The 1,153,433-nt window shown below is 39.9% G+C and overlaps 21 protein-coding genes and 5 long non-coding RNA genes across 55 annotated transcripts in view; 12 read left to right on the top strand and 14 right to left on the bottom strand.

The window, feature by feature from the left end:
- Positions 1 to 265,300, bottom strand: part of LOC105831026 (neurobeachin) — a 348,598-nt gene extending 83,298 nt beyond the window's left edge. For 2 of the 10 annotated variants that reach the window (XM_012670848.3, XM_028191283.2), the window contains exons 1-21: positions 123,465 to 126,861; positions 54,531 to 54,635; positions 13,164 to 13,290; positions 12,631 to 12,731; positions 12,401 to 12,496; positions 8,687 to 8,808; positions 7,543 to 7,669; positions 7,337 to 7,456; positions 7,103 to 7,249; positions 6,919 to 6,975; positions 6,052 to 6,192; positions 5,707 to 5,852; positions 5,409 to 5,622; positions 3,312 to 3,564; positions 3,067 to 3,209; positions 2,793 to 2,983; positions 2,558 to 2,666; positions 2,408 to 2,489; positions 2,017 to 2,333; positions 1,730 to 1,948; positions 1 to 1,556 (exon numbers count right to left, since the gene is read on the bottom strand). The exon at positions 1 to 1,556 is cut by the window's left edge and continues 110 nt beyond it. In XM_012670848.3, coding sequence (XP_012526302.2) covers positions 1 to 1,556; positions 1,730 to 1,948; positions 2,017 to 2,333; positions 2,408 to 2,489; positions 2,558 to 2,666; positions 2,793 to 2,983; positions 3,067 to 3,209; positions 3,312 to 3,564; positions 5,409 to 5,622; positions 5,707 to 5,852; positions 6,052 to 6,192; positions 6,919 to 6,975; positions 7,103 to 7,249; positions 7,337 to 7,456; positions 7,543 to 7,669; positions 8,687 to 8,808; positions 12,401 to 12,496; positions 12,631 to 12,731; positions 13,164 to 13,290; positions 54,531 to 54,635; positions 123,465 to 123,665 — 4,574 coding nt within the window. In that variant the 5' untranslated portion in view covers positions 123,666 to 126,861. Of the gene's footprint in view, positions 1,557 to 1,729; positions 1,949 to 2,016; positions 2,334 to 2,407; positions 2,490 to 2,557; positions 2,667 to 2,792; positions 2,984 to 3,066; positions 3,210 to 3,311; positions 3,565 to 5,408; positions 5,623 to 5,706; positions 5,853 to 6,051; positions 6,193 to 6,867; positions 6,976 to 7,102; positions 7,250 to 7,336; positions 7,457 to 7,542; positions 7,670 to 8,686; positions 8,809 to 12,400; positions 12,497 to 12,630; positions 12,732 to 13,163; positions 13,291 to 54,530; positions 54,636 to 123,464; positions 126,865 to 262,886 lie in introns of those variants that run through there. The other 8 variants (XM_012670849.3, XM_012670853.3, XM_036287669.1 and 5 more) reach the window with 7 other exon arrangements.
- Positions 77,092 to 96,691, top strand: LOC114254648. The gene is made up of 2 exons (XR_003625952.2): positions 77,092 to 78,237; positions 86,621 to 96,691. It is a non-coding gene; the product is annotated as an uncharacterized LOC114254648 (long non-coding RNA).
- Positions 174,756 to 180,130, top strand: LOC118646391. The gene is made up of 2 exons (XR_004963938.1): positions 174,756 to 175,734; positions 178,413 to 180,130. It is a non-coding gene; the product is annotated as an uncharacterized LOC118646391 (long non-coding RNA).
- A 1-nt stretch (position 265,301) lies between the features above and the next one.
- On the top strand, positions 265,302 to 268,383 carry LOC105828713 (septin-2). The gene is made up of 8 exons (XM_012667189.3): positions 265,302 to 265,334; positions 265,866 to 265,983; positions 266,092 to 266,428; positions 266,821 to 266,932; positions 267,027 to 267,219; positions 267,400 to 267,527; positions 267,602 to 267,775; positions 267,878 to 268,383. Exons 1-8 carry the CDS (start codon positions 265,302 to 265,304, stop codon positions 268,049 to 268,051), a joined length of 1,269 nt encoding a protein of 422 aa, XP_012522643.1. The 3' UTR covers positions 268,052 to 268,383.
- Positions 268,384 to 268,669: 286 nt separating this feature from the next.
- Positions 268,670 to 307,557, bottom strand: LOC105828712 (growth arrest-specific protein 2). Of its 5 annotated transcripts, none has more exons than XM_028191340.2 (9): positions 300,324 to 301,324; positions 284,655 to 285,056; positions 275,929 to 276,053; positions 275,166 to 275,307; positions 274,260 to 274,509; positions 273,341 to 273,602; positions 272,266 to 272,391; positions 271,609 to 271,695; positions 268,670 to 269,640 (listed from the first exon to the last, which is right to left on the bottom strand). In XM_028191340.2, the coding sequence occupies exons 2-9, from the start codon at positions 284,869 to 284,871 to the stop codon at positions 269,569 to 269,571; spliced, it is 1,281 nt and encodes a 426-aa protein (XP_028047141.1). In that variant the 5' UTR covers positions 284,872 to 285,056; positions 300,324 to 301,324; the 3' UTR covers positions 268,670 to 269,568. The 5 variants fall into 5 exon arrangements, with proteins under 5 accessions (XP_028047141.1, XP_036143142.1, XP_028047139.1 ...); XM_036287213.1 differs by lacking the exon at positions 300,324 to 301,324 and adding exons at positions 306,475 to 306,537; positions 307,464 to 307,557 and having other exon boundaries at positions 268,676 to 271,695; XM_036287249.1 differs by lacking the exon at positions 300,324 to 301,324 and adding an exon at positions 303,792 to 304,110 and having other exon boundaries at positions 268,670 to 271,695.
- On the bottom strand, positions 307,517 to 313,385 carry LOC118645745. The gene is made up of 3 exons (XM_036287468.1): positions 312,973 to 313,385; positions 311,530 to 312,602; positions 307,517 to 307,763 (listed from the first exon to the last, which is right to left on the bottom strand). The coding sequence occupies exons 2-3, from the start codon at positions 311,758 to 311,760 to the stop codon at positions 307,548 to 307,550; spliced, it is 447 nt and encodes a 148-aa protein (XP_036143361.1). The 5' UTR covers positions 311,761 to 312,602; positions 312,973 to 313,385; the 3' UTR covers positions 307,517 to 307,547.
- Positions 313,386 to 313,509: 124 nt separating this feature from the next.
- LOC105833711 (deoxycytidylate deaminase) lies at positions 313,510 to 318,004 on the top strand. 3 transcript variants are annotated; one of them, XM_036287338.1, is made up of 9 exons: positions 313,510 to 314,101; positions 314,178 to 314,272; positions 314,356 to 314,495; positions 314,634 to 314,839; positions 315,101 to 315,169; positions 315,368 to 316,410; positions 316,524 to 316,756; positions 317,521 to 317,734; positions 317,819 to 318,004. In XM_036287338.1, exons 6-9 carry the CDS (start codon positions 316,388 to 316,390, stop codon positions 317,919 to 317,921), a joined length of 573 nt encoding a protein of 190 aa, XP_036143231.1. In that variant the 5' UTR covers positions 313,510 to 314,101; positions 314,178 to 314,272; positions 314,356 to 314,495; positions 314,634 to 314,839; positions 315,101 to 315,169; positions 315,368 to 316,387; the 3' UTR covers positions 317,922 to 318,004. The 3 variants fall into 3 exon arrangements, with proteins under 3 accessions (XP_036143231.1, XP_036143284.1, XP_036143313.1); XM_036287391.1 differs by having other exon boundaries at positions 314,175 to 314,272; XM_036287420.1 differs by having other exon boundaries at positions 314,161 to 314,272.
- A 175-nt stretch (positions 318,005 to 318,179) lies between these two features.
- On the bottom strand, positions 318,180 to 358,014 carry LOC105833710 (N-alpha-acetyltransferase 15, NatA auxiliary subunit). Its single transcript, XM_012675651.3, has 11 exons — positions 357,504 to 358,014; positions 356,829 to 357,176; positions 356,598 to 356,732; positions 356,374 to 356,518; positions 356,009 to 356,266; positions 355,540 to 355,850; positions 354,659 to 354,940; positions 354,357 to 354,570; positions 322,537 to 322,730; positions 322,208 to 322,316; positions 318,180 to 322,092 (listed from the first exon to the last, which is right to left on the bottom strand). Exons 1-11 carry the CDS (start codon positions 357,558 to 357,560, stop codon positions 321,584 to 321,586), a joined length of 2,562 nt encoding a protein of 853 aa, XP_012531105.1. The 5' UTR covers positions 357,561 to 358,014; the 3' UTR covers positions 318,180 to 321,583.
- On the top strand, positions 339,191 to 354,153 carry LOC105833708. Of its 2 annotated transcripts, none has more exons than XM_012675648.3 (2): positions 339,191 to 340,014; positions 350,230 to 354,153. In XM_012675648.3, the coding sequence occupies exon 2, from the start codon at positions 350,230 to 350,232 to the stop codon at positions 353,410 to 353,412; it is 3,183 nt and encodes a 1,060-aa protein (XP_012531102.1). In that variant the 5' UTR covers positions 339,191 to 340,014; the 3' UTR covers positions 353,413 to 354,153. The 2 variants fall into 2 exon arrangements, with proteins under 2 accessions (XP_012531102.1, XP_012531104.1); XM_012675650.3 differs by lacking the exon at positions 339,191 to 340,014 and adding an exon at positions 347,016 to 348,696.
- Positions 358,015 to 358,160: 146 nt separating the features above from the next.
- On the bottom strand, positions 358,161 to 360,189 carry LOC118645792. Of its 2 annotated transcripts, none has more exons than XM_036287516.1 (6): positions 359,911 to 360,189; positions 359,624 to 359,837; positions 359,284 to 359,536; positions 358,951 to 359,184; positions 358,797 to 358,850; positions 358,161 to 358,528 (listed from the first exon to the last, which is right to left on the bottom strand). In XM_036287516.1, the coding sequence occupies exons 3-6, from the start codon at positions 359,314 to 359,316 to the stop codon at positions 358,466 to 358,468; spliced, it is 384 nt and encodes a 127-aa protein (XP_036143409.1). In that variant the 5' UTR covers positions 359,317 to 359,536; positions 359,624 to 359,837; positions 359,911 to 360,189; the 3' UTR covers positions 358,161 to 358,465. The 2 variants fall into 2 exon arrangements, with proteins under 2 accessions (XP_036143409.1, XP_036143436.1); XM_036287543.1 differs by having other exon boundaries at positions 359,624 to 359,804.
- Positions 360,190 to 360,254: 65 nt separating this feature from the next.
- Positions 360,255 to 363,114, top strand: LOC105833717 (DNA-directed RNA polymerase III subunit RPC3). The gene is made up of 7 exons (XM_012675660.3): positions 360,255 to 360,532; positions 361,269 to 361,387; positions 361,477 to 361,613; positions 361,740 to 361,983; positions 362,055 to 362,417; positions 362,515 to 362,875; positions 362,959 to 363,114. Exons 1-7 carry the CDS (start codon positions 360,389 to 360,391, stop codon positions 363,091 to 363,093), a joined length of 1,503 nt encoding a protein of 500 aa, XP_012531114.1. The 5' UTR covers positions 360,255 to 360,388; the 3' UTR covers positions 363,094 to 363,114.
- A 3,063-nt stretch (positions 363,115 to 366,177) lies between these two features.
- LOC105834809 (transcription factor SOX-13) lies at positions 366,178 to 473,211 on the bottom strand. Of its 4 annotated transcripts, XM_036286920.1 has the most exons (10): positions 473,114 to 473,211; positions 472,817 to 472,953; positions 405,290 to 406,015; positions 398,846 to 399,074; positions 374,600 to 374,896; positions 373,982 to 374,360; positions 372,471 to 372,692; positions 371,980 to 372,027; positions 371,665 to 371,817; positions 366,178 to 371,224 (listed from the first exon to the last, which is right to left on the bottom strand). In XM_036286920.1, exons 2-10 carry the CDS (start codon positions 472,828 to 472,830, stop codon positions 370,725 to 370,727), a joined length of 2,568 nt encoding a protein of 855 aa, XP_036142813.1. In that variant the 5' UTR covers positions 472,831 to 472,953; positions 473,114 to 473,211; the 3' UTR covers positions 366,178 to 370,724. The 4 variants fall into 4 exon arrangements, with proteins under 4 accessions (XP_036142813.1, XP_036142855.1, XP_036142779.1 ...); XM_036286962.1 differs by having other exon boundaries at positions 472,817 to 473,188; XM_036286886.1 differs by lacking the exons at positions 472,817 to 472,953; positions 473,114 to 473,211 and adding an exon at positions 421,800 to 426,014.
- LOC118645828 lies at positions 429,652 to 435,186 on the bottom strand. Its single transcript, XR_004963454.1, has 2 exons — positions 434,939 to 435,186; positions 429,652 to 434,868 (listed from the first exon to the last, which is right to left on the bottom strand). It is a non-coding gene; the product is annotated as an uncharacterized LOC118645828 (long non-coding RNA).
- Positions 473,212 to 599,711: 126,500 nt separating the features above from the next.
- Positions 599,712 to 600,187, bottom strand: LOC118647282 (the record flags this gene model as incomplete). The annotated part of the gene is made up of 1 exon (XM_036291868.1): positions 599,712 to 600,187. A coding segment is annotated over one exon (429 nt), but the record flags the coding sequence as incomplete, so codon positions are not given.
- A 39,022-nt stretch (positions 600,188 to 639,209) lies between these two features.
- LOC105830367 (potassium/sodium hyperpolarization-activated cyclic nucleotide-gated channel 1-like) lies at positions 639,210 to 641,862 on the bottom strand. Its single transcript, XM_012669645.3, has 3 exons — positions 641,044 to 641,862; positions 640,765 to 640,929; positions 639,210 to 640,571 (listed from the first exon to the last, which is right to left on the bottom strand). The coding sequence occupies exons 1-3, from the start codon at positions 641,274 to 641,276 to the stop codon at positions 639,380 to 639,382; spliced, it is 1,590 nt and encodes a 529-aa protein (XP_012525099.3). The 5' UTR covers positions 641,277 to 641,862; the 3' UTR covers positions 639,210 to 639,379.
- Positions 641,863 to 653,887: 12,025 nt separating this feature from the next.
- LOC105835246 (teneurin-a) lies at positions 653,888 to 1,114,913 on the top strand. Its single transcript, XM_028191729.2, is given in 28 exon segments — positions 653,888 to 655,456; positions 762,176 to 762,211; positions 790,343 to 790,401; positions 808,651 to 808,899; positions 826,305 to 826,508; positions 827,120 to 827,287; positions 837,740 to 837,766; positions 839,634 to 839,807; positions 965,786 to 965,861; positions 1,077,960 to 1,078,237; positions 1,084,695 to 1,084,814; positions 1,085,455 to 1,086,104; positions 1,086,207 to 1,086,420; positions 1,088,218 to 1,088,482; positions 1,089,721 to 1,089,851; positions 1,090,049 to 1,090,195; positions 1,091,638 to 1,091,845; positions 1,100,351 to 1,100,470; positions 1,102,780 to 1,102,964; positions 1,103,423 to 1,103,574; positions 1,103,889 to 1,104,547; positions 1,104,636 to 1,104,871; positions 1,105,056 to 1,106,161; positions 1,106,323 to 1,106,545; positions 1,106,697 to 1,107,988; positions 1,107,990 to 1,108,688; positions 1,110,081 to 1,110,264; positions 1,110,363 to 1,114,913. Coding segments are annotated over 25 exon segments (8,718 nt in total). The 5' UTR covers positions 653,888 to 655,456; positions 762,176 to 762,211; positions 790,343 to 790,401; positions 808,651 to 808,661; the 3' UTR covers positions 1,111,325 to 1,114,913.
- Positions 701,719 to 712,943, top strand: LOC105835102 (esterase FE4). The gene is made up of 9 exons (XM_012678081.3): positions 701,719 to 709,553; positions 709,828 to 710,116; positions 710,228 to 710,413; positions 710,515 to 710,717; positions 710,895 to 711,063; positions 711,142 to 711,308; positions 711,409 to 711,553; positions 711,696 to 711,828; positions 711,904 to 712,943. Exons 1-9 carry the CDS (start codon positions 709,362 to 709,364, stop codon positions 712,064 to 712,066), a joined length of 1,647 nt encoding a protein of 548 aa, XP_012533535.1. The 5' UTR covers positions 701,719 to 709,361; the 3' UTR covers positions 712,067 to 712,943.
- LOC118644281 lies at positions 827,316 to 935,233 on the bottom strand. Of its 3 annotated transcripts, XR_004962098.1 has the most exons (4): positions 910,234 to 935,233; positions 830,266 to 830,390; positions 830,079 to 830,188; positions 827,316 to 829,057 (listed from the first exon to the last, which is right to left on the bottom strand). It is a non-coding gene; the product is annotated as an uncharacterized LOC118644281 (long non-coding RNA). The 3 variants fall into 3 exon arrangements; XR_004962096.1 differs by having other exon boundaries at positions 830,079 to 830,390; XR_004962091.1 differs by lacking the exon at positions 827,316 to 829,057 and having other exon boundaries at positions 829,268 to 830,188.
- LOC118644287 lies at positions 1,001,555 to 1,003,190 on the top strand. Its single transcript, XR_004962100.1, has 2 exons — positions 1,001,555 to 1,002,258; positions 1,002,337 to 1,003,190. It is a non-coding gene; the product is annotated as an uncharacterized LOC118644287 (long non-coding RNA).
- Positions 1,114,481 to 1,121,698, bottom strand: LOC105835247 (leukocyte surface antigen CD53-like). 3 transcript variants are annotated; one of them, XM_036282453.1, is made up of 7 exons: positions 1,120,717 to 1,121,698; positions 1,117,937 to 1,120,566; positions 1,117,660 to 1,117,842; positions 1,117,370 to 1,117,540; positions 1,117,193 to 1,117,282; positions 1,116,352 to 1,116,471; positions 1,114,481 to 1,116,265 (listed from the first exon to the last, which is right to left on the bottom strand). In XM_036282453.1, exons 2-7 carry the CDS (start codon positions 1,118,159 to 1,118,161, stop codon positions 1,116,185 to 1,116,187), a joined length of 870 nt encoding a protein of 289 aa, XP_036138346.1. In that variant the 5' UTR covers positions 1,118,162 to 1,120,566; positions 1,120,717 to 1,121,698; the 3' UTR covers positions 1,114,481 to 1,116,184. The 3 variants fall into 3 exon arrangements, with proteins under 3 accessions (XP_036138346.1, XP_036138352.1, XP_036138339.1); XM_036282459.1 differs by lacking the exon at positions 1,120,717 to 1,121,698 and having other exon boundaries at positions 1,117,937 to 1,118,209; positions 1,118,381 to 1,118,394; XM_036282446.1 differs by lacking the exon at positions 1,120,717 to 1,121,698 and having other exon boundaries at positions 1,117,937 to 1,120,690.
- Positions 1,121,699 to 1,121,853: 155 nt separating this feature from the next.
- Positions 1,121,854 to 1,126,817, top strand: LOC105839563 (DNA polymerase delta catalytic subunit). The gene is made up of 13 exons (XM_012685971.3): positions 1,121,854 to 1,122,086; positions 1,122,511 to 1,122,610; positions 1,122,745 to 1,122,856; positions 1,122,965 to 1,123,137; positions 1,123,212 to 1,123,471; positions 1,123,563 to 1,123,789; positions 1,123,861 to 1,124,027; positions 1,124,109 to 1,124,354; positions 1,124,430 to 1,124,732; positions 1,124,806 to 1,125,276; positions 1,125,425 to 1,125,831; positions 1,125,933 to 1,126,586; positions 1,126,713 to 1,126,817. The coding sequence occupies exons 1-13, from the start codon at positions 1,122,022 to 1,122,024 to the stop codon at positions 1,126,807 to 1,126,809; spliced, it is 3,282 nt and encodes a 1,093-aa protein (XP_012541425.1). The 5' UTR covers positions 1,121,854 to 1,122,021; the 3' UTR covers positions 1,126,810 to 1,126,817.
- An 11-nt stretch (positions 1,126,818 to 1,126,828) lies between these two features.
- Positions 1,126,829 to 1,129,648, bottom strand: LOC105839567 (ADP-ribosylation factor-like protein 1). Its single transcript, XM_012685977.2, has 5 exons — positions 1,129,503 to 1,129,648; positions 1,129,225 to 1,129,324; positions 1,128,526 to 1,128,642; positions 1,128,169 to 1,128,280; positions 1,126,829 to 1,128,026 (listed from the first exon to the last, which is right to left on the bottom strand). Exons 1-5 carry the CDS (start codon positions 1,129,504 to 1,129,506, stop codon positions 1,127,817 to 1,127,819), a joined length of 543 nt encoding a protein of 180 aa, XP_012541431.1. The 5' UTR covers positions 1,129,507 to 1,129,648; the 3' UTR covers positions 1,126,829 to 1,127,816.
- A 138-nt stretch (positions 1,129,649 to 1,129,786) lies between these two features.
- Positions 1,129,787 to 1,131,739, top strand: LOC105839568 (signal peptidase complex subunit 3). Its single transcript, XM_012685978.3, has 5 exons — positions 1,129,787 to 1,130,249; positions 1,130,639 to 1,130,712; positions 1,130,922 to 1,131,010; positions 1,131,300 to 1,131,403; positions 1,131,500 to 1,131,739. Exons 1-5 carry the CDS (start codon positions 1,130,107 to 1,130,109, stop codon positions 1,131,627 to 1,131,629), a joined length of 540 nt encoding a protein of 179 aa, XP_012541432.1. The 5' UTR covers positions 1,129,787 to 1,130,106; the 3' UTR covers positions 1,131,630 to 1,131,739.
- Positions 1,131,726 to 1,133,432, bottom strand: LOC105839566 (zinc finger protein 330 homolog). The gene is made up of 6 exons (XM_012685976.3): positions 1,133,288 to 1,133,432; positions 1,133,037 to 1,133,207; positions 1,132,708 to 1,132,939; positions 1,132,461 to 1,132,625; positions 1,132,319 to 1,132,387; positions 1,131,726 to 1,132,215 (listed from the first exon to the last, which is right to left on the bottom strand). Exons 1-6 carry the CDS (start codon positions 1,133,405 to 1,133,407, stop codon positions 1,132,016 to 1,132,018), a joined length of 957 nt encoding a protein of 318 aa, XP_012541430.1. The 5' UTR covers positions 1,133,408 to 1,133,432; the 3' UTR covers positions 1,131,726 to 1,132,015.
- A 74-nt stretch (positions 1,133,433 to 1,133,506) lies between these two features.
- On the top strand, positions 1,133,507 to 1,138,267 carry LOC105839564 (helicase POLQ-like). Of its 5 annotated transcripts, XM_036282423.1 has the most exons (16): positions 1,133,507 to 1,133,638; positions 1,133,739 to 1,134,503; positions 1,134,574 to 1,134,749; positions 1,134,833 to 1,135,009; positions 1,135,068 to 1,135,167; positions 1,135,277 to 1,135,473; positions 1,135,570 to 1,135,715; positions 1,135,805 to 1,136,039; positions 1,136,114 to 1,136,254; positions 1,136,357 to 1,136,768; positions 1,136,835 to 1,136,992; positions 1,137,076 to 1,137,171; positions 1,137,250 to 1,137,423; positions 1,137,524 to 1,137,637; positions 1,137,726 to 1,137,860; positions 1,137,934 to 1,138,267. In XM_036282423.1, the coding sequence occupies exons 2-16, from the start codon at positions 1,133,753 to 1,133,755 to the stop codon at positions 1,138,024 to 1,138,026; spliced, it is 3,105 nt and encodes a 1,034-aa protein (XP_036138316.1). In that variant the 5' UTR covers positions 1,133,507 to 1,133,638; positions 1,133,739 to 1,133,752; the 3' UTR covers positions 1,138,027 to 1,138,267. The 5 variants fall into 5 exon arrangements, with proteins under 5 accessions (XP_036138316.1, XP_012541427.1, XP_036138320.1 ...); XM_012685973.2 differs by having other exon boundaries at positions 1,136,357 to 1,136,992; XM_012685974.2 differs by having other exon boundaries at positions 1,133,514 to 1,133,651; positions 1,133,725 to 1,134,503; positions 1,136,357 to 1,136,992.
- Positions 1,138,268 to 1,138,397: 130 nt separating this feature from the next.
- LOC105839560 (ribosomal RNA-processing protein 8) lies at positions 1,138,398 to 1,140,678 on the bottom strand. 2 transcript variants are annotated; one of them, XM_028191294.2, is made up of 5 exons: positions 1,140,274 to 1,140,678; positions 1,139,567 to 1,139,922; positions 1,139,153 to 1,139,494; positions 1,138,840 to 1,139,076; positions 1,138,398 to 1,138,766 (listed from the first exon to the last, which is right to left on the bottom strand). In XM_028191294.2, the coding sequence occupies exons 1-5, from the start codon at positions 1,140,349 to 1,140,351 to the stop codon at positions 1,138,553 to 1,138,555; spliced, it is 1,227 nt and encodes a 408-aa protein (XP_028047095.1). In that variant the 5' UTR covers positions 1,140,352 to 1,140,678; the 3' UTR covers positions 1,138,398 to 1,138,552. The 2 variants fall into 2 exon arrangements, with proteins under 2 accessions (XP_028047095.1, XP_036138325.1); XM_036282432.1 differs by having other exon boundaries at positions 1,139,153 to 1,139,805; positions 1,140,274 to 1,140,677.
- Between the last annotated feature and the right edge of the window lie 12,755 nt (positions 1,140,679 to 1,153,433).

Genomic DNA, 1,153,433 nt, shown 5'->3' with positions numbered 1-1,153,433 from the left:
TCGTCCGCGACCGTTTCCGTGGATACGATCGGCAGGCTGGATCTGCGATGGATATCTACGCGATCTGGAGTTAAGTCATTCAATAACGCATTGTCCCTGGCAACCACATTAGAACTAACGATTTGAGGCACACCGTCGGATAAACTTTTAGTTGCATCACAGACCGTAGATATTGTTGGGATTTGCTGTTTAGGATTTGGCACTTGCGTCACATTATCTACAGAACTTTGAACATCGCTATTACTACAAACATTATCTGTAACTTCTACCTCGCCAGTCGTCACCGGAACGTCTGACTTATTATCACTTACGCTAGTAGAAATAGTGGACGGCTCCCTTGAGTGTTTCTCGTTTACCTTTGCGTCTTCGTTATCATTAATAACAGCACTTTTGTCCTCCGTTAAAGAATCCACGGCGCGTTCGTCACTACTTAACTCACTATTCACTATTACGGGTTCCACCTTCTCGTTTTCTAGATCTACCGCTTTCTCCGCGCAAGCCTCACTGCTTTCTACTATGCTAGTTGAGCAATTAGGATTTTTTACAGTTTCCCCTGTGTCGTTCTCACCAGTCTCAGCGGTAGTGTCCCTGTCTTCGGAAGTGTCCTTCTTCACGACGATATCTTCGTCGATTTTCTCTCCTTCGGACGTTCTACTTTTTATCTCGCTCGAGATCTCTTGATTCTCCGTCGGCGTCAAGTACGCCTCTGACGTATCGCTATCAATTATCTCGCGGTCGTTCTCCAACTGGAGCTTCTCGATAACTTTAACCGTTAACGGCTCCCGCGTTTCGTCAGAAGGGACAATTGGCACGGTATCTTCAGTGTTGGCGTCGGTGTCGGTGTCAGCCTTTGAAGCAACAGAATCGGCCACGTTTTCAATTACTGTTGCAACTTTGTCGGAATCTTCAGCGTTGGTCGGTGTACTGTTATTGTCGTCGGTCGTAACATTATTTTCTTCGACAGACTTATCTTTTACTTCCTCGTCCGCAATTGGTGGATCTTCAACGTTGTCCACCGTTGTCGAAACTGTGTCGTCAGGTGTTGTATCTGTCACAGTTTCCTTCGGGTCTTTTGATTCGACAGCTGTCGCTTTCGTGCTTTCCTTGATCTGTTCGGTTGAAGAGCTTTCGGTATCAGCAACAGATTGTTTCTCAAGTACTGTGTCTTCTTCCTTTTTCGACGTCTCCTGAACTATCATCGAGTCGGGACTGGAACTTTCGATTTTGTGTACCTCGCAGTAAAAGTCGCTGGAGCTCTCAATCGATATCACTTCGCTGGTCTCTTGCGTGGTTGGCAATGAGACAGCTTCGCTGTTCGCTTCTTCGAGAATCGTCGGCGTCTCCGTGTGAGTTTCGCGCGCGGTAATTGGTGTTTCCGGCTTGTCACTCAATCTGGAGTCCAACGACACTACCTCGCACGATTGCAGTGTATCCAAGGTCTCACTGCGCGATTTCACGATAGCCGGACTACCGTCACTTTCGGTGTTGTCTATTGAATTGAGGTCGCAGCTACAGGATTCTTCCAATCGATCATTTGTCTCAGATGAATCAAACTCCTGTGTCATAGAACAAAATATTATTGAAAACAATAAATTTTTTGTTCTCATAAATAATTTTTAATTGACAAAAAGCATTGAGATAATGCATCCATTAATACAGAAACATTTTAAAAGGTACGCAGAGTAAAATAGCTTATTAAGAAAATAAAATGTTATTTTTTAAAAAATACCTTGTAATTTCTTTCCATATGCTGTATCTCGTGATTCTGTTGATTTCCCCACGCTGGTCTATTATATCCGTTGCTTCCGGAATGCTGTTGATCCCATCCGGAAATCGTACTGATCGGCCTCTGTTGTCTTAGCTCGGGATCCGTAATGTTGTCGGATCTTTGTCGCTCGTAATGTTCGTACATTTGGGCAAATTGAAGTTTGAATTCCTCATAGGATACCTGCGTATATTAAGAGCATTAGAATTGTTTCGAGAGATGACTATATATATTCAAACTCGCAAATTTACCTTAGAATGTACAATAGCCAGCGTGTCAACCCACACACGCCAGCCACCGTATTCGTGCTTGATAGCGTGATGAAGAAGCATGCGAAATAAGGAATACACCATATCGGATATCTTTTGTTCTTCGGTGTTCTTCGGATGGATGTAAGCCATGGCGATAAGCCACTCCTGCCACACAGACATTTGCAAAACTGTTCGCCGATTCTCTCGATTGTTGTTGCAGAGCAGCGTCATGTCTGACAGGAATAGTTTCTTCACTTCCAGTAGTTGTTCCGTTTGCTTTGATTGTCGAATTAATGTCGCGACTACCTTCAAGATCACTGAAAGAGATATTGAGAGATTAAAAATATTGTATAAAAAATGTTCGGTTTATTTATACAAGTTTTCAACTTACTCGGATTTTCCAGACGATAGTGAGATTCAGGTTCGGGGTGTCTGGCATACAATATTTGTTGACTGATATGTTCAGTCATAATCTAAAATTAAAAATTTTAAGTAAGAAATTATACGAACAAATATTATTTTATACGTAAAGAATGTTTACCTCGTATAAAACATTGTATGTCGGTAATGAGAGTGTTTCTTCGTTCAGTAAAAGCCTTTCAGCCAATAACGTATACAGATTATGCGGGCTCATGACGTCGTATTTTCGTCTGTGTGAATTAAATAATATTAATTTCTTTTTTTAATATTTAAAACATTTAAAATATTGAAAGTATTTTAAAAAATATTTTTAAAAATATCTTAATTGCATAAATTATGAGAGAAAAATTTTTTACTTATGTGTACTGCGACTGAGGAAGAATCCTAGCAATTTTAAAGCTTGTAAACGTATCAGTTGGCTCTCGGCTGCCAAAAGCTTGAAAATTGTTCGTACTCCTTGTTTTGCATCAAATGCGGGTACCATCGATGACGGATGTTCCGACATCAAAGATATCAGCATTTGTAAAACGTCATGTAAATTTTCATCCTAAAAGTCGTCAAAGATTTTAAAAAATGTTTTTCGTATATTTTTATTTTGCATAATTTGCTTTGTTATTTAAAATAAATTACCTCGTGCATCGTCGTTAGATAGTTAAGTATGCTCTGTAGTTCATCATCTTTTACACCGTTACCAATCATTATTAATTGCTTTAAAAATAATAAAATGTAAGAACGAATTGTAAGAATGTCTTTCTGTTGCGGTCGTGGTCCATCTATAAAAAATTTAATTATATAATTTATAAAACATTACATTTTACGCGTTCGGGATAAATTTGCATTGCCAATATTAATTAATTGAACATGATAACACATACCAAGTCCTTTCGGCGTTATTCCGCTTTTGCCGCGAGGATTAGCTACCCAATAATAGTATTTGAGCGTATGCACAGTTTGCAGAACCGTCGATACACGTCTCACGTTGGAATAAATTTGCGTGTCGCTAAGAAATTCAGTGGCCAGGTACGAGTAAAGCCGTGTTTGTACTGGCGCTGGCGTATATATCCATAGAGCGGGATTAAAAAGAACGTGATCCAGTAGCTGCCATGTTAGGAATGAAAAATAAAACAACTACATCACCATGGATCTGCCTGTTCTTCGGACACACCAATCTAGCCGACTTTTATATTTTTCTGAGCTGTACTATTGTCTTGATTTATATTAATGTATGCATTTGAAATGGTTTAATTATCTAGAGTTTATTAATATAAATTTATAAAGATACGTTAATTTTTTTAGTTTATTCCGATTTACTTAATTTGTTTTTGCGTAATATTTGGGTAGTAATTGAAATATATAAATACAAATATGAATGTTTAAAAAATATATAAAATAGTTAAAAAATTATTGGACACATTTTTAAAATAAATATCATAAAAAATAATATTTGTAAGGAAACAAATAATAAACAAATATCAAATACGAATTGTTAAACTTATAAAAACAGTTGAAAGCCATGATAGATAAAGTGCAGATAGTATTGCTGTTACAAACAACAATAATTGTATAGTAGTTAGATGAAAAACAAATCCAAATAAATATTCGTGCATTTACATCGATTGGAAAAAATCTGAGAAATAACAGAAATACAAATTTAGAATGTGTACAATTCATCGATTGGAAAAAATCTGAGAAATAACAGAAATACAAATTTAGAATGTGTATAATTCATATCTATTCTGAAAATGACGGGAAATGCCATTGATTTGGCGCAGTTAATAATATAATTATTTTATATTAATATCACATTTGTATTATTCATATTAAATTGCAAACAAATCAAACATATATTAAATGCATGATCAGTATTTAATAGAGTTAATTATTCCGTTGGAAACCTGTGATAATTGAAAACAATGTGATGTGTAACGAGATTTTAATGATAGTGCATATTTAGAGACAAAAAACAAAATTTGTTATGAGATGTAGCAGAGACAGACGAAAATTCCCAACGTCGCAAAATAAGAATTATGAATTTTGATGTAAAAGCGACATTACAAACAAAATATTTTGCGTAGCCACTTCTTTTAAATCAGGAAGCTCAAAAGTCGGTAGATTGCATGCGATCCAAAGTTTGAATAACACAATAATCGAAGAAGAAATAGGCATGCTTATAATTTATTGTAAAAGGCTTTTAACAAAATCTCAGTGAAACGGAAATGAATATTAAACACATACATTGATACATGAGTATAGGATGTTTGCGAATATTTTGACAGGAGCAATTACAATGAAAGCGTGGAAGCTATTACATTACATAGCAGAGATGATAACGCAAATTGAAGAAACGAGATGTATTGATATTGACATTTTAACAAAATTAAACCAAATTGGACATAATCCATGCACATGCGGGTAAACGATATCATCTGAAAATGAGGAGATATAGCTAGATGTGCATGGATAAAGAGTTTTTGATTCTCCAGAAACTAAATTAACTAAAAAGGTATAATCCTTTTTTTCTTTACTATTCAAATAAAATTAATGTTGCGATATGATTATGCTTTCTCTAAAATAATTAATATTTTTATTTTTTATGAGTGATTTTCTATCTTATTTTCAAATCTTTTATGGAAATAGTTTTTACCTAAATTTTCATACTGCAGGGATTATTATATTGTACTCTAATTTTTCTAAATCTAATATGTAGGCGTCTTACAATATTGTCAGCTAAGATAATTGCAAATTGCACATAAAATAAAATATATAAAAACTATAATTTAAAATATTTTATCTATCCTTTTAGTCTTTTATTCTAATCAAATTAATATAAACCAATTCAAACAATTATCTTAGCTGCATATTACATCAATATAAAACATTTATTAATATATTTATCATATTAATACATCCAACAGTATTAATAATTCACTAATAGAATATTAGCATATAATAATTTGTTGATAAATCAGTACCTGTTTCAATAATAAATCGCTGTTTGCACTAAGACAGGTCACTAAATGCTTCGTCAACTCCAAGAAAGATGCAAGAACTTCCGTCGTGAGATGATCTCGACTTGATTTTTGTAGCATAAAACTTATTACCAGAAATCCTCTGTTTTGTACCATATGCTGTTGAACGGTTTGAGAGCTTTCTACCAAGTCGCAAATAAATCCGAGCAGTTTCGAACTGAAAAATGACGTCAATATTCTCATTAATGCCGTCTATTTAAACGCATAAGTTTGAAGAGCTGTAACTATTAATAAATTTTACCATAATGTCGGATCGCGCTTAATGTCGTTCGGCGCTATGCAGTCGTAAGGCATATCTAGCTGGGAGAATAACGGGAACAGTACTTGAATACCACCTATCGAGTTTAACGTGCTGTGAATTGAGTGCGTTATAACGGCCTTGACATCCTGAAAGCCAAAATAAACATTTTTTCCTATTACATTTTTAATTATATATCTAGAATTTTATATCTTTGAAACTTATTCTACATGTGCTATTTGTGTGTTTACTATTGTGTATGCTATTTGTGTGTTTAATAAATGAAAAACTCATATAACTCTATATATCTAATGCTAAATATCTATTTCTGTTGAATAGCAACTATACCTGTAACATGAGGGCGTGCGGAGTATGTACAAAATAAGAGATGTTGCCTTTCGGTGCACTTTGTAGACAAAGCTGCGAGTCTGTTGCTACTGGATTGTACATGAACACAATTGCATTCGATAATTTTCCATCATAAAGTACCTGGAATATTACACATAAAATAATAAATTAATAAAATTATAAATCTATTGCACGGAAAACTTCTAATATTATGGTGAGTAATTCATAATACATTACTACGACATCAATATGCACTACATTATTCATTCTTACCAGAATATAAACATATTGGATACTAACTACATAATGTAACTAAATACAGAAACACATATTTAAAAATAATAATAATTCAGTGCTACTCCATAATTATACTGCTACTTACTACCAATTGGAATACTTATTAGCATCATATTAAATCGTATAAAAAGAATTATACGATATATATGTAAAACGATGCTTATAACAAAAGTACTTTGCACATTACTAAGTTTATTCTGCGACATTCATTAATTAAGAAATATAAGCATTCAATAAATAAGCATTCAGTAAAGAAAAAAGAAAATGAAAAAATAAAATGCACAAAAATACATACATTATTAACATAACAAATATAATGCAAGATTCATAGTCATAATAACCCGACTTTCCCAAAATGATTAAATAAATCGAATCGGTAACCTTATTAGCCGCAGTGGCCGTCAAGAAAACCATTGATTATAATTGGGTAATTACCTCAGATGAACTCGAACGCAGTAACAGAATAATTAACAAAGTACAAATCATAAGTTAACGGGAAAATAAAATCAAAATGCTTACAATTTGCATACTTTGGTCCACCATGCTCGTAGAGAGATCCTGCTCACTCACCCTTTTATGATTGTCGGGCAGATTCAGGTAGCACTCGTTGTCGAAACGAAACTGGCTCTGCGCACGAATTGGAAAACAAAAAAATGAATATTCGTTTATGAATATAAAATCGAAAAATACTGTCACTTGATTAAATATTTGTTTACTTGAACATACAGCATATATTACAGTACATATAGTATACCTTATATCCCGGCCCCAGTCTATGCATCGCGCATATTTGATGCGTTGTCAGCGCTTCACTGAATAAATATATTGCACTCATTTGTCCACAAAACACGCGCTCTTCGTCCAATTCGGGGGTTGCTCCAATGTAACATTTGTCAAAAGGCTGTATAAAATGACGTTATTATTTCTTCTCAAATTGTCATTGTAGAGACAAGATTATTAGGCATAAATAATAATTGCGGACACTCACATCATTCGTCGAAACGTGCCATGTCATTTCTGTACTCGACGCTAACTGTCCATTGACCAGACATTTAATTTCACTTTTTGTCCACCTATTATATATATACACTACCGCGATCATATACCACTGTAAAATAAATATTCATACAGCTTATAAAACATTTTCCATTTTTGTAGATACACATTAATTTAAGAAATATTTTAATAGTGTACCTTTCGTGGTTGAAATTCATATTTGACACAATGTTGGAAGCCCTTGCCCTTTATTTTCATAGAAGTCAGGACTAAGCAGTTGCCTACGAAATGCGCAGAGTATCCTACTCCTTTGCTTGTTTTAAAGCTAAAATAATGAAACAGCAGTGTTATGTTCTATCTTTGATAAAACTGTTTTATTCGTATCTCTTCTTTTGTAATGTCCTATATTTTATTATTAGTATTAAGATACGATATGTATGAAAAGATATAACAGAGATTATGTATATAAAATCACAACAAAATTACCTTTTTTAAAAAAAAGGTATAAGAAAGCACCAAGTATACACGTGCAAAAAAAAAACGCTCTCAAGAATCTATTCTTGTACAAAATAATTTTAATTTGGCACTACAAATGAAATTTTAATCAAATTATCTTTTCCCCAAAAAAGAACAAAAAATAGTGTTATATTAAACTCTTCATATTAGGCACAGCCGTATTTCCCTCCACGATGTAAACCAAAATGTAATATGCAAATTATGCTTAAAACTAAAAACTAATTTGCCACTAACTTCGCGCACGTCAACACGTCACTAATCTCGAACTGTCACATCATAAACGTCAAACTCGCCGCAGATTAACCATTACCTCGACACGCGACGGCACGGGCGCGACCGCCAATCATGACACGTAATTTCTCGTTCTGTTCCTCCACGAACACGGACACGAATTTTAAATCGCGATATCTTCGCTCGTAAGTCATGTAGCGGAAAAATAAAAACACTTTTGTTATAATCGGATCCAAGCTATCTATTTAAAAATCAATCGATTCAGCCGTTATTGAGATCCGATAATCTATGGAATTCGCAAACGATGTCTTGCGTAAATAGAGGCACGACAGTGTCGCACGTGTACACTTGGCGCTAGGCAACCCTGCTGCTTGATAATTAAAATTATTTTTGTGTAAAAAAAATTTTACTAAAATGTGACTAAAAAATTTCAATATTATTTTCTCGTTGAAAAAATATGCCAATAGAATCACGGTTAATGAGTTCAATTGGAATGTATAAGTGGTTTCTCCGAAGTTGAGAAACATAGGTGATTCTTTAAGTCCTCCGTTCCACCTGAAGAGAACATAAGGGTACTTGATGTGAGAGTACTTACCAGTAGAGGTACGGTTTTTCTCGTTCGATATTAACAGAGTTGATGGGATCTAGGCGGAACCATGTGGTAAAGGTAAATCCATTTTCGTGCGGCCACTTTGCAAGAGGTGGCAAAACAATTGCCTGTATCAGATAAAACAAGGTGAAAAAATTGTCATTAAGTTATACCATATCATTTAAAACAGAACGTTGCAATATTAAATATAACATCGATGATTCAATAAGATTTTATTTCTTAAGATATTTTGTTATGTTACTCTAACTTCCTCCCCTCCTATAAAATTAACCCCTCCTCCAGCGCCAAACAAATCCGCAGGATATATAATCTATATAAAAATTTAATGCTGTTTTGTTGTTAATTTGTTGTCTTATTCCAAATTTTGTTGCTCAAAACGTTTGACAGAAAACGCCATTTGAAAGAGGTGAGGCCAGCTTGCCATCAAGCTAGCTCCTCCATAATAAAAAAATATATTTAGAGTGCTCAAATCGAAAAAAAAAATGAATACACCAGAATTTGTTTCTATTTTACTCTAAGATAGCGCAAAAACATTTTTTAAGATATATCCATATTTACTTTAGTGTTGATATACAGTGTCTCTTAAAAAATGTTACATTTCCAAAATTTCGCGCTATCGTCGAGCATCAAAATAGCAACAAATTCTGATGAATTTCTTTGATTTGAACACTTTAAATATATTTTTTTAAGTACTGGGGATGGGGGGGGGGGTAGCTTGACAAAGGTTCTGGCCCTACTATACAAGAGAAAACCAAAATAGAGTGTCACAATTAAAAAATCGTTTACGTTAGAATTTATTGCTCTTTTATTATTGCAAAATAGTGTTATCAAATTTCGGAAAAACAAAACTGTTTACTGATTAAAGAATACCGCTTTGACGAACATTAGGTATGTGACATGAATAGCTACGGTACGATAAAAAAGATTTCGTTACTCGAATGATCGCGAAAATATTCTCTGAATCTTCTTAAAATTTTCTCTGAACAATGCCCTTTCAATATTTCCAATGCTCGATTTTTTTGCTCGACTATAAGTAGATAGTAAATAAACAATTTGTCTACGCGAGCGGTCGCCGCGCGTCGTTATCTAGCAAATTATATATCACGATAGATAGTTAAAAGATTTTGTTGCTCGCATAATCGCGGTCTTAATTAAATTACGTAATTAAATCACATCGTACATTATCGACGATAATAATTAACGCGTTTTTCTGTACTTTTGTGAAATGCATATGTTTCATTAATTTTGAAAAATCGTGACATCACTTTATCAATTTCAGGTTCTTCAGTCAGCGACGATCGCGCGTAAGGGACGCACTTCACGCGAGTCAGTGATCGGCCGCGCTCGGGTCGAGTCGTGTGATCCGTTTCCGTCTCTGTTCGATACTTACGCAGTTATCCTTCCGCATCGCGTGTGTATTGGCGTTGGCCGAGTCCGCGATCGACGTGTATCACCGCCAACGCCATCGGGACGTATAAATATCGCGATTCGTTCTCCGTCGGGCTGCTCTTAACGATACGCGAGTTCGGAATCGACGCGAGTGTCGTCGCGGGACGCCCGGTGTTCGGGGTACGAGCGAAGAGTGTCGCGTCGCGTCGCCCGCCATTCGTCTCGTCTTTTTAGTGCGTTGTGTCGCGATCCGTCCTCGTCTCCGCTCGATTTCGCCACAGTTCTCTCATCGGTCGACGACGAATTTCCCCGCGGAAGCCATCGAATCGAGTGTCGACGACATTAATTATCGTGCAAAAGTGGTCGCGTCCCTCGTGCCCCTCGCCCCTCTACCCTCTCGCCTGTGAAATTTGCGCCAAAATCGCGAGTTTTTCGTGTCGTGTGCAGAGTGATGGCTTCTGTAAACCTGCGCGATATCCAATGAGCGTACAGAGATGAGCGGAAAGGCGGTCGCTCATTGGACATCGAGCTGGTCCTGCCGGAGTGATAACGCAATTCATGTACAACGGTCGTACTTTAGGTTGTAGTTGACGATCGCGTTCGCGTCGTGCCATGTTGTGTCGTAGTTCGTTTCCGTCTTCGCTCGATCTCGTCGCATCCCCGCAACCCCTCGTCAGTCGTGAGCGAATTTCCCCGCGAAAGACATCGGGAATGTCGAGTCGACGATATTAGTATACAAAGTGGTCGCGCCCCTCTCCCCTCTGCGGGAAATTTACGTCGAAGTCGCGAGTTTTTCGTGTGTACGTACGTGTGACGCAGTTCATACATGAGGGTCGTGCTTCAGGCTCTACGTTCTGTTTCACGCATAACACGCGTGAAACATTGTTTATCTTCGTTTGTCTGTTAAACGAGGATGAATAACATCACGCACATCATGCGTGAAACGGAACGCAGCTTAGTCTGTACTTGACGCCCTTGACGGTCGCCCGCGTTCGTGTCGCGGTCCTTGTCGCCGCTCGATCTCGTCGTGTTCCGCGTCCTCTCGTCAATCGAGACCGAATTTCCCCGCGGAAGGCATCGCCGGGGATGCCGAACCGGGCCATTAATCGGCGTTCAAAGTGGTCTCTCGCGTCGTTAACATTTCTGATCGCGTCGAGTGCGTATGTGTGAAATGACCGCGGCAGTAAGGAACGAGGACATCGTTGATTCATCGACTGGTGAGTAAATGTATTTATCATTTCTTAAATATTTTTGATATTTCAAGGGGATATACTGGAATGATGATTAAAATCTAATCTGTAAGTTAAATATTTCTTTTATAAAAAATTGTATAATATATATTTTTATTAACAGCACTAAGGATTTACCACTTTCGTTGACAAATTATGAAAAATTGGCTTCATTGGAAGTTTGATGGTATGACAATTTGTGAAGGTCAAAACATGGGACACATATATTCCAGAGGTGATGTTGCTACCTTTTAAAATATTTCTTGATACGTGAGTTTTACACAATTCTTTAATATATATACTAAAAATGATAGACTCTCAAAATAACAATATGTTAAGTCTCGTAGAAGAAAACTACGTAACAATTCTTAACTTAAAGTTTAAAGAAATAAAAATTTTTACTTTTCATTCTTTTAATTAAGAAAATTTTTGTTTTCTAAATATTCATTTACAATATATTTACGATATATACGATATATTACGATATTGTTTAGTTCATAGAGTTCCATATTTAAAAAAAAGCTCATTTTGCTATAGATTGAGTTGCTATCAGACTCTATGGATTTTAAAATATAATTAGTTCAAATAAATGGTATAACTATTGTTATCATTTACTCGAAACAATTTTTCTAAATTATATTACACAATAAAAGTCCTATAAATTAGTCTAAAAATAATCTATGTGTAAATTACAAATAAGTACAGCTAAAAAGTTTTTCAAGATATTAACATGTTTTATTTTGTGAGTGTATTAAATATATATACAATAAAAGACATGTTTTATTTTGTGAATGTATTAAATATATATACTATAAAAGATTTGCAATGCTTTAATTTAAAACAATATGTTTGGACATTCTACAAAGAATACATATTCATCGAATGTATACACGATAATGATGTTTAAGAAAGTTTCGTGATTGATTTCGAAAATGTAAGCGGGGGCAGCGGAATCTGGTGACGCAGGGTAAATTCTTTTATCGGAACTTTGATCGAGTTTAGAATCGAACAATGTCCTCTGGGACGTCGTAAAGTAAGAAGTATCTGTTCTAAGATAAAGATGAACAAGAAAAGAACTTACCGATCCCTTCCTGCCAGGAAAACTGAAAAACACGTCGGGTCCATTTCGCTGCGGCATTTGGCGAAGAACGTTTAATAGTTTCGCCGAATGCCGTGGCTATAAAATGTAAATGTTACTTTAGTTTTTCAGTGCGACTAATTTATTTGTTTGTACTTATTGAATGTATTCTTTCAAAAATATTTAACAAAATTTTTATTACACAATTTGAAAATAGATTTTAAAGATCTTACCCATTTTCCTTTAACGGATTTCATAGCGCCGAACAAAAGTTTTAATTCTTTCACCGTTATACTGTAGCTTGCCAACACTCCCAGCATATCGATTAACAAATCTGTCGCAATGTACAATAGTATGTAAGATATTATTAAATATTATATATACACAGAGAAAAAAATGGATTTAACAAAACTTTAGTTGCGGGCTGCCACGAAAAGATATACTTAATATAACAATATTTGTTGTCAATGCAAGTGCAATGTTGTCGATTAAACTATGTATTTATATTGCAATACCATGCATTGTTGTATCGAATGTCTTTTGTTGGCAGCCTGCAATAAAAAAATTTTGTTGAATCAATTTCTTTTTTTTTCTCAGTGTATCATTACTTAAAAGAGAAATAGTTGCAAGTTTTTGTGCATCATGATACGTAATTAATATCATCTATATAACTCGAACTCTGTTATAAATTTTTTATACTAAAAAAATTAATTACTTCTACAATTTATCAGTGATAGTATGACGCTAATTTGAAATGTTTACTTACCGGCAACAACAGTTTCCGCACGAGATAATCGATGTAGAACATGTTCTATGAGACTCACATCCGTACATGCTTGTAAATTTCTGACGCTTTTTCTCAGGATTGCAATAAAAACGCTCCATATTTCAGCCTGAAACAAAAATATCATACGTATATTAATTATATTATCTAACGATTACGTTTTGTCTTGATACGCCGCTGAAAGCGCGAAGTATAACACTGACTGGATGCGATATGCCTAGTCTACAGTGAGTCGTTGGTCGTAAGAGATCTAGACAATCACAGTTGATCCTGAGAAGGATAAGCGAACATGGTTGGTTAAATTTCTTACGACCAACGATTAACGACTCATTGTAGACGAGGCTTTTTATCCGAAATGCAAAGTGTTCATTGCGAGAATCGAGTGGAGAGAACAAGATACGCGTACGTGTGCATCGAGACAACCGAAAATATTATTTTATCAGCGCTTGCACAATAGCGCCCGAGTTAATTGTGGATTATCTTCGATCGTAACATCTTATAAAAATACACGTAGGAGTATTGATTTATAATATCTATGATTTATAATATCGAATAACCTATGATATTATGATTAATAATACCATAACATGAGTAATATAATTTTCTACTCAAAACAATATAAAACTGTTATGTACAACACATGTATGTGTTGAATTACTTTTACATTATTGAGCTATTATACAGGGTGTTCAGCGGTTATCGAAATCTGAAAAATCATCAAGGAAATCTGAAAATATTAGTGAAAAGTCAAGGATTTTTAGAATTTTTTTGGATTTTTTCAGCATTGTTTTACATAAATTTTGTCTATGTAATATTTTATTTTATTGTTAATTACGTTAAAAATATATTTTAACGGATATCCGGTGTCTGGTAAGGTTTCGACTAAATTTTTTTATATTTTTTTGTAGAATTATGGATGATAATTGTAATATGTTGTTGATCAATTTTATTATTATTCCTTTTTTATGAACCATTGGGTGGTATGAATAAAAGGCTGAGATATCTGCCTGAATGAGTTGGCTTTTTAAATAAATTAAATAAAATTACATTGTCTTCTACTATTAAAGTTACGTTTAGAAAATTTGTATTGTTGCCTCCAACTTCGAGTGAATTTTAGTCTATCATTTCTTGTGTTAAAAGTATTTAAAAGTTTATTAAGTTTATTTTTTTTACACTTCTATCTACACTTTTTTGAGAATCACAAAATTCTTAAGAATTAAGATAATCAAGACAAGATTTCAAAGAACAAGCTCATCCACCTTTCCCAGGGACTAGAGTCTTGAACCCAGTTAAATTGTGGTATTGTGGCCCTTAACTTGGGCCGGATATCCATTTGGGGAACCAGAAGAAGAAGATTTCAGTTTCTTTTCCAATTCTTGATTTTTTAGTACCATAGTCTTTGTTGTGTGACTCCTGTTCACGAAAAAACCTATAATCATACTATTTGGTAATATTCTTGATAGAGAGTTGCTAATATTATACATATAATATGTGTTTAAGATTTATTTAAGATTTTATTACGATAACTTGATGATTTAACCGGGTAGTAAACTATGTAATCAATAATCCAGCTCTAATGAAATTTCATTGTGCGTAATTGTTTTACAATCGTAAATTGTCTGTTAAAATCACAATAGTTAGATGATTGAAGAATATTAATTAAAGCATACCATGCGTTTAATATTTGCTTGTTTGAAAATGTTTTTATTAAAAACATCAATATTACCAGAAAGGGAAATTTTATCGGCCTTAATTTTTAATTTTCTCGTTTTGTTAGAAATTATATATGTAAGAAAATTACATGTATGTATTTAATTATATTTATATAGTTAAAAAAAATTAAAAATTAAAAAAAATTTTTAAATGTATTTTCTATATATTTAATTTTAACTTATGTTTAATAAATTAAATATTAAATGTTTGAAAAATATTTTGCATGCTAAAGAGAAAAGTAGGAATTTAATATTTTTAAAATATTTTTATATCAAAATTTAATATGGATAAATAATACATAATTTGTATATGTGTATATATATATATATATATACACATATACATACAACGGGATGTATTTTTCTATTGAATGGATGGTCATTTCATGGTTAAAAAAAAACATCAAGAAGTTGAATAGCTTAAATATCTCGTAAGAGACACCACGCACGAACGTATGTTTCTCATACGCCTCATAGTGTATATTTAGTTGTACTGCATGCACGGGACTATTTTGCGGAAGCGTAAATCATACTCGGGAGGGAGAAAGGGGGAAGAAAGCGGAGGCGTCGAGCTGTAAATTCACGATAATATACATAGGACGCTAGGCACCCTGTTGTAATATTGACGTTACGTTACTGTGTTAATTGATATATTTACTGCAAACATCCATTAGTCGTAAAAAAATACCTGCGCTACTGTCTCCAGGTGCCAAGATCTAAGGGGATAGATAAGCAGCATCCTTTAGCGCGAAAACGAGATACGTAACTTGAAGATCAACTTAACTAACCACTGCTCTCACGATTCAGAGTAATTTATCACGGTCGAGTGACAGTTGAAAGCTTCTACGACATTACTCAGGACTTTCTGTCTTCTCTCATTCTCTCTGTCTCTCTCTTCGTCACTTTTTTGTCCGTGTTGGGCGAATTCATCCACAACTCCAATGTAGTAAGCCGACAAGGTGTATAGCCGCGAGATCATTACTCCAGAATTATCCGAATGCCCATAACTTCTCCTCGCTAAAACTCCAGCTCGCGGGTCCGAAATTCCGACTGGGGGAATTCCGACGGCATTTTCGGGATTTCTCCGCTATTCGGCGGTTACCCTGTGCCCGTAGTTATCTCGCTTCGTGGCCTACCTAGCATATCAGTAGGGGATTACGCGAGTACACGGGATCTGCGTTCGCGTCGCGTCGGCTCTGCTATTCGGGAGTGTAATAATTTTAGAACGAACTGTTGCAAAGCCATCGGAAGTTGATCCGTCGTACATAAACACATCCGCAACACTGCCACAGTATAGTTTACTAGAAAGTTTGTTAATATCTGTGACTTGAACTTATGTTATTCTCAATTTTCTGTTAGAGCCGAGAATAATTATTTAACTTTATTAAATGGCATTTCTCATGGATGAAAATTTCCATACCGTTTCGTTTTTGGAATGTCCAAGTGAATTATAAGAGATGGCTTACAAAAAACCTCTTTAGAGCATTAACTTTTTCTTTGCAGGGTGAGCGTGTGGTTTTATTAAGCTATCCTTTATTCGCTACGAGTAAAACCGCTACCACTCCACTTGCAGAATCTCTCCAAGTAGTTTTTGCCTAGACGTAATTGGCAAGCCATTATCTATAACAAAGACATTACTGGATTTTCCAGTAATGTCTATCTAAATAATTCGATTAATCGAATCAAATCGAATTGAATGAATTGTTAGTGCTCTCAATCGAGAACCGGTGTTATGCACGTATTTCCTTTTCAATATTCGATTTACTTGTGAATAAATGAAAGTGAACTGTATAATATTATCTTCATCATATATACAGGAGATAATATATTATCTCCTGTATCCATTTTAAAAAATTGAAGGGTTTTGTACAAGAATCAAAAAGTTGAATTTTCAAAAAACTAAATTTCTTATTTTTAAATTGTTTGTCGTCAAAATGTAACAATCGTCATTTTTCTCTGGATATATTGCGAGTAATAAAAACAAGATTGTAAGTTTTGATTAAAAATTTTAACATTTATCCGAGAGTAACGAGTAAAAAAAACTGTTGCTTCTCAAGTTGTTGCAAAAATTTTATATTTATTACTTGAATATATTTATTGTATTCCATCTTTTGCTGGAACAAAATTGTTTACCATGTAACTGATAAAAATGATTTGCATGATTCAGATTTTTTTACAAGAAACTTGTTTGTACGAAATCTCTCATTTTTACACACACACACACGAATGAATCAATGAGGCTATTGTTAGGTTCCCTTTGCAAATTATTTTTGTATTATTATAAGTTATCGCGTTATTGTTATGTTTTCATTTGTTCAGATTTTCTTTTATTAAAAATTCTTATTTGCATTGTGTAGTAAGACTTAAGGAAAATACAAGAATAACGCTTTATTTTCTATTTCAATATTTCTATTTCAATTTTCATTAAATTTTGGTTGTCTTTTGATATGACGTAGTCATATTTTCAATGTCGGTAATTCTATTTCTGCCTGTTGAAACAATTTTTGCATCTGCTCATCTTCTTAGCGTCGCCAGTATATTCTGCGCTTTCTAGCATACATCCTCATAAACTTTCATCTTCCAAACATGCAAATTTCTATCAACTGCAATTCTTTTAATTTATTAATTTATTAATTTTTTGATTTGTGAGATTTTGATTTGTATGTTTTTTTATAACGTGAAGCATCGTAAATAATTACATTGTTTTATACGGTTTTACATTATGTTATATATTTATTAAAAGTAATATTTATGAATTTAAAGATTGTATAATGTAATGTATTCAATATTGTTATATTATATATTTTATTTGATGAGTATCTCGGGTATACTTTCTGTACCCACAGTCGCATGGTTTGCATTCTTTAACTTCTTGCAAATGGATTGTCGTCTGGGGTCCACAAGAGCTTCCGGTGGTTCTTCAATGGAGATAAAGTTCCAAAGATATTAGTTTTTTTTTTTAAATTTCATTATAATAACATTGGGTTAGTTCAAGCTGGCAAAATGGCTAGACCTGCTCACCAAGTGATTGAACATAATTGATTCTTACTTGTGGATTTAACTAATTGAAATCAAGAAAGAGGCATGAAAGTATTTACAATGGACTTGCAGAATAACATAGTCGAAGCTGATTGGTACATTTAAAGGGCACGACGAGCTTGAAGCATTTGTGCCACTAATTAATTCGTTATAGAATCAATAGAGCTTTTTCGTCCAAGATTTGTTCCATTTGCACGGCATTTGGTGCCATTCCGAGTCTTAATCTGTTTTCTTTCTTCTTCGTTTCATTCTTTTTCAGTCTCTCGGGCGTCGTGTCGTTAAAATGCAGATTATTCAATGGTAAACTATGACGAATAAATCAATGATTGCATCATTGTGCCTTTGATTTTCCAGACGTTCCTTAAATTATCACGGACTATCGCACTGTTATTATTTAGCTTTTATTTGGTCAGATTTTATCTCGTTAAATTTCTCAAGTGCATATAGGTTCTGGCCCCATCACACAAGAGAAAACCAATGTAGTGTCACAATTAAAAAATCAATTACGTTAGAATTTGTTGCTTTTTCGTTGCTCCAAGATAGTCTTAAGAAATTTCGGCAAAACAAAATTGTTTAAATAATACCATTTTGATATTGAACATTAGATATGTGACTTTTTATCTACGATAAAGAAGATTTCATTAAATCATTCGAATAATTATTGCTATTAAACAATTTAACATAAATACCCCAATAAATAAACAATTTGCCCGTCCGCCGCGCGTTGTTATCTTACACATTATATCATGATAGATGTTTAAAAGAAATTTTGTTACTGGAATGATCGTGGTCTTAAAATTTTCTATGGACAATGTCTCCTTTTAATATTTGCAAAGCTCAATTCTGTTGTTTGACTATAAGTCGGCGTAAATAAACAATTTGTCCATGCCCGTGGCGCCCGGGTACACAAATTGTTTAGTTACCCCTACTTAGAGTCGAGCAACAAAATTGATTGCAAATCTTAAAAGGGCTTTGTCTACAGAAAATTTTAAGACCGCGATCATTCAAGCAACAAAATCTTTTAAATATCTATCGTGATATAATGTGTAAGATAACGGCGCGCGGTAGATGCGCAGACAAATTGTTTATTTATTGGGTATTTACGTTAAATTGTTCAATAGCGATACGCGCAGTGTCAGAGAAATAAGAGTCTTTTATCTATGAGATTTTTTAATAGTGAAAAAAATTTTGTCAGTATACACGAATCAATTGCTATGAGAAACCAGGAATAGATTTATTTATTTTTTTTTGTTTCTAGTAATTTATTCTATTGTTTTTTGTTTATAGTCATTATGTTTTTCCCTGATGTAAAGAATCCTATTTTTACAATTCAATAGTGTGTTTGTGTATTTTCTCGAAAAAGCACCAATCTGAATAAATCGTGTACGCATGCTTGTGTGTGTATACATACACACAAAATTTTATTTCTCTTTTATATATATAACTTTAATTAGAAAAATGTGTTATCTCTCTCTCTCTCTCTCTCTCTCTCTCTCTCTCTCTCTCTCTCTCTCCTCGGCGGTAAATACCATATATAATAAATTTAACAATAAAATTGTTTTTGTGTATTCACTACATAGAATACACGTATATATCAATATGGAGAATGAACGGAATGCCAAAAATTTAATAATTTAACTCGAACGTTTTGTTTTTATTTTTGCGGTAATAAAAACAGAAAGGCAGCTCACAATGTTGGTTATTTAACAGTAATTCGTGATTGCAATATATTTTTTGTAATCTTCGGAGTTACATACCAACGTTGCGTTTTGAAATATTTTGGAGGCAAAAAAATAAAATATCAAATATCAAAGATAAAATATCATCAAAGATAAAATAAAATATCAAAGATATTGCAACGTTTTTGTTTTTTTAAATTTTTGTTTACTAAAAAATCGTCAAAATTATATTATAATCTTTTAAAATATAATTTATCTTTAGAAAAAATATATAAACAGTATCCAACGGTCATGGAAATTTAGAAAATCCGGAATTGTCAGGGGATTTGATAAATCGGGAAATATCGGGGAAAAGAGTTACTGATTTTTACAATTTTTCTACTTAGTACCCCGAACATCGGGCGTCCCGCGACGGCACTCACGTCGATCCCGAACTCGTGTATTGTCAAGAAATACGAACAGCCCGACAGGGGACGAATCACGACGCTTATATGTCTCGATGGCGTTTGCGAGTGATCCACGTCGATCGCGAACTCTCTTAACGCCAAAGCGCGCGCGTGGTGTATTATTCATCCTTGTTTAACGTTAGACAAACGAATATGAACAATGTTTCATGCGTATCATGTGTGCAACGGAACGTAGTTTCCTCGGCAATGTTAGGAGTTTCTTCACACATTTTTTTGAGAGTCGAGATTTTGTCTCAAATTTGGTTGCTATTCTTATCAGTGTTTTTTACAACAGCTGACTCCTTAGAAGAGACAAATAATTTCAATTCTTTGTTTGAACTATGATATTTAAATGTTCGTAAATCAAAATTTTCTTTATTCTTCTCACGTTCAACATGTAAAAGATTATGTTTTTGTAAAGTCTGTTTAGTTGAATATAGCTTGGGCTAAATTCTGCGCGACTTCCTTCGCCGCGGACTTTCCATTTTCGTCCTGAGTGGTCTCCAGCAACAACGGAGCCCCGGCTGTGAGGGCGCCTGGCAAGTTGACTGTTTGGCGCCCTATGTTTGCACGGGGCTCCCAACAATGATAATGATAAGTAGGATTAATAAATAGTGTTCCCTTTTCGTTCATATAACCTTGCTCGTATTCGTACTATCTAGACTTCCGACCTGACTGTACGCAGTCTGAAACCCATCTGACTGACCTGCCAGGGATTCAGCCAGAGTGTTCAGCAGTCATGGAAATCTGGAAAACCGAGAATTGTCAGGGGATTTTATAAATCTGGAAATATCAGGGAAAAGTCATCGATTTTTACAATTTTTTCTGGAATTTTTACAATCTTTCTGAAATTTTTTATTATTGTTTTAAATAAATTTTCTTCTTTTAGGGATAACACACAGCGTAATATTTTTGGAGAGTTCATATTGATAAAAATGATTGCGACCTCGATATTGAATTAAGATAAAAATTAAATGGAGGGATTTAATATTTAAGTGATATCTATTCTTTTAGTCTGCTTATTAATTTTGTCCTACGTAGGTTGCATTACAATCTTGACATGAAATCTTATATACTACGTCATACACAATGTTCTGTTGTATCTAATGCATCTTTGCCTACTTTTATGTATCTATTTAGTTTATTATTTAGGGGGTAAGATAATTTGCATTCTTTTATATATTTTAATCTTCTAAATTTTTCGGACACGTTTCTTACGTAAGAAATTTTGAAGAAATTATTTTTTCCGTGTTATCAATGCATTCAACTGAGTTGTTATTGTTTTTCTATGTATGTAATATTTTATTCTATTATTAATTATGTTAAAGATTTGTTTTAACGAATGTATTATATAAAATCGCAGATATTTGATACAAAGAGGTAATCAAAGATCTGTTGACATATATAATCACTCGAACATAATTCGCGAGGTTCTATCACTGGTATTCGCAGATAGCACTTAAGAGCATAAAGGCGGCTCTATGCGCGGTTTTCCCATGAGTCCCTGCTTCCGCGAATGTTTTAGGCGTGATCCTCGTGGGTACTCCGAGGTAGGATAATCCTGCATAATATGGGGGACTTGCAAACCTGTAAAATCCAAGTACCTGGCGCGCTTGTGAATAATTCGCTGCACGCGAGCGTCGTTAAGTTGCAACACCGGGAATTTAATGACCTCTGTATACAAGAAAAGTTGTTGCCGATGTCGGTGAAGATTATGTAAAAACTCGAGAAAGAAAACACGTTTGACAGATTTTCTTTCGGAACATGTACTCGTGTTTTATCGGTGTATACATTTATAACAGATTTATATAAAAATATTTATACAATTGTAGAAATTAAGACGCACGCTCTCACAAGGATATGACTCGCACGGCTCAAAAATACTGACTTTCGATGCCACCCACGGTAGAGTTGTCATTCGTTCTCTTTTTCCCGGACATTGTCCTCTTTTAGGGCACTTCGACACGTCCGGGGGAATTTTTGAAACCGTTAAAAATTTGTCCGGAAGAATTATGTGCGTCCGGGGTTTTAAATAATTATTTATTTTCTTTACCGTGCTTTTTCCATGGCATCACTTATTGAACGGCTGAGTAACAATTAAATATAATAAAATTAAAATACTTAATAGACTTACAAGAGTATACCCTTGAGGCGAAGACAAAAGTTTTTATTGGAAAAAATAATCCGTTAGTGAAAGTGGTTTGTTTCTTCCATCTTTCGGATCTAGTAGTGCTTTTTGTCGAAAATTATGTTATATCCCAATTTCTGAATACGCCAGTCCATGGTTCCCGACTTATTTTCAGCCATCGAATGGCTGTTTACACTTTGTCTTCCTTTACTAAATATAATTTGGCAAATTAGTTTACCAATATTCTATTAAAAATGTCTCAATAATTAATAATTATCTAAATCAGTAAATTTAAATACTTTTAGATGTACTCGTATTAGACACATTTTTATTTTTGTCCGTAGAATCTAAATGTCTGTTATAGTTGCACCGAACTTCTTCAACATAAACTTCAGGTTTTTCACTTTATCAGTTAATTTTACTCTTATATTTTTTTATTTGGATCATTTACAAATGGCTCGTACGCATATGTAGTCTATAATATATTTTTCAAAATAAACATTCTATTACTCGTATTAATTTTAATTATTAAATTTTAAAACTAAAGAAATTTTATCTCAATCAGTTGAAAATAATTCGTAATAATTTATATTTTCTTAGATACGATGTGAAACTCTTTAAAAGCAAGGCTACAAAAATGTTATAAAAATAAAGATAAGATTGTCTATCTGATCTGCAACAAATGTTACTGTTGCATAATATTTTTTTAGCGAATTTAATATTTCCAGCTCATTATCAAATACGCGCCACTTTTTTCAGTTTTGAAATACAGTTACTAGCTAGATATTGGTACTTAGAAGCATCTATAAGATTTCTTCTTTTTCCTAAATTATTGGAAATAATTATTGTGAAAACTAATATCTGAATCATGATTGGGCCATCCTAATTGAGATTTATTTTTCGCAAAACCTATATATAAATTATTGCGAAAATAATACATACCTTAGCCAGGACTGACCACCCTGGCTGAGATATTATTTTTCGCAAAAGCTATGTATAAGTTATTGGGAAAATAATACATATCTTAGCCAGGAGTGACCACCCTGGCTGAGATATTATTTTTGCAAAGTTATGTATAAGTTTTTGGGAAAATAATACATATCTTAGCCAGGACTGACCACCCTGGCTGAGATTTTATTTTTCGCAAAAGCTGTATATAAATTATTGGAAAAATAATACATATCTTAGCCAGGACTGACCACCCTGGCTGAGATTTTATTTTTCGCAAAAGCTATGTATAAGTTATTGGAAAAATAATACATATCTTAACCAGGACTGACCACCCTGGCTGAGATATTATTTTTCGCAAAAGCTTTGTATAAATTATTGGGAAAATAATACATATCTTAGCCAAGACTGACCACTCTGGCTGAGGAATTATTTCTCGCAATAAATTATTTGCAGTAATTTGGGAAGGGGAAGGGAGAGACCTTACAGATGCGTTACAGCATCGAGTTAGTTAAGCGCATCATAGTATCTAGCTAGTAACTGTTTCAAAACTGATAAATGTGTCGGCGCGATTTATATGCTACAAATATTAAATTTACAAAAAAATTATTATTTACTATCAAGTTTCTCTTGCTGTAGACCAAATAATGTAATGATGTAATTTGAAAAAATGCCGCTATTATATATAAGGTTGTGTTGTTCACGGTGTTTAGTTTAACGATTGTGTTTTTCCAAGGAGGCTATTGCGTTTATTTTCGTTGCATTATTTTCAACTTTTTCTTCTAATTTCTTTATATTATTTTTAATTTTAGTCATTACATTGTTTATCGCATTATTGGTACATGTATTATTTGTCACTTTGCTTACTTGGGTGTTTTTATTTTTGGTTATGTCCATTATATGTGGTTTGCTTATGTGAGTTATGCATTTCATTGGCATCTTATTATTTCTTCTTTGTTATCGATCAACTAATCTCTCAAATTACACTGTTAATTTTTATTGAGTCTCCATTGCTCCTACCCAATATTTGATTAATTTTACTAAATAAAGTTAATTTGACTAATATTGAGTAAGTACTTACGTTGATTTGTTAAATTTGACCTTCTTTGATAGGAGTAGTGACGACTTATGAAATCGTTAAAAATGATTCAATTAAGTAAAATTTGACATTATGAGTTTAACGGTGTATCTCGGAAAAATCTTATGAGACTGTTAAAATTAGATCCCCCGGCATTTCGCAGAATCGCATTTCCTGTGAGATTGTTCAATTTTATCACGGCCATCCATTACGCTACATTAAAACGTACTCGTCGGTTTGGTGCGTATCGTTCAACGATTGTGCTGCACTAAAAGCCACTAGTGTACAGCGTGGCTTTGAAAGGTGACTACAGCATCGAAAAGATAGGAAGAAAGAAGCGAGAGCATTGCGATTTTTTACTTTGAATGTGAAAAACAATATCTGCATTTTTTTATAAATACGTTATCCAGATTTCACATTAAAATCACATTGGGCAATTCTATTTCTATTCTATTATTACTCCTCTTTTATGAACCATTGGCTGGTGTGAGTAGAAGCTGAGATATTTGCCTGAATAAGTTGACTTTTTTAAATAAATCAATTAAAATTAGATTGTTTTCTACTATTAAAGTTACGTTTAGAAAATTTATACTGTTGCCTTCAACTTCAAGTGTGAATTTTAGTGTATCATCTCTTGTGTTAAAAGTATTCAAAAGTTTATTAAGTTCATTCTTGGGAACTGCCAGTAAAATATCATCAACAAATCTGAAGTAAATTGGTAGTCGGTATGATAATGAATTTAGGATTTTTCTTAGATCTTCGTGATTGCAATATAATTATCATTAAATTAAAATGATTATAAGAGTTAAACGTTGCTTTAAGTTTCAAACTTGATAACATTTTCATTTGAACTTTAATTTAGTAAGAATAAGTGACAGTAACAGATATAATCTTGACTGTGAGGTCGAGAGTATGGCAAAAACAATTGTGCGAGAGCGAACTGCTTAAGTGCAGAACGGAAGTTTCATTTGACGAGAACACGTAAAGTGTTTATGCCGCAAAAACTTGTATTCGATTGCTTCTTTGAATTTCAATTCCTTCGAAGGGTCAACTTTCGGTTAGCGTTCAATCCAATTGACTTTGAAACCCGTTGAGATTTCTGATATTACATTAACCATGCACCTGTTTGAGTTTATCATATCAAATGATCGAAGGTTACAGTTTCATGAGAAGTGGAACGACCGAAAGTATTATATTATCAATTATCATCAAACAATGTTTAAAATTTGTCGAAAATTGATACTGATAAATAGGTAGATGTCAGTTGATATCAATAATTTTTTATACGTTATTTTATTTTATATTTTACATAAAAATAATTAAATAACTAAGATTAATTTGTACTTTATCAATTTGTTTTTCTGAATTTCATGTTTTAAAAATTGATGTAATTATTATCGCTCATGACTCGTGTTGTTTTACATCTTTGTCTTAAAATACGTACGTCGTATCAACTTCGCGTAAACGTATGAGTTTTCTGCGGTTGGTAAAGTAAAAAACACTAAATCAACGGATCTGTGAGGAAGAGCAGCGGCTGAAAGAAAAAGAGTAAAGTCAGTTCATTTGCAGAAACGGACAAACCATCTCCGATGTTATCTCCGTATTCGTTCCACAGAATACACTGTCACGGCACGCTTTAACCAACTTTCTGACTTTAATCGACTTCACCGAGACTCCGCGCTTTCTATTTATCACCGCTCCTTTCTGATGTGCTGAGGGGTTTAAACAAGTACAAAACATACGTTTTCATTGATGTACGGTAATAGTCTCATCATTACGACTTAACGCTCGTTATCTCGAATTTTATGATTAGTTAAGAGATACTTCAAATAAATTGTCCCACCTCGCTCTCTTTGTTGATTTCCATGAGGATAAAGCTTCGGGACATTGATATTCCGCTCGCATTGTTACATGTTTCTCGACAATGGTGCAGCTGTAGCTTGCATTGACCGAGCAATGCTCCTTAACACATAGCGTTAGTATTGCATTGAGATCCATGAAGCGTTAAACGTACAGATTTACGAGTAAAGGCGAAGCGTTTACGAAGTACAGTTAAATCCCTAACCACAGTTTCCCCGCTGTTGACAACTATTGTATAGATTAACTCCAATGAAAAGATTTCTCTCAGTTCCCGAGATTGTAAAACTTAAAAATCTCCCTGCTTTACAAAACAAACCTTTCCAATATTGTCACATTGCTCATATTTTTTTATTTATAAATACAACTTTAATTAAAAAGACGTTAAATATTTTTTACACTTACAGAATAGTCATAAATAAATATTGTAAGAATATCTATTTTTGTAGAAATTATTTAATAATTATATTCTGTAGACTAAAGGATTTATTATTGTTATATTACGGATTTTATTCGCAAATATAACAAATAAGTTATTATATATTAACATTATGTATAAAACATGTCGCGTTATTACATGTGATTGTTGCTCTGCAACAAGTTTATGTGCCACGAAAGCGAATATTAGCAGCAAGTTGAAACGATATTTTCTCGAAGGCCGATAAAGTATCCAGAAGCTTTGGAAAAAATATTGTGTTGTGGTAAAAACTATGGCTGTGAAAAGAAAAATGCGCGCAGTTAATACCGTATCAAAATATGGGAGAAAGTCTGACATCAACGAAAATGGATTGCTAATATTATTCTTTGCGTAACGGATTGCTATTGTATTTGGAAGTGCCAGATTCTCAAGTACATCGTCAATAAATTTTCAAAATTATATTAATGTTTAATAAATTCCAAGATTATATTTCGCATACATGATATTAATTTTTTCTTAACTAATCTTTTTTTAAAAAGTGCGATGTGAACTTGGCGATTTAAAAATAAATAATACAGATTGTTTGTATTTCATTTGAATCTCAAAGAATAAAAACATTAAATATAAACAATTATTTTAAAATAACAGTTTTAAGATATTTTAATTTTATTAACGTTATTCATAGACAATCGTTTGTATCACTTTTTATTTCGTTTATACCTTGACCGGTTTGAAAGTACGACATTTTCAGTTTCTTAAAAAAACAAAGACATGACGATAGCATTGAGAATAAAAACAGATAATAGACAGGAGAAGTGGAAGTTTTTGGCTGAAGAAACACGGTGTTTCGTAAACATATGCAAATGACGGAGCGAAACCAGAGAGAAATGTCGTGAGGTATTCGTAACCGAAAGTCGGTGGCTGCTTAGTGGCGGCTTCTACTACTTGCAAACGTTGACATAGCATTCCAAAGATGTGCCGCGTCTCGCTCCACATCGTCTTTCACTTTGACGATTATTACATTTGTCTTTTCCTGTTTATTTGATATCTGAATTATTTTATGATTCATTAATTATTATTATTACTCATTTGCACAATTTTTTAAATAAATACTAAAGTGACATGATTGAATGATTAGCGATGTTAATGTTTCCTAAGAGCGTTTACTAATTCCAAAGCTGTTATACCAAATTAAATAAATATTTTTTAGTAATTTGATTTATTTCTAAGAAAGTTATGTTCTTTTTCAACTAATCTATCATACGTCTTGTTTCTTCGTTACTCTTTCTATCACAAACGTAATAATTGCGAGTCAATTAAGCGCCGTGAGTGGGAAAGACATCTTTCGCGTGATTTCCTGCCGAAAAGAGAAATTCTTTTCGCTCACGTGGTTTCAAGAAAATCACCTCTCTTTCTCTTTCTCTTTTTTTTTTTTAATAAATGATTTCCGACGAAAGCCGAATGACTCGGGGATTATTGTCGGGCGAGGGGAGGTTCGCCCGAGATGATATTTGCGACGTGGACTCACGATTTCCGGCTCCGTACGCGCTACCTAGCAACGGAACGGTCGTTTTGTAGATGGCAACAATGAAATACCAGTCGTATTACAGGTATCATAACTTAGGAATGACGTAGGGAATTGCGGTATTCCTCGGAACAACCGAGAATTGGTTTGAACATACCGCGCATTCCTTCGTTCGTCTCTCCAGGCGATTGTCATGCGAATATGTGTACACTTTGACCTCGTTTCTTTTTCCCCGGTATTGTTTATCTCAACTTCAGAGTATAACATGCAGTAATCTTTATTATTGCATAACGTCAAAGGCGGTCAAGCGAATAACTAAGCGGGACATGTGAGGGTATGGGAAATTTGAAAGAAACGGAATGGTTTTTCTGGGCTGTTAAAGGACCGAAATTGTCTAGCTTTACGGTCGCTTTCACAACGTAAGTCTTTGTGGAGACATCTCTTGTCGACCGCGACGTTTCTTTGAAGCTGCTAATGTGATCTGCATTTTCATTTAATCGTCTGCGTTTCACCTTACGAAGACTAGTCTCGTAAATTCACTATGCTCTCTTACGCGACGCATCGCGTCTCCAATTTCATTACACAGAAAGGGACATGGTTATACGATCTTTAGTGTTTCTCAGATACATATTGCAAAATTAAAGAAATTAATGAGGTACACATTATAAATTAAATTTATTAATGAATCTTTAAATGGTCGTCTTTTTGAAGATATAATTTCTCATCGATATCATTCAATAGCGTTTACGAATCCTTGCTACACAGGGAATTCAGCAGGGCATATCGGAGAAAACGTTTTTATAGTTATTAAAGAGGTCATTCTAATTATGTCAGCTTTATGATACGTTCATTACGGCAATATCCGCTTTCTCAATATACAGCAATGCGTAATGCTATTACGTAACCGACGCTCCTTACGGCGCTCGCATTATCGTTTTTCATTTTCCGCCCTCCGCGCAATTGTCGTGCCATCCGTCCTGTCCCGTCGCTTCCGTCAGGAGACAGCGGCGAGAATGAATAACATCACGGAGACGTCGTGACGTCTATTCGGCGCGCGTTGATCCGCCTTCGAACTTGGAAACCGTCGTCGTTTCCGCAAAGACGAAGGAGAGCGATGTCGCTCGCGCGCGCCTCCACATACCACCACATTTCAATTATCAATCTACTACCTCCGGTTTCCCGCGCGCGTTTCATCGGGCCTGTGGATTCGCGATACACGGAATTTGCCTAAGTCCCCCGGTCTGGCAGATACGTCGTCGTCGTCGTCGCCGTCGCCGTCGCCGTCGCCGTCGCCGAGCTAGATAAATATGATGTGCGACCCGGGCCCATCGTGGCGACGTCAGCGAAATGCAATTTAAATCCCGAGCTGCTTTTCGTTTGGACGTCTCTCTCGCGTCCCGTCCTCCCGCGTTTTCCGCGACTTTCTTCCTCTGCCAGCTTTCCAATCTCCGTAAATTGAGATCTCGCGTTACCACCGACGAGCGCGCATTACGTTACCGCGCGGATGAAACGCTCAGACATCGTGCGACGTGCGAATTTGCAAATATCTCGAACGTTGCCTGATCGTCTGTTCGCTCTGTGCAAGTCGATTGGATTATTATTGCGAGACCACTTCGCTTATGTATTTACCGAATTCGCTATCGCGTTTCGTAATACTCGTGGGCAAATGAAGACTGCGCGAGAATAAGGAAATCACGTAGATTAATTGTAAAATTTGTATTTTTTTTATTCTGTAAAAAATTTTTAACTGCATTGAGATTTGCTTCGCACACATCGTTGCAAAAATTCATTTAAAAAATTGATCTAAAACGTCCCGTTGTAATTTCGTAAAAGCATTACGTAATAATTGTATAAATATTACGTAATAATATTTAGCACGAATAAACATTTCAAACATGCTGTGCATTTAAATAGAATTAAATAATATTAAAAATTCTCTTTACATGATAAAATATAACAAATTATTATAAATACAATTTGATGGTACTTCATATGATTTAATAATTATATAAAGTCATAATGTTTTCATATAAATTTAATAAAAGGGAATACATCGCTATTTTCTAATTTGGAATATTTGTATTCTTTTTACTTTTAAAAATAATAAAATAAAAATTTATGTTGTTATTTTCTCTAAAATAAAAAAATTAAGAGAATAGTTCAATGTATTTGATATATTTTTCTGAATTTTCAAACTTTGTTATACAATCACCGCTTTGTACTTTAATGTAATAAATTAATATAATAAAAATATTTATCGGTATTACATATAAATTTGCAATCCAGTAAAATCACGAATGTTAATAACTTTATATAAAATCAGAATGGATTTCTGTAGTAAGATTTACGAGCTTCTGAAATTGAAAACAAGAACGATGGACGCAATCTGGTCGCAGTTCGATTAGGACCCCTTATATTTATGATCGACTTATTGAATAGTAGAGCTTTAGTTTTCAAGACTGACTACAGTTCTTCATTTACTTCACTTTCGCTGACAAACGTCTTGACGCGCGCTTCGATCATGCTCGTGCTTTATTGCCAATCAGAGACTAGGGAGAGAAATGGTGCTCGTCAACTCGGGGACGAAAGGAACTAGAAATTCCGGCGCGGAAGTGATCTCTCGTTTTTTTTTTCCCCCTTCTCTTTCTTGCGGTACATTGGGTGGACCGATAAACAGTATGAAATATCTGTTCGCGTTTAATTAAAATCTGACGTAATAAATATTCAACGATGGAATTTATTAAATATATTAAATATTTATATATTAATTTTAACATCCTTCAAATATCGATGGATAATCAAAATAATCTTTCAACCAATGAATGCGTGCGCATGACATATAACACATACGTGTCGCAAAAGATTGTCGGAAATATAAAAGTATTTCTCTCGGGAAAACTCGATTTCGAAAAGATACAATCACACGTACATTTCCTTTTACACACAGTTGTTTTCCTTTTCCCTGTCTCCAATAGTATCGCGAGTATAGGAGTGCATTACTTTGCGCGAAACGCCCCATCTTGCGCGATTTCAATTTTCCGCTCGACCCCCAGTACGCTTTTGCGATTTTCCTCGCAACAACGCTCCGCCGATCGTTACGCGCCGCTACACAAAGAGATCCACGCCGTCATTTCACTCGCCTTTATTTCCCTTTTTAGTTCCTCGCGAGAGAGCGTATCTGCATGTTCGATTGAGCCGCGACAACGGCGATGACTCATCCCGCCGACAGCCTCCTCCCGGTACAGTCGCAATACATGGACCAAGTCGCATACTTTATCGGTCCGTTGTCAACGGACTTAATTAATGTCTAATTTTATCGCGTCATCTCGATAACCGCGAACTTTATGTTCTCGAATAACGCCTGTCGCAATCGCATTGACGTATGTCTTCGAGAACAATAATTTATTCCTCTTTTTTCTCTTTGTTGATGGATTTCCGTCCCAATTGGGACACAGTACCACGATTTATTAATTTCGAAGGACAACAATCATGGGGGTAAGATTGTGCCTTTATTTCCACAATTTATTACTTCGAATAAACTGGCGAATCGTTTGGTACGTCGGATATGATCGGAGAATTAAGATCAGAAGACTTTGTTTGTTGGAAAAAAATATATTACTTCCTTCGGACGTGAACGCTTTCGTCGGCAAAGCTCGCTCAATTTTCCCGGATTCTCGCTGCGGCGAGAGTGGAAACAACGTGAAAAAAGAAAGGTTGCAATTACAAACATCCGAGAGAACGGCAGTTATACTTGCCGTTGCTGCAATCGACGAGCCGTTTAACGATTACGGGGAAAATGGGAAAAATGGTATTTGCAGCGTACCGATTTTACCACATTCTACACATTCCGCAGGGCATTCGCAGTATACGAGTTTTATCGAACGATGCGCTATTTTCAGAGAGAAGCAGCGAAAAATTACGGAAACTATTCGTATAGTGAAAAGAATGTATGGCAGAATTTTGCTTATGAAGTTTCAAATGTCCAAAAAAGAACGTGCATTTGCAAGGTTCAAGCATCCTTTCTCTTCTTGTCACAGATTCAAAGTAATATAAATCATTTGTATGATGACACACGTCCATTTTGGTGAAATAATTCGGGCAACCTACTGGAGTCCCGTACAACCGTAATTTTATAAAACTGCAGTATGTCAAATTACTGTCCCAGTAACTCGCTGTCGACGGAAAAGAATTTTCGCGTAACAACGTTACTCAACTTCGCGGTCAAAATTTCGTTGTCATTTCACGAACGTAACGACATGTTATGCAATCATTTAATAACGAGATCACACACGGCAAAAAATTTAATTCATTTCATTTATGTATAATTTATGTTGCAATATTAAGTTATTTGTCACTGAGTCGATCAATGTCGGATATACACTGATTTACTTCGCATCATCACATCTGCTTAAAGTGGCGAATCGATCGCGATCGGCTTTGGGCTTACGTCGATGTCTCCATCGAGAGCTTCTCAGAATAAACTCACTTTTTCCCATAATCCGAGAGATACGGTTGATATACACGAAGGGCGAAACCATAAGCCTTATTCGGTTTCTCATCCCGTAACAGAAAATTTCTTTGCGGTTTCCCATCCTTTTGCTCAGCGTCTTCTCGTCTCTCACAGGTCTCACCGTTTTCTCCCCAGTCAATCTCGGAATACGGATGGAAATTTCTTAAGAAATCTCTCGCTGCCTAGCAACGTGTACAATCTTTCTATCTACGCACGCGTCGATATCTCGCACGTTCGAATTTAACGGGGATTTATAGACCTAAAATAAGATTGAAACACTGTTCACGATTCCAGGCACGTTGACGAATGCTTTGTGCGCGATGGAGCGTCTCTAGGTTCTCACCTGACGCCACCCTTACGTTTTTAGATTGAAATGTATCTTCGCCAACGGGCGAGTACCGAATAAAGAACGATCCCTTGGGGACATCCCTGAAGGTGTCCGCCGACATCTTCATGATGCATTTTAAACTTCTTGTGCGACAAGTTTTGGTCCCAAATGGTTTGACGAGCAAAGTCGTCCTTCCTGAATGAGAGAACTACCTAAGTTCTAACAGGTCAAGCTTGATATATCGGTCCGATGATAGAGTAGCTTGTACTAAACCAGTGCCACCAAAGTTTCCTTCAATAGGTATTATCTACTATGTCTTATAGTTTGCTATCGTAATTGTCAATAATTTTACTCATATAACATATATATACTTTCTGTGTTGCACTACATATATAACTTCTATTTTCTGTACATATTTATGATATTAAAGTACTAAGCGTATAATACAATTCTTAATACGTGAATCCATAATGCGTCCTATTTTTATAATGCGCATAATATGCTTTTTGTATAAACATCTATATATTATAAACTTATGGTACATAATTTAATTTAAAAGTACGTAAACGGTAGATATGTTATGTACTTACAACATTATATAATAATGTTTTATTTCATAAAACAGGTTTTTTATTACTTATATTTAAATTTCTCTTAATTTTTAATTTTCCATCTTTTAGGGTTTTTTTTCCCCCCAAGGAAAAAATTTATAAAAATTGAAAATTTTGAAGATTGAAACGTTAAGTTTCGAAACTTATAAAATCTTTTTGTAACTTTAAGGAAGTTTGAAAAAATCTTGTAAAGATTTTAAATGTCGTTTATTGGCTTATTTTTAAAAGCGCCTAAAATTTTTAGTTGTGTTGTGCAGTAATTATTGATCATATATTTCACAGAGTTATTTTCTTTACTGATTTCCTTAAGGATTTATTATTATTAAATAAAGAATAGAGAAAACGTTTTTTAGTAATATAGCTAGAAGATATTATATCTTGTAAGTATGATACAAAATTGATTATAAATTTTTAAAAATAAATCGTAGATGTGATTGGAAATTTAAAAATATACAAAGTGCAATTACAATTTATAACTAAAAATAAAGTTTAAAAATAATAAATGTAATAAAATGAATGCAATCATTTGGTTGTTAACTTTCTAAACCATTAGTTTCGCGTGCAATATATAAAAACCAATCATATATAAAAAATTTTTATCAAGGCACAATTATTAGGCTCGTAAATTGCATATCTTAAATTTGTACTCGCTTTTGCAAATTCAAATTTAATGACTAAACGAAAATAATTATAAAAATATTTTACAATGCAGAAAGTACGAATATAGAGACATTGACTTTACACATATACATATATATAGAATGAAATTCAGCACAAACTATATAGATATATATGTGACAAGCTGTCCATTACCTTAGTTTAGAATATATCACGTGGCCAAGTTTCCGAAGAACTCAATCAATTCATGTCTCCTCTCAAGATACTCCATATATATTACGTTAGTTTGTAAACTTCCTAGCTATCGTTCGATAGGAAATCGCCTGCAATTCGGTTACCGAATCGTGCTTCTAATTAACTATGGCTCTCGAACATAGATCGATATAACGTTCGCGTCATCAACTAACTCTAATCAAATAACCAAAATATGTAGATATAAATAACGTTAACACTTGATATTAATATTAAAGTGAGTAGCGATATTACTTCGTGCTCGTTTCTAAAACTGATTTTACATGTTAAACAGAATTTTGCATGTAACATTTACTCAGTCGTACACCGTCGTCTCGATTTCTCTTTGACACACTAGCGACATAACAAAATTACATTTCTAGCATTTGCCACTGTCGTGTTTCCTTCGGGCAAAAGCGACACTAAGCGAAGCTTTTACTTATGTAAATTAAAGTATTCTTAACCGACTGAGTGCTATTTCCGAGAAGCTCTTTGAATAAGTGCTCTACGAGGAGATGTTTCGTTTATTTAATGATAACGTTTCTCATCAAAAACAATTGTGTGGAACGGAACTTAATTCGTACTCGCCAAGTTTTTCATGTGTCGGCCGGAAAAAATGTATTGCGAAAACTTTAAACGCGACATAATTATGAAAATTTACTACATTTTCAAGATTTATTAAAGTTGTCGACATTAAAAAATATAAGCGTTGGTGTATTTTTGTTACAGGTGTCAATTAGTTTTTTTTTTCCCCAAAAAAATAACTTTTCCAACTTTGTGTGATATAAATTGATGTAATTATATTTGCAAAAAAGCGTAGTGTGTGTGTTTAAGAGATCAGTCATCATATTACAAGACACATTGAAAAAATGACTTTAATTAATTGAAATTGGAGATGGAAAGAAAGAGGAATAAAAAGATTTTGATTGATGCATTCATCTTAATTTGTATAAAGATATTAACATCTTTCTCTTGAATATTTTCTTCTCAGCCTAGCCATTTCATTTTTAATATTACTTGCAAAATTGTCAGATTAAAGTGAATATCTTTTTTCTCTTCTCTTCCTTAATACGTTGCAGTGCGCTTCAAACTGCATGCGAATGCAAAGCAGCATCGAGCGACATCGTTTTTAGTATTCCGCGATTGCACCTTACTGTATCTCGCCGTTTTGCAAACCCGAATGCGAATACATTCCTAGATAAGAGGCGAAGTTGCCGCAGTGAGTAGCAACAAGATTGGTACGAAGTCTCGCTCTCGCGGTATTAACCTTGTATTAAAATTGTATACAATGCATCACGCGAAAAAGTTTTTAATGTATCTCCACACTTCGGAGAATTTTACGCTTTCTCCTCGTGCAGGCTACGGAAATCCCGTACGGGTTTTTACGGCTCTGCTCCTCGCGCTTTTCTCGAGTACGCTCCGCGCGAGCTTTCTCATCGAAATAACTCTCGGCCTCTCCTCTCTCATCTTTCACGCCCCCATTCCAGCTCCGTTTCTAGCGTGAAAAATCGTGGCTTTCGAGTGATGGAGCTTTTTTGGTAAGTGGTAAAGAGGCAACTATTTGAACTGACCGTAAATTCTCATACATCTCTCCGCGAGAAAGCAATCAAGCAACCAGCTAAACGATATTATGTACGCTTTAAAGTTTGATAAATATTCTTTAAAAATTAGTCAGTATTTTTGAACGAATTTCTTTTCTAAGAAATAAAATATCTTAACATTATAATTAATCTTGAACTTATTTACAATATATATTACATATTAAAACAATATAAAAAACATTGTTAGAAACTATCTTGGTCCAAGTTATATGTTAACTTTTCACTGTTTAACAAATTAATTACTGTAATTTTACGCTTGAGTATAAAACTTATTTGATAACCAGATTGTCTCTTTAGCCTTTCTCAATCTTAATTTAGCCACCTTAATCCTAATTCAGCATGGAAGAGACCCATAAAATCATAATATTACTTACGGGATTCAGACATTGACGACATAGTTTAATGTCCATTTCGGTTCACATTTTAATGACATAGAAATGCTCAAAATTAAAATCACTGCCAAATCAAGATTGTAATTTTTCTCTGATTATATTAAATTTTTTTTACACATTATTAAAGGACATTATAAGACAAAAAGATTAATATAAAATATTTATTTTATGTAAAAAATATAAATATAAAAAAATTCGAAAGATTCAATCTCGGAGAAAGAGCCAAACACTTTGTACAATAAAAAATTTTTTTGCTTTTTTATTTCTCTCATTTATCTAAATTGGTACAAAAAAATAACTCACTGTTTAACAAATTAATTACTGTAATTTTTATACTCAAGTATTTTTAATCACGCATGATGAAAGAGTTTACATATTTACATAGTACGTGCGTCACGAAATTTGTTTTCTAACATATGTGTTATACGGCAAGCCATACATATGTGATCTACTAAAATATGTATACCACGAAGCACCTCACTACATATTATTTTGCGTAGAAATACATCGTGGTTTCCGCATTTCAAAATACCTTAGGATTCTGTTTAATTAGCGACAGTTTCACGTAAACGTCGTAACGACATCGTCTTCTTGTCGTGACGCGAATTTCACGACTTGGTTCGATGAAGAATAATCATCACGAGCCCATAAAATCACCAAAATTTCTACTTTGCCCTCATGAAATATCCGTTATGCGAAAATAGAATAAATATCTACGTTCTGGATTTCGTCAAATTTATCATTGACTCTCATTATTATTTATTGCACAAGTTTCGATAATGTCGAACAGATCGTTATTATCGTAGTGATATTCTATTGTACGCATCACGATTTTCTTTTAACGTGTACGAAAACACTAATTTGAGGTACAATAAAATTTGAACAATCTTACAATTAAAGTTTTCATCAAGAAAAAAAAAATACAAACAGTCGTATATTTGCGTTCCATTTCGAAACCAATAAGACGGGGAGGGTAACGAGATGATGAGATCGGGATACCGGAACTGGGCAGTCCTGCGTGTGATAGCTTCTCACTCGATTGCATTCTAATCGAAGCGGTTCGCCAACTGCAAGATGCATTGAATCGCAGCATAACGAGATCTTTCCTAATTCGATGTTGTTCAAAATGATCGCGAAGCATTAGCACATATATATTTCTTTCTCTTTAACGCGTTATATATTGCTTTCAATAGAAAGGGCTTCCGGATACATGCGTTATATATTATTCAACGCGTGCTATAGCCTTGAGATAAATTTCGAAATAATTAGATCAAATTTCTCCGCTGCTTTACGTTACGCCCTGCTTAACAGCAAAAAGGTTGACAAGGACAATCCTTATAAATCTAAGGGTAGGATAAACTCTGCTCTCGATCGATGCAGCGCCGCTCCATTTATGAAATAACGTGAACGAATGCTTTCCAATATGGACCGATAGCTTTTAGGTCGTTTTAACACTTTCATGCTCTCCCTTTCATCTTCAAACATATTCGACCATGACTCTTTTCTTCATCGCACGCTTTGTCGCCAAATCTAGCACTTCCTCTCGAGTACTTTTACGATCGTCAAGACCACAAAAGATTTCTTCTTACTCACCGAGAAAAACGCAACGGTCAGCACTTCGATCCGTTGTTATCGTTGCTCTTTTGATGAATACGTACCGCATTTGTATCGTATAGTCCACGGTCGCCTTCCCACAATGCGCAAGTAAGCGAAAAGCGATTACTTGCGACTCTTTCTTTTCGCGGAGTTTTTAAAGGTCTTTGAAGAAAGTTATATACATGACTTGCCCAATATTATTTACGCTATGATGATTTAAGAGTCGGCAAAATTTTGCACTATACAAATGCAACAATAATTGTCAAAATCTATTTTTGATTTATGAAAAAAATATACATAATAATGTCAAAGGAACATTTATGCGAATAGAAATTTAGTTATTCTTCAGCAGAATTCTATTTCTTAAATAAATGACTAATTTCCTCACTATGACCACCTTTTTCTCACAGTTTGGGTAAGACGGCCTTTGACTTTTTCGGGATAAGTGTTTATTTTAGAAAATGTATATTTAAATTGGCAAATAATAGCGTTATTTTCTTGTTGCTTAAATAATTTTAGAAAATGTGATTTATTTGTAGTTTAAGTTGCACGTAAAAACTATGAATCAGATTGACGCAGTCAATAATAATAAGAATAATTAATTGTCTTATCGTATAAAACACCGTTCGTAGAATGTTATTTCGCAACGATGGTTGTGATATTTACCAATATTTATTTTTATCTCTGATCTGTCTCTCCGTAATCGCGTGAAAAACATCAATTTTCACAGGAAAAACCGTAAAAAATTACTCGTATTGGCGTTGATGCAACCGCCAACGTCGTCGTCATTGCGTCTCAACTACAACCTAGCATTATCGCGAGAATTCTATTCAAACGGCAGAAGCTCTCGACAGCCTTGAGCGTCTAAACATTCCGCGGATGTAATCGAGTTGGTGCAATTGCGCTCCGACGTGAAGGGGTCGGTGCGGTGGAAAATCGGAAATTCGAGAGACACCGCCAACGAGGGTGGGCCACGCATTTCTATCTTTAGCGCACGTGTTCCCACGCAATATGGACAGAAAGATCAGTCAGCATTTAGTAATGAAAAAAAGACCCCGTTTTATTTTGCACCAAGATTTATCTTCTCGCCGTCTCACAAATCTTCGACGATTAATCATTTACCGCGGGCGCATGGTAAATTTTATTTTCATTAGAAAACAAACATCGGAATCACCGTTGCATTGTGCCTACACGTAGTAAAAGAGAGCAATTAAAAAGAACAGTCTTGAAACATAATCTAATCTTTCGTAAAGAAAACAAAAAATATTAAAACAAATAGTAAGTTTTAATGTTTTATATTTTAATAACAATTGAGAGAGTGAGAGAGAGAGAGAGAGAGTAGATGACGTCAACTGAAAATAATGCTAGAAACCAGAGTTGTGCCGTTTTGCATGAGATAATGGAATTACTATCCGATTTTTACACGACTGCTTTCTATATATTATATAATACTCCATTATTATGCACACAACATTTATTTTATAGATTATAAATATTATTATGTATAATATTCGAAACAAAAGAAGTAAATTTTCCAAAGGGTTATTTTCTGATTAAAACTGCGGCACTTGAGCGATATACATGGACTGTCTCTCTGATAGTCTTGGAACTTGACTTTCCTCAAACATTTTGCCTTAATTTTTAAAGTTCAGTTTAATTCAAAGAGTTCTATCTAAAGGAGAGTTGTGGGACATGACCAGAACACAAAGAAAGATATTTTCACTAGACGAAAAAAATAGATATGGAATACTAAGGCGTTCCAAAAGGAGTAAATTAAAAGATATGTTTATAAATACTCGTACTTATAAGCACGAATATTTATTCCATTCCTAGAAAAGGTATGAAATCGATATTGAATCTATCGAAATATTGTCATCGATTTATTGCGAACACTGATTAGTTCTCTTGCTGAGTTAATATTGTGAGAGGCTGTCATCGTCAAATTACCAAATTGTATAAATGGAACGTTACAATTATCATTGCTATTTATTTTTAAAATAAAAAATAGAAAAACTAAATAGCGCCTATAAAGTGCGAGTCTATGATGTCTAATATTAAAAAACGCGATTAAAGTTAACGGACCGTTTTCGCGCCTAGATTGTTAATAAATATCTTTTCTAACATTATTGTATTTCGAGATTGTCTTCGTATTTGCACATTTTGGCACAAATTGGAGAAGCACTTGCTAAAAAAATTATTAATTTTGTTTTTTCTAATAAGTCTCAGTCAATCACCACTAACTGACAACCATTAACCAATCGCTATTAATCAATAGTCAGTAAACAATGACCTCCAAACGAAGTTTGTTAACAATTATTATAATTAAATGTTTATATATATTATTTTTTTGCGGGTGCAAATAAAACTTGCATAAAAATTTGCGGTATAAAAAGATAAAGTGCCAACTTTACATGTACACTTCTCTTCGCAGAAGCGAGGGATTTTAATATGGAACTAGTATCAATCTTTTTCATAAACGTTAATAGACGATCCTGGTATTTCACTAGTCTCACAAAAGCATTATATAAATGACAGTTTCGATTAATGACATGATATTATATAACTTGACAAACGAATTTCTCGTTTTTTGTTATCGTATGAGAATACCCACGTACGTTCGCAACCCCACTAATAAGAATTTAGGTCATTCTGCTATGATGAATTTTTTCCCTGACTTGGCAAAAGAGTTCCGGCGACGACGACGAAGGAAGTATGGAAGCGGGTGAAAAGAGCTCCGATAAAGGGGAGAATCGAGTTTTGCGAAAAATCGACAATTCGACTTGCAAAAACGCGGCGTGTAATCTCGTTGCATGTGTCAACTAGGATCATCTGTGATTGACGGATTTGAATTACTGTCGAAAGTAGCGCCATTATTCTGCGGCACGTATCTCTTCTCATTTTTGTTGCCTCTCGCCCTTTGTGCCACCGCGCTTTTACTTTCTCAATACATTTGCTCTTTGCACAAATGTATCTGTCCTATTCACAAAATGCTCTATTCTCTTTCGAGTTATCTCGTTATCGTTTGACGTGACAGTGATCGGGCGTTTCTTTTCTGGCTTTTGCTTGTGTATGTGCTGAGTATACATATTTGTTGAAGTTTTGTACATAGTCTTTTTTTAAACGTGCGTAATATAAGATTGTGAAGTAGTCAGAGTCACAAAGAAAACATAAGTGAAAAGAGGAAACATTTCTAGTTTTTTCCCAGCTTATAAAAGATTTAAATTAATGATTATGTAAGTGTTACTCTTTACACGTTTTGAAACAAGAAACTCAAACATCTTGCGTTTAATTAAATTAAAATTATTTTTCTCTTCTCACGTTGCGTGTTTGTGATATTAATTTCTTCAGTCATAAGAAAGTACAATGACTGGATTTAAAAATCGGTTTGTAATACTTCTCTATAACATGAACATTTCAATAAATATTTATTGTAGCATAGTCAGAAATGGAACGTCGAAAATTGTAAGCATCAAAAGCCAATATAAGCGTAGGCAAATGTAAGCATGTCTTCTTTGCGTAAGTTTCAAGATAGAAGATATTGATTTTCATATCGTCGCAAGTCAGAGACGTTGTTTCATCGCAAGCGCATCTAATTTGAAAAATATTTTACTTAACTTTAGACGAGGTTTAACAAAATCTATAAGAAATATTGTTATTGAAAGAGGATTGTTTTTAGATTTGTCAGAAAATATGAAGAAACTTTTAGAGAGATGATTCTAAGATAACTTATATAGCTAGATGGATTTCTGTCAAATTGTAGTTTATGTACTATTTTTCAAAATTAACGTTTGGCATTTCGCGTGTAAGCGCTTTGTAAGATATTTTTTTTACATTTTATATATTTTTCAATATAAAACACAGTTTTGGCTTCTTGTTTGCAGATGAGATCGATGTCATGATCGAAACAGACTGTTTGATAATTTTAACTCTTTTTAAATACTGTAAAGCTCTGTCTTGCACTTTTCCGGGCCAATGCGTGGTCTATGCAACTCGAACGGAAATTTCTAAGTTATCCACAGTGACGTCAGCGTAGATCGCGTTTATCGTTCATCCGATTCACCGGGATCGTGCAATCGGTGTCACGAGACCCGATGGCAAAGTCCTGGGTACCCCCTCTGTAGAATAATTTTCCAGTGCGATGGATCGACGCAAGTCGCGAAGTGTTGTTGAAGGGAAAGGCAAGTAGATCGGAGTGTAGGCGAAGAAGAGGGCGAGGATACGAGAGACCCGTGGCATCAGAATGCATCTCGGTCACGTATTGAAGCAAGGGAGCCTCCTTTCTGGATGGATCGTTTCTCCCTTTACATCGTTGGGTATAACGTCATGGAAGCGTGACGTGGAACTAAATCCTCATCAGCATATCGACATGGCTTAGCCTTTGGCTATGTACGTATATGATCGATACGTTCGATCGTTCGTTATGGCAGATCAAGATATACTAGATTTTTTAGTCGACGTATTTGCAGTGCAAATAATCTCCTCACTCGTTGAACAGAGGAATTATTTTTTCAGAGTATCTTTATTTTCTCTGTTTCTCTTTCCCCTCTCTCTCTCTCTCTCTCTCTCTCTCTCTCTCTCTCTCTCTTTCTCTCTCTCTCTCTCTCTCTCTTTCTCTCTCTCTCTCTCTTTCTATCTTCGTTTAATATCATTTTTACAATTGCCAATTATATTAAATATTTGCACAATGTGTACGAAATCAGGGATTATTAGATGTTATAGCAGAAAATAATGTTAGAAATTATGCGAACAATATTTAAAAAGTTCATCCTCGTGTTCTTTAGCGAGATACCAACTTTTCGAAATGCCAACGCATTCTTTCCGGCGCATTTTTCTTCTCTGTTTACCCAACTTGAATTGACGCTCAGTTCATAAAAATGGGACGCATTGTCCGTGAATAATTTACGAGCTATGTTATTGTTTGCGCGTTGGCTTAACGTTCGAATTTACTGTCTCTGCCTTCTTTTCGAGATTAATGCTGCACACGATATTCAGCCGAACTAGTTTTAAAGGAGAGCAACGCTGATGTCATGTCGTATACTGACATCTCGCTACCTCCCACCTCTGTGCTTTGAAACGATATGCAAATCACGACGAATTGTTCCTCATTAATACTCGTTCGTCTTACTTACGTGAAATGGGCTTTGAGCGCGTAATAAAGAGCCAAGGAGCCATTACGCACCCTTTGATGCAAATGATATTAGACTACCTTTCCTTATTCATACCTTTCCTACTAAACATTAAGAATGTTCTTGCGCGCTCTCTCTCTCGCTCTCGCTCTCGCTCTCACTCTCTCGGTAGATACGTGTATATGACCATCGAATCACGAACTCGCTCGCGGATATAAATGGCATTATAACCGCCGCTATAATTAAAGCCGTCACAAAAGTGTCGTTGGTCACGCGATGTTGGAATGCGTTAGATGAAATTATATGCGGGGTTAATTATCGGACAAACAGTAATTGGCAACAATCGCACATTTCCATTGAAACATTATCGATCAGAATTGCATGCGTCATTACATAATTTGCAATCATGTATATTTCAAGCAGAGTGAAAATAGGAATAGGTACAAATTGAAAGGAAATAATTTTATGGAATAATAATGTTAGTCTAAAAAAATTACTTCGTAAATCAATCGTAATGCATATTTACAATAATTGTAAAATATCAATTTTCTAGACAAATCTTCTCAAATTGTCAATTTGTTTTCAACGATTCATCATTCGAGATATTTCTGTTAACTTTTCTTATTATACGAAAGTCTCTTTATTTCCATGGATCAGGGAAATAATAAAAGTTCAAGAATTATCGGTTTAGTTCCTTTAGTTTGTATTCGTAAATAAAATTAATCACCATCTTACGCTTTTCCAACCAAAGTTGAAGAATTCTATTTTTGCTATCGGAAATTTGAGGCACATCGCCAACGAGGGTGGGCTACGCATTTCTATCTTTGGCGCACGTATTCCCACGCAATATGGACAGAAAGATCAGCATTTAGTAATGAAGAAAAAGCACGAATAGAAAAGGAAGTAAAAGATATAATCATAAAATGTTAAATTATCTGATAGAAAATGCATATTTCCTAATTTATATTTCTTAAGTTTTATTTTAAATTTTTGTTTAAGAAATATATCGGTGACTTTCCTCTACTGATATAGAAGTTTTTCGCATATATCTAACTGCACATATCGAGGTGTAAGGACGTTAGAAGAAGAAGTATGGAAGACGCGATATGAGTTAGCAATTTCACATATCATCGCGCTTGCCATTACATGTAATAGGAGCGTGAGCATAGCAGCAGTCTCCGATATCTTTCGACAAGTCGGAGAGAAGAAATTCCGGCGGTGCGAAAGGCTCGTCACGCGGCATAATATATCGTCGACAGGCCACACAGATATGGATATATCCCGCGTGGATCAATGCGCGAAGTCCGGGCATAACAAGGGCGACATCGTCAATACCAGGGACAATAATGCTCCGCACGGATGTCGCGCGAACGGGCGATGCGAGGTGAACCGTAGTTTGAAGTACGGTTTCCGCGCGGGGGGCGATTTTCCACAATCGAAGACGAAGTTAGGTGCGCGTCGTTCAAAGTGACGAGAAATTCAAAGAGCGAGTGAGAGAGAGAGAGAAAGAGAGAGACGACGGCATGGCGGCGGCGGCAACGGTGGTGACGACGATGTGATCGGGGTGGACGGTGCCGTGATAAATCAATATATTCTACTCACGCAGTGGCGTAACGACGTCGAATCTCCGCCCAAGCGTGTCCACTCGATCCGAGCTTGAGCGCCTTCATTTTTGCCGTTCTCTCGTCCCGCGGATATATTTTGAATTCCAATCATTCGTACGTATCTCGTACGTGCATCTGTATACCGATTGATGAACGCTCGACATGGTGTCTCGCTGCGAGAGAGAGAGCCAGCTCCAAAACCGATGCGATTCAGCGTGCAGTTATGAAAAGTCGATGGATGTAAATCGAGTAGAGCGTATCCTTGTTACGTAGAGTGCTCATTCGAAAAACTTGTTGACTGTCTGCTAAATTGGTCCGAACGGATCTCCATGATTTAAAGTGCGAACGTTCATCAAACGATGGCGCGGAGATTTTTTCTGAATGACGTTGAGAGCAAGCGATATTGAGTGTAAATTAAAATTTACGCTACAGTTTAATGTTTGATTCGACAAGAATATATTTTTCTGCGAATATATACGCGCATACTTTACTTTTCAAAAAATATTTTTGTCACATCATAGATATATTGTTTTATAACCTACTATAAATATTTTCTGTAGCGTGTTATGTGGTCCATGGAATTGTTGTAACAGGAATTCATTTTCTTGCGGCTGCCGCAGCACGGGAAAATATAGGCGCACGTGCTGTGTGATGTAGAGCTTCCAATGAAATTTTTATAGAAATATGGCCGACTAGCGAATATCAGCAGGTATAACTTCTTGAAAATGTTAGAACTTTCTTCCGGTCTTAGACACGCCTACGTCCCTTTTGTCTTTCTCTTTCCCTCTCTTCTGTTGTTACTAATATATTTCAGAAGCGAGAAATAAGTTTCTTATGAAATTTTTTAGTTTAGACTGTATAAATATCTTAGACCAATACAAAGTTAATTTGCAAATACGAATTTAATATAATCAAAAAAGTTTTTATGATTTCTGTAAACAACAAACTCGTGGGGTATTTTCCAATCATCGTACTCGTAGCTACTTCAAACATTCGCGTATAACATATTGATTTATATCAATAGAGAAAACAATTCACCGTTTGTAAAATTTGTCGTGATTGTGATGCGAGTATCACTATTGTATAAAAATGTGAATTGGCACACATGACCGTTATATATTTACAGTTGCATCTATTCGTAAATTCTGTTACAATAATACTGATTTATAAGCCTAGTTGCTATTGAAACGGTAATAAACAGTTGCGAGATAAATCGGTTACAGATGGCACGAAGCTGGCTGTCGATTCATCGGCATCGATTCACCGGAATAAGCCGCGCGCTGCGAGAGATTCGTCGGCATAAATTCTCCATGACCGCGGCACAAGTGTCACCATTATCACGGCACTTGCTGTTAACCAGGATTAATATTCCGGCCGGGTTAATAACCCAATATTTCTGGTGCACGTGGGCGTAAATGCGAACACGTGTAAGCGAGATGCATGTAATCGTATCGGTGTGTAACACGAGCGAGTAACATAATTGGTGATGCAGGGGTGAAAATTACAACCACGTGTCACCCGATCACCGACGGTCTTCCGCAACTTCCGGCGTTGGCGATGCACGTCGTATAATAAACCCTTGCGCGCAACCGTGCAAAGTCCGCCGTAAAATCGCCAATATTTTTGCCCGACTTGATGTACAGTAATTGGGTGACGCACGTGCGATGCGTCGAGCAGCATAGCGGAGTTTCGACCCGACCGTAGTATAACATCTATAATCCACATTCTCGTCCGGGTAGCTAATTTACTTGAGTTTGCTACACGCATATAAAGGCGCAAGACTTGTTTGCCTGTCGAGACTTCTTCTCTCATCAACTATGAGCATAGATGCCTATCTTTAGAAAGACGAAAGCTTTCCTTTAACCCTCGCGTAAGTTTACCTCGCCATCTATAGATAATCGAAATACTTTGGAACTTAAAGCGTACTCCAGATATGCGAAAATCTTGTAAAGAGGATAACGTTAGGGATCTCTTTTGATAGTATCCTTGAATGATATATTCTCTTACATGTGAGACTTAAACATAAATTGATTTAAAAGGACTGATTTTTATTTTAAAATATTTATTTTAAACGTTTTTTTTTTTTTATTGTGTATTGTTTGATTTCTTTTAATATTTCCAAATTTTAATTTGATATCCAAAAATTTTCAATTTTCGTAAAAACAAAAGAGATCATATAAATGTTGGATATTGGACATATTTTGAATCGAATGGAAGATGATATTAAAATATTATAGAATATGCATATTAGCACACCGATATAATTCATCATGGTAATAATTAGTAATACGTTAATGACGGTCTAGTGTAAAATTACCATATAACAATTCGAGAATTATGCAGAGCATTAATCGTAATACTGGATAAAATCACAAATTGAATAATTTTATAAAAGCCGGAAAATCTACATTGTAGATATACATTAGAGATATTACAGATACGCGTAGTGATTTCCTTTGAACTAAAATATTCCGCGCAACGTTGCGATTAAAACTGAATTTATTACGAGCAGTTAACCTCACAGTAATTTCACTATAAATCTAAATAAAATTCATAATGCATTGGACCAAATTTATATATAGTAAAAATTTGACAAGATCAGACAGCGCAGCCGTTGCTATATAATTGTGTATGATTCAATATTGTTCACATTTGATATTTAATTTCTCTATTGATTTCTAGCCCCTCAGGTACAGGAGGTCACTGTATTACTGTGTAAATTGTTGGATCCCTTCCGCCCACCAATAACGTAAATTATACAGTAGGTAATTATGTACAATTCTCTGTGGTAATGATATGCGATTAACTGATATCACCATCATTATAGGAACTTGTAAATAAATTAAACATAATTAATCACGAATTTAGAGAGAGAGAGAGAGAGAGAGAGAGAGAGAGAGAGAGAGAGAGAGAGAGAGAGAGAAGAGGAATTGGAGGAAAGAGAATCTAAAGTTATTTTCTAGTGACTGATGAATCAGTAAACTACTGATTTTATAACTGATGCCGTAATTGATATTTATCTTGCAATCATTAATCTGAATTATTTCTGCAAGCTAAAAAGAGATAGAGACATTATCACAGTGGTATGACGCTAAGTATTGATTTTAGCATTATTTTATTTGTTTATTCAAATTTTACATATCTAATTTTATCTATCCATTAATACAGAGTATTATTAGTTTATCAACTCTATTTTTATTGACTTGCAATACTGTTGAGGTAAATTTTTATTCACATATCAACGTACAGTTGATCAAATTTTATCCTCTTCTTCGTATATGATAGAAACCGTTATTTTTATGTTATATTTTTGACAAGTAGCGACGAAAATGGTTTATTTCTTTATGAACGTGTGTGAGCATCGGATTTCTTTTTCGGAAAATATTGATGGATGGTACTTCGTTGTCTGATCGTTTTTTTTTTCTAGTGACAAAAAATGACATATTCGCAAGAATTACAATTTATATCCTGCATCTGTTGCAGGAATATCGTCTATAAAGCGTCTCAAAATTTATGAAGGCTGCAAACGTTTCTGCAATATCCAAGTTATTACGAGTAAATGTTGTTAATAGTCAGTAAACTGAATGGAACGCAATATATAAGGGGGAAGGGGTAATGAAATCTAATGAAAGTTCAGAGTTTGTCAATTGGAAGTAATAAGGCCGAAATTCTAAAGGCTATATATGTTACACTTTAATAATCCGCTAATATTTAGGAGCTAAACACTACATTATTGTCAACATTTTTCACAGATGTAATTTATTCCATGAGAATATAATTAGTACATAAATGTTTATTAAGAAATTAATTTTTTTTATAATTTTATATAATTTTAAAATAAGTTTACTTATCATTTTTACATCATTTTTGACTGATTCGTAGGCGAAAACAATTTTAACTTTATTTCTCTATCACATTAATGTGCAATATATCAGTTATCTTTTTGTTGAAACCGATTTGGTTTTATATGCTGCTATAGAAATACATCATAGATTTTTATGATGCACGCAAAATATCGCATGTGGAGTACAGTGTTCGCCAACGGTAATCCGGCTTTACATCTCATCAAAATAACAATGCGACATAATACCCGGATAAAATCGAGTTCACGAACGTTTGTGACTCTCGTTGCAAATCGCTGCTACATTTCATACAGTGAAAAACTGATATTCTCGTTTACGCTTGTTGTAAATTTATCATGCGAATCGTTAGATCGTATTTATTTGCATTATCTTTTCTATAAAAATAAAAATAATCTTTTCAATATTATATTTTCCATATAGCGCTATACATATTTGATAATATTTTAAATCAGAGCTAAAGTTCTTTCGTGTTAACGCATGGAAATTTAAAAAGTTACAGTTGCACCGTACAATCGCGTAAAAATGTTTAATATATGTTTCGAAGTAAAGAAATAAATACACAAAAATAGTTTGTCAAAAAAATAGAGAATATTTATATTCTCATGTGTATAATAGAGATACTATAATAAGTTTTACTGCAAGGGATATTGTGCTCTGTTGAGTTAGCGAGCGATAACAGATAACGCGAAATTTGATTTGACGTAACTTGTTCAACCACAAACAACAGTACGTCAAAAAGAGTATCTTAGCCTCTTTATTCTTGCCATTTCCTGAAATAGCACTCGACTGAAGGCGTTCACATTATCCGACCTTCCCTTCGAGACGGGTGTCTCATCCATTTTAATTTCCCTCTTCGAAAACGCACCACGTGCCCGTATCTTGATTCACGAATGGCAAAATTGCTTTACTATGCTGAAAATTTAATTTAATCCCCCGATCTTTATTATTGATCGCGTAACACTCACACTTTTCTTCCCTTATTTTCTTCGAAAAACGATATCTTATTACGTTGTGATAACGAATCGAGTAAACCACTTCCATATTAATTATATATAAGATTAGAAACACTTTTTATAATCTTGTTACGCTTGCTTTTGTATTGTCGAACATCTGTTACCAGTTACTGTTGCATTAATTTTTTCTTTAAATTATGGTTCTTCAATAAAATGGAAATTTTCTTTCGGGATTCATTCAGACTCATTCAGAAACTCGGAAGGATGAAGACAGGATTGTAACGCAAGATAGGTGAGCTGTTCATTTAAAAAGCTTTTCCTCGATTTCTCAAAGTGACATAAATACGAATGCGTTGCAAATGGCACTTTCAAACTGCATTGTGTCTCTTTAACGCGGTCGTCGCTAGGTTCGCGATTCCCACAAAGATGTTCGCCTACTCAAAGATTCTAACAGAAAAGTACTAGAGATTTAGGTAGAATACGCTTCCGCGAGCATTACGCTGGTCTATTATGCTTGGCTTAGATTTCAAGGAGATGGATGGCTCCACGCGAACATACAGTGAAATATGCAATGCATCTCAAAATCAACGACGTATATTTTAATGGCAGATATTAGAGCTAATAAACGATGCGCAAAATGTTTTGTAAACGTTAGTTTATCAATTTTTGAGTTATAACAACGTAGGAAATTTTTAAAATAGAGCTTCAAAAAAAATATGCTTCTGTTTTTTGATTTATTATAACCAATTTTTATAAAATTTTAATACATAATTTAAAGAGAAGTCTTCATTGACTTCTAATTAAGTAATTCAAAAAAATTCCAAATATACGCTTATACATGTATTTTGATAGTTATTATTTACTGCGAGTAAGAGAAGATAGATGCGGAGATTAGCGTTTAGAGAGAGGAAAGCTGCGTAGAAACTACCTTAATAGCATTAACATTTTAGGATGTTGTTCGAGGTGGGCTATAGTAGAAACCAATTGCTATTCAATTACACTAACACTGGTGCATAATTACTACAATAGGGAGTATACACAATCGTCAAGTATATCTTGTATTGAAAATATAATTAGAGTTGGAATGTGAAAATAATGTCACGAAAATATCAGTTATATTTTTTAAATGCATATTAAATATGTAACATCAACAGCACGGTTAACAGTTAATTATTTAATAACACATTCATCAAAACTAATTTCAAACTGAGCAAAACTACAAGAAACAAAATATATCTCCTCGTGTATTTGCTTTTCAAAGTTTATTTTAGATTTATATATAATTCAGATCAGATTTCAAAATAGAACATATCAGTGGATATGGTTTTTTTTTTGTTTTATTAGATACACTTTGAAGTCATTTGCGCAATATTATTTCTCAGTGCGCGATTGTGACGGATACTAGAGAATGAGCGATTATCTTCTATGAACAGTACAAGTATAACCCTAATTAGCTTCGTACGTGCAATACAACTTTGGCATTATATCAACCGACCATTCGAGATTCGTCTATTATGCTAATTTACGAGATGTCGCGGTTAACAACGAGAATGCCGTGCCAAGTGTCGCGCGATCCTTGTATTCTACACAGCAAACAGCGTGCGCGATCGTAATTAACTGCGTTTTCGAAAGTGTTATGTCATTTGAGCGCAAGAAACCTGAAGTTTAAAAGACAGCGGAGCAAACATAGAATATTTATCTATTTTATTTGTTATTCGTAAAATTTACAATTACTTGAAAACTATTTCATACAAGCAATAAGTGTTTATCTGAAGTATTGATTAATTTGGTAAGAATATTCTGTTAAATTGTATACTTGTGATAAGAGACTCTTATATATAAAATTATGGGCAAAAGATGTTTCCTCAATTATAATAATTTTAATCGACCTGTTATTTAATTAAGATTAATCAGTTAAAGTTTAATTACAAAAACATCTATTATTTAAAACTATAAATTTTTAAAAGGCAATTTTTTTTTTTTAATTATTGTAAGGAAACATGTGTAAAAGAAAACGTAGAGGGAGAGAGAGAGAGAGAGAGAGAGCGAGGAAACATCTTGTATGTAATAAGTGAACTCGGTTCTTACCCTTATGCCATGAACTGCATCTTAACGTTTATACGCGGTGATCTTACCGCAGTGGAATGAGCGTTTCTAGCCGCGTACATGGCACAAATTAATTCTCATATCAGCCACAGCTGCCGGTGGCTTTTCAGTTTTCGCGTAAAACGCAATACCGCTAGGAATTTAGGAATTTAATAATTTAATTGGGCAAGAATTTTTAAATAACGAATTTACGTAAATCTGGACTTGAGCGCTGTCTTCACAGTAGGAATTCGTGATATTCGTTGCTGAGAGGGAGGGACAAGCGACCGCAGATGATTAGCGAGGGAACAGAAGGTTCATAACTTTGTCTATTTCATCCATCTAGTTTAAATTTCTATTTACTTTCACGCCAAAAGTTTGCTGCGAAGGCTCAAGTGTCGTGTATGAGTTTGCGAAGAGCGACGAAAGCGTAAACGGATTTTCCTCCACCCGACATGGCGGCTAAGGACCCGCTATTATTTACAAAAGTTCACCGTCCTTACTTTCCTTTCTCGCCAAGTCGTACGCCACTTTTAACGAAGCAGGCGTACACGAACTTCAAAGATACACAGCAGATGGTGCTTTTTGTGGAAAGTCTTTCTCTTAATCTTTACCTTACACCTAAGCTTCGCAGAGAATACGTCATTTATTTCCAAATAAAATGACTCGAATCATACCCAAATACGTGTGTACTGAATTAACACGAAATATACTCAAATTATAAAAACAAAATTGGCTACAAGTATATTTTTAAAGTTACAGTTGCGTATTTGTTTTTAATTAAATGGAATTAATAAAATGGATCGTCCAGAATATTTATTTTCTGTTAAAATTTGAATTAAATGAAACAGGTTGAAATTATACTTAAATAATTAAAACATTTATTTTTTATCAATTAACAGAAGTAAGTAAATTGTACTTTATTGGATTTATGTTGAAATTGTTGAAATGGATTGAATTTAATTATTTAATGTTTTACACGAGCAAAATGATTCACGAATCATACAAATGTACTTATATACTCACATTATAAAGATGAAAATTGGCAAACATTTTTAAAACTATTTGTTACATATTTATTAATCTTGCTGCTTGGATCTATTTAATCTAAACTGTATTTTATTTTTTTACTACTGTCTTATTTGAAATTTCTTCCTGGCATATTCAGTATGTGATTTCATCTATTAATACGAGATTTCTTCTCTGTAAAATTTTTTTGTTTATTTTTTAGAGTTTCTTGATCACATTGAATGATATGACATTATATTACATTCAGACAAACCAGCAAGATTAAATGCAGATATACAGGACATTATTTTTAGCGAAAAGTTAAATTAAACAAAACAGGACTAATTAAATTACCGTTTAAAACAAAACAATTAAAATATATTTTTTATTAATTAATAAGTGCACAGATTATATACTATAGAGTTGGATTTGTTGAAATACACAATCTATTTCTACCAGTAATATTTTGATGAATAACTACTCTCTTGGTTAGATATTATACCAATACTCAATATATGTCTGCATCGATCAGTATCGATCAGATTACTTCAGACTATTTTTCTATTGATAGTATGATATCGCGAGATCATATTTTTTCCTCCACTATGAATTGATGTGCCTCTGGATACTTCACAAGCACGAAAAAGCAGAGTATGTGGACGATGCTTCAAAGCGGTGATAAATCTCATGCTACGTGATAAAAAAAAAAATTCGTTTCCATCCGAGAAAAATTTGCCGCGTAATGGATTCCGATCCTTTTGTACGCTGAGATTGTGCGTATCCTGTGCACGCCGCGCTTTTTTGTATGTTTCAAACAGAGGTAGCGATGGAGAGAAAGCCAGAAATAAAGAGAGAACTAGAAATTCGTACATGTGCCCTTACATTCGACAGTTTTCCTTTCCAATGCGTCATCGTATCGGTGTTTCGCTGTTGCGATTTTATATGCGTTTTTTCAGCTGCGTTTTTTCGTATAACTTCAATTATCGCGATTTTATTTGACGCGTTTGCAACGTACATGCGATGCTCGGTATTGATCGCTTTGTTTTTCATTCGAGATAATTCATATTCAGTAGTACAGCAGAATTATTCTATTGCGACAAAAGTGATAGATGATAATAAACGTTTTGCAGTAGTATCAATAAACTGATATCTAATATAATATTTAAATTATTTAAAATAGTTATTGTTTACTTACGCAAGATCAAGAATTTTAATAATTTGGATAATCTGGATTAACATTTGAAGAATATACAATAAAAAATTTGTATTAATTATCTATTGCAAGAAATAAAGAACAGTAAAGCTTGATATAATAAAATTACACAAAAGAAAATAAATTAGGATAAGCTATTAAATTAATAAGAAATATTAATATATTTGAATCGTTAAATATTTGTCTTATATTTTTATACTTGTGAAATGAGCAGTGCTTGTTAGAGACTTTTTATCTTTATTAATGAATAACTTACAAAATAACATTTACGTGAATAGAAAACTTTATTCAATTATTTCTAGAAAACATTGACAGATGACTGAAGGAACAGATAAAGGAATCAGATAAATCAAGTAGTGAGAAATAAGAAATCTCATAAAGAGATATAAATTGCTATCTATTGCAAGAACTGTCGAGACAAGGGGAAGATTGAGTAGTTTGAGACTCCTCGATCAGCTCTAACGCAATAGTGTAACTCGACTCTACGCGATGATATCCGAGAAGGATCTTAGAAATCACTTTTCTATCTTCATGTTCTTCACATTCTCAAGAACACTGCGCTGTAAGTAGCGCGTATGTACACATACATATCATATGTATGCTTCTATACACATACACACACGCACGCACACAATAGATTTTCAATTTCAATTATCGATATTGCGATATCGATGGGCGCTCGCTTACTCGTACTCTCCACCGCATTCTCCCTGGATTTACGTTGGATATTTTCCGCGCGTAATTAATTCGACCTAGTTTAACGTCACGTAGCTCGCTTACCTGGAGATTGGGTGGGCAATGGTCGAGGAGCTCCAGCATGTGCCTGATGTTCTGCGCGTCCTGTATCACGAAATTCAGCTCCATGTCGAATTCGCCGCCCACGAGCTGCACATAAAAAGAAAAGAAAATACGTTGAAAATGCCGTTTGTTTGTACAACCATACTATATAATCTGCAGTGTTTTACGCGTAACTCCTAACAATGTTGACAAGCGAAGTTCATTCCAACAACATCTACATTATTGGCTTTTCAGTGTCCAAATATATGAGATAGTAGTCATAAATAGTAACTCTGGACGTGCAAGCGGAAGTTTCCGAGTGAAATGTATATAGGTACCGTCGGTATTTAATCGCGGAAATGTTGCTAACTGAAAGCCTCATCGTCCGATACCCGGACGTACGTCAAACGAAACGGTTTATGTAACGCTATTCTGTTGTAATACCAAAATCCGGAAAGTCACGCGCAGATTGAAACGAATAATACCGTTTTGACAACCAATCGCTGATTACCTTATATCGTTGTTATTAATATTAATTAGTAGTTGCTATACTCTTTCCCAAATCCGAGTGCGATATTTCGCTTTTGTGTACCTATAGAATTTCTTGTGTACCTATAGAATTTCTTGGCTCGTTAAATATATTTCATGTCCAACGAAAAACAATATCCGATTTACGCGTTACGCATAAAATGAATAAATAATAGAATTTTATAATGTATGTACGAACGAGCGAAAATTTGCATTGGATTATACATCCATATTGCATCCTTTTAAGAGCATTACAGTATTGTTCGTTATTGCGCATAAAAGAACAATGAATAAAAGCCACTCCCATTTCACGTTTTCACTCGCCCAAAAAAAATCTATGTAATGTATATGCATGATCCGCATTGGACAACGATTCGGGACGGTGATCATTTAGCGGAAACTGTGTACGTGCAGTTGGACCAGCTGCGTAATAACGATGTATTTTTGGGGATACCTATGCTACAGACAAAACATTTTGGAAAGTTCACAGGCTATGTCCGTTTGCGGTACTTCTTCTTACAGGGACGACTTATATATAGCCGGACCGGAAGTGCTGCCTCTGCGGAGAGAGCGTAATTTCCGGAGAAGTATCTCGCGCTCATCCTCCACATTTCTCCTCTCTCTCTCTCTCTCTCTCTCCCTTTTTCTCTGCTTCTTTCAAACGTACCGTTATATCGATCATGAATTTCTTACAGTCATATCTGTCTACGACAAAGTCGTGACCAATTTTTACGAGAGTCTATCCGATCATAAAAATTCATTGCATACGCAGGACCGTTTATTAAACTTAGTGTGCAATTGAAGGTGGCGCTTACCTCAATTCAACAATTTCGCTCAAATGGCACATCTGATTTTAACTTTATTCTTTGTTTCCGTATTGTAAACTGGGAGATTAGTCAGAATCACGAGTACTGGTTTCGTTCTACATTTCGAAAGAATGTTGCTGAAACTATTTCTTACGCAAAACACGTGAGAGCGAAGGCGAACTTCCCGCGAGAAGGAATGTTACTCTTTTACACCAAACTCGTAAACTAATACCGCATTTGGTGCTAGTAAAACGTAAACCAATGTTGGGAAAATAGAATTGTTACTGAAGCGCCGTATTCGATAATGGCATGCTCGGACTTTCCTGTTTTTGCCGAGTGCTTTTACCATCGTTTACCGTAACGTTAGCGGTCGGAAAGCTCATATTACAAGTACTTAATAAAATGACAAAGTTTGTCACTCTGACTGTTTCTCAAAACAAAAGGCAACATTAATTTTAACAAACACTGGGTGGGTTTTAATTCAATTCTATGAATAATTTTTGTAATTTTGGTAATTGACGACTGCTATGATGACAATTTAACATAATACTTGTAATTGATAAAATGTGATGATTATTAATCAACACAACTTTTATATAAGAAAAGTTGTATTGAAATATTTTTTATATCAAACTATTTTTAATATTCGTTAATAAGAGAATCAATTACTTTCCGGCACAATGTCGTTTTGTAATGATAAAATATTAATATAATTTTGTTACGGTTCTTTATTTTACGGATATTTATACGAATAATTACATGAGATCAGAATGTCATAAAGGAGAAACCGAATTTTCAAAATATAGCCGCTTGGCGTACTTCCAACTATTTAGAACGTAATTACATTCTTGCATATGCGATGCAAGGAATGAGAATGTTTGTCCGGAATTCAATTTAACTCATTTTTTATTTGTTCTTCTAGTTATATCTCATCAGCAAAATGTAAAACTCTTTAAAATAAAGTATTATTTAATCATGTTTTTTTGTTAGTGGAAATATCTCGCGATTATCTGACTAGTTTATGCACAGGGTTGGCTGGTGAAAAAGTCCAGTGGGTTGAAAAAACTACGGTAAATTCCAGTTTTTACATCCCGGATTTTATTTAATTGAGTGAACTGGCAAAAACTGTAAAAATAACTAATATGTAACTTTATGTACATAACTTTATATTTAGAAAGATATATTTACTTACTAAATTGTACTAGTTAGTTTGTTTATATCAATCTCCCCTTGGGGTTGCCGGGGTGTTTTCAGGGGAGCACCAAACCTCTTACAACAGATCTCTTTTTTATACATACATGTCAATTTACAATAAAAATTACAACAAATCATATTCCTTTTAAGCCATATGATCACGGTTTTACTATAGACTCAATATTTAATTGGTTATATTTAAAATGCAAATTACTAAATAAATTAATATGTTGATATAACGAATAAGAATCATAAAGAGTGGTGAAATAGTTATTCTAGAATAATATCACGGATAATCTCTGATCTTATACGGGCACAGTTAATATTCATGCGCATGCTCGACTTTCTAAGATATCAACATCCCTTGTATATTATTCCAAAGGATTATTGTTAGAATTCGGCCTTGAATCCGTGTTTATTGACACTTACTACAATTTGATAGAGGTTTTGGGTATTGAAATTTCTTGTTCTGGCAATTGGCTTTATACAGACTACAAGATTGTTAACAGATGATTCTTGTGTTCAAATATTTATCAATGAAGAGAGAGTATGATCTTAAAGGAACTTATAGTTAGTCAATTATTTTACGTTATCTCGCCTGACACAAAAGAAAAAAAAAAGATCTAGACTTTAATATATTAAATTTCCATTTTGGGAGTACTATATATTTAGATTTTCTACAATAAGCTTAATTGTGCTTTCATATGAGATTATAAATAATTGGGGCCAGACCATCATCACAAATAATTCAACATCAAAGGTAGCTTTGTGTGTATACGAATTAATGTTAATGAAGTAAATTGTATACATAACTTGTTGAGTAACATTACTGTGGAAATTTACTTTTTTGGTTGAACAAGCAACTCAGTTGAGATTTTTTTTGTATAGATTTCCAAATAATGCCTTTTCGTAAGCCAGGATAAGTTGTTGGTTAAAAGAATGGCGGTAATAGATTGGTTCTGTGATTTTTCTTTGTCTCTCTCCGTGTGAGGACGAATCCAGCAAAACGCTTGTATATAAATAATTTTTGCAAGTAATTCTTTTGTACCTTTTTTATTTTGAACTAATTTTTTGTCACTTTTTTAAATTTGTTCTTTTAAATTAAAAAAATTTTTCATCTTTGGTTTTTTTTTCCAGTGCAAACAGTAATTTTTTGTTTTTTTTACAAGAGATTGCATTTGGAAAAAATTAGTTGACTTGTTATTTTTAACTTTTTAGTCTCTATTTCTTAAAATATATCCGGTACATGTAGGATAAACACCTTATCAAATAAAAGTTGATGCTTTGTTTCTTAATCCATTTCTTTAGTAGTTTTGTTGCTTTCTTGATCCATTTTTTATCAGTTCTGCAGGAACATTGCCGGCACCTGGTGCTTTTTCGTTTTTTAACGATTTGCAAATTTTTGACTTTGTTTATAGTTATTTTAATTGAGGATGCTATTATTTAGACATTCTGTTGTTGCTGCTTCTGAAATTTTCTTTTAGTAATTTTAAAAAGTAATTGTCTCATTATTGAAGCAATATTGGCGCGATTATATTTCTTTTCTTATCTTGACGTAAGGATTTTATAACTTTAATTTTTTGTACTTTTTGGTTCTCCCAAAAAGGAATTAATCCTGTTATATCTTGTTTCTCATGTTTCGTTTTTCTTCTTGGTAATTTTTCCTCTAACTCTTGCTTGGGCTCTTTTGTATTCTGTTTTATCTTTATTGGTTTTTGAGTTTAAACAAGCTCTGTACTTATTTCTTTTTTCTGTAATATCCTTTTCAATTTCTTCATTCCACCTAGAGGTTAATAGTGTAAGAGTTAAATGGAGATTTAGATATTAATGATTTGGAAAAACCGCACGCAATGTTGGAGATGTTAATAACTTGAAAAAATCGCATGCAGTAAACGGACTATTGCTGTCGCTTTCTCTGTGAACGGACGGCGAGTTCGTAAGGTTTGTTGCAATGTCCCACACTTTTTTTGCTGTTCAGTATTTGTTATAATGACTTTTAAAATGTTATTTTTGTTTATTTTCTTAAATCCTACATTTTTAACGTTTGCCGGCATTATAGCAGAAATAGAAAACGGAGACTCTGTGGTATTACTATTTACATTTTTTCCTTTAATAATTGTAGAATGAGCAACAGGATTGGGCCTAATGAAATTGTTGAAGGGCAATTTTATCTCTTTAATCTCCGTAATAAGACGGTCGGAGGATAATTCTGGAGGACTTAAAGGTGGAGTTTGTTTAGACAAGTTAATAGGAGACATAATTTTCATTATTTTGTATAAGGAAGACGAAAACTTTTCTTTGATCTCCTTAGAATTTAATACCATTGGCACGACTATTTCCTGTTTTGTTATTTCCTTGTCTTTCGTTGTTTTTGGAATTTGCAGTTCTACATACATTTTTGTCAATATTTTTTCCACATTTTGATAATCTGTCCTTGTGGTTTCGAATACTACAATATAACTTTATTGTGGCTATATCAAATCGTTTATTATAAATTTTTTTAAATATATGTTAAATGTTATTGTTCTTTTTATTGGGGTTTTGGCTTTTACTTGTAATTTTATGGACTTCATATTGGATTTTTTACAATTTTTAATTTTCATACACACTTCGTTCATTTTAAACTACACGTATTATTATCAAATATATTGAGTGATTTAATATCAAACGTGTGGAATATGTTTGACAATATTGTTTCAGTAATCATAAAAGTATCTTTATTATAATATACATAAATATTCGAAATTGTGTCAAGCCGTTTTATTATATTATTTATGCGGCTGCTTACATCGCGAGTTGAAAATATAGTTGTATAGCATTTTGTGACGTCGGAGGCACATAAATTCAGCACAGGATAATAATAATAATTTCCTGGACATAAGTTTAACGCTGCCTCTTTTATATTAACGTGAATTATTCATTGACAGCTTTCTGAAAAATCTCTGAAATCTTTTGATGTTGTGTGGGTTGTTTAGTGTAAATCAGATTGTATTTGGAGAGGCTTCAGGAAATGTAAAAAAAATATCAATGCTGGATTCCCAAAATATAATTGAGACTCTTTATTTTCTTAGTTCAGTTGTATAATATTTGTTTTAAGAGAGTCGACAAGATGGTGGCCCGCACAAAATGGCGGTATTGTTAGGCATTTCTCTGTTGCACAGTGTGCAGACAATCTTACTCTTGGTAATTATTTCGCCATTTGCATCTGTTTGATAGGCGAAATATGTCCAATACATAATTATATCAATGTAAAGATCGAAACTGAGATTGAATTAACAAAACAAAGAATTGACAATGAACGACAATTGAATTGACAAAACAAAGTTATATTGGTTTTATTTTCTTTTCTAATTAGATTTTAATTTATTTTAAAAATATGCCTATTATATTGTGGATTACATCGTTACGTGGATTACATGCTTATTACATCGTGAAGGAAAATACAGCTGTAGCTAATTTGAAGATTAGTTTGATGACATTTGATTATCAGAATAACTTTATTATTTATAATTATTGGATAGTATAATATAAAATATAATTATAAAAAGTAATTACTTTAAGTAATTACTTTAATATTCTTCTTTCTATATAATTGCGGACAAAAAAAATACAAAGAAAATATTGCGCCTGTGTTAGGCGTTCTATTAGTACTACTTTTTTCCCACTGAAGGGAAGGCCACGGCGTCTAATATCAAATCAATTACAAGTGCATTCTGTAATTTTATTTATACGCTTAGTCTCTTACGAGCTCCTTATGTAAACCAGGTGTTGTGAATTTACTTCCGAGTTGAGGCGCCGCGCTTTCGCCTAGTGGCGACCGCACGCACTACTCGCGGTCGCCGGGGCCGCTGATCCGGCCGCGGACGCTGCGTGCGCGCGCGCGTCGCGCTGTGGCGCGCCGCCACAAATAAAAAAAAAATCATTAAATAACATAAACAAGTTTTATATGTCGCAAAATAAAATAAAATCTTTTAATTGGTTTTGTGCTGCCCCGCAATGTGTCTTTTGAGACTATCTGACCTAGAAAATTCTTTGTCGCACACGGGACAAGTATATTTGATTTGCCGATGTTCGTTCATATGTCTAATCAAATTAGACTTGTGCTTAAATGTTTTTTTACAATCGGCATGATTGCACTGAAACTTTTAAACAAATTTGTAGGATATGTCCGAACAATAACAGCGTTCTAGAAAAATCGTCTTTATTCCACGTGTTTTGGTTACAGTCTGACGCCTCTGCGTCTTCTCACGCTGCCGGTAGCGCTCGCGATCTGTTTTCCGCGCCATCTCTCGGTAGTCGCGTATGCTAATAAAGGGACCACTAAGCTGCGCGCTACATTTTGGCCATTTTGATAAGGGTTTGTACTTCCACTGTACTTGCTCCGCTTCCATGTTGATTTTAGTAGGTTTTTATGTATCTTATAATAATTGCTATAGTTTAAAGAAATCAATAGTGTGTGTAACAAAATTTTATATAATCTTTTTTTTTATTTAAATAATATGTGAAATATATGTTTAAAACAAAATCTTAGCACATGTATATGTTACTAAATTTTATTAATTTGTAGTTTAAGAAGAAAACAATTGTTAATCTGGTTAACTATAAGAGTTAATGATATGGTATTTGTTTATCTTTTTTTCATGTTTGTAAATTATTTAAATATGTAACTTTCGATTACGAATTGAAATGTTCAAAGTTTTCAATTGACTATTTCAGCTTGTTTGTTTCATCATTGTGGTTGAGATTTATGATCTCATGATGTTTCAACAATTTTTTAGTGTGGGTCTACATAATAATGATTCTGAAATACTTCTGAGTTTCTAAAATATTTGTTGTTAAATCTAACATAATAGAAAAAGTTTTTCTATATTATCTATATATTTTATCGTTTTCATAAAAACAAGCTTCTGTACGTTTTTACGGGATACTAGTAAAAACCGGTTTTTGCCATACATTTTATCAGAAACTGTAGAATTTTGCCAACCCTGATGCAACAAAAACATTTTTCTATGAAATATAAAATATTTGTTATTAGAACAAGTTAGATGTATATGCAAGCAATTCGTAGATTGCCGTATGAAAAAGCTGAAATAGGAACATGATGTGTAGATTAAAGTTTATATTCTCACGTATCGGCCATTTCCGGCAATCGTTGATCTCCTGAGGAAAATAAATCTTTGCGTAATAGAGAAGGGAGGGAGAAAAAGCATTATTACCGATAGAGAAGGCTCAATACCGCCAAAGCAATTTTTTTGAATGACCCATATCACTTGCACGAATCTTAACAACCAACGCCGTGCCGAGAATCGAAAAGATAATCGAACGAATTTAAAAAATATTTTAATTCTCATCGTCATATTGTCGCATTGAATGACTTGTTGGGAAAAAAATAAATTTTGTGTAAAAAATAGTTTTACTCGCATCTTTTTGTGCATCTTTTTAATTTAAAAATTTACTGATTAAACAATACAATTTTTATTCTGACATCAAATAGTTTGACATCACTATTTAGTTTTTTATTATTTTAAAGCTTTGCGTGTAAATCGTTCATATTCTTCTTCGAGTTCAATAATTCTTTTTTAGATCCTATTTTGCAATGCATATACGGCTATGCGAAACACGTAATACAGTCGTGTACTAAACCCAAATGACGCTATAGATACGTGTAACGAAGAGAACCGGGCGGACAAACGAAAAGTAAGTCTCAACCGGTGAATTAAGGTCGACTGGCAGAGCTGACCACTAATTAGATACTACTCGCTTTTACACCTGCATATCCCTTTGACAAAAACGGTTACGCAAAGCACAGCGTATGTCTAACTTGCATATTCGACACTGGAATCCATTAAAGAGTTGCGAACTTACAAAGTTAGATGTGTAAAATCGTGTGAAATTGGTAATAACGTTATTTAATAAGTTTTTTGCAGTAAATATTCTTTTTTGCAATGATTTCAAAACCTTTCTACAAGCAAATTAAGAATTATACATATTATTCAATTTAACTATTTCATTAATTGAAATACATGGTAACAGTATTTATATTTCAGTGACATACTACGTACAGTTATTTCCAATCATTTTAGTATCTTATTATTGAACTGAATTATTCACTTTACAGTTCTTTTTATCGATCGTTAAAACGAAATTTATTATCGTACGTTTTGCTTTATGCCGTAGTAATCATCAATGCAAAGTGAGCGCAAATAAATTTTATTGGAAAATCGATTTGTAAGCCCGCCCTCTTATTTGCGATGTACAAAGCGTACGGTGCGAACGCGTTCGTGCTGTTTGTGTGAAAAGTCTTTATCAAGTTACTGTAGAGACAATTCTGTTTGTGAAATTTTAGATGCTCTCCATTTTCTCTGAAAATGCATTTTCCTTGATTCTATATATTGTACGTTTTTAACCTTAATTTATTTCAAGGGAATTTAAGACAAGAAAACGGATCTAGATGCGAAGCGTCAAGAAATATTATGTTTGTTTTAAAATAAGAAATATGTGATTAAGAGTATATAAACGTATGAACATACATGTTACAAATTATACGTAAATGTTGTACACGATTTGCACGAATTTAATAACTAATGTACCGAACGTTTGCAAAAGAAATTTATGCTTTTGCGGGAATATGCATCGCGTTCGTGAGACGTGAGGTTCACGTATATCATCTTTCGGAAGAGCCGAGAATTACGAGCGTTATATCATTTCTGTCAGAGTAGAGCACGCGTCTAGCGGATCGACGAGCACGCATCTACTTTGGGATGTCATTAATCTGCATCGAGATCTGCATTTCAATCGTCAGATGATACGGTCCACTGTTCTGTGTACTCCGGTGAGACTTCCGCGAGATCTCCATCGGCTGTATTTACATATCGGTACAAGGGGTTATAGTTACGCGTTCTGAAATGTCGACTCTGTGACAAGTCACCTCTGGGGAACATAACTCTGACAATATGAGTGCTGCATTTGAATTTGTAATACAGTCACTCGACGACGCGCGTGTGAGTCACATCTCGCGCATGGATGTCGAAGCAATCTCAGTCGCACGTTAACTGCAAACGCAACTGCGCGTAAAACACTGCGTTTTATCTTTTTACTTAATCTCACGGAATGCAAAGTGCACGAGAAGATGTTTCTGAAGTATTTCCTTCCGATTTTCTTTTTTATTTGGACCGTTATTAAGATGACGATAATATTGCATATAATTTCTCTCATTTTTGCTAACTTTAATACTTGATATATAATTTGCTCTATGCTTTATTCAATATTGTTGCAAAACAATATCTTTGTAAAAGTGAGCTTCATTGGTAATTGCATTAAAATACGCCTTATATTCGCCTCGTATATTCGAGCTGTTAATATATTCGTGTCGTCCGCGTGGATGTTGTTTTCTTCGGTTCACGGGTACTCGATCCAATATGGGGAATTCTCTTGCTAAATCCCTCTGGCCTATGGCGCCAGGAGTTATTTCGGTAGGGCGTTTACAAACTGTGTGCCGGGAAATTTCAAGCCACGTGCCTATCGCCGCTCACCCTATCTTGCTACTTTACGACTTTTGGCGACATTTGTTTGTAGGGGAACACGAGTTTGAATAATTCTCTCCCTCTGTTGTGAAATCGGAGACTTCGTTGCTCCTTTATAAACGTTCCGCCGCGTTGTAATGACGTTATTACGTTTCTTTTATCTCGGAAAATAAGAACCGAGGAACACATTTAATTTGGACAGAAATCAAGAATTATAATCGCTGATGCAATGAAATGTGTCAGCAGCTTTTCGGGAAATTTGTTAAATAATTAGGCGGTAAGCTTTTATATAAACTTAAAAATACATTTTCGGCAATATTTTTGCAGTTCTTGTTTCGTGCTGTTTTAAAGTTGCAGCGTCAGCACTCGTAATGAATAAAATACGACTTCAAAATGCTGCAGATTTGCATGCTTTCATGTACGCTTATCTATAATGCACAACAGCAGTCTTATCTCTCCATTTAGAAATAAGAGAAAATGCATGGATAGGAAGTCTGACATTCCAAATATACATTTCGTAATTTGCTCGTTCATCTTTGCTCGTTCTTTTTTTTTCTTACGTCCGCTTCCGTTTAACATTTATATTTACCTTGCGTTGCTTCTTAATTAGAGACCGCCATTTTGGATGACTTTAAATTTGCGGGAGCATTGTTCTTTTTTTCGCGATTTATATTTTCTGGTCGCTGAGTCACCGAAGAATTTTCGTCAGGTCTTGCGGTAAATTCTCAGGCTCGCGCGACCTTTACACATCAATATGTGAAAGAGAATAAAACAATGTCTGTTCCTTTGTGCAACAGCTGTTCAAATAGTAAAAACAATTGATGAATTTTTAATTACCAACTACCTTAAAAACCTGGAAAAATATTCTTATTTAATCACGTGTTCTTTACACACGTTAATGGGTTTTTTTTTTGTTTGCAACAATAAAAGTTTTACATTAAAGCGTAAGAAACGCAAAGTTTTCGTCGACTCTCTATTGTAAAATGCAATGCTCAGTAAAAATGCCGTACAGTTGTTAAGTTACGTACTTCTCCTCAAAGCGGACAAGTATGCTACATGCGGCGTTTGTTACACGTCGGTGCCTTTGTGAAAACGGAGTTTCCAACGTAGTTCTAGATCCGGTAACAGCGCATATCACGTTTCAACTATGTCGGTGACAGTACATTGACTCCGATGAGGGGAACGTGATGTCATTTTGAGGAGACCAAAATCACAAGCTCCTGAAACTATCCGGAACAATCTGATAAGTAACATACATCGCGTCAATTACAAATCCCTGTAACTCGCGGAGGTCAGCTATTAACGTATAAATTGTACAGAGGAATTCCGCTGCGCTGGCCACGCCTGTTAATAGATCGCGTCGGCAAGGGTTATTAGCGAATACTCCAAGCGAATTAATGGATATATCATTCTATTGTCAGCGCTGTTTCCCGTGTGTATGCAGATCAACGCAAAACAAGGATTTTATCGTACAGATCCGCGATTTAAAACCCCACGTTATAATCAGGCGTAAACGCAACCAATTTCGAAATGTCAGAATGCATTTGAATGTAAAATATTCTCGTATGCATAATGGGCTGGACGAAAACACGATAAACAGTAATGACAATACGTACGCTTCATTACATGCGTTCGATTGAATTGTATCTATCGAATCATTGTTTATTCAAGTATGCTGGAAACCACGGTAACGATAGTTACTATAATAATAATTTCAATAGCTCCCTAAAATTTTGCATAATTTACTGCTGTACATGTCGAAGATTTAGCGAGGCGTACGTTCGACAGTATTCCGTTCGTTTTCTCTGTTTATTCAATGCGAAAGGACGTAATAGAATAAATTTCCGTTGTAATTGGACCACGAGGGATTACCACGTAAGCACCCTGTCACTTTCCATATTGGTCTAAATACGCACACGCACGCACACACACGCATACGCTTACACTGGACGTTGATATGCGCATTGCCGTCAGGCGTCCTCGAGGACGTAATCTGAAAGCGTCTCGAGCCATTGCGTTGGTGTAAACTATTTGATTTGCATTTCAGAGCAATGTTGAAGTCGGGGGGTCAATCTCACTGTTATCGAGACACACTTCTCGGCAGAGGGAGAGTCTCGAAGACCCAAAGACAGTATCTCTAATTTGGTTCGGACACACTTTATTTGCACGTGCCGGTAGACACAGCCTCTCACTATCGTATATTAGCTGCTGCCATATTGCTACAGCCTAAAACTAAAATTAAAAATTAGATCCGGCCTTAGTAATTCCTCCGGAACAATATGCGTTTTCAATATCTATAGCTATTTCTTGTGCAGCAAATTTCGTCTCGAGTTAATCAGCCATTCACTTTATTTTCTCGATCTATATACACAGTATCAATTTATTGCACGAAAGAAATGCACTAATATCACTCTTGTTAGGAAGCAACGCCGATAGAACAAGCAGCAAATGCTGTTATCTTTTGAATCTAAATGATTCGTATCGTATATGCGTATTTGTTCGGTATTGATGTGTGCCACTCTATTTTTTGCGCTCACAATTCCTTGAGTATTTTGAGTAGCAAAGACGCACACGTAAAACCGATAGGATCAAAAACTTTATGCGGCGCAGATAAAATTTCTCGTTTGTTTACGATCTCAGGGTTGCTTTGCTTTAACACCGTCGGATTTATGGACATTGTATTATTTCTTTTATTCTACAGAATCTCTAAGACTAAGGTTGTTTCCCCTTCCGTTAAGTTCTCTGAGGTTTCCCGTTTAAATTATTAATGTCTATTTTTAGTTTTTCATTTTCAAATTTTAAATCCGTAATTTCTTGTTGGTCTTTATCGATTTTTATTTTTAAAACGTTTATTAGTTCTTGCACCTTTTTATACATTGTATAATTTGGATGACATTTTTATTTGAATGCATCTTTGGAATTTTTCCATTTGCTGAAAGCATTTCTACATTTTATTTCTATGGTAGTTCTGTTGATTGATACTAAAAAAATTTGATTTTTTGCTGCAGTAGCTATTACAGACATTTACCATTTTCTAAAATAAATTTTCCTAAGAGTAAAATTTCAATACTTACGGTTTGTTTTTGTCGGCTGCTGTATTTGGTCGAATTCGACAAAAAACTTGTAAATGGTGCGTTTTCTCAATTAATTTTTTTTTATAACTTTTTTCTATATTTAAACTATTAATATTATTTTTTAATTCCTTATTTTCTAATTCCAAATTTTTTATCTTTTTTTGGTTATTGTCCATTTCTTTTTTTAAGATGCTTATTAGTTCTTTGCATCTTCTTATCCAATTGATAATTTGATTAATATTTTTATAAGTAAATTATTTCATATATCTTTGATTTTGTTCCTCTAAGTAATGATTTAGTGACATCAATAGTATCATTATTAAACTGAAATAAATCATTTCTTTGTAATAAGAAAACCGAGTTTCTTAAGTGGATAAAATTACGTGAAATAAATATTTTATTGGACAAAGAAAATTATTTATTTGTAATAAGAAGCTTAATGAATTAAAAAATTTTCAAAGAAATATTTTGTTGAATATTAGAAACAATTTATTTGCAATAGGAAACTTGAATGCATAAAAACGTGCAATTAAATATTTTGTTGAATGAAAAACATCAATTAATTGTAATAAGAAACTCAATGTTCTTAATAAATAAAAATATTTTTAAAGAAATATTGTATTGAACGAAAGAAATACTACATTTGCAATAAGAAATCTAATATTCTTAAATTAACAAAAATGCTTGCAAAGAAATATTTTGTTAAGTGTCGGAAACAATTTACTTGCAATAAGAACAATTTGATAAATGCAACTCGAGAATAGCAGCTAGTAGAAAGCTACACGTTAGACCAAATACTACTCGACGATTACAACTTTGTTATTAATAATCCGGAAGATCCGGTCCTAGTAATTTCTTCGGAACATTTACGATTCCTGACTCAATGTCCGCGTGCCAACGAATTCCGAGTTGAGATCATGTTTGGTAAATGCTGGGTGATGTCTCTCCACGTCGTGGAGAGTGTCACGAAAGTGATATCACGAATCGGGTTTCCACATGTCTGACATTACAATTATTAAAGCAATTATTGTCGGCTGTCACTGCATTGAATATTTCAGCCATAAATAGGTCGACAATAAAACACTGAAAAATTGTATTCCCGAAATAAAAGGACTAAATACAATTTGCAAATTTTCTTAATACATTTTAATGGCTGAAAATATCTTTATTTTTAGAATATCCTTTAAAACTAAGAATATATTTCTATTAATGAACTTCTGGACTATGATATTCTATACATATTTTAATATGTTATTTAATTTAGCCAGTGTAGTGTGATTTGATGCTTAAAATCTTAAGTAATATTTTTGTCGTTGAAATACGTAACTGCACAAATGAATTACTATAATGAAGTACGCAATACAGATTTTATCTGCTTAAAAGCCTCCGCACAAGAACATCCGTAATGCATTACGTTAAGTACTCACCATAAATCTAGGCTCGTATTTAAAAATGCACTCGACGCACAAGAAAATTCTTAATAGAGAAAGTTTTTTAGTAAGGAAAGTTTTTTAGTTAAAATAATGTTTTTCTTTTTTATAAATTTGAAAACCATGTAGATAATTTGAAATAAAGTAAAGTAAAAAAATAATTATTAGATAAATTCACTATTAGTTCTTTGAGATTTAATCTTCGGCACAAATTACGCCAGTTTGTGTTAAAGAGTGTAAATATATTTGTGAAGTTTAGTTATTGTGATAATCATTAACAATCAAGCATTAGTTTGATTGCCAACGCCATTTCTAGAACATATTAGTTCTCACATTCTATATTCTACTTAATACTATCAGGCACTGGACTGTCATTCTCGTTCACGTACGGCAAACCGACGACGGTAGCACTCACTCGGAGACACTTCTCCTTAATTAATGAAACTTGTGACATTCTGCCGTGGATTGCGTGCGGTGTATTTCCCTCGGCTTTAACAAGAATTCTACGCGGAAGTGATGAAGGAGTCGTAAACAAGTCAAATAATGACAGCGTTGTACCCTCTATTGGAGTTATATCATTCTTTCTCATATTACTGTTATTGTGATATTTGTTAGGGGAAATAGAAAAGAAACTGCTGAAATTAATCAGACGAGAGTTAGATTATTCAAGAGTGGAAATGAGCACAAAAAGAGAAATCGGACGTATCCCATGTTGATGCCTCGTTCATGCGAGATCCTATTCATCGGTAATGATCTCTTTTGTACCTGATAAAAGCTCTAATTCTGCGATATTAGTGAATATTTGGTAAAGCAATGGCTCAATGCACAGATAATGACGCAAAGTATCGTGGAAAAAGATAAAATAACGTGCTTATATTAAATTGTAACTTTGTCACAGTTTTACGATATATATAAACTATAATTTTCTTATATACTAAAATCTAAAATATTAACTTGCACGTGATGATTCATTGATGAGGCGATAGAAAGATAGAAGAGTTCTTCTCGCAAGTGCAAACTTGGATAAACTCGATAGAGAAAGAAAGAAATCTAAAATAGACAAAAAAATATCACTCTGTCCTACAGTGAAGTTTGAAGTTTCTCGACACACTATATATCCTGTCCAGTTACGAATAGTTGCATTCTAGGACGAGAGGAGTTTTCAAATATGTTGAGTTCGAACGCGAGGTATTGCTCTTTCGGTGTCGGTAAAAGTAAAAAAGTTTCGGGATGCTGAGGAATGTTAGTAACACATAGAGATTATTCAACACAGAGCAAAAATGGATAAAAAAGAAATCGCTGAAAACAGTAATATTTCTCTTTCGCGAGTTTTTTTTTTTTTTTTTATTCTACGATATGCGCACGTTTTACATAATTCTATAAACGAATTAATTAATAGGAGATAACGCGTTTAAACTATATGCGATGTTGCATTCAATATCGTTTAATTCTGCGAAGCTCATCGTTTTAAACAAACTGTTAATTATGTACTAATGAGTTTGTGCCGTAATGAGAGAAACGAGAATTAGTTTTAGGTGAAACAAACTGACCAATACTTAAATTATTTTGAAGTTAGATGTATGTGTGTTTGTGAAATATAATCACATTTAACTCATTTAGTTCTCTCTTTTATGTTATAATTAGTAATTATAATGAGTGATAGAGCAAACAAAATGCTAGAAAATATCTCATTTTTGTGACTATTTAAAATTACGAGAATGTATATAATACATCTCTGAAATATTAAGAAGTTGGTTATTGTATTTTTTTTTTTTTTTTTTTTTTGTTATTTGTAATATCTTGTTATTAATAAAATTGTCAAAAATATAAATGAGGGCTGTAACATTCCAGGTTTGTAATACGAAATTATGAGTTATTTGTATTATTGTTAAAGCTTATATTTCGCATATCATCTTACACTATACATTTTATATTTTTAGTATTTAATTCCATTCATTTTATACTTTTATACTAAATGATGTTACTTTCCGTAAGACTGAGCGTCATCCAACCGCGATAGCATGACCTGTAATCTCTTTCAACGTCCTTACCAATAAAAATGACCGATAATACGACACTGCACCCGCGTAAAATAACGTATGGATTTCTATTTTCAACATCAAAGTAATACGCATACTTTGTGTGGTGTAGTTCGTTGATTGCGAGCGACAAATCTTGATTCACGTAATTTTGACAATGCTTTAAATCAGTTAATAGATTAATTAAAATAAACGCGAGGATGCCGGTTACAGGTCTGTCAGATTGATGCATGTCTGTCGCAAAACCGTGTACGTCGTTATTTACAGTGAGTTGACATGCTTCGTATCGAGAACCGAGTTTCGTGTTAAAATCGATCGGGCCCGTCCTGTTTTCGCGTATTGTCCGTTCCCACGTTAACAATCTGTCCCCCTCTCATTCTCTCTCGTTAAGCTTATTAATTTTGAGATTAAAAAAGTAATCTAACTAAATGCCGATTTTGAACGATATATTTATTATTATAGACGTATAAAATGAATTAATTTGTTGTTAAAGCTGGTAACTATATATTATTAAACATTTAACTGTTTAAATATTAATTTAATGTTCTATGAAATTTTTAATCAATAAGTAACTATAAATTTGCACATACTATTCATGCAATATTATAAATGCTTGAATATGTTTGTGTAGTTTATTTGATTTTATAAACACACACACACACACACACACACACACACACACACACACACACACACACACACACACAAAATCGATATTGATAGGACACCAGTAGAAGGAGATAGGATGCGCAAATATGTACGAAACTCAAATTTGAACTGACAATATCATGATAACAAGTTCATCCTTTTCACATCAAGGGTTTCGTGCTCATCAAGGGATAATGACGATGTCGATCGATCTAATCCGTTCGAGTACTTCGCCCATAATTGAACGTGATTGGAGTGACTCATCTCGACGCAATGAAATCTAGTGATCCAACCCGTAGGCAGCCTGAGGTCTGTTTGTGTTTCTCGCTGTTGGCACTGTCGGCTACACATGGATCATTCATTCTGAAGTACAGAACTCGCAGCATGGAGCAATTTCCAATCGATAGGAACCACTTTGATAGATACGCATTATCGATCCGTTCTCTTCCTTTGTTTTGAAACTTGTAGTAGTTTCTCTACTTGGCTCATTTTCTGGAATATTGGAGATGTATTACCTTTTTCTCCTCCGAAAATATTACACGCAGAAAAATATTTTCTATGATGCATCACTCAATTTTAATTTTTTTCTTTTAAGTAACTGTTATATTTATAACGAATATTGTTTTGATAATAGTAATCATAAAATTCACTTATTTACTTGAAATTTATGATATTTATTTAAAATTTTTTTGCAGCGTGCATCCACACACATAAAAAATAAATGATAAATTATTTAAATTAGATAAATATTATTTATTTCAAATATTTCATAAATTACACATATTCGTAAACTTACTATAAGTTTGCCATAAGCATCAAATTTATTCAAAACACATTTTAAATTTATACTAGTAATTTAATACTTCAATCACGAACAAGTTAAAACAAAAATTTGATTTACTTACTCTTTTAATTTTTCGTCGATTAAATTTATAACTTAATAATTTAATTTTTTCTGTGTGTATATTATGAAATGATCTAAAGGGAAAATTTGAAGTTGGTATTCTAATTATTTTTCACAAAGAATTTGATTAATCGTTTTTTATTGAATCAATGAGGCAGTAAAAGCTTTCGGAATCACGAATCTTAATAATCACATCAGAAAATATATACAATGCCCGACGTCGAAGTACATTCGTTTTTCACGCGGTAAAATATGCGTAGGGGAAATCTCGGGACAAACAAAACTGAGAGCCGCGGCATGTTGACGTCACGAGAGCGCTCACTGAGCTTTTCAGAAGATCGAGTGCCGACAGGGAAGCGAGCGTGGGCGGTCGGCTTAATTGGAGGTGAGAGGGAGATCATAATTTTACGTCGCGACATGAGGGCACCGGCGGCGTCGGGGTGCCTGTAATTTGTAACCTGCGTGCTTTGAGAGGGCTACGCCGCACCGACGGACTGCAAGCAGCATTAGCAGGAGGCAGCCGTGCGTGGCATCGCATAATCGATCTCGACGAGCCATGATACGGCGGGTAATCGACGGGTTTCAATTCAGAATGCGAAATATTTGCGCATGAATATCTAACCCCGACGTTTAACTCCTACATGCTGGTGGTACTTTACATCGGACCCGTAGCTGGTACGCTCCCACACGAGAGCGTTGAGAATTACTCTTTTACACATTTTTGCGCAACAATATATCGCCCTTTTTATATTTTTTTACTTTTACACAGCTGAAAGCTTCGAGACACTAATAACTACCTTACTAATACAACGAGCTAACAAATAATGATCATCCGTCACTATTATAACTACGATCAATAGACAAAGTTGCTCATATCTATGCATGAAATGGGATGTCCCTGATATCATTAGAATTCTAAAGCAATTGATCTCGCGTTATATCATTGATGGTATAAATTATTTTATCTACATAAAAATTATATTTATTCTCTTATTTATCATTTTATAAACAATATCAAATATCTATATTTATTATCTATCAATCTTCATAACCCGAACGATCAAATAATCAATCAATGTCTACCGTCACATATACGTAGATAATTGATTAAGATGTATCGATGTAGATGACACAGTAACTCTGAAAGTATTTGCGTAAAGACTCAACGAAGATCGATTCGGCAAGCGGAGAACCAAGTTCTTATCGGGATGTACATCCAATGCCAGTTTATACTGAGTATTGGTGTTGACACTTTGCTTTCGAATTCAGGACGCAACGGTTGTATTTACTGGGACGTCAAACGCGAAAGTATAGAATGCACTCCGTTCGACTTTGCATTTAACGCATCTAGTTCGTAGCGCGCGCGCGCGCTTAGGATTTTATCGACTATCGCTGTGCAAATAATCGCATATGCATGATTTCAGTAGTCACAAATACGTTATTTAATTTAACGGTTCAAATATATATACATGTTTTATCAATGAAAATATAGCATTGTATAATACGCGTAATTTTAAATATTATACAATATAACATTTAGATAATGAAGATAAACTTCTCGAAAGCGAAAATATATTAAATCGAATTAAACATTAAAATTAAAATCAAGTTGAATTTAAATTAATTTGAATTAAATGTTTTACTATTAGAGAAAGATAACGATAAACATTATAACGAACATTAAAAATAATGTTTCAATGTTACAAATTAAAACTGCGTGCAAAATATGCAATTCATTGTTAAACCATGAAAAAGTTTCGGGTATACACAAATTTGAGCTTAACGAAATCCCACGTGCGCGTTAATTACTCGAATTTCCGGCGATTCTGACAGTACCGTATTTCTATAATAGTGGAAACTTTGTTAATGCGTGGATTTAATCAAAATGCACGAATAATAGTTTATCACGCCTCAAAAATTACAAGCGTCATACAACGCTGAAACAAGTCATATTCATCGTACTAACCATTATCCTGTACTTTTTTTCTCTCTCTCTCTCTCTTCACTTGCACGCTTCGCCAATGGCATTTTCATTTTCCGCGCAGTGGGAAATTCCGCAGTGCTAACGGATGATAACGAGCAAATGTGAGTAAAGCAAACCGCAGATTTAATGATGAGAGTGCTGGTGTCGACGCGCAGTTGCGCGATTCATTTAGCAATAAATATTCGCGGTGGTAGCGATACAAAGCTAGGTGCTCGTAGTTCCGTGAGATATTTTCATGTGCGCCAATTCTTCGCCGTGCGTTTTGTTTTGGATGAAAGATAACGCACTCATCCATACTCATCCATACTTACAACATATTCCACACGCGATTTTGAAATTCTTATAGAATTCCAAAATCACATTACTTCGTCGTGTAAAGGGCGCACACTAGATTACATATGTCGAAATGCATTTCCGACGAAAATTGCATATATATATTTAACGATTTTATTCACGCGAACGTGGCGCACAACATTATATTCTTATCGCGTCACAAGGTACAGCCGGGCTTGTTGTGTCCACCATGAAGTATGCGAACGATAAAAGCGACGAAAGGGAAAAGCCGACGAAAACGCGCGAGAGCAGTAGGCGAGAATTGTGCAAACGGAAAAATGAGAAAAAGAAAAAGGGTTCGTGGCTGCAGGCAGCTAGGTTACAATGCAAGCGCAGATGCCGCACTGGGAAGTCGGTGAGACGAAGGAAGACGACAGTTTGTCTCCGAGTGAAGATCAAACGGAGCGCGAGGTCGAAAGGCTACGTCTACCATCCAATAGTCTTCTATATCTCTCTCTCTCTCTTTTTTTTTTTTAGAGTCCGCTTTCTCCGTATTTCCTGTCGCTTCTATCACTAACGCATTCTATGTACGAGTCCGTTCTTTCGGATGACCGTTTCACATTGGACGAGCACAAAATCTGATTCTCAAAGTTTCATTACGCACGACATTTAATTTTCTCTGCCGGTGGTACGTCAAACAGGCCATTCTACTCAACCTGTTATTATTTTAGCGCTGGCCTTCCCTCTGTATAAAATAAAGGTACTCCGTAATTAATTTTGAAATGAATCAACAAACGAGTGAAATAATTGACGATATATTTTTATTTTAATTTAAAATTTCGTTAACGAGGGTGATATATTTATTGTCGAAAATTGAAAAAAAAAATCGGCTAAAAGATGTGACGTCATACGCGGTGCCTCTTTGCTACCTTTCGCGTAGCACAGAGTGGTACAATAGGTCGTTATCGTCACCCTTCGCAATCATACGGCAGGATAACGAGAAAAAGTCCGAGTGAAAGCCCGAGGGAAGTTGAGCGGCGGGAATAAAAATCAACCATCCAAATTTGAGCGTTATAACTTTCATCGTTCGTTCGCTATTTGCGTAGGTTCACCTAGGGTCAACGGCGATTGTCGGTGAGATGGAAGGAACAAAAAAAGAGAAAGTCCTGAGCGTTTTCACATGTATCGAACACTTCTTTTCAAATAGATTGCTGCACGCGTATGCATGCGTGTTTGTGCGTTGCACTTTGCCCTCTCTTTTGTTGCCTCCGTCGCTCTCGACGAAACCTCGACAATGTGAAGCGAGAAAATCACGATAGAAATCTTTTTCCCGACGCTCCAACAAACGGAATAACGTCCCCGATCGTCGTGCGGGGAAAATCAATCGGCCGTCTGCCATCACCGATCTTTGCCCTATCATTATCGCAAGCGCGTCGTATAAATTATGCGCGTAACGCACGCATAACACAATAGAATTATTCAGCGATGTGAAATTTCCGTTCGATGCCGACGGTTTATATCCCTCATCGTGTATGCCGTTGCATGATAAACTTTTCATCAGGGTCTTCCATAATTCCGCGGCGCAATCGCTGATATCCAAGGATGTCGGGTGCGGGTATGTGCTACCGGGGGCTGAGAAACGCCGAAATGCAGTCGATGTATAATTCGGGGCGTTGCAGAACCGCCTCGGGTGAAATAGGTCAATACGTCGGCAAATGCACGGGGAGGTTCGGAACATGTACAAAATTCCGCTGCTCAATGTATCCGTTATAGCAATTAGGTTGATGAAAAGGTAGTTTGGATGATAATTGCCTTATGTCTGATTAATGATGCCACGTGCGTGATATTGCTACTTACAAATAACTAATTAATGAATCATTTATCTTATCGTAACCTGCGTTTTCCGTATTAGCACTTTTTGAGTGGTAATGAAGTAAATATATATCTTTAATGTAAGTGCTCGCATAGAGCTCAAACTTATTCAGCAGATGCAAGCTTTAAATTTACAAATTATAATATATTACGTTAAAAAAGTATGATTAAAATATGGATTTTTTTTTAATTTCTAATGCCTGAATTGTTTTTGTAAAATTTGATTTCTTATTTTTATTTAATTATAAAAAAGAATTCTTGATTGAAAAATTTTTTTCAGTATTTGGGGAGAGAAAAATTTTATTTACATCATTGTCATAATAGAAATTTTGTAATATTATTAAATTGATGAAATTCTAAACAGAATGTATATTTTCTAAATATTCATACGCGGAACGGATACTGTCGGGTCTTTTTCCAAGTAATATCGGACATTTTCGCAGCATATTTTGGATTCAGGGTAATACCGTCTCGCAGTCATGCATATAAATTACGCGATAGCGCGCGGGGTCTTACTATCGCGTTTTATTTCCACCGAGTATTCTCAGCTGAGATCAATCTTAAAATAACGAGTATTATCTGGCATATCCGGAGAGCGAACGGTATCGTCGAACGAACAGTTTTTTTTCTACTTCCACGTCTCGTTTCGTGTACACCGTGTAATCAGATTCAACGCGACTTCGAGAGCAAGGAAAACGTCCGGGCTGCCGCTCGAGTGGGAAAACGTCGGAAGTATCGTGTGGACGTCTTCTCCCGTCGGGGGAGGGCGAATAAACAAAGAAATATTGCGATGGCAAACGAGATACCACCCGAGGAGTCTCTCCACCGTGCAGATCCTGTCCCCTGCAGTTCGGTCGTTCGCCTTTCCAGCATTCCAGGTCGGGTGTCCATTTCGTTTGTTGATTCAGATATGGCATTAAGGGCGCGCAGCACTTTAGGTCTCCCGTCTTCGCTCTCTCGAGCGGCGCCGTCGATACGTTTGCACCGCGTCGCCATTCAATTTACATAACCGTTGCGCACGGCGCGTTATCGTGTACGTCGGCTTGAATACGCGTCATACGTGTACGCGACACACGTCGCCGTCGGTCGTCGTTGTGACACAACGTTCAAGCTCACGCGCACAATCGAGCACGCAGTCGCTGGCTGATACTCGTTTGGTTCGCGGTTTCGTGAGTTTGCGGCTCAATTCGGACGTGCCGCGCCATAGGCTGAACAACCGGATTCTAATCAATGAGAGCAGTGGCATCGTTTCATCGATTTAACTGTCGGCTGCGAGCGATCGCCTTTGTCCGTTTCCGAATCCGCCGCTGCAACCGTGCATCCCAATTTAAATCGCGCTCCGCCGTTGTACGTCGCGCCGATCCGTTTAATTCCGCGCGCTCGCACAAATCATTTTTAACTCATTCGTACTCTCTCGGATCTGGAATTGTCACGTGTAAGTAGGCAGAAGCAAGTGAACGTAGAACATGAATCCATACGTAATTTTAATTACGCTCCAATTTTCGAGCCTTTGTTATTTGCGTCTATACTTTCGCAATTGATGATAATTGATGAATGAAATGTACAGGAGCTTTTTGAGCGAGAACTTTCGTTACAACTTTCGTTATAACCATTAAGCGGAAACCGCGCGAGTTATTTATTATAACAATTTTACATTTGCTTTTACTGAATAGAAATATAAATCGTATAACTTCTTCCCATTTGAGGCCCGTATGTAATTTACATACACGAGAACGTGTACATAGGGGGTTATCTTCTTTTTTGTTTTTATTTTTAACGAAGCTATTGCGTCAGAGAAGTCTGACATCCTTTTACCGTTTCATAGAAAACATCACGCGGTACGTAGTAACGAATCATTCAGGCTGCGCCGCGCGCTAGTTAGCGTGAAGTATCGCGTGAAGTATGAAATAAACATCGCGTCGCGGTTGCAAACATCATAAAACTTTGGTTTTTTTATAGATTCTATTTTTATGCTGTACGACTATGGAGAGGAGCCGCGTGTATCGCGCCGCGTAGGTCTGCACGGTTCCGCGCGCAGCACGTGGAAAGCGTGGAAGCGTGTTTCTCGCGTCTATCTCTCCTTCGTTATCTCGCCGACAAAGTTCGTAATAAAGCTCGTCTGTGAAAGCGTCTGTGTATCGTAAGTGAATGGATATGGGAGGCGGCATCGCATCGCTAATGAAATGGCGTTCCTCTCCGTCGCGAGCGCGCGCATCCACCCGCGCAGAAAACTTCAAGTCGCAAAGTTGCGCAAAAAAAAAAATCGTTACTATATAGTCCCGACAGTTTGCGGCTACAATGTTACTTGCACGAAAATTTTTCTTTCTTTTACCTACGCTTTTCATATCGCCGTAAATATTACCGTGTGGCTCGTACGTGTGCAAGCGTGACGTCAAAAGCGCGAGGTTGGGTTGTTCGTCATGTTATACAAATATAAAACCATATACATGTGAACGACTAGCCACGTTACATGGATGTACATGAACGTTTTTCGGGATTTTTAATTCTTTTTTTTTATTTGAGGAAAAGGGGGAATTATGTATATATCGAGACGTGAAATGAAACGACTCGTCAAAGCAAATTGCAGCTCGAAAATTAAAAATCTTTTCGTATCGCGTTTCGTACCCAAGTTTGCATTCTGTCACTTTCAGATCTTAATAACATGTAAATTTACTGGTTTATTTATCTTGCTTTTAATCGAAAGCTGCCGCCTACTTTCGTGACTAGAAATTTAAAATAAAGCCAGTCGCAGAAGCATCGCTATTTTTGTTACGGAAGAGTTCTTTGATACATCTAAAATTTATTTTCATTGAAACTTCCACTTTCTAAGTTGCTTTATATATATTTTTATATAAATAACCTTCGAATTTAATTTATGTTCAAACAAAAAGTTGGCTTAAAATTTATTTAATTACGAGTTTTTTGTCCACGATTTAAAATCTTAAAACTAAACTGGTTTGAAGCTTTTTATTTCCGATGTTAACTAATTCCATAATTGCTTCTTCCGTTCAATTTCGGCAAGAAAATGTCAAAGAATATGTCATTAGTAAAAAATGTTGATGCTGAACACAAAATTAAGTAGCATTTCACAATTGAACAATTTTTTCTTTTTCTTTCTCTCATTGCAAAACCAAGTGTAGTTTTTACATACTTAGGTATGTAAACTCATGTCATTTTTTACGCGTTGTATATTCGTCTGTATCTGTGTAATTGTACACACTCTTCTGCGTACTTTTACACGTTTATACATTAAATTATATATTTAAAATGTTTTAAATTTATATTATCTCACTACACTACGGAAAAATTTTTTGTGCTTCCACTATATAAAAAAAAAATTTCCAATTTAATACAGGTGATAGTCACGTTTAGCATTGCTTAATACTTCTGCGATACGTATGAATACGTACAGATTAAATTTTATACTTAATTATGCGCCATTAATTTTTCGCCACAAGTAAAACATTCCTTTTTGTAAATATTTGACTGTACTAAATTAGATATTTTATTCAGTTTTTTTTTAAATTAATCGATTTATTTGAAATTGTGCATAACAAATAGTAATTTTTCTTTTATTCTCTTATAAATTTACACTTGAAAAGTTTGCACACGGTTTATAACGTCACGGTAACTTTTTTATAATTTTTTTTCTATGTTCTTATGGTTAATTATGTTTACTGTGTTTATTAATACCGTTTATTGATCATGTTGAATTTTATGGATAAAATATATCTTTTCCAAATGTAACATGCGCGCGCGCGTGTGTGTGTGAATCGGTTATTTTGATAATATCAAGAAACTATCACATTTTATTGCATACATTAGGATGCATTAACATTCTGATGTATGCATTATCAATATTTTTAATATTTTATACACTAGTAAGTATGTGCTACTTCAACGACAGTACAAAATTATATACAATAATATATATTATTGTTAATAAGACGACATTTTTATTTTATATGAAATGAATATTATAACAACACAGAAGTGTCGTTATAATATTCGACACATATACATTTACGATTGACAAATAGCGTCCAATGATGTCATAACATGTGTATAATAGGAAATATAAAAAGAAAGGCAATGAAAAATATGTACACGGAAAAAAAATTTAATTCACATAACCAGAAATATTTCGTTGTAAGCAGTATGGCTGCATCATCTAGTTATCTTTAAACGATAATTATGCTTATGGTCATTGTTTAAAGATAACTAAATTAATATAACTTTTGACTGTAGTATGTCAACTATATCAATATAGTTGTCGCGAAATCTGGTTATAGTAACTAGTACATAGTTGAGACTTCTTTTCCACGGATAAACTAATTATCTGTATAGTTGTATTAATCAGGATACTATACTATAAAGCAACAATGCCGAAAAACAAAAGCGATTCGCTACGCACACAACTATAGAGATGTGTACATGTGAAACGCTTGGTTCGCGAACGTTGCGTGCACAGTAATGGTGCTCATCGGCGTTGAAGTGACTCGGTGTTTCGGTTACAGGATATACAAACGTGTCTAATTCTAATGCGAGTGAAGTCATCTGGTTTGTTCGCGTCGCTATGCCCCGACATGCTTCTACTCACTCTAACGCACTCTAATAGGTTGGCGTCATCGGAATCAATATATTGGAGTGCGTTGAGGTGAATAGGAGCACGTCGGGGCATGTGACGCGAACAGACCCATCGTGTCGTGTTGCTCGCGTGCACAGTAATAGTGCGCATGAACGTTGGCTAATGATAAAAATGATTACTAACAATCATTCAAAATGTGAATAATTAATTTTTATTAGTAGTTGTAGCATCAAGAAATAGTCTGGTTCGAACAATCAAGTGTAGTTACTGCTGCATCACAAGTTATTCAACAATAGCTACGGTTGCAGCAAACACATATTTAGTTGCTTTATATTTTACTATAAAATCTGGTATAACCAGATTTATGTGTCGACCAACCAGACTGTTTTTTCCGAGTATCTATGTATATTTTTGCGAGAAGAAAGAGAGACGGGAGAAAGAATGAATAAGATGTAAGATTTTGAAAAAATATTTTTAATTACGTTTTTTAAATGCACAAATGTCGTAGACTTATGTTTTAAATTTTATTTTCTTCTCTTTCTCTTTTGCAAGTAAAAGAATAAAAGAAAAAAAATTAAAGATAAAAAAGAAAAGAACAAAAAAGAATGAAAGAATATTTTAAAAAAGAAAAAAGAATGAAAGAAAAAAGAATGAAAGAAAAAAGAATGAAAGAAAAAAGAATACAAGAAAAAAAAAAGAATACAAGAAAAAAAGAATAAAAGAAAAAAAAGAATAAAAGAAAAAAGAATTTAAAAAAATTTTTTAACGGAATAAAAGAATATTTAATTTTATGCAAATTGAGTGCTTTCATTATGCGACAATATTTTTTATTGGTTTTGTAGTTATATGCTGTCTGCGTTTACATTGTAATGTGTACGTGTTGTTACATCTTTTTAATTGAGAATTATTATCTTGAAATATTTAATGCGTTTATCTCTTTGTAACCGATTAGAAGAAACAAAATAGTTATTACTAAGCGTCAATATTTTTCATTGACTGTCGAGATATAAGCGGTTAAAGTTTTGGCGCAAAAAATTTTGGCGTTGCAATATGTATGCGGGTTCATAGCGGCATCAACATAGTCGTGTCGACGCTCGTCTCAATTTCAAGAGTGACGAGTAGTATTGCAGAATCGTATCGGCATCAATATACATAGCCATGTCGACGCTTGCTCAGTTCTGACAGTAAGCAGTGTTGCGGAATTGTATCGGCATCAACATAGCCATGTCGACGCTCGCCTCAGTTTCAAGAGTGAGCAGTGCTGAGGAATCGTAATCGGCATCAACATAGCCGTGTCAACGCTCATTTTAGTTTCAAGAGTGAGCAGTGTTGCAGAGGAATCGTATCGGGATCAAGATAGCCATATCGATGCTCGCCTCAATTCCGACAGTAAGCAGTGTTGCGGAATCGTATCGGTATCAACATAGCCGTGTCGATGATTGTCTCAGTTTCAAGAATGAGCAGTGTTGCAGAGGAATCGTATCGGCATCAACATAGCCGTGTCGATGATTGTCTCAGTTTCAAGAATGAGCAGTGTTGCAGAGGAATCGTATCGGCATCAACATAGCCGTGTCAACGCTCATTTCAGTTTCAAGAGTGAGCAGTGTTGCAGAGGAATCGTATCGGGATCAACATAGCCATATCGATGCTCGTCTCAGTTTCAAGAGTAAACAGTGTTATGGAATCGTATCGGCATCCTCATAACCGTGTCGACGATCGTCTCATTATCGGCGGTCACCGCTACAGGATCTTAACGACATACGCGGAGACGTGTCGTCGCTATATCACACAATATCATTGGTATTTGCGAGCTCATCATCAGCCATACAATTACAACGTGGCTTTATGAGTTAGAGCTCAACTAAAATTTGCTCCGTCGAAATCGTGACCATGATTTTCAAACTCGAGCTTCAACGCATCATTCTCGACAAGTGAGGAACATGTGCTCAAGATAACCATTTTTGCAATAACCGGTAGAACGGCGGCCATTTTTGTCACAGGATCACGTCACAAGGCTCAACGGTCCTTACTCTTCCGCTTTTTCTCACGGAAACTTAATAGCCGTATTACGCGCCTGCGCCAAGATCCGTTTAACTGCTGTTTTCTATATCTCCATAACACCGATTGGTACGAATAGAATAGTTTTTATTAAGCGTCAATATTTTTTATTGGTTGTCGAGGTACAAGCGAATAAAGTTTTAGCGGGTAAAATTTTGATGTTTACGTTGCAATGTCTACGCGTCGTCACTCTTTTCTAATGGGAAATTTATTATCTTCAACATTTTTGTATATTAATTTCTAACCACCGATTTCTAAACACCGATAGCAATGAATAGAATAGTTTTTGTTGGACGTCAATATTTTCTACTGGCTGTCGGGATATAAGGGACAAAATTTTTGCAGGAAAAATTTTGTCGTTTACATTGCAATGTGATCAGACGTTAAAATTTTACGTTTTCTAACAGTAGTGTCTAATTATGGGATATTTATTAATACTCTTATACATAACAATATTATTAAAATAAAAAATAATGTTATTTGATTTTGTTTTCGAAATCGTTGTACGTTTATGTATATATATAATTTTATATGTAATGCTTTTCTTTTTAATCATTGTTGACTTTTTAAAATTTTTTGTTGCTGTCGTCAAAATCGCCAATATATTGTCGTCAAAATTTACAACAAATCGTGTAATATTTTGACGAATGTCTTAAAATAGCCAGAAGTCGTCAAAGTAGCCAATGCTTCCGTAAAATCGAAGTATCAGATTTACACACACACACACACACACACATAACAATAAGTTATATTATATACTTATATTATGCCCTTAGTTTTGTTAATTATATGTGAAACTCATGTATAACAAGATTTAAATGTGTTAAGTTATATTGTGCCTGTACTTTTACACATTTGAATTATTTGGAGATACATGTTTTCACATTTAAATGTGGAAACGGTCAAACGGTACTTCTAAACGGTCAAATGTGTAAATTTATTATTTTTACGCAGTATAGTGTGTTATTTTTACACAGAAAACTGAATTACACATAAAATTACACTATATGTAATTTTACATATATAAATGTGTAATTGTGCACAGTTACACACTTATATTACACACTTGGTTTTGCAGTGCTCTCTCTTCTCTGTTTATTTGCGTGCGATAGAGTTGAAATTCATCAAATCAACGATATATGTGTTACACGCGGTTACCCCATTCAGTCTCTTGTTCATTCCCCGTTTGCCATCATCGGGCTGTACTTGTTCTCGCCCATCTCATTCAACTTCGTTCGTATTTCTCGAATCGGGTTTGCGTCACGACCACGGTCGAAGCGGTATCAGGGATTTATCGACATTTTCAAGTGCGCTTTGGTATTTTCAATTATACCGTGAACGTTCCCCTTCTCCTCAATTTTTTCATATATTAAGGATAATAACATGAAATCATCGTGATAGCACCGCTAAGATTTTCAGGAACTTCCATATATAGTGAGTGTAGACGATGTAGTTTTATTAATAATTAAGAAATTCTATTGAAAATACTGTATGTGTATTGCTGCAGATTTTTACGATAACATTTCTCAACTCAATTTTAAATCGTGGACTTGAAAATTGCTATTAAAAAGTGCTGTATTAGGCGTTGTTTATTGATTTATTAATTTATCCGACAACCTGTCGATTTGCATGTAAATCATGCATGATTTTGCAACGGAACCTCACAAAATTCAAGGCATCTTGATGAAAAGTCACGCGACTACTTCTTTGAATCAGCTTTATTGTAAAATTCATTTCTTTGTTTTACAACGATACAATATATGTTACATGAACATTTTTCAAATACGCACTTTACCGCTTATAGGACTAAAGTCGGCTAAATGTAAATCCAAAGAAACGACGGATTTATTGATCAATTGACGCTACTGTTCGTTTGGAAGTGAGACCAGGGATTGCCTATTCCAGGCAAATCCCTCGTTTCTAAGGTACACCATAAGAAAGCTCGACCGGCGATCCTGCGACTGGCATGAGATACGGGTCGCGCTAATGGCCGGGCTTAGCGTCTCCGTGGCGCACAAAAGTCCGTTGCCAAGCAAAAATTCATTTTCGCAGCTCGGTGTCGCCTCGACTGACGCGGAATGATACGAAGATGGGCGGGAGGGCGGAAGGAGGAAATGGGGGGTGGGAGAAAGAGAGAGGTGGTTGGAAAGCGTAGCGGATGGAAAGAAAAAGTCAACGTCATAGCGCAGTATTTGTCATGGGTAATGGCCTGCGTCGTGTCGACGAGAGCCGGCCTTCGTCGTTAACTCGTTACCGTCCCGGTAATCCGATGGCGCTATGCGTGGAGGCGCCATGGCGAAGTCGACCTTTGTCACGGCGCCCTCTTTCGCTACGTCTAGCTCGGTAACATCGATTAATCACGTTCCGCGCGTCCCGGTTCCCTCCCGGAACACCCCGGATTCTGGCCTACACACGCGACCCGTCCTATCGCAGCCCACCCTATTTTCCGCCACCGCCCTGTCCCATTTCCCTTCTATCAATTTCTCCTTTTTTTTTTTTGGCCGCTCTTACACACGCTACCCGCTCACGCGCGCACGCACATTATCCCGGAAGTGCATTCATCGGATAAAAATGAGATTTCGTCGCGAACCCATCTTATCGGACTTATGCTACCTACGCAGCGTTTCGAGTGCAGTGCTTCGATTACTTTTCGAAAGGGTACGGTGGTATTTCAAGAACGTGCGCTGTGTGTAAAACATTGATTTTGTATCGCGATTACGGTGCAATCGCAGTCGGTCATCAAATTGTATTTTTGCATCGGGCGATATAAATTTTTCAACTTTTTTTTCTAAATATCAAATAAAATGTTTAAAAAAACTTCTAGTGGAATTTGTAGAGTTGCTAGCAGTAAAGAAATAATAATAGAATTCTTGATAATGATTAATCTGGCAATAATTTATTAATAAGACGAAAACAATGTTTTGGCTAGACGCTTTCTGGCCCTATATTGAAATTGCTAATTGCATGTTTCGCTGTAATTTTAGATTTACTTAAAAAGGACCAGAAAGGCCGTCTGGCTGAAACGTTGTGAGTTTTTTAAATAAATTATTGCCAGCTTAAAAAAATATCACGACGTAAATCAACATCACAATGTTATCTATGTAGCAAATATATCCTACGAAATCTCTAGCGTTAAATTTTCTAAAATTTCTAGAGCAGTTTTTTTTTTTAGAAACAACGGGAGATTCTGGTGATTGAGATAGTCAGGCAGACTAACGATTCTAACAGCTTTATCCGGCCATTGAGATGTACCTGAACGCAATTTATTCAGCGGCGAGCAAAAAATGCTGCCACGTAAAACGATTTACAAATCCGGAATTACTACCGGAGTATCCGTGCTATCGAGGTGGGGATTTAGATTTCTGTCGTGGGCGGCAGAGTGTACTAGATAACAAAAGAAAGGACGGAAATGCGGAGAAAAAAGACACGGTGGATTCTAGAATAACGAATATCATAGAGGGGATGGAGTTTGCGTGAAGTCGTAAGCAAAGAGAGAGAAAAAAAGTGATAGAGAAGGTTGAAGGAAATTGATAAGTGTGTGTGAAGTTGGCATATCATATTGTGGAAACTCATTAATTATTGAGAGTTCTGGGTTCCTTTTCAATAGTTCTACAGTTCCTGATAGGTTAAACTCATAGTTCTGGTCGAATTAAAGCAAAAAAATCACTTAGTGCAAAGTGACGTTAACTTCACGCAGCGTTTCACTTTGTCCTACGAAAGTTTCCGCCCTAATTCTTGTTGGATTTTTAAAGATCTATAGTTCTATAATAGTTCTAGAAAGAGTTCCGCAGATAAACAATATATTTTCTGAATTTAGTATAAAAACAGAGGGATCTAACTCTTCTATTTTTTTTTTGTAACTTTGGCGAAATTTTTATCTCGACAAAAGAAAATATAATTGCCATAAATGTCGGTACGGAAATAATCGATCATCACGCTTCATAGAAGCGCTAAAGCCTTCACGGACACCTATGCCAGAAATTTCAATTAAATTTTTGAGTCATTTCTTTTATCATATCTATTTTTTCCTTTTATTTTAATTGCCACATTATCAATTTATGATGCAATAACAGAGATTACATACTTGTTCCACAAATATCCATCTCATGGCAGCTTTAATACACACAAGATACAATTCTTTTAACTGCCTAAATTTCAAATTGAATAACAGTTCTAACATCAAAGCGCTGTATTCCACGTTCTCTTCTAAAGTGGCCTATACATTTGTTAGATTTTGTATACCTTCCATTTTTTCTCTGGTAGATAAAATTATGTAATAATAAGTATATACTAAATAAAAAATATTTTTTAAATATAATATGTATACTATGTAACTGTATTATATACAATTTTATTATATATAATATAGTTATAATTTATTGTATATGACTGACACACACACACACACACACACACACACACACACACACACACACACACACGCACGCACGCACGCACGCACACACACAAAATTGGTAGGGCATCGGGTTTAATTGGAGAATTCTCAACGTTCTCTCCCTTTCGGCTTTCCCCTTTCCCGCTCGTATCTTTATTACCCATCACGCTTAGTTGTACTGCGAAGATCGACATCGATTTTCTCTCTCGCTCGCAAGTGGAATTGCCGAATATTTCGGCAGTATCTCAAGATATCTGTGGCCCCCGGGGCGAGACGCGGCGAGCCGTGATTTCGGCCAGGCTTAACTCGATAAGCCTTCGCTCGCGGTTTTGCGGTTGCCTGGAGCCGAAGCGTCCTCTGGGCGTGTTCATCGTAGGGCCGCTCTAGGTAGTTCAGGAAAATGATGAGAGAGCGGATGCGCTGCACTGCACCGATTAACGACCGTAAAAGTTCAAAGGCTTTGGACAGTTTAGCTTCTGCGCGTTTCAAACTCATGCCGTTTCACGTGAATGATTTTGCCAGGGAGAAAAATATTTAAATCGAGTTTACGCTGCCTGACGGAGGAAAGTAACCGTCGTGATAAACTACATCTGGGAAAATGGCTCGTCGCGGGGAATATTTTACTGCCTGAAATTCTCTTCTTTTGATGCAACGGCGCGAAGGTAATGTTCCTCCTTGTAAAGCGATTTAGTTTCGTCGTGAATGCGAATAATTCCGAAATCTCGGCTTTGCGAATCGGTATTAAAGATTCTGCATTCTCCTGTTCTCGTTTACGCCCCATCTGCATTTTCTTCCCTGTACCTTTGCGCGAAGAAATTCCTTCTCCGAGAGTTTCTGAAACGTAATGTCTTCATGTAATCTCACGATACGCACTGTGCTTTGTTTTAATTGACAAGAGCGAGTCTCGGTGGATTTCATCTAGTTTCCGTTATTATCATGGTTTCGCTCTTATCACTTCTTACGCGAAATGAGCTCACGGTGCGCTCTAATATAAATTCGTGCGTTAAAATTTGATTCGAGGAAATATCACAAACACCATTTTGACGCAATCTACAATTTTCCATGAATTTTCTAAAGCGCTCGATGACAATCTTTTTTCGATGCAACGAGGAGGAAAGTCTGTCCATTGTAAGCAAATTGACGTTTATCATCACTGGATTTTCAACATTTTCCAGGACGTTAATTCTGGCTTCAATTGCTTCAATGCACGCTTCGTCGCGCTCGTCAGGCGTTACCGTATATTCCGCAGCTTTGTAAATACACAGGCGCTTCGTACGGTAATAGTTTTAAATTATATAGATATTTTATATGTACAATTATCTGCAAATGCTGCTGTACCTACGATTAAAATTTCTACTGCAGTATGTGTTTAAATGGAATTTTCATTTTTGCACTCGAATTTGTCGGATATTTTCATCATATCATATTTAAAATGTTTAACTTCAACGTACTTGATTCACGTGCACATTGATTTTATTGCAAATAATGCTTTGCTGTTACGTCTCCTCATCATAGGAAAGTTAAATCGCATCGTGCAGCTTCATCTCGTTAACAAATCACGTAGCAAAGTTTTCGGCTGCAGACGCTGGCACTGCATTCTCTATTATGTTATAATGTGGACATATCGTGAGGGTACGTTGTGCGAACGCGATACAAACTTATATTAATTTCTGTTATCATCATGCCACAACTGTTACGATTATTGACTACGCCTCTATGACGTAAGAATTGAAGAGACGCGTTTAAATGTTTGTATAGTAAATTAATATATTGCTTTGCAACGTTGATATGCAAACGACGTTTACACGCGTATATTGATAGAGATTTCATTATTAAAATGTAAGGTTAAAAAAATATTTAATACTATCTGTTTAATCTCTTTGTCAGCATGGAGAATTTAGGGAGAATAAGAGGTTTTTTGGATCGCTAAATCCAAATCTGAAGTCAAAATTTCAAAATTCAAAATTGTTGGCTTGAAACGTTATTGTAAATTTTAATATTTTAATTACGAAAGAAATGAGATTATTTTATATTAACATTTTGTATGCGATTTGAATAAATATAAGTCACTAAAAAACGTTACATTTCTGTTTATGAAGAAATAATATTAATATTAATACAGAATATTAATATCATACATGGATTCATAAGATCTCAAAATGGATAGGAAAATTCTTATTAATATAAATCATTGAGAGTTTATCGCTGATAACGCTTATTAACATGTATGATGTATGGAATACCTTTGCATTTCTCGTTTTTGCGAGAGAGATAGAGTGAGAGAGGAGGGGAGGGGGGAGAGAAACGCGAAACGAAAATGCCGAATTTTCAACGCGTAATCCCTTGTCGCGAACAAAACTCAGGGACTGTTACCGGGGATATAGAGGTATTCGGAACGAAATATATTTAGCTACGGCAACCAGCGGGAATTTATTTGCGTTTTATTGACAGTTGAAAATAAATGGGGACCACGCGGCACCGCGAAGCTAGGACTGGTCTGCCTGTCTTGCGCAAGATTTTAGCGTACCATGTGTCTGCTTCGCGTCTCTCGCCGAATCCGCGTGGCGCAATCATTTAATTACAAGTGTTTTCGAGGCGGCACAAGGGACGTGATGTTTATCGAAAGCCACGATTAAGGGGTAATAATATTTTCCGCGAGAAGCTCAATATTCCTGACGAAACTTTGCTACATAGGAAGGTAATTAGCATCTTGCTACTATTCCCTTTTATGCAAAGTATCGAGGACGCACCACGCTTGAGTATATAAAATGAACCTCTCAAGCGAGCAGACCGATAAGTTCTATTCAGTTTGATACAACTGAGTTAATTAATTGTTCGAAGTAATTAGCATCGTAAATGAGTTTTGCCACTTCCCTTCCCGGGGGCAATCGTCACTTTTATTCCGTGATACAGGGTAAGAATTTATGAGCTATTTTTATCATCATCTGCGTGGTGATGCCTCGTAGCTTAACTTTTTCTGGCTTTACATATTAATTTTAGTACCTAACAAAATTAATCTGACGATCGTTCTGTTTTATGTATCGTTCGCTAAAATTAGTGTTCCGTGATCCCGCATGACAACATTATATATGGCTAATATAAAAATTATATTGTCATTTTCTGTCGCATTGAATGAGCGTCCATTGAGGCGAAATCAGAGGCATCGGAAATACATTATAGATACATACATATTAAAAGCATCGTCGCACTTTCGATCTGCATTCAACTATTCTATTTTCCTTCGTTGCATGAGTATGTATTAATGTATTCTGCGTAGCTCGAGTGCATTGGGCAGCTATTGTTAATTCACAGAGGATGAAACAGTCGCTTCGCGATACATCCAGTGTATACAGTGCTTACCGTCGCTATCACCACAATGGCGTGCACATTGAATTTTTAACGCGACACGCGAGTGTATAGATATCACGTGCGCTGTGCACCGCCCGCATTTAATATCGCCTTTCCCCTTTGCCAAGTATTTCGATCGTTCGATCTTCTTCTTACCGTGACGTATCGACCGCAACGCCGAAAAGGAGCACATTTGCGTGTGTGCAACACGGAGAGACTCGACAGACTTACAACCCGCAACCCTGTGGAGGCGGTAAATTCTTCATTCATTCTTAAAAATATCGGATTATTGTATCTGGTGAAATAGAATTTTCACTTACAGACAGATTTAGCTACGCTTCGTTGTACATTGTAATAATTTCTGTGCAAAATTTTAGTAGAATTGCTATTTTTAGTGCTCTTTTTACGTAAATCTAAAAACTATAATTATAAACGAGAATTTTTATAAAAATATTTCTTTGAAATCACCAGCGACGAAGTATAAAGGGCGGTTGTTATTACAGATTATTTTTTAGATACTGTACATTCTTTCAATGTTTTTTTATATTCAAGCTCGTTTATTGTACATCGTTAGGCGGCTGCAAGATACAAAATACGTGCGAAGTATTGGAGTTCTTGGCGATTAAAATTTAATGATTCATAGTATCGAGCTTTTCTTTTTGTACTCATTAAATGCTCGAGTTACCTCTTTGGAAAATATTTTATTATATCTACAAGTTTAATCTCGTTTCTGCTTAAATTATATCACGATATTTAGGCCGGCAATTAATCGGCGGAAAATCAAGCGACCTATTTTTGTTTATGTATTAAAACTTATATTACAATTGTTGTACAATTCCGTGAGCAATTATGTTATTTCATCCAAATCAAGCAATTTTCGTTTTTCGCGTACAAAAACTCGTCGAACGTATCGCTTTTTTGCAGTCGGCTGGAAATTGATGTGAATATATTGAAAATTACACTGCGGCGTCGAACAATGGATTTTAACGCGCTATTCGCAATTTCGTCAACAATGCTATAATGCGACGATAGACGATGCGACCGGCGTGTCGGTTCGCGCAAATTGAAATGGGGTATTTCACTTTGCGGAAAACCCACGAAATAAATCACGCAGCCGAATTTCCCCGCAAAGTGGATATTTCTGATCGGAATTTATATCGGACTCCTGTAGGACGCCTGTGTATTCCTTCTCGCGCATCTATCTGCGTAACGTACGCGTTCCGGGAACATTTCCAGTATAAATGGATCGTGCCGCACGACAAGCATTGCGATACACTTGCAGTCGTAAATTGAACCGTAAGAGGATTCGCGCGTAGTCTTCAGTTGCACGGAAGATTGAAGCTATTTATACTGCTATTTCCAATATACTTTCAGCAGATCACATTAACCTTTCGCACCTTTGACACTGCACAGGATAACGTCCTAAACGCGTACACACAGCCAGTGCACACAGTAGTACACAGAGCTTATATAAAACTCCTTTTTTTTTTGAATTATGAGAATGTAAACACCAGTGCACGCCAGTGCTACAGAGATAATTAAACTGAAGAAAGGTAAAAAAGAAACGGTTTAAAGAAATAAACAGTTTAATATCAATTACTGTAATAACGCGTTTTTTTCAAGAGGATTATTGCAGAGATGTTCATTAAATCTTTATAGCAGGGCTCTTTATGATCGCTCGTGAGTTACGTTTGGAATTACAGAAACTTTTTCGTAGAAACAGTGACGCAAAATATGTCGCATATGACGGTTCCAGACGAGAGAAATAATTCGCGTCTACTTGCTAAAGAAGGATCAAAAATATCAAACGTAGATGCGATACTCTTTTCCGTGAAACAAACGAAGGGCGGGAAGAAAGAGCGCCGCGTGCATATCTCGCGGTTATATCTCGGAAAGGGGGTGTCTTCTACTATCGGTTGCGTCGGCTGTGAAGAAACAGCCAGCCATCCGTGTCGTATTATAAATCTCCTGCCGACGTGAGCGTCATTTAAATTGTCGACCGTACGGCGCAATGACCGTGCCTCGGAGATGCTAGCGTTGCATAGAGCGCCGCTCGCTGCAGTTGCAGTTTCGCATGAGGTGGAAGGAGAGAGGGGAAAAAAAGGAAAGAGAACGCGATTCGCTAGCCCGTTCATCGGCTCGACCCTTTTTTATCCCTTCTCAACCGTGGGAACGTGCGCGGAATGATACAAGTGCCACGTTTATCTCATTTGTGTGCCCGCGAGACGAGAGGCGCTAGCCGCGCCGCGTTAAGCAACACAGTGTTTTATAAACGAGCTCTCCCGCACTCGCAATACAGTTTTGCGCTTTCGTTTCTGCGATGCAATGCATTTCGCGACACGGCCGTTTTTCCCACTGGCCGGAACGTTGGACGTATACGGAAAAATATATTTTTATTTTTACGCGATAATTTTTCTGCTCTGCCATTGGAAGTCATTTCGACGAAAAAAAATTCAGAAAACAAAGAGTATCTTCAATATTTCTGTAAGATTTAAAACATAAATGTGCGATCTCTCTGTATTTTTAACGTTTAATTTGTAAAAACATTCGCATTGGTTTACTTCACGGTTGACTTTACGGCGATATTGACTACTGCGCGCGACTGACTATATTTCATTACTTACTACTGGCTGCGTTGTGTTAGCGATGTCTGACTTAACGCTACTACGACTACTAGCGATCTTGCATCGAGTTGCATTTATCAACATAAATTTAGCCTTTCGGAAATAATTAATCTGTCTAACTTTATACTAAAACTAGTGGCTTATTTTAAACATAAAAATATTAATATGCATGTAAAAATATTTTAATTCAAACATTGCTATTACTGTACTTCTATTTTATTTGTTTTGGTATACGTAATTCCGCCAAAGTTGGATTATAAGCACATTGCAGTAGCGGTTAAATTTGATTTACGCTAAATCCTGTTGTACGAAGTTTAATATCAAAAAAGAACTTTGAAGAGAAGGAAATACAAGCTCGCTCTAGAGTACAGTTATTAAGTCCCTAAACTAAATTACAATCTCTAAAGGACTTAAAAGTTATCTCGGTACTAATGCCGGTCCAATGAGATATCAGAAATCAAGCTTGACTTTTTTCTCGTTTCATTATTCCACTCTTATACAATATTCCACAGTCGAAATGTCGAACCAGAGAAAGATTGCGAAACCGACATTAAGTGTTCTTATTAATCCAGCCGCGACCGTATTTCCATCAGATGCACTCGTGAAACTTGGAACGAATTCATTCAAGATCTTTACGATTACTGCGGCTTCAATTTCCGGTCGACCCTATCGTAAAAATCGTCATTCTAGTTATGCCCGTCTCTCAAGCACTTTGAGCTATTGAAAGAATTTACTACAACTGTTTCTGGTAAATACGTTTAAGGAACAGTAACGGAAAGCGCAACACACTGTCGTTACCCGATCTCTCAATGTCTGATCGTTAAGTCGTATGTTCATCTATTATTCATGACCAATCGTGAGAATGTCGTTTAAGATTTTCGCCATTGTCTGAGGAAATATAGTGGATAGAGTTCAAAAATCGAGCTCAATGGAAAATGAAAAACAAATCTAGCCGCGACCGATGGGCGTTGCTTTTTTTTTTTCCTTTGAGTTATAAAGTGGAAAGGTGCAAAACAATACGCGCGTATTCTACTTAAAAGAGCTCGGCCCGTTCCATTGACGAGTATCAATGGCGAGTATTTTGCGTATCGAACATATCGATTGCGCTTGACGGTGATATCGAAAGCTTCCAGAGGATTTCACAATTTCCCGACAGCGACAACGAAAGTCACGAGCGAAATACCTCGGCGCGCAACTTTATTTATTGCAACGGGCCACCTTTGAAATTCAATAGAACGTATATGCACAACTCCTGGACAAATTCCTCATGCTGTAACTCGTCGGTGACGTTCCGTATCCGGTATAGACTGCAAGCTTAAACACGAGGGTGTGACATGCATTCAGGAGATCGCGCGGTTTCTATCAAATATGCAATTTCCATTAAATTGTTGTACGTGAACCACTTGAGGAGGCTTTTCAGAATATATGCTTCATAAATACAGATTGTACGCGGTTAATGTAATCGTTTTGAATATGCATAGCAGATCTTCATCTCGAAACTTGCGGTTCGTTATTTATACAATCTACGAGGCAGCTATAATTGTCTGAGAAAACTGAAAACGTCCATTATAATAACGTAATACTTATAATAAATATTTTACATATTTCAATATGGTTTATTCTAGTTTAGATCATATTTTCAGAATAAGCTCCCATGTGAATTTCATTATAACAATCTAGTCAAGTGATAACGTTTAGTTTCAATCAAAATTGAATCCTACAATCCACTGTAAACACGCCTTTATCTATTTTCGTTCTCGTCGCGCAGCTAAAACAAATCGTCACATAAACGCAAAAAATTATTAGCCGTTATGTGTGCCGACTATGTACATATCTCTTCGACCATATATTGGCAACAGCTTGCAGCCGTCGAAAGTTCTGGGAAAGAGAAGTCGTCGGGATAAAAAGCCGGCCGTGTGTATCGCTACGTACATATATTTCCTTGGGAGTGTTTTGCACGGGAAGCGCAGCTGGTGGCGTTCGCCGAATGTCAAGCCAAGACGAATTGCTCAGACACACCAGTCTTTCTATTGGCAACCGGCGGATGGTTAACTTATTTTCTCGCGTTGCGTAATGGAGTTCGTCTCCTCTGTATCGCATCTTCTTCCCTCCTCTCCGCGTTTCTCTTCCGTGTCTCGCGTCGAAACCGTAGACCTTTTCCTCCCTACGTCCATTTCGTGACTCGGGATTACGAGCTGCCGCTGCAGCTGCGTCCTATTCTCGCGGCAACTCTCCCTCTTCTCGCCTAGTGTGTCGCCTGTTTACGAGAAATCGAGACTACTCCGGGAAACTCACAAAGTCACGACTCTGGTTGAAGAGGATATTACATCTGAGTTCAGCAAATTCGCTGGAGAGAAAGAGAGAGAGAGAGAGAGAGAGGAGAGAAAGAGAATATGTCGCGTCTCAGCCGTGGTAATCTGCTTTGCAACCGTTCGCGGGTTGATGTATAAAATGGCCCGGAAAAGTAATGAACGTAAGGCGGTAAGTTCCAACGAACCCCGCGGGAGCAGTTTGCCGCGGGCCGTGATTTATGGCTGTTGAACTGCACACGAAGAAGGAGCACTCGTGAGAACCGCGGTAGCTATTTATACGGATCTTGCCGCTGACCCCTGCGAAAGAACTCGATCGTGATGGATTCAACCTTATCGTCGCATCATTCGACCGTAAAGATACCAGAAATACGTTATTATGTCCAATAATTCAGCGTTCAAGCAAGAAGCAGCGAGGAAAAATTAAAGTGCTAACAGCTTGAGTAAGCAGGTCACTGTTAGACGAATCTCTCTCTCTCTCTCTCTCTCTCTCTCTCTATACGTTAAAACGCTGTAAACACGTTTTGATCGATTGATCAATTTCCTGGCTTGCAAAAAAAAAACAAGTGCAACAAGGCTATGTGGTTTTGTCAGCCAACTGTTATCTCGTAATTAATTATGTTGCCTGTATCATTAAAATTGAAAATCTGTAGAGATAAAATTATTCGTGCACGTATACCATGAAAAAATAGTATATATAAATACTATTTAATATAAAATGTAATTAATGTAATAAAATTAATGTTATAACAATAATAATAATTCATAATAAAAACAATTATCATTTTTAATTAAGGTCGCGCAAATTTCATAAATATTAAAAATTTGCCATAATTGGCTATAAAGTTACATCTACTTGGTAATATCGTACTTCATGGTGCAAATGTATATAATTTAGAGTACTTACTATGTACCTACTCGCGCTGGGTGTAAACGTTAATTACGAAATATTGTGTCAGCGATAGATTCCCTTCATCACCGACACCAAAATCTCGGCTGTAATGTTCAAGGAAGTTGTATCTGGTTATGCATCGCGCGTTTCCATTAAAATGGAGGGAGGGGGGGGGTAAACCAACGCGGCAAGCGTATTAAGCTGCGCTATGTGAGGAAATGGATATGCTTAATGAAACGCGCTTTTGACGCACACGGTGCCTAACTCGATTTCTACCACCGACCGCGGTAATCGGGCCTCACGCAGCATATGCTACTGTGCAATGAACTTATCATCGTATTTCTCACTTGATCAACGAAAACTCGATGCTTTGTCGACGGGGACGTACATACAACGGATTCGAATATCAATCTCCAATGCGCAATTCTTGACATGCGCAATGCATCCCTCAGTATTATTGAAGTTGCAACAGTTGCGGCAAACGAACGTTAAGAGAGAAAGAGAGTGAGTGTGTGTGTGTGTATGTGTGTTTTCGATATGAAGAATAATATTTTTTCGCGGTATTTCTTTTCAAATGCCACATTTGTGGCAAATATTATATTGAATTGCAGAAAACTTTCAAATATTGGAAACCGCACAAAATATTATTTCATGATATGATTTTTATGCATAAGAAAGAGCTGAAACAGTAACAATTACTACGTGATTTTCCTGAGCATTGTGTTATACCGGTGAATAACGCAATTTCCAAACGCATTGCATTTTAAAATAAAATAATTGTTGTTGGATCCGGAAAATAATTGCCCGCGAGTGATGAGAAATTTCACTAGGTTTTTATTCTGTCATAAACAAATACAACAGGAATTAATTTCGTGGTGGTGAGTACCATTTGGAAAATGCTGTGAATCAACCGCCGTCGCCTGCTTAATTAATTTTTTTTCTGCTGTTTTAATAAAATAGGTGGGACTTGAGTTTGTCAGTTGCACATAGTTAGACAAGAAGTTTGATCATCTTAAGCGAAAATCAGCTTAAGGAAAACTGACTCCGAAACTGACAGTTTATCTTTTCTACTTTGGAGTTCTTGGCGGTTGGGAATAGAGTCAGCTGCCGCTTAACGATGTCTTAACCACATTTAATTATGAAACTTGTCGATATATTTTCTTTGACGTTATAAAATACATTTATTAATTCGCGCGCCCGCGCGCGCACCGAGGAAAAATGGATATAGCAGAAATATTTAACGGAATCACTTTTCTAAGTTGAAAGCCGATCGTTACGGGCTATGCAAATTACGAGAAAGAGTAAAGACGTATTTTTCGGTTCGTTGTTAAATCCGCGAAACAATTTCACAAATTGCAAGTGAGCCAAAGTGGAAATCAACCGTAGAAGACGAAATTGCCGAGTGCAAACTGATATTCTCCTTCTGCCCCTTCGGCGGATAATTAATCCCTTACATTATTCTAATGAAATACGTGAACGTGGGAGACTGAGAACCCCCGGAAGGGACCGGAAACTTAGTTAGGAGAAGTGAAAATAAGCGGATAATGATAATAGTTCTTGGACCATAGATTTTCCTCGGGCAAGATTAGGGGGCGTAACTTCCGGCAACTTTGGGGGAATGCAATGACAACGACGACGACGACGACGACGAAGACAAGGAGGATACCGGTGGGAACCAACGATGTTCGATAGAATTTTACGTAGTAATTACTGGCAAATGCAATTTCAATGTTTACTTGAAGTTCTATTATAACGGTAGATAGCACGTTGCGTAAACATCTCGTTGCGAAAGCCTGTCTTTTCTTACGATATGTAATAACAATAATGGCGAGCGCAAAAATAAACCAAGTTGGCTAGTAGTATATTTTTCGTATTTGCGAACCAATCGGACGACGAGTCGCGATATAGGATATGATGGAACATAATCGCGTGATGTTTATAGTTTTGTTTTTCTCACGTTTTTATCATTAAGTCTATTCAAACTTAATTTTTTATAAGAACTTGGTACTAATATATTCTTATTTCATTACGTCCTATTTGATCATTCTATTATTTTGGATTAATTTTGCCACATTATGCCTTAAAAAGATGATTTGTTATAATATTAATATAATTTTGTAATTTATTTTAAAAATAAAAGTGAGATTACATATCTGGCATTCTTTTGAGAAATTAATCACTAATTGTGATTAATAAAAATTGAATTTGCTGGAAATCTTTTGTGAGTTTCACGCACATAAAAAAACGTTTCATTCATCGTTTGAGATAAAGGTCCAAGCAATAATAATACAATCAATAATAATACTTTTGTATGACTTTGTTTAAAGCACATAAGCAACGAGTAGCACTTCGTAGCGCAATACTAGTGTAATAGGATCCCTTAAATCCACCGCGCCGATTCAACGTATTACCACGGCTTGAGACAAGTTAAACCGAAGGAGAATAAAAGAGAAAACAAAGAAGAAAGAGAAAGAGAGAAAAAGAGAGAAATTATTGGTAAACCATCTCAAAAGGAATGAACGAGAAGCAGAAGGTGTAGTCGAGGAAAACGGCGGATGGACGAGAGAAGAAGACGGAGGGCGGGTACGCCAATCCTTGATTTACTCGGGGTTCTTATTGAGTGGGGGGGAAAAAAGGCGGGCAAACAGGTTATCCGAAGCACAGGATTGTCCATAGAAATAGGAGTAGGTGGCACGTGACGTGAATGCACAACGCCATACCAATACCTTTCGCTCTCATCCTCTCGTCCTCGTATCTCGACTTTGCTCTCGTGTGTGTTCTCTAGAAGAATGCGGCTGCTACCGAACGTTTACTGCCGGTACTACTACTATCGATGCCGTTACTATCGTCGTTCGTGCTACTGCCGGCGCTACCAACACCACGATAGCAATTCGTGGCTGGCAAGCTCAAACATCGACCGATATTTCCAGCTTCTTCTATGTCCTTTCAGTCGACTCTTGCTGCGCACTTGTTCCCGTGTCCACGAGACCATTTGTACGATATTTAACGTGATTTTTCAATCTCGTCTTTTATTGTTATCTCGTTTTCCTTTCCGTCTGTTCATTTCTCCCCGTGGGACTTCTGGGACCGCGCGAGAGGAAAAACAAAATTCGAAGTGCGAGCGAATCGAATTCTTACACGATCGAACTGTCGTCCTTTCGTTCTTTTTTTCGTGCAAGGGACAAAATACGTCATCCGTATATTCGTTTATTCTATTATAATTGTTCATCGTAGGTAAAATCAATACACTAAAATAACGAACCATCAAGATTGAATACACATAGAAGTTTGGATAAGAGCCAGTTTTGCTTGCAAGGATAATTGACGAAGCATTCGATTTATTTATTCACGTCAGATGCAAAAACACGTAATGCATCCTCCGTTTAAATGGAATTACTTTTACGGAATTTATTTTATGAAATATCGGAAGGGCAATTTTTGTATTGATTCTACAGTTATGTAAAACTATATTCAATACAGGAAAATACAATTTGTACCGGGAACTATCCTATAAATACAATATTTTCCATATGACATACAGACATGTTTTACATGCGTAACATTGTGCACGTGTAACAGTAATAGCATTAAGAGAAACAAAAGGAATATATTGCTTTCATTAACTTTAGGCGACTGGTTGGTTATACTCCCTGATTTGCATACCGCATGCTGCATCCCTGCGAATCCGGTGAAATTCAAATACGGTTTCGCACTTACCGTTTATTGATCTACGTCCGTCGGCAGGAAAATATCGCTCGCGAGTTCGCGCGAAATGAAGAGATATGGGAAATCTAACTAAGTCTAGGTATATAGCCCTTTTTGGCGTAAAATTGGGCGAGCACATTTACATTCTTCTCGATTTCGAAAATCCCCGCAGAGGTATTAAGCTCGACCCCACGAAGTTTTTATTAGTCCCAGAAAGTTTCGCAACCTCAAAGGAAGGAAGATCTGTCGGCCGCAGACCGCAGTAATTTATAATTCCGCGGGTAAAGTTCAACGTAAGCCGCGGAATGAAACGAACCGAAATTACGTAGTCCCCTGCGAATACCCTACGATAGCTTATTATTGAAAATTGCTTCTTAAACTAGTCCGCAAGTAGTTCATGTGAAAGTAAGCATCTGCTATTTCCTCGGAGAACAGACGGTTTTCTGTTCTCGCGAAATATAAATTTGTCATTAAAATACCGCGATCGAATGTGTTGCATACTCACGATGGTGAGAAAAATTCCTACGTCGAGACGCACAGCCCACGGCAAAGTACAAGTGACACGATTTCCGTCCAGCGACATCAAATTCCTTGAATCGTACAAAATTTACACCCACGTGGCCTCGGAATTTCGACTCGATCGATCCCATAAATACTCGCCCCCGTCGAGGATACGTGAGACACGCGGAGCGCGAGGTTTCCAAGGAAGAAAATTTAATAAAAGATATCTCGTTACGGCACGTGGCGTGTATGACAGAGGTGGCTCGATACGGTGTCGAGATACTTGGCACCTCCTCGACAAGAATATAAGCCATCGTCATCTAGGGTCGAGTTCCCGTTCTCTCCCTCCGAGCCACGAATCCAGCCACACACGTGCACACACGCACGGCATGCAGCGGGCGCATTCACAGATACGCGTTTCCCGCGGCACACGCGATCTGCCTTGACTCCGTTTCTCTTCCTTCATCGAACGAGTCACTCCGCCATTCCCATGTAAGCTATAGTAGTGCGAAACTAATTACTATTCATGTCACGAGCAGCTCCCAGCCACGCCCGCGCGGGGCGCGGAGCAATGTAAATAAATTATTATGGTACACGAAAAGCCATAATTTTGTATCCGCGTCCTCGTTCCTTCGCCTATCGTGAATTAAAGGCGCGGTCTTTTGCTTTTTTTTGACGAAATTATCGGCAATACGATTAAAGAGTTGAAGAAGTTCGAGGGGGGAGAAGGCGCCGCCGCGGTGCGCCTCTGGCACATCGCCAGGTTCGCGTGTAGTTTAAAAATAAGAAATTCTTTATCACAAAAGATGGGATTTTGAGAATGCGTAGAGGTACTTGTGAGACACGGGGTACTTTACCGATATTATTGAAGTTTTGTTTTCACAGTAAACGACCTGAAATTAAGCAGGGAGAGATAATAACGAAAGCTGGTGGCGTAGACCGTAATTAAGGTATACGCTACCGATATCTTTTCAGATAATCTCTCTTCGTGAAAAGATAACGAGCGTGGCTTTCCCTGGGGTTAATGAAGATAGCCGTCGTCCCGAACTAATGTTCATTCCTATTTCTCCGTAAAAGAATGGCTTCTGCGCTAAATAAACACGCGTAGCTAAAATTACTCGGAAGTATTCGCGCAAAAACGAGTTCCTTCGTAAATAACACTTTCAAGTTTTTTTGCCGCCGTGTGTATTTTTACATTCTCGATTTTTTTTAGAAAATGTTAATTTTTATCCCGTAGTAAACGAATAAATTCTTCATAAAAAAAAACAAAGGATAATGTCGAAGTAGTACACGAAGTAGTGAAATCGCAATTATACGCAAATCTGTTCTAAATCCGGCATCTGCCGTGCTTGATCACCTCAATTTCCAATTATTTTTTCACGGAATGAAAGAACCTGTCATGTGAGTGACCGTTCCCAAAATAGCCAATTTAAATACCACAGCTTATTTTAAATTCTACATCTGTACGTGTATAAATATAATTCAATACCGGCTTCTTAAACGGAATTAAAGTGACGATTGTGACGCGCCGTAAATTTTTGATTCAACATTCCACCGTGGATGAATTATACATACAAATGCGGATTCGTACAGAATGCAATAGACGCTGTTTTTGGCCAAGATAAAATATCTGACACGCTCTTCTCGTGTATTAGACAACGTGTACCGTGTAATCCGTGATAGCTGGACACAATGCGGTTGATCCGATCTAAAACAATGGATAATACCCGAATTACAATCCGGCCGCGGGATGCAAATAACCACGTAAGCTCAGCTTTAGTTCCGGCGTCTATACTTGTCTCACTGGAAGCCATCAGAGCGCCCGTGTTTAGAGAGTCCATGATTTTTGAAACGTGCGAAAGACCCGGAAAATCCGCAAAGTGCTGCCGGTCTTTATAAAACAACCAGCGATCCGAAAAGCGCAGCGCGGGATGTGCGGGATGTAATCGTGAGTCGCAGCTGTGAGTCGCGGCTGATGGCGATTATTTCGAAAACGGCGTTTGGATCGCGGAGGTGCCGAGCGACGGCGTTTGCCTTGTCGGGCAAGGAGATCACTGGACCGAGCAGTTCCGAGGGAGCCGCCTTCACGGACCGTGGGGATCGATAGTAGGCGCGCTACTGGATTTTCGTGAGCGACAGAATATCTCCTACTCGATCGAGGCTGGGAAGTAATGGTCTATTCCGGTCCATCAAATCTGGCGACCTTCTGCCGCCGCTTGCTTTCATACTCTCGTTGCCTTTCTCTCTCTCTCTCTCTTTTCCCTTTTCGCTATCTCTATCTTTGCGCGACGATCTTGATCGTCGTTTAACTCCGGTAACCGTCACTTCCCACTCGTTCTCTCACATTGAGCGCACGTCCGCTCTATTTATCCAAGTAGTCTGCACAGGGGGCGGGAGAGTTCGCTATAAGATCCAGCCGCTCCCCATGGCCCATGAGAAGAGCTTGAAAGTCGATCCGGCCGGAACGCACGACTTCAGGCGAGGAGAACGACCATCGGATCGGATAAAGTCACTTAAGGGGCGCCGTATCGCCTTTCCCTGCGAAAATACGGGAAACCCTCGTCGTACCGTTGCTGGCTCGCGTCCTAATTCCCCCGCGACTTTGCTTATTAAGGGACAATGCAGTTGAATACACTGACACGAAGTTGCAAGTGTGTATGCGTATGTGTATGTGTGTTTGCACGCGCATGTGAAAGATGGTCCATGCAAATGACGCTGGAATGGATGAGCTCAAGAGGTGAAAATTGGACGTTTGTCATCACCTACGGAAGATGAGCGTCCAATAGATTGACTGTCAATTCGACAACGACGGGCCCGTCTTTAGCGATTTGAAATATTTTTTGAAATGTTACTTTAAGCGTAGATACTCAAATAAAGATTTAAGACATTGTGATTAAATATTATTCAGGCTTTTAAAGAAAAACCCAAGTCTTACAAGACTTGTAGAAATTACTTTTCGGTTCATTGTTTGTATAATAAAAGCATAATGAGAGCTTAATGAAAGCTGCTAAAAATCAAACGAAAAGCTTTCGGGATTCTATCCCCTTTGTTAACATTCGAATAAGCAAGAAGTAAGCCAATTCTCTTGAAAGCGGCAGTCGAGCGAAGCGGCAAAATTTCTATCGAACGCAATTGTTGGCTCAACGACACAAGTATTACACGTTTACGGCGCACTAGACCGAAGCAGTGAGATGCAAAGCGTCAGTTCAAGATTAACTTAATTACTTATATCGATTTTCTCGCAATATGATATCGATAAAATTAATGTAACTCGACGATCGCTATTACGATCGAAGCGCGCGGCCACCACGGCGTGGCGAGCATTGCGATTTGGGTATTAATTAGGCAAATAACATTGCAAGCTTCGGTATGCGCAAGTAATCCGAATAATCCCCGATTACCGTGCGCGGAAATCCAATGTGCGTGTAGTGACGTAGCGGCTTGGAGAAAAGCGCACAGTAAAAATACAGAAAAGAAATAGACAGAAAGAGAAAGAAAGAAACAGAGAAAGAGAGACATAGAGCAAGAGAGTAGTGTGATAAACGATTTATTTGCATTCTACTTTTGTTTACATAGTATTAACTGAGAGCTTTCGTTATATGCTCCGGTACCGTCTGACCACACTGACCACACTCACGTTTCGCGGCACGTACGTCATATCCGAAGGGCGACATTCCATTGTGACTCAATTATACGTACCTGAAACATAGAAATCACAAAATTAGAATATCACAGCAGTGAGTGGCAATGCCGCGGGAGGGTTACATGTATGTTTCGATATTGCAAAATTATTACTCATCGCTCGGAAATCACCATACAAAGGCTAAAATTTGCATGGATCGTTCGTCCGATGAAACTGCACGTGTAAATTTTACACGTGATACTAATATTCAAGTAATTTTTCATCCTGCGCCAAACAAACGTGACAAACAAACGCGAGCGCTTGATATCGCGAGTAATTACAATTCGTTTGTGCGTGTTGCGCTGGCGTGAACTGAAATTTTTATGGAATTTTTTATGGCTAACGTCAACAACAATACGTTGCTTATATTTTACGAGAGAGTCATTTAAAATTCGTTTTTAACGTGTCAAATGGCATATCTTTTTCTCTCTTCGAATTAGATCTCTGACATCACGAATGAGCCTTTCAGAAGTATGAAGCATAACGAAAAGCGAATATTGTATTGTGAACTCTTGAATCTCAGCTCCTCCCTCCCTCTCTTTTTTTTATTGTTCTGAGAAGTTTAATTGAGATTACAAGCAGTTTTATGATATACACGAAACGTGTTGGCTGAACGAAATTCCTATATCCTTATTACAAGGGAGAAGAGGAGAAGCGGAAGTGATTTCCGCCGCGAGTTGATCCCTCGTCCCGGACAGGCTAATTATTTAGGTGGAAATATTCAACGACGCGTAAGGAACTCCTTTCCAATAATTATTTATTTAATTATAATGAGTTCAATATTAAACCGATATTACACAGAGAAAAAGATTTCTTTTAATTTAATAAACAGCTTTGTTCGATTATTTCAAAGCATATATTTCTTTGTTTCTAATAAATTTTATTAAATCTAAAGAAATGTGTATAAAATTTATTAAAAGAAATATGTGCTTTAGAATAGTCGAACAAAACTGTTTATTAAATCTAAAGAAACCTTTCTGTGTAGATATGTAAGTTAATATGGGAAATGCATTTCTCGATCGAGGCAATTCTTAGTGTCTAATAATAATTTTTGTGCGAATTGATACAAACTTTTGCTCGTGCAAACTGTCGTACATTCGTCGGTCTTGAAACACAATCTTTACACAAAGCCAGAATAATTATTTTATAAATTAAATTAAGAAACAATTTAATAGTTACTTACAAATATCTTCCTTTCCGAAAAATAAATTATTACGAAAAAAAATGAGTCTCAGCGAGGATTCGAATTTGATATCTCTCTACATTCTGGGCGAACGTCCAATTCGATTATCGAAGTACGTGGTGATATTTATTTGTTTTACATGACATAGCCACTGGGAGAACAAACCAGAAAGTTCTCCCCGAAACATCTGCACAGGTCACACGCCAACTCCGCTATGCGCAAAATTTACTATTTGTGTAATAAGATTTTGCATGAAAAACAGACGTTATTTCCACGAAAAATTGTAGAGGCGGAATTATTCACGAATTCTAATTATTTATAAGAGTAAATAGTAGATATTTTTAATGAAATATTACTGCAATTAATGATTTACGTAAAAGGCTGTATTGTGTATTATTATAAAGTCTTTTAATTTAATTCCATTGCGCTGCACAATAGAAAAGAACGGAGGAATTCAAGGAGAATGAGATACTTTATGGGAAATGTATGTAGAACGCGTAAAAGTGTCGCAATTTGATGAATACACAACGGTGGTGCGAGCACCACTTCGGAACTGCCATTATGAAGCATTCGAAAGCACCATTTCCTTCCTATCTTTACGAGCGAATTATGCGGCACGGTGGAACCCGACTTTTATTCCTTTGAACGGCGGTGTGAAACAATGTCCCTCGTCGCATAATCTGAAGAAATAAGCTATGCAAATTGGTCCATCTTAGATTTTTACGACAATGCCAAGCAAAATGATAAAAATAGGGGTCAACTGTCGTTGTTACAAAGCTCACCGGTGTGACGTAGAAATGGTATCGTCGCGTTCTTTGAAGGTCTCTATATCGCTGTAACGAATTAAAGCTAGATAATCTTTTCAATTTTAATGTTTTATACTACTACGTATAATGTCTTTCACTTCAAGTTCGGCACAACGACAGAAGTAAATTGGGTTTTAGTATGCAAGACGAAATTACAGACGCAAAGTAGAATGCCAATTGCAAATGCTAAGCTCAATTTTGTTCTTGTTGCGCTTAAGTTAAATCGATATGGTAAATCCGAAATGGTGGCAGGACTAAGAAACGGGCTTGCAATTGCTATTCATACCAGATTGAAGATTTTAAAATAAGCGGATCGGGAAAAAATTTGAAATGATGTGGCAAAGATTAGTTCGTACAAACTCATTAAAGTTAAATTTGCAAAACAGATACGCACATAAGACGAGAAAATTACTATCCTGCTATAATCAGATTATGTACTCAAAGTATGTATTAAATTTCAATTTAAAAATTCATTTTCCGAGAAAGTTCGTTTTCTCTCACAGTTTCTGAAAAATATAGGTATCATACTTTGTTTTCCATTTCTGTATGTAAATTGACTACGGTCCTGGTCTGAGAGGTATCAACTAAATTTGTCCGCGATTACCCCATCTAGTAACGAACACCATCTGTTCCTTGCGATTGGTGAAAGGCGATTAAGCGACAAGAGAATTCATTAGTCACGGATTATCTTGAGGCACGCGCGGTGTCCCACAAAATCGGTTTGGTCGCTTCCGGAAGATTTTAGGTCTCGTATGGACCGCCAATGACAGATTGCTACTTGCTACGCGGTAGAGCCGCCATTACACTATAATGCCGTCGTCGCGCCGTCGGCGGAACAAGATTCCTAATTAATCGATCGCTTATCGCAGAAAGCGAATCGGTCGTTCTGTGACGAGGGTATGACGAGGGAATGTTTAACCTTTAACTACCCGAGTTGAAATTTAAATTCTTCAGAAACTCGATCTCAGCTCGATTTGATTACAATGAAAATTTATAATTTTAAAATTTATGGAAATTAAGATAATATAAAGCATATATTTTTTAAATTAAATAAAGTATAAGAGGATTACCAAATGCATATCACTTGAGCTTTTTTATATTTGCAACTGACTTTTTAAATAATAATTGCAAATATGTACATACAATAAATGTAAAATATACGACAAATCTTTTATAAAAATATAAAAATTTAATATAAAACTGCATGATTACATTCTATTATCAGTACAATTCAGATTTACAATTAATACAATGAGAGCGATCCCGACATTCCACGTATCTGTACGCCGTACAGTTCGGTGTAATGGATGAAAGACATTAACGTCGGTAAAATGTTTTCGAAAAGAATCCAGATCTCCCATAGAACGGAGGCGTTCGAGAAGAACTTATCGCGGGAGACGATTTATGGTGCAGCCAATGCGCGAATCGACTTTCGGGATGAGTCGAAGGAGCGGCGAGTCGTCTGAAGCGAATCTTCGCATTGTGCTCGAGACATACCAACGCTTACGATGAACGATCAAATCGACGGCTGCGGCGAAATGCACCGTGGGGGTTTACCGCAAAGACACCATGCTAGATTTATATGCAACGAAGAATCCATTGCGGTACGGTATCTTCGACGTTAAAGCCCACGATTTATTGCCACATCGTCTGGCGCCTGGTTTCAATTTTTAACGATTTCCGATGTCACGACTTACGATCATAACGTTAATATGTCTTTTCTTCGCGACAGTTCTCGGCTTGATTGATATTTATTAAACAGAGTTACAGTAGTGATGTTGACAAATTAATTATTATTATTCAGTATTAAACACATTCTTTATTTGTATTTTCTGGGAAATGGACGGTAAGATTTATTTTAATACGTTCATATTTCTGACGGCAATGAAATTGGTTTTGTGATATACAATTTTTAAAATCTTAATTAACATTACTTCTCGTTGTGTACGAAGCGTAAGTTGCGTACAATTATCGCGAAATCGAGTAATTAAAGAGGCCTTGTAAGTCTCAATCGGATGTGACTGAGATTCTGATGCGCCAAAATCATTTGGATCTTAATCTAGCAACGCTTTTAGCAGGAAATTGCGGCTGACAATTGATTCCGTAGTCCGAGCATCTCCGCAATTTGTCGTCGATCGATCCTAAAGGGTTAAGTCACGCTAATAGTAAATACGTCAGTATACACGTGTCGCATTTATTTCTTCGTAAAGGCATTTGATGAACATTTTCTTCGTGTTATATTAAACGTAATTTTCGTCTAGTCGTATGTGTACAAGTATAATGAAGCTGCCGATAATGTTGCCGTTGTGTCGTACAACTCTATTCGTTCGATTATTGAACAAGTCTAGTTATCCCCGATAAAGCGATGGCTGAACGGCGAGATTGGAATTCAAATTGTAACGCTGTATCATGGGTTGGCTCACTGAAAATTACAATTTACCATTATTTCCGTCGCGCGCAATACAGCTACCACGGAAATCCACACATACAATATTCGAGCGGGATGCACTTTCGTGAAATACGAATGAGCCTCGTTGGCGCGTACAAAGCTGGATACCGGTAATAAGATTCCATAGCGCGTCACACGCCGGAGATACATTTCGATCTCTCTTTATGCATCTGATATCTCCAAACAAAAAAAAGTATTCTGTGTTTTTATACCTCTAAGCGCACGCTTTCACGGATAGTAGCTTAAAGTGACCGACGTAACGTCAAACGTGTCTGCGTAGCCAGAGTTTAATTGCGCTCGCGTTGTACACGATGGTCGAGCAATTAGACACCCCTTACTACGAGCGCGGTCCAAGAGGTTCGATCCAGCCGGATGTGCCCGGGGATCGTTCGGCCATTATACCGAACGGAGTTGCACGCTAGCAGACTCGCCATCGGGAATTGAGGTTGACAATTGATTTCGTGGTACATGCGCGCTTCTAATCTGACCCAACGCCGCAAATGTGACGAGTAAAAGCACGGGGGGTTCGTCTTTATTTATAAGTGTGATTATCGTACAAATCAATTTTTCAAACCTGTAGCAACCTCGCTAATCAGTGACTGGTTGATTTGACAACGGCAGAGAGGATTTTCCTTTATTAACTCACGTGTGCGCTAATGGAAAAGCCATGGGTAATCGCAATCGCTGAAATGGTCAAAAAGACGAGGCGTAATTCAATCTGATCCCTTTGTTAAACCGCTGATCCATTTTTACGTATATAACCCGATAGAAGGATGATCCCCATTCCAGTGGCAACGGCGCTCTGTCGAAATTATTTTAGCGCGATGAAAACGATATCTTCAATTAACGAGCTCTGTTGTACGATGCTATTGTGAATTTTTATGCAGCAACGGTAGCTTCAAACATGTGCATGTCAATAATTTTAAAAAGTACGAATTGCTATATGTATATACCGTGTTGCGATATATATATATATATATATGGATGAGTACTCAACATTTCAAAAACTACTTGACTAAATCAAAGGTTATCGTCTTTCCATATTCCGGGTCCGAGTGCTCTCGTGCAAATTCTCAGTCCGCGATCGATCATCTCCGGTTCGCACGAGTGTTTTGCTCGTAAGCAAATGATGTTTATCGAAGTTTTCTGCGCATCATCAAAGAAGAACGAGAATATTTGCAAAACTTTAAATTTACAAAAAAATTATGTGTTTGTGAGTTTATTATAGCTATCATGTTTGAGAGATGCATTTTGCATAGTAGATTCGATAAAATAGTCCTTAATTGGCTCGATTCAGTGTCTTGGCTACAAGAGCCGTGACTCGAAATGTTCAGTGTCTCGATTGTACACACCAATCATACTCACTAAGGTAATTATTTATCTCTTTTTCGGATGTAGGAGGTGTTCTTGGCATAAAGCCATGTCTGAATGCGGCATGAAACCACTTAATATCTTAGCGTATAATATAGAGATATAATTGATATTGTAATATGGAACTGGCGCAAGTACATAAATGTTAATAAAGAAAACTTGCCAACCATAGGTCGTCCAAACGACAATGTCCCTTATTTTAAATAACACATTAAAAGTATTTAACTAAGGATATGTTATATAAATATTTTAGAACATTTTTTTTAGAAAATTATACAATATATTATACATTCCTATCGAGAATGCAATTTTTATCAAATTATGCACTCACTAAAAATAACTTGGTTAGTATGGATACGACAATTGCTTTTATTTTTGTGCAGTGAGATGTGTTAAAAATTTAATTTAAATTCACATTTCTATGGGAAATGTATATCGAGATTTTTACTGAAATTTAAAAGAACGTAGTTGCGAAGAATTTAATATACGGCACGTTGAATATATGTTTAATATACATAGATTCTCAAATATAAAACAATAGGAAGAGTTTATATAGCTGGTATTATATCTTATTTTCGGATTATGGAGTTATACAGTTAGTTATCATTTTTCATTATACATTCATTAAAAGTACCGAAAAGATATTATATATACCGGGGACACATCATATTTATTCCATAAATATATTCCTATTTACATATTATGAATTTTCTCATATATGATTATTATTAATACATTAGACTTTAAAATTATTTTCAACTATGTGTCATTAATGCGATCGCGTGTATTGATATGATGTAAATTTTACATCGATCAAGATAAGAATTACCTTTAACATTTATCTCACGCTCGAAACATCAGTCTGTCAAACAGGAAGTATGACATGTATTATCAACGATATCTATGTAGGAAAACTCATTATAAGCCTTTGCAATTAATGGACGTATTTATAATTCATGCATGATTCTTGGATTGAATTAAAAACTTGTTAAACAAAACTTAGTAAAATTGAAAATTAAAAAATAATAAATGTGGTAGTGAAAAATATAACATGATAGATATAACAGGATATGTTTTCATCAGAAAATACTAAAAACAAACATTTTTATATCAAAAACATTTTATATAAAAAATAAACATTTATAAATAAACGCCGCGTATTTTTTCCAAGTATCTTTTAATCTTCTTTTTGTGACAGTACATAATGAGCATGTTTCTTTTATTTTTAAGCTTTAACAAGTATTAAATAGATGCTTTCACATACTATATGTTACGAAGAGGATCATAACTTTGTCAGATTTTTTAGGTTTTTTGTAAGTGTATATTTTCGATATTTTCGTTCTTTAGTAAGTCGACATTACACATAATTATTATGTATACCATACCATTTTAAATATAAGTAGGTACATTCGATATGGTAGATACATTCACTAACTGGAGTGTCAGATCGAGTATATCAGTTATGAACCATTTAGTAACCGATAGATATTTTTTTCATCACAAATTAGTATACACAATATGTTTCACTTGTTGTTAGAGTCGGTTGTTCTAACGTTGGTAAACTTATCAGATAAGCATGTGTTTATGTTTATTTTTTATCTTAAATAAATAAGATACATATTTATCTGATAGTTAATCAAGAAGGTGGAACCGGCCCTAACTAATTTAATCTACAGTGACAGCATTGTAATTACAGTTTTCTCTCGAATATTGAATATTTTTCCGTTTACTTGTACAAATGCAATTCACACGCCTAGAAGTGTATAAAATCTAATTTTAAGAGCATTATTCATATTAAATTAGAATGTTGTAAATTAAATAAATACTGATATAATATGATTTATTTAATATTTTGCAACGGCGAAAAGAGTATCAAATTTGTAGAAAACTGCTCTTTTTTTTCCGAGCGGAGAAAAGGGTGGGTTCGACGATTCCCTGACGAATGCGTAATCCGATGAACCGAGATCGATGGCTTAACCAAAGCGGCTGCTCCGATTTTGAAGATTCGATGGAAACGTAATCGCGTCGAATCGACGGAGTGGAACGTCGGTGATTAAGCCGGGCGGGCGAGTTGCCAGCGAGAACGATATTTTATATGATTCATATCTACAGCCATATTGAACGTTTTGATGCGAATGTGGATATTAGGGGAACGTGCGGAGAGATTTTCGCGCTTGATTCGAGACTCGAGGGGATGTACGTCGTTACCGTCGTGTAGATTCGTTTTCCGCCTTCGCTTGCAGATGCGACATACATAAAGTACAAGAGGATGATACCTAGCACGGCGCGAAGGTACACGTGTTGTTTATAACGACAGAGGAATATAAGCGTTGTTTTTTTTTATACATATATACGAAGCTGTAAATTGCATGAATAAAATTTCTTAGAGTTTTGCGTTCTGCATACGACTGGAGGTATAAACCACGCTGCTGTTATATTAGCCGACACGTTGTTTACGGAATATTATTGTCGGAAATAAATCAGCGTGACTAAAACGTGTGGTGAATTATGAGATTTTTGTCTTAATCTGTTTATTGCAAAATGTGCTCTGATCTTAAATTATTGTAATTGATAGTGCAATCAACTCTTTGATTAACTCCTAAAAGAATTCTTGTTTAAATAATATGTTGCTTGTTTTTTTTTCACGCGTTTTTTATTTTTAAAATTAAGTTATGAATTAAAATAAAAATTGATTTACAAATTAATTATTAATTAAATATTATTAATTATCGAAACTTAAAAAAATTAATTATTACCTATTATTCAAAAAATTACACAAATGTGAAGTAATTTTAAATTATTTAATTAACTACAAACTTACAACAACAAGCAAGTTTTATTCTCGGACATGAAACTACCCCCCACTTAAAAGATCTGATAGAATTAAATGAGAAAAAGGCTACATAATCTTTTTGATTTATAGGTATCAGATTTGTTATTTGGTAATTATCTTTAATTAATATTATGCCATCAAAGCAGATCATAATTTTATCAAATTGGATTGGATAACTCGACATGTTGTGTGACAGAAATAGATAACTTTTGTAGCAGTTCAAACGTGAATTTGATTAAAACTTTACCATAACATTAAATTCAATTTCATAGAGTTTAAATCTGTTGCAATCACTTTCTATCGGTTTTTCAAACAGGATATTTATTTTTCCATTTATAATCAATATCAGACAAGACGTCTCCGCATTAAATATGCAGCCACAGCGAGAAAAGGGACATTAGACATGCTCCATTAGTAGTAACCAGCATTGCTATTCATATTGCCACTCCTGATAGCATTCCTCGCTAAAACGTTGATGCATCTTGTCAACCTCCCACGTCTTGCTGAGACCGATCGCCCTTTCTATTGATTCCGATTCAGGCCAACATCGCCAGGTCGCCACGCGCGCAGTCCGTGGTATCTCAAGACTACGAGTGCTATGTAAGCTCTATCAATGTCGTGCGCCTGAGATTGCTTAATCTTCCCCATCAGCGTCTCTATTGGTGCGATCGAGGTCGCATTGTTCTATCTCGATTAGGTAACCGGAGGATGAATTTCTGAATAGCGTAGTGATTCAATTATGATAAATATATACACGAGTAGGGCAGAAGTTTGATAAAGGATAATAGATAAAATGGAGTCTGTAGAGTAGCAAATTGAAGCATATAATTTATTTGTTTTTATACTTTTGATTCAGATGTTCAAAAATTTCAATTTGTCGGGAAAGTATTAAAATTAACATGTAAAGCTATTAAAAATCTTACGTCTATTAAATTTTTGAGTTTTTACAAATATGTCAATTTATATTTTTCTACTAATAAATAATTCTCTCATTTCTAATAATTCATGTTTTGCTTGGATGGAAAAAGTAAAAAATTAATATTTAAAAACAATATTGGTCCATTTTACCTATTATTCTTTCCATATGAATTTGGTGTTAATGTTTTACTCTGATACGCGTACTGTTTTAATTTAACGCAAATTTGTCGAATAATTTTCGGTGTCTACCAAGATAGGTGAAAATGAGTATGTGTCACACTCGGCGCAAACGATATTGCCGAAAATTGATGGCGGGCAACACTGGGGATAAGCGTGAACGTGTGTACAGTGATATCAGGCTTTGGCGTCACGCACACACTCACCGCCGCGTATATTTTACAAATAATAACAGCCTGCGGTTATCACCCACTTGCATGTGTTGTAATATAGATAAAGTGCGATTAAACATTGATTATTGGTAATATTACTAAAATCTAAATGCTTTCACGCCGCGATAATGCGAAATACCGCGCATGCCGCGGTATATGATGGCGCGCATCCCGCACAAAAGCGCTGTCAGTTTTCTAACAATTGCAAGATGTAATACATTATAAAGTGCACGGCGTACGTGGCGTATAACGATCATAAGGTTTCGCACAAAGTCACGGGCAGTCGCGGTGATCTCATTATAAAGTGTTTATTTCCTGCAATAACTTGCAAAGTAAACGTCAAGCGTAAATACCTGCGACAATACTTCCGTACGACGTCAAAGGTATGTAGATATTTAGCGATGATATTGCGAGTTAAATCTAGCGTTTTCGGTCGGTGGTGGCCAAACAATTACGGATTTGAAACAACGGATTCGCGGTCCCGTTAATGCGTCGCAAATATTAGCGTTGCTCCGAGTGCGCTATGCTGACGTCGGTACACCGCTGACTATATCAATAAACAATTTTTTTATCATGTGTAGATAGGAAGGGATGATTAATTCTCCTCTAATATTAATAACCTAGGGCAATGGCGAATATTTATGCTCTCGTACCGCATGGTGGCGAGTAATTCGCGCATATCTCGTAATTAAGTTCGATCATGTATACAAATCCCTGTAGGCGGCACGATATAACGATGCAGTCACACACACATCGCAATGCTGAATATAACGCGCCAATAGCGACCATGCATTGATAAAAAAAGATTTTGTACCTTTCCGCAACATTCTGATCTCCTCTCTTTATCGATAATTGAACACCGCTCTCGCAATAATTGGAGCTGCGATGCGCACGACGCGCGATGCGGCGCCAGAATATATAATACGATGAAAGATAATGGCGCATAATTTCGCTCCGGCGCGTAACGCCGACAAGCTATTCTCACTAAAGTGTCAAATCCCCATGTCATTTGTGAAACACAACGTGACGCAAGCGCCAGCCTTTCCATTCGATATAATTGAAACTGGCGCGGCTCGATATTCCTTCCTACGCGTATGAAAGCCGGCTCAATTGAAAAATTGCCATTGGTTATTTCGCCGTCATGCGAGACTGCATTATGAAATTCCGTAGCACGGAATACGCTTCTTCTGGCGACTGACGGTAAAAATTCTCCCTGTTTAATACGGCGGTATTCCAGTTGATAATCCGAAGGTTAATAACGTGGCGGTTTTCGCGGTTTGTTTGGCTCCGTATTTCGTGCACGGTGGATAGAACGGAAAATCTAGCTCCGAACAGATGGTGCGTGTATGTAAAATACCGGGTCAGAGGCATGTACGTATATAACGGAATATTTCGACGGGAGAGAAGCGGATGGTCGTCTACTGTTTGGAGAAAAGAATCCAATTATTTTTTGCTAATGTGCACGATAAATGGAAATAACGTTAGAAAATTCACGAATAATTTTCAACATCAATTTCAGACGCGCAGAAATGAAAAGAAATATTGGTCGCTTCTTTTGATTTGCCGACGTTTGCAGATATAATTGGATGAATACGTTTTGTTGCGAAAATGTTTTCATCGCATAAACTTCCCGAGAATTAATTACAGGGCTTAAATAAAATTAAATTTATATTTATATTTGCATATTTTATGTGATACATGTGGAATTTTAATTAATGAAGGAAATTCTGTACTGAAAATTAATCAGTTAGTTTTTTTTTATCTTAACAATATCCGACCTGGTACAGACTTCAATAAAAAAATTTATTTAAATTGTTATTACTTGAATACGAAAAATATATATCATTGAACAATTTAATCGTATTAAAATGACATTACGTACGGACGAATATTAATTTAGATTTTAGTCGGATCTTAAAGGCGATGATCCATTGCCAAGATGACAAGGGAGCATTGTGCGGTAACAGATGGCGGACATTGATGACACGTTGTAGAATTCGAAATGACTTTGAATACTTAAGTACACTCGTGTTGGAAGGACTCTATTTATTGGCAGCGAATCGATGTTTGCACAACCGCCAAATGAAACCTCGGCCACGAACGTCCGGCAAAAACAACAGCACGGTCCACTACAGAATGTCGACGATGTGTCACGTTCTATGATACGCGGCTTCCGCCGCTTCCCCAAATTCCGACATTTCACAAATTTCACAAATACGGTTCGAGCAAAAAAAACACGAAGATATTGACTGACGTGTATACGAACAGAGATATGATTATTAATCGTTCGATTCGAAAGAAAAATATAATGGCATCCGCGACGATATTTCTACGCTATTAATTCCCTTCCTGAGATAAAATCCATCTTACTGAGCTCATATTAAGACAAGAACGAGATGAAATATGAACGGATATGATGCTATTGTACTGCAACTTCGGGATCTCGAAAAATGATGGAGAAGTCTTGACGTTGTAATCCGCCCGTAGGTATTCTCTCTGAGTTTTGAGAAATATCGTTGGAAACTTGCGACTGTGTGTCTTATACTATGAAGTGAACTCATCCATTTTACCCTGATTATTTTATTAAAGTAAGAGTTGTGAAACAAAAATCAAATATGAGCATTTTCGAGAAAGAGAGAGAGAAGTACGGGACTTTACTGCCCTACATTTTTCCCTCTGGAAATACGCGGAATATAGTCGTGAGAGCCGTCTTTCGAGAACAGCTATAAATTCCGAGTCTATGTCTGCTTGAAAGTTGGCGTAAAGTGCGACGCCCGACATCGGGGCGACGATAAAACTTACCCTCGTGTCCGGTGTGTTCGTCGACGAAAATGCGGATTGCGTGTACCTTGCGTAAAAATTACAACTATTACGCCTAGTAAATAAAATAAAATTTTTGTCGTGGGACTATTTACTACCGTGAAAATAATACGCTTTTCTCTGCATTTACAAAGGACGCCATTAAATTATAATTTTTTCATTTCTCTAAAAGAGCTAAGGTACTTTTTTACGATTTTTTATATTTGAAATGTCGAAAGATTTTTTTTTCTAACTGTAAATTTATATTCTAGAAAAGAATATTATAAAAATAAACATTTTTAATTAAGTAACCGTCTCTATCTCACAATTAAGCATAAAAATATTATTGCTTGTGGTACGAGCGATATACTATACTAATAATACTATTATATCACCGAAAATCGCGCAATTAATAATCCATGTTCCTGTTAGCGTGTACGTGTTGATATCAATCAATATTTTCGCGTTTTTGCTAGATTAGTAGATTCGTGAAATACCGGAATTTACAGAGATATTATAGATCTATTATATAGCCCGATAACTCTTTTTTAACGTAAGCATTATTTCTCCAACTCGCTAAATATTTTTTGCTCTAGATTACATATCGCATCGATTTCTCCACATAGATATGTCTCTGTATCGCAATAAAGCAATATATTCCTCGCTGCGCTCCATTCGATATTCTTCGCGCAATCAGTCTCGCTATTGTTACACGTTATTAAATTTTTGTTATATAAACAAACACATGGTTACCGGGTGATACATGAATTTTTCTCATTCGGTTATATCAGAATAACGTTTTATATATACACACATATAGGCGCGGATTGTTTGAATTCCTAAATAAACGCCAAACAGCGCGTGATATATCCATCGAACATCCGGAATGGGTAGAATGAGAGTTTTCGAAGTGTTATTCGATTTCCTGGAAAAGCGAGGTTCCACGTCGACGAGGATATCATTCACGCTCGGTAATAGACCAATGGATTATTTCGTGAGCAAACACAGGCATCGGATTTAAGTTTCAATGCTTCGCCGCCCTTTGACGATTTTCCAATGGATTTTTATCACGAAAGGTATTTTCGGTAATTAGACAGAATGGCCATATAAATTTACACTGCGATTATTATATATTGTAGGAATTTCTTAATTAACACAAATAGAGCAATTATTTATTTATTTCCGAGCATGCATAGTACATGACAAAACAAATCTTTCATTTTAGTATATCGTCAAAGTCGTGCGCTTTCTCTAAAGGTATAACAATTATTTAATATTTATGTAACGTTACAATTTACATTTTTAACTATTCTATGGAAAGTGAAATATCCTGATGATATCAGTTATTATATGACGATTATTCTCAGTAATCTTAAAAATTTGATAAATTTTGAGCACATAATGTGAATAATATCACTGTGACTTCATAGAAACAACTTGCGGGGAAAGTGAAATCTCATAACTCAAGGGAAGGTCGAAAAATCTAGAACCCATATTTGACCCTCGGATATTCTATAACTGCTACACCGATATATATTCCTCCCGAAGGGCGAGAACTTATGTTGCGTAAACTTCTCCCCAAGACTTATCGTCACATAATATGTCGCTATGTGGAAAGGATTCGGAATTATACTACAAACAGCGATTTTGCATATGTGAAAATCTTTGCAATAAACTTCGAAATGTTCAATTAAATTTATGGAATATATTCCAAATATAAATATACAAATACAAATCCTAAGTGCTTTCATGTTGTAATGCTTTAATCTTATGAAAAATATAAATGATAACGTAGTTATAACCGTGTTAAAAAAAATTAAATGTCTATTACTTGTATCTTAATTGTATGAAATAGATTAGTAATTATTGTGTTCATTATAAATAATAAATAATACAAATATGTGATTTATTCAGTTTATATCAAAATTAAATGTAAACTAAATGTAAATTAAGTTAATATTTATACAACAAAATATTGATTATAGTATACATATGTAACGCGTGTAAAGTAAAATATGCCAATGATTAAATTTGTTTTGCGTTATTGATCTTTTGGTAAAATCATCAAAGAATTGATGTAATCAAACATGAATTAAATTTACAATGCAAAAAGCACAAAATAAAATGAATAATCGTACTTCCACCCTTTAATCTTGATTATGTAATTTGCGTTCAGAAGTAACGCCATTTCACTAGATCTGAAGACAATTTTATAACGGAATTCTTCGAGAAGATCTCTTGCGAGATCATAGATAGAGGATACCCCCTTCCCCTTGGTAACGCAGCGTACCCTTTTGATCGAGCTCTTCTCGTTGGTCGGGTGGAATCGCGACGTCCTCGTTACGGTGCAATGCCTCCGATAACTTATCATTGCGGCCGGGTAAGTTTGTTTTTTTTTTTTTTTTTTTTTTTTTCCTTTAGAGATCACCGCAATTCTCCGTTCTCTCGTGGGCCCTTAGCCGCGGGCGGGTTGAATAAAAATTCATAGACACCCTCATAGAGATGTTATCACCACCCTCGTCGCGCCCTTCATCTCGGACGTGCGACGGAAACGAAGAATGTCATCCACTTGGCTGCTACGTCGGCCGCGTCATCGACAATGTCGATAACAACGACACAACGGCGTTGACGGGGATTATATAAGACGCGTACCAAAAGACACCCCTGACGGGCGACAAGACTCGAGCAAAAAAAGAAGCTATCGCCACGCTGCCGTAAGCCATGGCGAACGCGATGGCACACGGGCGAGAAAGGGGATGCCCATTCCCGGCGCGTTGTAAATTTTTACGCCATCCGCGCGCACCCACCGGCAGTCGCGTATAACAGTCGGATAGCCTCGCAAAAAGCGTTTGATTAATGATCCGTACGGCTTAAAAGGATTCAAGGCTTTAATCTGCCGCAGCTACGCTACAAAATCATCGGTTCATTTTCGGTGCGCGGGAAGAAATCTGACCTTCCGTTGCGAGGCAGATACTCGTAAATCATAAAATAAAAAGAATAACATTTAAAAAAAATCAAATTATTTATATGAATATGTGTGTGAAAATTTGATGTATGGCAATCACTCGTATAATAGTTCATAGTTGAATGTTATTTTCGTAATTTAATTTCGGCGATCGCTCAAAGACTGTAGGCGCGCACACTTTAACGAGGACGGACGCACACGCAAATTAAATTACGCCGAGATTGATGAGACGATACCTAAGCAGGACGTTCTGTACACTCGGCCATGCGCCAATTCAACGAAGAGTTTTGGTCAAAGGGAAAGCTCAATTCCTTTCGCAATTCCGAGTTTAAATTTCTCTTGAGACGCTACTCTCAAGCTTTTTGCCCCGGGTATCGATGCACAATTTGAAAACAACATCGAGGCTTTATTGCTTCAAGAAAGTGCATGCTCGTCTTTCAATGCTATCGAGGCTTGCTTTTGAGGTGAAAATCTTACGTAGCAGAAAGACGATATCGAAATCGCTTTGGTGGCGAAACCACTTCATCCCAAGGTTGACTTGTAACATTCGTTGAAAAATTTACAATGTTAACGATCAGCAACGCAGAGCAGAGCATAAATAATCTGATCGAAGCTTTTTATAAAGCATCTATCAACGATTTGATTATTAAAAAAAAAAAAGAGTAACTTTCCATGAGCAGCGGAAAATGAAATTCGTCAATCTTTTTAAAGAGCAAATTAAGTTTATTTTCAATATGATAAATTCAAACATTTTAACGAATGTCGAATGATTTATTTATTTCTCTCCAATTTATTAAGTTTAAATTAATGAATGGTTCTATTTATTTGCTAATTACATTCCTAAGAATAAATGTTTGCAGTTTGCAATATAAGAGTTTTTAATACTTGCGTAATATTTCTGTTTGTTTATTATTTCTCTCTTTCTACGTTTCTTCTCGTTAAAGCAACAGCATGTTCTTTCAGACATGCTTTGCAAAGAAAATAAAAACACAAGTCTTGTTAACTAAAGGAATAACGACTTACATATACATTTACTTCAGATTGAAAAAAATATGTATTTGTCAATATACATCTCTTTTGGTTATTAAAATAATTTTCTGTTTGACAAATAGTTACTGCTTGATAATAGTCGACGATAGCCAAAAAATTTTTCTAACATTTTCTTATTGCAAATGGAGCTAATATAATTAGAACTGTTTTCAGTTTACGAAAATAATGATATACTTTAATTATTTAGGTACCAATTTCTCATTACTGATAATTTAGTTTCAGTATATTCTGTAGCTTTCTTTTTTTTTTTTAGAAAAAACTTATATGATGCATCTCATTATTTTAAAACGTTTCAACTAAGTGAAAGTTTTTGCATAATCTTTTTTGCGTGGTGAATATTTTATACGTATATGTAGCGTATTGCTACATAATATATACATAATAAAAACTTTAAATAAATAGGTATTATTTTTCGCAATAAATTAATTTACAGTTTTTGGGGGAAGATAGGAAGGGGGGATTTTAAGATGCTCTCGAGCATCGAAATTTAGCTTATTAACTGTCTTAAGTCTGACGAATCCTGTCGGCGCGCAGTTTGAAATGAAGCTAAGAAAATTAAATTTAATAAAAGAATTATATCCATCACTAAGATCCGATGTTTGACCGTTAGGCGATTTACAACTTATTGATATGTTTAACATATTACGGTAGGTTAGAAGTAAAGTATTAGTATTTAAATAAATAGTAGTTCTCTAACAATCACTGTCCTGAGTTTCGAAGTACATATGCATTTATAACATTAAACGTGGAAATTTCTGAAATGCAATTAAGTTAATCTGGAATCGTACGTCGCGCGGATAAAATATGATAATAGCCTGGTCGATGTATCTTTAATGAATCGCGGTAATGTACATATTAGACACTTAAATTATGGAAATCTATTGAATTACTTCAGTACTTTATTATATTAATTACAGTAATTTATTAGTGAAATAATTTGCATTATTAATGAAATTGGCTACTCATTGTCCTCTAGTTTTACCGATAAAAAGTAAATTATATCGTAAGGACTTCCAAATATCCTTGCGCTTTCACGTACTATGCGGACATACTTGCATAAACGCGCAATGCGTATGCGTATCACGTTGCTGCACGTCGCACATGGAAAATGAAATGGACTACAAAGTGCACGTGAATTTACTATATAAAAAAGAAAGTAATCTTCTAAACGCAGCGCGGATGCGAAAAACAATGGAATATCTAAAGCAAAAAGATCACGAGCAAAAAAAGTCTTAATTGCCAGTTAACAGTGGCGACATGTGATAAAGATATCTAAATCTCTCTCGGTGCGCGACAAATGGTATGTAATCAGGCGTTCTTTAAACGCGTCTAACGAGATAACATACGGGAATTAACTGCCGGAATAACTCATTGTCGTAGTATCAGCGTAAGAAGCGTCGTTTTTACACCGGCGATTTTAAGTGGACAGTCATTTATTCTTACTTAACCCCGTGCTCGTTAAAATATAATCAGCATATCGCACGTAATTTTTTAATAATACATTTTCTAAATTTCATCTCCGTTAAATCCTTTTTTTTCCTGACTTAAAAGCACGTGTTTTACATCGGGTGATTGTCACGTATTTTATTTTAAAATCCTAATGCATAAATTATGAAAGTCGTAAATTGTAAATTAAAATTGGTTAAAGTCTAAATTTGTTGCGAAGAATGGCAACGTATCGAAAAGAAGGGAATATTCTAGGGTATCTTGTAACACAAAAGTAAAATCAAAGATTCACTAAACGAGCTACATGAGCGAATACGCGAACGTAGGAGAGGCAGATGTGAATGCCTTACCGAAAAAGCTTTGAGGAAGACCAGGCACTGTATGATGCCTTCCATCGTGTCTCCGGTTAAACAAAAGGTTCCATTGAGGTGTCGTCCTTTACGGCCTATCACGGAGCAGAGGTTAGCCCGTACAAAGGCATTCTGCGATCGCGTGGCTGCCGTGAGAGCCGGGTGAGAACGGGAACTCATTAGACGCTCCAGCGAGTCCATGTCTTCTAGTTTTCGATGATCTCTCGTTTCGATCTCTCTCGGGTTATCGGCCAAAAAGGGGTCACGAGAGCATTGTGGCGTCGGAACGCCGAACTTTGGTGCTGGTAGTAGTATCGAACATTACTCATGGTCCTCCCCTTCTTTGTCGCATTGATGACCGACTCTCGTTTCGTGTCCTCGCGCTAAATCTTCCGGCACGAGAAATTCCACTTTGGTTGATCAGAAACACTCACGATCGGTCGGAAAGCGTTTTGACGCATGCATCATGAATCATGTTGTACGGTATCAGAAAACACATCGTAGTTTAATTTACGACGTCCTCGCTTGATGTTGTTGAATCTTTTGTGCTAAACGTGTAGTTAAAAAAACAGTGCAGATGCCGTTTCCGTTTCCAGAAAAAAATTTCGCTAATGGCAACGCGCTGTGTGAGCATATTCAATTTAATTTATTTATTTAACACGCTTTTGTTAAAAGAGTAAATTGGACCTTTGCACCTTGCAGGTAACTGCAAAATATAAATAATAACGCTGCAGTCTAATTTCATTTGTTAACACTTCTGAAATTATCAGTCTATCCCTCTTAATTTTTGATTTCGACAAATCTTTTTTGCGCCATGACGTAGCCCCTCTGCGCCAACCGCGAGGGAGGCTGGTTACTTTCTACAGAAACTTTTTGATACTACCGTGGACGTAAAGATTGAGTTACGGGCAGTGAACGTAGTCAATCACGACGTATAAATCGGGCGCGTGCTTTTTCACCCCTTTTCCTTCGAATGTGTTATACTTCGAGGAATAAAGCACCACTATTCACGACTGTGGTTTAACTGGGGTACATAAAAGAAACTTCACTTCTTGTTTATGCAACGCGGCTTGGTGCGGTCGCATCGACGACGTTCGGTGTCCAACGCTAAAGTTTGCATTCACAGGCACGTACTGAAGAGTTCGTCAAGCGAGTTTGCTTTTCCCTCACTCTTGTGGCGAGCTATCGGCCGCGACGTTCCTAATCGATATCACTTACACCAGCTCTCGCGAAAGCCTAACGACGATCTACTACCTCTTGTTTCCCATGTTGACACGACGACAGCACACCGTACGCGCTGTAGCTTCAGAAAACTACTGGTATTCGCTCGAGCGAATTTTTGCCACCGCTGGTTTTACGTACCCGCGAATCAATCGAGCGATCACAGCGTCGTCGATATTCGCGCACATCCGCGAATATATCAAATAATATCGGTAACTACTCCAACAAGTCGCGCCAGCAAACCGTTTGGTTGCTTGCGTGTAATAAAACAGCCCGACGGATCCTATCCATCGTGTCTTCTGTCGATTTGCGAGCACTCGTTGCGCGCCTTATCTCGTTCGGAACATTTGTGAATGAAGCGACACGTTTGCCGACACGATTCGCGAATTGCTGTCGACTTTGGTCGTACCACCTCTACGAACTTGTCACCTAAGAACTGATCGATTCGCTGGCCTACGTTCCAGGTGGCGTAACAGCTGACAAATCATTATCGATCGCGCCGCTACCTCCAACCTCCGTAAACATCATGAATCTCCGGGACAGGCGTCTGTTATCACTGCGCGGAACTGTAAATCCATCTCTCACGGCTATCCATTCGCCCCGGCTCGGCCCGACGGAATTCCACGTCCGTTTGAGGTCCAACGAAGAGATCCCACGTTCACACAGATCGGTGCGTTTCCCACACTAACGGCTGTTATACGGCTCGGTAGATAAAAATTATATCCGTATTGGAATCGGACGCGCGACGATCTATTTCGGGCAACAGGCGCGGGGTCCTTGAATCTTGCGAGATATCGAATATATCTTTTGCGAGGGCAGCGCCTTGGCGGTCGTTTCCGCTGGGCAATGCGTTTCTATCGCTTGCGGGGTGGTATACCGTCTGATTAAATCGCACATCTCGTAGCAGAAGAAGCAGATACCGATAATCAGGAACGTATCCATTTCTCCGCTCGATTGCCGCTGGTTTTTTCGAGCGTCTCGAACAGTCTCGTAAAAAACGTAACACTGATCTTCCGAGGTGATCTCAAGCGACGACGAGATCTCAAGCTCTTGTCTAGAACAGTAAATTCACTCTCTCTCTCTCTCTCTCCCCTTCTTCTCAATAATACCGTTTCTATCCTATTACTTCGCCTTACGTAAGACGCTTCACGACGTAAGTGATCACGAAGTCGTTCAATGCACTTTACGCGCCTGACGTCGCAAACGTCGGTCGTGCCGTCGATTTAATGCCGTCAATGACGTCGCATTTCCGCGGATATTCCGCTCCGCGAGAGGCAGAGACGGGGAAAATGATGGAAAATGCAATACGAGGCGCGAATCCTCGATATTACAACGGTTTGACCGGCCCGGGATAACGTCAATCACACGATTTCACCCGGACGAGGGGGGGACGCTCGAGACGCTGGACGTTAACGCGTCCCCGCTGCCGATGACAGCCAGGTCGTTGATCAGGGGTTCGGAGACCGTGTCAATGATCCTACAGCTACTACGTCTATCGGCGAGCATCTCACTGGAAGCGCCACCGTTGCCCGAGCATTCCGAGCGTCAGCGAGATATGCCACGAGCTTATTCGCGCCGTACTGCACGCTGGACCTCGCACACGAGGTCGGGAAGCGCGCGCTTTAGACACGATGGTAGCTCGTCGCCGCGAGCGGAAGCGGTCGAGAGGGAGCCACGGCGAGGTAATCACAGAAGCAAAACACGGACCATGTGAGCCGGATAGTCAGCTTTGAAGTACACTGATATATCAAACGCTCCGGTTTTGAGCTAACCGCAATCGCGGCCACCTCAACTCTACCGTAATTCTGCCGAATATCAAAGACGATGTACTCGTTGTCTTCGAAGAAAACAATCGCAATGAATTGCACGACGAAGCTTTCCGCACCTTTCGCGTACGTTTTTACGACGTGAATGAATGACGTTGAGCGACGACGGAGAACTAACCGACGAGATCTACTGTCACAGCTCTTCGCGGATGCACCTGGATCAGATCGTAACGCGCGTAACGCATATAAACCTCGACGTAACTCACTGGGAAGCGAGAACAGCGCAGCTACGTCAGCGGGCTCGCAACGGGCCAGCGTATGACTACCAGATACTCTCGGCGTGAGGGTGCGCCTTTACAAGAGTGGGCGGGTGGAAACGAGGGATGCTGGGCGACGGCGCGGCCCGCGGCGCCACCCCCGGCCCCTTCGCGCGACGCTCTCGCAAAATCCACCATCTCTCTCTCTCTCTCTTTCCCCCCCTCCCCCTTCGTCTCCCCCTCGTGCGAACTCTCTCACCTCCCTTCGTCCCCTCTAACCATCCTCTCGCTCACGAGGCTCTATTCGCCGTTTCACCCCGGCCATATCTACCGACCAACGCGCTGTACTTCGGTCTTATTCTTCGTCATCCCGCTTCTTACGCTTCTTTCGTTCCTTTCGCCGTTCTCTTCTCAAACTCTTCCCCGTTCTATCCTCTATCGCATTCTTTTATCGCATTCTTTATTTCTCATGTCGTCCGTGTGCTCGCTACGCGTCTCACGCTTCTTCATCGCGTATCTGTCGCCTCGCGCCGTTGACCCGGCATAACGCCAGCGGCGATTTTTACGCCAGGCATGGTTAGGTTGGATATTCAAGCGGATGAATGCGTTGATCCAACCAGCAATCGCTTGCGATGTTCTTAATGCAAACGTTTTCTGAAGTTTCTTATGAAATGCTTAGAAAAGAAAGCTTTATTCTAGGTTGGCAGATGTTGGCAATAATAATTAGCGAGCTTACAGAGATGAAGATAAAAATGTTATGGAGATTATAATTATTAACATAAGAAATTAACATAAGATGAAAATGGGCTGGATACATCCAGTGTTAAATTCATAATTAAAATACGGACCATTCTTTCATACGTCTCTTGTCTGGATTTGATAGCCAAGGGGATTGAAATTGTAATGCGAGTGAAATCTTATACATGTCTGGTTTGCGAATTGCGCTCCTATTACGAACGGGGTTTCGAGTTTTCGACGATCGTCTATGATTTGCGCTACTGCATCTGTAGTACAATGGTTTGCTTTTATCCCGAAATCTCCATTTTGTAGCTCGCTTATTCTCTTTTTGTTCTATTGTCCCATTTTCCCTTATATTCTTTATTGATTTCTCTATCGCAATTCCCATAGAATTTTTTTTTTAAACTGACGTACTTTCCTTCTTATAGAATTTTTCTATCTCCTCTTTCTTTCGCGTCTTTATTACATACAATCGTCTGACCTATTTTGACTTTTTCTACTGCTATGCGATTCAGAGAGTTATTTGACGAATGAATTAACTTTTAATTTAATTTCATTCTTTAAATTAATTATTCGTAACATTAATTTGCATAGTTGATCATCTATTTCTTTTCGTAATTTTTTATCTCGAAAATCATTAGTGAAACAAAATTATATTATTAGTAATTATCGTAGTTTCTCTTAAATAATTTATGTACCGTTTAAATTTATTACTAAGGAATGCAAGTTACTAATGCTTAAATTGCATATTACATATAGATCTCATGAAAATGTATTCCATTACTCTTTCCGATCAACTGGAAACAGTTAGAACGTTCATTCCTCAAGCTTTTGTCATGCCGGCGTAGCAGTGATACAAATAAATGGTCCGTATATCCTCCAACGAACTTTCGCGAGATGCCGACTGACTTCGTGCATCACGAAGGGGGAACTTACGACGGATATCCCGAGAGATTAGGTATGCCAGGTCGACAAATTGTGAGTTTGCATTTACGGTACATTCCATCGGCGCAACTGTTCGTCCCAAGTTCGTGTCGTCGGTTTAATTGGCTTTAATAAAGTTCGGAGAGTCGCGCCAGAGAAGTCGTGGAATTAATGGTCGCGGTCTATCGCGCGAGGTGGTAAGTGGTTAAAGAACCTTCTTCCGGGAGACACGCCCGGGAACCCGTCTCACGGCCCACGTTCCCTTATTCACATAGAAGAGTAATTTTGAGAGTAACCCGTTAGCGAGCATAACGGGGGAGAGAGAAGAAGGAGAGTACATAATTGAGAAACAATTATTTTACCACAACCATTTAGTCATTTAGTTTGCCAACTTTTCCCTCGTAATGTCTTAATCACCAAAAGATTTCTCTACATTTGAACACGAGAAGGAACAATAAGCACGCTCACTTGAATTAAAAACGGTTCAACTTTAGCCTACAAATGGATTGGTTCGTGACTTGTATTATTTAGATTGTTTTCTCTCGCCTTACATGAGGAAAACAGTAAAAAATTTATACAACACTTAAATAATACGGTGATTGGTGTCGTTTATATCCAATAAAGCAATTTAAAATAAATTTTCAGATATGGTTTATCTAAAACATGCTTATGATAGTTATTTTATTTGAAATACAATTTGAATACTTATTTGGCAGTAGATTTATTTTACATTTTTGTTTTTTTTATTATATGTAAATAATTAATTAGCTTTCGAGCTTGTTACTTTTATTGTGTATATTACTACTTAGTGATGAAAGAAAAATCTAAATCAACCAGCACTATGTAAAGTGCGACTCTAATTCGGACAGTTGCCCTATTTCAAATTGTAAGACTTCTTTCAAAATAGAGATGAAGATAGTTGCGATGTCATATTTGTCGCGCACGACGTCTTCACAAGTCTGGTAATTATGCTATAAACTGTTGTAATCACAGGTAAGCTGTTGGTCAGTGCTCTTTTCGCTAAGTCGATAATTGGTGCCTGTTACGAGCAGATAAGGTCACCGTCGCCACGCTTAGCGAAACATTTTCCACTAATTACTCCGTATTTCTATCCCGACACACCGTTATTTTCATCCACGATATGAAATTCATATGGGCGAGTGTTTAGCCGATCTTCTATCGCCTGATTACTCAAGGCACTAACTAAACCTTATGTAGTTATGAACTTTATCGCATCGTGCACGGACATTTTGCAATAATGGAAAATCGATTTTACGTAGGCGAACTATTACGGTGTACGGAACAACTTTGTATTAAAAGTGTTAACTTGTTCAATCATACTACATAACCGTTTAATATCTTCCATAAATTATACACATACATCCACGCTCACACAATTCATGTTTGATTTTAATGTAAGCTAGTCTCATAGGAACGTTCATATCTAGTAGACAGTCTTTTCCGTCTTATCTCATTTTTTCCTATCAAACGCTGTTTGAGGCAGGCATGTAAAACTCGTCGCAAAATTCTTTTCTCGGGATAGAGGCGGGCCCATCTTTACGAATAGCATATTGTATCCCGCGGCATGAATTCGAATTCAATTCCTCTTTCATTCAACACTGCTTCCTCCAAACCAATACGATGAAAGTTTCTTCCTCGTGTCGGACATGGAGATTTGTTGAAGCTCGCAGCATGTCGCTGAAATGTATGTAGCTCGCACTTGAAATGGTTTTTTAGGATCACGCATACATCACGGCTATGCCGATCGATAGCGAAATACGGGCGCGCGTGATATAAGTTTCAGTATCATTGTGACAAATGTTACTGGTTTGTCGGTTGAAACGGTGCACCAAATGAAAGGGTAGTTAATTACGAGAACAAAAGCTTACGCGAGGCGGATCGATAGAAAATAGTACATATAAATGTACGACACGCTATACCATTTTACGTAATATATACCTCTACACTTTATGGCCTCCTGCCACTGTATTATCGTTGAATTTGCGAAAATAATTCATTACCACGAATAATAATGTCACAAATACCGTGAAAATCACTGTACGTTTGTTCTCTTGAAATATCTTTGGCTATAAATTTTTTTTTCTACTTTAAGATAAAAATGTAATTTTAACATACAAAGAATAATCAGATGCCTTATATATAATTCGTATTTGATTAAATCAATCGCAATATTTTCTAATTAGTAATTTTATATGTTATTTTGTTGATTAACAAAAGTCGTAAAGTAACAAAATATCGTATATTTGTGGCGTTAAGGATTTTTGTGTGATGAAAAAAAAATGTTGGCAAATGAAAACGCAATTAATTTTTATCTGTCATGTACGCATCAGGGCTAATTAATCCGCTGAAAGGCAAAACGGAGTTGGAGCAGCTAAAATTATTTCACCGATAACTGCGGCGGAGGTTGCTACTACTATGGGAAGGTTTGATCTACATGTATATATGCATGCAAAATGCATCTTTACGTGCGCGTGCGCGACCACACGCACACGGATCGCTCGACTATTGATATATTCCGACGTTTACGACTTGAAGTAACTTTGCCTAATATATGGCGGGACTTAGATTATAAATTTCCCCACTTCCGAAAGTGTGCGCCGCTTTACCTAACCGTTACTTTATGCAATTGCCACGCCCCACATTGTAAATTTGTCTGTCGCACTAACATGTTGAAAGAACTTAAAAATGTCTAATAATAACAGTTCAAACGTGACTCTATTGCACAAAGAAAGGATATAAAATTTCGTATTATAGCAAATTGAGGAATGATTAAGAGTTGAATGCAACAAGTTGATCAAAAGTTCGAAAATTTATTCGTTACTGAAATTGCTTCGTCATGCAAAAAGCGCTTTATTATGTTTAAACTATTATGTTTGACACATGAAACAATATGAATTAATATCCAACACACATGAATGTAAACTTCATTAAACAGTTTACATTATTGTGCGTTAATCCTAAGTATATGAATAAATTGCATAGAGTGACATCAAATATATATAAATACTTTATTAAGAGAAGTTGTTACAGCATATGTCAGTGAAATATAGATATATCAAACAATTGTACGTGAACTAAACACAAATGTATAAATATTAAGTTATACGAAAATAACATTTTACAAAAGAATAAAAAAGATATTGATTTTTCATATTATAAAAATAAACCACAAGTTTTATGCATCAAGTTTGTATACGCCATGAGAAATGCATTTATATTGTCATCGATATACAAATCGCTATTGCGGTTTGCCGCAATCGAATGAATATATGGACATATAAATAAATATGCAAATATGATCAAAGCGAAATTGAACTATAAGACAGATAGGGATGAGATCTTGGCAAGCACACACACACACACACACACAAACACACAGAGCAGAAATCCGCATTACGTTCGTTAGACAAAACCAGTATAATCCGCATTACGTTTATTAAACAAAAGCAAGCAACCGCACAGATTGTTCATAGAAAGACGATTAGACGCAATACTACATGGAAATACACCCAAGAGAACCATGTCAATTCTAATAGTAAATCAAGCAAAGTAATATTCTTATTAAAATAACAATATTATAATGTGAAAAATTAGAGAATCATATTCTTATAAAGTAAGACATTTATATTTCTTTTGGAAGAACTGTTAATATATATAATCAGATATATCGCTGCTATAAATATTTTGTCTATTAAAAAAAAAACAGATCAATCGCCAATGATAAAAAGAACTAATATAATGCGGAAATCTGTACATTTTACATTTTGCATATTAAACATTTTCGTAATCAAATTTATCCATACATTGTGAGAAGCCTTTTTTCAAGTCTTTTTTTTATTACGTATATCTCTTAACAATCACAACTAGAAAATACACAAAAATGATAAAAAAATGTGCATCTTAAAAAATTAGAAACCAACATTGACATACTTTGAAATAGAAACGATACACTTTTCTTTCTGTTTGCACTTTTGTTCTTTTCGAGACAGATATCAAGACAAATTGCACGACATTCTGTTACTAATGTGTAGACTCCTTTCTGCTAAGAGGAAGAAATCGACAGCCACTCTCCCTCTTTCCTATCGTCACGAGCTAATAAAGATATTTGTTTTCATTGGAGGAATATAGTATCAGTTTCGAATATGTATACTTCTTATCCTTTTTTCATCCGTTATTATTTTATGCATTACGGATTGTAGAGCTTGATAAAAACCGCGACTAGATTTTTCAATCAAAATGATAAAATGTACATAAATTTAGACCAGACATTCTATGAAAATGTATTTTTCACGCAGATTTAGTTTATATCACATTATTCCATTTCCATACAAATGGCAAGTATTTTATTGAAACGTCAATCAATGAAAATGATAGCAGTGCCATAAAGCTTTTTTCATAGCAAAACAAGAACTTTAAAAATTAATTCATTGGAAATATATTTCTATCTTGTTTGTCTCGGAGCAAAAATAATAACATTAATATTAATATTGTTAATTGAAAACATTAGAGTATACTTTTTTATATTCAATTAAATAAAGTATAGACTAATGTCTGAGAGAATTGAAATAACTTCAAAGTTCTCGACTATAGGGAATGTACAATGTGCCTGGTGCTGTTAAGATAAGCACAAGGAAATAACGGGGGCAACGCATAAGAAAGAGCATAGGTATATTTGCGGAGGACACGAGAAAGCGAGCGTCTTTCTTTGCGTACGACAATAGCGAAGCCAGCCATAGAGCCAACAAGTTTCGCCTCGAAGGTGCCACGGGTTGCCGTCGGGAGCTCTCTCTCTCTCTCTCTCTCTCTCTCTCTCCGCTAAGCACGAACTGATTTTCCTCGTCCGACTTTTCGCCTCGGTCTCTTCATGCTCGCCATCCAGCCACCGTTCTCCCAAAGTGAAGTGTCGCGGGGAGGGCACCTTTTGAATTTTGAAAGCGCGGGGGGAGGCGCCCCGCGCCACGGGGAAATCTCATTTTCCGCGGGCTCTCACACTCGAGGAGAGCCGGCAGTGCGAACCGGATGGTTGGCGGAAAGCTCGGGAGATTTATTATGCGCTTTCTTCTTCTGCAGGTGGAACGTGCGTCCGTTCGTTATACAATGCACGTCGGTCACACCGGCGAGACCTGACCGGTGCAGCGGGGACTCGAGAACTCGATTGCGAGAATGGAACCGATGGCGGTGGACTTAGTCCGTAGTTCTCCTTTGAGAACGCCCACGAATGCAATATTCGATGATAACGAACGATTTCTCTGGTCGGTCATTTCTGGCCGCAGTGCGATAAAATAGTTATCGGAGTTTCCACATACGTTTCCAGGGCGCGTAGACGAACACACACAATTGTGTATTGCGGTGTATAATGGGTGCGGTTGTTTATTTGGAAAGAACCAAACACGAGACCGTGCTTGCACGCGGGACATTCATCTATTTTGCAACTTGTCGTCAATGATTTTTGGTTAGTTAGGTTGATGCAGGTATCGATTAAGCAAACCGCACGTACAGGAAACCGTTGTCGTATTAAGCATCCAACGATTCTCGAGTTTTCATTTGTCACACATTTCCGACATGTTGCAATAGAAGTTCGTATCATTGACAAAGCTTGGGGAAAGCTGTCGCTCCCCTAATATTAACACATCATCATAAAGTATCTATATTCTCGTTAGAGCAGTTATATTAGGAGAACAAGAAAAGGGAGTTACACCACACAGAATAGGATCGTTAACTGACAATTCAAAAACTCGCGAAATGCAATCAATCTGTTTTACTGCTAACAAAGAAATGATAGCTCAACCAATAAACGCAATAAAATTGGGATATCCATTACAGTCAGGTGTGATCATCGATTTTCATCCAACATTTCGCGGACGAAGATGTATGTAGTCTATCGAATACTATGAAATGGTAGGACAATGCAATTGTATTAACGGACATTCAGACTTTTAATTGACAACTTTAATTGAATGTAGTCTTTAGGTAATGTAGATCATAAAGTTAATAATTACAATATTCTTTTTTTTGCGCACATCCGCGCGCGCACGCGCGTGTGTGTATGTGTGTGAAGAAAGGATAGAAAGAAATGAGTATGATTGGAATAAAAAGTTACGAGAGTAGCTTGAACAACGCAAACTGCAATAGCGCAAACAAAAAACGAGATGAAAATCGTGCGACAAGTTAAGTTTCGTCGATAAAAAGACCGGACTCCGTACAACGCGTACTTCCCAACTCGTGATGTATATATATATAACGACAAATATAACGAAAGAACTACTTGTGAGTATTTTTCCCTGTTCTTGGGAAGTAATCGCGCCGAGGTAACTTCAGTCCCGCTGGTAGTTTGATATGGAATTAGCGCGAAGTACGACGGGAATAGTCTCAGCGAAACGTTATTAAGGCACTTGACGTAATAGCGCCGTCATTAAACTTCCTCATTCGTTACGGCAGAACTACCTCGGCGATGGTAGCACGATTGATTGTTGCGGGCGTGATACATCTTAATGGAAACAAGCCGCATTGTAAAGCGTTGTATGAGAAAAGTCATTGCTTAAAGCGGCTTGGTAGCCTCGCAGCGAAGATTATGTTCCGTTCGGCTTTTACCGAGATAGAAACGTACACAAATCAATGGAGATGCGATCCCCCTTTTATCATTACGGTGGATACTGACGGCGCAGCTTTTTCCTCCAGACATCACGGCGACTGAGCTTGTATATATTCTTTCATTATATTCCACTCGCTCTGGCTTGTTATCGAACCGAACGTCTCGAATGGAAGGCGAAGTATGTAGGTAGTGCAAGACAATAGGAACATAACAAAAGTGCGGATAAAATGAGAAAGGACACGGACAATAGAAATCTCCGTGTAGATTATCTCGGGGGAGATAAAATGACAGAATGACGTTCCTCGTAAGATGTCGAGTTTACGATTTACTCACGTACAAATTGAACAATAACCGGCTAACAGCGTTCGCATTTTCCTCAATACGTACCTGAAACAGAAATAATATTGTGAGTGTTAGCAAGCAATCACATTAATCTTAAGTAACTTACAATAAAAATAATATTCCGGTGCAGGTATTTTGTTCATAGAAATAATTATATTTACACTTATTAAGTGTGCGTATCATTTAAATAAAGTTCTAAACATGATGAATTTAGTTTAAAATCACACGACAAGTTCGAAGTGCTGCGCGAACGATAAAATCTAAGATGAGAACTCTATCACAGGGTCTTCGTGTCACTAGGGGAAATTCTTTGGCACGTGAAACGCATAAAAGAAACGTTAAGGTGAGCGGACATGCCCACCTGTTATGTGAGATACTCACGCGATTTAACGACTTATCGCATCACTGAATTCTATAGAGGCTTGACATCGCGTGTTGCTTCCCAAACACTCTTTTATAAAATTCACTGACGTCTGTGCAATTTCATGAGAGAAGTGGAGATTGAATAATCGAGTTTACATGGAAAACAAAACACTTAACGCGTAAACCGATTGTGAATTAATTATCATAATTATAATTCGCAAATCTCGAAAAGTGGAAAATGATAAAATCTATGAGAAACAAACACATACTTTCTCTTTCTCTATCTCTCTCTCCCTCTCAAAAATTAATAACGTGCTTTAATCATTTGTAACAATCAATGCAATAATCAGAAGTACATAATTAATATTTTTTTATTATTTACGAATTAAATTGCACATTGTTCGACAATTAGATAATTGCTGCAGTGTAGACGTGTATGTCCACAAAATTCTGTAATTTGTTGGACATTATTAAATTTAACCAGTTTTATCTTTATGGACGTATACAGTAATAAATAAATAAATAAATATGTTATATGTTTTTCCATTCGGCAAGAGTCGCTTTTTAGTGCCGCGAGATTTCGTCGGTCGAGAGCGAGTTTCCCCGCGGAAGGCATCGCCGGGGATGCCGGTGTCCGGCGTAGGCAACGAGGAGTGTCTCGTCTTTTTAGTGTCGCGAGGTAGTGAGATCTCGTCACGTTCCTCGCGTCCTCTCGTCGGTCGAGAGCGAGTTTCCCCGCGGAAGGCATCGTCGGGGATGTCGAACCGAACCGATGTCGTTAATCGGAGTGTAAAGTGATCGCGTCTCTTGCATCGTTAGCATTTCCGATCGTGTCGAGCGCGTGTGTCGAGTGTGTGCAAACGCAACGGGGAAAACATCACCGATTCATGGGTTGGTGAGTAATTTTATTTATTATATTCGCGGAATTTTCAAATATTTTCATATTTTGTATTTTTGACATTTTGATATTTTGACAACAAATATAAGTAACATTGATGATAAAGAGTTTTGAAGATATAGATATACTTCTTGATGATTTGCTTTCACAATGCACATAATTATTTATTTTCTTTACCGTGCTTTTTCTTATGGCACGACCACTTATTGAGCGGCTTTGATAATATTTATTATGTGTAGTTAACGTATTCTTGTATATGTCCGGGGTTACAACAGAAATTTCGGGGTTTTTGACTCGTAAGTTCTAGTTTAAAAAATGTTAATTTGGCAACCCTAAGCTTGAATAATATAAATTTATTATTATCTTCTAAATTGTTTTCCAAGCTGTACGAATAAATTACGTAGCGAATTTTACAATATATTATTTTATTTTTTATGCAACATATATTATTTTGTTATTTCATATATGAAGGACACTATTCATATTTCTTTTTGTGATTTTTATTGATATCATTTGCAAAATTTTGTGCTAATTTGTTATAACACACATAATGAAGCTGAAAAAGGAGTTTTTGACTCGCAAATAATTTATTTTCCTGCCTTGTGCTTTTAATATAAAAACATCAATAAAAAGTACGCCTTTCATTAAATTCATCACGTAATAATAAATCACGGTGATGTACACAAAAAGTGTATTGAAAGATAAAAAACCTCCCCCAAACAAAGGCACAGAGACAGACTACATCCCCCGTTCTGCATCAAAAACTTTGTTGAGAAAAAAATACGTTGGACAATGAAAACCTTGTGGCGATTCAGCCTATTGTTTACACTTTTCCGCGTTGGCGTTTTACATCTTTCAACACCGGCTGGGTTTTACTTTTGCCTCTCTCGTCTACCTTCGTCTCCCTTTCTCGGTCAGATGACAATGAGGTCCAGCGAGATGCGATTCGCGACGGCGATACGAACGCGTCCCTCGAGAGATTGCTTTTTTTTTTCTTCCATTATTTCAGGCTGCGCATTCAATGCAAATCACACTTTGCAATTTCGCGGATAAAATGTATTAATACTCTGAAGCATTTAAGAATTGCAGATCAATTTTGGCGTACGGGAAACAGATTACGTCTGAAATTCTATCGAATAAGGCAAACGTCACTGTCTCGTCTATTTGCGAATATCTAAAAATTTATAAATCTCCCTTCCAAATGCTTTTTTATTTTAACATTAAAATTTAATATATTGTAATAGTAAAATATTTAAGGTTATAATTCAATTTTAACATTATAACAAAAACATTTATGAGCTAATAGTAATAATAAATGTAGCCGTTTGTCATTGTTTGCGAGAGCAAGATATCTCGATAGCCGTCTTTTAGGTAGTAGTATTTGCAGAAACGAGTGATTCGCGAGATGAGCGAGCCGTCGAAACGGCGCATGTATCCATTTATCGAGGCGTGACAATGAGCATTGTCGTCACAATGTCCAGCCCCATCGTCGCCACTGACCATCGGCGATGTAGCGGCCAACGTTTTTATCCGCGGACGCGGGCCTCAATTAATTTCTATTCATATTGGCCGACGAGCCGATGGACGTGTTTACAACGTTCAGTAATTGCGCGATTGTGTATTGCCCAATTGCATGAATGAGAGTCGATGGAATACTCTATATTCGCATTTATTACTGAAAATTAGATTGAAAATCACTATACCTAATGTAATTAATTAGTATATTAATACATATCAATATATTAATATATTATTACAACAGAGAAAATTTTCAAAAAAAAGTGATGCATTTTTAATCAAAATGGGATAAAAATTCTCTTGGATAAAACTGAAATGTGTTAAGTCGGATTAGATATACATGTAAATTCTTTAATAAAATATTAATTATACAATGTATTCTGTGGATATCATAAGAAATTAGTTTTACATTAATCAGAACGATGAGAGAAAAAAAAAACGATCGTAACGACAGACTTTTTATGCTAAAATCCTAGCGCGTCGGTCTCATCATTTATCAAGTCGCTTGCGCGAGCTGGTCTAATACAGATTTTTTTTGTCCCGATATTACATTACATCAAGTGAATGCTATCTCCCATTTCTCTCTTGTCTTTTTATCGATCCTCGTCATGGCTACCGTATATCTGACTTGCCGGGCGTATGACTTTGATTCCGCCGGCCGCGGTTCCATAGAACGGAGCCGGAAATTGGCGACGGTGAAATACAGCGTGCACCTTCTCGGTGCACTTGGCAAACTCGGTGCTGCTGCTATTGAAAGAGCTATTAAGTCAAGGGTGCGTAACGGCAGTAGTGTCGCCCTTCTGTGGACGATCATCGATGGCTCCTGATAGGGAACCCGTGTCGACCACAACTTACACAATAGCTAAGACTTCTGATTGCTATAATCTCTTAATTAAAGTTTCGGCACATTGTGTGCCACTTGTGATTTACACTTATCTCTCGTAAATCTTGACTCTATTATGCAGTAGCTGTTTTATTACATTTATAGATAACATTTACATATATACGTATTTCTTTATCGTCATATGTTAAATTCATCGTCGCAATAGTGAAGAAGAAAATAGGGAATAGAAAAGGCAAAGAAAAAATAAGTGGACTTTTTGTAAAAGTTTTTTAATATTCTCTGCAAATGTGCGGATGTTATTTCACCACGGAGGAAGGACACGTATTACATTTCGATTGCGTTAGCGCGACGCACATTTATTATTCACGTCTTCGCTTCTGTGTCAATCACCGTAGGGAGAAGCGTTTTGCGCGTCTGTTCATCTTAAGTGTACGCACAATTCGATAAGCTCGAGTGCTCAAAATTCGTCGACTCGCATACACTTGACACCTGTCACTGTTGTGTGTCCCTTAATAATATTAAATATTAAGAGAGTACTTTACCGTGGAGAAATTTTGCCGGAGAAAAGATTAATATTACGTAATAGGGAAAAAGCGCCCGACACTTGCCAGTTTCTTTCGTACATATATAAATTTATACAAGATGCAGCCATTTCGTCCCAAGTATATAAACGGACATAAAATTCTATACGCCCGTTTCGTTTTAGCAGTATTTCCCCTCGGAACCCCAAGAATCCCACCAGTGTTATAATGCAACCGCTAGGCAGCCGGATGTGAACATTAAATCAGTGAATTCAACGGGGCAGTGGTTCTTTTCTATGCTCGCATCCCCGGTTTACGTAAATATTTGTATCCTGCCACTATTGTAAAGCGAAAAAGTTATATTTCTGAACAGAGGATGGATTGCATAAATATGGAATTTATCGCACAAGATTTTATGCCACGGAAACTGGCATTGATATATAGAATAACGGCGGTGAGAAAAATTGCTTAGGGAAAAACTTGAAAGTACGTTTCAGCGTCGCTGACAGCGAGCCACTACGGGAAGTGGATCGCGAGGAAGAAATGCCGTATAGTATACGGCATATTGTTCAATCGAATCTGTAAAAGTGGCGTAATGTGCTGAACTAAAGGAGGCCAATCTCTTCTGGCTGAAGTAATATTTTTCGCGACAAGTTCTTTACAGTTTTTTTTTTAAAGCTGCTTGTAGCATCGTAATCAAATTGGTGCTCAATTTAATTTGAGATATTAATTCTATCTTCAGTCTATGATTGCGTTTCAAGTCCGACAAACCATATCGGCACGCAATCTGTATAGAACTGAAAAATACATTTAATAGTTAATATAAAATTATTATTAGCACAAAGATACGTTTCGAAATTGGGTAGCATTTTCTCTTAATTTTGTATTAAATTGTATTCTTGTATTTCTTGTATTAAAAAAGAACCAATTTGAATTCTCACGTTTTATTAAATTTTAAATATAAAATTTACAAATGTCGCAACAAATAATTTGCAATTTTTGCAAATCTGCTTGTAAAAGACATTTTTCTACCGATACCGGCAGATGTCTTGGGGACGATATTACATTCCGAAAATTTGTAGAGGGTCATTCGTGGAATAGTTGGCATACTTATACTGCGTTTAGCACCGACAAACCGATTAAGCGGTGCTCGGCTTATCCAAGCAAAGTCGCAGTGGCGTTTTCCCGTTCTCGAAACTTAAGACTTTTTAAGAAATTTTGAACCTCGGCCTGATTCTCGATTTTCTCAATTTCCATTTACTCTCTTTTTCTTCTTTTTCTTTTTCTTTGCTCGGCCCTCTTGAGCACGTGACGCGCTCGTCCACAAAATTCAAGCGCAAATCGCTCGTCCTCAACGCGCGGTTGAAGATGTCGTAAAGGAAGTGCTGCATATTTATCGTGCCTCGCCAGCCTCTCTTGTCGATTCTTAAACTTTAAAGTCGCGATAGTTCGAAAATGAATTATACAAAGTGCAAGAACAAACGCATTTCTTTTTAGTCGCAAACTTTCTAAACAATTTTAAATTGACTTTGTCTCAGCAAAAATTTTACAGCTTTTTTCGCATAATTTAGCTCGCAAAGATGTAAAAAAAAAAAGATACTTTTGAACGTTCCCTAATGTTAAAAAGCGTTTTGAGGAATCGTTTTATGTTTTACTTTATTTGGTCAACTCAAATAGGATCAAGATGCTCTTCAAGAACTATCATTGTGCTTTCGTGATATGGGCATCGCGCCAGTGCAAACGTCGTGTAAAAAGGAAGCGTAAAGATAAAAGTATAAGGTTGAAAAAGAGATTGCAAATCCTTTGATCTAACCACATGCATTCGTTCTACAGCAACGTTGCAGTGGCAGGATCGACTTACCATTTTTCTCTTGACCTCGATAATTTTCATCGCTTCTCGCATCATCAAAGAGTAAAAAAAAACGAGCTAGAATGCCAGCATATAATCAAAATGCACAATGAAAGCAAGAACAGTGCGGTGTAAATTCTTTAACGTAAAATTGTTTGAAAAAATTACGTACTAATAATCCCGGGGAAACAATTAGAATTTGTTGTCGGTAATAAATCATTAATCTCGGACGAGAAATGCAGGAGCAGACACTTCTGACGCCTCTCGAAACAAGTATTTTTTAAAGATTTATTTTAATCGGAGCAATCTCCAGTCAGGAAAACTTTACGAAGTTAATGAGTTTAAGTATTAATTTGCATAACACAATTGTATAACACATGTAAATCTATTTTTAGAATGTAATTTTTTGACATGCATGCATTTTTATATCATAATGGTATAAATTGTAAGAGATCAAGTAGAAACGAATGTTATATGAATTTCTTTACACAAGATTCTTGTATGAATCAGATAATAATAGAGAATGTGATTCTCCGTTTCGGAATTCTCCGGTTATCATATTACACGCGAAATACTTGACCTTATTTTCAAAGGCACAGCATACTCCATGGCTCTTTCTTGATATGCAAATAGAAGATAGTGTTATATAACTTCACGTATTTTCCTGTATAAGAAATGCTTTTGTGAAACATGAAACACGCGAAACGTGTCATGATAATTAATTATAAATTCTAACGCATCTGTATGCAAGATAACAAAGTGCTTTGCAAAAGCGTAAAAAAGCAATTTTGCTATGACGTTATTAAAACGGGTGATAAATTTTAGCGTACGAAATGCAAGCGAAATATCGCTTTTCGGTGTGAGATTAAACGTGACGAAAGGTTACGAACGAGCCTAGAAAGGCTTATTAAAAAATTAAACGAGATAGATTTAATTCGGGTTTCACATTGAAAACAAAAATTAGTTCCATTAAAAATCGCCACCTCGTACAGCGCGTTTGTATTAAATTCCGTTCATTCCCACGCTCGCGTAATGGCTTTTCTGCGCAGAATTATAAGTTCGCGTTGAAATTTTCTCACCCCGTTATTCATATTTCATTACGAAAGGCTGTAAGGCACGCACAGCGGGAGGAACATTTGGGTCGATTAACATCGTGATCTACATCTGTGGAATAATTAGGGGTTCTCGGACAAGGGTGAACAATCCAGTTAATTAAAGTCAGTCTCTCGTACCAGAGAATTGCCTCCCGATCGTGTCAATATGAATTACAATAAAAGCAATAAAATGTACCTTCAAGTTGATTATTAATTGCCATTAACTAATTTTCTTTTGTCTGATATCTTTCCGTAATATTTTAATATGAATTTAAAATATTCCGAATAAAGATACAAATATTCATGATCTTACAAAAGGTACTAATAAAATAATTAATAAACATGTAGATGTGTATATGTACACGTTTGTAAAGGATATTTGATATTTTCAATTTCTGTTAGCGACAAATATATTATATTTATCAGCATTATATTACGGGCATGCTTTTCATGTCATTTATATTTATTCAAATAGGAAACGGTGTTTGACAAAATTTATGTGTGATAAACATGTTAACAACGTCAGTTTTCATCGGTCAAATATTTTAAATGCCCTGTTTTCCATTATCGATCTCTCCCCGACGTACGATTCACATGCATGTTGTAGGTAACCGACTCCGCGAATATGTGTACGTATGTAATTTCGTCGAAATATTTTTAACCAAATACGGCACAACGTGTGCAAAAGCAGGATATGAAGCTATTCATCTATTTTCAATAAAATCACTGCAATATCCTTTTTTGCTGGTATTAACAATATTAACTCTGTATTTATTCAATCTTTCTATTCCATGCAATATAAATGTATTCTGCCGTATTTAATCACAATTTGCACGGAGAACTGAATGTGTATGGCAGGAAAACTCCATTTATTAATTCGCTATTTCACGTTTAATTTTACTTGATAAAATAAAAGGTGGAAGAATCTTTGCGCGATTATCGATATAACCGATCGATAGTAAAATTTAATGAAATATACGTACTTAACATAAAATGTTGTTGGAGGTACACACGTATCAGCGTAATATTATTTTTGTGAAATCTTTTTCTCTCGGAGATTTTCATAAAGTTTATTTTTCTATCATAATTTCACGAGCGTTGCTAGCCTGCGTTCCGTCTGAAACATTCGTCGCTGTATTCCATGAAATATTTCTTCATGTAATTCTTTGAAAATAGTATTACGACATTTCATGCATGTTAGTAAAAATATAGGTAGATTAAATTTTTCTACAAACGCGCGTATTAAAAATCGCGTATAAGTTTAACGAACTTTTTATGCTAGTCGGTGCGCGAATATAATTACGTATTCATGAAAAGACCATCGCGTCTTCATCGTTTTATTCATGATATTTTATTACTTTTTTGCGAATTATATCATATATTAAACGGCTAGATTTTTAGCTACATTTGCTACTAGTTTACTATATTTAATCAATTATTATAATAAAAAAAAATGAAACATTACTTTTAATTAATATCACTATTGATTAATTAAACAAGAGAAGCAACAAAAGATATTGTTAATAATTAAGATATAATTTTGTAAATATACATTGTTGGAATATGAAGAAAATGACAAAAGAGGAAAGATGTGTTTTTGCACATTGATATCTCATTTTACCTTGTTAAAATACTTGTACACGTGTCTAAGGATAGCACCTTAGCAGCGCGTTATGAATATTCATTCACGTTCATTTTGTTTAGATTTAATTTCCACTTGTATTTTTCTTGGAATGAATAAACATAGAGCATAGTGTATAAGTAACAAAATGATATCCAAATTTATGTATCGTTAACTTTCCTATAAAGCTAATATGAAGAATTTAAGATTAATTAATAGGACTTTTCATTATAATTTGTTTCATGTTTATCAACTGCTTTTGAACTCGTATATTTTTACTTGAAATTAAAAGATATTCGCACGGTAAATAAATTTTTGTTTCTCAATTTTTGACATGTGTTCTTTATATTGTGTTTTCCGCGACAGCTATGAATACTTTTTTTTTCCTTGTTTTATAAAAAAAATCTCGTAACGAGTTTGCTAATATCAAGTTGTTGCTGTAACCATTAATTTCCTTTATAGACACTGTATCGCCTCATATACGGCCATAACGCTGGTAGACACTTACTTTTTAATGAGATCAGTAATATCCCAACAGCTTTGTTCCGGAGTTTCGCATATACCAGCGAAATAACCCACTCCATCTATTCGCGTCTTTGCTTTATAGTCGAGAGAAAAGTAAATATAATAACTTACAAGAAATAAGTCTAAAGTAAAATCCACATAGAATATAATTTGCATCAGAATACATAAATATTTCCGTCTTGTAAATCTCATTTATTACTTTCTTCAAAATTTATATAACTCGATAAATTAATGGTAAATAAAACGATTAAATATTGATGTAATTGATTTCGGAATTATAAAAGAGAATGTCTTATAAATTAAAAATTGTTTTAACAACAGAAAAAAATGATTTTGTTAAAGTACTTAGAAGTTTTGCTACATACAAATCTGAAAATAATTTTTTGAGATATTCAAGTTAATTACTAGAATGTCAAAACTTTTTACAGCATTGTTTATCATGCTTGATCGTCCTACATAATTATTTTGATAATCTAGCAAAATTTGTATCTCTCTCTCTCTCTCTCTCTCTCTCTCTCTCTCTCTCTCTCTCTCTCTCTCTCTCTCTCTCTCTCACTCACTAAATTTTTAGATAAATTAGCAAACCATTCCTCCCACGTATTTATATTCAAATTTTATATTTTTGAAATCATATCATTATATATCCTTCATATCAATATGTATCGATTTACATGTGCCATCACAAAGGCTGCCTGCAGTGAAGCTTGTTAATTGATCGCGGTTGACTCGAATGATTCAATGATAACCGTGGTTTTTTTCCCCGATGTAGAATAGAACTTTCATGTTGTTACGAGAAACTTCTTTTTATCGTGGTCTATCACAGTACTACCATTATTATCACAGTACTATCCCGCTTCTTCTTGCATACGCTTCATTCAATTCCCTTCTACTACTACCCGTCAGCGTCACTAACTCATTTAAAACTCTGGGGACAGCCCTTTAATTAAAAAAGTTTACGCTTCTTATTGGCTGGCCGCCGCGTCACATCGAGGTCTAATTGAAAATTACTTAGCGAATAGGTATTTCCATGAATAATTTTACATCGTTATGTGCAAGAGCGAATAATCACATTTGATCTCTGCGGTAATTTAATATGTTCAAAAGCAACTTGATATTTATTCAGTTACTCACATCCATTCATTTAAAATAGCATATAGCCATATACTGTACTGCTAAATTCTAACTGTTTTCTAAATAATTTTTGGCGATTTCGATGGTATACGCATGAGAAAATGCAATATTATCATCTGATATAATTCTGCGTAACATCTTTACCCCGAGGAAATATGCTACTCATAAGTAGAAAAGCAAAAACATAAAACGTAGATGCTTCTGTGTTGTGTTGCTGAAATAGATTGCACATTGACCCTTTCTTTAGAGCCTTAAGAGGGAAGTATATCACACATATATGGCAGAGAAAAATAGAATTACGTTGTTCCTTTTCTCGATGAAATTAAATTACTACTCTGGCCATTAACGCCAGTAGAATTTCATTACGTCTTGCTTTTTAAAAAGACGAGAAAGTTACGACGGCAACGGCTATGTTCTGTTTGCAGGATTTCTTTTTTCACGTGATTGCAGTCAGCATATGACAATCGTGCACGTCTACGATTGGAACAAAATATAAACGAAATCTTTAACGAGAGTGATGCACCTCGTTTTCAGCTTTTAGTCTGACCAACGCAATCAATACGGTGCATGCCACGCTAAAAGAATGAACACTTAATATCCGCTCGTTTAATGTGATAAAGCCGCTTCTAACAAATACGAGTTTCTTGCCCGTCGGCGTCAGGTTGAAACTTTAAACGGTGCATTCGCCATCGGAATGAATTGCGTAGCATCAAGAATGATTGTTCTCGCTTTGTTCGCGTGTTACTCGTCGAATAAAAATGGCACGAGAACGATACCGGACAACCAGTGACCGCGTATTTCTCGGAAAGCTCGAATTTAATTCATTCCTTAGAAACGCGCTTTCAAATCCCCGTCCATTTTCGTACCCTCCCTTTCCCTCTTCTCCATCCATGAATACCTCGATTAATCGCGCGGAATTAAAAGCGTACAAAGAAGAGAGGAATGTAGGAAAAATGTAATTCTATTAATCGTACTGCACTGGCTTTCGACAATGATAATTGCTCGAAAAATGTGGGCGAGTCTTTGAGGCCTGATAAAGTTTCTGGAATACCATATATCATTTCGAGATATTTTATTCACGGAATTATAATTGTTCCCTTGAAACTAATGAATTTCTACACAGAAATATTTTATTCATTAATTTATGTGAAAATGCGGATAATATTGAAATATGAAAAATATTAAGCATTATTGATACATATTTTAATATTGGTGATAATATCAGATTATTAAATAATTTATTTTTACTGAAAATTTTTAAAAATTAAATATTAACATTTTATTAGTCAAGATAAAATATTCATTAAATTTCTGACGCATTTATTCTAAAATAAAATGTATTAATTTCTGTATGTAATGGAATGCATCTCTGAGTATTGCGGACCGACACAATTAAGCTGAGAAAGGATATGCTTTTATCTGAAAATTCATCTGGAATCTGGAAATTCTCTCTATGATGAAAATGGCAATCTTAAGCGTACCATACTTAAATGTTGTCAATTTAGCGACTATAATGTAAGCTATACATAGGTAAATTGCACCGGTTTCGACGCAGCTACGGGATCGTTATCTCAAAGTGCTCAAAGTGTGGCAAATTGAGTTTGGGTGCCTGATAATTAATGCCAAATGCGCGCGAGATTTAACGGTTGTAATATCGGTTTATTAAAGTTATTGCCATAAATTTACATTTAGCCGCGAATTAATTCGTACTACCTCGAAACTGCACTTAAAATTCTGGCAACATGGTCTAATACCAGCAAGCGTAATTCAAATTCGACGTATTCATTGATATACTGGGATATCCTTAAATCGCATTTGGCTAATACGTCAAAAAGGATTTATAGTACTTTAGGTTAAACGAACATTACGAACTCTCTCCATTTAGCTTTAACTTAAATTTTGTTTTTACTTATTCTCAAATAAACTACGAATCTTAATAACTTTCTTTATTTTTATAATTCACATAATTTTGTGCACATACAAAAATAATTTTAATCAAGCATGTGTTGCATCAACCGATAAATGCATTTTTTTTTTATTATATATAATGAATATTTTGCATGGTGAAAATTTTCTGCGCTAGTCGCAATTTACGGTGCAATGAATTGGGAATGCGAAAGATATATGATTGTAGGTTTTAAACGAGACCCTGTTGGAGCTTGAAAACTCAGAAATCCCTCGGAGCGAGATTCGAGATTTCTGCGAGATTAAACAGGTGGTTTCACGGGTTGTTCTGATATGCTGAATACCTCCACGCAGAATAATCAACCAGAGTTTAAATTGTAATTTAAAAATTTCGCCCACGCACATCTTTGTACGCAGGATCTGCACGTTAATTTCACCCATCTATTTTGAGACTTTGGTCAATAGATCTATGCGACAGATGTTATAATATCTATTTATAAAATTCATAAAGAAATCCAATACTACGTATTGAAATAAAAAAGTAATTCGAAACTCACTGTTGTATAATGCGCAACCGTGATATTATGATTACATTGCTCTAATAAATGTAAATAACGTTCAAATTACAGCAACGCTTTTACAAAATATTTAAAATTTTAAGGAATAACTTACGTTTATGCACATTAACTTTTTTATTTGTTTTGAATCTCTGATAAAATAAATATATCCCATTAAAATATATACATATATTTTTAGCTTATTGATTTATTTTTTTATATGAAAATTTAATTCTCTGCGGTTAATATTTTCTAGAGTTTTATAATGATTTATTTAAGTTTTTATTATACTTTTAAATTAATGATTAATATATAAACGACCGTTCAATCTATCAATGATAAATTTAACGTATTGCTTTCCTTTACTAAGATTATTAAATATAATACTTTCCTATATTTTTTATATTTAATATATTTCTTTATGACTAATTACTATGATTATTATGATAATATAATATATTTCAACGCGACGCTTTATTTGAGGATACAACGGGAAATTCTGTGCTTCCACTTGTATCTGTTTTACATTCGAAATAGCTTCTGTTATCTCTCGATCACGCGTAATATCTTCACTTAATGCTTCGTTTGTTCCCCGAGTTGTTCCATTCCCGTTTCGGTTTTGTTGCTCTCTTTCACGCTTCTCTTCCGCTTCCCCTATTTTGCATATCGAGCGAGCTGCATCTTTAATTCGCCACGTTGTCGCACATCCCGCGAAAAATACGAATCTCTCATCAGAGGAAGAGAGAGAGAGAGGAGGAGGAGGGAGAATAAAAAAAAATGTTAAAAATCGAAAGCAAAAATCAGCGACTTCTCGCGTAGTGGCAAAGCGAGACGTTACTATTCATGGAAAAAGTTTTAATTTGCGTGCTTCGCGTACGTTCGGCTTTGCATCCGGGATTGCCGTTGCATCTATGTGATGGATCGTACCTCTAAACTTCAGTAACGACGCAGAGAGTTACATGACAAAATTAGTATGCCGCGACATGTGCGTAGCATATATTTCCATAAAGATTGGTATTTGTATTGCGGCGATATTATCACCTAATTTTTCATTAAAGCTGATTAATTAGGATTCATTTATTTATATTTCGGATTATTAATTTGGACGCCAGATAATTATAAATGTCTTTTATTAGAAATAACTGTTACTTTTAAGAAAAAGATTTCTTGAACATGCTTGATTTTCGTGTTCTTAAAAATATCGAATACAATAAGTTAGAAAATACAATTAGGATTTTGCCGGACGTTGTTTCACTTTCATGACGCTTGATCGGATATCGATAATGCTCCTTAAGCTTTATTCGACTAAACCAGATACAAGTTTTACAAAGCAGTAGCTAGAACGTAGATAAAACGATATTACTATTCATGAGAAAAGTTTTAATTTTCGATCCAAGTCCGGGTACGTCCCCGCTCAACGGCATTCGAAATCGGTTTACGATCTTCGTAACAGATCCGCGTCCGTCGAACTTTGATGACAGCAGGTAGAGTTTTCCGTATCAAATCGAAGAACTCCATATTCGAAACTTTTTGATGCTGCAAGAACATTGAAGTTCGCAAAGTAATCTGTTTGTTACATGTACGCGTAGAAGCGTAAGCCTTTTCACGCGTATTTTTGTATTTCGATGTAGCATCCCTCGTATAAAATATGGGAGATGTAATAAAGCTCAGTAATGCGTCCCTGTTGCATCGTTGCACGGAGTTTTCCAATTAGTACGAATTGAACGAATAATTGCTGAGCAAACGAGAATTCGAATTACCCTCGAAGAAAACCGCGTATTTGCGAACGAAGTTTTTATTACGATGTAAAGCTCTTTTTAATTAAGAGATGTAAACAAACGTATCAATTTTAGTTTTCACTATTTCTTTTTATTTTTATTTTCATTATTTTTAAATTAGATATTGCTTTGACTTTTCCTTGAATGTTTATTGCATTCACAAAAATGTATGTATGTATATAGTCTTGCGATAAATTCTATTTTTGAGAAAAATTGAGGTATTCCATAATTAAAATAGAAAGCACCATGAAACATATACATATATATTATATACTTGAGAGAATTTTTTAATTAATTACAACTATATTAATTACGTATTGCTTTACCGTGATTTTCGAAAGATTGAAGCATGCTCGCGTAAAGAAATTTGTAAATTATTTTTAATTTGTTAATTCAGAATAATAAATATTTGCAATATTTATTACTTTTATTTATTACATTTATTTTATTAACATTTGTTACTATTTTTTATTTTAGTTATGAAAGTCTCTGAGACAGAATTTATGACACGGCTATATGTATAGATATATACGTGTAGTAAATGTATGTGAGTGTCCGCAACGTATCGAACTTTCGGGTTTGCTAAGTCCAAATGACTGCGCGGATCATCCCCGCGGGAATTCAACCGGAAGTTCGTACGTGCGAGATCACGATTTATGCGGTCCCGTTCGGAATAGTCGCGACTTATTTTTCGAGAATCGATGATCGCGCGGAAAGTTTTCCTCGTATCGCGTTCGCGTTCAAAACAAGTCGACTATATCCGACAATATTCCACTCGAACGTGGAAAAATGCATCTTTTGATTGCGCGCGCGGCTGAGTGCAGTCAGCCTCAAATTTTTGAGTTCTCTCGATATCGATGCACTTCCCGAATACATATCTCTGGAAACGCAATAGCTTTAAATTACTTATTGATTTATTGACACACTCGAAAGATCGGAATAAAAAGTCATCCGGAACGAAATTTCCGCGGCTGTGTAAAATGTTCTTCTAAATGCAAATCCAATAATATCGGGTCGGCTATGTAATTCCGTTTTGTATTTGACCGTTCTACATTCTCGCGACGCGACTTTTGGGTTCGTGTAATCCGTGAAATTCTCTACTCCGTCGCGTAACTCTTTCTGAAAATTATGTTTCATTGTGTTGTCCGCAACATTGTGCAAAGAATTTAATATTGTCTGTAATTCGCTTTTGCCATGACTGCACCGGCCGGACTTTTAGCTTTCGCGTAAAAGCACCGCTCGAGGACATTGGCGCTTTGATGCGGTATGGAAGATATCGATGGCCCCATGGTACGGGTATAATGCGATGTTAACGGCACTCTGTCTTTTTGCTTGCCGGCTTGTGGAATATGCTACTTCTCATCTGTAGCTTATTAACCTGATATTGGAAATTCATTACACTCGAACGCGATAAATTAGCAATTCGACCGACCTTTTACCTTTGGATGTCTTTGCCGTTCACGTATTTTGCATTCTCCACCTCGCGAAGCCCCCTCCCCCTCCCCCACTAAAGTTTAATTAGTTTATTTTCTAGCGCACAGCTTCGCGCACTCTCGTGCTCAGTTTCTGTTTTCAATCCGTAATTGGTACACAGAGAGCTGCCGGGAAGAAGGAGAGGATCGTTAACTTGCGGCTTTTAAGAATCTTTCGCTTTCATCATTACAAAGGGACTAACTCAGAAGTAGGACATACTTTAATTATTATACGCAACGACGGAGTTATTTAATCAAGATTCTTCTAATTTTACTCGACATAATTTTTGAATTAACGGAGAATATCTCGATTTTTTTTCCCTAGATTAAAAAAAAGGGAGGCTTTTTATTCTTTCTGCTTACTTCGTTTATTACTTATAAACGCGCTTATTATTATGCAACGTTAATTTATGAGACTCTTTGCAAAAAGTAATATATAATCATGTATTCGAAACACCACGCGAAATATTTAGCGTCAAACGATGTACAACCGGTCCCGTCTGAAGTTCAATTTATTAACGACAAGCATTTCGCGTGGCGCGAGATATTACGAAAATGATTAACTCTTATTAGGTTTCTGTGACGAGACTCCAAAGACGACTCTCGACGGCTCTCATTCTTCCGTACCCGGAGGGACCCGTAGAGTCAGCCGTGGAGTCTCGAAAGTAGCAAGTTAAACGATAAATAACTTTCCGCATCACGCATTTCCAAGTAGACGATAGATCCTACGGGGACGCAGCCGAGCGAAGGAAAATATGCTTTGTTTCGGGTCCGAGTTGCCTCCTCTGTCGCATCGCCTCGGCATTCTACGGGGACCACTTTGCTGAAGTACGAATTAATGAAGCTTCAATTAACTTCGCTCTTCCTGCGCCAGTAAAACTTGCCCGTACCGGGCTATCAGCTCAATTGCAGTTCCGTCTTGCATGGGCGCCGACTTGAAGCCTTCCTCTCCGGTAAAATGGCAATGGTGGCGAAAGACGAGCGCGTCGTTTTTCGTCGAAAAAAAGAAAAGGAGGAAGAAAGGTGAAAGGAGGCAAAAGGAAGAAAGGAACGTGCACATATGTACCGAGATGCATGTAAGTCGCACGAGCAACGCGGTACCAAAAGCATATTGACGAAGAGTCAAAGCCACTGCCGGTCGACAGACGAGTCTCAAAGCGTCGACCCTCCAATAAGGGTAATACGGCACTAAAAGTGTTGTGCATTGCATCGGCTTCCCGGCGCAAAATTTATGGGCGATATCACCGGGAACGGAAAACTCGCGTAGACCGCTGCGGGCTACACGGGGCGAGTTTAAAGCGGCATTTCTCACGCATGTCAATGAAGATTGAACGAACAGGAGCGGCGCGCGTGATACTACATAAATGCGGCTTGTTTCGGCAACGACACGGCTTCACTTTTTTTTTTTAAGTTCTCTTTCAGTTCATGTTTCTTATTTCTCGCGGAATTTCCATGCTCGATTTTCGTCGTATCACATATCGTTGTTACGTATCGTAATTTATGGCATGTCATTATCTGCTCTCTTCATGTGTAGTTCGCTTCGTTGACGTGCATGCTACTTTCGTCGCCTCGAAGAGGCCCCAGATTGCATCGACGTTTCCGGGCACGTCGAGAATGCACGCCGAGGAGTCATTCGAAGCATATGCTCCTGCTCCCGGCAATTACTATTCGATCCGTGGTTTAGCCGCGTATCCTTGATGCCCTTCCCTTTCCTCGGAAACCTAAGAATGCTAATTATGCTAGCTGAAGCGAATGCTTAACAGGAGGACCTGATGTCTAACTTAACAGAAAACTAGTGCCTTAACTTTCGGAATAAGTAAGCGCGACCGGGGAAAAAGCTCGGCTTCGTGGCGAGTTACCTTGCTCGTTGCAAATTCGATACGCATGCCGAATATTATTACGGAACAAGCTACGTGTTTGCCGTCCGAGAATACATTACCGAAGCAAATGCAAATACGGGTTTTCGCGCGGCGGTTCGTGTCGTCAAATTACGATTATGCTACATTAAACACGGAGAACACGATACATAAATTTCTAATCTCAAAATATAAATCATCTTTATCGTCACCAGTGATAATTAACAAAGATAAAGCTTCTCTTTTAGTCGACCGAACTAGTAAATTTATTATTAATTTGAATAATTACGGCGTTTCGGTCTCAACTTTAAGTCCTTTTCCTTGGTTTATTCTTACTTGAAAAGAACCAGATTGAAAATTGAGGTCGTTGTAATTATTTAAATTAATGATGAGTTTGCCAATTTGCTCGATTAAAAAAGGGAGCCTTCAACTTTACATAATCTCAGATAGAGGGACATTCTCATCTTCGTGACATTCTCATTTGCGACGATCGAACAAATTGCGAATTGGAAAGCTTGAGTTTGTCCGTTTGATATGTCGCGTATTCCTCTGACCAGTCAAATCATTTGGAAGAACAAGAGAGTGTGTGTGTGTGTGTGTGTGGGTATATGTGTGTATATGTGTTCGCAATTCTCCAATATGCACATACTTAGGAAGCACTTCGCGTTCTCGAAATGGGAAGCCTATTTACATTACAAACTTCAGCCCAGCGAATTATTGCCGACGAATACGAGCCGAGTAAATATTGAGCTACAGTATTACGTCATTCGGTGAACGATCCCCGTTTAACGCTGCTCCGTCCAAATGAAGTCGATTATTCTCGCAGAGATTTCCGATATCTTCTCCCCGCGTGGGCAGGCCCTCGATCTTCTCGATCGCTTTTTCACGAGCACTCCTCGCACGAATATCTGGGATTGACATAATCTATTGTAAGTCACTTGACACACTTGTTCGCCTGGTATAATGAGAGTTCCTTTCAGTAATTGATTCGTTGAATCAATATCAACGATTCATCGCTGAATATCAGTCAAGGGTCAGATGGTGACAGTCGCGAGGGCTCGTGAAATATCTTTGCTCGAGCATCGAAAATTTTCGCGTTCCGCGCACAAGTGCGGATTTAATATTCCACTCTGCGATTTTTCAACGTTACATTTATAAATTGAAACAGCGGTTTCATCTGGCGATTTCGTTTATCGATTCGTTCGTGATACATCGACGATCTTTGAATTTCTGATAAATATTTCGCAATTAACGGACCGAAACCATGCTCGTTTATTGCTGTTGTTTCAAAGCGAAGAGCCATTCGACCGGATTGTATGGAGACGTTTGATCCGGTATAAACTAACATCACGTTTGCGGCCGCGTAGCCGTGTTTGCAGCAAATCCCACTTGCATCGACGGCCGCGTCTCTGTCGGCGTGTGCGTAACCGATAGGTGTGTTACGTCAGTGCGCATATCGTATCTTCATTAGCGAATGATTGATTACCTACAACGTATTGGATATGTCTGCGTGTTTGCAGGTGTGTGCTATTATCGTGCGTTATAGAAGGCGGATTGACACGAATGTCATTGCGCGGCATGCGGTTGTGAATCGATATAAATTATCTTCAAACGACATTACGAAGTATTACTGCGGTGCTTTCGCTAATCGTTCGTGAGGCTCGATTGTTCCCACAATTCTATCGCGGCTTGATCTATTATATTTTTGGACCAGATACGTGCGTCAGATATATGCATGTACATTCGCGCGCATCTGACACATTGACATTACTGGATATGTTTTTTTTTTTTTTAATTATTATTGCAGGATCTAATTACGTAGAAAATGGAAATACTATTTTTATTTAGCAAATTATTATTACAAACTGTGTATTAAAAGTGTATGTCGCCTTATTATTCCAACAAACAATCGTACGAATTTTTATCTTTACAACAGCAAACTATTATTCCTAATTACCTCGTACTGTCAATAATAGTAACCAAATGCAACAGTATCAGTAGTAATATAGCCGTCTGTTCATCCGTTTACTCAAACTTCATATTAGGTCATTTAATATTGTTACTGAATGTACACTATAATTGGTGTATTTAAGCATATGTTTAAACAGAATGCAGTTTTTAAGACATAATCCAAATTTTAACGTTGTTAGTACTCAAATGTTTTATTAGAAGATATAACAAATTTCATACATTTTATAATATGTAAAATATTTATAAAGATACTAGAAATGCATAGAAAAAGTTCTTGATATTATTTCATGTATTATCAACTATTTTTTGAAATATTTTAAAACCAATTTTAGTTTTTTTATTTTATTTTATATGATTTCATCTATTGTTGGTATTTTCATTTTTCTTCAAACGATCATAAAAGCAATCGTAGGGAAGCCACACGAAAGTGAATTGGATGCCCGAAAGAGGATTGCGAGGGTCTCAGCAAAATCTATGTGTCAAAGAAAAGGAAGGATATTATTGTATATTGAGGATAAGACATGAATAAGCGTATAGACAATTGTGTTTTATCTGGGTTTTTCGGCTCACGTTGCTTTCTTCTACCGAAGCTATTCAGTACGTATTAACAAACATGATCACGAGATATCACGCTCATCTTAATTATTACAATAATATCAAGTCAATGCAACGTTTAGCTTTTACGTCTACATTTTTTTAAGAGAGAGAAGAAAAACGCGTTGTGAATTCGACATCTAGCTATGCTGTAAGCCTACATTATCTATTCAAACAATATTTTTATACTCATTATTAATTGGTTAAAATATTGTTATGGTTGAAAAAAATTCGATTTTATTAGTCTTTTGTTTCATATATACATTATAATATACTAGAACATTACAAGCGCGCGCTGCGCGCGCGCTATTTGACTTTTCACTTTAAAAATAATAATAAATGCAATTTGATTTTCTCTATCTTTCGTTTACATTAATTAAACGTCTTCTGCAATTTTGAATAAAAAAATGTAAAGTTTAATTATACATACATACATACATACATACATACATACATACATACATACATACATACATGCAGACAGACATACATACATACATACATACATACCTACATATCTACCTACATACATACAGACCAACATACATATCTACTTGCATACTTACTGCTACCTAGCTACCAAGCTACATATTTATCTAGTTACGCTCGCTCGTTTGCTCCCTCCCTCCCACCCTTTTTCACTCACTCACTCGCTCACTCCTCGCTCAATCATTCGCTCCCTCCTTGCTCCCTCCTCGCTCCCTTCTCGCTTCGCGCGCGCTACTTAACTTTTTATTTTTTACTTTTTAAAAATAAATTACAACAATAAATGTATAGATAATATTAATATAAATTTGACAGCTGTCAAAATTGCAATGACAACTACTCTTGCAACACGAAATATGCGCAGCGAGAGAACCAATCGGCATCGCGGAAAAGCGACAACAATAAACTTCGAGAAATGCGAGCAATCGACTTTACATGCCTTTTTTTAGATAGGATATATGTACATTATCATAACTTTTGTACACAGTTTTAAGAAGAAAAATAATTAAATTCAAATCTATTACTTTAAATTTTTTGTCGATTAAAATGTCGTTTGTCTATTATCATTTTTGAATTGAGAACGCTCGATAAAAAATGAGTAGTTGGATTGAAAAGTTCGATTAACAAAAAACCATATGATATACTAACTGCTTATTAATGATATTTTATTAAGAAGTAAAAAATTATTTTAAAAAACGATAGATTTGTAAATATTAAAGATTTATAAGTACTTTAAATACCTTATAAATGAACCACTAATGATGCAGGTAATGCAAGATAATATTACAAAATATTTGCACCAATTTGATTGGTGAAAACCAATCGAAAAGCGATTAAACTGATTAAATTAGTTACGAGTATATGCCTTGCATATTGCGATTATCCCCTATAGATCATATTCATTGATTATGACATATTCAACCGTTGGTATATCTTGCTACAAAAATCAGCGTTTATCTCGATAAATGAATATTAAAAATTTCATAGCCAATTTAAGACATTAACTCCGTGCGCAGGGGGACTCGTGCCGACCTAAATAAATTTTCGATAAATTTTCTCTTCAATACATTGCCGCCCGCTATTTCCTCCCGTCTCTCGTTACCACGCTGTCAAGCCCACCAGGCAGTAATAAATTGCGCCCGATGCGAAATGAGTTTAATACGTATTGACTGGTTATCTTCCCTCAAACGAAACTCGTTTTATTCGTTTCCGCTTTCATCGCCGCGCTTGTCGTGTCATCGCAGCCGGTGCGCTTTCCTGTCTTCGCGATCGTTCGGGCGGGCATCACACTGAAGGGAGTAAACGTTTCAGGAAGTATCGTTAAATGGTTTGACCCAATGCAATTGCGCAGGTTGGCAAGTTAACCGGCTCTACTAAACTTACTTGTCCACGCTCTCGGTGCCTATCGCCTTAGGGGACATACGCTCTCGACAAACTTATCGGGATTGGAAGTTAAGGATGGTTACGACAAAGTATAGCCGTTACCCTCATCTTACACGGTGGTCGCACAGTAAGTGAAGAGACCATCCCGGTGATCACTCGATAGTTTTATACGGACTATGAGGATCTATTACAACTTTCCGAAGATTACACCGTGAAACCTCAATAAATGATTTTATCAACTTCTTCAAATGTGAATTAAAAGATCTAACGTCTGCTTTCTTTAATATATAAATTTATAAAATTTCGCAATTTATAAAAAAAACTTTTCAATAGTTATATATAAATTGAAACTTCTCAGAACGCATTTTTTTGAGAATAATTGTACTAGTTTCGAGTTATTTAGCAATCAAGTGCTTAATTTACATCTGTGAATAGTATAAATATGTCAGAATGACAGCCATTTCATTTCGCGAATCGAATAATTCCAATAACGGAAAGCCGTGATATATAAGCCATTTTATTAATATTAATATTTCGTGTCTTTCATATAGCATACGTTTGATGCCAGGAATGGCGTATAAAGTGTCATACGCAATTATCGTATTTGGTAATTAGTGCGCGTGCAATCGCGATTAATCACGTTTCCGCGAATATTGCGCAAAACATGCGAACATCAAAAAGCTTAATTTAAAAGGAGAAGTAGTTTGGAGAATACGGCAAAGCAACCAAAAAAGAAATTTCTTCTTTATATAAAATATTTACATAAATTTCGTCAACAAAATTTCAGATTTTCCAGAATTTTATTCAAAATTCCAGATGAAATTAGAAAATTTTTTAATGCAGTTTTGTCATCAAAAAGAAAGTTATTTTTAAATTTTGAAGCTTTTTAGTACTTTTTAAATATTTATATTAAAAGTATGAATATTAAAAATGTACTGAAAAGAAATAATATAAACTATAAATATAGCATATAACAATTAATCGACGATACACAAATTCAATTCAATAAAAGTACGGAATTCGATAGGTGATTAAATACACAACATCAATTTAGAGTGATGTATTGTCTTCTATTGTTATTAATTTTTTTTTTTTTTAATAAAAACTCAGAAGAATGTGGACATATATTTCACATTTACTGATATCTGATTGCTTTTTTATTATTAAAAAAAATGATCAAAGAAACAATTTTGTCAGAAAAAAGATTAAATTTAAATTTAAAACCGAAATTTCAAAAATTTTCTCGAGTATTAATAAAATTTTATAAAAATTCATAATTTTTAAAACTAAAACGCAACGACTGATAATGTATCATTATCGTTTTTATGTGTACATGAATAAATTTCATTGATTTTATCTTAATAAACTTGACTGCTCTTTTTTCATGGCCAATTTATATTATTTATTGCTTTGTATACAACGAGCTTGAATTCTATAGATTTGAACGATCGTTTATACAGGACTTTCGCAGGATCTATGGAACCGTAGTTCGTGTAGCAATAACGTATCTCAAGATTTAACGACCGGGATACATACCTGTCGGAACCGAGTATAGGAGACATTAAATTTAATAAATTCTACATAGCACCCCTTAATTTATCTATAACCTTCGCGATTGGATAGTTCTCGCCGTAATGGACTCTAAAATTTTATTATGTAGGATATTAATAACTCTGACGCTATTGCCCGCAGATTGGATCTAGGCACAAAGAATTATTGCGACATCTATCTCCCAACTATTCCCCCCTCCTCTCGGAGCTAAGTATATTGCAATTAATCACGTTGATATGAGAGGTTGATCGAGGCACACAACCAGGTAATCTTGTTTAATTTTTCATTATTGCCTTAGTTTACGTTGTATCGCGACGTCACGTCGTAACATTGTCATCCTGTAAGCGATGTAATGCCGAAACTTTCCATTAAAATTTATAATAGCTATACCTTTGCTACAGAATCGGAAACTAGGGTATGGTAAACGAGGCACTTACCTCATGTGAAAAATTTGAAAGAGCGAAAAAATGGCAATATAAATTTGAAGCATCTAGATATTATTGAAATTTATTCTGAAATGGAGTTTTAAACAGTAATATCAATGTGATATCAAAAATATTATTTCGGTAGTTGTTTTCATGTAAAAGAAATTTTAGTAAATTAAAGTTAAAGAAAATTTATGATTATTACCAAGACAAAGAGATTATCAAATATAGAAATTTTTTTAATTGAAAATAATGGACAATTGTGCGACTATCAGCATAAACAAAATTACATTTTTTAATATAAAAATCTTTTATGGATTTTTACAAAAATTAATATTATCTATGTAAATGTCATTTATACCTGTATCTATCCGTATTATATCTGTATAGATATCAGTGCATTAATACATTAATATCACTGTTAATATTATACATTTTATTATATTTTATACGTCGTAAAAGAAATTTTTTCTGACTAAAGCCATTTTTTTCTTTTGCCTCGGGCAAAAGAAATATCTAGTCTCGGCTCTGCTCTGTGATACATCTTTTTATTACATTTTTGCTCTAAACTGACAATTTTTCCCCTATGCGACATGTCGCCATGCCCATCATTCCTTTAATAAACATTTTACGGTACTCGCATAATTAATAAATAAAAGCAGAATTGCTATGTTCTCGTGGTGGAACTTTTGAACAAGAATTCAACTAATTTTCACAAAGCACTGCGTCCCCGCGAACTTTTAAATTGCATGATTCCGAATGTTGAATATTAACGCAGGAAGCACAACCCGAAAGCAGTTTTAACTTTTGCGAGAGCGCCGAGTGATTTCCGCGTCGGGCGCCGATTTTATATTTTAATGCAAACAGTTTGTTCGCTCTTAATGCGAAAATTTCGCGAATTAGATTTTCGTTATTTACGCAGTCCAAATTGCCTTTCGCTAAGCTAACCGCAAAATTTTGCATAAGAATTGAAAAGTAATTAGCGGTAGAAGGCGCAAATCCGCTTAATGAGCGACTTAGTCACGGGTTATGTCCCGATGTTACCTGTCCGCATATAAGTGCTGGCTCGCCATACTTTTATAACAAACAAATGACCACGTATGGCACACTGGCTTAATGTCGCTTTAAAATTAGATTTACCTTTAGAGAATTACGTTGTAATTGAAAATTATGAGTTACCGATGACTATATTATATTTTCCGATCGTTAAAACAGTTTAAATAGTAATAAACTTTTTCTAACTGCCTTTTCTGTAATATTTTAATTTTTACATGTTAAACATGTCCTGAAATCTGTATGAACAAAATCTTAAATTTAATTAAAAAATAAGAGAAAAGTAATTAGTATCTATTATTTTTAATTTCTATCTACAATTTTTTATAATTCTCATTTGATATAAAAATATCGGTATTGATAAAAGTATTGTTCTTTTCCGTCGCTAATATCTGTGTACCATACATATGTAAAGCTACATGAATACATATGTGAAAGAGTATTGTTCAGGATTACTTTATCATTCTATCGCGGTACAATTTTATATCACGCTCGACGTCGATCCAGAGGTACCAAGTGAATTTCAACATTTCGCTTCGATGGAGGCATGGTTACACGTCTATCGATCGAAGCCGACCCATCGTAATGCAGCCTGACGCGTACTGGCTGAAATTGAATTCGTGCTTGTACACCGGGACAAAGGCTGGCCGATCCCAATCGTATCAAGCCTGGTTCCTACGAAACAATAGTCGCGATTATCTGTCACAAATCTTCGTTTCGGCCCTTGTTAGATGCTCGGCGTTTCCCGTGGATATTTACGCCCGGCCGCGATGACAAGCGCCATAATTCGCAATCACCGTACATCCCCGGGAGATGATCCCACGATGGCGCAAAACGCGTTATCGAAACGAAGCATTCGTCCGCATAGTGGAATCATGCCGATTGCATCGTTGCAGTATAAATTAACCGCCGGAATCGCGAATCGCGCTCCGCGCGCGCGAACAGGAGGGAGAGAAAGATAACATTCCCAAAATTCTCTTCTCTTCTCCGACCTAAAATATCGATGCGTGCACGCCAGACCGATGAATGATGAAAAAAGTTCTAATCTCTCGCGTAATTGGTTCCCATGATGCATGCGGGCGAATTAATTTTCCCCGGTAGTTTCTCCGGTAATTTTCTGTGAACTGCATTTTGAAGTTAACCGAGAAGAGCACGTATCACTGCGCCCTGTGATGAAAAATAGCATATAAAATTACATATATAATGTGTATAAAGATCATGTAATTTATAGTAGAAATATATAAAATTTTTTAATATTTTTATCTTTAAAATAATTTTTAAATGTAATTTTTCCGCCTACTACAAAGATGTATTTGCACAATTAAGAGATAAAAATAATAACAATTAGAGATAAAAATAATAAAAAATTTATATACTCCACTATAAATTGTATAATTTTATAAATATTATTTATGTAATTTTACATGATTTTTTAGTGTTTAAAATTCTCCCTCTTTCTCTCTTTTTTACTCTGCAAAAGTTTGCGTAATTGCAATTAGAATAGATAATTAGGATCATTAATAGTGCGCTCATTAGCGCATATTATGAACATTTGATTTGCTCGGGAACAAGGAAAGAGCCGAAAAGAATATTCGTTATCGTCCCTCACGAAAAGTAAAAATGGAAATGGCAAGTCTGAAGGGCAATAATCGAGCGGCAAAGATTTTGGTCACTAGGGAATAACCGACCATAATCTTCCTTTGATGAACACCGTCGTCCTTCATTCAGCCCTGTCGAAATTGACAGAGAAAAGACGCTTTCCAGGGGGAAGAATAATACGGGTTGTCATTGAATGATGGCCACCGTGCTCTTCGGTGCATAAACACGGCATTGGCAGTATAATATCCCCATCCATGACTTGTAAATACGGAAAATCCGAAATTGCTTTATATTTTCCTGAATTTAAAAAAAAGATCAAGTAATATTAAACATAGCCATTACGCAAATATGGCAGTTCACAGATATTTTACGGAGGTACGGAATGTTTCCTTCATTTGGCAAACATCCGTTACATCTCGTATCGCATTCCCAATTATTTTAAATGGCATTCTGTGAACGCAAAGAGTCTCATATTATACCGAGTCTCCTTTCTCCTGCGAATATACGCGCTGAAATTCTATCACGGATACTATTCGCACACTGACAACTGACTCCGCAAACTAATATCTACCAGAGGGAAAGTTCGTGATCCGTGGAGCACGTGCAAGAAAATGCGACTTCTCTAGTTTTGCCCTCCATATCTCTTCTTTTTTCTCGAGCATTATTACCGATGTAAAGTTTGAACTTATCTTCGCGAGACTGGCGAATAGTCACGCCGGAGTAGAGGAAAAAGAAGGGGCAAGAATCTCTCTTAGAAGTCGTCGACAGTATCTATCGAAGTCGTATCACACAAGCTTGATAACGACGAGATTAGCACGTGGCACTGAGCAGGCCAATTAACGCCGCCAACTCCTAATCCGTACGTCACTCGGTTGAAGGAATCGCTTCTTCGCGGCTTCGCAGACGGAATTAATTAAGACGATCTCGGGGTCCTGGGGTCGTGCTCCAAGCTTCTCAGCTCAGCCAGGGACGGACTAGCGTGTGTATAGGCGTTGTGTGCAGGCGCGTGCGCGTGCACGTAATGCAAATCAGCCGGAGGCAACCGGTGGAAATAGTGATTGGATTTGTTCGCTTAGGTAGAAACGGTAAGCCCTCACCCCGACGGGAAAATCCGTGGATGGGAGCGTCGATGCGGAGGGGGGCGGGATGGGGGATGGAGCTTTCTCAAATTGAGAAGAGCTCAAGCATATCACCAGTGATAATTATCCTGTCGGCGGTACGCGAGTAGAAACTGCAACCATGTCTCGAGGGTGTAGACAACGTCTTATGTTGCCGCGCGTACATTAAGGGTGTCCAAGAACTATGTAGATGCAAAGCGTTCTGAGCGATAACCGCGAAAGGCAGCACTCAGTATCAAGAGTCAGGATTGTCTCAAGCTGATTTGCGTGTGCCTTGAAATACCGTCGCTATAATTAGCGAAGTTATGCCAGGATAAGTAATAGATACACGTATATTGTACTCTACATATATAGTAGAGTACGCAGAGTTTGGAGCACCCGGCAGCTCGTCGAGGTACACCGACGAATCAAGCGAGAACGAATAGAAATTCGAACAGATAGAAATTCATATTATATTGTGTGTTTGTTATTTTGAAATTTTATCGACAAACGTTAATTGTTTAGCAGTTGTTCGGATTTCATCGTGGTGTATTTATTCGCTTTGTTTAATCAGAGACGACTAAAAATAACGAATGGAACGAATAGAGAAATCAGTTCAATTTGTGATCATTAATCTTTAATGCTGAATGAAAAATGTAGTATGTGTTGGCGAGCACAAACGTGTTAATGTACAAACACACATTATTTATAACGACTCAATCGTATAGATGTATATATGTAATTAGTAAACTTTGTATATCTATGTATGCACTTTTACATATGTATATTGACGTCCTCGGAGTTGCTGGTCCTTTGTTCTGGTGGACTGATTTAAGCTTCTTGGCTATATATTCCGCCTAATTACAGAAGTTTGTTTAGCAGACTTGGCACGATAGCAGTCATAATCCAAGCGGAACAGGATGCGCACAGTTGGCGGTGCTCTTTATGCGCTCAGATTTTATGAGAGTCAAACTATTAGAGCGAGATACGTCGCGAATTCTCCCTCCCTTTGCCAAAATTATTTCTATGTACACAACACAGAAGCATTTTATTGTATTAATCAAAAGCTTATTAAGCTGGAAATCTAACGCCTCGAAGTTTCTATTATCAACAATAGAAACTTGAAGAAAGAGTAACGAAATTCTAATGTAGACAGTTGATTAATAGTATTCGGCTATTTTTGATTCTGAATACATTTAAATAAAAATAAGTTTTTTTTATTTTTACATGAAGATTCCAAGAAATAATGTCATAAATAATTTGGTTCTTATTTCGTTAACATACGGTTTCGTCACGTTTCGGTTTAAAGTTTAATTTCTAAAAAAAGCTATAGAGACAATACTCGGAATTATTCCACACATATGATCTTTATGTAACATACGTACATTCATTGAAACATTACCGAGATAACGAAGATAATATTGCGTATGTAACCATATCCGGTGATATTAGTGGCGCGGATCTGTAAAGTGATTAGAACATAATACCAATCCTGTTCCGTCCTCATAACTGTTCAACAATTCCTGCATTCCCAGAGATGCAGAGTTAATATAAAATTCACGTTAAATTGGAACTACCACGCATGTCCACTCGCGTTTTATTATTTATGATTCCTAGTCGTTTGTTATTCCATCACGTTACCTCAAATCTTGACGTTCTTGATTACTTGTGGGAGGCAGGGACAAAGACTAAAAAATGAAATAGATGATAACGACAATATGACAAAAATTAATGAAGTGTTAATTATACACATCGTTGTGTACATGAAAAAAATTATTGAGCAATATAAAAACGATTATTTTATTGTGCAAGCTTTTTTAATAATTTTTTAAAATGTTATTTTTCAAGCTAAGAATACAAATCATAATTATTTCAGTTGATTGATTTACATTACTATTCGAACATTTGTGAGCTTCAAGCTATTGAAATGTATCTGAAAAATTCTACTTTGTATGCTTTTCACCTACGTATTTCCTGAGGAAGTATGTACCAGGTAGAAGAGGAGTAAATCTACGAATAAAATGGCAACATTCTGTATTCCGCAGTATTGTGAATAACCTTTTGCCATCTCCTACGTAATCTAAGTCAGCGTTTATTTCCCTTCGTCCGCACACAATTTGCCTTCTCTCGAAGACTTTCGTCATCCTTAAGGTATGCAATCGGTCGTTTAAATTCAATTGTTCGGGTTCAAAGACTGCACCGGAATGTCTTTTTATGTCGATAAAGACCGCGGCAGTCTCAAAACGCTCGAGGTGATATTTACGTATCATTGCGAGACGCTCCATCGAGAATTGGCCGTACGACACGTTCCTTGGGGACATTAATAATCGCGAGCTTTTTCGCGGAGTCTGTTGTCCCAAGAGTTTCGTCAGACATCTTCTGTGGACACAACAAGCTTTCGTAGGGAACTCAATTATCGGGAGGAACTTCTAAATCCGGAGCACTAATGCTTTCAGGTCCGCGTTCCCATCTTTCTTTAGTTCCTCTGCCAGTTGTATTCTCTCAGCCAATACGAAAAGAGCTCAGACGCGGAAAGTCGAACAAGAAAAAAGGGATTATCCGTTATCTCCCCTACGTGCTGTTATTAACTAAAAGTTTAATTGCCTCGGCCGTTAAGGTTTTCTACGTGATAGTGGGACATTTATTTCTGAAATAACACGAAAGCGATCGATATAATTTTATTGACATAAAATATTCGTCAATTCTGTAATCTTAAACTCGAGTTTATCGAACAGTATAGAAGAGACAGACATAAAAAAGAGTAAAGGAAACAGTATAACTTTATTAAAGAAATTGTGAATAAAACGATAAAGTTTTTAAAAATATAATTAGAATAAATTAAGAAAGATTTTTATATATTTTAGATATTTTAGGTTCAAGAGTTTTAACGTTTTATTACGTTTATTGACAGTCAGTCTTGTTTAAACTATTTATGTAAGTGCCTAAAGTGCCTAGAGAAATATATCGAATGACAAACTTCGACAAATCGCTCACCAAACATTTGCGATAAGTTTACTTGTGATCACAGTCGATATTTGTATAACGCTTAAGGTGAAGATTATTAAAGCTCGGCTGAAGTCTCATAATGAGACTTCAAATGATTGACAGTTTAATAAAATGAAAAATTTGTATTTAAGACTATGATTTGTATATTTACAAAATTTGCAAATTTTGTAGATATAAAAGAAAATGGGGTGGAATCAAATATTATACTATGAATAAGCATTTTTGCAAGACATGTTGTTTTCTTGTATCAACCTATATCGAAAAATTTTAATATCGTAAGCTTATTCGTTTTTTATCGAACTATATTTGTTTCAAATATAATTTTCTATAGTTGTTTACAACATCCATTATTAAAACAAAGTATAATAGATGAATACATGGTATATGTATTTCCCAAATGAATGTCAATTTTCTCAGTATATATAACCAGGCTCTTTGCATACGAAAGCGCTGAATATGATCACCGAATTCAATGGTAATGCCAGGAGCTAACGTGTAGATTCAGTCTTCATTCAGGTATTTGAGGAAAGTCGAATGAACAACGAGCCAGGAAATCCGAACGGACTTGCTCTTCCTTCGCGCAAACGATTTGCAATTCGAAACGGTCTTTATCTTTACGTATTCTTTGTTCTCAGAAATGTAATGTCTAACGTCATTTATATCTCTACTTACAATCACTCATGTGATGAAACGCACAACTTCCAATTGTATGCCATACATTTGTTTATAAAGTTTCTTCATAAGAATATATAAAATAAAATACTAATTATTAGATATTATTTCAAGTTTAGATGCACTCGGAAAATCATTGCTTTTCTTAGTTCCTATATTTATAATTAGCGTAACTAATTCCGAAGTTTTTAATCGTCGTAATTCTATCATAATATAGCAAAGTGAAAAGTCAATTCTCGACCCTTCAAAGTTTTGTTGGTGTTGTGTAATGACGTAATGAACGGCCAACATCATATTTTCCCTTGTATATACGAGACTTCGATTAATTTACGGTCCCCGCACAACGAAGAAAAATATAAAATCGCGGTTATTTATATCGCGCTTGACCCCACGGATTTATTCTCTGCTTGCAGCAGTGCTTCTGAATGCAGATGTGATAACTAACGAGTGGTACACCGTGCTTTTCATCCACATTACTTGGTACCGCGGTTACTCGGCGCCATGCAGCTCGTTCTTTCTGGCTGACAGCAATGCTAATTTCCACTGACACAACAAACGTTTTAACAAGAATTACCATAACTCTTTGGTTACAATATATAATAATTACATGCAAATATAAACAATTACTTGGTCAGTAGCATCGCCGCTGTTAATGCCGCTACATTTACGAGTTTTTATGAGGCATAAACAAGATGCTTACTGCATTGTTTTAATAAAATAGATGTAATACTTATACACGTATCATATATTCTACACATTTTTCATTAATTATTACACAATAAAGCTAAATAATGTGCAATTTGTTAATTCACTTTCAAAATATAACAACAAAGAATTCTTATGTAGAATGAATAAAGATCATGGAGAATAATTAATGCAATACTTTCTCAAGATATTCAGATCACAAAGCGACATTGCTGTCAGTGCATTTGCATTTTTAATAAACTCATCGAAGCGATAATAAATTCCCGGAAAGTGCGATAAGATATAATATAGATTATTATAAAGAAAAAAGTGAAATTTAATTGTGCCGTCGTATTTGAATAGCATTAAATTTACATCTTTTTTTTTAAACGGAGTAATTATATACTGTATATAATGATGCGATCGTTAAAAGAAAACGAGCTTCGTTAGAGATACCTTTTATACATCTTTTGTAATATTTTCCGAGCATCATTTGTAAAGTAATAAAATATTAAAATATCTATAATATCACTTTTATCTTTTATAATAATGAAATGTAATCTGAAAGATATATATAGGTTGAAACGATACTGCAGAAACTCTCGGGAAATATTCACGCTCTTCGTGAATACACAACGAAAGACGTGGGCTGATATGGCTCTTTCGTCTTCGGCAATATTAGAACGATATTTTTCGCGTCGCGTACTTAGAGTTGCGCATACATTTTGGAAATGCATGGCATTTTGGTTTGGTTAAAATGAAGGTAGCTTACAGCACTACTGGGAGGTTCTGGCGTAGACAGGATTACAGAATATCCGTATTGAAACCGGTTCAATATCCAATGCGCAATTACATAACTTGGGAATGAGCCCTAGCGGACTGTCGCATTCGAATTTGCAGCGATGAACATGAAACACTATAATATCGCTACGAGCAAAGTAGACGTTGTAATCCACTGTTTCTCGTTTCGCATTCTGTTTATTGATATTATCTTCAGCACGAAACAAGGTTTGCGCAGTATGAGCATACAGATAGTACATACACTGAAAAAAAAGCAATATATCCAATAAGATATGTAATTGCGGGCTGCCAACTACAGATATACTCAATACAATAATATATGCTATTGCAGTATCAACATTGTACTTGCATTAACAGTAAATATTATTGCATTGAGTATTTTATGTAGTTGGCAGCCCGCAATTACATTTTATTGGTTATATCACCTTTTCTGTGTACAGATCTTTTCTTTCCTCGACAATGAGTCAATTGTCAAAAGTTGGGAAAAAGCTTTATTATTTATCAAAGCTTATTTGAGCTTTTAACGATGGCATTTCTGAAACTACCGGAAATAAACCTGAATCAAGTCTGAAATTTTAAATAGATATAGTTGGATAGGTTTATTAAAAACAAACAGCTTTTGTTTGAACTGTTTTCTATCATTTACGAATTTCGAGAAAAAATAAGGAAACTGTGAATAAAGTATCGAGTAGACAAAAATATTTGTAAATAAAATTTTCAATATTTACAAGCACATGCTTGTGTATAAGCTTGCATTTTTCTTTAACGTGCTTGTTGTGTATCATACGAGTAGTAGTAGTTTGATACATCCCGTAATTTAAAGTGAGTTGGTTTAGGATACATAATAATTAAATCACGAAACTGGAATAACCGACGAGTTTTCGTATCTGCGCATATCTGTTTTAATTTCACGAAACTTTCGGTAATGGAGCCCGACATTTTTCATTTTTTGAAGGACACCCCCCCAAATGGATGGACGGGTAAACGGACGGGTGCATCTCGATTATTGCCGCAGCCGCGAGTGGAAAAATATCAGAGTTTCAAACCCGACGCGTAAACTGCTGGGAAAAAAATGTTTCCATCTGCAAACGAAATGAAGGGGCAATCTTTTCGCTGATACAACCCCCGGTCTATCGATCATCGAGCTTCTGTCACTCGCAACGTGCAGCGTACGTGACACCCGGCTGCAACAATAGGGCAACCACCTGCGTCAAATCGGCGTGACATTTTCGAATGCACGTTGGAAACCTAAAGGCAGATTAGCGAAAGCGCGATGGAAATAGGGGGAGGGAAAGGGAGAAGAGGGGAGGTGATGTCGGGGGTGGACGGCGGGACATATTGTTCCGCTGTAATCTATTGTTTAATACATCAACCGTGATACTCCGGTCTTTTTGGTCTGCTTCGTTTCTGATCGGTAGTCGTGTTGACACAGAATATTGTCGCCGGGAAAATGATTGTCAGCAAGCAAAATCAACTTCATAAAATATTTGCCTCTAAATTTTACAATTATTTGCAGCTAGTCAGCAAGCAAACAGGTCAGCACGTTCTGTCAGCTTCATCCAGTGTTTCCTATTTTTTTTAAACACTCTATCTCTAACGCGTAACAAGTTTCCACAGTCTATCTTGTTGATTCTATGTTGACTATGTCGAATCTGAATTAAACGGAACGGGGAAAATTTCATTCGTTTGCACAAAGACGAAAATTTTCTGTTAGTTATCGGGAGTAGAAAAAGAGAGAAAAAATAAATTTGCTGTTTTTTTTGTGTGTGTTACCAGAAACAACCTCGAAAGTTACTTTGCGAGATCATTTCAATCTGTAGCGGCTAAACTTTGGAATTGTTATAACTTTTGGATTTGCTGGATATTAAAATTGTTAGGATAAGAAATTGTGTTATATCGTTGTTACGTGACCCAGAGCGTTCGGTTGTGACGACCCGAATAATGTACTCGCACGGGTAAATAAAATTTGTTGACGTCACCGTGACGTACTCTCTCTTCCACAGCGCGAGAGCTAGCAACCGGAGTGCAATCGGAGGAAGGAAGATCTGGATATAGCTGGGAAAACGGGGGGGGGGGGAAGGAAAGGAAAAAGCAAATGGCGGAAGAGCGATGAGAGAGTGTAGTGTGTGGGAAAGGCGAGGAGGGAAACGAGATGAGGGTTTCTGAGGAAGGAACGTTGGAGTACGAGTCTCGGGCTTGTCGATACCAGATGCACGTTAACTGAAGGTATCGACCTGGTTTAAATATTCCCATCAACCGCCACAAGTCCCTCTTCAATAATTCATTTGGAAAACGTCATCGTATACGCCCGGTTATAATAATGAGGGCGGCACTGGTGGACGAGAGAGTGTCGCTATCATTTACCTCGACACTATGTCTGTCAATTTAATCACGCGCGAGTACGACGTCGACAGAGTCATTATTTCCTTCATCTGAGATTGCACTTTCGGAAAGGACTCGTCAAACTCGTTGTACGTCTCAAGGTTCTTGCTCCTCAGTTAAGATATAAAATTTAATTTAAAGAGTTCGCCTTTATTGGCGTACTCGGGACGTGCGCGATATCCGACAGTTTCTATGTTCTTTACGGAATTCCTTTCAGGCTCCTGCATCTATGGCGTTTGCAGTAGAGTTACCCTACGTTCTCACGTAGCCATCCTTCTCTCCCGGCTCCTTTGTCGTCCGCTCCGCGATCTTTAATTACGACATGCCATCGCGTTTGCTCCTCTTACATTTTCATTTTTCACGTCCGTACTCGAACGCGTCGTAAGTTTTAACGACGAAAGTTAAACCGCCACTGTAACCGGCATCGGAATTCACCGCTCGTGAATATTCCGAACGTTTATTGGTCTTCTTCAACTTTTCCGAGCATCTACTTTTCGGAACATCTTGTGTAATTAATTGAGTAACTCATCATTAAGCGGAATATGATTAACAGTCCTAATTTTCGCTTTTCTATGAGATAAATCTCTGTCGTATGTACAGGGGAAAAGTAGTCATTATCTCGCTTTTGTCACGTTCCCCGCCGTGTCGGTTTTTGCGAAAATTTATTGCCAACGATCGGTTGTTGTTTGTTACCGATTTCGAACGGGTGCGCTCCTCATATCTCTCCCCGCGGATACTTCTTTTCCCATTGATACTGTTTTATTGCCCGTGAACACGAAGCTTTCAAACATTTTCTCCACCCCCTATCTTGACCAGTCCTCTTCCGCTATATTTCTCGATTGGGGCAGAGAGCTTGAAAATATATCGATTATATCTTTAAGTTTGCCTCACGGCGCCACGCGGGGAGGACCTTCCCTCTTATTTTCCGCGAACCGCTCGACCGTGAATAAAACCGTTCGTCTGGGTCTAGCCGTCCTTCGATCCGGGTGAGTAGAGTTCGTCGCCAAGTAGGTGAAAACAATGGTCCGCCCGACGAGCTTTCTTATAGAGAAATCGCGGGGAGAGCAAGACTTCCGTAGGACAGACGGGCGAGAAAAAGATAAGACGCCGGCCTAACCCGAGCTACGCTTAGGGAAGTCCGAAGACTCGCGTTACTTACTTTTAATTCTGTTTCTCTCCCCGAGAGTTTGGGAAAGTTTCTCCCGATCTCGTCCAAGTTTTAAGCCCGACGCGATTACGCTCCGAAACGAACTCATTCGATATGTATAGGACGGCACGCGCAACATGATCGATGCGCTTAATGAGTCAATCCGTTGAAAAATTATCAGGCCCAATTTTCCCTTCCTTGACAAGCTCGAGAAATATAGATGTAAAATTTATTACTTGTCATATAAGATATACATATATACTTTCCATTAGAATGATTGATACAATAATTGTGTTGAAACAACTCTCAATTTTTTTTTTAACGATTTTTTTCTTCTAGAAATTTGAATATTTGGAAATATATTGTGAATGCACGATAGCAGGGACGCTATTAATCACTGCCCACCGAAATTTCCCCGAGTATTGTCCGGCATACCGTTCCTCGTTGGCTCTCTTCCAGATATTTCAATATCCACGGTCTTTCGAAAGGGGAAGGTCTCTTCGACGGACTCGACGAGTCTTTTCAGGACACGCCGATTGTAGCGCGGAAATGCGAATCACAACATAGACGAAAGGGGAAAAAAAAATCAAACGCATTGTTCGAACCGCGCAACATCGCCAGGAGCAGAAAGCGAACGGGACGACGGAGTATTCGCACAATCGTTCTCTCATTCCTTTTGACTTTTATTATCGCAACTCTCCATTCCCCGTGGAAATCATGCGCCTCCTTCCGCAGGCTCTCGTTCCGCATCTTTCTCTCTTCTGTTTTTCGCCCCGATGATTAGAATATATCAACGCTTACCCTGGAAAGTAGCTTCTATTTGCATTTGCCGCTAGCGCAATTTCATGTTTTCACCGTTGTTCCCCTGCATATATACGTATACGTTCTTTCACGACCGTTCTCGCGTAAATTGGCCGTATTTTGTCAGCCGAGGCATTAGCGGAATGCGTTCTTGCATGCGAAAATCAATATAAAAGACATCGTTGCCACTCATAAATCCGCTAATGAGTATTATACATGTCGGAATTCTGTTATTTCACTTTGTTCGCTCGACTACAACGCGCGTTTTCTCTTTCACGTCGCTCGACGAGGCTTGCCGTTGCCGCTGTTGACTCCCCGTTCGTATGTGAAAGTCGTAAAAATTCGAAAATGCCGTTTGTAACTTGCGGAATGGACGGCTACCAACGAGAGCTGTACGTGGCCACGTCGTTCGTAAATCGTGTGTCCGCGTTTCCACGAAAATTCTCGTGCGCTTGCGAATACGTACGAAAATCGTAAAATGTTCTTGAAATTTCGCACATACTGATAAACCGATGATTACATTTTTTCTTTCGTAATTTTTATCAACATTTATCTTTCTTTTATCACCGATTACGAATCTAAAGTCAAATTTTAAGAAATTTAAAAAAACCAATCCAGAGATAAATCTTTTATAGCAGTAATCATTTTTGCTAAATTTATATTTTTGAAGCTTTTCAAGCTTGACAAATTTTTGGTGCTAGATCTAAAAAAAAATTACAGCCTCTTTAATTTTATTAATTTACATACCATCTACTTAATTCGAAAAAAATCTATTTTAATTTATTTATAACTAAAAGCATTTTTTTTTGCTTTATTGATTAGAATTACTATGAAAATAAGAGTTTGGGTTTTCATAAATATAAATTATATCAATATGTATATATTAGTAATTAAATGTTAAAGAAATATTAAAAAGATTGAAAAAAGTAGAGTGTATGTATTCGATTGCCTCTGTAAGGATTGACGTCATAGTTGGGAAAAGGATCACAATTAGGCGTACTAATTCTAAGCTCTAAACGCTCTAATAAGTATCATTGAAGTCCGTCCCACAAACCACAGTTCTTCTGTACGATTGAACATACACATCCCATTGCCGATCGCCAAACATTGAGAATGCTGAATATTTAGATAATGAAACACCGAGAGAGCTTTGTATTATCGACTGCAATGAAACTCCTTTGAAAACCTTTGTGATCATAATTACAAATTTTCGATACAAGCACCGTGCTCGTTTTGCCTCAGAGCACAGCGTCCGATTGTGCTTGGATTTTAATGAATTCAATGCAATACGCATATTGGATTTAGCGTTTATATTTTCTCTTTGAAGACATTATAATCCTTTGATTAATTCACGTTTGCAGATTAGTTTATGTGTACTAGATTAAGAATGTAAAAAACAAATAAATATAAATATTTATATGAACATTTATATAAAGTTTTAGAGATACTATATATATTTAAAGTGCAACTTTTTATTTATTAATTAATAATATCTATAAGAGAAAAAAATGATGGATATGATGGATGATATAAATATAAAGAACAAAAGATTGATATATATATATATATATATATATATATATATATATATATATATACACGCAGAATATACATTTTGTTGCGTAAAATCATGTTTATAATTGGATGAGATTTACTGTTAGTTTGATTTCTCTCGCTTTGAAGAATTTAAAATATATGATAGCGAAAAGCTTTTCAAAAAATTATTCGATTAACTTTATATCGGTAATTGTAGGTGAATTTTGATTGAAATGTAATTATAAATTAATTGTATATATATATATATATATATATATATATATATATATATATACAAGTTTTTCAACTATCTAAGAAATCTTTTTTTACTGTTTTTCAAAAATCGAAATTTAGGAATTCTATTACCTTCCAATGTTAAGGATTCACAAATTGATCAAGCATTCTTACCTTCACAAGGACTTTGTACAACTCTGCTAATGTTAAAAGCACGGTTGTAGGTACCTACCGTATCGCCGAAGCAAACTTACCTTTTGTGCTGAAGATGTAGGATACGATCCCCCTATTGCCATTGCCAAGATATCTTGTTTATAAAAATAAAATTATATTTATATAATATGATTAAAAGAGGAATGATTAGAGCGTGTAAGAAAGCAATTGTTTATTAAACTTAATAGAAAATAATAGGAAATTGGTAGGAAGTTGGCAGGAACCATCCTGTTTTACCAACATGAATCTGGTAATAGTTGTGAATAAAACCAAGAGCGTGCAACAGAGGGTGCGAGTTGCAGCTTCACGGGAGCTGCATTCGAGAATTCCCCAGGACGGGAGCGTAACACGTGCACTTGGTGGTCGAAGCAGCGTGGTTGACGTTGTATCGACGTGTATATACAGATAGCTTTCTGGATGCTAATGGATATACATACCGGATTATACCATTGCCTAAACTAAATTTGCACTTGCCTGATGATGCTTCCAAGTACGTACTCGGCATAAATTTTAACCTCTAATGATACTGTGTATATAATTGATACTATGACGAATTATAATTCTCTAAATACTAATTCTTTAGAAATTATTTATAAGTTTAAAAGATTTTAAAGGCAATCACACATATAGATTCTTGTGAATAAGAAAATAAGATATGAATCTCTCTAACAAAAAATTAAAAAATATGTTTTATATTCACGCATTTTTTTAATTCTGAATGGGTTTCAGATCTCACAGTAATCAATTTTCGTATCCCTCGTGTCCGACTGGTTCTTTCAAACTTATGCGGCTTACAACAGCTAATCGAAAAAAAACCCTCGAGGATAAGTGACCGTAAGCACGTGAGTACTTTCTACTTGTCCTCTATATCCGATAATCCTGATTGTATCCTGATTCAACACGAATGATGTGAGTACCTAATGTCGAGTAGCGTCACGAAGTCGTTACGTCAAGTGCAAGGATCTCGACAGCCTCGGAAATTATTGTCCCCGCTATAACGTCGGATCTACTGCGCTACTTCTTTAACCGGCAATAGCTGTCTCGAGCAAAGGAGAGTGAGAAACCGCGAGCAATGACTTTGGTAATAATGTCGGGACGCATTATACTGGAAAGATAAACTGGGGGAGGAGGAGAAGGCAGCAATGATCTCCTCGTTTCTTTCGCGTATATCTCATTACCATAGGGATCTAGGCATAAAAGCATGTATATATATATATATATATATATATATATATATATATATATATATATATATACGCTTATCGCGCATCAAGCGAAGCAATACTTTCGCTGCGGTACTTTTGTACCGCCCCTGTCATCCGGATTTAGAGAACGGTAGGCGACGAAACAGAAGTAGGTCTCGATAAGCGCTTCGCCATTCAAATTCATTGTTGCAAAGTGAGTAATTGTTTTAATAAATAACGAAAACGAAAAAACGTTACAAAAAGTTAGAAATTACTTTGGAAATTTATATTACTGCTCTCTGAGCTCGGATTTCGTAATGAGTTACCGAGAATTATTAAATTATATATTAAAGTTACAGTGAGTTATTATAGAACTTTACGTTTTACCGTTCCCTCCGCAAAGGATTGCTTTATGTACTTGAAGGATATAATTTTTTAGATAGTATAAGACTTATCTGCGGATCGAAAGTATTTCATGAGCAATATCCTCGACATGTAATTGGCAATGACGGACGACATGCTCGACGAACAAATCAATTTTATGCACGACTGTTCGCGAAGCGTAATGCGAGGAGTTATGACTTTTTCGTGAGATGATCGTTACAACTTCAAGGTCCGCGGTTCGATGAAAAAGTTATAAATCATGCATGAAGCTAAAAATCAAAAACATAAATTTGAGAAACAGTAATGCATATTAAGTACGTTTACGTTAATTCGTCTATCTACAATTAAGTTAAATTTTTTAAAATATCTCTCTTGAATTAACAGCAATTTTTAGTTTAATTTTACTCAAAATAGAATCATTGGTGCACGAAAGAGATGCATTCTACTTTCCAATTCACGTAAAGAAAGTTTAATAACATTTCTTCTTAAACAGATGTAGCAAAAATGAGGATAGGAAAATGAAGGGGTTTAATCAAACAGAAAAATAAATACCCAAATAAAAAGTAAACTTTCAGATCGTTAGAATACACCACCACCGTTAATCCCTACGGGGAAAGATAAAAAGCGTACTTTGTCTGCGTCCAAGTGCAGTCACCCTGAGAAAAACGTAATTTATGTCTGACAGGATTTAATACTACAACGCTGTAAAACGAAATATTTCGAGGTTCACGTTACAGAAATCTACGGTGAAGCGTCGGCATTATTTTTATGCACATTGTCCCGTATTAATTTACAAGCATATAGGAAATGTAATCATGGGAATGTGCATATGTAGTATATCTTAGGTACATCGTGGAAATAATATCGCAACGGCACGATAATCCAGTAAATACCTGCTATTATCAAAATAACCAAATATAAAATGAATGTTTTAGATCAGCAAATAATATTCGGCCGTATTGCGACGCAATTTAAACGGAATAAATGAAAATGAAATTATCTGACAGCCAAACGATAGAAATATCAAATTACGGTAAATGGGCCATTTATGAGTATCGGATATTAATAAGTTAGCAGTAAATCGGAAGGAATAAAAATGTCGCATATTCAAATCGCGGACCGCAATTCGAAACTAATAAATTAAATCCTCATGATCAATATCTTATTATAATTAGCGTATAAAATATTATAAAGTGTGACATATATCTCGCAGTATATTAGGAAGGTACGAAAATAATTACCTTGTATGAAACAATATACCATGTTTATAATTTATTTTAAATCCGTTAGCTTTGGTAATTAGGTACATTTTCATTATATAAAAGTAGGTAAACGTAGAATCGATTACCGCGTAGTGTTATAATAATGAAAAATCTCTCCCGCTGCCGTAACAAATGGCTCGTTAGTGCCGAGTAATCTCGGCGATTCGATTGTTTCAGGTGGAATTTATTCGGGTTACTCGAGGAAGCCGACCACCCGCGATAAATTCCCGTTGTACGATACATGCCTCCGTGCTCTATAGATTTACCCGTGGCATAAATCTGCCGGAAGATCAAGTAAACGGGGCGAGGCTGGTTCCGCGTGTCTCAATTATCCGCCGAAAAACTATTGTTAGGATTATGCGGCTCGGCTCTCTCGCGTCGGGCTCCGCGCGAATTTTAATACACGAAAAACACGAATTTTTGTTTTCCGCGCGACGACAACTGTAATAAATTAACCCGAGAAGTACACATAATTCCCTCTTTTGTTTTTTATCCACGTGGCCGCGCGGTCGATAGACCCCACCTACTCGAGTAATTAAATGTCATTAAGCGCGTGTGTTGGGAATAAATATCGATTTTACGCTGGAGTCTGGCCCGTTGATATATACTCGAACATACACACGAGCACACACCCACACACTCTTTTTCTCTCTTTCTCTCTCATTCACTCTGACTACTGGTCATATGCAGGACCTTGGACGTTTTCTACAGTGGCAATCAATACGAGCACGACGCGATAGCGGAACGGAAGATTGCAGTTTCAACATTTCGTTTGAAGAAAAAATCGCAAACGTGGCGAAAAAATGATACGCGAAATATAAAGAGCGCGCTTTTTCAGCAAATTGCGAAATCTGTTGATATACAATATACATTTGCAATAAAGATGAGGTACCCTGAGTGTAATGCAAATAAATGATTCATTTTGCAGTCAAGTGAAACAGACACAACGTCGCAATAAAAGCGAAGGTATTGTTTCAGGAAACTATTCACGTAATTGTAACGCTTTGCACATGATTTATTTGGTTAATAGAATAGGATAACAGCAACACAACGAGAAAATATCTTAGGTTTAATTTTTAAGAAAATTGTTATTCACGAATCTATGAGAATTATAAATAGTAACATAAATAAAAAGAATAAATTTAAAAAATATATAACACGCTAGGAGAATTTAATGGAAACTGTCTATGATTACAAATATTAATTATCTGTGGGAGACTAATTTCTTGCACAGCAGGTTCGATGCTACCGGTATAGCGATAACGTTAAAGCGATAACGTGATAAAAGGAAAACAAGCTGTATTTGCTACGCTATTACTCCCATGTAGATTAATCCACGTATCAGCCGACGCGCTTAAGGGCTAACGACAAACCAATCTAAAAACCAAACAAAGTAGATTTGGAGACCGCGCGATCTTGTAAGCCGCTTAAAGCGGCGAATGTTTCTCTGTTGATAGCTAGGGTTGACTGGCATGCGTAGGTGGTACGGGCGGTGCTCGGCAAGGATGAAAAAAGTACGTGCACGGAAAGCGGAGTGAAGAAAGGACTAGAGCAGGCCACTGGGTTCTATCGACTTTTAATTACTTCGCATCGTCTCTCACAAAGAGCCGTACGGCGCATAGGGTGTACAGAGCGACAGCCACGGTCTCGTGTGTTTACCCCTGCTTCGATCGCTACTTTAAACTTTAAGCCAATATCGTCCACTTCGCGCGCGATCCACTTGTGCCCGACGAGCGAAACAAGGGCAATTTTCACTCGGACATTATGCAGGTCAACGTGACAAAAACTATCTACAATAGGGAAAATAGACGAAAGATTGTGCGAGAAATATCCGCCGGGAATTCAACCCAAGTTGGTTACGAAATACTATACTCAAATGTTATGTTGATAAAATATCGCGTTGTGTAATTAAATGGGTCCTATGGGCGATCGACAGTGCTAGGAAAATGATTGAAATAAGAAATAGCGATAGAAATATTTATTTAAATTATGTACAAAGATACTATTTATTTAAAGGATTTATAAAAAATATTTAATACATTAAAAATAAATATTTTATACAATAAATATAAAACAAGGTATTTAATATTTATATGCATTTATATAGATTTACTTTAAATAAGATATTTATAGCAAGACTAAAATATAAGAAACAGCATACATTTTATGGATACAGAATTAACTCGTTTTTATTAACTAAGTAATCACGTATTTAAATTAATACAATTAATAACAAATGAATTTATTTTAAAACATGTTTTTATAAACATTGAGTTACATCTATATATCCATAACACATGTGCTGTTTTTATTGTAGTGTTTTTTTATGCTGTACTTTCTGTCTTTCATTCTTCTCTTAAAAAAATAAAAAAATAAAGCAAAATAAAGGAAACGGTTATAGCAAAAAATAAAAAAAAATATTTGAAATGTCTATTTTTTAATATATTTCATTGGTGCATAACCTTTAAATAAATATATTTTTATTGAATCTCTATTTCCGCTTTTTCCCAACACTGATCGGTAATAACGATTTTTTTTTTGCACGCAATCACGTTATGGTGCCAGCAAAAGCGTTTGAAGAAAATTAGAAAATAGACTCGGACATATACAGGCGCGCACATTTTATTGATTGATGCATTTTTCTCCTAGACATATAAAATCGCGCAAGGATGCGCATCTTTTATTAAAATTGACGTCAAACGATAATGCTATAATAAAGTTGAAAGCTTGCACAAAAGCGTTCATTAAATTTTTGTTTCAAAGTCTATTACGGTTAAATATATTCACAGGTATATCACGAGCATATTAAGTATCCACTAATTACGAGCCTGGAGGCTAGCAATAATAACACTCTGATAAATATATATATATATATATATATATATATATATATCGCGATAAAAATACAAATTTAAATATTCATTAAACGTAAAATTTTTTAATACCGCGCCGGTAAGCGTCAATAGTTGTGGGTTATATCCAATTCTCTCGTTGGCACAGCGGCGCAAACAAATATTACTAAATATCGATCGCACGGCTCAATGAGAGTACCAAAATGAAAGCATCTGCGTCTCTGTACGTGCGGCACAACTCGCATTCGCGTGGGCGCAATTCACCGCGAATGTCCGACTACGGCTTCATTTGGCTGCTGCGGAATACTAACCAACGAATTTTTTCGAGTGCATAAACACGAAACGAAAACACGTTTGTGTAATTTGTATGCATACGGTACATCTCGTAGAGATCGTAAACGGCAAAATACATTTGTAACGGGGAGGTTGAAGATGTAATTACGATTTTAATTCACTTGCGCACAAAGAAATACGTTTGGGAACGCGAGCAAATTATTAATATCGATATATTCAGCTGACCCGTGCAAATATTAATGAAATTGAATATATTAATGAAACTGTTTGCGTTGATTGTCGTATAACATGGATGTGACGTGAATTCTCTGACGGATACCTATAGTGCATTAACTCGTTAAGTCTTACTTTATGTGACTGGCGATGCTTTTAAACGCAAAATTCGTAGAATTCACCCGTGTTCGTATTCCGTGCAGGAGATTTACTGTTGTCATTAGGAAGCTTCGACGGCGTTAGGATGTGGAACATTTGGCAAACGTCGAATTTCGCGCTACCTATTAAAATGTCCTCGACATCGGTAGCTACGTCGAATACTCACCGTGCAAGCGAAGCGGTCCCGTGGAAATTGAGTTAGCGCGCAAACCATACCGGCATACGGACTTACCTGAAACAAATCGAAAAGAGAAACTGCGTTATACGACGTGTATATATTATATTGGTTGACGGTAACAGTCATCGAATATTGCTACTTAGGTAAGGGATTCGTATCGCTTACCACCCTTCGGGAATTACGCCCCGGGGGAGACTTTTAACGTTCGCCGAGATGATAGGAATAGAAAAACTTGCCGGTGCGGAAAGGGAATGCGTTATCCATTTTTTCCCCTTCGCCGTTAGCCACGTCAGATAAAATTGAGGAACATTTTACCCGAAACGGTCACGCAGTATAACAAGGAACACACGGAGGGCAGGATACGCGGGAAATGGATAGATATATGGAACATAGAGAGGGCGGTCCTCCTGTCTCCGCGTTGAAAGAGCACTTGCGCGTAACGACTCACGATCTCACAACTTGAGAGTGAGAAATCCTTCACGGATCAAATGAAGATACGACACGATTATGCCGGCCCGTTCTCTCGCGCGGAGACGACGTAGCCCTTAAGATTAATATAGGTACGTGTACGCTGCTCGGTTTACAATTTGCATGCGCGAGGGTGACAATGAAAGCGGCGGGCACGCAAGTGGGTAAGTCCGCGACCTCGTTTGCTCCATAAGTCACGCTCGTGGCTGACTTTAGGTCCTCCGTCACGGCTGAACTACGTTGTGACCTCTCGGTTTTTCGTTTTTCCGACGCTCGCGTGTGCTCGTGCTTATTTGCTTTACCCTTTCCTCAGTCGTTTAAGATTAAAATACGAGATAGGAAGTTTGGTCGTTGCGAGAGAAATATAAATTTTCGCAATGTTCTTCTTTATCTAGATTTTTTCAACAGAAGTAAATTCAGATTTAATTAGAACAACTGCAATGTAAAACATTTTGCAGAGGCACGTAGCCCCGCGGGGTGTATCTCTTAGAAATATGTCTCAAGTACGTTGCCTGTTTTTGCCCAAAACCGCCCGATCGCGTTCCTTAATCTCGGCCACGTGCAAAATATAATTACACTCCGTGCAAAATTTTATTATTTCGTCACATGTATAGAAAGTACCGCGTCTAATAATTTATAATTACCGGCGCATAAAATAGCCACCGCATGACAGCAACAAGTTGCTCAAGAACTTGTTGATCGAAAACTTGATTAATGCATAAACGTTGGTTATCATGACGTGGCGAACGATAGCTCGGTGCAAGATGTTGTCTGGCATAGTTCAGCAACGCGATTTGTCGCCGAGGTTAAATTCTTGTGAAAGGAATTCGCATCTCACGCGGCATCAGCGTTAATTAAGATACTGCTACTATAACGTTTTGTAGGGCAACGAAAATGTACTACTATGCGTTTTCACAACGAGGTCTTTAACCCGAGGTATCGATGATAATATTCATAATTATTTCATTGGTTAATAAATGCGTTGAAAACCTTCCATTTTAATCATGATAAAAGCGGCGAAAGAATGAGGTTTCTCGTCAAAATTTTATTAATAAATGCGTAATATTGTCGTTTTTATCTATAAAAATTTAATCATGGACTATAATAAGCAGGATTTAAAAATACGGGAAATTTAGAGGAAGGCAAAGGTCATTTTTTATTATCCTGTGCGCTCTTTCACGTACATAAAACGCTCACACATGAAAACTTATTAAGGCATATTTAAAAGAAAATATGTGTGACATCGCTTGACTGCCCTGTTTTTCATCAAATTTAATCAATTTACAATATTTTGTAAAGGTAGAGCACGACATTTTTTACATATATTAATATATTTAATATTAAAAATTAATATAAAAAATCCAATTGATGTGGAAAATTTATTTAAAAACTCAAAAGAATTTATAATTATTGCTATTTTTATTGCTTAAATTTTGTACGTTTATTTATTTAGTATCTATATTTATCTTGAAGATGGCAATGTCAAAAGCTCCTTTGTTAAAAGATACATATGAAAGAAAGGTTACATTACCCTTCTCTACTTTTACAAGCTCGAGAACTTAATAACTATCGCAACTAAGTACTTATAACTTGCTAACTATATTCAGCATGTTAACTTTTCTTCCGGGATAAATCCTATCTCTTTAGATACTGATCCTTCCTATCAACAAGATGTACGTATAAAAAGGAATCATCAGAGTATAAAAGAAGATGTAATATGAATATATCAGAAAAATTGGAAACATATCTTGCAGTCTTGCACTAATCATTAGTAACTATATAATACATTGTGAAATAAATGTAATACTGTTAATATATTTTGTTCAATGCCTTTTAAATTGATTATTAAGAAACAATTATTCATTGAATTATTCGATTCAATAATTAATGTCACTTTATACTGTAAATTAAAAATAATAGGCAATTAATAATTTTCGTGCCCTCGCTTCGACCCTTTCAGATGAATAAATCGCTCAAAATATCATAAAAAACTCGATTGGTTTGATACGATTTTTGTACAAAAAACATTAATTAAGATACTAATCAATTACTACGGACAGACTCTGAAGATAAAAAAAAATTTAATAACGAAGTATGAGCACGAGAAGCGCGACTGGTTTGAATTAAATTAGAAAACGTTTGGAGAATCCAGTTTCCACTGATCGGATACAATCCGATTGAATCTGGTGTATCGAATAATAGGAAACGAACAATGGATTCCACGATTTGTCTCTTCCTTCTTCGACAAATGTCGCTAGAATTCAGGTCTTCCTGTCGCTTTGTAAACCAATGTAAACGACGATGTTCGATGATAATACAATATCACTAGCGGAATAAGTCTTGATGAAAGCAACAGCTACGTCTGAGGAATTGAAAATTAGATGAATCAATAACCTGAAATTTTTGTATTACTTACATTTCATTGAATAAAACAAAGGCGATTGGTTCTCAAGAATTATTCAAGAATTCTAAAGCCTTCTATTGGTTTTATTCTTTCGAGCTATGTATTATAAGACATTTATTTATATAATTTTAGATTAATATTACAGTAAATATTTTATAAATATTATTTAACAATACTGATATTTATAAAATATTTTATAAATTCAAAATTAATAATTAAAGTTAATAAAATTTAACAAAAAATGGTTAAAACGAAAAAAACCAATATATTTATATGATTTTACAATTCTTCACGTATACAAACGTGATTTATTAAAAAAAAAAGAGTACTTAAAATTTATTATTTTATTAAAAACGCGAGATATTGTATGTAGCTCACAAAAATGTTTAAATGCTTTTTTTCAGAATTGTTATCATTGATCAAATATTTCCGTAATCGTTTCGCGTGCAACACTTTTATATTGCGCAAAAAAGTGATCTACGGATTAAATATTGGAAAACAAAAGAATATTGTGTATATATTAATGTATATAATTTTTGAATTTTTTGAAGCCATATTTTAAATGTGCTTTGAAAGAATTATGTAAAGCCTTCAAAAGAACCTATATCTAATAATCTGAATATATAAATAGTCTGATGAAAACAACAAAAAACGTAATCTAATGAGTTTTCAGTAACATTCAGACACGAGAGAATACAAGTTACATTTGATTTTCTCTTAATACGCGTTTATTTTATGATCATCACAATGATTGACATGATGTCAGTCGAGATGATAGGAACAAGAATAAATGTACGTAAATGATATTATTTTCTATTCTGCATAATAAAATAAAAGTTGTATAATTACCATTATCTACGATAATCTTGTTACTCCAAAAACAAATTAAAGTGAACAGCGCATTTTATTTCACAAGTCATACAGATTGTGATCCCATTCGTAAATATATTAGATATGAAATTTATTAGATATAAAATTCTAGAAATCCTCAACTTAGATTCTGAAATGAACTTTGAACTGAACCGAATTTTGCCTAAAGGCTTTGGCATATTAGTTGCAACGAGATAAGTTATGGCTTAAGTATACGCTTAAGAAATAGCGATAATAACAAGTTCAGAAGTTATTGCTTTAATATTTATCGCGCAAAATAAATGCAGCGAAAAATAAAAGCGCTCGGCGATCGATCTAAATCTAAATCGTGCGATAAATCAGCGCGCGTTTAATTTCTGGCTTTGACGTATTTTCTCTCAAGAGTTTTCTCAATAAACTGCATTTTAGTTTTCTCCGCAGCCTGCTGCTGTTTTGTTCCGCTTGTGTTTCGCTCATGCTTACAACTACAATTACTGGCTAATGACTGGAATACGTGGAATCGATACGGGAAATATACGAACCGTGCAGCGTGCGAGCCGAATTGCAATGCGGCACACTTCTATGTTATCTCACCTCTAATTTCGACTGCATCTGTTCATACAATTAACGGACTAATACACAAAATAAGCAATCGTTTACGAAATTTCCAGCGCTCAGTTTTCCATTTACACGTTAACAATGTCTTTTGATATATTTAAATATTGGAAATATCGTTGCAGGAAACATTTTTACAAATAATGTGTAAACACATGATTACATTTCTAATTATATTTAAATATAAAATACTAAAATTAATAAAAAATAACTTACAAATTTTTTTAATTTATGAACATAGTCTGTAATTACATATAATTTAGCATAAGCATATAGATATTTATTGTATATAGTCTCAGATGCGTTTAAATTGATGTAATAAGCTCATTGTGCAGTGGAATAGTAGTCGAGAGTGTTATCGGCGTACAAATGTAGATACGATACCGTCAATTTCAGATACTATTTACTGTATTACTCTGCTTCCAGTTCGTACCTGAAAATACCGAGACGCCGTATAGTGCACAATATATACCATCGAAGCACTAGAGGTAACAGGCTATAGGCTTCATAATAGCTTTGAGATTGTTGCATCTACGAAATTTCTCGGGGTTGAACATGCACTAAGCAGCGTGCAAGTATGCGGGTTACGTGAGGCGATAGATTTTCAAAATCATTTTGTTAACATTACCTGCTTTCTAAATAAATTACGTGTGAGATGCAAGAATAACGGGACTAATTGTACGTTAAAAAGTTACTTCTTTTTTTAATTTCTTGTGTAATTCACAATCGCTTTTAAAAATTTAACACGATCTCGGAAATGGTGACTTTTGATATTCAGTTTTAATTTCGGGAATAAAGAGAAATATTCACGTAGGAAATAAGAGGAAAATAAATTTGAAGAGCAGGAGAATTGCGGACGAACTAAAATGCCTTTTTAATAAAAAATTTACTAAAAATCTCAAATGGAGCAAACACCAAATTTAATTAATTTTATTAATTTTTAGCTTGTTGTGGCTTTTGGCCGTTTCGGGCTTGTGCCCCACACACTGAATTTCCCGGCGTGATTTCTCGGGAAGGTGTGTTCGAAGAAATTTAGAGTCTTCTTATTTTGTACTTTATTGAGGAGGTAGAAATACACAAAAGAAAAATGATTCCGACTGATCGACGCGTTTTTGTGGTTATGTAAAGCGAGCATGGCGAGGGCCGCTCACGATCTGCTGCAAAGGAAGCGCGAGACGCCGAGCGGAAACGAAGACCGCCGAAAACGAACGACCGGTAGCGAAGTCGCATGGTAACACGAGCGTGAACGACCGGTCGCGGACGCAAACGAGCTCCCGATGGAATGATTTCGAGAGAAAAGGCGCAGGCGGAAATATCCTACAATGCCGCCCCCGTTGAAAGGATTCACTTTCAAAACGCATGAACGTAGCTGTTTATGTAGCATCTAAAACAAACGAATTCAATTACGAAGGTAAAAACTTAAAGCACAGAATGCGGAAATACAATAAAATCTGCTTAAAAGGGGTAACAAATGAAAAAATCTTTTGAATGTCGAGGTTACAAGACGGATAACTGACTCAATATAAAAATATACAGTCGACGCTTAAGTAGGCTAAAATACAGTTGGATATAAAATAACATGTCATGAATCTAGTGGCAAAATAGCAATTTTTGACAGGGGTCTAGTATATAAACCCCTTGCTGTACGGATAGTAGCAGTACGGACAACATTGTCGGCGCCCGGATGAATTTCTTCAACTCGGCCTAGTAGCCACTGGAGTGGTGCGAGGCCCTGTACTTGCAATAGTACCATTTGATTGAGCTTTAACTGCTTGCCCTTATTAATTTTCCATTTTGAACGTTCTTGGAGAGTATGTAGGTACTCTCGGCTCCATCTGTGCCAAAAATGTTGCCGCATTTGCTCGATTTGCTGCCAACGCACTAATCTGTTTTCATTAATATCGATCAGATTTTCGTAAGGAAAACTGTTCAGGGCGGTGCCAACCAAGAAATGACCCGGAGTTAAATAGGCTAAGTCGTTAGGATCAGCGCTTAGTGGCGTAATCGGACGCGAATTCAGAATCGCCTCTATTTCACAAAATATTGTCTGTAACTCTTCGAAGGTCAAAGGCGTTTTTCCGACTATTCGATGTAAATGTAATTTTGCAGATTTTACTGCTGCCTCCCACAAACCGCCGAAGTGCGGAGAGTTGGGAGGTATAAATTTCCAGGAAGTTCCCTGGTCGCGTAAAAAGAATTGAACACTAGTTTGAGTTTGTTCATTGCTTAGAAAATCAAAAAATTCCTTTAATTGCCTTTGAGCTCCGACGAAGGTGGTTCCGTTGTCGGAATACATACAACTCGGTTTTCCTTTGCGCGACACAAATCGTTTGAGTGCGCCAATAAAGGTATCGCTGGTAAGGTCGCTAACGAGTTCTAAGTGCACTCCCTTTGTCGCGAAGCACACGAAAATGGCCAGATAGGCCTTATGACTACGGGCATTGCGTCGTTTCGATTCGCGTAGCAGAAAGGGACCGGCATAGTCCACCCCACAGTGGGAGAACGGTTTTGAAACGGTCACGCGACCTGCGGGTAGTGAACCCATTATGGCCTCCGAATAAATAGGATTTGTTTTGAAACAAGTTACACAATTTTTGATAATTTTTCGCGTAATTGATCGCATCGAGATTGGCCAGAACCGTTGTCTCACTGCCGCCATGGTGGCTTGTGTGCCAGCATGTGCATTGCGCAGATGCTCCTGCTCTATTATACGTTTGGTTAATATGTGATTGCGCGGTAGTAAAATCGGATGGCGGATGTCAAAATTTAAATCTGAATTGTCTAGCCTTCCGCCCACTCGAATTAATCCATCTTTACCTATGAATGGAGAGAGGGACAAAATGCTGCTTGAAGAATTAATAACGTTGCCCTTGCATAGCGCCCTATGTTCCTCTGCGAACGCCTGAGCTTGTACTACCTTGCACATGATGCACAGAGCTGATTGAGTTTCTTGGTGAGATATGAAATTGGTCGATGCAAATTTGCGATAAGGCTTAGAGAACCTTAAGCAATATGATAGAATGCGACATGCTTTGTTGAGAGTTGAGTGTCTATTAAGCAACTCATTTACGATGTTATTTTCGAAAACGGCGATGGCCGCATGGCATTGCCTTTGTTCCGGGTGGTTTTTTGTTGTGCGAACGAATTCACTGTTAGGCCAGAGCTCGTCGCTTTGTTGTAAAAAGGTGGGACCGTGCCACCATATTGATGAACTTGCTAGTTCACGCGGATTGAGTCCACGAGATAAAATGTCGGCAGGATTGTCCGAAGATTTGACGTGACGCCAACGTTCTGGATCCGTAATGCCTTGGATTTCGCCCACTCGATTAGCTACGAAAACGGACCATTGTCGCGACGGTGAGGATATCCAGTTCAGGACGATTGTAGAGTCTGACCATAAAAATGTTTGCAAGTTGGTCAGGTCAAATGACGCGCCAATTTTCTTGATTAGTCGCGCTAGCAACAATGCTGCCGAGAGTTCAAGGCGCGGCAGAGATACAGCCTTGAGCGGTGCAACGCGAGACTTAGAAGTCAACAATTCGGTACGATATTCATTTTTTTTGAATTGCGTACGCACATAGACGCACGCTCCATACGCCCGCTGGCTTGCATCACAAAAGCCATGAAGCTGTATGGATAGCGGATCAGTACTGAATTTAACGCAGCGCGGAATGGAGAGCTGATTGATAGTAGCCAATTGTGATTTGAGTTCCGACCAGCGCGAATGAAGGTGTTGCGGAACCGACTCATCCCAGTGAGAGCCCAATTGCCAGAGTTCTTGTAAGATTAGTTTGGTCAAAACAATTACCGGGCCTAATAGGCCTAGCGGGTCGAACAATCGAGCCACCTCAGATAGTATTGTTCGTTTGGAAACTGTATCATGAGTGTCGCTATTTTTGTAAGAAAAAAGGAGTGTGTCTTTAGTCTGATTCCAATGAACCCCCAAAAGAGATGATTCTGAGTCCTTGTCGATTATAATAACATTGTTATTTTGATTGCTAAGGTCCGTCAACAAGTCAGGGCAATTGGATGCCCATTTGCTGAGCTCGAACCCTCCCAAGCGCAATAAATTAATGACCTCATCGCGAATTATTTTGGCTTGATCAACTGTATCGGCTCCCGTGAGCAGATCATCTACATAAAAATCGCGTCCCACGGATGTAGAGCCACTCGGATATTTGCTTGAGTATCGTTCGGCTAGCCATTTGAGACACCGAGTGGCCAAATAAGAAGCGGAAGACGTGCCGTATGTAACCGTAACGAGTTCGTAAACCTTGACGTCGGAATTCGGATCGTCCCGCCAAAGAATGCGTTGGTAGCGCGTTTGCGAGGGGTGCACCTTTATCTGCCGATACATTTTAATGATATCCGCCGCGAGAACATAACGAAAAATGCGGAATCGGAGTAATATAGATACTAGATCCTGTTGAACGGTTGGACCCACCATTAATACTTCATTCAGAGAGGTGCCAGTAGAGCTTTTGCTCGAAGCGTCGAAGACCACTCTAATTTTGTTGGAACCCAGAGTAGGCTTGAAGACGCAATGATGAGGTAAGTAGAAGGATTTCGAATTATCATCGGATTGTTCGTCAATTTGTATCATGTGGCCTAATGCCAAATATTCATTTAAGAATTGAGAGTATTGAATTTTTAATTCGGGATCGCGTTTAAAACGCCTTTCTAAACTATACAGCCTTTTCAGGGCAACGTCCCTTGACTCTCCGAGTTTGTCAAATCCTGGTTCCTTACACGGAAGCTTAACGACAAATCTACCCTGCGGGGTTCGAGATAAGTTTTGCAAAAAGTGTTGTTCACACTGAGCCTCCTCAATCGTGTGATTATTTGGATTTTCAGCAACGTCCTCGATTTGCCAGAAAAGCGATAATTGATCGCGTAATTGCGTGTTGGTCACGGTCGCGTGAAATGATTGTATGCGTTGTCCGGAAGTCGGTGAGCCGCTCAGTCGTCCGGCTAAGATCCACCCGAATCGCGTTTTTTGTAACGTCGGATGTGTTGGGGAGGCCCTAATTTGACCGACACAGAGCAAGTTCCAGAAGTGTTCCGCGCCTATTAATATGTCGATTTCTGATGAGATGTGGAACTGCGGATCAGCCAATCTCAAATTTTGCGGTATCTCAAATGTACTTCTTTTCATGGTAAAGGCGGGAAGTTTATTCGTTACTTGATCTGTGATTATACAATCGCTCGAAATGCTGAAGGCATTGGTACGTGACTGTAAACATACTGTTGTAGATTTAGACGATCTCGTGACTGTTTTGTTTACACCCGAGATCGAGATGTCGATTGAATTTGTTGGAAGTCCGAGTGCATCTGAGAACCTTTTTGATATGAAATTGGCTTGAGAACCGCTGTCCAGTAAGACGCGACAAGATTTGCGAGAGCCCTTGCTATCATATGCATAAACGACGGCAGTAGAGAGCATAACGCATTTGCCATCAAGAGAATGTGTGGAGTGCGTGACTACGGCAGCCGAAGAGCTGGTCGGGCTCGTTTCGGCGCCGCTCTCGGTAGCGCGATCGCGTTTTTCCTTTTCCTTTGTTTCGGCAGTTGCAAGATGAAGCAATGTATTGTGTTTCGCCTTGCAAATTCTGCAATTGCTTGATGGGCATTTATTTGAAGAATGATCAATGGATCTTAGACAATTGGTGCACAGTTTGCGCTTACGAATTTCTAAAACTCTTTGGGAGACGGGCAATGCTAAAAAATTTTGACAATAATATATAAGATGCTCTCCATTACAAAAACCGCATTTAGATTTAATCGTCGCAGTACACGAAGACTGACGTTTCGTGTTGGACTGTGACTGCGTATTTTCATTTTTGGGAGAATTGACATCCGGTCTGCTAGCCGTCTCGAGAGTTTGACATCGATGTGTTATAAAGCCGAGAAACTGTTTTAAGGTAGGCAGTTCAGAACCCTTTAGCGACAATCGCCAATCGCGGAGAGTGCGCGCGTCAAGTTTGCGACTTAAAATTATAATTAATATATCATCCCATTCAGATGTAGGACGCTTTAGAGCCTGAAGGGCCTGAATGTGTGTCGTTGCGCCATCTGCGATTTGTCGCAGTTCGATAACATTTTCTCTTTTCATAGTTGCTAAATCTAAGATCGCGCTTATGTGATCCTGAACGATCACGCGTTGGTTACAATAACGCTCTTGTAATAAGTTCCACGCCACCTCGTAATTTATGTCGGAAATTTCTAAGGAATTTATTAGCTTGAGCGCGCTGTCAAGAAGAGCGCTCTTTAGATAACGCAATTTTTGAACGTTACTGAGAGATTTGTTCTCATGCACCGTTGATTTGAAGGTATCGTAGAACGAAAACCATTCGTCATATTTTCCGGTAAATTTAGGAATGTCTAACTTCGGCAATTTTATTCTATCGGATTCCTGCGCTTGGTTCGCATCTAACGATGCCGGCGCGACCATGGCCGTACCGCGTGTCGAAATATTGAGCATTTCGCGAATTTTGGCCGACAAGGAATAGAACGCGTCTTCAAAGGTGACGCGGTGATTTGCTTCGGATTCGTCATGCATCTCTAATTTAGTTTGTACGATGTCGTATTCGGTCCAATGATTCTCCAATTTAATCTTACGTTCCTCTAATTGAGCCGCTACGGACGGTGTAACGGATTCGGCCGCTTCTACAAAATTGCGTATCCTCGTACATGATCCTAATATTGTTGCGCGACGCCTTTTGAGTGTGTTTACATCGTCGTTAGCCATGGCGAATAAATAGAGGCGAATTCACGCGATAAACAAAGATGGTTGGCAACGACCGTTGAAGAGTTAACCTTACCTCGCTCTCGATTCTACGCTCGCAAGCCCGAAGGCGGAAGCGTCGCAGGAATCGCCTGATGCCTTCGAAGAAGGAGGGGGTGGGGGAGTTCGTAAGAATCACTCGATGCTGCCGAAGACGAAGAGCGTCGCCGAAGTCGATTGATGTCCTCGTAGATGAGGAAGGTCGATCTGGAACTGCTGAAGCGCTCGATGACGGGCACGTTGTCGTGGATCGGCTCGTGCGCTTGACGACAGGAATATTGCAGGGAATCACCTGCCGTCCTTGTATGTTAGACGCGTCGCCGCAGTCTATCGATGCCCTTGTAGTAGTTGAGGAATGTCGCCGTGGCAATGCTGAAGCGCTCGACGATGGGCACGTTGCCGAGTATCGGCTCGTTCGTTCGGACAAGGGAAAGCGTCGTGGGAAGTCGTATGTCTTTGTAAAATCCCGACCGCACGCCTCCTTGCCGCGCAGATATTATTGTAATGCTTGTCTCTCGATCCTCCTCTATGGCGTCGATCGATCGTCACGGCGTGCCGTGATGAAAAAGGCGCATCCGGCTCGAAGGACCATATGTTGTGGCTTTTGGCCGTTTCGGGCTTGTGCCCCACACACTGAATTTCCCGGCGTGATTTCTCGGGAAGGTGTGTTCGAAGAAATTTAGAGTCTTCTTATTTTGTACTTTATTGAGGAGGTAGAAATACACAAAAGAAAAATGATTCCGACTGATCGACGCGTTTTTGTGGTTATGTAAAGCGAGCATGGCGAGGGCCGCTCACGATCTGCTGCAAAGGAAGCGCGAGACGCCGAGCGGAAACGAAGACCGCCGAAAACGAACGACCGGTAGCGAAGTCGCATGGTAACACGAGCGTGAACGACCGGTCGCGGACGCAAACGAGCTCCCGATGGAATGATTTCGAGAGAAAAGGCGCAGGCGGAAATATCCTACATAGCTAAAGAAAATTGTGTCTTTATTATGCAAATTTTGTTCAAGAATACCTCGGCATTATATATTGTATGTTATTTTGCTTCTATTTGTCTACACTCTACATGATACAAATTTCTAAACGTCCTAATGAGAATCGATGTTTTTCTCTTCTATTTTCAGAGACAATAACAGATAATTACAGAAATAACAATAAAACCGTACATGTTTAGCTAATTGAAATTGCTCTACTAAAGATGAAAAAACCTTCTGCAATGTTATCTTTTTTCAGTATTATAATACACAATATTTCATCAGAAAATTTCATTATCTATTTTTCTCACAATTTGCATATTATATAATATTGTATAATTAATAATACACAAATACTATTTTTTTCTATAAAACAATTATTTCGTTACATTGTGAAAAATGAAAATGTAGTTATAATTTAAGTTATTATTTAAAATACATTCTTTATAATGTTGACAAATATTGACGTAAAAAAAATTTAAGAGAATTATATAAGTCATGAACATTTTATACATATACATAAAAATAATACACGCGATATAAATTCCATCTTTTTTTTATATAGTTTTTCAAATTTCTTATTTTTCTTTAGGATTAAATTACTTAAAATTCTCCTAAAACTCTCTTTTTTTTAAATGCTATTTTAGAAAATTATTTAAAGAAAATTACAAAGTCAAAATTTTGAAAAAATTTAATGATGCCTACGTATTAATTATAAATTTATTTTCAAAATCTTATATGTTCTTATATTATGTAAAATGGAGAACCTTAATACGACGTTTATCATAGGGGTTTCAGTATCAAGCGCTGAATCGTATTGGGGAATTCATACGAACGAGATTAAAGCCTCTGTAGAGCGCCATTTGATGATTAGGAAACTAATCAATAGAAATGTATTAACACGTACAGAAGATGCATATTAACAGGCTTTATCGAGGGTAATTACGAGTCCAAGTGATTGGAACGTTATAACTTTATTATTACATTTAATATCTCTCAAAGAAGTTCTGAAATTAATATTTTTATTTCAATATAATATAATCTCTATAAAATACACTCGTTACTTTATTGCAGCAAATTTTTCAATTACGTGAAAATAATTGAAAAATCAGCTCAGTTTGGAACCATTTCTGTTCGCGGCACAAGTAAAAGAACAATGGTATTTATTTCATGCTTTGTGTCATGAAACAGTTACGTTATTTTGTTTGTTAATGCTTAAGAAAAGTACAATTTCCTCTTGCGTCGCGGCACTCGACTACGATATCAATAAGCGAGAATCCGTTATCGGTTTTCTTTTAAGAACAGAAAAGCATTTTCTTCCATACTTCAACCTTGATGGAACGTAATGCCCTTTATAGAATTTTATCGTAACTCCTACGCTTTCCAAAGTACTCTCTATGTATTCGGGAAGATATGTAAAATATAATATATCGCTAAAAATTATAATCGTTTACAATATGTCGGGATAGACGATAAGAAGATTTCAAATATTTAAAAATTCGTTTAATAAAACGATTTAGGACTGTACAATATATGCTTAACGACAACTTAAATGCCGTCACTCATTTGAAAAAGAACGAAAAAAAATTATCGAGGATAATTGCGTCGCTTAATATTTTTCTCTCTTTATAGTGAATGATATATACAATAATCTTTTAACATAACTAAATGCAAAAAAATGTACACAAAAATAAAAATCAAAGTTTTATTGGATCTGTCGCGTCGCGCGTCGCCGTTATTCCTCATTTCTGGAGTTCGTGTTTCTCACGTTGCTTTCTATCGTAATCGAAGAAGCTTCTCTTGCGTTCATGGAAACTTATGCGTGGTTTCAGATATTCCACTTCGTCGTTGGTGCATAAGGACAAGTGGTAACGCACGGTTCGAGTTACTTTGAGCGCATTTTCTCGCATCCACCTTGACGGCTTTATGTATCGGCGATAGCGTTGCGTAATCGGAATCACGTGTCGGGCAAATCGAATCCCGCGCTGTCACAAAGGATTGCTTATACTTATAGCAACTGGTACCAGCTACTCGCGATGCATTCGTATCCGTACGAGTAATATTTTCCCGATCCTCGTAAATATTATTCGTGTTGAACGTCGTTACGATGCACACGACTCTTTCAAGTTTCAAGTTGCAACTCTTAATCGTAAGTGTCGTGTCACAATTACTGAAGCGTTGCAAACATTTCATTTCTTTTCTCAAGTAAGTTAATTCTTACTTTTGCTCTTTCTCAGAAACTTACTGAAGTTTCGAAAACTTGTGAATTCGACTTTGTCGAATACTTCGCAAAGTCAATCAAATATCTTGAAACGTAGGATCGATTGACGTTGCGTCATACAGCCGTGTGTAACGTTATGCCATTTTGCAGTAACGAGGTCACGAGCCGTGAGCGCAGTTATGGTTGTTTGATGTTCATGCATATACGAGCTTGCGACCAAAAGAAGCGTATATCAAACTTCCGGATGTATTTGCGTTTCCACACGCAACATTTAAATGGAGGCATAAATCCCGCGTACAACGTTCTAGGCATGCACTCAGGATTTTTTTGTTTCTCGTCGACGTCGCAGTACGAAAATATATGCGATGTCAAACGATCAAACACACATTCAGAAAAAAAGGCAAATAACCGCACGGAAAAAAAACGGTTTTAATCAAGTATCTAAAAATACAGCTAGATGCAGCAGATCTAAAAATACTTTTGTCAGACCATTGCAATAATTGTGGAGGACATTCATGCAACGATACTGCGAAAGTTTTGATTTCTAACAATCGGTTTGAGCATCCTACATAATTATCTTCATGGTCTAACCAAAATTATTTTTGGCTCTGTGTCCAGCTAAAGGAGAATAATTATTAAAGGAGAGTAACCAAATTATACGGAAACGTGGCTCCCCGTGGACGCGATCAAACAATAGCGTCAAATCATAGTTCTCAACTTGTAGTTTAGTTTTAATAGATACTTTCTTCTATCTCGGTTTGAAATAACCGAAAGAATGTGTATAAGACAAATCCGTTTAGCAAAACCGTTATGTGTATTTTCATCAAGAAAATAAAATTGTTGTTTCTGCAATTCGTGCACTTGGTTTCAACGTTTCGCATTCCAGAAGCGGAACTGCGTCTCAGAACTGAGGAGTTTAGAGAATTCGTGGTACAATACTAGATTCTGAGTACGATTTTGAATTTCGCCAACATCCCAGCGTACTGCAACGAACTGCTGCCATTGTGCTGGCAACAATTATGACAAAATAAACCGCACTTAACGGCGAGCGCGATGAATGGAATGCCGAAATGTAACGACGAGCAGCGCCTAGCGCACGCTCGGCCAAGTTTTCGTCTCTTGCGATGCGACTTACGCGACGGAGGTTAGCCTAATGCGAGTTGAAATTGTTGAGTATATTCGAGACCCGTTTCACGTACATAATCCAGAAGTTTCTAGAACTACCGTCACTCTTGCAGCAACTGTCAGTTATAATTTATTCCGAGCGGTCTGGCGAGATTCCGCCCGCGCCAAGACGAGAGCGCTCGGGGAGTCCCCCGACGATGACGGGATAAACGAGCGTCCCGTAATTCGCCGACGGCCGCATCGAGTGCTCTCCTCGGGGCCACTCGTTTCCCCTCTCACATTGAATCTCAGCCCGCGAATCGGCCGGATCAAAAGCGCACCTAAGGGGCGACTCGAGAGCGACTTCTCCTCGAGTTCGTGCCGTTCGCACTTACACGACCCGGACGCGATGCCTGTGCGCGGTATGTACACCCGGAGTCTCGTCCTGGGTTGGACCCCAGGGCGAACGGGAAGCGGGATCAAGTCACCGCGGTCGGAACGTAAGGCGCGACGCGACGTTGGGCGGACGGTTGAGAGAGAGAGAGAGAGAGAGAGAGAGAGAGAGAGAGAGAGAGAGAGAGAGAGAGAGAGAGAGAGAGCGAGAAAGACAGGGGAGGCTGGCCAGCATCGTTGTAATACCATCCACTACTGGTGTGTCCGTCACTGTTGGTACGTACGAACGTTGGGACGTCGAGCTGGGACGAGGGGTAGAACAGTACGCGAGTCGGTCGATACGCGCCCCTTCGACGCGACGGCGGTGTCCTATCCTCCCAACCCTGAATATCCTACCCTGGTCGCCTCTCTCTCTCTGTTTCTATCTCTCTCTTTCCCTCCCTTTCCGTTTCTCTCTTCATAACCCGTTCGAGACCATCCTTCCGCCTCGTTCTCATCCTCGGGGTCTTCGCGGTGCATACGGCGCCCCGTAATCTTCGTCGGCGCCGATTGCCACGCAGCCAATCTGCCCTACGCTTTATCGATCAAAAACGTACGTGCGATTAGTCGGTCTCAACGCGCGCTGTCTAACCCCGGGCTCTAATTTAGATAATTGACACGCCGAGAACCGGGAACGCACTACCTGCGATCGCGTGATCCCGATGGAACTTTACAGTACACACGACCCGGGACGGAAATACATATTTATGACATTCGATATTATCAACATTGTCACTACGCTGTCAGCCTACACTCCGTCTTCGCGTTCGCGTACACCCGCAAATGCGCTTTGCCTTCGTCGGTGACGTAATTCCAACACGTACATCCTCATTTGCATTAGAATATATTTAGTCGTACCGGCGTGTCTGGCATTGGCAAAATCGTTCATGTGCTTCATTACATAATTTTCAAGCGCACGCAACTTCTGATCAATTTTTGTCCTTCTCGCCGACTGGTCTCCTTTATCGATGATTACGTCGGGCAACTTTATCGATATAGATTACATTCACAAAAAAAGATAATTAAGAATTCAACTGTGAAATCTAATTTATTTCACTGAAATAAATTTTTATATAAATATAGCGAAATAAAATATTACTTCTGGCAAACATACCAATTAAAAATAAAAAAGAGTTATATATTTCACAAAGTTTAAAGTCTTTGCGCTCTATAATGTTTTTGAAATTCTGATACACCTTACAAGTGCTATATACTCGCTCCCGAGTATCCTATCCACTCAGTGCCGATCATGTGCATTGTATGCTAAACACCCCGGATGCCCTCCATATCACCACCACCCCCCGCCGCACACGCGGCACATATAAAGTTTTACAATACTCCATACGTACGCTCGACATATCGATCCGTACTGGCGAGCTTTCGCATAAAGCAACCAATGTATATACACTAATAATTACATAAGAACAAAAAACTGTAGAGTTGTCGCCGCTACCGTTACTAATTTTTCACACTTTAATGTAATTCCTCGTAACCGCGAGTCTTTGTAACTATGCATCGCGTCTCACTTTTCATTCGTCTGCTTTTTATATTAAAAACGCAGAGTATCTCGGTGTTCTTTATTTATGTTGGTCTTTTTTATGAACATTGTCCAACTTAATATACTGTCAGAGTTGGGAAATATACAGCAAGCTCCTTTTTATATTAAATTTATCTAATAATTCTTTTAATTTTTTTTTTATATTGACATATTTAGTTTTAATGTATTTATCTTTATAGAAATTTTATTGAACAACTATTGATGCACCGTAAAAAATGTAACAATGTTGCCGTTACAGATAGAAAAAAATAAGAATAGTTATTGAAAAAATTACGTAACAGCATTATTTCCACCGTACTGTATTTAAACAATATATAGAAAATTGTATAATCCGTGATTTCTTTCGTTTACGTTAACGCTTCCCCCTCCATCATCAACCCTTTCAAGAGTTTTCCTCTAAAGTCTGATGGGGATGTTGCAGTACAATCTACTCCTATTATCGATCCATCTTAATTAGCAACTTTACGTTCCTCAAAGTCTCATTTGTAATTTTACGACCATTTAACACTTCGAGAGGAGTTGTCGCGATACTTCGTTTGCCAGGCGCACTCTCCTTTCGTAGTCGCAATCAAGCGATATATACCGGTTGTGTACCGCGTGTCACATACAAAGTTTCGTTTGCGAACTTTTTAATATGACTTCGTGCGGGTCTGTTTGTATGCAGCTCGAGTGTAATTGAACATCGAAACTCGTTCATACACACTTTTGCATTCGACTGCGATAATAGCGCGGGAAATTAGACCCCGTGCAAAACGGGACAACAAAAAATATTACGTTTCGGCAATTTGCATTACGCTCGCTCGCGAAATTTGTATCCGAAGGACAACGGACGAAAAGCGACGACGTAGCAAAAATGGCGAAGTAATTTTGCTGGCAATGCTGGCTGAGTCGCCGCATTCGCCGGAGAGAGCGACGAATATCCTTCAATCACGGACGAACTTTATTAACGTCCCTCCGCGAGCAGAAATCCTTCGCGAGAGTAGACCATTAAGTTCGCGCAGAAATTTTCTCTTCGGCCTTTTATGACTTCTGATCGTAATCTGCGGATTCGAGAAAAGAGGGACGAAGACAGAGGGGTAAGGCGCGACGGACGCGCGCGACGGGAAAGATTCGAGTAATGCCGACCCCGCTGAAAATTCTATCTTACAGTTAGATTGGTTGTTTGCCTGCTTTTCCCACGGTCGACTTTTAAACAGATTCCGGGTGACCGTAACTTCGTATCGATTCCTGCTCCACGTTGCCTCTCTTTTATTTCACCGATCTTTTCTTCGTCTCCTGTTCATTCTCACCGCCGGCTATCTTTTTAGTCGGTTCCCGTCTGTCACGGCTATCGCTCTCCTTTCTCTTTCTCTCTTTCCGCAATGTCAATACGGCTTACGACGGATTAGTGTTTTATCCGAGAGTTACGATTGCCGCGGACTAGCGAACCGCAAAACGCGGAACGAGCTGAAAGAAGAGAAAATTGCGTCAAAGAACGGAAGTTCCCGGGCAAGGGAGACTCTGTTTTCGTGCCGCGCTGTACTCGGCTATGATCTCACTTCATCCACTTCGGCGGAAAAACGGGAGTATAAGCTTCCCGCGTGGCAGTTATTACTTCAAGGGAAAATGTGCCGCCGCGACGCGACGAAAAACGAGGAGATAATACATTTTTTTGACACTTTACGAGATTTTGAGAAATAAGCGAATGCGATACACAATGTCCGTCCCAAATGTGCTCACATATGGATAAAAAACGCGATGCGACGCCTTTTTAATCAATAGTTTTTAATTTATTCCCTTTTCTCTTGTAGGTAGGTATTTTATGAATATTTTCCACAATAAGAAAATATGAGACGAGATATTATCTTCGCCATAATTTACTTATACTAACGTGCTGCGCAAACATTTTTAATATCTTCCTTTCCTATGCGAGGTAATTTTTCGCTGAGTAATTGCAAATTTTTTTTTTCTTTATGCACCACGCACGCATTTACCTTGATACATGCGAGAAAGAAAACGAGCTTTGAGTATGTTGGAACTGTATCTAAACAGTCGCTTTACATATTATTCAAATGTAAATGGTTTTCCTTGTTACGACGTTAGGCGATTAACATTCTTGATGATGCGGCGGATTTGTTTCGCATAGCGAAACTGCGGACTCGTGTGCCTGTGCGAAATCAATTATGCGTGTGGTTTATTGTCTTGACTTGATCCGCCTTATTAAACTCGTCCTATCAAACGGAAGTTTTGACGCACGCATTGTCTTAACTTTATGTCGCTTCTATTGCGGCGTTAAGCCGATTGGGAACTCCCGCCGTAATGCAAGAGAGTTGCTCGTTTGCAGTACCATTACAATAATTGTGCGCTACCTAAGCCATTAAGCCACTTGCACCAAAATCAGGCGAGTTTGCACCAATTAGCGGAAAATATACGTCGAATATGGAGATTACGAACTCATTAAATTGTCATTATCTTAAGCTGCTTCTGATACTAAATAAATGCGGTCCAATATTCAACTTCATCTGAGACTATATTTAAATTGGATTTGTTATCGGCTGATAGATATAGATATACCCAGAAAGAACCATTTTGTTGAAATGTCTGATTTATTTACTCAGAGTCAGATGTAAAAATTAATTTTGTCCGATCATCAAAATTATTTTGATGAACGTTTCAAATAAAAATATTTTGTTAGATTATCTGTATCTACAGCTTACAAGTAATGCATTGCATTTTGGGAGGGAGAGGATGCTGAATACAATTTTCATCCATCTAAATCGTGAGAAAGCGGCCAAAATTTGTTCTTAAAAGAATTGAAATAAGCTACTTTTAATAGTAATTGGAACGATTTTATTTTAGTTATTTAATTATTACTTGCATTGTACTCACACATCGTCTTTCTTAGCGATCTTTTAACAAAACCATTCTTCCTGTGTAACGTATATGTATTCCTTCTAATTATATTGTTGGTATAATGTGTGGCATTAGCGCGACTCTAAAAAGATTAACGATGCGCAGGGTCTTTCTTTATCACCTTGAAAAGCGAAACGGCTGAAAGCCTCCAAGGTGCTTTACAACGGAAGTCAGTGCAAGCCATTAATTCGCGACGATTCTCGGTCTTAACATGCATTTCCAAGAATTTCCCTTTATTGCTGAAGGATAAAAGCATGATAACTTGAGATACCATTGTGGCGCGCAAGGCAAGATGCACGTATGCCACCGAACAATTACGTATATCACGAGAGAATCTCTCTTTTTTTTTTTTCCACATCGCTACTGTCGTCAGATTAGATTTCTTGTTTGTCTTGCTCCTCCGATTTTCCTTCACGCGGACATGTCCCACGTAACGGGAAACGCTCTTACTCATCTGTTGATTTATTAGCGGTCGCCGAACACGTTCTCCGCCGCGATTACACGAACGCGCGCGCGCGGCTTGTTTCTCGTGCCGTAACCGACCAGCGCGAAAACACGGCTGCTCTCCTCTCCTCTCCTCTCGTTAGAGACCGGGTGCGACCGCAGCCGGATTTAAACTGGGTTCACGAAAGATTTTAAATAACGTTTGAGAAGATAACGAGGAGGATAATCGTCCGCTGCGATACTGAAGCATCGGAGATCACGACGATTTTCCGTCGAGTGCTCTTGTATCGACCGCGCGCCCTTAGCCCGGGCAAGGAAAATTAATTAGGCGAAACTCGCCGGATCGTTACAGGTCCAGACGGATAGAGTGGATGTTAGTGCTCGCCGGTTATCCTTTAATCACTTTTCTTTCCCTTCAGTGCCAGATGACATCTTCATCCGCGCACAAGCTTCGTACTTTTTATCTCAGTTTCTTGGTCTTTGTCGTCCGCTCCGCTACCTGTCGCCACCTCTGTTACCGTTGAACCCTCCTCCTCCTCCCCCTCTTCTCCCTCCGCCCCGCCTCATCCCTCTGGCATCGCGACATAGAGAATATTAACTCGCGATTGAAATTTTTCCGCGGCGAAAACAAGCGGCGCTCGTCAAGTATTCGCCTTCCAACGAGAATGTCTTCCAATGAGATGGAAATGAAGACTGGCTCGCGGACGAGGGACGACTTGAAATTAATCTACCGTGCTTCGCAGTCGCGAAATGACGGGAAAGCATTAAATAACGAAGAGACGTCGAAAGATTTAATTTAATTCGCGGCTTTTCGCGAATTATCGAAACTAAAAGGGGAAAAAAGAAATCGGATATACGAAAGCGCCGACCTAGCTGTCGATTGTTTCGCAAACTGTTTTGTATTCCTTAACTAAACGCCAATTTGACCGGTTTCACCGGAATTTACGTGATCGCGAGTCACCCCGTCGGAATCGTCCGAAATGTTCCGTCGATTGGAGAGCGAAACTACCCCCTTTCGCGTATTTCGCGAGGAGAAGCGAGCGCAAGAAGAGAACACGAGCGAAAGAAAATTGGGGCGATCGGAATGCACAATGGCGGTGAAATAAATTGTGCCCAGCGGTCTCGCTTGCCTTTCCCCTTCCATTCCCTTCAATTTCGCGAGAGGGAGAGAGATTCGAGGCGCCGCGCCGCGCCGGTCCTCTTATCAATTCAATCGCACGGATATTACGATCGTATCGCGTCTCGCGCTCTCGCGAGAAGACTGCATTCGAGAATTTTTCGGGATTCGATAAAAAAAAGAAACGTTTTACCATTTTAACATAGAGTTTCCTCGCGATGCAGTTTTCAAAGATACCAGAAGTGGATCGCGCTCAAGCCGGAGGGGCGGAGGGGGGAGGGAATTGTCGTCGCGCATAGGAAGATGTTTCCCCGCGAGCGAAATATTTGCAGTTTCAATGCGCGATATCGCTGTGGATTTGTCAACGTCGGAATCTCATGTATTCTCCATCAATCCCGCGATGCTGGGACTTTTGTGAGATTCAGACGCGGCGGCAGTTCCGGGGGGGGGTAGTAGTTATATTCCCCTTAGCGGATCTCCCGGCATTGTATGCTTCGTCGATGGGCTTGCAGAACGCCGCCCCGAGACCTGCTCCAGACGTTCGCGGGAGGAGGCGGGGGAATACGAAGCGGGGAATATCACAGATGTTGCATCAAGACAAATGGCTTTCTTCCTCTCCACGCACCGCCACCCGCGCTACGCTGTCGTTGCGACGCCCGAGCGGCGGGTGAGGGGACAGGAGGAAATGCATTTCCCGCGTATCCTTTCGCTTGCGATCGGCGAGTCTCGCTTACGATACAACGGGATAAGTCCACCTTCACCGAGGATATAACGTCGACGAGGACCGAAGGCGCATAACAACGAAGAAGTTACGTCGATATACCGACAGGCGTTAAGAATATTCGGATCGCCGTCGAAACGGTTTACCTTGTAGAGAGCTACGTCGGTGTTGCGTTTGAAACACGTCCGTTCCTTTCGCTACAAGTTTTCTCACCTCGCTTGCTGCTCGCCCGTGAAGCCGGAAACTCCTCACTTCACGAGCTTGTTCTACTCCGCAGACACTCGTCTATCAGCCATTACCGCCCCGTTCGTCTTATTTATTTTTCCCCGCTCTCAATTTTCTTACCGCCACGCTACCCATCCTCCCTTCTCGATCTACCTCGATGAACGGCGACGGCTCGAGTTTTCTCATTAAAATTGAACGTCTTCCGGACGACAGTGCGGCGTCGTGCGATTGCGGTGATGGTATTTTCATCGCGGTGGCGCGAGGTAATCTCTCTTGCTATCGGATGCTGCATTGTTATGATGTACCTCAACGGAGGACCAGGGGGAGGGAGGGGAGACGAGAAAAATGCCGTTCCGTATCGAGGAAATGATTCACTTTATCGGTGCACTTTCCCGTATGACACTAGTGGAAGTTTAAACATTTTGCTATCTCTATACTACAGCTGCAGCTCTCCTAGTCTGTTTGTTTCCCTAATATTTGCGATTCTCATTCTAGTTCCCTTTTGAAAATAATTGTTAGTTTGAGTGTAACGCGTAGGAGATTCGTTGAATGTGACTGGCTGGAGAACTTGAAACATAAATCAAGAAAATCACACGACATTTAAGTTTACTGACACGCGAAACATGACGTTTTGACATTTCCATTAATGTCAATTGACCGACTGTGTCGGTTGAATGTGAGAGAGCTCCACTTCGTAATGTTAAAACACGTTGAATCGCTCATTCATTCAGTTAATTGAAATAGAATAAAACAAAGCTTTGCAAATGCGAATTATTACCGTAATAGGATTGTACACGCAATTATTATATTTGTCGCATTATATTATTAATTAAATTATTTATCATAAATTTATTCTTTAATTTCTCTAATTCGCGATATAAACATACAAACCATTTGAACCATTTACGTAATAATTTTCACTCAAACATTATATTGTAATACATAATTAATTTTAAAATACAATAATTTTTTCTAATATTTTTTATTATAATTAATAATTAATTTTTTATTATAATTAATTTTTTAAATTACTAGAACAACACAGGCGCGCGCTACGCGCGCGCTATTTAGTTTTTTACTTTTTAAAAATAACAATTGCAATAATAATTGTATAAATAAATAATTATATACAAAAAGAAAGGAAAAAAAAATAAATAGGAGATAGAGAGAGAGAGAGAGAGAGAGAAAGCATACTTACATACATTAATTTATTATCTAATTTTCTTTCTTCTTTAAAAATATTATACACATAAAAAAAGGAAAAAAGAAATACAATATACACAACATACATAAATCTTCTTTAAAGTAATATGATATTGACACTGAAATGTAACGAAATATTGTCAGCTCTTCTTCTTCTTCTTCTTCTTGTTTTTTTTTCTTTAATTAGCTCTCTCTCTCTCCGTCTCTCCCCGTCTCTCCCGGTCTCTCTCCGTCTCTCCCCGTCTCTCCCGGTCTCTCCCCGTCTCTCCCTGTCTCTCCCCGTCTCTCCCGGTCTCTCCCCGTCTCTCCCGGTCTCTTTCAGTCTCTCCCGGTCTCTCTCCGTCTCTCTCGGTCTCTCCCCGTCTCTCCCTGTCTCTCCCCGTCTCTCCCGGTCTCTTTCAGTCTTTCCCTGTCTCTCCCCGTCTCTCCCGGTCTCTTTCAGTCTCTCCCGGTCTCTCCCCGTCTCTCCCTGTCTCTCCCCGTCTCTCCCTGTCTCTCCCCGTCTCTCCCGGTCTCTCCCCGTCTCTCCCGGTCTCTCCCCGTCTCTTCTTTATTTTTTATAGTTTTTTTTTTTCAATTAAAGATTTCCACCTTATAGCAGCGAGCACCAATCCAAACATTCGACTTAAAAAACGTTTTTCCATGCGTATCTCGCGCGCTCGACGTTCGACAACTTTTCTCGTATTAAATTTTGGAGTTCGCAAAGTTTTATCTTTTCGCGGGAGTGGGAAACGAAGCTCGGTCTCCACCATCGTCTCTCGCGAGAGGCACGTCTTAGGGGAAGGAGTTAAAGCGCGTAATTTCACTATTCTTCGTAAGGGGACCAACTTCGGGGAGATCGTTAAGATCCCCTGTAACTTTACGCGTGCGTAATCCCGCAAAATGAAACGCGAAAGATTTAAGCCATCGCCTCGCTTGTATCGGACGGCGTCCGGATGTATGTGTGGTATATCCGGCGTGGCGTTTCGCAACCGCATGTACATATTCGTAAAGTATAATCCGTCCTGGCATCTGTATGCATCGCGCAATGTAATCTGTGATGAATTGTATTCATGGGAACAATATAGCTCGCGCGGGCACGAAGTTGCGATATGAGCTGACGTCGGCCGCCGCGCGCCGCCGCGCTTGCAAAAACATTAGCGCACGATACACGATATTTCGGCCCTTGCAGTATTTTCAGTGCGCGCTCCTCCCCCGCGTCCGCTATCTGACTTTTATTACGGAAAATGGATTGCCCCTATTCTTCACGTTCTTTATTTCGTTCTGATTTAATTAAAACAGAAATCTCACGCCGCACATGCGCGCCGGTATTAAAAGATAGATGATAAAAACAGTACCGGCGTACAGCTGGTATGAGCATTGTTACAATTGTTTTTATCATACACCTTCGAGAAGGGAAAAATTCGCGAGATGGATAATCGATTTTTGAAATATGTATAATTTTCTGACGCGTTACGACAGACCGACGAATGAAATGCTCGCAAACATAATATTTCGCTGATACTCGTGCTTAAGTATCTGACGTTATCTCGTCAATAAACTGCTTTTGTTGCGCGACAGAATAACAGAAAGGACAGTTACGGACGTTAGCGTTGTGATTTATATTATCGCAGTTTACCGCCTCGCGTGGAAGCACGAAAGTGGTAGGATACGTTTGCGTGTATGCATCGGCGTGTGTATGTGTCTGGCTCGGTAAACGAAATCCGGAGGACGATGTAAGTGAAACAGCCGCGTGGAACGGTCCGTATGACAATGGGTTCTGCCTCTATTCGTACGTAGAAACCGCGTCAAAAGCGCGACGTGACCATGCGCCGCCGTCATCCCTGGGCGTCATTGTTCGCGGATCCCTCGCTCTGCTCGACAACGACACTTTTTGTCCAAACAGAGCTCACGAATTGCGAAGAATTTCCCGGTTCTGGGAAATCGCACGATTACATTCAGAAAAATCGTACTACCACGACTACGGTACAGGTATTATACGAGAACGATGAAAGTTTTTTCAAGATACTGTTTGTAAAGGTTTCGCGTATTTTCTGTCTCTCTTTTTTCTTATTATATGTAGATAATTCAAGTTTTTTTATAAACGACATATTTGAATGTAGCTGCATCAGGTGATAAAACGAATTTTTCACTCTCCGCGAGTAACAAAATTAGCGAAAAATATTAATTAAATGATTAATTGACTCGAGGGAATTCTAAATAAAAATAAAATAAAAAAACGATAAACGCGTCGCCACACACATCTCTGGTGAAGCGTATTTTTTTTAATAATATGAAAGTTTAATAGTAGTCGAAACGCTAATCGTCAATGCACTCGCATTAAACTTTACAAGTTTTTTTTCCCCTATGGAGTATTTTCAATTTTACCTCTAGAGAAAGCAAATTATTGAAACTTGTTCGTTCGAAGCGAGAATTTCGTTTGCGTAATAAGCTCTTCTCGGTGTTCAAACGCGTGCTCGCATTAACAGTGGAAACGTAATGCCTTAATTTTGAAAAGATTACGAGTATCCATTGAACAGCTAGACGGCTCGTGCAAGAGCTCTTAAATTCTATTCATCCGTCTCGCTCTTTTCATACTCATCCTTTGTACTTCGTTCTTCCTTCCGTCCTTTACCCGATTTCTTTTTCTTCCTTTTTCGTAGCCCGTATATCTTTCGTTATCATGGGCCGTTATAAGGTACGAACAACGATATATCGACGATAATAAAAATTATTCGTGCTCATACCAGTGAAAATAACTTCTTTTATTTTTTTTATTCATACGCAGCCTGTGTAAATTTATTATTTACTAACTGATTTTTATTACAACAACAGAAATACCAATGTTTCAATATTTGTAACTCGCACGACAAGAGAATATTTCAAATAATATTCAAATATTTATATACGATTTTATTTCTATTTTATTGCCATGATTTTAGGAACCAGTCAGAATGATGTTTAAAAAATTTGTTAGGTAAAATAAATTATTCTATCGTCAAAATTTTTGTAATTGTCACGTATAAAATGAAAGAGATGTATGACGGATGTGTTTCACAAATTCTCTACTAAAACCCTTGGTGCAGTTAATACTGGTTATACGAGAGCTGTGTGCAACATTGCGGTCACTTTAGACCGCATTGCATCTCAGTGTAACAGATATTTTCGCTTTAACATTGAATAACTAGCACTTTTGGCCACTCGTTTGTATCGCGGATTATTACATAATATGTTAAAAGTAAATGGTCGCACGAATTAGTCCACTCCTTAATTACGATCACGTGTGAGACCTCAGTTGTATTAAAAATTAATCTTCGCGGCCCAATTAGAGTCAAAGTATAGACATTAACGAGCGAGTTAATCCCCAAGAGCACTTTGCGCCTTCTCATACCTTCTCCTTTCCGTCTCGTAACAACGATCGTGGGCCAGGTAGACCTTGCGCTCCGAATGCACCGCGCCGTTCTACTATCCCCTTTTCTTCTCGTGCGCTTTCGCTCTTTTGGCGGACAACACCCCGGCGTTACTTCATTCTCTTTTTCGTTCCTGGGCAACGGCCAGAAACGATCCTTGTTGCATTCCTCGCAGAATCCCATTGATTTTTAGCGGTAGCTGAGTTTTCACAAGAACCTGACGGTTCCTTTCTTCTCTCACTTTATCTTAGTCACCGCGACTCTCTCTCTTCCTTTCTCCCATCGAGTTCTCCGGTCATTTCTCTCATCTTCGGGGAATTATTGTTGTCTCTCTTACACAACAGAACTTCTTGTTCTGTTACCATCGCTCTCACGCGACGCCAAATTATCCCGACGTAACGGATGCAGCTCGACGCCTGTTATAGGCTAATAGCCGGGATTTTCCGAAAATTTATTGGTCTACGTTCGTGAAACTTGCAGCCAAATGGCGGGGACGTACGCGAAATTCAGCTTACGAATTACCAATACCAGCTGTGAGACTCGTCCAACTTTGTCCGGCGATACGTCCTTCTCGACCGCGCGCTGGTTTACGGGTAGCTTATCGCGTCTCCAATAGAGAAGCGTGATGTAACGCGCTCACGCTCGAAGAGCCACATCGGACTTGTTAGCAAGTTCTGCGGCTTTCCTCGGTAATACTGGCTAACTCAAACTCTGCAATAAGAATTCGACAGTTTCAGCTTCGAGAGATCAATTTTTATTAAAAAGAAAAAAAAAACATTTGTCCGTATTTTCTCGGCAATATTAAAATCCTCTAAATTCTTGTCCAAGATTCGAAAAAATTCCTGGCACAGAATAGGAAAATAAAAAGACTTGGAAATATTAAATAACGACATAATCAAAAGTGCTTTATAAACTCCGACAGTACTTCACATTTCATTGTGCGGACAGTTAGGTTTCATCAATATTAAAAATTCACTTTGTAGCAAAGCAGCACGCGGTAATGGTTTGCTGAATTGCCATGAAATAGACCATTCATCACCGACCACACAGCTGTGGAAAATGTTCAAATTTCTACACGCTCTTACATCTCCGATAATTACATTTCGGTTTATATTCCGAGGTAATATCGATTGAAGTGGATGAATCTATTATATCGTTGGACAGCTCGAATGGCCGCTGCTATTAAATCGTCCGATCAAGAGTGATCCCGCGTTATCATTGTTGACCTATCATAAAACTCGTTTATTTATTTTTCAACCACGATGTATTTCTTCTAAGAAAAATGTTTCATATTTGCAAAACAAAACACACATCGCCGTCGATACCGGGAACAAATTCACGATCCACTAATTGCATGTTGAAAGACACTAATTGATAAAAATAGGTAACTGCTCTATCGAGAGACAAAAAGAAAATGGAATAAAATGTTTAATGTACAATATATTACAGTGTGATTATAGTGTTTAAGAATAAAAATTAGAATAAAAAGTAATACAAATCTTAAAATGCAAAAAATTAAAGAATAATAAAAAATAAAGTAAGAAATAGATAATAAAGAAATCAAAAATCTTGAGAACTACTGAAACTCTAAAGAATTAAAAGTACAATGCAATACTACATACACAAGCAATTAAGGAATAGAATAAAGTGAAAAGAGAAAGAGAGGATGAGAGTGCTATATTGCCATACTTCAAGCACAAAACGCGTTTCTGCGCGTTCGCACGGAATTCCGTTCGGTAACGTGGGTATGTTCAAAACTCCTTCGTGCACTCCGTGATGCACTTCGTCTATTTGAGCACGCTTTAGTTCATTCGCAGCCGATGCTGCTGTTATTGCGGAATAACTGCACACGCGACGCGAGCCGCAAGATCGATTACGTCGAGAAAGATGAGATTTCGGCTTTTGTACTTTATTTCGTTGTGCAAGCCAGAATTTTATATTATCTCGTTATACTTCAGAATATGATTTATTAGAGATCGAAACGCATTCAGAAAAGATAATTTTAACGAAAAAAAATTCAACCTTATTAAAATCTGCTAAATTTTCTAAAATAGATGCTTTACAGCAGAATACTTTACAATCCTTAATTATGTTGTTGCTAATGTATATTATAAATCTATCTTCTCTTTTTCTCCACTTATCTATTTATCTAATGATTCTTTTTCATTCTTCTATTCAAAATAGGATTTAAAAACGCATTTTTATATTTTTGTTTGATTTTTAACATTCTTTTCCAGGGAAATTTATTAAATTCTGCTGCATTACATAAATTTTAGTTAGTTTTCGATATCATTAGACATTTAAATTGCATTACTATTGTATCGAACTAAACCATCGATAAAAATAATTTGTCATACTCGCACGTATAATTCTCGCGTCCGCAGTGTATTTATTTATTGTATTTATTAATTTCGATTCCGTCATCGATGACGGAAACCGATGCATTTTGCGGAAGGTCGACATTCATTCGCAAAAGAATAGCATTGATTTTATGACTGGTCTCCGTTCGCGCCGCAAGCACGTCATATCGTTATTCTTTCGTATCGACGTATCGCGTTGATGGACACTGATTTAATCCCCAAAGCCGTTGCGATAGAATTGTCTTGCACGCGAATACTACATATATTCCCGCAGATTTTTTTTCTAACTCTTCATCCTCTTGTATACATTGGGGTGATTATCAAATGTCTGAATCTTTTCTCTTTTACATTTGAAACGAGAAATGGTGTTTATTCCCGTTCCTAAGCTCGTTGCAGAACATTAGCAAGAGCGTTATTAATACGTGGCCTATAGAGTAGTACTTTATACCGGAAGCCTTGCGTTTTATATTTAACCTGAAGCACCATTGGTGAAGAGATTTCGTATGTAAATCCGTCCATTTTCCGTTTGGATGTTTGAATTCTTGCTTGGAAAGATAACTCTTCCGACATACACATACATGCCTCATCAGACATTTATGCATCATAGTAAAATCCTCACGTTTTATTCTTTCATCCTTTAGCCATTTTGAAAATCGTAAAGTATTCAACGGTTTTTCTTTAACGTCGAAATAAAAGCGAATCTTCGTTAGTTGAAATTGTTCCATTTTTGCGGCAATCTCTTTCTCGTCATCCGTGCCGTAAGTCTTCCTGAGAGGTGTGGATACACCGATAAGACGTATCTTTTCTTTATCCGGTAATCGATTGACCTTAAATCTCTCGCTAAACTTGTCTTTTATGTCACAGAATCGATTCCAAACGAAAGAAATAGATTTTCGTCGTTGTCTCACAAATGGCATTGCAATAAATTATATCGGTAATCGAATTCTCGTATTTATTTCTTTACTGTACTCTTGCGTTTCTTTTAGTTATGCTAACACGAGACGTAATACTCGAAAGTGCAGTGTCGCGTTTCAAAGGTTTCATACCGAGAGCGTTCTTAAAGCAGATTGCATAATTAGCTTGTCAACTTTATTTCGAAAACGTGTATCAAGTTACGTTTTTTTATAAGTCTAACAAGTCGAATTGCATGCCATCAGAGAGTCTTTTGAGCCGGTGGCTGCTCTAGGTTGCAGTATATCTCCATGTAGACGCAAAGTAAAGAGGGCGAGACGCGCGAGTAACGTAGTTCGCTGAGAATACGGAAATGACGTCTCGATGGAATTGTATTCTCCCGTCTCAGAGATACGCGCTCATATATTTGTTAAATCCGTGGAAAAACTGAGCCTTGTGCTCCCTATCGCAGAAAAGTAGTCAGCAACAAGTAGGATAGACTTCTCGTCTTCGAGTGTTTTATCGCAATTATAATTATACTGAAAAACGCGAACATTGTTGTGAAAAAAATCACAATAAAAGTAATGCCAATTACTATTGTAACCATTGAGGAGAAGTCAAAGTGGACCAAAACGTGACTTTATGTAAGAGCTTCTGTTCGCTTCTATTCAAAGAAAAACGTCTTTCTGCTTAATTTCACAAGATATCGCTCGTTATGTAAAGGATAATGGAATTCTGTATTTTATAAAGTTTTATATATATATATATATATAAAGTAAAATTAATATTTCAAGAAATGTTGATTGTATTGTTCAAAATAATTTGACAATTAGTGAATGATTTACTAAGAAAATTATTTATTCTTTAACTAAATAAATATGACACATGACTTATCAAAATTAACTAAAAATGAGGAAATTGTTTTTCAGTATATATTTTTCAGTGTATAATATATATTTATATATAATATATACACATAATAAGTAAATAACTAATGAAACCATTAATACTTTAAAATGGGAAACCGAATTCCGATAGTTAGATCACTTTTACGGTAAGCACCTCATGTCATATTAGTTCTACAATTTCACGTACGAAGACTCAAAGTAACTGACTGTAACATTTCCCAATTGCGAGGGGCGGTGTCCAAATCATACTCCGAAACCTCGCTTCAAGGATATTTCAGGCGAAATTCCCGAGCAAACTGCAGTTGGCGGTGGCACTTCGTGGTTAGTCCATTCTTTTTTTTTCCGTAATAGTTACTGTTCGGCGGGCATTTAGGCTAATTGCTGCACCGCCGCCACGGTCGGAATGTATTGTAACTGTATGGGCCAGCTCGATCGTGCGGATAGATACGCGGAGGTTCAATAATACAAGCGTATGCACTTGCAACGTGTATGCTTCCCGCAGAGCGACCGATACTGTCGGCGGAGCGTAATAGGGTGTCAACCCCTCCCCGTCGTGGAGTTACTATGCTTGTTCGAGCACCACTCCCGTACGTCTCTCGCTGAAATTATTTTCTTGCGTCCCAAAGTCGTCTTTTGATAGGACGAACTTTCTGGCGGCGGCAACCTAACTAAGGGGGCGAACTTTCGCGGAGACAAGGCTTCCAAAGCACGACATGCGCTTGAATCACACGACGCCGCGTTTCAGGGGCGATGTCATTTTTTTTTCCTCCAGTGATAGAACCTCTCGTCTCGCTAGACTTTCGTATGAAATACCATACCCATGGGTATCCGAAATTCACGCGGATGCGGTGCCTCGATATTCGAAATTTTACTGATTTTGTCCAACTCATCAAACTTGAGTCCATTGTAATGTCATCAAAAAATTATTTTGGTCGGCTCTCTCGATTCCAGGGATCATACCGGACGAGCTCGCATTGCACGGCCATTTCATGTCAAATTAGTGTTGCCCAGTATATTTATTTTTATGAAAAACTCGCGTCACCCGTTTATCGAGTTGCGATTAAAATTGCAAAGCCGTAACCATTTTTCACGGCATGACATGTAAAGCGTTTTCGTAATGGTTTGATACGTTGGTAACGTTCACGTACACACTCGGGGAGATGGGGGAGAGGATTGAGGGGGGGGAGGGGGGGGACCGATCGAGGAATGTAACGAATTGCCATTTGGCATTCAGGTATATCGCGATACGGTTAGCATGAACGAATTTTCCTTTTAATGGGAGAGCGCCGGCGGACCGGAGCGGCTGAAATGTTTGTGGATTTTTCGCTTTAGTATACAGGTCGCTTTATGGAGTGGGATTCCGCGGTATTGTCGACAAATGCTAGAAGTATGAAAATTCCAAACGTATCGGCGGCCGACGCATGCAGGCTCTCGCATCGATTCGCACACGCGGATCTTTTCTATGGCGATGCCGCGGCTAAATACCGTAATGCATGTATATCGTGCTCGCGAGGTCTCTATACGCTATCCATAGCTATCGATATACGAGCACGCAATTCATATCGCCCTTTTCCTATCACGTTGAGCGTCTTGTTTATGAGCACTTTGCCCGCTCTTGAATCTCGTTAACTTTGATATTACCGCGGCGCTAATGTATATAGCGCGTCTTGCAGCAAAGTTATGCCGGTATCTCGAATGGCTGCCCCGTAAGCGCTTCCGATCACTAACTTATGATACATATACGTGTCTTACTGGCTAATGGATTCCGCTTGCATCGCTTCAGATCGATACAACTGTTGGGCAGACGTGTACCGCTTATAAACTAGTAATCCGCGACGAGAGGCGTCACGATGTGCTCTATTCTGCAGTCAATGAAAAATCGCTTAACGTATCTCATTATCTTAAATGCTTATGTAAATGCAAATGGCATGAGCTCGAGTTTTCTCCCCGTTACATTAATTATAATAAACGATAGGAAGGCTCGGGCGTTAATGGACTGCATAAGAACATAATCTTATTACGATTATCTTATTATGATATCAAGACAATTTTTAACTTTTCCAACTGGCTAAACGAGCTTGCGTAATTTTGCGATGCATTTGCCGCATACGGTCAGCAAACAAACCGTACAAATAAACTTTATCTGCGACATTGTCCACAGAATACGACATTAAGTTTAGTTTTTATTTCCGAGATAAAGCCGCAGGTAAAACCGAAAGCTCCTTGGGCGACTCATTCTCGTTCCGCGCTGTTCCGTCAAGAGGTACGAAGATGTAATTAGATTCATTAAAACTAACTCCACGGGGCTGCTCATAGCCGTAATATTTCGAAGAATGACGGTTCATTCTTCAGTGAAATTGAATTACATCGACAAAAATAATTGAAAAGACGCCGGCATTCGCAATTTTCTTTACTATTTATGATGCTACTTGTATCACAATTGTTATTTAATTCGTATCTCAAAAGCATATTAAGTGAGATATTACATGGAGAGAATTTTTCGTTATATTTTATCTTAAATTTTGCTACAAATTTTTTTGTTAATAAGCTTGATGGACTAACTCTCTTGACAACTTATTATGAATAACGAATTTTTTAATTACAAAAGACATTTTATAAATTGCTTAATAAACATTACTATGCGACATTGTAAAATAAACTTCTAAAGCAAAATTGTTAAAATCTGATACAAAATTTTCTTTTGTGATGATATATGAATGTATGTCACTATATATCATGTTTTGAAAAATCATATTTACCTTAGTAGGATTCAAAACCTTTAGGATCATGAGCCTCTGACTTGCTCCACTTCTATTAATAAATGTTACCTATATATTGTCTATTTATGGTTATAGACAGCTCATCGATTAATTACCGTGCTGGATATTAAAATTATCGTTAACGACTAATGTTTATTTTCACCAATATAGATTAACTTTGAGAATTTTCTAAGAATTGTGAAAAAGAATAAAGACAAAATTAAACTGAGATTAAAATGAATCTACATCTATTCGTGAAAATAACTATAAATTAGGTTGAAATTATTGTTGCGAAATTTATATGAGATACATGTTTATCTCCTTTCACTTGACAGCTATTTAAAATAAAGAATCATAAACTACTAATAAACTACTAACATTTTGAGATCAGTAAAATTTTACTATATTTTTTAGTAAAAAAATACTCAAACTGTATTAAAATATAAAATATGTGTAGTATGGATATTAATGAATTAAAGAAAAACACATAAAATTCTTTAAAATACAACATTGCCTCACGATTTTTAAGATAAATTTTATGAAAAAAAATTCTCTCCGTGTAAAAAGTGAAGTGTCGTATATCTTGGGATATGTGGAAACTTCGATTAGAGATATAAATCTATAAATAAGTAATCCACTTTAGAAAAAGGGGGAGAGACAGTTTCCAAAACCTGAGATCAAGAGTCTAGATCAGGCAGAATATATCCGCCCCATCCATATGGGCTTCCTCGGAAGTTGTACGAATTCAGGTCTCGTGCATGAAACGTGCACGATCGCCGGCGTTGTACGTTTGCCAGGTCTCATTCATGAAGAACGCGAGGTGCACACGCGGCACGGCACAGCACAGCGCGGCGCGGCGCGGCGCAGCGGTACTGTAAATTTGTAACTTTATACGTAGCGAGTTGTGCGGCGACGGGAACGTCGTGAATTTGGTACGCGGAGGATTCCCTCGCGGGGACTCCCGGCCTTGGGGATGTGCGTCGTAAATATTCATTTCCCAGCGCACGTTGTCGTACAACGCGAAAATAAAGAGAGAGAGAGAGAGAGAGAAGAGGAGAAAGAGGGTGAGCGAGGATAGAGAGTAGCACAATAAAAAGGATTGTAAAATTGCGCAACCGCGGTCGAACATTCGCTTGTACCGCGTCAAGTCGGACGGGGAAATATTCCCGAATGTTCAATTACTATTCGAGACATTCGCTCTCAAGGAAAATCCTAGGTGTATTAGATTAGAACGTTTCTGTGAGAGAGATGAAAGTGGTACGGAAATCCTGCTTTATCCGATATATGTATACGAAATTAGCTTTCGCACAGTCCGATCTCAAATTACTGTAAATTGACTGATTAAATATCGAGTGAACTATCTTCGTTTAAAATATTTTTATATTTAGCTGCTAATTTTAGCACATGCATATATAATATTACGAAATTAAAACAAGTGCAGCCAACATACATATCTTGCGTTTTTAATTTTCACGTAACTATTTTCATTAGAAAGACTTTAATTAACAGAAAAATAATGTTTGATATAATCAGAGCAACAACATTTTTAATACTTTAATGGCGTGCTTTATGTAGATGCGCGCGAAAAAATGCATATTGAAGTTGTATTCTCGACTTGAGAATTTTCCTCTTATTTTTATACTACTCTCTTCTAAAATATGTACCAAAAGAATTTTCTTAACTTCAGAAAAAACTCTTAAAAAGATAGATTAGTAGCAGATATTCTTATAAGGATATAAGATGAGATTTTATAAGATTTTTAAGTTTAAGGTTTATTATAGGACTAATTTTCTATAAGAATTTTAAAATATTGAACCTTGTTAGAATACAAATCTTTCTACGCTGATTATCAAAGTTCAAAATTAATAAAGATTATGAATAGCAATATTTAAACCATGTATGTTTTCTGAAATTAAATTGGCCACTTTTCAAATTACTTTTTACTATACATTATTTAAATATCATTATGTTTAAGGTTTTGAGCACCAAATACTACACTGCATTAACTATGTTTAATTGATCGATGTTATCATAATGATATGTTGCAAACAACACATAAATAAAATAGTAGCATAGAATTTCAACGTTCAAAAGTTTGTTACAAAGAATGTATTTTTAATTTTAAAGGATATTTCAGAAAAGAATAATAAATTCTTATTGATTAAGAACATAAGTTTTTCGGTATAGAGATTCATGTATATTATTTATGCAGTGATATAAAATTATTATGTACCAGAGATGCGCGAGATGTAAAATATCACAGAAACCATGGCATTTGATTATAACCGTTATTTGGCCATGGAAATTTTCGGGTGTAAGAATAGATTGTAATAAGTGAAAGATCTCAACACTTGTCTTCTGCTGGCAACGTAATCGCAGCGGATTTACTGATAAAATGCTAAATTTCTCGGTCCTTAATCCCGTTTTCAACGGAAAATGAGAAAACTGGATCTTACGCCCAGCATCATTACGCCGAGATTGCATTGCGTGAAGCTGCAACTTCTCCGTCCGCTGGTTCATTGACTCTCTTCCTCTTTTGCTTCTCTCTCTCCTCTCTCTCTCTCTCTCTCTCTCTCTCTTTATCCATCGTCTTTCTCGTGGTACTACGAAACTTTGTACTTTTGGTAACGAATGAAAGAGCAACATCATGGCTATATACTTCGCGATTCACCGAGAGTCTCTGAAAGCTTCTCCGGCGAACATGGCATAAAATATCGGACCCGTAAAATGCCGCGCGGGAAATAACGAGGAAAATCTTTACCTTCAAGAAGTACTTTAGCTACCTGGAATTTCTTGTCATTCTCTCTGTTTTCTATTTACATCCGGACGTGGTGAAAAGTATATCGATCTTTGAATGTTCATAAAAACATGTAAATTTGGTTTGAAACTGAAAGATTGAAATGTCGCTCGAACGGAGCTGCAACGATCTTTGGGTTAACTTTTCGGGGATGAAAATAAATAATTTTGAGAAATGGCACTTTTATCTCGGCTTCAATAAGAGATATGTAGGTGCGCGCGAGGGGAATAAAATCCACCGGTATAAAAATGGAAGGTCCGTCACACACGGCCGGCCACACGGAACGTCGTTGTAAGTTTTTAACGAAAAATTCTGAAATTTTCACGTTCCGGGAGACGTTGATTCTTTCTGGAAAAGGAATGAGGTGGAAGTTCAAGTGGTATTTCAAACGTCGCGCGGTAGGAAACGATGGAGGAAATATTCTTGCACGTTGAAATTAACCTTCATCATAAATTCTGTGAATTTTCAAGGTAAAATATTCGAAATAGCATGAACGTTTCGCTGGATATTGCGCGACGTGAACTTTTGGTCACTTCGTAAAATAAAACAGAGTATCCTTTACTCTTGCTGAAGTATTGTTCTCGGATCTTGATGAAAGTCTTACTTCTCGTAAATTCACTCGAGACAAATTGGAAAATACTATACAAAGTGCTGCAGAGTTCGCTGCGAGTTCTCTAAAGTAAGACAAAGTTAGATTTGCGATTAGGACAAGATTGTACGAGAGATAGGACAAAATCATGTGATTCGTGGAGATTCGATTGTTGTCGCGAATATACACCTCATAAATTAGAAACTATATATCAGATTTCCATGGAAATCGAGTATTCGCGTCAAAGTGACTGCCGTGGGAAAGCCGGCAGTACGTTTCCCGCGAGCCCGAAATCGCGAAGTGAATCTAAACTTTTGTTCCGGCGGAAGTTACATCTCGGCAGCCCTCGCTTCAACGTTAACGTTGGCGTGGCGTAACGGCGGGACATTAATTCCGATGTTTCGAGCTGCGCTTCGACTCGGATCCCCGGGGACGGACGCCCAGTTCCCAGGTGAACCCTCGTAATAGCGCGAGCCTTTCCGACGAGAGTGGCGCGAGTTCGTTTCGATTTCCGCCCGGTGCATTAAAATCCTCTATCGGCCGTCGCGCGCCGTCGGCTTGTTTATTCATACGGCGAGCACGGTGATGTCCGCTTTTGTGAGTACACGCTATCTCACCGGATATCGGGCTTATCCTTCAATGAACGCGATGGGAGGGATCACGATTTCTCGTGCGGAGGAAACACACGTGATATAGCGCCCGGTCATTCGGCTCATTTGTCACTTAAAGCCGATGTAACTCGGGTGAGATTGCTTCGATTTTTACCCCGAGACGCGTCGACGGCAGTCCGATAAAATTCCTGGCTACTCTCCCCCCGGCGAACATGGAATCGATCGTACGGGCGAATTGGCTTCGTTACATTTCTGAGTTTCACGATGCCCAAGGAAAGTAGTGGGACAGACTTATCGCGTTGTTATAGCCGACCTTCTTTATTAACACTAAAAAGGCGCCTCTCTTCTGCACTTGTTTCGCAGCGCTTCATACAGAGGATTGTATTGTTAAAATTGGAAGACGTAAAAGTATGTCAAAGTAAGGTGACAAAAGAATTTATTTCAGGGAGACTCATCTTTCGACCCATAGAGATTTTACTACAGCGAAGATTTTTTTTATAGTTTTTAACATCGGAAATATTGAAGATGTGTGCGTTAAGAAGTAGACAATTTCCTCTTTCACTTATTTTTTATTACATCTTTACAAACGTAGATATTTCATATTTGATCAAATATCTGAGTTTTTTTTTAATTTTAAAGATATTTAAATTATCCAAAATTTTTTTCAGAATGAAGTATAGATATTTGTTCTGGAAACTTGAGAATATGTTCGTGAATTTTTAGAGATTTTTTAACTACTTCAAATAGGTGAAAAAAATCGACATATCCATGTTTATAAAGATAAGATGTAAAAATAAATAGTAATTAATATTACTGAAGTGAAATATTGCATAATTAATGTAGTAATATAGATTTGAATGATTAAAACGCTCGCTTATATGCCAATTTGTAAATGTCTTCGTTAAATTGCAATTTTGATATTTGACTTTGATATTTGACGCGACTCGTGTTAACTTTGTAAAGTTTGTATGCAAGATCGCGAAATGGTGGAACCTTCGTCATAGCGGATTATTCAACGTGAAAATTGGACGAGTCGTCATTTTCTTAAGATGAAAGACGGCCGTGGTTTACTCGCAAAAGAGTGTTAGATAATTGTACGTGAATGCGACCACACTGTCTGAGTTCCAGAGAACTCGGCGAAGATTACAAATACGGAGCGGCTAATTGGAGTGACTCCGCCTATCTTTATTCTCGCCGAGCTGAGCGTTGAGTCAAAACCTCGTGGTCTCTCAACGAGATATTTAAAGGGGAACGCACGCATTCTCTTTTAACTGCTTTTTTTTCATTCCTAACTACATGTAGCCAACTAGCCAGTTCAAGCAATCAATGTTATAATTAACCCTTAATTAAGGCAAAGGATAAAACAGGCGGCAAGCTGCATTTTGAATTGTCTGCAATCTCCGGGTTTTTTATTCAATGCTAATTTGTTGTTACTTTTGAATGAATAATTAAACGTAACGAAATACGTCTATTAGGAGAAAATTGCACGAAATTGTACTATTTTTCACATGAAATTGATAATTTAAAAATTATGAAGAATATGTTTAAGTTTCTTTTGCTCATAATAAAGCACAATATTTTCCCTAATGGAAATTTTTAATATATTTTTGTATCATTAAAAATTTTTTAAATTTTTTATTTGTTTTTTTTTCTACAATTTAATTACAGCATGTGCTGAAAAATAGCTACAACATCACAATTTTTCTACGAACGTAAATAACAAAATTTCTACTATCTAACGTCACGAGTATAATGTGTAGCAGTACAACATATAACATATAATTCTTAAATTATCCCAAAGAAACTACAAGTATAGCGGTTGAACTTTTAGAGGTAATGCGATTTAAAAATCAATGATTTTGACATGTTCCTCTATATTAAGTTCATATATGATTGACGTAATTAGACCAATTCGAATTTCTCTTAAGCTTCGCTAAATGTTGCTTTTCATCAAAGATCACCGTGCGGACTTTATCAGCCGTGTACCTCGGAAAGGAAACTGCTGGTGAAAGGGGTTACAGCGACGTGGTCGTGACAAGAGTTATGCGAAAGATGGAAGTCGGCGGTAATTGAGTTAGAGCACGGATAGGGCGTTCTATAATTTAAAGATTAAGGCCAAACCCCAAGTATAGCGCCTGCGTTCAACGATATTCACACCAACCGACACGCGCGGGGCCTTCGGGCGCGTAGTATGCACGAGCGAACTGTCCCTCGAACCCAGGTGTATTAGCACGATGTTAATTAAACCCATGCATCCGAGATTATCCAAATCGATCCGGCCGGCGCTTCCCCGTGCATTATCTTATTCCATATATACTCTCGCTATGCTCACAATAATGCACTATACGGAGCGCACAACTGCAATCCACGTCTCTCTGCTTATCATAGTAGTGGCGGAGTGGCATCCGAGGAGAAGCGAATCCACGTCACGTCACGCAAAAAGAACATCGGTTCAACAAGTGTGGGATCAAGTAGGAGCCATTCAGACCTCTCAAGCTAAATGAGACAGCGCGATGATAAATGAATTCATTTAATAACCGTCGAGAGGCGTGTCCATACACGTAATGACTGTTAATTGTATTACAAAGTATTTTTCAGCGGTGTACAAGAGAACAGGTTCGCTGTTAGAGTGCTGCATCGTGAAAACCATACGAACGGACATGACGATGACGTGTAACATGCTCGGTGGAAAATATCGGGAAAACATCGAGAATCACGGCGCACTCTCCCTTTCTTGGATGAGCCTTCTTTCTCTTTTCCAACGGTTGTTCGCGAACGCACCAATGTAAGATTAGTGTTTGCCGATCCTCGAAGTCCCCGGCGGAAGTCGCGAAAGGGACTTATCAAAGTCCTTCCGTTCGCGGCCGTGGAAGAAAGGGTGAAGGAGAGCGAACGGGGGGCCGAAGGGGGGAGAGACTTTCATCGGATAAAGTTCTTTGCGGCTTCGGAATCGGAGACGAGAGACGGCGGTCGCTGTGGTCTCTTGCCCGCCAGCTCGCCAAGACGACGCTGGATATTTCGACGGGCCGTAGATCAATATTATTTCGCGAAGGAGAAGCTCTCCCGGAAATCTGAGAAAACGTCGCCTGCCCGCGCGCGCGGAACCTCCTCCCCATGAAAGATACATGCGTCGGGATCGGGGCGAGCGCCAGCGCGGGGGCACATACGTCTTCCGTATAAATGATTCCGGGCGCGGCGGTAAACCGACGGCGGGCCCGGGTCGCGATCTGGCAAACAGAGGTGAAAAAGAATCGCTCTCTTTCTCGCCGAGAAACGTCGCCCGCGACCGCCCGCTTATCTGTCACCCCAATACGACATTCGTCCCGCGAAATTGGCGACTTCCGCTGTGACTGCAAGTCGCGCTGAAACATCGACAGAATAGACGAAACAACATGACTGGGTAAAATTTCTCGGTATATATAATTTGCAGATAGTTAAGCGAAATATTTCCGTAATAAAAGTAACTGTACAGGTAAGGTTCAAATATATCACAATCTTCTTGACAACTGAGCGACAGTTTCCGCTTAATAATTCAATGAAATGTTTGTTGCATTAGACGGGAGAAGATTTTATTAGAGTATTAAAAAATTTTGCTGGACGTGAAAATAATTTTGTTAGAACAAAGTAACTGTGAAGGGCATTCAAATATGATGACATCAATGTTATGTAAAAAGTTTCAACAATCTAGCGAGCAACTTGACCGTTTTGTATAATTATTGTGATGACTCAACAAAGTTATTTTCATATCTGTATCCAGCTAAATTTTTTTAGACACTCAGTAAAACTGTTCTTTCTGTATAAAAGTTATTTTAATCATATTTGCGCGCGGCCTAATTCTGTATTACACGTACGCTGGTACATTATTTATATTCAGCATTTATGAACGTTAAATCGCTATTGCCAATTTATCTCGTTTTGACAAACAGCTTACTTATAATTAACACGTACATAAATATTCATCAGTTACCGGATAAAGTAACAAAGGACTTTGTGACCATATAAATTAACGATAAATTTGTTAGAAATAAATTTTGACTAACACGGTTTAGTTAAAGGATCCTAACAATTTACTAAAAATTACGCAACCGCATAAATAGCGCCACGAGTAGTTCGTCCGCGTATTCGGAGAGTAAGCGATAAAACTCACAGATCCACTGAAGTTATAGGAACGTCTGGTGCTCCATGCACATATCATAAAATCCAAGTTTTGGCAGTGAAGCTTACGAATCCTTCATACTTCGAGTTTCTGCTTCCATCTGATGTAACCGAAATGGAAAAGAAGACCCATGAAGGAGAAACTCGTGTTCGTATATCCGTCTCTTGAAAACGTATTTTTCTCTTTAAAAAAAAAAAAACTAAACCTTATCGCGTTTTTCGATAACGAAAATACTCCAAATAATACGGTGAAGTTACGCAATATTGTTTTTTCAAAGAGGCGTAGAATTACCACGAGTAATTCATTGTAGACCATCGAAAGCCATACAAAAAAGTGTATGCTCGAATTTTCGGCCATTATCAGAAGACATTTTATCCAGAATAAAGAACTTTCTTATCATACCCGATGCTCAAATTGCGCTTCTCCAACTTGCTCTATAAATTAACTTCAAATGATAAAACCGATAGTAATTCCGTGTATTTATCACGTTAAAAAGCGTGGAGAGTTTTGGGACATCGCGTTTATTTTTGGATTCCACAAGCCCGCAAAGCCTCGTAATTACGGTATATCTCGTTACGTTAATTACGAATGTCTCGTGGGATGTGGGCACTGCACTGCAATACGCATAATTCATTTTAATGTTACATTACTCCACACCGTGTTATTTCAAATAGACATGATTATTATTTCATTAATTTATTAAAAAGTCAATTTCAAGCGGTCACACAATAAATCTTTATCTCTTGCATGAACTGTTCCTTTTCCCTTCTTTCGCAACGAGGAATTAAAACTTTCACGGGATTACTGTTACCATAGCTTCAGACATAAGCGCAGTACGCAGTAATTTTGCGCCGTTAATTTCCAGAGCACGTTACACTACTGTCTTTCTGTCAACTTGTTATCATGCGATTATCGTGCCATGCAAGACAAATCCAGGCGTCTGACTTCGGTCCGACGGCGTCTGACTCAGCCACGCTCCCTGCTGTGTCCGGGTGCTTGCACACAAGGAACACCATGCACCAGTGGCAAGAAAGGAGGGATTACTCTGTAATCATGAAGGATGGTGCAGAATCTTGCAGAGTCTTGGTTATACACCTCTCTAATGACCTTTAAACAGACACCCTCGTTGCGCATTACTCTGCAACAACGTATTTGTTTAGAGCGCAGGTTTTCGCGTTTCCTTTTTTTTTTCTAGCTTTCTCTCACGCATAGCTTTAACTAACGCCTACCCTTTGAACTCTGGCGATTAGTTTTGCTACGATATATAACGAACGAATCTGCGTCAGAGCTTTTTTCTAGTCTTCTTTTTATCTCCTTTTTTTTCTCTTTTTAATCCTTTGTACTCAGCCTTAGTCGGTTCCTGGATACCCGAAGCTTCACTTTCGCTCCTCCTTTGCGTAGTCCTGAGAAAACGCTGGTGTTATCGGTGCACGTTAATCAAATTGTATCGGGAAGAAAAGGTGAACGTATTCCGTATTCCGAATTGGTTGTTAGTAGCTTACCTCCCGGGCAGCGAGAGGAGCGAATGAGACGTGCATTGAATCGCGTGGAGTATAAATACGGAGGGAAAGTTCCTCGGGCGTATCTCTCCGAGATGCGAGATACGTAACTGCTAATTACCGAAGCATCATATCTAACTCCCGGGCGAAACTTCGAATGCGTTTCGAACGAGATTCTGGTGGTTGGTTATTAATATCATATGCGAGATTCGCATTTGGCGGCCGTGTCGGCGAAAGTCCGGGGATTAAGAGTGCTCCGAGATGAACCGGGATGATGAAATGGGATTCTCCTACGGCGAAGTCGCTCGAGCGCAAACAGATTTTCTTGAGCGGCGAGAAGTGAATCGGCGCCGCGCGCGGATTTTCCCCCGGTCCGGATACGGGACGTCGAAGTAATTGCGTTGCGCGCGCGATGGTGGACGACGACGTTTGCGTTGGCGTTTAGCCGGAAATACAGGATCATTCTACACACAGAGCTATTAGGTGTGTACCTTCGTGACGGCCGAGGTGAAAAGGAGCGTACAATCGGGATCGCTCCGGCTCTTGCATTATCCGTCATCGCGTACCCGACGGCTTTCAACCCAGCTGCTCATCCTTTCATGTAGTGCAGGAAAGACGAGCGCCCTTTCATTTCCGAGATGAAATTTCTATTGACGATCGCCGGTAACGTAAGAGCTCGAATGAAATTAGTAGCTTCGCCCGCGCGCGTTCGCGTGAGAAGAATCAATAGCTTCGAAACGGGGAATGACAAGGAAAACGATGAATCCCAGTTTACGATAAAATTTAGTTTACTATAGGATCCTGTTGAGAGAAATATCCTAAAATTGACGAGAAATTATTATAAATTGTAATTCCAACTGTTTAGAGCTCGAAACACCGTGCGACAGCGAGAGAGAGAGAGAGAGAGAGAGAGAGAGAGATACGAAATTAGCATAAACTTCCTCGATAAAATTCCTCTCTTTGGAGTCTCTCCGCTTTAAAATAATCTCATTATCGCGCGAGATGCGTGTCACTGCTTTTCCGCGGGCGCTTGAATAATTTTACGACAAGACAGCTTCGCCATCTATCTCTCTCTCTCTCTCGGTCGAGCGCGAATATTAAACCTTTTCTCTTCGAAAAACACGCTGGTTCGCGTTCTATAACATTTCGCGCAGCGCGATGTCGTACATTTTATACGAAGTGGTAGGCGAAACAGAAACAGCGAGGCGGGATAAAACGAAGAAAGACGCCAGCGCGAAACGAAAAAGGGGTTGCGCGTATCAACGTCGATCCGCTGCGAGAGAGAGAGAGAGACCTCTGAATGAGCCCTAGCTCGCGCATAGTTGGCGAGCACCCCCGGGAGGGTGCTTTTTCTGTGCACGCTCGTGACACATTCCGCGTAGGGGAGCGTAGGTGCGGCGGCGGTGGCAGCCGGTTTAGCGACGGCACAGTCGATTACACGGCCGCCATTAAAGGCTCTCAAAGGCCGTCAATAAGCTCTGCTTATCGCTTTTCATTCGCTCTAATTGCGTATTATGATTCAATTGCGGCCCGCGCGGCGGACGACATATTCGCTCAAAGCGGCAAACGTAATAATGAGCACTCGTCGTCGAGTCGGATTGGAACTCGCGCTAATTGACGCCCGCGCCCGCTGTTCGCAGCTGATTGTTCGCGCGAATGAGAAGAGAGTAGTGAATGTCGAGCGAGGCTCACGCAATTCGATCGTACCGCCCGAGGACCGAGGGAATTCTGCGACTTGATTAAGCACATTCGATCTCGCGCCCTTACCCTTAGAACGGCGTCGCGACTCGCGCCTCACCAGCCACTCGTCCCCAATTATACGAAACGTGCCTCGGGTCCCTGGGTCGTGTCGAGCGACGCGAGTGGAATTCCCTCTTAAGAAGGAAGCAGCCTCTAACTGTAGGCAAATATCGAAGAACAGATCGCTTCCTCGTTTCATTTCCCTCGCGCGACCTCGGGAAACGTAAGCGCGAGGCCGCCGCGCCGGCACCGTCAGACCTTAGGCTGCTACTTTACAGTCCTGAGGGCGCATCCATGAATTTATTGGACTCTCGGGTGAAGAACACGCGCCGTAAAACGAACGACATTTTAATAAGGGACAAGCGGCCGTGTCAGCGCGCGCCGCCGACAGCCAGGGGAAATAGGGGGGGGGGAGGGGGGCGGGGAAGGAGAAGACGCCCCGAGATTTTATGAGCGAGAACGAGAGAAGATGGGAATTGATAATCTCGAGGAAACGCATGGGGAAAAGCGATCCGTCATACCGGCATCTGGCATCTCTCGTTGTCGCTCTCGTCCTGCAGCGACGTTGATATCTCCCATTGTACACGACACATCTCGCCGAACAGAACAATCCTATGTAAAATTGTATTAACACCGACGTCGTTTGTTCCGTTCGACAGCTCGTCGCGGGATTGGAAATTTTCATGTAAATTGCACGCGTCTTGACGGTAGCGATAACAATGGGGGCCGGACGAATTTCGGAGTGAAATCCGCGGCGCAGCGCGGTCACGGGAGAGTTAACTCAAAGGAAGATAGATCGTCGGGCGGTTTCAAAGGGCACATCGATGAAAGATATTTTCCTGGGAGACCGGCGAAGCGCGGAGCGCCGTTAAACATTTCAATACGGGGTCGTATAGATCGATAGTTCGATCGGCCTTTATCGAGAGCCGGGGGTGGCGCGCCGGCAAAGCTAAACCGATAAGGCGCGAGGGAAAGTCGGCTACGGCCGACTTTTTATGGCCACGGCATGGTCGGGTTTTATTCCGTTCCGGTACTCGCCGCGCCGTTCTACGTAAACATTGAATGCGATTACCGGGGAGGGCGTGATCGGGGAGCCTCGGTCGCTCAGGAAGAAGAAGGGTGTCCCTCGCGGTCAAGAGAGGAATCGGCCGTTGACTCGCGTGCCGGTCAGTATACGGCGGACCGCCACCGTCAGGCGACCACCTTCCAGCTCTCCAGCCGGGAATATGCAAATGCGACCTGCACACTCCCGGCGGGAATATCGAGCAGGTATAATGTCGCGGCGAGAAGCCGAGAGGCTCTCCTGTACACCGTACACCTGCGCGTTCGATATATCGACAGTTATCTCATCGGGATCGGTCGGGTATTCCGGCGCTGGTGGAAGCTGGCTACTGCTCCCCCGTTCGTTCGTAACGAGGGTATCCACAACGACAGCGTAAAATGAGAAAGGAAATTCAATATAACGACAATAGATCTCGATGGCACAAAGCGTCGCGGTGTGTACACGCACCGCTCTATCCTTCGCTTCTCTCTCCCTCTCTCTATCGTTTCTCTCTTTGAATACTCTTCGCGAAGAATTTCGTAGAGAAGAGGGACTATATTTTTACATTCGAGAGAGGTCGTGCGAAGTCTCCCAGACGCTTACTTTATTCCTTTGAGTGTGTGGCGAGCGAAATTTCCATAGTCAAGTGATCCCCGAGCCGTATCGCGAAGATACGTCATTCGGTAAACAGATATAGCATGGCACGGCTTTACCGAGTAGATAAGCGAATGGATAGGAACAACTTCATATAACGATTAGCTCTAGTATCTAGTGATTAAATAGCTCTTCCTTTGTTCACATTCTAGCTTTGTTCATATACGCAGTAGAATTATGCTCCAATATACGGGATGTAGGGTATAATAAAATATAGTTATAATAAATATATATACATATAAATATGAAAGTGACGGATGCGAAAGTGGATATTACCGAAGTAATATATGGCGCGGAGCCTCGCGTTCTCCTTCTTGAAAAATTTCTTGAAAAATTTCTTGAAAACCCCCCGACACGCGTCACGAGTGCATCGCTGGAAATTTCTCACGCAAACTTTTATCGACGTTACATCAAGCTTCTTAAAATATTACCCCGCGCTAGCCTCGTTCAATCCACCATTGCGTCTTTAAAGAAAACTCCGGGACCGGCCGCTAAATATTTAGCATCGAAGGGCGGGATCCGGGGGAAAAAAAGAGTGGGGTTCGTTAAAAAGTCTCTCCGAGGGCTTCGGCCGTCATGAATGCCCCTCGTGGGACTCCTTACATTAACAAATCCTTTCTACACGCAGCGCGGAAAACGTTAGGATTATACGTCGAATACGTGGAGGTTGTTACAATCGCAAATAGTAAAATGCAGTCGGGAATTCTCCCGGGTACGTCGGGGCCTCCTCCGGAATTCATACTCTTTCGCAGACAAGTAAGAAATCACGAGATATCCAGAACAAATTCACCAGCGAGTATTGTTTCGCCTGCGGCGTGTCGCGCAAATTTCTACGCTTTACGGAAGCTTAAAACTACTTTTTTAAGGCCGTCTTGAGCTCTCGAGGCTAGCTTTCGCGAGAAGTGCGATATAAGTGCACTCGAACAAGCGCCTTTCCACGAGTACATCGTCAAAAGGAAATATTTCTAATATTTAGTAACAGAGATGTTCTACTTTGTGCTTTTGAGAATGTAACAGCCGCGATGCGGGATAACATCGTTAAGTCAAAGCAGAGTCATAAAACATTACAACTTTCGCAAAGCGAAGTAATCTATAGGATCAGACTTAATGTTTCCAAAGCCGAAACTCGATAAATCTCGTTTTAAATATATTTATATAATTTTCACTATATATATATTTTTTTTTATACAAGAGTTCACATATTTTATATAAAGTTAATACATGATAAATTATATAATATACATTAACTTTGAACTGTTAGAAAGGAAAGTCGACAAAGGATTATCTGGTGATCGTGTATATGTCTTTACCGTGGGAGAGTGCAGTCTTCCTAACTCGTAACACCGTACCACTGTACTTAACTTTTAATCAGATTAGGGAGCCTCCATCGATAACTTACTCTCACGCGAATTGCAAGAAACATGAGCGGCAAGACAGAGCGGAGGAAAAGAAGCTTTATTATTACATGTCCGGACCGATATCGTGATTTGAACGTAACGCAAAATATCAGGAGTGTCAGGAAAATGAATGTAGATATAGCGAAAAATAATACTCAATTATTAAGAGTGCTAAAAAGGCAAGGAGCTGTACGAGATCCGAAGTATAACGATTTATAAAATTGGACTTGCGCCACTTTCAAAGTTCATATATCGATCTACCGCGGAATTATCCGGCTATTTGTCCCGGATTTATTCACAAGTACGAACGCCACGATTTTTTATTGGCGATAACAACATTGTGGAGAATCGAAGGCATGGCGCGAAGGGCCCTACAGCCGGATGGATTTTATAACGGCTTTCCGCATTGGCGGTCGAAATAACGTTGTACAGATCGTGACATGCACAGGCCTTCTTTCCTTTCTTTTTCTATCCTCTCCTATCTTCCGTCCCTATTTTTCCCACTTCATCGAATTTATACCGGTAACGCATTTTCCACCGCCCCACTTCGTTCCGCTTCCGGAAAACGAAGAAATGAAGTTGAATCCGAGAGAAAATAGTGAAAAGGGTGCGGTTTGCATCGTGGAGCTACAAGAGCCGAGAGTGCGCTCGCGCACATGCCACATTGAATTTTCAAATGAAATAAAATTGAAATTGCTAAATGCAGTCTAAAATGCTGAAACCTAACAGTTGGATTCGCATAGCGTTTAAGGACGTTGGCGGATAAAAGGAAAAGTAAATAAAACCTGTAAAAAAGGTAGAGGTAAAATATAGTCTAATATATTTATAGAAAGTTTTTAGAGTGGCAATTAATAACATGCCGTAAATATATTACAATTTTTTATCGTATAAACGACAGAAACTGCTACGCTCTAACAATTTTTATAAAGTAAAAAAGGGTTGCTTTACGCCAAAGAAATGTCCCCTCTGATTGACCGGTTTCACTCGAAATCAATAGGGCTCGGGCGCTCCCTGGTATGCTTTATATTGAACCGCTTAGTATATAGAGCACGTAACCAATACACGTACATAAATAATCATAGAGGGACGAAAATCTGCATATCGAACTCTTCGCAATCAAACCTTTTCGTAGCGTGTCATTTCTAACAAATGTTGTGTAAATTTCATTTATCAGCAAAAAACGTTTGCACGGAATTTCCATATAAAAATATATATGAGCCAAAATTAATAATAATATCAAGAGCGCATGTCAGTGATACAAATCGTTAAAGCGCTTGTGTTTCAGCAATCTATAGTCATAACGATCTTTTTTAACGGTTTTATTCGAAGCTCCATGGAACAATTGACCGCGACGGCCATGATCGTCTCTGCCTCTAAAATATAAAACATGATTCACTTTTTGATTCTTTTTTTTCTTACACGGTCATCAATTCTCCATTATTTGTGCGAACAACTCTCCACCACGCCCTTCGTTGCGTTACCACTATTACGATATCGTTAGAAATCAACGGGGTTTATCTCTCGATCCTCTGCGCATTCATGTTCGTCAGACATTCATTTGTAAAGGCAGATTTATGACCTCGATTATGAGACTGATAAAAAAAGGGGAGAATCAATTTTTACATCTACAAAACTTGATCTCTGTATGCAGAGCTGTAGAAAAATTTAATAATCGCTTATTTAGACCAGTGGCCATTTTGAGCAACCTACATTCATTTTCCCACAGCTATTTCGTAATTAGGTTTCTCCACGATCCTATTTTGGAACAGACTGAAATAGGGAATTCGATTCCTGATAAATACGATTTAAACTTCGTTTTTTTTTTCTCTCCTCTGGAAGATGTGGAAAGTTTTGTTTCAGAATAAATTATGCAACTTTTTGTTGGCGAATCGATAATTTTTTATAAAGCATTTCGTCTCGTTAATCGCGAAATATCAATATTAATTGAGAATGGTTTAACAATGAAATATATTGTACAATATAAAGAATTTATACTTATCTACATATATATTTTAAGCTTTTTGATAACATAATCATTTTTTCACTTTAAAATAATTACTTTCTCTCTCTCTCTCTCTCTCTCGCTCTTGCTCTCTTCACGCGTTTTACATTAATTCTACTGAATTTTCACCTAAATGCTAATTCAAGTTTAATAGAATTTTTATTATTAAAATTTTGATAAAGTTTGAAATAATATTACAACATTTAATAAGTTTTTATATTAAAATAGAATTACTTTAATACTTTGCAATAAAGTAGAAAAAAGTGTAAAAATAGTTCTTAATTATGTGAATAAATTCAAAGACAGTTAAGAAAAATATGAATTGCAGAAGAGTAATCTTTATTTAAGAGTATTCTTATTTGTCGAATCTTTCTTGTAACATATTAATTGTTATTCCACAAATGTCTTATATAAAAAATAGCAATAATTGGTACGTTTAAGTGCGACTGTATTTACATAAAACGCAAAAGATAAAAATGCGCACACATGCGCATAGAACAAATAAAATTCTCGGCACAGTCAAAGTTTGCATTATGCACGGAGCACTTTTTGCCGGAGGCTGCACCTGGTGCTTGCAAGAACGTCGCACGCGTATGGCCTCCTCCATTAAGCGGCGCGAAAAAGCAAAACGCGTCAGTCACAATGACGATCTCCATCGCCATTGCAATTATAATATCCTTGCGCGCACGAAAAATTGCAGCTGTATACACTGACGATCGCGCTTTTTTTTAAGATCCCCGAGGCAGTCGAAAATCAAATGCAAATATATAGTTATACAATACTATTAATATAATAAAATCACGTTACTCTGAATCAGATATCGATTCTGACTGAAACTGAATTTTTTAACGCGCTTTAAATTTTAACATTATACGACCTATTGAAAATCTCCGGAAATAAAATTACCCCTGACGAGAATCGAATGCAAATAAAGAATAACATTTTCGTTAGGTAATGAGGAGAATCGATTTCAATTGCTTTCTCGTTTACCTTTCGTCGTGTTTCATAATGGCTTTTACATTACATTTAGATCGACTCCGAACTTTTGTCCAGCGATACACGGTAGATACACGGCCGCGCGATGGACAATTTGCGGTTCCACGTGTGTGTCCTAAATTCCGGCCGAGTTGAGCCGCCCGAATCGATTTCGATAAAATTTCGAAATGAAGTCGTGCACTTCGTAAAATTTTCAGCCGCCCTGCGCGGGAAAACGGCTTATTTATTTAGAGGATGTGAGCCCCGCTTTCAGAGGAAACTGCATCTGCCGCGTTACCCGGCCGAGTCAACGACCGCAACCACGTAGGAGAAATGTGGTGACGATCGCGCATGATTTTTCGTCTCGTTCGCTAATGGTCACGTCTGAAGGAAGGACATATACATATGTATAATATATATATATATACCGCGCGTAGCGTGAAACACTGGAAGCCACGTTCCTGTCCCGTACGTTTGTCTGCAGTTATCGCACGACTCTATACAGGGAGTGTCGAACTTTTTCCACGTTGCGGTGCAACTTTGCCTCGCGCCGATAGACAACTGTACGGCACGTCGCGCGCTTCGACATCGCTTGAAAGCTTATGCGCTATGTATTCTCGAAACGAAACGGAACGCCCGCGCGATCGTGTCGTCGCGCGACGAGATTTTCTCCGTCGACGAATGCATCTTCTGCTGGAAATGACGTCTCGCGCGCGCGCGCACACCACATACACACACAGTCAGAGAACGAAATGCCGCGGACGTCGTTCCTGTTTTTCGACACCGTCGCGAGTTCTCGATGTCGCGAGTTGGCGAGTTACGACAGCGAGCGTGAAATTGGAAATTTCCATGCCTCAAAGGACCGCCCATGGTCCCCTTTACAATGGGCACGAGCCGAAACGCGCGTCTTGTCATTCGGCTGACATCGACAGTTCGGGTTCCGTTCCGTATGTACCTTCACGATCGATCGGGCCGCTAGGGTTTAATGTGTACACACGGAGCATGTATGTTTCCTCCGCTATTCGTGTCTGACTAGACCCCGTATCCGCAGCCGCATTCCGCATGCAAGATTCGCTTTTCAGTCATATCACATCGTTCCTATAAGCGCGTTCCGGTTAATGCCCGATTATTCGTGCACGGGATATTTAATTAGCGTGCGCCATTAGCTGGTCAAATTTCGAGGAAGCATTGCAGAATGTTTAATTAAGCATAAATCTTATCATGTGCGGACGAGCGCCGAATTAAATACAAAAGACCGTGTAAACCAGGTATATTAATTATAAAGAGCAGCATTGAAAATCTGTTATGAAATAATTATATATTTTTCACGTTTCCAATTTCCTTCCTTGTGAGAAAGATTTTTTTTAATAGTTTTGTTTAAAGAAACAATGTCTAATTGTTTCATTGAAAAATTTCTTCGAAAAAGTAGAACCGCATGAGATTCATTAAACACAGAATATCTAATCTCTCTCTCGGGTACACAACTAAACCTGATACCTGGTTAAAGCGTCTAGGAAGCGTCTGTAAATGTGGCAAAGAGAGCGAACAGGGCGCATCTGGGATAAGCAATAATTACTTGGAGAACAAGGCACGCTTACTCACGCTCACTCGCGTGCTCGCGACTCCCGCGCCGAGTTCGTGCGGATGCAAAAGGCTTATTTAGGAGGGATGCTGGGACTTGAAAGGCTCCGTCTTCGTTCACCGGAATTTGAAACCGGGAGAGAGAGAGAGAGCACTTTACCTTCCACCGCGGGTGGCGGCAACGCGCCATTCCTCATCGGCCTTTGGAATTAAATCCCGGCCACATCCGGCCTCTCTCACACCCTTCGGGCCTTCAGCGCCCACGAAATCACGCGCGCGGGAGAAACGTATTTTCTCGACGGAAGGGGAGACACGTCTCTCTGACGTGTGGCTGATCGCTTTTTCGGCGAGCGTAACCTTGCACCTCGTCTATGTACGCAGCGATCGACAGCAATGCCAATAATCTCGCGTGTGTCTGGCCACTCTCTACGTGCACGTGCCGCGCGAACCAGAATATTTGCCCGCGCTGCCTTTCCTCCCGTGTGTCCTCATATTATTCGGACGACACAGCCGGTGCACCGCATACATACGTCAAGCCTGACGCTGTGCGCGCGACATCGAAATCTCCTTACATTGTAAATTCGAGCGCGGTGTACGTACCATATACCCCACCGCGGCGGAAGTGCCTCACGTATCGTCAAACCGTTTCCGCGCGACGTCGAGCTTCCGCACTCGGAAAGCGATTACAGTCCCTCAATGGCCGTACGTCGAGACGCCCGTATCTGATCGAGCGAGACACATTTATCTAATATTTTTCCTCGATGAAAAAGGATGATTTAAAACGTCCGGCTATACTTTATTGCGCGTTGTTGTAATATCGACATCTTGAAACTAGGGCGAACGATAGTACCCCTGTGATTCATAGGTGGGAGAGCGGAACATCCTACGTCTGACTATATATACCGCTTCTTCTACTCTCTTTCGAGTTATGGGACGCTATTAGCTATGTTATTTCATTTCATGCTCACTGACGTATTACCGTTCTAAAATTTCGACGATCTCTCGTCGGGATGGAATGCATCGCATTCGTCGCTTCGTAACGCGCGCCGTTTCATCATTGGACAGCAATTTTGCACCTGGTACGCGGGATACGCGGGAAAGTTACGATCTGCCGGCCCGGAAATTGGAAAGGCGTAAAAATGGAACGCGCGACGCTTGGGGGGAGACGTGGACACGTCCGGCAACTCCTTCCACCCGGTAATCAAAACCACGAAAGAAGTAAATTATCTGTCGTTTAAAGTATTGACGTACGGTGTCCGCCATAATTCACGGGGACGCTATTTCCGAACAGTTCCTGGATAACTTGCACAAAGGGCTATAAATTATCGAAGGCCAGGAATCTTCGCTACTCCGCGGGGGTTTTAACGCCGTTCCTGTGTAATTCATCAGAGCAGCAGCATAGCGGCGCGAATACGCCAAATAAATATTTTCGCATCGATGTCATTTTACATAAATTCCATAAAATGATTAATTGAATACGGCCGGATATGTCGAATTCTCATGGAAGGTCGGTGCATGTGATCTGAATAAATTATTGTCCACGCGTACAACATAGTTTAATATTCGAGATATGATATGTCAGCGATATCGATGCGCGAAGCGCTCGTTTTATCAATTATTATTTTATGCAAATGTTAACACGTTAATTAATCTTTCATAACACGACGCGCGCGCGCGAGCACAAGCTCGGATGTTTCTAGGACAAACGGACAGAGATTCTACGAGAAGTTCGCACCCAGCAACGGATACTGGATACCAGATTTTCAGAAAAATGTCCGCTACCTGTCCGCAATTATTATCCATAATCCAGCAATAGCTTGTAACGTGTACCGCCAGCAATAAATAGCGCGCAAGAGAACTAAATGGTTTCCACCATTTGCAGCGATGCTCGCAATTCACTTCTATGACGCCCCTTCTTCCCACAACTTCCGCGTCTTTCATACCACGTCGTATTATTAATGCCCTCGATTTAACCAGACAAGAAATTACTCGATGAAGGGAGAGAAAAGGGAGAGGGAAACGTAGATGTCTATATCGCGGATTCTATCGACATTCTTGTATAGATCCTTTTACTTTGCGTAAATCGCGCGGAATGCAATGAATTTTTATTTCATCACTTTACTCGTAATTGAATTTAAGTGTAACGCATACATGAAAAAGGACACGTCGCGGTGTCAGAAATTTCCACAAAGATTTCAATAATATTATCGGAATATTATACGTGATTTTTACACGGAATTTAACGGAAGAAACTTCACGATGAAAGAAAATTACGTTACACGATTAAAGGAATGAATTATCTAATTAATTAAACCGGCAAGTATCGCAAGTTGATGATAATTTTTTTCTTATTCTTTGCAACTTACAAACATTTTTATATTATAATCGTTGTCGTAAATAGGAGAATTGCGGTTTAATTAAACGTGAAGTATGTATGATCTCTCGGATTGCTGTGTTTAATCTTACGGTCGTTAAAAGCGCTCGCAGCAAGTCAGCGTGCTCTATTTTATGCTCGGACACACGCATCTTTTCACGGCGTCTCCTCGGGTACAGACAATGACTACTCGAGGCTTCGCGCCATCGACTTTCATCCCCATTTCTGCGCCATGTGAGCCCTACACGAAAGCCCGGCAGAATCGCCGGAAGAACGCCTTGCAAAAAAACCCTCGCGACGGTCCGTCCTGACGAGAGTCAGAAAACGTGACGGCGGAAAGATGAATTTCTTGTCTCTTCCTGTATCGGTTTCGCGATGGGACGTGATTTTTCTGGTTATTAGTCAATCCTCCTAGTGACTAATCCTATTAGCACCTCTTTTTAAAAGTAACAAGGTAAAACGTAACAACGGGTGATCAAGATTAATCGAATGATATAAAAAGGGGCAATTTTTCAAAGGCCGTGACACTCGGCAACAGACCCTTGAAATTTTCATGCAGGCGCACGAGCGAGGGAAAGTTCTCCCGGCGAGAAGAATCTGGAAGCGTGCCAACAGCTTCTCCGCCATTGCAACGACATTGAACGTAACTTTTCTAATAAGCATCGGCCGCGCGATATCCAGTTATGTATACAGCGTATACGGCGGCACAACAGATACCGGCTATCTTCGTTCCGCGAAATATACCGTTATCCGCAATAAACGATAATACGAAATTCCGGAAGGGGTCGATAATCTCAAAGTTTCACGGGCGGCCGTTCCGTTGGCCACCCGCTCGAAAACGTCTATTAAGCTCGAACCTGGAGTGCTTCGAAAAATTACTTCCCATCGAGTTTTTTTGCGACTAAACCGCAATGTACGACCCGATGCACCGTTTGCGGATATACTACCTGCATGCGAACCCTCCAGTCGTTGGCCTTAAACGGTAGAGAGTGCACGATAAATGCAGATGGACCCGCGCCAGAAGCTTTTGCACCAGCATTGCTCGCAATTCTTCTGCCAAATCCCCTTAAACTTCGATACACATATTTTTGGGGACAAGCCACGTTGGGCGAAAAGATTTACACACAATCGTGAAGTATAAAAGTAGCTGTGTTCCTTCGAATATTGCGAACAAGTCTTCCGTGAGAAAACATACATATTAACTGGTATTTCCTTCTCCCGTCCCATAATTTTTCCGGAGATTCAAGCCGTTGACACCAAATGCAAGCAACTATATCTTGGAATAAATTTTATTTAAATTATTATATCGATTTGCATAAACGGAAAACATATGGCATATGTTAATGTTAATGTTTATTTGTTTTTCAAATAATTAATTAGATAAAATACAAGCTGCATTTCATAGTGCGACACACAACAAACACATGGATCATGAAAAGTTCGAACCCCTATTAAGTTGGACCCCCCACCATCGCAAATCAAGTTCGCACTAAGTCAAAAATTTAGTGCTATTTAGGTGCTAATTTAGTACCCTAGTCCGAATTTTGGTGCTCAAATTGTTTAGCAGGAATTTTTTTTAAAAAAGGGGGGGTGTAACTTAATGGCAAGCTGGACCCCCCCATATCAAAAAATAAATATAGCGTGGTCGTATAAAAAAAACAACTACACAGAAAATTTAGTGCTAATTTGGTGCTCCAAAATAGCGCATAATTTTTCGCTAGAATGTCATTATTAAAAAATACTAATAAATAATTTATCCGGCAAACGCGCGCGCCGCGCTCTAAAGTCCGTTTTCCCATCAAAAAATTTGGTGCTCGCAAGATTATTATACTAAAACATTCCTCAGACATCATACTATTAAAAAACACAAAGATCCGATTTTAGTGCTAACTGCATAATGCCGAAATTAATTTGTTTATCCCGCAAGCGCGCTCGGCGCGCTATAAAGTCCGTTTCCCCATCGTCAAAAAATTTGGTGCTCGCCAGATTATTATACTAAAACATTCCTCAGACATCGTACTATCAAAAAACACAAAGATCCGATTTTGGTGCTAACTGCATAATGTCAAAATTAATTTGTTTATCCCGCGAGCGCGCTCGACGCGCTCTAAAGTTCGTTCCCCCATCGTCAAAAAATTTGGTGCTCGCAAGATTATTAGACTAAAACATTCCTCAGACATCGTACTATTAAAAAACACAAAGATCCGATTTTAGTGCTAACTGCATAATGCCGAAATTAATTTGTTTATCCCGCAAGCGCGCTCGGCGCGCTATAAAGTCCGTTTCCCCATCGTCAAAAAATTTGGTGCTCGCAAGATTATTAGACTAAAACATTCCTCAGACATCGTACTATTAAAAAACACAAAGATCCGATTTTAGTGCTAACTGCATAATGCCGAAATTAATTTGTTTATCCCGCAAGCGCGCTCGGCGCGCTATAAAGTCCGTTTCCCCATCGTCAAAAAATTTGGTGCTCGCCAGATTATTAGACTAAAATATTCCTCAGACATCGTACTATCAAAAAACACAAAGATCCGATTTTAGTGCTAACTGCATAATGCCGAAATTAATTTGTTTATCCCGCGAGCGCGCTCGACGCGCTCTAAAGTTCGTTCCCCCATCGTCAAAAAATTTGGTGCTCGCAAGATTATTAGACTAAAACATTCCTCAGACATCGTACTATCAAAAAACACAAAGATCCGATTTTGGTGCTAACTGCATAATGTCAAAATTAATTTGTTTATCCCGCGAGCGCGCTCGACGCGCTCTAAAGTTCGTTCCCCCATCGTCAAAAAATTTGGTGCTCGCAAGATTATTATACTAAAACATTCCTCAGACATCGTACTATCAAAAAACACAAAGATCCGATTTTGGTGCTAACTGCATAATGTCAAAATTAATTTGTTTATCCCGCGAGCGCGCTCGGCGCGCTATAAAGTCCGTTTCCTCACCGTCAAAAAATTTGGTGCTCGCAAGATTATTAAACTAAAATATTCCTGAGACATCGTACTATCAAAAAACACAAAGATCCGATTTTAGTGCTAACTGCATAATGCCGAAATTAATTTGTTTATCCCGCGAGCGCGCTCGACGCGCTCTAAAGTTCGTTCCCCCATCGTCAAAAAATTTGGTGCTCGCAAGATTATTAGACTAAAACATTCCTCAGACATCGTACTATCAAAAAACACAAAGATCCGATTTTGGTGCTAACTGCATAATGTCAAAATTAATTTGTTTATCCCGCGAGCGCGCTCGACGCGCTCTAAAGTTCGTTCCCCCATCGTCAAAAAATTTGGTGCTCGCAAGATTATTATACTAAAACATTCCTCAGACATCGTACTATCAAAAAACACAAAGATCCGATTTTGGTGCTAACTGCATAATGTCAAAATTAATTTGTTTATCCCGCGAGCGCGCTCGGCGCGCTATAAAGTCCGTTTCCTCACCGTCAAAAAATTTGGTGCTCGCAAGATTATTAAACTAAAATATTCCTGAGACATCGTACTATCAAAAAACACAAAGATCCGATTTTAGTGCTAACTGCATAATGCCGAAATTAATTTGTTTATCCCGCGAGCGCGCTCGACGCGCTCTAAAGTTCGTTCCCCCATCGTCAAAAAATTTGGTGCTCGCAAGATTATTAGACTAAAACATTCCTCAGACATCGTACTATCAAAAAACACAAAGATCCGATTTTGGTGCTAACTGCATAATGTCAAAATTAATTTGTTTATCCCGCGAGCGCGCTCGACGCGCTCTAAAGTTCGTTCCCCCACCGTCAAAAAATTTGGTGCTCGCAAGATTATTATACTAAAACATTCCTCAGACATCGTACTATCAAAAAACACAAAGATCCGATTTTGGTGCTAACTGCATAATGTCAAAATTAATTTGTTTATCCCGCGAGCGCGCTCGGCGCGCTATAAAGTCCGTTTCCCCACCGTCAAAAAATTTGGTGCTCGCAAGATTATTAAACTAAAATATTCCTGAGACATCGTACTATCAAAAAACACAAAGATCCGATTTTGGTGCTAACTGCATAATGTCAAAATTAATTTGTTTATCCCGCGAGCGCGCTCGGCGCGCTATAAAGTCCGTTTCCCCACCGTCAAAAAATTTGGTGCTCGCAAGATTATTAAACTAAAATATTCCTGAGACATCGTACTATCAAAAAACACAAAGATCCGATTTTAGTGCTAACTGCATAATGCCGAAATTAATTTGTTTATCCCGCAAGCGCGCTCGGCGCGCTATAAAGTCCGTTTCCCCATCGTCAAAAAATTTGGTGCTCGCCAGATTATTAGACTAAAACATTCCTCAGACATCGTACTATCAAAAAACACAAAGATCCGATTTTGGTGCTAACTGCATAATGTCAAAATTAATTTGTTTATCCCGCGAGCGCGCTCGACGCGCTCTAAAGTTCGTTCCCCCATCGTCAAAAAATTTGGTGCTCGCAAGATTATTAAACTAAAATATTCCTGAGACATCGTACTATCAAAAAACACAAAGATCCGATTTTGGTGCTAACTGCATAATACCAAAATTAATTTGTTTATCCCCCGAATACGCGCACCAATTATAATTTGTTCACTAATCGTTATCGATCCAGCAAATCGGTCGTTAACTTTGCGATCGATGCCGCCATAGTGGCGGCATTCGCAAGGCATCGAGCGGCAGTACTCAAAACACGAGGAAGTAAGGTAGTGTGCGTGGCGGTGCACTTTGTTTTTGCTTGCTTTTCACTCTCGCAATTTCTTTAAACATTCTTTTGTTTTTCCGGTGTTTTCGTCGATGCGACGTTTAGTGGCTTAGTTACTGCGCGACCACGGTAGAAGTAACACGTTCTTCGCGTTTGCTTTCTAGTTTCGTACGGTTTTAGTGTCAGTCGCTATTTTTTTTAGTTTTTTAGTTTTATATTTTTTTCGTTTTTCGTACGTGATATGTTATTTAATTTTATTGTTATAACATCTTGTACGTGAGTGTGAAATATTTTATAAATTGTGGCAAAGGATTAACTTTGAATTATCACCATGCCTGCACGTGGAAGACCAGCAAATATAGATAAGCATACTGTAATCGATATTTTAATGAAATATAAAGACCTCTTGATAGTGGACGGTCAAAAAATTATTTCGAAACATGATGCTATTTGGGTAACAATTGCAAAAGAATTAGAAAATCAGTTAACCCCAATTTCTTTGTATACATTTCTTACTTGCAATAAACATCACGTAAGAGATATATTAACTGACCGTCCTTCTGTGTCTCATCAGCCAAGGGAAGTTGAACATGATATTCCAGATGTTTCGAGCATTGTTAGTATTTCTAGAGATGAATCGACAGTAAATGATTTGACGATAAATAATTCTGACACGCTCGTAAATAATGCCGATAGTGTGTTAACGTTTACTATAACTATGGCAAAGGCTGATTTTAATGCTATGATAATTTATAGAACATACAGACGAAAAGAAAAGGGTCGTCCTCCTGGAACGCGACAATATACAGTATTGCAACCCGGTACGTGGCAGCAAGTATTTACAGAAAAAATTTGGGAAAGTGCAAAACTGTCATGTGGATTTAATTTTAAAAGACATAAATTAATTAGCAATGGAGAATCAGGATACGCATACGGTTCATGCAAATGTGGCTCATTAATAAAATGTAATATTGATAATACGAATGAGCTAATTACGAAAATAAAATGTAAGTTTATTGAAGGAGAAAAAGAAGGACGTTGTGGAAAGCGATTTTTAAGAAATCCTGTTAGACAAGCTGTTGTGAATGAATTAAAAGGGAAAAGTGTAATGAAATATAGAGTAGAAATGGCAGAAAAGTTAATGCAAAATAATGATAATGTTGAACCTCCGCATTTATTTAATGCAAATGTTTTAAGAGTTGCCAAACATGACGTAAAAGAAAAAAGCTACTTTGATAAGGATCCAATAAAAGCTTTGGAAATTATGCAGTTAGGTCCATTGAAAAATATTATTCATAATATCGGCTTAAATCCATTCTTTGTTCATTATTGGTCTAACTACCAATTAGATGTATATAGAACATACACGTTAGATGAGACAGCTTGTGTTTACATAGATGCAACCGGAAGTATTATTAAAAAAATTAAAAGATCTGACAAATCAAAGACAGGACATATATTCTTATATAACTGTGTAGTCAATTCCGAAAAAAGTGGACTATTTCCGGTAACACAAATGTTGTCTGAAAGACACCATACAAATGCCATTCATTATTGGCTGATGGAATGGATACGATCCGGCGCATCACGGCCACGTGAAGTTGTATGCGATTTTTCACGTGCTTTATTAACAGCTGCTGTGCGAAGTTTTACTAACTATTCTACATTGGACGAATACGCAGACGCCTGTAAAGAAGATAATTTACCTGCTTGCTACATACGTATCGATGTAGCACATTTTATAAAAAAATATGCAAACTTTTTAAAGGATTTACATCCACGTATAAAACAATTTTATCTACATATATTAGGACAATTAATTCTGTGTCGAGATATTGAGAGTGCAGCTGAGATATTGAAAGGAATTTTAATTATTAGTCAAAGTGAAACAGAAGGTAACACAAGAGAAAATGAAAGAACAGTATGTGAAGAGTACAAAATAAAAATGAAAAATCTTTTTACACAAGATTCAGAAGATGTTATCACTGATAATATAAAAAAATATAATGATATAGAAGATGAAGAAAACAATTTTAATAAGTGGAGTTATTGGGCACAAAATATAAATGATAGAGTCAAAATGTTACTGACTGATAATGAAGGAGACAGGGAAAATGCTCATTACCTACCCAAATTAGCAAATTATATTATGAAAGATGCTAAATTGCTACCTTTATGGTCTTGCGTATATCGAGATAAATTTGGATATGGTAGAATACCTGCTAGCAGTGCTTCCGTAGAAAGCGACTTTAATATAATAAAAAATATTATGTTAAATGCAGAAAAAAGTCGTATGCGTGCAGATGAATTTGTAATAGAGCACGTGAATTATATGAGCGGTCGCTTAAAAATAGCACACGCAAATACTGAAGACTCTGATAGGCAGGAAAGAATAGTAGAAATTTGTTCAACTCAAGATGATAATGACAATACCAAAAAAATTAATTTAAGAAACGAGAAAAAATGTCCAGCTTGTGAAAACGGGCACGAACCAACTGGTGGACATACATGTTATGTGTGCCAAAAATTTGTCCACGCACTGGAAGGATGTTCCATTCCAGTTGGAGAGGAAGGATATGGACAGGAACGATTATGCATGGACTGCCATAATTTAAATAATCTTCAAGATATAATTGCAACAAAAGAAGTTGAAGATTGGAGGGGTTTGGCTGCAGCGGACTCCCAATCTAAAGGAAGATATTTACAAAAGGGTAGTATACAGAATGAATTTTTATTAGATACTAATATACATAAGATACCAATAATAAGAAATGGAAATAATGTATCCTTAAAACCTGTTAAAATTGAAAAGAATAGTTATTCATTAACAAACACTTGTGCATTTGACAGTGTTTTACAATTATTTATTGCTGCCTATTTTGATACAGAGGCTATTAAACTTCTTATACGTAGTAAAACAGATTTTAATTTTTTTGAATTAATTAATGAAGTGGTATCTTGTGGTATAAAAAAATCATCGTATAAACTTCGTGCGAAAATTTTAAAACATATATTTCCAAGCAAAGTATTGCCAAACAATTGTATCCTTATTAATTGTGAAGTATCAATTGGCTTTTTGTGTAGAAATTTGTTTCAGAAATATCCATCATTCAAGGAAATATCCAAATGTGAAAAAGGTTGTCCAGAGAGATTAAAAACATTGCCATTAGTGCAAGTTTCACTGGAAGCATTATTAGGAAATAATATTAATAAAATCGAAAAGGACATTACAATTCAAGGATTTCGTTCTTGTATTCAACCAAATTGTAATGGATTAGAGAGTACGACAATTTCTGACATAGGTATGTAGTATATTTATTATTACGCATTTTAGAATAATGTATAATATATATTATAAATTTTCAAGTCATTTAATTTTGAAGACATTTCATTATATTTGAAATTTATTATTGCTTATTGAGAATGTTTTAAAAATAAATATATATATATGTGCATGATGCAAAAATTCAATTTGCAATATAATTTTCTGTTAAAAACTAGATTTAAATTAAGTGATTTTAAAAGTAATACAATTTAATAAACAACAATTTTATTTATTAATTATAAATTTAAGATTGTATAACTCAATAACTATTACTTAAAAAAAAAGTTTTACAAAGAATAGTCTCAAGTTTTGACAGAATCTTTATTAATGTATTTAACATATGTACTGGTTTTTTAAATAATAATTAGATATATTGTATTTTTTATTATATTTTATATTGCTATTTTCACATTATATAAAAAATTATAATAATCAAAATGTTTTTTTTACTTTCAGGACGATTTATCTTAATGGAAATATATTCCACTTCTGGTGATGGAGAACAATATGCTGTCCAATTAAAACATATACCAAAGAAAATCAAATTTTCTTTCATGACGGATGAATATAATCTCGCTGGAATAATTAATTTTAAATCACCTGCAAAGCAAACTAGGCATTCAACGAATCAAGATATTGGTCACTACACTGCCATTAGTTATCGACGTAAGAAATGGATAAAATATGATGATTGCAAAGATGCAGAACAAATTTTAAATGATAATTATTTGTCTAGTCCACATATTATTTTATATATTGCACAGTAATTTTAGAAAAAGTTAATATTAAATAATTCTTTACAATTTTTTACATAAATCTCTCTCGTTATAAGCGATATATAAAATAATAACATAAAATAATAATTTTTAAAAATTATGTACATTACCAATGTATATGTTAGAATATAAATGCGTTCACGCAATGATCGTATGAGAGCGTGAACGATTGATCACATACAGCAAGTAATAAATATAATGCATATTTAAAATGCAACAAAAAGATAATGCGTTCGCAGAATAATCTTGTGAAATCGTGAACTGCCATTATTATCAATTTTTTTCTGTTTATTTATTATTGAGAAATTACTTTTACAGCATGGCAGTATTAAATTTACCAGTATTTATTACTTATTTTGAGTATTAAAAATACTAATGTAGGCCTGAGTAAGAGAAACGAAAGGAGTAAATATGTCTGTAGGCAATGTCAAAGTCAAACGTATCAGTCTTGCAGTCTCTTTATTATGGTCCCCGTGTCTAATACTTACAATCAAGAGAGAATCTATCTATCGACCCGCGCTCTCCTTAATATAGGCCCGCCGAAAAGCCTCGCTAGCAGGAGAAAAGCTCCGTTAAGTTTTTCTTCTCGGGAAGATAATATTTGTCCCAAGGAAAGAGAGCAAGCTTCAAATCACAAAGTTAAGTCAGATTCTGAAAATGTTTTTTGGATCGTTGCTAACACTAAAAACAGTTTCTTTAATACTCAAAATAATTACTGGCAAATTTAATACTGCCAGTATTACGTTTCTGTAAGGCTATTTGTTGAATTAGCATTCGCGTAATATTTACAAGTGAAATTCATATTGTGAACTGCAATAGTTACTATGCAATCATAATTATCTGGACAAGATAAGAAAACCTATAGTAACATTTATAATTGAAAATATTCTCAATGAAAAGGGCTAAATCATTGTGTTTTATAAATTCATTTATATTGTTTTCAAATAATATATTTATTAAATTATATATTTCACGTTTATATTTCATGTTTTTATTGATATAAAATTATTTATATAAATAAGTGTAGTATGTAATATAATTTTTACGAGTGTAAATATTTTTATACATATATTTTAATATTTTATAATAAACAATCTTTTTATATTAAAAAATTAATTTCAATTTATAACAATATTTATAATTTATATAATGAGCATATAATTATTTGCATATTATGTCATATTTGATATTATTTGATATATCATTTCTCTATTAAATATATAAATAACGTGTCTATATTATTTATATAATTTGCACAGTGATCAGCAATTTTCAAGAGATATTTTTATATATAACTGAGCGTTCACGCATAACTGTGTAGGAGCGTGGAACTGCCATATTAATTTACTTGCTTACTCTGTATGTAATATAATTACTCTGTATGTAATGTATAAAAGGAAAATAAAGTATACAAATAAATAAAATAAATGTGTATATTTATACCTTTTTATTATCTTTCCTATTAATTAATATCATAATACTATGAATTTCCACAAATGATAAACCGTCTAACATAAGCTCAAATTATTAAGTCATATTATCAAGAATAAATTAGCAAAGTATAAAAAAAAAATTAAAAAACTAAAAAATTTTACAAGTATATATAACGGGAATAAAAATATATGGCTATCTCTTGCTCTAAAAAATATTAGTTTGTATCTTTTGTAAAAAGTTTCATATATATTTTTTTTTTACAAAACAGCTTTTACAATTCTACTCTAAATTTTAAAATGTTTATAAAAAACATACAATTACATTTTAATAATTTTATTTTTATAAATTGTTACATTTTAATAATTTTAATTTTATAAACATGTGTTGTTACATAAAAATAAGTGTTCAAAAATAAAAACTAGCCTCCTTTTGATAAATGATAATTGTGTCGCCACGACCACGACCACGACCGCGACCACGACCACGACCACGACCACGACCACGACCACGACCACGACCACGACCACGACCACGACCACGAATATAAATATGACCACCACCGCGTCCACGATAATAATTAGGACCTCCTGCATTTTGCTGCTCCTGCTGAAGTTCCCGTCTTAATGCCATTATTTGATTTTGTATTTCCATAATGCGCTGCTGTGACTGTTGTGAAGACTGCTGCTGTTGTTGCATACAATAGTTATTCAAATTAGAAAAAAAAGAATCAAAAATTAAAAAATTTTTTAACTACCTTTGAATTACCTATTAATATTAAAAAGAATATATATATATATAATATTATTACATTTTGTAATTGTTGCTGCTGTTGTGCTTGCTCTGACTCCTGTCCTAATTCTTGCTGTTGCCCTGCCTCTTGCTGCTGCTCTGACTCTTGCTGCTGCCCTGGCTCTTGCTGCTGCCCTGACTCCTGTTGCCCTGACGTTTGTGACTGCTGCACACCACGTCGACATAGTTTTCTTTGACCTAAAAGTTGTCTCTCTTTACGCCTATCTCTACACTTCTGTCGAGAGCGCTTTAATGCGGCTCTACCAGGATGTCTTTTTAGAACGCCTACAATATAAGCAATTCAAATAAAATGTAGAAAAGCAAAGAAATTATTAAACAATTTTTTAAATGAATTTTTTATTCATGTAAAATCTATTAAGTAAAATCCAATATTTTGTATAATAATTACATTAACTAATATTAACTAATATTTTTATTAATGTCTTTGACCAAATTAAAATTATAATTTAATAATTAGCTAATTTGTTTATTTAGGGTTCCGTTTGCCCACATTATATTTAATATATCATATAAATGCACACACACGCGCGCTTGTGATATGATGCGCATAATGTTACGTACACATTTACGCGCATATGACACATGTCCACAAATTATATAATATATAATATAATGTACGCTATCAAAATATGTGTTAACAATCTTCTCTACGGTGATGCTGTCATTTTTACATTCATTGTGTGGTAGTAGAACCAACTTATAATTTAATCTAGTCAAAAGTAAAAAATATTCAATATAAAAAGAAATGTGCAAAAATCGAACAGAATGCTAATTTCTTTATTCATTGGCTCTATAAGTCGAATTTTAATATCATGCATTTTAATTAACTTACTCCTTATAGACATAATAAGGCAAAAACAATAGAAAACAAAAATTAAATTGCTGTCTAATTGTACACGTTAATTTAATATTAAAATTCTAATAATAATAATAAGATAATAAAACTCAAATTATATCAAAATTTAAATGTAATTGTAGACTACGAGCCAAACCGGATTTTTAATGTTGAAATTAATGTAACTAAATATTGACATCAATCAGAATAGAAAAATGATTTTCTTATGAAAAATTATTTTCTTATTCACAAAAAAAAACTTTCCAAGAAATTTAAATATACATCCTTAATCATATTAACATTTACTTTTAACTATTTTGTACACATAGCATTGAGAATGGTCTGAAGTAGATCGAAACGTTTCTTATAATATTAAAATCTGAATAAACGGTTATATTAATTTCAAAATACAAAATCCGATTTGGCTCATTGCTCAAAATAACATTCAAATTTTTATTAATATTTTTATGCACGGTATTTACGTATTCAATAATTAATTAAATCAACAGTGAGAAAGAGAGGGAAGAGAGAGAAACACACACACACACACACACGCACGCACGCACGCACGCGCGCAGAGAGAGAGAGAGAGAGAGAGAGAGAGAGAGAGAGAGAGAGAGAGAGAGAAATACCATTATTAATACATGATATATATTACCTGTCGTATTACTTGTTGATGGGTTCATCATTTTTGAACTGGAAGAACGAAGTACACGCTACAGAGTCCAACACCAAACTGAGAAAGAAGGACTATCGCAAATGGTCCTTATGTCCTTATAACTCCGCCTACTTACAGATTTTACAAAAGAGGAGCTAACGAAAAAATTAGCTATTCTTTCGTTTTCACCGCCGTAATTCCGTTGCATCTAGCCGACGCGTCGCGACGTCGCGCCAGAAAGGGGCAGCGGCATCACAAAGAAATCGGTAGCCTTACACGTTTATCAACTGTTCAACCTTAATGTTTCGCCGCAGCAGCGAAACAGAGAAATATCCCAAGCAAAAATCTTTAACATATTGTTAAGTGCGAATGCGAGCTCGCATGTGTGAACGCGAGCTTTATTCAGAAAAATCAATATATCGATTTCCCTCGTCAGCTGACGGACTTTAGAGCGCGCCGAGCGCGCTCGCGGGATAAACAAATTAATTTCGGCATTATGCAGTTAGCACCAAAATCGGATCTTTGTGTTTTTTGATAGTACGATGTCTGAGGAATATTTTAGTCTAATAATCTGGCGAGCACCAAATTTTTTGACGATGGGGAAACGGACTTTATAGCGCGCCGAGCGCGCTTGCGGGATAAACAAATTAATTTCGGCATTATGCAGTTAGCACTAAAATCGGATCTTTGTGTTTTTTAATAGTACGATGTCTGAGGAATGTTTTAGTATAATAATCTTGCGAGCACCAAATTTTTTGACGATGGGGAAACGGACTTTATAGCGCGCCGAGCGCGCTCGCGGGATAAACAAATTAATTTTGACATTATGCAGTTAGCACCAAAATCGGATCTTTGTGTTTTTTGATAGTACGATGTCTGAGGAATGTTTTAGTATAATAATCTTGCGAGCACCAAATTTTTTGACGATGGGGGAACGAACTTTAGAGCGCGTCGAGCGCGCTCGCGGGATAAACAAATTAATTTTGACATTATGCAGTTAGCACCAAAATCGGATCTTTGTGTTTTTTGATAGTACGATGTCTGAGGAATGTTTTAGTATAATAATCTTGCGAGCACCAAATTTTTTGACGATGGGGGAACGAACTTTAGAGCGCGTCGAGCGCGCTCGCGGGATAAACAAATTAATTTTGACATTATGCAGTTAGCACCAAAATCGGATCTTTGTGTTTTTTGATAGTACGATGTCTGAGGAATGTTTTAGTCTAATAATCTTGCGAGCACCAAATTTTTTGACGATGGGGGAACGAACTTTAGAGCGCGTCGAGCGCGCTCGCGGGATAAACAAATTAATTTCGGCATTATGCAGTTAGCACTAAAATCGGATCTTTGTGTTTTTTGATAGTACGATGTCTGAGGAATATTTTAGTCTAATAATCTGGCGAGCACCAAATTTTTTGACGATGGGGAAACGGACTTTATAGCGCGCCGAGCGCGCTTGCGGGATAAACAAATTAATTTCGGCATTATGCAGTTAGCACTAAAATCGGATCTTTGTGTTTTTTAATAGTACGATGTCTGAGGAATGTTTTAGTCTAATAATCTTGCGAGCACCAAATTTTTTGACGATGGGGGAACGAACTTTAGAGCGCGTCGAGCGCGCTCGCGGGATAAACAAATTAATTTTGACATTATGCAGTTAGCACCAAAATCGGATCTTTGTGTTTTTTGATAGTACGATGTCTGAGGAATGTTTTAGTATAATAATCTGGCGAGCACCAAATTTTTTGACGATGGGGAAACGGACTTTATAGCGCGCCGAGCGCGCTTGCGGGATAAACAAATTAATTTCGGCATTATGCAGTTAGCACTAAAATCGGATCTTTGTGTTTTTTAATAGTATGATGTCTGAGGAATGTTTTAGTATAATAATCTTGCGAGCACCAAATTTTTTGATGGGAAAACGGACTTTAGAGCGCGGCGCGCGCGTTTGCCGGATAAATTATTTATTAGTATTTTTTAATAATGACATTCTAGCGAAAAATTATGCGCTATTTTGGAGCACCAAATTAGCACTAAATTTTCTGTGTAGTTGTTTTTTTTATACGACCACGCTATATTTATTTTTTGATATGGGGGGGTCCAGCTTGCCATTAAGTTACACCCCCCCTTTTTTAAAAAAAATTCCTGCTAAACAATTTGAGCACCAAAATTCGGACTAGGGTACTAAATTAGCACCTAAATAGCACTAAATTTTTGACTTAGTGCGAACTTGATTTGCGATGGTGGGAGGTCCAACTTAATAGGGGTAAAGTTCGAAGAGAGAATACACGTATCGTGCGCTGTGTGTCGTATGTGCCAAAAGTGTCGATAAAACGTTATCGCCAATTTTAATTCCGTTATGAAACAATGGCGCGTTGACGCGCACGTTTTGCGGCGTACGATACGTACGTACGTGATTCTGAGACCCTTCCCCCCCCCCCCACAAATATATACGTGGCGACCGGCGCCGCGGCGCGGGTTTCGAGCATTGAAACAACGGGATCGAGTTCTCGAGTAATGGCACGTTATTGAACGTTGGCGCGCGGGTATCGTCATCAGTGAAGCTTACGCATCACCGGCTATCCTTTGATACGCGCGGTTCGTTAATTGTGAAAAACGAAGTTATTGGATATCTCGTTTCGCGTAATGCCAATAGCCCCCCCTTCCCCTTCCTCTTTGGCTTTGAAAAGCAAAGGCTGAACGTTCAATAGCCCCTTCATCTCTCCTCGCTACTAACTACCACCGTCCTTTTCGGTCTCGACAATGAGAGGCGGAGGCGTTTACGTCCTGCGCGCTCGCTATCTCCCGGGAGTTTTCCTGTCTCCTTGGAGCAGGCAACTCCGATATTAGGAATATACAGAGATAATCGGGCGAATGTTGCCGGAAATTATAGGACGGGAAGCTTCTATCTCTCTCTCTCTCTCCCCTTTCTATCCTCAGGGTAGTCCTATCTGCGGTTGGCTGTTCTCCCGTTTGTGTTTCTTCAAAATACAAATCAGTAATGTAACATTAACATCTTTTTTTACAAATAAAACAGAAACAACGAGATTTAATCAATCGCCGTCATACAACTTCGGCCATTAATCGTACAAAGACTAATACAACCGGAATCGGTATCGTGTAATTCTTATATGATTAATAGTGGAGAAAAGAGCGGCGTCTAATTGGCTACGTGGTAGTTCGCTAAGAATGCTTCCGTATGATACTCTCCGTAAGAACCGCCAATTAATGGAAAAGCGATTATTTCCTTTTTAACAGGATTACTTTTCAACTAATTGATTATTGGTTTTCACAAAAACATCAGGCATTATTCACACAATGTAACACAATAACTCGCTTACTCGGTGTAGACCGCCAGAGAGAGAGGCTTCTCCTTCTCCTCCCCCTTCACGCAATTTGCATTAAACTGTCATTTCATCGCAAATTAATGCAACATGTTTCATTAGCTGTAAATAAGTACATGCATGAACACGTACAGCCATCAACAACACAACAAGGTGATGCGTTCAGGCGAGTCGTGGATTGCCGATTGCGACAGTCGTATGAAATTCAAGAGTATCGAGAAATATGTTTACTCGCCGATTCCACAAGATTATCGCGATTGAATTCGTCGTGATAACAATTTTGCTTATCGCTCGTCGCGACCGCCTTCCTCCAGGGAGATATACGCTGATATAAGAGCGGCCGGTTATCGATACTTCATCACGTGTATGAAATACGGCCGGTTATCGTTAAATCGTAATTAATGATACGCGTTACGACGCGAACGCAACCGTTGAACCGGCGGCGTCCTGCAAATACACGTGCGGGATGAAAATTAATGGACGAACTAATCCCTTTCATTAATCACATTGTGTGTTGCAGTCCCTTCGCGAAACGGGCTCCTCTTCCCAGCGAAAAACACGTTCAATAATTCTTTATCACTTCTCATCCAGGATTGGTGGATCCGTCTCGTCCGCGGAATTAAATTTTTAGCCGTGCACGGCAGTGGTGGTGCGCAAAAAAAAAAATACTGTACGCTCGTATAACGGTATCTTTCCCGGGGAGAAAACGGCGGCGGAGGAACAATAATTTTTGTAACTTTGCATCATTATTCATAGGCGCGGCTCATCCCACTAACTTTTGTGCTGTTTTACCGCGCCCTGCATCGCATTGTCCGCCGCCATTATGCGGGAAAACCGTTGCGGCGGTGCAGCGTTAGCGTTAACTTTACATGCGGGGCCGCGCGTGGCGGAGCAGCGGGCTGACATCTCCGCTGCAGTATTGTTGTCTCGGCAAACAAGGCTATTGCCCAAACTATGCTTACGACGCGACGCTTATGATTTGATAATGGCTTAATGCCTGTATAGACATGTGCGCGCGTGTGAGTAGTGCAGCCACGGCGCGCGTCCGCCATGCAACCTGTTACCGCAACCGCAATTAATTTATCAAGTTAAGACGCAGTTATGTCATCGTCGTTGCTCCCCCAACACCAGTCATGCCACTTCATGCACGCTGTGCACGCGCGCATTTCGCTTTTCTAAGGCTCTATCTAATTAGCCGCCGCACTATAAACTCTCGTTTAGTTTAAACGCTCTAATTTGTATGTTAGAGCCGCGCTCATCGGTTGCCCGCACGAATGACGGGCTAGAAATCGGCGGGCGACGACATTAAACGAGAGTCATTTTCTTTCTCCTCTGGCGCTAATAATTTAATTAATAACGCACGCGAGAGAGTGTTACGGCTTTCACGGCTAGACTGTTGTGGCGATACTCCGTGCGTTAGATGAATTTTCTGCACTTTTGTGTCAACGAACGTATGCGCTCCTCGCAAAAACGAGAGAACGGGAAGGGAAATTGAATTTACGGACTCGTTAGGCGCCTCGCTCTTCATTGTTTGCTCGTATGCTGATACCGCGATAGCACGTAGCAAGTTCTCCAAACATTTCCGAAGAGCACTGGGCGTGCGTTTTTAATATTTCGATAAAGCTATCGCGAGAACGGATTCCAAACGGAGATACAATCAACGGCCGCGCGACACGCAAGGTTACGCCTACTCTTATAAAAAAGAAGCAAACCGTGTATCCTGCCTTCAAATATGAAAGTAAATGCATTACTTCACACGTAGTATCTGTTCGAATTCTTCATTCGACTGTAAAGCGCCGAGAAAGTGAAAACTGGGACAGCAGTCCCAGCAGTTTTTTTTTAGCTCTGCACATTTTTAAAGCAGCTGTGCAACCGAACATACATGGAGAAAACAATTTTGATAAAATGTCGACATTTTGCAGCATATAGTTATTATGTTTAAAACATTATTTTGATGGTTCAACAAAATTATTTTTAGATATGTATCTATATAGTCAAATTTTCAGTCGTTATTTCTGAGTATGTTATGACAAGTATGGATCAGCACGCGTCACCACCTTATCTCTCCGATTAAATGTTTTCTTTTTTCCGATATTTTTTAGCTGAACACGTAGATCTGTCACGTTTAACGTTATTTTCGGTATCTAAAATATTCAAAAAATTTTGAAAAAATTTATAAAGCATTGTAGCAGATTGAAAAATTTTACAAACATTGTTTATTGAATATTTTACTGTTAATGAACATTGAAGCAAAATAATAAACTTTGTCCATTGTTTTATATTTCATTTTTTGCAGTAAAATTGAGCAGGAAAGCACAATGAATTGTCAAAACTTTTTAGGGAGACGTTTTAATTAAAATTTTTTATAAATAATTAGTAAAATTGTTACAGAAGAAAATTACATGTAAATTTGACACGCGTTTATACGAGACTTTATATTCAATATTTAATGTTATCTTGGCTTTTTCGTAATAGCTTTGTTGGAGCCTCTCTCAAGTCTTTTCTATCTAATTTTTATTAGACGGTGGTCAGATAAATAAGTTTGCTGGTTTGTTTTTACAATTACGAGCGTTACTTTGTTTCGGATGCTGTAGACCTACGTGTTCGGAAGGTTAAATGCTAAAAACATGTTTTACCAAAGAAAGGAATTATTCTGTGACATGTAATCGATGACTACGACCTTTAGAAACGATATTTCTCTCCTCGAGATTTCAGCCCGTGGATACCAACGTCTGTCGATTGCGCTTGTTGATTGGCCCGCGCCACGGGAGATAAATAATGCGATGCGGCCCGTCATCGAAATCGATTAATAATCATTCTGCCAATTTAACTAAAGACTCATTCCGTTAATGTTCCCTGTGTAAAGTATTTCGTACTGCCACAAAATCTCGATTAACGTGAGTGGCGGTCAAATTGTCCGAATCGAATCGGTGTATACAGAGCTTAATGATACAGTGGTCAGACAGCCATTACAAAACGATATTATGCGCGGCGTGCATTTGACGATTGTATATGGATTGACGTTATTTGCTGTCGTCGGTGCGTCAATACTTTTCTATTGCATTTGTTGCAAGCGGGGAAATACCAAGTTAACGGTATCGCGCACATTCGCCTAATATTCACGATTAAAGCTGCGATAAAATCGTCACTGTTAATAAAGTTTTCAATGTGTGTGTGTATATATATATGTGCGTGTGTACATACATACACTAATAACCAATTGTGCAATCGTAAATTTTAACATTTTAAATATTTTGTTGAAAATTAATATATTGATATTTGCGAATTCATCATCATTATTATTATTATTATTATTATTATTATTATTCTCATATGGCGTTGTTATTTATTAAACATGATATATTCACCTGTAATCTATTAAAATATGTATACGTGTATATTAAATATGTATATGTATTCACATTATTTTTTAAAATGAAATCCTACAAGCAAATGCAATTACACGGTGCGCATAAAGTAAATGGATGTCAAAATAGATGTGAAAATTACGTTATCAAAGCACCTTTTTATGTTGTATCGTCACATAAAAGATAAGATTATATCACAGCCTAAGTACTAATTTTATCGTTAAATTTTAACATTGCAACAATCCGTTACATTTCGTCAACTGTTTGTGAAGTAAAGTATCGCGGTTTTTGTATCTGTCTACCCGGCAACGTTTGCTCGCTTTTCCATTTCCGTGAGAGGTGAGATTTTGAAAATTTAGCGCTATTTACATTTCGATCATTTACGCCCATTGGACGATTCGCCGTCAGCCAATGCGCGCGAACGTAAATGCGTACACGTCGCACGCATGAACGGAATCGGTGATCGATAAACATATAGCCCACGTTCACCAGTCCACACGGATAGAAACTGGCGATAGGCGCATGACGATAGTGAATCTTCGTTTGCAATATGTCGGAATCTACATTTCCATTTATATGGAAATTGCAAAATCACGCTTTTGTCCGATCAATTAGCGACGGACTATCGGCGGTACGTGAAATCGCGGATATCGCTTATTCGGCCGAGGGTAGTTCTGCTCCGCCATGACAACCTCTGCACAATTCATTATCGCGGAAGATTACAGCAGGGAACGCGAATGTAAAACGATTAATATCGGCGCCGGTCGCGGATATGATACATCGCTTCGAATCGCTTAAGTGATTCAAAAGAAACGGGCGATGAACAAGTACAAGCCGACCCACGCGTTTTGTTCGTCGTCGTCGCAGCACGCTCATACAATTAGCTAGAAAAGAATCGACAGAGGAGGCGAATATAATCATGACGTAAAAATTGTGTCAAGAGTGCACAGCTACGGTAAAAATATCAAACGAGAATAACTGTTCGCCACGAAACTCTCTCTCCCTCCCCCCTCTCTCCCTCCCCCCTCTCTCCCTATTTCTTTTGTCCTCTCTTTTTTTCTCTGTTTAACAACGAATATTAAAATAGCGATAAAAGTTAAGAAATATAATTAAACACGTATAATAATTTATGAGAAATTATATTTTTACCTCTTGTTCCATTTAACACCGAAAAGTAAGGAAAATATTTTACAATTGATTACAATTGGTTTTAAAGTATCACAGTTGATTGAAATATCACGGAAAGCTTTATCCTGTTTTTATATTATCTTTCTAGCTTAATGAGCTTATAAAATAATGAGCGAATAAAAAAATACTGCTAATTAACCCCTAAAGTGCTTTTATACTAATTTTATTTTATAATGTAAAATTAAAAGATAATTGTATGAAATAAAATCTTCATTCGTTTGCAGTTATAAAAGGATTTAGCATGCGTGCACGATATTTTATAATCTGAGAACAAATATCACTGAGTATGTATAACGTTTTTTTTTTTTAAACTAAACCGCGAGAAATAGACCTTGCTGAGACAAATCCCATCGAGGTTGTGAAAGCAAGATTGCATGTAGGCGATATGCACCAGCCAAATCGATTAACACCGACCGTGCAATAGTCAAGCAGCGCGCACGCGGCAAAACTATGTCATAAGCATAAATAAAATATTTCGTAGAAAGTGACTGGCGAGGATTCATAGACGAATGCGAATAACAATGACACGGAACATGGCTGGACCGATACGATAATAATGTCGTATATGATGAATTGCAGAATTGTCTCGTGAATTTCCATCTAATTACTCGCTGACATCCATCATATCGATCAAACCAAATATGTGCCTACGTAAGCGAATGCATCGCATCGATTTCCGTTGTTGTGGAAACTACCGTCAATCAATTGACAAAGCGACGCATTAAGAATTCCTTGCTAACTTTTCTCGGAAAAGATAAAGCGTGTAGACACACATTCGAAGGTAGAGATCTTCTTCGGAAGGTACACAATCCTTGTTATAAATTTTGACGCGACCTCCCTATCGCGCTGATACACAATGTAATTATCGTTGTCTTAATCATCTTTCCCATTTCACATGTAAATTGAACGCGTATACATGTATCCCACACAGGTACAACAGAAAATAGTTAAATATTACCAGTTTCAAAGACAAAATATTTATCTAAAATACACGTCAGTCTGAATACTATCCGTCTAATCTCGCGATAACGCACATAACATGTTCCGCGAAGGACATTGATACGTTTCTTGCATATTATTACCTTGCATATACTTACCATATTATTACGTATTAACCATGAGTTACTATAAAAGCAGTAAAAAAATGGAAACATGATATTACTCGAGTTTCAATTCGTTAAAAGCTTTTTTAAAAACTGAATCTAATTCCGGAAGCACATTAAATAATTTAATATAGTTGAAACATTGAACTTTGGATATTGATATTTAATCTTCACCATATTAATATAACTCGGTCTAGATATAAATATCGAATTCGTATAATGTAACGAATTGTTTCTATAATAATACACGCACGAACATTATTCGAATGCTTCAATTGTTAAAATTACCGTAACGCGAAACTCTCGCTCAACCGATGTGGAATTTTGTGAAACAATTATGCTGCGTTAACGGAAAAGAGCAATTGTAAAGGAGTTACGTTTCACTTTTATACAAAATCATAATAATCATTTACCAAGGGAATATCTCACGGTTTTTTTTTTTCAATCATATGTTTCGCGTGAAATAATCTAATATGTTCGCAAACTACATTTTGCACTCGACCGTACGAATAGCTCGGGGCCATAGGATTAAATGCCACAGCTTATGCAACAACAGCACATCGTACGATTGCGGACGGTGCTAACTAATTCAGGGTCGGATGAATTCGAAACTTCGTGTTCGATATTAGCCTTCACGGTCTTTACGCTGGCCGTTGATAACCGGAATGATAATGTGATTGTCATTAACTGATAACGAATGTGTTATTGCGGGAAATCACCCCCTCAAAAAGAATTTCTAGTATATAACAAGACAAAAAATATTCTTGATATACTTAATCTTATTGCAAACTTATGCAATATAAACCAATGTTAAGGTGAGATCGATAGTTTCTATTTTTCCTCCGTCAAAATAAGACATCTGAAGACAAGAATAATGCATAAAAATTTCAGCTTAGGTATTCTTTAAGTTAACTCTGATATACCTAACAAAAATTTAATTTATCAAGTACTATTTATTGTACTACTTATGAAAAAAAGTTATACCAATAAAAACTTTATACTATCTGCTACTATAAAATAAGAAATATAAAATATGCTTATATTTCAAAGAAAAATCTTCAAGAAACTTTTGCATTTTTTCCGTCCTATAGTATAAGTGAGATATATGGGGTATATGTAACTTAGAAATAATGCTTATAAATTAGATGTAAAATAACGTTGTAACTTTTAAAATTTAAATTTTAAAGAATAAAAATAAAGTAATAAAACTGAAGAGATTAATATGTGCAAATAACCGTTCTCTTTCTCTTTCGTAAGAAAGATTCGACGCGATGCATTATAATTAATGCATCCGCGGAAACTCAGCGGTGAGGTGATATATTAGCGAATATTTTTGGTTGTAATAAAGTTCCCTTGTGAATCTTCGTGAATATTTCATCAAAATAAAAAAAGTTTCTTCAATTTTTTTCTCAGATCAGTCTATTGTCAAGAATGTCATGAGATTATATCACAAAATTTATTTGTGATATAATCTGATTTAAATCTAAATTTGAGAAAATTAAAGGGACAATATCAAGATTATTTTATTCTACATTTAAGAATTTTTCTACTAAAAAAAAATATTTCTTTCTAAACAATAATTATGATTGTCCTATATCAATGTTATTTTATGATACGTAGAAAAATAATACTGTTGAATCCAGAAATCATTCCTGTGAGTGCAACTTTCGCTTTATGCGCAAAAATATCAAAAGGAGCGACAGAGAGAGAGAGAGAGAGAGAGAGAGAGAGAGAGAGAGAGAGAGAGAAGAGAGAGGAAACTGCTGAATATACTCGGAAAATCGATAATACGGAATATTCAACCGATATTGCAAATACGAATGTTTTGCGAGAATACAAACCGGGAACGCTGTATGTACGTTTGAGGTGCGCATAATTCAGAAATATTGGCGGCTGGCGTAATATAGTAAATTTACCATCCCATATTCCGAGTTCGCGTATGTTATTATCTCCTAGTACGTGTTCTGCTGGTATTTGCAACTGCGACATTTGAACGCTTACAAAATGAATACTCACTTCGACCGGCATCATGACGGTAACAATAATATTTATGCGGAGCAGGCAAATAGCGCAAATAGCGTGACAAACACGTTTTCCAATATAATCCAGTACGTAAAAAAAGAATATTTCTTAATATTCAATGCACACCTTGAGACATTTGTGTCCGGCGCACTTTTCTTTTCTTCGAAACATCTCGTTGGTTATAATTAGTTATATAACATTCATATCCAATTTCTTTAATACACTATCATACAAGTACTTTCTAAGGATGTTAAAGAATATGTTAAAAATCACTTGAATTTCTATATATTTCTAAAAATGGTAAAAATTAACGATGGACACATAATGTGCACACACACTGAGAAAAACATATTTGAAAGTTTACTTGTGAAATTTATTATTTCACTGAAATATTTAATTATTTAAATACGGCAGAATAAATTTTTTTTACCAAATAAATCAACTGATAAAAAATGAGGTACATTTTACAGAAATATTTCTTTCGTCATCACAATGAATTTCTTACAACTAATAAATATCCAAAGAGAATGTCAGAAGTAACAGTTTGCTCGCTAATATTTCAACTTTTTTTTCAGTAAAAATCCAGAAAATAAAGGTGTGCGCATCAAGTGTTAAAGGTGCAATTAAAAATAAAGCTACTCCGCGATGTTCTAAGATTAAAAGGCTCCAGGCGCAAACTTTTTCGAAGCTCCCGTAAAAACCGCGCAGATTTTTTTTTTTTTTGTGTTCGCCTTTGTACGCGGGAGGTGCTCCTTCAAAGAGGTAGGGTGTTCCACTTGACGCGAACGTCCTTCCACGCGCTCAAGTTGCTATATCGAACCGAGTTAAATATAAGTAGAAAAGTTATACACGAGAGAAAGAGAGAGCCTATAAGTTCGAAGAAACGTGTGCTCGAGCGGGTGGGTGCATCGACGATGGAAAGGCGAGGCAGCGACTCGAAGCGTCGCCGGGACGGCGACGGTCAATCGGTTAATCGGCGCCACGTGTGAGAGATATTTGCGGACGAGTGTTCCGTGTAACGTGCTCGCGTTCGTGCGTGCTCCGATCTATCCACGCCAGAAGCCCGTCGTCGGCTCGATAAACCCTCTCCGCATCGTCGCGACGAGAGGGTGAAATTCGGGTGGAGAGTCGCGCGCGTGTGAGCTTTGACGTGACGGCGACGGGGCTCCACTGTAAAGTTCACGATCGCGATAAAAATCGGCGTTTCTCCCAGGGGAGAGGGGGGGGATCCCAGCCATTCTCCTCCTTCCATATTATGAAAAGACAAGACAGTCGTAGGCGACACAGCGTGTCACCGCGAATCCGCGAGTCATTCGCTCATTTGCAAGCGAAACGATCGTCGTGCTTGCGTAACGACGGGCATGCCGTCGCGCGCACGCATGCACCATCGGACGTTTGTCGCACGTACGTACGTACGTAGTCAGCGAGGATTTCCCGACGTCTGTTTGTCCATTACGGCGATCGATGTTATCGCGCGGTGATTATCGTACGGCACATTTCACGGCTAAATGCGCCGCGACGTGATCCGCGAGGTATGGCGGTCCGCCGAGGCGGAATATAATGCTCTCAGTTTAATTTGAGCTACCGCTTCATCATTCATTCTGTTAATGAAAAGTCCTCAGTTTAATTAGGAAAAAGAAAGATACACTTGTGCAATGTATTATTTAAAAGAAGAGATTCGCAGAGCTGATAATATTTCGCGCGGACCCAAACTCGGAGCAGAACGAAATTTCATTCCAATGTTCTGCTCCGAGCTCTCGAAATCGGCTATTTAGCGTAAAGGTGAAGTTATGTTAACGAGTCGCTCCGAGGCTCGTTTGTCGCTAATGAGTCGGACGACGTATCAAGTGAATTAGGAAAATCACCGAGCGGGGAAGGTCGTATATCTGTTACTCCAGCGGGGAAAAGAGAGAACCTGTCAACGGGTGATTCTCATTGAAAAAGACTCGGACAACCGCGCGCAGACAGGTCGGAAAGTTTGACAGTTGACGGCTGTCACACGTCGGAGCAGCGAAAGAGAGGGAATCGCGCGCGACCCGGAGCGAAGCCACGGCGAGGAGGCGCCGACGGCGACGGCGCCGGAGAGCGCGCGCCAGAGCAGCAGCAGCAGCAGCTCCAGCACCGTTCCTCTCGGGAGCGCGTGCGGTCACGGCGACGGCACTCACCAGGTGTAGCACGGTGTTGACGACCTCCCGATTGGACACCTGTCCCACCTCGATCAGGCCGATCAGCACGGCGAACTTGAGGCTGTCGTTCATCGCCATCGCCACCACCTCCTCGGGCCGCTTGATGTCACTGAACGGCGGGCTCTTGAGGTCCGCCATCGCGACGGACATTTAAGCGCGACCGCGAGCCGCGTCGCGCGTCCACACTCGCGAGGTTACCGGGGAACTACGTTCGCTTCGCACGAGGTTACGGGTCCTATCAGCGGGAGCGTTTCGCCGTCACATGATAATACAACACAAATTGATCTGCCATGTTAGAAAGTGGGCACTGTTGTGAGCACTACCAGCCGCGCCGGCCCGAATGTTCCTAGGCGGACACCGACGCGCGCCTCCTCGCACCGAGAGAGCCACGCCGACGCTGCGCTTCCGTCGACGCGGCGGCGTCGCGACGGCGGCGCCTCAGCCAGCGTGAAACCGCCGCGGCGCATGTGTCGGCTCGCCGCGGAATTTACGAGCGCCCGTCAATGCCCCGACGCTCGTTTTCCCCGTTTAATGATCCCTCATTAACGTTAATTAACCTTCTTCGAGGCTACTGGCTATTCTCGTGTTCGTTTAGGTTTTTAATTCCAGAAAACAAAAATTTAATCTATAATAAATTGAAGAGATTAATATGATAACCTTTTCTTAAATCTTTTCTTTAATTAATTATCAAAGAACATTAATATTATTTTCCAAGCGTGTAAAATATTTTTATGTCTGTTAATGTAGAAGAATCTTTATTCACTTGAGTATTACAATGCCAAAAAGAGGATTTGGTTTACAATTTTACCTATTACACTCATTCTTCCATCCATCTATTTAACTGTCCTTCTACCTTACTGATACATCACATGGCTTTATTAATATCATACAACATAACATATCTTATTGCTCCGCTATAATCCTATATTATCGCAAGAATCCTACGTATAATAATCTTTATTCTCTTCAGCATTCATGGCCAAGAAGAGAATCCTGCATAAAATACAATATAATCATCTAAACATTTTTCTCACCACTATCTTTCAATCTTCACTTTATTCACAGTCTTCTTTCTTTCAACCTATAACTATATACACTCTTAGGCTAATATTTCATGTGTCGTATGACAAGTTAATTAGACTTTTTGATTAGCAATAAGATAAAGCATTTCTAGAGACTCGAAAATCTCTCTAGTCTATGACCAATCGAGAACGTTCAAACAGCTTGTCGTACGACACATGAAATATTAGCCTTATGCAAGGTCTACAATATTAGCAGGAATAATGGAGTAGAAGAAGTAAGAAATATGAAATTAGATTTGCCTATTTCGTTTACTCCCGGTTTTTAATTGGTCAATTATTACTCTTACTCCTTATTCCATTACTCCTGCTGACATTGTAGATCTTGCATTATAATTATTCTTTCTTATTTTACTTGCTAATCTTTCTACAAAAACCTTTCCCTCTTTTCCTTTCTCCTCTCTTTCCCTAAACATTCCATTTGCCATCCTCTATTCAAATTTATTTCTACAAATCCATACATCTAGATTCCGTACCTTATTAGTTGCCCCTTTTTCTTTTCTTTTCCTAGCATCTTTAACATAACATATCTTATTGTACTGTTCTAATCGTAAAAGCCTATATTACAATCTAGTCATATCTCACCATTTGTCTTTCACCTATCATTCCATCTTTTCTCTGTTTATAATCTTCTTACAACTTATAACTATATTCATCTAATCTTTCTATTTAACCCTTTCCCTCTACTTTCTATTACCTATACGCCTACTCTAGTGAATATATCCATCCTACCATATCCACTCCTAACCTAATTTCTCCTGTACTTCTATTCCATGTGTGCCTATCTCATTTCGCTATATACAAGCTGAAAATCAAAGGACCCTTCTCACAGCTTCCGTCTTGCTCCCTTCATCGTGCTGCAAACGTTTGCCAATCCTTCTGTCACCTTATGTCCTTGTACCTTGTTTCAATCTTCCATTCGTTTGGCTTCACATGCTTCACACTTCCTAATTCCTCTAGTGTACATCTTAAAGTTTTCTCTCTTCTTACGTTATCATGAGCTGCTTTCAAATCCAATCCATAAAGAGTGAAAACCTTTTACTTCTCTCTCCCTCTCTGCACAGTATGGACCAAAATAAATAATGTCCATTGCTCCTTTATCTCGATATTTCCTCTTATCTCTTCTCCTAATCCTAACCGCCTATCCGGTGCTGCGATCTAGTGGCAGCGTTTCTCGTCGCCGTCGCAGCCAGTCAGCTAGTGGGCCCCAGTGGCGCATGTAACACTTCGATTTGAGGGCCGCCGGTTGTGGTTACAGCTTCCGTCGAGAGTGCTCGCTCCCGTGACGTTCGCAGCCAGCAGAATCGCAGGAAAAATGGCGGCGACGGAGGATATTGACCGTGCTAAGGTACTACGACGGATTCCTTGTTCGCAATTCCTTCGTTTCATCGCGACGCGACAAGTATCATCTTGGAATTTCGTATCGCCCGACCGAGCAACCCGCATGTATTTCCCCTTATCCCGCAATTTCACGTATCGGTCTGTTGAAATGCATCAGCGGAGTTTGACAAATCTCCGCTTGGAGGACGTTTAAAAGCCTCCCTGTCTCGCGAAATTAATATATCTCTACTTTTTCTTCTCTTTCGCCGTCCTTTTGTTGCGAATAAAAAAAAACTCCCTGTCACTGCTTGTATACGTACGAATACAATTGGACATTCAAATGTATGAGACTGTGTATCTGTGTGTGTGTGTGTGTGTGTGTGTGTGTGTGTACGCATGCGAGGGTGTTGGCTTTCAGACATGATGATAACTGTACATCGAATTGAGCATTCCTTCATGCATCTATTTCATCTATTTATGGATGTAGCCACCACTCCTCTCTTTACTTCTCTTTCTCTCTTTCTTATTGAGAGAATTAGAATGTTATTTCTGTTACTAGATCGAGTCTATGATACGTAACTTGAAATTGTCTGGCCACATTGGATTTGACAGTCTGCCTAGTCAGTTAGTGAACAAGTCAGTGCAAAATGGATTTATATTCAACATTCTCTGCATTGGTACGAAGTATTGACTTTATTTTAATGAATTCTACTATATGTCTGTATTAAGTGTTGAATGAAATAATTTGTAGCAAATACTTAGTCTTTATTTATTTGGTTTTACAGGTGAAACTGGACTTGGAAAATCTACACTTATGGATTCACTTTTTAACACAAGCTTTGAATCTAGTCCCAGTCCCCATAATTTACCATCTGTAAAGCTTAAGGCACATACTTATGAACTACAAGAAAGCAATGTCAGATTGAAGCTGACTATTGTTGATACTGTTGGTTATGGTGATCAAATCAATAAAGAAGACAGCTTCAAGGCGGTTGTCGATTACATAGATGCACAATTTGAGGCTTATTTGCAAGAGGAGTTGAAAATCAAACGCAATCTAGCGACCTATCATGACACTCGCATTCATATATGTCTTTATTTTATATGTCCTACTGGCCATGGGTAAGCACACATTGTAAATTGATTAATAATTGTTTTTATAGACAAAGAACACCAATATTGGCATATCACTTTGTTTTTGGATAATGTTTTTGAAACAAAAAATATAAAACTTTGAAAACATAAATGTAAAATAGAAAGTATCTTCTCTTAAATGATATAGCAATGTTTATAATACTGTTTTACATTTTGTAATAATTAATGTTTTTACATACTTAAAAATGAACATCTCAGTTTATAAGGAGAGATCCTATTTTCCAAAAAATAAATGGCTGTTATGCCATTATTTGCAACCTTTCTCTAATAATTTCACAATAAATTTTACAATATATTTTGTAATAAATTACTGAATTACAATAGTTGCTCTAATTTTACATGCATTCTTATGCTTTCAGTTTAAAATCCATTGATCTAGTATGTATGAAAAAACTGGATACCAAAGTTAATATCATTCCAATTATTGCTAAGGCAGATACAATATCAAAGACTGAATTACAGAAATTTAAGGTATATCTCACTTCCATTGAAATTATTCTGATTTGCTTCAGATCTTTGTCATTTACACCACAATCTTATTTGTTTATTATGTTTTTTATTTCAGAGCAAAATAATATCTGAATTGCAAAACAATGGGATACATATTTATCAGTTTCCAACTGATGATGAAAGCGTAGCAGATATAAACGTCACCATGAACACTCACGTACCTTTTGCTGTCGTTGGCAGTACCGATTTCGTTCGCGTGGGTAACAAAATGATGCGTTCTCGTCAATATCCGTGGGGCACAGTTCAAGGTTAAAAATTTTATTTGTTTTACAAACTTAAAGCTTCTTATAATGCAATAGAAAGGAATATAAGCGTCGAATAACGAGCTTGTTATATTTCTTATGTTCATCATATTCCTTTCCATTTCAATCATTATATTCGTACTTGAAAAAGAAAAGCAAATTGAAAACATATCTTTCGTATTACAGTCGAAAATGAATCTCATTGTGACTTCGTAAAACTACGCGAGATGCTGATAAGTACTAACATGGAAGACATGCGCGAGAAAACACACTGCCGCCACTATGAATTGTATCGGAAGAAAAGATTGGAGCAGGTACGTTTTGTTACTTATCAGAAATTTCATAAAAGTTAAGGTTTTCTCTCTTAAAATTTTTTATGATCTTTCAGATGGGTTTTACTGATGTTGACAGTGACAACAAACCCGTAAGTTTTCAACAGACATGCGAAGCAAAGAGATCCATTCACTTGCAAGAATTGCAACAAAAAGAGGACGAGATGCGACAGATGTTTGTCGCACGAGTGAAAGAGAAAGAAACTGAATTAAAAGAAGCAGAGAAAGAGGTAATTATGTTTTCAATATATCTGTATAGCATCAAATTTTTATTTCTATTAATTTATTAGAGCTATTGTTATCAATATTTACTGATGTTTTTATTTACATAGCTCCATAGTAAATTCGATAAGCTGAAGAAAGATCATACTGAAGAGAAGAAGAAATTAGAGGATAGTCGTAAAAAACTTGAGGACGATATAATGGAATTTAATAGACGAAAAGCGCAGTTTGCACAGCAACCTCAACATCACACGCTGACGTTAGGCAAAAGCAAAAAGAAGTAAAATGCACTTTATTATGACGATATCTTTTTATACCATTTGAATATGACTGCATTTTAATTGCATTAGCCAATAATAGTATTATTATTTTATTAATATACCTGTATACTTGATATTATATTATATTATTTTATAGTACATTTTTTTATAAGTATATTCCGTATATATTAAATATATACCAAAAATTTTTTTCTAGAAATACGCTCCAAATCGCATATGTTTCGTATTATATAGATATAACTCTAATGAAAGATAATGATTAACCAAACATTTTAAAATTAATTTGTAATGAATTTGATTTTATACGAAATATATGTTTAATATACAAATAAAAATACCTTCTCCCTTTTTCTTAATTATTAATTAAAAATAACTACAATAATAATACAATAGTAATACATGATAACAGCTTATAAAAATTAAGGTAATAACAATAAATTATGGATAACAAGTAAAGTATAAAAGTTTTTATAATTTTTGATTTAACAAATATTTTTACATTGCATATAATATCAATCAAAACTTAATTTTTAGAATCGAAGGATTATTCAGGGAAAGGTAATATTATTTTTTATGATATCGGAATCTAAAAAATATGTGATCTATTAGTCACAAAACTTTCGGGAACATCTTACTCTGTCAGATATTTTATTGTTCAACAAAATATAACAATCGACATAATAATTCTGAACTTAGTTGAATTGATTAAGAAAATGTAGTAATACGATATATTCTGTAAAATTAGACAAAATCTTAAAATTTGCAAAAGCTTAGTGCAGTTATAAACAAAGACTAAACGTACATATATATATGCGATATGATGTTATTATAATACTTTATTAATAGCCGAATGATTACGATGAAGCAGTATTGAAGTAGGCAATAATCCGTTTTAAAATACATGTTTATCAATTATACTGCTTCAATACTATAAATAATAACTTAAATTTATAACAGTTTAATATCATCAAAATGCAGTTTCTTCTATGTTACGCGTCTCAATAGCGTAATATCAAGAAATTCGAACTAACGATAACGTAATCTGTAATAAAAAGACGCTTGACGAGTTATATATATAAATAACTTATTAGAGTAATATACATGGAGTTTATACGCAAAATATCCGCAATTAATATACATTAACGCGATATAAAGCAGGTACGATTAACTTAAATCAATTATCTATCGATATGTCAAAGCGACGTATTATTTACAGTTACATAATATGGCGAAAATTAGTTCAATTAGGCAAGGCGGTTTTAAACTAAGAAGTAACTTTCTTCGCAAGTAATCGTATCTGTAACGTCCTGTATCAAATATGATAGTTCATAAATTTAAGCTTATTGCGTCACAGTGCAAATCGCAATTTAACACTGGTTCTATTTCGCAAAGGATGATGGAGCGCCGTGAACGTGGATTATTTCATAAAAGATTATTTGTAAAAGACATCGGATTTGGGAATCACAACCACACTTCCGACATGAATGATAAATAAATCACGGATGACGATTTAATTGGCTTCAACGAGCCGACATTACTCGTCGCGTGTTTCTTTGCTTTGGTATTCCCTTGCACACTGTGCTCTTGCACTTCTGTAAGCGGAATAATTATACGGTTTAATTATCTTGGCAATACGCCGATTATATATCCTTTAACTTACCATATAGATATTTATATAAAAGTACAAAACATATGTGATGTGTGTGTGCATATATATCGTGGCAACTACCATAAAGCACTTTACATGTTAGGCGATACAAAGTTGTATTAGATATTAATTGAATGCTAAATGTGTATCTATAAATTTTGGGGCCGGCTGAAATGAGAATCACAAGAGAGATTACAACTCAAATGAAAGTGCGAAAAATTGATAACGTATACTTTTAAAAAACGCTCTTAAATATTGACATACCATTCTTTGACGATATATGATTACGTAAGTATCCGTGATTCAACTTATACGCAAAGAAAGATTCATTTATATCTTGCAAAGTGATTCCTAATTCAAATGTGTAGAAAATAATACACAGAAGCAATTAAGCCGACCCTTTCGATTATTATGATATAAGTGCCTAATCGCGTGCTTGCCGCAAAAATATGGCAGTGCACCGTAAGAATATATTGATTCATAGGATATATAGCAATGACCAAAACACGCAGTTGAAATTCGAATAGAGTTGAGTATTAAAAGCTACGTTATACAATATCGATAATAAAATCATAACAATATTATTCAGTTCGACTACGAAATTTTTATCAAGCCGCTTATAATTGTTACTTTAAAAAAAAAACATTTATTTGCATCGCAAAGAAATTTCCTTAAAAGAGAAAAAAGATTAGTCGATCTTTTTTTAAGGCATGACACGGACGATTTTCTACCTGAGATTTTAATTGCACTTTTACTTCTTTTATTGCATGTACAAGCGCTGGCGCGCTTGAGCTTAAGTGGATATTTATTCAGAAGTTTCTATTATTACTTGTATCATTAGTATATTATTACCGTGATGACACGGTTTCGAAAATAAAGTTTGGTCATTGCGATCTTAACGCTACCATTACCGGGTGCAACGCGCTTTCCGGCCGAAGAACTTCCTGGTTCAGACGCTGCAAACGTTAGTGCCCGAAGAGGTGGTTCGAGATGAAAGCACCCATGGTTGATTCGTTAACGAGATAATAACATAAGAGCCCGAATAGTCAAAGTCTGAATCGCAGACGCGGATCTTAGATACAGAATTCTGATTATTCGCTGTGGCTCCCCTAAAAAATCGCGGCGTGTTGCGCGTCTACGAGGATGTTCTTCGATACCTTGCGTGCTCTTCAACCACCTGACGTGGACGTAGTAAAAAATAACCGATCCCTGGTACTCTTCTCTAATACCGACATGTTACGTGATTACACGTAACAAATTGTACGCGCAATTCGGGGTGTGAGCAGGCGTATCGTTACGAATCAGCGGTACAGGCGGTGCGTGTATGCCGAGGATTTCTCTGCCACGTGGAGAGAACTCGCAAATAGCGTATAATATATGAGTATTGGAATGTGCATAAGTGACCGCAAGCGCTTAGCTTCCGCGGCGCCGCCTTTCTTCCCTCAAAATCGCCAACTCATCGAACGTAGTTGGAAAGGAGGAATGTATCGTGCGTGAAAAATCGTGCGATGATGCCTATTGCCGTTCTTACGGTAACCCGAGCCGCCACGCGTCGTTTCACCGCGTCGCTTGACGCCGACACAACAGCGGACCGTCGAACCCACGTGGTGCCCAGGGGATGCGATAACGGTACCGCATCCAGTGTATCGGAATTATCGTGTTATATCAATTTCGCACGTGCACCAAGCGTGCTGCGAGCAGCTTTGCGTCACGCAGGATTGCCCGAAGGGGTGGCCCGCGCTTCGCGTGTGCGATCGTGGGCGCGTGATTAGGCACGTGCTCTCCTCTAGGCTAGCGATCGACGTGAGAGGCTCGGCTCCGACGGCGAACTGCGATACTTGGCGCGAATGTGCAAAAAGCTGTCGTGTTTGGTGCCAGGAGGCGGCGTGCCCTCGCGGTTGAGGACCCTCACCTGACAGGGGTCGTGCCTCGCCAGAAAATGCTCCAGAGTGTCCCATCCGCCGCCCACTCTCACCATCATGTGCCGTCCCTTGAGAAGCTGTGAACACGTCAGCGGCGCGGTTGTTAGCGATTGGCACGCTCGCCGGGCGAATTTATGTGACACGATGGGAATAAAGAAAAAGGGAAAGAGATTCTCTCTAAATTCAGAGAAAGGCCTTCTGCGGAAGCTTTTAAATGACGTGAGGTAGGACTTCGAAGAACAAATAATGTTTAACTTCATGAAAAGAAAATACCACTTTTCAACTGTCGGATTTGAAACGCAATCATAAACTAAAACTTATTGTAGAATTAATTATCTTAAGTTAAATTGCGTCAATTTGATTCCGATGCTACAGGCATCTTAAGAAACCATGAAGAACTTAGAGAAACGGCATTTTCTTCTCATGATTGTATTAATTATACACCTGATGCTTAATTTATTATAAAATATCTAACATATTGTCTATAAAATTTGAGATTGTTAACAAGTGTTAACATTTACTTCTATAAGAGTTTTATTCAGTTTATCGCAAAAGCTCAATTTTTACTCTAAGAGATATCAATTTTGATAATTAAATTTTTAAAAAGAGATACGATGATCATATGTAACGAAGCTGAATATACTTACTCTGATAAAGACATTCCGTCCCGCGATGTGGTAGCGGCCTTCGCCGACTTTGCGCACCTTCAGCTTGGAGCACTTATTGGACGGGCACTGGCAGAGTCTCTGGACGGCCTCGGTGGCTCTTCGCACCTGCAGACGGAGAGATGCACGCGATGCTGGGAGATACTTAAGAGAGGTGCGCTCAAAAATGCAAGGATATATTGTGGGTATATTTAGACGAGCGTTTTTTGTGTACCGGACCGCCCGCCTCCGTTATTGTCGGACGGACGAAGAACGATCGGCTGTCACGCGAGATAAATCGCTTCGACGTGTCGTCGCAGCGTGGAGTAAAGGGCCGAAGAGATAGGCCACTCCGGTGCGTAACTTCCGCCGCTGCGGCAGGCGGGAATCCGACACGCGCGCGCACGCTCGCACAGATGCGTGCGTGGAAAACATATGCGAGAGAAAACGCCGATTCCCATCGTCCCTTTCCGTATACCTTTTCCCTCTCGCACGATAATGATTATAATGCACAAACGCGACGTCTGTAATAACACGTAGGACCAAGGTTTTCTCGACGACATGCGAAGGTACGACGAAAAACAACGTGCGTGGAATACATCGGCGAAGCTACGTTGACATTAATAGGAATAGATATAAATTATTCTTCCGCATACGCGTTTCTCGTGTGACACGCGGAAGAAGGCAGCGTTTCTGCACCGCACAATATTATTCTAATTCTCGAAAGTCGGAGGAATGAAAATACTTCTTCAAATCTTGTTAAATATTTCAGCATAAAAGAGTAAAGATTTCAGAAAGTTATATTTTAAGTTCAAAGAAAACTGTACGGTCGAAAAATTTAAAAAGTCAGGAACACATAACTAATCGTTAACTTACCTTCAAAATTTGATCAAAAGTTCTACTATATAGGACATTATATAGAAAGATTGGAAAACCTTTGAAATGGAATTTAACGAAATACTCCTCGGTGCTCTTCATCGAATGTAGAAGGGACTTTTGAAGTAATGAAATGCAAAATGCATTTCAAAGAATCTATTCCTGGTATTGCATTGTATGGAAAAGTAGGACAATCAGATACCTTGCGATCGAGTTCTGTTATCGGTCCGGTGTGCTCCGGTGGTTCGGCCGGCGATGGTGACGGCGAGCTCGACGGTGACGGCACTTCGTCGGGATCCTCGACGCTACCGCGGGACCAGTCGTCCTCTGTAGTGTCGCTGGGCACTCCGTCACTTCCAGTCGGCCCGTTGTCGCTGACGGACCTTCGCATTTCGGTTTCATGCGCAGCACCAGTTACCGGGTCCAGCCATCGTGTGCCCGTCGTCGCGACCTCGGACGCCGAGCTAGAACCACGTTACGTGTCTATGTTCGAGCTCTCGAACGATTTTTTGGAAAAAAAAAATCTACTGCTATTGTGCGTCGGGAAGAAAATAAGAATTCTCTGATGTATCTCTTGATTAATTTATCGAGCTGCCCGCGAACAAAAACGATTATCTAAATTCAATAGAACGAACTACACATCCGCCTGTCTGTAGAATAATACAATGTAGTGATCTCAGCACACACGGACGTACACAGACACACCGGAAACTTTGCATATGCTATAAAATTCTGCCACTCCTATAGAGTTGCGCGACTCGAGATCTCCTTCTCGGTAACACCACGCAGAATTGCCCATTCAGTCGGCGGCTGTTAACCCAATGGGGAAATCTGCCGTCGTAAACGAGCCGGAATACGGCAGAGTATTCTGGCCGCTGTTTCGAAGGCGATGCGCGTAAACGAAACAGAAATTATGCGAGCGACTAACTTATGCATTCCGTAACGGTTAAGCCTCTTAAGGTTTCTTCTCGCAATACCATCGGCGTTTGCCGACCATTGTAGGCAACGCGTTAAGAATTGTATGCAAGAGCGATAGATTAGGCGCTTAGAGTAACTCAGTGGTTCATAAGTATACACCAGGTATTCGTTCTTTAAAGACATGGAAATTACGGCTCGTTTACCTGCTGTGTTTGATCTTCTCCTGCGGCGGCCTGGGTGTCGCGGTCGGCGACGGCGACTGGAACTGCCAAGAGACGAGACTGCTGTGGGATATACCGCTGTCGGACAAACAATGAAGGTCCCTCTCCTGTTCGGCCGCGATTTCTCTCTCGAGTTGCACGAGCCCGGGCGGCTCCAGAGAGTAGTATCTAGCCGCCAGTCTCGCGACTTCCAGCAGGCACAACACGACATTCCGTGGCTGATTGTGCAAAACTGTAAAGAGGTGGCCACCATGTAGTACGCGCACTGTATGTGCAAAATTACAAAATATTCATTTTAATGAATATTAATAGTCAATAGTCATTTTACGCGTATTGCGTTAGGATTCATTAATTGTTATCGTGCCTGGCGGTTCTCGATTCTATTTAAATCAATTGCCATTTCCTGGTAACAATAAGACCTGCTTTTTTTCAAGGCAAACTCCGTCACGCATTTTACGTCATTACGTCGTTACGTCGTTTACGTAATCGCATTGTTTGTTTTCGACGATTAAACTCGAAACGGGAAAGTTTCCGCTGATCTCCGAGGAGCTGCAAATTCGTTCCACTTTCCACGAGGGAGTCGCGCGCGATCCGCGATGCAATCACTCTCGCTTCCATCTCCGACCGCTCCGGATTTGCGTATTACCTCGTTTTAACGCCGGAGCCGTAATTTATGCGATACACGCTTCTGCACGCGTGTCCGTCGCGAGATTGCGCGAGTCAATTACCGTGTTTCCGCTAATCGCCGCTCGTCAACTTAATCGGGTGCGCTTGAATCTGATCTCTCGTTTATCAAGTCGTCTCCGATCAAGCGGACGCGGCTGCTGCGCGAGCGGCTCGCCCCTGCTTAATTCGCATACATTAAAATTAATTGCGCCGGGACCTTACCGAGATCGTCACTTTCAAAGAGAAGATTTTCGTGGACACCCAGTCGCCGGCAGAATTGTATGAAGTTCTCCATGTTGTCGCGGGAAAAAAAGCTGCGTCGGGCCGCATTCTCCCAGCAACGTCCACGTATCACTGGTACCGGCTGCAACAACATCTTTCTGTTTCTTTGCGAGCAAACTTTCCGAACTTTCATTGTTGCGTTAGGACAAAATTTCTAATTGCGAAACTCGCTTGGTGATATATTTTGTAATATTTTAATTATTAAACGTTGTAAACTGAGAGAGCAAAGTATTTGGTAAAAAAAGTATTTGTAATTATAATTAAATGTTGAAACAGTTATGGTTAAGTGTTCCACTATTATAATTATTACTGCTATAATGCTAGTAATAACAACACACAATGTACAGGTACACTAATTAAAAAATATAGTAGCCATCACCATAATTTAAGTATTATACAGTTGGCTATAATGTATAATCATTTTCAATACCAACTTTAATGTAAGACTTACCTTATTATATATTTAAATTGTGGTATTATAACTATTTTTTGGCAATGTAATATATATGTTATTGCTAAGATTAACAGTAATAATAACTATAATCTCATCATAAATATTTTATATTGAATTATAATATTACAAAGATACTTTTCTCTCGTAATAAAATAATTTTAAGATCGAAATTGTTCGCGAGAAAGTGTGTTAATACACAAAAAATAAAGTGTAAGCTCTTTAAAAAAGATACAAGATTATTATACTAACTCCTTTTGCTCGTCCAGCCTCTGTTGCGGATCTCGCCTTTTCTTGTATGACTCTGGCCAATCGACAGACAATCACCCCATTGTCAAGCACGTCGAAGAAATTGTCACCCGTTATGTAATCCACATCTGAAATTCAAAGATTGCGAAATTAGCTCGCTCGTCGCGTCAGCAATAATCCGCACGCACGCACGCACGCACGAGTATCCCTCGGCATAAGCTGCAAGTATCTCTCAATAACATTCAAGTGGCTCGATGAGGTAGTACGTAGTAACGAAAAGAGTAGCCATTCACTTTTATTTAACATTCATCACAAGCGAAACAAAATTATTACACCTTATCTATTTTCTTCATCGCTGTAATTACAATACGTTGATTTCTCTCAAGGTTTCGCGCAGAATAATTTATCATAACGTTTATTTGTTATACAATTAACGAAAGTAACGAGAGTAAAATAATTTGCAGCGAAGCTTATGAAGCTCTCGGATTCTACGTCGGTAGTTCTGAAAATTTGTATGCACCTTACTTCGCGAAAGCAGCTACTCGACACGATCGATACGACAACGTGATCATAATAATTGCCCATAAGTGTTCCAGACGCAACGGTGATTCGTCCATGTACCGAATGTCGATGGGCGAGCCGGTTTGATCGGTCGAGGAGATCTGTTTTGAAGAAACAAATTCACTCCGGCAGCGATCGTGCGGCAAGTCATTTATCAGTAGCGCGCGACGCTCAAGGACGGCCCGTTTTAACAGCGATCGCAAGATTGGCAACTGGAAAGACAATGAGATCCGAACGTTTAGGTCGAGCGGCTGATTCATCGTTCCGCGAGATCCCGATCTCGAAACGTCTCGTCGCGTCTCCCTCGTGATTTTCAGAAGGAAAAAAAGGCGGTACTTTGAAGCGAGCCGCAACGTCATGGAATCGTCGATCTGTACGATCTTGCGGCGGGTCAAGCGAGAGACAGTCGGGTCGCAATACTCTCACGGATGGCTCACGATAGGTCGACTCATGCGTGACTATAAAATTGCTTTAGTTTTGTTCGCTGCCGGTCGGATACTAAGCGCAACTGCACAGAGATCAAGGACGCACGTTCCACTTTTCCGGGTAATAAAACTTTCCAATATCGAATCCAACGCGGCGAGAGGAGAACCAACGCGAGATTTCCTGATAAATATTTGATGATTCCGGCTTTCTCTGAAAACGAACCGACCCGTCCTTTTGGTCTCTTGTTTGTCCTCCAATTAGGTAAACCGTCTAAAATTTCTCCGCGAGGAGGAAGAGATTCCATTTCCATTCCCTTTGATCAACTTCAAACGTGTTGATCGCGCGCGTTAATCCGAGTCCTCCTCGCCTTATTAGCTACCATTAATTAACCGTCTCTATCACTTATATCTCTTACACTCGTGATTTTACGCCTGTGATCCTAACGAGAACCTTTATTTGCTCTAACAAATTACGTAATCCTCCCCGCAAAAAGGCGCCTCCATTTCTATTCTCTTCAGCTTAACACGTATATGTTAATTGTACACGTTAGTCCGAGTCTACGCTCGCCATTAGCTACAATCTATTACCGGCCGCGAGTTATTTATTGCCGTCTCTTTTCCGTATTCATTCGTTCGTGCACGCGCGAATCCCGACATACGGTAGATGATAGAGTGAGCGCATCTGCGCTCGCCATCGGCCGTTATCTATTACCGCCTCCCGTTTTGATCCGTTAGATCTCCCGTTTTAGGATACCGAACGCACGGAGGCGGCGCATTACGATCGCCATCCGATTATATTTATCTTATACTGATAGATATGAGAGCAATTGAATTTCACCGGATACGCAGGAGTAGGCAGGTCCTTTTTTTCCCCTCTCGGAAAACTCCGCGCTATTTTCACTTCTTCGCTCCGTGCGTTACGTGATTTATTTTATTTATCCATCGAAGTTACCGAAGTGGAGCGTGTCGACTGTATCTAAATCGGAGAAACGCACAAATTTTACGGCTAAAGAAGGAGGATTAAAAACGTGATACTAAGAACGCGATATAGATTAACAGTAACATCTTTAACATCGGGGAAATTGCAATATTTCAATATTAAAAAGGTACAAAGTATAAAGCGCGAGGTGTTAGAAGATGCTCCACTTAAAGACACTTGAATTAAATCGAGTGTCAATCGCGTATCTCCTGTACGCATCTTCGAGGGATCGCGGGGCGGCCGATCGATGAGCTGATCTAAAAGTAAGGATCGCGACACACGATCACGTAGACGTCTCTATATAGATATAGAGCGGACACGATGGGAAATAGGAACTAGGTTGGGTCCTGGCGCAGCGCGATAGTGCCACGTAGATACGGATGGTAATGAGAATCCGCGAGCGCGCGGGCTCGTGACTCGACCCGGTAACAACAATGGGGTTGGCACCGGGGGCACGACGAAAAAAAAATAGGGGGGGAGGGGGGAAGGTTTAAACGTGGCCGATATCCACGTGTGCGGCGCGGAATCTATCACGTGACACATCGCGGCCGGCGTTACCAGTTACGTGTGGAACGGAGCTGTAAACGCATTAGAGAAACAAAATCGATTCTATAGCCGGTATTCATAGATCTTACATTCAAGATCGCCTTAAGTCTAGGTCATCCTGAGATTCTATTCAACCGTACGACGTCTGCTGATCATACTTAAGATCTTGAATATAAAGAAATCAGCCAGTGAATGTCAGCCTATGATCTTTAAAAATAAACGGATTAAAAAGGGTAGCTCTACAAGTTTCTAAGGCTCGAAATCTCAAAAATTACCTCTATAAGCAATTGAATTCTGCCATACAATTATGTATACATCACAAAAGTAATCGAAATACGCAAAGCATTGGAAAACTATAGTCTTTTTTTATTCAGTTGTATATACAACCTGGATATTTTTTTAAAGGCAAATATTCTTGAACGGCTGAATTAATGGGATGGCTGGACAGAAAATGTCTTTTATTAGCTGAGAATAGCGGGTTGAGAGACCATGGTCTCGGACTTGAGCACGTGCACAAACGCGCGAGGAGTTCCCGTCGTACGGGAAACTCGGTCACCCGGAACTACATAAAGCGATCGTGTTCCCCGTCACCGAGCCAGATACATGTCCATGGCATTATGTTTCTCTATGACTTTAGAGCACCATCGTTCAAGGCATCGCCCGGACGAATCCGCTATCGATCGAGGCATCTGTGAGAATCTATGGAAATTAAGGAAACGCGTCGGACCGCTGACAATATACAGAGAGTAAAGTATATGTTGTGATTATAATATAAATAAATTAAATCATGTTAAATTGGATTAATGTTGAATTAAAATAATTATTTGGTTAAGAGCTCTATTTTTAGTCATTACTGCTATAATATAAGGAATAATAACACACGATGTGTTACACTGACAAAAAAGTTACAAAATTATCATAAATTAAATGTATGATTATAAATTTCATCGTTTTTCGATACCAACTTTTTAAATGAATAGCAATCGCAGCTAACGAAAGTTCTCTGTGTGAGATAAGGAAAGAGGGAGACAACCTCTCTTTCACATTATGTCATTCACTATTCACGTTTTCCGTCGTGTTGCTCATGCCACTCACGTGCGGAGCAATGACGATATCGAGCGTGAGTCGCGAGGGCTGAAGATTCGAGACCGCAAGTCGAGCGTTCACAATGTTCAAGAATTCAAAGTCGGAAGTCGACACGTGAGAATCGAAAGTTAAAGGAGCGAGCGGAAAGCGTCTACAAACGTACAATCCATTCGCAGGCGTGAAGTAATGGTTTAACCGTCAATCATCTCCCGAGTACACGTGGCATACGACGCTCGCGTTTTCCTCGCGACCTTAATCCTCGCGAGTATCGGCCGCGCTGACCGCGATTTTCTGGCGCGGCGATACTCGTTTCGCGATGAAAAGGGTACGTGGCACCGATCGGCGCGGTTATCGATTATCGGGTGTCGAGTGTGAGCAAGATATAACATCGTCGTATCCCCCCGGCTCGAGAGAGATCGGTGTGTACAGTCCTTCGGTCGAGTCGCGCATAAATTTCACAACGGGTTTACTGCCGACGACGACGACGACGACGACGACGACGTGTCGCAGCGAAAGGAAGGACTTCCTCCGGCTCTTATTGGTACTGACATCCGCCCTTCATTCTCTCGCGGTTGCCTAACCCGTGACTCGTCTCGCGCGACTGCTATACACCGTGACCCGTATTTTCGTGAAAAATCCTTGATGACTCGGTTCCACTCGAATGTCCCGTGAAAACTGGCCTCGTAAGGGCGATATCGAGACTCTTTTCGGGCTGTCTCGATTATCGCCTCGCTATGCGCCGAACGTATGTACCTCTCATCGTGTCGTAGAACCGGCGCATTAAAAAAAAATTTTTTTTTTAGCTATTTGCCACGCAACACGCCGGCGGCGTGGCAAAAGCGGCACGATCGCGATCATTTGCTGGAAAGCGCGCCTCTATAAACACGGCCGCGTATCGTAGACCGGGATTATCCCACGATAAATCCGCGCTCGAGTTTTGCGAGCCCGTGCGATCGCCTCTGCGGCGCCTATATCGGCAGAATAATCGGCGGCGATAAATTAGCGCGGCGATCCGAAAGGTTTCGCTTTCTGATTTACGGGCCGGTCGAGCCGTCCGCGGCGCGTGTCAAGGCGATATCTCCTTCGCCGTATCGTCTCTCACGGTGAGTCGATGGTGTGTCCCGCGGATGCGCAAGCGTATTAGGAAGGCGTACGCCTATTATGCGTAATGCGGCTTTGGTGGATGCCCCGCGTTGAAGGGGGGGGAAAAAAGAGAAGAAGTCGCGCGCGAAGGAAGAGGGGTGCCCCGGCCGACTTCCGGTTGAGTCACAAGTGAGGCTTTGCAACTGCACGAGAGGCGCGCAGGGCGCGCGCGTGGGTAACGAAATACCGCGACGTGTTATTTTTTTCACGTCGCCAATGACGCTTTGGCAACCGCTGAATATCAATGAGAGAAGCTCTCCTCTCTGTATCTTCATTTTGTGTAAGCCTCTTAGGAGAAACTCGCGCGGCCGCCTAAGTAAGTTGTACAAGACAGCGCCGAGCCACTATTTTCTTCTTGATTGCAATTCCACGTGAAATCTTTATGAGAATCTAAAATAGGGGCACGTAAAAGCAAAATTGATATATTTAAACATTTATTTCTAATTTTGTCTCATAAATATTTGTTAGCATCAATATTAAATTGCATCGGTGCAATATATTACGGACTTTTGCCCGAATTATTCTTTCTAATTCTAATTGATTAGAGCTTAACGAATTTTCTCAGAAAGGTTCCCATTTCAGAATCCTGATCTTCGTTAGACAGTATTTTCCGATAAAATTGTACAAGCAAATCGGTTCCTCGAACAAACTCGGATGAACAAACACATTTATGACCGAGTGAATTTCTATCTTTCTCGCTGTCTTTGAAAACTCATTAAAGTTCTCTTTATCTACTCGCGCGTCGTTGAAAGTGTCTCTTTCAACATCACGCTTGGAAGATTTAATATACGATACGTCATATAAATTAAAAGCCAAAGCTAATTAAATTTTTGCCAACCTTAGAAAAGTAAGAAATCTTTTTGCTAATTTTCAGCTGTTTAGTTCGCAAGTCTAAACGCAAATAATCGATAGTGATTTAATTGTCTGTATAAACGTCATACGTTTATGCTTTAGTAAAGAGAAAGTCCTGGTTAGCTTCAAAATTACACACCAAAGAAAAGGAAAGCAATTTGCAAAATTATAGCGCGTACATTACGTGCATACAATATGTGCGAAGGAGCGGCTGCCCCTTCGGGAATAAAACATGTGCGCTTTAAGTACCACTAACATTAACGTTTGAGAGCACAAGTAAAAAAAAAAGTTTTGTTATCATCCGTTTAATAATCCCGGTCATTTTGAAAACCGCGAGTTTTACGGACGCTTTCAATTCTACATTGCTCTTATTCGGAAAATTAAGAAAGCAACCTGCATACAAATATAATTTAGAAGGTTGCAAACAAAAAATCAGAAAGCTTCAAAGTCAGCATTAATTACTGCCAATGAATACCTCTCTGACGACCCATCAAAAATAAATCAATATATTTCAACATGATTTTTAAGCGAAGTCACGTAAATCATATATATCTTGCGTTAGCCTTTCGCGACTAAATATATATGTACGAGCTCGATGTTCGTTTACGTATCGCTCGTTTTTCTCGGCGTACGGCGTACGTGTCGCAATCTCTCAGGGTGGTCCACATCGCGGAGGCTGGACTCTTCGAGGTCGCGCGAGACCACACTCGTTTTCGCACATTTCGCTCGCCAAACTGCGAATCCGAGTATGTACTTTACGAGCGCGCTTTCCTTGCTCGTCGATACGTGTGCGTTTAATCGCGTCCACATTGCAGTCGGAGGTGAAAGTACGGCAAAGCGACAATCGCAAGTGAATCGAATTATGTGGGAAGAAAATGCCTGGCGATGTTTCCGTCATTAATCTCGCATTTCTCGGTGCGCGATCCGATTACGATCTAACGGGAACTAATGAATTATCTTTAGAGTGATAATCTCGGGAACAATCTTGACAGGGAATTGTACGGTGATTCTCGAGATCAATCGCTAAAAAGTGCAAGGTCAGGATAGAGATGGGTAACGCGGCGAAAATCGTCCGCGTCGCGAACGCTTGTTACGTGAAATGCTGTGTAACGTCGGAATTGCAACTTTCTGCGACGCTCGGTACACCGTGGCAGTTCTATTTTACGCATCAACTCGTATTCGTACCGTATTAGGAAACCAGCAGTTCAGAAAGGCGGTCACACACGCTTACTTAGTAAATCAGATAGCCATCGGTCGATTTCCAGTTCCCTATAGGAAAAAAAAATCACGGACTACTGCTCTTTTCGTCATTTCATCTTTCTTTCCTTTTTTCTTTCTCTAAAGGCTAAACAGAAATTTCTAAAACACTCTCTGGCAATTTTAAATGATCAATTTTTTAGAAAACACGATATGTACAGACTGAAAAAAGAATTTGACGATAGCTACTGAAATTTGTAATAACAAAGTATATATATATTTCTAGCAAAATATACCTCATTTCTTATTAATTGGTTTATTTATAAAAATAAAATTTTTTATATTATAAAATAATTAATGTGATGTATTGCATGTGTTATAATCAATAGAAATAATTAATTTCAGCCGCACAATCGATAAAATCAGGCCAATAATAAATATAATATATTCCAATCTTATCATAAATAGTACAAATCAATAAAATTGAAAGGCTTACTCGATTGATAGTCCGTTGATTAGATAGGTTTCGGAAGAAAAGTTTTATGGCATTAACCTCGTGCACTTGTTTCAGGAATGCAGTCTTCACGTGTAATCTAATAAGTTCCAGAAACTTTCACCTACTTCGAACTTCCCGAAATTAGTACCGATGCGATAACGATCTTTATGCAGTATATTTCGTTTCCATATTCCGCGCACAGCAAAGAGAACGAACTAATAATTGCACTCTTATTGATCTTTTTACAGTTTTATTTTTGAGGCCGTCCTAATCATCTCTTCATGTTCTCGTGACGCGCAGTTCGTTTTACAGTCACTCCTCTCGTACGTCTTGCCGAATGGTCTTGTAAAAAAAAGAAGTAGCAAAATTTCTTCATCAAATACAGATATATCGCGGCGTTATCCTTGAAAGTTTTTTGCGGCGTTATTCGAACGAGCTTCGCAAAACTTTGCGCACATGGCGCGCACATTTTTGCACAGCAGTGGCAGCCCGACCGAAAACGCGACGAAGTGCAAAGGCGAAATATTATGAATATCCTTTCCCACGCAGCGCCAGATGCCAGAACTTTTGTGTCGGCTCTTACGCGCCAAAGCTGCGTAAGGCTTGCACGCGCACGCCACATCCCGTGGCACGACAGGCTCTTTTTAAGGTGACTTCACATCGGGGCGAAACCCGATGGAACGTGAAAGAAAAAAAAAATGTGGTCGGGCATGGCGTGAATGTCGACTCGTTACACGGTGTTACGCCACGCCGATTTCTTTCTGCGCCTTACACGGCATCCGCGAATGAGTCTCCGAATGGAAGAGCCAGAAGAAACTCCGACGTTTTTTTTTTATACACAATTGCACATCACGCTTAACTTAATATTTGTGAAATACTTTGAGAAATTAAATTAATTAATAATAAATGAATTCCTGTAGTTGTTTACTTTCCTTCTGTCGGAACGATGCGGTGTCTGGAACTCTCGATATTAATAAATACCTAGAGTCGTGCTTATCATTCAGTGAGCTCTTGACAAACTTTGTATGAGAACGATATTTCGATGATAACACGCGATGTCGCGGCGACGGCGGTGCTCGCGTGATGTGGCATCGAGACGACAAAATTACGAGCACGAAACCACTAATTCAGTGGAAGCGTATTCGGGAATATCTGAGGAACGCAATTTCATGTTTTATCGGGAAGCTCGAATACGCGGGAACACGCTCTGAGTCATTTCGAGCTTCGGATCGCGAATTTGGCCACGGACTATGGATCCGCACGAACAATCGATTTTCCCCATAAATTAGCGTAGAGTAATATCTAACGTTTATCGAAATTTCTCACGAAACGGCATTCGCCGCCGGCCTTGGCTCGTCCGACGCGGAGTTTTTCGCCCCGATCGATACTCCCGAATCGCAAGAAATACGCCCCGATATTTAATTGGGTACGATGTAATACTCACTTATCGTCTTGTTGATCCAATCGGCCAAGTCCTCCTGGAGCGGTATCAGCTGACGGCTCTGCGCCGAGTGCAGCCGCTCGTGATAGAACTCGAACTCTTCCTCTTCCGGCGAGGGCCGCGGCACGTCGGCGCGATTGAAGACGGAGACCGAGGACGGGCCCCAGCTACTGCGATACCGGGTGTGCTGGGAGGACGGGAATCGGCTGGTGTACGACATCCTGAGGATGCTGCTCCTAATGCCGGGGTTTCCGGCGCCGCGCGGTGCCGGATCCTGTCTCGACGCTTCTCCCCTCGCTCTCCCTGGGTCCTCCTCCAGGACCCACTTCACCTTCTTCGACAGTTCCCAGGCTATTCGAAGGCGATGTCGTGCAGAGATGTACGCCGCGCGCGATCAAGTGCCGCCTGCGAAGCAGAAGGGAAAGACCGCCGTTATCGCAGGGAACGGTGTGTCGCTTTCGAAAACTGGATACGCCACCACGAGAAAGCTAATCGAGAGCGAGAGCACGATGATAAGACTCAGCATAGGGATCTCTCTTCTTAGAAAATAGAGGAAAAATAAGACACTCAAAAGAGAGAGGGAGAGAGATATGGATAAACATGAGTGCGCACTTATGCGCGAGAAGAATCCTTTGCGATTTCTCTGAAAGCCACAGCGAAACGACGGAGTTTCTTTCTCGTTTGAATAAGGGCTCTCTTTTAAGTGTCTTGTCCGCTGTTATCTCTAAAGCTATAAATTCAAGCCCCGAGATGATAGTGGAAAAAATATCTCTTTATGCGCAACCAAAGGTCAAAAGCGGAATTAAAATATGAAAGACAAGAACACATTTAGATTGGGATTGAGGTAGAAAATTCTCACAGTTGAAAATTATATTTTTCATAAAGATAAAAAACGAACATTGCTATTGGTAACTCTCTCTTCGACAAACTCACTTATTGGTAATTCTCCCTACGCTGTTATATTATCGCCGCGTTTCGATCCTACGAGAGAATATAATATATACACTGGTATTCATAATGGAATACAAGAGGTTAAGTGAATAAGGAACAAAGAAATCTGAAGAGCGAGTATCGAGCACGAACCGTCTACCGACTTATCGAAGTATCGGTAGGTAGCGTCTTCTAAAATGGGGTTAGCGTTGCTTCTCCGAGGAAACATATCACCTCGGGACAAGAATCAACACTCACGCACCAATAATTAATTAGGTGCCTCTATATCTTCTCGCAGCAAAAAGAAACACGGTAATGTCTTTAATTACGAGTTCGCGTGTACTTCACAATTAAGAAAATTAATATTATAACCATATGAATACATACGAATGTATTCGAAGAGGGACGGTTCAAACCGAGCACCGAATAATTTTATTTTTTATTCTTAACGATAAAAAATAAAACCTAACTTTTGATTCTGAGAAAGTTTTTTATTTATTGTCATAAATCGCTTTGACAAAAAATGTTTTCATATTTAATTTCCATATTCTCTTCAAGAACCATATTCTCTTCAAGAAAAAAATAAAAATTATATAATATACCAAACCCAATATATTATATTTTTCCCATTCAAAATAAAAAATGAGGAGACATTCTAAATTCTAAAATACAGAAAGGGAAACAAATTCATTAACATAAAAAAATAATACTATTTATGTAATAGCAGGATCGACAAAATTGACAAAACCTTCCCTGAAAACATTGTAGACATACATTTATTTATAACTATACACATATGTTAAACTGTAATAATATCCTATCCTCCTATCTAAAAAAAGGCATGTAAAGTCAATTGCTCGCATTTCTCGAAGTTCATTGTTGTCGCTTTTCCGCGATGCCAATTGGTTCTCTCGCTGCGCTTACTTCGTGTTGCAAGAGTAGCTGTCATTGCAATTGAATTTTGACAGCTATAAAATTTGTATAAATATTATTTATACATTTATTGTTGTAATTTATTTTTAAAAGGTGAAAAATAAAAAGTTAAGTAGCGCGCGCGAAGCACGCGTCTGTGGTATCTAGTGGTATATAAACTTGAAATATTTTTTATATTCTTTGATAATAATGGTATAAATATTTATTTTAAATATTTTTATAAATGTTTATCATAATTTTTTTAATACCTGACAAACTCAGACATAAAAATATGTGAGCCAGGAGTAAGCCAGGAGTGAGCCGGGAGTGAGCCGGGAGTGAGCCGGGAGTAAGCTAGGAGTGAGCCGGGAGTGAGCCGGGAGTGAGCCGGGAGTGAGCCGGGAGTGAGCAAGGAGTGAGCCGGGAGTGAGCCGGGAGTGAGCCGGGAGTGAGCCGGGAGTGAGCCGGGAGTGAGCGAGTGAGTGAGCGAGGAGTGAGCGAGCGAAGAGTGAGCGAAGAGTGAGCGAGGAGTGAGCGAGGAGTGAGCCAGGAGTGAGCCAGAAATAAGCAAGTGAGCGACTGGCTGCCTGGCTGGCTGGCTGGTTGGCAGTAAGTGAGTGAGTGAGTGAGTAAAGACTGAGTAAAGAGTGAGTGAGTGAGTGAAGAGTGGACCAGGAGTGAGCCAGGAGTTAGCCAGAAGTGAGCCAGGAGTAAGCCAGGAGTGAGCCGGGAGTGAGCCGGGAGTGAGCCGGGAGTGAGCCGGGAGTGAGCCGGGAGTTAGCCGGGAGTGAACCGGGAGTGAGCCGGGAGTGAGCCGGGAGTGAGCCGGGAGTGAGCCGGGAGTGAGCCGGGAGTGAGCCGGGAGTGAGCCGGGAGTGAGCCGGGAGTGAGCCGGGAGTGAGCAAGTGAGTGAGCGAGGAGTGAGCGAGCGAAGAGTGAGCGAAGAGTGAGCGAGGAGTGAGCGAGGAGTGAGCCAGGAGTGAGCCAGAAATAAGCAAGTGAGCGACTGGCTGCCTGGCTGGCTGACTGGTTGGCAGTAAGTGAGTGAATGAGTGAGTAAAGACTGAGTAAAGAGTGAGTGAGTGAGTGAAGAGTGGACCAGGAGTGAGCCAGGAGTAAGCCAGGAGTGAGCCAGGAGTAAGCCAGGAGTAAGCCAGGAGTAAGCTAGGAGTGAGCCGGGAGTGAGCCGGGAGTGAGCCGGGAGTGAGCAAGGAGTGAGCCGGGAGTGAGCCGAGAGTGAGCCGGGAGTGAGCCGGGAGTGAGCCGGGAGTGAGCCGGGAGTGAGCCGGGAGTGAGCCGGGAGTGAGCGAGTGAGTGAGCGAGGAGTGAGCGAGCGAAGAGTGAGCGAAGAGTGAGCGAGGAGTGAGCGAGGAGTGAGCCAGGAGTGAGCCAGAAATAAGCAAGTGAGCGACTGGCTGCCTGGCTGGCTGGCTGGTTGGCAGTAAGTGAGTGAGTGAGTGAGTAAAGACTGAGTAAAGAGTGAGTGAGTGAGTGAAAAGTGGACCAGGAGTGAGCCAGGAGTAAGCCAGGAGTAAGCTAGGAGTGAGCCGGGAGTGAGCCGGGAGTGAGCCGGGAGTGAGCCGGGAGTGAGCCGGGAGTTAGCCGGGAGTGAGCCGGAAGTGAGCCGGGAGTGAGCCGGGAGTGAGCCGGGAGTGAGCCGGGAGTGAGCCGGGAGTGAGCCGGGAGTGAGCGAGTGAGTGAGCGAGGAGTAAGCGAGCGAAGAGTGAGCGAAGAGTGAGCGAGGAGTGAGCGAGGAGTGAGCCAGAAATAAGCAAGTGAGCGACTGGCTGCCTGGCTGGCTGGCTGGTTGGCAGTAAGTGAGTGAGTGAGTGAGTAAAGACTGAGTAAAGAGTGAGTGAGTGAGTGTAGAGTGGACCAGGAGTGAGCCAGGAGTTAGCCAGGAGTGAGCCAGGAGTAAGCCAGGAGTGAGCCGGGAGTGAGCCGGGAGTGAGCCGGGAGTTAGCCGGGAGTGAGCCGGGAGTGAGCCGGGAGTTAGCCGGGAGTGAGCCGGGAGTGAGCCGGGAGTGAGCCGGGAGTGAGCCGGGAGTGAGCCGGGAGTGAGCCGGGAGTGAGCCGGGAGTGAGCCGGGAATGAGCCGGGAGTGAGCCGGGAGTAAGCCAGGAGTGAGCAGGGAGTGAGCAAGGAGTGAGCCAGAAATGAGCAAGTGAGCGACTGGCTGCCTGGCTGGCTGGCTGGTTGGCAGTAAGTGAGTGAGTGAGTGAGTAAAGACTGAGTAAAGAGTGAGTGAGTGAGTGAGTGAGTGAAGAGTGAACCAGGAGTGAGCCAGGAGTTAGCCAGGAGTGAGCCAGGAGTAAGCCAGGAGTAAGCCGGGAGTGAGCCGGGAGTGAGCCGGGAGTGAGCCGGGAGTGAGCCGGGAGTGAGCCGGGAGTGAGCCGGGAGTGAGCCGGGAGTGAGCCGGGAATGAGCCGGGAGTGAGCCAGGAGTGAGCAAGGAGTGAGCCAGAAATGAGCAAGTGAGCGACTGGCTGCCTGGCTGGCTGGCTGGTTGGCAGTAAGTGAGTGAGTGAGTGAGTAAAGACTGAGTAAAGAGTGAGTGAGTGAGTGAGTGAGTGAAGAGTGAACCAGGAGTGAGCCAGGAGTTAGCCAGGAGTGAGCCAGGAGTAAGCCAGGAGTAAGCCAGGAGTGAGCCGGGAGTGAGCGAGTGAGTGAGCGAGGAGTGAGCGAGTGAAGAGTGAGCGAAGAGTGAGCGAAGAGTGAGCGAGGAGTGAGCCAGGAGTGAGCCAGTGAGTGAGTGAGTGTGTGAGTGAGTGATTGAAAAAGGGAGGAAGGGAGGGAGCAAACGAGCGAGCGTAACTAGATAAATATGTAGCTAGGTAGCTAGGTAGCTAGATAGTAGTAAGTATGCAAGTAGGTATGTATGTCGGTATGTATGTATGTAGGTAGGTATGTAGGTATGTATGTATGTATAATTAAACTTTACATTTTTTTATTCAAAATTGCAGAAGACGTTTGATTAATGTAAACGAAAGATAAAGAAAATCAAATTGTAATTATTATTATTTTTAAAGTAAAAAGTCAAATAGCGCGCGCGCAGCGCGCGCTTGTAATGTTCTAGTAATTATAAATTCTATTAAAATTCTATTAAAATAAAAATCTTTAATTTCTCGAAGGAAAGAAACGAGAAAGGCCGGAGATTATAATTATAATAATCCCACCACCAATGCCAAAATGCTGATGCAAGAATTATGCGTTTCTGCAGACCGAGAAAACAAATCACCGCCCAACGTAATGTTCACGGACAAATCTACGAGCGTCCTTCGACGCCGATACATCGATAACTTCGCGCGGCTGACTCTATTACCGCAACGTAACATATTACCGCGTCAACACGTACGTATAAACGCGCGTTTCTTAGATTCGTGGGATATTAAGAACTCACTCGCGAGGTGAGACAACTTTCTTATCGAAACTCCTAGCGAGACGAATGACGGCGAGCGACAAGTTTGCGAAACCTTGCGGTGAAACTCCGCGTGTTCAATCGGCAGATGAAATTGTCGCTCTCGATGCTCGCGCGCACGTGGGCGCAAGATATCCTCTCATACATACGTCACGGTAAACGTTTCTATAAATCGCGATGAATCAATCCTTCGTTTTCCGCGATTAATAGCGTTTTCATTACGATCGCGTTTGATGGAGCGATGGTTGATCTCAAGATCGCTTTAATTAATGTCCGACCTAGACATCTATCCGCACGAGAGACGAGGAAAAGTTATGATGCGCCGAGATCGCCATAACAGTTATATATCATATACCTATACGCACGCAGAAAAAATGAGTATCAAATCAATCATTGTCTCATACATAAACAAGAGGATATAAAATCTTTAAAGAATTTGAATTCTTAAACAGACATAATTTGCTCATTTTGTATAATTTTGTATAATTTTATTAAGACAAATTATATTCATCTTTATTCAATAATAATTTTCCTCGAGTTGAGAAGAAAAAATATCGAATAAACAGTATGTCTTTGAAACAAGACTTTTTAAATAATAATATTGAAATAATATTGAAATAAAAATGTATTTTGCCGTGAGGCAATAATCGTCGATTTAATACTAATTTTTTCTCTTTGTACGTTTATTACATGCTTCGACTTTTGTTTTCGGAGTTGTTTTTAACCGTCGAAGTAATTAAATTTATCCCCGCGTTTTAAGTCACAGCGAAAGTGTATTGATACACCGAGGAGAAAAGCAATACTTTCGATGGACACCATCGACGTCCGTGAATGAAGATGTTGTAAATCACGCAGAAAGCGCACGTGATATTTCTCAAGGAGCTGCCGAGTAGTAATCTCATGCAATTACGTCCGCTTTCGAAAGGAGAATTCGAAGATCTATATGAATCCATTTAGAGCGTAATCTCGGCCTAAAGTCTTCATTAACGCCTCTCGAACGCCTCGATTCCATTGTAACAATCGGATTTACGTAATCGCGTGAAAATAAACGAGCACGAGAAGAGAGAGAAAGAGAGAGAGACTACGTATAGCGGTATACATTACAAGATGCTGAGCATCTCGAGTTCCTTAACGTTGTTTATAAGTGCGAACTAGCAAGGAAACGCAACATACACACGGTTATCCTTGACTGAAGATTCGTGTGTCCATACAGGGAACAGGCCCGCTGCCAAATTCGGACGAGTTTGTCTTCCTGGACCGTGCCTTCGTACACCCTAATTTCAAGTTGCTAAACTTATCGAGTGAATGTAGACTTATAAACGTCCGCACGTCGCGTCGGCTTGCTGGGACCCTCTCAAAGACGTTATTCATGAAGATGGTATTGTGCAACTGCCGACTAAACGGCTGCGTGAGTGACTTATGAATCGAGATTCCCACACAGAGAAAAAGATTTCTTTAAATTTAATAAACCGTTTTGTTCAACCATTCCAAAGCACATATTTCTTTGCTTCTAATAAATCTAAAGAAATCTATAAAATTTATTAAAACCAAAGAAATATATCCTTTGGAATAGTCGAACAAAATTGTTTATTAAATCTAAAGAAATCTTTCTCTCTGTGCAGAGATCGTGAGACGATGTGTTAACACACGATCACCAAAATCAAATTCAAATGTATCCTATTCTATGTTATTTCTTGTAATGAATGTAACAGATTGACAGATTTTATGATAAATAGTGGTTGCATTCAGCAGAAAATGCAGCTTTGCAGCTGTTGCAAGATTCTTTAATACATAATTGATTTATACATTAATTTAAATATTTAGATCCGGCAGAAATCTAATTTTAAAATATTAAAATGTTTATTTATTTTAATTTTTTTAATATTTAAAATTTTTTAACAATATTTAAATCTAACATGAAAACATTTAAAGCACTTTTGTTTAAGTATTGAACAAACACATACAAGACATAAACGTTTTAATATCTTAATTAAATACTTCTTTTATGAGTGCAATAATATTAAAACAATTTACAATTGCAAAGCTAATTTTCTTGCAGAACGCAACCAATCTAGTTGTGTGCTAAGAATATCGGTTGAGTTGCAAGGTTCTCTTCTCGCCGCTTAGAAAAAACAGCGACAAAAACACCGATGCGAGCATCATTAGTCAAGCTCTTATTTTTCGCCGGATAACGTAACTACCGCCCACGGGATGACATAACTCCATCGCTTTGTATATTTTCGATCTCCGTATTAATTTGTAGACACGGTTGTGCCGCTCTATCGGTATCCAGCAGCTGGACGTAATTACATAGTTATTAGCGGCATATAGCGTTACTTCACGCCTACGTTTAAAAATCGCGATGCCAATCTCCGTGAACAGCCGTTTGCTGCTTCTCGTTTAAATGAAATTAAGTGCGCGATACGAATAATAACTCTTTGTAGAGTTTATTTCGATAAGAAGCGTATCGTTCGTTTTAGACAGCACGAGTGCGATCAAGATTACTTTAATTGACGTATATTACGTTAATCTACGAGAGGCGCGAGAAATATTTACTAACATATTCTCAGTTAGCGTTAAAAAATTTAATTTCAGTTATACGTGTGTCAGACATGCCTTTTCCATGCAGCGATACGATAAACGTATAATGTTCCCGCTGACACGAAAATAGTATTCAGTCAATCAACATGTCATTCAGTCAATCAAGATAAATCATGAAAAGGAAACATTTTTTTAATGTATTCCGAGTTCGAATCTGTTGCCAGAAAAATTCCATCAAGTCGAATGATTAAATTATAGCACGTTGTTCGATTAACAGTGTAATTTTTTAAGTTTTGAAAAAGTTGTTAGAGGCTAGTGTTTTAACCGAAGTACAAACAACGGCAACCAATTTGAAGATTAAATCGCAAGGAAAGGAAGTCGATCGAACAATAAACACAGCACGGTCCATTAAAACCGATTGGGGGGGAAAAATCGAGGCGCATTATGCGCCAAAGTCCGTGTCCGAAGTCAACGACCGAGCAACAATCGAGCCTAATCTAAGGACGAGCGGCGAATTGGATCGCCATTAGAGATCTCGTACGTACGCGCGTACGTCTACATAACCGCACGGCGGATTAACCGTGTGGCGAAAGCCGGGCGTTCATCATCGCACGTCCGTCCGGCTCGTAACGCGAGCGCGTAGGCGTTCTGCTCATTACAGAGGAGACACGTGTAACACACGGACTTCGCGCGACAATCGCCCGACGCGCGACGATCCTCGAGATCTCGCGGACCAACCGTCTCTCTGGACCGCACACACGGCGATCCTAACGTACGGTCCGTTATCCGCCGCGGCTAATCGTACATCTGTTCGCATTCAAAATGACAAAATGGGATGGCGGAGGAGCCGGAGAAAATTAAAATATGTGCCTCCCAACGCTTCGAAAATTCATCGAAGATCATTAAGAAGGTGTAATATAACAGGAGGAAGAAGGCGGCTCCTCTGCTATCCCATTGTGCCATTTTAAAATTACTTCCGGCGAACCGCGAAATTTACACAGAAAGAGAAAGATTTGCTGGGTCAGGCGCATTTCTCTAGTCGTTTTACTTTTTATACGTGGCTCAACGTTGCGTGTAGGTGGTCGTTCCGCGAGAACGTGCCGCCATAAAATGTTCCTTAAAAGGAGCCGATAAAGTCGCGGTCACCCGCGCATCACAAAGAGAAAAAGCGGTATCATCGTGTCCGTCAGGATGCAAAAATTCAGTACGGCTACACAGCGTTATGTGCGTTTTATGCAAAAATTCTTTCGCGTCACATGCATTTCCATGCATTTCTCTTTCTGATTAATGAAATTGAACGTTTTTGACACACTTGTATAGAATACAATTTCTGTTGAAATATAAAATAAGTAAGTAACTACATATTATATTACCGCGTCATTCGGTTTTCATATAATTATTAAATTGATGCAAAAAACTCGTCTTGTATTTATCACTAGTAAAGTTGAAAACGAAATTTCGTCAAAATCGAAACACAATTTGTAAATTCATGGACCTGAGTATACGTTTTTTTTACGTTTAGAAAGAAATTGTTTAATTTCATTTTCAAAAAACTTCGCTTTTCTAACTTTATTTAAAGCTTACATTAATTTATTTTTTTAATTTACTTGCCTTATTAATAATTTTTTTATTTATAATTTGCTACTACTACATTTAATAAAATATATTTAATATCTATTCTATTAGGCTAATACAAAAGATTTGTCTTCTTTTCTCGCCGAATGCTTGGTATACGTGCTCGTGCAGCGTTAACAAGAATGCTCATTGATTTCTCGCATTGATTTCTGATTTGCTACTTTTCCTGCTCGAATAGAAAGTATCGCTTTATGCGGAATTGCTTGTGTCGGCTCTAATTAAGGATTCTTCGTCCGTTGCGAGGTAGGTATTCTGAAATTAGTGTAGCGAGCGTCGAATGCATTAGTCGTACCGGACTGCGCCGACATTTTTTCCTTTTGTACTTTCAAATATCGATAATCAACTATCAGTTTCAAGAATTTTTGTATCTGTAATTTTTTACTCAAACTTTTAAAATAAGACAACGGTCTCGGCAATTATGGCACATTTGTCATCAACTCGTATCTTATCGTACAAACTTTCACAGAAATTCCAGCACAAATAGTGGAGGAAAAAAAGAAGATTTTTAACCGATAATTCTATCGCGTTCAAAATATATATCTGCATCCGTTAGGAAACGAGATAATGACGGGCGTCTTATCCGATAAGACGGCCACTCAAAAATTATTATCGCGCATGGAGGAACTTTTCATTTCGACAGTGATCGGGGGAAAAAGAGAGATGAAAAGAATGTGCAAAAATACAGTCGGCAGTGTAGCCGCGGGGCTAATTAAAGCCCACACAAACAGAGCGTGCCCGTCCAATTACCGTTCTCGAGGAGCACGCGTCCATACGGCCGGTTTGTCTGTCCAGCCCACTGAAAATACTGTCGCGAGTTGCGTGGAGTTTCATTCCGTCTGTCCTACAAAGTCAATTAGAGAAATACCTGGGAGCAGAGATTTCCCCGTGCGGGGGGTCGACGCGGGAAAGTTTTAAGATGGGGAGGGGCCTTGCAGCCCGGCACGCTTGAGATGCGTGCTCGAGACGAGGGAAAAAGAGACAAGGGGAGGACTCTCTCGATCGATAAGGCAAGGTAGAATTCGCATGCATACAACCGTAACGCTAACTTTCACGGCCTTTAATCACAATTGCGTCCGTATACATCCGCACGCACGTGGCACTTAACAGATGATGAAGGTGTCGTCGCGCGGGGAGCGAATCTGACGTTCGCGAGGCAAGATTAATGAGGTGTTTCTATTTCTCCTTTTGTCCACGTCTCAGCTAACATCTCCTGATACGTGACATGGATATACTCGGTATGAAATGGACTCGTCGATTTTTATTAAACACGCGCGTCCGATCAGCAGGTAATGTGATTATTTTCAACGGCGAATGGCGAATATGCCGCCGCGCGCGTTCGCGAAACTTTGTCGGACGCGCGGAAGAATCGTTCAGCCTGCAATTTGACTTATTTATGAAACGCGCGCACGGGCGGGGAAAATTAAATGTCATCGGGCGAGGCGAGCGGGCGACGAGCGACAGGGTATTTTACGCTCCGATTGTTGCACTAACAAAGCGGCCGGCTGTTCGTTGCGGCTCTCGCGAGTCACGATCGCCGCGAGTGCGAACGGGAAGTTGGCTCTCGGAAGGAGCCGGGTGTACTTTCAGAGGCGGTGGAAACCTGCCCGGTGATCCCTCTCGGCGCGCGGCGCGTTCAGCAGGCAGCAAGATTAAAAGAAACGATTCTCGAGGCGCGGTAATGCGCCGTTAGCGGTAATAAGATTGAGGTAATAAGCGGTCGTTTTGGAGCGTGACCATCGCGCGTAGGAGTGTTTGTACATACGTACGTCGCAATGCATGACGTTCCAGGGAACGAAACCACGGAGAAGGCAGGCAGGTAGGCAGGCAGGCGCGACCGGTGCACCGGGCATTCCTCGCACCGCCGCGCCGCGCCGCGCGATCCGCGCGGAAAACGCAAATCGACACGTGTGTTGCGCCGTCGGCGTCGAAAGTCCACCGGATTAGCATAAATCGTCGCGATAGCGGACGGGGAAGTCATTGACGTCGTTTCGCGGGAGAAAGCACGAAGAGGAACGCTCTTGTTTTCGCGCGTCGTCGTCCAGCTCGCGGCCGAGAACTCCTACCGATTTATTGCCACGCTTGTCTACCATCAGGGGGTCGATCACGTACAACGAAAGAAAGTGGCTGCTGATTTGACTACATCTTTCAACTTGATTAAATTTCTTCACTTCAGATATCTACGTATTTCCATTAATTATGTAAATATTTCAAGTTCAAGGATTTTATGTATCTAACAAGGGAATCTCGCAAACTCGAAAATTCAGATTTTAATGAAACTTGACATAAATGTAAAGGGGGTGAAAACATGAATTTAGAAATTTTTAGTTGGTGCCGAAAAACGGTTTAAAGGGGTGAAACCACCCTTCAAAGTTGAGATGATTTTTGCAGTTTTTCGATATATGTCGTAAATTAAATAAAATATAAAAAAATGTTTCCTACGAAAGTTTTACAGTATTAATATCTTTATTTAACTAATTTTATTTAAAAATTCGATATTTTCTGCAATTGTCAGCCTATTGCAGAAATTAATTTTTACAACACTCTGTGTATTTTAAAAATTCATCACGATTGCGGAAAACGATGAATTTTTACAATACACAGAGTGTTGTAAAAAATAATTTCTGCAATTGGCTGACGATTGCGGAAAATAATGAATTTTTACAATACTCTAACAAGGGAAGGGTGGTTTTACCCCTTCAAACCGTTTTTGGGCATCAACTAAAAATTTCTAAATTCATGTATTCACCCCCCCCTCTACATTTATGCCAAGTTTCATTAAAATCTGAATTTTCAAATTCGCGAGGTTCCCTTGTAAGTGAAATGTATAAATGCTTGAACTAGAGAAATTTAAGCAAGTTGGAAAATTTAGAACTAACTGAAATTAACTTTCTTCTAGCTTAGGTGAAAATGTGACAAAAGTGAACAAATTCACCAGATGTTGACCAAATAAAATGATAGTCGACCCCCAGGTGGACAACGCGGTTTGGCGATAGTGCGTTGCATTCATTAATCTCGCCGCAAATCGCCCGATGACTGACAGCTCTATAAATTCGCGCCCTCGCGCTCGTCGAATGAAGAGTTCTACATTCAGTGACGAGGAAAAAATATCGACGCGCTATTGAGGTATCGTAAGCGTTTCTAATGCCGAAGCCGTAAAGACTAATCTGAAGCACCATGAAGTTTATAGAGTAGTTTGTTCCGCGAGCTTTCTAATACATGTGCGCACAGCAAAAAAAAAGCATATTGTATTTGAGCAGGTATTACTTGTTTCAAGTATTTTAACTTTATATAACTGCAAATTACAAGTTCGTCATGAGCATCAAATTTATTCGAAATATATTCTTAATCTTACTAAGTTAATGCTTCAGTCGAGAATATTTTGAGTTAAAACGAAAATTTGATTTGCTTATTATTCTGACTTTTCTTCAATAATTTTATAACATAATTATACAATAATTATATTCTATTTTATTACAAATACTTTTACTTAATAATGAGTTCTCTTCAAATTCGTGAAGAATGTATTTTAAAGCTTTTATCAAGAAAATATAATCAAATCTTTAGTTAAACATTACCGTTACTTAAGAAAAGGAATATGACTAATTGCTTTCCTTAGCACAGAAATGATATTTTTCTTTGTGTATATTGTGGGAAAAAATAGATCGACTTCACATTTTGTGAACAAGAGCGAAGAAGAATGTTTGTTTTAAAATAGGTCACGAGAATCCGTAGCGCTGCAATGTGCAAAGTTAATAAAACTGCTGATGCGCGTCGTGTCCACATTGCACATATGCACACGCATACATATCTTCCGGGAAACGGATTTAAAATTGTACACGCGAACGAACGCGTCTGGCACGATTCGCGCGTTCGGTACTATCGCCATTACGTCGATATCATCGGTCTTCGCACGTTGTAATATTATTACCAGCTGTTACGAGAGATAATGAGCGCGCGTAATGTATTTTAACGGATTCGACGGCAACGAGCGTCTCGCAAGAGGAAAACGCCGGCAGTCTTTTTCGCTCGTAAGGATTTTCCACGTGCTGAACTTTCAGAACCGCGAGTATCAATGCTTCATACGGTAAAATGCAATTCACCGCTCTGTTTTAATCCTAAAAGTTTACATCAACTTAGATTTTCAATGAATTTTTCAATTTATCTTCAAGTTTATTATATAATTTAACGACGGCGTTAATTACCAAGTGTTTGTTATTAGCCGAGCGTTGATCGTCGTTGTAGTTAAATATCTAATTTCGCAGAAACGAGCGTCGCACGTTTTAAGGGCACGCTTAATTGCAACGGAGACGAGTCGCACTGCGCGTACACATGAGGTACAATAGTAGATATACTCTTGGTTGTAATGTTCGGATAATGAGCTTCGTAGAGGCAGGCCGTTGCCCGACGCCTTAGAAATTCTTTAATGACTTCATGTCGCAGTGCGCACACACTGTGATATGTCATTTGAGCTTCGTTCTGCGAGAGAGCCCGCCAGTCATTCGTCAAAGTGTCGTGAGAAAAAGAGAGAGAACCGTATGGAAGACGCGATCGGGTAGAAGAAGACTACTCCTCGTGAAACTTCCATCGCAATCGCGAGGACTAATTAACGAAGATTTTAGAAGTGTGAAATATCCAAATCGCGACCTTCTTCTGATTTATGATGATTACTTTTTGGAAAAAAAAATGAGAGTTTTAATATCAAAGCAACGATAATTATGGACAATTATTTACCTTTCCGTAAAGATTTAATAAATTAATTTTCAAGCTTTACACTAGTAAAAATTCACCCCAGCGAAAGTTTCTTTTGTCTCTTACTTTTGAAAATTTCTATTTGTATATAAAATATTTTTGGCATATTAAAAAAAATTATTGCTATAATTATATTTAAAAATTTATGATAATCTTTTATTTTTGACACTGGAAACCAGGCAATTTTCTTTTACTTCAGATTTAGATTTAATTTAATTTAAATTTAATTGCCAAAGTGTATTTAGTGTTGAAGATTAAAAAATTGAAATAAATACTCTTTTAATTTTGAAAAAAAATTTTATGCTTTGTAATTAATTGAGAGGAGTGTCAATGATATTCGATTCTTTTTCAGCTACGCGTTTCAAATAGCGTTAATGCACATGTCACAGAATATTATTTCCATTTCTATTCCTGGACTGATAAACTAACTGCAGTGAATAATGAACGTCATATTCGAAGTAATTAGCTCTCGAAAGGAGGATATGTAAGCGCAGATAGCAATACACACACTCGTTAAAAGTTAATGAAACACATCGACCCTCGCTTTCTTAAACAATTGATAAGGTAAGCAAATAGTTGGCAGCTTTTGTTTTCAAAATAAGTAACACATGATAAAAGATATTGTTTAAAAAATATATGTATAAATGTCGCACACCTCTGTCTTTGTACATCGAAGTATACCATAAGTTTTTGACACAAATTATGTCGTAATCTGTATTCTGCCATGCTTATAGACAATGTAATTAAAATATACATTACCAATAGGATCAACTTCCAACATTTATCAATCATTTTCATAATGGAGAAATGCTCCATTTTCCCGCAATGTAGAGACAAATATATATTCGATTGCGAAACTAATGTAGGTCTCGTAAGTAGAACATGCAGATGAGACAATTCATTAAATATATGTTAAATATATATTAATTAAATAGATATTTATTAAATTTATATTCAATTTGCATGTTAAATTAATAAAAAGTATAGCATTCTATTTAGATAGCAACAGAAACGTCGCGTCATCAATAATCGTGTCAGAATACAAAATCATAATGACATACAAAATATACAAAAAGATTAACTAACGGCACCTAAAGTTTTAGATCTTTTCTGATATGTATATTCGTCGAAGTTCCTCTAATAATTTATGTCAAGCTTACAACAGCGAAACATTTGATGAATTCGTGAATCATCGAACGTTTTCCAAACTTAACTCTCGTAATTTTAAAGTCAGACCTACATTTCACGAATAGCAATGTCATCGAAAGTTATTCAAAATCCTCTTGTTTCCTCCGTTTCTTTACACGAGGAGTCGCTTCTTTAAGCTAAAAGCATCCATTAAAGACTACTATCATCCTGACGACACGCGCTTATCACGAGCACAAATACTGCGCGTATTATCCAATATCAATAAATAAGTTTCCCCTCAAGAGTCGCAAATAACGTTATCAAAATTTCGCGCGATCGCAAGATTAGCCGGCAGCTTACCTGAGGAATGCTCGCGAGGGACATCGCTCATCGTGGTCGCTTGTATAACGGACAAAATTTCTCGGTTTCTGCGAGTTCTCTCTCTCTCTTTTCACTCAATTAATAATCGAGCACTTTGTGCTCCGACCGGCAACGATCCGTACACGCCGATCATTCGATCACGACTGCAGCCCTTCGATGCCGGCGCTTCAGGAGAGCGAGCCCGCGAAGGAAAGGGGGAGATATCGTCGACAGATCTGTGCCCCTACCACGTCGCGCTCGCAAACCGACTCCGACAGACCGCTATTGTGAGCGCGACGCTCGCACGGAAACGCACGGGATAGCAACGAGCCAGGACGTGGCACGGGATAACCGTCTAAGCCCTTACTAAAAGTTTTAAGGTCCCTCGAGCCTGCGTCTGTTACATTAGCCGCATATATCGCGGAAATTGTCGAGCGTTCCTACCGAGAATTTCATCCCTTTCGTACACTGTTATTTCAAATGTGTAAAAAATGTCTCATTCGTATGTGTGCAATTTCCACATAAAAGTAACAGCAAAATGTGCACAGTTAAACCACACATTTAAATATATCTTTTTATGCAGTATAATGTATTTTTACACGGGAAATTAAATCACATATGCAAATGGGGTATTTTTACACATCCAAATTTTAGTGTACAGTTACTGGAGATTGATTACAGGCAAAAGTTCCTAGCGAATTCTATCGTTATGCGTAGAATAAATGAATTATGCAGCTTTTAGAAAATGCCAAGTAAATAACATAGGTTTTACATCGCATTTGTATTTAACAAGATTTCAATTATTTTCGTATTTTAAAAATTAACATTTTTATATAATAAATCAGTTATAGTAAATATAACTACTATTTAAACATTTACTTGCTATTCTCTTAAGGTAGGTTGTTTCAACTTCTTGATAAACTTATCTATTAGGTAAATATGTGTCTGTCTTTATTTATTTAGAAAAAAAAGTGAAGATAGACACAGCTTATCTGATAAGTAAATTTACCAAGAAGTTGGAACAACCGGCCCTTAATAATGTTAATTAATAGCTGACAATTTGCATAACAAAAATAACTATAAATATATAAACATATAATTAGCACCGAAAATAAATTATAGTTAAGTTATAGTAATTGCAATCATTTTTTTTCTTTCGATGGTCCAAGCTTCTCCACATTATGAATAAGAATAATTGTTATAACGCTTATAACACATAGTTACAAGATAAAAAGTAAAAGAATAGCGCAAAGACAAATTTATATAGTATGAAATCAATTTTCGGGTTGCCAGAGTCGTATCCCAAAGATCGAGCCCCACCGGGGAGAACGTAAAAGGTGTGCGATTACTTACGCTACAGCGAGTTCCTCTCAAAGGGCGAAATACCCGTGGCCCGTGAATAACGACGCGTCGAGCGTGTCAATCGTCATCGCGAGTCCTCCGGAGAGATCGTCCGGTACCCTCGTCGAGCACAGGACAACCACGTGCTTGCGTGCCGGCACCGTCCCGGCGAACGCGGTGACGACGTGGATACGTGGATGCCCGGTTCGGACGAAGCGCATCGGGGCACTGCGTGCCGGCGCGCAGAGCGCAGACGCACCCGGTGCGTGCGCTCCCCACCGTCCGCGCCATTCATCCCCGTGCATTCACGGCGAGGAAGGACGCCCGACGAGCCGCGTGTGAGGGGATGAGAGAGAGATTCCTCCCGGCGAAACCCCCCCTTAATCAATACTCGGCGTCCTCCGCGCCGACCGCGAATACCCTCGCGAAGTCCTCTCTGGACCGCGCGCGCGAGGGTTGAGGGTTTCGGCGTATCAAATAAAATGGGGATACACATTCGCGCCGGGACACGCAAAAAAAAGAAAGAAGGGACGACTGGCGCGCCGGTGCGAAGGACGCCGTTTGTATGCGCCGCGTCAAGAGAGAGGAGCAAATAAATGGTCTCTCGTCGAGACTGCGGTCCTTTATGTAACGATCAGCCCGTTGTGTGCGCGAGAAAGCGCCGACGGCTCTATTTTTGAAATGGGTCGATTCAATGAGATATTCTGCAGGAGGAACCAACCGCGTTTAAAACGTCGCCTCTCCCGTTCGAAAATATGAACCGCGTGAAAGGTATAGGGCAGGAAATCAACGTGTGCCGTTTTACGAAAGAGAAATCTGTCTAGAATATTATAAAACGAATGCACTCCATCTCATTTCGCATCTCGACAAGCGATTCCCAATTAGAGGGAAATCACTTGGAGAAGACTGCGCCCTCCGTCTCCGAATCGGACCCTTTTCTATTTACGAGGGGAGGGGAGACCACAGGAAGAAAAATGTTCGCGCGGAAAGCGTCGATTTCCCCGAGCGGCGGCTAACGACGGCCTCAATTAAATGCCGTTGCATTACGTATCAAACAAAATCAACGGCTGTATCGATTCCCCGAGGAGCACGACTGACCGCGTTATGTCGTCAGGAACGTTAATTAGTGAAACGAGTTTTACACTGCGTGTTGTGGAACAATGAGATAAAATGCAACTACTTAATTGCGAGATTGTATCTCTCTTTTTCTTTAAGGAAAAAAATAAACGTTCTCGTTAAAAGAAGCTGTGCCAGTGAGCGGAAAAAAACTGCTGATGCATTCGCGGATTGATGGGGAACTGGAGACTGAACTTCGTATGCAAATGGGACGATTCGATTCGCGAAAATTTTTCTCACGATCGATCGATGCCGTAATCTTAAATCGACAGTCATCGGTCATCGATTGCACGCCAGCTCTATTACTAACGATCCGTTTATTGGTTCCTTTTCCTGCCAATATCAAACGCGGCTATAAAACGTGCCTCACAATGCCGCGCCCACACGTGTTCATTTATGAGCTACATAGGGACGTCAGGATCTAAAATGTCATGCGAGTGAAAGATCAGATATTAAGTATCCTTAATATATGTGCCAATAGCAATAAATTCCTAATATGCTACATGATTTCGTGACTATACGGAGAGAATTTTCTCTTAGAAATTATCCTGAAAATTATAGTAATCATGGAACAGCACGGATTTCGAAGAATTTTAATATTATTTTATTAGAGCTTAGTAAAATTTTTTTTAATCAAACTATTTTATAATGTAAATAGCTTATATGTTATAAAATAGTTTATTACACATAATTTTGAGATTAAGTTCTAAAAACAATGCTCTCTGTGTATTGTAGAATATCGAAATAGTGATTACAAATGAGATCAAATCTTTTTACTATGTCTCTCTTTCTCTTTCTCTTTCTCTCGATCTCAATCAAAACATTCCATTATTAATCAAAGACTGCTAATCATGAGATTCAAGATAAAAATAATCTCAAAATAGATACTCTCAAATTTTGCAGATTACTACTAACAATTGAATATTAATTGAAGTTAAATATTTATAACTTTGATGAAAAATCAACATATATGCGTAATATTAACATTTATACTTTTCTAACGTAAGGTACCTCAAGGATAGGTTAGACGAGAAGCTTGGCGTGTGGGACTTCCTTCTTTGTAAATGTAGCTTATCCGTTGAACATCGTGTAACATTGAAATTCTATGCAATCACACGATAGCATCTTTTCCCTTGGCAAACACAACATAACTACTCGAAAAAGGCGATAGATATTCCAGGCATCCCTCTCTCATCCGTACGCGAAAGGCGAAAGACGAGTTTCCAGTTTTCAATTGTCTCCTGAGCGGTTGCCACGTTCGTGAAACCGGAAGCAGATCTGTTAGTCACAATGCCTATGCGTATTTTTGCTATCGTAAATATATGTCTCTATATAGATACTTAACAGGATTATGTGTCTAGGTGAGTTAATATATTTTTTAATTAAATAAAATGAAAGTAAATAACTTATAAAATTTAGTTATATTGAAAGTTACATAAGAAAAAATTAAAAATTGTGTTTAAATTAAGTTAACTTATGTAAAAAATTAATTTTGAAAAGCATTATTTATATTAAATTGAAACGTAATTTTTGAAATATTAACTTGCTCTAAACAATGAAACAATTACAATATAAATTATTATATAAAATTTCTAAATTTAACATTTTATTTAGGAATTAAGTGTATATAAAGTAACAAAGAATTGTAGTTTTTTTATATACAATTATTTCTTAATACAAATACATTTTTAATTAAATAAAAATTTAATAAAGCAGACTTATGTGTTTTTTATGCATGCACTACGTCGGACTAAGAAAGAAACGACGAAGGTGCACTTGTGGTAGCAATCAAAATGGGATTAAAATATCAAAAATGTAACCTTCTCGACGAGTAGGCTGCACAGTAAAAAAAAAAACCTATCACAAAGCAAATGTGAGATACGCTTGGTACGGAATTACCGCATTATACAGCAAGACGCGCCTTCTTCCGCTAACGAAACGTTTTCTCTGTAATCATAAATAATAACACGCATAGATATATCCTGAAACTGCACGGACTCTGGATTTGAAGTAGCGGTATAATAAAATGCGTGCATACGGAAATAATGTCGATATGTGGTAACAATCAAACAACGGTATAATTGGAACATAATCCAAAAAGAAATAACTGTCGATCAAAATATCTTTCAATATTTAATACGGTGAATTTTTCGATTTAATTAATTTTTACTTCGCGTATTTCGGCAGTATTACACGCGTTATTTAATTTGAAGTATAAAGATATCCTGAACATGCCGTCGTCCTTTAGTATATCTGAAATTCGTAGAAGAGAAGTAAAATTCAAGTCGAAAAATTTAGCGAAGATGAAATGGTGCCAGGAACTGCCGGTTGGCGTGTCTGAAGACTCGGTCCTAAGCTCTGCCATGCACAGATTATTACAGCTTTTATCGATTGTACCATGCTCCTATTGTTGATATCTTGTCGCCAAACATTCAATAAGCTAACGAATTATTTTCAAATGTCTCCACTCTTGCACAAATATCAAAGCATTCCTACGACGACAAACATTATGAGTTCGCATGACGTTTAAATTTGCCAACAGTGTATAATAGCACTGAAGCTATTATTCAAGAAGTTATTTCTAATACAATGTTTTAATAAAGAAGTAAAAAGTTAAAGAAATTATTTTGGAATATCAAAGCTTTTATACTTTCTACGATTTATAATTATTTTATGAATTTTTATTTAAAACAATTAATTGTAAGACTAGTTACCTAAGAAGCAGAATCACGAAATATTGTCGTGTCTCGCGCCAAGTCACGCACAGCAAATAATAATGTGGACCGTGTATCAACGCGGCTCTAAATGAGAGTTTCTTAGAATTTTGGGATCGCAGTAATTCTAACGACTGGACCAACAAATTTCGAAATAAATATTTATAAATAGATTAATCTGCAGCAGACATTTGAATTATTCGGAATGATTCTGATAATAGTAGCTAATTGGAAATTACAGCTATATTTCTGTACAAAGATATACTGTATCTTCTAATGTAATGAAAAATATGTAAAAATACTGATCAAAAAAATAATGTCTATTGCCAAAATTTACATAGCTCTCGACGTAGTCGGGAAAATAATTGTAGTTTAAATTATTTCAAAATAATTCATTTGAATTTTTATATGTTAATAAATTTATAATTAAAAGAAAAGAAATAAATAAATATTGCATAAAAATATTTTTTGTACATTTTTTTCTAAGAAAATATGTAATTAGAAAATATTTAATTTTATATAAAAGGAAAATGCAAGAATTAATTTTGATGCTCCTGTGCAGCACGGACACACACCAAAAAGAATTTATTTATTGATAGTGTTGACAAGTGGATAAGGTCATGTAGTTTTACATCCACCTTTGGCGCAGATGCTAGCTAGTCAAATATTAATCGCACAATAAAGAGATGCAATACGAGAACTATCGAGATTTGTCGCCAGAATTGTCATAACTATCCAGCACGACACGTTTTTTCGAGTGTCGTGCTGATTTCGCGCATTTAAAATTATGTGCACAATTTTAAACAGTAGAACTTAAAAAAAAATGCAATTAAGAATGACGATAGAAATTTATTTACTGCCCAGAGTCAATTTCGTAGGCCACGATTAACGTATCGCGATTTGCGTTCGAACGAGTATGGATGTTTAGATACGCGTTCGAGCGAATTGCAACGCAAATTTAATGTAAATAAGACACTTACCGATTAAATACTTTGTGATATCACTTGTTCTAGCGGTGGCGGTCGTTCCACATTCGTTGCATTCTGAAAATAATGAGTAAATGTGAATTAAAATGAGGCGGTTTCATTTATCGTGCGGATTAACTTCGCGCGGTGATTCCTTGGCTCTCTTCGCGGAGTAAGAAAGACATAAAAAATAGCCATGGCGCCATCACCCGGCAGCGACAGATTACACACATTTATCAACCCAATTATCAATCGCTACGCAACAGTGGCTAAATCGATAAGGTCTACGACCTCCTTACCCTGCGTAAGATGCCTAGGAATGAATTATCAGACGAGACAATTCTATGCATGCACGTAACCCGCACACCAGAAATACGTTGGCGCTGCAAGTCCATATTTAAGAAAAAAAAAAAAAAAACTTAAACGATTGCTCCTTCATTGCTCCATCAGAATCCACAATTGCTCCCTTTTTAAAATTAATAATTCCTTTTTTCCATACAGCTATTATAAATAGTTTTATTAAAAATAAAAAATTTTACGTTTTTTGTTAATATTTCAAAAAGTATTAATTTTAAAAGGGGAGCAATTGTAGATTAGGATGGAGCAATGAAGGAGCAATCGTTTAAGTTTTTTTTTTTTTCTTAAATATGGACTTGCAGCGCCAACGTATTTCTGGTGTCATTTTAGATGTTTTCATCCACCAGCGCCTCTATGTGCACAATATGTGCACATTGAACTATGTAGTCAAATATCTATGAATCCCGTAGGTAATGTGTATGACTTTTTGGGTCTCTTCTATGCTATGTCCACGTTTATTTGGTTCTGTTTCATGCTATACCCGTAAATTTTACAATTATATGCATTCATATTTTAAATCTGTTTTATGCAAATGTGCAATACTGACACTGTACAGATATAGCAAGGAACAGAACCAATATTTTATCTCGCATCACGTTTATCACATATCATTTTATTCCACATATACATGATAAAAATTCACTCACTGATTGCTGTCGCTGCTCCTGCTGCTGTTGCTACTGCTACATTCCTTTTCCGGAATATCGAGTCATTTAAATCCATGTGCGAATTCATCCAGCGAGAAATCGCTGGCGACATTCCCTTTCTACGTAAATATTGTGTAGTAGTGACAAATCGTCGGAAGTTCGTCCTGTCTGAACAGCATCGACAAAAGTCGCCACATCATGCCTTTCAACTGACAGCAGTAAGCGACCTAAATGATTATGGACCGTCCAGCTTACGTCACGTCGCAGTCCGAACTTTGCCTGTGTACGAATGCAGAGTAACTATCGTGAACAAAAAATTTATTTTATTGATCATTTTTTGAGACAACTAATATCTGTCTTAAAAAAAATTTCATAAATCGCAGATTATCTGATTTGTTAACATGATATGTTAACATTATACACATAGTAAAAGTTAATATACAAAATTTAAAAAAAAAATACAAACTTCATGCAAAATTTATGCAGAATTTATACAAAATTTATTCAAGATTTATAGAAAATTCGTAGTTTATTCGTAAAAAATTTTTAATTCTTTTAAATTTTTTATAAAATTATTATTCATTTCACATTCATGAAGCAATGGAAAAAGCACTGGGACACCAAGAGAAAAAACAATAAGTGAAACCCTATTAATTGGATGAAAAAATCGAGAACATTACAGAAAAAAGAAATAAGTACAGAGTATTTTTTAACTCAAAAATCAATAAAGATAAAACAAAATACAAAGCCCAAGCAAGAGTTAGAAGAAAGATTGCCAAGAAAAAAAAACGAAGCATAGGAAACAAAATGTAACAGGATTAATTCCTTCCTGGGAGGAAGGTAAAGTACGAAAGAAAGTAAAGTACAGAAAAGTAAAAAAAACTGGATAATTATAAAATCACTACGACTGGATAAGAAAAGGATATAATGCGCCAATTTCGCTTCAGCGGTGAGTGACTTTTCAAAACTACTAAAAGAAAATAGACCAGAATTTCAGAAGTAGCAACAGCAACAGAATGTCCAAGTAATAGCATCCTCAACCAAAATAACTAAATATAAACAAAGTCATAAAAATCTGCAAATGATTAAAAAGCGGAAAAACATCAAGTCCCGGCAATATCCCTGCAGAAATAATAAAACATGAAACAAGAGAGCTTTAGCAACACCTGACAAGTTTATTTCAGAAATGCATAAATGGAATAGCGATGCCGCAGAAGTGGAAAATGTCATTAATATCAACCATCCAGAAGAAGGACAGAGTTTTGTTTAATCAATTCTAGACACAAAATTATAAAATCTAATACTTAAGATATTATTTATAAAATATGACGATAATGCGTAATCGGATCGAAAAAAAACAGGAGTGATAATGTGGTCCCTCCATTAAAATAGCTTGCAATTATTATGTTAAATTTTTTAACACAAAAAGTAACAATATCTACGTATTTATAAATAAAAGATTAAACTTTTCATTTGCATCTTGAACATTTTTTAATTTTTTCATCTCCTCTATTTTTTTGGACCAAATTTGAAATCCACAATAATATAGATTGTTTTTAATAATATTAAAGTACATTAAAAAATAAATTAGCGCGCACAAGTGATCGAAACTGTTTGCATTTTGCGCGTCTCGCAAATACTGTGCCGACAAAAAAAGAAAAAAATTTTTTTAAATAATTAATTAATAAAATTATTTATTAGAACGCATGGAAATGGTCAGGGCTGTGTGAGAACTAGCGAAAATTATTGTAGAAATAACAATTGACTCTGTTTGCATCTCATACCTCTGCTGAATGCAGTGACAGGAGTCGGAATAAGAAATTGTTAAAAAATTATTAGTTAACGGAATTGTTATTGAAACGCATGAAATAAGTCAAAACTGTGCGAGAACTATTGAAAATTGTTAAAAAAGTGATCGAAACAGCACTTTGCGTCTCGCGAATACTGTGCCGACGGCAAGAGAAAGAAATTTTTTTAAATAATTAATTAATAAAATTATTTATTAGAACGCATGGAAATGGTCAGGGCTGTGTGAGAACTAGCGAAAATTATTGTAGAAATAACAATTGACTCTGTTTGCATCTCATGCACCTCTGCTGAATGCAGTGACAGGAGTCTGAATGAGAAATTGTTAAAAAATTATTAGTTAACGGAATTGTTATTGAAACGCATAAAATAAGTCAAAACTGTGCGAGAACTACTGAGAACTGTAAAAAAAGTGATCGAAACAGCACTTTGCGTCTCGCGAATACTGTGCCGACGGCAGGAGAAAAAAGTTTAGAAAAATAATTAATTAATAAAATTATTTATCAATACGCATGGAAATGGTCGAGGCTATGTGAAAACTAGTGAAAACTATTGTAGAAATGATGATCGACTCTGTTTGCATCTCATACCTCTGCTGAATGCAGTGACAGGAGTCGGAATGAGAAATTGTTAAAAAATTATTAGTTAACGGAATTGTTATTGAAACGCATGAAATAAGTCAAAACTGTGCGAGAACTATTGAAAATTGTTAAAAATGTGATCGAAACAGCACTTTGCGTCTCGCGAATACTGGGCCGACGGCAGGAGAAAAAAGTTTAGAAAAATAATTAATTAATGAAATTATTTATCAATACGCATGGAAATGGTCGAGGCTATGTGAAAACTAGTAAAAACTATTGTAGAAATAACAATTGACTCTGTTTGCATCTCATACCTCTGCTGAATGCAGTGACAGGAGTCGGAATGAGAAATTGTTAAAAAATTATTAGTTAACGGAATTGTTATTGAAACGCATGAAATAAGTCAAAACTGTGCGAGAACTATTGAAAATTGTTAAAAAAGTGATCGAAACAGCACTTTGCGTCTCGCGAATACTGTGCCGACGGCAAGAGAAAAAAATTTTTTTAAATAATTAATTAATAAAATTATTTATTAGAACGCATGGAAATGGTCAGGGCTGTGTGAGAACTAGCGAAAATTATTGTAGAAATAACAATTGACTCTGTTTGCATCTCATACCTCTGCTGAATGCAGTGACAGGAGTCGGAATAAGAAATTGTTAAAAAATTATTAGTTAACGGAATTGTTATTGAAACGCATGAAATAAGTCAAAACTGTGCGAGAACTATTGAAAATTGTTAAAAAAGTGATCGAAACAGCACTTTGCGTCTCGCGAATACTGTGCCGACGGCAAGAGAAAGAAATTTTTTTAAATAATTAATTAATAAAATTATTTATTAGAACGCATGGAAATGGTCAGGGCTGTGTGAGAACTAGCGAAAATTATTGTAGAAATAACAATTGACTCTGTTTGCATCTCATGCACCTCTGCTGAATGCAGTGACAGGAGTCTGAATGAGAAATTGTTAAAAAATTATTAGTTAACGGAATTGTTATTGAAACGCATAAAATAAGTCAAAACTGTGCGAGAACTACTGAGAACTGTAAAAAAAGTGATCGAAACAGCACTTTGCGTCTCGCGAATACTGTGCCGACGGCAGGAGAAAAAAGTTTAGAAAAATAATTAATTAATAAAATTATTTATCAATACGCATGGAAATGGTCGAGGCTATGTGAAAACTAGTGAAAACTATTGTAGAAATGATGATCGACTCTGTTTGCATCTCATACCTCTGCTGAATGCAGTGACAGGAGTCGAAATAGAAAATTGTAAAAAATTATTAATTGACGGAATTGTTAGTGAAACCTACGAAATAGGTCGAAACTGTGCGAGAACTGTTGAGAACTATCAAAAGAATAACCGAAACTGTTTGGATTTCACGCCTCTCGCGAATGCGGTGCCGACGGTCGGAATAAAAAGATGTTAAAAAAAAATTAATTAATGAAACTATTAGTAAAACGTGTACCGGGGCCATGCGCCATTATCTGGAACATTATATCCCAACAAATAGTCGAAAGATTTTGTTACTCGCATGAATGTGATTGTAAAATTTTAAGATCGCGAGTATGCGTGTAAAAAAATTTTTCAACTATCTGTTGGAGTATAATGTACTAGATAACTAAATAATAGCGCGCTGTGGACGAGCAGACAAAAGTATTACTAAAATAATGTACTTACTGCTCTCGTTCGCAGCGGTCCACAGCGATCGTCCTGAAGCAGAGACGGAGGCAACGGCGAAAGTGGTCCTGAAGCAGCGAGGAAGGCAACGACGATGCACTTCACACACAACACACCACACCACGCCACACCACACCACACCATACCACACCACACCACACCACACCACACCACACCACACACACACGAGGCGATCGCGATATTCTTTTCCGATAGACGAGCAGCGTACATGTTTACTACCGAAGCTTCGCGACACAACTGACCTACCGACCCCCCCTCGTCAGGCAACTGAGCTCAGTCCGCGCGGACTGCCCGGAACCGTCGAAGCGTTTGAAAGAGGGAAGGAGAGAATAGTAGGCGGAGCTAGTAGCTGATTGGCTACCGTGAGTCGCCTGACTCGGGATCTCGCGGAGAAGGGGAGATAATCGCTTCTTGGAAATCGTCGATTTCCGAGAAGTTTCCGCTTCGATGCTTCTAGTAACCGTTTCTCAGAATTCGTCGAGGGGACTGGCGTCTGAGTGGCGCCTCGCTTTTTTTTGACGACGAAAAAAACTTCGGACAAGCATCCCGGAGCCTCGACGATTTCCGAGAAGCGATTATCCGAAGCATCGAAGCGGAAGCCTCGCTTTTTTTCGATGACAGAAAAAACTTTGGACAAGCGTTTGCACTTAAAATCAAATAGGCCGAACGCGATTTCGCGGAAAAGGGAAGAGTCTCCTCGACAATTTCCGAGACTTGCAGCGCCAATGTATTTCTGGTAACCCGCACCCGAATTTTTCGTACATTGACCGACGTAAATTTTTTGAATGACACTTTTTTATAACAAGTAATTGTCGTATTATCGCGAAAATGCGATTATCACGTCAATCGCTCCGATCGCTCGCGAGAATAATTACCCGAGAAATACCAAAATGTGAAATAAAATGTGTCGAGACGTGGAGCGCGATGAGACTCTTATTCGACCGTTCAATGACTTATTACAATGTCGTATTAAATGTAAATTTCACTTACCAATCGGACGTCGCAACGATATCCTCTCCCAGGGCCAATGCATCTCAGGATTGTTACGGATTCTGCAAGTGAAAAAGGAACGCTGTTAATTAACATGGCGAAAGGACGAGATGCATTTCCCGCGTAATCGACTTTCGCACCGATATACATACGAATGTCGGAGGTTACGGTTGCATGCGACCGCTCCACGCATCGCAATCTACGTTTAAATGAGTAATACACTTCGGACAATGCAAGATTAATTACCGATGAAGCGATTATTAACGATACGATATCACTCGCGGCCTTTCCCGCGCGATCGACTTTTGCATGGAATTGTTGTCGCATATATGTTACAATCGCGCGGCCGCTCCACACGTCGCGATTTACGCTACGAACGAGGAATACACGTTCGAACGGTACACAGTACAAGATAAAGTACGTTATAATTACCAATTAGACAAATTGCGATGCCACTCGATCGGGAGCTCATCTGTCCCGTGCTCCGGTCCGTTCTGGAAGGCATGTGAACCCCTATAACAGAGAATTGTATTAAGTTGGCTCGAGGCTCGAGCCAGAGATGATCATTTCTGGCGCGATTAACGCTAACTTTACGCGTCAAGTCGAGTGCCTCTGCGATATATATCATTTTGAACTTTGCGTTTTTGCACTAATAAGACTAATTATTATTAATTTATGTTTAAATTGTTTCATAAATTATAATTACTTTTCCATAAAAATAGCAAGTATGTGTAAATTAAAATATAAGTCAAATCGATATCCCACATTGATCGATAATTATCGAATACATTATCGAAACAATAAATCATTTAACAATATATCATTTAATATTATATTATTAAATGAATTATTTTATCTATGCATAAATTTATATTAAATAACAGAAAAATATTGTTTTTGTATGAAAATGTATTTTTTTTTATTTACAATATTTTTTTGCAGTTGTTTTTAAGGACATTGAATAGTGCAAGTGCTGCCAGACCCCCCGCCATGGGTCAAGCCGCGCATGTGTAATGGATGGCAAATACAGTTATGTGTATTATGGGCGCTTAATTTTGGCGGGCCCAGTACTCTCAGTACAGAGGATATCTCAGTAGTATTTTTGCCAAATAAAATATTTTTCTTAATTACAGAAAAATGTGTATTTTTTATCATTATGTGAACATTCTACTCTCTACTTATCCACGCACACCTGAGTGTGTAGTCACAAGAGTCTACAGATTTGTGATACGTTACTGTATTTCAACTCGTAAGCGCATGCGTCGGCCTACCGTGCCGGGCAACCCGGCAAAATCTGGCAGCTCTGTTAAGTGCATCCGTCGCGACGCCATCTAGAGCCTCGAGAGTTCAGTGATTAAACGTTAACCTATATGTCGAGGTTTGTGTTGATTTAAAAAAAATAAAAAAAAATTTGTGTTGATTTTATTTGTGAGGAGATAGTAGGTTTTATTAATTTAGAAAGAATGGGGCGCAGCGATAACAAAGCGCCTAATATTCAGTTTAAAAAGAAGAAGACGAAACCTTTGAGGAAACGCGAGACTCTCTCGGATGACAATGTCAGGTTCGCATTGCACATTAATTTGTTTTTAATTAAATGTGTAACGTACAACTTAGATTAAGAAATTTATTTCAAGGAGAAAGGAGAGATGAAGATTCAGAAACTCCACGAGCGACCAACTGGCGTCGATATTGTTTGGCGTTCTGAGAAAACGTCTCGTCCGATATGTTGACGGTAAGACAATTTTATATGTATATGTAATAAAAGTAAAATACACGATAGATGGGAAAGGTAACGCGAGATCTATGTTAATTTAGTCGGATCCCTTTAATGAAAACCGGAAGAATGATGAATATGGCTGCGCTGAAGAATATAAAACAAGCTCAATGATGCATGACACTGACATTGGAAAGCAATTTAACACAGAGATCTATAAACGCAACGAGGACGAAGAAATGTACGTACGGCGACGTTTGGTTCTTTCTCTCTCACGTTTATTATCGATATTTAATTAATATAAGAGAATGTATGTGGCTCGAATTATTAATCGTTGCATTTGTATATCTTGTATCCTTATATAATTATTTCTGTACAGGGTCAAGTATATAGAAGAATTGTCCAAAGCGCAAAATAATAACGTGCAGCGAATAGTATGAATAATGATAAGGGATCACATTGTTCACCAGAGAAAACAGCGTTGTGTGTGGTACTGCAATATTTGAGGCAAAGCTCAACCAATTGTAGCGAGGAAATGCTTTTGAATCAAATGTTATCTGGTCCAGAAGTCGATCTTGGCATAGAGTGAGTACATTTATATTACAATTATACAATAAATATTTTTTAAATGTTAAATGTATATTGCATGCAACTGTGTAAAATTAATTTGTCAAAATATGAAATATACATGATACATATAGTATTCTTAAGTTATCAAATATTTATTAATTACATTGACATTTACTAACTACGCATTTTTTGTTTTTATACATATAACTTCTTCATGTTAGATATAATTTTGTTCTGTCGATTAATTATTTCATTTTTTTATTAACTTTTTTTTAGGTGGCTAGGAGGAAAGCCAGCATAGCCACGATATCTCGGCCAATGGGTAGCACACAGGATATGACAAAGGTAAATTACCTTGTTTTTAGCTTTGAATTTTCACGTTTATAGAGCTTGTATTTATATGGGATTTTTCAATGTGATTGTTCCTTTACATTCCACACTACCAACACAATGACGCACATAAAGATTATCTGTATTTATTTTTTATTTTTGTTCTTTTAATGTTGTCTACATTTTTCTACATTCGTCTTGTGCTTTATACAGAACACCGTGAGGCAGTGAAATTCTGTTTCTGGACGTAGGATTCGCAGGAGGCCATCTTTCAGCTCCGAATCTCCGAAATGGGAGATTGAAAAACTAGATCGTACTGAGTTAGTAATATTATTGTGGACTTAGATCTCTTTTTATAAATATCTTGCATTAGTATTTAAAATATCTATTGATCCTTATGATACAATCATTATATGTTTTCATTAAAAAAATAAAAATTGGAAGAGATATTTTTTTATACTTAATTGAGGAGAACATTGTAATTTGTGATTATTTTTTGAAAATTTTTACAAAAAATTAATATTTATATAAAACATTAGAAACTCCTACAAATTTTTTCTTTCAGTAAATATTTTTATATATTTTATATATTTATAGAATTTTTCTGTCATGATTGCTGAGTAATCATAGAAATTAACCAATAGATTATGAATATAGATAACTGTTTGGTAAAATTGTTTTATAGTATATATAATTACACATGATTATGCATAATCATAAAAACATATTTGATGTATAATTATAATGTACACTTTATATAGATGTAAAAATCAATAGTTTATATGAAGAATTTCAGAAAAGATGCGATTTCCTTAACATGTATGAAAAATATTTCAATTCGTATAAATAAATATGAGAAATTTATTTTTAATTGTAAAATTATACAAAAAATCTATAAATTCTAAAAAATTCTAAAATTTCTAAACTTTTTACTAAGAAAAATTATAGTTTATAATTCAAAATATATACATGTTCAATGATGCTGCTGATTGTTAGCCACGCAACGTTCACTCGATAAACTAGCTAGCTGCTTCGAGTCTGTTAAAACTCCTCTCTTTTAGCTCTTGCGATAAACGATTCTCAGTTTTGGACAAGAATTGGCGGGAATTCTACCTTTCTGTTCTGCATATAGGTTAAGATTTCGTTATCATAGCGCTATTTATTAAAATACATAAATATTTAAATATTAGATCTGTGTTTTTGTGAGAAATTCAAGTAAAGACTTAATTACCCATGGCGAAAACAATGTGCGAACGGTATGTTTTTATTTCAATCTGAAAAATATTTATTCCTGTAGTAAATGTACAGTAATACATGTATTTTAGATGCTGATTTATTATTGATACCTATCTCTGTTTTGTAAATATAGAAATAATTCTAAGAGAACGTCGTACATTGATTGGGATGAATATTTCATGGCTATTGCATTCCTTTCTGCAAAACGGAGTAAAGATCCTTGCACCCAGGTCGGCGCGTGTATCGTTAATAGTGACAAAAAAATTGTTGGAATTGGATACAATGGAATGCCCACGGGATGCAGTGATGATGAGTTTCCTTGGAATAAGGGTCCCCACACTAGTTTAGATGCAAAATATCTTTATGGTACACCCAGAAATTTGATATTGACAGTATTAAATATTGACCAGTGATTTATTTTAAATATTAAAATTACAACTATTTTAATACTGTTTTAATACTCAAATAATAAGTAATTATTATAATCATTGGCTAATTTAATACTGTCAGTATTAAATTTCTGTAAGAACAATATATAATAAACAATTTTTTAAATAAATTATAAAATAGTTTAAGGATGTATTACACATACTGTTCCTGCAAAGTAAATTAAGATAAAATTATATTATTATCTATACTTTTTTAAACTACATACATATGTAAGTTATCTGAATAATATATTTAGCAACATATTTTTACAGATGGTTTATATTATTAAAAATTACATTATTTATAAAAATAACAAAAGAAATTTTAGCTTGTATATAAGTACTTTAAGTATTAAAGATAACATTTATTGTGATTCTGAACTTATTTTTAAATATTTGTTTATTTCCAAAATCTCTATCACAATGAAACTTTACATGTTATCTTTAAATACTTACATAAAAAATTCAGATTTTATCATTATTTTTTAATTATATTTTGTTGAGCATTTTTATACTTTTTTGAAATAATTTTTGATCCAAGTAGAAAATTGCGCTATATTATGTGTATTACTCTCAATTAAAATATAGAATCATTTGAAATTTCTTTATAAATTTTATTATTTTGAAAATGTGTAATGCATCCTCAATAACAAATTATTTCCTTATTTAAAAAAGCGATAATCCGTTAACGTTACGTTGCAGTGTGTCATGCGGAAGTTAATGCAGTTCTCAATAAAAATTCCAGCGATGTTAAAGACTGCATGATATACGTTGCTTTATTCCCGTGCAACCAGTGCGCGAAAGTAATAATACAGTCTGGTATAAAAACTGTAATATACATGTCCGATAAATATGCTCATAAAGTTGAAACGATAGCTGCAAAAAGAATGTTTGATGCTGCAGGTGTAAAATATAGGTACTTACTTTTTGGAATTGGTGCATCTTAACTTATTTCTGCAAGAGATCTTACTGGCATATTTTTTGTTTTATTCCATTTTAGGCAATACATCCCAAAGAATCAAAAAATAGAAATTAATTTCAGCGATATTAACTGGACTGAGATGAACCAATTACCACAAACTCCAACAAAATCAGAAGATTAAAAAAATGAGAATTACATGAGAATAAAATCATTATACTTATTTATATATTTGTATCTTGCATGAATAAATCTAATTGAATAATAGGTATGTATCTTAATCATTTTTTACAGTTACATACACACACACACACACGCATGCACAAAGTAAATGTAAAACCATCAATGTACCTGCAAATAAGTTAATAAAAATTAGAAAAGGTATTTTTTTACTATTTTTGTGGTAGCATGTATAATAATGAAAAATAGTTATTTCTTTCCATGTGTTTCTATTCATTTATTTATTTTTTCACTTGACATTTCATAGAATGAATCCTTTTCAAATAATTGTTAACCACCAGATAGCACGTGAAAATACAACTTATGATTGTATTGCTGGATATTGATTTTGTTTTCTTTTGTGTGTTTTGGAAGTTCAGAGACACTAATATTTACATATAAAAGTATTAATTAAGAATAGGTACAAATGCAGGCAAAGCAAAGCCTGCCGCTTTCCCTCAATCTTCACAGATCTGTTAATCCCGTTTTCTAATATTAATTAACCAGATGATGTGGAGAAAAAATAAATAAAACAATGTACAGAAAGCAAAACAATTGCAGTAAAACTAAGATTTAAGTATATGACACAACTCTCTTTCTCTCTCTCTTTCTCTCTCTGTTTATGCATTTTATCAGCTGTACAAATGTAAACAGTGATACAATGTACTTATGGCGTAATAGAAATATGTAACAATGTTTATTTTCTTTTCGAATTAAGCGAAGCAAAGGTAGACCAGTTTTACATGCTAAATGTTTCCATAGTGATGTAATATAATAAAAAGAAACGATTAAACAATAAAGACGTTTGATACATATATATATATACATATATATATAGTTAGTGATATAGTTATATATATATGTATATATATATATGCACGTGTGTTAATACGTGTTTTATGTACATACTATACATATTCGAATTCGTTCAATTAAAACGCTATTTCAGTTGTTTCCTCAGTCGTGAGTATAATGCGAGGAAAAGTTAGAGACAATAAACGTGATTACATTACGGAATTTGAATTCATCACATAGAAATCTTTTACATTACATTGTAGAAAATTAAGATTATGGTACATATTATGCATCGCATATATCGATGTAATCGAATCAATAAGTAAATATTTAGAATATCGTTTATCGAAATGGAATATTGGCATTTACAATTCATGCCAATATTTCGATTTCTTTCATTTGAAACTTATTTGATATACATCAGAATAAACAAGTAAATATACTATTTATTAATACAATTACATCCTTTATACACCTTTATGAAACAAAATGTTGCTGGACTCTGAAGTACTATTATTTGTGACATTATGAAATAATTTAAATTGCCAAAAATATTTTATTTGACTATGTATCCTATCAATGTCCAGATATTCATATGCGCAAAATCATCCGTTTAATTAGCATTACCATAAAATTAAAAAAAATATTACTATAATTATTCTAATTCTTTGTGATGAATTCTAATCGTATTCAGAAATGGAAGAAGATATAGTTTAATAACCCAAGCTAGTTTCTCGTGCAATATTATGTTGGGGATTGAAAAGCGAATCTAAATTCAGCTCTTGACAAATGTGAATGCAATTCGCAATTAGCAATATTTATTTTAAATTGTTTTTATGTCTGTCTATATGCGCGTGATAAAAGTTTTTATATAGAGATAATAACCTCTGATAAAGATTGGAGCAATCAATGTGTGAACTTCTTCACGAACACATGAAAATTACAGTACAAAATTCATTCATACTTTTGTAGAAAATTCACTCAAATGAAAAGTAAAAAATTCAAAGAGACTAAAATCTTCAATAGATGCACGGCCATAAAGTCCAATTGTTTTTAATAAATTAATAGAAATATACACAATAACGTAGTAATTTATAATAGTTTTTAAGAGTCGGCCTAAATATTTACCGGTTTCCATTCTAGAGTAATTTCACCACAATCAACAAAAACGATTGCATTAATTTTTTTTTATTAAAGTTCTATAATTTCATTATAGCATCTTCATGCATTTACGGAAGGAATAATTAAAAAATTATTTCAGAGGACAACCAATCTCGTTAAATTAATTCATCGACTTATTACTCATCATTTTAATATAACAACCGGTATTAGATATTTTACGGTTTGATTAAAGAGGTAAATATATATTATAACTAATATACAATCAAAACGTAGATATCTACTATATGTTTTTATGATTACTGTTGTGATGACGTGTTGAGTAGGTGATAAACATTCAGACAATATTGATTGGCGGCAAACTTCATTTGTCGCTTATTTGAAAGAAAGTCGTAAGACATACACTTATTGATATAGTACCTGAAATGTATGTACAAACATTATTTAATAGTTCGGTAGTATATATCTATGTTATCTCGTATCGAAAATGTGTTTTTTATGGAAAAACTGAAAACTTATAATATAAATATGTAGCGTTATTTTCGGCAATCAAACGAGGTAATCATAATCTTTTAACTTGTACCGGTAGGCTTTTCAATCCTTGTATTTATTAAAATTTCCGCAATCCGTCGATGTACACATGTACGATGATATTTGCTATTAACACACTAACGGCTTTTCGATTTATGATATACTTTGGTAGTTTGCGTATACAAAACGCAGAGAGTTTATCGTTCCTATAGTAACTTTCACAGAGACTTTCGCAAACGGACACTACTTCCTTATTGACTTGATGGAATAGCAGGGCTCCAATCCAAACGCAGATCATTACCCTGGGTAAAAAAAAACGCAGGAATAAAATGTGTCTAGGAGGAAAAGCGTTAGATCATTTTTTGTTGATTGAAATCAACGGTTCACGGGTAAGGCGAACCAGAAGTTAGTTACACGATGTGGGAACGGAGTCCATCCAAATGCGACGACGGACATGCACGACGGTACAGTATTCGGTGCTTCGATGATCATCTAGCGGCCTCTACATAGTAGAGTATATTATGTAGGCATCGCTGGAAATTATACACCTTAAGTCGAGTAGAAATATTCGCATTTATGAGCGCGCGTATGTATGTATACAAGTCTTGTCTTTTTGTACCAATAGTCTCGCACGTGTTATTTTACACACTGCACGTCCCGTACTACAAAACAGTCCGCACTTTTGTCGATTATTCCTCTTTCCATTTCTCGATTTCTATCCCACTCCTCGTGTTTAGCGTCGCCGCCCACGATAAGCAGAACGTGTCAAATTAATCCGTCTCGATTGTTAACTAATATTTAGCTAAGTTGTCCTCTCTCTTTTTTCTCATTATTTTTCTTCCTTCTTGTAAAATTCCGGACCATGTCCTAGAAGCTGCAGGCGGTCCGCGCCTTGTCATTATTATTACAATTTATTAGGATTGTTTATCCAGCACTGTCCCAGCACTGCGTTCGCACTACGTGAAATACTCCCGAAGAACACGTTCATATGTAACACATGCTTTACTCTCGATTAGTTATTTCGCCAATTTTATTTTGTTTTTTTTCACCACGGCACCTAAAACGTGATTTTTAAATCCTCTTTAATGCAGATTAGAAGAACTCCTTCATACCCCGGGGCTCTCCATTAACTTGTCTAATTAGGATAGTGATTCAGTGACGCTGCAATAGCGCGTACCTGGATCAGTTTTTGATCGAATTCTCTTTCTCTTGATGATTGTTGGCTTTCGGCTCGGGCGGCCGAAACGCAGTGGCAAATGGGAACCGCGCGTGGCATTTCGTCATGTAATCGGCTATCGTGTCGTCACAGTGTCCGAAGTCGCCGTTGCGCAATGCATCGAGCACCTTCGTACAGTTCTGCAACGTCACGCCTTCGAAATCCTCGATGTTCGTCACAAGGGATAGCGCCTTTATCTGTACAGACGGGTCCAGGACGTACAGCATTCTCGCACCTTGCAGCAGATGCGGTAACGAATTCCTGTTCTTCTTCAAGTATTCGGCGTTTAGTTGGGCCGCCTTTGTACTGGAGAAGATCCCAGCTGTCTGACGCTTCACTACCTCGCCAACTGCTCCTTCCAATGGCGATTTGTTGATGTGTAACAGAAAACGCACCAAACACGTATGCAGATCTGGATTGTTCATGTCCAATCTATGTGCGCGTTTTATCGAGCGTAGCATGAGAAGAGTGCGGCCTGTAAAAGAAACAGTTATTTATCGTCTCGTGCCAACTGATTGCCAGTCAGTTCCGCAAAATGATTTTCTTCCATCGCAATTTGGTATGTGCTGTTAAATGTACTTTCAAAGTACCTTTTCGAATATATATCTCGAAAGCCATAAGGTGCGTTTCTATTCGATTCGACGCCAGTTCTTGCAAGGGCTGCAGAAATTTTATCGCTTGCTCCAATGGATCTTCAACCTGAAAATATACATGTATTTTATGTATATTTGACATATAAGAGATATTTCAACGCTAACACTTAAACGATATAATCAGTCGTATTTCTTCAAAAATAATTTAAATAGCGACGCCATTTTGTATTAATTTTTAATAAAATTTAAATATTAGATAAAAAAATTATGATCTTTATAATAGAATAAACACAACTTATCTACCATTCTCATATATTTATACTAACCCTTTCCAACTTTTCCGGAATTAATTCGTCTAGCGTGGGCTGTTCGAGATCAGGGTCGTTCTGTTGCCGAGATTTGTTATGTTGTTCTCTTTTCTCTTGGGCTTGGGCAGCTTGCTGTCGTTCGAGTTCGGCCTTTCTGCGTTGTTTCCTCTGTTTGTTTCTTAACTTTTTCAATTCGGATGGCGCCAAATTTTCTACAGTAAAAAAAAAAAGAATATCATATGTATATATTATCTGTAGCGCATATAAAAAGTAAAAATAACCGATGTGCAGACACACGCAAGTAGTAACCTTGCAAGCGAAGAAAGTGTACAAAAGCTAATTCGCTCGTTCAGCAAGTATTAATGTAAATCCAATCTTGCTTATAGTTACATTCGTTACAATTTTAATTTGCGACTTAAACAAAAATGGCTTACTGGATGTAATGACTTCCTCTTTGTGATTCAACAAGCGATTACTCAATAGTACCGTAATACGAGTACGGGGATTTGTAACCTTTGAATTTTTTCATTGTTACACAAGTTTTTTTCCTCCCCTCCGTTTTCGTAAAGCGAGTGAGACCAGTGTCGACATAATTTCCGCCGCGGCTTCTACAAATATCATCATAATCTCTTAACGGCGAGGCCCCTGCTGACGTACTTGCCAAGGTTGCGCGGTACTCCGCGACCACCATGGATAAAACACACGGTCCGGCCAGTTTCGCAGTATTTTTCCCACTTTTCCTCGCCTCCGCTCGTGGCCAGACCTACTAACAGTTGTTTAGTAAGTCTGGCATGCGTGCACGTGCCTCGCGTGCCCGTTAGTCACGTGCACGCTCGACAAATACCGTGGGACGGCAGAAGTAGAAAGGCGCCCTGCACCCCGAGCCGCGTGATCACTCGCCTAAATATCTAGAGCGTTCCGCGAAAACGAACCGTGGAAATAATCACGAGGGATCATACACCGTATACTTATTACGTTTCGCCAATAATCAAGTTAGATAGCAATAGCACAATGTAATGACATGATACATCGAGAAGTCCGGGATATGGCGCAACATCCATCCTGAATTTTTATTAATAAATCTCAAAAAGCTACCACTCCTATACTTGTATTTTTCAGAGAATTACCTTAATTAAATCTTTTTCCGCGCAATAAGTATATTAAAAAAAAATAGATCTCTGAAAATTATCGATCTTACATTTCTCAGAGGACTTCAATCAAATCTTTTAGCAATAAGTACAATAAGAATAATAAGGTTAGTAGTCTGTAAAATAGAAAAAATGCAAGTGAGTAAAAAATGTATTTTTCAATATTTACTATAATTTTTTTATATCGATCACATAACTGCCCCGAGAGATCAGCTGATTAATGATCGCTACGTGAAAAAGTGGGACATGAAGTTTCGTTTGTTGCGCTAATCCTTGGGCGTTTAGCTTGCTCAGTGGGCATCAACTCCTTAATTACCGCCGTATTAATTCGGCATTATAGTGCGAAAATCACGAGCGCTTTCCAATTATGTAAGGACCAGTCGATGCGTTATTAGAACGCGGTAGAGACTGCTGCCATGCTCTGTAAGTTCACGAGTGGTGTAGGCGTTACCTCAGAGAGGATTCCTTGAAAGGCGCGATTCCACCTTATTTCTTACATAAGAGCTACTCCACGTGTTATTTCGGCGTCGGATGCACGAGTGGCAATCTACGATTTCGAATTATCAATGCATGTCTGTGATATCATTTGCATAAACACGATACATTGTCACGAAACTAATTGTCCGAATGAAAATTTATGAAAGTTTATTTTATGCTACAATTTCACCAAAAAATACAATTTTTTACAAAAAAACTTTTGCCCCAGTGCATTATCATCAAAAAGTGTTTTTGATTTGTAGCATAAAATAATTTGTCAATATCTTGTTTATTTGGACAGTTAGTTCCATGACTGTAAGCAAGAATTTTCTACTCTTTTTTTACGATATCACTTTATTACCGTATCTCATTTCAATTTACAGAGTAAATTTTCATAGAACTGGTAAACTTATTAAAGTATACCATTTAAACGTAATTCACTGTAATTGACGTCTATCCAAGAAGACTCTGGTTAACGCTGGGACCGCAGAAACTTTCACTATTAATTGAGTATATATAGATTTTTCATCCTTGATAAAGTAAAAGAGAACCTTGAGCACTCTTGGGAATGTAGAGCAGCAGGCGGCAACGAGGTGCGAGTACCATTTATGCAAATTGCACCCCCTTACGAATACACACAAGCGCGTTGGTTCCCTCGAATTTGCAACATTAAGAATTTAGAAGTCATTTTCAGCAGCTACAAAAACCCGATCGTTCTCGTCGATCGATCGAGTCGCCGCGATCATCGTTATTTCCATTCGATCCCGCGCTCTAGAAGGAGATCACTGCATTCTTATGCAAATCACTCGATCGTTTCCCCGCAATGTTATCCATGCGGTAACTTACGCACGGTGAATTTCGCGGCAATTCCGCGTTAGAAAGCGCAATGCAGGGCGATGCACTCAAAATCGACGGCCGAACTTTTGCCTCTGATTTATGTGCGACTAATGTGCCTTCGTACAGACGTTCCGCGAAATTAAATCGTTTCCTTGGTCGCCTTTGAATAACGCGCGATTGCGCCTTAACGCAATTGTTATGTCCCACGAGTGATTTGTGTTCTCACGCGATCATTGGGACAATCCACGTAGACAATGTGTATTTCGCGCCGCCTTAACCGATAATTGCCAGCTTGGCTCGCGAGCGGGAGGAATGGTCGAAATATCGCATGCTTTCTCGCGCTCTCCTTCTTTCTTTCTTCGCAAAATCTGTCACGCATTTCTCTAATCCGTAATGCGTAATCTATGAATTCACGAAGCATAATAACATCTGAAATAATGGCTTCCAAAAATAATGAAACGCCTCACAATAAATTTTTTTGAGAAAAGAATATATTTACATTTAAAAAACCTAAAGAATAATGAATAAATTTGTCACATATAATATATGACACAAGTAACATTAATACTCATAAATTTACGGAATAATACCAAATATTTGCATACAACAAAAGTAAAAATATTTTTGTTCAATAAAATTAGGCAAATGGTACACTGTGCGCCGCCCTAGTTTTTTTATCGAACGGAAATGATCATACGGATCTTGAGAAGAATCTCACGGGAGACATTTAACGTACTCATATGTAATAACGCGTTGCAGGCATCGACGAGTTCCTTATGACACCCACAGGGCGATTTACGTAATACGTTGCAAGCCTATATCCTTAGCCCATGTTCCGTAATGCCATGGATGGTACGACGAATGGATCATTGAATTCATTTTTATCCGGGATACTCGCGCGATCTGCAAATTATACATTTTTCATCGTCATACTTGGAATAGCTGATCCGACAGTGGAAGCTGCGTGCAGATATATATCATTTGTTTTTTTTTTCTCATCCGATTATGGCGATCCGCGTAGCTACCATCATCTAGCGTGTGGGTGAGATGAGCCGTTGGCGTGTCCTAACAGAAGCACGATTTCCGAGGTCGACACAAGAGATGCACCGACTTCGTGTGCAACGAATTCAGTTGGATTCACCGCGTAAAATAATCGCGATTACGTAAGGGTTGCAGAAATTACGGGGGCGGCGAGGACGGGGAAAGGATGCCACGCTTCAAGCTCTGTCATTAAGACGCAAAGCAAAAGAAAGACTCGTGAATGACTGTTTGTAGCTACCACCTTTGATTGAGCACGCAAGAAACTTGGAGATTTTAATGTCGATTTTAATTTCGCAAAATAAAGACCTTCTCGCGACGTGTCTCTGACGTCATTGAATTAGAATGATTCATTTAAGACGCAGCAATGATTCTGCGACAAATGCAGAGAGAAAAAAACTCAACGAAAAAATTACATTAACATTAATTGCTAGTCTTATAAATTCTATCTTCTTAAGTATTATACAAAAAAAAAAAAATTAATGCAGGATGCAAGTACACAATTTATACGATAAACGAACGATAAAAGACAATTCTAAGAAAAATTCTCTATGTATATTAATTCCCGATATATCTGTAGATTAATTGTATACATTCGTTGCAAGAAGTTCAAAAACATTTCACGTTACACAATCTTGATTGATAGAATCTTTTTGAAGTCAATGCGATTAGAAATTCAAGAGCTCCATCAACAAAAGAAAGACGTTGCGATACAATTCGTGCATTTATTATCGCTGCAACGATATAGAATTTAGTTCCGCGTTTAGTTCCTGCAATACGTTGCGACACAAATCGCTCGCAAAAATTCAATTTAATAACGGATTACATTCTTCCGATACCGATATAATGGACGCGCGTAACGGGGAGAATAATCAATGGACGATTAATTACACCGGCTACCGCAAATGTTACGCAGCTGTTACCATGCCGAGCGCAATCAGTTCCGTTAAATGAGCAAAATGCGATGATAATTGGTAAAGTACGTGTTCCTTTACACCGTATGACACGGATAGAGCATAATCAACCTACTTACCGGACATACAAATGTTTCATACCGGATGATATGTCAGAATAGCCGACGATGATGCCAGCAACGGTCGTATATAATCGCAAGAAAAGGAGTCATTAGTGTAATCGCCGTTTCAGCTCCGTATCGTGCCCCGACAAATGGTCGACCTCCGTAAACACAAATGCAAACGCTCTCCGTTACAACGCTGCTTTTACAACAGCACAGTGGAGTGTTTATATTAGATCGGTAGAAAAACAGTGCCCGCTCTCGATGAGACGCTTTGATTCTCCTGATAATCGCCGGTCGCGAACTTGTTAACGTTCCTTACGTCATCCTAATGAGCGGGCAAGGATGATACGCCACGTACGCCAATGCCGTTACGATTCGATCAGAGTTTATTATGAATACGAGAACACGTCGCTCTTTTACATCAAAGAGTCCGATTGCCAGCCATTATTACCGAAAGACACGTTTATAATACCAATTATATAATAACGAACGAATGCTATTTTGCATTTCAAAAGTTAAATTTGCTTGTTTCCTGCTAAATTCTTGAGAAGTTAGATCTGCATGTTTTTTTTGAAAGTCATAAATAGAATTACGAAACTTTAAAAAATCTTTATCTTTTTACCTTGAGTTTAATCAATAATTTTTTAAAAATATTTTAAAAAATGTTTAACATTCACTGTAAAAAGATATAAAATAAACTTATAATTAAATAAAACGTTAAATCTTGGTATGCTCGATCGTTCCCTTCTATCATTTCTAAAATTTTATTTGTTTTTCTCATGTAACAATGTATATATCGTAAGAACCGTGACTGTTCAATGCAATTGACTGTTCAATGCAAATAATTAGAAAATCATTCAATCAATGTCAAATAATATTCAAAAGTCTATTAGTTCTTGTCCTCGATTACTGAAGTCAAGTAACATTGGGCACGGTTAACCTCTGAATGGATGACCGCTCATATGTGCATTGATCAATCAACAATTCTTACATTCATTTCTACATAAAAAAATTTTTGAAGTAATAGAAGAGAATGATTAGGCAAGTCAAATTTTTATGTTTTAATTTGATTTTAAATTTGTTTTATATCATACATAAAAAGAAAGGCTCTTAATTAGTTTCTCTCTCTCTTTCTGATTTTAATAAAACTTCATGACTTTTGTAAATATACAAAATGTATACAATTGCGAAAGGTTCATTAGTATAAAAATTAATTATAGTAAATTATAATAACCAAGTTTCACTAAAATCAAAGATATATATATATATATATATATATATATATATATATGTCTGGGAGCTTTCTCTTGTCAGTACGTACAGATTCTTATTATACATGAATACGAACAATGGGTCTAACAAAATAGTATATAAATGTTATAATTATATAGCTAACAAGATATTTCAAAGCAATGAAATGTGCAGGATATCCCATCGTGTGTATTATTATCGTAAAGTTCTTTACAAACCTCTTTTTGTTGACATTTTTGCTTTGTGGAATAGAAGGATAAAGTGTGAAAGTAATTTCACTTTATCCCACTATTCTGTAAATTCTGTACACATAAAATGACTATTAATATTTCAGATAGTTGAGATATCTTAATCTGCTCATTCCGTTTCTCTCGACGCGTTCAGAGATTCTTTGCGAAACACGTTTTACACTAACGATTTGCGCGAGAACGAAGTGGAAAGTAATAGCGATATCTCTGATTTGTAATAAAAGAAACTCGCGCGGGAGAAATTGCACCATAAATTCTAACTGCTGCGAAGTATCGCGTTGGCCCGTTATATTCAAGGGTGCCGCAATTAAATTATTCTCAAGACGGATGTAGCGTTAATTGACAGAGGCGCGGTGCGCTGGGAACAATTTCTTTAATCACGCCTACACAACGCGCGCAGGAAGCACCGGGAGTGCACCTACGGATCTATGCCGACCGTCCATTCGCCGTGGTGCATCCGATTATATTTTCAGGCCTCTCTTTCACTCTGAAAACGTGACTCATTAGCCCGCGATTGTTTTTCATTCTGGCTCTATTTCCGCGCGCGCTTACCTTACGAATTTGTCATGGCGGCCAAGCAATCGAAAATAGATTTCGGAAGAAGTCACTTAACTCCTTTGGAAATCGGCGTGACGGAGTGATATATGGTGTTTATATATATAAACACGTCATATTTCCTGTGCGTAATAAACGGAGATCATTGTCGCAATATCCTGTGCCGAGATCAGTGGTTCGTGGAATAGATCTGGATTACGGCCGGTTACTGGTACATAAAAAATAGTCGATCGACAAATATCTCGACTTCCAAATATAAACAAGAGAAAATCCTTCCTCATTTGAAGCGCTGCTTCGCCAATTAAAAAAAAAGGCATATAAAACCGTCAACTCTACGATAAAACGAGAGTGATCGATGATTGATAAAGTATATGCAAATTTATTTATAACACTGTCGCAAGTCTGTTTCCACGAAGGCGCTCTGTTTAAATAAGAGCCAGTGATTCATCCTCGGTTGCGTTTTCTCTCTAGACGCCCTTACTTCGTATATGCAAATTCTCCGCAAACACATAACTTTTACCTCCAAAATATTTCAAGTGTTGTTTAAGATACTTCATACTTAGCTAAAAATACAAAAAAAATGCGTGGGACATTCAATATGAGGATTGCTTTCAGTCAGAAGAATCGCGTTCTGCGAAAAATACGCATGTTAATGATACAAATAAGAGAGCAATACACAAGACAACATTCTAAAGTGTATTTATATATGCTCGCATTAACATTCACATTCGTTTACGTACGTGCAACTTTTAAAACAAAGTCAAATGATAATTAGACTCGTTTTTTTATGTAACATTAAGTAAGATATTTCTCTCTATCGAAACATTTTTTAAGTTGTCAGAATATACGTCAAAAGACTACTCGATTGGTCTGGTGAACCGGGTGCGAAGGTGGGAACGAGGGAAATCAAGCAAAAAATCAATAGTAGAGCAAGAAACGACTTGGAAAAACGCGTTAGTTTATTCATTTGGAAAACTGTGCCGTGTGCCGCACAGCGGGCACTGGTATCGCACGAATTATAAGTCGCGCGCGTTTCGTACCGCTGCACGAAAAAGTGTTTAACTCTCCTGAACACAAGCGGAACATCATTAGGCATCGCGCGTTATATAAAAAAACGAAATCGCCTAATTACCATTCGTACACGGTGGTCGAACGCGAACGGGCGTGTTAACGATAACGTTCCGCCCGTGCGAGAAGTATGGCCCTCCCGTTTGCGCATTTTCCGCGCGCCTACGTATTGTAGCGAACGCTGAGCGGGCGAAGCTAAAATTGTTTTTCCTTTCGCGCCGATATACGCCCGGGCCGAGAGCCCGGGTGAAACGAGAGCGGTTCAAATCGCTTGTCTTGCGGCCGATTCGGGCGATACCATCGAGGTATATCGGTCGAGGTATATCGACGCCCGAAGCTCTCTCTCTCTTTCTCTCGCCCACGTTTCCTGCCGGAGCGTGTGTGCGCGCTGGGCGGTTGCACCAGCGGTCTGGTCTGTCTGTCCATGGCGTGCGGTGAAGGGTGCACGCGCGAATGTTCCACGGGGCAAGTGGGCTAGGCGTGGCTCGCGGGAGAAATAAGAAAGGGACCGGCGTTGCCCTCGCCGCACTTCTCCTCGGCGTGCGCTCGTTACACTCGCCCGTGTCTATCGACGTCTGGCATGGAAAGGCCCCTCGGCGCACGGCCGGGCCGACGTGCTGCCCGAACGCCGGAATGCTGACTTCCCATGGCGAGGAGTTCGCGAGCCGAAACGCAAAGTATTCTTATGTTTTCTCTCTTTTCCTTCTTTTCCTCCCCCTCGCCTCGCCAACTGCAGGGAATCAAAGGCGCCGCGGACAAGGCAGGATTTGCTTTCCGCAAAGTGGCGACATAGGATCCGTCTGACGGAATGGGCCTCTTTAAAATTCAGACGCCGCCGAATTTCAGTCGTTTCGGAGCGATGTTCTGCGTATTCATCTCACGTTGCTCCATCCTAGAACTGTCTTCCGTCATCATGGATCCGGGAATAATCGAAATCTCGTTTCGCGGGCACGTGCAATCGTGTCCAAAATCTTTATTTCGTGCGGAAATATCGCGCAGTTAACGCGAGAGAACTACGATACAAAAACATTTCACGATACTTGAATTAAATTAGATTATCTCGAAGTATATGTATGTATGTTATTATACGTAGAAAAATATAATCTTTGCTCCAGATCACGTAACGATCCTATATATTCTACTAGAGAGCTCGAGAAAGATGAAAAAGAACGGCGTGCAAAGTCTAAGAATATCAATCTCCATCTCGATATGAATACTAACATAAGTTCTAAATACGAACACGGTATACAAAGTGTTACCTCGGCATTGCACGCGCGCTGCTTCCTGTTTGTCGGCAACAAAAATGCCGACCGTGTATTACGAAACAACACAAGATAACCATTGACGCGACGAATCATCCTTTTAATGGTACAGAGAAAAAGAGATTCACAATTTCGCTTCGGAAATTCCAGAGAAGTAGCTATTGTGTTGAAAATCAAGAACATAATGGTTTTCAAATAGTTTCAAACTTTACAAATTCCAAAGTGTTTTTCTAATTTTAAATAGTACTTTACAATAATCATCAAAGAATTAGAAAGTAAATAAGATATAAACTTTTTATTATGAAAGACAACACACTATAAAAAAATGTTAAATATCAATGTTCACAAACTGAGCCCAGTCTTGATATAATCTGTGCACTACTATTAACATAAAATTGTTATGAATATATTTTCGTAAAAAAATTTAGCGAAGAAATATTTTTTAAAAATTAGACTTATCCAAATTTATAAAAGGATGCGCCTGTTTAGTCTATGACATATTTAAAATTCAGCAAACTCGAGGAAACATAAACGAGTTTCTCTCTCTCTCTCTCTCTTTCTCTCTCTAGTTTATTTGTTGCTTTACGAGGGCAGCTCTCGGCATGCAATTACATTATTATGATGATTAGCACGTCGAAATAAAGTCAGGAGTGATGTTCGCTCGAAAATAAGGCGATCTAATGAAAATTTATGAGACATCCTGACGACCCACCAGCGAATGTCCGCATATAATAACGCTTCTTGTATAGTGAGCGCAATATTTAGCGCCTCCGCAGATAACAATAACTCGTTTAACTTGTTACTCTGTCGAGTATGCAACGACGGAATGTCGACGATGAATCAAGTCTTCCCAATTTTTTGCGATTAACGCGACGATTTTTTTTTCTAGATTCTAGATTTCTTCGAGATAACGTAAAAAATATGAATTCTTCTATAAAAAATATGAAAATCCCGCAAATGATAAATGTCCCAATCTATTAATCTATTAATTTCTAACTTTTTTAAAAGAAAGCCTTCAAAGAGGTATAATAAATATTACACAAATATTGAAAATATTATATGGAGAAAAAAACTGAAAAGATACTCTGCAAACAAGATAGCCTACAAAAGAAAGGCTTAATATGAATTGATAACCATATTGCACCAACGTATATTTATTAATTTAAGAGTTCTGTTGCTCAACTCTGTCAGAAATGTGTCATTGATTTGTAGAACAAAGCCGACTATTTCTGCAATTCGTTATCCTCCGTTATCTCATTCGCGACACTATTCATGCTGCAGAGTAAAGTACCATGAAAAATGGTGATTTCCCCGGGACGTCAAGTAAAAAGGCGACTCCTCCTACGTACGTACATCAACGTACGTAAATGCGCGATTTTAATATGAGAAAAATATGAGAGGTAAATAGAATAGGGCCGATTCCGCAGGAAATCACGGGGAAAGCGGACGGACGTGCCAGCGACGCGTGGCGTGTCAACGGCAATGACACTTTCGCTGAAGGCTCCTCTCCCTAAAGGTCGTTGCACGTGTAAAAATACTGGCAACGCGCCGCTGGAATTCATAACTAACTGCAGAACTGCGAAACGGGTCAGTTTTAACTCGAATTTCTAATTTCACGCGCGAAAGGGAAAATCGACATGTAGGAAAGTTACGATGCTAGCGGCGATGAAACGCATGCGACTTCAGAATTTCTGCGCGAGATGCGTAATCTCGAAATTTTTGCATGAACCTCCGCTTCTCCTTGCAGGAAACGTAAGAAGGTTGGCCTTCGCATCGTAACGATCTTTTTAACATTTAGAGTAAAAATAATACACGACCAATACCTTTGGTTAATTCAAAATATCAGAATGTATTTTTTTTAATCCGAAGAAATATATTTGTGTTTTAAGAATACCTGTTTGTTTTCTTATTGGAAAAATTATTTTTAATTTTACATCTCGTAATCTATTTTCGAAATGTCAATTGTCACGCTATACATAGAAGTATCCGACGAATTGATTGGGTTTATAAAAGTTAATAAAGGAAATAATGGGATGACCTACATGCAGGTACGATCAACAAAGAGCGTCGCTATTTTCGAAACAAGAAATGGCACGCATAACAAATTTCGAAACCGCCTGATAATCGGAGCGCTTCTATTTCCACTCGGAAACGCGATGCCCGATAATAAGCGCCGACTTTACTATCATCCGAGTCGGCGACGGATGCACGTGTCGCGTAGCATGTGCAACGTTTCGCTTGCGATTACAGCTTACGCGTAATACGCAAAGCAGACGTATGTCAGCATAGTTGGCGAGTACAAAAACACGCCATGGTAAGTTGTGCCAACGGTGAATTAACTGCCGTTGTGTCATCTTTCGGTTTTCACTATATAGAGATACCGGGAATTTCTTCAAACGCACGCTGACCGTCCGGGAGATGCGTGAGCGACTCGTGCAGCCTCACCGCAAATATAATGTGTATGCACAGAATGTCGTATTCCTACAACCGCAATAGGCGGCTGCCGTTACAATGACAAAACGATAGTCAAACGCTTGCGAAGGAAATCAATGAATCAATTTTAATTGTTAGCTAACCGTAAACTCATTATAGAAAACGATCATCGGTTTAATTGCTCGTCGTTGTTGTAATAACTCGAGGCGTATTAGAAGCCAGTCATTTGTTAAGAGACAAACATTTCGACACGCCCTCGACTATCTTCATAATTCTCTTTAAAGAATCAATAGACCCTAGGAAAATTAATTAAAGAGTAATTTAATTTTTAAAAATTCAAGTGGATCTTCATGAATAATTATCGGAAACTGAATGAATAATACTGACAGTTTAAATTATTCTTTAATAATAAATTTAATACTATATTTTTATTTATAAAGAATAAAATTTTCATAACATACTTAACATTGAATGTGAATATCGTGAAAGTGTTTCAATATTTAATATAATTTTTATATGAGATAGATAATTCAGATTTCGCGTTTGGCGGTTAAACAAATAAAGGTGAAAATATGGGCCTCACTGCATAAAATCTTTATAGACAAAAGCTAGTGCAAAGTGCATGTTCATTTCACAGTTTCTACGTTCCAGATAAACATAACAAAGCAGCATAAAGCCTCGGTTAAAGGCCGTAACACGGCGCACGGTCACAGGGAGCAACCTTTTCGCCGTGATCTTGAAATTAACCAATTCAACCCACTTCCCAGCCGCGCTCGTTAAGATGCACGAGAAATTGTCTTCTCACTTTCGTGTAAAATCGCGAGAAAATGAAGGCGCGCATGACGACGAACAATGGATCGCACACCTCCGGCGAGAAACGCAGGTTGTTTGAACTTGTGCGGCGTACAACGAATAATGCCCCCTTTCCCCGAAAGAAAAGAATAATAAATGATAAACATCTTTCTCCGAATATGAAATAGAAAGTTTCATTTGGCGTATCGAGACCATGCAAATAATTTGTAGAAGTTTTGGGATTATAGTTATTTTATTGATGAGAAATAAACGCGCCTTTTTCAATAGCTCGATCATTCATGTTTCATTAATTTCATGATTGTAAACATCAGAAAATAAAACAGGAAATAGAAAAATCGTCAAAAATTGTCCCATTATGGTATATAATTTCAGTTGCATAATGTTTAGTTGTATAATGATTACGTATTCGCTATTTATGCGCCACTGTATTCCATATAATCAGGCTGAAATTAAAATCGAATATATATGACGTATTGGCTCGCGTTTTGACTTGTTTATTTCGTCGACAAATTTCAAACTGAATGCTAAAATTACACATACTAACACGTTGGGACTTTTACGATGACCGCACCAATGTAGAGACACGACGATGTGGAAAATGAAGGCATCAAAAGTTACGATTTCACTATGAGATCTTCAGATGTCATATACCAGACTGATTCTCAGGAAGTACTTCTCGAAGAAAAATCTTTCGAGAGTGATCTTCTCTCGCGATTTCCACTTGCAACTTTCCAACTCATTCACGCCCTGGTCTAAAATTCGTGATCGCAAAGGACGATAAACATAATAAATACAATAGCGCGTTAGAGAGAAGGTAAAGTTAATTCAACGAGATTGTGAATCTAGCGAAACTGTTCCCGTCAATCTCGTGCGTTAATAAGCATGAACGAAGGTTGACTGAACAATGGGAAGATTATATCTATGCCACTCCAAAGCTCGTACACGTGTCTCTCGCACGTTTTCGATAAAGGCTAATAACACCATTAATAAAGCTATTCACTTTATTCGCTACTTTATTCATATGCGCATAGTTTTAATATAGAGCGATGCAACCGCGAAATGTCACGAACCGCGATCGATTATGCTTAGCGAACCGTATTGACCAAATAACTGGATAACATCTCTTTGATCTCACGATTGACTTGTAAAAGACTACTCTTTCTATTCACTGCCCCAATTAAAATGTCCTCGTTGAATATCGACGTAATTCATTTTTTTGAAAGCTCTACTGTAAGTTTCAAAACAATTTCACTAAATCAAGATTGCGCGTCACTGCAAATAATATTTAATACAGGAAACTTCGAGCTTGTAAAATAATTATTGTTACAAATAAAATTACATATACTTAAATGAAAATTAATAATTAAATATTTGTGTGCGTGTTAATCAATACATTAATTTATTTAAAATTAATATATAATTAATAAATTACTAAAGTATATCAATATATTTATTTATCAATAAACTGACGTGCGATAAACAGTTAAAATATATATTTGTCTTGCAAATAAATATAAAATATTAACGAAACGTGACGAGATAATTCTTTTTGATTCGATACGCCAGGGTCATCTTTTCTTTTCGGATATGACATTTGCGATCAATCTCCCTGACCAACATACTATCTTCGAATCCTAGAAGCCCACAAAGAGACTGCAACGTTTTACAATACGACGACGACGGCACTTAAAAAATTGGTAACGTGAAGGACGACGTATGCTGATAATGACCTTGATAATGTCGGATTTCTTCCGATGAGTCATTGCGTGGTCAGACAGTCCGAAATAAGCGCACCCGCCCGTTTGTTGGCGAGGATTTCGACCGGACGCGCTGGCGAAGCACGCGAATGAACTCTTTTTCGTGGAATCTTCACACAAATTTTATAAAAAAATTCCCTGAAAATTCCCGAATTTTTCAGAAGTTTGTACTCAAAATTCCAGATAAGATTAAGAAATATTTTAATACAGCTTTAAAATAAATTTATTTTATTATTACCTTTTAATATTTTTTAATTATCCAATTATTAAAAAACACTTGAGTTTTAGATATAAAATTAAAAAAAAACTTTAAAAAATATAAACTGTAATATAAAAATATAAATGGGATATAACGATCTCTCTGCAATACACGAATGTAATTCATCGAAAGTACAAAATTTAAAAGGTGATTAAACACACGATACTAATTTAAAACAACATATTGTCTTCCATTGTCACTATTTTTTTAAATAAAAAATTACACGAGTTTTACACGAAAATATATATTGCTAATCAATTGTCGACATTTTGCATTATCAAGAAAAAATCAAAGAAACAATATTTTATCGAAACAAAAGTAAATTTAATAATATAAAATTTTTCTAAATATTAATAAAATTGTTTTTGAGAATAACAGATAAATTTCCTAAAAATTTCAGGTTTTTTTCCGGTTTTGTCCGGTAGTACCGTTTCAAGAGTACCGTTTTCAAGAAAAATCTTAATTGCTGACTCAAAGCATTCGGAAAAACACACGTATGTGAATGAACAGCACTTTAAAAATATCTTATCATCATAGACTTCACCGGATGCGACCGATACATGCGTCACACGGAACGTCATATTACGCATTTGAATAATATCGTCACAGTCATAGAGAATATAATGACGACATTGCGGTTTAACGTAATTGATTGTGAAGAGAATTATAACGACAACGCAGTCTTGCGGTGCACTCTCCAAATTTGGTCGTGCGAAAGGATTAATCGTATTTGCAACATCGACAGTAATCAAATTATCGACGGTCGTGCAAAGTGAATCAATTCGATTCGGTTTGCTGAATATGGAAAATACATGGCATTATCTCAAGAAACATACTAGATGATAGACAATCTCTTTTCTCCTTCATTACATCCATATAAATTAATTATTATATGTATAGTAATGCATATCGAAAGTATGCGATACTTCAGTCATGAAACTTTTATGGTAATAAAGTCAGTCTTGCCGATCGATCCGAAACTTTCGCGATAGACAAGCGACTTGAACTTTCATGCGCATTCGTATCTTGCACGCGTGACTAACATAATGTAAGTCTTTTGATTCTTTATATGCAAATAGACACGTATCTTCAACATCCTGACTCGCATTATTAAATAATCTAGTAGAATTCTTCTCTTTTTGCAACAATTGCGAAAAGCAACCGTACATTTATGCGACAAGCAATTCTTTCATCGTCGTGAGAAATTGACTTCGAAATAAACGCGGGATCAATAAAAACAGAACTAAAATCGTTCGTTTAAAAGTAGAGAAATTTTTATCGAATCGCTAAAATATTCAAATGTGTTCCGATAAAAATTTTATTTGCCACGTTCTGCCACATTTTTATTGCCGGTCAAGTGCTTATTATTCATAATAGTGCGAGCCAGTCTAAAATGTTAGGTGTAACCAAGTTGATATCGACGTTATTGAACCATTTTCATGACAACTGATATGCGATCGGTGTAACTCACATTTACGCGAGGCGATTACTTATAAGCGACACCATTACTCACGTATTCGTCCTGTTTCTACGCTCATTAATAGCTTCGGGACAAGATGTAGACACGGTGGTCGCATTGGATATTAAAGCACGAATTAGATACGAATAAGATAATATGCAGCTATGTGAACTCGTTTTATACTTATATTCAAAGCGGCACTGATATGACTGCGAATTACTTTCTATGGACCGTGACTTCTCGGTGAAAGCCGAGAAAGTTCTTATTTGCCCTTATCACACACAATCGTCTATCAGATAATCATTACGTAGTATAGATAACATAAAATATGGAATGTGCGGTGTTAAAGGATGACGCAATACGACTGATATTTTGTTTACTGTCCCATAGAAGCAATATTTCTCGCTTATCTCACAAATGGCACTTCGGGTTTATTGTTCGAGATTAAAGAATTTATCGCGAACGAAGATCCAAAAAGAGATCAAAATGAAATTCTTGGCGCCTCGAAGCCCGGCGACTCGAGTTTTTTTTCCTGGCGTGGGACAGTGTCGTCCGGTAAGAAAGAAGTAGGTTTTCCCGTTTCCATTTCCGTCTCGGGCAGACGTATCGCTCGCATATAGACAAATGAAGATCGTTATATCCGTCTGGGCCAATCGTCAAAAATAACACATAAAGCTGTTAAAAAATGGGAACCTTGATTTTTATAAGCGCAGTGCGCGCGCAAGCAATAAACGGCGTTGCATGTTTATAGCTCGCTCAAAAATAAATATTCAGATCTCGGAAAGATCCTTTCCCAATAGCGAGTAATGCTTACAAGTTTATTGTTTAACTTTATTTTTACGTTTCTTAATTCTTTCCCATTTTAATGCTGTATCTGTATAATTATGTTCGGGGAGGGAAAAAAAAACACCTAAACGTACAAATGCTAGAGGAGGCAAGAGGATCTGCAAATGCTTGACGCCAATATGATGATGTCAAGTTTTATTGGTAATAATGTACGGGGCAACGATGTACACTGTCCAATTAACGCGTGATCTCGGGTCATTGGAATGCGATGCATCATGTCGCAATGAATTTAACCAGTTGTAATTGTCTGCTTCGCAGCATCGAACGCAATTCGGAAGACCTCCGGAGGTGCGTAGGCGACGGAAAGTACTCTTCCCGTGGTCATGCCCGTTGATTGCGGGCAGGTGAGACTTTAAGAGAAAGAAAGAAAGAGAGAGAGAGAGGGGGGGGGAGAGGAGAACAGGGGGAATCGCAAATTTGCTGCGAAAAAGAAGGGCGTGCGAACGGGACAGGACGATGCCTTTGGCCCGACAGTCGTAGGAGCGGCCGGCGACATTGCACACGCGGCATTAGCTCCCTTCCTCCGGCCTGGCACAACGTGGTGGTAACACACCGTTGCGGCGAGGTGCATGAGGCGAGGTGCCCCGAATGCGCGGAATATCGCACGCGGTGGTCGGGTCGTCGAGTCGCGCACCGTCGCAAAAGTTGCGTCGCGTCACGTCGCGTCGCATCGCATCGCATCGCGGGGCCACAGAGTGGGATGGGACACTGGCGCAGGGCCAGTAGAGGATACACCGATATAAAGATCACCGGTCACGCGGCACAGGAGGCTACTCGCTCGTGCATAGCCGTCCAAGTGCAGTGGTTGCATCTCGCGCGACACGTACGGTGTGTTATGGGAGGAGGGGCCATCGCTGAGGCCAGGAGTCCCCCTCGTCCGAGACGTTGAGATCTCTTCTTTGCGTCCGCGGATGAACTTGTCGGAGTGCGATACATGCGCCTGGAGCAGCCGTCTGCCTGTTTTCGAGCGCATCGAGGGAGATCGGTATCGCTGAGGATACGCCGATACACGAGATTATAAACGATCGTGAGTGCATTTGCATAATTTATCACGAGGAAGGAGGCCTCTGTCGTTGCGCGACAGGAAGATATTTAATTTAAAACACTTGGTGCACTATGTGCTGTAGAAATCTGTCATCGCGGTAATTACCTGGTCTCTTATGTAGCTACAAGTGATAAATGAAAAAGTATCGCGCTCAGTGATCTCGGATTCACTTCCTCAAGTGAAATAATTCTACTTCAAAATGCGCACATTCACTAAGAAAATAATATATAATTTTTATGACTATAATTGCTTGGTGAAATAAGTATGGTTAAAAATTTAAATTTTTATCATTATTACTGCTATATTATTAACGATGATAATCTTGTGTTCTACCAATTATAACTAAATTTTATTATAAATTATGATAATATAGTAAAATATCAAAAGAAATTTGAATGCCAAAAATATAATAAACATTTCTATGTAGTAAGTGTAATCATAATTATAATTAATATAGTTGGCACCAAAAATGACTATAAATCATAATTAAATTATGACAATCCCCTCCAATCACGTTTTTTCTCTCAGTGTTCTTTTGACTTTTTTGTATTTAAAAGATGTAATTTTTCGGTATATATGAGGGAAGAAAAAATACGTTATTAAATTTTAAGAAAGATACGTAGAAACCCATTTTACTGTAAAAATTCAAATAAAAAAAAAACCAGAAATTGTTTACAATTGCAAGATGTGCAGTTATATTATAGCTTAACGACAATCTAGTTGATGGAAACCTCGCAGATGGAAGTTTCCTAGATTACGGACTTTTACTCCGATTATATGAGGTCCTCAATCATTCATAGTTGACCCGTGCATCAACATCTATTCGTCTTGATACGTGTATCCGTGCAATTCATTTGACCGACGTAAAGGTTTAAGAGGTCTTCTGAGAAACATTAATTATAACGCGTACGTGATCATCATGCGCCAGGATGTCGCTCATTATTGCATATCCATCACTACCCGGAGAGGACGGTCAGTTCCTCTAAAGCTCGTGTGTTGGAAGTATCACTTGGAAAAAAAATTAAGTGCAATTAAAAATATGAGGAGCATATATAATTAATATGCAAGGAAAATGTAAACGAAACCAAAGAAACGTAAACATCTAAACATTTCTCCAAATTTACGTTATGCAGAATTCAGAAGACGTGAAATTTCCTTCAGCGAGAGCGACTTTCGAAAATTTTGTTTCCCTGTGAAGAATCATCGGCAGTCTCACTTTCTGTACTCGTCAAGTAGGAATTACAATGTTAAATGAGCCAGAAATGAAGGCATGAAGTAGAAGGTGCAGTTAATAGTTCCCGCGGTATTCGCGCATTTCGCTCGCGGCTCTCGGAATATCCGGTCAATCGCGCGTTTGCGAAAGTTAGAACTTCCGGCGATACGTCCGTCGTCGCGGTGACGACTTGATGCGTTTATAACGCGCTTAATTAAACTTCGTCTCGTTTCGTCAATTATAACCTGCACGATCATGCGACTTGTCGGCCGATTGGCGGTCGATCACTTTCACTTTGATATAATTCTGTCCTCGAAAAACTCAGAAGGCAAAGCGAACTAAATTAAATGTAGAGCACGTAGGGAATTAATTTTTTTCTTTTCTTCGGCAAAAAATGCACAAAACAAAATCATTAGTAAATCCAACGATCAAAGTTCAAATGCTAATCTACATTATCAAAGTTCCGATGTCATCTGGTGCACAGACCTCCCTCGAGATAGGAAAAGGGAAAGAGACAGTAAATCAATATAAATCGCAATTAACTATCGTGACGCGATCGTTTTATGGTTCACTTTAAATAGCGGTCATTGTAAGGGACGTTATGTGATTTCGTTTCATAGCGGAGCACAATCACGAAAATAGTCGCGCGTGATGCGGAGAACGAAATTTAAAAAACATTTTTTATTTTATTCAGGCAAATATTAGTTGGAGATTGATTGTGCGCCGTGTTGTACAGCGGCTGAACGGTATTTCTAACGTCACTAAACCGCGACCGCTTATCAAGTTATGCAAGTCGTGCATGAAGTCGCCCGCGCGGGTAAAATAAAATAGCGGCCGTGTACAGAGAAAGTTGTGCGCGTCGTGTATTTAGTAGAGATCAGTAATGGTATCTTTCCGATTCTTCGCTGAAAATACGATATTGAGGCATAGCACGGTGGTGTGCGTAAGTGTACCGGTATTACGTGCGCGGTAAAGTAAAACCCGGCATTTGTTATGGAATAATATGGAAAGCCGTCGATTAAGAGAACTGATTCTGCCGGAGAAAAGAGAGGGTTTTATCAATATTCGCGTTGCACTTTTTTTTTACGAGATATGTATACAAGCAACATCGCAATCTCGGTAATCATGTTAATGCTGCGCATGAAATAACGACGCGCCAGCTCTAAAGATGCGAGAAAATCATGAGAGGAGCGCATTCGAATAAAAAGCATTTCGCGCAGATGCATCTCTCTCTCTCTCTCTCTCTCTCCGGCGCGAATGCGTTTTGATCGCGGACCTCTGCGACGAACGGACGGCAACACGATGGCGAGAGAGCAGGGTCATCAGTGGAACCTTGGGCACGACCTTGCGCCGGCCAGCTTCCCCTCACGATCGAGACTGATCGTCCTTAATTGTAGGTGCAACGGCGGCGTCTAACGAGGGGCTGACGTAAGCGTGGGAATGCGCACGTACGGCAAACGGCGACGGTGCAGCGACGACGGAATGCGGATAAAAATGAAGAACCGCCCCGGGCGATTTGCGGGACAAGATCGTGCCCCGGTCTCGGGATGTCCCGACCGTGATTCACCGCGCGCCTCAGATAGGATAAACCTGTTCGATTTGAAATCTGGCGCGTACGCGCGCGCGATTAGAGCCGGGAGCAAGTTCATTAGTATGAGAGGAACAATCGGCGCGAATTCCGACGGCTGTGTCTCATCGTGTCTGTCTGTCTGTCTGTTTTGCAAATACACGCGATCGCGCGTGTCCTTCGCGCGTTAATCAAACGGCAGCTCGTTAAAACTTGCACAATCGCAAGTATGCGGTTAAGAGAACGATCGGCTGAATGTCGAACTTTTATTACGGGAGAAAGACACGCCCGGATTATAATTCCAAGTAAAATGAAACGGGAGTCTTACGACAGAGCATGAATTTTTTGTAAAGGTAAAACTCACTTGAGAATATTTAAAAATATTTCGATATTTGTAATTTTCCTAATTTACATCGCCACGAAATTCTGATATTTTATTCACATGTAAAAGCCACGGGAATTTCTCAAGGCGCCTACTTTCAAAAGAGTGCGGTTAGTAACTTCGCATTTCAAAGTACACTACAAGATTTACGGTTCTTATCTATCGTGAAGGTGAACGGTCGAACGAGTGCGAGCTGAAAACGCGCGGCTAACCCGCTGATGAGATTAGCGGAGATGTATTTATTGTACAAATTATTACGCCACACGAAGGTTCGCGGCCGTTCTCCGAGCTTAACCACGTGGTCCGACCTGTTTCTTCGGATTTTTCGCTGATCGAGTTCGGTCTCCTGTTGCCGCGAGGCGCGAAGGCCGTCGCGACTACGCGAAAGAGCTCCTCGAAGAAAATTATGAAAAATAGGGAACACACAGCAAATTCCCCTGTAACCTAAAGAATCGCGTTTAATAATCTAAAGAATTTTTTTATGTTTTTTAAATAAAAAGAGTAAATTAAATCAAATGGAAATAGATATTAGAAGTGCAAAGACGGAAAATACGAATTTATTCAAGTTATGGCTATGGAATTTGTTGTAATATGAGACGACAAAATTTATTTAAAAGATTTATATAATTTATAAAGCTTAATAATATGTAAATTTAAGAAAAATTGATTAGATTTTATTAAAATTTTTCTATAATTTAAACACATGCCTCGAAGAATTTTAATAAATTTTAATAAATGTCACACATCACTCTCTCTATAATTTTAAAGCTAAATTCCAAGAGAAAATTATTTCCATGTATCGTGAGATTGCAGAAATGAAATCAGTCCATTACTAAGATCTACAATTACAGCTTATGTAATGTTCCACAATTGAAATCTTCGGAATTTCTAATGACAAAGCAAGACACACAATATTCCGTTTGCACTTTCTGTCGATAAACGGAAACGATTTATTTGCGTCGGGAGATATACCCAGGAAAAGTACCGTACGTTCTTTTCTTTTTTCGTATCAAAAAAAAATTTCACTCGCGTGCACGCGCCGTTACAAGGAGGAATTATATCGGTTACGCGAATTTCGCGAGAGCAACCTCGAGAACGGGTCTATCACGAGATGCGATTGATGCCGTAACTCGCCGCGAGAGAGGTGCCCCGGGATGAACGAGACGAGCTGATTATGCAAGCGCGCGGGGCCGCCTCGCCGGAGCAAGCCGGTCAATGCCAAGGTGTTCCACTTCGAGTGCTACTCTTCCCTGTCGTTCCGACGGCGCCGATCTCGTCGCCGCCGACTTCTTCTGACAGGCCGAGCCACTCCGGGCTCGGGGGGATTCACCTCGGATGTGCGCGATGAACTGTACGACGAGCGCTACGTGACATAGCGAATTCATAGATCGGACGTGTTTCGCGGCGGCGACGACGGGTTAACTCCCGCATGCGAACAGCCGGAAGATTAAGTTAGCGATGCGGGGACGGCATACGAATTTTACGCGGAAGAATATTAGACGTGAAATCCACTTTGCTAAAGGAGAATTTCATACTTTCTCTTATTATTGTTTAATAATTTATGTCGGAAATATCGAGTAACACGCTGGTCGTTTATATTGCGAGAGGCAATTAATTTCATCTTTCACACATTCGTGCCACGCCTGCGTCCAATAAGAGAAAAACAACAATGGAGACGTCGAATTCATGTACATCTGAAATTGCCCTAGAGATACAAGAAAGCGTACGTGTACAATAATCCGTACACAGCAGCGATGTTTCCAGCGTGCTAATTTAATTCACGAGTACGCGTAGCCCAGGGCGATGCATTTAATACTGCACGGCATCAAGTGCAGCCCATCGAGTGTCTAGGTAACGGTGGATATCCCGGCTTATCTTTGCATCTGAAAGCGATAGAGATAATTCTCTCTGTACCCCGGGACACCATCGCGCATTCGTGTTTTAGCTTTCTCCTGTTTTATCGCTCTTACGCAAACATGGAGATCCGTAAGAAATGTAACAAATTGCACGTTTGAAAATAATGTGCCGCGGCGGCGAGAGCTCCGGGGGCCTCCTAACGCCGAAAACAGAGCGGTTACCGCAGAACCGTTAATTAGGGATTACTAAATAAAGAAGCGCTCGAGCAAAAGGCGCGTCGCGCAGTGGATGCCATTTAAAAACCGATTATCGATTTCCTGTGAGCGCGAAGGTGTGCCCGGGCCGCTTTCGAGAGTACGTACACCCCCCAAAGTTTCTACGCGCGACTGTAAAATTGTTACGACGCGCCGAAAGTCAAGCACGCGGCAGCGACGTCGAGGAATTAATGCTGCTCAGCGAGCACAACGCGAAACAAAAAGGAAAGTAGTTGAAAGCGTAAATTCAATTGGATAACGGTAGATCCGACGCGCGCTTACGTGGTGCCCGCGCGCATACAAAAAAAGTGGATTTACTGTATCCGGTAGGGCGAGATGAGGCACCTGCAAGTGACAAAAATCGATAGGCTTTCCGGTCAATTAAACTCTCAAAATATAGAAGCAGCACGATCTGTACACTCTCGATATAACGAGACACACGAATAGATACTCCCCGAGCTAAAACGGTACCGTAGCTGCTAATCACGGTACGATCGCGGCACACGATCGATCTGACAAAACGAATGATATCGATCTGATGAATCAACGGGAGGTTGTTTTGCAAAGAGCTCTCGTTCCGCCAGGCCGGCCTTTCACTCTCGCGGAACTAGTGCGATGGCTCAATGCCGTTTTATCTTAGCCGTGGGATGCCTTCGATGGCCCAGATCCAAGGTCAACTTCCGTTATATTCCGGGATATCGATGCGACCGAGAAATTGCATTCAAACTGATTCGACTTGCATATGTCGACGCTGTGCGGCTAAAGGCAAAACTTTTTAAAGAACAATCAATAATTCTTTGCTATAAAGGCAGAATACAAAAAAAAATTTTACTTTGAGAATAGCTTAATTTTTTAAATGTTAAGTATTAAAATAAATTATATAATGTTAAACAGACACGATATACTTGCATAAAGAACTTGTGTGTATAATTTCATGAAAGAAAATATATTTCCGTTATTCAATAATAATTTTCACGAGTTAGGAAAAAAATTAGATAGAAAATAATATCTTCTATTATCAAGTAATATTGTGCTCTTTAGATAACTATTGTAATATTAAAATAAAAATATATTTTCTTGAAATCTAAGATTATCAAATTCTTAAAAACAATAAAACTATATATATCGCGCATAACTTCCTGTTTCTTATATATAATACAATAATTGTTAAATAGAATGATCAGTTGTAATGCTAACTTTGTTGATGCTGTTTTTTCCGTATCTACGAAACAATAATAACATAGTGAATGTACTAATTATCAAATATAAAGATAAAGTAAATTTCATAGATATTAAAGAAAGATATGTCTAATAATCCGGAAGAAAATAACTCTTTCCTTCGAGTTTCCAAGGAAAGCTCTCATGCGAGAGCCATAATTATTACGTCACACGTCTATCTCGAAACTAGTTTCTGACTTTTTCTAATTTGGTGAGTGAGATCGAAGCGATCCGCTATAACGGCAAAGTCTGGTCCCGAATGTTCACTAGAGCAGGCCACGAGGTAACGTAACGGCATCTGCCAGCGGGGGTTAGCGGGGGTTGTCTTACATCACGCTTCAAAAAAATTCTTCGACTTTCGTCTTGCAGAATAGACTGCCCTCATTTTGGCGACGCGCGACCAATCTATATTTTGCAATATATATCTCGGCCATTACGGCTTTATGTTGGAATTGTGCAAAACGCGCGGGGGGACGCGACGGACGGGAGCGATTATTCGACTTCTTTGACAGGACTCGACAAAGCTTGAACTTAATAGCCGTCGGATCTAGAGCCGCCAAAAGCCGACGGACCGATTCAAGAGCAACAATTTCGGCGAATGACCCGCGAAGTGCCTATTCAAGGAACTTTGTTAGGCGTGACTCTGCGCGGACAGCAAAAGTGGACGGCGGGGCGGAATTGTACTATCGCCGTGATTTATGAGTATCGCGCGCGGTTATTGCCGTGCGCAAAAAGTGTTTTGTTAAACCGGACGGTTGTGCAATCGTGCGGATAATCCGAGCAAATGCGCGCGGCGACTCTTTCACGTATAAATATTATCGTCCTGAAAAGTAAGCAAAATCGAAAAGTAAGCTGCTGCTGCTGCTGCACCGATTGCCGACAGAAGTGAAAGGAGTTCGCGACACATCACGCGCCTGTATTATTGTAGCACGTCTCTCCGAGGTTACGTGTCCTCGCGCGAGGACAGTCGCGCATAAAACAATACCCCTCCGAGTAATCAGCGACGTTGAAATAATGCCAGACGCGGAGCGCGCGGTGATCTAATTACGTTCGTTAATCGTACGAACCGAAGCCGCGACTTCCTCCTTTCCACGAGCGGAGGAGAGCCGCGTTACCGCTTGGAAACGGCTCCACCTTCCCCGTCCTTGGGGGGGGCCTCCGGTACACCGGGAGAGGGTGATGAAAATCCGCCAGTCACGTGTATCATGCCGGTACGAGCGGTTGTACCGCGGTTGTTCCGTCGAGATCTGACGCGTTTCTGCAACAGCGATCTCCACCATCGGTCGAAATATCGAAACGCAACGTGAACCCGACGTTAATTCGAGGATACGCACTTGAACGTGGGAAAATCACCGTACGTGATGCAACGTCGTCGTCGGGCGACCGCGCGTAGCTCGAGTACCAGCGTGAACCGGTCCCGTTACTAAAACGCGCTTTTCTCCCTAGAGCGGAACATCAATCGTCCGTGGTGTCTTGCGGGCTGGTGTCGGTTAAATGTCGGGAAACGAGTATGCTAAATTGTAGAGCGAGTCCGTCGGTGTGCGCACAATGGAGGTATCCGCGACCAATCTGACTTAGCGAGGCGCATTGGAGAACGCAAAGATGACTTCACGAGGAAAACTCGTGTCGCAACTAACGCGCGTGCAATTATATGGCATCTCCCGCTGTTTGATCCTCCGATCAATTGATTTTATGTTTGAGGGCCTCGAGTGACTCAAAGTGTTTTCATTGAAAATTAACGATGATTCTCGCGGGATAGCTGGCGATTGTAAGACTTGACGGTTTTGGAAAGTCTCCGGAGATGTTTTACAACATCCAGTGTGTGCAATACCCCCGCGATGAATCACACGGCGTACAAGTGTTAAGGACATGCTGATGACTCTGACCACGTGCATCGGCGATCGAGAGTGTTATGCGTTTCATTGATTCTTCTCGCGCGAGGATAAACGTCGTCGCTCCGTCACGTATATAGCACGCGTAGATTAAGTGGTTACTTGTGCGGAGAAATCGAGTGCACTCACGTAAGGCAAGGTTTTACGTCTCTATCGTCGAACTGCGGGCTCTCCGAGGAAGCGCATTTATCGCATGTGGCGGCTCAATTACAGCAATTCAGCGACATATCAGAAATTCCAGTAAACGTTCGTCGTATACCGTTCCGGATGTACGGAGAAAGGTACACCGCAAATATACCACGGTCATTAAACGTAATTTAGAAATTCGCGGGGGAAATTCGAAATCGCGGGAATGTATTTTAAAAAGCTAGGGCAACGACTAAAAAAGGGGTTTATTAACGAAAGATTGATAATTAAGGTATCGGTACAATTATGCAACTTATGATTTCATTATGAGTTTACTTCAATCTGAATCACATACCGCTTGCATAATATATGTTACATAATGACTTTCTATTTATAGCGACTGCGAAGTGAGCAATTAATGTATCGAAATAAGTGTAGGACGCATCCTTGGATGGGTAAATGAGTCGAAGGAAGCCAGGCGTTTTTCGGAGAAAAAGTATACGAGGAGATAGGCGAAGTGCGATGTCCGCGGAGCCTGTCGGAAGTGCATTATCGTGTTGCTCGCGCTGGCGTTACTTCCGCAAACTTACAACGAGCCGCGCGCGTTGCGGCAACGCGCTCGTGTTCGAACGGTTAAAATGCATGTCGGCGTATACCTACAGGAAACCTACGCTGCCTCGCACCGGTTCGTTACTCAGTCGCGAGTCATTACAAGTCGGCTGGTACTCCAGTGACCCGTGAATGTTTGTCGAACGTTCACCGGTCTGCTCGCCGGGGAAAGGCGTGGCAGCTCCCTCAATATCGCATTCTCGTATCACCGCAATCCCGCAACGTGGTGAAATTAACGAATTCTCCGAATGTACGAGCAGCATAGGTCTCGGGGAAAGAGAGAAAGAGATCGACCGCCGGATACGTACAAGATCGGGCACGACTCGCGAAAATTGTTCTCGTCCCACGGTACTCGCGAAATCTGAAATCTTAAAGTCGTCCCCGGAGATTGAGTTATTTGATATATTTTCATATTTACGTTTCTCCTTCTTTTTTTTTCTCCACATTCGTCTGGAGCTCTCTTAAACTGCGACCGTTCGTAAAACGTTAAAAATATTTCAGAGCTTTAGTCAGCAGCACGGTTTATAAAATGGTAATAGGGGCAAGAACCATTAGTAGAGTAGATCTCTGTTACCGCAAGAGTAAATTGCAGGGCAGCAGTGGTCTATGGGCTAGGATGCAAATAAACATACGCTTTGTTCGTGACTTAGTACTTAATTGGCATCGGTTGCGCAATTAAATCCTTGACATACGTTGTATAAACCGCATGGCTACGTCTATCGACATCTATGAATGTAATTCCGGTCATTGTGAATAATAAACTGTTTTATATGCCGCGCGCAATGTCTTTTACTGACCTATTAAACGCAGAAAGCATTCCACGCAGCGCGAAGGATAAGACGTATGATTATAACTTATATCTTGTCCCCTTTTCTCGCGGTAGAAAAGTGCATACCAAGGTACGCGCAAGTTTACACTTTCCCGTTAACATTGTCTCTCATACGCGCGCGAAGAACGGGATGAAAATAACTATTTTCTAACCGCGGGATAAAAATACCAGTCTCTGATTGTGTTACGAGAATACATACACGAGTTAAGGAAAAGTGATGAGAATAACAGGAACATCTTTTATTTTTCAGATGACGCATCCTGCTTTATTTCTACGAAAGCTGTCACTAGCTCTAATACTACTGATAACGATATGCGCGACTGTAACGGAATCAACTGTCCGAGAAAGAAGGCACATCGGCATCGAGGAATCTAGTCATCGATCGGGCAAGGAACACGCGTCTAACAATAGGGGCACGAGATTGCCGAGCAGCACGGCGACCAATAGGATCACCGCGGAACCCGGAAGAAAAGTGTCCCACCATTTGATCGGAGGTCACCTGAGAGTCGATACGATACGCCATGACAACGGCGAGTCTCTATGGGACGATGGAATTCTCATGTCGGCAGCTGGCAACGGTAAAGAGGGGAAAGGTAATCGTGGCGGCGGCAGCGACGGTGGTGGCAGTGACGACGAGGACGGGAAAAAAACGCTCTCCCAGCAGGTCAAGGAGGGCAAGTACGGGCTCATACAGAACGAGATTTACGGTGAACGCCCGAAACGGCCCGGCATCATCAGCTATCTCGGCAATCCCGAAGTGCCCAAGGACACAATCGACAATCTAGGCGGTCTCGACGAGGACGAGATCTGGTTAGCCGAGAATCACGTGCTTGTGCTGAGAGGTGGGAAATTTCCTGAACATGAACAGGACAGCCAGCAACAGAATGGCAACAACAACCCGCCGAATTGGCCGCCCATTGACGATTACAAGGCGCCCAAACGGCAGGTCAAGATACCGGCGCGGCCGAAGGTACCGCCGCCCTTTCCGGTACAACTTACGGAGGGAGGGCCGGTACAAATCATTGGTCCGAACGGTACCGCGGAGGAGATCGGCAATGGCACTCTCGACGTAAATTCCATCTACACGAAGGGGTTATTACCGGGGGAAGATCCGTTCTTCGCAATTTCTCCAAACGGCACGGCATTTATCCCAGATCTTGGTCCCCCAGGAAATTTCTCCGTCGAAGAAAAATCATCCAGAGGTAACAACGATCGAAAAGGAATAAAACCGGAACTTCCACCCCCGCATGGTACTCTTCCACCTTTCTATCATGCCATACCGCCCGGTGCGATCTTTGTGCCACCGCCGAGTAATCAGTCGGATTACGATGACGAAGATCAATCCATCTACTATCCGCCGCCGTACAGCTTCTATTATCCGCAAGATAATACGACCGCGGTGCCACCAGGTCCTCTGGTGCCCGGCATCATACTGCCCCCGCCGCCAGATTTCTTCTCTGCTCTAGATGACAAGAAAACTACCACGAAGAAGTATACGAAACGACCGACAACTACATCCTCGCCGAGAACAGGACCGACATATTTGCCACCGAGAAAACTCACGATTAAACAAAACAAGGCCTCGTCCGTTCCGCCTTTAGTAACCAAGACAAGTACCACTTCGTCGACCTCCACGAAAATATCCTTCGGTCGTACGACAGTGAAGAACGCAACGGATGCATTTAAATCTAAGCAAAAGACGCCTAGCGTGCAAGTCACAACGTTGACATCATCTGGGAAACCGAATACTCTCGAAAATACCGAGATATACACCATCAGCCCTGTAATCGGAAATCAGGTGTCCGAGGCGACGACCCAGCACAAGGACTGGTCTACTCTGGTGACGAGCAAAACAACTCCGGTTCTCGCGTATTACCCGTCGACCACGCAATCGTCGCTGGAACGACCGGTGGAGGTCACGCCAGCCTCCATTAAAAGCATCATCACCAGTAGTCAGTCCGGTCAATCTCCTAACCATGCGTCCTACTACTTCTACGAGGAGTCAACCGACGAGAATTCAGATGTCACGGCAAAACAGTCGCCCATTTATTACGAATCCACCACGAAGTCGCCGTACTACAACGGCGTCGAGACTTCGAAGGATTACAAGGTGAAGCTTATCGACAGCATCGTGAAGAATTCGCAGACATTCCAGTACACTGACGACTCGGAACCTACGTCCGCGAAATTCGATGCCAGCTCGTCTCGGGATCAAAGCCAACGCATGTTGGGCGATGCGCCCGTTTACTACCAGCCTGTTCCTGCGCGCCCGCTGCAGCCGTACTATACGACCCCGAAGCCTCAAACGTATTATCGACAGACTACGAAGCCTAAACCGGTTTATCAGTATAGCTTCCAGGTAGCGGATTACTCGAAACAGAGACCATATCACGGGGAGCAACAGCAACAGCAACAGCAGCAGCAGCAGCAGCAGCAGCAGGACACGTCGATATATAGCGAGTATCAGGACGTCAAGTCCGGTAACCGGCAATACGACTACGAAGACATCGATTTCCCGTCGCGACATCAATCGCCGCGGAAACAAGTATCGTATAAGACGCAACATCCGGTTTATTCCACGAGCACCGCCTATCCGATCATAGATACGACACCTAATCCGCAATATGCATATTTCACGCAGCAGGACGAGAAGTTGTTGGATGACGTTACGAAAGAGTACTTCACGATCTTCGGCAAGAAACTACCGGACGCGCGGATAACGAGCACGACTCCGATCTACGGGAAATCGAGCAGTGTCACGGAGAAACCTGATCACAGCGTGAATGGCGGCTACGCGTCGAATGTTTACAAGACCGGTCGGCCGTCTTACAAAACGCCGAACGTTAGAGTACGCTACGGGGATCAGTCGCAGCGACCCTATTCCCTCAAGGACGACACTCTCGTCAACTACCGGAGACCCTTGCCGCCAATCAATCCGGACAGCGAGTTCATCGAGATAATTGACCCACCTCGATTAAAGCAGCCGTCGCCGTTACCGAACTATGGACTGCAAACGGAAAACTATCGATTGCAAAATCAGGGAGTTGAACAGCATCGACCGACTCCTCGTTACAGGTTGCGAGGCACGATACACCCAACGGCCAACGAACACACCAGCAATTTCGTGCCTTTCTCCGAGTCCCGCGAGGAGTTAGAGAACGTTCAGGAACCCGTGTCACTGTTGGACGACATAGAGGTCAACTACAGGAATCCACGTCCCCCCATAAATCCCGACGCCGAATTTATCGATCCCGTCACGGTGCATGATAGTCACTCGGACAATCCGAACGCGTACTTCGCGTACCGATTGCCCGGCGACGTCGGCCACTTTTACTTCCTGACGCCGCAGGCGATCACGCAACGGCAGGATCAGAACGGTGGATACGTCTATCCAAAGCCTAGGGGGCCGAGATTACGGAGACGGCCAGGGTAACGTCTGAATGCGCGTATCCAACGGCAGTCGCGCGCAATGCCATAATCTCGCAGATGTCCAAAGTGATCGCCTGCGTGCGTGTCGGCCGCGCATACACGTACATACGTGTATTATGAATATATTTATTATTCTTGTAAATATTGACTTAACTAAGTTAGATAATTATAGCAATGTTGTTTTACGATTAAACGTTTAATTTATTACGCAACCTGACTCCCCTGTCTTAGAATAATACATACGCGATTGTATTCGCGTATGCGATTTATAGTATGCGCCTCGTCATCGCATATTTGCGTATTTTATCTGTGATGGAATTACGTGTACATATATACGTAGTTACTATTGACTATTTGAAGTATGCTCTTTGGTAAATTGCGGCGTTATTTTGCGAATCTTTCTCTAAGTTTTTCTCTATGTGCGAAATGTGAAATTAATTTTACACGGAAAATATATATGAGTGATTATTATTGATGCAAATCTCTATCTACTACCAATTAAATTTTAGAGTATCTTTTATATATTAATACAATCTTTCATAAAAATGTGCTAACTATTTATATCCTTCCCATAAATGTTACATTAATTGTAGTGCATATTACTTGTTAATTTGTCACGAGATATTTTTCAATCAATATTGTATAAATATACCAACAAAGATCACATTATGCTTTATATCATTCTAACTGCAAGAATTTTATATATGTACACATTTCTATAAATAAATCTTAAAATTTGAACAGCCAACAATTTATAATATATAGTTATTACATATGTATATATATATATATATATACACATACACACACATACTCCATATTTTCTGTCAAAGTTTTTTTTATGTAGTTTATATGACATTTAATTCAAATTAAAAATTTATAAAAAATGTACTACGTACTATGTATGGCTGTTCAAAAAAGACCGTTCTAATGAGTAATCGTACTCACCAGTATCGATTTCTTGTGTTTGTGCTGGATCTGGCAAAGGATAATCATGTAGCCGCAAATAGACCTCCATTGCACATTTCGCTGCTTTGAAGTAGAACGGATGAGCTCGAAGAACGTCTTCTAGCCTTAGGAGACCCACGTAAGAGCGTAACGTCATTTTTCGCATACAATACGTATGAAAATCGAATTGGTCCTCTATGATTTCCGAAAAATGCTGCAAATAATTATATGTTACACACAATAAGAGATAAGATAATATATCTTGTGTAATATATTACAGTAGTACACAATATACTACCTACCCTATCAACTTCGTGACATTTTTTTAATGCCTCTCCATATTTTCCAAGACGTTTGTATGCGTTGGCCGCTTCCGTTTGAATCCACATGCACTGCATCTCGTTCAAGTTTTCCATAGCTAAGACTCCTTCTCTCGTAAATTTCCCGCATGTCTCCTCCGCTTCTTTAATAAGATTTGCGCGGAGCATGTACTTGGCACATTTAGAATTAATATATCGGTCAGCTGTGTCTAACCCCTGTGCTTCATCCAACCATTTATAAGCTTCTTGAACATTTCCAGCGTGCTGTTAATATACAGATATCTTTTTAGGCCACATATCTGCCACACGTTATTCCTTATAAATATTCGATTATGTGGGATGGCAAAATAGCTCGGTGCTAAAATAGTTGTCAATCAAGCAAAAAATCTAGGTTCGATTCTCACTGTGATTTTTCCATCCCACATATATGAGAAAAAGGGCAAATTTGATAGTAAAAAAGAAATATTTGGTTATAATAAAAACAACATATTTGAAATATGAATTTAACTGAAGTTTACTATGGATAAACAAGTTACACACAGTAGTGTGTGGTTTTTTAAAGAACTTCCAAACAGCAATAAATAACTTTTAAAAATAAAATCTTCCAAATAAAAATTAAACAATAAACTTCCACACAATCCCTTCTCACAAAAATTACAATTACAATAAAACCAATGTTATGATTTTAGATTTAAAACGTTCGCGGGCATTGACGTTGCTTCCAATAGAAAGAACGTCCATCCAGACATGCCGTATCCTGGTAAAGCGTTGCACCGTATAAAAAGCTCTTTCTATTGGAAGCAGTAATTTTTCAGAATTTGTAATGTCAGTGTAGTACTAATTATAATTATATAAAATCCTACCTTGTAAATGCGTCCTTTGGTAACAAAAAGTTCTATAAGTGTAGGAGTATGATCTATGGCAGCGTCAATTTCAATCAATGCCTTCTCTGTTTGACCAAGGTAATCATAATGTTGCGCTAAGTAGTAGTAGGTCCACAATAAAGCGGACGCCGGCTCTCGCGGATTATCTTTTTCTTGATCGCTAAAATGGCCGTGAAGTTTTAATGCCTCCTTGTATTGCACAAGTAGAGATGATATGATTTCGACCTTTTCTTTATCAGTGTACAGTGAACGAAGATTCACGAATAACGGCGGTACACCTTTGTGAAGTCCTAAAATAAAAATAAAGCAGCAAATATATGATTATTATATATTAAATATTTTTGAAAAAAATTCATCCATATACACACACAATATATGAAATTATAAAAATTTCATTTAAATAAACTGCATGTAAAAAAGAAATTTTCTTTGTAGAAAGAAACATTACCTTTCCGCAAATATCGATCAACCAAAATTTTAAATTCATCGCCTATCGCGTAATTGAGTTGCAAACGGCGTGGTGCTAACGCTCGAGGAAAGAGTTCTTCATATCTTTGGAGCATGTGCAACGTTTCACTTGGTGAAGTATGTCTCTCAGCCTCTGCTAACCTAGTATAATACGTCGTGTTTTCAGGATTAATATCTAGTAGTTCCTTGTAAACTTGTTCTGCTTCTGCATACTGTTTCAATTGAAGTCTTAGTTTACCTATAAGTAGTTCATAAAAAAAACATTTAAGTATATCCAAAAATATTAAAGAGATATTCAAATATATATTAGAAATATTACTTGCATAATCACATTATGACACTTACCATAAGTCTCTTTGACAGTCACCTTGTCACAAATTTGATCATTATACTTGTCTAAATGTTTTAACGCCTGTTCACACTCTCCCGATTCTTGAATAACCATATTTTGATACAGCAACAACTCACTATGTTCATAATCATAACAAATCTGTGGATGTCAAATAAATTTTGATTATATAATATCTCTTTTGTCTCTATATAAAGAATTTTGTATATGTGTGACATACCATTGGAGAATTTCGAAAAGTATCTAAAATTTTCAGTGCCATCTCATAGTCTCTCAACAAATGATATGAAATAGCAAATCCAATCCAAGACGCTCGTTGAGTGGGACGTAACATAAACAATTGATATCTGGTATCCTGTAAGGAAGCAATTTGCATAAATATATATAATGTAAAATATAACATGTAAAACAAAATAAGGGCTTGTGATGGGATGACTTGTTGAATAATCACCTTGTAACCTTCCAGATCCCGCATCTGAATTTGTAGCAACGACAGATCCCTAAGAATTTGAATGTTGTCCTTGTCCCACTTGAGCGCATTTCTGTAACACTTGATAGCCTCATCATACTTCTTGTCAGAGCGCTGCAGAAGACCATAGACATGCCAGCAAACGTGGGATTGTAGGTCATTTCTGAGGCCACGACGCACATGATCGTAGGCTTCTTCCTTGCGGCCCAGGCAGTTCAGCGTGAGACCCTTCATCGCCAAGGTCTCCCCGTGCTCGCTGAACTTGGGATTTGACAGGATCTGTTTCGCGAACTTCAGCCCATTTTTGTATTGTTTGTGTTCATAGCATCTCTGCAAAAGAGGAGCATACACGGGACATACCATGAGTATGCATTGTAGGGGTTAGGTACAAGGGGGGGAGCCTTGGTGGAAGTTCTATCCTCGTATTCGTGCGGGATCGACGATGCTGATCGTCACGGAGTGTCGCCGGGTGAGACGGCTCCTCGCCCGTGACGCCCAGCGGACAAACGCGCCTCGCGGTCGCCAGTGACCATTTCCCGGTTTTTTCCCTCCTTGGAGGAATGCTTTATCATTAGAGCACGGCGAGGAGCGAGTGCACCCTGGCTCGCCGGAGAGAGTGGGGTCCAAAACAAGTAATTTTGATCGGCCGTTACTCACCAAGATCCGCTTGAACAGGGCATTTTCTTTGGGTGGCAACGGGTTGCTGGAGGGCATTTTTGTATAACTACAAAAATAGGGGGCCTTTTCCACCCGGTAAACTTAATTTTCACTACAAAACCTCGTGGCCACAAACGAAGAAGTCGACCTACGATCACGTGATCATCCGCGACAATGCTGTTCCGCCGGAAGTGTTGCTGCCACGGTGCCGCACGGTTCAAGTGGCGGTTATGTACCAATCGATCTCCCAATCGAGTTCGAGAAGATCTCGTTTAATTGCGTTAAGGCGCGTACTGACCGCGTCTCGACAAATACGTATAAAAAAATTATTTTCTCAAGATTTAATTATTTCGCTGAAATTTAACGTTATAACAAAATAGTTCTGCGAATACAATGAACACTGTTGCCATAAAAAACAATTTAAAAAATGTAAAAAAAATGTAATGTTTCAAGTCACAAAGTCATAAAGTGATATAACAATTACGCAATATCGAAAAATTTTCTTCCTTATTTATTTTTTGGATGTTTTAAGCCCGTTTCTATAATATAAGAATTAACTTAAATTTTGATTTATTTTTAATAATTGGAAAGTTAAAAAGTACATAAATACATAATACATTGTATAGAGATGCATGCAGGTGAAAGACATAAAAGATGTAATTTCATAATTTTTATTAAAAAATGTATGTGTATATACGTGTATATATGATATAAATAAACAGAAATTACATTAGAACTGTTGCAAGACCTTACTGTATATTTCTTAACTGTCGGCTCAAACAACTGAGATTATTAATAGTCACTAATTTGAATTTATGTCGTCTTTGTTTTTAGTAGTAAGCTTAAATCATATCCCGCATGCAACTCAACTCTGACAATTCTCCTTTTATTCTTTGAATACTCTTATCTTTCTTCGATATGGTTTAGTCATATGTCTGTAGCATATGTCAATTGTGATTTTTTTACTTAAGTGCAGATATATCACTTTGACTAGTTCCCAGCTCTGCATTATTTTTCTCTAACATCTACAACATATAAAATATAATAAAATTTGTTTAAAACACTTTTTAGGTCCAATGTGTGAAGAATTACTGTATCTGTTCTTTTTTGCTAACAGAATCTTGCGCTTTTTGCAAAAGTTTACTTGATTCATAATTTTTATCAGCCATTTCTGTAGCTTTGGCTTTGAAAAATTAAACATTTATTATCTAATTCTTGAACTTTTTTGCTTAACACATCATTTTTATTATTACTATTTTCTGATTCTTTCATACATTGTTAGACTTTATTTACATTTTCCAAATTTGTTGACTTCTCTATTACAATTTTTTTCAAAGATTCGATTTCCTAGAAACAAAACAAAAAATGCAATAGTTACTCTAAGCTTGTAAAAACATTTATTAAATATATATATCTAAAAAATTTATAATAAATACTAAATACTAACTTGTTTCTCTATAAGCGCTTTTCTAGTTTGATCTGTCTCACTAAGCTTTTCTGTTAATATAGTTATTTCAGATTTTATCCCTTTCGAACACTGTTGAATATCAAATGATAATTGGTGTAATCTACAAGACTTAGCTATTACTTGCGCAAATCTATGTTGCAAATTATTAGTATTATTATCTGCTGGTTTTAAACTTGCTTGCGTCGTCCTTTCAGAACATCTCATTGCTGCTAACTTTAAAGAAATTAAAATTACAAAATATAAATAGATATAATAGCTGTATAATATCAATCCACGCTATAAATGTAAAAAATATATGTATAAATTTTGCACCTTATATTCATTTAATTTCATCAATGCAGACATTGGAGCATCACTAATCTGTTGCAATTCAAAAGTTGACTTCAATTTGGCCAAGGACGCATCCAGGCGTTCTTCTTACGCAATAAAAAATAAGGGCGCTAATTCTTTCCTGGTATAATTCTAGGAGGCTTTATTCGAGATTCACAACAGAATATTGTTGTTCATACTCTGAACTAGTATTAATCGCTCTAGTTCTTTCATGCAAAGTTCCACTCCAGAAACACTAATTAAAACAGAAATTCTATATAATTTTGTACAAGTGTTACATATTAAATTTGGATAAATGTTTCATCACATGTGAATCGCTTACCATTCTTGTGGAAATCCAATCAAGCTGCAAAACACTAGCTGCAAGATTTTCTGCTGAACTTTCCCATCACCGGTGAACAATGCTAGTGCTATTATCATTTGTACTTGTTTTCTACTTAACAATTCAAAGTACAGTGTTAACCAGTTGGCATGATTCGCTGCCAAGTCTGCTGCTGTCAAGACTAAGGCATGAACGTAAAGATGAGTAGAAATATCTTGTAAAGAATAGGAATATGTATTTAGTGTTACATATTTTATATTAAATTCTGTATTAAATTCTATATTAACCTGGATAAAATTCCTGATCCAATCTCCAGTGGTAGAAAATTCATTGTCCAACACGTGACTTGACAGTCTGCGCATTGCATGCATTGCATGTTCACTGAACGACTGCATTTTTTGTCAGCTCAGGAATTTTTATCATTTTATGAAACAACTGCATTAATTCGGCTTGCTTTATTTCCGTTTCTACGTTTTGAGTTCTTTTCAGCCCATTACCTTCATCCTCTGTCGTTTGGCTGTTTGGCATAAACAAAACAGAGAGATCCATTTTACTTTGCAAGTGCACTGACGTAGGAAGCCAGTGAAAGTGCAGAACCTGGGCTGTAGCTAAAAGTTTCTAGGTCCCTATCTAGTAATACTCCAGTCATTCGAGAGCATCCAGTTATTCGAGGTTACCTCAATCGATTTTTGGTCGACAAAGTTGAATGAAAGTTGTAAATAGCACGTGGTGTGATGTTGCACGAAGGGATTGATTCTTAAAAATATGAAGGATTCTCGTAACAAACTGTGCTCATTGCTGTTGGAAGAATTCTTTGGCTCTATCGTACAAACCATTGGCAATAGTTTATTATATGGAACGAAAACATTTGGCTCAATATGTTTTGGAACGCGTTTACAGGGGTCAAAGGTAAACAATGATACAACTGCATATATCATTTATTAATAATAAAAATAGAGAGTGGATATATTCATAAAAATCTATTCTTATTTAAAATTCTTTTAACTAATGTCATATTAAAATGTTGATATGATTCTATGACTTCATAATATTTTAAGACTGTCTTACAACCTCTCTGAGCTGATAATGCATCTACTTGATTATAAATCTTCAGTTATTATAGTTAAAATATTAAAATGAACTTAGGATTTATTTTTATATAAGTTTTATAGTTTTGATTTTTTTAAAATTAATTAATGATTTTGATCAACATAAATAGATCTTGGAGTCAGCATCAGTAACTGTTATATTGATTTTGATATTTGATAGCTTTACAGAGTTAAATATAAGAATAGATTTAAGAATTCATAATAAAAAATTATGCAGTCAATAATACTATCAGACTAATAAATATTGAAAATGCCGTGTGTTCATATATAGTTAATATGGTTTGATATAAGATATTGATCTGAACCTTTTGATTTAAGTACAAGTATCCTTACCACACAATAATATTGATGCTTGAGAAATTTGATATTCCTATAAAATTCTTATAAAATTCCATTTATGTAAGGTTGTTGTAAATTTCATTTTACATTTAAGATCTTGAATATATAATTAGATTATAAATTCTACCTTATGTTATAGTATGAAGTATATGTTTACTTATTTTTCTTTTGCAAACATTATTTATTTTTCTATTTAGATAAAAGAAGGGCTATCTGTCCTTATAAAATATGGTTTTGTCACTTATCAACAAAATGAGGGTGAAACTGAGTATACCATTGACCAAAACCAAATTATTATGATTCTTCGTTATCCAAGGTACTGTTAAACAGTGGAATAAGAATTTTAATTATGTCATGGTATATAATATCTTATATCACTTATATCATAAAAATTATTTATTACAGATATATACTTTTTGCAAAAACTCACTGTGGAGATGAAGGTGAAATCATGATGGAAGAAGTGTTAAAGCATGGATACATCACAGCATCTGAAGTAATAATAAAAACATACAAACGAATCGAACAGACCCCTTCTAGGTGTACGACACAAAATTATAAATTTTTACTCAGCTTCTATTTTCTTTAAAAATTATTTTCTAATATTCCATTCTCACATGTAATGAACTGTAGGATTTGTTGTATTAATTATCTAAATGTTTTTTCAGCTGCTGAATCACCTTCTATCCCAAATCTAAAAGATGTATTTGAGTTATTGGTGAAAAATCAATTTTTAATGCGCTGTTTATCTTTCGATACGACAGCAACAGGAAATATAGCAAAGCCCGATTATACCTTACCAGATCTTGATTTGATAGCCATTTCCAATAAACTGCAAGGACAAAAGACTGAACTTTCGGATAATACAATACATTGGAAAGTCAATTTTGACAGGTTTACTCAAGATCTTAGGTAATAAATTTAATCTAACAATTTTTGAGTATATATTTATTAATATTTTAAAATATTAACGTGTGATTCAGGGATCAAATTGTTATATCAGCTATAACTCAAAGATTTGACAAAAATGCTGGAGAATTAATGAAACACATGATCAATTTGATGTACTTGCGGACTGCATCTTGGGCAACTACATCAAATCCAATTCCATACACGGAAATAAAAGAACAAGTGAAAAAGTTGGATTATGAAGAGCTCGAGCATTATCTTGATCAATACTTACGGCTTCTAGAAGAAGATAGTACACAATTCATTAAACGCGTTGGAGATTCTGGTGGAGGGCAGTATATTGTTAATATGAAGAACGCATTTAAACAGTTAACATGGACAACTTTGGAGCATATTGTGACAGAAAGATTTGATTCCAAAGCTGCAAGAATTTTTAGGTAAAGTTACAGATTCCTTTCTCAATATTTCACTTTATTGTAAACAGTTTAATTATTTGCTTTATCTTGGCAACCATTGACTTTTCTATGATTTTAGATTAGTTCACAATGAAATTGATGTTAACCTGGAACAAATCCAGAGTTTAGCGTTGATTCCAGCAAAAGACGCCAATTTCTTAACACATATCTTGTCACAAGAGAATTACTTACAGATACAAGAGATGAAGAGAAGTGGAACTTCATCAGTACAGACGAAAACACCTTGTCGATTTTGCATAGATTTAAATAAAATTGTCGAAATGGAAACAGAGCATTGTTATCAAGCATTGTATAATATTATAACAAGACGAGAGTATGAATCCAATAATAATAAACGCTTGATAGAAAAGCAACTGAGAGTACAGATACTTTCCACTAATCTGAGGGAACATGGCGCAACGGAACAGCAACTAGCTGATGTAATATTAATATATATACATATTTGTATTATTGAGATAAAAGAATTGCAAAAACAGCATTGATAAAAAATTCTTTTTTATAGATTGCAGAAATGATGACGCCATCTGAGACTGAACAGCTTGAAAGAGCGCAAAATGCGATTAAAAAACTGACAGCCGCAGAGTTACAAATAGATGAAACCTTATTTATATTTAGCATGTACTTCCGTTATCATTAAATTGTCTTTTTTTTTTTCAAATTCCTCCAAAGTTTTTCTGTATGACATCAGACAGGAACCTGAGAGCGGTCATCGCGTCATTTTAGGTGTTTTCATCCACCTTTATGTGCACAAAATGTGCATATTGAACTATGTAGTCAAATATCTATGAATCCCGTAGTTAATGTGCATAACTTTTTAATCTCTTCTATGCTATGTCCACGTTTATTTGGTTCTGTTTCATGCTATACCCGTAAATTTTACAATTATATGCATTTATATTTTAAATCTGTTTTATGCAAATGTGCATAATCGTGTTCTATAAATGTGCAATGCTGACACTGTACAGATATAGCATGGAATAGAACCAATATTTTATCTCGCATCACGTTTATCACATATCACTTTGTTCCATATATACGTGATATCAATTCAAATAATTGATTTGATAAAAAATCGCTCACCGATTGCTGTCGCTGCTCCTGCTGCTACTGCTACATTCCTTTTCCAGTTTTGCTGACATTCCTTTGCCGCTTTCTGCTGACATCATCCTGCTATTCTCGAACCGCACATTAATAACAATCGCCCGATACTTTATTCGGCACTCCCGATATTACGGATAATATATCATACACGAGTAAAACGTAAACTACGCGCGAGAATTTCACTTGGCGCGACCGTTACATTTGAAAAAGTGAAAAGGACGGCTCGTCTGATTGGCGGCGAAAACCAACCTGGCACGAAAGTGGCGTGACGTCACGTAACTTCATGGAAACGCAGGCCGAGGAAAACCGTTTGAATGAAAATTACGCGCCGAGATACAACAGATCGTTTCGAGAATTTCGTATGCTCGCACGACGACTAGTAGCACTTTAATTGACACTGGCGATATTCTACCGAACGTATCCTTTTCACACTTTAGGCCGAAGGCAGAGAACGAGACGTAGGTGTCGCAGTCATAGTCGTAGGAAAAACGTAAGTCGTACATGTCGTATATACTATTCTAGACAGTGGCTGCGGTCCACTTGACGCTACAAATGCTTCGAAGTGTTTGATTGACCAATCGAAACAAAGATTTTTACGAATTGACCAGTCAAAGAATGCTTCGAAACGTTTGTAGCGTCAAGTCGACCGTAGCCTCTAGAATAGTAGTATATTACGACTTACGTTTTTCTCTGCCTTATCCTACGACTACGACTACGAGACACGCACGGAGTCGACGGAGCGTTTGACCGGCGCTGGAGTGGCGTACGTGACGACTGGAGCGCGGAGCAACGAAGCAACATGGCGGCAGCGGCGCAGGCGCGGCGAGTCAACAAGTCGGTCGCCTAGCAACGCCGAGTGGCGCCGACTAGCGCCGAGTACCGCCGAGTGTACCTACCAACGGTCACGTCCGCAACTGCCGACGCTGCCGTCATGTTTCCTCACGCTCCAGCGCCGGTCGGACGCACCGTTGACTCCGTGCGTGTCTCGCGTGTTTCAGAATTCGTATTGTGCGCTGGTACGGCGTTGAGAGTGCCGTCGCGGTGGCTGACGATACGCGAGCCATGTGAGATCGTTCAGTAGAATATCGCGAGTGCCAATTAAGTGAAGTGCTACCAGTCGTCGTGCGATCATACGAAATTATCTCCGTTCGTTGTATCTCGGCGCGTAGTTTTCACTCAAACGGTTTTCTCGTCGCTTTCCTTGGCCTGCGTTTCCACGAAGTTACGTGACGTCACGCCACTTTCGTGCCGTGTTGATTTTCGTTCCGAGCAAAGTTTTCGTGTGCGCGTATTCGCTCGAGGAAGATATCCGTTCGGTAGAATGTCGGTCGTGCCAATAAGTCGTCGCGCAATCAAACTCTGGGAGCGAATTGATTTACTTTCTGTTCAGTGTGTCTTAACGTACGCAAACCGGAAAAGGAATGTAGCAGTAGCAGCAGCAGCAGCAGCATCAACAGCAGGAGCAGGAGCAGCGACAGCAATCGGTGAGTGAATTTTTATCAAATCAATTATTTGAATATATATCATGTATATGTGATATTGCACATTTATAGAACACGGTTATGCACATTTGCATAAAAGATTTAAAATATGAATGCATATAATTGTAAAATTTATGGGCATAGCTTGAAACAGAACCAAATAAACGTGGACATAGCATAGTAGAAACCTAAACAGTCATGCACATTACCTACGGGATTCATATAGATATATTTGACTACACAGTTCAATGTGCACATTTTGTGCACATAGAGGCTGATGGATGAAAACACCTAAAACGGCGCGATGATCGCTCTCAGGTTTCAGGTCCCTCTCTGATAACATCTGCACATGTAAAAAAAATGAAAGTCTCATATTCGTTCATTTATATAGTTCATATTTATTTATGTATAATAATGATTACGCTTGTAAAATACAAACAACAAAGAGTACCTAGCTTTCAAATTATAATAAATATAATCATATTTTTTTATGTTTATAATAGTGCTGTTCTCTATTGTGATATACAGTGCATTTGTCTCTATCTATGAGGAAAAGTCATCTTAGGTTGTGTTAACATAAATAAATAAATAATTTGCCAATTTATTTATTCGTATATTTTAATCAATGATGATGAAACATATGCATACCCCTTTTATCAAAAAATGAAACGTGAAAGAGAATTAGTCACGTGACTCACAGCCAACTTGTGGTGCGTTCTTGATGAGACTATTTTAAATTCAATTATACTCGACAAAAACAGTATGGGATGCGATGTTTAGTCCAAGATAATAATAAGTGCGAAGACGTATCCTCAATTTTATATGTGTTCTGAAGTATGACTTTTCCTTTTGTTCTACCATATGCTTTGTACGCTCATCTTAACACTGTCGCGATGAAAACTATTCTGTTGTGAATATGTATCGATAAATAAAATTTACAGTAGTGTTATCAGTAGCAATTTACCCATGATCCTAAATATATATTTTGATTTTATGCTATTGATATCGATAATGTACTACGATCACGACACGAGTAGTGTTAAGATGATCGTGAGAATTTTATTTCACTCACACATCGTCTGACTTATAATCGCTATCATTCACTCTATCTCTTTTGTTCTTTCTTTCATTCTCTTTCCCGTTCATTCTGTCTCTCCCCATTTGCACTGCATAACTATATACATCCTTCATACATACAAGTTTTTTCATCTAGAAATAGTGTCATATATACCTAAAACTAAGATTGAATTTCGGTAAAGCGTTATTTTATTATATTTTTTATACCATTAACAACAACGTACATGTAAATGAAGTGAATGCTTGGAATATTGAGAGCGGATGTTAGTGTTCTTTTTTTCTTTACGTTAAATATACTATAATATTAGTAGTGTAATTCGATTTACAATTTACTATTCTTACAGTTTGCATTCGCATTGGTTGCATGTAAAGGCCAGTAAATATAATAATCGTGTGTGTTGATATATTATCGCGTTAACATTCGTGATACCTGAAAGTAAGGAGATCGCCACGGAGACTAAATATCATTACTAATTTCAACGATCATCGTAGATAGAAATCTCGCAATCGATGGAATGCAGAACCGATTTTTATCAAAAAAAGCAAACACTGCGGACAACAATAAGAATCGGTAAGGCTTTTAAAAAGAGAAACGCGGACCAAACTCCATTGCACGCGCGAGTTACATCTCGTCAGGTGGTTTGATTTCATAAAATTTTGCAAATGTGAAAACAATTAAAATTTCCAATATTTGTAACAAAGATATGGCACAATCGGAAAAAATGCAATATAGGCAAATGATTCACTCGAAATGTTTTTTTGCTAAGTGAAAAATTGCCATTGTCTAGAAGTAAAACGATTAAAAAATTTCTTTCAAAATTTATCTTTGAAAAAAACTGGCGATGAAAAATTAAACTAGACAGAGAGACGTATTTAAAAACGCAAAACTTTGAAATGAATGAATGTGATTATAAAATTGAAATTCCTAAATGTATTCCGAAATCATCACAGACTAAGAAAACGGCTTGAACGAGGGAAAACATGTATATAGAGATATTACGTTAAAAATGTATGTTGTATAGAAATATTTCATTAAAATTTGATTGAGTATTCGAGCATAAAACGACCAACTTTCACTTGCCGTTCTTGTCTAAAACTGGCACGTACAACCTTTTTCCTTTTGCTACTAAAAATAATAAGGCTCGTCACTTAAATAATAGTTTACTAAGTAAGCAACGATATTAATAACTATAATATTTATAATAATGATAATAATAATTGTGCCATCTCTATATAATAATAATAATAATAATAAAGATAATAATAAAGATAATAATGACATTGAAAATAAGAATACATCGCGTTTAACATTGTTAATCTACATACTTCGAATAATTACATATATAATGTAGCTACGTAGATACATCACAATATAGTTACACTGTACATTAATAATATTGACGCTCGTGTCGGGCTGCGTATCGATCATTATTTCCCGACACAATGTACAAATCCATTATATACATAAAATAAATTATTATCAACATTAAGCTACCCTAAATCTGATGCCGGTCGAGCCCCAATAAAACGGGTGCAGATATATATCGAGGATACTGGCTCTTTTTATAAAATTATATTAGGTACCGTGTGTGTGTATGTAAATTGCACTGATTATAAATAACAAAAGAAGAAAACATGAAAAAAGGAGGAGACACAACAAAATTCGTTTCACGTCGAGCCAACGAGGCGACTCGGAACTAGTAGTTTCTTCTCTCTCTTTTCCTTTTTTTTGATTAACCCCCCGCCCGCGAAAACGCTATTTGGCACATAAGTATTATATCACATCAAGCTCCAAATCATTATATCGCTCTGTGTTCGATCGTCCCACAGATCAACTCTGCCTAGCTACGTTACAACTGTGTTCGCCTTTTCGCATCGATTTACGTGAGGCCGTAATTGTCTCCATCGATCTCTCACCCCATCCCCCTTCTATACCACAATCTCCCCCACATTCGTAAATGTGATTCGAAGATGGAGAAACGCGTAAACGCGCGCCCCTACGAGAATAAAGGCGACGTGTCTAGCATGACAATCGGGATCGCAGATGCGCACTGATCTTTCGATAAATAACGCTATAATCCCTTCCGTTTTATCGTAACTAATATATCGACAATCCGCTAATTTCCAATGTCCGTTTCATTTCAACCCTCCTTTACACCCTCTCGTCCCTTTTTGCCCCTTGTCATTCAATCGACTATTAAATCGCCGTCGGCTCATTGCCATTTTTACATTAGGGTCAATAAATTAACGATGAAAATACTATAAGTACTAGGCATTTATATTAAACGAGAAGTCCCGTTACGCGTCTAACGCATCGGGATTTAATCGCGCAAGCGATTATCTTCTAGCTTTGTCTCACTCTGTTCCGACCTTTCGTTCGTCGGCGCGTCGAACGCAATATTGTTTTACATACGATGGAACATTTTAAACAACTGACTCTGGCGGTCGCAAGATAAGATATTGCCACGTGCGACGTCTACTCGGTCCATGGACGCGCGCGGATCCGTTGCGGGAGATGCTCTGTGCGATAGACCATTTCTATTTATCGTTTACTTTTTTCCTTCCATTCTTTCTTTTTGCTTCGTTTTTTTTTCGCTCAATACGGCCGTCCGGAATCGCGGCGTATCGTTATGCACACACACACATACACACTAGGAGAAATAGGAACAAGACTTTTTGGCCATGCATCGTGTCGCAACGTGTGCGTGATTATCGGCTACGTATCCAAGAGTCCGATAAGAGAAGACCGGCACGAGCTGCGCATCCGAACGATCGGCGCGCGATTGTCTTATAAAAATTATGCGTATATATGCGCGTGCCTTCGTGCCTCGCGTGCACGCACATCGCATGCAAAGAGATTGAACTGCAACGAGTATCGGATTTTTTGGTCGCTAGTTCAACGCCAGTTTAATCATTATCTCTACACGTTAGCTACCGGCGTCTACCGTGTTTCGTGTAACTGCAGTTTTGGTTAACGATACAGAATATACAGGAAATTTTGCGACGTGCGTAAGAGACGCCGTCCTCCGTCATTGCCCGTGTAATTGCAGAAGCAATTTTTTACATAACAAAAAACGTTCGACGTCCGGAGAACGTGTGAGAGATTAGGATAGTAGACGTCTTTCAAAATCTTACGATTTTGTTCCTATTGTTTCAGCTTAGTTTTCTTTTCTAAATGTGTATTTAGAATTCACCTGAAAATGCCTGAACATAAACGAGCGACAGAAGCATCTTCACACAAAAAATGATTCATGGACCATCGATTGTTGCATGTAGAAACGAATAAATACACTCGGGCCTCAATACAGATTGTTTCGAAATTGCGTATTATAAGAGCATTGCGCAGTCCTAGGAAAATTGAAAATTGAAATGCGAAACGATGCGCACTTAGATCATTAAATTTTTGTTAAAAATAAAGACCTTGCAAAGAAAGCCAATTGTTCCTCTGTCCGATTAATGAGCTTTAGAAATGAGCCTAAAGGTTAAAATATAAAAGATATTTTTTCCTAAATATATTCAACTTCATTTTAAGGCTTCGCTTTTATTATAACCGTGAAGAAAACTGTTTTGTAAATTAATACTGTCAATAATTTTCTGACTCTTTTTCAATCTTAAAAAAATTGTCTAATAGCAAAAATTAAAGAATACATCTGAGAAAAATGATTCATATATTAAATGTCCCATTTTTATGGAAACAATAAAATATCTTGAAAAGAAAGTCTGTTAGGAAAAGTGATCCAGAATAAAGTTGTACCAATTAACAATTGCTTTTCTTATTTTGCAATTCTTAATATTTTTTTATATGCAAAATTTATATAAGAAAAAAAAACACAATTGTATAATTATAATACTTATAAGCCATTTTTCCCAGATAACTAAATTATTACATCTAAAACTCATCAAAGTTACAAGAAAGACCATTGGGTACATTTTCTTATTAATTAAATACTACGATTCGGACATCAGACATTGTCAAAATACTCTACAAGCTAAATGCATTGCTTTGTCAATACGACAGTATTGTATATGTTTGTGGACAGTACTGTATCGAGATCCGCGTACACATATTCGATACAAATCAAATAGACTAACTGATGTAAAGATTACGCACTGCGAAAACACCGGCATTTTTCCGATAACTTGTACCGAAAAGCAAGAAAGATCAACGATGGAGCGACGTCGTGACGGAGATGATCTCGCCTCTGCTTCGCGGATAGGTTCTTCGCGTTTCATGTACGATGGCACAGAGATAGAACATTATATCACAACCTCCGGCGACAGGTTTCGAAACACCCGACTCTTCTTTCCCCGAGAAGTAGTGTCCTCTTCCAATTCGCGCTTCGTCGTGCGAAGAAGCGTGAGCTCGCGAACATGTTCTTGCGATCGAGCGTTCGCGGCTAATGACGCCGCACGTGTGACTCGAGATACGTCGTCGTCGTCGTCGTCGTCATGTTAAGACGGACGATTTCGATTACCAGAAGAGTTCATAAGCGAGCCTCGACGTGGACGCGGCCGCTGCAGTCGCCGCGGCCGCCGCTGCCGCCGCCACTGCCGACGATGATGACGATGATGCTCCGGGCGGCCAAAGTGGCTGACCCGGAGCCGCGGTTCAATCCTCGTCGTGGTGCCGCGGACTCGCATCGTAGCCGCCGATCGAGCCGGAATTCTCGGGCGAGAAGTTCATCATGTCCGTCGGCGAGAGGCTGTCCTGCGGGTAATAGAATGAGGGATGGTCCGAGCTCGGCCCGGCAGTGCCGCTGCCACCGTTTAACATCGTCGCCGGCGGTGACACCGATGGTCGCGCCGATGGACCGGCGCCCGTGCCCGGGTGATGCTGCGTGCCGGTCATATCGGCGCTCACCGGCGACAGGAAGTTCATCTCGCTGCCGCCGTCGCGGCACCACAGCTGCCGCATCTCCTGCCGCCGCTGCCGCATCAGCGACTTGTACTCGGAGATGCGCATTTTTTTACCGTCCACAATGCACGTGCGCTTCGGCCGTGGCCGATACCTGTAGTCCGGATGCTTCTCCATATGCAGCTTCGAGAGCCGCGACTGTTCCTCGTAATACGGCTGCTTCTCCGAATTCGACATTGCCTTCCACCGAGCGCCTGTAAAAGATATAAAGAATACGTATGATAAACGTTTCGCGTTTTGCAATCATTTTTCATTGATACACAAATAAAATTAACTTTCCGGAATTGACAGTAGGTCTATTGGACTTATCAATTATAAATCTTGAATTGTTATTAAAATGAACTTAACATTCATTTCGTTTATATGAGTTATATTATTGATTTCTTGAAATTAATTAGTACTCTTTAGTCAATATAAAGATAATAAATCTCACAGCCTGTGTTAAATAATCTCTCATTGTATTTTTCTTGCCAGATCATCCTTTATCTTGTTTTCGAGTTTTGGGACATATTTGCGAAATTTTACATTATGTTAATTGATAATGCAATATATTTCTGATAAAAATAAATGGTAGCTATAATTATGGGTTTACCAATATAATCACGAATATGCGATATAAATCGGGTATGCTTACCGAGAATTTTCGATATGTTCGAGTTGTGCATGTCTGGGCAGGCTTTCAAGATCTTTCTACGTTCGTCCTTGGCCCACACCATGAATGCGTTCATAGGTCGCTTGATATGTGGCTTGTTCTCACTCTCCCTTTTCTGCTGCCTCACCATTTTCGCTGAGGAGAAAGAGAAAGAGAGACGGGGCGTTAGATGTCACGTCGTCGTCGGGATTCACGATACTCTCGTGAGAAACGAATCTGATTTCGCGAGGGCGTCACTTGGCGCTCTCAAAACAAGAGCGTAATATCAGCCTAATCGTTACTCATAGAAGTGCTTACCTTTTTCCGTTATGTCTTCCGCTACTTTATATCCTGGATCTCGCCACACTGCAATTTCAAAGCCGAATCATATATACACAAGATACACGACATTAAGCGGAAGATTATATTAATAATAGTTCGTAGAATCATTCTAATAAACGCTACATGTGCATCTCACAATACTACGCTACTCATACTTTTCTAAAAACAAAAACATTTATACAATAGATATTAAATTACTATTACAATTTTTGTATACGTATAATACGTGTGTTTAATCTCATATCTTTTGTTTCGATTTTAATCCTGAAAAGCTCTATTGTGAGTGAATTTTCTATGAAGTTTACATTTACTTTGAACATACTCTATCACGATCGTTGATAAAAAAAATTGGCTCTACATTTGTTAAAGATTTTACAACACGTTCGAAACTATATTAATTATTCGTCATATATTTAACCAGCCGCGCAATCCGTCTCGATTAACACGACGTTCTTTTGTCCACTTACTATGAGGCGTCGAGAGAAAATCCTGCTCCTCCTGCGGCGGCTCTTCCCGAGAGCTAGAATGCTTGATCGGTCTTTGAGTCTGGGCCGACGGCATCCCACCTGTGTTCGACGGCAATCCGTATAGCCCGTGCATCGCGAAGTGCTTTTCCACGGCCGCGACCGCAGCGGCCGCCACGGATCCTCCTGGTCCGCCGGCCTCGTCTTTGGCCATTACCTTGCCCACTGTAACGGGTTACCGGAGAAACGGAGTGAGAGACATGTAATGGAGACACGGTCGAAAGAGTTTACGTTTTTAAGATATACAGAGTACTGAAAAACTCAAATGCACGGAGGATACGACACTTCTGACTCTTTGCCCGACCTGAAGTCGGCTTTGCCTTTAGCGAAAATTTTATTTAACGCTTTAAACCTTTTCGCTAGTTTCTTTAAGCTCTCTTCAGCGTTAACGTTAAGCATCATGATAGTTAAGGGTTAAATTCTCTCGAGTGGAAAAGAAATACTTTTTAAAAAGAAATGGCAAAGGGTTCGCTATCGCTTATCGCTTATGGAATTATAAATATTATTTCTTAAATATGAGAGATGAGACAGCCAATATCTGCCATGCTAATATAACGATTAAGACATTTTCATCGATCCGAACTTCAGATGTTGAAAATTAACTAATTTTACATACTTAATATATATACCGCATTTCGTATTATTTATTCGGAACATTGTAATATTCGCGAAACTCCAATCAAAAAACCACATTTGCAGGAATCCTTTCCCTTATTACTTTTAACATAATCCCCGAAATTTAGTGTTTTTCCATACTCCGTATACGTCGCGAAGAGATTCGCTCTCGACGTCAGAATGACGGACCGCGGATTTTTCTTCCCTTCCACGCCTGTGCGCGTCGCGCGGCCCTTATCGGGCGGAATCGCGTTACGCATCGTTGATTATGAGCACGCCGTCGTCGGTGTACCCGCATGGCAAAAACCAGATGGCAAGTGAAACAGGTTCTCCGGGGCGAGCGGCAGCGTGCCGGGAGAAAAAAAAATCGGCCGCGGACAATCGGGAAAACTAGCCTGCTCGAAGATGATTAAGTGTTCACCGCCGGCATGAAATCGCATACTCCGCCGAGGGTACCGACCGCCGCCGTGCGCCTTTCTCCCTCGGAATCCATTTGTGGCAATCGCCAATTTGCAATTGTTCCGCGGGACAAACGGGGATCGCGCAATTGGCACAATCGCGATTTCTGAAGTAACGTTTCGGATCACGATAACGAGCGTTACTTTAATCGCGGCAATTCGGACGGAATACCTCACGAACGGTAATACACATGCACAATTCACGGCGTATTTCGCACTAGAGATAATTAACCGTTGTGAATAGCAACAATTTCTTTCGCGCGAAATGTCGCTTCGACGGGATCTTCTACTTCTCCACTGTGCTCGGCAGCCGAGAACGTAATCGCCGGGCTTTATTCCGCTCTCACGAGCGCCGGCGATTAAAGCAAATGTTTCACTCACTCGGCGAAGACAGGCTACTGAGATGCGGCGGTAGGCCGGCGTAGGGAAGCGTCGGCAGGTAATTCCGCGGTATCGGCAGCCCGGGGGGGAAGAGCTTGGGCGCGGTCGCCGCCAACGGCTGCTCCTGCTGGCCGCTACTTCCGGCGCCGGTCGAGTGCGAGTCGCTGCCGGGCGACGACGAGGACGCCGTGGCGCCCGAGGACGTCGATTTCGGCTTGGTAAGGTTCAACGGGGCGTCGAGATCCTGAAGAGGCGGGGCCGTCGGCGCTACCGCGGATGAGATCGGCGCCGGCGACGACGATTCCTTCTCCATCTGCGTGGTCATCTGCGCGAGATGCGTCATCGCCCAGCTTGGACCTTCCCGATGGCTGCTGATCATCTGCGAACGAAAGGAAAATCGTCAGGCTAACGTATCGAAATTTCTCCATCGAAATAACAGAATCTTGTTAAAGCTGTTTTTACATATATTTATTTAACGGAAGAAACAGAATAAATCAATTGTTTTTCTTAGAAGAGTAGAATCAATATTTATCCGTAAGACGAAAATAAAATGTGGGATTGCAATATTGCAAAACAGCGAGCGGTATACGCGGAGTTACAGCCAATATCGATAATCACCGGGCTATGTACATTGGCAATGGAGTTGATGTGTTTGTTGCCGGTGGTGGCGGTTGACGTGGCCGGCGGCGGTGGCATGGGCGACTGCACGGGCAGCCCTCTGAGCTGCTCGAGAAACGGCAGGAACATCAACGACTGTGGCCCCGACATGCTCAGCTGGCTCTTTGTCATCTGAGCCTGCAACTCCTGGATGTTGTGCTGCATGATGTGCTCTTGCTGCCGCTTCAAGTGCTCCGTTTGCAGCCGCTGCATCTCGATTTGCTTCTGCGAGTCGACCGTCATGTGAGCGGGATACGACTGTAAAGGCACACGGACCACTAATTAAAGGGACGCTATGCACGCCGGCTCTCATGCAAAGAGAGAAAGAGAGAGAAAGATATAGTCGCGCGAGGGTGGACCATTCTACCTTGACAGCGATTTATCCGCATACCCGTGGATGAAATATGTCGGATGTATTGTCGAATGCAGAGCAAATTGCGCGACGCGATTACGACTTTATGCCATCAACGATTCAATGCATCCTAAATGTTGTTTCGGATCTCCCTCGTTATGTGTTTCGCTTATACACATATATTTGTATATATATATATATATATATATATATATATATATATATATATATATTTAGACTTCGAGCAAACGACCGCAAGATGTTATTATACGCGCAATTGACTGAACGAGTTCTTTCTCGAGTAATTTATGTTATCATAAAACGTTACAATGAAGCAGATTATGCGGCGCAAAAATCATTTAGACTAGTTGTTAATAACTTGATGCCATCCGAAAACATTCTAGGCGAATTTTTTTGTTTGGATAGAACAACTAAATTGCACAGTTTACACCGTTTATACACTAATATCGTATTTATATATAAGATTGATGCAAAAATAATGTCGGCTTGATGTGTGCGTTTTAAGCTTTAATGCTTTATTCTACAATAAAGTTAATTAATTAAAAATGTGTTTATATTAATATCATTTTCAATCGCAGATTTCGCTCTGCTTACTTGCGATAGTAATAGCTTTTTTCATTTCGATTAATAAAGCTTGAGCTTGAAATATGTGCTTTTAAAGTTGAAGACTAAATTGACATCATTTTTGCATCAACCTAATAAAACATATTTTTATCTCCTAATAACATTATATAATTTGCTCGACGAAACATCATGTTACATTATTTGCTATGCTTTTGTAAACGCTACGTGATTTCTGTTATTTTAAGCAAATGGAAAAAAACCTTTCTGTAAATTTTCATTGAAAAATTGCAATTTGTATAAGGAATCAATAATTCGAATGCCTATCTCAAACAACCAGTCGAAAAGTTGTTACTTTATAAAAAATCTTTTTTAAAATATGCCAATTATAAATATTTGTTCAAAATATAATTTTTCTCAATTTTTTATCGCGAGATACTTTTATGCTCGCATAACCCGAATATAAAGTGACGGATTTATTAAAACTTCCGCATTTCAAGTTATCAAAAGTGTTTTGATACGAAATATATATTACGATGTCAGGTTCATAAATGTGTACTGATATGTGTAGTAATATGTACTATCACGTAAAAAAGAAGATTACTTTCATAACCGAGTAGTTAAAGACCTAATTGCGTGTCTGACTAGTAACAAGCGCGAATAAGCAGATCGCACAGCAATGCGCATCGCCAGCGAATTTTTGCGATTAACGTTGTATTAATAGCATCGAAGGCACTCCGCGCCGGCAACGCGCTTAAACGGGTGAGTATTCGCGATTCACCCTCCATAGAAACGCAACAATTTACACGACGAATATCATTGTACTTTTCTACGTCCTGGCCACGATCCAGATATACATGGAGTTTATTTTAGACGATAAGGAAGACGTTTATTCATCCAGCCTGTGCACCAGCTGAGATGTCACGCGCGGGCGCGCGACGCTGGATGCACCCGCGTCGCCCTTCTCCAATTCCAAGCCACGATTATTAATTTCACGATGGCGGTTCTCTCGAGGGACTTTATCGCCGAGACGTAGAATCGACGTAGGAAAACGTTGGCTTATATTATAAGTAGTCGCAGCGGAAAAGGAAAAAGAGGTAAAAAGGAAAAACTGCAGGGTGACAGAAAAATGTGCGCAAAAACATGCAGCGTTGCACAAGCGATGATAAGCGGTGACCTTCCGTGTCGATTGGACATTGCCGGATACTTATTATTGGTTTATACGGATTATTAAAAACGATAGAGAGCTTAAAAAGCGTAGATGTATAAACGACATATTCTAACATATTAATGCGTGAAATGATTATAATGCGAAACCCAAGAACGCCTTTGTATATATGTACACACAAATATACAATAAATTATATTGAAGGTGTGCGAATTAAGTAAAGATTGAATGGAATCTCTCTCTCGCATCTATTTGATTCGAATACAAATCGAATTCGAATTAAATTTTCCCAGAAAAATTTCCCATTTACATGCTAACCATTTAAACGCAATCCATTACATGCTAAATTAAACGCAATAAATATTTTCATTTGCATATCTTTTTTTTAATACACAAAAAACTAATCGCAAGAACTTTAGAAAATAATTACAAAAAATTATATGCTGAGTAAAAATTTATAACAGATACTTAACGTTAAATATGTAATAGTTTATTAAATTAATAAATGAGTAATATATATATAAATTAAAATGATAGCACTATCATATTTCAAATTTTTCATATCAGTATTTGAAATTTTATTAAGAAAATGGAACAATTTAAAATTTTATTTTATAAATTCTATAAAATTACGGTATAAACTTATGATATGTTCAAAGAAATGTATAAAAATAATTAGCTATCGTGTGCACAAATTTTTAAATAGTTTATAAGATTTAGAAATGATAGAGGGAAAATTGACAAACTAACATAAAAATTGATAGACGAGAAATGATATAAAATTGGTCGTACAGGAGATGGGTATAAATGAAGCAATTAAAACAGATCAATTTGAAATCGAAATATCAAATACAATCTGATTCGAAATTCTTGATCTAAGCGCATATCTCTAATATATCTATATGGATAGAAATACCTTTCATATTAGATAATGCATAGAGATTAAGTTTTATATACAGTCTTAGCCGCATAAAATTAACAAGATCATTAGGAGATTAAGAGTATCGTATAACTGTATGCTTCAGTCCCCGTATTCGCTGACATTACGATCTTTTACGATACGTTGTTGGTACGCGACGAGCCGCTCAAAGGCTGCCGAACTGTGCGTTTATGTCCTCGCGAGCGTCCCAATAAGCGCATGTGCGCTCATTGAGACCACATGTGTCGCGTTCGCTTCGCTGGTGCGAGGAATCGGCCACCGCGAGACAATGAGTCGCGACTGTGAGTAACGCCAATTCGGGTAACGTGTTCAGTTCGCGGCACCTATAATAGGCGACAAACACATACACAGAGAGAGAGAGGGGGGAGGGGGAGGGAGAGAAAGGGACGACTGGAACTTCATTATTCATTTGCACAGTTCAGTTATGCCGATGATACGTATCCGTGACAGCTATACCGCCCACAGTGGCTAAATATAAACAGGCGGGGTGCCAGCAAGTTCCATTCACATTCACATCCACAAGCGACGCAGCGGTTTAGTAAGTGAGCATAAGAATATGAGGAGCCCCGTTCTGAATATGCATCCGCGCATTGACGCCAACTGCACCGCCTAAACTTAGCCACGCAATTACCGAAACATATTTACCCCCGTAATCGCTCTTCGGCCGATTATCTATCGGGGATCGCGCGATATAGAATTCTGATGCACTGAAAAAGATGTCGTATCTGGATCAGTCGTATGTAAAATGACAAATAAATAATTTTTAACGTTAAGCTATCTATTAAATAATTTTAATAGATAGCTATTTTTAAATCCGCGTAAAAATAATTTCAAAATCTGTCAAACTTTTCGATTTTTCTATACCGACAATGTTGTTAACTAGTTTGCGACGATTGTTTAATGGTGAATATTTTTGCAACAAACAATGCCCATTTTGCGAGAGTCGACGAGCGACTTTCGTCGACGCAACATGCGAGGCTAAAGGCCACGGAAATTTTGCTTGTCCAGATTTAGAATCGGAGCCACTGGAGAGCACGAGCGCAAGGGGACATGCCGGTTGACGCGGATCCACCGGAAGTGGTTCATACTTCACGTGCGTTATAAAGACTGTCACTGCGGGTACTGTCTAAAATTACGTCGCGCGCTGCCGAGGAGCAGCGACTCCAACATGAACTGCCCGCGTAGATCGAATTAAGGTCCTCGCTTCCATCCTCCTTAAATATCGGCAACCCGCGATCTTATCGCGATCGTTTTCGTCCAAAGTATATACAAGGGTTATGAATAATCGATCATCGAACGGGAAGAGGCCCGGTCCTGCCTGCCCTTCTCGAGTGGCCAAGCGTTGAACGGGACGAGGGACCTGACAAACAAAAAAAATTGCACCGCTGCGCGCTGCACTCCTTAATGGAATTTTAAAAGAGAGACACGCGGAATCTTCGGTGACAAACAGAGAGGCGGATGGTGGATACATAAATTATGGAGTGCTTTGAACGGGATTTGCGCTCGCCCTGTGTACGAGACCACTGTTGCAATGACACGAGAAAAAGAGGCACAGAGAGAGAGAGAGAGAGAGAGAGAGAGAGAGAGAAGGGGGAGGGGAGTGAATTGCGGGAATCTAGGGCAACCGGAAGCAGTATTTTCGTGGCGCCGCTTTTCGAGTGTAGCGGACGAGAACATCATGGGTACATCGTTCCGAAACGGTCGCCTCTTCGAGAATTGTCCGTCCTCTCTTTCATTACGAACCGTACCGCGATAGCAACCATGATGACACATAATACGGAGATCGATAGGATTGATGGTGTAAATTAAAAAGAAGAATTGTTGTGGGGTGTCTCCCGTAAGTTTGCGGATTAATTCTAATGATAGATTCTCGGTTAATTTAAAATGAGCTACGTCTCTTTCCCGCGACTAAAAATGTTCCACAACCGTCCGCCTGTCAATAGTATTGCGAGTTATTCTTAAATAATACATTGTTAAATTATACATCATAACGGAAGAATCGTTACCATCATTTGTGAAAATAAAATACTTCCTCGTGGAATATTCTGTACGATAATTTATCGCCTTTTCTATCGTATACACTAAAGCTTGTCGGTGTTATTTCTTTCCTTGCAATTGTATCTCATTACGCCAAGAGATCTTTTCTTTTTATAGGTATTTGTAATGTAAATAAACAAGGACAATCTGTACATAAACTATCATTACACGTAATCTAAGGTAGACGAGATTAAAAAGAAGCCACTGCTTTTCATCAACCGACCATAATAACTAGACTTTGCATCAAATGATAAAATTACGTGTATTCTCTTCTTAATAAATATATTAAATATTCGAAACATGGGATATACAAATCTGTCGCGTAATTTTTAGACTCAAGGTAACTTTATTTTCGATTACTGCTATTGATTTTTTTTTTCCAAAAGCAACCTATTACGAATCAAATAAAATTATTCATTCATAATCGGGGGAAAAATACGTAACTCTTATTTCTACGCGATATGTTTTTCTACCGGTTTTTTTTCCTCTAGTCACACCTACTGGCAGCTGAAAGGGTTACAATGAGGAAAACCAATAATATATGTGTGTCGCAGCGACGCGCAATTACACGATTTATGCGATTCTCCTACTCCTGGCTAGAGAAGGCGGAGGCAAACGTGTCGCGCGCGTCGATCGTCAGAAGGCACAAGTTTGCCATCGACCTCGCGGAATCCATAATCATAGATCAGGCCAGGCCCCCCCGGTGTACAGACGCATGTACAGACATCCATTGGTGTGGCACGGTATTTTCGGATATCTTTATTGGCCGATGTTTATTATCTATTGCCGCCTCTAATCCTTTTGATATTCCACGTCGGCGGATAAACAAATCGGCCGATCGGGGCCCGGTTTCTCGCGAAGACGCTAATATTAATAATTCCCTTTTGCCGCGTGCGCGCCGGCCGATATCGTTCGCCGATATTATCCCGAATGAACGGGCCGCGCTTATCCGGCGGCGTTTATGCGCGCGTCTGAATCACGGTCCTACATTACAAAGACGACTTTGTTCTCTTTTCAACTCGCGTCATTGGTTCCGCGAGCAATTGTGATAATGCCCGGCAGAGCCAACTATGTAAGACTTCTGCTGGTCGCGGATCCCGTAAAGACACCCGGCCATTGATTTCTGATCAATGGAGTTAGATCATTCGCTCATTTGCTCAATAATTCTCCTTCCGAGAAAGGAGAGATTAAGATAGTTGCACAAGCGAACGATCAATTAGGAAATATTGTCAGTTTACAGTCTTCTTGATAGATGATAATAATATCGTCGTCATACACACGCATCACCTAACACGCACACAGCGTACATAGTTGTCTTCTCTTATAGTGACCAGTGTGAGTGTAAAAATTATTAAGATCTTTTCACAAGATATAAGATGATCCAAAATTATATTATCTTCGTAATATTTTATACGTTAATAACAAATTATCCTTTTTCCTCGTCATTTGTTATATCGTAAATAAATGTTCCGAAAGTTTCCCGTTAAAAGATATATGAATGTGAAATCATGCGACTCTCTCCTCTCCACTTTTTTAAGTTGGAAAATCTTAATTGCACGCGATCGCCGAACGGACAAAATGCATTAGAGCGCTCATGCGTTTTGACAAGTTCATAAGCGAGTGGCCGAGTGCGAGCGAAATCGTTAGGAGCGAGTGTGATACATTAGCGCGATGCGAGATACATTAACGGTGTCCGAAGTACTTTATAAGCGTGCGCGTTTCATCGTCCTAAACTGCATCTCGCGTCTCCTCGTTCGGTGTTCAACGGCACGTTCTCGCCGTCTTTCACGATTTGCCTTCGCCCGCGTTCTACATCTACGCCAACTGACACGAATACCGAATATGCGACAGCAATACCGAAAAGCGAGCGTCTGAAAGCCCAGGAGTCGCCGACTCCGTCGAAAATGCTACGCGTACGATGTGCTCGTCCGCACACGTTCGTTGTTGCACGCGACCGTAAACGGGGCGAGTTCCTCTCGCACGTTAACACTTGGCGCCCGGAGCCATTTGAATATCCCGTTACCGGGACGCCGGGTGGCCCCGGCAAGAAAAAAGGATTAAAGTTTGTTAGCTCTTTAAACGTAAACACGCGATTTTCGCAGCCCGCCGCGTAAACGACGTATCCTGGCCGCCGCCGCCGCCGTCGCCGCCCCGTAAGCGTAAGTATTAAATATTGAGTTGTTTCCGCATTTACAGAGTCCGAAACGTCTTAGACTTTTCGTTGCGTAAGCGCTTTATTTGAGTATATCTTCACTTCTTTTAGCTTAAGGAGATATCTCTATCTCTGCGCTCGGCGATAAATATCTCGACCTTTCCGCTTCAATTCGTTACTAATTATCGCATCGTTAAGATATTCTCCGACTGCCATCAAAATGAGATGCTTTTACTGCAAATTTATTTTGCATCGAGCGCGAATAATCTTTTCGTACTTAAGAGGATAAGAAGGACAATTCGGCGTGCGTGACTTTTTAACGTTTCAGTATACGCGCGTATGTACGTGCGAGTATCGTCCCTCCTCCATCCTCCGTCTTACATAACGTTGATACGCGTATGTGAGAATTAACGGTATTAAACCCCGATATTACGACGTGTATGACACTAACGTGGCGCAGACAGCGTTCCTCTTAGCGGCTCAGGACCCATCGCGGATCGAAATAAGCTACGACGATGAGCCGGCTGTCAGTAGGATTATTGTCCTTGGCTTCTTACGCCCGCCGGGGAGTTCTCTCTCTCTCTCTTTCTTTCTTTCCGTGAAGATCGTATGTGGTAAGGCGAGGCGGTGTGCGACTGTCCCTGGAGACCAGGGGAACGTCGGGACGCGTCCGAAGCAACCCCCGTCAACTTCGAGGCGAGCGGGAGGGCAATCGCGTCGCTGTCTCCCTTGGTTTTCTCCTGGCTTTCCTGCCGACGTATCTTCTTTTCTCGCGTCGCTTCCTTCGGCACGATTCGTCATCTCTTTCAACGATGAAGGAGGAAGAGGAAGAGAGGACACGTCGGTCTTATGTTCTTCCCCTTTCGTTCCGCGGGAACTGTACCGCCCGTCGTCCGACGCTCTTCCCTTTGTCTCTATCGTCGGCTTTCCCATCAACGGTCACCCCTCTCGAGAGGAGATCCCTCAGCGGCCTCTCGGAGGTCTGTAGTGCGTGGCATCCGACGACCGCGATACACTGTCACCGTAGCACACTTCGACACCTCGATCGGTTTACACTGCAACGGTAGTGTCAACGAACGCGCCGCCTCCGAGAGATGAGGGAGTATTGTATTCGACAAGTTAAGCACAGCGCATTATTTTCCTCGCGCGTCTTTAATACCGCGCAGTCGAGCGAATCGGTCGCCGCGGTACAGCTAAAATACCACATGCCTGTGGTAACGCGAAAAAAAGCGGAAGCATCAAGTTACAATACAATTTTCATTATGATGTCGCCGTTTTTTTTTTTCGTAGAGTAAATAACAATCATTTCATTTTATATAAAAGATTAGCTTGCATATACAAGTCCCAGACTTACCGTGATACTTTTTAAAATATATAATTATATTTATATTTATATACATGTATATAATTTATATTTTTTATCAATGTTCTATAAAATACTTTTTTATAAGCAATTACTTTACGTATTAAAAAAAAAATTTCTTTAATTATGTCAACGTTTCCTAAAATCCGACAAATATTCCTTTTACTTAAGAGATATAGGAAATGTTAAAAAATGTTTTCTCAGTGTACATATCAGTTAAAGAGTTATTAATTCCTAACAAGATAAATCTTATTCGATGACTTGACACTTCCGCTTGATGATCTCGGTGAGAGGTATCGAAATAATATGAAGAAACGTGTATACGATGAGAAGAAAGAGATAAAAAAAACAGATGATAGAAGAAAGACAATAATTATAACAATATACGAATGCGTACCTCTCTATACACTTTATTCCACAGTCTGCTTGTTGCTCGTCGAGATAAATACAATAAGTATTTGTCGACTTTAATTAATTATATATTATATATATATATATATACGTTGTGCGGCGCGCGCTCTGAAGGATTTTGTTTCTTTCTTTCGTTTCTCGCACGCACTCGTCGCGTATCTTTCCGCTCGCTTCGCTTTCTTCTTTCGCGCTCGATACTCACTTTGCGGGGAGACCCGACCACTCGAGAAACGAGAATAATATGCGCGATGCACGTGCCATGGTGCACCCCGTCGTTGCTCCTCTCCCGACCCGAGCAGCGCAACCGCGATTCTAATTCATCGTGTCGCCGACGCGCATTGTGCGCGTGCAAGTGGGTTGTGCAAGATTTCCGCTGTTAAAGAGAAGACCATTCGACAAAGCGCACAAAGAAAAAGAATAGAAAAGTTTATTCGTAATACTTGATCGATGGATTCGCAATTTTTAGTTTTACGATAGAATCAATACGAAATTTACGCGAGTCATCTTTGAAATATCATGGAATACTGAAAAATGCAGATTGCATATGAAACAGTTTGTCAATCAATATCTCTTCCTGGAAATAGATCTTTTGTATAAGATGTCCCATTTTAATTGATCTTTTTATTTTTGTAGAGCAAGAACAAACAAAAATTTATATTTATATTTATACTACTTTTTACTAACAATATATTTTTGCTGTCTGTTAATAAATCCTATATTTATGTGATATTTCTTTTTGTTTTAATTCATAGAAAATACTATTTAGTAAAGTTTGTACGGAAAATCCTGGTATACTCTGTATACAGCTTTCGTGCAAATTATTTTCGAAAGCTAAGATAACGTAGAATGTGCTATTTATATATCGTTTTAGTTCTATTCACTATGTTGGAATATGCAATTCAAAAGAATTCTTGGATTCCAAGAAGATGACATGCGCATGAAATTATAAACGCACATTAGAAGTTATCTATTCAATAGCGACCATTAAAATTGTGGGAACGTCTTCGGCTTGGTCTACTCTCCGAGCTAAGTGGAAGTTCTTCGTAACTTCTTTATAAAAAATAAATTACATGTAACATTGCTGAATATTTTAAAATGCAATTTCAGTGGAATAATTTTATGCAGCGCACGAGTATCGATGCACAATACGATTAATTATGCCTAACCGCAGAGAGATTACCATGTTGAGCAACATAGATGTAATTATTGCATGATAATCTGATAAGTTTGTAACAAATAAGTAATGCGGTGATAAATTTAAAAATCATTACAACAAAAAATCTAAAATTTTTTAATAAAAATATTTTAAGTATTTAAATTAAAATAGAATGTTATTCATAATACAACTTTCATATCAATGAAGTTTATCTAAAGTATAAATATTAATACAATTTCCCATTTCAATTTACTCTAGAAGGTACCTATAATACATCCTTGAGTTTTAATTGAAACGAAAATGACTTTTTCGCCGCTTTAGCTACGCGTATTTTTAGCGCAGCGTAATGTGACGCAAAACTTATGTTTTAAAATGTTTACTATCTGTAATGAAGCGGTATGTGAGATAACCCAAATTTATATCGGCGCGAGTAGGTTGCAGACTCGCGTGCTCCGAAAAGACCCGTTCACGCATCGCGCAACCGTATGTACCGTAAGCTGATATCGGCATCTTCGCGCCGCGATGCGCATTCCGCAGAAGTATGCGATATTTATCCCGACACGGACGCTCTCCTGTACGTGAACGCACCGCCGAAACGTGAGAACCGAAATAAAGATTCGCACGACACGCGCGCGACGCACCAGAAATACGCATGGATCGAAATCTACCACCGACCCTATTTCACAGAAGTACAGATTGTTTTACGGGTTAATCCATGACAGCAAGTTACAATAATAAACACCCTATCGCAGAGCGTAAAATCACACAAACGCACTGTTGACTCGGTTAATCCTTTCTTTTTTTAATAATCCGTTTTGCTTGTACTGTTTTACATTACCAGTTATGTTACCAGTGACTTTAATTTAAGTTTAATTAATACTTAATCATCATTAAGAACGTCATGTCCATTTCTACGTCAATATATGTAGATTACTTTTACTTTTAATTTTGGTTAATTGACGTACACACTCTTTATCTTTTTTTAATTTGTGTGCAAAACTAGAAGAAGAAAAAATAAATTAAATCAAAATTAAGTAGAGCATGAATTAATCTGCAAGACTAAATATATTCATTAATCATCTTGAGAGATGAAAAATAAATAAACCGCAGTTAAAGTTAAATGGCATTTGTAAAATCGATTATAATTCTAACTAAAATAACTATTCGACATACGTCGCTTAATATATTTTCTGCATGGAGCATTTAATTCACATATATAGTCAATAATTTTCTCATGCATTTGCTTAAGCTATTGGGAAATAATCAATAGAAAGATTCTATAATTTATTAAAATTACAAGCAGTGAATTAAATTTCAGAGATATCGTTGATCAATACAATATAAACTGTGCGTTTAATACAAAATTAAATTTATACTATGTATAAATTATATTATCGCGCATTAGTTTCAACCGTGAGCGCATCACCGGCACCATCAGCTGGAGCATCGGATGTTCCAGAATTCGCTCTTGCGGCAGTTACGTTGCATACTTACGCAATCTCGACCGCCTGAGAGATACTCTTTGCTCAAGATCGCGACGACACAATGAAATTGTGCCGTGGAGCCGGCGCCGGCCGAGTGCCGCTGATTCGAGCGGATTTGCGAACCGACGCGAGCGCAATTCAACGTGGGTCCCTTCTCGCGAGTCTAACTCAGAATATTCGGGAGGAGAGGGGGAGGGAGGGTAAAGAAAATGGAAGGAAATCTTGCAGTGATGGCACACAGGAATGTAGCAGCTGCGGGGCTCATTCACATCCGTGCGCGCGGCAGAGTTCTTACTACTGCAGCGCCCGCGGTTGCCCTCCTCTCCCTACCTCTTTCTTCCTCTCTCTCTCACGGGGTCGCCGTCCAAGTTACAAGTATAACTGCACTCAATGCCCGCCGGGTACCTACTTCCACTTCATTCTGTAGTCCTCACGATCGCTGCGAGATATATCTAGATTCAAATATCGCGGCCGAAATGTCTACCCATTGTCGCGCTCAATTACTCCGTTTCCGAAGTATCTCGGCAGAAGAGCTTGTACATTCAGTCTGCAGTTGTTACTTGTTTCCGAGAGATCTACGACTACTATGGGTTCTAAATAGATATTCGGGCTATTTAATGCCCGCGTTAATAACGAATAATCAGGTGATCTCCCCTACGAGCTTATTATGTTTAAAGCCCTTTTAAAGAAGATAAATTTATTTGCCTGGAGTTACGTTGCAAAAGACTAACTTTAATTTTTTTTAAAACTAGCTTTCAATTTAAAATCAAAACAGAGATGGAGAAATTGCAAACGGAAATTAAAAGCGTAGAGAAAGGTCACCAATACTGGCATACCACTTTAATTTTTAATAGTGTTTCTTAAACAAAAGTTAAAAATAAACTTTTTTAAACATGAATGTAAAAAAGTCTTCTATCAGACGGTGTAGTTTCTATAATACCGTTTTATATTCTATAATAATTAAAGGCTACATTCCTCCCCCCCCCCTTTTTTGTCCTATAACAGATTTGATTCTGTAATAAATCCGTGCAACTATACTCCTTAAGGCCACCTGTGTCGTACAAAAAACATTTTTACTAAAGAGCTTCGTGACGCTGCATTGCCAAAAGCTCGCAGACATTTCGCTCAGGCGCCATCAACAACCGTTCGCGAGTCAAACTGGTTAACCAGACACTGCCACTTACCACCGGCGACAATCCCCGCGCGTTACATCAGCATCGTCGGTGGAATAACCCTCTCGAGAAGCCGCGTCTGTTCGAGGCCGGGTCATAATGCAATCAGAATATCGTCCGTGGAAGAAGGAGAAGAAGATTAGAAGGCACCACTCACAGCACGGTATTTACTTTGAACTATTCTCGGCTCCGTGGCCGAAACGCGCATTATATCCGCCGCCGCCGCCGCAGCCGCAGCCGCGACCGCGGCCTCGCGGGAGCTTGGACTTTAAAAACGCGTCTGCTCGCTCCGATATACCCGATAAGCGGACGGCGATGTCGAAGGCAAGCGAGCCGAAATACGAGAGGACGAACGAGACTCTCGAGAAGCTCGCGTCGCTCGACAATCACAGGCGCGACAACAATAAGCGCGAGTTATGAAGAGTCGGGAGACGATCAGCCGCGACGGTGACGCGGATCGTGAAACGAGAGAAAAAACTATCGAAGGCAGAGGAAGAGGAGCCGACGGACGTGCCAGAGAGAATACAATGGGCCACTGTTGCGCGCTCGGTACCCTCGAACAATGCCGACTCCCGGATTCAGTTAACAATCCGTGTCGCTAACGTGGGGGCCGCCGCTAGATAAGAATGACGAAGGCTGCGGAGGCGCGCGACGATTCGCTCGAGCATCATCCGCGAATATTCGCGGTGCCGCATCTTTTTAGGACAAAGGCTTCTCCCGGCTCTCGAGGAGAATCAGCGGTAGATAATTATCTCGTATTTCGCGCTCTTTCAACAATACCCTGTTGTCACGTGAGGGAAGGACTTTTGTGCTAAAAATTTTTTTTCTAGTTTCACTACGGAATCATGCGACGCGTGGATAATAATACAATTACTATTCTGGATACTTTTCTTACTCTCGAAATACTTGACGGTGCATTATACGACAATTCCCCTCTGGAATAATCCTACGGATATTATTACGTAGTGATTAAGTTGATCTCATACCGCGCTCATTAACCACGAAGCGTCCGCGAAATCTCGCCTTTGGATTGACGCTTCGTTTCACGCGTGGATTTAATGAAGACGCGGTGGGGTGGTTACCGATACCGTTGTCACGCGCGCGGACAATGGGGCGCATTAATGAGAAAAATAATTACGAGAGATTTTGCTCTCGCCGCGGAAAATCAGGAGGTTGAGGAGCTGGCGCAACAGCGACTAAGGAGACGCGCGTTAAGAGGGTTCGCGTAATGTGGTATAGTCGAGTGGTCCACACAACGTCGTGGATGTGGTTAACGCCCGCTGTTTCTTTTCGTAGAATAAGACGTAGAATCTATTTGACGACATAATTACTTCGTAATTAATATAATAGCCGTCAGTGATCCCGATTAGAGGTACTCGGCTGGATATCAAGAGAATATAAACAATTACCATGGGATGTAACATGCAAAAGAGAAGAAGGATGACTTTTAATATTTAATAATAAACTTGCAATTTAAATGACTGCCTTTACGTTTAACTATAGCATTAAAAACACTTTTTACGAAAGACTAAAAGTAAAGAGCTAAGCGCAATGCACACTGGAATCAATAAAGATTATAGAATATATAATTATATATATATTATATCTTTTAAAGGAGTCCTAAGAGTAAATCTTCTACTTTTCAAATATAGAAATATAATTGTACTTATATATAATATTATATTTACCATATCGACAATATTAAATGATGATTCGAAGAAAGAGATATTTAGTATTCAAGATAGCATCTTTTGTTTTGCCTTCTAGTTTCCTTCGACTTGGAATAATTATCTGCATACACATAATTATATTCAACGGCGTATATTATATAAACATTTTATATTAATTAGAACCTTATTTAATGCACGACCATAGTCGTTGCGTTAACGAGAGTATAAAATTGCAAGTACGTGGCTACTGACCATGACGATGATAGATATTAAAAGGTGTTCTACGTGCGTTAATATATTCATATTAACAAGATACTGACATGTCTGACATTTATATTGATAATATCGATCACGGTAAACTATATATATTATATATTACATATTATATAAATATATATATATATATATATATATGAGAGAAGGGGAGGGGGGGGGGAGGAAAAGAGAAAACGCGAGAGAGGGAAACGATACGCAGCAATGCATGTGTATTGGAAAATAAAACGAATTATGTCTTGTTACAGTCATTCAATCGGACGCTGAATAACAGGTTGGATCTCACTGCAGTTACGGTTAAAAAATACGAAAACAGATAGGTACGCGCGTAATCGTATCGTCGATTTTTGGAGTGCAGTATTACTTCCGATATGCCGGGTGTTCGGATGCACATATACGGAGCTGATTGAACGCGTTTTACACCGATGATCCCCGATCAGCTTTCGATACCTAGAATACAGCGGCGACCGGGTTACAAGTACCGTCCTTTTTTTTCAAGCTGTAATTCAATTTCACTGGATGCCGAACGCCCGCGTTTTTGGGGCCAATAAACTCGATTTAATTTAAACCTTCAATTATTGCAGCACTGACATTTTCAATTTTTACGGCAGCTGCATACTTCTGGACTCAACGTGGACGTCGTGCCATTTACCCCGTATCTTTCCGATTACATATAAATCCTTTAGCACAATATTTTTTTTTTGAGATCGAGAAATATACACTGTCTATCATTATAACATGAGTGAGCATTTTAATATTTAAAATAATCCAAATTTTGTGGAACATTGTAATTGTCATCTAAATGTTCTTAAAATGCAACGTAAAATCAATAACAATAATCAAATTACAAGAAAGCAAAAAAAAACAAAACAAAAAAGTAAAACAAGTTATTACAATTACAAAAAATAAATCAAATAAAAGGGAACTAATTGAAAGAAAGAGACATTATTTGAACGAGTAACGATGAATTAAATTGAATTAATTGCAATTACTTGTATTGATACAACGTGACGAGAAACCGGTCCTTGAAAGGATTATTGGATGTACAAATCCAAGAGAACGAGTGGACAAGATAAGATTAAGCGAGTAGAAAGTAAGGGAAACAAAAAAAAAGAAAAAAAAGATTCGGCAAAGTAGTTATAAGCATGGAAAAATGAGAACAGAGAAAAGAAGAAAAGAAAGTGGATTAAAGAGAATCATTAATATGTTAATGGCCAACATGGCGCCGTAGTATTTAACAGCGATTTGTACCTCTACAAGTAAGGTTGATTTTAAAATGGTTTTATTACAGTGCAGGGACTTTTAGTCTAAATTTAAAAGTGCTTTTACGATTAATAAGAAAAACGTTAATATCTTAAAAAGACATGTACAATTATATTGCTAAATTGTAACATGTATCACACATTAATTTACAATGTATATTAATTTTATAATTATTCAATATTTCATTAAGATAGCAACATAGTTTTGTTTTTTTTTTTGTTTTTTTTCGATATACATTTCTGTCTTCAAACCAAGTACCCTTCTTGGCAAATTGTAATGCTGAAGAGAATAAAGTATTATTACATTTCTGTCTTCATCACATCTAAAGTATTTCGTTAAATTAATTTTAATTACTAATTTAATCTACTTTTCTGTCTGTTTAACGGAAAAGAGCGGGTGAAGAGGTATTTTTGTCGTAACGCAAATTACAAGTAGAAATGTCCAAAAAATCTCCGGCTTGGCATCAGGTGACGCGGACGCGCAAAGTCACGCGTCGTTGCTCCACGATCAAACGGCAAACGTTGTCGGCCTACCACTCGAATACGGTAATTTTTTGATCGCTCGAAAGGATACATCGACCAGGCCTCCGCGGTAGCACGACCTCCCGCCTAGCCGCCCGATGACGACAAGTTCGACGGAGAATGAACTGAACGGAAGAAGGATAGACGTTCACACGCGGATGCGCGCGTAAGTCGACGTCTCTCGAAAAGCGGATGGAGAGGCTAGGGCGAAAACCGAGCGCGACCGCGCTCGTTTAGCTTGTTTAACGGCAGACCGATTCGCACTCTAAAAATCACTGCGACGACACGACGTGGTGATAATGCGCACTTTGCGGAAGCTTCGTTAGCGAAGACAGGGTACAAACTGCGAAGAGAGGCTGTGATGTAAGCGAGGTGTAAGCGTCGCAATGAGGATGATGATGGATGGCTAAACATGTAACGCAAATAACAAGATGAAAGACAAAGATTGTAAACCTTATTATGTGAAAATAGAATGTGTATGTGTGTGTGTGTGCATATATATGTAAAAAAATTAGAAAATAAAAATAAATTTCTCTTTGAAAACTTTTTATAATAATTACATTATAGTTAGAGTTCAGGCAAAAAATCGAACATATTATACGTTCAATCTGTTCGAACTATTCACCTTAACATTGCAATTTATAATATTCTGAGTATGTCATACTATTTTGCATGTATAATGTACTTAACGTCTTACATCGTCAACACAATCATTAATCAACTTCTACAAACCGAATCAGTCGTACGTACTGTGACACTTTTGATGTGATAATTAATAACTTTTTTGTAATAATTTCTTCGGAGTAATTACTTTTGAATGCCGTGACATTAAAGTCGTAGCGCACGATTCGAACGAATCTTATTTCATTTTATTATCATATGTAAGAAAAAGTATATGTCTAAGAAAATGTGAGCTAACCAATTTCTTAAATATCTCGTTATCGGCAGCAACCGCTAATTATGCATTGCGAGATGCTTGCACGCTGCAGTTATAAGAGCGGCAAATAATAAGTTCCAGTCGCAAAATTTCTCATGTTTTTTACACGCACATACGCGCGATTCCCGATCGCAATGGCCGCGATATCCGCTGTGCGATTCCCTTTGTAGCCGCTCGCGCGCAAAAAAACAGACGGAGTCGGGGGAGGAGAGGGTTGTACGCGCGTAACGCGGCAACGGAAACACACGTTACGCAAATATGCAGAACGGAGGGCACACTTTTGTTCGCCAGCACGGAACGCCCGATACGGCCACGGGCTTTCGTGTGCACGTTTCTATGAATCCCTCTCTCCTTCGCTTTCTCCCCTCCCCCTCCCTCCCCCCCTTCGCTGTGTATGCGTGTGTTAAATACATGCACACATTACCGGCTTCATGGTCGATACGGATTTTACGAGCGGCGATGTGTTTCAGAGGGCGGACGCTCGGATGCATTTGATACAATATATAAGCGGCGAGATGCAGGGTGGTCGACGGGGGATGGAAAAGGGAGGAAGAGCGGTAACACGGGGATCGATGGGCGGGAGGTCACAAAGTAGTATTCTATTGACAGAAAGCCCAGCGCTCTCTCGGGTACGCCGGTGATTATACTTGGTGATCATATCGCTCGCGTATTGACAAACAGTAGTAACGCAGAGAGACCGAGAGAAAGAAAGAGAGAGAGAGAGAGAAAGAGAATCATCCCCGTTCCATTTCCCCAGCCGCAGGGAGCAATTCCCTCTTATTTCCTCTGTCCATAACCGTTGTGTCTCTCCTCGCTCGCCTCTCTTTATCTCTCGCCATCCCCTTCGGTTATCCCGCCGCAAACCCTGCCGCCATCGGATCGCGGGGGTGACTGTGTGCCTGCGGTCGCGTCTCGTGCACCGGTGCACACACAGCCCGCCCACCGGCGGTCCACAATGCACTGCTAATTCCCATAAAGCACCGGCCGATACGCAAATGGACAAACGGATATGGACGTACACATGCAAGCGTGGAATACGGCAGCGCGCGTCCGCCCCGTGCCGAACACCGCACGCCCCCTTGTCGCTCCTGATGCGCGAAACGCGATGCCCTCGTGCAGTTTTGCCCCGCCTTTGTGGACCATGTTGTCGCACGTAATAACGATATTGTCGTACAACAGATACGTCTGATAGATATAAATATGTGGAATCATAATAATGACAACCTGTACAAATACCTGTACGATTTTTTGCTGGGCGCACTGCACCGTAATATATTAAGGGAATATTTTAAAACGCGAGAAAGAATGCCCGCCTATATTTTGGGAAATTTTATTAAAGGAAACCGCTGCACATATTCTTCCATGAGCTTTTATTACATTTACTTTTATGCATATAAATCTCTATAAATTTTTCTACTTAAACATTCATTAGTTTTTGTCTAAATTTAAAAACAAAAATATCTTTTAAGTCGGCTAAAGTAATTTTTCAATATACAAACCAAATTCAATCAAGTTTGTTAAAAATATTTTTTGTAATTGCATTATTTTAATAATTTGTAACGTTGTTTCATTTTAGTTTCATTTATCATGCGATAAACATACATGTGTTTTACACATGCAAAAATTGAAGTCGACAGCTTTAGTAGTTTCTCAAAAATCATATCAATCATATCAATCAACTTGAAAAATGTATTTATTTTTAAATTTACGTAAACATAATTTACATAAACACTAATAAACATTTAGTCATACCAAATTTATAAATATTTACTAAATATGTAAATATACAAGTAGAAGTGTAAAAGCGTAGAAAAATATGTGCAACAGTTTTAATTTTAAAAAATTCCTCAAAATAGGCAAACTTTTTCGTCCTTTAGACCAAAATACCTCCATAATGTTTTATCCTCCATACCTCCATAATTATTTATTGTTGCATATGTGGATTTATCGTACAATTTATCGTAATTATAATGCGCGTCCATATTGCATTTATATAATATTTAATATATAATTATATAATATTTTTATCATCATTTTATAAATTATAATAAACTGATTAATAAACTTAAAAGGATTTAATATATAAGCTTTTAATGTCTTGAAGTCATTGGTAAATTAAATTAAGAGTTAATTATTATTTACATAATTATATATTCCTTTGTATATTCTAATAATTAATGAGATACTTAACTAACGTCCAAATGTAATTGTATCGTTAATCATTTTATGCAGATTTATAACGTTTTTCTTTTTATAGAAACACACACAGACATATCACCGTTGTTTAATTCCCTCCTTAAATTGTTTTAAAGCATATTTTGTTATCAAGCAGGAGCGTGGCGAAGCCAACTTGTTACATACGTTTTTATTCCCGTATAATAATATTCAAACTGGCAGGAGAGAGATGAAATTAAAGTAATCAAATAAAATTCTACAAAACGCTTTATCAAGTATTACAAGTCTGTTTAGATGAGCAAGGGCCGTTTAGATTTCAAAAAGTGGAATTTCCAACCGCGGCTTTTTTTTTCCGAATCGTGCATGATGAAGATTTTCGCACGTGGTTAATATACGTATTTTATTGGTAATGCGCGCTAACCATAATTCTTATTAAAATATGTAAAAGTAGTACAGCGAAACGTGTTAATGTACTAATTTCACGCGCAGCTGCGTCGCGTGTTTGGCAAGTTGGTAATTTATGAGAAACGAAAATTTATTTCAGAGAAATATACGCGTCCGCCGCATACACAGAGGAGATAATTTGCTTTTTGCGTACGCCTGCGGGGGAAGGTGAAGGGAGGAAGGGGGTTAAATTTCGTTCGCAAAGAGAACCGTGCTGCCTGAGTGTACTCAAACATCTTTGACCAAGCGAAATGAGAAGCTTTTGGACCGCTAGATGTTTGTTCGCGGCTGGATTTTGTGTCTGATGGTACGTCATATTGTAATCTCCATTGCGAAAAAAATCCCTCGCTCGACAGTAAGCGAAGCGCCGATACGCGCGACATGCGAAAATGCAACTTTTTCAGCCGGCGAAACCGCGCCTTCGGCGTAGAGAAGAATGTGTCCTGAGGGGAAAGTCTACGTTGCAGCAGGTCGGCTGCGAACGAGCTACTGGGCGTGACGGTGTATCCCTGCTGCAGGTGCAGCCGTACGTATAGGTAGGATCATGAAAGCGCCTCGGGATAGAGGGGAACGCGATCCTCGCCGCCCACGCGCGATCGGCCTGCTCGTTCGCCGGGAAAGACAGGAGTCGAGCCTGGTGGTGCATGGAATAAAGAGAAAGAAAGGGAGAGAAAGGGAGAAACGGAGAGACGAGATACGGAAAGGTGGAAGAGAAAGGTCGGAGAGGTGGGAGACTAGAGACCGAGGAGACCGAGGAGACCGAGGAGAGCGTGCGGGCCCTGTCGCTGGCTACGCGGTCGCGCACACCTGTGCCAACGGCAGCATGGCACGGCGTCGCATAACAGGTGGAAAGGTAACGGAGGAGAGAGACACACCGGGAGGAGAGGACGGCAAGAGGGAATGCGACGGCGGGGGGGGAAGGGGAGGAGGGGGAGAAAGAAAGAGAGAGATAGACAGATAGACGGAGGGAGAGACCCCCACTCGACCCCCGAGTCTACCAACTCGAACATTACTATACGCCCTCCGCGATCCAAGAGGAGGAGAACATCGAGACTACCGCCTTCCTCCTACGTTTTCTCGTCTCTCGCTCTATCACTCTCGTCGCCTTTTTACTCCACCTACCTCTTTCTCGCGCACTCTCGCTCCTATCTATCTCGCACGCCCGCTCCTAATCTCACCTTCCTCTCCCTGCCGTCCGGCTTTCTCTGTGCCGCTTCTCTTCTTCCCCTATCTCCTCAACCCCCCCTCAACCCCTCCGCCCCGACGGCGGTGCCGCCGCCGTCGTTGCATTTCCGCTTTAACGTCGGCTAACTCGAGGCGCTCGGCGCGCAAACGCCGCCGACAAACGCGTTTTCACTCCGCGCCGATGAAATGGCGGACGACAGAACGTTCTTCACCCTGTGGAGGACCTCGGCCGAGACGTCCTCGCGAAGTCACGAAGCCCGATCTCTCGCCCGTTGGAGAGATTTCCCAGCGAACCCCTTACCAGGGTAATTGACATTCACTTATCGTACAACCGGTTTGTCGGACACGCCAATTATTAATCACTGAATAGAAATCTTGCAGATTGAAACATTAAAATAGGTTTTTTTTTCTATTATTTTTATGTTCTTTAATTCAAACCAAGCAGGTTGGACAACTCGTAATGCGATGACTGAAATACGCCTCTAACATAACAGGAAATACCGAGACACGGAAAATTCGCACAGATGGGCACTTCCCTTATCTTTCCTCTCTCGCGTCGTTAAAACGTTATTGCCGCTCTCGCCGACTGCGGATTTCAATTATTGGTGCAATTGCGGACGATCATAACGACTTCTGATTCCTGTCTCTCTCTCTCTCTCTCTCTCTCTCTCTCTCTCTCTCTCTCTCTCTCTCGCTCTCCTTCTATCCCGAGTTTAATTATCTAATGACTTTAGAGCCCGCGTTCTTGCACGTGAGCCGCTCGCAAACGTTGTGTGGAATTAATCTCGCGTTATTAGGTATAAATTTCTCAAGTGCGAAAGCGGGATGTCAATAGACTCTAGGTTCTCGTAAAAAAAAAATATTTTCCTCTTTTAAACAAATAAGATATACTAATAAATGTACCATTTCGCGGCAATTTTTATAAATACAAAAAAAGCAAAATTATACTTTCAAATTTAATTATTACGCTTCATTTACAGAGTAATTGTTGATATAAAAAGCAATGTTCGCCTATATATATTATTATTAACTTTTTCATTTTAAATAAACTCAATTTCGTATAAAGAATTGTTGACATTCGTACGTGCGTCATGTGCAATTGCAAATTTGTAGTTTGAAAATGCAGGTGCCTTTCAAAAATCAAATGTCCCCGCGAGGCACATTTATTATTCGAATTTTACGTGCGCATTTCTCCCTTCCCGTGCACGGACATAAATTAAATATAAATTGATATAATTGAAAAATGTGTCAGCGACTCGTCCGTCGTGTGTTTGCGGATCATGGCCGATCGTTCGTCCGCGCGCGATCTCCACATTCGGGATACACCTCGAGATGTCTGTGTTTACGCCGCCGCCGCCGCCGCCGCGGATGCTGTTACCGCCCCTCCCTCCCTCCCTCCCTCCCCCGAATTCCAAATATTAATGCTCCGGAGGCCTCTCGTCGGAGGCCTCTTACCTGCCGCGCGCATATGACGGATATTTGCGCGAATGCATTCGTAGAATTTCGCCGGCGGGCGAATTTAGCGGGACATCGGGGGAAGAAACATCGTTTCCACAGCACGTAAATGACTGGCATAATAACGGTAATACACGTCGGGCATTATCTGCACGCGCTCGCATTTTTGCGGGCAGACAGGTTCCTCCGGTGTCTCCCCCTCGCGCGCGCGCGATTCGACTTCGTGCGGCAGTGGTTGCATTTCGCCGCACAGCCACGCGATGACCCGCGGTTTTTGAGGCCGCGCAAAAAGTATCGAGTCATCGCCGCGAGACGGAAGGCGATACTAATCTCGACGCGGTTATCGAATCCGATACGCAGGCCGGGGCGATTTCAATGAGATCTCATTGTGCGCCCGGAGCCGGCGTTCGCGCCCGCGCGATGCGCCGCGATCGCGGATTGCAGTCTGGCGTGATGCAGGCGCATCAAAGGTGGTACTGTTATATACTCTCGCGGAGGTGCAACGGACTCGCCGCTATTAGTACGGTAATATCACAGAGAGAGGTCTCGACGTTATTGTCAGGAACATCGCGCGAGAGATGCTTTTAAGCGGAAGAATACCGCTCGGACATTCCGATGGCGCGGGAAGGTACGCGCGCGCAGAATTTTTATGCCGTTTGGAGAGAGGCGCGTGAATTATTCTCTGCGAATCTCTCGCACGAGAGTCGCCGCGGATCATTGCGAATGCTTTATCGCCACGGTGTCTTTTTAAAACGGAAACGCATTAAACAGGCGCCCGGCCGTATACACGACATACCAGTCATCGCGCGTCGAGGAAACACTCGAGTTTCTCATTTTTTTTTCCATCTATCTCGTTGCCCGCGATATCCGCACGGCCGCGATTCAACCGCGTAATTATGATTCCGCGGTAATCGATGCACTTTCCCTCGTCAATCAACATGCGTCGGCTGACGATTTATATATTGAGACACAGCTTGATCCGTCGTTCCCTATTTCGTCATGGCAGCACGCATTCTATTTTTCCCTTCTCTGCCCCCCCCCCCTCCCTCCCTCTCCTGTTAATCGTAAACGATATCCCGCATGATGTGATGTAATTGAACAGGTCGCTCGAATAATTGTGTAACTGTTACAATACTCTATAGTTCCATTATCCGCCGTTATTATCTATAATGTATATTGCGACAACGAATTCTATTCGAGTCTCCTGTTTTCTACTTCGAACGCATTCCAATGCACTCGATGTATTCGATGTCTCGGGTTTCGAAACGAGAACTTTCATATATTAATATTCCGTTATCTACGTGCGTGCCTCCGCACCTTAATTCATGATTAATTCGCAAACTTCGGACTTTGAATTATTCAAATCCGAGATACTCGGCTTGTGCCTCTTATAGTAACGCAATATTTATAAATATAATTCAGCTACTTTCCTTTACGTCGATGCATTTGTTACAAAAGACTGCTTACCTTCGACTGATCCTGCTGTTGTACCAAACGCTCCCTGAGCAGCTGCAGCTGCAGGATCATCTCCGACAGTCGGCGCTCCTTCTCAACGAAACTCTCGGCGCAGAGGATCCTATGAAGGGCCGCCACGCCGTCCTGCTCTACTTGCGCCTCCGTGTTTGATATCTTTCCAGCATCCGGAGGTGAAAGTGCCACGTTATTTGCCACGGTGGTGGTTGTGTTTCCACTGCAACTGCAACACACGTTGATACAATCCCGATCAATTTCGTCCAGTAAGGAGAATGAAATGAGCGCGGGGAAACATTTATATTTTAAAGAGAAGAAATATTTATTAGAGATCCCAAGTTGTTAAATTTTTTTTTAAATTAAAAAACTAGGTCATAGTAAAGAAATACTTGGTATTTATATTAAAACCAATCCTTATTAAATTCTTATATTAAATTTTTAATGTAATTGAATGTTAAAATTTAACACAATTTGAATATTTAAATAGTTTACTTTAAATTAATATTCAATATTCAACATTATTAATATTTAACATTTTTTAGGTTAGAATAACACTATTTATGAATAAATGAAATGAAAAATAATATAATTTTGAAATGTAAATTTAAAACGAATAAAATGTATGTGTGTTAATATATCATAAATGTTAATTTTACTAAAAAAATATGCTTTTACAAATTGTGTCAAAGTGTCACATTTTGTTTTTATATATATGTAATACTTTTAACATATTTATCTTACATATTCATCTTGTATTAAATTTAAAAAATTTTGAGTGGATCGTTTGGGACATGCAATATATAATAAACTTTCCCATCTTTATTTCGAGATATAAGAATTTAAAGCTAGCCAAGTACAAACTACATTTAAACAGTTACATGTCCATAAATCGCACGTGTGGTAATATTAATGACCATTAAAATGTCTAACATAATCTCTGATTGACTAACTTTAGCACCTCTAAATTTTTAGAAATTTTTAAAGTTATTACGTGATATGATTATTAAGAGTGTACATATTTATCTATAAATTAATTAAGCACTTAATAATTAGCATCAAGAAAGAAATTCTACTTAAAACTACGAAATGTATAACAAATAAAAATAGAAACAAAAAACAAAGGCCAAAAGCTTCTTGGTCGCAAAAAATTAATTCTTAATATACAATAAAAATGGATTCTTTTCTCTATGTCAATCATCAATAATAATGAATTATTCGTTACTCTTTCCTAACATTTTTCTAACTAATTATAAATAATAAATTCTTCATAATTGTTTATCATTAATAATCGCGGCAACTTTTTCAATGTCACAGAGAGAAAAGAATAGATCGGTCACACGCAGAAATATCCGTCGATGTAAAGATGCTCTTGGATCCGCCGAGTGAGAAAGAGAGCGAGATATGTAGCCTCCAGCGCATTAGGTTAGAACCAGATGGTAGGTGGTCGCGTACGCGATGCTGGAAGCCAGGTGAATAATAAATGAGTCGCGGCCGCGCAATCACGACAGGGCGAGTGTTTGCGTCCGTGATGGGGTGCCATCAGTTCTCCCCCGTTCCTCTGCCCGGATCTCCGGCCCTCGAGCACCCGCCCAGAACCGACCTCGAGAGGAGAGATTCTGTCCCCCTTTATGTTGAAGAAAATGGTCCGCGAATAAGTGATACAGGTCGCATTGTGCGGCGCTTAGGAGACCACCGGTCGGACAAAGCCTACGCGAAGTGAAAAGGACCGAGGGTGACGACGAGGCTGACAACGAGGAAGCCCGCGCTGCGAAAAATATAGGCCAGCGTCGTCCGCCGCGTTTCTTCTGACATTACAGGGTCAACGATTAAAGTTACATTACGATGTACGCAAATGACATGCCGCACCGACGTTTAAGCCGTCCCGAATACGCCAAGTCACGGACGTGGATACTTTTTCCGCGTTTATACAAAATGCAGCCCCAGCATTTACATGATATTTTCAAATTTCAGAATATATGATATTTTTAGATTTTCAATGTTACCTTGATTAGCTTAATTATGCCGAATTAGTACTTATGCTCTGACTAATAGCTGGAACAGCTACGAATAAGTCCCAACATCACGTCAATTTATACCTATAACTTCCTCGTTAAGATATTTTACTAGTAAACCTTCGATAAAAGATTAGTTTTCGTGCATTAAAAAAAAATGTAAAAGTTGTAAAATTTTTTTTATTCAGCTTTTGATTCGCCGACAATCACCCGTTTAACACTTCACCGTTGAAATTAAACAGACTGCGATATTTGAATATTTTCCGAGTGTTTAAATGTACCTTGTTCGGTCAACAGCCAGCGAAAGTGCACATCCGGTTTCGCGAAAGGCCTTTTAATTGCACGTAAACTTTCTTTAACACGACAATGATGGCGCGAGCTCGACGACAGATTTCGTTCGTGCTTGACGGTTTTAAAAATAAAAACTGCCTTCTGTTATTATTATCGCACGCTAAGATATTCAAAGGGCTCAAATTCACGCGCGAGCCAAGATAAATGGTTGCCTCGTCTCTTTTGTGTTACTCTCTGCATGGCACAACTCACTCTTGTCTACGTAGGCTAACGGACGTAAGAATATATGATAAATCGATGGCACATGGATCATAGATAAAATCAATAAGAATAAAGAGATCCTTTGCATTTCGTTTTTGCCGCCGAAGCTCACACGCGAGATCCTCGTGGCGAATCCTTAATTCCTTCGATTTATAGCAGCGCTTTATCAAAATTACAGCTAAGGTTAAACTGCACCTAACGTTAAGCTATAGCTATCAATAATTAGATGTCTAAGTTATTAAGCGTTACGATTGATATCATCAATTTGTTACCGAGCCATTATCTTGTAATATATATAAACCGCCAAGCTATATATATGTATCTATCAATCTTTTATCTCTGCTTCTGCCATTAAATCAAAGCTTTTGGACTCCGCGATTTATATCGGAATCAAATCAGTAAATTTATAATAACTTATAATATCTGCTTAAATACCGCGGTATCTCTAAATTGTTATTTGTTAAATAGATGATATATGTCAATTATTTTAAGAGCGTTACACTATTTAGCTGACTGTCGACAACAATTTTTGCCGACGTCGTTAATTTCTCCGGTATCAGAAATATCAGGAGTTTTTATGTATCGAAGTTATCGCCGCTCCATAATGCGACTCTCTTCGCGAGTTTTTATCCAATATCCACTATATTTAGACTAGCCGAGAGCTAATGTATATGCCCGATATTTTCGTCCATCCTATAACTCTACTCGCTAGTCACTCGCATCTCCAAATGCTTGTGCGCGCTCATAATACGATTCGCGCGCGATTATACGTCAGTGGTGCATATATATGATGCACGTATCCGAGACGCTTTATGTAACAATGTTGTTACAGTTGTTTGTACGTCTTGCCGAATGGCTACGTGCGAACGTAACACAAATTCAAAGTATTTCCGAGCCGTGCCGATTTTTTCATCCTCGCGACGCATTGAAAATTATCTTCGCGACAAATAAACGGCGAATTAAATTTTTACGATTTATATTTAGCTTGCCGATAAGAATAAATTGATAGAACTGTTCTGAAAATAAATTGAGTACTCTCGGTATTTTTAATGTTACGTAGATGTGTGTGTGTGTGTACTGTCATAGCGTGTGATAACAACTTCGTGAGTAGTGGCTGTATATTTTTAAATCGAATCCATGCTATTTCGACGTACGCGAAGTCAAATTGAACGTGCTCCAAAAAGAAGGTAAACGTCAACGTAAGTGCACGTTGTACTGTTGGCTGAATTTTTGAAGAATCTTGGCGAGCCGTCTGCTCGATGTGGGCAGTAGACTGGCACAGTTCTGTGCTGCCGCTTCTCCACGCTGCCAAGTTCACTCATTTTCTTTCAATGACTTCACGTCAACGTAAGACATTGCGTTACATATCTAGCTCGAAGGAAAACACTTTTTGCAACGATTTCTGTTATTCTATTGTTGCCCGTTCTCCGTATAATTTTGCCAGGTGTTACCTCGCGCGGATCTGCTGCCGTAACGATATATTTTTTGTGTCAATAATAACAAGTCCTATGATTGCAGAAAGATAATACAGAAACTAGGAAGTTCGTAACAATTTGATCACGCCTATAAACGTTTTATTAAGTCAGTCATTTTTCAATATTCACTCAATCAACATGATACGCATCACAATAATGTAATACGGACTAATATAGAAACGCAAAAGTATAATTTTATGGTAGCATCATTGTGGCGCTATCGTACCATCTCGAATGACGCAAGTCATAATTATTCACATGTAGATTATATTTTATATTCACGACTTTGTATGAGCAATTTATACGGAATAATAGAGAAAATTATGCAAACAAATTATTGTATGTATAAAGTTTATCGCTAGACGTGATTATTCGGAAACAATTATTATCGGCATAATTATTTGAAAAGCATAACGTCAATCTATACTAATATTCTATAAATTTAAATCCGTAAATTTACTTTGTTTTGATCAAAATACAAGATCGGCCTGTTGACTATAAACGATTTACAAAAGCAGTACATACAATAATTTTCGTTAAATTAAAAGTATTTCAAAGTATATTAAATCAAAACCGAAAAATTGTTTTCTTTTTCAATTTTTCTTTTGATAATAATTATTTTAAACTATAGTTTACTGTGGTGTGTGTGTTACATCATCTTGCTTTTAGTTCTTGAATTACTGGTCATTGTCAACTGACTGTATGGCAATAGATATTCGTTTCATGAGAGGTTGGTCGGTTGGCCTTATGGTTTCGGGACAATAGTCTCTTTTAAGCTCCGCCCGATCGTTAGTTGCATGTTACTATATCCGAGATACCAGACCTTGAGAGTGTTGAGGCAAGAAACGACACAGTGCTCTTTTCTTTCAGAAAACAAAATTATAGCTGACGCCTTAATTTCCGGCGATAACATCGGATGATGAAGAATGTGAAATATCACATTGTAAGTTGTGTTTGAAGGATACCGATAATATTACGATAGCTAAATTTCCAAGTTTTCCTTTTCAAGAATTCTACTTGAGTGGCTAGCTTCCATGAAGAGAATTTACTTAAAGTTCTCTCAAATATGAAAATATACATATTTCAGCTAAATTTATATGATTAAAAATATATTAAAGTTTAAAGTTAAAACTTGCTATATTCTAAAATGTTTGCCATTAAATCGATGTAAACTATACCAGGAGAAAATTTTATTTTCACTTTGTGAAATAACTATAGCATATTAACTTGTCTGGCTAATAAACAACAATTTGTAACTGTGTCCATGATTAATATCTCATTAAAATTAAGATTAAATTCAAACAAGTTGTATTTGTATAGGCTTTTGATTACATAGTCGGCAGTTAAGTTGCGAAAGAAAAAATTATAGACACTTATAACAAAGTTGCAAAAAGCTATATCCGCCTCCGATTTGCCATTATATTATATTAATCAGTTATGTAAAGTGGGAGAGATACGATAACCTCGGCGACACGGTGGCGCATTATGAGGCAGATATTGCAACAGAGTAGTGCACTGTTACAATGTCGCTCGAACACGGTATCGAATAATTAATACACAAGTTGCGTAAGAGCCGTTTTATCGAGCTTTATATATTGCATGAATTACACGAATCATAATGGATTCTAAACGATCAGGAAAATTGGAGGAGGTTTTCAAATAGCACTCTAATCTCATTTCTTGTTATTTAAAAGATACTTCCTGACCGTGTTAATGACAATCAGATATAAGACTGATATAAAATGGAAGATAAAAATGACAATTGACAAATCTAGCACATGTAAAAAATACCGACAAATTTAAAAATAAAAGTGGTCTTTTTTAATCTTTATTGTGTTTCATATATACTTTAATTTTAAATAATAAATATATCTTTTTTGATAAGCATATACAGCAGATTTGCTAGACACTTCACTCTCTAAATATGCATTAGTGAAATCTTATTGATTTGCACTATACTTATAAGTGTGATCATCAGTGACTATTCACTGTCAGTCCGAATTCCAATTAAGAGGGGGATATTCACACTAATATGATTAGACAATGTATACGTGTATGACTAATTGGCATATAATTATATCATTGAAATCTGTGGACTACTCACTATCTTTCAGTGAATAATACAGATTTCAACTTAGAAAGCATAGAATAGAAAAGCATTAACGAACGAATTGACTAATATTCGAACGAGCTCGAATTTATTTTTACAAATACTATATGACATGGGAAATGCTATGTATACTATATCGAATCTATTTTCTTCCTCTGTTTATTATTTGATAGTCAAACGTTAATCGAAAATATTTTTACAGACTGTCTCAAAAAATTAAAATAAAAAGAAACAAATCTTATTTCGCTCGCCCTAGTCCTCTATTTCGATATTTGATATCACCTGGACTAACCTATGTGCATTGTGACCGGTTGGCGTGGAAGAGAGCGGCGGTGATGTCCGCCTGGTATTGGTAGTATCGTCCTGGATGGACAGGGATTCGCTGTTCATCTTGCACGTTAGTCTTTTGAGAACGTCGTCCATGGACCTTTTACTGCCAGCAGCGGTGGTACCACTGCCGTTATTGTTGTTATTCTGCGTGACGGTGTTGTTGTTGTTATTGTGATGGGGATGATGGGGGTAATAGGGGTCGACGGAGAGGAGGGTGGGTGGCGAGCCGCACTCCGAGGAGCTCGCCGGTTCCAGGGCACCCGACGACGACGACGTGTTCGTATGATGATGATGATGGTGGTGGTGGTGATGGTGGTGATGGGGATGGTGGTACGGTGCGAGGGTCTCCTGGCTCGACAGGAACAGCAACCTCTGTCGCTTGGCCGTCCGCAAGGAATTCAACGAGGGCGACGGCGAGTCCCGTAGATCCGGCTCGCTGGTAGTCGCCGGCGACGAACAGCCGGACGACTCACACTCGCCGCCTCTCTGATGGGAGTAGCACTCCTCGATGTCGACGGGGGTGGTGGCACCCTCCTCACCGACAACGACGGCCGCCTCGCCACCGGAACCGGCCACCGGCGAGGTAGTGTCCTCCTCTTCCTCGTTGGCGCCTGCCACTGTACCCGCACCGCCCCCGCCCTCCGATAGCTTCGTTGGTGGCGACTTCCTCTTTGAGGACATCCTCAGTCTGCAACACAAGCGTAACGGAAGACTGCTGAGTGTTTTTTTGTCTTTTTGCTTTCTCTTTTTTTTTTCTTGCGTCGACGTACTCGATTGGGATGTATATATATATATATATCGTGGAGGGAGGGCGGGGGAGGATTGTCAGCGTTGGAAATCTTCATATGCATACATTCTCTATGTGCTTGATGATACGGCTCGCGTTTTCTTACGCGCCGTGAAAAGATCATCTAAAATGTCGCAGAACTCATTTACGCTGCGTTGATTACTGCGATTTATCCAGTTTGTTGGCAGTACGAAAGAGAGTGGTAGAGAGTTCAATTTCAGCATCCTCAGGTGGAGGACCGCATGAGCGAGCGACGAAACGACGTCGCTCCTTACGTCACCCGGTCGCCCCCGGCAGGCGCGACGTCTAAACTATCTGCCATCTGGCGCGGAGTTAATTTAGACACGGACTAGCCCAAGTTCGTCCATTCATTTCCGTCTACAAATTACCAAATCTAAATCCAAATCGCGCGATCGACCGGCCGTCTGCTGGCTCGGCCGCGGCGGCGCGTCGCGGCGGCGTCGTTGCCGATATCGGCGCGCGGACAAGTGGAGGAACCTAAGTTACGTAACTGGACGCGAGGCGCAATTATCGAGCGGGAATTATTGTTGCGTGTCACAATGTGATCTCTTCATTAATCGAACGAGATTCCAATTAATCGACCGATCGACAGAACGCGCAGCGAAGACGAGAGAGAGAGAGAGAGAGAGAGAGAGAACGTAGAAAGTGAGAGAGAAAAAGAAGAAGAGGAAACTAAACATTGGCCACCGATTATCTTCTGTTGGCGAATGTGAGCGAGGTTGCGAGGTCAGGTACAAGCGCGGCTCGCGGTTCCATTGATCGGCATACGATGAAAAGCGGGACGAAGCCTTAACCGTATTTCCGGCTTCGACACGCAGGCTTCGACGTTTCTCGTTTCCGAAAGTAATCCGCTTGATGGAACAAATTAACAGGCTTTAAATCCATTCAAAGTTTTTGAAACAATTGTTTTCTTCGCCTTTCAAATCGCGTTTTAATTTTCGAATCAATACGATGCACGTTGCGCCGAGCAAGTAAAAGAATGTGCGTTAATTTATTTAAAAAAATCGATTTAGCCATTAGTATGTCAATGATTTCTCTCATTAACGCGTCTGACCTACATTTTTGAGCTGCACGATTGATGTATAGAGGTGAGACTCATTACACATATACGTGTCAGAGATAATGACTTTTAGACGTAAACGACTTTTCAACTGGAGGATGCACCTTTTACTGTGTCGCTTTGCGTACAAAATCGTCCTCTATAATGTGTATAATTACAAGGGGAGATTTATTACTGCGCGTTACGCGGACATTTGTTAGTCACATAATGGAGAACGATTTACGGTGCTGAGAGAATGCCGGGGCGCATCTTCTTGGAACATAAGAGCGATGTATCATAAAGTTATGAAATATATAATGACATCGGCTGTCATCAGCCATTTCGCTTTAGACATCGCTGACTGTATCGCGGAGATAAAGATAATATTTGTATAATGCATCACTCGAGATGTATGCAATCCTCCCTCAAGATATACTCATCATTTAATTCTTCTCGAGGCAGGTTTGGTTAAATATAAATTGCGTATCTGCAATTACGTTAAATTTACTGATTGATTTACTGTTAGAAAGTTTGATATTTTGGAAAAAAAAAGTTTAACTAATGTATATTAAGAAAGAATCATGGAAAAATTTTTAATAGAATTGTTTCGAGCAGCTGGTACACAAGACAAATTGGTTTTCATTTCCGCGAAACAATTTACGATAAAGATAATATTTGTGAAGATAAGGATAATGTTTGTATGCAAAATGCGTTGCGTAAGGGCATCTGCGTGATCGATCAATCGAATCTTTGCGAAGGAGCAAATGTAACATCGGTATTACAATATTTCATGAACACTAATTCTTAATTTGCAACGCGGTCTTTGTAATTATAACTGCTTCAAAATAGGCATTCTTTATTCTAATAATTCACAAACGTAATTCAACAATACGTGTTCTACTTATCCTTTATCTGTGCGTTTCCTGAGAAGAAACAAAAAACGAATTCCTCGTAAAACACTGCAGAAAAGATATTCAGCCTTTCCCGGTTTTATCGCATCACCACTTCGTTATAATATATCGTCATTCGTATCAATCGAGAAGAAACATATGTAAAAATAATTTCAATAATATAACAATAAAAAGGTGTATGTATAAATATAAATCTTTATCATTATCGTAAACCAACAAAAATACAAAATTTAAAAAAAAAACACTTTTACAATTAAAAAAAAAGAAAAACATGAATTGTCACGCCCTTAATTGTCACGCACCGAAACATCGTGGCAAGAAGCGCGTTATCGAGAAGGTCAGGATTATAACTTCGCTCGCGCTCGATACGCATTATAATCGCAGCCTATTATGCGAATTGCACGCAAAAGGAAAAAGCCTCGAGCGGACAGTAGGAGGGGAAACGCCGACAATGTGGGGATGGACGGGACACTGCGTGCCGCGTAAGCGTATTACAATTTGTTACAATGATGAACATTGTACGCGCGCGTTCGCCTCCAGCGCGCATTTTTCGCGGGCGAGGGCCTGCGAGGGCTCGGTCGGTCGCGCGCGCGATACGCTCCGCGCGGGAGCTATGCATGCGCTCGATGCGCGTGCACACGTGCACTCGTGCGAATCGCGAGTCGCGCCGGACTACCACGTGCTCCGTTTACTACGAGCGCATGTGTCGTGAACGTGACGCTTCGAACGACACGCCGGCCGCGCTACGAGCGCATACGTATGCTGCGAGAGAGAGAGAGAGAGAGAGAGAGAGAGAGAGAGAGAGAGAGAGAGAGAGAGAGAGAGAGAGAGAGAGAGAGAGAGAGATTACGACGAGCGTAAGATCGGAGCGCATGTTGATGAATCGACGATAAATGCGCGGTTCATCAGATTCTTGGTACACGCGCCCTACAATAGTCGGGGGAAGCTCCGGTCATTTTACGATTATTCGGAAACTGTGCTCGTTGTATGACTCCGCGTCATGCGATAAAGCAGGGGAAAGCCAAATATCTTTTCTACAGCCGAATTTTACGAAGAATTGAATATTTTTATTCTTTCTTAGAAATGCGCAAATAAAGGACGAGTAGAACACGTATTAAGTTGCATTTGTGAGTCATGAGAATAAAATGTGCTTAAAGTCGAGTCTTTAAACTCCTGACTTTCCTTATTCAATATTCCTTCTTTATCCAAATGTAGAGAAAAAAGGGTAAAAAAAAAGCATCTTTAATTATGTCTTCTGTGATAAGAACTTCAATAGAAACAGGAGAAAAACGGACTGTTCGAATTATATCACCAAGCAATTTTCACGAAATTAAGCTTAAATTTAGCGCTAAGAGTAAGCAGTCAGACGTGTATATTTAGCGAGGATATGTTGACGGCATAACTACGTACGCTAGATAATAATCTCGTAAGTCACGATCGTCAGTCGTGGCAGCAATCAGTCAGTGTGCAAAACGTCCAGCGATCGGACGCGAGGAAATCTCCGCCGAGAGACCGTTGCTCCATCCCCCCGGCGTCTCGCGCTCCCTTGGACGTACACGCCGAGCTTGTCCCGCGTCGCTTTTCTATTTCTATTGTCTACGTGTCTCCGGCATTGTACGCGTATATACGTGTAACTACGTGCACGCGCGCGACTATCCGGCGTGCCTGTCCCGCGGCTCTTCGTTGTTACGCCGCTCCTCTCGGTACGCGAAGTATTTCTGTCCCTAGACTTCCCGACCGGCATAATTACTTCACGAAGACGCACAGATTCGCAACTATAGCCCCGACTACAGCCGGGGGAGACCGAACAAAAAGCGCGCGCGCCTGCGGCACGTCCGCGGAAGAAATATTTTTAACCGCCAGATGCCATCGTGTCCGGCCGACTGAAATCACAGACGAGGATAGCGAGAGATCATCAACGTCGGTGACAGTGCAGGAATGCGCGCGGGTGGTAGGTCCCTCCCCTCCCCCGCGCGTACTATCGTGTCGGATTGAATAAGCAAAAAGGAGGGGAAAAATGATTTCGCACTTTCGCAAAATACAGTCGAAGAGAAAGGTAGTACACATTCGAATTCGGAGCGAGATCGCACCTCGAGATTTGTAAAATAAATGACTAAAAAACAAATTTGAATGTAGCACGGTGTTTGCACTTGCATATACACGCAATTGCATTTCAAGATCTTCCGTATTGTGCTCGATGATAAGAGGTCGACAATCTCGGCTGTCGACATCGATAGAACAAGTTAGCTTGCGTGATTGCGGATAATGAGATAAATCTTTCCCTTGCCGAACGTTCTAAGTACTCTCTCTCTCTCTCTCTCTCGCGCGCGCACCCACGCAATATCCATTCATTCATTTACCGATTCATTAAGTTCGTAAGATGAGTAATTACGCAAGCGCATTTCTCGTTTCTTTCTCCTGTCTGTGCGCGCGCGCGCTGCGATTTCGGGCCGCGCGTGTCACGATTACTAGTAATTAATGATAATTTTGTCAACGAGTTTTTTTAATTCAAGCTCACACACACACACACACACACACACAAAATTTTAATATACGCGCGTTACATTATCGTAAAAAATTACTGATTGCAGTAATGAATCAAAAATTTCACAAATTATTCAATATATATATATACATATGTGTGTATGTGTGTGCGTGCGCGTGTATGTGTGTGTGTGTGTGTGTAAATATATTTATTCATTTATTACTTTTGTAAATCACATGATTATTTCATAATTTTAAAACGGCATTCAAAATTCTCGTGAGGCCAGCTACATTATGACTTAATGGCATTGGGGTCAATTTATTGTGACTGTCATTGTGGAAGTCGTAAAATTAGTTTTTTTTAAATTATATTAGGACTAACCAAGGAGCGATATAATTATTTGTGCCTGTACGTTTCGATTGCCATGCTTCGCTTATCGAAAAAGGTCGAACATCTCTCACAGTTATTACATTTACTTACGTCTCAGATAAAATATCATTAAAACCAATGTTATGGCTGTATTTAAAATTATGTCTTCGTATCTCGTATAAAATTTCGCACAAGGAAAGAGAGAATTAATTTTGTAATATATATCATTACTTTATACACATTCTTTCCTTTAAAAATCATGGTCGATATAAAATAAATACTATATTGATAAACATAGATAATTCTATTTCCAAAAGACAAATCAAATTTTAAGATATCTTATGTGCAAAAAGTGAAAGATTGTTAAAAGATAGATTGAAGAAGACAGTGTTGTCTATGAGAGTAAAACAATACGCTGATAATAATAGTACATTTGCTCTAAATTATTACATTATTATTATTATCAAATCTTGGATAGTAAAGATTTCGATGTATAATGTACAATGTACAATTGTATTGGACGTTCTATTAGAATATATGAAATGCCGTTTCCGGAATTTGTTGTTTTTCTTTTACATTTTAATAGAAACTTATTTTTAATAGTACGCGTATATGTAGATATTTTTATATTAGTTCGCGGTGTGTATGCAGAATTTAATTAATTTAATTTATAGCGCATGCGTGTCTTAAACGAGATAAAAATGTTTTACGACCATTTTGTGGCTTTTTCTCCGCCGGTCGTGATCGATTGAAATGTATCCACGAACAACGATCAAAGACGCACGCATATTCATGCATAGCGACACGTGTCCGTGGGTGCGAGCGTGTGAGCCGACGCTTGACTTTCTATTAGTGGCACAATAGGAACCTAGTTTTTTTTAGGGGATGCGGCATCTGTTCGGGCTCAAGTAGCAAAGTTAGGGTGGCGTTCCAGTGTTGGGGTGGGAAAGTTAGTCCGATACCGCGAGCTACAACTTCCGTCAGCACGCACGCAAATAGGACGGACGAGGAATCCGTTTCGAGTGGTCCAGTGTGGGAAACAGTCGGCGAGATTACTAGAGAATAGACCATCAGATGTACCAGATTTGATTAAAGACAATTTAATTAAGAGTTATACAATCGCGTGGTAATACAGGATTCAACCAAATATGTTTGTGTTTTTTATATTAAAATCTAAATAAAAAATGGCATAAAAGTTAAATCAGATTTTAATTTGAAAGATTTAAAACAAAAAGATTTGAGATATCCAAAGAGATAATAAAGCATTTATTAATATTCCATATAAAAAATGTTAATCGATAATAAGTAAGCAAAGTATTAATCAAATATCATGTTACTTAACGTATTTACTTTTTATTAAACAGAGACGAAAAAGAGCAGGCCGTAATTATACTACTACGTAGTATATAAAAATTCATTATATCTTTGTGGAGAGGCGACCAGCATTGGCAGCATTATAATTAAGTCGCCCAGGGCTGATTATACGATACGACGAAGAAAGGAGATACGCGCCTGTTATTGACTAATTTTATACCACTACTCTACGAGTCTTGAAACATATAATAGCGATAAGGAACCATTAATATATAGTCTTCTTTTTCTCTTTATCTGTTCCTCATACATTTTCGGAAGCTATCGTAAGTGAGATACGAAGGAGAATACAATCCCGCGGCATGCACACTTTCGTCATAAGAAATGGATTACTACGTAATTCATGCCACAAGCACACGGACATAGCAACACTATAATGTTCCACCGATTTAAGCACCGGTGTTATGATTTTTGTAATAATACATGGTAATGTGGTCATTGAAAAGAGAAATAAAAAGATAATGAAAAATTAAATAAGAATAATATAAAATAGAAAAGATAAAAGACAGGAAGACAAATTTGCCGATCGATTTCTCATATCAATACCGATATATCTCTTAAGATATTGGTATTCCTAACATCATTATGATTAATATCCATGTCAAAAGAGAGAAGTGGCGGCAGTTTTTAGTACACAGATATCGATAGCTATCCTTATCTCCAATGTGAGATTGGCCCGGAAAAGTCGCGCATGAGAAGATCCCTGGACCCCGCGGTGAGAGAAAGCGCCCCGTCGTTAGTATTCTTTATAGGACCACCGTGGGATACGCTCTACATAATGGAGATCCCAGCATCGTCTCTTCTTTTGATGCTACCTCTTGGCCGATCTCTTGTTTATGTATGAGCGGGCGCGGTCCGCACCCACCCGCGCGCGACGTAACGCGCGGATACTGTACAAGCCCACCATCACCCGGGGGTTGGTGGTTGTCCCAGGGGCAACCGGCTGTTTCTCGTGTGCGCAATCCTCTCGTTCTTTGCGTCGCAAAGCGACGCAAGACAGAGCGCGAACCGCGACTAGGCCGGAACACATTCACAGGAGCCGACAACGTGACGCCCGCCCCGCCCCGCCTCGTCTCTCGTCTCGTCACGCCTCGCGTCGTGGCGACCGCGTTGTAAAAGCAATCTTCCGTCAGTCTCTTCTTCTCCTTCTTCTTCTTCTTCTTCTTTCTACCTAGAATACGTTATCAACGGAAACCGGTGGGGGTCGAAGAGGGTTGCCGTCCCTCGACCCCGCGGTTGCTCTAGCCCTTCTTACTATTTCCGGAGCCTCTCTTTTCCGCCGTCTCTCAGAACCGTCTCTCGCCGCGAAATTTCTTTTTTTTTTTCTTCCTTTTTTTTGCGCCACTCGTCTCACGCGATGCGCGCTTTTATCTACGAGACTCGCGGCTTCCGCTCTAAAGTATGGTAATATAAAACTTTACACCTGGTAAAGCTAAGAAAGTACGACTCTTTGAGAGAAAATATTATAATAAAATGTATCAAGAATGCATGTGTATCTGTGTACATGACAAAGTTCAAGATTCTTATTTTTTTTAAGATAATTTTATAATGATAAATTGGAAGAGCAAAATATAACTTTTTCTTTATTTTTAATAGTATGATTTCAGATTTGAAAACACATTCGGAAGAATAATACTAAAAAAACTCATTATTTTAAAGAATTTTTCTTAAAAATAATTTTTAAATTTATTTCATTCAGAAATTCACAAAGCAGTTTTGCATATTAAAGGTTACAAATTAATTCGAGGAAGCCGAGGAAGATACTCAAATGAATCAATAACGTCAAACTGTTAAATCATTACGCACATATATAATTTAATACGTCAAAACAACAGACTTAAATCTCTTATCGTATAATGATTTAATTAACATGAATATTAAGAAAACAGCAAGCGTGTGTAACACTTGAACCGTTATTCTTTTAAATCTTTCTTATTTTACTTATCACATTCTGCAAAGTGCAACATTTTTTTAAAGAAACAATTTAAATTGCTTCTTTCTAAAAATTAAAGATGGAAATGTACTGTAATATATACAGACAATAAAGTTGAACTTTCAACAATCAGCAATTTATCCTTTCTACTTTTCTCGAATCCTACAGCAGCGCGTCAAAATGCCGGCCCGTATCGCGCCAAAGCAAATCAATGAACGAAAGCGAAGTCGGATTATTAATTCGCGGGCGCGCCGCATCGAGCCGTCGTAATTAATATCGTCGTAACTTGATTACGAGAGTGGCGGTGGCGTACCACTGAACTTGGTCCCGGAGAGAAGCAAGATCAAAAGAAACGGAACATTTAATTCGCGAGATTCCCCGCCGTACGATCGAATCTCACACATCAGGGAGGCCGTGAACACCAGAGTGATCAGCTGCTCTTTGCGGAGGTGCCGATGAAAAAATACTCGGCGCCTGATGATAAAAGTGGCGTGAAATCCTAGACAGAGCAGATACTCGCAAATAAGTCCGACCTTTCACCAATGTGACAGTCACTTTTCCCTCATTTCCGCGGGCAATATCTTCTCACTATCTCCTCATTATGTATATCGTACGGTTAACTACTGCGCAAACAAATGACTCTCACACTTGCGCAATAACGAGATAAGAAGATTTCCGGAGCATCGCTTTCGGCACAAATCCATGTTCTCGGTACATATATCGGTGATATTCAGAGTAATTCTAAGTATGAAAAATGATACAGTTACGTCATTCAATCTTATGATAACAGATATTGAACGCATAATTTTGATTTACGACTAAAATAATGTTGATGTCCATCTCGTGTCTGATATTAAAAAAAAAGAAATTATTTATGACCGGCAATGTGTGTTACAATCGGCACGACTAACTTTGTCTCGTCAAAGACAAAATCCATATGGAATCACGAGTGTGTCGATCAAGAAAAAACTTCGAGAAGAGAAGGATAAAGGAAAGAGGGAGAAGGAGGAAGAATAGAAGAGGAAAGAGAGAATAGAAACGCGTTGGTTAGGGGACGAGGGAGGCAGCCGGTTAGAAATGGGGGAGGATCTTCTGACCGAGTGTAGGTTTAAGAAGAAGTGGAGCCATGTGTTCAGCGTCAAGTTGCTCGGACCTTAGATCGCTTCCTCGATCCTCCTCCTTCGCGTTATACCGGAGTTCGTTAGAGAGAGGAAAGGGAGCGTGTTACACGCGATGCACGTGCACACGCCGCGCGTATGCACGTATCGTCCCGAGAGAGGAACCAGAAGGGAGGAGACAGATAAACGAGATCGAAGAAGAAAGGCTCGGCCGAAAGAGAGAGGGAGAGGGGAAAAGGGATTTATTTGACTCTCTGGGACTGAACGTACTAAAGTAGACAAAAGACAAATAGTCTGGAATTAAATGGAGAGCGTCGGAGTCTGCGTGTTTACGAAACTGGCGACATTTGGGGAATTTATGCATCTTAGCTGCACATCTCTCTGTTTGTCAGACAGACTAGAAGAATAGATAGTAAGAAACAATCTTGTTTCTCTTCTTAATAAAATATTTCCGAAAGTCAGTTGGCCCGTCCTATCACTTAAAGACGCTCGCTTGGATCCTTATCTCTAAGTGCATTCATTTAAAGATTTAGGGTTAAAGGTGAAGCTTTACGGTTACTCGATGTGAAGGAACGTGCGCCTATCAGAATTTTGTTCCAAAAAAAAAAAGAGGAAGACAGATAGAGGTAGAGAGAAAGAGAGAAACGAAGAAAGGCGGTTTCAAGCATCGCGCGTCGATGGGAACAAAGCGCGCAGCATCTGGAACGCGTTAGAGTCCTCCGCGACCGCCTCCACACACCGATCATCGTGCACACACGCATGCACCCTGGCATATGCATGAAGGAAAAGCACGCTCTTTCGTGAGAGGAACGTAGAGACACGCCGGGAAAAGGAGGAATGGGAAGGGGAGTGCAAGGGAGTTGGAGGGAAGGAAATCCCGGACGTAGAGGAAACAAGAGAATTCGTGGGATACGCGCGCCAAAGCTGAAAACAACGTGAAAGAAAAGGAAAGAGAGCGAGAGGGAGGGGGGGGGAGAGGGGGAATGTTCACGTGTGCGTTACGCGCTCGTACATCTCACTCTTGCCCTTCCCTCGCCTCGCCTCATCCCCTCGTTCCGCCTGACTCAACGAACGTGTAACTGGGCTCCATACATCGCGAACAAAGCGCACACGGGCCTGTGCACGAGAGGCTGCACGCGCGATAGCGCGGTGGTGGCCGGAGCACCTCGGCTATCTGACGCTATTCATCCGTCCTGATGAATCCCGGCCGCACCGCGAACCCTCGCGCTGTTGTCCGCGACAGGGGTACAGGTATTGTGCGCTGTGCGAATAACGAGATGGATCCCCGCGTCGCGCGCGTCGTCTCCACAAACCGGCTTCCCTTTGGGATCAGTGCGGCGGCGACGACATCTTACTTTTCTTACTCAATTGTACTTTTTTCGAAAGTTCCGCGGCGAACAGGTGCATCGAGAGATTATAATTACAAAAGATTATAATTTTGTACGACAGAGGCTAGTTTTTACTTTGGAGAAGTTTTTCTAGACGTTCTCAAACATTGCATTTATATTCATAAAAACTTGAAAATAATTTAAAGTTATGATAGACGACAGAGTCTTTCAGCGGATTTCTAATTTCCTACTGCTTTAAATTAATTTAATAGCTCGAGTATTTTATAATATTTGATTTGTTTAAAGCAAGTGCAGTAAAGAGAAAATTACACAGAAGGTCTGGAATGAGAGAAACAATCTTGATATCCATGATCAATCACTTCCGCGCGTAACGCGCGTCTCTTGCCCGGCTTAGCGGTATAATATCACGCGGAATGTAACGTGTTATGCATTATTATATGTTATCGTCTGGCTGCTACCGGTTGTTACCGTAATTTTCTATTACAACAAGTTATCGCAAGTTAGCAGGTAGAATCGCGACGCGCCAGTGCAAAAGTGGTTCTAACATGTACTTTCCTACTTCCCCGTAGGCTTCTTGCTGTCGCGGAATAATTTAACTCTCTTAAAACCAGACGACGAAAAATACAGTTATTTGACGTCCATCTCGATTAATTGAAGCAAACGGTGCGCATGGTGCAAATCCTTTCAGCTCACAAGACATTTCCCCCGAGGAAGATATGCGATATCGTAATAACCGCAGGTATGTATCTTTATCTGCTTGATGCTTACTCAAAAGAGTTTATCCTCGCGCACTCTCAGACTCGTAAAGAGGATCTTATCAAGAAGTATCATATAGTTAGTACATGTATATCATTATGGCGAAACGAGATAATTTATTGTAGTCTATTCTCGATTTGCGGTCTCTTGAGGTAGTTCTTGCAAAATAATTCTGTAGAAATAAAGTATACGAAATGTCGAAATAAATGTAACGAGATATCGATGTTTATAAAAACATTCTAAGATATTAAACATTAAAAACAATGGTGCTATCTGTAAATTTGTGCCGTAAAAAAAATTGGGAATTATTAATGGAAAAGAATCATGCGACAATAATTATACTTTTGCAATTAAACATGACGATATCGTAATTGCCATTAATTAAACTGCTGAACATATACTCCAAACACAATATTGTGAGATCACATCTCATTTAAGAATTCCGACAGAGTTGATAGGGTCAAGTATATCGACGCTTATCGCCTACTGTTATTCGTTAAATTTTGTAGCGAATTTATTGGGAAGAAATAGAGCTTTGTGATACTTCTATAAACGTTTGTGCGCAATTATACACATAATCACTGAGTAATCCGATTCGTTGCGTCTTGTTACACGTGTCGTTGCTTATCGCTGATTAACAGTGCACAGTTCGGGATTAGATAATGCGAAAGTTTTTGAGGTCTTTCTTTTCACCTCGAATCCTAACACTTTTTCCCGGTGAGGGTTACACAAAAACAAGATGCAGAAACTCGGTTACGTACGCGATAATTCCAAAGGGAAATGTTAACACATATTTATTCCAGATTATCGTTCTATAATGACTTGTCAATGCCGACCTTGACCTTCTAGCGGATGCGATCATGCTGATGAGTAAGATTTTTTCTTTCAACAAACGCATTTCACATTCTAGCGTTTGTCGGTCAAAGTCAACGATATCGTTTTGCGATTGCAGACACGAACTATTAAAGCAACGTAATTCATACGCGTAATTTCATTGAGATAAGTTCGAAATCAGGGCAAGGAGCCGTTGACAAATCGACACCGCAAATATCTCATAGAATTTTATAATGGATATAATTTTTCATAGCTGCAAAATGTGATTGTGCGATTCGGTAGTGTCCAACGGACAGTCAAGCGTACATTTTGCGAAAATTGCAATTACATGCTACGTATATATAGCTATAGTAGATTCATGAATTAATTATACGAATAAACAATTAATCCGTTTGCATTTAAAAAAGCAATTCAAAGCCAGGCCCGTCGTGGCTAACGAGCCTCTATCGACGTCGCTTACGTTGTTAGAGATTATATGCTGAACCACACGCTGACCACTCACGCTTTTATTTGATACAACGCTAACGCGCGAACCAGCTTAGGCTATCACTCGTTTTCGCAAGTGAGCCGGAATGTCGAAACTCGACCGTCTCGTGTTTTGACACTTTAGAATCGTGCTTTGTCTCGTACGCTAATGCGCTAAGGCGCAGTTTTAGTGACGCAATCAAAGCACGCAGTACGTCTCCATTGTCGAGCTTTATGCTGGCACACGGTGCCCTCCCCTCGCCTCCCCGAATTCACTTGCAAGTGTGAGCGGTGTCACGCGCAATTGTAGGGTTGTCTACATATATCAGCCGCGCGGAGGTCGTGCCGGTATTTCGAGTCGCAGCGCGCCAACACGTCAAGCAACTAGATTTACACTTAAGAGAGCAATTGGCTTTAATAAAATACCGTGATAGATACCGCACGAATTATCCCGCGGACAATATCGTTGAGCGCGGTGCGATATAATGCATGCCGTATATACATAGTTTTATAGGGGAGGGATGTGGCTTCGGAGCTCGTGTGCGGCTGAAGTAATTTATTATAGCCGGAACACCACATAATGTAGCCTCGCGCTGCACCTTTACTCGCATAAAGGGCTTTTGTGCGTATGCATTGTACCCCGGTTTTAATTATCTCCTCAAAGATGCGCGGATTTCTATGGAGGCTGCCGAGGTGAATAGACTTTAGCAAGTTTAACAACTACGCAGCGTTTTTTAATGCTCCATCTATTTGAGATGAGGTACACAATTAACGAATTCTTTAGCAGAAATGTAGATGATAAGCAGCAATAGCTTTGGCAACTCGTTAGCAAAACGTCTTGAAAGATATGATTTTTTTTTAAATACTAAAGAAGACAACCATGACGTTAAATGGCTCACGCGTAATATCAGTTATACACTAACTTGTTTCTGCACTTAGTCGAAAATTTTAACGAGAGTTGCCGGTTATATAATTTGAATAGCTCGGCGATTAAAACGTTAAAAGATCGATGATCGTATCCAGCGAATACGGTGAAATCGCTCGCAAAATTAAAGCGTGAGTACGATTGTCGTTCTCCAGGGGAATCAGTAAAAAATAAAGCAAACAACCCCGTAATGGCGGACATTCGCGCCGTTAATTCGATATCGCCGTCTCTCGATTCGTCCGGCGACTCGCGCGAATGCGCTCTTGTTACGCAAATGCACGCACGTATGTCCGCGCGACAATCACACATCTCCGCGTCGAGCATATCCTTCGGGAATGCCGTACGTCCGCGCTTATTATCACGACTTTCGAGATAATTTGATATTGCGTACTCAGCAATCTCTGGCACTCGAATCCCGGCCGCTCGAAAGGGTCGTTTTTTTTTTTCTGAGCGTCGATTAACGAGACATTGTACCCGGAAATACCGCGCGCATCTGCAGACAAAATCCCCAATTACACTCGCCCAAATGATTCACGAGGCCTTTCGATATTGGGATAAAAAACTGCAGAATCACGTTTCGCTTTAAGTGCCTAGGTGAGCAAGCAATTTTTCCGGTGATGCGGTAATAAGCGATCGACCAATTATACAGTTCACTTGTTGTGTCTCGTTATATCGCCCGTTAGGATTGCCCATTAGTAAAAACAATCTTTGTAAAACATTAATGCAGATTAAGGCAACCTCCTTATTTTTAGAGAGCGCGTGTTATGTAAAGTACGAGAAAAACTCTTTAATCGTTCCAAGGTCGAAAGGATTTGCACCGGTATGCGTAATCCGCTCGGATTAATCGAGTTAGACGTCGAGTGTCCTTCTTCGCGCGAAGGAAAGAGGAGGCACAGAGCGTCGGATCGTTGCGTGGGATCGCGCGAGCTATTCCACGATAGCGGGAAGCCTGCCGGAGTAGACGGAACCCCATAGAGAGAAGCACGAAGCTCGAGGGGGGACAACGGGGAGGGTCACTGGGTCAGATGCGTAGAGAGCACGCTCCCTCCTCTCTCACAACCCTCGTTCGTTCGTTCGTTCGTTCGTTCGTTCGTTACTCGTCTCTCCTCTCCTCTCCTCGTCTCTCCCGTCGACCTTCCGCTCCGAGCCGGTTCTCTTTCTCCTTCGCCGTATAAACCGAACACATGGCCCCATGTGTACACGCCAGTACGGCTCACGCACGATGCACGCATTCACACAAGCTCGAGACACGCACACGCTCCGGTCGCCCTCGCGCTATCGCGCCGGCGGTCGCGTATATCGCGAGATACAATGTCATGACGTGACTCCGATTACGCGCCGGCGAGGACTATCGCATTTTAAGCGTGATCTCGCCGCGGCTCGTGTAAGCGTAATTCCGCGTTTCGAGTCGCGTTAGGTGCAAGTTAGCGTCGTCAAGCCCGGACGGATCCGATCCTGACGCGTTTCGACGAAACCTACCGATCGGTCGAACGAATTCGCCAGACGTGCGTGTCGTACAACAGATCGTAATTCACGTTTCACGAGCATGCGAGCGCGTGCCGTTCCGCTCGTTGTACGCGCGTCATCGAAATCGTCTCGAGTTAACTTACACGATGCTCCGTATAAACAGATACAGAATTAACGGAAAATTTTAATAATATTGTATATCGGACGGCTCGACTAAACGGTTGCCAATTTATCGCAACGTGTCACAAAGTGTTTGTTTTGAATTTACATTAAGAGATTGAATTAATTACAGTTGCTTGGCGATTTCATCGTTACCTTTTACCGATTACGATTAAAATTGAGAAAAAAAATCTGTTGAAACTTTATCCTAATATCATTGCGATAGAAAATAACTTGTATGATTATAAACTCGAAGTTTTTCTAAAACGCATGTAAATCCCGACCGTCAATAGAAGAAGTTGGACGAGTGTGAGATTAATCAGGATTATCTCTAATCTAACGACCTACAGGTACATTTACAGGTAATTTGCGTGTAATAGGACATTGCAAGTGCAATCTCGTCGTCGCTTTTAAATCCCCGGTGTCGCGCATCGAAAACCACGTGCTTCGATATCTACAAGCACGCGAGGTCAGTTCACTCACCTGCCAAGCGTGCTCATATCATCCTGGCTGCGCGCTGGTAGCCTGGACTACCCCGTTGCCATTGACCCGACACTTGTCACGTATCAAAGAAAGAAAGCACCTCCGCACAATGAATAAGACGTCACTGACAAACCAGAGAGGGAGAGAAGGAGAGAAAGAGAGATAAGGGGTGAGATCGATTCGCTGTGGGTGCTAGAGCGACGGATCCGCTCTCTCGGAATTGACCGGGTTTTTCTCGGCACTCGATAGCTCACATCCAATAGCTCGGCGGTTGAAAGATCGGCGGAGGAGAAGATACCTCCGGGCGGCTGGACGACCGGTGCAGCGTTCACCAGAGGCAGAGGTTATAGCACCGATTTCTTCCACACGCTACCTCATGACCCGCGGTCTGATCGTCGCCGTTCAGTACCGATCGCGGTACATCACTTGAAATCACCAAATCGCGAGACGGTACACGCAAATCGCGGGCGGAGGCCGATTTGCGCGCCACGCGAAGAACAGCGGTAACGCGATATCCTCGATAACGCGATAACGACACAACGGCGCGGCGCGACGCTCCGTTTCGCGTACCACTGTCGCGAGCTGCGAGGCGCTCTGCAGCACGGCGGAGAGGCTTCAGCGGTCCTCGCGGCGGCACGTCAGTAGGTCCACGTCAGTGGGGGGGGCGAGAAGGAGGCGCGCGCGGAGGCTGTGCACGGGCATAGAAGCCGCGCGCGAGGCATACAAGAGAGCGGGAGCGGAGTGGAGCACGGAAGAAACGCTAGAAGGAGTGATACGGAGGATGGACGAGAGGGAGAGAGAGAGAGAGAGAGAGGGAGAGAAACGCGCGAGTGTATGTGTACGTGTGTATGCGTGTGTGTGCGGTGGGAAGGCTCCCTTCTCCTCCTCCCCCCTCGGCGGAGAACGGCGAGCATACAATGGAAATAATCACCGCGTTTCTCGGAGCGTCGGCTGACTGACTGAAGCCCCCCGAGGACCGACCGACCGGGATGAGATTCGGAAGGCGCTGCCTGGCGGCGGCGGCGGCGGCGGCGGCCGGCGCTTCGGCGCTTCGGCGCCCGCGCGTCGCACCACTTTCGCGCCCCGCTACTACTACTCCGTATGTCTCCCGCACCCTTTCTCGCCCCTCTCGGCGCACTGCTCCCTCTCTCCTCTGCTTTTGTTACCGGTGCGCCGCGCCGCGCGCGCTCCGTCTCCCTCTGTCTCCCACCGCGGTCTGGCCTCTCGCTCCCACCTCTTGTTTCCTATTGCTCTTGTTCCTGTTTCCCCCTCGATCCTCTGTCACTGCGTCTTTCTCTCGTCGCCGCTGTAGAAGCGCCTCGCCGTGTTGTACGTGGCGGCAAGCTCTGCCACGCACGCCACGCCTCTTTTGGGGCCTAGTCGCCGCCTCCTTTCTCCGACACCCACGCCGAGAGGGACTTTGCCCGCCGCTACCACCACCATCCGTCGTTTGGTACCTCCACCACAACCACCGCCGCCACCGCCACCGACTCCCGACGTTGTCCTCGCCGACGTCCTCGTCCACGTCCTCGTCGCCTTTGTCGCCCCGCCGCCGCCGCCGCCGCCACCGCCGCCGACGACGACGACTACGACAACTACGACGACTACGACGGATCGGCATTCGTTCACCTATGTGTTGGTTCGCGGTTGTTAGATTCTATACCTGCGCCCCGCTCCTTTCCCCCAGACATCCTGAGCCGCTACCAGCTCGTATAGCTGGGCGTAGTAGTAGCAACGCGGATGGACACAGTTACGCGCGCTTGTCCCTCTTCCCCTTCCCTCTACGAACTGCCACCGATCTCGTTGCTCAATGGGAGCGAACGGATGGAGAAGGCGATTAACGCGCGGCATGTCACGTGGCGTGGAAGAACGCGGTGCATCAACGGCGATGCCGCGGTGCGCAATGCCCAGCAACGAAGCGCAGCGTATAGACGTATACTCGGGCGGCGCCGCGAAACGTTCGCCAAATTGCAGGTCTGCCGGTATCGCGGGGTGTAACGACATTCATCTCGAATCGATATCTTCGTTTAGAGGCAAATGGCGTCTGTCATCGCGATGTGCACGTCGTGCTTTGATTATACCTTTTAAGGCTATTTGCCCATCTCTCGTTCGCGTCATATTTTCCTTCACTCTCTATCAATTTGTCGGTTAATGAGAGTGAAAAAAGGAACGCAAATAATATGTTAAATCAACGTCAGCTGCGCGGAAATCAGATATGGAAAGTGCTCTGTTAAAATAAATGCGTGATAAATTTTTTTTAATTATAAAAAAATGCTCTTTTTTTCTTCGATTCAACTACGTGATAAAATAAAGGACTGAATAATGTAATATTAAAATATTTAAAAAATTAACGATGTCTGGGTTAAAATGTTATCAAATTTTAATTTTTTTATTTTATGAAGCTAACCAATTACTTAACACCTCGCTATTCGTTATCATCTAGAAGAAAAAAATTGTTGAAATACAAGTAAATAAAAATAATTACCTATACTAACTGAATAGTGCCAACAAAACATTTTTTCTAATGATGCTCTTAAGTTCCTTCTTTGGTCGAGTTATAGCAACTTTGTGTTCAATATTATTATACGTCATCAGATTAATATAGATAATTAAACATTTACCCCCGAAAAGTGTAACACTCGGATAAAAAGCGATTCACAGCGTAACGCGAAAATATATCAAAGACACGAGGTCGGGCGACGAGCGGCGATCCCGGGCCTCCAGGTGATTCGCCGCGCGCATTGTGCATTGTTCGGCTTGGAGGTGGTAGCACAACCCTCTTGCCGGCGAGCTCGCTTTCGCCTCGGGAAACGGGACCGTGGAGGTGGTGAGAATCGACCAATGGGGCGCGAGGCACACCCGCGCAAATCACAATGCTCATTGTTGTCGCCGGGCTGTCCGCCCACATCCCCGTGCTGCGTCTTCCACCACTCGTTGTAGCTCCTGTGGCGCTCGCCCAGGTAGGAATCCCCGAATCGACCCCAAATTGGGACGAGCCGAGCGCACTTTACCGCCATTACGTTTCGGTAGTGCGTAACGCACCGAACGGACATGCCGGCGCACTAGTTCTATGAATTTCTACTGATAAGTGGTGACGAAAACTCTTTTTAAAAATACAGCGATATGTATTGTGCTTTATTTTGTCTATGCAAGCTATATTATCTATATTCTGTTAAGTGATTGTATTGCAGAATAACATCTTTGTCAATTTACTTTTAAACGTTGATCACTGATTTATATGATATGTTTCGAAGAAGCCGCAATTAAACCAGCATAAAAATGATGTATATCGTTTAGCTACGCTGACTAATCACAAAAATATATTAAGTTTCTATTAAATATTCATTAAATATTATATATTTAATTCATACCTTCAGTATGACTAAAGTTCAATGCTCTTGCAATTAAATCGGTAGATATATTTCTATCGTATTACAAACTAAAGGATAAACTAACAAATAGACGAGTTGCAATAACTGTGATTGAAATTTCATTTGCGATTTGCGTTTTCATTTTTCATCATTTTTTATGTTCGATGCAACGGTGCTACATATGTCAATATTATATATGCGTCGCCTCATGAAATTTCTCGCAACCCCCGACTGCTCTCAGCAGAGAGAAACGTATATGAGAATGACGTTGGATCGTATCTCTTTCATGCTTTCTCGCTCGTTCCACCCTCCTTTTTCCTATTCTCCGTACGCCAGCGCACCCTTAACTAGAGCCTCTTACCATCCCCCGTACACACTTCGCCGCGGCCACCACGTAATTCGTCCGTCCACTATTCCCCATCTGACCCTTTCCGCGTTAGACCGCAAATCGATGTTCTTTTCCTCTCGATTAAGATCGATTGCGGTTCAAGCGTCAATTTGTGTCGTCCTCGCAATTACGTCGCATGATAGTTTCCTCTCTGCGACAGGGCAGACGTAAACGGATAGGACCTCTCAAAGATGGATTACTAGAAGACAATATCTATTTTAGGTATAATCGAAACTAATTGTAATTGTCAATCAATTAGTTTTTTTTTCGTTAGATGATTTTACTGATAAAAAATAAAGCCGCACAGAGTTGCAAATGCCTTTGTATTATTATATGAATGCAATTATATAGTTTTTACAAGTTGGAAACTTGAAACTTTAAAAATTGAATTAAATAAATGTTAAAAGATTTTATTAGTGCAAAATGAAAAATGCGTGTTCGCAATCTTGGACAATTAAAAAAATGAAACATTATAAAAAAAAATTATCGCCAGATATACACATTGACACGTAGGTAGATTGGCAAAAACTCAAATTAAACAGGGGTAATATAAAAAAACATTTTTGCATATATCTAAATTCATCTATAAATAACAATTATCGCACGACAATGCTATTCTTGCCTAATTAATTGTAAATTGTGCAACGTGTTCTGATGTTATTTTGATAAAGTGCCGCGAATATAATAAAATATCGCACATTGTTGGATTGGTTTAAACTCGGTGCTTAGGTCGAGACCAGAAGCCGTACATTTTCCGCAGCGGGCGGGCGCGATTTAGAGAGTTAGACGTAGAAACGCGAGATGGGCCATCGTTATGTGTTGCACGGGTGCAGTATTAACGCGGTGGCACGCGGGATACCGTGCTATTCCGGTACCGGTCGCGGGTGCGGGAACCGACAAGAACAATGAGTGTTGTATGCGTTCCGCGTATTGCTCGTGCATCCTCTCGCAGGGTATGTCGGGCTCTATAGTGGGTGTAGAAGAGAGCGAAAGAGAGGGGCGGGAAGAGAAAGAGAGAATGGCGATCGAGGGACGCAAGAGAGAGAGAGAGAGAGAGAGAGAAAGGGAGAAAGAAGGAGAGAAACGAGATTTATGCGAGGCGGCGGCGTCGGTGGCGTCGGAACGTTTTGCTCACGCTGCTGGACGTCGCCATCGTCGTCGTAATCGTCGTCGTGGTCGTCGACAACTAGAAGACGACAACGACGACGATGGCAACGACGAAGAGGCGCAGATGAGAGAATCTTCGTGTAGGAGGAAGAGGACAGGAACGGACGCAGTGTCGAGATGGAGGAAAAGGAGAAAGAGACGAGAAGGATGACAACGCAGCCGTAGCCGCTTGTGAATGAACATTGGCTTCTGAGCATTTCCGGCCGGTCTATCTCTCTCTTTCGCGCTATTTCTTCACCCTTCTCTCATTTGTCTCGTTCTTTCTCCTTCTCTCTCTGTCTTTCTGTCCGTCTCTCTCCGCACCGTAGCTTCACCCCGATCGCTCCTCTATCTCTACTCGCGTCCTCTCATGAATGAGAGTCGCGACTCGCGACAGAGAGATAGAGAAAGAGAGACGAAGGCAGAGCGTGCCGAGCGAAGTGGACGAGGAAGGACGAAAGAATGACAGGGGGGTGAGTGAGAGAGGAGGAAGAGAGAGGCCGCCGGACGGACCGTTAGCCTTAAGCCAAACGGTTGCAACGGGGCCTGAGACGAATTTAGATCAGGAACCGAGAGAACGAAGGGAAAGAAAGAGGATAGAGCTACTATACTCCCAGCCCCTTCCTCTTCCCGCGCGAGTGTCCTTTTTTTACTCCTTCGTGCTTTTATTCCTCTCTTCCTCCCCGCTTTGTTGCTCCCATTATTAATATATCGCCGTCTCCGTGCCTGACCGCCCGTTCCTCCGCGCTACGTTGCTGTCGCTGTTTCTTCTTGGTCCTCCTCTTCTTTTTCTTCTTTCTCGCGCATCACCCCCGCCCGGCTCATCCGGTAACGTGCACCGTGCCGATTATAAATAGTAACCTTTGTCGGACGCTTTTCTTTATACTTCTATCTCCTCATCGTCCCCTGCGCAATCCCATGTAGTCATATTCTTCGGGCTTTATGTGCGAATAATTCATGAACGAGATTTTTTTCCATGTTGCAATTGATTTTTAATTTACGTTGTATATAAGAGAGTTGTATATTAATAAAAAATAATAATAGAACGATACTGGTCTATTTAATATTCTCTTTTAATAACTGAAGGCATATATAAAAAAAAACCATTTATAATTTTTTTTTGCTCGCTCATCAGAGCAACTCTTGCTATGTCAGCATTTTATCGTAAGCACTTCGAGTATTAAGTCGTCTGATAATTTTCTAAACTCATAACTTAAACTGTTTGCATTTACATCGCCGCGGGACAAAGTAACAATTGTTGCGTGGGACGATTCTGAATATAATGAGTCAGGAAATTCAGAAAAAGGATGACGTTGATGGCTGCCCGCAGCTACTTCGAGGCACGATATTATTCCTCTGCATAAACATGCTCTTGTCGTTCCTATCGCAACAAATTACTCCTTTCATAATTTCCAATAATAATTTTTTATAGATACCCTTTTCAGTTGTTCTTGTTAAATTTATCAACTGCGACATTTGATTATCTAAATGATTATTTGAAATCGTTAGATTGTCAGATCAGGGATTTTAATCTTTAGATGTGAATTGAACAGACGTGTTTGTATGTCCGATGAGCGTATCGCGCCGCACCACGCCAATGCATCATGTTGCATTGGCGAGGCCTGGCGTGGGAAGAAAAGTTGCAAAGCACGAGAGAGAGAGAGAGAGAGAGAGAGAGAGACGCGGAGGGGGAGGGCAGGCAGAAAATGATTACGATGGAGAGATGCGGGCGCGTGCCCGCGCACGAGTGACCGCGTGCGTACACACGCGCCGACACTCGAGCCGCGCCGGCGCAAGGCAGAGCGAAGCATCCGTCGCAAGCTCTGCGGTTCCTCGCGCGACGAACGCGAGAGAGGCGAGAAGACGACGAAGATTTCGCCTCTCGCGTAGCAGCGTGGCGAAATACTGTTGACCGTTTAAACGGTATAAATAGAGCGCGCACGCGTGCGCGCCCGTGACGTGACAGGTGTCCGGTTGGAGAATAATTAAAATCCGCGTACATATGCGGTCGCGCCCGTAATAGGCGACCGTTCTGGTTCTTATGCGCGGACGACGCGACGCGACGAGTTCACGCGAGCAAATGCGTGCATGCGTGCGTGCGTGCGTAGGCGTGAATTACGGAGCGGCGACTAACGAACAACGGTAAGCGCGCTGGCCGGCATTGTCGCTGTACCTGACGATAGAGAAGGGGGAAGGGAGATACAATGATCGATCGGTGATTCGTGTGGTTGTCGATTATAGAACGGATTTTATATCTCATAAAGTGAGAACGACCTACGTCACACAAGCGATTTAGCACTAGATTTTATATGAGAGCTATGTTAGCTGTGAGAAAATTCAGAGTAACCTAGCAGATATAGACGCAAGATTTATATTTATAAGTCAAATATATGACTGATCGATATATAAATAACACAAGAAGTAAAAATGCTACTATTTTTCTTATTATTACGATTAACAAATCGTTTAATGGTTTAATTTAAATGATAATATACTATTTCACTCGTAAATCTTATTGAATTGATTGATCTTGGTTACTGCTATTATTTATTGTGACGTCAAAATATAAAATTAGCACATTATAATACAATAATATGCAGCAACATAACAATAATTATACATTTATAGTAGCAGTTGTAATCTCTGGATCTAAGATCAGAACAATTATAACATTCAAGGATTCAGATAATTGTCACGATAATATTCTGAAAGCCAGCGCATGTTAAACAATATAATTTAAATCATTTTAAATACTATAACGCCGCAACAGAGAAAACGCTCGTTTAATCGAAAAATACGATGATAATAATGCAGCTCAAACAACTCTCGTAGAACTGTATCATTAAATTTTATAATGAAATAACGACCACAAACAAAGATCGCTAATAACGACCTTCACATCATCCACTTAATAGAAGATTAGCATTAAAAATTTTTGTTTTTTCTCTTTTTTTTTGTTATTATATTCATTCCTATCGCATCTCGAAATCTTAATTAGCTACGAAACGACGATTTCTTACCGCACGCAACCGGCTGCGGAAACACGTGTCGTTCGTAACGATACCCAGCAGGGACAATGCGATTCTCATTCGAGATCGATTATATACTATACATGTTTGCATATTTGTATCAGATATCTAGAATTATTAAAAATACGACGCACATATACCGTGCGAATTTGCGCTTCGCGGAATTCAAGTTGTCGATCTGAATCGATCGTGATGAGATATCACGATTTCCCGCCTTCAAAGCAACCTAGCACAATTCCCGATAGATAATAACGTCGATGTCGTCAAAAAGCGTTAGATCGCGATTCTCATTTCTTCCTGAGGAGGAGAAAGGGTCCGACGACCACGTATAGAAGATAAACGCGGAAAGTAAATAATAATTTTAATAAAAGTAAGTAATAATCACACGGGGTTGTACAACCTATATGAAGAACTGAAGAATCTCGAGCGTTTTCCCGGACAGAAAAAGGAGCGCGGCGTTGTATCTGTCGTCGTGGCGGCACGTGTACATACGTGCAATTAAAGCGGCGTGGCCGCACAGTGCGGATCACTGTTCCGCGCGCACGGCCGCCCTCATGAATGAAGCACGGCACGGACGGAGGAGTGAGTCAGGCGCGAAAGAATGGCGAGGATATTTCATAAAGCCGGAGCGAGAAAACGGCCGGCTCGTGAGTGGCGGCTGCGAGGAGGCCGCGCACACAGCTATTATTATCGTTTCTCGACTCCTTCTCGACCCTCTCGCAGCAGCGAGCGAGCGAGCGAGCGAGCGCGCGCCGCTCGAGAAACAATAAGCAGTTTGTACTTGGGAAAGCACATTGTCTGCACTCACGGTGCATGATGTATCGCGCATCCCCGAGGTCAGCGCGTAAGAACGATATGACCCATACGGCCCCGCGCGTTCCCACAAGCGATTAGCTTAAGTTAACTGATGTTTAACTGATCCCCCGTCAGAGTCAATCCTTTCGGAGGCATAATTCCAAAGAGGCGAAGGATTGAATAAACCCGTAGTTAATTTCAAGCAACGTTTTACGGGAAGTCGTCTCTCGGAACTTGATGTAACGTTAGGAGATGAAGGCAAACTCGCCCCGATGTGCGCCTCTCATTTCGGTCGGAATAATGAGCGAGCTCGAATGAACGTCGAGGAACAGAGCGAGGAACACAGAAGCGCGCGTCTGCGGAACGCGATCACTTCCACGCGATTTTCTCGCGAAACATCTGGTTTTTACGAGCGAATTCGCTTTCGGACACGCGCATCCTCGGCCTTTTGGAACTCTTTTAATCGACGAGTTTTACGACGTCGAGTCGCCGCTAATTCGTAGACTCCACCCGACCGGCTATATAGTTGTGCGTCTATTAACGTACAGGCCGCGTCTTGTTAACGTTAATTTATGTTCCGCGCGCCGGTTCGCGGATTTCTCGTTACATCCGTGAATCTTATACAAGTTTCACGAGGGGAATTATAGTGCCTGTACTCGTTAAACGCTAAACGTTTATTATCCGCGGTTCGTTATCGCGGGCATATAATCCGCGACGCCGGAACTCGGATTACGATTATGCAAAAGGCGCCATGCGCCTACATCTGCGAGCGACAACGAAATAAGAGTTATGAACGTTATCATTATGTTATATATATTCAATGTGCATTATTATTATAAAGTCAAACACGAGTAGCTTTGCAGATTGCAGACCACAGACTACGGATTAGCGATTAATTCCTGAATGAGCGAGACGTTTAAGGAGAAGCGAATCGTGCGTGCGCGACTCTCTACTCGCGAGCGGTTCCGATCTCGAGACTAGACAAGTTAATCGGCCGCGAAAGCACAATAAACTTCGAGATAATAAACGGAGCGTCGTACGTTCGTTTACCATAATAATGCCTTCCGCCATGGCAGATCCATGCAGCATCCGAAGTTACCCGAAACGAATAGAACGCTATAAATAGAAATGCTCTATCTCCTTCCTCTTTCATTTACCCTCTCTCTCTCATATCTCTCTTTCTTCCTCGCTCGTTCGAATTTGTTCGCTTTCTCTCACGCACTCTTCCTCTTCGTCTTCCTCTTCCCTGCTGCATTCTACAGAAGCGTCCCGATCACCATCTCCACAAACTCTACGCCCGCGCGTGCACGCCGCGCGCGGTGGCCGCAAACGCGCGGTTATTTCAGAGAGCGAATCTTCGCTCTCTCGCACGCCGCTAGCGAGATATTATTACGTGGCCGTGCATCAACGCGCGCGAAGATCTTGCCGATATGATAGACGAGCATGTATCGCGTTGCACGAAGGCGGCCACCGCTTTACGTCGCCGACGCAACCGTTTCACCTGACGAAAACGTGCGGGAATTAAGAGCGGTTCGAATCCGTGATGAAAAGATCAGTTGCGTTTCGTCAATCCCGCTTATTTGCTTCATAAAACCCGGACATCGTAGAGAATATTTGTAATGAATATGTATCTTTCAAATACAATAAATAAAAAGTCCACGAATTTTTAATTTATTTACCCTTATTCATAATTTTTGCCAGCATTCTATAAGAAAAGACTTAAATTAAAGAAATAGAGCAATATCAAAATAATTATTTTTATTTAAATTTATATATAACATCTGGCAAATTAAACACTTTAAGTAGTTTGAACTACAGATTAAGTAAACAGCACGAAGAAAACGGATATCCTTTAGTGATACTATTAGAATGCATTTAATGAGACTTTGTCTCATTACGAATCGGTAAATGGTTTTTTGGTAAAATTTCACTTCAATTTGATAAAAAAATGCTTTGGGAACTAAATTCTGTTTACCAGAGCAGACGTAACGCAGAGATAAACGAATGAGGAAAGAGCGAGTGGCGGAAACGAGGTCTCGGGATCAGGAAAGAACCGCACAAGTCGGTTCTTGCTGTTTTGCACAGCCACCCCCGTGCTCTCACCCCCACTCTCTTTCCTACCAGCTTCGAAGCTTGGGGGATGGTTTAAGTTCGCGGTGACAGGAGCGAGCGCTCGCAATGATTAATGGCTTAGCGCATTAACAGGCTATTGACAAACACGTTTCTCATCCGTGGAACCTCCATCTCGCCCTTGCGCGCACGGCTCTTCGGGGTGAGCAACGAGAACCGGCGACCACGGCGGAGTGATAAAAGAGAAGAAAGGGAAAGAAAGATCGGAAGGAGGGACGACGGGGGTGGGCTTTCTTAAACGCGCCGCCTTGTGAAGAGAAAGAAATGCGAAGAAAAAGACCACGTCAGAGCGAGAAGGAGAAAGGCTAGGCGAAGAAGAAGCGATCTTCCCACCCTCTCGTGACTACGCCGACAAAAACGCTTCTTCGTCATCCCCTAAAGATCGTACCTGTCTTCTCTTTTCCCTCTCTGCCTCTTCTTTCTTTACCCGTTTTCTTACTCGCTCGTCTACTATCGCTACCTATCTACGTATTTCTCTAAACGCCGCTTCGTCTTTTTCCTACCAGATAAATGACGCCACCTTAGGGCTTTCGAGCCGTCAGTTTCTAAATAGGCAATCTCCTTTTTTCATTCGACAAAGCTATCGCTCTCTCGACGTTCTTTTTGCCGTTGCGGCAAAAGTCAGTTTAGAGACAGATATTGCGAATGAGATTGAGATTTTAATGAAGCAAAATATTGAGAATACGCGCGACGAGTGATCATTCGAAGCAGTAGCGGCTGTTCTCGATAAACCTTGTCCGAATATCAATTACGTCAACTGCTCACATATTTGGAAAAAAAAAACAATACTTTGTTACTTCGAAATGTATAATATGACGATTACCGAGATTTAATCCTTGTCAAAGCGAGGGATTAATGGCGTTATAAATGATACCGATACGTTACAAATGATTCTAATCAACGAGATCTCTCGCAGGAAAAAAATGGATGCAGTATAATGGAGTGCGTCGCGAGAATGCGATGTGAGAATATCTATAGCCTATAACCATGCAAATTACTTTCGTGCGCGTTGACATATGAGCAAAAACGAGCGATTAGCATACGTAAATTGTTATAAACATCACCAGTTATACAGAATGACATTTAGTCACGTTCATAGACTTCAATTTTTTATCAACAAATCTAATAAGGAGTTTTTAAGAAAACACATATAAAAACTAAATGTAATAGCTTCAAAGTCTAGTTCAAAAATAAATAAATTAAATTCAACCGATTTTTTTTGACATCGAACAAGTGACAGCGATGTAAGTCTTCATTTCTCAAAATATATTTTAAGTTGAAATTTTTCTCTCCCCGAAGAACGATATTCGGACTCGTCTAAAGTGTCGATTTTTTTACGCGATCGAACGCGATATTAATCACGATGTCGACGTGGCTTCGTTGTCGGTGCATATAGCGTGTACAGATAAAACAGATTATTTTAAAGGGAACACGAAATGTGAACTTGTTCGAAAAGGCGACTGCATATAGCCGCGGCATTCAATGTCGTCTCGCGCGATGCACCGGCCGCGCCTTTCATATCGCGCGTACGAATATCTGCCGGCAAGGGATAAGTGGTTGTTCGGATCATATTGAAATTCGTTGGGCCAACGATAGAGATCACGGTACAGCGTTTTGTTGCGATCCACTTTGGCGTTTGATTGGATCATGCCGCGGGAGTCCCGCGGAGTCCTCGCCTCTATCTATGTATAATGCGCTACGTGGAATGCCGCTCGCGCAACCATATACCTGTATGTACACGCGGCTAATTTGTATAGGCATACGTCGACAAGAGTGTATCGAGTAAACCGGCATGAAAGAGAAACGCCGGCGTATGGCGGATTCGAAGCGAGAAGCGAATCTTTTTACGCGAGTCTCCATTTTCCCTTTTCTTTTTGTATCCATTTCATGTCTCTGCGTCGATCGCGGATTGCCGGCAATCGCAGGTGTTATCATTTGATTAAATAAGATTGTACATTTTATTACATGAAATTAATTAAATTTATGATACAAAGTAAAATGTCAAATATGTGTATAATATTAATTAATAAATTCAATTATCAAGAAAATACAGAAAATTTACAACGTAACGCAATAAATAACATCTGTTCGTAGATGTTTTTCTCTTTCGAGAAAATAAGAGTTTATTGTATGCAACTGACGTTTGGCGTGATTAAATGCATCTTTCCGGGTGGAAAACCGGCACTCTTTTTCTAGACGTAATTATACTCCTGTCGGCAAAGCAAAAACATTGTAAGTTACGATGATAGAGATGTAAGACTACATGTAGAAATTTCATACCCGTATTAATTAACAGCATCTTGAAACTTCATTTCTCCTCCTCTCTAATGTCCACACTCATTACAACGTCGATTTTAATTGTAACTTAATGAGACCTTAGCCACTGATTCAGATTTTAGAAAGCGGTGTAATGTTAATCGTGCTAAAAATGAAAATTGATTACACTGATCCAAAAAAAAAAAGAAATTCTTTACATGTTACAATAATACAGCCATGTATCGAATCGGTTATGCAATCGACTGGCGCATATATTCGCGTCATTCGCATTTTTCCCGATGCATCCCGATGTTCCGAGGGAAAAAGCGCTCGAAGAACGTCGCGGAAACTGGCTCTATTCATACGTGACTTCCTAGATCAGCGAAGAGCGCACAATCGGTACCGCGGTCTCCAATGGATGCTCCTTGCGAGAAGATGAGGAAGAGGCTTATGGAAGGGAGGGAGGGGAGGCATGAGGGTGGAGATGGCAATGACGGTGGAACTGGAGGAGGTAGGAAAAAGGGAGCTCGAAGAGGATGTGGCTCAACTCGTTCGACCCATTCACGTTCCGATGAAAAGGCTGCGTCGAACAGACGTCGTGAAAAGAGAAGAGAATTATTATGATTATTATTATTAACGTTTCTATAGGAATGATTTCCCCTTTTCCTATCTGTCTTCGACTTTAGGTAGATAAAGGTCGTGCCTCTCTCTTTTCTCTTGGACCGGGTGGAGGGGGAGGGACGTCTCTTTTAGCAAATCGCGAGAAAGGCTCGGCGTTACAATGCCTGCCTAATTATCGGAAGTTAGATACAACAATTAGCGCTAATTCTGGGTTACCATTTGTACAACTCGCGCATCGCTCCAACATAATTTGCGAAAGCGAACAAGAACGCAATCCGCATGATAATTATTTTAATCGTGTTTAAATAAGTTAGTTATCGAACAAGAGGCGATATCAATAAACATTAAATCTATTTAACTTCAATCTGCTTTAAAACGTGAGTCAGACCTTCGACTACTTTGTATCCCAATATTGAGCTTACGGGCACGCTCGAACACTGATAGACGGAGCGTTCTTCTCGCCCGGCATAAGTGAACGACAATCACACGTCCACCACGATTAATACGGCGCGTAATACAGTCAAGTCCAGTATACACACATATACACTCGACGTAAACGTGCGGGTATGTAAATCGCGGCCCGGCCACAATGGGACTGTTGTCTGACGTAGAAAGGCTGATGGCCGCCAGGATGGCGGTTCGCAGCGAAGCGCGAGGAAGTGGAGGAGCCACGGCGAAGGTCAGAGAAGGTTTGCACGTGCTGGCTGGTCCAGGCCCGCTGGAGCGCGGCGACACTCGACGGTCCCTTTCGGTGAAGAGACCATCGGCCGTCTTTCGTAGCTGTCGCCATTCAAAACACGTGGTCCATATTAGCGGGAGCGACGAATAATGGGCGACTGAAATGGGTGTGCTTGACGGAAGAGGCCCCCGGAAACGAGACGGCTGACTCGAGTGACCAAGCTCAATTACGTCAGACGCGCTTTTCGATCCTTTCTCTTTTTTTTCTTTTTTTTTTCACGTCGGTTGTAATGACCGACGCGACTTCTCCGTATATTAAAGTTTATATAGATGAGCGATAGTGGCAAGGGATGGAAATGATCATGATACATGGGAATAATCTCCGCGTTGTTCGCTCTGTACCTCCCTACGTCTATGCGTCGGTAATGTTATTTATACAGAAATGGAAATGTGCGTTTACGAAAACAAATTAGTGTAGGTTCCGGTCGGGCCGACAGGAAGAGTTAATTGGATTCATCTCGTCCACTTGTCGATTTGCAGGACATAAATTGCAAGGCGCATAAATTACGGTGTATCGTTAAACTTTTGCACGGTCGACCGAAGCTTTTCGCGTCAGCACATCATCGGCACAGGAATACGTTTGTGGGAATTGCCAAGGCGTACACAGGCGCACGGTAGGTGGGCGGGCGTGCGGAAAGGCAGCGGAAGAGGGCACCGGAGGGCGCGAACGCGCCTTTTCTTTTGTCGTTAGGAAATGAGGGAGGGGAAACGCGTACAAAGCGCGTCTTGTGCTGAGGGGGATCCAAAGAAAACGAAACTGCGCGTGGGTGTGGGTGCGGGCGATATGTTTTGTAATTATATTGCGCGCGCGTGTGTGCGAGCGGCGCTACGACGCGTATCGAATCTCTGTGATCTTTTTCCGCGTCCACGCGCGGTTAGAATCGGGCATTGAAACCGCTACAATTTCGACCAGTGTAGCGAGATTCGACGTTCTCCCGCAAAAACGAGAATGTGTCGACGCACAACATAAGAAATAAATAAAGCTTACAAAAATCGCTTATTGAGCTTTTCATGCGAACGAGCGATAAAATATGGGATATTTTTATCAAGTCAATTGTGCCTCGGATAAATTTATAATCTTTTTCCCGTTTTAACAGAATTAACTGCAGTCAGACACAGAAAACGGTAATATGATATAAATATAATTATTTCATGGACATTTAAGAAACTAGCTCATTAATTAACAACAGTTTGATATTCAGTAACTATTTCAGAATCAAAAATTAAATTAACTGAAATTATAGCAGTTTCAATCATTGGTTGAAGGATCTCGGCTTCCGGGCTTTGCTCCCTACATAGTATATGCAACGTAGTAATTTTGTGAAATGTTGTAAATTTGTATGAGCGCTGCTTGAATAGTAGCTTATTACGGACTTTACATAATCCGAGTTGCCTATGGCGATAATTAGTGGTGCTGTTGTTCTTATGCGTAACGCATTAGAAAAAAAAATCAATGATAATTACCTTTTAATAGTTATTATACAAAGCAGCAAAGAATAATACATAAATTGGTATTATTCATATCGTAAGATTGTTGGATGATCGAAAAAACTACACACGCCGCGTAATTATACACTATGTTATAAATTAATACGAGTGTTGTTTAATGTGTATGTTATGTTAATTGGAGTAACGAGATTTCAAGCGTACTTTATGCATATTTATGCATAAAAATTTTCCAACTTCGCAATTTTTTCATTACATAATGCGACTGACAAAACAAGTTTTTGTAATGCGCGTAAATGTGAGACAAGGTGTAAACAGAAATCTTTGTTTCCATTGAAAGAAATTCAATGATTTTTTTTTAAACCAGTCTTCGATCTCAAATATTAGACGTTCAATTTCACGGAGAAATACGATTTCTTCGCGGTTCATTTTAGTTTCGATATATATTTTTTTACGAGCAGCAGATAGTTTGGCGTGTCCTGATGTAATCTTACGACAAGCACTTAAGTTTTCACATAAAAACCGACTATAAATACCGTGCGTTATTTTCGTTCGAGAAATGACACAGGGCATCCGCGAGTGAATGTACGGGGTATACAGTACCTACACCCGAGATATTCAGCTTCTCAGACGCGGCGTTGAGAGGCATAACTCATTTCTCTCTCGCTCATCCGGATGTTGATGACGCTGTTAATTTATTCGCCTCCCTTATATCCTCCCTCTCCCCTGAGACCGTCCGTCTATCACTCGAGACATTTTCGTCAGTCGCGCCCCTCTGAAAATCTTCCCAGTTTCTCGAAAAACCGACACGATTCCCAGATTACGACAGATACGATCAGCTAACACTTGAATAAACTGTACGACTTCCAGAAATGCTTTATGGAGTTAGTAGAAGAAAGAAATACATCAATCAAAATGTTTTTATTTTTCAAACTAAATTGTTATAAGAAATACTATTTAATTTAAAAACGTAAAAGAGTATCAAAGTCTTTTTGATATGTTAATTACCGTGTGTATCAATATTTTATCCTTTATTGATAACAAAAAGAAATCTGGCTCGACTTTCTCGAATAAAGTCACAAGCGAGCAAACGTCTCTCTACGAGTCGACATTAGAAGGTATTAAAAGCGGCCTCTGTCCCGATTACATAATTCAATCTTGCCGTTAATAATGCCTCGTATCTGTCTGTTCTTTTGTCTCTCACATTGCACCTACGTTCACACGTGATAGATTGATAGATGCTTCTTACAAGTCTGGCAAGCGGCCTTTAAGCTTATACAGATTTACAATAGTAGACAATTAGCGAACATTAAGCGTTAAGGCGAAGGAGAAGAAGGAGAAGAGAGAGAGAGAGAAATTACGGAGGAGTAATTATTACTTTTTAATAGAACTTCATAATGTCATGTTATAAAATTATTTATGTTTTATTCTGTTAAAAATCCAACAAAAAATTTTAACAACATTTTGAAGACCATTTTTAAAATAAATACAAAGTATTTTCTACTGTGTACTTCTCAAATTACTGCCATAATTAGCACTATTGAGATTAGACTTCGTTGTATTACGTCATGTAAATTGAACGCGGTAATTACTCATTTAGTCATTGTCGACCCAAATAATAGAGCATTTTTCCCTCACGCGTGGAGTGTTTTGTACGCGGTCAAATGCGCAGGTGTATATTTTATCTCGAACTGTTGCCACATCTCTCGATGTCGGAGCGGCTTTGTAGCAAAGAAAACTGACTGCCATACGAGAGAAAGAGAGAGAGAGAAAGAGAGAGATCTCCCGCCTGCGTAACACACGCACGCTTCGATGACGTTTCTCATTTGGTTAAGAATAACACCGTCAATCTGTCGCACGGTGCATTGCGGGATAATACCCGGCTTCTTAATTCCCGTCGCCGTCGGCGCCCTTTGTCATACCGAATTCGTTCTATTATTATGAAACGAGGAGAAGAAGCACGCACATATCGACGCGAAAAGTCGCCAGACTCAAACTGACAGTTTGAAGAATACAATACGTAGATATATACGTGGCCTACTTCATAAAAATTGTAGCACCGTTGCGCGGATACTTTTTCTGCTTCAATTGAATAGTTAGAATGCGCTCGTCAAAGTTTACGACTGAGCGTTCCAGTACCGCTTTGTAATCGCTAATCATGACTAGCGATTTATCCAAGAATGAATATGAAATAAACGCACAAGAAGTGATTTACTCGAATTACCTTTCGCCGTATAATACATCCCGTGAATTCCGTTTCATCTCTCTACTGTCTGTCATCTCTCTTTCCGCGCTCTCTTTCGTTCGCGATGTGTCCACATCCATTAATTCGCCGAGTCGTCTCAGTAAGTAATAAGGTAAGAACGACGAACGAAAAATAAAAGGCAGCAAGATGTATTCCGGTCACGAGGCGGCAGGTCGTTGTCAGTAGCACGAGGAGGGTTGGGATCGCTCTCTTTTCTCACTGAAGATTCGTTACACGGACGACGGGAAGGAGGTATCTCATCTCGCGGACAGCCTCGCAGCGCCCGTGACGTAACGTCATAAAAATAATCAGTCTCGTCCGATGAGCCCGGGGCGCACTTTGATCTTCGCGCATTTGTTTCTCCGACGTCGTCGTCGTCCCCGGAATCTCCCCCATCCGGGAGAGACTGTTCCGCGCATTTTTTTTCCACGACGGCGCACGACGCGACGTTCGCCGAGGGGGGGAGGGGGAGGGGGAGGGGAGAGGAAAACCCGGGACGGGAAGTAGACGGCGGAACGCCGGATGAACTTTCCCAAGCGGCGAGTTTTCGTGCTTGCGAAATAAAAAATTAATGAGAAACGCTACCGCGCGGGTGTATTTGGTTTCGGCTGCACTGGCAAACCGAAGAAATGACGGCTGGAGCTCCTATTGGCCATTTTGAAATTGAGTACGCCGCAAGTTTAAGGCTCCCTGCCTGATCGCGTCCTTTTTCCTTCCGCCGGCCGGCGTTCCGGAACTCTTGTAATTTGCCATCGAGAAGCGACGGCAATTTCCTCGCGCGCGATTGGAAAGCCATTTACGGTAGAATATATATATCGGGGCTACGCTAGAGAAATTATGGCGTTGCGATAAAAGGAGAGACTCGCGCATGTTCGTCAGTCGTCGGTGATCGAAAAACTTGCTCTCAACAGATTAAATAGGGGCTATTCGACGCTTTATAAACACGGCAAATAAACGTACATTTTCCTTTTTCTCTTTCAAATACATATTTGCGACTACTGAGAGGAAAAAAGAGTGGAGGGAAAAAACGAAATAATTCTGTAATAGTTTTTATAAAATAAAGTTACTATTTCCGTTACTGGTTTTTTAATGATCGTAGGGTACCGTACGCGCGGGCTCTGATTGTCGTATACACACTATATGTCCGTCGACATAGCTATCCTGACATTTCCAGCATCCGCGAAGCGAATATTTTCGCTTAATCGATCGCAACAAACGCAGTGGTATCGGGCGAGGTTTGAGCCTATAGACATCCATTGAATGCAGAGTATCGACTGCACGCTACGAGCCAATGAGAGGATTCCGTGCATAATGCATAGCTGGGATATATTGCAGTCACACGGTACACCAAAGCTACGCTTGGCGCACAGAGAGAGAAAGGGAGACAGAGAGGGAGAGAGAGAGAGACATGCGTACCGATATGTCTATGTAACACAGCGTGCAAGCTGCGTCGCTCTGTGTGTTTACCTAATAATTATAATTACGACATCGCAGAGCTGTTCGTCCCATCCCCTGGCAACCGTCTACTCTATTGATTAGAACAGCGAGTTGCGGCTCGATCGACATGGCAACGAAATAATCGACGTCTTCCGTTATGTAGTGACACGATATATCTAAGTCCTGTAATTATGATCGTTAATAACTATCGCAATCGCACGCGGAAGAACGTATAGGAGACAACGCGTTTTCATCACGACGCGATTATCTGTCAATCGCGATCTACGCACGGATATTACTTTGTATCGCTCCTTCTTTTCCTCGTTTTTGCACCGCCCCGTATCGACCGGACGGAGTCGCGACATTTCATTTGGGTCTGTATAACGTCGCGCGGTTATGAATATAGTGTCCAATGGTAAACGACGACGAGATAATGTAGTTAAAGGTCGCTATTTGGCATGGTATCCCGAATTGTACCGTCGCTGTGATTAATTAATCTAACTAAGATAACCATAGACGCCGCGCTAGTGTCGTTAATATGACGCGAGACATTCAAATAAATACGCAATAATCTGGCAGCTTCGTTGGTTCCTTGTAAATTTGCCTCATCTATCACATTAACTTGCTGCTGCACCGGCGAACAGAAATAGATGCGCAAATAACGACGATATTAGTCTAGAGAGCTAACTATTATTATATATTTTCCGGTTGATCAAGGGAAACTTGCAACTACCGAGCAATATGCTTACGACATAGAGAGCATTAACATCTCTCTCGCGATTTCTCAAGACCCTAGAGAAAGGGAGTTCATAATACAAGTAGAATAAGAAAAACGAAGGAAGTGTGTATCTAATGAAAATCGATGTCGAAACCGTGGCTGTATGCGCCCGAACAAGTCGTTAGCGATCGCCGAGCAATCGTTCATTAAGTTTGGCAAGCCCATACGGCAGGCATCAGCAGGAGCAACGATGGACGATAAATTCATCATAGAATAATGACGTTAATGAACTGCGCGGGGGAGGGAGGCTTTTGGGGCAACAAGTTCGGGCCTGGATGGCTATGAAATATTCAGGCGAAATCAATCCTGACTACGCGATCCGGGATGGACTTGGGGTGGCTCGCAGAGTCGATGGGGTAAGGTGTAGGAGGAAGGGGGAGGGGGGAGTTAGGGATATCGGGAGGCAAGGTTCGAGGATTTCGTGTTCTGAGAGGGGTGCGCGTGGAGGGCTCGCGTAAAGCGTAACGGAGGCTCGCTTAACCCTTGAGTTTGCGGCCGGGACTAAAGTAGTTATGTTTGTCCTTTGAGCTGATGGGGCAGGTGCCGCGGGGCAACCCGACTAATCCTACGGGACTCGATATATCCTGCTAATGGGTCCGGTCCCTGTATACCGGGAAGGAACTTCGACGCCAAGAGAAGCGGCTTTGACACGCGTTATACGCGATGTATTATGCAACGCTGCATATTGGTAGTTATTGTCGAGTCTATGCGGACGTATATACTCTCTCTCTCTCTCTCTCTCTCTCTCTCTCTCTCTCTCTCTCTCTCTCCCTCTCGAGTTTAAGTGATTTAACCTTAGAAAGGCACGCTGAAATTCAACGAGTTTATTTTATTGACTTTGTGCAATTTTGATTTGAGCAACTGTCGAGCAAATTACATACATGCACTCGTTCGTCGATGCAATTATATGCTCGGCGCACAAAAAGAAGGTATCGTTGCTCGCGGAAAAAACAATGCTTCAAACATTATATGGTGGAAAACTAGTTTGCTGCTTATTTTATTTCTAGTCAGTGATTACAAAGTAAGCGTGTAACTTGACAGGCAATGTTTTCGTAATGATATAAAGACACGCATGCGGATATCGTATGGATGGTCGATAATATCTGCACCGGTGGAATAGCGGGGTGGGACGAATTCGTTATGCACGACTTCCAGAAACCGATCGCGAGAAGAGAACGCGAGAGGCGGACGAAGAAGGGGGGACGAGATGATAAAAGGGGATAGGGGAGGTGAAGAAAGAAAGAGATAGAGAAAGGCAAATTACCGGTTTCACGATAAACGGTTCGCTCGATCAAATCGCCGCGAAATAACGGGCCGAACTTAACGAACGCGTTATGTAACGCAGGTGTAATCACCTGCCAGGACTCGTTCCATCTCTCGCGGAAGGCGAATCCGCGTTGCCGAACCGCGCGCCGCGATCAGTGTTGAATGTACCGTAGCGTTAATTGCGAGAGCGAAGGTCTCTACACTCGCGCGCGCAGTCTTTTCCCCTTAATTAACGTTTCATTAAACCAACGACCAGCAGGCTCGCCAGCGCGAGGAGTCCGGATGCAGCGGCGTGTTCGCGGTTTGCAATCCTCTCCCTATCTCTCTTGTGTCCGTTTGTTCATCGCTCCGATCTCTATACGCTAGATATGTTATTATGGTGCTAGCAACAGTGGAACGATGTTTCTATTAAAGTACGTATGTAAACATATATAGGGTAATCGCGGCATATATGCCGCATTTATCGAAAACTTAATTTGTCGAGTATTTCTATAATCTCAGAATAAATAAATTATACCACTAAAAGCTTTATATTGTATATCTATTATTATTAAAAAAATTTTTCACAAAATATTTTTTTTCTTAAATTAAAAAACTTTTTAGAAATACCTTTGCATTGTTTTACAGAAGTTGTGTATGAAAAAAGAACAGCTGAGCACTTGTATTTTGGTATTATACATCTTTTACTATTCCTCTAAGCTTGTATTACAAAATAATCATTTCAACTGAGCCTTTTACATTTCCTGAGAGAGAGAGAGAGAGAGAGAGAGCAATCATTTTACCTAAATTGTAATACATCGCAGTGCTACTCAAAACATCGACAAATTGATTCAACTCACTGATGATTTCAATTTTCACCGTTAACATTAACGGTGAAAATTGAAATCGCAAGTTATATAACATAAAGCTGTATAACAGTGATTGCGAACAGACTGCCTTTCATTTTTTCAAACTTCCACGGTGTAAATACAGGAGTTACCTTCTGTACATTAATTACTTTAGACAGAGCTAATTGCAATTAATTTTTATAGAGATAGCAATACCAAAGAATCGCAGTCAATAAAAATATTATTTCAGACTAAAGCACTGTGGTTTTCCGTCGTCCCTCGTAATTTTTTTGTTATCTCGCGCCGGGAGTCTCAAAACCGAGTATGCATTATGAGTATAGTAGAAGGCCTCACAATGGACGACGATCGTCTTCTCGTAACGGGTGCGGCGAGAGAGAAATCCTCTCGAGAGAAACAGCGGAGCTCTCTTGGCGGGAGAAAGAGGAGAAGGGACGAAGAACGGGCGGACGAGAGACAGAACGAGAGAGTCGGGGCTCGACGAGAAGGGAAAAGTATACCAGCGTGGCTAATGAGTCGCGGGATGATTGATTCGCCTATTCGCGCTATGCCCGGACCGTATGCTTTCACTTGCTCTCTCGCGCGCTCCCGGCTTCCCCTGTTGCCCCCCCCCCCTCTCTCGTCGCCCCGCGCCTTTATCTCCCTTCGTGCCGTTCAGTTCATTCCCCATTCACGGACTGTCAGAGCGCCTATGGCAACAACATTCAATAAATATCGTATAAACGCTTTCACCGCGAGGCGAACCGACGTCCCCGGGCCGATTCAGGCGCCCCGACGCCGTCGCGTCGAATTTACAGACCGTGCTCTCGCGGCTCTTATCGAGTCGCGGCGTTTGTTCTCGAAAGGAAGGCACGAATGACTTGTGGATATATTGGGAATTTGTCTGCCGCAAGACTGTGCGATACGCGAAATTATTCAACTCCTCCCGAGCGTTTATTATCGCTAAACGCGGGAGAAAAGGACGATCCGCGATAGATAATGCGCTAAATCTCGGCAACTTGACGAAAGGCTGACTCATCCGTGGCGCTTCTAGCTTACTCACGAAGCTCGTATTTATTACGCGCTTATCTGACGGACGTGCTCCTCAATCAGTGCCATCCCCTTGGCTTTAAGGTTTTCGCATCGCGACATCGCGACCTGCCAAGAGAGAAAGAGAGAGACGGGGAAGGATCAACGAAAATCTGCAAGCTACAAATAATGCTATACTGCATCACGCTTGCATCCTCGGCCTCCTATCCATTCATCCCGCATAAGCGGACATCGCGCGCTCAAACGTTAGGAAGCCTTATCGGGCTATTGTCGAGCTGTCCTCGGGAGATGGATCACGCTAATATAATAGCCAATATAATACGTACGTTCAGTGTCAGCCAATAAAGGTCTTTTTGTGATCCGTATGATAGAGTGGTCTGCCGTCACGATTGGCGGTGGTTCCGGTTTTGCATGCATAAGTTTAACGGGCATAAAACGCGAGCGAGCCGAATCTCGTAAGAATAATCAAGTCTACATTTTCGAAACGTTCTTGCATGTTACCATTAGATTTACGATCAATTATTTAAAAATATTTTATAGCCGCTAGTTATAGCCGCACGGTTTCGCGGGAGTCGACTTTAATTAAGGAGAAAACAATGACCGGTTATTAAGGACCGCCTTGTATTTCCGTTACGACTAAATGGACGTCGAGCGTGACTTTAAATCGCGGTACCGTCGACAATCGGCTAGTTGATGAATTTTCCGCGGCAGGAACGAGCAAACAGAGAGATATATATTTATATATATATATATATACGAGCATGCGCCGGTATATGCAGCGGAGGTTCGTTTCCACTTAGCCATATTAACGGGAGTTTGATTGCCGTGCCAGCCATCCATCCGTCCATCTGTCCGTCCGGCTGTCCGACTGTCCAACCCCCGACTTCCCTCGTCCTCGTCATACCTTCCATCTCGACGGTGGCAGGGGCAGAAAGGAAAGGGGGCGAGAGGGAGTGTAATCGGTGTCAACCCCCGTGATCCGTGCATCAGGGTTCGACGGGAGTCGTGTTACCATGAGCGCCGGGGCCACGAAAACTCTTTATCGCAGGGTCGCAACGAGTCAGATCGGACCGAGCGAACCGGGACGAAAGCGAGCAATCAAAGGGAATAATTCAGGAGGCGGTCACATTGTTCCCCGCGCGTCCGCCGGTCTCCCGTGGGACGGTACAGCGGGCGAGTTATGCTACCCGGGCGATAATGAACGACGAAATAGCGTCACGCTCTCAGAGCGATACGAATTTCCCTGAGCGACCTCACGACGAGGAAATGAAATTTTTATCGGGCAACTTGTTCAAATGGCAGTGCCTTCGTTTCTTTAGAAACGCTGACGCTTTTCACATATATAATATAATACTTTATATTTAGAAAACGTATATAAAGAAAATACAAGGATTTTATTTTTTAATTCTCTAATGCCTACGATATATTTCTCTTTTATCCAGAAAAACCATAACACTTATTTTAAGAAGCGTCATAATGATAAAAGACCACCATGTTTCGGAGTTTTACGGCTATGTTAAATAATTCTTAAAGTAAATCAGCGAAGTTTTCAAAGATATTCAATAACTTGTTGTCTAACATATAATGCATATTAGAATTACGCTAAATTTATAAGTATTTTGCGTATGTGTGTAAGATAATTTTACATTTATTGCATCTTCTATTATTTTATAATCAAATATAGAATGAAACTATCGATACAGATAAAAGAATAAATTCTAAGAAATTTTTAAATTGAATTTGTAATTTATTTTAATAATATTACTAATCAATCATTCGTCATTATACAATTTGTGATGAGACTTTGTTTTTATATTCTGTCATATAAGTAAGTAAAGTTGATAATAAATTCTCTCTGCAAGGAAATGAAAAATTCCACCGGACATTATCGAGAGATTATAAGTAGAAGTAGTATAGATGTACGCCGATATGCAACGACATCGGGATGCGATAATGCTTATCCCTTGCATAAGAGCGATATATAATATTATAATCCCGACGCTGACTTCGACGAGAGAAGAGTGGTGGAGTTGCACGGGATTTCCGCTTGTAAGACCGACGGAAAAAGAATGAGAAAGAGATCGCTGGAATAGAGACGAAGATGGAAGGAGGGGGTGGCTTGTCTGGAAGATTAGCACTTCGTATAAAAGTGCTATGGCACGAACGAAGAACGGAGGGAGAGTAGAAACGCGACGACGACGACGATGATGGTGGCGGCGAAGGTAGTTGACAGGGGTATCGGGGTGGGAGAGAGATGTGCCGTCACAACTGCGTAGCAAAAAGAGTGAGGAAAAGAGAGAGAGAGAGCATAGCAAAGGTGGCGAACGTCGAAGGGTGAGCGAGGAGTAAGAGAGAACCGAGAGGAAAGAAGGCCGCGCTTCTTATATACCGTTCTCGCCGCCCGCGCACCCCGCCTAGCGCTCTGTATGTAAGAGGAAAATTAGTTTTCAGAAATTTTTATGAAAGCCCTGAAAAGAAACTGTAAGGTTCCCTTTCTCATTGGCGGCTATTTTTGTTCGGGGAGCCGTGGGGATTTCAATGGCCTTTATTTTACTCGCGCGTTAATCTCACGCGGCGATACTAGAGCCAGGTCGTTCCGGCTTATACTCGATGCTCGCGCATCAAATACGAGACGTAGGGGTTGTATACGGTCACGGAAAAAAGGGGGGAACGCATAGGACCAGGGGAGAAGGGAGGACACGTCGCGATGGACTCGTGGGATTCTGCACGGTATCAAACGGAATGAATGAGGTTATTATACGTTCTCACGTTATGAAATCGCTGTTCTAATTAGTCTTCAACAATTGTTTGAGCTACGATGTTGCGATGGCGTTAATTTTTGCAATTAAGCATCGCGACCCTCTCCTGTTCCGAGGGAGAATGCTAACGAAAAGGCTCTTTGTGGAGATCTAAATCTGTAGAGATCTAAAGCGACAAACCGCGACGACTCGGCAGGCGGCAAACTTGTTAACGGGAATAAACGTCGACCAAGAGATCTACGGTCGTAATTACACAAACATTTAGATCGCGTGTTTAACGTGCTAGTTTTCAACGTAATGTTTATTGCAAGATTCCAGTCTTCGTACCGATGCGCTATTTTTTTTTTACGAATAATTAATGTTTAATACTGAATTTATTAACCGCCATGATTAACAACGACGTAGTGCAAATTAAGTGTAATAAATTGTTCGCTGGATGCATATATTTATAAAGCGCAGAAACAAGTCTTGTTTTACGACAAAGATGTTATAATAGTTTCATATTTTAACGCACTTTACTACGGTTACATAAAGAATGTTTTAAAACCACGAAGTAATCTTTACACAATTTATAGAATTTAAAAATATAATAAATTTAAAATTATAATACATATACAATTATGTGTAGAGAGAAAAAAAGCACAAAGCTGAGTAGAATAAAATAGAGCAAAATACTCGCCGAAGCTTTTCACCTATGCACCGTCGCAAGCATCCAAGTGCTGCGATTTGTCTTACTGCTATCCCATTGTTGCACGAGCAATTCATCGAACGCTATCCAATTATCTTTGGCTCTTCCGAGCGCCAACTCCATAACGAACCGATCGACGGCTCGTTATGTCCGAGCCATAAATTCTCGCAGGCAATGCCGTCGCAAGAATGAATTACTAAGCGTATTTGTTCCATGGAATGGCGTAAATCGTGATATTTCGACGCCGCGTAAGATTAGAAAGCGCTTGAAATAATTTGTCGCACTTGTATGCACATATATTCGCATCTCGATACAAATATATTCCTAGCGAGGATGCGAACGAATCACATGACGAATTTACGTCAAGATATGATCCTATAAGGAAACTCAAACCAGAATATTGCGCGCGTTATTTCTGATCGCGAATGTATAAGTGTCTATCAATAGTGGCATAAGTGATATTGCATAAATCGAGTAAAGTGTCTATTTATGAAACATCATATCAAATATATGTATAATTAACTGAAATATATTTGTAATAAGATAACACCATCAGACGATAAATCAAACATTCAGACTGTATATTTAATACAATCTAAATTTATTTTGCGATAAAAACCGTGATAAAGTATCATAATTGCTCGAAAAATATGGGCGAAATCTCAGTAAAACCAAATCGCATATCATTTCTGTTATGAAGATGGCAAGTATAAGAAAGCAAGTACGCAGAGAACGAAAAGGAGATAGGTATACATAGGTTGCACGTTCTTACTTCGGAATGAGGCTGCAAAGTCGCGTCAATACACCTACCCTTGCGAAGGGAGTGGGAAACAGAAAGACAGAGACAGAGAGAAAGAGAGAAAGAGAGAGAGAGAGAGAGAGAGAGAGAGAGAGAGAGAGAGAGAGAGAGAGAGAGAGAGAGAAAGGATGGAAAAGCGAGTGGCAAGGAATGGTTGAAGAGAGAAAGAGAAGCAGTAGCAGCAGCAGCAGCAGCAGCTATAGAGATGGTTCTTCGAAGTCTTGGCTCTCATACGGAAAGGATGGTTGGCAGACTTGTACAGGCATATAACCAGGAGATCGAGAAGGATAGGGAAAAGGAGAGGGAGACAGGGGTAAACGTGGTGAAAGAGGAGACGACAGAGGGGGTCACGTGGAAGGGGATCTTCGGGGCGAGAGATCACTGCGACGCCGATATTACTACAGCCAGCCCGAAGATTACCAATATCCTTGAGAGGCGCTCCAGTCCTGTCATAAAAGACGGAGCTTACGAAGATATTACCTAGCTACCTACCGCCAACGCCGACAGGCGCAGCCATCACCGGCGTTAGCGCCGTAGTTCGACCATCTCACTTTTCGCAACTTCATTTCGGGGAATAATAAAAACACAGAGATAGCGAGAAGATCACGACGTCGCGAGAGAAGGGGTGTTAGCCGCGATGGTCGTCGGGCGCGATGGTCACCGCTGACGTACGCGGGACGAAAACTGTCTTCGCCTCGGAACTAGTCGCTATACTAACGCAATTTAGGTGGAGGATCGTTGGACCTCACGTTAGATTGAGATTAAGACGGATCGTAGAAAACTCATAAATCTGGGGGTGTTATATCTGTTGAGATGAGGTATTACTTTGTCTCGTTGTAGAAAGTGTTACACTCTTCCTTCGCCGACCCATCAGATTCGTGATGGGTCTTCTTTATAATTCCATAAACATGATGGAGCTATATTATTTATATAGACAGATATCAGAGTATGAGTAACTCTATTTATTAGTCGTATCTTTGACGGTGCGTGAGCTATCGCTTTTTATTTTGTTAGAATAAATTGTTAATGTCACGTCGTTTTCTAAAGTAAAATAATACATTTGTCTAATCATGTATGACCGAACGATGCAGTTAGGACTTTCGTGGCTCGTAAAATATTTGCTGGACCATACAAGTTCCGCGTAATGATTGGAAACGGAGAAACTCGCGGGTCTCTTTCAGTTAATGTCCGAAGACGGCGAGGTATATATCGGGGAACACATACTTGACGCAGTAGCCGAGACACTCGATAGAGCAAGATGTTCGCGAAATCAACTTGGCTCCAATTCGAAACTCCCACGCGCTTTGAAGCGACTAGTTGGAGAATCCGGAGGGGGCGATTGGACCGAGATCTGTCTCTCGTCTCCGAATATACCCGTGCCTCTCGAGTGCGCCTGAATCCTTAATGGGGAATCGACCGAGTTATTACGTCCCTGCTGGGTGTTGCATCGGCGGAGGTATATGAGGTCGCGTATACAATGACACGGGGGTATTGTGGCGGCGCTTTGTACGACACAAAGCTTTAATCCACGAGCAGATCTGCCAATGTCAACATCCTCCCCGCACGGACGCACACGCGCGCAAAGTATCTGTCCGCTGGGGACAGGAGCTAGCCTCAATAAATGTCCCATAATCCACCCCGACTTGAATAATCGTCATTCTCCGACTATTGTATCGTTTCCTTGCAAAAGCCCTCGACCGAACGGCCTGAGGATCGATGCATCTATATGCATACACATCGCGCTGTTATAACACTATTCAACGCGGTTGGATAGGCATATTTGTTCCGGCAAGGCATCGACACATATTTTCATTGTATCTGTAATAAGCTACGTAAATCGAGAAACGGAGAAATGTGAAAAATAATAGTTTTTATGGATAAAACTTTCATCATATTATATTTCAAATTTCCATTTCCCTCGAGCAAAAAAAGGTTCTTTTAATTTAAATTTAAAAAGCTGGACTTTTCAAAAATAATTTGCCGTACTTTTATTTTAACTAAATAATTACGCAATAAAAGTCACACGTAAGAAATGCAATACGACAATCGTAGATACAACAAACGGGCTAACCGTGAGTCCTTCGCTGTTTGAGAATTTCTCTATTTCGCGGCACGAAAGAGCCGCGGATTAATCCTCGGCATGGCAAAGACGCGGTACTCCTTCAACGTCGGCCTGAAAGGCGGCTAATCCTTCAGGCCGATCCCATTCTTCCTCACTTTTATTCGCGCACACGGATTGTTCGCGCGACCGTTAGACGGAACCCGTGAAAAGTGGCACGTCTGCCAGTGTGAGGATCCGAAGCCGTAATTTATGCGTTACGCTCTCGCCAGTCCGTACACATGGCCAAATGCTCTCCGGATTGTCCGACCGGTAGACATCCGTGTCCGAAGTTCTCTCGCCTTCGGAAGATGCTTAGAATTCCGATGGCGTACGTTGCCTTCGAGCCAGTCGACTGATTTACACGACAGTGCGTGTGTCACGTACATGTGAGCGCGAGTGTGTAATTTATGCTTTTACTTCCTCAAAATCGATTTTGTCCAATTGCCAACTTGTAGAAAGCCAACCACATTCGCGCTGTTATATACCCATAACAGAAATAAAAATAATATATAAATTATGAGCAATGTTTGTACGGAAATTCATAAATTTTATTTATTTTATTATGAGCAAGCATTACCCAAGTATAATATATCTACGCATATAACGTCGTGCCTGAAGAAGATAATTTCTTCCGTGCGACTTAAACATGTCGCGTGTTTAATATTCGCACTTGAGCGGTACAACGTGTATTTTACATGTGTATCCAAGCGATGAATTGGAATATTGCCACGACACAGGATGATTCGAGTCATCGTCGATGGTGGGGCGGATCATAACGACGGCTTCGTCGCGATAAAGACGATCGTTTCAACGGGCCAGAAATCGTCACAATGTAATTACGCGGCTCGTAAGCGGACGGAACGACGACGAGGAGGATGCGGGAGGGAGGAGAGATTACACGTGGCGCGGCGAGAGGCAGCTTATTTTGACATTCTTATCGGAGAATCAGAGTGTAGTAATCCCCGAGGCGGCGTGTGTAATCTCATCCCTCTCCCAGTCCGCCCCATCCCCCGGCCGAGTTTCGCTCTTCTCGGGTAAGTCCCATGACCCTTCAAGCAACCCCCGTTCCGACCTTTCCCCAGACTCCGTTTCCCGTTCCCCACAAGCGCGCTCCCAATACGCTTGATCCGCGCTCGCCCTCCCGCTGTCTTCCTCTTTGCACCATACACGAGCCGCTAATCTACTATTAATTGCCACCACAAAACATCCCCGCGTGTGAGTGTGTGGCGCGTGTGTCTGTGGACACGTTCGAATTGCAACGCGCTTCTATCTCGCGCGCTTGTCAGTATTCACGTCTTCACCGCATCATCGAATTACGGACTGTCTATTATTACTCGCAATTTACGGGATTATTTAAGCATTCATTAATAAACAGTAAATTACAATTTTCATAAGAAAAATAACAAGAAATCATTGCCGATGATATTTATAAAAACGAGTGTTAATCTTGAAAAAATGTTTGCTCCATTCTTATTTAAAAAATTGACTTTTTAAGTACTCTTTTTTTACATTTTAGCAAAAAGATTAAATTGTAAAGGTGTTCAAAGCCAAAGACGTTGCTTTAAGATAAAAAAGTAATGTCGCGCAGCGGCTCGTTTCATCTCCGCGAGTCGTCGATGTAATTGACTTATTCGAGACGAACGCGATTTATTTCCCGTGTCAGATATGCGCGAGTCATCGGCACTGGGCAGCGGCGACACGTCAGCATTTCGCAGTCACAGCGTCGGAGGAGAAGCGTGGAGGAAACCGCCGTCCTCCTCGGCCGCCCGCGGCGACGACAGTCGACGCGCGTATACCCATTCGTGGTAGCGCTGGCTAACGTCGCCCCTTTAACGATTCGCGTGTCGTTTAATTTAATTTGACGATCGCTCGTTAAAGTAAACGCGCGAGCGAGAGACGAGGTATTAAATCTCGCACCTCCGGGCTCCGTATTTCGCGCGTGTTCACATGCGTTCGTCCACCTTCGCTTCTCGAGTCGAGCGACGAGAAGAAGAAGCGTTTCTCTCTCTCTCTCTCCCCCCCGTTTCTTTGTTCCCGTCTCTGCTTTCCTCTCTTTTCTTTCTCCCGCCGTTCAGCTCTGTCCGCTCCAGCGGCTTCTCTCGCAGCCGCCGGTAGCCATTACAATACCATCCCTTTCACCTCTCCGTCGCCACCTCTCTGCCTCGCGTACACTCGCAGCTATGAAAATCACGACCGCAAGTGACTACCGTTTAGAGATCTGCTCCGGGGGACAGAGAATCTCCTATTGCACGCTACTAACTATGCATGGAAGCTCCGGTGCTCGGTTACACACGACGGGAATCTCTTTCTCTCTCTCTCTCTCTGTCTCTTTCCTTAAGATCAAGCACCTCGGAAGAAAAATAGACGCGGCCACCCAAGATTTTTGCCTGAATCGCATGAATACATTTCACTTGGGAAATTACGTCGTGAAAGCGCACCGGTAGAATCGCTTTCGTCTGACTCGTTAGCGACTGCACACCTGATCTTTTGCCAATCGCTATTTTTGGAGTGATCTTATTTACCGTGAATCCTGTCGCGCGTCCATACAAAGTTACATATTGGCAAAATTATTATTTAATTTTATAACTCCAAAAAATCAAAGAGGTCGATTTTACCTTTCTTCATATAAAATTGACGTAAAACATTTGTAAAAGGATAATTAACGCGATATTTTTTTTCCAGCTAAGATACATTATTCGTATCTCTCGGACTGCGCCACTCATAATGTTCTTCACTGTAGCTGAAACAAGTTTGTTCATTACGGAGATTCCTGAGAGCGATATGACTGCTGCAACATTTCAACAGCACAATTATAATTGTAAATAAAATATTTTTTTCCAATTAATCTGTCTCAATCACTGACATTCCTATCCGATTAGCCGCGTTATCGTTGCCGATAACTATACGTCCGATCATTAAACACCGTCGGCGGTGTTTGATTTATCCGGTATGCGCCGCAATATTCTATGCGTATCCATATCGCGAGCGGCACGCTCGCGTATTCACGCGCGACGAGAGAGAGAAAGACCAGGAAGAGGAGTCGCGCGCCACCGACGTCGCCTTTTTCCGAGCGCGTTACGGCACCCGATACTTTCTTTCGCGCTCAAGGTCGCACTGACGGAAATCATTATTTAGAAGCGCGCGCGCGCAGTAATAGCGCAGCGCTTGGAGCCACGAAGACATTTCCTCATTGCTGCCGCGCGTATACCGTTGTTCGATAAGCGTAATGTGGAACGCGTGCGTAGATAATTGGAAAATCGACGCGCCGCGATCGAGACACTTGGCGGTCTTTATACATATTACAGTGATCGATAACGGTAAAGCGATGCGCCGGCTTTGCCGGCCGGTAACATTTTAATGTTTCGCGAAATCGAGATGCTGCTAAAAATTCGCAGGTAGGAATTACGCGCGATTAATGAAAATTGAAGGGAGATTGAAGGTGTTGCCGCGGCGTGCGAGTAATCGAGTATAGAAATATTTAAATTGTGATAATGACGGAATAGTCATCTCTCGTAAGTGCACGTTACGAGTTTATTCACTCGTAACTAATGACTTGATTTCATATTCCGTTATATCGCTGGAACGTATAATTACGAGAAATGAATAATTTTTTAACAGTTTGAGCAAGACCCGAGTTTAACATTTAACATTGAACACGTAACAAAGATGAGGTTAAAGTAAAGGCGATTAATTAACCGCGCGTTTGGGTTTCGACCGAAGCAATTTAAACGATTCGGTCCTGAATCGACGAATTTCCGCGACACGCGGCGCGTAATAATTTTCAGGGAAACGCGCTCGCGCGCGCGAAGTAAGCGCTCTGTACTTTTGGCGGGTATAAGTATACAAATATAAGTGGCGGGTCGCGCGCGTCGCTTGACGGAAGCGGTGGCACAATTTAACAATGTAAATTTAGCTTTCAGCGCAATGCAACGATACGCATGATGTACGAGCTGCGGGTGTAGGAGTGCTGCCGCGCGTACGAGTGAGCGATTGCAGGCGCGCCGGTGCATCCGTCTCCGATGGCATAAGCGCGCACCGGTCCCGCGCCGCTAACATAATAAATGCAGCGCATACCCGACGTACATGGTGACACGGCGATCCGACACACACCGACCGGGCTCGGTACGTGCCGAGGGGCGAAAAATTTCGACCGTTACACTCGCCCTTAATTATCGACGCTCCTCTCTCTCTCTCTCTCTCTTTCTCTCTTCCTCTCGCGCACACGTGCGCTATTTCCGGCAAAGGATGCGACCGACACGAAATGAGAAACCCGCGTGTAAGTAGCGGGTTGAGCTAGGTCAGGGCCATCGTTTCGAAGAAGCGACAAACCGTCACTCGTATCCCTACAGCGCGTGGTATATGAGATACCAAATTTTTTTTTTTTTTAACGCGCCCACGTCGCACGTATCGCTCGAGAGTCTATAACGCTAACCTTCCCCGCTTACGGAGCGCTACCTTCTAAGGATAAATTTAGCCAGCGCATAAGTTTTACGACCGCCGTTTACGATGATTTACAGAGATTATTCTGTGTCACGCTGCGTTTAACGCTAGGCAATTTCTCCTCTGGTGGTATCTTACCTCGGCATCAAGCTACGGCGAGAAGCGATTTTATTAAAGATAAAGCTATCAGTAACGCATAATCGCGGTTGCATTTGACGAGATAATTGAAAGTGTTACTACTTGTTAAATGCACGCGTGATTTTATGAGGTTGCTCATACCATCAACAGTTATTGTCACGGTTTAACGAACCTTCTCGTGATAGGACGAAGCGAGATACACGATCGCCAGGAAAGAGAGTAACGAATTCTAAGCCGCGTGCAGTGTTTCGAACGACCGCTTTTGTATCTATATATACACGCACATAATTCAGACAATAATAATTTAAACACGTGCGAGCCATACGTGCCTGCGAAGAAAACTCGAGGATAGATAGACATAAGGGGCAGTTGAGCCCGTGTGTTGTTCGATTATATTTTCGAGCTTAACGTTGCGCCCTTATTAATGTTCTGCTTTCAGTGCTAGAGTTGACAACACGAACTTCCGGTGTCTCCCATTTGTATCGAAATATACCATAATACTCACAATAAAGAAAACTGTCATGATTGTGTATAAAATCAGGTTATAATATAGATTTTGTAATTACGGGTTCGTTGTACATTTATTCACAGCAAAATAATAAGATAAATGAGCAAAAGTTTAGAAAAGTTGAATCTTTTGTTTATATTAAATATTACAAGTTAGTGTTTCCGTTAAATATTGATTTGCAAAGATTTAATTGTAAAAAGAGGGGATCGAATAAATGGTAAGTAGCACGGTTAGGAAGCACGTTAAAGCCTCAGTCATTTATCCCTTAGGAGAAATTATCGAGCATCCACCAGTCACGCTGTATAGACTTTAATTAAGATTACAATTAACTTCTCGATAATTTGTGCGCGCGTAATCACAGTTTCGGATCTCCGACCAGATTCAACGGGTCCTGATACGAGGCAGACAGGAGAATGGAGAACAATTCCTTAATGGTTCGCTTTTAAAGAGTAATGACTGCTGAGCGAGACACGCAATTTCTCGATGCTTTTGTTGCAAGCCAATACAAGATCCTACTTGGTATTCAGACGCACTTGAATATTTTTAATTACCTCTCGACGCACTCTCAGTGTCGAGATACATGCCTATAACTCACGCCATATTGTTATCGAATCGCATAAATCATACGTAACGGCTTTGTTATTTCTGCGCGAAAATAGGACGGCGGACGATATTTATTACTAAAATTACTAAAAACGATTGGGCTATTGATCAGACGCGTTAGAGCTAAAACTAACACGTGTAAATCACTGTACCCCAATCAAGACAAAGATTCACTTAAATCCGGCTCTTATAAATTTTCTCACGGCGTTTCGATTGAAACTGCATAAGCAACTGCTTTCTTCTGTAATAAATTAATTTGTAACATGATTAACTTTTTTCTTTCTCTTTTTCTTTTACTGTCTTCTTACTACTGTAAATTACTGTAACTTATCAAAATTGCCTAACTCTATTTTTAAGAAAATACCGATGATTGTTCCGTTTCCCTTAAATATATAACTTTATCATCGGTACGAATGTAGCCACAATTAGTTGCGCCTTTCCAGACAATCCGCGTACTTGTTCAAAGTGATGCAACCACATTCCGGCAAGTAGTTCAGGAAACTTCACGGCAGCCGGCTCAACGAGCTCGACCGACCACATCGCGCGCTCTTTCCGCGACTCTTACGGAAGGAAGGATCGCCGAGACTTCAGAAGAACGAACGAGCGCACGAGAACAGAGTCGAGAGAGAGAGAGAGAAAGAGAGAGCGGGCGAAGGGGGTTGCCCGGATAGATACGGCGGCGGAACGATGGAAGCGGCGCGCGTGGAACGAGGGGGTGGGGAACGCGGGGAGGCGAATAAATACTCGTAGATGTAATCGCCGAAGGAAACAAGCGGCGGGATTGTTCGGCGGGAATAATTGAAAGCGCCGCTCTTCTTGAGCCTCTCATTCCCATTCCCGTCGTCGTCGCTACCGCGCGCGGCTCTCAGCCGCTCCCGACGTCGCCGCGCCGGTAGGCGTCCTCCTCCTGCAGCGCTCGCCCGTTGCGGCGTTACTCGCGCGGCATGCGGCCGACCACCGATCGCATCGCTCGCCGTTGATCGGCGGGTTTCTAACGTATGCGCGGCAATACCCCGCGGCCTCAACCGCCTGTCCTCATTAACGCCCTGAAACGAAGCGGCCAGGCTCAATGGAGGGATGGAGAACCCGTAATCGTTGTATCGGTCAGGGTAACAGCGGTAGCGTGATGATACACGGCTGTTTCCACGAACGTAAATATAGACCTCACGTTTCCTCGTGCGTTCCGCGCGCGGAAGAATAAATCTGTCATCGTCTGATAATTCTTTGCGTACTCCACCGTTATGTTATTTTAAGACGAGCAAATCTATTAGATATTACAAAATAATTTGCCTTTGTATAGAACAAAGTTTGTAAAATGTGTAATTGAGATGTAGATGTTACATTTGATATGTAAAAATAAAAGTATGATAAAACCAATGAATTTTTCTCACTTCCAATCGCCCTATTACGTTTCCCCGAACAGCCTGGTAGCAGAAGCATAATTAATTATTTGAGATATTAAATTTTAATTATGAGAATGTTTTACAAGAGGAAGGTGAATGCTCCTACAACGGATACGGTTTTCCATCTAGAAATTCCGGACGTTGAAAATCCCACGTTCACGATGCATGTGACTGTTGGGTATTTCAGGGTATCCTAAAGTTCTGATGAAATCATCAAAACTTTCGGTTTCGTAACAGATTACAAGCGGATAATCCGTGGCACATCCACGAGCACGAATGCAATAAGGACCAAATCGCATCCCGCGAAATGTCGTAGAGACATAATCGATACGCGTTTTCCGATAGTTTGGTTTAAGCGCGTAATTAAATCCATTCGCATCAGCGATCCTGCACGATTTAAAAAGAGATCTATTTCAACCTCTCAAAGATCATATATAAATAATATTTGCAGGAAATACAATAAGCGTACCAAACAACGCGTGTCCGCGTTACACGTAATACTTAAACGCGGGAACGACTTACGACACCGGACTTACGGAAGATCGACGCTAAAATGTTACAAAATAGAAAAGCGGCTTCTCGCGGCGCTCCCATAATCGTACATCATCCTTTTATCCGCTCGAGCTATCTCTACAAAGTAGACGATCCGCCGCGCGTGTAGCGCCTAGACTACTCGAGTTTCGGGGTAAGCTTCAATAATACAGCCGGTGGGAAATTGTGATCGAAGGATACTATTGGAAAGCGATACCTTAGCCGGGCGTCTGAATAAGTGATGGAACAATATTTTTAAAACGCCTATAATTCGTGGGCCAGGCCTCGCCTCCGCCCTATGGCGAACCTGTATTTATCGGCCCGTGGAGTATAGAGACGCGGCCAAGAAAGAAGGACGATCATTTATGTCGGCAGGGGTGGGGTCTCGCCCGCCAGGAGTCTCCGTCGCTTCTTTTTTTACTCTACAATCGGCGTGCGAGTCGAACCGCAGGATTATTGCGGCCATTTATCGGCGTCGCCTAATGTTTTAGTAACGATGTCCAGCGCACGTGCGCCTATCCCTGTTGGAGTCGTTCTTCTGGTTTACGGTATAAAATTTCGTGGATAAAATCCTCCGGAGAGCAACCATCGGGGTCACGTGCATCGGAGAATATGTCGGGTGGTTTAAAAGTAAATTCGTTCCGCGATGCAATGTGACAGAAGAAAATTCCTTTCGAGCCGCACAATATATTGCCACAATGGATGCGTGAGAGCTCAAAGGGCTGCAAGTCTAATTGGCGCATTCGCGCGCGTGATTTATGATACTAATAATTAAAAAATTTCATACGTCATTAAAGTCGTGAAAAACTTTGCCATCGAAATATTTTCTAGTTTACCGTACACGTTCTTGTGCAAATAGCATCCGTATCGCTGTACAATATTCTTGCAACGTACGAGCTTTTTAACGCGAATAACGCCATGGCCGCGTGTGTGAATAATACTATCTACGGAACATATACACTAATCTTTATATCGGGGAAACCACCGCGCGCGCAAACCGAATAATCCGCGCGAGAAAGCAAGCAATGTTCAATCGGAGAATATGCATCGGCCATACGTATGCAAATGGCCGGACACGCGGCACCGATTTGATGAAAGTGTCCGATTCGCGGTCCACCGTTCGCTGATAAAGTAAAGGGATTTATTCCGCACGGTGGACGCGGCCACTACAAACCGTTTCGCTCGTCTCTCTCTCTCTCTCTCTCTCGGCGATACTTGAAATTCTCGAGATAAGGTCTATTATTAGTTCAACTTCGATCCGCATGTGTAAAAGGTGTCTCGTTCTCACGAGTCGCCGTAACGACATCGGCGGCTGCAATTCTACCGATCATCCGCGGGAGTGTACCGTGCGCGCATGCAGCGAAGCTGTCTCTCGCGCGCGCATTCGCGACCATCACGGCGCCGGTACATCTCGTTAAAACTCCACCGCCTGGCCGTTTTACGATTTCGATCGACTATAAAGCTTATCTGGCTTTCTATTCGATTGGTATGTATAAAGGCGGATGGACCGACTACTTTCTCGCGCCCGCATTGGATTGTCGTGAAAGCAGGACGCACTTCTTATATACGCGCGCTCGCACATAATGGCGACGAGTCATCGTCTTTATTGTACGTATTTACTTCCCGTTGTGTTCTCTTGGCTGAACACGAATACGACCGTGTGTTGACCGGTGCTACCGCTTTCACAGTTTTCCTCCCAAATTTCAGGGAAAAGATCAATCGATACATCGTTACATAGCGCTGTATTTTATCAATACATATTAATCTCGCAGATTTAGATTTCTCTCAAAAATTATTCCGAGAAGCCTAGGAAATACCGCGAAAACGTACGAGAATTATTGGCAGTTTGAAATTGTGTCATTTTTCTATTCATACGTATATAAAGAGAACGATTTTAGTAAAGTGTTCAAAAGTTTAGCTAGATACACAGATCCGCAAATCATTTTTGTCAATTAACCCATATTAACATAATTATGTAGCTCAAGCTGGTTGATAGAATATAGAAGTAGAAAACTTTTTGGGGCATTCTTCATCATGCTTAAATGACCATAATTATTTTGACGCTTCAACAAAATTATTTCCAAATCTGTATTTTTTAAACTAAATTTTTGGATATTTCAGCATCCCTTCCATACATCTCTATCTGTCATAATTCATTGCTGCTGTATCTCTAATAATCTCTAATAAATCTGTGTGTAATATCGAGCATAGAATTTCTTGATATCATGTACGAAAGATTCTAACGCTAATTGGCGCTTATTTCGCGCTGTTGTCGTTGCGTTAAGGCGAATATGTGCGCCAGCCGTAGCGGAACTCGTTCGTGCACCTGTGCGCACAGGGGCCCATTGCGTATCTGGAATCCCGTTTGGGCGTAACGCGTTAACGTAAGGTCACCGGCGACTATATCAACGTCTCGGGATAACGTCCGTTATATTGATTGCGAGAACACAAGATACCTGGCCTGGAACCACGCGCGCGCACACACGATGGGCTCACGGCGGGCAGGAGGTAGTAGCAGGCGCGGATTCCGCTGTAGCGTGCAAGCGGAAGCCTTCATCATGATTATCATCATATCTCCGCTAGACATCAAAGACTTATCTTTCCGCCTGTCTCGGTTTCTGTCTCTCCTTCTCTCACTCTTACCCTCTTCCTCTCCGTCTCGTGGTCTCCCAGTCTCTAACCCTCCGCCCCTCTACTGTAGTCTTTACGCCCTTTCTCTGCCTAGCCCGCTCTCTCTGTATCCCTCGACGATTCTCTCCCCGGCCCTTTCTCCCCGCGCTTCTACTATCCTTCGGTCGGCTCTTTCTCTCCAAGCCGCACACGCGTGGCTTTGGGGTTCCGAGAGATGACCATTTATAAATTACTCCTGGGCTCCTTGATATAGGATGCATCAGTTGATACGCGGCTAGTCCATTACGTGAAATTAATACATCGTTTCCTTGCGATCGACGTTGTATACGTGAGGGAATGTTAATGACAGCTCCGCAAAGTATAAAGTTAATCCTATAGAAGATGTTCCATACCGATACATTACAAAAATAGTGATGCATCCTCTCAACTCATGCTAATTTTTAACTGAGATTTAAAAAAGAGCGGTCACGCGAGACGCAATGTTATGAAATGAAGAAAACAAAGTACTCACCATACGCTTATATAAAGAATGCGGTAAAAAAAATACATCGAATCCATTGTCAGACTCGCGCGACACTACATTTGCCGCCACGCAGTTCTCAGCATCCCTCCCCCGCTCTCCACCTCAGTTAGAGAGATCGGAAGAATAACATCATAACGTAACGAAAAAAAAAAAGAGGGAGACCTAGAGAAGTAGAAACGCAGAGAGGCAATGGGCAGAGGAGGAAGGAGGGCCCGAGACAAACACATGTTGCACACTCGCTCGTTGTCGGTTGCTGACTCCTTTGCTCGCGGAGGAAGAAAGAGAGAAGGAGGGAGAAAGAGAGAGAGAGAGTTCCTCTCTTCGGCTTCTCTCGTCGCGACGCGTAACGTAAGACTAACAACACAATGGAAGCAACAGCTGCATGATAGATGGTGGCTGCCGGATCAACCGACTGGTCGGCATTGCCGATTCCGACGTTCTTTCTTCGGCCCTGGGCCTTCGGACTCCCCTTCATTTCGCTCGCGGGCCACAGGTCGTTATCGGTCAGTCCGCGATTCGCGGAAGCGTGACGAGAGAAGCGCGTCGTGCCCAGGAATCCGATGCTCGTTGTAACTCGGCGTGCGGCGTCGCGTCACTCGCGACGTATATCGGCGTGGGTTTGTTTATCGGCCGAAAAAGACCTTCTGGAAGACATCTGGCCGGGAGAGTGTTCACCGATATGCGTCACGCCTTATTGTGGGCCAGCTTCTTCAATCGCTCGGCGATTTCTCGAGATCCCTTTTAGCCCATGATTTATGGAACCGATATGATTTACACGACGCGAAGCACACGGGGCCTAAGTGGCGTACCCGCTGTCTATTGATAGACACGAGCGTTGTGCGTGATAGGGCGCGCGCGTGTAATAATACGCGCGAGTAGATATATTATAATAGCCTCGCTTATCTGTCGCGAGCGCGATTCCATCGAAATTGTCTATTTTCAGACTGGAAGAAAGTGCAGGATGACGAGGCACGCTTTACACGCACCATATGCAATGACAGTGCACAAGGGACGTACCTGTGTACCAGGTACCTGTGTGTGTGTGTGGGGCATCCGTCTTGCATCCGATACACACCAAACAACAAAGATTAAAATAATAGGCGGGCGTTTATCGATGAGCGCAATTTGCATAATGGCGCGGACGGTCGGCGGAGAATAATACGCACGCATATAAGGTACAAGGGGCGCTCGCTACTGGTGCTCGCGATGCGCTCGCCTGCAGCCAACGCCAACGATGCAGCCTCCAATTAGCTTCTCATTGAACCTCGAAAGAGGAAGGAGCGAAGGAACGAGGGGCCGGTTCGTCGTCGTCGTCGTCGTCGTCGCTGGCCGCTCCGTGCCCGCGCGCGGCCATTCGCGGACGCCATTGTCATCCATTTGTTCATACAAATCCCTGACTATAATCATTTAATGCCCACATTCATCGTGGCCGCGGCATTGTGCTGTCGCCGGTGCGTTAGTCCTTGGCACGCATGCGTGGTCGCGTCCTCCGACAAGGAGCTTAGGGCCTTAAGACGAGCTTCGTGCGACCGTACGCAGCCGATGCGTGCTCCTCCCTCTTCTCGTTCTCCTCTCACTCCCTTGACGAGCTGCACGTGTGCGTGTGCGATTACACGCGGGAGATCGCGGACGTTCCGCTGCATCGTCAAATTCGGGCCGCTCGCACCTTCCGCGACCAATTAATCTCCGCCGTTGGAAATCCTTCGCGCCTTAAACGGCGGGGCCATTGTAACGTCTTCCTTCGGCGACCGGTGGGTGGTTCACGCCTTTGAAGAGTGGTACATCGTGTTTCTGATTGTGCCGGCTCGATGTGCCGCACGTGAGGATTTGTGTAGGAGCCCAAGCACATGTACGTTTCTTGAAAATTTTCAGGCGCGACAGAAGAAGCAAATAATACAGGAAACGTGTGAAGAACTGCTCTTTGAAGTCTGTCTTTAAGATAACTTGAGAAAAACATGTCTGAATAAATAAGAATCAGTAAGGCAAATTGTATATGTAAGTGAAATAAAATTTGTCAACGATTCAGCAAATGTGTATCACATTTTCAATTAATTTTTGTCGAGCTCGTAATTTTACGAGATCCCAATTTTATCAAGTCAATTGGGAAAAGTATCGATTTAATTTTACTAGATTTAGTCAAAGCGAATTTACATAACACAACAATATAAGTCTATCATCTCCTCCTCGGTTTTTCTCCGCAGCAGCCACCGGTGGTCAGCCGTGATACGTTTTCGAGATGCTCCACGCTCACAATGGATAATGCCTCGCGGGCATCGCGCTTTTAGCAGCAATCTAACGGCACTCAGCGCGCGTGTGTGTACGTATACGTGTGCACACACGGGGCACCCGGACCAGAGATAGCGCGCGCTGACTGAATACCACACGCACACCGAGCGTGCGAGCTGTTTCTCTTTGTGGGACGCTCAAAGAGCACAATGTCCATAGTCCGGAGCCGACAATGGGCCCTCCACAACTGGTTAATATCAAGGTTGTTTGAAGGGTAGCCTCCGATCGCGCGCTCCGTGTGCACGCGTGAACGTCGCGCGGTGTCCTCCTTGTCCTCTCGTGATGCCCGCGCTCTCGTGAGAGTGTAGCATTGTGTCCGGGCGAGCGCGAGGATAAAGGCGAATCTCGCGGACGCCGACCGACTTCGTCGTCCGCCTGATCATTTTTAACGAATCGCAAGGAAAGAGAGCCGTCGTCCCGCGCGCGCTGTCCCGTGATTTCTCCCGGCAGCTACGACCTCGCGCTTTCTAATGACACGTTACATTTCGCACTACATGCTTGGCGCATTTCGTACAATGCGTTTTATCGTAAAAAATTTATTTTACTAATTTTTGCTATTTTTTCTTATGATGAAAGTTCGTTTACAAACACGCGAATAAATTTTTCTTTGTAAAAATATGATCGAGTGTTCATACCATTTTTAACGTTGGTTTACGAAAGACTTTTGATATCAACAAAAGTATGTGCCTTTTTTTTATTGATTGTACTTAATACAGAATACAATCATTATATTTACGCGTTGCCTACACAGTACATATTTACATGAGTGTAACACCTGTTTCTTATGTTTAACTTTAAATGGAAAAATTAGGAAACAAAGTAGTTTTCAATGATATTTAACAGTTGATTCGCGAAATGACTTTTGATACCAAAAGTTCTTTTCTTATTCATTATTATTTAATATCTACATTGTCTGCACAGTAAATATTTACACGTTTGGCATATTTTGTGTGTGTGTGTGTGTGTGTGTAATTATGTAAGCAATTGTACCGACGTCATTTGCGAGCTAATACTTTCTCGTTTCAATAGGATAATTTAACAAAAATGGGATTATGTACGCATCAATGCGTGCATAATTTAGCTTTATGGAAAACAGTTCAGTGCGTTTTGCCACTTCAAGGAATGCGGTGTCAGTTGTCGCAACACTTGCGAGATGAATGTTTTTTCATTGATTAATGGATAGTTTAACAATTATATGCTCGATCGATTGCATGTCACCATACCGCGTTATCGTTAAGATAGCATCGAACTCAAAGCGTACTCATAAATTTATATCAATTCAATATAAATACAATTTTATTATAAAAATAATTCTAAAAGATTTTTATATTTTCCCAACGATATATCAATATCGCCGTCGGAAAGATATCCTCGGAATGTCTAGTAATGACGAGTTTGCTATGCCTCTGGCGGTCCACTCAAGTGGAAGGAAACCGAGCGTGCAAAGGACTAATTAAAAAGCATATGGCTCCATTAAAAAAAAAAAAACTCTCGCTCCTTTGGTCGCATTCGTAAATAACGAATCGCATTCGTGCGTATTAAAAGGGAAGGAAACCAAGACAAAATAAAACGCGATGTAGAAAGGGAGATTGTCGTCTCTAGGGAACAGTCAAAGCAGGCGGCATCCGTGTAATAACGATTCGGGTATCAAGCCACTGTGATACTCTTTGAACGTTGTTCGAATTATCGATGAATATGATGAGAGAGTAATAAGGTTTGAAATTACTAGTACAATCGACTTATTTTTATTTCGATTCTATATAATAGTATTGATTTCACAAAAATGCCTATATCAATATCAAATTATTAAGAATTTATAACACAAAGATTATATCGCTCAAAGTGCGCGTCTGCGATGTCTAGTAAAAAGAGGAATCAATATGTAATTTTTATTTTTCTTTAAATCTTTAAATTCTTATTCACTTTAGAAGTATTTAAATACATGTTCGGACCGAGATAATTGTGTAAAATGAGTTCCGCTATGTAACAATATGAGACTGATTTACAGTTTCCTCTAAACACTAAGCTTCAACGTATAATAATGCCGAGATTTGAAAGCTTGTTTTACGAGTACGGGGGTGTTACCGCTAAACAAATCATCGCCATGTGCGCCTTGATGCGCTTGAGCATGAAATTGCCACGTTCGCGAAAATGCCTACAATTATATGTAAATTTATGTAGAGCGGTGCATCATTAAGATCGCGGATTACGAACCCGCGGTCGTGAGCGCGTGCTGCGCGAGGTCATACGTGGCCTTCGCGTATAATTGATCTATCATCCACTTGATCTTTATCTAGTTCTTATAGTTGTATTTCCCTTGATGGAATTTAATTCGGAATTAAGATAATGAATTGTCCATCAGACAGATGGCTACGTATAAATATTTAAATGTCAATGGGCTTTATGAAATATTTTTACACTTGGAATTAAATGTTTGTAATGTCGTTTATGTTTTTAAATTATTGTGTAATTTAGTGTATAATTTAACGTGTTTTTTTTATATCATGATGATTTTGTATCAAACTATGAACAACATCTCTTACACAATCGCTTATTTCGAACTGCTCGCCGTACGAGATTCTGCGTTCGCTTTTTGTTTTTTATTCCGTGTCTGCCGTTATCAGAGGGAAACGTAGCGCCGTGTCGCATCGTGGGGATGACAAGTCGGTCCCGTCCTCCCCGAGGGAGCAGCAATTTATAAATAATTGAGCCGAGTCCGGTAAAAAATGAATTACGCGTCCCTGTACAATATGAGGAGTTGCTTTACAGTAAAACGAGGAGGGGACCCGCGAGACCCGTGGCATCGACGTCGCAGACGATGCTGCTGCGGAGTGACTACCGAGAAAGATACAGCGGGATACTGAAGAGAGAGGGTAACATAAGCCGCATCAATTTTGCAATTGGAGAATTTTATGTTCGCGCGGGCTCCATATATTATGGAGGAGCTTTCGCCGCGACGCCTATCTACCGCACCAAGACCGACCGTTTGGTTCCTGGGCTTGCGTCTTTTCTTTTTTTTTTTACTCGTGGTTCCTGCCGAATTGGGGACCAAACGTTTTGTCTCTGCAGCTCGTTTGCTGAATATTTTATGATGGCGCGAATCAAGCGGCAATGGATATTGCGTATACCTCGCGAAATATGATTTCCTTTATAAACTGTAAGGTAGATCCAATATATAATTATTTATTATAAAAATAAAAGATAAAGGTTGAATAAGAGAAGAGAGTACGCATTGCATAAATTATCTTTCGTAAGTAATTAATCATCGTTATAATTACTATGCTACTAGTTAACGATTAATGTCTTTTTAAATCAAATAGCACGTATGTAAAGAAACTGTGAAGAACATTTTAATTTAAAGGTGAAACTCTGTATGCTTCTACTTTTTGCCACATCACATTAATATGCTGACATATCAATTTTATATCATCGGTATTTCTTACAATCATCGTAGTATAATTAATACAAATAATGTATTACATTAGGTAAAAATAATTTACAAAATGTGTTTACATTATTAAAAAAAAATTTATACTCTTTTAATCTCAAAGTCTCACAAAAAACTATAAATGGTTATTTATGCTTGGAGTTAATATATTAAATTTTATTAATCGTAATCCTTTTTTTTTTTAGAGCCGATTTAAAAAAAAGAGGGGAATTTTTATTATCGTCCAACCGAATTTATGATCACCGAACAGGCCAATGTTCGAGTCATTATTAAACCTAAAATAATAATTATTATTATTATTATCATAAAGAATGTCATTTTAATTTAAAAAAAATTTGCAGAAAAAGTAAGTTGTTACGATGAAATCGAATTTCTTAATGCGCTATCTCGATTAGAGCTGATATATGTTCAATATTTAAAAGTTACATAACACAGGAGATAAAAACCAATTTATAGAAGATAAAACATTCTAAATTTCAGATATAAATGTACATCACTCAATGAAAAATAATTTTGTTTTGTTTGTAATTTGCCTCACATTACATTTACGGAAAAGCTGACTCCGTATTTTAATTCTTACAAATGTAATCTTATAGAGAGCTCAAGATACCTTTCTTCGTTGGCCCGACTGAAATTAAGGAAACAAATATCACAGAAGCGTAGGAAGATAAAAGGAAAAGTAATACGGTGCAATTCGAAAGATAAAGTCGGTAATGCTTTTGGCTTTCGCGCAAACATCGTTTTAATCCCCATTTCAACAAAGTCCCAGGCAGAAAGGACCGGGAAGTTATATCCCTGCAAAGAGAAACAGCGCGAAAGAGGCGTCGGGAAGGGAGAGGAGAGTAGCGAGTTGAATCGAGGCGAGTAATCAGGGAGACATTATTTTCCCTTTGAGACCTCCCGTGTTTTATTACGAAGGAAAACGTATAATCCGCTTGTGCAATTCGGCCGACCGGTCTCGTCCCTGTTTCGTCTTTAGTTCGTCGATCATTCGCAATTGACGTGCTCGATGGAATCCGGCACCACGCTCGAATACCGGTCGTGGGGTGCGCCGATCTTTAGTTTTCCTTTGAATTTTTATTGACGAGTTCAACGAAGGAACGATGAAAAGATTTCGACGTGCAAAACGCTGCGGCAACAAGAACACGGGAAATATCGCTCGCGGCCGATTTCCATCTCGCGCGATGGCGCGATAGAAATTCTCGCACTGATTCGATACCGAGGTAACAGCAAAGTACACTAATTATGCGATAAGGCTGCTGCCTCGTGAATCACTGTTGTAACGGTCCGAACGACAGTCTCGAGATTGAGCCGAATAATCGCCCGGGATCTCCGGTCGCGACGGCGGGGACGTGGAATTTTTATTCTTCATGGCGTTCCATTATACGCGCCGAAAAAATACTGCCCCTTCGCTCTTTCTTTCGCAACCTCGCTCATCGCCCGGAGAATAACATTCGCACTTTACGATTATGCTTGCCTACTTTTTTTTTTTTTTGCCAAAGAGGCCGGCTCTCTCGGCGTCAACATCGGATTCACGATCGGCTGTTCCACACGCACACAAGCCCCCCCCCCTCCTCCCCTCGATTAAAGTCGACAACGGCCGCAACGGGTCACACGCTGAACGGCCAGCCAGTTCCGCATAAATCGAGAATTAAATAGACAAGCTTCCCAGGATCTGCATAATCTCGCGAGAGTGTGTTAATCCTTGGGCGATGGCTAAACCTGATACTATTTGAGGCCGCTAGTCCACTTTTATGCTTCGAAAGAAACGTGCGCGTTTGAAACCGTTTCGACAAAAACTATAAACAAGTGTTATTCAAGTTTTGATTAAACGTGGATATTATGTGATATGCTGCAGTCTTATGTAATTAACATATTTCCTTCGTTATGGGCCGAGAATAATATTTTTATATGCAATAACACGATGCTTAAACGAATAAATTATCGAGTATAATGAGTGCAAAAAGGCATCGCAAACACCGCAACAACAGCGTGACGCGATGTTATTTCTACTCGGATTCATATTTTGCTTGATATTTTTGAAACACCATTTGTGTCACTTTAACGACCATACGGTGACCGGATGTCGTAATGACGTACCGACAAAAGCGCGCGTTTCAACGTCTTTTTTCTTTTTCTTCTACTCCGCAAGCCGGGTCGCTTGCCTGCGTGTAGCGCTCCAGCCGCACTATATATTCTTAATGCATTCTTCGCATATTTTTAATTCGCTTTTGTTATTCTGGCTCGCTGTCTGCGGGCAATCGAGATTTTCAAAAGCGCAAAGTTGCGCGCTGCGTGTCGTCGAGGCGCGATATTCTTAAAGCATTTGTCGTTGCCAAAAATTTGAGTTATAGATAATAAACGCGCGATGGCGACTGACATCCGAGTTCTCTCTGAAGGAACGCGAAGCTGACAACGATACTTTTCGTATTCGAAGAAAAAAAAAAAAATTACAAATGCTCCGACAAAAATCGCACGTTGTTTCATTCCGATGCATTTTGGTATCTCACAAACATATAGTCGCATATTTTATTGCGTTCCTCCAGTTTCTTGTTTTCCCAAAGATAAGACATATGTGGACGGATTCTGTGCATCTGCTTCTTCTCCGCGCTTTGAATTTTCGCTCTCGCGCAAAGCGGTTTTCTTTTAAATAATCGCCGGAGGAAAGAAGCGCCAGAATTATGACTAACAAATGTCGTAGAAAATATTATCATTTTTTGCTGCGGTTTATACGAGCTGGTTATCGAGACGACTTCTTTGCGAGCGTCCAGATTGCTCCCGATTTAACGTACACGTCCCCGACTCGACTCCGCTATTTTTCACCGAAGGAACGAGAAAACAAAATTAGCGGAAGCCCCGGGATTTGCTTCGTCGGACGTCGCGACGTTGCGCAATCGCGAATCATCATTGTACTATTTGCACAAAGGAGCGATAAGATTAAGCGGTTCTCTTTCCCATCGACGAAAATCTCGAGCTAAACCGTGCAACATTTTATCGTCGCCTTGGAAGATACGCTGATACTACAGGTTTATTGACAAGTGCGAGATGGAACGACGATACCGGCACGCTCGTAGCGCTACGCGCTGTTTACTTAACGTTTTGCCGTTGGTAGCGGCATGTCAATACCGCGCCGAACGCGACATCCGTATTCGGGAATGGAAACCGACGTTCGAGAAATATCTAGTTACGCGAGCACGCGTTACGTCATTGTGTGCCCAAAATTTTCGCGAAAATAAGAAATCTAAAAATAGTCTCGACATTGTAACAATATTTAAATCTTCCCAATATTACGTATGCAAATTTTTTGCTTTTATTCGACGTCGCACAAATAGCGCGGACAATCGCAATGCGATTAAGTCGCCTTCCGCGCGCGATGGAACGAGGACCGTTCGACAATTTTTTTACTTATCCGCAAAATGACAACCATTCGGTAGGTATCTATCAGCAATCGTCCAATAAATCGAACCGTGCCCGCGAATTTCCCGTTCTCGCAATGGACGGTAATTCAATTCCGTTTACGCAATTTCGCGCGTTCGCGAGTGGCGGAGCGATCGACGACTCAACGGGTGTCCCGATCGTTTCCCGCCGTTTTTCATCAATTCCTTGGCGGCGTGCAAATCGCCGCGCGTAAATTGTAACAGATCGGTGGAACCTCTCGCCGCACTGCGGCGCGCAATCGCAATCTTCCGCGACTCGCACGGTCCCGTAGCGATTTCTTGTAAATTGATCGTGGCTGAAAGTGATCCGCTCGTTAAGCTACCAGCCGAGAGGGGCCCCCGGGAAAGACAGCGCAGCCCTGGAAAGTGAGAGGGGGAGATCGCGATCGAGAAAATGTATAATGACGATACCCCCCGACGTACGCGCGCGATTAATGGCGAAAGTCGCGAGCGCGGCCGGGAAGAAGGTTTGCTCTCGCCACGTTTCTTGCCTCGAGTCGATCTTGCGCGAGCAAAACGACGGAACTTGGATGTTACGTAAGCTCACGGTAGCTCGCTTCCGCTTTGTCCGTGCGTACAATATCAACAGAGATTGCCACTGGCGAGGCGGATTGCAAAGTAAAAGTTCGTTTCCCGTAATGTGTCGCGCGGTCCATAGAACGCCCGACCGTTATTGCCGTCACCACCAATGGATTCTTTGCGATGTATCTTTCACGTGAGGGCACTTTTAGCGCAACTTAACAGTTCACAAATATTACTAAAAATCACAAATGTCACTTAAAAAAGCTTTGCTACATTAATGAGAAATCTGGTAGATTCAACCAATATGTCTGTTCAAAAATGAATAAATCAGAATTTTTTTTAGAAATTACGGATTATGATAAAATCAACCAAACGTTCTAGTTATGCCTAGGGTCTTGTCCGGATATATATATAATTAGACAGTGATTCAGAATTAATTTATCTATTATCTATTCTTCAAGTTTATTTCACCAAAATTTTATGTAAACTGTAAATCAAGTTTTAATTAAAAATCTTATAAATTAATAAAAGATTTTGTTAAAAGAAACGACTATAATGATTCAGTATATCATGTTTAATTAACAACAATAAAAGCAATTATTAAGCAAATCTTTTAAGCAAGCTGTTTTTTTATTAGCACAGCAAAACGCATAATTAAACGTTAGTATAATTTTACATACCCAATCGATTCCATTTCTGACGCTAAACGAGAGCCTGATTGTTGAAAATGCGCGCAACAAAAATACCCAATAGAGAAATATCCAATCCACAAAGTAGCCACACCTCACAAAACCGTACTTCCGCTTAGATCGCAGTCCTGAAAACGCCCGACAATCATTATTCCCGCGGCCATGCCCGTCATAGGAATTCGGCGCCGCGCCGAACGAATTTTCCGTTCTCGCGACGGGAGCGCGCGTCCGGTTTTCGCGACGACACCCCGTATATCGCCTGGGAAAATAAATCTTGTGGACACTCACCGGGAGGGAGACTGGACACTGGAGGCTGTCACCGGACACGGGTTGCAGCGACTGCAACAGATCGCGTGCGTGAAAGAGAGGACGGCTATCAATGGCTGCATTATACAATACTCGGTGGTGGTATATACGGCAATATGTGTTTGCCGGCGCGAATGCGCGCTCGCGTGTGCGTGCGTGCGTGCGTGCGTGCGTGCGTGCGTGCGTGCGCGCGCTCGCGTGCGCCTCGCCGTGTACGTATGTGCACACCATAGAGACGCGTGCGTGCGTGCGTGCGTGTGCGAACGCACGTACACACGCGCATATATATAGATACCACCGAACGGGTCCACACCGAACGGGGCGTGCTGTGCACCGCACGCGGCAGGTATTGCCGCCAGGAGAGGCTCTCCGGCGCGCATAACCCGTTCACGAGCGAGCGAGAGACGTACGGACGAAACCGTCCGTGAACAACGAGGAACGACGATATATGCGTGCTCCACCCTGTTCTTGGGTTTACTTTTCGACGAGTATTTCGCCGATTAGATATCGCTCTTTTGCAAACACTGCGTTGCGAGCGCGTTCGATTATTGTACGTACATCCTCATCTCTATCCTTCTCTCTCTCTCTCTCTCTCTCTCTCTCTTTCTTTTTCTCGCTTTTCGCGCCTCGCTTGCTGCTCCCTTCCTCCCTTTCGCGTATTTATCGCCATTCGATGCCGTCATATACTTGTGTACTTCAATTCATAAAATACTTAAACTGTAATTCAAGTATTTCTGCACTGAACTAAAACACTTCAATATTTGAACTGAAAAAATTTAATAAGTCAGAAATTTTTATCAAATCAATAACTTTTTCTCAGTATAAGTGATCCAAACATTTTGATACAGAATTATATAACGATCGTAAAATTTAATATATTAAATATCGCTATTTTAGCGTTAATGATTAGTTTAATAGAATTTGAGAACGAGTTGTAACGAATCCGCACGAGTGATGAAAGTTGAAATACGGATAATATGTAATAGCGCTAGAGAAATAATTCTAAAAGTGTGTTACACGCGAATCTTTGTCAAAGGTTAAACAGCGCGAGATGACGTTTCGCATTATTCGTCAAGCTAACCAAGATTCTTTCTTGTCCGGAGGACGATGCGCGCTTCCTGATGTTCGCTATAATTGTACGAAGGTGGACGGGGTCGATATGGCCGTAAACCCGATCAGCTGGAAGGAGATTCGAAGCCGGTAAGTCTAGCGGCACCTGTTTATTGTGCTTATTCATTCGAGATGCGGCTATTCGCCCGTGTACAATGTGACTTAATGGAACCCATAAAGACCTTTAACATTACTATGAAATCTATCGCCGCAGTCTGACTGCAAACCAATGCGACTTATCGGCGATGCTTCCCCTAGCGATACACCTCCGCGTAGCATGTTCGCGAGTACGACATGTATCCATTATATCGAGCCATTGCGCCTTCATAGTTACAAGAGTATTTCAATTGAAATCATGTTAACATAGTTAGTTGTATAATAGCACTTTTTATCTTGAGAAATCTGCACTTCCCGTTACAATCTTCCCATATTTCTCCTCCCAGTTTTTATCTGGTAGAAAAGGTTGATATCTATCTTTAGACGTGTCCGGCTAATCGTTTACCTTTCATGAAAAGAATAGCAGAGAACCTATGAGATATCTATACTTCTGTACTCCACGGTACTGATATGCTATCGAAATCATTTATATTTCGCTCGTAAATACGATCGGTTTTTACGAACGATCGATTGCTCGCTTGAGTCGTTCGCTTGACAATACCGCGATTACTCAAGGTGGCAAGCGCGAAAAATAGGATTTGCTTAGAGTCGAACACGTGGCGGCATAAACGACAGGGGAGAAAAATGCTCGCCATATACTTGACGCAATGTTCGGCCCGAGTATTCACACATAGGCACGCGCGAACAATTACGGACGGCGGGACAACGTTTTACAATAAGTCAATTCATTTTCAAGCCACGCAAGAACGGCCTAACGAAAAAAAGACCCGGGCTGGATATAGTTATTGCGGGCTGTACATACGTGAACAGGTCGATCCGGTCGAATGAGATCAAAGGAGGGACGAAGAATGAAAGATGGAAGGAGAGAGTAGAGAAGAATGGACGAGAGAAAAGACGGGAGGGGTTTTGCGGTGGGAACTGAAGGGAAGTTAAAAGCATAATCAAATTGAAAAATTTAGCCCTTTTCTCAGTACACATCATATATTATCTATATCATTCTATATCATTTCTATATCATATTCATAATTATTTTACTGGTCGTATGATCTTTAAAATGTAACATATTCCCTTGAGACGATAACTACAAAACTCGACACAAGATATGTGCTAGCGTGTCGTTGGCCATAAATCAACGGATTCCGGTTTAACGTTACTACACAATTTGAACGGATCGGGACTGTTCAAAGCAAAGAAGAAAAAATAAATTTAAAAAATGCATGAATGCAAGATAACAAGAGATAACAATGCGTATATTCTTATGTCACTTAAGTTAATAGAGAGAGAACACGATAAGATAGAACCATTAATCATCTCATCCATTTGCAGAAAAGTATATAAAAAGATAAATGTAAATAATGCATCACTATTTTAAAAAAGACAACTAATTAAATAGAATTGATAAATAGAATTTAACGATGATCAATTTTCTCTCGATTTTAATCACTTCGTTACGAGCAAGAAATTGAAAAAAGGTAACACTTATGATGTCTATTCTGAAAGTACAACTTTGTATTTTCAGAGTAATATTGTTATATTATAACAATCATACGGTATAAAGTTTCAAAAAATTAAGAGTTACTTTCAATGTGAATATATCGAGGTCATTACGATCTCGTCATAATGGCCTTTATCCAAATAGTAGAAAAAAAGATATCCCGTTAAATACCATCTAGAATTCATTATATCGGGGTCAAAGAATTAGCGAATTTGCAGATAACTATCCACAGATACGAAAGGGGACAAAGAACGATAATTCACAGGTAGAAGAAGAGAAGAACCTGGTAGATGACACAAGATTCCTACGATGGTAGGTACTACGTCATTGTCTTTTCTTTCTCCATTTCGCTGTTCTCTCACTCTTTCCTCTCTGTCCCATGCATCGTCTATGGTATAATGTTTTCGACTTGAAACGCCGGCATTCCTGCCGCCGCATGGAATTCGACGATGTTAAATGAATCGTCTTGAGAAAATATAATGTCCACTAAACATTCTTTTCTCTTCCTGTATTGTAATTTATAACCGTGTAAAAATCACTAAGCATCTGACAAATCCTTGCTGTCATTTCATTAGATATATAATGCAATTATAGTAAAATATCGTAGACAGATTTATTTTTTTAGTGAAATATTACTTCAACTTTTTATATTATATATGTAATAATACATTAAATTTTTATTAAATATTTAAATAAATTTTAGGTGATTAATCTTGATTAATAAAAATCAATCAAATATAACGCACGACGTTTTATTCAATTGTATTAAACACACACACACACACACACACACAAAATTTAAAGCAATATTAATTTGAAAAGCAAATTTCTTGCGCATAAAATAGTAATTTTCGAAAAAATAAAATTTTATTCGGGATATAAAAATTTGAGCAAAATAACAAAAAGACTTCATTATTCAAACGGAATTTAGCAAACGGAAGTCGTTGGCTTTTTCTTTTTCGAAAACTGATAGGATCATAGTTTCTCATTCCGGAAGATCGCAGGTAGCGCCCCGCTCTATTAATAGACCGGTTGATCAATTCGCAGGCGCGTCGGCGTGGTTTACCTGTGGCACGTGGGCGTTTCTGGGTAGCAAGCAGCCGTAAAGTCGTTAAGTAGCCACTTCGGACTTTAGAATCAGGAGGTGATGGATCATTAGCCCCGAGGATCTTTCCGTAACCTACGGTCTCCGTCGAGCCAATACTGGTTACATGCTTCGACAAGATACCACCGTGAAGCATGTAATCGTTCAGCCGAGTTTCAACCATCCGTGAAGTAAAAACGATGTCCGCGCGATCATGACGTTGCTAAATCGTAATGCGAATTAATTTTCTCCGGAAATCAAACAAATTTCAATTTACTACAAGTCAATACAGAATTCCAACAACTACACAACTGTGATGTCACTTTCTCTACTTCTAAAGATTATACCATTTTCCTTTCTATCTTTTGTATCTTGTCAATGGAACGTATCGCACAAGTATCAAATTAAATAAAGAGACAGGCAGGAGGTATTAAATGGAAAACCATGTACGACAATCGGTGAACGAAAATACACGCGGATAGATGATCGTGCCGCGCTAATACGGTGGTTGATAAATTCGCGAGCGATATGGCCGCGGGCGTACTACGGTTTCTACGGCAGTGAGAGGCCATAAAGACGCTAAATAGCCACTTTCGACCCGGTAAGAAAGTGGTACTAGAGCGTCAGCCCAAGGGTGAGAAGATTGGAGTCAACGGCATACGGAACACTTCGAGAGAGTACATAAAATCAGCTTGGATTACGCGCAAATGGACGCACGATAGAGACGCACGGAAGTTTGTGATGGAAATGTGTCTAGCAATAATGAGAGTTCGATGTGCCTGGGAGACGGTATAATAAACGCCGCGCCGCGTTCTAGTTTATTCCTCGCCGTGCCAGGAAGGCGCAACAAATCATCGGCGGTGGTACACCGACCGCGGATCGTCTCTTCTTTATGAGCACGATCGTTATGAAGCATTAAACGTGCATATCGCGATCGAAAGTACCGATCTCGCTTTCGTTTCACGGCTGTATATTTGTCAGTGGCGATCCAAGTCGCCATAGTTTGCGATGGAGATTATTTAGCGTGACTTTAGTACCGATGATATCAATATAATTTAGAATAATCGGGACTCTGATGTGTCATTCGGTAGAAAGAGGGAAGAATAGAATACTATGGCGTATGGGTATAATTTCTTTTTCTTTCTACACACAACGAAAAGGAAATTGTACTCATTTTAAGTATAGACTTACGCAATGTCGTATTGTTGAGCCGGTCACGCATAACAGGGCTACATGCAGAATTATGCAGGTCGCAATAAAACTGTAGGGTAATTAAAACCGGTAATTGAGATAAGCAGGAACTTAATACTGGATTAGATAGTACGCAGTAAAGTAAGATGTAGAAATCTTTTCGCGTCACAGATCAGTCGCAAAGATAAACAGAATAATACGTTTTATAAATAGCGACTCATTACAGAATGCTAGAGCAAAACAATCAATATGAGCTAATAAATGCCGAATGATCGATCGCATGATACAAGAGCATATGTCATGCGCAACAAGTAAACAAGCTATATGAAAATAGACAGCCGTCCAGAAAGGTAAGACATCACGGTAATATGCTAATAACGTGTAGGTGTTTTCTGGAAACAGAGAAGCGTGTAACATAAAGACACGACCACTTTTGGATACAGTTACAAGAAACAGGTACTTGAAACCAATGTAAAATCGTAAATGGGTCTTTTGCCCACGCATAGCGAATATAATAAAAATTTACCATTCACTGATATACTATTATAATTTATTAATTCACTAAAAAATGTATTATTGATGCACACAAGCATATCTATAAAACACTTGTCATTGCAAACTATTGGCTGTCTCTTTCTAAAGCTCAAATTAGTGTAATAAAAATATTACATTTATATAAGTGCCTCGGATAATTGTGTAAAGAATTAGAACATAATTTAGAGACAAATGGATGCGAAACTGCTGTAAGAAGGATCGTGAAACTACAGTATCTATTGTATCAAGCCAGACTTTAAGATCTACATTCGAGTTTGATGGCGATCACGCCAAACAATAGCGTTTTTCGGGTAACGAACAATGTGCTGAAAAATGAGAGGTGTATTCGCGAGAATCGGCGCGAAGGAGCCGCAAATATATGCGATCGGTCAGGTAGTTCAGTGGACGAGCGGTTTGCCGGTTGGAAGGCGAGTCCGAGCTGCTGGAAGGATGCTGGAGAGGCCGAGTGGTGGCGGCACGGCCGGTGTGGTCAGGTGGCTCGCAAGGACGCGGCAGGCCGTTCACCCGTTCACCCATTCGCCCCCCCTTCCGCCCCTCATCACTGGCTGTCCCCCTCGCCACCGATCGCTATACGTACATGCCGGTATTCACGTATACACGAATACGTGCACACATATGCAGACTCATCGCGGATCTCTCTTCTGAGTTGTCGCGTCCCTCGTCCATTCTCTCCTTCCCCGATATCTCGGCGTTTCCCTCTCCTCCCCCTCCTCTTCCTCCGTTGAGTCGTCTCTGCTCTAGATCCGAATGCGAGCGCAGTCTTAACTAAGTTACCGGTATTTGTACTCTGAGAAATCGCCGGTTACTGTACCGCCCGTGTAAACACGATAATTGACCCGTTACACTTTGCACCTCGTGCGAACGAGAATTTGTTTCTTTGAGGCGATACATATGGTGTGCCCCCTCGCCGAGGGGATTGCTTCTAGCATTCGATTTGTATTTTTCATTGTGTCTCGCGGTCCTTGGCTCGGACCGAAATAAATGTAATATAATAATATTCTACGCACGTGTACATTAATAATGCCGTGAAAGTACAGTAGAACTCGTGAAACGTAAAAGTTTATAGCGTTTGGAAGCGATACTATTAAAGCAATATTATTAGCATTTTATGATCGCTACGTCTAGTAGAAATTTAAAGAGATCCATAGACGTAAGACATAAAAAGTGAGAAAAGAGCATAACGGGGGAAAAAGGGCTTATACGTAGCAATGATGATTTCGGACAATGATTCTGCTACCTGGATCTTCTTTCAATCATTTCCCCGTAAAATGCGACACAAAAATCCAAAAGAAGCACGATGGGAACAGGTTTGCCAGGTTTCGGGTTGATTTACCTTCGATTTATTGACACGAATATTAACGGCGTATCTTGAAGTCTGCATAAACTTTCGGAATCCGGAAAAGAAATCGACGGCATCAAATCAGGCCGAGATTTCGCCTCGACACGAGGATCGTCTTTTAATTTTCGACAATAAAGTTAAGTTTATTGTCTTTAACTTTCAAATCTAACCAAAATAGTAATAATATTAAATTGATCAATTTAATAATATCGATGCTAGCTAGCACCTATAAGTTTCTTCCAAAAATACTGTGAAGAATTTATAAAATATTTCCTGTTTACATATTGGATTTGAATCGCGATAGATTATTTGAAATGAGAGAGAATTCGATCACGCGTGTTCGCGCTTTTCGAGTTATCAGTACAAGTTTATGGGATTTATCGTTTCACTCATCACGCCCATAAATACCCACGTTTCATCGCGGGATATGACCAACGTGAGCCACGTATTATAATCGCGAGAGCCCTTTACGACAAGCCGAGCTCGTTAATCGCGCATTCCCCCGCGGCTGGTATCAGCACCATCGCGTAAAACAGCCCATCGACGACTTGCGACGTCACGTTCACGTTAACATCAAGCAGTGCTTGCGGCAATGACGTCACGGATGAAATAATAGACGGCCTCCCTCCCGCTCTCTCTCTCTCTCTCTCTGCGGTTCTTTTTCCATCTTCCTCTCTTCAATCGAGGAGTTTCGTACGGTACCTTCGGAAATCGAGAAGAATGAACGAGTGAGAAAGAAACAGAAGAAAAGAGAGAGAAGGAAAGCGAGAGGAGAAGAGCCTTCGCTCTCCCGCAGGGAACTAATAACCGGGTTTCACAGGCCTGTCTCTGCTACACACGCGCGCGTACCCGATTCCACCAGCACAAATCAATAGCGAGGGTAAGGGGGTACGAGGGGTCGGGGGCGGCGATGTAACCCGGGACGGGTTTGCGAGGCGCGCCCGTCAATGCAGGTAGCCGAACGACGAGGCGGCGGCGGCGCGGTGGTTGTTATTAGCTTTCTTTTCTCGTAATACGCGCCCTGTCAGCGGCAGGAAATAAGAAGTATTCCGGCGCAGTTACTTTGTCAGTCGGGAAAGCGACAATAATCGCGGGCCCGCACCCTGGTCCCCTCACCCCCTCTTTCACCTCCTCCTCCTCTATGACCGTGTGCGTTCGCCCACTCCCTTTTTATCCTTCGACGTACCCGACCCCCCTTTTCGCTTCTTTCTCTTTCTTTCTTCTCCTCTCTTTCTAGACGATTTTCAAGAGAAAGAAGGGGTCGCGGGAACTGGCTACCGTGCACGCACACAAGAGTAGAGAAGTCGATTGAACAGAAATTGAATGATTGGAGGCGCGCCTCGAGGGCGCTTGATTGTTCATTCAAACAACAATCGTAATTGCATTACACGTCGAACGGAGATAGAAGGGGGTTACTTGTGAGGAATAGACGAGTAGATGGAGTGGCGAACGACAGTCCGGTAAAGACCAGTGTCGACCACGATTGGATCTCTGCAAAGTGCAAAAATTAAATACCTCGTATTTGTGCACCTCTATTTATATCTTCAATTTATACACATTCCAAATATGATGTCGCTATGCACAACATTTATAAATATACGAGCGAAAGAATTTTTTTTTTTTTAAATAAAATAAAAATCTCTCACGCGTACTTTGCTCGTTAAATAATCTCTTTTTCTCATTTCTATAAAAAGTACAGCTCTATCAAACTGGCAATCCGAATCTATGGATTTATTTGTCTCACAGTAGAGCCAATTCTCATCGTTGAGTGATGGGAATTCGCGTAAATTTGCGACGATGTTGTATCGAGGGTGGCTTTTGCACGTCGACGAGTGGCCATCGCCGAGCACACTTTTCGGCTTCTCCATTCGACCGCTTTCGACCAGCAGTGCTATGTTAACGTGATTAGCGCCACGAGTCTCTCAAGCACGTTTCGCATCGATGGATTGACGATCGATACCGTTTTTTTTTTTCAGCAGCACACAGACGGCGCGTGCCGCACGTCGTCATTAGTCCGTCGAGGACCATTTCGCCGTTGGATGCAACGTTCTTGTTTCCGTTCGACTCTACTTCGCCTCGTTTAATTGTGCCGTGGCGTTCTGGTCATGCGCGATTTGTTCGAGCGCAAAAAAAAATGCCAGTCTAATAGCCTTTGCTGATTCGTAATACGATTAGATTTCCGCTATGCACAAGTAAACAGCTTCGATTATATTTGTTATTAAGGATTTATGTGTACACGGCAGATTTTATTTTCAAATCTAGATTTTTAATAAACCTGATATTTTTATAAATAGAATTTAAATAACAACAAATTGAAAAGAGTTAAAACACAATAGCCTCTTCGATGCTTTGTAATTTCAATATTACAAGTTTTCCGTTTTTATACATTGAATGCGTGTTTGGTAGACAAGAAAAAAAAATCGCAAATTACACAATTTCGCAATTGTTCCCAGTGGATTATTCGCGGTTTCGTTGGCGCGGCACTCCATGGTATCGCATTGAGCTAAGCTTTGCAAATTATGGGGCTAGCTACTTCGCGAGTCTCTCGAAATCGATGTATCGCTCGGCACGACGCGTACATGCCTCAAGACTCTTCGAACAAACGCCGTCCGACATAAAGAAGGAGGCGAGGAAGAAACTAATGATTTGCTCAGTTAATATTTGTTCAGCTATATGTTCCTTTTCGAGTCGCTTCCTAAATCGAGGTTGACGTATTGTTACTGCCGTACGTTGTGATTAACATAATAATGCAAACACAATGACACGGCGAGCTTGACGGCCCGGGCAGTGTTTGAGCAGGTGAAAATTCCACCATGGTCGCGCGCAGTTGCGTAGGCGCCGCAGATATGCGTTGAAACTCGCAAGGCTTCTCCGCAATCGTGTATATGCATACGTATACACACGTCGCGTGTAACGAGTAACAATTGTTTTCTAATTCAATTAGTAGGACCTCGCGAATTCTCGTCGCGACGAAAGAACGATTCACATACGTGCTTTCTTCGCCATTTCTCTTCTTATCGAGATGTTTCTTTCTAGGCCTCGTCTAACACCGCGCACCGCCTCTTGCGCCGTTGCTAAATGCATAGAAACGCCAGGAGTTATATAAAAATCATCATTGCCAGACGGGCGATATATAGATTCTGGTTAATGTTAGAAATGATGCGGTCTGCCGTTGTGTTGATTCAATCAGAGACATAAATTCGCAGGTCGTCATTTGACGGCAAAGGTTTGTGGACTTTGAAGTGCTATTTGCGCCGCGCGAAGCTATCAATTTATCCTAACACATGTGTATCTCGTGTCAACAACGCTGGAAACACATTGGCCTTACAGTTTCACTTTTAGAAAACGGCAATGCTCCGCGATATATCGATTAAAAAGGAAAAAAAAAAAAACGATCGGGTCGCGGCTCAAAGAGTGGCTTTTATCTCTCACTGAATGCGTCTGCTGTCGAGAAAAACGTATATACCGGAGATTTCTCATTTCCAGGTAATTAATTTACAATGAACCGGACGAAAGGGGAGCTAATCCTTGTTGCGAGGGTTATTTATGGAGCCTCCATTGAGATCACCGCTTGCTCCTTTACCACGGAGAACAAACGCCGAGAAGATCATTCTTTCTTCCGCAACGGAAATCTTGCCAGACCGCACTCGGATTATAGCGAAATGTATTTTCAGCACCCTAAAAGAGCTTCGGTAAATTTATCTTTTAGTAAATAGAAATCCATGACCGAAAGAAAAGAGGCAGCTTACTTCACCGCTTTGAGTAATTAAATTTTGCCATGTAATGGAGATGTTCTCCTTTAATCATTTATACGATCCGGCAATCGCGCTAAAATAAAAATGGGGATGGAGAAGAAGAAATAAATCAAACGCGGGACAATTCCCGAGGCCGAGGATGCTCTACGGCGGGATGGCAATCAGTATCGGTTCCGAAACGGGCGTACAGACGGCGGCGCACTTAATCGTAAAAAATAATTACGAGCAGGCGCGGAGAAAAAGAGCGCGAACGGAGAAAAAGCATGCAGTCCGGATGCAAGCCGGAAAATGACAATCACTAGACGCGGGGCTGTTTCCTCTGTCTGACGTCAATCTAGTCGGTTGGAGGCTTACTGCGTCCCGCGGGGGACAGACGGAGGAATAGGGGTGGATTAGCGGGGTTGGGGAGGAGAGAGAGAAAGAGAGAGAGAGAGGGGGGGGGGAGAAGCGAGACAGAGACAGCCTCTAGCGCATTCGCCCTTCGTCAATTTACCGGCCGATCTTCTCTCAGCCGGGGCTGAAATTTCATCGACCTTCAGTGCAAGAGGGTATTTCTCCAACCCCGCCTTCGTAACTGCGCCCGTGCTCGCTCTCGTCATTCGATAATCGTCCCGTCAACGGGGCGTCCCGACAGGTGTCCACCAAGGACACCTTGCCTCTGTCCGATCCCCGAGTGTGTCTTCACGCGATGGCGTCGCAGATGACGTAACTCGCATACCAACGTGACTTCGCGTGTACTTCACATTTACGATGCCCATGGTCTCGCTTACGATGAAGCATAAATATTCACCAACGAAAGAGCGCAAGTTACACGGTGATCGGTTCAACCACCGTGACATCGTCTATCGCGGACGCGTAATCCTTCTTTCATTTTTGAGCAGACAGTACGTCTGTAATTACGTATTAAGCTCTTTTTCCATCTATTCATTAACTTCGACCGTCAGATAGATTAAATTTAAAAAATATATATATAAATAAATATCTTTGTTTCTTTTTCAATAGAAGCGTCAAAAGTCAACTCCCGCGAACAGGAAATAATCGTAATAAGTTTATAATTATAATAATTGACTCATTTTTCTTACACGAGTGTCTTATATAAATTGTAAAAGTATATCAATGTTTTTACTTTCTGTTGTAGTTTTTATATCAATCATTACAACTGTGTTACTAAAGAAATTGTTATTAAATTAGTAGCAATTAAAAAGAATCAAACATACATTTTTGATAAATATAAATTATGACGTATTGTGAGTATAGACAAGAGAAAAGAAGTTAAGTCACAGAAAAAAGTTTATGCAAGTTATTTAGGAAAACATTTCAATTAAAAAATAATAAAAGACAAGCAACTAACAAGAAACATGATTAAAACGTGCTAAAGTATGTTCAGGTTACAAAAAATAAACAGAACAAGATAAAACAGTGTAGAAAAGCGTAATAAGCTAAGTAAATAAACTATATTTTATAAGAAACCGCGATTCAATATTTGAATTGTGCTACGAAGCAGTTTTTCTTCACACTCATTCATGGACGGATAACATTTTATACTTTGAATCAGCTTACTACGCTTTTTGTCCATCGCTTTCCCAGTCGAGACAATATTAAAAAGCCGCACTAGTTTTCCGCATAATGAAGGCAGCGCCGCGGTACGTTGTTGGCGTTTAAAAGTCCAGGAGCAGTTCCTTATTAGTTATTAGTGTACGCTCCGGCGAGAGGCAAATGAAATGGTTTACAAACGCGAGAGCAAGAATAGAGACGGAGCCTTGAATGGGGCCTTTGAATTACTGGTGGCCGCTTGTTTTGTATAGACATATAATGTATACGTATTCACGCAAACTCGCTCGTTTGTGCTTGTTGCCCGTACACGCGTGTGCAAGCAATTTCGGTGTGTACGTATATACGTTACGTCTCGACAAGTAATATATAAGTATGGCGGTGCGAGAGCCCGCGGACTTATACACGTGGAGTTCGTAAAGTCCGTGCAGAGAGAAGATACAGAAAGAAAGAGAGAGAGAGAGAGAGGGAGGTTGGCCATTCCAACACCAGCGCCATGCACCGTTGCGATCCTTCCGTCGCCCTTACCACCTTTTTCAACTTCCCCACTCCCAATCTCTCATAACCTTCTGAAAAGTCTTGCCGAGTCGTACGCTCTGTCATCTTTTGAAAAGAATAATCTCTCTCTCTCTCTCTGAAACATTAGCAATTCTATGATCACCACCTTTATTTATACGCGTCTTGCCACCGGCTCTCCTATCCTCTATTCGCGTCTCGCGCGACACACAAACACGCGACACATGGACGCCGGGTCTATAATACACAGATATAGAGTGCTTCAGAGTTACCATCTTCTCTTTATAATTTTTAACCGAACGCTAATGAATAATCTTTCTTCTAGAGAAATGTCGTCATCAATTGTGTTCTACGTCTCATTATTGATAATAAGCTTGTAAGAGGACTATTCATTTTTATTTCTACGTATATAAAACTTACAGTGCTGTACATCTCCGGTACCCTTCAAGCGATAATTCTGAACCACCCCGTACGTTATGTAACACGCAGGGTGGAAAGAAAGCCCGACATCGTGGGTGGAGAAGCCGCGACGGTGTGGCGGCGGACGTCGCCTTGTTACAAAATACTTTAATTAATGACTCCTCGGAACAAATTTACCTTCATTATTAGCACATTCATGCCGGGCGACGCGGCCGCGCCGCGTACGTGAACGCGCGCACGCAACACGTGTATCCGAGAGGCACAAAGGCCGGCATTGTGTGGAGCCACTCATAAAAGACGCCTGTTCTTGCGCGGGCTTTAAATAATTCAATTCACCGAATGCTCTTCCTCCACCGACTGTATCGCTGCCTTTTGCTGCCTTCTCGCCGGAAGAAGCACAACGCGAAAAATGGAGGAGGATAGCGGCATTGTAGGAGGGAGATGAAGAGGAGGAAAGAAAAGCACGAGATACATCATGGACGAATGCTGTTAGATCACATTAGGTGGTCTGACAGCGGTAGGATTGTCGTCAAAATTATCGATCGTACTTGAAGCGAAAGTGTGAACAAAGATAAAGATATAACTTTCTAAATCAATTATGTTGCAAAAAACTTGATAAGTCTCGACAATGTACTTGCTCGAATAAAAACTACACGTGTTATGTCCCTACGATATCTCGTAACTCTCACAAACACACACACACACACACACACACGCGCTAGTCACATTGTGGACAGAGAGAATCTCGAACAGGTAACAGGTTTGGCGCACCTAGCTTTAGCTAGGATCGTAACAATACTTTTCTACAACGTGCACCGCATAATTGCAAGTTAAAAAAGAAAATCGTACCAACGAGTAAAATGCCCAGTCGCAAAGCTTACAAGATGAATGCCGAACAACGTGCACAATAGCTCTTCTGTTCGTATCCTTCGTACGTCTAGACTAGAGAGTTAATAAAGCGTGTAAAGAGAAAAGACTGACAACATGCTCGTTTCTTATCCGAGCTAATTATTCACGCGTGCTTAAGAAATGAGGTTCGAAAAACCACTGAAACGGTACTTTATATATCAAGAATATTTCAGGTTCAGAAACACGTTTAATATGAAAAAGTGTAATGTAACTTTAATTTCTTTTATACTTTATTTTTCAGAAATAAAATAAAAGTAATGCAGCATACGTAATTTCATTTTCCTCCGTATGTTTCCAACGTGCAGTTCCAAATCTCCGAGAGGAATGTTTTTCATCGTAGTATCCCGTAAACAGGTGCTCTCAAAACGGACGTTTCGCCGGACGGAGAAAGTCTCGTCGACCGCGGCTAAGCGAACGGGCGAAGCGGTTCTAAGGCGCGCGTGTATTTTCCGGGATTGCGGCGGTTACCGCGAGAAAAAGGGTGAGCAGCGTGGACGGAATGGAGATGAGCGGTACAAGAAGCGAAACAGGCAAGAGAGATAGAACGGCGGAGATTAGCGGGGGCGGCAGGGCAGGGGAAGCGGTGAGCGCGGAGACGGAAGAAGAAGAAGAAGAGCCCGTGAGAGAAGAGGAACAGAAGGGAGAGGGCGAAGAGAGGAAGACACTACACAAACGGCGGAGAAGAGCATTGGGAACGGAGCACAAGAGCGTGCACCGGCTCGAGACGAGGGAGAAGAGCCGAAGAGCCGACGAGCCGACGAGCCTCCAGCTCCGTTCCGGCCTCTAGCCAGACAAACGGCCCTTCGCCCGACGCAGAAGTCGCGCACTTTTTGCGACGCTCGTTCAAGTTTACATTTACGGACTGATCCCCTTACCCGTTGTCACCGGACGCTCCGCTCCGGTTCTCGCTTCGTTCGCATTGTCGGCTTGTATGCAGATGCACCCGCCACGCCGCCGGTGATTATCGCGGCGTACTCGAGTCACTCGCCCTATTTAACGAGAACAATGCCCTGCCGGGCGTGAGGACATTAATGCGCGGCTTCTGTCCGGCTCGACAGAAAGGCAGGGCGGCGCAGACCCAACAGTCGCCACAGGTGTCGCGGCTCAATGATAATTGGGCGGGGAAACTGTCAAGCGACGAGTAGTATGGCCTTCTGTACCTGCAACCCTTTCCAGTCACGTGCATGCGCGATTAAAGTACGCAAATGCCGCTCGAATGGCCGGCATAATGAGTTACGTGTCACAACGGAAAATCGCATGACTGAACATCATCTTCTATAAAAGTGATTAGCTCTAATTGTAGAAATGCTTGGTGAAATTAAACGGTCGGCCTACTATTTTTCTGAGATTCCAATGTATATGTACATATACATTTTATGTAATGGAATAAATCGTTTGTCTAAGTTTCCCGACTAATAGACTGTGGTTGAACGTTTTCCCGTTATGTTCATCGCGGATGCTTAATAGTTTCAAAGTTGCCGACGCAAGACAAAAAATCTTGCTGCGCTTTTTTTTTTAGACTGTGTAATAATCATTTCCGTCTTCATGTATGTTTTCACCGGAAATATCAAGCGGGATTTATAATAAATGTCGCGCGTTTGCCTCCTCATAAGCTCGAGTTATCGATATTATTGAATTATGGAGACTTCACAGCGATTGCGTCTGATAAAGCAAGTTTAATTAATTTCTACACTGGTTAATTTCTATACTAGAAGCAGCCCATTTTTTGCACGAAACGGAAACGTTACTTGTTATTGAGAAACGCAATACATAATAAAATTGATTAAATATTTCGCTCTACCAATCGAATTAACTGAAGAAAGCAAAATTCGTACTACTATCCAGAATGTTAATTTGTTAGTAATTTAAAAAATACACAAACCGATATGTGACAAAGTAAAATAGCTGATAAACGAGTTGCTAGCGCGAAATTGTTACTTGCAAAAAATGTATACATACTTGAATAGCAAATTGTGTAACACGAAAATGTCTAACTTTCCCTGGTACGTAAGAACTTCGGTCTCAATTAAATATCAAGGAATTAATGTTTCATGAATAATTAATTTTCTATTTTATAATGCTGTATAAATATAAGTTAGAATATTAAATAAGAGTCTAATAACATTTCTTCTTTTTTAAATAGAAACGATATAAAAAATATAAAAAATTTGCATAAATTTCACAGATAATATGCATTATAATTTTTCTTAAAGACATAGCAAAGTCGACATTTAAGCGATTGGAGAAAGTTGCATAATAGTATTAATTAATAGTTTATTCATTTTTAAGAATATTTCAATTAATAGTAAAAATATTAACACATTTTTCTCATTTTCTTATAAAACTAGAGATCCTATAACTATAGATTTCATATACGCAAGAATGTTTAAATATATTCAAAGATTAAAGAAAAAAAAAAAAAAAACCTTGAACCTTTTCGTTTGACACATCTAAAATACTCGTAAAATGATTTTATCATACATTCTATATTTGCTAATGATTAGAATGCAAAAGGAATGACTTGGTAAAAAGAGATAGTAGCACATGATGAATCGGCAGGTGGCATGGAATTAGTGAAGAACGAAGAGCTCGCTGCCCGTCAATTACATAATCAACGAATGATATCGAGAATGATAATGCGTAACGAGTGGCGAACCAACAGGCTACCTTCGAACTGGTTCGAGGGTGTACGATTCTTTTTCGTCCCTTCTTGGTCGAACGCGGAGGGAAATAAAAATGCGATTCGTCTCAGCGAAGAGTCAAGTCTCTCTCTTTCTTTCTCTCTCTCTCTCTTTCTCTTTCTCTCTTGGTCAGACTCTTTATTTACTTTATTATAGGCTGCGCTAACGGTATCGGTCGCATCACTGCCGTCTTGTTGCCCTCTTCTTTCGCCTTTTTACGAATATCCGATAATTGCGTCTCCTCGAGTGACGGCAATGCGGCGAGGATCTAATATTTGCTTTCCTTTCCAGACAACGACTTTGGATAATTGCTAGTATTTATTTGCCATAATCCGTAAATGAGAATGAATATTTAATGAATATTATTTCCAATTATGTATGAAAAATGTAAGAAATAATGTAATTATGTAGTAATAAATCTCTTGATAAATAAAGATAACTTTCGATACATAATATTTTTTATACACAATATTCTTTTTTAATATTAACGAAAAACAAGTTTTTGAATAAACATTTATATAACATATAATATTAACTTAAGTTGACAAAACTTATTTGAATAAATTCAAAATTATTTTCACGTTGTATATCTTTTTTACAGAATGCTCATCTTTGGTCTATATATCCTTGGTATATTTACAAAATAGAAGTGAAAAATATTGTTTCTATCTATAGAGCGCGTATTATGTATCATTTCAAGACTTTTTGTAAAGTTTGCGAAGTGAGCAATGAAAAAACATCGTTGTTTTCCATAGCATCATACATGAATATAACACAATACATTGACAGTTATATATTTATTTTAAGCTACGTAACTGGCCAATTCAAATTCAATTTTCGCATGAGATTCTGTTAGCTTCAATGCAAAGTTAAAACATTAAGACATTTACATTTCATATACAATACAAAGATTTGCGCAGTTTTTGAGCGAGAAATATCTTTTCGAAGCCTTTCGATGTGTATTCATATGCGCACATTGTCACGTATTTCTTTGGAAATACGGTAGAATAAACGGAAGAACAAAACACTGTAATTCTGAAAGACGTTACACCACCATATCCATTATGCTTAGTGATTAGCCGAAAAACAGCTTTTATCCAAATGTATTGAACGCTTCTTCGACTAATACGCTCTTTTTCATTTTGTATCACAATCGAGCTCATTTCTACGTTGCGCGTTCTATAATCGAAACATTTTTACGACGTTTGCCCACTGCGAAAACAGCCACTAACACGACACAACCGTCTGCACATTTAATCGCCGTACATTCGTAACTTTATCCCATCGGTCACGGGCCCAAAACGTCTCGTGCAAAAAAGACAATGCGTTAACAACGAGCCATCCTCTCTCATTACTGTTTTAAGGTGTCTCGAATCGGTAATCGACCGACGAGAAAAGGACAAATAAAGCGGAAATCGTCTCAACGGAGTAGGACGAGAAAAAAGAAAAGAGGCGAGCACGACGTTTGCGCGTAGGTGCCAACAATTTATTGCCTATCACGTCTCAGTTGCTCAAGCCGACCATGTTTGTTGGCTTTAAAGGTCTACGAAATGTTAGGACATTATTTTCGGTGATTACCGCCATTCTTTGATTAGGAGCCGCCGTGTCTCCTTACGACGATGATCGCATCGCGTTAAATTCCTACCAGATTGTTGGGCAGCGAGCCACAGAATAAAGGAGAAAGAGTAGAGAAAATACAGGGAGAGGAAGAGGAAGAAGAGGAGGTGGTGGAGTGTTTCGAAATTCGTAGCGATAATTTATATGGGTTTCGTCCGAACTCGGGGCCCCTCGTCACGATAAGATTGGACCGTCAGGGGGCCTTTACATGGATACACGAAATATCTAAGTGCCGGATAACAGCTCCCACAAAGGGCTAAAACCGATTCCCGCGTGGGCGAAATAGAAATTTACTTATATTACCTTAATTTTGTCCTTAAAAACCTATTAGCAGCAAAATTCTATTGATAAGGATAATTCGATTAACGCTTACCCAGTCAGTATATTTACATAACGCTCGCTTTCACCTAGTAATAAATTAATAATGCATAAATATTCGTAATTGCATCGTTGAATTGGATTTACTCGCGGTTCTTATCTGTAATAGTTATAAAAGCACTCCGGGAGACGCTTCCGATCGCCGGGGCGCGCGATTTCTCGAGGCTACTATAAATGTCGCATAAAATATACACTTTCTCCAAATATTAATCCGGAACGCCGCGGACTCCAATAAACGTCACCTATTATATTTTACCTGTACGACGTTTTGTCGACGCGCTAATCCATTTGCCCAAGAAATCACATCTATCTAATTTTCTTTTCGGAGTTATACCTCGAGAATAATTAATCCTAATTTTGGCAACGTGTAGTACCGCGAAAAAGAGATTGATGGGACTGGAGTGTTGGAAAGAGATCGCGCGCGGCCCAAATACAATGCCCGTACAAGAAAAGGCAGAGGAAGGCATGCCGGACCGACGGAGGGAGGCGAAAGAGAGATCGAGAGCAGCCGGCCCGGAGCTACGGAACATTTAACCGAACAAAAGAAGCCACTATAGGCAGCAACGTCCGACGGCGCGTTTCATAAAGATACGGATTTATCGCCACCGTGCCCGAAAAGGGGCTCGCGCCGCGCCGCCGCCGACGACGAAGACGACGAAGACGACGAAGACGACGGCGACGACGACGACGACGCTCCGGCCGCGACAAAAATACGAGCCCTTTAGCTTCAACACCTTGCCGCCTAGCACCGATTGCACGGTGTCACGCATTACCCACACTTGCAGAACGAGTTCTTACGCGGGAATTTCCAAATTAAACTTCGTCACGCGAAAAGAGCGCGCTGCCGATCAAACTTGCGAGTGTAACGGAAGGTTTTCATGCATTCCCTCCGGCATATCGGGAACCACGCACCAGTTTTGCATATGCAGATGCGTCTGTATTCGTGAACTTTACATTTCTATACTATTGTAATTTAATCCGCTATTAAACGTAAAATATCCCGCGCGTCTATCAGGAAGGAATGTTCCCTGCTAAAATTACAAACCGACGAAGTTTACGCGCGAGACGCACCTTGCGAGGCGTTCAACGGCTACAGACTTCGAGATGAAGCGACTCCCGAGGTCCTGCCTGCTATTTCTCTTTTACAATTTCATTTATAGTCAATTACATCGCGTGCGAACGATGTCGTAAATTACATTTTTGCGTCGTGTCTTATCAATTGCGCATAATTCTCGCGGCGGAGCACATTACAGTCGGGAATGTATGCAGGGAGATTTATTAGTCGGGACGGTTTCTATCGGGGTCTAGCGCCTCCTTCGATCATTCAGTCCTGCACGAAAGTAACCATCTCTCTCTCTCTCTCTCTCTCTCTCAACTTTATGCTGTTTTGTTCACGACGCGGGAGCGAGATACCGCGAGGTCAAGTGGCAATCAACAATTCGATCGGCAAGGTGCGAGTCGCACAACGCATCGGCACTTTAATGATGTCTTCGAGAGTTTATTAACAGCGCGACGTACAATATTTATTTCACTGCGTCCGTGTCGAACCGCCTAGTCAGTCCCCACAAATAATCGAGACATCTTAGCTGTTTACGTTCCGAGTGAATATATTTGTGAGTAAGCTAACTTTATTTTTGGCATTCTGTCTCTTTGAATAAATCGATAATATTCTCAAGGATATTATCCGTAAAATCTGACGTGTGATTTTCACTTTATCTTTCGAAATCGACCGTTCTGTCGCCACGGACGGACAGCGAAGTCAGCGCGCATCCGTGGTCCGTGGAGGCTCCATGCAATAATCTGGCTGTCTACCAGGCAGGTCGGTGACAGCAGCTGGTCGCGATCCAGCATCGGACGCTTCCAATCTTGCTGCCTCCTCTTCCCCACCCTTCTGCGCCTTGCAAGAACTGCTCCGCTTCTGTCCGTCCTCTCTCGTTCTCGCTCAGTTTATCATCGCGGTGTCCCTTTTTATCTTTCGTTTCTTCCTGCCCTCCCTTTCTCTCTCTCTCTCTCTCTCTCTTTCTCTTTCCTTTCGATCCCCCCTTCCATCTTCTCCCCGTGCCGTGGCTCGTGAGTCTACCCTGATTTACGCCCGTTCACCTGCTCATCCGTTTCAAGAGTGGCCCACTTGCGCCTCTCTTTCCGGCTGCCTCGCGCGCTTCATGAAGCAATCGGGGACGTAGCAGCCTGACATTATTATCCTTAGTCCGACTATCGAGAGCCGCATTAGAAATCTTTGTATTACGAACTCATTAAGTCGTTGTGCGAGTTGTCCGGCTACACAGCTAGTCTCGTATTTATTATAAGTATGCGGCCCGCGGTATTTGTAACGTGATCGCGTGTTAGATGAATCGGGGCGAACCAACGGCTCGCAGCTGAGCTAAAAGTCGACTTGTTAATGATTTCGTCGAGACACGCGAGATGATAATTCCGGCAAATAATGTAAACGCTAATTGAACGTTACGCTAACGAACAGGAGCCGAGGGTTAGGGAAAACGCACGCCATTCTCTGTTGCGCTGACTGTGTTAGAGATAACAAACAAACAAAATGAATAAACAATGGACATAATATGATGCCGAGTAATACCCCACAGCGAAAATTTCTTTGCGTTAAATACGCAATTAGATGTAACTGATATAACTGCTTAATAATTTCCCTCTCCGTTACGGCGGATAAGCATGTACCGTATAAGCATGTACGTTATCGCCACCGGCTCCGAACAGCCTTTAAGCTATTTGCACTTTCCGACAATTCTTTTTAATTAACTAAAGTATGGTAATTGCTGGTACAAAAAGGAGGGTCGGCCTTTAACGGCTCTCACTTTTTCCCAGAAAATATTGTCACTTGTGTATATTTTAACGTTATTCATAGAGTACGCGTTCATCTCTAGTAAAACGATAAAGGTGTGTACTGATAAAGAAATTGACATTAAAAATTTTCAAAGATAATAACCATAGAATTGAAAACGATGTCAATCGAACGGAGAGCGAATTCGCTCGTGTAATATGATGAATATTTTTCGATGAAATTTATAAGAAAATTTATGACAAGATATACATAGCAGCCTATACTGTGATCAAAGAGAATCGGTTTATAGCCAATTAAAAAAATACAAGTTCCGCAAAAGTATAAGGAGATATAACGGTATAAATTAGTATAAAAGACGGTTGAGGTATAACGAGCACCTCTCAACGATACAGCTAATCTCATGGGAGATTCGATTCCCGTACCTCCACGTGTATCCTCGTTAATGACTATACGAACGACGTTCACTATTCGGAACCTTGAATCGTCATGAATAATCGAAATATTCTGCTAAAACACAACGAACCACGTGCATCCCGGAGAAATCGGATGTGGCATCAAAACCTGTTCCACCTCAATCGGTGAAGTCAACGGCATCGCTCGTAACACACTCGACGAATATTTCATCGTAATCCAAGGCTAAATGCATAAATCGAACGTTTTAACGTAATCATAAAATTGACGTGATTTTTGGTTGGGCCGGGCGATAAACACGTTTTGATAAACAATAATATGAAATGCTGTTGTGTTTCGAAATAATAGATGCTCCTGGAACGCATAACTGCGTTATGCGATAGTGTAACACTGTATTCGTTATGGGCGCGCAAAAGTTATGACTCGTCTCTGTGCGCAAAGTGCCAACATTGTATTTCCGCTTACGGAGAGAGGATGATCGTTAAAGCGCCGGATAAAACGCTAACGTAACCATTCAGCTCGCCGCGGCGATTAGGAGTTGTAAGAAGCGAGCATAAAACCGTAATAAAACGCAAACGAATGTTCAATATTTCGAGAAAGCCGGCGTCATATCAGAGAGTATCGACAGGTATCCGCGAGGCAAATTCCAATTTTTTACTTGACGTATGCAGATTATTCTTCTTCCTCGCGTTAATTAGATACAACGCGATAGAATCGCTATGCCTGTCTGCTAGATAATACAGCGTGACGTGACAAAGCGTAAATTCGTGTAACACCATAATAGCGTATCTTTGAGTAATTTCATCGTTAGCGCTACGGTACTATCGCGCGCACGTAAAAAATGTGCTGCAGGTACTCCCCGTGAAATCCATCGGGGGTGTAAAGTGTAAACGATCCGCCGCAACGGCGGGCCGTTATTGCTCGAACGATGACCCGGCGTTTCGATTAATCGGAAACAAGTTTGTCCGATCGGCCGGCCGTAGTAACGAAAGAATATTGGCGCGAAACGCGCGAGGCCGTCACCGCGACACGAGGGACAGAGAGAGAGAGGAAGAGATGAAGAGCCACTCGACGGTGTCACGACAAAACGCAGGTACGTACTTAAGTATATATAGTGGTACCCGCAGGAGGCAGCGCGGGGAGGCTCCCCGGCTGTAAAGTATAAAGCATTAAGCGTTAATCTCGGCGGTGGACAAGATAATGCCCGAAGTCGGCTCCGTGTGAGGAGCCTGTGAGTGGCTATTTATCTCGAGTTTAAATCGATTTGTATGCTAATCCACGAGAGAAATCCGCCTGCGTACATAAAACTGAAGGAGGCCTACAAAACTCAGCCTCCATGAGATTCCAGATATATCCCTGACTAATTAGGCCCACCGCCGCCCTGCTCCTCCTCCTTCCTTCGGCCCCTCGCCCGTCCTCTCCCCCCGTCACCCCTTTCGATGATACCGACCTCCCACCCATCGGGAGTCACCTCTCTTCGTCGAGAAACCATCGTGTTTCGCCGAACACCGGAGAAACACCAACCTCGCTCGTTTCGTTTGGAGAAAGAAACAGAGAGATGGAGAAAGAGAACGAGGACGAAAGAAGAGGAGGCCCCGCTTCGTTACGACAACGGCGACCACAACAAACGTTCGCAGCCTCTTTCTCTTATTCACCTGTATTAACTTCACCGATAAATGCCTCAGGATTCCAGGGGCCAGATCGCCGCTATAAAGGATCGTGCCTCCTCGGCAAAGAGTAAAACGAAAGAGGGGAGGAGCGGAGACCCTTGGAGAATCACCGCGCGAATGACCGTTCGCGATCAGCTCCGTTGACACTACGCACGACGGCGCTCTCGTTGACATTTTTTGAGGAGCAAACTCGTTAGGGCCGAGGGTACCTGTCCAACGGGTCAATGACCGTTTCATCGATAGCGTAAGCAGCTGCAGGTAACGTTCCATACGTCCGGTAGATGTGTCAGGTTAGACGGAAATTTGGAAGGCTTTTAAATGAGAGAACCTATTCGGAGATTTATGAGTCTCCGATTCGAGACTCAATCGTATCACGCAAATGTCAAACATTTTATAAGATACAATAATGCTATTTTACTGTCCCGCTAACAGGTCGTATGTATACTCCGATGTAGTTGCAAAAAGTTGATAATTTTTTTAGCGACCGAGAAATGAATTTCCTTTTGCTCTGTGGTTTTAGTTTTAATTCTGACCAATCTCGATAATGGATCTAGATGCTATAGGGCGTTACGAGGGGATTCGAATCGTTTTCAAATAATCGTCAAGTGGGCGTGTTGTCTCTTAGGCCGTAATATGAAAGATATCATGGACGCGGGGAAGAATGGCCGTCTCGCTTTATTTCCTCAGTTGCTTCGTTTATGGGTCGAACCCACAAGCATTAAATCCGTGAATTGCTTTGATCTTTTATACTTATTTCGTGGAACAGGGGGATTCGATGAATCCGGGTGGGCGAACAGGTCAGGTAACCTCGTTGCGAATCGCTTGGCTAAATGTAAAATGATGAAGATATGCGTGCAAAAATTTCTTTTCAAGTCATCATTAGATTGTTGCAACGCTTGACAAATACATCGCATAATTATCGTAAAGTAACTGTTTCAATTGTCGCAAACATAACTCCTTCTAAATCTATACTTCTCATAATAGCGCTCTGGACACGCAATAGAACGATATAATAGGCTTGTTGCACATATACTAAAACAATGTTATGATTATCGAACGTTCCAATATTTATGTTTCGTGTCAATATTCGATAAAAATAACGACAAACTAATTCGTTTATCCGGTGTGCAATTTCTCAGATAGGCAAGTGCTTAAAGAGGACCAATTATGCGAGGAAACTTTAATTTGCATTTCGCTCCGGGTCGCGAGATAAGATCGCGCATACCGTGATCGCGGTGGACGCAGCAGCATGCGTTTCGAGACAAACTGGTATCTGGCTGACTGGACATTGTTTCACTCTGAATAACCGGCCGTAACAATTGAGTTCGGTTTTGAACAAAGGACTCTATTAGGGCACGCGCGCATTTTCCATGCCAAGGCGAACGGGATTGGCTGCGAAGACAAATCGCACGATCCACGAACGGCGTGAGCTGACATTGTATTCGGTCTATATAGTTAAAACCACCTGTTTCGTAAAAATTTGCAGACATCGGCGATGCTTTTCGGCATCGATCTATCGGTGATCGCACGCGCCTTGACAAATCAAACGAGAATGTACGGACACATTCAAATGCATGATCAATAGAAAGAATAATGCGAAGAGAACATTATAAACATTATATAAAAGAAGATATATCTCAATGAATATCTCTCGTTATACAACGAACAGAACGTAGCGATTCGAGGATGGTCTTCAAGCGCCGGAAAGAGTTATCGTGAGAAATATAAGGCCTTTGATTTAACATATCCTATTAAAAAAACATAAGGAGTATTTAACATTTTAATTTAGAGTGCTCGATCGTACAGTAGGATACTCTAAGACAGTAAGATGTCGTACTCACCGTGGAAATTAGCGCACAATTGATGTACGAAAAATGTCATCGTTTTTAACGGGGAAAATTATGATATCCTATGATCTTTATGTCCGAGCACAGTGGATTTACATGCAAATTGCCATGTACAAAATGAATATGCCGTGCTTTAAAGGATTTCATTTTGAACATTTACGAGCTCCTAACACACCGAAACGACCGTAAGAGCATCAGCAATACCGACGAACGTAACTCAACGCCAATCGTTGAGGAGCACGTGAGAAACAAGCGAAGAAGATTTACGACAAGGAAAATATATGCCGACCACGCGTGTACATTTTAACGCGGAAGAATGAAAGAGGAGCGCGAGAGGAGGAGAGAGAGAAAGAATAATCTTGTAAGGGTTGCCAACAACTCGCTCTCCTTTGTGATGCAGCGCGTAAAGGGTTTAACCTTGCGTGCTTCGGGGGTTGACTTTGCGCGCGGTGAGCTCGAGAGACGTTTCCTTGGCAACTTTTAGCGATATTCAAAGTAGATATGCTTGTGTCAGTTTTCACCGCAGACGTAAGTATCTGTCGCGGGAGAACTGAAGATCAGCATTAAAGAATCGCAGACACGTTGAGTCACAATTACGATGTTTTAATGATATTATTTAACATGCCTAATAATAATTATGAAGGCCATTTATTTTATGGAGCAAACAAAATTTAATATATAATTTTTTATGTAAATTTTACTAAATAAAATACTAAATATGCTTAATAAATGTTTTAATCAAGAATGTGTATATTTTTAAATATTCATCTTCATTCTAAGCGATAGATTTATCATCGTAAAGAACATCGCGTCGTACATCTTCCGTTAAATATCCTGTATCCATCGAGGATTCTAAGAACAGAAAGGTCCTGCTTCCCCATGGGTATCTCGCAGGGAACGTTTTACGACATTCGGTAGAGCTATAAATCGTCGAGCGCGGTCCGATTTATGCATCGATATCGGTACATTTAAGTGTACAAATGTGCCCTTAATTGGACTGTCTTCTCCTGTGCGTACTATAAAAGCGGCACTTCACACGGCTCCCAAATCACTGCTGACAGGGAGTCCTTTTAAGTCAAAAATATGGCCACTAAAAGTGACCACTATCAACTATACGTAGTGCAAACGTGATTTCGCGAGAGACAACGCACGACGAAGAAACGCTTGTACGATTCTATGGCAGGTGCGAAAACAACGATATTGCGTGACATATATGTTTTCTGTACCCGCATGTACATCTAAAATATGAGAAACAAGAAAAAGAAATATAAGAGAGCTATGAGGCAGGACAAGATACGATGGGGGAAGGGAGGGGGAGAATAAGCTCCTATGAAAAGGGAATCCCTGTAAAATGAAAGTCCGCGCCACGTCGTCGCATTCATTCGACGATATCTTAATTTCCGGCCGCAAATGCCGCGGTACGGGATCGACTTAATAACTCAATGCAACCGCATTGTGCGCGTTGTGCATCTGAGGTATCCACAATGTAGGATAATAACACACGAGCTATAGATGACTTCCAGTGACCGTTAGGTCCCGAAGAAATCATGGTTGCATTAGAAACATATAATTAAGTGGTTTGATTAATAATTTATTGTGTTAGGATCGTAAAATGTAATAACGCAGCAAGAAAATATATGTACGCTCTCTCACATCGAGCTTCATTGCAACAATCAGTATAATTAGTCTAGCCAGCCATTTGCTCGCTCTAAACACTTCATTGTCTTGCACGTTCAGATCCCTATCAGACGCGATCGGTCGCGAAAAGATAGAATTTTCCGCGCGATATGTAGATATGTAGTATATATAGTAAACAGAGAATATAATAATAAATCAATATTAATATAATTACGAAGATATAACGGTTGAAGATACAAAATTTTAACAAATTCTTAAAAAAAAAAAAAAAAACCATAAAAAGCATGTAATAGAAATAATCTTCTGAGAATTAACGCAATCATTAGGCAATTCCTTCTCTCTATATCTATCAGCGAAACGCTGACTTAGATCTATTACCGCAAGCACGAGAAAAATGAACTCATAATCCGAGAAAGTCGAACATGTCGCACTGAAATCCTGTACACGAAGAATGTCGCTGCAGTTGCAACCACAATTTTATTGACAATTTTTCCACATGCGATAGCTATGGCTGTTTCAATTTTCTTGTCCATTTAATTAAATCACGTATCAGAATTTCATAAGTAATTTTTCTCTTTATAATTTTTTTACCAAAACAAAAAAAAAACAAATCTCTATCCTGAAAGAGACAGACGAGCAATATTTTGTAAATACGAGTGAATTAATTATCCGGTAATGTACGTATTTCGATAAATCGGCGAATACTAGAAGATCTCGATCGACATTCGCTACGCGGGCTACGTTACAGCGCAAGCGTGACTCTGAGCGGCGCGATAATGAGAGAGCGATTTTTACTACTTGCAACCGGCGGCGAGAATCAAGCAGGCCGCCGCGGCGTGATCACGTGGGCATGATAACCGAAACTAGCTAGACAATGTTTGCCTCCTTCGCCGGTTCGTGTCTACGCGATGGTGCGCGTCTCTGAGCGATTATCGACATTCGACAATCGAAGGATTTATCGTTCCATTTGCCCGCGCATTCGCCGCGAGAATCTGCGGCTCATGACTGCGTGAGAAGCCGTGAGACGCGGAGATCGACCGCATGCGCGGTGTCTACCGGTTCCGTGAACGTCGAGATATTCCGACATAATGACTTGAAGATTCCTATTAACGTCTGCGAAAGATTAATCCCGCAGTGACTCCGTGTTTATCTATCTTGTACCAAGTGAAATGGTAGCATGTGACACAGAATTACTATTCGCATGCGGGATCGCGTAATGATTTCTTTCAAGAGGTCAGATTGAAGTGTACCGCGATTTGCGCGAATTTGCGCGAATTTACGCGGGAGATGTGATTACGAAGACATCGCGAACGTGAGAGAACATAATTTTTCTACGTAAGATGTCTGCAGAAGATCTCGCAGATTACTCTCAAATAAAACTTACAAACAACATTCTTATGAGAATATCTTTTGCATATGCACAACTTACCGTCAGTTTCAACTCGTTGCTTCCGCATAAACGAAACGTCTGTCGTGCGAATTATTCGTCATCATGAAGACCCGTTCATATAATCGATTCCTAATAAAACGCACTGGCTCGTAATAGCTGTTTCTTTCCAATGGCACCTGACACGAGGTTTAAGTGCCTGCACTGTCGTCAAGGTATTTCACCCACACTCTGGTTCACGTTTCTGCTCCGCGATCAGGCAGAGATACCTCGCACTACACGCGCGGTCACAAAAAAGCCGAACAAACCGGACGAATCTTTCACGGTACACTATACATACTCACGCTTAAAACTAATTGAGCAATCATCGCGATCACATAGTATATCGAGTCGGCTCTTCGCGTTTGTATCATTGAAACAACTATAACAAAAATCAAGAAAAGCTTGCAACCGATTTGGTTCAATCACTGATGTAGAAAAAGGGAAAAGAAAAACAGGATTGGATGTAAATAGCGATCAGGAGCAAAATCACTATAAAAGCAGAAAATGGAGGTAAGGGAAGATGTAGAAAAATCTAATATATAGCATTTTTCGTCAAGATAAACAACCCTCGGTAATTGTCAAAGCCAATGGCATCACAACACAGGCAGTTGGCAGAAAAATTTTCAAATAAACCGAGAGACCAACGTCTCGTCTATTAAACGATTCTCTCAGGTCAGATTTGTGCGAGCAACAGCGATAACTTTAGGCTCATCGTATCGGCCCGATCGGTGGATCGTTTGTCCTTTCAATCAAGGGAGGCGACGATAACAAGCACGGCGACAGCGCGTCAATGTAGAATCATGTAAGAGTTTGGCGTTCCAGAACAATTAACCACAAAGTCTAATCGCTTTAATTAAGCGTTGCCCATAATCTGTTTCCAACCTGTCCTGCCCTTCTCGTCCGTCGAGATTTGAAACCTTCTACGTTTTCTCCCCGTCATCAGCTCCTCTTAGTTTTAATCTACTTCTTCTTGATCGATTATGTCCGACCGTTGTCGATTAAGAGTCACTTGCAGCCAATCTATAAATCTAACGTTGTCCAACGACAGACACTTGACAATTTACATCGTCAACTCTGTGAGTACGGATGATGAGCGTTCGATCTAACGATATCCTTGACAACAATTCACTTTCTTGACACAATAGATCTATAAATCTCTTGGAATGGACGCGAAATCTGCTTGCGGATCGTCGGCAATTCAAATTACGTAATTATTGTTGATAGCGCTAATGACGATTGACGCGATTTCCCACGTGTTCACATCGCACTGTCCCATGCGCGCCTTACTGTCAGAGGGCGCGGTACCAACGTGCACCCCATCGCCGTTCGACCCTATTCGCGAATATAGAGGCTGCGATGAGATACAGCGGATCTCTCGTCTCATTTACGCAGTTTCGTGCCCGAAAATTTCTCTCGTTTATACCCAGTACCGGTACATACACGCGTAATTGGTCATCCGGGCTAGATCGGGATGATTTTCGTCGCAGCCTCCCTCACGGTACCACATGAGCGCCGACGCGAAATGTTCACGACACACCAGACGGCGGGAACGGGCGCAAACGAACGGCCACGGACGATGACAATGATAATGATATAACAATAGCGTGCGTTCTCCGCTGGTTCAGATCTTACACTGAAGACCAAGGTACACATACACATGTGTCGGCTGGGCCGGCAGGTAGAAGAAGGAGGTAGAGACCGAGAGGTAGGAGGAGGTGGAGTGTGGCTCCGGAGGGAGGGGAGCCCACGCTCTTGTGCACCGGCCGCGCACACAAGAGGCACCAGACGCACTCATACACACACACGCGCGGGTACACGTGTGCTCTCTCTCTTTCTTCCTCTCTTAATCTTTCTTTCTCGCACACAAGTGCGCGTGCACAATGTACCTACGCTCTCGCGCCGCAGCCTCACGATCGCGAGAGCGGAATCGGGGAGAACATTCTCGCGCGTTTACGCACCTGTATGCGTCGGATGCTGGCCTGGTGTACGGGGCCCCTTGCACGTACACTTCGGCGTACTGTCTCCCTCGCGCGAGTGCTCTCATGTACCCCGTTACATCGCGTCGCGCCGCGCGCGCACGGTATGCGTGCGTGCGTGCGTGAGCACGTGTGAGAGGACCGTGTGCCTACACGCGAAGAGACAACGCCATGCCTTACCACACACAGGTAACCCGTCGTCCCGGGGCCCCGGCCTCGCCTCGTCCCGCGCGAGCCCGCCAAGGCACCTCGCTTCACTTACATACGATACGATACGAACGAGCCACAAGGCAGGCAGGTAGCGCACAAAACTAAAGAGACTCGCGGGAGAGGAGGCGAGACAGTGACGGTGAGAGATCGAGGGGGGGAGACGGGATAGAGTGAAAGAGATGAGGAACCGGCCGGGAGAGAGAAAGATGTATGGGGAGAAAAGAGGGAGCCGGGACTAACTACTGGCAAGGAGGAGGTATGAGAAGAGAGCGACCAGCGCGAGAGAAGAGACGAAAGGAGAAACAGCCTGCAGTCATGGAGGGGTGTCCGTTGCTGCTTCTGCTACTCCTGATGCTGCTGCCGTTGCTGTGTTTAAGCAGCGAATACGCACGCTTTAACGCAGTCGCGCGAGCAGTCGTCTCCCTGCCCCTGCCTGTTCGGCCGTTGCTACCTTCTTCAGGGTTGAAAGTCGTTTAGGACAGAATGACGGATTGTTCGCGGATGATACATATGCTCATATTGACCCGGTCTTCGTTTTCTGTATAGCAAATGAGACTTGGTATTCACTATTGACTACCCTGTCGTACAAGATGATAAAACAGATCAGGCACGACGTTCAATTATAATTTTGATTAATTTATAATATAAAAATACACGAAAATTATCTTTAAATACATTTTTTCACGTTAGATTTCTCTAAATAAAATTATAAATAAATTTATATAAATTATAACCCAATATTATAAAAAGTTTGATGGAAAAGAAATAACTATACATTTTATAAAATTAATTCTGACATTAATTTTGCATCAAGTAAATTACGCGAGCGTATTAACGTCGAAGACAAAAGGAGGGGAGGAGAGAGAGAAAGAGAGAGATGATATAGCTGTAAGAATACCAACGTGGGTAGCATCATGTATATCCAGATCGGCCTATCTGTCCCGCCTCCGCCCACGCACTTCACCTGTCATCTCTTCTTATCTCAGACAATCCGTTCATCCGTCTTTCGAAACCACTTCTCTCGCTCGCTCTTTTTACATTTTATTTTTTTAACTACTTGATGAAGAGTATTTTAAAAGATAAGACTGGGAAAAATACTAACAAATAAAAATAAAAATTATGCTAAAAAATTATTACAATATAATTATAACAATAAGTAGAGTTTTTTTTATCTCACTAATCTTGGCATTTGTATAATTATCCTGAGAACATATGATTCCTTGAAAATATATATGAAATAAAGAAAAATGGAAACAATAATACTTTGTTAATCATTAAACATTTCCCGACAGGTCCACGTCACAGAACAACGTGCGTCGACAATAGCACTACCGTTACATAAATCGAATTACCCAACGCCGAGGCATTACACAACTGTGTTTGCGCACGTCGATCGTGCCAAAGTGATTTGTTTGTACGTAATTTAGTACATCTGTGCGCACGGCCTTCGTTGAGCGATTCGTGCATTCAATGCGTACGAATAAAATGTACGAAAAGTAGCGGAAAGTTCCTCGAACGCGATGCTTCTTTCTTTCCCTGGACCGTTGCATCGTTCGCCATTAAGGCGATTGCGATTTGCATGCGTCTCGCGAAAGGGGAGAGGAGAGGCGAAGGGGCAGGGAAGAACACGCGGGGCAGGAGGCCTTTGATTTATCGTTTCTGCTGCCGCCCTCCTTCGACGGCCCATGCAGCGCGCGATCTGTTGCGCCACGTTGCGTTCCAATTTTGAGTTCCACCGGCGCATAATGAATCGGTATGCAAATCCTCGAATAGGGATCATAACTCATTCGTGCGATATCGTGTTCTCACACGCGGTCAATCGGGCATGCTTCACGAGACCGACACGACATTGCGCGGCGATATGGGGCGACGCGGCTCGATGTTGGTAGACCGACCGAAGAAGATAAGGACACCGAAGACTGGCCGCGGCAATTACAAGTGAGTACGTATATACACGGGCATGTACGCGTGCAAGCACGCTCTCGCGCGCGCGCGCACATCGCGACGATATTCGATGTAAAGACATGGAGGAAAAATTCCAGTCAAACTGACAGGTGTGAAATATGTGACCGAGACCGTGTAAAAATATCGGCCCACCGTCGTCCCTGTTGAACGTCCGCCGCGCCGCTCGGGTGCAAAGCCCACTCACGACTGGATTTTCCAGCTGCGTCCGCGTTATGGATCCCCCGTCAATTGGACGAACAGATTTATGTATCGGGGATTAGAGAGATTATCACGTGCGAACAAGTATGTTAGAACGTAAAAGCGGTAAACCACCTGGTACGGAGTTCATAGGTGAATTAATCGATCGATCGATCAACTTTATTATTTGATTAAACTAATTAATTTCGTCGGCAAGGGAGAAAGAGAGGCAGAGAGAGAAGAGAGGATAAAATTTTGTTTCGCAACTTGTTTGACGGAACAGCAAGACGGAATTGCAAGTGGGACATTGTGTAGAAATGGGACGAGTGTACAAACCAGTATCTTTAACGCGCGTGAGAGATGACATACGCCGCGGAGGCACTCGTTCCTGCACCGAAGGACACTCCCGGGATAGCACTGCAGTAAGATAGAAATACGTTCGGGGCCGGATTTATCGCGTGCTTCTCGGACATTAACGGCCCAAAGTGTCAAGGGCGACTGAGCTTGTTACAGCGCGGATGCTTCGGCTCTATCAGTCGCCGAACATTGACGGGAACCAGCGAGAAAGAGACGCGGATAGACAGATTGAAAGCAGCAAAGAGAGGACTACACGATGATCAGAAGGAGCGATGTAGAGAGATAGACCCGAGTAAGAGAGGGAGAGAGAGAGAAATAGAGAAAGAGCGAGCGAGAGAGAGAGAGAGGGAGAGAAGAGGAGACGACGAGGCGTAAGGGTTCGTTCGAAAAGCAGAGTACCCGTGTTCATTGACCGTAGGTACGCCAGTGTCGACCGCATCGATAATTCGATAAAGTGTCCTCACATTACCCTATTGATTGCTCCATTGTCCCCGCGACGCTTCTCGACGATGGCTTCATCGAGGCTTTCAGCCCTTGGTCCGATGCCTCGGTCCCACTTCCTTAGTCTCGCCAGCGACTTGTCTGTGTGCGCGACGTATAACGACTGGGTACCTCTCCTCGCGATTGATTAAACGTAACGGTTCCGAGGTGGACATTGTTCGCGCGTGAAATATAGCGCCTCAAAGTAATTTACGATATTTAGCTAGCTAATAAAATATATATTTCTATCCCTGACACGATGAATGAATTTACTCACGAATATTTTATCACGGGCGCTACGTCAATTTTAAGAAAAAAAATTTTCGCGTTGATCCTAAGCTAATAAATTATTTATTACTGAAGCAACCAAGTGACATCCAATTGAATTACATTGAAATTAATGACTGGCGATAGTAAACGATCACTTTTTCTCGATACGCTTATTATGTTGTTCCTCGGACCGCATTTTAAACGTAGATCCGTTGATATCTCGCAGACGCAAGCCACTTGCATCTGGTTCCTAAACTTCATATATCAACGGCCACGCGAGCGTACGGTCGGATCTCTCGTGAAATCGGCGATCGATTATACCACGAAAGAAAGATGGCGAGGGGGAAAGGAGGCGAGGGGAGAGATCCGGACCTTTGCTGCGTGCCTGAATCCTAATTGAATCGTCAGGACGCTCGAGAGTACTGGCCCTCAGGATACCGACTGCTGACATCAAGAATGTGACAGATAATCGGACATCGTGTCCCTTCCAGAAACCCTTAACGTCGAAACTCGATCGATTGAACTCGCGATTTCCATAAATTATCTATCGAGCCATCGCAATGCTCACTACTTTATATGCTTCATCGATAAAGTTTATAATACGACTAATAATTTTAGTGATTTTATACTTCGCGCATATATATACGTTATGCTAATACAAAGCTATTTATAAATATCTGCTCTATAAATCTATCTCCTCGGAAGGAAGAAGAAAAAAAAATCATCAAGAGATACGCATGCTCTTAACACACATGAATGAGTAAGCCCGTGCAAACACTCTGCCGTACCGCCTTTTTTATGGAGTCTCAGCAACAAGCGGGTATTGACGTGAACAAGTTGATTTTGACATGTGCATAGTAATTAAATTATCCGAAGATTCGACTACCGGTTCTGCGAGGCGGCAACTCGCGCCTCTCTCAGTAATCGTCCGTAGCTATTCGGGAATCTTTTGACACTGGGCTTAGCCGAGAGGCTCTGTGTAGTCGTGGTGTTCGTACCTGTTCCTGTGGGCGGGACCCGGCATGCCATTCTATTTCAGCCCAGCTTTCATTCATAACTTGGGTTTTTAATAGCTTGCCGCAGTGCCTGTGGCGATGACGTTACTCCCGGTTTCCTCGCCTTCTCTCAGCATTGACCTCTTCAGCGCGCGCGAACCAAAAATCATTCTCTACACTGAACGCTATCTCTATTTGAGATAGATCGACACTCGATTGCCTTTCGTTCCCCGCTATTTATTGTTAATCGAACCGTGCATTGAAATGTTCCGTTACTTCGGTATGTGATGGAGAACAGTAGATAGAAATCTAATAAACTATACAGTTTATATTAATTTTTCTTCTGTTTGTAGAATTTAAATGCTCTTGTGCATTAGATATTGTATATTATTAGATATTGTATATTATTAAAATGTGAAAGACTCGATAATTGTAAATAGACAATCCAACTTCTGTATCATATGGTGTCAAGTAATACGTGCCATACGTAATAATACAAAGTATAATATTGAAATTTTCGCAAATTATTTTTGGTTCCACAAACCAATTTATATATATATATATATATAAACAATAATTACTAGGGCTCAAACAAAAGATTTGAATGTATTCTGGAGATTCGAACTATTCGATCATCTGACGTTTCCGAGTACCAATAATTACTAATGTATTTTATATTAGTAACCAAATGCATCCTTATGTAAGAACAAAACAGTAACAAATAATAACAAGTTTGGATAATTCTGACATTGGTCTCTTAAGAAGAAAAGACATTTTAATATGTTCTGAGAGGGAAACGTATTAAATATTGAAAAGGGAGCAAGAAGCGGATGTGTAATTCCACGGAATATGTGCCCTCGAATGAAGCTGTCAATGCATCCAGAATGATCGATATGCACGTATCTGTCTACGAGGCAAAATGCGACAACCCACTCGCACACATATCCATGTACGGACGGCACGCGAGATCTCGCGATATTGGAGCTCGTATATCAAACTGAATTATTTATTATCTTCTGACTCAATACATTTTCTCGCATTTTCTTCGTACGAAATGTAGGATTGTGAATTCGCATCAAGACTTACATTTGCTTCTAGTTATACTATAAATTCACTCGCGTATTCTTTAAAACTATAAAAATTGATAAATGTACACATCATATATAACTTATTGTATAAAAAATGAGGAGGCCAGAGTGCATACCAACAATTGTTCGTTACAATTTCTTCAAAATGACATACCTACGTCTAGCCGTTTTTGTCGAAGATGCGGATAAAAACATTTTTCAACAAATCATTCTCATTTCTCAAAAGTATGGCTCTCGTTATAAGCTGATTAATCCTATCGGACGGTTTATCTCCGAAAGTCTTACATGCGTCATGGAAAGCCATGACACGCATATACTTAGAAACGACGGAGCCCTTTCGGGACGTCGTCGTTGAGAAGAAGGAGAATACTGGGAGAATACCCGAACAAAGAGAAAAGGTAGGCAGAAAGGAGAGATGCATGGTGGTGGAAGAGGGAGGATGAGGCTCGCGAAGGTGAGGGCGACGCCACGAGGCTTATAAATAGACACGCGGATAATCACTCAGGATTTATGGTAACCACGGATTATCAAGTTGTACAAGGGGGTATATTTCATATTCGCGACGTTACCTTATTTCAATGGTGGAATACCTGTTTCGCGCGTTACAAACTGCATGAACGTGCATACACGGGGCGACACGTGTGTTGCATCGTGAGCGCCCTCGTAGATATTCGAATATGTATGTATGTATTTACCCGCGTGCTCGCACATCACTAAGCTGGCTCGAGAAGGCGTCCAGGTGCCCCGTTCTTCTCGTTCCATCTTTGCCCACCCCTCCCCCTCCCCTTTCGCCGCTCCCGTCTCAAAATCATTCCCACGTTCAGCGACTACAAAAATGCCCGGCCACTTTTCCGAGAGAGCGATCCCCTGACCGATCACCGGCGACATAGTACACCGACTCGATATCCGTTCTCGAGATTAGAACGGGGACTCTTAACGGGCGCGGAGACGTCGTTGGGTGTCGCCCGTCAGAGCTGGAATTTCGAAACCACTCGACCGAAAGGATGAAATTGCAACCCTTGATAAGGAGACGCGACATCGAGAAAGAAAGAGGCGAGAGTTACTAAGGAGATGCCGTAAAGAATAATGACTCGATCTTTAATATTTGTATGTATATAAAAAAAGTGTTTACAAATCAAATAAATTATGATTAAAAAATTAAGTTAGATTTGATTTTTATTAAGTACCAAAAATAACTTCCTCGAATAGAATTTGCGAAATTATAATATGTAAAAGTAATATAATTTCTCAATTATTTGAAATTCTTCCGTAAATTAAACATAAAATTTAATACTCAAATTTGTATCGATGAATAAAAGCAAGACGGATCGAGCTATTTTTTTTTAATGCTAACCATTTTTTAAGAGAGAGATTGGATGTAAACATTTCTTTCGTTAACGACAACATTACAATTTTTTCGAAAGAAGCTAATCGTGAAAAAGATCAGCGATAGATAACGCAATCCCGATAATATCTGTCAATGAGAAAAGCAAGCAGAGTGACTCACAGCTTCGCTCATCTTTCGATTGTCTTCGCGCTTGCCATGACCTCCCTTCCACTTTTCAAGCGAGTGACGCTTCCGATGAGCCTATCTCTTCCGTTATTAGCCATCGGTGGAATCATGAGTTATGGTAGACAATGAGTTCATCGGTTCCGGATGAAGGTGCGCCGTGCACCTTCGATAAATGGAGAGACCTGTCCGCGGCGATCGCCGGGTTGGCTCCTCGTCTGCCCGTACGTCGTTCGCGGCAATTACTGCCGGCCGAGCCCCGCGCGAGAGAGAGAGAGAAAGAGAGGAGCGTGCACACGAGTGCACGAGACTTTAAACGCGAGTCAACACTGTCGGCGAGTCGACAGAGGCATCGCGTGTACGGCAGATAGTATCGCCGAGAGATGCCAACAATAGAGCCAAGACCGCCTACCCTCCCTCTCTCCCTCCCTCCCTGTTGCCGCCGTCGCCGCGATTCTCTCTCTCTCTCTCTCTCTCTCGCTCTTTCTCTCTCACCACGAAATATTCCCACAGTCCAACCTCACACATACCGGATTAACGCACCCACTGGGCTTCCCATTGTCAACGCACGTAACCTACACACGCACCGTACGTCGTGTCACAATGCCCCAATATTCCTCAATCTAAAACGGCCCGGCGTCTTTTTACGCGATTGTTAAGAGCAGCTTCCATTATGCAGCAGGCCCTTGGACCCTCGGATCGGATTGCTCCGATTTTCACTATCAGCTGCGATTGTACCATCGCCAGGCGCACACATCGCGGCGTTATTGTTCACCGTCGTCGAGATCCGCGTCGTCGTCACTTTGATCGTGGCTGCACTTCGCGGCAGCATCTCGGATTACGGATTGGTCGCAAGTTATAATAAATGCAAGTTTCTATTCAATTACATTTAGATATGATACGAGGAAAAGATTATCGTAACTGACACTTAAATTGAAAAGCCTTTTAACTAGCACCGTTACGTGGTCAGACTCGCTGGAAGTGTAAGCGCGGTTGATGCACGACCCTCGACCTGCAGGCGGTATATGACGTGACTTATTTAAACTCATTGTGTTTAAAAAGATCCGTGACAAGACATAACAACTTCCGTCGGTGAAAATACAATTAATTGTGATAAACGCGTTTCTATCGATTTATATTAAATACAGACAAGTAATAACTATAACAAAAGAAAGGACGAGTCCTAGTTGCACACACAATAAAATCATTTATATTTACATATCATATCTATGACGATCACAGCGTGCGAATGAACAGACAGGAAATAACTATAAAATCTTGTCATCAAAATGAGGGCACAACATGCGAGATGGATGAAAGAGCGGCACTTAAGAAGTGAAGGTTTAATTATCTCTTTGACTATTGTCATAATTCTTGGAACGCGCAGAGATAGCTATAAGCGATATTCAACAAAGCTTACCGCGGAAATGTATCGGTAAAATTTGTATTTTATTGTAGAGTGAATAATTAATAATTGTTTTAATTTGATTTAAAAAATTTAACCATCTCTCTATCTATCCAGCTATATTTCTTTTTTCTTCTATCAAATCAGAAAGCTAAATCCATTTTTGAATTATTAATGATTAAGAGTTTCATGATTTAAGTCAAATTTATATTAGAAACATTTAGTTTTATCAAAGACGATTATTAACCGAGCAATAATTCGCGCAACGTCGCGAGGCTTCTTTCACTTTAGATTATATTTATTTCAGCTAATTTCCTGAAGAATTTTGTGCGTATTCTTTGGCTATATATACATAATTTTTTCAAGAGCGTTCTGTGATGAATAATTATGTAATGAATAATAAATGTCTCTTGTGTCTATTTTTTATTTATTATATATACAAAATTCGAAAAACCGTCGAAAGTGCAACTACTGATTTACTTTACGGCTCGATATTAGTGGCGACTCACAAGAATTCATAGCGAAAGCAAATCTCAGCCGCTGCTCATAATTATATCACTGCCGTTTTAAGTTTTAATGTCAGAAGCAGCGAACCTGCAATGGTTAATGATCCTCGCAGCGGTGGGAAAACATTAATGTCGAAAGTACTTGAGAAGTAATTGATCAAAGGGAAGTTACTAACGGCGTCAAGCAGAATTGTAGACATAACGCCAAGTATATTTAAAGAATCACATAGTTAAATACGCTATACTTTCACAGCAGCATTAGTTATTTTCAAGGGTGAAAAATAGAAACCAACGGGCGAAATCAATTTAATGAATTTCCCGTTTATTTATAATTATGTCTAAATAATATCATGTATCAGTATAGAATCTTTTAAAGTTATTTCAGTCGTTTGTTCTTAAGTACGATAATGATCATAACTACTGAATTGTATAACCGAAGATAGCTGTCGGTCATGTGTGAGAAGAAGCAGCATTCCTCGAAGCCCGAATTATGACCGGTTCCCTAGGAGAATGACACGCGAACGCGAATAAGACAATTCACGCACACGCGAGAGTGCGAGATGGACAATGCGGTGCCGCTTTACGACGACACGCGTACCAAGTGACCGGCCGCCGTGTTCGGCGTTTCGCGAACAAATCGGAGAGCATCGCGCTGGCACCCGGGTTCTCCGACGAGGAGGGGGATCAAAGAGGGAATGCGGGCAGCACCAGCCGCCGTTGAAGAGAAGAAGAAAAAGCAGAAGAGGCTGAAAGCATTGTTCCGTACCTTGCGCCTTTCTCCGTGTTCCCCCGCGTTTTTTTTTTTCTCTGTTCCCCCACATTTCATACCGGTGCACCATGCGGTACCTTCTACCTCCCCAAAGCCACCTCAAACGCACCGGCCCGTGCTCAGGTGTGCTCCATTGTTAGCCGCCCTACATATCGCGTACCACAGCCTCGCGTTTTGCCCTCTTTATTATGTGTTTGGCCATTATAACCAGAGATGAAAAAAAAGGAGAGCGGAGAGAAAGGGAGAGCGCAGAACGTACACGCATGAATACACGAAAGCGGTGGCCGAAGGATCAAGTGGCATTGTGACGTCTTTAGACACAGTGTTATCCATGCTATGTTGGCGCAATCTCGTGCAATCTCGTGATATCCAAATTGCGGGTTTTCAGTGCGAAAATTATTCATATTAAAACTGCACAACATATGCCCATAATAATTTACATTGTCGAAATTTAATTACGCTATTTAAATATTAAATGGATATTTTATTTCTGATATTGTTTTCTTTTTAATTCTTAAATACGATATTTCTTAAAATTCTCCCCCTTTCTCTCTCTCTCTCTCTCTCTTTCTTTCTAGTAGTAACCTTATCATTAAATTAACATTAATGAATACGCATAGGAAAGAAAAGTAAATATTGATTCGAAGTAGACAGCAGTCTGTATATTTATAAGTGGAAACTTATGTATCTCCAACTTTAGTATGAACGAACAAGATGAAATGCCGCGGAACTGAAATTTCTTTGATGAAAGAAGATCAGAAATTTTTCTCATTGCTTTTGAGCCTCGAGCGAGGAGTAAACTAGGCAAAGGGACGGGTTTCATTTTTGCATGCTGAAACGCTTACATAATATCCGCCGCAATACGCGTCGCGTTTTGTTGCTCGATTTGCGGAAGCGTTCCAGCGATACACGAAGCACGACTCTTTATTACCGCGGACGCAAGCACGTGGGATACGCGCTTTTTTCAACAAACACAGCGATTTCCCTCGGTTTCTAGTACTCGGCAGAATACTCGGCGCGAGAAAAGGGAGAAAGGGAGGAGGAGGAGGAGAGGAGCCTTACACGAGCCGAAGGGATTTACGCGATGCTCACAGCGGTGCGACCCTAAGGTCGCAACGTCGAAAAATTGCTAAATTATTTAAGACTTCCCCTAGCCACGTCGGTGCTTGTTTGCCGGATGATTTATTTCGACTATCATGATGCATAGCCCCGGTATCCAATATTGTAATACCTTTTGCATACGTGCACGTATCATTGTCGACGGTCGTAGCTCGGCGATTGAAACACTACCCGGGCTATATCTCAACAAGTTGGCCGGGCGTTATGAGTACCTGCTCCGCGCGGCATTATGTTCCCGGTGGTAGAACAAGTCGGGCCACGGAGGAAAGGGTGCACGGGAGGAAGACGCTCGCATCGTGATCGTTGGATCAGAATCCCACGTGTTATTGCGCCCGATGACGAGGCAAACAGGTGTAAGACCGATTCGTGTCATTCCGTCATTCGTCGTGCGCGCGTTTACCGCGACGAGAAAGTGCCCGGGACTTTTCTTGGGTCGGCCATCATTTGCGCGTATCGTAATGGAACGAGAGCGATCGGTCGGATTTATGAAGCGGTCGAACGAGCGCGGCGAATCGGGTGCAAACATTTCGCGTTATTAATTGCCGTTTTACGAGTGCGGCTCGACAATGCCGACGGCGCACGTACCGGGAATCTGCCTCGGGCGCAATTAAATAGATTCAGTATTAATTAACATTAAAATACACTCTTATAATTAATATTAATTATTATGATCCTAGAGTCGTGTGTGCCATAAATGTTTCAAAGGTGAAACGAGTTTTGCTTATTATCTTTCGTTCGATTATCCAACGGCATGCATATATGATTATATGAGCGAACGGTTAATATCATATATGTTATAAATACTGAATTTAATACGTCGTTTATAAAAATTAATTGTAATTTTCTTTTGTAGCGCATTGTTCGTAATTTTTACCATTTTCCCTGTAAAAATTCTACAGTTTCCTATACTTACAAAATTAGAGCCAAGTAACGCGTTCCAACATTTAGAGAGATTATAGAAAACGATTTTTAAATAAACATTAAATAATTCTTTCTGCGTCGAATACTAATGCTGAATCTATCTATTCGTAACACGCGCGGAATAAGACATCGATTCCGTTCCTCGCGTGACTTCGCATTAACGCTCCGATCGCGCATTAATGATTAACCTTCGTAAATCCAACGAGTAATAAAGCACCTGACACATATCTTTATAACCGCCCACCTCACAATAAATAAGAATCGTTTGTCGCGATGATTTACGCGCGCACACGCCGCGTGGTTGGCGATTTTTCCGCTCGTTACTCGAGAAAGTTTCAGGAGAAGGCGAGAAGCGCACGAAGCCGCGCGGGGCACCCACACGATCGTTATCGTACGATTAATATGTTAATTGCGGCAGCGATGTCACATTAGTCACGATCGCCACGCTCAACGGACGTTCGACGCTCCCGACGTGCGCGGTAAGAAACCGCGTCGAAATCGCGACGCGGCTCCTTTTTTTTTTTTCATTTGTTAAACGTCATCCGCAGATAGATATTATATGCATACGGTAGCTTAAGGCGGCCATTCCTCTCAACACAAAAAAAAAACAGCGGAACGATTCACATCGTGTTTCTGCATTAAAATCATATTAAAATCCTCGGACTCATTTTCGCGGTCATTTATGTGCCGCAACAAAGTACATACGTACACGTTTAAATCGCATCGTATTCCGGCGCCGTACCTGAATATACTCGCATGCAACCCCGCGCGCCTATTTATAGTATCGCGTTCCTCGCAAAAAGAAAAGGAAATGAAAACCGTGGCCGTACCTTTATCCAGATACACATTATCTGGCGAGGTGCGTGTACCTGTACCTAGTTACTCTGAAAACGTGCTTTACACGTCACCGGTTGGGATGGTCCGGTTGCAGAACGAGCGGACTGGCGCCAAGTGGATGTCACCACCACGTATTTGGCCTCACAAGGACGGCACACACTTAGCCCCGCGCACGTAGTCCCAGTCCCCACGTCTCCCGTGTACTCGGGCCGGAGTGTGCATGCCTTAGATTCCGCGCGGCTAATTAACTTTGCGTTATGGTGAATCCCCCGGCTGAATTTAGCCTCGCCGCGCGATCGCGAGCGACAATTATCAGGTTTCCTAGACCAACGTGGTTGCGGCGCGAAAAAAAAAAAAGAAAAAAGAAAAAATCTGCGCGCGGTGCGCTCCTCAGAAGTCGACCGTAATTGCTCCGCTCGCGTAACGTCTTACTCTCCGTGTCGATCTGAATTACTAATCGTCCTGCTCCTTGAACGAACGAACGAACGAACGGACGTACGAGCGAGTCGGCGAGCGGGTCGAATCACGCGGGAGTCGCTTTTAAGGGGATACGCGTTAGAGGCTCGATGACGGGGCGACAGGCGAAATGGATGGCGCGTAATTGCGTGCCGCGATAGCAGAAGAAAGTAAATTTACGGACGGCCCGGCCGTAAATTGCTCGTCGGCGAATTGTGCGGGATGGAACGCTCGTACGTGAGAGATGCTCGCGCGCGTGTCAGCGAGACGATTTAAATGGTTGCGAGATAATTGTTGATTAACGATGGAGAATCGCTCCGGATTTCTCACTTTACATATCCAATAATTCCAAATAGAGGAATCAGACGGGACAGGTTTCATTGGATCTATTTCTAGATCTATTTCTAGTTTGTCACCCAATTAAGCAAGTAATTCAATTCTGTTCTGCGCTACTCCAGTGATAGCGCACATTTATTATTAGCAATAATTGATAAAAAAAGTCTTCCTCTGACAGGTTGATTATTATAGATGTAACTTTAACGTGAATTCCGTTTTCAGATAATCATGTAGGAAGTGCACCACGTGGAAAATATAAAAGTATCGACGTACGTTCGGTCGCTTAAAAATTTTTCCCCAAAAAGTTAAAAAAATTATAGACTGAACGATTCACAATTTGCAATAAAAACGCCCCGATTGAAGTTCGCTTTCTCGCTTATTTCGTCGCGTGATGTCAAGATGTTGGCCTAGGATGTTATTACTAGTCTGAAATTAGTGATCTGAGATGCGAAATAGAGTAATTATTTATACTTTTTAGAAACTAATATCCGGTAAAAGGATCTTAGAGCGAAAGTAAGCGTTGCGTTGGTTGACATTCAAATCTGTATCTAATTCCGAAGTCTCTCGTTTCTTCCGCAAGATAGAAACAGCGGGGACCACGCACAATCGTAACATTCGACAGAGCGCAAATGACTCCTAATGGGATCCGAGGTAAATGTACACGTGCTGCCGTTTGGCATCCGCGTTAGGCTGATAAGAATCAACATTGACAAAAATCAACGGTTTCTTGTCTTTGGAAAAATTTGCACTTTAATCAATTTAATTAGAAACTTTAGTATTATAGTGTAATTATACAAATTTGATCGAGAGAATAATGTTTAAATAAGAAGCAAACAAATTTTACTTTTTTTTCTTTGTCTCTCTCAATTTTATAATACAGATGATATTAAATTTTTAATGAGAATGTATAAATATAAATTTCAACATTTTTACGATTTTTTTTAGATTTATAACATCATTAGGATTATTTTATAAATATTAAACTTTTTTATCAGATTTTGCAAAAATTGTTATATTTTATGAAAAAACTGTTCTCGGAAATGATATAATTATGTTATAAAGTATTTATTTGAAAGAAACGGACGACAAATTTGACGCAAGATAATTTTTAGAAATATTAATTATTTTAGAGTTTATAATGTGGGTATATTTTTATTTTACAGATAAATGTTATACGATTTCACCGTTACGCAATTACACGGGTGAGTCAGATTATTTTAATATGAGAGGTAATAATCTATGGGAATTGTTTAAAAACAAGGAGACAATAATGATTTCATTACAAATATTTAAAAATTAAATAAAATAAAAAAATAAATACAAAAATTAATTAAAAATTTCTTTTAAAACAAATTAGATTGAGATCTTCTAGCGAGAAACATAATATATGCAATATTTTAACATATATATTTAAGCATTGTATCTACTATGAAAATCACGTAAGTTTATTTTGTTATAAAATTTTACATTGAATTACAGTTTTCGTCTTATTCTTAAATTATATTAAGGCTATTTGCAAAAGTAATGTTATGGATAATAAATCATGAGTATACGCGCATCCAATTGAGCTTAATTATCGTGCTGCAGGATTAAGTGAAACAAATGTAATTTGCATAAATAACGAATTCGTCAAAATCCATTGCGATCGATTGATATATAATCAGCATGGAAATCGACATCGGTTTTCGTTTCGTCGAATGAGTTATGATTCCAGAATTTATATGAAAGCTACATTCGCAATATATAGAGTTGCCATATTATAATTTTTTAAACTAGAACTTACAGGCCTAAAATCGCGGACATTTATGTTGCAATTCCGGATATATATGAGAATACGTCAATTGACAATGAGTAAAATGGAATGTTTTTCTTTCGAAAGAAAAACACATCAATTTTCCTGAGATTATCTATGTATTATTCACTTGAGAAATCGAAGCAAACGATATGACGTAAACAAGTATAAAATATAAAATTGATAATCACAAAAAGCTAACATAATATTCTCATTTCGTCCTATGTTTGATACGAAACACTTTATGAATAATTATATTTTCAATTTTCATATTTTATGTCCCGCCGGACTCGAGAAGGATCTGCGCGAGTGTTTCTTTAAAACTACACTTCTTGCAATCGTAGCACAAACGACAAGCTGTTGGGAAAGGATTTCGCAAAACGCACTGCGTGGTAATATACGATCCCGAGGTCCCTCGACCGTGAGCGCCTGGCGTTTATCTCTTTCCGATACGGAAGTCTAACTCCGGAGGAATTAATTGCCTGCCTCGTGGCACCTTACCACGAAGTCCGAGCGTCTCCATGCAATATCTGTTCTCCGCGTTTAGCCATTAGCCGGGCGCATACTTTACGCGAGGAAAGCACGGCAAGGACCCGTGAGCGGAACGTAAGTCCGTCGACTCACGGCAAAACCTCATTTCACCGCTTCCACCTGGACGTTGTCGCGAAATGGGGGATCGTTAACGAAACGCAGCGAGAGAGTTGCGTACGTTGAGACTGCGAGCTCGCATAACGACCGGTATCTCGTTAGAATCTTCTTAACTACTTTCGAACTTGGTTAGCGTCACTGAAAAGCAGAGCGAATACGCGTTTGGAGGTGCATTAGCCGCTCCATAATCGTGATGCCGGTGCTGAAACATTGTCGAGCGACCTTGAAGGATTACCTGACTTTTACGTTTAACATTTTCGCTTGAAAGAGCGCATAAACAAAGGGATTATCCAAGTCAAAGCCTGAAATATACTTCCACGTGGGTATTTATATAAGTGATTTTTTGTAAAATTATAATCCAGTCTCGCGAGATTACATTTGCATCAGTCCAGTTCGATATCCTGGATATCTCGCGAACGTTTCTGCCGTAACGTTGTCGAGGCGACGTCGCTTCTCGCGAGACGCCCACGCGGGAGAAGCGATGCATTCGGTAGCGAAGCTCGTCGCGTGAAAGTGAAGCAAGTGGGCGAGCGGCGCGAAAAATCTCATGGGGAACGGGAGCAGTGGGCGCGCGCACATACGCACGGTACACACGCATACACATACTCTGCCGTGTGTGTATATGCGTAGAACAAGGATCGTCACACGAACGAACTGCAGGCGGTTACACCACGCAAATGAAACAGGAGTTGGACGTTATTAAGTTCGGAGAACGGAGAATCGCCCAACGCATATCAAATGCGAAGCGTGAGAATTTGTCCCGCGGATCCCGGCGTGAAGATCGTTCAGGATCAACGAGACGATGTGTTCCACCGCTTATTTTCTGTTTTTCTCTCTTTCTCTGCGTACCGCTTCGCGACGAAACACAATCGGAGAAAAGAATAGTAAACGCCGCGGTACGATTGAACTTTCACTTCGACATTGCGATTCCGATTGTAAATGTATACGCGACGCCGAGGAAGAAATCCAAGTGTCGGCAAAGTGCAGACGGATAGATAACCCCGGACGGCCGAGGTATAACGCGCCGTTGTTTATCGGCCGTTTCGTTTCCCGTTCATTCTTCCTGCGGGGATCGGCTCGAGAACCGTGGAAACTGGGAGTGATATATGTCGGGTTGTGCACGGGAACGACGCGCTGCTTGGCGCCAACGAGGTAGATACTTCGTGACACTAGTGGCGAATATGCGTGTGCCGAGCGGCGATGGTGTTTGTGAAATTACATGGTATCTCATTTTGTTGAGTAGGAAACGTAAGCGATAAGCTTGGACCAAGTGAGAGCGATTTTGCGGCAATCTATCAAGACAGACACGCAATGATACTGGCATTGATTGGAGATATCGTTTCTTACGCAATCAAAATGCAGATGATTAGATCTTGCATTGAATTGTACATATATTTTTGTTAAGTAAACACGGAAAAAAGAAAAAAAGAGGAAAATAATATCATGTAATTAGACTGTTTAAACAGCGCGATAACTGAGACTATTTCCATGGTATTATGAGTGATATTATCACTTGTGCAATAATGATTTCGACGGATATAAGTTCAAGCACTTTGCAGAGTTCAAATTTATGTACCAATACGTCCACTAAATCATTTTAAATGAGTCTATGCGATCAAATAAAATTACCATCACCGGATCGACATTTACTTGCTGCCGAACATTGCAGCTAAAATCGCACATTTGTTTTTGTAAATAAAAGAAAGGATTACTCAATCGACGGTTTTATTTTTACAGATCGACAATCAATGCGCAAAATAAGAATAAGTACAATATCAAGAAAAAGTCATATATTGACAATATCTGGCAAGACAATGAAACGTAACATACGACTTTGGCGAGCACGAACGATTGGTATGTCACAAGTAACAAATACAACCATTAAATGATTGGTCGAAAGGCGTGAAAAATAAGCGTAGGAAACTTCACTCCGACGCGGCACTGTTAGCCAAGCCTAATTAGACCGAAATTATTCGAGAACATTCAAAACCGAAATTCAGTGTTGCGTGCACGGTACACATTTCGCGAGCGCGTAAATTCCGCGGAATATATGCATGCCGTTAATAAATGATCAATGTATCACGGTTTTCCATTACTTGGATTACGATGTCTACTTCAAATTAATAAATCACGCGAAATATATTCCCCGATAAATCCCCCGTGTCGGTTGGACACGCTTGTGAATCGTTAATCGCGGAGGAGAGTTAAGTAATCCACGCGCGGATTTGCGAATCCTGCACTAATCGCCCCGGTCGCGATACGATCGCGGTTTTCTCCCGGCTGTAACAATGATGTACACTGATGTACAATGATGACTACAATTCGTTCGTACACATTCTAGTGATGTTAAAGTACATGTAAGTATCATTAAACATTTTTTACAGTCGTAAAAATAATGAAACGAGAATTTAATTTAAAAGTGTCGTGTTCACACGTTCCAATGTGCTGTGTACAGAGTGCTAAATATCTTTACGTAGCATTATCCACTTTGCAAATATTTGAATTAAATATTTTAATGTACACCACTTTTATAAATAGAGAGAAGGAAGCTTGTGTCACACGTTTAAATAACATTCGAGCAGTACAAACGTCGCGGATTGCCGTGCCGAGAAGTCACATTGATTTTTCCCTTTCCGCGTCTCGGTCGACAGAAAAATGGGGCGCTGCTCGGAAACAGGAGATGGATGGCTCGCGATACATCAATGAATACGAAGGCGCGAAATGTTTCGGGCAGGGTACAGCACGAAGAAAGGAAGTAAAAATCGAACGGGCGCGATCGTGTGAACGAGTGGCGGCGAAGCGACCGTTCTTCACCTCCTCTTCGGGAAATGTCGAAGCGTCTCGGATCGGAAGTCGAGTGCGTTCAATCGTTAATCATTGCGATCGCGCGAAAAGAAACTCCCGCTCGCAATCGCGTCGGTCCGATTGTACGCGTTTTTGTCGGAGGTCATGTATACCGGTAACCACCGCCGTCGCCGTCACGCCGCCGCCAACACCCCCTCGTTATATATTGTATCAGCGCATTGTTGGCTCGCACACATTTTCGTTGTGGCAACCTATAAATCTTCGGCATTTCCTCTTACAAGCCATTACCGAACGTGAACTTTGCGATACTTGTGCGCGCGACCGTAAGACGACGGAAAGTAAGAAGCCATTGAGTGGCTTGAACGTGGCTAGAATTAATTTCATCTCTCGCCATGCCGTTAGCACTCACGCAACGACGGGGAATGAATCGTTCTGCACTTGTCTAGGAGAAAGAGAGAGAGAGAGTTGTAAACTATATGAGAACGGGAATGCTGCGACGCTTCAATGCTTCTCTCGTTAGTTTACTTTTTGTCCGATTGTCGAAATTCTAAAAAGCGTCTTGCGTATCGAACATTTACGTGTCGCGCTTTAAAATGCTTTGGAAAGTTTGTGAAAATCAAAGAGATCTTTTCTTACATTTACCCCAATAGAAATAATTCGTTTAAGTAAGAAACACTTTAGCGATTTTCAGATAACATCTACGACTGTATCGAATTTAACACTAATATAGTTTCATATATCGAATATTAAAATAATCTCAGTATTGAGTTTTAGAGAGGAAACGAGAATTCGTTTTTAGTTAATTTTAAATAAATTTTGCTTTAAAAAAGATATAGTTTAAAGCTCAATTGCTAGATTTACTTAATGATAAAAACTGTGAATGTTGCGATAGAATATGACGTACTATTCAGCGTTCGCTGTTGAAACTTGAAACTAAATCCGCATTAATGAAAGAGCGACAGTAACGACAAGTTATTTTGTAGAAGTAGCAATTTGCAATTGTTAGGATGAGTTTGGATGTATACTGAATGCTTTGGTAGAACTGGCTAAAGAGATCGAGAAATCTCTTAATTACCATTGAGCGTTATGTATATTTTGTACGGCGAGAGCGTGCGGACGTAACGAAAGCGACAGAGGTTTGCGAAAGGAAGAGCAATTCTGGAGAAGCATAGGGAAAGAGATCGTGAGACAGAGAGATAGAAACGAACGGGAAGGCAGAGGGGACAGGCAGGAGACGCTGAAGCGGAGCTAGAGAGAGGAGATGACCGAACGAGATGCTCTTTGAGACACTGAGAGCTCCAATAAAGCCGTACCAATTACTGGCTACCGTCCTTTCCCATTCCCTATTGATTTGCATTCAAATAGATGTTATACTCTAAGTAGACGGATCCTAATGGATTATCAGTTCGAGTCATCGCGAGCTTCAAAGCTTTCCCCTTTCCTACTACGTACAGAACCGCCTCCTTTCCAATCCAAACGTATATCCACTGTTTCATCCATTTCCTAATGAAACCTCGGAGTGGCCCTTTTTCTAAACTTACCTAATGATCAGCTCGAAACTTATCCCGGCCGCCATGTACACACCGGTCAAAGTCGAAGAGGAATTACTCCCATGACCGTAGGAGAGATCGCTGCTTGCCGGAGTATCCTCCTCTTGGAGAAGTAGTTAATGGAGTTGGGAAGAACTCGAAATTGAATGCTTTAGCTGATCGCGTAATCTTCTTGCCGAAAAAGTTTCTCCAACAACGATCATTCTCTATCGACTTTTAAATTTGCACGACTAAACGGTTACGTATGAATTAACATTACTTCGCGTCACGTAAACAACAACCAATACTTTCGGCATGACGTTACATCTCTTAGTGAGAGAAAATCGAAATTAAATGTGTTCAGACCATTCTCCATTTGAGATACGTTACATAACTGTTTGAGAGTTATAACACGCAAGTCCAACAAGACTTTATACCGCGGCGGTAATAAATTTTAATGGAATCGTACGCATACGCGAAGGCACGGACTACAAGAGCGGTCACGAACGAGCGCGAGGGAGATTCGAGTTCGTCGCGCGAAATTTTCATATTTATATTCCGGCTTTTCGAGCATCGTGCCGACGTGCTCACGTACGGCGCACTTGTCGACGCGCCATTCTGCAACGGCGGACCCGGGTAATGAGTTAAAATGAGTTTGGAATAATCGCGGAGCCGGGGCCGGTTCCGCGACGGCTAGAACGAGGAGGACGTGTCCCTCGGGCAGAGAAGGAACCGCAAGTGAACGCGGGAGAAACGGAGGAGAGAACGAGAGAGGAAAGAACAAGGTCCCTATGAGAGTAAGGACGAGCGGGTGGGCGAAGGGGGTGGCAGACAGCGGGTCGTGGAAGGACTTTGTGAGAGCCGTGTCTGTGTGTGTATGCCGGTGGTATGGGAGAGTGCTGGGAGCGCGTGTCCGGTATCTGGCTCGCTAATTAGCTGCAAGGTGGGATAAAGAGTGCCCGAGTCGAAAACATTAAAGGCAGCAGCGGGGAGGAAGTGTAATGGACGTTGACGTATGGCCTCTATAGCTACCGAGTAGCCGGGGGTGATGTCGACGAAGAAGAACTCAGCAACGACCTGCTATATACTCAGAGAAGACGCGACTCGGAAAGTTTAAACCGGCGCCGACGATCGCCCGCAGTGATCTCGCGAGAAACCATAAAATGACGTGATGGTAAAATCCGGAGTAAGATAATATCTCAACCGCGTGGCATCTCTCGCCACTGACAGAGATGTGTGATTTTTTTTTTTACTTTGCGAAATTAATTTTCGAAAGAGAAAGCATAATCTGACGATTATTTAGTCATGTCGCGATATGCAAATTGTTTTGCTTAGTTCGACCGCGAATGCATATTTACAAAGATATCTATATTGCTATCTGAGAGAAGTCAAAGTTTAATTATGCTACTTCTCGGGAACTTCGAAGATCGATACGTACGTGCCGTGTTTGCATGGGAGTTGTATATCACATTTCAGGGTATAATCGTGTTTTGAAATTGTTGCAATATAACTTAGAAAAATAAATTATTAGTTGGTAATGTAGCTCGAGGTTGTAAGTCATACAACTTTCTCGCGTTAACGCAGGCTAAACTACGCTACCTCGGCGGGTATAAGTCGAACTATTATCGGACTGTGTGCCGAGAGCCCTCCGCTTTCATCCGCTAATGGGCAGCTCTCCGCCCGTCTGCTCCTTTACTGCGTCATTAATACAAGTTGCACATGTCGAGAGTCAGTGCGCTACAATAATTTACATGAATGGAATTGAAAATTTTCTACTCTGCAAAAGAGAAAAGAAACGCGAAGAAGTGGCGAGAAAGAGGGAAGGTGAAAGAAGATGCGAATTAAGCGAACGACGAAGAGAGAGAGATGAAGGGCCAAAGAGCGGCAGCGGACGAAGAAAAGTTGCGCGGACGAGCAAGGAGAGGGAGCGAAAATCTTCTGGCATTTTATGTCAGTAATTACATGAAAGATGGTATAACCCAGTCAACCGACAGACCGACAGATCGACCGACCGAACCTACACTCCCCTGATCACCCCTTCCTACCCGCTCCGAATCAGCCAACCAACGCGCTCCCCTTTCAGCCGCCAGCCGATCCCCTTCAGCCCTCCGTTATTCATCTCTTCGACTCTGTCCTCCCTGTCTTCTCGCGGCTTTTTCTGTCTCTCTGAATTCGCGCGGAGACGTGAACGGCAAGATCAGGGTACGAAGAGAGAAGAAAAAGAGGAGATGGAGAGAAAGAATTTTTTTATACTTTAGTTTGTGAATTAAGCGTGTCCGGCTGAGGACTTGACTACACTGTGCTGAACTCCCCGAGCTCATCCCTGACAACCCCCCTCCCTCCCCCCCCAAGTAACGAGGCAGCGCTTACCTCCTCGGACGAGCTCCCAGACGTGAATTCTGTGCAGGACTGTAATACGACCACGAGGACGGCGAAGAAGCCCAAGAGAAGCGGCTTTACCTATCGTTGACCCCGTGCACTTTATTATGCACGGTGCCATGAATTAACGCAAATAATGCCGTCGTAAAGCAATCACCCCGGTGCGATCCCCCACGCCTACGCGTGCAGCAGACTTCCATGCGAGAACGGCACCGCGTCGCACGGTGAGGATGTACGAACGAACGCTCGTAATTATCGGTCTATGCTACATTGGCGTCGGGGCCGACGCGGCGTGCCACGTGAATTAATGGTAACTCGTGAGCTCTATGAAATAAATCCGATTTCATCCTCGCGTCCGCCACGAGGATCGTCGTTCCTCCAGCCGTGGTTTCTCGTCGAGCCAACTTTTTGGCCGTCAAGAGGAATACCCATACGTTTAACATTTTCGCCGTGATATTACACCCCGTGTCGAAAGTTACGATTACACCCATGTTTAATTCATATGGCTCGACAACAATGTAGCAAGGTCCCGTAACCTTTACGATGCAGTCTGCTTTCAATTATGCGCGGAACGCTGCGCCTCACATTGTACCCGACTTTTCGCGCGATAATATAAATTGCAGATAATGCATTGACCGATAAAGATCGCGCGAATAACCCGATGCATTTTTGGACGCGACGCGCTTGAAGTCTAATCTCTCAGTTCTCCATGGTATTTTTTTGAAGGAATCCAACGGAAACTCATAGATAGCCCTAGTAGATACAAGACTAACTTTCCACGACTTAGACGAAAACGACAACCTAGACAGCATACCATATGACAGCGATCATGGCAATAAAATGCCACATATCAGTTAGTAAAAAAGACGGACTAAAAATAGAAGACAATAGCGCAAACCATAAATATAACTTCAGAAAAACAGACTGAAAACAATTTAAAGATACCCTACAAGAAATAGTAACGGAAAAAAAATCCTAAATAACAAAAACCTAACAATTCAGAAAATAAAAAATCACATGCAAAAACTAAATAATAAAATACTAGAGACAATAGATAAAGTAGTACCTAAAATAAAAAAATAAAGATTCAATAAATTCATACACAGAAAAAAAAAGTAATGTAGCTAATAACATATGTGATTGCGGGTTGCCAACTACATAAAATACTCAATACAATAATATTTGCTATTAATGCAAGTACAATGTTGATACTGCAAGAGCATATATTATTGTATTGAGTATATCTGTAGTTGGCAGCCCGCAATAACATATCTTATTGAATATATTACTTTTTTTCGGTGTACATAAACGAAAAGATACAAAGATTATAAAAAAAGAAAAATAAAATACTAACAAAAATACAGCACCTAAAAATAAAATGGTCAAAAATTAATATAATGGAAAAATTAAAAGAACTAAACAATATCCGCAAAAAACTAAAAATAGAATTCATCTCCTCCATAAACAATTACTACAAAAATAAAATAACAAATATCTCCAAAAAGACTCAGCGCACATGTTCCCAAAAATAAATAGAATTTTGTCTACTGTATATAATTTCAAATCTTATAAACTTTTCACCTCAATCTTGATTCGTCATTACTTGTTCTCAAACGTTTTTCATGTAAATATTCAGAAATCATAATGTGTGATTTAAGGAAAATAAATAATTTTTATTTAAATTAATACAATAATTTTATCTTATTTATATATTTAAATTTTAATGACTTTTTTTTCCATGTCTTTTTCCAAAATACGTATTATTTAAAATTACATTATTACATTATTTGATCTACAGAAAAAGAATCTTGGTGCTAAGTAATAATTTTTCTGTTAACTTAATATTTGTAGCGTTTATAATCCGCGCCGACACATTTATCAGTTTTGAAACAGTTATTAGCTAAATACTATAATACACTGAACTAGCTCGATGCTATAATGCATCTAATCTATAAGGTTCCCTCCTTTCTCAAATTACTGCAAATAATTATTGCTGGAAATAATTCTTCAGTCAGGATGACTGATCAGTCCTGACTGAAATATTATTTTTTGCAATACTGTAAATAATTTATTGCAAAAAATAATTCCTCAGCCAGGGTGGTCAGTCCTGACTAAGATATGTATTATTTAGTTTTAAAATTTAATAATTAACATTCTAAATACTGAATATTCATATGAATTATTTTTTGTAGTAATTGTTTATGGAGGAGATGAATTCTATTTTTAGTTTTTTGCGGATATTGTTTAGTTCTTTTAATTTTTCCATTATATTAATTTTTGGCCAAGGAAATCATCTTTTTGTAGCTCTACGTTTGAAAAGTAGTTTCAAATCGTATCTAAGAAGATATGCGAATTATTTCCAACTGAGATTGAGGTAAAATTTCTTTATTTAGATTTAAAATTTAATAATTAAAATTAATACAAGTAATGAAATAATGTTTATTTTGGAAAAGATATTATAGATTACATATGCGTATGAGCCTTTTGCAAATGGTATAAAAAATATATAGAAGGAAAACTAGCTGATAAAGTGAAAAACCTGAAATCTATATTAATAAGATTTGGTACAATCACTCCAGCCAACTATAACAAACATTTAGATTCTACGCACAATAATAAAAATGTGTCTAATACGTACATCTAAAGATATTTTAATTTATTGATTTAGATAATAATTAATTATTGAGACATTTTTAATAGAATATTGATAAACTAATTTGCCAAATTATAATTTAGTAAATAAATATGAAATGTAAACAGCCATTCGATGGCTAAAAATAAGTCGGGGACCATGGACTGACGTATTAAGAAATTCGGACATAACTTATAATTTTCGACAAAAAGCACTACTAGATCCAAAAGATGGAAGAGACAAACCACTTTCGCTAACGAATTATTTCTCTTAATGGGAAGTTTTGTCTTTGCCTCAAAGGCATACTCTTGTCTATTAAGTATTTTAATTTTATTATATTTGTTACTCAGTCGCTCAATAAGGGTTCGTGCCATTGGAAAAAGTACGGTAAAGGTAATAATTAAAATATAAAAAACCCCGGACGCACATAAATTTTCCAGATAAATTTTCAATACTTTCAAAATGTGCTTTTTATCACTGAAAAATGTAGAGCAATCAGTTTACATAGTGGTAAACTTTGCAAATAATATAAAAATAATATAAATACTTCTACAATGTAAATATTATAGCTAATATCGATATCTAACGTGTAATGCTTGGTGTAATGTAATTTACAAAAATTTTTTCAAGTAAATGATAACAGTAGTTGTGTCATTTATTCGAACTAATTATATTTTCAAATCCATAGAATCCGATAGCACTCAGCCTATTGCAAAATGAGCTTTTTTTGTGCATGGAACTCTATGAACGAGAGCAATTTATTAATAAGATGGAAGCAACTCACTTACCAAGAAGCATTTTAAAAGCCGCAGCAGCATGCAGCAGCATCACCTCTCATATAACATACGTGTCCTAATTGTTTGTCATGGCACAAAACTTCTAAAAGCACATATTTCACGATTTGTCAATAAAGGTGGTAAATCCTTAGTGCTGTAACAGAAATATTAAATCATATATTATACAATTCTTTAATAGATATACTAAAAATGATAGACTTAAAATAACAATATGTTAAGTCTCGTAGAAGAAAACTACCTAACAATTTTTAAGTTACGATAAAGAAATAAAAATTTGTAATTTTCATATACCTTTAATATTTAACCCTCCGTCTGTACACTGACCCCAAAAGGAAACAAGCAAAATTTTTCACTTGTGTAACCACAAGACTGGTGATAGACGCAGCTTGGCTCCCCTAAAAAATGATGAAAATAATTATTAAAATTTAAAATATAGTCACTCAAGAATAATCAGGAATTTTTTAAGATTTTTGTATTTAACTTTTTAAAAAAAGGACAGGACAAAAAGGGGTCAGTGTACAGACCGCGTTAGTGAAAATAAATGTACAGACGGAGGGTTAAGAAATGATAAATTTACTCACCAGTCGATAAATCGATCATGTTTTCCTTGTTGCGTTCCTTGTTCGCACTCGCGACAGAAGTGCTACCGACGCGAAACCGACAACAACCGACGACCACTCTGCACGTCGATTAACGTCGTCGACTTGGTCCGACATCCCCGGCGATGCTTTCCGCGGAGAAACTCGCCGCCCTCGACCGACGAGAGGACGCGAGGAACGCGACGATCTCACCTCACGGCACTACAATGACGAAGCAATGGCAGCGACACAACACTTCGTTACGTACGCCGGACACTGGGCGTCCCGTGACGACACTCCCGTCGACGAAATTCCCGACGGCGTTTGCGAGCGATCCACGGTGATCGCGAACTCGCAAATCGCCAAGAAATGGGCGATGCAAAAGGATAACTGCGTGTCGAACGGAGACGGGGACGGACCGCGACACGACGCGAACGCGGGCGACGGCCAAGTACAACCTGAAGTACGCCCGTTGTGCACTAATTACGTCACAATATGGCCGTCACCTTGCACACGACGCGACGAAAATCTCACGCGATTTTCACGCAAATTTTCTACAGACGGACGGGGAGAGAGGCACGAGAGACGCGACCACTTTACCCGTCGATTTATGTCGTCGACTCGGCTCGACATCCTGGCGATGCCTTTCACAGGGAAACTCGCTCTCGACCGACGAGAGGACGCGAGGAACGCGACGAAATCTCAATTCGCGACAACGAAAAGACGAGACAATGGCGGTGACGCGGCACTTTTCGTAGCGTACGCCGCGCGGACACTGCATCCCCGGCGATGCCTTTCGCGGGGAATTTCACTCTCAACCGACGAGAGGACGCGAGGGACACGAGAAACGCGACGAAATATTACCTCGCGGCACTAAAAAGACGACTCTTACTTGCCGAATAGAAAAACGCGATCGCGAAGCGTAAACGACGCGACCTCCCACTTACGTGTTCGCGAGGGTACTGAGTCGCCTAGCAAACCGTGGGGGGGGGAGGGGGGCAAGTAGCTGATTGGCCTTAAGAATCGGAAGAGACAATTCGTGGAAAAGAAAAGATTCTAGCGCTTTGGTGTATGCCAATGCGCTAGAATCGGCTAGATAAAAACATGAACTCTGCTTTGGAGAAGGGATTAGTCACACACATAGCAACAATTTCCTGTATAATTTTAAAATAAATCTCATTAAATATTAAAAAGTACTAGCGCGATTTAAGGAATTTGTGAATATCTGTGTGAATATCTATGTTAACAGATATGTAAAGATGCTTTGGTTTGTGCGAAATAATAATTCAATATTAATGAGAAGTGCATATTACCATTTTTTTGTTGAAATTAGAACTTTGATGAAACATTTTCACTCGAATGCATTTTTTATTTTACTTTTATAAGGATATTACGTTTCATTGTCTTGCTTCATTTAATATTAAATCAAGTAATCTATTTTTCATTCGCTATTATGTACATATTACGCGAATTTGCATTGCACGAAGATATTATTTTCACGATAATAGAAAACAATTACAACATTGACAAACGCATTCATTTCACTCTGTAGAAATGATTATATTTATTATTGTTACATACTAGTGCGGGATCTCGCTCCTAGAGGACCGACGACGGTTTTCTCATAAGAAAAGTGCAACGTTATACCTTATAAATACAGCACTCGCGGAAAACTCGGTTTCTGCTTATAGAGATAAAATGTTTATATTCGGGTTAGTCCGATGTAATACTTTACTTCTTTTCAGAGTATTAAGCCTAATTAAGCGAGTATTCTTACTCAAATGCATTTTTTATTTTACAAGGAGAGAAACCTAAATTTTTTAAACTCGGATGCTGATAGTGATATCACCAATCGAGCATCGTTGTAAAGCCTGAAAACAAGGATAATTTGCGAGCCTTGTTGATGTTAACGTCGGGCAAAGTCTCGAGCGCGATAACAGAATGCACGATGCGAGGAAGGAAGAAAGCGCGCCTCTGGATTTCTTCGAAAACACTGTATTACTGCGAGACTGCGGTTTCAGTAGCAACGACTGTATCACGGACACGCGATAGTAACGGTATTCTCTATATCGGTTTGAATTTATCCAATCAACTCGAATGCGGCATGTGCACACGTGCACATGTTCCGGTAGGTAGATACGTACGCAAGAGTTCCAGCTTCGTTCTTTCGTCTCATAAAAACCGTGCAAAACGAGCATACTTCGCGGACACGTTAAGTTAAACTATCCATGGTATTTTATCGTATCGTAGAAAAAAAATTGATAATTACAAGTATGATAACATTGATGTACGAACTCAGTATTGTTTTATGAAATTGTATAATGTTGTGAAGCAGATCAAGTAAAGTAGTAAACGATTATTCCAGCCATTATAACATTGTGTTTCATTGTGTTTCACAATTTTATTAAAGACTAAGAATTTTGAAGTTTGAAAAATGTACTATCCCCAAAGGTATATATAAACTATTTCAAAATCAAAACAAGGACATTTTTAATTAAAAATTATATATTAAAAAATTTATTTTTATCTATGATTTTATAAAAAAGATTTAATTAAATATTCGATGAGAATTTATATTAAAAAGCAAGAGGCCTCAGGCTTCCAAATCTTCAAACACAGTTCTGAGAAGTTCACTTTATATCAAGGAATACCCGGCATCCTGTTTCGTACGAGCGTGTTCTAAAAGGCAATCTAAATCGGCACAAGACCGATATCTCGAGACAGATAGCAAGACGTTCGGTATTGCCGATGTAACTACTGCGTTTGAGCAGTAGTCTGGAGCAATCTTCGCCGTTTGCGCTGTTGAGAACAGGAATAGATACCCGAGCGTGCGGCAAATGTTTAGCTGCTCTCCGTAGCAGAATCCGCCAGGGGGTTGCCTCCTTACAAGGTCAGCAAGAAGATGATCTGGCCTCCGCGCCACTCTGCGTACACGGGATTGTACACAAGACGAGACTTATCATTAATTCTCGATGCGATTCTTGTCGTGTAATTCTTGCGATCGTTAAAGTACGATTACATCCTATCCGCGTGATACTAATTTGTCGAATATGAAGCATCGTTAAATATCTCACGGTGCATTGCTATAGTCCATCGATAAATCAGAACGCTCCTCACGTCACGCTTTCAGCTATGACGATTTGAATCACGGATACCGTGACAGGCAATTGCATACTATGTAATTGACAGTCGCTCTTTCCGAACATGCTTCCGATAGAATTGTAATGTAGAGGTAAGAAGAAGGTAGTATTATTATGACCTCCTTTCTTCCCACATCTCTGTTTCTCTTTACAATTACTTTAATAATAAATATTATGAATTTAACGTTTTTACATTCGTTAATTGTTGTTCGATTGATCCTTGATTCAAGGTTGATAAAAAGAGATGGTAAAAATGTAGTCCTTTCACTAAAATAGATTTTAAAAATATCTTTTGTAAAAAAAGACACAATATTTTCACAAATGTTATATTTATTCAAAATAAAGAGGAAATATGCAGAAAATATACAAAAATGTATATACGTACACATAATTCCGTACATAGACTGCAATACTACTTTAATAGCTCACCAATTTATTAAACAAATGATTCCATAAATCATCATTAGAATTTCTCATCTGGTAATGGAGGCGTATATTACCAATGGCTATATCTACAAAGAACCATTACCTTCTCCTCTACTTTCATATAATTCACTTTTTATTACAAGGCCAACGGCATTTCGGTATCAAGTAAATATAAATATTCGGAATAATTTTTATAGTTGCACGATCTTTTACACTAACAACATGAAACGAAGAGAACTTTGCGATGAAGAAGGTAAAGTAATATAAACTGCAACGGGAGCGCGGAGATGAGAGGCGAGATATATTCCTGACTTTCCTTTACCGGCGCGTCAGCCATCCTGCACTTTGTAGTCCCGGTGACAGTCCGTGAGTTCTTCTACTTACATCCTGCTCGATGTGCACCGCCACTTCGCGTATATCTCCTCTCTTAATCCTCCCCTCATTCCCTTGACTGCTCTCCTCTCGCGATCACCCGGAAAGATTCGAATCTCATTTCGTCAGACGCGAAACATCCACGTGGCTTGTTAAGACTCTTCCCGTCACGCGCGTACACGACGATTGCTAAGATTTTATTCTACGAAGAATTATACAGAAGGAACCGAATCCGATGTATAATCTCAGTGAGTTTAAAATTTTAAATACTTCTGTATACAAAGAAACGTATCTCATATGATTTCACGCAGTGGATGAAAAAAGACAGAGAAAGGAAGATTATATTTTATATAATACTAGCTATGTCCTGCCACGCATTGCTGTGGCTCTCTATTCTTATGCTACGTTTTTTTCAAATTTTCTTTGCTTTCGTTGTTTAACTTTCAAGAGCCTTGCTTTATTGTTGCTCTTTTTATTTTATTTTTGAATAAGCATTTATCTATCTTTAATAAATCATTTATTCACGTACTTCTAACTTTTTTTTCTAAAAGCTGCCATGGATTTAGAAATCCATTCAAAAGACTGTTTTAAATAAGTTCCTTTTTTTCAATAAAATAACAGCTATCTTTATTTTTCTTATTACCTTAATTTAAACACAATATATAGAAACATTCTTCGCTTCTCCCGGTCTCTCCCGTATCTCCCCGTCTCTCTCGGTCTCTCCCGGTCTCTCCCCGTCTCTCCCGGTCTCTTCCCGTCAAAATTTCAAAGCAGTCGGTGAAAAACTTACAAAGATCTTAGATGAGAAACAAACATTTACATTTTTATTTATTTAGATTGTTCGATATTTTTATAATTGCAATTATATATTTATAATTGCATGTTAGCTTTTTCTAGATAAAAAAAGTTAATTATTTAGTCTTCAAGGGATATGATTAAATTCAATGTTAAATCAAAAAATTAAAAGAAGTTTACTTTTATTTGTAGTAGAAACTGGAAATTAAAATTTACTTTTTTTTGGTCATTTTTTTTTTAATGTTTTGCGTGGTGTTGTTTATAATAACGCTAATCTTGAGCAAACTGACGCAGCATGAGTGGCTCCGCTCGTGATGTTATTATCCCTCGAGACGCGGTAGCGACAAGTACTAGGAGAAAGCACGATGTATTCCGTGCGAACAATTAGTCATTCGCAAAGCTGTTTGATTACTTAACTTTTGCGATTAACGATTCACGAGTGACATATCAAAGCGCGACGGCTATTAGACGCGTGATTTATTAACTCAAAGTGGACATCAAAACGACAGAGAATGAGGATGAAAAAGTACTATTACGAACTGCAGTTGTATTCTTTAACAATGTTCAAACTTAAATATATTTTGCAACGTGCTTTGAACTTTTCGTCAATATAATTTATTTGGTTATATTTTAATTGAGAGAGTGGTGTAATGCTCGTATCGTCGAAGTGTGTAATTCATATAATGAAAAATAGTGATACGTCGATCATTATTTATTAATAACACGGAATATTTCGCTGAATTTATGCGTTTGAAATGTATCGCGCGTATAATATTAAATTACGATTGCATATTTTCAGTGAAAAGACGATTCTTAAATAACTGTTGACTTAATTCGCGTTGATTCGCAAAAATTAAAGTTTTTGAGGCTATTTTACATTTTTCAGTTTTCAATGAATGTCAGGTGTCAGGTGAGGTTAGGTTAGGTTAGGTTTCAGTGTCACGATATGAAACGAATTAATTTAATTTTAATACACAATCTATTGCAATATACAATATCTATCTGCAGTAGAAATTCCGTATAGCCACGGTCTCGGGGGTTTGCGTCGTGGCATTAAGTGAAATCGTGGCAATACGAAGTAACCCCACTCTCCCCGTCAACAGAGTAGGAGAGCGTGGCGTACTGGCATACACGCCGCGACGTGCTCACGAGCCGGCTCCGGGCTCCGGCTCAGGCTGCGCGGCGCTGATGCGCGGTAGCGCGGTAGGACGCATAGTGGGGGACAGCCTTCCCCTTCGGTGAGACAATGAAGAAGGCATTCGAGGGGTAACGTAATAATTCGGAGAGCGACAATACGGAGCTTCTACACTGCATATATGTAATAATAATACATATCTATACACATTACTTATTACATAGCAAATTAAAAGATGACGCGAATATATCTCTAATTAACTATTGGCTTAGCTCGTGGCATGGTGTCGAAGTAAATTTACGTTTATTTTTCACGCTTCTCGTCACCGAATCCACAATCGAGTGGTGTCGTTGGACGCCGATGCTTTCAGTGAGTGATAATAAATTCACGCATATTTGTTTTTAATTTTATTCGCTCTTTTATTCGCTTTCGTCATAATAAAAGACAACAGCTGCTATAAAACGCAATCGTGCAGGTTATTATCAAAAGTGTGAGAGTGCACACGGGTGTAGACAGGAGCAACAGGTACTAGCACCGCTCGCTCTGACGTAATAATGCGTGAAGTTGCTCGCGGATTCGCAAATTCTCGCCGCCATGTTGGACATGTCCGTGCAAGCAGCGAGTGGACGCGTCGCGGAGCGTACGTATCGGTGCTCGTCGTAGTTCGGTATAATTGTGCTCTTCTCGTACTTTATCTTCTCTCGCGGCATAGTAAATGCGCCTCACGTGTGGTCAGCATCGTCGTGTTCCGGGGAGTGCCGTGCCAAGCGTCGCGCGGGTAACGTATTTCGGTGATCGCGTTCGCGTACTTTCCGCGAGTGTGAGTGATGTGAGTGCCGTGAAGAAACCGACGAGAGGAGGAGGAGGAGATGGAGGAGGGGACTCAGGAGACCAGGAGGCATCATGCATCGGCGGAACAACCTTTGGGTGAGTAATCATTTAATTGCTGATTTGTTATTTGTGACATACTAATCGTTCGTGCTCGCCAAAGTCGTATGTTACGTTTCATTGTCTTGCTCCATTTAGTATTAAATCGCGTAATATATTCCTCATTCGCTATCGCGTATATATTGTGCGTACGCATTGCAAGAAGATATTATTCTCATGATAAAAAAAGCAATTATTCAATTTATTGTCATTTATTGTCATTATAACAATGACAAATGCAATAATGCATTTATTTCACTGTAGAAATGATTATATTTATTGTCACAGCCATACTAAGTAGTGCGCGATCTCGCTCCTAGAGGACCGGATGACGGTTCTCTCGTAAGAGAAGTGCAACGTTATACCTTATAAATAATGCACTCGCGGAAGGCTCGCGTTCTATTCGTAGAGATAAAGTTTTAAAATTCGCTTAACTCTATGTAATGCTTCACTATTTTCTGCAGTATTAAAACAGTAAAAGAAAAATTCGATCTGCTTTTATCGTTTAGAATTTTCTTTAAAAGGTATACATTTTTTTATTATAAGAATGAGTTTATTATAAGAATATACTTATAAATTTATTATAAGAATGAGTTTTAGGAATTTGTAATATTTGTATGTTAAGACACATTTATTACAAAAAAATTATGTGTTAGAAATAACTATTACTTATTTAAAAAAAAGGTAAATTGAATAATTATTTTTTTTAGTAGAATTGATATCTTTTGGCGTATGCATATTCAGACGAATGTAGTTAGCGATATTTATTGAAACAAGGTGTTTGTTTGCGTTCTTTCTGGCTCAATCATAAGATATATATTTTACTTAAAAAAAACTCCTTTTTATAAGATACATTTACTAAAGTATCAATAAATAACATTTAATCTATAAATGTACAACATTTTCATGACATTTAAAATTTCCAGTGACTAACTTATTTATATATGTATTAGATTTCCATTTTTATAAAATCTTATAAATGCTTTATGATAAGATTTCATTAAAAATTATGTGATTATATTTTATAAAGTATTTAAAAGAGATAAAAAATAAAATTAAAAAAAATTCTACTATATGTACTATATACTATATATACTATATGTACAAAATTTTTTAAAACATTAATTATTTTGAATTCTATTTAATGTAGATATATTTGTATGTTACAGATTATAGTTTTAATTCCGTCGCTCTGCGCATCGGGTCGGTGAGTCAAATTATTTTTTATTAACTTACGTTAATGTGTTATGAGAAAATTGTCTGATAAATGTGCATATAAATGTATATAAATACTCTTTTATTATATGTCTGTTGCAAACTCTTTCACAGTGATTTTGTGATATTTCGTTGCGTAGAATAGAAGACATGTGTAATTAGTTTTATACTTCAAAAAATAAATGTGTGTTTTAGACCGGTTCCAAGTCCAGCCAAATAAACCGAACCAAGTCAGGTTTGATGCCCTCCAAATAATGAGCGTGCTGAATTGTTTCGTCGTCGACACACTTCCCGATGTTCCACTTTTGATTCTCGGCCACTCTCACGTTATCCCAATTCATTGCGAGATTGTGCGGATTGTTGACATGCCACGAACGATTATTTTTCTTCCGTCCGTAAGAAAATCGATACATTCACGATGTTACGACTAGCCCGGCGACAGGTTCGGCAGGAAAAGCATGATGACGGCGTGAGACAGTAACGGTATTCTGTTACGCGGCATTCTTCGTGCGAGCGAGAACCCTTCGAACGCAGATCGTTATATCGCGCATCGTTATCTATGGTCGTTAGGGATCGTGTATGATTCAATTGATGTAACGGGATTAAATCGGGCATGCCGATTGTTTACTTTTAAATACGTAGCCAAAAATTAAAGGTATACATATAATGAAAGTTTTTTCATCATCAATTATAAGAGACATAAATATCATCAGAAATAATAGGATGGGAATTTTACCACACCAAAAAAATTGTATTCATATTTCTGACATAAAAATGTTTGAAATCTTTTTTTATTAATATTAGTGCGTGATTTCCTTGAAATTAATTTGAAATTAACTATTTAAATTGATTATATGTATACACACTTTTTCTTTAAAAATACATTTATTCTAGGATTTGAACTTTTGAACTCTCGCCTTACGTGCTGTGTTATTACGTCAATTGATAAATATGTATTGTCTATTTACAGTAGAATCAGCGTACGGAATATTATATAATTTTTCCAAAATTTTCCACTTTTAATTAAATTATATTTCCAAACGTTAGTATCTTGAATTTAAAAATACCTTTAATTTTTAGCGAAATATGATTAAGAGTGTTGAAATTGCAGTAATTCTTTCTTAGATTTGTTGTGCATTCCTCAACGCAACTATCGTGTTCCTCGATTTGCGATCAACGAGACAAAACGAGGGCATCGTTGAGCAGAAAGTTCTGACGTAAACGCAAATCATACAGTATTTAATTCAGAGCGGACATTGTCGAAGAACGTATCGCCGAGACGTTCTCCGGTTTTACCGAGAAAGATGTAGACGTACAAAGAATTTCTCCCGCGCCGTGCGTCGTTATAGGAAGGAATTGTAACGGTTCGCTGCACCGTTGTCTTCTCGCGTCGCGTAAATGTACCAATAAGGAAACGGCTCTCGATTCCCGTACCGTCGTGAATACTCGTCCCAATTGAGAACTCGGACTTAACTTACGTAGGTGTCGAGGGGGACAACCGCGAGGTCACGTTTCTCCTCCGATCGATCGATAGTATCGGGACGTTTACCTTTCTTTGTAGACGATAGCGCCCTCAAACGCGCATACAAACGATGGAAGCGCTTCCGGCACATTCCCGAACCGGCAGCGAAATTATTGATTGTCAGGCTCCGCTAATTCATCGCGTGTCATCTTCATTATGCGGTTGAAGCCTCTCGAGAGTCCCATTGACGCGTCGATTGGTGTCCCGCGTGAGATCGGTTGTTTGCTATCCGCGCTGCGATAACAGCAGATATATTCGAGTGAACGTGCGATTTTCCTGCGAGAAATTATTAACAATGACGTCGGCAAGTTGCACGGCGCGCGGCACGGTTAGCCTTTTTTTTTTTCCAAAACATTTGGACAAAGCCCTCCGCGTCTTCGTTGAACTCTGACCTGATTGCAAATGCGCACCGTGAGTTACAATATTGTGACTAGCCGCTTGCATCCTACAATGAAAGTCGCGTTGAGCGGTCCATTGATCGTGTAACGTTATAATGACAAGTAGATGAGAAGAACGTGTATTATCTTTTATTGCGCGGAATTGAATTTGATTTATGTAAGCGCCGGTGTACTGTAATGGCCTTTTTAAATTGGCGAGACACGGGTCGAGAAGGGAAACGTGAATAATATGCGATTGTCGTCGATCGCGCGATTCACCAATCGGGAGGACGCCGACGGTGCGGCGGAATGCATAGTCGGGGCCGCGTTTCTAAAAAGGAGGAACGTTCGAGACGAGACGAGGGAAAAAGCTTGCGGCGTCTTTGCGACGGGCGCTCGTTCGCGACAAGCTCGTTCGCCCCCAATAACATAATACATCACGCGCGCACCGGCAGACAATACCGGGGGATTACCTCACAATGGCCGATGATTTACTTCTGTTCTCATTACCCTGCTTTTGTCGCGGGGCCGTCCCCGATTGGCGCCGTTGTCATTAGAAAAGTAACGGAGGCGCGCGCGTCCGCCCTCCGGCTCCGGGGCGCTCGCTCTCTCATATTATCCGAGCGCGTGGCGGACGAGGCAGGAGGTGAAGGCACGAAATTAGAAAGAATCCTGCTCGTAGCAGAAACTGTGGAAACTGCATTACCGCGACACCTTTTTCTCCGGCCGGATTGCCTATCCAGCCTCCTCATTCAGGGCTAAAGAGGGACGCGGGCCGTATACTTCGTAGCGTCCTCTTTGATTTCGCGGGGACTCGCACCGGCGGCAACACGATATATTTTAGCATCCCTCGCGTATTACATTTGCTATATACAAAGAGATAAAAGTGGATACAGCGACAAATTTGGCATACATATATTCTTACAATCCAGTTATCCATACGAATCTCAATTTCGATCATTACCATCAGTAACGATGATCCATCGCCGGCTCTCTTTTAGAGCACATAACTGGTTTTAGCCTTTTAGCGAGATTCACGCCGGATAAGGTCATCGGCTACGTACGATCTGTTCGAACACCTGCTCGCTCGCTCGCTCGCTCGCTCGCGCGGGGTCAACGTATCGTCGGGTTAGCGCCGTGATTGAACTTTTCGCCGATCGTCCAATCGCCATAGGCACACATCTCTCGCGGTAATAATTGCTCGACCTGACGCGACGTGTACGCGGTGATCGCGTATACTCGTACCCCGGTAGAAACGGGGCTTCTCGCGTTCGCGCGTCGGTGATGTGTCCTACGATTAAGCGGCCATCGACCATGATTATCTCGGGTGATTTATATCGGCGGGTCGCGCGAGAGGGCTCGCCGGATATCCACGGCCGGAATATTATTGCCGGCAACCGAATTGCCGGCGGCAGGCTGCCACGTGTGCGCTGCCGCGGCGCAACCCCGCGGTGACCCCGACGGTCAGTGCAGCGCGTCTCTTCTCCCTCGGCGATGACCCCATCGCGCGAGGAACGTGTTGAACAAGTTATGCCAGTCCAGGGATTCGCTGCTTGAAGCCGTTGGCTATCGTACGCGAAGCTCTCGTGCCGCCGCCGGCTTCGCGCCGAGAGCGTTCGGTGTCTGCTGCACGTATGCACACGTATTAGCCCGCCAGCGCGATTCTTCCTTATGATTTCTCCTTGCGCCGGAGAAGGCCACCGTGAGATCGACCGTGAAAGATCGCGGAAATTGATTTCGCTCTAGTAGCCACCGACGTCCCGCGGATAAATCATCACGGACTATATCCGGATTTGCGAGGGTCTCCGCGTTTCCGTGCAAACGTCGGAGTTTTTTTTTGCGTCCCGTCGCGATTATTGCGTCATCGCGAAAAGCTCCCTTTTTTTTTATTACTTGAGACGCATCTAATTGGATAATATAAATATCCGCCGATTTTCAGCGGAGATACAACGGAGCAAAATTACGCGTATCTCGCAGTCACGCCTTGCATATTTATATGCAAATATTTACTTTTAATTTGTTATTCCCTCTAATATGCAAATGAAATCATAGAAAAAGTATTCTCGTTGCGATATTCAATATTAGTAGAAACTTGATACTTTGTTTGCTAATATTAAATTTCAGGATTTTGAAAATTATCACACACATTTATCTCATTATCTTTATTAGTATCCTTTTTTATAATTCTCACTTAAGGCAAATTGTAATCTACGAAGCTGATAAAGTATTGTGTATTCTAAGCATATAAGAAACAAAAACGTTACAACGTTTATTCTATATAAAGACATTTCCAACACAAACAACAGTTTCTGCTAATGCCACGAATGGAAAAAGTTTACGCGGTTAAATGGATTTCTGGCGGAAAGCGTTGATTCACGACGTTTCATTTCACTTCAATCCTCGGGCTTTTAGACGACGGCATTCGCGCTAACGCTATAAATCATCATCGGTACGTGCACGCTCTCTCAGACGCACGCACCATGCACGGATGCGCGTCTAAGTGCACGCACGTTGCGCAGCGCGAAGATAATGGTTTGCGTTGCGGGTTAAGCAATGGCGAGGCGAACGAGGTCAACGGACGACCCTCGCCGTCACCGCGCACGGGGTGAGCGAAAGCCGTCGTTCCCCTCCCTTCTCTCTCTCTCTCGCTCATCTTTCTCCCCGCATTATACGCGTTCCTTTGCGGATGCATGCGTGACGCTGTTCCTGTACGTCGATCCTGCAGCAACTACTCTCTGCTGCTCCTTCTTCCTCCCCCTAAGTTGTACTCCTTCCGTTCTAGCCGCCTGATGCTCGCTGAGGTGCAACGGTCTTCTTGTCTCTCTTTCTCTCTCTCTCTCGCTCGCTCTTTCTCTCTTTCGACTTTGGATTCGAATACAGCGCAAGTCCGCAACCCCTTCTCCCCCGCCGCTCATATTTCGTCTTTCATCGTCTCTTCCTCTTCTCCTCCTTACCCTGCCTCTCTCGGTGTCGTGCACCCCGGGCCCCTTCCAGTCTCTATGCATATTTCATAGCACTACTTGCGCTGCACTTCCACCCTCGCGTACTCCGGCTGCCTTCATGCCGCTTCCTGCGGCTCTATCGCGGTCGAGGGTCAATGAGCTTACCTGCTAGGAGAAGCGGTTACTCGTAGAAATCACTTTCGACGATGCGACGGTACTGGGGATCGTGAGCGATTTGTTCGTGACGGATGCTCGCTCAAGTTAGCCGCATGAATTAATAAGTGTCAACGTATGCTAAAGCATCAGATCGATATTTCCCGGAGAACGTGCCATCGTAATTGAGAACTCGGGAGGATCGCTTTTGTCGCACAAACGAATGTACAGTTGCTCCGGCAACACGACCCACGAGATATCCTCCTCTTTGCGACGAGGGTGTCACGGCGAGTGAAACAATTAAGATTAATGCATCATATGTTGACGTGAGCGACTTTAAAATAAATACGGTTGTCATATGGCGATTAGTGGGGTGTTCGCGACGGTCCTACTTGCCGGACGATGATCGATGGCGGCCATAAATAATGCAACACCCCTCGGAGCAATCCTGAGCTCCCAGAACACCCCTCGGAACAGGAGAATTCTCGCTTCTCCCTCTATCTTTCGCCCCTCTACTATTCCGGACCACCCCAATGCCATTTCCGATATACCACGCGCCGCGGCATTCATCGCTCCGTATCGGCGACCACCCTCGACCCTTAAAGCCATTTAATTTGGATCCGGGTTATTAATTATTAATTAGCGCCAGTCCTATTATATCTCTCTATCGCGGTGCAATGCCTCCCCGGGAGTGTAATGACATTATGCCATTAAATTGTCGAGGCTCGTTAGTGTCTACAAGTGTATTACCGTGTTTTCAACACACGGGCACTGATTCTCTCGCACATTTCGCTTTCTCTGTTACGACATAATCTTAATTGCGCGTGAATTTCGCTAATCTTAATTTCATGCGTCAAGTCCAATAATAATCCTTTTGCCATGCATTCCTGATTGCGAAATATCGTACAAGTAGCTAATAGTATTCGCGCATTTTATTGCACGTGTGTGCGTATGTGTGTGTGTGTGTATATATATCTATTAGAAATAATTAGGAAAAACTCAATTTAACGGATTATCGAACGGAAACGTACGTAACGTTAGTGCGATTGACATTATTAAATCTGTAAGGGTTAAATCCGATCTGATCGTGCATCTGCGTAAAGTGAAATGGTCGAGGGACGTTTAAAGCAATGTCATCTTGTACCGAGCGATACCGGAAGCGCATCGAGCGCTTCATCCGTAATGACGTACAATAAAGCGACGTCGGGTCGGCGCGGCGGCGGCGAACGGAGGGATTTCGTTATCGTTAGCCCCGTGCGGCGAGGGAACGCGGCGGAGCATTAGAAAGTGTAAAAACGCCAATCTATCGCGAAGCTACGGCAGTCACGACCTTTCGCACGCACGTTTCTATCCGTCGACTATAATGGGCACTCGTCCTTCTTCGGGCCGCGCGCGGGTTCGCGCGAGATCGATTGTTCGTGGTCTAAGGTTCAAGTCTCAAGATAAAGTCGAGGTCGTTCAACCCATTACATGCGATCGACGGGCAGCGATAAATCCTTGCCAGGACTTATGCGGACGCGCGCCGGCGGATCGGCCATCGATAGGAGAAAGTCCGGATGACAGGTATTGAGGAGACAATGACACGCAGATGAATCCGTCCGCCCGTTTATAGTCATCGATGCATATTGCGATGCGAACGATCGTGTACGTCTCTGTTATGAGAGTGGTATAATGATTTCACACGTAGTTAATGATCGGTAAATGTCGATGCATCTAACATTCGTATATAACGATACATCTCTCACTTAAGAATAAGCGTTAACTGTAAAAATAGTCATCTGAATTTGTACGATAATTACATATAAATTCTGAAATGCAAAAGATAAAATGTTGGTGTTCACTAAAAAAGACATGATTTAATTTGGAGACTGCTATTGCTATATGTTTATTTATTATATTGATATATATCAGAAAAGAAATATTAAATTGAAATAAAAATGTTTATATTTGCTTAAAAAAAGGAGGCACGTAACATTCTTATTAAATTCTTGGACGGTCAAGTGCGACGGTTTTGGTAGGCGATCGATCAATTCTTAGACGCCGCGCACGTTTTATCGTCGGGCCAACAAGAAATCAGGTGATACCCCGTAGGTACTGAAAAGTACAATGTAACGTAATACAGTTATCCGCTTTGGAGGGTCCGGCAAAGAAAGAACGAGCCGTAAGTAAGTAAATTTTGCAGGCTTCCTCTCCGAACTCAATGGAAGGAGAGAGAAACGGATCTATTCTACTTTTCCCTCCAACGTATCGCGACCGGCGTTTCTCTGACACTGGGATAAGGAACGCACATTCATGGCATTGTGGCTTCGGAATGCCGCGAAGGGTGAGCTTTCCGCTTGTTGCCATTGAGAGGTATTCGAAGCCCTCCTTGACAAATCGACGCTTGTCGGGAAACTCTATTCTTCAGGCCGGAATGCGCGCGTTGAGATTTATCGCGTTCCCGTTTGCCGAGCATCTCCGGCATAAACAACGCCAATAATCAAAATTTATGCCTACGAGAATGTTTCCGCAGGAAACAATTCTTGTACGCGATATTACGTAATATATTTAAACATTTCAGTTTTATAGATTAATAATTTTTCGATTGACAACTTCTTGTAACAAGTTTAGTCGCCATCGTAACAACTCTATTGTACAAAGAACAAAGAGAGGTTTGTAACAATTTTTCTTTTTCTTAGGGAATTTGAAATAAAGCCAGATACGGGTATAATTCAAACTGTAAGATTTGAGAGGCGTGAGTCTGGTACGAAAATGATTTATTAGAAATCTGCAGAATAGTGCTTTAATGATGTGTCAAAAAGAAAAAAAAAATGTATCTCCGCATCATTACAGGAGCTGTGGAACAAAGAAATGGGAAACTATTTCCCGTTGTATCCTTATTTAGAGGGGGACTGGTCCGGGTAGGCAGGGAAACGCCAAAGAAGCAGCGTTTCGTACTGTAAGTTATTGCCTCGGGCCGCGGTGCATATAAATCCACGCTTATTGTTTTCCAGATCAGGAGAAAATATATGTGCGTTTATATACCTATCTACTTATACACGCGTGCATATACACGTATACGTAGCGGTAGACTATTCACCCCGGCGACCGACGACGACGACGACGACGGACGACGAGGAAGAAGCGCCTAGTGGAAGGTCGCGCCTTTATGCGCGTCCACTTTGTGCTGTCTGGCCGCGAATGGGAAACGAAGGAATCGGCGGAATGAGATCCTTGGATACGGAGCCAACGCCGGACGTGGCCAAGCAAAATATGGCGCCGCGGGATAATCCAGCGAGCGCAAAAAGAACTCGAGAGCCTGCGCAATGTATCTGCATTACTCCGCGGTACTTGCCGAGTCATGCTAAAATAAGCGTTTTCGTGCGTGCAAAGGCCTATTAGAATTAAGAAAATTTTAACGCAGCGGAAACCGGTATCTCTTTGCTTTCCATTTACTTTCAACAGTCCTTATAAATAATTACTCCACTCAATGGCTATTATTAATTTTAAAAGTTGAAATATTATTAAAAGCGGGAGAAGCAAATAACAAATGTAGGACTTTCGTAAAAATATTTGCTCCTTCGAAATCTGCTAATAGTTGGAATATAACGTAGAGATATAAATAATAGGAATTACGTATATATATAATTTTAAAAAATATTTAATTCTAATTTAAGGAAGAAACTTAAGGTGATAATTGAATTACAATTTACATTGATAAGAAGACAAACCAATGCAGGATGTCGTAGGTTTCTCCTTCTTGTACCTATCTTATTGGCCGTGTACACCCACGCGTTTACTATGCTGTAACATGCGGTAGAGCATGATCGGAGGCGCGTGTAGTCCTTAACGCATCTAATCGACCGTAGATACCCGTTAATTGCCTACGTGTGTCATGCGAGGCGTGATTTACCGATTTATCGAATCGACGCAATGGCGTGAGTGAGATGTAAAGAAAAAAGAAATCAAGAAATACTGTCAGATCGACACGTCGAGTCACGAATGCACTCTATAATCGGCTATCAGGGTGAAACAATTATGAAATTCGCGACCTACTCGTTTCCTTGATGTTATAGGAACAACTAGTTTGGATTTGCTTCTTTGTGCGTCGCATAAAAATCTCGAGAGATATTATTTACTATGCAGTCTTTGATAACATTTTTACCAAGAATCCTTCAATAATTACATAGTGTGTCTTGCATTATTTAATACTAATCAAAACAAATCAGAGGATAAATATTACAGTTTTTATATGGAAGAACGAGATAATTATATCTTATCCGATGAGATTCTTGTAAATTGCGTATACAATGTTTTAAATTAAGGCAGAATAAATTGTCGTCTAATTACGTAAATTACCGTCTGCGCGAAATAACAAGATGCACGTGAATCAGATGCAAGAATAAAATAACCCGTATCGCTTTTATCAAATTATCTGACTCTGTTAAGCTTTCGAGGACGTTCGAATATTCTCGAAGGGAGTCTCCACCGAGCTGGCGATCAATTAATTTACCAAGTTATCATCTAACATGAATCACACTTTATAATGTGACTCTATAAACTAAAATATCAGCTTACGCAAGATTCATTATTGTCGATGAACGCAATCGAAGAATAATATCTTTTTGAAACAATAATGCCGCTGCATCCAATTATAACTTGGCGACTCAATTGTAAAGGAAAAAAAAAAAAAATAATAAAGACCGAGCAGATGATTAGTTGACAGGTTGCAAATGAACCCGGTATGACGCAGATGTGTGCGAGCGCTGTCTACTTGGCCTTGCCTGCGGATGATATTCCGAAAGTATCGAAAGCGTAAATCGTTTTGTCGAGTCGCAGCCACCAGGAAGACGCGCGCATGCATCGCCGCGTGGCATTTAGACACGTTCGTTCTCCTAGTACGCGCTCCTCGCGCGTATTCTTTTTTTTTCTTCTTTTTTATGGTAGGCTCGCGCGTTGCACGCACACGGACCTGTCGCCGCGCGCGGAGAACCTGGCACGTTTCACGCTTAATTACGTTCCAGTAATTCCCGGATCGTCCGGTTTGCTGGTAGCCCGTTCGCGGACGGATCATAATTTATGATATTAAATATAGAGGCGCGCATAAAACGAACGAACGCTCGCTCGCTCGCTCGCTTGCACACGCGAGCAGAGGCGCAGCAGTGAATGGCAGCCGGTAGTCGATCGGGAGATTTATTCCTTAGTACTGGCTCTCGTCATGGTGGTCTTGTGGTTTCGCGCACGGTTTTACGGTCGCCTCGACGCAGACGGCCACGCGAATTTAATCGCCGAGCGTGCAATTCACGTGTCGCGCCCGATATCACACTCTCACGGAGAAATGTATTAGCTATAATTATTACGCCATCTCGGATTTGCATCGATGTGAATTTGCGGAGCACAACTCACTCGTTATGAATTGAAGTGCATTTATTTTTAATGCACTGTACTGTTGAGTTCGTAGTTTTTGAATTACACCCAATTTTATCTTTAATCAATCTTACAAGTCGCCATTGCTCTTGCTCCATACGTCATTAATTTAAATAAAAAACAACGGAGTTAAATAATTTATCTCGAGAAATTTGACTCGTGGAATAGTTTGCCCAAGTTTAATAAGATTTCTATCTATTGAAAGAAATACTGAAGTAAATATGATATTTTGTAAATAGTATATTTTGAGGCACAACTACATTTTAAACGGTTAATGCATTATCACGTATAATATACATCGTGCGGTTTACGTGTGTCAGCATGTGTGCGTACGGAACGTCCTACGGGAATCTTTTACGTAGGACGTACGAGATATCCTGGCTCCGCACCGGGCCGATGACGTCGAAGGGACGACACGTAGGATGTAGCGTAATGCGCTTCTGAAGTCCCCAAGTTGTTCCGTGGGCCGCTCGAGATATCGAGACAATCCTGAATGCACGCGATTCCATTCCATTTACTAGCCGGATAACCAAGCTAGCTACTGATTTGGCACGTATACCCTAATAAGGAGTCACAAAGGACATCGACGAGTGAAAGAGCGCGCTTCCAACAGTAAAGCTAAAGCTATTTATTTGCAAAGTACGAGTTTAAAGCAGGTGCAACCGATATTCCAGTATTTTGCTACCGGGCAGGGGATGGGGTAATACAATTTATTCCGAGTTAACGAGATGCGATGCAGAAGCATTTTCAGAAACGGCAAACTGCGCGCGTGTCAGTCTTCCAAACGTTATCCCGGGATTCTCGTATCGAGAGTAATTAATGTAAAAACCGACCATATTGGACGGAATTTAATAAAACGCGCAGCGACACGGGTAGGTTTTTGCCGCCACGTCCACGGTAACTTTGCAGGAATTTCGAATAGCATACATATTAGCTGTAAATGCATTTCCCTCGCGATGGAGCCGGACTAAAGTCGTAATACCGACTTTATTTCCACTGCGCCCTCGAGAGTGAAACGTCCTCCGTTTCACTTTGAGATGAGCATTTCGTATGGCGAGCTCCGCGAATACCGCAAACTGACGGACTGCGTCTTAATGCGGCTTATTAGAGTAGGTACTTCGCAAAACGCTGTGCGTACGAGTAACGTAAAGTATTCGTTGACCGCTACTCGCACACATACACACATGCACGTATTTAATGCATATACGACTCTTATACGACGTTCCGTGCACAATTCAACGAGATGGCGGGTTGCTTGATTGCCTTATCTGCCTAATGAAACGCCTCGCTAACTAGCCCCGTCGCAGCGCGTATGTCTTATGTAGATATTGTTATGGCCCTTTTTGCGATGGCACTCTGGTTGTAGCTTGTTCAAATTTACATGATTCTTGCAATGACAAAAAGAGGAAATACGACACGGTGGTTTTTTTTTTAAATTATCGAATTTTCAATTCGCTACGTCATTCACAAATTATTTTACATGTAAAAAAAAAAGGAAAAAAGAGATCAACATTACATTTCTTGAGTCTTTAGCTTTTTATGTAAAATTACTACTTTCCAGATCACATACTGCCAGTCGTGAAACATTCTAGGTAGAATTTATCTACCGTTCAGATATAAAAATCGAATCAGCAGCTAGATTGCAGACTAGTACCGCGCGAAAAATCACATTGCGGTAATCGATATTCTATTCAAGCAAACGATCGTAAGATTACAGTCAGAGCTTACGCGTTCGGTGTGTCTCGACCGTGCGATTTGACGAGCATAACGTGCCGCCGTGCCTAATAACGTCTTCAGGCGCGTAACAGCCTTGTGCGAAGCCATTTGACTGGTCGACCACTGAGCTTAAAGGGAACGAGCCGCGGGCTAAGGGAACGTGCAAATATAAATCACGCGCCTACGACTGGCAGCCATAATTTTCTTCAATTTCCACGCGATCGTCTTCCGCAACGCGATGTTTTCGTTGTAATGGAGTCATCCTGTTTCCCGTATCATTTCTTTTTATCCTACTTTTATCTCTGAAGACTTTGAAGAGTCTGAATTCTAGACATAATCTAACGTGCAAAGAACCGTTTGAAAATGTTAAAGATTTAGCTACACACACATACACGTAGGGAAAGGAAGAGAGGAAAAGAGAGAGAGAGAGAGAGAGAGAGAGAGAGAGAGAGAGAGAGAGAGAGAGAGAGAGAGAGAGAGAGAGAGAGAGAGAGAGAGAGAGAATGAAAAACGCATCCTTTTATATAAAATACACTAACATTACGATCTAAGAACACATGTGAAAACTATTTATATAAATTAAATTGAGAACCTTCTCTTTCTTTTGTAGTTGTTTAAAAAATTAAAATGAGATCTTCGTTTATCGTCCTTCAAACTCTAAGTATAAAACGAAGCTTGTCTCATTTCGCTTCATCGACATTTTATTTCGCGCAAACAAGATGCGACAAGATCCCGTAGTACACGTAGTCGAGTAGTTCCCGCGAACGACGTGAAGATCATAAATGATTGAACGCGCGGTGTCGCGGGCTATCGTAAAACGCTTGACGTTGCGCGTTGGTACCGTCCATAGGGACGTGGTACCGTAAAAAGACTAGCCCGTAACCCAGCGTTAATGCGATGTAGGTGAGAGGTTAAATACGTTTCCGCTTCATAGTTTGCCAGTGACTTTGCCGCTTTGTCCTACGTCCTGCCGTTCTAGCTCGACGCGGCCAGGTGATAGAAACTTAACGAGCCCGAGCTTTATCCATCCTTCCTTCCTTTTCTTCGTCATGTATTCTCTTGTTCGCTAGCTCGGCGATTCTCCTTGATCGGTTGTTGCTCATTAATTTCCGGTCAGTAGCACTCGCCCTAGTGTATTATCGGCTGTCTAGTTAGACGGATAATTATCTGAAATATTGCTTTGTGTTTTTTTTTCTACGTCGGCAATTTTTGCATTAACTCTCTTGAAACGTATCGAAACGCAACTTCAACTGATTTTAATTTTTTAAATGTTGTAAAAAGAAATTCTCATTAAAAATCACATTTAGAATAAAGAGGTTCACGTTTTATAAAAACGAAGAAAATAAACTCTGAAGTTTTAAAGTCATTATTTTTTCCGTTTTTACAAAATGTATGGAGTATTTTGATTGTAGTAAATCCTTCAATTATCATATATTATATATATCGGACGAATTAATTCTCTTGACAAGCCGATAACTCAAAAGTATGTTTCCTCTCTTCCTTCGTGGCTTTGTTACACGCGTCACCGGTGTCCATATACACGCGCGGACGATTACACGCGTATAGGAGAGTCGACGAGATGTAGGAGCTGCTTGCTTCTGTTCCGGAGGCAATCGGTGTGCTTTCTTAACATAAACGCGCTGCATCATTACTGGTGGTCGACTGGCGTGCCCGCCGGCGCTCTTTGTGCCGAGTGTAATTTTATTGCTATCGGCGCGCGCTCGCTTTTACAAGTAGAGTCGAGTCAAGTACAAGTTGAGTCGAGTCAAGTCAAATCGCTGGCGAAAATGGCCGGGACAATTTCCGCGACCCTTGTCACACTTGAGCCGTCGGCGGAAAATAAATGCTCTCTCGTTAACTTAAGCAATATTAATTATATAGCAATGCATTAATATAAGAAAATACTTTGAAATACGTGTGTGTTTGAAAAATGTATTGATGCATCATGCAATTTACTGCTTATGTGAAATAGCGTCTTTTCTAATTTTGAAAATATAGAACGTTGACATTTCATTCTCCTTCCGTTTCATTGCGTTTCGTATTGCTGTACACTGTTGATGAGTATAATAATTATTCGGACTGCATAATTAAAGTATGACATTTAAAGTTGTCTGCCGGTTGAAGCCAAAACAAGCGATATTTTACAGGATTATTAAGTCGCAAATTTCTTTACTACAAATTTAATATTATCAGTATTAATTTTAGTACACACTAGTTTATTAACTTACGAGTAAAATCTGAAACAAATACTCTACTGCAGATATCAAACAAAATCTATAACATATATTTTTTCTTGTTACTTATATTAATATTTCTCTACAATTCATTAAACTGTTTGAATGTAATGATACGATTTATATATGGAGGATTTATATATAAAAAGATGTTCAATGTAGCAAATTATAAATAAACTGAATTTCTAAATCGCGCAATAATGGTCGATCAATTTTGTCAAGCGGTCCGTTTATTTCTGTCATAGAAAGTCACAATATAGAAGTAAAGAAAAAAGAGAAACAAGAAAATATTAATGTTGACGACGGGAAAAGACATCTTTTTATTAGCATCACATAGAGGAGCCGTGCCGAAGCTTTCGGTTATTGAAATCAGAAGGGTGGTAGTTGGTTGGGTGAGTGGGTGGTGGTTGGTTCGGCGGCTGGGTTGGTTAGCTGGTTGGTTGGTCGGAGCGAACGAGCGAACGCGGCCCCTTGTGCAAGTTCCCTTTACCTTGATGACAAAGAACCGAACCTCACTCAATGGAACGGACGAATGGTTATGGAAACAGCATTTAATTTGCATAGAAGGAGCCTCTTTGTCGACTCGCTGAAAGTCGGAGTGCTCCTCGCTCGCTCGGGCCCTCTCGCTTCCCTCCTCGCGCTCTATTTCGCATCCCTCCGCTCCGCGATGAAAAGGGCATTGTCCTTTATCTATCATCTACTCGATCGTATATTTTATTCAGATTACGCGTCGCCCGCGTCCAAAACAGTGAATCTCTTTATGATTGCCCATCGCCGCCCATTGTGACGGCGCTTCCGTAAGGCGAATTCGACGGGCAAGCGGGGTACTCTAATTAAGGACGAGCGTGTATAAGTAGATACGGGAAGACCAACGGGGATCTCGAGGGTACTTCTCGCTCTATCGAAGTCGAAGGACTTCCAGAACGGTATGTGGTTTCTTTTCCTGTGATCGTGGACCGGACGGGAAAATCGCATAATGTCTGCATCATCAAATAGAACGGAAGGTAAAAAGAAAAAAAAAAGACGAAGGGCTCTTGACGGTGGGGATATTTTGAATGGTAATTAATAAGATTAATCACGGAATGAATAGTCGAAAAAAACGACGCGCGTACTGCGTTTACGTTATCATTCTCGTTAGATTTCTTATATCCGTACAATGTTGAATTTATATTTGCTGTGACAAATATGCGTGTACAATTCTTCTGTGTATAGAAGTATAATAAGTGGAAAGAATCTTCGTGAAAGACTTTTTATTCGGATTTTGTAATGAAAATGTCTGTCATTAAGTCATATTTCCGACGACTTTTTATTTTGTTTTTTTTAGCAAATATGTTTTTCGTAATATCAAAATTTAATTAAAAAATTAAGAAATACGAATTTATTTCTTACAGAAATTATGAAAATATAGACAAAAATTTAAAATGTCAGAAAAAAATATTTTACTTTTATTTTTACATTATAATCGAAACATTTTGAAATCATTGTTAGGGGATGCAACGTCCAGTCTCGGAGACCAAGCGCGTAAAGAGATATTTTTCCCGGGTGATAGGGAGGATTGGGAACGAGTGGAAGAAAATATCACGATATTCCGTAGAGAGAATCGACGATTGTTTGCACAGGGTAATCAGGCGACATCAAACGAGCCGATCATCAAGTGGAATTGTTTACGTAGCTACGGCTCCCGCGGGGGACAATCTGGGTGGGCTACGTTCCCATCCTCCCCCCTCCGCCTTTGTCGCAACAATAATGTTAATTTATCTCCCCGTGTTCCTCTCGCTCCTTCTCTTTTTCTATTTCTACCTATCTATCTCTATCTCGTCAGCATCAACCACGGTTCCCGTCTCGACCGTCGGCGACAATTTGCCGGGCACACAAAAAGAGTTGACAACTTGAAAGGGAAATCGAGCCTATTGACAGAGGAAGGGCACGGAACGGCCAACGCGCGCGCCTCCTCCTGTTCTCTCGAGCATAATGCATCCCGTTGGACGAGGAGAGACCCTCGGTACCGTTTTCGTTCGGTCGGTGGAGCACAACATTATCACATGGACCCACGGCCTCCTGACCCTCGTCCTTCGGCCTTACATCTCACTCTCTCACACACAACTCTCGTTGCTGTCCCCCCCCCTTCTCGTTTCATTCGCCTGTTTGTCCGTCTCTTAATTCCAGGATGCTTTTGGGATTTGCTCATTGGAAACATAAATCGTATGCACGAGGAGCGACAATCTCGAGTAAACAAGCCATTAAAAGAACCGCTATTTTTCTTAATCTTTGGGCTTTTACTTTTGCAGTGCTTTATTTGTCTACGATGCAAATATTCATTCTGCGAATTTGCAAACTGTTTCTCTAATTCGTTCTCTTAACTCGCTTCTGATCTTCTTGATTTACTTTTTACTTCTCTTTAGACAAATTTCGTTCATTAACGCCGTTTTATTTCATTTTCTCCATTTTTTGTCTTTCTCTCTTTTGAGTTACTATCGTTCTCTTTCCATCTCTTTTCTTCTGCCAGATCGCTCAGAGAATTATGCCGGCTTGAATGACGATATCAACAGGCTATATCTAGAGCCCTGATCAATCCTGATGCGTTTTTATTCCATGCTGCTGTTCAATTCGCTTTTGTATCTTCGTTTTACCCCACTGTGCTAATCCTGCATTCATTATCCTACATTTTCCCCCCTTTCGTTATCGTCAAAATGTTGCCTCCTGCCATTCTCAACCATTACGTAAGATTGCATTTTGTAATCTGCTCTTTCAACATGTCATTTAAAGCGTCGTATATCTTTGCTTCACTTTGAAGCATGAAAATACCAGTTTCATTGCTTCGTGTTTATTAACAAGCATGAAAATGGCTAAAGTAAAAAGCGCATTAAAACGCATTATAAGAGTTTTCCTTTCATTATTTGAGCACTATTACATAAAATTTAAAATATAATATAATATTGTAGAAAGAAAATTACAATGTAAAATGAATTGTCCATTTTATTTTACTAATGTATGTAATGATGAAATACGTAAATTGGGAAACTCAACCTCATGGTGTGACCTCCAAATAGAAGGATTATCCAATTAAATCTGGCAGAGAACCTGCGAATTACGCGGTTGAACAACTTACTGATTTTCACGGTTGTCTTAGTCTGCTTACTACCACCGATCGTTATCGTTCGTGAGGATGTTTGTATTCCGTTTTCCGTTTGAGGACGAAAACTACGAGACTAACTGCGACTGATTCGGCGGCGCCGTGCGATGCCTCGCCGTATGTCCGTAAAGCCCGAGACACAGCAGGCGGAAGTAGAAAGACAGAAAAGGACCGCGGGTAGAAGGGAATGGGAAGGGGGTTTGTCGTTCGGTAACTCGGGAACAGAGTTAGTTGATGAGTCTGTGGGTGGTTACCGTCGTTTGTCGAGAAGAGCGACGAGCAACACGGAACAAGAGGGAGGTCGAGAGGAGAAACGGGAAACGAACGACGGTGAAGGAGGAGGAGGTGAGCCAGCAAGGCGAATAGAAAGACAGGACGAGCGTAGGAGAGGAAGAGAGAGAGAGAGAGAGAGAGAGAGAGAGAGAGAGAGAGAGAGAGAGAGAGAGAGAGAATACTTTTCCTGCGTCTATATAGATATTTTCATGGGCGTTCACCGCTTCTGAAACCAGTGGCGGTGCCCGGGCCACCCTTCCCAGCTCCTTCAAGCGCTCCCTTAGCGAGTTACCTCTTCGTTACCGTCTCTTTAGTATCACATGAACCAATAAACATCTTCTTTGATGTATGGCGCATTAATTAGTAAACGACAAAATTGTATTTAAACAATACCGGAAGACTCCGCGCAAGAGAACGACGGAAAGAAGAGGGGAAGAGAGAGAGAGAGAGAGAGAGAGAGAGAGAGAGAGAGAGAGAGAGAGAGAGAGAGAGAGAGAGAGAGAGAGAGAGAGAGAGAGAGAGAGAGAGAGAGAGAGAGAGAGAGAGAGAGAGAGAGATAGCGAAGAAGCGACAGGGAGAAAGGCGGGTGGATCGGCAAAGTAAGCGTATAAACAAACGGCGGATGCTTCGTCGTTACCGAGGTCGTTTGGCACGATGATTCGCAGTACCAGCCCGTTCTGTGAGAGGCTGTCGGGAGGGTGAGAGGGGTGGAGTGTGTCGGGGATGGTCGGCGGGGAGAAGATACTGATAGATGTTGTTAATTCATGAGCCCGCCTCTCGCCGTGCCTGAATAATTGTTGAGCATAATGTTGCTCCCTCCTGTTGATATTCAAATTAAAGGCTTCGCTTTCTGGGACGGGAGTAATTAGCGGCTTGTACCTCGCAGCGAGGTTGCTTCCGAGATTGACCTATTTGACACTGCTGTCTTTAGCTCAGAAGCACATCACGGTTCTGTAGAACGCTCTATTGTTGATGATTAACATTAGGAAATAATCATCTTTTATCCTTAGCTTAGTATATCATTATCATCTTTTTTTTTAAAATATAATATCGATAGGCATTACTAATTGCGGACCGCCGGAGAAGGCATAATACGAATATAATATCGCTTCAAGGTATTACATCCGGATGTAATTTCGGGAGTCTGTATGATGGCGTATGTATAGAATGTGGCGAGTATCTGAATGGTGGAATAATAACGGAAGATTGCTGATTCGTCAAAGGGTGTGTTCTGCGTGAGGACTCATTTATAAATAGCCACGCCGAGGCCCACCCCAGTGTGCAGAGAGACCAACACTGATTGCGAACATCCCACGTCTATTTGTATAGCTTAACCGAAGCGAATCGCAGGCCGAATATCCCTTTAAAGGATTACATCTATACGGCGCTTAGTAACGGACGCATCCGATTCATTTGTATCTGTCAGAGGATAAGGGGGACTGTTTAAATCAATCAAACGCGCGTATGGTTTCGCGGTTGTATATCCGCAGGTATTAATCGGCATTGCGCATGCGGAGTACTTTTTTTTTAAAATGAGTCACAGTAAATACGTTGGCATCCAATCGAAGATTAATTATACGTTTGTGCGACTAAATGCGGCTAGCGAGAATTAGACCACGCGAGCACTCTTTAATTACATTTTTTTTTTCTATCGGAGAAAGCCTTGAACGTTTTCGATATATAGAATTAGTGTAAAAGAGGACGATAGCATTGACAAGAAAGTATCATATTTGCAAAAAAATGTTAGGTCAATAAAAGCGAAAAAATTTGAAATTACGTAGAACAAAATCGCGTCGAGTTCCAACATATTCATGCATTTTGATACGTGTAGGTGACGTCGATGTCTCCAACGCTGTTTCTCAACGTCGTCTTAGTTGGTGCCGAGGAACTGTTTCCAAACTTCCGTCAGGCGCACTCCATTGCTACCTTCCTTCCTTCCTTCCTTCCTTCCTTCCTTCGTCATGAAATTTCGCAAGTTTCTCATCGCGGCAACTGTCGGGCCCACTGTCAACACTGATATTAATTAGTCGAATTCCGTCGTCTGTTGACGCGGCGGGGTCGATTCTTCCGCGCGATAGAAGACGTGCGTATCGTACGCCGTGAGCAGACGCGCGTGCGACGAGAGGGGGGGGGGGGGGGAGAAAATACTGCACGCCGCCGCGCCGCTCGCGCTGAAACGCGCCCATTGGTTATTACGTTGGAGTCAACGACTCGATATGTGTACACGCAGATTGCAGAAACTCGCGGAAACTTATGCGAATACGCGGTCGTTACCCAGAAGGCACGAAACGGAAGCGTATTCCCGGGGCCCGGGCTGTTTGTTCTATACGTAAGATCCGCACCGTGCTGTGTATCTTGGCCCGCCGATATCTCCTCAGTCAGGAATATTTAGCCAGATGAGGAGACTCGAACAAACGCCTCTAAGGCTTTCTATTAAGGCCGACTCTTTGATGTGAGCTACCATGAAGCGCTTTGGTCCCTCTCCGTGCCTACCTACCCCTCGCACTCTCCGCGATCCTTCTCGCTCCTTCCTTTCCACGGGACCTCGCACTCATTTTATCGTTCCTCCTCTCTGTTCCACCACCTCCAACATCTTCTCCGGCAGCCACGCGACAGATGATTCATTGACAGACGTAGGAACATTTCCTTGCGCAGGGATCGATCTACGCAGATTTTGTTTTACGCCGCTTCCCGATCCGTCAACCAATTTATCCCGGTTTGTTTTCGGTAATTTAACGTTTTAGAGAGGGCGCGGATTCCCTATATTCTTGTTTTCTTATTCCGAGATGTTGTTTGTATTTAGAAAGCAACTTTTGTGAAACAGCCCACTGTGAAACGTTATATATACATATATAAAACATATATGAAAGAAATATTACAATTGCTATTTTTAAGTTTTATATTCTCTTTTATTGTACCCTGTAAAAGATTTTACATGACGGACTCTAGTAATCTACAATACTTTACTTTAATTGTTAGAGACACTACTGTAAGTTACCAAATCAGGTAGCACTTTGCTATCGTTCATTCTTTAATTCGCGCACCCTCTCATCCATCCCGAGTTTCTTGTTTACCAATCATCTTGCCACTACCGGGAAGATCATACCGTCTTACGGGAAAGCACGCCGATGCGGAATAATCTATCCGCTCGTGCTCGACCGCTGCGTTTAGGTAGGCACTTTAAATTCCGCCCAACCAACGACGTCTTAATAAGTGCGGTTACGCGGGTACTTTTCTCGGGCCTTTTTTTCTCATCTCTGCGGCCGCGCGCGCAGGTAAGAGTATATTGCATGTGCCTAAACGGCCGCGGATACGCGTATATACCGTGCGTGTTTTCAGCGCGCATTGTGGTCGCTGAAATGGCCTTTGTGGCCGACCAGGCATGCCAACGGTCTTCTATCAGCCGAACGCAGTTAACATTGACGCTTCGGACGGTCGAGCATATCCAAAGTACGCACGCACGCACGCACGCACGCGATGCATATGAGACCGCAGGTAAAATGTATCTAGCAATACGGTTGATACTTTACACTCCACAAGTTCCGTGTCTACCGCGCGTTTATGGGGCGTATGAGATATCGTCACAAGGAACATGGGGGGCCTCATTCGAGGTTGTTTGCGGACTCGTTAAGGACTAACCAGGAACGCGCGTGAGATGGAAATTGCGTAAATCGCTCTCTCGCTGGTCTTTTTACTATTTTTCAGTTTACTGCGGCTCGCCTCGAAGCAGGTTCCGCTAACATCGTTCTTTTTACATGGGAATGTTATCTACAACAGTATCGTTATCGTATGCGACGGAGGAACACGTAGTTAATTATTCATGCAAATGTCTAAATCGAATTGAATTCCTTTCGTTTTTTTTTAATCTGCACTTTTTCGCCGGTTTTTAAAGGCAAACTTTTTTTTTCCGCGCAACTTTCTCTTATTTAATATTATAATCACAGTGGGACAAACTTCGCTCGATCTAGCAAAAATTAAAAAAATTTTGCGTAAAAAAATATTTTATTCCAAGATGTAAAAGTTATGTGAGAAATATGGAAATGCATATAATGTCATCGCTTATTTTCTTTCAATAACACGTACGATGCTTAAAGAGCAGCCATAACACGATGACCAAGCATGAAGTCAGCACACTCAGAGTAGACGCCAGCCGTCTTCCGCCACGTGGCCGCTGCCATTACACAATACATTTTACACTGCCGACGTGACCATCTCTGACCAGATTGCGGAGATGTCACGCGAGATTCTCCGTAAATCGGAAATACCAGTGGCACGTGGCGGTCACGTCTCAGCACGCGGTCATCGTAAACTCTCTGCGGAAATTCGAATTCTTCTCTTCGGCTCGGGATCGGCGATCCTCGCGCATCGAGCATAACGTCGTGATTTACGTTTTCACAATAGTCATAGAGAAATCGCGTTGAAAAAACAACAATGGACATCTGGCTCGCGAAGATCTCATCTCGCGCAGCGAGAGTGATGGTTCGCCCCGGGCGCTGCCGGATGCTGGAGCCGTGCGGTGTACGCCAACAGTAGGCTAACTACGATAGAAAGTAGGTCCCTTCTCGGTTCTCTCTCGTTCAGCAGCGCCTGAAACGGGCCGTGAATCTAGACGAGGGGCTTCGATAGAGAGAATACGAGGAGAGTCCGGCCTATAAAGGACGTTGCACCTCGCACGCTTGCTCGCTCGCTCGTTCGTTCGCTCGTTCGCGGCCGGGAAACGAGCGTGGCTCGATTAAAACGCACGTCCGAGAATAGGATGTCTAATGAGGCTTTGCGTAACGCGAAAATGGGCTCGCCGGCACCCGTTTACGGTAGTACGGTATAACGTCGCTCGTAAAAGCCCGGGTGACGTGCGCTTCCTTTCTCAGTACGCGCTTCCAAGTTGCCAATTCAGAAGACCTGTGTCGCCTTCTTTCTTTGCGCGCGCTCGCGTCTCTCGTACCCGATGCGACCTTTTTTAGAGTTTTTTTTTTGTTTTTGTTTTAGAGACTCAGCACGAATTGTCTTGTTGTTAGATTCTCTTTCCGTAGCGCGAGCTTGTACTACTTAACGGTGTCGGGCACCGGTTGATTGTACCCGAATACCTCCGAGACATTCCTAAGATTCCACTGAACGAATTTCTATCATCTTTACTTTAAAATACAGACGAGAGGAAAAGTTAGAAGTAACGGGACATCCCGGGGCCCGCTAAACACTCTTCGGTTGTGCCCTTTCGGATCTCTTAACGCGGAAGTCCGCAATAGCAGGACGAAATGATAAGGGTAATACCGCGTAGTAGCGCATAGATTTATGACGTTGAGACGGCGAGATCCGTTCTCTTCTCACGCGAGAATACCGATGTCACCCGAGCGGGACCATTTGTAACGGCCGCGCGTGACGCCACAATGGAAACGACGCGAGGCTCTCTCATTAACCAACAAAGCGCTCGGTGTGCCTCGATAAATCCAACGGTCCGCCGTTAATTCGATTTCGCGCCTTCCTGCGCGCTTGATGCATTGGAATATGACGTACGGTACCGCCCGTTACGTAAACGCGTTTTCATTACGGACGCGCGCCGGGGCTGCGGCCACAATAAGATATATTGAAACGTGATACCGCTGTACCGTAAATATTCCGGGTGTGATTTAAGCCGGGGGTCTCCCGCGCGGGAGAATTCACGCCGTACGTCACAACCATTTGTCTCCACCGTCTGCAGGTATATACGAGCTTTCTATCTTGATTTCTATGCCCCGACGACGAACAGTCTCGCGGGTCTCTTATACGATGCGATATACCGCGCCTTGTTCTGTACCACTCCGCCCCGAGGTGAGGCCCCCTTTGCGTGTCACGAAGTCGCGTGTAATTTAATACGCGTGTAAATCTCCGCGCGCCGGACGTTCCTCACTTCGGGAGAAAAATACGGTGCCTATCGGTCGAAATCGAAAGAATCGCGTCGCGTTTTCCCCCAAGAGCGACGAATGCGAAACCCGCGCGATTTTGCGCCCGTTCTACCATAACGTCGTTGCTGTGCGCGCATTTGAATCCGCGATGCTGGATACGACATGCGTACATCTGTTCAAGTTCTCATTGTATCCGAGGCATTAATCATAAATTATCATCTATGCTTATTATCTACGCTTACTCGTGCCACGTCTTTACTGTTGCGATTAGTATCTCAGCTTTCGTTGCTTATGTTTTCAAATATTTTACGCGAGAAAAAAATATTTTATGATTCGTCGACATTCCTGTCAATACAGTGTTGCAAGTCTGCAGCTCGGATTATTAGTAGGTGCATACGCGTATGTACGATTGAACGCGATTTAACTATCCTTGCTCCATCCACCGCTACCTAGAAAACAAACACGGCATCCTCGTGTATATACACACATCGCGGCTTGAGGCTGGGCGAGGTACATCAAATATCCATACAAAAAGTAGGCAGGCACTGTTTAAACGTCCACAAAGCAAACTAAATAATGTTAAATAGCGGGGCGTCGTGGCCTCTGCTCACCGTGTTTGTTATAACATTTACTTTCGTGCGCCACTGTTAGCCGGCTTTACTGCCGACCGTGGAAATGTGCCTGCCAGATATCCTTCGCGCTCTCTTACGACTCCTTTCCGACATTGAAATAACTTTACTACGAAAAGCTATCGAGATGAAAAGCGGCGGATTATGTCACTCTTGTTTCCAGGGCTAACACTATGCGTTATTTTAAATATCTGACAAAGGTTTAATTATTACACACAGAACCTATTATATATAATTAAAACTATATATCAATACATATATTACTGAATGACGTATCATACATATCGTTTATTTTTTAATTAACGAATTATATACGGTTATAAATGCACGTGTCATTTGTATCGTTTATAAAGATGTTTCTAGTTTTATTTGCAATAAGTTCGATGACTTTGCAATGGACATTGCGTTCTTTCGCCTAGTCGAACACGCGATCAAGTTTGTAGAAGATCCAAGCCTTATAAGAACGTTATCACGAAGATGTAGGAAGCTACTAGGAGCAAAGAAACGTATATGGTCGTGGCGAGACCGGTGGTGATGCAACGCCACTGTTATGCGAATCCTCGCGCAACTCTGCACAACAAACTGCGCTCGTCGGGAACGGCCTCTCTTCATTCGACATGGTCCTTCGCTCGAAGTGCTTGGCGTAAGATAGAATAAGATTACAATCGCGCACAAAGGAGGGGAAAGGCTTCGTCCGTTACGTTGACAGTAATTTAGAAACTTGAGTTCTACCGTCGTCTCCCATTAAGCGGTCGAGAGGATATTATCTTAAGAACAGGCTGACCTGATTAGAGAGAGGTCCGTTTCAGAACTTTCCTCTGTGAATGGGTCTACAAAGAATTCGTGACGGCATCGGCGCGAGCGCGCGCGCGCTTGCTTCTCTTTCTCGCCGCGGCGGTGAGCGATGTGCGTATCACGACATACGCATACGTTCGCATGCGGCGGTGGCAAAGAAAGCGCGTGGAGTGCATCACTCATCGCGCGAGTAGACGGTACGTATAGTGTGTATTTCGGCCCCTTCGGCAACCCACACCTCTTTTTCCGCGCGCGCGCGCGCGCACACGCGGAGAGAAGAAGAGGAAGAACGCGTTTCTATAGAGAGGGACGTTAAAATCTTTTCGGCTAAAGACAGACGCGGTCCGAATATCAATCAATCGGCGCCCCTTTACAACCTCCTCCTGTGCGGCCGCGCGAACGTAAACCCACCCAGTTTAAGAGAATTGTTACACTAAAATCACCACATGGCCACGTGGAGCGCGGGCCGAGGACGCCGCGCGCGCCCTGGTCTTTTGAAGTGCGACGAGGGAAAATAGGAAACGGGGCACTTTCTCCACGGGCACTCGAATATTACTGTCAGTCGCCTTTAAACGGCCGGCAGATGCGCGGAAGCCGTTTTATCCTGCTGAAAGTGTAAACCGCGATACAGACGCGATCTCTCGCATCCTGGTTTAATATATACAATATTTTCGCGTCGACGCGACGCAACCTTTGAAATGTATTCCCGTATGCAAAGTGCCTTCGTTAACTTTTTAATGTCCGGCTGCACCAATCAAATACACTACCGCTTAGCGAAATTAGCATAATTTGGGAATTTTATTTAAAAGTTTATATATCTCAAAAAGATCTCTTCTTCCAAGAAATATATTATACGAGACATTCGTCAATATTTGGTTATCACACAAATTCGAAAGTCATTTAAATTAAATCTATTTGGCAAACGGGACAATGAATTGATTTCCCAGTTTATATTCTTAACAATAATTTATGGGGACTACTTTAGATATATTTAATATTTGGGAATTAAATAACGGAGACGAGTGCATAAGAAACGTCTCCGTAAGTATAAAAATATACGCGCATTGCCCCGTATTTATTTGCATTGCGCGATTTCTCTTTCATCTGCGTATGTGCACTTATCGAACTTGACGATCGCGCGAAATTTCAGAAGGGAATCGCAGGAAGTCGTAATTCATACGTTGTTTCGTTAACGTTTATTAGTTCGGCGTCTTAACGGAATAGAAGAAGATTCCGTTGATTCTCGCGATGTGTAAGATGGTATATGCACATACATACATAATCGCTATATAAGATTGTTATTTATTTTCGCGTCTTTATTTTTAATTGTTGTTTTCTCTTTTCCCCCTTTTGTTTCTTGTATTAAGCTAAAAAGGAAGAATGCTCGTATCTTGTTACATGCGCGCCGATTCGTTACGCTTTTGCAAGTTTTACGGAGAGATACCGATCATGCGAATTGCACGCATTATATATGGTATTATCAAAAATAACAAAATCGAGCGCACGCGATTTTTTTCATTCGCCGTCTACGGCAAACAGCCCGGCCGCTCGCCATACGTGGAATCTCGAAAAGTGAATCGCACTGTCGTTATTAGGATTAATAAGCCAGACAAGCTCAACGAGATGAATTGCGTAAGATTAATACCTGCACCATAACCGACGCAGAAAGATTACCGATCTGGTTGGGCGCTACCTCGGTAGCTGTGCTCGCGCAAGCGAAAAGCTGCTCGCTTATGAAAAAGAAGCATAACAGCAAGAAGGAAATCGATCGAGATACGGCGATTTGCATTTTCCCGTTGATACCGTGGAATAGTCTCGACCGCGTAAACATGTTTGGAAAAATTTAAACGATGCCAAGCATCCTGGAAATCTTGATTTTCTTATTTCAATTTTAATGATTGACAGAAATTGTAATATTTCTAGCATTTTATTTAAAGAATTAAATTTTTAATATATAATTCTTTAAGTAAACGTCATGGTTTATAAAACATTTATGGCTCGTGAAAATAGGAATAATTTTTACACATTTTCTTTGTAAGTTTATTATTCTTTATATCATAATATGCTTAAAAAAATAAGAGATTTTTCCAAGAAACCTCTCTCTCTTTCTCTTTCTCTCTCTCTCTCTTTATCAAAAAGTGCAAACCGCGATTCCACGCAAATGCCACGACGAAACAAGAAAGTAGAACAAAAAGATGTTTTCCGAGCCGACACCATACGCATCGAGATTTTATTTTAATAGTTTAATCGAAGGAGCAACATTCCAATTAACCGGGTTCTCCTGGCGGTCGGCGTTTGCAACGACCACTATAAAACTAGCTCGTTCAAGCGGACGCCAATGATGGTATGTACAATATATTTGTACATGTATGTGTATGCCTATGGCGCGCGCACGGAAGGCCTTTAGAAAAATTTCGCACGTAATAAAACAACCGCACCGGATAGGTAGCAATGTGTCCGAACCGCGCGCGCGCGCGCGCGTGTACACACGCGTACGAAGGAAAAACGACTTTGTATCGCGCTCGGTATACACATCGGATACCGGCCAACAACAATTATCTCTAATGGACCGCGATGCTATAAATCGACATACACGCGGCCGCGGCCGCCCCGATGAAATCGGGTTGCTCGCGCTCACGAACACCAGTATGGCAGAAAATAGAAACCGCTCCTGCTGTACCCCTCGTGGTTGTTCGAGTGCCGTGCGTGCTCGGATCGGTTCGGTTCGGTTTCCCCTCTGTGCACGAGAGCCCGGAGATGGAATCCACCGGGTTGTGTAAGTAGCGGCACCTGACTGTAATGTTGATGATTCCATGGAGAGAAGAATGATAGGGAGAGAAAAAGAGAGGAGCGAGAGGAGAGTTCGAATGAGGAAGAAAGTATGAAAGAAGAAGGCGAACAGGTAGATAGGTGGTTAGACATACGCGATGTATAGAGGAAACAAACGGGAGAGATCATTCAACGAGACAGACGGAGAGGGGAAAGAGGTCCCGTCATATCCGTACCCGGCAAACCGGGAGTTCGGTCTCGTAAATAAATCGCGAACATACGCTACCCGTTCGTATACGAAACGCGGAATGAAAGGATACCAGAGCGGAAATTGTTGTAATAACGATCTAATCACCGTGGGCGTGTTAACCGGTTGGAATCGACCGACGGATATCGTCATTTATTATTGACACTGGTGAATCTCTACTATGAAGATTTTCAATCTACATTTTTTATCAGAGAATTTTCAGAGAATAATTAAAGTGTAAAGAAGCAGGGCGTTTCTTTTATTTCAGAAAAAAATATTTTTTTTAAGAAATCGAATTAAAAAGAAAAAATAAGAGGGAAGAGGCAGAGAAAAAAAAGGGAAATTAATCATAAAACTATTTATATCATGTCTTTTATTATTGTCATATATAGTTGACTATTATTAATCGTATCCTAATGTATTCTTATGTATCAATAATGATTGCGTCCATAAGTTCCAAATATGTATATCTAAGCGTGCACAGATACAAGTAATTTATTCACGTGATTCAAACATAGTGAAACTATATGTTTCTATTTTTTATCTTACAATTAAAGTATAAAGTCAAAATTTAAATTCTCGATAACAATATTGTTTAATTTTATATAAAGCTATATGTATATGTGTGTTATTGAAAAGAATCTTTAGAAACGTATCAATTAAAATAAGGAAGAATTTTACCTAACCAATGCTCGCTTTTTGGTTACGGTTAGGCGAAGCAATGTTAGAAAATAGGTCGCCGTTGTTCATCATAATTTAGTTATGCGTAATAGGCGTGATCGAGATTCAAAGTGATGTATGAGAACGATCTACATTTTTTTTACGGGCCGGCAGAGCTAATCTACTCTGTCGGATCAGTAGTAAACACAAAGCTCTTACGTCAGAAAAAATTCCAAGAACTGCTTATGATATTAGAAGCTATATATTGGATCTTTCTACAACTGAATTTAATTCTGTTAACATTGAACGCTCGTGAAGCCTTCAAGAAGCGACTGCGTAAATTTAAATATTGGCTATTCAATGTTTTTTCATAATGTAACTTTTAAGTAGTAAGCAGCAGTAAAGTTTGATCGTAAAAGCGAAGCAAAGCTCCTTTGAAAATTTAAAACAGTATTTTTCCTTATTAAAAAAATTGTACGCTATATAATTAATGTTTACAATGTAAAATCAATGTTTATAGATACATCGTGTAATTACATATGCACTTATCAGCATTATTCGAAATGTAATTTTTCATAGAGACTTGTATGACATAACGATTACAAATCGTAGCGTTCAACGAGAACGATCAAAGGCCACGGTGGAATAACCGAATGAAGAGATCGAGCGATACGATCTCGCGGCAGTCATAAACGCCTCCTTATGCGTTCCCTAACGTCGCGCGCGCACGTTATTCATGATACGAACTCGCTTATCGGGCGCCATGCGCATCATAAGTCTCGCGCAATTATTAGTTTCCGTATTTTCTCAAGAGTATCTCCCGATAATGAATCATGCCGGCCGTATAATGCTTGTATGCGCTGGCATTGTAATGCACGGTGTAAAAAGTCGCACACAGAGTATACACGCGCGGGCTTTAAGTTTTGCGGATGTTTTTGCTGGCAATAAATAATGCGCTCGGCCGGTCAGCGAAAGAGGAGAGAATGAAGCGTATAGATAACATGGAGAAGTGGGAAGCAGATTGGCAGGAGAAAAAACGAATAGGACGAAAAGGAGGAGCGAACGGAAGGAGAGATGGAACGAATGGAAGACGGAGAAGAAGAAACGAAACTGTGCGCGAGTGAGATTTGTATAGTTTGATGAGGGAGCAGCAGTGAGGTGAACCAGTAATGGACTTTTCAATGAGCGCACGAAGCGTGTATTTCATTTATCATTTGTGTATTTTATTTACGTTCCAACTTCCAGAATATCGCATACATCAACCTTTCGTGTGTGGTTTAATTCTTAAAATGTTATTGACACACTGCATAAAGTCACTTCTCCCGCATTAAATAATCGGAATTTAGAAAGATTATTGATCGCTACTTGTGCTTTAAGGCTTTATATCTGTTAAATTCATTACTACAGCAAACAGCGTATGAAGAAGAGATTTATGTTATATGAGATAAGACTTATCTAGTCTCTCATCTGTATTCAAGAGAGGGAAAGAGCGTGCGCGACGTCTCGTTCAAGTGCGTTACAATGTTTGTGAGAGCGAGCGGATTCTACATTATTCGCGGCTGACCGCCAACGTCTCCGCGGCTTCCACTAACGTGTGATAATAGACGTACGTGCATACGCGCGTTCGCTGGAGCGCGGTTACCTCGGAAATCCGGATGAGATGGACGGGATCGCGGTGGCGCGGAGGCGTCCGAGCCCTCGTCTCGAAAGGTGCCCACATCGTTAGAGCGTGCGAGAATGCAGAATGCCTTGTTTCCTGAAGGCAATTTCTTGCTGATATAAGTCGCCGGCATGCGTATCGCGTCCTCGGAACAACGTGCGTTCCTCGGAAGCTACAGAGCCATGAGAGTCACTGCTATGCCGCGTAGATTAAAGTATATCAAAGGGTACCGTCTTTACGTCGCGGAGTGCAAATCAGTGAGAATCAGAGTTTTACGACTAAGCCTGCCTCTTCTGCATACATATACAATAATCCGGATATCGAACATTATCGTCGAGGAAAGGAGGCAAAAAAAAAAAAGGATAAAGCGCGATATCGCCTGGGGGGGCTTACGGCAAAAGTGAATGAGACTAATCTCGATCTCGTCACGGCGGCTTGGTCAGAAGATACGAGGGAGATTTGTTATTCAGAAAAATGTCTCGCTGGCATATCGGGCGTTAGAACAAGAGTAGGTGACTTACGCAACCGCGACGAGCGGTGCGTATCGCCGCGCGCTTATCGGACTATGATTCGAGTTTCACTTGGAGCTGAATTGAAAAAAAGGCTATAGATACGCTTAGAAAGCGGACACCGACGGATAACCTGTAATCAAGACGTTTAAACATCGCGCAACGAAGGCGAGAGAATACGCCTATGGAAATGTCTACTCGTTACACGAGTCTCGCGCATTCCCGGGCAGGTAGGAAGAAAATTAATTATTGCTAAATGCGGATCGCACCGACACTAATGTCATTTCAGATTTCCTCCCGTCCAATTTCTCCAATCATCAACGCACATGCCGCGAGGCTGAGTGTAACGGTAGTTCCTTATAAATGTAGCGAGATAAACTTAAGCATGTTTGTATAATTACATAATTGCACAGTTGAATGGACGGGAGATGGACAGAAAGAAGAATTTTCCATAACAGGGATACCACGAGGAGTACTGATATGCTAATCACATATGATTAAGATTCTTCCGGTTATGTAAAGAAAATTGTTTAAAATTTATTTTCCGACCACACAATATATCATTAACGCATTTTCGCTGTAATTTATTCCGAAGAAATTCAGAACATCTTGTTTAAACGCGATGTTTCATAATACGATACATAATTGAATTGTGAGCCGGCATTAACATTCTCTTCAAGTTATTAACGGGATTTCTAGACTCATTTTTATATCTTCCAGCAAAACAATGCTGCAGTTTTAATTAATTAAAAGCAGTATGATCTTTGCAGGGGTTATTAAAGTAACTCTTCGATTAGCTCTTATCATTTGTGCAAAGCGCGAACGAAAAATCATATCTCACCTTGCGTTCCATACAAATTTCCATCCTCCTAACGTGTCAAACGCTATTGTGCTTTATGTATTGTGCGCTCAAATAAAAAGAGGGATCCTTATTCTGTCGGCGATCCAGGGATAGCGGTGATTACACCGTACCGGGGAATATCACATTTCGTTTTTGTGCAAGTCGCAGGTACAGGCTCGTATCTCTTCCACCTGCGCGGGGGCTTAACCGCCGAGAGAACGCATGCGAGGCTGAGAAGAAAAGACGGTAAGACCGTCCGACTGCGCCGGCCGCGCGACCGGATAGAAAGAAGCGGTCGAGAACCACGCACGGTGGAGTCTCTCGTCGTGGAGGAGGGTCGTCCCATTGTTGTTTGTCTTACTGAATATTTTAATTGGACGTAGGTCCCATCGCGTTATTTATCGTCTAACAATGCTCGGGAGACTGGCAATTAATTACGTTGTTTTGCGTTACTTTATATGAAGATAGCAGATCGATAGGAGTTAACCGGGCTGAGAGCAACAATGGTATACAATGCGCAATTAGCGGCGGCGAATATCCCCTTTCCCTCGCCCGCCCTCCCCCCCTTCCCTTCCTCACAACTCCAGTGAAACAATGCGGAGTCGTCGGACGACGGCGCCCTGTACGTACGGGCTTGCGTGCCACTGTAGTATTACCGTCGTGGACTTTATGCGCACGCTCGTGTGCGCGATTCCGTGCACGGGACGCGTGTTCCAGACCGATACGTTAGACGTCGCGCGCTACAGGGCTTCTTTCGCCATCAACACGGGTAGACGCTTCAATATTTCGTTTTATCCCCGCGGCTCGAGGTCGTTACGGGAGCACCGCGCGTCATAAATTGACGTCCGACGATTAGGCGTATGGTGGAAGAGGCTACATGGAAAACAAGAGTATCTCCTGACGCACTAGCGGCGCCGAAAGCAACATTCGTATAAATATAAAATTTTAATTGCAATATCGTTAGAGATGCGTCTCTCAACCGGCGAGAGATCTTTAGACATAATTGAAGCGTATCAGAGCGTTGTAATATCTACATTAGCCTTGGAATTCACCTTGATACATCCGCAAAACGATCTTCGCATTCCATGTAACAATCTTAAATAATTCTAATGGAAAATAGATCTTATCATTGCTTAAAACGGCAGTCCTCACCCTTAAAAGGCGCTCTAGGAAATGCGTAGGTATCAGAAACAACCACGTCCGCACGATGTAATGCTGTAATCAGCGATGTAGCGCATTGATGCGCCGACTGGGAGAGAAAGAGAAGGAGAGAGAAAGAGGAAGATGGTGATATTTGATACGCGATAATATAAGAGTCTACGATTCCGGCGTGTGTGTGTGTGTGTGCGTGTACGTGCAGTACAATCGTGTCTGGTAGCCGCAGACGCGATTCCACGAGACGGTGAGCCGCGGGTCGCGAGTAACGAGCTGCTGCCCGCTGAGAGGGACACGTTTCCCTTCCTCGTTCTTCTCCGGACGGCTCGTCGCCTCTCTGTCCTTCCACGTGCATCCCGGCGCATCATATACCCGCGATCCGTCCGGATGCGTCGGCGATTGTCCGTTTAGCCGTTATGCACCCTTCCTATCGTTGTAATTCGCCTCGCCCGAAACGCGATGATGTTGCATCGTTGTGCCCCGTCCGAGCGCCGGAAGTGCGGCTTTGTCGTTTAAACGCTACGTCCTTTCGAGGTGATGTGTTCGGTGAGACAGAACGGAAGATACGACTGGCCAATGTAACGAGAAATAAAAGAATATTTATTTCGTTACGAGCAAGTATAAAATCACATTATGGGCGGGAAGATCGAGATGGGGTGGCTCTTACAGCGTGATCAACGTCGTTCGACGGCTTGTTTTATATTATTATTTTTCCGATAAAATTAAGCTACTCGTTTCCTTGTGGAAATTGCTTTCTGTGCGATGAAGAAATGTACGGCAAACGTGATTAGAATTGCTAGCTACGACAACATATATTAAAAGTCATTTAGCGAGTTTTATATATATATATATAATTACTTTTTGTACAGAATATTTAAAAGACTTGAATTTTAATATTCTTTACTTTTCTTATATATACATATATTGAATATGTTTATTTCATAATTACATAAACACATGTACTAATTATAATAACTATACATAATAGAGACAATCATTAATAAATCACCAATAAAAATCAATTTTTTGTTTAAAAATTATTTTACAAAAAAACATGTAAACTTTTACACAAAAGTATTATTAAATGTCTTACATAACTGTGAACAAATTAAGAAAGTTTCTTTAAAACGATTTAACAAATCTGATAATATTAACTGCTAAGCGAAGAATAGAATGTTGAAGTGAAAGCTATTCCCATAATTCAAATATATAAAACGTGGTAAAGTAGTGATTTATGTAGTACGCGAATTAATTTCCGTTAATTAATAAATCTGTCAGTACATATTTTACTGTTACTGAGAGGCTTGATTTATCATCAGTTTTAGCGTACAACGCGTTAGCAATTACAATGGTTACGCACAAGGAAGGTCAGTTTCCATTCTTGCTGAAGAGGGTTAGTATTAGTAGATTATAGAAGATTGGTCGAGCAGCCCGGGGGCCTACGTCAATGTCACTGGGTTTCTGTGCGAAAACGCCCAAGTAAATGCAATTACGTACAAATCAATGGCAGAGAGTTTAGTATTGATCGCTCCGATAACATTCGTGATATTTACTGTAACCACTGAAATATCTGATACACAACAGTAAGAAGTCAACAAAAAATATTACTTAAGGAAGTATTCTCTTTTTGGAGTTTTAAAGATCGATTTTTTCCCGAAAAGATTATGAAAATGGATACAAAATTGATATAAAAAACGAGAATATTCTGTTATCTATATTGCTCGTACTTTTAATGATGGGAATTATTTAAGAAATAATAAGATCAGTTATTAAAAAAATACAAATTAAATATATGATTATTATAGTTTAAGTATTTTTATTTATTATAATAATTACATTAATATATTAATATACATACATATTTTTAATTGTTTCATAAGTATAAATGAAGATCTGAATCTAATAGCATCACGCTGCGAACTGTGTAAGAATCTCTAGAGCACGTGGCATTAATACGAGTTTGAACCTCCTTGTCTCGGCGTTTGAAATTCCGAAGAAGAAAGGGTGCACGATCTTTGTTCTCGTAATGAGGCTTTCGTCATTCGTGGGTAAACGTGCCTCGCGGGGCGAAAGGAAAACAGCGCATCCGGCGCACAATCGTTGCCCAATTAACTTCGTCATCGGAGGGTTGCTACTAACCGCAACAATAACTGTCGTGGAGGGTGGCTGGCGCCCTCCGCGCGAAGATGTGAGGGCGAGATCGTCCTCCTTTCCCCCAGCGCGACGACGGCGCAACACTTTATCAGCATCTGGTAGCATTGTCGTTTATATACAGAGTTAGTGCACGTTCACTACCGATCTCTCTCATTCCGTTCGTTCCCTTTCTTTTTTGCCGGTCTCTTTTTTTTACCCTTTTTATCCTTCTATATTCATTGTTAGCCACAGCCCCACACGCACTCGCACGTATATAATATATGTGTACTAGTGTATTTTTTAGAAATTTCTTCTTTTGTCTTCATAAGAATGCAACTTTTTTTCAGTACGATCTGTTCTTTATAATTTTAACACAGTTGTTACTGTCAGAATGAGTTTTAGATACAGTTAACTGTACCTAAAAAATTCTGACTTAGATATTCTATTACCATGACATATATCAGTATGATATAATTTATATAAAAAGAAACAACTTTCTAATAGATCACGATTAGCAATCGATTACAGAAATACTTGATAAATCTTGTTAAATAAAATCAATGAATTATTAACAATATTGTTTTAAAAAGCGATAGATACTGTTACAATATTTTGAAAAACAAGCCAGTAATGTAATGATTATTATATGTAGTAATCAATATTATAAATTTGTCATTCTCATATTATCAATAAAATAAAGTTTAATTATTTGTGTTTGCTAAATATGCACAAATTATATATATATTAAAGTAGATATATTAAATTACTCAATACGCAATATTATCTATGAAGCAGGTTTTTTTATTTATCTTTACTTATATGTTTCTCTCTTTTTTTATATCGCAATTCATATTTAACGCAGTATAAGTGCTTTCGTGGAGCTAACAAACTGGTTTGTCGCAAATAGTTACATTTGTTGTTCGGAAAGAAAATCATTTCTATTTATTGCGCAAAGTAATTGTAATTGTTTTTGCAGTCGTATTTAATTATTATTACGTGAAAATTCGTACGATCGTCGACGCAAGGGCCGGTCACACGAGAGACGCGCATTTATACGCGCGAGCAACGACCAGCTTAGATTTGCATCGAAATGGCACGGCTTAGCGCCGGGTGTATCCTTGCCGCTCTCGTGTTCTCTCCGGGAGTTTCGGCGGTAATTGCAATAATTGTCACGGTCTCCATTGTTCGGGCTGGCGCCGAGCGAAGTACTTCGAGGAGCGACCGGCGTCCGTCGTCCCTGCATATAGAACAAGTGGTCGCTTGATTCTCGGCTGATTGTTCCATTCTGAGAGCTGCTCCATCCACCACATCTCGCTCCCACACGTTTCCTCTGCACCCCAGAAACACACACGTATGCCAGGCTCGCGCGCCTCACGTCGCCCACCCACAACTCCTACGAAGCCACCCCTAAAGCAGTCGGTGAGCCACCAGAGTTGGCACGTTCGTCCGTCCATCTATCCGTACGTCCATCCATCCATCCTCCTGTTGGTTCCAGCCTCCCGTACCGTCGTACGTGTACGGGCAAAACACGAAGGCGACCGCCCGAGATAAACGAGAGGGACAGATAAAGACACTGGTGTCTGTGCGCGCGTTTGGGAGTTAGCGGCTCGCTCTTCTCTCTCCAGGCTTGGACAGGCCTACCCTCTCCTCGCGCACGCACACACACACACACACACATTGAAAATGAAACAATCACCGATTCCTTCATACGTGATTACCCGTATTGTTCCAAGTTATCGTCAGACGACGGATCAAGGATTTACGGTGTTATCGAGTGCTCGTGCCGAGATTTACGTTGCGCGACAAACGTAACGTGGTGGAAATTAACAAAGTAAATATTATGTACGGTAATATTAATTGAGATACTGCATTTACTACATACATAGGTAATGACGACGTAAAGTAAAGACATGATTCTTATTTTCCCCGAGAGAGATTAAGGCTCGGCAATTGTGCAAGATTCACTGCGCGCGCGTTTAATGTCATATACATAAATAAAGTAACGTGTAGACTCTCTCTCCTCCCTCTTATTCCCTCAGCTAATTGTAGCAGCGACGACGAGCGAGAGATGCGCTATCGTAATGCGAACGTACGGTCGTAATACGCAAGGCTTATGACGTGTTTCTCGAGAGCACGTCGTTTCCATCCGACGCTTTTGCGCGAGCAGAGAGAAGAGCCGGTGTCCTCTCGTCATCGTCATCGTCGTCGTTGTCGTCGTCGTCGTCGTCCCCTTCGCCGGATTCCCTCCGTGCCGCTGTGCTGTCGCGACGTCGCCATTATGTAGAACGCGGCAGGAAATAAAAATAAAAGCAATTAAATATCTTAATTAAGGCTATTAATCAAGCTGTCGAGACGTGCGGCTACCGTGCGCTCTGATTCAGGAATGGTGGCAACGCCGCCGTGCAATTTCTTGCGGGCCGCGTCACCGCTCGCTCCCCGAGCCAATCCGATCGCGGTGCTACATATCATATTCCGCGCACACCGAACGGCGGATTTTGCGGAATGTGACATACGGTGAGATATGGCGGCGGCCCAAGGAACATCGATCACCCGCCGGTGAGCTTGCCATGTTAGGAGAGCCACCAAGAAAGCCTGCCGCGCGGCCATTCCGTTTTCGACGATTTTCCGCGTGAAAAATACCTGACGGGGATAGAGGAACGGGGATAAAGTAATTATCGTTGGTGCGCGTGTCGGTGCGAAAATGCGGCCTGGTGCCACGTACGTGTACTTTTCTGCCGATTGCCGTGGGACACAATTCCGCTTTTGGAACTTGCGCCTCGAGTGCTTCATTAAGGTCTATTTAGCAGGAATGATTTTTTGTAATATGTTATCATGTGTGTCGCCCCATGCATCTGTGATTTCTTTCGGACACATTGATTTGCTAATATCATGTAATTTTTATATTGAGATATGTATTTTATATATATATATATATATATATATATATATATATATATATATTTCATATGCATTTTGCTCCGTAAATTTCTTTATTTGGGTAACGCGTTACTTTACCTAAGGTTAAACATACTGCGGGAACAGGTTGCGCTGTTCTTGATAGTTTGCTAAAAGAGTACACTCATCCTACGTGTGCCTACGCGAGCTCTTTTACTGAGATTAATATTGGGATAATTACGAAAAAAGGCTCTCTCGTTGCACCATGCATTTCTACAGAGGTTCTGTTTCTATAGCTAAAAACGCGCGCACGTAAATATTATTCGTGAAATATGAGGTTCGTTTATTCGCACGCAATGTGAATAATTTAAGGAGTTCGTGCACAGAAAATGCACTTAAATAAAATAACAAAAATTTGAGTAATTGCTTTATAACATTATTATTGGTCATATTTATTCGCAATTACGTTCAAATTTAATTACTTGCGTGTTGAGATTTGTGTGGAAAAAACAATTATATTTTTACAGTGTGTGATTGACCATTTGATTTTTAACTATCATTCTTAGCAATCAAAGGTCAGCACTTATAATAGACACTTTTATAGACTGTTTCCAAATATAATTCGATAATATTTTGCAATTAAAATATATGTTTTATACATATTATGTCAATTAAACATTAAAGCATTTGATATGTCGTTTTTATTAATAAATAGATCGCAAATTAAAAAAACAAATACAACCTGTTCATAAGCGAAAATTGCCATTATAATATATATATTTTTTGTGCCTTATATCTTATAAGATATTAATATTTATCAGCGTTGAACTAACGAATAGCCAAGAGAGTGAATAATGATCAAACTTCTACTCGCTGTTTAATCATCGATCATTATTCACTGTTTTATTAATTTATTTTTTATTTTCAGTCATTCGCGATGCCTTCAAGGTATAATGCTAAATTTCGTACATGGATGCAGTCGTCTTAATAAGCATCGCAAAGTGACACAGTACAACAAGTTATGTGAGCCATACAGTAATAAATTATTACCGTATGAAGATATCTTGAGAGTAAAGCGCTGAATTTTGTTAGCATAGACGTAATTGTAAGTTGCGAGGCGACGTAGTACGGTCCGTTATCATAACGTGTTATTAAGCTGTAAATTACAATCATAAACGGCAACTGCTAATGTGCTTTATCCGTCTGCCATAAGCATTAATTGTGGTGACATAAAGACAAGAACGTTTTGTGGCGTTGTGCAAAAGAATAAAAACGTCCCAAGAATTCCAAGCTTGTACCTATTGTTCTACACAGTTGAAAACGTTTTGTATGCTAAAAACGGTCCTTGTTAAAATTTTGAAACAAGAATTTAAGAGAATTATTTGGGATATGCGATTAAATTTATCACAAATTTTCCAACTGTATAGGCACGATGGGTAAGCTCGTAGATTAACGAAGTGTATTAATAGGAAACGATTTACGTTGGCGTTCGTAATTTTACTTAGATACAGGTAATCGGATACGTGCTGAGAGTGATGAATACTTATTTCAGCCAGTTACTTCTCAATCGTTGAGTTTCAATTTCAATATCGCACTGGCTTTAGAGACGGATAATTCCTCGTCGCTGCGTAATCGGTGTGCATTTGTAATAGCATGTCTAATTAATGCACAAGTACACGCACATACATGCATAAGTTATAAAATATTAGATGATTTATAGAGTGTTATAAATATTATACGATGTTATTTTATAATATTTATGATAATTCTTATTGTTTGCATACGTGCATTAACTCATTAGTTAGACAATTTTAATTAGCAACGGTAGCTATGTCTATCGACAAATAAGTGACATTAAGATCGTTAAGTGAAAAAGAAGGTCATTTTTTTAGTCTAGGCAAATCTAATTAATATTTATGTGATTTTTTTAATTACAATTTTTAGTTCATGCAAACTACGCTGATGATTTGTTGGCCTTAAACACGGGTACAACTATCACTTTAAAGCATAACTTAAGCTCAGTATTTTACGTGACTAGTTATTACGAGGTCATGTTCTACTTATAAAATCCCGATTATAAATTTTCAATAGCGTTTTGCATCGAGTCGTTCGAGAGTTAGCTTGAGACCCATGCGATATAAGATTATTAGTTGCGAAAGGACGTTAATTTATTGTACACAAGGAGGCACATACAGTGATAAGCCTAAACAGGAATATAAAAGAAGATGACTAGTGCTGCATTTTCCTTATAACCTGTTGGATGTTCGGGCTGTTAATTAGCGTGCCGCAGCTACTTATTGCGCGTCGCAGTATCTCTACGCATCGTATTTATATTAAACGATTTCGAGTGCGGGGTAACCGTCCTTTCCCATGGCGCCGACCGCATGTTTTACGGCTGCAGATAGCGTCAGCGATAATTTACCAGCGAGATTTAAACTTATCTCCGTGATCACGAGCGCCCTTGACTCGACATACAATTAGATATCAGTGAAAGTGCAACGAAAGGGCATGGCGCTTAGCCTGCAACGCGATGCACTTTCATCATTCGTATTATGAATGGCGCCCATTCACGCCCCTTCGTGTGGCTGATGTATGTTTATTTTCTGCACGGCTGCTCGTTATGTACAATGTTCGTTACCAAGAATTGTATATGTAACGTTTACTCGCACAAATAAGAGAGGCAGATTTAATATTGCATTCTACATAGGTATATTATTACGCGACACGTACGTTGGATACGTACTTTGTTAATTAAAGGAGAATTTCTCTCAAAATGATATATCTTTACGTTACACGAAAATATTTGATAAATTTATCACTATTATCATCTGTACAGGAATTGTAATCGATCAAAGCTGTACTGCTTTTTTTATCATATATTTATACGATTTTGTGTAAGATATGCATCGTTCCTCAGTGTCTACTGTTACGTTCTCGATATTCAATATAAATACATGGCAAGTATATTTAGGCAAACACAGCGAGGTATGAATGATAACGTCTCGGAATTTGGAATGTCGCCTGTCTAGCGCGCGGAGTATTATACATACATGAGCGACTGTTTCATCCGAAGACACATTGGTTAGAGGGTGTCGTAGAGCGCGAGACGATTGGATGCCGAGGGATGGAGGAGAAAGCGAGGGTAGCTCCTGGAGGAAAGGTAGTTTATAAGGCGGCTGCACGGGTATGGTGGCGCGCGCGAGACGGTAGCGCATGACGGTGTGCTATGTTGTGATGTAATTAGGTTGTCTGGAACACTCACGTCACGTCACACGGTGCGTTGCAAGCAAGGCGAACGAAGACATAATGCGGCGTCTATAGCCGATGCCGGCAACCTCCAGCTTCCTTCTCCTTGCTCCCGAAACGCTCCTTCGACCGACGTCTCCGAGCAACCATCTATCGCCTTTTCGCCCTCCGACACCCATTCAGCCATCCTTCATCTTCCGCGCGCGAACCCCACTCTCATCGAGGTTAATAATGTTGGCAATAATTAGACCGCCTGTCCCAAATATCCTCGGCTGACTCCACGCTGTGCGATTACCAGCTTGTATAGTATAGTACACAGCCGGAAAGGAAAGAACTCGACTCATTGTTAATAGAAATCTATTTTTCCATAGAATCAACGTTTTTGTCCGAATCAGTTGTGATTATTGCAACGGAGAAATGATATTAATGCTTGTGGGGATTACGGCGCGTCCGTTGTATTCTAATGATAAACCGTGGAGTCACCGAATGCAGTTTCTTTTGATGCGTACGAATTGCTGGGTAAGCAAGAGACGAGTAAATGAAGGGTTGTCCTTTGACTTTTTTGTTTCCCTGCATAGTAACGTAATCACGAGGTGCCTCGGGCGTCGCGTAAATAATACACTCCGCGGGCAGCTGCAAATTATGAGACTCTTCCCGGTATTGATAGTAATTGATCGTGATATTGCGCTCCGAGCCACCGAAAATATGCGAAAACTTACGGCTCAACCACCATCTAATAAACACACAATTTGCATGAAGGGTACTGAACTTTCGAAAGTGAAACTATGAATTACACTTGTCAACATTCTAATCAAAATTTATTCACGGCAAGCTTTGAACAAAAAGGAATAATAAAAAATAAAAGATAATAAGTAAAAAATAATCCGGGAAATTCCAGGATTTAAGACGGAAACGAGCTTCACTTGATTTATCTCTTTATCAGTTTCGATACATCTGCACGTCAATCTGCTTCTCGAAAAAAGAAACGAAATGAAATTCTGTGTTCGATCATCGACATGTCTCCAAGCAAGTATCGTCTTTACCGCGATGGAATGAGATTGCCTCGAATCTTCCGCAGTGATCGATCGAACGAGTTCTCTTTGCGAGCAAGATTAACATGGCCGCGAGAATAAAACACGCCTCGTATGCAAATTTATCCTGCATCGTAAATGTTATGACAGTTTTGCATTGCAACAATATCGTAAATGACGACGATTGTGGAAACTGAAATCTCACATAGCGGCCGCGTATCTGCGGCACTTAAAGTATCCAGGATTTCTGCAATTAAACGGAATTAATGCCGGCGACGCGAAGGGAACGGAGAGAGCTTAACAACGGCCGAGCAAAAAGTGCAATAATCGTTATTATCATTCTTATTTATGCCTAGCCATTCTAGCGATGGTACACGTACCCTCCGTTGTTATTATCGTAGTTTCGAAAATGTTGCGACCAGTGCCGAAAGGGTCTGCGTAAATTGTTATTAGTTTCCATTCCCACGTAGAGAACCACCAGGGTAATTCCCCGCGAAAATAAATTCGTACTTTTGCTTCCATTATCTTTACTACTGCGGGGTCTCGCGATGTTTTCTAATTGAATTGCTTGTTAAGTGCATTTGACGTTAAATCTTACGCGCCGTAAAAACGAACCTGGAGACCTTCAACTAACACTAATTTACGCGCGACGCTAGAGGTAGCACTCGCGCCATGTGCAATAAGACCTCGCAGGTCGCAAGTCCCAAGTAACTGTAAAAGTATTTGACAAAAACTCCAATCGTTGTACAACATATTGTGCTATCAAACATTCTTTCGATAACTTTGCTAATGTTTCATCAGGCTGACGTGTACACGCTGCGCGGACATAAATTCTAAATGACAAATATATACCCGTATGTCGAAAATTATTTAACATATATAAGGTATATCCGTCTAGGCGTGCATATGCATTGCGCATAAATTAATAGGCGATATTATACGTGTTGAGGAAAGCATGGATAAGTGATTGCTGGCAACGGCTAATAGTACACTTGTACATGGTATCGCGGCGGTGATAAGTGGGAACAGCGATTTTTATTTGTATCCTAACGCGCGAGTTGATAAATCATTCCTTCGCGCAGCGAAAATCGCGATCAGTGCAACCGCATGTGCCCTCTCGCGCGCTCTCATAAATCACCGGCAGCTATTACCGTGCTCCGCTTTGGCGCATTAAGCGCGTTGCAAGCGGCGCGCAACCCTTGCGCTTCAGCTTCAATTTCCCGGGGCCCCCGCATTCGTTCCGTCAGAGGGGGAGACGCTCGCTCGTTTATTGTTTTAGCCGCTAACAGTTTGGCATGCGATAACGCGGTTGTCGACGATGATGAGACGCGAGACTCGTAAATGTAAGAATATCCGCTCTCTGTCTCGCGAATATTATCGTCGTAGTCGTCGTCGTCGTCGTCGTCGTCGTCGTCGTCGTCGTCGTCGTCGTCGTCGTCGTCGCCGGCGCAGAGATGTAAGCGACGGGACGCGAATCCCGTTTGCGGATTTAATATTGTTTATTTAACCCAATATCCCCACCGGCGTTACACAATCAGGCGTCATTACGACTCAGAGGAACGAACGGCGGCGGGGCCGTGCTTGCCGGTCGTAATGGTGGAGCTGCGAGGCATAGTGTTCCTGGCGTCGTAATTGTATTTCCATGCTCGGTAGGTCGGCAACCACCGAGACTACTTCGGCTTGGCTGGCTGGGCTGGTAGTTGGCAAACTGACTGACTGACTGAACGAACGAACGAACGAACGAACGAACGCGCGGCACCATCGTGCGAGCTCTGATTGACTGCTAGTCGCAAGAGAATGGTTTGCACCACGACGACAATAACGCGCCCCATCGACTCACCACCGAGTAGGTTTCCCTCTCTCATTCCCTCGCACGTGTGCCTTCCTTTCCTTCGCACGCCTCGCCCTTCTTCACGTACGAAGCCATTTCGCTTACTCTCCTTCTCTCTCTCTCTCTCTCTCTCTCCGGCAAGAGCGTTTTCACCATTGTCACCGCCGTGCCACCCTAGACACGCAGCCTCGCGCTGTTTCGCGTCGGAAACAATATCCGCAACGATATTGCGTGGGCTTGATAATTCCCGCTCGGGAAATGCGATTGTTGCCGCTCTTTCGCTCGCACCCTTCCTCGGGAGGGTCCCCTCCGCGATCCGACATATGTAGAAGCGTCGTCGCCGCCACGGGGTGACGAAGCTCGCCCCAGGAAGTTGCCGTCGGACGTCGTTACGCACCTACGCGGCGAGAGCCGGGGGGAGGGGGGAGGGGGATTCCAGATGAGGGGCGCGAGAAACAGGTTATTGAGTAAACTAGGACAATGTCGTTTCCGCGACGGTAAATTGAACAATAAATCGGGCTCGTGTTAGGCTTCCATTGACGTTCTGACGTATAAGCATGTTTTGTTCGGTCGATTCTAAGATGAAGCATTACAAACTCGAGAAGTTATAACATAGCGAATGGCATTGGCCTATGCGATACCCGAAAGTAACTTTTGTTCCCTGCTTCTTCGCGTGTTCTTTTGCTAATCTCGGAACTTTCCTTTGTTCACTTCTATTTCTTTGCCGCGAGAGAAGATTACCATTAATGCGCGACATAACGACGGAGGCGATCAGTGACGATAGAAAGAAACGCTGGCGGGGAGACGGACCTTACGCGAAGCGAGAGCACAGCTGTGAGACAATACCGGCGGAATGAATACGTTGATGAATTCGCACAATGGACGGGCAGAAGAGGCAGCAACCCTGGCCTGACACAATGGGGCGACAAAAACATGGCTGTTCTCCGGCGTGGAGATCAAGTCGGAGCGAGTCGCGCAAGTGGGATAGCGAGAGAGAGAGAGAGAGAGAGGGGGGGGGGGAGAAAGTGAGACTGAGCGAGAAGAATATCGAGGGGAAAAGAGTGAGAACGAATGGGATGAGAGAGAACGTCGGCAGAGCTGGCCAACGAACCTGCATTATTTGCGAGAAGAAGCGCAACTCTTTCACGCCGACTGTTTTCGACGTGGCAGTTCGGCCTGGTAGGGTCGGTAATGACGTTGGGTTCGATCGACAACAAAATTGCTGGACCGATGATATCGGAGCGAAAAGGCACGACTGCTTGTCGTCGGTGGCGCAGCTTTGCACGCGTGCATTAGCAACGTGACGGCGATGAAAGATGAAAGGATACACTATCATTAGTCCTCGAGGCGCTGTAGATATTTGCTTTCGGTCGGATTTCGGAAGGTGGCTTTTGGCAGCAATAATGCATTTTTTGTCCTGTGAGAAATCCGTGTCCTTTCAACGCGACCATTCTATTCAGATAATAATTAGTAGGTAAATTGTTGCAGCAGAAAAGTTAAAGGAAATGGCTTTAACTACTACAACTCTTAAAAAAAAATTTTGCATTACTCTTTTTTGTATATGGAACGAGTTGCGAAATGAACTTTCTCTTGTAGTTTTAAGGAAATTTCACGCATTTAAAATAAACATTTACATATCACGATTCCTTTTACGGCGTCGATGTTAAACCACATTGAATTAAATTTTGTAATCACGCCGTTTAATGAGAAAATTCCGCCGATCGATTCGCAAACATTCCTAGGATATCACAATAGCCGCTTGTTAAGATCAATCAACGGCCACCGGTTTATCATCGTGTCTGACTATTAACCCGTTCGCTACAGGATATAATTATTCCGACGGACTGGGACGAGAGTAACGCAGTGAGAAAGCGACGATTTATAATCGGTCGTAAAAGACATCTTTCCGTGGCGCGGCGATTAACGTTTTATACCGCTCACAGGCTCATTCAGCCAAAGAACTCGTGGCCATTACAATTCCGAACAAATAATGCGTGTGTCGCAACTGTATAATTATGAATACCATTTTCGACGATACCGTTAGCGAAGATAGTCGTTTATGCCTTTCATAAAGATTCCTGGATTCGTCGAGCCGGGCAGATGAGAAAAAAGGACGAGAAGACGCGGAAAAAAGGCTACTGAACGAAGCTATTGTACTTGGAGTTGCGTAAGAGCACCGCTCTCTAGGCTCTAAACTAACTAGCAAACTTGTATACAGACGCAAGTACTGGTGGAGGGCGAGAGGCGGGCCCACGACTAAGCTAATAGAATATTAAACGAGCGCCTCGGACAGCTGACTATTTATATTTGAGACGTACCTAATATGTCCATTTGTCTAGCAATTAAAACGAATGATTGATAGAACGCGGCAACGTTACTAGATAATGCTGTCCTGGAAACGGTAAAAAATAAACAGCAATTGTTTCTAAAGCGCCGAGAGGTTAAGACATCTGGTATTTTTTATTTCGAAGAAACGTGTTTATTATATTTTCGATAGATTTACGATAGATTTTTCTATCGCTAATAAGATCGTATCGACACATTTTGAACATTTGAAAGTCATAAAAGATATAGCTTTCTAATATTTTGTATTTAAAGTAAGAAAACAGTAAGATTGGAAATGGGCGAATCAAAGTTTTTTATATTGAAACGAATCAAATTGAGTTTTATTTCTTTATTCAAATCTGAATCAAATCGATAAAATTTTATTTGAATCAAATCAAGCCAAATTGTTGATACAACTTTTAATTAATGACATAACATAATTATTGTTAGATTGAATTTTAAGATATAGATAATGCAAACAGATTATTATGTAAAAATAATCTTGATTATATTATATAAAATCATTTTAAATAATAGTTTATAAACCGATATATGCGATTTGTATATTTGAACATATCTTAGATTCAAATTTTTCGAATAGTTTGAATTCAAATCAATAGAAATTTGAAATCCGAATCGAACCTTATCTGATTCGAGTCGATTCGTGTTCGAATAATTTGCACATCTCTAAACGCGATAAAGCTAAGTAATAATGTCGACGCTGATGTGAAACGATCGCGATGTATTTCGTTGGGAAAGTAAATAAGATTTATTTACTCTCTTCCGCAGTTATCTTGCATAATGTATTGGCATACGGAAATATAAATTCAAAGTGATGCTTTAAGTATTTCGCGAACGCCACACACGATTCCGTAACGATGCTCACAATTCCGTAGCGCGATGATTCGATAAATAATGCGAGTCCTCTCCCCTCGCTCTCACCCCAATTGAACATCCTTTCCTCTTCTGCCTCCCCTCCTCAGTCCCATATCAAACCCATCAATATTATATTCACCCGTTCCCGCTTGGAGAAAATCGCATTAATTTTCGCTAATGGTTCAACTTTAACAATTTGCATGGGATTACAGAAATCCTTTGCTGATGGTACTCGCCGGCTATGCAAATAAATGCTTTTCCGCCGCGGCTGGCAAGCTTGTCGCCGTCGATACGAAACGCTGATCGAATTTCCTTTCGATATTAGGGCAACTTACTTCGAACTGCCACGTAGCCAGAGCGACGGCGGCTGCACGATTGGAAGATTATAAACGCGAGAAGCGCGCTTAGATATGACCATGAATCTTTCCGGTTTTACTACAGAAAATTAACGGTCGTGCGCGATAAATTAGCGGTTACGATAAAAATTGCCGCGATTAATTAAGAACTCACGGAGGAACTGTAATCGCCAGCGTTCGATCGTCCCTAATAAAATTGGCGGAGAGAAATTTCTCCTCGATAAACGTCCTCGCGTACGCGCGCGTCCGATCCGCGCCGGAGTTCGCACGAGCGGGTAAATTGAGTGGAAGTAGCGGGGCTTTTGTGGGAAATACCGTGTCGCCCAAGCACAGGTCCGCCTGTCAACAAAGGCCACTTTGGACACTGTACGCCACTTGACGCCACCGTACATGCCGTCCGTCAATGTTTGTCAATTAGTCCTCCACCGTGGGATTCGCCCATTCGCGTGAATTACACTGTCACCGGCCGAGTGCCGAGTGATTCGTGCTTCGCCACGCCTGTTGATAGGATCTTTCCTGGATATGTGCGGCCTCAGTCGTTATGGAAAGGGAAGAATACCTCTTGTCCCACATAATATAAACGATACTCGTAAGTGGTAAAACGGGTACGTACATCGGCCCGCCAATGCGCTCATTATCGGTTATTAAGCATATATTAAAAGCCCAGTGCTTGATATTGTAATTATCCCGGTTATAAATTGGTTGTCACTTTTTTCTCGCTTAAGGTCGCGCATGATGAATACGTAGATCGTCAGGGGTCCCGTTACACCTTTACCCTTATACATCGACTCCCCCACCTTCTCATGCCCGCACCTTTGCTCACTTCGTACGGTCGTACATTAGCCTGTGTGAGAGAATGAGCGGCAAACTTCTCATGTACGGCCTCCCGCGAAAGTATAGCGTCGGGTGCGAAACTTCAATAAAAGATAAATATATGTAAATTAATTAACGTCCTACAATTTTGAAATAACATTTTACCGCTTCGCTATAATTCGCTGCTAAAAGGTCACGTGCATTCATTACGTGCATTTATAAACGTTATCAGCACTTAATGTTTAAAATTGAAGAGTCTATTGGTAGGTGTAGAAATTACCGATAATACAGTTAACGCACTCTATCTACATTATATCAGATAAAACCAGCGATCAGAGAGTACCAGGGATTAACTTAATATATGCATATGCAACTTCTCACTGGATATTCCGCATACTACAAGTCGCAAGGCTATACCGTTTGCGCCGCGAAGGAAGATTAATAGTTTTCCGCCGCTTTGGGAATGCGCGGCTTATTTTCGTGCGCGGTCAGTAAATATGCGCGCACGGTGGGGCTTTAATCGAGCGTATCCGTGCGAATCATATACCGTCGCGCCGTATTCACGTAGAAAATATCCGCGACACCGGCGGTCCGGCACAGGTCGATCCCGACACGCGGAATATATTGTGCACCTCGGTCCAACAACCCGCGGATCAGGTCCAACTTTCGAGCCGTCTTTTTCCTTTCGGTCCGCGAACTACTCCGCGTTCGCCCTGACGGCGACTTAACGGCGAACCGTTATGATAAGCTTTAATGCACGCCTGTCCGGCTCGTCTCGTACGTGTATATACGTGTACAGTCAGCCCGATCCGTGACGTAACAATAAAACATTGTTAACGCTGATTGCCCTGCGGTCGCTATACCGTTCACCCGCTGGAATTTCTTGCCGCGCCAGGAGAAAGAGGGAGAGAGAGAGAGAAAGAAAGAGAGTGCACGCGTGGAAAAGCCGACGATGATGACGATAATGATGATGATGACGCCGATCCTGGCGTGGAATGGACTCTGCACGCGCGCGGACACATGTGTTATAAACGTGGTCTAAAATATACGTACGTTTCATGCTCATGTTCCTCGGAGATAGATTCTATTATCCAAATAGCGTAAGTTACACAAATGACGCTGTGAGATCGGAGCTCCCTCGAGCCAATCGTTGCAATGTAGATTTACATTCGGATAGTGGCGCATTATTATTACGGGCTGCGTCTGATAGAAAAAGAAATCGAGTAAATGCCCGTTATCTTGTCGACCGTCTCTCGACTGAAAGGTCGTTACACCGGGCGCGATTCGGCGAGTTATTTTATTAAGATCCACATATTGCGCGGTGACTCGCAGGCGTCGTTAATGAATTTGCGAGCGGCGATTCGTTCCGTGTCCGCGAAAAGGAGGGATCGGGCGTCCGACGCGATCATAATCCAATTTAAACCGACACGACCTAACAAGTTTTCCCCGAATTACACGGCGAATCTCGTTACACGCCGCAAATCTTCGCGGTCGCGCGTAAATATCGAGTTCCCTGAAGAAGGTCGAGCGCGCGCGAACGCGTGCGAGCGCATTTCGCGATTTATTTCGCTCGCATGCCACGTCCACGTCGTTATTATCGGTACCATCATTGGCCACCGTGTGATTCTGTGAATCCATTTGTGCGCGCGGCCGACAATGCACCGGCGCATCTCCCATATAACAAGGCTCGTTGTATATTGCGCGAGCGGGAACGATACCTCGCCGCCGGATAATCGTTATGGGCGATCTGACGTGTCTTCATCGGATCTTCTCCCGCGATGCGATTCCTCGGAAACGATTACGTGCCTTTGGATTGCGAGCGAGGATGATACCTGTCTCGACGTTTCTCTCTCTCTCTCTCTCTTCCTCTTCCTCTCTTTCTTTCTCGCTTCGTCTCTTCGCATAACTGATTATCGACAACCGAATATTTGTCACTGTATTGCCCAGTGCTTGTCACCGAAAGGTACGCGTCTTTTTGCTTTTTTTTTTGGTATGTCAATTTTCCTTTATCAGATAATCGCCTTTTTATTCGTGAAACAAAACGGTCATCTTTTTCGTATATTTTCTCTTCGCTATTACTATTCTAATAAACTATTATTCGAGGAGATCGACTTTGATCGCTAGGTTTCCACATCAGAAAATCGCTGCAACGATCATTCAAGGTGGCTGTTCCTTAGCGAATTTACGTGTATCCATGTAGACGCATACACGAGCGCGATATGTATTATATATGTATATCTATTACATACGTATCACATGCTGGCGGTATAAAGCAGGTAATACGCCATCATATTCTTCGTATATAGGGCCTGCATAACGCCCGGTGGCGTTGATCGAAGAGGATCGGGAACAAGATGGGGAATCGGAATCGCAGACGACGAGAGTGGTGAGAGAGGCTCGCGGAAAGGCGGGGAAGGGGGTGAGAAACGCGCGGAGAGCGACGTGCTACGGGGAAAGAGGCCGGTGGCAAGGGTGAAGGCAGGGAGGACGGGTGGTGCGAGGGCTAAGGAGAGGGCAACAAAACGCACGGAACACGGCCGGGACGCAAAACGAGGACCGAGATAAGCCGTGCCTCCATCAGGCTGCTATTTCTCCCGTGACAATAAAAATTATAGGCTATCTGGACTGGAAAACAACAGGTCGAGCGGGCTGCCTCCGGATCGTGGTTTGCATTCATTAAGGCTCGACACGCAAGCAGTGGCGGCTCTGAGAGATACTCCCTCCTTCCCTCTCTTTCCCTCCATCCCTCTTTCCTCCTCTCTTCATTCTCCTGCCCCGTTTCGCGCTCTCCTCTTCCTCGTCGTACCACTCTTTACCGTCTCCTCCGTTTCTACCTCATCCCCTCGTCGTCGTTGCGCTCTCGGGATCGGGTACCCCATTCGACGCCCCTGAGGGACCCCTCCCGCTCTTTCGCCCCACGGTGCCCCCTCGCAACATCTTCGCGGCCGGTTACTTGGCCGCTGGCCTGCCTCGAGACTCTCTTTCAACCTCAAGTTCCAACTTGCATCAAACTACACTACAACCGGCTGTCCATTACCACTTTACATATTACACATTATAAATTACCAATCTAGCTCATGGACTACCATTCTCGCCCATCCTCTCTCGTACCGCCCTCGGATCTTGTCCGTCAACCCTTCCGTTTCGCGTATCTTCGTCCACGCATGAAATCAGCAAACTTATCAAACGAGAGATTAAAATCCCTTAACTTATTATTTTCAAAATCATAAAAGAGATAAATCTTGTAATTTTCAATTTGCATTTCCATTTTATTGAGACAAGTAGAGACTATTTGCGCGTATCAAACGGTGTAAAAGTTCAATCTCGCCGGAATTATTTGATTATATACAATATATTCAACACAATGAAGAAACTCCGCGTCAAACTTTTGAAGGGTGTCGGCTCGTTATCGTCGCTTTCATTCGGGACAGGCTGGGGGCAATTCAGCGCAAATAAGCTGGACTTTGTAACCGTGGACAAGCTGCAATTTGAAGCGGCGGTCCTCACCGGACGGACAGTGCGGCATCCGGTGCGCCGGTTAAACATTTCTTTGGGCAATGGAAATCTATTAAGAAAATAACTGCCCATTTACACCCGGTACGGCCAGCGGATGGGATACCGCGGTAATGCGTACGTATGCACGTGCACTTTAATAAATCAATATGTTTGCCGAGTCAGAGGTCGGCAGCCATCGCATCGGGTCAGGTCGCTCGAAGACGCGGGACCGACGCAGCGCTGATTGCATTACAAATCTTCGCAGGTGCGAGCAACCGTTAATTTAGCGATTAACCATTTCTTTCCCCGACGCGATAGATTTGACTTAACGATTCACAGATGGACCCGGATAGATGCGCCCGCGCGATAAAGCGTTTGGCAGATTACACAGTGTGTATCTCTGCTTTTTTATTTTTATTTTTATTTTTTTTTTTTAACGACAAGAGGGCATATAAAGAGGATTTACCTACTCTTTGAGACGACAAACACGCATCGACGGATATTTAAGGCAACCGGACAGTGATGGTCGCGACAGTGGGGACCATTACCACTTTGCATATAACATGTTTTAAATTAACCGCTCCCGGCGCCTTCCTTTCGCGTGAAAAGGCGCACAAAGTCGGTGGACTCGTCAAAGCCTCGAAGGGCGGCCACTCGTTACATTGCGTGACACACTCGTGCCAAGCCCCCTTTCGTCCTCGCGTGTACACATTTGAGACTTTGTAATATGGTAGCCGAGATAGGCGGCAAATTATATGGATTCGCGAGAGAGATATTAAACGCACGAGTGGTGCTCCCGAAATTATCTCATAAAAATTAATAAACCACGGTATTCTCTTAGGCAGTAAAGTAATATTGTTTCATTACGCGTAATTGCACGGTCATTATATATACCGAGTTGCCGCAAACCACATGCGCCGCGTATTCCTTTGAAACTTCTTAACTGCGGCGCAATTGACAATGTACATGCGTACGCGTCTACCACCACGGTTACAAAGTTATTCCGATACCGGTGCGATATCTTGGATTTGAAAGCGTACATCGGGAGCCACAACTTTGAGACACGCGAAAACTCAAAAGTACACGTTGGAATTTGCAATTTTATTCTCCTAGAGCGTAAGTCTCGCGATAACATCAAAATCCCCACAGCGAAGGCTGTCCAGAGGATAGAAAACCGCATCGAACAACTATTTATAATCTGAATAAGCAACGAGTCCTTCCACCTACCACCCGCGATCAAACTGGAGAAAGGGAATTCGCGCGCCAAGCAACGCAGGCGCATAATTATACATAAAGTATCATTAAGTTGCCATAATTCTTACGTTATTGCATTATTTAGCGGGACACCCCGCTGCGGGAGATGCGGCATCTTATCCTGGGCGATATGTAGCTGCACCGGACGCATCTCATACGTATGTACACGAGTGCAATCACCTATTATAATGCGATACGCGGACGGTGCGTATACGTTTTCGAGTTGCGTGTCACGCGCAAAGGTGGCACGAGTGTGTCGTGCCTATAGCAACAAGGAAACTTGACCGTATCTGATACGTCTTCGCATTCACGGTTCACCGATGAGGGGTGAGTTTTTGCTCGACGTCATCAGCATCTTCGAAAACCGTGGAAACGTGGTTATTAAGAATCGATGATGCATCTGAAGTTATACGCGTTGACACTTTTACAACAGCCGGACTGGTACGACCGCTTCGTCGTCGTCGTCGTCGTTCGTATCGGCGCGCGGACGCAGGTGCCGGCCAGATTTCAAGTGTAGGTACCCATGAGTATAAGTATAGGCGGTAAATACGTTGGTAGATGGGTACTTGGTCACGCGTAGTGGACGCGCGCATCTAGGTATCGGTGACTCGTCTCGGCTGCGCTCGCCGCGCCGGTTGAATCCCGCTTTTCGCAATATACGCGGACGACGTTTTGTTCGTCCCTAGCGGCTACAAGCGCGCTTAACCGACTGCGAATTAAAATTCCGGGATATAAGCGATTGCTTACGACGATTAATCGCACCCCTGCTGCTACGCGCGCTGCACACACACACACACACACACACTCTCTCTCTCTCTCTCTCTCTCTCTCTTTCTCTCTCTCTCTCTCTCTCTCTCTCTCTCTCTCTCTCTCTCTCTCTCTCTCTCTCTCTCTCTTATGGGCTTATGTTTTTTTCTCTCTCATTCTCCTGTAGACTTTCTGTGCGCATACGGATACCGTGCCGTCGACGACCGGTAGAGAGAAAGAGAGAGAAAGAGATGATGATCCTTTATTTTCAGTATCGGACGATTCTTCGGAGCGTTTTCGAGCGGGGTCCGGGACATATATCGGCGCGCGTTCGCCGCATCGGGTTTCGATAAATCTCGCCGCGTCTCTTTTACCGTGGACCTCGATCACGCAGCGTCGTCGGTCGCGAGAAACCGGACACGAGAAATACAAACGTCCGCTGGACCGGCTTCCACGGTAATTCGTGTGCATCGAGCGTTGGGATAAATCGGGCAATCGTGGAGAAGAGAAGAGGGGTTGCCTCATTTTTTACTTCTACGTTTCTACGGGGGGGGGGGAGGGGGGAAGGGAGGATGCTTAACAAAATATATTTGTGTTCCGTGGGCTACGCGTTTTGCATTTTAAATTGCGGCATTGTAAATCTTCTCGCGGTCCATTCGAAAGAGACGTATTAGTTGACTACGTTGGAACGAGTTTCCCTCGGCCGACTGTTTCAAGTATGTCATCAGACGTACCCTTCTCCGTAGCCTGCAGCAGGCCGTGACATGCGGTGGAGAGCTTGAATCGTGCGACGCCACGCACCGCAAGAGGTATACGCGGCAGCGGAGAGATTTAGCGCCGCGCGACTCTCGGAAATGGAACGGCGAGATGAGATGAGGTACGCACGGCCTGACCTCCGCCACGGCTATCTTCGATTTATCTAAATCAGCGGCGCGAGGGAAGGGAAGGGAAGGACGCGCAAGCCGCGGCCGGGCGCAAGGGCTCGTATAATGCGTGTTACACATAATAAAGCAGGAACGCGGCCTCGGTGTCGGAGTCCCGGGATACGGCGTGCGTTTGCCACCGCGCGTGTATACATGCAGACGGTCGTGTATGCGTGCACGCGCGGCGAAGGAAAGAGAGGACGAGGAAGAGGAGGAGGAGGAGGAGGAGGAGGAGAGCCCGACGTTGGTTGCCTCGCACAACGGGCGCGCGGTGCCCCAGCACAAAAAGTACATTGCATTTATAAGTCATTTATTATGAATTACACGATGGTATATTTAAAATGGGAGGCATGTCTTGTACATGGATATATGGGATATCGAGATTATAACGCATGTGGCGGGAGCGGGAGGGAGCGGGGGCAAGCGAGAGAGAAAAAGATCCGAGACTACAAGAGGCTGCGGATCCGCGCGCAACCGCACGATATCGTGTAGGTGTTCGCGCTCGCGTGCGTATACCCTACCTGCGCTCACGCACACCACAATCACGCCGCGTGCACACGCGTCTACAAATTGATATAGCCGGCCGCATGCCGGCTCCCGAATAAAGCTCGGATCGATCGATTTTATATACGTGTTGTATCTATTAAAGTGTAAATACACTTTTCTCAAAATATAAATCGAAGTGTACGTATCGATGATCCGTGCCTGCGTGTTAATGTATATATTAACGCAAAGTTTATCGCAAAAGTGCAAAAAATATCCCCCAAAGGTCGTGCATATTGCACTTTCTCTCCGCTACAGATTCGATGCCTTGATGCAACAAATATTTCCCAGGTATGATTGATAATCGCGATTATTGTCAGATATAACATAGTTGGTAGATTAGACGGGCGCGCGCGACGAGGATCCTTTCTCATCTCGCGGCGGCATTAACGACTCGCCGCGCCGTTTGTCGCCAGAATGTTGGTTTCGCGTCAATTAATCTTAGCAGTTGGCCGATGTGCCGGTGAAAACCGTTCGACAAGGATAATTAATCGTGCGCATGCCTGCCAAACTCGCTTACGGTATGATTGCTTTCTTACAATAAGTATGCGCTATACGTCGACATCGGTGACGTTGCTGTTAACGTGCCTATCGCGACGTGTTAATCGGTAAAAGCGGTACGCTCGGTATATGTATGCATTTGCGCGATTGTGTGTGGTACCGGCAGTGTAATTTTCATGTCGCGTAAAAAAGCCCCACGCCTTGTTCCTCGATTGTTTAAGCCGTGTGACGCGAAACGTCATAACTATACACGGTATTATCGATAGAAATCTGTACGTTAGATCCGTCGAGTGCCGCGCGAAAGGTCATCGATACTTACGATCGGTGAGAGAGAGAGAGAGAGAGAGATTGGCGCGTATCGGTGTACATGTCGCATTCGCGGGATCTATAATACGAGTAGTTACGCAAGTTAACGGAGCTGTTTGACAAATTGTCCGCCGCATCGCACGGTAGTCCTCGAGCGACTCGGTACGGTACTTGGTTATACGCTTATCGCTTTCTAATGTCTCTCTCTGTTGACTTGTCCTTGCCATTTACACGAATCACCGTATCAATCATTATCAGCTGCACGATTAGAGAATGAAAATATTAAAGGAGTTAATTTCACGCGATAGCATTTGAATCTGTCGATGTTTTTACTTTTTAATCAATTTATAGAAGTACAAAAGAGTTGTTGCAAGATATATAATATGTTGGATACGATCTGCAAATCTGCAATGGCTATTGTATCATGTCCCGATCGCGCAGTGACAAAACGGAGAATACACGGCGCACACGTGAATGCATTCGAGAAAGAAGAAAAGCCATAAGTGTGTTGTGTACCGGGCTAAGGGTAAATGGCCTTCCAACAGCCTAGACGTGCCTTGACCCGACAGAGAAGGAGGACTGTCGAGAGATGCTGGAGAGGAAGAAGAACGAATATACAGGTATGTAATAAGAGGGAAGGTAGCGAAGCAGAGACGGAGAAAGAGAGGAGAGAGAGAGAGAGGGAAAGAGAGTGAGTTTGGAGAACAGGTGCGCGACCATTGACCGCCGGCTTCGGCTGCCCACTGAATTATCATATACGTTCCTCGGCGATCGAGCGATTTAATCGCGCCGATTACCGGCGAACCGTGTGCCTAGGGTGAGGTCAATTAAGATGGGTTACCGGATAATAATACGTTTGGGGGTGCGCGAGCTTTGCGGCTTAGGAGCCTGAATTGCCGGATTAGCTGGACGTGGTGTGATCCGGTGCGCCCCTGGGAGATTGCCTCGTCGCGATAAATGCGTGCAAACAACGGGAATCGCGTGCGACGACGGCAGCTCGCCGCCATGGTAGATAGAAGCATTCACGACGATGTATCCAGCGGATGCTGGCCCGACCGGTGCGGGCCCGTGACACGTTGAGTCGAGCCGAGTCGAGCCGCGCCGCGCGCAGGCCATACGGTGTTGTTAATTACCGCGAGCGCTATTAATTGCCGGGAGTGTATGCAGCTATCGTTGTAAATTAATAGGAACTCTTAACGACGGCGTAGATTTTTACGCTGCGTCGCGCTGTGAGCGTCGGCGCGGTCTGTGCGACCTGTAACCATACGCATCCAGGAAGATTGAGCTTTAATGGCAGAAAATCTAGCGTAATAGCCGAGATCTCCTTGGATGGAATGCCACGCTCGTCTTTTTGCGCTCTTTTACACCGGCCGTACATGATAATGCGCCGATTCCGATATAATCGCGATATACTATCGATAATTGCGCTCGCCTCCGTAATTCCGGGACAATCTCGAGCCACGGACTTTATCATTATGGAACATTCTCCTAAATATAAGTTTCACTATCGTAAGTAAACGTTTTTCGCGCGAGTTACGCCCTCCCACTATAGATAAATTATATACTTTCAGAACAGTAGCGCGTAACCATCCGGCCGCGGTAGCAACGTAATTCTAATGAAAGTACAGTTCAGGCTCGGAGCATTAGTAACAATGTTTCTTTCACCGTGCATTTCGGTGCGATAATGTGGAAACCGGTTGCGCAAAAAATGACACAAAGACACACCCGTGACGTGTCAGAACAGCGAGAGACCAGAAACTGAACCCTGTACAAAACAATTATAACAAAAACCAGACAGATTGTTCAATTGATGTGGAAAATGCCAGGTGAGATATTAATTTCACAGCTGGATACAACGTATAATCACGATGGCAGCTGCGATATCAAATGATAACACTGTTATTCTGATATGTCCGTTTATTTCCTTCCTATTCGTGACACAGTATACCGGCGAGGTTCGTTAAAGCCGCGCACTTTCTCTCGGTAAATTAAATTACGAAAGAACTGTACGCAAATAAGAATTACAACAACGTTCTTTTAACAACTGTCGCAGACTGTGATATATCCTGTTTTACAATTATGTAAATTAAATTAGGAAATTTTAAAGGACAAATTATTTAGAGTACGTTGCGATAGTTTACGTTTCTCTCCCCTTTGCAACGCTTATGAAAGTGGAGTGAGTTCCCCGTTAATCTGCGGATTAACACATTATTCGTTAATCACTATGTAAAATCGCTTGTTCCTCGCCGGGCAAAATTCCAATCGTAAGAATCATGTAATATCTCGAAACCCTCTAAAGCGGTTATCGCGATCCTACGATCGAGTCTATTCAAAAGTGATTGTGTTTTCTCGAGCGTACAGTGTCCCTTCACCGCTGGTTTCCTAAGGGCATCAGCTGGGAGCACCTGTCTCTCAGCCTGGAAGTCCACTCGATTGCTGGCAAGGTTCTTTAAAAGCGAATGTATAGAACGTACTATTAGCGATTGACGTACGGACAATTATATTTAGGCCTCGTTATTCTCGTGAATAAACGAAGATGAGATCTCCATTCGCCGTTTCTCTACATTACCGAGGTTAAGTTGGCGCTACGGGAACAGGTTGATTTTATCGATCGGCAGATGTGATCGCAATTATATCAGTATCGAGAACGTACAAGGCGCGGTTTGTATAGTCCTGGCCGAAAGCCATTTTTAATAAATCCTGACGAAACCGCTCTGCGAATTGACAGGCGTGATTCCGCGACTAATGATGGCCGCGTGTAAGCCGCTCGCCTACCCGAGGGCTGGTCTTCGAATGCATATACGAGCATGGCATTCGCGCGCCGTAACAATACGCGTCCGGCAACGGTCGCGTCGTGCGTGCGGCCACGGCGTCGTGACGCGTCGGTGTGTGAATCCATACGCGGTCGCCGGTCGCCACGATGCCAACGTGCGTGGGCTGACAGGCTGACAAGCTGACAGCAAGCCGGTCTCCGACCACCCGACACCTCACTGTCAAGCGGACCGGGACTCTCTCGTAGCTCTCCTCTGCTCTCTTGTCTTCCGCCGTCTCTCTCGCCCTTCTCCTCTCTTTCTCTCTTTCTTTTCGTTCTTACGCCTCCTTTCTCTCCCGTCCTCACTGTGTTTTCTCTCTTTACTCTTCCGCGTCCCCGGCCGACTGTTCTATCTCGTTCTCCAACCTGAGAGGGCTTCATGGTTAAAAGGTCCTTCGTCTCGTGACTGATGCGATTAGGCCCCCGCGCGAGCAGGACAAAAATATTGCCGTCCATGAACTGTCGATTCTGTCGGTCTTACGCGGCGGGATTGCTCACCAAGGATAGTTTGCCATGGCGCGCTTTATCTAATTGATCGGCGATTAATGAGGTCGTGATACGTAACTGTTCGGCTCGTGCGCGCGTGATGTGAATAACATTATTACAGCGTAATTTTCAGTTTGTCTTGACGCGGTCAAGTTGGTAATAGTTGTGTGTGGGATATTAATAAGCTGCTTGTTAATAGCTATTTATGAATGATTAACGAGCGTTATGACACGTGTATGTAACGGTGTATGTTAAGAATTGCACAACACGACGCCACTGACTAGTCGACGGAAAATATTAATTAAAAAAAAAACTAAATTACTGGATAATGAAGGATTTGTGATTTTTGTGATTCGGTATAATTATAGCATATGTAAAATAATTATACAGTCGTACGTTATCAAAGGACGTGCTGAAAAAGCGCCAACACATTCAGGATAGCTTTGTCGTCTCGTCGAGCCGTACATCTCCAGAGTGTATCGGCCAGTGGTATGCAAAAGACTATCCCGGTATTGCCGTGTTGCCGACTGGCTTTTGAAGCGTTTCGCCGGAGATAAGCTTCGCAATCCCGCGAGAGGGGCCGGCGTACAATTATTAAGAACCGGTAGAATCCACGCTTGTTCTCGGGCCGAGCGTCTTATAGGACTTAAGTACCTATTCGTTGTTGTCGTCCCCGAGTACGTCTCTTGCAATAAGACGCGTTTCGTGCTCGACGATAAATTTCCGACGCAACGACGGACGGTTTGTGCTTGAGGATTCCACTTCCTGGCCGAGGAATAAACCCTCCTGCTATTCACGTTCGTCTTGCTGGGGAGATATGAGGCAACGTTTTTGTTCCCGAGTTTGTCGCTCTAGCCGATATCGTTCCGACGACTTATCTTCGTGCGTTTTCACTCTTGACAATCCGCGATGTATAATGAGATAACGGACGTCACGTAAACGCCTCGAGTAATGGCTAATGCATCTGATGGAATCGATGCTCTAGGTTATACTTTCCAAAGCTTTTATGACGTTGATTTCACGCTCCAAGCGTTCGTAGATTACGTAAGATTATCGAATACATTTTTTTCATTCTAGTTTAACATGTTACTTTAATTAAGTTGCTTGTTGAACTTAAATTTATTTTGACAATTGATAAATGTGAGAAAAAGTTACTTCTTACGAGTCCACGATTTTGTGATACTTATAATATTCATTTTGTTCCATTGCTTTTAATATTTATATTAAAAAAAATTCCATTATTAATTGTTCGCGCGATCTAATACCGCAAACAATGACAATTCGTTTGCGAAATGGATGTCAAATTGAGAGCAATTGGACGTTTCATTAAATATCGGTTGATTGGACTCGAGCAGAGACAATTACTTTGTGCACGACGGCAGTGCCAAGATAATCGACTGGGTAGAAAATCAGGAAGAGCGTATATATTTTACATGGCAATGGGTTTCTCCGATCTTCTTCGTTTCCACTCGTGGACTGCAACGGCAGTATCTTACAATTCACGACAACGTCAAGGGTGTCGATAACATCTTGACTAACATGCAACAATGCACCGTCGAATGTATACGATGCTCGTGGTAAATGTGTTCCCGCCTATGAACGTAAATGAATATAATTTCTCATTTAATTTTAAAGGTGGTATCTAATCAAATGCGTTTTTCTTAATAAATATGTGTGTTAGTTGATTAAAAAGAAAAAAAACGTATTATTCCAAGAATAGTCACCAATAAAAAAAAATTAAGTTAACGTTACAGCAAACTTCTTTACTGATCCAAAACTCTTAGGAAATTCGGAAATCTAATTTGTACGATAGAAACAAGTTTGTAATTATGTAATACAGCTAGATAGTTGGACTGGGAAAACGAGAAAGTTGTTGACAACTCCTCCGCTCGTTAATTTACACTACATGTAACCGACCATTAAGCTTTCATATATTACATTTGTCAGACACTCGCTTCGAGTGTCCTTAATTTTCGGAGGACGTAGGCGTCTCCGCAACGCGGCCGGGCGCGGTCCAAGAGATCGCACCGCAACGCGGCACTGGTCGCATGCCGGTACGAGGCATTGTTCCCCGGACGCAGTACATCAATTCCGCGGCGGCGCGGCGGTCACGAACGGTTCACCCGCACCGCTGCACCGGCACCACACTCCGGCCCAGCCCACGCGGGCGCACCGTTCGCGTATCCAGCCGCGCTGTTCCGTTTCGTTCCCTTGCGCGGAGCGAGAGCTGCAAATGTTTCTCGGGCCGTTATAGATACTTACATAAAGAGGGAATGATGTATGCCGCTCGATGGGTAATATAATGTAGGCGGCTAACGAGAAAGGGCTCGGCGCGGCCCGTCGTATACGTACCGCGTGCCACAGCAAGGGTAGATCCGTAAATCCGCAGCCTTCAACTAAATCAGCGCGAATAACGACGCCCGTCGTCGCCCTCGCCGACGCGACGAACGGTGCGCGGCTTTCTGCACCGAGGACCGTAGCCGCGAGGCGTTTCTCGCCTTCGCGAAAGAGAGGGCACGATTAACGCCAAGAGCGTCATCGCCGTGTCACTGGGTCGTCTCCGAGGACAGAGAGAGAGAAAAAAAAAAGAAAAGATTAAGGGACGCGCCGATATGCGACGACGAATCGAAACCAGCGTGCTGTTCGCTCGTGTTCGCTCGCTCACTCGTTTGTTCGTTCGTTTGCTTGCTCGCGCAATTCCAATGTTTTATGCTCGCGCCTATGCATGCATAACGAGCTTCAAAGTCGTAACTCTCTACTTAAACCATCCGGCTTCACGACCGTAGGAAATAACCAGTTAACAATCGCTTATGTAGAAAGGGCGGTAAGAATAGCGCCCGTTTCGTCGATTTTGATCACTGTGCTGCTGTGCCGTAATAGTCGTAAGTGTTAATGTTCGCGCGGTACTCGGGTACTTTCCATTCGATGTACTGAAAATCGCCGAAACGAAAGTCCGACGAGAGTCGTAAATTTTTGTTCGAATCTCTCTTTATCTCTCTCTCTCTCTCTCTCTCAGTTAATCGCATGCACACCTTTTGTTAATCGTGATGCATCCAATTAGTTAGGTGGCTAGATTCACATGCGCTTTACTGCCCATTGACGACAACGCGGGAACATTAGCAATTCTAAACGGTGTCCCCGCGAGAGAGAGGCGGTCATTAGGCGGCAAACGTATAAGTAATAATTATACGTTGCGGGACAATCGCGCGCAACGCGAAGAGGAGTCGTCGCCGACGTAGCAGGGCGCGCGGACCTGAGTACGCGAGCCCGTCATTCTCCCCTCTGCCTTTCTCTCCCCGCCTCCTTTTCCCCGTCTCTCTTCCTTTCTGGAGAACTGCGGCACGGGGACCGCGGTTCTCCTCCGAGCACTAAATAAAGTAAAAGTTTAATGGCGCACATCCGTTGTTCCGATAGATATCTTAATGCGACCGGATTTTCAAGTCCCTTGAGATAAGTACGCGCCGATGAGGCCCGACGGCGTAAGGGCCGTTAAACGACGGCGCGTCCCGCGTTTTTTGGGTGCCACTGGGACGCGGCCTCTAATGACCGCCCCATAACAATGTCGATCGGCCAGGATGGTTATTAGACGGGATTCCGTGTTCGCCGGAGAGATGCCGTCCGATAAACGCTCTTCGATTCATTGTATTATTTCTCTCGTCGCAAACGGCCGGCCTTTTGCATGCGCGCGGCAGTAAAAGTTGGGCCGGGACGGTTGCGACGCGACGCAGCGGCGCGTCCAATTAAAAGGACCCGCGGAATGATCTTCGCTTTAACGATATCTCGATCGGGATGTTTCACTTGAACAAGAAGAATAATACGCGAGGTAAGGGACGCCACGCCATGCCACGCCACGGCACGGTCGCTTTCTGAATTCTAATAATCGAGCTCGTCCCTCGCACGCGCATCGGCGCATTAACTTGCATTAACTGCAAGATGCTTGCCTGTATCTCGTCGTGCGGCAAGCGCGGCATATATTGTCACGGATTTATATTCATTCGATGGGGGATCGCTTCCTCCCTCCCCCCTCTCCCCCTCAAAGTATAGGCTCTCGAGAACTAGAGCGCTCCTCTACATATCGAGATCCGTTGCGTGGAAACTCTGTAATTTCGCCGCCGGGTCCTTACTTCAGATACAAGCGCTATGAAATAATAATGGCGCCGCCGAGGCAATTACGACCCGAGGCTCTGGACTTTGTTGCCTGTCGCATACCCAGCTACCTGTCGTAAGAACTCGAGAATTACCTCTTTGGCCGCGCGTTGTTGGTTCAACGACACTTTCGTCATTGCCGTCGTCTTTTTTATCTAACCTTGGCGAGAGATGCTACGGCTGCGTCATGTGTGACTATGTCGTTAGAATTGGTTTCAAATATTACGATAACGCTGCCACGCTGCGCGAGTCGCCTTACTCGAACGTGACATCGAGGGTCTTAACAGCAACATTAAGGCAAGTGCATTCCGTAATCTGATTTTCTCTTTTCATTCGTGATACCAAAGGTAGAGTTTACGTCGCATAAAGCGTCTCATTGAATCATAATCCATGCTTTATGCCATGTTTAATATATGCGCCCTTGCATATCTTTTAAAAAGATTGTTTGATTATTTTTTTATGCAAATCTAAAAACACGTGATAGTTTTTCGACTATCACGTAAGCCAACTACTTTGTCAGTAGCGAACATTAACGTAAAGATTGAAACATCGTCAGAGCTTGTTATGAACAAAATTAATCGTGCATTGTACAACGCATTGTGGGCGTCAACGAGGAAAGAAGCCACTGGCCATTACCAAGCTCGAAAATTAATATGGTACATATTATCGTATTAGTTTACCAGATCTGAGAAAAAAATTGAAACGAATTCTATAAAAATAATTATTAAGAAAATATATCTATAAAGAACGTTATCTGAAATATGTTGAATAGCAAATATAAAAAAGCAAATAGTATTTAACATTTGTATATTAATTTGAAAAAAAAAGTATTTTACGTTCAAATTAAGTTATTAGTTTTATAATACTAAATATTACGTTAAGAGTCATACAATTAAAAAAATCTTATTTTTTATCATTTGTTAAAGTTAATCAGTGTTTAAAGCAAATAGTTGTATAATAATAGATATTATATTAGGAATTATAATCTTTAAAAAATTTTCTTTTACAATAAAATTTTACTATAATCAAATATTTTAATCATCCTTTTGATGTGGTAACAGCAGATACAAAATCATATGTTTATATACATTTCTATCCGTCATTGATACGTAAATAGCAACAGTTGTAACGTAAAAATAGCCATACGTGCTCTACTCTTTTGTAATTTAGGCAAGATTGTAGACAAGAAAATGGTACAGCCACTTTAAAACAATATAATCGGTTGATATGTGCGATCCCTCGGGACACGGCGATTCGCGGCGAATGAAACGAGAAGGCCAGGATCTCGGGGAGCGTGTTTAAGACAGTCCCGGAGGAGTAAATATCTGTGGGTCAGTACCAGGCCGCAAGGGCCACAAGAGTCCCTCGAACAGTCGCTATGCTGCGGCGCGGCGCGGCATGGCAGGTGAGTTATATTCGTTACCATGCGATGGGCAGACCCGGACCCGGGGAGTGCCCGGGGGAAACGAGTTACCCTGCTTTATTCCAGTTTAAACGGTCCGTCAAAGTCACCATTACCATTCCACAGCGCGCGAACCATTTATTTATGCGGTGCCCGGACGCGCCGCTTATTTATAGCCGTCAATTAATTATCGCTGAATAATGAGCGCGCACATCCGCGGAATACATTAGCCGAATCGCCATTCTTACCGGCGTTTACTCGCGTCTCGGGGGCGGACGATTCTCCTCCGGCTGCCCTCCACCCCTCCCCCCCGATCTACCCTACCTTCTCAATGATCGTCCGCTCGGTAGAGCCCTTCGTCGATGGTCCGTCGTTCGTCTTTCCCAGAGACGCGTGCCCTGCTACACGTGAGGCCATATAGAAACCGTTTCGCTCGTTAGATTTGGGCGAGGAAGCAAGAAATTAATCGATACAAAATTGATTAATTTATCGTTCGTATCGAGAACGCTGTATATTAATTTTCACATACCAATGCTACGCCGTGGATTGATGAATTAACATAGTCAAAGTCACGCTTAACGAAGGCGAATAAGTGAAAGAGCGCCTGAAGATGGATCGTCGGGCGGAGAGCAGATTTGTCAATGTTGGCGCCTGCGAACTGCCGCGGATTTCATGCGAGACTTTTAACGGCTGTATTGTTCCTTTTGATGATAGTCTGACGGTCGAAACGCGGTTAGTACATTTAAAATATTTAAAATATATAAATGTAATATGGAAATTAGTCGTTATCAAGCACTGTCTACTAATTGTCACGAGTCGCTTACAAAATATCTTCTGTTTTTAATAACTTTGATAAAAAGAACTAATCCTTGGTTACTTTATCAAAGCTACTCGTGAGACGCTACTAATTAAGTACAAACTTCAGAAATTAAACTGCAGAAGGGGACACTTCAGGGCCTATTTTGCATAACGAGGGGACCCAGGCTCGCGTTATTAGCCACAGCAACAGGTCGCGTCTTAACACCGTGCAATTGTAATTTCCAGAGTGAATTCCAGAGAAACGGAGGGGGGGAAATCGCGCTGATCGCTGCGACTCTTAGGGAAACGACGGGCGTGCAAAGCGTTACTCATCGATAACACTTCGCCGATGTGCCGTGGTGAACGCGGGGCATCTATATGAACCAGTACGCACGGGGATCGAGGGATACGACCGAATAATAATAAACGGGGATAAATACTTAACGAAGGACGCGAAGGTTGCATGGCTATGGCCCATTCATATGAAGCGGGCAAATCCGCGGAGGGAGCCGGGGGTACGTTAGCGTCCGGCGAACCAGCGCGTCCGCCGCGGACAATAAATGACATTGGACCGTGGTTCTCGCGACGATACGACGGCACGAGAACCGCCGGTTTCTGCCCGGTTTCTCCTCTCCTCTCCTCTTTCTCCCCGTGACATCTCCTTCCTTCTTCAACGATGCGGCCTTATCCTCCGCGCCTGCACGTCCTCTTTCTTCTTCTTCTCCTCCTCCTTCTCCTCCTCTTCTTTCCTCCTCCTTTTCTTCCTTCGTCCGAGCGTAGGCAGGTTGGCGTACGAGCCGCGGTCAACTCGCCAGCTCCTCTCTCTGCTCTAATGAGCTTGCTATTATTTGCTTTATTGAATGCAATTAGAGCTTACTCCGTGTCCCTGTCCCCACTTCTCCGGGCCCCGCGCTACCAACTTCGTCCTTTCGACTTCTCCGCACAAACGTGGTGGTTCACGCACGGACGCATTCACATACGCGCACACACGCACACAAACGCGCGCGCGCGAGGTCCTCGATCCTCGCCGCGACTCTTTCGCGCTCACGCGGACATTGCAACAGGTACACGAACACGCACGCAACACACGAACGTGCGCGTAACGCGTTGGTATCGCGCCGAGGGGACGGCGGGGGTATAGCAATCAGCCACAGACATGCATCCGCACACTCTACTGTGTAATTTCTAGAACAAAAACCCCGCCGTAATTGTGCTCATTATCTTCGGGGCTCCAGAAACAAAGCGGACGAGAAAGGGAAAGGAGGGACCACGCGGCGTCGGATATCGCGAATCGGGTGAACTTCCGTTCCGCGAAGGCCTTATGTTCTCTCTCCCTCTCTCCCTTATGATCGAGATTTCTTTTACGACGTAATGGCGTTCCTGGTGTGATTTTCCATCGCAATGAACCAAGAGTTTATTTCTTGTTGACTCGGACTAGGATACTCTCGGGAAAAAGAACGTTGATATTTGAAAGACATAATATTTCCAGTCATACATACATGCATTGTAACGTAAAAAAGACCGTAACGATTCCTTATAATTTAATAACATTTACATCGCAATATATTATTTTGGTTATTAGTGTTCTCGCAAAGGGATTGCGAGATATTTATTTACAATATTTATATAAATTGAAAAAAATTAAATCTTAAATATTAAATTTTTAATTGTAAAATTTTTTTTCTACATGTATTTGAATAATAATTTATAACTAAAATTATTCACCAGCAACTCTGATGATAGTCGTGTTACACAGGAACGAATGTGGTTGAATATATGTTGCTTCTGTTAATGACGTTCAAATTTAAATTGCTTCTGGCATTGCACAAAACCTCGTAACCCATCGGATATTCGGTAGATCAGAGGATACTGGAATATTCATTTTTGACAACCATGCAGTCAAAAGGCCCGCGAAAATACGAGATAAATTGCTCGAAAAAGTACCCAGGTTAAAAACGAATCATCCAGATATTATCCTAAACGACTTTTAATGACCCAAAACTAACGTCGCTGTGTACATTTCTGCTATGCCGGAAGGGTTAACAACGAATCTCTACCTGAAGATATCTTTAAATTCGAGTGAGTTAATAACAAAGCGCCCTCCTCGAAATTGGAGTAAGTGTAATTTTGCGAGATGAAATCCGAACGCTCTCTCACGTGCTTATCTCTTTTTTATTATAGATAAATGGTAAAAAGGGAAGACGACGAAATTTAGCTGGCCAGCAGCTTCAGATGTTTTTTCAACTGTTTAATGACGCGCGCTTTGATGTCGACAACTACTAATCTCTCATCCCTCTCTAAAAAGAAAAGCTTTTCTAAAAAACAATTTGCAAAAAGTATGAAACGCATTATCTTGCATCAGGCGGCCACGTCTTCTCTCTAGCGGTCGCATGTCACTTGGAAATCCAATTTTCCTCGGTTTTCTCGGTTAACTCGCAATATCTCTAATGCTCTCGCGCCGTGCGTATACGGATACGGGATAGATGCGTTCACGCCTAGGCTTACACGCAGCGCGCGTCGTGGTGCATCGCGCGCGTATCGGTCGGAGGCAGATAGGTAGGTGTAATTCGCGCGTGTTGCACCGCACGTATACCGCGTGTGTGTATGCAACTCTCGATGGGGGGGCAAAGCAGTCACTGGGCGGGTTTGCGATGAGGGGGGGATGCACGGGGAGGAGGACTCGAGGTGGTGTAATCTACGTACCGAGTAGGTAGGATGGGCGCTGGATACACCGGGTACGTATAGGTATAATGACTGGCACTTCTATGCATTATCATACCGCTGGGGCTGGGGCTCCGTTGGTGCCGCGGACCAACGTGTGTGCGCGCCTGGGATCAGCCGTGGTCGGGGAGATGAATAATTTCAGGACGGGCACGCAATTACGTGCGCGTACGTCTCGCGTACCAAGTAGCCGGTCGACGGACCACGCACGCACGCACGCACGCACGCACGCACACGCCAGCACGAAGGTGCGCACCGACGACGCCGTGGCGCGCCCGCGTAACCCGTCCTCTCCTCCTCCTCCTCTCCCTTACCGCGTTTCGTCCAAACCCCGTCTTACCCCCCCTCCCCCTCCCTCCCCCTCTCGAGTTCGCTCATCCTGGACGATCCACAATCTTGGTATCATTTATATTTCACTGCGGGCAATTATTTCGGGCCCCGGCCGTGCCCATCGGGTGTCCGATAAGTTCGAACCGCGCGCCGAAGCCTCACCGCTCGCGGTGATGCTGCGCGCCGCCGCCGATCTTGGGAACGATACGGGTGGACCGTATCTCGGTCGACAAGACCCTGTCGACGAGTGACGCGCTCGCGGGATATCTTGCAATTTTTGTAGGTAGGTAGCTCTCGGGGGAAAGAAGATAGAGACGCTTCTTCTTTTTGCCGTGCGCGGCGGCAGTTGATCGCTCGGACCCGGCGTGTCTTCTTAAACGCCCGGGGGCGAGTGGTAGCCCTCGATCTCTCTCTCTCTCTCTCTTCCCTTCCCTTTCGATTCGCCCGGGAAGTCTAAAATTGAAGACGCATCCGTCGCCGGACGATCGATCGCGAGGAATCGGAAATAAGCGGCCGAGAGTGCTGCAGCGAGCGGCGCGAGGTACACGAAATGTTAGAAATCTTCGGTGCACGCGTGCTCTCTGGCGCACGGTATTGCATTGCATAAGCGGTAATAACTCCAACTCTCTGCCCCGGCGCGCGCTGCTCACCTTAAACATCGGGATATTAATTATCGGTCTACGCGACGGTCTCGCCCGATCGGCTAATAGCGGACGCGCGAGCGATCTCTCTCTCTCTCTCTCTCTCTCGATCGCTCTCTCCTTCTCTTTTAGCTTTAAATGTACGACCGTGCGGTGCTTGCTTGCGTACGTGCGGGCGGGGTCGATAGTCAAAGTTCGTTAATTTCCGGTAGTAAAGTTATATCCGGCGGCGGACTCGAATGCAATTAAACGTTAGATGTTATCGCGGGGACGAGTCAAAGTGCCATCCATTCGGCTAAAACGAGAGGGACACTTTGAATATCAACTCGCTCTCGTGAGAGAAGACGGGAGGAGGAAGGGAGGGTCGGGAATGTCGGTGGCGGCGACGGAGGGGAAGAATACTTGCACGGTTCCTTTAATGATTTTATATCGTCGGCCTCTGTACACGGGCGTCTCTCTCTCTCGAGGGTTTTCTTCATTATAAGTTTCAGAGGGCGACGTCTGGTATGCACCTTCTTGGAAAGCGGCGGAGAAGATCCGGAGGAGGAGGGAGGAAGGAAGGGAGGTCCTAAGACACTTTTACGTTGAACGCGATTACCCGCGCTCGTTTTCGAGTGGTTGCGCGTCAATAATTTCACTTGGCGCTCGTACAGCATGCACGACTTACCAACATGTCCTTTAACGAATTGCCAAGCAGGGGGATCCTCGGTTACAGCCTTGCCGACACTCCCGCCATGCCGAATGAAAGTTTCTCGCGCAAAAAACACGTATCACTCTCCTCCGAATCGCTCTGTTTAAAAACATTTTCTCATAGTTGTAATAAGTTTGCCAAGAGCTACAAATCTCCCCGCGGTTACAAATCTGTTGTTGTTGTTGTCGTAAGTCACTGAACATAGAATTATTATCGAATTGTTTCCGGTTGTTTTCTCATCAGACTTAAAAGAAAACTATTATAAATATCGTTATCATTTTTTACGCGATCACTCGATCTTACTTCGCGAAGAATCTCTCCGTTTCGACGTTGCAAACTCCCGAACCTTACACACACGAGCTCCAACTGGTAATTCGTCAAACCGTTGCCGATATCTCGAGCGATAAAGTGTCCGACTAACCGTACTACTCCCTAACTGGTTGACTGAACAATGTCGGCGGATTGTTACATTCGTATCTCTCCGTCCCCATTCCTCCTCGGCATACCTCTCCCTCGCCGTTCGCTCTCCGCTCTCGTTGTCACGTCGCACGCGGTGATATCGGTGTAGCGTGGAGGATATGTGTATAATATATATTATTATAATGCGAGAGAGCCACAATGGATTCGCGTCATATCCTGGCTCTGTCCCCAACTCCGGGCATCAATTAGATCAACGCGCCCCAGCCAGAAGCGCAAATATCTCTCACACCCACCCACTCAACCGCGCGACGCTCGACCGCGTTTCTCTTGCTCCCGCGTGCTCCTCGAGTCACGCTCTCGTCGTCTTTCTCTCCCCGGATCGCCGCTGTTTCTCTTATCTTTGCTCTCTTTCCCTCTCGCGTTCGAGTGGCGTGCAATAGAGCTATTACGGGCAGACAAGCGAGAAACTCAATTTAAATTACGACTTCTTGCCGTTGTTACGATCGTTATTATAACGTTAGCATTTTACGGCGATTCCTATGCACAACGTGCATCCAGCCGATATGTCGCATCACGTTCAAAGAACGGAACGGAAATTTCCACATGAGACATTTCTCCGAGAGATGTCGATCGATAACTGAAAGCTATTGTGAGTGATAAATCAGTCAGGGCGCGTTAATGAGTGCATAAAGTTGGAAGCTACATTGCGGCGAGGATTTTTGAATGAAAAAAATGAGGGCTTATCAATTTTTTTAAATTCTAGATTGATTTCACGATAAATCTATTTGGCATGATTGAGCAATCGTTTATTTGACTTTATCAATTCATCACATTTGTCTAAATTTGTTTTAATATAACATTAATTTCTTTTGCGATTTACATAAAATGTGATTGATTTGAGATGGTGAGAAATTATATCATACACGTTGAATATTCTAAAAATGAGTATCAGTCAGATAAATGCCTCGCATAAATATTTGTATGTAATTTGACTTATTAGCCGAGCATTGCCGTCGTTCGTCTATGTCTATGACATCATAATGATTTGCTAAGACTCGTGAATAAAAAGACAAGGTATCTAGACAAGGATGATTCAATGACAAATCGTTTTCTTTCTGATTCTTAATATTTATTATAATATATGGTGTTTATGTTAAGAAGATATTCACGATAATCAAATTCAGGGTAAACATTTTCAAAGTTATTGACAATTAATTGTAGATACTTCCGACAGAAATCAAAATATAATTTGCATTTCTCTTTGAATATTGATTTTTTATTATTTTAGCCATACTTTCAAAATAACAGGTAATAAATGCGAAACTGCATTTATTCTTTTTTAATTCGCGAAACATTCTATATACAAGTCACGTTTGTCACGAATCTCGTTGGACTATTTTTCTCGGTGCAATATACGACACAATGCACTCATGATAGCGGGTGGTAGTGGTTTGATATTTTGGTGCATTATAATGGCGACTACCTGGCAGAGGCACGGGTAGAAATGGCTAAAGAGAAAGGATGCTGCCGCGAAGGAAACAGAGGTGGAGAAGAGATGGTTAGGCGGGCGAAGAAGATGATGATGAAAAAGAAGAAGAAAATGGTTACGCGGAAGGAAAAGAGAGAATATGAAGAGGAAGAACAAGAAGAAGAAGCGCGCGAGGAGATTGACCCTCTGCTCCTCTGCTCGTCGCACGCAGCCAACACGCACGCGACCGGTTTGTTTCACCCTGATGCGATGCTAAACGAAGTTTTAGCTGGCGGCAGCTTGGCCGAACCGCTTTACTGCGTTCTTATCGTCAGGTTTTCTTCGTGAGTTGACAATCTCCCTTATATCGCCAAGCACTCGTGGCAAAATGACGTCGATCTGCATCGAGAGATAATTTTAAGCAATAAGAATGAATTTCGAGTTTCTTGTGAATTTGATTATATGTTATTATGATGTGATTCTTTTGGTCTCAGTCATATAATTACATTATCTCATAGTTCGCAACATATGCAAATAGTTAATATTAGACGACGGTAAATACGATATTGCGTATTCATATAGATCATATGCAGCAGCATACATTCCAGAAATTAATATCTTATCGTTAAATATGCGTGGTAATAATTAAAAATAAACTAGTACGTTTAAAAATTTCAAACGTTAAAACTAGTTCTATTTCACCTTATTAATTGATTGAAAATTGCAATATCGAATCGAATTATAAAAGAAATGACAGATCAAGGTGTCACGATTCTAAATCAGATAAAGAGGTATTTATCTATTTAATGTTAATGTCACTCACGTCGTTTATTTTGATATAATTAATTAACATTACAACAATCTGACGCGATGTCAAAATAATTCGATTTACTTATTGAAATACAACTTTCTATATTAATAATTTATATATCTTTCACGTTTATAGTCGTGATTCTAATCATAAGCATCGATAAAGAGGACGATGCAATAAAATATGTACTGATGATTATAATTATTACGTTATATCCATTTTTACCTCACAATAATAAGGAAACGCATCATAAAATTTATTGAAATATGAAATTTTATTTGAAAATTTTAAGCTATTACCGAAAGTCTTTTGGTATCTCGGCAGCCACCTGTTTCTGACGTTCGATCATTTTTTTTTGCATCCATTTGTAGCTTTAGCGTGAGATATTGGGCTACTAAAAGCATCCCAAACAATAAGAGCGTCTTCCACGACAATGGAAAGGGGGATATTAGGTGAGGATGAGTTGTGCTTGCGTGTCACCCCGTCGGGTAAGCCCTAAGTGATGTCTAAAAATATTCTTTATTCAATCGCACAATGAGCGCACAATGCGGGATGGCATAATGCCTCCGAGCGGCACAATCTGGATCCTCGGGCTACTGAGCATTTGGGTTAGCGATTCATCGTGAATCGGAAAAACTCCCCGGAGTCTACGTGGGAACGGCACACGCTTTGAATTCTAACCGAATATTCCTGCGGGACCGCTGCCCCTTCCTGATTGCTGAAGATAAAAGCTGATCGGATTTAACGTGGGCTAATCCTCGCAAAAGTTGTAGCTGTTTAAGTTTGACGATGAAACATGTTTTTTTTTTCTCTTATCAACAATCAAAAGGTATTTGCAGGTTTTAATGATATATATATATATATAAATAAATTTAGATGTTTTTCTTTCAAGAATATTTTAATAATAGTTATGAAGATTTAATTCAAAATTTGGAATAAAAGTACGGGAGAAAAATCTCACACATTATCATGTCGCTTCAAGAAACTTGGTACAAATAATGACAAGTTAAACAGCGTACGTAACAACTACAGCAAAATATTAGTTGTGTGTGATATCCATTTTATTGTATTATTAATTGCTGTACAATATTTCCATCTAAACTGATATACAATAAGTACAACGAAAGGCTAAATTATGAAAGAAGCTGAGAGCATGAATAATATATTCGTCATTACTATACGCGCGGATTTAATAATACATCATTATTATCTCTGCCATGGGATGATGTAAGACGTCCCATTTTGTTAGGCGTAAGACTATCTATATATCATTCAATAATGACTCGAATTGCATTGACGTCCACGCTGTGACGTATAACTTATATTGAGGATTGCGTCATGCGTAACAAGTGCTTTATAACGAGTTTCCACCTGTATACACGGGGACAATAACTATATGTTCTTTCATGTCGCAATTCTTAATGACCGCTTCTAAGATCTTGCTTTGCTGCACGCTTACAAAGACATGGCACACATAGACAAATCGGGACTTGTGTGTTTTAATTAGTCTGGACGAGCATTTGTTCGCGCAGAACGCGGTCTTACCTTCCTTGATTGATTGTGGAAATAAAGCGCGCCTCTCGCGGACGATGCGAATACATTGATTGATCGATCGATGATGAGGTCTTCTCGCGGGGAAGAAAAAAAATACATTTCACTCTTTTCAATCGGTGTATTCTTCGGCGTTTTGTACTGTAACTAATGCCAATGTTTAAAACGTTATTGACCAGCGAGGTTATTCCTGCTACACGGTACGGAACTTGTAAGGCGATTAAAAGTACCTATAAATAATGTAACATACTGGTATGTGCCGTAGCAGGCGGCAACACGAACGGTAGCGTGCGATCAGGTGGTTTCTGATCGGAAGATTGAATGGAGAGCGAGCATGAATGAGCTATGTGGACCGGCCGAGGGATGACGGTGCTGCTTTAAATATCGACGGCAGCCACCGATGTGTGCTGACTGCTTGACAGTGACAACGGTGACTACGCTGAAAGTCATCGTTATCGTATGCGAAGCGTACCGTCTGCGTTTAGTAGCGTTAATGATGAGAGAGATGGGAGAGAAAAAGAAGGAGGGGAGAAAAAGTTTTTTTTTTATTTTTTACAGGCGAAGTTACAGCACTTAGTGCCAATTATCGAGTTGCACTTAAAATGATTAACGCAGTAGTTAAAAGAGATGATACTTTTCAAATGTCGCACGGTGTCGATTTCCAATTAGCGATCATAAAATATAGCTTTGCTGAGCTGTAATTGCCTCCGGAATAAATTACGGGTAATGTAGAAAGCACGGCTATTTAAATAGTATGTACTCGTACCGATGCGCGCTACTGTCGGCATTATCGCCATTATTTACATTAAGTGCATATACAATCCGAGAAACGCGTAATATATTCGCGGGAACACATGCGACCGATTCTCCCTTCAGGATCGACATTATCAGCAGAATGAGAATTGCAAATTCTCTCTCCGCGAGACGTTCGCACGATGCGATTTGATGCAGCGGAAGTGCGAATAATCAAATGCGCGGCAGCTGTAACCGACAAAATGCCATTCCGTCGTCGTCGTCGTCGTCGTCGTCGTCGTCGTTTCGAATCGTTCTTTGTCGTGGGTACGCGTCTAAACCACTGACGTTACCAATTTGTCACTGCGGGTTCAAACAGAACCGTTTGCATAAGTCATCGCCAGCCTTTCGAATCATTAATCAGCGTATTCGCAATCTAATTATTCCGAGAACAACGGCAATAAAAATATTTACAATTTGACGTATCTTTTATATGCAGAAATCTAATCTCGTATAGCCATGACGTTGGTGTACCAATTCAAAATAGATTGGCCTTTAAAAATGATCTTAAATAAGATTTCGTTTGTTTGCCATTTGGAAAATCGCATTTATCATTGTTGATTGACTCGACAATGGTTCATTGCAATTGCAACATAATTTCGCCTTTCGCGCATTATTGTTAATGTTGCATCGTTCGGCGAATGGCGTTCCCGAGGAAGTGATAAATGGAGGAACGGATAGTTGACAAATGTTGCGCCGAGCGAATAGACCTCTGCAAGGCAGATGCAGTGCGACTTCCGTGGCGCCGCTCGGTGACTGCAAGATACCCGGCAACGATGCTGGCGCCGGAAGCATAAGCAACCGGGCGTGTCAGCGCTGACCAGCGCAACGCTACTTCTTTCGCCGCTGCTGCTCCATTGCCCTGCACCTGTAGTCTGCAATGCACTGTGCTCGCGCTACTGCGTCCGCTCCACCCACGCGCACGGTCTTGGTACCGGAATCAGTCCTCAAGAGTACCAGGGGCATCAAAAATTGCGCTTCTGTTCGGACCTTGGGCACAAAAACGGTGAATTTATCACTGTAACGACAACCTATGATTATCTGTGTTAATCACCCGTCGCAGAAATGTCGATGCTTTATCTATTGCTAAATCAGAATTACTCCGTGCGGCCTCGTGTCAATTTATCGCTAAAGGAATGTGTAGAAAAAGAGAAGGGGAATGGTGCAGATAAATAGACAATTGCAAAAATTATTTGCAATCTTTAGACGCTAAAATAATAGAGCGCATAAACCAGATGTAATCGATATGTGTAATTACTCTTTTTATAGAATAGCTGCTATATCAGATAACTGTTTTCTCTTACTATTTGTCCGTAAGATAGAAGCATCTAAGTAGAAGGAAGACGAGACACAAGACGGGATGTCGATACCTACAACGTCGGAGGGGTAGCTAGTGAGTTAGGAGAAAAGGGTAGTGGGAGGATAGGTAAGAGCGAGAGCGAGAGAGAGAGAGAGAAGGGAGTCACCGGAGGAGGGAGGCGAAGACAGGGTTGCAAGGGGTACGGATCGAAGTACGTCGGACAGCAAGGAGGCGCCGGCACTGCGCGCCACACCCCAATGCAGTAACTCCATTGATTATTGTTGCTGGTGCACTTTCCTCCCCGCCTTGACGTACGACAAGCGTGCCCCGATTCCGGGTGCTCGCCGTCCCAGCCGTCTACCCGGCAGAATCGATCAACCTCGGCAAGATTTTAGCTGAAAATCGTTGTTATTCCATCTCGTTCTGGATTGCGCCAAACCTATTTTATTTTTACAAAAACACGGAGAAAACGTCTAGAGATATGAAAGAGGTAGTGATAATATAAAAGTAGATATAAAAATTGCACTTTTTACGAACGTGCGAATTAACACTCGATCTGCAAGGCATTACAAGATAGTGAGGAAATTTTCTCAAACCAGTCAGCTAATAATGATAACTTTATGATGGAATGCTTTCTAATTAACGTATCGACACTTATCGTTAAAAGCAAACGACGATAACGATATTAAAAAAGAAATATACGACATTATACGACATTTTGCGAAACATAAATATCATTAGGAAAATAAAAATGGTCAAACCGGTACAAGATCAACATGTGGCGTTTTCGCGTAAAAAAATAAGAGAAACGAAGATCGCGCGGTGTGGCTCGAAGCGTGCCAAGCTGCGCTTCTGTTCCTGTTGAGTTAATTCCGATAATTAGAAAGCGTATCACCTACTCGTTGCACGCTCCGTCGACTTCGAGTGTTTCACTTCATTCGCCCCATTCACCAAACTCTCGTGTTATCCGCCCACAGAAGTCGCATACCTCGCTCACGTTACCTCCCCAAATCTTTCTCTCTCATTTTCTCGTCTACTCTCCTTTCCATCTTCGTTCACCGCTGCTGCTACATGCCACCAGTCATTCACTTCGCATGGCACCTGCTCTCCGCGGCGCACCTATCCAACCTGCGTAACTACGACGTAAGTACGACGTTATATACCGAGTGTCGCTATAACCCGGCCGAATACGTTCACCAGAGTGTCGTGTCAAGAAAATGCACTACTCGAAGCTTGAAAATTGAAGGATAATCCTACTCGGAAAGTCTCGAGGGAATCGGCGCCCTTAAGCCCCCCCGAGAACGGCTGTTCGTTTTCTGCTACCCAATCGTCTTTCCATAGAAATACGCGGATCACCTCGTAAAGACTTGCGCTAAGAATTACGAGAGAACTTGTAATTATTTCAGAGGATAAAGTCACAAAAATCCTTATTGTAAAGAAGATAGCTACGTAAACAATGAGTATACAGAAAAAACGACTTTGCAGATATATCTAAAAATTTAGCTAGAGATCTGAAAATAATTATATTTTATGCATCATTAAAATAATTATATTGATACATTAAAACTGGTTGGTAAAATATCAAAACTTTTTCCAACAACATTATTATTCTTGAGCGTACTACATAATCATTTTGATAATCCAATATATACAATTATTTCCAGACCTATATCTAATTAAATAAGGTATACTTCAGCAAAATCGTTTTTTCCGTGTATATGATATTGTAACTGTATTATAACATTAATTTTAGCAAGATTTTTTTATTTAGATTTTTTATTTTTATACCGAAGACCGGTAAGAAAAAACAAAACTCGTGTTCTTGCATTCAACGCGGTCTGTTTGATGCGAATCCAGAGCATCGTGTCGTTGCTTGTGGTACGAACGAGAACGACGAATGCCGATTCTTCTCTCCGGAGAAGGCGCCGCACGGAGTTCCGGGAATTCCAGGATCGTCACTTGGACCATTGTGGCGAGGTAGACGGCAATTACGGTCAGGCCGCGATATTATCAGGCGGAGGCGTGCACGTACGTTTGTACTTGCACACTCGCACACTCGCACATGCGTACCGAACTGTCATTACATCGCGGGTAACAGCGGCCGGATCGGGTGTCGTGGTACGCGACGCCGAGGCCGGAAGGGTCGCGACTTAGAACGTCAGAAGAGATAGGGCAAACGTGTAAGGGGTGTGTGCGAGAGAGAAGTGTAGGCGAGATGAACGGAGAGGAAGGGGGAAAAAAGGAGGAGAGAGGAGATACGACGGGACGGACGGAGAAACGTGCGAGAGCGATGAAGGGGGGGAGAGAGTCAGAGAGAGAGAGAGAGAGAGGCCTCCTGAAAATTACAAGCTATACGTTGTTCCAAACCGACCATCTAAGATAATACCTGCTCACCCTGCAGCTATAATGAATATGTAAGACAGATTGTAGGCTAAGAGGGAGCCTCCGCTGCTACCGCAGCGCGATACGGTTGTCCATGCGCAGATTATATTCCGAACCGATTACGCACAGCCGCCCCGATAATTTATTATTTGCCGCGAGTAAAAATCAGCCGTGGAAACGACTTGCGGTGTGTGCGCGCGAGCGTTGATTTGCTTACATGAAGGCGTGTACATGAAAGCACGCGTACGTAAACGTGCGTACATCCATGGGTACGGCCTGCATAAGCGCATCGAGAGCCGTGCCAGGATGGAGTACGAGAACGCGGTAGCTCCGGCATGCCAACCGCGATTAGATAATACCGAATCGGAACGCATCATCATGATGCCGATACTCACACGACTAACTCGCGGGCGGGCACTACCGAAGCTGATACCGAAGGCCGAGCTATTGCCAAGCATCGGGTCGAGGGTATTGGAGTATTGGAGTATTGGAGTATAAACGCGAGATCGATGAATGAAGCGCGCACCACCGGTGTCCGGTAGCACCGGAATGCTGTGCGAGATCTCGAATTATCGTTATTGCTATCGTACGTTAATTATTGTGCACGCCCGGCCGTGCCCCGTGGGGAACCGGTATTTCATGATCATCAAGAATAAATAACGCGCCGTATAATGATCTGCCCGTCGGAAACGCATTTGTTTTTCTACGGTTAGGGGGTTTGCGTAACTTATCACCCCGTGGCTCGATGTTATCTCGGCGATGAAACTTAGTTCGGGTGGAGGAGGCGCTGCGCGAGAGAGAGAAAGAGAGAGAGAGAGAGAGAGAGAGAGAGAGAGAGAGGAGGGGGAGTTGGTTAAAGAAATTACCGACCGTTTTTAATTGCTGCGAAAATACCGTCTACTCGTGAACGCGCGGCACCGTGAAAATCTTCATTTACTCGACCGCGTTGCTCAAATTTTATATATCAACGACGATCGCACTTACTCGCTCCGTACTAACGAACGTGTATAGAGGAAAACTGTTACCTCTTTTCCACCAGTCAGACATTTCTTATAACGTTTTCAAAGTGTACTTCAAATACGTACGCGATTAACGCGTGGGACGTCGGTATGTATAATCTCATCAACAGATTTTTCACTAACAAATAATTATTCAGCACATTCTTTTTGCATACATTTTTTTGGTCATTTATTTTGCGGTATCATAGCGTCTCGTGTTCGATTGATCGGAACGCGATCGCATTCGCGTTATCCGATAACATGAGCCGCACACGCAACAAAAGGAACGATGGTCCCGCTCACACGAGAGACAAGCGAATGGGAATCCTTTTTTTTTTAGTCATATTCGTGGAGTCGGATGTCGTTCTCTCAAGACGAGAAAGAGAAGAGAGAGAGAGAGGCGGCGAGGTTCAAGGGATGGCAGGTGACAAAGTCGGGTGTTTAGGCGTCTTTCCAGGCTAAAATTGGGACCCGAGCGGTTGACAGGTGGGGCCGGTCGGCCAGCGAGGCGGGAGGGGGAGGTTTAAAGGAGTCAGCAGAGGAGGAGAGGACGCACGGCGATACAAAGGGGCGGGAGAGAGAGGGGCGATAAGAAGAATGAAGAGACGACTCGGCTCGGTGGAAGGAATGCCGTCGGACGAGCGCCGGAGGGCAGCCGCGCGCGGCTCCTCTCTCGCATCCAGAAGGCCCTCCCCCCCCCCCCGCCGCCTTTGCCCTCGCGGTATAAGAGAGAATACCCTGTCTCCCTTCCCGACCGACTGCCTCAGTCGTTCCCCTCCCTTCTCCCCTCTTGCTCACCGAGCCCGCTCGTCTCGTCGTCGTCGTCGTCGTCGTCGGTCGATCGCTCTCCGTCCGTTGCTCGCCACGTACGGGCGCATGAGTGAGTCCACGCGATTGTGGTGGTTGCTGATACCTCCTGGGGCCTCACTTGTCACACACGCAGCGCGACTCACCCGTGCCTCTCCTCCCCTCATCCTTCTACCCCCGCTCTCGATTATCCTCTTGTTGTGCCCCTCATCCTCAGTCTATCCTCGCGTCAGGCCCACGCTACCCCTACTATCGGCTGGGATTCCCTTTTCCTCCCCTCCCTTTCCATCTCGCTCTTTCTCTTTCTCTTCTCCCGCTTCCTCTATCTCAAGCAACGCTATACCGGCACGCCAGCGGCGATACCCGTGGGCCGACACAGGTGATGCACGGGCCTCCTTACATCTTCGATCCACTCTTCGGGGCTCTTCTTTCCCACCGGCTCGAACGTACGATGCCTCTCCCCCGTCCCCGTCGGCTCTTACCTCTCCTACCGCCCTCCGCGCCCTCGCTCTTTCTCCTCGCGCTGTCGCGCGCGCTTGGAAAGATCACGATTGTCCCCCGTCTCTCTTTCGCGCCGCGTCTCTCGGTCTTTCGTCTGCCTTCTCCCCTTTCCTCGCCCCGGCGGTGTGCAACGTGCAACACGCCGTGGCTTCGACCGAACATCCTCGGTGCACATCGGTAACGCCTGTTATTGTCTGCCTTCTTACAGGTACGTACCCGAACGACATGCTGGGGGCTTCGCGGCTCGTGATGGCTCGTGTGCACGTGTTTACTCGGGCGCTACGCGTGACCCGGGGTCGTGTCGGAAGCCTCCTCCGTCCGACGGCCGCGTCGAAATCGGCTCTTTCCGCGGAAGGCATTCAGGTTCGCATGATGCCACGCCGGCATGCGCGCGCGCAAGCGTCGTTTATGCCGCCAGTTAATCGTGAGCCTGGCAGAAACGGGGAAGTAGAGTCAGAATTGACGCCCGACATTGATTTCCTCTTCCCGAAAATGCCAATTTTTATTTATGCAACACACACACACACACACGTACTCGAATCTCGATTGCTCTCTTTCATAGTTCTTCTATGCTTTTTATGTTAACAACTCAAACTCTAGCGAAAGGTAGCTCGCATATGGAGCATTATCATTAAACGTTACGACATACTTGTTTCGTCATACGATAGAAGAATTGGAAGCGTTGCGCAAAATGTAGCGGCATAACTGCTCGGGTTCTTTATCGCATTCCTTTCCAATCTTTTTATGTATAACATGAATTTATCACGTAACTTAATTGATATCACATTCATAAATAACAAAAATCGTGATCGCCTCATTTAGATCCTTTCATGATTGCATCTCGCGTTTGCGATCACGAAATTGAAGTACATGAGATTAGTTTACTTTTTCGATTTTAAAAGTGAGAATATAATGAAGTAATGAAAGGCAATTGGTTAAAATTGTCATTAGGATATAACGTAACTCGCAGTAAGCAATAATTTATTTAAACAGATTAGCGAAAGTTGAAGCATTGCCAGAGAGACGGGACAGCACTCGTTGCATCGTCGAACCGACGAATTGACGATTAGCGAATCACGAACTGCTCTCGCTCCGAGGGCTTTGTGAGCGTGTAAATGTCCACGTAGCGCGCAGCGGCGACTAATAATTACCCGCGAGGCAAGAACGGACTGAGCGCGGAGAGAGTTTTAGAAAGTAACGCGTAAATTCCACGTATGTGCGTACGCAAAGCGCATCCAAATAAACGCGTTTCGCGTGTTTTGCAAATCCCCAACATATAAATCGCACGGCAAAGAAGCGCCAATGCAATGGGGGTCGACGCGAATTTACGCGGCCGTAAAGCAATCGACGATATCGCACGCGACTGTATTATATGATGATTTAGATTAGTAGCTTAGATAAACTAGGATGAACCAGCTCCCGCGCATTATATCGTTCCAGATGCGCGAACAGGCAATATACATGGTTTTTTGTGTACGTCGACGCTAACACACACACACACACATATATCGTAATCGTTTTCTCTAGTCAAATTGGTTATTCGCGCTTGAAAATTACAACTTTGGTGGCACAATTACGGTAACGCGATAACACCTGCCGGTAGGTCTGCGTGCGTACAGGTTGGCTCGATCACCGACGTATTTTACTTGCCCGAACACGGACTTGGCACGAATTTTCATCCCGGTAGGAGCAGTATGTGTGTCAGGAGATATAGCGGCCCGATGATGGTATTGGGCTATCGGTATTTTCTTCGTTGTCGTGCAACGGGATTATCTTCTGACGGGGAAATATTGTGCAACATGAGCCATGGAGAATCGATAGCCGATCTTATTCCGTTGCAACGGCAAAAATACGTAAGCTTGACAAACGTCTCTGTCACTGGTGTTTTGTCATTCTAGCAGAATCTCGTCGCGCTTTCCAATTGAGCAAGAAACGTTGCTCACATGTAATAAAACTTATTTAGATATTCGTTGTAAGTTGTTGCACGCGCGATTGACATTTTACAAATTGAGAAACTCAAATGTTTATACAACGTCTAAACAATATAGTATTTACTGCATAATTATTTAATAAATCAAATTATCAATTATTAGTGAATTACAAGATAATTGCGGAGTTTGAGAAAAATTATTTATTGAAACAAAGATTGTCTACATGGCGATTTTATAAAAAGATCTCGTTGCGTCACTCGTGGACCGAGTCAAAGATCATACTATGGCCGCGATTGTGTAAAACTTCTCATTTCTAAAGCAGTACATTATCGGCGAAGAAGACTTATACAAGTAGCTTCTGTCGCAGTTCTTTCATAGCGGTCGAAAATTAATTGGTCTTCTTGCGACTCGCGTACATAACGTCGTATGGCCGACGGTATATTGCACCACAAAATCTTCATGGTCTTATACTAATAATAGCGTCGCGAAAACGCAACGTATTAATAACCGAAACCATGTGCGCAAGCTGAAGTGATAATAAAAAGTTACAAAAAATACATTGGCAAGAGCTGATTTGTTACTTTCTCATTATAGACTGTCTATGGTTTTTTACTGCAGGGTATTCTAACCGGTACGTAAATACCTATAGCTTATATATGAAAAGAAATGTTACAACGCTTTAGGTAATTTAGATATCGTAGGAAAAAGTGAAATTAAAGCCACACAAATTTGAAATTATTGTTCAAAGAACAAGAGGTTTGCATTTTAAAATTAAGATAAAATTAATAATCGAACAGTAATGATATAGAGTCAAAACTGTTGGATTTTTTAAAAAATTTACCATATAAAGTGATTCAGTTATATAATTAACTAAAATATGAAATAGAAAAATATTATTTAACATACTTGTTAAGTTTAACTATCATTCTTTTATCATCTCGATGAAAGCAGAACGCGCATTCCGGTAGAACATACTCGCTCGGATTTCAATCGTTCCCGCGGATATCGTTCCGCAAAGCCACTTGCTACAATACTTACAACCAGCGACGGCAGGCAAACGCCAGTTGCGTGAAGAGCGCTTCCGGAACGTTCCGGGCGCGTGAGAGGAAACCTCCGCTCAGATTCCGCGGCATCATCGGCGATGATGTCTCCATTCTCGACCGCGGCGGCACAGAAAGGGAGAAAGAGAGTAACGAAGGACCTCGTTCTTTCTCTCTCACTTAACCGTGCGCGTATTCCGAGGCAGACGTCGACATAGCGAGAGACGTTGGATCGCGCGGGACAGATAACCTGGTCCTGACGGGCAGGTGGACGACCTTGATCCAGGACTCTGGTCCCGCGCATCTCATTGACACCGATAAACCGATCATTCTTTTTCGAACCTGTCGTACGTATTTATTGGCTATATGGTTTACGTATGGTTTTATCGGTTAGACAGCGTGGGTCTCTGCGACCTATAAAGAATTAATATTTCTCATCATGTCACAGCTGAGTATGCTTAAAGTTATTGCCATTTAGAATGTGTTTTAGATATATATGAGTTTTCGATTTTAATTTATTACCTTTTTATTTGTCTCTATTCCACATTATTTTGTATTTATTTGTTTTCTTTAAATGTTTCGACAGTTTTATTATTTTCTTTTTGCGTTCCACGCATCGTGCATTACGTTTTATCAGAAGAAACGCATATTGGTAATATCAGCGTTGAAATAATTCGACATTATCGTAACGTTGAAATGACGCTAATTGGTCACGCTTCGCTAGCAACGCGCATTAGAGCCACGAACGTTTCCGGTTTTACATAGTGCAAAAAGACGGGTAGGAGAATAATGCCGATCCATATCGCGCGCGCAGGCGAAGTATATCTTGCCGGAGAGAGAGAGAGAGAGAGAGAGAGAAAAAAAAGAACTATTGTATGATGCGCATAAAATGCCGTTTACGGTCGTTCGCGAGAGAATTCCGACGGCCGAAAAGGGACCGGCCGTCCCATCCCCGGCGAAATTCGCCGGGGATCGTTTTCCGTCGCGGCAGCTGCCTGGCAGGGCGTTGCATTTCGGGATCTCAATTAACGATAATTGCCAGCTACCGTGGCGTAGCCGCGTAAAATCGTTACCGGCGGCATGATCCATCCACTCGTTTCGGATCTTTCGGCGCGACTCGATTGACGCGCACGCAAATACGACTCCGGGTTTGCTCCACATGTGCAAACAAAGTCACCAGCTGCTGCGCTACCGTCGCGGCCCGTTTCGGCCCGCACACGCATCGCGATCGTTTCTCGTTAGTCGGGCGACGAATTTTGAGTAATTGCGATTTCATATCTTAAGTAGAAGCCGCTCGGCGCTGACGGGACAACCTTCGTGACAATCCACACAAAGAAACGGTGTCCTGGTTTGTCAAACCTTATGAAAGTCTATTTAAGCAAATGATCGAAATTGGGAATGTCAGGGAAGCGTCAACTTAGTGAGGAACATTCGTTTACGGACGGAATCACCAAAAATATTAGCGGTGTTATATTGTATTTTCAGTATTACATTGTACAATAGTAAAATTTTTAAAAAAGTATATATTAATATGCATTATATATTTTTATTAAGTACTAAATGATAAATAATAAAAAAATGGCAGAATCTTCTGCTTCGATAAAAACAATCGAAATTCGAAATTTTTAATTAGATCGAAGGATTTTTCGACAGTAATTATAATGCACCTACATTAGTTATTTATTATTTATTACCAAAAGACGAGATTTTCTCGATATCGATCTACTTGGATACGTACGTCAAACTTGGAAGTGATTCTTTTACGCTTCTCGATCCAGAGAAAAATGGAAAGTATGTTAACTATGTCCAAAGGAAAAAAAAAAAAAGCGGCGTTGATGAAATCGGCTCTAAATCTGTTCCAACAGTCCGGCCGGCCGAGGAACGGCCGTCGCCATTCGAACAAACAACGCACATTATACCGGAGGGAATAACGAGGTAACGCATGCGACCGCGAGCGAGCGTTCAGCGCGCTAGCTCGCGGTACGCGGCGTATGTACCTATACGATGCAGCAATCTAGCCGCGTTGATTAGAGTCGTATGTAGAATCGAGAACCGGATTCCAAGAACCTGTTTCCATGTTCACGTAAGATCCCCGGAGTAATCGACTGACGGATCGGCGACCGTTCGAGTCAGCGACCCCGACCGACCGACCGGCCAGCCGGCCGGCCGATGCGAGACACGGCGCTCGCTCCGCGCAAAGATCCTCTCCGCAGCATCCGAGCCGTTGACGGCGCGCTCTCTCTGTGTATCTCTTCTCTCCTCACGCTGTGTACCGTTTCCGCTCTAATCGGCTCGCCGTGATGTGCCCCGACGACAGGCGCTTGTAATCGAGGATATTGGCTGACGTTCGAGCCGATTTTTTTATCTGCTTCACATTCGGTTTGTTTCATTGATCATTAGCCTTCTGAAAGTAAAAAAAAAAAGAAACATTTTGTATAAAAAGAAAATTTTCATTCAACCTAGAACTAACTGTTTCAAGACTGAAAATGTATTCGGCGCGCAGTTTGGTAAACTTGAAAATATGTATGAAATTACACAAGAAATATTAGCACTAACATCTAACGAATAAGACACATCTTTACTTAGTTGTGTTTTTATATGTCGGTTTATATAATATATTTTTTTCTTTTATGATTTCTAGTTTAATCCAATACAATATTTGAAGATACGGAAACTATTTACGTTGGCTATAGATACATCGGTAATGTGTTAGCTTATATTTATGATTATTTATACTTTATTTTTCATACATAACTGCAACTTATAAGTAAAAAAGGAATGAATTGCATTTAAATTTGCTTCCCGTCGACATAATTAAATGTAGGCAGACCATGACTTTCGAGCTTATCGTCCACTATAACTTTGCGTTAATTATCGATACAAATTTTTAGTTAAAACTTCAATTACATTTTCAAGTAATTTTTTTCACACACACACAAATATCGCATATGGATCTGTAAACAATTCTGTAAATCTTTCTTGGGGAGGAAAAAATAAGAGTATTCGCGTATATTATTTAATTTTGTTTATTAAAAATAACTTTACACACTGGACTCTTTGTCCAATTCTGCTTAATTTAATAAAGATCGGGCTGGCATGCAACGGACCTCGTTGGCGTACTTCTCGTTACAGCCTTCATCCATGTCTCGAACGTCCTTCTAGAGGTAGATTTCATTCGTCCTGTCATGCGGCGAGATTCCATTTCCAAGCGTGCACGTGTGCACGTGTGGTGGTGCGCGCGTACACGCTCCTAAACGGATAGCAGCGCTGTTAAACGCTGTACCAACTAATAGATTTTCATTATTTTGAGCCACATCCGTAATTACCGGCTCGTTCGAGCGCCTATCCGTTTGTGCAAGTACGTGCAAATATGTGGTAGCGTGGCAGTACGCCGCCGCGGGCTAGTTTCTGAAAAAGGGATAGTCGCCTTTTAACTGCATGCACCGCCTTCTCTATTAATAAGCCTTCGTTATCCGTGCACCCGTTTGTACCGTCAAAACGCAAATTAAACTCTCCGATTCTGCACATTTCTTTTCGATGCACGTCTTTCCTTTACGCTAACCAAGATAACATAAAGTAATTCGCGCTGCAATCATTACAGGAAATCCTACGTTTTTCATTAAAAACATGTTCGGCCATTGAAGACTTTTCATCTGATATTCGAATGTTTTACGAGCGTGCATATATACTTCATCCTTCGCTAAGAATTTTTGCCGATTGAAGTTTCTTTGTAAGTGAAAGAATAATTACTTTTAAAACTGATTCCTACAATTGACTGAATTAATATTACTTGGAAGAATTTGAAAAAAAATCTTTTCCCAAATATGAGGCCTTGTTTCGTTTCGATAACAAAAATTAGGGAAGAAGCGCACAGCAAGGGAGAGAAAGGATTAACCGCGTTTAACAAATCGCGTGCAAATGATCGCGCGGAATCGATCGGTAGGTCAGGACCGTTTGGGGCGATCTCGGTCGTTGACTATCGGCCAGGTACATTTTAACCGCCTGCCGACGCCACGGAACGATCTCCCTGTTATTATCTCGATGCGAGATCGGCTTCTGGATCGACGTGCCTTTGGCTTTTGAAGCGGCGCTGGACGCGGCGCGTGATACTGCCGCACCGGTATCTGGTCTCGGAAAAAAAATGTATTCCGGCTTATAAGCTCACGGGAGCCTATTAATAGAGCCACTCGAGATACGCTTATTTACTCTCTCGACGAATATATACACTTACTAGAGCCCGCGCGCGACTCGACTGCATCTATTAGCGCTTAACGCGTTTGCGATTCTAACGTCCGTCGCGGATTATCACCGAGGGACTAAGCGGCTTACAGCGGCAGGGGGGAGAGGGAGAGGTGCTAATTAATTTTCCAGAAAAATCGCGCGGGGGTAAAGTAAACACGTACACGGTCGATCTCGTGAAAATCTCCAACTCCGGGGCTGGATGTGAAAATGCTCGCGCGCGATCCTGTTCGCGTGGCTTAAGACGAATCGATGCGGCTTAAACACATTTCGCCGTTTTCCCGCGGACGCTCGTCAAAGCCCGTCCGTGCACGTGCAAATAAGCGATTTATCGAATCGAACGCAGCTACAAAAATCTCTAACGCTAACAGCGCATGCCTCTCGCGTTGATTGGTCTTTCGTGCTGCCGATGGACGTTGTGTTAGAAGGAAAGCGGCAAAACAGCGAAGATCGGACGTCACAAAGGGAGGAATTTCACGAACACGACAATAATTGTCGGCTATTATCGCGAGCCGCTTCCCCCGAATTCGATGTGACAGCGGGCTAGTATTATGACGATACCGTCTTAAGAGAGACAACGGAGTGTCTCCCTTCCTTTCTGTCTCCTTTCCAGCGGCAGCGAGGAAGCGAGGGTTTAAGCTTCTTTTCTCCAGCAAGACGAAGAAAAAAGAGGCACCTTTGCTCCGGAGTCGTCGGAAGCTAAGAACCGACGGACCTCAGTCTCCCGTACTTATCTTCCCCTCGCAATCGGCGCAATATATTCAGGGCGCAAACCGTCGTTGTCGTTGGCTGAATGGACGTTTTCACTTAAAGTCGCGCTCAGTCGCGCCGGACAAAGGGATCATTACCGGGGGTAAAGAAAGGCACCACGGCGCAACGGACACTTAAATACGCGGAATTCACGCCCCGATCACGTGAATACGGAAATGCAAGACAGACAGAGCGAGGACGGATTCGCATGCGGAATCGGTTTCTACCTCCAATTAAGGTAACCCAATTTCAGTATCCGTCCAGGCGGTCTTCGCTAGCAATAAAATACATCAGACGTTTTTTTTTCTCGTTTGCGTGCCACGTATGTAATTTAATTATAATGCTAATACATGAATGAATGAAGATAATTGGATCTGCGTCCAATTCCTTAAAATATCCGCGCGGACAATTAATCAGCAAAACACTATAATTATCATTATCGCGTGTGATTACCGCGGCAGTGTAGTTAGCTGCGCGCGCGCGCGTGCACGAATCGTACTATTAGCTCTTACAAGTATTCGCGTGACCAGCTCCGATAACTCATCGCCGAGGGAATCGTTGTCAATGGACGTGAAATGCTGAATATTCATTTCTAATTGACCACCCGCGGCAGCTTGTAGAGCAGTCCGAACTTGTCCCCCTTGTCATTTCTCCCTATACGTGGCAAGCTGATAGGTCAGCAACTTGATAGAGTGCCACGTTGAACAAAACGCACCTGGTATAGCCGCGGATCGATGCGCGTATTCAATTTGCTGTCAGTGCCCATCCATTAACATTTACCTGCGCGTCGGCGATTACCGCGGGAACGTCAAAATAAATGGTAATCTCTCTCTCTCTCCCGTCGTGGTGCCTTATTTTACGGGACCTCAATTTTGTGGATGGGTCGCGTAAATGACGTTAAGAGTTCCCTAAGATTATACGGAATTCGTAAGGTGATCTATGAACTCTCGCCTACTGTTCATAATTCGTTAGGATAGGTTACGAGTGAAATATATAATTATAGCGTTGCATTACTGAAAATAGTTGCATACTAGGCTTTAACTTATTTCGTACAAGATAATTTAATCGAATAATATAAAGTATTCAAGTACAGTATCAATTAAAAAAAAAGTATTTATTATTTTCCTAAGCAATCAAAGTTTGCAAGAGAGATTTAATTGAATTAAAAATAAATAAAAATTAATAAAAAATTCAGAATTAAATGCACGGAAAACGGAGCATACAAGCAACGATTGAGAGAATAGAATAGAATGAGAGTGACGCACACAAAAAAAAAAAAGAGAGAGGTATTAATTGCAGTTTCAGCTAATAATACCAAAGTTTTTACACAACTTCGAGAAAATGGGAAGATGAGCCAGTACTACCTGCGTGCAAAGACCAGTGGAGAAAACGATCGCGAGGTATAGTGGCGTGGCTTCGACAAGGGAATCGCATGAGACGGCTGCGTGCATCTTCCGGAGATCCGTTCATGGTTTATCGAGGTTCCACGTAGAGTATTGTGGCTGCTGCATAATATTAACATTAGTGGTGATTAGTGGCTTGCCGACCACCGATGCCGGGCAATAGCTCCGAACGCGCTACTCTCTTCTACACGCGACCTTCCATCCATTAACGAGACTTCCAAGTCAACTCGAATTTCTGCTCCTCCCTTTCCTGTTTGCTTCACGGAACAGTGGCATAGTATTATATATGCGCTTTGATGTTCTGTTCTCTCTATTTTTAAGTTGTGCCGAACGTTAGAAATAATTAATTTACATACATGTATATAATAAACGTTCGGAAGGTAATGCGTGAAAGAGATAATTTGGTGCAATTAATAGCGGTAGATAGAATTATACTAATTCATTTGGCTTTTGTAATTATAAGTTTTACCTCGTTGCATTATTAATGGCATTATTAATAACTACGGTATAGTAGTTACCATAGTATCCGTGCAGATGTGATAAGATGCTATAAAATATAATGTATTAAGAGGAATAAATTATCAACTTGGATTTTATGTACACGATTTAACAATCAAGTATAATGAGTTGATTCTAAGTCATAATTTTTTTATTTTTTAGTAAATAGTTACACGCACAGTTACATTAGTTTAGTTTGTATAATCTGTTTAAAAATTATATAGCATATTATTTAAAACAAACTTGATATTAGATTAATATTCCAAATCAATTCATTATATAATTTCTAAAAGAACAAAAATTTAAGTTAAAGTTTTATACACGTGGCATATCTTACGACAGATGCTTCGAACGATTGATACGTTATGTATCCTTAAATATTAGAGAAATTGCAAGAGATGCATTTTTTAAAATGATTACTTTCTATCCATCAAAGTAATTTACAAATTTCTGAAACGTGATGTCAAAAGAAAACAACTTAAGGTACGGCAAAGTACCTTTGATAACATTAGTATCAGGATCACGGTATTTTAGATTCGCATAACTAATCAAAGCGATATAACGGGGGAGGGGAAAAATTTCCAAATGAAACCAACCCACCGATGATATCGGCGACGGTCGATACCAGTTAAGATACGCGGATCTGATACGTATCAGATGCGCGTACTGTATAAACCAATCTCGCTCCGACAAAAAATATGATTCAGTGGACACGAAGAGAGTGAAATTCGCCATAAACGCCGAGGAGCAATCGACATGCTTGATTAAATCGCGCCATCGATAATCGGCGTCGCGCCGATCCCGATGCGAGTGCGCGCGATTTTCCCCGTGCTGGCAGCGGAATCGACGTGAATGCGAGACGGCGGCGGCGACTCGTTAGCCCGGCTCTCTCACTCACACCTCTGTGTATGCGGTGCATATAGCATACATACGCGTCCGAATGCCTCTCTCGCCGGCGCGGAACGCGCGTCCACGGAGGAGCAAAGAGATGGGGGTCCCGACCGCTGTGACTTGTTTATGCGTTCGGCCCCCCGACTACTTGCCCCCGTAGCGGCGAACTAAATCACACCCCGCGGATTTTATATTAAAACAAATAATTAATTCAGATGCCCGGCTCATCGGGTGGTCCGCCACGACCATGGCGCGGCGCCCCCGGCCCTCGGTCCTCCCGGTCCGACGCTTTTTCGTCGCGGCGCGGCGGGGCGGGAAACGGAGGGGAAAGCGGGGTGCAGTCACGCTACCGCTTTAACACTATCGTCGTCAGCGGGGGTCGTCGTGGAGGCTTGTTGGAAATCTGCTCGTAAAGCTCGCGATATTACAAAACGGCTCCGGCGACAGACGACCGCAGAGGCGTGGATACGTGCGTGCCGTGCCTGCGTGCGTGTTGTACCTGCGTCCCCGAGAGAAAAATAGGTGAATCGAAAGGAGAAATTCCACGCGCATCGCAAAATTTAATATTCGATTTTACAGCATCGACGATCAATTTATTCCTCTCCATTCATTTCTATTCCCAATATATCAGAATCATCGTGTATTTCTCGTAAGCGATTTGCCGAATAATCTTTTTAGCTGTTTTTTTTTTCCTCGCGGGTACCGCATATCGAAAGTTACATTGGCTCCGCGCGGCTGAATAGTTATGAATACGGAAGTTTGCGGATGTTCTTATCCATATATATAGCCGCGTCACGGGGATTAGTCGAAAGTATCCTAGCTGGAACAAGGTACGTACCCCGTCGCAGAATCATCTATAGAGGAGGACGCTTGTCTATCGCTTCGTAACGTTGGCGCCCTGTTGTGAGCCTACGAATAAATTCCTGAGTAATGGATGTTATTTAGTAGAAACTCGGAGGGGAATACGCGGGGATCCGGTTGCGTGTATTGTAAGTGATCGAGGGTGTTGCGTAACAGTCGACTCGAACTTTTTCCCGTAGAAAATTGTCCGTGAGGAACCCCGGCCGAAGAGCCGCTGTACGCGCGAGTCGATGTTACGCGCATTATTCGTGCGAGGCTTGTCATGCGCGTCGATTAAATAATCGAGTATCTTTGGGCTTATCGAGAGCTTCTTCATCCGTGCAAAGTGTATGGTACGGGAACGGCAGTAATTTTCATTACGTGTACGAAGATACGTCGAGCGTACGAGGATATTTTCTAAGCTTAGGAGAAAATTCATTATCATACGGCACGATCTTTTGTAACGGTTAATTCCACGGTCCTGCGGAAACAGGTTCGTTTAGATGAACTTTGTACAATATTGCAGTCGACCTGCCTATCGCTCCGAGCAACCACTGAACAGGTTGTCGCGCGGGAAAAAACGGCCGATTTTTAAAAAAATTATTTTACGACCTCTGCGTTTCACATTCGCAACGCACAATTCGCGGTGTGTAATCGTTTCGTATTTATTATTAAATAGCATACATTTCTCCTGGTTATATCGCGGAGGACGTGTTTACAGTGACTAAGTAATTACGTTCAGTCATTATCGCGATAATAAAAGTCTCATAATTCGACTGTGAATTTCTTTACGGAGAAACGTTGAATTTCATGCAGGGACACGATGAGATGCCATCGAAATCGCCATCGTTTTGCAATTGACTCCTCTTTTCATTTCGAATAACGTTATCGACACAGCCGGTATGTTCGAGTCCATGGCGAATGATAAACCGTTCCGCCGCATGCTCTCTGAATAAAGCTGTATGATATAAGAGGGCATGCTCCGAAAGAAATTACTGAACCTGCTGAACGCGTCGTACAACAAGCCCGAAAGGAAATACACGCGCGTGACGACGGATAAGTCAAATAAAAAAGTTAACTGTCCGTTGTAATATGTTGTTTTTAAACAGTATTTCTCTAAAATATAACGACGACATTATTTCGTTTTTAATCATAAAATAAGCAACGATGATCCGCGTAAAAATGTTAATTAAATTTATAAATTTAATTTTAATTCTAATGTAGAAGTAATCAATAATTGTTCTCTTTTCTCATTTTATATATATTTTATTTAATCGTCGTCTTGTTGCGTTATAAAAGTTATACTTTAATCGTACGGCGACGAACAGGTTTGTACTTATTGCGAAACAAACGTGGTAATCATATCTTTAAGCAGTTTTTGCAAGAACCTTGTCAAAACGTAACGAGTCAGCTGGTTTAGAGAAACCGTTTCGAAGAAGTCGATAATGAGTTAAAGGAAATTCCACTGAAACTTTGCCCATTTGTAATGGCGGTAAATTATTTGTTTCGGCAGCGCTCATGTGCAAGTCATAGTTGGTAAAGAGCCGCGGAAATCCGTCTCTATAATGAAGGGCTTTTCATTATGCACGGCGAAATGTGCGACTTCTAATCGTCGAAGAAAGGGAGGCACGCGTGTAACTCTGGAAGTTTATGAATTTCGCGAGTTGCCCCTCGTATTCGTAGCGTTTGTTGGCCCAGGCTCGGACGCCTATTGAGAATGCAGCGAAATCTAGCGCCGCGGGTAATTTCTGTCACGTTTGCTGCGGAACGATCTACGTGAGATGAAAGTAATCAAGATCGGGTATAGCGAGGCCTCGACTCGCAGCACGGTTTTTCTGTATCACGCCTCTACATAATTGTCGTTCGAATGTCTTTATTTATATCGTCTGCGATTACTTTATATTTCTTATGAGTTTAATATATGGTCTGCTAAGCATTGCGACAGTATTCGACTGCTAATTTGCCATTTACATTCCAATTTGGCATAAGATAAAAAATATGGAAAGTAATCAGTGTCACAAATGATATTCTTTTTGTTACGTTAGTTATTTTATTCTTATACTTTTTTAAATTAATCAATTTAAATATGGTTTATGATATATTACCTTTCTTAATCTTGTACTTAATTTTTTATACACACACACACACACACATTCTTTGGAGAACACGTAAAGATACTACTATCACATACAAGAGCCATAATATACGATTATCCAGTCGCAAGATGCGTTCTATCCGTAAATATATGACCCGGAAATGGAAGGTATTAATGACGTATGTCCGATGTATATATGATTCTTTGCAATACACGCGCTCGTATATTGTCGTTATTTATCGTAGACAAACACTTTGCCCACACATTATGATCACGAGTTGACTAATGTTCTCTCTCTTCCGTCCGTTTTTTATCTCTTTTGAACGAAGCATCATTGATTAAACATTCATATTTTAGCGAGTTCACAGTGTCGTTTCTAAAATACGCAGTTGTCCACTGGCGAAATTTATTGCTAGTAATGTTGTCAGAAAAAAAAAGATCGTCTGGTATGAATAATTTATATTTTTCCGACACGATAGTACCACATTATTGTGGCGTTAATTATTGTTAGCTACGCAATTATCGTTAAAGTACACTTTGACACTGATTAATAATATCTTCGCACTTTCTCTTCTTTCTAGTTAAATGAGTTTCGCAATTCATGCCATGGTCGTATTTTCCGTTTTATCTACCAGTTGCACTGAATGCTTTAACCGTGCAAAGATAATCGCGTGTCAGTATATAACGTTGAACGAAAGTGAATTTGCAAAAACATCCCCCCTGCTGGGGTAGTCTCGCTAGTCAAGGGGTGATTGCAAAGGCGAAGTCAATGACGAATTATGTAAATTCATCTGTCGCGTGTAGGGGATGGAAACGCGTGTGTCTTTGGTGTCACGGGATGCTTTTCATTTCGTATTCTGAAAAATAACCGAAATAAATCAATGCAATACAATTTCACAGTCACAATGATATATTGTGACTGTGAAATTGTATTGTTACTTGTGGAGAAGGATTTTACATAAAATTTCAATAGAAATAATCGTATATGTATAGAATATGCAAATGTCATTACCTATTATAAATGATTCCCATTAGAAATTGGTGGAAACTACAATCTTCGATTACGGATCGCGCATAAATCGATACGACTCGCTTTTTCGAGTGGCGATTTTTTTGTATCGTCGCCGCAAGGGAACGGACAACGTACCGGCCGAGAGTATTCAGTTTCTCTGTTCGCGTACCGTCACCCGTTGAGCGATAAACGGCGACTTTAGTTCGGACAATGACGTTCAATGTAGCGTGACGGGATGATACGTTGCGGGTGCCCGACCGCCCGCCGGGAAGCTCTCGGTTGCTGAACATGGGGGCCGCACATCATTACCCACCGTTGTTGACACTAGCTTATAAACGTCGTCATTCGGGCTCGGGGATGTGTGACGGACAGTCAACACCGTGGTGCTACGTCACGACTGGAAGCTAACATTCGATTGGGGCTGGGACAACCCCCCAACCCCCGACCTTGCTTCAATTCGTTAATGAATGATGTTATTAGCTTTTTTTGTTGATCGATAAAAGATAACTTTGTAAATATAGCAAATGTTCAGGTCAGTTTTACAATTGCCATACGATAATTTGTATATGTTTCTTCGCGGAAATAGAAGTCGTGTAGAAACATGTACACCTCTCTCGGTACACGTTTCATATTCCGCTTGACTGAGAATTTGATGAAGTAACGGGCTGAAAGCACCGAAACAAGATACAAGAATAGTTGGAATTCGCGAAGCGGCACAAGCGCAGTTGCTCCGGCGTGTGCACGGGGCGGAATATAAGCTCCGATAAATCCGACTGCGCAGTTAAAAATTGATATAGTAGTTTCGGAAGTGCATGGGGCCGGCGGTTAAGTCACGTATGTAGTCAACGGTAAACGGAAGCCCATATCAATAAGTATCGGCTGTGTGTATCGGGATCTCTGCGCGCGAACGAGCGGGGGAGGAACTGACAGGGAGGAAAGGGGGCAGAGGGAGATGACGCGCCGTGTTGTATAGAGAGCTAGTCGATGGGATGGCGGTTCCAAGGCCGGGGGTAAAATAATGGGGGCGGACGCTCGACTCGAAACATTGACGTTGCCCGGCGCGCTTACAAACACACCGACACCAATCGAGCATGGCTCTTCCTACACAAAACCAATGTAGAGGGGTTTCGTTGGCCAGGCGGCCGGTTGGCTTTACAGGGGGAGGGCGGGAGGGAGAGAAAGAGATAGAGAGAGAGAGAGAGAGAGAGAGGAAGGGAAAGAGCGAGGGAGAGGGAGAGAACGAGCGAGACAGAGAAAGAGAGAGAGAGAGAGAGAGAGAGAGGCAGGAATGGAGGTAGGGAAGAGTAGAGAACGGAGGGCAGAGTATCAAGAGAGACGCGGAGGGAAGAACACGGAGAGGATGAGGGAAATACGCATATATATCCTTGTACAGCGTTCTATGCCATCGATGCGGCTCGTGTTTAACGCCCTTATAAATGTGTAATGCGTATACTTGAAAGTGGGAACGATCGGGGTGCAGGACGGGAGGGCGGCAGAGGACCGGGTGTAGGACGTACCCGCAACTCGCCGGGGTGGGCCCTCTGCGTATCGATAAACGATCAATCAACCGGTACACCTATGGACGAGGCCACCGAGGGTAAAAGAGGCGGCGGTGGCAGCGGCGGCGGCGGCGGCGGCGGGAAGGCAGAGACGGCCGGAGGAGAAGGAGGAGGAAGTGGTAACGGAGGACGACGTAGGGGTAGGAAGTACAAGGGATGAGAGAACGGTACGATGGTGGGTGAAGATGGGTATGTGAGAGGAAGGATGGAAGGGGTTGAACGGAAACAGCGACGGTAGGGGCAAAAGACAGAGGAGGCACGAGACGCGGGGTGAGGGTAGCGCGGGGGAGGGTGGCGGCTTGCAGAGTATCGACCCATCGTGGAGGAGAAGGCAGCCAGGGTCGCCGTCGCCGGGTTTTGTTGATGTAGGTGTATACGCTCCCCGTATCTGTCTATCTGGATATCTGTGCGAAGACGTTACGAGACTCAATCTCGCCGTCGCATCGGCGATACGAGTCTGAATCGTTTCCATGCTTTAATTCCCGTTGAGGCATACCACTCGGGAGTATTTCGCGATTTCTCGAACGTATATGCTATTCAATCTTGACCCTCGGGATTTACTGCCTGTCCAGTGTGACTGCAATAGAATATGTCTACGATTTCGCTTTAATCTCCGAAGGTATATATACGTCATGAGTCATTAATAAGAATGTACATAGTAAGAAGATTTACAGAACTTAAATCATTAATGTCTCTTTAACCTGAAAGAATTTTCATCTTATGGACTTTCACATTCGCCACTGCGATCTCGAAGTGTACTACATTCCGGAGCGTCCAAGAGCAACGAGCTCAATGTCTCTATGTTCCCAACAGCGTGTCTCCCTTCATTCTCTAACGTGTACGCGAGACGGCAGAGAAGCGATTAGAGGAGGAACGCGATCATGGAAGTAGCCGAATCAAATTACCTGCGACATGCTCGATTCTAAAGGATACATCGCGATCCTCCGTATCATTCATGCACCGTTAAACATGTTAACGATCCCCAAGCTGCCTGCTACGCATCGCGTCCTCAGCGTCTTCGATAATGCTGTTGAATATATACGTTTACGGTACAATCAATTGGGTAAGCGATTATTTCGGATGTATCGTTGCGCGTTGCATACGTCTCTCTTGTCCTTACCCTCCCATGTATTGCCCCTCATCCGCTTCGCGTATTTCCGCTCCGCTTTAGCGACGTGCATGCCGCTTAACTCGCATGCAGAGGGGGAAACAATGCACAGTCACCGAGCGTAGCTACGTGGATCTGCCCATTGTGGGGTCAGGTGGTTCGTCGGTCGGCAGAGAGCTCGTTGGCTGGCTTCGCGGGGTGTGGCCACATAACCATAGCCGCAACGATTCTCTCCTCTCTGTTTCCCTCCCCTTTCTCTCTCTCTCTCTCTCTCTCTCTCTCTCTCCTCCGTATGCCCTCGCAGTCTCACCCTCTTTGTCAGTTCAGCTTCTCCTCTCGTTTCATCGTCGCGCGTTTCGCTCGTTGTTCACCATAGGAACGTTTCGTCTCGCTCTTGCCAACGTAATCCACGGTCCGACCGTGCTGATAACAATAGCGAGCTCTCTTTCCCCCTCTTTCTCTCTATCTCTCGTTCGCGCTATCCTAACGCTTAGCGCGTTCCCCTTTCTGCCCGGCGAAGCCGGTGCGCGCGCGGCAGTAGGGATACACCAGTGCGTGTACGCCATCGGGAGCTACCAAGCAGGCGCATCGTCGGCCTATTACAATGGCCAGCCCTCCTAAACGTTTCATTGTCATCGGCGTTCTCTCTGCCCATGCGTCGATGCGCGCGAACCATTGTTTCTCGTCGAATGGGCGGCTCTCTACAGCCGCAGCGAGACCACCGTCATCGGGTAACGTCGCGCAACCGTTTCCACGGTAAGGCCAGGCGAGACGTGAGTTTCTGCGCGATCGACCACCCATGACCGCCACTGATAAAGTATATTAATTGCCTTTATCTAGCGCGATCCGCCGTCGTTGGAAAGATATCGCGGTTATTAGCATGATAGATCTGTCGGGTCGAATGTTCGGTCAATTATTATATATCTTTATTACATAAATTTTATCTCGCAAAACGCTGATCGTATTTATTGCAATGATAATATAATTTATCGTTAAATTTGTGCATTAAGCTATCCCCGATGGCATTTATATAATAACTTTCTCTCTCTCTCTCTCTCTCTCTCTCTCTCTCTCTCTCTCTCTCTCTCTCTCTCTCTGCCTCTAAGTAATTAATGTATATTTATTGTACCACTTTGTATGCGTCTCCACGTTTTGCACGCTTTGCTTTGTTCTTACTACGTGCGACGATGCGGCAGCCAAAGCTCACTTTTCTCTTTTCGCGGTAGTTTATTCTGCTTTTTACGAATGCAGGATAATCGGAATACATATTTGTCGCATTTAACATCAGAGAAGTGAGATATATCATCGTGGCACGAACTTGTTACCACGCTACCGCGTGTATGTATAGCTAGATCTAATAATAAGTTCCGTGGAGATAGTAATTTTTTTACCGCATACCGATTATTTACGCGTGCCATCGAAGTTTTCCTGTTTAGACATTCCTCGCCCGGTGAAAGAACAAGTTCGTTCTGTAACGACGAAAAAACAATTATCGTGAAAACTGTATTCATTAATAACGGATAACGTATCGTTGCATCGCGTCACGCAGATATTCAGGTAGAACCGGTTGGACTAACTCGATATGCGAATCTTTCAGATAAGCACGCATCGTCAAGTAAATCAGGCCTTCTCTCGTTACACGCGTATTCTTAATGCAATATCCGAGACACCGACTACAATCAACTACGGATCTTACAACCAGCGCTAAAGATAATGATTCCAGAGCCCGATAAGTATTAATAGCGTGAGCTAGTTGCGTCGATGCACGGTTACAAAGCGAAGAGAGACGTCCTTCCGTTTCTCGTTCCATTATATTAAGTGCTCCACTTGCCGATTCAAAACTTGATACATTTGATACGCGCGATGCATCTCGAATCGACTTGATTTTTGACGTTCGCAAAACAACGAGTCCGAGTTCCGGTCGTGATGCGCCGCGCTAAACTGTAATTATCACGAATTCATCTTAAGAAGTGATCACGCATTCTTCTTGCTACATGATATTACCGATGATCTACAGTACATTGAAAATTGTAGTCTTCCGCGGCGCACGATCGCGATCGTCTTGATCCACGTCCAGGGTAATAAATCTGCCCTAATGTTGGGTTACGAGAAACAGTTATCGGGGACTTGAAATTTATCGGTTCCTTAACAATTTTCCGCTATTATCGTCAACAATCATTAACAATTCTTTCAATCGTAACAATTCATCGGCAATTCTTATAACCTGATATTAGTACGCTACAATAAGTTTAGAACATTTATCTCTTAAAGAATTATGGATGTAAACGCATTGTTCCAAAGTAATATTTCCGTACGCTAATGCTACGTTTTGACAGTCAATAATCAGCTGTTTATAATTTATAGTTTGACAGGCTAAATGTTGCAACTTTTAACTAATTATCCGTATAACGCGTCATTATATAAATATTGCTTTTAATCGGTTAAACGATATTAATATTAATATCAACATTGTTTCTAATCTCGTAACCAAGTTGCACAAAAATAATTTTTTTTTTTACCGTTTTGCAATATATGCCGTAATAACAATGATATTAAAAAAAAAATAATATTTTTGCAATATTTAATGCATATTTAATACGGTCGTTCTCTCGTGTCTCTCGATGGCGATTTTCTTGATTTGCTCCCATAGCATAGGATAGGGATGAATCGTTCTGGCAAAATCCGCGCGGTCCAGGCGATACAATTCGCAGGTCTCGACAGCGACAACGCTGGCCACTCTCCGCTCGTCCGGCATCACCAGCGCGATCTCCCCAAAGTGCGCGCCGTCCTCCAAGTGACACACTTCCTTTCCGGTACTCGTATAAATAGCCACTGTACCGGTGGCTATGAAATACATGCAATCACCTGGTTGATTGACCCGTACTATCACGTCGTTTGTCAGAAAAATTTCGGATTTTAACAGGACAACGATGCGCGTTAGTAAGGGGAGAGGCAGATTGCTGAAAAACGTAACGTTTTCCACGAGTTTGCGGCAAGCGTGCATGCCGATTTCCTGTTGCATATGCGGCGACAGAGTGTTAAGGATCTCAACCTCGTGAAAGAATCGATGTTGAAAGCAAAATTCGTAGTAATCTATGATACGGCATCGAGTCGAGTACGGCAATCGCTGACGCTTCATATACTGCTCGACCTCTGCTATGATGTTTTGATACGTTAGCTTAGAGTTGTTGAAGCTCTGGTACAGCAGGTTTACGCGAGCTATCAGAATCCAGATAGTCAGACTCCCTAAGATTTGCAAGATGATCACTAGCGTTAGGTCCGCCTCGTCTTTCGGTTTTCTATGTAGAAAACCCGACGACAGGAAGACAGGGACAGCGCGTAAGAAACTGTGCAGATACTGCATGGCGTTGGATTTTTCCCAAAGATCGAACTCGTGTATCCAGGCGTCGTCGCCGGGTCGCCTCGGTTGATGCATAGAAGTTGTTGCGATTGGCACTAACCAGTAGAGGCAAGACTGCCACTGAAACGCTATAATCAGCCAAAATATCATGACGCAGACTTCATAAAGGACTACAGGAACGTTATACGCGTCAGCAATCTTCGTTATGTAACAACTGAGAGAAAACACGCGAAATCCGCATATCAAAGACACCAACTCGCGTGCGACTGTGTCTTCCTGCCATGTTTTAATAAACGCGATATCGGTTGGTAAAGAGCCCAACAAATCTAGTAGGAAAGTGCCATATATTATGTACCTCTTCATTATTTTTTTCGGTTCCATCACGACAATGTGATGCAGATGATCGAAATATCTGTTCAACAATAAATTTTTTATTTTAATTTTATAGAAACTTTAATAAATTTTATTATAATGAGAACATTAGAATACGATACAAGAAAACGCACAACGCACGTATACAATGCATAAAATTATATTCCTACGTTGTGCGAAAATGCGATCAGCGCAATTACAAACGTTTATATTTTTAATTAAAGTATATTTACCCTGTCGTAAAATTAACGATTATATCCACGCAACAAAGAGAAAGCAGGAGATTTTTGCAAACTGTCCAATAAGGTAACCGCATGTTTATTTGGAAGGCAGCTTGATATGGAACAGTCAACAGTAAGCACGTTATCGTTAAAATCACGAGGATATCCCAACAAAATCTGCACTATAAAGAACATGTTTAGTTTCATATATTCGATTTATGATGTACACACATATTAAACATTTTACGTATACAGGAAGATTGTAAAAATTTGTCAAGGAGGAATATATACCTAAAGGTACTGAATGGATGAAGAATATGTTTGTAGTCATGCAAATGCCGTTGCTTTTCTGAGATTAAGGAAGCATAACTGCGAAAATACTTGCGGGCACCTGGATTTTTTTCCGATGCCATCAGCAAAGAGCGGAACGCGTCAAACGCTTTTTGAAAGGAAGTGCGATCGGGACGAAAGAGAATATCTTCATTTTCGGTATCGACTTCGCATTTATGTTCCACATGAAGCATTGTGAAAAAGTCGCGGTCAAAGACGGTGTAAAAAAAGGGGAGCTTTTTAATTAAATGTATATTTCTAATTATAGAAATATCATTATAGAGACACGAAACAAGCGCGTATCGTTGGCAACGGCGACATCTCTTCAGATGAAGGGAGAGCCTGTTTATTCACACAGACTCGTGCGAGTGAACGCGGTCGGTATCGTTGCCGATATATGATCAAGGGATCTCCTTTCAATATGATACCGGCCTTTCAATATGATATTATCATGAAACTGTCTCAGTGGAAAAAGCAATATTCGTGTTAATCTATGAACGGTAAAATAATTTTCATATTGAGATAATTTCTGTTGAAATACAGGTAAAACATATGCTGCTGGTAACACTTGATTGATTTTGTTATTTGCACCTTGCTGTGAAGCCTTTTGCCTTACGAGGACAGCACTTTATTTCTAGTTATTTGTATCGTCAATTAAAAGTGCTTCAAAATATCTAATCATGTTTTCTTAAAAAGTATCCGACATGATGCATTTTTCATTTACGTTTTATATAAATATTTTAACTTTTTTGTCTTGTAATATCTATTTTATATAATGTTATATTCAATTTTTTAACTGTATTCTCTTCAAATTCAATTTATAATTTGCAAAAAATTTTGTATCGAAACTTTATAATATATTATACATATATGTAATATATATAATTAATACGTACATTAACTTTTTATTATTAAATTTATAAGATTTAAGATCCTAAATTACATTTGGAAAGTTGAATTTATTTAAACGTGTATCTAAATGTGTATCGCTAAAAGAATTTATTAAATTTTACATCTGCGATTCGTGCGAACGCGTTTATTAATATGCGTGTCCATCTCGAAATTAATATCATCCAATATACGAAATGCATCATATTTTTCATACGTTCCAGTTCATGGAGACGTGAATAATTGCCGGTATGATTTGCGAGTCGCGTACATCACAGCCAGTGAATTTTGGTGTGGTCAGTTTATTTTTAGTGCAACTGACAGTTGGTTTCCGCGAGATATAAAAATATCGAACTGACCGTACGAATGAAGAAACGTTTTTTCCTAGCGGGTGACAAATGAACGGTATATGTAACATATAACGGTATTTCGTAATGTGTTATGTACCGAAGTATTACACGTGTATCGGGAATTGTTTTTGCAGAATCGAAATTTTTGTTACAAGCGCCCGTCCATCCCTCCCAGCTTGGATTATCATGGTAAAGATGAGAGCGTCTACCAACGAAGATCGCAGATCGCTTTCAGGATGGATGATCTGTTCACGGTACATTTAAGTAACGCTTTATACAAGTCGGCTTTATGAGGGCTCAGACCTTCGTTGCGTGCACAGCATATAAAGACAACCTTCCGGTATATATTATACGCGTTGAATTCTCAATGTAACGACGAGATTTTATGGACGATTTTATTCGTTCTCTATACACGAATAAGTGCGTATATCCACATGAATAAACTTAGCCATAACCATGCCTACTCGAGTGAGTAAAAACGATATAAGTATCTTGCCACGCATAGAGAAAATGCTTAACGTTTATATCTTTACACTGATGCGCATGATGCGCTCTCTCAATTACTGTCGTAAAACAAAATCTGAAAGAGTTTCCTCGAATATTTCGCGAGCGACGCTCCTTACGCAGATATTGTGGCCGGAAATAAAGGGGTATCAGGAAACATTTTATCCGGGGCTCCGGAAAATCTACCGGTTAAGCGGTGTACGCAATTTAAAGTCACTACTTCTGTCCGTCCCGAGGGAATTAAGGGTCAGACGCGCAGGCAAGTATATCGCCAGGAAGTCGGGTTCTCCGCAGCTTTTTTCCTCTCCTATCCTGGTAATAAATTTTCAAGTCGTCCAGCAACGTCCTGGAACTCAGGAACGATGTTATAGACGGTGCTCGAGAACAAGAAGGGTGGTTACTCAGGATACGCTCACAACCCTCCGCACATACTAACGTGGATTTACCGAGGCCCATCCTCCACGTAACGACGAGTGACTGCGGAAGAGTCTATATACGCGATTCTGGGGTGGAAAGTTATGGGTGGTTTCGTTGCTGTATCAATATCTCGTTAGGGGCTACGACGGAAATAAAACCGAAATGTTCGTCTTTCTCGGGGCTGACCGAACCAACAAAATTGTAATGCGTCCTACAGGCGCCAGTCGCTCGTGCAATTTTGAATGTAGGAATAGCCGACATAGTAGACATTGAATTATTGTGTCATGTTTTATGAAAACTGCAATCGATCATTACAATACGTATATAGAAACGTTATCGCATGTATCGCAAAATCGGCTTACTGTATCAATATCAACTAACTCGGAAATGATGGAAGCGTTAAATAGGATCTCTAATACGCAAATATATGTATTTGCTAGTTATCCATTGATATTTACGACCTGCCTCTCATTAGAGAGAAAGATGGATCATTTCAAGTGCGTGTAATGAGCTTCATTCCGCAATTTCATAATTGCATTGAAATTTCATCAAATTTTGTATGAAATAGAGATTTAATATGTACAGATATATATATACATATATATCTTATTTCTAATTATGCCTATTATCTAGAATATATTGATATTATTAGAGGAAAAATGACTGACATACCTACAGATACATATAAAGTCTCGCAGAATATCAGAGTATGCAGAATAATTGCAAACAGGAAAAACGCTGCACTTTAGATTAAATGTTGGAAAAATGACATATTTTACATAAATACATATTTACGGATGCGTTACTTATTTTTTTGAATATTCACTCGCCAGTAGTTTTATTTTTATTAACATAGTAGACCATATTTCAACTCAATTGTCAGAACTGAGATGTTTCCTTTATATTTACGACGTAAGGGCGCGAACGAAGGTAATTCTTGCTTCCGCCGCAATGATCAATAAACCATCCCGTCCACGCTGCTGAACGACGCTTTATACTTCGATGGATGTAACGCTAGGGAAAGAGGCGGCAACTGGTGGTCGTAAGTACTTACGTACGTGTAGGTTCGCCGTGTATATACGCAGTGAGCTGCCAACGATATAGCCAGCGAGACGAAAACACTCGTCTGCAAAGTCTAGTACTGGCGTAAATATACCGAATGGTAAGAGACGTAGCAGCAGTTACCCAAAAGCCATCGCTACTGTTCGCTTATGGAAACACGACTCCGTAAATATTTTCGAGCAGTCTGGTTTTTTTGGCGCGTTATTACGAACAGCATTCTATACCCTTCAAAACGCCACCTTCTAAATCTATTAGAATAATTAACAATTGTAATATTAATAAATCATTGGCCTGAATTAAATTTAAGTCTTTCAAATTAAAAACAGCTGAACAATAATAGTCATATTATTTATACAGTTTATATTATTTATTGCAGTTCTCTCTTTTCAACGTAAATTTTACATGTAATGATTGTTGTCGTATTCATAATTTAGCAAATAATATTTGATTTAGTTTTTCGCTAAAATTAAGATGATCGATTTTATCCACGTGCATTCGATGCAGTAGCATCAATTATTTTTGTAATAAACGATTTAAAGATTTTCATTTTACACTTTTGACAAAATAACGCGATAACCGCGAAGGCATGTTTTTCAAAATAATGCTCCGAGCAATTTTTCGATTATTTTTCCAATACTGCCCGCACTGCACATCTCGCTGTAGTGATAAAGTTACTGGAGGTATATAACGCGTAATCTATTATTATGAGGAGGGAAGAGAGAGGAGGCAACTGGTGGCTGTACTTACGCTCGCTCTCGTGTGTTCTCCACGCGCATCGCGCGCATATACGCGTCGCGACCGCAGCAAGTTACCAGTGATATAGTTTGCAGCTGAAACAACCGCTTCTACTGTCTAGCAGTTGGCGTTTAGCCAATCCCTGGTGCCGATGCGCCTCTCTTCACCCGTTATACGAGGATTAGAGTATACTGCGCTACCCCTCCCCCGTACACCGTGTAATTTTCTCTTCTCTCTCTCTCTCTCTTGTTCTCTTATTCCATCTCTCTCCCTTTTATTCCCCGACATCTCGTGTATTTTATTCTTTATTGTCCGACTGGACCCGCGTGCGGACATGCCTCCGCTCCGCATTTGCATCCCGTTAAACGTCGTAAACTTGTCAAAGCGCGGGCCGTTATGTGCAGGATCGCGAGCCGTATTGCAGGCGGGCAACGTTTGCGGTATCCTCCAGCGGGTGCCCGAAAGACAAAGCACCAGGGAGACCGGGAAGGGGAATCCTGCTGCGCACCGTTATTCCGAACGAATCGACGAACTTGAGTGCACTTAACGGAGATTAACGTTCTTATATCTCTATCTCGGCCCGGCGACGATATGTTAATGAGTTGATAATACCGAAATTTGGCTAACGAGGGCCGCTGTATTTCACCGTCGAAAGCGACAAACAGACTTCTGCGACGGTTCTTGCGTGTCTTAATTCGAACCGAATCGCCGAACGTAGGAGTGCACTTAAGGCAGATTAAGGCTGTCGTAAGAGAAGATAAGTGTACGCCGATGTATCATTGATGTTGCAATTAGAACTGCAAAAGCGAAGACAATGCGCATTTACGAGTATCCCTGCAATTTATCAATTAATCGATATTGATTTTTTCTCATTTTTATGTAATTGAATATATGTTTAAAAAAATGATGTACGTAACTTGTTGCTAAGCTATTAAAAAATGAATCATTTGTTCTGAAACAAAAGTATAATAACTATACAATTCAACGCTTACACAATAACCTTTGTTTAAAATCTTACACTATCGTTTGTCACTTACCATTCTTATATCTAATGATACGATGTTAATTATAGATTATTAGCTCTACTGATAAACGTAATTTAATAATGGTAGCAAAATCGTCGTTCTTTTGTAAAATGGAGGCGTATCTAAATACTGCTAACTAAACTTAGATACAAAGGATGAATAGTAATTATCTGGTTTGCGGTGGCCATCCTCGGTGTAACCCTATTTCAGTACCCAATGAGCGCGCGACTCATAATTTATTTCACCCCTAGGTGTACAGAATATTCAAGTCTTCATTCATATACAATTACATTTGTAATTGTATATCAATGATCGTCGTCATCTGAGTTCTGTGTATTAATTACACTAATTAATGATCAATTTAAAACGAAGAATAATAGCTGGAAAACGACCCTCCCGGCATTATTATAAAATCTGATGCCTTAAATCCAATTCGATCGTTTTTCGTATAACGATGCATGGCCATTGCAATTTTTCATTTATGTCATACGTCGATTTATGAGTCTATTAGCCGATAATGGTGAAAAATACGGCTGTGGGAATAACGATCTTAGCTTATAGTGATCATAAATGTAGAATAAAATGTCGCGCAACGCGAGGGGTAATGCCGACGATGCGGCCAGGCTGGGCATATATTCACGGTGAATGGCGTGAGTTATGAAAACTTCATGATATATCCAGGATACTTTATGCCTTCATGAAGAACCGCTGAAATAACGTACAAGCGTAATGCCTTTCGTATACTCATATAATTAAAAACTATCCACTGAGATACACACATTTGCTGTATAATGCGAATGAGCGAAACGTTGAGAAGCTCAATTTTGCTTAAAAATATATATTTTAAATTAGAACTGATTGAAGTTGAAACATTAAAATTAATTTCAAAGTGAATTAATTTATTAATACATTTATTATAGGAAAATGTTTTGAATAATAATTTAGAGAATTGAGGTAATATATTTTACAAAAACGTTAATATATTTATTTTTAATTAATTGACTCGAAAATTCAAATGTAAATTCAAAAACATTAGCGTCTCTCGACACTGAAATAGACGACATACAATTTACACAGCACAGTTGAGAGCAAACGGGCAATACTCAGGACATCCGTATAATTTACAGTACATCAGTATCCGTATCGATATCGGAATTCTCACTAGTTGTATATTGATTCTAGCGCAGATTTCAATAACACCGTTCGCATTGTAATCAGATATCCATTACATTATGTCATGATGAAACCCATATAGTAGAGAATTTATTCTCCACAAATATGAACAAAGAAATTTGCTTCGTACAGTTAAATAGACGAAGCAAACTAAAATTTATATTTTAGTTGAATCTTTTGACTATCATGTCAATAATTAATAATTGAAAATGCATAAATCTATAATAACGCACGATTAGAATTAATTTGAGAGGCGAACAGATTGTGATATTACAACTTCTTAGAATGGCGCACCGTTGCTGTACAAGTTGTATTATGTAATTTATACTATCTCTCGCAAAACGTTACGACATTGCTTCCAATTTAACTATGTCACGTATGTCTAATGTGTCTAGTTGGAAAAGTTAGCACAAGTATTATCTAGTTGATCTGGGCTAAGTTGGACAACGCCTTAAAGATGTTATATGCTTGGCCAATTTGATGAATATTAAGGGGCGTGTATTGAGTTAGAATCTGCAGTTGTAGTCATAGATAGCAAATTGGGAAAGTTGTAGTGCTGCCGACGTTGCCGGAGCGCGTTTGCGTCTTGTTGTATTATCTTAGAAACTTTCTGACGTCTTATAAGTTTCCAACTTTTGTTATATACGTATGCAAAGTTGTGTCGCGAGTTCCGCCATGACAGGTTGTTATTGAATATGAGTAGAAACGCGCAAGATTTATTTATATTTTATCGACATATGTACGATGTAAATTTAGGACAGAATAGAAATTCGTCGATCCAGTGTAATATAAATGACACGGAAAATAAAATTCGTCATAGCGTAAGTTAGGACTACGTATAATCTATAATATGTATGCGAGAGTTAACTCTATTATTACTGTGAAGAACAGAAGTTTATATTCTTCTATGTATAGACTATGGACTTTGGAAAGAATATTTTCTGGTTATCATTGTGATTGAAAGTAGATATAAAAGAACGGAATTCAAAGCGAAGAAGCATAATACAGAATACAATTTTCATCTTGTGAAAATGTTTATTGTTTACATTGGAAGAGGAACATTCAGTCGACATTTAATCAGAGTATTTCAAACGGGCGGTGGTAGTCGTTATGCTCTATGGACGGATAATGCACACTTGATGCGTTCTTTGCTGAAGTTAGAGTAAACAAATTTAAAACGCTAAAGGAAAAATACAAAAGACGCAGATCCACCAACTAATTGCAATGAAACGCCACGTATTTTTAATCCTCCACTTGATTTCATTTTAATACCGTGTCAGCATATATAAATATATATTCAAACGCGTATGTGCAAATATTTAATTTCCAAATGTTACTATTATTTATACGTATCAATGTGCATACAATTTATTTCAAGAAAATTAATAATTGAATAAAAAATTGAAATGTTATTACACTTGATCTAGTTAAATTGTATTCGGTTTAATACAACTGATTTTATATTTTATCTGCATTAATCATGAGTAATGTTAAAATATTTGTGGATTCCTAGTAACCCCCTTGTTACATCGATACATAAATTCTGTGAAGAATCGTCAAATGCATGTAACGACCATTCTGCACGCAAATTGTAGAATGGGCTTGTACTTGTTTGCCTTGATTTACTCACGCGGCATAACTAATGTCATTTGACCGCAATATACATTTCAGTAGAAGTTATCCGAGTTAAACGCGACTACGTGCCGCGCTATTTCTACTTGTTGACCATTCGAATGAACGGGCAATATTTCTTAAGTTACGCGCTACTTGAATGGCGCGAAATGTTATTTTCATTATAGGTTTACATATTTATTCTATGATTTTAACGTTTATATGCCAACCATCTCCCGAGAGATAAGAACTTTGCGTTATTCTCAATATTCGCATAACAGAGCGCGCTATCGCACGATGAGAAGATATGAACAGGGATATAACGAAGACACGTAGAAAGCATGCCGCAATATATCATGCATAACAAGTGACTAGTCCAACTCTATGCCATGCACGAGTTGTCTAAGGGATGTTATTGCGCTCGACGCAATCACACAATCATATTTCTTAACTACGGAGAGAGAAACACAGCCTATTTCTCTCTCCTTATTTTGGTACCTATTCTTCCTAGTCATGCTTTCCTTTCCTTTCTCACAGCGTTTTTCTTGCTTGCATAATTAAACATAAATCATTGCTACATATCGAGTTATATGATGCAAAAAATCGAAGATCAGTTAGATTAAGTTGCGATTGTAATTAGTCAGGGAGATTGACGGCATTGTTGAAAATTGTCTTATATCATCTAAGCTCTTAAAATTCGCTCTACAGCATCACGATCTAAATAGAAATATTATGGAAACGTCAGATCAGATATTCGTTCAAATATTATGAGCTCTTTCTGGTGTACGTACAGATAATACGAAGGCAGATGGGTTATTTCACGAATATAATAAACACTCGTCGCTTTGCAGTACGTGCTACGGAATTTAACGAAGATAGCAGATTCAGCGAACAGAGAGTATTGAATACCGTGTGTACTGAACATTACAAAGCATCTTTGATTAATTATCCTAGCAATATATTCGCCGATTCAATTTGTTATAAAATTCGCCTCCCGACATATTTGCGGTTTAATAAAAAGAATTATACTAAGCATTTTCTGCAGTAATATAATTAACCGTTTCTTTGTATTATTGCTTATGAAAATTCTTATGAAATTCCTAAGCGGAATTTTAAGTGGAAAGTATGTATATACATTGATACTTTCATAGAAAGTTGATAAAATATCTGAATTATTTTATAATATTATGCAATTATATATATTTTTATACATTCGCAAAGACTGCCATAAGTACCAACTGTTTGTTGTCTCAATGATTCCCTTAAAGAATTACAGGATATTTTACTCTCTTTTCGTAAAAACAGAGTCGTAAATCCTCAAGACATTTCACTCGATTAATTTTACTCGATAATTTGGATGGTAACGTTGAGACAAATTATCGGAGTTAGTAAAACAGAAGTAACAATTAATGTACAGAAGCATACAGTTGAAATAAATACGCTGCACAAATGGAAAGAATAAATAATTACAACAAAATAATAAAATAATATTAGCAATTTTTTTGTTGATCAAATATAACATTGAGATTGATGTAAATCCGGGAAAATAATAAAATTTTGTATCTCTCCGAACACTCGAGTGTAACTAAAACGATAATTTTCTTACATCAAAAAGTTTAGATTTAAATATCTTCTACAGATATTAAAGTTTAAATAAGAGTCATTATGGTATTTTTTGAATACTTTATAAAAGTATATTAATAATAATATAAAAATATCTATAAATTAATAATATTAATAATAACAAATGAACTGCTTGGCATATTAATATGCGAAAGTTAAGAGAACCGTCGTGCTTTCGTAGAAATATTTATCGGCATTGGTTTAATCCTACAGTCACACCAGGACATCAGCATTACCATTAGTCATGTTGTTTACTCTCGACTCTCGGGAAACGCTGACAGCGTAGGGATGTTTTCTTCCGTGCAACCTAGAATTGGCTCCGGCCTGGTGGAACGTGAGCTTATCGAGTAATTCCATACGTCCTGGAGGCAGGTTATCACGACGAACATGTCTGTTCCTGTTACGCACGGAGGCTGTTACGCGCACGTGTACGGAGGGGCTCGATGCATCGGAATGACGCCGGCGCTCCGTTTACATTGTGCGATCGTAGAATACGGTTCGGCGAAACAGCAAAGGCGCAAAGCCAACGGGATAGCAATGGTGGAATTAACGTGTATTCGTACTACGCAGGGTTCGCCATATCAGCCGCGCCTAGATGAATGTTAATTAGCGGAAGATATATGCCACATCTCGCTGATAGAACGTTATCTTCTGTCGCTACCGCGGTAGATGTTATCCGCAGTAGTACGAACCGTTTATAAGTGCGACGGTGACTCTTAAAATGCGGTAACGTACTCGCGTTCGTTGCATAACAGTTTCTGCTGCTGGTTTACGTAAAAGTACGGGTACGCTATCGGGAGCGTAGGGCACGGACGATTGAATGAAGAATTACGATCGTTTATTCATGACCGACAGCAGTTCTACCTTCGGGAATCGAATGAGCAGACTCGCACCTGCGCGAGATCGTACTATGTTTCTTGCTCTGCGTCAAGCAAACTCGCGAAAAAGCGTAGGATATACGTCTACGTAATGTTAACACGTAACATATAATGAGCTGACATTGTATTTCAAGTTTAATAATATCCTCGCGTTCTGTAGCTGTAACAAGAAACGTAGATTGTAATAACATAATACGATATATCTTAATTAGTATTAAAGTATTTTTGTGTATTATTTTGTATGACTTGAAGAAAATTTTGCAAAGGAAAAATATTAAAAAAATTTGATGCAGCAGCGAATATTAAGAGCCCGCAAACACGTGTAGGTATGAATAAGCGACGTGTTATGTAAAGTGTCACAGTGGGGAGCGCTTAGTTATTCCACAATTCGCTAACATATGAATTCTGCGTGGTTTCGTGCCCATTAACTAACGGTAATGATCCAACAGAAATAGTTTCCCCACATCTACTTTGTCGAGCGACAAACTGTAATGGCGATGCAAGCCGAGTAATTTAATATAGCGTATAATTCAGACGAAATCGGGACCTGAAACCTGTTACCGCGTCTGGTTAAAGCAGCCGTGAAAACGGATCTACGAGCGGCTATAATAGCCGCTGCCAAGTTTTCGGCTGTGTTAGGATAATGTTCGAATCACCGGCCGGCCCGACTAATGAGTAATTAGACTACCAAGAGATGCGTCCAATTTTAAGACTCCCGTCATAGCCGCGTTAAGATAATGGGCTTTGCTACAGGCTTCGCGAAACTATCTCTCCTCCTGTTATGAATAACAATATAACTTTGTATCACCGAAGATGCCGCGAAATCCCCTTAATCAGAAGACATCGGAATAAAGCTTTATCTACAACGCATTATACTATTGATCGCAAATTTAATTATGTGGAATTAATATAAGATAAAGGATTGAGTCGTCTTATATCTGATTCCAAAAATTCCAAACGTAACGGAAATCAATATTTTAGTAAACTGCATGTAACTGAATTTAATTAAATAACTGTCGATAGAATATGGATTTAATTACATGCAAATAAAGTAACGGGTAACGATATTATTATGTAACTTAATTCAGAAATATGGAGCGCGCTGAAAATCAATAATTTGGCAGTTAATAGAAGAGCTGAAAAAATATCTGTCGTTGTCTGTCGCAACAATGATAGCGCGCGGTGTATTAACATAATAATATATAATGTAGGTTTTAAAAACAACCGAAAGATAGAAAATCGTGTATCAGCTTGCCGTGATTCGTCGTCTCAAGCGGTGTTTTTAATTAATTACGATAGTAGCAAATAACAAATGTCGTTAACGTGGTAAACAATCCTGCTGCTACAATTTCCTTAATGACATACAGAATGTGGTTTACCGCCGTACCTCGTTGGTCGTGTTTTATTTAGTCGCTGCGAAATCGTTACTCTCTCCTTGGAAATATTGTAGGAATAACGCAACGATGTAACTGGTGGTCTTAAAACCGTGAAATGACGTAAAAGTTCTCATGTCCTGAAATATTACCAAAACGGCATTTGTTAGGTCGTAAGTACGCATTATAAACGCAATCGTGTAATGTAACAATGCATTTTAAGGAAACCGACTGCCTCTTAAAAAAGCGTAAAAATTCATAATTTTATGTTCACGGTCAATTAAAAAGGAATGCAGCAGACATTGTACATAATATACTTTTATTTATATACATAATATACGCAATATATACATTGTCGTTATATAAGTACGCGGCGCTACTAAATCGATATACCGTTTAAGCGCGAGGTAATTCCCCGTGAAGAAACAAGCGTGCAATTAGTCTCTAAACAAGCGATGTAGATTTCACAGACTTAAAATACGTAACCAGGAAGTATTCGCCGAATATAATCAGTTTCATTGCAGTCGCGTGTGTTATATACAGCTTGCCTGATAAATCTGTGTAATCTACAACGAAGAAAAAAAAAAGTATCTAGAACGTAACATCTAGAAAAATGTTATATTTTTGCGGGCGAGAAAAGCGCCCGAGACTAGTCGGCCTTAATGTTGTTAATACTGTTCTCGTGAGACAACGCAATTTCAGTACTCAGTTAATGTGTACCTTGGATTAAGACAAATATTCGCTTTTATGTTTCAGGGAATGGCGTTTTCTTTTCTTTTGCGCGGAGATACGCGTGCACCTTGAGGTTTCATCAGCGGCTACAACATAGCAGCAACAGCATATCGGCGCTGCTGCGGTAGGCGATACGAGATGCATAGTCACGAATGAAGGAACTAGGGAGGAAGACAGAGAGGAAGGACAAGGTGAGTGAGAGAGGCGCGGTGAGACGACATGAGGGAAGAGCGCGGGAGACAGAAAGGGAGATCCCGACGAAGAGGAAGAGAGAATACATGAAGCGGACGAACATGGGGTAAAAGGAGAGAGGAAGACTACCGTACAGTGAGTGAAAATAGAATACGAGGAGAGCAGGTAACGGGAGGACGAGACCCGGCGGGGTGGGTCGCGGGAGGGAGGGGGAGGGGGAGAGGAGAGTTTCCTCCTTTTCAACCCCCGTGTTGCCGCGTACCGCGCACAGAGCGGCGCGTAGGTATACGTACACACTAGGCGTCTATATTTTATATCCGGTGTACCCGAGTTGTCGCTAGGGCGCAGACTCGAGCCAATCGGGGTCGGCCGGCTCGCCAGTTACTTTTCGCGATTCACCGTGGCCGCTCTTCCGCGGCGCAGGTAGACGAACGAACGGCAGTCAGTTAGTCAGTCAGTCAGTCAGTCAGTTAGTTAGTTGATGAGATGAAAAGGAAGGATGTAAGACGATTGTCGGCGGAGTAAGAAAAGAAGAGGCAGAGGGTAGGAAGAAGGAAAGGAAAACGCGACAGGAGGCGAAAAGGGATGAAAACTGTAGTTGTATAAGAGGAACGAAAAGAAGGCAAGAGGCGGGTGGAAAACACGAAAAGTGCAGACAGATAAGGAGAGCGGGAGGGAGAGGGAGTGAGAGAGAGAGAGAGAGAGGTCATAGGTGCTGGCCCCCCGTACCGCCGCATTCGCCGCACAAAAGCACAACTTGCGCACTGTTGCGCCGCGTTACCAAGCTACTGCGCGAGCAACCGAACTGTGCCGCGCGGCCACCCCTGCCGAGCAGTCGAGTGCTTTCGTGCGGAGTGTTTACGTCGTCGCGCGGGTAAACACACACGTTGTCGTGGCTCTCGCGCCCTCGCACAGCTCGCTCTCTGTGTCCCACGCATCTCTTTCTCTTCCCTCCGTCGGCGTGAATCAGCTGGAACGCCAAACACTTCATCCCTCGTGCGAACGTGAGAGGAACCACCTCGTGGAGTTCCGACCTCGTGATCGAGTGCTACTGAAACTACGAGTACTATTTGATACGGTGAAATACGGTTCGATCTGCCGGGCTATCGAACTCTCCTCCGATCGCTGCCAATCTACGAATCGTACGTAGAGGCAAGACGCTGGCGCTCACTTATGTCAATTCGCGACACCTTAGACAATCGTTCTGGAATTTACGTGAATTCGTTTCGGGAGTTCGTAAATCTCGCGTTTCGGACTTTATCGCGTCGCAATAGTCACGCCGGAGTGGCGCGCTCGCGAGGAATTGGGAGATTAGGATCGCTGGCTCGGGGGATTCGCTAAAGCGACGGGGTGGAGAAGCGGCGCGCGGGTACCGTGACAGTGCAGCAGTGTGCGACGAAGGCCTGCAACGATACGTGACTGTCTTAACCCCCCTCCTCCCCCTCCCCGCTCTTAACCGCCCTCCTCTCTTTGTGCTTATACATGTACGTCGATGCTCCGAGCGGAAACTCTCTCACGTCGCCGCGAATTGAACCTGCCTGAATAAGGAGACGGATGAAGGAGAAAGACGGAGAAAGAGACGTTGATCTCGTCACCGTGAAGCACTGGATGTTACTACGTCATCGCGAAACGAGGCGTACGTGTGCGGACGTACGTACGTAGTCGTCTTCGTCGTCGTTGTCGTCGTTTGCGCCTGGCGTAAACTCGCGCGGCAAAGTGACTACCCCGGAGTGCAGCGGTGATAAGAAGATACAGCCACGCGACGTGATCGTTAGCATAAATGACAAGCGCAGCCAAGGCATCGAACTGAGGTGAGTGGGAAGCTTTTGAGTTCAGCATCGCGTTTCCACGTACACACAGGAGATACCTCTCGGTCGAGCCCGATGACCGCGGTCGGTGATTTTCATCGACCGATTCTAGAATCCGCACGTGATACCTTGGCTGGTACATAGGATTTAATTAGAGGGAATAGGTCGGCACCGTCGCATTAATCGTGCGAGCTCCCGGCAAATGAAATTATAATCGAACGGCGGGCTGGGTCTCGAATTACGCGCCGCAGAGATAGAACCTGAGGCGCTTGTGCTTCTGGTGTTATCGCGTTCTCCCCCCCCCCCTTCCCCCCTAGAGACCTTTCCGCCCTGCTCCCGGAACATACGTAATGAAAATTCAAGGAAACTCGAAAACTTTTCGTACTTAAAAATCCAACTCTTGTTGAATACGTACGGATGCTTTTTACATTATCTGAAGCTACGATGTAGAAGGCGATTACAAACACAGCTACTGCACATGCAGTCCTTTCTAATTTACACATATACCTATCTTTACGCGACACAAAGATATTTTATATATAATATATATTAATCATAAGATAAAATGCACAGTATTATGTACGGTGCTGCTATTAATGAAACAGCGATTGTCCCAGGCGCAATTAAAATAACGAAATAAATGCCTATAGCTTGCAATAAAGGCAATACTTTCGTATAAAATTTAATCAATTACTTCCGTTGCGTAACAACGTTTTATTCTTCATAATCAGTAGGTCATTGCGCAACTGGAGTACATAATTGGCAGCGTACTTCTTTTTACTTGTTCCAGCGATCAAAGAAGTTTTAATGAAACTTTTTATGTCTTTGATCAAACACTTTTGCTCGAACGATATTACTTTATGAACTGTTTCTCAAACTGAGCTACAAGTCAAAGAATAAAAATCCATTGCATTCACAAAGTGACTTTGTTCGATTTGTCGTCGATGATCTTTGATAATAACGGCAAGTTTTAATCTTACGTTAAGCACAGAGCGGCATTTTCATCGGGCTAAAAATAGCGCGTAATAATAAACGTAGCGCAATATTGCTGTAAGCGATATATTAAACGGGAGTATCTATGCAAAATTCACGATGCCGATAAATTTCTCTCCGATCGCGTCCTCAGATCGATGATTAGCATTCATGTCACATGCTTGTCATAAGCCGATGAACGGGGGAGGTCTAAGCCTCATCGCTTCAGGGATTGCCAGGCCCGTTCCGTATGCTGCGCGATCCGCCACGCGAGCGCGCCTTGCCCCGGACGCATTCGAAGATGCGCTCCTACGTGCATGGGCGTACTGTCGTAATCGGAATACCAGATTGTTAAGTATCTCGGCTATCCCGGGTATGTGTAATGGTAGCGTTGTCATTTTGCGTAGCTACGTCAGCGTTCGGCAGGTGCTCGCGTACCATGAGTAGCTGCCGCGCGTACGCGCCACCGAGCAGAATCCTATGCAAATATGCTGAAAGCATAGCCGGGACGCTCGCGGGGTTTTAACGCGCTACTTAGCCCTGCGTTACGTGCGCCGACAGATCGATTTGCCTAGCCTACCTTCTTGTCTCTCTCTCTCGTCGCGACACCTCATATTCTCCCCGGCCGCGAAAGCCGGCCGCGAAATGTCATTATGGTAACGCGATCTATCGCGCCCGCAAGGACGTCGATGATAGACGGCGATTGGAGGAGGTTTGGCAGGAGCATCCGACCCGAATATTCGTGCCCGTCCTGCCTCGCGTCGTCAGGTTGCGCCAGCCCTGGAAAAAAGAAGACGGAAATTTTTACGCGGTTATTCTGTCGTTGCGATCCAGGTAATGCGATTCCGAGTCGCGTGTAGGTACCGCGATAAGGGTGTCGTAAGCGAGGCGTGTAAACAGGGAAATTGGCAGGATAGTAACACCGGCAGCCTAATCTCGCTTTTAACTCGCTTTTGTGAACTGGGTCAATTATACGTAATATGATTTATTTCCATAGAGCAGTTAATCGCAAGCGATTACCGCGTGCTCGGCCAGCAGATTCTTCGTCGTTAACGCGATGCTTCGGAATATATTGCGAAAAATATAAAAAATAAAAATAACCATCGTCGTAGCATGCAATACTAAGCGCAATACAAATATCGCAGATGTTCGATTTAGCGATGCAATGGTAATTGGATAACGAGACATTACGATATGTCGATATCAAAAAATGATTGATTAAATTTGATATTGGAATACTCTGAATACCCAGCCGCGCATTAACTCGAGCACTCTAATCGAAATGTTATATTGATCGCTTTAATAATAATAATATGCGTACATTGTAATGTATGAGTTATTATAATGCAATCACTGAATTGCGTGCATTGTTTCTTTGTGAATGATGCATCATTTCACTTTGCGTTTAGTATCACGCCTGACTATCTCCGCTATCCCAATCTCCATTAATTTTAATGGATGCCGAGCCGCGGACTTAACACTCATCTGCACAATAGACACCAATAGCAATTACAGAACACATGTGAATGCGTAACACGTATAACTGCTCTTACTGCATGTGCCGAGGTCGTCACACCGAGAAACGCGCTGATTACATAAATTTGTAATTAAATTTTCAAGCTCGAGTTTTACGTAATAGCAAATCTCGTGTACAGAAAATTACAAAAATTAATCTAGTACAAAAGTCATTGGCGAAAACTCGCTATGGCCAATCTCATACGGTTTACATTTTATCGAGGGGCTGAAAAGAGTACAAATATCGAACGAAATCAATATTTCATGTTGTTTTCCTGCCGACCGTTATCGCGAAATGCTGCAAAATACCGCGGGCTGTGATATTAGCAGCATCTTCCTCGGCCATCGAGCTTTCCGACGCTTTTGGTCATTTCTGCCTCTCCTTCCGCCTACCGTGGGCAGTATCCAATACCCATTAATTTTAATGATGAACGCGGTCAGTTTAACACGTACCGCAGTCATTGTAGCAAGCTTGTAGGCAATAAATCATATCCCCTTGTCACACACTGAAAAGTGCATGGTTCAGATAAGTACGTTATTTTGGTCTACACCCTGTCTATCTTGTTATTTTCACTCCCTCCGAATATATATTTATTATACATAATACATTGGATAGTTAAAGAACATGATACCGTCCTTAAATGTGATTCAGATGGCTGCGGTTATCTGTTCTAAAAAGGATAAATAGCTCATGTACATAATCTGTTGTTTCCTCGTGCACTTGTCTATTCCTTTATGAATCATTTAATATACTTTGTGGCACTTCAAAAATTTATATCTTTTGTACATGTCTTCTCTATAATTTATGTCTTTTGTATTTATATCTTTTTCATTCCTATAAATTCTCATTGTTCCTATTCCATATATTGTTAATTTAACTGAAACAATAGAGTTCAACAATTTAGAACTCAAGATATATTAAATTTGACTCAAATTTAATTTGTAATTTATTATATGCACATGCATAAGTTAATATAGACAACGTACTTCAAAGTTAAACAATTAAATCACAGAAATAAAGTTGTTCCTCTAATCGTAAGTTTTGTGTTAAAATAATAACTGTCGACACACATGGAAGTTAGAAATAACAAAATACTATTTAAGAATTTAAATTTAATTCTTTAATATTTAAGTGTACATCTATAAAATATTTTATTTCTAAAGACATTTTTTGAAAATCTGTTAACTTGAAATTTGTTTGAATCAGTACATATTGTGTAACACAATTTCTCTCAGAGCTACGTCGCAATATTGTTCGTGTACCAGTAAAGTCGAAAAATTACTACGTATTAGCGGCACCACGAGAAATTACGTAGCCGTATCGTGGTGCACTGAAAACCGAGAACGAAAGGTTACTGTGTAAGCGGAAATTATCATAAATTTCATAGGACTGCCACGAGGAAAAAGGAAAGAGATTGACCCCTCCGTGAGGGAAAAAAAAAGGAAGAGGTGCGCTAATATCGCTAATATCCCGGCTTATCGATTAGGGTAACCGCGTTCGTACACAATGGCCGCATTTCCAGCGACGAAGAACACGCGATAAGACGGAACGTGCCGCGAAAAAATAATGCGCCTTTTAAACGCCGAAATTACGCTAATTGTCGGCGACTAACTAAAATTACAAATGTCGGCCGTCGTGTACAGAGGGGGATTCATTTGTCATCTTTGGACGTTTCCTGACGCAGCGAAAGATCGTAATATAGAATGAGAAAACTCAGACGAAGATTTTCTTTGAAAACAAGTACGACTGTTAATGAGACGATGAGTCTTGTTATCTCTCATTCGTTCACTCGTCGCCTACCACCAGTGAATATAAACGCATGTCCTCGTTTCTGGCTCTCCTTAAAATTACATGCTTCACATGCGACGATTAATATAATAATCGTTATTTTTATACCAATTAAGAACTTAATAGCAGTTATAAATGTTTGTCAGTGTAATATCTATTAGATATATAGAATATACTGCTAGAAATGAGTTATAAATATCCAAAGAGTTTTTAATTGAATAATGACTAAAAAAGAAAAAGATATTTGCGTCAACTTTATTTCTTATACATATTCAATTAGTTTTATACATATTCAATTAGTCATTCAATACTCATAGGGTTCCGGTATTTACAAATTTAGCAGCAATTCTAATAAAAATAATTTTATTTTTTTGTTAAAATTTTCTACTAATGGGCGCGTGGGATATGTATGAAGATTTTCAACGCTTCGCGTAAATATAGTTTTTCGTGATGCAGCGTTGTTGGGCTCACCTTTTGACAGTTAAATTATCGCAGCTGTCATGCAAGAACGCGAACTGTTGAATGTAGGACACATTCGCGCCATCAAACTAAAATATCTCATCGTTAAGATTGTACGTACATAGTAAGCGTGCATGGATTAAGGCTGTCGCACACTGTCTCGTGAGAGATGACTATAGGCATTTAGCATACTACGACATTTTAAGCCGAGCCAGCACTAACAAGTATTAAACGCGTACGTACTAGAGAGCGCACATACACAGCGAATATTTATTTCCTCGCGAACCACGCTGCACTAGAATAGCCGTAATAAAAGCGCAAGTTAAAATCACTCGACTGGAACCGAAAATGTTTGCACTTCGATACAGGTATTTTCTCCGATATATCCTATAAAAAACTACTGCGATATTTTCTGGCGGGCAGTGAGGAACCGTTATTAGTATTGCTTTTTATTTCTGATTCTCAATACGCATGCATTGCAGGCAAACGGAAATCGAGTGTTACAGCTGCCACGGAATATTTTTCGCTCGGCGCGAAAGGCGATGCTTGTTTCGCACCCTCAACAGCCGCGCGCCCGCGCCGCAAATGCTTTGCGAAGGCGATGCCTCCTATTTCCTTATATGTCTCGCGAAGACTCCGTGCGGTTGTATGACACGGCCGCGGCCATAACTCTCGGTATGTAGGCCAAACGGGGTGGAGGTTCTGACTTCGTGGAGGATAGATCACCATACAAACATTCACGCGATAAGCTACGCTGCTTTGCATCCGCCGTAAAAGTTTTGGGCTCATTTTCTGTGTGACCTCGGTCCATTTTTTTCAACCTCTGCCGCTTCGGCAATCCATTACTCGTCAAGCGTAATGGGGCTTCCAGTGAGTGTGAAAATAGCGCGTTATTATTTGCATTTGTAGCACAGATATTCTTCTACTATCTCGACCTACGAATTTTTCAACTTTACGCCTGGCATTGACTGAAAACAAACTACTAGATAACAAAGTTAATTATGCATTTGTTAATCAATCTAAATTAAATATCCAAATTAATTAGTCCAAATTAAATATTAATTTTATAATACTAAATATTATATTAAGAATTATATTTTTAAGAAAAAATGATATATTGTTTTTTAATCACTCATTGAAGTTAAGCTGTGTTTAAGTTAAATATTAATTTAGCTTAAATGTAAATGCTATTTAACTTACGATTAGTTCGATTCATGACCGAAGTCACGGAACGTAATTCCGTGTATTCTCAAGTGTATTTTGCAAATACCACAAGTCTGTAGTTGTAATTTCTGTTATCATTGTTTTATACTATTTATGAAGAATTGTTTCTCACTTACGGTACGAGTGGAAGGCTAATTCTGTTGCCATTATAGTAGGTATCGATTCAAAATCGTATATTCGTTATTCGTGTGCAAAGAAATATACGCGTTAATTAAACGAGCGTGAAAGTGTCAATCACAATTGAAATTTGTGCTCTACAGCTATTGACATACATAGCAGTTTCAAGCAGTTATTATTTGTCGTACGGGACAATCAAGGATAACGAGTGAAACTGTCGCAATGATTATATTAGTACGTTCGCGTGCGCCATTAAAAGTGTGCGAGAACAGGAAAATGAGTTTACGAAATGTTTGCCGCTTGACTTTCTAGCAAATGCTGTTCGACAGGTAATGACATTAATCCCTAACTGGTAGGGTGATTTTCGTAACACAACTGTTATGACGCGAATCCATGCAGTTCGCTTTTTAATAGCATTTCAGGGCAAAAACAATATTTTTAACTATTTAACAATTTCTAATAAATAATTTCTTTAATTACTATTGCAATTACAAATCATCAATATATATAAAATGTACAAAATACAAAAATTCATCTTTATGTATATTAATTGACCATAAAAAAAGATTGATTGATGTATCGAGTATAGATTAGTTCGCTTCATTAAATATCTTATAATAAATTAAATATGTTTGAATAAATTTTCTATTTATGTGTACCTAATTTGCAGTATATATATATATATATATATATATATATATTTTTTTTTAAACAATAATAACAAATCGCCAGAAAAAATATCTGTCATCAGCCAGAGTTTTAAGGTAAATATTCACAGTTTTGGACAATTTCGAACCTGTTTTTGAAATGGGTATAACGGTTTGTGTACGTATTGACAACGAGCAATCATTCTTGGTAATTATCCGACCAACCATCGGTTTTACCGGAGATTAAATGTAAATGCGCCAGGCACATTTGTGGAGTTGCCATGGAACCTGCAATATTCAATATTACTAAAAGCTCTTTAGCTAACTTTTTGTATTTCTGTACTGCTACTTTGACTATTATTGTTTTGGACCTAAAATCAATCATTTTAGTTCTCACCGTATTCAGTCGAGTAATGTTAATTACGACTATCATTAAATCCTTTTAGTTCAAATGCATCAGTTGAATTTAAAAAGATAAACTTTCACTACACAAATACAAACTGTTTCTCTTTTTAACATAAAAACATATGTTTTTGCTAACGTGTATAACGTCGATTTATAAATATAAATGAACGAATTATAAATATTTATTAGGAAACGTCGATATTCCAAATAGAGATAAATACAGCAAATTCACGTAGCCAACGTTTGCAAACGCTTACGTGATGAAACAATACTCGAATAGCGAAATTTACCATACTGTCTCTGAATTGTCTATTTAGTCACAATACAGGAGACATTCTCAACATTCTGGAATTAACTGTCGGTGCCTGGAGTACGAAGTCATTTGACGTCTATCATTATTCACATTCCATTACCGTTACCGCTTGTTCCCGCAGTGTATGATAATGTGAATTAAACGGACGTTATCGTACAGTACTTGACGACAGTTTCATTCTTCGAGGGAATCGCGTCTATTTTTCCGTTGTGACAGAAAACTCTTCGCGGTGGATGCCGCCGGTGGAGATGAACCGAAGAACATCGTTCTTGAGGTCGATATGGATTCTCAACGTCATTGGTGCAGTCGTAATGCGACGGGAGAGATCGAGCGGCGACGCGAAATCGCGCAAACAGGAATCGCGTTAACGTTGCCACGATAGAACGGTCCGACAGGTCCGGACTTTGCGAAGGCCTTCTCTCGTTATTCGAGTCACACACGGCAAGATAACGCTTTTCCCCTTTCGAAAACGAGCGACGTGCACCCCTTGCCCCTTTCGCTTGGCGTCCTGTCCGCCGGGACCTCGTAAACCCGCTTGCCGTAACAATTCCTACTCACTCTCTCGTACTCTCTTCCCCGTCCCTTCCTTTTCCTCCTCGGTTTTCCTTCCGTCGTGTTCTGCAGCGCCCGCGGAGTTTCCCTTCCGTCGTGCGAAAAGCCTGTCCACTTGCGATCCGAAAAATTTTTCTCTTCCCGTTTGCGAAAACGGGTTTCCCCATGTGTCTGCACCGCGCGTCGAAATATCACATACGGCATATTTGCTCGCTCAGATAAAAGAACGATGAGATTGCGTATGCATTTCGTACATTTCCGCGATGCACGTGATGTAAGAAGGATGATATGTAAAAATCTACGCACGTAAGATCACTCTCCCCCGAGGGTGGAGGGGTGACGTAAGAGCGACGGGAAACCGCGTCGGCGAAAGTCTCGCGTATACGACCTGTCCGTCTCCGAGCAGGGTGATCTTTGAAGTAGCGGGTAACGTCCGTCTGAAAAATCTTCTGGCGCGAGGAAAGCTGAACTGCGAAGGTTCCGTTTGACGAGCTCGTTTGCGATGCAACGACGTTGACCTATCCCGAGAGCGGCGTGGGCGAAATTCCACTACGCGAGAAACATCTGTTGGCGGTTATCGCGCGCGCGCTCGCGGATATTTCTCTCGCATTCCGGTATCCCATACGCCCGATTAAGATTATTTTGGCCGATTGTTCTGTGCTTCGCGTCGCCGTATGGAAAAGCGCTTATAACGGGCTATAACACCTGCCCTCGCGATCGTGTTTGCCGGCGTACAAGCGCGATCGACTCAAATTAATTGATACGTAGCGACTTGTCCCGCACTTCTGAGCCTCGGTCGTAAACGCTGCGCGTGAAGGAAAGTTCGGAAAGAAAGTTTACGAGCGTTTAGCTGCTGCCGGAAGATATATTTGTCCGCTTCCGGACTGCTAGTTTGGAAAGTTATGACACATAGGAGCGAGGTAAGACTGAAATTAAGAATGAATGAATCTTGCCAGACTCTAACGGTACGATAATTCACGTTCGGGGGGGGGGGCACGTTCGCTTCCAACGTCGGCGTGCAAATATTTGTCGTGCAGCAACTTGCGCTATCAAAGCGACATTTCGAGAATGGTAATTAAACTTGACGATTCGTACACTTTGTACGTACGAGGTGCTCTTATCACGGCCGTTGTTAGATAAAACTTAGAAACTTACGTTGTTACGTTTTCAAGTACAGGATAATTCCTCCCCCTCCCTCTTTCTCTCATCCATACACTCTTTCTCTTTATTTGGTATTAACTTGACGGTGCAAATATACAAGGGCGGCGGTGCTCGTGTGGGATGGATTAACAATTTTGGATAACGCTGACAACGTGCGTGCGAATATAACGTTCGAATTACAGAAATGTGTGTAGATGCGTATTTCAACTACAAACAAATGTCAAAACGCAGCCGCGTTGGGCGCGAGCCAAAGCGATAGAGGCCGAAAGATATATGCATGGTAAGCTATGCGTTACCCCTAACGCCGGGTCCATTTTCCATTATATTCCGATGAAATATAAACCGTGCCGTAAATAACAATCCTTTATATTGAACCATGCGCGGCGCATGCATTACGCCGCGCGACGTTTATGCCAGCGTGATCGAGAGATACGCGAGTGAGAGAGCCGGCTCGCGGGATGCATTAGGATCACGGGCTATTCCGCCGAAAATTTTCGCCCCCCCTCTCTCTCTCTCTCTCTCTCTGTCTCTCTCGTGTCGTGGACATTAGAATAGATTCACGTTCCACAGTGATCAATCGAACGGTGGCTTGTTTCTCTCGCGATTGCATCGGACGCACCGAGTCAGCGCGCAAATAGAACCGAATTTACGAGTAATTGTGGCGATTGCGGATTACCAAGGCGTATGTGATCTCTTTATGATAATGGCCGTTTATATCGTGTTCCATCGTCAAACACAGTCGACTGGCCCCGACGCCACGTTAACGATGGTTAGTTTGTATTAAAGAGACCGTGTACTCTCAATCATTTATTAAACTGACCGTCGACGCACGGATTCGGAATTGACTCAAAGGTACCTGCGAGTATATCGAACTGGCTTCGGTCTCCCTAATGCCTCGGGTTAAGCAAAGCTTGTGCCTGTAAATTGAGTTGCGACCATATCTAGTTAAATGTTAGGTTCGCATCGCTGACACTACCGTCTCCCGGTATCGTCTCCCCGTGGACGCCTCCGAATAAACGAAGTTTCGAGTTACGATGCGCATACCGTCCTTACAATAAGTTACAGCTATATAGTATTCTATTATGTGCCGCCGACGTACAAACGTGCATTTACGTTATATGACCTTGGGAACACACAGATTTTCAGTATCAGATGAAACTCTTAGTCGCATGTATCATAAACTTCTCGCAGACAAATAATTCCTTGAGTTACCGAATATAATCAGTAAATAATAAACATTTTAAAGGTTGATATACATATAGATTAATATATCTTGCAATTAAATATCTGAACATCAACATAATGTGACACATCTTAACATTTCATGTGTCTTTCTTTCTTATATTACAACTATTATAGAATTTAAACTTATTATAGATAATTTATAATATTTGTAATAAAAATTATTCATTGAATAGAGTTGTTGTATATTTTCATGATATATAAAACATTATAGATTTTAAACATGTCGATTTATCGGTCACTGACTGTGAAAGCATATTCCTATTCAAGAGAAAAAAAAATGTATGTGAGGTAACGATGGAAAAGCCGATTTGCATAATTATAAAACGACGGCTGGTTGAGACGCTCTATCGATCGATTTCTGATAGAATTTTTCGCAGGCAGCCGATCGTAAGAAAAAACAACTTACTTTGTTGACGGAATAAAATCCAGCTAGCTATACTGAACGTTTGTTTTCACTCTTCCCATAATCTCAATTTCTATCGATTGCAAAATAAAGAACATGACTGCTATTTGTCCATCATATCGAGTGAAAAACTGTGTTTATCCGCGATATATTTTCACGATGATGATATTAATTTTGACGCATCCTTATAATATAAATAATAATTTCTGACGCTTGGAGCTTCAAAAAGAAAAAACTTGTCGACTTTTTGTGTAATCTCTGATTATAAATAAATGTCGGTCTCAATGATACTAGTAAAATATAAAAAATAAATATGTGCATTTCAAATAAATATATGCTAAATATATAAACTGTGTAGTAGTCACTTAGATTATTCCATAGTGCAGAGAGTTCAAGAGAGCGCATTAGTTAAAACAACACTTGACTGCCTGGCGATGATGGCAGTACATCGTGCCCCAACTTTTTTGGATATATGAGAGTTTTTCTCTGTTTAATGGGGGAAAATAAATATGCGTGAAAAAGTTTTCTTTTCTCATTTTTTTATTTCAAATTTTCTCTCTCATAGCAAATATTATCGTATATTTCTACACACAATGCAAAAGTATCTGAAAAAATATAGAAATCGCGAGACTCCATTCCTTGGATTTTCTTGTGGTTCATTAAAAAGCAAAAAATATAAAAAATTACATATTACGTATGTAATATTTAATATTATATATATGAATATGTATGTAACCATTAACAATACATATTTTATAATAAAAATATATATATAGATTTTTGCCTATTAAAAATAATTATACGAGTATTCGAAAATTTTGTAAAAATAATATTGAATTGTTTTCCGGGTTTTAATAAAATGTTTATAAAAATTTAAGATACATCTTAAATAATCATCTTTAAAACGTCATAATTTATGTAATTATGAAATGAGTATGTAATGAAATAATTGAGAATTCTTTCTTTCGATTAATGAGATTTAAATATATCTTCTTTTGTAAAATTTGTCATAAAATTATAAGCAGAAATTGATCCGAATATACTATGATTTCTATTTTAAGCATTGAATCAATTTTCATAAGTAATTCACAATTTCTACCAGTTGACCTACAATTTTGCACCCATTAGAATCTTGGCTTTCAAAAAGATATTAATGTCATTTTGTTATAAGTTTTGTGCAAAAATATATCGACACGATTCCTTTTAGGAAAACTGAAATAATAAATAAAATCTATGATAAGTATATTTACAAAGATTGCCGCGTGATAATTGGTAAATTAAAATCAGCAAACTACTAATAAAATATCCATTTTACACTAAGAAATCCTGTTGCCATCGAAATAGCGGAAACTGCTGGAAATCTTTTATGTCCGAACTTGGGTGCATTGCCACCTTAAAGTCCGGAGAACGAACGTTCTCTCCTTAGAGAAATGTCACTGAAGCACATCGGATGCACGTGTACTCTCCGTATTTGCGTTGGCATTTAACTAAAACCCGTGAGAGCGCACAATATTGGTGCCCGGTGCGGCTGTCTGGCGATGATATTCGTGCGTAGTGTCCGAAGTTTCCATATAGTACACGGGACCAATCTTTGCTTTTCCCTCGGCTGGTTGGGGACCGATGTGGCGTATAGGTGCCGGCGCGGGATTTGACTTCGTCCGACTCGACTTGACTTTCCTCGCGACAGAAGGATTATATCTTCTCGGTCGAATTCCCTCTTTCGCGGCAGCTTGAGGGTCGTCCGGGTGCACAATGAAACTTCCGCTCTAATGCCAGGTCTGCTCTAGATATTATGAATGTTGATGTGATTATCGCTAACTTAGAAAATTTATGACTTATCGAGTTTTGCGTGATTTCATATCGACGACAGTTCACTGGAAAATATTTCATAATTGAAGCGAGCGTTGAAAACGACGGTAGAAACTCATCGATTAAATTAAAGAGTAAGTAAATGATCACAATTTAATTACGCCGACAAAATACACGCGAAAAAGTATATGATTTTTACTTATAAATACCTAAAGATTATATGCAAGGTATATATATCGGAAATAAGATTTGTCTGTGTGTGTTAATATGAGATCGATACACGAGCAATTGAATCAACAGATACTAGGAACAAACAACCTTTGTTTTTTCTCCTGAAATACGGCGATTTTAAATACAAGAATATCACTTTGCAATAAAATAAAAAATATTAATAATGGAGCATATATGTCTATTATTTTTACAATATAATTCTATTATTCTTATAATGCATTTTTATATCATCTAGTACTTGCATATTTTCGATCTCCAATAAAATTTCCGATAAATGCGAGCTCATATAATATGTCTTAACTAAAAACAAAGAAAAATATGTAGAGACAATTTGCGCAAACGTATTTTGTATTATATCCTCGTTCGCTTGCTTATTGGCACGAACATAAATGCCCATGAGATTTGATTTACATTTTAATACAATGTGCAGATAAGTCGCTTTCAATTAGTGGTGCATTATAATCAATGCAAATCTCACAGTTTTAATTAATACCAATCTCCCCATATAAGCGCATTTTAATTTATTATATTAAGCCAGCGTTATATGTAAATTTTGTTGTACAAAAATGCGTACAAAAGTACGATACCTATAATGCATACGAGACACAATTGTAATATTATCAAGAATCTCTCGTTTGTATTAAAGTATATTGAACGATGATGGATTACTATGAAGAAATATTTGATATTTTAACGATGGCTATTTCGTTTGATGGCTATTTATATTAAAACAACTTTTTTTCTCTGTATTGATGATTTTCGCTATTTGATAGTTTTATGTGTTAACGTGAGATTTTTATTAAATTTTTTATTTTAAGTAATAATACAAGATCAGATAAATATAAATTCAAACAGAATAGCGAGGTTAAAAATATAAAAGCATCTTTTATTCACGTAAATTCACAGCTATTTAAAAACTTAAATGATTATTGACTGTGTAATATCCATCAACTGGTTCGATAACCAAATCAAAATACATGTATATTAAAAGGCACAATTGTAATGTCTGAGTATGAATATCATTGCGATTTTTATTTTTAGTTCTTTACTGAAGTTGTAATACATCGTCAAAGAAAGGATGCCACTAAACCTCGTAAAGGAAAAAATCTTTTTATCGTTTTTCGCGCGGCTGGACGGAATAGTAAAATCTTTACGAGCAAATGAATTCACGGATCGATGGGCTGACGTCGATAACGCGAAATCAAAGCGAATATCCGCACTCGAGGGCGCAAATATCCCATATTTGATCGTATGAATCCGCCGCTCTGCAACCTAGAGTAATGCGCGGAGCGCAAATAAAGAGTATACGGGATCCACCCTCTTTTACATTTAATCCCGGGGTGACGCGAGAAAAGCAGAAAGAGTCCTCTCTATTGGAAATAAGATAAGATGAAATGAATGACGATCGAATACTGGATATTTGAGGATATATATATTGGTTGATGGTACCTATCATATGGTAATTTTCTTTAATGGAAGATCTATCCCGATGTATTCCAACGATTTCTTCTATTTTATGCCACGATGCGCCGATATTGACCCATAATTTTATCGCGGTGAATTTTATCGTGGTTACTTTACGTTGAATTCTGCGTTTTGTTTATCCGGTTTACTTTAAAGACATGAGTATTACAAAATTCTGATTTCAACTGGTTGTTTATATAATCATATTACGAGAAAACGAGTCACGCATTAAGTTGCACGTATCACGATTATCTTAATTTATGTACGATTACATTTCAATCGCGGCATATAGCGTGCAACAATTCGCAGTGTATCCATTCATTCAATATCTATGCTATTCGTGGGATCCTTTGTCCGTTATCGAGTGCTTTCGCAAAACGATGTCCTTTGTTCGATGTTGGAAGCTTTCACAAACGAATTGACGGAGAACTGCCGGCAGGTCTATCTATAGCAATATACGCATGTATTATTATTCTCTAATAGAATGATTGGATTGCTACCGGCAGCACACTGATTCTGACAACCACATTATGAATATTAAAAACAAACGAGACGGCACTTATTCGGCTTTAATTTTTTTAAGTCTCTTAAGAAGCGAATGTATTTTTTTCTTGTGATATAAAATATTTTTGGACGATAAAAATATTTTTTCGATTCATAAAAATTGATTTACGATTTTTCGGCGAATTAAATTCTTTCAAGTGTAGATGAGCACACTCGTAGTAACTGCAACATTCCATCTACTTAATAGCAGTAATAATCAGTTACAACTCTAGCATGGATATTGTCTTCTGCACGCATCTAGAAACTAGCTCGATTATACGCTGGTGCTATTAGAATGCTATTTTCTCATGAAAGCTCGAAGCAGAGAGTTCCACGAGCCGTTAAAAAGTTTTCTCAGCAGTATGGATGAGCATAACTTAAGAGGATTGTGCAGGTATCGAGACTCGTGCCGAATAAGGTGCAAACTATTTTGTTAGTTGCGTCATTTAACTTGAAATGCGCTGGTATTCATATAAAGGTGTGGTTGAATCATCGAATGATAGCCCGATCTTGCACGAACTTCCATAATTTCCCGGATTATATGGTAGCATGCCGAATATATTGAACATAACACTTTGAAAGTAAGTTTTCAAATCATATATGAATCCCCGTGCACGCAACGTCTCCAGCAATTATCCTTTACACTATAGCCATTGCTATCGTTAGCATATACAATCAAGAAACTAATTGTCCGGACACACACGGGGCACAGAATGTTACGAGTTTAATCTATGGTACTTTTGAAGAGAAAATCCGATTGGAAGTGAAAACCCTTGTCAGTGTATTTCTATCAAATGCAAGCTTGTGTTCAAACTAAAAAAAATCAAATGAAAAGACGTATTTGAATGAAATTGTAACAAAACGTCGAATAATACTATTTCTTTATCTTTTTTAAAATTAAAAAATATCTATAAAAGATGATAAAATTATGACGCCAAAACTTCGAAACTTCACGTAACTCGTAGCAAATCACGGGGCGAGATTCTGATATCTTGGAGCGGGGAGAATTGATCTTACAATTTAGTTTAAAATTTGAAAGTGCACGAAAAGAATGTTTTTGCTGAAGATATCTAAAAATGTTACTTATAGACGAAGATATAAAAATTTTTGTTAGATCATCAAAATAATTTATGTAGGATGCACAGCATAATGAGCAGTGCTGCAAAAGGTTTTCGAAACATTGTCGAAATATCTTTTAGCTTTTTAGCTCTCTAATAAAATCATTTTCATATCTATATTTAAATTTTTAGATATTTTAACAAAACCACTTTTTTTCAGATATACATACATATATAGCAAGCGTGAATTGGACAACGATGAATTTCCAATTAATCTCAGTTCCCAATTACGATGACAATATATGCTCAAAAAGTAATGCCCGTAGCGTAGTTGGACAAACTAATAATTAATACGAAATTTTGTACGTGCTTTCTCCTAATCATTGTATTAAGCGTAAAACTTCAATCGCACTGGCGGTACATAAACTTATCGATATAACGCATGAAGCTGAATTCGTCTCTTCTCGCTGCCGTTTGCCGCAAATCTCGAGAAGCACCGTGTCGCAGTAGTTGCACGTAAATGGGAGTGACGCGGAAATACATACGCGGCCGTATCTACGTGCCGTCGGAAAAGTGCTTTCAAATTTGCGATTTGCACGGGGGCGTCCCGACGCGCTCGCGTCGATTCTTCGGTTGAAATGGAACGAACGGACCCTGGATGTGTGGGAGGACATTTCCAATACGCATATTTACAGGAGAACTCCGAGTGTGTTATATTTTCAGCAGGAGAGAGAGGGAGGGGAGGAATCGAGGGATGGAGAGAGAGAGAGAGAGAGAGGGGGGGGAAAGAAAGGGAGAGAGAGAGTGAACGTTGTACAAATGGGACGGCGCGACGGCGGGGCGTTGCAAATTTTATCGAGTGTGAATTCGCACGACCCACACTCTTTCCGGTCATTAATCTTGTCGCTCGTGGCACGATGAATTCGCGGGAAGACGTATGCCTCGATGTCGTCGTGTCATCGTTGTACCGGAGTTCATATCTGCTACACGTCTCACTTCGCACGATACCAGCGTCAACATAGATTCATACTAACCGTAATGAACTATAGCGGTTTGACGGAGGAATTCCCGCTTCTCGTGTATCAAAGAGAATAGCACATGAGCATTAATACCATATTCCATCCGGACTAAACTTCCATCTGAAGGAAATTCCTTTTGTTTCGAATAAAAATGATTTTTATGCCATATATAAATCCGTTGTCGAGAATTCGTATTAACAATATATCCTGTTATAAAAATAACTACGTACGTATATATATATATATATATTTTAAAAATATGTATATAATATTTATTTTTTCGTTGTAGAAATAAATAATTCACGTGCGGATTGCGGCGTGCTTTTCTGCAAAAACTATTGGTACAAATCGCCGGAATTTAACGCAGTCTTGCACCAGTTTCCGCGTTGTGCAAATCCGTGAAGCATGCGCAATGCAGCGTGACCTTTGCTAATAGACTGTTAACGTGGGATGTCGCGAGTTCCTACTTAATATGAGTATAAGGCGATTAACGTTTATGTTAAGATCACTACATATTGAAATAATGCGTGCAAATATATACGTACACTCTTACAGCTTACAACATTACACCAGCTTTACATTTACGAACGAATAAAATACTATTCAAGTTATATACAACATGTTACAAGCTACACAAGTTATTAATCGAATCGTATAAATTGTAGAATTAATTTTTAAACTTTGCTTCTCTTCTCCCATTGAAATTTATTCTTTGACTTATATAACGAGTGTTTGAAGTTACAAAAAAAAAAGATTTTATTCGTTATACAGAACCAGATTAAAAGATGAAGAGGTATAAATACATAGCGTAAAAAGTTATCCGAGTTTACGAATGTTTGCCGTTCCTCCGTAAGTTTCGCGGCAGCGCAGTAGTCATCCGCTTCGTAAGTCAGACGAGACGTATCGAGAGCATCGAAGTCGACCTTCGTTAGCTCGGAAACTGTGCGTGAGACTTCGCGGCAAAAATTAATATTGTTAATTGAATTCGAAGCGTCAGTTCATTGAAGCTGCATTTTATTTTACTTAGTTCGTTCAATGTGGAATATAGCGTCGTTCGACGCTACGTCACCATAATCTCGCAAAATTTATGGGATTATACGTTTTTTCGCTCGTTCTTCACCCCCCCCCCCGGCTCTCACCAGTGTGATCTGGCAAAATATTTTTCCGCCTTTCATATGATAGCCTCTTGAGTTTCGCGAAATTCGCGAAATGGGACGCCAGGCTGCAAGAGAGGAAAGCATCCCTGTAAGCCGCGGTAAGCCTACGTATGGCCGCGCTTATGAAGGATTCCCTTCCGGGCTCTATCAGTATTCGGATAAGCCGCGTTCGGTATTATGTTCTTCTTAGGTTGCCAACATTGTGCTCGCGTTGCGGCAAAAACTGCATTCGACCGAAAGACCGACGTGCTCGCGAAGCAAAAACCATAACAACGAGCAACGTTATAAGGAATAAATAAAGAAATGTCATAATAGTTTTTTATAGCTCTCTAAAAGTACAATTAAAATTCTAATACAAATCGCATGTTTTTACATTTGCACCTATAAATTTGTTTGTAAATCGATACATCTATTATTAAATAGTCGATATGAAATAAGTATAATGTATAAATAAAATTTCTAAAGATTATGTATGTATATTTATAGAATTTTCGTATATATTTTTGAATATATTGTCAAAGTAGCTTGTTATCCGATCTAATCTGTAATAACAGAACTGTTTTTCGTATTAAAAAAACCCGTTTTAAAATATTAATGCAAATGTGCGGATAACAGCACAGATAAGTTAACGACCTCGCATATCGCACTGTTCGTCTCAAGCATTTTCGTCGATCGAGTTGCCGGGCATGCTTCCACGTTGGCGAGAAATCAATACGTGATTGACGTTGGATTAGTCGTTGAGAATGTATCCACTGTGTCGAGCTCTAGAGGAAATAACGATCGGTGATTGGACCGGGCTGAGTTGAGTTTTAAAGCTTGTCGGGATCCCGCGTGTGTACTGGTAGATTTCATCCGTGAAACGTTTGCACCACTTTTACCAGTTCAACGTTCTGAATCAGCGAGTCGCGGCAAGATTGGTATTTCATCACCGACAGATGACTTGTTTCGTAATATTATTGTCTTCTTAATATATACTAGTTATTGAGAACTGTACAGTGTTCTCGGTTATTGCATTATATTTTAGTAATAACAAAGATTTCTCAGAATAAATCTCCGATTGTCATCGAAGAAATGTCACTTTTGTTTCATTTAAAAAACTTTATTTAATCTACCATCTGTATTTGTTTGCAAAGTTGAAGTTGCTTTTATCCTCTTATCTTTTTATATTCCATAGAAATGTTTACATTTGGAGTCCTTTCTATTTTCTTGGGTTTATTTAAACAATTACGTGTACTCCCTCCCCTTCCTTCTCTTCTTAATGCTCCAATAATGGAACATGTGTGTTTCGAAGCATATCACATTTGCTTTTGACATACATGAATGAGAAAGTTTCTATAACAGATCTTCAGTGAAATAGAATCATTTATCGCGGACATTTACTGGAATATCATTGATACCGTATCAAGACGACCTCTTTTTTGAGAAATACACAAATATACATATCACATAACAAATCTAAAAAGTCTCGCGCAGAAAACACTTATTAATTATTTATATCTTTTTTTAAAACATTTTTTACATTATCGTGAATTGTTACGGAAACAGTTTATAAATGATAATAAATTTCTTTTATTTTTGTCGGTAACTGACGACGCAAAAATATCTTCTGCTATAATTTCTAATTACATATCGTGTCACAAAAGCGTCTATATAATTAAAATTGACTATAGGCACGATAATTAATAGCGGCGGGATTTTAATTGCATTACGTTGATTAAACGTGTTTTAATGAAGATTTCGAGCGAGTAAACAGGCTTCGTTTCGGCGTGAAGTTACAGGAGTCTCGGAGAAAGGAAAAACGTAAAATACAACGTGCACGCGGCGCGCAAACTATTTAAATCTGTAGCGCAGGATTGTAGACACGTCGTGGGCGGACAGGGTGCTATAGCTCACCGGGACAGGAACACGGCCTCGATTTTAGGGACACACTAGATTTCACAATCTAGTTACACGAGTGCAGTTTCCCACGTAGTCTGAATGCGGCTAAGCAGATTAAAGCTTGTTGCGGCGAATGGAACCGCAGAAAGAGAATAGTTTCCGATAGCGAAAGGCGCCAGATGAATCGGCAAAGCGATGGCACGGTTTAGAGGCAAAGCGATCTGATTGTGACGGTAAGTATTTTGTACTAATTAAAAATTCATGCGAGACTACTTGTTTTCATATCGTTCGGATAATCGGACCGAGTGTACCACGATGACACAACAACTTATGCGCACGCGAACCTATTATCTTTTAATATATACTGAAAATACTCTCTTTTTCATCGAGGAGCTAGCAAAGTAATGAAAATTGAAGATTCGTAATATAGGATAATATGGAACGCTCCATTGTTTGCGCGTTGCAAAGTATAACCGGGATAATGCGATACATCGCGTTGTGTAATATTAAACATTAATTTAATACACAGCTGGGGAAACGAGTTTACGTATTAGCTATAATAACGGGAAAATAAAATTCCGTGCCCGAGACTTCGCGTAAAATATCGCATTGCACGCTATGCCGCTTGCACGCGGTGAGCTCGTCCGGTACGGTTTCAATAAAAAGTAATCCTCTACATACGTAGCCCCTGTTAGAGGCACGTGCACGTACCCGTATGAATATACCCCGCGCTATTGTAACGGTCAAAGCTTTCTTTTTGCCGCTCGTTATTGCACGTTAATAGAAAGAAGTAAAATTCGACGTGACATAATTGCTGCGCGGGTATCCTTACACACGCGTGGAATAGAAAAAAAAAAAAAAAAAGCTTAATATTACTGATATCGCACAATTTACCGACTTTAATCAAGATAATTTCGAACAGATTAACATTATCATTTTAATTAAACGACTTAGCGCGGTCTTTTTTTTATATATTTTCGTACGCCCCGTGTTCTTTACACGTCGTATTTTATTCTCGTCGGCACGATTACATTTCAATTTGCAAATCGATAAAGGAGTGTCTCTCTCTTTCTCGAATAATACGCGTGGTACAGTTCCATTGTTTCGGCGTGTTTAAGGTATATGTCACTACAATTCGCAGCGGGACTATTAATAGCTCCGCCTCAGAGCAGAAAATTGATGAAAATAACATAACGAGAAATTAATTAGTAGCGGTAATGGGCCGAGTCGTAGATTTAACTAGATTTAATCAAATTCATTGTTTAATATAAACAATTTCCCACGCAAATGTCGTTCTTATTCGAAACGCAACAGCACCACCTGCAGATTATTATACACGTATACACATACATGTAAAATCTTTGTCGTTTTTTTTTTACGTGTACGATTCATCAATTATATGCGCGATGTTAACACTATTGAAAATTATACGAGGCATTAAAAAGGGGTATCGTTTCTTGAAATTCAAACGACGTTTGCGCGCAGCGATTACTTTGTCTCGCACCCCGTCACCTTTCTTTCGGTAGTTCGGATTAAATCCTCCGCACGTTCATTCATGCATATTTATGCGCATATTCCGCAACGGATAATGTGTCCACGCGTAATCTATCGTGGAGGTACGTGCGCGCGCTCGTGTATGTACCTCGTAATTTACCTACCCCGCACGGAGTTCCAGCTTGTCCGAGTAGGTAGGAGCCTCGGAGTCTATTTTTGCCATTCATTCTTTCCTGGAAGGGCGTACGCGTTTTTCCTCTTTCGACGGTAATCTCGCCGTGTCAGATCAGAGAGACAGCTTGGTACCTATCCCTTGCTGAGTACGCTCGTCTGTTCCTTCGTGGATGCCTTCACAACGTTTCCCAAATGTTCCTTCCTCTCGTGTCCTCCCGCCCCCTCCCTCTCTCCCCCCCCCGCACACCATACTACGCAGTCTTGGCCTAGCACGGATCGTCTGGCACATCGGTGAAACGCGAGCGATACCGATATCCACTATCTCGAAGGAAACGTTATCTGAAATCGAAACATTTTCTGGGAATTTTCGCGTCTAATGGAACGAGGGGCTTTCCGAGTCCTCCGAGGCTTGAAGTGGGCCATGGTCACGAAATCCTTTTTCATTCGGACACGAATGGACGGAGATCTGAGGTAGATCCGCACTGGGTTGTTCTTGATTGATATCGAAGATACAGATATTACTGCGGGCGTTGTATTTATATTTATATACGTGGACCCATTCTCAGAATCCAAGAAAAGAATCTTTCTCGTACAGGTCGAAAATGCAAAACAACAGGATCAAAGAGAGAAGGTGAGAATTGCGATTTTTTTTTTTTAATATAATTCGTATATACGTTTCCTCTCTAGACGGGGAGAACGAATTGCCCGGCGCCTTATAGCGGATTTTTGTCATTATCCGTATTACGCGCCGGGCCACTCGTAAGGAAATAAATTATTCCTCGGCAATATTGGAATATCGGGAAAGCATATTTCATTACATCGCGCCGTAGGCACGCGTATATACGTTTACGAATGAAATTTCCAGACGATCGCTTAAGCGTAACGCTGCCACGTGGAAGTAACTACTTCGCACAAAAGAGCCGGTACGGCTCCATAATTCACGTGTCGTCAAATATCATGCAAATTGCCGCCTCCCTCCCCCTCCCTCGTACAATTCGTTACTTCGGCATTATTCGCCAACGATCGGACGTGCGATTCATTACGGTGAATTTCTTGTTTGCGAAATGTCTCATTTGGCATAGAATAATGTATCATTCCCGGTATGCCCGTTTTGTCCGCGAGCGTTATGAGATTGTCCTGGGCGCGAGACGTCGCAAATTTTACACCGGCGAAGATTCGAACAAAGAAGAGCCGTTAGCGTACACATAGGCATAGCCGAGTGCATCGTAGAATTCTGTGAGGAAGCACATATGTACGTATATACACAAGTGTGTGGTTATATTTGCGCTCCTCGCGGCACGCGGCCCGCATCGTGCCGATATACCGGAGTTTGTTAGGCCGGAATGCGGTGAGACGGGAAGACGGAGATGCCTTGGAAAAGAAAGAGGAAGAAAACCTTCTTTGTGCCCGTCATCCCGGAATGATTCGCGGCTGCGTGTACAGTTGCATTCATACCGCCCGGCACAGCTTCCATTACGGCGCTATTAATAAGTAGTGGAGTACCGCTACAAGCCCCACGAAGAGGGATTCTGTTACAGGAATAGTTTCTCATTGTTCCAGAGATAATTGCTTTTTGTTGTCGATGCAAATCGGGAACGTTCCGAAGTATAAAGTTTTTGCTTATCTCTTATCATAATCCCCCCCGGAGCATCTCCTTCGAGTCGCTATCTCTGTAAAACGCGAGAGGGTGTTTATTTATCGGGCTTCGCGAAGAGAGAAAGAAATAACTCTCGCGCCGACAATGAACCGAGTTTAATTGCGGGGTATTTAACGAAAGAACGGAGGCTGCGAGTTAAATTGCCGCAGCGGTCTTTGCCAATGCAAAAATACAAAACTGTCAATTCGGCGGCGATTGTTTCGGGACTAAAACGTGCTAAATTGCGCACGGTCTTATCAGCCCTTCGCATCTGTAGGACGATTACGTTTACCGCGCGTAATTTTCATTTCTGCTTTCGAGGAAAGTTGAAATTTATCCACGGCAGTATCAGATTGCCGGCGTTCAGATTGCCTGGTCGATAAAGCTCATCCTCCTGGAAGCTATGGTGAAACTTTCAGATATCGCAACGCCTATTTGAAGATTTCCATCGAGCGCGGTTGCGAATATATTGAGCTCGTTCGTAGGGAGCGAAAGCTTATTATACTCCGATACCGCAATAGTTTTATTAAACCATGCATATCACATAGCGGTTTCCCCAGTTCGGATTTCCGCAGTCAGAGATTGCAATGTTAGTAAATAAAATACGATATCGAATTTTAAGCGATATGAGGCTTCCGTTGATGAAACGATGCAAGCTTCTATTTACTTGAACGAACTGTGTACAAATATTTTATAACGGCATGTAAAAAGAGTACATCACGTTTGGAAAGGTTCCTCGCAACGATCCAACTCAAATTATGATTCTTATAATTCAACTATCTCAGATAATTTCATGTATTTTTCTGACTCACGTATGAATTTAATTTCTTCAATTTGCCATTACTGAATTACTAAAATTTTGCGGCACTAAAGACAAAGAGATCAGAATGATCAAATCTCACGTTGGCCAAGAATACATTATATATATTTTTTATTTTCTTCCTGCTAAATAGTTCCTCTATCACATGTTCAAGCTATTATATAATGCATACATCGTTTTATGGAGGCAACGTTTAGCCACAATCACATGCGGCTCATTAGCTTAGGTTATTATTTTTTTTTTTTATATGGCACGATGGGGAAAAATTAATTATTGCTTACGACTAATGCATCCATGAAGGACCACAGCTTTCATGCATACGTAACAAAGCGGAAAATTCATCTTACTTTATATGCTTACGGTAAAGAGCTATAGAATGTACAATGAGAGAGATAAAAATAAAATGCAAAGCTTTTGCATAATACTTCTCGAGAGAGTACTGTAATTGAATTTGTTATTAAACGAGATTCATTAATGATTAAATTAAAGTGGTTAAACACAACAAAATACAATCTTAACACATCTTATCCTTTTTACATTACTGTAATTATGTCAATTAAAATTGATAAACGTCTAATTAGGAAAATAATGACATTTATCGTTGCTAATATTTTGAAAAAATGTATGCAATAAAGATACCTATATGTAATAAATTAACAAATATCAAGCTAAAGAATTTTGTTAATTATTAAAAAAAAATCGTAACCAAACTTCTGTACTCATTGCTTCCTAAATCAAAATTTCCCCCTTTCGCACCGAGAGATAGACACCCAATAAAGGAATCGCAGAAGCCAGATTCGTGTTTTTGTGGCATGCTTAGTAAGTTCAACGATTTTAAGCCCCTCGTGAGAATCGCAAGGAATTCGAAGCTAAGCAAGCGGCGGCAGGTTTAGTTTATTCGGCGCCACGAGGAAGCCCATTGGCCTGAGAGGGAAGCGCGGAGATTGATGGCGTAGCCAGTCATGTGGTTCTAATTTGCCCTCTATTACCTCGCCATAAATTTCACCGACAAAAAAGGCTGCCGCGATATCGTTATGGCGTGTGCCGCGATCTTACGCTCGACGTAAAGGATGTTGGTGAAAAATTACGGACGAAAAAAGAAAGACGGCAGAGCTCGAAACACGGGACGGAGGAAATGTTTGACGATGTCCAGTCCTACGTATAATTGTCAGGAAAGATAATAACGTTTTTCTGAAGATTTGATGATAGTTCACCGAAGAGTGAAAGTTGTCACAGGTTTATTAATTCTGCCTGCAATTTCATATTCTGTAGTTATCGATTTTACCTTGACCCAATCAGCTGTGTCATTTTTATTGTTTGAGCATAGAAATAGCTTTTACATGAGCAAGTTATATCAATGCTGATAAAGACTACATACACACAACAATGTAAATTTAAATACCTTTTTGTATCAAAGTTATGAAATTTGTTTTATATAAAAAGTTGACATACGAAGGTTTTACTGAAGACTTAATATTTTATTTAAAAAAGTAATTAATAAAAAACATACATATACGTATACGGTTTTTTTCGAACTTAACCTTCGTCTTGTTATAATAATTATACAACATTAATATAATAATCGTACTATTAAACGCTCAAAAATGCGATGGCAATATTTGCAATTAAGGATATTATATCCGCAGTCATTCATGCGTCAATGTAATTTTAACGAGATGCTTGCTCAAGCTTGTCTTCCGTGAACGCTCGGTGCTAATAGCTCCTGAGTAAGTAAAAGCCCGACATTTTCTAAGTGGCCACGAAGTACAAGATCAAACCTGTCAACTGCTCTAACATCTCGCAAGCGCGTATTTTCTTCAACGTTCATGGTGGTCCATTTGGAACACGTCACCTTGAAGTATTTCTCTCTTCCATCTTCGATATTGCGAAATTCTAATGTTGATACACAATCGTTATAAATAAAAAGTATCGTTTCACTTAAATTTAAAAAAACCTGCTGAATAATATATTCTTATAAATATGTAAGCCTTCTGTAATTGATAGTTGTTAAATATTCTAATAGATTCGATTGCCATCTATCATTTTATCAAAGTACGTCATCATAAATATACTTTCGCTGAAGATTAACTTCATTATGCTGATGGATAAGATTATTAGTAGAGAAGTTGCATTAGCCTCGATATTCTGCAAGTGTAATAAAGTGTTAGATGTTACAACTAGGATGAAATGTTACGTTGTCGTCTCTGTCGACAGCACTGCAGAAGGGAATCGATAGGACGTTCTGCAACCGTAAACCCAGTCATAAACCATGGAACATTTCTCCTCTCTGAAAAGTATACATCATCCAACTTTGTTCTACTTTCTTACATTATTTATACGCGCGCCCGTTTCGCGCAAGTTATCAGTGCGCTACTTGATTAATTGCTGTGGAATATGACCCCTATAGCGATTCAATGCGTACACGCATCGCGAATGTTTCAAACAATATAGTTGGGCGCGTGAAATTGTATTCGAAAAATCGTATACATTTGGAAAATATGGAGACTGTGTTTCCTTCAGGGTCGGCCTGCTTTCTTTGTTGATTCCATCAATTCTTCTCCAAATCCACGCTTTTATTCTCACCTCGGTTAGATGACCTCCCCTATTCCGTCCTACCTCTATCCTTACGGTTAACCTCACGCTCACCTCAGGTTAAGGGTGAGAAAAAACACGAGTTGGTCAGCATGAGGTAACACCGGAGGGAATACCCTTGGGTCAATGGGGTGGTCAGAGGGTGGAAAGAAGCCAAGTGGAAATTACTGCGACGCAAACTCGCTTATAGGACAGGTTGAAGATTTTTTATAACACCTCTGTGTATGGCCTGAGATTTTCTGGCATGACAACACTAACAAGCTACAATACAGCAGCGTTCGTTACTAAAAGGGGATACGTCAATTACGCGAAAATGCACTCCGCTCAAATTTGAATCTATAATAATATTTCATACCTAAATTCGTTTCGCAAGAATTAAGTTTACTTCGACTTTTTCTGCTCTTTTGCATTTTCACAGTGCTCGAATGTTGGTTCGCCATTTTTAGACATTCTATATTCTCTCTTATATATAATGAGTAACGCGTTATCAGAACGAATTTTTTGCTCTTGTTGAATTCACGATACTTAATTCGGTCACGAATGCGTGACATTTTAGAGCAGTGCTCGGAATTAGTTGCACATTTCGCCTCGATTCCTGAGGCACCGCCTGCTATGCCCCCACTACCGCTGTAGGCTCGACGGCCGAGCCGCCGAACGCGCGCGTGGCCTTGTGTCTCAGGAGCGTTCTACGATAGATATGCCTGGTCCATTCGCGTGATTAAAAAATTTTCTTGCGCTGTGAATAATTTTTTTATTTTTACAGACAATTAAAGTTATTAATATTATTTTTACGTTTATAAACATATTTGTATATACATATAATGAGCATAATATAACACAATGTAATAATTGCAATTTTGTCAATAGCTTTCCACATCACCCAGGAGGAAAAATATTATTAATAACTTTAATTGTCTGTAAAAATAAAAAAATTATTCACAGCGCAAGAGAATTTTTTAATCACGCGAATGGACCAGGCATATCTATCGTAGAACGCTCCTGAGACACAAGGCCACGCGCGCGATCGGCGGCTCGGCCGTCGAGCCTACAGCGGTAGTGGGGGCATAGCAGGCGGTGCTTCAGGAATCGAGGCGAAATGTGCAACTAATTCCGAGCACTGTTTTAGAGCAACGACGACTATACCTGATATAACCGGTAAAAAACTATTGACCGACTAACAATCGCTCTTCTGCATATTTCAGAGACTGAATGACATGCATTTGTCTGGAAATGTAGGTTAAAACTGTTCAACGGGGATATTGCGTTGTGAAAATGCCCAAAACAGCGAATCGCCTATGCTAGATTATTTTAGCTTTAAAATAAATTTAAAAATAATAAAGAATGGGAATTCATGCTAATAATTCATAATCTCCTTGATACAGTTTACTATATTAATACATAAATATATTTACAAGCTATGACAAACTGCGATTATTTCTTGATATCATGTATTTTAAAGCACGATAAAAATTTAAATTAATGTTACATAATTTCTTTAAAATAATTAAATAATTAAAGTTTGTTAGCTGTATTGGTTTTGGGGAAAACAGATAAACTTACAAGAAAATTAATTTCTATTGACATTGTAATATCTGACGATATAATTTCCTAATGCAATAAACTTGCAAATCCATTGCGAATGAAGTTTCGGCAAATATAGTTTCTTGGCTTTGAGGTAACAAAGTTAAACGGGATTCCTTCATCGCGCTTTATGTAGTCGCGAATGAAAAGAATTTCGCAAGCCAGAACCATAGAGCATTCATTTTGAATTAGCTCGGCGAGAGCTCACCGATAGACTTACGGAGACCATTTCGTAACCCACGGAAACAAAAGCCCGAGAGCGAAAGTAAAAAGGAGAACGGAGACGGTGCAGCGGCTTCATAAAGTGTGCGATATTCATTTGCGGGAAAATAAAGTCCGCAGGACCAACAGTGCCAAGCTCTCTCTAATGCGCATCTCACGATTACCGTTTATTATGTTGTGTATCTACATTCTCGTTAGGAAGTAGCAGGTGAAGTTGCAAGTAGCTTGCTAGCGGCCGATGCTGCTTCTTTCCCGACACTTCAGCCATTATACACCAGTCTCCCCTTCCTGTCTTTTCATTCTGTTACCCCCTTGTAACTGACAGATTAATTATGTGTCCTGGCACGAGTCATAACCTACAGTTGGGACGATACGTACTGTTACGGCGAAGAGACGAAACTTTGTAACGCGCAGGAAGACGATACACAGTCGGTTACAACGGTTGCACGTGGCTTGTGTAATTTCTTGTGCAGTTACCGGAATCGTACACTAGTGTGCATCGTGCATGTATATGTACATACAATTAGATTCTCTGACAAAGGCGGTTGTTTTATATTAATTTGCGCGGAAATAATATTTTTCGTGCATATATTATATATTAAAAAAAAAAAATACTTTAAAATGTGTTACCAGGTTTTACGATTGAACAGCGCGACTTGACTGACTTAGACAAATTTGACATATTGAAGTCGAAAAGCTCTTTAGAGCGAGAGAGAAATAGACAAAAAGAAAGAGGGAACGAAAGAAAAGGAGGAGGAGAGGAGAAGAAAAAGAGAGAAGTCGAGTATGCTATTCTGTATTTTCTAAAAATAATTTACTTGCTCCTCGACATTCATTAGTTCGATAGTTTCTGGAAAAGATGTAAGCTTGTAAACGAGGCATTTTCTGTTACCAACCTAATATATAAAGTGCTTTAAATAGGAAATGCGAGATACACCTCTTTATTATCGGAGGAAACATTCTAAGGACTTTTCCATTTTGTATCGCAGCATTATACATTCTCCATGCACAATGCCTGTTAGCTGATACATCGGAGAAGAAAGCGCGCTGAATGAAACTCCAACTTTATAAAGAAAGTCGATTTACTTTTGTCATCTCTTCTCTGGCGATGTGTTACAATCGTCTCTCTTGTTGAATATTTAAAGTACCATAAGCTACTTAACAGAATCTGCGTTGATAAAGCCGTTGCGTTGTAATTTTGTTTCGAGAAAAACTTTTACGAAAACACCGATTTGCAGTTGAATCTTCTGTTTAGAATACGTACGCCACGCAATAATTACATTTGTATTTTCTTTTCTGCCCGTTGTACCACTCGGATATTAAATAATAACGCTTCTCAGTTATTTCACCTTTATTAAGAAAGAATATAAAATAACAATATTTTTCTTCAATTTCAGGTAAGTTTCCAGATATTCTGCAAATAATGCCGTTTACATCGGGGACGGAGTTGCATGCGGAGGCTGAAGTTTAGAAGTTTCGAAATGATAAAGGATAAGTGCGAAAGATAAGAATGCCCGTCGACGGCGAAGATACTTCGCGGGAATCCTTTCGGTTATATCTCTATTCGACACCGTAAGTTTAGGTTACGTAGCAATTTACTTGAAGCTTAAGTAGCGATTTAGATATAAACTTTATATTTCTCTTACGGAGAAATTATAAGGCGGAAATTTTAGCTTAAACAAAGAAAAAAAAAAGGGAACAAGAGGAAAAAGTTATTTTGTTAATTTTTTTTACAGTTTTATTATCCTCACGTTAAATGCCGGAGTACAGGAGGGATACGCCACTTGCATTCCGTAAATCACGTCCGTATTATTGGATACTTACGTCGATCGGGTATCCCGCGTCTACGACGCATTCGAAAATAAAAGCTCGACTCTGTCTACGGAATTTCTTTGAGAATTCCGGTTCGCAGGGGAGGTGCATCGCGTTCCACGCACGACAGAAAATTCGAAGCTCGCGTTCGACTGGAAAGTGATCGCGCACGTTCGCCAATTATTACACGTTATTGTAGATCACGGCGCAATTACGGTACTATTGTTGTCGTCGTTGTCGTCCAACGAGCTTTCAAGGAAGGAAGGAAGGAAGGAAGGAAGGAAGGAGGGATAAAAGTAGACTCTTTTTCCACGCTTATGGCTCGTGGCGGTGAGAAATCACGTTAGCCCGCGCGGTTTCTTTATTTAAAACCGACCGTGGCGCGCCTGGGCGTGGAACTTCATTCACTTACCATTATACCCGACCGAGCCGTTGGAGGTGCCGAGGATAACTACAAAACTGTCGCGCCTTACCGCACCGTCCCGCACCGCGGAAGGAAGTAGTTACGTTTTATACCTGGGACAATAATCGTTTCCACGCTCTATGGCGCGGGTATCTCCCCCCGTCTAAGGCGCTCACCTTCTCGCACACGCGCGTCTGCACGCGCGCGAATCGGCCGAGTGTCCGCTCGCCCACACCTGGCGTCTCTACCGAAATGCTACATTAACATAATCCCCGCGTACAAGGTAATGTCGTTAACTTCTAAATTGGCCGGCCATTAGATCCGCCCGCGGCGTTATCTCGCTGAAATTCTGCCGCATTGTGGAGGAAAAAGGTGATGGGCATGAGCCTAATCGCCTCGAGAATCTGCCTACGTTGCGGTCCGACAACGGTGTTACGATTAGCGACGTATTTAGAAGTCCCCTGTGCCATCATCGCGCGCGATTACGTCAACTGCAGATCCTCGTTACGCTGCAAATTCCCATCGCGCGGACGAGGAGACGCCTCATTTTGAAAATAAACGTTCGAGGACCGCGATCGATCGAAGATATAATACGATAATCAGCGAAAACGGCAACGAACCAATTAATTCAAATAATAATTAAGTACCCGACTTTATCATCCGACTGTCGATAAGCCATCGAATTATTAATTGTTACACAGAAATCGATACGCAACATGCACGTAAATGTTATTCTATTCGGCGCGATAGGTGCGTACGCATCGTGACAGGGTGTACACCTGTTCAAACAATAGCCGCGTTTACATGGCCTACTCGAAACGTTATTTCCGAACGGCGGAGTCACGTGTTGTAGCCATTAGGCCACCATGTACGTGGTACATACCTACCGGCATGTACTTATCAGCGGACGTTTTCCACCATTCGAAATCCGATTCGCCACAGTTTTTTTTTTTCCCCCGATCATGTCCCATGATTAATGACCGTGGTACTATTATCAGCGGACACGACGCTTGTTTTCGGGGGCATCAGGGCCAACATAAGTACCGCTCTGACGGGATAACTCGTTCTGTCGGGATAATGCCGGGAGAACCGTGCCCGCTAACGAACATTCATCCCAATATCCACGTACCGGGCCAAACATTGGCAATTAATTCTAACCGTGCGCCACGAATGCGCAGTATCTGTCCACTATCAGTTTGCAGCTCCGGGGAGTACGTGTATGTGACAGCCGAGCCCATTTCCCTGCCGTTCCTCTGTTCTCCCCATTCTCCCATCATTCCCGTACCAATCTACCCGCCCGCCATCAGCACCGCGAACCTCCTTCCATAGGCCATACCGATTCAAATCTCCGATCTTGGGTCTCTCTTCCCGTCGATTTACCGAGCTTTTCCAGGTCTGCCACGACGATCGACCAGGTAGGAACACAAAAGTGAACGTAATGTAGCATACATATCATAACGAACGGTTAAGGCTATCAAAACCATCTCATTGAATCCTGCTTTTTCTTCGCCGGTGTTTCCTTCCCTCTTTCTCTCTAGGAGCGAACTCTTTCCTCGATGTCACTGTCGAAAGTGTGCTTCTCCCGCTCGCACGGTTGGCAAGTATTACGACCCGGCGACGACCCGAGGAGTTAATGATCTACTTGCGTGTGGCTTCCCTGAAATGCGACGCCGCGTCGGTGGATCTTCAATCCGCCTTTTAGATGCGTTTGCAGCTATTCATGCGCTCAAATTGCAATTTGGATTCTGAATCGCGTTGATGCGAACGCCTGTCGCATACCGCCATCACATTCTTGGTGCTTTTCGCGCGCGAGTTGCGCTCCGCGAAGTGCAACGACCGAGATGAGCGCGCGGCGAATAATTCCACGGCAAAAACGAATGCGAGTGAAATTTTCCCCGTAGATTTCCGATATCGACTACCGCAGGTTCAAGGTATATGCAAAAATGTCTCGCGCTAGCGTTGCAACGGAGTCAACGAATCGATACGGTGCTCGCCGCGCCGTAGGTTCACCGTGACAATATTGTAAGATTAATGGATAAGTAATTGCACCGGGATCGGGAGAAGTAAACTATTTGAATAACAATTTCGTGGAAATGCAAAGAATTTGTCGAAATCCGCAAAATGAAAACGGAATAACGTACGGGGAATGAAATGCCGAGAAGCCTGGAATACTCTGAGCGCGGAATGATATATAGTTAGATTATTTGTGCTATCATCTGTACTAATATAGAAATTTCAAAGTAGGATAGATATCTCCGTATAAGATACACATAAAAGCTACGCCATACATCCTATGTTACCGAATGAGATCGTTGGTTACACGGGCTTCATAGCCTGTGTATACATTTACGATATCACTCTATCACACACTTCTGCTTTGTTCGGCTTTTCTGAACGTGCTACTTCAAGCTGAAGGGTACTTTTATCGATAGCCGCGTAGTCACCTATACGTAGGGCTCATGTATTAATATATTTTGTCGGCTTTTTTACGGTCCTTTTGTGTTTAATTTCGTATCCTTTGTCATATAAATTTATTATGTGTAAATTTAAAGAAGTTATTAAAAAATTCTTTTAGGTTTACGTAACTATAGCTTTAGAAATTCTTCTCGTATGATCTTTATTATCTTTGTTATACCACGTCCTCGATAATAATGAGATATACAGTGCATAAAACATTTGATTCGAACTAAGATCTTCGTGCAGCACATGTTATCTTAATAAACTCGTGTATTCCTCCCAGTCTCTCTTCCGCTAAGTTTATTTTTTGTAAGTAATTTTGAAGGATAACATTAAGTAGAACCAAAACTAGAAGGATATATAAGCTTTATAATTCTATACTTGTTCGTCCACACTTGTGACTAACAAAAGTACGTCGATACATCGACGGCAAATATCACCGTCCAACGATATCGCCGTTTCTTTGAAAATCTCTCTCTCTCTCTTTCTCCCTTTGTTCGAGATCAATGATTAAAAAACGTCGCGATAAACGATTTAAATGTCTATAATAATATTTTCTCGATATAAGATGAATTTTTTTCATAATAACAAGTAACGACAAGTTCTGAATCAGTCTTTGAAAAATAAGAAAAATACTTAACATGGAGGAATAAACGTTGAAGAAGAGTATCAATGTTTTTTTTCCAAGTTCTACAATGTTCAGCGACAAGCGACAAAAACGAAATAGTAGCTGACATAAATCCACGAAATATGTTCGTAATATCTTCTCTTTTGTAAAACGTGCTTTTACTCGGTTCTAAACGTAGACACGAATATCGTGTGACTATAGCGGATAGAGAAGCGTCTTACTACGGTTTATAATCCGCTATACCCTTTTACATCCTCCCTTAAGCCACAGTTAGATGACGGATCTGTCACGTCTTCTGCAGATCCGAAGGCAGAAATTGCACGGTTGAGATTCAATTAAATTCCTAGCATGCCCGATAATTTCTCTGACTAGATGACACGGTTTATTAAGCCACTTGACTGGAAATTAATCGCTCTCCCGTTCCCCTTTCGAGAGGTCATTATTTTACAAACAATTTCGTAAAATTGTTGGCACTTATTACACTCATCGCGCTATTTCGTAATACGTTCTCTATATATTTCGCGATCATATATGTGTATCATACTGTTGTGTTATACGCGCAACGTCGAAATGAATATAACGCAATATGAATTTCTGCTAAGCTTCTTCTCGAAAATATATGTTTAGCCATCTTGTTTAAACACTATCTAATCTTGACGCGGTGTCATATCGGTGTAATGTGATCTAAACCATACGTACAACTCTATTTTGCCGGTCTTATCTTGCAGTAAATTTCAACAAGCTGCACGATAGGACGTAAGTATTAATCCTGGCAAAATGGCGAAGCCGAACAGGGAGTTGGAAAGAGCGATGTAGGTGGAAGCTGCCGAGATGGCGGATAAATTTCCTGAACAGGAGATTACTCCAATACCAGTTTCCAGTTTTCCTGTTATTATAGGTAACGTTATCTCACCCATCTCGGAGCTTTGCAGCGACTGGCAATGCAGTTATCCATTTTTGAAGTATCCTTTATCGTGATTTATATTTCTACACGTCGCACAATCTCACGTCAATTCTGTACCACGTCAATTTTGTATCATTTGTCGAATAATAAAATTCAATATATGTCGAGTTTATACATCGGGGAAAAATAAATTTATTGAAGACAGTGTTTGATAATAACTATTGATTTAGTTACTCAGGTATTAGATAGAAGTAAATTGATTTGCACACGGTACTAGTAATATTTCGTCAATTTTTGTATTGAAAATATACGTCTAGTTCAGTTATTTTCAGATAGTTTCAAATAAATTTAAAATAACAAAATAAAAAAATTAATAAATGATAGATAATTCTTTTGATGTTGCTGAATAGTACAAATTATATACGAAAATTTATATATGGAATTTTATGTAGAGAAAATGCATTTAACTGCTATGTCAGTGGAACTAATATTTTTGTAAAGTGAATGACAGTGTTTAAAATCTTCAGTGTCAAAGAGTCAAATACGCTTGAGAAAATGTTTATTTCTGAACTTTGTCAGAGGGTTTTTTATGATCCGCACGCACGATAACTATATCGACAAAAGTATATTTTACGTAATTTGAAATATTGATTGTGACATGTGAAATGCGAGTTTTATTTTCAGCATTTGTTTTTTGTAATAAGTCAACGACATGATAAATCTGTGAGAGGATTTAATTTCAATATATTCTATGTGAATAGCACCAAATTTTTGATGAAATACATTCACTTGTATAATTCTAAATATAAATTGCGGAGATGTGTTGGGTAAAAAATTTTTGCATATGAGTGCGGAATCGAATCTGCAAAGGAAAGAAATTCTTCTTTACGCTCCATTATAATATATATTCGGACGTAGGAAAGGAAACGTATGTCCTCCCTTGGGCTCCGCGAAAATTGTACCCGGATCTTGGGGCGGAAACGCACGACATTTGCATCTTCCTCCGTTCCGTATTGGTATTGCTCATGAATATAGACAGATATGATCCTATGTTTGAATGCTATGGTGTGGGGAAGCTCGGGGCCGAAGCCAATTGAGCCTTTTGAGCTGAAAGCCGATATGTCCAGCGGCAGAGAAGCTTGGGTTAGCAGAGAGAAGCATTATTGAAAAGATTACCCAGAGCGCTTATCTGAAGCCATAAAGGAAACATATATTATTTTAATACTTTTTTTTACATATACGTTATATTTGACATTTAATACGGCCATTAAAAATTAGTATCAATTATTATGTTACATTTCTGATACCAAAGTTTGTCGAGCAACTCTTATAGCCATTCCCTCCCCAGGTGTCCATAATTCTCCGTAAATTCTCCTAACGATAACAATTAACTTACTGCACTGCGCGTATATGTACGTGATAACTTAAGTAGATGTTTAGAAGATCGAGAGGAAGAAGTATTTAATTTTATTTGAAGAATAATAATAAGCTTATTATATCCTAGTGTCTTTCTCTCAATAAACATCATCTCGAGATAAATATATAGAGTAATCTTCTCTCTCTCTTTCTTTCGCAGTTAAGAATCAATTGGTTGTATTCAGATCATATTTCGAAGAATAAACCGCGCATGTATTGAAGGAATTGCTCTCGCTCAGCAATTATGTGCACGTACTCGACATTGGTAACAATGAGGGCACGAGGGAAATGAGGACGCCACCGAATATTAGGAAAACGCGACCGCCATTTCACGTAATTCCATTTGAGATGCTCGAGGTGACGGAGACGCTTGAATGCATACGACGGCGCAGGGTGCAAGGACGGTGACAAGAAGTGCCGGAGGTGAAGTGAGCAAGTGCAACCTGGGGACACACCGTCTGCAGCCCGCGGAGGAGAACCTAATTGTAACAAATAGCTGCCTTTATCTGCGGCTGCTGCATCACGAACTTTCGCTACGACACTGCGGTTTAGTATCTCCGCGCCTTTTAGTGTTTTATCGCTCGACGTTGTTTTCCAAATCCCGTAATACGGTGAATGGATAAAATTCGAAAAGTAATTTTTAAATATTAACTTTAATTTAACTTTTATTAATGGCTATTCGTACGCGTTACGGGGATGCGTGGAGTCATCGCGAAATAAAGCGTGAATGTTGCAAATGGTTTTGCTTTTTGCAACGGAATATTTTATTTCGGCTTGTAAAATAAACATACTCGGCATTTTAAAGTAAACACAGAATGACGTTTTGAAACGCCGTAAATTTATTCTAAAATGATATTTTAAGTGCCGCACGTCATATTTTTTTCGCATAATGAGTATCTTTAGAGAGATTCAAATCTGCACATTTTGTATTAATAGTGCTGCATCAACGTGTGTGTGTGTGTGTGTGTGTGTACTCTGTATTTTATCTCTCGTACATCTAGATTATTTCGTAAGTTACGTTATAAGTAAGACCGATACAAAGCTTACAACGAAGACTTTCAACGTCAGCTCTCCCGACGTTTTCCTCGACCACTGTGCCTCGAGCCAAGACTTTGATTTAACTTTCATTTACCTCGAGGTTCCTCGCGGAAAATATAATTATAATGTTTTAAAGCGGAGGGGCTCTCGTGTGGCCTTAGTGGTTTCCAAAATTAACGTGCTCCTTTGTCGAGACGCTTAAACGTATTACGTAGTATAATCATAAAAAATCGCGTTTATTTAATAAACCTTTGGATTTATCGTATCGCACGCACACAATTTTGATATATCGACGTCGTGCGTTAATAAAATAATTTATACAATAATTAATAAATACAGATTTTGAAACTCTTGAAGTCTATACTTGTTATAAGTTTGCCAAGTGAAATATTGTAATCGTAATATTGTGACTAAAATGCTGCGCAACACTATAATATTACTTTACGTAAAATTAATAACGCTTCGAGGACTAAGGAAGTTTTACGGTAGAACAAGCACCGCACCTTCCGCCGCAATTTCGTAGACAGCATCGCATCGTTGCCTTGCTCACGAACGTGTGTCTTGGCGTGCACAGGTCGCCTTACTTTGGTAAATATGTAACGAAGATATGCTTCCCTAAAGTTAGCAAATATTACGCGACGTTCAGCGATCGACAATCGGTGACTTTTTAAGCTGATGCGACGAGAGAACAGAAACTTCTGCAACTTCTCGGAGCATGCTGCCCGTCTTACTCTCTCCTTTATTACGTCCCCTCGGATGAATACCAGATGCGGTTAGAACTTTCAGGTAGTGCACGAAGCGACTTCAAGACTATAATTGCTTTGTTCGATCTAACTTTCGTTTCCTGCCAACAGAAGAGCTAGACTGGCTTTTACACTTTCATGCGCTATAAATGCGTTTCCGATTACACTATCTAATGGATTATTATTGTCAATTTTCTCTTTCGTGCAAAATTTATTAAAAGCCAAATAAAATAACCTCATTGTGTTTCAATTTATTTAGTTTCTACGACAATAAAGTAAAATATAGTATAAAATATAGATAAAGAAATATAATAGTATTCTATATATAATTTATGGATATCACATATATAAAAATAGATGAGATTCATACTCTAGTAAGTTTAAACGTATAAAATTTGGAGAAAACAAAATTGTGTATCGTTGCGATAAAAACGATTGGTCGCAGAGAAACTTGTTTTTTGCATCTCGTTCGGTTTTTGCGGGGAATCGTATATAGACGTTCAAACGTATGCATATATACATTTATTCAGGTTGAAATCAATGCGGCACTTCTGCCACGGCCCATTTCGCCGTCGTCGAAACTTTTTGGACACCGCCGCGTATTTCTGAGCGACTAGCTGCCCCTTATTTATTGCTTGAAAAGTATCGATTCTAGCGTTGACTTGCCGACCTTTTATGACGCTCGTATTACTTTAAAAACTTACCGCGAAAGTCATATTTCTCAAATTACTCTCCTTTAAAAGAGAGCATTTATTGTGAAAACAGGAATGAAAAGCTTTGCAGATGATGTTCGTCGAAGAAATAGAACGCAAACAAAAATCGTTCAACGAATTATTTGTTCCTTACTGCGAATACCGCGGTAGAAACGCTGATTGAAGTTGTAAGCCTACTTCTTGCATGTTTTATATGTACATTAATATTTGTCCGAACAAAAGAAATGACACACATAACTATTTTTTAAAATAATGTTATAAATCTAAATTTACTTGCATTGTAAACTGTAATATGACAAGATTATATTATATTTCAGTTTGTCCATTCCATAAACAAATAACAATTTTCAGAAACATTGTTTAAAATATCTATTATATATTATTAGATGTATACAATGTATGCAATGATAAGAAAAAAAAATTCCGAGAAATGTTACAGATTTATATCGAACATAATTTTGGCCTTTTCGATTCAATTGTGCTTCATTAGTGCGCGAGTAATATAGAATATATCTTATTAGAAATTGAAACGTAATCATATTGTCTCGAACAGCAGCGTGCATAGTTGGTCTTATGTGGCGTGAAGAAGAACGGCGACGACAAGAGGGCCGTAACGAGAGAACGAAGGGGGACAATGGTTTGACATATCGCGCTGTCATCGCCACGGTGTTGCTCGGACCTCAGGGGTGGCAATCTCTCCCCTCGTATACTTATCTCCCGCCTACGCTCGATGTCCTCGTTTCTTCGTCGGACTTATCACCGCGCCGAGTTCAATGAGACCACGATATCCCCAAACGAGAAATATGAACGAACGTTTTCACAAAGCGCCGCGTCGTCCACAAGTCCTCCAATGCTACTCGACGGTGTTACAACCATCGATCAGCGAAGCGAACCTCGGTGAAAGCACTGCGGCTCCTTTCGTGGCGCTCGAGTTTTCTTTTTGGCATCGCGTATCAAGTGATGCACTCGTCGCCCTGCACCGGCAGTGTCCGTTAGTGCAGACTTATTCCGTTAGTGTAATCGGAACAGAATTGGAGATGGTAAGCACATAAATATATAGAGCGTGAAAAATTGGACCGATTTTTTATTAATCACGGAAAGAACATCTTCGTTGAAATATGAAAATTTTAACTAGCTACAGATCTGAAAATAATTATGTAGGACGCTCAAGCTAGTTGCTAGAATATTGAAACTTTTTGCAGCATTGCTCATCACGCTTGAGCGTCCTACATAATTATTTTGATAATCCAACGAAATTATTTTCTGAATTTGCACTTAGTTAAATTTTTAGATGGTTATTCATTTAGATATATACTTTTTACCGTAGATCTCTCGCAATATACGTCCATGTAAAATATTTTATTATATAGTTATTAAATAAATTACGTGAAAGTTGATGTGACCTCACCAGGAGTAGTTATATAATAAATCAATATTTCGATACATTTCCCAATAGGCTTGATCGCGATGAAATTCTCTCACATTTACCTAATTGACGTTCTGCTGCAGTGAAGTGATCCTTCGGTCGTAATCATCATTCGACCCCGAAGGACATTCAAAGTGCAAGTTCCGATCGGTCAGGCAATTTCTGGGAACGGTGATATGCTCCGTGTTTCCACGTTCGATGAATACTGGCGCATCCCAGCTCGATAATATCTGCATCCCCCTGAGATATTAGCATATTATGCGAATAAAGTCGAAGAGTCTCGGAAGAACGCAAAAATGTTTGAAACAAGAAGAGGGCATCTCAAGTTTGTGAGAAAAATTGATTCAAACGCGTATGTAATATCCCCCCGTTAAAGTTTTTATTGCATCACAGGCTTACTGCGCACGCCGCTTTTCAAAATGGTCGTAGTTCACGCGATATAAATTGCATCGTCGATGGCTCGCTCTCCGCTCTGGCAAAGTTAGCCCAACCAGGACGAAAAAATATGTATTTGCACGGCCAGGCAGATTGCCGCGGAAATGATACCGGATAAATCTAAAAAACAGTTTCGTGCGCTAACTCGATGCAAGATGATATTTTTTTTTTGCCAGTTGATTTACTCATTTTCACTAATTTTTTTCATTATTGAAAACGGCGAAAATATCATGCATCGGTTTCAGAAACTATTTCAGAACATTAAAAATCTTTCCTCTCTCAGTAATGCAACATATAATGTACTGCTCATATAATGTTGACCCATATTTTTTCATTATATATTTCATTCATTGCGAACGATTTGTACATTTTTATACGCCAATATTTTATGTATTATTAAAATTTCCTACGAATATGAGAAAGGATATCATCAGAGTTCGTATGTTTAATGAGTGTGCTTTAATGAATGGCTCTTGATGTAATATGTATATATCAAAATCCACAGAAGCAATAATGCTTCACTTGTGAAATTCAATTTCATTACATTAAATTTATATGTCACCGAAAGTTTTAATAAAGAGCTCGTAAATTTAATATTGGCAAAATTCGTTCATCTGGATCAGTATTGACGAGGGGTGCTCGAACGCTGAAAATAAAAGTAATAATCCACATGGGGAGTATATTAGCTAGGTGTACACCATGTACCAAACGATTTTTATGTAACCACAGCGATCCATTTATACATTGCTATATAGAACAATATAGAGTCTGCTTTGAAAAGCGAATGCAATATTTTACGCATGCCTGCGCAAAAATAACCGGCCCGGACACATTTTCCGAGAAACATTTTATTAACAAGGCTTCCGCTTTTCACGAATATTTTGTATATGTTTCTGTATCAAACAAAATAAATTATTTTATCACGCTGGAATGTAGAATTTTATTTTTAAGTGAATTTAATTTAAAAAAAATGTCAAAATAATTGAAATACACGGAAACTTAAGTTTATCTATGATATCTTATAATATTTGAAAATGTACTATATCTTGTATAGATTTTCATTATATATTTATTATCCAGCATTGTATACAAGAGAACAATATTCAGCATTACATTCGTAGTTAATGACAATGCATGTAATTAAAAACAAACTTTATGTATTTAAATGCAAAACGGAATTATAATTTACCGTCTGATGTTTTACGCTCTTCGCTTTTTCGGGGGAATACTGATTTTCTACAAAACTTTCCACCGTCCTACTTAGCCACGAAAAAGAAGCTGCACGGTTTTCTAAAGAAGATGTACGTGTTTTCTGCTAAGATTGGACATATTCCTAGTAGTTTATTTTAGTTTTTGATGTATAGAAATACACACACACACACACACACACACACACATGCGCTCAGGTACACATACATATGTATACATACAACACACATGCACACATACGGTTTCTTTGAAGTGTAACGCTTGGGGAAGATACATAAAGTAAGAATTCGGTTGCTCTTAAATGTAATATATTGCATTTAGTTTTGCATAATGAATACAGTTTCGCTACTGTTTCGATTAATCTCAGGCCCGGTGGGCCCTCGTTCGCTGCCGCAAAGCTGAAACATTCTCTATTCTCTTGTTTCACGGAAAGTGTTTAAAACGGTTTATCCCATCCTTTGAATGAGGAAATCTTTTCTAAAATTATTCCCCTGCGGGTAAGGGTTCGCATAAGCGTTCGCTGTTCCGTGTAGATGCGGCTCAAGCAGGAAAAAAGGCGGACCTTTGTACTGGCGGACCCTCTGTGCATCCTGTGGCAATTGGGTCTCCCTATCTAACGGAGAGGATGCGTTATTATGAAAACTTTACGCTTCCTGTTTTCGAGACCGGTAAAAGCCGTAAGCACTATGATATGCACGTTCAATAGGGACCGGCGGTAACTGTAGTACGAGGGAATCTCGTTTAGACAGAAAATTAAGCAGCCAAATGTTATAATACATTTTTAACGCGCCCCGGGAAAATAACGGATTCCGATCTGAGCATTAGTTATTTACGTAAACGAATAACTGATGGTACTCTAAGTTAATTATCAAACAAGTAGAACATGTAATTCTTATGTTATCGTTAATGCATAAAATTATTTTGTTTAATTTTCAAGAAAAAAATTATATGTCAATGATATATTATCACGGTAAAAAATGCGATTTAAACTTGTAATTTTGATATTAGCAATAAATTCACAGTTATAGATTCCTCGTTTTTACGGATGTCAGGATCAACTTTGTCAAGAACTTGTGCAATTTCGTAGAGCACATCTTCCGGGCGCCGGTAGGCAAATTGAATTTAATGTTGCAATTACCTTGGTTAGATGTGGACGTTTCCAACTTGCATTGCCTCGCTAACTACACCAGCAAACTGTCTCATGTCACCGTCTTCAGGATTATTGATTTAAACCCGACCCGATGGTAAACGCTGTCACGTACAAGCCTGATAGCGTACACACGTGCACGTGAAAAGTATGCACACGAGAAAGAGAGAGAGAGAGAGAGAGAGTCGGCGCGAAAGACGTACGCGGCAAACAAAATAGAGGAAAAGAATATTCGGGGTGAGCAGTGTAAAGAAAACGGAAACTGCGGGGACTCCCGAGAATAGGAGGAATAAAATATTCGCGCCGGTAGAGAAAATGGTTCACGGCTTTCGCGGTGTCGAGATAAAGAGACGTTATTGCTTTTTCCGGCAGGCTAATGCGAACGGAAAAATTGTCGCCCCCGAACGAGGAAACGAGGAGGCGAGATCCGGGAAGAATGGAACGTTACCACGAATTAACGCGAGCGCGTTTCTACATACTTTTCACCTCGTTAGGGGTGAAAGTTAATGAGCTTACGTGACCGATCAAAAAAATTTTGTACACGCGCCGTTGCGTGCCGGGCCGCGTTCGCAGATTATATCGCGCATTATAAATATCTGCAGAAATATAATTGTTTCAGATTTTATGAAGCAGCGAATCTTTAATGGGTAACAAACGACTTTGGAGCGGTCGTATCTCAAAAAATGCTTCACATCGATGCGAAATAATATGATTCTATTTCTATCGATGTTGTGTGGAATAAGTCATAAAAAAAAAAAAATCAGTTTAATTAAATATGACCTTAATATATATTTATGTCTTTTAATTTCAAACTTTGTTGAAGAAAAACTGAGAATCTGCCGTCAACTAGATATAATCGTCAATTGCGCTCGGAAGAAAGTTAGAGTACGCTGTCTGTTTCAAAGTTAACCTGATGTAAATTAAATTTATCAGGGAAGAAGCGTTTCCGTGTTGCAGACGAGTAAGGATACAGGATCGATCTCTGCGAAAAGTGCACCTCTAACGTCCCGGGAGTTGCACGAATCTGGGGAAAGGGTTTCGCCGCGCACATTTCGTAATTACTTACGCGCGGGGGCTCTTCGTGTTCTTTCGGGACTCGACATCTGCTCGCGGGTATTCATCGCGGTTGAAAGCGGGTAATGCGATAGTTGATAATAACGTGAAGAGGATGATCCTCTCGGAGCATTTATTCACACACGGCGGGAGCGCGTGCAGCGAGATTCATTCATCAAGAGAGGCAATCTTGATCGGTACGTATGGTTTGCATGCGTCTTGCAACGATATCTTTTTCACATGGGCGTATCAAGAGCGACAAGATTAAATGCAGGGTGGCGCGATCGATCGGTTTCAGTGACTAAAGGCTCGCGGAGTAGATTTTTATTAGATTTCTCCTTGACCTGACGGAATGAAATCTCGAAAGCAGGGTACGCGCTTCTCTTGAACGAGCGCTTAATCTTCTCAGACGACGAAGCAGCTCAAAATTTCAGCTACGCTTCGCCGCTCGTGATTGATTGGTCAGAAAACGTAAGCTCGGCTTTAAGTTTTAATTTCAGAACCGCCTACGGATTCTAAGAGATTTAATACAAACATTTTTTCATCCATAAGACGCGAAGGCTACTCCTCCGATCGATTCAGCTCTTGTAGCTACTTTGCGTTTTTCGCTCGAGTTCTAAGCGGCTCTAAAGCCCGTCGTGTGATTTGTTTTTCAATTCGGCGCGATCACGATACACACCTAGAAATTGCGGATGCAGCATAGATGATAATTCATTTCGATGTAACGGTGTAACCGCCCTCGGCCGTCTATTTACCGCGGGGCGTACATAACGTTGGATAGAACTTCAGCGGCGATGTAACTATAGATCTTTCTGATTACCACGTCGAGGTAGAAAATACGAGGGTATAAAATGGACGTTGCCCCCGCAAAAATCAGATAAGGGGGTATATGGCGACTGCTGCCCTACTTCCTCACGCCCGCGCCGCTTGCACAGATACGGATGCATCTTAAATTTATAACGATGAGACGAACAAGAAGCTGTCAGTTCCACCTGCTCCGACGGGATTTCATCTCGGCGCGTTTTCTAGTCGCTTACTAGCGTTACTTTCCACTCGTCGAGCCCGTGCAAACGAGATGTCTATCCGATAAGCGGCATACAGCTACGAGCAAACAATGATATGAGACTTGTCCTGTTTGCTGAAATTTTTTCAGATCTTCTAAAACTTTTTGTAGACTTTAACTATAAAGATTCCGAGTCTAAAGTTTTCTATCTCGTTTATTTTATCATATATATATATATATATATATATATAGTTTCTTAAAATTATTAGATTGAACTTAACGTATTAAATTTAGCGATAAACTTGGTGAATTATCAAAATAAATTTGAACAAAATAAATATTTTTTTATAATTCTTAGTCCTAAACAATTCAAATAATCCGTACCATTGTACAAATCAATAGACGATTGTAATACGATATCATGTACAAGAATTCTGCTACAGACAGAAGCTCAACCCTCGCTTGTCCTTTTGTACTTGTGTCACTTTGACACCGCATCACAATTGTCTCTGGTTACGATTGTACGGGACTCCACAATCAAACATAGCATATCGGATGCAAGCAGATAGACGCGACCTAGATTTCAAGCTTTCCTAGAAATGTCATTCTCAAAATTATTCTTTGATCAGTCGAACGTTTCTTACGGAATACTATAAACGAAGCTCTCACCCTCAAAAATAGTAAATTCACAGTTTCTAAAAATTAAATTTTCACGTAATCGTATAAAGTACTGCTTTCATTTTTGAAATAATACTTGAAATACTTTTAAAATAAATTACAAATCTCCAGTCCCAGTATAACTTTGTCAAAATAATCTAATTTAAATTGTCCTTATTCGAAAGTTAAGATCTTCATACAGAGATTTGAGGATATTCTACAAAGGTATAGTCTCTTGAGAGCGTTGGGGTCTTCGATAATTGACTCTGTCTTCAGTCCCCGGGTTCGTTTCCAAGGAACCTAATTTATTTCCCCCACGTGGTACCCCGTGTATATTTTTCGCGCGTACCGTTCACGAATCTACGTCGCCAGGGAAAGATATCTCGAGATACGGATTTCGTCTGTAAATCTGATCCGTTCGTATCATATCCTCGTGTTGGACAGCAATTCTACGCTTTTCGTATGAAACCGTACACGGAGCGGTACATTTCTTCACTTTCCTCTCTTTGATTAAAAATTTTTTCGATTCTAAATTCTGTAAAAGCTCTCTCTTTCTCTCTCTCGTGCCAAGTATTATATATTATAAATATACATTTTAAGTAAATGTTATAAATATGTGTCTTAAATATCCGCCATAAATGAGTACTCAAAGTAACTATATGACAAAATTTGCATATTTACCGTTGTTAATGCAAACAATAAAAATACATAATACATAAATTTATATCTTTCTATTTTAGTATAACTTTGTTTAACTTATTTAATTTTTGTATAAATTTAGAACATACTACAACAAAGTATAATTTTATCTTTTTATGCGTGAAAAATAATGCGTTCATTTTGTTATTGTGAAATAAGTAGTTTACAATATCTAGATTAATGCTATTATGCACTTATTCTTATATTCTTCTCTTCAGACATTGAGGCTTATAAACTCCTTTTCATTTCCTGTAATATTTCCGCGGTTCCAGACTGTATTGCTTGCTTGCATATCTGTTGAGAAAGAAAAAATGTCTCTCTTTTTCTCGTATTACCATAGCTTTCGTTATTATAAAGTATAACGGTTGTTTAAGAACATAATTTTTTTTTAAAGTATGGATAAACAATATTTACTACAAAACATTGTTATTTAATTGTTCAACGCATATATGAAACTTGATACGTTGCAAACGACTCTTTTGCGAACGTTTAGCACACACGTGCAATATTGCTTCCATAAACTTATATCGTCTTTTATTACACGGTTTACAAACTTCACTGTTTTAAACTTACTTGGTTTAAGTTTCTATTCTCTACTTTTTACTTCCTGCTGCCCCGTCAATTCCTTCGAAAATGACATGTCGGAGTGCAAATCGATTTATATGATCGATTAAGTAATGCAATTGTGACTACTGAGTTTGAAACTCGCCTATTAGACATCAAGAAACTGCCGGGGAAATCAAGTTAAAAGTTTACAAGTAACAAGCACGAAGCTCCCTCGCGAATTCTTTCTCCTTCTGCAGATATACGAGTAAAAATCATGCCGTAGAATGATAAAGCGAACTATTCGAACGAGCAGACAACTTGAAATTGAATGCAGCGCCGATCACCTTTTTCGCATCTCTCTTCTCTATTGCGCGAACGTTTGCGTTACACGAGTATTATGTTCGGCACATTTCGCGCGTATTATTCGATAGCTAGACAAAACGTTTCCTGTGACAGCCCGAGGGAAGGGATGGGCGATACCACTGGGACGGTCTACATTTACGAGCAAGAAGAATACGGCGCATAAGACATACGGTTTTAGACGGTTTCCAGCCGCGCTGGAGCACGACGTCTTACAAAATGCAACCACTAAATTACGGTTCTTACGACAGGCCGCGTCGTAAACATTCATATCTCGTTGTTTGACATCGAATACGGGGAGAGAGCGAGAGCGGGACGCAAACAACCGGGGTTACGGTATCTTCATAAAAAGTATGCCCCATTACCGTGAAATTTTGCGTATAAGCTCCAGCCTTTGCTTTATTCCCGGCCAGCTCTTTCCGTAAAGAGACGCGACGTGACGCCCCGAGCGACGTCAAAAGTTCCGTAATCAGCCGACGGCAATGTTAAAGATTATGACACCTCTCCATACGCGCTTACCTACGGTATCCGGTTCTCTGCGCGCGAGTATATATCTTCCAATTCTTTCATAATGGCAGATATTTTGCACCCCCGTGAAAACCCGTAGCTTTCGTACCGTTCGATACAAAATCCGCATGCGGCGCCCGTTGCAACGTTCTCGTGTATGACATGAAATCCCGTTGTCAACGGTTATTACCGCCGAATGCAAAGCGAAGCAGATACCACACACACGTTGCTGAGGAAGCGAACGTCACCGAACGTTGCCCGCCCTATCGCATCAACGTATTGTCCATAAGCCGACCTTGAGCCATTAGCTTAGGTAACAGTACGTGAAAATCATCTTCCGATCAGTTGGCGATGCACTCGACGATATCTAACTGGCTCCGAAAATCGTACATCGTGCCGTTTGATCGGCTAATGTCGAATATATAGGCGACGCATGCTGACCGCATGGCAATAAATATCGGTAATCGATATTCCACCAGGGGCGATTTAGTCCGGGCCCGCGCGCAACGCCAGCAAGGCGCGCGCCGCAAGAGCGCAAGAGAAAGAAAAACTGAAAGGGGGATGGAACGCAGCGGGCTCGGTGAGCGAGAGAGACGAGATCTTTGACGCTTTCAAAACCAGAAGCGGCACTCTGTACTTCGTATTAAAAACCTTACGCTCGAAAGAACGCTTTCAGCCGCATTGACCGACTGTGAATGACGAATTTGTGACCTCCTTTGCAAAAGCAATTATGTCACTCCTCCTCCACCTCTTCGCTACCGGAGTAGCGATATCTAACCCTTCTGATGCTTTTTCCTTCGTTCCTTCTCACTCTCCCTCTCTCTTTCTGTTTCTCTACCCGCCGCTTCTTTCTTCTGCAGCCACGAACGGCTGGCTTTTACATTTTCAAGCTTCTCGCACGGAAAATCGCTCTTACATTCAAATCAAAAGACCTGACCGCGCCGCTTGAAATGTTTTACTTTCATCGCAGTTCAAGTTTTGCCATACGACAGTTTAATCTCTATCTAACAACCTTTTTATTGCTATTCCGCTACTAGCATTGTTTACTCGGCTTAATCATGGGACAACTCTTCTTGTCGCGTTTTGCCTAATGCATAATTCTTCCTCTTTTAGTTTCGATATATTTCTTTATAAAATAAAAATAAGTCAAGCTGCATATATCGATCGGTTTAAATCGGTTTTATCATGGTATTCGCTGTTATTGTGTAAATGGAATTGCAAATGTGATTGGTCAGTTTTAGTTAGAGCAACAGAGTGCTCAACAGTGTATCACTCCACTCTTGATGTTAAGGTCTTTGTACCAAAGAGCTAGCGAAAAATGTTCAAATGATAGCGGGACGTACGACATAAAAGCACACAAATAAATATCGAATTTTACGAACGGCTAAAAAAAAAGACAATTTCTAGAAAATATGAATGCCTGCCAGACACAGATGCATAACTGCGTTTTAATCGATAGATTGACAAAATTTTCTATATTTTATTTCGTCGCCAGAGAGGAAAAAGCGTGCGCGTTCGATAATACAACTAGGATAATGATTTATTTTAAAGTCCTCCGCGTACGCACAGTGACGTCGGGAGAAGTATGAATTTTAGTATCTCAAAGAGATGATTACGGGAGATGTTGAACTCGTTATCACACTGCGATCAAGGAAGCGTATTACGAATAATTTCTTCTTTGCAAGCAGCTGAAGCTAGATGGATAAAAGAATAACTTGTGCTCGGATAATTGCTTCCTAATGGCCGCGAACATGATATCTCGCTCTTCTTTCCATTACGCTTTGTTTCCTGTCTGTCTACTCGGATACCACGAGCTGTTCGACGTCAATCCAACGATTTAACGGCGGTATTATATTGCATAACGTACCCGACGTGCATTTACATCGTATGTTATGGAAAATCGCTTTTATATCACACTTGTCGTATAATTCGACACTTTGATTAAGCAAAATCACTTACCACAACAAGATTTCCTTTTAATAATTATCCTACATTCAATACGGGCAATACGACGGACGACACGATCAATATGAAAGATTTTAATTTCAGTTCAGGTTTGTGTGACTTCTGACCTTAAAATTTATATGCCGTATATCGCGTTGCATTTTGTTGCAAGCAGTTTATGCTTTAATGCGATTTCGGCGCGACGAAACTACATTTTCCAATTCGCATACCATGCGAGTCTCGACTAGGGGTGGTGAAACGGTAGGTAAAAGGGTTTCGCGCGCGAAACTTAATAAATTAATCCCGTAAACATGGAGAATCGTGTTTCACCGGCTATTCCGTGCGTGTGCATCATGAACACGTGCACGCATCCGCGGCAATGGAGGGATGCAATACGTGCTTTGCCGGTGCAAGTCTCGCGGAAAATATCAGTGTACATAGCGTTTTGCCTTCTCCTCCCCCTTCTCTCTCTCTCTCCCCTCTTCGCGTGATATATTTACTTAATAAACGTTCCGAACGGCAGGAAAATTTAAATTAAATTTATTCAGTGAAAACAGCGTATAGGCACGAGGACGACCGCAACATTGTTCCCGAGCGAACGAAATGCGCGGAGAGAGAGAAGAGAGGAGGGAGAGAGAGAGAGAGAGAGAGAGAGAGAGAGAGAGAGAGAGAGAGAGAGAGAGAGAGAACCGAAGAGAGAGAGTGTGAGAGAGCGAGTGAACGTGGGTAGCCAGAAAGGATAAATGGACACAGAGAAGACGATTAAAGTAGCAAGTGAGTAAAGCAAAACGAAGACGGAGGCAAATGGAAGAAAGGCGGACACACAGAAGGAGAAAATATAGAGAAAAAGCGCGGAGGAAGAAGGAGAGGAAGAGGGTGTCGAAAGAGCTGCAAAAGTACGGACTGTTAAAACGAAGTGAAAAGCTCGCGAGGGATGGCGCGACGCGTCTGAGTGACGGCGGGCCCCGTTGATTCGGGTGTAGGAGGAAAAAAAAAAACCGTGAAAATATGCTCTCGGCATGCTCTCCCTACGACGGAAATGTGTCAAATTCGCGCGTGCTCCGTCTGCCGTGGTACATTCGGGCTCGGCGGAGCCGTCGCTCGTGTCGGGGAGGATCGGCGATGATGGCGCGCGCTGCGACAGAGGGTGTACGGGTAACGACAAAAAAAATATTTGTCCGCGTTTCATTTCGTCCGTTGCATGCATCGGGCGTTCGCTGCCTGACCGCTCGGACGCGTTGTTTTCGTATTATCCGAAATTCTTCCGGTGTCAATGGCCCGTAATTCGAGCAAACAATGACCAGCTAAACGACTCACGACTACGGCCCGCCCGTTCATAAATTCGCGCGAGTCTTTTTTATTACTGTCGCGATACGTTTCGCGAACTGCGTAACTGTAACTGCGTAAAGACTGAAACACACTAGAAATTGCCAGATAAATTCCGATTAATTAACGATTATTACACTTACAACCGTCGTTGTGCGCTATAATCTTGTATCCGGAACGAAAGATATATAGTAAAATGTCAAGCAATAATAATCAATATCTGCAGAAATAATCAGCTGTTATATTTGTTATGTTTCTGGAATATAATTAAAAAATTATTAGGATTATTATAACAGAAGAATTTGCCTGCATCATTCACGTGATTAAACCGCAACACTTTATTGGTTGCGATTGACGATTAAAAAAGAATATTTTCTAAATCGCAGTCAATAATCACAAATGCAATTCAATTCTGTAATCATTAATGTGACTTGGCCTTCTGCATACCATAGCGAGAAATTTTGTTGTGTTTTTTTACAAGTTTGTTTAATTACTTGCACGTGGAATGCTAAATGAAGTTACAAAAATATCATGATAAAACCTTTTTTGCATTTTCTGTACACATATATATATATATATATCTGAACAAAATTTATCAAGAGACAAGCAACGCACGTTTTGAAACAGTGCCAACAATAAGAAAGAGGATTTGCTGTTATTACATAAGTTTTCATCCTATTATATTATACATAAAAAAATAAAGTAGAGGTATACCTTCAAAAAAAAAAGTTCTCGTTACATTTGCGGACTTTAAGTTGGGCGACTCGAGATGGATGCTGACGTTAACGCTCGCCTCAAATTGCTGCTTTCACACGTCGCTTGTTTCTTGAAAATTAGCATGTTGATTAAAATTCGACTTGAAAGTCGCTTTGAAACGTGAAACTGGGCCGTAAGTTTCTCGGGTAGAAAACGCGTAGAGAAGCGAGAGCCGTCGATGTCGGGGCGTGGACAAAGTGGTCATATTTCGCACAAGTGTCCCATGTCTACCCTTTTGTCTTTTCCCTAGCGGCAACCGTTGAAAGCAGCTTGCTGTAAGCGGATATTCTATTTAGGAAAAAAGTTGGAAGCGTGCTTGTTCCTTGCCGTTGTATAAAACTGCTTATCGACCGGCTCGTCCTTCTTTACTGTATAGATCCACTTCGTTTGAATATGCAAACTAATTTATTTCTATACCCTCTTTTCTCGGATCGGGCAATATATAAATATGATCTTCTAAAGTACTTTATATTTTGCGGAAGAAGTACATGGCCAAAAGGGAATAGCGGGACCGTTTTCCCACGAGTGAATCGAATGTGTACCTATCAGCTACTCTGCATAAATTTGGTCTGAGTGTGACGACGTCGCATTTATGACGAGGACAACGTCGTTTTCGAGAGAATCGTCGCCGCCGCACCGCGCCGCGTCGGCGAGGAAGCTCCTCATGGAAAATCACGTTAAAGTTTGAAAAATTTGATGGCATGCTCGAAACAGACTGAAGTTCACTCGAGGGAATGCTGGGTGGACGGCTGCAATTGCTCACGGAACATATCTTCCTTCTCCCGAGCACGGCGAACAGATTGTCAGAAACCGTCGGATCGTTCGTTAAAGCGAAAAATCACGTGCGCGAGATTTACTTCGATTTCATATTTTTTCGATTGCATCGTCTGTCGGCGCTGTTCCCAAATGTTGATTTATCGCGGGATAAACTTTGCTACTCATGACTAAACATTAGGAAATGAATATTTATTTTACTGAATTTTTGAGGGAATTAAAAAAACTGCTTTTTCATTTTCAAATTAATTTAGTGAAAATAAGATAATATCTTTTGATTCTAATTGATATATGAAACATCTTCTATAGACGAAATTTAATTATATTACAAATTCGCACACTAATGCAACTTTATATCGCAAATATTTAAGAAATTTAAAGCAATTATCTTTTTACTTGATTTTAATTACCGCTTAACTCATAAAGTTCGCATCAAGTACATAGTTCTTAATCATTAAGGCATACTATTCAAATTCATTCTACTTAGTTTGTGTAGCTGTTCTCGCCTCATTTCTTCTCTTTACATCTGCTTTTCTATTTGCGCGAATGTAAAAGTAAATTATAGAAATTTATTCATCTTGAGTGCACTTTATGCACTCTGCTTCAAAATTGTACTTGAAATTTTTCCAAAGTAATAACATCGTAAATTTCTCAACATATTTCTAATATATCGTGAACATTACTAATGTAACATTACCAATAAAAAGTTGAACAAATTGATTTCTAAAAAATAATTTACGATAATAAACAATAATTTTTTAATAATAACTTCATTTTAAGCACAGTCAATTAATTTTTAGAAATATTCTTTGTTAATTGAATAGATTTTACAAACTTTGCTTTCAAATCTAATATAATAAACAGACAGAAATCTCATTGTCTGTAATATTTCCATTTTTACCAATTTAATATAATAGGTAATTTATAATCAATAATTTTTCTAAATTTTTTAAAATGTATTAATACAATCACGCCGTTTAATAAAATGAGCGGCTTAGAATTACATTTATTAATGATACGTAATGAGTACATCATTGATTAAAAATAAGAAATAAATTTATATATATCTACACGTATTAAAAGAGATAACAATAAAGAATAATTTATCTCTTTTATCTACAGTTCTTGGAAAGCCATGTAGTTTGAATAATGTACTTTATTGAGAATTACAATAAATTTCAGGAAGTACATTATGAACCTCTAATGAAGATTATGTATCGAGGCTAAAGATAAACTGAGGAAATCCGACCTAACAATTCTACTTGTAAACCCGATGTTGCGCGGTTATAGTTGACACACGAGATTATAGAGGCATCTCGTAAATTGCTCTTCGGGTAATCTGTTCGCGCTATTATATTCCCTGAGTAATAATTACGTAAATACAGTCCGTTATAACTCGCTATTTTGATCGTCAACATGTTTTCTGAAGGTATAAAAGATGGGCAATAACGCGATCTTTTCGCAGTGTTAAAATGTGGTCCAACAAGTTTGTGTTGTGTGCGTTTGTGCTCGTGTGGGCCAAAGCCGAGCAAGATGTTCAATTAGAAATTCCTCAGGGATTTCTAAAGGGCCTAAAGACTAGTACCGTAATGCAGAACAAGCCATACTACAGCTTTAAAGGAATACCTTACGCGAAACCCAATGTTGGCCTTAATAAATTCCAGGTAAGTTGATTTTACTAGATAAGATAAGATGGTACAATTTCGAACATAATACAGTTCGAAACAAAATGAGATTTTCAAAGTTCAAATTTCATTCTGATCTCATTGTGTGACATCAGTAATCATTATTTCTTAGTCTCACTAAATAAAAGTTATATAACATATATATACATATAGTTTTTAAATATACTATTTTTACATTTAAAATATAAATTTGAGCCAAAGAATTAACGAGAGCAACAAATTAATATTTCGAGCTTTAATTCTTATTTTTGAGATGCCGGAGCCAGCGGAGCCATGGGAAGGCACGTATGATGGGACCTATCACCGTTCGTCTTGTCCTTTCTTTTGTATAATAGAACAAGATATAGTTGGCGAGGAGGATTGTCTTTTTCTTAACGTTTACACTCCGATATTGGACAAAGAAGCTTGTAAAGCTGTTATGGTATGGTTTCATGGCGGTAATTTCAATCACGGCCTCGGAGACGACACATTCTATGGTCCTGATTTTTTAATCGAGCAAGATGTTGTTCTTGTGACGCTTAATTATAGACTAGGCGCAATTGGCAAGTAGAGTTCTCTCGACAATCATTCGTGCGTTTGTGAGATACTCAATTTAAATACTTTCTACGTCAAATTTTAACGCATATAATCGCTATGTCATCGTCGGATTATAGGATTTTTAAATACTGGTGACGAGAATGCACCTGGCAACGCTGGTCTAAAGGATCAGGTAATGGCGTTGAAATGGGTCAAGGACAATATACATTACTTCGGTGGCTGTCCGAACCGAGTTACGATCTTCGGCGAAGATGCGGGTGCAAGTTCTGTTCAATTTCACATGATGTCTCCTATGTCCGATGGTAAGACGTGCGATTAGCTGATTACTCGAGCGAAATAAACTTTTTTCACTTTTCGCGTCAGTCTGAAATGTATATAGAACCAAATTTACAACATGCTATAGGTTTGTTTAATAAAGTTATCGCGCAAAGCGGGAGCGCAGTGAATACATGGGCGATGTCTTACGATGCCAGAGAAGTAGCTTTTAAGTTGGGCGAAAAGCTCGACATTGAGACTACCGATTCTGCGGAGTTGGTCGCCAGGCTCGCGGAATTCTCTCCGAAAGAGTTAATTGCGGCCAGCGATGACTTGACGTTTCTTAAACAGGTATTGTACTAATTGAATGTAGTATATTTTCTTATGTGCACGAGAGATTATAATTAGTCGAATTTTACGTGTATCGTAAAATTCGGCTAATGTACTCTGTCGTGCGCATATAGTCGAAGCAGACATTACGTTAACGAGTATCGAATGCCAATAATCATTTCGATTGTCTCCTTGCAGAGTGCCATGAACGGCCGCACCGAAGCATTCATTCCAGCGGTCGAGGCTGATGTAGGACAAGAGGTATTTCTACCGGCTGATCCCTGGACGCTTTTAAAATCTGGAAAAATTGCCGACGTGCCTGTTATGGCCGGATTTATGGCCGATGAGTCCGCCTTCCATGTCCAGAGTAATCACCGATACGATATTATACGCGGAAGTTATATGCTCGGCGTCGTGTAAACGATATGAAAACATTTGTTTTCAGTGATGCTCGGCAATATCGATCAGATAAACGAGCACTTTGAGAACTTCCTGCCGAACGACTTGAATATAACCGATGCCGGGCGGAAGAACCAACTAGGTGAAAGCTTGAAGAGCTACTACTTCGGGGATAAATTGATCTCCACGGAAACCACGAAAGAGTTCATGAAGGTGAGTACTTAACGTTAATATCGTCCCGCTATCGCAAAACTTCGTCTAAGCAGCGCATAAGTTTAACGATGTGCATATTAAAGTTGTTTGTGCATTTTAGATGTTGGACGACGTCATGTTTGACGCCGGGATCGCACTCAGTTTAGAGGTATTAAGCTCCCGAATTTCATCTCCAATTTACCAGTACTTATTCTCTTACGAAGCTCCTATCGGTATGATAAAATCTTTGATCCACGTGGAACAGGGTAAGTTACGAGTTATGAGTTTTCGTAGGGACTTTGTGTTCGTTCTGTAATTGCGATGTTCTCGTTGTGCAGCGAGAGTAAGAATGCAATATTATATTTTAATAAATTGCATTTGCTCATAATTTTTATCTCGTACAATTAGGCGCTGCTCATGGTGACGATTTGACGTACGAATTTTATTCGGAAACGTTGAAAAATATGCCACAACCAGATTCCCCTGCAGAAAAAATGGTGCGCATTTATACGACAATATTGACGAATTTTGCAAAAGATGGGTACGTCTGGACAATTATCGGTTATTAAATTAAGGAAAGATGTAAAACGAGAAATTCTAATTGTGATATTTTTAGGGACCCTACGTCAAATAAGAATGAGTATGTAAATGTGGATTGGGAGCCCAGAGGTACAGAAGATAATTATATGATTATTAATCAAGATTTAAAAATGGAAAAAGGTTTTCTGGGAGACAGAGCTGAGTTCTGGAAGGACTTATACAAAAATATTCTTGACTAATAATAAAATATCGCGTCATATCATGAGAATATAAATGTATTAGTTATATCGAATTGTGGCAAATAATGACGATGCATACTTCGCACAGTTATTCTTATAGTACGATATGGCGAAAAATATGTGAAATATTATATAAAAATTGCAAATATATATAATATATTTATATATATAAATATAAATATATATATATATATATAATAAAATCTAAACTAAGAGTATTAGTAAGACGCTTGATGCTTTGCATCGAGAAGAAGGGCACCACAAAGCGACGTGATCGATAAAGTCCACGCTGAATTATAAAATATCCAATTAGAGACGGCAATAACATTTCTTACTGATATCAATTATCAATATATATATAAAACGAGCTATATATCAATAGTAGATTTTGGAGTCACGGTTCTTCCATTACGTATTTACGTATCACCGCAGCTAGCCTCCCAGAAAAGATTTCTGATACAAAAACAAAAAAATCTTGATATTTAATCTTATTACAACCTCATGCAGTATACAAATAAAGCAATAAGATTAAATCAGTAATTCCTATTCCTCTTTCTCGAATTAAATAAGATTAATTTATTATTTTGAGACAAGAGTAACAAATAAATTTAACGTTTAGAATAAATTTTTGTTCGATGTTTTAATGCGCGACAATATTTGGCGTGAACTTATATGTGCTATCGTCTTTTGTCAGATTTAAATTAACATCTTCAGAGCGGTCTATTCTTAAATCTGAAATATTATAAGTGTCATAAATTTATTAAATCATTCTAAAAAAATTATTAGGATAGCATCAAAATCATTTTATTCTAGATTTAAGAACTTTCCATTTAAGAACAAAACATTCCTTCTTTGATAATAAATATGATTGCTGGAACTAATATCAATTCTATTTTATGATAGATCGAAGAGTAATAGCGTTAGATTCAGAAATCTTTTCCGTATTGATGTACGTCTTTGCGGTAGGTGCAAAATCGCTGAAAGAGAAACATCGAGCTCATATCTGAAATAGCGAAATTGTTGCGGGAAGGAATGTTGATGTAACTCGGGTAAACTCTTAGTAGTTGGTTACCGAGGTTGAGATTGGCAATTTGTTGTAACCTGCTGCTCACTCTCTCCCCCTTCTCTCTCTCTCTCTCTCTCTCACACACACCACATACGTGTACGTATCTTTGCTTGGTCGTGATGGTGGAGATATATCTGGTGGCGTGGTTAGTCACGCATGCACGCACGGTCTCGCACGCGTTACCCGTGCGCGCACAGCGATTCACTAACTGACGTATCGGATGAAAGGAAAATTTATGCCTTGTCAGTGCGTTACGAGCCAAATGGTAACAAATAGGGCCACAGCCGCTACCGCCGACACCGCCGGCAAGAAACTCTTTTGTCGTTATCGTGCTCGCGTCTGGTCGCGGTATACCGTGAACAATTCGCGAATAATCGCACGAAATGAAAATTATTGCGGGCGAGCGGGCCGCCGTAGTTGCAGCTGTTGCTCGACTGTTCCCTGCCCGCCTATACCCTTTTTCATACGGGACCGCGAAAAGTTTTCGTATAACGAGGTGAAACCGCCGGCGTTGCGAGTTCCCTAACGAAATTACGCGCTTGTTTCAGCGAACGAATAAGCGAGAACTTTTGAACTCGCGAGGTACGACCAGACCGGGGCGACGACAACGAAATAGATGGAGAACAGCCGCGAAAGAGTCGGCGTATGCCGATCTCCCCGCGAAATATGCTCCCAATGTACGTCGCTGATGAAAAAATGTAACCTCGATACGACCAGGCCCCGGCGCGTTTCATGACGTAATCAAGAGCGGACGTGGCCTCGTGCCGCTCGTGGCGCATGGCGAACTTTCAAGTACGCGGGAAGTCACGCGGAACGGTGCGAGACACACGGGACGGCCACATATTGATCGGCGGCGAGTGCGATGGTGCAGTTTTGACTGCGGGACCCTCCGTGCGCGCGAATGCAATCGATCATCTCGCCACGGGCGAAGAAAGTCTGCACCGGTCTGCCGACGCGCCTGAATAAGCGATATTGTTAAACGGAGTTTTCATTCTTCACCGTCAATGGGATTGCAGCGCAATGATGTTGCTGTCTTTGCAGGATTGACCGATCGGAAATACCGGGAAATTGATGAGTCTTACAGCCTCTATAAAGCCCTCAACTTTCGTCTCAACAACTTAATATCTCTCTCTCTCGTCTGTACAACGGCGAGAGGAAAGCGCATTTGCTCGCGCGTCTTGCGAGAGGAAATTTCACCCGTGTTTCCTGCTAACGCGCCTTGACGTTCGCGGAAGCGGGGCGACGCGGTAGAAATGTAAAAGAGCGCGTGGATAATGCAAAACGAAACGATATAAATACATGTTGCCGTGACGCTCGTCAATATCTTAATCTACTTCATTTAGCGACGCATACAAACACAGCACATACAGAGTTCCCAACAAACCCATTATCCTTGGTACTCGGGCTTGGTATTCGCGATACGATGCCATCCGAGTCGTTACGCCTGTCTTAACAAGCGGACGAACTCGGTTTGACGATGCCATAATTCGCACAGAAATGCGAAGCGCACTGAGTTTGGCGACGACACTTGACGAGATAAGCGCGCTTATTTACGATGGTTTGCAATTTGGGAAACGCGAAGTTGTTGAACTGCCAGCCGTTCCGGCAAGGGTGAGCTGGGGCACTACAGAGCTGGCCGACCTCGATCTGGCGAAATCGCCGAAAAGGATTATCGGCATTACGTCGTCATTACGACGACAAATGGCGCGTGCGTTTTATGACACGCGAACGACGGTAATTCGAACCGTTTGGTCACGCAACTACTTGCTATTCAATCGCGCGCGTCACTTTTACGGCGGGCGACTTAACGGGATTTAAACGGCTTCAAGCGTCTCTCTTGTGCGATCGGACGACGACGGGATTAGTTACCGCGCTCTCCTCAGACATTCACCCTTTTCGTCGCTTAAGACGCGTGCATCCTGATGTACGCGCGCTGTGGAGTCCCAGGCAAACATTTACGTACCTAACCTGCACGGCGATTTCTCCTCCGTAATGCATCCGATCGCATTTGGATTAGTCCCCGATCTTTAACCACAGGGTGAATATTGAAATCCTTGGATCGTGTCGACCCAATTTAAACGTCAGCTCTTGGCCTCATCCAATATCATAGGAGAATGTATAATCCGCGCGGATAATACGCGATAGTCCGAATTAGGTGACCCTCGCAACTGAAGCGGAAATATAATTTATTCAGTAATACGTTAATATTTCTATATAAATTTTACGTTATAATTAAGATAGCACGGTGATTCAATTTGTAATGGTCCTTGATTGTATAATCATGTGATGATATAGAAATAGAGATGTAGAATAATGTGCGTTCTGAAATATGCTCACAGGAGCAGCTGGCGAACAAAAGAGAATCCGTAACAAATCTGCAGACCGAAAGGAAATTAAAATGGCGCTCAGCTCTGTCCTCTTCTTTCGTATAAGTAAAAAAAAATTCGACTAAACCTTTGAATATGTTCAATGAATGCGCGCAACGACCGAGCAAATTTATTTTATTTGACTGTAACGTCAGGCACATCTCTCCTCACTTTTAAAAAATAGTACGGTAATCATATTTTCATATTTTCTCTTCTTTATAAAAAAAATTATTTTTAGTAAAACTTGGCATTTTTAAATTTCACAGAATTTAAGTCACAATGTGTAAAAATATTCCCCTTTTAATTAGTATGTTAGTTTCGTAATGTTTGTTAATGTCTATATGAAATTATATAAATAACATTATTTTATTTTTATTTGAATTGATTAGTAAAATGTAAATATTTTAATCTATTTCTATCTTTTAAATTTTAAGTAAAAGAAGTGTTTCAAACTATAACTGTATCTTTTGTCTAGACAAATTTAAAATTAAATTATCTGTAACTTATTTGAAATCTGTTCCCGTACGCTTATCTTTATTATACTTTTAGGTAATTTTAAGTTATTTAAGCGCAATGATATTTCGCTAATGTGTATTTCACCTTCAAAAAAAGACAACGCCGAAATCAATACTCGTACTTTGAGAGTAACAGAATCCTCTTAGTAGATCATTAAGGAAAGATCGTGCGGGTTAATGCGCGGTAAATTAGACATTGTCGCTTAACGATAGTTCCTGACAAATATGAGGGACAGTTTGAAACAACGCAAATGTTTGTACTGTATTACGACGCTGCTACCACTCCCATTTCCGACAATACGTGTGCAAGCGGCATGCACGTTTAATGCTGGCGGTTCACGTCTCGTCACCCCACGGGGGTGGTAAACTAGGAAAAATGAAATGGAATTATTGATCCATTAACAACTTGATCAATAAATAATGACGGCTTAACAATTTTCTGTAATTATGAATGGCGGCTTGGGTTTGCACGCGTGAAATTTACTGAGTTTGTGGCACATGTATTTTCATCTCCGTGACGTTCGCTTTTTCGAATGTGTGTCGTTCATTCGTCTGATCGCAAATTCATATATTTAAATTATTCGCGCAATACAAAGCTCATTACGTATTCGATAGAAGTTAATAGCCATTTTACATATCAATGAATAATTTCTACGGATGTTGTAATAAGTTATGAGAAATTTCTATGTGAATCCGTCTAATATCATAATGTGCAGATACAATATTATATAATTCATATAATATTATAAACGCGCAGTAAACATTGTATTCTATATTCATACGTGTAAACCGCTTCTCATACATGATACGTCCGAATGCTTATTATTCATACGCGTGGCACCAAACGTTGCGAAGTTGGAAATTTTGATTAATTTAACACAAGATGAATATGTTAGAAACCTACATTATCCAAGTTTAGAAAGCTAATATTATCAAAAAAATTAACGCAAAAACTGTAACACTGTGACACAATTTAGAAACAAATTGCGGGAATATTTCTCTTCAGTAAAATTAACATTTATAATATTGACACATGTTTTACTTATTTATCTTGAAATTTATATTTAAAAGTTATATTATTTTTACATTATTTGTTCACCGATAAATTGTGTTATTTGAACACTCAAAAAATATTAAATATTAATTTAATACAAAATATTTAAAAACAATCACATTATGATAAATTAACATTCAAATGTGTTAAAAATTCAACATAAGAATTTTAACAAATACCGATAGTGTAGACTGTCTACGCGACAATAATAATTGAACAACGTCGATATGTTCAAAGATATTTAATTAATGACCCGTTAATCGTATTGTTGTTTCTTTCTCACAAATCTCCGGAGCATACATATAATTTGCAAAATGCTAGGTAAATAATTCTATAATGTATTTACATTATCGTCATTCACAACACCGACACGGCGACGGCGGCGTAACAATCAAGCCGCGTTGGTCGGATGTCATTGTTTGCCCATCCCCTAAGGCTAACCACCGTCACCCACAATATTACAGAATTACTACATGGTCCGTCCGTTCGTCGTCGCCTCTCGCTCGAACCAATATCATGTACATTACGTACGTACATCGGCGGACTCCGCCGCCTGCAATATTAGTTCCGATGCCAGTACGGAAATTGCATTGATAATGCTAATTAAATTGGTTTGTTTGTTAATTGGACCTGTAAAGGTCCCGATCCTTGTGTGTCCTCTGGTAGATTACCCCGCTATCGATCTATCGGGAACGCTCTTGCCGCGTCAAATCAAGTGTGATTTTCAGCGCCGGTCGATACAATATGTTGTCGTCCGCTCTATGTTCTATGTCGCGTACAGTTTTGGCAACAATTTTCGATTTGCCGTTACATCACACGTTTATATCGCGCTGAATATTGGACGGTGCCGAGTTAATTATCACATTACGTATTGTCGCGCTAAGATAATAGTTCCTATCCACTTTAGATATGACGAGACCTAGCACGAACAAGTCATTAATCTAGTCGATGCGATGAATAATAAAATTGCACATTTTCGACGAAAACTGCTGTCGCTACTTTAAATGATAACATAATTGCAACGTTTGACACGTAAATCCATAACAAACGAGTGTTTGTGTTGTATGAAAGTAGTTTTGTAATGACTATGACGAATGAAAAACACTATACATAGAGTTGTCGTTGATTATTGAAAGGACTATTGAAGAATATTGAAAAAATTCCACAATGAAAGAATATCGATAATTCTTGTCATATCCGAACTCGATAATTTTCTTTCCACGTGACGACAATGACCTTTACGTGATCGATAGAATCGTAAACTAGTAGAGCATTTTTTGTAACGTCGTCCTGTTTTCCAGTTTAAATGTTCTCGCCAAGACTAGAGCGCGTCCTTATCTTGGTCATGATATAATAACTGACATATGAATATAAAATGCAATCAGTTCAACACTGAAAAATCTTATAGGTCAACTGTTAAAACGTAATAATGTTTCTTCCACGTAAATAACCACATAAATAATTTTTATAAAATGTTTATATACAGAACTTGCAAAAATGTAATTTTTTGTCTGCATTTGATTGTCTGCATAAATGAATGGAATTTATTTAGATGATAAGAGATACGAAAGTTCGCGTTTGATATTTATTGAGGTTCCATAAAAAAATTCACCTTTTCAATAAATACTTTTCGCGAAGGTGTAATAAAATGTAATCGAATTAAGGATGACAAAGTGAATCCTCGCCCTTAATAACTGCATCACAAGGGTTTCTGCATTTAAATACAACGTTGTACTTAACTACATTAAACGTTAACTAAACGTTAAGATTTTATAGACTATCACGCGACTACGGTTCAGTGAAACGAGGATGATTAATAGCTGGAGTTTACCACACGAAAATAGCCATAAGACATGAGAGAGCTACCTGTGTGAAATCCGTTCATGCCCATGGGGTACGCATTATGTCTGAAAATAGGTCGTTGTTTTGGTGCAACAGCTTGGTCAATGTGCAAATCAATTATACCGCGTTTAAACAGAATCGCGTAGCGCAAAACAATGTGCCAGTTCAAACGTGACGCGCGCAGTCTCGTTGATATATACCGAGTTAATACCACCCCTGAAATATATTATGTCATAAATAATTTATACAGCGCAATGATTACGCAGGTCCAATTTGTAGAGCGATTTGCACTCGATGAAATCATACGGACGCAAAACGAATATTGGAATTAATCTCGCGATTGGTTACAAATCCGTAAGTCACACAACAGCAATTTATTCAATTTGTTCTGTTCTGTATAATAATTTCGCGATGTCAGTCAAATTCTGCACGCCGCCGTTCGTAATTACAACTTTCAAGGGAAAGGGAGGGGAAAGTTATCGGTACGAATGTTCTTCGGTTATATTTTCTTCATATTCTACACGCTATTTGTGATCTCGCGGGAATAACATAACTAATTTCCATACAGAAACTGCGAAGCGAATATCGAAAAATTCTCGCACAATGCAAAGCACATCCCATCGGCTTTGTCGATGCAAGCGCTATTTTGCCGTCATGCTGAAAATGAATACGATTCCAGTTGCAACTGCGTCCGATAATTTTATTTTATATCCTGCGAGAGATAAATCTGAAAAATACTTGGATTAATAATCCACCAATCGGATTGTGATAACGATATCAACGGTTGTATGCTGCAGTGCATTCGTAAATTGTTGCTGCGAAGTCAATTCTGATTTGCAAAATTATCTGTGAGAAATCTGATTTGCGTGAGATTTCGTCTAGTATTTTTGTAGTACATTTAACCCAATACGATCACACTAAGGTTTGTCGCAAGCTTTTCAACAAGCTCTGCGTCAAATAAAGTCAGAAGAACAAAATCTTTGGAAGAGAGAATTGAAAGGTGTTTCTTTGAATTAAAAAAAAATTATAGTAAAGTACGTTGCGGCAAATCCTTATTTAACTTTTACCGAGAAATTTTACATTTTGCTTTCCTTGGTAAATGCAACAAATTTTTTTGCATAAACCCAATATTTATTAATGCTCCAAAAATATACGCTTAGTACTCTGACGTGAGAAGAAATAAAAGTTATTTTTATATTCGGTGTCTATTTCACGCTGTCGTTTCCTCTCTGATATTTCCGCAAGTATTTTTCGTATCTTGCTATAAAAATCCTGCCATTCGAGCACGGGGATTATTATCAGCGCTTGTTATCACCAACCTTGGCGATAGAGATTACAAAATCATCCACGTGGTAAAACGGCCCAATTTGCCACTCGAATGAACCTCGCAGCTGTACCGAGCTGCCTTGTACGAGAATGAAAAAAATAGAAAGGATGGAGAAGCCGGGAGAGAGATCGCGCGGCTGATTATCCGGGCTCAACCAATCTTCATCATGCAGCTGTTTTTCTCATCCTGCGAGACGCCGCTACCAGGCGCCGTTTCCCCTTTCGCGAATAGCGAAAGAAGTCCCTGGCGACTCGCGCAGCGGCCGCGCGCTATTTTTCCTTGGGAATTAACCAATCTTGGCAATTGGCGTTCATAAACAGCGCCCGTGTATCCCACTGTTGGCAGTGATACGTGCGGGGGCTCCTATCGTGCTACGGCCAAAAGAAAAATCTGCCCGCGCCCCGAGACAAAAGTGTCCACTTTCTACCGAGCTATTTTATCTTAACTGCTGCAGGTTTTCTCCGCTCAGCCCGTCAAGTTCTCCTTGTCTTTCTTCTGCGCTTGTCCCTCTGTCCTTTGTGTGTATACGTATGTCTTGCTCTCTTTCTCTCCCATCCGGCCTGAGCTGGGCACAGAATGGAGAGAGGATAAGAAGGTAGTTAGTATGAGGAGACATTAGTGGCGGCAACTGGGGCGACCGAGCTTCTCTTGCGCTTCTGCGACCGCCTGTCTCCCTTGCTACCCTACTTCGAGTTCCTCCCGCGACCCGTTCTCTTCTCACCCCCGGCGGCACTGCTACCATCCACTTTGCCACGCTACCCTATTCTGCACTCCCCCGCGACCGAGTCCCTAGACTTCATCCCCGCGCCTCAACGGGAATCAATAGTGAAACGCCAGAGGAGACTACCTGCCGAGGTAGACGGACAGGCGAGTTTTGTCTCGGTTGCGTCCTGCCGAACGTGACTTCCCCGTTACTGCGAGTTAATGCCACTGCGGGAGAAATATGTTACATCCGTCTTCCAGCGAGCCCAATCATAGCAGAATCAGCCATGTGGAAATGGCATATCAGTGCTGCTCTGTTGCGTGACATAACAAATACATTTGATGACGCGATAGTACAATTTGGCATTGTACATTGCTCAATTATCTCCATTAAACTCGTAATCAATTTAATCTAACTTCTTTTCGTTTCCTCTTTTTTTTTCAAGTCAGATACTGGGATAGAATTTTGTAATAATAACTTTGTAATAATTTCGTAATAAAACTGTTTTGTAATGGAACAGATTTTAAGATTAAAAGGATTAAAGTTTTAATAAGATCTAATGTTATGAGTTAACTTCTTAATCTTCACGAATCTTGCTGTATAATTACAGTTACAGTAAAATAAAGAATCGTGAAAACTATAACAGAAAAATGTATATCAATTGAATTAGTTATTTTCACATATGCGTATAAATGTGCATACCGTTCTTCAGTAATCTTGATTTCCCAAATGATAATTGGACTCATAGTATCTCGTTTCTGCGGCTTTACAAGATTTTCATTAAAACCCATCGACAGGAAGAAAAATGTTTTTACGCTCGACGGAAGAATATACCGGGCTCGTGGCGAGAACGATGTTACCCAGGAATTGTGTCACGTCCTTGCACCGTGCTAGAATGTGACAAAACGTTCGTATGCATAGCTACGTGGGGAAGCACAGTGTATTTCGGCGGCCCCTTCCATCGCCGATGTGGACAGCTAGAAAAGTGTATATCGCTCGAACTGGCGAATAAAGCCGCAACATACAACGAAACCTTATCCAGCGATCTATAGCGAAACAAATGGAGTGTCGAACGGCGGAATCTTGCGGGTTGTTCTACTTGCATGCTACTGCCCCGGCATTCCTCACCCCGCTGAATGTATAACTAATACCGTTACTATCGGCTAAAAATATCTTTAATGCATTTTTTAGTTCGAACGGCAGTTTAGTTTCCCACGGAATCTAACGGTGAAATCAAGATTTGGAAAGGAGATTTGTTTTAGTAATTACGACTTGCTTCTGCAACTGTAAAACTTCTAAAAATGGTTGTCTTAATATACGTAAGTATTTTAGTATTTGCGTGTGCATCTACGGTATCGTTAGGAAGTGCAGGTAAATGAAATTATGATGAACGATTAGACCAACATAATCTCCATTGAGCAGCTATTTTTAATGTTGCCGGCTTCTTACGACGTTACAAATGGCATGCAACGCTAGCATGCGATGGTAGCAGAACGTATAGCTTTAATCCAGCTCAGTAGTTTGATGTGCACTCTAGGCATCGAGTTTTTAATTAATCATACGTTCTGGTATACGAAGCAACCGCATTTTTTTTTCACCGGCAAATAGTTAGCATCTCTTAACTAGTATTTGTAGGTAAGGCAGAATATATGGTTTCAAAAATAATTTTTTATGCACGATCGCGGTTTCTTTTGCTTTCTATCTACGAATGCAAAGCTCCCAAGAATAGAACCCTGCACTCGTCAGATACGTTATTGAGATATGGGTATGCGTTAACCATCGGTTAACACGCTACGGGTATAACAAAGGTCGGTCGTTTGAAACTATTTAAAAATAGAGTATTTTTAGTGTTCGCATAATACGCTTTACGTGACAAGTTATATGACTATTGCGTCATTTTAAACAGCCCTCATGCAAATAAAATTATAAATAGATTCGATGAATCGTAAGTTCCGCGAAAACAACTACGCAATGACGAAGATATACTAAAAGACAGATATACAAGGATACTGAAAAATTAGTAGCTACCAAATGTTAAATGATATGTCAATTAAATATTTGATAGCTATTATGAATTTTACTTTCAGTGTATCTAAAAACTTTTCGACGTAATCTTATATTGCTTTTTATAAACATTTTGCGACCACCTCAACGATTCATAAATATATTAAGTTATCTGATGAACTTTATATCGCGCATAACGCGAATATTGTCAAAATATAAACTGCGATAAAATAATTGCCGCGTTTGTCTGATTCGATATAATCCGATAAGAGCCATTTACACACGGAATGCCCTGTAATTGAACCGAGTGGCCGCAGGTATGCGAACTTGCGATTGATCTCCAACAGATCTGCCGTTTCCGCATATAAACTAGCTCGCGAGCGGACGTACGTAATTAATCCGACGAGAAAATGAGCCTGCATAATATCAAGGTCATGAGTAATACGGTACTAGTGAAATTATTTTAAAATTCATATCGCGATGAAAGGAATAAACGCGGAAAAATTCCCGTCATTTGTAATGAGATTATGAGTTTGCGCGCGTAACGAGTTTAGTCAAACTTTTATAATATGGATGAAATTCGTGTCAGATTTAAATATCGATTATGTATAAAACAAGATGCTTAAGTACGGCGTAATAGACGTTCGCTATTCATTTCAAATTACAAACTGTGCATATAAATATATTATTGATCTGATGCTATGCATACCTACATTGAACTACTGCAATATTTAAAAAAAAAACGATAGAATATTGTTTTCAACATAACAGCGTTATAAACAAGTCATTTCGTAAAGTTGCTGTGTTATGCGAGATGTTACACCACTCTCCGGTAATTAACCACACCGATGCTACGACACCGAAGGAGATATTGGGACGTGCTCGTATCTGGTAATAGGCGGCAGCGCATTCGATACGAGATTCAGACTGGTTGTGATATTGTTGCTCTTGTTATAAATGGCCTGTTCGATCAGTAGTTAATCAGTTTATATTTAAAGGCCCCCAGAGAATATTTCTATGAAATAGCTAAGCAGCCATTGCATGTTCATAGGCTAGAATTCGGAGTGTATCATGGAAAGCAACGTTTAATTGCCTCTCGTACACTTAAAATTATAAGTTCAATAAAAACACAGGTATTATTTGTGTTAGCTTACATTATTTAAAAAATACAAATATTTTTACAAAATTTTAATAATATTCTGGAGAACAATAAAAAGGATACAAATATCATGTTCAAAAAGTACTATTATAAAAAAACGCAATGACTATTTGAACAGGCCTCGTTAAAAGATTTAATATCTATGTATGTGTGTATGAAAATACTACGAGATATTCTTTATGATTCCAGCGTTCACGTCAAGCTGGCATTATTATCGTGCTCTATATTTTACGCAAGTAAAAATTGAAAAGCTCTTTAAGACTAACGTGTACGATGGTATCTAGCTTCTCGGGTATTATCGATAATTATACCTTTCACGAACAGTAATACACCTGATAGGGGGTATACTCGTGGGTGGTATAACCGTACACGGGATTACGTAGGTGAAAAGTGGTGGCGAGGCGAGGGGTACGTTTCTGACACGCGATTCAGCTTCTTCGAAAGCCAAGCGAGCGTGGAAAAGGTTCGACATGAAAGCTCCTACCTTAGCTTCGTGCCTGTTTTGTTTCGCCTGCCATCTGTGCTTTCTTTCACACAATTTTCAAGATCTGTCTCTTTCTTTTGCGCAACTTATCATTAAATCGTAATTAGGATCAACAAATTAGAAGCAACACGAAGTATAAGTTGTACGCGAAAATATTATGTTTAACGAGAACAGCAGGATATGTGAAATTGCTCTTAATATTTTAGAAATTGTTCTTATGTGAAAATATTAGATATTCTCATAGAAATTATTATTAGATGGTGCATAATGTGCTTAATTAATACACGCTTCAAGTTATACATATCAAAGTTGTTACGCGAACCGCAATAACGTTGTATTAATATATCCTGAGATAGTTTATTTTAATGAATTCTCTCACGAACTGCTAAACTTCGATTTTGAAATTAGTTCTACTTCGAGCACTATGTGGATTCTAACTTTGCTAGTTAAAACTCATCCATTGCAAATATACACTTTAGATTTTAATAAAGGCATTATATTATACTCACACAGAATTATAATTCTAATCTAACGATGCACAGAATTACTCGATCGTATAGATTATTAATAAAACATGCTTTTTTTTATGTGATGGACAAGAATTTTAATAGTTAAAACATAAAAAAGTAAAACAAAAGAAAAGAAGATGTCCACCTTTAACGAGACGTCATTAAACGGACGCAATTATTGATGGAAGCTAGCGAAATCTCTCTAACGAGGAGAAATTTCGTGATTTATTTATTACATCATTGAAGAGCATTCTTAATTTCTAAAAAACATAAAATAATAATTCTCTAGCGCACTATATAATGATTAACAAACTCGTATAACGTAAATTTATACAATTCGCTGTAAAAAGCCAAGTATATATGTATGTACATGACTGAACCTGCCAATTCTCTAGTCAAAAGAAATCAAATGTCAAACGAGTTTGATTAACTGAAACAAGAATACGGTTTGATAACAGAGGGGCTGCAACCGAGACGAAGCAACCCGTTTGCATTTTTGCAAATAACAGCTGGATCAAAAGGTCATGAAAGACCATGCTTCGAGATGGATGAAGGATAAAAGCTAACACTGATGCGAACGTTGATGCAAAGAAACGTGTACAAGTTTTCTTGAGGAACACGCGGATATTCCCAGCTACCTACCTACGTACCTTTCTATCTACATCTCACTTGGTTATTCGCGGGTTCACTTACTCCCTGGAGATACAAGTGTGACATTTTTATCTGTACGCCAACCCTCCAGCAATTTCGGACCGTTCCTCCGCGTTCTCTTTCCGCCATTTGCTCTATGTTGAACATGAGAAAATAGCGGGATGAGCGGAGCGTGCTGTGTAATTGGAATTAGCTCAAATGAAAGTATCTTATATTACTCGAATATTTTATGTTACAGTTACGGCGGATTGATAATTATTGCAAGTACGTATAAGTGTATTCTATTCTCTCTTTTGCGCGCCTTTCAATTTTTCTCGGATGATTGATCGGATAGCAAAGCAGAGGAAACAGAAATCTGCAGAAAACTATTAATGATTCTTGTCTCATTCGTTCAGCTTGTTGTGAAATTGACATCACGATTTTTTGCTAAAGTAATAGTATTTATATACATATAAAGTACGCATATGGAAAAATTTTAATACAGGCTCTCTAGCAGGGCTTTCTTTGAAGACAAGTCGTGTGGATGTTATGTACCCATATACATGCTATTTATATACATATGTAATATATATAGGGGATACACGTGTAGTTTATTCAGTATACATGTATGTATATGACTGAACCTGCCCGAGTACGAATAAAATTCGGGTTTTACGTCGTATGCACAGATGCCAGTTTCAATAGAGGTCTTCTAAGTCCTTCGTCTGTGAAATATAAATTGTTTGATCTCTAAAAGCGTGGTTTCCAGGTTTTACGATAATCAGTATCAGCATAAATTATTGAGTGCAAAATTTCAATATCTTATTTAGAAAAAATTTATACACATGTGTTATTTATTTCACTTATAAATAAAGTGTTATTTAAAAAATTCATAATGCATAGAACAAGCACGTATTGTAAATAAAATAAGTATAAATTTTTATCATATTATACGTAAACTCTTTTCCTATATGTAGAAAGTATTTATAATATATTAATGAGATATCAATAATATTGCTGATATACAATAATCGAATTAATTTAGTCTTTAGAATGAAAGCTTTTAGGTAATTGCTTTCTTCAGATTATTATACTTCCATTGTTGCTTTCGTGTTTCTGCATCGCCGCAAATCGAATCGTGGCCTACATTGAACAAGTCGGACATGAGAAAGAATAATTAAAATGGGATCGCAAATTTAGGAGGAGAAATTACCGCGTATATACGCGTTTCGCTATGTAGCGTATCTATTAACAATGTAAATGTATGTGTCCCGCACGTGCAATGTAGTACTAACCAGAGGCGAGATATGTAATTCCATTGTTCGCAATTGTGCCTTCTGTTAAAACTTGAATACGTGTCGTGTCGTTGCGCCGGGCTTTATATTATGAGGGTGTCGCCGCACGAAAAACACGGCGCGGTTTATTTTTAATTTCGTGCGGAGCTACCGTCACAGCAGCAGCAGCAGCAGCAGCAGCAGCGGTCGGGATTATATTCATATTAGTATCTTCGCGTGACCATTCGCGATATTAAAAGACGATCGATGCTTTCGAATTAGCCGGGTATTATCACCGGGCATGAAACGCCTCGATATGCGCGCCTGATAGAACTGCGCGCTTTTCCATTCGCGATAAATGCATAAATGGAAGGCGCACACCGAGGTATTTTAAAAATATTATCCTACACGCGGCGACAATATATATATTACGTTCACTTTTCCTCGCGCCGCGAAATAAGAAACAACCGGCGCTCCGCGCCGATGAATAAGCAGCTTTGTATCATTACCCGGGCTCAATTCCATTTCACCATTGGAATTCAATGCTAAACATTACTGAGTAGTCGCACAACAGGCGTGAGAACAGAACGCCATTAAGAAGCATTAAAAAGCTTTAACGTCTCGCAGCGAACCGTAACACCGTTAAAACCACGGGCGATGGCAGGAATAAATATCAGGGGTTTTCCGTGGTATCGTGTTCGGTTAGGTAAAATGGATGAAGTGTAGTTAGCACATGCTTACGGAAACTGCTCGGCCTGCCTATAACAGCGCTAACAATAGCCTGATCGTGTACACGCATATATCAGTAATAAAGTGAGGCAACTGTAAGCCCCTTAGGTAGCCCTGTGTGCGGTAGTATAACTAGAGATTATGCCATCCTAGTTCGCTCCTCATAAATTGATATTAAGGCACCATTACAATGTTAAGCATTTTTTAAATTTCAACCGGTGACCGCATTAAAAGCGCACTAAATTTTACACTGCTCGCCGCGTCTCAACGTTTCTTCGTACTTCGAGATAAAGAGAGCTCGGTCTATCCTACTTGGATGCGAGACAATGTAATTACATACCGTCACACAGACAATGTAAATTTAACGGTCCTTTCGCGCACAGTGCACCGATGATTCAATAAAAACGGTTTGGATTAAGTTCCTATTCATTTCTTCGTCGAGTAACAATTGATAAAACCGGTATTAGTAGCATCCGCTGTAACGTGCGCTGCGAATAGTTTTCTCTTATCACAAATAATCGAATGTTCTGGCTTGTGTATATAGTTATTCACAAAACTACACAAGAATTTAAAAGAGAGTTCCTGAATGTACACAAACAGCTTTAAATCATACCTTATCAATACTTTTTAAATTTAATATAAGCAAAATTTAATGACAAAAATATGAAATAAATGAGAGATGAGTATAAACAGAAAATTAACAAGCTACGTCAAATTTTGCACATACTAGCAACACTTTAGAAAATTTAGTTTAGCTAATGTTAACTTTTTTTAAATTAATTTGTAGTTGATAATAATAATGTAATTATGTAATTTTGCATTAAATTTTCGTTTTTTCCTAAAAGATTTTTTGTTAAATATTTGTTGCATATATAAGTATTAGTTGTAATAATTTTTAAATATTTAATTATTTTAATTCATAAATTCGATACTTTTAAAAACGATATAATTTAGGAGACTCGTAGATACTCATAATAACTTGTTATTAATAAAAAATTAAACATTGAATAGATACCTGAAATATCAAACTACAATTTCCAACATTTATTTGCATATAAATCAGTACTAAATATAATAAAAAAAATAATTTCAGTGGTATTCGGCAACTCTCTCCTATATGCCGAAATTAAATTAGCTATCCTTATAAAAAAACTACTAAGATTTCTTTTAGACTTTATCTTATTGCATTAGAATTATTACATATTACTATTATATTTTAATGAATCGTGCCGTATGTATTGCCGTTATGCGTAAATGATATCAGTCGTTAATGTGGAAGAAAATATTATATTTTACATACTATTAATTTTAATAAGGGGAAATTGCGTTTCTGGTGTATAAAACAGCTTGTGCAAGGTAACAGGCAATAATTCCATCAGAAAATATTAATTTGCGAATGTGAAACCTGTGACTTCCATATACTTTGATACACTCATACATGACTAAATGTAAAACCTTACTCGCGGTACACGGGAACGACATATAGCGACCGTATTTTAGTCACTTTAGTATCAAAACTCGTTTCGCTACATATCCTTCATGTCTACTCCGGGATATTACATCTATTTAAATATTTACGCTTTGCCTTGCATGAAGCATAGCTTATGTGTCCTCTGTGAAACTTAGTCGATATACTACATAACCGCGTATTTAATGCTCCACGGGATCTTTATAATAATTTGATCATTTAATGCGTCGTCGGACAGCAAATCTCTTTCGCGAGTTAAGCGACAATTTTTGAACAATCTCTCGATGGTTTGTCCTCCCTCGATTCGGCGCGACTCGAAATGACGTAGACGGGAGTTATTTTTCTATTTCCCAATGCCCATGCGCGCGTCGTGTCGCAAAGAAAATTTGAATCTCTCGATAGATATAGACATTGTACAAAGAAGTAGCTCAATATGTCGACCATCGAAGGATGCGACATATACGCGATGTAGCGAGCATATCGCTTTGCGCCCGGTATTTCCTTTGTTTGTACAAACCAACCGGAACCCCGCATTCCTTTTTCTCGTAGTCGTGCGCGTGCTCCCGCTCAAAGGCAGCCACTCCGCAATAAATACGTGTCGCCAGACGATCCATTTCACTTCGTTTCCGTTTATAATGAAAATTGCACAAAACGCGTGCGCGGCATGTGTTACCCGGATAGCGGTAAAGCGTACGGAACTTGCCCGTCGGCTGGAGGCGGGTGAAACGCTCGACGGAAAATGAGGACCCGATGCGACACCAGCCACCGACGAAGTAAATCGCTTTGCTTGAGTGGCAGCCATTCCGCGCGAGTGTCTCCGCGTGACTGCCCGCACCCGATGACAGGTGACACGCATTGACTCTCTGAAAATGGCGTTTTCCCAGTCTTTCAGCGAAACAATCATTCGACGGTCGACGAGTAAACGGGCTGAAGTAACATTTAAAAAAAAGAGAGAGAAAAGAGATTACACCGTGTTGCAAAAAATAAAAAGGGATAGGGGAGTGACATTCATCGTACGTCGTTTTATTGTCAACACAGCGAAAAGAATTGAAAGATACAACTCTTTTTTTTTTTTTTACAAATTCCATATGAAGAAACATTTTTCACGATGTGAGATTTGATTGCTAGCTACCGTGTAAATGTTCCGTAAGGTGAAATAAATTTCTACAAGCAAATCTCAATGGATGATTTCTCAATTTTCTCTTTCCGTTAGTTTCTCATATTTACGCATTTTAAAAGCGGGGCATCACGCCGAGGCGCATGGCTAAGAAGCTCAGGAAATTAAAATGTTTGCGAATAAAATATCAAGGGTTATCGATTGCATCTTGACTGTGTCAAGAGTTTAGAGGTGAAGTGGTAGCCGAGGGAAAAGATGAAGAACTAAACAGCGGGGTGGGGAACAAGCCGGCGGGCTCGAAACGTGCCGCATCGTGGTTGCTTCCCTTGCAGAAGTATGGATGAAAACCGAGGGGTACGCAGCATCGTTTAAAACGATTTCCAATATTCTCGTTTAAAGCATTATTAAAAGCAGTACGCGCAATTAAAAAAGATTGAACGAGATTTAAATTACAGATTTTGTAGTTTCCTTCACAAATATTGGAATAAATTCTCTATATGGAAAACATCGATTTCGCCATTACAGTTGCATTTCATATTAAATAATGACATACTATAGATAAGAGGTGCAATGTACAAATGACACGTAACGTTACTTATTTTATGTTTTAGAAGAAAAAAACAAACTTTTTTATTATTCAATAACTATTTATATACTGATTTCAATTAAAAATCTAGACTCATTAAAAAAAAAAACGCTAAAAATCTATTTTTCTATCACTTCTAATTCTAATGCAACAAGTACATTCATATTAATACATTGCTCCAGCATTGTATTATGAATTCTGCATGTGCAAAAGCAAAATAAAAATTTTCAATAATACATTCAAATAAATGTACGATAGATTTTTGAATAATTAATTTCAAGTACGATGTGGCATTTATTTATCGTAATTTTCGTCCTCAAGTTTACGACAAATGGAAGTAGACCGTGCACTTCCTTGTTAGTCAGCAAGCCGAAACTTTGAATTGACTTATATGGGTACACGTTTATCACCACGATTCCAGCGACTTGTGGGCCAAAACAAACGGTTTGAGCCAAGTCACAATGCCGTATACTCAATGTGATACTGTACAATAGGACTACATCTACCCGCTACACAGATATGATTCCTCGATGCGCTTTAATCCCGCTGAAACCCTCGTTCCAGAAAGTAGGGCCGGCAAAGCAAAGCGAGGCAAAGCAAATGCATTCTATTGCAACGGAGCCAAAGCTCCACGCAACTCGAATAACAATACTAATTTGCGAAGCGTCGTTGCCAAATAATCCGAAACTTTCGACTAATTGAACATGTAGGATTCGTGTTTGCTTAAGCTCTTGAATTCTTATCGCTATTCTAAATTATTTATTAATTTATTATAGACGGTTGAAATTTTTATGACGATTATTTGCTTATTAATTATATAATTAAGGGATTAAGATAATAATGTAAACCATTCTCATGGGTAGAATAATATTCGTTTCTTTTTTAAAGAGTCTTCAGAAAATTTTATACACAAGCTTATTTCATGATAAAGATAAAACTCGATTTTTATACAAAAGCTGTCTTTATGTCTGTCACGAGCGGTTCTATATATACAAATACATATATAGAAAAAATGTTTAAAACTATAAAAACTTTTGTTTGGAATAAATTTATAAAGGGGATAACCAAGATTGTCTAATTTGTCAGCGCTAGAATATGCGTTACATATTTGTAACTCTTTATGTGGACACTCGCATTGATAAACCTGCATTATGGAAGTAACGGAAGTAAACAGTTCATGAATATAAATCCCCATTTCCTTACGAGCTGACGTTGATGGAGTGCTCGTGTCAGCCAGGCTCCCAAACATCATTGCGAATAACCATATCTTTCCTGAACGGCTGCTTTACCAAACATCAGAGCACTTAATTAATTTCTGCGCATTAACTTGCTACGTCTTAATAGGCCAAGTATTCAAACAGGGCAGCTTTCTGGGCTTTAGGAAGAATATAGTTACGCGCTTAATATTAGCTCTCCGGGTGCGCCGCTAATTGAAGGGCTCGGAGTATTAAATGTTAAGCCACATGAGGGACACCTGTGGCAAGAGTCTTTGCTTTATCTTTATTCGTGGCAATTATGGTTGTTAACAAAATCTCTTGTGCTTCTGGCACACGTAAAGCAACAAGCGAAAGTATATATACTGGATCTCGTTATAATTTCTTACTTTCTGTAATATCCAAAAATGTGATTTGAAAGCGATACATGCAGTTGTAAAATGCCATGTAAAATGCCATGTAGACGCACATGTGTAAAAGTGACATCAATTTTTAAATTGTTTCGAGAAACGGGGGGAACTGTCATACGGCGAGACAAGCGAGCTTTCGTGTAATTTAACTGCATTTTTCGCAACAGTGCGAATTTGAAGCACGAAGCGTGACAATTAAAGAAGATTGAACGTTCAATGGTGCGCAATTTCAGCGGCGTAAAACTCGGAAGTAGTTCACGACGGCTCATCTCGTTCCGACCGAGAAACACTCCAACGTACAATGCATCATCGTCATTGATGTATCGGAGAACGATTCTCTTTGCTTTATTGCGCGAGTTTGCCCGTCGCTAGGCAAACCAACGTGACCGAGCGACAACTTTCGGCCGCCGGAGCGCAGCAAGATTCATATCGAGAAGCGGATCAATACGCTAAGTGCGTGGATCGTTTCTCAATAGTTAGCTTGTCTCGTACATGTGAGTCACGTGTCTCGGATACGAGTGCATGTGTCATTTCAAAAGTTCGCCGGTACTGCTGTTACCGACGATACGATTGGCTTTCGTGGTTTCGCCGATATCGGTCCCGCGGAACATTCGGTCGGCTGATACCTTGCACGGAGTTCGGAACATTCGGAAATTATCACGAGGTCGCGTGATCAACACAAGGAAGAAGAGCCAAGGAGGATAGAAAATTACTAGTCTAGTTTACGAATTATATATATATGCTCCAGCAGTCATACATTACGTTTTTTAGTGCATAAATTTTGTGAAGGCTATGTGCGATGGAAGAAGGAATCTAAATTCTACTTTAGAAGCACTTGGTTGCATGTGATTTCTTTTTACATTTCGTCGTTAGTGTTCAACAGCAATAATCTAAAAATAATGTATTCCTGAAATTATAGAAATTAAAAATAAAAATTTGTTTTTAACTTTTTCATTATAAATTTGATCGTTATGGGTTTTAAAATGAGCAGTATGGCTTTACTTTATTTCTGAATGTATGAAAAATGCCATATATGAAATTCTACGCTTGAATAAACAGTAATAGCACAAAGTAGAGTAGTCAAAGAGATTCTAGTATGTCGCGAAAAATATATTTTTGGTTCTCAGTTCGATATGTGTAGCACGTGCGTCAGCGTGACTCGTTAGCACGAAATGCGGCGTAATCATTATAAGCGGGTTAACAAATCACGGCAGAGCAGTCGGTAGGAAATTACATTGTAGTGGCTCGTTGCGTTCGATCGAAATTGACGGAAGTGATAATTGTCATTTTACAAGGTAGACATGTTAGAAGTTTGTAACATAATCCTTTTTCAAGTTTGTTGCAAGCAATAACTATTGAATTCATTTGAATAATGTGAATCCATTAAAAATTTCATAAAATTATTTCTTTCTAAATGTACACACACACACACACGTATAAATCTTTTTTAAACAATAATTTGTTTGTAATAAAATTCTTGTAAATTCAATATCAGCATAATACAACGTAACAATGTTCTGAAAAAATACTATCCGTTTGCGTTTAGAAAATAGCTTTCGCGATTAAAAGTTAATGCAACTCGTTCATAACACCAGGAATTGTTTTTACTCGGAGCCCTTATTACCTATACGCCATAATTTGCGCCGAAAAATTACATTTCTGCATACTCATTTCACGATAAGAAATCACTTTGCACCATAGAGTGCAAGTGGCCGTGCGAATTACGATGACTCACGATCACAAAAGTCACGCAATAAAATCGTTCGCTAATAAGAAACGTTTTAAAGAAACTTGTTGCTGGTGGGAGAATAAAAATTAATTAGTTTCAAAAACGGAAGAAATATACATGTTGTACAAATATAATTTCTGTTTTAATGCATGAATCAATTTTAATGTCACGTTCAAATGCATGACAGATACAACACGTGATAATTAATTAAAAAATGGTGCACGATCACGAGTGCAAAACTCAAGTTTCATTGAATGCAGTACTGATTTGTCATGCATTTGAAATCTCCACGGGACGTTCGTATATAAAAAAAAAAAAACTAAAAATAAAACAGTCAAGAAATTCAGGTCGAACGTATGCGATAATCCAAAGTTATGTGCGACTTCTCGTGCTTGGCACCGACAAACAATTCCACGGTGAGAAGTCACACGAATCGGTATCCGAAAACAAAGTTTGTAGTTCTTTTAGCGAGCGCATCCGCATCGACTGTCTCGCGCGAGCCGAGGGTGGAACGGTGTGACGGCGCGGATACACGATTGCACTGCCGCCCGCCGGCGTCGATGTAGGTCATGAGCGTAATCATTCCGCGACGTGCCGGAAAGGTTAACATTCGGCTGGCATGTTCCAGATCCGAAGACATTTTCGCGCCGTGCACACGCGCGACGATGACGTCGACGACGACGACGACGACGACGGTAGTCGGCATGCACAGGAATCGCGGCGAAGAGATGCGAAGGGAGCCGGGCGAGGAGCTTGGAGGGTGGATACCGAGGGCAAGGGTGCAGGCACGCGAAAGCAGACATTTTTATGCATGTATTCACACAGCTCCCCGATGCATACTGCGGCTTCCGTGCGCACTGTGATCGCGCCTGGATGTTTTCGATGTGTACATGAGAGTGCGTGCGTATGCGAGCGCTGCGAATCGTACACGTGCATACGGCAGAAACCCGTGCAGGTCCCGATACTCCCGATAAATATTTGCACATGGGGCTACGGGGAAATTTCCTGAAAACGCAAGTTCCTCGCCGATTTCTACTACCGACCTTCTCTAACAGAGACCGTATCTCGTTCCGCGACGCTGTCGTTTGCATCCCGCCGATCCCGCCAGAGAAAGAAGATGGCAGGTGCGGACGGGGGAGGAGTGGTAGGCAAATTTGTGATGCTCCGAAAACACTCCCATTGGAAAATCCGGCGGGCGATAGGGCGACGTTGAGAACAGTCGGGAAAACGTAGAAACGCTTCGGAAACTGTCGGCGGTCGGCCTCTCGTAGAAGAAGCGCCCCCCCGCCGCGCGCCTTTCATTTTCTCTCCCGGATTCGTAATCGGAACCAGAGAGAGAGAGAAAACATGGTGAAGGTGCATTGCTATTTCGAGCAGATGGAGAGCCGGAGTTACGAAGATCGTGAGTGTGTGTGTGTGTGTGTGTGTGTGTGTGTGTGTGTGTGTGTAGGTACAAGTGCGCGTACGAGAGCGACTGCGTACAAACACACGACACGGCAAATAATGCATCTATTTTGTGAGGATATGTTAATTAAACGAAGGTGGCTGTAAATAAACGCTATATGCATCGCTATATTACGGGTACCGTATTATCCGCTGCAGCAATGTATCTGGAACAACATCTTAATTTGTTGTTTCTCAAAAGGGAGCGTACATAAAGTGTACAAAGTCCGCGTATACATTGGCAAGGATATTTTTGTACATAGGTGGCTGAATATTACGAAATTACAGCGGTGCTTTCAGAGTTCAACTATTTTGCCTCTCTGTTAAGGCAGGAAGATAGCAAAGAACACGATTATTTGATTCCCAACGTTTTCCGGCTAATGCCATCAGCGGAAAATAAAGTTTCCTATCTGGCCTCGTCTTTCTACCTAGATATCCAATTTTGTGCCTTTCTTCCGTTTTTTCCTCTCTCTCTTTCTCCGTTATAGTAACAGTAACAGGCAAGCACTGCTTGGTCAAGGCTTTGAGGTGTACCATGCAAATAATTCAGGTTGGGCTTCACGAAAGTTGTAGCCGAGGATGCCATCCGCAGGGCTGCTTCTAAGCGAGGAACCATCGCCCACTGTCCACTGCGGTAGAATCCCCTTGAAACTTTTATTAGCGCACCGGTGGAAATTCTCAGACACGCTCTCATTATATTTACACGCAGTTTTCATATCAAATCAAAATACCAATCAGACATTTCCATTGCACTCCGTTAAGTTGACGCAAATTAAACACGAAATTCTGATAGAAACTTGCGAAACGAAGCACTTTGGTAAACTCGCAACATGCAAATTCTGTAATCAACGCGTTACGCAACTTACACGGCGGAATATAAGTGTCCGCCGTTCTTTCCGGTTTGCGGGAAAGCGTTAAGCGAAGGAATTTACATATTGATTAATGAAATCGGCAGGGCGGAAGCTCACCCCAATCTGAAGATGGGTTGCGTGAGTTGCCAAACAAACCCGAACGGATCTGAGAACACGCCGAAGTAAAAGCTTCTAACAATGACGGAAATCAGATTATTCCGAGAAAGAACGGAAAGACAAAAGAAGGAGGAAAAGGAGGAGGAAAAGGTATAGAACTTGAAGAATTCAAGAGTCGGGATAAAAGAAGTATAGAGCAGCGAGAAAGGACCATATGGATCTGGAAGGTGAGCGTGTGACCCCCCCCCCTCTCCCCCGCTGCCAGCCCATAGCAACCCCTGTTTTGACCTCATTACCATCCGAATTTGCGCCGGCGCCGTTTAACTTCGAATTAATCGCGCACGTTTGTTGCTATGAAATTAATTGGTGAGAAAGTTATATTGCTTCCCGCGACAGGAGCGGCAACTCGTAAGTACATATAATATATACGCACGTATATAAATATATATGTATTATATATAATGCGTACCACGGGGATATGCCATTTGCAGTGTATCGGCGAGGAGGTCGGTAAACGAAACTTTAGCTTACCCCAGGGTATCAGCTGATCGATCCTGCTTTTCAGCCACTCTCGCATCTTTTTCTCGTGCCACGGCGCGAATCGACCACTTTCCCATTGGAAAATATATTTTCGTACTTTATATCGGCTTATTCGTCGACTTCTCTCGTGTTTCTCGTTTAATCCACCGTAGTTCCCCGCGATCACGTAAAGCGATCGCGCGCACCTTGAATAGCGAATGTCTGTCAAATGTTGTACACGCGTCTTCGGTAATACGAGGAACGTTTTTAGTAACACGATCAACGAGTGATTTTTATAACTGTGATAACTCGTTAAATCGAAATCAGTGTCGAGAGACACGGTAGTGGTTCGCGCCGAGTTTTTATTTCTTGCTTATATATGAATAATGATTATTAAATATATTCGTTTTAATTTGATACTAATATTTGATACTGTTTTTCTCTGTACATTTATGATCACAGTTATAAGTACAGTACTGTATATCCAGTAAGATTTCAATGATTTAGATTTAGAGAAGTCTCCGAGTTTATATAAATTACGACTTGATTTTATTGTACTTGTGCATGGGAAATAGATTACAGTTTCAGTGTCTGCTGTCATTATAGTGTTGCGATCATAAAGTTTTTCGATATGTTTTTATTCGAGTTAAAGTAGAAATTCATTCGTCGTCCATAAACAATATGTATGCGAATGTGCATGTTTTTACGACGAGACACGTATCACTTTCACGCACACACGCGCCATCGTTCTGTAACGACCGGAATACATCAGTTCGAAAAATCCCGGCCGGGATTTACCGTATTTTCCTCTCCGCACCTGCGGCGCAGCTGCACCTCATAATACCTGCGTATCTGCATTCGTAAAACAAACGCACGACTAATAGTCTCTTCGAGTGCCGTGGCGCTGGGCTGGACGCGAATGAAACTTATTACCGATGCAGTCGGCGTAGCCGCGCGTTAAACGGATTTGTCGTTTCGACGGGAAAGTTAATAGCGCCGTTTACTGCCCGGGTACGTCCGGAGGTAATTTATTGTTTGACCCTTTCGAGAGTCACATTTCCGCGCGCGATCGTCACCCGCGTTTTCGGCGGAAGAAATCCAAATTCCAGGTTGTAATCGATGCGTGGCACGTTTATACCTTGCCCGCGTTGAGCGATGAACCTGCAAACGCGTAAACTTTTTTTTTTTTAAGAGTATCGTCGTTAAAATGGCAAGATGTAATATTATTGCGCAGTCGTCGGATCATTGTTACGAACCGCTTCAATAAACGTACCTTACTGTAAAAAAAACTCTGAAATATTATACAATCAAAAATTATTTTATGTTGTAGCCCCTCCCAAAAACTGGATTAAAATGCAGAATACTGTAAAAGGGTTAGAACACGATACGATTTATCGTACAGAAATAATGAACGGACCAATTATTTTTGATGAAATTTGACTGCTGATTGGCAGTGATATTTAAGTGAAAAATTTTACAGAGAAAATTGAGAGAATGGAACACATTTTATACATATGATATAAACAAATAGAATATATAAAAGTTGTACACACACACAATACTTTTTCCAATGGGCTAAACTATGTGTAGCATAAATATACTTTACAAATTTTAATTAAAGTCAAGAATAATAATAAATTCGATAATAATAAATTTATATATAATAATAATACCAAATAATAATAATAGTAAAAAAAGAAGAAAATATTGTGTGTTGACGAAACGCGTTGTCTATGATAAATCATAAGCTTCGTCGAGTATTGCAAAATATTAAATACAGTCTGAATATTTATGCTTACATTGTAAAGCAACAGAAAGCATTACAGACGGTGCGGATGTACAATAAATGATTAAAAAGCTCGACGAGCATTGCAATAATAATTCCGCTCGAATTTGTGCAAATGTCCAATTTTCTTATGAAAGGAATATACACAATTTCCAATTCAGATTTCAAATCTTCCATTATATTTACGCATAGTTTTTAAGGTACGTTAAGAGTTTCGAGTAAATTGTGATAATCTCTCTCGTAAAAAGAATCTTTCTTTATATCTCGAAATGAAGAATTCCTGAATTTAATTGATTAACACGTTAAGCGATCGTAGATAATTTTCCCACCCGGAGGATGAACGTCCTTTTCAAATAATCATGTCGTCTCATCTCACTTCCGGTGATAGTTCGGTCCTGTCTTGTGCGGACCTTTTATTGGAAATTCGCAAATCGGGGAACGAACGCGGCCACGGGAACATCTCGATTCAATCGGACTGCGGGACTCATCGGAGCGTGAAAACGCTCCGCAGAGCTTGCAGCAACGCCATATAGATGAGTGCACGCGTTGCTCGCAGCGTGCGCTCTGCAAAATCCCGGGACTGATGTGGCGAGTTATTGTGCTTTGCCAGCCGAATCTCGGTCAACTTCGCTGAGCGACTGAGTGACTGAATGCCGTGCTTCGTTTATTGGCGTTCACTTCCGCCCGGAAAAACCAATTCTCCTAGGAGATACGCGATGAACGATATACCTGCATACTCTTTCATATGTCCAATCGCTCGGCGACGTTCAGAAGAGTGTATGTACACAATAACTTGTCGACATTTCGTAACTTGTTGGCATTTCAACAATGAACGAATGAGGCGCGATACACACTTTTATTTCACTCGAGTTTATACACCACTCAACTTTGAGCGCCCTACTGCCATTCCTGAGCCACGTTATCAGATCAAAAAATGTTTTTTTTTTTTAGTTTAAGGAGGGCAGAAGGGATTAAAATAGCAAAAAGTCGGTAAACTCGTTAATGTAGGCAATGATTGTATATTGAATTCAGTTCTATACCTATGTTAATGAATCAAATTTTACCGATTTTTCGTTTATTCCAAATCTTTCTATTCTTCTTAAGGCATTAGAGCTTAAATTTTAAAAAAATATTATTTCCATCTCAAATTGCGTTATACTGCATCGTAATTTAGGCCACGCTGTTGTCACTATATATATTGGTACAATAAATGCATTGCGTAATTAATAACATGCGCACGATGTGTTCACCCGAGCGTTGATGTTTGTAATTAGCTGTCGATAGAAATATGAAATGTCACAAGTAACACTTAACTAAACGAATTCGCATCAAATGCATGGCTTCACGTGTAAATACAGTTACAGTTGATTAAATCAATTTATTCCACTTATAACACGTTTCTCAGCAGTGTGCATAAATTTTCATTCGTTACGTACGTAAAGTAATTACATAATTAAATATCCAACAAACAATTCTTTGTATGTGAAGTAACAGTAATATAAAACAGACATTTGATTGATTTGAATTATTTTGCGTAATATACACTACTGCTCAGTAAAATTGGATTACTGATAAACAATATTTCTCGATCTCGTAGCAGTGACCGAATAATCGCTGTTTAACTGTAAAAATTATTTTAGCGTTCAATGCGCCGTCAAAACTTTCGTAAAACTGCAATATTTATGTTTATGTTAAATCATCGACATACTTTTCCCTCCCGCGTCAAGAAAACTATCCTAACTCTTTAAACGTCATCCTCGCATCGAATATCGTCCCTAATACACGGCGCATCTTACAACCATTCGTCTCCCGTGTCGGATCCCTTCAGTCTTCTTTCATCCGCGACTCCTGCAAGGTAGGGAAAAGACGCTTCACCTCTCTAATATTTAATCCGCGCGAAAATTGACGCGTAGTCGTTCGCTCGACCCTCCGTCGGAATTAGATAAAAAATTCAAGTTTAAGGAAGGCAAACGTAGCCCGGAGACACCGTCGGCCGCTAAAACTTGAAGGAAGCCTGACGCACCTCTTGCGACGGAAACAGCCAATCTTCAGCGTTGATTAACTAATCTCACTACAGCCGACACCGGCAAAAATAAATCTCTCGATTAAAGCTGCACCGATGTTAACGAAAAGACACTGACGAAGGCGAAATTAATTTTCATTCGCGAACTTTCGACTACCATTTGAGCATTTGAAGATCGATCGTGCTGTAAATAGCGTTTTTCGATTCTGGTACTTCATCTTTAATTCTCGATTCTTTTAATAAAAATAACATGATAGATTGAAGATGTTCTACAGCTAACTGTAGAAAAATTGTGTGTGTGTGTGTGTGTGTGTGTGTGTGTGTGTGTGTGTAGCCTCCTTTTTCATTGAAGTATCTAATTAAATTAAAGACAAGTCTTATATTCGGTCATTGGATTCTGTGTTATTATTTTTTGTGTTTTTATATATCTTTCCAAGTTCATCGAACTGTGCGCTAAGTGTTCAATCTTAAAATCGTTATGAAATAAATAGTAATATTATAATGTTAAATTGATAATTAATTTAATAATACTGACAAGCGTTTATTATCTTTTTCTTCCCTATTGTGAAAAATTTTTTTACGAAAAATTACACTCAGTCAGAGACCTCCGAATTTTTCGAGATAGGTATATTCGCCACTTCGATTACTAAGATATGTGATATTTATTACAACACTCGATATGATTTAGAAGAATGCATGTCCAAGATCTGACTAAATTGAAAAAGGCCTTGAATATTGCCTTTATTAAATTTTATTTTCACATATTGGTCCATATTCTTTTATTATTATTTAATAGATTAACTTGCGATCAAATTCAATTTCATATAACTATTAAATATACAAGCACGTCTTATTTTAGGATTTTTAAAATTTAATGCGATACCAATTGTGACTTTTCATCTAATCGATGACATCGTTTATGCTTCTACTGAGAATCGGAATATTTCTTTCCACGTACACAGTATGTATCATTGAGTCATCGACCCTAATCTGGCATCGAAGACAGTAATTGAGCGGATTGCTTGTTTTCTGCGACGCGGATGGAATGCGCTCGCGTTCATGCGCACGAGGGCGTGATGTCTTAACTGCACGCCGTCCATAAACCTCGGCTTATCTGGAATTTATAGTAAAGCGGGTCGTTTCTTCGGTGGCCAAGAACTTTGCTCGGTGCAATGCTTAAGGCGCTAGGTAATGCCAGTATTGCTCGGGATCTGCTGCTGCCGCGCGGCTAACTAGATATTGTTAGCGATTCGCTGGTGGCGACGGATATTGCGATAGAAAAAATACGGGGATATCTGTATGCATGCAGACACCAGGGCCATAAGCTGAGCCTCGATCAGGTCCCATATTAAACCGGAAGACGAAAGATTGTATGCTCTTTCCGAATGGCGGAGAACTAACGTCGATAATAAATGTAAAGTAGGAAGCTTCGATAATCTCCTGATATATTTTAAAGTTAAGGACAGTTTTTTGAAAATTGCTTTATTCACGTATGCACATTGATATCTCAATTATTTTTAAATCGTAAAAAATGTAGAAAATTTTAAGATGTTACAGAGGGAGTGCTCTAAACTTTCTCGTATTAACAGCGGTTGTTCAATTAATTCTGATATGCAAGTTTGAACGCGTCACGATGAATCTTCGGACGCGACGTTGCAACTAAGGCTCGGAACCAAATTAATTTTCCACGAACATGCCATCGAAGGATATAGGGAAACCACTCTGCGTGATTGCGAATAATTTGTAACCTCGAGGTTTGCGGTCCAATGTGCGGATCGAACATCGTCAAATGTTCGCATAGTAAGACCGTTGTGATGCAAATCTGCAAACTGCCATAGATTTTAATTGAAATACTGAGTATACTGTCTTCGTTGTATGCTTGTTAATTCGCATCGTGCGAATTTGTTAAACCATCGAAAATGTGAAGATTTATATACAAAGAAATAGATATATATATCGAACCCAATCTCGTAGCCCTGAAAATGTTTTAAGCTTTCGCCATAGGATTTTTTGTTTACATTAATAATTAAAAATAAACGTTTTAAAATGTAAAATCGCGACAAGCAAACATAGACTTGTGTATCTAAAGAAAACTAATAAAAGATAATACTTATTGAAAGCACTGATCATATTCTACACAAAATAATTGTACACAAATGTGAATATATACACAAATATATTGTACACAAAAAATATACTAAAATATATATTTTTGTATACAATATATTTTGTGTACAATATATTGGGTAGAATATTCTGATCGTGTACAATTATTTTGTGTAGAATAGGATCAGTGCCTTATAGAATGTGTTATGATATATTATTCTTTTTCTCTATCTTCTTCAATCGAATATTCAGATGTATAATACATTTTCCTGTAATCTTTTCAATGTTTCGCAGAGACATGTGCAATAGAAGCGTTCAGTTAAATTACTAGGAAACATTATTCCAGCTCGGAATCATTCAGTGGACCAGAATTGCGGTTTGCAATTGTGCACTCCGCGGGATATTGGAGTATATGTGCTAACATCACATATAGATAGAGCTCCCGAGAAATTAATTGTTGATGAGTGTTGTAATCAATATAATTCTGTGTTCGTGGCGATTGCGAACCTCCACTCTAATCGCAAGTGTTCCTAGCGTATGCATTGCGGTCACGATGTCATAGCCATGTTATCTACGTTCGATTACGAGTACGCGATGTACAATACATAATTTCGTACAATTGTCTTTACGAGAATTATGAAATATTATGATTTAGTACGATAACAACAGATTTCGATGTATGTTCTTTATTTGCAAGCATGTAATAATAATAACAATAATAATAATCTATATATCTCTTGTAGTGTAGACGTTTTAGAATTTTCTTTGTATACAATTTCAAGGATTTCCGAAATCACTTCCATGTCATCGTAAGTCCATTCAACCGCGGATGTGTAGCGACGAGGTCGCCTATAAATTCGTATAGGACGATGTGGGAGAACAAGGAGGGGGAGAGAAAGGGAGAGAGAGAAATCGGCTAGATGTCAACGATAGACAGAGCAACAAAGATAGCATTGCAAGAGTAGTGGATAAACGAGGAGAGCAAGAAAATGAGAAGGATCAGAGAAGGAGGTGAAAAGGGGAAGGAGGAAGAGAGAACTGGGCCACCGTGCTATCGACGCATTCGAGCGAAACCGTACTCTCTTCCTTTCCTCTTCCTCTTCCTCCCCTTTCCCCCCTCGCCGTTCCTCTCTGCTATTCCATTCCCTCTTTCGGTTCGGACCAGCTCCGCCAACTCTCCTCTGCACAGAATCGTTTCGGGACCACACGCTATAGGTCCTCTCGCAATGGTGCAGCAGTAATCCTACATCTGCTGGACCCTTTTGCCGTACATACATAGATATATGTGTATATGTATACATATACCTCTGGCTAGTGCTTACGTTTGCATATCAGAAGCAGAAGTCCGACAACGCATCAGCGACTTTTTTGTTTAGTTTAGAATGACTGTCTGGCTGCCGCTGCTGGAGACATAATTGATTTTCTGGTTCAATAGAGATTTCTTCCCTAAGAATACGCACTGATCCCGTAAAGATTGGTTATTTATTACCATTCCACTTTTTTCTTTGCATCTATCGAGATTTGTGATAGTTCAGAAATAAACATCATTTAGGGAAATGAAGGGAATATGTAGAGATATGATGATATCCTCTTCGTTAAGAAACTTGCAAAGTATAGAAATCAGGGGGAAGGGAAGGGGAGAAAAAAAGAATGTATCGTTATAATGGAATAGCAAACTGAGTTCAGTAATGCAATATTTTTAGAACCTCAGCAAAGTTTAATGAAACGTATCAAAGAAAAACGTTCCTTTTTTCCACTTTTGCATCGGATTGATCCAATTACTGCTTTAAAATATTCTTTACTATGAAACAACCGCCATGGTTCTTTGTATTATCAATACTCAATGTCGCTCATGTATATGGACAATGATTTAACAATGCATTTATTTATCTTTATATTTAAAAACCTCTTATATCCTTTGAATTCAATAATTAATTGCGATAAAATTCGTTAACTCAACTCAAAGGTTATTATTACTTCTCTATTTCTGTCGACACAAATATAGAGACAGAATTATCTTTCTCTAGTTTATTCGTTGCTAATTTCGCGTTTCTTTCCCTTCGTATACAAAATAGAGCACGTATATTATATAAAAAATTGCAATTCTCAAAGAGAGTTGCCCTTAATATCATCGTATTATAAAGATATTTTTTTCATTATATGAATCTGTATATTTTCTGCATTTCTGTATATGCTTTTTCTTAATCTGTTGCAATACTTAGTGTTTTAATAAATATTTAATAAAGAAAAGATTTCATATTGAAAGAACTTTAGTTTGCGGAAATGTACAATAACAGTAAAAATGCATAGATTGTATAATATACAGAATACATAGAATGTAAAATACAGATTGATATAATAATACGAATTTCTAATTTTGCGCAACTGTCGTATGTGTAGTGATTTAAAAAACACCCTTTTCGCTCGCACCAAAACGACGCAGCTTTGACGTCGCTCCATCTGAACGAAATGTTTCTTGATTCCGTTGAAAGGCAAATAGAAACGGTTGGACGATGAAACGGATGTGTCCAGTGATACAGGCGTTATTTACGTTGGTCAGCGTTGCAGCGAAAAGCGATAAGTCGTGCAGCCGATATTACGCAGATGGCGTGATACGAATTTTAGCTGCCCTCATAACTCGTGAGGGCAAGGAGTTTTCACCTTCTCTAAGCGCACGTCCACTTCGAACGCAAACGCGTAATCCACGACGCGAATAATTCCAAGGAATGTTCGCGCTTGTGATTTACGTCGAGATTTATTCTCGTTTCTGCTTCATAATAACTTCCGGCCGGGTAAGCTCATCTCTGGGTGGGAGAAGCAGTGATTTTATATATTCGTACTCCTCATGCAAAGCTGAACTTTTATTTTAAAATTTTTAAGAAAAGAGAAAGAGAGAGGAAATATTCTATATTACACTACGCTTAAATTTTATTCTACATTCTATAAAAAAAATCAAAGATAAGTTTCTTAATTTAATGTTAGAGAAATGTGGAAATAATATATTTTTTATTGTTAATTTAGCTCTAATCTTTAATGATATTTAAATATTATATATACGTATAATTGAATTTCATAAATTATTTTACAGGTTTTTGCTATTTTTATAAAATTATTATTATTGCATATGACACATACGTACTTCGCTCTTTCATAAATTCGCACAGCATTTAGCAGCTCATCTCGCGCGGAGAATTCATTAAAACGCTTTTCGTGCATCGAGGTCAATGTAGAGAAAATGAGTAACCTGGATTTAGCGATCTTGAGGATTCGGCCGTAAACAGAGTTTCTCGGTATGTTACCTCCGAGATTCACGGCAAAACCGCAGTAGATTTAGACTACCGCCTTGGAGTGCTCCCGTTCAGATCTATGGTGTCTGACTAGTAATGCGCCAAGGCGAATATTTCGCGCGGGCAGAGATCTCAGCGGTAAATCCCCATACTATAAAAATCTAGATTTGCATCTCACGGTGATTTCGCGTTAAGCTGATTTTCGCTATCCTATTACGCGAAAATTTCAGAAGCACATTTTGCTAATTTCCATTTACCTACAGCATATGCATTTTGAATTTTGATATACAAACGAAATACGTATGTTCTTGCAAGCAGGTAACTCTACCATATAAATATTTATGCAAATAATTAGTGCATGTAATTTGCTCTTTCCTCTTTATGACTTGAGTTTTCAGATTATTTTCCTAATTATACATTGTTCGCGGTAGCCTTTTCGCTTTCGAATTAAGCTTAACAACATGACGTGTTTTTCCATTTCCTTTAGCTAACACATGTATAACGGTTGGTTTGATTTTACAACATCGTGTCAGTCTCATTTGGAAAGCGTATAATTATTTGTATTCTTTTAGATTGTTAAATTCTCATTAACTCAAAACGAAGTATAGTCGAGTTTTATATATATTTTTTATATTTTAATTGCTATTTCACGATAAAAACTAGAAGATAATAAATTTTTAAGTAGTAAGTAGACGTAAACGGTAGGGGACCTATGTAGCGGCTCCTAGTATAATTACCAGCAGCCTGGTGTATATAAATATTCATAAGGCGTTCCAAGATATTCCTACTAACGCGCAACGTGACCATGGGTCTTGTCCTTAATTAACAGCTTTATAAAATAGACTGTTGATGGAGTCTCTGAGATTCTCTATCTTCGCTACAGACCTTTCTTAAGTGGAACATATATCACAGCGGACGTTTTGACAAGATATGTGATTACTATCATTTTGAAATTATCAATTGACAATTCCTGAAATAGTAAAGTTGAATAATAAAGTTGAAGTAATAGGAGATAGATATAATTCTATCTCCTTTCTTTAAAATGAATTTTAGAATACATTTCTGGAACTAGCAGGTTTTGATGATTCACGGTGTCTAGATAAGCTTTAATATTTTGTTTGATACAAAGTTTCAACGTAATTTATGAAGTGCTAAAAGCTTCAATTAATTCATTATAATATTAAGATCGATGCGAGGTGACTTTAGAATCCTCTGGCGGAAATGACTAAATAAATAATGACAGAATTGCTTAACGTCTCGATTAGCCCTTCGTCAAATTTCAGTGGTACTTTTATCTCACCGCGATCGAGAATATAGTATTTATTATTCAAAAAGATAATATTGATATTCAAACATAATCATTTGCGGGAGCAGGCACGAGCTTTCTTTCCACGGGAATATCGTCTCGGTATCGATCGAAATACGCAGCCAACCATTACGTTCTGCAGGTGACGATGCCTCATCAAAGGCACGTCGTGGTTATGCGCGCATCGTCTTACGATTGCAATCGCATGCGGAATATACATTACGTCGATGTAAGCCGGCGGATGTCTCACTAGGGTTACCTAGTAGTAGCTTACGCATCGTGCAAGGCAAGTTGAGGCAATTGTCTGTAAATGATGAATGTCTGCGAGGCGGGTAGGAACTGCGGGTGCTACGTATATATGGGAGGGTTACCGAGATCAAATGACAATTACCACCGCAGAACACCCGTTGGACAATGACGTATGTACTGCTTCATGCTGGTCGGTATCAAAAGCCGCATATTCTATCATGGAACAAAGGATAATGCATGCATCTCTTAGTAACGAGACTCCTCGCGCTGTCAACACTGTCATGAATACGAACAATTAATAACGGGTCGAAAAAGTATTAAAAATATACTCGCGATGAACAGAAGTGCAAAGTACATTATAAGTATTTTTTTATTGCTTATTTAATATCAATTTAATATTTTTCTTTGGTGAACTTAAAACATAACTGCATATAACAAATTTAATTATCGCATAATTGAATATATTGCATTAAAATGACATTGATATTAATTTAATAATTAATTTAATTCCAATATTATTAATACTATTAAAGGATTATAATCTAATTTAAGTTGAAATTTAAGCAAGCATATATTTCGCAAAATTTACAAATAGAATGTATAAAATTTGAGAAAGTTGAACCTAAATTAATGTAAACGTAAATATAATTCGCTAAATTGTTATTGTGTAATATCTGAAATTACAATAATATTCAAGTTTCAATGCAAATTAAAATTTATTCTAATTTATGATAGATTTCACCTTAATATTAAAAAATGGAATAGTGCTCTATTTTTTTAGTGCTTATAAAACATTAATATAAAATTAACACAGTTAGGTTAACACATTTATCTTATAATAGAGAAATTTTTTTGTAAATAATTTTTTTGAAACTACGGCGGTAACGAAATTCTTGGGATGCACCCAACGTTATCTCAAGAGCGTTGCACTTTATCGAATTCGTATCTATATCGCGATGCTCGTTAAAGGTTATTTATCGGCTAAACTTTTTGAGCCCGCAGATTTGCGCCGTCTTTTTCGTTATCCGCGCTCGTATATCACCCGCTATTCAATCAAGGTATCTTGTTCTAAGCCGAGCAACAAACCACCCTTAAGCACCAATCATGACGGCTGGACTTGATAGATGGATTCAATTCACGGTAAGGATACTCTTATTGGACGAAGCCGACATTCCGCTACGACTATCGGAGATACAATGAGTATCATAATCTTCCGATGCATCGATCATGTTTGTCAATTACGTATGGTACATTGCTGGACGATGCTTCTAACGTTAGAGATGTAACATAACATAAATGAACGAAGCTGAAGAATAATATAGTAAAGTTGGAGATGCGATTTAAAATTGAGAATGCAGAATTAAATAGAAATTATCATATTTATGATTTGAAAGACTGCAAAAACTGAGGACAATTTGAAAATTAGATTTATGTTCAAGATGTAAAAAAAAAAGAAACGTTTCTAATTAAAAAGATAAATATCTCATTTTTAATAATCATATGATTTAATAATATATTTGCGAAATAAGTCGTTGCGTTATTGAGGTTCAATTTAAATTCTCCAGCAAATGATTGTATCCATATTAATTTTCCTGATGACGTGCCGTCACACTTTTCATGCTGTCGCACCTCCCTCGCTCCGTTTGCAACATATTGCAAATCCATTACGAGCGACGAGCTTCGGGTCGTAAAGTTTATCGCGTTATCCGTGGTCAAGCACACTCAAAATGCATATGCGCGATATTTGTGTCGCAGAGTGCATTTCTGTGCAGTCATACGCTATAAAAGTGTAAAATTTCACTCTTAAAGAGACTCTCGCGTGGTTGGAATGTACCCGTCATCCTGCGTTATGACTCTTATTCCACATATTAAGCAGCAGAAGTTAATTACGAGTCGTATTTTCTGAAAGCCGAGATGAAAAAAAAAAACAACGTCAAATAAATGCCTACGTAAATACCATACGTTACGTAAAACTGTATAATCACTTATTCTTTTAATTTGTGTATCTATTTATAATTTGTACCGTTGCTAACGGCAATACCGCTTCTATCATCACCCACGTCGTTTTTATAACCAGATAGACTTTTTTGTTTAAAAAACTTTTTTCGCAGCGTTACATCGTTATTCAACGAGCCGAAGGGACACCTCGTAATCGACAAAGGGTAGGATGACCTACATTTAAATCCCTAAAACGATAGTGACGCAGGGAGAGCCATGGTTGTCAACGCGACGTAATCTCGAAGAGCCGGCGTCCCGATTTGGGGCTTCAAAATCAAATAGATAGGAATATGGATAGACGGAGGGGCTTAGATGGAGGGGCTCGGGCCGCGGGAGAACCTGGTTGCCGAGGCCACCGTCGAGGAGTCCGCTTGACCTCCCGACTTGACATCGTGATCCGTCATTTACGAGCAATTAGGCATAGCGCTATGTATGTACGCACGCTCGAGTGGAGCGTCATCTATATATCGGATTCTACTTATCTAGCAGCTATTCGATCCCGACGTACCGGCATTATCAATCTCGTAAGCATATCGTAGCCCGGCCAGACCTCTGCTTCTACACCACCACCACCACCTAACACCATCAGTCTAATCTATACTACTCGCGCCTACGTATGCCACGTCCCTACTCCCGCATGGCGCAAACATCGCCATTGTGTCCGTCCGTTGGACTGTCGTGCGGGCGTACTCGAGGTAATAGCATCGAAAATGATGCTATTCTCGGAAATAATGGTACGACCGCGCACAACCTATCGACACGTCCGATCCAGGGTTGACCGGATTGCGTATGTCCGTGCGCGCGATTGCAACATGTCGTTGACATCGTCGTTGGGATCTAGCCTGCAAATACGGGTTCACTCATGGACGCGAAGATATACGTTAGATATGTAATTTTCTTTCGTCGGAAACACACGGATTTCTTACTCGTTATCACACGAATCAAGCGGATTACCTGCAATATTTATTCCCAATGTTTAATCGTACAATTTATTATAGAAATTAAACAAATACTGCTATTAATGACAACAAGGAAATTTATCGCATCCAATGTGATTCGAATGCGTCGTATGCTATCACGGAAAGTACTGTCCTCATATTTTATCTGTGCCGGTCCTCGCAGTTTTCATTGCACTCGTCGTACGCTGGTGTTGGAGATTCGCGTAAGAATTACTTTCCGGCTTGATTGACGAGCCCGTGCTGCACTTAGGTGCCAGACACGCCGTTTTATCGGGCTTTTCGGTAATTAATCTAATCCTCGTAACGATGAATGGACAAGTTCGTGATAAACGACGCCGTTACATCGTGCTTGCTTATCATCGACTAATTTATTAATACCGTGATATTCCTTTTGGTGTACTCGTTGGCCACTGTCATTGTTCTTGTCCGAGCAAACAGTGTAATGATAATAATTATGATTGACATACTTATTAATCATTCTTGAAAGTGCAGGATACTGCAAATAAATATACGAAATTATCGAATAAAATGCAGCACCTGTCCAAAAAGTATAAACGCTTTCATCAATAATTGAATTTGTTGGCACACTTTCCATCTTCTTTGTGCAATTATCAATAATCATTATACATAATTAAGTAAAAAAAAAACAGTTAATTTTAAATGTGCTCATTTCTCAGCAAAATTCGGAGCTATACGACTGTAAAAGTAATTGATTATACATAAAGAGAATACTTAGAATTCAGATTAAGACTTTACAAGAAAGCATGCGTACTCGAATTATTGTATTGTACGAATGACATAGTTAAAAATAGTGGATGCGACTGTGTTAACGACAATAAGCGAGACGCATGCGGCAGTGGCACGTACCGGATGGAGTTCGTTTGTTGCGACAAATAGAATTGGTAATACGATTATGACCATTATCTCTTTGCACCGTAGTTACGATAGATATGTTGCGCTCGTATATTCGGCATTCGGTTGCAGCAATAGCTTTTTTATCAAGTCATTTTTATGCCTTTTTGATCAAAACATCACTATAATTCTGACTATGTTTGTAAGAGACGAAGAATATATTATTATAATAAAGTATGTTAGTATATCGGATTAATCTAACTATACGTTTCTTTTATGTTTATATATATATGTATATATAAAAAGTGACGTACTTTGACAAAATGCTATTATAGTGAGGAAAACCTGTGCACCGTTATTTTTTTCCTGAAATCTTCTGAGCCGAATAAAACTGAAAAATGTATTTCATGCATCCAAAAATTGAACAGATGGCAATCGTTCGAGATAAAATAAAAAAAGATATCTCGCAATACATGGTGGATTTTTCACCGATCCATCCACAAAAAAATAAAATCAAGTTTTTTATCCGGTTTTATTCCGAGAAGTATACAGTATAATAGAGACCTTGGCACCTTTTCTTAAATAAATCTAATTTAAACTGCGAACTCGAATGTTTGTGTTGAAAATGCAATTTTATTTGCCATTAATGTTATTCAGTAAATTTATCAATTTAAAGTAACTTTGTGTTCGTTTTATTCGTGTATTTTGATTAAAAAACTAATTACACTGTTTACGATAATTCGTTATTATTTTAATCACACGATAATAGTATTTATTTAACGCGCAAAGTTTATGTTGTATATTTATAATGAAAATTAATGTGATTCCATTATCACATTATATTCCATTAACTAGTATTTTAACGATTTCATATGTATTATACATCGATCTTTTCATATGCGGATATTAATTTACGTTTCGTTTACTTTTCTTTTCTGTCGCGAGATTTGTCAACAACATAAACAAGATTGCAATTTAAATAATTCTGTAATTCCAAGAATTTTCTTAAAGGGAAAGAAATATGTATACGACAGAGATGTATTTTCTTGATCAAGCAGCATAAAAATTGCAACTTGCATTACTTATTTAATGCAATATGTACGGTCGTTTCCGTATGCAAAAGAAACTTGCAACTGCAGTTACGATGTTTCAAAATTCAAACTGTATTATGTAAATCATTATGCTATGAACATCATCATGTTTCAAATTATTTTTTAATTATCTTTTCCATACATATTATTGAGGAGTAACACTAATAGCGCAATTTACGTAAATGAGATAAAACAAATGAAAGATCGATGTAAAGTAATTATTGCAGGTCATATATCATAATATCACACAATACATGTGATCTATACATAGATTTTGTTATGACACAAGCGCTCATTAATTATTTAGCTTATCACGTGCATCAACTGATTGATGATTACCGATTTTGAAGCATGTTTTAACTTTTGTAATATTCGTATCACATAAAATTGGATATTTTCTGAATTATTTAGCCGCGTTAAATTAAAGTTACAAATTGCACTTTAATATTATGATACAGTTCGGTAATTAGCAAATCTATTTCAGGTAGAACACATCTATATTTGTGTGTAATTGTCATTTTTTAATTGCTTATCGACATCCATTGCAGTCTCAGAATGCGATATAAGTGTCGATTGGCCGTGTAAATGGCAGGTTTATAAATGCATTTCTGAGCCAAAATAAACAATACGATGTCCAGACTTGAATTAGGATTAAAGTGTCCCTCGATTTATGGACGACCGCAGTCGACGCACGATTTCCCAACGGTTTCACTCAGCCCCGATAATGTGCCGTAAGATTTAGCGGAGGTCGAGACATTGCGGACGTGTCGGTTTAACTCGCATCAAGTAGCAATCCTAGCAAATTACTGTCCGTGTCTACAGCTACCGGAGGTATGCGCAGGTATGCTCAGGTAGGTAGAGAATGGCTGCGCGATATATATACAACGTTTGTAGGCAGACAGTATACAGGCAACCGGAGCTAATGAAGATGTTTGTCAATACTGGCGCGTTACCGTATGCCGTAACTGTTATCCTCTCACTGCGCATCCCGTCTCGCAATAAGGCTATATCGTCTTGTTTCTACTCTATATCGGGCACAATGCAGATCTCAGGCTTTGGTATAGATCGTCATAGGTACACGCAGGATTACCAAGTGGTATAAGACACGACACGCTGGGTCGCGGTATCGGATTACAATCGAATCCGCAACAGCAAATTAAATCTCTGATGATGCATCCCACTTATTTCGTACGTAAATCCACGGTTCTCGCAATTTACGCAAAGTGGCATGAATCTATGACGTCATTACACTCGCAGATAATGCGGAATAAGCGAAAATTTTATTACTGCCGCTTTACCAAGGAAATTGCAATTACCTACACATTTGGATGTTCTTGTAGATATTTCAAGTTATTCGACGTAATATTCGCTAATTTCTCCTTGCATGGCATAAGATAATTGAACGATATCACGCTACATGATAATAATGCAGACTTTATTTCAAAGTAAATTGACGTGTAATTTTACTCGATTTTAATCCAAACTGCATATTCAGCTTCAGTCACTAGCTGTGACAATTAGAAACCTTCAGCGTCTCTTATTGTTACAAAAGGAATTTATCGGTAATAAATATAAATTCGGTGATTTCGATAATATGATTTATAACTACAGCTTTGTTAATTATTATTATCTTTATTTCGCTTCGTCAAACAGCAGAATCGATATTTGGTTTAATAAAACAATTTTTCAACTATCGCGAAAGAAATCATTAATTGATATTTGAATCGTTCCAATATGTTTTCCATTCTATGAATATTAATAATCGTATCATAGCGGACAAAATATATAAATTAAAAAAGTTTGTTTCTCTTATCAAAGAGAGAGAGAGAGAGAGAGAGAGAGAGAGAGAGAGAGAGAGAGAGAGAGAGAGAGAGAGAGAGAGAGAGAGAGAGAGAGAAGAGAGAGAGAGAGAGAGAGAGAGAGAGAGAGAGAGAGAGAGAGAGAGAGAGAGAGAGAGAGAGAGAGAGAGAGAGAGAGAGAGAGAGAGAGAGAGGAGAGAGAGAGAGAGAGAGAGAGAGAGAGAGAGAGAGAGAGAGATTATGCGCGGTAATAACGTTATGTCAATATTCTGTCGTTCATTATTATGATTTTATAACGTGCAAGAATAAAAGTTTTATTAACGATTACATAAAAAAATTTTACTTTTTTATTGAAATATTTTTTTCGGAATAAAGATCGATATGCGTATGTAACTAATAGCTCTATATTCAGCAACAGTATTAATTATCTTAAAAGGAAGTGAAATTCGTGAGTGCACATATATATGTGTAAAATGCGTATGTACACTCAGCGTGAATAAATAAACGTAAAACATGGGTCAATATCTGCGCGATGCTTAGATTGTTAATGCATGCTTTCGGGGGAGTGCGGTGGCTGTAAGAGCTACTTCTCGGCCGGGCGCAGGTTTTAGTACGTAATTATTGGATTAATACGCATTGTGCAAACGCGGCACGTACCACACTTATTGTAGTACCAAGATCCACGCTTCGCCGCGTAATTATGTTAGAATTCCTATGGGCCAGTTGTATTTATCTTTTTCGTATCCTACTTTCCGGAAAATTCGATCGTTTAAAGCGACGCTTGGCCGAATGGCGCTCGTAGTAATCTCATAAATATCCACGCTATGTTGAAACATTTAATCAAAGCAAAGAAAAGCAAACCGGGCTAACAGGTCTGAAATAAGTAATTTAAATTACAGTGTATTTGTTCGGTATTGACGTTATGTATGTTCATGACTGACTTTTAGCAACGCTCTCCGCAACAAATAGTTGCGGTTAAACCAAAAATACGCAAAACTACGTTAATAAACTTTTAACAATACGATTTGATAAATTTACAATAATAGTAAAATTATTTTTCATTTTGTGTTACACATTATTATGTTATATTTTTTCCAATATCCTTTTTTAAATATTTTCTTTCTTCCTTTGTAGTAATATATAGCAACAGAATCTTATAAAACACGTTTCTTCATTTGTAGGCAAGTTCAAAAGTGTCACATTTTAATATTAAAATTTTCATTATTGAAACATGGATTGTATTTAAAACAAGATTATTGGAAAATTAGCTTGCCGTGAAACTTCCTTTTTAGTAATTCATCAGATGTTTGATCTTATTATCTCTAATTACGACGGATTTAATAGCAGTTTCTGAATATTATGTGATTCACGAAAAATTCTTAAATTTAAACTTATGTATTATAAACATCGTATTCTCACATTGTCAGCTTAGTGACAATAACGGCAAAATAAGTAAAAAAATTGAAAAGCTTTTGCATATACAGATAATTTAGTTTAATTAAAATAAATATGATATTTAATTTCCTTTCAATTTTTCTTTTCGCGATTTAAAATACGTCGCGATAAAACGTGGCATAAAATTGTATACTTTTACAATCTCGTAATCATCACATAGAATACTTTAATGACTTTATATTGGAGCTTAATTAGAGTCGTAATGTCGAAATCGTAATAGTCTTCAAATTATAAATGATCAAAGATGATCAATAGCATCGCGTGGAGTTTGTTCAAACCTATAACTGCACCTATATACAAACATCGATATTGATTCTCAGGTAGAATTATGTCTTACGTCAAGTATATAATCGATATGTAACTTAGTAACTTATGGCGATATTTTCTATAAAAGATTTTATTATTTGATGATATAATACAATTTTATTTTATTTAATATAGTCCGTTCATTTAATAAAATCAAATTATCGATCCAGATGTGTTAAGAAAAACTTGTGGTATATTATAAAAAAGAAAAAAAGAGAATAAATACAATTAATATAATTAATCATAATCATTAAATAACTTAAAATACGTTAAATAACTATATAAAACTATACTTTTTTTGCGCTTATGGTGCAATATGAATATTAGAAAATCTTATCTTTACTTTGTTAATTCAAAATATTTATTATACATATAAGTTAATATTTAATTAAGACACATGGAAGAGATTATTTAAAAATGTATACAATTAAAATTCAGTATTACATAGTATAACACGTTTAAAATGAACAAATTTTGTGATAAACATACATTATTAATGACATAATAAAATATTTCTTTATTTTATAACGAACCAAGCAATGCGATGTATATTAATTTGGTGATTCGAAAATAATGGAAAAAATTACAAATTTAATTCGGCAAAAAATTCAAAGCACGATAGAAAATATATCGTGACCCAAGCAAAGATATAATTATCACCCGTAAATATAGCAGGGGGAAAAAGCAATTTATAATTCCCATCCTCTATCGCTCCGATTTTCACATTAAATGAATAATCACGCGAAATATCTGCTTCGATAAATAATCGTTGCCTCGATACGTTTACGCGTCATTAATCGCGAGAGTTAATTAATAACGCAGAATAATCGCTAATTATAATAATCATAGAGAATGATCGCGTTTGGTGTCTTTTATTACTTGTGATCGTTTTTCGAGGAGTAATACGACACGGAGTACCTCACGTTCAGATTCTGTCGAGCGAATGACAGCAAGTGACTGCGTGTACACAACAGCAAGTTGCACGCCGCAAAAAAAAACCGCTGAGCACCGTAAGCTAGGCAATTTGTTGCTGCCACAAAATTTTTAACGCGCACATTATAAAATAAATGTAAGCCATATATTTTCAGTTCTCGATATTTCAAATTAATCTCGATAAAGGGTATATTTCCGCACATTAAACCTGATGTCTCAATAAAACTCTAGTTTTTCTAACTCAAAGAACGTAATTTGTTTTTGTTCGAGAAAAATATTTATAGACAGATTAATCTATTATTATTATTCTCTCTATTTTTTTCTCAAATAAAAGAAAATTCCAAAATAAAATAAATTTTTAACAAAGGGACTAAAATTAAGTCGCCATTTCTTTTTTTGTGGCAATTTAATTGCCTTTTCTTGATTTATGCACACAATATTTTCATATTAACAATTTTGATTGTAATTAATTTCTAAAATGTTATTGAATTATGACATTTATGATCGTAATGGGACATTATATACGACACGTTTTACAGTTCTTTCGTCATTTATGTAACAGTGAACAGGAAGGATACATTTACATATCACATCACACGACTGTCCGTTCTAAATTCAACTTTGATTTAGATTCCATTGAAATGCACATGTTTTTGCATCTAAGTACAGTGCGGCGAGTTACGCTTTCGTAACAATGAAACCAAACCAAATGTGGCGCACATAAATAGTCTGATAGTCCAACTGCTATTTCGGGCAGATCTGAAATTTTCTCGCCAACCATACAACCAGTGGCATCGGCAGGAGCTTGTAGTTACTATAATGTATACTTCTGTTTTGTGAAAGTATCCTCGAGTGTGTGAGAGAAACCAATCTGTATTTCTCTCTCTCTCTCTCTCTCTCTCTCTCTCTCTCTCTCTCTCTCTCTCTCGCTCGTAATCCTTCATGTATAACACTGACCACGAAGTTAAACGGAAACTTATATATAAGACAATAGCAACTATTCATCAACAATCTGCACAATATTAGATATACAGCAAAACCGTGTCAATAAACTGTCATTGACGGACATTGTTTCCCCCTTGGACACTCTTACATGTGTCGGTGGCACGATCATCAATTTTAAAGTTACGCGGGTAAAGTTTATTTCGCGAGTGGCGTGCAAAGGCCGGGGCTATTGTGAAGTTGTTCAAGTTGTTGGAGACCCAACCCCTCTTCCAGCCACTGCGAACGAAACCCAGCATTCGCGTTCGTCGAGCTCCCGGTAAAGGGGTATCGTACCGGGGTTGTACGTGCGCCGGAATGTTCCCGGGACAGGGTTGTTTTGTGTGTAGAACGCGCTGCCTTCTGACTACATCAACGTAAGACGGAGGACGATACGAGAAACTCCGGGAAGAATGATGAACGCGTACGCTTTGCACGTAAATGCCGTCCGAGTGCAGCCTGAACGGAATTCTTTTCGTCGATACGACAGACTTCGTCGTTGGATACCTTATGTGCATTGATATACGCGCGGCAAAAAACGTGCCAGCTTAAATTTCTTGCGTTTCGATTAATGATAAAACGCTCGTAAATTCAACGTGAAATAAGCATGAAAATACGTTTCAGAAAACAATGCGTTCGTTTATTGATCGTCGCAGCATTAAATATTGACCTCTTAATGCGCGTGTCTCGTACGTATTCCATGTATCAATAACCTTCCATTTCACATGAAATTTTCCAGGCTAGCTGGTAGAAAATTATTTTATTCCGATCGTTTTATACTGTTCCCGTGTGCTGTTCTAGCTTTATTAAATTCTGAAACATGCATGCATGCTATATGTGTCCCTGAGAAACATTTTTTCTACACAACCGTACATTATAACGTAGATTTATGTATTGATTCGTTTTTATTTATATGCACAAAATTTCAATAATACAATAATTTTTAATTTTAGACGTTTATTTACTGAACAAAACCATATAAATGGTTAAAAAATGTTTAAAATCAAGTTTTGCATGAAAATAACTCTATATAGAAACTTTCGCCTAATTTCAAATTTCAATTCTCTTTATTGCTACGCTATCTCATATGAACTATAAGATCATTATTATGTATACTCTTACAAGTTATAAAACTAGAATTATACATTGAGTAGCTTAAATAATGCACCATAACTCTAACATCATCTTGTAGCATTAACGATATTATGTCTAAACGTATGTGTATATACAGTTCGTAAGTAGAATAATGAATGCGGTACAGATCCAGTAATTGAAGTTAGCTGCTAAAAGTCGTGATCATTAATTATATCAACGGGGAGACCGATAATGATTTTGACCCAATTAATCGCTCTAACAGGGTGATTTGCAGCACGCGCCGCATCAGCAGAAAAAGACGTATGCGTTTAACGGAAAAATTAATGAAGCGTCCGTTTCGTAATTACAGGCCATGGTCAATGCGCTTGTTCCCAAATATCGGCATTAATTATTCTTTTCATTAAAAAAATCGTATATACGTACATATATTTATTAAATCCAAATATTAAATATTTTTGTGAATACAAAAATAATAATAAATGAATATAAAAACATTAAAAAATATTATTTACATAAATAATTTATAAATTTATGTAATTAATTTAATGAAATAATATCAGTTTCAAAAACTCACGTTATATGTACACATAAAAATGTTTTATAGAAATCATAACTACGTAACATTAAATATGACTTTTTAATCTTTGATTTTTATGTTAGGTGTTGATTTTATAATTTATTTAATTAATTTTTAGATAAAATAATGCATTTTTGATATAAACATATTGCACCTTTTTAAGAGTAAACGATAAATATTGAGACTGCAATAAAATACTATTGTTATTTAATCTAGCCATTTTATACCAACGTGAGAATTTCCCTGAGGAAATAATTATAAGAACAAATGTTTCATGTCAAGATATAAATAGATTATTACAGTAATTACAGTCCTTCGATATTACGTTCAAAGTGCGAAAATGTCATCAGCGTGAATATGAATAAGTTTCAAATCTAATTTTAAACACACACACACGTCTTTTCTTTATAACATTATTACTTTAGTCCTGATTAAAGTTCTCTTTATTGATCTTAGAATTCTCTGGCTCACTCTTTAGCGATCTTGCTTCTACTCCGCTATATCTCTGTTACCCACTCAAAGTTAGTTCGGAGCACGCGACAAGAAAACAATATCCCCCGTTCGTGTCTTTCATTCACTCTCGAAGAGCTTTTCTAGAATCGTGCTAATCTTTAACAAGGGAGCCCTACACCTTGTAACGCATTGTGCAAGATCTTACTGCTTCTGTGCTTCGTGAAGCAAGTTTCAAACTCGGTACAACTTCAGTTAGCTTTAGACTTCTTGGCCCTACTGAATGTTACGAACAAAATTTATTTATGTCCACACACGTCACTTCATACACAATAACGAAAACTTCGTCCAGGAAGTTATGTAATCACGTCATCAAATTGTGAAACGAGAGCTAGGAGAAATTCCAGTGAGATCCCAAATATCGAAACTGCGACAGCAAAAATCTGTTGTAATTACGTTTTAGCCATTAAATATGCACTAAGTTTGCAAGAAATAATGTAGAAAAATTGACCACCAAGACACGATGCCGTAAAATGTTTGATGAGATAACAAGTTGATGAAAGAATATAGTGATGAAGTTCCCCAAGACTCCCGTTGCCTTTTATATTCATGCTCAAAGTTGTGAAACGCAAAAGTGGAGGGAAAAATATTGCTAGGTTGTGAGCCGCTTTATAGCGGAGAGTTGATTGTGTGTGCGTAAAGTGGATACAAGGGTCTCCATGGAGTAATGTATGACGGCGTGGTTTTTATGCGTCTGCGAATGAATCAGTAAAGGCATTTTTAGTAACGCGAAGTGATAATAAATTATATACACGAACCCGACACATGCAGGCCTCAAGAGATACGTTCGTGATAAATTCGATGGATAATCGTTGCGTCTATCAGCTGTGTGCCGTGTAAAAAAGCTATATAACCGCATTTCTTTTTATTTCATGTTTCCATGCGCAATTCTTATCAATTATTTGATGTTAATTAATAATTGTTTTTGTCTTGCTGCAAAACAAAAAGAATCAGGCGTGTAAATGACTCATGTTATCTGTCTTTAATGAGTTATGTTTTATTTAATTTCATAATTGCGTTCGTCCCTCCCACGAGTTATTTTTATCGCGACGAAAGTGTCGTTCTGACGAGTTTACCGAGATAAACGTGTCATTTAACGCGTTTTAACTTTCGCTATACTTTTAATGACATTGCTTGAATTAATTATTCCCCGTGCGATCGAGTACTCGTGGCTGCAAGTAATGGCCAACGCGTCACTTTTCCGAGAACACGCACAGCATGAACGTAAGCCACGTCACGTAGTTTTGAAGTGCAAACCTCTGTCACAGGCGATGAGCACGCGTCCACTAACCCAGTTACAAGTTAAGACTTCAAGCTAGATTAGCTGCTCCAAAATATACACTCACCCATCATTGTTTTTGAAACTACTTTTAATTGCTCGATTGAAAGAAAAAGAAAAAAAAAAACTAATTATACACAATTGTATTAAAATAAACGATATAATTACATTTCCTCTAATAATTATATTATTACACTAAACATGATAAAGTGTTAGAAATAGTATAATTTACAGTTAATATCATATTTCGTTTGTTTCACATATTGTAGTATTAAAACGAAAAGTCAGGTCGATTAATAAATTTAATTATGCTATTATTTCCAATCCAGTGAAATTGCATAATTACTTTATTATTAGTTATATTAATAATTAATTAGCAATATTATTTGTGTTTGTTGCAGAACGATTTCTGATCTATCCAACGGAAACAACAATAGGTAAGATATAATACATTTCAAAACTGTTTTAAATGTAATATTGCATGAAAAATCAATTAAAAATTTGTACAGTACTATTAAATGTTCTACTCTATATGATACATATTATTAATATATGAAATAATTTCAATGTTACGCATTGCATGTTAGAAAGTAAAACGCAAATGCAGCTTTTTGCACTTTTTTATTCGACAATTTCGTTCGAGCGAAATTTGCGATCTGAAATGCGATATAAACTTGAGCCTTGTAAAGATTTACAACGTATGTCGGAAACATTCACGTGCGTTACGCAAAAATCGCAGGCGAGTCGCGGCGGAGGAACAAAGTGGATTACGCGTCATATACACTTTCGCCGTTAAGACGAGAGTTTATTCCGCAGACGGTCTAATGTCATAAGTTTACAGAGGACCGCCACAGAAAAGGCGGGGAGCCTTCGGCTGTTAGGTATAGGTGTCAACGTTATAGGTGACTCTTCTCGCCAGAGCTTTCTCCGTGCGTCTTATTCCCCCCCTCCCCCCCGTTCCTTCAAAAGGGGCGCTCACGATGTCCGTGTATTTCTCTCCTTCTGCGACTCTTCCTATCTCCTCCATCCTATCTACCCAGCGCGCAACGCCCGAAGGTATGTTGCAGCTTACAGTCTCGCTGTTTATCTTCAGCCGTGAGCTTTTGTGTTTGCACAAGCTCCCTAGCACTACCAACCGCCGCGTATCCACATCGACCTCGTCCTTCGCGGCCAGCCTCCATGCAAGGCGAACTCTACCGCGGTCCTCTATTTATTTAGTTTTTTCTCGGAAGAGTTTGTGGATCCTGTAGGAGAAATGCTTAATTGCCGTAAGTGTCCACGCGGCTGCACAGACCTTGGAAACGTTTCTTGAAGCGATGCCTCGTCGCACGGATTTTTTCCATTCCAAAGATTGAAATTCCTGATAGATGTAACAAGCGCGAATTTATTTCAATGAATTAATTTCAATACCTTTTAGTCACCATTCTCTATTTTATTTAATATTCCTTTTAAAAAATGTATTATTATTCGTTTGAATAAGTCCGATACATTTTGCGATATTTTCATATTTTTCTATCGCACTGCGGTATGAATTTTCACGCGTATGAAATTTTTTAAATCCTTTTATTATATATTCGGATACTTCTCTCTCTCTCTCTTTTTCTTTTTTATATCCATATTAATTGAAAGCGACATCAAAATATATTCACGCCATATCGTCGAGTACACAGCGAGTGCCAGTTGAAAACCATGTCTAACGGTCCGGCGTGAATGGATATTAGAAAAGTTTTCGCGGAAATTCTGTACATCGACGATGTGACATCGCTGGCGTTGCGGTTTCGCGTTAAAAGAAACGTCTAAATTACCCGCGATAGCATCGAATTCAAAACCGGACGGGACGCGACGCGCCGTGCACGGGTTAGCGCGGGTTAAAAAGCGCGGCGCGGATCGCCGGCGCGTCGGGCGATGTTCCGTGGTGGTAGTTTTTTGCAATTAGCGATATCGGCTACGTCATCCGACACGTTGGCTCGGTCGGCCGAGGGACGCGATGCACCGGCTGGCGCGGAAGCGCGCGCTCACTTCGTAGCGTCGTCGGTGTGGCCGCCTGGCGTATCGCCAAATTTCCAGCTGACCCACCCTCTTTCTCTTTGCCCCTCACCCTCGCGCCCTCCGCTCTACCTGCCTGCCGTCGACTCCCGCGTTGTGTATATCGACGCCCAGGGCCATGCGCGTTATCAAACGATTTATATCGGTGTTTTGCAAAATTTGTGGCGGCAAGGCTTGCGACTGGCACGGGGTGCACACCAGTCCCACTCGGGGAATGCATTAAACGTTAACGGCGCAAATGGATAACGAGGGAGAAGCGAGCGGCGCCAGCAAAGGGCGCCTGGTGCATCGCCATGAGCCAAAAGATACCGCCGCGGCGTGTTATCGGGTTTAATCTAGGCTCGTTAATAACCTTTCGCTTTTGTGCGCCCATACGCCGCAGAGGGAGAGAGAGAGAGAGAGAGAGAGAGAGAGAGAGAGAGAAGAAAGAGAGATCCAGGGTGTACGCGCGCTTCCACGCGCTCGTTCACGGCCAGTCGAGGCTCGGGATTTATGCCTGTCCTCGATAGCGCACCCCGTAACGCGAAAGTCCGGAAGCCACGCCTCGCATTTACCGCTAAAGCGCGCCCATCGTGGTCTCGCGATCTCGACGCCGCTTTTGACTATCCGTCTTCCTTGTGGGTGGACACGCGTCGCCGGCAACGAACGAACGAACGAACGAACGAACGAATGAACGAATGAACGAACGAACGTCGTCGTCGTCGTCGGTGCGGTAACGCCGTTCGCGATAACGTCCCGCGAAAATATTCATCCCGTTACCGTAAGTCTCGGCGGGAGGGTCCCTAGAAAATCCTGATCCCGAATTTTCTCGGCGTCCGTCGGAAGGTAGCGGGAGATTCAACGGGAAAATGGGACGTACGTTTCGCGTTAAGAGAAGTTCCAGGCCGCCGGGGATACGAGTCGGCGACGGCGGCTTAGCCCCGAAGTGATTGCGTAAAGGGCGCAGCTGCAGGCACATTCGAGGATTCTTCGGGGAATCCGAGGCCGAGCACCGTCGCCGGGATAACGTCGGAGAACAAAGAGCGGAGTAAGCTAAAATAATTGCCAATTACAAAACCGAGCTGGATATTAACATTATCTTGGGGAGGCACCGCGGCAGTCCGCCGACGTTACCTGCAGCTGCAAGACGATGAGTTTCTTTGTGAAAATGTTTTTCCGTGTCTCTCCGCCCGGAAAATCTCGAGGTGGAGCAGTTGCCGCGTGCGTTTCCCTTCGTGATAACCGACTGCGCCGCGCCTCGTCGTCGAGATAAAGAAGATCGTCCCGCCTCCACCGAAGAGAGGAGCACGGACATCCGCTACGAACAATTATTACTACGGCTCGGAGCTTTCAACTTTTGAATATCGTTATAACGTGATTTTATCTACGAGTAGAAGCGCGGAGAAATTCACTAATGCAAGAAACGAGAGACGAGTCTTGAAAGCGCACACCCACAATTGTGCGGATATGAACCAACGTATTGCAAACGTTTAATCTGGTTACACACAAGATACGGTAAAATGAAATGAGATATGGCAGATTCACGGTAATATAAGCACAATTGCGGATTGTCAAGATCCACGAAGGAATAATTTAGTTTCTCTTGTCACGTAACTGCGGTTGACAAATATGTATCACGCGAAAAGAACAGTTTTGCTGAAATGTCTAAATATTTAGCTAAATACAAATCTGAAAATATAATAAGTCTCTTAGTTTATCAAAATATTGTGTAATAAACTGTTGCAAAAATTTTTGACATTCTAGTAACTAGCTTAAGCGTTTTATATACATAATTATTTTAAGATTTTAATAAAATTACTTTCAGATCTGTATCCAGCTAAATTTTATATGGTTCAGTGAAGCCGTTCATTACGTGCATAGATACGACATCATACATGTACGTTTATTATAGTTTATCAAACTTGTATAATTTAATTTATTATGCTCTTTCCCGTGCAGCAATCTATCAACAGATTTTCAACTGATATTTGTTCCTTCTTTTATCCTTTCTGTTTGCTCTCAAGCGTAAAATCCCGAATCAGAGTCAAATCCCCAACTCAACTATTCTCGCGAGGAAAATTGCCGATTAAATTGTGTTTATTAAATATGTCTCCATTTAACTTGAATAAACATATAACTCCTGTCTTTAACGGTGACAGGGGGAAAAATTACAAATGACGTGATACAAAACGATTGTAGTCGTGTTCGGGCAATTATCGGACAGAATTCAGCATATTTGTACCGGAACAGTCTGTCACAAATAAATATGAGCGACGGGTTTCCGACAGGGAAATAACGAGATTCCTCGACCGCAATTCTGCGTTGCCGGCCATTATTTTCCATTAATCCGCTATGGCAGGAAAAACCCCGACCCCGGATTGAAGAGTCACTCGTCTTTCTCATTCGGATTTCCGAGACAATCCTGCCTCGATTTCATTCAAGATAAAAGCAGAGAAGTAAGCACAAAAAAAGAAGTCGCACCGTTTGCAAGGCCCTCGCTTTCCCCTCCGGTCCGCAGACTCAGCCTAAGATTGTTCGGAAAACGCGTTTGTATTAATTAAAACGTAATTAATCAGAATTAAATTGACTCGGCTGGGCAGGAAGGGTGGGCGCGAGACGACGAAGGAAATTGATTGGTAGAAATGGAAGAAGAATAGCATGGTGGCGGTAACTTTTCTCAATGGATCGTCCGGTAATTCCGGTGTATTTTCGCGGATCCCGGCGTTCCAAATCGAGACTAATGTAAATATTTCGCGAACATCCCATTGGTCTATGAAGTGTGAAATTAATTCAATAATATTCGACGGTCTTTTGTGAGATTAACTTTGGTCACTCGCCTGTATATCCAGATCGAAAAGTAAAAATGTATGAGATACTCGCAACAAAAGTCCTCTCGAAATAGCTGTTACGCAAAGCCATCTTTTCCGTACAGCTGTGTATTGACGTGCAGAACAACATATTTTCTACGCCGGCCGTATATTTGTCGAAAAACGTCGTAAAAAAAAAGGGATAAAGGAAAATTTTGATTCGCGCACTTTTATATCGGTTTGTGAAATTGTACCAGTGTGGTTTGCCGATTGTTGAAAGACCGCGGACATGTGCAATTTTACGTGTAAAATTCATAGTGTACAACAGACCACGACATGGTGTAGGAGCGACAATCGCTAAAGCATTTATGAAGTTCTTTGAAACGTTCGGTCCATGGACATTTTAAGAGTCGACCGACTTGCGCGCGGTCTTCTTACGTCGGTCTACGGTAGGAAGTTCGGGGCTAACTACGGCGAAACTATTCAACATTTTTACTCCATTAATTAAATACCGTTCTTGTAATGGAGTTAAAAGAGTCGCGGCGCTTTAAAATGTTAAATGGGAATTGGGTCGCAAACGTACCGTTAAACTCGTTTTTTTCCCATTACGTCTCATAAACGTGTTTGGCCGATGTTCAGTATTTTCATTTCCAAGCGCTTGCAAAACATTGTTGCGGCTGAAACTTGGCATTGCTTTTCGATGGCTTTTTTTTTTTTAACAAACAGCTGTTGACAGCTCGGCCGACCTGCTACAAGTGAATTTAAACGCGCATTCCTCTGTCAGCGGTTGCAAATGTTAAGCGTATCAAAATCAATGTTTCGCTAAAATTCCACAAAATTCATTGCAAATAGTACAAGTGACGCACACTTAAATCCTTAAAGCTCGTGAAACATGAAACGTAATTCCAACATATGTGTGTGCAGTTACAAAAATAATATCACTATGCGGTAATTGTATTGTCTATATACTTTTCAAAATCATTCCTCTTAACGTTATACCCATTAGTAACGCGAACCGTACGACTATTTCCCCGGCGCACCTGGCGTACGATTTCGACGTTCGGGAAAAGCACTCGCGGCGAAGGCAATTCAGGAAATACACGTTCGATGTGGCGGAAACGCGATCACCGACGTAAGTACCTCGCGATCGCGCTCGCACGTGGCTAAAACTCGTTGCGGCGTTACTTTTTCGCGAGGCGACTTACCGAGGAGCAATAAAGGCAAACGACGCGGCGCGGGGCGACGCGAGGCGTCGCGCCGTACGATTTATTATCTCGCGGTAAGCCCGCCGACTCCCGAATGAATTGCTCGGTCGCAACTTTTTCGTAAGGTCCTCGGAGAACAAAGCCCGACTATAGATACCGGTGTGATCGGAAGGACAATAGAATTAATGGCCGGCGAGGAGCGCTCGAGAGAGAATTTTTCCGCCCGCCATCATGCGCCACAGGGTCGTCCACCTCCTCCCCACAGCCGCCCCCGCCGTTACCCCTCACGGTGTGAAATAACGGTTTGCCGCTACGCCGATGTTGGATATCGAGGTGGCGGGTGGTCGATTCGGGGAGGGAGGGAAACTTCAGCGGGAATTCCGACGTTGGACGTGTCCAAACGTTATCGGAGGGCGGTCATCGCTGAACGCCACCGGAATATAGAGACCGGGGACCGGACGCTACTCCGTTTCGTCCGCATTTCCTCTCTCTCGTCAACGGATCCGAGAGAGCCGAATGAAAATGCTGCCCGCTCTCCGATCCTCCTGGAAGAAGCTATATCGTATGTAGTGTATGTTTTCGCAGTCGCGACGTAATGTAATATTAAACGAGTCCCCTTCACCCTTTTCCTCCCTCGCTTCGATCGTCCGTTCGCTCGACGGACATTGTCCCGGGTCGATTTGGTACGCGGACGGGGTTGCAGAGGAGAAAATAGATCGTTGGTATCGCGTTATAAGACGGAACGCGATGAGCCGTTATCTCGAATTTATCGAGAATCTGACGGATAGGCAGGAGGAACGCGCCCGTTCTAAAGGACATTGCTTTCCGCGCCGCCGATGATGGTGGTGGTGGTGGTGGTGGTAGTGGTGGTGAAAAGACCGCGAATAAATTGTGCCCGCGGAAGCGGATAACGTGCGAATCTAGAACGCCGCGCCGGGGCGGAGAGAAATCTGGTAAAAAGCAATGTCGTGTGTTGTCTGGGTTATAGCTCGAAAATACAGCTTCGTTGAGATCAATAAAACCTCAATCCCGTTCTCTGGCCCGCGGCTAACGGCGTTCCCGAGAAAGCTCTCGCGCCTTTTATCCGCTTCCCGATCGTGCGCCGCTGGAAGTGTATATTAAGCGGCATCGATTAAACTGTATTTCTTTTATTTTCTTCAATTCACGCGTTTCTCGATTGTCTACCGTGCGGATTTTTAAATTCACATCGTGCGAATCGTCGATTACGTCGGTCGCATCGATCCTTAAATTGATCGTATCGAATCAAATATTATTCAACAAATATTTAAGGAATATTTAAGCGAGCGTGTACTTCGCGTATACATACGCAATCGCGTAGGTGAATTAAATTCACTAGTTGCACCAATATTAACGGACAATCGTTTTTTAGCGACGAAAGTCGCAGCGCGACGACCAAGAATCAATAGGATCTATGAACGTGCCAGGAATCGTCTGACCTACGTGCCTCCATTCGACGAAACAACCGCAATCGGATCCTGTGGCAGCGATTACGCCATAGCGGCCGCAAAAGCGCTTTAACCGAATGCACGTTCGCGGCGTTACGCCGACATTGGCGCACGGCCACTCGAAACGACGACGACACTCGTAGCCGACCAAGCGAATCGCATTAATGATGGTTACCGGAACAGCCAGCGGACGAGGATGCTTTATCGTGCTCCAGCCGCGCCGTATGCGGACGGACAAGAAGCCGTGAGCGGATAATTATACGGAAGTTTCCAATTACGGATAACGCCGTAGCGAGTAACCGTAGGTGTTAGCAGTCAGCCGCTATCTAATCCCGAATCGAGTGGGGTTAGGGAGGTCCTAGGGACCTCCAAGCAGACGTCGTGTGCATTAAGAGGATAAGCCGCACCGTGATCGTAGATTAAGCGCGTAACGCTGCGTGACATTAACCGCAGATATTGTGTTACGCATTGGAGCGACACGACAAAATATATCGTACGACATAAATTCGATATCTATCTATACTAAAAGTTCATAATTACAAAAGGAATATGCAGATTATCATTATTATCGCGTTGCCTTCGTCGACGCTTCTGCAGCTACTTTTAAATCAGTGACATCTTAATAATTTGCAATGCTTATGACTGTAATTGTCAAGAACTATTCACTGTCTTTGAATAATTCCGATTAAAAGAATATTCTCACTAACCGGAATCAGTGTATTATCACTACAATCAGATTATTCACTAGATTTCAATGGATAATGATTCCGTTTTAGAAAGTAATTAATGTATTTATCATTTGTTAAATATTTTACTATAAAAGCAGCGCACAAAGACACCTCACGCTAATTATAACAGATAGACCAATTGTACCGTTTGAAATATCTATTTTACTTCGTGAAGAAACAATATTAAATGGTTAAAGACTGGATGTGGATTCGGTTTCGTTGAAATTGGCGTTTTGCCCGATTCTGCCCGATGGCCTCTTCTTCGGTGTGTCTTAAACGTAACTGTCGCGAAAGTGATCATGTGCGTGCATATACATTCAGTGAACCTAAATGGCCTTTCGGAGGGTCCGAGCTAAAAAGAACGTTACTCTTAATGAGCTGGCCCAGTGCCAGTTCCTTGTCCGATAAACTGACTAACCTACCCTGCGACTCGAGTCAATTTGCTCGGTCATAGACTTTCGGACACAAGTGCCCGGCATTCGGTAATGGTTTCGAAGGAAAAAAAATTCATTACGTGCGTGGTCATTTTAGCAATTTACTCGTACAACTTCCATTTCTTATGTACATTACTTTTTGTAAAAGTAGTAAAATACCCTCAAGCGTAAAATAGGTACGCCTCCGATAAAGAGATATCGTCGATATAAACACAGCTAATAATACACAGTTTTCTCGATCGTGACCCACATACACGTGAATCCGACTCGCACTATAATTAAGTATGTAGATATATACACGGCAACATTTCCGTGGGCACGTGCGCGCGCGAGCGTTTGCTTCGGAAACTATCGCAAACTATGACCCAAGTTTATGCGATATACGAACACAGCCGGCAGAGAAATCCGAAGAACGACGAGCGGAATTACAAGTATTACGTTGATATCTTGCGACCTTATCGATCGTTCGAAATCCCTTTCCGTAGAATGCAATTTGGAGTATTCGTTGGCTCTTTCCCGTTTCGTTACCCCCCGATGATGGATTACCCCATTACGAGCGAATTCCTCCTCCTTTTGCCTTCCTTTTTTTTTTTTAACAGGTCCTCTCCGAGCTGACCCAGTATCACGTGGCATAATAATAGCTGTGCCGGCGCACGCCAGAGTGGCTTGGCCCCTCTCTTGTTCCTTGAAACAATAGGACGTTACTTTGTTTTCTGACGTACCGTACGTCGTTTCGGGCCGGCGAGCATATGCGGAATCTAATCCATATCCTGGTGAGGATGAAATTTACTACTTTAATAACACCGCGCACCGCTATGCAGGCGCAAGTACACATACGTACGGATATACCATGACCGCGCCGCCGGCGTACCAATGTTCTCCAACTTTCATCTAGCCTCTGTCCGACGGACGGGAACGATTTCGAGTATTTGGGTCAAGTTGTACCCGTTGTTTGCTAGTGACCATGTAACGACGCGCGCACGGCCGTTACCGCTGGCTGCAAAACGTAAATCCGGTACAACCGTGGCAACTTGTTCCCTGTCGGAACGGAAAGTAGCATCGCTAATTTAACGACGTGGCATGACGCCGCGGTGTTCATTACCTGCGAGCGATGATATTTCTGCGGCGCGAAACAACGTCGAGACGCACATCCGCTGACGAATTGCACGAAAATGCCCAAGTACGTGTACTTCAAATCGCTGACGCGAACCGCCAAATCAGCGTTATGGTAATTAGCAGACATAGAGTATTCTTTATAAAATAAATTTTATATCGCGACGTTTAATATGTACCTTCATGTTAGAATAGAAATGCAATTCTAATTTATTCCCGTCATTTTAATCTGATAATTTAAGTTGTGTTATTCACGAAGTGTTTAGTTTATTAATACAATTATTATAAAATAATTGTATAGAAAGAATGGTTTCATTTGAGTATTTAGAAATTTAAATAAATCTGAAAATAATTTCATACACCATCAAAATAGTAGTGTGTGATGATAATGCTACAAAAAATTTTGACATTTTAACAACCAATCTGAACGTCCTACATAATTATTTTAAGAACCCAACAAAATTATTTTCATGTCTATGCACATTAAATTTTTAGATGTTTTGCTAAAATCTTGTTGTTTTATGTTCCTTGTTCCTATATATAATTATTTTTATTGTAACCTTCTTCCACGTAAAAAGGTGTTCTCTGCAAAAATAATATATACCAATTTCAAATTCGTTACGCAAATGCAAACATACACTGAAAAAACATGTAATATATCCAATAAGATATGTAGTTGCGGGCTGCCAATTACAGGTATACTCAATACAATAATATATGCTATTGCAGTATCAACGTTGTACTTGCATTAACAATAAATATTATTGTATTGAGTATTTTATGTAGTTGGCAGCCCGCAATTACATATATTATTGGCTATATTACTTTTTTTCTGTGTATACATTGCTTTGACGTCGTATTTCATGGTGAAATTTAATAGTTAGTAAACTTGAGAATAACATCTTTACGAGAGGGCGTATTGAGAAAGAAGTCTCGACAAAAATCCGGAAAAGGCAAGGTACGATTCGACGGGATGGTCTATTTTCACTCGTATATACACGTGCCCTATAAGGGTGCAGATTGGGGTGAAGGAGAGAGCCGCTCCTTTATTTTCCTTACCTGCGTGGGACGGTCACGTGCCGCGACGCACAAAGGAGCGGGAAAGAAGTGAAGGGAGACGGGGGAAAGGGGCAACGAAAGGAGAAGAAAGAGAGCGATACACGATGTTAGGGTGGATCCTGGATACATAACGTAACGGATGGACAGGCAAGCTAAGGCTGGATGGGTAAGGCTATACTCCAAAGCTAAACTACTTTGCCCGAAGCAAGACGGGGGGCTGCGGGGCTTGAGTGCTAGCCGCTTGTTCTGTAATCCAATAGAGACCCTAAGACCTTTCCCACTCCACCGTCAATATAGGTACACACGCCGATAGGTACACCCTATGTACACCGGATACGTATGTAAATTTCAATATGGCGCATCGAGTCTGCGCGTTTTTCTACCATCTACCTAGGTTGACCGAAAACAATTCCACGATACCGGATGGAAATTCAAACGGTACCGGAAACGCTGCGAACGATGGCGAAAGAATTCGCTGGCGTGGACCCTTTGGACTCTTAAAATTTTCGAAATGTGCGGAATATGCGAAAGTTACAGACGACACTCTGGGTGACCGACCCTAAATGTTTTAGCGAGGAAACGTTCACTGATTTCCAAATATCCTGCAGCACCCGGAATGATTGGATAAGGCGTTCGCGTTGATATATTATTTATATTTATATGTGAACATAACTTTCTTATTCGATATTATAAAAATTGTGAATATTCCACGCAAACATGCCGTGCATCTCGACAGAAATCGAAATCATTATTTATATGTTCCTCAAGCGACGATATTTTGATACTTGATTAATCTAATCATTATTGATAGAAAGAAATTGACAAAATAATGAAATTAGCAATTCACAATTAAAATAATTATAAATTAATTATATTGCCGATCTATGCTATTTCAATCAAACGTAAGAATGTGTGGTTAAGTATTTTTTTATGTATTAAAATGCAGATTTAAATCATATATACATATACACACTTATACTCGCGTGTAACTCAAGCATATAGTCATCCAAGTAGCGAGAAAATTAAGCTTACATTAAGTAAATTTTTTACTAATTCAGAATGCTATCTTTTATTCGAAGATTCCGAGAATATGTGTATCAACATACAAAAAATTTATATTAATACAAAAAAATTAAGATTTATAATACATACCTATCTATCACAGCATTAGTAATGATAATACATATCCTAAACTAATTTTTTATAAATTACCTTCATAGCAGATTACAATTTAAACGGTTGCATTTGTCTGACCTCATTTACTATTCGCACATAAAATCTGAGGATAATACGTATATAATGCGTTTTCCTAAATGCACTGCTTTCCTCGAAATGCATGTACCTTTATTACATTTTCGTTATTACGTATAAAATCTTTTTGTATAAAAATTCGGTATTTCTGTTTTACAGAAGAAATTGTACGGTATTATTTTATTGATAAATGTCCTTTAGAATTATTTAATATATTTAGAAGTTTTTATCGATAATATAATTATATAATTATATAATCGTTTATATAATTACCGGTATAACGCGTTGGGAATATATTTAGTATTAGCTACACAAGAAATGTTTAATGCTTACAAAGTTGGTATCTATTACAAACGGCGAATCAAAGAGTAGTTTCATATATCAAAATTTTTGATATATGAAAGTGTCTCGTCAGCAGCTACATAGAATTGTAGTATTAGAAGCCCATATCACGTAGTAGTTCATCAGCGATAGAATTGGCTACTCTTCTCGGGCATCAAGTTTTCTTGACCTGAAAACTTGAAACCCATGTTGCTTACGTAAGAATGTGATTGAGAATGGTATCATTTATCGCGCCATTTCAAGCAAAATCGAGGATGTTATAAATTATATAACTCAAAAATTTACATGTGCTATAATTATACCAATCGTGTAATATAAATTCGTCACATTGTTCACGACTGATAATAATTATTGTAAAGTGAATATAATTATCTTCAAGATTTAGATTTCTCATAACATTTTTTGATATTATATTTTCTAGATGATTTAGTTTCAATAAATTGATTGCGTTAAAATAACTGAAATAAAAAGTTCTATAATCCGACAATTTTTCATTGCAATTTCTTTCATTATAAATAAATACATCAATATCCAAAATGTAAAGTTGCTGGAAGGATAAAACAGGCAGGAATATCCTGCGAATTATCGTGTACCGACACCGGTGTCCTACCCCTATGGACAGGGGTAGTTTTACTCGAGGTAGTCGGTAAGGAAGGACGGTTGTGGCAAAGGGTAGCTCGTTGCCGATAGAGTATTCGAAAACTCTACAAACTGCACACTGAGATGAAACTCGAGCGATGGGGTTACTTGCATAATTTTTTACCATAGCAACGCATCAGCAATGATAACATCCGTTGCTGTTTGCGTAATCGTTTGCCGATAATCTCCCCAAGATAGCTTAACAGTATTAGTTTATAAGCCTAATATGCCACAAAACTATTAATCCCAATAAAAGTAATGCTTTTAGATGCGCATGTAGTCAATAGAAAATTCGTACATTTAATTCCGTACTTTGTTCGGTGTATACTGACTTTCATGCGACTAATTATTTACTGTCCGAAGCAACACGATTGCAACATTGCTTGTCAGGGGATGGATATTCCATGTGTGTACTGATAAAGTAATTTTCGGATGCCAAACACGAGTCGAGCGCGATCAATCGAGCGTTCGTGAGGGTGAACTTGCCGTGCACGATTTTGTGTGCTGTATTTTACTGCGTCGCTGCTCGTAAAAGCTCGGATGCGAACCCCGTCGTTTCGGAATATCGATTTCATGACTGCAGATATTCCTGCACGTGTCTTAGCTCGTGCCGGCACTTCCAGTCGTAAATGCGAGGCTCCTGCACCCTCCGCGGCGGTCGCCGACGAAGTCGGTTCAGACGTCAGGAGTGAGCGACATTCGTATCGAGCCATTTTCTCATGTATAACGGCCTGACACCTTGCAATAAGAAGGCATGACAGAAGGCCAGGAATGGCCGATGGTTCTGACAGGTGCGCGCGCAGACAAAGATAGACCCTCGATGCTATAGACGTTCCCATTGTGTCTTATTCCCGGGTTATCATTATCGTTCTGTCTTCACCTAGACTTTGAATTATATATACGTCAAAGTACGATGCAAGCTTCGCGAGACACTCGTCATCGCGTTTCAAAGCTTTCGCCTTGTTACATTACATAGAGACACTGTCATCCCCAATTCCGTTCATTTTTAACACAGCTTGTCGTTATGTCGCGAGTTATTTCTCGATTTTAAATTTAAAAGCAGCAGAATAAGCGCATTCGTGTAAGTAATCCATATTGACTTTGTCCCGCTTTCTGGCAGATGAATCATGTAACAATACAACAAATTTGTAATTTCTTAACGCGAATACAAATAGCAAAACCTAATCGCGTGCCAAAGAAGTTGTGTGCATATATTTCACAGATACGACACAAATGTGCATGTAATAAAAAATATATAAACATTATAAGTTCATGAATTGTAAGCAATGCATTTCCGTTACGTTTTCTACACATATAGATGACATTCGATATATTCGATATAAAAAAAATACAAGAATGAAAAGGAAACGAGTTATCCATGGATAGGTACATAAAGTAAATCAAGCGAATAAGACGATAACGATTACTCTGAAGCATTGTATTGTCCAATAATATTGACTAACGGAACATAAAATGGTATTGCCATAGTATCAATCATTTTAACAAGAACGTACTTATTTCAATTGTTGCAAACTATACAGAGTGTTATCAATGTCGATGTCAATGCAAATGAGAGCAAACACGTGAGTCTATAAAGGTTAGATGACTCAAGTGTCTATCTTTACGGTGTATAAGATAATTATTCCACGTTAAAAGTAGTATGTTATTTAACCTACGTTGATAAACTTGAATTGTCAGTTAAAATCGCTAATGGTATTACGAGAGAATGTTTAACATAGCGAATTGAATCGCAAAAGTAAAAATAAAAGAAATTTAAAGAAATTTATGTAAAATTTTAATATTATTAATATTATTGTGTGTGTATGTGTGTGTGTGTGTGTGTGTATGCTTATTTAATAAAAGTTACTGCAAAATTTATAAATCATTTTAATTATGTTTTTAAAAGAATGAGGGCAAAAACTCGGTAAAAAAAGCTATATATATGTCATGTTGTTTTTTTATAAACTTGAAAAATAGCACGGAGAGAGATGATGAGAACATAAAAAGACGAGGGGTGTGCTCTGGGTCGAACTCCTCGCACTTCTTTTTCCACTGACATTGGAGAGTGATTAAAAACTTGATCCTACCGCGCCGCTCCATCTTTATCCGTCCACCCATCCATCGTCCTTCGAGTTCGTTTTACTCGACCTCCAACCTTTCGTTTACGATATAGGATAGCGGACAATATGGCGGAGTAATTGTTGTTCAGAGGGAACTCAGGGACGATAAGCAAGGGGGCTGGTGGAGAACGGTGCGGGAACACAAACGAGAGAAGGAGAGAGAGGCTCAACGGTGTCGGATTACTGCTGGTATTGTGAAGTCCAGACATGGGGAAGAAGAAGAGAAAGCAGCAACTTGGGGTGGAGGCGTATAAGAACAGCGATGCGAGAGCAGGAACGGCAGATAAGACGAAGGAGATAGACAAGATACAGCGGGGACGAGCCTGAAGCGGGACGAAGAAGCAGAAGAAGAGGAAGAAGAAGTTATTAGAAATACCGTAAGAGAGTACAATACCACATCCACCCCAGAGTAAAAGAGTAAGGATGCGAAGGTGGATTCACCCTAGTTCTTTCTCCCGCCCCTTCCATCGGCCCTTCCTCGTGTATCCCAGACCTCGTCGGTGGAGTCGGCTTTCGCGGGACGTCGACAGAATCGAGATGGCGCGAGGGAACGTCGCTGACGAGAGAAAAAGACGGAGGGCGAATGAGAGAATGACAGAAAGAGAGAGGGAATCTCTGTATCTTGGCGCTTCCTTTATTTGCCGCGATTTATTTTATGATACACACGCGCGCACTAACAGCGACCGAGCTGTACACGGGCGAGCAGAGTCCTCGGTACTGTGCGTCCAGCCGAGTGGAAAAATGTGATATTCTCTGACAAATGGACGGTGGCGGCTCGTGGCAGAGATGTACGTTTAAATGCGATTGTTTATTTCGTGCTCGATTGCCCGCTAATACCAATTTGTGATGTTCCGTCGGTTTATCGCTCTTAGCCGCGACGTTCTGACGGAGCTAAAAAGCATTGCAACTCTGACAGAACGTAATCTCCTCGTGTAATTCAAAAACATTTATACAGTTATTGATACACCAGAGTCCGCGCACTTGACATACGATATTAATAAAATTATACTAACGTTTAGATTATAAAATAATAAACGCTTCCGTTGTGAAAAAGAAAAAAAAACATTCATACATGCTCATTTAGAGCTCATCGCGTGCACAGCCGCGAGTTAATAAACGTACAATTTACATGACCAACCTAATAGTTATGTCTTACCATAACTGTCGCGCATTATACCGTATACGCAATTTTTTCATACATCTCTACCATTAGACATTATCTAGCGTGTATATTATCGTGCAGTCAGTCTGGTCAATAGCCTTCTACTATAAACGCACCTATACTTGAGCAATCGTGTCCCATTGTTACGTTACTACTATTCTTACTGGTCTCATCAGTCATTTCATGCACTATGCAATTTCATGCATCATAAACAATCTTATGTGCATCACATGATTTTTTTTGATCCCTCATTCATCTGTTATTAGATCGCTACGTAATCACAAGTTTTTATTGACATAACTACATCTCGTAAGAAAACTTCCTCATGATGATTACGTAAAATGTGCGATTTAGTATCAATAACTCTGAAGAGCTCAAAGATTATCGCGTTAAGGCTAGATTTTGAAGCCATATTCATGGGACGGCGTTGACGACGTTTCATAGTCGAATTGCTATTGTTTTTAACGATAAAAGAATATTTGTAATATGCGGAACGCAGACGGAAATCTCGTAAGTGCGAAATGAGGGAGACCTTTCTGGGGGTGTTGGTCAGTTGTCAAAGGGGTGTCGGGGCGAAGGAAAGGAATGAGATATCGATGCTAGGCTAGGCGAGTATAGTGGTAGTATAGGTGGTCGTAATTGTTATCCGATCGAGACCAAGGGAAAGGGTCGGCGAAGGATGGATGTGACGTCATCGGGAACAGGTTCACCTATAATTGGATTTATGATCGTCGTACCTTCATCTAGCGTTCACAGGCACGAAAATATGTTATTCAAGCGTTCTGATGGCAAATTTGCGATATATATCAGTGTGTGTGTAACTTTTTATATCAATATCTAGGAACTAACAATTTTATTCTCTATTTTGATAATCATCAAAATAATATTCAGTGCTTTTCAACTTGATATTTAATCGACATTAAAACGTTAGGAAATAAAACTAAACAAAATATATTTAAGAAATAAATGTTATACACATAAGTTAAAAGTAGCAGATGATAGTATTTGTCTGAATCCTGAATATACCAAGAAAATATATGTGTGTGCGCGCGCGATTCGCGTTTACGGCGCAATCATGGCACGATCGGGGAAAGTTTTAATTACCGGTATCAATTCGCATAACTCGCGCAGAGCCGAGAATTCAAGGCTTCTCCAGACACGCTGAATGAAGTTCAGACGTGGCGCATATCGCTATACGTCGGCGGAATCATTTCTCACAAGTTTTAATTGCCACTGTCTATTAATACGACGATTACGGTAACGATATCTGGGTTCATTAAAATCGGATACATAAATATTTCAGTCTTCAGAAAATAGAGCTCTGGAAATAGAAGTGTTCTTATTGCATGCGACAACAATAAAACAAATTGTTTGCTTGGTTGTAAAACCGATAAGATAAATTGGATCTATTTATACATCTTCTCTTCCGTTATACGTTTTGTTATTCTCAATCATTGACTTAACTTGTCGATATGTGCGATATATGTAGCAGGAATATATCACTGTGAAGCTGATTTCACAGTGATATGCTTTGTGTCTGCACCAGCTGAATTGCACTGATTGTATTCTCATGCAAAATATGTTCCCATTGACTGCATTGTTCGATTATTACTGATTATATTGCAACGTAATTGTTACATAGCGCATATATTTCGCTTTGCGAAAGCCAAAAATTTTCTCGATATTTTTTCATAATCCATTATTCATCATTTAAAATCAAAAATAATTCAAAGCAATAAAATATATTATCTTTCTTAGCACTAAAATAATTGTTTTCATAACACAAATGTTCATCAAACATTTGAGAATATATCTGATCAATAATTTTATATTAATATTGTTTTGCGTAATATAAATGATTGTTAGATCAGTCTATTACAATTTGATATAACGTGCTTGCTGAAATGCAAAGAATCATTTTTCATCTCACGATAAAAACATAATCAGATTTCGTAACGTTGGGACTATCTATCTACACTTGAGAGGGCCTTCCTCTAATCTTTTTCAATAGTTAATAGGATCAGAACGTTAATCAATCAAGCACGAGGCAATTAACGTAACCTTTTGACAGGCGTTCTGTCCTGATGCGAGCATCTGACGTAGATTTCTTTAATCAGTCACCCTCAATGCGGGAAGTAAAGAGACGATGGGACATGAAGAAAGGAGAAAGCAAAGACGAACAGAAAATAAGCTGTAGCACAAAATGAATCGCGCAAGTGAAACTGACAGATAATTTTGCAATAATTGAAGAACATGCGACTATGTGAACTGACTTTGTATTTTTGTAAAACCAACCGGTTACTGTAATGTGTTTCCACTAATTACTATATTATTATAGTTATAAAAATTTCTTTTTTCAATTTTCTTAGAAGTACATATAATATTTAAATAAATTACTCTAAATAAATTATATCTTAATTGTTTGCAGCATATTAATAATAAGCATCTACATTGTTTTGGAGAGAAAAATGCAATTTCTTTAAAAATTATGTTATTATTCTATGAAATATAAGAAATCGTTCATTTCCCTTTTCAGATTATTTAAAGAAGTCATCGCTCATTTTCTTTTCTCCCTTCTCGCGTCAATTTTGATTCATCTGTGATTTTAAGAACGTACCTAACAATTTGACTTTCTTACTTCGCGTTCGTCGGACTACCCTTGAAGAAAATTGCTGCTCATTTTTCCCCGTCATCCGGTCTCACCCCAATGAGCTACCGTGAGTTAAAATCTGAAACTCGATGGCATGAAGATGCGTATCTTTTCGCAAAATAATCTTTTCAACGAGCTTACAAGATAATGAGTCACTTATTTCCAAATCATTTCAGATGCACGAATCAAGATAATATACAAATTCAGTTGGTAACAGGTGACATGATGGCATAAACGTCATCATCAAGCCATGTTGTCCAACGTCGTATTATGGTGAATATGTGGTTATACCAAATGCAGTATAATTTATAATATAATATAATTTGAGCTACAACGTATAATTTGTATGTTATCTGGATCAGTATCGTGAGCATAATATATATTATATTTCATAATAATTATACATACATATATATATGTGTCTATGTGTGTGTGTATAAAAACAAAAAACAATTTGATATTGAATAGACACATACATATAAATGCGCGCATGAATATAACATTACTATTATACTGCATAATGTAATGAATACTTTAAAACAAGAGTTGTAGGATTTTTCGGGGATTTGCAACATATTTAATACTCGAAGCTCGTTGACGGGGCAAAGCAAGGAAATAAAGAAAAGCCGAATCACGAAAGTTGTTAAGTATCAAATAGGATTCGCCCCATTACACCAAAATTACCCTCGTAGCTTGGTTAGCCCTGCTTAGCCTGATGCTTCCTACTTACACCCTAACAAGACTATATGCCTTTACAATTTCAATTCGCACTATTGTACACTTACAAAAGTTATGCTTCTGTTTCTATCTGAGAAAGCAAACCGTTTTAACGTTGCAAATAAAGATAATCGATTTTTTTTAATTGAATATTTTAAACCGATTATTAAATATCTTTATTTGCACAAATCTGAAATAAGAATTAAATATCGAGAGGATTAGCATGAAACAATTAGCACGAGAAAAACTTAGATTTTAAAATATTAATAAATAATTAACAATAGTAAACACAATTATTAAAAATAAGTGACATTTTTAACATGTCATTAATGCTTGCAATAGGTGTAAAATCCTGCTATATTAAATTGATAGAATATAACGGAGATAGAAAATAAAACGATTACGGCTGTCGAGAAACGAAAGTTTCGCGTCTCTGATTTTTAGCTCAGACCACGGCAAGAGCAATTACTTTAGGAATGATCGTCACGGGATAGGGCAGAGTGAACTTGCTTAAGGGAAGCGCGCAGGAGGTGGCACGGGATGCAAGAAGTGGATTGTGCAGCGACAACGTTAATAAATCTCTGGTAATTAGAAAGAATGTCCCGGGGAGACGAAATTGCTAGTGGGCCCGACTTGGTCGGCCTGTTCATTTTTTACGCTACACGAGCGTTAAGATCTTTTAATGCTAGGTTATAAATGATTTGCGAAACCGGAGCGCGCTGTGCTCCTCGACGCACCGTATATATTCAGACAACCCGACAACCACTTGCTCGTTAGTCACACCGGATTTGTTACAATTAAATTTAAAGATAGGCTGAGCGTCAAATAGAGTATCAATTTACACGAAAGGGATAGATTAATTAGTAAATTATTAAGAAAATATGCACAATGCTATATATACATGTTATTAATTTTCATTTATATTTGCTTAATATTTAATATGCGTAAAACACATTTTCCTATATATAGTTAGACGTCTCAATTGCAGTGCCGGCAGGTCCGGTAGGCAATACTAATTAAGTACTAGTGTACTCTCCTGACGGGAAGCCTCCTAGAATCCGGAAACGAGGGTAGATGTAATTAGGATGAGTTGTGTGACGCCCGTAGCGAGAAACCCTCGACTTCGTTGTTCGCGCTCCTCTCCGCGACACAAGCGCGCACACTTACGTTTATCCCTATGTAAAATGTACGCGCCACGCGGACACAAGCTAGTTGTTTGTTAAGCTGGTTTCAAATTTGATCATTTCTATCAGACCACGGAATATTAGTATGCGTGTAATATGCGTAATTATTCGATCAATCATCGCTTTTAACTGCCTGAACGATCACAAAGGTAAGGATTGTACCGATTGTAATTGATGCATTATCCTCTCGACTTTGTCCCATCTTTCTCACGAGAGGCATCGCACAACGTTTGTAGGAACCGCCATCGCGGCGACCAGTTGGGCTTCTATTAATGTTGTACAGTTGACGCGTCGAATTAGCATAAAGTTCCACGCTGGAGTGCCAGCGCACCCGGAAATCATCATTTTATCGAACAAGCTGTGTACGTATACGCGTCAAATCAAAATGTTTTGCCTATATCACCCGCTCATTGACGCGTTAAGAAGGTCAGTTTTTCAAAATATAAAATAAATTTCGAAATAAAAAAGAGAATTTTTAAAATACTTGTATAGGAATCTGTGCAAATGTGTAAGTAATGTGAGAGCGTTATCTTGGAACACGAGTAAAAATTATTATAAGATTGCATAAATTTAACAAAAATAATTAATACTAATTGCAGTAACAGAAACGGAACTGCATTTGCAACTTCCGCGATATTTTATTTGTGCCATGTAATTATTGCGATATCGATAATAAAGAAGAACAAGATGTTTCGTATTCATGGCAAATAATTAATCGTAATGGTCAATTATGATAATGACACATTATAAAAGAATATACTATATGTATATTGTATCTAATCTCTTTTATAGTGATTATTTACATTTTTGTTATAATATACTTTAGATATGCTATAATTTAAACATGCTTAAAAATAGAATTGAAATATTTCGTATAACCTTTGATATTTAGCGAGTTAGTGGATGATCATAAAAGTACTCTCGTTATACGAGTCAAATCGAAGAAACTTTATGCACCTACTTTCTCTAATTGCTGAACGTCAGAATCGCTAGTAAATTTTCTTGACAGAATCAACCACACCCCGTCCGGAACTCATCAGGATAAAAGTCTGGAGAAACACTTAGTACAGAGAGGTCAAAGCTCTCTTTCCGTTGGAAGTAAAAATTCACCTACATTAGCACACTATCCATTATACTTATCGCAGGCTTAATCACATTTAATGTGATTTCCATGCATCCCGTACGTTTCTACATGTGAGATATATCTCTTTTGCATGAGAGAGAGATTTTTAAATTATCATACAAATTATTCTATGGACTTTTAAGTGTACTACAAACATATACCCTTTTAATTAAGATATTTCCTTATTGGTAGAAAAACTCGAGATCTTAAAGTGATACAGTAACACTTACAAAAAATTACCGAACTTTGAAAGAAGCCATCCGACTAGGAAGTACTGTTCCGAGAGACCATTTTACGGTATGTAACGATCGCGTGTACGCGGTACTTCGTGACTCTTGAATAATAATGAGTATGATAAGACGGCCTAGCATTAACAAATAAAACACTTTCTAGACGGAAATAAGCGGTGTTCCGGGATCTAGATAATGCCTAATAGAAAAAGTTCGCCGTGGCCGGCTAAGTTTTCGTACTTTACGCGGGTCTTTTCGTAAGATTAATTTAATACGGATTAGGACTCGGCCAGAATTTGGATTTCTCCAGTGTTCGGGGACGAATTGCTTATCGCCGCGCCATGTCATAAACAAAGCTCAATGCAAAATGGGATTCAAAATGTTTTTCATTTTTTAATTATACAGCGTCTCTCTAATCGGTCCCCTTACTCTCGCGTTTGTATGCGTTGCAGCAGGGTAAGTATTTACTGCATCCGCAATTACACCTCAGTTGCAACGCCGTGGAATTTCTCTTTTTTTTTTCTCCCGGGAGATCCGTTATTCCATTGAAAGGTCGTCGATATCCGTGATGCTTGCCTTTAAAAAAAATTGACGGGCGAAATGAAATACGTCATCGTCGATGGCGATATTTCATAGTTCCGGACGATCGATTTCGATGCGAAATTCCAACGAGAGACGTCGTCCCCTTCGTCCCTTCGCGACGTCGTTCCAACTGCAAATTAAAGGCATCCTCTGCGCCAGGTGCCACCCCCTCCTCGAAAATATTCGCCACTCTCGCGTTTTCGACATTCCTGAAACTCGCTCGTGTGCAAACAGCAATTCGGAATCTTATATAACGACGTATCGCACGTAAACTTAATTACGCGGTTTACCACGGAAAAATCCTCACCGAGTGAATTTCTTAAATGACCAAGTCTTCGTAATCCGCTTTCTTAAGTTCACAAAGCCAGCGCGAGGGAGGAGAGAGAGAGAGGACTGCGCGGAAGCTGCGTTCGAATAATTAGCGAGATGGGATACTAAGTATCCGTAGTAGGCCGAGAAGGAATCTTAGGAGACGGTGGTGAGGAGACTCTACGGTTGGCTGCCGCTCGGGTCTGTAATTTCGATAATTATGGGTTAATGCGTTTAGCCACGTAGTGGCACACGTAGCAGGAACATGATTCCAGGCGTACGTGAGATACCTGCAAATTAATTAAACGATTACCGTATTCGGCCAAATAACACATAATTGTTCAATTGTTACGTGCTTATCGTAAACGTATAAATTCCGCGCAACTCAAAGTCACGAATTTCGTTCACTCTCGTTGAAACTGCGATATAAAAATTTACCGGAACTTCAATGAGGACTATGTACATTGACATTATTTGATAATTAATATAAAAATATCTACGTGCAGTCACGAAACTAATTGTCCGGACATAAAATATTGGGAGTTTATATTATAATTTTTTAAGAGAAAATTTGATTAAAAATGAAAATTCTTGCCAGTGAGATATTTCCATCAAAAACATACTTGTGTTTAAACAAAAAAGATTTACTGCCATGTTAACCAAATCAGATTAGAAAGTATATTTATAATAAAACTGCAGCAAAAATTCTACTTCTCTATCTTTATTTGTTTTTATTTATTTAAGTTTAAAAATGTATATAAAAGATAATAAAATTATGGCAAGATAATATTTAAATAAACAAGAGATTTTACAGTCAAATGTAATTAATTATCCGGACACACAGAATATTAAGATATTTATTTTATGCTGTAAATCTCAAAAACATACTTTTGAAAAATGCTGGCAAGAATTTTCATTTCCAATCGAGTTTCCCCTAAAAAAATTATAAAATTTGATAAATTTTTAACATAAAATTCCACATTCTATGTCAATTAATTCTCTAACTGTAGCTATTAAATTCTAACAAGTGGATGAAACTCATTAAGATCATTTATTATTACTAGTCCGTTTATTACCTGTCTGTTACGATTGTTACTGCTAGCTGTCTATTACTAGTAGTCATTTACGTCACTCGTTACCATCAGTCGTTGCACACGATTGATATGCAACAGCGCGCGTTGCGCTAATTTACGCAAATACCCAACCGAGAAAATCCGCAGTGTATAACAAAATGTTTACGTAAGAAGTTGCGTCAACACGCGCTTAAGTTTTGACGGCGTCGCTTCTTAAGAGCTTTCCCTCGCGAGCAAGGAGCTTCCCTTTATGATGAAACAATATCGTACACGTCGCCTTTTTCAGGCACCCGCATTTCTTCCGTTCCACCGGCGACCTCGTCTCGCCCACTCATGGTTTTCGTCGCCTCCGCCCTATCTGCATTCCTAGTCCCAACGAGCCGCAAAGGAATTCCAATTTTAAACAAAAGTTTCCTGACGGCAGTAACCTCTCTGGCCCTCCCTTGCCGCTCCACTCCTTCGCATCTTCTACCTCCTCTGCTGTCGACATCGCGGATTCTAGGCGCGCGTTCATGCATGGCCCGACTATGAGCTAGACACATCGCTTCTTTGTCTACTAACATGTTTCGTTGTGCCTCCTTCGTCCATTACGGAAATTCTGTTGCTTCTTCGCCGGGTGAATTTTTTTCATTTTACAATCACAAAGTTGTTCTATTTTTTTTTTTCGTGTTATATCTTGCAATAACACAGTTTTGTCGTGTAATTTATTTACGTAGGGAAAAGGTTTAATTATTCGTCCGTATGGGTAAGTAAAATCCTGCGAGAGCTTTAAAAAAAACGCTCATCCTCCGAGCGTATCTTCCCGGATGTACTTCCCGGATGTACTTCAGCCGGTTAAAGAAAGCAAGAAGGATCGAAGACATGAAGAGGAATCGTGACATAACATGCACAGCGCGCGCAGCGTATCGAGCCGCGAGCCTTCTCCGCTTTTTCTCGGATCGCCCATTTTAATGCCCTTCTCCACGTCTCCGCGGATCGTCCGGGTAGAAAAAGCGCGAGTTGCCGACGGGGAAAATCGTAGCGAGGGCGACGATAAACAAACGCTAATCCATAAATCCTCTTGCAAACGGCAGAAAGCACGCGCAATATACGTATCGCCGACTCGAGACGTACATCAACGCTGCGTCTGCTGCAATATCGATAAAACATTGATCCGCCATTCGTGCCTGAAGTCTCTTGTATAGGATTCGCTGTGTGTGTGTGTGTGTGTCTGTGTGTGTGTGTGTGCCGTTAGGCATCTCTCGCGCCACGTCGAGCCGAGCCGGGCCGTGCTGTTCGCAGATATACCGAACGCGCTTGCATACAGAACACTATACCACCGTTTCGACGAGATTATATCCGACTCTCTGCATGCGTGCACCCGCTGCGCCCATCGGGTGCACACGTACGCGTCTGCCAGTATCGTGATCTACACGCGAATCACGAAAGCTCCGCGCATAATTCGACGCTAATGGTATTTGGGTCGGGCCGCGAGACCGATCTTTCAGCGACCAATCGCGTGCTGAAATCCATATTATTATTCAAAAAAAAGTGACTCTCTCTCTCTCTCTCTCTTTCTCACATGTGCGCGGAAGTGTCTAGGATGAATCAAGTTTTTTTTAGTAATTTTACAATGTGTGTTCAATACATGAGAAATCATTCATGATATAATGTTCGCTTTAATCAAAATGCAAATTAAGCTAACAAGCAAAATGTGAGATTACTCAATTTTATAGAGTGCAAAGTATACACGAATAGAAGTTTTTAATGATAGCTTGGTTATAAAAGTTTAGCCAGTCTCTTTCTTTTAATCAGAAATTCTACTCCAAGTCGACGGTTCCGTCACACAGTCGCAAATATCTCATGATGCCGCGTGATTCGTTCATACCCGCGTTTGACAATCGATTAATATTATTCTCGGTTGCATGGTTCCGCTGATCGCGAATCGGCCAAACCCGATTCTACCCGGTAGATCAAAGCACGCGAAATCAGGGAGCGTCTGCATTATCCGGGGCGATGGCGCTTAACGTTGCGCACCGTCGCGGATTTCGATGACCTATCCTACCGGGTAATACCCGCTTCTTGTCGGATCAAAGTGCGTATTTCCGTCGAGCAATGAATTGGCAAGCTCGTCTCTGAAGATGGTACTGTAATTATAAGGTTGACGGCAGCGGGGCGCAAGAAGGATGAGGATCGATGATGTTGGACCAGAGAGAGAAAGAGCGAGAGAGAGAGAGAGAGAGAGAGAGAGAGAGAGAGAGAAACGGAAAAGGGTTTGAGGAATAGGGTTGCGCAACGGAGGATGCGGCGACGAGATGAACGGCGGCTCAAACACCGCGGCACAAAATTCACAATCTAATCCAACTAAGCAAATTACTCCGAACTTCCTGGGCGACAGTTACGCACGCTGTCCCTTTCGCCCTGCATTCCCGGCAACTTAGATCAAAGGGAAACTGGCGTCCTTCTACGCGCGGGAATATCGCGCCCGACGTTTCATCTCACGGTGCCCGTATTTCCGGCGCCTCTTTTCCTCTACCTTGGCCGTCATAGACGCTGAACTTGTGTATGGAGCACGGGGGAGCTTGGGTTCGACGCGCTCGACCGTTCTACGATCGCGATCGAAGCAGACGCTCGTGTAACGAACGCATCGAAATGCATAGCTTGTCGTACGCAGCAATGTCGTACGACGCAAGTTTAACGCGCCAACCTCGAATCATCAATTTAATACTATTACTGATTTTACATCGCAACTTTTGATTCTATATATTGTTAAAATATTTCGTGGATGGAATTGCCATGTTTCACATGGCTACGCATACTATGTCCACTCTCTAGAAAATCATTACATTCTACTTACGTATACACATAATCGGATGCATACGATCCGAATTATTTCAGCCGTGTAAATCATGAAGTAGAAAATCATATCGGAATAATTGGATCACGTGAGTATCTGTACGATTAGGCTACAAATCCGAACAGGTTTTCGATCACGTGTATCATTTAGAGACGGTGAACGGGCAATCGTACTCACTTCCAGCTGAATAGCGGCACTTGCGAGATACAGAGATGGCTGGAATCGACGTCGCCGGATCGCCGGCGGGTAGAGAGGTACGAGGAAAGGTAACACTTCCGGAACGCAATATCATTCGGAGCGAAGCGGACCGTAATTCCCACTTGCTTGGTCTTCGGAGGCGAGGCAGCAGAAGCTGCGTCTGTTGATTATCCGGCTGGTAAACACGGCGCATTGTTATCGATTGGGCCAACAATCTGCCGCCCCCATATTGACGCAATACTGCCTCGCAGTTGCATAATGAATGGTTGGCTAATGACCCTACGGAGCTTGCGGAAACCGCTACGAGAGAGAGAGAGAGAGAGAGAGAGAGAGGCGGGGATCTGGGAGTCGAGCCACTTCCGGCATTAAACATGCACCAGCGGCACGAACGAGTTATCCGAGACATTTATCCCATTTGAGAGTTACCTGACATATCATTTATCATATATTAAACTATTAAAAATTGTGAAAAATTATAAAAATAATTTTTTTGTATTTTGTATCGGCGATTTTAATGAGATGAATAGTTTAGAATAACATGTATATTTTTTCGTGAAAAAAATTAGATGCATTTTTTCGCCTTTTACTTAATTTTTTGGAATTATGTACTCAATGTTAAATATGAAAAGTTTTACATATTAAAATTATCTTTATGTAGATTACCACATAGCGTGTGGAAGCAACACGGTCATCTGAAATAAAACGCAAGTCGCTTTGCATACATATCTAGTCAAGCATTCCTGCGATGCTTTCTAAGAAACAAAACCGCATTAATCTTCGAGCACCCCATAAACCGAGATTTATCTCTTGTACATTCGTAATTATTAAATGTGTATGTCGTGGCATATAGTTTAACCCTACAATGATATCGCTTTTGTATAATACATAATATTGGACAGTAATACGTAAACATTGTCCGAGGAAATAGGCATGTTAATTAATTTTACATATTTTCATATATTTCACGCTTTCATTGGCAAAATATTAATAATCTAGATTTTTATAAATACAAATAACCTGATTATTAGTTTTAATATGATAGAGCTGAAGCTTTTGTTGACCAATGGCCATAGCTTAACTTCCAGAAACAGCGCTCGTTAGATGGGTTAGGGTAGGTGAAAGAAATGAAATATGTGATAATTTACATAAAATTTACGTACAATATCGTATTCTAGAGTTAATAAATGTTAAGATCACAAATTATTTAAAACAAAAATGACTACAAACTGCGATGCAATAAACGATATTTTTAAGTAAATTAAGTATACTTTCAGTTAAGATGCGCAGTCAATAAAAAGTATATTATTATTTTCAGCTCTGCTGAATACGCGGACGCTAATAAGCAGATTCTGACTACTAGTCTGACGTGTCACTGTAAGTATCTGTTATTTTTAACATACTCTCTAAATCACAATCAGTGAAAACTCGACAAAATCAGTGGAAATACACTGACTTTCAGTGATATACTTATAATCATTTACTGATTATCAATCAGTGAAATAAATACACTGATCTTTCAGTGACTATATTAATTCTGAAGTGAAAATTACTGAAAGACAGTGAATATTCATTGATTATCATAGTTATAAGTATGCCACTGCAAATCAGTGAACATCCACTGATTACGATTTAGAGAGTATCTGCTTGTCATTTAGCAATACTCTAAAAAATTAAAGATATTGTTTACGAAACGGCCCTGAACGTTACAAAAATAAAAACAGTTAATTTAATCACTATAAATTTTCCAATAATCTGCGCTTAATAAAGAGCTTCTCATTTCAACGCATAAAGAAATCCGAATTGAGTTTCATCGTACAGAGATATTCTTTTACCCTAGTACCGCGAAACAGGGCGAGACTTCGTATTTTTGTCGCGTGAATTATTCCTTTCTCGCGGGGGCTCAACGTCGTCTGCACCGTTACGCAACTTGTACTTTAGTACATCCCGACTGTGATTCTTTTGTAGCGGTAGCCGGCTTTCCGTCACTTTGCACGGTTTGCGTCGCGAGATGGTGAAACGTTAGACGAGGGTCGCGACTTTCGCATGAAACTTCCTTCACTTTTGTTCCCCGGCTGACGCCATAACGACTCTAATCTCCTTACGTTTCAAGCTGTTTTTGCCGACCTAACGAAAGTGCTTACGGCGTTGACCAGTCGGGTAAGAGACTTACAATTTACTTCTATCTAAGAAGCTTTGCAGGACGCGTAGAATGTTGTCGCTATTCTGGGCTTTATTTAATGTTCATGTCATTTTACATTTGCGCTACGATGCGAGTTTATCCTCGCATCTCGGTACGATTATTTTTTTTTGCGAAAAAGGTCCTTGGCATGCTATAATCTCGGAAAGATAATGAGAGAGAAAAAACTTAAAATTTTTTGAGAGCGGCAGAATTAAGAACGACATCAAAATTGCGAAAGAGTAGAAGCATTTGTTCGTGATTGAGGAGCAGGGAGATACATAAATTCTCCCATCGTATAATTTCCGTAAATTTTACAACGCTTGTATTGTAAAGAACAACTTCTTGCTCTTGTGAACGAGTGTTGAAACCATGTCCATGATTAGTGCACAGAGTGCTCCTAAAATGTTTAATCTAACTTCAAGAGCGTGTTCTACTAAACAAAATAATGAGAAAAGTTCATATAAACGAACAACCCTCAAACGTTAACTTTTATTTACTTTTGCTATCTCACATTTTAATTTGAGTGGTCGGTGCGATTTGTAATTAGAAGTATTTCTAGGATGTACTTGCTAAGAAAAGTTACATTCAAAATATATATTCACATTCCGTGCGCCGATTCTGTTCGCAGTAATTCATACATACGTATGTTTTCGCAGACATTTATGTCACTTTGTTTAGTTACACAATTACAGATTAGAGTAAATGCTCGAAATTACGTATGCACTAAATATTCATAATTGGCAAATGTAGTTTGCAATCCTGATCCTTTCCGCATTAGAATGACACGATTATTTAATGTAATAATAAGCGAGAGAAATAGTCTGGTTTAATGATATTACTCTTAAATCTCATTGTTGTATAAGACATGCATAATTTCAATGCGAATCTGGTAGGAAGCATTGAATGTTTTAGCCGGCGAGAGTGCATTAAACAGTCCGTAAAATTTCCTCGCGGAAATCTACTAACACGTGCAAAATTTCGTTTCTATTTATAGCTTATTCTCTTCTACGGGATTGTAGAACGTTTCAGAACATTTCACGGATGTAGTGTTGAATGAATCATCCCGCCTTCCTACGCATGACACCCCAGGGGCTTTCGAAGGACAATCCAATTTCCACGACCAGTCTTTCGTTTCAAGAATGTTGTTTTCTGCAGGTCGGAAAAGTGACAGTCTGAAAGTCTCGGGGACCTCATGCTTTCTTTTTCGGCGATATCAGATAGATTGTGTCTTTTTATCGACTTTGTATCTCTGTATATTAAAAAGTCAAATGTTGCTCGCCATGCATCGTTTTCATCGCGATGAATAATGTTATTTCAATTTTGCTTAAACATATGAATTGTTTATTTTCGCTTATAAAACTTGATTAAACATATACTACAAAGCCTCGCGATAATCTATCTACCTACATCTAGATTTTCGCTCATCGTATTACGTTGCAATTATTGCAAAAATTAATTATTCGTCATAGTACTGGAAGTATTCGACTCATTGGGGAATCGTCATTCACGAACATTTATTTCAGTTGTATATGATATAATGTCGTTATAATCAAACAATAAACTTCACTTTGATTTATAATTTACTGACAATAAAATTAAAAAAAAAAAAACGTTAAATTTATATTTACTAGACCACAACATTGCGCGCGCTTCGCGCGCGCCACTTAGCATTTTTATATTGAACATTGCACTTTTTTTTCTTCTGTAATATTACTCTCACACACTTTATCATATTCAATGCCCTTCTCTATCTCACGCTCTTTCTCCCACTCTCTAAATTATTAATTATAATATTAATGATATTAATTATATTATTTTCATATTGTTCAATATTACTCTTACACTTTACTTTCTTATTTAATCCTCTTCTTTATCTCTCACGCTCTCCCACTCTTCTCCCTCCACCCCTCTCTCACTCACTAAACACAAATTAGTGATTATATTATATTTTCATGTTTCTTAATATCACTCTTACATACTTTATCTCCATACTTAATCCCCTTTAAATAAATTAAAAATTATAATATATTATATGTAATGTTACCTGTTAATTTTCAATCAATTTTCAAAACTTTCACTTTCTGGCGAACTCTTTAGAAAATTATTGTACGCGTCCGGAACTATAGGAAAACTGTGTTAAAATAAATAGAATTCTCGATATTCGATTAGCATTTCCCGTCAACCCTCAAAATTCAAGTTTTCCGGAAAATATAATTGTTTAAAAAATGTTTTAATTAATTATATCACCTGAATTCTATAGCAAATTATTGTACGCGTCCGGAACTATGTGAGAATTACGTTAAAATAAATAGATCAGTCGATATTTGATTAGCATTTCAAGTCTAGCTTTAAAAATTCAAGTTTTCCGGGCAAAATAATTGTTTAAAAAATGTTTTTATTAATTATAACACCGTAACTTTCCAAAAACTATTGTACGCGTCCAGAACTATATGAAAACTGCGTTAAAATAAATAGAACTGTTGATATTCGATTTGCAATTCACGTCTAGCCCTCAAAATTCAAGTTTTTCGGGCAAAATAATTGTTTAAAAGATGTTTTAATTAATTATATTACCAAAACTCTTTAGAAAATTATTGTACGCGTCTGAAACTATATGAGAACTGCGTTAACATAAATAAAACTGTCGATATTCGATTAGCATTTCACGTCTAGTCCTCAAAAATCAAGTTTTCCGGGAAAAATAACTGTTTAAACAATGTTTTAATTAATTAAAACACCGTATCTTTTTAAAAAACTATTGTACGCGTCCAAAACTATATGAAAAATGCGTTTAAATAAATAGAACTGTTGATATTCGATTAGCATTTCACGTCTAGCTCTCAAAATTCAAGTTTTTCGGGTGAAATAATTGTTTAAAAAATGTTTTAATTAATTATATTACCGGAACTCTTTAGAAACTTATTGTACGCGTCCGGAACTATATGAGAATTGCGTTAAAATAAATAGAACTGTCGATATTTGAACAGCATCTCACCTTTAGCCCTCAAAAGTCAAGTTTTTCGGGCAAAATAATTGTTTAAAAAATGTTTTAATTAATTATAACACCGTAAATTTTTAAAAAACTCTTGTAGGCGTCCAGAACTATATGAGAATTACGTTAAAATACATAGATCTGTCGATATTCGATTAGAATTTCAGGCCTAGCCCTAAAATACAAGTTTTTCGGGCAAAATAATTGTTTAAAAAATGTTCTAATTAATTATTTCACCTGAACTTTATAGAAACATATTGTAAGCGTCCCGAACTATATGAGAATTACGTTCAAATAAATAGATCTGTCGATATTCAATTAGCACTTGTCGTGTAGCCTCAAAAATTCAAGTTTTTTGGGCAAAATAATTGTTTAAAAAATGTTTTAATTAATTATATCACCTGAACTTTATAGAAACATATTGTACGCGTCCCGAACAATATGAGAATTACGTTAAAATAAATAGATCTGTCGATATTCAAATAGCACTTGACGTGTAGCCTTAGAAATTCAAGTTTTTCGGGCAAAATAATTGTTTAAAAAATGTTCTAATTAATTATATCACCGGAACTTTATAGAAACATATTGTACGCGTCCCGAACTATATGAGAATTACGTTAAAATAATTAGATCTGTTGATATTCGATTAGCACTTGTCGTGTAGCCTTAGAAATTCAAGTTTTTCAAGCAAAATAATTGTTTAAAAAATGTCCTAATTAATTATATCACCGGAACTTTACAGAAACATATTGTACGTGTCCCGAACTATATGAGAATTACGTTAAAATAATTAGATCTGTCGATATTCGATTAGCACTTGTCGTGTAGCCTTAGAAATTCAAGTTTTTCAAGCATAATAATTGTTTAAAAAATGTTCTAATTAATTATATCACCGGAACTTTATAGAAACATATTGTACGCGTCCCGAACTATATGAGAATTACGTTAAAGTAAATAGATCTGTCGATATTCAAATAGCACTTGACGTGTAGCCTTAGAAATTCAAGTTTTTCGGGCAAAATAATTGTTTAAAAAATGTTTTAATTAATTATATCACCTGAACTTTATAGAAACATATTGTACGCGTCCCGAACTATATGAGAATTACGTTAAAATAATTAGATCTGTCGATATTCGATTAGCACTTGTCGTGTAGCCATAAAAATTCAAGTTTTTCAAGCAAAATAATTGTTTAAAAAATGTTCTAATTAATTATATCACCGGAACTTTATAGAAACATATTGTACGCGTCCCGAACTATATGAGAATTACGTTAAAATAATTAGATCTGTTGATATTCGATTAGCACTTGTCGTGTAGCCTTAGAAATTCAAGTTTTTCAAGCAAAATAATTGTTTAAAAAATGTCCTAATTAATTATATCACCGGAACTTTACAGAAACATATTGTACGTGTCCCGAACTATATGAGAATTACGTTAAAATAATTAGATCTGTCGATATTCGATTAGCACTTGTCGTGTAGCCTTAGAAATTCAAGTTTTTCAAGCATAATAATTGTTTAAAAAATGTTCTAATTAATTATATCACCGGAACTTTATAGAAACATATTGTACGCGTCCCGAACTATATGAGAATTACGTTAAAATAAATAGATCTGTCGATATTCAAATAGCACTTGACGTGTAGCCTTAGAAATTCAAGTTTTTCGGGCAAAATAATTGTTTAAAAAATGTTTTAATTAATTATATCACCTGAACTTTATAGAAACATATTGTACGCGTCCCGAACTATATGAGAATTACGTTAAAATAATTAGATCTGTCGATATTCGATTAGCACTTGTCGTGTAGCCATAAAAATTCAAGTTTTTCAAGCAAAATAATTGTTTAAAAAATGTTCTAATTAATTATATCACCGGAACTTTACAGAAACATATTGTACGCGTCCCGAACTATATGAGAATTACGTTAAAGTAAATAGATCTGTCGATATTCAAATAGCACTTGACGTGTAGCCTTAGAAATTCAAGTTTTTCGGGCAAAATAATTGTTTAAAAAATGTTCTAATTAATTATATCACCTGAACTTTATAGAAACATATTGTACGCGTCCCGAACTATATGAGAATTACGTTAAAATAATTAGATCTGTTGATATTCGATTAGCACTTGTCGTGTAGCCTTAGAAATTCAAGTTTTTCAAGCAAAATAATTGTTTAAAAAATGTCCTAATTAATTATATCACCGGAACTTTACAGAAACATATTGTACGTGTCCCGAACTATATGAGAATTACGTTAAAATAATTAGATCTGTCGATATTCGATTAGCACTTGTCGTGTAGCCTTAGAAATTCAAGTTTTTCAAGCATAATAATTGTTTAAAAAATGTTCTAATTAATTATATCACCGGAACTTTATAGAAACATATTGTACGCGTCCCGAACTATATGAGAATTACGTTAAAATAAATAGATCTGTCGATATTCAAATAGCACTTGACGTGTAGCCTTAGAAATTCAAGTTTTTCGGGCAAAATAATTGTTTAAAAAATGTTTTAATTAATTATATCACCTGAACTTTATAGAAACATATTGTACGCGTCCCGAACTATATGAGAATTACGTTAAAATAATTAGATCTGTCGATATTCGATTAGCACTTGTCGTGTAGCCATAAAAATTCAAGTTTTTCAAGCAAAATAATTGTTTAAAAAATGTTCTAATTAATTATATCACCGGAACTTTACAGAAACATATTGTACGCGTCCCGAACTATATATGAATTACGTTAAAATAATTAGATCTGTCGATATTCGATTAGCACTTGTCGTGTAGCCTTAGAAATTCAAGTTTTTCAAGCATAATAATTGTTTAAAAAATGTTCTAATTAATTATATCACCGGAACTTTATAGAAACATATTGTACGCGTCCCGAACTATATGAGAATTACGTTAAAGTAAATAGATCTGTCGATATTCAAATAGCACTTGACGTGTAGCCTTAGAAATTCAAGTTTTTCGGGCAAAATAATTGTTTAAAAAATGTTTTAATTAATTATATCACCTGAACTTTATAGAAACATATTGTACGCGTCCCGAACTATATGAGAATTACGTTAAAATAATTAGATCTGTCGATATTCGATTAGCACTTGTCGTGTAGCCATAAAAATTCAAGTTTTTCAAGCAAAATAATTGTTTAAAAAATGTTCTAATTAATTATATCACCGGAACTTTACAGAAACATATTGTACGCGTCCCGAACTATATATGAATTACGTTAAAATAATTAGATCTGTCGATATTCGATTAGCACTTGTCGTGTAGCCTTAGAAATTCAAGTTTTTCAAGCATAATAATTGTTTAAAAAATGTTCTAATTAATTATATCACCGGAACTTTATAGAAACATATTGTACGCGTCCCGAACTATATGAGAATTACGTTAAAATAATTAGATCTGTCGATATTCGATTAGCACTTGTCGTGTAGCCTTAGAAATTCAAGTTTTTCAAGCATAATAATTGTTTAAAAAATGTTCTAATTAATTATATCACCGGAACTTTATAGAAACATATTGTACGCGTCCCGAACTATATGAGAATTACGTTAAAATAATTAGATCTGTCGATATTCGATTAGCACTTGTCGTGTAGCCTTAGAAATTCAAGTTTTTCAAGCAAAATAATTGTTTAAATAATGTTCTAATTAATTATATCACCGGAACTTTACAGAAACATATTGTACGCGTCCCGAACTATATGAGAATTACGTTAAAATAATTAAATCTGTCGATATTCGATTAGCACTTGTCGTGTAGCCTTAGAAATTCAAGTTTTTCAAGCATAATAATTGTTTAAAAAATGTTCTAATTAATTATATCACCGGAACTTTATAGAAACATATTGTACGCGTCCCGAACTATATGAGAATTACGTTAAAATAATTAGATCTGTCGATATTCGATTAGCACTTGTCGTGTAGCCTTAGAAATTCAAGTTTTTCAAGCAAAATAATTGTTTAAATAATGTTCTAATTAATTATATCACCGGAACTTTACAGAAACATATTGTACGCGTCCCAAACTATATGAGAATTACGTTCAAATAAATAGATCTGTCGATATTCGATTAGCACTTGTCGTGTAGCTTTAGAAATTCAAGTTTTTCAAGCAAAATAATTGTTTAAAAAATGTTTTAATTAATTATATCACTTGAACTTTATAGAAACATATTGTAAGCGTCCCGAACTATATGAGAATTACGTTAAAATAATTAGATCTGTCGATATTCGATTAGCACTTGTCGTGTAGCCTTAGAAATTCAAGTTTTTCAAGCAAAATAATTGTTTAAAAAATGTTCTAATTAATTATATCACCGGAACTTTACAGAAACATATTGTACGCGTCCCGAACTATATGAGAATTACGTTCAAATAAATAGATCTGTCGATATTCGATTAGCACTTGTCGTGTAGCCTTAGAACTTCAAGTTTTTCAAGCAAAATAATTGTTTAAAAAATGTTTTAATTAATTATATCACCTGAACTTTATAGAAACATATTGTACGCGTCCCGAACTATATGAGAATTACGTTAAAATACATAGATCTGTCGATATTCGATTAGCACTTGTCGTGTAGCCTCAAAAATTCAAGTTTTTCGGGCAAAATAATTGTTTAAAAAATGTTTTAATGAATTATATCACCTGAACTTTGTAGAAACATATTGTACGCGTCCCGAACTATATGAGAATTACGTTCAAATAAATAGATTTGTCGATATTCGATTAGCACTTGTCGTGTAACCTTAGAAATTCAAGTTTTTTGGGCAAAATAATTGTTTAAAAAATGTTTTAATTAATTATATCACCTGAACTTTGTAGAAACATATTGCACGCTTCCCGAACTATATGAGAATTAAGTTCAAATAAATAGATCTGTCGATATTCGATTAGCACTTGTCGTGTAGCCTTAGAAATTCAAGTTTTTCGGGCAAAATAATTGTTTAAAAAATGTTTTAATTAATTATATCACCTGAACTTTATAGAAACATATTGTAAGCGTCCCGAACTATATGAGAATTACGTTCAAATAAATAGATCTGTCGATATTCGATTAGCACTTGTCGCGTAGCCTTAGAAATTCAAGTTTTTCAAACAAAATAATTGTTTAAAAAATGTTTTAATTAATTATATCACCGGAACTTTACAGAAACATATTGTACGCGTCCCGAACTATATGAGAATTTCGTTAAAATAAATAGATCTGTCAATATTCGTATAGCACTTGACGTGTAGCCTTAGAAATTCAAGTTTTTCAAGCAAAATAATTGTTTAAAAAATGTTCTAATTAATTATATCACCGGAACTTTATAGAAACATATTGTACGCGTCCCGAACTATATGTGAATTACGTTAAAATAAATAGATCTGTCGATATTCAAATAGCACTTGACGTGTAGCCTTAGAAATTCAAGTTTTTCGGGCAAAATAATTGTTTAAAAAATGTTCTAATTAATTATATCACCTGAACTTTATAGAAACATATTGTACGCATCCCGAACTATATGAGAATTACGTTAAAATAATTAGATCTGTCGATATTTGAACAGCATCTCACCTTTAGCCCTCAAAAGTCAAGTTTTTCGGACAAAATAATTGTTTAAAAAATGTTTTAATTAATTATATCACTGGAACTCTTTAGAAAATTATTGGACGCGTCCGGAACTATATGAAAACTGCGTTAAAATAAATAAATCTGTCGATATTCAATTAGCACTTCACGTCCAGCTTTCAAAATTCAAGTTTTCCGGGCAAAATAATTTTTAAAAAAATGTTTTTATTAATTACAACACCATAACTTTTTTAAAAACTATTGACACACGTTTAATCGGCATCGCAGAAAAGCGACAACAATACTTCGAGACATGCGAGTATTGATGCCATGCCCTTTTTTAGAAAGGATTCTTACTTCTCCCCCCCCCTTTCTCTCTTTCTCTCTCTCTCTCTTTCTCTTCCTCTCGTATATTTATACAATATCCTATCCTATCTAAAAAAGTAACAAAATCTAACAAAATAAAGAATTTTTACAATTTACAATTGCTGTTCACCCAAATGTCTATACTTTATAATCGCAACTAATATATTTGTAATTTTGCTGAGCGTCGTGAGACAAATCTCCCACATTTGCGAGCCTACAAAAACAGATCAGATCGGCGATTGCGCGACACGTAATCTTACCCGGAGAATCGTTAAATGGTTCGTGCTGGTGAGAAACGATGTTCATCTAGCAACATCCAAGGGAGCCAAAGTGGGTTTACATCGCAGTTAAGTTTCATCGTAACGCCCTCGCGACGGTTGGATACCGTGATGCTAAACCGTCTTTCCCGTAGTCAGTGACGACGTCGCGCAAGGTGGATTTACCGACCATTTGGCAAATGAAGACGAAACTACATCGTAGATTACAAAACGAGAGCGTAGGAGTGTAGGACCGATAGTGTCGAGTACCGTAATATATCTATCGGTGGATACCTATTGGCAATGGTTAACTATAATGCCGCGATTTCCGAAATGTGTAGTTGAGAATTTTATCGTTTTATAGTTGCAATCAGCAATTCGACACTTCTTACTCTTTGAAACAATGTCTTGTTTACTTGAAATTGCATTTGCACCAATGCCGCCCGCCCCTCCCGAGTATTTTTGTATTCCAATTTCAAAACACGCTTTCAAGATCGCCAACGCACCCTACTACATACGTATATTTGTGATTAAATAGAAGAGTCATTATCAAGAATAATTGAGCTTCAAAGAGTCGCTAACAATCGACTTTGTAATCACTGCAATCGAACGGAATGGTCGTTAGGACCCGATGCCTTCCTTCTCTGATCTCGAACGAGACGTCTATAAACGGCGCGACGATGGACCCGTTTGCTTTCTATCGACTGCTACTTTGAACTTTCGATAGCACTCAGTCTATGACACGTGGAGGCTCTCTTTCGAAGTAAATTAAACGGAAATCATTACCCCCCCCCCTCTCTCTCTCTCTCTCTCTCTCTCTCGTTTATTCCGAGAGCATCTCTTTCGTCTTTTCGTTGTTAAAGTTACGCAAGCATTATTCTTCATTCCGTGCATCGTTTTGCTTGCAATAAAGAGTACATCTTTTAGTTTTTTAGTATAGAAAATCTTTGTTCCTAATACAAGATATTAAATTATTAATAAATCAATCTCTGTTCGCAAAGAATAAAATACTTCCGCATGGATCGTTATCTGACATAAATAGAGATTTATTTAAAACACCTATATATAAAAATATTGAAATCATAAAATAAATATTAATACAGTGTCGACTAATACTAACGAGCAAAAAATATAATCTCGGAATTTCCAAGGTAATACATCTATAATTTGTTTGCAAAAAGAGTGCCGCGTACATGTGACGGTTATTCGATACTTGTGTGCCTGCTCACCGTGCTAAAAATTTCCGAGAAAATAAATACTGCTCTGATGTTGGGCCACATTCGTGTCAATATATTCACGCCCTGGCGATGCCTCGCGGTTTTTCGATTTTGTCAGGGCAAACAAAATTTATGAGTAAACCGCTTCACTGTAATGTTATAATGCCATCCATCCTCATCGATTATCACCGCTTTTAATAACTTCTATCTCGTCTCCATGAATCATCATCAATCGCGCGACAGATTTTGAAATATATTTAAAGCTCTTCTATCAGAGAGAGAGACAGAAAGAAAGGATGAAAAGTAGAAAAGAAAGAGAGGAGCCTAGATATAAATTCATCTCGATCGACAAATTATTACAAAAAACGTGACGTTAAAACATGACGCACGTAAGCTTTTTGTGAATTAACTAACTAATAAATGTAAAAATAAATTTATTCTGTTAAAACGTAAAAATTTCTTCTGAAACTTGCAACGTGTAAATTTTCTCATATACGGTAAAAACAATTTGCTGTAGTATATAAAAATTTAGCTAGAGATTTACAAAAAATAATTTTATTAGATAATTAAAATAATTATCCAAAACACTCATGCATGACAATATTGTTGCAAAAAATTTTGACATTTTAATGACCAGCTTATAATCGTCAAATATAATTTTTTTTAATACCTTAATTATGTTGAAACCTACATTTCAGCAAAATTATTATTTCCATAAAATGTTCTTAGAAGATAAAAATGTTAAATGTATTTAACAAGTTTTGTGTGCGTGTGTTTGTGTGTAGTGTGATAAACTCATTAGTATGCAAATTTTTTCGAGTAAACTGAACAGCGAAAAAAGAACATGAACAAAGTATGCACAAAAAAGAATGCATGTCGTTAATTCATCGATACAAACGATCCACTTGATCGAGCAAGCAGGCTCATCTTCGTGAGAGATAACACCGGGCGTGCACGATAGGTCGCGACAAAAGTTAACGAGATGGTGTTAATTAAATCCTGCACGGTCGATCGCGAGTGGGAAAATTTGACAATGGATGTGCCTATACATTCTCGTCGGCGCATAGAATATACATACACGTATATGTCTACATGTGTGTGTGTGTGTGTGGGTGTGTGTGTATATATATATATATATATTATATATACATATATATATAATATGCATACATACATTACACACACGTACATACACATAGATATACAATATACGTCAGCTTGTCTATGCATCGACGCGCAACGCTACCACGACGGATCGGTCGGTGGGCACGGCCGGTGGTCGAACTCCGATGAATCGATGACCGCTTTTAGTAATGATGTGTACATGGCAGGCCATCCTCTCCCGATGGAACGCTGCGCCGGGGTCAACGCAGGACGCCGCGGCCGCACCGGAGGATCGTGTGTAGTGGCAGCCGGAGTTTGCCGAGGGGGACTTATTACGTCCCTGGAATTACCATATAAATTATCGCGTGATGAACCCGCCGGAGTGCGAAACCGTGCACGCTCTAGCCTTTGTCGAGGTTTCGGTTATAGTTAATCGGCCACGCCGTTTAATTGACATTCTGCACCGCAAAATGCCGCGGAGGTTCCGCCGCCGCTGCCGTGCAATTTTCTTCATCGCGCTATCTATTCGATTCAGGAACCGTGATTGACGGCCACGTTTAGATTAATTGCAACCAATTGCCGAAATTTTCGCGTAATCACAAATTTTCTTTGAAAGTACTACGGTATTTGTCTCGAAGAAATAATATTTTGTTGCCGGTTGTAAAAATTGTTTAAGAAATATATAGTTAAAAGATATCACGAGATATGTTGGCTTCTTTTCACTCGTGATTCACGAGGTAAAAATATATTAAGAACGTTTCTACAATTATCAAAATTTAAAAACTACAGCTTCTTTAAGTTTATTTTTTTTTAGTCAAAAACAAAAAATTTTAGTTATAAATGTTCGAACTTTGGCTTTAAAGTGCATCAAAAAAATAATAAATTTTAATTGTGCATAAAAAAACAATTATATTTTGTTACAATCTTAGATAATAAATAAGCTTTTAAACAAGTAAATGGATGCAAATAAACTTTTGCACGGATATTTACAGTTTCATTAGTATATGTAAAAAATTTGATTTAATTTTATTTCCTCATCAAATTTGCAAATAAATACTACAAAATGTGTTTTTACATAAGAATCAAGAGTAAACGAAAAATTCAACAACTTTTAATTCAATAAAAGGATTAATTGTGTTGAAATTTTACAGATATTAAAATGTACTAGAACAATCCATGAAATTTTTATATTTTTTCAGTGCTTTGAAATGTACGTGAATCCGTGAAATGTACATCCTTAAACAGAAATTAATAATGAAAGAGGCCATATATTATTCATGTCTGATTCATCAGAGATTAATAATAGATAATCTCTTCGTTTATTATAGAAGAACATTTATTGCGTTAAATGCATCGACAATATTATCTATTCGAAATACTGTATATAATTCCGTGCATCTGGATTACGTGCAGCAAAGCGCCGAGAAATGCACACGCCAAACATAAAGTAAATTTATGCCCGTGCATGCAGCGTGTCATCTAAATTATAAACAGTGACATATGCTATAATTAACGTGTATTCAAATTTCTATCGTCAAAGTCGTCGACGAGTGCCCCACGAGCGCTTCGAAAATGTTACTCAGATTAAAACTGCATAATTAGCCGACGCGATGATATCGAGGCGGTGGTCCATGATGGGAAGCTGGGCGGGTGTGCCTAATGTTTAAGGCCGCGCCTTCTTGACGAGCAAGGGGTTCACGCGATCCCAATGAATATGCAAAAGTCTTTCTCGAACCATATCTGGCTACACAGGCCGCCAGTCTATGTTTCATGCATTCAGATGCCCTTCTTACATTCCTAAAAGGCGGATGGCACCGTCGACGGACTTGAACAATGTCGTCTAATGTTACCTTCATTAGATGCCGTTTAAAAACCCGGTCCACATTTCTCGTGAAATTTCCCGCCGCGACGTGGTATGCAAATCCCACTCAATTCGCGCGAACACGGGGAAACTCTTAAAGCCTTTTATAGTATGCCTTCTCTAAGACTGAATTCGTGGTCTGAAAGTCGGAGTGCCACTATATTCTCAAGTGTAGGTATTACGAGACGACTTTTCGCGTGGGTTATACATATACGTGTGGCTTGAGGATTTTTAACCCCCTTCTAAGAGGTTACGACACGCGCAGACTGATTTATATTTACGGAGTAGCGAATATCGCGGCGCGCCGCGAGTACTGTGAAATCTGACATACGTTTCGCGTGTTTCCCTCGTGAACAAAGTTTTCGTTTATTTAATACGATAAACGATGCGCGTAGAACCAAGCATTGCATACTTTCGTTAGTCTCACAGAAACAATTTGGTACTGTCGTTTGAGAAATGGTGGAAAAACTTTCGTTTATGAAAACTTTTCGTTGACTTATTATTACACAAACGGAAACAATTTCTTGGCAATAATAAACACGTGCGACATGCCTCAATATTAAGAACTTCTACCATAACACTCGTCCACTGACGTCGGATGCAGCCGACGAATTTTCCCGAGATTGCATTCGCGTCCCCTCGTAAGATTATGATTTTTGGCACCAACTTTGCCTTACCGGAGAACTCTTATTGGAACATCTCCATTAACAATTTTATTAATCATAATAATTCATAATACATGATAAAAGAAAAACTTTATATAATATTTAATCCTCTTTTTCTCGAGCTTTACTAGTTATCTTTATGATACAACACTTTTCTAAGTTTAACTACATGTCATTTTATAATGAGACGATTATTATTTTTGCCAATTGTTTTACAAAGAAGTAAAAACCTTTCACATTAATTATCAAAAGATTAAAATTAATTATTAAGTTAATATCTCTTTTTACAAAAAAATTTCTTGCTCTTTTCCTTCAAAGCTTTAACGTTAAATTTTTATGTTCAGGACAGCAGTATGTGATAATGGTAGAATCATACTCGCAGTCAGCAAGTCCTTGACAGCCCTCTTCGCGAAGCACTTTATATCGTACAAGCCCATTATATTATCAGCCACGTGTTATAAGTTATAGCAATAAGAGTTCCCCACTGGCTAGATGGTCTTCTTTATGTTTACGATCCCTTATAAAAATTTTCTATTAAAACGACGAATACCGTTCGGAACCATGAAATAGGCAGTACAGTGTGTAATACTGGAGAAGATATACAATGCTATATTATCTATTTTTTTTCACTACGGAATTTTTCCTCTGTTACGATGGTATGAAAAATTGCACCTTGAACGTTGCTGTAATCATGCACGTAAATTGAAAATTATTCCTCGATCGTTTATTCGCGAAACTAATTTCGAAACACGGGCTTATTCCAAACCATCGCTGAAGTGATACAACAATAATCGATCGACAATAAATGATGCGAAAATTTTTATACAGTAGTTCGTAAAACGTTCTAAAGACGCATCGTGATAATTAAATATAATTAAATATCTTAAAATTATATAATAATGATTCCAAATACGCAAATAAATGTATAACCTCACAAGCTCAACAATTTTCACAGACCTTAATAAATTTATACTTCCTTCAATTAATAAATAAAATAAACAAAACATTATGAATGTAAATTATATTTCTAAAATTAAATTATTATTATCAAATTTGTTGTATTCTCGTTTGTTCTTTGTTTGTTTAATAAAATTTGTTACGCAAAAACACAGTTATAAATTAAAGTCAGATAAAAAGAATCAACGGGATATGAATGTCAAATATATAACCCAATTGATCTGATTGATATAAAGTATCATCACTTCACGCGTCATTCAAATTGATTCAGTGAATGCTTAGTTAAGAAGCAGGGCTATGAGAAATATCGATCATCGAGAAATATCGCACGTAAAATCTCAGAGATCGTTCTTAATGTTCCTCTCGCTTTGCTCGAAAAGAGGCACTCGACTTAGCTTGCGGGTTCTTCGTTAACTCGGCTCGCACCGCGGAAGGTTTCCGATTCACTTACGGTTTGACAAGTCGCCCACATTCTCGACGCACTTACGCGAACGAAGGAGGATGCGAAGGGCCGACGAAACAAAACATCGTAAAGTGCCCTCGTGTGTAGAGGATGCGACCTGTTAGCTACTATTGAGGCAAGTGAGAAAAGTGGCTGTGAGAGGTGCACGGCGATGCATAAGGGGCGCGTTTCCCAAGTACGGTTTATCCCTCGCCCGGCTTTGCGACGCATTGAGATTTATTAACGCGACGCCCGACACCGCAGGATGTCTCCCCATAAATTTCACGGTTGCAAATTTCTGGGATTTCACGTCGATATGCTCGTGGTTATGAACCGTCTCGTTTACTTCGCCCGCTCTCCGTCCGATTTGGAATTATGGTTGGATAAAGCTCATTCTGCAACGCGGTTACCTCTATTTACAGCATATGAGTATTACGATGATCGTCGAATCATTTTTAAAAATGTGTGCACGAGAGCGTTGTTTATTAAATACGAATTATAAATTTATGTCGTATACATTACAACCATTATTGTACTTCTACAAAATCAATCTGGCGCAGCGTGTGTGTGTTTGCCACGTATACAGAATTTAATTTACTTCCATCTCATTCAATTTTCATATAATATTTGCCGAGCAAATTCCCTGACCAATTCTATCGGATACAGCCATCGGTAAACGGCCGTATTTATTTTCTTTTATTGAAACGGGATCGTGTGTGCTTCATGAGATTGTTTTTTGCCATATTCACATTTATATCACGTTTGAAAGTCCACAATTATTACGTATCATTAATCGTGCAAATATGATCGATGAAAGGTATCTTCGCGTGCCGACAATGACAATGGATTAGCATTAATTCCGTTCTTCGAATACGTGACCGAAAACGTAACACGGCCATCCCATTTGTGATACCAGACCTAAACTGAAATTTCATAGTCCAAGGAACAGTGAGTGATCTTAAGACATCACCGTTCGGTTCTCCCTCGGAGCATCAATCAGCGGTCCCTGCAATCAAGGGAGAGCAACGGCGAGCGAGGACATCTCCATGGGAATTTCGAGAGGCATCCACCACTCAATTATCTGCCACCATACACATTCAAGATCTTATCGATCTACAGAGAGGTCTCTGTTTGAAGGACGGTCAACAGGAAAATTCTATACGAAAATATAAAGTTTCTAGTCGCTTTAACTATCGTATAACGAATATAAAATACTCATTAACATTAACGACAAGTTTTCATCAATTATTCTTCCTAAAAAATCAGAATTGAATTTAAAAAATATAATAAATTTGCGTTATCTCTCTATTATCACAAATAGTTGTCGATTAGTTAATCGAAAAATATAGAATATGTTGCTTCTGTACATATACTGTCGCTTTATATTTTCGTTTAACAAACGAAGTCCACAAATCGCGTTCTAATGCTTCATTATTGGGAATACCTACTATTGAAACCAGAGAAGAGCATTATCTTCTTTACGTATTAGTACTGATAATGCATATTAATGCATCCTATAGCTCAGACATAAACAAACCTGTTAGCATCCAAGCCAGAATTATCCGCATTGAATATTAGCAAATGTCGAGTATGCAATTCGATTTCGTTCGGTCCTGAATGATTTCGAGCAACGGCCGTGAATGCCTAATGAGTCACTGTTGTTCGACGTTGACGTTGAACTATCGGCACTCCGTAATGGCATCATTGTTATTCTACGCAACAATTTTCGTGTTATGTTTGGTTCGCCATTTGGCATTCTCATACAAATCTTAAGATTCCTTTTGACACGCAGATTGACGTGTTAAAAGCAAGATTTAGTCTCCTATGCATAATTGCGTTGAACGTGAAATTGACTTCAGTATCTTTTGAAAATTCCTCTCTAATCATAACAGATATATTTTCCATACGCATAATAAAATCGGGCACTATTCGGCTTTTTAATAATTTTTGTAAGATACTTATTTTTTATGCCCCGATTGTTACTATATAAATTGTCAATCGTTTGTTGCAGATGCTGCAGTGATGGACAGCGAGGGCACATTGGGCCGCGGTCATGCAAATGGGGGCCGTGGGCTGCGCCGTCAGCGGTCCCTGGAATGGAGAGAACGGCGCGGTTACGGAGCCGGTGCCCAATCCAGTAGCGATGATGAAGATAATGCACGTCACACAGTGACGGGGCCCGTGTCGAGTTCATCCGTTGCAAGGGGCGCTCGTAGTCCCGGTCAAGTCTTTGCCTCCATTTTGGCGCAACAATATGGCAGTAAGTGATACTTTCATTCCCTTTTAATTCCTTATTAAATTTAGTTTTTTTTATAAAGACAAAAAGTTTAATAGATCTCGATGGTATTTTGAAGAAAAGAGATACTTAAATATCCTCTTGTGATAACTTAATAACGCCGTTATTTTCACTTAAAAGTATTTTTTCTTCGTTAATTTGAAATTTGTGTTGCAATTAACATAAAATAGCGCGTACTAACGAAGTACTAACTGACAAGAAAGTGGATAAGACAACTGATACGCGTTGCATTTATATTCCATACATGTCGTAAATCTGCGATACAACCCATGTTTGTTATATTCAACGGAACGATACTCGTGTATATTTGCAATTGTCCGAATCTATACCGAAAAAACGTGATTGTGCCAACAATCACTGTTTCCTTGTTGATTTTTTCATCGCGATATCTACTTTTGATTTACAGTTAATCCTATTTTCATGAACGAATCCAGTAACAATATAATATTATAATATTTGTTCGATATAATGATTTTTCGATTGAGGATGCAATTTTGTATTGACACGCTCTATAACTTGTTCTGCTGCAGCATCTTCATTTAACGCTTAACAATATTTATATATAACTAAAATATTTATATATAAACATAAATTGTGCAGTTAAATAAGGTAATCTCATAACAAGTATACAATATATAGATTTTTATTCAATAGTAATAACAATTTAAAATATTCTCAGCATCAAAAATATATTACCGGATAATGGCAAATTTTTGTAAACTATGATTTCGGTACAACTTAATTTTAGTAAAATAATTATTTCGTTTTGTGTATAATAACAATTTCAATATTTCGATAAATATTCCGATAAAAGCACTTTTTTTCTGAAAAGTGCCTTCAATTAAATTGTTCTTTAAACTATTCTGAATTTCAAATTCAGAAGACGCAAGAAAAATCTGTAAACCTAACAAAAGATCGCGTACCTCAACAAAACTCGCGAGAACTTAAATACCAGATTTTGCGCGTGAATGAATGCAACGTATAAATGACACGGAATGTTATCAAGTATCCCGTTATTAAGTCGGATTGCGTGTCGTGACTTTCGCAACTGCTTTAATTGCGGCGCGTTAGACTAAAGTTGCTTCTCTTTTTCTTCTATTTGATCTGGTATACCAATAACCAAGTTTTACGTGCCTCGTTCATCATATTCCATCAAACACCCAGGAGCTCGCCCATTCAGTCCGCTTCCCTTAATCTCGCCTCGGCTTTCCACCAAACGCGTAGATTAAAGGATTTACGAAATTAGTTTTACTTCCTCGCGTCGTCTACAAGCACTGCCGGATATTACGTTCGAAGACCAAAATCAAGATTGCCGCGCCGCGCGCGCAGCAACCTCCTTCTAATATAATACCTAATATAATGAGTGTGAGCACTTAAAAAAATAAATGAAGTCTCGCGAATAATAACTTTCACGTACGCGTGCATTACATATACAAAAGTCGAGTTACGTTTCGAAGCTACTATATATCGTACATTTGATTGTATCGATATGAATGTACTTGGCGCGTGCAAAAAAAAAAACACATTTCAGCTATAACGACGAGGCATAACGAACTGGGTCGGAAAGAATAATGCAATAAGTCGGGATAAGTTGTCTCATATGGTATTCCGTTATCTGCTCCCCTAATATCTACTTCATCATCTCCCTCGCCGCTTCACCATTCCCACGTTTCATCGATTCGTCTTGAGGTTGAACAAAGTAGGGGACGTTGCGCGCATCGACGATAGGGAGGAACTCAATTAATAGCAACAGTCCAGTTTATACTATATTTCTTGGTTGCGGTATCAAGCAAGAGAGAAAGAGAGAGAGAGAGAGAGCTAAAGGGAGAATCCAGCAGCAGTCTACCTCACGTCTGTCTGCATTTGTTCCAATTCACTTGCTGCCGATTACCGCGCTGCCTCTCCCCGCCGGTCCCACGTCGTCGTCCTACCCCATTTTCATCCTTATTCTCCCATTTCCTCTACCCCGTATCTGTGCCCCGACCCCTTCCCTCGGAGCTCATCTACCACTCGACTCGGTAGGTACAGCGCAGTGTCACGTAACCGCACTCGAAATGTATCGAGAGGCGATGTACCGACAACGTAATGACTCGCCTTTACTAGCCCGCAGCCTTCTCCTGCTTGTTCCATTCCGTTTCCGCATACCGTTCTCTCATCCGCCTATTTGATACGCACTTTATTGTGAATCGATATTATACAGTTTTCCGCGACGATGTAATCTCCAACGTTTTCCGCCTCTGGAAGAATGCTCGCGTGGGCACATTATTTCGAAATCTCGTCGTTTATTAATCTTTTGTCCACTGACAATATTCATCATAATTAACGATGGGAGGACGACCGAAGGTTTCATTTGTGGTACGTTGTTCAAATAACTCGTCGCTGCACGATGGATATTAAGATTTTAATTGTTTCTTCGACAATTTCTGTCGTCGATAATAAACTGGCGCAGAAAGAGTCTGATAATTGCGATTGAAATCGCTCCACGCGTGAAAAATCAATAAAGAATTGTAGAAAAACAATAAATTAATCAAAAAACATAAACTAACATGTGAAACTAATAAAGTTAAAGGAAAGCCTTAATGGTCACTGAATCTCAATGCTGATAATTTTTGTGTGTAAATTTATATACATTTTTTAATTTATTAATGCGTGCTGGTAAATCATTATTGACATCAACTGTCAATTTATTATAATATTGCAATATTATTCTCGTTCTTAGATCTGCGTTCCAAGACCAAAAAATTTATCGGTACGCAGTTTTAACTTGAAAATGTAAAATCGCACGAGAAATATCGGCAATTTTTAAGATCAGACGGATCTTTTTTAATTAATAGTTTCGATACATATTTTTCAAATCACATTCGCGTTTTAGCCTCCTTAGATACTTCCTAACAAGGATATATACTCGTATGTCACGTCATTATCATCTCTACGACATAATGGAAAGAGATCTCCTCTTTCCCATGCCTTCTTAGCACGTATCAAAATACCTATTATAGCTCTTCGCCGGAGGAAAGTACCGTCTCTTTATTAATGGTATCCGATGTGTCACGTTACAAGAGGGCCCAAGCGTGTCGATATGAATGGCAGCTCTTAATCTCCGTCCGCGCAGTCATCAATATATTGATGTCCGGCCGTGGGGTCCCTGTCTCCAGGCTAGCCTGGACCATGCCGGCCTAGACATTATATTGCCAGCTCATTACACCAGCAACGGTTCATATCACGCTTTACTACCTTCCGGAAAATGTTGTCCTCCGAAATGGCAATGTGTGCAGAAATCTCGCGTATACGATGACACTGTATAACGGCGCTACGTGTATTATCCCCCAGAGATTATATAAATTGGTAATTTGGTACGGCGAAATAAATACAATGGCAGTCTACGGGATTATTACGCGAGTGCACGCCTATCTGTTTATCGGGCTGTTTCATTCGCGTTAATCAAATATACGTTTATACGTTATTCAATATATGGATATTGATACATTGATTCATACGTGTCTATTGTTCCATATTTCAAACCGCCTTTTCTCCTCCTCCTCCTCCTCCTCCTCCTCTTTCACCATGATAAATTCTAAAATCGATACATCGCGTAATCGATCAAAAGCGACGCGTGCGTTACTGTCGTTTATGAGCCGACGCAGCGTAAATCTCGAGGTTGCAATCATGTGGAATCACATCATCGATTTATATTTGTGTCAAATATTTACAGATCATCGTACCACATCGCTACGTTCTGCGGATAGCAGCTGGTCGGAGAAGTGTCACGACCGAAATGAATAAAACAAATTCAAAGATATCGTAGCGGAACGTGTTCTTGATATTAATACAAGGCGGTAACGAGAACTAAAACCCGACTGCTCTCCCAGCCAAAGGCTTAAGATCTTCTAACCGCGCTCTCCATCTGGCCCCCGAGCATTTTCAAGTTACTACATACCACGGACTCTTAGCTACCCGATGTATTCTCAAGGATTTCAGAAGATGAGGTTAAGCCATGGATAAATTTTTAATGGTCAGATGGAAGTTCCAGCTTCGCGAAGTAATCGTATAGTACACGCGAGATATCGGATAGAAAGATTAGTTTGAAATTCACGAAAATAATAAAGTCATTATAACTCGGGAAAATGATAAAGTCTTAACAAACTCATAATTTTTTTGCATCTAACGGACGAAAAGTGGTGTATTTACTTTTGCGTTACACGTTAAAACAGATCCGCAAGTTTTCAACCTTTAAGTTCTTGAAATATGTATTTTCTTGTGTATTTTGAATGAAAAACAAATTGAAACAGAATTGATTTGATAGCGCTGCTAATTTCCCCCGAGTTGTTATCTTTGCGCGAATGTTATTAGGAATTTTAGATACGAACAAAGATTATATAATGGAATCCTTATTCGAGTGTAACGGCATATATATGTGAGAGTTGGAAACTCTAAGACGCTAACGTACGGGATTAGATACCTGGAGTTCTCGTAGCGGGCCCGGAAAATGGGTTAAAGCAACAGTCATTAGAAGGTAATGCGAAAGTTTCGTCGAGAAAGAAAGCAACGGTCTACCGTTTCCACTTATTCCACCACGTCAGAAACTTACACACTAGCGGGCGTCGTAGCTATCAGAAGGAATGAATAATTTAAAGATGTCGGATCGCATGATCGGAATTCACATGTCTGGGAATCGTTTTGAACGTCAAATTACGAGGGGGCGGGAGGGGTCGCTCTTCGAGCGATCGCTTGAATAATTATGTTACAGACAGTCAATCCATTTAAATCACTCTATTGCCGACAAATGGTTCATTAAAATGCAACGGATCGAAATCCTGTCGCGCCAATTGCGTAACGTAGCGCGCGGGAATATTCTGATAAATTCAAATAAATCTTGTCGCGATGAATCTACTGCCGACGGCAGAGAAGAATCGCTAACGCTTTTGTAGACTAATAAAATTTGCATTAACAAAATTACTTTACATCACTATTTCTCATACAAGTTTGCAATTATTAATTCCCAAGTTTTATTTTTAAGACTTTACGTATGTATTTCCGTCATGTCAATCGTTATAAAATTATTTTAGGAATCGTTATTTAATTTACTTAGAATTAGAAAATAGAACGGATATAGTAACTAATTTCCATAAATTTCATAAAATAAAAAACTTGAAAAATTTACAAACTCAACTTTCGCTCTTATAAGAGTGAATATTTATTCTATGAGAATAAATTTTGATTCTTATTAGAATAGCAAATTACTCTAAAAAATTGCAGTATTGTTAGTTGTATTCATCTGTGTAATATCACAATTTAAAATTTAATGTTAAATAGTGATTTAATAATATTCGTATAATTTAGAACTAAGATTGAAGAGGTACGCCTAAGGTAGGCCTACATTATAAGGATACAAGCTTGTGAGCTTGACTGAATGTTCTCGCTCTATATCCTACACCAGAAGCTGCATAGTCCAGCGTGCTGTGCCAGTATATATGTACATGTATACATTACCATCAATAAATTTTCGTACAAATCCTTCCTCTACTTCCTAATCTCCTATCATGCAATAATGGTACCTGTTGTCCCAACCTTAATACCGCCGTCATACGAGGCGTGTAATTATAACGCGCTGATACTTGATTATTCGTGCAAAAGCAATGTCTGTTTAAAATATTTGCTCAGCATCAATATTCAGTAACACTAATGTCGCTTATCGATCGATTAACAGTAGATATTGCCGTGCGATGAAAGACGAAGTAGTGCGAGTCCGCGTTTAATCATACTAGCACGCATTCAAGAGAAGAGAGAAATAAAGAACTTTTAATATTCGCATAATTTAAGCACGGGGAAAAAAGATTAGTTACAGCAGTAAAAGTCTGTTTATGATACATTTCAGCTATATACAATTAAAATTTAGCTACCACATACAAATTCTTGCTACTTTTACTTTTTCTGCTACTGTAAATATTTTGTCCATAAGTGAATAAAACACGACACTAAAGTTGATATAATCATGATTAATTTTTCAAGAATCTGAAATTTTTCGATAAATCAATTCCATCATTTATATACATAGTACATGTATCAGCCATTAGATTTAAAATAAAACGATTTATGTTAAAATCGTGTGAATATTGCTGATATATAAAATTACAACCGTGTACAATATATTTACAATAATGTAATAGTAACGTTATAAGGTTTGGCCATTGCTCTTGACGGAAGAACCAAATTACTGACTACACACAAATTACAAACTGGATACGTATCTCCTCTTACCAACTCCTTTTCCTCTTATGCTGCAACGCTTGATCATAGAGCTCGTTTTAGGATTACGTACCAATGGGCGACCCCGCCGTAAATATCACTCTCGTTTTACGAAGATGCGACTTCTCATCGGCAAAATAAACACGCCGGGGGTAAAGTTATCCTAACGAGAGAATCATACTCCTTGATCTACCGAAAATGATGTTTTTTTTTTTCTTATTATTATTACGTAATCAAGCTTTCTAGTTAGATGCGATAGAATTGCGACATAAGCGCGTGTAGACATTTGCAGTTATTTTTAAAAATTATTATTTTTATTGATTATTGTAATCTGCGGTTGTAGATATATAATGGTTCTATCGTAATTTTACAGAGCAAAATTAAAAAGAAAAAAATGGATATACTTTCTGAGGAGAAAATAATCATCCCAATATTGCATTTGCTGCATATGAAATTTCACATTTACAGATCGATTACTAAAGTAACTAACAATTTAGCTACTGACACACTTTGACAGTGCAATAATGAATATCTAACAGTATCGCGTATTTGATTACAAGAGAAACCGAGATGGAGTGTCAAACAGCGCTGCAAGCGATTAATAATGGCTAACGATCTATATATGTGATTTAATGAAACGCGTTATTACGTTTCGGGACTCAATGCAAATATCTCGATGTCTATCCGAAAATCGACCGGTGCCACGCGCGTTTGCAAAGCTACGAGAGCGAGAAATGCAATATGACCACTCAATATCCAAAATTGCTTATACGCCTCGCGAATGTAAAATTGTATATTCCGTAACTGTCTGATCAATAGCGCGTTGATGGACGCAAATCGAACATCAGCTGTAGGTTCGATGCGAAAACGCTCGTCCCTTTCTGTTGATTATCTAAACGATCGTCGATTAGACGCGTGCGTCAAGACCTAGCGGTTCCAAAGTTTCGCCGAGCAAACCAGTTTGCCACTCTGTTCGTCGCATTTACCCGGATACTCGCGGGTAAATGCCGCCGATGAAGAAAAGAAAAAGGAAAAATGAGGTGGGGAAACAAGCGTGGTACCCGATACCGAGTTTCTCATTATTTTAAGTGACTTCAGAGGCAAGCCCAGCGTATATATGCGCACCATATATCACCACTTGCCACTCAGCCCTGCAGTATCGTATAATCGAGTTGTCAGGCAAACTACCCCTTACGGAGAATGGGTCTACTATCGTTGTCGCCGCCGCAGACGCCACCGACGCCATAGTAGTCGCCTAATGCACGCGTTATTACGTTACGCGCATTTAAAACTCCCCTCCTATTAGCAGTTTGCCATCCTCTGTCGTCTAGATCGAATCCGTGGAAGATAGTGGTGCACGAGAGAAAGAGAGAGAGGGAAAGAGAGAGAGAGAGAGGCGACGCACAGGTGTAACTTAGTTGCGTCGCGTGGTCAGATTTAATGCCAGGAAAGCTGTTGTGGAGCTTTCGTATAAGTGGCGTATTTGCAATATTTTGGAATCTCTATATGATAATTACACTAATATTAATAGCAACTTTATCTTTCCCAACTGTTACTTTACATCAAATCATAAAGAGAAATATTTTCTTTTTCTAAAAACGTTTGCTTCATTATACAATTTTTAAATTAATCTTACTTTCGTAATACGTACGATATCAATACGTACAATGCCTATGCCTTATAATAGTAGTGAATCGATATCAACGTGACAATTATCTAGACCGTTGCTACGCATTAATCGAGATATTCAATTATAACGATACGAGCGTCCTACGTGCGGGCAAATTGTTTCCAGATGCAAATCTACCGATATCGCCTGTCGCATCGTCATCCCCTATTATTCGTGAGCCGGTTTGTCACTTATAGCCACAGTGCCCACTTATACCGTCGCATACCGTCGCTAGAAGCAGCGCACCTATTATTGTTTCGCTTTGATGTCGGAGCAGTCCTTCTGAATACTGAATTAATTCCTGAAAGGAAACGCATTGCGTCGGGCGCACAACTACCGGCGCAGCTGTCGTTATTTAAGGTGAACAATTATATCGAGATAATTTTGCGACGTTTAACGTGCATTACCGCCATCCAAATGGATTCGGAGCGCGGAATAACTCGCGAGCTATTGAGCTAACGTTATGTGATATCGAAATACTCGAGTATGTCTGCGCCACTATCTCGTTGATATCGTTGCATTGGAAAAAGGAAAAAAAAAGGTATCGGCTTCCTAGAACAAGAACACTCCAGAGGCCCGAGAAATCCGAGCGAAAAGCCGATAAAACCATACTGGTTTTAATGAACTTTCATTTTTCCGCGCGAACCTTTGGGAATACAAGAATAACAATATTATTTTCGCGTAAAAGAGACGACGGGATTGAGTTAGATCACTATTTATTACTTTAGTTCCAAATTTATTTGTGCATTCATAAAGAAACCGAGAAATATGCCGGTAAAAGATTTAATTAATTAATTATACGAAGATTAAGAACTAATCACATGTTATTAGACAGATGTTAGCTTTTCGAAGTGCAAATGCAATTAATGTTGTTTATTACGGTTTTCAAAAATCTGTAATGATGTTCGTATTATTTAAGCATCCATTTTACTTCGCACATGCAAATTAATTTCATTCAATTGTTACCTATATAGACCGTATTCGTGCATCTCCTACACAGCGGATTGTTTGCTCACGAGAGGGGTGACGGAGAGGGAGGGGGAAAGCAACTATTACACGATCTGCTCGGTGAGCATTGGCAAAATATTGCAACCGACCTTCACATTGGAATAATAACAACGCGAACCGCACATCCATATTCGTTTTGCGGAATAAGGGCTGAGCCTACCTAACGTAACTCGTGCGCGGGGTCACTTAATAATGCAGATGGAGAATGCCCCTAGTCCCGGAACACCATGTGTAAGTCATGATTAATATTTCAGTTGTCGACCAAGAGGTTGAGGCGAAGGGGGACGGCGGGGAGGAGCAGTCTAGGAGGGATGTCCGGAGTATGAGGGCACCGACGGAAGGACTGACCATTGCAAAAGCGTAGGAGGTGCGCGAAGGTTTCGTTGTCCGGTGCGTTGTTAATTATTCGCAAAGGAAATTAATGCGCTCCTTGCAATAATTTACACCGACCGCGGAATGAATGGTGGCCAGACGGAATTATTCACGCTTCGTGGATCATAATTTCGGGCGTAAGGTTTTAACGTCTCGCGTAGAGATAACCAAGATGTCGACGGCTATTACTAATGCCTCTAAAAGGAGCTCTACTGTATACTTTATCTATCTGACGTAAGGAAAACGTGTGTGCGATGCAATGGGTGTTCTTGAGATTAGTGTAGAACGTATATACCAGATTCAATGTACGGCAGACGTGCTCTCATGTCGCTCATAAAATTATTAGATACTTTAAGCTAATACATATTCGGTTCAGACTATCTCATACGTATATCTGCTTTTTGTTGAAATTTTCATTAATATGTCACTTCTCTCTCGCACACGTATCGGAGATTTTATTATATATTTAGACAAGAGAGGATTTTAATCCAATTCTGAGATTTAATGTATTTAAATTGAAATCTAATTCCACTCGCTCGAGATGATTCTTATTAGTTAACGATATCAGCTTGAATTTAGTCAATAAGAAATTCTACCAGACTAAAAATACTAACGATTGACATTAAATTCTCCGACAGAAATAACTCAAATATATTTTAATTAATACAAGATTTTTAATATGTTTGAAATTCGTTTGAAACGTTTTAACGTTTCACATAGGATATCAGCTAAATTTAGAAAACAGTTTATTCTGTACATTCTGTAACTTGTAAACAGTAACTTTCAACAGTTTCTTCCTTCTTCTTATTGCGGGCTAACATTGGCTGATTTCAAGACAGAGATTAAAATAACTATTATTACCATGGCATAATAAACCCCGTGCAACGTTCCTAGAAAATTTCAGTAAATTTTACATAACGAAATGTCAAAGCAAAACATTAAGCTAGACTTTGCAGCAAAAAGCGGTAGACCGCAAGTAGTTGGGGTCATAATGAATTTACCGCGGTCGCTCTTTAACAATGCGCATCTCACTATCGCGCCGTTGTTTCGCCGCTAACGATAACCCGGTAAAATACGTTCTGAGCTCAGCGCTTCCGCAGCGTAGTGCTCGAGGCTTAGATTTTCTAATCTATTTGACACATTACTTGGTGTCAGAGAAGTTGAGATTATCTGAAAATGAAATTATATTACATACGCATTAAATGCGTATGTAAACCAATATAAATGCAAATTTCTACCATTTTTTAAAATAATCTTTTAACATTTATTAATATCGTATTATAATTAGAAAATTATTCTCTCTACGTTATTCTATTTATTTGACGGTATAAATTACCATTATTTAAATGTATAAATTTAGATTTAAAATTAGTTACTGCGTATCTGTGCGTGCGTGTGCGCGCGCGCGTGTAAACACACACACACACATATTCTTACAAATTGATCAAACAAATCAAACAAGCCATTAAAAAAAAAAAAAGATTAAAAATACCGCAACTTACATAGATTCACAATTACATTTGAACTAATTTGGTAACTTTAATTAATTTATAATTAATTAAACTTTAACAAAAAACATTAAATATATTCATGTGTTTATACACTCTGCTGAGAGAGATGCATAATTACTGTTAATATTGTACAATGTCTGTAATATCTCAACAAACGCTTATCAAGTAGCTTCTGTATAAAAAAATATTTATTTGTTATTATTTGATCATTATAGACCATGCTCACTTTAATTCTTGTTTACGTTAAAGCAAACTACTTTGTTTTCTGTGAAATGCCGGTAGAAAAGAAGGAATGAGGAAAGAGCGCAGAAGGAAACTGATGAAAAGTTTGAAGCTAGGGGATCTTCTATATATCGATGGTATGCTATTCCGCGCCAACGTCGTCAATAACGGAAGATATCGATATGTAATTCCTAGTTTCAAGGATGATGAGAAAAGTTCTCATGCCGTTCATAAAATATATAACGGATGTACTATTCATTACTGTCGAAGGGGGACTCAACGGTAGTAACCGGTCGCACGAGAAAAACAAAACATTAAGTAGATGGGAATACTGTAGCGAACATTGAACTTCGAACCCTCGTCGTCGACTGTAATTCTGTTTTTTATAAGAGTAACGAGAGAAACAAGGCAGGCGATATTAAACTTCACGGCGTTCTTTCACAAGTGATTGAGAGAAAAATTTTGTATCCATAATAGATATTTGTTATTTGTCTGTTAATGTTAATCACTGACAATTGAATTATTATAAATTATTTTACTAATTTAATCTAATTGAAATATAATTTACACATACACACACGTCCTCCCTGCTACCCCCTCTCTCTTTCTCCTTCTCTCTCTCAAATTTAATAAATTACTGAACTCAGTTTAATTTCAGATCACTAACTAGGATGTAATTTTTGTCAAAATTGAATATAATTTTCGCGTAATTAATTATTGAATGTATTCAATTACTGATTTACACGTTACATGTTAATTAGAAAAAAAAATAACAAGTGTATTTTCTATAAAATATTCAATGGTTAGTAACAAAATAGAAATACGCGTAAAATATTCAAAAATAGGATACCAAATGCATTAACATAATCATACGTATTTTTTCGCTGGAGATTCAAAAAATTGCACACTTTTCGATTGCCTCAGGCTCTTAGACAAATATACTGAATTTTTCCTTTGCCAACGTTCACGTAACATGTATGGACTTTTCTTTGATAATGTGCAGAATCAACTACTGCCTCTATTTTTCTTCATCGGAACAACGTTGTTCTACATAAAAGTTGTATTATACACTATTTTCCTCATAATTGTATTTTTGTATTTTGTATATTTTCTTTCTATACTTTTTGTATTTTCTAAAGTCATTTATAGAAATTTTAATAGATATCGTAAGCTAATACCTTAGATAATTTAAATTTTTGTAAATTTCAATCATTTATTATAGATCAACTTAGAATTTTCATATCAAGAATTTTATATTTGTAAATTTTCAATGATTGCAATTTTTCCAATGTTCCATCTCTTTTTCCACTGCACTAACAATGTTACTGGTGACAGCGGTTGTATTTCTGACTGAATGTTTAATTTTTTTTAATCGCGTAAATCTAAAATAACGTATTAAATTTTATGTGCTAACACTGTGTATATCATGTTGCACTGCAAGCGTCCGTCGAAATTGCAACCACGATAAAACATACCTTTTTATAAAATATCATTGTGTTAACTGTATTACATATGTTATGTAACACTGGAAATTTTAATAGCCTAGCTCTGGTAGATAGCAATAATCTTTAATACTAGATATTCTTTAAATTGCAAATACGTTGTAATAACGATATTACGTAACAACGTGATCGATGCGAAACGTGCACACGGCGTCGAACGCGCACAAGATAAGTAATATCATTACGACAATTTCTATCACGTTGTATTTCATCACTAGTGTGTATCTCGCGCTTTTGTTGTAACGGAAAATTGTTCGCATTAATGAAAACTCGAAATATTTCGCGATGAAAGGATATGCTGTTATAGTCAGGATGCAAAGCGCAACGGGTATGTCTCATTAGCGAACATCGTTATTTTCTCAAACGGAGCATCAGCTTATTATGAGCTGTCGTAATTGTATGTACGTCTCGTCTTGTTCCACCTCGACGGGCACGCGGGCGCTTTAGGCTTTCTATCAAAGAGCTTGCAGCTTAAGAAGCGGAAGGAAGAGGCGTAGAGCGAGAAGCTTGGAAGTATGAAGGCAGTCGGAGAGTGGCCCTTTCAACGGAGACACTTTGCACCTGTTGAAGGTACAGCTACTCCTCGATCTTGCCAAACCCTCCCGCTCAAAGTGATCTCCAACCTCTGGCAGTTACTAGAAAAACGTCGCGGCGAACTCCCTCTTAGCACCCGATTTCGTTTCGTTGACATCTCGGAAATTGGTTTTCGATATGAGCCGCGACGTAGGTATCCCATTGTTCCTTGTGCGTACGACAGCTGCTCGAAAAACGCGTCTTGCATCCCTTATTGTTTCTTTTTTCCTTTCCTTCTTTGACACGTGTACACTTTTCGCAAGGGTTACGCTTTCCATGCGCGTTTGAAAAGTTCGGTAAAAGGAGCCTAAATTATAATCAGGAATCGAAAAGAATTTCCACGTTCAACTCAAATATTCATTCGTCATTGGAGAATACTTGAATTCGAAACACAAGAGCAAAACTGCAACGCTGTTGTATATTGAAATGATATTCAATATTTGTGTCAACGTTATTTGCAGTTGTCACAAACATCTGTTGCATTCTTGCAAAGTACGCTTACGAGACTGCATATTGCGACTACCTTGTACGTTTTCATATTCGAGCCATACAATTCCGTAATGACTGAAATTGGCCGCGAAAATAAAATATCAATAATAATCAGTGATTATTAATTTTTTTTTTATGTCTGTAGAATTATTTTTCCCGCAATTTTGATCCCGCGGATATATTTCATGCAACAACGGTGTTTCATGAAATACAGTACCTCGCGGATATCCTGTATTTTATGGAATGCGAAATCATTAGAGGGGAACGCTTTGGAAAAGCGCGTGTTAACTACGGACCGCAACGCAGCGTCGTTCACGAGCGAAATTTTGAAGAAAATTAACGCGCTCCGGGCGAAGTTGCGTCGTCTACCGTGTCCAGGTGTACACGGGCCGTTGCGCGGAGCGCTTGCGAAAGCAGCCAGGGGCTAACTCTTCCGCAAGCTCGCTCGGGTCTACGAGCCGTGTCGGTGCTACCGCTCCGCGCTGCGCCGTGCCAGGGCGAAGTGCATTCGATGTTCGCAGTTCGCTGCCATGGCAACAATCCCCTACAAACAAAATGCATCGTGTGCACACGACATGCCACGGTTCTCCTTGTCGCGCTAGGGCCGCCGGTGGTAGTAGTGGTGGTGGTGGTGGTGGTGGTGTCCACCCGCCGCGCGTTTAGTCGCCACGGAAGGAACCGTTGCCGGGGTGAAGAAATGCCACCGGACAGGACGAGACACGACTGTAAATTCCGAGCGTGGCGAGTGTCGGAGGGGACGGCGGTGACGGTGGTGGCGGCCCCGTGTGCTTTGCGAGATAAATCGTCCGGCTAGCTCGTGCACTCGCACGACTGCCGGGAGTGTCGAAAGGGGACACCGGTGAGCACGCGATCGGCGCCGATGATTAACGGTCGATTAAAGATAAGCGCCGACTGTTCGTTTTGCTACGTCGACATGCCGGCGAGATGTTGTTACGTGGTTAACGCTTTCGCGATCGATACGGTCGATGCGTACATCGCTGCCCGAGTCCATCGACGAATTCAGAGCATCAAACTTCTGTTCCAATATTATAACAGTGTAATAATAACTGTTAGCTAATATTATTACCAACTGATATTGATTTGATTTCATGAAGACTGTAATTCTGTAATTTAGGATAAAACTTGCGTAAATAGAAGCCTGAATGAAGATTGAAATAATATTATTATTACATATATATTCATGTTTGAACAGCTTGGAACGCATTTGTCGATTCTTAATGGCGGAAAGGAAACGGAATATCGGTTTTTACTTTTGCAATAAACACGTGGTATCGTTTCAATGCTTGCCAGCGCCGCGACACAATGAACGAGAAATGAAGCAAAATAGTGTCTCGTAATCACAGACATTTGTCGCGCTGGTCCGAAAGCTTGCGACGTGGCAAGCGACCGATAAAGAAACGAAGAACCTTTCTATCCTCTTAAACATCACGGCAACGTTTTCGAATCCATACGGATTAGAAAATCCAATATAGAAAGGAGGAGCGCGCGCCACGAGGGCGTAGCGGAACCGCACGAGCGGGAGGGTGACCGAGGTCGCGCCGAAGGGAAATGGGTAGAAGAGGAAAGATCGGAGGAGGAAGAGACGGGGGGTTAGTGAAGAGTGAGCGGGAGAGGGGGAGGGTGAAGAGGGCATAACACAATTACATGTGGGGTTGATGCCGGGCTCGCTCTCCCGTACGGCGTAGAGACGGGATGAGGGTCGGGGACCGCGCGGAGGGTGCCCCAACGGTGGGTGGCAAGATTGAATATGAAAGTTTAATGCGAGCAATATCAGCGCCACTGCCCCGGCCCTCGGCTACTCACTCTCAGACGTCTCGACTATCGGGGTGCCCATCTTGGCTGTATCTCTCTTTATATCGCGAGTGCACTCGCACCGTCGGCATCGAACGGGAAAGAGGCAGAGACGGCAGAGAGAGCACTTCGAATCTTTGATGTCCCGAGGTAACCCGGAGCTCGCCTCGAGCTTGTTCCACGCTCATGCCCGTGGAATTCCCGACCGATTTGAAAAACTGATTTGTCAGTCCGCAGCGCCGCGCGTCGCTTTCGACAAGCGCGTCCATTTCGATGCAAACAACGTTTGGAACGTAACGCTCTGCGCGAGAACGTAATTAGCACCTCGTTGGCGCTCCTCTAGACCCAAATATCGCCGCTATTTTCAACGCGCGGGAAATAATAGGAAAAGAAGAAAAGCCTACTTTATTGTCACTGGCGTATTGGGTTTTCTTTGTGCTCATCTACAAATCGAAATGTCAATGATAGTTATATCAATTACACAATCTGATATATCTTTTTACGTTTTATCAATTGGCAAGCTGTCACGCTTCATTATTAATCAATATCGCATACGATCTCGTAATCTTTTGTCTCACAGAAAGGAGCAGAACAACCGTATTGTAAAACAACAGTCAACAGTCTAGTCTTCCTTTTCGCATGAAAAAGGATAATTATCAATTAAAAACTTACTTTTGTGTAAAGATACCCTGCTTGTGGATGGGATTCACGAGCTTGCTAAGGCGTTTAGTGACTATGCCTTCGGCTATTTGTAAAACTTTCCTCATTAATTACCGACAAGATTCGATTTCGTCCCCTCCCTTCCATACCAATTTCCCATCCCAACCTTTTCTCACTATGGTTTTGCCTCTTTGTCCGCCACGAAGCAAAGTTTAATAGTGAATTAGAACGTGCGTTCCTGCAACTGGCAATTACCTGCCAATTAATAAGCCAAACGCGATATCGACGGAACATATACTTTTAATTTTAAAAAATTTACACATATACATATACAAAATTAATTTAATTAATATAAAATTTTACGTTGCAATATGAAAAACGTTGGAGATAGTTCTTATATTCAAACTAAAAATAATTCTACGTTAACGTTTTATTAACATTGACGGAAGATTGACATTAAAAATACGCGTGAGAATGTTAAAGAAAGATTCCTTCTTCGGCTAACTATGTCCCCACTTTATCCCTTTAGCGTCACCTCAATACACATCTGCGAGTCTTCGTCAAAGGAATAACTCCCAGTACACCTTGTACATGGTTAAAAATACAACCGTACCTATACGCGGTCGCACATCGCTTGAAGGCACACCGACGCATCGACATTTCTAACGACAGAAAGTCCCCCCCCCCCTCTACCCTGTGCTCCTTATGTTCCGCTATCGCGCGCCGAATAATGCAAGCTCCTTCGGAACTGCTTTAGTGACAAGCGCCTTTAAGAGTTTAGACATACGTCAACTTAAGCAAATGCAGATCAGAGCTACGACGCGCGACGAAGTGCTCCGATCCGACAGAGAGCTGGGCGGAAATGTCGACTGGCGATAGAGGTGAAGCAAGATAGTTTGGTAACATCACAGCGGGAGACCTCTAAAATGGAATGATGGTTGCATCATAGAGACCCCACTACTCTCAAGATAGGCGAAGACGCGATACACGTTTATATGTAGGATCGTGTATGCTGCGGTGCGTCTGCGGTTGTCCGCAAGCGGCAAGATCGCAGATAACATGGGTTTACCTACGAACAAAGAACTTGTTTTAGCTCATCGTGAATTCAGAGCAGAATTAAATTTCGCAGCCTTAACAAATAATTACACTTTCTTTCCTTCTCTCTTTCTCTATCACTCTCCTTTTATTATTTAAAAATAAATTTTTAATTAATTTAAGAGGTTATATGTCTCATTGAAAGACAAAAGATGTCTGACTGATAAAAAATGAAATAAATGTCATTAAACGTGTGATTAATTTGTGCAGATGCGGGAGACAGATCGTACCGTACGGGATCCGACACGGAAGGCGCAGCAACTACGGACAACCCTACAACGCCATTTCCTACGCCGCCCCCAACCTTGACACCGAATCATCGGCAAGCTTCTCCGTTTCCCCTCGAAAGCACAAACTCTCGCCGGCATCATTATAACGGCAGCATATCTTCCGAGAGATCTCGCAACGGCAATGGTAGGGAGTTAATTAGAACGGCAAACGGATTGGCTTGCACGCAAGATGATACTTACGGGCTCGCCCGTAAGATGAATCTCATCAAACGCAATTTTATACTACGTTGTACGACCGTGACGCGTGCAAGACGAGCTCATTCCAGTAGATGGACGCAAGACGAGAAATCCTGGTAGTTGGGCAATTTAAAGTGATAAGCAATGTGACATTATGCCAGGCAGTTTCAACCTCGGTTTCAACCCTTTCGTTCTAATATGACACTTCGTACTTGAATTCAGCTCTCAGATACTTTATACCTCTAGTTATCACCTTGCAGTGCATATGGTTTTACGTTAAAAAAGGTGTCACTGAAATTAAAATTATTCCGACCCATAAAAGTTGTTTATTAAAGATTAAAAGTTAACGTGAAAAAAAAGGTACTTTATTTTAATAATTTCGCTTCTTGAAAAGTAATTCGGGAAGGATTAAAAGACTCGAATATTTTCTTTGTTCACGTGCTAATGGAAGAATTGAATTTAAGCGACTCTCATTCGTTAGCAAACTCGACGCTTTCCAAAGGAAAGAACTTTTTTTTATCAGACCGCTCAAAAATATTCGTATCTTCTTCATTGCAGGTGAGACCGTTTACGCGGCGTCCACAAAAAAGACGACTTCCGGCGGCGGTACCTTAGGTCGAAGAACACGCCGAGGTCACGCAAGCGCCTTGAGCAGTAGCTCCACCGCGAGCGATCGTTCTGAAACCGTCTTCCCCGATGAACACACTCGCATGCATCTCACCAATGGTGAGAAAGAGTATACTGCCGTTTTTTCTTTTTCATACATATGTCATCACGCGCGATTATTATTTCACACGCATGATTACCGCATCATATCGCATGCTGTCGCTTCAGACAACTACTATAATATTATTCAATCACAACGAATATCTTAAGCGAAAGAATAAAATTTCTACTGTTAGATTTCAACAAAGAATTTCATCCAGCTTGACGGATCGGGATAAATCCTCGTCGATTGCCCTGAGCGGATCGGTCCTTTAAATCACGACGTAAAATTTGCCGCGGTGCGATAAGTTAACGATCCATGCCTCAAATGCGATTACCGGACTAACCGAGTTACCGGCTGGTATCGAACCCCTGGCCGAAGTTAAATCGGGTTTCGCGTAAACGTGTTCCTCGTTAAAAGCTTAATGTTAATAGTCATCCAGAAACGCGAGCGAAAAAAGAAAATCGCATACGGAACTAGGCATGTATTAAATGTGATAAATAATTTTTTTGTATCATCTAAAACTTAAATGTGTACGTATGTATTTCTCAATTATTCGGATTACTGATTTAGAATATGAAAGAGTTACAAGCGGAACACTTTCAATCTCAATTTCTCATGAATTTTATATAAGATATAACTCTTAACAAATTTTCATTAACAATTATTTCAGTAATAACTTTAGACGTGTTTCTTTACAGTGTTATATGTTAATTTTGTCTTACAACGTATGTTAAACAACGTATGTACCTAATATCAATTATACAAATGTCCTCATTACAAACATCTCATTGCAACCTGTATTTTCCATCGATGCACGGAATAGCACGAAACTTTGTGAAACGGCCAAAGGCGAAAGATCTTAGCAAAGGCAAACGTTTCGAAGCCACGCGTTATCATCTAGCGAACAATGCTGTAATCGACAAACTACATTATACGTCGGCTCATTAAATAACCAAGGGACCTTCTATTTTGGCAGTTAGGTTCATTGTTGTCTGATGCAATAATGTACCAGCGGCAACACCAAGTAAGTAGCTGCAATGGCAGAGGCAATAGCACAGCGCAAGTGCGAGAGGGAAAGAGAAAGGCTCGAGCTGCTCCGGGCTAACGGAGTTAGCAGTTGGCGCCTGGGCTCGGCTAGTTAGAGTACAGACCATCGTCAAAGTTAGCGTGACCCGGCTGACTATATTGTTTCAAAACGTCAACAGTATTTAGATCTCTTGTCGTTGGCTAGGCCGCGCGCTATCTTGGCACACGCACTATCTCGCTGTGTAACGCAGCTTTCGAGCAGCAACCACACCGGGAGATAAGAGAAAGTAGCTTTGCGGCTTTGAACCGGCGGCCGCGGTCGACGAGCGTAAGCCGCTCGTCGGCTAAGTTTTAAACGAAATTTCGTCGGATCTCATTTCGTGTCGACGCGACGTCGATACGGCGGTGGCGGCGGCCACGTCGGGTTCGAGGGAAGCTGGCTGCCAATTAGTCTACCGATATCGCGAGACAGCAAGAGAGCGTGGATGAAAGGGCGAGGGATAGTCGGGTGGAAAGCTGGCGTGCGGTAAGGAGCGAGAGCTCCACCGCATCTTCGTGGACGGTTACCTCCGGAATTTCGAAGGCCGCATTGCTCCTGCCCGCTCGAGTGCGATCACATTACACGTAGGTTTCGTGAAAATTAGCGACGTGAATTAAGCTCGTGAACCTCGTTCATTTACGACGTTTATGAACATGCATTCTAGGTATATCTCATAAGCGCGAATGTATATTATATTCGCAATACAAAGATAAAATAAATCCTGAAAGATAGTATAAAATTACATTATAAAAATAGAAAATTTTCCATCCTCCTTTTACTATAAGCTTAAAAATTTATATTAATATCCATGCTTTATATTAAATGTGTCACATTAAAATTATCAATGTTAAAAAATCAATGTTAACACTGATTTAAAAAAACTCGACTTTTCTTTTGTCTTAAAACATTTTCTAATAATGGATTTATTATATATAAGACGGACAAGATTTCAACAAGTTTTAAATTAAATTGTTCGTATTAGAGAAATTAGACGTTTAAAAATTTTAGAATTTGAAGATAGATTTGTCTTCTGTGAAAATTTCTCTTTAGAATTGTGCCTCTGAATAGATTCATAAATTAAATAAAGATAAAGCGATTAGATAAAGCGTAAGTAAAATTAAGTACAATCTTAAAACTATATTTGTTTGATCTATTTTTTACTTTATATACCAGTAGATCTTTCGTTTGAAATGTTACGAAAGTTTGTAACATCTAGGGTTGACATATTAAAATTTTTTAAACTAAAACTTACAGGTTAAAAACCCTGGACAAATACGACAATACATTAATTACACATAATAAATATTATAAAAGCCGCTCAATAAGTGTCGTGCCACTGGAAAAAGCACGGTAAAAAAAATAATGAAAATATTTATAACTCTGGACGCACATAATCTTCCCAGACCAATTTTAAACACTTTCAAAATATGTGCTTTTTATTACAAAAAAAGCTAATGAAAAGCAATCGGTTTACGTAATAGTAAACTATGCAAATAATATAAAAATAATATAAATACTTTCACAATGGAAATATTATAGCTAATATAGATATCTATAACGTGTAATGTAATTTAGAAAAATTGTTTCGAGTAAATGATAACAGTATTTGTATTATTTATTGAAACTAATTATATTTTCAAATCCATAGAGTCCGATAGCACTCAGCCTATTGCAAATTGAGCTTTTTTTGTGCATCGAACTCTATGAACGAGCAATTTATTAATAAGATGGAAGCAACTCACCAAGAAGTATTTTAAAAACGGTAGTAGCAATACCTCTCGTATATATGTCCTGAACTGGATAAATTGTCATGCCATTTGTTAATGAAGGTGGTAAATCCTCGTTAATGCTCCTAATAAAAACATTATTTTATATATTATACAATTCTTTAATAGATATTTTTACTTACGAAAGAAATATTTAACTTACATTCATTTTCGATAAACGCTGCTTCTAATAAAATTTCTATTATCTTCAAAACTCTTTTCATCTTATATTGTTTGCCGTTACTTATATTGTTTTTTTTTTCCTGGTCTCGTCTATGGTCAACAGTACTGAAATAATATAATTTGATATTAAAATAAGAAATACTTAAGAATATTTAAGAAAATGATAAATAAATGTGTTCGCAGACACACTCGCGACGCGATCAGAAATGCTAACGACGCGAGAGACGCGACCACTTTGCACGCCGATTAATGGTATTGGCCCGGCTCGACGACGCCTTCCGCGAGGAAATTTGCTTTCGACCGAGGAAAGGATGCGAGAAACGCGACGAGATCAAGCGGAGAAGGGGACGGACCGCGACACGACGCGACGAAAAACTCAGAAGAGCGCCAATTTTGCACAGACGGGAGGAGAGAGGGGAAAAGGGCGCGAGGAATGCGATCACTTTGTACGACTTACATGTCGTGGACTCGGTTCGACATCCCCGGCGATGCCTTCCGCGGGGAAACTCGCCGCTCTCGAACGACGAGAGGACGCGAGGAACGCGATGATCTTACCTCGCGGCACTAAAATGACGAAACACTGGCAGCAACTCTTCGTCGCGTACTCCGGACATTGAGCGTTCCGCGACGACACTCCCGTCGACGAACCACTTGTGTGTCCCGACGGCGTTTGCGAGCGATTCACGGTGATCGCAAACTCGCAAATCGCCAAGAAACGCGTGATGCGGAAAGATAACTGTGTGTCGAACGGAGACTGATCGCGACACGACGCGAACGCGGGCGACGGTCAAGTACAGCCTGAAGTACGCCCGTTGTGCACTAATTACGTCACAACATGGCCGTCACGTTGCACACGACGCGACGAAAATTTCACGCGATTTTTGCTCCAATTTCCCTACAGACGGGAGGGGAGAGGGGCATGAGGGCCGCGACCACTTTACCTGTCGATTTATGTCGTCGACTCGGCTCGACATCCTGGCGATGCTTTTCACAGGGAAACTTGCTCTCGACCGACGAGAGGACGCGAGGAACGCGACGAAATCTCGATTCGCGACAACAAAAAGACGAGACAATGGCGGTGACGCGACACTCTTCGTAGCGTACACCGGACACCGGCATCCCCGGCGATGCCTTCCACGGGGAAATTCACTCTCGACCGACGAGAGGACGCGAGGGACGCGAGGAACACGACGAGATATCACCTCGCGGCACTAAAGAGACTATTCTTACCGAATAGAAAAACGCGATCGCGAAGCGTAAACGACGTGACCTCCCGCTTACGTGTTCGCGAGGGTACTGAGTCGCCTAGCAAACCGTGGGGGGGGGGGGGAGGGGGGCAAGTAGCCGATTGGCCTTGAGAGTCGGAAGAGAAAATTCGTGAAAAAGAAAAAACTTTAGCGCTTCGGCACGTGCCTGACGTGTACCAAATGTCACATAAAAACATGAGCTCTGCTTCGGAGAAGAGATTAACTGTATACATGGCGGGGCTTGACGTTTTAATCTAAAAATTTTTCGCAATATATCAGAACTATATACACCGCATAATTTTCTAATTATTTGAAACTGTATTATTGGTTCGTCTGTATTAAAAAGAAGCCAACTCCTGGTTTAAACATAAAATCGGTCCAAAATAATAAACAATGAAACATATACAGATTTAATTTAAATAATTTTAATTTAAAAAAATTAAGAAGCACAATTGACGAAAGACAAATTATATTGCATAAAATTAAATTTGTTTTCATAAAAATTTGCTCATTAGATATTGGAACGCTAATTTTCAGAAAAGAATTTACGATACTATTTTTAAAATAAAGGATAAAATTAAGTTTTAAAAAATATATAAATCTGGAGGATAATTACTTGACATAAAGGACATATAGTCACCGTAGCCTTATCTCTTTATATTATTTAATTTCGTTAGCACACATTGATGTGCAATGTGGAATTCAAGAATGTTTTATCAGAAATGAGACAGAAGAAAAATATTTATTTATTTATTCATTTATTATTGTATACGTCCATATATTTAAAAAACTGGCTAAATTTAATAATTCTTTTCGTATATTAATTTATATAACATTTAATCCTGAAAAAATAAAAAAGAAAGAGGCAAAGAAAAAAATAAATTCGACATTTTTACTGTAAAGTATTAATTACTTCCTACTCTAACAATTTCTGTAAATATCAGTTAATTTACTTAATTAATGTTTATTTAAATTACTTATTTATTTTAAATATATTTATTTTTAAATATTTATTTCAAACATTTTATTCTTTCATTTAAAATATTTATTTACTTTTTAAATATTTTATATAAATGAATAAAATGTATAAATCCCTAAAATGTCTACAATTTTTATTTCTGTGATTTTACGAAAAATTATTATATCTTTAACAATTCTCAGATCTACATACAAATATATTTGGATGTTTCTTATCGATTTAAATGATTCAAATTATTCACTTTTAAATTGACTGTAAATTGCATGATAAAAATTAGCTACAAATTTGAAATTAAAAATTAAACCAGTTGATGTAATTCCATTAATTATTTTAATTTTATTATATTTAATTGTTACTCAGCCATTCAATGAGTGGTCGTGCTATTGGGAAAAGCACGGTAAAGGAAATAAATAATTAAAATATTTAAAACCCTGGATGACCCCAAATGCCCTAAAAAAAAGGACAGTGTCCGGGGAAAAAAGGACGGATAGCAACCTTAAACATATCCCAATATACTTATTAATCCCATTTCTACACACTATGAATAATAATTGGATATTCTACACAAGGTGTGTAAAAAATACACAATTGCAATTTTTAATAATTTCCATAGATTTTTCAAAAGTTACCTGACGTAATAGAAACATTGTATGGTCAAAATCGTATTTAACAGTCAAAATGGCTTGTTAACCCTTAAACCTCTTAGATAAGAATAAATTTTACGCTCAGTGTAATTATCGGTAGATTTCCTGGCAGTAATTTTTTGACGCGCGACTTAAGGAGAGTGTCGATGATGACAAGCGTTATATAAGATGCTGCAAGATACCGCGTATAATTACCAGGATCTCGTAAGCAGTAATTTGAGTCTGAATCTGCGATGGGATATTGCTTGCCAGAATGTCCCTGCGGTCTAATGGAGGCATGTCGCGGCATCTATTAGCAAATGGCTCCCAACGGTCAGGGCTTACCCGCGTTAACCCCGTGTGCGCCGCATCGCCAGAAAGACGATTGATATTACATTAGACCGCCGTAGTCTAATGTGGCCCAGTCGAGGAGCACGTTATTGAATTGGCAAACGCGCGAAACCCGATAACGTTACGGTAATTTGCTACCACAAAGCTATGAAACGCACACGCTAAATAAACGTACTCGTCATCGTAACATGAAGAATTAGCACGGGAGATACGTTTAACCGCGCTGTAAGCATTAACTATGTAACAAAACTGTGAATAAATAAATACTAAGGACAAAACACACTTCTGTCAATGTGTATTTCAGCAAGTTCTTCCTGCAATTTGATGTTATTCGTTATAAACTTTTGTTAATCCGTACGATGGTTAAATAATCATTACATTCGTGAGATATATACGTATTATATTACATACATTTGTACAGATACATTATCAATTAAGAGAAGTGCACAGTTTTTGTGAAAATTAACAATTGTGCACAATGTAAATGTGCAGAAAGCAAATTACCGTCGGTGAAAAATAAATTTTCCGCAGGCTTTCGCAATCGTTCGACGATAGTCGGTAATTTTTGACGAACTCTGATGCGGGTTGTTGCATTTAATACCGTGGAACGAATCATGCGCACCAGCAAACTTGATGTTATCAATTCGTTCGATTGATATAGGTTTCGCGGTAAAAGCTACATATACGGACAAAATAAATGCATACGGAAATCAATTGACTTACCTATACAGTCAAGTAAAAACTTTAAAAACAAACGTGCTATATCCCGAAAGTATATTGATATTTTTAATAAACGATAATATGGTCGGATAAGCACTCGGTCAGGTAAATAACTGCGAATTTTTGCTTTTTGATCATAGTGTTTAATCAAGAACACTCGATTCGAAGAACACTTCTAAATACAATCGAATAATTTTTGTGACGATAACTATCCGGGAAACTATATGTATACGAATGTGTCCGCTTGGACAAGTGCCAAGTTTTAACGAATAGGAATAATTCCGAGCGCCACTTACGAACTATGCCAATAGTTCGTGTTCGCCATTACCATTATCGTTCTATTCTTTTTAATCTATCTTTTTTCCGGACTAGCTATCTATGGCAGCGCAAATTTTTTACTACATTAAATTGTTTGCAACATTATCTTTTTATCGTTCGCAGAAATAAGGGTCAATTTTTATATTTGTAAAAGAAAACAAAATACTCACCGCGACGGTAAAAAAAATTGCGAGAATTAAAATTACGATATCAGGTTTATGGATGACGTTATAACGAGCTTGTCTCGCCACTTTACTACCATTACGGTAAGATAAATAACTCAAACCGAATGTAATCAATGCACAAGCTTAATTGTCGTAAATTATCGTATAATGCTTAGGTTACGAGCAACGTGATATTTATGAACTTTCTCCTCCGTGAAAATTCATCATAACAAAACTGTTTTATGGAACCTCATCTTATTTCAAACATATTAAATTATTTTTCCTTGCCTAATGGAAAATTTAGAGATCACATTAATCAAGAGTAAGTAAACGCAGTTCGGTTCTGTTATTTGACTGGAAATCAAAAAATATAGTAAAAAGCGTTATATTTCAACAATTTATCAATGGTAAATGGATCCGGGCGAGATACGGATGAAATTTTGTGTGTCCGGCGCGAACGAAGGCAGAAGCGGCACATAGAAATTGTACGAGACAGTTCGGACGAAGCATTCACGAATGCTAACTCGGTTTATTAGACTGTTTGGTCCGGAAGGAGTCAAGCCGGGACGATTCGTTGGACTGGTTATCGGACAGTGGGTACAGCACCTACCATCGCGGCAATACCGCGCCGGGATATAGCGCTGGCAAATAATTCGTATTTACATGAACGTGTACTCCCCGATGCGGCGGAGGCGTTAGACCGACAAATCGAATTACAGACGCGAATCGCTAACCGCATCAAGTCACTGTCGGCTACCTTGCATCCCCTTGCAGTGTCTGACTAACCCTTCTCGCCGCCCGCGGATGAGGGATAACTCGGTTGAACTCGGTATCGGTGATGCGCTAGCATACTACATAATTGGCTCACAACGATTGGCCAAGACATACCGTCGGCGACGTTGTATTGCTCAATAATGTGTCCAATTAGATGTCGTACTAACGCCAAATACGTGCATGTACGCTTGTCACGTTTGCAATAACAGTCGAAAGCAGTATCCAATAAATTCCTTGCTAAATACTGTGTCAAGACAGTTAAACGTCTTGATTGAAGTATTTGAATAAAATATAAAATATTATATATTTTTTCAACTGTAATAAAGTATATTTAGGAAAAAAAACTTAACGTACGTGTGTGCAACTTCTATATAAACAAAACTGCTTAAATTTTACAAATGCAGAACTCACAAAATATGCAAATTAATTTCTTTAAAAAAATAATTCTTTTATTTGTAAAAAGGAACAACAAATTTCAATTTGAGAGTAGTATATTTTGCCATGAGACATAAGCCACATTATGTAAATAGTGAAATCTATATTACAGAGTTACATCATATTCATCATTTTGCAGAATTAGATTGCACTGCATCTATTGCCATCAGAAACTGCATGATTTATTTTGCGCGTTCTGTAAACGCTAGCATATGCTTTATGAGAGACAGTAACGCGTTTTGACCACTGGTCAATGATGTACCAGCATTAGCTATAATTGGCTGGAACCGTATTGATCTAACCTTCATGTAGGCAGCGTTATCTCCTATCCTTGCTGCGTGTAATTAGTTATGCCGACGAATTTACATATCCAGTGCAATAAGTTGTTTAGTAGAATTCAGTAGAATTTACGTGGAAATCAACAAATCTTCACATCATTACATGTTACGTTAACGAGTAATCGACTCCCGCATATGTGTGCGAAGCATATAAAAAAAGATGATATCGAGTGCATCCATCAAATAGATAATAAAATTGTTTGTTGCCAATCGTCGATATAATTGATCTACCGAATCATCAAATTCCGCTGCGCTCGTTCCGCGATATTTTTGCTTTTGGCAATTTAGTCGTCGGATTAAATTTAACCGGCTTTAACTCTTTCACCCGCATTCTAGCAATTTAACGTTAACGTATAGCATATTTCGCAATTTCAGAAGAACCGTCTTCAAATATGTACTTTTCCCGGGCTTTAATTTGCTGCTGCATTTCGTACCGCGTACGCACGTAAAGCGATGTAACCACCACGAAAATGGAACTGCACTCTCCGCGCGACTTGCAGCGCGTCGTTTTACAAAGCGCACAAGACTTGCAAAGTAACAGATTGCTGATTCAAAGAGGGATCGGCTCTTTCTATAACTGTTCGACACCGGTTCTGAGATTTTTCCTATCCCGTTGTCGGTACGATATCGACTTTGTAATTGAGCGTTACAGGTGTTCCGAGCACTCGAACGATACCGGCAAATTGTTCAATAACTGGAACAAATGTATATTTCGACGGTAAAGTTGTCCGAGATACGCGACGGACGCGGCTGGCGCTGACAGCTACGCATTGCGCATTTCACGATCCGGTTTAATTAAGCGATTATTGCTGCTTATTACGGAAAATATCGACGCTGCTCCCAAGTGACTTCGCAGAAATAATTTCGCTATTGCGTTTATAATTTCCGCAATTAATTAGAATTCGATCCGGTCATGTGATAACGACGAAAAGCGTCGAAAATCTAGAATAGTCTCGTTGTCAGGAAGCGAAAGCGAATATTGCAGATATATCATTATCATTCACATGCATGACAATTGCATTAACCTTCAATGCCATCCGATTCAATCACACTCGAAAATGCATTTGTGATCTTGTTTTTCCCGCAAAATTATTAAATTAATTACGAAATAGCACCTACTGTATTCTATATCGAGTTCTCACTTGGCATCGATTAATCATCGAAAAATTTCTAACTGTCAACGAGAAATTAGCATTCATTCTACTTTTTAAATTAATTTTCCCTCAATTTTTTCACCTCAAAATCATTCTCATTTCATTTATATAGTATATTTTAATAATACACCGCTACAAAACTGAAAAACTATATTATCGTTTATTACATTTAAAGGTCAGTAGTTTGTGCTTTTATACATTTTAAAATAAATCTGTCATGTATTTATAATAATTTCGACTAATTCATACATCTCATCTGCATGATAATACTTTATTGAAATTTTCACATGAGCACATGCCAATCCCGTCGCACTAATGCACTTTTCTCTCTGCACATTCCTTGACGCACAGGTCTACCCAGGCCTATTTATCTCACAGGTATGTAAGCAATCTGTAGCAAGACCAAATGTATCATGTAAGAGATTTGATGTTTATCTCTCTGTTAAGAACACAATATGACACAACAAACCAATTATGGGAAAATATCACACAAATTCCGTTATTATCTTCTTATAATTTTCTCATTTATTTTATTATTTAATTTTTATGTTATTAATATTTCAATGATATTGATGTCGCCTGAAAATTTTATATAACTTTTTCTCGGTAATTGTTAAACGAGATTACTTGCTATTGGCCTGCTTGCCGATGCAAAAAATGTCTACTATGAGACGTTAAAATATTGTTTATTGTGGTTCGAGTAATTGTCTTGACATTTGCAACACACATTCATAAGTTATAACGACTCGCTTAATAGATTTTAATCCGCAGGACCAGGGACCGAAATTCCATTATCCCACATCCGAGTTACCACAACCAAGTTACGTAGCTTCACGAAAGCGCGATAGACCACTGTATTGCAGTTAAACTTGATTTACAATAATGTGCTCTGTAACATTAACAACCTTTAATGGTTATACATTGCTCCAATTATGTATATATGCTCAACATGGTATCGGTTTATATAGCGTCATCGTCGACTGTTTTGGCTAATTCAACCTAACTAGTGCCCGTACATTTTATACAAATCATTTGTATAAAATGTCACGAATGAAGAAAATAGAAAATTTCTAACTGTTATCTTCTAGTTGTGCTCGACATATTGATTAACGGCACTTCAATGTTTCTGATTATCAATTATGTTGGCCCCTTTCTGATACAAGAGATGAGCTTTTCGCGGATAAACTCTCAAATATTTTTGTTGCCCTCGACATGCCTGGTAGGCGCTCTTTTGTGCCCTTTATGTTTAGGTTTAACTTTAATTATTCTTTGGTGGAGTTCCTTTCAAGTTTCAACAACTTTATAAGTAACTTAACTACGGAACGCTCGCAACGCTGAGCCCCGAAGGGCTCAATGGTGAAAGGATAGAAACGGAAAATTTTTAGTATTGCCCTATTGAAACCCGCCACAATTGCTTTATATTTTAAACACAAGAAATAACGAAATTCTCAGAAAATTTATCCATCATGAACGTATACATATATGCATGAATTACTTGAAGATGTACGCATGTGCAAAGCGAGACACATGACGCATCGTGCCGTGTCGCATGTTGTCGCAGCTTTTAATGTGCATTTATGGATAATGACACCGGAATTGCAATATACGCCGTTAATGTCTCAATTACGGTACTCAACTATTATTCAGTATTTCCTTGTGTACTCCTTCGCCTATAATGGGTAATCAATTTCGTCGTGTAATGGCAGATAGATTCTTTGAATTTGCATGCATAAAACGTTACGAGGAGATGCCTAATTATTGATGCCGCTTAATTGCTCGCGGGGTTTCTACAGGCAGACTAGAATTTCATGAATCTCACGTAAGGGAGAACAATATCGCAATGAAATAGATGAAATTACACCGATACAATGAATCAATCAATAATTCGCAAGATAAACACCAAATGTTTTGGATTTATGGAACGTATTGAATGAATTTGTTATTTGAAAAAGCAAAAAAATTACAAAAATTGTGAGATTAAATATTCTAAAGATCAATATTATTTTTTATACTTCTTTTATAAAATAAATATTAATAGATAGTTTGATTTCTCATATAATCGATTCAATTTGATTCAATGTTGCTATATAATATTACGTCACACGCATTTATTGTATAATGTTTTATATTAATGTTTTTTAGAAGATTTTTCGTATGCGTTTTTTTATTAAAGCGCGACTTGTGCTGTAAAAAGCAATGTGCAATCTAATAGAGATAAGTACAATGTTAATATTATTATTTCCAGATACCGGTAGAGATTCTCCTCCGGAACCCGCGCCACCAGAAGTACCGCCGCGTGGACCGTCTTTACACGCAACGCATACTTTACGTACGCAACAAAACCGAAATGGTTGCCCACCGAACACATCGGGCAGTTTCACTGTGCCAAGTGATCAAATGCCGACCGAGACGTATTCGGGTAAGTGAAAATCTCTAATTTGTTCGAAAAATTAAATTCCTAAGCTCTAGATTGAAGATGCAACATAAATTGACTGTTAACTTTATTAGTAGCTTTGAATGTGTATACTGTTTTAAAAAATTTCTCCTTTAAATTCGCGCGAGTGCATATTCATTCCTCTGTAAACTCATATAAAATCGTGTACGAGCGCGGACGCCGCCTAGTGCTCCATGAAAAGAGCAATATAATGACAATTGAATCGTAACATGATCCATTTCGCCAACGTGATATATGACGCGGTTCAGTTTTCACTGGCGAATGTTTAATTTGGTGCATGCTCCGGCGCCAATTATGTAGATGTGCAGATGTGTACGCGATGGGTATGGGGTATCTGTTTAAACTAATGGGGTGTAGATCAAGGGGGAGATTTGCATTAAAGCACCCGTTAATTCATTGTAAATATACTCAGCATATATTCGTTTCTCTATATTTCTATGTACATACCATTAGTATATTCCTGCGACTAAACATCGTTTGTACTGGCCATGGCGATTCTGAATATTGGAGCGCGCATGTGCACGGAGATTACATATACGTGTGATTAACGTACGGCTGCATTCGATTCACGTACCACTGCGCTAAACACTTGTATAATAATAGAAACGCGACATATTAATAAGCGCGATTATTCATGTGTGATGACAGTTAATGAGGCTGCCGGTATTACAATTTGCAACGTTTGATTGTACTTTGTTTCTTGCTATAATTATTCCTACATACGCGCAAGCAACAGCTTGTTATTACACACAATTATTTAATTTCTTGAAATCACAGGAAATTGTGATGGACATTAAATAATACGCACGTTATCTGCCGATAATGTAAGTTTAAAAAGAAGTCGTTTAAATACTGAAAAGTATTCTCGCATTGCGAGTTTGCTGATAAAACGAAAAAAAGATACCGAAAAAAATGTAGATCCCAGATCTTTTATGGGAATATAAACAAAACGCTGTTCGACGCGCTCTATTTTTACGGGATCACTCGAATTTTACGAGAAGCGTTTTGCCAGTATATCGAATGCTCACATGGCTCACTATGCTTACACGAGAATTTATTGTAATGCATTCTCGATAATCCGTACCGTTTTAACGGAGCGCAAAGTTTGACCGAACGCAGTGGTTCGCCCTCGCGCAAAGAATTGCGCGCATTTTCAATTCAATTCAACGGGATTTAACAATATTGATTCCGCGTCAATTACTAATTAATGCCGGCCACGTGCTGCTATAAACAAACCTCAATATATAGACAAATCTTGGGATAGCGCTATGCTTTATGTGAATATAATGTGATCCCATGTTAAAATATGCATACGCTACGTGGCATCAAATCTGTTGCCAGGAAATTATTGAAAGTTATATTATTCACGCGCACACAACGAAACGGTATTTAGTACAAGCACCATAGAAATGCGCACGCAAATTGGCACGATGTTATAATCCCGCTGCTTCAAATTCGTCGAGATATGTCGAATTGCTAAAATTTAAAAAATGTCGAACCAAACGAGATCAAAAAGTAAAAATCGAAAAAAATGCAATAATATAATCAGGCCATGTAAATATTGCGATAAATATATAAGAACTTCAATTCTTACGTATATAGTAAAGCAGCTTGTTTCATAAAATCGTTTCTTTTTACACATTAATTTAAAGCGTACATGTGTTTTTCACTATATTATACAACGCGTAAATGAGTTTTTTGTTTATGTATACCAAATTACATAAAATTTATATTCTTTATTGTCATCCTGTCAGCAAGTCAATAATGTACAGGTTTCTCGAAATTTGCGAATGAAACAATGACAGGTTGACGCACACGTGCACTTGCATTGAACGCAGTTAGATAGATTTTATTACAGATTTCATATTACGTACTAATTACAAACCGTTGCTCATTTTATATCGAATACGATACTTTCCATTAGCATCAAAAGAGATGTTCTAAAGGATACATGAAAACTCGATATTCTTTTATGTACAAATGTAACATAAAAATCGAAATGTGTATTATTTAAACATATTATATGAAAAAACAAAAAATCACATAATTTCAACTTATTGAAAGCATTTCGAAAGATTGCTTTTAACCCTCGACGGTCGAGTAAATAATTTGTGAGAAAAAATTCACGTTACCTCCGGGACTGTCTAGAGAGAGACCGATATTATTATCTGGGGTACTTAAGCTTCGCGTATTTTTGCATAACTGGAAATTAGAAATAATTATTGTTGCACCTTCGGGAGCAGCGATGTCGCGCAATAGCGATGCGGTGCGCAGCAGATAACTCCCTCAATACCTTTTTCGCGGGATATGCTCATCGAAATTCACGTGAATAAGTAACACAGAATTACTCTAGGGAGACTTGTAACGATTCCGCCGTATCAACTATTGCATTTATATTGAATAAAGATAACAATTTCATTAATTTTCCTGTATATACCACGTGAGAAATATTCCAACTAACGTCGAAAACTTCGTAAGATTGCCAAAAGCATAACAATTCAACATAAAAATTCACGTTATATAATATTAAGAGATAAGACTGTTAGTGTCAAGAATAATGTAACTGCTTAGTAGTGAAGTGAGTATAGCAAGAGAAAGTCATGTAATGAACAGATTGGAGATGCACCCGTACTAAGTAAGTTACATGCAGTTGGTTAATGACACTTCATAACTTTGCTCTAAGTACAAGTGGCCACCCATAGTTCTGTAAAGTTTACGCGAGCGTATGCGAGCACTCACTCGGTTTCCTCGCGCATCTCTTTCTCTCTCGTTAAGAGACATTTGCTAAGATAATTATAAATATAACTCCAGACGAAACTTGCTTGTCCAGCTACTTTATGGCGAAAGAGATGTTGCCGAATATACTATACGTATAAGTAACTTTTTATTAAAATTGTTTTTCATGCAAAAGATATCAACGACATTCTCAATTCGCCACAGGCCTTCTCTTTGCAATTACAAGTAAATGTTAAAGAGTTTAAAAATTATATTAGAAGAATGGAAATATAAGTACTAACGCCCAAGTGCGAAATACTAACAAGTTTTGTAATAAATGAGTTTACTTAATAATCCACGCGTACAATCTCAAATTGAATATGAATTACATTGAAACTAGGCGCGAGATCATTAGCTGCTATCGAGGGGGAGATCGTCATACACCGTTTTACCCTGGCTGATTTTCCAGAAGGCACCGCCCCGCGATATGACGCTTCAAAGGATCCCTTTAATCGTTTCGAGTTCCAATGGGAATTTCTACTACGCGCCTTCACCGTTCTCCGAACTTTCGCATCCTTCCTGCGAAGGATGAACTCGATCTGCGAGCCGTTGTTTGCTTACGCGGGGGTAAAAGGCGGGCGAATGTTTGCCTTCTTCTGGGGTTCCTCGCTTCCTAATGTCTCGCCGAGATAGAGGCCGCGTCGTAAAGTGGACGGAAATTTTATTAGTATAATCGTCGTGTTAGCACCGAGGTCATTGCACACATGAATTAGAAAGAGACAGAGATAGAGATAGATAGAGAGAGGGGGGCGATTATACCAAAAAGGGAGAGTTGCAAAGGGTATGAAGAATAACGGACAAACCTCGCGTCGGTTGGTTGATTGGAGAGACGATTGCAGACAAAGATTACGCACGAAAACTACGTGACATTTTCCCCCTGCTCAAATTGCTTTGTATTAATTACCGCTAATTACTATTTATGAGAGACTGGTGCACACGCCATGGAGCCGAGCGCCGAGCCGACCCGCGTCATTGTTGCCTCGCTATTCGAATCAGCACCTACGTCGTTTCAGGGCAACTTCGTTACGCCGTCGATTACATCTTACACCGGCGTTGCAAGAACGTTGAAGCGATCTCGTATCCGATTCTCTCGAGCATCCTTTAACACGTATCGATCCTCTTTCGCAACGTCTAGATTTTCTCAGAAAATTATATTGCATATTCTGTTATCGAATAATAAATGCATATTGCACTCTTTTGTATCTTGACACAAGACAGAGAAAGAGAGAGAGAGAGAAGGGTGAGGGACAGCCTTTAAATTTCTAATAAACAAATAATTAAATTTATATAGCGAACGTGTTTTAAAGGAACGCTCACTTCCGCGTAGTTACTATGAAAGAAGAAAGTTTACGACGGCGATAACGCGTGCCGTGACAAATTGCCTTTAACCTATTGCGCGTCGGCTTAAAGATGCAAGATACATCTCCGACGATAAGTAAAACGAGCATACCAGCAACGAGAATATAATAGGACGCTTTTTTCACAATTTATAGAACGTTCACGACGTTGTAAGAAGAACAAGAGCATATAGTCTCATCGGCTATTAAATTCTCGCTTTGCGCCGACGAAACGCATTGCCGTTCTTGAATCCGGTATTTGCCTCTGCTGCTATTACTAGCTTGAATGTAAAAACGTTTTTAATTTTTTTTTACGCAATATATATTAATTTAAAAAGCTGCATATTCTATTAGAAGAAAATAACAAAAAGACTTAAAATAACAAAGCAGTAAGATTCGACGATTAATTATTTAAATAAGATATATTCTAATTCTTTGACGTAATATGATAATTTATTTAATCTTTATACTTTTCTGCTTGAGAAGATTATATTTAATGGACTTCTGTACTCCCACTTACTTGAATATTATATTAGGTCATATTTTATTCGTAAGCTCTCATCAAAGGATAATGCAGCATCAATTACCAATTCTCCAAAGTAGACTAATTATTATATATATATATATATATATATATATATAATAATTAAGCTGAAATAATTTTAACAATTTTATTAGAGAATATACCTCGTAAACTTTTATTGTTTTGTTTTCACGTATAACTCTCTCGATTCTAACATTTTTTACTAATAATTTTTAGTTGGAAGTTTTGTTAAAAGCTAAAAACTTTTCAACGAAAATCCATGCAGGAAGTAAGTGGTATATACAAAGTAAGATATAAGCTTTCCCAATTTGATAAACGCGCGAGAGGCCGCCACAGAGTACGTCGATATTCCGTCTTTAGCCGAAGGAGGTTATTTCAGGAAGTAGCATGAGATTAACTCGATCCCGCGAAATGGTACGACCGCTCAAAGTGGACAAACGCGATGTCCTAGCTGCGCCCGGTGCGCCACTTCGACCATGCAGAAGATAGATATGGCTGGTGGAATAAACATGGAACCGCGCAGAAGCCACTTCATATTTCAGAGCATCCGAGTGAACTTCTGTAACGGTGGACGCGCATTAGACAGACTAATCCCGGCGGTATAGGGCTCGCACTAGTTTCGCGCAATTTCCGTCGTTCCTGCATCCACCGGCCACCGCTGATTACCTACACCGCACACATCTACTGGTTACATCGTTTTGCTTATTTTGCTTTAAATATAGATATTTTGGAACGGGAAAGAGAGAGAGAGAGAGAGAGAGAGAGAGAGAGAGAGAGAGAGAAGCAACCGGGAGAGAAACTCTCTCTCATATTAAGGTTGTACGCGTTACCGGATGTGGCGGCGCGAACGGTAACGGGAAGCCTCCGTAGCATTATTCTAATAAGAATTATAGCCTATGATAAATCTCGGCTGGGTTCGAACGCTTCTGCGGAAACTACGGAAGAGATAGGGACCGACTCGATTCATTGATTTTCCATTATTGCGAAACACATACGCCGAAAGTAATGAACGTAATCGAATGTAAGCGAACAATTTTTCGCTTGTTTCGCGAAGGGTTGCACAAACTATAGGATAATACGCCAGTCATATCGATAACCAGTTTATGTAAAAACTTGCTACGAGAACTAATCGAAGTTATGATCTAGTTTTACTAGACCATAACTTCTTACATTATATACGCCCTCCATACACAATTGTACAATTTATTTTTCGGAAATCAATTGCGTTCTCTGATGATACATTCCCTTTATATGACGGGATATCGTGGGTGCTTCGGGGATACAAGCCATTCGAGGCAAACGAGTCGCATTGTAGACATACTCTATGCAAGGTCTAACGGGGTTTTCGTACTCGCGTGAGACGAGTTTCTTCCTATAAATCCTCGGTCTTACCCTTACCATTCACTTCTCTCTCCCTCTTTCCCTCTCACTTCGACTTTCTTTCTTTGTCGTGCACCATTCCCCTAACCGTCGTCCACCTAACCACCCCTACCGAGTTTCCTCATTGTGGTACCAAGCGGCATAACTCAAACTGTCCTCGTGGTACCGATGCGAGGCTTGGATTTAGCGCGAGATGTTATCGTCCAGACAACAATAGCGCCGCTGCCTGGAGAACTGAAATACTTATCGTCTTTGCTTGTGGCTCGCGTGAAAATTTATAAGATGTCCACAGGTCAAAGTGGAGACGATTTTCGTTTAGTGGCGGGTACGGTATGTCACGAAATTTTTACCTATATAGAAGCATGTGAAAAAGTAATGTTTCACTGCAATGAAATAATCACTCGATCGATTAAGGGATTATAAGTCAAAATTTAAAATATTATAAAACAAATATTTAAAAAAAGATAAACACTATATTTATCAGAAATGATTATAATTACATAATTGATTGTGAAAATTTTTGCTGTGTATTTTTACAGCAGAGCGCAATACGAATACAAATTCGACTATAGCTAAGAATATCCGATGGAAATCATTTATAAATTATCATGATTATTCACACCCAGTCAGTAAACATTGGTTCAAAATAAAACCCCAATGCTATAAATGCAGCGCACAATAACACACACTCTTACAAGAGATACGAAAGGAGGGAGAGAGGGGTGGCATTAATGCCACGTTTAATGCGGTGCGCTTATGCGTCGCGATTATCGAATTTACGCCTTGAATCGAATATTAGCTTCCGGAAAAATATTGCAGCGGCGGAACACCCACTTTCGGCTGAAAGCAATTTTCAGCTTAAAGGCTTCCACGGCTTTTATAGCGTCGATATATTTTTCCAATAATATCTCTGTACGCGGACGACTGCCTATGGCTCGGGCGCGGCGAGGATGGCGCAAAGAGGTTCGCTTGCGGAATGTGGAAACGAGATAGAATAGTTTACAATCAAAATCCAGCCAGCGAAGCAGACTCTTAAGCAACCTCCATCTCGCGGTTAAAAGTGAAATCCAATTTCCGCTAACGGAGACTTTTTCTTAATATAATAACCAACTTCCGAGCTTCGCGACTAGCCTGAGAGTGCGGAAACTCCGATATTTCGCGGAGCAGAGACCGCAAATATTCAAAATACGCGATAATCGAATTTCAATAGCTAAATTAACGGGCAAGACATTTGTTCGCGGAAGTGTAATTTGTTGCTTGGAGAGAGAAAATTGTGGCCAAATTTAAATTAGAAGAAATAAATACACAATATAATGTAAAATATTTCATTCGACGAAACAAAATCATATCTGATTACATACATTCAATTTATTTCGCTATCCCAAACATTTCTAGCATGCTCGTCGATTGTTAACTTCGTTATATTCAACTTTGTCGAAAAGTTTATCGTATTTGTGTGGTATCTCTAGTCGAGCGCAATCGGTACTTCGTGACTTTGGCATATCTAACGACTGGAATTCAAGGGACGAAACTAACGAAGCGGTAATAAGAAAGTGCGAGGCAGTAGCACCAGAAAGGCAGAGAATTGTGTAATTAATTCAAGATTAGTACGCTCTAGAAACTGAGGCAGTAATTTAAGTCCACTGTGTACCCGCCGGATGCGAGTATCGGCAAAATAAGCAATGTTAAATGAAAAAGAACACCTTGATATTACTATTACTTCTAAAAATAATCTCTCGTACATGAAAAAAAAAACAGTCTTTTGTTGGTCGATACATAAATCTGGTTGATACAAAATATGGAACAACTAGGTATATGTTTACTGCAACCACAGAGCTATTGTTGAATGACTTGTGTTGCAGCAATAACTACACCTGGTTGTTTCAACCAGACTATTTCTTGATACTGCAACTACTAATATTTTAACAACAACTATATTGTTTGATTGACTTAGACGAATTGTCTTGATGTAATATAAAAATTAATTATTTTCACATCTTGAATAATTGTTTCCATCTTCTACATATACTTTAAAATATAGAGGTTATTATTCTTATTTAAATGATGGCATTGATGAAAATTTGTATATATTCTCTTTTAAGTGAATTTTCTATAGCTCTCGGATCATTTTATAAAACCATTCATGAAGGTATTTTAATGAGTAGGATAACTATTTCGCAATTTCTGAAATAAACCAATGAAAAACCATTCCATTAATATTCTTACACGAAGAAAAAGATTTAATTCACATAACCAGAAATATTTAGCTGTAAGCAATATGGCTGCACTGATGTGACATTAATAATTTATATTGAATTCGAAAAAGATAACATTTAACAGCTAATGCTGGAAGTAAAAGAAGTCACAAAGTCAACTGATTCCGATATAAAATCTCTCCCCCCCCCCCCTCTCTCTCTCTCTCTCTCTCTCTCTCTCTCTCTCTCTCTCTCTCTCTCATCTGCTCTCCCTTTCTTTCTCTGTATCGAGATCGCGTACCGATTTCACCAAGAAAGTAAATTTAAAGCTTATGATATTGGCATATAGCTGAATGCGCATGAGCCGGCAAAACGAATCTAATACGAACATGCCGACGCCTTATGTAATAGCGGAGAAAGTAATAGCACTTTCTCGGCCATTTCCGATATTATATCGGTTCTTCGCCTATGCGATATTCGAATAAAAACGCAAAGTTATCTTCAGTACGCATACCCATTCGCGACGCTTTAGCATCGTCCCATGTGAGTAATATTTGCAAACAGCGATGATAGCGGTCCTGTTTTTACGGTCATCATCCTACGCGAGTGCTTTGCATTTGGAATAATTTATTATTAAGGTAGAAGATGATATTATGAACTACATTTTGTACAATAACTTCGTTATTGTACAAATGGAAATAGAGTTCATAATATTATCTTCTACCTTAATAATAAATTATTGTTAATAATCACTCTTTCAAATGAAAAATTTGACATTTCCAATATGTTGTTTACTCAAATGCTAATATGTTGTTTACTCAAATGCACGTGTATTTATGTGATAATACGCCCTAAGTTTAAAAAGAAAAAAAGTAAGTATAATTTAATGTTCAAATATATTTTAAAGGTTTCAAAATGCTCAAAAAATAAAAACGCCTTATAACATGTCGGTTGTTGTTGTATTGACATATTAGTGCCACAGCATAACTGCGGGCTACTAATCAAATAATTCCATAAGTAACCACTAGAATTCCTCATAATTTCTAGTAATGGAAACATTACAAATGACCATAATACCACCTTCTCCTCTATCAGTCTATTGATTCTCAGAATAATAACTTCAAAATACATTTCAGCGCGATACACAATTTCACTAAGTTACTGAAGAATGTTTAGACGACACGAACTAAATTTGTGAGTTGATTATTAAAATGAAAAAAATTTACGGTTAACTCACGCCGCTCCATAAATATTCAAATTACAGATAACTCGATCTCTCTCGCTCCCACCCCCCCTCTCTTTCTTTCATTTCTCGCCACCTGAACGTTTATAAACCTCAACGGGCTTCTCGCCTCTTGATTCACTTTTGTTTGCAAATCTCACGAACGCAATTTAGGGGAATCATTTACGCCAATGAATAAAGTTCGCGACGTTTAAACTTGCAGAGTAAAGCGTTAAACGACGGGCTTCGCCGCTCTCTTAAAAACTCGCGTAGAAGTTAATACATTTTTGATAATGTGTTAATTGAATGGGAAACATGCGATATTAATGAACTATCGCACGTGTAAACGCCTTAAACAGTAAAGTTTGCTCTCAAGAATTGATCCGATCGCCTAACACGACCACCTCGTTTCCGTTTCTTCCTCCATTAATGTAATATAATATAAATACGGAACGGTATTTAACTAATTAATTTTAACAAAAAATAATACGCATACGAACGTCCTCTAGGGTCGTAAAAGGATCTGCCTTTTTTACAGTAAGGCGTAAATTTATTCGCAGCCGCCTCGGGGGCTAGGGCCGACTTAATACAATTAGTAACGTTTCAGGAAGATTACAGAGGAGTTAACAGGTCCAGCACGATACGGGCGCGCGTTTTAAATAACGATTAGAATGAACTATTATGCGCTTATCGCGGGTTACATAATGTTCCGTTAGTAACGATCATAAGTTGCATGCGGGAAACCGGCAGAATCCCAGAGGCGATGGCGTGACCATATCGCGTTATACTACTAGGTGCCACACGTGCGACCGTACGGTGCATACGGACGTATGTGTCTGTCACACACACGCGCGCGTGCACATATGGCACATTAAGTTCTGTGAGCGTTCAGTGAGCTTCGTGCCGCTTTCTGCGGATCGGCTTTATGCGCGAATTTCGTTTGCGCGAAAACGCGCTCGCGGGGGTGAAAGATTTTGCCTACTCACGAATAATCTTCGCGATGCCTGAAAGCGCTATGAAGAGAGCGAATGCGCATTACGATTTAGCGAAATGGGATATAAAGTTCCCCTCCCCTCGTGGCTGCTTGTGAAACAAAGGTCTTCCGGCGCTGAATAGTGATATTACGTTACGTGTTACACGATATTACGTTATTCCTTTCGCTTCATAAATTTAAGATACTAAGCCAATGAAAATTGTAACTCGTAAGTGAATATTTGGAAAATAAATTTATATTACCGAAATATATATATGAAAAGGGGAACTTGGTAGCGTGCGCTACTAGTCGATACAATTTTCTACAACAATTACGGGAAACAAGTAAATATTTTATTATTAAATAAAGATATTTGGCGGCTGTGAGAGTGTCGAAGAATATCGATGCCTCGAGAACGCGATTTCGTAGGGGAAAATCTCTTCTTGCGCGTGTTCTGAAGGGCAGGCCAGATAACCTGTATCGAGCGTTCACGTCTGCGATTGCTCTCGGGCGTTCCTGAATTAATATTCGTTGGCTTATTTCATTTCGCGCCGATCGAGGTGTCGCGTTCTTGAAATTCTCGGCAAATTGTCTCCGCGCAGCACCCCACGATCCTTTCTCTCTTTTTCCCTGCTTTTCTCTTTTTGTCTACATACAATCTTGCCGTCGCACCGCCAGTTGGTTTTCTCATATTATTTCCGGAGTGACAGTCCCTCCCTGGCTGTTATTCACATTCTCAAAGCCATCCTGTATACCGGTCCGCCCTATTGGCCGCGTCATTGGCGGGATAATTAGCAAAAATATTTGCGGCATCGACGTCGCGATAATAATTGCGAAACGTACGGCGCTGAACTGCGGAAAATGGGACTGCTTTCACGTCTCTCGTGACGAAAGTATTTATATAGTATATTACGTTTATATAGTCGCGTGGAGACGTTGAGCGCGGAGAATCTGAGCCGTTGGGAATATTCGAAGAACGTGAACTACCGTTATTGCTCGTTATTTCTTTTCGTCCTTCCGCAAGTCTAGCTATGCCGGCGGTTGACCTTTCATTAATGCATTATTAGATATCTTCCCCTACTCCCTTATATATAGATATAGCTCTTTCGTCGCTCGTCAATAAAGGATTTATAAAAATCTAGTCCAAATCTCTTATTGCATAGCACAATTATTTCTTTTTTTAATGCCCATCGAGATTACTATTAATTTAACCATGGTGGTTTTAATTTATTGAAAAGTTTTGTTTCTCATGCAACGTTTCGAGTCAGAACGTCGCATAATAAAATCTATAGTCTATTCATTAAATTGCCTCAAATGATAATTTAATCTCCCTCTGCAGATATTCTATTTGTGATAATAAAAACTTTTATTTCCAAATGTCATCGCGTTTATTGCGCAATGTCATCCGGCGGTGCATAATGAAATTCCTCAAGTGTAAATGTCAATTCAATACGGATATTAACTTGACGAAATCGCGTTGTTTACGAACGAAATATAAATTGAATTTTACAAGAGAAATAATGAGGAAGAGATATATACCTTTGTATACTAAACTAAATGCATTGAGCCGTTAATAAAATACAGACACAAACTCCTTGATATTAATTCATTGCCTAGTTCTTGCCTGACATATCCAATATTTAATATGTGTGCACAAACATGAAAATTAAGAGAAAAATTAAATTTCTATTAAAATTTCTGTTAAAAGGATCATCTTTTTAATTTACTACCAGTAGAGAACACTTAGCGTTTTTTAAAAACATTTACAAATATTCAAATATAAGAAACTTTTAAAGTTTGCTCAATTATATAATTTTTTAAATAAGAGATTGTATATGCACAATCAGAGTTTAATTAGTTAATATATTGACATACCTCATTATAAAAATATTAAAAAAAAAGACATTTGAAATTATTAATTACATTGTTAATTAATAATTAACAAAGAATTATTAAATCTAATATTAAAATTAAATTTGAAAAAATAGATCGTTATTTCAAGATTGAAAAATAAAAATTAACTTATTTCCATTTCTAAATATTGATGTTCTAAAGTAGTGCTTTTATAAATCAAGGAAATAAGTCACTACATTTTTATAATAAATTAATTTTACATTCTTGACTTATATACAAAGACACTGTATCATTCGCCTGCCAATGGGGAGGCAGAATGCGAATTCTAACGCAATATCGCTAATTTTTATTTACAATCCGAAAACCTCGATATTTTTATATTAAGATTTTGATTCTAATTCTTTGTACTTGACATACTAGTTATCGAAAAGAAAGCATTATATCTCCAATAGTGTTTCTGTACCGGTAAATTACGATTACAATACGCGATTTCTTTTATGTGATCCGCGTCTGTTTTTACCGCCACGTCGATTTTCCGTACCTGTCGCGAGCTGACGCACCACGAAGTCGTCGTGAATAGAAGCCGTCGCGCACTTTGCCCGACGATCGTAATCTCTCACCTCGCTTTTACTGCCGCAATGAAAAGAATAGCGATCGTTTCTTCGCGCTTCGCCGTCGCTGTCGCCGGTTGGCTGGCTTCGTTGCGAAGGGAATTCGCGAAGAGAACGATAGGGCGCGCAAAGTAGGAAGGCCCAGAAGCCCTTCGTGATTTCCTATTAGCACAGATATTGCTTCACGAAGGACGAAAGTAATAATTTATCCGGGCGTGGGCTCGCAGGGTCGCGCTTCCTTTCTCGCCCCTTTCTTGCTCGCATTCTCTCTCTCCCTTGCTCCATTCAGCCCTCATACTTTTACCCCCTCTCTTTCTCTCCGCAGTACTGCTAACCGCCTCTGAGCTTAACCCACCGCCACCACGTCCGCCCGGTTCATTGTAGCGCAAAAATAAGTGAGTGTATGATGCACGAGCGTAAGGGGAATTATATGCCCTGTAAGTGGAAAAGGAAAAAGGGGGGTTGCCATGGACTGCTCTCCAGGGGAAGAGAGGGAGGTTAGCTGAATACTTTACCACGGCGACGCACACACGACGGAGAACGATGAATTTGCTCGTTTTCCTGATAGTTCCTTTCCCTTCAATATCTCTTTCATTCTTTGTCTCTTCTATGTATTTCTTCTTCGTTTTTATTTCCTTCGATCTCTTTCTCTCTCTCTCTCTCTCTCTCTCTCTCTCTCTCTCTCTCTCTCTCTCTCTCTCTCTCTCTCTCTCTCTCTCTCTCTCTCTCTCTCTCTCTCTCTCTCTCTCTCTCTCTCTCTCTCTCTCTCTCTCTCTCTCTCTCTCTCTCTCTCCCCCTAATCCACCTTCTTTCTTTGCTCGTGTCTTTCGTTTTTTTTTCCTTCACCGACCGTGCGCCCCTTCGGCCGCGTGCGGACGAAAAAGCTCGTGCAAAACGGACGGACGGAGTTAATCCTTCGCGCGCGAAAAGCAAAAGGCGGACCGCCGCCGTCTCTTGAGCTTCACGGGGCTTTGGCGATTATGCCAGCAAAAAGAGGACTACTTAGGCAGAGCTCCTGCAAGCGATTGTTAAATATCCGAACATGAATATAATAGGAACAGTGAAATACCATCTGCGCGATAGCATGAAAATGTCGGCGATTTGATGACGGACGCTGATGCTATCCGGTTGAATTTCTCGCAATTAGTGCAGATTTGTAGACTTCATTTGAATTATCCTTCTAAAGAATGCCATATCGATAAAAACATAATTATAGTTTATGCCTTTTGGATTTTTAATTTGCAAAATAATTATTCTTTTAAATTACAACTGTTTTCATAAATGTATTATTGCCTATCGATTACTTTTGACTCATTAAAGTTTTAAAATATTAAAAATATTTTGCCATATATTTTTATATTCATATATTAAAATATCAAATCTTTACAAACTGTAATTATAATAACGAAACAATTATTATATTAGTCCTTGTACTATTCATTTATATTTATACGGCAAATAATTCACTCCGCTTGAGAATCAAAATAATGCGGTTTTTAATAAATATAAATAAAAATAGAATTCGATATTTTGTAATTATGTAATAGAACTACACGGTTATTTCTTTCTCGAAATTGTTTTTTTTTATGTTGCATAAATCAAAGAAAACTAAGAAACAATATAAATTCTCTTTGATGAGAACGCGCTATCTCGAGCGTATTTTCATTAGGAACAACGCAAATTAATTAGCATCTTCCTTGGCAATCGATCGATGTATGCAACGCACACCTCGAGACGTAGAGCAGCCTCGAATTCATAAGAAAGTTGTTGAACTTGCAAGTTTCGTGCGTCTGACAAACTGCGATTCGCACATTTCTTGAAATAACAGGTCGGAAAGGGGCTGCGATAATTATTATTATCTAGTTTGTCAAACGGTTGGGGCAGATGTCGTCGCCCCGTGTCTCGAAGATGCGTCATGGATCTCGCCGGCTGCCTGAAGTGAGCCAAGATGTAAATCCCATTAGCGAACTTGACGCGACTTCCTGGCCCGAGTACCTCGACGCGACGCGAGGTATAGACGATGAGACACGGATGACGACGACGACGACGACGATGACGACGATAAAGACGAGGAAGAGAACGACTGCAGTAGCAGTCGGCGAAAGCGACGGCGACGCTGACAGCACGACAGCGCTGACAGAATATAGGGGATAACGATTCGCTATGCGAAGTCGTTCGCTCCAACATATGTAGATATGTGAAACAATATTTATGTTATAGTCGGCAATACCGTTTCTGCGCGGACTTCTTGTATGAACAATACGCCGCAAAGATACACCGTAGCCGTGGCAGAACGTGCCGAAATGTTGGTAGGACAACAGTAACTGGATATTTCGGAAATTGAGAGAAATGGAAACTGTCTGCGTGCGCGCGCGTTCATGTAACTTCATTTCTGAATTCCCGTATTTTCGGGGGAGAGGATGTATATAGACGGATTAATGGGAACAATATTTTCGCGGTTAAATAGAAAGTTATATTTTCAATGAGATACGAATAATAATCAAAGCAAAGCCATTACTTTCGCTACAAAGTTAAACGCGATTCGCAAATTAAAGGAGCACTTCGCGGACGCGATGTGAACATCACGGGATTTATTATATCGTTAGAGCGTGAAAGCAGGGAATATTTCTCTCCCGGTACTGCCTAGGGGATGCGTCACCCCTCTGGCCGACACATCCCGGCCTTTCCCCTTTCATTTTATTACGAACGGACGAACGTGTCGTCGATCCTCCGCGGTTCTAAAATCTGCAAATATATTACAGATAAAAGAAAGGAAAATCTAAGAAAAAGTGACAGTTATGCTTTTATCATTACTTTAAAATGTAGAAGAAAACCTCGCGATGTTAAAAGTATCGTTCGCTTAAATAGATGAAAATTTATTTGTGCTTAATAAAAAAAATTATGTAATCTAAATTTCTTAGTTTTAAAAGTAGCATTATGCCTTTAATCATAATTAATAGTGACGAAACGAATAGAGTATGACGAGCACTTGAATAGTGTAATATTCGTAATCAATTTTACATTTCCGAGGTGCGATAAACACGACACGTTGGGTGACAAGGGGATGCAATCTTACAACGCCTCGTAACTCGCTGTGCACATTACGTCGTCGTATTTCCGTGGCACTGCGATGGATTCGCGTACGCACGCACATGTAACACACGTGTATCCGGTGTGCGCGCGAGAGGCGAATTTGCATGTCAATATCTTCCGAGAGAATAAATCCATACGTATGAGGGAAGAAGAGCTCCTTAAATTGGTAATCGCGGTCTACGGAGCAGCCTCCGCATTTATCCGCCACCGCGTAGTGGAGTTACGCAACAGTGCGACGTCTTTCGGTGACAACGCGGCGCGCAAACATCCGGTAACTCGATACCGGATGTCTCGCGTGTGTAGAGATATCCGCCCCTGCTCTCGATTAATTTGCAAATTTAAATGCACGCGCACGCTCCAGCGATTGCGAATTGCGAGCGACTGTATCGAGAAAATTTTGCAGAGGCGCAGAGACAAATTCCTGACGTTATCCTCCCTGTATGTCTTTCTAACGTGTGTATTTCCACACATGTAATATTTAAACACATACAGATCCAAAAATTATTAAACGTAATTTGCATTTTTGAAACAGTAGTATAGAATAACTATGCTCTAGCAATTTATACATGGTGCATGTATATGTGCGCACTTTTAATTAAATACCTATTTGATAATATTAATATACTCTGTATTATGACATGTTTATAATTATAAAGTAAATTAATACGTTAATATGAGATTAATAATATATGTTAATACGGAATTAAGTTAGGATATAGTGGTGCAATATTCATATTTCATGTTTTTTTTTTTCAACATAAAACGCGTGTGCCTAATTATCTTACAAATAAAAAACTACAATGTAATTTTGATTATCTATATATTATAAATTACACAATTTATATTATATGTGAAAATACAAATACATTAGCTGCGATGCAGTTTCGATATATAAAATGTATGTATGTTGAATTCAAACTAATTCGCTATTCTCTCAAAATGAGATAGGGTCATCACGAGATCGTTAATGTTAACGTAACTCTCTACGTTATGCAAAGTTTCTAGCAACTAGATCTGCTACGAGATCAGCTGAGAAAGAACCAGGGGATTGAATGTAGCTCGTAAGCTGAGCCAACGATGCTAACACGTATCTACGTGAAATTGGGGCACATGACTAAAGCCCGTAAAGCGTGCATCTCCCGTCATTTATACATGAAAATTTACGTCTGCATTTTATTCACAAAGCCATTTGAAATAACGGTTTAAACTAATCAGTTTATTTTTTCAAAGGACGATTCTTATTAAACGTTTTATTAACAGAAAATGTGTGTGCGCGATGCGAGCATAGGATACTTAAATATTAAAATATCATTTGGACCCGGTTCGCGCGTACACTCAGTCTAGAATCAATTCTTCTAGTGTGTATATTTTTGATACTAAAAAAAAAGTATCTCTCGCGAAAACATAATTGGTAAATTAATATACATGCGAGGAAGAGATTGGCACGTGTTAATCTTTTGCTCACAAAAGCACACCGTTCTACAGTGTCGGTGCACTAAAGTCTATTTGCATGGAGACGTCTAACGTGTCGAGTGTAGCAAGTCGGGAAATTCCTCCGATGCGTCCTTCGTAAATATTCATTAAAAGAGGGAGGCAGTCTACTCCCAAGTCGTTGACGGTAATGTTAAAGAGGACCTCCCGGGAGAAGGTTGCTGCGCTCTCATCCCGGTTGCCGGTGTTGCGGAAAAGTGCCGATACCTTATTTCGCCGAGACGGCGAAATAATCTGCTATGCATAGCTCTGCCCTCGCCCGCCGCATGTTGCTGCTGCGGTGCGCCACCCCGTGTGCCGCACACATCGCCATTATATTTTAACTTCTACACGCCATTTACCAGCGGCCGCGCCACCGACGGTGTTAAATTCTGTGGCAGCCAGCTTGGCAACGATCGCAGCCGGGCAGACAGGCAGTTTCAGGGGGTCTCCACAAATCCCCAACGAGCCTTAGTCGGGAATCGAACGCAGCACGCCGCGGCCTTTTTCACCCCGCGCACTCGGCTTTTTGATTAACCTATGCATACTTTAAATCGCCTCGGCGCGATTTCCCGTGCATGAAACTTTAAACGGGCTACAGTCTGAAAAGAAACCGCGCGGCTTTCTTCAGGATGTAACTTTGCCGTCGTTGCCGGCGATCGCCGGCGGAATTGCGTAATACGAATATTAAAGAATTATTTCGCTCCAGGTCCGAAATAGCAAATTAACGGTTAACAACATGGTCTCGATATGCATCATGGTGCATTTTTTAGATTAAGCAATTGATTTAAATTAAATTAAATTATATATGTGTTGGAAATGAATTATCACGTTTTTTAAATTTTACTTTTCACGCTTTCACGCGCAATCCATCAAATGATACAATTTAAGAATATTCAGAAAGTTCATTTATTTGCGATCTGTTTGCGACGATCAGATCGTTAGTTCGCCCGTAGCCTAATGAGCATCTCGGAGACGAATTGTGGAGACCGACTGAGATATTGATGGAGGGCGTTCTTATTCTAAGCGATCGTGAAGCGGACGAGGAACATCAGTGAGGGTAGTAATCGATAAAAGGGCGTCTCCTCGTTAATACTGTTCGAAGCTTAGCTCATTATAAGCTTGCACGTGTTACATGCATAATGGCTGCGGAAATTAGCGAAATTAATGGTGCGCCGAGTCCGCGAAGTATTAAATAAGTAGATTACTTTAATGGCCGCTACACGGCGGTCGCTTTAAGCTTGGAACAACCTCTTCATACTCTTCTACAGCAAATTTTCATCGTTGTAAAGAAAGTGGTAGGAGCAAAAATTTTTCGAATATTTAAAATATCAGTTTTAAAGAAAAGAAAAATTTCTTAATCTACCAAAGAAACGGAGTAGGGATTTTATCTATTTATATTAAACTGTCACGTACTATATATATTTTTTTAACAAATCTCAAATGTAATATTCCCTAGAATATCTGTCAAAATAATCACAATCAGAATTACATAAACGTTGTATATCGTGTTCATATAGAAGAAAATAACGCGTATTTATGTACAGAAAAATATCAATTCTGTTGTTAAGAAAAGTAATTATTCAATTTACTTTTCCTGTTTTAGTAAGTACTTCTTACCTTTAACAAAGAATTTTTCTCGATCTTAAAATATATACTCGTTATAAATTTTATAAAAACTAATTACCAGGTTCAATAAGAAAATTTATACTCTTTCAAAGAGTATTATAAAAGTGTATTGAAGAAAAGTTAGAATAATAAAAAAATTAAATTCTTGTTTTTAACTTAATATTCTTCATTAAAGTATTAAATTTAATTCTAACTAAGATTCAGAATATAATTTGAATAAATTTGATTTAAATTCTGTTTATAATGTATTTATAATAAATTTGTAAATATATAAAATATTTGAAATATCCACTCTTAAAAAGGAGATGTTACCGATTTTATTGTTGACAGTTTTGCACGATGATTGGTTCTTTTGTTGCGCTTACTTCGTGCTGCAAGAGTAACTATTATTGCAATTAAATTTTGACAGCTGTCTTTGTATAGATGGTTATTTGTAAAATTATCGTTGCAATTATCGTTGCTAGAAAGATTGTTATTGTTTAATTGTTACATAAATTTTGGAAATTTATATCTGACAGCATGAGAGATTATAGAATGTAATATCTATTTTTTATAGAGAAAACGAAGAATATTATAAATAAAAATTTAACCAGAAATAGCAAAAAAGAAAAAAGAAACACAAAAAGAATTTATAGAAAAATTAGAAAGGAATAGAAGGGGCGCTCTCTCTCTGTCTCTCTCTCTCTCTCTCTAATTAAATATATATATATATATATTTAATTATAATATGTTTTTACTTTTAACTGTCTGCAAAGTTTTTCATGTGTTTATAAAATTTTCGACACCGTTGAATATATAATTTTATATTAAAATTTTCGACCCCGTCGAATGTATAATTTCATCATGTTTTACTTTTGACTCTCTGCAAATTTTTAAATGTGTTCATTAAAAACTGTTTATTAAAAACAACGTTATATAAATTAAAAACGTTAAAAACAACGTTAAATAAATTACATTTGTCACAATTAATGTTAAACACATTGAATTTTGACAATTGTCAAATTTCTATAAATGGATATCTATATAATCATCGTTGCAATTTATTTTTAAAAAGTAAAAAACAAAAAGACAAATAGCGCGTGCGAAGCGCGCGTCTGTGATGTCTAGTATACTTAAATTATATATGTATATTTAATTCAAGTAATTTATTTACACTATATATTTTTCTATTTATGTACACAGAAGTTGATTTTAAGTGAATATTGTTTCAAATAAATAATGAGTGTACTTTAAAACTATTATCAAGAAAATATTCTTTGTGTAAAAATAACCGTTTCTTAAAAGAGAAAAACTAAGATTGCATAATCGACTTTTCTTAGCACGAGGATCATTTTTCTGCGTATCACATAAAATTGGAGGGACGTGATTGCAGGATTATGTTATCGACAAAATTCATAAATCTGTTTAACATTTGTAATACGTTACAAATAAAAATTTTTATTAATTAATTTAATGATAAAATCATTTAATATTTTGTAATAATAAATATATTACGTAAAATATCTACTTTTTGCGTTATGAAATAAATTTTCACAATTGTTATATAAACAAATTTTTCAAAAGATATTTTGTTTTAAATTCCAATCTTAATTGAGTGCCATGAAAGATGCCATGAAGTATTATTTAAAATTCATTCACTCGAACACGATTTATTACTCATTCGGATTAAAAAACATTCACATTTTAATATTATCGTGTATAAAACGTTCGTTAAATCCGCTCAATAATGATATGAAAAATTGTTCACGTAACTGCTTCGTAGATTGGAAAAATCACTGCCATTATACGTATTTATATTCTTCGTTTCCATGTTTCAAATAAAAACGCGGAGTAAATATATTAATATGTTCCAGTATTTCGATTGTAATTAAAAACGTAATTGTCTATACGTTTAATAAAAAGCTAAACTCTTTGACGAAGGATCAATAGCTAATTGTAAGTACAAAAGAACCGTTATTGGCACACTGCATAATGTCAAAATAATTTCCAAACTAAAATCACTGGACGAGAGTCTGGCTACTCGACGAGTGACGAATCACTGCCTGCCCGCGCTGTCACGAAGCAGTTTTTCCATTCGTGTGCCCGCAGGAAACAGCGGAAAGGGAGATAACTAGTTGCGCTTGTATACTTTGGGAACAAAAAAAAAACGATAAAAGTCGCAACGCGAGAAACGAAAAGGGAGGCGAAACGGGATCTCCACGCCTCGCTGTAACCCTTCCCCGCTATAAATCTAAAGTATATTAAAAATAATTGCCTCGGGTCTACCAGATCTCCACATTTATGTCTCATTTGATATCGTAAAGAAAAAGGTTCACCGAAAGAGACGCAGTCCATGCACCGTTTTCTCCCTCACTTATTTAGTGTCAAATTCCATTGCTATTCCTGATGTTTCGCTGACTGTCATCAATTTTTGTGATAAACAAAATGCAATATCTAACTGACTTGATTATCGATTGTTCTGCTTTTCCTGATATAAATTGTACGCAATTTTAATCATTCATTTTATACTTATAAATAAATCTCTTTTTCATGGTAGTACAAATTTGGTCGAAAAATTAGTAGGAGACATTATAATGCTACTCGCAAAAATGCGCAAAATTGACCATATTCTTATCGATGCGGATCTCATGGAAGTGCCGCCATGTTAGGTCCGTATTAGAAACTCCTGGCTATTGGATGTCCGGGATAGCACAGACGTGATACGGGTTTGCGCGAACGTAACACCTAAAGTTAGAGCATAGATACGATCGTGAGTAAGCGAACGCACTTGACTGTAAACGCAGCCACCGTACACCGCATCGGGGATTATACGGCCGTTCTAGCATAGCAGAACCCCATACCTCGAGGCTGGGCACCGATATTGCGTAGATACTGCCTCTCGTAGCAGCAAGCTCCAAACTTTGTAAAATATTAGTGCTCTCTTTGAGACATTTCGGACATGTAGATGTGATATAAAAGTCGAAAGATAAATCACGATTCCAAATCAATCAACTTTCAAAAGTTCAGAGATATTCAGAGATATAGAAGTGTATGCGTGCGTGCGCGCATGCTAGTATTGAACAGAATAACTGTTATTTTGTCTCTAAATATAAATCTGTCTATTATAATCGTTACACAATTACTCAGCAGCCATATTGCCCGAAAACATATTTCCATCATAGCGCCCCACAATCGATAATTTAACTAAAAAAAAATAAATTTAAAGCCGATTTGCTTTGATAATCCGTAAATGTATTGTTTACAATTAAAATGCATCAAGATACCTAAATATCACAAAAAAACGATTATTCACACATCAACTGCGTTATTACTAAATGCAATTTTACGCAACAAATGCAATGAAAAGTGCAAGCGGAACAGATTGCAGCTTTCATGCATACAAGGACAGAAAGAGAAATATGGCGCATTCATGTTTTTATTATTAGAAGCCAATTCAAGCGCGTTACTGCTGTGTAGGTACATAAATACATGCATTCGTAAGAATTTTTTCACAATTATTTAGTGAATTGAGGCGATCTCTATTAAATGAGCAATAAAATCAATAATATCTCAAGAATGCATCAAATACTCTAAAATAGTCTAAAATACAAAGCACCAATTTGTAAAAATCTTGACAATGACATTGATCGAAAACGAAATGGACGTTGATGTACCGATTTGCAATTTTTTTGAAGCTTGACATAAAATTTAAATGTGTCACAAACTTCTACAAAACTCTTTTTATTGCGCAGCCGAAAGAGAATAGAATCGTTGCAAATACCACCGAGGATTATGCCGTAAACTCCGGAAATTTCACTGTCTTGGATGTAAATAATATATCGGCGCGTTGCATTTTGTGCAATCCATAGACCGCAACGACGCTTCCAATTCAAAAGTTTCCAAGATCATAATTTCTAGATGCCAAAAGGGCAAGCAAGCTGCGCAGACGGGTTATCTTTCAAATTACATTCAACGTTAAACATATCATGCGGCCCGCTAGATGAAGGAGAATATATGGACTGGAAGAGGAGAAGGACGAAACCCGAGGCAGAGAGAAGGGTGGATCGAGAATCCGAGGGAGAGAAAGCAAATTTCGAGGTTGGAGGAACGGCTGCTCACCCCGTAAAGGAGGGTGGCTTCTATGATTAATATGAGGACGTCGCCAGGATCAGGACAATTTGCGTAACATCGGACGAAATTGATCTGGCAACTCTCGGATATTACTCGAAACACTACTTGTCTTTCCTGGAAACGTTAACTATTTCCTGATATTACATTTTCAAGGTTTCTCTAATATTTCCATAATCACTTGATTCCAACTAAAATGCTTATACAATGCCATATAGAAATAATTATGTGAAATAATGAATCTTTCACCTTCAATATCTAAACAATATTGATAGCAGATGATGTGTTACCTTCCATTAAATAAGATTTGTATTTCGGTGAATTGATAAAATATGAATCTTCTCAAACCAGCAATAAAATGAATGTATTAAATGTAATTAAATCTCTTTTTAATAAATTACTATAAAATGATTCGTTAATTTATTATATGTGTCTATTCATGCAAAGAATAAGGTACTCATGCCAGATATACGCATCTACATTTTGTAATATAATAAATAATAATTGATTACACAGGTAGGTTATACACGATTGATTATGGAAATAACAGTTCTACAAAATACGTACGTAACTAGAACAGATTCTGAACAAACAATATCGGTACTAAATAGCAAAAAGCACAATTAATTTAGATTTTCAACAATATTGTACTTCGTTCTATCATTGTTCTGCGTAAATACCACCGCTGTGATCTATTCAAACATTTCAACGAAAACGTTTCCGTGGATCTACGGAAATTGCGTTATTGTTGCCTGTCGGCGATTTTGGTATACACACATACGCACATCCACACCGATAGGTTTTATCGTATTCATCGTATCTATATTAGAATTTAACAATACACAAAAATAGATAGAAAAAAATATCTCGCGTAAATCGTTAAACTATCATAAAAATGCAAAGTGCAATAACAATTAGTTGCCTTCAACCAATTTACATTAAATAAAGAATTAATTGCGCGATTCTAATTTTGTTTTTAATTTGTGTGTGTCTGTATATGTGAGCAAAGAAATTAAAAGTTTTTTAAATTAAAAGATTATAAATATGAAATTTTATATATATATAATAAAAACATTTTAAACAAATAAAAGTTAAAGAAAAAAAAGTAATTAAAAATAAAAATGTTTGTTTTGATGCCAGACGCAATTAAAAATATTTTCTGTATAATTTCTATTTTTTTATAATGTAGTGTTTTATATACAATTTCATGGAGTTTTATTCTTATATAAATCTCTTGGCTACAATTATATTAAATTACGAAATGTTGTTTTATATCCTATTAATTTCGTAATAGTTACAACATATTTAATATGTTGGCAAAGCACATATCTAAAAGAGTCATTAGGCAGTGACAAACTCTTTTCAGTGTGATCATGTTGCCATACCAGATGAAATGTTCATTCGGGATGTTTCTCCCGTCTTCGTTGTTAGACAGCGTAGTTGATGAGACGCGGTTCCCTCCGGCGGAAAAATATCTGAAGACGTAACTGCGTCCAGAACCCAAACTTTCCAAGTCGTTACGACGAGCATTCCTTAATAGAAAACTTCAAGAAGGTGCCTTGCTTGTGATTAAACTTAAAATTCTTTATATGCCTCCATTTTTACGTTGTTATTTTTCCTCGATAATCTTCAGCGCACAACATTGATGTACAACAAATAAATTTCCTTCTTTTTACACAACAAGATATACGAAATTCCATGGATTGATATCATTGCCAAAATTAAAGTATTAAAATGTTAAGATCCAAGTAAGACGTTAAATCAGAATTTAAGATTAAAAGATTTATTAGTGCTTTAAAGAATTTTTCAAAGTTTGCTAAAGTGCACGAAATACCGATTCAAATCACGCGGCTGTAAAAGTGCATTAAAACGTTACTGCAACACGGTTATGCACACAACACAAATCCAGGCGAGCGATAGTATCCACTTCCATTTTTATGCTGTATTCTATTATGTATAAAACCGAATATCGATTTATTCAACAATGAAACGCGTTCCCCTCTTTATGCATAGTATCTATATCAAGAATTTTAATCTGAAATTCGAAGATCGGTGATGCCCATCGGTATACGACTCGCACACCTGACACCACCCCGGTATAACGCGCGAATGAAAAAATGCGTAAAACCACGATATTAAGAGGAAAAGATCGCGACTTTTTACGAGCTGCATTACGCTTAACAGCGACGGGGGAATGTAAAAACGCATGTGTTCTCCCCTGACCGCCGACAACCCCGTTGCCCTACACCCCACGGCGGTGGCATTCTTGCGGTAATATGTGTGAAATTGCGAGGGCGCATTTTTAGCTTCACATTTTGAGATTGCATTCCCAGAATAGTCTCAAATTTTTGCCTCGTCCACCAGCCCCGCGGGAGCAATTTTATCTTGCTGGGGCTCGCACCCCTGCGCACGGTTACGTACTTAGCAGCATGAATTTTGCAGAGAAATTCTACGTTTGCAGTGCGCAATGAGAACTTCGGTAATGAAGGGTAGCCTGTACCGGGTTTACAGGTGTATAATGCATACGCGCATCTTCTTTTAACTGTCGCGCATACGGTTGTACACAAATCGCATATGAATTTTTACAGATTATTCCTCTCGAAGACTCGTACATAATAGTCAACAATTTATACGAGAAATACATATGAATAATACAGAAAAATATTTTTAACGTTTCAATAAGCAAAAAAGCCGATTGTACAAAACGATTATATAGATGTATCGTGTGATATTATAAAGAGAATTTTATAGTTATCCTTCAGGTAACAGCTATCCTTCCTAGATTGGGGTCATTGGTTCACGTTTAAAATAATGAAACAATTATTTTGCAATTCGACGAGTTTGTAGCTTGGAAAATTCACTCGCAGGTTCAATGACCATCGGCGATCATTACATCAGATCGAGCTGGTGCGCCACCGGTAAATTCCCTCGCAAAACACTTGACTCTATGGTAGAGCGCAGCAAATTCAAACTCGACAAATTCGTAAATTACTGTTCGCGGGAGGGTTTTTCTACGTTTTACGCTGTGTGCCAATACCGTACGGTTGCGCGTGTATGCGTATTGTAGCGTTTAAAATACGCGCAACTCGAGTACGGACGTTTCGATAGTTCTCCTGCAAAATAGTGTCAGCATATAAAAGGCTGCTAAATACAATCGCGAGGATTGCGAATTTGTTGATTATGCAGCATCTACATTCATCCGGCGCATTTGTTAAAATAAGGCAAATGTGTAATAAGCGTCCATTTAACTTGCTGACAACTGTACGAGTTATTTGTATCAATTGTATTAAATTCGTTCATTATTATTAACTTATCATTATTAAATTCAATCATTCAATTTATTACAACCCTATATTCTATAGGCATAAAGATAAGTCACGATTAAACAGCCTAAAGTGCAAAATATTTGTTGAGAGAGATAGAATGGCTAATAAATAAAATAAAGCGTACAATTTTATTTGTTGACAGTTGAACACGTTTAAGTAATTATTTTTGCTTATCCCCTATGTTATCGATTATAAATCAAGATGTAAAACAAAAATGTATGACATAATATTTCAATTGTCACTCAACGTTAGCGTTATGTCAATGTAAAGGTTCTCTTAATTATCATAGCGAAGAGAGGGAAGGTCTCTTTAAATATTCCCATGATACCATTAGTTATAGTCACCGCCATCGCCAGTATTTTCACAACATAGCGAAAGTACGCCCGCCACGAACATCGATGAGACGAACAAGGTAGACGGACAGAAAAAAAAAATAGGAAGGAAAGCAGTCGGGAGAAATTGGTACGCGTGGAATGACCCTTTGGTAACAACAGTGACCTGGCCCTATGTGACTACACTACGTTTAGAAGGTTTGACCCCCGCCGATGGTCGGGCATGGTAATTTGTGCTGCGACAATCGCACCCACGGGAACCCTCCGGCCCATGCCATTGCACATACCTACATACATCCGCAAATACAAATATACCATATATACGTGTGGGGACACAGATACAGAGAGAAGGTAAAGCAGGCGGAGGTAGAAGAAAAAACGGCCGCGAATGGGGAACGTGGAAAAGCGAGGTCTGTCCGGAAGAACAATGCGCGTTGTCATTTCAATTTATAATCTTAACACTTGAGTTTAGGTTAAACTTTGGGGAGGCGCGAAACAAGCGAGTAAGATATTGTCGTATCTCAATACACGAAAGAGCAGTACATCATAACTTTTAGAGGCGTGAATAGCAGAATGCGGGAATAAACAAAGAAGGCCGAGAGAAAGAGAGAATCGAATTTCCGACAAAAACCATCTCGACCTGCGTCACCGGCACGAACCGTATCCCATCTACCTTTATCATCGGCGCTCCCGGCGCATTTTCGCACCCCCGTCGTGCGAGCCACCGTGGTGGCGACGCGCTAATTGATACAAACGCAACGCCGTATACTCACGCACCGCGACGAGAGAGTACCGTCAGAACGGGACGTATATTAGAACGGGATGTACACGTCGCTTTCTGTGTTTGCACCGTCGAGCCATAATTTCAATCACCATGGAGAGCGAGCGCGCTAAACGACGTGGCGGCTGTGATCGGAAGTCGATACTTTCGCTAAGGACTCTCGAAACGCGTGTTTCGCAGCGCGGAAATGTGACGATGAAAACGTCGAGTTCGGGCGAGAGTTTTGAAGGATCCCTCGACGTCACGGTGCTCCGCCGGGGCGCCCATTTTGGCGCGCCCGAGATATACTCTATACATTTACTTTACATGGCTCTCGATCATCTAGACGTTAAGACCTCACAGCGTGGAGTGTCGAGTTTCTCCTCTACGGTATGGAGCCCTCTTTACTCGCGCCCCGCTACCGCCCACTTTGACTTTGGTATAATACCCCCTCGAACAGTTATAGATGAGCCATTATCTTGAGAAAATTTCGCAAAATTGCCGCTATAGGCTGAGGTTGAGTACTTTGAACTTTCCGAAAGAAAATTCGTTCTCTGAAGTTGGCACTTATTTCTCTGAGAAACAATTAAAGAGAACCGCATTATACTTTAACATACAAAAGACTCGGAAAGACGTTTTATAAATTAATCTAATGCACTTAGCTTATTGATGACAACATAATATCACAGAAAAAACTGATGTAAAAAAAAAACAGAAGGATTATCGTATATCAATATCATACGCTAAACTGTAATAATATTTGATTGGCATTAATTAATATTATGTAGCAAGATTTATGAGAAACATAGACGTCGCTATATTTTATACATAGCCATCTGTCTAAGGACTCGCACTTAATTAGCTCACATAACGAGCAATGAAATGTGAAGGAGCTAACAAGAATTATGCGTTCTTTGTCCTTAGATCCTTGCTAATTGGATCGTATAATATAACCGAGCGAAATGATGAATTGAACAGGTTTATTTGACACTTTATATAATATATTGAATAAGACGAGAGCTTTATGTTTTAAGGCGTAAAGATATTTGAAGATTTTCCATCTAATTTCTACAAGAAAATTATAAAAAAAATTATAAAACCAATAATAACTACTAATATTCACACAATCGCTCAATTTTATATTAACCGTAACATCCTAGAATATTTCAAGAAGGAAAGATTATATATATTGTATTTTTTCATGTTTTATATTTTGATACTTTTTAATCTATCTTTCTTTTGCAATATATTTGAAACTAATGTACATGTATTAATAATACTTATTAAATTTAAATAAATATTATACTATAATTTTATTCATTAAGCCAATTTTTATATTTAATGTGATATCACATATGTATATCCATCTATCACACACACACACACACGCGCGCGCGCACAAAGAAAAAACAAATGTACTGTGTATCCTTGTCATTCTTAGAATTATTATCGGCGTATTTAATATCTGCCCAATGCAACTGTAACGTAACGGCCCTTCATTACTAATCCCTTCATACGGATGACGTATACACTGAACTGACAACTTTAAATCAGGTTTTACTGCATTGAAAACGTTCTCTTTTCAGTGACTCTTCAGTCGGATAGACGGATAATGCCTATTTTAATCCAAATTCCATTTCTGGTATCGCGACACGACAAAACTCGTACTCTCTTTACGACAGAAAGGATGTCAACTACAGTATAATAAGTTAATTAAATTATTCCTTGCATGTCTTCTTAAATTTTTCATAAATATTCCATTATCCACTAATATAAGCATTTCAATATCATATGGAAAAACTATGTTCTACGTTTTTCAAACTTCTAACATGTCAGACGATAGACATTAATGTGACTGTACAATATATTGTAGTTTTTAGCATAAAAATGCTTTCTGCAAACACATTAGTTTTCCATCGGAGCGGCGTGAAATTGCTCGTCTTTGGTATCGTAATGATACAAGTTTTAACGCACTTGCCGTAATCGCCTATTTAGGAAACGTTGCTTTGTAATAGTGCTTTACAACGTAACTCTTCGCGCAGCGTGGAGTGCCCCGCAGCGAGTTAATCTCGGCATTCTCTAATTCCGAATTATTCCCAGCACTATAATGTGTACCGTATAGATACGTTCTACGACACCGGCGTGTCGTAACAATACATTACGTAGCACAAATCACGACGATATCGTCAATGCGTAGCTCCGGCTATATCAAGTAAACGTCGCCGAATGTAATCTCAAGCGAGATACACGCTGGATTCTATCATTTGTCGCCTCCGACGCTTAAAATGCAACGCTTCAAGAGTAAGATCCGCGTGAGCTTGCGGACTGACATTGAGACATGCAAACGCGATGATATCTCCATTTTTCGATTCTCCCCAAACTGGACAAATACAGAGATATGGTATTCAAATCTCAAGCTCCTTTTTACAAATCTTGTGCAATGGATAACGTTAATAAAATCGAATATAGCGAATTATAATTGCATAATGTGGGATCGTATACGCTATAAACTTCAAAGTAATGTCATGTACTGCATCGTGTTTAATGCAATATGTACACAACGTGACCCATGTCATATAATCGCGTTTGCAATAATACGTATGCATTATGTACTTTGATATTTTGTAAAGTGGGCGTGTAAGCATGTTTAAAGGTTTTTATTTAAGTGACATTTTAGTCGCTTTTTTCAAAACGCTAGATTTATATCATAATGCAACAAATAATGGCAATTGAGAACTTTAATCAATTAATAATTTTAAAAATATACCAAAAAATTACAAAGGGATTCAGGATCTTGAATGAGCGCAGAAGTCGCGATAGATTGCTACTAATTTGACTGTACTCTAAATCAATGTATGAAGGAATACAAAATAGTATTGCTACGAATCTGTGAATTCTTATCTTTTTATTGCTGACCCTCAGTGAAGATAAGAAGAAAAACTTTACGCGAGGCACGAAACACATTATACGGTTCTGTTTACTTCGTCGTTTAACTGGTAATAGGTTTATGGAAGTTGCGCAAAATGCAATCTGTAGAACGCGCGTGTTCCGGAAATGCTGGTACGGTAATGCCGTTTAAAACGCATTGTAGCGACACATAGCACTCGATAAAATTTATACCTCTGCCTTATCGTTTTATCATTCGCATTGGTTTTACGTGGCAAACGAAAATTCGTTCTATCAATAAAATGGACACACGTTGAGCGAATACGTATGTTATTTCTTTCACATATATATTCTACATTACCGATATATATCATCAATCTAGACAATGGACAAAAAACTGTTTGCTTTTTCATAAATATTTTCGCAATAATTTCTCTATATATCTCTGTGCCATCAGTTTTTTAAAAAAACATCCTCACCTTAACTAAAAATTTACATTTTAACTTTTAATTTTGGCGAAAAATGAAAACGTAAGATAAAAATGGACAATGAGATTTCAACAGAGCGAGCAGACGATGAACCTGGCTGGTCGGCCTTTGATCATATCAGAATGGGGCAGGACTTTCTAAGGTTAATTCGAACTCTCGTCTACCGTTCCCCAGAGCGACAATGAAAAAGGCCAGGTCAGAGGGAAAAAACGCTGAAAGAAGTGGCGGGAGGGCAGCGGGGTTCTTGACTGCGTGAAATTCCATTCGAATCGATCCCGACGCATTTCGGGGTGCACGCATGCACAAAGCGAGCAGCTGCAGGGCGGCGATGCGCGTCATCGGCGCGCGCGCGGGCGGATGCAATTTCGTCACGGGGATCGCAAAAATTCCGCGCATTTCACTTTTACGCCGTCCCCTGCCGTCTCTCCGTGTCCCGTATCCGCGCTTTATCTTTCATCATTTTATATATATATTTTTCCCCCGTAGACAGTACGCGTAGACTTACGCGTTCGCGAACGCGCGGCAGTCGCGCGTGCATCGGCGGCGACGAGTGCATCGTGTACATTGTGTACCCTACGCACACATACGCGGCTCTGGTTGGATGTTTGGATAACGCGATAACGTCGTTAAACTTTTTGTCGCTTTGCCTGACGAGCGTGACAGGTGGACCGCGCAGGTAAACTCGATTCCAGAAACAATAAGATTTATTTTTCCGCACGTGCGCTACGTACGCCGCGCTTCCCACGTGCCATCCGCCGCCGCGCCGTCGACACGAAGCGAATCACGACGCCCATGATACGTGCGTAGACGCGCGTATGCGGGCGATGAACGCCTCGCCGGTTATGCTTATACGCGAATGATGTACAACGCGAGCGCGATTCCCGATGGATCCGTGAGAGAAATACGAGTGTATAAAACGAGCGCGAAATGGTGATGGTTCCGTCCAAGAAATATCCATCCTATTCTCCAAGTGCGAGAGTCACAAAAAAATTTCAAGCGATGACAATACATGTGTAAATAAAATAAAAATTTCTACATTTATACCCAGATAATCTCCGCTGTAATTTGCACAGACGAGACGATAATTTTGTTTTTATCATGTTGAATTTATCAGCGTTCCAAGGGAATGCTGTAAATTATCATGGCGCATGTCAACTTTTACTGCAACTATCGATAACAAAATGGACGCAAATAATGGAGAAGAGCTCTGCGCGTTAGTCGGGAAAACGAGCGTTATTTGATGCTCGAAGGCCGTTAATTGCTTAATTGAGCGAAATTGGGTTCCGATACGTAGGTTAACGTTAATTTGCGAGCATTTACGATAACAGCGACGCGAAATAAAGTACAAGGGAAAATGTCATTGTCTACAATTAGCCGGTAATTAGTTACGCCATGCGTAACAATCGAAACGCCGCTGCATGCCTTCCCTCTCCAGTGGAAACCCTGCACGGTCAACGAGTTTCATTTCAAAGATAGATATCTAGCTATTTTGTCGAGAAACTTGCGTGGACGCTATTTTACACGATCGTTCTCACTGTTTTTCAAGTGTTACTGCGAAGGTAGCACGTACAGTTCTTCAGTTCGCGCGTCTATTCAATTGTATTATACATCATCTGTCAATCGCAGTATTCGAAAAATAATAATAATAATAATAATTGTCGTATATATACTACAACTTGCCACTCACAATTACGCGAAATAAAAATCCTTTACTAATAATTTTGTATATATATATTGACGCATACGTAGTTACTCGTATTTGGGCGTGCGATCATGAACCGAGATTCAATCGTTGAGAATGAATCGTTTGTTTCTAGAGCACAAATAAAAGTCCCATTGCCGGTGTAGACGAGTTTGCCCGGAATAGCGCGTATGAGAGCGGACGAGAGCTCGTCGTTTTACTTGGCGATAATAAAATGGCGGTCGCGACGGAACGGACGGGGGGAGGGGGGGGGGAAGTGGGAGGCGGCAGCGTCGAACGGTATCTAGGTACAAGCCCATAAACAAGATGATACGATCTAGGTGTAACGATGTTTCCAACAAAATTAGAGGGAAACTGCAAACAACCCCGTCTCAGTTCTCGTTCATCCCCGTTTAACCCCAGCCTCTCGTCGTCCCTCAGCCTGCCGCCCTCGCGCTCGCCGCAGCCAGCTCGCGTAGAGCGGCGCGACAACCCTTCATTCGACTCGTTAGGGTGGCTGAAACACGATACCAAACAGTAATGAAAAGCCTATCCTCCACTCGGTTTCTCCTAGAGCCGTTTATGCACCGTCCCGCGCGTAATGCACTCGTACAGGGCCGAGCATTATCAACGCGTGTACGTGACAGATAACGCCGGCTTGTCGCGAACGAGCAACGTCAGTGCCCCTGTTTATTCGACGATGGGATTAATCGTTGCGTATCCACGTAGCAAGATCTTTATGTCGTTTAACAGCCGCGCCGCGGGGCCGACCGGCAATACGCGAATTAATCGTTTTACAACGAGGCGACGCGTTTCGCGCCCTTTATCGCACACACGTAATCCGTCACCCATGGGTCGCCCTTTGTTATAACGCATCCATCGTGGATAACGCGCATTTTCCTAATAGACATGAAAGCGAATCTATTACCGAGACACCGGTAAACGTTACAAATGCTAGTTGGAACAGAAAGATATAAGTATCTTTTGCGTCATGTACGCCCGAGCGTATTATTAAGGAAATATATCATTCTAAATAAATTTTCCTAATAATTACATGTGTAATGGAAATTGAATTTTCTTCTTATATTCTAATTTTGTAAATTTATAAATTTACCAATAAACGCTTTTCTAGGTTTCTTTGAAAGAGAGAGAGAGAGAGAGAGAGAGAGAGAGAGAGAGCGAACGCTCAACTTGTTGATACCTCGTAACATCACGTCGATTCACCGGCGCCATGTCGCGACGCAAATAAAGAAGCTCAGAGTAGATGAAGCTACGCACGTCTGGATATCCGTTTAAGCGAATAAATTAAAATGCTACTGCCGGTCGGGATCAAAGGCTCCCTAACTTCTTCAGCATGTACGAATGTAATTCGCTTCTTTCAGAGAACGACTCCTACAAAAGAGACACACGCTCAATGGAACACGCATCTATTCGCGTGTGCCTGTCGCGCGTTTAATTTGCCGGACGTACGTGAGCGCCGAGCCGGGATTTATTAGTATTTACGTTGAGCAATATGCAAAGCAGGCGACAGTGCCCTGTGCGTTCTTTATTTCGGGACAGCTCACCGCCACTATGGCGCGCATATCGCGCGCGTTTCTCTTTAGTCTCTACTTTGTAATTAATTCGTTTGATTTATATCGTCGAAGGACTCGGAATGCTAATTTGTATTTACTTATTAGTCGCGCATGCGGAGCTACCGGCTGGCCCATATTGTTTTACGGGCTGTCTGCGAACCGGCGGCGTTAGGGTGAACCCCCATCCCTACACTCGTCCCATTCTACGCGCGATCTTACCCCATCCGCTCGAGGTTTCTACAAAGGACACCAAACAGCCGGGTAGATGCGCCAGCGCGCGAAACACAGCCGATAATTAAAGTAGCTCCTTTGTTCGACTTAGATCGATAGCTCCTTTGACGGAAACGACAAAGGTAGATGCGCGAAAGAAAACTATCTGTCTTCCTTCGGTTCGCGTTCTGCCGATTTCTGTTTCCATCCGCTTTCTCGCTTACTCTCGTATAAGCTTTTCTATTTACTTTCTTAATGCTATAGATGATGAAGCTACATTCTTTTAATTCCGGTTTGTACGCGACTTTTAAATCTTGAACTACGGAGACTGTACCGTAACTATATTACTTACTTTTCCGACCAAATTTATCGTACTTTTAGTATTTGTTATGATAATTACAAAAACTTTACTGCTGTAATCTCGGAAAGCATACTGCTTATGGATATAAATTACGGGAATAGGGCGTTAGTCATAAATCAACCGGGCGCGCTTGCTTCCTCGCGTAAGTGAAACCCTCCTCCTATCATTCGTCATATGTTATAAATTACGAAACGATTCCAAAACAGCCGCTAATGCGAATGGTTTGTATGCAAAATGGTTTATGATTGCTACGGTCTGCGGTTACCTAAAATAGATTAATGTCGTCAAACATTAGTTAATGCCAATGAAGCTGCAATGACGTTTAATATTGACGGAAATATCGCCCCACTGTGCAAACTATAAAATCTGACTGCGTCGTGAAATCCAGTAACCCAAGCGAGCGTACTATTAAATCATCGCGTCCGCGCAATTACAAATGACGGTAACATGCCGACGTTGGTAGTCGAATTTCAGAAATTCTCGTAATCAGAAATTATTCATTCCTTAAAATTTCAGCGCACAGATATTTTTATCCAAGTTGCGCGATGTATATGTACACATATTGCGTAGATTGAATATATTACGATATACGTAAATATACATACGTGTATCGCAATGAGGTTTACCGACTCGTATTATACCTGTGCAAGCAGGAAATATTCCTTTAGCCGTTGCTGCTTGCGAACGATTAATTTACACATCGTTTGAGCACGATCAATCTGCTGCTCAGTCCTTCTGCTCCTTTGAACGAGCGTTACGCGCGGATACGGGAAAGGAGATGCCGTGAGGGTTAATTAAAGAATTTCAATAGGTATTCCTGCATCGAGCTACCCAGAATGGGGCTTTCAACCTACACCCTCCCGCTGACGGACACTGCAAACAAGTGCCTCCAGCGAATGTTCGCTATCGAATCTACACATGAAAATCGAGACAACCGCGTGTATATACGTATACAAACGCGTGAATGTGTATTTGTACGAGTGTGTATGTGTGTATGCGTCTCTGTCCGGTGAGAACGAGGGAGTAACGCTGATACTCCGTGCGGCAAGTTTAATATTGCCATCAATTCGGCCTTCGCTTCTTTCCCACTCATGCGCGATGTGTCGGCAAGAGTGAATTAGCCCGGACCGGGGTTGCGAAAATTGCCTTTAAAATGTAATCTGGGTACTGATGTACGAGAACGGAGAACGGAGAATAGGCACCAATAAATATTTTTTGAGTAATCACATATCCGATACATGTGTAATTGGACCGATTTCGCCTCGGATGGAATGCCCTATATACCCTGCGGCCGATACGCGCGCACGCGCGCGTGCGAGCACCCGTTCCACGTAAAACGCGAAATGTCAGATTTGATATACAAATCCATCGGAACATCCTCTATCTCAATACCGCTCTTTTTTTTTGTTCTCATCGGAGTCGCTTTCCGAAATGATCGTAATGCATTCGTACAATTCTCATACGAATTAGATCGATTTTGTGTTGACGTCAGTGTCGCTCTTCTCGATGCTTCATAAAATATACTTCCCCCAAAGAAATTACCACTGATACATATTAATGATATATTTGTTATCATAATTTATAAGGAAGTAAAAATATGATGCAGTATATTTAAAATACTTAACTTTTCTCACGCTCAATGGCATTTCGCATTTTTAAATTTTTTTTAATTATTCTAAGATTATGTTTTATTTGTATAACGTTTAGGTGTTACGTAACAAGTTAATTCAACAACGTGCCTCTATTTTTTTCTATATTATAAATTAGTGACGATACATCGTTCTAAATTGACGTGTATTTAATAATTTTTCGATTTAATTGGGTTTATGCATTTGTGATAGACCGTTACATGCTATATATTTATTACGTTTGACAGTATATTCTCAAATTAAATATTTATAATAAAATACTCAAGTGACTTTTTTTGTGAATATATGATTGAAGAGAGAACATTAAAATGTAATATAATTATTTCAGTTATATATAAAACATTCTGTTAATTCTACAATTAATAACGGTCGCGAATGATTGATCAGTCGATTGTACGTTACGGAAAGATATTTCCAGCCAAATTTGGAGGAAATCGTATGTTGCGTTTAGGCGTGAGGTGCGGAAAACAATAAAAATTAGTTTAAAAAATTTATAACAATTGGTAAATTACAATTGTTTTGTCGCAAATGATCGATTATGTATTATAATGACTAAACCCTAGGCAAATTTTTTCAAAGTCCGTTAAAAATCTCATAACCAGGGAATTTTTGATGTTTGAATGCATGGTGCCTCCTGGAAACGCCTATATAACGTTCGGCTCTGGCCGCTCGGCCTTTGGCTGCTAGCTTCAGCTACATAAAATGAGAGAATTCTCAGAGTAATTTTTTTTATATTTTAGTAAATAACTTTTTTGCGCACTCTAGACTGGAATACTCCCTTAATCTAATGTGCTTTCTTCGTAAATATGCATGTTAATTAATTATACCTAACCAGTAATTTCTTTTTACCCAGTGTATATTTTCGACGTTAACCATAGACAGAAGGTATCAATATATTTACTTACAATGTCTAAGATAAATATATAACGTAACAATTTCGAAAGTAGCATCCGCAGGAAATGGCATTTATCGAAGGATTAGACTGAATATATTTTACAAGCGGGGAGGGGAGGAGACAATTAATTACGAAGCTGAGGCTATCGTTTTGATTATACGTGTTTAATAAGTATTGCTCACCAATTTCCCATTTGCCGGACATATATATACAACCTTAACTGGGACAGCAGACGATACGCTGGTAATTAGGACACAGGCCGGGCCGGGCCGTATCTGCCATATTTTACGTCGTATTACGTTGGACTCGCCGCCGCCCGGCGATGCATCGCGATGCATCGCTATTCTCGGTATGGCGTTATAACGGAGACGCGCCGGTAACTCCATGGACAAACGCGAGCCCAGCCCGGCTCCGACACACATTGCGCTACGAACAGAGCCTTACAAATACCGCGCGTGCGATATACGTCGTGATTACGTAGCGCGAATAAACCCGTAGCAAAGTAGACGTGTCCGGGAGTATTTCACGATTTCGCTCGCGTGTCGCCACGCCTTTGCGAGATCTTTACAACTTTTAACGCTGCCGTTGCCGGTTTCTCTCGCATCGTTTGACTCCAGTCATATGTATAATTATCTCCCGGGCGAGCGTCCGCGATTATTTTCGCCCGGAAGAATGATCGTTTGATGGCCCTGGTCGCGCAGGGATAAATTACAAGGTATCGTGACACTCGGGAAAGCTTATTGCGCCGGAAAGCTAGAGTAAATATATCCGTCGCGCGATGAGCAAACACGAAAAAGAATTTTTTTGGAGGGCAAAGGGGAAGGGTGAAGATCAAAGGTGTGCGCAACATTTCAACTAACCGAATCTCTTTAGCGTACGCGAAACGACACTTCAAACGCGAGTTCATGCGCGAGCCCGGGGCCTTTTCAAAAAAATATGATGACACGCGCTTTGTGAGGCAGACGGTTGAGCGAAGTATAACTGTTTTGAACGGCACGGCGCGGCTGCTGATTTGTTTTCATAAAAGCGCCAAATGCGCCGAGATCGCGTTCGGAATCGTTACTGTCACTCGCTTACCGGAAGAGTTATGATGTTGTTGACGCAGCCGAATGGGCTTTGCGAGACGGCGCGGCGGGCGAGGGAGATTCTCGCCCCGTTCCGTTCCGTTCCGTTCCGTTCCCCGGATTCGACATCAAAGTTCACCGAAGTTTGTTCTCGCCGCGTTATCTAACGAAGGTATTTGCATCCCAGGAATTTCAGTAATTATGCATACCTAATTAGCCATTGTGTCCCATCTTACGCGATCTAGTGTCTCTCGCCTGCGACATCTCGAGCGTCGCCCGCCGAGCGTTCGAGGAATAATCAACTTTTGCGAGTAATACGCGAGGGAGTATTTATATTAACATTATTTGCCGAGCCTTTGTCGAAACAGCTATTAATACAAAAATTAAACTTATGCATAGACGGACTGATTCATTACGTTGAACAGAACTACAATTCGGAAAGAAGCGAAAACCGTGAAAAACGTGTCTCGCATTATCGCATTTCGTGTCGACGATTGTAGTCGCGCGAGATTCTCGCATTTAAAGCCGCCGATAAATTCGAAGGGGAGAGCCCCGAGATTCTCCGTTTTCGCTCCCCATTAACAACGTCGATCGCACCGATATCGAAGCGAAGCGAAGTTTCGACGGTAGGTAGTGTAGGTGCAGCCCGGTAATCAGTCTCGCTCGGGCGAGTAATAAATTTCACCGCAATGGTGTACCACGCGTGCCACGTGACCCCGATCCTTCCCTGCCGCACTTCTCAGCACTTCCCCCATAATTCATCGGCCATTTTATCGTGCCGACGAATATATATTCACGAAAATCCGCGGTAATCGTCCCCTCGTAATTCCCATCACGACACTCGATCGAGGAGAGAGAGAGAGAGAGGGAGAGACGCGACCGGCCGGTCCGACCCCTCGACAGTGCACTCGATAGCGCGCGCGAGGCTTTATTGGTGCAGCGAGCCGAGAGTAGATTGGGATCCGGTTTCAGATTCGACCGGGATTTAGATCATTATCCGTCGACGGGACTTGGGAACACGTCGCCGTGGCGCACGATGTGTTCTTTGACGCGCCGCAAATCCCCGCGCGAAACAATTAACCCTTTGCACTCCGGCGTCGCCGCTCGAAGCGCGTGTGCGCCCGGGACGAACGAACGGTACGCCCTGGCAAGATAGAACGAGTGTGTCGCGTGCGCCTGCATTCGTTTACACGATCCTTTGTGACAAGCGAATGTTGCGCGCTCATAATATTCCCTTCCTTTTTTTCGCAGCGTTTCAAGCGTATCGCATTCGACGCGTTTAAATGCGCGATGATAATTACGCGACTATTATCTTCGGTGCAAAGTTTTACAGCATGTTGAATAATTTAATATTGTGCAATTTTAATCAAACGAAATATGTAAACAGTCTTTATGCGATTTGATTAAAGAGAAAAGTCGCCAGTACCGACACAAGTCTCCTACAATAAAGCGACGCTCTCTTGTTTCTTGAAAATTAAAAATTGCACTTTACTAATACTAATAAAAATGATAATTAAAGAAGTAAAAACTCATAACTCATAATTCATTCGTGACCTGTTCTTATATAAAATCTGTTTAACAGAAATTCTTCAAACAAAAAAACAATTATTATTATTATAATAAAAACTGTTGCGAGAACATTTGAGAGAAGACAATCAAAAAGTAAAATTACGTGTCGGTCTTATTATGATTAAGCAAGCCTGTTCAACAAATTTACATAAACATAATTTTAATTACACGTAACTTAGTCGTATTTTGCACGGACAAGCGCTTACTAAGCGCAAAGTGACTTTCCGCTGGACACCATCTAATATTGCACTATCTTGTATCTTGTTTACCCGGTGGACAGCATGTTTTCAGCTTCCGGACGCGCTAGGTAAGCGTTTGTGGTAGCGTTGCTAAGTTGTCCGAGAGTCAGTCAAGTACCCGGGAACGAAATATTCACGCGTTCTCGCGGCAGGCGAAACAAGGAGATTGATTTTCCGAAAAACGACGATTAGAAGAACTGCGAGCGACGATCGTAAACAACTTCATCCCCCAGGCACGGGGCATGAAACTTACGCGCTCGCGAAACGCGTTCGTCTCGAAGTGATCCCGGCTACGGGAGATATAATTAACACGAGCGACGTTGAATCTGGCCGGGCCACCGCGCATCGTCGTCGTCAGGACTGACCAAATTACTCTCGAAATTGGCTTCGCGTGACGCGTCGCATTACGACATTCTGATATAATCCCCGTTGCACCTAACTACATTAAATTCCAAAACAAAATGCGCGAACGAAATTTGCATTTCCCCTCTGGCGTGCGCACACGCGACGCGACGCGACGCGGCGCGGCGCGGCGCCGTTGGGAGCAACTCCCGGATAAAACGTGCATGATGCACGCGGCGCGGTCCGCGCGGCATTAAAATTATATTATTTCGCCAGCTTCGAACGTAGCGTATGCGCCAAGTATGCGCCGCGTTGATTATGAGTTTTAATGAATTTCTACGGGATCATTACAAAGCCGCTGCGTCGGGGCTGTGCGGTCGGCACACGTGGCCGCGCCATCGCATTTGTGAAACACAGCACGGCGCCGCGTTACGACGATCGACGCCTCTCTCCTCTCTCGCACCCGCCTTTATTGCCGTACACGCGCGAGACCGTATATTATATTCCCGGGGCTTTTTCACAGATAGAGTCGTACGGGTTAGAACTGACAAATGGAGCCGACACGTGTCACGATGCTAATGCGCGGTGAAAAATTATTTCGCAATATCGAACAGAACGGCGGGGGTGTCGCGCCCTTTCGGCTTGCGAAGCTTATTCGCGTTGCCTCGCATCACGAAAGAGAGACAGAGAGAGAGAGAGAGAGATATCTGTTCCTTTGCTATTAAGCGGTAATAAAACAGTCAGAGTTCTCCGGGGTGAGAAATAGATGATTAATCTTCCGCTCTGATCTGGCGCTCCTCTTTCAATGAGGTCTAAATGATTTTCAGAGATTAACAGCCTTTTTTGGTTTGTCGTGTGTGATTATTTACGAACACAGGGGATAATCGGAATGAGACGGCGGAGCTAAGCTTATTTAGTGAACAAAAAACGCTTAATTGAAGAAGGGATATATAAATCAACAAATATAAATTATTTGAAGAATAATTATTTTGACGTGATGAAGAAACGACAGATTTTATCTTTAGAGATAAAACGTAACAAAAGATATATTGTAAAAAAATAGATTTGAATGAATGATTAATTAAACAATTTAAAATGGGCTTAATTACGCGATAAAATTATATGCAAATGTATATTCAATTTTGACATATCATTCGATTTTATTCAAATAACAATCATACGTATTTCCATTTCTCATTGTCACCCATTTCGATGATATTCGATGTTATTCCGTATTGTATTCGCATTCAAACGAACTGCGGGATAGCGATAAGCGGGAGTACCGAAATGTGCTCGGGAGGGTGGCGGACGCGACGCGCAAAGAAAAGGGAACGAAAAAGGGTGGAGGGGACGCGCGCGAGAGAATCGGATGTGGTAGGGAGAACGAAAGAGAATGGCATTTGCACTGGCTCACGGCCAAATCCCACCTCATCAAAATGTCGGAAAGACGGCTCGAGACGAGTCAAGGCAACATGGTCTGAATGTCATCCGTTGAGGGACCTCACGTTCCTGCGAGATTCGGCTTGGGTGACGAGGGAGCCCTACGATTGTCTTGATATTTTTCGTCGCTGTGCAGTACGCGAGGGAAGAAACGCAACAAATGCGAGACAAACGCGGAAGTCATCGCTCATCCTCATGCAACGCACGCGGTACCACTCCCTGCTCGTCATAACTCAGGATCAACAATTTTATCCCTGGTTCCGATTAAACTGAGAAACGATCGCGGATGATTCGAGGGGAAGCATTCATGTCGCAATAAATGCACTGCAAACCAAGTGTGTAATATAATTTTGTAAGTGTATAAAATTACACATTTATGTGTGGCATTGCTAATTGCCGAAACTGAGACAGACATCGATCCGGCTATGTTGATGTACGATCCCGCGTACACATTGCAATGCCAAAATTTTGCGTGCCAAGATATGTCTATAATCGCCTATATCTCGACAATGAATGAAAAATATTGACGCTTAAAAACTATTTTATTTCTTCTAATCAGTGTTATAAAGAGGTAAACGCGTTAAATATATTTAAAGATAATAATTCTTAATTAGGAAGGCGTAACGACGCGTACACATTGTCTCGAAATTAAAAAATACTATTGCCTAATAAAAACTATTCTACTCCCTGCAATCGATGTTAAAAATTAACGTACTAAATTGTTAAAGATAAACTTCCAAAGAGGAAGAGTTGACGCGTACATATTGCATCGTAAACGTCGAAATGATTTCCGCCAAAACTCAAACCGCTTATATTTCGAAATCCATTAAAAAATATTGTCGCCTAATGAAAATTCTTCTCTCACATACAAACGTGCATGGGCGCCGCGCTGCACTTCTAACTAATTAAATATTCTATCATTTTTTAAATTCTTTTATTCTTCTTTTATTTCTTTTCTTCTTTCTTTTATTTTCTTTTATATATTTTTTTTTATATTCTTTTATTCTCTTACTTGCAAGAGAAAGAGAAGAAAATAAAATTTGGAACATGTTCCATTACAGTGTATATTATAGGTACATATTTTTCATTGCCTTTCTTTTTATGTTTCCTATTGTACACATATTATGACACTATTAGACGCTATTTGTCAATTGTAAATGTATATGTAACAAATATTATAACGACACAGAACAGCGTTATAATATTCATTTCATATAAAATAGCAATATCATCATTTTAATCATAATATGTATTATTGTATATAAATTTGCACTATCGTCAAAATAGCCCATCTGTAGTTAATTGATTATACATATTTACTAGTGTATTAAATATCAAAAATATTAGTAATGCATACATCAGAATGTTAATGTATTCTAATGTATGCAATAAAATATGGTAGTTCTTGGTGTCAATTTACACACACATACACACATGCGCGCATGCGTTTGTTATATTGTTGTTAGCGTAAAAAGTGACAACTTAAGTGTATAAAAATTATACACTTGGTTTTGCAGTGTGACGAGGATAAATCGGGTTATCAACAAACCAGCTAATGGGTTTTTATTATGCACTGTGTACTGGGAAAATTAGATTACTTCAGAGACACGTCGTTGAGGGGAGAAAAATGTATCGGGGGTAATAATATTCTAAATAATAAAATAACGCGCTATAATTAGAGACGTTGTCGATCATGGCGATATAAGTGATAGGGACGTGATAAAAATGTGACGCATAATATAGAATTTTTACATTGGCAATCATTATGATACTGAAAAACGAGATTACTAAGGAAGAATTTGTAAGTAGTAACAAGTAAAAGATGTTTAATGTAGGGAGAGATATTTGTAACATTATCTTTTATCTTTCCAGCTTTTTTTTTCATGTTATATACGTAAAGATTGCTTATTGACTAAACTGCGTGTAAAATCTATAATTGCTATCACTAGAAATTCAATCGTCGTTGCGATGTAGTTTCGGAAAAAAAGTAATAATTTTTAAAACGCTCGTCTTTTCAATCGACGTGCAATCGCGCGTGTTTAATAACATTACGATTTTTATCAAGTAATAAATCATATGCAGATACGTGAAGCACTCTCTAAAACGCTACCGTAATGTAATTCTGCACGTCGCGCGTCGTCGTGTTCTGCGCGAGGCAAATTAGCCGCTAAACGTTGAAATTTTATCTCCGATGGAATGGTCATGTTTACGGCCGCGAGCTGCAAAATTGACAGGCATCCTCCGAAACATATTATGCCGTCGTATTCGCGTATAGCATTCACTCTCGGACCGCACGATCGGCCCGAAAGCGACTATTGTGTCGGCGCGAGGGAGAGACCGAACGAGCGAGTTGCAAAAAAAGGAGTTATACAATTGGTAATCAGGCCGCCATTGACGGATGAAATGATATCTGAATGCCCGAAATTAGCGTCAGCGAGCTGTGATAATTGGATGGTGATGTATGCTCCGAATCCGTACACTGCGAACGCTCGCACCGACGCTGATTTGCCGTGCGTGTTTCCGCTCGTCAAAGGGTTAAATGCGTGTAAATGTCCGCACTCCTGGCTCGTGTGATCGCATCATGGCGGTACATATTCCGATACACACGGAGACAGCAGACGACAGCGGTTTTCCATCGATGACTATACTTCCTTCCGCCGTGTCGCCGGCGGGAAATAAATCGACGTCGTTGGCACGCAATAAAGTTATCATAATGTTGCGAATCATTTTAATGAACATAGCATACAATTGTAATTTTCAATATAAGTAATCCCAAAATGCCCTACGCAATGTGTTTCCGAAGTCTACAAGTTGGTACATTTTTCAAAATTATTTATTCAATCTGCTCTTTAATTGTAAATAACACAGCTTATTTAAGTAGTTACTAAAATCATAAAATCTGAAAAATGTAAGTACACAATTAAAAGGCACTATTTTGTATACATATTAGTTAATAATTTAATTCAGCAAATTTGTTTACTCCAAATTTATCAAATTTACCATCGGACCAATATTGCGCTAGATATGATTAAAGAATGTTTGTGGAATGCACACATATACTATTTTGTGTATTTTATATAAAAACATTTTTCATAAAAATAAATAACGCGTGATGTACGTGATGCTTTTGTTGTAAAAAAAACCTGATATAACGGTCGTCTAGGTCAATTGCTCATTAGCTCACAGCATTCAACGATTTTTAACAACCGAACACTCGAGATAAAAGTATCCATCAGTGGTGAAATTGAGCGCAAAATGCAACAAGCGTTATAAAAAGAAAGTTAATGCTATGGGTCATTGCAAGGCATTCGGTATATAGATTTAGTAACACGGTAAATAGTCTCTTTGTCGAATGAAGAGCGGTATCGATTTGCAGTTTTATAGCCGGATAACCGCGTCTCGGGGATAACCGCGTTCTTGAAAGAACGTTTAGAAGATAACGAGAGAAGAGCTATAAAGCGTATAGAAAAGGAATTAATATAACGCGCAATAGAGCGTAATTTATTTATAATACTTTGTAAGCATCAATTATATTAGCTTTCCACTTTTATGAAGCGACTATCCCAGAGAAAAGATTTAAATAATAAAACGAATAATTTTCTAAAAATAAAATATAACACGAATATTTCGTTAAATTGGATCCTTTTCTTCTGTCCCTAATCTAAATTTGATGAAACAAACTGAATATTAAACATATAAGCCAATTTCTCCTTAACGTGATTTAATATAAAAGAAAAATGTGTATACAGTTCTCACGACAGTGTTTTATACCCTCAACGACTCCTTTCTACTGCTCGACTAAAACCGCCCTTTTTTACCTCCATGGTATACCGCGTCATACATTTTCTGCGGAGTGGCGTGCGGCAGTTTCCACTTTTTTCTTGTTATCCCGTCTCCCGTTTCCTCTTTCCCGCCTCGGCGTTCTAATAGCAATACAAGGAGCTCGTAGGCAAAGTCACCTTCGTGAAGATATTCTCTCCGCGGAGATGCACGCTTCTTTCGCGAATAATGAAATTAGAGTCGCGTCCTATTTGCGGTCCATGCGGAGCAATATTCTTCAATTATAGCTGCCGTTCGAGTGCACCGTCTGGGGGAGAAGAAGGCAAACAAGTGCGGTGCGTTGTCGCAAATAAGAAAGCGTTTTTCGAAGGAGGACGCCGCTTTGAAAATGTGATAGCGAGCGAAAGCTAAAGAGAGAATCATAAACACGAGAGGAGGGAAATGGAAGAAGAGAGGACAGAAGAGACGGAGCGGATAAAAAGCTGAGTGCAAAGAGATACACGAAGTGTTGAACAGAGACAGCGGGATCATCGTTTGCAACCGACCCCGCTTTCTTGTCGAAGAAAGGAAGATCTCAGATGCCTCTTTAACTTTGTCATATGAAAACCGTCGCTCTCAACCGTCAACAGCCTTGCTCTGCCTGCGATTCATCCCTTTTCAAAGTAAAATCGGATAAAAATAAATATCGCACATATACCAATAAAAAATTCCAATAATATTAAATAATTTGTTAACTAGGTTGAAAAGCATGATCATCGTCGCGGAATGCGAGCGCTTTCGCATCTGCCGAAATCTTTGAAATCGTGAAACGCGCGGGATTGCGAAACGACAGCGGTTTCACGCACTTTTTTTCTCGAGACAAAGTCCCGCACGCTCCGAGTTGCTGGCGTCGAGCGAGCGTGTGTTGTGTTTTCACGTGTTCACGGGGCTCATCCGAAATGTATTTCCGCTCGCGAGAATAATGCGCTTCGGCTGCGTACGTATTCACGACGAGTGAATGCTGGGTCGCTCGCATACATCGCGCGGATTTCTCGCGGACCGCTTCGATCGCGAAAGGCGGGCCGAGTGAACAATGCCTCTGGCGTTTTTGAGACACGCAAGTGCGACCTGGCGTTAGGATCCTCCGCGATATCGAGGATTTCGTCGCGCCGGAAATCCGTCGTTGTGCGCGAAATTCGCATCTCCGGAGTACCTACAAGACGACTGTGTAATTGTGTTTCCTCGTGCAACATAGAAGCTTGCGGGACATTTGCCGCAATATCGGCGGTGCAATGTTGCAGAGGCAAAGCTTTCTTTTGCAATATTGCTTCGGCGGTGTTGCAACAATCTTTCTGTGCTGTATGGATTGCCTGCTGGCTTCAGGACCGAAGGGGTTCGACTGCCAATGGGAGGAAGACGACGGATTCGACTGGTGAATAATTTCTTTTTATATTTGCTCGCAATTTTCATCGTTTGCTATGTTACTATAGTGATTGCATTGATACACATTTTATGCATTGATATATATTTTTTTCTCGGTGCAAAAGGCATACTGTTGGAACATGCTTTCAGAAAGAATAAGCTTCTTTCCTGCTTTTATAATATTTGGTTAAGAACTTTTATGTATTTATAATTGAAAAACTATTTAATTGGAAAGATTTCTCTCACATTTAATACAATGTTTGCGGTTATTGTACTTTCAGTATTAATATTCTTATGTATTTTTATTCTCATAAGGGATTATTCTCTCAAATTATTCATTTTCTCTAAAATTAAAATATATGTGCTTCAAATAAAATAATCTCTCGAACAAAACGATTATTTGAGTATAATAAAAATATCGTATTATATTGTAAGTATTACATTGTAAGAAAGATAAGCAAAGTAGCGAACCCACAAGCAAAAATTATAACAAGATAGCGGACATAATCTTCAACTAGCTTAAAACTTAACGTGAACCCATTACCAAACTTCGACTGACGTGTTACATCACGAAACGAGCCCGAAAGCTTGACTTCGCAAAATTGCAAAGTGTTACGGATTAGATCGTGGAAGGAAGCCCAGAGGGCACGTCGTCCTTTTGGATCTCTTCGGACTTGTCGCGTAACCGCGCAAAAGCTGCTGAATAAACGGTTCGGCCTTACTTACGGTACTAAACTAGCCGTTTTCCGTATACCTACATACTTGCATACACATATACATGTGTGTGCGCGTGCGTGCGCGCGCGCGCGTTTGCACGTGTGTACACACAGGCATACGTGCCTACATACATACGAGCAGAACAGAGGCGGTATATTGGTTCAGACCCCCGCGCACTCAGCGCTCATGAATATGCTGGAGCACGGTGGTTCAACCCTGCCCAACCGTCCTGCTTCATCCCCTTTCCACCCCGGTCAATCTCGCTTCGGCTACATTGTATCGGGAAAGGGGTGAGCCACCGTCGGTGGGACGCGGGGAGCCGGTTAAGTCCGTGTTTATATAGAACGATTTTCGACGATAGCATCGTCAGGCATACCTCCGTTTTCACCGATTGCCGCTTCATGAATAAAGTGGATGCACAAGCTTCAGCACGGGCTGTGTGCGGTTTTACGATATCACACAGCCGCTCATATATCTACAAGTTTGACTGATAACCGTCGGCGCTCAAACGGTTTGATAAATATAATCGCGATATGTCTACGATGAAATTTATTTCTCTAATAAAGATAAATATTAAATATAAAATTCATATATTTACAAAAAGTAAATAATATGTATAAAATGCCAACTATCAGATCTTTTAAAACACTGTAGTACACTTTTATTTTGAATTGTCGGATTATTAAAATAGAAAAATTTATAAGTTTTAAATGTATAAAAAATAGCAAAATTTTTGCATTTGTCTTTTATATATTCAGAAAGATATTATCAATTGAATCCAATCAAACCAATCTGCATTTTTCTATTGTTGTATCTACTACATTGAAGAGCACATTGTAAGAATAATGGTCTCCATTATGCCTCCACTTTGCTGCACTTAAAAATCCCTTTTTGCGCCAAATGCAATAAGGGAGGAACAGATTACATTTCCTCGAGATAAGAGTAACGTTTACTTTCTTCTAAATTCGGTAGGAGTCTTTTATCGAAAAGTCGACTGGTTGAAAATGGCGTCGAGGTATCCAGGCTTTAAAATCAAACTATGTTCCCTCTTTCTAACTCTAAACCTTTCACCAATAAACTTTTCCAAGAATGGAATGAATCAGTCTATTGCATTTCAATAAATATGTACGAGATATATATAAAGTTTAAATTTGGACAAAAATTCAACTTTTTGCAAGATGTTGCTTAAAGATTTATAATTAATTTGTTATTAATAAAAGATTGAAACTTGAAACTTCGTAATAATGTACCTAAAACATCAAGCTACAATTTCCAATGTTTGTTTGTATACAAATCAGTTAAAATGGGAAATATAAAAAATAATTTAAATATTACATGCGTTAGATAACCCTGTACTAATAGCCACAATTTCAAAACATATTTTATGCACATATTCAAAAACAGTTTACACATATAAAATGTTTGACCTCACGTCCATAAAGTTTCGGCTCGTCAAAATAATGAGCGTAAAAGAATTTTTGCTTTTACAGCGGATTATGTAATATCGTTTATTCGTAAGCATATCCAAAACTTTAAAGCTGAGCAACTTTCCGTAATGCAGCCACCGACTCATTATATAAAATATCCCAAAAGTTTGCAACTTTAGTATAGTGTTAACGCAACTATTCAGAGCTTCTGCATCTCTAACGGTTTTAAGAACCAACACGAAATGATTATATAAACGCAGCTCGTATTTCTCGTGGAGTAACGATTCGTCCTCTTTTAGTTTTGTATCAGTCATATTGCCTTTTTTGTCTTTGTTTTGACGTTATGCACGCGGCCCCGTAACAATACGAATATTATCTTCGTACTTTCAAAGTACTTAGTTATTACGAGTACTTTGTCTCTTTCTCTCGAAATGCTGAAATGCAGAAGATGTCGAGAAATATCACAAAGGAGAAGCAGTCATTATTTTATGAACAAGCCATCTCGTGCCGTTTGGTGCAAACAGCAAACTTTGCTTTACAGTCAGATTAATAAGTTATAACAATAGTAATAATGTACTAAATAATCAGCAAATTTTCTCATTAAAACTCATTAAGGAATAAGAATGAGGATTTGTTATAATATCTAATTAGTGTTCATAATTTTCTTAAATAGGATTCGACATTATTTCCTTTATGTCGTATTTTATAGTTATTCTTCTACAAAGTCCAACTAATGTCTGAATAAGTGCAATTATCTGTTAATAAAGATAAACTTTAAGATTAAAATATCTTTATATTATATTATTTTTGCAATATTTTGACTATGCGATCACGCGCTAGAATTATTTTTAAAACAGAAAGGAAATTTATATATTAATTTTTCATATGTACGCAAAATGTATCGAAATCATTGCGTTGCTAATACAATGTTATTTCTTTAGAAATACACATGATGTTATTCGTAATGTATTTATCGAGAAAATGTAACGAATACAACATTTATTGTAATACTATGTATATATTACTTTCTGAATGCTTAAAGCTAAAGAGAGAAACTGATTGATCTGCTCAATTTAATTATTAAATCTCCTAAGGGATCAGCAGAATAGGTGCTGACTCATGTGATTCAAAGTTATCTAACTAAGCACTAAAAAAAACAATAGCTATCCATGAAGCATATAAACTTGTATGGAGATTACGTTAACAAGACGTGGTAGAGTATGTTACACGAAATACTACTGTAAAAGTACGTTTCCTTACTAGCGAGCACTGTTCTTGAACGGCTCGCTCTACCGAATCGAGGACACGTATTGACTGTTCGCGACCTGTTCGGTCTCCTTTTGTGTCGCACCAGTGATCACGAAGAGCTTGAACTTCGAGTCGGGAATCGATGTAGGTGTACGTATCCAGCGAAGAGGTATCCGCGTATGCCGCACGCGATTTCGACGTCTCTAATCGAGCTTTCGTGTCTGCTGTACTTAGATGGCGGTATGATGGCTGAGCGGATGACTACCTCGGGGCTTCGTACGGTGATTAGGAAAGTTACCATGTGCCTGAGAGTCTGAGACCGAAGCCTGCGCTTGAGCTTGTACTCACGCTTGTCGACCAACTCCTCCGCATCCAACCCTCCAACGCGGTGCTTTCCTCCCCTCTCGACCCCATCCTCCCCGTCGCTTCATCCCTCCGACTTCCCCGCCAACTCTACCTACCGCTATACAACCTGCCCGCCTCAGTACCTCCGCCCCCCTCATATCTCGTTGCTGTTGTAATCCTCAATTAATGCACAAGTAACGCTAACTACGCAAACTCACTAACTTCGTACACACATCGAAGGACGCGCAGACGACGGAAGCCGAGAGGACGCTCCTGGTTTTCGGGCGGACAGGGAAACCGGGCGATATACGCGCCGGAGTCGTAGGAGATCGGATTAGGTTATCTATCTGAGCGTGCAAATGCCGGCTGCGTTGTTTAGATCTCGCGGAGATTAGAAAGCGTCGCGCGTGAAGCCTAGAGATGTATTTTCTCGCGCTTAACTCGAAATTTCGATCCGTGACAAGTAAGGTCTTACTTTTTTAATACTGTTGTTCAAATATCAAAAAAAGATGATATTGTGACACTAAATTAATTTGTTTAATTATAATTGAAAGCTAAAGAAAAGTCGCTGATACCAATTACTTCTTTTTAAATTATATATTTTTTTTTAAATTAAAAATAAAACATGACAACACAAATAAAAAATTTGAAAATGTCTTCAAATATATAGTAAATTACAAGGTAAATTATTTTTATAATATTGTTCCAAATTTTTAAACTGTGCAATATACTTTTTACTGAAGAAATCAATTCTAGCCAATTTTATAAAAAAAAAAAAGATTTATGAATAAATATTCTTATTTCTTTAACTATTAAAGTAGATTATGTTTTTATTGGTGTGAATAAAGTGCAATATCTAGTTTCCGATAAATAAGAAGGTGTTGGACCATTAGAAAGCATATTCGCAACTTTTTTCTATAATTCCTCTCAGAGATAATGGATATCCTAAATTATTAATAGATGAGTCTGATGAATTCTAAAAAAATGGTCGGAAGGAGTTTCTTTAATTTCAAATTCCGAAATAAATTGCACTCTGCGTGACTACTCCTTTTAAGAAAAAGTCTGTCGGGATCCATGTCATTAAATAAAGGGAACATCTGAAGTGTTGGCCGAATCGCTCGACACGCAATAGATATTTGCACGCGTGAACGCACGAACACGTTCGATAAATTCCGATCAGCCGTAGTCCAGGGAGATCCTATCCACGAAAGAGATAAACAAACTAACGGACAGGTGGAGAGAGAGAGAGAGAGAGAGAGAGAGAGAGAGAGAGAGAAACAGAGAACGAGAAAGAGAAATGGAGAGAAACGCGCGTTACGTGTAAACGGGCGGGACATGGCGGGAGAGACGACGGCGGGAATTCGACCATGGACAACTAACTCGCTGATTAACCAAATACCGGTCTGCAGGACAAACGGTCGAGCAAACATTGAACAACCTGTCAGCGGCACGCCACGGGGGATCAAAGTTCAAGGGATAAGCGAAAAGCGGGTTTTTTTTTTGCAACGTGGCCGCTTGCGTCCCCCTGCGCGTCGCCGGAATGATTTTCGACGGGCCCGGCGCGGCGTTCTGTCGGGAAATTTGCACGCTACAGCGCGTCGTTCGCAGGAATTATTCGTTGATAATCAGAGCGTACCGTGAGCGCGGCACGCGTGAGCGGATATCGTCGCTTCCGAGAGCAAATACGCGCGCGGCTGCGCTCGAATTTACCGTCCGGCGCGATGACGAAGGCAGTAACGGCGCGTGGTGGTATCATCCAATGCACCATATCGCATAATATCGTGGCAATATGCACGATATCTTTATCTCGCGGACACGCACGACAGACATTAACGGCGGGAGAGATCGTTCGCCCGTTTTCCTACCGATGAATGACTACGATGTATTTGTGATTTGGTCTTGCGCATATGTATCTATGTGATCAATGAGAATTATATGCGCCATGTAATAAAAAAAAAAAAAACGACAAGAGAAATTTCGTATAAAGTCCGATAACTTTGACTTTTTTATCTAGGTGCTATTTTATCATCTAATAGAGTCAAAATAGAACTCGAAAGTTTTTTAGGAATTTCTGTTGTTGTAACAATTGCGTTCGCTGACAGAAAAGTTCAAAGTCACAAAAAATACAGCGTAAAGCGCGCGGTAAGTCTCCCACGTTTTCTAAAAACACCCCCACGAAGGATCATCATAATTCAACTCGCACAAGGGGGCAGGTATCATTTTGTTAGAAATTTCAAATCCCATGGCTAATGCCGTATCAGAGAGAATATTGATCCACGATACGAGTGAGGGGCAGTTTCCTCCGGATTTGTATCGCTTTCCAGCTAATTGCTCCAGAGGATTTAGTCATCGATGATTTCGTAATGTAAGATAGGTATTACGGGTCGATGCACGTTCCCCGTTTAACAACAGATGGCCCGTGAACCGTCGATTCGACCCGCCGCCGATCGTTCCTCGCGGTCTGCGACTTCAAACGCGTCGCCCCGATCGTGGCTTAGCCAAGGATTTCGCAACTCTACCACGACCCATCTGGCCCTGCGGTCCTGGTGTGGAGAAATGATTGGAACCGGGGGGTTATTTCACCACGGATCATCGACCGTAATCGCCGCGCCAGGATCATGAATGTAACGGAGCCATCCTCTTGATGGGGTCTCCGATCGGATCCGTGTAAGCCCTCGGTGTTACTATCACGAACATCGATTAGGATAATAGCGGCGGTAATATCGGCATTACTTTATTGCCCGCCGGTAAATTTCGTGGAAAACTGCGAGAACTCAATTTGACGAATGTGACGCGAAAATAATACAGCTTTCGGTTCTCGGCGAATTGGTCCGCTTATAGAATTAACGGATAGTACATATTTTTACAATATATTCAGAGAAATATTTAAATTTGCTTTTATGTCTCACACATCTGTTTTGCTAAACGTTTACGCTCTAGTAAAAAAAACTTTTATCTTTATTTATAGTGAAAATAAATATCGAGCGCATGAATATTTTCGAACTTATATATTTGATAAAGAGAAAAATTACGCGACACATCAGTTTATCTTTTGCTCAAAACTACGTTAATATGGTTAAAAATATATTGCTATATTATTCTCCTATTATTATGTATTATTATTCTCAAACTAATTTTCCCAAACTAATTTCAGTTGTAACAGAACGAATCCTACTAAAAAAATTAGTTTAAGCATTCGATGACGTGACTTTTAAATGTACACCTCACCCTTCTTGGTGCTCTCACACGCACGCATTTGCAACGCTCCAGTATGTATGTGGTGCCGAAAACGCGTCGCGTCGTGGCGGTGAGGGTTGCTCGCCACCATCTAGAGCGATCAGGCTTGTTTGTAAACCGTTAGGGAAGCCTCACGCGCGGACTTGGTATTTCGAGAAAGCCCCGTGAAAACATTTCGCGTGAATGCATTACCATATTTGCTCCGACGAGCATATGAACGGCGCGTGCACGTAGACACGCGCATACGTGATAGGATTGCCGCAATGCCGCATGGCTTTCTGTTTACAGTTGACGCGACGCGACGCGGCTACGGCACAGTCGGCGACAGCCGGGATTTTCGTTGGCAAATAAAATAAAAATAGATTAATGCAAAAATAAATAAGTGCGAGAGCAAGGGGTGTTCTAGACCGATAGATATGCGTATTGCACACTGGCACGCGGAACTTTCATATCGGAAATACTGGTCATTGAGCGATCACAATCGCTAGAAGTGTACAAATACAGATAAAAAAAGTTACAATGTAAGATTGTCAAACAAAAATAAAGAAGATAGAGTTAGACAAATAGACAAATAAGATAGATAGGTAAGGAAATTACAAAAGAGAGAGAGAGATAATTTATAGTTGAAGTATAGTGTTCTTGTAATAAAAAATAAAAACATTTTAATTTAAAAAACTATTTTAAACAAAAATATATTTAAAAATTATAATACATTACTATAATAATAAAACAACAGAATAGAATTACAATAAAAACTAATTAAAAATCGATAAACAAAAAATAAAAAACAAAAAAATTCTTAAGAAAACATAACGCATATGTGAAAATATATCTATATATTCATTGCATATCAAAGCATGCTTCTTATTTCTTTCCACGTTAATAAATTGCTCCAACAAGCTAAATGTTTCAACAAGCTGAAGAGTGTTAATCGATATTAACGTGATGAAAATTTGTGAAGTAACAAAACCAACGCTATCGTAGATTGTCGTGTTTCTAAATTAGATATTACTACAGGAGCTACGCTGTGTATACACAGAGCGCGGTGATTTCCCCACTGATTTTACAGAGAACTTTGTATGAAGGAACCCAGCTCTGCGAGAATTCTAAAATGTAAAATTATATTTTCTCTGTTATACACACTTTCATATATTTCTTAAATCTTTATATTATTATTTCGGAGTATGAGAATAACATTGACATACTACTGCGTTTATTTAATAATGTTTAACGTATAACTGAATACTGAAATACTAAGTGCATGCTTTTCGTTGCATGCAGTATACTTGCTGCAAACTTTAGAGCACGTTATTCTATTCAGACTGATCTTCTATGAAACTTATGGCTGTACATGATATTAGATTTCTCTCGCTTATGTATACTTATTGTTGTAACTTCGAAGCAAAAAAGACACATAAACATGTAAAATTTGTGATCATTTAAAAAAGTATATACGGATTGCGCACAAAGATAACTTATTTAACTTTTTTTTATCTATTTTTTATATCTATTTATCTTTTCATCTCTATTTTTAAGCATCTCTTTGCGTGCCGTCTTATTCGAGAGCAATTTTATCAATAAAATTCTTCAAGAAGCAGACGGTTACATAGCACACAATAAATATCGAGACTCTTTTGAGGAAGATCTACAAGGCAGACAGGTATTCCATTGCGATCAACGATTGCGTCATTCAGGAATTTCTGTCATGAGATAGTTGAATAGACTCGATTTCTGCATTATGAAAAAAATTTTATAGCTTTGACATTTTTAATCTTTTTCGCAATCGTCAAGTTCTTTGATTAAACGAAAGCGATAATATGTGATCAAAGTCTACAAATAATTGAACATAAATGATAAATAAATATTGCATGTATAATTAACATTTCTTATAATATGTAATTATCTATTTTACGTTACATATCAAAAACGAGGATGTTGATTTCGCTTAAGTACGCGGCGCCGCGTAGCAGTGATTGTTTGTTCCAAACTTTTTTTTTACACGCGAGTGAAATTCACTCGAACGGCAGACGGTTATCGGATCTTTTTGTGTTTTGTAGCACGCAACGACATGCCCATTAAGAAGACTCCATGTCAGGATCTAGATTAGGCTCTTTGCAATTACCTTCTGCGTTTTTCATCCGAAGCAGTGTCTTTTATTTCGATTGTGTGACCGCGTTAGCATCTATTTGCTAAATTAGTAATTGCCAATTAGCCGTGACTGCAAAAACGAAACTTTAATTCTATGTTTTCAATCGGACAAAGTTGCAGATCAATCAGTTTAGAAAAATTAGATTATTACTAAAGAAATGAAAATGTAATATAAATTCGACGGATACAAGATGTAGAAAAAATTAGTAAAAAATGAGGAAATTATCAACGATATGCCGTTTAAATTTACAATACTTTTGCCAATATTTAATTTCGGATTCAATCAAATTAGCCGGTGGAACATCGGATAGGTCACATAAAAAATTTGCGATCTTGTTCGATCGTTTGTTCCGGGCTCGTACGTCGTGCTACCAGGCAAACGATCGATCGATAATACGAAGATAAACGATTCCTCGACACGCAGGTAGTTAAAGTTTAAGTCGTTGCACCGGCGAGATCACGCTGTCTTCCTCTTTCCTTTTGTCTGTCGTACATTCCTTAATTTTCTATAATATTTCGGTTTTAATTAAAAAAGCACTCCCCAGCCTCGTCAAATTTCGAATTAACATGCAATTCTTCGTATTAGTTTTGTCGATAAATTAACCGCTACAGCCAATCGTGCGATCGTATTTAAAAATTTCCGGACGATCGGAATTCCCGTGGCTTTAAACCCGTCGAGAGATAACTGCACGCGTATCGATAGCGCGGCGCGGGCACGAAAAAAAGGGAGAGAAAGAGAAAGAGAGAAAGATAGAGAGAGAGAGAGAGAGAGAGAGAAGCGTGGGCAAACGAAACGCGCTATTTAATTCCGAGCTGCTCACGCGCGCACGTCCCCGGTTCGCACGCCGTGGTAGCGGCGGCCGTACGGGAAAAATTACGCGGAAAAATGAAACGGTTTAGGAAAAATCTCTCGATGCGGCGCGAGGCGACACGGCGAGTCCCGCGGAAACCAATTTCGAAAAATGCGGACCAGTCGAGTATCACCGCGGCGGCGGCATTTGCGACAGAGGGACGCGGGGGCCCGGGGGGGGGGAGGGAACGGATGGAGGAATATCGGCCCTTTACTCCATCGCGGGCGCTCATGCGACCGCTGATACGCCGGTCGGTCGCTCTCGCAGCGAAACCCAGGTTGCCCATTACGCAGCGGTTAAGCCGGATAATCGATCGGTCGGCGGGGGTGGCGGCAGCGGTGGCGGTGGCAGTGGCGGCAGTGGTGGCGACGGTAGCGGTGGCGGCGACGGTGGCAGCAGCAACGGTAGCGGCAGCGACAGCCAGCAGCACACGCACCGGCACAGATAAATTAGACGGGCTGCCAATACCGCTCATTAGCGTGCCAGGCGCAGAAAACGCCGCAGGCCAATTATGAAAAGCGAATTTCTACCGACGGACAACCGCGGCCGGGCAGCGCCGCCGACGACGGCGACCACCACCGCGGCCGTTTCGACGAGACGACGGGAGCGGGGAAAAAAAAAAAATTGTATCGCCGCGGAAAAACGATCGGAACGTCGGCGCGGTCGGCCGATCGCGAATGAATTTTGCGGTTTCCACGCGCGTCCGTGCGTATGGACGCACACACACACGCGCGTGTATTATACGCGCGCGCACGCCCGACGGACGGGTGTCAAAACGCCGAGCGTGTTCAACGCGCGCGACGACCTATCGTCGCGCGTCAAACTGCTGCGCCGCGCCGAAAACCGCTGTCCTTTTCACGCGTTGCTGCGCGGATTCGGCCGCCGCCGGTGCGCCGGGATGATATCGAAACTAATTATCGCCCGGGAGGAGAGGGTGAGGGGAGGGTCGCGATTACGCGAGCTGGCGCGCGCGTGTCTGTTGCGCGGGTATCGGGGATTAGGAGCCCAGGCCTCACCTTCCTCGAGCAACGTGTTTCCGATAATATAACGCTAACATTTGTCATTATACCGTTATTTTATTTCGCGAAAGTTCGCAGCTATACACAGCTTGCGCGCGCGGTTACACTGTCCAAATCCGATGGGGCATTCGAACAACTCTGTCCACGTCCCCGCTTCATTATGCTCTAGTTGCGACACCGTACGCTCCCGTGTCCGTAGCGAAGAATGCGTCGGTGTCAGGTACAGAAACCGCAGACCTCAACATCGACGTGCGTTTTTCATGGCGTCGCCGCGGGTAATTTGCGCAAGCACGCGCGTCTGAATGCGTGCTCGCGTGCGTGTCCGGTCGGCGTGTATATATCGCGCGCGAGGATTGCCGGGAATCTCGCATTAAATTCGCACTGCGCGGCAATCAGTCGCCATTCTGCCCGGGATAGACCGGCGTTGCGACGCTGTTACGTGCGACGCTTACGTACGTTATTACGTGAATATGTGACCACCGTGGCGCCCATCGCCGTTGCCTTTTCTCAGCGTGCACATCGCAGACACGTACGCTTAATTAAACTGCCATCGTCGCCGCCGCGGCTCTATTTTATTCGTGTCGCACGCACGTCATCGCTGCTTGCAGAATGCCGGTTGCAAAATTTCTTGACACGCGAATCGAAGGAATCCAAGTCGTGCATACCGATGCCGGTGCGTCCTACGCGAATGTACCGTTGGCTTTTGAGCACTTGCAAAGTGCCAATCATGGCTGCGAATGTAGTTAATTAAATATGAAGAGCGGATATTTTATATGCGATCCGTCCGACTTCGAAATGCAGCGCTTTCCCCAGGCTCATACACGAAAAAATTCGTTATTATTAAATCAAATTTCAATATTGAATCACAAAATGTTTGACTTGTTCTCGTTCAATTAAGAATTTGAAAAAGCCTCTGTTTCGAGAAATGCGATATATTAGTTTCTAACTAAATCACAGTTATGCAGTTCACTTGCAATGCTTTTACGGAAGCGGATTAAAAGCTTCCGTGTAAGAGTACGCTAAATTCGTTCTTGTTTAACCTAGTTTCTCATATATCTCCCGTCTTTCTAAAAAATATTCCTTTTTTGTTTATAACCTTCCTCCATTCTTGATTTTAATTACCCCGGCTACTTTTCATCCTGTTCATTATTCTGGGAACGAAACAATGCACGATTCTCTCTCATTTCTACGCAACATGTATTTCGAAATATTCAGCTTTCAATTTTCTTCTTATTTATTATTCCATTATGTCAGTCATAAATATATACTTAATGTCAGTTGGTTAATTTTGTTAGTAGATGACTGAATCTTTCCATGCTTTTTTTTATTGTTTCATTGACAGTGTACGAAAATTCAGTTAATTATCAATTAAAACTGAAATGTACAGTAAATCATCGATATCGCCAAAGGCAATGTTTCACTAATTATTTTGTTTTGTAATACGCATTCGGTATACTTGAAAAATATATTTAAAAAATGCTGTCATTAAAAAACATATCATTATATTTTCCTACGTAGAAAAAAAAAATATATATATATATATATAAATCTGTAAATCGCGGGATAGACCGTACAACGGATCTCCTATTGAAATTTGTGTGCGGTCATGTAACACATACAGTTTTTGTATAGCTTCGTTATAGAGTTCATAGCTTGGTTACACGAGGATAGAATACTGACTCTTGTGGACTTGTTGGCGACAATAACCGTTTGATAGCGTCATGAATTCGACATTCGGTATTTTTGAGTCGATATGCGACCTCGCCAATTCTGCCCATCCAATCATTACAATAAACGTTCGAATAATCGTCGTAGAATCTCTGCAATATGTTGATTGCAATCCCGAAATGGCTTTACGGAAATGACGCAGCTTACGTGCCGCCTGTTTAATCACATTTAGTGAAACTTTAGTGCCCAACATTTCGATAATTATCGTTGTAATCGATGCACTGAACCATAATCTTTGAAAAGCTAAAAATCGCAATTAAATTTCCAATAAAAGAAACACAACAAATGCAATATATCAGATAGAATTTTTTTGTGGCAAAAATTTTTGAAAACTAAATTATTACAGTATAAATTCAAAATATAATTATTAATAAGTTATACAAGTTTGAAGTAAAAATGATAAATTTCCCAAGATTTAAATAATTAGTATAAACAAAGATAATAAACGTATCAAATTCTGCTATTCGTACAGAGTATATATTTATCATTATTATATAGATATTTTTTATAATATGTACAGATATACACACGATTTGTTACTCTTATATTTTTTAATATTAATCGTCGGTCGATTTTCACATTGTTACAATTTATCGTTATCTGATGATTGGATATCGCGACGCAACGGCGTGTTATCTGTAAAATATTCGAGCAATGTGTAGTGTGTAACATTTAATGGCATTTTTGTATTACCAGCATGTTGAGATAACTATCACCAAATACTATAGTTACTGCATTCGTTATTGGACCGCAGTATTCCATAGAGACGTCGTTGTTTTCGACGTATCGAAACCGATAAACATTTTAATAATAGTCAAACGGTAAAAGAATTAAACAAACGCAATAATCGGTTAATAATAATATTACCAATAATAATGAACAATAAATCAAGTTCAAAAAAGTATAGACACTTGCAAATTTACAAATAGCATTCAAAAAATGCTACTTTTAAGTAGTACAAGGCTACCAAATACCCGACGTACTTCAACGGAAACTCATACCTGAACATAGCCTTGGTAGATACGAGACTAACTCACTAACTTTCCACGACTTAGGCAAAAACGACAACCTAGACATACCATATGACAGCGACCATGACGTAATAAAATGCCACATATCAGTTAGTAAAAAAGACGGATTAGAAATAGAAAACAATAGCGCAAACCACAATATAACTTCAGAAAAACGGGCTAGAAAAAATTCCAAATAACAGAAACTTAACAATTCAAGAAAAAAAAATTACATGCAAAAGTTAAATAATAAAATACTAGATACACACACAATAGATAAAATTATTACTTTATCTACCTAAAATAAAGAACAAAGACTCAGTAAATTCATACATAAACGAAAAGATACAAAAGTTACAAAAAAAGAAAAATAAAATACTAACTAAAATAAAACCTAAAAAGAGAATGGCCAAAAATTAATAATATGATAGAAAAAAAGAACTAAACAATACCCGCGAAACACTAAAAATAGAATTCACCTCCTCCATAAGCAATTACTAGAAAAATAGAATAACAAATCTTCAAAAAAAGACTCGGCGCATATGTTCTCAAAAATAAACAGTATATTCAAGAAAAGAGGAATAGCACAAATTGGCACTCTAGAAATTTCGGTTCGTCATCGCTCCGAGCCAGAGAAGTGCGTTACTGTTTTCACTCCGCAGTTCGGTACTCCGCGCGATACTCGTGCCGATATGTCGGGCCCGCGCTGCGTTGTGTCTCGCGTGGAGATCCAGTGTTGTACGTGCAGTGCGAACGTCGAAAGTGCCAGAGGGTTCGTGAACGACGGAGGCGACGAACGCGATGAGCTCGCTGTCTAATTCAGGTATGTACCGTAACGTAATTGCGCGATCGACCGTCTCGCCGCGTACCCCGAATTATTGAACGAATATTTCCGCGACGAGGCTTGACGTTGACTGTCTTAAATACCGGCGTTGGAAACTGCCGCGCGAAATGACCAGTGACGTATTGCATTAATAAACGTGTAATCATCCACGGCCCTTTCGATCGATCCGTACGCGCGCTCGCGTCTGTCTGTGTGTGTATGTGTGTAAATGTCTTTGTACGAATACATTTATCGATGCGGTTAAGAATGGACGGTACGGAGTGCCGGCCGCTTTCCAGGTTCGTGCTTTGTTTAGAAATCGCACACTTGTACCTTCCCGCGCGCGCGCGCTAACTTATTCCCCGCGTTACCGTAATTGGATCAGCGGGAATTACAGAGAAGCTCGCTTTTAGACTTTTCAAAGGCGGCAAAGCGTTGCGTAGAATACATCCCGATGCGCATTTGGGCTCCAGTGAATGGCCGTCGCATTTACCTCTAATTCTAAATAACGCTGATTCAATTTTTTAACACTCGCGGAGACACTGCCGATAATTTATGCATTTTACCAGCAACCGGATGCAAAACGCGCCGAGGAAAGCAAGTACACGAATGCTTTTCTTCTAGTGTATTTGATTAAACTTGGAATATTCAAACTCGTGTAGGTGCTTCAATTAAATACAATTTTTTTTTCATTAAAATATTTTATCTCGTTGTTGCTTTTTTGGATTTTGGAAAATCTCCATTTCACTTTTAATCATAAAAGCATAATTAATGATAAAAGTTTCGTGATTTCATATTTGTATTCGGAAAATGTGTACGGTAGCGCTTAATTTATAAATGTCGAGTTGCAGTAAATTATTAAAACTGTTTCATATTTCCGCGTGAATAGCAGTGTTCTATTTTATTTTCACGTATAAATGTGAACGATCTGTACCCTCTATTGCCGCGCCAAAGGTAGATTTATTCAAATCGATACAAATTTAACAACTGGTTTTTAGCCCGCACGCGTACCAGATTCGAAGCAGGTATAAGATTGCAAGATTTAATTCCGAGCGAGAGATCGGGAGGGGGAAATTCACCGAGATCAATGCGTGGCGGCATCTAACAATGATATTCGAACACCGCGACACGCCGCGCTTCCTCCATAATATTATAATGATTAAATGAATATACGTCCTCGTTGGGGGAGAGATGCGGACATAATGCGCAAAAATCTCACGATGTGTAAAATATTTCACTAAATATTCGAGGAGGGAGGACAACCGCGCGGTATAAACTCCGTACCTCTTTCTCTACGCGTGGACAAAAAACGCGCGTATTTGCGCACGTGTACGCGTTCAACGTATACGTGTATGCGTGTGCCGCGCGCGTATGTACGCGCCCATACACAGATAGCACCCAGACCAGATATGTACGTTCGCTGTTGATTGAATGTGACTGTCGTGATGGAAGAAATTTCGCGAGGTACGTCACACCAATACGAGCGCGAGCGGGATGAATATGAATGAAACGGGTTTCCGGTCTGGCTGAGCCCGAACCAGTTTTACATTTGCATCCGTATTTGTCGAACGCGAGGGGTGAGTAATAAAGGCAGTCTAATTTTCTCCTCTTTTTCGGCAGCTTTGCACTGTACACACCCCCGCGATGTTTCGCTCGGTGGAAGCACACATCGGCGCGGTGCGAAAAAAAAAAAAAAAAAAGAGGATGCCTAGCAACCGCTTTTCGATCGCCGCGCGCCGGGCCGCTCGAGTGTCGCACGCGTACTCCTAAATATGTTACAATAAATTGCGCCTCCGTACGTGCGCGTGTTTTCGCGCCTTTTCCCAGCACATTACTGAACGCGTGCTGGCACGCGGAATACATTTAAATGCGTTATAAGCGTGCGAAGTTTCATCAAAATTCCTACGCGACGTCTGCGATCAATTTTTTTCACCGATGTGATCTGGTAGGCACAACACATACTTATATGTACATAATATACATGCAAGTACACGTACATATCTGTAAGTACATATGTTGATATACGTGTATATTAACAATTCGAAAACTGATTTTTAAAATAATTTACCTCATTAGGATTGTCTTTTAAGATAATGTATACAGTTGCATTATAAAATAACAGATAGAACAAATTTGAAATAAGTTATCGAAGCCATATAATAATATGAATATCTATTATATCATGTATCTTATATAGATAGATCTATATTATGATGTAATATCTGCATTATTGTATTAACCTACACAAATACGTTGAAGCTATTGCTTCCTTTGTTATTAATCCCGGTTTCGTTTAATGCTCTATTTTTCTCTTTTTAATAATGCACTTGATGCCCTTACCCGAACACCTGCATGCTTTGTCCTGATAATTGATCCCTTTTTTTTATTTCCTCTTGCTTGACGTTTGTCTTGCAATAAATATGCATCTAACTAATTTTTTAAATGTCAACAAAGCAATGTTATTTCGAGTCTGCCGATCCTTTGGTGTTAAAATAGCGTGTTACGAGAGGCAAATACTGGCCGGAAAATTCTGGCATGCGCACGTATTATCGCTGGAGCGAGCAATCTGTACGTGGCAAACGCGGTTTGCGTGTAATCAGGGCATGTTACAGCCAACGTTACAACAAAACAACCGAGCTTAGACCAACGTGAAAATGGCCATTAAAAAAATCGTATCACTGAAAGCTTGTCCTCTCTGAAATGACTGAAATACGCAGATTCTAAATCCAAACTAAAGCGTTTTAATAAATCCATGTGCTTGAAATTTTTATAGATATGATTATGTGACGTTATGATTAATTTTCACTTTTACGCACATACGTTATTTATGTTAATAAAAAACATTCGCTGGAAACATTAGATATTTCATCAAATAAAATGGCTTCATTATTATTAAGTAATGCAGCACTGTTTGAGATTCATAAAATTTATTCATGAAATAGTTATTAAAGGGGACATAATAGTATAAAATATAATTGATGTATTGAATATGTGATCAATGTAATGTTACAAAGCCCATATAAAAGTAATTAATGAATTAGTTGTAATAAGATATTTTGCATTCATGTATTGCGCATAATATAAAATTGCGAGATAGATAAAATTATTTTCAAATGTATGCAATAATAAATTCCAAATAATTATTGTCAGATACAGTTATTTTCTATTTATTACAATATCACGAAGAACGAATTTATCACGATATTATCACTCTTTTGACTTTACAAACTAAATCAGCTCAAAAATTCATATGTACTATCTCACCAAAAATATTTGGCCTTAAATTTTATGAATCAGTTAATTTTCCTCATGAATATAATAAATTTGTTATTTATCAGTATCATGTTCCATCTATTTCTTAAATATTTAATATTTCACATCATTTAACACATGATTGGGAATAAAATAATGTATGATTAAGAGTTAAAAATTAAAAATTAATAGGAAACAAGAAATACTTTGATTTGCCTATCTCTATGTCACTAAAATGAAAATTTATTTATATATCTTATTTGTCTACTTTATCTGGTTGCGGAAATAGTGCAAAATTCAAGCTTTATTTGTTCAGGGCATCGATCACACTTGCCTATGCAGTTTCTTTACAATAACGTCCAGAAGTTCTCTCTCCGCAATGTGAATCCCATTGGACATCTGAAGAGATTGATAAAGCTTTGCAACGAACGTATGCCGAGAATAAAGTTAGTAACGAATTGGTAGACAATATTTGGGGGAGGACGATGCACGTGCAGACTGATATCCATCTTTTACGACAACATTCAGATTCAATTTGCTTCTCAATATCAACCAACTCGTACTGCTTGGCTCGATCTGGACTCGATATCTCTATTTGCCTCTCTCTTCCTGTCTCTCTCTTCTCGCGCTTTATCTCCCTTCTTCTGTAGGCAACTTGGCCATTCTGGTTTATAGGACATCAACCTCTGCTACGTTGTTGCATATATTTTTGCAACTTAGAAATATTACATTGAGACCAGATATCGATGGGAAGTTTTAAGAATACAGAGCAGATAATAATTTACTTTTTGTACTTATTTTTGTAAAATGTACATATGTGTTGTTATATCGTACTATGAAAGAAAATATTTAAACATTCTTAAGAGCTTCTTTAAATTTGATATTTCTTTAAATATAACTGTCTTTTGAGAGAATTAAACAATCATAATAATCTAAAATTGTCCTCAAACATTTTTCTTACAATTCAAAATGCACGTCACATCACACGTCTGCAAATGCATCACCGATAATGTACATTTGATTAATATATCATCTAGCGATAAGGGAGATGGTATTAGATATGTCATGAATGCAGAATGAGAATTCAAATGTGAATACATGCAAGCTGCAATGACATTTAAATCCAAGTGTAACGTCACTGCTTTAATTAAGATGATATTAATGATGAGAGAGAGATCGAAGAGTAAGAAAATCACTCGACGTCGTCGAGTGTGTAATTATGATTGAAATGAAGAAAAGAGCTGCAAGATAACCGTTGAATGTAAATCTCGATTTAATGAAAAACTTTTCGCGCATACGGATATAAAAAAGGCTTTTTGTTCCACAATCATTTCATTCTCCCGCCATCGTCGTTGCTCTTCCGACAGACTCTGAATGGCAGATACATATCCCTCTATTCCGTTTTATCCTTCGTCCACTGAAAGCGGACCGTCGAAAATGGCTCATTAGTATTCAGGTGAAAAACGGACAGCCTGAACCGTACACGTATAGATTATTGACACCTGCCGGCCGATCTTTAGCGCCGAATTTCGATCTGTAGAGCCGGTCAACGCAGGAACAAAATAGACTAAATTCGTGTCGCGAATTTGGCATACACGTCGATATTCCACAGCGTACATTCTATCGCAATTTTGCATGCGACGCAAACTACTGTAGAGAAGGGAAATATAATTTTGATCCATAGCCAGAGGTGAATCTGAAACAATCTCTGTCAAATGGATTCGCAGCGCTCTTTGGAAAAATCGCGCGTTAACGAACGTCCGTGTGAGGGATTACATATAAATTGCGGTATAGCGTTCATAGAGTTCATCAATTATGCTAATGCGAAAATTCAAAAAGACTTGTTTGCGAGAGCATGGACGCGCATGAAATCCGGCTTAACTCACGCTATCGATCCTCCCGTTTATCTTCTTAACTTTACAGTTTGCACGGTACGTCCGTCCACCCCCTGTTGCATTAGCCAAAACAGATATGCGCAAAAGCTCTCTCCCTTCGTCGGCACCACCGCGAGGCCACCCCATCGTCTTTTGCAATAGCGATACGTGGTGCTGCAGTAGAACGATCAGCCAGCCGATCGGCATAACCCCTTGAAATTCCACGCTCCCTTTCTAATTTCGATTCCAAAGGGAGACGTTGACATTGACATGCCCTCGTCGAATTATACTCCCGTCCTGTTTTATTTAGGCGGCACATCGCGTGCAATGTACTATTACGATGACGGAACCCACGATCGAAATTACTTCGTTCGATTCGCGAATGTCGCGCGTGCACCTTATATTAATAACCGCATTCCATTATCGGAATTGCGTAATTAACGGAAATTAAAAATAATTTGCATATTTTTAAAAAGTTCACAGTGTCACTTTATGATACAGTTGACCCGTTTTGCAGATCAGCGATCACAATATTACATATCTCTATATCGAATTGAATGCAAGAAGAATAAGTACTAATGAGACGACTTAATTCTACATTAAAACCTCACTTATTGTATTATGCAATTTTAATTGAATTTAAGAGAGTTATAAAAATTTCAATAAAAGTTTTTGGTAATTAATCTATCACATGATAAGATTAGTATATCAATATGTTTTAATTTCAACTAACAAAGTTCCAACTGAAAATATATTTCTTATTTCCGTATTATAATTTAAACCACTCACGCAAATTGCCAGAATGCATTAATCAACGGCATTATGCAGCAATCCCTCCTCCTTCATTTTCGCGAGACCATTTTATGATCGCATTTAGCCGCTCAAATTATACCGTCACGTAATCATTGCCGACGTCGTGCGATAACGTGGCGGTTTAAAAGTTCGATTAAATATATAAAGCAGTTAGCGAAGATAATTATCGGCGGGATCGGTGACCCAGAAGTTGATTTCGCGAGATATTACGAAATATTGCAAATTTCTTTAGTAAATGCGGCACTTTCTTTCTTTGAAGGCTGAACAAAAAGCCTCGTGTTTCTCTCGGGATGCTAGGAATACGCAGTTTCTACGACATTTAACTGCTAAGCACTACAGTTCGGTTAGCAGCGACTCACGCACTTACGAATTGAGTGAAGATGGGAAGACGGGAAGAGCAACACCCTAGCAACGAGAGAGGAAACAGATAGGATAAAGATGGGTGGAGAGAGACCGAGAAAGTGTACGGCAATCTACTTCGCTCCATTCAATCAGCCATCGATTTCTTCGATTTATTGGCCGGTTTAGGAGAAGACGTATGGACGGTGCCGCCGTCGGCTGTCGTTACTTTGGTTTAGGGGATGACCGCCCATATTTTCATCCCTCAGCCCCCAATCTCTCCTCCTGCATCTTCCGCGTGTGTACGTATATATCTATACCTATATACAAAGATATTTCGCATTCGCGAACTGTCCGACCGGTTTTACGTGCGAAGCAACGACCGACTTTTCGAACCCACCGGAAACTCGCTGACGGCGGCCTTTCATCGCAGAGATCTCCCTTGCCTTTCCGTTTTTCATCCTTTCTTACTCTCTCTCTCTCTCTCTCTCTCTCTCGTCTCTTTTTTTTTCTTATCGCGGAAGTTTTTAGAAAGTCAACGAGGCGGTGAAGTCTACGTATCGACGTGTACGCCCCCGATAGTTACCAGCCGGGAATTTCTCGAATCCGCGATGAGAAACGAAACGACACCGACTGCTCTACATAATGCAGCTCGCACGACACGTCCATTCCCCGAGCGGATCGATCCGCTCGATAAGGTATCGACGAATAACGTTGCGTGACATGACAAGTCTCCCGGCAACGGAATATATGGATGAGCTACGAAAATAGAATAAACGAAATTGCGCGTGCATACCTAATGCGTGACATGCGCTGTATAAAAGTTCGGCAAGCGAACGGAATACAAGAGTTTAATAGTTAAATCAATATTAGCATCCCATTTTGTGACCCCATTCTTTTTTACATGGGCAGTATAGTCTTGTGCAATCAAATGCACGCACGCACGCACGCGTACACGCGCGCGTAACATAACGCACACGAGGAATGTCTTGACATTTGATTTACCGAATGTGTCGTCTACATACCCATACAATATTACATTTCTCGTCATATAATACTCGTATCTGCGATACAGATTTCGAGAATACAGTTATACATGATAGGCATCTCGCTAAGCGTAACGTGACAAATGAGCGGATTCGTATTATCAGTAATTACATTGGGATTAGCAATGGTTGGCATTAATCCCGTCGTAAATACATTTCGATACTTTGAAACGTTAAATACTCATTGGGCCTTAATGACGGATCAATGCGCGAGTGTAATCTATTTATGAAACTTGCGAACGGCCGTCCGCTCGAACGCGAATTGTAAACCGTAAAGTGTTGCAAACGATCTGATGCACGCTTTCGCGTAAACGAGCGCGTGCGATCGTTGATTTTACACGGAGAAATTATAAGTTTTCAAAGAGTTAACTTCCGAAATACATACAATTTTTATTCGTACGGATAATGCGTATTACAGCGTTTATTCGATTGCACCTTTGATCAGCGACACTTAACGTGTTCACAGGAAAGCACAATTATAATATCATTAATTCATAAAGATGGAGTGCAGTTAAAATAGCATTATAAAAGCAATATAAATTCGATGAATATTCGATAAACGATATCAGATAATCGTTTTACTCCATACGGCATCGGCCGATGTATTAAATCCAAAATAGCGTATTACTCAAATTTATCGATTGTTTCTTTAACGCAATAAAGCGCCGGTCGTAACAACATATATAGTATTTTTTAGCTTAGTCTCTACATCAAGAATAATCGACTAACTCAAATTCATATCTTACAACGCATCGCACGTCTCAATAAATCATACGATTGGCGGGAATCAATAAAACGACGACGGGTGTAAAAAACGACAATAATATCGGATAGCGCGTTATTATGACGCGCCAATCTCACAATGCGCCCAATTGCATTGTACGGACACAACGCAGGTATGAATATTTCGTCGGGTTCCGCGTGGCTGTAATCTTTTTCTAGCACAACGGAGAAGAAGAGAGAGAGACACGCGGATTAGAAGAAAAAGGAAATCGGGAGATTTGTCAGAGAGTTTCGTACGTCGTTCGCAATAATTTTGCCCAACGAAACCAAGCAAAATCTCAGTTGTGCCATTGCTTCTCTCTAAAATGCACACATTTTTTTTTTTTACGTTAGAACGAACAAAGTAACTAATTCATACCGTACACATATCCCAACAGTATCATAGGAGGAATAGTAAAAAAGTTAATAGTTAGTAGGCAGTCTTAATGCACTAGGAAACGAATTTTTAAAGGAGCTGCATCGTAAGACGACGACGAAGTCGCAAACTTGCAACACTTCTATCATTAAGGAGATTGTATAATCAGATAGTAACTTGCTACTTACCACGAAGTATGCGGTGGACAGCGGATGATCAAGTATTTTTTCTTGCAATCTCCCAAAGATGATCATTAATCTTCAAATTGTATTACCGTATTGCGTAATGCTCCTACTCATCGCAACTTTTTCGAAGCCCGAAACGATGCTCTGAAATAATAACAGAAGAGTAATTAACCGTTCTGCACACAATCCCTTCGTTTGATTATAAGCTTTATCAAACATGAATTTTTTTCTAATTACTTTTTAATAAAATTGAAGACAACATTTTGCAGCGCAAAATGGAATAGTAAACAATAAAGAAATATGTAATGTAAAATATTAAAAGTTTTGACAAATTGAGTTTCTCAACAGTGAAAACATAAACCAATTTTATCTTTCGGTTAATTGGAACTGGATTTTACTTTATAAAAATTTAATTTAAAGTTTGTTTGTGTGCCAAGATATTTAATCTTTAAAATTAAGAAGTTGCGGCATATGATAGTTTCTCATCAAAGTTTTGCTGAGGAAAAAAATTGATTCGAAATCTGTCAAGCAGTTTCTCATTGACACACAGAGAAGGAAGTGTAGCATATTTTTACGCGTATTTTTACATCATTAAAGCATAACCCATTGTACACCGCGCGAGAGAGGTCAGCAAACATCGATTTTTGCGTGCGCACGAGAAACGGCAGAAAACAATGTGTGCGGTATTAATGGACGCGGTTGCAAATGAAACGAAGCTCTATCGCGGTCCCGTACGATAGGTGTGATAAATGGCGTTGAAGAAGGCGAAGGTGCATGAGACAGAAACAGAAAACAAAACGTTTGAACACCGCTGTCGATCAGACATAAAATCGTGACAAAATCTCCAACCGCACGCATAATAGGGGGTGTATTGTCTCGGAATTACAAAAATTTCTAAATTACTACACTTGCACGCGCATGTGTGTATGTGTGTGTGTGTGTGTGTGTGTGTGTGTATAGATTAGGAAATAGATTATATAAACCATCATTTTTGTCACAATCATTAAATACGACACTAAATAATGCTGTAAAAAATAGAAACTAAAATGATTCATTGTTATGTAAAATAAATTTACAACGCGACGAAAGAAACAAATTATATATTTAGCAGGTGCGATCGCTTATATACATAAGAAATGTCGAATATATACGTTCCGATTGAAAGGTACATATTTCTCCTTGCCGATCGTGAGTTCCATTCAAGATTCTAATTTATTCGCTCGGTTTCACTAGAGGTCGGGGGAGGAAAAAAACGTGGCAGCGAGACGGCACAGTCGATGGACATCGATTTTCTTGCACGGCACGGAAGAGTTACAGGCCACGCCAACGGACGGTATTAATGGATGCGGTTGCAAATGAAACGAAGTTATATTGTGGCGTCGTGCGGTGCGTGTGACAAACGAGGAGAGGCTGGAAAAGCCGAGGGGCGGGGAAAGAAGTCGCTGCAACACCCGGGGTGGTGGTCCTTCGCAAGACCGAGCGATTGCGGTGCAAAGAACAACCGTAACTGTCGGTTTGCGAGTCCGGCCGGGCGACACAGAAGCTACGCCAACGCCGGTTCCACGAGAGTGGCACGTAATCGTTTACACGGAATTCGTCCGATACGGTGCGACGTGTAACGAAGAAGAGAGAAAGAGAAAAAGAAACGGAGACACAATGACGGAACTGTTCGGGTTGGCCGGCACGGAGGACGCATGGAATTCGTTTGCGTTTTAATGAACATGCGAATAATCGCGATTCTTTCACCTAGGCTATTCGCCGTTCCTTCAACGCCGACGATGACATTCGCGCGGAATTGTAGAACAGTTGCGAGAGGACAGAAACTCGTTTTCGCCCTTGTTCTCGTTCACCACAGCTCTCGATGTTTGAATTTACGAAGGTAATTCGCCCGCTATCCAATTCATCGTGCTCTTTTTTTTTTTTTTTTTTTGTAAATTACTTTTTCGAGAAGAGCGCGGCTTTTGTATGGTGAAATGAGCAAATCACACCATGTAATTGTAAAAGGAATACGTGTATCGGCCAAGTTCTCTTAAAGATACGTGTGAAGTAGGTGGAACGGCATTTCAAATAAACCTCAACTCTACGTAATTGGTTTCGTGCATCGTACTTTTTATATAGCTTACGAACAAACAGAAACATCACGGTTGTTGGACGAAACTGTTTCTTTTGATATTGTTAAAGAGTAATAATAACGCACAACTCTACTTGCAGCAGACATTTACCGGCAAACTGTAATAATGAAGGAAATAATGGCGGTTATATAATTTCGCTGCGCGGCGGCGATTTCTCGGGCTGCATTTGACCCGAAAGCACAAGCTTGTAACTTGTCGGATTTTGCGTTACGAGGTGGAAAATAGATTTTAAAATGGGTCTTGAAATGCGTGTTCTCAATGAATATTTGCAAAGTAATTTCATTTCCGCTCATTCTTCCGTGGTAAACCACCTTGGCGTGAACATAAGTACCTCAAAATTTCCTTCGATTTTATTTGTACCTATCTCTCTATTTGTTCTAAAATAAACTGGAGAAACTCATTGTAATAAATTAACGTCGGTTAATTGACCGACTTGAGGGAAAACTCTTGAAAATTAAGATTTCTAATTAAACGTAACAAATAGGTAAAAAATGGATAAGAATAACAATCGAAATACAAATGTTAGAATAGCAGATTGTATGTAGGGTAATTGAGAAAAAACTAAAAAACAATTTACAAATCGATTATAAAGTAAGATTACGACACGATGTCATTTACCGTCTACCCATGTCACGGTGCTCTTTGCGAAAATATTAGCGATATACAGGGGACAGGAAATGAGAAAACTCTTACTCAGGATTGACTGAGGAAGGTCTGGTCACCCTAGTTTAATCGTGCGCATACCATATGTCCAGACACATCCGGTACGGTTATGGCGGACGTGTCCACACCATTCTAAATTGCCTGCTAGGATCGTAACTGGTGTTACCGGATGGTCTTGCCATAGCTTAGATTTTTTTCGTGCCGGTACGACCGTCACGCACATCGTAGGACGGCCAAATATTATTTCATACTAGAGATATATATTTTTTAAGAATGATTTGTACTGCTACGTGGAATGAGTATTATACGAAAAGAAATTACTCAAGAAATATCTGGACGCGTGTCCAGAAAGTTGATTAAGTGATATATCAATATATTATATTAAATACTCTGCAATGAAATTACGAACATAATCAAACGCAGATACGTGACAAAAATTCATGAATATATTTAAATCAATTTTTTAATATACTAGATACCACAATCACACGATTTGCACGCGTTATTTAGCTCCTTTTTACTTTTTTGGCCTTTTGATTTCCTATTTTGTCATTACCTGATATTTTTCTTTCTTATTTCTTTCTTCTTAACTCTCTCTTTCTTCAAAAGATTTTAAACTGTTTTGAAAAATGTATAGCGACACTTGGTCAGACAATCGCGTCGACTTACTAACGCAGCGGCTAATCGGTTCACTAGCGGGATACGGGGTAAACCTAGGTAATGCAAACTTCGCCTAGTTCAAACCGATCGTTCCACCTGTATTACCGTCAACACGTCGAGTATGCGGATAAACACAAACAAGCCGATATTCGGCGCAGAGCGGTCCGCAGATAACGCACTTCCTCTCGCGGCTTGACATCGTGTCGCGTTTCATGCTCGACACCGCAGTCGTCCAACCGTGACGCGATCTCGACGAACATCTGGAAGCCTCGCGGGCCCCACCGAAAGATTTATCCCCGCGTAATGACAGGGCATCGGGCATCTCCGGTGCATAACTGTCATGTCGTATAGCGGACGTTTCGACGCAGCGACGATGTGACGCGATCAAGATTTCGACCTACCCTCCATCTATCCCTATCTCTGTCTCTCTCTCTCTCTCTCTCTTTCTCTCTCTCCCTTTCTCCGTCTCTCTCTGTCTTCTGTTTCGTAGCGCACATATGACGACAACCCTCGGTCCCCCATCCCGATGCGCGCGTAACATTGACAGAATATCGTTATCGGCCAATGGCGATCTGCGACGGTGCCGTCGGGACCGCGTAACACGCGCCCGATATTACGGGCATAAAAGGCACCCGCCGAGGCGAGAAGGAATTCCCGAGAGTGCCAGAGATAATATCGCAAGCGATGTCCGAAGTATCGTTATGAGCGTCGACGTATTTTTAACCCGTCATCGTTCCTGCAAAATCTTTAGTGTCGTTTTAGCATGAACTTTTGCTCTTTCACATTTAATGTGTGACACTCGAACTAAATTTATGATAGAAACGTGCAAAATTAATGAGGATTTTTCTACTCGGACACAATTATCCCAGTGCTATCTTTAATCGCATTAAAACGTTTCTAAAAAAATAACGTTCTCTCTCGTGAATAATAATAATAATAATAATAAGTGATAAGAATAAATGATATTCATGTACACTTTTTGGTCTAGAAATGGCAGAAAGAAAAATTAGCTTTCTCATTATCTTGTTCGTTTCATGATTTCACGTCGGTCTACTCTTTTTTTATTCGCGATAAAATCTGCGGTTTTCCGACAAAAACGGGATATCTATATTTCGTTCGATTATATTTCGAATGAGCGTCAGATTCCCATCTCTTATTTCGCTAGGCGACTATATACAGAAATTCGATTTTGCATAATCTGGGCCGCCAAACCGATCATTGAATGTGGTAAGATATCACTTGTCCGTCCGGATATAGGTATACATCGGATCAGGTTGCCGGCCGCGCGACGCACGATCGCGGCTAACGCAAATAGCGCAATCGCCGACACATACTCGTGAATTGCCGCGCATGAGTTCTCTTAATGATACATTTATACTCGACTGATATCGGACGTGTTCTCCTAATGACACATTTATACTTGGCTGATATCGGACGAGCGGCACGTAGATAACCGGATCATCGGGAAAGCGGCCGGCGGCGTCGGGGATGAGCGAATAAAAGCAAGCAGGAGCCTCGGGAGCGGTTTTGCAGATATTCCGTCGGCCGCTATCGCTTTTTATGGCCGCCGATTGTACGGTGACCATCGCATGAACGCAGATAGGCGAGCGGAGCGGGCATGCGGAAACAGGACAGAATATGTGGGCGGCGGTACGCACACACGTGGCCGACCGGTGTATTAATGCAAAACACACGCGCGCGCGCGCGCATATACTAGAAATAATACTACAAGCTTGGGGTTATCCGCCGGCTAGATGCTAGAAGTCAGAGGCGCGACGAGGTGAGTTTGGAGTCCACGACGGTAACGGTATTCACGCGGTAGTGGTTTTCACGAACGCCAATAGCAGAACGGTAATATTGGTATCGTAGCGTCACCGCTATCACTAGTGCCGTGGTGCCGTGAAGAACACACTGTGTGAACACCTAACGATGTTAACGACGAGAGAAAGAGAAAGAGAGAGAGAGAGAGAGAGAGAGAGAGAGAGAGAGAGAGAGAGAGAGAGAGAGAACATACGGTAGTTAGTCGCCTACCGACGTGTTCTCTCGTCGCAGGCGTAATCGTTCACGCGATATCCCGGTTACGCCGGCAGATTTAAATAATATTCACTTTAACAGATTTCAGAACGAGTTTCATTATTTTTCTCGTTTCCACGGTAATTCGTGTCCCGCTCGGGAAATATATTTCGCTCGCGAATCCACCCCGACGGATCCCCTTTCTCTCAGTGACTCTCGCTCCTTCTAACGCGGGCACTCCTTTTTCCTCACACCTGCCAGGCCGCTGACACTCTTCTACGCCGCTCCCCTTTTCCACCCTGTTCAGTCACTCACTCACTCTCACTCTCTCTCTCTTTCTCTCTTCTTCGACCTCCTTCCGACCGTTTCTCCCTCATGCTCGCGGCGCTCCGTACACGGCACAAGCGACTTTTATCGTTTTGCGCCGTTTATGTTTATACGCCGGAATAAGGCTCCAATGGGCTCCTTGCTCGCCATGAAATTGAAATCCTGCCTTTCCTCTAGAAGCATTCGCGCGCTCTTTTCCTTCGCGAGCTGACCTATCGCCCAGGTTATAGGTACTCTCGCGCGAAATGAGACGTATCGGGCGGTCGATGAGCTATTCTGCCAGTTCTCTGCTAAGTTCGTCGCCTGTAGCACTGATTCAAATCGCGCGATATTACAATGCGTTTTAAGTTTCTAAACTTCGATCCACGTTTTTATCGTGACCTCCTTTCCATCGATGGGTAGCAAGGTGTAATCGGGCGCAAGAGATTCTTATATTGAAGATTTTATATGGAAATGATTTATATTAATTTGTTCTCTTAACTTCCATTTAAAATTTAAAATATTCATGACAAATTTTATATAATTTATGTATATATAAATTCTTATTATAAATTCTGTCATATTTAAAAAATATGAAACTATTTATATTGTGCAAAAGTTATCTGATCCAGCGGAAATTTAATTTCATAGTGTTTCACACTTGCTAATAATAAACATAATACAAAGTTAAACCAATAGATCGAAATCAAGTCTTTGTCTAGTTGAAGAAGATCTCGATTAACGGATAGCATGTTGTGCATTTGAAGGACCGCTTTTGATGACGATAATGTCGGAACTTCGCATTATATCGAGATCGTAGTAACATCGGTACGATGAAAGATCGCCGTTCGAATATTAATGAGGCTTCTGTCTCATGGCAGAAGTTGCGAAATCTGGCGTTAAGCGATCGGAACGTGAGTATAAGCGAGGGAGTAGCTGCGTGCCCGGGAAACCGTTGCCCGGATTTGGTGGTGATGTAGCGTTTTCGACGAGACGAAGAGAGAGGCATAGACACGGTAGCCCTGAGGCGGTGGGATGAAGAGGGTGTAGAAAGCCCTTATCTTACCTGAACTCCTCCGCTGCAGTCGGGCATTCATAAAGTCCCGAGTTAAGCCTCTCTCCCCGCCCTTTCTCTCCCACACCCCATTTGCGCACCCCCTCCTTCTCCTCTATCTTTCTCTATTTCTCTCCATCTCTATCTATCTATCTAACGGCTCGCCACTCTCATCATCTCTTGTTGTATTCTCCATCTTTCTCACACCCATCCACTAGAGGTTTCTACGTATAGTGGCTTGTACCGGCTTGACCGAGAAGATATAATCCGCTGCACACACTAGTTACAACCCATTAGTTGCCTCTCGCTAACTCAGCTACACTCTTGCCTCCTCCCTCTCCCTCTCTCTCTCTCTCTCTCTCTTTCCCTCTAACTCCCTGCTTTGCTCTTCCGCCCCTTAATAATGCATCTAGAAGATGCTTAATCGAGTCTTGTAACTCATTTGTGATTCGGTGGATGCGTTCTCGTTCTTTGCTCTTTTGCCCACTTTCCTCCAGTCTGCCTTTGGAAAGAACTTTTTATCGACAGCGCTGGCGGTGTTACAAGCGCTACTAGGTCCACCTGAGAACCTTTCCGGTTCGGTGAAATTAAATGATCACGGCCCGCCTTAAAGTTTCGATCTGTTGATTTAATCAACCCTATCAACTCGTCGTGATCCTCGCTGCAAAATTTGATTGTCGGCAAAGCTTCAGCCAGCGGATTGCTTGTCGTGGATTTTATAACCCGGGTATTTTCGCGCGGTCGCTGGTCAATGGTGTATTCACGGAAAATTGCAGGTTGAAACGCTGTTTAGGTCGACCGGTGCTGGCACGATAACGCGATAAACGGTATCCTCCGTCCGATTAAAGCTATTGACTGGCACGATAGGATACATAACAGTAGATAGGAAAATAGTAGTTATGTCCATGTATATAAATGTTGATGTCATTTAATCTTTAGTTCACAAGATACGTTTTAGACGAGAAAGGAGAGTCTTGTTTCTTTTAAAAAGATGTACAATTTTTTAGTTTGCAATTTAGTCAATACTTGTAAAATGTTTATGAGATAATAAGTATTCAGATGTCTGCACTTTTTTCTCCATTTTAACGAAATTAATGAAACCGTAATCTTGATAAGAATACATTTCCATGTAATTGTCCGTTGAATACTTTCTCTCTACGAGGAAAATTCATTATCGCAATCGTGAAAATATAAAGAAGGAACCGAGAAGACAATTTGCCATCGTTGAATTGTGTTTAACGAACGATGTGTACGGTGGCAATTACACGTGCGCAAGCTTCCACGAGTAGGCCATAACGAGAAACGTTTACATATGTATACTACCGCGTTTATTTACGTCCATCGATGTGCAACAATGCCGCGCGCGTTAATTGCAGGTGCCGCGTAGACGTATTATACTCCGGCCGTAATATCGCCATCAACCGTGAAATGACGCTGCGCACCCGTCATTAATTTACAAAACGGTCATTAGAGCGTGCGACATACGAAGTAGCTTCTTCTGGATTTGGCCGGGTAGGAAGGGATGAAGGGGGATGGTCGTTAAAAAATGTCTGATGAATATGCATAAACCGACCGACCTTTAACGATCCGCCAAATTAGAATATACAACCTCGTGAAAGTTATGTAATTTCGTGTCCCTTGTAATTAGTGACTGTGTACTTCTCTCCGGCGTCCGCCGACGGGGGTCGCTTTCCGAGGGCGCATATCTTTGCAAACATTATAGCGCGCGAAGAAACGCGGCTGTGGTGAAGCGACGACACGCTATTCACTATTCACTGTATGTGTCACTTATTTAACGTCATATTTAAAAGTCACGGCTAATGCCACGCTAATGTCCTCTCATTTTAAAGAATGTCTAACTTGCGTTTTTATTATATTAATATTATCCATATTTCTCTCGTTGCGCGTTGTATTACGTAAAATTAGCGAGAAAAACGACGCTTTGTAGCAGGTCACGGGAGCAAACATTTTTCAAAAAATGTAAACCGGGATTTCAAGTTTCCGCGTCGGTCGTTTTTAGGCTGGCCGGTTTTAGGTCATGAAAACGCGGAGCTGCGAAGCGATAAAAAATCGCGCGAATGGGACACAATGCGCGACAATGGATAGCTGGCGCTTTACTTTCGTTATTTTCCAACCATTTCCCTCTTCGGCATCAAACATCCACACCATTATATAGGCGTTCTTTTACGTAAAACCAATCTGTAACGTATGATGCATTGCTCCGCTGCGCGCACACATGCCGCGGCCCCAAAGTCCCTGATGTATGTGGAACAGGGACGGCTCATTGGTCTATTTTAGGGAAACGGTTTCTGTCCCGGGGGTGTATTTCGCTTCTGCCGCGACCCAACCCAGGGTGATATTGGATTCATCATTCAAACATCTTCAGAATCGCCCATCCGCGTTAGACTATACAACGAAATCAACATGTTTCAGAAGAATCAACCAGTCTGTACACGATCAATAACGTTCCAAATAATATGTCGCGTGATACTTGAATCTCCATAACATATAAGAAAAATTTTATGAATAAGTTGTATCATGAATTATACACGGAGAAAATTTCATAGTAAAAATTACTGTATACGATAATAGCTACGTACCATAAAAAGAAATTTCAGAGAATTTATCATGGTAAATACTACGGTAATTTGATGAAAAACATAGTAAACATTTTCATAATCTCTTCCATAGTCCGCGCTTACTATATTTACCATAGTAATTTTTACTGCAAAATTTTGTCCGCACATTTGTGTGCGGTTTATTTTAAAAATCACTGCTTACTGCAAAAATAAGGAAGAATTTTCGATCAATCCGCCGTAAATACTGGAAGAACTCGGTGAATGTAACAAGGAGTGCTACTGCGTGATTGGCTAAAAAGTGCTTCGACTAAAAGCAGCTAAGCAATCTGAAGATTGGGAAGGTTAAAACTCGACCTTACCGCCCACCGATGCTCGCCGTTACGTTATATAAAAGTGCGTTGTAAGAGCCCTCGAGGTATATACTTTTCTTGAACGCGGCACTCCTGAGGGAAAATTCTACGATTTTCTCGATAGTTGGTTACTAGCTTTCTATCTCGTCCAGGGAGAGAACGTTTACCGTTTCTTTTAATTTCCCGACGCGGTGAAGTTGAAAAAAGTAAGACACATTCAACGCATCGTCCAACCTCATTATATCTGCAAACGAGATCGAGCATATCCAGTCATGAGTTACATTATTATTAGTTTTTTCTATGTTATTTGCAAAATGACCGTTTTGCGAAAAAGATTCTCTTCGTTCATAAGTCTTTTTCATATTATATTCCGCTCATGATCGGGTAATATAGTCGGAGCTTTAACGAATCAACGTTGACAATTTTATTCGTAGATTACAGCCTCAAAAATGTGAAACTGTTTCACGAAAAATACATCTGGCGTGAAACAGATAATAGCAATGTATGAACGGGCTATAAAAAGAATATTCAGTTACTGACGGGTTGCCTTTCACGTGCACCAACGCAAAAATTACGCGATGAAAACGCAAGAGTGATACCTGATTGTTTCAATTTCGTTGGAATCACGTTTGTTGATTCCAACATCTTGTGTATAAAATATCAGTGCCAATTATTTTTTTGCGATCAACACTCTAATTAGAATTCGTGCCACTGCGGGATGCTAATTATCTCGCGCACAAATTACAACGTAATCTCTCTTTCAGAGATACTGAAATAAACGAAGTAACTTTGAGCTGCGTGCACAGTTTTCGTATCTGTATTCAGTCTCATAAAGTCTTTCAAAGGCCGCTGATTGCTAATGTCGGAACATCCGAAGCGGCGATCCATGAAACGGCATACCCCGACATACTACTTTCTTAATGATACACCGGTCCCATTGGATGCGCGTATTTTTCTGGCGACGCACTGCCAACGATTCATTAATTGCTGACCTTGTTAGCGTAGCATTGTGAAACGATAGTCCCGTAGCGGTGCTTGAGCGGTGCCCGCGGGAGTAACCGGGAGCGCGACCGGGAGACAAAGAGGGTGCAGAGACGAGGGAGATGAGAAAGAGAGAGAGAGAGAGAGAGAGAGCCTGGCATTGTCATGCATTCAGAGCCTCGCCATATAATAATGCCCGACTCCTTTGTCGCTTATATTCGCCCCTGTTTTCCGCCACGCTCTACTCACGACCGCCGACGAACATTGCCCTGTTCGCCTGTATTTCCGTGATGGTACCTCGTTTACCTTCTTACCGTTCGCTCGATATCGGAAAGTACAGGTTGAACCGAGCTTTACCTGTTTTAATCGGCTAATTTGAGACAGTTTTAATTATAGATTAAAACTTCAGATTTTAGCTATCTTTTGCTAATTAAGAGCCTTACAGATATCCTACATGTCAGTAGCATTCTATATATAGACATATTTTTCTCCCTTCTGTTCGTGGTGCAAGCAAGAATAACATTATTCCAGTACCCAGATATTGGATTGATCACATAAATTTTTGCAGCTCCTCCCTAATGATAACAGGATTACGAAGAAGTAGCTTTTTAATCCTATTTTCTTATCAGTTTCGGGGATCATCCACACGAAGTTAATCAATACTACGCGTTCCCGCGACGTCATAAAAACATCCCTTCCGCTATCCAAACAATCGATGGGCCGTTAATCCAATCTATCGCTCTTTACCGTTCACGTCATATCAAGTCTCTTTTCGTGAATACAATCGTTCCTTCTTTGCGACAAAAAAAAAAAGAATGTGCCACTCTGATCGACGGCGGAAGTGATAGTCGTAAAAATCTGCCCATTACCAACTTGCCGCATCACAGTAGCGTGAAATACCTTTTTGCAATTTGTATCACCGCGCGTCGAAAAAGAGATGAACGCGAAGGTGGTGCAGGAAATAGGAAAGGGGGCGGCAGGTGAAGATGGCTATGAAGGTGAAGAAGGCGGTGGTGGGTCGTGTTCGGATGTTGGAGCGACTGCCGTGCTCTGACGAGGGACAACTGGGCCAATCGATACCGCAGCCGGTGGTGGCTGCCACGATAGAGCGAGCGGGATAGCGAGAGGGAACGGAGGGTGCAAGGTAGCGGCAAGGGGGACGCGCGGGTACGACGGCAGGGAAGACGGTAGGTCGATGGGGTTTGCGGGAGCGGCGGGAATACGATGGTGCGAGAGCGAGAGCAGAACGAGAGCGAGGGAACAGAGCAGAGGTGGCGGCGGATGGGATGTCGCGGGGGTGGTAGAGTCGGTGTGCCACCCCCGCACCAACCACCGACGCCCCTCCCGTCGCGGATGGCGCCACGATCGCCGACATCCTCTCTTCGTGTAGCGTGGCTGCTGTCGGCCTCTCCGAATGTGCGAACGACACTGCGCAGAATCGGCTTGCGGAGGAGCGTTGTGCCACAATGTTATCGGGCTTGTCGTTTTACTCCGTGTTCTTATTGTTGTTGATCTCGTTGGATCGGTAAAAAAAAAAGGGAAAGAAAAACGAGTAGGCGGAGGAGGTGCAGTGTGTGAGACGCGTTCGGTCAAGGGTGAGACTCCCACTACCCGGGGAGAGAATCGCATCGTTACGCATCGACGTTTCCGTCGTGACGACCGTTGGCGCTACCTTCTGGACCAATTGTTCCTCTGTCATAACCTTGAATCGGGTCAACGTCTCGGCGAAACATTAGCAGGTGCCACAATCGTGCGAGAAATCACCATCCCCCTCGTGCCTCTCGCAGGATCCGCGTCGTATAAGACGAAAGACTTGACGAATCGTGTGCTGTGAATTATTCAGAGATTCTTTCTGCATAAATCTATCGCTGATCGTTTGGAGATAGAAGATAGAAATTGCGACCTGACAAGTTTTATGCGTTAATCTTCGTAGCCACGCGCGCAGCAGTCATGGCGCGAAATGTGAGAGGTGAACGCCCGCGCTCGAATTCGCGCATACAGTGGTGAGCTTTTTCTTGTCGAGTGCACACTCAGACGATCGCGTTACGTTCATCGTATCCCCTCTCTCTCTCTCTCTCTCTTTCTCTTATGGACATCGACCTTGTTTTGCGTTCACGTGGATTCCGCCATTTTCGAAGGGGTATCATCACGCACGAAGGATCAAGCCTTATACGCGTGTGCACGCGTGCACATACATCTACGCGAATCTGCGCACGGCCGAACTTGTAGGAACAATACCGTGCCGGAAGTGGCGAATGGGTTGCCTGCGCGACTGTTTGAGATGGAAGTGAGTAATAGCAGAGTAAAGTGACCGCTGTATTGGTCATGATGATCATCGTACGGCTATAAACTGTCGCCCGTGTGATTCAATTGCTACCGCAAGCCGACCCAGCAGCAACGATGCATCACTACTACACGCAAGAAGATATAGATCGTGTCGGTACGTACGGAATAAAGAGGAACTTGCTTGCGTAGAACGATGCAACGACCGTGTCAAATTAACTTTGCATAACAAAAGTAAATTTCACTAGTTAACAACCGTATACTTCAATTTACAATGCATAATTTACAAGCTTTCACACGTGTTCATTATAATTATGATTTTTCTAATCTATCGATTATTACACGTGCAATTTTCTAAAATGTTAAAGATTGTCTCTAAATTGAATAATTTTGATAGACAATTCTAATACAGGTTTGATTAAGAAACATGACTTGGATCAAAAAGATAATAATTTCCCAAAACTGCACACACAACTGCAAAGCTCACTTGACATGCTTGAATATCGTAATCTGCATTGCAGATCCGATCAATATGTAACATTGCGGAATTACCAGTCAAAACAAAATTTCATTTTGCTCTAAGGCATATATGTTATTGCATTATTATGGTTTATACGTATATCTGTTCAATTACTTTTAATTATATTTTTATTAGCTGATTCATTACAATTAATTATTTAAAATAAGAGATATTTCCATAATATAAATAAACTGACAGCTAATTTACGTACGTGACAAGGTTTTTAACGTAGCATAATATATTTGACGAGAAATATATTCATTCTTTTTGTTACGGGAAGGCATGCAGACGCTATTCTTAACGTTAACGTGCCTATTTGGCAAATGTATGCAAGTTAGATCCCAGGCGTACCGGGTGCCCCTTGTATTCAGAATTATATTAGGTCCTTCGGGCTTTCCGCGCTGGTCTTACTTGGAATTTAAATTGGACCAGATACGTTACGGACGAAATGAGAGAATGAAATAAAACCTTTAGTGCTACTCTCAACTCAAAAACTCGGAGGCCACATTTCGACCTAGGCGATTTGGTCTTACAGATTGCAGTTAAATACTAATTGCTCATTTCTTTATAGACTCTTTTTATTATAATATACATTCCATCTGATTAATATAATGATTTTGATATTTCTGCACGATTTTAGATATAAATAAAAAGAGTCAAGCGCACATTTTCGACAATATGTCATTGATGTCTTCCGACATTTCTGGAAGCCGACAAAGTTTCTTAAGTAACTGGCGCAAATTTGTGATATAGTCAGGTGATTAAAGCAAACTTACTGCCATTCGCTCGCGAGTTGGATCGTTAAATAAGTTATTCGCATCCTTTCTCGTGCGCTTTACATTAGTTCCGTTAGCCAGAATGGACCGCAATCGTGCGGACGTAGATGACAAAACTATGGCGATATCATTGGACTCGCGAACTCGAGAAACAATGCGGGGGCGAAAGTGTAGGGCACATTGTGCATTGTCCGTACGGCCGACCGACGCACGTATTCCCGGAGCCCGTGGCGCATTGTGCTTTAAGACCGTAGCTCGTAAGCAAATTAGAATGGTGCACGTGGCTCGCATAAGTCGACCTACTGTCTGCCTGCGTGTGGGATATGTCGGGGTGGATTTGTACGTCGATGACCCCTTTTCCCCGCATACATCGCGCGTACTTTCCGCGCCCGATGCCGACGGGGGTTTCCTCCTCCTCCTCGGCGCCCAAAGGGGCATGGGCGCATCGGCAATTACGCCACTTTATTGCTAGGGTTACGTGTCGCGCGTGGAATTAATGCAATCTCGTGGAGGGAGACGGGATTCTGCTGCGTTTTTTATGGTGTAAACGTTTTCACGGCCGCGAGGCGACTCGAGATGAAATCGAGGTATAGACCACCCGCGTCGACGATCCGCATCTGCAATATGTCGCGTCTAATTGAATTTAGGAAAATCGATCGGACGCGCTTATTGCTTATTGCAGTAGGGTGTATCTATAGGAACGGAAAAATATAAAAGAGAGCGGTCTTTCTTATACACACACATAAATTTTATACATACACTTAAATTTTTCAACCAAGAATTTCAAGCGTAGGTGCGCTCTCATGTTTCTTTATTAACTTTTTTCCTTAAAAAATAAAATAATAGATAAAAGCATGTATTTAAGAAATTATTATAAAATATTAATATTTATTGCAAATTATAATATAAATATAATTAAGTAATTATAACATTCGAATATTATATGACCGATTATTTATCTAAATAAATTTAAAAGACCAAAGATAAAACAAATGAATGAAACAGCAAAAAAGGTAAATATTCTACAAAAGAGTTAAATCTCTTACCTAAAATGGAATTATATTTGACAAAAGTCACTTATATAATAAATGAGTTACTAATACTGTATTAATTGTTTGTTAATTTTTACAATTAATATTTTTCTACAAGAATATTACTAAATTAAAAAAATTTTAGAATTGCAAAAAAAACATACGAAATGAGTTATATAAAAGACAAAAACTAGAGACAAAAACAACAAAAAATAGAACAGTTTGAGTGTCGATGAGAACATTAATGGCTAGCGATGCAGCCATCAGCGGACAGGAAGCTTCACATTGATCGTTCTACATTCACTTCGGCAAACAACCATGGCAGTCTGTCGGTGAGCGTCGAATAATTCGCTGCCCCTACTGCCTGTCTAAGCGACACAACACGGTCGAAAAGTTTCGGACAAGGCAACTCCGACGTTTAGCCCAAAAAGCGGTGCTTACAGGCAAACTCAACGAATGACGTACATGTTCGAAATTCTCTCTTCATAACGCGATATATCACGATCTTCCTGACGAACAATGCGTAAACATACGATAAATAACTATTCATTGATTTCTTCGACTTGTTTCGGAGCGAAAAACCGTATTACAATTTAAGGATGTTTCTTGGTTCTAAAATGCCAGCCAAAAATTACAAAGATATAAAAACTACACTACTACTACTTCCTTTCCTTTTTATAATCAACAACAAAAAAATCAAGTCTTGAATATCCAAATTTTGGTTCTATAATTAACTGCAAAGAGAAAAACAATAAAACATTTAGCTTTTATTGGCTTATGCAGCGAAAATAATTTCATTTTGTTGCAATTTTAGTAAACAACTATTAAACGAGTAAATGGATCAGCAATTTTTGCACGGACCTCTATCAGTTTAATTAGTAGTATATATGTAAAACATTATAAAACGCGAATTTACATAAGACTCAAGAGCAAATAAAAAATTAATTAAATTTTAAACTAATAAAAAAACGGTCATTGAAAACGTAAGAAAATGTAATACATTAAGATGTGACATACATCTTTAAAACTCGCGGATCATAAACACGATAAAATTTTTCTTTTTTTTTCTAGTCAAATTCAAATGAGAACGCAATCACGGAGTGAACGAAATGTTGGAGTACCAACCCTTTATTAACACTAAGCAATTAACGTTTTTAGAGAAAGCCAATGAGCGCTTATGTGGGTCGCCGAGATGAGAAGGCAATTGCACACCCCTTCTCGCAGTCGTTATTTCATTGGGTGAGGTCGTAAATAAAAACGCGCCAACCCGTTTCTCCCCGTCTTCGCGTTTCACATAGTCGCACACACTGCAACTATAACTGTAGCGAAACTGCTAGTGTTTGGTAATGGGAAGAACGAGGTCGGGGATGCTAAAGTGGAGTCTTTCAATTCGCATCCCTCTCTCAAGCTCGATCTCTTCCATTTCCATGCCGTTGCTCGTTGTGCAACGTTAGCAGAATTCATCTTGGCAAACAAAAATCATATTGCACATATTTGTCGCCTATTATATGAATTTTGCGAATCTGTACTATAAAATAAAACGTAGAATTAAAAGTAGTAATCAACAAAAATTAAATAACGATCATTATATCTGATTCTGTATATAAGTATCTGTTTTAATTTTCAACGAATAACGTTTTTATATAGCGTTACAAATTTTTTTTAAAGCTCACTTGTATAAAATTTATTGCAAGAAAAGTTTTTATCAATTTATGCTTTTAAAATTTAATTTATTTATATATATTATATTCGTCAGTTCAGGGCACAAAAATCTTAGCACTTTTTGATAGTGCTATGAGGTTGTAGTGTATCAACACTGGCAGATACTACGGTGAATTATATAAAAAAAGGGATACCAAGAGCTGTCTAAAATAAAAAAAATTGGTACTATTTGAGATATCTACGAACATTTGTATTTCATTATAATCTACATGTTTTGAAAAGGAAATATGATAGAGGTCGTGAAAAATATTTGTGATAAATTTGGGAAATTTCTAAAGTTTTTTACAGCATTCACTATTTTTATTTCTTTTTGAAACTCGTACATTATATAATTGCACGCTAACGTCCTTTTTTAAATTTATTTTTGCTAATACAAAATATTACTGTAATTAACTCAAATGGCGCATTTTTTATAGTTAGTTCTTAACGTAACCCTTTCCAATAATATATATTTATCATACATCTGCCAATGTTGGCATACTGTAATCAGAGTAACACAAACTTTCCAAAAAAGGATTAAGATTTTTGTACTCATTGTAGCCCACTGGTCTCTTGAATATTAAATAATTAAATCTTTTATTTATATTTTTGGAGAAAAACAAAGATTTTAATAAAATACATTTCCGCTATTAGTACGTTTACCGACCACCCTGTATATACACACATTTGCGTTACGATCAATACGTGCGTGCGGTTTACGAAGATGATAGGAATTATCCTCTGCATTATATATACTTAGACAACATGTTACTGTAATATAACTACGTTAGGCAGTAACTACATCGCTTGTTTTTTGGGGATGTAGTACAAACTAACTTAATCCACGACGAACCCTGTTATATAAAGTAGTTATATTCAGTACCTTATCAGACATTGCATTTATTGAACATTAAATTGATATATTTAATCAAACAAAATTATTTGCGTATGTTTAATATGTTTCATGTTAAGTATGTTTCAGCGTTATATAATTTTATCATAATTTGCACATTAGACACTTTCGTATCAAATATAAAAAATAACACATAAAATTTCCACAATTAATGATTATATTGCATTGAAAAACTTGTGAGTTTTAACTTGCATTTTCTAAAATACATTTGTACTACAATTTATTTTTTTCAATACAGTTATGTAATGTTTTCATAACAACTATTATCCTCTATATTTTAAAGCAGAACTCTGCTGTGCAGTAATTGAATTACATAACGCGTGCATTCTTATATATAAACTAATCATAACAAATAATGGTGATAACAAAGAGTTACATACACATGCTTCCTTTTTGAAATATTTTGACATTGAAATGAATATGACATTTAAATGTCGTTTTTTATTGCTTTATTAATGAAATATCCTAACCCTCTCCCTCACCAATCACGATCTTCTGCACGACTTCCTGTAGGCCAATAGCGACCCGAAAGGAAAGCGAAAGCTTTAATGCAGAAAACTGTTTAACTCAATTTCCTGTAAAATGGTTGGCGCTAATAAGATTCATGCGGAACAAAAGCGCTAACGTAAAACAGGTTACGTGACGCAAATGCACAATTCTCCGGCAGCCGCTCTGCGAAAAGCGTGCAACAATTTATCCCCCTGGTCACTCGAATTTGGTCAGATACGAGAAATTCGGCTGGTCGTAATGCACACCGACACTACCGTGAAACTAAATTTAACGCGCTACGTATCAATTCTTTCACTGCAATTTCGTTGTAATTTTGCCTACTCCGGCCGATGCGTTATCCGTCCCCCGGTTAAAGCATTACGGGATAATTACGCCATTAGAGCGATGATATTGCCCGTTCAAAGTGAAATTAAGTATGCTAATTTGCTGCATTACGTAAATTAATATCTTGGAAAGAAAAAATAAAATATTATAAAAATTTTTATCTAAGATTGATATCAGTACTATAGAGATTTTAAATCATCTGTGATTACTTGTCACTAGCTCACCATTTTCAAAATTCGCATCATTTAAATCAAATGAGACAAGATGCGGTAGATAGAGAAGTACAATACAGAAGTAATCTGGACAGCGGCCAGAAGCTAATTCCCCGCAATTTCAGTTGATGAAGAAAACGAGACCATTTCATTGCGAAGCTAGTTAAACTTTAGCTACTTCTATTTCCACGTGGTGCATAATTGCGAACACCAGATACCGATGTATGCAAATGCAATTGTTCTTGTATATATCGGCATTTACGAAAAGTCACATAAACTAAAGGAATTTATCTGTTGAGCAAATAGATTTCTTAGACGAATTCTGCCAAAATAATATCAATAAAATTTCGCACAAAGATATATCGGAAAATGACTTAAAGTTATTTTTTTCACTTGTTAGAAGATTCATATTTAAAACCATTATTTATATATATAATTCATATTTAAAACATTAATATTCGAGAATATCTTAAATGACTGACCAGCTTTATTGATTTATGTCGGTACGTGGACGTATTTGAAGCGCAGGCAATCACAAATGTTTACCTCTCACGAACACAGAATGCAGGATCAGAGTCAACCAATTATTTCGAGGCACGAACGTCTAGACCAACGCATATCGATCCGTCTCGAGTCTACTGAGATCCGTCAACGTATCCTGCCCTAATAAACATTCATTACTCGCCAAGCCGAGATCAACCCTCTAGATATTGGCAACATCGATAGTTTGTATAAGATAATAAGGATCACAAGGAGGATAAGTGAGAACTTGTATCGACTATGACATCTACATTTATTCCTTTATTGTTACTTCTACTACACAATTCCGTAATTATATATGTATATACGAACATGCAAAATAATTACACGAGACGTGGACAACACAGCGAAAGTTGTGCAGACGATGGCGCAGTTAGATTTCCCGCAGCGCTTGCTTTTCTAATTCTTTTGAGTGATAAATGTCGAATTGCTAAATCGCAGCACGTATACACGTCCACGTGGTCGCGTCGTGCGAAGAAATCGGACTGCGGACCGCGTAACCCTTAGCTAACATTTGAGAAAAAGTTTGGCGGCGCGTGCTGAAGATGTGTAAAGGAGGCACAGCACCATCGTCGGGACCACACACCACCCCAAACTCTTTTATTTGACTTTGAAGTAGCCGGTTCGATGCGGTTTAAGAAATAAGCATTAAAAAACACTATTAGAGAAACTATGTAGAACAGATTATAAGATTTGCTTATGCATTTCTATTCTTATGAGTAACTCGATGCTAACTTACAATTAAAAATATTAGACATTGTAATGTTGACGAGAAAGAGACATTACCATTTGTATTCAGAACATTGAGACTTATGCATTCATTATGCTCAGTTTTTTAAGAATTGAAAAGATAATGTATAAAATACAATTTTGTCTATAATTTTTTTAAATTTAAGGCTTTATTTATCCCTCTGAAAATTCTAATGTAATATCGTGCGTGTCACATATGAATGAGGTATTCAAATTGTTTTCTGCAGTCATTTATATGCGATGGAACGATGGCTGCGTGAAAATTGAGTATACGGTTTTTAAACAGTTACATATCCGAAACTTTGTCATAGATAATTCCGAGCGATAAAGCGTGTACACCTCAAAGCACGGCAAGCATTTGTTGGTGCGGTCACGCGTGCGTATAAGTACGACAAAGGCGTGAATTCGGGCCATGAGAAATAAAGCGTTAGCTATATAACAGTGACACGTTAACTTCGCCTGTTCCCCGCAATTAGCCGAAGAATCCTTATCGAGACACTCGACGAGGGTGATAATTGACCGGCAGATAGGGACGTGGGAAACGTATCATCCTAATTTTAGATCGCCGCGCACGCACTTAGTGGACTGTGGGTAGAAAAAAAAAAAGAATACGGGCGCGACGAGAGGGTGCGCGTCGCAGCATATTGGTGTGTTAATAAAAATCCGGGGGGGTTCGCGTGACCCGACGCGATACGATCGACAGTATTTTCGGCAGCAGATACGCGCACGTGCGCTCCTCGCGACGTTTCGCACCTGCCGCGCTTCATTTCGCTATGCATGTGGAAAAAAATGATCGAGAACTCACTCGTAAAAACCACGAGTTATTCTTAGGTGGCGTGGTTTAAATGGAGTAACTCGAAGTTTTAAAAGTCGTGCACGTGCACGCCTGCCGCGAAAGTACAAACGCGAAATATGGGAACGAGAGTGAAAACGAAAATAGCGAACACATCAGTGAGAGTATAATTAAAAGATTGAACTGTCTGTTTTTTCAGTTAATTTCATGTTTTATTCACATACTTTACATAACAGTAATTAAATGAGATACGAAAATGTATATAAATTGAAATCCAATTGAAATTATAATCCGCGCCGTATTTCCATTTTCCACGAACGCCTATTTTAAAGTTGTACGCTTTTTCTCGATGACTATTTATAATTTAATATTTAATTATTTGTATGTATAACGAAGCGTAGCGCTCTATCAGGCTACACGTTAGGAGGAGTCCCCGTGTGCTTTGTATGCGCAAAGAACGAGCGTCTCTCGAGAGGGGCGCGAAAACGGAAAGTAGGTCGCTGGTTACCGCGCAGACTGGAAAGTACGAGTGACATCGCACTGGGACAAATTTGCATGAAATGCTTCCGCGAGCAGGAAGACCATTCGTTTGGCCGACACGTCTCTTGCGCCGCGCGCGCACCTTAAAACCACCAAGTTTCAAAGCGTGTGGCCGCGCGCCGTAATCCCTGCCATTCGCTCTCAAATTCCCGGATATGCGCTACGGACGTGAATCTCACCTTCTCGCAATATTATCTCACCAACGACGGAGATTTATTACGATTTCTCAGCTGTTACCGAAAGGAAACCGAATACAATTACAACGGATTGATATCTCAAAATCACTGCGGGGAAGATCACACCGATCCATTAGCTCGATTTATTTTTAATTTTAATATTATCGAAGATGTATTTTTAACTCTTTGGTTACTACGCGCCATTATAATAGCTTTTCTCAGAAATGATTATTTAGAACAAAGAGCCATTCTCTTCTATATTTCTATTGTTCTTTCTCGTGTGTATAGGTGTGCTTGTGCGTGTACGTGTGTTAAATAACAAAAAAATATTTAAAAGGTTTCTCTCTCTCTCTCTCTCTTTAAGTTACGTTTGGTCTCGTTTCTAGCCTATAACTAAAAGGGTAGTGCCTGCCTAGGTATTTCCCGATATCTGAGAATAGAGTAAGCAATCAATATAATAATTTACAGTTTATTAATATGGATATAGGCATTTACGTAAAGAATGTCTATTAGCATTGTTAATTCGTGCGAGTCATTTGGCGCACGTTTTTAAGGGATGTATTATGACAGCTTGGAGAATCCATGTAGGAAGTAGTATCATCGCGAGCACAGATTTATACGACTGAAAAGTTCTAATAACACCCCATGGTATCCAATGTAGATGAACTATAAAGCACGTTAGTGTGGGGGGGCCGAGGAGTGGAGGCGCCGTTCTCTCTATGAGCTCCATGTGGGTTTAACTTTGCGTTCTATAAGAATGACTACCGCGCGCTACCCCATAACGGTGAAACTTTCAAATATAAACTAAATCCCCCGTATATATTACCTCTTTATTGTAAAATATTGTCAATACGTAATAAACTCTGTCTCCTGACTGTCGGCTTTATCGACTGTAACGCGTCGGTCATTAAGCTGATAGCATCCGGTAACCATCGACCCGATCGTTAATTTTTACAAGCAGCTCTATTTTTAATTCATCAAAAACATGTATATGATATAAAATATTACTCTCTCTTTAAAAAGCACTAAACCGTTTTATGGATATTACGTTCAGCAATTAATACGAAACTCTCAACATGTAACTGCATAATCTAATGACTCTCATTTGTCATTCTTGTGAATACTGGGATACGTAATTAGTTGCAAATGCAATTGTGTTTTTACAAAATGTTAAAAATTATATCTACAAGAAGTAAATTAAAAATTATATGTGTAAAATATGTCAGAGTTGATAAAGTACACATATTCTATCTATGTATAATATATTTCATGTGATATTCATACACGTTACGTTACAACAGAGATTGCTGGCTTAGCATTAATTTCACAGTAAGTGTTACCGTTGTTATCTGATGTTACCGGCTACCGTAAATCCTTTGCGCTACGATCTAATTTCCAGTTTGGCACCTTGCGCGCCTCGCATTACTCTTGACCATAAAGCTCGCTACTCATAAACATTAATTTGCCTTGCCACACGCGTGTCCGTCATAATCATAATTGATGGTATGTTAATTACAATTTATGCAAAAACCTTCTCACCTGCGCGAGCTACATCCCGCCGTAATTTCCGAAAACGTCGCTTAAATGCTGATGCAACGATCTACAAATTACGACTTGGTACATTTCGCGTATCCGTATATGCAGTACGGATACCTGCAATTGAGCACATATTAAGTCAGGTACATGTCTTACGTTTACGCATCGTGCACGAATTTGATAATTTACGTATTTGATGCAAATCTACAAAATATCGCTTAAAATATAGAAGTCCGAAAAGAAAAAAATAAAAATTAAATTAAAAAATTAAATAGAACTAATAAATCTGCCTGATTTGTAGTTATCTACCTGATATTGTTCTAATAAATTTTTTACAATAATAAACAAAAATGATTAAAGTTCGTATATATCTAAATACCTGACATTACCAAAACTATGCAAAAAATAAAAAAAAGTAATATTTTATAATTTATTAAAATTTCGTATTTATTATCTATTAAAATACTGATGTTTACTTAGTATTACGTAACACTGTCCAATTAGAAGATGCAGTTACGCAATTTTCTCTGTTGGCACTACCATAAAAAAGGAAATTTCACGTTTGTTTGATGGGATAACAGAAAGCTTCATAAACGGTAAACAAAAGCAACGAATTTATGGAAAGGTATATTTCACAGGATTATAAGTAATATAAAACTGAGTACGATGAGAGCAGCAATGGATTGTTGTTTTGTCTTACCGCTATATTTAGAAACTTTAAAAGTATAGTTAGCGAACTGCGCAGTCTGTACTTGCACGGTAAACGGAATATGTTCTCGGCTAGGTACTCGAAAGAGCGTAATGCGTCTCCAATTTCAATTATCTGCCGGAAAATTTCTCCGTCCCATTCAGACTCTTTTGTTTTTCTCCTAATGGGCTAGCATCGAATTACCGGGATATTTATTTACTCGTACAATTCTGAGGATCTCAAGGGGCAAGATCAAAGCTCCGCGGGCTTTCTTCTTCAAATAGCGCTTCACAGAAGGTTATTCTCAGATGACTTTCGAAAACAAGATAAATAACCAAAAAGAGATTCATTGTTAAACGAGATTCACATAAAACATTAAATACATTAAAAATTTCTGTATTAGTGCAATAACCTTTAAATTTGCATGTACTTTTAACTGTATATAATAATAATTTATTCAGTTTTGCGTTATATCCTATTAATTATATAACAAAAAATAGCGACAAAAGAAGATCAATTTATATAGTTAAAATTGTATCAGTTTATAAAGCTTTCACCATCGTATATCAGTGTAAGATGTAAAAACAGCTCAATACAGACAAAACTTATCGTGCGAAGGGAGTTGAAGAAGAAAGAGTACTGTCGTACCAGTTACGATACATGCAACTAGAACTATAAGAAAGAAGAAATGTGATGCAAGAAATCGGAGAACAGAGGAAGAGCGAAAAAGACATTAGGAGATTTATCAACGTCTTATAAGTTAACAGAACAAAATGAGCAGAATCAATTGTTAATAATATTTGTATTTGTTGCTCATTTGTTACTAAAAAGTTGTAAAACTTGCATATTTTGAGAGCAACAAATTCAGACAATATTCCAGTATCAAATTTAAACGCGCAACAAATTTTTTATAATTTATTCTTATGTCTTTACATGTTTATTGTTTTTATTTATTGTTTAAATTAATTTTAGGAGCAATAAATTAAATATTTATCGAGCAACAAATTAGCAACAAATTTCCATATTATTATTACGTATAATTTTATTATTTTTTATATATTGTTCCGCTAACTTAATCTTCCTTTAACGGAACATTGATTTAAAAAAAAACTAACAAAGCAACAAATTTTTTTCTTTTGCAACTTTTTAGCAACAAATATAAATATTATTAACAATTGATTCTGTTCATTTTGTTCCGCTAACTTATAAGACGTAGCTGTATTTTCGTGTGATTAATGACTTACGTTGCATATAATAACAATATTTCAGTTTTCAAAATTGCGTATGATGCATTTATGTGCAGGGAAAGAGAGCAAGAGAGAGAGAGAGAGATGTTTTAAAGGTATAGTTTTATAAAAATAAAATTCTATGAAATATTCTATACACATATTATAAATAGTATAGAAAAATAGAAAAATAGCATAAATTTTCTGAATCTTTTGTGAGTCTTTTTAAGATAGATTTTCTCCTTTTTTTCTTCTTTTCTCGCTGAATGCTATTATATAGATTAATACATAAAGATAATATGAGACAAACAAATAACCAAATTTTACAAAGATTTGTTATTACTGTCTTTGGTTCATTTTTATTTTAGATAATTTATTACATAATGTTTGATATAATTATGCGTATTACGAGAAAAAGTCTTTATCGCTCTCTCACAGAGAAGACTAGTCATTAAAATAATATCGGATTAATTATAGTCAGAGGACAAACAGAATCCAAGTGAAAAGCTTCAGCCCTCGCTCCGTTGCATTCTGAACCGTTACATTCCGGCGGGAGGCATTCGAGAAATCGCTGAGAACCTCGATTATGGCCCGGCCGGAAAAGGGCTACTTCCGTGGATACAGGAAAGATTGAAGAACGATGGGGGGGGAGGGGAGAAGAGGGAAGTCGGCCGGCAAGAATCCTCTTAATTATAACCGATCCATCAGCATTTCCCGACGGGATTTAAGTAATTAAGTCCGATTTAACGAAGAATTGGCGCCGACGACAGGAATAAGAGCGGAATAGTCGAGCAGTCGCCATCAGCGACAACGATTGCAGAAGAGAACGCCGCGGGGTTCTACGAAGCAACGAGAAGGAGAAGACTAGAGAAACGCCGAGAGTGGTCCCGATATCAAAATAATTGCTCCATCAAGTCGCGTTCCCCCGACTGGGGCGACGGTAGAAGATTTATGCCTTGTTTGACCGTTGCTGAAATTATTCTAATGAGAGAAAATTGTTTCTCAAACTAGCGGGATACGCGTCGTATTCTGAGTCTATCCGTAATTACTTGAAATTTTAATACGCGCATTATAAGAGTCGCGTTCATTATTCAAAGATTTAGTTTTATTTGTTAAGATACGATTGAAGGAACTGAAAAAACTTAATTATAATTTATTACAATATTAATTGTAAGATTGACATAAAGTTTATATTTGTTGTTAGCGATTTCACTAATCAATGATCAACTCATTACTCTTTATATATATTTTTTTAAATCGATAATTATGCTTTAACGATAATATGCTTACATAACGTTTTAAATGTAACATACGAAATATTTAAAGCTTAAATACATGTAATCCGAGTGTATGCTTCACTTGGTTCTTTTACCACGAAACGTAACTATACCCTTCGAACATCGGTCATGTGGAAGAAATGCAGCTTCCGATCCTAAGGCATGCCACGTGGTGCGCACGCGACTTTGTAGTTACCGCCGCCGTCACTTCGGCGTTGCTGACGTTCGCGCAGATCGGGTTGGCATGCGAAACGGCTTGTTGATGGGCGAAAGATCGGAGTCGACCCGGTTACCATGGGTACACGAGGAATTATGCGTTACCTGGGTAACCTCGGCGCGGTAGGGCTGCCTGTTCTCCTTGCTTGGTACATAGGCACATACATATCCTGGAGTATAGAGAGACAGAGATAGAAAGAAAGCTCTCTCAGCGAGAAAGAGAGAGAGATAGAGAGAGAATATAATGTGCATATATACATGTATATACTGTCTTGTATATCGGTAGCCTACACCACATCTCTATCACGTCGGTACACCCGGCTTTCCTCCGCTTCTCTAGTTTCCCTCCTCTTACCGGTGAGCTTGTCCATTTTTTTCCGGGTTCTATACTCGCTCGGTTCATTGCTCGCCCAATCACATACCATTCAAAGTGACGGGACTTCGAACGCCGCTACGATCGATTGCGATCGCCACCCCGCTCGAAGTGTCGCGCGCCTGGGCGTTTGAAAGCAGATTTTTTCCGGCTAGGTGAAAAGTGCCGGACCCTATTGACACGAGGATCCGTCGAAGATGTTTCACATTCCAGCGGAGTTAGCACCTGCGAGAGAGCGCCTTTCAATACGTGCCGCTTGTTTGTATTCCACAAGAGAGCTTTACTAAAGATATACACGCGACTTGTGACGTAGATGCGTCCGTTTTTGGTTGATGCAAGTGACGATAAAATTATCAAATCCGAATTTAACTTTTATTAAGTTAAATTTATTTTGCTGTAAATTATTATTTGATTAAGCAATTTGATTTATACTAGACAGATCTTTAAATATTCTGTACAAGTTATCTATATCATTTAACCTACTTCTTAAAATAAATTCGAAAATCTCGCTACTTGCTATTTGCGATTACGCTGTTTTTATTTTAGGATGTACATATAGTTTTTTAAACACTTGGCATTTATCTGATTTTCTTAAAAAAAATCCATTAATATATCAGTAAGTGCATTTATGCCCAACATTACAGTACGCTTCTTTACTTTTGGTCCTTGAATGCTATAATTATTTCCATCCTCTCGCACACGACTGGTTAAATATCCATTCGTGTCGTGGACAGAAACAGATTGTCATCGTTCATTTTACGTTTTTCTACTGATATTGGATCAAAGATTGAAGCAAAAAAAAAAACGTACACTATCCCTGTGCGGGACAACCGCTGCTCCCACCGTAACCAATATCGATATCACGTTGCCTACGCGAGATATTTCGCGATATATTTTCAGCTCCCTTTTCACTCTCCGTTCGTTCGTTTCGTAATTCGCTTCATTACACCTTCAATCACGCAGCATTCATACTGACAGCTGAATCCTCGAGTGTGCCGACTCTGGATACGATGTCAATTACAATCGGGGAGCCATAAAAAATTTACAGCCTAGCGAAATATTGCCATTGCCGCGATGCTAAGGTGATTTATTGGTTCGCATAACTTACTACTCTGAAAAAAAAATTTTTTATCGACAATTATCCAAACATTTTTTCATTATTATAAAAAATAATGGGTACTCCATATGAATAACCTCTCATAATATGCCAGCAGTTTATTCTTTCAGCACATATTATTGATATTAATCATAGTAGAGGAGAAGGTAATATTATGGCCTCTATTTACATTTTATACAATAACTTTGTTAATAATCAACACTTTTATGGTAATTTAAAAAAGTCGACATTTTTATTCGCCAATATATATATATTTAATCAATTCCAGACTAAAATTATAAAATATCTAATACTTAGAACATTATTTATAGAAATGTAACGACACTACATAATAAATTGAAGATGAAAAATAGATTTAAAAAATTAGTTATGTTGAAAAAACATGGTGTTTCATTATAAAATTAAATATTTAATCAAAATATATGCAAATATATGTATACATACACGTAATTTTTTCAGTATCTAGAATACAGTATTAAAAATCTATAATACATGTAGATTATAGATTAGCAATAAAATTAAAAATAAAAATACCTTGTAACAAATGTCGATTATTGTATATTGGCATATTAACGCCACTGCATAACTGCGGACTACTAAACAAATAATTTCATAAGTAATCACTCATCTACTTCTCATCTAATACGGAGATATTACAAGTATAAATAAAGGCCATCTTCTGTAATTTCTCTATTTGCAAATTTTGCATTGTGATAATTAATTAGACCCATATGCAATTCTAATAAATAAATAGTGTGTTTGTGCTACCGAGATACCGGCGTAATTTCGCGAAAGTTAATATAATACGCGCTTCAGCACCGTCGCCCGATATTGCAACAATCGCGGTCGCCTTAATGACGTAGAGGCCATCGAGGCAGAACCAATCAATGCTCGATAGGTAATCTACACGTAAATCGCGTCGCCCGGTTTCCACAAAGGACGAAAGGGGGAACGCTTGATACGAGTTGACAGTCGAATCGCCCGATACGGTGTACAATGGTACGATACCAGCTTGCTCCATTTAGACTGAAAGTATATATTATTGGATTATTGGTGAAGGATCTTAATGTGCACTATCCCGAAATCCCGGTCTCGCCGTCGCGCTGCCCGTTCACGATTCGCAATTCCCTTTAACCCTCCACGTCAACATATTCGCGCCGACACTCCCTTTGCATTCGAGCTGTTTGTCCCGAGCACAAGCGTAGCGACACGGTCACTACCGTAAGGTAATCAAATCCAGAAGCGTGAAACGCAACTGAACGCCCGACACTACGCAACGCGCCGAGAGTGAAATTTCAGATGTCTCTAATGTGGCTGACCTATCCTCTCTACGAAGCAAATGCGCGTTTTTTATAGGTACTCCTCTTTCGAACGAACCATATATTAGCGTCGTTTCGCTGTTCTTTTTTATAGAATGTTCAAATATCTTAAATTTTTTACGCTATTCGTAGTAAAATAAAATAAATAAGAATAAATAGATTTTAAGATTTATTAGCACTGTAATGCACAGATGGGATATCTGATTTAACTTCGCCCGTTAAATAATGGTCTTAAAACGTTAACGGCAATCGCAGTTGTAATAAGCGTTATATTTCTCATGCAAAATTCAAGTTTTAAGTACACTTTGTTCGTTTTCTTTTTTTTTCTATCGCGACTGATTGTATGTGCAGATTAAAACAGGCGCACCCGATGTGTGTGTATCTATATGCACGAACTCGCGTGCCATATACTTATGTACGAACATAGGCCTTTCATCAGCTCGTGCGTGCTTCCGCGAGCGTGCAAATCACTTTTCACGCGCAATGGCGCCGAAAAGCGGAGCAGTGCATGCACCTATACGTGCATATATGCATCCGTCGAGCTACGTGAAGCACGGCGATGCACACGGCGGACTGCACCGCGACAAATCGGCGTAGTCAGGTGGTATGTACGATTTAACACAAATGACAAAGGAAAAATAAGGCTGCGGCAAGCGCGGCTTGTCATAAGTTGGCAGTCACGTTTAATAATTGCAGCATACACTAAAGATGAAAATTTATAAATAACGATATATTAATTTATTTTAAAAAAGCAACGATTATATACGATTAATGTTTGGTTTCTCGCAAATAATCACACACACATTTCTAGGTATAGAACGTTGCATGCATCCTCTTTATTTACACATTTTTATTGGCTGAAAGATCTAAGCTACAATCGTACGATTCAGTACGATCTGACCCACCTCCCGTGTGTGTATCTCCAATGCGAAAGACACAATACGGCTGTGTTTTCTTCAAGTAGCAGATGTTACGGGCTCTTAAAGGCTTTGTTGCACTCCATCCGTGCTTAAAGGCGCCGCGAGTACGTGCTCTTTCAAGCGAATAAACGTGGGTTCCGCTTTCGGAGGCCGGGCGAATTCGAAAGAGGCTCATCCCAATAACAAATACACTTATATGTACGATGAATAAAAAGATTAGACGACAGAGATCGGCGCTTGTCATACGATTCAACAAGGAGGGTCCGATGTCCCTGTCAGATTTGATTATACCTCCGGGATTCGCTCGATAGAGATATTCCTGGCGTTCTTCGAGCTTGAACGTCAAAATATTGAAAATAATACGTCGTTCATGTCAACGGGTTTCTATATCTCTATGAATCAAACGAAAGAAACAAGCGCATAAAAAGACACGTGAAAGATGGAACTCTCATAAAATTGATTTCGTCTCAAAGTGTTTACAATTCGAATACACGAAACTTTTGCAACGTTACGCGCTACGCATTCTCGCAGACATGTTATAATAGCCATTCTCGAAACGGCGATATTGCCAGCGATATGCATTTAGTTTGTAAATATCCATAGTCACGATGACGATGCAAAATAGCTGGATTCCACAGTTCTTCCTCTAGGCAAAAATTTTTCTTTTGAGAGAAGTCGACCGTTTGCATACATTAAATGGCATGTGCCTGGTATGTGTTACATGACATGATATCACGACCTCAAGAATGAGATGACGTGAATTTTTATAAGGTAATCCTGTAAAGCATTCGCGCATTACCGGCTGCCATTGAGGACAGTCGCTGTTAGCTAAGCGAAACCTCAAGAATGAAAAAACAAAATTATACTTTCTAAAATATGGAATTCGCTCCCAGTAAGACGGGATATTCATATTTCTGACAGGGTTATTCGCGACGTTGGTCTCGAAGAGGTCGTCATACGTCTTACGGAAAAAGTTTTACGCTATTTCTATTCCCGGTATGCCCATATCCTTCCATGGGAACGTGGCGTCCCAGTGAATTTCCGAAACTGCGAGTCATCGAGCTGGATGAAAAAGTTATCGGTGTCTCGGAACGGTGAAAGCACAACGCCTCGCTTATCGCGAAATACGTGCGTATGATATCGCGCAATCATCCATCAACACGGTCACTTTACCCTTGCAATGGGGGGAATTCGACTTCGAGAGACGAGGAGAAGCGCGTTTAATTATAGAAGCTAGGTGCTGTCTTTACTTGCTTATGCATAGATGAGCTTTTATGTACAGATTTAATGCAGCTTGCATCCGCGTGCAGCGGGATATTATAGTCTATGTTATGAACTAAATTTCTTTTTGTTTAAAAAGTTAATGAGTAAAATTAAAATTGGATTTTCAAAGTCGAGAACTTTAGTGTCGTGCGTTACGTAAAAACGTAAAAGCAACGTGAGGCATTATTTATCTACGTTAGAGAATATTTCATGAGTATACGTTTCATACATCGCGGCAAAGTTTTGCGAAATCTGTCATGTATATAGATGTTAAGTAATATTTTGTGGACGTAAGCTTTAGGAACATTATGGACGGGACGGACACTAATACCACTATCTCAAAACTCTGTCGACGTCCAACTGCCTAAGCTTAGAGTCCGTGACGATCGAAACTCTTCGTAAAGCCGTATCCTCGGCAACGAGTTCGTTAAAACTTCCTTCAGACCTGTTCATGTTTAAATTAGGATTGCATTCTTTAGTGCAAATTTTCCGCGCCGGTCTTAAAACTTTCAAAGCCGTGCTACATGACTCAAGGGATACTTTTTGGCCCCATTTAGTAAAATTCGTGCGACTAATCTCTAGCGGCTAAGCGTTCAGGATTAGCTGAATAATTTAATACTTTCGTAGAAGCAAGACTTATCTGGCTCGTTGCTTTTAGCAGATCTTTGCCTCTCGAACTTAAGCGATTATACAAATACTATGACTACACATAATGTCAGTCTTTGATATTTTAAAACCATAGATATATGAAGAAATTAAAAGCGAAGAGGCAATAATAAAATTGCGTTATTAAATTTTTTAATATTTAAAGACTAACTTTCTTCTAACATAATGTCTGTCTTTAAATATATCCCTCGATGGAATTTTATATCAATGTTGTTTGAAAAAATATTTTGTTCGTCTAACATAAGCGAGACCTGATGATATCTACCAAGTTTTAGATATATATTCTCCCTCCGTCGGAAAGGCAGCCCTCTTCATTGACGTCGCACTTTCTTTTCCCCGGTTCGCATTTAAATTGAGTAATATTCCGACGAGTCGAGTGTTCCTCAAAGTTAAAGGCTTTGCATTTCGTGGGGCGTTCACGTTTTATTCGCGTTCTCGGTTCTACGTCGCTCCTCTCGTCCCTTATGTATATATAATCCGCATCGGTCGCGTAGCTCGTAAAGCAGGATGTGATAGATGGCTAGTTAGGCGATGTATACCACGTACCCATCTTATGCACACAACCCACCACCTATCTACCTACCTACCTATGAACACAAGTTCCCTTACCCCCTTCGTTCCCTTATGCTCTCTTCACCCCGGCAGTGCGCTCGCCCCAAACCACTAACATGCTACAAGCCCTCAAACGTTTATTCAATATCTGTCGAGGGGCATGCTCTATATACGTTGAATCCGTTCATAAGTCTCGTTATGTTAGAACGCCGGGCAACCCTATCGCCGAATTTGTAAAGGTGGGCATCCAGCCAGCTGATTTCAACCCTTTGCGCCAACCCCGAATTTTAACGCTCCTCGTTTTTGCAATTCATCGGGCCACCCCTGACTGTCCTCTAATCAAGACTTTTGAGTACCCATGTCTCTACTCATGTCTCATGACACTGCCTAACTATATACGCAACCCTCTATATTCTATATGAAAAGAGTTAGAGCATCGATTTTTCCTATTCTCGTCTGACGACATTTTTGTATGCAGGCAAACAAGTTGCTAAACCAGTCGCAATTTAAATAACAGTTTGCATTTAAACTTAACCGTTCCATCCTGAGAAATTTAAGAAGATCTTGGTTAGCTTTAAGTAGACTTTTTCGCTATTTGGATATCGAAATCTTTTTTTAACGCAAAGATATCCCTGTCCTTCCTGGCTTGTCACAGAAAGCACCGTAAAAGAATCGAGAACTTGAAAATTGTCGATAACGTAAATATAATCCGTGGTCGCTTATACACCGATATTATTATTTCTCACGCGATTCACGCGGCAAATACGAGAACGCGTACGCCCAGTCGCAGCGTGTTCGCTCGCTCGCTCGCTCGCTCGCTCGCTTACTCGCTGCAATCTCGTTATTGCACGCGAGGTATGACCGGACGAGATAGGCCACATCCCGCCCGCCGCATCCGATTGTTCGCGATTCTGGCGTCGGGAATTAATTCGCGCGAGGCCGCGCTATGCGACGCGTGTACAATGATGAGAGCGCATACACGCGCGCATCTCGATGTGCCGCGCTCTCCCGAGAGGAATCGCCTGAATGTGATTTAGAAATCGCGCGCCATAAGGCGAGAAAAGGGCACGGCTCGGCTCGAATTCGCCCTCACCTCGCTTCACCTCGCCTCGCCTCGCGGTTACGAACCTTCGAGTATTTGTTTGCCCGGACCAATGCCGGCCATATGCCGGGGCTGCACGACCGCATTATATGCAGCGCACCGTCATTGCATCGCGTCGTCGTCGTGCCACGCCGAACCCAATGGACCCTTTGTTTTCATTTCGGTTCAACGCACCAACCTCCCTTTTAGCGCCTGTTACCGCGACCATATCTCCTTTCTCTCTCTTTCTCCCTTTTCCTCTTTCGCTTTATTCCTGATTTTCTCCATTTCACCCCTTTCTCTGAAGCCCACGGCTCTCTTCACTCCTTTTTGCATTTCCCGCAAACGCGCGGGCGTCACTTCGATATTTCTGCATTCTCGCGTCGACGGGCTCGGCCGCGTGAAAGAACCGCCGTTACCTCGGCCGGTCTTTTGTTTTGCGCTGCGTGCGGTAGAACCCTTCGCGATTGCGACCGCCACTGGCTCAATGGAGGGCTTCGTGTCAAGAGTGCTTTACAGAATCATTGTTGGTAGATTGAATATTGAAATTATTTGTTTTATTAATTAAGTTCTCGCATTGATTTCAATTAACCTTTGCATTTTAGTTACAGTTACTTTTTCTTTTCTATTTTGAAATAACTGTACAATTAAGCTAAACAATTAGTCACCTTGTTTTTCGTGTTTATTAGTTTACCTTAAGTTATTCCTGTAAATTAATACAGAAATCAATTTTTATCATTTTGAAATAAGTAATTTCAGACCTTTGCAAGCATTTTGATAGTTTGTAGAGTTTCACATTGAATTTATCAAGTTAGTTGTTCTCGATGACGTCGGGTAAAAAAGCTTGTCCTAGAACGATATTACGGAGCAACCGATCGACCGACAGGACGGGCCGCTCGATAGCGAAAAATAACTTAATTTCAAAACAACGTCATTTCGAGGGGGCTGAAGGGGAGCGGGTCAGTGTCTAGGCAAAAATTTGACGAAGCTTTTAGCCCGTAACTCTATTAGCCAATGCTTTGGAAGTGCATTTTACACCACTCTGTGTGTGGCCCTGTCATTTCCAGCAGGCACCGACAGGCTTTAAGAGAACGCGGGAGGGACGCAGAAGTGAAAGAGGGCAGACTTAGGGAGGGAACGCAAGACGCGCGAACGAGGCGTACAAGATAGGCTACTCTCTTTCGCCGCCACTTTTTCAACTCTCGCCGCTCATGCAAACTACGAGGCTGGCGACGGTGGCCTCTTGGAGCTTGTCACTTCTGACAGGGGACAAAAACACGAATATACACGTTCGAACTAACGAATCCATTGAGCCTCTCGTGCCCTGGGTGCCTTCTTGCGTCAGTGTTTTTCTGGGTTGCCGTACTACTCGCGAGCAGACGTCTGCTTGAGCATCGTGTGGAATATAAATTGCACGTAGAAAAACCATGAAACGCCGACGCGGCTTCCCCTCTCGATGAGAGATCTTTTGACGCGGTTCCAAAAACGCGAGAAAATTTGAATAAAACAGGCTTCCTTAAATCGCGACGTGTAAGAGTAGACGACTCTTTTACGATAATCAATATTCAACCAGCCGCTCTCTGTCAATCAATACTGCATATAATCGATGTCTCTCCTCTCTTGAAAAAGACGCTTGTGCGCTGAAGATGATTAGCATATTTCAAATATTAACGCGGTACGTTCGCGTCTAATTTAATTAATTATATATTTAACATCTCAGGCGTAAAAACATATCTTGACTAACGGAACGAAAGTTCAAAGAAGTCACCCTGTTTCATTATTTAGTATCTTAGGTGAGGAAAGGGCCTAGTCGCCCCTGTACCAACAGAGGAGTGACGTCGTGTTTTACTACGTGTCTGCTCTTATTTTCCGAAAGTGCCCAGCTTATGAAATACTCAGAAATATCGCCGAGTTACACTACCGATGTATGAGGTACTTTCCGCTTTCTGCATCTTGCTTGCCATTTTGTAAATTCGTACGTGCATCAATTTTTCAGCGTTTCGTGCGAGAAAATTGCGACGGAGAGAACACATCGCGATTTTGGTTCCACACATACAAACGCCACTCGGATATACGCCCGGCTCGCCCGATAAGAAAACGAAGTAGAACGTTGAAAACATTCACCTTTGACGTATGAAAGTTGCAGATGCAATTTAAAAATAACGTTTTTTAAAAAAATGATATAAGTTGGATTAGGGGCATTAAAAGAAGTCGACGTCGCTTGTTGAATTTGAAAGCTTGAGGTCTGTGTGCGCATAATGTTTTTACTCGTTTCATACATCTGTCGAAATCAGTTTCAAGAACGACAAACATAGATCGCGCTTTGATTTACTAAGCTCCCGCCGCTACCGCGTTTTATTCCGATATTTATTCACGGCCGCTACAATGTCTAAGCATATGACAAAACACTTCTGTACAAACGCGCGGGCAACGCAACAGGGGTGCCCCCTCTCTCTGTACAAAATCCATGTGGTGGTCAGAAAAAAAAATATATATATAAAAAGAGAGAAGCACTTGTGCGCAACCGTTAGAGAGAACCTTGGGATTTGTAGTCGATGGATTAATAGATGGGCAAGGTACTCGACTAGACTCGACAAGGAAAACGGGCGCCCGGAATCCAAAACAAATTTCGGTCACGAGAAATTTCACGGCGTTCGCCGCGGGACGCCCGGCCTGAACGCGCACGCACCCCCTCGGAAACACATGCTCCGCAGATGCACCCCTATACGGCGGATGTGGCGAGGAGATGCTGAAAATTGGTCCCCTCGACGCAATATTTCACATGTGTATTGTGTTACACCGCTGACGGCACAATAAGGCCCCGAAAGTGAAAAGTTCCGCTGAAAGTATCGATTTGACGCGGCTGGTAACGAGACGGTGCTGACAGTTGATGCTGACAGACATTACTCGTGATTTACTAGTGATTTCCCGCCACTTTGCGATTTACACGAAACGTGACCGTTTTCAAAACATCGTCACGAACAGCTTAATCACATTTTGTCCATGGTTGTTCTCGCAAATATTTGAAAAAGGGGAAAAAATCAGAAATTAGAGTCACACAATTGCTTATTATTAATACACCTCCATGGACAATTTTTTAATCTGTTTTTAATTAATTAATATAAGATTAGAATTGTATCGTTTTAGATTAGTAACGCAGAAACGATATTGATCTGCCCTTCCTGCACATTTTTTATTAATATAACGAATCCACACATTAAATTGCTCTTTCACATTTTTGAGTTATAAATTCAAAAATGCCATTTTGAACATTTTTAAGGTATTTTCTTAAAAATATGATGTAATAAAACAATTTCACTTATAGACTTATTTACAGGAACAAAAATGTATAAAAATCTTAGATCGATAATATAAAAAGGAAATTTAAATTATCGGACAATGTATTTCACCTGACGATAAAAAGATTTTTTAAAGCAAACATTTGCTTATTACAATGAAATATATATTTATAAATAAATGTGAAAGCGGAAAAGATTCGACTTTAATAATAAGCATATTTATAGCATATTTAAATGATCATACTGTTTAAATTGTACAGTTATATATCTATATAAAACGCTGACGTTTAACATATAAATGCTTGACGTATGAGTACTTCATATTAATCTCACTACGCGAGAAATTCTGACATATATTTGAAAATTATATTAATGTTACGTATACATAATTTGTTATAAATACACGTATGGTACACTTTACATGAAATGTCTATTCACTTTACTTACATACGATATAATTACACAAAAAAAATTGTATTTTTAAATTCAGAATTTTTCTCTTATCTTATTACAGTAATTTCTTCTAAAATATGTTCTTTATTTTTCTAAGGATATACAGTAAGTCAAATGAGTTTTCTTAAAGGTTTTTATTGTTAAATATCACTATTTAAAGTTTTTAGCTCCAAACATTGTATTAGTTAAATTGGTTAAATTATAGCGATATAGTTGTTGCAAACATCAAACAAAATGTAGAATGTCATTGTCTAGAAATTTGTTAGAAAGAATAAATTCTTTTTACAGATATTTTAGAAAAGACAAATACAATTTTTTGTAGTATATTTATCCTCAAATGAATATTTGCACGTAACATTAATATATGCATTTCTTTTATTTATCTTATTATTAAAGTATATTATTAAATATAAAGCAGGCGACATTTGTACGTGGGACATAATATATTGGTCATTGCCGTTATTCATGAAATATATAAAATCTTAGCTGAGATTGGGAGAACAGACAAATCCGAAAGAACCAGATTGCGTGGATTCATTCATATTTCGCGTCGCGATCACAATGACGACGCATTAATCGGACAATCCTGGGCACAGATCTGAACGACACTCAGAACGGAACAATACGACGGCTAATCATTTTTGTTACTGTTGCATTTTCGATAATTCGCAGTATTGTATCGCGACCATTGCGTTACGTGCCCTCGACAGCTGCGAGGAATTGTGCTATTACGAGTAACTGTGCGCATTATTGGTCAAAAAGTAACAATACCGCGCTTAGTCGATGGCTCTTTAACGTGCGAACCCTAATAACAACAAATACAATATCATTACAATGCATCCTCGTGTAACACGCGACCGTTATTTAATTGTTCATTGCTGTAAGCACACATTTTGTCTAGCACAGGCTCTCCATTCGATCGTAATGATGCACGAGTTAACACAAATCCACATTAAACAGAGATCTTGGAAAATGACCGGAAGCTTATTTCTAAAATTAAACCGTGCACTTTTTACGAGTATGCTATGATAATGAGCAGCGCTTTAACGATTCCGACGTAAAACACGTGAGCTCTGTGAAAGATGTGTCAACAGCGACAAACGCTGCCATTTCTCTTATCAAAAGTGATGTTGCGAAGGCATATTAAAACCCTACTCAAAATATGTTTGTCTTTGCCGTAATCGTCGCGCGTGTTAACGCGTCGGTGCCTTTAATCGTTGCTGTCAGGACGTATCGAGCTTGATGCGAGCGCGCGCGATAAGAGAGAGGGAGAGAGGGGGAGAGAGAGAGAAAGAGAAAGAGAGAGAGAGAGAGAGAGAGAGAAGGGTAGGTTCGGGTAAGTGCGTTGTATGGGGTAGTTGTGCAGCCTTTTACCACCCTCTTCCACCCTAGTAGCGCGGCTTTGGGCACCAACACAGTTGGTACGACCACGGAGAGGCTGTGTTGTCCGTAAAATTGCTTGCGCCCTCGACGTTACCCTCCGCCTCCTATGTCCCTCCGTCACCCCATTCCCCGGCCCATCGCCGTTTTCCTCTTCCGCCACCCTTCCACCACTTCACCCGCCTCTCACATCTTTCCCGATACTCCGTCGCGTCTAAAATAAACTGACCGTGCAGAGATTTTCACGTCCAGGCGAACTCGAATTGGGAAATGTCGAGCGACGCCGGCCAGAAAAACGAAAAGCGCAGGAGAGGAGAAAGGACGGAAACTCCAGGGAGGTCCGCCATTCGATCCTCTCGATTCAGCACTGATGCATTCACCTCTCGGCCGTACATCAGAGATGATTTACGCGGAAATTTTGATTTCATTGCACTTAAATTTTTCTCGCTTTACGATGCCGCGCCGCTACGCTCGGCCGATATCGATTGCGCTTAAACTTTAAAGCTGCGAATAGTGATAGACCAGATTCGACATCGACAACGCATAGTTTTAAGCGAATATTTGAGTCAATAAATTGAAGATTACATTGATGTTATGCGGATAACATTCTATTGTGTTCCTGATTTTATTATGCAGACAGGTTCACGAAAAATAATACGATTTTACAATTAATTTAACAAAAAAGTTCTTTATATTTCACACTTTATTTTAAGAATGTAATCGTGTATGTTGTATGTACAAGTTAAAGAAAGAATATAATCGATAGGACACTTTGTACAAGTTAGAAAAATATTCTCACTTTATACAAAACCATCGTTTGATTGAAAAAACGTATAAAATAAAGCACGAAACGTATGACTCTTTATTCGGATAATCAAGTAGACTTTCCTTCTACTTGTTTCCCCGAGACGAATTGGCGACCGTGGGACGCGTACTCGAAAACTCTTGCGCAAACTCGAGACTTATTTTCCCAGTACAAACAGTTCTCGCAATGAACGTGTAAAAGCCAATCTTTCCGGTGGCCACCGAAGTTCCCGGTTGAAAGTAGTTCCGGGCCAGTTTTGTTAGAACACACCCGACGACTCCATTTCCCTCGGTTTCCTTCGCCGGCATCGGCATCGATCTGCCACCTCCCACGCTGTTTACATATAAACTCAACCTTAATGCACGATTCGCGTGTCATCCTCCACCCGGTACAAATCATTTTCCGTCATCTATATGTCTGCTACGTCGAAGATTTTTCAGGGAAGCATCAACCGTGATAAAAATAATTCTTTAAAAAAATAAAAAAAATAAAAAAAAATTCGCGCACAAATGAGAATGCGTGTACAAAATTGCCGATAGCAAAATTGATAGCGCATCGGAACAACGTCGTGGCGATCGTCAAACGTCAATTTACAGCCACTGTTTTATTTGCCTTTTGCTTTTTCCGCTAATTGCAGTCGCGACTACCGAGAACGACGCTCGTTAATCATTTACCGTTACTTGGTTAGTAATCACTTTGATAATTTTATCTAAAGAAATTATTCCCGCCGTTACGCTATAGACGTGACGGCGGAACGTTAAAATAATATATCGCGCCCATCAGTCAACGTCGATTTCGCCCGCGCGCGGATGTCTTATATATAACGCGATTTAAATTTATGTAAATGTACCTTGTGAAGGGTGCAACTGGAGAGAACCCGATAAAGGAAGTGGATACGTACATGCGCTTCAATTTTTTATCGATCTCGTATGCATGAAAAGTAAATCACCCATATGTCCCATGCATGTCGCGTAGATAAAACATGCTGCGTGTACACGTGAGAGTTGTCAACGTAACAGTTTTAAAGTGTCCGTTGTAATTTGTGCACAGGACGCCGCTATGTATATACAACGGCGAGGCGTATATTTAGAATTAATCTCGCGGATATAGAAATATCATGCGCAGAAATGATGCGTTGCCTGTAATACGAGCGCCGGGTAAAACTTTTAATAATGAAAAATGTTTAAATGCCTGCGACGTGCGCGACAATAAGAGGTCTCTCGCGGCGCAAGCCGCAAAGGCGGAAATGTAGCTGAAAAAAAAGTTATACATTATAAAACGTAATTATGAAAATGAGTTTGGGCGTTCTACGGCCGCGGAACAAAGCTTTGAGAGATAACATTGACCAGAATTACGAGGTTTTGCTTCTCTATTATTCCAACAGAAGCCGGTCGCTCGTTTGTTGTACCTTCACTTGCGAGCTCCGCTTTCATGCCGGCATGTAGCGAGAGTATTTTTCATTCATTACAACGGCTGCTTCATATGTTTTATAATTGCCATATATTCCGCTACAAAAATTATACTGATGGGATCTAAAATAAGTGGCGCAGGATTGAAAAAATGAAAGTATAATGTGTGATTTCTTTGCGTAATCACAGTTTTAATTGCAAATTTATAGTTAACAATGAATCGTTGATAATTAAATTTTTTTTAGTTTTTATTTATTTAACGAATCTTTTTATACAATTTCTTATATTATCCATTAAAATAGTTTGTTATTTATATAAATGGCTATTACCGCTGCGATGTTGTAAAATGTATTAAGTAAATGCATAATTAGGTCGATGATTTTAAATTAAGTTTTTTAAAATATATGTTTCGAGTAGAATACTCTAAAGTCTGCCAAAATTTCGTTATCGCTGACATATGGGAAAAAAGAAACGTAATACGCATAAAAAATTTAAATATTTGACGTATCTCAAAGATTTATCAAGTCTAAGAACGAAATGTGGAGGGAATGCGAAGGGATCCCTCCTTCTCGTGACTGCAGAGTATCAACTGCTATCCGCAGTCGATATTACTGTTCGCCGGGCACGGGGCAAGAAGAAACGAAAAACAATCCATGAAACGCGAGAAACATCGCGAACGATATTTGCGACGCCCGGCACACTCGATTGGCTCGCATGAGTTTTTCCAATCCGATGAAAAGCTCCGCCAGGATACACATCGTCCGCTCGTTCGATTCGCCGACGCTAAAATCCCGGTAGGTCTTTCTATTTTTTTCGCTTTTATAAAACGAACGAACGTCACTGTTGCCTAATATAATTATACGCTGTGAAATAAAGAAAATTGCTTCTCTTCGTCGAGTAAGGGGGGGGGGGGGTGTGAGTCGATGCCCGGTTCGCCTATTACGTCGAGCGGCGCCATATTAAGTTCTCCTCTAACATCACCCTCGTCTCTTGTCTCGCTACCCTTTTCCGCCTTCTTCTATTCTGACTTTATATCTTGTTCCTCTTATCTTCTTTCCCTTATCCCCGGTTATGCAGCGAAGTTCGTTGCTTCTTTTTACGCTTTATGTTACGTTTTAACTCGGGAACACACACACACACACACACACACACACAGATTCAATTGTCCCAGTTCTTATTTTTGTTGCTTGTACAAAAGCTACACGGAAACTGTACTTCTTTCAACAGAATTCACATGTATTTTAATGTTTTATTAATTTAATGATTAGTGCAATTTGTCAGCACTCGAAAAAGAGCTCCGCTTGAGGAAGAATTTGAACTTTACAATAACGAACAATTTCATATAGCAAAGTTACGAACCCGCGCTTGCTTTGTGAAAAGAAATAAAGATAATAACAAGATGTGTTTATACTAAAGCCGGGCGGAATATTCAAGCGAATCTTGAGTCATAATAAAACTTGATTTCCGCCCGTTATAAAGATACATTAGCGTTATTTTACGCGGCGCCGCGGTATTCACGGTTTCCTTTCTTCGTGCACCATTATTCTCCTCGACAAGTGTGTTTTCTGCCCGTAACTTTTGCGAGGCATTAATCGCTCGTTTTCCAGTAAGAACGCAAGCGAGGACGAGGTAGGGCGAGCGGTAAAATTTGGATGCTGAAGGGCTACGGAAGAAGAGAGGACAAGAGAAAGCGAGAGAAAAACGTGGATAATTTTTTAACATGGTTTTGTCGAGCGACCTGCAAAACCGAGCGAAAAAATAGCTAGAAAGTAATCCAAAGAAATATAGAGTACAGTAACGGATTACCAAAAGAGACAAATTAACAATTCGCTGTTCCAATAGGGTTTTATGTGAATTTTATTCGAGATTAAAATGTAAATGTAGACGTAAAGTAAAGATTTTAGGAAGATTGAATGAAACGGCTGAATATATAGCAGAAATAAATTTTGTTTAAATAAAATATGGAGCCCTCAGTACGAGGGCTTTACGAGAGTATTTGTTTCTCCATTTTTCTAAAATAGAAAGGAACCGTCCAAAAGGGAGGAAGAGGCGCTATCGACGCGTAACAGGCTATTTAGTAACAGAAATTTCGGGGCTGGTGAACTCGACGAGTTTACGAGCTGCCTTTTTGGAGAGCCGTTTCCCTGCGACGTCGTTACGGCATACGACCCGGGTCGAAACTTCCGTTTTTCTTTTTCGGGGGTGCGAGGATGATACGCCGGAATCTAGATCACGCACGCCTCCGCGTAAAAGGCCTCTCGAGACGCGTCGCTTCCGGGCTATTAGGAGTCACCCGAGGATCCGCGGAATTATTTTAAAGTGCCCCGACTTATCTCGGACGGGAGGAAAAGCGTCGGCGAGCCTTGATGCACCGAAATATCGCGCCTGGCAATTTCGAGGACACCGATTTATCTCGACCGTTCCCACACACGACCCCTTATGTGCGATGATCTTTATACGTTGAATACGTTATATCGCTGAGATAACGCGAAGACGTCTCTGTGATTTTTCAACGTATCACTTTAGTTTAAAAAGCGTAATCAGTAAAAAAAAACAGTTTAAAAGAGCAGCATACTATAAAGTAGCAACATACTATTATTAAAATACGGAACGTCTTAAACAATAACGCGTAAAGGTACTTGTTGCTACATCGAAGAATTTTATTTCACTTGATTAATAATAATTGATATTTTCTTGTACAAAAAGAGTTATACATTCAGAACCTTATTGACATTAAAAATAATCTTGTGTATATGTATGTATTTCTTCCAATAAATTTAAAATCGTGTAATCTATAAAAGTCATTGCCGTATCAAATATATAGAAGCATCAACATTCTCGCAATTTTCGTCGTTTCTCTGATCACCGATTTCCCTGTACAAATGTTATTTCCCAACGACACGAATTATCGGCGTTGATTGCCGTCAAGCCCCCGATGTACCTCTCCTTTTGTCAGCTGTAGACCGCTTGACGAGATATTGTGTAAACCGGACATTGGTAAATCGAATTATCTGTCTGTGTAACTTAAACATGAAGATGTTACATAGGTAGATTTTATACATAAATTGTATGTGTATAGGATATATCAAGAGTTTCGCATCTTTTATTTGTCGACTGTAAATGCTCCAGCAGAGTTCATACTATTCTTTTCTTAAAATTTTGGAGGGAATTTTTATTAAAAGATGGCACTTTGTAATTACACTATCCATTATCCAGTAGATAAATTGATGGAAGAGGATTAAACTTTAAATTAATAGTTTTAGATTTTGATATTCTTTGTCTTCAAATTTATTATACAAAGGAAAGGTATCGATATATAGAACACTTCCCGAAATATTAGATATGAAGATGGAAAATATTCTCCAACTTCACCACTGTCATCATATTCCCATCAGAATACTCCCTAGGTTGCACAAATTTGATCTATATTTAATATATTTCCGACGTGTCCCCTAAAATTAAAGTCAACGAAGCATGCAACCTTTCGTGATGGGAACGAGAAGTCTCCCTGAGAGATTTCCATTTTTTTCAGTTTCAGAAAGTAAAACTATCTTTAAATCAGAACAAAAAATAAACTGTTTATTCTTAATGAAAATTATTATTAGTAATCATAAGAAAGGTTTTTATGTTTAATTAAATATTCAATTATAAAACTAGCTCTCTATAAAACGGATTTTTAAACATAAAATCATAAAAACTCTTCTCGCTTTGTAAAGATTCTTTACATAGAATTATTAAATTAAATGTTCATAATTAGTATATTTCATTTAAAAAGTTCTTTTTCTCTTTCGAAAAGGAATACAAAAAAAGCGGAATATATGAAAAATTGTCTTCAAGGAAAATGCTTAGAATATACAAAAGTCTTGCGATAAATAGACTTTATCGTGAGTGACGCTTGCATAAGTTGTAACGTGTACTTTCTCAATTATCAACATCGATCCTCTGTGCAAACGTATAGAGATACGTCCATAACATAAAATCATACCTTACGCGACTGTTTATTTCACGGCGTGCACTTTCCGTTGAAGTCAACCTTTCCCCCGCGTTGTCAAAATCGAGTTTGAGAAAGCTCGTTAAAGCGAACTTCTGCGACCCATCGCGCTGCCCTTCGCCGAAGGGATGAAGCGGAAAGCCCGGCGAGAGAACGGCGTACGAATCGATACAACAATGGAGTTATGCAGCTGTACGTGAGTTAGGAACGGCGCAAAACGCGAAAAGTCCCCCCTCTTGCCCTGCATTTCCCCTTCTTCCCCGGTTATACCCCGTTCCGCGAATGATGGGCCCCCTGCATAATCCGCCCATATATACGAGTTCCCCGATATACATGAGGGGTGCATAATTGCATCTAGATAAAACAGGTGAATGGTAAATCAAACTTGGATTTGCTCCCTTCAGCTTTCGTGATTACCGTACCTAATTAAGGGTAGGTTTTCTCGCCCCTCGTCCGGTCTCCACGCGCGTCGTACCGGCCTCGCAGAAGTAGATAAAAAAATATTAATTTAATTAGGAAACGACAAATTGCCGGAAAAGAAGGAAGAAAATGTTCCGAACCTGCTAATCTAGTACGCCTTACTTTCACTTTTTCTTAAGTTGATTTATTTTTGTACATCTTATGAAAACTTATAAAATACCTATAAAAAACCTAGCGCACGTGAGTTTGGAAAAGAAATAAAATTTAAATGTATAAAGAAATGAGAGATTCGTATTGAATTTCTTTGGCTCCGTGACTATATGATTGAAATTATATGTTAGATTATTTATAAAAGGAAATTTGCTTTTTACTTTTTGAAACTGTTGCAATTAAGTTGTGTTACGTCATACAGTGAAGATTATTCTCTATATAAGATGCAAATGCAAAGCGAATGTGTCAGCCAATCAGAAGCATCAATGATACTATTAACGCTTTTGTTTTGCCTGTCGCATTGAAATCTACGATCTGCGTTCTACGTCTTAGGAGAATGGTCTCTAGTGAAGTCAATCAGAAGTAAATGCAAAATTATTGTACAATAACGTTCTGCATTTCATCAAAGTTACCTGCGCGACATTACTTAATGTAGAGTAGAATGCAGGAAATACATCATTTGGTTATAATTATATTGTGAGGGATGATGTAAAGAGACATTTTTTTAATTCGATTTATGATACTCTCATGTGTATCTTTTTGGTAGCACTCTTTTTAAATTGCAAACGCGATAACGACAGATGACGAAGAAAATTATTGAAAAAATTATCGTGCTAAAATATTAAAGTACACGTATTCTTAAATAGAAAGAAACACAATTATCCACAAAATGTATGTTTTCTCTTTCGCATTTTCATTTATCTCGATAAAGAGTCTTTGAATATACGAGTTTGAGGAAATTCGGTTTTCTACGAAGGAAATCGACGTCATGCCGTTCCTATCCGTATTTACAGTTCTGCGAGGAATCGTCCGGAACTATCTCGCTCTAACCCCACGGGACTTCCGTCTGCTAAACGTTACATCGTTGAATCCTACCCGTGTCCTACAGGAGCGAGTTCGACCCCCGACCGATGGGAATACATTATAATAAGGGCACGAGACGAGCCGTTGTTTTGCGCCCTTTGCGCTTAACCGAGTTGCATTACACCGGAATTCTATGCAAATGCGTATAAGCCAAACCAGTCGACTTGCATTACATTTTGACGGAACACTATTACTATCGAAGCGTGTCATATTCCGATTTATGTAACAACTAAATATTGCTGCACGTTTACACTGATCGTTGTAATGTTCTTAATAATTCATAATTTTCTTTCTTTAAATTATATATAAAGTTTGTTTCATTTATCAAACAAGTTGAAAATATCTGCAGTAGCAAAGTAAATGCATTCAGAGATAGTTATATTTGTGCCATCGCGCGCGCAAATTTGCAGGTTTATAACGGGAATGATAAAAAACCAATGATACGGATTATTCATTGTTGATAAGGTATGACAAAATAAAAAGAATTATATATATCGTTCTTTTACTTGTTGTCCCCGTTCTTTCTCTCTCTTTCATTTTTTTTCTCCCTGTCTTTTTAGAACGGTGACCGACACTTCCAAAATAAAGTTTTGTAATTTCCGTTAACTGAATTAAATTTCAATTCATTTATAACTTTATTTGTGTTTGGTGCAGGATCAAACGTCTGAAATCAAACCGAGCCACCCCTTTATCCCGGCATATTGCCTCGATCGGCGCGAGTTCGGTATAAATTTCGTGCAAAATCCGCGCTCTGAAAAGTTTGGCATTTATATTATCCGGCACTACCTATATTGTGCGCGCATTGTATATGCCGCTGACGGGTAGAAGGTGCACGCGATCATTAGCGAATTACAACTCGCTCGCAAACGAAGCCTTTGAGTCCACAACCGATCCGTGTTCTCTGGGGTTTTAGGGTTTCGAGCGAGTTAACGCGCGTAACTGTGACCATCGTGGAATAAAGCGCGCTCGGATATAATTCCACGCGAAATTAACCGCCGCGTACGGAAAGCGAAATCCAGATAGATGGCCCGTATTACATCGGGAATATTATGATCCATTTCACGTTACAAGATGTTATATTACGTCGACGGTAACCAATATTGCGCGTTAAGCCAGACGAACAGCGATGACCTATCCAAAGCTTACGCTAACTTCTCTCGCGATCGTGAGCGATTCAGCATATCGCCTTCGAGATGGACCTCACGTAATTCATTGCCTGTGACGTGAATCGATGCCTCGAGTACGGTAACTCGTTTAAGTTCCCGACGGACGTCGAAGGAAAAGCTGCAATTGCTACGGGATAATGAATACGCGTCTATCGTAGGAAACAACAATAACCTTAGCTTCTGGCTTCATACTAATGATAAATTATTAAGTTTTACTATCACCTTTGGAATATTAAATATTTCATTCTTATTTTTATTTATTGTTATTTAACAGCAAAATTGGTGTTTACAAGAGAAAACGAGAGAATAAGAACACTTATAAAATCAAGAGACATTATGTAACAATTTTCTGCTAGAAACCAAGATATTTTCTATCTAATTTTGTTCAACGTGAGCACACAAAAATGATGTTTTGTTAAAAATGCAAATGACAAAATGTAAGATTTACTGAGCAATAAATATTACTGATAATTTCTTTGTATATTACGAATCTTAGAGAACGATCGATGACATATGTGACTTCACCAAACATTCATTAGTGATCCGAGTATGCCCGCGAGTTGTTTGTGAGAGCAGGCGTTTGATCAGGACAAGTCAAGATTGCTCAAAGCAAAACGATAAATTTATCTTCTTTGAAGAAAATCAAGATATTATGATAAGAACTTTGCTTTAAAGAATAACAGACGACGCGTGCGTCAAAAAATACATTCGATAAAAAGAGAGAATAATTTCAAAAACAATTATTACTTGAAAATAATATTGCTTCTACATACTAGAACCTTTCCCTGAATTCGAAGATCGAATTAGGTAATTATCCCATACGATTTCAAGTCATAAAAGTCGACATAACAGTGGCGCATTAGAAGAGACCGCGGCTCATTAATAAAACTTACAATTTTCATTATTTCGGCATTCAACATTTTTAATTACAACTAATTATTCTAATTAAACTAATGTGATAGAGATAACCTTATATAATAGACAAACTCCATTAAATTAATGAAGATGTGATAGAAATAAAAAACAGATCGCAAATGCGCTTTTCTTGATTAAAGATGATATCTTTCGAAGTTATGTTGTGATGATCGATTGGCAAAATGCTGTAGAAAAACAAATGTAAACTAATGTTATTTTTTCATTGTTTTTTTTTTTGCCAAATACATAAATGAAACTAAAACCAACTTGCCTCTCGTGCCAATAAGTTTCAGTTTCCTTTATCGGGCTCGACACTACCAAAGCATAATTTTTACGAAATAACGGCACATTAAAGAATATAAAACTTGACAAATTACATATAATTCTATTCTTTTATTCGAGTCGCTCAGTAGAGAGTATATTTCCCATTGATTTTATAATCCGTGATGTCGTATACCAAGAACGCGATGATTACTCTCTTAATTGAGAGTACACAGTTCTTGCATGATATCTTGCAAGTATTATCTCATTGAAAACAATGCGGACAGCCCCGGCACGTGTGCGACATCTGGAATGAAAGCAATAATGACGGACTGAATCTATTGGCGTATCGTCGAAACCGAACGTCCGCGGAGATCGTGGACGCTGTTGTCGTCGGAGCAATGATGTACGCGGTATTACACGAAGCAGAGGTGTTAACAATAATAACATGTTGGCGGGATCTATAAGAGGTAAAGCGCTGATCAGAATTCTCGGGCACGCATCCCCCTGGATTACCTTCGACGTCCAACGTCCCGTAGCGTTCGTAACGTTGTACAATGTGCCGACAGTTTGTCCGTTCCCCCGCCGTCAAAGTATCCCTCGCGCGATCGGGAGACGGGCTATCGGAAATTGTCCCACATCGCCATTATCGTTAATCAACCCTTATGTTTACGCACACTTACCCACCGTCCGTACTCTCGCACCTCTTGATTATACATCATTTAAGTGTCGAGATATACGTGTACATATGCTTCGCTTTACGATCGCAAAAGTAAAGAGTAAAGAGAATATTACGGGGCATTTCTCGTGATTGACGGCATTGTACACTCGTGAAATTAGTTCTACTTTGTTTTATCCGCGTACACTACTTACGGTTTGTTTGCGAGCAATTCTGATGTCTCGATAAGTCGCCCGGTGCATTATGATATCGAATTTCGAATCAGGCAGAAATCAACATTGTTGATATAACATTCTCTTATTTTCGAACGCAACAAACTGTCTTGGCAAAATACGAAATATGCACTATTCCCGTAGCTGAATCTCCAATTTCTGGAAATATTATCTTCAGCGTTCGTAAATACTTTACTTTCGTAAAGAATCGAGCTTTCACACGTGGTTATTTGATGGCGACTACGAGTCTCTGGATGTTTATAGTTTATAACTCTCGGTATAGTTACACGCTTTGACGATATAAGAATGTATGTTGCAACACGCGGCATCGGAAAACGGAGTGAATGAAAAAACTTACGACTTACGCGGACAGATGATAGATGATTGCATAGAACACGTAGTGAAACAGAGCTCAATCTTCTGAGCCGAGAGTGAAACAATACGGCTAGTCTGCGATGCGGGAGAAATTAAAAAGTTATTCCCTTGATTTTTCGCATAACGCAAAGCGATAGAGCGCAAGCCATTGATCTTACCCGAGAAACAAAACATACTTTTACGTTCGTACAAGGATAACTTCATTTTGTGATATATCATAATCTCTGAGAATTTATCTACGAGAGAGATTGTATATATGTATATATAAAAAATGTAGGGAAAGTCAATCAAAAAACCTCATTAGACAGTAAATCGCATGAGCGATGTGATTTTAACTTATGACTGCGGTGTATTACATGAGGTTAAGCAACAAGATGTAAGGTCAAATGGAATGTGAGCAATAAAACGCGAAAAGGATGCATCGGTCTAGATCCAGAAGTGTAGAGATCTATAGAGTAGACGAGTTTTCGAAAGTAGGGACCCGTGACGCATACACACACCGCACCTCCAATACGCATTGGCGAAATACATTGGCACACACGCACACTCGCTCACCCTTATACAGTTGACATTCCGGAAAGACGGTACGGTACGCTCCGCTACTGTGGTGTACGTATAAGGTCGAAGAGACCTCCCGACGGAGAAAAAGGTAACCGTCGCGCTCCAGAGATTCTCTGGCCGACAGCCAAACACCCAACAACCAAGAAACCCTCAGACTCAACTGTATCCACTCCATCCAGGGACTTACGTACCTATCTCTGATCTTTTTCTCTTGTCTTTACGTGCCTTTCGCCCTTACCCTCGTCTCGTCTCGTCTCACTTCGACTTACCCTCAAATTCCATTTTCTAACTGTGTTTCTATCCCTTCTGCGACCACCACTCATTGGCCCTTTTTGGCCGTCGCTCTAACTACGCTCTGTCACTCCCGCGCTATCACTTTCGAGATCACTTTCGTTATCACTCTTGTCTTCCATTACCTTCTCCGAATTCGCCAATTTCCAACCATCTTTGCTCCTAACGACCTCGCCTCTACTCCACACTCGGTTTTCCATCCAGAAATATCGTTCACTTGTCTTCGTTAAGAGAACCGTGTGCAGTGTGATTAAATAGAGAACAGGTCAACCGTACGCCCTCGATTACTAGATGAGAAGCCCCTTTCGATCTGAGAATGTTATCTACTAAATTGCGCGCTTTTCGGTGAGCTATTAGCCGGCACGCTCTTTCAGCGTGCTTCCGAGCGCGAGAAAAGATTATCCCGATAGAATTTACATTGCCTACTTAATTCCGTTTACGTAATTTCCAGTTGAGTTATCGTAACCGCGATAATGCTCGTTTCTCTTTGACGATATTCTGACGGCGACGTATTTGGGTCAGCTATGTTCTTACATGAGGATATTTCGCGCGCGGGCTTGTCTCTCTCGCATAGCTCTTGGAGATATTTTGCCTTGCAGCGAATGGACCCTTGGAGGCAACGAAATAATGCGATAAGAATGCGCGGCGCCGCAATAAAAACGACCTTAACCCTTAAATAACCACCGCCCGGGAGGGTGGTCGCGGTGCTCGCGAATCTCCGGGACATCAGGTAAAATCGGAGCGCACAGATAAAATCGGCACAGTCCATCGGCAAAATGCGAAAGTCACGTCATTAACCAACGCGCCAAGCGCATCGACCTAGTTGCTGCCGCGCCATTAGCAGATAATGACACTTTTTCGAGCGAAAGATGGGTCGGCCATACTTCAGTTCTCGTAGATAGAACGTAGATCGATCGTTTCTTGGCCGACGAGCGGCTCGTTTTGGAGAGAATTTTTCTAAAATCGGCCAAAACAAATACTAATGAAGGAAGACTACGGAAGTATCTGAGCAACTGCAAAAGAGGAAATCTTCTTTAAAGGGTCGTTACACGATAATGATCGCTCATTACTAACTTGATCGCATCGTTCGTTGAGCTCCTTCGGCAAGGATATTTTAACTTACGCAAAAAATTTTTGCATTTCGAATAAAGAAATATGGAAGTCCAGATAATAAAAGAGAGAGAAAGAGAGAGAGAGATTGAGGGAATTGTGTCACAATTTCTTTGTAATAATAACGTTCAATAAAATCGCATTTCATTTTATGAACAATTATATTAAACAGCGCTTTAATAAGACATTTTTAATAATCTTGTAAAATGATATTTTTTACTTTAATGTGCACATATTTAATCTTTATATATATATATATATATAAATTTATTTAAATCTAGACATAGTCTGCATACTACACGTTTTCCATGCTAAGGGGAACTTCTTGCGTCGTTATTAACGCACTTAGAAAAGAATTATTATTCTTACAGAAGTCAAAATGGAAATACAGTAAATCTTTACACAATGGTGACTTATTCTCATTCCAATAGCATTGTTGAAGGATATGTTCGTTGCATTCGCGTTTGCAGCTCGGCATAGCTTATTTCTTTCGAAAGAGGCACGCGGCGTATCCCTTCGTGGGCGTTAATATTCTCGATGGGTGGTCCAGCGAGCCAGAGGAGCGTCGCTTTCGCCGAGAGGGTGGCTGCTAGAAAATATGCGAGATATCGGAGAACCCTCGATCAGTTGCGCCCACCTTCTCCGTGTTATCACCATGACTACCGGACGAAACAAACGGTAGCCGGCATGGCTGCTAAGCCTCGGCAGCCTGGCAACCAACCTCTCGCCCTGTGAGAATGAACCCGTCGCTTTGTGCTCCCAGCTGTCAGGACTCTCTCCGATAGAGGTTTCTGTACCTATAAACCAATCCACCTACCAACGCGCACGGAATCGACTCATTCGCATCTGACACGCGCCAATTTATGCTCAGAATTACAAAGGAAATGTTACATCCTGTGTGTTACGAACGAGCCTTTGAGTTTGCGAGTGACAAATGGCAAGGCCGTGTCGATGACACAACGATTCCGATTCCGTTTCAGATTTCGCTAGCGAACAGTCTAAGGTTGGATCGATGGTGTTTATGATCGGTGGCAGCTTCACAGCGCGAACGCGTTTACCTCTTTCACGCCATCAAACGAATTGCCGTGTCGTACTTTGCGATACTCGCGTTCAAGAAGCATGCTGTGTCAGCGCTCATTCTATTCAATAGCACTGACAGTAGATAGCGTGCTCCCTGAACGCGTCTATAGCTACAGATTAAATTAGTTGTAGGATTCGAATGTCGAAAAAGTGTCTTGTTGTGTATACTGTATATTGAAAAAAAGATTCACAGCTTTATTATACTTTATACTATAAATATAAAAGCACAGAAATCGATATAAAACAATATAATGATGCTCCTTATCGGTGCGTAGTGAGTTATACTTAGGATCCAGCGTATAAAGTAAAGATCCTCAGGGCGTAGACAGTGACAAATTGCTGCGGAAATAAGAGGGCGAGAGCAGTGGTTAGAAGAACCTTATGGGCCAAAACCGATGTAGCGTCGGTATATCAAAGTAAACGAACGAACAAACTATCCTTGTTATTTTTTATTTTGCAACCGCTTCTAGACTCACACTCGCTAACTCCCATTATATTCAGCCTCGTTATTGATTCAATAGCCAATTTTCGCGTTGTGCGAAAAAATCTCTCTTCCAACGCGGAGAAGATATTTATTTTGCGTTACAATCGTTTAAAAAAAAAGAGCTTGTTATCGTTTCTGTTAAAAGATAGAATACACCCCGATTGATTATCTTTGTGCGGAGTTATGAATGAGAAGAAATTTATCTTTTTAAATGCTTTGTGCGTATGTAATAAAAATCAAGTGTACATAACAAAACCGCATATACAACAGTCAAATGTTTCGGAAGAATTGATCGTCGAGGACGTTTACGAGCGGAGAATATTAAGAATTATCCGATAAAGAGGTTTAGCGATCTTGCGCTGGCGACCAAGGCGAGCGTCAGACGATTGCGGTCGATAGCAGGACGTCACTGACGGTTACATTAGTCATGAACGCATTAACTATACAGATAAAAGGAAGGCAGCTCGCGACGACCCATCAACTAGAATATGCATGACGCTACGAACCGACAGACCGGAGACCACGCACGGCGAACGAAGGCTAAATCGAATGGCAACGTCAGCCTGCCATCGGGCAGAAAAGAAAGTTTGAAAATTAATTATGCATGCGCGCGCGTCGCTACTCGTTAATGCCGGGACCTCTGCGAATTCGCTTCGGCGATTGCACTTATCACTCTTCCGATTTGTCTGTTCGCATAGTCGACACATCTTCGACGCGAACACTTAACGTTTTCGATTAATTAAAACGCTAAATTCTGTTGATGTGAATGTCCCCGGTGTTTTTATCTTTACTTTATACGGATCGCTTTCAGGACATGTTTTAGAAGCTTAAGATTAGAAACATGAATTTAGAAACGGTGTAAGCACGCATCCATTTTGATCGTTCCATTTAAATAATTCCGCGGGCACTATGGTCGAAACAGGGTTAAAGCACTTGCGAATACGAGTACAACTTGCGTTTAATAAACTCAATTATCTCGTCGCATGACACAGGTCAAGTTGCTGAGAGTAGAGGAATATCTGCGTCCGCCGCAGATCCTGTTACCTGTCTAAGTAATTAAGCAGTAGTTACGGCGGCATATGTTTCAGCGAAATGCCACAGTATGCAGTAGCTATGAATCAAATGCACAGAAAATTGGAACACGCTCGGAATGTATCGAAGAATTTCTGTTCGCTCGTGTATTATACTTTAGAGCAGAGTAATGCCGAGAATATCTGGCGTTATCACATTGGATTGTTTGAAGAACATAATTTTGGTGATAATTATCTGCTCGCTCAAATCATTAGATGATCGGAAATATTAAAATTATGTAGATCGCCTTTGATTCTCTTGATGTGCTCATATCGCAATGTGTTTCGAATAGAATTATGTCGGCGCTGATTGAATAAAGCGTTAATGAGTATTTGCAATCGCGGTTGAGTATAGCATAGTCTTGGAAAGTGGCGTTTGTATCGCCGTTAACCGATGCAAGACGGATGCGTTACTCGATCGCCGAGTGTGACTTTATGCAGCAGAGCATTAAGGACAAACGTTTCGCTGTGTGTTGCAGAGTACTTGATGTCAGGAAGTCCACGGAGTTATCCAGCACGATCCCCGGGGGTCGCTTCCACGCCAACCGTGACCAGGTGAGTTAGTACACGCCTCCCGCGAATTTCGCCAATCCGTATACGCGAATGTGCAGCGTCGTCTCTCGTGCGACTCGCAAATGTGGCACATCCATATTCCGACCGGAATAACGTGTAGTGTGGATTCTCGCAAGGGCGCGAACGAGTAAGTGGATTTTTCTCGTTGGGGCAGCAAATCGGTCAGCCTCGTCGGTTTTACCTGCTGGCTGATTGGGCTTTACGTGGCTGAATTAAGCCCTAACGGCTACAAAGAATCGATGGTCCGCAACTGATTCGTTATGAAACCGTGAACACATCGTGACATTCGATGGTTTTCAACTTCGCGCTTCGTAGATTTCATAATCGTTGCGTAAACTACGGCTTCAAACGGTTAAAGTCAAATGGACATCATTTTTCACACGAAAAAAAAAACAAATGTCAAATTTAGAATATATATAATATTAACGACAAATACCTGCCAAAATTATTTTTAATACCGCTATATATTTGATAATTCAATAGATACAAATCGTTGAGCGCATTCTGCGCTCGGATTTTTATGCATAAACGATTTAAACGAGCTGAGTTTTCTCTGCGGTCATGGAGAATCGTTCCCGCGACGAAACTCGAGTGCGAAAAGTTTCGAGAATCTAAATCAATCGACCGGGAAGAGAAGACACGGCCGACAGCGCGGTAGAAGGCGCGATAAGTACATAGAACTCCGCGACGATCCAGCCGATGGGGGAGGAAAAGAAGCGGGAGGTAGAGAAAGAGACACGTCTAAAGATGTTCCAATTCAAATGAGTTGAACTTTTAAAATATTTAGAATGTTGAACAGGCCCTGCGTCCCGGCATTTCCATTTTGCCCCGCCGCCGTCCCTTCTCGCGCCAAGCGTGCCGGTCGATCGCCGTCGGTGACGCGCACGAAATTTCGAATTAGTTCGCTCTTTATTCTACCTCATTACCGTCCCTCAGCATTCCTCTTACTTTCTTTTCTCAAGCAGCTAATGGCCCACTACGTGCCGCAATTCATATTTCATCGCTCCCGCACGGAATGCTTCTGAGCGAATTCGCCGTACTAATATGTTTGATATCTTTCTCACGATATCCCGCGATTTTATAGATACGATAAAAATTGCTCTATTTATAATTGAATTTTTCTTAAAAAAACAGAGCACCAACAATTCAAAAACAATCACATTAATTACATGATGTTTTTATAAAAAGCACTATTTCAATAATATCAGTCGTTCTTAAGAATTTAAAATAGTCATGCAAATAATTTAACCTCAGTTACATAGAAACTGTGTGTGTATATATATATATATATATATATATATATATATATATATATATATATACTTGAGAGAGCAAGAGAGACAGATGTATATATTAATCGTTATATCCAATCTATCATTTATATAATCTGTTAATAGTGAAACTGAGAAGTCATATTGCAATTAAACCACAGAGTAAATATATTGTATCAAAATACGTTATATAATAAGGTATTATGATTAAATATAGCCTACTCAAGTTAATTTTTTATAAATTCTATGGAAGTATTGAAGTACACTACGTTTCATTATCAGACTCATAAGGTTTTAAAAAATAATTTTTTGCAACAGATGTAAGTAGTGCGGCAAAAAATCGTTGCAGTTGGAAGAACTTGATTAAAAGAATTTTATTGGTTTTTATCTTTGACCTCTCTAGAGTCAAATGATTTGATTGATATTTCGTTTCGGTATGATTAAGAACTTTCAATATTTATTGATAAGGACAAAGTTTGAAAAAAATCAATTGTTTCCGAGAAATCTTGCAGATAAACGGATGGACATACGATTGGCCGTGCTAGCAACGTACATAAAAAAAGGAAAAAACATAATCTCTCGTAATTATTAAAACGAGCAATCCAATATTAGTGCTAATTAGAATTATCTTAGACCGGAATACAGAAAAAATTGACTTTAAATAAGAAAAGCGCAATTAAGACACTCTCTTCGCTAGAGTAATTAAACGACAAAAGTATCTCGGTACACCGACATCGATTAATTTCTCGTCGCGAGAGGCGCGCGCGGAGAGATCCACAAATTGCTTCGGCGAGAGAACTCCGACGAGAAACGAGAGATCGCGATCGTGATTGCGGCTTGCGGACAGATCCGTCGCGTTTTCAAGGACAAATATCGAGCCCCGCGAACCGCAGCATTGTCGCCCGGATAACGGGCACACGCAAAACGAATCAGCGAAGCTAAGCCCGGTTGGATGCGTCTGGCATCGTCGAGCTGCCGAGCTGAATGTGACGGCTTCTCTTCCTATCATCTTCAATCCTTTGTCGAACCCTTATACCCGCCGCGACGTATACGTTGAGTGCCGGGCGTTATCATAAATAAAGAGCGGGTAAATTAGATTTCCAAATCAAGATGGCGACGGCATTGTCTACGACCGGGGTTGAATTAATTGGATTTCAGAGCCAACTTTGTCGCGTCTCGCACCAGCCGACCCCATTCCGCACCGCCACCCTTCTTACACCCAGAACACCCCCTGAAGCCCTCTCGGCCCTTATTCGAGGCAACCATTAGACGGGGACCACGACGGCGACGACGCCGTTGCAATCGCCGTCGCGTCGGCGTCGTCGTTGCAAGTGCCGATTATACTGCATTTTCCATGAGGTTAGCTTCGCTGAATTCGGTACCGCGAGGGTTCCATGGACTTGGTTCGAGATACGGGAGGGGAGGGGAAGCGACCGAAGATACTCGAGGGTTATTAAGGGCTCACCGGGTCGGACAGATGCAAAGATAAACAAACCGGCCGTAATGAACGAGGCTGGATCGCTGGAGAGCAGTCAGATATACTCGGTGCTTATTGTCATAGAGATTCGGGCCTCTCCCTCGGGGCAGATATGTTAAATCAACGTGTCGTCGGTCAGAGAAGAAGGGCAATGCACCTAGGGCTTGCGTTAATCGAAGGACATTGTGCAGCTCTCGTGCAAGTGACAACAATACGGAGATATGTATAAGAACTGTGTAACAATTCGTATAAAATTCGAATATTTTAAAAAGTGATCAATTTTATCATAATTATATCGACGAAAGCTTAGTTTTATTTTACGAATTGTGCCTTGCAAAAATTTTTCGAATATAACGAATAAGTTATGTATCTCGACGGTTAATCTACAACCAGTAGATAGAATCGGAGTTCAAAGTACAATAATTGTGCTTAAAACTATTTTAACGTTAATCGAGCCTCATAAACTTTACGAGAACTCCATTAGGAAAATTAACTCCATTAAAGTCTTCTTACCGCCCACGCTCGTAATATCTTTCGACTGCTCTGGAACAAAAGAGACGTTATCGTTCTATACGCATCCTGCGCATTATATCCCCCTCGTTTTCACTTCCGACAAATACAAAACGGATTATGCAGCGAACGTAAAGCCCGCGTCCGCTCTCGACGCCAAGGCCGACCGAAGATTCGGAACAAAATAACGCGCCGCGCCGAACCGAGGTTGGTTGGCTGGCTGGCTGGCTGACTGGCGCCTATATATTACGGCGAATCGCAGCAAATTGCGAGGGACCAGAATTCCCGCTTGCGGATTAGATTCCCGGGAATCCTCCTGGACGAAGATATCTGTTGCTCTATCTACGGCCACGGATCCGTCTCTGCGGGCGCATGGTTTTGATGTTACCGCGATGTTCGCGAGCCCACGCGGCCGCTACCGACGGGGGTAGGTCTGGATTAGCACGTGGAAGCTCCGCCTCATTACTCAAATACTGGAATACCTTCCGCCAACGGACCAAGGAACGCAAAACGGTGGTTATAGGCGGAAGGTAAGAGGGGTCAGATGGTGAACGGAGTAACACGAACTGGGATAGCAGAAAGGGTTGGTGAGATGGTGGCCAGAGAGGGTAGGGGGGGGGGGGAAATAGCAAAAGATCAAACCACGACGAAATGGCAGACCGTGGTTGGGGTCCCGTATGCACTCGAGTACTAGATAGATGGAAAAGGGAGACTGGAAGGGCTAAGAAGGGAGTTTGCTGAGTGATCCAGTGTGGCTCCGCGATATAGTCCGTCCTTGTTCTACCTCCGTGCTTGCTTACCTTCTCTCCGTTAGTCTCGTTCTACTGCTCCTCCGCTAGTTTCTCCCTATCTCTCTCTTCCTCCGGTCTTTCGCGCCCTCTCATGGTATTAAGATTAGCACAAAGCACTACCTATCATCGTTCTCCGTTTCCCTCTGTGCAGTATTCCGAGGCGCGTAGCCTCAGTGAACGTTATATGGGTAGACGTACCGCTCGCAGTAATTTGTGGTGTTTCTGCGAGCCCTCCAGAAGCTTCGCACACGTCGCTTTGCCATTACCGGTGACATTGACGATAATCTCCCGGGCAGAAAGATATTTGCGGAGCGGATGATAATGAATCATTTAAATGTCGCAATGTATATCCTCATATATTCAGGTCACTTGGTGCGTAAAACATGTCACGTACATGTTATAAGGAGCAAAAAGTTTAAAATATTATACGCAAAGTTTTAGGTTTCCTTCGTGCATCTATTGCTCGAAATCGCTCTTTTTTTTTTGTTTAGATTTTCTTCGCCCGTATACACGCGTTTTATAAATGCTCCTCGCATGCGAAAGAGATCCGATTGTGTATCGTCCTCAGCTCCTTAACATTAGAGAGGACCGCGGCAACATTCATTCGTAATCCTTTGAAATGCTCGAATCCTTTCATTCATCGAACCGTGATCGCAGGATTGTCAATGTAGAGCATTTTTTACGAGTGATTCGCGATTCTTGAGACATTAATCCAAAAGGGGTTGAGCTGCCACTCGATAGTAGCAGAAGGGGTTGACGGATTGCGTCTACCGTGTCTGAGAAGATATAAGGGGAGCTATATAATCCTCTTGATGAGCTAGCTCGACGAGAGAGTACTAGCGCCTTTGTGCTCATTCCCGAAAGTATTTACCTCGGAAGATTCTGCCTTGCGCTTCGCCCCGCACCGGGCGATGCCTGTTTCAATTTACGTCGAATTAAATTGCAAACATTGATTAAGGATTGAACGGGAATTTTGTCTCGGCGAGCTCTGTAGTAGACTGCAGCTTCGTGATAATTATGCTTTTCATTTATCGAGTTCTTTTAAATGGAGATGTTGTCGCGTTTATTCACTGAATAAATCTTTTTCATTCCAAGCTTTTTTCTACATTTGTTGGTACGTATATAAATTATAACGGCGTAATAACGTACGTATATTAATTATAATATAACTAGAAAAATATTTATATACAGTAAATTGAATTTTTGTTAGTAAAAAATTTTGTAATAAAACTAATAGTGATTTTTTATTGGTCGCACTAGTACACATTAGAACTACTGTACACAAATCGACATAAAAATGTATGTCTAATATAAACATATAAATGGATTAACCGCGAAATCTTTAATATAGGAAAGATTACCGAATGCGTTCTTTCACTCAGTAACTCATCCACTTGAGATTTGTGCTGTTTGGTAAAATATGTATTTTATTATTTGAGAAATTTAAATTTTATTTTTACTGCTATTGTTATGTTAAATCAATATACAACGACTTCAACATATACTTCAGCTGTGCTCACTAGCGCAGACTAATCGAATTTGTTATGAATCAATGCAACTTTTTTTACAGCTGTTAAAATAATTATTGAAATAATTACATTGGAATTGCATTTAAATAAATTGATACTTTTTTCTTTATTGCCAAACAAGTTACATCGAACATTCTAGAAATCCTCACTGAGTACCATCAGCAGACACACTTGTCAAGTGGAAAGTCCTAGGGATTTAACTCTCTAGTCTGGAGGATCGTCTCGATTACTAGCGCGGAATAGCATGGTCTTTGCGTGCAACGAAACGTTAAATGCTACTGCTAAACGGTGGTTGTACATTGTCTCGCGGATCACGCGACACCGCCATGTTCCGTCATTGTGTCGGTCCTCTCGTTTCGCATCGTCCTCTCGCCATCGTCGTAATCGTAGAAGCACGAGTCACATTCGGTCGCATTCGGTTTCATTTCCGTATCGCCGGGGACAGTAGTTCACTGACGGAGAACGTATCCAGCGATCTTTTTCCGCGCGTTTGCTCTACAATCGTAGCTGCAGCTGGAGTTATCCAACGACGCCATATTGTACGAATCCGAGTGCGCGGTACTGGGGCCACTGCCAATTTCCATGGCAGATTACTTTTCAGTATCACGTGCCCTTCTCCCCCGCCGGGGAAGACAGACGGAGCGTGCCGCCCGCTCCGCACACCTGCACGTATCGTACGCGGATAAAACTAATTTCGAGCCTCCCGACGAAATAAGGCGCACGGGACGTGAATTCGTAATCCGACGAAGGGGCGTTTTTATCATTGGGAACCTATCGATGCGACAGTAATCTTTTCCACTACGCGGATAACGTGGCGTTACGCTAACGAATCATCAAACAGCATGTCGTGCAAAACGCTTTCTATTGTGCTGAGCTCGATAGGAGCTTTTAAGCTTCCCATTCGTGATATCTTTTCTCGATAAATCCGTCAATTCAATTGACGATTTCTAGAGACGTACCGAATGAAAATAATAGATTTTGTGGAAATCAATACAGAAATTAATCTTTTATTTTTTTAATCCGATTGGTAAGCACTAATTGAGCTTAGTACGCCTATAAAATTATTAATTCAATCGTGTGCTATTGTAAAATATAATTATAGTATCTCTTTGCCGTTGCTTATTGAATTCATACTGGTTTCGTTGGATTGATTAATTGATTTATCGCAATGAGTGGCACTGGACTAATTAAATTTGTTCTTTCTGTTTCAGGTACGTGACCCAGTATTATAATGCAAAGCGTCGCGAATTATGACAGGTAACATGGACGATAGTATTACACGTATTATTAATTTTGAAAAATATTCATTAAAATGAATATATCACAAATTGCACGCGCATATGTGAGAGAAATTTGTGATATTCCTACACAAACCTAAATTTACTCGACATATAGATGTCGCGCAAATTTCCTGCGAACACGTTGAAAATTTGTCAAAAAGCATCTTCGCGGCATATGGCGCGCAGGTAGCAGATTTACCTTTGACTGGAACATAAAAGGAATTAGGGTTAATAAATTCGCTATGCTGGCTGCCGTCCCCTTCAATATCGCGCAAGTGTATCCAGAAGGCAGGCGGCGATAATATGCGATCCAGCAGAGCGCGAATTGAGTTTGCTGAAAACGCGCGAAAGGGATTTTTCGCGCAACCCCGTCCGACCCCGCAGCAAGACGAACGCCCTTTGATCTATCCCTTCGAATTTCGTTCCCTCGCTAGTGCGACGCGATCTCGTCTGCGCGTCTAATTCTTTCTTTTCTCTATCGATGAGGTCGCTACTTCCGATGTCACTCCTCAAGCTCAAAGAGCTCGTCGTTAGCGGATAAAATGTTCTTTCGGGCGCTTCAAGTTCTAGTCTTTGACACGAAACAGTGATTGTTGATTGTTTTCGCACGTCAATAAAAAGACACAATCAGGGTGAAATCAAGAAAGATGAGTTTGCGAGAATCTTCTCAGAGAATATTCGAGTGTTCTTCGAAATAAAGACTAATAATCCCATCATTTTTTAAAATAAATATTATATTTAAAAACAATATTAGAAAATAAAATAATTATGAAATAACGCATCTCATAACCGAAACGTCAAATTTTCTTAACTGCATAAGCAAGAAGACCGCGTGAGCAATAGATAATCTCACTCATACTAATCTTAATACGGTTGTTAATACGATAAAATAACAACATAGCGCAATATTTCATTCTGAAAGAGAAATATTTTATTCTCAGAGAAAAAGAGAGAGAGGCCCGTCTTTGATTGTTAATAATAATAATAATAATAATAATACTATGACAATAATTCACGTTTGCAATAATTTAAATTATTAGCTATGTCTGTACTATTTTATTTTTCTTAAACGCCGCATGGTTTGTAATTTGCGAGTGGAATTGTTGTTTGATCGCATGGATTCGAATATTCATAAGCAATTTCTGTAAGTGTACATCTCACAATTCATCCGTCGAATTGAGATGAAGGTCCGCCATTAAGATACATTTTAATTGCGCGATACGATGCGGCCGTTTGACACCTCGTAAAAAGTTTAATCAAGCCTAATGACCACATTTATTCCGCGGAAGTCTCGACGACCACCTTCCTTTTACGCTTTCGACCACCGCTTTCGACAAGAAGTGAAAATGAAAGCATCGAATTATTACACTTGGCCAAGATAATAATAAAAAATAAGATTCTCCCAAGTAATACGACAACAACTTTTCGCTTGACAAATTGGAGCACGCAATTCATCTGCATTCAAAATAAAGATAGCGTTATCATGCGATGTTACTCGCAATCGCGATTACGTGCTTAGTTGCGATTAAACCATTTTTGCACTAGGGACACGACGTGACTGTTTTTTCGTAATAATGCAGTTTAAGTTATGATATGACAATCAATAAAAACTATTCGTACAAAGCGATGCGCAACTATTCTTAAAGAAATATTATATTTTTACATTGTATGTATATTTATATATAAGTGACCTTATAAAAAGATTTATTAAAATTTGTGAGAAAAATAAGATGACGACAATTACAATATACTGTTAATCGGGCTATTATTAAATGAGATAGAATTATTTCACGACTGCTTCACTTCATAGAAGAAATAAAAAACGTGCAATGGAAGGGAGAAAAAAGGTAAAGAGAGAAAGAAAGAAAGAGAGAGAGAGAGAGAGAGAGAGAGAGAGAGAAATACATATAATATACATAAATGATGTGCCAAGACTAGATTATCGTCGTTCCCCTCACAGCAGGGCGTTCGAAAATTCTATCGCGTCGCACTTTATCTACCGTCCCTCTTTAAGTCTGGCGCACCGGGCAGATGTCGAGTGTCACGACGAAAGGGACGGTTATAAAATCTCGAAAATTTATAATACACGAGAGTTATTGTGTTCGATCGTCACGTCTTTTGGGAATATGAAAAGCATTTTGCTGGCTGAATGCTTCGCGGCAGTCCCTTTGTGAATATAATCTATCCGTGAAAAGGCTCGTGCCCATTTTGCAATAGTCACTATCAGCTATCAAATAAAGTGCACAAAGATGTGCATGTTTACAAATTAGCGCCGACAATATGATTAAATAGTAAAGCAAACAGAGAGAGAGAGAGAGAGAGAGAGAGAGAGAGAGAAGCAAGATCTTAATTTAATGAAATTCATCTGCATAGTCTCTTGAAACATTCTCTCGTAATATCACACTACTCTAAATTATATTTTTTTTAAGAATAATTTTATGAGAGATTAAGGTGTTTAAAGTTGCTCTAAAATAGTCTAAAATTGTATATAATTTGCATCATAAAATTATAAGCGACTTAGCCGAATAATAGTGAACAACATAATTATCGATAAATGTTTGTTCAACTCACAGATTGAGTAATCAAATTATTACTCAATTTCTGTTATGTTCGACGATTACATGCAAGTCCTTAACATTATGGTATAGTTATTATGTCATAGAATATACAATGGTATAGTTATTATGTCATAGAATATACAATGTGTACTTTAGAGTAAAAATGAGATAAAACGTGGACATTGCGGATAGTAGATCGATACACCGGCTAATTCAAACCCAAAGGCAAGTCAAGTTTATCTCGTTGAAAGACACATCCCTCACCTTGTATTACAGATTCTCTCTGGCCAGCGGGGCTAAATTTTAAAAAGCCGCTCTGACGCGCAGAAGAATCTTTATTTATGAAACCAAGTTCACACGCCGCTTTACTGAATCTATCATGTCTTTTTGCCAGGTATAACGAAAGCAGCAAACGTGCTGATACATGCCGTAAATGTGGTTTACGGTAAGACTGATATAAAGTTAAACTCATGTTTTAATTTAAATTATCTTGCAAAATCCAAGAGTAATAAATATAGACTAGAGTTTTATTTAAAATTCGAGAAACTGCCTTAACAAGAGAAGCCGTAACAACGCGCTTGTTTTTATTAGTTTAGTTTTATGGATTACGCGCGCGCGCGCGCGCGCGTCTATTTTAAAACCCCCATCAGGGATAAAAACAGATACAACGAGTCTCTCGCGTCCCTCTCGGTTTTTATAGTAATAATTTTTATATGCGTTTATTAAAAAACAAGATCGCGCTCGTAAAAGTATAAGTTCAGCCTTCGGTAAGCTGCCACAAAGGCGCATGTGGATTCTCGTTCATGTATGATACTCTCCGATTAAAATATCCAGGGCACTCGTGCGATCCGTCGATCAAATATGATGCATTGGCCGCACGCCAAAGTTCTCCCGCATTACACGGGAGTCCCGTACGCCTGTATCGGGCCGCACGGACGGCGCATAGCGGCGATGATTAGGAAGTCACAGTTTCGAAGTACGTGCGTGCCATTCGAATGGAAATGATTGAGTTTGATCGAGGGAATTTCCGGGTGCCGAGCCACCGAATAAGTAAATCGCTCGGCCATCGGCGAAAAGATTTATCGCGAACAATTCTTACCGCGAGAGGCGGAAGAGCCCCGGCACCGCAGAGGGAGAGAACAACTTCGGGAAGAGCAAAAGTTGCGGACGGGAAACGTGATTTCGTGGTTCCAACGGGAGCAGACTGTTTCGCGCGAAGGGATTGCGGGTGGTCACGAGGGGGATGGACAAATATAAGAAGCGGAGGTTGCGAAGAGGTCTCCCGTATACACGCTTCTCGTATATCGGACGTATCGACAAATGGCGTCGGTCGTGCGACCAGAATCAATATCCATCCCCGATTTATTACGTTACACGATTTTTCAGTCCGGGATAATTAACGCTAACGGTTGCCATCAGGGTGACGTGCTGTAAAATCCTTGGTGAGCTTGAAGCACGATGGGGAAAAAAAACGAGTCGCGGCGTTCGACATGTGAAACGATAAAACTTTCGACGGAGCGCGCGCTGGACACTGTTGTCGGGCAACGTTGACGTAACGACAACAAATAGCACATTGCACCGGTAATGCGTTTACTGCCGGCTCGATAGTTATCCCTATTGAAACGAACGAAACTGCAATCGCCCATGTCCGAGCGTAAAACTCACGTGCAACGAAATGACGTGGCACGTTTTAACGAGCGAAATCGCGCGGCGTTAAGTGCGCCGTGTTCCCTTATTAAGTTTTCGATCATCCGCAATCGCGGTTTAATACGGTTATTTTTGCTGGATTAGCTCGCGATGAATGACGTGCAGGACGGACACGAGAATTCGAGGGATTGCAAGGGCGAGGCCGAGGGCTGTCAGTGGCACGTGCTAGATGAGTTTTGCTCTGATTGGTCGTGTCTCTCTTTTCTTCCTCTCTCGCCGGGTTTCGCTTTCGCCCACGCGTTTTCTCCCCCGTCCCTTTCTCGCTCCCTCTCTCTCTCTCTCGCTCTCTCTCCCTCCGTGTCTGGAGCGTCGAAGCGTCGGCCTAGATGAACCAACAAACCAAGCTGTAAACGGAAACGAGGCGAAACCGAAACGGATGATGGTCCTGTGACACGAGGCAGCGGTCGGGGACGTGTTTGCGAAATAAACAATTTCCATGGACCGGCAAAGAATAACACTCGCTCTATCACGAGCCGTCCCCGCAAGAGACTACGCAACGACGAGACGCGCACTATGCTCTGCGCAAATTTTGTCGTAACTTTCTTTTCAACACTTTCGCGGAACATACAATACTCTAACGCAATCAGATTTTAATTTGCAAAATTATGCATTTCTCTCTGTAACTGTACAAATATATAGAAATAACTTTTTTTTTGTTTATATTTTCTGGCACGCTCTTACTCAAACAAATCAAATTCAATCGTACACGTGTATACGAAAAACTAACAATTTTATACAGAAATTATTTCATTTGTCGTCCATGCTATTAGTGGTGCGCCATTCGTGGTGTTTCTCGTGATACCTCGATGATAGCGTCCAGCATGAAACCCATCCTCGCGGCCTTTCCCATTTTTCCATCACCGATTGTAGGTCGACGTTTGTCTTTCCTTTTCTTGACAAGCGCACTCGGTGTTCGTAGAACGCGCTACCGAACCGAGTGAAAGACCTTTGGCGAGGCGGCGCGGCCATAGATCACAACCAGAGAAGAAAGAGAAACGAGGGAAAAGGGAAAAAAAAAGATAAAGAGGAAGAGAGAAAGCAAGATTGGGGTGGAGAACACAGTAACCCAGTCGTACTTGAGCAATTCTCGGAGCCATTATACCGCACTAAATCGTGAGAGGCGCTCCAACGTGGGACACCGAGGAAGATATGCATCTGTGAATCATTTAAGAGACTCGTTACGTCACACGTTTCATGCACGCGGGAGTACACGAACGCCGAATTTTTATGAATTCTCGGAATACCCCAATTTAACGGTCGCCACGGGAACACTCGGGATTCATTTCGAGATTTAGTGCACGGACGTTTAACTTCGCTTCTATCATCGGGCGCCATTCCGATGTTAAAATAGCGCGATAAATCGTGCCCGGTGTTATCACGATTAATCTTAGACGTTGGAATCGCGTCCCTAATTTTCTTAATTATCTTCTTTTACTTAAAGAATGCAGTAAAGAGAATGCAAGCTTGATCCGAATGCACTAATATCTGCAGATTAATAAATCACAATTTTTATACTTGTACGAAATATATGATACAACAAATTTACGTAATACCATGTATATTGTTATCAAAATTTTCTATCTATACGAGAAAAATGCATCTCGTATGCCTCTTCTATAGACTAAGATGAGCTTATTCAATTTAATCTATAGATCCGACAGTGAGCTTTGCCAGACGGGTCGTTCACTTTCCCTCTATCCCTCTTCCTGTTACCAAAGCCACCCATATCTAGATAGAAAAGAAAAGTAATCGGCGGTGGTGGCAGGAAAAGAGGATCTTCCCTTACCCCTCGAGTCGTGACGTCTCTATTTATTTGCAATTATAGCCCGTCTAGACTTATCTCGTGGGAGGACCGGCACGTTTGTTTAGTTTCGAAGGGAGAGAGCATCATCTTGATTGACGGGTATTTTCGCGACGCCGGTTCTATATGCAGACACGTCTGCGGGTCAGTCTTCTCTCTCTCTCTCTCTCTCTCTCTCCTCTCCTCTCCCTTCCTCTTGCATATTACAGAGTTTCTCGAGCTGCGGTGGTAAAACAAAACGGAAAAAAAAGACGAGGGAGAGACATTGTTCGTTTTCCGTGGCAAAACGCGGATAAATCTGTCTGGAATCCGCGGCGGGGCCGCAGATTATGGAAATCCCGAGAAACGGGAACGCGCGCGAGACGAAAGGACGGACCCCTTCAAAAGCTCCTACTCTCGGTACCCGGCACTCGTCGTCGGCATTGTTTGCTCGCGGCGTTGCTTACGATGGTGGCTGTCATCGCACGAGTGAGCTAGCCCTTCGTTCGTTCGCTCGCTCTCGTCACCTTCTCTTCCCCGGCCCTTTTCCTCGTCTCGCATCAGGCGCCGTTTTTTTCACCGGCTATTGTTTGGAGCACACTTTTCACCAACACCCCACGCGTCCTCGGACAATGTCCGACGTAAGAGTGTCGCGCGCGTGTGAGCGCTACGATAACACTTTTTCCGTGTGACGCGCGACTCTCAGCGCGAGCGGCAAGTTCTGTTTGCTAACGCGTCGCTTCAATAATTGCGTGTGGCGTGGACGTTGTCTCGCCGACGTTGGTGGCGCAATGAGGGATGAGCCAGCTGACATGTGTAAGAGCATATTGAACCCCAAGTGACACAAGTTTTTTCTACTTTTCAAAAAACAAAGGTAAACGCTTGCTGAAAGTTTATATGCAATGGGGACAAACTGCATTCTCGTGCAAATATATATCGAAAAAGTACCAAGCCCTTCATATATCCCAAAAGAAATTTCAAAATAACTTTTTAAAGTGCAAATGGAAATTATATTATTTGTTATCGATTCTCTATCGCAGTCAATATTGGACTTACGTCACTTGGGAGTTAGAAGGGCTCGTATGCAGTCTCGGACAGTCGATGTAGTTCAAAATTTTAGATTGCTATTCTGTCCGAGAAGTTTTCTTATCTGATTCATCCGTCTGTGCATCAGAAATAGGCTCGTATCTGAAAATCTCAGCTTAGTCCAACTTGCTTATTTTTTCTCAATTCAGAGGTAGCTCGAGTAATCCGATAGTTTCGGGATGGTACGAAACTTTTGTCCGTCCCTTTCCCGAACTCCCCGTAGACCTGTAGCTTCTATTACAATGATTTGATTCTGTCGCAGTAGGTAGTTTGCGTCGGCCGAAGCACAAAACAAGACAAGTTTATTCGAAACGGATTCTTCGTTTATAAAATACAGTTTCTTGCTTATGCAATAACTGCACCGTTCTCACCGCGAGGAGTGATAGATCATCGGGGTCGTGTGGTTACGGTCTGTGCAGGAAGCCCAGCTAGCCAGCTAGCATCTGAATTTGCAAATTTACGGTAGGATTTTATTGCGACCCGATTTTTGCGCAATTCGCAAGAGCCGAAGTCGCGGTTGGAAGATGGGGCGAGTGGTGGACAACGTTACACGCGCGGCCCATACCAAGAACTATTGCCAAGGTCCGTCTTGTTGGAGAACCGAACTCAGCAACGCCAGATGTACCGCAGACGGCGACGCGGAATCTAACAGCGGTAGCAGCAGCAGCAGCGGTAGCAACAACGGCAACGGCGTGACGACAACGACGGAAGTAGAAGCGATGACACCGGTAACATTACGCGCGTAATCGCGACACTTGATCCTCTCTCGTTCCTTCGAGTCCTTCCTTCATTCCGGGCTTGCTTCCGCTTTCGCCTACTTCGCCCTTCCTCCCGATTCCGCATTCCGCGAAGGAAGTCGGTCCCGCGAACTTTGTCAGATCCGCATTTACCGGAGGAGACGCGCACCGGTGTACCGACGCGGTGATGTAAACAGAAGCGGATAGAGATCCAAATAGGCGCCACTTGTATGAAGTTGGCGGTGTAGCCGTACCGATTCTCGCGCATAACGGCGAAGCTTGTCAACTCAAACAATACCGGCGTAGCCGCGAGACCGTCTCGGAGTTGCAGAAGTGGCTGCAAGAAATGGTACAGGCGACGCAAGGAGAACGAGGGTACTTCGTGGCATTTCAGAAATGAATAAATCCCGCATCGTTGTAAGGAACACCACCGAAATGCCGGCTGTACCGGAAATCGTAATTTCTTCCGTTCAACGGATTCAACGGTAGAATCCTGCAACGGTCGAGGAAGTACGTTGAGCATGCAAATTTGTGCAGAAATTTGAAACAAATAACGCGAGAATAGCAGAAGCAAAAGATGACAATTGTACAATAGTTTGCAAACTCCCAAAATATTTTGAATAAACAAATCGCTACAGACAAAATTTTTTCTGCAAGTAAAAATTTACAATTTAAAAAATTTTATATCTTTAAATACTTTTGCAAAAAATAATAACATATTTTTTTATTCATGCGTAAATTCTTCACTACTTGCACCCTCGGCTACATACTGGATTAAAAATTAATACGCAATCGTAATGCACGTGTGGCAACACTTATCTCGTACTTTGGAAGTATTCACCTATGAGCTGTTGCGGAAAGAACGAGGAAGGATTATATAATGGCAGGGCACGCTTTTCTGCGAGTTTTGAAGCCAAGTGGAAGCAGGCACGAACTGCAGGTTTCTGAATGTTTTATTCATCACTATGGCTTCGCAGCGACTGGAGAAAGATTCTTGATGTGCTCGGCGAAAATAAAAAAGAAGTCCTTCCCCCATTCGAGGGAGTTGACTTCGTATTTGTACGGTACATTTGTCAAGGTAGCGAGTAAAAGGCGTAATACTTAGTTCCCGTGTAGTATATTAGTACAATATTCCCCCCCCCCTCCTCTCCGCACAAAGTAGCGCTATCTCGCCGGGCAAAATGCAGGATCGCGGGCAAGTTATGTGTAACGAGCGTGAATATGTAGAATATGGAAATCGCATGGCTTGCATAATGACGCACTCACTTTCTTTCCGCTATCTTTACTTTCTCGCCTTTTCGCGCATTCTGCGAGAGTGTCCCTGTGTGTAAATTCTATACGTGTCGCGTCCGGCGATAATATATACTACTGCGCGACGCGACGTAAATATTGCGCGTGGCGTTAAATATTCAACAGAACGCGGGAATTAGCGCGAGAGTATTTATGTAGATCTCTCTTAACTCCTAAATGGGAAAGCCTTTATCAGTCAACCGTCAAATGCACATTTTCTATGCCGGAGGTCGAAATTAAATCTATTCGCGGCATAAATTAACCTCTCTTCGCAGTGCCAATTATTTCTGATTCAGAGCGTGCCGATGCAGATAAATAAGTATGAAAATTAGGGATTATACATATACATATATCATTGATATACGTTTATATAATCGACATAATTATTACATAAAAAAAAACCACAAACGTTATAACATTTCGAGGTATACCTCGAAGCAGAAATTGTTGCCGACGGGAAATTAATATTTTACTAGACAAGTAATGGTGCTCGAATCCGCTAATGACACATGATGAGCGATTCAAAAGGTATTATACCAGGCTACACACAAAAACTATTCCAAACACAACAAACAAGTATAATCTTGACCTAAATTGCGAGGTACGGTCGATGGTGTACCTGGTAGGTCGGCTCCTTTGTGCCGGTCAGAAGTCGTCCTCTGTCAAAGAGGCGAACGAAGACGCTAATTACAGAGCAGGTTACTTCCTGGTATCGTTTGCCCTCGCGCCGTGTAACACAGAACAGGTCGACGACTGGGATGTCTGAGGAGGGTGGAGGACTACGCCGCAAAGCGGAGGTCCACATCAGCGGCCGGATGTTACCGCGATGGGATGTTGAGATGGCTAGAGTGGCTTACCCCGCCCGCCTCCCCCTCTTCTCTCTGGGCTTTCCCGTCAACTTGCGAACTACCGCGGAGTCAAAGGAGAGTTTTGTTTTAATCATTCCCGTTTATTCCTTTCTTGCCCGACACTCTTCAATTTATTAGACAATTAATCCGATGAATTAGGTCGAATAAAAATAGATGCTTGCCGTTCAACGCGTAAATGTTTTACGATATATAACGTGCATTACGGAAAACGGTTTAATTATTCGGGAAAGATGCGTACAAAAACGAAAACTGTAAATTTGAGTTGACTTTCCATTTCCATCAGTATATATAATTTTTTAATCTTGTTCGATAAATAATCCTATCTAAAATTGTAATCTTATTTATCAAACCTCGAATCAAATGATATTATCTGATGATTAACATTTACATTAGAATCTCATATATTCCTCATTAATATCGATGTCATTGGGTTATATGTAACTGAGAAACTAATACTTCTACACGATTTTATAGTCAAATTATTGCGTATATCGCAATAGCTATTGCATGAAACCAGATACGCCAATCAAAATGAAACCTTGCGGACTTCCCGTTTGATGAATTCGGCCGTGTAATGTAACTCGCGAGCAAAATAAGTGATATTATTATAACGGTTTGAATAGAGTTGGAGTTCGAGTTGGAAAAATACACGATATCGTTTCACGTGGCTGTGCAATTGGAGTCGGACATGCGGCTTTATGGTGCTGCTTGTATAATGTGACATCACATTATACGAGTATACACGGTCCAAAGGTTTCCATAATAACTACCGCAACGATCGCACAGTGGTGGCTGCGGGTTGGAGAACACGGGACGGGGAAACCGCCCTCGTACTGACGGAAGAAAACTCTCGAAATAAGAATGTATATGGGAAATGTTCCGGGAAAAATGTTGTGGGAGATCGCAGACGCGCGATACGTGTTGTATCAATAAGATTTAATGACAAAACGCAACGAAGTCAACTGTCGTTTCTGTGCGCGAAAGAATCTCAAAACTATATTCAACCACCACGTCTCTCGAAAACGTGACTCTTGAAGAGTCTTTCCAAATTCCACGTATCTTGCGGCTTTTGAATTTTCCTTCCTCGTTCATTATCTCGAGCGTCCCGTCGCGAATACTAACGAATGTTAATCAAGGAAGGTTAATCTTTTCAATATTTCTCGAGCGAACGGTGAGGTCCGAGGCAGAATGTATAAGCTCCTTGTCCGTCCGCACTCACCGGCGCTCGCTGATGCGAAAGGGTGAGCATCGTCTTCGCGGTTGTTGCTCAATTTACCTTTCATAACGGGCGCGTTAGAACGAACGGTGAAGTTGCGCTCTTTCGTGGGCGAGTAATATCCACGGAAAAAGAAAAATTTCAGCCTCGGAAGTACTTCCTCCGACCAAGTTTTTAATTACAACCGGGTACGATCGATCACGCGCCCTGCTCGGGAATAACGGGATTCTTTGGGACGAGTAAACAATCTCCTATAATTGTATACGGTTTCCTTCGACGCGGCATTTGAGGCGAAATGTCGGCTCGAAAACGTATTGGGCTTCCCGCCGGGATCGTCGTCGCTGGTCCCTATGCGCAGCTTCACGATCGCGACGAACATGATTACTACTTCTAGCTACTTCTAGAAACTCTAAAAGCGCTCTGCCCGACGAATTCTATTTATACTAACTTGTATTCACAAAAGTTTCGTCGTAACTTAATAAAGAGCGGCATTGATCTTACACGTGGCATTATTGGTTATTCCAATTTGCTAGATAAGAAGTAAATGAGAAATGTATTTAAAATTTAAAGTCCACTTATTATTTCATAATAAGTTTCTATAAAATAAGTTAATATACTTAACATTTTTAACATTAAATTATCGTTTTTTAACTCTTACATAATAGGATATAGACATTACAAGAATGACATAACGCAATCTAAAATAGAATTAAAGACTATAACTTGATTAAAAGAATTTTATTGGTTTTCATCTTTGACCTCTTTAGAGTCAAGTGATTTGATTGATATTCGTCTCGGTATGATTAAGAACTTTCAATATTTATTGATAAAGACAAAGTTTGAAAAAAATAAATTGTGTCCTAGAAAAGACAGGAGGCAAGGCCGGGCTCGCACTCGTCCTATGTTTTAACTAGGATCGGCCCTGAGAAGCAGGGAAAAGCGGGGAGAGTCGGTCTCTCTTTGTCAACCTTCGAAAATTATAATAAAGATCTCATACTTAAGGAAAATCCAATCGTGGTCGATAATTTCGATACCCCCGTATCTTCCGGTGCGACGTTAACCGAAACTCAATGATACACGGCGTGATATCGTTTTAAAATTAATAACATAAAATATCTTATAAAAAATACTGCAGTTAGTAATGAAAATATCAGCCGCAAAAAAAAGAAAGTTGTCTGACGAGTTGCTGGATGGAGGAGCCATCTCGAATATGCTCGTGCAAGTGCACAATCTGATATTTTCGCTAATAAATATTACAGTTTTTATATTTTTAATATATTTTAGATCTTATAAAAATGTAATATTTATTAACAAACATATCAAATAATATTTATTACATTGTGTGTCATTAATATGTACAGCGTAGCAACTCGCAATGCGAATAACTGATTTAAACTCAATTATTAACGCGTTTCCGTCACGAAACGTAATTTTAACCAGCACCGACAGATTCCTCATCTCAAAAAAAAACTACAAAAACTGATATCTATCTTACTTTCCCCGAAGCCTTTTCTCGACGCTCTTCATTCTAAGGTAGCTTTCGTCGCGCTGCGCTACTTAATAAATTAAGTGGGCCTCAACCCCAGGTATATCAAAAAAAAGGGGAAGAAAGAGATAAATATTAAAAAGCGGACCGTGCTCGCATATAAAATTTGTAACTCGCAAACCCGCGATAACGGAACATAATCAGCACACGTGTCAGTTTTTCATCATGCACGTTATCTCTCTTATCTCTCTTTTGTCTACATTTAAGTCCCGTATCTATAATCATTATTACGAATAAAAAGATATAATGGAAGATGAGATATTCAAAATAAAGTTTTGTATAATGAAGCGTCAGTTTAACAATCATTGTATATATCAAAATATATACATATATTACAAACTTTTAATTTTACAAAGTATAAATTATTATTCATTTTCATGAATAAAAAGATTATAATAAGTGATTAAATCTACTGTTTAAAACAAATTATTAGATTGAATGTATTTCAAAATTAAAATTTCTTTGTTTTAATAAAAACAAATACTTACATAAATAGATTAATTTTTGTTTTTCTTTCTTACTTTTGATAATAATTGTAATTTTAAAATAAATGAAAAATTAAATTAATTGCCGAAAATGTCATTATATGTGTATGTTGTTTTATCTCTTTTTCTTGATTAATTAAAATTATAAATTTCTCTCTTTCTCTTTTACGGGACAAAAAATTATATACAAATCATAAACAATATATTAATTTTTATAGGTATTTTACGAAAATATAGGAAAATTAATTACGAGACTCAATTTTAGCTCACCCTCTAACAACTTTATCATAAAATAATCACGTAAAAATTTTGTACTCTAAACAAGAACAACGAGAATACATTCCGGGGAAGAAAAAAATATTTTAAATTTGGCTTCCTGTTCTGTGAAAGACGCGCCGCTGAACGAGGCTCGGTTCGGTAGGGTGGATGGAAAGTTTAAGAGGAAGAGAAGCCCGAGTCGCGCGCAAATTGAAGCTGGGATTAAGACGTCGGGCGAGATTAAGGTTTCCATGTTGATTAATTTAAATAGTTCCGCCGTCGCTCCGCGGAGAGACAAAAGCATACCCGTAACCGTAGCTGCGCTGAGCGGCCGGGATACATAGGGAAAGGATGCATGGTAAACAACTTACTTTTCACAGTGCAGAGACCCAGAGAATTAAGGAACGTAACACAGAGTTAAACGAAGCGCACTTGGATGTCGACCTGTTTTAACCGTGAATTTGTTCGAATTGAGATGCACTTCTCCATTTTTCTGCATGTCCTTTATTTCTAACGTCTTTCTACAGCCTTTTCCACGAAGCTACAGCCTAAAAGACAGAAAAAATATTTTAATTAATTTTGCGAAATTTTATATAATTTCAATAATTTGAATGCTTACAATATTAACGTTTCAGATAATTTCTTACATATTGTTTTGGGATTTAAATTTATTTAAAAACAGTATATAAATATATTTAGGGATGTACCATTTTTTATCTAGATTGTATTTAACAAATACATAAACAATAGGTGAAAGTTGAAACAAATGTATTTTCTCTATAAACATCTTACAGTAATTTCTCGTCTAAAAGCAGACAGGAAATTTAACTTTATGTACAACATAGACAATTCAAAGCCGATCAATATCCTGAGAGAGTAAAAAATTATACGACAAATCGAGTCTCGCTAACGATGCGTCGTAACGTCCAATTTGTGGTCATTGATGATCACGATCGCGGGAAGGAAAATGTCGGTGACTGTCCCGGCGGTTTTACAGGTGCCCGCACTCGGCGGTTGCAGCTGTAATTTGGATGAAAGAAACCGCTTATTAGACGTTCGTGTAATTATTGTAATTCGTGACATTTCCCGCCGTGGCATCGAAATTTCGACCCTCGGTTTATCCCGCGCTCGGAAACCCTACGCCCAAATCATCCTGGGAGCGACACGCTCGGATTTCAAACGAGCAGGTATATTTTGCGCGCTCGATCGAATCCGAACTTTCCGTTCGACGCGACGGTGTGGGCTTACAGAAGGTTTTATGTGCCTGGTATTTGTAAATTCCCGATGTTAGCAGCGGTTCGTAGGAACGGAATCTTACCCGAGTGTCGTTTTTCCCGCGCTTTATTAAATACTTTTCTTCAACAATTAAAGGAGGCTTCTCAAACTGGTAACATTCCAATGGAACGAGCCTTTGCGCCAACAAAACAGGTTTTAATACTTTACGATCGTTGCGTCAGATAATGAAGTGCTTGCTGCTGTTTAATTAATTCTTATCGTCAGGAAACTCTGAAGCTTACTTTTTAATTGAACAACGAATCCAATATTTAATCTTTTGTTTGCTTTCCATTTAACACAGCTAAACTGATTTAATGGATATTATTTTATTATTTTTTTTTTACATTTTTTCTGTAATGTTTGCAAATATAATTTATAAGCGATAATTTATAAGTCGATTTGAGAAATACTATTTAAAAATTTAAGCATGTGAAAAAAATATACAACGATTCTTACAAATCGTCTCAAAATAGTCTTAAACAAAACAAAATAAGGATTTAATATTTGTATTCTTTGAATTCCACTATATATATTTTGACAAATCCTATATAAGTATAAATTACATGCTCTTATGAAATAGTCAATCGAATAAATATCCGACAATTAGGGAAAGATCTGTATTAGTCGACATTTTTCTATGCTTTGTAGTGTATTACAAATATTCGCAAAATATTCCGTCTGCGTTTTACGATATGGCATTAAGAACAAATAAACGTGCGCAATCGCTTAACAAAGAAAAATCAAGTAAATAGTCAACGTCGCATTGACCGTCGTGAATTCAACTGCTATAATAAAAGGAACATAGCAAACGGCCAAAGTAGCCCAGGGGATCATTTTCATTAAAACCTGGTCAATTAGATGTGCTTCAAATGGCGCGCAGTCTCGGGTAAACTTGGACAGCGCTTGCCCAACGATACCTTGAACGCAATAGCCGGACAGAACGTGGACAAAAGGAAAGGGCCAAGGTATAGACTAGCGTCGAAGACTCTAGGGAAGAGTCGAGGAAAGAGAAAGATGCAGCGAATCGAGGAGAGAGAAGAACAGATCGTGAGCGCCAAAGTGAAGAAGAAAAGCGGACCACTCCTATACGGCCTCGACACGAGAAGGCCGCCATAACCTCGGCACTAGTAATTGAACGCAAGTGGTTGAAAGTACTTCTTGGCTCCCGGAAGCGTCTCCTCTCCTCGACCACCACCACCACCACCACCATCACCACTACCAGCAACAGCACCGGCAGTACCATCTCTTCCGTGAACCATCTGCCATCGCTTCTTCCTTCTCATGTCTTTCTTCTTCTTCTTCTTCCTCTTCGGTCTCTTTCTCTAACTTCTCGCTTCTTCCTTCTTATTCTTGCAATTCTTTTCACTCTTCGTTTTCCCTTTGGCTGCACCGCTTCGGGCATACCTGCTTCAAACCTCGGGTGGTCTTTTACCTATCTCGGCGGCAGCAGCAAAGATCGGCGAGGGCTTATGATTAATCCGAAAGAGATTAAACTCGTCTGACCATCCGTACGGACGGAGCAAGTATCTCGCCTCGCTCGCGCACCAACTCGGCGCCACCATGAAAGCCCTCTACTTCCTGGTACGAAGTTAAGAACTGTCCCGACGACAAACTGACCTTATCATAAAAATAAAATAATGAGAGGATGAAAATGTAAACGATCAGCGGATCTGTTCTTCTCCTCCCGAATAATCTTGAGCAATTAAACCAAATTTGATTTAGCGATTCGATTACGCATAAACTCTGTGTTGTATTATTCAAATTTCTCGATAGGCAATTGGAAACATGATTTAAAATGTGAATTTGAAATATTTATATACGAACAAATAAAGATGAAGCATTAAAAATGATCTAGAGATAAGACAAATCCATCTACAACATAATAGATTTATGTTATAACGTAGTTACGTATGCGAAATTGCTACGAATATTTAGAAAAATTATTTGTCAGAGCAGAAGTAATTTTATCAATAGTAATAATATAACGCACACGTTAGCAGGAGGGTGCTTCACCCTACGCACAAGCAGACACGCCTTTCACAAAAGAGTGCATTTATCGCGTAATCGACGACGATCGGTCAATCCCCTGGCTAGAAGATCCCACAGTCCGACACGTCAATACGATTGAATGTGCGATGCCTGTGTGGGCTTTCGACGTTGCTTAATAAGATCTAATCGTCGATCGCTTCGAGCGATCACGCTACGCGAATCAGAGGAGATAAAGCACGCTGGGCGAAAGGGCGAATAATGCGATTGCGCATCGATTGGGTCATTTCGAGTGTTTTATAGACCACAAATCTTCTTTATGGACTTCTTCATCCCCTCCCGATAAGTTAGCCAAACACTAATACTGTTTACGAGCTGCAAAATTAATTATAATTAAAAATGCCTGTAGACCCAACTTTGTTAAATCAAATGGTTCGTTTTCGAAAACATAATTATAATTTGACGTAATGAAATTAGTACTCGACTACCGCACAAACGACATTTACGATCTATCAGGCGTCAGTTCGTTAGCCCCTTCGCTCAAATCGTCAGGTGGAGCTGCGATTTTACGCGGTACGTGCCAGTCCATCAATTCGTTTCTCCACCCTCGTTTTTCATTTCCGCACGAAAAGCCCATGACGGACTCGGCGCGATCGGCTTTTAAAAGTGCGGCGGAAAAAGCCGGACCCGTTTCGTTTCCTCTGCATACGAAAACGTATTTGCTTTTTTACTTATCCACCGACATGTAATAATTGACATTAACGGTTAAGTAAATATTTGATACGCTGCTAACTAGTAGCTGCAATGGACGAGCTTTTCGTATCGATACTTTTTCCATACAAAAGATAAAGAATGAGAAAGAGAATTTTGGAAATCGATAGTCGATTAGAATAAGATTGAACTGCCTGTAAAAAAATGTACTGATACAATATGAAAGAAAAAAGCTAATATGAATGACTTAAAGTTAACTTGTGCAAAAAATGATTATAAATATCATAATGATAATAAAACAGGCAAAATTTATAATACTAAATCGAGAGAGAGTGGGAGAAAGAGAGTGTTCCAATGTTTGCAGGCTCGATTCGACATGGTGTAAAAGGTAAACAAGTTATCCGGTACTGGCATGTACCATTTACGCACGTTAAATATTTAAATCGGTAAATTATACTCGGTGATATCAAACTCGCTCGCGAAAGCGTTACCCCAGCTATCACTTCTTAAATTTAATATGAAACGCGCATAAGCTAATTACTCATTCGCGGCAGGAAGCCACACAGACGCATATATTACTCGCACATGATGTACGTATACACGTGAACTTCATTTCTGTTTGCTAATGTAAATGATGAAATTAGTAATCGGATTTTTTTTATCCTTTTTGGCACATTGACAGATATGAAATATTTAAAATAGAAATTATACCACGAAATTATTAAGTAGAATAACATTGCCAAAACACATCCTTTCTCAAATTTTTTATTATTTATCACATGTTTTTTATGTAACCCTTACACACATTTGTCAGAATGGATTAAACAAATGTAACGATATAGTTAAGCTAAAAAAAAAGCATAAAATACTTTTATATAAAAGTATTTATTCAGAATATAAATCAATGCTCCAGCTTTGCAAGCGTAAAATTTACATCATGGCAACTGCATTATACATCACCAATTTCACGGAGCATACCCAAAATTACCGAACATTCCGTGCATACTCGAAAAATTAACGGCGACATTCTTCGATCGTTTATCATGCTCCCCCGAGATCATTTCATGACATAATTGTCCAATGGGAAATGAATCGTAACATTTTCATGGTATATCTTCCAAGGAAAATCCTTGATCTCCCCGTGGTTCTTTCTCCGTCGTGCGCCATAAAAATTACCACAAAAAAGCCCTCCGACGCTAAAAGAACCCCTCGACGCCGTGACGCGGAAGGGCGATGTCGAAGGGTGCACTTACGGCAAAAGGGATCGCGATATGCGTGCGAGGTGGGGTGTTTATTAAATCTTCCGTTAAAAGGGGTAAAATTAATTTCGAGAGACATTTTCGTATTGTTCGCGATTATTTATCAATGAGAAATTGTATCGCCAATGTGTTATGCACCGGTAGAGTTATTTTCAAAATAGACTTGCAAAATTTCGTGTGTATATTGTATACTATCTTGTGATTAAGAACAATCAATATGCAGCTATCTTGAAAAACGTAATAAAAGTTATATATTCTAAGTTGTGTGTACTATTCTAATAAACGAGAAATGAGAAGCTATTTCTGTTCAGCTATTATAGCTGTGAATAACGAGTTGCTTTATATAGGGTAAACACTAATCGTCGTCAGAGAATTCTAGAGAAGTCGATTCCAATTGTGTCAGATAAGTGAAGGTGTGCATTGTGATTTATCGGCAAGTTCTAGGTAACAGTTTACCGCATTATATCCCCCCCGTCTTCTCCCGCGACGAAAGAAAATTACATGCACGCGTGTGCGATTGTGATCAAGAGAGCAACGGCTCAAACATATTTCCGGGAACTGATTCATCGCCATATCGGGCGGCGATGAACAGCGTGAATATCCCTCGTCTTTCGCCACCTCTTTCCGTACGTATACGCGCGATGTTTCCGTACGAAACATTCGTCGCAATCAGCACGCAACAAAATTCCAAATAGTCTTTAATGACATATGGCGCGGATGAAAATAACCCTTCATGGGGGAACGGTACGCATGTCCAATTTTGCCTACTAATTCCGCCTTTATGACCCTTATAAATGACAGGTTTTTGACTTGGCGTTGCCGTACCACAAGCGGGTACAATAATACGTTCGTCCTTTCAAAAACCGGGAAGCGCGCAACGACGGCAACGGCATAGAATAATATTTGCCCTGCTATCCGTCTCTCTCTCTCTCTCTCTCTCTCTCTTTCTCTCTCTCGCGACCAAAAAGTTCCTTTATCGCGACGACCGTTTAATGCTTACTTTCATTATCGCTATCTTTGTGCGTAAGTTCGCCTTGATGTACGCAAATTACAATTTGCAAAGCGACGGAAAAACACTATTTTCTTCGGCGATACACCCTCAAGGAAAGTGTAAACTCGAAATGAAAGGAACCCCTACGGTTTTCGAATAACGAGCAACGTCCACGCGGCTTGAAGACAAATAGATGTCATTGGCTCTAAGCGAAGATAATTCTGAGCGCGATCGAACTTCCGTAAATAATGTACAAAGACAATAGAAATGGACCGGGATGGCGCTTCGCGTTGCAACTCGGGAGCACACGCGAAATGTATTATATAAACATAGTCTAATTCTGCTCGCCACAGTTACAGAAAACGCGTTCAGCTTCCAATGCACAATGCGACCGGGAACTTGCATCGCCGTGTTCTCGCTCTTCTCGCTTCCTCGCCGGTTGTATCCAGCGTGCATGCAACATAGCCAGCTTTTATGGCGACCGAAATGCTCGCATCGTCCAACAAATACAGCGAAACGAGAACGGTTTAAAGCACACCAAATTCTCCTTTATAGACATTTAGCTAACGTTTATGTTTAGTTATCAATATGGCGAGGAAGAAACGAAAATAGGATTTTGCCAAAATGGTGCTACAATAATTATCTAGATCCGTACCATTGATAACAATTCACGAGGCTTTCATCTTTCTGCCTCGCTCAAAATGTTTTCTCTAGATTTTCTGAGACTCTCAAATGTCATGAAAGACACGGCAAATTTAAACATAACATACATATTTAAAAGATATGCGTTAGATTTAAACCAATTTAGTAAAAGTGGATGAAGAGTACCGGAACGGACAAAACAAGAACGCACGTAGGAACAGGCGCAAACGAAAAACGAAGGGTAAGCGAGCGTCTCGCACGCGTTGAGAAAGAGAAAATAGTGAGAAGAGAACGATAAAAGATCATCAGAGAGAGAGAGGGGGGGGGGGGAGATAGAGAAAACGCGATGCGCAGACAAAAGCAACGGGACAGAGGTAACGCAGACTATTACGAAGCGGTGAGAGCACGCCCTTTTATTTTCTCCGCTCTCGCCGTTGCTGTATGCGGGACGCCTTCCTGGATTCTCGTGCACACGTGGAATACATCCATTCATTTGGCTTTGAACCTCAATGGTAATGTTATTGCATCGTTACTGAAGGTCGGCAGCATCGCATTCTCTCTCTCTTTCTCTTTTGCTCCGCCCTTTGCATGAATAACCCTTTTGCTCGTTTCGCCCATCTCCACCTGCTGGCTTCTCTACCTGCGTTTCGCACGGTAGTCGGACGAAGTCGGCGAGTAAGCTGAGCGACGATGCTTAAAGAGGGGTTTTTCGCGTCGCGATACGTGTACGTGATCCGACACGGTGTAGTTAAAGCCGGGTAATAACTGTCATTAGCATCGCAGTGACGAGTCGTTGGATGAGTACGGGAGCCGTTGTAGAAAGCCGATTTACAATCGTAATTGGCAACCTTTTCACCCTTTTCACTGCCACGTCACGTTTGCACGTCACATATAACATCGACGGAGATTTTTCAGCTTAATTACTGCCAAAGTGCAAACAAAATGAGACCTCTTTATCATGCTGCCCACCACTCGTAGATATGATTTAATTTTGAAGGCTTAGACAGGTTAATCGTGTCAAAATAAAATTACTTCTATTTTTGTTTAACTGTCTTTCATTACTATACTAATCTTTCGTAGAGAATTAGCGAGTTTTGCAAAAGCCATGCATTATGTCTATCTCATTTACTGCATCGTATACTTGACTAAAGTCTTATTTTGTTCAATTTCGCTTAAGAAACAAAACACTGCTTGACGCAAGTGTTATAGACGTTAACGATTTCCGTTGTATTATAATGCAATACGTAATCAATGACGGCGAGGTGCAGTGACGCAAAACGTTATGTTTCCGCCTCGACGTCTTAACACCCCCTTGCGCAACTCCTCCCCCTTGGCCAAGACGGTATCCGATTCTCCGCGATAATTGGCACTCCGGATTGAATTTCCACCCTCGTTCCTCGCCGCGTCGAGAGAAAACGACATCGGCGTTCGCACGGCCGTCGTGTCGTCCGTCGACGTCGACGTCGACGTCGACGTCGGGTAGTCGGCGACGACCTCCGGGAACGGTGAACGCGATCCCTCCGATCCAGCGTTAAATTTGCCGAACGCTGCTTTGCAATTCAATGAAAGAATCCAATCCTTGCGTAGAGACTGGCCTACCCCATTCTCCTCGACAACGGTAGACGTCCCTCTCAAGGACACGCTTTCTCAGGGGTAGATCTGTATAAAAAGTAATAAAACTTGAGCTTTTAGGACCCCTAACTATTTCGACCAGGAAATTCCAAGCGCAATTTTGTGTTTAAAATATTTAGTATCTTTTTAAAGTCACAGAATTTTTACATGATACTCCAATACATATACGTAATAAGCTGATACCTCTCTCTAAATATTAGAATAAGATTTGAAATCATCATCCACTTTTATAAGCGTCTTGTTGAAAATTCCTCCTGAGAATTTTCGCAACAAGACATTCCTATCACGTTAGACAAATTGGAATTTCGCTAGGATCATCGTCCGAACTTGGCAATTCCCGAGAAACGCGAGAAAGAAAAACCGACGGATATTGTCGCTATTCTCGTAAAGACGGTATTATTCCGTTCGTCATGTCACTCCAGAGTTATCCTCGATCGAAGGGGCTGAGGATAAAGTCGTCTTTCTACAAAATAATACGCGAGTTATTTTCATTATTATACAAACAACGGAAGGTATACGAAAAATCTGCATCATGAGAATCAGGCCGTAATTGTAATAAAAGATTGAAAAAAAAAAAGCACCAATAAATTTCTTAAGATCTTATCAAAACGTTCACCATAATACTATCGTCATCCGTCATCTTTTATGCTATAAAACATGCTGTCGATATTTCGAAGAAAATGCAGAGAATTTTTTGCGTTTTATACTGCATGAAAAGAAATTACGATGTCTACGTATTTCTTAATCTCTTAATATCGGCTCGGGAGTTTCATGACTTTAGATCTTTCATGTGTTCCTTTCATATATTCTTACATAAACATGTGCAAATTAAAAATATTTTTTATATTACAAAAAAGAAAAATTAAAAAATTGTATATTTCAAATTATATATTTTTTATATAAGATATTATTTTGCCAAAAAAGTGCGTTATGCTATTTCAAATTTAATACTTTTTAGGTGATCAATATTCATAACAAAAAATTGTAAAAAATTTAATTATAAATTAATACAGAAGAAAGAATATATATAACCAAATATATTTATACTTTTAGTTATATTTTTTTGCGATAATACATTAGTTTATTTTTCTTTTAGAAGTCATAATACTAATATAGTGTTTTATAAAAATAAATTTGACGATTTCGAAATTTTTTCTTGGAAAGGAAACATGCGGCACTAATTTCTAACGGGCGTTAACAATGATCGCCATTTCGAACGATTCTATAGTTAGAAACCGATGGGAAAGATAGTGAGGTAAGGAAAAATAAGATGGAACGTTCAAAAGAAACATAAAAGACGGAAAAGGAAGTCTTTATCGCCGATCAAGTTTAGCGAGTCTTTTTTAATCACATTGTTACAGTTAATAAGCAATAAATACCATAGAAAAGCGATTGTCTTCTTTCGCGTATCATCTAAGATACGGCGAAGACTGTATCCGTTTATTCTAGCTAAGAAAAAGGTAAAAAATGTATTACTTTCTTTGATAGGTATATAGATCAATTTCAAGCCTGTAATGTCTCTGTACTACAAAAAGAGAAAAAGATAAACTCTTTAAAATAACAGCTTAATATAACTTCTACTGCATTCTTGATTAATAAATAAAATTTGTCATTCTATTTCTAATTTTTGTTTTTCAATAGAGACACGAATTTTTCTAAAATTCTTGAAAAATTTGAAGTAACAGTGCACACAAAGTAGAATAATCGATTTAGATAATTTACCTATTTCTATTAAGAATGTAAAATTATCTATTAAAGTGTTCGCGTATTTCAACTGTTCTAAAATCGTTAAAGACACGAATAAATAAGAAGCCAAATTTATTTAATTTTTTTGAAATTTCTCCAAGTGCTATATTTTGTATTGAGGAAAGTTTGTGGCTTTTTGTATGAGTACCGAGCTATCGTGATCAGTGTTCTCGGCGGATTCGGTCGTTAGCAGTCTTTAGAAGAAAGTCGGGGTAAGGCGTAACGGACGGACGACGAGTAAAAGGAAGGATGGAACGGGGGAGGAAACTCTCCTTCGCTCTCTCGGACAAGGGTCGCGCGTGTTCTTTTAGCCGGGTTGCCTCAGCAACAGAGTACCTTCCGTCTCGCTGACCTGCTGTTTCCGGTGACACCGATGGTCCTTCCTTCTCTCGTCATTTTGCCGAGTCTAGTACGCGCTTTCTCAAGAAGAGGAAAAAAAAGTATACAACCGACAGTGAAAAATTGCGAGAAAGCGTTAAGGGTCGATGCGATTATCGTTCGGAAATGATAGTATCTCTGGATTGAAATTTCTTTTTCTGTTATTAGTACCTGCAACACATAATGGTTTCATATCCTTAATGATAAAAGAGATCACGTGATCACTGTTAGCCAATCACCGCGACAAATTGCACGATGATATGTCAATCGAATGCTTCGTATATACCGAGGTCGCGTTATCAAACAGGTGAGCTTTACATGACGGTAACAATATCGCCTTATACCCGGGTACTTTGCCGACAGGTAGAATTCAAAATAGAGACGCTGTCGTGTAGCGTAACTATAGAATAAGAGATCGATACTCCTGAGCAGAGTTCAAGATCCTCGGGAAAAGATCGACGAACTCGCGTGACTATCTATAAATGGATAATGAGAAGCAAGAATCCCATGTCAATCACTGCAAATAGCGAATTAATATCATGTAAGACTACCTGAGACAGTTAGTCGTACGTATGTATCGCTGTAAAGATATTCGTAACTTGACGGAATTTAGGAAATTAAAGTACGATGTAGAAAACGTATTAGCAATTCCACCGAGAATCCACTTAACATGGATATGCGACATAAATTAGATAATTCCGGCTGCAAGCGATGTTTCTTAAAACATCGATATTATTTTATTATTCATTCGATAATAAAGCATAATCATATAATGTAAAATGACCTTAAATTATTCATCCTTTAATCGAATCTAGCCGATACGTATTTCTCGATGACCGAACATCATCCGTCGAATTATCCGCGGAGAATCGCAATGTAAATTATGAGGGTAGGGGAGGAGGGAAACAATGGCACATTATTCAGATCGAGTTGTTCCTCAGGACGTTCCAGCGCGCGGTACACATCTCTCGCCTCTCGTCTCCCGTTCCGAGGCAGAAGCCCGTAAAAACGAATGTGACGCGAGAGCACGGGGGCAGAGGTTCACCATGGAAACGGGGGAGGGGGAGCGCGGGACGTTGAGCAAGAAGGGTGACCATAGAGGAAATGGCCCCGGCGTAGGGGTGGACCGCGCCCCCGAGAAGGGGGGGTTTCGACAATTTTTTACAATTCGCTTCGCGGCGACATATGCCCCTTAATTCTCGAGGATTAAGGAGGTATAAAGTTTATAAGAATTTACGACCGCCGTGTACGTACGTCGAAGTCCGTATTCATATACACCGTATATCGCCCGGGAAAGGGGGTGTAGGGTTACACGTGGCCGCGGGGGTCGCGCCGCGAAGGTTTACCGCAATAAAAGCGAGACGAGATCGTGAGTCTTTCATTGTGCTCGGGCTACATTTCATTCGCGTCGCGCATACGCGAGAAAGCAACGAAACACCGCCGGCGACGACGACGACGACGACAACGATATTAGACTCGTTACCCACCGCGAATGATACGAAACAATGGATATTTATTTATGTGGCAAAATGGATGGAGAGAGACGCGATTGTAGGTAGATGCAGAGGCTCCAGCCTCGGAGTTTACACAAACGTTATATACAGCGATGAGTAGTAACACGCGCGCGAGTTTTGCGCTTTTCCAATCGCAGCGTGTAACATTCCGTGCGACGACGCGTCGCGAACGTTTCCCTCATAAATTCTGCATGATACGCGAGCTTTTTGTTACTCGATATTTCGCTACAGATCGCAAATTTATCAAGCGCTTTAATTGTTCGACGCTACCCTCTATGGCTTTAATTATCGTTTCGACGTCATCTTTCTTTTATTATTATTATTATGATTAAAAGCCGACGTCGATAGCAAACGTCGTTGTACGCTTCGCATTATTTGTCCTAAGATTGTAACGCGCGTGGACTATATACACGCTTTGTTTGTGCATGCAGGACTTGCATGCCATGTTTGCCCTGCATGTTATTACACGTGGTCTGAAAACAGAGCTCGTTGTAACCCCGGCGTTATACGAGACACGTGAGTGAATGCACTCTAACTGATTCAAAATCTGCCTACGTATTTTACAAGCTGCTCCAAGTTCTTCTCTCACTCGTGTTTTTCGGACGAAACTTTTGGCTGGCTCTATCTCGACAATGGTACAGTTTAACACTTAATTCTCAGAACATTCCGGTTATTCTAAATCCGTCAGACCGCTAGAAAATAAAGGAAGAAAACGGTGTATGATTATAAGATAAAAGATTGAAAAGGGACTAATTATTTATCAATTAACTTGTAATAATGATGTTTCTAGGCATTGTTACGTATCTAGGCTCGGGGTGACATCACCCCGGCCATCTAAGAAAAAAGCATTCGTCGCAAAATTCGACCGTTGCCCGTCACGCACACATACGAACCCCACGACATTGTCTATAAGCAACGCTACGAGAATCTTCGAAAAAATTCAAGAAACCGGCTAGAATAATATATAACGAGTCTAAGTTATCAAGGGACGCATTCAAAAACCGATAGTCCTCGGGCCATCTAGCAAAAAACGACGCGTTGATTTGTAAATGACTCAGAGCACTTAAGCCCCTAAGCGTTGTCGTTTAAGTGCGTGACGCAGGTGAAAGTAGTACGACTCAAAGTGTTACCAAACGTGATCGAAGAGCTATAATCAACCTCATTAATAATAATTTATAATACTTGTAAATTAAAATAAATCGGACAATATAGCTGTAATAATTAAAAAACAATAGTGAAACGAAACCACAGTGCAAATATTAATTTATTAACATATGTCTTATAAGTAACAAAACAAAATGAGCAGAATCAATTGTTAATATTATTTGTTGCTCATTTGTTAATATTATTTGTTGCAAAAGAAAAAAATGTGTTGCTCTGATAGTTTTTTTAAAAACCAATGTTCCGCTAAAGAAAGATTAAGTTAGCGGAACAATATATAAAAAATAATAAAATTATATGTAATAACATGGAAATTTGTTGCTAAAGAAATATTCAATTTATTGCTTCCAAATTTAAACTTTAAAAAAATTTCAAATCTGGCTGAAAATAAGTCGGAAACCACTGACTGGACTGACGTTTTAAGAAATTGGGAACTTACAATTTTCGACGAAAAGCACTACTAGATCTGAAAGGTGAAAGAGACAAACGACTTTCGCTGATGGATTATTTTTCCCAATGAGAAGTTTTGTCTTTGCCTCAAGGGTATACTTTTGTAAGTCTGTTAAGTATTTTAATTTTATTATATTTAATTGTTACTCAACTGCTCAATAAGTGTCGTACTATTGGAAAAAGCATGGTAATAAATAATTAATTATTTACATTACATGGTCATAAATAAAAAATAAATAATTAAAATATTTAAAACCCCGGACGTACATAATTTTCCCAGACAAATTTTAAACACTTTCAAAATATGTGCTTTTTATTACAAAAAAGCTGATAGAGAGCAATCGGTTTACGTAGTAGTAAACTTTGTAAATAATATAAAAATAATATAAATACTTTCACAATGGAAATATTATAGCTAATATCGATATCTGTGATAACAAGCAGTTAAGTCGTGTAATGCAATTTATAAAAATTGTTTCGAGTAAATGATAACAATAGTTATATCATTTATTCAAACTAATTATATTTTCAAACCCATAGAATCCGATAGCACTCAGCCTGTTGCAAAATGAGCTTTTTTGAGCATAAAACTCTATAGACAAAAGCAATTTATTAATAAGATGGAAGCAACTCACTTACCAAGAAGCATTTTAAAAGCCGCAGCAGCATGCAGCAGCAGCATCACCTCTCATGTAACATATGTGTCCTAATTGTTTGTCATGGCACAAAACTTCCAATGGCACAAAAATCCCATATTTCAGAATTTGTCAATGAATGCTGCTGTCTTTCTAATGAAATTTATATATCTTCAAAATTCTTTTCAACGTTACTTATATTTGTTTTTTTTCTGGTCTTGTCTATGCTCAACAGTACTGAAATGATATAATTTGATATTGAAATAAGAAATATTCAAGAATATTTAAAAAAATGATAAATAAATTTACTCACCAGCCGATGAATCGATGAGGTTTTCCTCGTTCGCACACACGCACACACTCGCAACACGATCAGAGATGCAACGACGCGAGACGCAACTACTTTGTACGCCAATTAATGATGTTGGCTCGGTTCGCCGATGCTTTCCGCGAGGAACTTTGCTCTCCGAGGAAAGGACGCGAGGAACGCGACAAGAGGACGCGAGGAACGCGACGAGAGGACGCGAGGAACGCGACGAGAGGACGCGAGAAACGCGACGAGATCTTACCTCACGACACTGAAACGACGAAACAATGGCGGCGACGCGACACTTCGTTGCGTATGCAACACACCGATCGTCCCGCGACGATACTCCCGACATCCCGACGATCCCTCGCGTGTCGATAAAAAATACGAATAAAAAGCCTAATGGGGGACGAATTACGATACTAATACGTCCCGATGATTAACGTCGATCGCGAACTCGCCACGCCAAAGAACGCGCGACGCGGAAGGATTACTCCGATTACTGCATATCGACCGGAAACGGGCACGGATCACGACTCGGCGCGAGCGCGGCCGACCACCACCGAAGCGCGCCGACTCCCCCCTGACTCGGTGGTGGTCGGCCGCGCTCGCGCCGAGTCGTGATCCGTGCCCATTTCCGGTCGATACGCAGTAATCGGAGTAATCCTTCCGCGTCGCGCGTTCTTTGGCGTGGCGAGTTCGCGATCGACGTTGATCATCGGGACGTATTAGTGTCGTAATTCGTCTCCCATCGGGCACTTTATTCGTATTTCTTATCGACACGCGAGGAATCGTCGAGAGTGTCGTCGCGGGACGACCGGTGTGTTGCATACGCAACGAAGTGTCGCGTCGTCGCCATTGTTTCGTCAGTGTCGTGAGGTAAGATCTCGTCGTGTCCTCTTGTCGCGTTCCTCGTGTCCTCTCGTCGGTCGAGAGCGAGTTTGCCCGCGGACGGCATCGCCGGGGATGCCGAGCCGAGTCGAAAACATTAAGTCGACGTATAAAGTGATCGCGTCCCTCGCGCCCCTTTCCCCTCTTGTCTTCCGTCTGTGGGAAATTGACGCCAAAATCACCGGAGTTTTTCGTCGCGTCGTCGTGTCGCGGTCTGTCCCCGTCTCCGCTCTCGTCGCGTTTCTCGTGTTCTTTCCTCGGAGAGCAAAGTTCCTCGCGGAAGGCATCGCCGAACCGAGCCGACGTCATTAATTGGCGTACAAAGTAGTTGCGGCTCGCGTCGTTAGCATCTGTAATCGTGTTGCGAGTGTGTGTGTGCGAACGAGGAAAACCTCATCGATTCATCGGCTGGTGAGTAAATTTATTTATCTTTTATTTTTTAATATTCTTGAATATTTCTTATTTCAATATTGAATTATATCATTTCAGTACTGTTGACCATAGACAAGACCAGAAAAAAAACAGATATAAGTAACGTTAATAAAAAGAGTTTTGAAGATATAGAAATTTTATCAGAAAGACGGCAGCGTTCATCAAAAATGGCATATCTGAACATTCTATCCCGTAAGTTAAATATTTCTTTCGTGAAGTAAAAATATCTATTAAAGAATTGTATAATATATAATATTTTTATTAGCAGCACTAATGAGGATTTACCATCTTTATTGACAAATATGGGCTTTATCAGAGGTTTTATGGCAAGACAAATAATTTGCCCCCTTCAGGACACAAATAGAGAGGTAATGCTGCTACAGCTTTTAAAATACTTCTCGGTAAGTGAGTTGCTTCTTTATTAATAAATCTTATTAATAAATTGCTCATGTTCATAGAGTTCCGTGCTCAAAAAAAGCTAATTTTGCAATAGACTGCTTTCGGACTCTATGAATTTGAAAATATAATTAGTTTGAATAAATGATATAACTACTGCTATCAGTTACTCGAAACAATTTTTATAAATTGTATTACACTACTTAATTGCATTACACTACTGATTGTTATTATAGATATCGATATTAGCTATAATATTTCCATTGTAAAAGTATTTATATTTACATTACTTGCAAAGTTTACTACTACATCAACCAATTGCTATCCATCAGCTGTTTTGTAATAAAAAGCACATATTTTGAAAGTGTTTAAAATTGGTGCGTCCGGGGTTTTAAATATTTTAATTATTTATTTTTTATTTATTACCATGTAATGTAAATAATTAATTATTTATTATCATGCTTTTTCCAATAACACAATACTTATTGAGCAGTTGAGTACACTGAAAAAAAAAAGTAATATATTCAATAAGATATGTTATTGCGGGCTGCCAATTAAAAATATACTCAATACAATAATATATGCTATTGCAGTATCAACATTGTACTTGCATTAATAGCAAATATTATTGTATTGAGTATTTTATATAGTTGGCAGCTCTCAATCACATATGTTATTGGCTGTATTACATTTTTTTTCTGTGTAACAATTAAATATAATAAAATTAAAATACTTAACAGACTTACAAAAGTATACCTTTGAGGCAAAGACAAAACTTCTTATTGGGAAAAATAATCCATCAGCGAAAGTCGTTTGTCTCTTTCACTAATTTCTTAAAACGTCAGTCCATGGTTAAATTTAATAGTAAAATGTAATATTTATATATTTTATAATTCTAAAAGACATTCTTTTTTTGTATTAATCTACTGTTATATCCAGATTACAATTATGATATATTACTTTTTTTAGGCTTTCTTTAAGCAAAAGCATTGCTTTCTTTAGCCTTTGTACACCGAATCTTCTTAACATAGATTTAATTTCTTTAATTTTAATATTGAAAACATTTTTTTATCTCTGAAATGAATTTTTTTTGCTGTTAAATCTCACTAAATACTACAAGAGAAAACGAGAGAGTGAGAGAGAGAGAGAGAGGGAGAGAGAGTGTTGGGAAACGATCCCCTTGAACTCGGAGATGCAAACAGAAGAGTTGCAGTATAATGCGAAACTTATTATTGAGAAAGGTAGCCTCGGGCTGTAGGTTGCGAAGACATAGACGCCATACCGGAAATGCTATTGCCTTACTCTCTTCATCCTTGTTGTTCCTGCACTACCCTTTTGCTATATCTCTTGCTCTATCTTTGCCCCCTCTCCTCTCTTCTTCTCTTTCTCTCTTCCAGCTCTACCCAGTTCAACTATATTGACTACAACTTGGTCTTATTGCCGTTTCGTAACAGGAGCGCACACATTGCATCGCGTAACTATCAAGAGCTTCTAGTGACTGCTTTTCGAATTTAAACAAGGCTCCGTGCTGCCGTCGCTGTGCGAACAAGCGACGGGGATTACGGCGCGTTAATAACGCTGTTTTATTTGCTTCTGCCGTGATACCGGTACACTCATTAGGATCGATAATTACATTCCTGCTTTACTTATTTAATCCAATCGGAGTTCCGTAGATTCCGTAGAGATGTATACAAGACCATTATCGTTCGCGATACAAAACGCCAGGCGTTTTACTCTCGTCATCATCCTCATTACCATTTTCCGCTTCGATTAATAATAGTTACATATCGAGACTTCCGTCAATAGAACGAACGTCCCGATTATTCCAGCGCGAAATATTTCGATGTGCGTGTAATGCGAGATTACGGCAAGTTTCATCATCGCCGCATCATCGAAAAGAACGCCCTCGTCGAGAGCGAATCGCGCGATCAAAATAAACACTCGCCCCCGCGGATCGCATCGATCTTCTGTTTATTCACGATTTACATTCGATCGGCCATCGGCGATGCGAGCGGCTGCGTCTGTTCGTTATGCGCGCATGCACGTTAATGGCCGGCGTGGATATCGCGCGCGGTGATCGAAATTGAAATTAAAACGGATCCACCGTGAATCGTTTCCCGTTTCGCGCGTGATACGCGCACGCACTGTCGTTGTGTATTTACCGTTTTGTTCGCTCGGACGTGCCCATCGTGCCGAGCCAGGGACTGTCCGTTATCTTGCGGCAGCAGTCGGCCCGCGTTCTTCGCTCCAGCGGATTAACACGCGGGTATTTACGGTTTGTGAATTAAGCAACTGAGCTTAGAGTTTATTTATTTTTAGTGAGATAAAAAAAGTCTTGTCTAATGTAGCATCTTGCGCTAATGTAGCAAGCTGTATTACGTCTTATAAGTTAGCGGAAAAAAATGAGCAGAATCAATTGTTAATAATATTACTTGTTGCTCATTTCTTGCTAAAAGGTTGCGAAAGAAAAACATTTCTTGCTCTAATGGTTTTTTTTTTAAATATTCCGCTAAAGGAAGATTTAAGTTAGTGGAACAGTATATAAAAAATAATAAAATTATATGTAATAATATGGGAATGTGTTGCTAATTTATCGCTAAAGAAATTCAATTTATTGCTTCCAAATTTTATTTAAACAATAAATAAAAACAAACATGCAAGATCATATTTCTTTAGCAACAAATTTGCAACAAATTCCCATATTATTATTACGTATAATTGTATTATTTTTTATATATTATTCCGCTAAATTAATCTTTACTGAGAAAAATATCTGGTGAGATTAACCAGAAATCTGATCATATGATTATTCATCAGAATTCTGGTCTTTTACCAGATACTTTTCTCAGTGTTCTTTTAGCGGAACATTGATTTAAAAAAAACTAACAGAGCAACACATTTTTTTCTTTTGCAACTTTTTAGCAGCAAATGAGCAACAAATAAAAATATTATGAACAATTGATTTTGCTCATTTCGTTCCGCTAACTTATAAGATGTCAAACACGCGAAGAAATAAACTTCATCCAAAACCTCTTCCGACGTGCGTACACGTCTGTAATCCATTGCGAGGGGAGTAGAGATTTTTAATCGAGTTTCGTGACATCAAAGTGCTGCTGTCATCGTTCTCTCCTCTTTCCATGCTGTCCTTCTCGTTGCCATACTACGCTCGTTCCATCGTTCATCAGCTCGTTCGGAGTTGAAAATTAATCGCCACGTCTGAAAATAAGAGACCGGCTTAAAAATTCAGTCCGACGCGCCACGTCGAAAGAACGCGAAAGAAACTTGACACTCTCTTCACTATTTATGAACCTCTGGCCACTGAAACAGTTCCAACAAAAAAAAAAAGAAGAGAAAAGTATGAAATCGTAATTATGACCAACAAGAAAAGTAGGATATGATAAAACATTTAACATTCCGCGGCGTAAAAATTAGCGGAAGATATGTATCGATCGCTTCTTTGACGTACATCGCGATGAAATTACTCTTGTCCTTTGGAATTTTATTGCTACAATATTTCAGGCTTCTCGCACGGCCATCGTAATACGGTCGATTCCGGCAAAAGTACTGTCGCGCTGGTCCACCATTGTGGCCTTTTGCAATCAGCAAAGTGCCATATGCTGGTATCGAAACGCTTGCTAGCTAAAATTTCTGGTACGCAGATAAAATCGCCCGACGTTCAGGTATTCCAATAATTAATGGAATAAAAACTCGCCGCTCCGTGTCACTTTGCTGTCAGAAATAAATTTTATTAAAAAATTTATGCCGGCCGTGTGTGCCGCGCTCCGTGGTGTGGGTTCCGGTTTATATGTAAAGTATACGTTGGGATGGCGTTTCGCAGTGGCGTTTGTCGCTATCCAATTATATCTTATTAATCAACATTAATTTCGTGAGCGGGGAAAAGCAGGAAAAATGCGACAGTGCAAATTCGACACTGGCCGATCAGAGGATACCGAAACATATGACGCGCTTTGGACATCGCGTTGCACATACCGCGTTACGTTAATTTTGTTGAAAATGCACACATACGCATTGTAAAATTATTATATGAAAAGCTGGCGCAGCTTTAAAACGTTGTTGCTGATAAGGAAAAATATCGCTCCGTCGACGCTCCAATTGAACGTTTTATATTTTCTTCACTCGGCGATCGCCCGGACAAATCTGGAGCATTCCCGGCGCCTCTTTCTCGCGCTTTCACTCCAACCAACGATTTCATTCCTCGGGAAAAATGAAGTAACAAAATTACAGAGTCGACTCGTCAGCAACAGACTCCGCTAAATCAACTCTCTAGCCCACCCGTTTTCTCCGCCGGTTTACCCCCATATCCGTCTCTCCCTCTCATTTCGCTCGCACCCTCTCATCCTCCTCTCGCGTTTCAACGAAGTCCTTTTCCGCTTTCCCTCTGGTCACCCTGTAATCTAGAAATCTATGATTCAACGCCACTCGTGTGTCCCTAACATCTGCTCTCTGACAGACGCACTCCAAACTGTCTCGTTCACAAAGCAAGGCCCTGTTCTTAGGAAATAATATTTTCCCTGCGTGCATTTGAAGATCTTTGGGATGCGTGCTACACGCCGCGTGCGCCATATGAATGCGATGTGCAATTCGGGAGAGTGCACATAGTGTAAAATTTAGCCGAGGCCCTAAAGCCGTACTTTGTATGCCGGTTGCTTCAACAGGTAGAGACTTAAAATGTTTGGTACATTTGGTTGCTGATGGGTCTATCAGTTTATACTGATTTAAGAAGAGATGCATTGATTCGTATAATAGGTTTAAGAATGTTGCGAATAAATGTCATACATATTTAAAAGTTATAATCATAACTTTATAAGATGAAAAAATAACGTTATATATTTTTTTATATTTTATAAACAATATTACATCATATTTTCTTGTGTGTAGAGCCATATTTTTATTACAATATTACTGTAATCTTTTTTTCTTTATATTAACTTTGAAAATAGTGGAAACGAGCCAAATTATTACAGAAAAGTGTAGAAAAAAATTATTCCATCACAGAAAGTACTTTATATAAACTTAAAAACGTTCACACAGTTATCTGCATTTTAGTATTTCTATTATATTTGATATCAGAACAGTGCGCACTTTTAACCGCAGATACTAAAGTTATCGAACGTTCATTACGAACTAATTTATTGCATTCTCTCGTGGCCTCGTTCGAACTTTTAAGGAATTAAAATTCAACTTCGTAAACTCCAGTAATAACGTCGACGCTTAACGACCGTATCTTTAAAAAAACTCGAAATTTTTTCCTTAAAACATCGTGTTTTAATAAGAATTGTTAATATGATTGTAATACTTTTATATACTAGTTTAATGTTATCCAAACAGATCACATCTGCATCGAATTAAGTATTTTATACTAAATAATGTAATTCAACTTTATTTATAATTAACTGTCTCTTACCTTACACGCACAGTTAAGAAGATATACATAAAATACGCCATTCCTCTTTCATTATTACACGTATTGGATAAAAACTTTGTTTTTTAAGAAAACAACTACCTCCATAAAAGTATAAAAAAGCAACAAGGATCAAACAAAGTCGGAATGTCGTACTCTAACACGACCAGTCTTTTAAAAATTCATTCTTTCCCTGCCGGCTTGGTCTTACGTCGGCTTGTCGCCAGTTTTATATCTCCCACTATATTATGCATGTCATCGACTTTAGTTTTATTGCCGCGTACAGATCCGTCCACCCCTAGTAAGGTCGCAAATAGGGCGTAGATTTCATGAGAACATTTCTCTCGAATATATATCTATTATAAGGGGAGCGAAGCTGTGAAGACGTTCCTCATTATGCGCCTTTTGAAAACTTTATGAAACATTAACTTAATATTTCTGATTTTGCATGATATCGTGTATAAATAATATCGCTAGAAAATTTTAAATCAAAATTCATATATATAAAATGCATATTTTTGAATAAAATATATTTCTCATTTTATTAATATTTTTCGTACTATTATAATATTGAAAAAAATTAATAATTTTAATATTCGAATATAGATTATATTTGCATAATGAAAGTACGGTGGAGAATATTTATTTTAACAAAATAATAAATTTGTAACATTAGATTTGGGTTCAGTCAAACATCCTCAATTAAACATCCATTGTTTGATTCCATTTTTAACGCCAAGAGGTAAAATTAATGGTGTATTTCGCACATTCGCTATCTCGCACAATGTCTACTTGAAATGCCAAATTAATCACGTTACTCCACTGTCGAGACAATTCGCGGGATTTTTCATGAATTCTACGCGGGTTTTACCGAACTCGGAGGGCGAACGAAACTCGTAAATACAAATTGTTTTGGAGTGCATTGGCACCCTCATGCCACGCGAGGGTCAAAGTAGCCATGTCAGTGGAGTTGATTTATAACACGATAGGGATGCTGCCGTTGCAGAGCGTTGGAATTCTGTTACTCGAGAGTCAGCATGACGGTGGCTTCAGTAAGTCAACTGAATCATTTCAATTAATTTCTCGAAATTGCACGCGATCAAAGATGCACTCGCCGAGGCAAGAGCAGATCGCTCTATTTCTCATACGATGTTTTATTAATGAAGGTAAATGAAAAGCTCCAAATTTTATACCTAAATTTATATATTTTGCAACTAATTTATATATGAATTATATTTTGAGTGCTTCATCGCATCGCTAAGTAATATTTAAATAATTGAACGGTGGATTATATATGTATATAAGTAAGAATATTTTATGTAGCAATTTTTAAGAATCTATGAAGCAACTTGACGAACTATCTTTAATCTCCAAGTATTGTTACAAATTTATCAAAATTTACATGCATCACAAATACGTTGAACTTTTTTTTCAAATAATTCCTAATAATCGGTATCACCATTAACTGTTATGTACTTTCTCTTTCGCAAACGATGCTCGCGAATGACACTCGCGATATTTTGTAACGAATCGTAAAATATGACGTTTTCAACGACCCCGAATGACGATGTTATACGGCGTACTCGTTAATTTTGTGCGTTGAAGCCTCGCAGTACGGGACGAAGCCAAGCGACTTCATTCGAGTGTTTTATTATTTGCGGCATGGTTATAAAGCGGTAAGTTTTATGGTCGATGAAACATTCAAGAGATTAATTCGAATGAATGACAGACTGGACGCCGCAGTCTTGTGGGAGGGACCGAACTCACGCCCCGGTGATTGCTGCCTGATATTTCCTCGCCTTCTCGCACAGTCCGTCTTGCCTCTTCTCTCTGCCCCTTTGTCCGATGTTTCTCGCATTTGCTCGCTTTTCGCTTCCTCTCCTTCCTCTATTTCAGTTTTTCTCCTTCCTGTCTCGTTCTACCTCTGTTACGCACCTCCCGACTACCTTTTCATTGACTCGTGATGCAAGAAATTGCTTTCCGTGGAGGCGTCGCCGAGTATCTCTAATTAGAGGATTTGCGAGAACCGGATACCAAGAAATGTTATATATGACCATTAACCTTAATGTTCTCATATCGCTCGACACATCGTATGCGCTCATGCGGACCGTTTGCATGTCAGATAGCAGATGCACGTACGAGCGTAATAATTAGAAAATGCACGCAACTGAAGCTACAGCCTAACGTCGTGCGGATATAGAAAGGAGTTGGGAGCTATGGAAGCGAGTAATAACTCTCGCTTTGTCTATCTTGTGTTCTACTTTTTAGTAACGAACGCCGACAGGTTAACGCATCGACAAGAGAAAATCCGCGGTATCAAAATGCTACGGACGAAAATTGATATGTTATTCCAATGCAATTTCAGATGAGAAATTTGATTCGGTAGCTGAAGGTTTCGTATTAAAAAGGCTATAAATGGAGAAAAATGAAAACCTCAGATCGAAAGCGTTTCTCTATATAAATAACAGTTATATATATATATATATTTTTTTTTTTTTGCAAGAGTGTAACAAGAAAAAAATGTTTACACTTGTAACGTTTCCGATTGCATCGTAAAAAATAACAGAAGTAAACATTCATTCGTTCTCGTATTATCGATTTATACGATTACAACATCAGTTACACCCTGCGAGAAGCTCGGCAATAACCGAGTGCGTAAAGCGCGAGCGCATATCTTTCATCCCCAGAAACATCCTTTGTAAAATTCAATTTGATGTTTATTTCCCGGTTGCGCGTAATTAACGTACAATGTAATTAAATTAGTACGTATTAACTGCATTAAAATATATCCCGGACGGCGAAACTTATTAATCCGACTGACGGTCACGAAGTGTAGACAGTATTTCCTCGCGCACACACATACACACACACACACACATACCGCCGCCATCGCGCGATTCCCTTTGTGCACCCACTTGCGAAAGTATTCCAATTCAATGCTCATTTACGTGAGGATCGTGCCTGCGCTTGACATTCGACGAATACGCTTTCTCACGGCAACGGGTGCGCGGGATAAGCACGTGTCGGGTGGGCGCACGGTTCGTGCATGCGTGTCTCGATTCATAGCAGCACGGACGGAATCATTAATACCTGCGGTGACCCACGAAGGGACAAAAAGTCAGTCGACGGGGCTCGTGACGCGGATGCTTTTTCCTGACGCCGGCGTAGACACGGGACACGAATGTGTGTGTTGTGTGTGAGAGAGTGAGAGAGAGAGAGAGAGAGAGAGCGAGGGACAGCGCAGAAGGGAAAACGAATGAACGTGGAACGGGGCGGAAAGGCTGATAGAAAAAATATACGGGTGGGAGGATGGTTGGTTGGGCGAGAGGAGAGAAAATGAGACGCACAAAAAAGAGCGACGGGACGGCGAGAGGACGACGAGAAGAACGGCAGGAGGAAGAAAAAATCAAATAAATAGGCGAACGTGGCGAATACGTGGTTGGAGTGCGAGTCGGGAAGAGAAAAGGATCGCAGGGAGACGCAGGAGCGCGGAGATGCGAGCGCGAATATAAGAGCGAAAGGGAACAGATAGTAAAAAAGAGAAGAGGAAGAGCTATGGGAGAAAGTGAGTAGGAGCGGCGGGAGACGAGGAGCGAGGGTGACAGAACCTGCCAGATGTTTTATTGACGGCGGAGGTGTGATGGATCGTTACGATATTATTGCGTTGCGACGCAGTGCACCCAATCGAATACGTGTGCAGGGTGCAGCCAGGATGCAAGGTGCAGCGCGCGCACCCTTCGGCGCTGCGTCATGCATTAAGGGGGGCCGCCACCGCGATTCGATCTGCTCGCATAATACGTTTCTTGCACGGATGAAAAAGAAAAAGAGGAGAAAATATAGATGGGCCTCGCGCGCCGCCTCTCCCTCTCACCTATTCTTGTTTCTCCTGCCGCTCGCGCGGCCTCTTGTTTTTCCCCTTTTTTGCGACGTTTCCGACGTCCCTTCTCCGTTTTACTTCTTCGCGCTCTCCCCTCTCACCTCTCCCTGCAACCCCCATTGAGTATCGTGTTGCAATAACGCGACTAGCGTGACCGGTGCTAACTTACTCCATCCGCGAGACAGTGAACTCGATAACTCCATCCTTCCAGCGAGATATCCGAGCTTTCGTTGCGTTTAGAGTCCGGAAATAAGATGCCCGCGCTTAGCGTTAATCCTGCTTTAGAACGATGATAAATGGAAGCATTAGTGTAACGAAACATAATACACTGTGTATTCTCTTTAAACATTCCAGTAATTGCAGTCGGGAGTATGTTAAACCGATTAAATAACAAGGGGATATTTCTTTAGTATGTTTCGCGTGGATTAAAAATCTTGGCGAGATATTTTTTACGACGCGCATGTTAGGGCAGACATGTAAATTTCCCTTTTGATCTTGTTCATTAAGTGAGCTCGATAAGAGCAAACTGCGCGGAGCTACGTCGCGATTCAAATTCTCTTCAATTACGTCCGCCGAGAGTGGACCGGATAAGTTAGAGCGCGCTTTCTCGAGCCCTGACTCTGAGGTATTCACCATCGTCTGCCATGGGGATCGATGCCCGTACATTGATACTCCGATATCCGAGCCGGCTGAAGTATAGTCCGTGAAAACGATCGGAGTGCATGTATCCCGCCTCCCTCTCCCCTCCCGCTCCCTTTCCTCATCCGCGGAAGTGCATGTCATCGTACGACGAAGTGTGTCGCGTGTCCGTGACACTTCCCCTCTGGAAAGCATGCTCAACGTAAGAGAGCGCGATTACCTTCTTTGTTCTCCCCGGGGGAGGGGTGGCGCAGAGGGAGGGAAAGGCGCATGTTTCTACGGACGTCAATAGCCCGTAATGCATGTGTCACAGGTAGCGTACGTCGTCAAAGCGTACGGATACCGGCGATGATAAAGAATGCAGACGAATCGATTGCACATGGCGCTCCGGGGACAAGCGGCATGCATTTTGCTCATTCGGAATGACACGATCGACGTTGAGGATTGTCGTTCAGCAGCGCGGCACGCGGATTGCGCTATGTAACGAGCCGCGTCGCCGCAGTGGATGAAGAAATTTTTGCCGTCGTGTACCCGCGGAGAGAACGGGAGACGGACGCGCACCGCGCACACTCGTCGCTCCGCCTCGGTGAATATTAAAAACGTTGATGAATGTATACAACTCTATCCGGCAGCGTTAAAAGCACGTCACGCGTGCGGATAGATTGCAATAAACGCCGGCGCGCACTCGTGATAACGCTTTGAAACCCCCTGCACTTTACACGCCGCTGTATCATGCAATTCCCTGGCTCCGCCGCCGCTCGTTGCTCGCGTATCGAAATACGCGCTGTTACGCCCGTATAAAATACCTTTCGCAAATTGTCGTTACGGATCGGCGATGGCGATCCTGCGTCGTACATTAAATCCGGGTTCTGTAATGGATAAATCATATTTCGCAACTTTCGCGCGAAAACGTCACTGCGACGCGATATTTCGTCGGTCATTTACAAGATTGTGCACTTTATGAAAGATGACGGGCCAATTTCAACGGCGCGTTGAAATATCTGCGACTGATTCAGATCTCCCCGTTGGACTATGTGGATGTTTGCAAATTGCGTGGATGCCGGGCGAGCGGTTCAAAGGACGACGCGCATATCGGGGGGCGCGGGAGGGTGTACTCCAAGTTTTCCCAAACTCGGATCATGCCTGCATGTTAGTCGGGACGTGCCTGATCCCGAGCGTTGCAGATTCGTCCCCGTACCCGGGGTAGGTTAATCTGTCCGCGAATTATCGCCGTCGACCCGAACTTCTAAACCACCGTCAGCCGACCGCCGGCTCGAGAGCCTGATTTACCGCTGCGAAAGTAATTCCGTATCAGGAGAAAGAGAGAGAGAGAGGAAGGGAGGGGAGCCTGTCTGCCTGTAACACTCGTACAACGGCATATCCACCGTCTCGTTCCGTGAGATTCCAATCGGTGCGCGCTCGAAGTCGATCAAGCGAAAAAACACTCACGACGTCGCGTCGTACCGACGTTTTATATATATATATATATATAGATATATATACGTATTTTTTCTTGTTTTCTCTTCTCCACCTCCCGTCGACACCCTCGTTTCCTTTCCCGACGGCGCGACGGACCCCCCGCGGAAAAATACACGACGGTCGTGCGCACACAGAGAGAAGCCGCATAACAGAGACGTAAACAGCTACGAGCTACGAAAAGCAGAGGGCGAAACACGCGTCATACGCCCGCATTCATAGTTCATGTGTACGAAGTGACATATGCATGCGCGCAGGGTCGAGCGACACGCAGAGCACCGTAATCCCGACGTGGGCGTTTGATGTCTATGGAGAAGTTTAAGGCGAGGGCAAAATTCCGCTGCTCCGGCACCCTCTCCCTCTCCCATTGGGTTTTCATCCCGGCACGGAGAAGGGAGAGGTCCCAGCCAGGAAACGAATGAGCTACGACGAACCGCGGATACGTTGTTACGAGGTGTCGCAGCCTGTCGTCCACGACTGGTCTATTAATATACCCTTTATTACTCTGTTGAAACAGTTGACAGACGATAGAGGTCTGTTAACGACACTACTATATTTATGTCGAGCTTATGGCCGGAGTTTGTAATATCCGTCGCAGTGGGGGGTCTTCGAAATAATGAAAATGTACCTTCTATATGCTAAGATGTAGAGGCAAGGAAATTACATTGCACTACCAAATAAAATTCGAAGGAGAAATAATTTTCTTTACGGATATATATTATGGATAGATATTATCTTGCCTCTTCAAAAGACCGCTTCAGACGTTTGATCCCGCGGTGTTTAGACTCACAGCTGGCGATACAGACAAATCGTACAAACAGTACCATATAATAAAATTTATTAAGCAACTTTTGTAATATATGTGTTTAATTTGCGCCTAGAAACATATCAACCGCTTATTGTGTTTAACATTCATCTTTTAGCTTTCCGTTTCTTAAAAATTGTGTTTGTTTTTTCTTCAGTCGAGGAGAAATCGCGGCCCGAACGTTCCGTCGTAAATATCGAAGAGAAACGGCGCGAGGTAAATACGCGGTCATAACGTCATACATCTCCTGGCCCAGCAGGATTAGATCGGACAGCCTCAAGACATTATTCTCCGGGTTTATCGACGATGACGGTAACTCCGAGACACGGGCCGATCTATCAAAATCAAGGAAACGACCGTTCGATGCAATTAACATCCTCCCTCGCGAAATTACCTCGCGCCCTCCGATATGTACAGGCGGGCGCGAGTGTCGAAACCGGCGGGAGAGATCCAGAGTATATTAGCAGCATTAATTACGCGACCCTTCGACAAGGGTGGCCGTGTGCGAGGGCCAACCCCCTGCCGAAATCTGCAGGTCGCAACGGAAACGAATGACCGGGGCCGAGCCGCGATCCCGAAACGAACGATGGTAGCTGAGTGCCTTCGCGTAGCGGTCAATCCTTGCCTGAGTAAACAATTCAAGCCTCCGGAGTCCCCTATTAATTATCCTGAGCACCGCCTTTATAAGATTCGTTGGAAGGGCCTACAACAACGATAACTTAGATTAGGAATCAATGTACTTTGGATAAATTCACAAAAATTAATAGTGTAACAATCTTCCTTTAGTAACACGAGGATGTAAAGAGAACTTTTTTTTAATATCAATCGTGGTAAAAAAAATCATAGTACCGCGGTAACTTCTTTTTTCGGAGAAACTTCGTTACTTCTCTTTCACGGAGAGATTTGAGCGAGATTCGCGGAATTCGATTAGGATAATACTTAATTAAAATTTAAATGGAGACTTAATTTAAAAATTCTTTCTCCGATTTTTCCCCCGTTATTCTCCTTACTGTACTAGGAAAATGTTCATACATATCCACTCGCATTTTTGCTACGTGGTTACAACATCCCTGAATCTTTTTTCGCGAGATGAAATTGCCAACTTCGTGCATCCAGCACAAGTCGTCTTCACTCGCTTCTCGACGGGTTGCTGTCTGGAAACCGCGTGATTGTATTAGTGATGTCTGCCGTGGCGTTGCTCGACATTGGCCATTGCCGACGCACGTCGGGACGCGCGATGGAAGCGGAGAATCCTTTTATTAATTGCGTCCGAGGAAATTCACGGGAGGGAAGGAGGCAGGAAGGAAGGGTGAAAAAGAGGGAGAAGCGAAAGGGCTGCTCGCCCCAAGCCCGGCTCATACGTCCAGCCTGGTCAGCAACCTAAGATTGCGCCGCGTCCCGATAAAATCCCATTAACTTTATCTGCATCCTGCGCGGTGCCCTATGAAAAGCCCGTATTTCGCCCGCCTTTATCGCACGCGCCACCCCAGCCGCACTCTCGCACCCCTTACGTCGTGTTATGAACCTTGCTCGACGACGACGACAACAACGGCAACAACGACGGCAACGACGATGTCGACGACGACGGTAGTGGTTACATTGCTGTTCTCTCTCTCTCTCTCTCTCTCTCTCTCTCTCTCTCTCTCTCTCTCTCTCTCTCTCTCTCTCTCTCTCTCAATATTCGCATAATTACAAGATCGCAGATTTGTGTAGAGGCATTAACGACACGTAGCTATTATGGGTTGATTTATATAGAAAGATGAATCTTTTATATTAGCGTGTAACCTTCTGTGTATTGCCACACGGAGAGAACGCTTTTGCTAAAGTATATAAAAATTAACTGGATATAGATCTGAAAATAGTTTTGTTGAACTATAAAAATAATTAAAGGATATTCAAGGACGATGAATGCAGTGCTACAAAAAGATTTGACATTTTAGTAATCAGCTTGGACATGTCATATAATTATTTTGGTGATCTAACAATTATTTGCAGATCTGTGTCCAGCTAAATTTTTAGATACTTTAGCAAAGATGGTTCTCGAGATATTTTTGAAAGCTGCAATTGCATGTAATTGATGAACGACGGATTAATTTAGATAAAGGCGTCGTTTATGAATGCGTTTTAGTAAATTGGACACAAGTAGATTGGAAACCTCATTTCGCTCCAAAATTAGAAATAATCCGCAAAATCTCTCAAGTTACAAGTTATAAAAGACTTACTCTATATCCTGATGCCGCTACGCTTTTAATTAGAACCTATCGATCGATACGGTTTAATTGTCCTGGTTTTTCGTCTTAAATACACTCCGCCAGGCCAGCTAGACCATTAAACGATTCATTCGTTGATCACGCGTCCTGCGCAAAAACTCTGGCCGTACTTAATTCCCAGTTCCAAACGAACGAACGAACGAACGTTTGAATCACCTCGTGGAGTAATTACTGCAGTTAACGCGATATCGGGTATTCACTTATCTAACCGCGAGAACTCAAGTCCGACCCGCGACCAAGATTCGTCATTGATCGAGAACGTTCGTGATTTTGGGGGAAAATACGAGACAAGGAGGGAAGGGGGTGAGAGTGCAGCTCGCTTTTCTAAAAAGAAGTCGCTTTAAGTTCCGCGAGCATCTTATTAAAACAAATGGTCGTCCATGCCCTCGGAAGAGACACCCTTAATTACGTCGTCCCTCTCAGCAAACCGGGTCATACTATCTGCATACCCATTGTCGTTAAGCGCTTCTCCTCAGTTTTTGTGCCCTGCGAAACTTGTGCCGTTTGGGAACGGTCTCGAATCTTCACCGCGCACATATCCCACAATACTCGTCCTGAAATTCTTTATGCAAGCCTCCGAGTCTGCAGTCGCGGATAGATCGATATTAAGTGGAGCGTTTTGTAATAGTCATCTCGGGAAGTTCCACGGGTCGTCTTAAAATAAATTTATAACTTTGCTAAATTTGACGCCAGCGATCGATCATCCTCATCGAGTTACTGTAATTTAGAAAATTGATGTTCCGCTATTTTGGGCTCGTCCATGTAATGCAAGACGTAGCGTCCCAGCAAAGCGGCGTATAACTACCGATTAACCCATAACGCTTCTTCGCGCGATCAATGTACGCGAATGTCGGGGATACAAATCGGCATAAAATTGCATAGCCCGTAATAGTGATAGCGGCAGCTAGCTAGGTATATTCAACACTAGCGGCTAAACGTATCGTTTACGACCATTCGATCGAAACACTCAAGTATCACCGGCGTCACGGTCTCTTTCTCTTGTAATTCCCTTGTACTCTTACTCGGCGTATCATAGTCTACACGTGTAACACCCCTTCCCCCACTGTGTGTCACGCATACGCATTTATACGATATCCAGGCAATTTACCAAATGACACGAACAGTCGAACGATTTAGGGGAGGACCATATTGAGCGCATCGTATATCTTTTCAGAATCAATAAACTTTGGGGGGAGGCCTACAGTTTTTTATTAAACGAAAAATTAACAAAAAATAAATAAACCCTGATATTTATTTACTTTTTATTAAAATTCTTTATTCGCGTTTTATAACATATTGTTCAGAAATTTTTGTTGATTGTTTTATTTGATAGAGTTTTACAAATGTGAACACAATAATTTTTGCAAAAACTTAATGAGAAAAAAACGCGAGAGTTTCCTTGCTGGAATTCTAAAATTTTGAATAAAGTTTTAAGTATCTCGTCGTCCAACAAGGGATACCTTCCCTTGAAAAAAATCTCGGCGTATCTCGATCTTTCATGGCAACACAGAGTAACAGGAGGGAAAGCAAGTCTCCCTCCAACGGCTCACGGTGACCGCGGTAACCGCACATAAATCCAGATCGACCCTTCACCTCGGAATCGCGCGCGGTGATTTAAGTACTCGGCAGGCCGACCTAATATGGTTTCCTAAGTAGAAGAGTGTCATCGAGCGTGTGATTCCCCGTAATGGTCTTTCGCTTTCCGGACCGTTAAGCAGCGATACGTTGCGAAGCCGGCTCTACAAACGACGGTACATAGTTAAGATGTCTTGAGAAGGCAGCTTCCTCTCTGCTTTAACGTCTATAAAATAACACATACATGTTAAGAGAAAAATTCAACTTTTGTATCCTATCGCTGTCTTACAGAGAATTGTCATAATACAAGTTGCATTCTCATCTGAAAGAATAGAATTGTAAAAGAAATGTATCAAATTTTGATAAGATTAGATTCTGAATAGAATGTATGATTTTATTATAAGCATTGGGTTATAATTTTTGTACAAGCAAATCTGTCGTTACATTTTCCCGATTTGTCCGCTCATACGTAACACATCGCTTTTGCCTATACATATTCATCTGTTTACACTGAAAGAGATTGAATTTGTTTACGGCGTCAAAACAGAATTTATAATTGGAAGGTTAGCAGGCAGAGTCTAAACTGGCTCACTGTAACTGTATATAAACAAGAGATTAAACTGTCATTAAACAGTCGCGTTTGTCAGTTACGTGAGAGGTAAATCGAGCAAACAGGGACGTCTTGAGAGGAGCATTCGGAAACTCTCCGTGCTATTTTGGGTTTCACTTGGGACGCCGATGCGCAGACAATTCGCGAGGGACGTGATTGCATGGCTATCGATTTCGTCGGCGGCGGCGCGAAGTGCCGGGAAAACGAGGCGCTCGTGTATAAAATGCGCGCGCGGGGAGAATGCGTCACGTTCGAGACGGAAAGCGTTCGCCGGTATTACGATCCCTGATCGGGCGAGAGAGTGCTCTCTCGTTGTGCTCCCCCCGCAGACGTAAACGCGCGTGTGCGTGGAGAACAATAACGTTTTTATAACCCGAGGTCGCCGTGCACTCCTCGTCAAGGGGGAGAGCGTCTCCGCAGAGTAGGATGGATGAGCCTGTAAACGTGCGGCCCCCGGCCACCCCTACGTCGCAATATCGCGCTACGGGGAGATATAGAGGCGAGGAAGACCGGTCCTCGGCCTTATTTCTCTCCGGTGGCAGATATCGCGGCGGCGGCGGCGGCGGCGGACCCCCAAAAAAGCAGCGGACCCGACGACCGCACTCGGAAGTTCGCCGGTGTATTTCTAGGACATGCGAAACCACGACAGTTCTAGAGATTCCCCTGAAACCAGAAATGCAAAACTTCGTGACCGTAATGTAATTGAGAGAGTGCTCGGCTTTATCTCAATTTGCATCTCTGGCGTTTCATTGAACTCGATAAATACGCATCATTTGTTTTTTATCGTATCTTTTCGCTATACCTTTTTCAGCGTATAATATTTTGTCACCGTTCGATCGATGCGTCGCACTGACATTTTATCAAATAACATTGTATGGTGGACTGAAACCGTCAAGTGAATCCTCCTATACGCGATTTGACTGCTTTCTAGAGATCTCTGGCTCGTTCGGTGCTGTAAGTCGACGCAAACGTGCATTATTTATCAAGAGGAGTGCTACGGGTTTCCCCACTTCGCGCGATCATTGCCGAAAAAGTCTAGTAAACTTCGCCAAGAGCCCGATAACCGACGCAGTCACGCAAGCCTCCGATAAGACGTAGACTCGCTCGACGCGCTCTCAAGCGAACTTTGTTAAGCTACTCTCCGGTAAATCCGTCTTAGCGTCTTCAGCAGTCGTCGCGACGAGCTGAACGCGCACCGGTGCTCCTCGCAGAAGCAAGCCAATAAATAGATTCGGTAAGGATTCGCGCACCGTTGGAGGGTTAAAGACACACTTGTCCTCCATCCTCCCTTTGCCATCTTTCTCCGCCTTATTTTCTATCTCTCTTTCCCGTTCTCTCTCGCTGCGACTATCTTTATCTCTTTCGCCGTTCGAGCGTTGTCTAGCTTCTCCGCCCGGTTAAACAACCGACGTTTGCTCAATGTTTCAAACAAACCGACCGGGTGAGGCTTTATTTGCAGTGAGTCGGGTACCGGCGAAAGCTTCAGCGAGAGAGCCCAGTCACCCTGCACCCAGCAGCAACCGCGATCTCAGTTGAGCTCTTTATGCTCAACGGAAACACGCACGTGTACGTACATACGTATATCCATCCGCGTACTTCCACGCGATCTTTCGGCACACCGAGATGCGTAATCGCGCGCGTGCACTGCGTACGTGTGCGCTCGTTCGTGTATAAAGGCAAGTGGAGAACACAAGAGATTAACGCTACAGTGCGGCCGGTGGCGGAGCGATATGGAATACGCACAGCGAGAGAAAGAGAGAGTGTACGTGTAACGCCGTACGATTACGCGCTTGTGTTAGCGATGATACGGTGCGTGGGATACTCGATTGTGGAATCCCCTTTAAGTCGGTCGCCTGGAGAAGCGTCTGTATTTCAGTGCCCACCTCACTAATGGCCGATTCAATTTACTAATGGTCGCAGTCTGGCTCGGCTCAGTCCTATTGGTTCGCGAATTTCGTCGACACTGACTCCGATCGCCGCCGTAGATTCGATCGGCCCAAAACTCGCGTTGCAAGATTAACGCGGATGTTTCGCCGTATCGTCCTGGCTTGGTCGAACTCCTCTCCGCTATCACACTTCCACACACGATCGAATCACGTCATTTCGTCCCGTTGATCGAACTCAATGTACATATAATATTTTTAACACACTATTAAAATGAAATGGTAAAGAATCCTGTCACTCTTCAATTTTCTCGCATCAGCAAGATCTATGTTTAACATACGACATCTTCTCTATATCCATCGAGACGAGATTCATTACGAATGTTCTCGAGCATGACTCGCGGTGCATAATCAAGGGACCAGACTGAGTAGACCGAAGACGTTCGAGACGACGCGACGAGCCGAACGAAAGCAAATTATTACGAGTGCTCCACTCGAAGCGAGTCTCAAAGTATTCAGGGGTCGACATAGGTTTCGCGCGCGCGCGCGCGCGCGCAGGCACACGCGGTCGATATACCTTTCGCACTTCCGATGTCTTTCGAACTGCAGGGAAGCGTACAACTGGAAGGAGAGATAGGGGCCCCGGGGAATGTCCGCGGGGGAACGAGATTGGCATCCGGCCAAACGCCGCTGCGTTATCGGCGACGCCGCCGACGGTAAATGCAATACGCAGGACCTGATTTGAATTATGCCGCCTGCCGGAGCTCGCGTCCGGAGCTAGGTAAACCGGTCTCTCGCGCGTGGAGAGGCGGACATCATAATATCCGCCGGGATATGATATTAAGCGAGCTGCGCCGGGGGTGCCCAGACTCCAAACCGACCGTCGAGAGAACGCGGCGAACGAGAGAAGACCGGCGCAACACAGACTTCGCGGATCGATTCGTCATCCGGCGAGCCGGGCGCCGATTATGCGCGGTTAATGGCCGATCGTGGCCCAGACAATGGCCCAGTGTACGAGCATATCTAGGCACTTCGCGAACGCTCCTTACTGCCGTTCGGTTCTTTAAGTCATCGAGCCTATCCTCACGGTCGATCGACCGTGAACTCGATCCATCTCAGCGGAATTACGAGCATAAATGACCGTTTTTGTTACGGTACGGGGCATCTGTCTAACGGGCTAGATACGTTGATGCGTATCTTTCGTCTATTGAATATTTTTACTGACGAAACGCTGATTATATCAATGTACGAAATACATTTTGAAAAATGAAATGGTACTCGCTAGATAAATTTGTATGAAATTTTATTCCTAAAATATTTTGCACGTAGACGTCGTTACGTATTCATTCGTATTTTCTCAATAGAAATAAAACATGGGATACGATGGATTTCGCTTTCTCTTTCTCTTTTATTTTCATCGAAAAATATAGATCTCGTCCATATGCAAACTATTTTAGGGATTAACTTCTATGCAAATTCGTTTTTCTCTCACTGTGGAAATACAAAAAGTGGCATTCGCGTCGCTTTTACATTCCTCTCTTTCTCTCTCTCTCTCTCTCCCTCTTTCTCTCTCGATAAATTCTCCTCTTTTATTATTTCGTCCGCACTCGTGAAAGGATCTCTCGATATAAGGCGTCAGTTGACCACGGACATACAAGAATAGGTCCTGCAATCCTCTCGACTGTCGACCGTTCGCAAAGTGAACACTCGCCGGGGCGAGACAATGGCCGAGAGCGATGAGCGACGTACTTGCCCGAGGTCCTCGTAGAGGGAATCTCCTCTCTCTTGCCGTCGTTCTCCTTTTTAAATCAGCTACCTGAGACTCGGTCGTATCACCAATGCGGAGCTCGTTTCCCTCGAACGGAGTACGTGCGCGGGCTCTGTGTGTCGTCTTCCCGCGTGTATGTCGCGTACGTACGCGCGTGCATAATGCAAGAGGACGCCCCCTCCCCCGCTCGCGCGCGCGCGGTCGAGGAATATATCTCCTCCACCGCAGCGCACACTGCAGGCCCAAATGTATTCACCCAATTATCTTCGCATCGCCGTGCCCCACGTTCCAGCCCCCGCGCATCCTCCGTTGCGCCGCAACTTTTTCCCCTCTTACTCTCTATCTTCGCCGGCGCATTTGCATGGAATGCATTCATATGAAATCGACCATTCTTCCGCTGACTTCTCCGATCGCCCTCTCCCTCTCTCTCTCTCTCTCTCTCTCTCTCTCTCTCTCTCTCTCTCTCTCTCTCTCTCTCTCTCTCTCTCTCTCTCTCTCTCTCTCTCTCTTTCTCTCTTCGTTCCCTCGTGCGGGCACATTCCCGCCACGATCGTCTACGGACTACGTGGCACATCTTTGGGTTCTCTTCACAGCGCGATAAATCCCACTGAGGATACTCGAGATGTAACGTGCGTCGCAGAAAATTGGTTCGTCAGTAATGACGACGTGCTCTCTTTCTCTCCATCGCTTGCGACGCGCCTGCCACGATGTTATAATTCGGATCTCTCGAAGCTTCCGATAGCGTTCTCTCATGAAGCAAAGTCAATTACTTTGTTATTAATATGTTAATACATTACAGTTTGCATCTTTCGCACAAACAGTGAGATTTCCCTGAAGATATTGTTACAGTCGCCCCTTTCTATTGTGTTATTGACAATTTTACATTGTATTTTGTTTATTTAACTTCTTTCTTTTATTAAACTATTAAATCTAAAATTTTATTAAACGTGTTTCCTGTCTGTGCGCTACTCTCCCTCCCTCCCTCTCTTTCAATATGCAAATAGAATGTCCACTGAAAGCTTGCACCACGCAATGTTGCGACCGCAAAAACGATACGCAGTTTAATCCAACATATGCATGCGTATTACGCTATCGTATATAATCCGTACGATACATAAACTGGGCAAAACTGGGACATATTATAATGTCATTGCAGCATGTATCGCAAGAACGCATCAATGAAATAACGAAGTATTGTTAATCGTGCAAAAGTACATTCACAGGGCATTAGTGATCAGGGTTTATAAATGCAAAGGGATGAAATTTACACAAGATGTACAGATTTATTTTACTGGCGTGTTTTTTATTTGTTGTGTGCGACTCTGTGTAGCTGAATTTTTTAATGGAGAGGCTCTTAAGAAAATTACTTTAAAATTCAATTAATAAATTTAAGAGAATTAGACGATAACATTTACACATATATACTGGATAATATGCTTGAAACATATTTTGAATTTAATTAGAAAGCGCAAGTAAATTGATAACAGAGTAAAAAGTCATTGCATATAAATATTAAATAGAATAATATTTAGTTTGTTTTTCAATTAATTTATCTTTATACCTTTTTATTATTTTACAAAACATACATCTTCAAAATGATCTTACAAATAATTTAATACATAAAAAATTGTAAAAAGGTAATTTGTAAAACATTACAAATCTGTATTAAAATCTACTGCGATGAGGAACTGAAAGGCAACGTGAAAATCCACAACAGGGAAACTTCAATTAAAGAAAACCACCGTGTGCCCCGAAGCGATAACATCGCAGAGGTATTAACATCAAAGTGAGCACGTTTTACGACGGTTAAAAATTCTGAATAAGACTTCACGATGCCTCCGAAATGACCTTGGGAAATGGGGCTCTCACTTTCTCAATTTATTTCCTTATTTCACTACCGTCAGAGTTAAGGCCGTTCATACAATGCGAATCGTCGTTCAGGGTCGTCTACGAACGACGGGAAGAAAGCTGGGGGGATGCTCCCGCACGTCCGGACAGGTCGCCGTCCCGAAGGCAGAGAAGTGACTATCGAGAAGATAAGGAGAACAAATGAGTGCTTATGGCACAGGGGAGGGTAAGCGATATCTCCATCGTCGTCGTCGTCGTCGTCTTCGTTGTCAGGCAGGCAGCCGCGTCACAAAGCGTCCAGGACTAAAGAACTAAGGAGATGCGTGATAAGAGCGCGCGACGAGGAGAATGAGGATAGGAGGAGAGAGGGCGGGATTCAAAGACGTCCGACGTTTTACGAAGGTGCTGGAGGGACAGCACAGGGAGACTATACAGGGTACGAAGGGCGAAAGGAAGGAAGGAAGGAAGGAAGGTCCTACGCCGCGACGCGGCGGAAGGGTGCAACGCGGAAAGCGACACGGTCGGGGTTGGCGGGAGCTGGCGTTTTCTGTTTAAGCAACATCAAAGAGCTTGTCGCAAATTTTCTACCGTCCCCGCGCCGTATCCCTCTCGCTCGTCCAGGATCATACGAGAGGTCGTGTTCCATCTACCCCCGCGTACGCGCGTACACACCGCGCGTTCCAGCCCGGAGTTCTGGAGTTCCGGGCGATAGTTTAGGGCACCGAAGAATGGTGAATGTTGCGCGAGTGGCAATGGGAGGAGGCGGTGGTGACGGCAGCGGCGGCCGCTAAAAGGGTAAACGTTGCAGGCTGCCGCGGTGGATTTTGGCGGATGCACAACGGGGGATAAAACAACTTCTCCATCCATCTTCCTTCCTACCTCTCAAACGCCGACCCGACGCGCGTGTATATGCGCGCACGTTGAACGAACGTTTACGTGCACACGTACGTACGACGCGCATATTTGTGGCTATGTATTTAGGCGAGGGTGATGTGTGTACATGCGTACACACAGGCGCGAGTGAGTATCAACGACCGCGGGGCGCAATGCACTGAAGAGATAATTAAACTTCCTTCCGATCGTTCTCACGAGTTGTGTATGAGAGGGAGCGAAGTGGCGTCGGGCGATTAAAGTGTCCGATGATTCTACGCGAATCTACGTTGCGTATCTCGCTGAGAAGCTTTTTATTTACTTTTTTTTTCTTTTTTCTTTCGCGGAGAGTAAGTTTCGCGCGAGATGCTTATGTCGGATGCTAATAAAAATGCCTTTCAGAATTGAAATATCATGACGACTCGTTTGAATTGACCTAGATATATATATGTAAGTATTCCGCGTATAAAAGATTCATGGTATCATTGTCCAATCCAACTGCTTCTTTTATTACAAGTGTTATTGAGGCACCTGATTTTCCGAGAAATTTATTTTGTATTAAAACGTGCTCCGCGCATAATAACATTATTTGCGCCGAAAGGACTTTGATAATGATTTTAATTTGTTCCATTCACTTATCGACGAAACACACAAAATAGTTAATCGGATTTACCGTTAATACATTTTAATAATGAAACTTATATATATTATATATATGTATATATAACTTTACTAAGCTGGGTATACAGTGTAAGTTGATACACAGGGTTCTGCATCAAACAAAATTTGATGTTAATCACTTTTGGCAAGTTATCGCTTGGTATGAAACTGTTGTAAAATGTGGCATGAAATTAATATAAATTATTTTTATTTTGCTAATAAATAATTAATATGTTATTTATATATGTGTATTGAGTTTTAAAAAATTTTTCAGAAATTATTGTGAATAGAATATTTGTTAAATATAGTAAAAAAACTTTGTATCATAAAAAATTATTCTGCTTGTAATATAAATAATATCTAATCGATTACTCTTTTGAGTTACGGTGTGAGTTGAGTTGCATCAATTTTTACAGCATATATTCCATTAATATTGACAGATGAGAAATTGAAATAAATGTATAGCATGTTTATTTACATCAAAATAAATGAAATAGCACGCAGTAGTGCATAACATCGATTAATTTAAGGACGTATTAAATGAACGGGGTCGCGGTGACGCGATCTTTGACCCCGAATCGAAAATACAAGTGCTCGACGTCCACGAAATCCACCACCAGCCAGGTCTCTCTCTCTTTCTCTCTCTTTCTCTCTTTCTCTCTCTCTCTCTCTCTCTCTCTCTCTCTCTCTCTCTCTCTCTCTCTCTCTCTCTCTATCTTTCCCCCTCCTTCCAACCCCGTCTTTACAGTTATCCCCGTCGTAGCGCACGCGCGTCACTATTTCTCTTCTCGCCGCTCGGCCATAGCAAGGGTAGCATTACACGTGCACACATCTATTACGTGTGTCCGCGACTGCATCTATGTAGTATCTCGGAAACTTGTGCTTACGGCACAACTAGGATATCAAATTAAATCTAGCACGTACAACGTGTCTTTAATCGGTTTTCTCGTTTCCTGCTACTTTAGAAAAACGCAAAATGTGAATGACAACCTATGCACTTCGTTATTTCATTATGTATTCTTTTTTAATTTGGGATATTTGTCAAACATATCAAATACTAATCGATATTATTTTACTCATTACTATCTTTCGTTGCGTGCAAGCAGACGACTTACGACACATTAAACTTTTTATTAAAAATTATGCCCTGTCAAAGATTAAGATATTAATTTGATATACAAATGAAGTACTAATAAGACTTAAAGCACCTTAGCGATATATTTCGTATGAAAAAATTTATTTACACGCAATTTAAATCGCATGTATTCTGAGGCTAAAATCTGTCAAAAAAAAAAAAAAACATATCGAAAATAAATGAAAAGCAAAAAGTGTTCCGAGTCATTGCCGCCATCATGTTCTTACGCGTCATCCGTGAAACGGGTAGATTTATGCTATCGACACCCGAGCGCTCGCGACCCTTATAGAAGGCGCATCATCAAGGGCCGTCGACCACAGTGCGACGATCCGAGTAGTGACCGCACCCTCCGCGTGGCGGCGTTCCCTCGCAAGGGTCGCAACACCGAAACGAGGGTGAGTCTATGGCCCCGAGGAGAGTGAGGGTTGGTGACGCGCGTGGGCGCACGCGCCGAATCTGGCTTCATGATGGTGGGGACCTTCAGTGTCACTTCGTGCCGGGCGTTGCGGCGCCTTCAGTCTTTGATCCGCAGCTGCCGCGGTTGCGTGCCGTCTCGCACACCCGCAGCGTCTCCCCGCGACCAGCCGAGAGATTAACGACCCCGTCCGTCGTCGTGCGCGAAAGGAGGAGACGTCGCGTCATCCGGTCGCGGCGGTGACAAACGGGCAACCAGCGATCTCTTCGATATCTGGGGGCCACGCTAATTTCTTAATCGCGCGTTACATCGGGGCTGTGAAAATTGGAATTTGGAAGACCGTCTCCCTCTCTCTCGCGCACGCGAGACGACCGCGCGTCGTCGATTCCCGATAACGATCGGTGATTCTTTTCCGGAAGCCGACAGCCAAATCACTTTGGAGGAGTCTTCGGAGAATCGACAAACAGTCGGCAACTCCGACGTGACACTTTGGAATCGAATAGGGCGGACTAAGCGAAGGAAATTGCTCCGATCGACCCCGAGAGCGGGAAGCCGGGGCGCTATCGCGAAAGTTCTCTCTCGCTGCTCTCGTGAATCCATAGGTGACGTGTCCGACGGTCTGTTATCCTCGCTGACGCGAGCCATCGCATAAAGCCCGGGGATTTTCGGAGCTGCTGCACTCACACGCTCCGCATCAGCGCGGCATCTCTGCGTGCGTTTCTCGGCCCGCTGACCCAATTAGTTTTCGCGCAATCTAACACCGACAGCGCTCGCGGCTAAGAGAATGCTCGCGAGCGCGGGTCCACAGAGCATACCGCCGGCTGATCGCACTTTTCCGAAACGTGCACATTGAATTCCACAACGTGAGCTTTGCGCGGTGAACGTGCTTCCTTTGAACGCGCGTCGAAATTCGTTGTGCGCGGCTGCACCGTATTCGATTCACTCGACGATATACACAGCTTCTCTCGGGATTTCGGTCGTTTCTCGTCCAAGTGGCTAGGTGGTGAAATTACGTAGCCGGTCAGTGGTGTTTCCTTTTTTTTTTTTCTGTGGAGTGTCGTGAGCACAATCTCGAAGTACCTGCTCGCCAGCTTGGCGAGGGGAACGTCGGATGTAGGGAACTCTCGTGCCAAATAACGCTCGTTCACGGATCCGGAGCACATTTTGCGAGTGTGTCAGCCAAAATCGTCGGTCCGGGGCATCGTCAGGGGTCGTCGCCAAGTTCGGGCCACGCTGAATCGCCGTGTCGAACATCGCTCGCGGGAGGAAGTTGAACTTTCTCGCTGGCGTTGACAGATCGATAACAAAGTTTGCGTACGCGAGTTTCTCCCCCTGTCGTCGTGCCTGCCGGTCGTGTGCGAGCGGTAGCGCGCGGAGTCTGCGGCACCCTTCTGGACACCTTCACCTCCTTGCCACGGCGGCGGACGTGGAATGTGTTTAACATTAAACGACTCTCGCACCCGTGCGTCCTGAATCCCGGCGGGACTTACCGGGCTCGCCAAGCGTTCACCCGTGAACGTCCAGGATCAATGAACTTGCGAACGTGACTCGCAGCTAGTTCGATCAACGTCACTCCGGAGAACGGCGACGCGACGACGAGAACGTGATCCCGCGTGTGAACTTAGCTGGCGTGATATGCGATCGTAGAAACACGGCTTCCTGAAAGAGCCGGGGCTGTCTCGTCGCGGGAATTCGATGCCGAGCGTGTGGCGCTCACCGGAAATCTGACATCCCGACGATCCAACCGTCGTGGCAGCCTGTCGTTCTCCTTGCCGACCAAGGAGTACCTTGTCAAATATCGCCGAAAGGGGGAGAAACGACAGGAGAACGCCGCTGATCGCGAACCGGGTGTCAGGGCCTCCACCGGCCCCAGATTCGCCCTCGAAGGTATCGAAAAGTGCGCAACGGTGAAGGGCAACGGCGGATTCGGCGATTACTCGGCGGCGGGTGAATTCGAGGTCTGGGGCGACGAACACCACGCTGCGGATGGTGGTGGTCTAGACCGTCAGGTGGCGAGGCCGCCTTCGCGGCAGCAACGATGCGAAGGCGGTTCTTCCCTGAGACCGTTGCTCCACGTAGCTCACTGTGAGCTCCATTCGCCGCGGGAGGCCGAGCTGCTGCGTCTCGATCATCTCGAGGGCCTCGATCACAAGTCCGTCGAGCACGACGCGTACTCGATGATGGATAACTTTCACAATCCGGTGCCGCCGCCGTTACCACGGCGCCACGTCCGGTAAGAGACGTTATTATACGATTATGTACATGGAATTGTTATTGACGACTGTTAAGTGGCAAGAGCTATATACCGGAGGTAGTTCTGAGCGGTTACAGATCGAAGTTTAGCACTTAGACTCGATTAACGTTTCGTTCCCAACGGGTTCCCTCCGCGGAATATGAACAAGCAATTGTGGTTTTGCAATAAGTACGGAATCTGTCGGATTATTACTCGAACGCTACATGGAAAACCGAAAATATTTCTAAATTCAATGAAATCGAAAAAATAATTTTGTTGGACCAAAATAATTATAAAGCGGTGTTGCAAACAATTTTTCTGGTAACCAGCTTGAACATCTGACATAATTATTTTTACATCCAGCTTCATTTTTAACAACATTTCTCTTTTAGTGTATCTATTCTAGAAAGTCACATATTTAAAGATAAATCGTAGACAAGATTTGTTCTGCTACAACTGTGAAAGATCTCGGACGATCTGATTTGCACTTTGTCATTCCTTTCTTGAATAGATTATAAACATATACGAGTTCTACAATATTTTGATACGTCGAGCTTAATTATTACCTCTCATTTTATGTCGCTTCAAATGTACGTTATCTTGGCAGTCTCGTATATTACAAAAATAACTTAAGCGTTAAATTAAACGAATCGAATGTGCGCTGTTTACATTTATTATTCAAATTCGCCATTTTAAATTGAGTGTGCCATTGAGCGTCGATCGATATCAACGCGCACGTCGAAACGACCCGTCATTAACTCCATCCCTCGAGCGTGAACCCGTCGAACCTCGCTGTATTTCAAGTGCGCTGCGAGCTATATTGGTCCGCAGCACGCACTCGACATGTCAAGCCCCTTACGCCCCCCCCCCCCGTCTTTGTTTTTCGCTCGACGTGCCGTCCGTTCTCTTCCACGTCACGGATCTTAAACTGTCGAACCGAGATTCGTGCGCTTCGCTACAACGAGCACGGAACGTCGTGCGCAATCTTCGCCGTCCTCTGTGCGAACGGACGCAAAGCCGAAAGCCAGCGCCTTCGTTTCGGGCTGGCGCTACGTCGTACACGGCGATCGATACCGAACGAGCGAGAGATGTACCGGAGACGGAGCGAGCACCAGCTCGACGATTTGAGGCGAGTGAAACGAGAGCGTGGAGAACATTTCCTCCCCGCACGTTGTTTCCTCAGAAATATTCAGGCTCTTCTCGAGAACCTAGTTTCTGACGTCACGTCGTTTCGGAGGCACCCAACAACCTGTTCGCCGTGCGATAACGAGCGCGACTAAAATATGTCGTCGACCGGGTGTCAGCGCGCTTACGTTCGTGGCGCCCGGCACGTCCCGGTGCGAGATCTCCCAAATTCTACGGCAACGCCCGTGAAGTATGCAAAGTGGCGCATAAATTCACACGGCGTTCCGTAATTAAAATTAACGCAAAGCGGACCGACTGCACACTGTAACCGCACCATTACAGCGTGCCGTAATACGGGGAGCGAGAGAGAGAGAAAACCTCTTCGAAATGCGCCTTTCACCGTACCTTGACGAGCGCGCAAAATATGCGCGCGGTGGAGGCAGGGACGTCTGTCTCCGTAACCGCGCGCAAGCGACACAAAGCAAACAGGAGGCGGAGGGTAACGGCAGCGCGTCTAGGACTGGGAAATCCACGCATGCCGCACTCTGCCCCAAGTGCAATCAAAGCAACCCGGAAATCCGCGCGCGTTAGTCTTAGCGAGCGCGGTTCGCCGCGGCTCGTAGAAAACACACGTTGTAATCCGACGGATTCTGTCGTCGCGAGCGCACGAGCAACACCCGAGATGCTCGCGGCAAAGGGGGATGCAATGCGGCATGCATCGCAGGAGCGAGCGGTATGCGAGAGAGAGAGAGAGAGTGAAGGAGGGCGGGAGGTAGGAAGAGGGCCGAGCATGCGATCGATATATGCACGCACGGGGGCGAGAAGAGCGTACGCGAGTAAGGCAGCGCACGGCGACGCGACGGCCCGCCGCGGGAAAGGCAAACAAAGTGATACCGAGGAGAGAGGAAGCCGCGACGAGGGTGGCGAAGGAGCATAGGACGAGAAAGCGACGGTAGAGGAGGAAGAGGCGGGTTTAGAGAGGGTACGTCGAGTATGTAAAAGGCGAGCGGCGCGGGGCGGCTGCACGGCGCCGACATTTCGCGGTGAAGCAGGCGACCCCATAGCCATGCATCACCCTGTCCTCTACCAACAACTACCCGCTATAGCTGCACCTACGCGACCCCCTCGCGCAACTTCTCTTCTCCTCCTCTCTCTCTCTCTCTCTCTCTCTCATCTCTCTCTTTCTCTCTCTTCTTCCTCTTTCATCGCTGCGCTTTGTCGCTTCCGCCGCGACTTGTTCTTTCTCGTTTCGTTCCGTCCTCGCGTTTTTCTCCGTTCGGTAGCGCTTTTTCGCCTCTCTTCTCTAGCGTCCGTTGTCTATCTTTTATCTCTTCCGTGAGCGCGGCCACGTTTCACCCAAGTATTCGTGTCCTGGTTTTTCCCTCGGTATAGTTCGACCATCGTCGCCAGTCTCTTTCGTCGCTTCGCTACCTCTAACTCTGAAGCTCCATTTTATGTATATCGCGTAACACGCAGCGGCACCGTTGCCTCGTTCGTATCGTTCGTCCCGTAATCTCGATGCGTCTTCGCGCGGAGTTCATTGGCGGGTGTAACACGACGGAACGATACCACGCCGCCAGTTGAACGGCAAAGGGGAGAACCGTGGTGGTTGAGGGAGGCTGTAGAGCAAGCTTCCGTTGCACGGATAGGTAGCGTGAAGAATGGAAATCGTATTTCCATAATATCCTAAACTGCTTCCGCGTCGGTGAAATGCGAGCGGAGACACCGAAAGAGAACGTCGCGGGGAGAATCTTACAGAGGCGGGCGAACGATTTCCATCGTTCGATATTAGCCGACTGTAGCTGGAGACGCAGCGGTTTTTCGCGATATGAGGAGGGTAGGGCCGCAAAGAGGGTAATAGATACTTCTCGTGCAAGAGAAAGAGAGAGAGAGTGATACGCGGGCGCGGAAGGAGGGAGAGGAAAAAAGATGAGGGAGGAGGAGAGAGAAAAGTGCGCGGAGAATTCTCTCGGTGGAGATAAGGGTTTTACATTCTATGTTACGCCACACTGGATGAGCGATGGTACGACTTCTCTTCCCACCGGAATATTCCACTTACCGGGATATTGGTACACCGATGATATTTCTCTACGCGCGGCGCACGGCGAACACGTTCGATATATCGGCGTGACAAATCGTATTCTGGCCAGGCCCACCGCTTAAAGCCACCGATACGTGAGAACGTGGCGATTAACCACGAATGAATTCGATTCTTCTCTCATAATGCATCTCGAAGTGACGCGAAGTTAATGCATTCTATTAATCTATTTGTTATATCTCTGTATATTTTTACACCGGAAATGTAAAGAATAGAGGAGAAGATATATGCAATATTTTATACAATAACTTTGTGAAATAATAATTTTGTCAAAAAGCAAAAAATTTCTTATATAACAAATATTAATTGTCGTGTATTGGTATATTAGCGCCATTATATAACTGCTGGATATTTTAACGAGTAATTGTTAAAATTCCTCACCTAATACCGGAGATATTATTGGTGACCATAATACCTACAAGAGTTATAATATTACCTTCTTCTCTATATACATAGAGAATATATTTTGCATGACGTATAAATCATACTGCGCTGAACAAGCAAAGCTTGCTTTTATCTTCCGATAGCAATACTTCTCGAGTAATTATTAGTTCAGGACAAAACTGCGAGTCATCAAATATCAAGAACGCTCTAAACTACTGGCTCCAACGAGGTTTTCCCGTAAAAAAAAAAAAAAACTTCAGAGGTATGCTGAAAGTTAAAAAACTTTTTATACGCGCTTCAACAAGTTCATTATAAAACTCACATATTCAATATTAAAGACAAGTTATTCTCGAAATTTTGCTTGACCTAAAAAACGCCGCCTTCTGGGTGGAACTTGGCTTGCCTCGTAAAATGCTCAATGGTTACAAGTGCTAAACTTCTACTTTTCTTACGCCCTGCTGATGCCACAAACAAGAAGAGCCATGGTAACTGAAGTGCCCACTAGACTCGAAATCGCTAACGATCGACCTCCCTTGTCTCGGTTAGACTCGCGCGGAAGTCGACGCGCGAACGTAAATGCTCCGAGTCATCATTAATTAGCGAAATCAGCTCTCTGCGATACGGTTATTAGTTAGAGGCCGTTTCGTGCGCTACGAAAACACCCTGTCACTCTCGTCGCACCCTCGGGTAACCCCCTCTTGTGCCGGACGGACACATGCGAAAACAGACCGAACGCACGCTCGTAGATTTCAGATACGCTATCGCGCGTTACACCGCGGAAAGTTTTAGTAAGAAAGAAATGTATTCAGTTGGGGACGCATCACGGTGAGCGAGAATGTGTAAACAACGCCTCCAATCGCATTTATTTACCTGTCCCGACAAGTAGGGGAGATCCCTCAGAACGCATTCAGAACGTCTAGAAAGAGCGAGAGAGTGATTCCGGAAAAGCGCTGCGAGTGCAAACGACCGTCCTCTAAGATAGACTCCGTTTCCGGGTACAACCCCGTTAAGATGGGGTGGAATTAACCGCGCGACGGTTCGAGGGGTCGGAACGCTTTATTATGCCGCTGCTCCGGATGATGCACGTGGCGGGGATCGATTTCTGGGGACGATGGACGACACGGCGTTGATTGCGGGAATGTAAGAGCATCGATCAACGTTTCGGTGGGAAAACTGATGCAGTACCTGCAATTCCGCAGGTTTTGCACCACATTACGGCGATTTATTACGTGCGTTTGTTGAAATTTCCAGTGTGCAAGCTGTTTAACGTCCACATGAGCGAATACGAGGAAAAGCAAATGCGATGTACAATCGAACGATGGTACAACGTAAAAATTGAAATTCTTGATTTTCCTGTAACAAATAATTCAAGCGATTGGTCATCGCAAAAATTTTGTGTTTGTTTTCCAAATAATCTGCAACTACGCTAAAAAAAGAATATCACGGGATCCGGGAATCTTGAAATTGTAGGAGTCGGAGTACACCCGAACGCATTTGCGGCGAATCGACGTCGGGAATATCTCTGGAATATATCCAAGTGTACGTACACACACCGCCGCGTCACTTAGACGGCCCAGACGCAGTCTCGGCAATTGATAGGTAGTCACGCTAGGCTGACCTCAAGGGACATCAGTTCGTGTAGCGCATCGTGCGCGACCCCCGCCGCCTTCACCGCTGCCCCCCTGCGGCCGCCTTAGCTTTCGTAAAATCTACTCCCAGACCGGGCGTCCGTAGCTTCCGCCTCGTATCTTTCGCCTACAACCACGCTCAATCGCCCCTCCTCGTGCATCCCCTTCCTCCCACCGTCACTTTGCCCTCTTTTCACCCCCGGACTCGCCGTCTCCATCGACTCCGTTTCTCTCCTTCCGTTGCCACCTCCCTATCTTCTCCTGTGTGTTCACCTACTCCTTCTCTTCCTTCGCGCCGTGTCTTGCTCTTTCTCTTTCTCTCTTCCCTCCCTCTTCGTCCTTTGTGTAAGCTCACCTCCGGTCCCATCGTCTCAACATGTCGGTGCCTCCGCCGCTCTCCACCGCTCGGATATCTCACCGCACTTTTACCATCGCTCTTAAACCACTTCGTATCCTGTCCTTATCGACGCATGCGTGCTTTCCTCCACGTTTTTCTCTCTGTCTCTCTATCTTGTCTTCTTTTTCACCATTCTACTTTGCCACCCTCCTGGAGCGATCCCGACGCGCGCGTTCCGCCTTCGTTCGAAGGTTTTCTCGCTTCCGTCGCTGACCACCGCGCATTTTTCATCCTCACCACCCCCGTGGCGAGTAACAACCAGCGCTGTTCGAGTGACTCGGGGTTTTAGTCGTCCCTTGATCCGCTTCTTCGCACTTACTCCGCCCGGGCGATTCGCACCTAATACTTTTCTAATAAGAAAAAAACAAAGTTAAGATATATGGGAAATTTTTCTACACAACACACACGTCCGACGAATGTGAAAGAGTCCCATAATATGTCCCAGAACTTTCTTTTTATTCCAAATACTTTCTAAATACTTTTTAATGTTATTATTTAGTACAGAATTAATTGCAAAGGAAATATGATTTTATTCTCTAAATTTTAGAATATAATAATACAGTATCTTTTCATTCTATGTTAATTTTATATTAATAATATTCAAGCGACGCTTCCAACTTGCCTGAAAAAATATTATTCTCTTTCTTAATATTTCTGCCATCACTTGCTCGTAAAATTCCTCGCATATATTATCTCAATGTAAATTTCATAACATATCATGGGATTACCGCTTGTAAGAAGGCACGTACGGCAATATTAGCTTTAACCGTAAGCTATTAGATATGGGTTTTAGAAAGACAATTATTAACTGTTAAGAGGTAAAAGTAATATTTATATCTTTTATTTTGAAAGAAATTTAAATTTTTGAAACTGGTGTCTCCTCTTCAGCGTTTTACTACTCTCAGCAGGTAACAGCTGCATCACATATGCATTTCGATTTCTCGCCGTTTCTGTTATTGTTACCGCTTCACACCCGCTGCACCGTAATGGCTCGCGTACACACACACACACACACGCGCGCGCGCGCACACACACACGTAGAATTCTATACTATTTGAAAACTGTCTACTCCACTTAAGGACTACCTCTACGAGTTCTCCCCTCTGTGATTTTTCCTCGCAAACGTCGCCCGGCCGAGGCACTAATATCTTTTGTAACGGTACAAAGGCGAACGACTCTTCGGAGCAAATTAATTACTCCGGCGTATTAACAGCGAGATGCTACATTATTCTATCAGCTTTCTTATCTTGCGTCAGCTTCGACGTCCTCGGAGAATTAATTAATTAATTTTCCTCGCTCGTGCACTGCATCGATACAAAGCCCCCAGTCCCTCGAGCGCGCGCTCTCGCTCGCGAGCATCGGCAGATAATCTCCATTGTATGCTATATTTTCGAAAGTGCAACATTGCGTTAATGCCGATAATGGGTTACGAACTTTATCAGCGGATTGGCAACAGGCTCGCACATCCGCTGACACACAAAGGACCATTTAGTCCGGTGACTGACCGGCCATACGTGCGACGCACCGCATACCCGCATGGATATCCAAAACGAATTTTAATAAATCTCGTCGGGCGTTAAATTACTCGTCGCCTCCACATGACCACACACGCACGCATACACAGATGCGCCATGCGCGCGCGCATCTCGCCGCATCGTCCGTTCTCTCTTCAATTTTCAGCCATTGGATTCCTCGTCTGTTTATGCAACGAACGACGCTTTCGCGGCTCGGATTAACTTTCTTTTAATTACGCAATTAGTCGTTTAAGGAGGAGCGTGAAGGCTGCTCGGGGCTCATCGTGAGACAAGCTACCACTTGCACCGTTCACGGGCGTAGCAAGAAGTGCCTCTTTTCCTCGAACTCCGGTTCCAAGTTCCCTTAGATCGTCGTAACTGGGATAGCAGCTACGCTTCTGGCCTCCGTTCGTTGCCTCCGGAAAATCGAGACACGGCGAAGACGGAAACGGAGTCTCTCTCGCGAACGGGGAAGCGGAATACAGAAGCGGACCACCTACCGACTATAGAACCTGATTCGGCGACTGTTCTGTTCTGTCGCTGAGAGGCATTTAACGCGGGACCGTCTGCAGCGGACTTCGTAATTTAGAGCCAATCTCCTTTATTATCGGCAATGTCTGCGCCCCGCTGGGGACCTTTCCGTAAACTCCGCTCGTTAGGCGGTCGAACGTACAAACCGGCGCAAGCTCCTCAATGAGCGACGATGGATAGGAATTTACCGGAAGACATCAAATGAAACGTAAAGATGATTGCAGTGAATAGTGCGCTGTTTAATGTTTGATATCTCGTGAGTATTCAGAAATCTGATTAAGTCGTCTCCGGCTGGTTGCTTCGACGTACGCGAACCAAACCTTTTTCCATTCTCGGGGAACTTCGATTGATATATTTTTCCGCGAGATTGCATTTTTCCAACGATTGCTCGTCCTTCGCGAAGAATTCGTCTGAAGGACGAAGGATCGCGTCCAGGCAGCAGCATCTGATCTTTGATTAGCAATCGTACCGTTCCACTCTCCGATTCACTATTCCATTTACCCCATGTCTTTGGATCTGCACAAAAAGCCTTTTGTACGGTCATTGAGTCAACGACCAACCGCTCGAGAATCTTATCTACCAATAAAGAGCATGGATCACGATTCTGAATGAGATTTTCTCTGTCGAAAAACGTCGACTGGTTTAAATCGATCGCCATTTCCTTTCTATGTTAATTTATTGATTCAAATTTTTGCAATAATTAAATAATTCCCAAATCAAACTAATGAGTATTTAAATTTCAATTACAAATAAAATTTAGTAAAGAGTTCAGGATAGATGTTTATTGATTATTATAGAAAATTCGAACGATAAACTTTGCGACTATTTTGTCTTTTAAATATTTAACGGACGCAGTAGACTAAATTAACTTACATCATGCGAATGCTGTTGAAAAGTTTTTATTCGTCGTATATGAAATGGGAAAAAAAATCCGCTCAAGACTGAGTTCTGTACCTTAGATGAACATTATAGACCGTGAACGTGACGGAAAAGTTTTGCAAAAACTTGCTGATCGCTACTAACATAGCCAAGCTATGAACTTCTTCGTAATGATAGAGTACGTTTGCGACAAGCATCGCAACAAAGAGACACAAGCAAGTCGGGCGATCATCCCCCCACGTCGAGAGTCGCCATTCTGTCTGTACATAATCCATCATCTGAAATCGAAAACATCAAACATTGACATTACGACGGTCGTGGAACATCGGGAGCTTGCATAGCTAAGCACAATTGATAAAGCAACCAAGCATTAAAATTCTAAACAATGATTTATCGCGTTCAGATATGTATAATAAAGTTTTTATTATATAATTCTGATCCTCTAGCTTTTATTCCTTGAAAAATTTGCGCTGACTGAAAGCGTGTCCCAAATAAATTTATTCTTTGAATATGAAATAATAACTGTGCGGATCTCTCTACTTGTTTTTAAAAATACGTGCATCAGTACTTTTTTATATTTGAGAATCTCTGAATATTCTAGTCATTAAGCGCAAAAGCACCAAGGAGAGGCCGTAATACGCGACCGCTAGCGATCCCACGATAACTAAGTGTCACCGAGTGCTTATAAATGCGCGATATTTATACACCTCGAGCGGGACGCAGCGGTAGTCAGAAGAGAAGATAAAAGGGTATACAGAGACCGTCGAGAGAGAGAGGGAGAGACGCGCATGTGGGTGTGTGAGATCGAGGTGGTTATAAGTAATTCATCGCCTCGTAACGCGCGACCAAGTCGGCGGCGATGTAAATGCCGACGATGCGGCGCGCTCTAACTCAACCGACGTCCGCGTGTGCCTTTCATTGCTCCTATCTGCGGCTCTACACGGAAAAAAGTTTGGCACTACAGAAGCACCAACTAGTGTAACAGCTGTACGAAATGAGAGTGCGCTGTTGTACTTCTCTTTGGCACGGCAGTTCTCTCAGTTTGGGAGCCCTGCTGTCCCAATCGGGAGCCCTGCTGTCCCAATCTCGCACCGCAGCATTCCTAACCTTAAAGTGCAGTGGTTGCCCCATCAGGGTGGGGAGAACAGTTCTCCCGGCGCTTAGTGCTGCCAGTTACCCAAAACTGGCACTCTGTAGTCCTAAATACGAGGTGGCGCTGCACTACCACCTATGATGCAGCAGTAGTGCCAAACTTTTTTCCGTGTAGAGGCACTCGAGACTCAAGATCTGGATGTCGTGACGATACGATTCCCTCCATTGTCTCGTTGCAATTAGCCCCGCTTTAATGAAATAGAAATAGGGACATTTTTTAAAAACACAACAATAAGTTAATGAAATTAAAAAGAAATTAAAACCGATAAATATATAGAATAACATAACTAAGCGAAGAAGAACAATTTTTCGATTGAGGCGAATCTTGATGCCTAACAATATTTATGTAAATTTTTACAGTTTCCAGTTTATGCAAACTGCACGCCCATTATTTGTCGGTCTTGAAATACGGACAAATAAATCCTGTTTGTAAAACTTTACAATGTTTTAATATGATTGTTAACGTCAAAGTATTACTAAATTATTTCAGTCAGTTTAATTTGATATTATTAATGTATTCCAACTTTAGAACTTGTGTTTTTGCATGAACTAAAGATTATAAAAGTTTACACAAATTTTATTAGACATCAGGATCCGTCTCGATCGAGAAGTGGCGTTTCTTTCGTTTACTTGCTTGATTCTTTTTTCTTTCCACTTTATTTATGTTACCGCGAAACCAGGTCAAAAACCTGGTAGCAATACGAAAAAACAAAGATCGAACACTCGACTACGAGCTATATTATAAAAAGTGATGGATTGGTCAGACTTTGAATAGTCGTTTCTCCTAAGTGTTTTCTCCGTGACGTTCTTTTCGTGGCGGTTGCCTCGTCGGCATCGCTTTCCGCTCTTTTCTTGACTCTTCTCTCTCTCTCTCTCTCTCTTTCTCTCTCTTCTTCTTCTTCTAGGAATCTCTATCTTTACCGTGACCAGTCGACGTCCGTGTATACTTTGGCATTATGTATACCCTAATCTAAATAGATGCCCTGCACTCGACGACGGTACGACCTCACGATGGCCGTTAACCGTTAATGACGGATAGCCACGTCGCTGCGACGAGGAGAAAGCGCTTACGGCGCACGTAAAGAAGTAACAGCGGATTCGGTTAGGGCGGATTGCACGACAGGAGATGAAAAAGAAACGAAGAGCCAGATAAAATGTGACCGAGGGCTGGTGAACGGGAGAAAGGGAGGTAGAGAGCGGTGCCGGAGGGACGCGCCGAAGGAGAGGATGAGACGGGGAGGTAGAGGAGCAAGCACATCGACACACGCAGACGCAGTTATCTGTTCCAATTAACCTCTTACATTTCGTTCCCTTCCACTAAATCCCACTCTCCCCACACCTCGCCTCCGTGTCGGGTCCTCCGCCTGTCCACAGTCTGGAACGTTGAAATTGAATCGAAGCTCGCCACACTCGCCGAAATGGAAGACGCGACGAAGTGCCGTTTCCGTCGGACTTGGAAAATACGCGGTCATTACGTTAATAAAGCGGAGAGAAAGGGAGAATGGTCTAGAACGCGTGTCTTTCTGTAGCGCGCGGCTTACTGCGTCGGACCGACTCAGTTCCAACATTATTAATATACATATATTGTAATACGCGTGTTACATTCATGCACCTTTCTGAGGGCTTCCGGTAGACAATGGCGACTCATCGAACTTCACAAGAAAGATTGCCTTTAAAAAGTACTATACCCACCACCTACAACATCTGATGCTTGTTCCCCGCTGGTTAGCTCCCACCATGTTTTATACAGTCATGACACGCAGTCGTTACACGAAGTTACTTATAGTCCGAAGTACTTTGCACTTATGCTAATGTTTGCCGGCGTGTATCGGCGAATCTAAATTACCATTCCCCTTGAACGCATACCCAGGGGACATTTTACGTTTTATTGCTTTGTATTTTTCATTTCACTTTTTGCTAAAAGACGCTTTGTAAATATAGCGGGTACATGGTATTGTACGATGCATTTCTCTACATTCTGGATAATTCGAAGCCGGCGCAATTCATTGTACGAGGTATTCAAAAACCTAATTTCCTCCGTGGCGAGTAAAGTTTGAGAGAAAATTATTTATTAATTGCGGAGCACACGTGTTATAAAACACAATGTGTGACTGCATATTGTATCACATTTTGGCCGCCACGTGTAAGCCACGTTTCTCAATACGCGTACAAAGTAATAACCGAAGCGGCTCCGCGCCACGTTGGTGGATCAATATCGGTCACGGGGGTTGAAAGTACGGACGATAGAGAGAGGGAGAGTGAGAGAAGGGAGGGAGAGAAAAAGAGAGAGCGACGAACGCGAACGCGGAGGAAGGAATCGCGCGACGGACAAGCCGGCGTAAACGAGACGAGCTCTTCATCGAATTTCAGGTTCGTAAACTTTCCTGCGCGGCTCCGAACTGGGGTTTGCGGGCGTATTTCTACGAGAAACTCTTGACCGAACGTAGTATGTACAACTTCTTGCGACGCCTGATAAATCTTGCATGTAACCGCGATCAATTTTTATGGTGCGGCGCATAAAACTCGGGCGGGGAAACCGGAATTTTAACGTCGATAAACGACGAAACCTGAATAACGGCGGTGAATACGAAAATATTTAGAGGCATTAAGAATACGATCCGCGGTGAGGCGAGAAACGCGCATAATCTTCCGGCGATCGATGCGAGACATCCCCCGAAAATGGAATGTAATTTTTTTTTTTCACCGGATCAAATCTTGTTTCCGGTTCAGGAAAAAAGAGTCGATTCCAAATTAATCAAAGAATCCTCAGACCCCGAGGTATCGGAGTTTCCGCGACGTTCTATATATCATTCCGGACTCGCGTTACCCCCGTCGAATCTCTTCCGACAAGACACCCCCACCCGACGCAATCGTGGATCGCTGTGTTGCTGCTGCGGCCGTATCGAAAATTTGCCCGCGGAAGGCACCCGGACGTTTCTCGTTACGGTGGATAATAAACGACTGGGAATCGCTTTCCGGGCGTGCTCGGCGCGCTGCCGCATCCCGCGGATTCGAGCCTCATGATTAATGCAGGCCTTTCGCCGGGACGACGTTTCCCAATGACAGGAAACGCGGCTCGAAAATTTCCCGCGACCGGCGGAGCGTAACCACCGACGCGCGCTCGCGCACGCGAGCCTCTGAGATCCGCTCTCATCGTCGTCGTCGTCGTCGCGACGGCAAGCGCGAAGGGAGAAGGGAATTCGTGGGCGCGCACCCGCACTCCCGGTATAAATAGATAATGCACTGGATAAACGTCGGTAGCTAGAATTTCAGATGAAAGAGGCTCGGTCGCGGCTCGAGAGTCATTCCGCGAGACGTTAATGACGTTAGTCTGTCGTAAACCGCGAGATTGTCGCCCGATAGTTCAAGTCGGGGCCGACCCCGTGTAACATTCAAAGAAAACACGCTCGTCACAGCTTGCTCGATCTGCCGAGACCGCCACTCTTTTGCCGCATTCGCGACAATACAGTCTGAAACGTTAATTGCGAGCGCTCCTCTTGGAAACGTTTAATTAAGACCTGTGTAAATCCAGCCGATTCTATAAGAGAATACCTAACGAGCGAACGTATATTTACGTGTAACATGTTGCGACGATTCTCTACTGCGATCGGCTAAAATAAATCACGCGACGGTAATTCAAATGTATTCCGCGAGATGCGCTGTAGAATCGATGTTGAGGAAATAGTGCAATAAAGAACGATATCGCGACGCGACGTTGTTACATCATAAACCAAAGAATAACGACACGGAGCCAATTTCAGCGTCGCGAAAATTCGAAGTGAGGCGGTAAAACCCGACGGTATTGTAAACATAAATAATGTATAACTTCATACCGCCGTAATAAATGGGTAATGTGCCGTATACATTAGATTTCGCTTCAAAGGCACGCATGATGGACGATTAGAAGGCGTTACGCGGTTTCCGATTTATTCGCACACACAGGCGAAGCAACAGCCAGTTTGGTCGCCGCATGCATGCGTATCTGTAACGAGCAGTCAAGAAATAATTTATAAACGGCCGGTCTTTTGGATATCTCTCTCTCTCTCTTTCTCTCTCCTCCTCTCCCTCGGTATATACACGCTCAAACGCGATGTATAATCTATCAAAGGTGCAGCCCGGGCTTCAAACAAGATAGATGTTCCTCACATGATTAAAGGCGCGCACTTACGTAATTAAATACGTCCGTGATACCCGTGTGTACCGACCGCGTTTAGACGCGATCTCCGCTTCCCGTTTTAACGGCGTTAAACGATGTTTCGGTGTTCCCGCAGTCTGAGACGCGCGCACCGAGCCGCGCGCGCGGAGAGCCCCACGCTACTCGTTCCCCTTGCGCGCGAAAGCCGGAGCCGGTGATAAACGACTGCGGTGCAGCCGGCAACAGTGGAGTTTATCCAGTATGTATGATACAGAATAAGTAGATCATAGCGCCGGATAAAAGCTCCGGCTACACGGCCCGCTTGAAAGGGATTCGCAGATTGCGGACGCGCCCCGGGATCGTGTCGTCGTCCCGCGAGACGTTAATAACGTTAACCCCCGTCGTAAACTGCGAGATTACGGTGGCGCGGAGGCCAATCTCGAAATCGCCGCGACGACGGCAACGGGGAAAACGTGTTACGACTTAAGTCGATCCACGTAATATCGCCGACATGTGTGCGGTTCGATGCGTTACGGTTACAGCTGCGCGGCTAGCAACTGTATACCGTCCCGCGCCTTTGCATACGATATCGCCTCCCTCCCCTCCTCCTCTTTCTCAACTTAATCGTTTCTTCGCATTGCGCAACGTATTATTCCCCGGTCTCTTATATTAAAAATTCGCGAGCGAGCGATTGAAATATAAAGGCAGTAGACCTCAAGAATAAAATGTCTCGCGATATGAATTTTTGACACGTAAACGCGAATAATGCAACACTATTCGTGTTTACGATAAGATTTTGTCGGTGCTACAGAAATTATTTCAATTCCCGACATCGCACGAAAAACACAATGTCCCCGCTGCCCGATAACTTTTATCAGTTATTAAACGCAGCCGCCGTTGTGCCTCGCGTGTACAAATACGTGCTTTTTGTGCCCCCGTGCATTACCGGGGAATGCGATGAAATAAATTATATAAAACTCCCTCTCTTGCGGGAGGGCAGTATTGCGTTTCATTTAGTCCCGCTTTACAACCTCTATGTAGCGCCCAACTGTCGTATCTGCCTCGTGTCTCGCCGTCCCGAGAGTTCAATATAACCGGCGCATTGTCTGCGGATTCCAAATATGCGATGAAATTCCGGAGCAGCCATCTCGTCATACGGCCCGATTGTATTCCCGTCCGGAGACTGCGACACGCCGTACCTTCCTTTAACGCGACGCGCGTTCGATTTTTCATTCTTTTGATCTACGCAATTAATTAGCGATGTAATATGCACGCGTCGGCTGCAGCAAGGCACACACAGAGGCGTGCTGAGGGGGAAAAAGAAAGAGACAGAGAGAGAGAGAGAGAGAGAGAGAAAGACGCGACGTCCGGACAGCCATGCCGCATGTGAGTGTTTTTTGCAAATAATCACGTAGCGACCGGAGAGAAGAGCGAACGTAATGAAAATTTTTGCCCGAGATAATTAAAAGTGTATAATTAATTATGAGACCGCCCGGTAATCTGATGTGCCCGGCGGTACGCGCCGTCAAGTTAAAACTCGGTTTACTCGTACTGTTCTCGGTTATTCTCGGAATTTATTAGCGCAGCATATTTTATATAAAACGGCGGGCTTTTCATCGAGTAATATCGCGCTACGTTTCCATATTGCGATTATTGTCCCCGATGATTACATGCGAAATACATGCGGAAACTTATAGTCTCTTACCGCATATGTCGAAGCTAACGAGTCGGTGCATTGTCCGATAGCAGATATACCGTAAGTACGATCGATTATTCTTTCAGCCCCTTGTTTTTCCGTGAAGTGGGTTTGTTAGCTGTTGCGATACGAGCGTCTATAGAGCCTATAGAGCGTCGATTTATTCCAACCGTCTCCCTCCCGCACGCGCGAGCTGCTTTATTTCTTCATATACTGGACATAAATTTTCCGAATGAAATTTAAATTCCTAATCTTATCGGATTTCGGATACGCGACGGAACTGGGTCGAGAACGGCCATCGTTGAACAATTTATCATTTTTTATTAAGATACACAAGTATTTATCATAATATTCTTTATATTCCGTGCTATGCAAAAAGTATTCCGTGCATGCAAATATTTTGTAAAATACCTAGTCGAAATATTTCCAATCGGATCGAAAGGTAACAAAACCGAATTAAAAGGTTTGGCAAATTTCATGCCGACGTGTGTTTACACGACGCATAAGTTACAGCTCCCCGGCAAATATGCCCGCTGGTACGTCTGTAATAATATAACGAATCGGGTGTTTCCCGATGTGCGCGACAGCGCGTCACGTAGTTTTGCGAAAAACAAAATTGGCAACGCACCGGTTTTCTAGCGTGCATTTATTTCACGTTGCCTCCGCGGTATTCCCGTTTTAAAGCAGCGAAGTTAATTTCACGCAGCGCAGATTCCGCGAATTGTACATTCATCGCTATAACGTACACGGATATTACGGCACGTACATCGGCCTGCGTGTGTGTTTACACGCTCGGCAACGCGTGTGGGACGTGATCTCATATTATAACATATATCAAGGGGGCGAGCTACACGTCGAACAGGAATGCACATGTTTACAGGCATAGAGAGAAAGAGAGAGTGTGTGTGTGTGTGTGTGTGTGTGTGTGTGTGTGTGTGTGTGTGTGTGTGTGTGTGTGTGTGTGTGTGTGTGTGTGTGTGTGTGTGTGTGTGTGTGTGTGTGTGTGTGTGAGTATGAGAGAGAGAGAGAGAGAGGCTAGCATATACATGCCCGCTTCTTTGATGATACGCTTGATCACGATTACATATTGTTTCACTTTCATGAAAATCAATGAAAGTGTCTGTTGGAAAAAAAAAACACCCGTATGTTCAACATCCCTCGTATGATTATAGTATCATAACTCGTCCCCCTTCATCGACTCACATGTTAAAAGTATTGACAGAAAGCATTACGTTTAAAGTCGTCTTAAAAGGGGTCTAAAAAAGAATTCCTAGATGAAAGAAAATGCTGGAACGTTTATAGGGGACTTAGGGAATACAGTATAATAGTGCAGTGAGAGAATGCAAATAAAGATATAGATAAGAAACTCATTTACTGGAATGATTCGAAATGTGCACGTATTGTAACGTACGTTTTCCTTCCGTTTTCTTTCCTTTGTCATTTTAGCTGTACGGCTTTAAAAGAGTAAGAGGGATGCTTTTAAACGGTATAGCAACCTGTAGCTGAGCATTTTACAGCTGCGGAGCACCGCAGAGTTGCAGGGCATTCGAAACTTCGCAACGTGCAGCACAATAGACATTCTTCACCCTGCACCTATAGATAAACGCAGTTTCGAACGCAAGTGGTAGCAGTTATAGCAACGTATCTGACCGACCATGATAAAGTCAATCAGTTGTAACAATATACGCGATGGCATAACCACCGTGAACTGTCGTAACGTTAGGCTCGTAAAGTACAATTGAAAATTCATTAGAAGTTCGCGACACCGCGCGTCATCGGCATGTTTTGTATAATGTAGATGGGCCAATGATAGAAATGTCCTGCAAAATCATACGCGTGTACGTCGGATACTGCAATAAGGACAATGCCGATAGAAAGCAAAGGGGGATGAAACAGCCGCGACAATATAACTCGTATGTCTACGAAGTCTCAAGTGGAGGTAATGTGAAAAGTGCGACATTAATGAGGATCGCGAGGAACTTGTTAGAGGAAGAGAGCGCTTTTGCATACGCGACATAATTTCTATACGACTGTTGAAACTGCATTGCCTTGGCGATTGTCGCGAGAACACCGCCACGAAATCTCTCAATTATTCCTTAATTTAATAGCAAATGCTTCTTAAGAAATACTAAACAAATGGAACAAAGTGAAATCGTTTGTTTAATTGTTTAAGAAATCTGTTTACCAAAATAATTATTAAAATTTAAATTTTGCGTTATTCCGTGAAATTACATTTCAGCCGTAAAAGAGACAAATAAAGCCTTTCTCTATTATTCATAAAACTGTGATTTTACGAATGGACATTTTGCGACGTTATTTTATCTCAAATAAAATTTAATTTACGTTATATTTATACATGTAAGTATTAGACTTTTAAATAATAGAATACTCGAATTTTTGGTGTAAATCACTAAGGCATGTAAAAAATTCTTGCCGAAATCTCTAAGATATTCTTCGTTCTTCAAAATGTCGTATTAGAGACTGAGCATCAGGGAATGGTTTAACGAAGATTAAACGTGAAACTTTGTTCATTTCAACAAAATGTAATTCCGAAATCAAACTTCGAGTTAAAACACAGAACGAACGCTGTGGACCTTTCATATCAATCAAGTCAAAAGTAACGCTTCATTGTTGGACCATGAAGCTCAATTAAAGTGATCAAGAAAAATTAAGCCAATTACGCCCGTACAAGCGTCTTTAGAAGTCGAATCAAACGTTATACGCGTTAGTATACTGCATTCCGGCAACTGTCACTGTTTAAGAGAATATTTTCAATGATTTAAAACGAATTAATGTACAATCAACTGAATTTATTATATATATTAAAATATTTATTAATAATCATAATTTGGTTATGAACGAAATGTATAATATAAATGGAGTAGCGAATAGAATAAAACGTTACAAGCAATAGCGCAAGAGGTTACGCGCACCTGCATGCGTGAAAGTATTATTACATTACAAGAAGAAATTCTATTTAAAATTTAAATTAAAGCTACGATTTAAAAAACTTGTTAACAAATTTAGAACAAATCGTTTTTTAATGTTATTTGCATGTATATTTATATATACTTGTTACATACAAAATGAGCTCTACAAAAATTAAATTAGTTTACCGTATTAGTTTACTATATGTTGAGAATAGAATAAAATTGCGCTTGCAAAATTACAAATTATTTTGCGTAGACGTTCTTAAACATTGTAAGGTGTATAGTTACTATTACGTAAGAAAATAAAGCATAATTAACATTAATCCAATATTATTTTAACAACGGAATTTTATATAAAGTGTTACAATTTTTCTTCTTATTTACGGGCTCTTTAACTAGAAAATAATTTTTATAATTTGTTCGCAACTTTTGATGTTTAAACATTTGTCTGTTATGTTTTAAACTATAATCCTATTAAGATATCGGATTGGACAGAAAATTGGTTGTATTTCTTGATTTTTTTTTCTTTTTATAAGAATCTTTTACTTCTTAACCACTTGTATCTCAAAAATTGTAGTTGTCCTCACATATTTGTCAAAGAAGAATCTACTCCAGATCAGTTGAGAGAAAGTATAGGAAATGGAGAATGGAACATTCCTTATAATAGTTCCGCAACAAAAAGTTCGTGGCGCACCGAAGTTTGCACTCGCGTCAACGCTCGCAAAAGTGCCCTCCGGAGGGATATTTCCGGATTCAACTGCTAAAGCCAGTAGCGATGACCGGGACGCGATCTCTAGAGAGGATAATGCTCGCGAGTGCAAGAAGAAATAAATTAATCGCGTGCAAGCGGTCGTAGGTAACCACAGAGCGTATAATTTCCGCCAGGTAGAAAATTCTCTCCTTTTCCCCTTCCTCCTCTAAGAGAGAGAGAAGAAAACACATTCTGGAAAATGCAAAACAAGGCGCGATCACGAGAGCCCGTTGAACGAACATAATATTTCGATCATTAAGAGGGCGTCGCCAGATTCTTCCACCGTACGAAACTCGGCACGAGAATTGCTACCAGAGCATCGCTCGTAAATAAAGTCTAAGAAAGGAAATCCCCAACTTAAACGTCGATTTTACTAAGAGATGGTACATATGATACCTCAAGAAAAGAAAAGAGAGAGAGAGAGAGAGAGAGAGAGAGAGAAAGAAGAGGAAAGAGGAGGAAACGGGAACGGCAGGACTAGGCAAACTGAGATGAGAGTGAATGGAAAAAGAGAAAACCCAACGCCAAGATATGAAAGAGGACGCCCGATAATTAATTGGCCTCGCATAAGCTTTGCCCCATTTTTCTTCTCTCTATTTCCTCCCTGGCTGCTTACTTCTGTCGGTGGCACCGAGATTCTTCGAACTCGGCTCGATAGCGCACGAAGAACCGGAAAGTAGAGCGACGCGAAGAACGGAGGGTGAGATTTGTAAAGGGAGGGAAGAAGAGGTGTTCCATAATTTAAATGAATATCTCGAAACGACCCCTTTCGCGGCTAGCAATGTCCTTAGAGGTATAACAATGATGAGGAACGTCGATGGGCGAGGGCGCGCCCCTTACTTCCCGAGACGCGAGGTTTAAGATTTCATACCGAGCCGTGCTATGGAAAAGCCGGTTTCGTCTTTGTTTGTGTGCGGGGCGCGGATAGATATTTCAAACCGAAATTCTACCCATTCGCGTATCCGTAATCCCAGACGACTTAATATCCCTTTGCAGCACGCTATGCAAAAAGATTAACCTCTCCTGCAAGCTTTTAACTCAATTAATACAGATATATGAGAAGCGCGTTTTACGAGATCGTCTGAAGATATTTGCACACAACGGCGAAGAAATGAGAATGGAGAAGAATAAATATTGACCTATTTTTGAAAAGGATCTCTAATATATCTTATAATAATCTTTAGAGTAATCCTTTGAAAGTCGATCTTAAAGTATTTCTTATTTCGCACTTTATTGAAAAAAAAAAAAAAAATCTATTCTCTAAAAGTTTAAAATTATAACATACGGACCACGAACGTTTCTTTTGGTTTGGTTTCAATATCTACCGGTAATTTTCTGATAAAATGTTTTCCTGCTTACTTAATACTTTGCCAATACTGACGAGTCCGAGGCACATTTAACACGGGGACCAGACAGATTCCAACCGATCGGCAAACGGCGAACTATTTACGCGAGAAAAAGCGGCTTATCGTGTCGCAAAGAGCCGAACGACGCGACGGAGAGGCGGGACGATGTCCTCGCAAAGATCGGGCGAACCAAAGCATAGAGAGGTATTCGAGCAGATAACACCCTCGAGGACGCGCGAATAAAAGCTCGAGACCGCTTCGAGAGAAGGATCCCGCGAGGAGTTTCTGAGGAATCGGCGGCGGCGGCAGCGGTGACGAACCCTTTAAGGAAAAACTGATATAAAGTAATGGATTTCCAAGGTGTTCGGTAATCACGCTCGTAGAGATCGTTCGCCGGGTAGTTCGGCGGGTAGCGACGAAAGAGGACCGTGGAAGGGAGAGGCGAAGAAAATGGCGAGATGTTGCAATGGCGGAGGGACAGTCTGAGAGGTGGCATTACATCTGTCGATATCTCCATCACTCCCCGATAAAATAAAACTCTACTGAGTCTCTTCGTTTCTCCTCTCTTCCTCTCTCCCTTCTCTTCCTCTCCCTTGGCTCTCTCTCTCTCTCTCTCTCTCTCTCTCTCTCTCTCTCTCTCTGCTCGTCGACGAAGTAATTACAACTTCGTCGATTAGATCCCATAGAAACTGCCATGCCGTTGTGTACATTGATGTGGTGCTGCTCCTGAACGTACACGACCGCTCGCGGAGTATTGACGACAGCCAGACGCCAAAATCCACCTAGGATTGACAGCGACCGTTCCATTCGATCCTCGAAAGTTTCGCGGAAACTCCCGAGAAGATCCCACGTACAGCGCACGAGCATTATCACGAAGTGAAGTGTACGGGAATTGATATGTGGTTCTGAGATGGAGGAAACTTGGAGCCGGTCAACAGCCAGATGAATATTAAACATACAATTAAAGTCGGGCACGCTGTCACACTCGGGGGATTTTATATAAAGCTAACAACGTGCACGCGGGTAACTGACCGCTGCAACAGACAGTTCGGATTATTTTCGAATTCTGTCACATGAAAATAACAGTTCCAAAAGACTAGTAAGCTAAAGTTAAAAAATTCATAGACCGCGATAAAACTCGCGATGTAACGCGTTTAGAAACGAATGTACCAATTTGCACTAAGGTGAATCGACGAGCACAAAGGTGAAGTAACAGAGAGGATCAAGATCTCATCCATTTTTGTTACCCTCGATGCACGCTAGAAGCTAGAGAATCTCGAAGAATTTCAAGCGCCCCTCGCGAGCTACTCTTCGCTTTCCGCTAGATCGGCTTTGAGAACAAGCCACACACAATTGTCGAGACTGTAAAAGGAAATAGTATACGGAGAACGAGGAATCGTCCGTGCGAAGGAAGATGTCCCCGATGCCAGCGAAACAGAACGGAATATATGCAGATGCGACGCAATGCACATGTGCGAAGTTGAGGTCAGTACACCTTCGCCTTCCCACACACATTACATGTGAGCGCGAATGCGCTTTGGGACGTGCAAGCGCACTATCGCGTGCCTGGAGAAAGATGATGACGTATGCGTGATAATATCTTTGTTTTCAGCTCGCTCGCGACGTAGTCGTCCGTCTCTCACCTACGCTCAACTCCGCCGTTATGTATTTGCGATGACGCAAAATTCGCTGCTAACTATGAACCAGTTCCGTGACGGGGTAACATTTCATAATTACGTAACGTTGGCGTCGCGCGTAATTGAATACTTCAGAAATATACTTCCCTAATGAAAATTAGTTCCGAAATTACGTTGAATTCCGCGTTTTGCGGCGATCTTGATGAAAAACTAATATATTCATAGACATAGATATTAACGCGAGGCGTTTATCAACTGCAGAATTTTAGCGAGCTAATAATGCAGCCGGTGTGCAGTTCGATGCTATAGAAATCCGAGCTGACAAGCACCAACGCGCATTTTCTGCCATTTCTATAACGGCCCGATAAGGGTAAACGCGTACACTGTACTGATTATAGTCGCCCGTAAAGGGGAACCTCTTCTTGTCTTGTTAAGAAAATGTCGTTATACAGATAAGAAGGTCTGGCATTACTGTAAGTATTACTTCTCGAAGTAGGTCGATCCATCCGAGGACTTAAGGAACGAGTCCTCCCGCCGCGCCGCGCCGGTCGACATACTTAAAGCCCAGCTGGGAAATCGGTACATCACGCAAAAAACATCGGCGAAGTTGCAGCGAGAAAATCAAATAAATATCTTCACGAAATACTTCCAATACGAGATACATTGAGTTACTCGAATGTTAAATATCGAATTAAACAAAATTTTAATAATTTTCCAAATATCGACGAACGTTTTGATATTTTTAGAGAGCAATCTTTTGATTGACAAAGAGAAAAACGGAATAAAATAAATATAGGGAAAATGACACAGGTAATTTTTAATTGCAATAACTTTTCAGTCGTTATTGATATAAAAAATAACAATATCACAATTGAAAGTTTGATTAACATATTTATTTTCAATCACAGATATGCATTTCTTACACTCTTTGAACAGTAACAGAAAGAAAAAAATCTTTAAAAGTTGGATAGAATGTTATTTTTGAATAACTGGAATAAGATGCTTTCTAACTTTAATCTTGATTAAATAACAAATAATATCTGTAAAAATAAAATCTATGCTATTCTTCTCTCGACATAAAAATAGAAAAGAGAAGAAATAAATTAAAAAAGTATTTTACGTGATCATCTTTCTCCGACTTATCCTACATTGAGAATAAATTTAAATTGAAAAAAAATCTTTTTTGTAATAACGAAATTTGCAGAGATATCTCAGACTATTTGAGACTGAAATTTATCACGAGTGAGATGCGTGTTCGTGGCCGAAAAGAGCATTGATTGACGAAGGTTCCTACAGGATCGACATTTCTACATTATTGATGTAATAAGCTCGAATGGATAAAAGTTATATCTTGCGGTTGTGTGTCATGCAAGACGCGATATTTGTACGTTTTCATACATCGAACGAACGGGATAGTTCCAATCTCTGCAAAATTCGTTCCGTATTCTCAGCGGAATCTGTTTCCACGCACCCTCCTGTTTATATTTGTCCTTATTTCGCCGCCTATATACGGTAGTGTGTATACGAGAGCCCGGCTTCTATTTCCACGGGGACCCGCGGATGGCTCGAGATTGCAAGAAATCCACGGCATTACGCGCGCTACGGAGTTCTTTTTCCGAAAGGTTAAACCTAGTGTCACGGGAGCCGAATTAATTGCCGGGGCCGCGTTATAACGACGCTGGTGCGTCCCAAAGCGCCCCGGTCGGTCGTGCTCGTTAAGAATGAAAGAAACCATTCAACAAAGTCTCCGCACTGCCGTCGCCGCCGCCGTCGCCGTCGCCGTCGCCGTCGCCGTCGTCGCCACCGCTGCGCCGGTGCGCTCTCGTACAGGTCAAATATTTATTTTCTCCGGAAATAAGAAAGTTTCTCTCTCTTTTGAAACGTTCGAGACCCTCCGATCTCCTTCATTCCCTCCGCATCGCTTCACCGTAACGAAGCACCGCTTTTCCCCAAGTCGCTTCGCGTCACTATGCTCTCCGGGAAGGAAAGCCTCTTCCGCCGCTCCTCGCGAGCGCTGGTGTATCCCCTTTGGAAAACCCAGGCTAACTTCCGACAAGTTGAATCAGTCCCGAACAGGGTTGCATACGTAACACGGCTTAACGGCTTGAGTTCGTCAACGACTCATTCGGGATTCTTGCCCGGCTCGAGAGCGGGATCCCTTAAAGAAAAACACGAGCGAGCGAATTATTAACGAAGGAGAGAAGAAGAGGTGCACACCCATCTTGGCAAATATTATTCACGAATTCTGTGTGCACGATGGCGCTTTGTGTCCGTCGGCGAGCACCGTGCGCAACACCGAAACCTCCTCTCCGTCTTTCTTTAACGTCAAAGCCGCTCTCTTTACGTCAACCGTATGCTCCAAGTGCGCGAATAACGAACGAGAGCGAACGGGATAAAATATGTATGTGGCAGGCCAGATTTATTATATTTATCCGAGCTATTTTGAGGGCCAAGGCGTGTATTCGGCTCAGTGCCTTAAAGAATTAACGTCAGCGCGCCCTATTTTTCGCCACATCTCCGCCGCCTCCAGATCAGGAAGAAGAGACCCTCCGATCGTGCTGCTGCCGTAGCACGCTGACCCTATCAAGGGTCGCCGCTTTGTATCGGCTGCGCTGCCGTTGCGCGCGCGAGCATAGCGCAACGTTTTTACATCGGGGTATCCCTTTGGCCCATACACAGGGCAATGCGAAGGGGGAGAGAGAGAGAGAAGAGGGCCACCGCCGGCCCTGTATCGGCCCAATATCGCGCACAAAGAAGGAAACCTATCGGCGCGTCTGCCACGCCGTGCCGCCGCATCTGGTCGTATTGTGATCTCGGAAGGGCGGCTCGAATAACTGCGAAGGCCGTGGCCAACGATAACAATACGATGATGAATGCTCACTAACTAACGACCGTGCAGTAGCCCACCCAAGCCCACCATATTGCCGCTCGGCGCCCACCTATATGCGCTACTTGAACGTACACAGTCTCTGTTTCGTGATCGACGGGACAACCGGAAAATGCCTGGATTCTCCCCGTCGTCGTGAAGTGGTGAATCCATCTGAAAAGCAGTAGCTTATTTTCCCGACGAATAGTTCTGCTTTTTGCGTTACTTATTGCAATTTATCGCGCGCGCCTTCGTCTTAAACCAGAATCTATTTTTGCCATAAACTATCTATTTTCAAGAACAATTCTTGAAGATTGTACTACTGAGAAAATTGCATTCTTGAAAAATGAAAGGGTTATATACTTTACAAATTCTCTTAACACATTTCTTAATGGATGAGAATATATTTTTCTGTTCGAAAATATTACGTTGAAACGAAATTCTTTCTAATGAACTTCTGTACAATGTTTCATTTGGCGTTTACGATAATTATATCGTTATAATTTAATATAGCCGATGTAGCGTAGTGTATTTGATGTTCAAAGCTTTACACATTGTGATATTTAAACAAGAAGCAGTTGTATAGAAAGTTGCTTAAAAAGTTAATCGTTTTATTATAAAACAATATACATGCTTTAAGGATAAGTTTTGTAATTTTTAGTTTATTTTTTTATTTTACCTTAAGAATAATTGCTATACTAATCTATTTATCTCTATTAGCATTCTCTCTGAAATTAAGAAAGTTCTTTTTGTGCTTATTTTAGAAAAACTATTATAAAAGTAAGAAGAAAGTTCTTGAAAATATAAATTTTTTATTAATGTAGAATAACTTATGTATGTAATGACGACGTGAGACACGATTGTGAATTTTCGCTGTATCTCTTCGTGGATATCTTCCAAAAGAGTCTATCTTTACAAATAGTCTGGAAGTCAACATTTTTTGTGCCATCAATTACCGAATATCCTGTGTATATACTTGCATCGGGGAATGTCGCCGAATTTTCTCCCCGGCTAGCAGTCGTCGTCGTCGTCGCCGTCGTCGTCGTCGTTGTTGGTGCTCGAATAGCTGGAAGGAGGGTGCGTCACGGTAACGAGTAAAAAGGATACTGATATATCGCTCGGTTGACAGCTTTACGAATGATCGGCGTGTCTCCTTGTTATCTACCGAAATGCAGCAGTCGACTTGTCCTTCGATGAACCGTCCCTTTACCACTTCGCTCACTACGTCTCGAATCAAGATGCGCACGCCTTCTTTTGAAAGCGGATTTACGTCTATCCAGAAGATTTATACGAATAACGAGGATAATGAGCGCTTTATGGAAATTGCTTTCAATTAAGCCGTCTCAATAAATACAGTGAGTGTAAAAAGAATTTATACAAAAGAGATATATTTTTTGAAACATTATTTTTACAAAGTAAATTAGCAATTTATTAATAACAAACTTAATAGATTATATACATGGTGGATGACCTCCGTACTACTTTTTTGTTCTAGACAATGAATGATTGTATCGGAAGTTGGGAAAATATTTATCACTATCAAACCTATCTGAACTATCTAACGGTGATATTTTGTTTTTCTGTATCGGAAATAGAGTATCGGAAGTAGAGTAAATCTTGGTCAAATATGAAATTTTTTATAGGAACATAGGTAGGGTATTGTTAGACAAGTTTTTTAAAATAACTTTACTTAAATTTTTATAAACATCACTTTTTGAAAAAATAAGGAAATATCAGATTATATTCTAAAGTAGGAACATTGCAAAAAAGTAATTAAACATTTATTTAAACAAACATTTTCAGTCTTTGATAAATGTACGTATTTGTTGTTCATGTATTGCTAATTATTATTTATTTTCTAAGAATAAAATTATAAAAAATGTCTGTGTATAAATATTTTTTACATTCATGTAAATAATTAAATATCAACTAGTTGAATATAAATAATTTTCTAAATTGGGATATTTATTGGTTTATAAATGACAGTTAACTATCCAATTTTTACGAGACCTTAGACATTTCAGTTCTTTTTTACCGTATATCCAAGTTTTATCTTCACTATCCTGTAATCAATAGAGTTCGACAGTGTATTTATAGATATAGGGTTTCGAACATTGTAGAGCTGCAGTACGAGGAATGCAATGGCGAAATGGGATTGCGGACGAAACTTTCCAGTTCTTCGAGCAATCTCTGACGTGCGAACAGACATTTTTATCACGTTTTGCAGTAAGACTCCGCGGACCGTGGGCCGAGCATAAAGCGAGATAAATTCCTCCTGACGACAGTGCACCCGTATGCGGAATTAAAAGTCGCTTTTCGGGGCGCGACTATTACGATAATTCGCCTGAAACTATTCCATCCGCTCCGCTTGTACGCCTGACGCCCGCATCATATTTCCGCTCAAGTTCTAAACTTCCTCTGTCTGTCTGTCTGTCTCTCTCTCTCTCGATCTCTCTCTCTCTCTCGCTTTCTCAAGAAATATTCGCAAACACGGTAGGAAAATTGTCACGTAAACGGAAAAAGGGAAGCGTAAACGCGACGAGCGTTCGCTCATTCGCTCGTTCGTTTGCTCGCTCGTTCGTTTCCTTTTCCGTGAAATCAACCGAAAGTTCCGCGCCCGAAGCGCATCGGACAAACGTCTTCATCAGCGAGATCTCAGCGAGACATCTCGCAGACTTAATTAGGTTGCCTTCTCGTGCCCCGGACTTTTTCGCCGCCCGCTCGTTTCGTCTCACCCTGCTCTCGCGTCGGTCTCATCCCGCCGGCGAAAACCGACGACGCGACGGACGCGCCAAACGTCGACCTCTATCGCAAGACGGAATCTCCATTGAGATTGTAATTAGACACTTGGCTAATCCACTATTCATCCTCGCGCGGCGCAAATTGAGATCGTTATCTAAACGTCTATCGCCGGCCATAAGCGACGCACGACGACGCGCGTCCGTCCTCTTTAGACATTACATCCTTTGATGCGTTCTTAAGTCTGAGATATATCGCCCTGGCGTTGTATTTTGATGATTTTTGTACAGAATCTTGGCGCGCATGTCGACAAGATTAAGAAGAAGACAAATTGTCTTCTTTGCATAAAGATTAGGTTCTGGACGAAAAGCTGTAAATATTTGAATAACATATATTTTGACTCGTTTTATTTCCCTTCAAGAATAGATTAATATTTTTACATCCCCGCGGATAAGAATGGATTACCGACACTAGAGAATTAGCTGCTATTAACTTCCGTGAGACTATCTTCGGCACGTGGTGAGCCGATAAGTTAGCTCGCCTTAATTAGAGGAACACACACATACACAGGTACGAGATAAAGTGCGTTCATCTTCACTTTCTATTGCCCACTTTTTCTTCCTTTCACGTGTCCTCGCCCATCGTCGGCCTCTCTCTTTTCGATTTAGCACCCACACCGTAACCGTGTTCGCCACGTTTCCCCGCGTTCTCCCTTCTCACGTGCCGGATTAGAACTCCCTTATTCATCGGGAGAAAGAAAGACCCTTCCGTTTTTCCTCGCTCCGCCCAGCTCCTTGTGTTTTTCTTGTCGACGCTTCCTCCACTTTGCCGTTACCCTCCGAAGCCGACTTGAAATAAATACGGCAACCGGTTTTCGGGGATGGGGGACAGGGGTGTGGGAACCGTGGAAGAAGTTGAAACGAGCGGGATGGGGTGGGATAAGAGAGAGCGATGTAGACGGAAGAGGTGAAGAGGCGACGCAAGAATCGGAGCGAGGTAGGTAGATAGACGGAAGTGATGTAGGAAAGGTGTGTACATAGGTATGTACATACATACGTAAACTTCGAAGAGTTACACCGCACGCACGCGCGCGCGCACATACACACGCATTTACATGTACGCGTACATACGCACATACGAAGAAACGTCTCGTGGCGATGCGTGACAGATTGGGCGCGAGGGACTAACAAACTTCACGGAATATATCCGTCCGCGTGTGCCCGGCCCACCAATTTGTCGATATCGCCGTCGTTTATATGCCGCGACGATCGATTTGTATCGCCCGCGTCCGGTCGACCTGCCCTGCGAAGTGCCTTTTAGGAGCGGCACGATGCCGCCTTCCCCTTCCCCCCTCCTCCCCCTCCTCTTTGCTCACCGTCCCGCTTTTGAATCGATTAAGCGGCGCCGTGTCGTGCACCGTAAGGAGATTCTGCGCGATAATTCTCGTGCACGCCGAAGGCGAAGGCGCACGAAAGCTTCCGCGCGGGCGGCGAGATCTCGGAAGGCCGCTCGCGTGTACGTATGCGTTCCGCAATTTTACGCAATTTATTTCCTAATGAATGGAGAGAGCCGCGCTTTAATTACACGAGACACTTCTCTCGCGTACGCTTTTGTTCATAAAATAAAATAAAAAAAATTAACGGCACACTTTGTGTAAAGTATCTTATCCGTGGTCACGCTCTTTCAGGTATTGCAAAACGAGATTCGCGTTCACAACGGGAAATTCGCGTAAAATAATAGCACGATAACAAAAATGCAGCACTGATCAATGGGGCATGCAAAATACGTTGATGATACGTGAGGAGAGCGCATTTCATACGAAACGCGGAAGTGCAGTCCGTTAGAAATTAGGTCTGAAGTTAATAGGGGAAGTGACACACGCCGGATGTGGGTGTATGCACCGCGCGAAAGGGAGAAGAGAGAAAGAGAGTGTGCCGCCTCTCGATCATTTTCCGGCGAAATTGTCGAACCGCGCGCGGCCGGCCGAGCTTAAAGTTAATTTCGCCACTGGCTAGGCGCGTCTAACCGATGCAGCAGACATAACTGGGCATTAATATCGCGCGCGTGTATAAGTGCATATGAAGACGGAATCCCTGGTGCGGCGGCACGTCCGCGGCTTAGATATGGCACCGCACGAACGAGGAGGGAACGATGAAACGACAATTACGTTGAAATAGTGCTTCCGCCCAGGAGGAGCGCCAATGCCCTTCTCCCTCGCTCGGCTCTCTCCTACATGGATGGATCCATCGACGTTCACCCGCACACACCTCGTGTTACCTCGGACAGGATACGTAAGCAAACCGCATCGGTGGTATTTCGAAATCGCGAACGTCCCCTCCGGAATCAGTCGCGAATTTAGCGTCAGCTGTACCAATTTCGGAGAAATGACATTCCTCTCTTTCATCGAAATTACAAGTATGTTACGTAGGTAATTAAGTGGAAATTAAACTTATTTAATCGTTCATAGACGCAATTGGATTTCAGGGCATTTAATATTTTAAGCAAAACCAAGAGTAGAATTGATAAAAATTTATTAGGGCGGCATTAGATGTTGGAACGCTAATTAGAAGAGAATTTTTCATTAAAAATAATAATGTTAAAATAAAGAATAAAAATTGAGTTTTGAAACAATATAATTAAATTTAAAGGACAGCTACCTAAAATAAAGACTGGCCTTTGCAATAAAGGACGTACGGCCATTGTATATATAGCATAAGAAGTTTGCTTAAATGTCAAGAGCATATGAATAAGTTATAGATGGAAGATAAAGTAAATATGTCAATTTTGCTAAATAAATAATTATATTATTCCGTATTATTCATTACAATATCACCAGCGGATATCGTTTCTCAGTTCTCTTATTAAAATCTATTTTCGTCGCCTTTCACAGGCAATACTAAGACAATTCGCCGAAGTCGGAAACGTGTGTATTTAACGTTTCACGGCGCTATTCAACATTCATAACGGCATTAATAACGTGAGCACCGACTCGAGGTGGCGGGCACCTCTTTCTCTCATTCTCCTCTTTCCTTGGAAATATTTAGCTGCGAATCTCTCCGGCTGCGCGCGAAACGTCGTTCATTATTTTCCTCTCCCGGCCTCGCTCGCGGAATTCCGTACTGGGATAGAAGAAGCTTATATCGTGCCATCGGGGATAAGTTCCAGGGAAGCCGTAAAGTACGCGCTCTTATAAAATATTGCCCGTAGATAGATTTGCAACAGATCGAACGTAGCTCGCGGGCATCATAAATCTTACGCGTCCATACAGTCGGGGATGGTAGCAAATAGAAGCAGCATGCATACGTTTAGCCAAAACAGAGGAGATATGCGTAGCTCGCTTTTGAAAACTCAACTAGATATACGAATAAATTTTCCTTTGACAACAACGCGATTGTTTATGATGGACGACGCTCAAATGGAAGAATATCGCGCGATTAAATCTATCAATATGTGATTAATATGAATCATTCTTGTAATTGCTTTGAAAAGTGCTCGCAACATTAAACTTTGAGTTTTGTTTTAATCTTAAATTCTAGTTAATATTATATCAAATGACCTAAGCGCTGCGCACACTGGAGAAATATTAGATATTAGAAACGGGAATTTTAGATTCTAATGTTTTAATATTCTTGTAATGTGTGCGCAGAGTCTTACTGAATAAACCTAAGAATTATAATTGTTGGACTGTTTTATTCAGTTAAAGTTATTATGTAAATACTTTTATTTCTTACATTATGTACATTATTAATAAAGCTTGAATTTTGTATTTGCGACTGGAATTATTCTAAATCTATTATAGGATTATTTTTGAGAGGTGAATGTAAATAGCGTAAAATAGCCGTAATTTCTACGAAAATAAGCGATGCTACAAATGTACCAAAAAGGATGTAGCTCGTTCGTTATTTTGGTCGAGAAAATGGTATTATCGTTTTATTAAGCGCGCTGGGAGGCACCATTCAAAAGAAACGACAATTAGACATCATCGTGTGCATTGTCAACGGGAGCTCGACAGGGCTAACAAGCTGAGTAATGACTCGCATTTTAGCCTTTGAATTATCATCAAACATACGTCCCTTCCGGCAACAGAGATGCAGGAGTGCGAGGCACGTGGCGCTCAACAAAGCTATTTGGCTATAAATAGAGTAATATTCCCGCGTAATGCTAAACACAGAAAACGACTCTCATCTAAAAATACAGTAAGTTAAAGCGAAAGCTGTGTTTAGCTGCGCACTGGTCTACGAACCGCGCGGCCGAGAGTGCACGGAGCCATGGAATTTACTATTCTCGTTCGTTCCTTTCGTGCGCGCGAGACGCGGAGCGAGAAGGGATGAGGGAGTTTTGCGGGATCCCTGCCGAGTCCGGTCACCCACCCGCCGACCAAAGGAACGACCCTGCAGACAGAACATATATAATGCAGCGGACAATCGCAACCCTCGAAATTAGATTTACCCGGCTAAGGTTGTCGCAGGGGGTCGTAGGTCAGGCCTTTCCGGGACACCTGAAGAGTAAAGCGCCTCGAACGATAGATGGGGAACGATGCGGGAAGCGTTAATTATCAGAACTTGGGGTGAGCAAACCTAATTTATATGAACGGCGTGAAATTGCCACTTCTTAGAAGTTAGTTGAATTGATCGGTTTTGGCGTGCCAGTCTTGGAATATTTCCAACTACGCGCAGCATTTTTTTAATATAAGCGTGGCAAAATAATTACTTGGATAAATTTAATATGGCATAAATAATTACATGAGATGATTAACATCTATCAAATTTATACATTTCTCTCTCTGTTGATAATATATAATTTATATTAATAAACGAATTACGTGAATATATCCGTGAAGGGGGGAGGTATGTGTTTGTGACGGTGAAAGATGGTGAAACGCTTTAACGAGATATCCCGTAAAACTTTTAGTACTGGAAGGGATGATTAATTATGTAAGAAAGAATATAACGCCTGTCCGAAGAATAACAATAAACGCTCTTTTCGTGTTATTGCGAATAACATCGCCATTAACAAAAAAGTATGATTATAGTCGACACTCGTTAAATTACGTACACTTCGTATCTCGCTAAGCGACAGTTATTAATTACGTTTTGTCACAATACTATCGCCGCGTCGACGCTACATATTTATTCATTAATTTATTAATTAATTACATTCTCGATCTCGTTAAATAATATTTATTAATTATTCTTCAGTGCAATTCTGTTGTACACTCTAAATATACATTCATCAATTACATAAATGTAATTGTGATAACCGTCCGTGATTATATCTCTATTCCTTAATAATTCTCTTTTTAAAAATAAACTCCAAACAATCTCTGGATTATGAACTGGGGATATATTCTGAATATTCAAATGGAAATAATATTAGTAATAATCTCAACTTTATTAACCACATACAAATTAAGTTGTATTATATATAATAAGTTCAATAAAAATGTAAAAGTATAAAAAGTACAAACGATGATGTACAATAATATTATAAAATAATATGTGATTAAATTTTAACAAAATGTAATATTGTTATCTGCATCTGAAACTCTATAGAATTCGAGATTTATGCAGTGCCGCACGTGAGTAAACCTGGCAAGGGACAAATTATTATTATTATACGGTTTGATTGACGAGAGATGCTTCATGTCCAGCGACGGACTGCTAGAATGACAAAGCACCCACTTTTGGAGCAAAGCATGCTTTGCCGCTCGCGCGTTCCACTAATATTGTTTGCAAGTTCCAAACGACATTTATGAGATTGTACTTAAGTCAACATTGAACGCACGTTGAATAAACGGAAGCGGAAAAGACGCTCGCGAGACGATAATCGTCTTGAAGATATTTTCTCGGCGTGTAACTACTAGGCGATTGTCCAGTTGTGATCGCAAGTCTAATTACTTTACACTGTGAAAATTCTTTCGAGACATGTTTACTTTCAAATATATATATATGTAGTAGAAGGCAAATCTTTCTCCGTTCTCGCTCCAATCATTTCACGCCGCGATTTTCTTCACATCATCGAACCCAGTCGATGAAAAATCATTGCCATCAATGTTACGCGGACGTTAACGATCGACGATGGCGTTTGTCGCAGTTCGCAAATGGCTCGAGCGAAGCTCATCGGTGACACGGTTACCGCCATTCTAACGTGACATTATCATCATCGTTAGAGAAAAGACCGGCCTTTGGACCGCCGTCTCTCATTTTCTCTCTATCTCTCTCTCTCTCTCTCTCTTTTGAATCGTTGTCCCGGCGCCGCGCGTCTCATTTCTACAGACGTGTCGCACTCAAAATAATGACGCGCCATGGCGACATACGGCTCGCTGCCCTTCGACCCTTCCTCAAGCTCATCCGACCCGAAAGTCGTTACGTCTACGTATGTGGAAATGTCTCAACCCCCAGCACTATCTGCAATATCCTCCTAAGATTTTTCTTCATTACGTCGCGACCCGGCACGCCGGGGCTTTCTCGCTTTCTCTTATTCTTTCTCTCGGCCGAGATGAAATTGAGTCCCGCCTTCGTGGAGCGAAAAGACACGGCGTAAGAACAAAAAGCCGTAGTGAGGGTGGATGAAAACGAAGCGGCGGTGGCGGCGGCGGAAGGCTCCGCGGTGTGTTGTGGCCCGACTAAAAATATCAAATGGTACGTTCCACGCTTTGTTTTCCATTTTTCCCCGTTTCGCCTCGGGAACGACTGACGCTTGACCAACAACGCCGTCGATTTCAGGATCAATGGGGGGTGGCTGGTCATGGCGAAAAATACGTTTATGAGAGATGTTTCGTCTCGCGATATCACGCGCACAAATCTACAGAGGCCTCGGATCTACGAGACATTGTCTTTTACTCGTCCAATTCAATTTTCTTCAAAGAAGGAGGAAGAAACGGATTTGCAGTATTATATTGTTCAATGAGAAAAGCGTATTTACGGTTGTCGTGGATTCAATTAATATCCACAGGGAGAAATGTAAAATGAGAATAAATATACGCTTTCTTATGCCCCCCAAAAATATGCATGTGTAAACAGTCTCTCAAGTAAATGATATTTTTTTTACTTAAAAATTTACTGAAAAAATGCAACTAACATAAACGAAATATTTTTGGAAAAACGTTGCCCGCATCGCATATTTGTCACGTATTTTTTTCTTCATTAAATATAAATGAAGTGAATGCAAACCTGTTTTTATTTTAAACGAGTCTCACATATGCTAGATACGAATTTTTCTGACAGAAGAACAACACGCATATATAGTTGATTATTACATCCAACCAAAATTATATATATATAGTATACTGTTTAATCTATCGTGCGACCAATTATGTGAGAGATGTGTGAGAGAATATTCCGTGAGATAATTATGTAATTTCCGCATAGAAAATTAACCTAGAGGATTAAATGGCGATATTGTTACCTCGCAATCGATCATGCTATTTGTGCAAATAATTCAATAATTTCCTATCTCTCTTTTCGTATTTTTGTATTTATTTAATTTCTCTTCGAATTCTCATCATTGATTTTGTCACTACTATTCTATCTCGACAATATAGATAATAGTCTAATATTTAAACTTTATTGATCCCTCGCGACTTCGCTCAAGAGGCTCGAATCCAATAAGCAAATAAAAAAATAAAAGAAAAATCCAATTTAATCGAATGTCACAAGGGACGCATGAAAGTTAATCGCTTGAGTGCAGAAAACACGAACGCTCCGAACTATGAGAGCGCGTAGAGAGCGCGGGCGCGAGAGGGTGAAGGAGCTTCGCCGTGAGACAAGGGAAAACAAGGTGGAAGAGGGGAAACGAGGCAGGGGAACAGGACGGAGTCTGAGAGGACATTTTTGCATTATCGTCACGTGCGCGGTCTTATTACCGGCACACGTGGTGTAATATTCTCCCCCTCATCTTCGCGTCGGTTCCGCGGCTTTCTTCTTCGACCCCGTCGCGACTTCACGTCGACTCACGCCGTTAGGGATGCGACAGGCGGTTCATTGCCACGGCGCGGCGGCGGGCGCGCGGAGGGGGGCCGAGGATGATCGAATGTTGCCAAAGTTTGCGAAGAGTCGTGAGGATGATACATCCATCCTCACCTCATCCCCGAATCCCGGGACACCCTTCCGATTCCGCTCGCGTACAAGTTCGCACTCGCGTGAAAAGTTGGCGCCGCGAAGGTCGGGAGTTGCCCTACGCATGCGATCGCGTCGTCGTCGTCGTCGTCGTGCGGCCTTCGCTTTCCTCTTTCCACGTGCCAACACGTGGCCTCCATCCCGGTCCCGGATATCGTCCATCCGTGTCCCGCAATAATGGCTTCCGCACACAGGGACTCCCCTCTCCCGCCTCGGTCACCGCCGGCGTCGACTTCTTTCCCCGACTCGACCGATCATCTCTAACCGCACCACCGAATCACCGTCGCCCTGTGTCGCGAGCGACAGTCGCGGTACGTGCTTTGACTTGGAAGCCGAAACGGTCGTTACTGTCTGATGGGATCCGTAAAGGTCGAGAGCCATTTTTAAGGGATATGCCGTTAATGCGCGGCGGTAACGTGCCGCACCCCCTTGCGCGATAACCATCCAAGCAAATTTTCGAGGAAGCTCGTTTCGTGGAGGAGAAACTTTGCTCGCGGCGATGTGATACGCTCCATTGGATTATTTTTCTTAGCTGCAAATAAATAAACTTTTTCGCGAGGGCAACGCCCGACGAATGTCGCATTGATTAATTTCTCGAGGTTGTTTGTTTAAATCGTCGGCGCGTGATTACAAGGAAAGTCAGCTTCACTGTCGAAATAATTTTTATCAGATTTAATCGTAATGGAATTAAACTTTTTCTCCATTCTTGCTCTTCGCGCTGAAACTTCGATTATGCTCTACTCTCTCTTCACTCTTTTATATTATATTATTATATCTTCTAAAATAAACGGCTATCGTATTTTCCTCAGTTACGATTTCATCTCTGGCGTACAAAAGGATTAAAATAATCGTCTCATATATCATATTCATTTACTGAATGTATGCAGGGGACGCGTTTGTACGTTTATATGAACGAACTTTGATTTTGAATATAGTATAGCTGCCTTTTACATGGCGTATAACGCCTGTACAAGGATGATAAAAACGTGCGCGGTATGTCCTTTGTTACATTTCATGCAGACCGTTGCTGTTAAATCAACGGAGTTTGTCATAATGAGAAAACTTGAAAGCTTCTAAGGAATAGTACACTGCATTTAATCTCTCAACTAGCACTCGTGACAAATTTAGCGTTATTTTTGACCTTCTTTAACAGTCTACTTTTCACAAGAGAGTTTGCCAAGGAGAAAAAAAATCTTAATATTGCAACATTGGTGCATCTCGTGGCAGACTGCATTCGCATAAAACTTTAAACGTTGTTACGTTATCCTTACGTTTAAAGTTACGCTAGTAAAATTCATGTTTGTAATCTCTTATTTTCGACAATATAAGGCTGCTTTCACTTTGGCGCTCACACAGCGCTCTTAGTATCATTTTGTTCTTGTTGTTTATCAAACATTAAACAAGCAATGCTTACAAAAGCTACGAGCACTGAAGCAAACGCCTAAATAGCACAAGTTAAAGTCAAATGCAAGTAATTTTAGACCTAGTAATTTTAGATCTAGCAATTTAGATAAAAGTAATAGTCGACACAGAATTCATTAAAAATAATACAATTCTGAAATTTAATGCTTAATGAAATATATATCGGTACTTTCATCTCTCGTTTCATTACGTGATTTTAAATGATCCTGTATCGTGTTTTGAAATGCGTTATTTTATGTTTAAAACTGCGTTTAATAGGCTTGTCAATACATTTTTTAAGTTATGGCCCCGAAATCGAATCGGTTTCAAAGCATATGTATGTGTGCGTGTGTGTTTGTGTGTAATAATTCCGAATACATATAGGAAACAATTTCATTAATGTCTGTAAATTGCACGCTTGGTAGTTGGACGACGAGTATGGCCGAACAGATGATATTTGAGGGATGGATTTGCGGATTGTATCGAGTATATTTCACACAGCGCGATGGATTGAAGTTTGTGCGGGGAAATGAAACGTTGGGAGTATCGATCCTCCAGTTGACGCAAAGTCGAAAGAAAGGAAGATACGCCGGCAATAATTGCTGATTATTTTCACTTAAACTCAGACTTTTCATTCCGCACAACGTAAAAGCGGTCAATTATGTGATATGTAATAAATTTAATCGTCTATCGGTCTCTTTCTCTTTCTCTTTCTCTGTCGTTAGAATTAGAGGGAGAGCAAAGAATCAATTAAAGGGCTACAATTAACCGATAACGATTGACGTGCAATCTGCCTTGAATGTGCCACACGCGAGCAATTTTGTTCGTTCGTCTCGCGCTGGCTGTTAAAGGCTAATTTGCGCACCCCTCCTCCCCTTCCGCCCCCGCGGAAGTCGATATTTTCGACGCATCGAGCAACCTTTGCATTGTGCGAGAAGAATATGCATCGTATCTTTCGCATATACGTGGCGGGGAACAAATCTCCGCCTCTGGTATATACCTGAATTCCTGGGCATTTTATATATACGTGTCTGGCGCGTTTATGTATGTGTACATACATATGCGTATATCTCTCCCTCCGTATGTACGGAAAGATGGTGTTCAGAGCTTTTGCTCCTCGATGCAGAACCGCTTCCGCCGGCTCGCGTCCACTGCATTATTCAATTCTGATCGCTCGCAATAAAGAAGCGGAATAAGGGACGCACAATCGCCCTAGCACGCCGCCACATGGATCGCGGCGGGCACGTACGATATTTTTCTCACCAGAAACTTTTCATGCGTCCACGTACGTGGCTGCAGTATTGATGCATGCGTTTTGACGACGATATACCCGCGCGAGTATTGCGTTCGCGATTTCCTTCGAATGATGTGCGTGCGTCTCTCTCTCTCTCTCTCTCTCTCTCTCTCTCTCTCTCTCTCTCTCTCTCTCTTTCTCTCTCTCTCTCTCTGGTAAAAGTTGCGACTCGCTGGAGAGATGACGGTGACTCGGAATCCACGTAAGTTAACAACACTTCAACTTTGCGCGGAATATTCGCCGAACTGTCGCAATTCGTTTTAAAGAAACAAAGAAAGAAAGAATCGAGACTGTGACCAGAATTTATAGTCAATTTTTTTTTTCAATCTGTCTTAAGAAGTTAATACATTTTGTAATTGATTTATCACATCTTAAGATGATGTTAAATATAAGGACGATTATAAATACCGGCTGCAATTTCGAGTTTAGCCATCGGCTTAGGGGCAATATTCATAATTCGATCTTATATTTAAGATCATCTTATATTTCGAGATGTTATTTGGTCGTTTTATCAGCTAGATGGAATTCTAAGCTATACTTAGACTTGAGACGATCTCAAATATATAATTGTATTGTGAATATCGCGCTATAATTTAAAATTAAACTTCTCTTACTATTTGTTTTTTCTGTTTCCATCAAATTTTCAATTACATAAGTTTGACCATAAGTAATAATACGTAGGAAAGTATGGAAAAGCATGATATGCTTTGACGCACGACCTAAGGTAATTGCATCGGTGAAGATTGCACCGATCAAGTTTCACTCGAAAGAGCCGCTTGACGGAAATAAACTTCGTGGCGGCAAACTCGTTAAAGAATGTAAAAACATGCCCCGCCTTTGTACCACGCGAGACAGGATCTCATCGGCCTTCCTTGCACGATACGATTTGCGTGTCGAAGAAACGCATTGTAACGTGATCTTTCGCGACGCAATTTTCCCTTGCGAAGTATCGCGATTTCGTTTAAAATTGTCGGCTCTGCCGAAACAACTAATTGAAGTTGAAGCCAAACTAATTGTAACCGCGCGGTTATTATTTCGTGATTTTTATTAGGGAGTCTTTAGCGCGGGCGACGGTTTGCCGAAGAAATGGGGTGAACTATTGACACGGAAATTCGAAGATAAAGAGAGACGTTCAGCGGGGAGGAGGAAAAAAGGAAGAAGGAAAACAGAGATGACATCCCTTATCGAGGCATGGGCCCCAGAATGGGTTCGAGAAAGATTGGATTTTCGCTTCGAATACGCTGCACCGCGTCTACGAGAGGCCGAGGGATTCCTCTCACGTCTCGCGCGATTCTATCTCGCGAAACCTCGGCACGGAGTGATGCCCGGCGAGATTCGTAGTCTCGCAATCGTAGCAAGCCGTTTCGGGAAGTGATTTCGAGGCTAATGCATCAGCGCGTTAAGGGTAACGTGAGAAAAACATAGACTCCGTCCCCCTCGAACAAACTTTTGCCACAATGTGCGCGGCGGACGGCACCGGGAAGAGAAACTTTATCGTGGAATTATGCGGCAGGACAAATCGCCGAATTCGGACCTCGTCTGCGATGAAGTAGGTCGTGTCCGAGAAAAATTCCCGGGGAGAATTCCCGAATGTCGCGTAAGCGGGAATCGATGGCGGTGGCCCAACGAAAAGTCGAGGCTTGCAGCGCAAAATGAAACGAGAGAGAGAGAGAGAGAGAGAGAGAGAGAGAGAGAGAATATTGTAAAAATCACGTCTAATCTTGTGCTTTTTTTTTAATATATTCATATTTCTTCCGCGCTGGAAATGATTCCGAGGGAGTATGATGTATTGTCGTAAAAATACGACCTGGAGGAAAACACGCTTGTCCTCGCACAAATCGACGGTGCGCGGTCGATGACTTGCGGTAGGAGAATCTTTATCGCGAAATTATGCAGCGCGACGAGTCGTCGACCTCAGATTTCGTCTACGAAACGTGTCCGAGGAAAATTTTGGAAGGAAATATTTGTCTACTATAATCTTGAAACTAAAATTTTATAACAATTTTTTTTACACAAAACTAAATAAAAATGGATGAAATAATTTTGCCGCAGATTTATATTTATTTATATATTATGGTGTAACGTTTTGTTGCGATTTTATTTAGATACTCAAATCAGCAATATAAAATTGCAAATACTTGATGCAGTACACTTTGCAGAGATAATTTACGAAATATCGGGCAACGCCGATAATCGCGCGGATGTTAAATAAACTCTTTTAAAGTTTAATATCTGCTACATTAATTGCACGGAATCATTTAGCCTGCGCTTGCAAAAATCCATGTGCTCTTTCTTTATATGGCGCACATTGGCAAATTGAAGCACCAGAAGATAAATCCTGTACGTCGATCATATTTCTGATTATGGATAAAATGTCAAAACATTTTAAAGATTCATTTCTGTTTTTGCGAGACCCCATGAAAGTGCTCTCGCGTCCGCGGGTTTTTTTTTTTGCAAGCGATAAAGCGATCAGGCATCGACGAAGCTCCGCCGATGCCCTCGTCTCCTCTTGCCGAGACGATATCGCCGCGGACTCCGATTTCTGCGTGTTCTACACGCGCGCGTGCAGCTGGTGCCCTTTTAACACGACGCCGGAAGGCAATAAACCACTGGGGAACTGGTTGGCGCACGGCCGGCGAAGAAGAGGAGGCCACGGGATTTACGCGGGATTGTATTACCAAGCGGGGTGGAGCCAGCTGCCCGGTGTCGCGTTTTATAACGTTACGTCTGACATTAGCTCTCTCCGGTGTGTCTCTCGCGTTACCTTCCCTTTCTCCCTCATACGCGGCCACAATGGAGACGAGCCTCTCGCGCACTCGTTTAGAACCGCGGCCGACCATTAACACCGTCATTCTTACCGATCGTTCGCACGGCACGACAACGACGACGACGACGACGACGACGACGGCCTGCGAGAGACCGGCGACGACTGTCGTCGCCTGATAGTGGCGACGATTCGTACGGCAGTAGACGCGGAGAGACCGTAATTCCCTTGCGAGCCGCGAGATTTACGGAAAAAAGCTTTTAGCTCCGACAGCGACATTATCATTGCTTTATCTCGCGAACGAGAGAGAGAGAGAGAGAGAGAAGAGGAGGGGGGCTCGCGAGAGAGAGCATTTGGTAGTATTTTTGACGATTATAATTAGTTTAATATAATGATATATACGCATACATATATGCGCGACGCGTATGCACGCGGATAGACGTATAACCATATCAGTTTCGCCGCGCGGGAAACATTCACGGAGATTTCATTTCACGATATTACTCAGGCTTACGGTAGCTTTATGCGAAATATGAGAAAATCCTCAAAAATGATATTGCGACATAAATTTCGCTCGGAGCAATCTGATAACTTCTTGCGAAGGTATTACTTGGGCTTGCAGCTAGTTTGTACATGATGTATAAAAATATGCGGGGATCTATTTTGTTGGAAGATTTTGTGAATGCAAACTTATGAAGCAACTTGTAGCTAAGTCCAAAATCTTCCCCGGCCCCTTTTTACTCCATTTATCGATTTTTCTTCGTGCACAGAAGATTGACAGGATTGTCAGGGGGTGATTGACAAAGGTCTCTCGTCGAACCCCTTGATCTATAGCGTCCCCCATCCATCTTTTATTGGAAAATAACTCGTGTGCCGTCCGTGCAAACATTCCGTTCTCCATGACGACGTTAAAATTAATATCCAGACGTGCAAACGCGAAGTTTAGCTAAAGATAATAGACGTAAAGCTCCGCGTCGAGCGCGTAGTTTACGAGGCGCCTCGCAGTCTTAAAATCGTAATACCGCGAAATCTTCGCGGCACAGTCGCTCTGAATATTCAGCGGTATCGCACTTATTATTACTGTGTGCCGAGGAACGCATACAAGAGCTGCGCCGCGAGGCGGTGTGGGGTCGAAGTCTCCCCCCTCTCTCTCTCTCTCTCTCTCTCTCTCTCCCTTTATATCTCGGAGTGGTAATCGAGCGATTAAAATTATAATCTCAGCGTAATCACGCCGTTCCATTACGGCGCATAACGTGCGCGCGCACGCCCACGCGCCCAGACCCGCGCGAGTCTAATTAATATTAAAAGACCGAAATTAATAATTAGAGGCGTCGCGCGCTAGCGGCGAGAAAGCAGGCGGCGGGCGGCTGTCGGAGAAGGCGCGGCTCAGCACGCAGCTATATGCGCCGACGTGCCCTCCGTGGAACAATGGCTCCGCTGCGAAAGCAGACTTCATTATCCCCCGGGCGTGTTAGCAACGATCGTAATTTTTCACCTGAGAGTGAGATTCAATTTCAACTGCGCCGCGTCGTGTTACCTGTGTGTGTCGCTCTGTCATCTTATCTTCCCTTTGAAACGCGTTTGGCTGGACCCGCGCGCGCGCGCGCGCGCGTACCGGGGTATCAGATTTTTATTAGGATTCTTCCTACGTGTGCCTCCTACGGGACCACGGCTAACGTTTTCTTGGCGCCGACAATCGTCGTGTCGTATCTTAGAATGCGCTTCGTCTGCGCTACGCGATCTCATGGGAGATCGCAGATAAGCGCCGCTCGTGACAAACGATCGAGTATCAGCGGCCTCCGAAATTTTTCACGCCCCTTTCTTCTCGGAAGAATCCATTGTGTTTTCCAGCGGGTCGTGGACTACCCGAAGTAGCGTCACTACGGTATATAGGTATCATTTCAGACGATAGCTACGTTTGAACAAGAGAATTTACAATGGGACAGGGAACGATGGGTATTAAAGATTTTATGGGGAATGTATTCATTTTTACCTACAGAGAAATAGTGGCAGAAAAAATGTAAAGATGGGTATTGTTACAGATAATGTTCTATTTTTAATATCGGAGAGACATTGTATGTAATACAAGCTCCTCTATTAAGTTAATCGAGAATAAAACGAGAATGGGGTGACTTTACTTGAACACTTATTCAGTATTTAATATCAATCTAATAAATCAGACACATGTTTTCCACTTCTTTCAAAGATTGTCCTATCATCCGTTGAACCCCAATAAAGGACGACTCGAGAAAGCTTTCGAAGTTTTAAATGGTAGGAGCTACACGGCTCTCTTGTCGCTGCCAATCGCTCCTGCGATGGAACATGCGTTACATCATAATTGGATCACACGCTCGATTCTATCCTCTGCCCGCGCAGCTGAAACAGTCCAATCTTCCACTCAGACGACACTCAACTCAATATGTGGCAGCAACGCCGCTCGCAATTACCTCTTTAACTTCCAATATATCAGACAGCCGTCCAATTGGTTTAATCGGTCGAGGTGTTTTGTACACGTTCATACAATCCACGTCCATCGCCATCGTCGTCGCCCGGCTGGTGAAGCTACCTGCTTAAAGCGACGGTGGGTCCTTTCGTGACCGGACTACGACTTAACTTAGATCAGGAACATCCTAACTTCGCAGCGGGACTGCGTAATCCGCCCAGGTTGCTGACGATCAAACTCGACGCTCCTCGACCCAGTTTTACATTGGTTAAAGGAACATCCGCACGTTTTCGAACTTCCTTTTCGAAAGTCGTGCCGCGGCAACTTCTTGCTTTAGCTTTACGCTTACGTTCCTGACAAGTTAGATTAAGCTGTCACAAGAAAAATCGCAAACCGTTCGAATCAAAGGGAAGAGGGTTTGAGATCTGCGATTTCTTATTCCCGATTAATCTCGGCAATCTCGTAGAATTTTATAAATTTTTGCAGTATGTAAACTAAAAATTCGATTGAAAAACGTATGTACTCCGTCATACGCCATATCGCGCTGTGATGCTTTCTTACAATTGGAAATGCCATTCGTATTAAAATGTAATACATTTACGATAGTGATGTAATCTTCCGTTTGAAGCTTCAGCAGAAACTTATATTTCTCTCACGTTCCCTTCGCCGCTACTAACGATAATTAGCGAAGAAAGAGCCGTGCATCGTGACCGACGAGCCAGAGGACGGACCAACCGGTAACTTAATCCATCGTATCGATTAGGAAATATAACCCAATTCCAACTAACCGATTTACTCGCACAAATGGATTAACCCGGCTTTGGAGAGGGGCCACGGCGTGAACACGCCGAATTGCTGCTTACTCCGTTCTTCCGCAGTGCATCCCCGGCTTTGCTATCTCTCCTTTTCCGTCGTTTATCTTGTTTTCAGCCACTCCCCTCGCTTCATTTGTCTGTTACGTGCAATCAAGAATCCGGTTGTCCCGACCGGAGCGCCGTACATCTGTCCGGAGGCTCTTAGCCGGCCCGGGGAGTTAGATTTATTTATTTCCCAGAAAAAACTTCTGGAGCTTCAATTTGGGATGTCTAGCGGAATACGGAAGTAATCGCGAACCGTTATAAATTAATCATGAGAATTAATGCGTAAAAGATAAAATTTTAGCAAATTAATTTAATCAATGATATATTAATCTACAATATGCATATATAAGTTTTAAAGCAAATATCAGTAGTAAAAGTACAAATTACAGAAACGTATATCAACTAAAGTTACATTTACCTAGGACCATTGATCTTGTTGGTATTTTCTCGAAAAATTTATTTTTAAATTAATCAACAGCTATATCGCGTAGATATAAAGAAAGATATAAAGAAAATCGCATAAATTCGCGAAGCACTCTACGTTTATTTAAAGTTATATATTTTTATTAAATCATAATTTTCTGCAATTGAATTATCTTTGAAGTATATCTATCGCCGCACGCGCGGATGATTCAGAGATAAAGTAAGACTACCCTTGGCCATCTTCCAGCTTAGAAAAAAAAATTCCCATTATTTCGCCATTAAGTTTTTTCCCCTCACCGATTTTTGTCGGACGTCGAGCACACCGATACTTTTAGTAAATTAATTTTACGCCGCTCGTTCCGTCTCTAAGTTAATGATACCGAGGAAAAAGTAATATTTATTACGCGGGATTCCTTGCCTCTCGCATATTTCCTTTTTTTCTGCGCCGCCGCGTAAGAACACCCGGGACTTTTGCCAGTGATATTTTTTTCACGTCGTGTCTGATTGCTTCCTGCTCTAGAAAATATGAGCGAACATTTATAGGATCGCGAAGCGTCTAAGCGCAATTATTTATGGTATTTGTCGGACTGAGTTTGTTAAGCAACTTATAAATTACCCGCGGCACACGACATATCTCAACGACTCCTTCAAAAGGTGGATGGAAAAGATTATCTCTGAACTCTGCAAGATGTCTCAGCTCTATGATTCGTCTTATCTTTAGAATCTTTCATGGCATTTGTCAATTTGTCATTTTGACAAATTTTGAGAGATTTAAAGCGATAAAAAATTGTAGAGTAAAAAAAATTGGATTCTTATATTAGATCTTGAAGAAAAAAATAATACAAATGAAATCAGATAAAAATCAACGAATAATCGTACCAACATCTTGAATAATATTTCTTATATAATTTTTTACATAAATATAATTACCTTTTTTAAAAAAAGGTAAAAAAGCGCTAAATGTATATACTCCTTAATAAAATAAAATTGTTATACCAAAAAACTCTAGTAATATCTTTCATTTTTTTTTCAAACAATGATATAAAATTGTGTTATCTAATAATATTTTTTTTTAATTTGTAAATTCTGCGCCAATTGGAAATAAAATATTTATATTTCTTTGAAACAAGTGTTGTACAACTACTTAAAAAAAATAGAATCCAAGTGATATACATCTTTTTTTATATTAATTATTGTTAAAGACATAATTTTATAATAGAAAGAATAAAATAGAAATTATTTTTTAAATATCTATGATTTTGAAATTTACGAGAAAAGAGGAAACTACTCGACGGTTCGAGGCCGAATTGATTCTGCTGGTTAAATGAAGAAAGTTACTCGAGTGTTTCAACGTTCGTTTCAACGAAAAGCGAAAAGTGTATCACGATTGATATATCGCGAATGTTACTTCCAAGAAATATCTTTTTTTAAACCACTTTAAATCACTTCGCTTACATCCCGTGAAAGTGAAACGTTACCTTAAGGCGATAAGTTCAGGATTAAATCCAACGTTCCGACTGCTTTCCCGTCGAACCTGCTCTAAAACCGACTCGAAAGAGATTTTTCGTAAGTATTCGATTCAACCAGCCGCGCGCTCGTGTTCGGGCTTTATACCACGTGAATTTTTAAGCGGAAAATCCAATATTGGCGCCGCGGCGCATTGTTAAGTTCCCGCTTGTTTCCTTTTTCTGGTCGCTTCAGTCCTCTTCCCCATTGCCCTTCCCTCCATGTCTCGTCCCTACCAGAGACGTACTGTCAATCGAGTTATTCTTACGGGATTTCAGCCAGGGCGCGCGCATAATGCTATTCATGAGTCCGCATGATTATCGGAAAACTATATTTATCCTGGACACCATATTAAATCCCTGTTTCGACATTGGCCTTTCATCCCGGTCCTGGCTACGCTCACGCTTATCCCCGGCCTCTCGATGAGGGGACGAAGATAAATATCGCCGATGATGAAAATAAAATCCTTGACACGGGTCCGACGGGTACGGCCACGATCTCGTCACCCCCGCGGACGCATCATTTTCCGAAAGCCCGCGGGTTTCGTGCGCGTCTCGTGCGGCCGATATATGTATATTTATATATACACACACGCGCGCACAGGCGGCTTGCCATGTCGGGCTTAATGGCGGCATCTGCATCTTTTATAAGCTCGGCGTTATCTGCATCCCCGGACGCGCATCGTCCGATGCTGCGGACTGTGTATGTACCACACGGTGTACGATCGCCGCCTCCGTTGGCTCACACGTGCGCCAAACAGATACCGGTCGTCGATTTATCGCCGGTGCATATCACCCTCGGAGCGACGGCTCGGATCAACCGGCCCGCAGTCAACTCTCCCATTTATTATCCCCGACCTATCGATACGCCGATGAGTATCGGCATGAATTTAACTAATAATCAGCAGTAAGCGAGACGCATAGGAGATACTAATCGACGTCGCCTCCGTTTTGATTCGCAATCTCACAGACGATTTGTCATCGTGGCCACGATTATTCGACTCGCAGTTATTAATCGCGACGGTCGAATCATCGAGGCCACCTGATTCAGAGACGTATCATTGCGTAATTTAGCGTACACACGTAGCACGTAGTACGTAGCGTAAACGTAAGCGGTTTAATGATTTCCGTCGCATCTCTAGACGATAGAGACTTAACATCGGTTCACTTCTTGTTGTTTCAGGCTTCCGCCACCGCAACAGCAGGTGACGGTAGGTTCTCTGGGCGGCGGTTTAGGCGGCGCCGGAAATGGCGGTACCGCCACGGTAGGCGCGCAAGGCCAAGCCATGGTGATGCCAGGTTTTCCGCTTCGCGCCGCAGCAGTGCCGCACTACTCCCCGTATTCGCCGTCGCGCTTTCACATCGACAAACGCTGTCAGCACAGGTGCTCCTGGAAATGCTTCTCGATCGCCCTGATCCTTCTGGCTGTGGCGCTTACGGCGATGCTGGCGTACTTCGCTGGTAAGTGATCGTCGCGATTAAATCCTTTGAAACAAACTTTTCTCCTTCGAGGCTTCGAAAGACGCGATTTTGGGTTAAATAAATGCCTTGAATTAAATTAAAGGGAGATGAAGCTAAACTAAAAGATGCAACCAAATCTATATCTGTAATGTACGAAGGGAATATGGAAGGCAGCTATTTAATGCAACCATTTCATAAATAATATTTGCCTCAATGTAAATTTGAATGAGCCGTTTTTATTAGTCCCAGAGCGCACGTCCGAGTAGTAACGTAGCCGCCGGCAGATAGTCCAGCGCAATTCTATTGCTGGCTGACCCGAAATTCACGGTACAATAATTCATTATTAACTTGCAAATCTGGTTACGACTAACCCAACCCACCTAATGCTAAAATCCATCGGAACGTCGGCATTACTGCACCATGCTAATCCCTGTACGCACAGAGGGGGATTATACATATGACTGACACCATAACATTCCGCGTGAAAGCATGACGAATTTCATGTAATCATGCAAATCATAACTAAATGAGATTCACAAATATTAGCGAACGTAACATTCATATTTTCGCTCCGTTTCTGAAGAGCAAAAAAGTGTTAACCCTAGATTAGGGTTAGTCATATGTCTCTGACATTAATACTGTTCTCTGTGAAAATTTACGCACGCCATTGAGAATTCTTTTACATTTTCTCTACATTATGAATTGCAAGATAAAATTAGAATAACTGAACTAACACTATTTTAAAGGAAAAAAAAATCTCTTATTAAGTATTTAAAACAAAATTTTAATAACAAAAACTGTACTAAACTTGAATTAGTACAGCTGGGTGAAAATTCATTTAGAGTGGCACTCCAGGATTAAGAGCGGTAAATTTATTTATAAACGCATCTTTTTCAGATGTAATAATAATATTTTTTAATACGATCAGATTCATTATTTAAATAATATATTTAATTTGCATAATACATTCAAAATTTAGTAAACAAAAACGGAGACGAAATTAAAAAAGGAGAACACTAAATTCGCCATTAAATTCGCGAGAGAAAAAGAGAAGAATAAACTATTCAAAATATAATATTATGCAATGCAGCTATATCGTATTTGTTCGTAAAACGCATTGTGCATCTACGATGCATTGACATTTTTCTTGCAATGTCGGTGCACATAACACTGCTGCAGCAGCGTTATTTTACGATTGATGTTTAAACACGTTTCTTTGCGACAGAAACAGTTTTCGCTTATAAAATACGCGTTTTGTTTTACGTTATATTGAAACATTTATTGCAAAGAGATATTGCCAAAGGCACATTGCTTTATAGATTTTCGAAATGCTGCTTTCGAAGGAATTATTTTCACAACGTTCCATCTATTTTAAAGAAAAATTTTGACGTAATACATAAGAAGAAATTCGTGGAAGTGTTATACCTTATAAACTTACTTTTTTGCTGGTCTTATTAAAATTAATTTGTTCTTAATCGTAAATTTAGCTTCTCTCTTTGCTAGATAATTTTTATCATATTCGCACGTAAAACAGAATAATACGATCGTACGTAAACGACGTACGTAGTCGTATTCGGGAAAATTAAATACTGTTTAACAGCGGAAGTCCGGATCTCCTGTAGGAAGCGTAGCTACGGCGTAACATTGCCAGCGTAATGGTTCATTTAACACGGAGTGGTGGGCTCCATCCGGTTAGGGAGAGGCAAAAATATTGCCCGTCGATAGCGAGGAAGCGTTTCCCCTGGCATGGGGTTCGTTTTATCCGTACTTACTCGTACAACACTCGTAGCTGAGGAACTATACACCGTAACGCGTCGCAGGCTCGGAGGAAGGGTGGACGTACTGTATGAATCGATACCACGCCTTTCTATTCGCTAATAACGATAACAGAGCACCGCAGGAGGCACAGAGAGATACTTCATCTCAGACGGTAGTGACGTTAGCGCTACGTTCGACATTCTCAAGCATCATCGATCTCGAATTTTTCGAATTTTGGTCGTATCCGAGGACGAGCGAATTATCGGAAATTAAAAAATATGTGTCCTTGCTAAACGAATCGGGCAATTTCGCAGGGCAATGGCCTACCCGACGTACAAATCGATAGCCGTGCAACTAACGGCACACTACCTCGGTACGCCCTATGGCTAACATTGGTAAACTTTGCTGCATAAATAACAACGGCTATGTATGTTACACACTGCACGTGTGTAAACGTGTAATCTTATTGAAGCTAAACACTACGACATTCTCTAACCATTGGCAACCGGGTCTATTAACGAGCTCACGGTAAGAAAACGAGAGACAAATCGTCTTCCGCGTTGATCCGCGTCATTAAGATCAACGTTGAAAGAACATCTTTAGGTTATCGTTATTGCAAAAAAGCCTCGGAAAATGGCTCCACTACGTCCGTTATGCTAATGTAGAAGCCAATGGGCGCGAGGCTAAAGATACGTGCGAACGGGTTTGAAGATCGTTGCATCTCTACGATGCCAAGACCGATTAAAGGAATTAATGCTCGCCTGTTATCAGCGCGCAACATAAAGGAACTGCTGCTTTCTTCTCTTCCTCTTCCTCTCACCATCGCACAAATCGTGTTTCTGCATTTCACGAAAAATCCGAAAATCCGTACAATGGTCAAGATCTAACTCGCGAACGTATTAGACTTTATTATCGAAGTCGCAGGGATTTCGACGAGAGAGGGAAGGGGATACGCGAGCAGCTGGGCCACATTGTGTCCTACGAATCTATATAACGCCCCTCCGACTTCCCTGTCCGGAACTGTCCATCCCGACTTCGGCGTCCATGTTCTTCCACCTCCCGTTCTGCGTGTCGCGGGAAGAGGGAGAGACGGGGACTGCAAAGTCGGTTCTCGAGGAGACTGCTCGCCAGCTGTTATTTCTGCATTCCAGTAAATCGAGTCTGGAATCCAATCTGCCTGTTTGCTACTGCATCCAAACTACCCCGCAGCCAACCTCCAGCGTTACCTCTCTTTCTCTCTCTCTCTCTCTCTCTCTCTCTTCGTCCTTTCCCGGCGCCCGCGCTCGCGTCTCTTTTACGGTCACTGCAGATCCGTCTATCCTCTCTCGCCGCGAGCACACAAATACAGACACACGCAGCTACATATACGCGCGTAAACCCTTCCTTTCGTCTCTCTGCCTCGCTCTGGAACGCACGAATTTTACATGCACTCGAGTTGCCTTGCTTTTCGGTAATTTGACGTAGATCTACTTGCTCGCTTGCTCGCTTGTGGCCCTCATAGGACCAAAATTTTGCGACAAGTCACTTTTCCGACGTGGACCTCTCCCACGGTTTCATGTACACGTGATTAACGAAACTGTTGCCACGATAATTTCCTGTAACGATCCTCAAGCTAAGAGTAAAACTGGAAAATCTTGTTTGTTATTTGTAATTGTTTTTAATTATTTATTTTTAATGTGTTTGTGAATCATAAAAAGCGTTTTTTGCTCGATTTTTGTAAAAAGAATTTTATTTTACAGTGTAATCACGAATACTTTAAAGAAACCGGAGAATGAGAAGCTGTGCTGTTTAAGTTCGCGAAACACAATGCGCTACCCAGCTACGCGTAACCCTTCCTGCTTCCGTCATCTACCTTTAGTGTCTGCGATAAAATGTAATACTTTTGCGAGACGGACCTTTACTATCGTACAGATTTTTTAGATTTTCCGTGTAAAAATTCTTTTTGATTGAAAACTATTTGCACAATTTTGAAATAACAATTTTTTATAAGATATTTGTCAATAACAAACTGTAATATGATTCGGTCGCTTGTGCTGTCTGTCATGCGAAAACATTATTACTACGCCATTAATAGTTAACTCGTCAATAATAACGATATTGTAGGCAGCTCGATAACGCTGTCGTGTCTGGACTCACGCTTCGCCGGATCGGAACGAAAGGGTAGACGGATCGATTGTAAACATTTCATTATAACGTACGAGCGGAAGTGGGCGGTAGAACGGACTGGCCGGGGTGGCGGCGGGATAATCCTACGATAATCCGGGAATCATTCTCGGGAATGAATCGCTCTATCGATCCGGAGGTATATAATTGAAAAAGTTGTTCCTTTGCGCGTCCCTCGCCTTCTCCCTCTCTCACCCCCGCCAAACGTGCCCGCTGTCCTTCACAGTCGCGCTCGTCGTTTCCATCCCCGCAAAGGCAAGGGGGCAAAAGTGCCGGCGACGTAACGATCCCTTCCGTAGCTCGCATTATGGCCATTTTAAATTTCCGGTGGCTCTCATCATCAAAACTTGGCAGTCTCGTGATCCATATATATTGGTTTTTTTTTTATGGATGACTTCGTTTCGCAGTATTGTTCTTATAGCTGAGCACACACACAGAATGTCTCGCAGGTCGCAGCTGCCGGTAGATTAAATTGCTTAGAGATCCCAAGTGCAAGCTCAGGCATTCGCTGAACCGAGGTTCCTAATTTGCAACATCAAATATTTTAGGAACCGATGGCTGCGATATTAAAGCGTTGCTAAAATATAGTCTATGTAAGATAAACTGTGAGAGGCGCGCGACCGTTTTATCGAAGATTGATTTAGGAAAACTAAATTTCGGTGCATTGCAAATACCGATTTTTTAAATGTATAAACTAATCGTTCCCTTTCCTACGTAATGTATTATTCGGTGTATTAGCGTCTCGAAGTTACTGCGTGATTTTTTTTTTATACATCCAGCCCACGATATGTGGAAAGTTGGATTGCTGAGTTGTAGCGACGTGAAGCGGGAACGAAAACGATGCCACGCTGACTGGCATATACGCGAAATAAGGTCATTCACAGTTCACTGCAACTCAATTTCAGCGATAGTTACATGGTGGCCAGGCAATGTCGATCCCGAAGGAATAGTCGCTCTTTTCCGGTCATTTCGCCTATCTCCGGCCTGACATGCGTACATGTGTACGTACACGTACACGCTCGCTCTCGTATCCGTATGCGTACGTACACGAAAAACTTTCACGTGTACGCGTAACCCCTCGTCTCACACGTATCGCGCGGCTTCCTTACCCCCGAAGAAACTTGTCAAGGACTATCCTCCGCACACGGAGGACTTTTCTATGGTCAGGGACAAGTTATTGCGAAAAGTATTGAGGGGGGGGGGGATGATGAGATATCAATCTACATGTATTAAATTACCCAGTTTAAACTGTTAAACGCGTATGCGTATGTTATCTCTTTTACGTTAAATATTGGAAGCTTTTACTTACAAATTCAATTTTGTTTAACGCTGTTTCACCCCCTGCTTGTTTTGGAAAGAAGCGTTGCAGGGATAAAATAACAATGTATACGGCAATGGGGCGATTCCGCTAGAAACGGCGCACAGGCGTGCGCAATAACGAGCGCCATTATCACAGACAGAAAGCTTATAGGATCCGCGATGCAATAAATCGCGGGGCGCGAAAACGCGTCCATTAAATATCGGCGCCGAGTGTATCGGCGAATCGCGATTTGTCAAATCATCCGCGCGGCAATAACACGCGAATTCAATTATGCGTTATCGATGTTTTGTTGCGTTGATAAGCCAAGAGATCGTTAGGCGGGGTTGCGTTTGGCCCGGGCCTGCCCTTTTTAAAAACTCTCGTTAAACCGCGTAATTAATTCGTGGCGCTCGCGGCGCACGAGACAGATAATTAATTAAACCGCAATATCCCGCCGCGGATAAGGGTTTTATTGCCAAATTTATCATGGCGTTTAAATTCAACGAACTTGCACTTATCGCTCAGAAAACATTAATATAAATGACCTGAAGCTCCCAGATAACTACTGATATAGCATCAAATAATTGGATCTCGGATTATATCGACCGATATTAATTAGCCTTAGCGAGGGTCTTCGTCCAAATATTAGATATCATAATCATTTGTCATTGGTTATATTGTAGTAACCGTCACTGAGTTGAGATCATTGATCATCAACGTTATTTTGTTAAAGTTTATAAATAAAAATACTCTATATATATATATATATATATATATATATATATATATATATATATATATATGTAGACAATGTAAGCTATTACAGTTCAGAATTTCTTGATCTGATGAAGCAATACCGTACGCTCGATACAGCATCCGTTGATTCAAGTCGTGAGACCCCGAACTTTATTACGCGGATACGTTACTTTAAAAGTTACTCGAGCAGGAAGGTCGGGTTGTCATGGGAAATCTAGTGTGCCATCGTAATTCGAAAGCGATTGTCCGAATTTATGAACCCATTAGGCCGCCGCCAGACGTTCGACTAAAGCCATTCCTGATTCCTGACGCTATAAAAGCGTCACGCGGGCAATGCTATTTCGTTCCGGGATATACCGGTCGTACATTGCAAATATAACATTCGTGTCTACGCGCGATCGCGTGTGAGCCATCTCCCCGCACGGTGGGTTTTCATATTTCTCTTATCCTAAAAACGGACGTTCTTTGTTTACTTTCCAGCAGTGAGCTCCATGCGTCCGATAGACAGCACTAACTGCATTCTGGTTCAAGATATCAAGGCTGTCACTCACGAAAACGCACACATCCACGACTCGATATCCACGCAGATCCCCACAGAAGGTAAATATCGAGCGGTATTAATTTGCATCTACTCTGCATGATGTAAATACTCTCGCGTACAGCGTCATACGCTAATTGCTTTTGGAAAGCGCGAGTGGATGAACGTTTCATCAATATAATATCTTTAACAGGGACCATATTACTGCGCATCCAAATGTCACCCGCTATAAAGATTTCACACTATGAGCTGTAACAATTCCAAAAGATAATTGAGTAATTGAGGATACATTTGACACTTTTGAAACGAAAATAAACTGAGCAATATGGGGCAGTGAAAAGCTACATAAAAAGAATGACGATAATCTGCTTGACTTAAGATATTTAGATTTTGGCAAAGCTAGACTAACAATACTAATATTTATACTAATATTTTTATTTCTTTTATTATATTTAAATAAACAGTTTTCTCGAGCTTGTTGCTTTTATTCTGTGTATATTTCAGTTTGCTTGAATAGTGATGAAAAAGAAAGTTTATTGTAAATATATTTAAAAAACTGCAAAATAAGCATTTCAACTACCACTGTGTGATTGAAATAACAGTTCGGGCAATTAATCTAGACGATTTTATTTGCCCCGCTATTTCCTTAATGATTTACGTTATTGCGTTATTCAATCACGTTCTCGCATCTGTCCCTCGCAGAATCTCTGCCTACGAGCACGGCGGAACATTCGAGCGCCGCGGATAGCGCCGGCGATCAGCAGAGCGACCCGCAGATCCAACAATCGGCGCAGCAATGGCCGGCCGTGCTCGAGCTGCAGGCCTACAACGTCGCGCATTCCGCCGTCATTCAACCGTACCACTTCTGGAACACGGAGTTCCGCAACAAGCAGCCGGCGTTCATCAGGCTGAACTTGACCCTACCGTGGGGCGCGAATTTCGCGGTGTACGGCAGACGGAACGTCGCGCCCAGCGTCACGCAGTACGATTTCGTGGAATTTGTGAAGGGTGGCAGGGTGGTCCACAGGCTGAAGAGGGACATCACCGCTGTCAGTTTTATGCAGGCCAGTAGCCCGCAGGACGTCAGCGTGGAGCGCGCGGCACCAGTCGCGCCTTATCAACACGTGCTCATCAAGAGGAATGTCGTGGAGCCACTGATGGTCAACGTCAGTCTGCTGCAGTACTTCGACACCGGCGACTGGTTCCTGTCCGTGTATAACGACGAGTTGCAGCCTTACAAGGTTACCCTGGTCGTGACGGAAGCCGAAGGTGTCTCCACTACGTGTCCCAATGACTGCTCCGGACGTGGCTCGTGCTATCTTGGCAAATGCGACTGTATAGACGGATATCAGGTGCGTTGCTGCATTTAAATTATTCTTAAGTTATTCGACTGTGTAGATTATCCTAAAGAGATCAATAACTAAGGTGCCGAAAACACTTTGTGACTGTTCCAGGGTGCTGATTGCAGCAAAAGCGTATGTCCGGTTTTGTGTTCTTCTCATGGACAATACGGCGGTGGTATGTGCCACTGCGAGGAGGGCTGGAAAGGCGCGGAGTGCGACATACCGTTAGGTGACTGCCAAGTTCCTGATTGCAATCAGCATGGTCAGTGCGTTAGAGGATCCTGCGTCTGTAATCCCGGCTGGAAGGGCGCTTTCTGCGACGAACGTAAGTTGGCAAGAAAAAATCAAACGACATACGTCTTAGAAAAGATTTAAGAAATACAATTCGAGTTACTAAAAATTTCGAAGCAAATTATTTGCTCTTAAATTAAATTTACATTTTCTTTTCGCGGATGATGAAAAGGAAAATATCGGCGATATTTCAAACCGAAAGATCAGTTTAAAAGGATTCGGATCAGATCGATCCGAGTGCAACTCGTGAGTGATGACGTTGCTTGCAAATGCGCATAACGCGCGTCACATATATTTCAGCCTTAAAAATGACTTAGCGGAACTCACGAGTGACTGGTTGGTAAACGTTTACCTCGAGCATCTATATTTGCGGAGCGTTATTTCTTCGTGTTTGTCACGGCACCATTAATTCTGCCATAATTCAAGCGTACGTCCTGGTCCTCTATCCGGGGAGATTCAAGATATTAGTAATGCAGAGTCCCGGTCGGTAGAGAACACAGCCGGCCTGTGTACAACCTATAATTAATGCACGCGTAGTTCTCCAAATTTACATATGGGTCAAGCCATGCCAATTCGGCGGCGACAATTAGTTTCGTATTGTTTCGCGGGAATTTGAATAATATACGCGGGCGCGAGCGCGAGCGCGCGGCACGCAGCTGCGTTCGATACGTTATAATTTCGCACAGTTCCCGGAAGTTCCGGGGACTGAGTGACGTGCAATATAAATGACGAGATTATTCGCCGGGAACGAGACACTTCGTCTCTGACATTCTCACGGTCCTCGTTAGAGATACGCTCACCCGTTGCTTTTTCCTAAACGCAGACGAAAACGGTATTAGTTCCACGTCAGTGGAATATGTCAGCTCCAATCGTAAGAACGATAAATTCGTGGAGCGGAAACGGATTTGCATTAGTTGCGCGACGCGACGGCAAATGAGAACTAACTGACGAATAAGAGTCCGAATTGAGAGACCGATCTATCTCTTTTCTCTAAAGACTTTCCTCTAAAGGCGATAAGCGATATCTACATCATTTTACATGTTACATTTGTACGATATAATACGTGATTTATTTCACGCGATGTATTTTATTTAATTTCTGAAAGATTTGTTTTCGCTACTCAGTTACGCCGAATAAAGTGTAATTTGTGTTAAAGCTACCATCTCTCTTGTCGTCCACGACTTAGAAACTGATGTCCCAACATTTTTGCCGAAGAGAGCTCGCTTCCGAAGAAACATTCTGTATGTACCATTAAATACGCTTAATGGTATCATACTTCAACTCCCAATTTGCCGCGTTCCGCGTAACGGCGGCGCCGCGCGAACGCACCTGCCAGGTTCTAATGAAAGCGAACAAATCTATGATCCCGTTCGATCAACGTCGCGCATACATAATGCAGGAAGAATCCGCCAGGAATTCCTCTCATCTCTCGCGCGCCCCGCGTATATACATATAACGCGGCGGCACGGCGGACGCGGAAGGACGCGGCCCGCGACGGCGCCTTCGCGCCGAGGACGCTCTGGAATTAAGTTTCATAATTTCCCCGGGGCAGGTGGGATCCGCGGGAATAATGCAATTGTTCCGATGCCATAATTTAAAAAGTTGGTCCATTCGTCCACGCCATGGACGCAATCAGCGGCGCCCGGGCGTGACGGGCGAGGGTAGAGAAAGATGGGGATGGGCTCTGATAGCTGACGGGGTGCGCGTCGGGGATGCGCTTAGCGGGAAGTTTAGCTTTTGGCCAGAAACTCCAGGTTCGCGCCGAAGCGTAAAAAACGCGCGACGGTTTCTAATCTAAAGGCGCGCTAGATTCGCTTCTTTCAATTTTCAGCCGACTGCGCCGATCCGAACTGCAGTGGCCATGGCGCCTGTGTCTCCGGCAAATGTTACTGCAAGGCCGGCTGGCAGGGCGAGCGGTGCAATCAGGTCGATCAGCAGGTGTACCAGTGTCTGCCCGGCTGCTCCGATCACGGCACGTACGACCTCGAGTCTGCGGCCTGCGTTTGCGAGGAGCACTGGACTGGGGTCGATTGCTCGCAGCCAAGTTGCGGTCTCGACTGCGGACTTCACGGATCCTGCGAGCAGGGCCGATGCAAGTCAGTATACACACACGCGACGTACACACGTACGTCGTCCTTTATATACCGCCGTCCTTTATGGGCCCTCCGTGGGGTGTGTTGCGACCGGGATTCCGGAATTGGGTTACCCGTTGGCGCAACCGGCGTTGACCATCAGCCGCTCTCTCTCTCTCTCTCTCTCTCTCTCTCTCTCTCTCTCTCTCTCTCTCTCTCTCTGTTCCCCTCTCCGGAACTGAGCGAGGAAAGTGACGCGTGTCTCAACGCCCGGGTCTCGTTTTTCTTGGATTAAAGAAATTCCATGCGACCTCGATTCGTTTCTCTCCCATATGACGCCTGCACCTCGCGCGCGAGATCATTGTTTAATGCGGGAGATTTGCGGAATTGTGCGGACGTGGTGGCCATTTACGCGCTCTCTGTGCTTCATAGAGTGTGACGTGCGAGCTTTTTGCAACTTTTACGACTGGAATAGATTACCGGGTAATGCCGCGTCGAAGAATGAGAAACGTCGTAAAGTTTTCAACGACGAATGCACGAGGGAGGCACGTCGCGTAGCATTTAATAGTAATCCGCGCCCGCGGGAGGGAGGGAGGTAAGGAGAGTAACGTTTTGTCGGGACATTGAAATATTGTGGGCTAGATGTGGGCGAAGAATGGCCTAAAAATGAGTAAATTGCTCGCCGGGATCGCGGGCACAAAAGTTGAGGCTAAAAAGGTGAAAAATTGCGAGAAAAAGGCTCTGTCTTACGAGGCGCCAACTTATCACAACTCGAAGGACCGTCCTCGTCCCTTCCTACTTTCCTTTGTCAGAATCAAGGACGCGGGAGAGGATCTCCTTTCTCATATTCTAAAGCTGACGCCTCTCGTCTACTACCTCCTCTCGCCTCCCCGCCCCCGCTTTCCACGCCGTTCCATCCCCGAGAGTTGGCGTAAAAGAGGCTCTAAGTGCAAAAAGTTCCTCACTACGGCAGAACAACTTCGAAACTCAGTTCAAACTCGCATTTTTTATTGCAGCTGGTATAAACGGCGAGAAATTATTTTACGTTCGGCGATACCGCCGTTTAACATAACGAATCCTGTTAGAAACATTTGCGCATCGCGTACTACAAAGTACAACGCGATTAACGTGACAAAAATCGTATTTATTTTCCTACGCAGATACTCGTAGTTCTCATTTCGTAATTTTGATTTGTAAAACAAAAAGTAATTAATGTCTCCGAAATGCGTATTCTATAAGATGCGAGGCATACTTATTTGCAGATGCCATGACGACTGGACCGGAACGAAATGCGATCAAAAACCATGCGATACGCGTTGCGCCGAGCATGGCCAATGCAAAAATGGCACCTGCGTATGCAGTCAAGGATGGAATGGGAGACATTGCACGTTACGTACGTAAAAAATAGAAGATTATGTTTTCATAAATAAATTCGGTGCTACACTTTGGCATGTATTTACCGGGGTATATAATTTGCCATCGATAATAAGTTCCCCGACGCGAGGCTGCGCAATATTATTTTTCAATAATCGATTAGTCAACTGCAATTATTGAAAATTGTATCTGAAAATGGTTTTCTCCCTTTAATAGCTGGATGCGAGAATGGATGCAGCCGCCACGGATTGTGCACTCTACAGGATGGCGAATATAGTTGCGAGTGTTCAACCGGGTGGGCGGGCAGAGATTGCAGTATACGACTCGAATTGGAATGTAATGATTACGTTGACAATGACGAAGGTAAGTCCTCAAGTAACCCGGCATTAAATCAACGCTGATTAATAGCATACCATTGCTCATCTGTATCTAACGGATATTATTCTTGCGAAGTCAGAGGAGAAAATTTATTGAGATAGTATTGCCACGGCAGAAAAATATAAAAGCATTCAACATAGTATTAAAATATGACACAACGTAAATAAAACATCAAATTACAATTTCGTTTATTTTTGTCCGCTCTTTTGTTTTATAAAAATATAAAAATACAAAAGATAAGGCTAATTGAAGCGACTCCTTGATAATCAATATTATTGAATAATATTTAATATTACATTGTATTATTCATCATTTGAAAGTTGTATTAAGGATTTGTTATATTATGCAACATATTGTGTCAATCTATTTTAATATTGTACAATATTATTGATCATTTGGAGACTATATTTGTACAATGTATTGTGCAATTTGTTTTCATTAAATTTTGGTTTACTCCATGAAGGGATCTAAAAATATATATTATGGTTATATAATATGTGTCAAATTTCAGGAACAGTAACAAATAATACAATAAATAAAGACAGCAAATTTGTTTATTTATGTAAATTGACCATAATATAATTAAATAATTTATATCTTTATCGTATAATGGCACGTAAAAAAACATTGTACATGGATAATAAAAATTATAAAATTAAATCTAGAGTCATTAAATTATTATATAAATTATACATAAAATTTACTATTTATTATAACATATTTGATAACAGCCACAACTTTCAGCGATTGTTGAATGAATGACTCTTTTTAAAAAAATAAGCTGCTATTCCATATTACCTGTTTTTATTCTACAGTGGAAAACATTTAGTATTTACAATCATTTAAAATCATCTTTGTTAAAATTGTTGAATTTTTATCATTCGACTCATATTATTTATTAATTAAATTCTAAATAATTTATTGCTATGATTATTTTTAAATAATAAGAATGATATAAATGTTTTTTCGTGCTTACTCGATATTTAATTTTAGAGATATATCACATGAACAAAAGTAATCAAGTATTCGAGTTTCATTAATCAGCGTTAATTCTGATAATCTATTAATACTAAAGATAAACATTGTAAAATTACAATTGACAATTGAAAATATATAATGCAACAGTATAAACAGCGCAATATTTTACAATTTATACAATTTATTATACAATGTATTTCAAAGAATTTTTGATTGACACAATATATTGTACAAATTCTGAATGTAGCTTACAGACAATCAATAATATACAATCTAAAATATTGTACAATAATGTCTAACGTTTAGGAGCCATTTATATTAAAATTTTAAGGAGTATGGTACAGTATTATTGTACAATAATATTGAGCGTCTAAGGGCTGCTTAAGAAATAGAATCTCATCGAGTGCGAGACGTGTTCGAGTGGATATCTAATAGATTGCGTTTCTTAGATGGCATGATGGACTGTTCTGACAGTGAGTGTTGCTCGCACGAAGCTTGCTCAGAACATATCATGTGCCTTGCTAGTAATAATCCCGTGGACGTTCTCCTTCGAAAACAACCGCCCAGCGTCACAGCGTCCTTCTACCAGCGAGTGAAATTCCTCGTCGAGGAGAACAGCGTACAGAGCTACGCCCACATGGACGAGTACACGGAAAGGTAAGATCGATCATTTCCACCCGGACGGATTAAAATTCGAATTAGAATTCGCTTAGTCTCTTACTTTCATAAGATAAGCGAGAGTGACGTGTTCGAACGACCGAGAGCTCGCTATTTCTCCATTAAATTTCTGACAGATTTTCCGCGCGACACATCTCACGCGGGTGTTTCTCTTTTTTTTTTATTTTTGCATTAATGCTTTAGAAGAACATAAACGCGGGCAACGACTCGGTCGATCGTAAACGTTGCACATATGACATTTAATGAAGATAAAATAGCATAGCTGCGTGTCATAGTTTGGCCTTTTTACGACTTTCATGCAACCGCGCATTACTTTTCTCGGTTTTATCGTTAGCCAGAAATACGCGTATCATCGTGTTTGGTTTGAGCACTTTCGTTCCTTTCGGTACGGCACGCCGCGAAATTTGTCTTCGACGTATGCAGTGAACGTCCTAAAAAGCGTTATTAATATCAAAATTGCAATTTACAGGACTGACAAATTTAATGTGCGAAAATACAATATATCGCGTCACGCTGCACGCGGTTATCGAGTTATGAATATTATTATGTAACTTACGCGTTTCACAATTTGTGGTAACACGTTTACGATGGGGTACATACTTTCTCATATTTATTTATTATTTATTTGTTACTATACTTTTCTTTTATGTAGGATATGTATATACGACACATAAATTGCACATGCGTGCACGATGGATGCGCACCAATAATTTCACGTGGACGAGACAAAGTTAATTAAAATATATATTTTCAGCTTTGAATACGTATAACTTGTTTTTAATTTATCATGGAAGCGTAATATAAATTTTGTTTGTGAAATATACGTTTAATACGAATACATAAACACGTGCAAAATAGATATACAAAATTTGATATTATGAGAGAATCTCTATATTCCTGCCCTACATTATAAATTGATAATAAACAGAGTTTAGTCGTGAAAATGATGGGCTGAAACAATTTACAAATTCAAAAATCATCATAGTCTTATCGATATCGTCATATAATTTGCAACACAATATAAATTATTAAATTAATATGATGATTAAACATGTCACACGTCGAAACTATTGGTTCACGAACGGACGTTATATGTCGCAAATATTATTTAAATGAAGATACTGCGATTAATTATTTATTAAATTGATATCCCCCCCATCGTGAGCGGCCATTGAACGCTACAAAAATTTGATCGAATCGTCATGAATCCACATCCGTAACAGCTGAAATATCAGGAGAGCCCCCGGTGGGTGACACCCTGCAACCCCCTAACCATCCTTTCCTAGTGTTTCACCCCTTTCCCCCCTCCGAATGCCAATTATATCGATGATTACTTCGGAACGATTGCCAATCAAAGATTTTCCGTTAATTGATCATCTTGACGATAAAAATTTTAGACGTGTATTTTTAATTAAAGTTAACAAATGCTATATTAAATAAATACATATTAAATTTACAATCAACGAAATTTATTTATATTTTTATACATTACTAGGGAAGAAAGAAGATTATTATTTATTGCTAGTCTAAGAAAAACTCATTAAAAATCGTTAAAGTTTACAAACTTTATGAATGCAAACAAAATATTTCAATATATTTAATTTCATAATTAATGAACATATATAGAATCACATTTTAGTGAAATTAATGAAATATTTTAAGCAGCAAATATGATTAAAGAAGATATTAAAAAAGATAAGCTGAATGAAATCTAAATATAAAAAGTTTATTTTTTTTTAAGACATTTCTTTTAATGAGTTAAATTTTGTCTGTCTTTCTTTGTTCGGCACTGAAGAAGTGATCGTCGATATGTATGCGGCTCAGCTGGAAGAAGCCGCGACGGCACTTCGGGGGTATCGTGTATTTTGTCTAGTGTTTATCCTCTGTGTGTAACCCTTTACCACTACCAGATTACCAATCACCCCACAGCCGAAGACCGAAAAAAGGCTCCGTTTTGCCTACGGACTGAATGACGAAAGTCTGCATAACGAGAATATGCTAGAGACTTGCTTTTGTATTACCTTATTATTAGTTAATTCATTTTTCACGCGTTAATGTACTCTAGGCACTGTTCGTTATCGTCATAAAGTATAAACAGTACTCGGCCTGCGCGCAATAAAACTAACATATATAAGGAAGAACAAAGATACAATTTTCAAAATTGCTTTTCGACACCAATAATCTGGCCATTTGTTAAGCGATTACGAGAAAGGAGTTCATAGATAAAGCGTACGAATGGTTGAGTCAGACGGGCAGAGATCAAAAACTCCCTTAACGAGAATTTGCAATTATCTGTAGAAGTCTGTGCAGAGAACTATCGATGTCAAAGAGCACAAGCGCGCCGTGACTCGCCCACTCGTAAAAGTATTTCTAGATATGGTAGACACAAGTTTGAAATTTCTCGTAGCATTTCCTTCTTTTTGTTCCACGAAAACTTTGTATACGGTGCGTATAATAAGGTCCATGTTGTCGTCGAAGACTGTTTCAGAAGTCGAGCATTTAGAGCATTGTTTTTGTCCATTGTCCATTCGTCTCGTAATATCGCTGGAATATCGATTACCATTCCGAGTATACTTGCACAACAAAACTTTCAACAATAGGATATTGTTAATTATCTTTCAACTAAATCTAAACTGAACTTAAATAACATTGAAATATGTATTACACATTTAATAACGCTATTTCAGATTCATTCATATACTTCAACACCTATTGATTTAAATGAACAATTACTAAGATGTCCATCATTTTCATCATTTGTCTTCAGAGTTCGTAAGCTTCATGAATAACTTTGACGTGTTACTTTTTCACTATCAGAATTCTCGTATCTCCTTCGAGAGGCTATTTGCGTTAACGCGATTTTTAGAGCGCGTTCGCTCCAAACGAGAAAGATGCTCGCGGATACAAGCGCTCCGCCGTGAATCAGGTATTCAGACTGGCATTGAGGTTGCTCGGACAGCGTAATCAATATTCGAGGATCGTCCCTCGCAGCCCGGGTCCTAGATCGACGCCGATGGAATCTCCTCTCGTTGTCGATCCGGGTGATCCTTTCGACCCTGGTTAGACCGAATTGATAAGAGTTTCCCTCGGTCGCTCCATCAGGATGCCCGCGCCAAGGGTGACGTCATGAAGCACCATCCCCGGTCGAAACGACGCCGAATTAACATATGACCGGTCATTTGTTTTTCCGGGTCCTATATTTATATATATATATATATATTTATTTATTTATTTAAATATATATATATACATCATTATATACATATGTGTATGCGTTGCGTAGTTTCCAACTTGTGTCTGTCACACTGTATACCACTCTATGTTGAATGAGTCTGAGAGTGACTGTGTTCATGTTGTGTGACTGGAAGAATCGCGTGTGTGATGGGTACGCTTGATTAGTGTGTGTCTACGTCTATTGTTTCTGTAATGGCGTGCGGAACATTGCGAGGAGCACTCTCGCGGGGTCTCCGTGCCGGTCCAGCCGGTGCCGGGACGGAGCTGAGAACGGAAAGACCGGGGCACCGCTCGGCCCCGGATCGCGGCCGAAAATCGCGGCGGATATGTATATAGTTTTATAACGTGCGCGGTCGGTGACACACGCGATCGCGCTCGCAATAGTAGAAAAATTGCCGTTCGGGGGCAATTGCTCGAGAGAAACGATTGCTCGCGCAATGCTGCGCACGCGCCTCCGTTTTTTGCCCGCAAACGCGGGTTCTGTGACCGTGGTAACGCCCTTTCTTCTCGTTGGTTTTTCCCACACGTAGTACGTTCTGGAGTTCCTTTACACCGCGGTAAGTTGCAGCTCAAGCTCTCGCTAATCGTTCATTATCCAAAAAAAAAAAGAAAGAACAAAGTATCATCTATTGCTCGTTTCGCTCGTACATTCATCTTACATGTCTTTCGTATGACCCATTAATATGTAACACTTATGTATTTATATATCGAACCTTTTTAGCCTGCCTACACTGTCATTACTTTCCTATGTTTCGTTCTCTTTGTCTCTCTTTCTGCCTTCCTTGTTTTGACGCCGTCCATATAACAGCCTGTTATCATTTCTCATTATACGAATATTTGCGTTTCGCCAATGTTTGATCACACTTTGCTTATTTGTCTCTCATCTCTTTCATCTGCCTCCACCCCTTATTCTACTTCGTCCTCTCCCTTTCTATCTCTCTCTCTTTCTCTCTCTCTCTCTCTCTCTCTCTCTCTCTCTCTCTCTCTCTCTCTCTCTCTCTCTCTCTCTCTCTCTTTCTCTCTCTCTCTCTCTCTCTATTTATCTATCTATCTCTTTATCTCTAGCCTATATCTCTTTATCTAGCTTTCTTTTCTTTCTCTATCTATCTATCTATTTATCCATCTATCTTTCTCTTTCAGCCTCTATCTACCTGTCTGACCTATCTGTCTTTATTCACTTTCGCGCTTCATGGCCACGCTCGCGTTGATACGTACAGGAGATGAGTCGTTGACGGTTTTTGCGGCGGTTTATCCCGCTCGAGGTAGCGCCACGCCGCGTGCGCGCGTCTCTCGTCGGGTTTCCGTCTATATTTTTATAAAAATAGTCAAATACATGTTCGCAAATAAAAACGCCATGGACTTCGAAAAAACATACGAACGAGAAACAATCCTCCCGATATTGATATCGAATTTACAACAAATATTCGATAACCTACTTTTTTAGAATCCTCTTTGTGGAACACTCTCTCTTGTTTTGTGTAAAATCCACGTCGGAAATAGATCCAGGACGAAGTTTAATCATACAAAAGAAAAAAATCGAAACGAAACGTTCTGAAAATAACCGCTATCTAATCCTGAAAATTCTATATGCCATTTCCTTTTTACGGCGATATACAGAATCTCGTTAGTTTTCGGGTTACCTTTTATCTCGCTTATGAAAAACATACACTTGTACGCATCATCCGGAGCGTCTGGTCCATGGGCAAATGCTCTTCACGTATACATTAAAGTCAACCGTACGAATTGTCTCTGTGTTATCTGTGATATGTCGTCAGATTGTTGTCTCCCCTTTCTGTTATGTCTTGTCTTCTTGTCCCTTAGATGCGTTAGCCATATGACTGATATACATAATAGTATGTTACGAGTCGTGTACTTACGAACCTGGTCTTGTGTTGTTTGTGTTTGCCAGGCTTGCACTTTATGTACCATCCTGTCGAACTTGTCTTATAGTGAACGTCCTAGCATTTTACACGAACGCTGACCTTATTGCGCGCCTCTTGCGTGAACGACTCTGTTGCGTTCTTTTTATTATATCGTTCCTTTTTCTATCATATATTATTATATATATACATATACGATACGAACACGAAATAATAACTCAACAAGTGTACATGTTCGCTTTCTGTTCTATCGACGGATCGGCAAGTATTGCTAATCGGCACCGTACAGTTTATGATAAAAGACCCCAAAGGACCGTCTCTCCTTGTCCCTTGTCTGCGTCTATTATCACCTGTCTAAAATGTGCCAATGACCCCGACACCAACGCCCTGTGTCTGTCTTTATCCGATATCCGAGAAAATTGAAACCCACCGAGATAATCACACCCAGACCCGGCCAATCCTGAGCTCTACCTCGTCCGTCTAACCTCGAGATTCCTGCTTTACTAACTTAACGATGCTTTTTTCTGGCGCGGAGTACTTATTGAAAACGACGAACGTTTGTTAATTCCGCTAAGAGATTATTTCGACTGAAAATTCGCGGTCTCTCGTGCGTCTTGATATTTCTCCGAGATCGGTCCTCGACGTTCTCGTTCGCGCGAGAACGACGGAAGAGGGGCGGAGAGAGAGAAAGGGAGAGAGAAAAAAAGACATATAAACCGAGAGAAAGATTCACGTAAGAATAGAGTAAGAGAATGAGATCACCTATTCGCTCGTGAAATTCGGCGTAGAGAAAGAAAAAAAAAAGAAGAAAAGAGTAACGCAAAATAAAAAGCTGTTAGATTAATATTAATTCTTAACGGCGTTAGGTACACGTCGCGCGTGTACATTCTCTTGTTTCATTATTTGCATATAGGTTGACTACAACTGCCTTTTTAGAGATCTCGGTGCATTCGGGCATCATCCGTTTTTCTTTTTCTGTTTATCATTCACTATGGGTTTGGACGTACAGTAGTGACGACTGTGCCTGCCACCTTGCTATGCTCACACTTGGAGGATCAGCGCCCGCCTCCCCGGCGCAGTTTGATCTCCAAGCCATTCGAAATGAAGGCACGATCAGTGATCGAAACCGGTAGTATTACCCGACAGCAAAATCACATTTCGTTCCCTCGCATGCGTGGAAATGCATATCTGCTATCATCTATTCGGCAATGGCAGAAAAGATTGGCGAAGAATATAGAATATAAATGAGTTACGGAGGAAAACTACTGATAATTTAAAGATTTAAAGATTTTTTGTAAAATTCTATTTCTTGCAAAAAATGAAAAACCGTGCATTTTTTTATAGTGTAAAAATAATTGAGTATTATATTATGTGTCTGACTATATACTATCTCACACCACTAATCCGTTCAATATCTTAAACAAAATTACATTCCTGTAAGATCATTGTGAATATTATACAAAAATATGAGAATATTATACAAAAGTATGAGAATCTTTCTTCTTTAATCGCACAAGTAATTATTCAGAAAGGTGTCACTAGTTCGGATAAGATATCGACGTTGTTTTAGTGATCTTGAAGAAATTAACATACGTCGCTGTACATTCAGCGCTTCTTTTACCTAACAGTAAGTACCAACGTCATCGAAATAATCCCGGTTTCGATCCCTGAGCACCCGTGAAATCTGTGAACTTGATAATCGCGATAATTGGAAACGGTCGGTGGCCCTGCGTGATGATGCGACCATCGACCATCGTTGCAGCACAGCGTTGGGGACACGCGTGATCCTCCAAGAACGAATATGCCCCCATACGCAATCCCTTAGAGACTGATAAATATATATATCTATATATATATCTACATACCGAATGCATATAAACGAGTATATAGCTTGTTACACGGCGCGGGGGACCGTAGCTCATGTCGCACGTGTCGCGTTACATTCGTTACCCCGGCCGGCCCGCGAGGGTAGGTGTAACAAGCTACATACACACATGCGACATCGTCGCATATGTCTCTTATATACATTATATATATTATCTACGTACCTATATACATCGACCTCATTATATTCAGCACTACACGAATCGCTTAAAATATTCAGCTTCAAACATTCCAAACTTTCTCTCGCCGAGAGTCCACAGCCTCCATTTCTCTTGCTCCCCCTCCAAAGTTCCGTCCACGAAAAGTTCATATGATACGTCTATTATTATATTACATATTACATATCTCACGCCTCTACTACGTATCTATATAACATGATTGCATGCCTTTTAATTCTCTCACGAGATAATTTCCCTACGAATTTTCCCTCCCCCCCCCCCCCCGATCCTGGTCCCTTTCCTCTACTCCCGCGTCCATCCGCTTCGGGACGAAGTATTATGTCTTCTTTTCTTTCTTCTTTTTTTCCTTCTTTTTTTCTGGTCTCTGAATATCCTGAAAGTCAGTGCCGAGAAGAATGTTCCCGCCTCGCTGCCATCGCCACTATCGCGAATGCTGATTTTCCGCGAGCACAATGCATCGTCGACGCACTGCGCGTGTTCCGCTGCCCCCGCCGTTCCAACCCCACGACCCGCGCCTTTCCCTCGCCCCCGTTCCGCCACTCCCCCCCCCCCTCGCCTACGCGGCATTGTTCTATTTGTAAAATCAATTTGTATCGCTCCTCGATTCAGCCAGAGGCATTAGCTTCCCTTGTACGTGGCAACGCGGCCGTCGAATGTCGGCCGAATGGAGTTGCGGATTGTATTGGCAGCGAAGTGAGAATATTGGATCGCATTGAACCGTTGACCGCGGAAGCTGATTTAACAGGCGAAATCGATTGCTCGCGTCCGCGCCCGCGTAAAGACACCGGTCGTGCACCAACCGACTAGTACGATCGCATTACCCGTTAATTAGGCGGGCACTAAGTGGGTATTAATAGTACGCCGCCGTTGTTCGCGGAAAATTGAATCGTGACATAATTTGAAACGTATAGCTTCGGAATCTTATGAAAGTGTGCAAAGTGTATCAATGATTACGAAAATAATTAAAATCTAAAATTACCGAAGTATTTATTTCAAGACTGAAAGCCTTGAATGGACGTTAATTATGATGGTATCTGTGATTGGATATTCCGAAACGTAATTCCGGTTTATTCGTATTTATGTTCTGACGCGAACAATGTTCTAATAGAGACGCTATGAAAATTCACGGTTTTTACAAAATACTACTACCTTCGCTTCAACACCGCGCATCGATCGAAATTGCATTCCGATCGTAGATAGATGCAAATTGTGAGAATACTTCGTTTTAAATCAGCATTTCGCGGATTAATGGGTCGACGAAACGATCCCGCTTCGGTGGACCCCGATATATCTGTAATTTGTAACAGTCGAGTTGCGGTGATGCGAGGCCAAGTTGTTACCGAACAAGGACTCGGAATAGTAGGCATCAGAGTGTCCGTGGACAGGGACTCGCGCTTCGGATTCACCTTGACCAGAGCAGATGGATGGTAAGGATCAATAATCTACTTATACTTTATTCTATATCACCCAACTTTACAATTTTTCTATTTACTTGTTATATTGTTAAAGTTGTCTTCCTAAGTTAAAGTGATAAAATTTATAGGAAGAATCAAATAATAATTTTGAAAGCTTAACGGTAAATTTATTTCCTAGATATATTGAAATAGTCTTAAATATCATTATATCTAATAATGATGTTCAAGGCTGATATGTTTGAAAAAAGGTCGATTATCATAGTGCGTGTTTAAATATTGAACACAAGTAAAAGGCTTGATTATTTCTCCTCAGTCTAAAAAGTTAGACGAAATGTCCGAGTTGGAATTTCACGAATGCGTATAAATGATATAAATGATTTTAAACGTGCATTCTGGCTTGTCCCTAATAGATATGGTAATGGATAGTAATTCATATTAATAATTCACCATTACACACGTAGAGGCAATTATGCCGTTCGTATTTTAAGCCGATGTAGTTATTACGGTGGCATAATATTATTTTGAAAGAGGGATTTGCACGATTAATGACAGACATCCATAACATAAATGACGGATACCACGGGCGTAATCCAGATTATTATATACGCATTAGCATCGCGCACTGAGAACATTTAAGAGCGTAATCTCAAATCCGTATCTGCTAATTGCTAATTATCCTTGAGTGTCGTGTGTGAAATAAGTGGGTCATACTATCGTGGAATAATATATTGCCAGCGATAGAAAGGGATTCGTGGAAAGAGTTGCACGTTGTTACATTCGTTTATAGTTACAGCGACGACCTAACACACACACACACATACACACGCGCGCGCGCGCGCCCGTCTCCGTCATCATCGTTGTATTAGCATTTGCACATGCGATGAGCACGACATGTAGGGCCGGGGCTCTGGACGTCCTGCGCGATAGTATCAAGGCTACATTGTAATGAAAGGGGGCGGCATGGGGATGTAGCCGGGAACGACTACATCAGGCGAGGGTATACAGCAATCCTGGCGAGAATAATTCTGAAACAGGAAAGCGGAGGAGTTGGGATACTAGACCGCATCAAAGCCCGAGCTAATGATGTCGAAAGCTTACTAATTACTCCGTGCAAACCTACGGTACCACGGTTCAGGTCCATGGCCCTCGCGGTGCATCGCAGGTCGTCGAAATGCGTTCGCATATCGACCGAATCTACTCGTTACGAAACTTTGTTTCGAGCATTCTCTTCCGATTTAATTCATATTAATCCGACGACCGGAACACCGCGCCTACTCGTAATTAATGTTCATAAATGCGAAATAACAAGCGCGTACGTATTATTCTATTCATTGACGCACCTTCAATTATAATATCGTTACAGCGCGTTATAACTTAGAATGAATTTTTCAGCGCATAACAACTGACCGTATATTAAAGTAAAATCTGACTTCACATTTTGCGAATTTTTATGTAATCTTTACCAAATTTTTAATACGCAAAAAATCTCTTGCAGCGGAATAAAATATGGAAATTATTTTAATGTAAAGGTAATCAATTTTGCAGGATATTTTGTTTTATCTCAGAAAAATTGCCGTTATAAACGTGTATGAAGATTATTTTATAAATAGTTCAATGGGGACGTTAAATCTAACTACATTAATAATAAAATGACCACAGTGCTACTATAAATCCTGTTAAAAATATGTTCTGCAGTTTTTGTTTCCACGCTCCAACTTTCCAGAGAAGCTAGTAATTTTATATGAGAAAGGATATTACTTCATTAAATTCCATAGCGCACTTTTGAACCTAGATACAAACTTAAATAACGAACGGGCTGAAAGGAAGAAATTACAAAGCACGTATAAATAAAAATCTACTTCGTCCATTGTTCACGTCAATAAATAGAACCAGTACAATTATAATAACCCTTTAGCAAAGTTTTAAAATTACACATCGTTAATACTTTGAAAGCCATTATTGTTCTTTTAATAATTAGTTATATTATATTAAAAATTTCGTGCAACCCCCTCATTTTGCTTTAAAAAAGAAATAAAAAATTTTGAATATAAAAATTTTTGTTATTTGTTGCAAAAAATTCACCTGAAATAAATTTTTCTGTATAAGAAAATGTCTCAAAATTGTTAGTTAATGATATGCCACACTTAGAAAATTAATCAAAGGAGATGAGGAATCTTTCAAGACACACGTTCCAATTCTAAGGCCTCGTCGGACATTCATTCTCGGATAAAGCGGGCGCACTATCTTGATCGACCTACGTCGGATCCTTACGTAATACCGGCGGCAATGGAGTTCGAAATGCATTTACGTACTTTGATCAGGTTCGACGTCCTGGTCAATGGCGGAGGCGCCGTGACGCTTCAATTCCAGCGCAGCCCCTTCAAACCTCTCACGAGGACCGTCTTCGTACCTTGGAATCAGATCGTGGTCCTGCCGCCCGTTGTGATGATCCTCAGCAAGGAAGGCGAATCGTATAAATCCAACCAGCCGCCGAGCCCGGCAGTTGGTAAGCATCGAGCCTCGGATATGGATTACGGATTTTTGTTCCCTTTTTCCCTCTTTTTTTTTCTCTTTTTTTTTGGTCGGTCGACCTGGTACACATATATCTCATCGTGTTACGTGTCGGATCGCGTTACCCATTAACGTCACAAACGTTTCGATAAACGCGCGTACGTGCTCGATCACCTGAAACCGAGCCCGGCGCGCAGGGAAAAGAAGAGATAACAAAAGAAACGAGCAGCATTTTTTTTATTATTTGTAAAAAGTTCTGTTAAAATGGTCTACGTAATTTATTATTGCTTCTCGCGCGACCACGTCGCTGTGGATCGTGCGCCCGTTAACCGCGCGCGATCTTCATGGAGTCCCTCGTTTTCAGAGCTGTTCAACGTGTGTGCCGTCTTTGTTCCGTCCTTGAGTGTTATACATTTTTGAGTTTCTTATCATTTACGGAGTACAATATAATAGGCTTCCCAGGGATTTCGATGGGACTCTTTAGCGAGCACGGTCCGTGCCTGGAGCACGATCATGAGACGCTACGGCCAATTATCGTTAGCACCTGGATGCCGGAAAAAGTTGGTGGTTTGCCTGGAAAGAGCTTGGTCTTTGCTGAGAGTCAAGTAAGTTTTCTGCTTCGCAAACGATTTAATTATAACCCTCCCATTGCATCAAAATAAAGTCTCGATTTCGAATTAAGACAGTTTAAAATTCTTGCACGACATATAATTGTCTCTCATCGATCTTAAGCGAAAAGCAGTTTGAGATTTTTATAACATACGAGTCAAATAGCAAATCTTGTATGCTAAATAAACAAATCTCGCCGTGTTGCGTGAGAAGGGTAACATCAAAGGGTATTGCATGAATGTAACAATATTTACGATGGAGATTACAGCACTGTGTGACGCATTAACGCAACGTTAAACTTCGCTTGCAGATCGTGCAGGAAAGCATCGCTATTCCGGGCTCCAATCTCCACTTGATGTATCAAAGCAGTCAGGCTGCGGGCTATCTCTCTACCGTGAGGATGCAACTGACCGGGCCGTTCATTCCGAAATCGCTGACGCACGTACACGTGCACGTGGAGATCGAGGGCTCGCTTCACACGAAAACGTACGAGGCCGACCCGAATCTGACGCACACGTTCGCCTGGAACAAGAGAAACGTTTACAAGCAGAAGGTGTACGGCGTGGCACAAGCGAGGATCTCGATCGGCTATCAGCATTCCACTTGTCCGTCGGTGATATGGGAGACGCAGACGGCCACTTTGCAAGGATTCGACGTCGATATCTCCGATATCGGCGGCTGGGGACTCGATATCCATCACCATTACAACTTCCACGAGGGGATCCTGCAGAAAGGCGACGGCTCCACTCTACATTTCAAACAGTATCCGCGCACTGTAAAAGTGGTTATGGGCACCGGCCTCCAGAGAAGTTTGGTGTGTCAGAGTTGCGACGGTCTTGCTAAAGACGCCAGACTCCTGACGCCGGTGGCATTAGCCAGTGGACCTGATGGCAGTATATACGTCGGAGACTTCAATCTCGTACGCAGAATTACGCCCGAAGGAAAGGTTTACACCGTCCTGATCTTGAGGTAACTGATTTTCATATCTTCTTGTGAGATTTGCAAATCGAAAATTTAGCGATAGTTCAAATCTAAGCTAAACACGTATCTTTTGCAGTGCGACTCAAGTGGCGTATCAGTATTATCTGTGCATCTCGCCGGCTGACGGACACTTGTACATCAGCGATCCGGAGAAACATCAGATATTGAAGGCCCTCTCGTTGGAACAAGTCCAAGATCCCAGTATTAATATCGAGCCTGTTGTTGGAAGCGGCGAAAGATGTATTCCAGGTGACGAGGGCCATTGTGGCGACGAGGGTCCGGCCATTCATGCAAAATTGGCTCATCCTAAAGGTAAAGAATAAATTGAAATATATGTCATTTTCTTGAAAAGCGTTTGCACTATTAGAATAATTTCGAATAATTTAAAAGATAATTTTATAAAATTGCGAACACATACATTTCGGAAGAATTGTGAATTATTAGAATCAAGGATTACTTGTAAAATATAATTATAATAATTTTTTATGATTCACAGGAATTGCAATCGCAGCTGATAAAACAATGTACATTGCCGATGGAACGAACATTCGTGCTGTCGACCCTCGAGGTATCATACACACGCTCGTAGGACATCATGGTCATCATAATCATTGGTCACCCGCTCCCTGTATTGGAGCCATTCCCGCGCATCAGGCTCAGTTACAATGGCCCACTGGATTAACCCTGAGCCCATTAGATGGATCCTTACACTTCATCGACGATAGATTAGTGTTGAAACTCACCAGTGACTTGAAAGTGCGCGTGGTTGCTGGTACGCCTCTTCACTGTACCAGTAACGCAAACACCAATAGCAATGGCAATGACGAACTTCCGAAACTGAATTCGTCTCTAACGATAAATTCGAAGAAACCAGACGAGGTTTTAGGATCCGTGTTGGCCGTCGGTTTCAGTCCAACTGGTGAATTGTACATAGCGGATCGTGATTCTCATCGAGTAAACTCTATCAGAATTGTCGATTCCTCCGGGAAGATGTCACATTTTGCAGGCCAACAGCAAGAGAGACTGCGCGGCCAATGCGAGTGCAACAATACTACGCCCAGTACCAAAGACATGGATACGTGCACCTGCATGGATGATACTAGCAGTACTGAAACGCTCCTTTCGTCGAATGCTAAATTCATTGCAATATCGGCTCTGGCCGTTTCACCGGATGGTATCTTGCACGTGGCTGATCAGGGCAGCCTTCATATCTTGGCTCTTCAACCCTATCTTCCGAATCACGATGAAAACGGGGAGTTCCGCATTCCATTCCCGCCTTCAAACGAGATTTATGTGTTTAATCGCTACGGCCAACATATCTCGACGAAGGACTTAACGTCTGGAAAGACTCGCTATTCCTTCCTGTATAGCAAGAATACGAGTTTCGGCAAATTGTCTACGGTAACGGACAGCGCGGGCAATAAGATCCAATTCTTACGAGATTATAGCAGTGTCGTTAGTTCCATCGAAAATACACAGGACCATAAATCCGAATTGAAAATTTCTGCGGTTGGATTCCTGGAGAAATTGTCCGAACGCGGCAGAGCAGAGATTGCTTTGGGTTACGACGGGTCAACCGGTTTGCTCACCAGTCGATCAGGAGTAAGTGGAAAATCTTTATTACTCATTTTTCATTAATAAAAAAATAGCTTTAATTCATTGATCGAATGAATATTTATGTTCTCTTTTTTTTATTTAATTATATATGAAAACAAAATTTTTAACAAATGTTGATAAAACGTGACATTATGCTAAAATTTCAGGGAGATGAAACGTACATTTACAATTACGACAATTTAGGCCGTGTCACCGATGTAATACTGCCGACAGGCGAGAAATTGAAATTATCATCAGACTTGTCTGATGACGAAGGTCTATTGGTTAAAGTGTCTGCTCCATTGCAAGCGTTATCGAAAGGCGATAAACAGCGAACCGTAGAATTTGAGATGAGAAACGAAAAATCAAAGATGTTGACAATCACTGACGGTATGTATTTTCTCTAATTAATTAATTAATTAATTTTTATTTATTTGTTTGATCTATTTTTCTTGATATTACAAGTACATTTCAATTTCATTGAGAATATTATTAAAAACATAATAAGTATTATTTTAATCCCATAATTTCTCGTTTATAGGTACCAAACTCATGAAAGCAATTGCATTTACGAATAGCAGTCTGGAAGTACTTTTGCCTGGTGGCGGTAGAGTACTGAGCGCGGCGATGACAAAACATCCACTATTGAAACCAGCTTTGCCGGTAGAAGCAGAGATGTTGCCTATGTGGAGTTATCAACTGATGTCATTGGGTGAATTAACAAACACCATGACGACGACATACAACCTAGTCGGAGAAGTTAGCCATCCACAGCAAACGCTCAATAGAGAGATTTGGGTGAACGATACGCGAGTGATAAGCGTCGAATTCGAACAGGCATTAAGCCGTGAGACGTTCTACGATAAAATGGGAACTCCTTTGTTAACGGTGACCTTTGACCAGGCCGGCTTACCCTTGATCTGGCAACCGTACGAGCAGGGTCACAATCTCAGCATCACGTACGATCGATTCAACAGGATTGATAGCTGGAAATGGGGTGCCTCCGACGAGTCCTACGGCTATGATCGACACGGCCAATTGGCAGAAATCACTAATAGCAAGGACGGCACGAAAAAATACACCTACAATGACTTTAACATGCTGTCGAAGATCACGCTTGCCAGTAACAGACAGTTCTCGTTGCAATACGACGATGATGGTGGACTGCGACATATCATTCTACCTTCGGAAACTAAGCATTCCTTTTCTTGTCAGGCTTCCCTTGGCTTCCTCAGAGTGACTTACACTCCACCCGGTAGTACCAGAGCTTATCTACAGCACTATAGTCACGACGGAAACTTGCTGCAAACCGTGTTTCCAGGAGACGGAGCTCGTATCGTCTATAGATATCACACCTCAGGTCAATTAGCGGAAGTCGTTCACGGCGATGGCAAGAGTGAGATCAGATATACGGAAAGTGGACTACCTTCCGAGGTGATACACTCCGAGAGGGACGTGGAATATAAGTGGGATTATCAATATAGCGCGGGACTTCTGGTGGAAGAGCGTATAGATTTCGGCGCCAAGACTGGTCTGAGTAACGCCAAATTTACATTCGAATACGATTCAAACTTCCGCTTGATCGCGGTGCAAGGTAGAATAGGTGGTCAGACTTTACCACCGCACACGATGGCTTACAGTCCCAGATCAGGCATGCTGGAACAGATCGGCCAATTCAAAATAACAAGACCGCAGTCAAACGAGACGACTGTGTTTGACGGTACCGCGCTGTTCTCGCGCACCACAGACGATCGGTTCCTGGAGACTCAAGTCACAGTAACAATTCATCGAATGGAGGTATTCAGAATGGAGTTCACGCACGATTCGCGCGGTCCGCATCAATCAGACAAGAACATACACGCGCAACGTCGCCGTTAACACGTACACTAATGTAAAGAACTACACATGGGACTGTGACGGTCAGTTAACCGGTGTGGAAGCGCAGGAACCATGGGGTTTCAAGTACGATGCTAATGGTAACATGTTGTCGCTCACATATCGAGGTAACACGATTCCGATGGAGTACAACGCTATGGACCGAATAGTCAAGTTCGGTGAAGGTCTCTACAAGTATGACAACCGGGGTCTGGTAGTACAGAATGCAAGAGAGGAAAGGTTCAATTACAATGCTAAGGGTCTTCTCGTGCGCGCCACCAAACGTGGTCGCTTCGACGTACGATATTATTATGATCATCTGGATCGTTTAGCTACGAGAAAAGATAATTACGGCAACGTTACGCAATTTTTCTACAACAATCAGAAACGGCCACACGAAGTGAGTCAAATATACAGCCCGCGTGATGGTAAACTAATGTCGCTAGTCTACGACGACAGAGGACATCTTATATACGCACAAGTATACCGGCACAAATATTACATTGCCACTGATCAATGCGGTACACCTATTATGATCTTCAACCAGTACGGCGAAGGCATCAGAGAAATCATGCGTTCACCTTACGGCCACATCGTTTATGATTCGAATCCATATCTTTATTTACCGGTCGACTTCTGTGGAGGACTTCTAGATCAGGTAATGAAAAAAATTCTAGGTAAATGAAAAAAAAAATATATATATATATGTATATATATGTCTTATACTTAATAATTCATAAAATAAAAGCGTGTTAATAAAATAAAATTTTTAATAATAACAGAAGAATATATTGATTTGTAAAAATACAACTAATTAAAGATAATTCTTAATCGTTCATAAAAAGATCTTTGTGTTGATTTTTATTTTATTTTATACATACTTTTAAGTTGGTCAAACTGTGTGCCGAATAATTTTTGGTTTCGGAGCATATAGTAGTTGTAAGTTAAACAAGGATATTAATCATAATATTAATAATTAATTTAATAATAACATTACTAATAGTATTAACAAAAATTATGATGGTTTTTTTCTATAGCTTTCTATAGCTTAAACTTTAAAATTTATATTAAGATACTTTTCACAAGAAAAATCAATATAAAGATTCAGATATAAAGACCAAATAAAATTCATTTTTAATTGATACAATTTTCATTTAAAACTAGCTATGCCTTGCCACGCGTTGCTGTGGCTCTCTATTCTTATGCTACGTTTTTTTCAAATTTTCTTTGCTTTTGTTGTTTAACTTTCAAGAGCCTTGCTTTACTGTTGCTCTTTTTATTTTATTTTTGAATAAGCATTTATCTATCTTTAATAAATCTAATATTCATTTATTCGCGTACTTCTAACTTTTTTTTCTAAAAGCTGCCGATTTAGAAATCCATTCAAAAGACTGTTTTAAATAAGTTCCTTTTTTTCAATAAAATAACAGCCATTTTTATTTTTCTTATTATCTTAATTTAAACACAATAGAAACATTCTTCGCCTCTCCCGGTCTCTCCCGTCTCTCCCCGTCTCTCTCCGTCTCTCCCGGGCTCACTCCGTCTCTCCCGGGCTCACTCCGTCTCTCCCGGTCTCTACCCGTCTCTCCCCGTGTCTCCCGGTCTCTCCCCGTCTCTCCCCGTCATTCCCGGTCTCTCTCCGTCTCTTCTGGTCTCTCCCCGTCTCTCCCGGTCTCTCCCCGTCTCTCCCCGTCTCTCCCCATCTCTACCCGTCTCTCCCCGTCTCTCCCGGTCTCTCCCCGTCTCTCCCGGTCTCTCCCCGTCTCAATGTGTCAAAATTTCAATAATATTAATGAAAAACTATTTTTTACACTTAAATTATGGCCATCATTTTTGAAACACCGGTATATCTAAAATCAAACCCCATAAGAACACTCCCGGTTACGAATGCAATGTTGTGTCAAAATTTCAAAGCAATCGGTGAAAAACTTACGGAAATCTTAAATGAGGAACAAACATTTACATTTTTATTTATATAGATTAAACATAAATGATATTGGAAATATTCTTTGCTATATTTCATGCTTTAATACTGTAATTTATTTTACAGGTCACTTCCCTCGTTCACATGCCAAACGGTAAGGTTTATGACCCCCTGATAGGACAGTGGATGTCACCGCTCTGGGAGAATGTTTTGGATCGTGTAGACAAGCCGACGCATCTACATCTTTATAGATTTAATGGAAACGATCCGATCGACGTTAGACACACTGACAGAACGAGTCAACCAACCGGTAAGTTCGCTACGATACCATCGTATCGATAAACCGAGTTACATTTTATCTTGCACCGACTTCTGTCAATATGCATTGGACGTATCTCTATTTTGCAGATCACATATCATGGCTGTCGCATCTCGGATACGATCTCAAGAGTTTAGCGCCACAGCTATTCCCGGACGAGCTGCCGGAAAGTCTCGTTCCGCGAGCTCTCGGCCCGGGAACCTCTATATTCGGTAAGAAGAAAAGAACGCGCAATCTGGGTGTTCAGTCCGGTTTCCTCGCGTACATCGCTCAGAGGCATTCAGGCGACGCTGTAAGTTTATCCGCGCCACCGCGCTCGGCCTTGAAGAAGGACACAAGTGAATTAATACCCAGCCGCTTGGGTGCGGCATCCGATCCACCATTTGGTAAGGGTATCTTGGTGTCAAGGACTGCCGATGGCCAGGCGGTGGTATCCAGCGTGCCTAGCGCTAACGCTATTTACGGCGACGTATTCACATCCGTGTTTAATCGCTCATACTTCCTGCCATTTACGTTTGTTGTGCATAGCGCGCAACAGGATGCCTTTTATTTCGTCAAAGAGGAAACTTGGCGCGCAAGCGAAGATCGCGGCCAGCTGAAACGGCTAGGTGGTCAGGTGAACACGACGTTCCACGAGAACGAGAATGGCAGTGGCAGCAGCTCACTGATCGATGTGAAGATACATGGCGCTAGCTACGTGGTGAATTTGCGCTACGGTACCACGGCAGAAAAGGAGAAGCAGAGGTTATTACATCATGCGAAGGCAACCGCCATCAGGAAGGCATGGCATCGAGAACGCGAGGCCCTCAAAACGAATACTCCCACATCCGTCGAGTGGATGGTCGCCGAGCAAGATGAGATACTAAAGGTCGGCCTCGCGTCTAACTACGAGGGCGAGTACATACACGACGCGCAACAGTATCCCGAACTCGCGGAGGACCCTTACAACATCAGGTTCGTAAAGAAGGCCGTCGACCAGTCGAGCAAAAAGCGACGCAGGAGGAGAGGCGTGCCGTCCTGTAAGCTTTGGTGGTTAGACAAGATGTGCTAGAGCGACTTGAAAGTCAGCCTATCGTCCCTTCGCACGGGGACATTGTCCAGTATCGAAGCCGCGGGAATGAACTTTCGAGTGAGCAACATCGGATATAGAGATAGAAAGAGGAAAGGAAACCGTAAACGTGAAAGTCGACGAAGGGGTTAAAGAAATGCCGCTGTAGCACGCCGTAGCGCGGCGTCCGTATATATGCACGCGCATATATATAAACGTACTGAACACTATCAAAAAGTTTTATACCAAAGTCTATTTGTGTATTTCAAAGATGCCAAAAACACTATAACGTTATATTATATATAATATATTATAAATATATATATATATATAAATATACATACCCCAGGTGGTATAGGGTACGTAGAGTGTAAGAGAGCATTAAACGCACGCGGAGGAACGCGGGTTTTACCGAGTATTCGCTCCACGGACCAGCTGCGCGACCGATCCGCGATTGGCAGATCCGCGAAAGCCTTATAAGCGACGACGGGAAAGGAAATGAGAGGATAAGATTCGGGAGAGAGTACATTGGATTCCGAGCTGCGTGAGCTTGGAAAGAGGGAAAAGGAACATTGCGAGATTCCTTCTCCAAGGAGTTCGACGCTACGTGAACGCAGCTCGAGCTCGTTGCCAGCTTGCAGGTTCGATTTAAATTCCAAGATATAGAGTTCTCTAATTACGTTCGTGCGAGGCAAGGCCGGCAAGCTCGTGGAGCTTGCGCTCGAGGCCTAAAGTAAACGGCGGATTGTGATACTGCGCGTGTAAATCGTGCACGCTCGACGGTACACCGCATACAAGGTAATTATAGTTATGTCGCGAGGAAGATAAAGAAGAGAGAAGAGGAGAGAATCGGAAAAGAGGCCATTCGTAGTTGAGAACGAGAAGAGAGCGAGTAAGAGAAACTAGTCAATATATAGCTTTACATTGACATAGCAACCTTCTTCGGCGTAGAATAAATGCGAGGAGAATGCGAATCGGAAGAAGCGATGTTGTTGACGACGACATTGACGTGCGTTTGCCCTGCCGATGATATTTTAACGTCGTACTTAGAAAAAAATAACGGCGGGTGTAATATAAATATGGTATTCGCGCGATGACGAATACGACACGGAAAGCGACAGCAAGCATGGAAACGAATACAGAACGTACAGGACGTGTCTCAACCATGAATGGCCTTGATAGAGGACCGAGCAAGAGGAACCGGGGGAAGAGAGGAGGTGATCCTTACGATGTCCTCGAAGAAGACTAGGAGCCAGCGATCGTGCGGACTCGATCGTGCGGCCACGAGCTTGAATTCCGTTCGCGGTTTTAGGCAATTAAGGACGAGACGAATTTGTATTATAAAGTGGTGCTTTTCTTGTATGGCGAGAGAATGAGAAAGAGTGAAAGAGCAAAGGAATGAGAGGATCAGTCGATGATCGAGCGAGGATGAGCATGCATGAGATCGTCGAATACCAATAGCGAGACTAAACGTATTTTTAACATGTGGGTGTGTCCTATCTGTAGCGTAAGCGCTCACCGATCGGTCGCCGATCGTGTAATACTGTAATCTATATCGCATTGTCGTGCGCGCGAATGTGCGGGAAGATAGTCACTCAGGATCGACGGTGTGAGGTACACTCCGTGATTTCCCAAAGATTGCGGAGGGAAATGCGAGCCAGGCGTGCGAGCCGATGTCTACGTACAGCCGGAAACGGAAGAAATTTAAAAGAGGGAGAGAGATATAAACTCATTATCGGTAAAAATAATACGTATACAATATCGCATATTTGTGCTTGCTGGATATGAACATAACGGACATTAACTATGTTTCCTCACCGAGAGTACTAAATATGTGTATCCAAAATTACTGCCCGCCAAGTAACGATCGTTTCGCCTGTGTATATGTGTGTGCATGTGTATGTGTGTGTGTATGTGTGCGCGCCGATCGTTCGCGCACAAAAGCCCATGTACGTGCATCGAACCACCCTTAGCGTCGGAAATCCCTCTCATTATCACCCGTCAATTCTCCTCCTTCTCCCCTTCCTCATTTCCCTCCGCCCTCCGTCCCCATGAAGACTCCGGATCTGTCGATTTATCGCACGTATTGTTTGTTCGCATCTCCACGAACGTTCGTACTCGCCATTGATATTTTGCAACGCGGCTTTAGAAATGGTGCCGTTTATGGATAGTTAGTGGCACAACGACATTGCTGTCTGAATAGATGAAGAATAAAGAAATGTTATCTATATGCTGAGTGTATAAAAAATATATATATATATATATAGAATGGGAGAGAAAGAGAGAGAGAGAGAGAATGAATGAATGAATGAATGAATAGAAAGAAAAAGAGATATATAAGGAAGCTTTGTAACGTATTTTTAACTCTGGCGAGTGTTTAGACCTATACTACCCGAACAGTGCGAGATCGTAAAAGACGAAAAATATCCAAAGGACATCTGAAAGATTAGACATCTTTCATGGCTTCTTTTACGGTGTCGTGTTGCCTGGGCAATTTTAAACCGCGGTCCAAGACGAGTTCCTCCTATATCGGAGGCACGCGCGCTCGCGCGTGCCGACGAGGCCGCAAAAGCGAGTCTTTTTGTATATTTTATCGTCCTCGTTCGCACGCGCGAAACGACGACACGCGAAAACGGAGAACTCGCTAAAATTGCGCCGTGAATATCTTATCCCCGCGCGTGTGTTCATCATCGCGTTCCCTCGCGAACGGCCGCGCGAACAGGCTCGATCGTCGAGCCGCATTCCTCCCTCGCTTATCTAAGCGTAACTGATACACACACATTATATTTCGCTTTGTTTTAACTTTATCTTTAGAAAGCACTCACGTATGGAAATAACGAAAATGTTGGAACTGTATTAATCTCGAATAATTTACTCTGTGACTTAAATTCGATTTCTTAGAGGCAATCGCTTTAGAATCGTTCAAATTTATTAATAACAATAATGACAACCCTCGGCTATATCGGTATATTTATCTAGCGTTCATAACTAATAATGAAGCAGCTACTGTCTCTTCTTTCAGCAGTGGTGGTAATTTCGCGAGGGTAATATTCGAGGGTAATTTCCGTTAATCTTCCGAGGGCTTCTGCTTTCTCTAGATAAGCGAAATAGGAGTGCTTCGACATTCGTGTCACATCTAAACACTCATCGTTTCCCCTTGGCCAGCCAACTCCTCCTCACATCCGCTTTCCCTACTGCTCCCTCACATTGCCCTCACACTCTTGATCTTTAACCGTATTATCCACTGTTGGACCCGGCAACGGTGCGTTCAAGAAGAATCGACTATTTTTTAAATATCACGTGTCAAATTAATGAGCGGGCCAGGTAACCGCGATATATAATGTCGTACGGGCAAGGCCTCAAAAAAATAAAAAAAACTCGAATCGAGGCCCCGATCCCCCGTCTCACGCGATTATAATATTAGAAAAGAAAAATTCACTCTCTAACTTCCGTGAAGTTTCATCTCTCGTTTTTGCGAACTCGTTCCAAACTCGTTCGTCCCCCACGATCGCTTGCGGGGGATCGCGACAACTCCACGTACTTCTCTAAATAAATAAAGAAAAAAAGGAAAAAACGAAGTAGAACGCGCGAAGAAATAATGATTATGTGAAATAAATAAATAAATATAAATATATATAAATATATTGAAAAGATATATATATATACATACACGAGAGGAGCTAGAGTGGCCAATTATAGCGGTAACTATCGATCCACGCATTCGTGGCGCGATTGGTTCTCGAACGCGACTCCACGCCGAAAAAATGGGGGAGGGGAAATAATAGAATTCGGAATTCTGGAAAACGTTGACGTTAGGATACGAAAGCGACAAATGGACAGCAAGAGTAAAAAAAAGGAAAGAAGGGGAGCGTGAAAATGAGAGATATCGATGATAAGCGAGCGCGAAAGGCGAACGAAAGAGTCAGCCACGCTAAAAGCTACTACGACCACTACCCTAGATAGATTAACGCTACTTTGCCGCTGATCTAATTGTTTACTGTCACGTGTTGCTGTAAACCTAAACCTAACGATACGATATTATATATATTTTATTTATATAACCTAATCAACTGTATTTATTGTAAATAGTCACGATGTTTGCTATGATATAATATATCTGTAATTGGATGGGAACCTGCCTGAAACTGCACCCAAACCCTGTCCTCCTCGCCCTCTTCCCTATTCCCAACAACTAGATATCGTACACATCCCGTATACACGGAGTACAGAACATATATAAAGCACACACACACACAAACACACGCATACAAACACGGTGTCCACTGCCGTAGCCGTTTAGCGATAATTTAGAAGAGAGGATAAATGGAGAGAAAAAGACAGGTGCATCGGGCGCGCGCTGAATTATCACTACGTCAATATTTCGTATCGCATCGACAGGCAATCGATTTCATGTAAGACGCTCCATTTTTAGGAAAAGGAAGACGAAAGGAACAACTTATTCCCCTTCCCTCCCTCCTCTGTCATCAAACACTCCCTTCCCCCGTTTGAACCCTTCCGTAAACGAGAGCGTTACGATGATCACGAGCAATTTTTATAAATGTATTTTTTCGCCTTTTCCCCTCTCTTCTCCGCGTGTTGAAAACACATCCCGATTCGATGATCATCGTAGAGGCGCCGGAAGTGAGTAATTTACGGATTTTTTCACATGAACCACTGCCACGCGGCAAACGGCGATCCAACCAGCATGTCCAATAAACTTACAATATTACTATCTTAAGTACAATATATTAAGTGTTTTCAGAAAATATATGATCTATATATGATAATAAAAAACGGGAAAACGTTTCACCGGACTTATCATTCACTTTTAAATCACGTTTACCCTCGATGTGTCTTCGAGAATCAATAAATCGCTTCGTCCCTCGTCAAACGATTTATCTTTAGTCCCTTTCGTAAACCAAGTGCTAAAAGCACGCTGATTAACTGAAACGCATGAAGAATTTTCTTTATTTATCAAAGAAGGCAGACAAATACGAAGGGGAAAAGAGTAATAATGAGCTTTGATTTACCAGAAGTGGAAATATGACAAGTGTGGAAATAGAGGCAGTCTGAACGTACGATTTTAATAGCATTATGGCTCCTTTGAAGCAGCCAGATTTAAAAGACACATTCTCTGTCATGTGCAGGCACTGAAAATTGTTTAGATAAATCAGGAACTTCGCATGAATTCTGTGTTAATTGTTTATTTATTTCCAAATTAAGGGTTGCAGCAGTTGAATCTGTTTCATACACAAATTTACCACCGATATGTTGACTAATATATATTTGTTTAATAAATAAATTACTAATATAACGGATTAAAGTGAATTAATAATATTAATGTATTCAATAATCATAATTACGGTCATCGAGTAACCACGATGTTTTATCGATTTGTTTAATTTTTATTCCTTATATATCAGTCATCTGGGAATTACTAATGAAATAGTTTATCGCAGGATACAGTTGACCGGCTGAAAATTATTGCGAACCGTCGTAACTTCCGAGAAACAAGAGAAAGAGAAAATGCCTGAGCACGAGAAGAACATGAGGGATCCGGATATTATTAGGTACGACCGGATGTGCGCCGCGCGTGAACGCAACTTGCTCATTTCCCGGCATGAAAAAGAAAGTACGTGCTCCAAGTTCTGCCACTTGGCAGAAAATGGATCAAGACGTGACTGGCGCAACTCTTCCATGACTAAGAGCGGATGTAAGCTTTCAGATGAAAGCTATTTTAATACATTCTCTACGGGCTAAAACTATTAATTTAATACCGCCGAATTATGTTATATAATATTCTGCTTTTTTCATATATTAGACACTACCGATATTTTAAAGATATTTTTGAAAAGTTCTTTTAAAATTTACTTGTTTAATTGATGTAGAACAGCAACTTTGCGGAATATTTATTTGATGATCTAACCAATCTTTAGACGATCTAATTCCACAACAGTTTAACTAAAACGAATTATTGTTAGTAAAAAAGCGGATTACGCGATTAAAAATATGATTTGTGAAATTAATAAGTATTTCAGTTTTTCTTACATATCTATGAGTGTTGTCCCACGCTTTAATAGCCCAATCAAAAGATTGATAATTGTTCATGGAGTCGATCATATCATTTTGAACTTTTTTCGTAATCTTATCGAAAAATGGGAAACTCATTGTCAGAGATACAAATACGGCACAAAGAGCGATTGACTGACACATCACGTACTAAAAGATAAAATACATATATGGTAAAAAAAGATTGTTTCTAAATTTTTCATTTTGATTGGTATAATATCCCAAACAGAAAATACGCTTTAGAATAATTAAAAAAAATTTTAACTTACAAAAATCATAAAGTGTTCTTTCTTCTTCGCGATTCCTATAATTCCGGTAAAAGCTACCAAAGATACAAACACTCCTAGAATTGATAAAATTGTCATAGAAAGCCGCTGACCAAGCAATCTAGATGTAAAATTCGCATCATTCAACATCAAGACAGACATCGTTATCGCCGTTACACCTGCGAGCTTAATAAATTTCAAAATTAAATTATTCGAATCTTCGAATCTATAAATTGCATGTTAAAAACTTCTGGCGAAACATCCATTTCCGAAAACTCACGAGAGCCACGCTGTTAAGCAACAGGAAGGAGAATTTGAGACATCCCTCTGGTAGCCACTTGTAAAATAGTTTGGGAGGAGAAGTATCGACATTTCTAGAACTCTTTTCCGTTGAGACGGTTTCATTGCTTTCAGTAACTTCGTCGTCATCGTCTGTATCTGTTTCTGTTTCGTTTACATTTTCATCACGGCCCATCATGCCCAAATAGAATTTTCGCCAATTCATTAATTACGTATTTCGTGAACTTGCATCAGACTTATTGTACGCAAGATGCTTTAAATTGAACATTCATTTTATGATAACGTTATGACAGCATTACGTTCTAAGGTTATGAATTATCACTGACGATCAACAAATTTATGTAATAGTCATTTACAATTAAGACTTCAAAATAAACAAAATATTTGTATCTTTAACTATCTGATTAATACTTATCCTATTTACAATTTATTTTATTCTTTTTTTTATTTTGCGTCTCATTCTTTCTTCCGGAAAACCTTTTTTTTATTTCTCGCCGTCCCGCGTCTGACTTCGTTCTGGTAACGATAGTTGTGCGAACGCAATGCAATTAGGATGGTGTGAAACGGTCTCGATCAACTTTGCCGCTAAAAGTGCTGCTACTCCACGTGCTTTATTATTCAATTATGTACGAAACATAAACTCAATTTTGAAATGAAATAAGTTAACTTAGAATTTAACTTAGAATGTTGTATAATATACATTATAATATATAATATTTTACATTTTAGATCATCTAAATCCCATTTCTTAGGAAAAATAAAAATTACTGGTACAGACACTACAAAACAAGTAGTATTAACAAGAAATTTGAATTTCGTTGACTTAGCCGGATCTGAACATTTAGATAATTGGACGACTTGAAGAAACTGTCAGAATGGCAGAAACAAAAAATATCAACAAGTAAGCAAATCTTGGCAATGTCATTTTAGCGCTTTTGAAGAAACAGGAACATGTTCCTTACAGAAATTCTAAATTGACACATTTACTCATGCCTTTTCTAGGAGGCAATGCCAAAACATTGATGTTACTAAATATATCTCCACTAGACGAATTTTATAATAAGACATTAAATTATCTAAGATTTGCTAGTAATGTCAATAAATGCAAAATTACAAATATTAAATGTAATAAAATAAATTTACAGGAATAAAGAATTTAAAGTAATTTAAGAAAAACATTCTTAATTAGTAGCAAAATTTTATTTTAGATAGGAACGGGGGGATGAGGGGGATGAGCGGTATTACTTAATCGAGATAATTTACCTTCTTCGTGGGACCGAATCGTCGATGTAGTATCAGCGCAAAACGTGGATGTGGAACTACGTAGCCTTGATAATTTTACACGTTCTTCTAAGGACTGAGTTGGGACCTTCGTCTAATTTGCCACTTTGATGTCTCTCCTCTCTCTTGTTTCTTCTTTAACCCTTGCAATCTTCACCCGTTACCCTGGGCAGGGATCCTTGGCAGGTGCTAGCTCCCCGGACCAGGGAGCGCCTGGAATCTGCGGTGGGCAGGGGTTGATTCATTTCCCCTGATAGGACTGTCCATAAGGAGTTCCTACCCGCTACCCGAATGGTACAACACAAATACAAACAAATCCTAAAATATATTAAAATCGAATTTTCCTATATATACCTATATATAGGCAAATTCCAATAGTATTTCTCCCTATCGTATTCGCATCTTTAAATCAATTAACGCGCTTTTCGTTTGTACAATTATTATTACGTTTATATATTATAATACAGATTTAAAAAATTATACATAAAAAATGTAATTATCTTTATTATTATTAAATTTGCAGTATATTGATAATATTCTGTCTAATAATTTGAACTATCGAATTATGTCTCCTTGTCTCCGCCTGGTTGTACATACTTTTTAAGTGTGTATATGCCTTTTTTTTTTATTATAGAGGAGGAAATCTTCCAAAGACTCCCCGAAAGACCAGGAGAGTGTGGGATTCAACGGAAGGCACGTCGGACGAAAAGCCTCACCGTCGCCTACCTACTAAAACCTCCTCTTTCCTATAACGTGTCGAATGAGAAAAGTCTAAAACAGGCGGTAAATATCACATTTGCGAGCCCTACAACCCTAGATTTATTTTTCTACCAATCCGTATTTCCATTTATTCGTTTACCTATTCCTACCTACCCGTATCCCTACCTACCCGTATCCCTACTTAGTCGTATCCCTACCTACCAGTATTCCTACCTACCTACGTTAACATTGACACCCAACTTTTAATATTTCTTTTTCTTTCTTCCGGCCAGATTGGACTCACCTTTTGTTGATCCTGGCCAAATCCATTCTAGCTGCATGACAGCCAGATAATTTAAATAATAAATCAAACAAGTACACTTGTAAAACAAGTACATTATTAAAACGTGTATACACTTATACACGTTTTAATAAAAAATGCAAACAAAAAACATTTGGAACAAGAAATCTATGAATTGTCGCATTTATCTGCACTATTTATAATACATAATACATAAAGAGATATTTAATATAAATTTCATAGATTTGTTGTTCCAAAATATAAAAATCGTCACTCACCGATCCGATGCGCAACGAGCGGAGTTATTCGGCCACGAAGCTGCGATGATACTGTAACACACAAATATAAGATTCAAATTAAAACAGTGCTTAAAATAATAAATATTTTTGAAAATTTTATAATTTATATATTAAATATTATATTATATAATATATTAAAATGAATAAATAATAAAAACCGTGCAAATAAAAAATATTTACCCCAAGGTTGCTCCGCTGATGCCCGATGCCCTTTTTGGACCTCCTCCTCCTCCTCTCAGAACAGGCTGTCCTTTCTTGTCACGAGACACTCGCGAAAAACACTCGCGATTATTAAAGTCACAATCGCGCGAGGACTAATTAAAACTCCATTTACTTGAACGGCACTACCGAAGCAAACACGACGAACCGGATACGGTTCGTTTTCAATTCAATCGGTCGGCACTCCCGAACCGCGTTAACGCGGCGCGACGAATCACAATTTTACGATCGACGACGTAATAGATTTGTTTTTTATTCCTGCACTGCTGCACTGATGCAATAAGCTAGAATAAGACAAATATATTTTTTCTTATTCTTACTTATTGCATTAGTGCAGTAGTGCAGGAATAGAAAACAAACCTAATAAGTGCAATGGGTACTGTTAGCTTCCCCCACAGGCATTCAAGCCCGAGGGCTTGAATGCCTGTGGGGCACTGAGCCCTCCCACCACGACAAGGTCGTACCCGTGGGAGGGAAGATTTCTTCTGAATGTCCATGCAAATTTTAATTCGCTTATAAAAGAAAAAAAAGAATGCCGAACATACATCAAGCTATCACTGTGAAAATAACATTTGGTGCGAGCGAAGCGTGCCATGTTCTAGTTCCTTTCCTTTTCTAAAACGTGCATCGATTATATCGATAGTCGTAAATCTCGAAGTAATTGTTGTCTCTTTTCCGCGATGTTGATTGGTTCTCTCGCTGCGCTTACTTCATGTTGCGAGAGTAGCTGTCATTACGATTGAGTTTTGATAGCTGTCAAACTTGTATTATAGATTATTATCTGTACAATTATTGTTGTAATTTACTTTTAAAAAATAAAAAATAAAAAGCGCGCAAAGCGGGCGTTTGTAGAGTGTCTAGTAGAAATAAAAAGAGCACAACTTGTAATGTCTTTCAATAGATATATATTTTTATATTTATAAGTTTATATGTTTTAAAAATAACGTTTATATTATTTTAAAATGTAGAATGTGTAAAAAATAAAATTAACATTAAAAATGTTTATATTTTTTAGCATTTTAAAATCTAGAATGTGTCAATATTTTTTTTATTTCTTTTCAGTTGTTCGATTGCTCCAATAGCGTCTTCAAGACTGACAAAAGGAGATTTATATTGGCTGCCCTGATAACTCTGACCATCGGAGGCGTCCATTCCGTCCCTGGCCTCAAATCGAAAACGTTCCCGCTTTTCTTCATATGATTGCGGAGTATCGCGTTATTTTGTGTGCATTATTTTGCTGTATCGCGACGTGTCACGACAAAAGACATGAGTAAAGTAAATCGGAAACAATCATTTTCAACAACTTCAGCGGCAAAGAAGCCCAAATTTAGGTGATTGTGTATTTTGAACGTAACGCTTGTTAACCTCTACGCTTCTATTCTCGTTATCTTTCTAGCTATTAATTTATCATGAAACTATTACGTTAGTTAATATAATTTTTTATGTTACTCTATTAAATATTTACACGTTTTATACCTATTTATCTAAATCTGAATTCGGTTTTCTTTAAAAGACGTGTTTTATCTTTCTGTAAATACATACATACAATAAATCTAAGAAAATATTTGTTTTTATCACATTATCCTTTTAATAAATATTTATTATTAGTATTGATTTGCATTTAATCACTGCTGTTTATAAAAAACTTGTTTATAAAAAAAATTACTTAACCTAATATTTAATAATATCCAATTTTTCTTATGTAAAACTAAAAAATTTTGAAATTTTTATATTCTATATAATCTTATCAAACAGAGATGAAGATGAGGAGAAACCGAGTTCATTTGAGTCAGAGCTGGCTACGATGGATCTTGCTGATGATGATTTTCCAGATGAGACACTGCTAATTGGAGAAGTATGTATGAATTATATTTCTGATATAAAATTAATTTTCCCTTTAATTAAATATATGCAGTTTATATTTTATATGTTGCTTGTAATATATACCACGATTTGCTATTTATCAATAATTCTCTCATATATACGCAGGGACCTGAACAGGAAAACACATCTGCGAAATGGAGCAGAGCTCCTCCGCCACCTTTGAATCCACAAGTTGATAAATTAGCATTCCAGCAAATTGAAATTGATCATTATATAGGTAATAACATTGTATTTTTCAAATGTATTTGTATATTAAAAATAACAGCAACTCTATCAATTATAAATATATCAATATTACAAAATTTATATGATTATATATATGTAGGTAAATCTCTTCCTGGAATGCCAGGTAGTAAAATAGGACCCGTACCGATAATGAGAATGTATGGAGTTACGGAACAAGGAAATTCTGTCTGTTGTCATGTCCATGGCTTTTGCCCATATTTGTTCGTATCAGCGCCATCGAATTTCACAAATAATCATTGCAGGCCATTTAAAGTATATTTATTTCGACAAAATTAATTTTCTTTGTATTAATCTAAGAAGTAATCGACATAAGAATCTCTATGTAGGAGGCTCTCAATCAAGTTGTGAAGAAGGATATGAAATCAAATCCTGATAACGTACAAGATGCCATTTTAGCAGTCGAATTGGTCTACAAACAATCAATGTATGGATATGGAGGAAGTGATAAACTGCCATTTTTGAAAATTACGGTAGCAGTTCCAAAATTAATAGCACCTTGCAAGAGGTTATTAGAACAAGATACAGTTTATACTGCATTCAATCATCATTATAGAGCATTTGAAAGCAACATTGATTTTGACATCAGGTAGTGAAATCTTATAACAATGTGTATCATTTTTTACATTACCTTTTTATCAAAATTACGTAACATTTATATTTGATCGTTTAAACACAAGGTTCATGGTTGACACATCAGTGGTTGGATGTTGTTGGATTGAATTACCATCAGGAAGCTGGAAATTACGTGGTCAGCATGGACATATGTTAGAACTGACTACACGTTGCCAATTGGAAGTGGACGTTGCATGGGATGCATTTATAGCTCATGCACCGGAAGGAGAATGGTCAAAATTAGCTCCATTTAGAATTCTTAGTTTCGATATTGAATGCGCTGGACGTGAAGGTAAAGATTGTCGTTACTCTTTTTCTTTTTTCTCCTCGGCTCTTTTCAATTCAATTACAAATTTTTTACAGGTATCTTTCCGGAAGCAAAACATGATCCTGTGATACAAATTGCCAACATGGTCATAAGACAGGGCGAACCTGAGCCATTTTTGAGAAATATTTTCACTCTCGATACTTGCGCACCTATTGTTGGTTGTCAAGTTTTGAGTTTTGACAAAGAAAGTTTAATGTTAGAGGTAAGCTGATTAAAACATAGAAAAAGTATATTTGGCACTGTGATAATTGTTTATTAAAGATGTCTTATTTTCTTTGGCAAGAAATGGGCTGATTTTGTACGACAATTAGATCCTGACATTTTCACAGGATATAATATAAATAATTTTGATTTCCCATATTTAATTAATCGTGCTCAACATCTCAATGTTAAGAATTTTAACTTTCTCGGACGGATAAAAAATATAAAGTCTGTAATTAAGGATCATGTACTACAAAGTAAACAGCTGGGCCGTCGCGAGAACAAATCGATTAATTTTGAAGGAAGAGTTCCATTCGATTTATTGCTGGTAAACAAATATAATATGAACAGGATTCTGTCTTATATCACAGCTTTAAAATATATAAATATATGTATTTTTAAGGTATTAGTCCGAGATTACAAGCTGAGGTCTTACACTCTGAACGCTGTATCATACCATTTCCTTCAAGAACAGAAAGAAGATGTTCAACATAAGGATATTACAGGATTACAAAATGGAAATGCACAGACACGTCGACGTCTCGCTGTATACTGTTTGAAGGATGCATACTTACCACTCAGATTATTAGACAAACTAATGTGTATTATTATATATATGGAAATGGCAAGAGTCACAGGAGTATCCATTTCTAGCTTATTAACTCGCGGTCAACAAATTAAGGTTGTTTCTCAACTTCTACGTAAGGTAATAAATTTATATATTTACAAAAAGAATTATCTCGATACTGATAATTAAGTGCGTTTATTAATGTTATCAGACCAAAGAAAAAGATTATTTGATGCCAGTGCATCAAGGCCACGGTACCGATGAGCAATTTGAAGGAGCGACCGTTATAGAACCTAAGCGTGGCTACTACAATGATCCAATAGCTACCTTGGATTTCAGTTCCTTGTATCCTAGCATTATTATGGCGCACAACTTATGTTACACAACATTATTAACCATTGCTAAGAAAAAGGAGCTCAATATTCAGGATGACCAAATTACCACAACCCCTAGTAATTCATTATTCATTAAGAGTACCATGAGGAAAGGAATCCTTCCAGAAATTTTGGAAAATCTATTGACGGCTAGGAAAAAAGCAAAGGCGGAGTTGAAGCAAGAAACAGATCCATTGAAGCAAAAAGTGCTCGATGGAAGACAATACGCTTTGAAAGTGTCAGCAAACTCCGTGTATGGTTTCACGGGTGCACAAATGGGAAAATTACCATGCTTGGAAATATCTGCTGTAAGTTGATCTTATTATATCTAGAAATATCTGCTGTAAATTATTATTATATGTATTTAATGAAGAGCACATTGATTAATATATCGTAGAAAATAAAGAATATTTGTAATAAGTATAATAATATAATAAAAAAATAATATAATTGCAGAGCGTTACTGCTTATGGGCGCACTATGATAGAAAAGACAAAGAAAGAAGTGGAAGATCACTTTCGAATAGAAAATGGGTACAAAAATGACGCGATAGTCATATACGGCGATACTGACTCCGTGATGGTAAAGTTTGGTGTGAAATCTATAGAAGAAGCAATGACACTTGGCAAAGAGGCAGCCGATTACGTAACATCTAAATTCATCAAGCCTATAAAACTGGAGTTCGAGAAAGTATATTTTCCATATCTCTTAATTAATAAGAAACGTTACGCCGGCTTGTATTTTACAAAACCCGATAAGTATGACAAAATGGATTGCAAAGGTCTTGAAACAGTGCGCAGAGATAACTGTCCATTGGTAGCGAATATGATGAATACTTGTTTGCAAATATTGCTCATCGAAAGGTATGTTATTTCATTTTTATGTTCAATTCAAATGCTTCTTCACACTTATTTATGTTATAGATAAGTAATAAGTAATGGAATGTAATGTGTATGAATTACAGAAATCCACATTCTGCCGTGGATTATGCCAAGCAGGTCATTAGCGATCTTTTGTGTAACCGTATCGATCTATCACAATTAGTCATCACGAAGGAACTGACGAAAACTGATTACGCTGCGAAACAGGCGCACGTTGAGCTGGCGGCGAAGATGAAAAAACGAGATGCCGGAAACGCGCCGAAACTTGGTGATCGAGTGGCGTACGTGTTCACAAGCGCAGCTAAAGGCACACCGGCATATCAAAAGGCGGAAGATCCCGTGTACGCACTACAAAATAGTATTCCGATAGATACGACTTATTATCTAGAGAATCAATTGGCAAAACCTCTTGTACGTATCTTTGAACCTATCCTTGGTGAAAAGGCTGAGTCGCTTCTCCTGAAAGGAGATCACACACGCACGAGATGCATTGCTACCTCGCAAGTTGGAGCACTGGCAGCTTTCACACGTAAAAAGGAGACTTGTTTGGGCTGTAAAGCCGTTTTACCACTAGACAGGGAAGACAAGGCAGTATGCAAGCATTGCGAACCAAAAGAAGCTGAGCTATTCCACAGTGAGTTACAAGATCAGCACAAACTGGAAGAGAAGTTTTCAAGATTATGGGCGGAATGTCAAAGATGTCAAGGGAGTCTTCATCAAGAAGTTATATGCTCTAAGTTAGTTGTATCAATTAATACTTTTTTAAAATAAGGACATTTTTATGTAAATTAAATATATTTATATTCAAGAGAGTAAATATGAATATGTGCTCTAAAAATAATTATTTTTAAATATATTTTCAGCCGGGACTGCCCAATATTTTACATGAGGGTGAAATCTCGAATAGATATGGCTGCAAAAATTAAACGAATCAAAAGATTTGGTGTGCCAGAATGGTAGTAAAAAAAGCAATCGCATCTCGCATTGGTAGGTTCATTTTATAAAAGCTATTATTATCTACTACAAACAGCAAAATTGTTATTATTTACACATAGTGAGTTTAACTATTACGAAATAGTATCTATATTTTTTTTTATTATAAAATATTGAAACTCAGTAGATTATTCAGTAAATATAAATGCATATTGGAAAGTATTAAAAAGTATAAATCGTGATTTACTATTTAATATAATATTGTTGTCAGGTGGTAAAAATGATCTCAGTTCAACTAGAATTTAACTCAAGGTGAAACTTGAATATGATTATCACTTTTAGCACCAATGTGATTTTTTCACGGTACAGAATTAATTTTATTTTGTTTATACTGTGTAACAATTTGTATAAATGCTAGGATGATGTGTTGCGCTTATATCCTATCCACTTTTAATTTGTTTTACTCATATTATTGAAAAGTTTTTTTACAATTTAAGATACATTAAGACGACTATGTTATGTATAAATATGATCTAAATGTTTAAAGTCTGAATTTTTGTTTTGAACTTTTTTCGAATATTCATTCTTTTGTTTGGTAATCGAGTTGTATTTGATAGCAATATACTTGTGTTCTCATTACAAATAATTCTATATCAATTTCATTTATCATGAATATTAAATAGTAAGATAATTATTTAAATTAAATTATTGATTAAACGTTACGCATAGCAGCGTACGAGATATCTGTAGTGCAAAAAATTCTAAGTTTAAAAGAATACTTTAAGTTTATTAAATTGTATAGAAAGATAAAATAATCTATCATTGTTTTTTAGCATTACGAAAAAGTACAGTAATTCTTCGAATATTCCTTGCTGTAAAAAATTGCAAAGAAAATATTTAAAATATATTAATTACAATAAATAAACAAAACATCGCGTGCTCGGCGACAAATCGACGGCACATTTAGAGCGACAGTCGTGTGTGACTAGTCCCCTTGTAAGGCTTGAATATAAATAACATAGACATAATATTGATCATTTTCTACTCTGTAGCGCGTTCGACAACCAGTCCATGGCTTGATCAAGCCCTTCGCCCTTCGTCGCGGAAGTTTTAAATATTTGGAAGGTTCGGTTTTTGAGAGCGTCCAGTCCAAGCGCTTGATGGACTTCTGCGACACTGAGGCATCCCGCCATATCCTGTTTATTCGCCAGTACCACCAAGATCGCACCTTGTAACTCTTCTTCCTATTTAAATATTAGATACATTCTTAATTTTATATTTTTTTGTTTAATATAACCATTGATATTAATATTAAAACAACAAAATAAAAGTCTTTTTTTAAAAAAAAAGTATACAGAATCGTTAATTCGACAAAATATCATTTACTTGTAACATGAGAATTAATTCGTCCTTTGATATGCCTATTCTATCTCTGTCTGCCGAATCTACCACATAAATTATCGCGTCTGTATTGGAGTAGTAACACCTCCAGTATGGTCTGTAAATATATAATAGATAAAAAGATATTTTTAATATATTATATATATATATATATATATATATATATATATAATTAATTTTATATATTGAATTATATATTATCTTAATAGATATAAATATGTAAAAGATAACTACTAACGATATATGTACATATATTAATGAAATTTAGAAGAGAAAGTTTAACTTATAAATTTCTAAGAAAAATCAACTTTTACACACACATACAATATAAGTTCGACATACCGTATACTAGTCTGACCACCTAGATCCCACACTTGAAACTTTAAATTTTTGTAAGTAACTTGTTCTACATTGAATCCTATAGTTGGTATTGTGGTTACTACTTCGCCTACCTGTAACCTAATAAATAATTGGTTCATGTTTCATCATTGTAACAATAATATATTTAGGCATTTGTATTTCTCTTCTCCCTTCCCCATACAACTAAAACATATTCAATATTCATATCATTAATGTATAATTATATAAAAAATAGTGTACAAGACATGTTTAATTTTCCAGAGCTGACAGCAAACTTTGTAATGTGGTAATATTGAGTCTGCTTAATCTGTAAGGCCTATTTATGACTAAATTCTAAAAATTAGAAACAGATCAAGAATAAGTTAAGCAATCAAAGTAAATCTACATTGATAGAAATGGACAAAACAACATAACTCATATAAAAAAGAATGAATACTAAATATATTTTAATAATAGTAATTCAAGATATAGAATTGATGATAGATGCAGTAGATTTACTATCAGTAAGTTTCAGGGAATTAAAATAACACCAAAAATACAAAGATAACTTCAAGATGAAAATGTGGAAAGAATATAAAGATAACTTTAATCCGTGAGAAAAATGACTAGTGATAGATGCATTATGTAAATACAGATGACAGTCAGTCATCGAGGGAGTTTGAGACACTGTCGAAGGCAAACCTGTACAAAATTGTGGTTTTGCCGGCGCCGTCCAGGCCTAGGATCAGGATTCGCATCTCGCGGCTGCCGAGCAGGTTACGGAAATAGCTGAGCAACCCACCTGTAAGAAGATACATCGTCAGAATCTCGAGCGAGTGCGTGTCGTAAAGGCGACAACCTCTCTTGTTCTCTCTTTCTCTCTCGATAGTTAAACATGTTAACATAGCGCCGAATAAATTTCGGCCGAAATTTCGCGGAACAGATGCAGCACACTGGGAAATAGCGCGTTCTCGACTCACCCATGTTGACGTATCGTTAACTCCGAGTCATACAGGACCGTCCGATGTTTATTGTCAAACTTAATAACCATAAACGTGTCCAGATAACCGGGCCGCGACACCCTTCCTTACTTCGCGTATACCAGCGTAGTATGCCGACCTATTTCAGTGCGGTTCACCCGCAAGATCGCCAACGTTTCAACGCGAAAAACCAGAATTTTAGAAATCACCAGACAAACTGGTCCAGATTCAACCCCTCTGTCCGGTTCGTCCGCGCGAACGATTGTTGCTCCGTTTTTTTTTTCTTTTTAGAATTCGATGCGTTCTTAAATTCATCGAAAAAAATTGTTTTAATCATTCGTCAGTGCGCTTTGTTTCTCTCTCGCAAACGTGAGCATATCTGAGCACATCACCATCATCGTTTGGCGACGAACGACGTATGGATTCATTTACGAACGTAAACCGGTGACTGTCACGTTGCGAGCCTGCTGACGTTGAAAGGTTCCGATCGGGGAAACAATGCGCGTTGGTTAGAATTTCGTTGATCCCGCACAGCTGTATCGATTAAGGCATTTTAATTTAATAGAAACACCACGATTATCGAGGGATTATTAACGGCGCGATAATGCACACTTTTCTAACACGAGGAAATGCTATCTTGGCGTATACGTTGAGTGTATCGGCTTTCCTCACATTTTGCTGTTTTCTCTCAACAGTATTTATCGATTACAGAGCGAACGCAGCATTAAATACGGTTAAAGTTGTTGTGTAAGTGTCGAATGTGAATATATAAGTTTATTGTATTATACAGTTTATTACACAATTTATTATATTTCAATTAAATCGTGCTTACGTTTCTGTCAAAGAATCCATATTGTACTCCATTTTTATCAATTAACTTCATCGCAGTTTAATTTACTTATCTTTTTCTAATTCATAGAACTGGAAGAGGATAAAAAGTAAATTAAACTGAGATTAAAATTAATCCATATTATTAGAAATGGACATAAGTTGCAATAGTCTGCAAGAAACTAAATTTTTCTTTATGATCTAAATTACAAATATATCAAAATTTGTACTATGTTTCATGATATTAAAGATTAAACGTATTACATAATTTCACATATTTATAATTGTAAATATGTTTTATTTTGCAGAAAGAATGTGCCAGATTACAGTGCATCGAGAGAAAAAAATGATTTGGGTTACTTAACTTTTGATCTACAAACTGATATCCTTTTTGTACAAATGTCTCTGTGCAGTTAAAATTAAATTTTATTTGATTTGTTTAAATGTACAAGTTTATTTAAATCGTAGTTTATTTTAATTGTCATGCTATTGATAAAGAGCTGAATTTTGATAAAAATAACTTATTTCATAAAACAACATTACATTAAACTCATATATTTTTTAATTATATTTGCCTTACAAAATTTTTACATCTCACTCCATTGTTTAACTGGAACGTTAAGCAATTGTTTTTATACCTCACAGCAGAATATCAGACAGAAAATAATGTATTTAATCAGGTATGGGAATTTTACCGTATGTATCTTCTTACTTTGTTCAATTGCTTTTTTTTTAAGAGAGTATGTATCGTATCAAAAAGCATTACCAAAAATATAAAAATTTCATAGATTGTTATTATGTTTGAATATCTATCTAAAATTAATAAGCATAATTCTTTTATTAGTATAAGAATAAATTTGTAGGCTGAGGAACCTGTAATTTTCAAATTGTTATAACTTTTGTGGCATTGTAAAGAAAAACAAAACATAATTAAAAAGATTTAACTAATGGTATCATTTATATTGGCAGGTAGTACTATGGGACAAAATAGTTCTTCGTGGAGATAATGCTGTACTCGATTTCAAGAATATGAACACAAAATATTATTTTTGGGATGATGGCAAAGGCCTCAGGTAAAACAAAATTGATTGTTAAAGAAATAAAGCTTCTGTAATTTTTATGGACAAACACATAAACAGTAATATATATTTTACTTTTTGTTTTTATAGGGGAAATAAGAATGTAACATTAACGTTGTCCTGGAACATTATTCCAAACGCTGGATTGTTACCTAGTGTTAATGCTCTTGGTTCTCATACTTTCGCATTCCCGTCTGAATACACAACATTGCGCGTATAACGTATATTCAAATGTATACGTATTATGATTGTGTACTATAATATGATTTTGTAAGACTTATTTAAATTGCATAAAATTCGTGTACAATAAACAATGTTTATTTCTTCATGATTTCTTTATTATATTTAACAGTATATCTATATATTTTGCTCGGTATTAAATTTGCTGTATTCCTCGTATACATTTGTTTTAAATAGGATATCAAATTTAAATATTATACACATTAGATATATGAATACTTAAGGATTATAAATTTGATCTGTATTTTACAAAATTATTTAAATTAATCTTTAAGAATTCTCAAATTTCTTCCTTGTGCGTAATTCAACATTTTAATAATCGATATTTTATTTTTAATTCTTGCTTTGCATATCTTTGAATAAGTGTTAAGCTTTATTTTTATTATCTGGAGTTTCTTGTATTTTAGTCTCTTTCTTTTCTTCATCTGTACTTGACGATTCATCATCATCATCATCGTCGTCATCATCATCTATATCGTCATCCTCATCATCATCGTCGTAGTCATCATCTTCATCTTCATTATCATTAGCATAACTAGTAGTTCCATAACAAGACTCTTGATTTTCTGCCGCAAAGAGAAAATATTCACTCAAAGATATTACAACGTAGATATATAAATATTCCAAAATTCAAATTTTTATTAGAAACAGAAAAGAATCTTGATTTACCATAACTGTTTTCATCGTCAGATTCGGATGGACCACCTTGGTTCTGTCTACCAAACTTGTGACTTCTCGCTTTAAAAATGCAAAACAAATAAACTTATCTAATAAATAATATAATTTATATGAATATTCTATCAATGCTTACTAGACATGCTTAGATCCTTTGTTTGTGATGTCTCATAGCTGCATTTTGGACAAGGAATAGCCTTATTCTTCTCGTATTTAAAACCTTTTCTACGAACATGATCCTCACAATAGCATGTCTTACACCTAAGACAAGAATACTGTCCCAAACGATTACATGATTGACCTACAAATATATCAAATTAAGTATAATTAAAATTAAATTTTAAAAGATGTGCAATGTTCCTAATATACATCGCCACTATTACATTTAAAACTTTCTGCCTCCAATACTTGGCACGACGCTTGATGCTCAAATTGATCATCTTCGCATAAGAAGCAAGCACAAAATGAGCATTTAAATATCCTTCCACCATGATCCCAAACACCTCTCTCGCATTCCTGACAAACAGCATCTGTCAGTGGACAGATACAAGCATGAGTGGTGAGGCAACGTCTTCCGTGGCATACCCATGCTTCGCAGTGATCGCATATGGCTCCCTAAGATATTTCGTTAATGATACCGTACAACTGATAAATATTTGCAGAGATAAATGTTTGACTCTCTACAACATAACAAAGACGTAGATTTACTTGCCACCATTCCTAATCCCGTGGTGAAGACGCCGGGATGACGTACCACGCAGTCACCTGTCTTCAGCATGCACTTGATCTTGCCACAGTGCGCGCATATGGGCAAACGCTGCACACTCTGGCAGAAGTAACAGAAGGCACGACTCTTTTGCTTCTTACAACATTTGTCGCATTCCTGTGACAATCGTATAAGATCATATTAGAAATGGAAGGTGTTTCTGTTGCTGTGTTGCATGTCTCAGACAAGGTACTCACCATCACGGAGTTGCAAGGAAACTTGGCTAAGTCAATCTGTTCCTTGGCAGCTCTGATCTCCTTCTGCCGGAGCTTCTGCTTCTCGGCCTTCTTCCTCTGCCCAGTCTTCTTCTTCGGCATTTTTGTTCTATCGACTAGATGCAGCAAACCCGAATTTTTTCGTCACTCCAGGATACCGCACGTTAATCACACGATTCACACGTGAGATCGTGATAGGTTATAGCGCATCGCTACGAGACTCGAGTGATCGATGTCGCGAGATTTTCGCACAGTGAATATGAACCGATCAGCTGTTTGATCAAGAGGAATTGTTTTCAATTCCATTCAATCTGGAGACTATCCGATGCTCTTGTAAGATATAAAAGTAATTATTTTGCGTTTTAGTTAAACAACGAAATAAAATGCAAAGGTAAATATATGTAGGCAAATTTGCAAAGATTCACTCTTTCAGAATTGATTTGCCAGATGGAAGATGCCGATAAAGAGAACTGCAAAATATCTTTGAAGAATGGTGAGTCGAAGTTGCCATACGCCGTTGAATCTCTGTTGATGCTGGATAACACGTTACTGTGCAACATAGAACCTGACAATGGATTGCACATCTCTTCAGAAACAACCAAGCCTATCCAAGAATTCAATGAATCGTCAGTACAAGCTTTCAAAAAACAGGAGGCAAGCAAAGCAACAACTAGTGTCAAAGTATTCCCCAACGTAAACGAATGGCAAGACAAAACCTTAATGAATCAAATATTTGCTCAATTTGATTCGCAAACAGAGGAGGAGATTGCTCCAGAAAGTTGCAATAACATCAGTAGTTTTGATATGTTTGATACATTTTACAAAGAGGATCCGAACTCTGAATTAGTCAATATAGATCATAATACTGAGGAAACATCCTTAGATCAATTACATAAAAATACTTTACACCAAGATGTTTTGATGAGTAATGCATCGTGTTTGCATATCACAAACTTTGGTGATTATACCTTGGAAGAGAGCGTTTTTAAAAGAGATAACACAGTTGGTTCACCAATTTTAAAAACCAAGTCTAGAACTTTAAATGAGTGTAAAATATTTAAAAAAAGATTACGTTTAAATGACGATGAATCAGTGTCCAAGGAGATGGAAAAGAAAACAAATTGTCTTTCATTTTACGGTTTATCAGACACTGTGAAAAAATTGATACAAGAAATTAAAGGAATTTGTGAATTATATCGTAAGTTTATATAAATAAAATTTGTAAGAAATTTCTTTAGATATAATTTTTATTGTTCTTTTTTATGTAGAATGGCAAGATGAATGCTTAAAACTGGCTATTAGAACCAAGAAGAATTTAATTTATGCTCTGCCAACGAGTGGTGGCAAAACCTTGGTCGCAGAGATATTAATGTTGAGAGAGATTATTTGTAACAAAAAGAATGCTATTTTTATACTTCCATATGTGGCTTTGGTACAGGAAAAGGTAAGACACACTTTAAGATTGATATATTAGAAAAACCATATATGAGTATATATGATTAATTAAGCCCAAATTCATTTATGCAGGTTCAATCAATGGCTGTACTAGCATTAAAATTAGGTTTCTTAATCGAGGAATATGCTGGTACCAAAGGACGTTATCCGCCAATCAAACGGCGAAGAAAAAACAGCATTTACATATGTACCATAGAGAAAGCATTAGGACTTGTAAATAGTTTAATAGAAACAAAACGTTTAACCGAGGTAAATTGAAATAATTAATAGTTGTTGTATTAGATTGTAATGACAAGAAACATTTTAGGTTGGTATTATAGTTGTTGATGAATTACATCTGCTTGGAGAATCTGGAGGAAGAGGAGCCACGTTAGAAGTGCTTCTTACAAAGATAATGTTCTTCAGTGGTAATTATAGATATTTATATAATTACATAGAAATTACATAGAAAATATGAATACTTTCTCTAAAATATGAAAGCTGTTTTTCTTTTAATAAAATACAAATTTTTTATAGATATAATACGTTTGATCGGAATGAGCGCGACGATAGGTAACTTAAAGGAAATCGCACAATTTCTTAACGCAGACACTTACACTCAAAACTTTCGACCAGTTAAAATAACGGAATACGTGAAATGTGAGAATGATATCTGGATAGTCGACTTAAATAGTGATGAAATATTAGTTGATATGAGCGTTAATGATTACAAGGTGATCTAATCAAATTATTTGCTTATTATTTGCAAGAGCTTGCGTATAAAAGACAATATCACATAATATATTAATATAGATAATTTTATTATAAAGTATACAGATAATATAGCTATGTTGGATCCAGATAGAATTGGAGGCTTAATAATGGAAGTCATACCAAATGATTCATGCCTTATATTCTGCTCAAGTCGTAAAAATTGTGAAAATGTGGCTTTATTGTTAACCAAAATCTTGCCTAAGTAATATTTTATCATATTTATTAATTTTTTACTAATTTTTTAGATTATTATATTATATAGATACATGCATTGAAGTTTTATTATTTTAGGACTTTGTATGATCACAAACTAAATGAAAAAAAAACCTTATTAAATGCCCTTAAGACTGAAGAAGGATTATGTCCCATTCTGCAGAAAACTATCAAACTAGGCATAGCCTATCATCATTCTGGTCTTACGTCTGAAGAAAGGCGTTTGTTAGAGGGTGCCTTTAGAGAAACTACTATATGTGTAATATGTTGCACATCGACTTTAGCGGCTGGTGTCAATTTGCCAGCAAGAAGGGTAATTCATTATTATAACTAGTAATGCACAAATAATGGCTAACATTTTCAGCTGCTAATATTGTCTTTTACTAGGTGATCCTACGTAGTCCTTACGTTGGAAATCAGTTCTTGAATTTGAGTAGATACAAACAAATGATAGGTCGGGCTGGTCGCGCTGGTATGGGAGTTTTAGGAGAAAGTATACTTATCTGTAGAAAATCGGAAATCAATAAAGTAAGAATTTGTAGAGTAAGATCGAAAGCGCGTGTTTTTGTATGTGCATATATCTAGTTATCTTAAAACTAAGAAATATATTACAGGTAATTTATATTACAGGTAAAAAATTTGTTGACTTCTCAGATGGACGACTCACTGAGTAGTTTATATGTAGAAAACGACAAGGGACTTAACAATTTGATTCTAAGTACAATACAATTAAACATGGCATCGACTAGATCTGAATTGCATAAATTGACAGCTACGACTTTACTCAGTATTCAACAAAATAGAATAGGCATTAATCTGAAGGAAATCACAGACGAAACGATAACGGCGTTATTAAAATGTGGCGTAATAAAAGTAAAGAGTAAAGGCAGTAATACTGGTAGTCGTAACGTGACTGTCATCATTCCGTCTCAAGAATCCACTTGTGTGAAAAAATTGCCGAGTAAAAAGGGAGTAAAAACGGTTATGTTTACAAGTGAAACTGAATTTCAGCTTTGTGATTTGGGACAAGCTGCAATGAAAGGTAGTGACAAGAAGTTTTTATTTATTTTTGCTTTCAAATGTATATTTCACAATGGATTTATTGCAGGGCCGATTGACTTAAAAACTGCATATACATTGTATGAGGATTTAAAAGCAGCTCAGAAGCATTTAATTTTAATCGACAATCTTCATCTTCTATATCTTGTCACACCTTATGACAGTATATCTCAAATCACTCCCATTGGCAGTATTTATTATGATGTGGTAATATTATCTACATTTTTATATATTAATGTTGCAAATAATGGTGTTATATAATATTATTTAATATTCTTATATTATTTAAGATAATGGAGTTAACTGAAAGTCAAATGCAAGTTGCTAGGCTTCTTGGAATAACAGAAGCTGCGGCCAATAAATTACGTGATGGTATAATACCCAAGGTGAGTTTATCAAATAATTGAAATTAATCTTTAAAAACATATTGCTTTAATTAGATAAGAAAAATAATTTTATTATAGTCCGTCGAGACGAGGGTAGTTCATAGATTTTATGTGACGTTAATAGTATACGAATTATGGAACCATCACACAGTTTATTCTGTAGCCGAGAAATATCAAGTTAATAGAGGTGTTATACAAGGTCTTTTAAATGCAGTCTCAATGTTTGCATCTTCTGTAGTTAGATTTTGCCAGGTAAATAAGTGAGTTAGTAGCCTAATAATTATTATGATGAATATAGTATAACCGAAAAAATTTCAAAATATATTATTATATCTTAAATTTTATTTTGTAGGAATTACCCGAGTTTTGGGCTTTTACTGAGATGTTAAACACATTCAGCAAAAAGTTATCTTATTGTTGTCCAGCAGAACTGGAAAAGTTGATGGAATTGCCATCAGTTAAAATAGTAAGTTATCAATTTTATGTCATTGTAACATTCAAATGTTTAGAGAACAAAAACTATATATACATTTATTTTAATTATTCTTTATCAGGGTAGAGCTCGTCAATTGTACAAAGCTGGCTATAAGACTTTGCAATCTATAGCGAAAGCTAATCCAAGAGAAATAAAGGAACACATTCCATATTTAAGTAATAAAATAGTCGCGCAAATTATAACCGCAGCAAAAGTAAGTCACATAATCTGTATTAATGAAAATATATTCGTTTTTATGTTATTTCATTAATTACGGTAAATTACAGCTTTTAATATTGCAAAGAGCGGAGGATTTAAAAGATGAGTGTGAAGATATATTAGACGGTATAAATATAAGTCAAATAGTAGTTGATTTATAAATATTAATAATAATTATTAAAAATATTTTTTCTAAACGAGATAAGTCTCATGAAAAAATTAATTTCATAGAGACCTGACAAAATGATAAATATAAATGAATTATATCTTCTTTAGAGAATGAATTGAAGTTAATTATGTAAATTTAAAATTATGAATTATATATAAATAATGTTTCGTATAATGATATAATTATGTCTGTTAAGTATTTATGTAATATTAATAAATTATTTTTAAACTGAATTACGATTTTATATATTATAAATCATACATAATTATTACTAGATATTAATTTTTTATAATGATAAAATTTGTGCCTAATAGAGCAATGTGTTTCAAAACATAATACATTGTTTAAGCAGACACATAGAATAATTATCCATATGATGTTTAATATCAACTTATTACTTAGAAGTAATAGTAATATTTTAACATAGTATGGAACATTTTTATAATAAAAACTTAGTTTTTTAAGTTTTATTATGTGTAAAAAATAAAACATTGTTGAAATAATACAATAATACAATGTTATCTTTTTTTATACAAACATGATTTTAGTGTGATTGGAGAGAGATTTTTTCTTTTCATGGTTATATCCTCTTGTTTCTTGAAATCCATAAAATAAAACAGGTTGTGAGACAAGTCTTTCCATGTATTTTTAAAACCGTAACCACGCAGCAATTTTATAAAGTCGTTTACGTTCTCGAATCTGCTTTCGACTTCGGCTATTTTCAAGATTCCACTAAATTTATTAAAATAAAAGCATTAATTTCTTACATTATCATCATTGAAGAGAGAATACTGTTATTACTTACTTGATTTTAAGAACTCTGTTAGCTTCCATTATATAATCGTTAAGATTAGATCCCATTAGAGAGAGACAAAATACGACAACATGGACGCTGTTCATTAGTAATGGAGTATGAGCCATATCGCAAGCTTTTACTTTGTTATTCAGAGCGATGAAATCAAATGAGTGTACTGTGTGAGGAACAGAAGTAGCGAGTCGTGCCTCACCACAACCAAAATCAGCAATCACATTGTCCACTGGCCTATATTTTATCAAGACATTGCAGTTTTCATATTTAAATAATAAATACATTTCTTTTAAAAATATAGTATACAAACAGCTTTTTAATCGACGATATTATAACATCCAGTGGATTTACTGCCCATTGTTCGAGTTGTTGCTTATATCCGGCATGATAAGCCAGGAAAGAATCAGGATCCTCTTTAAAGTAACGTTTAGATAGAGAACTGTTATTGGTGTACAATAATTCATTTATAAATCTGAATCTAGATGCTCTTAACTGTGTCATCATTCTATCTCTCAAAGTAAGTTGTGTAACTTTCTGCTTTGATTTCGATTTACTGGCAAGCATCTCTTCTAATTGTTTAATATTTATTTTATGTTTGTTCAGTTTTAATACTTCGTCAGGTTTAATCTGCTGTGCTTCTGCTTTAGTTGACATTTGTTTCAACTTTTTTTCATTTATCTTTTCAAGTTTTTTAATTTTCTTTTTTTTATGTTCAATATCAAGATTTTTTGCAGGCATTTGTAACTTTTTGTTTTTCTTTCTTGCATTATCAACCATTGTAACATCCTTATTCACATGATTAAGATTACTACTTTGTTTTTGTTTTTTATTTCTTTTTTTAATTTGTACTTTTTTAAATACCTCTAATTTTTTATTATCCTTTGAGTATTTTGTTGGAATATACAATTCTTCTGTATCTTTTACACCAAGTTTATTTTTAAAATTGGATTTGCTTGATTTTTTCTTGTTATTTTGCATATTAATAAAAGTATTTTTTATTATTTTATTAGATACATTTTGTTTCTTTAAATTATTGTTATGTATATTACTTAATGACTTTTTACCTTTCTTTCTTTTTTTCTAAAACAAAAACCAAAAATCTTGTCTTACAAAACTTGAAATAAAAGAAACTATGACATTAAAAAAGACTTATTAAACTTTATATTATTTAAATTTCTATATATACGTTGAATCACACATCTGAATTAAGTTTCATTACTTTATGATTATAACAAAATTCAATAACTCTTACATATATTTTAACGTCTCTAGAAAATGTATTTGTATTGCTATTTAAATTAAAAAAAATATATATATAATTATATATAAATGCTATAATTACAATTCTTTCGATTTTTCTAACAAATATATAGAATAACCTCATCAGTGTGTAGTATGAAGAAATTAAAAAATTACAAAAATCGACCTTACCTTCACGATGGACGTTCTCATATTAATTTTTACAGCAGGTGCTTGATTATTCTGTAAAGTATTTTTAAATTTCCCCATTTTGTTAAATTTAAAAAATCAATCTCTTAATGCAAACCACAATACAAACGTGCTCTAAAACTTTAAACGAAGTTTGTAATGTTTGTGTTACGAAGAAAGTATCTTAACCTCTATTAACTGATGAAAAGTGGGTAATAAAAAGCCACATGTGACGATCATTTAAAATTCGTTTCCCTTTAACCTGATCTCTAATCAACTAAGTTTTAACAGGTAGACCGCGTTCCGACAATCAATAAAATATGAATCTCGTATCTATGGGTTGTTTAAAGCAGAGTGGTCATCGCGTCGTTTTAGGTCTTTTAGGTTTTAAGTGTTTTCATCCATCAGCGTCTCTATGTGCATAAAATGTGCACATTGAACTATGTAGTCAAATATCTACGAATCCCGTAGGTAATGTGCGTAACTTAATTTTTAGGTCTCATCTATGCTATGTCCACGTTTATTTGGTTCTGTTTCACGCTATACCCGTAAATTTTACAATTATATGCATTCATATTTTAAATCTGTTTTATGCAAATGTGCATAATCATGTTCTATAAAAAATGTGCAATACTCTGACACTGTACAGATATAGCATGGAACAGAACCAATATTTTATCTCGCATCACGTTTACCACATATCACTTTGTTCCACATATACGTGATATAAATTCAAATAATTGATTTGATAAAAAATCACTCACCGATTGCTGTCGCTGCTCCTGCTGCTACTGCTGACATTTTCCTTTGCCGCTTTCTGCTGATATCCTGCTATTCTCGAACCGCATATTAATAACGATCGCTCGATAATTTATTTGGCACTCCCGATATTACGGATAATATGTATATCACACACGAGTAAAACGTAAACCGCGCGCGAGAATTTTACTTGGCGCGACCGTTACATTTGAAAAAATACGTGAAATACGCGAAAATCAACACGGCACGAAAGTAACACGTAACTTCGTGGGAACGCAGGCCAAGGAAAGCAGTGAGAAAACCGTTTGAATGAAAATTACGCGCCGAGATACAATTAACGAACGGAGACAAATTCGTTTCGAGAATTTCGTATGCTCACACGACTAGTAGCACTTCACTTAATTGGCACTCGTGATTTCTACCGAATGTCCCCTTCGAGCAAATACTTAAATTTGGTCGAATGCGCACGCGAACACTTTACACGAAACTGAAGGGAAACGCACGATGCCGCGCTTTACACGTAAATACGACCTCTGCTACGATCTCACATGGCTCGCGGGTCGTCTGTTAGTGCGACGGCATTCTCGACACAACACCGTACCTGCGCACAATGAATTCTGAATATCACACGCGAGACACGCACGGAATCAACGGAACGTCCGTCCAATGCGTCCGACTGGCGCTGGAGCGCGGAGCAACATGGCGGCGGCCAGCGGCGTACGTGACTCAGCGGTAGTCGGCGCAGGCGCGGCGGTCAACCGCCTAGCAACGCCGAGTGGCGCCGACTAGCGCCGAATACCGCCGAGTCTGCCTGCCAGCAGTCACGTACGCACTCCAGCGCCGGTAAGACGTTCTGTTGATCCAGTGGGTGTCTCACGTTTCAGAATTCATTGTGCGCAGGTACGATGTTGTGTTAAGATTACCGTCGCGCTAACAGACGACACGCGAGCCATGTGAGATCGTACGAAACAGAGGTCATATTCGTTTGTAATGCCGAAGGCAGAGAACGAGACGTAGGTGTCGCAGTCGTAGTCATAGGGTAAGGCAGAGAAAAGTCGTAGTACACTATTCTAGATTCTAGATTATTCTAGAATAGTAGTAATATTACGACTTACTTTTTCTCTGCCTTACTCTACGACTACGACACCTACGTCTCGTTCTCTGCCTTCGGCCTAAAGCGCGGCATCGTGCGTCTACCTTCGAGTGAAGTGTTCGCGTGCACATTCGAGTAAAGTGTTTGCTCGAAGGGTCGGTAGAATATCGCGAGTGCCAATTAAGTGAAGTGCTAGTAGTCGTCGTGCGACATACAAAATTCTCGAAACGAATTATCTTGGCGTGTGATTTTCATTCAAACGGTTTTCTCAGCCTGCGTTTCCACGAAGTTACATGACGTCATGTTACTTTCGTGCCGTGTTGATTTTCGCGTATTTCACGTATTTTTTCAAATGTAACGGTCGCGCCAAGTGAAATTCTCGCGCGATTTACGTTTTACTCGTGTGTGATATATTATCCATAATATTCGGGAGTGCCGAATAAAGTATCGGGCGATCGTTATTAATATGCGGTTCGAGAATAGCAGGATGATGTCAGGAGAAAGCGGCATCCATGGAGCGACTCGGTATTAAATATACTATTTTTTCAAGTGATACATTTCTTTACCTGCTTTTGTGTTTGAGTTTAGGAATAATATTTATCACATTTTTAGAATCAAAACTGGAAAAGGAATGTAGCAGCAGCAGCAGCAGCAGCAGTATCAGCAACAGGAGCAGCGACAGCAATCGGTGAATGATTTTTTATTAAATCAATTATTTGAATTTATATCACGTATATGTGGAACAAAGTGATATATATGTGATAAAGGTGATGCAAGATAAAATATTGGTTCTGTTTCATGCTATATCTGTACAGTGTCAGTATTGCACATTTATAGAACACGATTATGCACATTTGCATAAAACAGATTTAAAATATGAATGCATATAATTGTAAAATTTATGGGTATAGCGTGAAACAGAACCAAATAAACGTGGACATAGCATGGATGAGATCCAAAAAGTTATGCACATTACCTACGAGATTCATAGATATTTGACTACATAGGCTGCGTTTCGATATTCACTGCCAGTACTGAAAATCTATAGTTTACGTCACATACACTGTAGAATTTCAGTACTGATAGTGGATATTGAAATGCAGCCATAGTTTAATGTGCACATTTTATGCACATAGAAGCACTGATGGATGAAAACATCTAAAAGACCTAAAACGACACGATGACCGCTCTTAGTTTCCTCACTGGTTAAAGCATAGTTTAATTGTATATAAAATATTTATATTTTTTGCATATAATACATATAAATTTTTTGCATATAATACATATAATGCATATAAAACGCCTGCTCCTAAGTTATAGCATGAAAAAGAACCACAAAATCACGTGACATCTACAGATTTATATATAAGCATTGGCCGATACATATTAGTTTAATATCTACATTTTATTGACATAGAGACACTCCAAGGTAAAGTCCCAGCTAAATCGCAGTTTAATTCTCTCTAATAATATAATTATAATTAAATATAATTCAATGAACCAACATTTCTACATGGTATCTTATCGATATACGATATATCACGCGCTCATGCGTTATTTCTGACCATTCTGACAAGATGACGCCACAGTTCATTTTTTCGCCGGCGAGCGCAGGCGGCTCGGTTCGGCCGTAGTCTCATCTCAGTAAACAATATGGCCGGTTCGTTGTGGGGCGCGTGTTATGTCGTCCTCGCCGTGTTCGCCGAGTGCCGACGTCCGTGCTGCGAGCGGGGCTAGCCGTTCACGGTAAGTGCAACAAGTCCTAAGATCGAGATACATGATTGTCGAATAACATACGAGAAGACACCGCCGGGGCCGGCATCGCGCGACGCTCGCTCGCACGCGCGCGCGCGTGCGATCGTCGACGATTTCGGCCGAGAAGAAGGCTCGTGTTTCTGGGCCATGGAGAGAGAGAGAGAGAAAGAAAGAGAGAAAGAGAGGCTGCGACCGGCCAAGCGGTCCAGAGTGGTCCAGACCGCTTCCCGCCGCCTCCGTCGCGACGGTAACAGGTGACGCCGTGGCGTACGTGCGGGCGTGAGTGCGCTTGCACTCGTCGCACCCGCACATCTCGAGCGGTTAAAAGCAGCGACGTTGACGTCAGCGTGCATGCTTTCCGCGAATTTGCGAGCCGCTCCTATATTATCATTTCGCTTTCGACGCTCGCTCGTGATTTCGTGGCTCCCACGAACTTGGCCGCTTTTTGCACGGCGACGACGGCGCGCGAGAGACGCGCCAACTCGCGTGGCCGACGAAGCAACAGGTTTTTTGTACTGGGAAACTGTGCTGTGGCGGTGGCAGCGACGACCTCTGGCTCTTCCGCGAGGTCGGCGTCGTCGAGATTCGAGAACTGAAATTTCAATATCCGCGTTTTCCCAATGCCGCCTCTGCCGGGCGATCGACGCGTATAAAAAATACGCGACTGTCGAAAAATTGCGCCTCGTTTTGAACGGGACACGGAGTTTATTTATGAAAGACGATATTTTATCTTTTTTTTTTTTTTTACCGATCTCTTAAAGTCGCGCGAAGGTTGAATATCTCGTCGAATGTATGTCAATTAGTCACATTCGTGTTATACTTCGGGAACGAAAATGCACTGGCAACACGATCGCGAATTTGAAACGGCGAAATTTCGAAATTGGGTGGGTGGTTTGACGCGGAAAGTTCGAGAGAGAGAGAGAGAGAAAGAAAGAGAAAGAAAACATGTGTGTGTACTCGGTGCGATCGCACCGAGAAAGGCGGAGTACATCGAAACGCGCGAAAAATTACATTGTGACGCAAGACACTCGCTGACCTCAAAATTCGCGCCGCACGCACGTGCGCTCCTACCTCGTTCTCCCGGTTACTTCTCGCGCGAGAGTTGGGAAGGATTTCACGATTCGACAGAAGGCAGGGAGAGAGAGAGGAGGGGACACGTGGAAGGGAAACGAGATTTCGATGTGGGAATCGGTATTGGGGAGGGAAAAAGGAGAGTGCGTGCACGAAGACGCACGCTTCGGAAAACGCCGCAGTCCAGCTTTCGTTTGACCTCGTTTTGAGCGTTTCATAATTCGCAAACTCGGAGCAGAGATCTGATGTGCCAATAAAATAATTGACTTGCATAATTGAATGATTCAGAAAGAGAGATATGCAAACTTTAATATCTTCTACTCTGTAGTAATTAAAATGCATATAAGAGTGGAATTAAGGGTAATGACACATAATAATGAAAGAAGATGTATTATTAAATGAAAAGGCATCGTTGCTTTATTACTCCCGTATTAATTAATTTTTACTAACTCGCGCAATGTAAATTTTATACGAGTTTTGTGTTATTTACGTATAATGGAATGAAAACGAGGATTCCGAGAAATAAAAATAATATCTTCGTGGCACGCACGCGATTTACAAATCGAATAAAAAAGAAAGAAAGAAGCGCGGTCATTCAATTTCGAATCTGCGATTCGATATCTCTCTCTTTCTCTCTCCTTTTTTTCGTCACGATTCTCTGCTCGGAGACAACCGCGGCTATCTTCCCTTTTTATTCTCTCTTCTGATTATGTGTTTACAATATTTACGCGTCCTATCAAAGCGGCGACGTTTCCTGCGTTCGTTGCTCGTCACCGACTGTAACTGTAAAAAAAAAAAACGCTTTTGGCGTAACCAGTTACTTCGCAAGCCTAATTAGGTATTACATATTCCGTTTCCCAATTTTACTCCCTTGAGTTACGACACTTCCTCCCGGAGGAGCGGGGATTTGATCGCGAAAGAGTTGACTTCTTCGGGAAAACGCATTGCGTTTTCTCGACGTCGCTCGTTACGAGCTAAACTCTCTCTCACTCCCTCGTGAATGACGTAAGTTGACATATCGCGACTTCTCGTTGCGCTCGTCTGCCAGCTAGTTAATGCCCAGACCAATGCTAAAGATTCTCATTGATCGGTGCCTCAAAGGCGAGCGTCGCACTGACACTCTTTTACCGAAAACAGATTGATAAATCGCGGACACAGCGGTTCGCGCATTTGCATCGTATTTAGCGATGATGTTTACATTTCCGCGCGAGCACTTAACGCAGAGGAATTTAATCTCGGATTTTTAACGTCTTTGCCGTTAAAATACATCGTTGAAATAAATTTTGAGAGACATTTCATTTGGATTATGTGTATATAATATAAATTTCGCGTGCGACAGTCATGTTTTTTGCTCGAGATTGTAATTGCTGGTTGATATGTAAAATAATAACCTTTGACAACGTAATTAAAATTAAATTTAATAAATTTAAATGAAAGTGGCGATATAAGTGCCAGATGTGAACGTGGATATATCATTTGCTGCAGCAATGACATAAATCAAAAGTTAAAATTTTTGAATAATTAAAATTTTGTAATATCACTTTATCAAGTGCGATTTGATGTAATAGTTGATTGCAGAGGAATCGAAATATCATTCGATGTATCTTCAAAATTCTTTTTTTTTTATAAACGACTAAAAAAATAACAAATCATATCGTCGTAGCAAATGCAAGATAAATGTACGATATGCATCTGGCAAATTTCGTACTGATTTGATAATATTTAAAAATATTTTGGAATATTTTCGTTTATACATAGAATGTGACAAGATGAAGTGTGACGGTCGCTCTCGGAATGATTTTCGGCCGGTGTGTCTAGCGATTCCGAAAGCTATCCTCGGAGATCCTTTCTCTCTCCGGCGAGGTATAGAGACTATAGAGACGTCGCATGACCTCGTCGTCGGTGTCACGTGCGTTCTCGCTAAGCCGAGGATACGTCTCGTGCTTATGCAAATCCGTCGTCGTCGCGCAATCTCCGTCGCCGCTCCGTGTTCGCCCTCGCGAATCGTGCGCGCGTTTTCGACGTCGATGACAAGACTTCCCTTTTGTTGTTGCCAGGTGAATAATCGCGGTGCAAATAGCGATAAGTGACTCGAGGAATAAGATCGCGGCTGGCAAACAGTCGTCGATCTGTTTAACACGTAATCCTCGTGGCCTTGGGGCCCATAGATTACTCCGCACACATTTTTTTTTAATATTTGCACACTTTCGCGATACATCTCATTGAGGTATATAAAATACGTTAGAATTAATACGATTAATTCTCCGCATAGTAAACAATAAACTTCGTAACATTCATGCATTGCGTTTATTTATGCAACGAAGATTATTTCTTACGTAATTCTCGCAACGCGATCGGAATCAGTCCATTGAAAGACAGTGAATAATGATTTTAGTGCTAATACTTATAACTATACATCAATCAGATATATGCATTGTCTTTCAGTGATAATACTCCTTTCTTGATCGACATCACTGAAAGACAGTGAATAACCATTGATGATCACAGTTACAAGTATAGCACTGTAAATTAGTAAGATTTCACTGATTTAGAGAAATCGTTCGCGAGTTGGCAATCGATCACTCGTCGTGTAATAAAATACATCTTATTTTAGTGTATAAGGCCCAAGAAGGAGGGAAAAAGATAAAGTAACTATAATCTCTTTGATTGTTACTCCGCGAAGAAGTATTCGCTTGTTGGCCTGCGGTTATCGCGCCTAACGATCGCACGGACAGCATTAGGTCACACACATCGATTCCCTTCACCCCTGATGTATCTGAATAATGGATGCATTTCCACTACTTGCGCGCTAGGGGTTGCAATTCGCGAGGCGTATATCCCTTCTGGCGTTTTCGCACGGAGGCTTCCGTCAACAGAGAATGAAAATTTGTGTGCACGTGCTTCACGATCTCTGACACGCGTTTCCTCGTCTCCGTCCCTTTCAACGTTACGTAATTTCGTTTCTTAACTATCTCACGTGCTTACAGACGTTAATTACTATAATATAATGCAAAATCGTTAACACGCGCGCGCAGTAAAGTTGACAACTCCACGTTACTTGTCTCCTTTAAATGAAAAATAAACGAGTATAAATGTCGCGTACCTTGTATTTAATTTTCTTATCTTTATTTTCCCTTTGGACTTTTATTTTCACGTTAGTTATTGAATAGATTAGTCTTTCTTTTTCATTCGAGATTCTTCAGGAGCCGCGAAACGATATTTTCGATTGCTCATTTAGGACAGTTTCCCTGAGAGTGGTCCGGCCTCGTAGACCACGGTTTACCACGACACTTGAATGACCGATACGTCGAGATTAGCCGATATCGTGGAGATTTGTACGCGGGAAAACGAGAATGTTACGTTTTGCGCGACAGTTATCAGAAATATGAAGGCCACGATTGCGATTTGCAGCGTAACGAGCATAAAACGCGTCACGCTGTTTACATTTTTTAAGGAACGAAATTGCGATTTATCTGATTTATATCTGTCACGGAAGTTGATTTATGAATTCGTCGAGCATACTCGTATCTTGTAAGATGCTCGAATGTATGCTGTACTCGCAGAGGTTGTCAAACGTAGGGTGTATAATTTTTTTAAACTTATAATATGGATAATGAATGTTTTATTGTACATATATGCAATTTAATTTTTGTAACTTTTGTAAATTTTTGTAACTATAATTTCAAGCTAAATTATAATATTCCGATTTCTCCGGTAATTCTTTCGACACCTAACTTTTCAAGCAAGTAAGTGTTTTAATATCGATTGGAAGAATTTTTGTCGCTGAACTTTTTCTGTGTTAACCGCATTGTTTTAATAGGTTTCTTTCCGTTTGAGCGATATGAAAGTTTTAACGTCTACACTGTACGTACTTTCACACTCGAGTAAAAGGAACGATGAAAGCAGGCAATCGTTCGTACGCCGTGACGTAGTTCAATCACTTTCTCATGTCTACTATCAACCTTGACCATGATTAAAAGGTCGGCGAAACAGACAAAAGTTCTCTTTGCTAAAGAACTTAACTCCTAATGTATTTTTTATTCGGCTACCAAGCACCGTCTTTCTCGAATGTATTTTTCACGTGAGAGTATCGTGTGTAATTTAACAATTGTTTAATTGCTTCTTGTAAAACGGTCGTTAACATGATGTATATTCATAAGTACCTTTAGTTCAAGTCGAAGGAGTAGAGTCGTTACATAGTCATTTCATAGGAAAAAGTCGTTTTTTTCTTATGTATTTCACTCGCTTATTTAACAGCATAACCTGATGATATCTTCATACAGTTGCAATCATCATTGCATTAGATAAAACGCGAGATACTCTCTGAGTCGAAACGCAAGACGCATTTTCTCCATCGAACGTAAGAATAACTTTGAAGAAACTGCGTTTTATCGTCAAGGACATTCCTAGAAATGCATACTGATATATCGCGAAACAGAAACGGTTTGAAATGAGATATACTCTTTCGTAAACTGTATCATTGATAAAAGAAATTAATACATTAGAATTCTTTCAGCACTAGGCGAAAGAACGAGACGTAAAGTCATGTTCTAAATTTCAAATTACTTGCTCTTAATTACAGTTATAGTTCTTGATGCATTACAATTATTTACTTTGCAAGCTGTTCACTACATAGTCGTAAAGTGCGGTTACATAGAGAGACAGGATGCGCATGTAAGTTGCTTGTCGTTAACTATAGAACGAATAACGTAACAACCGAGTGAGTGTCCATGGCATCATAGCTCGTGGAATTCTCGTTGATGAAACGAGCTGCCTCGTTCTACCAATTTTCAATGTCGCGAACCTTTAACTCGACTCAATGATCTTGCGTATTGCGTTCTTTACGCAATTGTCGATACGGAATGTCTCAGCCTGAATACATTTATGGAATTGTTTGGTTAATTTAGAAATTGATCTTTAAAAAAACAAACATTGAAGAAATTTAGATCTTTATAAATTTATAATTTTATAATCAAGCAAGATATCGAACTTTATCAAACGTTATATCAAACATACTGTAAGAATATCAAACGGTATCTCTACACTAAAAAAAGAGTCTTGCTGAACCAATTAAAAATGTGGTATGTTCAACCAGATTCTGGTTAAACCTATTACATTTCCAATTAAGTTCAATAAAACCCTTTTTTTCAGTGAATGAGAACGTATATCGCGGTCGTTTTAAAAATATTATTTACGAAATTACACATGTCGACACATGTGATAATCGTGTAAAAGAAAATTAATTTTCTTATTGCTTTTCCTGAAAAAAGCTTTTATACTCGCCTCGTTCATTCACGTCAAGAGAAATCTTGACGTCGCCTAGCACAATGAAAATATCGATCGCAATACAACATCAGGATTCATTAAATTCGTAGTATACGCATCGATAAACTCTTCATCTATGATAATGAAAATCGAGAATAGAATCTATTATTAACACTACGGATGTTGAGACTTCGATGAGTAAGCGCGAGAGTAACGACAAATTTTCCTTGGTTTTTAAAATTATTAATTTCTATTACTATTTTTTTCTCAATAAATAACGTTTAATTTTGTAAAATAAATGATAAAATTAATGAATTAAAAAATGTTTCTGTTGTATATCTTTTTATAACTTAAATTCATTAATCTAATTGTTACAATTAAAAATATTATTGTGTTATTTAATTATGTACATTAATTAATATATTAGTTACAAATGTTTTAAATATATTTTTTATTTGTTGACATTTTTCTAATTATTTAATTGCGTTTAACAGTGAAAGTATCTCTGCAGGCGCTATATAATCGTGAATTCTCGTATTCTTTCGGTGCACGTGTACTTAGACGACGCATTCCGTTTGTAGATAAACGTGATTGGCATCATTAGTCTCATGGAATCAATTAGCGGAGCGACCGACCGGCTCTCTGCGATAACCACTGATGAATACCAATACCCGATTGTGCAATATTTGCAGTTAGCCACTACTGTATATGTATATGTGCAGCGACCGAATCCGTTACTTTTCAACGATCACTGGAATGATTTATGTGCAAAATAACAAAAATTTTATTATTTAGATATTAACATTATATTAACTCTGCACTAGAAATTTTTAATTAATTTCGTTGCTGTTTCTGGTCTAAGAATCTTTCAGCCAGTGTGATTTTCTTCCTGTGAAAGGAACGAAAAAAAAATATACAAGATGTTTCCTGAAACTCGATTATTTAGAATCTTTGTTATTCTTAAGCCCATTTCTACCAACGTAGATTAACTTTAATCTTGGATTAACTTACTCTTTATCTCTTTCTAATTTTTGGAACTAGAATGAGATAACAAGTAAATTAAACCGAGATTAAAGTTAATCTACGTTGGTAGAAGCGGGCCTTAATGATGCAAAAAAATATCAAAGAAAAAAATTGTTTATTTTGCAAATATTATGATAGGCAGCAGTGTTTGTATTTATTTTATGAAATTCCGAAATTAACATTTTTTAAAATAGGATAACATGTTTTCAGAAAATACTTCACATAAAATACTATTAAAACTTTTTCTTATTTAATCTTGAATGGTCTTCCATGAAATTTTGACTTTCAAAGAATTATGTAACGTGATAGAAAATTTCGTGCCAAAAATTGTATTTTAGAAAGTATAATTATTTAAATACCTTTTTTTTTCTAAAATAGCTCCGAAAATAGCAGTATTAAAGTAGTAGTTCAAAGTAGCCCAAAAAATTGTACTGAAGTAGTATTTCCAGAAGTTAGTGAAATGTATTCACATTTTCTCTCAAATATTTTATGCTTTCTATACCGAGGAAACATCGTATCATTCGTTTAATCGTGATAAGATATCGGTTGAATAAAGTTATATGTACAATATTTTATGATTTTTGTGTTGAAAATAGGATATTTTCTTGATATTTGCAATTTATTTATTTAGTTCAATAAATTTAACATAAATATGCGGCTTATCAATTTGACGATTGGATGACAATTGAGAGAAACAGTTGTGCCAGAACTTAACAATGAATAGTAGCACAATTTTATCACGGAACTCTCATCTTAATCGACCATCTGTCGAATAGTATTCTTAAAATCATAGAAACACCTGTTAAATCCTTTAACGACCGACTTTATGTTCAAACTGATATTAAATAAATGTAAGTAATCTATTAATAAAATATTGTTTTTTTAATTATATTTTTATTTTATTTATTTTATTCTGTTTTCTGCTTTGTGTATGCGTGTATAAAAAATTTTATTATTATAGTTTTTAATATATCGACTCTCATTTATAATCTTTGTTGTGCACAAAAATCGTAAGATCATTCTGTGAGAATTTTCTATTTTGTTAAATGCTGCATGAAATTTTTATCATCCCATCGACGTACGATTTATCTTATCAGGCTAGGTGGCACACCTCTCCACTGTATTCTCGTAAATATCACGAATAATCTACGTTGAGAGAGAAAACGTGCATTGTCATTTCGAGCATCAAAATGGACAACTGTATGCATCTAATATTAAAGTTAAGCTATATTGATTATTAAATGAAACATGTATTTAGAATATAAGCATTAAAAATATACCATTTAAGATAACACTTGCTATTACGGATTCTAATTACGTTCAATCTTTTCTAAGTATCATATTTAATCTTCGCGGACATTTACGCGGAAATTTATGCGCAAATATAAACACACGTGGTGTACTTAAGATACAGAGCAGACATAATTCACTATAAATGCTTTTATTTGACAAATTTTTGAAACAGTATTTGTAACACTTGTTTTTCTTTGCTTTCTTTTATTTACTCTCTGTTCTTTAAAAATGTGTGAGTGGAATTCATTAAAATATTATTAATATATAATGTACATAATTCTATAGTGCGCACGTTTTGCATTAAGAAAATTGAATTTCAAATTTAAAAAGTAGAACATTGTTATATCTGATTAGATTGTATAACATTTCATACAAGCCGATTTTTTAAATATACACTATTCTTAATTGTTTCACGTTATTTCGCAAATTGTCAGTGACAATCTTTAAATTAAAAACGCATATTAAATTATGAAATCTCATTTTTAATCTTTGTTCATGACTAAATTAATAGCACATACATTTCTTAAACTTTCATTGGTAAAAATCCGTTTTAATAATGTTTGAATTAATCTAATATTACAATTAACATACTTAAAATATTTAACTAATATATGACATTAACACGATTAAACAACTTTAAAGAACCTTCGTATTATTTTCGTGTCTCTCAAGTGGTAAAATATATTGATGCTTTACATTCTTGTGTAATTCTTTATAGAAAGAACTTAATCACAAAGTATCTATGTACTATATTTCTTTTCTATTATCGGTATTATCAAAATTATGTATGAAACGAAAAAAACAATTAAATAATTCTTTATACATTGACATATTAAAAAATCTCTGATATAAAATAATTTACGTGCAGTAGTAAATCTCGTGTTAAATCAGACATGGACTTTAG

Source organism: Monomorium pharaonis, chromosome 1 (assembly GCF_013373865.1).
Source record: "Monomorium pharaonis isolate MP-MQ-018 chromosome 1, ASM1337386v2, whole genome shotgun sequence".
Lineage (NCBI taxonomy): Eukaryota > Metazoa > Arthropoda > Insecta > Hymenoptera > Formicidae > Monomorium > Monomorium pharaonis.
Note: the sequence above shows the minus strand (reverse complement) of the source record. Positions and strands in the feature narration are given on the sequence as shown.

Excerpts from the sequence above, each read along its gene's own strand:
- LOC105828713 (XM_012667189.3), top strand. The coding sequence starts at position 265,302 with ATGGCGGCGACGGAGGATATTGACCGTGCTAAG. Across the intron at positions 265,335-265,865 it reads AGGATATTGACCGTGCTAAG|ATCGAGTCTATGATACGTAA; the intron begins GTACTACGACGG and ends TTCTGTTACTAG. Across the intron at positions 267,776-267,877 it reads TAAAAGAAGCAGAGAAAGAG|CTCCATAGTAAATTCGATAA; the intron begins GTAATTATGTTT and ends TTATTTACATAG.
- LOC105828712 (XM_036287213.1), bottom strand. The coding sequence starts at position 284,871 with ATGTCGTACACCAGCCGATTCCCGTCCTCCCAGCACACCCGGTATCGC. Across the intron at positions 272,392-273,340 it reads TAACAGAACTCGATCGCAAG|GTGCGAAGAGCCACCGAGGC; the intron begins GTATCTGATTGT and ends CTCCGTCTGCAG. Across the intron at positions 271,696-272,265 it reads GACGGAATGTCTTTATCAGA|CTTCTCAAGGGACGGCACAT; the intron begins GTAAGTATATTC and ends ACGTGTTCACAG.
- LOC118645745 (XM_036287468.1), bottom strand. The coding sequence starts at position 311,760 with ATGTACGCTGCTCGTCTATCGGAAAAGAATATCGCGATCGCCTCGTGT. Across the intron at positions 307,764-311,529 it reads GACCGCTGCGAACGAGAGCA|TTACTCTGCATTCGTACACA; the intron begins GTAAGTACATTA and ends TGTTCACGATAG.
- LOC105833711 (XM_036287338.1), top strand. The coding sequence starts at position 316,388 with ATGGCGAAAACAATGTGCGAACG. Across the intron at positions 316,757-317,520 it reads AGATGCAAAATATCTTTATG|TGTGTCATGCGGAAGTTAAT; the intron begins GTACACCCAGAA and ends GTTACGTTGCAG. Across the intron at positions 317,735-317,818 it reads GCTGCAGGTGTAAAATATAG|GCAATACATCCCAAAGAATC; the intron begins GTACTTACTTTT and ends ATTCCATTTTAG.
- LOC105833708 (XM_012675648.3), top strand. The coding sequence starts at position 350,230 with ATGACGCATCCTGCTTTATTTCTACGAAAGCTGTCACTAGCTCTAATA.
- LOC105833710 (XM_012675651.3), bottom strand. The coding sequence starts at position 357,560 with ATGCCCTCCAGCAACCCGTTGCCACCCAAAGAAAATGCCCTGTTCAAG. Across the intron at positions 356,519-356,597 it reads CTTTTCGAAATTCTCCAATG|ATTTGTTATGATTATGAACA; the intron begins GTATGTCACACA and ends TGACATCCACAG. Across the intron at positions 356,267-356,373 it reads GACTGTCAAAGAGACTTATG|GTAAACTAAGACTTCAATTG; the intron begins GTAAGTGTCATA and ends AACTACTTATAG.
- LOC118645792 (XM_036287516.1), bottom strand. The coding sequence starts at position 359,316 with ATGTCTGCATTGATGAAATTAAATGAATATAAG. Across the intron at positions 359,185-359,283 it reads TGAAATTAAATGAATATAAG|TTAGCAGCAATGAGATGTTC; the intron begins GTGCAAAATTTA and ends ATTTCTTTAAAG. Across the intron at positions 358,529-358,796 it reads AGTCAACAAATTTGGAAAAT|ATGTTAGAGAAAAATAATGC; the intron begins GTAAATAAAGTC and ends TATATGTTGTAG.
- LOC105833717 (XM_012675660.3), top strand. The coding sequence starts at position 360,389 with ATGAAGGATTCTCGTAACAAACTGTGCTCATTGCTGTTGGAAGAATTC. Across the intron at positions 360,533-361,268 it reads CGCGTTTACAGGGGTCAAAG|ATAAAAGAAGGGCTATCTGT; the intron begins GTAAACAATGAT and ends TTTTCTATTTAG. Across the intron at positions 361,388-361,476 it reads ATGATTCTTCGTTATCCAAG|ATATATACTTTTTGCAAAAA; the intron begins GTACTGTTAAAC and ends TATTTATTACAG.
- LOC105834809 (XM_036286886.1), bottom strand. Across the intron at positions 374,897-398,845 it reads AACAGCAGGATCAGTCGAAG|TCGTATCCCGCTCACATGAC; the intron begins GTAAGCAGTCTT and ends GTGCCTTTACAG. Across the intron at positions 372,693-373,981 it reads CAGTAGCCTGTCTTCGCCGA|TGGGCAAGGTAATGGCCAAA; the intron begins GTGAGTGAAACA and ends AACCCGTTACAG.
- LOC105830367 (XM_012669645.3), bottom strand. The coding sequence starts at position 641,276 with ATGCTTCATGTGGAACATAAATGCGAAGTCGATACCGAAAATGAAGAT. Across the intron at positions 640,930-641,043 it reads CATCCATTCAGTACCTTTAG|ATTTTGTTGGGATATCCTCG; the intron begins GTATATATTCCT and ends TTTATAGTGCAG. Across the intron at positions 640,572-640,764 it reads ATCGTTAATTTTACGACAGG|ATATTTCGATCATCTGCATC; the intron begins GTAAATATACTT and ends ATTGTTGAACAG.
- LOC105835102 (XM_012678081.3), top strand. The coding sequence starts at position 709,362 with ATGTGGTCCAACAAGTTTGTGTTGTGTGCGTTTGTGCTCGTGTGGGCC. Across the intron at positions 710,117-710,227 it reads TTATAGACTAGGCGCAATTG|GATTTTTAAATACTGGTGAC; the intron begins GCAAGTAGAGTT and ends GTCGGATTATAG. Across the intron at positions 711,309-711,408 it reads CCACGAAAGAGTTCATGAAG|ATGTTGGACGACGTCATGTT; the intron begins GTGAGTACTTAA and ends TGTGCATTTTAG.
- LOC105835247 (XM_036282453.1), bottom strand. The coding sequence starts at position 1,118,161 with ATGAATTGGCGAAAATTCTATTTGGGCATGATGGGCCGTGATGAAAAT. Across the intron at positions 1,117,541-1,117,659 it reads AAGAACACTTTATGATTTTT|TACGTGATGTGTCAGTCAAT; the intron begins GTAAGTTAAAAT and ends TTTATCTTTTAG. Across the intron at positions 1,116,472-1,117,192 it reads GTTCTACATCAATTAAACAA|TGCCTGCACATGACAGAGAA; the intron begins GTAAATTTTAAA and ends AACAATTTTCAG.
- LOC105839563 (XM_012685971.3), top strand. The coding sequence starts at position 1,122,022 with ATGAGTAAAGTAAATCGGAAACAATCATTTTCAACAACTTCAGCGGCA. Across the intron at positions 1,122,611-1,122,744 it reads AGACACTGCTAATTGGAGAA|GGACCTGAACAGGAAAACAC; the intron begins GTATGTATGAAT and ends ATATATACGCAG. Across the intron at positions 1,122,857-1,122,964 it reads TGAAATTGATCATTATATAG|GTAAATCTCTTCCTGGAATG; the intron begins GTAATAACATTG and ends ATATATATGTAG.
- LOC105839567 (XM_012685977.2), bottom strand. Across the intron at positions 1,128,643-1,129,224 it reads AAAACCACAATTTTGTACAG|GTTACAGGTAGGCGAAGTAG; the intron begins GTTTGCCTTCGA and ends ATTATTTATTAG. Across the intron at positions 1,128,281-1,128,525 it reads GGTGGTCAGACTAGTATACG|ACCATACTGGAGGTGTTACT; the intron begins GTATGTCGAACT and ends ATATATTTACAG.
- LOC105839568 (XM_012685978.3), top strand. The coding sequence starts at position 1,130,107 with ATGCACACTTTTCTAACACGAGGAAATGCTATCTTGGCGTATACGTTG. Across the intron at positions 1,130,250-1,130,638 it reads AATACGGTTAAAGTTGTTGT|AAAGAATGTGCCAGATTACA; the intron begins GTAAGTGTCGAA and ends TTTATTTTGCAG. Across the intron at positions 1,131,404-1,131,499 it reads GATGATGGCAAAGGCCTCAG|GGGAAATAAGAATGTAACAT; the intron begins GTAAAACAAAAT and ends TTGTTTTTATAG.
- LOC105839566 (XM_012685976.3), bottom strand. The coding sequence starts at position 1,133,407 with ATGCCGAAGAAGAAGACTGGGCAGAGGAAGAAGGCCGAGAAGCAGAAG. Across the intron at positions 1,132,388-1,132,460 it reads AAAGGATCTAAGCATGTCTA|CGAGAAGTCACAAGTTTGGT; the intron begins GTAAGCATTGAT and ends GCATTTTTAAAG. Across the intron at positions 1,132,216-1,132,318 it reads TGACGATGAAAACAGTTATG|AAAATCAAGAGTCTTGTTAT; the intron begins GTAAATCAAGAT and ends TCTTTGCGGCAG.
- LOC105839564 (XM_012685973.2), top strand. The coding sequence starts at position 1,133,753 with ATGGAAGATGCCGATAAAGAGAACTGCAAAATATCTTTGAAGAATGGT. Across the intron at positions 1,135,474-1,135,569 it reads TGAGCGTTAATGATTACAAG|TATACAGATAATATAGCTAT; the intron begins GTGATCTAATCA and ends TTTATTATAAAG. Across the intron at positions 1,137,861-1,137,933 it reads AAATTATAACCGCAGCAAAA|CTTTTAATATTGCAAAGAGC; the intron begins GTAAGTCACATA and ends GGTAAATTACAG.
- LOC105839560 (XM_028191294.2), bottom strand. The coding sequence starts at position 1,140,351 with ATGGGGAAATTTAAAAATACTTTACAGAATAATCAAGCACCTGCTGTA. Across the intron at positions 1,139,077-1,139,152 it reads ATATCGTCGATTAAAAAGCT|GCCAGTGGACAATGTGATTG; the intron begins GTTTGTATACTA and ends GATAAAATATAG. Across the intron at positions 1,138,767-1,138,839 it reads AACAGAGTTCTTAAAATCAA|TGGAATCTTGAAAATAGCCG; the intron begins GTAAGTAATAAC and ends TAATAAATTTAG.